At 44.8% G+C, this 937,843-nt stretch overlaps 11 protein-coding genes and 2 long non-coding RNA genes across 35 annotated transcripts; 8 read left to right on the top strand and 5 right to left on the bottom strand.

Moving 5' to 3' along the window:
• Positions 1 to 791: 791 nt before the first annotated feature.
• TBC1D16 (TBC1 domain family member 16) lies at positions 792 to 75,106 on the bottom strand. Of its 7 annotated transcripts, XM_053301480.1 has the most exons (13): positions 74,958 to 75,083; positions 73,349 to 73,521; positions 54,747 to 54,987; positions 51,013 to 51,637; positions 17,788 to 17,985; positions 14,337 to 14,484; positions 12,487 to 12,654; positions 11,367 to 11,515; positions 9,601 to 9,735; positions 7,785 to 7,971; positions 4,254 to 4,469; positions 2,109 to 2,255; positions 792 to 1,629 (listed from the first exon to the last, which is right to left on the bottom strand). In XM_053301480.1, exons 3-13 carry the CDS (start codon positions 54,922 to 54,924, stop codon positions 1,384 to 1,386), a joined length of 2,397 nt encoding a protein of 798 aa, XP_053157455.1. In that variant the 5' UTR covers positions 54,925 to 54,987; positions 73,349 to 73,521; positions 74,958 to 75,083; the 3' UTR covers positions 792 to 1,383. The 7 variants fall into 7 exon arrangements, with proteins under 7 accessions (XP_053157455.1, XP_053157459.1, XP_053157457.1 ...); XM_053301484.1 differs by lacking the exon at positions 73,349 to 73,521 and having other exon boundaries at positions 4,254 to 4,433; positions 12,487 to 12,651; positions 74,958 to 75,106; XM_053301482.1 differs by lacking the exon at positions 73,349 to 73,521 and having other exon boundaries at positions 12,487 to 12,651; positions 74,958 to 75,106.
• A 1,085-nt stretch (positions 75,107 to 76,191) lies between these two features.
• On the bottom strand, positions 76,192 to 78,429 carry RMI2 (RecQ mediated genome instability 2). Its single transcript, XM_053298127.1, has one exon. It carries the CDS (start codon positions 78,317 to 78,319, stop codon positions 77,897 to 77,899), a length of 423 nt encoding a protein of 140 aa, XP_053154102.1. The 5' UTR covers positions 78,320 to 78,429; the 3' UTR covers positions 76,192 to 77,896.
• Positions 78,430 to 79,531: 1,102 nt separating this feature from the next.
• Positions 79,532 to 122,499, top strand: CCDC40 (coiled-coil domain containing 40). Of its 2 annotated transcripts, none has more exons than XM_053301881.1 (20): positions 79,532 to 79,668; positions 81,930 to 81,996; positions 88,012 to 88,503; positions 91,286 to 91,436; positions 92,213 to 92,394; positions 93,650 to 93,733; positions 93,823 to 94,042; positions 98,183 to 98,340; positions 100,129 to 100,251; positions 101,505 to 101,626; positions 107,077 to 107,320; positions 107,438 to 107,620; positions 110,133 to 110,378; positions 112,731 to 112,944; positions 113,886 to 114,055; positions 114,327 to 114,418; positions 115,377 to 115,497; positions 117,028 to 117,216; positions 120,010 to 120,168; positions 122,178 to 122,499. In XM_053301881.1, exons 1-20 carry the CDS (start codon positions 79,652 to 79,654, stop codon positions 122,448 to 122,450), a joined length of 3,507 nt encoding a protein of 1,168 aa, XP_053157856.1. In that variant the 5' UTR covers positions 79,532 to 79,651; the 3' UTR covers positions 122,451 to 122,499. The 2 variants fall into 2 exon arrangements, with proteins under 2 accessions (XP_053157856.1, XP_053157857.1); XM_053301882.1 differs by having other exon boundaries at positions 88,039 to 88,503.
• Positions 122,500 to 129,152: 6,653 nt separating this feature from the next.
• Positions 129,153 to 155,766, top strand: GAA (alpha glucosidase). Its single transcript, XM_053301632.1, has 20 exons — positions 129,153 to 129,304; positions 129,959 to 130,578; positions 131,689 to 131,834; positions 133,062 to 133,227; positions 135,007 to 135,103; positions 136,143 to 136,262; positions 136,519 to 136,637; positions 136,828 to 136,959; positions 140,453 to 140,563; positions 147,414 to 147,527; positions 147,692 to 147,776; positions 148,355 to 148,472; positions 148,795 to 148,928; positions 149,139 to 149,290; positions 151,229 to 151,377; positions 151,768 to 151,909; positions 152,650 to 152,748; positions 152,970 to 153,134; positions 153,465 to 153,617; positions 154,807 to 155,766. The coding sequence occupies exons 2-20, from the start codon at positions 130,027 to 130,029 to the stop codon at positions 154,864 to 154,866; spliced, it is 2,814 nt and encodes a 937-aa protein (XP_053157607.1). The 5' UTR covers positions 129,153 to 129,304; positions 129,959 to 130,026; the 3' UTR covers positions 154,867 to 155,766.
• An 8,818-nt stretch (positions 155,767 to 164,584) lies between these two features.
• Positions 164,585 to 188,441, top strand: CARD14 (caspase recruitment domain family member 14). The gene is made up of 20 exons (XM_053300021.1): positions 164,585 to 164,810; positions 165,659 to 165,796; positions 166,760 to 167,085; positions 168,352 to 168,516; positions 169,068 to 169,187; positions 171,309 to 171,434; positions 172,812 to 172,955; positions 174,628 to 174,759; positions 174,971 to 175,098; positions 176,998 to 177,092; positions 177,725 to 177,770; positions 179,332 to 179,521; positions 180,980 to 181,106; positions 183,083 to 183,320; positions 183,448 to 183,511; positions 184,300 to 184,411; positions 185,865 to 186,038; positions 186,397 to 186,500; positions 187,355 to 187,470; positions 187,955 to 188,441. The coding sequence occupies exons 1-20, from the start codon at positions 164,585 to 164,587 to the stop codon at positions 188,160 to 188,162; spliced, it is 2,979 nt and encodes a 992-aa protein (XP_053155996.1). The 3' UTR covers positions 188,163 to 188,441.
• Positions 188,442 to 197,519: 9,078 nt separating this feature from the next.
• Positions 197,520 to 211,596, bottom strand: SGSH (N-sulfoglucosamine sulfohydrolase). Of its 2 annotated transcripts, XM_053299025.1 has the most exons (9): positions 211,369 to 211,596; positions 208,435 to 208,595; positions 208,195 to 208,300; positions 203,891 to 204,041; positions 202,426 to 202,582; positions 202,087 to 202,168; positions 200,410 to 200,613; positions 198,623 to 199,050; positions 197,520 to 198,468 (listed from the first exon to the last, which is right to left on the bottom strand). In XM_053299025.1, exons 1-9 carry the CDS (start codon positions 211,478 to 211,480, stop codon positions 198,418 to 198,420), a joined length of 1,452 nt encoding a protein of 483 aa, XP_053155000.1. In that variant the 5' UTR covers positions 211,481 to 211,596; the 3' UTR covers positions 197,520 to 198,417. The 2 variants fall into 2 exon arrangements, with proteins under 2 accessions (XP_053155000.1, XP_053154999.1); XM_053299024.1 differs by having other exon boundaries at positions 197,520 to 199,050.
• A 5-nt stretch (positions 211,597 to 211,601) lies between these two features.
• SLC26A11 (solute carrier family 26 member 11) lies at positions 211,602 to 255,604 on the top strand. Of its 2 annotated transcripts, none has more exons than XM_053299020.1 (17): positions 211,602 to 211,882; positions 214,087 to 214,553; positions 217,130 to 217,322; positions 218,067 to 218,152; positions 223,132 to 223,211; positions 227,595 to 227,737; positions 231,307 to 231,482; positions 232,079 to 232,151; positions 237,950 to 238,000; positions 238,349 to 238,409; positions 239,037 to 239,092; positions 239,771 to 239,911; positions 244,904 to 245,031; positions 245,440 to 245,539; positions 246,945 to 247,078; positions 253,200 to 253,272; positions 254,999 to 255,604. In XM_053299020.1, the coding sequence occupies exons 2-17, from the start codon at positions 214,362 to 214,364 to the stop codon at positions 255,088 to 255,090; spliced, it is 1,779 nt and encodes a 592-aa protein (XP_053154995.1). In that variant the 5' UTR covers positions 211,602 to 211,882; positions 214,087 to 214,361; the 3' UTR covers positions 255,091 to 255,604. The 2 variants fall into 2 exon arrangements, with proteins under 2 accessions (XP_053154995.1, XP_053154996.1); XM_053299021.1 differs by lacking the exon at positions 211,602 to 211,882 and adding an exon at positions 211,897 to 212,198.
• Positions 255,605 to 262,837: 7,233 nt separating this feature from the next.
• RNF213 (ring finger protein 213) lies at positions 262,838 to 488,473 on the top strand. Its single transcript, XM_053293465.1, has 66 exons — positions 262,838 to 262,925; positions 266,975 to 267,137; positions 275,219 to 275,373; positions 280,441 to 280,599; positions 287,264 to 287,463; positions 288,204 to 288,493; positions 289,834 to 289,946; positions 290,624 to 290,842; positions 303,679 to 303,868; positions 307,897 to 307,946; positions 310,257 to 310,410; positions 311,670 to 311,819; positions 316,931 to 317,029; positions 318,894 to 319,016; positions 319,480 to 319,660; positions 327,249 to 327,422; positions 328,798 to 328,956; positions 331,948 to 332,519; positions 335,961 to 336,126; positions 337,220 to 337,437; positions 339,461 to 339,601; positions 340,172 to 340,333; positions 343,032 to 344,172; positions 345,732 to 345,925; positions 346,087 to 346,239; positions 351,453 to 355,043; positions 357,212 to 357,348; positions 357,603 to 357,698; positions 358,166 to 358,284; positions 359,949 to 360,083; positions 363,381 to 363,469; positions 373,183 to 373,330; positions 375,992 to 376,127; positions 376,810 to 377,001; positions 380,299 to 380,438; positions 381,047 to 381,201; positions 381,583 to 381,804; positions 382,181 to 382,362; positions 391,035 to 391,155; positions 393,431 to 393,531; positions 394,141 to 394,323; positions 394,480 to 394,637; positions 394,724 to 394,826; positions 395,292 to 395,406; positions 412,597 to 412,807; positions 414,112 to 414,311; positions 414,722 to 414,838; positions 415,123 to 415,233; positions 415,768 to 416,010; positions 432,514 to 432,595; positions 439,596 to 439,630; positions 440,141 to 440,235; positions 451,717 to 451,876; positions 458,552 to 458,726; positions 462,614 to 462,708; positions 467,141 to 467,395; positions 469,490 to 469,622; positions 471,566 to 471,622; positions 480,741 to 480,824; positions 481,651 to 481,831; positions 481,980 to 482,181; positions 482,336 to 482,413; positions 483,911 to 484,108; positions 485,814 to 485,903; positions 486,012 to 486,190; positions 486,746 to 488,473. The coding sequence occupies exons 2-66, from the start codon at positions 267,009 to 267,011 to the stop codon at positions 486,897 to 486,899; spliced, it is 14,550 nt and encodes a 4,849-aa protein (XP_053149440.1). The 5' UTR covers positions 262,838 to 262,925; positions 266,975 to 267,008; the 3' UTR covers positions 486,900 to 488,473.
• A 2,848-nt stretch (positions 488,474 to 491,321) lies between these two features.
• Positions 491,322 to 498,902, bottom strand: LOC128342860 (uncharacterized). Its single transcript, XR_008315210.1, has 2 exons — positions 493,258 to 498,902; positions 491,322 to 492,730 (listed from the first exon to the last, which is right to left on the bottom strand). It is a non-coding gene; the product is annotated as an uncharacterized LOC128342860 (long non-coding RNA).
• On the top strand, positions 498,566 to 762,929 carry LOC128342858 (E3 ubiquitin-protein ligase RNF213-like). 8 transcript variants are annotated; one of them, XM_053290892.1, is made up of 67 exons: positions 498,566 to 498,761; positions 503,160 to 503,298; positions 510,980 to 511,164; positions 529,327 to 530,070; positions 532,526 to 533,094; positions 539,373 to 539,531; positions 552,009 to 552,208; positions 554,889 to 555,178; positions 568,052 to 568,317; positions 568,660 to 568,872; positions 577,856 to 578,048; positions 587,381 to 587,436; positions 588,801 to 588,951; positions 598,538 to 598,693; positions 599,632 to 599,730; positions 600,357 to 600,479; positions 601,156 to 601,339; positions 610,531 to 610,704; positions 614,417 to 614,575; positions 614,897 to 615,495; positions 617,483 to 617,642; positions 619,041 to 619,258; positions 619,739 to 619,879; positions 629,200 to 629,361; positions 630,787 to 631,927; positions 637,115 to 637,308; positions 637,521 to 637,673; positions 646,934 to 650,524; positions 662,511 to 662,647; positions 662,901 to 662,996; positions 663,341 to 663,459; positions 669,184 to 669,318; positions 670,294 to 670,373; positions 677,882 to 678,029; positions 681,477 to 681,612; positions 682,667 to 682,858; positions 683,276 to 683,415; positions 688,389 to 688,543; positions 704,546 to 704,767; positions 712,608 to 712,789; positions 713,492 to 713,612; positions 721,041 to 721,141; positions 728,740 to 728,925; positions 729,103 to 729,284; positions 729,371 to 729,473; positions 729,712 to 729,826; positions 733,913 to 734,114; positions 736,240 to 736,436; positions 737,169 to 737,291; positions 744,003 to 744,113; positions 744,366 to 744,608; positions 745,807 to 745,888; positions 748,913 to 748,947; positions 749,278 to 749,372; positions 749,809 to 749,968; positions 753,051 to 753,225; positions 754,344 to 754,438; positions 754,819 to 755,070; positions 756,536 to 756,668; positions 756,969 to 757,052; positions 757,478 to 757,658; positions 757,805 to 758,006; positions 758,191 to 758,268; positions 758,625 to 758,822; positions 760,200 to 760,289; positions 760,398 to 760,576; positions 760,734 to 762,929. In XM_053290892.1, exons 3-67 carry the CDS (start codon positions 511,015 to 511,017, stop codon positions 760,885 to 760,887), a joined length of 15,864 nt encoding a protein of 5,287 aa, XP_053146867.1. In that variant the 5' UTR covers positions 498,566 to 498,761; positions 503,160 to 503,298; positions 510,980 to 511,014; the 3' UTR covers positions 760,888 to 762,929. The 8 variants fall into 8 exon arrangements, 7 of the variants coding, with proteins under 7 accessions (XP_053146867.1, XP_053146866.1, XP_053146871.1 ...); XM_053290891.1 differs by lacking the exon at positions 498,566 to 498,761 and adding an exon at positions 499,471 to 499,585; XM_053290896.1 differs by lacking the exon at positions 498,566 to 498,761 and adding an exon at positions 499,880 to 500,006.
• Positions 762,930 to 765,541: 2,612 nt separating this feature from the next.
• On the top strand, positions 765,542 to 788,462 carry ENDOV (endonuclease V). Of its 7 annotated transcripts, XR_008315207.1 has the most exons (10): positions 765,551 to 765,647; positions 767,858 to 768,029; positions 770,391 to 770,525; positions 771,395 to 771,434; positions 772,042 to 772,154; positions 772,752 to 772,820; positions 774,445 to 774,573; positions 784,350 to 784,423; positions 786,865 to 787,233; positions 788,328 to 788,462. XR_008315207.1 is itself a non-coding variant. In XM_053290901.1 (9 exons), coding segments are annotated over exons 1-9 (765 nt in total). In that variant the 5' UTR covers positions 765,542 to 765,652; the 3' UTR covers positions 786,896 to 787,520. The 7 variants fall into 7 exon arrangements, 4 of the variants coding, with proteins under 4 accessions (XP_053146876.1, XP_053146874.1, XP_053146875.1 ...); XM_053290901.1 differs by lacking the exon at positions 788,328 to 788,462 and having other exon boundaries at positions 765,542 to 765,654; positions 786,865 to 787,520; XR_008315209.1 differs by lacking the exon at positions 788,328 to 788,462 and having other exon boundaries at positions 772,752 to 772,794; positions 786,865 to 787,520.
• Positions 788,463 to 865,416: 76,954 nt separating this feature from the next.
• NPTX1 (neuronal pentraxin 1) lies at positions 865,417 to 875,138 on the bottom strand. Its single transcript, XM_053298218.1, has 5 exons — positions 874,424 to 875,138; positions 873,832 to 874,039; positions 872,662 to 872,906; positions 871,435 to 871,614; positions 865,417 to 869,631 (listed from the first exon to the last, which is right to left on the bottom strand). Exons 1-5 carry the CDS (start codon positions 874,934 to 874,936, stop codon positions 869,410 to 869,412), a joined length of 1,368 nt encoding a protein of 455 aa, XP_053154193.1. The 5' UTR covers positions 874,937 to 875,138; the 3' UTR covers positions 865,417 to 869,409.
• Positions 875,118 to 889,594, top strand: LOC128345770 (uncharacterized). The gene is made up of 3 exons (XR_008316643.1): positions 875,118 to 875,332; positions 883,665 to 883,727; positions 889,486 to 889,594. It is a non-coding gene; the product is annotated as an uncharacterized LOC128345770 (long non-coding RNA).
• Positions 889,595 to 937,843: the final 48,249 nt, after the last annotated feature.

Genomic DNA, 937,843 nt, shown 5'->3' on the forward strand with positions numbered 1-937,843 from the left:
TTCTCCAACTGGGGATAAAATGTACACTGGCTTAATTATAAGCAAAGAGGCAACTTGGTTTTCTAGAGCCCCCACCCCTGCCATCAGTAGACACCATCTAGATAAAACAGCTAGTGGGAGGACTGGAGACAACTGCCATACCCAGGCAGTCAGTAGCAAAAGAGGCAGCCCAAGTCCTATTTGCTCATGGTGCTCAGAGCTAGACAGAGGCTGCAGGAGAGAAGATGCAGATGAAGAAGAAAGCTCTGCCCTCCCCTTGCCATGGCAAACACATTCAACAAAACCCCCAAAGCTCAGCTTGTAGTTCCCATCTCTCACAACACTCAATTTGGGCAGCTTTATTTTTTAAAAACCACAATACTGTAGTGCATAATGTTAAGGCTGGGAAGCAGGAAGGGTGTGAATATAAAGGTAACAGAAGTGCAGGACAGAGGCTCCACCTAAAAAATACGAGGTGCAGTCTGAGCCCATGCCTCTGCCCAAATGTATCCTAATTGCAATGACTTCCTCAAATATCTACCCAAACAAAAGTGCCACCACCTGTCCCCACTGCTGAGGGGGGCGGGGGCTCTGCCTGTGCTCTCAAACTGGATAGGCTAGATCAAAGAACCAGAATGCTGGAAGGTGTGCCATTCTGCATGAATTATATTCACAGTGAGCTCTTAGAATCTGACTTTCATGATCACAAGATGTTGAATTCTGACCAAGAGGAAACAAATGTCTGCCAATCTGAAAAGGCAGCAGGGGAGAGGGCTTTTTCATGGCAAGTGACTAGACACGGACACGAGACATTTCCCGTGGGAACTCAAAAGTTTGCAATTTTATTATTGTTGTTTTTGGCAGACTATATTCCAGGTGATCAACATGGCTTTATACAGAAGCCAGTGAGCCGTGGTCGTTTTGGTTAAAGCAACATATGCAGGTGCATGGGGGTGTGTCTGGGATGAAGCAGCAACACTAAGCCAGCCCCTTCACCCACTATCAATGTTGCTGGTTGTAGACTTCATCTTCTTAAGCCAATCATTGTTCCCCTATGGCAGGTAGGGGGGACTCCTTTGTTACTCGTGACCCTAATTTGAGAGGCTCAGCCTCGGGCACTCCCTCCAAGTGATCAACTGAAGCAACAGCAGCCATGGCAGATACCAGGAAAGGTGTTTCAACGCACATCAGTCAGGATCCAGTGCTGACCAGGAGAAAGATCATTATATAACCACCCACCCACTACCAACACTCTCCTCTCACCCACTCCCCTCCACCTTTGGAGTCTGAAAACATCCCCATCCTTTCTTCTTCAGACACCTGTCGGGAGCATGTGCCTCTATTGTGTCAAATTCTTTGTGCCCATTTCTTCTGCAGTTGCCACATATCTGCAGTCCAGTATCCTCATTTACGGAAGGCAAAGACTTCTCGTGTTTTCAGCCCCTTCCTAACTTCATTCCCTGGCTTGGGAGAGGGTTCGTCCACCATGCCCCCATACGGGCAGCTTTCTGAGTCGGGGTGATTTCCAGTACACTCCACCGCAGGAATGTAGCCACTGTCCCACATGCCAGTTCCACACAGTTTACACAGGTCATGCAGACTGCAGGGAATCCGGGGCAGCAGGCGGAACTGATACAGCAAACTTCTAGCCTGCAGATGGGAGAGAGCAGGTGTTAATGCACACAGAGGACACAGCAACACACAGCAACACCAACAGCCAATGGTTTGTCCAAGATGTCTATCTTTTTCCATTATGAAGATTCATCACCACCACCCAGTAAGGGGTGGGGGCAGAAACACACCAGAGAGACCTACACCTACTGTCTCAAAGCTGGTAGGACTACAAAAGGAGATTTTCACTCCCTGCAGAACACTGGCATTTTAATTTATCTCCCATGCATATGACTTCATAAGGACTCGAGCTCACCTGGTACTGCAAGGTTAAATTATTTCAACAGCATATGTCTGAGGACTTTTATGATACTAGAACTAATTATCTAACTGGCATATGTCTGAGCACTTTTAATATATTATGACTTAAAACTTAAAAATGTTTTTAAAATCATGCACTATTATTAAAATACTCATTTATATTCTTATTTCTTGTATATATATTTATTTAAATTTACCTTCCTGAGTATAAGCTCTCCATTCATGTGCATGGCCAGGTTGCCAAAGTGCAGCAGCATCTGGTCAGTGGCCAACTGCTGTTCAATGACATCGTCTCCATAGATCACCACAATGGCTACACAGATGAAGAGGTGGAAGTAGTCTGTCTGCAGCAGCAACATAAAAAAGCAACCAACCAAGAGGGGAGATTAGAAATAAGGCATCCTGAAGCATCTTTCATCTTAGAAAGAAGATGCCTGTGAGTGGGCATGCGACTGAGGCAGTTTATTAGAAGTCATGAACATTGTGGCAAGGAGGTGGCAAAAGCATCATTTCTCTCAACCCAGTACTTAGAGAGATAAATATTAAATATTAGAGAGATAAATATTAAATCAATTACTAGTTAGTTGTGTCCTTCCCTCCCACCCACCGAATGGGCCCACAACTTTAACCAGGGGTAGTGGACAGAAAATAAGCCCTGTCCTTGCTCAGTCAGTGGGCACCTTTCCAGCTCCACACAAATGCCAAATCTGGGGGCTCCTGCTGTTACTGGCTACCTGGGCCATAAAAAAATGTCCCCATGGGCTGGACCTGGCCTCCGGGCCTTATGTTGTGCAGGGCTGATCCATCCCCATTGCTGAATACACAAAATTTGCCCCGTGTCTTACATCTAATCTTTCCTAATGTACAACAGTGATTTCTAGTAGCAACTGATGGATCTGTCAGAACAGCAACCTCAGTATTCTTAACAGTACACAACTAACAATAGGCAGCATGCATCATCACTCCCCGCATTGCTACTGAACTTTCCTGAGCTGCCTGGACAGAATCAGTAGGAAATGCTGAGCAATACAGACTACTGGCCTCATGGCAATTCTATGTCACTTGCTGCCCAGCAGTGTGGCCCAAAAAGAATCAAAGTGATATGGGATGGAGGGCTCATTCTGATTTTGGCAGGCTCCTATGCTGCCCCCTGCTGTTGGGCAACCATGCTCTGAGCTCCTCGGAGGAGGACTGGGGTGTAAATGTATGAAATAAATATACAAATGAACAAACAATGCTTCCAAAGCCACAAAAGGGCAACAGCTAAATGAAAACCTTTTGGGAGCCTTAAGTTTCTTCCTTGCAAAGAAACAAACCAGACTGTGGGGGCGAAGTCAGAATTGGTGGATCAGACTGCCTCTCCTGGTGCCCAGTTTTGTGCACAAGACTGATGGTTTCAACCAAGTTTATACATATTTATAAGTTAAGATTATAGCACAAGCCTATGAAGTCTGGAAAGTCTGTAGGATTTTGTCCACACTGCACTCCACACTGCCTTTTCCCACCATGTACTCAATCCCAACTCACTTCCCCAAGACCTCCATGCACACCGGCAGGTGGGGGGGTGTTCTCCCCACCTCCCCAGGCTCTACCAAAATATTTCATTCAGCCCTACACACATCACATGAAGTTTAATTTAGCAAATGCTCAATTTCCAATCATTCTGTTCACAGAATAGAGTTCTTCTGGTTGCTAATCCTGTGGCTTTTATTAGTAGAGGAGTCTATTTCGACCACCGATATCGTGCTGCTACCTCATGCTAATTCGAGGCAAACTCATTTCAGGTACTCACTCCTTCCCCACCCCCTAATCATCCCACTCCTGCCCTGGCAGAGAGAAATGTGAGCAAGCAGCAGTCCGGTGGCAGCGTCCTCTCACAGACAAGACCAGGTCAAACAAACCTGTAGGCTCTCTGCTACTGCTTGGTGGCTGGAGCTAATCTCACAGGAAAGCTTCTGTGTCTCTTTCCAAGCAACATTTAGAGCTTGGAGAGAGTCAGGCCACCAGAGCTGCACTGACAACTTTAAGGCAGGCTGAGGGCCTTCCTGGCTGATGGGTTGTGACAGCAGCAAGAGCAACCCAGGAGCTCAGTAATGAATTGTCAGGGTGAAATTTGCATCAATTTGTGTAATGTCAGAAGCAAACAGTGGGGGAGAAGACCAGCAGATTGCCAAGAATAAAGGAGGAGCCACATGTTCAGCTCCCCAGACTCACAGCAGGGGGAGGGGAGAGAGCCCTGGAGACTGGCAGCTGCAATGGGCACCGTTCCCACTCAGCATCCCCCCAAGGAGCAATGCAAGAGCGTCTGATAAAGGGGAGCATCTCTGCCCCCACGGCCTAACCTGGTAGTGAGCCCAGCAGGCTTCCCATATACGCAGAGCTTCAGCATCTGGGAATTCGCGTTTAAAGCAGAGGAGGATCCAGCGGTGACAGAAAAGCATCTGCAGACCATCCTCCCCAAGGGAGACCAAGTGGTGGTAGAAGCGCACATGCATCAGCCGTAGCAGTTCACGCAGGTACATCTGCCAAGAGAGACTGGTGAGCAGCTGAGTCCCAGCCTATGGAAGAAGAATGTTGTTCCTTCCAGGCTCTGTAAGCTCCCCCTAGAAACCCTTCAGGCCCAGGAAGAGGAGTGTATGTGCCTTAGAGCCGGTTCAGACATTCCAATTTCCAGCCACCAGCACATTCACAAACATGTGGACTGGCCATAGCACAATTATGAAGGGGAGTGGTTTTTCTGTGTAGGCGATGAAGTATTGCGATTGGCTCCCAAGGGCACATCTGCCTCCTCCTTCCACATCTGAGCACACCTTTGCCACTGTGCTACTTCAATTCCTGCCCTTGGCAATTTAAAAAACCACAGAGGCCAATTTTATCACCACATCCTCCATTTTCTACAAAAAACAAAAGCTTGCTCCTATTCACATTTACTCAGATGGAAGTTCAGGAGACTTCTTCACAAGAAGTTTGCAGAGAAAGGCAGCAGAACCACAAGTTTGGGGAAAATAAGCTTGTGCTTGGTTCAGATGTAAGTTTGGGGTTTTGTTTGTTTTAGAGTATGTACACACACAGACAGAATTCCCATCCCAAATGATCTGATTTTTTGCCATTTAAATTCCCACAGTCAAGCCTCAAAACTTTAAATTGCCTGCATGGAAACCACTAGAGCTATTTCTCTGAACTGGGGGCGGGCAGGCTTCATGGCCTTGGAAGGTTCTACTATGAATGCAGGTTTTATCCCAGCCCGCCAAATGAGTGGAATTCAATTTAAAACATCAACTAAACAGCTTGGCTGAAGATGGAGCAGCGTCTTCAGTTGTTTCCTAAAAGCCATCAGGGATGGAGCAGCTCTAATTTCAGAAGGAAGTGCATTCCACAGCCCCAGGGCAACTACAGAGAAGGCTCTCCTTTGAGTTGCCACCGGACAAGCTGGAGGCATCCTCAGATGAAACTCCCCTGATGATCTTAATAGGCATCAAGGGAGTAATAGCATATTACTCCCGTATTGAAGGGGTTACACCGGCTGCCGATATGTTTCCGGGCAAAATACAAGGTGTTGGTCATAACCTATAAAGCCCTAAACAGCTTGGGTCCTGGTTATTTAAGAGAACGTCTTCTTCGTCATGAACCCCACCGCCTGTTGAGATCCTCAGGAGCGGTCTGTCTGCATTTGCCACTGGCTCGTCTGGTGGCTGCTCAGGGATGGGCCTTCTCTGTTGCTGCCCCGAGGCTTTGGAATATGCTCCCTAGTGAAATAAGAGCCTCCCCGTCTCTGACAACTTTTAAAGAGTCTTCAAAGATGCACCTATTCACCCAGGCTTTTAACTGATATTGTTTTGATTGTTTTAATGTTGTTTTTAGAATATTGTTTTAAAATTTTAAATAGTGTTTTAAATTTCTTGCTTTTAATTTTTTGTTTGTTTTTAATTAATGTTTTACTTTTTTAATCTTGTTGTAAACCACCCAGAGACATAAGTTTAGGGCAGTATAAAAATATGTTAAATAAATAAATAATGAAGAAGGCATTCTCTTAAATTCCTTGGGCCCAAGCTGTTAAGGGCTTTATAGGTAATAACCAGCATTTTGTATTTTGCCCAGGAACGTATTGGCAGCCAGTGTAGTTTTTTCAAAACATGAGTTATATGGTTCCTTTGGGGCAACCTGGAGACAGCATTCTGTACCAATTGTAGTTTCCGAACTACACACAAAGGCAGCTCCACATAGAGTGCATTACAGTAGTCAAGCCTGGAGGTGACCAGCATGAGCACCACGGTCTTAAGGTCACACTTTTCAGGAAAGGGTGCAGCTGGCGTATCAGCCAAAGCTGATAAAAATCACTCCTGGCTACTGCTTCCCCCTGAGATAGAGATATAGAGAGAGGTCCAGAAGTACTCCCAAACTGCAAACCTGTTCCTTCTGAGGGAGTGTAAACCCATCTAGAACTGGTAGATCTATTCCATCTCCTGAACTGTAGCTAGCTACAGTAAGCACCTCCATCTTGTTATCTTGTTTGGATTCAGCCTCGGTTGGTTACCCCTCATCCAGCCCACTACTGCCTCCAGGCAGGCATTTAGGGAAGTTATGCCATTACCTGATGAAGCTGACGTGGAGAAGCAGATTTACATGTCATCAGCGTTCTGATTACACCCTGCACCAAATCCCCTGATGATCTCTCCCAATGGTTTCATGCAAATGTTAAAAAAGCATTCGAGACAAGATGGAGCCCTGAGGGACACCATACAAAAGCTCTTGCTTTGCAGAGCAACAATCTCCAAACAACACCCTCTGAAATCTGCCCGAGAGGTATGAGTAAAACAGTGCCTCCTACACTCATCCCCCTCAGACGGTCCAGAAGGATACCATGCCCACAGTGTGGCGATGAGAGTGCCACGGAGCTAGCTGGGATGCAGCCTCGGCAGACCAGGAAGAGGGAGGGGCTCCTCTGCTGAAACTGGAGGTTGCCTGACCCAGGTTGGAAGATGGTCTGCAGGACAAACTCAGGTTTGTCAACCTGCAGTTTGGCATTATGTGCCAAGGTGGCCTATAGGATTGCAGCCAAGTCATTAAAGGGGATCATTTGGATGGGAGAAAATGGCAATGATCGGACATAATTTCAGGAAGTCATTTATTAAGAATCAGCAACCATGTCCAACGAACCAAGACACACTAGAAAGGAATATTTGTGCTTTTGTTTCTTCCCTTTGAATCTGCATGGTAGTCTGCGCAGAAAGTGTGTGCATGCACATGAAGTGCTGCAGAAATTCAATAAATTAGAAATGCACAACAGAATTTAAAAAGCCTTGGTGAAGACAGTGAAGCACAGAGGAGAGACAGTGGGAAGTACAACCAACTGGCAATGTTTTGCCCCCTAATGTGGTCAAACACAGCAAAACAGTGATATGGGTAGAAAAAAGAAACCCACAAGAACTGCTCTGTGTGTGAAAGTGGTTTCTCCTCCACATGCAGTTCAAGTCAGAAAGTCGTGAAAGGAAGCACAAAAGTGCCCTCTGTCTGGAAGTGCCTAGAATATGTTCATCAGATATTACACTCCTCACACTAGTAGATTAATCAGTCTGCTGATATAGCACATGAAGTTGCTCAGAGATACAACATTAGACCTGTATTCCTGCAAACCCTCTGAAAAGACTGCAGCTATAACCCCACAAGGCTTCCTGAAGAAGACTGTATAGTCCAAATATGCAATATCCTAGAGGTAATTCCGTAACTGAAAAACCTCAACTTTTCCAGTCAGATGTATGGAACCACTACCAACAAGGGTGCACATTTCACACTTCAGATTTATTTGAGAAATAAAAGTGGGGGACGGGGGAAGAAAAGCAAAGAGGTGTGTCCCAAAAAACTCAAATCCTCACCAGCTGCTTCTCCATATCCTCATCACGGGGGGAGCTGATGAAGATAGTGTTCTGCATCAGACCCACAAAGCACCAGAAAGTGTCCGATTCATCCAGGACTTCAGCGAGGATGGGGGCAACAAGATCAGACATCCCCTGGGAGTAGCCAATGACTGGGTTGTACACTGCGTAGTTCAGCAAAATTTGCCTAGGAAGGGGACAGCCAGAAGACCAGAGGGTAAGGGTCGGGATACTGATCACTAGCAACAGTCCTGTTCCTCCTCTCTAGGAAATAGTAATGGTCTCCTCTTTTAAAGGAGGACAATCGTAACCGAGGGAATAAGTAGCTTCTAGTACTAGAGCAACCATATGCACTATTCAATACGCCTTTAGAGGGGTAGCACATGGTCAAATAAGAGGCCTTCAGCTCACCTATGAGGATTATCTGAATACAGCAGCAGAGACCAGATCTAAAACAGAGTTAATTAGGGTCAGAATATCTCTGGACTAAGTGCTTAAAAGAATTCTCTCTTTAGCATCATCACAAAGGCCATCTTGTAGCAACCTTTCAGCTAGTTAGCATGACCCTAGAAGCAGCAATAGGTAACAATGAACCCCTAGAATATCTGCATGATATGCACATTTTGTTTCATGGGTGTGTGGGGGGGAATCCTAAGCCCTCATGGCTGTGAGTACTTCTGATAACATATGCCAAAAGATAAAATTGCTTTAAGAGTCAGAATTTATAGGATTTTTTTAAAAAAAATTACACACGATTTTTAGGTTTCAAAACTTTAAAGAGGGCTGATTAAAATGATTCCACAAATCTAGGGTTAACACAACTAGGGCAGCCAAATTAAATGCTTTAATGTGTTAATGATCTGAATGGGAAGCTTCAGAAACTGCTTTAATCAAAGTGCCTTCCAAGTGTTTTGGCCTGATCATACACCCTTACAGAATAAACTCCAACCACAGGCTAACATCCAGACTAAGTTACCCAATAGTACTACTCAGCAGTTACTCTAGAGCAGGCATCCCCAAACTGCGGCCCTCCAGATGTTGCTGAACTACAACTTCCAGCATACCCAGCCACAATTTTTTGTGGCTGGGTATGCTGGAAGTTGTAGTTCAGCAACATCTGGAGGGCCGCAGTTTGGGGATGCCTGCTCTAGAGGGCTACTGCATTTGAACAGGACTTCCTCCAGTTAATTTAGTCAGGGTGTCAGCTAATGTGTCTTTGTAGCCACCATCTGCATGAAAGCTAAACAGCATGTCATCTCAAACATGGCACATTTCCAACATGCCCCTTATGGACAGTAAAATTAGCTCTCTGCTGCTAAATCTCCATGTGACTTAATTTGAAACAATGGCATCTCACCTTCACATCTGGCTCCTGCAGCTATAAAGAACCTCAGTGGTACCCCCCGCCCTGCATTAGCCATTCTCTAAAGAAAATGTGCAGTAGGAACAAGATGCCTGCAACTTCTGGTCTAAGGGTATATGCAGATGTTTGTGCAAGTGAGTAGCTGAGCCCCCAAAACATGGAGCAATGGCTGCTCCATCAGGGAGATGAGTTAACTTAGTCTAAGCCATCTTCTAGAAAAATGGGGAAAGGCAACTAGGAGCAAATCAAACCACCAGGTATTTTGACAGTACAAAATCACTTCAGGCTAAAGGCCTGTGCATCTTTCAGGAAACATGGCTGTGCATCTAGCTGAAAACATGGAACCTTGAAAGACACTAAGGTGGGTGTTCCGGCACCAATGAATCCTGGGTTTTTAGCTGTGGTGTAAAGTTTTAGTGCATATATTCTGTGCTAATGGGGTAAAATAATCACCTCATTGTTTCAACATTGGGATTGTTCTCTCCTCGGAAGAACTGGTTACTGCGGTCGGTCCTCACCACATCTTTGTCAACGGTGAATTGCACATTCCGCCAGAATGCCTTCTGCTCATCTGGTGTCATAGAGAGCCTGAATATCACACCACAACATGAGCAAATATCCAAACCAACATTTGCCAGGGGATCTTTTCAGTCTCATAATCTTGTAGATAACGGGCCAAAATGAGGAGGAATTGGGACCTTTGTGAGAGTTGCGTAGTTGCTTTCCTTCTGCAGCAATCTCACCTCATAGTGAGTCAATTGGGACATCAGGAGGAAAAATAGCAGTCATCTTTATCACAGCCAGACCAAGTCACTACCTCAGGAGAGTTTTGATAAATAACTTGACGACAAGGAGGACATTAAGATGCTGGCACTGTGTATGCAGTGACTCACACAAAATTGGGCATACTAATTGGCTTTAGGGCTTGTACAGCTGATAGCGTTTTGGAGACTTGGGAATCTGTCTTGGTCATTTTAAATTATTAAATTTCATTTTAAGCGTCCCACCATGACCTTCAGTCAAGTCAGCTTTGCAGGTGTAGTGCTTCAAGTTCTGCCTTAGAAAAGCCAAAACAAGATTTCAGGAGCTGAAAACACATTTCTGCAAGAGGACATTTTAGCGGGACTATCAGTGGTGTAGTGCTGCAGGGATGGGCAGGGTCACAGTCCTAGCACATTTGTCCCTCCAGGGTCTCAGCAGGGACACAAGGCCTTTGGCTTTTGACATGGAAATAACACGCTGCTCTTGCTATTCCACCCATTTACCACCATTCTTCCTAGCTTAGAAACACCGGAATCTGCCTTATACCAAGTCAAACCCTTGGCCCATCTAGCTCAGTATTGCCTACACTGACTGGCAGAGGCTCTCCATGGTTTTCGGCAGGAATCTTTCCCAGCCCTTCCTGGAGATGCTGCCAGGGATTGAACCTGCAACAATCAGTATGCAAGTCCTGCGGTAGACTAGGGTCAGGCCTTCCTCAAACAAATGACAGGGAATGCCCACTGAAATGCATTGATTAATTCTAGTACATTCCCTAGAGTCTACATGATCCTCGACTTCTTGTAACAGAACCCCCCCAAATTATTGTAGCTCTCTAAATGTGGGGTGTGGCCATTGGGATGGGCGTGGTCATGTACATGATCTATTGTAGGTGTGCCTAGTGGATAGTGCCCACAACGAGAGGCAGACTCTCCTATCCTTCCCAAGTGACCAGAGGAGGGTGGGTGGATAATGTGAAACATTAGGTACATCTCTACGTGTGATCTTGTACAGTTTTTTTTTGGTTTTTTTTAAACTGAGGTGGCGAGGAGAAAAGGTTTCCAAGATGTGAAACTGACGATGCTGGAAGTAACTTCTGATTTAGACAGTTGCACCATGCCACTGACTTACATGGGATGAGGGGAAGCAACAGCAAGCAGAATTAGCTGGTCCACTATTTCCCCCTCCTCCATTATCTTTACACAATTATCAAGTTACTAATGCTGGACAATGGCTAGTGCCCCAGCAGCACTGAAGGGCAAGTTGTATGTACACAGCATTAGTCACCTTCCCACCATCATTGCTGCCAGCAACCTTCTCAGATGAGAGAAGTTTGAGGGGGGAAGTAGGTTGGATAGTGGAAAAATCTGTGTTTCAAAATCCACCGCTTAAAAGCCATTAAAATATATTTAAAGCCTGAAAATACTGGAGTAGGAAGCAGCACCAGCACTCTTCATTACCTTTTCTGCTGAATCTCAAAATATTCCTCTCTCTTTTGCACTCGTAGTGCCTCCCTCTCCTCTGAAGTGGATTCATAGCTATAGTAGTGCAACAAAAAAGGCCAGACCTCGCCACGGATGCAGACATCGATCCCACCAAAGAAAATAGCCTGCAGGGTTTGGGGGTTGGGGGAAGAATAAGCAATTGCAACAGAGAAAAATGTCACAGTTTCTGAAACTGAACCTCTTTTGCTCTCCCTTGACAAGTGACGCCTTGATTCAGGAGCCCACATTCTGCATGTTTTTTGAGGGAAAGTGGTGCCCCCCCCTTCCCAGAAGAAACACAAATCAAACTCATTTCAATGTCAATAACCCCCCGGGAGGGCCTATACAATTCATGCGTAGTTCTTACGTCACAGCTTAATCCCCAGTCTTGGAAACTTCACACTTGGACCTAGTCTTGCTTGTACACGTACATCCCCCTCCTTTTAATTATTTTAAGCCAGACAGTCTCAATTGCTTTCTTTGGGTTTGCTCATGAGATATTGTACAAGCACCACAAGGAATATCCACTGGTCTTCATGTCTCAAAGAGCAGAGCAAGCAGTGCAGCAGAATCCAGCAAACCAAATCTTTATGAGAAAACGACTACGTTATTTTGCCTTTTAGCTGACCTAGATGTATCCACATTTGCAAATAGTAAGCAAGAAGCAGAGCTTAGTTTTTGGAGGGGCAAGGGGAGATTGTGCCTGCTGGTCCTGACCCCACCTTCACACACTGAAGCAAAGAATCTAGTTTCTAGGCACATTACCACTGTTCAATTAGGGTTCCCAACTCCATGGAAAGTTCCGTATGGGTACTTGCTCACCTGACACTCATCATGGAGTGGGTAGGTCACTGGACACACCCACATCAGGTGCAGGGATGGTGAACGGGAAGCAAGACTGCACCTACATGTTAAGCCTATGACTGAGGGCATGCTGGAGAGCAAGGCTTGTGATGAGCCCTCGGACTTCTGGGCTAGGATAACATGCAAGGGCTCCTGACAAAATCAAAGCAGATGCACCTAATTCCACCTGCAGACATTTCGGCTACTGAAACTACCAGCACAGCAAAGTGTGCCTCAACAGTGTGTCCCTCACCTTCCTCAGCTTGTACTCTTCTTCCACCTGCCCAGCCTCATTCAGGTGATGGAGCCATGCAGCAACATCTAAGCGTTTGTACGCGTTCTCCTCTGGGTGGGTTTCCGAGGAGGGTAGCTTGGGTCGTCGGATGGAGAACTGCATGCAAGTCTTCACATCGGTGAGCTGCTAATGGGGAGACAGAGTAGAGGGTCATTGCAAGAGCTGCACTATCCTTTTCTCCATCTCCATGACTATGAAAGCTTATCCCAATCATCCCCAGGAGAATTAAGACCTCATCTTGGGTCTGTCCTGGGAGAACCACGAAGCCTTGGAAGTTGGGAAGGCTTCTGGCCAAAGTCAGCCATCATAACTGGAATAATTAAAAATCAGAGCAACACAAAACTTCTTCATTAAGTCTGCTTCCTTTCCCATCCTCCCCTATCCAAGATTGGAACTGAACACGGCTTGCAGCAATATCTTGAGTCTGTCCAAGAATGCGGGCAATAAATTACAACTGATTGGCCACATACAAAAGGATTGCTGTTCGGCAAGACAGGAAAGCAGCAGTGCCAGCCTGTCTCTGAGGGTGCTTGCCATTCCAGGGCGAAAACTGCAGCTGACATTTAATTTAAAAATCAAAAGGTTGCTCAACACAGATGCAAGCCCCCATGGTACTGTAATGAGGGGAAAGCAGCAGGGGGAAAGAGGGGGGTTGGTGGAAAGGAAGGGAATTCAGAAATCACTGTTTCCAACAAGCTTCTCTAGTATCTTTAAACATATAATTAATGCCCTGGCAAGGCCTTTGTGCAGACGGAAGCAAGATAGAGCAACAGACCTTGTCAAAACATCATCCGTTGAATGCTGAGAGCTAGCAATGATAGAACAGTCCTATACTTCAGTATAAAAGCATGGAATAGACCAGCTAAGGGAAGGTGGATCCTGGGACTCAAGTTCAAATCCCACTGTAACTGCAGACTCGCTGGCTGGCATGCCACACAGCATAGGCAGTTCTGCACCCTAAAGCACCACCAGCGCTGCTGTACAAGAGCACTTTTGAGCTAATACATCAAACTGCATAATCGCACTTGCATGATGCAACAGCCATCATTTCCCATGGTCATAGCACCGTGCAAGCATGGCTGCACAATCTGACATACTGGCATAAAAGTGCTCTTGTGCAACAGTGCTGCATTGTTTTGGATGTCCACAGCAGCACGGGTGGTGCAGAACTACCAGTGGTACAGTGTGCAACACACTGGCCACTCTGAGCATTCCTCCTCACACCAAACGAAAAAGAAGAAGTATAGAAGCAGAACTTGAGAAAGCTTTTGAACTTCAACTTTCCCATATACAACTAACCAACCCAACCACCTTATAGGGCAGTTGAGAGGATCAAAACATGAAGGCAATTAAACCAGGCCCAAATTTTAGCAGCAGGCGAAATTATAAGTGCCAATAAATATCTTACTGCACTACTCAGTAAGAGCATTTTACCACACACCCTCCATCATCTGAAACTCCTTATTTTGCCAAAATGCGGATAGTAATACTTTCATAACCTTATGTAAGCCTACTCCCTTTTTACACTAGACTTTGGGTTAAATGAATACTCCAAATGCCCCCATTCCCATTCAGCTAAATAAAGGAGTGCTGAATCATCTTCTCCCGTGTGAGAAAGGGAACAAATCAAGGGAAGTGCACCAGAACACCAGTGCTTACAACAGTACTACCAACTATCCAGACCCAGAGGAGAGAAAAACTGCTCAAATTCTCTTCGCTGTGTTTCATCCTCCGTTACGAAGTGACACATCATTTTAGATGCTTACTGGTTGTGAGTTCCCTACTCTGTTCTGGACTTTGCAGCTTACCTGGTCTTTGAGATGGGTCTCTGTGCAGTATTTCCATTGCTGAAACACTTCAGAAAGTTTATCCAGGCCACCATGGTGAAAGTGGAAGATTTTATATTGACTCTCCCTGCTAGCAACTACCAGCTGCCCACTGGTGCATGCCTCATCACTGAAGAAAGGAGGAGAAGAGAGGAGAGAGAAGAAGAGGGAGTATGTCGTTAAGAGCAGAGTTTACTAGCCAGAATGTCCAGGGGTGGAACAACCCCTAACATAGGCAGCACCAGCCAGGTTTGTGAATTCTGTGGGTCTGCTACACAGCTAAGCTCTGAAACATTCAGCATTCATCTGAAGCAATGTTGTAGTTGCAGTAACATTTTTTGAGGCAGTGGATGCTAAGTGTTCAGGAACTCAAGTGATCTCATCAATCTTTTAGGGTCTAAGGGAAGCTGACTGTGCCTTGCCTAGAACCCTGCTTTTCCTTCACCTCTTCTTGGCCCCTCCAGCTGCAGTCTTCCACTATCAACCCTACCTCTCTTCTCTCCTCCCCCATACTGTTTCAGTCCTCACTAACAGATTCCAAGTCCTCTGAAACCTCCGAACAGCAATCAAAATGAATTATGCAAATCACCTGACCTTAATCTGCATAATATATTCCAAGCACATACTCTGCTCCCCCCCCCATGTAGAAGTTGCTTTTCATCCCCCCACCCCCGCAAAGCACACATGGCTCTGATTATGAGCTTTCATGGCCCAAATGGTGCTTGTGAGGTCTCTCACCGAATAAGCGAATACCACACTTCGCTCTGTACACAAAGAGGAGTGGTGTCTACATCTGGTAGCACTTATCAGGTTGTTTATGGCAATCAACCCCAGCCTGGGTACGCTAGGTACTGTACAAACAAAACGAGTATCAGGTGGAATTGTGCTGCCCGCAGTAGATCCCGAGGACATGCATCTGGGCAAAGAAGCTGTGGAGCCAGCTGCCAAGGTCAGTTTGACTCTCAAACAAGCTCCAGGTTTTGTGGCAGAAATAATCACCACGCTAGACAGACCTACAAGAGACACAGCAGGGAGATGTGGTGGATATTGAGGTCTAGCATGGCTTCTTTCAGCCTTAAAACCCCTTGGTCAGCATGGGTAACTCAGAACCTGGAGGCAATTGTGGGTGGACACTGGCTCTTTAAAAAGGCAGGCAGAGATTTCCAGAAGTCTAAAGAAACGTTTCTAGCCCTCATAGTTTGAAAGTGTGATTGCAGAACAGTAGCTAATAATAGTGATAGCTCAAGGACTGAAATTAAGGTAACAAATAAAACTTGTTATGTTCTCAAACTTTCATCACTTCCACAACCACATTTTCCAAATGTGAATTGCTTTGTTCTATGAGTAACAATAGTAGAATAAGATTATAGAATAAAAGTAGAACATCTGCCATGTTTATGAAAGTTATATGCAAATTCTGTTAATTTACCTGTGACTAATAGGATAATTAGCCATAGCCCTGCTGCTCTCCCCAACTCTAAATGAAGAGACTTCATCTTGTCCCCCCGTAGCTTGCAAAGGATCTAAATTTTATGGGACAGAAGTGCATACTTCTTGTTTATGCAGCCCAGACCCTAGCAAAACTTATTTACTCAACAATCACAGACCCTAGAAATCAAAGCAAAGGGAAAGACGATGGGCAAAGCAGCAATTAACTGAATGAATATATAAATGTTGATATGTGAAGGACGAGAGCAGCAAGGCAAGGAGCCCATCCCACCGATCAGGGACACAGGCCCAGTTTAGACACTACAACAAATGCTGGTTTGTTATTTTGAGTTGCAGCAAGCTTCCCACCTCCCCTTCCATATGACAAGGAGGAGGAAATGGGAAGCTTCCATTTGCTGTTTGCAACAAATTGCCATTTCCCATTATGTCCAAATATGGGAAATTGTGTTTTCACAAAATATAGTTTAACAAATGAGGATTTTAAAAAACCCATACAGTTTCTAATCTCTGCCAAGTCATGAACTCTCTGAGCGACCTTGGGATATTCACTATCTACCCTCTCCAATTAATGATCCCATTAATACCACTTTTCTGAGGTTGGGTTTTAATAAGATGTTCATCTATCATATTTGTGACAACACTATGCAATGGGATAGATTTTAGAACTTGAGATCTTCTGGGTGGCATTCTAGAGTTCAAGATTAGTCCTTTTCCAATACAAATAGCTAGCTTTACCTGTTTGTGGAACTAGGCTTGGGGGAAGGAGCCATACAGGCTCCTTGGCTAAACTGCAGCTTCCAGACTAGCAATCTGCAATTAATATTTGCTCAGACAGTTCCCTTGGGTTAAGGGTTATCATTCAATAGCGTTAAGGGGATCAAGGGAAACTTAAAATGCCCCAAGAACCCTCAAACAAGCTGCGAAAACTGCATTTGAGAGATGCAGGCACAATGGCTTGTCAATGCTTAGTTTGCTTTCCCGGGCAAGTAAACTTGGTTCTCAGTTATGAGAATACCACCTTTTGGACTATGCAATTTAAGGCACTGGTCCTCTAAAAGGTATCTCTTGGCAGAGCCAGTTAGGTGCAGCTAACATATTTTGCTGCTTTATTTTATTTCCTATGCTATGCTGCAACTTTAAGTTTAAACAAATATTCCTTCAAGTTAAATGTGCTTTGCCTTGGTATTCAAGAGTTTTTGCAGCCGTCCTCTTCAGAGACAGTCTCTTAATTCAGGCTGTAAAAACAGCTTCAGGCTCACCCATGCTAAGCAGCTCAAGCTGGCAAGGACACGGTTCTCCTGAGGCTTAGACATATTCTCGACCAACTAAGTCTTCCCAGGAACTGCAAGTTGCCTTGGTAGGAAGAGACACTAAGCCTCATCCAGACCACAAGACTGAGAGACTGTGCAGGTTTGTGCTACAGGAGAAGGGCTACAATAGCCTCACAGCCTACACTTTTCAACCCTTTCTTTGAAACTACAAGGCCTAGAAGCTTTCTTGCAGGGGGAGCTGCAATTCTCCGGCTGAAATTGCTTACTACGACTACACATCACCTCAGCAAACATGGATGTTTGCCAAGGCAATGTATAGTAACAGCCTCAGGAAGCTGAGTTTTATACAAGTTTCATATTCCATGCAGGGCACAAACAGCCACATGTCTGGTTAGACAGGATCGACCATACTACCAAGTTGTTATTTTGACGGCTCAGTTAAGTTCCTTCACAACAAGAATGTTAGACTCTTGGTTCACCAATTCAAATTAAGCTCTGAATGCACAGAAGGTTTGCAGGTGATGGATGGTCCAGAATACGCCTGTTAAGGTGCACTACATCATTCACAAAGAACATTCAATAGTATAAGAACCTCCTAGGCAGGCTTATACCTAGAAAAGACTATAGATTGGGAACTCATGCTCATGTTACTGTATATTTTCACTCACCTAAGTAACAGGCAAAAGCAGCCAGCACATCTCCAGTTGTCTTACCTGAAAAAAAGGCGCAGAGACCTCATCTGTCCCAGGTCAACTCTGAAGACCCCACAGATCTGTTCCAAGGCAAACACCTTCTGCTGCTCATCCCACCTGGAGTTCTGTACTTGCCCATTATTCTCCTGGAATTGGGAGTTGGGATCAAGGCTTGCATTGGAGCTGGTCAAGCGAATCCTGTGGCTCTCACATGCCTCTCTACACACCCAAAAAGGAGAAAGGAAGGAGGAGAGAGTCATTTGCAAATTACTAAATGGCAAGACCCAGTGTGATGTCGTAGCTATAAGACTGTGGATTGAAGCAAGGTATCTCAGTAAGGTTCAAGCCCACACATACCTATGAAGCTCATTCTGTGGTCTTGGAGAAGTCACCATCTCAGCTTAAGCTATCTACATAGGATTGCTGCAAGGATGACATGCTCTAATCGAGCTCAGGGAAGAGCAAGCTGACAAGTCCAACAAGTAGTTTTCCTGAAGACCCGATTGAGCTTCTAATATTTCATTCAAGTCAGACACCATCTTCTTCAAGTTGTAAAGTGGTATATGATAAATAATTAATATAATAATAAATTATATATATATATGCAGAAAAACTTGTGACTGAATTCAATGCACAGTTTTCAGATCAACAATCCTAACTCCACAGACAAGCTGCCCATGCCTCATTTCCTGCCAAGGCCAAGTTATTCAGCACTAGAAACACAGCAACATGGAGAAGGGGTAGAATATTAACATGGGACTAATTTCAAATGCACTTATAAAGATGTAAGCAGTTGAAAGGCTATATGGTCTCTGTACTCAAAGATGAAGTGCTGTGCTGGGGAAACAAGTTTAAATTCGATTTCTGCCACAGACTTATTATGGCATGGCCTTGGGTAAGCCCCCATCTCAGATATACTTTCTCCATTTGTAAAATGGGAATAGCAGCAGCTCTCACAGGATTGTTACAAGAAGAAGTTAGCATTTCTGGGGTACAGATTGCATTGTATTTTAGTGTTCAGGAAGATGCCTCCCATCTTACCATTGATTCTTCTAGCCCAGAGCTATCCATCTTGACAGGCAGTAGCTCTCCAAGATGTTTGGAAGCGTTTTCCCCCCAGCCGTACTACCAGGATGATTGATCTAGAGTCCTCCAGTTCTAACTAATGGTTTGCTCTACACACCCTTTAGTATCACATAAGCACTTTCAAAAGCCAACATGAAGCAGTGCTAGTCTCACTCCCTCCCCACCAGCAACAGGCTTGTTTATTAAGCATTTCTTAGCTACATCATCGGCTGTCAACAGCATCAGAAGAAAGTAAACAATTAAAAACCTCTCTCTCATACACTCAAAACGCCAAGCATACAACTTCTCTTCACACAATACCGCCTCAATAACTAACGGTTCACCTCTCACAGATACTATTGGTTCTGTCGCTACAGTTGTGGCAGAGCTACCTGAGCACTTTTGACCATCACAGAGTGTGTCAGTAGAGAAAGAAATGGCTTAGGGATCTAAATATTGCAAATCAAGATTCATCAGAAACATTGACTAGGGGCGCATGTACAATACTAGTTTTCTCTAACAATGAGCCCCTGGTGGCGCAGTGGTAAAACTGCCGCCCTGTAACCAGAAGGTTACAAGTTCAATCCTGACCAGGGGCTCAAGGTTGACTCAGCCTTCCATCCTTCCGAGGTCGGTAAAATGATTACCCAGAATGTTGGGGGCAATATGCTAAATCATTGTAAACCGCTTAGAGAGCTCTGGCTATAGAGCGGTATATAAATGTAAGTGCTATTGCTATTGCTATTGCTATTCTCTCTCTCACTCACTCACACAAACCAGAAATAAATGTTTCCAAAGTCTTTGTGCACACACATGCTGCAGCCAAAACTATTACTCCCCAGCACATTTCAAATTTAAATATATGCAAATTTGAGTACATGCTAGTCCTTCAGAGCAATCACTTTAAGTATTAGAGGAGCTCCTTGCTTATTGGAAAATAATTCTTGTAGATTCACTGTCAACCAACATAATTCAAATATCTTTATTCCAGGAATTTAAATATATGTTAACCAGATAAAGGCATGCCCCATTATCACATTTTTAATAGGAATAGTGGCAGCACAGCCGTTTAACCCAAAAATGCTAGGGAGAAGGAGCCATAACATTTCAGCATGTTAAGCAACTGAGCTCAGGATCTGTTGCCCACCCTGCCCCCGCATCAAGAGAAGCCAGAGCTGTGATTTCAAAAACTAATCTCTCTCCTCCACCACATACACAAGTGCTCCCTCTCTTTCCCCCCAAACAGCAGTGCTCTGGGAAATAAGTGAATCTGAAACTGTGACCTCTGGAATCTTGAAAAGGCCAATCCATTTGAACAGCCTGAATGGGCTCTACTGTGAAATCATGGTTTGCAAAACAAGGCAAGGAGCAGGTATAAAAGCAGCCTCTGAAAAGCCACTTTATGCAGTGTTTTCTAATCCGCTTACTGAACAATGTAGGCACTGAATGCTGAAGAAATCACACACTCAGCATGCCTGTGCAGAACACCCCATCAGTATGCTTTTCTACCCTGACGACAGTGCCCCTGAAACTAGGGCCACACTAGGCCATTGGGCAAGCCTTATTTTTAGCATTCACCAGCGGTTTGGGTCATTGCATTCCAATACACATTCCCTGGATAGTCAGGCTGAGGGCTGCATTGTTAACCAAGCCCCAAGGAGAAGACCAAGTTCAGCCATACTGCTGGAGAGAAGTCTGGGCGTGCCCACAGCCCTCCCACGCCCACAGTGCAAATCCAACATTACTTCCTGACACATCTTATGTTTAAATGGAAATAAATGATTAATCAATTCCAAATTTGCTTTTAGTGATTTTTATTTGCACATCCCTACTGATCATGGAGAAATAATTCTGAGTCTTTTTGCCTCCCTGTTCCACAGACTCTCTGCCCTCTCTAGCTCCCTCTCACTGCAAAACTCCCTGTCCTTCTGCCCTTATCCAAAACAACCCCCTTCCACAATACTGTCCTTACCAATGTTGACTACTGACTGAAGCAAGATTTGAAGGGCTCATGAATATTCTGGGAAACAGCAGCTCAATTAAAAAAAACACACACACCACAGGATGGTGTGTGTGTGTGTGGGGGGGGGGCTAACAAGACTTTCCCCACAAATCAATCTTTCTAAAACTCTCTCCCCACTAATCTTCAAGATTTCTTAAAACAAACTGTAATTTTAGTCAGTTCTGAATAAAATTATTCAGTTCAGAGTATTTTCAGGAATAAGCCACATCCACTAGCAAAATTAAGGGATAGTTACCCAGGTAATGTATTCAGTTTGGGATAACGCCTGGTACATATCTAGATATTAAAAAATGTACAAGATAATGCTACCAATTGAGAACTGCCATCATCTTAACCCCTGAAACAGGCACACTCTCTTGGGTAGCATAAACAAGCCTTCTGCAGTAATGTACTGTGGGCTAGAATAGATACAAGGCTGTTTGTGTGGATTTCTTAACCATAATTAAGTAACTTGTGGGACGCCACAGGATCCCCTCCTCTCCACTCTCACTGTGCTACAGCATTACACCAGCACTGGTTAAGGCTAACCAGGGTTCCCCGTTAACCAAGGTTTGCTGACCAGTGTAAAAACCTAGAAGGGGAACCTAGCTGGCCTTTTTGATGGTTGACTTCTATCAACATAAGGCTTTACAATTAAAAAAAAGGGGGGAATTTGTGCCAGAGAGAAGCAGGCGTATGCACCCCATGTCCTGCTTCCCTAGGAAATCACCATTGTAACATCTGCACTGGTCCAAAATGTTAATATTAGGTTAGCACACCAAAATATTGGCGGGGGGGGAGACTTCAAGAACCAAATTTAAATGGCACATGAAATAGTTATTTGAACTCTAGTTAGCTTGATTTCTCCTTCAAAGTTAATGTGTACCTCTTTTCTCACGCAGCTCAACTTCTACAGAATGTTAAACAAATAGCACTGCTGCTCATCTAGACAGTCTGGATTGTCCTCAAGCCATCTGGGTGAATGAAGCTATTCTGTGCCTGCTTTGTAGAAAGTGTACCTGTGCTGGCATTTCTCCTGGTTGGGTCCACAACCATTTCACCAAGTAGGAACTAATATCCAACAATCAGCAAAGCTGGAAAAACCCTGTACATTTATTGGTTACTATAATTGGCTTGATATTTGAAGTGGCATTGCTAACAGACAAGAGGAAGGCAGGTTCTTCGATACCAAAATGTCCTAAATAATCTAGCAAGATGCAGAATCCTACCTGGTTGCAGATTCCTTGTGTAGCTTTGGTTAATCATCTTGAAAACTTCAGTTCTAACTTGTAGCTACAGGTACAACTGCTGTGATTTCCAGCTACACTGAAGAATTGTGAGCATTTCATACAAGCAAGCAAACAGGGTTGGTTTTTTTAAATGTAGCCATTTAAATAGCAGGTGGTGTGCGCATTTTGTTAGAAGAACTAAAGGCCAGGGTGGGTGGGAAGAAAAGAACAAGAGAGAACAAAGGAGGGGGGAAAGGGGGAGAGTTCCCCTGTCCATCATGACAGAAACACGTCTACAGCAATCTAAACCCACAAGACTAGGCTCTTGGTGCTCCCTGGAGAAAGCTACCTGGTGCTACCTGGGAGAGAGAAATCTGTTAGTGCCCAGAGGAATGGGGGAGATCAACAACTGAGGTGGGAAGCATGGGCACAGTATTTCATTTTATGGGGTTTCGACATGTCTTTCAAGGTAAAGTTCCAACTGTCCAGACTACTCTCTGCCCAGTTTGCCCTTTTCGAAAACAAGCACATGGTTAAATAAACTTTCCAAGTATTATCTCAGGTAGATGGGTGGAAGAAAGCAGCAATTAACCCTGACAAACGTAGTTTGCACTGCTAGACCAATTAAATTGACTTTTGGAGACAGTTTCCAACCATTCCACATTCAGTGTAGCTGGAGAGTCATTCAGACGTTCTCCTTGCTGGCCAGGAAGTTTCTGAAGTTATTTGCTGGCTCTCATGATGCCTTTAAAGGATAAAGCGAATACAATTCCCTAATAGTTCAAGTAATCCTTATATCAGGCCTAGCACTTACATCACCCCATAACAAACTTACCCATTTAACTACATCTAGCCAGAAGAGAGAGGCGGGATACTTACACAATTATAATTTTACTATCTGGGCCAGGTGCAGAGCATCTGCGCCTTGGGCCAGCCCAGCCACCGCTACTACCTGTTTCCCCCTGCCCCGCCAGTGCGCCCGGCTTTCTGGCTGGCCAGCCGGCTTCTGCTCCACCTGCCCACTTCTGCCTCCCCCGCACTTTCTGGCTGGCGGGCCGGCCAGAAAGCCTGTCCGCCACCTCCGCCCGCTCCAGGCAGCGGCTGCCTCCTCCTGGTGGCTGGGCTGGCTTGCTGCCGCCTCCTACTCCTGGTGGCTGGACCTGCCGCTGCCTCCTGCTCTCCATTATTTTCTCCCCCGTCCTGTCCCCGTCACTATCCAGGCAGCTGCTCACAAACTCTTGTGAGAGCTGCCACACATGGGATTAGCGACCGGTACGTTTAAGATAATTAAATTAAACATATAGATTGAACTAGATTTAGTGTAGGGCAGGGCATTTGACCAGTCACAAAAGCATCTGGTCAGTTGTCCCAACAAATATTATCAAATAAGCTGTCAAAATTATCAAAAAATATTATCAAAAAAGTTTCTTCTTTAAAGAAACAAAAGAGCCACAACCAAATTAATTATGAATGACAAAACTAATTTTTAAAAATTGTAATTAATTATTCCAATTTAACACTTAAAGTTCATAGAAATGATGATTCACTGAAAAGTTCTTTGACTTAATTCTGAAACATCAGGGTCAGCTGTTAGATTTTTTTAAAAAAATTAAAAAGTAACACCAAACAAAATGTTATTTTAAAGGCAGATGTGCTAAGTAGGATGTAGTTCTTCTAAGTAGTTCTTCAAGCAGGATCATAGCTTCATGAAATTTTTGTCAGGACTTTAACTGCCATCAAGTCGGTGTCGACTCTTAGCGACCACATAGATAGATTCTCTCCAGGATGATCTGTCTTCAACTTGGCCTTTAAGGTCTCTCAGTGGTGCATTCACTGCCGTCATAATCAAATCCATCCACCTTGCTGCTGGCTGTCCTCTTCTTCTCTTTCCTCCAACTTTCCCCAGCATTATGGACTTCTCAAGGGAGCTGAGTCTTCACATAATGTGTCTGAAGTATGATAGTTTGAGCCTAGTCACTTGTGCCTCGAGTGAAAGTTCTGGATTGATTTGTTCTATGATCCATTTGTTTGTTTTCCTGGCTGCCCATGGTATCCTCAAAAGTCTTCTCCAGCACCAAAGTTCAAACGCGTCAATACGTTTTCTATTTTGCTTCTTCAAAGTCCAGCTTTACCAAAGTCCAGTACTTTACCAAAGTCAAATAGTGGATGGTGACTTGACAATATCTGACCGGTCAATTGTCTGATGTGTCAACCATGGGATGATGCCATATCCACATTCAATCAGATATCATGGTGGGCATTCTAGGATGGCTGTGACCCAGACTTTGGCAATAAAAAGGGTTTTAAAATATAATTTATTGGCATTAATCTGGGGTACAGATCATCATACCACTGTAGCTAGTAACTCATTAAAAAAAGAGTATACAACACTGACACGTTTTGTCTGTGTGCTCTGCTAGAATAAATAGCACATTTTTGTCCACAGATCCCTTGGGGTCAAATTGCCCTTTGCAGAATTCTTACTCAACTCAGAACATAGGAGGTTCCATTTGAAAGCAGAGGAAGAAGGCAAAATGTAGAGAAAACAGGTAACAGGGGACATGGGAAGGGCCTTAAGTAGAGTGGTAAAGCTCATGCTTTACATGCAGAGGGTCCCAGGTATGGCTGGGAAAGATCCATCTGAAACACCGGAGAGCCACTGCCAGTTAGTGTAGACAATATCATGCATGATGGACAGATGGTCTGAATCAGCATAAGGCAGCTGCATATGTCCCACACCAGATTTTAAAGTCAAGGAGGGCCCGAGCCTCAAAATGTTTTAAGGGTCATTTGGAGATAGAGAATAACCTTATGATGACCCCAAGGACCCTCCCAAAGATATTTGAGACTTCAAGGCCTGGTACACACACACACACACACACACACACACACACACACAGCGTGCGCCTGAGGATGCATCTATATTTTTAATTCTCTTAGCCAGCATGCGTGTCCTGGATTTGGTGGCAGAATTCTTGTGACACGTGAGAGTTCCGCCGCCGAAGGGTGAGAGTTGCGGGCAAGAAAAAATGGCAGCAGGCAGTATGGGTGGTGGGAGCGGGAGCTGGCGGCGGCAAGATGGCTGGAGGAAGCGCCGGCGAGAGGGGTGAGTGGGAAACAGGCGACAGTGCGAAGCCCTGGGCTCCTGTTGGAGGCCGAGGTGGAAGGGAAATGGGCGGTTGGACTTCACCGCCCGGGAGGAGGGGAAGGAGGAGAGGAATGAAAGGGGAGAGAGAACAAGAGAGAGGGGAGTAGGAGGGCAAGAGAGTGTGGGGCAGGAAGGGGAGGGGGGCAGGAAGGAGGTGGAAGGGAGAGCAAGAGAGTGTGGGGCAGAGAGAGTGGAGCAGAAGGCAGGGCAAGAGAGAGTGGGGCAGGAGGGAACAGCGGCCCCCAAAAGCACACAGATGCTCTGTGCAGGTAGGCTAGTTATCACAATTCTACAGTTAAAATAAAGACCTCTGTTCCCAGCTCCTAGTGCTAACTGTAGCCAAGTACTTTAGCTCAAGCCAAAAATTAACTTGAGTGTTAATGTTCTCAGTTTTCATTGATGCTAGGAAAACCAAGTCTAGCTGCTCACCTTACAGTTTAAAGCCACAGCTGCACTCCAAATTACATTAGTGTCTGAAGGTAACATGAAATGCAAGAACAGTGTAAAGCGATACCACCAAGAGAACAGTCAAAAATTCTGGTCAGATGCTTCTTATAACTGAAGCCATGCAAGGCAGGGAAGGGTGTGGCACTTTGTCAATGACAGAGTGATAATTTATCTCTTACAATATTATAAGAGATTGCCATGGCTTACAATATCTATATCATCATCATCATCATCATCATCTAGTTATACATTATTGTAAGGCATTGCATTGCCATGCACCATCCAACTAGATTTCTCTGTATGAGGGATAATATACCTAAAAGTGTCCCATCAGTTAAGATACTCTGTTGTTCTCACTAAGTCTATAAATAAGAGAGCCACTCTTATAAATGTTCAACAATACATTGTACAATCGGAATATAAGGATTTCCCCCCGCATTGTTTGAGTTTAAATGTAACTATTAAACACGCTAATTTAAAAACCGAATCTGGTGATGCCCCACTTGCAATAAAACAATTGACAAATCTTCCAATGGAGTCAGGGGTAAATGGGTGTGATATATCATTCCTCTTTGCAACACTAAACTAATTCCAAGAGGTTCTTTCTGTGCTTTCTTGCCTCAAGATCCTTCCATTAGCAGCCATATCAACTAATAATCTCATCAAACCATCTGCATCTTTGTGCCCCTTCTTTCCTTTCCTTTTTTGTTTGTTTAAGCTGATTTGCTGACCAGCCATGTGAGGCAACAAGCCAGAATCTTAAAGCTCTGCCTCCATACCTAGTAGGTCTGTGGAAACACAGATCACACTATTTGTTCATCAATTTAATTCCTGTTTTCAACCAATTCTCTCAAAACACTGTTATTGGGGTTGTGTTCAGTATTTTTACAACAAAAAAGCTCTAGGTTCAACCATCAGATGACAACTCTGGAAGAGAAGCAAACCCCTTTAGATAGTGTTTACTGTTTCAGCCTAAAAAGTTGGGCTGCTTATTTATACAGCATCACCACTGTACATGCCACTTCCCAGAGTAATCAATCTCTCTCTCTCACACACCCCTTATGTGAAGGAACTTGCAATCTAACATATGAACAATGATGGTGGTGGTGGTGGTGGTGGTGAGAGAACATGAGATGGAGAATAGGGACTGAGAAACAAGGATATACCAGTTTGCAATTAGTGCAGTCTTATTCAGAGTAAAAATCAATATAGATGTATCGCTGATTCTCGACCCATGAACAGCGCAAAGGCACAACTGAAACCCCTTTATGCAGCTAACCAGATACCACCCCCCACCCATTATTCTTTTGAAAACAGGACTTCATTATAGTCCAATATACTAGGAAGCCAGCATGGATTCGGACTCCTGAAACACACCCAACACACCTCATCTTTGCTATGCATCCATTTCCCCCTAGCGAGTGGCACTAAACGCTATTTAAGTAGCTAATTAACTTTCTGGGCTAGAAAACCTCCTGTAATTGCATTTCTTTCACCTTTTTAGCCCACTTCCCCAAGGGAGCTGGAGCTGTCCTCTGGCATTTGTTCTGCTCCTTCCCACCATCCAGGCACAAGTTCTACCTTGACAGCAGCCTGCCAGTCATGGCCACAGAGGTCACCGGGGACTAAATTAGGAACACTCCTGCTATGGACAAATTTGCCCGACTATGCACAATGAAACAAGAATGGAAAGCAAAAATGCTTACAAGGAATTTCTGTCTAATGCTAGAAAGCAGATTCATCTCTTTAAGCCAAGATTTCTTCTGGGCTGAGCAGCTAACAGATATTTTTCACGGGGGTGGGTGGGGGGTGGATTAAGAAGATGCGCAAAGCCCAGACTGTTTTTATTTTGTCTGTGCTGGCATCTGCTCCTCATCAAATGTGGGGGGGGGATAAGAAAATAAAAGCCCTTTGATTGGTACTTGCACCAGAGCCAGTTATTTTTTACTCCTAGGTGCTGCATGAGAAGGCTTTGCATCAAACCTTTATTCTTCTGTCTGAGAAGTGAACATTGTAAGAACAACAAACAGGAATTAGCATTTTCAGAACGAGGAAAGGGAGTGGTTTGGCATTTTTATCCAAGATCAAGCATTTCATGATTTTGTCCTGGAAGACATATGGCATCTACAGTTCCACACTTGGACTACAGGGGATACATCCCCCCCCCCTTTTAAAGAAAGCCAGGAGGATTCTAACTCATTTTAGCATCCCCCTCACTGCAAGGGAGCTCCTTGCACGTGCCAGTTCAACATAAAGATACAACATAAAGTTGTGTTAAAGATGCCCAGGTCTTTGTGGAGATCCCATTCATTTCTCCAAGGATGAAAAAAAAATAAAAATGAGGAGAATGAGAGGAAGAAGGTGGCCAATTTAGCTGACAACAGGAAACTTCACACCCACAGCTTTCCTGCATCTGTATGGCCAATATCCACACTATGCAGCATGGAACCTAGGTGTCTAGTACAAGTTATGTTGCCCTAGACTCTTATCCTTCATTTAAAGCAGGCCTGCTCAACTTTGCCCCCCTAGTTGTTTTTGGACTACAACTCCCATAATCCCCAGTTGTTTTTGGACTACAACTCCCATAATCCCCAGGCACAGTGGCCAATAGTCAGGGATTATGGGAGTTGTAGGCCAACATCTGCAGGAGGGCCAGAGTTCAAGCCCCCATAATAAGCCATTCTTAAGCTATTGCCTGCTAATTATTTAAAGACCAGAAAGGATATGAGGGTTCTCCATTTTGTACACCTCTCTGACCCCTCCTCCATTTTGTCACTTTCCCACTACTCATATATACACTTCATTCAGTGACAGGCCTAACAGGAATTCATTGGCTAGATGAATGCAGATTTACTAGCTTCTACACAACATGCAGTATTCCGATATATTAAGCAATATTGGTGCCTACTATTTGCAGACTTCGGAGTGTTCTAGTGTAAAAATATGGCCACACTCACTCCACTAAAAGGTTTGCTAGCAACAATAACAGATGCAAAGAGGATAAACAGCAGCTTAATTTAAAATGGGAAAGCAAAAAGCTATTCGTTTGCAGAGAAATAATCCATGTGGTTTAATCTGCTTTACCTAGTCAAATGCAAGATGTACATTCATACAGAAAGTGTGCTCTCTCCCTCTCTGATTTTCAAAGATATACTTGCTAAACAGGTGAGGCGTGCTTTCGTAAATCCAAGGAAAGGATTTTCCTCAGCATTTTTGTTGTTACAGTTGCTTAGCGGTGACAGGTCTAGTCGTCTGACACTTATGAATAAACACACTCACACACCCCTGTGCAGCTTAACACAGCTAACCATTGAGAGGCAGGCGTGGACATGAACCTGACCTCCCTTTTAAAACAAGGCAAGTATTGCAAAAGCCAAATGATACGTCTTTACATTCTGTACAGAAGAGGTGATTCTTTACGCCTGGGCTTCAGCTTGTTAATAAATCAATTGAAATGTAACACTCTCCTCCTCCTCTCTCTCCCCACCACCCCAAATCCTGGAGATGGAAAATGTGATTTTTTAGCACAGCATGAAGACAAATGTTTACCTTCCAGCTGGTCCAGCCTGGAAAAGGAGAGCTTTCTTAGCTGTGTTTATTTTATTTTTAAAAAAGAATCAATGGGTCATTTTGCTGCCCGCCCTCCCCAGCCATCCACACAAAAATAAGTCACAGCTCATTATGCTAATTACAATCAAGCCTTCAGAAACCCAAGTCACTGAAAACCCCTGAAGATAATCTCCGCTGTTAGATTCTTGGCTCTCCTAGCAATGGGTGGAGAATCCTGGAGGGTCTTTTGCCCTGAAGATGAAAGTACTCTCACCAACTAGCCAAGGATCCCACATTTGCTAAGCCAACATACCACCCAGAGATTGGCCCTGCTGAATGGTACAGCATTCCTCAAGCGGGAGCTGGGAAGGGGAAAAGCGAAGGGGAGAGCTGACCCGAGGAGAGCATGCCATATTGTCATTTCAAGAACTGGAATTAGGTCGTTGAGCCAAGCCGTTTTCCCTGCATGCACAGCAAGTGGAGAGATATTCTTAACAGAATATTAAGTAAGGAATACGGAATAGACAGTACACACAGGTGAGACCAGGTGGTTGGGTTAAATATGGGCAATTGTTGGTTGCCAGTGTGGGATAACACAGAGAGAGAGCTGGACTGGGATGGGGGGATCCCGGGTTCACATTCCCACTCAGCCACAAAGCTCACTGGGTGACCTTGGGACAGTCGCACACACTTTGCCCAACGCACCTCAGAGAGTTGTTGCAAGGACTAAGTGGGATGGGTACGACCACGTAAGCCACCTGGAGCTCCTTGGAGGAAGGGCTGTATAAACATGAAATAAAATGCACTGCACTGTGGACATAGCCCACAAATAAGGGCTAAACTTGTAATAGCGAGGAGCATATGCTACCAAAGCGTGCTGGAGTTTATTCTGGCTTTCAAATAGCCACTCGACCTGCAGTGAGCAAGAATTGCCTCCAGTCAACCAGACAGGCCTGCAAGAGCCCAAATGAATTACAGCAGTACCTGAAGGCAAACAGACCAATAAAAATTGATTCATAACTTGCTGTTAAGTTATCTACAAGGCTAGATTAATAGGATCAAAAGAGTTAGAATAGTGGAAAGGGAGGACATCCACTGAAAATAAGTTTATGGACAGGTTTGGTACTTTGGGCATATAAGAAAAAAGAATAAAGGATGCTAGTGAAAAGCCCAAAATTAAAAGGGGACACCAAGGCAGGGATGATTTCATGCCATTAAGAGAGACCCGACAGACTGTAGGGAAACCAAAACGTACACAAGAGCACGAGGGCATCTAAACTAGACTCTCTCTGGCATGGACACCATTCATTTGAACACGTATTCCTGAGAATCCAAGTGATGCTTCTCCCAAACTGCTGCATTCATGTTTTTCACCACAGTGTTATCCCAGTTTTTAGAACTGCTCATTTGTAACAATTTCTGGAGCCTTCATTGCAATTGCAGCACAATCCTTTCACATATGAACTAAGATATCCTGTCTCATCTAGTTCAGATGTGGCATTCTTGATCTGGCTGGCAGTGTCGCATCATCCCAACAGCACCTTACCCATTTGCCTCTTCCTCACTAGATGCTCTCGTCGGCTATGGAGTTCCTGGAGAACCCCCTTGGCACTTCCACTCAACAATGAAGGGACAGATGGGGGTGCCCCCCCATTCCTTCACAGTGACTGTGACCACACAAATGCATTTTGAATGCGGGGGAACACACACCTTGCCCTGCCCTCAGAGAAGTGCAGCAATGGTGGTGACAGGAGAATGAGTGGACAAGGAGTTTCTGCAGCGATCATGGCAGATATTCCAGTTAAGGAGAGAAAGAGAAGGATTTGTGGTGACTAGGTAATGCACAATTAGCAGTGAATGGAGCTAGTGCTAGTGTCATTCAGCAACAAACTCCTGACAGCGCCCTAGTACTGAACAGGAACCACTCTCTCTTGGTCAGCCCAGATTCAGCCAAAGAGACAGGAAACATAACCACCATACAACCTAGTTTTTCATATGGATGCAGCAACATGATCATTCATAAATTACACCATGCATCGAGAGAGAGAGCAAAGTTGTGACAAGGACAGGCTATTGATTCAAATGGGATGTTGCTGCCCTTATGCCTTTGTGCGCCTCCAGCGCTTACATTTACTACATGGTTACTTAGTGCCCAGAGGCATGTCTCCTTGCTTTCCCCTTGATTCCACCTCTTTTCATATGACCTCCTACTTAACTTATAGTGGTATTTATTTATAGTAAGCTGACTAGTCTTGTCAGTAGACACACTAATAAAGTACCACTTGGTAAGCCAGTTCCTTATATCACCCTGACAAATGGAAAGCAGACTTTTATGATTTCCCTGCTTCCAGATTTTCAATAAGGTTCAAAATGTGGGGTAGAATCCTCTCCATCACTTAGCAGGATAATACAGGCAGCCAGCTTACCCAATAGTTACATGCATATTACTTGGATAAGTGGAAATGGGTATTCACCTATTCTTTACGACACATATAGATGACATAGATCAGAAGAGGAGAATGAACCCATCTAATCCCACCAAAGTCCCATATACAAATGCCTTGAATGTGCTGGAGGATACTCAAATATTGAACTCGATAAGAATATAGGATTAATATTGAAAGAGGACTGTCAGACTGGGGAAAGGTACTGATATTTTGATCTGGTTAAAGCAAGCCTCCCAATAAAGTCAACTATTGAAAAACAACTATTGAAAAACCCTCCATAATGCAAATAATTGCAACAGCACCATCAAGTATTTGCCAGTAATTTAATTCACTTTATATATTAACCATGCTTTGATCAAGCCTGTACCTCTGCCAAGTCCTCCAAACGTATGTTTGGACTTCTCATGATGCCTGCTTGCAAGAGAACCAGGATAGGATGCTAGAGTGCTGCCATACTGGTAGAAACCATCCTGCACAAGATCTCAACTCCCGAGTACTGAGGGAACCAGTAGGGATAGAAGCACCTGGATGGACCTTGTTACCAATTCCCTTCGCTGTACCATATTCATTTTCTACAAGCAGCTATTCGTGGGCATAGGGGAGCGTTCAAACATGCAACACTCCCTCCCTCCCAATTTCCCACTTTTTGCCTGAAATAATATAGTCGAGGAACAGCTTTATCACATGTTCTGCAGTTTATGTATACTGTCCTTTAAGATGCAACATGATCCGCATTCACTCTTCCCACAATTAGCAAGCACTGTTCTTAAAAATAAACATGCATCTGCCTGCAGCTATAAGGGCTAGAAACTTGCTTTGTTTTGATGCATAAATACTAAGAGAGGACAAGGAATCTGATGAAGCTACTAAATTTTGCACAAGGCAAATCGATGGCATGCAAATTTCTAGACCCCTGCAAGGACTCTCCATTAAAATGCACATACATCACTCTTTTAAAGCCTCATGTTTAGACCATCTATTATCCTGGTTTCCATTGCATCCTATGAGAGAGAAGGAAGCCAGTGGATTTTACTTTGTCCTCTATTTGAAGGCAGGCAGGCACACACACATGCACACACACAGTCCAGCTCTCTCAATCATTGTCTCTCAGAGGACAGGAGGTCAGAGGCCATGTCCCTAGAGATGAATACGTAGGCCAATCACAGCGCTGCAAGAAGCACTTGGTTCAGCAGTGTGTTTAATCCACCCCAAGCCGTCTGTCCATGCAACCTTCCTGGAGGAAACAGAAGGGCACAGGTATTGATAAGGGCTGCCTACAATACCAGTAAAGAAAAGAAGGGCCACCAGCAGCAACCTTAGCTACCAAAGTGAATGGCAGGCAACAAATGTCACACACCAATTAGCCAGTAGTCCAAGGGACTTCACACACCTTGCTTACTCTCTCATCACTCGAGTGGCGGCAGCAGCAGCATTGGCTGCATTTGCTTCTGAAGAAAAGCAGAAAGCCTGGAGAGGCTGCAGCCTCCAGTTTCCTTGCTGTTAAGATGCAGATGCCTGGCCTTCCTTCGAATGCTCTTAGCTGTGCTGAGAAAAGCGTGCCATCTACTGGATGTGATGGAGATGGCTTCTTGCTAGTTCTCTCAGGAGCGCAGCACACCGTTTGTTAAAATAGGCTGGGGGAGGGGTGGAAAGAAATGAACCCACTACTCTCCACAAATCAAGAAGCCAGCCGACACGACAGGGAAGAGCACAGAATGTCTGCACAGAACCAGCAAGCACCTCTGTGAAGCCATGTCAGTTTTCACCCCGGCATTTAGAAACATAGCAGACCCAGTTTCCTTTCAGAGATGATTGTTGGATCTATTGCTAACTCTGACTGAAGCTACTGCTGGAATTCCCACCCACCCGCCCAGTCTTTTTCACAATACCAGTCTATTAAAATCTCTAGGATTGTTTTCGGTGGTGGCCTGGGATGCAAACATGCAAACATTTTGCAAACCATTTCCCCCATATTCAGCCAAGAAGCATAGCAGTAAGAAAAAGAGGAGGTGGGTGCCATATGGGCACAGCTAGGCCAAGGACAAAAGAGATGAACGAACAACTTAGAAGTATGTGACCATACAGGATTACAATACAGAAATGTACAGAAAATTGGCTTTATGATTCCTGAACCTTTGATGGCAAACTGCTGTTTACCTTCAAGGCCACCAAAAGCATGTGTAGAAACATTAATGCTCACAACCAAAGGCCACCACAATCCGGCAACATTAAGGTAATTCTATGCAAAGCAATGTCTTATCTTTCCCATTACTGAAATGGGAAAATCTTTTGTATTACAAGGCAATCCATGGTTAACATCGCTTGAAAGGTGAAAACATCTAGTGTGTACCTAATCATACACTCATCTTCTGAACCGCTACCTCTTAAGTGTATCCTTACAGTCTCCAAGACTGTATTATTGCCAATACTTCTTTCATGCACATAAGAATAGCCACTCGCTAGATCTCTCACATCCTAGAGTTATTTTGTCCCATCATTTACACATCTAGGTCCAACCTGTCAAGCTCTAATAGGAAACCATTTCTCCTACTTCAATAGTTGGAGTTAATTAATGTAGCAGCGCCAGGTCAGTATATAGTTAATAAATATAGTTTATTATTGGATAGTAGATAAGCTATTATCTACTATTACTACTGCTGCAAATCACTGCACTTATCTTAACATTTAACTTTATAGAATAATGGTCACCAACTGTACCTCTTGCATTCCACAGCTCTTTAGCCCCAACTTTTACATGTTTTCTCCTGAGTGTGTGGGCTGTGCATACGCACATAGCATGCTGAGGTGGAAATGTTTCCAAAATGAGTTTACTCTGGAAATTTTTCCCATCTAAGTTTTTCCAAAGAAAAATTAAGTAATTCTAAAATTTCAACTTGGCTACTTGAAAAATCTGAGATACAGTAATGGAAAAATATGGTAGAGGTGGGTTTTTAAAAAAAATGTATAAATAGGTCCAACATGCCAAATCAAATCATTTAGGGCATTAAGAAAATGTGTACTTTTTTGGGAGCTTTTTTCTCAAGTGCAATTTGAGAAAAATGCAAATTTTATGCAAAGAGGGAAATCTACATTGGAATTTTTGAGGAAAAACATTGCCAGTTCAATATTTTCCATAAAAACAAACATCTCTGGTATGCATATTTCTATCTGCCACCTGAGGATAAAACTTGTACAGGTGAAACTCGAAAAATTAGAATATTGTGCAAAAGTTCATTAATGCAAATTAAAAGGTGAAACTGATATATGAGATAGACGCATTACATGCAAAGCGAGATAAGTCAAGCCTTAATTTGTTATAATTGTGATTATCATGGTGTACAGTTCATGAGAACCCCAAATCCACAATCCCAGAAAATTAGAATATTGTGAAAAGGTTCAACAGTCTAGGCTCCAGGTGTCCCACTCCAATCAGCTAATCAATCTATAACACCTGCAAAGGGTTCCTGAGCCTTTAAATTGTCTCTCAGTCTGGTTCATTAGGAATCACAATCATGGGAAAGACTGCTGACTTGACAGTTGTGCAGAAAACCATGATTGACACCCTCCATAAGGAGGGAAAGCCTCAAAAGGTAATTGCAAAAGAAGTTGGATGTTCCCAAAGTGCTGTATCAAAGCACATTAATAGAAAGTTATGTGGAAGGGAAAAGTGTGGAAGAAAAAGGTGCACAAGCAGCAGGGATGACTGCAGCCTGGAGAGGATTGTCAGGAAAAGGCCATTCAAAAGTGTTGGGGACTTTCACAAGGAGTGGACTGAGGCTGGAGTTAGTGCATCAAGAGCCACCACACACAGACAGATCCTGGACATGGGCTTCAAATGTCGTATTCCTCTTGTCAAGCCACTCCTGAACAACAAACAACGTCAGAAGCGTCTTACCTGGGCTCAAGAAAAAAAGAACTGGTCTGTTGCTCAGTGGTCCAAAGTCCTCTTTTCTGATGAGAGCAACTTTTGCATCTCATTTGGAAACCAAGGACCCAGAGTCTGGAGGAAGAATGGAGAGGCACACAATGCAAGATGCTTGAAGTCCAGTGTGAAGTTTCCACAGTCTGTGTTGATTTGGGGAGCCATGTCATCTGCTGGTGTTGGTCCACTGTGCTTCACTAAGTCCAGGGTCAACGCAGCCGTCTATCAGGAGATTTTGGAGCACTTCATGCTTCCTTCCGCAGATGAGCTGTATGGGGATGTTGACTTCATTTTCCAGCAGGACTTGGCACCTGCCCACACTGCCAAAAGTACCAAAACCTGGTTCAATGACCATGGAATTACTGTGCTTGATTGGCCAGCAAACTCGCCTGACCTGAACCCCATAGAGAATCTATGGGGCATTGCCAAGAGAAGGATGAGAGACATGAGACCAAACAATGCAGAAGAGCTGAAGGCCGCTATTGAAGCATCCTGGTCTTCCATAACACCTCAGCAGTGCCACAGGCTGATAGCATCCATGCCACGCCGCATTGAGGCAGTAATTGCTGCAAAAGGGGCCCAAACCAAGTACTGAATACATATGCATGCTTATACTTTTCAGAGGTCCGATATTGTTCTATTGACAATCCTTGTTTTATTGGTTTCATGTAATATTCTAATTTTCTGGGATTGTGGATTTGGGGTTCTCATGAGCTGTACGCCATGATCATCACAATTATAACAAATTAAGGCTTGACTTATCTTGCTTTGCATGTAATGCATCTGTCTCATATATCAGTTTCACCTTTTAATTTGCATTACTGAAATTAATGAACTTTTGCACGATATTCTAATTTTTCGAGTTTCACCTGTATCTGGTGCATGAAGCACATCATGAGCTGTGACCCATGAAAGCTTATGCTGAAATAAATTTGTCTTCAGAAGGTGCTATACAATCCTGTTTTTGTTGTTAGAGATGAACACTGCTGTCCTCTTACAATATGTTCATCTTGCATCTGAAAATACTGTGAGCCAAAAACCACCATACAGAAGTTACATGTTGCAGAAGTCGTAGTTTCTAGCCAATGAACAATGACCATAGTAATAAATAATTCACAAGAGATTAAGACTATGAATATTATGATAGGCCACCTTTCTGAGAAGAAAATGCTGCCCAGCCTCCAGGCTGGCTGTGGACCTACTTCTGTGTCACGTGTCTACAACCAATGCAGTGTATGAACCAGCTTCCAGAGACTACATGCAATCAAAGTTGGGCCACCCATTCCTTTTTAGAAGTCCCTGGCCATATTTGTGAGAAAGGTGGCAAATCTGTGGCCCTTCAAAACTTGACTTCAACCTTTTTATGCAAAACAGGATGTTTCAAGTTGAGAATTATCCAGAGAAAACAGGAGAGAGGAGAAATAATCCCTTTCCATTCACAACTACTCTTATTAGCCCAACAATCCTTTGACACTTGGTTGCTCCCCTGCCTTGGAGAATGGGGAAGAACCATATAAAACAAGCCTACCTCCACTAATCCCCCTGCTGAGTAAACATCCACACAATGCTGGGTGGAGCCTCACACTTTTGCCACTTCCTACTGTGATCTCGGCTCCTTGATGTGGTTGCTTAGGGCATCACAACTTCCTGTCTGCGAAGCAACTCTTCTTTCACAGTCCTCTGCCAAAACAGATCAGTAAAAACTTGATCTGATTTTTGTCTATGGCTCACCAACTTTTAGTACTCACGAAGCCAATACAAACACTTAAAAGCAATATTAACCACGAGCAATGGAAAAACAGGCACACAGCCTAACAAATGCCATCTTCATGCTTTACATCATACAGCGTTCCACTTCTTGAAGCCTCAACATACAAGAACAAGGGGAACTCGGCAATAAAACCTGAGATCAACCACCAGTCTGATAAAGGAGAATTCGTTCATGTTATCATATATGACAATCAGTAAACATTATGGCAAAATCATACTCTTCCCCCCGCCCTTTGAAAACACCAGTCTGCACACACAATCCACCTCATTTTCTTCTCCAGTTGAGACAAATGAATTGCATTTGCACTAATGTGTTAAAAAGTGGAAGGAGGTAAGGGGGCAAGAGAACAAAGCTGCCGGTCATAATGTTTGCTGATTATATCATATCCAGTAAGGTATTACCCTTTGTCAGACTGGTGGCTGATTGCGGCCTTCAGTGCCTCTAGTGTGGCACATGCACGAGCGAGTGTGTGTGTGTGTGTGTGTGTGTGTGTGTGTGTGTGTGCTGTGCGCGGAGACAGGCACCACCTTAGCTTAAATATAGCTTAGCCTACATTTATTCCTCATCTTGCAGGTATCCAAGTATGATGCATGCCTCTTGTCTCTGGAGATTTCTATAATCTCAATGAAAGAGGCCAATCTGTTAGCAACTGCACTTTTCCAGCCCATTATTCTATGATTCAATTCAATCTTCATTGCTACAGTAAGTGGTATGACAAGTGAAGACAAAAGACACTCACGAAGTCTATCTGGTGATCAGATTCTGTAACAACTTTTCCCAGGCATCTTAATCCAGTGGTCATTTTTAATTCCTTTAATCTGTTTCACATACCAAAGAAGGGAGCTACAAGCATTTATAACACAGCCACACAGATTAGATTCTGTTTGCCATTTCGGCATGTCAACTGTAATCTTTAAGGTGGTATAGGATTCCTGGTTAATTTTATTACGACAAATAAAGCTACTAGATTATTTAAGTCAAGATGAGGGCTGAACAAAAGCCAGTAAGCACAGAACATGGATACCATATGCCTGTGTGTTATACAGTGAATTTTCACTGAGTGAAACAATACAAGACACCAAGTAGATTGCTGGAGGGTTCAAATCCCATGCCACTGTTAAAACAGCAGAAGCAGAGCCCAAGGACTGGAATTCCCTGCCCCCATGCTATTCGATCCATGCGTCTGGCTCATGATTGCTCTGCCAGTTATTTTGCCTCCTGCTTCTTCTGCAGCGACCTCTCAGGTGAAATGGCACAGCCTCTCAGGTGAACTGCCACAACAAGATGACGCAACACCCCACATCCCATAATGGTTGGTTCTAGCAACCAGTGCCACCCCTCGGTCACGTTTATGCTCCCTGCTCAGTGTAAGTACTGGACAAGAAAGCAATTTAATCAAGCAAGGAACAAGAGAGCAATTTAACCCTAACAGAAAGGGCAAGAAATATGCAAGCATTGCATCAAGCCAAGCCCCAGAGAAGCTCCCTCTTGAGGAATACACATTTTGTGCACACACTAGAGCTTTGGTTTCAGAACTGATGCCACTGGTTCAACTAAAATGGAATACGTTTTCCTATTAAAGCTGTCGCCCAATTAAGGACATCTGAGTCAAACATTTATTTCAATAAATTAAAACAGATTTGTCTAATAAACCAGTATAGCTCTGCAGATGAATACCACATGGGCTTTGAACACCACAGACTCACAGGCTGACATCCAGCCTAAAGGATGTGTGAAGAAAACACTTCCACAACACTCCTGCACAAAGGGGAGAGGCAATTTTCAACCACCCCACTTTCCTCTAGTTGCCTGTGGCTCCTGAAAGTGTCTGTGGGGTAACCCAACCCCTCAAGGACGTTTTCAGGAAGCACAGATAGCTACCGAGAGAAGGGGGTGATTGTTGAAAATCGCCCCTTCCCTTTGTGCACAAGCTAAAGTATTCCCCCTTCTTCGGGGAATCTCTAAGTCTTAGTCTGGAAGCTGGCCTTTGTTTTCAGAAGCTACATGTATCTGTGGAAGCAAGGGCATTCCCTGCTAACTGATGAGGGGCACTCCCCCTCTTCTCGCAAGCTGGAGGAAATGCCTCTTAAGAGGATATCTACTTTTAACAGATATGTAACTAAGCAACTGATTTTTTTTAGTTGACCAATATTTTTGAAAAGGTTCAGGTTCAAAAGGACTTGACAAGTTCTCTTTGGCTCTAGGAGCCAGCCGATGGACACTTGACCAAAGTGTCTTTGTCAAATGTTTTGACATACTCTGTGATGGATATTGTGGAGAGGGAGGGTAAATGGACTTCTCTTTATCCCTTTTAGAAGTAACACATTTAGAACAGCAACAAGGATGTGTGCGACAAATCAAGATTTCATTAAGTAACTACCTCTGAATATCCTAGTCTAGGTGCCGGAGTTACATTTCTGGGGCATCATCAAGCCCTGTAGTACTATTTACATCTCTTTCCCACTCTTTCTACAAGGAAATCAGGGCAGCTAACAAGATCTCCTCTTCATAGTTCTGTGGGGATTCAGACCTGAGTCTTGCTACACTTAGCCCTATACTATAACCAGTGAGCCACACTGTATCAATGCAGCTGATTCAACCAACTCAAGTGTTACACCCCTACTTCTTACAGATAGGTAGGAGCATTCCCCAGAGCCTAAAACAACTTACCAACTCTGCAGCTGCCAACTGTGCTGCTGTTTGGCTTTGTACATTTCTGGGACATCGTGTCTCTTGGCCTGTGAGCAGAGTTCCCTCTACGGCATGCGCATGTGTGCACGCTCACACATTTTTAAAATGTCTGCTCCATTAATTTTAGATCCCGTCCAAGTTTAATCAAGAAGGTCCCATTATGAATGCATGTGTGCACACACTGCCTTGATACTGCCACCCAGAACAAAACTCATTCCACACACAGATGAAAAAAAATGGGAGAGAATACTGCCTGTGAGGCATCAGTATAATTAGCCATTGAAGTTAGCACAGGGCCAAGTTTTGGCTCCCAGAGCCTTGAGCCCAGTTATTGGAGAAAAGTGCATTGCATCTACCCCCAGAGTGCATGCAGATCCCCAAGGAGAGGCCAGAGAGGCCCAGGCATCACCAGGAAGAGAACCAAATTTATCAGACATACACTGTACAAGGAAAGCACCCAGGTTGGGGTATGGTAAAATTCCTGTGTGTGTGCACACAGCAAAATCTTGTTATTTACAGAACCGCTATTCACGGTTTCGCATATTCATGGGTATTAAATTGACACCTGTTTTCAGTACCGACAAATACTAAAGGGTTAAAATCCACATATCCGTGGGTCCTAGAGGAAATTACTGTGGTCACTTCCAGCAGTCATTTTGTCTGCAGGAGCTTATGAGGAGCCATTTTGTGCCATTTATTTTAAAAAAACACCACTCAAAAATCCACCACAACTTTTCTGTGATTTTTCACAGATTTGGGGGGCATTCTTGAGCGCATGGGAGCACAGTACAGTTGACCGTGCTCAGTAGACTGTATTTTCTTGGGTTTTTTGTCATTTAAAAAATTCTGGAACCCCCCCCCCCTTTTCCCCATAGGCATAATGCCTTGTTACTCGCGATTTCGTTACTCATGGTAGTAGGTGAGGAATGGAACGCCCACGAGAAACAAGGTTTGCCTGTACTGGGTTACAGCCAAAATGAATACACACACTACTGAGTGGTAAGCTAGTTGAGTGCTGAGCATTGAGCTGATGAACTGCTTTTTCCTTACTTCCAATTAGTGTCAGTTTCATTGTGTGTTGCATGCAGTGTTAAGGAAAAAACCAAAAGGATCAACCCAAACATGACAGGACAGAGATGGCCTATACATGGCAAAGAGGAGCCTATCCTTACCATGAAGGACACAGATGAGAAGCATAAGAAAGTAAGAAAAGCCTTGCTGGATCAGGCCAATGGCCCATCTAGCCCAGCATCCTGCTTCACACAGTGGCCAACCAGGTGCAACTAGGAAGACCACACGCAGGGAAGAGGGGGCAACTGCCCCAAGGCTACCTCAGGGAGCTTTAACATCCACGCAAACATAGTTTCTTTCTCTTGCAATCTCCTAGTAAGACCCTAACATCAAGAGAGGAAGATAAAGCCCTGGCACATAAATTCAAAACTCCCACGAGCAGAGGGGCTCCATCACACTGGGAAAATGATGGATGAGCCAGGTGCTCCACAATGACATCTAACAGGCCAGGTCAAACAGCTTCTCACCCTCAAAGGTGAGGTGGAAGATGCCATACATGTGGGGCATTCATGTGACCAGTGTTCTCTCTAATATTTGTCATGTGCACGCTGAACTGATTTGTTCTGGACGGCACTATCAAGGCAGTGTGCACTTCCTGATTCACCCTGAGCAGCATCTAAATTTAACTGAGCAGACATAAAAAATGTGTGAGCGCATAGACATGGGCGGGCCTTCAAGGGAACACTGCATGTGACCAACCACCCATGTGGCATATTCAGCTCATATTTCACTTCCCTCATGCAACTGAAGTGAGAAGAAATTTGGAATGTATGAACTTGGACAAAAAGAAATGTTCTAATGAACTACCTCCATTTGTGGCCAACTCATTTTGAGTGACTATTGTCTAACAACAGATCAATATACTAGGTGTAACTCTGACATGTATAAATCCCCCCCCCACACACACACAAAGGAGAAAAGAGGTGTGTTTGGGGAGACTGACCTGTGCTAATGACATTCTTACAGTCATTATTATGAGAGATAACCATAACCACAAATAATCCATATATATACACTGGTTTTTTGCTGCCCTTTCATACTGTACCTATCCAAGAGCAAGTCTTTGAACCTTGCAAAGTAACTTAAAATATGAAATCATGTGCAAGTTACTGAAACAGCATTAACCATATAATCTTTAGCAGGAATAGAAAGAGCCTTCTGTTCAGTAAACAGATACTGTCCAGACTAGAGAGAGACACACACACACACACACCCCATCCCCTTTTTGTATTTTAAATCAATCAATCTCTGTCACACACAGCAATGGCTGGCACACAAAAACAGGATGGACAAACGATTCTTTTCCATGATTCAGTTGACTGAGGCCCTATCCACATGCTCCATCCCTGAACAGACAGCCCTTAAAAACTGGCTTCGGGAGGATCCTATTTGAACAGTATATATGGAGGTGACTGAGTTGTCTGCTGTTGTATGTATGATACTGTTCATGTATGATACTCTTACTGTACTGTTTCTATTGCAGTTTCTTTTGATGTTTCTGAAGTGTTGTGTAGTTTTGTGTGTGGTTTTGTTGTATTGAGTGGCCGTTGGCTGTAATAAAGTACTACTACTGCTGCTGCTGTTGTGGAACTCATGGCCAGGATACACTAACACAAGACACTGGGTTAGCCTCACTTAACTGTTATAAAAGCAGCTCATCTTTCTTTCCCTACCACACTCCACTCCTCCCCCCCTTGCCTTGCTCCTTTGCCATCCTGCCAACAATTGCAGACTTAGACATGTCTACGTTGCTATTTTAAACAAAGGGGTGGGGGGGGGGAGAAAGAGACTGTTAAATCAATAGAAAAAGTACCTGGCTCCTCTAATCTAGAGGGCTACCTTAAGGATAGCAAGTCATAGAGGTGGGAGATCAGATGCAAAATCTGGCAGACAGTGAAACTGTAAAAGCCCTTTCAGGTTGGGATATGGGAAATTACACCCATCTACCCCTCTTCTAGACCACACTGAATTTCAAAGACCACTGTACTATTTTTGTAAATGAAACCCTTGGTGAGCCACTAGAGGGCTCACTCAACCTAACTACAAAACAAAAGGAGCGGGGTGGGGGGTGGGGAGGGGGAGCACAAACTGGATTAAAGATTAGGTAGGCAGCAGTCTCATTCTATAGGGATTCTCAAGTGCTAAGGTATCAGCACACACAAAAAGGCAAGGAAACTAAAAGTAGGAACATACAGTACCCTCATTTCCAGCTCCTGGTGGAACAAGGAAGAAATTACCATATGTGGGGTAGGGGCACAACATATCTGGATGCCAGCAAACACTGGGTTTTTGACTGGTGGTGCAAGTCAAAACATGCACCTGCAACCAGAAGCACGCTGTGGGAAAATAAATTTTACTTCTAGACCAGGAAGGCCTGGGTTCAAATCCTTCACTCAGCCACTACACTCACTGGAGCCAGTCTTGATCTCAGCCTTACCAACCACACGGGGTGGTTGTGAGGAGAGAGAGGTGGAGCTCTTTGCAAGCAAGGCAGAATAAACATGCAATACATTCTTCATACAACCTCCCCCTGCCCCCCACAACGGGCTACTGTGTTTATTCACCAACAGCCAAGCAAATGACACTTCCCAAAGCCTGCACAATGGTCCCTGTTCTGCTCCTAGTTATGCCAATTCATAAACTGTTGGAATAATTTACAGTGCTAATAAGTGGTAGGTGCAGAGGAGAAATCATGAGACAGATTAAGAAGATCAAGTCAGTCACAAACATGAATCACATAGACATTTACATGATAATATACTTACACAGGCATACAGAGCCACATTATATATCCTAGATTTTTAAAATAGCGAGGCATATATGACAATTAATAATAAAGGTAGATTTCCCTATCTTTAGCTTAAGCAGCATGTCCAGGTTAAAGACATATATAACTGAACTCCTCTTCGGTGCTGTTAAGGGAGCAGGCTGGCTACAATGGGTCTCCCCCTCCACAACAGAATTGTTCCAGAACTTCACAGTGCAAATGAGAAGACACAGCTTTTCTATATATGCAACAATGCAGACAAAGCTTACTTTCTATAGGGGGTGATCGGAAATAACAGCTTGAGCGTATTGTGGGGAGCCATGAAGAGTTAAATGCTGAAGCACTGTTTCTCCCTAGAAGATCTAGGAGCGAGATTAACATGATCTTCTATCGCCTCCCTCATTTGTTTCGTGGGTGAGGGCCTGATGGTTTCAAAGAAGAGTGATGCAAAATGGAATAGTGAAGTCTGCCCTCATTTTGTTTGTATTGTTGCTACACTACACCCTGTGTATAGCTATCACCATTCCGATGGGGATGGGGAACCAAATTACCACTTGCTTTACTTTCAGATCTACTGAAGATGTTTTTTAGCACGTGGTCAAGGCCATCTCTTTGCTGTAGGTCTAACTACAACAGTAATAATTTTGCCCAGCTTCAATGTAGTTGTCATGCACAATATCAGGCTCCACCAGAAATTTTAAATATCAGAAATTTTAAAGTAGATATTTCTACACCAACTTGCAGGAGCATAATCCAGTCAATTCGCCTTTATAAGATTTTTTTTTTAAGTTTTACAAACTTAAAAAAAGATAAAATGAATACTATGACAAAAGTGAACCGGGATTTTTTGTTGCTGCCCTGGAACAAGAGGCACTTAGACAATGCTATCAGGTCATCCAGCCCTTAATAAAACAAGTTGTTCTAATAAAGCTGTGCCGTCAAGTCGGTGTCAACTCCTGGTGACCACAGAGCCATGTGGTTTTCTTTGGTAAAATACAGGAGAGGTTTACCATCTCCCGCACAGTATGAGATGATGCCTTTCAGCATCTTCCTACATCACCACTGCCCAATATAGATGTTTCCCATAGTCTGGGAAACATACAGCAGGGATTCGAAGTGGCAACCTCTGGCTTGTTAGTCAAGTCATTTCCCCGCTGCTCCATTAGGTGGCTCAGTATTCTAATACTTCTACAAATATCTATATGCCACTCTTCAACCAGAGTTCTCAAAACAGTTTTCAGCTTAGTAAGTATTAATCTGCTTACTTCCCTTTCACTATCGCTACAACTGTACCTTATTTGGTTCACAAATAAGGCGGTTAGGCGGTCCACAAGATAGAATTCTTGCGCCTCAAACATTCATGTGTCCATCATCTTGGATTGGAGTGGATGACATTATCACTAACTATGCCATTGAGGTGGCCCTACAACTGTATCTGATTTGGTTCATATTGGTCCAGGCATTGTGAAGTTGATGCGGGGGACAGATACACATTTGGAACGCCAGGTGATCTCATAAGCCTACTGGAAAGTAGGCTAAAAAGGTGGAAACTCATCTGTTGTGCACTTCAACCCCTACCCACCAGCATGCAGACACCTCAAAGCGGTGCCTGTTTCAGCCAAGAACTTGTCTAGATTGTTCAGTACAATGCAAAGCTTACACATCTCTCTCTCTGCTTATTTCTGTAGCAAGTTCATTGCTTGTTTTTATTATGCAACATTTTGCTTTACTCATTTTTATTTTATGTAAGCTGCCTTGGAAGAGTGGCCTAGAAATGTGTACTACAGTAACTCGTCCAATCACTCTAACCTGCAAAAACCTCATCTACTCAAAGTCTCTCTCTAAACATCCTGATTCTGTTATACCTTTACTAAGGAATCCATCTCACTGATTTTAGTTGGATCACTTACAGGTAGACCTCACCACACTTGGTCCTGACAACCCCAATTTCATGTATCTGTGGTTGGGCAATAGGGACCAGACCTCTGTATGCGTGGGTGCAAAAAGCATTAATATCAGCATATCTGTGGTTCCTAGGTGACCAGAAAACACCTCTGAGGTAATTTCCAGCCACCATTTTGCTCAAACAAGCCATTTTGTGGTTCTTAGTTTTAAATACACACACACACACACACACACACACACACACACACACACCCTCTGCACTGCACTTGCTCACAGAAAATCAGTTTTGGGGGTATTGGTGGACAACTGGAAAGAATATCACAGGACTTTATTTCACGTATTTATGCTTTTTATTGTGTTTTTTGCCCCCCAGAAACCTCCCCTGCCCGCCATTACAACTGACTTAAGGTCTCATTACCCGCAGCTTTGATACCTGCAGAAATTGGCAGGAACAGAATCCCTGTGGATAACGAGTTCCACCTGTATCTCCAAGTAAACCATGCTTAGGTCTGCAACAAGTTTTTTGAAACCCAAAGAATCATAAATTCAGCTCCCCTAAAAACCACAACCCACAAGTTGTGAATGCTTCAGTTGCTAAGAAACAAGCAAAGAGCAATCAATCTCAGAACAATTCAAAGTAACAGCTTTAAAAAAGCATCTAGATACATGTTTTCCTAAAAGCTATTTTGCAATATAACGGAAATGCCACATGAGGGCACCATTCCCATCAGGAACACCACAAACACAAGAATGGGCAGATGTGTGCCACTGCACTCCATTAGAGAGTTGTGACATAAGTCAAGTATAAATCGCATCACAGGAGTTCATCTACTGTATTACATCTACATTTCAGAGCACAGGGACAGAAAATGGGTGCTAAACCATTACACAGTAGTTCTAGAGAACAGCAGGGAGAAATTGGGTTAGCAGTTCATAAACTTGGCAGCCTGAATCATACAGATAACAGCACCACGGTTAACTAACTATGATAATGCATCCAGGATATTGAGACACAGTTTGCTCTCAACTAGGGATGTGCACGAACTGGTTCGGAGGCCATGTTAGAGGCTTCCGAACCAGTTCGGAACCAGTTCGCATGCGCCCGTGCCTGTCGCTGCCATGCGCGCGCGCCGTGACAGGCACATGCGTACTTGTATATACTGGACTTCCGGGCAACGACGGGGGCAGGGGCGGCAGGGAGGAACGCTGCCGCCCCCAAAACATTGATCTTAAATGCAGCGCCGGAGGGGGAAGAGCGGCGGGAGGGGTAAGTACTACCCCCCCGCCCGTAAAGGTAGACCCCCCTCAGTGCCGGACCGCACTGCAGCGGTTCCGTGCACACCACTACTCTCAACACAGGTGCAAGTGGCCATAGATCCAGACATCGTCATAGAGAAATATTCTAGAACTCAAAACAACTGGCTTTGAAGCAATCTGGACAGCCTGATTATGACACCAGTTAAATTTGTTTTAGACAGAGCTGCATTGAGATTTATATTGAAGCAATAACCTGTTTTGCTGAGCAAAGCCCCTTGTCAGGGCCCCCACCCAGCTATGACTGCCACAAGCTCTCTGGCAGGTCACTTGGCTTTAGCCTCTGGCTGCTGGCAATATGCCAGTGAGAGAAGCTAACCCGGTAGTGTTCCAAGACAGGGCTGAGGCAGCACACAAGCCTGGAAAGAAACATTGGTCCTAGCGTGAAGGGTTTTTTTTTCCTTAGGTGGACGAAGGTCCTCAGCTTAGTATGAATTTATCAGTCATCACATGGCTCGACGTGCACAGCTCCTTACGACTGGAGAATGCACCCAATTTGGATACTCTTCATGCAGAAACAACTGCAACCATGAAGAACACCTGGAAAGAGGAGTTTTTAAAAGGTACCAGTACCGAGCGGAGCGATTCGAAGGAAGCTCTAATGAGTGCATTAAGAACCCTACTGAGGTGCTGAAGTGGGGGGATGTTGATGGCTCCCCTAAGGAACCTCAAAAGGTGAGGATGGAGTAAAGAGATGCAAGTTTTGGGTGGTATAGAAATCTAATATATGGAATAAATATGAAATAAATATGAACCGGTTCAGGCACTTGAGGTCTAGGACCAGAACAGAATCATTGTTTATGTGTTTGGTAATTGGGAGCGGAGGGAAATCACCTGGACTGTTGTGGTCTGGAAGATCCCCTTGCATGTTGCTGCCACTGGGGATGCCAACCAGGTTAGTTGGTTGTGGGTCTCTGATCTCTGAAGGAGGATCCTGTATTTCTAGGAAATGTTCTGTTGGGATGAAAGGAGCTATTATTGAAACAGGGCTTCTGTGAATCTAGGCGCCCTAGGGGGCATAACTTTTTTCTTATCACTAGTCTCGACTACGATGGGCTTTAGAGATTTGCCAAATAGTTTGGTCCCTGTGAAGGGGAGGGCTGCTAGGTTGAGTTTGGATTTAGCATCTGCATTCCAGTGTTTTAGCCAGAGGCTCCTAAGCACTGCCATCCCAAACCCATAGCCCTGGATGTGTGTTGGATAGAATCCTGGCTGGATTCAGCCACGAGTGTGGTGGTCTTTGCTAGTTTATTAATGCCCTGGTGTAACTTCTTGTTTTCTGAAGGAATGTATCGTACTAATTCTTTTGTCCATGGAATGGAGGCACGTGTGAAGATTGAAGTAGTAGTGGATGCTCTAATTATTGTAGCTGGCACCTCATGAGCCTTTCTTAGGAGAGAATCACACTTTTTGTCCTCTGGAGTTTTTTTAAACTGTTCCTCCTCTTCTTTGGGCATGATTGCCCCCAAGACTAACTGTGCCACAGGCGCATCACCTTAGGGACTGAGAACAGGCCCATTATATCAGGGGAGAGGTTAAATAATTTTTTAGGGAATGAGGTGGAAGATCTGGAAGAGACAAAGGACATTCCATTCCACCACCATAGTGTTTTTGAACAGTGGTAGGAATGGTATAATGGCTGACGGGACCAGCTCCAATAGGAAAACTTGTAGGTCTAGGCCAGGAGGTCAAGGAGCGGAGACATTATTGATGACCCTTAGCTTTGCCAGTAAGACCCTCAAGTCAGCTGGTGTGAAAAGGCATGAGGAGCTCTGTAGTTGTGGTGTGGAGCCCTTGGTTCCCAATAGACTTCTTTTGTCCCATGGTGCCCTGGCCCAAGGCTTGAAGCATCCTCTCTCTGTTAGTGGGGGGATGGTCCCCCAACCCTGACTGGAATCTGGAGAGGAGTAGACTCCCAGTTTCTGTCATCCTGAGGGTCTAGCTCTAGGGACTGGAACCGGTTGGAGTAAAGTGGGCTGGAGTGGCATAGAGCAGGGATTATCAATGTTGGGTCCCCAGATGTTATTGGACTTCAACTCCCATAATCCCCAAAGGCCATTGGGGCAGGGGATTATGGGAGTTGAAGTCCAATAACATCTGGAGACCCGACGTTGAGAACCCCTGGCATAGAAAACTAGACTCCTGCATTCAGTTGAAATAAATTCCTTTAACCATTGCGGCATGTCTTCAGGAAAAGGGTTTTTACTGGCTCCCCCACCCTCGACAAGGTCTTATTCATCACAGTGGCGCTCTGTGAAGTTAGTATAGGAGCAGAGGCAGTATGCATGGGCTGTGTTCTCTGGGATTGTGCAGCATCAGGGACTAGCAAGATAGAGCCCTAATCTAATGCAGGAAGAAGCCTGGCATTTGGGGATATGGGGAGTTAAGATGGCATAGCCGCAGCTCCCTCCCTCACTTCCACAGGCACAGCAGAAATCTCTTTAGTTAAAATGGCACCCTTGTACTGCGCACCTTTGCCCGTATTGTCTTGGGGCGATATGGGAGGTAGACGTCTGGGCTGCTTCTACTGGTAGAGCGCTTGTAGCAGGATATGCTCATTGAGGCACACGGTGGAAGAGAGAGGCTGTTTTTTGTTTTGCAGGGTTGGTTTGGTTTTAAAACAGAGCATTCCTTGCTTAAGTGTTTGCTTTTCTTTGCAGCCCTTCTATGTTGCTTAGGGCTCAGCAGGGGTTCAATCAGTTTGGGGAGAGAGGCATCATTTAGCTCCTGAAAGGGCATGTTTTTTTGGGGGGGGGGTTAATGTGCATTTTCCTCTTTGGGGTCTGAGTGGGGACGTTCCAGGAGGAAACCCACTAACATTTCTCCCAACTGAGCCGCCTCCATAGGCTTGAAATGGGCGGGCAAGGGAATGTGAAAAAGCATTACAAAAGCTAACCAAGGGAAACCCAAAAGTAACTGAGCAGTCTTAACAAACAAACCAAATTAGACCATAAAGCAATGGTTTTTAGAACAAAATAAAGCGACTCCCTTCCCACCCTGGCAAGTGAGAAGAAATAAAGTATAAGTGGAGGGGAGGAACAAATTAGCCTGATTTTTTAAGAAGTTGAGTAGGAGTTCTTCAAATCACTGTATTTTGAGTCAGACAGGACAGGAACTGGGTTTCTGGCACCAGCTATTGACCAACAGGAAGCTAGCCTGCATAAATTTTTTTAACCCTATCCTGTCTTGAGCCATGTGATGCCTGATAAACCCATACTAAGCTGATGACCTTCAGCCGAGCTGATGACTGTTCAGCCACTGGCCAACAGGGACTGGAGTTGGAGGAAGGAGGCCCAGAAGGACAGGGTGGTGACAAGGAAGAAGAGGGGGGCCAAATCAGGTACCAGATACAGGGAGACCAGGGGTGTGTGTGTGCACGCGCAAGGGGGGGATTTAAGTCCACTTCACTGGGGATGAGAGGGCTGGCCAGAGTGTGCAAGATCCCTGGCAAAGGAGCAGGCAGAAAGAGGAGGCTCCCTAGGATGCAGAGAAAAAGCCAGAGTGAGGCAACCCCTTTCCCTCCCCCACTTTGCTCTGAGGCCCTTGGGTGCTTGGTCAGCACAGGGTTCCTATGGTAAGCACCATAGATGGATGGATCTTGCGTCTATGCCTCCTTAGGAGTGGATACCTCAGAACAAGCAGGACCCATAGCCTAGAAGACCAGATCTGATTTCTACGAAGCACTGCCAATGAGAAGCATAAGCATTTCAGAGCTGGATGGCTCATGGGATTGAAACTTCTATGCCCAAGGCTCAATAAAGCAGATTTAACAACAAATGCACTAAAACGCAGGAGAAAAAAAAGCCCCCCACAAATAATAATAACAACAACAACAACAACACCACAACCAGAAGATTTCTCTCTCCAATTCTCCTCTCATTTCTTTGGCTCTGCAAACATTACAGGAACATAACTCACCTGTTTTCATTCACCAGGAACACAGAGCCAACGTTTTCTGCAAGTGTTTCACTTATGGGCGAGAGACAGAATGGAGAAGAGAAGGCATCAGAATCGGAGTCAAATGTGCTGTCCCTGCTAACATCATCCGCAGACAACTCCAAGGAGCCCTCATCCTCCCCAGTCTCCAGGTGGCCCTCCAGCCCTTCCTCCACTGACTCCTCCAACCGGTTCTGCTCATCTTGAGAACTGATTGTCGATAAGATTCCTGAGTCACTGTGGGCAGGCTGTGCAAGGCTGTGAATACTGTCTGTTGTCAAGCAACTCTGGGACAGCTTCTCCCCTTCTTTGGAAGGGGAAGTGACATGAGCCACATCCCTAACCAGCTGTGACATGGTCAAGATGTCCTCCTCATCCTTTGGAATCATTGCTCGTTTCTGCTCAGAAGGAGAAGCCTGCATAGTGGTGCCAAAACCCTGAGTGTGACGGTTACGTTTGTGGGGAGCTTTGCGGACTGGGGAGCTCTCTGGTGTGATGTAGCGGAGGGCCTCCTCATCCTGTCTCTGGATACGGGAATTGGGGACCCAGGCCAGGATAAGCGTGGTTCCAAGCAACTCATCCTTCTCCATGTACAGGCACAAATAGCCTGCAAAAGAACACAGTGCTTCAGAGTTAGTCAAACCACAACTTACATGTTCTTTTTAGCTTGAAAGGGTGCCTTGTGTCTAGATTTCCTGCTGGTAGCTGGACCTACTTTCATCACTCACCTGCCTGACAGCAATCTGCAAAGCTCCAGCTTTCACTTTCTCCTACCAACTCCCCAGCTCACAGGTCACCCTCCTCACAGCTTCATTTTTCAATAAAATTTTGGCTAAGTGATCATGTTTCTGGAGAGCACTTCCTGGTGCTCAACCAGTATCCAAAGCAATATAGTTTGAAATCTAGTATTGAACCTCTGGGATGGGAGGCTAAATGCACAGTTCATGTCAAATAATTTTCACATCAAAACCAAAAAAATGCAGCACTGAAAATGCTTCACGAGTCCACACAAAATAGATCCCAGTCCTGATAAAGTGACCATGCAGTGTTCCTGTGTTACAATTCGGAAGCTTACTTATGCGGTCTTCTCCCCCTTTGCTGGTTATCTACAAACCAGCTTTGCCAATAAGGTAAATCTAGACCCCTGCTAACTGATCAAAGAGGCATCTATTAACATGGCAATTCTCTTATATTTAGCATGGGGTGAGCACCAGGCCCTATCCAGTCGCAGCACGGTATCTCTCCAGTGGCTTTTGTTGGTGTCTACCTTATGTTTCTTTTTAGATTGCGAGCCTTTTGGGGAAAGGGAACCATCTTATTTTTCTATGTCAACTGCTTTGAGAATTTTTGTTGAAAAGCACAATACAGATCATCATACTAGCAGTAGATTCACCATAGGCTGAAGATTCATAGCAACTCTGTTAAATCTTCTATGCAAAAGGGAGTGGATTTCTACATTGTATTCTTGGGAATAAAATTGACACTTTGTACTTCACTATGCCATGCTAAGTGGCTCAAGTGGTTAAGATGCATTTCCAGAAGGTTACATGTTTGGAAACTCATTCTTAGGCTGATGGCAATGTAGAGTGCCACTTTGTCTACTGTGCTAAAGATCGCAGTGGTAGTCTGAGCTCTAAAAATTAATTATCTATAGGCATGCCAGCAAGGGAGATGAACACCTTTTGATTCCAACTGTGAGATACAAGCAGCACTGAAGATGTTTGCTTTAAGCAAAGCAAGATGTGAAAAGATTCACCAAAATCCAACATTAGGTTATCTCAATGCAAAAAATCCAAAACAGCATTTGAAACATCTGTACTATTAATCCTGTTTCAAAGTAACTAGTCAACTGAAAAAAACACAAACATTTCACTTGAGCAAGTGTTTCTATGGCCTAAATAAATATAATGGGGGACATTCTGGTGCTGCTGACTTGCGTCTTCCCAGTAAATATGTGATGTAATCATATCCAGCACTTATCTGCCCCTTGCAAGAGGCAGCCAATGAATCTGAGGAGAAGTGGGAAAATCTGATTGCAGGGACAGCACACCAAGCCTCTCTTCCTCTAAATGTTACCAGGGAGAGGTGGATTGGCAGCAGCCAGTAGCCATACCCTCTCAGTCCCATCTAGTTAGACCCTGACATTCTGGGGTTTTCTTGCCCTCCTTTATGGAAGTCAGTCACAATTGCTCATTCAGCCAGCTGTGCTAAGTCTTCTGGCAATCATATGAAAGTGCTGAAAGAACCATCAGCACTAAATAGCCACATTTATGTCTTAGATTTTTCATGAGAGAATACACTGGTGCTAGAGGTGTGCACGGAACCGGCTGGCCCAGGTAGAGTCCGAACCGGACTCAAACCTGACTAGGCCAGTTCAGTCCAGCACCCCCTTGAACCCCCTCGGTCCGGTCAGGAGGGGAGGTTTGCAAACATTTTTTTTAAAAATATTATTATTATTTACTGACGCTCTCGGGGTAGTTATTATTATTATTATTATTATTATTATTATTAATTCTATTCTATACCACCCTTCCAAAAATGGCTCCGGGCGGTTTACACAGAGAAACAACAAATAAATAAGATGGATCCTGGTCCACAGAGGGCTCACAATCTAAAAATAAACATAAGATAGACACCAGCGACAGTCACTGGAGGTACTGTGCTGAGGGTGGATAGGGCCAGTTACTCCCCCCCCCCTCCCGCTCAATAAAGAGAATCACCACGTTAAAAGGTGCCTCTTTGCCAAGTTAGCAGGGGTTTGTTGTTGGAGGCGGCGGGGGTGTGTGTCCGCAGAGGTTCCCCCTCCCCCCACAGGCCTCCCTTGCAGCCCAAACCGGCCCCTTTAGGCCTTCCCCCTCCAGCGCAGCAACCATTTTTGGAGGCCGCTGCGCCTGCACTTGGCCTCTGTGTGACCCAGGCCATGCAGAGGCCAATTGCGCAGGCCCGGTGGCCTCCAAAATGGCCACCATGCCGGAGGGGGAAGGCCTGAACAGGCCAGTTTGGGCTGCAAGGGAGGCCGGCGGGGAGAGGGGGAACCTCTGTGGACCCCCCCCACCTCCAACAACTACCCCAAAGGGGGTAAGTTAAAACATTTTTTTTAAGTCTGCAACCCCCCCCCCCAAACAGTCGGGAAGTGTTCGGTCTGGGGTCGGACCGAAAAGGCGATGGTTCAGTTCAACCCTGAACCGTCGAACTGAACAGGTTAGATGCTGAACACGTTCAACGTCGAACCTGTTTGTACATCCCTAACTGGTGCAGCCTCCATATTAACTGGAGATCTGAAAAATGGAAGTGAAAAGCAAAAGAAAATTGCAAATGGCTGTTGGACACTAGATAACAGGCTAGATATCCCATGACTACAGTAGGTAGCCAGGTTGTAAGCAGGACCTGCTGCAGCACAAACAAAGGTTTTCACTCCCACATCCACACTTTATAAAGAGGTACAAGTTGCTAAAGCCATCATTGCACAGTGGCATCTAAGTCATATGGCATCAAACACTAGTGCATACCTGAACTTGCTAGCAGGACACTTTGGGGAGTGAGGGTTAGCCAACCTCAAAGGCCCCTGCAAAGCAATGAGTTTCCAACTAGAATAAGACAAATTAGAAGATGAAATAACCAAGTGGGAAAGGTAAGCGAGACCTGTTCACCTAGCAAGTCTGCTATTCCCAATGTATCCTGTGGAACTTTTCTGAACATGTTCAAGCTGTCCTCACCTGGGTGATGTTCCACAATGCCCTGCAGCATCTCAGGTGGGTGGACACAGACATTGTTCTTGGAGTAAATAATCTCTCCATCCAAGACAGAAGATGAACCACCACCACCGCCGGCATTTAAGGTCAGGAGGTCAGATGCTTTCGAAGAGGCACGTCGGAGAAGTCTTCCAAGAGACATTGCCAAGGGAGTGTTTCCATTCTCTGCCAACTTCAATCAAGCACCTGATTCAGATTGTAAGGTCTGCCCAGGGAAAAGGAAAGAAAGTGTGTCAGAATGAACACCAACCAGATGCAACAACTAAGGACAAGCTTCCTGCCATCATCCAAAAGCGAATAGCTAGAAATGCTCCAGGAAGTTGCTCCAGACTCATGGGGTTAATAAAATCTGTGAAAAGGCTAACCTTGTGGAAGTAACAATAGAGAAAGAAATTTTTTAAAAAATCTTAATTGCCACAAACATCCCCCCCCCCACTCCTTATTAGGAATGTGCAAAACATTTCAACATTGAAATGTTTTGACTAGAAATGGGCTGTTTCAGCACTTTAAATAAAGGACCTATTTCAAGCTTGGAACAAAAACATCCCCGTTTTGATTCAGAACGTTTTGAGTGCCATTTTTGAGGCCTGCTTTTCCCTTGCAGATTGGTTTTCTGGCACTGGCTTCCAAATGGCTTGCGATCCTATGGAGTTTGGGGGAAAGGTTAAAACAATTGTTTAAAAACGCCTGCCCATTTCTTGTGTGGGTTGGGTAGTAAATAGCACCCATCATACCCTACCACCCAACATACTTTGGTGTCTCTAGGAGCTACCCATGGGGAACAATGGGGTGTTTCAAGTTTCCCCATTGTTCCCTATGGCAGAAACTCAAAATGAAGTTTGTTCTGTCAAAACAACTGGGTCAACTGCTGTTCTGACAAAACATTTCAAACGTTTTGTTTTGAACTCAGAACAGAAATGCAAAATCCATTTCATGCACATCCCTACTCACTTAATTGACTTTTTCATTCATCTGATGAAGTGAGCTCTGGACCACAAAAGCTGATGCAAAGAAAAAAACTCTTCCCCAAAACTAACTACTAAGGGCCTTTATGCAGGAGCCAAGCAACACTAATGTGAAATAAATCCTTTTGCACCAAATATCATTTATTTATTTGTCTATATACTTCTATCTATCTATCTCTCTAAGACGGGCCATGCATGGATGAATGGGGATGCATCGTGGAAATCTCGCGAGAGCCGCAGAACTCTCGCAAGGAACTCTTGCGGAGAGGCGGGGGAGAAGCAAACTGGCCCAGAAGGTTGCAGGGCAGATGGCAAGAGGGCAGCAGCGAGTGAGACAGAGGCATGGGGAGAAGCAAGCGAGAGGTGGAGGGAGACCTGAGGGAAAGCAAACTGGCCCAGAAGGTTGTGGGGCGGGTGGAGAGGGGGCGGCAGTGAGTGGGATGGAGGCAAGGGGAGAAGCAAGCTAGAGGTGGAGGGAGACCCAAGGGAGAGCACACTGGCCCAGAAGGTTGCCGGGTGGATGGCGAGGGGTCGGTGGTGGTGGGCGGCAGAGCCACACTGCACCTGGCGAGGAAGGACAGCGCTGCTGGGCTGGCAGGCGAGAAGGAAAGGTGAGAGAAGGGCAGCAGAGCTGCACCACCGAGAGGAGCCAGGCTGGGCAGGCGGCGGAGCCATGCCACGTCCGGTGGGAAGGAAAGCGCTGCCTGCGGGCGTGGAAGGAAAGGTGAGAGGAGGCGGGTGGTGGCAGGGGAAGGAAAGCACGGCGACCAACTAGCGGTGCAGATGCTATGCGTCGGGTCTGCTAGTTTGATTTTATTTATTCAATATCTACTCCGCCCTTCCAAAAATGGCTCAGGGTGGTTCACACAGAGAAATAACAAATAAGATAAACAAAATGGCTCCCTGTCCCCAAAGGGCTCACAAACTAAGAACATACATAAGATAGACACCAGTAACAGTCACTGGAGGTACTGTGCTGGGGGTGGATAGGGTCAGTTACTCTCCCCCTGCTAAATAAAAGAGAAGCACCACGTTAAAAGGTGCCTCTGCCAAGTTAGCAGGGGTTCATCTGATAAAGATGAAGTTTTAGCTCAAAATAAAAGGCACTGTCAAACTTTTTTTACACCTATTATTTCTTTTGGATCTAAACTGAAAGATTATGGGAAAGTACTTTCAAATACCATAGAATACAGATCTTTAGATATTTAGATGCGAGGTGCAATCTAGGGAATCTGCTGTGCTGCAAATGGCATCAAGTCTTTCACTCCTCTGTAGGTATCTCCTTTGATTCCTTTTGACAAACACAGCCTTTGATTCCTCTTTAAAATGGGCCAGCTCAACACTCCGGTCGTAACCAGCATCACATAGGAGCTCCTGCTCCACCAGAAAAACAAGTGGAATGAGAAGCTACTTCCTCCAAGTACAAAGCTGTTCCTTTTTGTTCAATACTTTGTTCCCAGGGTCAGACTGACCTAGTTTTCACAGTCCCTATAGCAGTCACAACACCTGGAGATACCAGTCAAGGCATTTTCTGCAAGGCCAGCAGCAAACGCATCCTAGTGTGCACCTGGTAAGCAGGAGATACAGTTAGGCAAGGAAAGGAAGAGAAACACAGGGAAGCAAGCTAAATAATTCACACGCATAGCCTAACACAGACAGACATAAGGAAAAAGAAACACTGGTTCTTACCGTGAACAGTTCTTTTTCCCCGTGTCTGGAACTCCTCATTAGCAGGTTGTGAAGTGACCATGCTCGAGACAGGACAGCCAGTTGCAAAGGCGCCAGAGGGTGCCCAACCCAGTTCCGGGACTGTAGCAAAGAGCAGCACTGAAAAAAGGAGTGAGCAGCCTAGAAAGGCAGGAGATATGAAACAAACTGACAGATACAAGGAAGAAAAAACAAGTTATACCAAGGTATGGCAACCAGAAGATATATAAGGTGTAGCTAACTCTAGGATCCACAGGAACTGGCTCCACCCACAACAAGAACACATCCCTTCCTTGTAAAACGGTAAAGAACAAACAAACAGTGAAAGGATTACATCTGGGTGGGCAAAAGGAGCTCCAGACACAGGGAAAAAGAACCCTTTCATGGTAAGAACCAATGTTCCTTTCCCCCACTGTGCTGGAACTCCTCATTAGTGGGACATACCCAGGTGGAAAATAAAAAAGGAGGGAGAATGTACTACACCACTTGCTGGAGAACCCTACAGCCCAAGACCACCTGGTCAACCAAAAAGGATGCTACCTTGTAGTGGCAGAATGAAGGGGGTAATAGTCAACCATGTTGTCACCTTACAAATGTCCTGAAGAAGGGCGTGAGCTTAGAAGGCCGCTGCACTGTGTGTTGAATGAGCCGTGATGCCGGCTGGTAGTGTTAAATTGAGTGTGCGGTAGGATACGGTGATGCAAGTTCTTATCCAGCTGGCGATGGTAGTTTTGGAAACTGTCTGACCCAAGGAGGAAGGTTGAAAGGAAATAAAAAGCAAGTCAGACTTGCATATGCCCTTGGTACATCCAAAGTAAATCATGAGGGCACGCTGGACATCAGGGTTATGCCATAACTTTTCTTTGTAATGCGCTGGCATGGGGCAGAAGGAAGGGAGGACATCATCTTGGGAACGATGGAACAACATGTTCACTTTGGGGATAAAGGTGGGGTCTAGCTTCAGGACCACCACATCCACCTGGAAGATGCACAGTTCTTTGCGTGTGGACAATGTGCTGAATTCCAAAACTCTTCGTGCCGATGTGATGGCTACCAGATACAGAACCTTATAAGAGAGTAGCCTCAGACTGATGGATTTCAATTATTCAAAGAGAGGCTGAGTCAATGTGTTCAGAACTTTATTCAGATTCCATGACAGGAAGCGCTGGATAGGTCGTGGTGTGAGATTGGATGTGCACTGTAAAAACCGTGAGATGCATGGATGTAAGGACACTCTTAGGTCAGTGAGGTTGAGGACCGATGTCAAGGCGGAAGCTTGTCTCATATGATGGGGTCTAGCCGGAAGTCAAAGTCAGACTGCAAGAAGTCCAGAACTTCGGGAACCCCGATCTAGGTGTTTTCTCCATGCCCACCTGGAGAAAGCTGCCCAAGTTGCTTCATAGATGTGTTGTGTTGAAGGGCGGCAAGACAACAGTATGGTATCCTGTACTGACAGAGTAACCCTTGCTTAGGAGTCTTGCACGCTCAATCTCCAGGCACAGAGTTGGAGCTGCTCTGGATGTAACAGAGGCCTTTGTGACAGAAGATCTCTGCGAAGAGGGAGCCGCCATGGGGGATGCACTGAGAAGTGTTGTCTTTTGAATCTCTCATGGTTTTTTAAAGGAGGTAAATGTGTTGTACTGTGTTTGGAGAAAAGAGAACCAGTATGAAATGATTCTCTGCCACAAGACGTGGTGACAGCCAACAACCTGGATGGCTTTAAGAGGGGTTTGGATAACTTCATGGAGAAGAGGTCTATCAATGGCTGCTAGTTGGAGGACTAAAGGCCACCTCCAGCCTCAAAGGCAGGATGTCTCTGAGTACCAGTTGCAAGAGAGTAACAGCAGGAGAGAGGGCATGCCCTCAACTCCTGCCAGCGGCATCTGGCGGGCCACTGTGTGAAATAAGATGCAAGACTAGATAGGCCTTGGGCCTGATCCAGCAGGGCTGTTCTTATGTTCTTATTGATGTGATCTAAGGTATGGTTTGGGCACAGAATCATGCACCCATTTTAACCAGCTTTTGTTCTGCTTTGAGGGATCCTCCCCCTCTATTTTATTTGCATTATAAAGTGCTTTGTGACACATTTAAAGTTACATATCTAGTTTTTACTAGCAATATTGAATTTATGAATTTTGTTTAGATTCCTTCATCTGCTATTTACAGCATTGAACTATGAGTGGGGAGACAGGTGTAATTGAATTTATAACCTGCTGCAGAGGTTTTTGTCTTAAGCCTGCAACTTCCTTGGTTTGACAGAACAAGGATTTTAAAATACACTGAACTTTTTATTTGCATTACAGAGTGCTTTGTGACACATTTAAAATTACTTATCTATTTTAGAGTTTTTACTAGCAATATTGAATTCATGAATTTTGTTTAGATTCTTTTATCTGCTATTTACAGCATTGAACCATGAGTGTAACTGAACTTATAGCTCCTTCCTGGGGAAGCCTGCTGCAGAGGTTCTTGTTTTAAGCCTGCAACATCCTTGTCTTAATAGAACAAAGATTTTAAAATACACTGAAAATTTTTGGCTTTTTTCTAGATTCATGGATTCTTTTTGATCCGTCCATCAGCTTAATATATAAGATTATTAAAAGACTGCATATACCGTTTATCATTTTGTATGGAACTTTTTTATTATTTGGAGAAACTGGGATGGGAAAGATTAGTATAGGGGAAAAATACATAACAAAACATAAACATATATATTACAAGATTCAATAAATTCATAAAGTGAAAGTGCTTTCTTATCTTTAGCTAAACAGGTTTTAAATCTGACTAAGGAGGAATTTGGAGTGGGGAAATTCACATTCTTTCTTATAGAATACAGAAATTAATCATTAATATCTAATAACATTTTTTAACTTGGGGGTTTGGGGAGGGATTCCAAACTGCAGAATATTGAATAGTGAGGGTGTTTGGTGCCTGAATTATTTATATTATTGTATTACTTATTTTCTGTTTTCCACAGCTGGGTTGGCCTCTTTAGACAGCTTTAGACGAGGTATTTCTCTGCCCACTCTGACTCCACCATCAAACATTTTGATCGAGTACCACCCTGATCAACTGATGTGGGCTGTGGCTGTAACATCTATGCAGACTAAGAGATGGTGACCGTGCGGAAGGTGCTGGAACTGGATAAGAGCCAATCTGGCTGCCATGAGTTCCTGTGAGTTGATGCTCCTCTTTAGTTCCTCGGGCAGCCATTGGCCTTGGGTCAGTTGATCCTGGCAGTGGGCCCCCCAGCCTGTCAGGCTGGCATCCGTGGTGACAATCATCCTGTGGTGAACCATCAATGGGATGCCTCTGCTGATTGCTGGCAACAGCCACTAGCGAAATGATTCTTTGACATTCTGAGGAATACGAATCTGGAGATGCACGTCCACCATGATGAGGTCCTGGCAAGGCAGGAGGAGCCATTATAGTGATCAAGAGTGCCACCTGGCCCATGGGGTGCATTCCATACATGCCACCATGGAACCCAAGACTTGTGCTAGAAACATTAGGTTGGCTGATGTAGTCTGCAGGAGGGAGCGTAGGGATGAGACGGTCTTGGCTCTTCATTCTTTGGGAAGGGAGACTAGAGCCTGTGCCATGTCAAGAACTGCTCCAAGGTGCTGGAGGAATTGAGATTGATACCGGTGACTCTTGTCCTGATTGATTATAAAGCTGTGGTCCCGTAGACACTGTAACGTGATAGGAACTGTCACCAGTGCTTGGGAAAGGGATGGAGGCCTGATCAGAAGATCATCTCAAAATAGGTTTGTGCACCCCCTATAGGCGAAGGTGTGCAAACCAGGGTGACCATGACCTTTGTGAAGATCCGAGGGGCCGATGAGAGGCCAAACAGGAGGGCTCTGTACTGGTAGTGAAGAGTGTTGTACGAAAACCTCAAGAATTGCTGGTGGTGAGGGGAGATGGGGAATAGGTAAGTAAGCTTCGGAAAGGTCCATTGACGCTAAGTCCCCTGGATTAATTGTCTCCTTGATGGTACATAGGGACTCCATCCTGAACTACTACTTTGTTACCAACTTCTTGTGCTGCTTGAGATCCAAAACCTGCCCTCCACGAACCATCCTCTTTGGGAAACAGCAATAAAAGAGAACAGGCACCTCGACATAAGTCTGTCGAGGACACAGATTTGATTGCCCGAATTTGAAGAAAATGAGAGATTGCCTGCTGCATCCTCTGATGTTTCTCTGGATTATTTGACTTTGAAGATGAAAGGAAATGCTCTGGTGGAGTGTGAGCAATGGATAGAGTATCTGTTGTGGACTATGTCCAGCACCCAGCAGTCCTGGGTGGTGGACATCCAGGTGGGGGCGAAGACTAGAAGTCTGCCCCCAACCAGAGTAGAGCCATTGTTTCCTGGTGAATTGGGTGTTGGAGTTGAAGGCTCAGGTTCCTTGAGCTCTAGGGTTGCCCTTGTGGCATAGTCTCCACTGGTGATGCCCAGAAGTTCTGAAATTGTTGCTGTGGAAGTCTCTGGATAGATTGGATGAACTGGTTTGAAATTGTCTATGTGGTCGAAAAGAGGCTGAGTAGGGATGAAAAGACCTCTGATTAACCCTCTGAATAGATGGCACAACCTTTTTCTTGTCCTTTGTTTCAACAAGTACTGGTTCCAATGCTGGGCTGAACAGATTAGAGTCTGTAAAGTGGGAAGAGGTGAGGGTCATCTTAGACCTCATGTCCGCTTGCCAAGACTTGACCCATAGAAGACGTCAGGCTGCCGCTCCAGCTACCATGGCCCTGGAGGTCTGTTGCAGACAATCGAGGCTAGTGTCTGCCATCAAAGCAGCTGTTTTTGCCAACTTATGCTACCCTACCATAGCTTAACATTTTCTGGAGGAACCAGGGCTATAAGCTCCTTGGCCCATAAAATGGATGTCTGTGAGAAAATGGAATAGGTGGTGGCTGATTTGATGGCGGTAGCTGAAGCTTCATGAACCTTTCCAAGGAAAAAAATCTAATTTCCTGTCTTCCGGGGCTTTTAACTATTCCTGGCCTTCAGTGTTTAGAACCAAAGCAGAAACCATTTGCGCCACCGGTGGATCAATATGAGGAACTGTGAGTAGGGCGTTAACCTCCTTGTTGAGGGCATAATGTTTCCTAGGGTAACTACCCACTTGCCTGGGGGAGGCAGGCTGTTGCCACTCTGCCATCATGACTTTACGAAAAATGCAAGGAAAAAAGGTACTGTGGCAGAAGATGAGAAAGATGGAAATACATTTTGATCTAGATCAGTAGAACATTGTGCCACATCGTTGATAGCCCGCTTAGCTTTAGATAGCAAGACCTCAAAATCAGCTGTGGGGAAGAGGCGGTTCGTAATCGGAGATGGCTGGGCAATTTCTTTGTCAGATAATTTTCCTTCCTCCTTATCGGAACCCAAGGGTTGGAACGAATCAGGCTAGCCCAACTGGGACTCAGAATCCGATTCATGTCTGAGTGGAACGTCAGGGTTTCTAGGGCGGATCTCTGTGGAGGGAGCAGGAGAGGATAACGCTGGAGTAGGCAAAAGGGTTAGCAGGCTGAGGAAACATAGGGGGTAGTGGGGGTGGAGGTCTAGCAAGTAAGCACGGGTATTGTGGGGCAGCCCCCCAGGGGGAGGTCAATTGCTCAGGGGCAAACCTGCCCCTATTGCCTTTTATGTCTCACTTGCTTAGGGGAGAACCTGCCCCACTCCTGGGGGGGGGGAGAAAGCCCTGTCTTGGGCTGGTGTCTTGAGAAGAGGAAGATAATGGCACCCTAGATAATTTGAGCCTCTGAGGAGGGAAACCCAGGGCCCCTGATGGCATTGGAGATATTGGAAGGGTAGCATCCCATAAGGGGAGGCACTCTGAGAAAATAACTCTGAGCCACCCAGCCACATCAGAGGGAATAGAGAGGCCCGGGCCCATGGGCAGCGCATTACTCACTTGTGTAGTGAGGCCAGGAGTTTCACCTGATGGACCTCTGGGTGGGCTGATCAGGAATCTGGCCAGAGCAGCAGCCTTTCCTCCACAGGCGCTGCTGGAAGTATGAGCTGCAACAGCTCCTTGGGCACTGGGGCCAGTTGAACTGGAGCTGGGATCATTCAGTGGGGTTGGGGGGGGAATGAGCAGACAGGCTGGGTCCCCATTAGCACCCACTGCATTGCGTGGCAAGCACACCAGAGAGCCGCCCACTGGGTGCTGGTTGTTGGTGGTTTTCCGGTGCTTTTCAGGTGGGATTCCTTTGTGCCACAGCTTGGATCTGCAGCAAATTTCTTTAATAAGGAGCCGCTCGTTAAGGTGGACCAAAAGCTGGATTTCCCCCCTCTTGCTCCAATAGCACCTTAAGGTGCTTGGATTTTTAAAGAGTCTTACTCGTTACCGACGTGGCCTCCACTGAAATGGTGGGAACGGGCTGTGGTGGGAGAGGGACCACTGCGCTAGAGCTAAATGGTAAAGCCTCTTGATCGTTTAGAATTTGCAAGGACTGGGACCCCCCAAGGAGGTCTTCCGCATGGGCACACTTCATAAGGTGGCTAGAGCCAGCAGAGAGTACAAGGAGCGATCAAGTCAAACTGAGGGATAAAAAACAAATTGAAAGTTTTGAATTTGGATTACCTAAAACAAAGCCTAATACAGCTCCTTTCCCACCCTGCACAGTCTGGGTTGGGGGGAGCCAATAAAAACAAAGGAAGGAGTAAATTAGGAAGCCTAGCCTGAAAGTAGAAGAGAAGTGCTGGAGAGCTCTTTTTTCCGAGTCCTGACGCTCAAGCAGACAGGACAGGAACTGGGTTGGGCGCCCTCTGGTGCCAAGAAGCAAGCCTTTGTAACTTGCAGTCCTGTCTCGAGCATGGTCACTTCACAACTCGCTAATGAGGAGTTCCAGCATAGGGGAAAAACATTGTACACAGGAGATAATGAGGAAACAAAGAAAGGCAGATGTACCAACAGCAAAGAAGCCCTAAATTAGACAAAATAAAGCAGAGGATTTACAGAAATACACAAATACTTCTGCTCTACCCATTCTCTCAACTATGACCTTTTTCTTCCACTTGTTCCCAGAATGGCTCCCCTCTGACCAACCTCATCAACTAGTAGGTTCTCACAGTTACTAATGTAATGGAAGTGTATGCACAGCTGGAAAGGAAGCAGCAGAACAAACCTTTCAGCCAGTATGCTGATCATATCCCAGCCCTATCAGCCACATCAACTCTTTATATATCAAACCTCAGCAGTTTCTTTTCCTGCTTCCTTACTTGAGCACTGCAGAAGCAGTATAAGGAGTTGCCTAGGCATGACAGCCTGGGGCAATCCTTGAGATGTTGGTTGTATGAAAACATCACTGTAGTGTCCCAGCCATCTACAATGGTATAATCTCCCAACATTTTGATAAGGTGACCCAAGCTGCTTTTGGGCTGCATAAGGTTAGGCTGATTTCACAAGACATTTTAAAGACTTTGCGTGATGTCCACCAACTTCTGATCTGTGCATGGCTCTTACCTCAAACTACACAGACATAACCAGTGTGCACAGGTTTCCAGAAGAGCCTTGGAAGAGGAGCTAGGATGAAGAAAATGTATCCACAGTACAAATGCAAAATGTAAGATTTTCTCTAGAATAAAGAGAAAGAAGCTGGTCTGCTGAAGCACAAACCTAACCAGCTGTTCTCCCAAGGGGCCTGAAGCGGCAGCGGCTGTGACCCCCTTTATGCAACAAAAAGAGGCCACAACATATCATTTGCTAACTGAGCCAAGAAATAAAGCAGCAGCAGATCAAATTATTTTCTCATGATGGGGAAAGGGAATCTGTTTTTTAAATGAAGACAAAGGAGGAAAAAAGAATGCCGCTGGTTTCTACAACAAGATTGAACTCTGGTGGTCCCGTCATTACACACAAAAGGAGTGGGAGTCTCAGAACTGCAGCACTCGCTCACACCTTGAGAAATCCAAACTGGCATGGGCTACCAAGACTACATTTTAGGAGCTGTGGGACTAAAAAAAAGTCTGGTAGAAGTGGAAGAGTTTAGTCACCAAGCCATTTTGCACACTGCCACTTGGCACAATGCTGTTGCCACTGCTTCTTTTGTTATTTTCATGATGCTCCAGGAATATGTAACACTTCTGCCCAGATGGTTCAGGAGTACTGTGTGTTTCCCTAAGACCTAAGCAATGCCCACGCCTTTGGGAGCACCTAACAACTCTGATGAAGACACCTATGTTGAAAATCCTGTGTGTTACTCGAGGAGCATGGAAGCAGCCACCCTGCTCAAGGTAATGTGTAAAGTAGCTCTGCGGTGTAGACCAAGACCAAAATCCTAAGCACACTTATATGGAACCAATGGGGCATACTGCTGAGTAAACATGGCAGGGATGGGGAACTACTTAAGTGCAAGAATAAGGAGGAACCTAACTCCGAGTCAGCCTACCTTGTGACATCCTCAAGACATACAATTAGATTCATGCTGTACTGCTAAAATCCTAGTTTGGAGCCCAGTCCATCCAGTGTGGTAACAGCTGCTGGTGCTGCTTCCATGGTAACCAGAGCTGCCCAAGCCACACCCTTCCCTGCCAACTCATAATGTAATCATGCTCGATAAGATTTTGCCAATTGTCTTTTTAAAAAAAGTTGTCCACGCATTCTTTATTTCCTCCCACACACCAGCTGCTGCCACTGAACACCTGCACTGCAGCCAGCAAGGAACTTCCTTCTGCTATTGGCTGTTCTCATGGCCAAGGCCCAAGACTGCTCCGTCAGCAAAGAACCTGAGACGCAGACGGTTGTCTAATCCCCCTGGAGGGCTCATCAGCACAGAAGCACCTTAGCCAGCACAAACAGTTGGCCTCCTTTTTAAGGCTGTTCCTTTTTGAACAAATGGCTGAACAAGAAGATTCTGTTTGCAAGCCTCCCCGCTCCCCTGCCCACCAATCTTCACTGGCTCCGATACATTTTTGCTTTATTAAAGAAAACTCAGGCAGGGAGGCTTTTAGTCACGGTTTGGCTGCAAGCATGGGTTTTAGATTGAAGACTTGGCACACCTAGCAGGATTCAATAATGCTCCAAAAGGCATGCAAGGCAGCAAACTCCTTACAACAAAATGCTGAAGTTTTAGACAAGCCACCCCCTCCTCCCAGCTAAGCATGGGCAAGATGCAAAAGAGAAACAAGACAAACTTCAGAACAGATGTATGCAGGAACCTGTCTTAGGATCTCCCCCTCCTGCCCAATAAAAATATAGCATATAATCAAGAATCCAAGACAAAAAAGGGGCTATGAAGATAAAGCACTAGGAAAGAGAAAGGCAGATCATATCAAAACTTAATAATTCAAACTGAGTCACTTTGCATTTCTCCTGGTGGAAAGGGGCTAGGCTTCACTATTCTAATACAACCAAGATTGCTAGAGCAGAGCAGAGCTTCCAGGGACCATCATGGAAGTGAAGTGCATAGTCTCAAAGAATTCTGCCAGTGATTTATTATTAATTTATTTAAAATATACCCCGCCCCTCCAGTGCACTACTGCTAGTGATATACTGCACTAGAACCAATTGGCTGAAGTTACAAAGAAGCAGATTCAGGCTAGATGTTGGGAAGAATTTCCTCACAGTAAGAGTTGTTCAACTGTGGAACAGTCTGCCTCATGCAGCAGTCGACTCTCCTCCGCTGGACAGAAACCAAGGCTGGACAGTCATCTGTTCGGAATGCTATAGTAGTTTTCTGCACTGAGCAGGGAGTTGGACTAAAAAGCCTCCAAGGTCCCTTCCAACTATAGCACTTGACAACTCACCGATTGTAAAAGGCAAGCCTGGAGCAGAGAAGCCACATATGAAAATATGGGGATAGCAGGGTTCCGTTGCCAGCACAGGACTGCTCAATCTGTAGACCCAAGTCAGCCAAAGGGCCCAGGCTGAGCAGCCCTGCTCTAGCCCTGGCAACTGTAACTCATGCCCTCGTCACCTCTCAGTTGGACTACTGCAATGTGTTCTACCTGGGGTTGCCTTTGAAGAAGACTCTGAAGCTTCAGCTGGTCTAAAATGCCCTAGCCTGGCTGCTTATGGGCAGCAGAAAATATGATCAAGTTTTACTTTTGCTGAGGTCACTGCATTGGCTGCCAGTTTGCTTCCGGGTCCAATTCAAGGTGCTGGTTATCCTCTATAATAAAGAGCTTGTGTGTGCGCCCGTGTCTCTGTGCCCGTGTCTTCCTTGGCCATTCTGGGCATGCGCAGAGCGCATGCCCAGAACGTCCAAGGAAGATACGGCCGCCGGCACCAGGCGGCCATGTTGGCTGGTTGTTCGCCCGGCTGCGGAAAGGCCAGAGGTGGCCACTGGGAGGGCAGAGGCGGCGGCGGGTCCAGCCCAACCGCAGGGATAGAAGAGGCGGCGGCGGGTCTGGCCCGCCCGCCAAAAAGAACAGGGGCGGCGACTGTCCCTTGGGCGGTCCGGCTGGCTGGAGGCTGCAAAGCCATGTTGGCGGGGGGCGGCTCCAGGGGAGCGGCAGTGGCAGCCGGACGGGTGGGGGGGGGTCTTGTGCGGAGCCGCCGCCTCCTCCTCCTGCTCAGCAGCAGCCGGCCCTCGGGTGGTTCCCAGGACGGCGGCGTCGTCCCCCCGGGAAGAGCCGCCGGCAGCCTGCCAAGCGCCGGCAGGCAGAAGCGGGGACCGGCGGCTCCCGGAGAAGAAGACCTCCGCCCGCCCGCCCCTGGCAGCAGCAGCAGCTCCTCCTCACACCCAGCCCAGGGAGGGAGGCACAGGCAGCAGCTCAGCAGGGCGAGCCGTGGTTGCTGCTGCTGCTCTGGGCGCCTGGCCATCGCCGCCGTCCCCGGGGAAGTGGCCCTGCGCGCGCCTGCCCCGCTCCTCCTCCTCACTCCTCCTCCTCCGGGGGCAGCCCTCAAGGGGCTTCTTCGCGGCGGCGGCCGCTGCCTCCCTCCAGCGGGGCTCTGCTGCTGCAGCCAACAGTAGGCAGCCCCCCCGGTTTCATGAACCCAACTAGCACCCGTTATTTTAACGGGCTTAAAAATACTAGTCACCTATAAAACCCTTCAGGCTTTGGTGCCTGTGTACCTTCAGGACCGCCTCTTCCGTCCAACATCAACCCGCCCGCCCTGTGAGGTTGTCTCAGATGGGCCTTCTCAGAGTTCCGGGCCCACGGGAGTTACGTTGGGCCTGGGCTCATGGGAGGGCCTTCTCTGTTGTAGCCCCCTCCTTATCAAACACTTTGCCTCCTGAGATTTGTAATGCCCCCTCTCTTCTGTCCTGTTTCACCAGGCTTTTCATTTTTAACATGTGTATGTGTGTAAGGGGGGTTCTTTTTCTTTTTTTCTTTTCTCCCCCCCCCCTCTTCTTTTGTCTTTGTTGTTTTAATTTATGTAAACCACCTCGAGTCTAAAGAAGTCAGACGGTCAATAAATTTGCTAAATAAACAAACAAAACAAAACAAAGAGCTTAATCTTAAATTAAGAGATACTTCCACCTTTATTTATTTATTAGTTAAATTTGTTTACCGCCTTTCATTAAAACAATCCCAAGGTGGTTAAAACATTTATAACCGGACACCTCTCCAGAAGGTGGCAACCCAAGGCAGAGCCTCAGATCGAGTTTGCAGTCAGTGAGCAGGCTCATACAAGAAATGGCACTCCTTTCAACATTCTAGTTCCAAGCCATTTAGAGTTTTATAGCTGAAAAATCAACACTTTGAACTAGAAACACACTGGAAGCCAGTGCAGGTGTTTAAGCACTGGCAATATGTGAGCAGTACAGCAGGCCTTAGTTAGCCATGACGAACCAACTAAAACACCCGAAGGCTTCCCAAAAAGGCAGCCTCATATGTAGTGCATTGCAGTAAACTCAGATGATACCTAAGGATGGACAACCATGGCAACTTCTCCTCCTCCCAGAAGTCACTATTCTGCATCTTCACAAAGTTCTTGCACAGCATATACAAGGGAAAGGGAGAAAAATTTAATGCAGCCATGCCAAGGAGGAGACTACATTTTTGCATAGTCTCCCACTGCCCAGAAACTGTTAAGGCAACAGGCATTCCATCTGGGACAGAATCAGAATGGTCCGAGCCCTGCAGGTTTCTTGGGTTGCTTAGTGGTCAGGACAAGAACAAAGTGCTCAATTCCTAGCCATAGCCAAACCAAGCTTCTCTTTGAGAAAATCCAAACACTGATGGTTATTATCTTCTATCCTGACCTGCAAAGAGGAATTTGATGGATGCATTGGAAGAAACCACCCCAGAACTTAAAATATGCATTTATATAGCACTTGAGTGTCCATACCAACATAATCCTTACCCCAGGCCTTGACAATTCTCAGATATCAGCTTGTCATGGCACCTGGAAATGTAAGCACAGTACAACGATAGAGCAATGCAACCAGGAGGAGTGAGCAGGCAAAGAAGAAGCAGGTTGCTCCCTCCTCCTCCTGGTTGTGGCAGTCCCTCTCTTGCCTGGGAGAAGGGAGCAACCCACCTCTATCTTGCTTGCTCACTGCTCCTCCTGGTTGCATCTGCCCATCACTTGCCTGAGCCTGACAGATGCGACCAGCAGAAGGAGTGGGCAAGGAAGGTGCCAACTCCATGCCCCCTCCTCAGAGTGGAGGACTTGCTGCGAGTGAGTGGCAGGTCTGCCCTCCTCAAAAGTGGCAGAGAGCAGTCTGGCTCCTAAATTCTTGGGCTGGCTAAGGGAGCCAAAGAACATTAGTTGAGGCATGCTTACCCCGCAAGGTAGATCAGTATTATTGCTCCCATAGCGTAGATGCAGAGAAGGTGAAAATGTGGCTTGCCTAGAGCAACAAGTGAATTTATGGTAGAGGCACAACTCAAACTGGAGAGCTTCCCAATTCAAAGCTACACTAACTGTAGCCAAGGCTGAACACAGTAGCCCAAATATATCCCCATTAACACTATTCTTATATTACACAATATTGGGGAGGTTGCTGGAAATAGCAGCATAAATAAGTACTATCTGAGAAAAATCCAATGTGGTACAATAGATAGTGCCTGCTCTCGCATCTGGAAAGCTATTGTTTAAAATATTGGCAGGCTGATTTCAACGGAGAAGTTCTCAAAATGGTTTACACAGCAAGATGTCGTCCCACTCTAAACTAGAGTTCACAACAGATGCAACTTATTCATATTGCTACACAAACTGCTTTGAGAGTTTTTGTTCAAAAGTGGTATATAAATATTTATAGTCACAACTTACTGCAGGAGGTTTCAATCCTTTCTTAATGTGTATCCTTTCTGTATGAAGCCTTCAGCTCAGGTACCCCATGAAGTGCACACATACAAAAATTAATTTAAATGTTACCTTGATGAGACAGACTATTACAGTGACTGGCTTACATCTAGACTCAGTTGGTCATAAGTATTACTCCCATTTAAGTTAATAGGACGCTTGTCCCACTAATTTCAGTAACATTACTCATGAGTAACAATCTGAGTCAAGCCAGTGACTGTTATAGTCAAGCGCTCCAATTGGGAGGCAAAAGAGTTGTGTCCCAATAACTCGAGGCAGTGGGAGTGCTCTGAGTACCCTGTACAAGCCTTGAAAGTACCCCCAGGGGTTCATGTACCCCTGGTTGGGGACCACTGACATTGTATAGCCTTGGAGAGCCTCATCTTCAGTTCTTGATCTGTAAAATGGGAACAAGAGTGATTTATCTCAAACCACAACACAGACTGTAAAGCACATTGCCAATGAAAAAAGTGAAAAAGCAACAGCAATACATACAGGACGCACAAAAATTGATAGTGATTTACTCTGAAGCAAGTTTAAAAGACATGAGTCCCTCAAAATTATCTACGGAGTTCCAAGCTCATACAGCAGATATTGAAAAAGGATGCATACCAGACAGACTCTGGACATTCTCATAATGCTCAGTATCCAGATCCAAATAGCTACCCCCTAGAACAACATCCCAGAATGCACATCATGTACCAAAGAAGGACTGCCCCAATGAGGTCTGCATCCCTCCACCCACAGGAGGTGGGCATATGAGTTTCTCTATCACTCATACAGAAAGTGTGCCCTATTCAAGCCCAAGTATTACCAGCCCAAGACAAGCCCAAGTATTACCAGCTGCAGTGAACAAGCATATCACAACACCAAATCTTATATTAAAAAATTACTCAAGGAATTAAGTCCTGACCGGTGTTCCCTCTCAGCTGTGCACATGTGTGTGCACACATATGCTTTTTGAGGACTGCTCAGTTAACTTTAGACTCTGCTCAGGTTGAATCAGGAACTGGAAGGTCCCATTCTGAGTGCACGTACACACACACTGCCTTGACACTTCCACCCAGAACAAAACTAATTCTGTGCACAGATGAAAAGAATTAGAGGGAATACTGGTCCTGACCAAATAGGTTCACTGAAGCTTATTAAACTGTGTCTTAGAAATAATTTATCACCTTTTGTTTTTGCCAAGCAAACTTCCTCTTAAGGTCAGACCTCCGCTCTTCTACAAAGGGGTCAACATACACACACGCCTCTTCCCAACTTAGCAGTCTTTATCTGGTCTGCCCTGCACAACATTATGTACCACTTAACATAACTTTCACATTCCTTAGAACAGCAGTTTTCAAACTGAGTTCTAGGAGACTCCGGGAAAAGTTTATTAGGGGTTTCTAGATCATAGATGCTGAACCAGCATTCTTAGAAAACAGCTTGTCCATTCATCATTATAAATTATCCTTTGCAGGGTATAAGTGCAGTGGAGTTTTGGGTGTACCCTCAAGGACCTATTACCAGGTTCAGTCAGATACCAATACCCCATATGAATTGAGCATGCTCTTCGGTGTAGCATCCTCTGCAACACGCAGGAGTTCAACAGATATATTGATATAGAAAGGCAAGAAGTTCCTTTCACTCACTGCTTCAGAATATTCACAGCTGCAACATTCACCTGTTTTATATTTGCACAGCTACTCAAGGATATAAAGCCAAGCTGCATTTTACTATAAAACACTGTTCCAGTATTGTTTCTACATGGTATACAACTGTTAAAGTGTACCGTCGAGTCGGTGTTGACTCCTGGAGACCACCGAATCCTGTGGTTGTCTCTGGTAAAATACAGGAGGGATTTACCATTGCCTCCTCCCTCGCAGTATGAGATGATGCCTTTCAGCATCTTCCTATATCGCTGCTGCCCGATATAGGTGTTAACCATAGTCTGGGAAACATACCAGCAGGGATTCGAACCAGCAACCTCTGGCTTGCTAGTCAAGCCATTTCCCTGCTGCGCCATTAGGTGGCTATACAACTGGTAGGACCCACTGGTCCTGCAACCTTGTCACACTGGTGATCATCTCTCTTTCCACCACATCCTCAGCTTCAAGAAAGAGGAAGCTTTGTAAAGCATGCTGTTACAGATAAGTAGGGCAGTAAGACTTTTAGTTGATAGTGGGAAAGGTACACAAGGACAGACTAGCTTCCCCCCATATTAAGAAATGCATAAGAGATGGCTTCTGTACTAACTGCAGGGAAGTTACTAAAAAAGAGTGACGTATTTCTAGAGTTGCAGAAAAGGAAGGAAGGCTTAGGCAAAGTGTTGAAAGGAACTTGTGAAGTCAGGATGCACAACTTTGCAGTCAGACCCTCTAAAATTCTGGATGCCTTATCTGTACAAATGAGCTAGATCTGTTCCCAATAAATATTCTTTCCAGAAGATAACTGCCTTTTAAGAGAATGCATACATGGCCAAGGCCACCATTTGCCTGTTAACTTAGATACACATCACTGGAATTAAACTGGCAGTGTATGAACAGTGCACTGAAATGCTTCAGCTATTTTGCTATTTAAAACAGAGATGTTGAGGAGGAGAAAGGAAGAACTACCATGTGCAGGAGACAATTAGCAAAACAAAAATGCTATATATTTGAAATCCCAATAAACGAGAGACTATAATTTGTCTTACTTGCAGCCTGCTCCTTTCCAAAGCCAGGAATCTAATTGTACATTGGTAGAAGTTCAAAGCATTGATCCCATATGGTACGAGATCCTCTAGCGCCCATATGAATTATTCTTTACATTCAGGTGATGGGGATAGGAAAAGACAACCTGTTTTGCTGTTGGCAGCATCCCTATAAACTAAAATTAAAAGGTAAGTGTAAGAAACCATTCATTAACAGCCTGGTCCTATGAAGAATTAAAGCATGGTGTAGCGGTTAGAGTGCTGGACTAGTACCGGGGAGACCCGAGTTCAAATCTCCATTCAGCCATGAGACTTGCTGGGTGACTCTGGGCCAGTCCCTTCTCTCTCAGCCTAACCTACTTCACAGCGTTGTTGTGAAGAGAAACCTAAGTATGTAGTACACCGCTCTGGGCTCCTTGGAGGAAGAGCGGGATATAAAATGTTAATAATAATAATAATAATAATAAAAGCACACAAGTCATTGGTTTAGGCACATCCAACTCTGCACAGGACTATTATTGCACATACTGGCTCAGTTTTGGAACAGCTATGGCATTTCTATCTTGATTCAACAATTACAGCAAGCTTTTAATATAACATGGGCCTCCTCTAACAATACTAGAAGAAAGATCTTAACTTCAAACTAGATATTTTCTCAGAAGATCTTGCCAGTTAAATGGGAATGGAGTGAAGGTTCCCATTTCAGCACTATGTCCCAAGGAAATAAACAGCCTTTTCTGTAATAGAATGGCATGGGCTGCATGTAATTCCCCAATTCCTTCCCCAGCATGCTGCATTACTGATAATGAAAGAATAATGCCATATCTCAAAGAGGCTCAGGGTCCTGGCAAGCTAACTCAAGAAAAAGCCAGTGCAGCCAACAAGTTCAATTTTTGTAAAGCACCCGTTCCTGTGCCAGGCCCATAACACAAATCCATATCTTAACACATGAACAAAAACCAAGACACAAGATCCATATTCTATATATATATTATGTATGCTTAAGGGAAGGCCCCCAGTGGAAAACATGCTCCCATTACAGCAGTTATGATTCAAAAGGTGCTAAACACACCCATCACAATGCATACACCTTATCAAGATAACCAGGGAACACAGCATTTGAATACTCAGCGGCCAACTCCGGATCTCCCAAGATGCCAGGCTTCCTTCTGCCCATAACCAGATTCCCATCCACTGCTACCCCTTGCCTCGTTCAGGTATTGGTGTAATAACTCACCAACTTGCACTCACAACCCCAGATACCTCTAGGGCAGCGCCTCAAACTCTACACAGCCGTTTAGTGGAAGAACCCAACATCATTCCCCACTCATTACACTACCCAAACAGAAACATCTTGGAACATCTTACCACAGGATGGAACCCACAGAAGTCGCAACCCTTATTTCACTGAGGAAATAGAAAGATGCTCCCAAACCCACTCCACTCCACCCTCGCTCCCTCCACTACACCACCACATTCTCAGTGAGAAACACCCCCACCACAGGGCCTGGATGAAGACCCCACCCCAAGACCCAACCAGTTCGACATCGACTACAACCTGTCCTTCTAGCCCGTCTTCTTCAAGAAACGCTGATGTAGCTTGCCACACTACCTCTAGCAAGGACCTCCAGCGCTGCTCAACCTCGCCCTCGCCCACGCCCCCCAACACACAGCAGGGGCAAGTTCACACGCAGAGGCCCCCGCTGCCTTCTCCTAGATCTGCGCCGCGCGAGAAGGATCTGCGGAGAATGTGGGCGTAGCCACTCGTAGCCACACCCGTCTTATCTGCTTAGCCCCGCCCTCACTCCTCCCTTCCCGGATCTGCTGAGGCTTGAGGGTGGAGCAAGCGAGGTTTCCCATCAGCAATTCCACCCACATCACTGAAGGGCGTGGATAGAAACGCGAGCGTGCTTTACGTCTCCGACTCCCAGCGGGTGCTGTGTTCGCATCCTGGAAAGAGTTTTGTTGCAAAGTCAACACACAATCCTCTTCTCTCCAGAGCTCCCCCCGCCCACCTTCAGGCAGCACGAACAGAAGCGCGCGGAGGTGCCAAGACTGCACTAGGGTCAAAGCGACTCCTATGTCTGAAGAATCGGCTTTAGGACTGCAAGAGGCTGCAGAGCTTCCACCCACCCCACCCCGCCATCTTCTATCCAAGTGGTATATCTGCCCTAAGTAGCATTTGTTAAGACAGGTAGCGCACTTTAAGACTAACCAAGATATTGTGACATAAACTTCCGTGGGTCAGAGGCCACTCTAAGTGTGATATTGCAAAATGGCCAACAACACACTTCAGCAACAACAAGTATTTATATATCGCTTTTAAACCAAAGTTTTCAAAGAGGAAATACATAGAGTTATTACATTCTCTATGTTACTACATAGATAAATAATAAATAAGATGCCTCCCTGTCCCCAAAGGGATCAAAATCTAAAAAGAAACATAAGGTAGACATGAGCAACAGTCACTGGAGGTACAGTGCTGGGGGTGGATAGGGCCAGTTATTCTCCCCCTGATAAAGAGAATCTCCACATTAAAAATGTGCCTCTTTGCCCAGTTAGAGGGGTCCTGCTAACCAGGGGTGTAACTACTATTAGGCAAGGGGAGGCAACTGCCTGGGGGCCCCAACGCCTCGAGGGTCCCCCCAGAGGCAAGTCACATGTGAAATGTGTGTGTGTGTATCAGCGATGGGCCCATTTTAAAATTTTGTCTCTGGGCCCACTCCAGCCTTGTTACGCCCCTGCTGCTAACTTCTTACTTTCAGACTTTCCCTTGCTGAATTCTTTTTACTGGGTTCTCCCCACCCCGTCATGTAGCCACCGTTCAAATTACAGCATGATTCAGATTACAGAAAAAGATGACACGGTTTTAAAATGTTCAGTAACATATTACTTACAGATTAGAAGTTGCGTCTGTCATTTATACACAGCTATGACTAGCTCCCATATTATGTTATACAAGTATTAACATGAACACTTGTAAGCAAGCTGCATGTGCTCAAATAAATTCAGTATGGTTGTCCTGCACAGTGTTACATTTGCCCTTCTATGCACTCATAACAGTTTAAAACCAAAAGGAAAATATTGTCAATCAGACTGCTTTAGCTAAAGTGTGCAGTAAAAAACAGTCCTACCTATATCTGCCTTACCCAGAACTTATAAAGGTTCTGCATTTCAACCCTGTGCAGCTAGACTTTGTTCTCTGTCGTTTGGGTAGTGTATTGTGTGTCTAAGAATCAGAAGATTTTTACTTGTTTCATTTTTACTTGTTTCAAATGGCTTAGTATTCAGAGCAACTGTCCAGTTTCAATTTTTTTCAAAACAGCATACAGAGTTTACTGTCTAAAAGTTTCTACAGCTGTGCATGAGAAAGAGCCATATTTGAAAAGTTAGAGTTGTGGTTATAACATTACTATTAATATCGAGCATATCCACAACTGAGTCTGTAACTACATTATCAATACTTTGGTATGAGCATTCGATTCCAAAAGGATTTGTGTGTCCCATCAGACCACATGGACAATACAGAACTTGACCAAGCAACTGACAAAAACCAACTATCCAGCACTTGCTGTGTCACATGTAGTACTATTGGAAATTTTGTGTTATGCTGCTGCTCCAAACAACCTGTCTAGAGTTCAGCATTCATCACTAGTCACTCAGCAATCCATTTGTGATAACTGATACTGCAATTACCACCTCTTGGAAATTAGGATTAGTTACTGGATTATTTGATTTTACAAATGTGATATAGCTATCTTCACACCCCAGAATGACCACAGATTAGCAGGCAGTGCAAGCACAATTACTAGGCACTTTCTTAATCATGCATAAACCACTAGATTCCATGAAACAAGCCCTTAGGAACCTCCTTGTCTATTATGGGAAGAGACAGATTTAGGTACTTAAGAGTTAATAATGCATTCAGGTTTTATTATATCTTTACTCCATTTTGCAGGTGTGTTTCTAAAGCAAGCTTTCAACTAGGCATGCATGCATCTAGTTGTCTAAGAATTATAATTAGTGTTTAATATTTCAACTCATATCGAAATAAAGAAGATAGATATAATATGAAGTATTATCAAAACAGCTTGTCCTGTTAATCCAACCTTTCTTGCAAAATAGCAGCAGCAGCATTTTAAGTCAATGTGTTTCATACATCCGTCATCAGATATCTGAACACCATACTGAAATCTGCAATTCAAAATCAGACATGTACTTTCTAATACAGAGAAGATCTAGGCCGAAAAAAGCACAATGTTCTGGAAAATATATTGTTTTGTTTGTGGATATTCTATCCTGGCAGCATCACTTGATCCTCTGCTGTATGAACTGATATTGCTTTATCCACATGGGGATTGTTTTGGAAATATTCACTGTCTCTTCAAAAATGCAATCATTTCTGCCTCCATTACTCCATCTCAACACTTGCAGAAGTGTACTAAGAAGATACATTTTTCCAGATAAAAATCAGAACTAGTTTTAAAGAACAAAAGCTCTTTAACACTTGAGTTTCTTCGGAAAGCAAACACACCAGCACAGACATATCCATTACAAAAGGACGTTTCTATGCAAATCCTCTACTTCCAGCTCCCACATGCTTCTGTGCAGGGGATTGTCCGAAAGATCCATTATCTTCACAGCTCGAAGGGTGGGTTCCGGACTACAGGAGTGCACCAGACCCATCACCATCACGTATTTCCCGGCGCTGAGGCAGGGTCGCCCCTTAGGGACTCTGTCCACGCCCTTAGCCACGAAAGGGCCACTTTCGTCCTGCAGCCGCACTGTTGAGCCATCCTGCTCTACCCTCAGCACCGTGCCTTGCATCCACACCAGCGGAACCGCCAACGCGGGACGTCCGTATTCCTCCCGGTCTAACAGCCACGGACTGCCAGGAGCCCGACGGCACCGCTTCAGCTGCGAGGCCAGAACCTTCACCGGTGGCGACTGCGGGAGACGACAATCTTCCGACATGGCCTTAGCAGCTTTTCCGCCAATTTTTACCCAGCGCAAAGCATCACGGGCTGGGAAAGTCCTCCGGTAATCGCGAGAATTGTACTACAGTACGAGAGTTGGGGGGTAGAAACGCCTCTTATCTGACTATAGAAATAGAAAAAGACTAGAGCTGCAAAACCATTATTAATACTTCCGGTCTAACACTCAACTGATATTCCGCTGTAATTTACAAAACAAATTATATAGGCATTTTTCAGTATAAAAACGCCAAGATCTTCTAGAGCGACGCCATTCATATGATAGCCAATGACGGTTTTCAAGTTTTACCACAGCACTGTATTTTCTATTGTGGTCTAGGCATACAGGGATATAAAATGTCTAAAAATCGTAGGTGGGCATGGTAGTGCCTTATAAAAATCTCAGTGCCAAAGCAGGACTAGCAAAAAAATATTTTATTTATTTTTACATGTATATCCCGCTCTACCTCTGAGAAACCCAGAGCGGACTGGTGTATATGGTTTTACGTTTTGTCTTCACAACAACCCTGTGAGGTAGGTTAGGCTGAGACATAAATGGCCCGGCCCCAGAGTCACCCAGAGAGTTCAATGGCAAAGCGGAGATTTTATTTATTTGTTTGTTTGTTTGTTTGTTTATTCGATTTCTATAGCGCCCTTCGGATTTGAACTTCGGTTGCTGGGCTATATGTAAGAAAGACCTTAGTTTCCTCCTCCCCGCTTTGTTTTGCTTAACATAATACATGCTCCTTTCTAACTTACGTTCTGTTTTCGTGTGAAAAACGGGTACAAGGGCAACGTGTCTGTGTATGCACTTTTAATTAGCGCACAAGACTTCTGCGTGCAGTTGAGCTCTAGTCTGGATTTGGGCTGAGTCAAAGAGACAACTGGTTGGAGCAAACCATTGTTTCAGCCTGAGTTCCGTCACCCTCGCTCGCCTCTCAAACTGTATCCTGCGGCTAACGGGCTGTATTTGCACTGGAAGGACGACTATTTTCTAAATATGTATAAATTAAAAACATGCGAAATAAAACTTGAGTTAGAACGGGAACTCCTCTCTTTGCTGGTACTCTCTGTGTGTGTGTGTGTGTGTGTGTGTATGTTCGGTCACACTCACAGCTACTACATTACATTCCTGCATCTCTTCGTTAATATATTCGTCGTACATCTCTGCAGTTCTAGGCATGCTTGCCTCTTCACCTGTTCCCACAAATGGTTCAGCCCAGACTGATGTCCCCCCCCTCCGCAATTGGTATAATCCCAGAAGAAGCCTGGGCAGGGCGGGGAAAGAAAGACTTCGGGATGTTGATAGCGTCGCATAGCAACGGACGAGAGGATGGAGCCAAGTACCGGGTGAGCAACGGAGGGGCGGAATTAGGACCGTTTTTTAAGGCATTTGGCTGAGTGGGGTGCAGTTCCCTAGCTCCACTGTGATGGGATCTTGGGGGGAGGGTTCTGGAAAAATTGCTTAGATGGAAATAAATTATCCCTATGGCTTTCATCAATACATGTTATGTATTTCATTGCTAGATAAACTACAGCTGCTATTTTAAAATAAAGGAGATTCTAGACCTCATGGTTGTAAATTATACAATGTAGAGAGAAAATTGGCCAAGGAGATCCCGTTTTTGTGTAATAATCAACATTTCTCAAATGCACTTAGTGTCTAGCGGTCAGGAAATGCTTTGGTAACCACAGATAGATAACCAAGCTCTTCAAACTTAGATGTTTATCTATGAAAATAGATGTTTATATTTTCCACACTGATGGTGGGAAAGGTGAAAACAATAAGCCCTCATCTCAAAGAGCTCATCTGTGGACCTTTCTCTCTAGTGGACTTTTCTCTCCACTGAATGCTAATCATACTGAATCCACAGCACCTTTGATTTCTCTCAGGTTCTCTTCACCATGCAACATCCACGTATGCCTCACCCCACACTATCATATATTTTACTGGGACACCATCAATCCTGTTGCTCTCTACCTTTCTCCTCTTCCTCCATTTTACCAGCCTGCTAGCATTTCCCAACTCTTAGCCCTTCCTTTCTAAGGGACTCATCTCCCCTTACCACTTGGCAATGGCATAGATATTGAATGCCAAGCATTCGTTTCTGCAAACGCTTCCTTCCGTCTCATACTTGCTTTGGTTCAGGAAGAAATAAGGGCCCCATCCCCACAGCTACAAACCCAAAGGCCTCCTTGGTCTTTTCCAACAGGTGTGTATGTGTAGCCTCCTGCTTTTGCTTCCCTGATGCTTTTTAAAAACAATTCCCAGTTCCCTTTCTACAACTTTTTCTTCCACCAGCCTCATACAAATCTCACATCTGTTCCGTTCACGTTTCCTTGTTTTCCTCCAAATGATGGACAGGCATATTATTCTTTGATTGCAAAGTGTATCTTATCCAATGATGAAAGTGGTTAGCACTCTTTGTTGGAACTCTCAAAACTGAGCCTCTTTCAGGGCTACTGCCACTCAGAGATGCATGTTTGGGGTGGTATTGACATATTTTAAATAAATAAAATAAAAATATGTCAGGTGTATGGTATCATATAGGTACACTTGGCAAGGAGACATGATTGACTGTAGCTCCCTGTTGAGTATACAATGGTAAACTCTGGTTTGTCTCTGTGTGTAATATACTGTATTAAATGGCCTAAGCTCAGCAAAAAAGAGGGTTTCCCCCTCCAAGAATTTTGTAGCATTTTATCAATTCTGTACCCTGAACATCTAGTTTCTGCCCATGTTCATTGCTACCTATGCAATAATTTAAATCCCTTGTAGATATTTTATTATTTATTTTTCGCATTTATAAATTGCCTGATTTGTTTATTTCTAGGTGGTGTATATAATTTGAAATACAACAAATATAAGAACAGAATAAAAACAATTTCACAGAATAAAAAGAATTAAACAGTTTGAAATTATTTTTAATTAAAAGCCTGAGAAAACAGGTGTCTTTTAAAAATCAATCAGAAATGGAGAAGCTCTTATTTTGGCCATATATTCCACAGCCCTGGGGCAGCCACAGAGAAGGCCCAGGATTTCCTCACAGCCCCTCTGGCCTCTCAACCAGCTGCATTTTGTACCTTTCCCTCCAGATATCAAATCCTTGCCATCTTTATTGTTCCATTTCAATATTGCAGTCCAGGACTCCCATTCTCCATTCTGTACCCATCACCACCACCCTGCCTGCTCTTCTGGGTCCAAGTGCCACACTTGACACATCCACCCCCTATTTAGCTTGATTCAGGGGGCATGCATTATTCAAAGCATAGCCCTTGCCTCACAACTTGTCATCTACTCCAGTCGATCTTCACGTTTGTGATTGCAATTCTCCAGTACAGTCATTATTAGGTTTGCCACTGGCATCGGAGGTATTGTTCATTCACCTCTTGTCTCTTTGGGGCTCTTGGTGTAAATTTGTAACACTGAAATACCAAATTGGCCCTGCTGGGATGAGAAAGGACAGGCAAAAATCACGGTATATTGATTCTTTCCCCTTACAAAATGCTGGGGAGATGGCATTAAAATGAAACACTCACTAAAATGTGTACTACTTTTTAAACACACACTAGTAATGCTATTAAACTCTTTTCTTTAATTTAAAATAAAGCACTGACTCGGACCATGGGCAGGTTACAGAAGATGAGAATAAAGAGCTGCTTGCAAATGATGAAGAGGTAATGTAAACACAAGGACTTTGTGCACTTGTATTATGTAGGGACTGATAAAGATATAATTTCAAATTGCATGTATTTGATCTGAAACTCACTGGCATAATGCATGGTGATGCTGTTTCTAAAAACATATTTTTATGGGTAGAGGAAAAACTCCTTTTTTGTGCTTTTCCAGAAAAATAAGATCTGTGGATTGAAGGTATGAGTTATTCACTTTGTAGGGGGTAACAGATTCAGTAACATCAGAGGCAAATCTTCACATGCTTGACATTTGCACCCCTGTGTGTAACACACAGCTTCCTAAAGCTTATAGTTAAAGGGGATGGTGGCTAAATTTAATATAGGAAGTCCTATTGAAATTTAGAAGTAATTTAGTCAGGATGTCAGCTCACAAGTTTCACTGCAGATTTCCTTAACATTTTAATTCATAGATATGCTAAACCCTACGGAGGATTTGTGATCCCTCAGTCGGGAAGCAATACAGTAAATGTACAAACCATGGTCTTCACAAAAGCAGTTTCAGAATAACAAAATATCTTCCTGTATATTAGATTCAATAGACAAGTATTTTATGGGCTTCTATAGAAAAGTAGCTTTTGATTCTCTTCTGACACTATTAACATTTTGCTGTCTCTCTTATCACCAACACAGAACTGTCTCCCCACTCAAGGCTCCAGTTTTCTGAGGTTATTTAGATAAAGTGAAATATTTATTTATTTATTTTTATATATCACCCTTCCAAAGGTGGCTCAGGATGGTTTACATTAAAATAAAAAACAAAACAATTAAAATCAAAAACTAGTTAAAACCAAATTAGATTTACAATTAAAACTAGATAACATCAAAACTAAATATCATTAAAAGTCAGGCTAAAAAGATGGGTCTTTATGGCTCTCCTGAAGACCTCCAATGAAGACAGTCCACAACCTAGCTAGGGGCGACAGCAGAGAAGGCCTTATCCTTGGTTGCCACCCAGTGGCAACTGAAGACAGAGCCCTCCTGATGATCTCAGTGAGTGGTGGGGATCTTGTAGAGTAATGTGTTCCTTCAGGTAACCCAGGCCTAAGCCATTCAGGGTTTTAAAGGTAATAACCAGCACTTGTATTTTGCTCCGAAACATATTGGCAGCCAGTGCAACCGTACGAGAACAGGCATAATGTGGTCTCTCCAGGATACCCCAGAGACCAATCTGGCTGCTGCATTTTGAACTAACTGAAGTTTCCGAAAGGTATACGAAGGCATCCCTACATAGAATGCATTGCAGTAGTCCAACCTGGAGGTTACCAACTTGTGCACCACTGTTTTCAGGTCATTCTCCTCAAGAAATGGGTGGAGTTGTTGAATCAGTCACAGCTGATAAAAAGCACTCCTGGCTACTACCTGGGTGAGACCCAGGTGCAAAAGCACTCCCAAACTATGAACTTGTTCTTTCTGGGGGAGTGCAACCTCACCCACAACAGGAAGCTCAATTCCATCTTGCAGATTATGACCCCCAACAATGAGCACCTCCATCTTGCTTGGATTCTGCTTCAGTTTATTAACCCTCATCCAGCCCATTACTGCCTGTAGGCAGGCATTTAAGGGGACAATTCCATTTCCTGATGTTGATGACAAGGATAAATAGATTTGGGTGTCATCAGCATATTGATAACACCCAGCACCAAATCCCCTGATGACTGCACTCAGCGATTTCATGTAGATATTAAAAAGCATTGGTGACAGAATGGATCCCTGAGGGACTCCATATAATAGCTCCCACTTTGAAGAGCAACTGTCACCAAGTGCCACCATATGAAATCTACCCAAGACTTAGGAGTGGAACAACTGTAAAACAGTGCCTCCTATCCACAAAGCCCTTAGGCAATCCAGAAGGATACCCTGGTCAATGGTATTGAAAGTCACTGAGAGATCCAAAAGAACCAGCAGAGTCACACTCCCTCTGTCAATTCCCTGGTGAAGGTCCTCTATCAAACTGACCAAGACCATCTCGACCCCATAGCCCGCTCTAAAGCCAGTTTGAAATGGGTCTAGATCAGGGTTTCTCAACATTTGGGTCCCCAGATGTTATTGGACTTCAACTCCCATAATCCCCAGCCCCAGTGGCCTTTGGCTGGGAATTATGGGAGTTGAAGTCCAGTTACATCTGGGGACCCACACGTTGAGAATCCCTGGTCTAGATAATCAGTTTCCACCAAGACTGCTTGGAGCTGGTCAGCCACCACACTTTCAATGGGACGTTTCAATGGAAGACTGGCTTATAATTATCCATCATCAGGGGATCCAAAGTGGGCTTCTTAAGAAGAATAACTGCCACCTCCTTCAGACAAGATGGCATCCTGCCCTCCCTTATTGAGGTATTAATGATATCAACCAGGCCAGCTCCAACAATCTCCTTGCTAGACGAAATCAGCCATGTTGGGCAAGGATCCAAAGAACAGGTGGTAGTCTGTAACTTTCTGAGCAGCTTGTCCACATCCTCAGGAATCACAAACTGAAACTGATCCAATCTAATCTTGCAAGTGGGATTGCTAGACACCCTGCTAATTGGACTTGCAGAAATGTTGGGGTCCAGATCAGCCCGAATGCGATAGATGTTATCTGCAAACTCACTGAATGTATCACAGTGAGACATTGTTTCTGAAATAGTGTTCTGAAATAGAGACATTGTTTCTGAAATAGTGTCTCAGAGAGGGTTTTAGGCCTGGCTGTGTGACGGAAACACCTTGGTTTTCCTAATGCATGACTTATGCTGGGTGATAGATATGGGTGCGTGATTCTCTTAACTCTTCTGAACCTCTGTGGCTTGATACAATATTTCTGGGTCACCATGCCAGGGTAAAATCTGGAGGAATTGTGTTACAGTAGCTCTGATCTTCCTTGGTCTGTCACACCTAAAAGGTGATGCTGGGGGACTCTGCCTCATGGCCTTCGGCTTTTGGAGTTCCCCAAAGCACTACAGTATTTCCCCCCGCCATCCTGTTTAACATTTACATGAAACTGCATTTACATGAGAGATCATCCAGAGGAATGGGTTATGGTGTCCTCAATATGTAGCTGACTCCCAGCTGTACCTCTCATTCCCATCAACTGCTCAACCTGAACCTGTTTCTGGAGACAGTTTTGGTCTGGATGAAAACAAACAAACTGATATTTAGTCCAGATAAGACAGAGGTTTTGTTGGGTGGAAATTTCATTAGTCTGGATGGAGGTTTGTAGCCAAATATTGACGGGGTTGCATTTTTCCTGAAGAGGTAGGTGCATGGGCTGGGCACACTTTGGACCCAACATTTGGCTGAATTGGAAGAAGGACCTATGTGTCTTACAGGATTTGAATACATGACTCTTTCTTTATAGTAGTACTAGCAGGTGAGGCCCGTTGTTGACCGGGCAAAGTCATTGTGTGTAGATTACACTGCTAGGAAAGTTCTGGAAATTAAACCCCAGGTGGCCCTGAGATAGCGTTTGCAAAAACCACAGTATTGGAGTGCTTTACCTAATCCCGCAAATGGTGAGGGGATAGTGCAACCTCTCCACACATTTGCTGAGAAGAGGGGAGAGTGGCTCTTTAAATGTTAAATCTCCCCATGCATCAGCTGAAAAGGAGGAGATGTGTAAAGTTTGAATAGCCACTCCCCCCACCTCTCAGCTGAAGCATGGAGAGGTTTAAAGAAGTGGAACAAGAGGCAAGAGTGGATGGAGCAGCCTGTACCTCTCACATTGCTTCTTTAAATCACCCCATGCACCAGCTGAGAAGCAGGGAGAGTGTCTATTTAAACAATATACCAATTTAATTAACGGTGGGTAGAAAACCACTAATAACCGAAACTACCCGCTCCCAGTGATAACTACATTGGTGTACAGAGAGGTGGCCCACGAATGGTGAAACCGACTGCTATTTGAGAGCCACCTGAATATCATAAACTTTTTTATTAATGTGCTTGCAAAAGGGAAGTAAAAACAGTTTGAAACTTGTAGGATTTCAACTTCAAACAGTATTCATTTTATGGAATAATGGCCATATAAAGTCAATTTGAATAATAATAAATTTGAATCTGAGAAGGATATTCTCTTGGGTAAGATGTTTTGGAATTATTTATCTGATTTTTGAGTGTTAAAAATCTGTTGAGAACAATAACAGTTAAAATATGATGATTATATTAAGAACTACTTCTTAAAAAAATACAAAAAGAAATGTTTAAACCTTTCCCCAAGCATAATCTGATGTAAAAGGTAGCACATTCAACTAATTTAAGTGGCAGGAAAATTTGTGAAAAATTTGGTATCTGTAGGTAATTGGGAAGTATGATATTCAGAAGGCCTTCTAAAAAATACCAAAAATAGAAGTAAAAAATTAAACATTCATCCCAGTGTAAAAAGTAGTACATTCAGCTCGCTACCTTAGTCAGTCTAGTGGATGACCTACACTGGACGCTTGACAAGGGAAGTGGATCCCTGCTCATTTTGCTGGACCTCTCAGCGGTATTCGATACCATCAACCACAGTATCCTTCTGGATCGCCTCTTGAGTATAGAGATTGGAGATACTGATCTGGAGTGGCTTTGGTCCTTTCTTGGGTGGGGGTCCAGAAGATGGTGCTGTGGGACTATTGCTCGGCTCCTTGGCCATTGGCCTGTGGGTTCCAACCGGGTTAGGTTTTATCCCCCATGCTGTTTTACATGAAACTGCTAAGAGATGTCATTTGTGGAATTGGACTGAGTTGTTAGCAATATGCAGATGACACTCAGCAATATCGATCATCACCTGATCCTAGGGCGGCAGTGGATGTCCTTAGTAGAGGACTGGAGGCAGTGATGGGTGTGATCAGTGATAACTGAGATCATATTATACCCATTTTGAAAGAGCTACATTGGCTGACAATTTGTTTCTGGGTCCAATTCAAGCCTTTAACAGTTTGGGCCCTAGACACCTGAGGGACCTCCTGCTCCCAAGGTTTTCTGCCCACTTGATGAGGTCATCAGAAGGGACTCTGCTCCATGTGCCGACAATGCGGGAGGCTCAGCTCTTGTGCACATGGGACAGGGCTTTCTCAACTCTTGCCCCCAGACTTTGGAATGTTCTCCCAGTGGGCATCCACTCCTCAGCCTCCATCAGTTTTTAGAAAGCAAGTGAAATCTTGGCTTTTTAACACCAAGCTTTTATATAAGTGTTGTTTTTGTTGCTGCTGCTCTCTGTTTTATGGACTTAGTGTGTATGTTTCTTAAACTTTTAGTTAGATTTGTATTTGTATATTCCAATTTAATGTTTTTATTGTGTAACTTTTATAGTCTTATATTGTTTTAAATGTTTTGTAAACTGTCTTGAGATAGTTTTAATGAACGGCGGTATAAAATTTTAATAGCAATAGCAATAGCACTTATATTTATATACCGCTTTATAGCCAGAGCTCTCTAATGATAGATAAATAAATAAATACATTTTCAGTAGCAGGGTTGTGTATGCAAAATCTGATTATCTGTAGGTCATCAGGAAGTATGACTTTATTTCCCACAAACCAAACAAACTATACAGTAGTGGTGCACATGGGACACTTTTCGCATTCCATTCTGAGTCCATTCCAGTCTCAGAATGAACATGAAAAGCTCAGGACGTTCCATCAAAGAAACTAGGGGAGCTGGTCACTCAGCTGTAACAACCCCCATCCTGGTCAGAACTATTTGGGATGTTCCGGTCCAGAACTGGGTTGTTCCATTCCAAGCTTGGAAAAGGACCCCTTTTAAATGGGGGTTCTGTTCCAAGCTCAGAATGCTCGGAACGGCCCATTCCAATCTTGTAACATCCTGAATTGGGACACCCCTACTATAAAGCACGCCCCTACTATAAGGAGAGTGTTGTATAACCTGGGTGCTGCTCCCAATAAAATGCTCTTCCATGTCACTGCCAAATATACCTCCAAAGGTGCCAAGATATCAATAAGGCTGCTGCTAAAGATCTCAACATGTGGACAGGCTCATGGAATAAGGCAGTCTTCAACATTTATAATTACTTTCTCATGTTCAGCCTTCAGGTTTTGATTTATTATTGCAGACAGAAGTTACTAGTGCCAGGGAGGAAGAGGCAGGAGATACCCCTATAGCAGTTGCGGAGGAAGAGGCAGCTGGAGCCCCTATGGCAGCTGTGGAGGAAGAGGTTGGAATTGCTCCTATGGCGGCTGCAGAGGAAGAGGCAGCTGGAGCCCCTATGGCAGCTGTGGAGGAAGAGGTTGGAATTGCTCCTATGGCGGCTGCGGAGGAGGAGGCAGCTGGAGCCCCTATGGCAGCTGTGGAGGAAGAGGTTGGAATTGCTCCTATGGCGGCTGCGGAGGAGGAGGCAGCTGGAGCCCCTATGGCGGCTGCGGAGGAAGAGGTTGGAAGTGCTCCTATGGCATCTGTGGAGGAAGAGATAGAAACAGTTCCTGTAGCAGTCTTGGAAGAAAGACCCACAGCAGAGAGGGATGAGCCTGACACAACATGGCAAGGAATTCTTGAGTATGGAGAGCCCTCTTTTGTGCAGGTAAGTGATTCTAAATGTGGCCCAAAGGAGCTTGTTATTCTCAGGTGCTGTCTGCTGTGTATGCAGATTACCATCATGATGTAGTTATGTTGTAGATTCTATTGAGACTATGAGGGTATTCATACACTCAGCCAAACCCAGGCAAGGGTAGCCCAGCCTGGATTTGGCTGCATGTATGAAGTGCCAGGAGTAAGCTTGCTCCTGGCGCTGCCCCCATATCAAGCCCCAGTTCTTAACCTGGCATTTAGCTGGGGTTCGCTTAATCTCAGCTGGCGATCATCTGGGTGATCACCGCCGGGTTAAATGGCTTCTCCCCGGCCTACCGCCATTTTTAGCAGTGAGTCAGGGAGAAGGAGCAGCTACTCTGAGTGTGGCGGCTGCTCTAATGAAAGCAGCTGCCATGCTCATGCCCTGGGGCACCCTGGGATGCGGGTGGGGGAAGCCCTCCTGCTCCTAGCATTTCTTTTGGCCCTGCCATTGGGGAAGACAGGTGAGCTCCTGCCTTCCCTGCAGCCCACCTGCGCAAAGTCGTGTGCATGACCTCTATATGAATAAGGCAGGAGAAGAAAGAATAAATAGCAACTGGTAATCAAAGATGTGTTGACCAAGTCCTTTGGAGTATTTTACTGTGGCCTTCCCAATCCCAAGGCATCTCTCATAGTGTATTGGCCAGACTGAAAAATATTTGGGAACTGAGTGAGAGAATGGACGGTTGTTCAGCATCAAAAACAACCAACACTGTTCACAGTAGGCACTGGAGAACTGTGAATAATGGATATACTGGCTGGTTCAGATGACCCAAGAAATCATGAATTCTACCCGAAATCTGCCAGTCCTGCATGCTTTCCCCTTCCCTTTCCTGCTCAGCTTCATGTAGAGCTGTGATGCAAGCTTCCCATTTTGTTTAAACCACAACTTTGTATGTCTAGACCCAGGAGCTATGGTTTATCTATGGTTTAAAAAGCAGAGTATGAAGCTGGTTTTAGATTCTAGTTTCGTATACTGCTTTCTAAACTAGAATTAAGCCACAACTTCCAGGCTCAGATGACATAACGCGTAGCTATGGTTTGAATAAACCCGGATTCTTTGGGCATGCAAGATGAGGAAGAAAGGGAGGGGGAAGAGTGTGGGTTTGGTAGGCTTCAGTTTGGGTTCATCATACAACATCATCATACATGTTTTATTGTGTTGTCTGAATTGGCCCATTACACACACACACACACACACACTAACCATTATGAACATATTTACTCCCAAGTCATTGTTATCATAGCCTTTGTAGAATCTCCAATATGAGTAGAGAATGAATATAAAAATGCTGCAGCACATTAACCTGTGACTAACAAATTTATGAGCTGACATAAAAATATAATTAAAAGTGAGTAGTATTTGTTGCTTTTCTAGAAAGAGCAGCTTCCTGCAGATTCAAGTGTCAGCATTTCCTTGTGAACTGCATCACTTTGACTCTGTGCCTTTGTGGCATTTCATTATCAAGAAAATGTCAGGCTTGTGTGGACATCTGTGACAGATCTTTCATCAGCTGAATGTTTCAGTCCACTGCCTGAATGTTCAAAAGAGTATCTGGCAGCCATACCCTTTAAAACAATAGCATGGGCTTTGGAGCCATAAGATTTTAGACCAGGCCTGCTCAATTTAGGCCCCCAGCTGTTTTTGGACTACAACTCCCATAATCCCCATCCACAGTGGCCAGTAGCGAGAGATTATTTATTATTATTATTATTATTATTATTAATTCAATTTCTATACTGCCCTTCCAAAAATGGCTCAAAGCGGTTTACACAGAAATAACAAAAAAATAAGATGGAATCCTGTCCCCAAAGGGCTCACATTCTAAAAATAAACATAAGATAGACACCAGCAACAGTCACTGGAAGTACTGTGCTGGGGGTGGATAGGGCCAGTTACTCTTCCCCCTGCTAAATAAAGAGAATCACCACGGTAAAAGGTGCCTCTTTGCCCAGTTAGCAGGGGTATTATGGGGGTTGTAGGCCAACATCTGCAGGAGGGCCAAAGTTGAGCAGGCCTGTTTTAGACTCTCTGTGTTCACAGCTTGTCAGAGCACTTTAGCACTTGTTTGAAAGCCAGTGGTTAGTATTGCTTGTGGCCAGGCATACGGCAGCCCAAATGCCATCAGTGAGAATGGAGCTACACATGCAGCCTCCAGCACAATGGCCTGTTTATCACAAGGCAGCCTTATGAAAGCTGTATACACACCTCTCTCATTTTTTTTTCTAACCTTAAGTTGCTGTGACACTTTAAGGCTAGAAGAAGACTGTGTTTCCAGAGTGACACTGCTATAGCAATGGCCCGTTCTGATTTCCTTTCTGTCTTCTGGCTTGAAGGCTGAATGGCAGAAAGGAAAGGGCAAGAGCAGTTGCATTAATGCTTTGCTGTGGAAACAAAACCCATTGCTATATCAGTTGCCTTTTCCAGCATTGGTGGTAGAGAGAGCAGTCATTCCTTAAGAAGGCTTATTATTTATAAATGCTTCATGAATAACAGGTTTCAAACCTTTCTGTGCAATCACAAGTGTTATGAATATGTGTGTTTAAATAAAAACTCTCACAGGACTTAAACAAGAGTCTGAACAGAACTGTCTCTGCTGTGGTTTATCTATGGTATAAAAACTCTCTGTAGTTATTCTTTAGACTGCTTTCCAATGTCCTCAATGTTACATTCAGCCATATTTTGCTAGGAGTAATTTAGGCAGCACTTTTTTGGCTGTCCTTTTCTGATAGTAGCCTCTTTTTTTCTGGAAAAGCTTTCCGATGCTTCCTCAGTGAGGATTGAAGTGGGCAGCATTCCTTCCAGATATTACAGTGTGGAGCAGGCAGTGATCTCTCCTCAATCTTCAACAACTAGCAGCCTGGGATCCGAAGAAGCAGTGCAAGGAGAGCATCACCTAGAGATCGGTATTAGCCAATGTCTTGTTGAAAATGTCTTTCTTTGCCATTGATTCACGCTTTGATCCTACTGGAAGTTTTTCACATGGGGCTTTTAAAGCCCTTTAACTCGCATCTCCTCCGGAATGGAGGGAGTGCATTCACATAATGGCCAGATTTACCCTAAAGTCCCTGCGAGTTATTGGGGAGCAGTTCACACACAATTCGGGTTTTTCACTGCACATTAGAGTACAGCCTGGTTTATATCCGGGGTTGAAAAATCCACTATTTGGGTCAGTTTTTTGGGACAACTTCGAGTTCGCAATAAAGCCTCATAGTAAACCTGTGGTAAAACCTGCTGTGTGTAAAAGTCCCTGGTGATGAAAACCTTACTTTTAAACTGTGCTTGATGCCTACACTACCTAGCTCTTATATTTTTCACTGTGTTTTTCTGCCAGATTTTAAATATAATACTGTCTCATTGATCTGAATGTGTCCATGGAAGCCAAGGATAATATGGAATACAAATCAACAGCAGTGATGTTTATACAACAGTACTGTATACTGGGTGGGGGAGTCACATTTAACCCAGCTAACTAGAAGTTTTGTATAACTGAGATAAGATAATAACCACTTAACTACATTTTAAAGTGTAATTTGTATTCCATAGCATATTGCAATTATTATGTGATCTAGTAACCACTTTAGAATTTAAAAACCCCTTGGACAAGTTCCTTCTGAAAGTTAAAGCATTCTTCACTGCCTTGCATTGTCTCTAATGCCACATGTTTCTCCTCTGAGCACAGGTGCAGCTAGATCAGTATTTTTTTCTCCCTATTCTGATGCTGCTCTTCGGCCTCTGGCTCTGCAGTTAAGAGGCCTTGGCCCCACAGAAGAGGAAGAAACCATTCTGCGTTTTACGGAGCAGGAGCTTGGCAGTGGAGAACAAGAGGAGGAAACTCAGCTGATTGTGCTGGACCCAGAACATGTAAGAAATGACCAAAGTTTAAGACTAAAACTTAAGACCTAACTGTGTTCTTGGCAGCTGAATAAAAATGGAAACAGAGCAAGACAAGCAAGGCAAACAGAGCTATAATGCACTATATTTAAAGATGAAGTGCAATTAGTGTAGGTAGGCTATGATATTTTCATGGTCCACAATTGCATTGGGTAGGGGGTAAAAATTATGTATCTTTCCCAGCATATTATTCAAATTGGAGATATTTCAGATTGGACAATAATCTGACACTGGTTGGATTTCATGAGATGGACTATGGGAATAACAGTGCTCTGGACTCCATGGAGGAAGAGCAGGATATACTGTAAATGTAATTTTTTTTTAAAGAAAGCCTTGATAGAGTTGCAGCAAAGCAACCAACAACTTGTAGCAGATTTACTTGCACAGTGATAACTTAGGGTTGTAGGTAACTTCAATATCCTTTTCCGGCTAAATTCTAGCTTGTGGGATCCCTTTGCTTAGCTCTGTCAAGATCATTCAAATCTGATCCTGGTTATTTATAGCAACTCTCATTCCAAGTAAATAATGAAATTACAGGAGTGCCTAGGGTTCAAGTATTGTAGGAAACATCCATCTTTCATCAGTTATTACATTTCCCCATCCTGCAGCATTCCCCCACACTTGCTATTTCAAGACTCTAAGTTCCTTCTTGAATATACTCTGTTCACTAGCCTTCCAACTGTCACACTATGAAGTCTATTTTTTCATGATCTACTTTGCTTTCCCATTTGGATCCACATTTCCAGATCCCCACTTTGACTCCAGTGCTCCTCTCTGACCCTTCTCAGCTGTTTCTCTGCTACCTCCCTTTCAACACTTGTTCCCTCATTCTGCTTGTTGCACCACTTTGACCTGCAACCAAAATTTTCCTAAATTTTCTTACTCATATCACTCCTCTCCATCCATATTACTCTTTTGTAAGAGGCACTTTGTGGTCCAAATGATGCTCTTGAGTTCAGGTCTGTCAGTATTCCCAAGTCCAAAAACTGGAGGGAAGAACTGAATGTTTGACATGGCCCCTTGATTTAACTGTGTGTGAATACGATTTGTTCGGGGTTTTGTTGTTGTTGTATCATGCATGCTAGCAAGATGTACCCACGTTCCACACTGATATCCCCATCTCATTTAAGTTACCAAGATATCCAGATTAAATATTGTAGCAGTTGGTGAAGGACAGATGATGTTTACTTGGGTGTTTTACGTGTGTTCTTGCTTCATTCTGTAGCCGCTGATGAAAAGATTCCAAGCTGCTTTAAAAGCCTACCTCAATAAACAGTTGGGAAAGCTGGCCGAGGAACTTCGGGAGCAGGTACAGTATCTTTGTTTCAAATGCCCCTCTATTCTTTGCTCATCCATATCTGAATGAGCAGGCCCATTTCCTCCCTTTTATGATTGCAGGCAGTGGCTATGAAGAACAGCAAGATACAGAGAGAAGACCTTGGTGTGACTCTGTATGGGGTCCAACAGCAGTTGGCCCGTCTGCAAATGGAACTGGAGAAGAATCACAGTCGGCATTCTCAGATTGCCATGACACGCCGGCAGCTAGAAGAAGAGTTGCAAGACCTCAGAAGCATGTACAAAAAGACTTGCCAGGGCACTTCAGAGGAACGCAAGAAAGGTGACCTGCTCTTTATTGCCAGGCTCTTTTAACGTTGTAAAATTAAACATATCAGATGCTTGCATTGCACATTTTAGCTCTAGCATTATTAGAATGGTATTGACTGAATAGTCTGTTAGGAGAATGGAGAGGGCTATGAATATTTAGAGTTCTCAACTAATCCTGCTATAGCTACTGTCTTAGTATATATTCTTGTTATTTTACTTAGAACTAGTATGGAGATCTAGATGGGAGATGCAGGGGGTCTCCCAATATCTCAGGTGGGATGTCATGGGGGGGGCAAACCCCAGCTGTCCCTCAGGAACATTGATTACTCAAGGTCACCATCTTGCTGGGAACCATAGCAGCGGTTTGTTCCTCCTTATGTCCAGCAGAGGTATCATAAAAACCTGGGTTCTGGCACCCCCAGAGTAGAACTTGCAATAATATTTAACAAATAAGCAGGGGTGGATCTTATCTGTGGGCAAAGTGCTCACTTTAGATTTCTCAGGCAGTCATGTTGTCTCTGCCCCCGTTTTGTGTGCTACTGCCTCCCTCTGTTGTTCCCTGTTGCTCTTGCCTGCAGCCTGCTGCTGCTTTAAGTGTTGTGAGATAAGCAACAATAGCACCAACCTCAAAGAGCAAATGAAAAATCCCAAATCTTTTAAAGTTAATCTTTTAAATAAGGCAGGAGCCAATAAACATGCTTACTTTTTGTGTAAAGTGAATGGTACTAGAACCTCCCTATAAACCAATCAGAGAGGGACTAGGCTGATTAAATTTTCAGGCAGCCAATCAGAGTACCCAGAGGGTGGGGAAGTCTTTTTCTTTTAGCTATTCCAAAGAATCCAGTCACCATTTTGGTTAGAGAGCAGGTACACTGGCTGCAGGGTTGTAACTATAATAAGGCAAGGGGAGACAGTTGTCTGGGGGCCCACTGCCTTGGGGGGGGGCCACAGAGGCAAGTCACATGACTGACTCCCCCAGCTGCGCACCCGCCCGGGCTTCCTTCAGTTGTATTCATCCTCCAAAATTTATGTGAGTGTTAAGACCTGGAGCTACCAGAACAGCATGTCTTTCTCTAGTACCATTAAATGACTTGCATCATCCACAATTTACAAAACCTTTGAAAAAATAATTTAGAATGATGTTCTATTGTGGCACATAGGGGTGTGTGTGTGTGTGTGTGTGTGTGTGTGTGTGTGTATGCTTTTTGTTGCCACTCTTCAGCCTCATTTAAGATTTCTTTACTTCATGAGCTGAGCTTCAGTGAGGGATGGGGGCATTGTAAAATCTTGTGTCTCGGGCCCACTCCAACCTTGCTATGCCCCTGACTGGCTGGCTGTTGGTCTGTCTGATCTTTTGCTGGGTTTTTTGTGTTTGTTTGGAGGAGAGGAATGCAACCTCTGCTTTCTCTCCAGTCTGATCTGTACAGAAAGCATTATGGCCCATTCCCAAAATGAGATGCCATAAAACATTGGAAGGAACAACAAACTGTAAAACTGGACTATTTAAATTAGAAACTGGAATAAGAAGCCAGAAAGTTCTTTTAGGGCACATGCATGGATTTCTGAGTCCAAACTGCTTTTCATATAATTGCAGAAGTGGCTTTCCATGTGGGTGTGGTGTAGAGAAGGAATGGATTCTATTGGAAGAAAAAATAAAAATGGATTTATTTATTTATTTATTTAAAAATCCATTTGCTATGCAGAGAACTAACCAGGTTTTTATCTGGACTGTGGCCAGTATCTGTAACATTAATATGTCCACTGGGGATTATGGTTCATTGGTCAAGGATTAAGGAAGTGATCTCTACTAAAAAAAATTTTGTTGTTTGCTAGGCTAAGTAGTGGGCATCCAAGGCGGGCACAGAATGGCACCCAGCTGTTCAGCAGGCATGGGGTAGAGCTAGGATGTTCTCATGCATCTTTGCTTACCATTGTGTCCTCTAAGTTACAGGAGATGGTTCATAGCTGCAGCAAGCATCATTGAAAAACCTGTGATTTTTCTATTATTTAAGTAATAATTAATAACCGCCCAGAGATGCAAGTTTGGGGTGGTACAGAAATATGTTAAATAAATATGCATTTTTGAAATAGGCAGGCAGAGCTGCCCTTGTTATTTCAGAATGCACTTGTTCTTCACTTTTGTAGCTGGTCTCTGCTTTACTTGTGGCTCATATAGATGTATTTACTTTTCCATGTATAGCCTGTGCTTCCTCCAAGAAGCCCAGAGTGGTGCACATGGTTATAGTTATCCTCCCAACAGCCCAATGAGGAAGGTTATGCTGAGAGAGAACCTCAGTGATTGTCCCAGAGATAAGTGACTGTCCCAGAGTCACCCTGTGGGTTTAATGGCTGAATGGGGATTTGAACTTGGATTTCCCCAGTCTAGTCCAGCACATGTAACCACTGCACCACTTTGGCTCAGAGTTCTTTCTTGTAATGTATTAGTAGTATTCATTTTTTTTTAAATAATCAGGCAGACAGCTGCTCTGGTGACTTCAGAATGCATTTACTCTCCACAGAAGCAGCTTTTTGTAGTTGGTCTGTGCTTCACTTGGGGCTTGTACAGTTCTTTCCTCTGTATGTGTGTGTGTGTGTGCATGTTTGTGCATGTGCGTGTGTGCATGCTTGTGTTTTGATCCTGCCTTTTTAGATACAAATCTATAGATTACTGTAGTCCTGATAAGCACTATAAAACAATGGAGGTTTTCCATATTTCTCTGTATCTCTGCTGATGAGCAATTGAGATTTGTGTGCTTGTGTATGTATTCATGTTTTGATTCCACTCATTAGCTACAAACTTAAATGCAATAAAAATATTTACATTAAAAGTTTTTTTAAACATTAACAATTTTAATCTTAGTTTTCATTATATTAAAAGTGATTGTGTTGCTTTTATTCAACACAAAGTGTTTTTGGAAGATGGGTTATTCTGTGCCTCAGTGACAGCATGTGTTTACCTGTCATTTTATTTATTTATTTATTAACATATTTTTATACCGCCCCAAGCCCATGTCATAACCAGTACCTGGTTATGTTTGGAAGGTTCTGTTGCAGAAGATATGGGAGGGCACACCGCTCAGTTGTAGAGCATATGTTTTGCATGCATAAGGTCCCAAGGGTCAATCTCCAGTAGTTGGATGGGGAAAGAGCTAATTGGAGAGCTGTTGCCAAGCAGTGAGTCAATACTAGGCTAGATGGGCCAGTGACTAGATTCAGTAAAAGGGTGTTTCCAGATGGCAATAAAGTGCAGGATCTGTAAAGTTTTCATGCAAGTCTCAATCATGATCTTACTTGCCATACAGGCTTACACACTCCTTCTAGCATAATCTCACTTTCTGCACACATGCTGGGCAGGGCCATTGTTCAATGTTCACAGCACAACCTGTGGTCAGCTCTTACATTCTAAGAACTCACCCTTTTTCATTACTGCTTCTGGTGATGGGAGAAAAGGGTGGGTTCTTTTCAGAATGCAAGAACTAGCCAGCAGGTGATGCTGTGAAAATTGTTAAGGTCCCTGCACAGTGTGTGTACAGAAGGTAAGATCTCACTAGGAAGGAGTATGGAAGCCTGCAGGAGCACTAGTGCAGTGAGTAAGATCATGCTTGGGACTTTTGTGAAAGCTTTGCAGTTCCTACACTTCATTGTCATCTGGAAACACCTTAAGGTAGCTTCATGTGTTGTTTAGGTGCTGGTAAAAATTCAGATCCTGGTAAAAATTCAGATCCTTAGTTGATGAGACACCAGGGTGTATTCACAGAGACACGTATAAGAGAAATTTGCCTCATGTGGGGTGCTAGCCTTTTCATATTTTGGTAGTCAAATGACACTTTGTTGAAAATACACACCAGTCTTTTGGACAACTCCTTCCCTGAAGTTGGAATCTTTAAAGTGGAATCCTTCCACTTTAAAGAAAGCCATCTGGTTTTCTTTCCTTATTTCTTTTTCATACTGTACAGCTTTAGTTGAGGTTTTGGCACAAGTTATAAAAATGACACATTTTCCTGCTGGTTTTTGTAGTTTCAGCCATGCAATCAGAGATAGAAAATATGTCCTTGCGCCTCTTCTATATTCTTTCTTTTTCATACTGTACAGCTTTAGTTGAAGTTTTGGCACAAGTTATAAAAATGACACATTTTCCTGCTGGTTTTTGTAGTTTCAGCCATGCAATCAGAGATAGAAAATATGTCCTTGCGCCTCTTCTATATGCAGAACATGGACCAAGATGTGCGCGATGACATTGCTGTGATGAAACGAACTGTGAAGAAGGCTGAAGTGGAGAGGATGCGTGCAGAGGTGGAAAAGCAAAAACAGGTAGCCTAGCAATTGTTGACCTTCCTGAGATTGAGTCCTTCCTTCTGTTTATACTCCCTACCCATCTTTCTTCTTACTCATAGTCATAGACTTCACTTCTTGCTCCTTGTGTCCTAACAAAGCTCATCTCCTGCTGGCAACTTCTTTTCCTCCCACTTCCATCTGCCCCTATTCCTGGCACGTTTTGGACTGACTGGTTGCCAAATCACTTGCCCACTAGTCCACTTGCCTCTCTGCAAGTTTTCTTTATGCCCATTTCTACAGAGAGAGCTTTCTGGAACCATCTAAACTTCATCTGACCTGCACTTATATTGCCAGCTGATTCTCCCTTCTTTACTCTGTAATTTGGTTGCTGTGGTAATCTGGGCCAGAGATTCCCAAACCTTTTGAGAAAGGGGATGGATGTGCATGCCTCACCTGTGCATGCCGGCACTGCATACGGATTCTTGGGGGCAGCACCATCGCAGTAGGAAGCTGCATGTGGTGGCGGAGAGCAGATAAGGACCTGCTCTCCACTTTTTAAAGATCCCACTCACCACTCCACTCTTTATGGCACCCAACCAATCCATGAACCTCGGTTTGTGCACATCCCTGATTACAACTCCCATCATCCCCAGCCACAGTGATCAATCATAGGGAATTATGTTAAGTAATCTAACATCTGCAGGAGGGTCAGCCCTGGGTTAGAACCTTGAGTTATACAGTCCTGGGTTAGAGTCTTGAGGTGGCTGAGTGGCCTGAAGTACTTCAGACTGTAGTTGGAGGATATCATTTTTGAATGTTCCCAATGTAAACAGCTCCCTGCAAGCAGAAATCTAGCACATTGGGGAGAAAGGTTCTAGCCCAGGCCTTTCTGCTACCTCAGGACTTTACCATTTAAATTCCCACTCATTCTGCTTCATGTGCAAAGCCACCCTATGTGGTTTGTACATCCCATACTTGCTGCATCAAAACTGGGATTAGTAGATTGTTGTTGTTTTTTAATTATCCACATAGCACTTTTAAAATCATTTTTCTTTATAATCCTTATCTCATTCCTCCTTGGGGCAATTGTGTGAAATAGGTGATGATGATTATTCCCATTTTACAAATGATGAATTAAGGTTGAGCGAACATGACTTCTCAAAGTTGCCAAGAGAATCTGGATCTAACATAGGGCTTCAAAATAGATCTTCCAAATTTTGGTGTATCTGTGTCTTGACCCACACAGGTTTGGGATGGAAACCATATTACTCTAATTACCGACATGGTACAACCATTTATTTGATGCAGCCAGTGGAGATGGCCGATCATAGTTCATCTAGCAAATACAATCTATTTTGGAATGTATAGATTGCTTTCCAGTAGGTTCAAAGTGATGAGTAAACTATAAAAATAATGTTTAAAGAACAGTAAATAAAACAAAAAATGATGAAAATTGCATAAAAGGACCTAGAGTTCTGAATACCGCTTGACTCTCTGCCCAATCTCACCATTCTTCAGCACAAAATGCTAGTTGTGATGACCGACTGATACTGACAACAGTTAGTTGAGCTCTGGACCCACAGTTTTACTGGTAAAGTTTACTGAGAGCAAAGTGCTGTAACAGAAGAAGAAACAGAGACACTCCATGGAAACTCTGATGTTTATCATCCAATAGCACTGCACTGTGCGCTCCATAGTGAACATGGAGAAAATCCAGTTTAACTCAACTGCTGCGACTTCTCACATTATCCAGACCAAGCATGAAAGCTACTGATTGCAAGGAGATGACTGGTATTGTTTTCATTGAGGTGTTTAATTTTACAGGACCTTCATGTGGACCGCTTAACAAGGAGAGCCGATGAGCTGCAGGAACAGATTGCTCTGTATGAAGCCCAGTATATGGCCCAGGCTGAAGACACCAGAATCACACGAAAAGAAGTGGGAGAGGTAAGAAGTGATATTGAGGGTAATATCTTTCCATGAAGGGGCAGACTTTCAGCCACTCACCAAAAAGGATATGTACAGATTGCATTTGTAAACTTTTGTATACTTCAAAAATATGCTTTATTACTTTGAACATTTATTGGGATACCTAGTCTTTTAAATTATATATTTAGAAGCTTTGCTTTGGAGACAGACGCATAGGTTTTTAAAAAAATAAAAAACAACAACTCCCAAGGCAGAGCTAGCAATCTCCATTTTGGGCAATTGTTATGAGGAGCCAATAGAAGGGCCCTCTGTTCAGTGGTATAGCCACCATTGGACAAGGGGCGGGGGACAAATGTCCCTGGGCTGCTGGGGCATGGGGGCTGCTGTGGCATTGCTTCGCCCCACTCCCACATCCAGCCAACAAAGTTCTGGGAGTGTGAGGTGCGATCCCTTGCCCACTCCCAGCTGGCACATTGTTCGCCGATTGGGAGCGAGGGACTGCATGTCTCCCCTTTTCAGTGCTGGCCATGACTCCTGTATCGGCATCAGACACACGCCAGTGCAGGAGGTGTGGCCAGCCTTGGGAAGGGGGGATGCACTGCCCTTTGATCCTTTCTAGCCAGTGCTTCGTTCACTGGCTGGGTGCTTTCTCTCCCTCACTTCTCTGAGAGCAGGCAAGCGGCTGCACTTGTCTCCCAGTGCTGGCTATGCTCTGGGCATGGCTAGTGTGGGCAAGCAGTGGTCTGTCGCTGGACCACCACTAAGCCCTCTACATCCCTGCCTCGGTCTGTTGTGTTTATAGTTTCTCACACTCTGAAACATATTACATGTTGTGATATACGTAAGACAGCCCCGACAGCCATGTTATAGATTGAAACGCAGCATTGGGAGGATGCAGAAATGAGGGAGGTGTGATGCAGAGGTGCTTACCCTTTCCACTCCAGCTGTTAGTGTGTAATGTGTAGTTGGCTTCTCTGTTTCTTGTACATTACAGGTTAGGATTCCATATAGCTTTAAAATTCCCCTGACTTTTCACACAAGTTCCTGCCCTTCAGTACATTTGACCCTCTTGTTGCAGATGTATGTCTAGTTCAGCCTCTTCTGAAATGTAAAGATGAAAAGGAATAACAAGAAGGGGATTAAGAATTAGAATATATAACTTTGGTATTAGATTGTACTGGGAAAAGAGGCAGCAGTGATTGGTAGAAGGAGGATTTTCTTTCCATCGCCCCACAAAGTTGTTTGGATATTTCACCACACTGTCTTTGCAGGCATGTACTGAGATACAAGCTATTCACTTGGAGAAAAAGCAGCTCCTGCATCAATGGACTGTCAGCTTGACTGGAATGAAGCGCCGTGATGAGGCCTATGCTGCCATGCAGGAAGCACTGAGGTAGCTGGACCAAATAAGCAGAGATGATTTGGGTGGGAATTAAGCCTAAAGAAAGAAAGAACACTTCAGGCAAGGTGGTTGTTGCAGTAGAATTAAATAGTGACCATTATCAATTTACAAAAGCACTTAGATCATATCCAGAATTGCAGCTATAGCTGTTGCCTATTTCTTATTCCCCAGTTGGAGAAAATGAGGCAGAGTAGAAAATACATCAGAAAAGCTATTGTATCAGAGGCATTGCTGGGAACAGAATGCCCCAAGAGGAATATTCCTTCTAGCTCCACCCACAAGGCAAATGAGCATATCTGACAAATAAACTGCCTCTGTTTCTCCCTCTAGAATTCATACTGTTGTTCCAGGCCAGTATTATATTCCTTCCAGGGGAACATTATGGGAATAGCACCATTCTTTGTTAAGGTCTTCATTTGCATTTTCTGCTTCTTTCCAAAATGAAAATTATACTGATAGAGAGGTTTAGTTCCACATTTCTCCCCTCACATGTCAGTGGAGTGTTTTCCATAGAGATATGTTCTCCTTTCTTTTTTCGATTTTATTCCTTGTGACTTCCCAAAATAAACAGTTCAACAGTTTTGCTAATGCATATAATTTACTAGAGATTATAAAAGCAAACTACAGTATATAGCAAAGCAAAAACAGGGGGAATGCCCATAATAAAACAGAATAAGAATAAAATATAGCTTCAAAGATTTGAGCTGAACTTTCCCAGGTTTCAGTAATGACACAAAGAAAACCATTAAATTGTAATTTCTGAATGTATTTTGGATTTCAGTGGCTTAAAACAATGTGACCTTATATGAGAAATTGCTATGAGTTCAGATTAATGTCTTACTTAAACATAGATAAGGTTTGGCCAAGAAGTTAGTTTGTAGTCATTTTGGGAGAAGACCAATAGACATCATTACTTGGTGCTGAATGATAACACTGAAAGTTGCCTTTGCATTGTGTACCAAATTATTTTAAAAGGCCAACCTCAGGATATCAAGAGTTCTGACCTTTGGAAAGTCCCTTTGTGAACCTGAAGATTGTACAAATTAATAATGGCTGTTGTAATGGTAGCATTCTTCTTCTGCTAACAGATATGAGTTTGGTAGCACTTGATATGATCAGTTAAACCTTTGTGCTTATTTTCCAGATTTTGGTCTATGTAAACTTACTGAAGTTAGACCTCAATAATAGGTCACAAAATACTGCTGGTCACTAAAGACAGAAACTGGTTGTCTTCTGTATTACTTATAAGATCCCCCAGTTCACTACTTATAATATCCCCCAGTTCACAGAGTCAGAGACAGGATGAGAATACCAATGGATATTAGTCAGTATATAGTATGAGTGTGTGTATGTTGCCAGAGAACCTTTCCTTCCTCTCTGGAAACTGGCTTCTGATAAAAGCAGGGCTGCATGAGGCATGGACTTGGTGCAGGTGGGAAGCTGGCCTCTGTTTGAATCAGACAGCTCTGTCATGCAAATGCTGAACCAGTACCAAAGCTGTCTAGGGAAAGGTGAATGTACACACTCTGCATTCTGTATATCCTTAACGATGCCAGAGTTCCTGATACAGCAAAAGGTCTAAAAGACAAAAGACTATCCTGAAAAGCAGGGAATGCACACCCCAGAATACAATCAAAGTGAAGTATCGAAAACATTGAGGCTATTCTCACGATTGGCCAAAATCAGGCTAAGGGAGCCCAACCCGATTTTGGCCGAGCGTGAGAACCACCAGGCTCGCAGGCAAGCCCAGTTTCTCCAATGCGGGTGACCCGCTTTTGTAGCCCTCCCTTTAAATGGGGTTAGTGGAGTGAGCACTCTGCTAACCTCATTTTTGTTATCGTGTATTGCTGTGGCGCGGCTCCATGCCATGGTAACACACGAGGAAACCCCCGCTGGGAGGCTGAAATAAGCCTCCCAGCCCTGGGGGGTCTCTCCAGGAGGCCCCACGCACTCACATGGGGCATCCTGGAACTTCTGGGGGCCACACAGCCCCCGATCCCCACAGCCCCTGCCAGCTCCGTGACGGAGCCAGCAGTCCTGTGGGTGGCCAATTCAGCTACCCAGGGCTTCCCTTTGATCGTCTGCGGGGAGAGCAGTCTAAGTCCGCTCTCCCCACAGGCCTCCTTTCAGCGAGTCTCACTGATTGTGAGACTCCTCTCATTATGTAGATTAACCATGAGAGCCCTTTTGTTCTGTTCTCCACCTGAATATTAACTACCACACCCACTAATGACCATTGGTACCACAGCCACACCTTCTCCAAGATCCTGTCCTGGAACCTTCTCCATTGTATATCTGTTTTTTCATCTTTGGAACCTTGAAGAAGGCAAAACGCTATAAAAACATTTGCTCTCATACCTTAGTTGACATCTTTTGTTGTGGAAGCTGGGTGGCACATGCTGCCTTCTACTGCCCAGTGGTCCAACCAGCTGAGCAACAGCCTGTGTGATTCTCTAAGCCGAATCACTAGAATAATGGGTTCCTAATTGGAACACTGGACCGTGTGGTCCAGAACCACTGAACTGAAATCATTATCCATGAGCGTTTATTATGTAGGCCTGTTGTTAAGAAAACCCCTCTGGACCTCCCTGAATGCTCCTGGAACTAGGAGCATTTGGGTCACTCTCTCTGTGGGTCTGCTGTAGACCAGTGTTTCTCAACGTTTTTGGAGTCCTGGACCGGTACATCCTTTGTGCACAGTTTCCAGGACCAGCAGTTAGTAAAGGGGTCACCCTCCCCTCGCCTCCACTCCCAGGCACCCCCAAAACAGTTTCAAGCCGGGCGGGGGGCACTGCCACTGGGAGCTCTCCAGGGCTCATTTCTAGGCAGGCAGCCCTCGCTGCTGGGATAACACTCATTTAGCTTCCTTGAAATGGAACGTTATCCCAGCAGTGAAGACTGTGTGCCTACTATTGAGCTCCAGTGATCTCCCAGCAGCGGTGGCCCCCACCGGCTCGAAATTGTTTGTTGGGGGGATTAATTCCTCATGGACCAGCACGGACCTGCATTCAACTCCTCATGGACCAGCACCAGTCCACGGACCAGTGGTTGAGAAACACTGCTGTAGACTAATCTCCATACTAAACTGCTTGAGTGCCCCTGGACCTTGGAGCAAAATCCTTCAGCTACTGAAGCTGGGCAGTACCTGGCATGGGGTTTTCATGGCCTAACACTTACATCTGACCACCCGGGAAACCCAGTGCATCCCTTTGCTAGCTGTGGGCACATGGAGTGCCACAGATCTTGGAATCTGGTGCCAAGCCAGCATCCTACTGCTTCTCCTTGCCTGCTGCTTTAGCAAAAACTTTGTGGCTGGGAGGAGACCCCTGAACCTCCCGCATTGGGAGCTGTCCTTTTTGGCATCATGCACGAAACAGCAGATTGAGGACTGGTATCAAAGCTGCTTTTTATTTGTCCCATCTCTCCCTGCTTCCTTTCACCCACATTCCAACATCTGCCAACTGCCAAGCTTCTAGAGCCACCACTCTGTTTCTGCCAATGTTGCCGGCTACCAGAGAATTATTCTAGCCATTCTACTAAAAGCATTGGAGAATATTCTTCACATCGAAGACATTCAGAGGAAACCAATGCTATACCTAGAAGTTGGGCTTGTTGTATGTAAATGCTATTGTTGAAATAACAAATACAGTACTGCATTAAAAAAAAACCCATTTAACATTTTACCAAAACAAACCGGGAAGACAACCACTTTTACAAAATAAATTTCATCTCTTATTTTCAAAACCTTGCTTCTGAGTTTATTGCTCCTCTGGGGTACTCTAACGTTGTCTTGCCTCTGTCTAGATCAGGGATTCTCAATGTTGGGTCTCCAGATGTTATTGGACTTCAACTCCCATAATCCCCAACCAAAGGCCACTGGGGCTAGGAATTATAGGTGCTGAAGTCCAATAACATCTGGGGACCCAACACTGAGAATCCCTGGTCTAGATTATGGCCCATTTGTTATTCATGCTTGCAAATTTATGTTTTTGAGCAAATTTCCCCGTTGATCCAAAAATATAGGTGCACATGTGTGAGAAAGCATGGTAACATGGTATCATTTGGGAGTGCTGGAAAGTTATTTATTTAATTTATATGCCACCTGACTCCAAAGGCGCTGGGTGGTTCACAAAAATAAACACAAGAAAAACAAAACAAAACAAACCATTACAAACAGCAATTTAAAAATGTAAAACATTCAAAGAGTACTAAAAGCCTGGCTGTAAAAAATGCATCTTAAGGGCTCTTTGGAAGGCTGGCAAAGATGTTAAACCACAAATGTCTATAGGGAGCACATCCACAGCCCAGGAGCGGGAAGGCCCGCTTCTGAGTCACCACCAGACGAGCTGGTGGCATATGTAGACAGACCTCCCTCAACGATCTCAATGTGCAGTGGGGATCATGCAGAAGAAGGTGCTCTCCTAGGTTACCTGATCCTAAGCCGTTTAGGGCTTTAAAGGTAATCACCAGCATTTTGTATTTTACCTGGAAACCTATTTGTAGCCAATGTAATTGCTTTGAAACAGGCATAATATGGCCTCTCCAAGACACCTCGGAGACCAATCTAGCCACTGCATTTTTAACCAATGGAAGTTTCTGAACTACATACAAGGCAGCTCCACGTAGAGCACATTGCAGTAGTCAAACCTAGAGGTTACCAGAGAGTATATCACAGTTTTGATATCACTGTCTTTGAGCAATGGACACAGCTGTCATATCAACCAAAGTTGATTGAAAGTGCTCCTGGCCATAGCCTCAACTTGAAATACCAGAGTGAGGCCTGGGTCCAGAACCATTCCCAAGTTATGTACCTGTACCTTTTGGGGGAGTGCAACCCCATCCAGAACAGGAAGATTTATTGCATTCTTCAAAATATGAACCCTTACCATGAGTACCTCTGTCTCACTTGGATTGTTTCAATTTTTTGCAACATGACAGGTACCTCAGCTGATGTATTAAGATAAATACAATGTGCAACATTTGCTTCTCACAGATGTATGAGATGATGGCCAAATGGCACACTGCCCAAATTCTTTACAGACTTGCAACTTATGCACTTAAATGGCTTCAGCTGATAGCTTGTGAGGACTTTGAGTGTCTGTGACAGCTGTCCACTTGCTTTCCACATGGCGGTCACAGCAGCAATGATAGAACTTGTTATTTGGGAGAGGTCACATCTCCCCAGAAAAATATATCGTAGTTTGAGTCCTGGAAAAATATGAAATCCATACATTATAAGCAGCATGGAAAGGGAAATGTTTATATTGCCTCAACAAAGAAATAGCAGCTGCATATTTATCTTGCAAAGAAACAACTGTCTGGAACAGTCCTTAATTACAGTAAGAAAGGCAGGTGGCCTCCGCTGCTGAATGGGCCAAGGTGGAAGCAGAAGCTCTGAGGTAACTATCTAGCCCTGGATCTTTCTCTTTCTGTTCCTGCAGAGATTCCAGGCACAAGCTCAAGTCTTTAGAGATTGAGATTGAAGTCTACAAGAAGTCCATCAGCAAAGAGGAAGAGAGGAATGAGCTTTTGGCTTCCATCTTGAACCGTGCAGAGAATGATGCTAACACAAGCAGGAAGCTGATAGCTCAGAGCATGACTAAACAGGATGCCATGAAAGTGGAACTTGGCACCTACACTCGGACCCTGCAAGAGACTGAGCAAGCTCTTGGTCGGGCCAATGTGGTGAGATCCTGGTGTCAGGCATCACTATTTGTTGGCCTCGCTAGATCACCTCCACCCCACCTTATTTTGTTCACAATTGTGTGCACTTCCTAACAGCCTCATACCTTTCCTTTCTAGGATCGGGCCGCTCGCATGAATGAGTTGGTTGCCATTAGGAGAGAGATAGAGAAAGGAACTGAAATCAAGCAGGAGATGGAGAATGAGATTGTGGCCAAGCTGCAAGATCAGCTGATGTCTAACAAAGCAGCAAAATACTTTTTACAACTGGCTGCTAAACTTCAAAGCAGAATGATGGATTTGGTATGTATAGCACAGACTCTTATGGGACTGATGGAAACCAGGTTGCTTGGACTGTGGAGGACTCCTCTTCTCCCCTCTGGGGTGGCTGAAGGTATTGTGGCACCTGACATAAGGCACCTAATGGTATCTTTCCCCATGACCCTGGTCGGGGGCAACCCCTTTCAAAGCCAACCCTTGCAGACTTAAAAAGTGGCATGGGGTGACAAGGAGATGGGAAGGTTGCCAGCAGCCTCCTCTTCTCTTCTTGTGCTTCTGTAAAATTTTGCAAGTAGTATAAGGAGAGGCTCTGCCTGCAAAGCTTGCAAGGGGCAGATCAGTCCTGAAGAGCTGTTCCAGTGGAGGTGATGGAGGGCATCTTGCTGCCTTGCTGGTGCCCCAGTAATCCATCCCCTGAGGCAACCGCCTCACCTTGCCTCATGAAAGGACTGCTCTTGCTCGCCTTTTGTATACTTGCAGTGTTGTCAGACTGAAGAACGACTCTGGTTTCCTAGCAGATCTCTCCATGCTAAATCAGGATAAGAAGGATGCTAATAACATTTTTACCATACTGGTGCCACATTAGTTTTCCTTTTTGGGGATCCAAAAGAATCAATCTAAAAACAATAAGCCACCATTGTTAGGGAAAACAGTCTACTTCTAAAGATTCTTTTCTAGTTCACATCAGGGGCAGGCCAGCTCTGATCCTGGATTCCTGACATTTTTGGGTCTTCAGACCATAAAGCGCTGAACAGACTCAGCTCTATAAGGAAATCCTGCCCAACTTCAAACTTTCTTTAAATAAAAAATGAAGAAAAAAATACTCAACATGGAAAATGAGTCAGTAGTAGAAGCTGCAGAGCACCAAATACATGTAGGACTGTGATTAAGATCTTATTTTTTTGTATTGCGCATAAACACAGAAGTGTGTTTACTCAGTGAAAATTATCCTATTTGCATTCACCTCCAAGTAATTACACCTTTATCTGCTGCTGCCGCCTTTTTTGTTGAGTTTTGAAGTAATCTAGATGGTGATGGTGTAGGGAGAAGATGATTAATGCAAAGAAATGACAACTGAGTTACATTTCTGCCTTCTTGTAGAGCAGCTATTATCTTTTTGCACGACCTAGAAATTGAGATGCTTCATTATAGATGTAAAACTCTATAAAAATGGCTGATTCTTAAGAACTGGCTGTACCCAGTAACCAAGGGTCACTAGTGAGGAGGGCAGTGCTGGAACTGAGAAGAGCCCATAGATCATCTGGATTGGCAATCAGTGCCAGCGACCTAATGGCCTGAGGCTGGGATGGAGCCCCATCAATGACTTGGGGTCTCGTGCATTCTGGCCAGAGAGCCCTCTTCAGAAGAAAGGGTGTAAACATTTGCCTCTGCAGTTGTTAGGCAATGAGAAGACTCTGGATTGGCCAGGCCTGGTATAAATACTAGGAACTTGGACTTCTGCCCTTTCCAGTTCAACAATGATATATTCTGTTTGTGACATTTCAGACACCAACTCAAGCCCTCTGATCTTAAGAACCCTGGTTAAAACATACTCTAGGTATAAAACATATTCAGTATAGCTGCCCAATGCATCAATCTGACCACAATAATCAGGAGTTCAAAGCCATGCTGACATTATAGAATATTCATGAGTGAGCAGTAGCCAAGCTTCATAAAATACCAAAGATCAAGAATCCAGAGAGATATTGAATAAACTGGTTAGAAAGGTGGAACTAGGAAACAAAGTTTAAAAACATGGTTCCACCTTTCTAAATAGTTTATTCAATATCTTTCTGGAGTCTTGATCTTTGGTATCTTCTGCCAGTTCACTCTTGGCATCCTAGCTCTGAAATATTAGTTCACAGGCTTGGTAGGATTTCCCTTGAGATCCTATTAAATTATAACAGGAGTTTCTCTTGCTTTCCTAGTATACTAGTTTACATTCTTTAGTTTCTAGAGGCATATTATCTCAACTGTACTTGATTAATATTTGCCCAGACTTTTAATAATGTTTGCCTGAACATTTAATACTGATTAGGTTTTGCTGAATGTTTTAACTGCCATTGTTGTACATATGCTTAACTACTTTCCTTTTAATAATAAGCAAACTAAAGATATGCAAAATGGATTTTATACCGTTTTAGTCTTGTAATTTGCTTTATATTTTTAAGCCACTTTTAGTGCTTTTGTTGTAGAACGGTGATATATATATTTCTTATATAAATAAAATAAATATTGGCTACTATGAGTATTAGGGAACTGAGAATTTATCCCTCATCATACAATAGGAAAAATTGAGAGAGATTTAGAGAGAGAGATTTTGAGTGGCAGAGCTCAAAAGCATAGCTTTTGAGTGGCTTTGAGTTTTGTTTTAAACCACTCAGAGATGTAAGTTTTGGGCAGTATAAAAATGTTAGATAGTTAGTTAGTTAAATAAATAATACAATTACCATAGCGAGGCTTTTCATTTTAGTGTCTGTTTGCATTATCTATAAACAATCATTCCCCAATCTTTCCTTCCTTTTGTGATTCCTAGGACATAGAGCTCACTAAAATTGAGAATGACACCGCCCAAACCATGTTGGATATAACAAACACCACTTGCAAGTTGAATACGCTTCAGAAGACTTTCTCAGAAGTAGACAAGGAAATGGACAACATGAATAACCATATCAGCCACAGTGAGACTGAGATTGCTAAGCGCAACCTCCTGATTGGGCGCAAACAGGGGGTCATCAACCTGTACAACAAGAAATTAGAAATGATGATTTCTCAACTGGGGGTATGTTCCTTACAAATTTCACAGTTTAAAGACTCAGCCTGCTGGTATACAGCCTCACTGGAGTCTGCCATCTCTTTCCTGGCATTAAATACGGTTGGCTGATTTACAGTCCAGGTTTATTGGGCTATTTAATCTTCACCAGCCAGCTCTTCTTGCTGAGCCACAGATCAAAGTAGGAGGGATTTTTACAACAGGTTTAGGAAGTTGGTGGAAGCTCTTGAAGAGGAAATTGTCAGCTTGTCAACTCCAGTGCACATGTGGGCTTATTGTACTTGCATCTCTGAATCGCAGCCAACTTTTCAAATGTAGGGAGGATCTGGAGGAGCTACCACCTAAGCAAGAGAGCCAGTGTGGTATAGTGGCTAGAGTGCTGGACTAGGACCAGGGAGACCCGAGTTCAAATCCCTATTCAGCCATGAAACTAGCTGGGTGACTCTGGGCCAGTCACTTCTCTCTCAGCCTAACCTACTTCACAGGGTTGTTGTGAAAGAGAAACTTAAGTATGTAGTACACCGCTCTGGGCTCCTTGGAGGAAGAGCGGGATATAAATGTAAATATATATATATATATTAATAAATAATAATAATAACAATAATAATAATAAAATAATAATAATAGTGCAGTCTATCCCAAGTATACAAACATGTGGAATGCCACATTATATCAGTCCAGCCTGCTTGTCAGAACATGCAAATGTTCTGTCTTCCCAAACTCTCTCCTTATTTAGATGCAAATGAGAAGGTTGCATCCAAAAACCATTTGCTATTTTGAAGTGGGAAAGGTGAGTTTAGCAGGCATAATAGTTTCAGACTCACTTTATGTATCTAATGAAACAAGTTGTTTTTATAAAAGTTCATGTCACAGTATTCGTTAACTCAGATCCAAAGAGCTACTGAACGTGTGTCCAATGGCTTGTGCTTGCCCAGAAGGATTTTTGTTTTCTTCCCTCCCTTGGAACCCAACCATATCACAGACTGATTTTTGAGAGGTTACTAGGATTCAGAAGCAGTTTGCCATGTTGAATGGGGGGTTGCTCTTTAAGAAACAGAAGTCCTATAACCCGTTGGGTATGTGGAGATTGTTGTGCAGTTCTTTGAATTCTGACCTTTATCGGTTTGCTGCTATCCTGCTGAATATGTATTTCTGCATATTTTGAATTTATGTAGAGCTCAGTAGCCCTAGAATGCAAACAATTAAGAAGGTTAAATGACTGGGGGGTGGGCACCACCCTTGCTTAAATGTGTGAACTTCTTGGTTGACTCATACGCCATCCTTGTTTTGTTATGCATGCATTTTTTTTCATAGTGCAGTATAGAACTGTTGCATGCACATTACTCAATGTGTGTGGGCTAATGAACTGCACTTGACAAATAATGTGGGCAAAATAGTGATAGGAAGTAGATAACTCGACACAAGTTCCTGGCTGTGTTTTTCATGTGATGTTAGCCAGAAGACATTTAGCAAGCTTATCAGAAAATTGCATAAGCACACTTTGAAGCATCTGCCTTTCTTACATGAATAAGTTTGCCTTTCTTGCCAGTTTTCCCAAACTGCTGATAAAGTTTGTTTCCGTATATTGGACTGACCAGATTGTAAGTCTCAGGCTGCAGTCCTATGCACAGTACTTGCCTGGGACTGGGAAGAAGCTCCACTGAACACCATGGGACTTGATCTTTTGACAAACAAAACAGGAAAATGGTTCACGAAAAGGCAGTAAGCACAATCAAACAGCTTCAGTGCATAGTAGTACTTGCAGTCCAGGCAAGTACTATGCATATGGCACATCTGTTCGCAGGGGAACTCTCCACAGTCACCGAGAAAAAGTCCCATGCATGCACCAAGCATCTCAGTTCACAGAAGAACCTGAGAAACCGCTGCACAGGCAAGGCTTTGGATCTAGCTCACTGTCTGCTAAAAGACTGGAAGCTAGAGAAGAGTCAAACACAGTCTTGTTGATGAATCCAGCCACCCTACCTCCACAATTCTGTTGACTTCAGTGCCCCTCCCCATCTCTTGCTCCCAACTAACTATTGTTCCGCACATGCATGCATGCACACTCTGCAGTGGGGATATTTAAGCAAAATGTCATAGTTAGGGCCAATTAGAATAATTCATGCTGCTAGAGTTTGAGGTATGCTTTCAGCACAGAATTCAGAAACTCACCAATGTTATTGAAGCCCCGTGCTTTAGCTGGGTATGTTTCAGAAAAGTATTCTGTAGCACCTAGAGGCATGAGCCACCAGAACAAGTTTGCAGAACTGTTGAATTGAGTCTAAGCAGCCATAAGGGTGCAGACACCTAAACTAGCTCACTGTGCATAAAACAAAACATTTCATATTATTCTGATTCCAGGGACAAGAATTGGGCCCTTTGGAACTTGAGATCAAGAAACTCACTAAACAGATAGATGATATTGAGTCGGAGCTGGTGACATTGCAGAGGTACTGGCTGAAACAACAGAATGTGTTAGTGAAGCTTACTCAGGAGCGAGAGGAGCAGTTAACGTCCTTGGATATGCTAAAGAAAGAGATCACAATCAAGGAGCAAAAGAAAGTGCGCATAGAGAGTAAGTGTGAGAGGTTGTTGATGAGATATTTTCCCAGAACTTTGATTAGGTGATCTTCAGGTATGTTTAAGTCTCTCATATCTGTGGTGGTTCTGTATTCTGTGAATACAGAACTAATGAGAACAAAGGAAGACTAACATCGCTTACTTTCAGTGGCTTGGTGATCTCCTTAAGGAAAGTCACATGTAATCTAGGACTTATTGATTCTGCCTTCAAGTCTCTTTGAGCAACCTGCTTTCACACTGTTGCATAACTACTCTTGTACCAGGTTGTGTGTTTACTGCCCACTGCTAGGCAAATCCACAGAAACTCTCATTTCATAGGAAAGCAACATGTCTTCTGAAGTCAGAAGATTCCTGAATGCAGAATCCTGGATTCCTGTTTACAGAATTGGCATTTCCTTTTTGAAAGACTTTGGCATTCTTGGTTATGGAAATGCATGCGGGCTTCCCCAACCTGCAGCCCTCCAGATGTTGCTGAACTACAATTTCCATCATCCCAGCCACAATAAGTTGTAGCTGGGGGTGATGGGAATTGTAGTTTGGCAACATCTGGAGGGACACAGGTTGGGGAAGCCCGGTTGTCAAACTTTAAAGGACACAATGGCCTTTGAAATTCTACTTAAGAGTTCCATAGAGTTGTTACTTTATAGCTAAACAGTTGTCAAAAGAGAGATGTGCAAATCAATAGGCTTTATTGTTCCTGCTAGCGATCCATTGCTGGCCAAAGTGGTTATAATATAAAAGTTCCTTTGCAGTCACTGCTAGAGTATCAGTCAACACAGCACAGAGGTAGCAACATCAACAGGATGCTGTTAGCACAAGCAGGTTTCTGTGCATTGCGCTTTGTGCCCTCCTCAGCCTTGCTCAAACCAGTGCCCTAGAATTCTGCTTCTCTTTTTTTTTTTACATCATTGTTAATTCTATGCTCTTCCTTTCCAGATGAAATCCAGCAGGAGAAAAATCAACTGAAGGACATTGAGCGCCACATGAAGAACATGGCTAATGATCTGGAGAAGCTACATACCTTAATCAATAAGAACAGTGCAACTTCTGAAGAGTTGCAGCAGGGCAACACCATTATGGAGAATGATTTTGTGCGCTCTCTCAAGGTATCCCTTATTCCCAAGATGTCCCCAGTCCCACAGATGCAGTTCTATATGTTATTGTTCTACCACAACATTGCTCTCTTTTGGTAGAGCTACAAGAAAGAGCAGCTATTGATAACTACCCTAGTATTAAAAAACTATTCCCTGCAGAGAACATCCAGATTCAGTTCATGTGTAGGGACAGTGGCTTCTCTTTCTTGGCTGGGGTTTTTTTTAAATGCACATGGATAAAGGCATAATGAAACTGAATTTGCCTCTCTCTCCCTGGCTGTAGGTGTCGGAGAGAGAATCCATTGAGATGCAGGAGAAGCTGGACCATCTCAGAGAAGAAAAAGAGAGGCTTCTCAACTGCCTAGTGGAGGCAGAGTGAGTTTGGAGCTGCTGCTTAGTAATACAGCATCTGAACTGCTATGTACTGCAGCTATTAGCCTGCACCACAAAAGCAGTGGCAACTGTACATGCTCCATTGGGGATTGCATTTTTCCTCTTTTGGAAGGAGGAAAAATCAACACAGTCAGTCAAAGTGTAGTCAAGAAATAACACAGATCAGATTTTCCCATGTTGCTTGCATCCTTAGTTTTGCTGATGGCAGCCTCCACACCCAGAATAAATGGCAGGCAACTTGTTCATTACTACCATAATTGTGCAGGGCCTTTCCAGTGGATATTTATAAATGCAATAATTATTCATTTGTGCTCAGTGGTTGTGCAGGATTCAGGTAGTCTTCTGCAGCACTTCAGTGTCATTCAAATAACAGTAATGTTGTTGCTGGGCAAAAATGCAGTCCTTCTCAGCAACATCAACACTCTTTCCTCCACCCTTACCCCGCAAGAACAAAGCCAACAAACACCACATGCCTTTTGTGATTGTGAGTATTGTGTGGAGTGTGGTTGCATGTGTGTCACAGATTCTGTTGCTAGTGACATCTCTAGTGATGGGTGCCACACCTCCCCTACTCGCATACCTATAACTTTTATATCGCATACTCCCCTACACCCATACCTATAACTTTATATTTATATAACATTTATATCCCGCTCTTCCTTCAAGGAGCCCAGAGCGGTGTACTACATACTTGAGTTTCTCTTTCACAACAGCCCTGTGATGTAGGTTAGGCTGAGAGAGAAGTGACTGGCCCAGAGTCACCCAGCTAGTATCATGGCTGAATAGGGATTTGAACTCGGGTCTCCCCGGTCCTAGTCCAGCACTCTAACCACTATACCACACTGGCTTCAAATCACCTTGATAATACAAGTAGGTCAAAATGGAGGGAATCTCCTTCCTGTTCTGTATAAAAGCTTTGCCTCCCCTTCTTTCCTTGAAGGTGTCAGATGATGCAATGGGAGAAAAAGATACAACTAGCCAAAGAGATGCGTGCTGCTGTGGATTCAGAAACTGGGCAGGGTGATATCCGAGCCATGAAGTCAGAGATTCACAGGATGCAGGTGAGGCAGGGAATGCTGAGTGGAGAAATCCACTCATCGCCTAGTCTGGTAAAAGCAGCAGAAATATCAGGGAGCTGGTGGAACACCACTCTTAAGACTCTGAATCAGCGAGTTGTTTACCCTAAGCAATCCTTCCTTCCTTCTTTCCTGTTTATATTGGGTTCTGCTGTTGCTCCTTTCCTGTTGCTGTGATGTGTCTGCTACAGCGAAGTCTGTAGGCTGCATATAGTAAATACTACTACGATTATTTCTATACCACTTTTCAACAAAAGTGCTCTTTATAGTACAGTACTTCCAGTGACTGTTGCTGGTGTGTGTCTTATGTTTCTTTTTAGAATGTGAGCCCTTTGGGGACAGGGAGCCATCTTATTTATTATTTCTCTTTGTAAACCGCCTTGAGCCATTTTTAGAAGGGCAGTATAGAAATCGAATTATTATTATTATTATTGAGAAAAATAAATAAATAAGATGCTTCCCTGCCCACAAAGGGCTCACAATCTAAGGAAATATAAGGTATCAGCAACAACCACTGGAAGGATGCTGTGCTAAGGTTGGATGGGGCCAATGGCTCTCCTCCTGCTACGTATAACTACCACTTTAAAAGGTGCCTCTTTGCTCAGTTAGCAGGGGAACTGAGTCCGAACTCTAAGTGTTCTGTTCCAAAATCTGCATTTGGAATAATTGTTTGCTTGGAGCAGGAGCTGAGATTTCTGTAGCCAGGATAATAATATGCACATTAATGTGATTTCAGATGTATTTAATGAAAATCATTCTAGTGCTGATTTTGCCTTGCTTTGCCTTTAGAAACCTGTTCTTAATGGAATGGGAGGCAACAGGTAGCCTGAGACTGAGGAGGCATGAAGAATCACATTTTGGTGATTGGGGGGGGGGGCAGGGCATCTCTGCATCATTCCAGAGTGTGTTGTTTGCTAGGTCTTGGTACATTCTGCACTAGAAATAGAAGCAGAAGAGCCGGTTAGGGTTAGGGTACTGTAGTATCTCAGGTAGCCATCGGCTGTCTCTGCAACCCAGTGAGACAGGCCAACTCTAGCTGCTTTTATCATCTGGAAAGGGCAAGAATGAAGCATACAAGTGGTGGGTGTCAAACTTCCAAGCAGCCTGTCTACGTCTTTAGGCAGAACTAAATACTGAAAGGTACTAGTCTTTACTTCCAGGTTCAGAGGCAGGATGTTTCTGAATACCAGTTGCAACAACAGGAGCGAGGGGATGTGCTTTCATCTACTGCTTGTGGGCTTCTCAGAAGCTAGGAGGCTTCTCCTAGCAATGCACATATCAAGCAGTATAGAAATATGATTGTTGGATGAATAAATAAATAAATATAGGGCACCCAGAAAGGGAGATGGAATCCCTATTAATCAGGGCTACTTCACTTCTTTGTTGACTGAGCTGATTCTGTATCTGGAAATTTGGTGAATGCAACTGGGAAAGGTTTACATCCCCACCATTTGACCCGTTTTATGTGATTTCTAGGTGTCTTCAGCTTGTTTATCTCCCATCTGTTCATTGTAGGTAAGGTACAGCCAGCTAATGAGGCAGCAGGAGAAGATGATGCGAGATACGGAGGCAGCTGTTGCCCGGCGAGAGACCATTGTGGTTCGTGGTGAGGGCCAGAGCAAACAGAATAAGCAGCTGCTCACCAAAAGCGACTTCCACTACAAGAAGCTGGAGCTCATGAAAAAGATCAAAGAGACCCAGAAGGTCAGTAACTATAAAGGGACAACAATAGCACAATAGGACCATATAACTAGACCATATAACTAGAACTTAATACTGACTTTGTTTTATGCCCCATCAGAGAACCGTACAAGCAGAATATCAAATCTGGCTGATTACAGCTATATCTGGCAAGTTTTTGTTCCATATGTTCCTGAAATAGCAGGATGATCAGGTGCACTCTGCACTTTATCCCTCTTCACAACCACTGCCATGGACTCCTGTTTCTCCTGTAGGGCTGCTTGTGCTGCATGGTCGGATGAAGTATGAGAGAATGCTTCTCCTCAGCACCAGTGGAAACTGCCATCCTGCAGATGGCAGCAGAAGTCGTCCAAAGACAGAGGCCTGGGATGCAGCAGCAGCCCGCAGTAGCTGGAGCGATTTGGTCACATACTCCTATCTTGGTTAACATTGAAAGCTTCAATCCTTAAGTTCTCCCTTGGCAGTTATAAGCATGTATTCAAGAACACAGTTGTCTATATGGATATTTAAGTTTATATTAAAAACCCACCTAACAGCATTTGGAAGGAAGCTTCGTATACAAAGTGTTGTATAGTTTATTATTTAACTTTGCAGTACATAATTATATGTATCAGAGATGTATAGGTTATAACAAAGACATTCTAAATTTGAAATGCACCAGCAGCAAACTAAACTCTGCCTGATGTTAGCAACTGAAACAGCAAACAGGTTGAGTTAGTATGCTATTGCCCTGCTCCTAGAATTCAGAAATAATTAATCTTGCCATGTGAAATGTTTGTGATAACACGATGCAGCAGCTCCCTTATAAGTTCATACAGAGGAGACAGAATAGAAAGTAGTGAGAAAGATCATTAGCTTCACCCAGTAGTGGCTGGTGGGCATTGGAGCAGTGGGGGCAAGGAAGAACCTGGTCATCAAGGCAGAAACCTACCCTGTCCCTTTCCTCCACAGCAGCGGGCTTGGCTATTTACCTAAGCCTGTCAGCACTGAGGAAAACAGAAAGAGCAGAAAAGCAGGGCAAAGGTAGAAAAGTTTTGTGGGCTGGGGGAGGGGAGGCAAAAAGCAAAACAACCAGGGCAAAAAGCAGGGAGAAAGCAGAAAGGAAGGGCAAAAGGGAGAAAGCAAGGATTATATCCACCCTCCAAACAAACAAACAACCTAGTAAAAGATCAGACTTCCCATCCCAGCAGCCAGGGAATCCTCTAGAGCAGGGAGCTTCCTCCAGCCCCTCCTCCCCTGCCTGCAACTTCCTCTTTTGGTCTTACTGGCTGGAACAGCAGCTACTCAAGCTGCTCCAGCCAATCTGATTCCTAGGGGGCTCCTCCTGGCACTGCCCCCAGGAAGTGTTGGAAGTTAAAGGACTTTGCGCTGTCTCTTTGTCTCAGACAGTGGAGGACAGACTAGTAAGTCAGAGGGCTAGAGGGTCAAGACATTGGTCATCACTTCTCCACTGCTCTGATGCTATCCCTTTGATATGTAGATTGCTAATTTCAGGGACTAACTTCCTGTCTCTCTCTCTCTTCCCTACCTGCCCTTCTACCTTGCAACATGGCAAGCCTCTCTCCCTGCACCATATGTGCAGAGAAGATGCAGAATCCATCTGCATCCAGCTAGATAGATAGATTAGAGATCCTAACTCCTCACTTTCTTATCTAGAATGGAGTTCCTTAATAAATGCCTTATATATTGATTTGAAACTGTGAATTGGCTCCAAGTTACTTTACTCTCAGCATACACGCATGCCTAACTAAATCCGCTGTGTTGTGCCTCTGTGCATTCTGCTATAATGAGAAAGGGATTCTCTCACCACTGAGAATTTCCAACAGGAAGAAGAGGAAAATGTATTAAAAACATAGTCCCTGAAGCAACGGGGACGTGCATTTTAAGCCATTATTTCTAGTTCTTCCTGGTGCAGTGCCAGGAGGAGCCCCCTAGGAATCAGACTGGCTGGAGCAGTTTGAGTAGCAGCTATCCCAGCCAGTAAGACCAAAACAAGTTACAGGCAGGAGCGGAGGGTCTGGGAGAAGCTCCTGGTCTGAAGGTTTCCCTGGCTGCTGGTAAGTCTGATCCTTTAGCTTGCTTGTTTTTGTTTGGAGGGGGCACTGCTCCTCCTGCCCAGTCACCACTGGCTTCGCCAGCTGACCACAGTGGGCAGGAAGGCATTTACCAGTCTCTGGTAAATTACATTGGGCATGGCTTGAAAGAGACTGGTAAATGCCTCCCTGAGGTTGCCAGCTTCAAGCACACAGAGGACCTTTTGGAAAAAAGATAGTGGATGCCTTTTTTCTGCCCCTCAAAGAATCTTTTTTAAATGTGCTTTAAAATACAATGAATTAGAGTGGTAACACAATGGAAGTGTATTAGATTCATCCTGTCATGGAACCATCAAGAGAATGTCCTGATTACCTGTCAGGGGGTAGTAAAAGCACTTCCATCTTCATTGCTTACATACACTCAGGAAAGGCAGAGCTGAAGTGTAAGGGCCACTTCATATGTGACATTTTTTCTTCTCAATGCCAGGAAAAAACATGTGCACTATTATCACTGAAGTTTTACTGTTTTTCAGGCTCATTGATTAACACAGCAGCTCTCCATTCTGTGCACTCGCAGCAAATAAAACAATAGTGCTGAACTTCAAATGTACTAGTGTACATGCTTTTTTCTGCATGGGGATTTGCTCTATCTAGGAAAATGTGATGTATGAAGCTGCCCTAAGAGAAAATGTGGTTCTCACATGGCCACCGGATTCTAGTTGATACTGAAAGGCAGAGTCTTCCCCCTCCCTCTCTATTTTAGAATGCAGCCGAGTGCAACATCACGATAGCACACCTTGAGAAAACGCAGAAGAATATTAGCAATACTCTTCTGGAGAAGCAGAAGCACAACGCCATCTTGAATGTTGAAATAGATGAGCTTCAACTAGAACTGGATCAGCTGCAAATAAAGAAACAGCAGGTGAGCAAGGCTGGGCTTCTTTTCAGCCCACATTTCATTGTCTTTAGGTGGCTGCTGGTTCATACCATCCATCCTTCTGCTTTTATTCCTGGACTCAGTTAGTAGTAGCTTCATCCACTTATGCCTTTCTGAGAAGAATCTCTGTGACCCAGCAAATGTTTGTACTTTTCATACTGTCTAACCAGTTAATAACAAACAGTTAAGAACCATGACATGACATGATAAGTTTTATTCAACTTAATTTCCAAACAAAACGGCTTCTAGTAGTGCACCAGTGCAGATTAGCTGTGATTAATTCCAAAAGTAAAGTCGATCTCAATGCAGACAATTTGGTATAGTAGTTACATGCAAGCAAGGGAAAAAAGCATGAATTACTTACACTTCTTTCTCTATTTTGACAGAATATTTGAACTGGCTGTCTGATACAGCAGTTTGCATATTTATTTATTTGACATATACATTGCCTGATATAGAATATCTTCAGATGGTTTACTTAAAAATTAAAAACAACCAACAGTCTTGCAGAGCATCCTGAAGACAAAACAGATGTGGTCATCAATGCCATATCCCCCTTCTGTTGTCCTTCCTAACTCTTTTCATTGGACCCCTATATATACATAATCTGATGTGAGCCTCTATGAGTCTGAACCCCTTAATCTGTGGACATGCGGTCTGGCTCCCTAAGCACTTAACTGTAGAGCTGACTCTTCATTCCCTGGTGTCTCCTTAACTCTGCTACCCCATCACATTCATCCTATCTGCACCTTTTTCATTTCTGAGTCCATTATTGTGCAACATGTTTAGCTCACAGTATACAGGGGAATGATTGTGTCCAATTCTCTGACAACTTTTGACTTCCCTATCCCTAACATTCCAATTAGGTGTCCTGTTTGCTTACATGTCCATTTATCTCTGTAGACTGGAGGCAGCAAGCAAGTTTGTGAGACTCAAAATGGAACATTTGCTTCCTTACTGTGCTTCATATATGTCTCGAGTGCCCCTAAACCTCACCGTAATCAGTGCAGGCGCTCATCTGAGACTATCACCCTGAAAGGAACTTTGGATATTGCAGAAACAGCAAAAGATAAGAATGACAAAGCACTTTGCCCACTACAAGTGGAGCAACAGGAAGTTTAGTCATTTCTTGTTGTTGTTTCTGTGCCACTTCCCAGTGTACAATGTGCTTTATCGGTCTTCTCCTCACAACAATCTGTAAGATAGGTTAGGCTATGACTGTGAGCTGGCCAAGGCAATCTTATTTGTTTTTATTTGTTTTATAAATGTGTGCTGCCCTTCACCATAAGTATGCTCAGGGCAGCTAACTATAATAAAATAATAAAACTAAATAAATCAAACAGCAGATAAAACTTGCAGCGATGATAGTCTTGTAAAAATTAAAAATTGACTGAGTGGGGGAAATCCACCCGGCACATAAAAGACAGCCAGGTAGCTACCAGGCAAGTCTCTCCAGGGAGAAAATTTTACAGTCCAGGTGCCACAACTAAGAAGGCTCTCTTCCCAGTTGCCATCTTCCTTCTCTCTTTTGGTGAGGGTGCTCAGAGAGAACTTCCAATGGCAATCTCAGTGGACAAGCAGGATGGTGTAAAAGTAGGCATTGCTTTGGGATATCCAGACCCCCAGAAGCCCTGTGAGCCTTTAAAAGTCAGAACTTGGTGGCCTGAGCAGGGATTTGAAGCAGGACAACTAAGCAGTTACAACTAAGCCCAACATTCTACCCACAAAAGTACCTTGTCCTAGTTCAAGTGCATACATAACAGTGTTTGTTTTTGGAGTTCCTTAGCAGTGTCCATTCTGCGCTCTCTCCCCGCCCCCTTCTGAGATTCTGTTTAGTAAAAATCAGCCCTATGTCTTTGAATTTGACTCTTCCAGTTAGACAGAAGAGTTTTTCTAGCAAGCAGCTCCTTCCGCCTCAAGTTTCAATGGAAATAATTTATCTCTGCTGCCCTGCCCACTGCCTTTAATGTTGTATTCAATGTTGCTCTTTTAAGAATCTTTCAGATATTGTGGCCAACCAGACACGTGTGAAGCACATGCAGGCTGTGAAGGAAGGGAAGTACAGCCCACTGTACCGGACCGAGCTAATTATGCGCATTGAACGGCAGAAGCTGGAGGAACGACTGTATGGCATTAGTGTCATACTCCATCAAATCGAGCAGGAGTTTCCTCAGCACTATAGGACAATACGGAGACTCAGCCAGTTCCTACACAGCAGGCTGGATGAAACGGCAGCACCAGAGGACGGTGCAGGAAGCCAGACCTGAAATATTTACAGTTTAGAAATGTCACAAATAAATACTTTTTTGGGAATGAGTGGAAGATTGTTGCTGTATGTTTGGCCAGTGGGAGAGCAAATCAGGAAAGAGACAGAAGGGATAGGTATGGGCAGTAATGCAGATTGAACAAAAGTGGGTTAGTCTTGAATTCTCATATCTGCTCTTGTCTCTGACTTTTGCTTCTATCCTGAAAGAGCAGCAATGCTTGTATTGCACAAGAGCTCTATTCAAACATTATGTTGTACATGCGTACAGCTGTCTGTACACATGTACATGTTTAATTTGAATGAATACATGCATTAGCTTTAAAAGTGATCCTGGGTCACCCTCTCAAATGCAGGCTACAGATAGGAAGTGTGCTACTGCACATACATTGAACATAATATGCAAATAACTGTATATGCATACGGATCTGCACATGTAAACACTGTACACAGCTTGTATGTGCATTGAACATAGTGTGTGAATTTGGTTAAAGTCAACCATTAATCTAGGGACTTGGCTGCCTTTTAAATTTTAGTGCTTCATTGAAAGGGAATGATGAAATTATTTTCCACAATACTATATTAAGACCTCTTCAGAGACGGTTCATGTATTATGCTTTAGGTTCTAATATCTCAAAGTTTCTCATTCACGAAGAATCCAGGAGGTATCACACTGCTCCATGGAATGTAAAAACTGGATACTCAGTTACTTACCATGATCATCTTTGTCAAATACTATTAGCTGTTCTTATTACAGGAGGCCCTCTTTATTCATGGGGGTTCCATTCCTGCCTACAACCACAAGTATGCAGCAAATAAAGAAATCCTACTGCTATGAGAATCCAGGGGTTAGTTCCTGACCCCCCAAAAACTGGGAGGCAGAAATAAGAGTAAAGCACTGTACAGTAATCCCTCGACCTACGAACTACTCAACGTACGTTTTTTTCGAGTTACGAGCGACAAAAAAGACCGGAAGTAGTTGCCGGTTTAGAATCAGCTTCCTCGACCTACGAATGTTTAGATGCGGCTTCCTCGAATTATGAGTGTTTTGAGACTTCCGTGGTGCGCTCCTCGACTTACGAAAATTTCGACCTCTGAACGTGCGTTCGGAATGGATTATTTACGTAAGTCGAGGGACCACTGTACCTTGCTCTCCAGCAATGCCCCCCAAACCCTCCTATTTTTTGTGGGAAATGGTGGAATTGCTTTTTTTTAAAAAAAGAGCCACAAAATGGCTCTGCACTGCCTCTGTACTGGAAATGCCTCCAAACATGACACCAGAAGTCACTTCCGATGGCTCAGGAACCATGGACAGACAAAAATAGCCAATTTTATTACCCACGGATAAGGAAACCAGGTCTCTAAGACCTGTCCATGAATGCATAAATCCATGGATAACAAGGGCCTCCTATATTCTCTAAACACTTCATACACTAAAAGAATGTTATAAGATCTGGTATGTCATAGTTTCCTTGCAGCTCAGGATATTGAAAGCTCAGGTATGGACTGAGCTTGATGAAAAGATAGCAACTGGGGCAGCTCAGGTTTTGAGGGAGCCCTGGATAACCCTCTGAAGGGCTCCCTACTATGTTAACACAACCCATGCACCCCCCATTTAGAGGGGCTCTGGTGGGTTTACTAGGCAGCAATGGTAAAAGCAATGGGTGGTAGAAGTGTGACCCTCTTCTCGGCATCATTGATGGGTCCTTCCAGTTGGAGCACTGGAAAGCAGAAATAGCAGCACTTCATTTAGCACCTGAAGTGATGCTACATTGGGGCCTTGTGGGGAAATTAAAATGCAGCTGTAGTCATACCAACGTTAAGAGTGCTGGGTGCAAGTTGTGGGGGGAGGAATCAAAGGGGCCCCAGTGACTGTGCAAGTATGCCTTCCCAGGGTATTGGGGCCCTGGTCTTTGCCCAAAATGAGGCATGCTGATGCTGGGCCTGAATGGCAAGTCACTTTGCCAGTCTGTATTGATGGTTAATTATAGTATTAAAAGCACTGTTCCTAATTTTGAAAATGCTGTGCACAGTTTTAATTCTCAGGCACTGATTTTTGTTTTGATTTCCTTAGTTCAGTTAAAAGGTTTTCTGTACTCTGTCCTAGAAATATGTAGTATGTGGAGAAGCTGAATAGCCTATGCATCTCCTTGAATGAAGCTATATTCTTCTACAATCAAATACACTTATATGTACTTATAAACATACTTGTATACTTGTATACACATGTGAACATCTGTACACACACAAGCATCCAGAACACCTTTATATATACTATATTATCAATACACATGCACACATACTTGCATGTGTGATATTTATATACTACAAATAACTGTAGCTTATCTTAAATCATTCCTAGCAAAATGAATGGATCTGCTTGAACCTATACTTTATTATTCCAATAATTGATAAAAATGGAACTCGTTATGGATAACTTTCATTTTCTAGTTGTCCTCTTTCCCTTGTTCTGATATAATTCATCATGCTATATCCCATCCCTTGACTAATATAACATTTTCCCCCTGATTTGGATTTTTCCAGTTGCTACTAATTACCAATCTGGCAGGAGCAAGTAAATGGATAATTAACTCCCAGTCTTCCCTTTAAAATGACTGTATTAATGTTGCAGAACAGGACAATGAGAGGTTTCAAAACAAATTTCCTTGATATTTCCTTGATATTATTAATTACTTGTTCTTATTCTGGGGCAGTTCCAGAAAATATGAACAAGGTTTGCCCTGGTACTCTTATTAAGGGTTTGCCCTTATGTTACAAAAAAGCAGCTCTATTCTTGAAATGGCAAATATGTTTGCGGTGTGGTTAGTATAAGGGTATGGTACATGTAAAGTAAGGCAAAAATGGACAGGCATATGCATGGCTTTCAACACTGGCAGGTGTCCGATTTGTGGGTAGCCCAGAGAGCATTCCTCTATTACTCTGGATGGCTCTACAGCCTGAGATGACAGGATTGTAGTCCCTCTGGTGAACTCTTCACTTGCCTTGATTTGGCAAGACCTACAGCTGGTCTCTCAGCATGAGCAAAGTGTGGGACAAGCTGCCCCAAGGTCAGAATTGCGAAGACCGAATGGAACTCCTGCACTCCTCTTTTGCACAAGAGAAGGCAGTAGCCAGTGAGCAGACTTCATTTCAAAAGGTGAATTAATCAGGGAGGAAGTCCTCTCTTTCACAAGAGAGAACTGTGGAGCACTCTTTAGGAATCACACAGCTAAGCTGTGCATTTCCCAACCTGGTTTGAATTGACAACTTAGCTGGCAAGGAGTTAGGGAAATGAGCGTACCAAAACTGGAGAAGTATAATCTTGTACACCTAGAGGCATCCTTTTCTCAAGACAATCCAGCGCAGCTCTATTCAACACGTACCACGCATCTACATAACTTTAACTTTGTCTTTGTTGGACAAGACCCATTCAGCCAGATTAAGCTTTGAGTAGCAATTAGCTTCTTTGTCTTTCACTGAATCTGCTACCCTCTGGGTAGACAGCACGACTTGCAAACTGCCTCAGAACATGTTTCGAGGTATAACCACCTCTGGCCAAAGCACATGGCCTTGGAATCTGTTTGGATCACTAACCTATGGATTCTCATACAGGTGAGTTGTAACCCTTTGCTCCTTGCTTCTCCTCCCTGTTTTTCAGCCTGTTACCCATGAGAAAAGGCCAACCAATGTGCAACGAATGGACCAACCTAACCAGGAAGGATAGGTAAACTAACCTCTTGTCCTTCTAAGCCTTCTTGCCCCATTTCCCTCCTTCCAGCCTCCCCACTCCCAACTGCTTTGCAAAGCAAGCCTCAAGCCAAGCCAATCTATAATTAGGACTTGAAGCTAATTTCTTCAGCTATACTCTTGCCTAGAATATAAGCTAAGATGTTTTGTCTTGCCTAACTAAACTTTGCCTTTTGTACCCCATTTTACCCTTAAAACCTTTTAACTGCATTTACATATCATCTTTCCAAAACCTCAAACTTGCTCCGATTTGATACTGGAACCAAACTGCTCCCTCTAGAAAAGCTAATTCCCCACTAAGCCAAAAGCAGAGCATCTAGTCAATGCTCTGGGGCAGTTCTGGTAACAAAATGCACTTTGGCCAAGACCTGTGGGTTTGTGGTGAAGTGTGTGTGCGTGCGTGCGTGCGCACACACCTCTGGAGTACACACGCCTAGGAACCCCAGCTGGGCCAGAGTCCACTGGTGTTTAAAGTCACATGTACATCACACATCTGTCACATGGTTGCTGCAGTAAACACAGGGGTACAGACAGCATGGACATTTTCCATATAAAGTATGTGAAGCTGCCCAAAGCAGTACTGAACTCAGAAATCGGTTTTAAATCCCCAAGCTTGACCCTGGAACATATAAAAATCAGAGTGTATTTGAGAACATGCAGAGTGTTTTCTGCTCACTTTGAGTAACTCCTATCCCATCATCTGACAATAGCAGGAAGGACTTTCAGGTCAGGGGGTATATGTTTAAGACAAGTTTGATACCCAGCAGTTTCAGTATTGATAGTGCCCCCCACAAAAGTAGTTTGCCCCCCATCTCCCCCCATATTCTGTTTCAGAAATCTAATATGTGGGACACAGCTCGCTCACTAATAAATTGACTTTGCCACTTCTGTGCATTCCCTCCATTTTTTTTTCTGGCACCGCCACTGAAGGAAACATACTATAAGTGAGCATGTAAAAGGGAACTTGGAAGAAAATACATTTGACTATTCTGATCTTTTTTTCAGCCACCACTTATTAAGTGAGTAAGGAACAGCAAAAAGATGAAGTAACTACTCAGCAGCTATAATGCTTTCACATTATTATTTTAGCTTTACTCTTTGACCTTTCTTTCTGGGTCATTTTGTGAACTTAGTGCAATTGGTAAACAAGTTTAACTTGTGACTGTCAAAAAACATTCTGCAAAAGCACAGTTTTAAAAAAATGTTCATATGGAATGCATTCTCCTTGTCGTCGTCGTCTGCTGCTACTGATTTGATTTATTTATTTCAGGCCAAGGCTTCTCAAAGCAATTTACATACAACTAAATAAAAACAAAACTGTCAGCATTTTGGTTGCAATTGCTGGTGGTTTGCTGCAGCAGGCCCAGAAGATTCCCAATAAAATTGCCACCAGGATGGAAGAATCTAACAGCGAATAACAGCAGGATAACTTCTCCACTGGTCTGCCAAGTGCTCCCGCCCCTGCCGCCTCTGTAATCTCTTCTTCCCCACAGCAGCTCCAGTTCACTGAATTGTCTAAGCAAGCCATTTGGATGGCCCGTTTCAATAACGTGTTTTTATGTGAGAATCGTTCCCAAACATGGATATTCTTTGAATACAATGGTTTGTGTTGGAACTGATCCAGAATGATTCCAAACCAACCAACACAATTATTTGAAATCAGTTCTTGTGCTTGGGTTTTAAATTCTTTTGTCTGTGGCCCAAAGCATCTAACCTGCCTGGCTACCTTATCCCGTAAAATGAAACTGCATTTGCTATTTTTGTTCATCCTTAATATGGGCAACTCAGGCAGATCTGACTAAATACAAGAAGAAACTCACATGCTTTTTCTTATTTATTTATTTTTTAAACCTACTGTTTATAAATCTGGCCATGCTTTTTAACAGACAAAATATGTATGCATTTTGTACCCTGATGGAATTTATTCTTGCCTACATAATGTATTTTTGTTGATTGAAGCTTCTTTTCATTCTAGAGGGCACACCTGCCTTCTGTCCTTTTCTTTAGAAGCAAAGCTAACAAACAGCAAGCATGCAAAAACAGCAAAGGACAACAGCACGGGGAGGACTGGAAAACCTAGCTAACCTTTTCATGTTAACATTTATATACGTACTGAAGAGGAAGCTAGAACAACTACTTTGGGCAGTAGGCGTGGTGGGGGTAGAAGTGTAGTTCAGCCCTTGCCAACAGGAGGGAAAGGCTCAGTTGTCTGCTTTGCATTGTCGAATGCCCGTGGCTCAATACCGGACATTCCACGGTAAGGCGGGAAGCATCTGTGTGAAACCTTGGAAGGCTGTTGTCAGAGCAGCAGAGACGGAGCTAAATGGGCCACGACTCAGTATAACGCAGGTTCCTATGTCATCTTGTGCCTCCTTTACAATCGCTCCAAGATAACATAGTGGTTGTTTCTATCAGCACACACCACCAGCGGGTTACAGACTAAAAAACACCAAAATCCGGGAGTGGCTTGTATAGTAGTATTAGCTGCCCAGTAACAGTGAGATTCTGTGTGTTGGGAATGGGGGAATATATTTTTGCTGAGTTCAAATATGAAACAAGAAGCATATTTTAGTCGGGGAAAGGACGTAGCAGCATATGTTACTGAGCTTGGGGAGAGCAGTCTTTCCCACACTGTTATAAATTGTAGCGCTTAAAGGTAACAAAGAAACAAAATAGCCTTGACACCATACACACTAATCAATCAATCAATCAATCAATCAAATGTATTTCTCAAACACAGGAAAGAATTCCATCGGGTTAATACTATGAGCGCCATAAACATTAATGGGGATGGAAAAGCGAAACTACCCGGCCACTTAGCTTCTCTGTCTCTGGTCTTGCCAGCTTGCCTTCCTTTCATTCACTCGCTCTGCTCTCACGAGCTTGCGGATCAGAACCTGACCGGTGAAAAAGAAGTGAGAAATCACATGACTGAGTTGATCATGTGATTACCCCGGAATCTCTGAACTATGATTCGCTTCGCGTGTGAGAGTCTGGTCCCTGGAGCCGCTGAGTGGAAGAAAGCTGAAGACGAATGTTTAGCTTTTTGCAAAAAGGACATAGCTGGATTCTTCTGTTCCACAAAACGCCGACAAAGTCTTCTCCTAGAAGGTAGGAAATACGTCTCTGTTCCGTTTGTCACCTTCTTGTTCTTGCACGGTTTCTGGGCCTTTAATAGCTACATGGCAGGCAGAAGCTCAAAAGCTGATGTTTCCCTGTCCCTGAATCCTTATGCAGAAGAAAAGTGTTCTTGCTGATTTGTTTGTTTTTGCATGAGATGGATGAGCCTTGCTAGGAAAAAACAGTGGGTATAGACTTAGGATTTGGGGCAGTGCTATGTTCCCCTTCTCTCTACAGAACATAAAAGGAGGATGAGAATATATAACTTCACCACAGGTCGGATGGACTCTTCTAGGCTTAGAGGAGTGCTCCATTTTAATTCTAGTCTGACCCTGAGAATGAGCTTTTTGAATCCTAAAAAGGTGTCTTAGACAATGCAGTGGTTTCCGAGAGCCTTAATGGGGGTGCTAAACTGATGGGAGGCAGCATTAGACGAATGGGAGAATTGATGCAGGAGTGACATGCTGGGTCCTGAACTGAGGGGAGGAAAAACTAGTCAGCGAAGCAGCCTAGGAGTTAGGGTTGTCAGTGTTGACAGTCACAGTAGTGGCCTTGGGTAACATACACGCATGGGAATATTGAGCTCCGCAGATCTAAAGCATTTGTTCAGTACAGTATGTGTCCACCTCTGCGTTTCTCCTGCAGGCAACTTAGTTGACTGGCCCTGCGTCTGTTGAGGAGCGCCCACACCTGTCATCTACTTACTGGCTGCAATGTCGGTAACCGAGAAACCTCAGCGGAAAAGATTTGGTGTGATTCTGCAGGTTTCTGTTATTACATTCGTGATTACTGTGCTCAGTATGTTTGGGTCCTATGAAGTTGCTATGGCTGGCCTGAGCGCTGGAGCCACTTCCGAAGCTGTGAGTGCCAACAGGGGTGAAAACCAGCACAGAGAATCGGCGACGCAACGACTGTCATCTGCAGAGCAGCCAGGATCCTTAAGAGACTCCACCTTGCAGCCTAAGCAGTGTGACATCCCTCCTGACAGCCGCTTTGACTGTGCCCCAGAAAAGCTGCTCTCTCAAGAAGAATGTCTGGCTCGTGGCTGCTGTTATGTCCCTCTTTTGCCCAGAGGCCCTGCTGTTTGGCAGCCATGGTGCTTCTTCCCTCCTGACTACCCTAGTTACAAGATTGAAAATCTGACTGCCACCGAAGCTGGCTATACTGCCCGTTTGACTCGTGATGCCCCCACTTTCATCCCAGATAACATAATGACCTTGCAGCTGGATGTGGCATTTGAGACGGAGGGTAGGCTTCACTTCACGGTGAGTAGGGACTGTGGCTCAAAGGCAGTGGAGCCAAGATACTCTGCAGTTACCATTACATTATAGGCTCCTTTATATGGAGCCTAGTGTAAAACACTTACATAGAAAGCCGCCATATACTGAATCAGGCCATTGGTCTATCTAGCTCAGTACTGTCTTCACAGACTGACAGTGGCTTCTCCAAGGCTGCAGGCAGGAATCTCTCTCAGCCCTATCTTGGAGATGCCTGGGAGGGAACTTGGAACCTTCTGCTCTTCTCCATCCCCCGAGGGGAATATACCACAGTGCTCACACTTCTAGTCTCCCATTCAAATGCAACCAGGGTAGACCCTGCTTAGCTAAGGGGACAAGTCATGCTTGCTACCACAAGACCAGCTCTCCTCTCTTTAGCTCTCCTCTCTCTTTGCTCATAGGCAGTGATATGTTTGCTCAAAGTCTGCAGGCACAGAATGAGATATTGGGCATCAGGTTCAGCTTTCTGAAGAACTTGGTGTTTTTTCCTTTCCTTCTTTATTTTTCGAGCAAGCTTTTAGCCCCTATAGCTGTGAAGATAAGTTTGTATGGGCAATGGCTGCTAAAATCTCATAAACCAAAGGTTGAGTAAACATTCATGTGCTTTGGGGCAGGGCAGGGCTGCAGTATACTGAAGAGCTCCTTGCCACTCACCATAACTAGCAAAATAAAATTATGTGTGTAATTAACACTGCAGAGTAAATTGTGCAAAATAAGAACTTTGCCTAGATGCTGTAAAATTTGTTTTACAATGGCTCGACACAATCCTCCTCATAGGCTGCTGCTCTATAAAGGACATTTAGTATAAGGGCAGGTATGTTCTTTGTTGTTACTTGAAGGTGGGAGAGGAGAATGTACTGCTCCACGAAATATCTGGTTCCGTTGAACCTGGCAATTTTGGTCTTGACTATGACACTGCTCCAAAATCCTTTCTGATCTCCCTTTTCTATGTCTTGCAAGGTAGATGTCTGAATCCAGGGTAGCATGGCAATAATCCTTTGATTATTATCATAAACCTCTTTTTGTGAGTACAAAATGTTTAAATAATTCACTATGATTTCGCTTGACCATGTAATGTTCTTGTTTTTACCTCAACAGCTTAAAGATCCAGCCAACAAGCGCTATGAGGTGCCCTTAGAAACTCCGAAAGTGAACAACTGGGCATCCTCAATGCTCTACTCTGTACAGTTCTCTGCCAATCCCTTTGGCCTCATTATTATTCGGAAATCCAATGGGCGGGTTCTGTAAGTAGCTCCTAACTTTATACAACCAATTGTTCGCCTTCTAGGTACTTGCCTTCCAGAGTAACAACCTTACGAAGGGTGTATAAATATACTGGCTGATATGACCCTCAGCATACATGAGCTTTAACACACATGATGCTGCTGCTACACAAGAGGGCTGCTCCAGTACAGTTTACACTGGCACGATCACAGGTTGCATGCTACTGCATTGGGAATGAAGCAAGTTGTGCATGACCTGTGATTGCACAAGTGTAAGCTATACCAGAGTAGCCCTCTTGTGTAGCCACTTTACTGGTGGTGTGAGAGCCCTGCAGTGGCGCAGTTAGGTCTGTACCTCCCGTGTTACACTGTGGGACATGTTAGCCACTATAAAGAGGAATGAAAATGCCTGGGGATTTTTCACATCCGGTTTTTAGTTTGCATCTCCTCAAGAATGGAGGTGTGTGTGCACATATTGGCCAAATTCATCCCGAAGTTCCTGTGAGCTATTGGGCGGCACTTCACACACGATTCGGGTTTTCATTGCACATTAGAGTGCAGCGCGATTGATATGTGTTGGGGTTTTTGGCATCTTTGAACTCACAGTAAAGCCTTGCAGTAAACTGGTAAAGCCTGCTGTCTGCGAAAGCTCCTGGGGATTAAGCCAGTTGCCCCATCAGAGTGCTCCACTTCTAGGTAATGTATATTGAAGATATAAGGGCCATTTTGCCCATTGCACGACAGCAAACCATAATTTGCACTGAAGTATATGCTTGGCAAGGAGTTAGTTGGAGGTAATGTGAGCTCTTTGATGCACATGTTTCCAAAGAGGAGTTTGTCTGATATACAGTTTACATTTTTGGATGCTCAGTTTAAAAATCTTAAGTGCACATTTTTTAAAAGTATATGAGCATCGTCCAGCAATTAAGGCTCTAGCCTGCAGTTCTGGAGTCCTGGATTTTTCCAATAGACTGTGTTTATAATGCTGGACTAAGGAGCTTATTCCTTCTGATATTCCAAGACAGCACCCACATGAATCACCTGTGTGTATGTGTAAAGGAGGCTTGAGGGCTGTAGAAGACCTGCAAATGTGTAACTGTGGACTTCAGAAACCAGTGTCCCAGATGGTAACTTTTTGAAGTGACTACCACATGACTGCTGGTCACTTGGATTCACACTTTGTGTCCATTGGGTCCCGCGTATTAATTGCAACTTTCTTGTTGGGGTTGTCCACTTTATACCCAACAGGCTCAATACCACAGTGGCTCCCTTATTCTATGCTGACCAGTTCCTGCAGATCTCTACCTCTCTGCCATCACATTTCATCTCTGGACTGGGCGAGCACTTGACTTCACTCATCCTTAACGTTAATTGGACCAAGGTCACTCTCTGGAATCGGGACATGCCACCTGTGGTAAGGCATGGAGAGTGGCAATGTGGCATGTGTTCTAGAAAGGGCTCTCCTAGATGGGCAGCCCTCTTCTAGAAGAACTGGGGCTCTACATGTTGAAGGAGAATGTGATGTGGTTGTCAGCTGCCCATCACCAGATAATAAACTTCAGCTGCTAAAGACTTAGCTGTGGTGAAATCAGCAGAGTGCCCTCAATGCAAAGGGGACAGTTGATGCTTGCTGCCACAAGACCAGCTCTCCTTCCTGTACCCCTCTCCCAGTAAGCTTGAAGACCTGCGTAGAGCTACTGAGGAAGAGAAGAGCATGGGGAATTCTAGGGAGTTTTGTTTCCTTTTCAAATCCTCTAAGTTGTGTTTGGACCCACCTCTTTATTGCTTACTCTCTTAACAGAAATGTTAAGGATACTTGATTATAACTCTAAAGATCGCTGGGTAGCTATTTCCAGACTTCTAGCTATGCTTTGCCTCCCCCACCCTACACTTTTTAAAAAAAAAATGGCTCTGGGTTATGAGCTTAAGTAGGAATAAGGGGAACATTAAGGGAAGAGTGTCTTCTCTTAGACTGATTGTAAAACTCCTGAAAAGCTTGGATTCTTTATTTTAGTGGAATGTTATAAAACTACATCTCTCTACGTGATCTAGCAAAAGCCTCTTATTGCACTGTACCCCAAATTAAACTGTGGTACTCCTCTCCTACCATTCCTGATGCTATTTCACAAGCTTATGAACACATCACACACCTCCCCCCATCCCCGCCTGAGTAGGACAAGAATAGAATACAGATCAAGACTGAATTCTAGAGAAGTCCCTCTCTAGAATGGTAGAATGGGTCCGCCAGATGTTGCTGAACCACAACTCCCAGCATCCTCAGCTACAATTTATTGTGGCTAGGGATGCTGGGAGTTGATTTCAGCAACATGTGACAGAGCCCACGTTAAGAACCACTATTCTAGAGAGGGACTTCCCTAGAGCTCAGTCTTGATCTGTATTGTAGGTTCTTTATTCTTTCCCTTGTCTGCCTTGGAAAGGTGCTTCTAGAGCTTGGTTGTGATCCCTCCATTACAAGGGTAGGTAACCTTGACTCTTGAACTACAGCTCCCATAATCAGCCACAATAAATTTCAACTGGGGGTGATGGGAGTTGTAGAACAGCAGCAGCTGGAAAACCAAGGCTGCTATCCCTGCTCTATGATTTAATGTTTGTCTCACCTAGAGGCTAACCCATGGTGTATAACGCATAGTTGATAACAGCAAGGAAGGGCATAGTGACCAGCTCTCTGCACTGGAAATTTTAAGGCCTATTTGCTCTACAAGCTTTAAGTGGCTTAGTAGTAATTTTCCTCTTCCCAAAGAAGTCTGGGAATTATAGTACTGTGAAGGGGGTTAGATCATTCTTAGCAGCTACCCTAACTATCGTTCCCAGGATTATTTGGCAGACTCTACAGCAGTCAGACTGGTATAAGTTTGGTGTCACTTTGTAATAAGGGCCTCTGTGGCTGGCACCGAGGGCACAGGAGATGGTCATGTCAAAGACTTTGTTAGATTCAACTGCCTGAGGAATTCCTTAGCCTGTCATTGATTGGTGGTGGTACCTGAGTTTTTTCAAGCAATTATTGAAAAAGGATGCCGGGTTGGAAAGATTGCTTGTTGGGCCTGCTCTAGCAATGAGGTTCTGAATTGCTCATCCATGTCCCAAGCATTGATCCATCTTTATACTGTTGACTAAGCCTGGCTTGGTTGTGTAGTGTGGCCTTGACCACTGAGCACTCTTTCTCTGTTTTCAGCACTCTGCCAACCTGTATGGCTCGCACCCATTCTACCTGGTATTGGAAGAGGATGGTTTAGCTCATGGAGTCTTCTTGCTGAACAGCAATGCCATGGGTGGGTACCTTTTTAAAGTGAGTTCTCTGTTTCCCTTTGGTCAAGCCAGCCTGTACATGACAAAGCACCTTAATGTTGCATCAATGTGTATGAGAGCTGCTGCTGCCAGTCAGTGTAGACAATACTGAACTAGATGGACCAGTTCCTATGTTTCTAAGTGCGAGATCAGGGCTGTAAAAGCCAGACCAAGACACACCATCTGCACCCGACTAGATCTAAACATCGTGTTGTCAAAACACAATTCTGTTCTTGGAATATATGGTGCAAGTTTATCTCTGTCTACAAGGTTTATTGTATTTTTTAAAAATAACTTTAATGATGATTGCCTCTAAAAGGCTTGGGAGCACTGGCTGACATCCAGATTAATGCTGTGCTGGTGCAACAGCCTTTTCTGTTGCATGGTGGGTGGGGTGTGTGTGCTGATTTTTGGCCAAAAAAAAAAAAATCCTTCTCTCTTTGCCTCCCAAAAATATGTTCCTGAGATTATGGGACTCTTAGGGACATATTTTTAGTAGGCACATGAACCTGCAGGGGGAAGGGGGAGATTACCAAAATATCTCCCCTCTAATATGATGGGGAAATGCTGTTGTGCCAGTGTAGCATGAGTCTGAATACTGTTATTATGTAATTGCATATTTTAGTAGGCATTAAGGTGATAGTGTTCTAAATGCATTTTATAACGTGTACATAGTATTATTTGGCCTTTACATTTGTGGTAGTTACTTACTTAATAAACATACCCTAAGCCTCCCCTCCCCCCCACACCCCCGGCAAAGACTGAGTAACCTCCTGTGTGTAGCAATAGTGAATACTATGCGTCTCTTCCTAGCAAAGAACGTGGTGTAAAGAGTGAACAGCAGCCGGCGGATACTGTCAGCGTCATTATGGGCAGCAGTGAACATGAAGCAGAGAGGGAGGGTTCCACTGGTGATGAAGAAACATGATAGCTCCAGAACTGGGCTCCAGAGCAGGATACTCATTTGACCTGCTGTGTTCTTGGCCTGCTGACTTTATTACCGTGCCACTGTTTGCCTTCCAGATGTGATACTACAGCCCAGCCCAGCCCTAACATGGAGAACGATTGGAGGCATCTTGGACTTCTATATCTTCATAGGACCAGACCCCAAAAGTGTGGTGCGCCAGTATATGGATGTCATTGGTAGGCATGTGCATTCTCACGAGAAGACAGCTTGTGCTTTGATGAGTGGCCTTCTCCCCAGTGCAGCTTCTGTCAAGAAGACCACTCATGGGATTTGTGAAACTGCAGCTCTGCCCTTAATGCAACAGGCCAGCAGCATCCAGTGTGGTGGCTGGAAGCAGTCCTGGCATCTGAGGCACTTGAGTCAGAGATTTGTGAGCTCCAGTCCTTTATCAGAGGGGCGTTGAGTATTGTTGTTTTCCCTCCTGCCCCTCAGGGTATCCATTCATGCCCCCATACTGGGCCCTGGGATTCCACCTCTGTCGCTGGGGCTACGCTTCCACTGCTGTCACCCGGGAAGTGGTGAAGAACATGACAGCTGCACAGTTCCCCCTGGTAGGTGACTTCCTCAAGTCCTGTGCAGGACAGAAACTTCTCCCTGAACCTGTGGGCTAGCGGGGGTGCTAGCGCAGCTGTTGTGCCTTTGTGGCCGCTGAGCAAGATTGACACTAGCTGTCAGCAAAAGGGCCAAGGAATAAGAGCAGGGCCTGAACTCTCACTAATGCCATGTTTTGGGGCTTTCCAGGATGTGCAGTGGAATGACCTGGATTATGCAGATGCTCAGAGAGATTTTACCTTCAACAAGGATGGCTTCAAGGATATGCCGGCTATGGTGCACGATTTCCATCGCGGTGGCCGGAGGTACGTCATGATTGTGGTGAGTTGGTGAAGCCTGAATGCTTCCTGGCTTATAGAGCCCTCCGAAGGGCAGCCTTACAATGATGAATTCATTGCTGTCCCTCTAGTGTCGCCAGATGCAACAGAGGACCAGGTTCTTCTACTTGAACCTCAGACCACCTGAGATCTCATTTTGTTAAGGGGGTTTCTAACCCTTTCAATGCAGACTTCCAGCTCTGCATCTTGAGCCAAGGAGAGGTTAAGCGCTGACTAATCTTGTGGTGTTTATCCATGAGTTCATGAACGTGGCTGTGTGATCAGGCATTTCTGCATTTGTGGCCGCATTTCTCCTTTGACCATCTGAGAGCAAAACAGATGACACACAGCTGCATTTACTTTTCCCTTTTTCTTTTGACTGAGAAGTTGCCCAGAGGCTCTGATCAAGAACTGGAAGGGAGTGGCTGCTTAACCCTTTCTCATCCTGCCACCTGCTTCCTAAAGCTCACTTCCCCCACTTTGCAGCAGCATGTGAGTGCGTGGCAGGGGGACAATTTCAGGCAGACAAATAAGGGGATGGGGAAGATTTTGAACAAAGAAAAGGCCCTCCCTCTGCTGCTGCATGTAATGTGTGGTGTGGCCCTGACAGAGCACTTCCACTTGGCTCAGGAGGCAGAGCTAGAAATCCACGTTACAAAATGAGAGCTGAGATTCCTAGGAAGCTGCCTTACGCCCATTGGTCCTGTTAGCTCAATATGATCTGTACACTCTGGTAGCAGCTCTCCAGTGTTTCAGGCAGGATCTTTCTCAGCCCTACCTAGAGATGCCAGGGAATGTATCAGGGACCTTCTGCATGCAGGCTGCAGCCCCATCTCCACTGAACGTTGAGTTCTGTCTTGATCTTCAGATTCTGTGCCATCTCAAAAGTATATGGCTAGTTCACACTGTACTTTTCCTTCATGTGGTCACCAGTGTAGATGCACTATCACTGGTAAAAGCTGAGCTGTACCTGGAGAGAACTAGCCATGATGGTGGATGCTGGGGGGAAATGCAGCCGTGATGGCGGAAAGAGCTGACTGTGCAGCCACATACATAATGCCATGCAGGAATTTGACAGTATGAAGTCTGTCTAGCACAGGGAGCGAATAAATACTTAATCTTTTTGTAGCAAAAAAACCATGCAGATGTTCCCAAGTTAAATCTCTGGCATTGCCAGGTAAAAGGATACGGTAGTAGTTCATTTATTTAAATCTAAAACATCTGAACTCACTCTGAACTGACTCTCTGACGAGTAGATATATATAGATGAGCCCATAGATGCCAATACGTTTTTTCTGTACTGCTGTTTTTTGAACCTCCCATGGATTCTTCAGGAGGTAGCTGAATTGTCTTTGGAGGAGAGAGCCAGTATGAAGGGATTGTTGAGATTTAGGGTGTGATTTGAGCACAGAGAAATGCATAACCAATTTATGTTTGGCCTGACAGTTTTTTCCTTATTGTATTGAAATTATAACAATATAACCGGCATTGAAACACATTTAAAACTACATACCAGGACATATTTGAGACACATATCTGAGGTACACTTAAAAATACACATATAGGTGGAGTTCACGCCACAGAGTATCGGGGACGTCTGGCTCTGCGCTCGAATTACTGGTATTATTTCTATTTTGTACGTCATAGTTGGGCTGGTTCCCTCCTCCTTAGATTACCTGACAGTAGGATGATCAACCAGGTCTGGGCTGTTTTTCCCCCCTCCCTTTTTTTCTTTTGGGATAGGTTTCAAGACTCTTTATAGATAGCTACAGATACCCAGTTAAGGACTTTCTTTCAATACTATTGTATTTTTCTTCTGTCTTGGTTTTGATGAATAAGACTCTGTATGTTGTTTGGTTTTGTTGGACTCTCTGAGATGTAACCTTTCTGTTTCCACTTATTATACTAATAAAAGTGTTAAAAAACAAACAAACATCTGAAAGCAACATAGAATAAACAGATAGAAACAATGAAAATATCAGCAGTGGGGTCAAGCCTGCAGCCCCTCTTTTTGTAGGTCTATAGATCTTCTGCTGGGAAATCCCTGACATGTGATAATGTACCTCTTCGGAGATGCCATGTGAGACTTCCATCATTGCTGGTCTGACCTAGAAAATGAAAGTAATGTGAAATGATGAACTTCCTTTCAAGACACCCTGTGCATTTGCCGGGCTCTTCTGTTGTGAGTCATCCAACAATGTGCTTTTTAAAAGAGTTTTGAAATTGGTGTTTCTATAGACCTGGCACATAATCTCATGGACAGCATGTGAACTGTTGGTGGATTCTTGAGACTGGTAGCTTTTGTTTCGGAGGTGGTGGGGAAATGTGAAGCAGGATGAGTTTATACTAGGGGAGGCCCATAATCCATGGACAAGTATGTTCTTTGCACACAGGCAGCCCCAGGTTTAAGCCCTGGCATGCCAAGTTTTGTCTTCTTTAAAACAAACAAACAAACAAAAACCCACCGTCATGGGTAGCAGCACTGGGAAAGGCCTCTGCCTAGGACTCAAGATTGCTATTCCCAGTTCATTCGAAATAGGATTTATTTATCAATCCTATTTCTATACCGCCTGATATGTACATCTCTAGGCGGTGTACAAAATTTAAAATATTTAAAAATCACAGATTAAAATACATGGCATAATAAAAATAGACTAAAATAGTTATTAAAACAAGTTCTTAAAATTATTAAAATTAATTCGAATTAAAAGCCCGCGAAAACAGGAGAGTCTTGAGGTTCTTCCTGAAAACAAACAGAGAAGGAGATGCTCTTATTTCAGCAGGGAGCATATTCCAAAGCCCTGGGGCAGCCACAGAGAAAGCCCAGTACTGGGTCGCCACCAGATGAGCCGGTGGCATCCGCAACTGGACCTCTCCATAAGATCGTAACAGGTGGCAGGCTTCATGACAAAGGAGGCGCTCTCTTAAATAGCCTGGACCCATGCTGTTGAGGGCTTTATAGGTAATAACCAGTACTTTGGATTTCACCTTGTATTCACTCTTTGTGTACAGGAGCTTTATATGTTTACATAGTCAGAGAAACTAGATGTAGATTGCATGGGCTTCCATAGTCCATGTGTCAGGATATTTTGCACACGTCCCTATTTTCTCCTAAAATGTGACACATACTTAAATATTCCACCCAATTTTGCAGCTGGAATGTGTTATGGAAAATAAAGCGTACACTGTTACTCAACTTGCATAACTTTACTCTTGGCTTGGAGTGTGTGTGTGTGTGCGTGTGTGTGTGTGTGTGTGTGTGTTGGGGGTGGTGGTGTTTGCAATGCTTGTATGCCTAAATCTGGGCTCCCTGCATACAGATAAAGTAGCCTCTATGAGCCTTGGGGCTTTGCATCATATGTCACTTGGCATTTCACCTGGTAAGCCTGAACCTGTTCCGAAGCAGGAAGGCTTGAGCCTGCATTGTACGATGTGTGTTATGTTTCCGCGCTCCATTGGATCCTAGTGTGTCTGTCTCTCTTTTTCATTCCTTTTAGGATTCTGGTATCAGCAGTTCCAGCCCTCCTGGCAGTTACAAACCCTATGATGAAGGCCTAAAGCAAGGAGTCTTCATCTTAAATGCCACAGGGCAGCTTCTGGTTGGTAAGGTGAGTATTGAGCTCAAGTCATGAGCTTTGAGCCCAGAGTTTTCAGTGGCTACTAGATGTGATGGCTCTAGACCAGGATTCTCAGCATTGGGTCCCCAGATGTTATTGGGCTTCAGCTCCCATAATTCCCAGCTACAGTGGCCTTTGGCTGGGGATTATGGGAGTTGAAGTCCAATAACATCTGGGGACCCAACGTTGAGAATCCCTGCTCTAGACTATCTCCAGGCTCAGATGCAGGATGTCTCTGAATACCAGTTGCAGGGGAGCAGCAGCAAGAGAGGGGGAGGGCATGCCTTCATCTCCTGCTTATGGCTTTCCCAGAAGCTTCTGCTGACCCAGTGTGAGCAACAGGATGCTGGATTAGATAGGCCTTGGGCCTGATCCCACAAGGCTCGTTTTATGTTATTGGGGAGACAGTGTTTTGGCTTTCAGCTCTTAGGTGTGAGAACCTTAGGGGTAAAATTAAAGCTCATTTTCCATATTCTAGAACTTGAGTTGAATGGAGCAAGGAGAAATAGGGAATGATTCACCTTCCCAGGCAGGCCATACGGGGAAATGCAGCCTGGCCTCCAGAAATTCCACAATGTACCATGCAAGGAGCACGGTGCACTGGGGGATTTCCCCACAGCTGGATGCTCTAGCCGCCTAGCTCTGTGTCTGATCGTGTGTGAGCTTCAGGCAGACAGAACAGACACATGACTGAGGACTAGAATGGAAGGGTGTGCTCGTGCCCTTCTCTGCTGCTATGGGTCCAAGGACGTCTGACTGATGGCTTATCTTGACCCACATGACTCCAAGAGGCAGGACTATGTGATTAGCAAAGGCTTTAAGTTCGAGAGGAGCAGGCCCCTCCCCAGTTCTCTTTGTCCTGCGAAGACTCCAGGCAGCTCCTCAGCGCTGCTACTTTCTCTTTCATCTTTGCTCCTTTGTTATTTTACTCCGCCGCCTTCTCTCCTGGGCCCTACTGGATGGCAAGACGCCCCAGAGTACTACATGTACGCATTCTGAGGGGGTCTTCTTTGGCTGGCCATTTGCCTCCGCCGCCCCCGCAACCCCTCTTAAGAGCTTGAAGTCACGGGCGGGCTGTGTGTGACCCACAGCACTTCCGGAGCCGGAGAATGCCACCGATCAGCTGTTTGGCGGCGTTCCAGCTCACTCAAGCTTTCAGCTGCTGAGCAGGGAAGCGGGCTGGGCAGAGCTCCTGCCTCCGTGTTCCCCTTCTCTCTCCTGCCACTCCCAGATGCTCCAGGGCAGCCCACCTCAACAGCGCAGCCCCTGGAGCCTACCAGGCCCTCCTCAGAACGTGGAACCACTGAAAATGGTGTCCGCACCCCCACGTCCTTCAAGAAGGCCTCGGCAAGGCCGGCAGCGGCAGGGGAGTACATGGCCATGGATCCTGTGCCTCCCAGGGCACACCCACAACAACGGGTGGTCACCAGGAGCACCGCTTCAGCCCAGCAGGAGGTGGTGAGCGCGGCCCATGCCAGGCCTAGTCAATCTTCCGACCCTTTAACTGGGGATCCCTTGGGGTCATCTAGTCCAACCCCTCTCAGTCCTTCTGCCAAAACTGCAACGCAGCTACCATCTGATATGCCTACCTCCTGCGGGTTGTGGATAGAGAACCTTCTCTCCACTGCTTTTTTGAAAAATATGATGCCTTGCAATCAAAAAGGCGTAAGCGCTCTAGGCAGTCCTCCTGGGCCTCCTCCAGTGCTGAATCATCACCTTCTGAAATTCCTGCCCCTAAAAAGGCAAGGAAAAAGAAAAAACATATTAAAAAATCCAGAAAGTCCAGACAGCGAGAACTCACGGCCCACTCCTCTTAGGGCTCTGATCAAGGGTCCCCTCTCCCTGGGCTCATCTCCCTCAGAGATACGGTGAACTTGGCTAGTGAGATTGCTCAGGGCAGGGCTCTAAGACAAGCTCCTGGGGATCCCATCCATCCAGTAGATCCTATAGGCCAGGAGGACCCAGACCATCCTAGATCTGAGGGCGAATGGTCTGACTCTCATGATCCAGACTCACCTGAGGTGCCCCTCAGACTGTTTCAGGTCCCAGATTCTCCCCCCCTCCCCCGATGTCCAAAACTGTACTAGCCCTGGGGCTTGCCCCTCCCTGCTTCTCAGGAGGCCCAGCCAGCTGATAAAAGTGCTTTAGTTTCCCCCGGCTCAAAATAGTCTGCCATGTCTCTCCCACTGCCTAAGCAGTTTGTGGAAGCGGCCAAGGCTGAATGGTCGCTTTCCACCCCCTTTAAAACAGCTACCGCTGTGGCTAACAGATTTTACACCTTCCAGCAAGAGGGTAGCGAAATTTTCAATACGCCTCCTACAGATGCCCCTGTGGTCCAATTGATTTCTGGTTCAGAGATGGTGAGTCCACCCTCAAGGACCTGGCGGACAAGCACATGGAGGGGTCCCTAAAGCACATTCATGATTCCTCAGCCTTATCCATGAGGGCCTCGGCAGCAGCTTCTATGGTAGCTTGGGCTTCCCTTATCTGGCTGGATGATTTGATCCAAGATCCTCCCTCGGACCCAATTAGACTTCACCAGACTCTCTTAAAATTACACGAGGCGCAAGCATTCATGGCGGATGCCACCCTGGATGGGCTGCGTTTTGCCTCTAAGGCAGCTACGGCCTCTGTGGTAGGCAGGTGCCACTTATGGCTAAAATACTGGCAAGTAGATGATGATGATGATGATGATGATGATTTCAATTTCTATACCGCCCTTCCGAAAATGGCTCAGGGCGGTTTACACAGAGATGCCACATCTAAGACCAGTTTGGCCTCTGTTCCATATGATGGCCAAAAATTATTTGGAAATGCGGCTCTTAATGAAGTCCTTATCGAATCTAAGGACAGGAAGAAGGCTATGCCCTCTGCCACTAAAAAACAAGACCGTCCTCAGTGCAGACAGTACTTTCAGCCCTTTCGCTCCTTTCGCTCCTCCTTCACTGGCAGGGACAGGGGGTCAAGAGCTCATTGCCCCAAACACCTAGACAGCAGTTTGGGAACCGGGCCTCCTCCTCATTACAATCCAAGCAGCCTAAACAACAGGCATGACGGGATGGGAGAGGTGCCCCTAGGTGGTCGCCTCTCCTCTCACAGGCACACTTGGGAGGCCACCACATCAGATCTGTGGGTACTCTCCACTGTAAGGGAGGGCTACTCCATAGAACTGTCCAGCCAACCCCCCCGCACAGGTTCCTCCCCACTCCCTCGTTCAAGCACAAACAAAAGCACCAGGGCCTTCAAGAGGCAATTCGTCACCTTTAGGCCATAGGTGCCATAGAACCAATGCCTGTCCATCAGTAAGGCCTGGGCATCTACTCGATCATCTTTATAGTGCCCAAGAAAGACAGATTGTTGTGTGCTGTACTGGACCTAAAGCATGTCAACCATTTCATCCGCAAGCACACCTTCCACATGGAGTCCCTGAGATTCATCGCAGAGGCCCTGCACCACCTAGATCTGCTCATGCCCATAGACCGCAAGGAGGCCTACTTACACGTGCCCATTCACCGGGACAGTCGCCACCTCCTCTGCTTTCTGTATTCAGGAGTGCACTACCAGTACAAAGCTCTTCCCTTTGGCCTCTCATCAGCCCTGTGCATTTTCATGAAGGTCCTGGCCCCCGTGATAGCGCACCTCAGACTTCAGGGCGTGAGGATCTATAGCTATCTGGATGACCTTCTTCTTCAGTCGAAGTCACGCCATTCTGCCCAGCTGGACCTGCAGACCACCATCCAAATGCTCAACGCTCACGGGTTCGTCATAAACGAGACAAAGAGTCAACTGCTACCGGCACACCAGATTCTCCACCTAGGAGTCCTGATAGACACCCAGCTGGACAAACTCTTCCTGCCTCAGGACCGAAGACATACCCTGGAATCGGAGGTATGCCAGGTCCTGAAATCCAACCGCACTCCCATCATGACCTTATCCAGACTCCCAGGCCTGATGGTAGCGAGCCTACAGTCTGTACCCTGGGGACGTTTCCACCTGAGGCCCCTGCAGTGGTTCCTCCTCCCATTTCATGCAGACATTGTTGTCGAGTCCAGCAGACAGGTGAATCTTCCCTAGGAGGTTCGGCACTCCCTACAGTGATGGATCATGCCCCACACCTATCGGTGGGAAAGGAGTTCCTAGATCCCCCCCTAGGATCATCGTGACTACAGATGCCAGCCGAAGGGCATGGGGAGCTCACTGTCAACACCTCTCTTTACAAGGCAAGTGGTCGGCAGAAGAACGCCAACACAGCATAAACTGGCTAGAACTCAGAGCCATTCACCTAGCCCTACAGGAGTTCGAGGCCTCTCTACTTCACTGCCACGTACTGATCTGCACAGACAATACCACGGCGAAGGCCCATGTGAATCGACAAGGGGGCACCAGGTCTCAATTCCTCCAGGCGGAGACAACATTACTATTCCACTGGGTGGAACTCCAAGTAGTATCCTTGATGGCACATCACGTGCAGGGGGATCTGAATACTATAGCGGACTGGCTGAGTCACTCGGACCTCCTTCCAGGGGAATGGTGCCTGCGTCCAGAAATTTTTCACCTCATCATGGAACACTTCAGGCTCCCCCTAGTGGACCTATTTGCAACACCAGCCAACACTCATCTACCGTGCTTCTGCACGAGGTTTCCCTGCCGCCAGGCAGAAGCAGTGGACCCTCTCTCAGCGCCATGGCCACGGGGCCTCCTCTATGCCTTCCTTACCATCCCCCTTTTGGTTGGGTCCTTCGCAGAGTAAAACTCCTTCGAGCCCCGATTGTCCTGGTAGCCCCATACTGGCCACGGAGGCCATGGTTTGCAGAGCTTCTCAACCTCGCCTTGGAACCCGACCTGCTACTACTCGTTACACCAGATCTTCTGCAACAGGGGCTGGTTTCCCATCCGGATCCAGGATGGTTAAAGTTAGCCGCCTGGAAACTGAACGGTGCCTCTTGAAGCGGCATGGATACTCGACATCAGTCCTAAACACTATGCTAGCTTCCAGACGTTTGTCCACCAACCGGATATATCAATCTACGTGGAGAGCCTTCCTACACTGGTCAGACCACCATGGGGTCCTGGGAGGGTCAGCCTCCATCTCTCACCTACTGCAGTCCCTGCAAGACGGCCTGGACAAGGGTCTCTCCACAAACACCCTGAAATGCCAAGCTTCTTCCCTCATGGGTCTGATATCGGGTACATCCAAAGGTGACGGCTGTCGCCATCCACACCTGAGACGTTTTCTGCAAGGTGCTACTCTCCTATCTCCTCCGGTGGTTCATCGTTTCCCACCTGGAATCTGCATACGGTGCTCAAGGCCCTCCAGGGTCCCCCCTTCGAACTATCTCCTTACGCATACTCTCACTCAAGCTCGCATTTCTAGTAGCCATCACCTCTGCATGCAGAGTTTCGGAGCTCAGGGCTCTTTCGGTTCACAAGAACCTCTGCATTTTTCTAAGGACTCTGTGAGGTTAATCCCAGACCCCTTTTTTCTTCCAAAGGTAGCATCTCCTTTTCACATGTCCCAAGACGTAGTGCTACCTTCCTTTTGCCCTCATCCCATTCACCCGGCTGAGAAGGAGTGGCATGAGCTTGATGTCAGCAGATGCTTAAAAGCCTACATAAGGCAGACCAAACAGATTCAGACCTCTGAGTCCCTATTTGTGTCCTTTCTGCTATGATCTATGGGCCAGCCAGTAACACCTGCCACCTTAGCTAGGTGGCTTAAGGCGTGCATTTCTCTGGCATATGAATCCCAAGGCCTTAGGGCACCCACCAAGGTTTTGGCCCATTCTACCAGGTCAGCAGCCACCTCAGCAGCCTTCTCCACCAATGCCCCCGTCCAGGATATCTGCTGAGCAGTGACCTGGCGGGCCCCCTCTACGTTTACCAGACATTATAAACTAGATATGTATGCATCTGCCCAGGTAGCATTTGGGAGGCACGTCATCCAGCAGGTGCTCCCTGCATGGTAGTCGCTGGTACCCTCCCTATTGGGACTGGAGCTTTGGTATGTCCCATCAGTCAAACGTCCTTGGACCCATAGCAGCAGAGAATGGAGCATTGCTTACTCACCGTGAAGGCTCCTTCTTGCTGCGAGGTCCAAGGTGTCTCGACCCTCCCTTGTGCCAGCTCCTACCGTCCAGGTATCAGGTTGTGCTTTATTCTGCCATATGTTTTCTGTAGGCTGGCTGAGTTGGTGTTTTTTCTGTTTAGATGTGTTTTTTGACTCTTTTTTTCCACCTAGTTTACCTGACTTGGTTCCGCATCATCGTACCTGTCACTTCTGGTACTAAAAGAACTGGGGAGGGGCCTGCTCCTCCCAAACTTAAAGCCTTTGCTAATTACATAGTCCTGCCTCTTGGAGTCATGTGGGTCAAGATAACCCATCAGTCAGATGTCCTTGGACCCTGCAGCAAGAAAGAGCCTTCACGGTGAGTAACCAATGCTCCGTTCTACTTCAGTCATAGCCTGGGGAAAAACCTCTGGCTAGGGAATGATTCACCTTCCCAGGAAAACCATATGGGGAAATGCAGCCTGGCTTCCAGGTTTGGGTCTGTACCTGGAGATGCTGGGGATTGAACCTGGGACCATTTTTGTGCTAAGCAAATGCTGTAGCCCTGAGCTATGGCCTCTGCCCCAAAGCTAAAAGCAACTGTCCATCCCTGTCTGTCTGGCATCTAGAAAGCAATGATTCTGCTATCAGCATGAAACTTGCTAGGCTTCTTTAGGTTGGCCTCCCCCTCCCCCAATCTTCCCTGGGCTACAAGTGATGTTTCAAGTATATATGTAGACACAGCAAACTGGGGTTTCATGATGGCTTCTGATAGCTGTGCCCTTTACCTTCCAGGTTTGGCCTGGCCCCACCACCTTCCCTGACTTCACAAACCCAGAGACTCAGCTATGGTGGCATGACATGATCAAAGACTTCCATGACCAAGTTCCGTTTGATGGCATGTGGATTGTGAGTATCTCCTGGTGGGACCTGGAGTTGCTGCCCGGAGCAGCTCCTGTTTGCCTGGAGAGATAAAGCACTGTACACCTGGGTCTCCAAACATCTGTTGACATATTGAAATACTGAGGTAAGAACAAGGTTCATACATATTTTCTCCCCTGCCCCTCCCACAGGACATGAATGAGCCATCAAATTTTGTGGAAGGTTCTTTGGATGACTGCCCCTCCAACAAGCTCGAAAATCCCCCTTATGTTCCAGGTAAGAGAGAGTAGCTAGCAGACAAGCGAGTTTTGCCAGCAAGCATGGGGTGGGCATGGATGACTGTTCCTTTAGCAGTTAAATGTGCAACTCAAATTACTCTGGCTGATACCCTGAGTAATACTGCGTGCATGCAACCCCCCCATCACATATGTAGTGCTAGAAGCTCTGCTTCTGGAGTGCAGATGCTCAAGTGGGGTGGGGAGTTGCCAATCCCCCCTGCCCCCTGGAAGCACTCTTTGAAACTTGGAAGTAGGTCCTGGAGAGCTTCTGGGGAAGAGGAGGGGGATCAGCAAGAATCACACACCCCTCAAGCATCCATGCATCAGAAATGGGGCTGCTAGTGCTAAACACCTGACTCCCCCGCCCCCCGCTACATGCCTACAGCATTGTTCAGGGTCTGAAAGGTCTCCTCACAGAAGGAATTTTCTTCTCTCCTCAAGAGCAACCATTTCTGGGCATTAGTGAGTCCCATAGCCCCGAGACCTAGAATGCTCACCCACAACCATCTTCCACTTGCTTCTTGACCCCTGTGTAGGGACTTCCTTGCTCACACACAGCCCCACTTTTATTTCTAGGTGTGTTAGGGGGATCCTTGAAGAGACGGACGCTCTGTGCCTCCAGCAGGCAAAATCTCTCCTCTCACTACAACTTGCACAATCTCTATGGGCTGACTGAGGCAATCGCATCCCATGAGTAAGTATGGCATGGTGCACTGCAGGCTGGTAGGGACCCAGCCCAAATGCTGAAGTGCCTCATGGATACAAGCTATGAGAAATCATATTTGGAGTCTAATTCTAGGTTTTGCAGTCTCATCTTGGGTGGTAAACTGGAGCCAAGTATACTATGGAAGTCAAGTCCTGACTTGCTAATGTGGAATCTGCAGCTCAGTACTTCATGGGCTGCAGTTGTCCTTCTCAAAGCTTGTGTACTTGGGAGCTTCAAAGACCCAGGTTTCAGACCTACAGATAGCAGTTTCGGACCTCCCCGCTGATTGCCCTCCCTTTTTGGTTCTCAGTGCTTTGGTGAAGGTGCGAGGGAAACGTCCCTTTGTGATCTCGCGTTCCACTTTTGCCAGTCACGGTCGCTATGCTGGTCACTGGACTGGTGATATCATGAGCAGCTGGGAGCATTTATACTACACTATACCAGGTACAAATATCTGGAGGATCAACTCTGGGAACTTATGTCTCCAAGTGAAAGGGAGACTCCATGCCCATGAGGAGGAATTCTTTAGTGGGGGAGAATTCTGGATTACCTCCAGACATCCTTGCCCCTGCAGTTGCAGAATCCACCATGGCCTCTTTATGCCCAGAGCTCCTCATCCTCCAGTTCATTCCATGCATTTTTCCCCACCCCCAGCGGTGCTGCTCTTTAATCTCTATGGGGTGCCATTGGTTGGCGCAGACATCTGTGGCTTTGTGGGTGACACCTCAGAGGAGCTGTGCGTGCGCTGGACTCAACTAGGGGCATTCTATCCTTTTATGCGAAACCACAATGACCATGGAAGCAAGGTGAGCATGGCGACAATAGGTCAACCTTGCAAATTCTTCTGTGAATTATGAATGTGAGGTGAGGTTAGATAGGGCTATGATGAAATGGCTTGGAGAGTTCGGAGAGGAGTGTTACCTGGGAAACAGAAACATAACTCAGAACTAAACTAAACACTGCATTGTTCTCCTTTATATCTTTGTTTCTAAGTTGCAATCTCCAGGAGACCCAGTCAGGACTGTGTTTAACCCGTTCTCCCTATGCTGCAGCTCCCAGCTTCTCTCCTGGAGCAAATAGCATCAGTGGAGCCATGTTCATTGGGATCACTGTAAAGGGGGAAATGGTTACTTTCACCCACACTGGGAAAATAGGCTAAGGAAAACAGTGAATTAATGCAATGTGGTGCTTGACCCTACATGGTCTGGAATGAGGGAGTTTTAGGCATTTTATCTAGATTTTATTGGCTTCTGTAATGTCAGGCATCAATTACTAAGGCAGCAGTCATCAAGGAATTTCTCCTCCCTGCCTGCTATTGATAAGTTTATCCTTTTGGAATAGGCTTCAGTTCACTAAAGGCCTACCTACAAACCCTGCAGCAAAGACCAGCATTCTTCCTGTGCTATTGGTATGGTTGTGAAGCAGCAATGAAACAGCCCTTGAAAACTAGCAGACAAAGGTCCTTAGTATTTGTTTCTTCCTTCCCCACTGCTCTCTAACATTTGTTTCATATTGAATGCAAATTTGAAGTCTTATCCTAACCTCATTAGAAGTGCACCATGACTCAGTTATATCTGTGAGCAGGGGAAATGAGGACTTGACTTGCACTGGTCTGACCTGTGTGGCAGAAGTGAATTCAGTGGCAAAGAACACGATTAGGTGTGGACCTTAGAAATAAGGTTAGGGCCATTTAAAACTTGAAAATCAAGGAAATCAAGGAGAACTTGAAAATCAAGAAATGGGCAGAGTTGCCTTCAGAGGTCAGCATGATAATTTTTGTGCTGCTCTGGGTGGGTAGGGGTATGTGTCAGTGTTCCCTGTAAGAGATTCCCAGATGTTGCTGACTACGACTCCCAGCAATCCCAGCTGAAATGGCTTTAGCTGTGGATTATGGGAGTTGTAGTCAACATCTGGGAATCCCTCTTACAGGGAACGTATGTGTGTGAAGTCTCTATACCTAAAGACATTTTATTTTTATATAAAGAAAAGCTCTGTCAGTTCAGACTAAAGATCCCTCTAACTCAGCATCCTCTTCTCCATAGTTGTGAGCCAGATGTTTTGCATGCGCTCTCTCTCTCGCACACGCGCACACGCATGCACACACGCACACCTACCTCTCTCTCTCTGACAGATGGGTGTCCAGTCTCTGTTTGAAAACCTTTAGTGAAGGAGAGCCTACTGCTGCATGAGACAGACTCTTCCACTGTTGAATAGCTCTTACAGTTTGGAAATTCTTCCTAACATCTAGCCTGAGTCTGCTTCCTTGTCATTTCAACCAACTCTAGTCCTGCCTTCAGGAGCAGCGAAGGGCAAGTCCATTCCTCCTTCTATGTCATGGACCTTCAGGTATTCAGTGACTGGTCCAAGGTTACTCAGTGGGTTCCTCTGTCTTTAGTCTGCAACTTACACCAAACCAATGCACACAGTCCAGTACAGTCTCATTGACCCATAGGTCAATTAACAGGACCTCACAAACGGAGTACATTTATAGTATTTACAGTATCTGTGGATTTTATTTATTTATTGTATGCATTAATTCATCATATCTATAAACCTCTTCACACAAAGTTCTATTGTCCTCAAGTAAACTGACAATAGCAAGGAAAGCAGAAGTTATTATTGTGATGTGGGGGGAAGAGTAGGGAGTGAAATGTTTCTGGCTCTCACCTCGGCAGGCTTGGGGGAGAGCTTTATCTGCTGCAGAAGTCCTGCGACATCTCAACTGATTCCTTTCTGCCTTGCAGCCCCAGGAGCCGTATGCCTTCAGCCAAGAGGCCCAGCAAGCGATGAGGAAAGCCCTCTTCTTGCGCTACTCACTGCTGCCTTACCTGTATACTCTCTTCCACAAGGCCCATTCTGCAGGGGAGACTGTTGCCCGGCCCCTTTACTTGGAGTGAGTGAGCAGACTGCTGTGCTGACCATGATGGGTCTCTTCTGGCATTTGACTCCTGGCTTTGGAGCAAGAGCTGCTCCAGGGCCATGAATGCCCTACAAAATCAAGGACTTGTGTGGTCTGCCATTAGGTGGAGACATAGCCCCATATCCTCTGTGTGGCCTGGCAATCTAACCCAAGGAAGCATAAAGGAGTATTTTATTTATTTAAACTATTTCTTTCTTGCTTATCTATCCAACAATCTACAAGGTGGCTTGCATCAAAATTAAAGCAAACTCCATTAAAACCAGCCTAACAAACCAATTACAGTGGCACACAGAACTACTAACTATACAACATATATCTGACTCTTGATGATAAATAGTGTTGCGGTTAATGCTCTCTATGCAGGTTCCCAGAAGACCCAAATACGTGGAACGTTGACCGGCAGTTCATGTGGGGAGCAGGGCTTCTCATCACTCCTGTGCTAGAGGCAGGGAAGACAAAAGTCAGCGGCTACTTCCCTTCGGGCACGTGGTACAGCCTCATAGCTGTGAGTGTTGCTGCAAGCACTGGCCAAGGCTCTGACTGGGTGTCTGTGATCCTTCGAGCAGAAGTGCAGTGGACCAAGACAGTTGCTAGCTGCCTTCTGCTCCTTCAAATGCAGCTTTCCCAATTGGGTCGACAGTCTGTGCATCTTAAGCACTTCTCTCTATTAGACACTTGAGTTTAAACCAATGCCTGGTGATGCTGTCATGCCCCTGTGCTTGCTTGTGGCCCCCTCTCTTTGAGAAGTGGTTTGTGAGACTCCTCTGCAAGGTGTCTGACAGCTGACTCCCACTTAAGGCATGACCACTTCCATGGGGGCCAGAAATAGTCATCACTATATTTGGATGCCAGTCACTTTTCATATCAATTCTGCTGTTGAGGTTGTGTGAAAACCAGGTAGGGAGGAGAAAAATGACATGAACTAGCCAACATCAAAGCATTTTAAAGTGGCAATGACATGAAGAAAATATTCTAAGTAACCCAGATATTAATCGGGCAGAATAAGATGTCTAAATGAAAAGTGAAAATGTGCTGTCATCTATTTCTAATGTAAAATATTGGCTGTGCTCCTGTAAAGAGGAGCTTGATTGCCTAAAAGCTGAAAGGGCAGAGTGTGTGCACTCATGTTCACAATGTGGGGAACATTTAAAGGGCAATAGGCCTTCTGAGCCTTTGGCCTGTTCTGTGCCTGTCCCTGACACACAGGACTCCAAACTCTTGTTTCTTAATTTGTGACCCCTGCAGGGTTCCACCATACACAGCAAAGGACAGTGGATTCTCTTATCAGCTCCCCTTGACACTATTAATGTCCATGTATGTGCAGGGCACATCCTACCCTTGCAGGTGAGTCATTTTCGTCTGTTTCCCCCCTGTTCCACCAGAATGTGATACATCTTTGAACCCACCCAGTATCCCTGCTGAGAGAATTAGGGCAGAATGCTCAATGCTGCTGCTACAGGATTCTCTTTGCAAGATGGTTGGAGGGCGGTAGGGGAGGCTTATAGTCTCATTAAAGAGAAAACTGGGCTTTGATGCCAAGATGTGTCTCCTACTTTCCCCCACAGGAACCTGCCTTCACAACCACAGAATCCCGTAAAAGGGGGATGGCCCTAGTGGTGGCCTTGACACTGGAAGGAGTGGCCAGAGGTGGCCTGTTCTGGGATGATGGTGAAGGACTTCTGACCTTTGAGAAGGGCGATTATACACAGATCCTCTTTCTGGCGAGAAGTGTGAGTTTCTGCGAGACACTGATTTTATTTCAGAAACTAAACGGCAGTAGCTAAGAAATGTTTCTCAAATGCATAATGCAGACACACTTCCTTTTTGTTGTTGTTGCTTGCTTTGAGCCTTCATGAACTCCAGCTGGGTCTTTTACTGCACTGCCAGTAAAAGTGAAAATCAACTGAAAAGCCAGAGATGGGCTATATCCCATCCTCTCCCCGCCGCCACCCCATATGATATTATACCTGGTTCATGGGTTTTCTGTTGGTGGTTGTTACTTGCGTTTGCACCTGTGTTGTGGCAATCTCTTATCCCTCACCTTCCTTCCCCTGTCGCAGGGCTTGCTGGTCAACGAGATTGTGCAGCTCAGCAGCCAGGTAGATGGTCTGCTGCTGAAAGAAGTGACTGTGCTGGGTGTCCCCAGCCCTCCTCATCATGTCCTGGCAAATGATGTCCCTGTCTCAGATTTCTCGTATCGCATAGACACCAAGGTGAGAGAGAGAGAGAGAGAGTGTGTGTGTGTTTTGAGGGGTGGTGGTCTGGGTGCTTCCTTTGCAAAAGGATTCTCCAGGCAGCCAATCTTCAGGGAGCTTTGGGAAGACTGTGAACTATTTTATCATGTTGCCCAGGGCATATCTAGAATTTGTGTAAGGATTCAGAAGATGAAGATCAGAATTGGTGAAGGACTGGGCTTTCTGTGTCTGCTCAACTTCCTGTCCTCTTCCATGACTCCCACTTCTTGCCCTGCTATTATGATCTCTTCTCTTCCTCTCCCTACTCGAGCTCACTATTCCAAAGTGTATCCACATTGTTTGTTTAACGTATTTATATACTGCCCACTACCGAAGTCTCTAGGCAGTTTACTATAACAAAACAAAAGATTAACACATTTAAAACATGTATAAAATTTAAAACAATCCATAAAATGCAACTAAAAAGCTTGGCTGAGGAGAGATTTTTTAAAAATTTGACATTTAAATAATTCATCAACATCCATCATAATCATCATCTTATGTTATTAGTTCAATGACTATCATAGCAAAACAGAAAGGAGAAGAAAAAATCACCAGATTAATAATCCAACATTAAGGATCTAGTATTAATAGCAAGATTTAGAGTTTAGCTACATCCAAGATGACAACAGTATTACTTAATAAATCCATGTCCAAAATTCTGTAGGATTGGTTTTATACATTGGTATTTCCAGATGTCTTCAAAATAGGATGTTCCCTGAAATATTTAGAACCATTTCCAGGTGCATCATATATCGCTCTGTAACACTTGAAATAAATCTTATTGGTTCTGTTCCAGGTGCGTGATAGAGTCCATGCAATTACGTTTAGGAGTGTGTAGGGCTGCTGGCAGGCACATCAACTAACAGAGCTCATGAGGAGGTGCTGATTGTCTAGATTAATGTGTCTGCATGGGACTTATGCAGTGGTTTGCATCATCAAATTGTGCATATTGCAGCAGCCATGTTTATAGGCCCCATGGAGAGGCAATTATTCAGACAACCTGTGTCTCCAGGAATTCCCCATTAGGTTGTGAGCTTGCTTGGGGCCCCACATGCTCCCAGAAGGGACTGCAGAGCTGATATCGGAACAGGTCTATTATCTCTCATTGTGATTTTAGGATACTGTTTGAGCAATTGTCACTGATTTATCCTTGTCATTTCTTCAGATCCTTAACATCCCACTTTCTCTGCTGATGGGGGAGCAATTTGTCATCACCTGGTCTTGAGTGAAGAAGGGAACACTTGCCAATTTCTTCTGATCTGTAATGAAGAATGAAAAACTAGTAATAAATGCACAGGATGTCCTCGAGCAACACTGAAGTGATCTGGTGACTCATCAGACAAGTGCCCTTTCAGAAAGAGAACCATTTCCTCTGGCTTTGTAGAAAGTTAGTTCAGGGACTTCCTATGTTCTCCATTTAAGCCAGATGTTGGAAGTTTTGCCCTTGATTGAATGCTGATGAGTTTTGCGACACAATTATCTGCTGGGATAGTTGTTACATTCATGTTCTTCTGAACAAAATGTTCATAAATAGGAAAATGGCTGCTGTTTTTGGAGTAGGCCTCCCATAATGGTACTCTCGCATGTAGGAATCTACCTGAAGAAACAGCTTAAGAAGCAGAAAGAAGGCACCTTGACACATGCACTGTTAACTGCCAGGCTCAGTTTCTCATGGAGCAATCACTCTCCCCTTGGCTGTAACTATCTAGGACTGAGCCCTAGAATCAATAAGGAGAGTGGAAAGGAAACCTCTCTCGCTCTCTGCAGGCAGAATCACTCAGTGCTGCTTCACTGGGGCCAAAGGTGTCTGTCTGCTGATACAATGAGCAGAGCTGGGGTTTCTGCATGCATGGAATTTTCAGTGCCAAAATGCCAGAATGGAACTCGGGCCCAGAGCTCTACTGACTGAAAAGCAGGTTACTGTTGAAAGTGAAATTCTTCTCAAGAACAAAAAGTGTTATCCTGCTGGGATAGACAGACCCCCCACGTGCCAAGAAGCAGCTCAGGTGGCAACTCTGGGAAGTCTGGGAGCTTCTTTGCCTTTTGAAGTTTGCAACGTATTCTCACTGCTGATTAAGAAGTTGTGTGGTCTTCTTTTTTTAATAAAGATTTTTCTCAAATGTTACACTTGCCTGGATTTATGCTGGAGTTATTCCATTGTAGCTGTTATGATATTTTGGCAGCAGTGAGGCTTTCTGTGAGGGAGCTGAAATGATAGAAAAGCCACACTGGCACAGCCTGCTCCTCAGACATCTGGGCTATCTCGCTGTCTCTTTGCCATTTCCTCTCTTTCCATTTTTCCTCTATGGAGAGCAAGCTTGTTTCTTCCCATGCAGATACTGACTTCATAGACAGAGCTAATTTATGTCCACTTGGATCATTCCCAACTTGGCCCAACGATTATATTACCAGTTGCCAAATGGTTAGCAAGAGTTAGGATGATAGGAAGCTGCCATATACTGAATCAGACCATTGGTCTATCTGGCACAGTATTGTCTTCATAGACCGGCAGTGGCTTCTCCAAGGTTGCAGGCAGGAATCTCTCTCAGCCCTATCTTGGAGATGCTGCCAGGGAGGGAACTTGGAACCTAGATGCTCTTCCCTAAGGGGGAATATCTTAACAGTGCTCACATAACTTTCAGTTATGATATCCGAGTTGTTAGCACCATATTATTTCAAAATACTATCGACTAATCAATGGAATGCACTCAAGAAGAAAGCAGTAGGAAGCTGGAAGATACAGCAGCTGTAGTTAGAAGCTGTATAATACCATGAGATGCATGAGGCAGCAATTACATTAAAAGACATGATAGCATGGGATATACTTCGGCCATCACTGCTTGCGTGGTATAGCAAAGATCTCTGCATGCTTGAGGCAGGGAGCCAAAGGCTGCTCTCTTGTGCATGCATGCTTGCCGCTCATCTCCATTGCCAACTATTTTGTCATGGGAGCCTTAGCCGCCGCCACCGACTGACTTGGTTGCATGCCCTTTTGGCATCTCCAATTCTATCTCTCCCCATCACACACACTTTAAAAAAAAAAAAAACTATGTCAGTGAACATAAAACCATAGAAAGCCACCTTACCATTGGCCCCTCTAGCTCAGTATTGTCTACACTGACTGGCAGGGGTTCTCCCAGGTTTCAGGCAAGAGTCTCTTCCAACCCTACCTGGAGATGTCAGGGATTGAACTTGGGTCCTTCTGCATGTAAAGCAGATGCTCTCCCGCTGAGCTACAGCCCCATCCCCAGTGGTGCAGGAGGGAGGTGTGGGAGGCATGCCTCAAGTCACACAGATGCAACAGCAACAGGAAAAAGAAGAGGAACGCTTTGCGGTAGCTCTTTGCTGAGTGGTGGTGGTTCAGTGAAGCTCTGCTCAGATGGGGGCAAGCAGGCGAGGCAACACGGCTATCTTGTCAACCTACCCGCAGTGCCCCAATAATCTGCTGCTTGAGGCAGGTGCCTCCTCTAACTCCATCTCTGCATCACTTTCTCTTTCTCCTCGATAATACTTCCCAGAAAGAAAACTAAGCAATTACTTTGTAATTGCACATTACCTCATGCCCTGGAAACTTACTGCAGAGGCCCTCTTCTTATCTGTGCCACTGCTCAAATATGGGATGCCAGCCCAGAACACCTGCTACATCTGGGTCTCTCTGACCTTAAAACTGGCACAGCTGAAAGTGGAAAACAGTTGTTGGTGGACAGGTGGGGGTGAAGACAGAAAGGGAATGAGAAGTATTGCCTAATCTGCTATCTCCTCAAAGCAATTGTGGATTCATAGCGGCCTGGTTCATACCATTGTTGGAATCTAGGTTTAATGTGATTGATTGATTTCTCGTATTTATATACTGCCTGATATGTGTCTCTCTAGGTGGTATATTAGCAACAATTGTGTGAACTCACACCAAGGTGGGAATCTCAAATTCATCACATTCATTCATAGCCACCTTGACATGGGACACACAATCATGTTAACATTGGAGACCCACATTAAACCTAGATTAGTATGACTGTGTGAACCAGGCCAGCAAATATGACTCTGGCCCTTGCGCTAAAGGTAACAATTAGAACCAAGAGAGCTTTGGATTCATAGCGCAGTCTTCTTATGCCATCTACAGTATAACTGAAGGCAAGGCTCGGCCTCGGAACTGGGTTTTAATTCAACGTTTCAATCCTGAAACATGAATAGTACTAGCAGAATTGTCAGAGAACGAACAAAACTCTTTTTGTTTTTTGTCCCACCTAAGTAACCACAGCTAGTGATACATCAGGTACTGAGTAAGAATTCCAGGGCAGAGGGGTATGGTGTACATGAGAGTCTTGAATCCTCTTTCTGAAGAAATTAACTACTGCTGGCCATAATTAATTGTCCCTTCACCCTGGACTGTCTTTAAGTCTGTCTTCTGATGATACAGAAAGGCAGTTTTTCTGTTTGTAATTCAGTGGGCCTGGCTCTTTATTCTGACTTTGGAGCTTCTCCCACTTTGGTATCTCCTGCCCCCAAGCCGCTCCCCTGCTTATGCAATCATGGGTTCCCCCCCCCCCCCCCGTTCTGCTCCAAACTGGGCAGAGCTTCTGACTGGATTTGCAGGTGTGTTGGCAGACACTTCCCTCTCCAATGTCTGTGGAAATTTCTACCAAACAAAACAAAAGTTCCTCCCAGAAGATCTATATCTATTGCAGTCATGGTGTAAGTATGCAAGCAATGTATTGTCTTGTTGATGGTATGCGGCACTGGCAGAGACAATCACATGATAAAGTAGCCCATAGGCAGCTTTGTACCTCCACAAGTTCTATTCTTTCTTAGCCCCTGTTCCAGAAGCTTCACCCAATGGCTGTGATACATGCAGGGATAACAGTTCTGTAAGGATCATAGCTACTGGGTGAAGTTTCTGGGCCAGTGGCCCAGCTGAAAGAGAACAGAACTTGGGGAAGTTTGCTGCCTGACCCTTGGAATGGTGTGGATCAGCATGCTCAGTTATACAAAAGGGCCTTGGCAAAGCCTAGAGCCAGCATAGTGTCTGGCTGAAGCTATTCCTGGAATATTATTCTCCCCAGTATTTTTCACACGACCAAGCCATTAAAATCTCCAGGATTGTCCTCAATAGTCACTTGGGAATTGGTGCTGATTCCTGGAGACCCAAGAGAGTTGGCACCCTTAACAGCATGCTTAACAGCAGCCCCTGACTCCCCCACCCCTCATTCAGGTCAGATATACGTTGATATCTTCTATGTTTGAAGCATCTGGACTTGAGTGCTCAATCTTCAATTATAATTGCACATGAAGTTGTTTCTAGAGAAGGGTAGGGAGATGTTGTAGTGCAGGGGTCTTAACGGCGGCCCTCCTGCAGATGTTGGCCTGCGCTCTAACCATTTCTGGCTACTGGCCCTTATGACTGGGGATGATGGGAGCTGTAGTGCAACAACAGCTGAAGGACAGCGCATGGAGGCCCTGGTTACACAGTATGCTAGTGTTTTTGCAGCAGGGGAAGTGTGGTGTCTTTTTTTAGCCTTCTTTGCGGTAGGCTTATGAGATCACCTGACATTCCGTGTGTGTCCCCCTGCATCCATTTGACAATGCCTGGACCGATTTGAACCAAATTTGATACAGTTGTAGGGACACATAGGGACATCTCAATGGTGGAATTTGTGATGATGTCATCCACCCTAGTTCAAGATGGCAGATGTGTGAGCATTTGAGGCGCAAGTGGGCTATCTTGTAAACCACTTAATGGGTTTGAACCAAATTTGCTACCGTGGTCGTGAGTGACACACAGGGACACCTCAATGGCGTGGTCTGTGATGATGTCATCCACCCCAATTCAAGATGGTGGACATGTGAACATATGAGGTGCGATGGGGCTAACTTGTGAACCGCCCTAACTGAGTTGAACCAAATTTGCTACAGGTGCTTGGACACATAGGGACAGCTCAAGGGACTCAAAGGGACGGCTCGGTTTGTAATGATCTTATCCACCCTGATTCAAGATGGAGGACACATGAGCATTTGAGGTGCAAGTGGGCTAACTTGTGAGCTGCCTAACAAATTTGGACCAAATTTAGTCCAGTTGTAGGGACAGTGAAAGGAAAGTAGGCAAGTTAGTTCTTACTAGAACAACTTGTTTCCTACTACCTCATGTTCTTGTTAGTGTTATTTTTACACTCCCCAAACTCTTCCCTTTGATCCCCTAAATATTAATGTTATAATTACCCATAGTGAAAGAAAGGTACTCCGCTCGTGCTCAGAGGTTATATTTTGGTTTCATTTGGGGTGGAGGAGAACATCCCTCAGCTATTAATAAACATTAGTGAGAGATTTACCTTTCATTTAATTTCTTTATTCTTTTAAAATATGTTTAATATTTTATTAATTATTCATTATTTAAATAGAAGTAGGACTGTATCCTGATTCCTCAGTCCTGTCAGTTGATTCACCAGCTACTAGGGACCAGAAGATAATGCCCCCCGCCAACATATATTTAATTAGATTATACCTATAGCCCTGTTCAGATATTTTATTGCACTTGTGTTTGGGTGTCTGTACGTGTTTTTATATAAATGATTGTATGTGCACTCATTTTAAAAATGAACCTGGCCCCTTAAAAAGGAGGCTACATATAAGAAGGGTACTGCTACACACTTCCCTATCATAATGTGTTCAGCATGTGTGATTAACTATACCTGTATGCAGATCTGTTTGTGTGTACACTGTACGTAGATTGTATGTGCGTTGAACATAATGTGTCAAAAGTGCTTCTGTATAAAACTTAATTGTAAGCTGCTGTTTTTGTCGGAAAAGCAGGGAAACCAAGAAAGCATTTATCTGAAAGTTAGTGTCATTGATTTCAGTGGAAGTAACATGACAAGTAAGCTTTTATATCTTTGCATATAAAAACTTTGTGTAATTATTTGATCTTTAAAACACTCTCCATGGGATAGTTGTTTGACTGTGTCTTACTGTTCCATTGGTAGATGAGAAACCAAAGTAGGGCTGAAACTTCCCAAAGGTAATGCCAACAAGACTGCCTTGAGGGAAGATTTGAACTTGGGCATCCTAGTATTACTCCCTAAACTTCAGCCATGTGACTGCTCCTACTAATTCACTAAAGCTAGCAATGGAAGGAAGTCCAAGGATCAGCTAGCTAATGATGCCTTGTTGTATGGCATTGGCAGCAGAGGCATACGCCTCTGTTGGGAAGGCCATGTGCCTCAGTTGCATGAATTGTCTTTTAGCCTGGCAATGTGCCCAGGAGGAAGAACTACTGTTGCACACACCAAACCTTCCTGGCAGCAGAGCCAGCCCTCCTGAAAAACCTGTTTGCTTGCTGCTCTTCAGAAATCACAGCTTCTCTCGAAGACATGTAGCACCAATATGCACGGAACGTTCATCCCCGTTGATCAGCAAGAACAGGTAATATTAGTGGGGTCTCCTGTCCAGGGAAGTGGACTGGCCCGCCTGAAGAAAGGCGGGGGGAGAGAGGCGGGGATTGCTACCACTTTGGTGAGAGCATGGCTAGGGCTCAGTAACTCGATATCAGCATGCCCAGGGCAAAGAAGCTCAGGAGATGGGGGTGGGGTGAGGGTAGGTTAGAGGTTGGAATTGCTCAGTGGGTTGAAGAACTTCGAAAGGATGCACATTTCCTTTGCTACTTGCTTGAGCATTCCCAATTTGGGCCATTAGAACTAGTAACATGAATTAGTGTTAAATTTCTAGCCTTGTCATTAAAACAACAACAATGAATATTTGGGGAAGAGCTATAGCTCAGTGGCAGAACACCTGCTTTGCATGGAGAAGGCCCCTGGTTCAATCTCTGCGGCATCTCCAGGGAGGGCAAGGAAACCCTTGGCGAGTTGCTGCTAGTCAGAGTAGGTGAGATATCGGACACAATATAAGGTGTGATGATGGTCTGACACAGTATAAGGAAGCTACATATGTGAGAACTGGTTTGTTTCCTTGAGCTGTCAAGTACCATGTACATGTTGGTTAATTAGTTTGTTCATTCATTCATTTAATTAACATGCAGCAGCGATATAGGAAGATGCTGAAAGGCATCCTCTCCTACTGCCTGGGAGGAGGCAATGGTAAACCCCTCCTGTATTCTACCAAAGACCACCACAGGGCTCTGTGGGAGCCAGGAGTCGACAGCAACTTGACGGCACACTTTACCTTCACCTTTTTACCTCCCCAAACCCACGTCTTTGGGCGGTGACATTGCACGTATAGTATGAATGGATGAGTAATGAATGGAGCAGGGAATTGAGTGTCCCACTCTCCCCTCAGACTATTTCCCTCCCCCAGTGCACCCACCATTGCCCTCCGTTAAGGGGAGAAATAGCTTTATAGTCCAGGCTCCCCCTCAGATCACGTTACTCTACCATTTCCAGGAATTAAAGGCAGAGTTTAGACTCACTGGATGCTGGTCTTATGGCACCTTCCTCTCATGGCTCGTACGCTACCATCAAACAGAGGGTACAGGATCCAAAAGTCCGTAGCTGTCTATTCAATAGTTAAGTATTAGGCTGGTGCTGGTTATTGTTCTTCAAACTGTGGGGAGGAGTTGTGGTTTTTTGCTTATTTTATTTTGTGAAGGAAGGCAGATAGAGTATACAATTTCTAGATGTTGTCTCTGTCAGGCAGCACAGATTTCCTGCAGCCTCTTGGCCCAATATGTTTGTTTGCCTCAGCTGGCTACACATATCTGGACACCCAAGGTAAGTGCTTACTGGCAGGATTCCTCATCCAGCTGTACTTTCCTTGCTTAGCCAGCGCATCAAGCTTCCTGCTTGAATTCCACTCTCTGCCACTTCCTTGCAGGTAGGAAGCCAAACTTGATCGGCTGATGCATGGAGGAGGAGAAGGAGGAAGATAATGAAGAATGAACGCTCTTCTTTTGATGGATAGGATCATGTTCTCATCTCTGTCTCCTCTATTAGGAATTTATTACCTTGATCGTAGCCTCTGGAGGAGGAATGGTTATCTTGCCAGTAAAAGGGCTGTCCTTCCATTATTAGCGTTTAACTGGTAGTGTGCTAACCACTGTGAAGAACACAGCACTGACAGGATCCCTGAGTATTTGGCTCACTCCAATCTCTTTTATAACTGTTCTAGCCTTGGCCGTCATGCAGGATGCAATGCAATGTTCAACAAGGCAGGCGTACATGGAGATAACTTCAGAGCTAGAGGTAAGTTGTTCAGGGGCAGCACATCAGTAGTCAACTCTTATTCCAGAACCTGTCAGACGCTTACATTGCAAATGTAAATGAATGGCTAAGATACAGAACAAAATTTTAGAATGAAGAATATTGTTACACACTCCCCTCTTCCTTGAAGGGCAACAAGTCTAGGGCAGCATTTTGGCTTTCATTTCCTTTGGATGAAAGAGCACTGAGAACTTAAGGTGTCCTTAAGCATTATTTACAAATAAAGAAGCAGAGCATAAATGGAGGCAAACAGCCACCCTCTACGAGGCAGCAAATCCCCTAGAGAACATCTGGAAACTCTGTGTGTATGTATCTCTCTCTTCTTCTCTTCCCCTCTCATCAGCTGGAAGAGTGTCATCTTCTGGTGTGTATCTCATTCAAACACATAGAGAGACATCCAGCCTATCCAAAGTTGCCATTGATGAAACATCAACCATCCATTCTGGTTTAACTAGAAATTCTTTGTTAACCCAAGGAAGGAACAACCAGCCTGCAGCTTTAACATCATGTATAAATTAACCTCTTAGGCTCCCTTAGCCCACATGGCTACTTCGAATAAATTATTTCTTGAACCTTACAGGTACCTCATGCATACTGCTTGTGACATACTGTAATTAGGATTTTTCAGTGAAGACTATTTATTGAAGATTATTCTTCAATGAATAATTATTTCAATGAAGATTATTCATTAAAATTTTAAGAATTTAATGCTCAGGTAATTCAAATTCTGTGCCCTATATAAATCAGGCAATATTAAATCATATTTGCACATTTTCAGAGTGCTAAATTCTGCACACAATACCAGATTTGGTACTTTTGCTGTATTTGTATAGAATAGTAGATTTAACCCATGTTTTCTGGGTTATTCGGCTAGCAACAAGGATTAACATGTAGTGTTGATCTGGTTAATGCACAGAGGATCCTGCTTCAGCATAGCAGGCTGGAAGAGGTATTCTCCAAGTATCCTTTTAGTCTTGCAGTTCTAGGCAAATGCCACTCTAGTCTGGAATTTGCCATGCTCTATGTCTGCTTTTGGGAACAGGATCTGTACCTTATGGAGCTGTGAAGCTTGAGAAAATACATTTTGATTTGCTTTTCTCTGTCCTCCAGCAAACTACCAGCCTCTTTTGCAGGGCCAGACTGGGGGCACTGAGAGGGCGGTGGAATGTATGTGTTATCTAAGAGAGCGCCTTCTTTTACATGATCCCTACTGCACCTTAAGATCATCCGAGGAGGTCCGTCTCCAGTTACCACTGGTTCGTCTGGTGGTGACGCAGAGGCGGGCCTTCTCTGTAGCTGCTCCTGGGCTGTGGAATGCACTCCCAGGAGAAATTCGTAATTTGAGATCATTGCCGTCAGGAGAGCCCTTCAAACCTACCTATTTGGCCTGGCCTTCCAGGGTTTTTAAATGATTAACTGTTTTAAATTGTTGCCCTGATTTTCAGGGCTTTTAGCTGTTTTATTGTGTTTTAATAGTTTGATTTTAATTGCTAATTTGTTTTAATTGTTTTTATCAAGCTGTGAACCGCCCTGAGTCATTTTGGAAGGGCAGTATATAAATCTAATAAATAAATAAATAAATAAATAAAGTTGGGAGGGTGCCAGGATTTGAGCAGAATGAGTAATTAAGGGTGGGAGTCAGGGCGCAGGGGCGCCCCGCGGGTGGGACTCACTGGGAATATGCCTTGTTGCCCTGTGGGCCAGCCCGAGTCTACTCTTTTGTCTCTACAGGTTCCCATTATGGCAAAGTCAGGAGGAGATGATGCCAACCTGGGAGATAAAGAGCTCCGTGACATGGATGAAGATCATTTGTGGGAGATGGTGGAGGGCCACCGCTACAGAATTGTGCGTGGTGTCTGCCCAAGCCGGCTGACTCCCTACTTACGCCAGGCCAAGGTGCTTGGCCAACTGGATGAGGAAGAGGTGTTGCATAGTCCACAGTTCAAAAACAGTGCCATGAGAGTAGGTGAGCAGCCTGGGTATGGCAATGTTGGCAAAACACAATAAGGCACAACTACTCCAAGCTCTGGGGCGGATGGCTATTTCTTCATTGCTCCTCTACTTCTGGAAGAAATGGGGAAGGAAGATAGCACAGCCCTATGGGAATTTTTCTGCATTGCCAAAGTTACAGTGATTATCACTTACAGATAGATTAGCCTCCAGGATGGGGCATATTCTGCACTGCTGAATTTGAGACAAGAGTGATCTCTACCTGTTAGAAGGATGGAAGAGTTGCAGCTGCCCTTGATGGCAATTTGATAGTGTTATCTCTGTAGGGAAGGCTAGCCATTGAAATGAAAGTTTTGCACTGCTACTATGTCTCTCATGGCCAAATAAAAAGCTGGACATTAGATGGAAAGAGGTGTTCTGTAGGTGGTGTCAGTCAAAGAAGTGTGGGAAAACTAATTATCTAGAATCTCTTAGTGAATCTTGGTAACTGGGCACTGAAGTTTCACAAAGGGGCCACATCTGCCCAGGCAATTATTCCTACAAAGACCAGTGTTGTAGAAGAGGTTGTGACTGGGTCTGCCAAGGCAGCCCTAGGCCTTTGACTTTTGAAACTTCCTCTTTTGCAAGACCAGGACCTTGCTGGCTGCTCTCATGGTTACAAATTGGGTAGTTTGATAATATAGTGAGGTTTTTGCCCAGCACAGTGTTACACAGGGTAATTAGTCAAACAAATGAGTAGCTGAAAAGGGAGACAGGGTACATCCAGCATGTTTCTTTATCTAGGCAGGCTAGAACCCTCTGCATAGGGTTCACTAGTCACCATCACCTCCATGTCATGCAGCTGCTTTGCTAATTCACTTGCAGGTCACATGCTAGATCTCTTGAAATCTCGTGGGAAAAATGGAGCCCTTGCCTTTCTGGAAAGCCTAAAACTCCACAACCCTGATATTTATGTGCTTATCACTGGCTTGGAGCCTTCCATAGACCACAACAATTTCAGTGGTGAGCTCTTTTGTTCTCTGTCCCTCACCCCACCCTTTCCTTTATAACCTATCCCTAGGGAGACAGTGGGTTGTTGAGAAAATCTTCAGTCCCAGAGTCTCAGCTGTGTGATGAACCCTCAGATGCCTGATAAATACAAAGCTGACCCTTGTAGATGTTGGCTCCTGAGGCAAAAAATCAAAACGGTATATCTTCTACACATAGACCCTCCACTCCTGGTAGTGAAAGTATAATCAGTAACTGTCGATGAAGGGGCAGTCAAAGACATTATGCTGCCTGAGGTGAAGGCCAATTTGTTGCCTCCCCATCTGTGGGTGTGCGAGAGCAACAGTGCATGCAGCCCTTGCACACTTCCTCACACCCATGCCTGGGGCGATGGCCTACTACCTCTACCCTCATAGAAGGGCTGCCTCTGTGCCTTGGACTAGGACTAGTCCAAGGATTCTAGTAGGAGAGGAGAGCTGGTCTTGTGGTAGTAAGCAGGACTTGTCCCCATAGCTAAGCAGGGTCTGCCCTGGTTGAATCTGAATGGGAGACTTGGTGTGTGAGCACTGCAAGCAGGGGCGTAACTAGGGGAGAGGGGGCCCGTGTTCATCCCTCTCTCTGGCAGCCCCCCAGAGTGAGGGAGATAATGAAGAAAACAGGGAGGGATGGAGCTGGAGGGCCCTCAGGAACTGGGGGCCCGTGTTCTTTGAACCCTTTCGTTCAGTTATAGCTACGCCCCTGAGTGCAAGATATTCCCCTCAGGGGATGAAGCCACTCTGGGAAGAGCCGAAGGTTTCAAGTTCCCTCCCTGGCTTCTCCAAGATAGGGCTGAGAGAGATTCCTGCTTGCAACCTTGGAGAAGCCACTGCCAGTCTGTGAAGACAATACTGAGCTAGATAGACCAATGGCCTGACTCAGTATATGGCAGGTTCCTATGTTCTTATGTAGGACAAATAAATTTCTCATTTCTTCCTTTAGACCTGATTGAGAGCTCCCAGCTGACTGAATGTTTGGCCAAGGCAGTGAGCAGCCTTCAAGAGGAGCTGAGTCAGGAGAAGCGACAAAAAGTGTCCCTGCTCCACCATTGCCGCAGACTGAAGGAGAACGCTGCTTGCCTGGAGGCCCAAGCTGAAAGCCTGAGGGGCATTGAGGCCGAATGTAACCGTATGAAGAGGGAGCTCAGTGCCCACTTCCATGAGTCACTCAAGCTTAAAGATGAACTTTATGGCCTCTCCTTGCGCTACAGCAGTGCCCTGGAGGAGAAGGACCTCGCTATCACCCGCTGCCAGAGCCTGCAGGAAGAGGTGTGGTAGGGTGTGGTACTCACCTGAGTTTGAGACATCGTCTTAGCAGTGACGGGCTGCCATCTATGACTATGAATGTGTTGATTACATGTTTTGCTGAAATCCCCCGTCTTTTGCCACTACTCTGAACTTAGTGATTCATGTGGGCTGAGCTGTTTTACTACAACTCTATAATGTTTTGGCAAGTAATCTGTAGCTTTCTGTACCTGAATGTTAGAAAGTATAGGAATTGTTATCCCGCATGGACTGTCTAGCTCGGTATCCTGTCTCCAATGGAAACAGCAGTTTTGACAGATTCATAGGAAATACAGTCCATTCACAGAACAGAAAACTGGAGGGAGATAATCTAATCTTTGAAAGTTCCTGATGCAACTCTTAGTCCTAAACCAGACATAGTGGAACTTACTTGCCAGTAAATGTGCATAGGATTGTAGGAGTAAATGTGCACTTTTAGTAGGTCACTTGCTTAGCTGGAAATAAGGTAACAAGCAAATCCATGAAGATTATGCAGTTTATCATATAATACAATTTAATGTTTATGAATTCCCTTAACAATAGTCTGCTGGAAGATGGCAGGGTTTGTTTATCAGAGGGTGAACTGAAATGCCAGGTTTCTTGCACACTTCCTGTAGAGCATGTACTATTACTACCACCACCACCACCACCACCTTCTATATACTGCTTTTCAACAGATGTTCTCAAAGTGGTTTTCACTTAACAAATAAAAATAACAAAGATGCTTTCCTGTCCCAAAAGTGTTCGGTGTCTTAAAAGAAACACAAGGTAGACACCAGCAACAGCCACTGGAGGGATGCTGTGCTGGGGTTGGAAAGAGACAACTGCTCTCTTTGGGTTACATATGGGAGAATCACCACCGTGCTCAGTTAGTGGGTCTATGCTCAGTTAGCAGGGGTTCAAGTATTATTATTGGAGCTACTTACTGGACTATCATGGCCTATATTATGGCATATATTATGGCCTATATTATTGATTTCTTTAAGATTGCTCATTTGTTCTTTCTTTCTCCTGTGCTATGATTGACCTTATCTATGCTGTATTTGAACTGGTGCTCTTTGAGAATATTCAGAGGTTTGGAGTATAGAAGAACACAAGTTAACACTTATAGACTTGCTGCATGCTTAGAAAACAGAACCCAAGGCCTCCAAGGGTCTTCTTCCCGAGTGAGGACCACAACTTGGTGAAATGTTCTGCTGGGTCTCTACTCCTAATACTGGCGACTTCCTCTTTTCTGTGTTCCAATGGCAGCTCTACCTGATGAAGCAGGAACTGCAAGGAGCTCAAGTGTCATCATACTGTGAGAGATCTCCAAGGTCAACTGGGGACATACAGCCACAGCCAGATGAGTTACTGATGCTGAGGGAAGAGAATGAGCGTCTCAAGTCACTGGTGGAGCTGGAGACCTTCAGTGTGGTAAAAAAAGAACTGCCAACTATATCTAGGAATATATTCTTGAAAAGTGTACTTAACGTTTCAGACCTAAACTAATTTCACAGTCATTTCCTTTTCTCAGGGAATTCTGTGCAGGGGGCTAGGGATCCCTAAAAGGGAATTCCCTGCAGCCTCATCAAAACTACAGTTCCCAGGATGCTTTAGGAAAAGCCATGACCAAGTGTTATAAGAACCAATAGGTCTGCAGCATAAATATGGCCTCAGTATGTTTGCACAAATCCTGCATCTTGCAGACTTCAACTAGAAACATGTAATTATTATTTTTTTTCTTTTGCAAACATGTGGAAGAGGACTGAAGGTAGTTCACACTCCAAATAGAGAATGTTGTTGCATAAGTCTATGGCAATTGCATAATGTATCTCTTTTTTGTCTTTTGGTAGTTTGACTATGGGGACTTGAGAGTCAGATCTTCATAGAGCTAAGCTCCACATGTGGGTTTCATCTCTGTGAATCCCTCTCTGGGCAGGGATGGGAGTGGAGAAGCCGCTCTCATGAGCTCTTGATTTGTCCAGGTGCGGAAGGACATTCTAGAGCAGAACCTTGACGAGGCTCTGGAGGGCAAGCAGGAGCTGCTGAACCGTATCCACTCGTTGAGAGAGCAGGCAGTGTTTGCAGAGAATCAGCGCAAGCAGGTGAGAGACTGTGCTGGGCTAACCATGGGGTGGTTGCAGCGTGCTTTCCAGATGACATGCTGCAACGGGGTAAAATGCTTTGGCTTGGCAGGGTCATATTGAAAACAACCCCCAGAATCTCAAACTTCTACAACAGGAAAATACAGCTATTTTTCTGCAACGGACTTGTAACATTGTAGCACTATAATGCAAAGATAAAATCCGAAATAAGGCATCGGAAATGTAAATGACATCTTGCTGTCAGCGCAGGGACTGCAGTGTCACATCCCAGGAAGTACGGAAGCACATTTAGGAGGTCCGTAGTGACCCTGCTGTAAAGTTGAATCTGGAAAGCACCAGGAGGGGTTAATCTTGTTCCAGCCCATAAGTGACCTCAGGAAGTTCAGCTAGTGTAATTATATCAGGTCCCACTCCCCTCCCTGTCTTCTGCCCTGTGTCCAGAACTGCAATACATAAGAGGAACAGGACCACATTGTTCTGTTTCCTGTATGTGTCTTCTAAACTTGTAGTCACCTGTGCCACACCCTGACCCAGTTAACAACAAATTTAGTGTTATTAGTTTCAGTAAATCCCCTTGCATTATACCCTTGCAGGTATAAGGAAGTGAGAGCAGCATTTTGATAACTTAGCAACACTGCAAGGAGAGAGTTCGGTCTTGTTACGTCATTTAATCTCATATGGTTAATGAGCAGGGTTAATGCTCATTATCAAGGAGCAATTGGAGCACAGCCTGAGCTATGAACCAAAGTAGTATGTCAGCCAACTGGGATGACGAATACTGTTCATTGTGATTTTTGAAAAGGTCTACACCTCTAGAGATGAAGAAGAGGTGATATAGCATTTCAGTGCTTTCAGCATGTCATCATGCTTTTATTGTCCTGACCATCAGGCTTGCAGTGGCCAAGTTTGCCGTGGTGGTGTTAAAAGTTTTAAAAACACACCAGCTACTATAAAATGTTGTTGTCATCAAAGGAATGGGAATGAAAATGGGCAAGAATTTATTTATTTATTTAAAATATTTCCATACCACCCAAAACTTGCATCTCTGGGCGGTTTGGAATTAAAATCATTTAAAACATTAAATGAACTAACAATTAATACCATATAAAACATTAAAAGCATTAAAAACCCAGTATGACAAATATTAAAACCATAAATCTGATTCAAAGCCTGTGTGAATAAATGTGTCTTCAATGCCTTTTTAAAAGTTGCCAGAGATGGGGAGCCTCTTATTTCAACAGGGAATGATCTCCAACCATTACTCCATGGTGGTGGTGGGGGCGGGGGGAAGAGCACAAGCACTTATTCATTTTATTCACCCTAACTGTGATTCTAAACCTGACCCTAATGTTTCCTCTGTGGGGGGGAAAGGACTGTAATTTCACCCTATTCATTTCAGGGGTGGTTTGAAGGAGGGGCACACAGAAAGTGGCAAGTGCAACTATGCTGTCATCACCTCTTGGCCATCTCTAGCAGGGCAGACGTGGCTAAAAACCACAATGCGCATTCATCCCCTGAGATGGTACCCATGGACAACATTTGTGGCCTTGGTTCACGAACTAAAAGTTCCAAACCGCATCTCAGCCATATAATTGCTGGTGACCTTAAGTAAGCCACTAACTCTCAGTTTCTCGGGTGCCAGTCTGGAATTTGGTTTGGTTTGGTTTTGAAAGCTGGCCTACATTTACAGGTGTGGTGTTAAGGGTGATTGACATAGCTTTGTGTATTAAGGAAAAACTTGTGAAATAAGACTGCTGAATTAGATCGTATTAAGAAGTTTGGTTCTATCTTTTCAGGCTTGAAGAATTAAGGCAGTGGTTTATTATAGGGTTAATTAACAGCATGTCTAGGAGGCGTTTGGTGTAGCCATGTGAACTGTCACAGTGCTTTTCTTAGCACAGAGGTTTGTGCTACAATAAATGAATTAGCATTTAAGGTGCTGCAACTTGCAAGACTTAGTGACAGGCATCCTGACTAAATTTAGTAGAAGAAGTCCTGTTGAATTTAGTAGTTATTTGGAGTAACTCCTGAGTAGTAATACTGAGTAATTTAGTCTGGATCTCCTTCAGTATTTATAACAAGATGCTACTGTCTTCCTGCCCTGTATTCCCCCCCACTCAGTGCTGGGAAGAGAAGGAGCACACGCTGATTCAATGCCAGAAGATGAAAGTGGACTGCGAGATCTACAAGGAGAAGATCAGTGCCCTTCAGGCACAACTGGCTGACCTGCAGAAGGAGAGAGATCAGGTACTTAGAGGTGTGACCAAAGCGGGGGTGGGTGCAGGGGGACAGCTTCTCAGCACAGAGAGGTTGCCAAAGCAAAGGAGACAGCCTGCCCAATTAGGAGCAGGGAGTCAAAGGTGAAGTGTGCAGTCCGGACTGTGTTGAATCCTGGCGACCACAGAGCCCTGTGGTTGTCTTTTGGTAGAATACAGGAGGGGATGACCATTGCCTCCTCCCACGCAGTATGAGATGATGCCTTTCAGCAGCTTCCTATATCGCTGCTGCCCGATATAGGTGTTTCCCATACCAGCAGGGATTCAAACCGGCAACCTCTGGCTTGCTAAGTAAAGTCCTTTCCCCACTGCATCATTAGGTGGCTGAGTAGGGAGTAGGACCCTAGAATACTGCAGTTGCAGATGTTTGTAACAGAAATTCTGTATCAGGTAACAGTTGATACGTAATGTCAAGCATTAGGACTCTGCTCCAGTAAAACCTATTTGTTTGGTCTGGCCTTTCAGGGTTTTAAAATTGTTTTTAAATGTTTTTAATTGTTTAATGGTTTTAAATTATTTATTTGGTTTTGTATTGATTGTTTTTAAATGATTGAGTCGCGAGTTTTGTTTTGTACTTCTGCACTGCCCAGAGCCTTTTGGGTGGGTGGTATAGAAATGTAATCAGTCAGTCAGTTGCTAATTGTGAGATTATAGTGGACAATGAAGATTCAATGGTTAATAATATAGCAGCAGTTGTAACAAGACTTGTTTTCTAAATGAAATTTCTCATGTAACTCTGTGACTCAAAAGTATGCATGTTCGGAACATCAGATGATTTCATGCAGTATTACTCAAACGAGATAATTTCCAAGAAGGTGAAACAATTTTTATTGTTGGGCATGCACATGTGATGTGCGCATTCACGCAGGCGCATCTGCATCTGCTACTTCCGGTAAACATAGTGAAGGGGGCAGCAGGGAGGTACGCTGCTGCCCTGGGGGATGTTTAAGGAACCGAGCGCCGGCGGGAGAGAAACAGTGTGGGGTGGGGAGTGCATTCTCCCTCACCCTTAAAGCTGCAACCCCCCCGCCAGCGGAACCAGTTGCCATTCGAACCAGTTTGGTGGCACATAAAGGGCCTCCGAACCGGTTTCATGCAAATCCCTACTGATGGCAGTGCTTGAGCCCCACTGAGTCCTACCCACCCCCCATTTGTGATGATACTAAAGCGGCATAGCCTAGGAGCCAACCATGACTTTCTTCAGATTTCCTGAATATTTCATGATGTTTTGATTTCTTTCTGCATTTTGTACTGTTCCCTGCTGGTGTTTGCTGTTGAGGGTTTGCTTCCTGTCTGTCTTCTCCCCAAGCCCTTGTCTATGGTGTGTTTCTGTCCTTTCTCCCACCAGGCTTATAGTGCAAGGGATACTGCTCAACAGGAAATTTTCCAGATTCTGCTGGAGAAGGATTCACTCCGTCGCAAAGTCTTTGAACTCACTGATGATCTCTGTGAGCTCAGGAAGCAGGCAGGCCTGAGTGGCTCAGCATTGATGGTAAGATCCTTGAGAAAGGATCATATGCATGGCAGGGGAAACCAAGACTGATCTCCCTTAGGATTTGAAACAGAATGGTGCGTCTAATCCTAGTCTCAGGCCCTATGCTTGAAATATTGCCTTATAAGATCTAGGGCAATGGTAAACCCCTCCTGTCTTCTACCAAAGACAACCACAGGGCTCTGCGGTCGCCTGGAATTGACACCAACTCAATAGCACACATTACCTTTTAAGATCCAGAACAGAACATGGCTCCCTGTACCCACATTCTTTCTATTTCTTCCCTACTTGTTTGCACAGGGCAGGGTCTGATATTGCTTCATAATGCTGCCACTCTTGGTTTCTGATTAAAATGGGAGATACAGTTGATTCTTGAACCTGAAAAAGTTTACTTTTAGAGTGTGTAAGAGTAAGAATCATTCTGCTGCATATGAAACTCTGACCCAGATTTGGGTCAACTATGAATGATCTAGCAAACCTGGCTCTCAGCTGTTGCGCTACAAGTCCCATCATCCCCAGCCAGAATGTATTGTGGCTGGGGGTGTTCGGAGTTATAGTTCAACAACAGTTGGAGGACCATGTTTGCCCACACCTAATTAAGCACCATGCAGAGTTGAGGGCTGACATATGTGGCAGAGTAGCTTCCCCAGACTAAAAGGCAGCACAACCTGAAGAACACCACATATTTGTGGGAAACCTGATGCTGAATTATTTGGAGTGAGACTGACCCTCTCACATGAGTCTACCCTGCATTTTTCCATGTGTCAGTGTTCTAGGTGGAAGGAAGCCCAGCCCAGCCCAGTGACTTATGTAGACTTGCAGCAGGCAGTCTCTTCTAATGGCAGGCAATTCTGCTGCATCTTGGTTTTGGGGACGGTACTATGCTTAAGTCACACCCACTGCAGGGACAGGGCAGAACTACTTACTCTTCACAAAGGCTGGCTGGAAGAAGGCACAGTCGTAGCAATGATTCTTGCAGAGAAGTAGTAGGCAGCCTCCATGTAGCTGGATTAGGGGCGTAACTATAATATGGCAAGGAGAGACAGTTGTCTGAGGGCCCACTACCATGGGGGGGCCCCCAGAGGCAAGTCACATGACTGATTCCCCCAGCCCTGCACCCGCCCAGCCTTCCTTCAGTTGTATTCATCCTCCGAAATTGATGTGAGTGTGAAGACCTGGAGCTACCAGAGCAGCATGTCTTTCTCTAGTACTGTTAAATGACTTGCATCGTCCACAATTTACAAAACCTTTTTAGGATGATGTTCTATTGTGGCACATAGGAGATAGATAGACAGATAGATAGATATGCTTGTTGTTACCACTATTCAGCCTCATTTAAGATTTCTTTACTTCATGAGCTGAGCTTTAGTAAGGGGGGGCATTTTAAAATCTTGTCTCTGGGCCCCCTACAACCTTGCTACACCCCTGAGCTGGATACTTTTGTTCACAGGAGCTTTTAATGAATATATTTGTCATGGCATACCAACAGTTTTCTTGTGTCATATTCATGTTTCTCAGCGCATGTTTGTAAATAGCGCATGTTTGTAAAAGTGGTTACCTTTATTGCCTGCACAGCTGTGGAACTGCTCCCTCCATTTTTCCTCTCCTGCACCCCAAGCCTTGCACTCCTTTTGATGTCGGGTTCTGAAAGGACTCTCTGTGTTTTCCTTAGCAGGTCCAGGGGAATGGGCCTACCAGCTCAGAGCCCAGAGAACCTTGTCCAAAGAGGAAGCAGCGTCTAGTGCGCATGCACGCCATCTGCCCCCAGCACGACAGCCAGGACAGCTTCTTGAACATGTCTGAGGTGTATAGCCCTCCCTTCTCCAACCCTTCGCCCTTTCTCTGTGGGCAAGACACTCTCCACATGGCACCTTTTTGGTGCCAGTGAGAGCCCAAGGGTTTGTCCTGCAGAGTTCTGCTTTTTAAACCTTGGGAATAAGGGTATTTATCGCCCTAAAAAAGAAGAACCATGTGGTGGTGGTGTAACGGCCTGACTGACTCCTCCTGTGTTGCAGCTCTGGTCCGATTTAAGCAACAGGTCAAGTCAAGAGCTAGCTGGGAGCGTTCGGTCATGCAGCCCGGTCCCTCCTTGTAAGCATTCCCTACAGAGGAGAGCCATGCAAGATTGCTCTTTTCCCAGGAGGTGAGTAAGGAGGGCTTTCCCAGACTGCATATTGTGGAGTACTGCTTGTCTATCTAGACCCAGGTTTATGCAGTATGTGCGTCTCTGCCTAAAAGTAAAATTCAAATGGTTGCTACACAAATTTTGCAAAGCAGCAGGCAAATTGATATAGGCTGACTGTTTTGCCATTGTTTATCTTCTATATATTTATTTCTCTTAGACGTACCCGTCGCTAATCCCATGTGTGGCAGCTCTCGCAAGAGTTCAGAGAGCTGCCGGATAGCGATGGGGACGATAGTGACAGGGATGGGTAGGCAGCTGATGGGCTGGGAGTTCACGGTGGTGGCAGGCGGGCGGGCAAACGACAGTGCCGGATGGCGGGAGAGCGAGGAGGCAACAGCAGTGGAGGCTGGCAGGGACTGGGAGGAAACTGCAGCAGGGGTGGGCGAGGAAGAGGAAGGAAATGGTGAAGGGGGGGGAGACAGGTCGGTGAGAGAAAGCTGCAATGGATGGGGGCTGGGAAGAAACAGCCATATGGGGAGAACTAGAGACACAGATGCTCTGCGCCCGGCCCAGCTAGTTTTTAAATATTGCTTGTAAATCGCCCCGGAAATGATCATACTGGAAGACACAGTATAGGATAGTTTAAGCAAATCAGATGCTTTAAGAACCCAGATTTTTTCCACAACTTGGATAAAGGGCTGGGAGCAATTAAGACTAATGTGGAGGGTAGCTGATTCTCTTAGCATTGGAAGCCCTCTAAAACCTCATCTAGATTCCCCCCCCCCCACAAGCCTTGATCAGATGCTTTCTGTATATTTTCTTAACAGCCATGAGGCTAGAAAATTATTCCTGTGATTCTGCCTATACCACCAGAGTTCTGTGCAGCATAATAGTATTTAAGGCTATGCACACGAGCACTCAAAACCAGGCTAGGGCAGCCCAGCCTGGGCTTGGCTGCCTGTGTGCAGTGCTGGGATCAAGCCCAACTTTAAACCATGGCCCTTTAGCCAGGGTTAAGGGCACAAGTGCTCCCTTAAGCCTGGCAATGGGGTTGAGCGCACCCTTAACCCCAGCGCTGGGGTCGTGTGCATTTCGGATTGCACGCGCATCCCAAGCATACACAGAGTTGGGCACCTAGAGCACTTGACTCCAGGAGAATCCACCAATACATTGCACTCATCACACGGTGCATTGAGGCATTCCTGGAGGTCGGGAAAACTTGTCCCAGCCTCCAGAGATCAATGCTGCTCCATGAAGCGCAGATCGTGTGGTCGCGCACCAGCATGCTGAAGAGGAGCTTGGCAATTGTCTGGGTGGTGGGGCGCTAGGTCCATCCCTGACTTCCCCCCACCCACTGTTTAGGTTGTGAGAATAGTCTTTTTGTCATGTGGAATTTTAGCTCCACTGGACACATGTGGATCTATTATAGCCTTTATTCCACTTATAAAGAGGGAAGAGTTTTAGTAATTGCTATTAATTCATACAGTACTTTTTCACATTTAAAATATATTTTAAGAGTTTCACGGTTTGAATAATAATACAATCTAAACAATAAAAAACACAGAGTTCACAAAGGGGAAAAAATTCTTTCCAGTGTAAGATGGCTACAATAAGAATTTCAACCTTATAATAAGAACCCTGCTAACTGGGCAAAGAGTCACCTTTTTAATGTGGCAATTCTCTTTATTTAGCAGGGGGAGAGTAGCTGGCCCTGTCCACCCCCAGCACAGTACCTCCAGTGACTGGTGCTGGTGTCTATGGATACAGGAATCCATTTATCTGTAATGTGCATTGGGCATCATACTCTGGATCTTTGAAATGATTGCTTTACTTTGCTGCATGTTAAGGCTTGTCTTGGCTGAATTTACCTCTTCAGTTCACACTCTGTTATTTTTCTCTCATTTCTATTTCATATAGCAGTTCCCATGAGTTTCTGGAAGAGGATTTTGCATTTGGCTCAGAAGAAAAAGTGGAGGACCCTTCTTTTGAATATGAGATGGTGGGGAAAGATGGTAAGATCTCCCCCCACCAAAGGAATGAATATAGAATATTCATAATAGTAGAAGCAACTCTCTTCCCAAGTTTGGTGTCTCTGAGCAAAGAAAATAGGTTCTTTCCTTCCAAAATTGCAGTTCTGTCCAAAGTGCAGGGACAGACTGTGGTGCCTGAGGTGTGGCACCAAATGCTGCCTTGCTCCATGGGTGGAGGTCAGCCCCCTTTCAAAATCAACCCTTGCAGGCTTTAAGGGGGGGCAGGGAGGAGGGAAGGTTGCCAGCAGCCTCCTCTTCTCTCCTCATGCTCTTTCAAGCTTTGCTAGGATCGTGAGCAGAGATGCTCTTGTAAGAATCAGGCTGCTCCAATGGCAGCAATGGGGTTGGGGGATCTTGCTGATCTGCTGACACCTCAGTTATCTGCCACCTGAGACATCCACCTCACGTGGCCTCATGGAAGCTCGCCAAAGGGCTAAAAATCCAAGTGGGCTCTTGGTTTGAGAAAAGCCACCAACCAATGCTATTAACCACAATTAAAAATTTGTTCTTAAAAGTACATTACCAAGATTTGATAATCAGATCTGCACTGGAAGTGAGGAGAAGATGCAGAAATTGTACACAGACTTACTGACTCATATGTTTCCTGGTTACAGATAGCACCTCCCTGTTTGGCCACATGAACCCTTGCATCTCCGAGAGGTAAATACCAAGTACATGATTGCCCCAGGCAATGCTAGCCTGAGGGCTGAAGAGTCAATTGAATAGTTAGTGGCAGGAGCTTGGTGTGGCTTCCCTCAGCAAGGTTTTAGTTGGGATGTGTATGGCAGGACAGAACACAAAGGCAAGGGATGGGTAAGTCAAAAGTCACAAATAAACTGGGGTCCATCTAGAGCAGGGGTGCACAACTCAGAAGTACAGCCCAGTGGGACAGAACCAACAAGGACTTGGTGTGCGGGGGCCAAGGTCAATTTTCAGCCCATTCATTATTACATTAATTATAAAACTATTAATGAAAGTGAGGGGCAGAGGGTTAGGGGGAAAGAGGGGTGGTGTCAGTGGGCTCTGACCCAGGAACAGGGGACATCTGGTCTCAATCGGCCAGCTGCACTGAGCTGCTGCTGCTTGTTAGCAGGACACACTGATTAGGGAGACCTAAAATATGGCTACTGCTCTTGCTGAAGAATATTCCTACATGCGGGCCAGCAAAAATGTCTGCACGGGCCAGCTCCAGCCCCCGGGTCTTACGTCTTGTGGCCTGATCTAGAGCAAAAGACACCAAGTGGTGTCAGTGGAAAGCTGAGCCTGAGGACCAGGGAATCTGTCTGAGTACAAATGGCAGAGAAGAATAAGGAGCAGGATGCTGGCATGGCCAGGACAGCAAGTGAGGTGGACCTAAGAAGGGAAGGAGCAGCAGAGGTGGGAGATAGGTGGAGAGTTTTAGGAGGAAGGTACACTTGAATAGCAAGCTAGGTAATGTTTTGGCAAAGGAGTGTAGACTTCCCTGGAAGTAATTATATTTAAGTGGGGGGTCATCAGGGGTCAGCTGCCCGCTGGTTCCAAAGGTGGTTCCATGAAAAGTTGTAATGCTGCTGAATTAGAGCCCCTTGCTAGGCCAAACCTTGCCTCCGAGGATGCTCAAATGCAAGTCTCTCTGAAGCAAGGTTTAAGGCCCAGTATTCCTGATAATTTGCTGCACTCTGACACACACACACACACACACACCCGGGCACAGCTCTTGTGTAGTAGCTGGTATTGCTGCTCCTCTGCCAGTGCCTGGCCACTTCACCAGACCTTGATGTCTGTACCAGCTGTGCAGCCTGTATGGGCAGGACTGCTTGCTTTATATAAGGAACGTGACTGAGATTCCCACAGCATTTGGTGACAGAGACTGGAACGCAGCCCTGACCTTCCAAACACTGGAACCCATGAACTATCCTTCCACCGATGCTTTTCTTTTTAACACACAGCTTAAGGCAGCATGCCTTAGGCTGCTGGACTGGCCTATTTTAATATCCAGCCAAGAATGCTTGTTTTCTCCATAATGCACATTGGGGTACTAAAGCTTCAAATCAAGGATACCCTGCCTAGATCCAAGTAGTGTTAGGTCTTCAATCGTCCTCCCTCATGGATAGGTGATAGTAGCTCAATGAGGCCTGGGTGGGAGCAGTGGCGATGGAATGAGGAGGTGCACATATAGAAAATTCTGCTGGAAGCAGAAGCCTGACCCTGACTCGGTTCCCACGGCTTCTTCTCTCCCCAGTGTACCAATGCGCCGGCGGCTTGCTCAGCGCTTCCCAAGCCGCATCACTACCATTGCCTTCCAAGCCAATGCTTTGCTGGAACAGATCAACATCATTGGGGGCAACCAGACGGGCATCTTCATTCATCAGGTCACACCTGGCTCTGCGGCTGATGAGATGTCTTTGTCACCAGGCCAACAGATAGTGCTGGTGAGAGCTAGAGCTTTTTCACCCTAACCCTTTCCAGATGACGCCCTAGAACAGCAGCACCATGTTTCGGCTTGGCAGGATTGTGTTGAAAACGACCCCCAGAATCTCAAACTCCTACAAAGGGAAAATACAGCTATTTTTCTGCAGTGGACTTGCAACGTTGTAGCACTAAATCGCAAAGATAAAAATCCGAAGTAACGTATCGGAAATGTGAACGGCACCTTGTTGTTGGCGCAGGGACTGGTTTCACAACACAGGAAGTACGGAAGCACACGTAGCAGATCCATAGTGACCCTGTTGTAATCTGGAAAGCTCCCAGAAGTCCTATTAAAGCAGGGCTGGTGACCAGGAGCAGGGCTGGGAATGACCATTGCTGCCTGAGACCCTGGAGAGCGGCTGCTGTGCCTTTGTAAAGGACCTTTCCCCAGACAATGCTTTCCCCCCCATGGATATAACACTTGCTGGAATTGGACCCTTGACCTATATAGTCCAGGAAATGGTCATTCCCAGCTCTGCCACTAGAGACCCAGGGCGGGGGGGAGGGTTGAACTTTGGACTGTCTGCATGCAAGCATGTGCTCTACCACGGATCTACAGCCCCTTCCCATGAAGTTAGTGCAAGCGAAGCCCTGTCTCCACAGTATGAATGTGTGTATGGGCACTCCCCAAGTCTCTTCAGATATCCCATGGCATGAACATAGGAACATAGGAAGCTGCCATATACTGAGTCAGACCATTGGTCTATCTAGCTCAGTATTGTCTTCACAGACTGGTAGCGCCTTCTCCGAGGTTGCAGGCAGGAATCTCTCTCAGCCCTATCTTGGAGAAGCCAGGGAGGGAACTTGGGAACTTCTGCTCTTCCCAGAGCAGCTCCGTCCCCTAAGGGAAATATCTTGCAGTACTCACATGTCAAGTCTTCCATTCAAATGCAACCAGGGCAGACCTTGCTTAGCTAAAGGGACAAGTCATGCTTGCTACCACAAGACCAACTCTCTTCTTCATGCCATGCATGGCATGAAGCCAATAACTCCCTGGTAAACCTGTTGGGCTACCTTCAGAGTGATACATTTCCACAAGTATTTCCACTGGCACAGGCCTAATAATTTGCTAGAAAGTTGATTGGGGGAAATGGTTCTGGAGCAGTGGCCCATACATTTGGTGATCTTGAGTACAACCTTAGTATAAGACTTATTGTTCACCTCCTGCTCTTACTAAGGCTTCAGTGTCCTCTTCCTCTGCCAAACGACTAGTGCATTAGGTAAAAAGTGCCTAATGTGCTTCGTAAAAAGTGCCTTTTTACATTTGTGTCATTCTGACCTGAGCCTTGATTTGGAAACAATGGGTTGCCTCCAAAGGTTCGTGTCTCTGTCTCTTCCACTGGTTGCTCTGGACACCAAGTGAGCACCGCACCCCCCTGACACACACACACTTTTCTTTTAATCTCTTTAAATCTCTAAAGGTGGATTACGGAGTTATGGAGCCAGGTTTTAAAGCTATCCTGGAGGATGCAACGCTTGAAGAGGCTCTTTGGGTCCTGGCAAGGGTGAATGGCTTTTGCTGCCTCTCTGTGCGGCCCAACATGGAAGGTAAGGGTACCTGCTTGGTTGGAAAGGCCAAGAGTCACTATGAGTCTCACAAGTAGGGGCGTGCACAAAACAGATTTTTATTTCATTTCGAGCTTGAAACAAAATGCAAATACTCGAAACATTTCATCAAAACATTCAAGTTTGTTTTGAGAGTTTCGGCCATTAGGTAACAATTGGAAAATCAAAACACCCCATTGTTCCCCATGGGTAGTTCCTAGGGAAACCAAAGTGGGTTGGGTGGTATGGCATGATGGGTGCTACCTACCATCTAACCCTCAAAAGTAATGGGCAAGCGGGTGATTTATAACCTTTCCCCTGAACCCCCATAGGTTCCTGTGAGGAAAGATTAAAAATTTGTTAGAAATTGCCTGCTTGCCCATTCCTTTTGTGGGTTGGGTGGTAGGTAGCACCCATCATGCCACACCACACAACCCATTTTGGTGTCCCTAGGAGCTACCAATGGGTACAAGTGTTCCCTATGGCCGTGCACACATTTTGCAAATGTTCCTTGAAAAACACTACAAGCCCACAGTAAAAGGGAATCTGTCCCTCTTGACACAGAACACACATTTCAAACACAGTTCAAAAATTGTCAAAAAAGAATCACTGACCTAGAATCCACTGCTACCCACATTGCCTATGCTGCAGTAACATCATTGGCACAAGTTGCTCTCTCACACACAATTATGATTCCTTACGTACATTCCTGGCATTACAGCAGCTGCCATAGCAGCACCCTTACTTAGCAGCAAGCATAGCCGTAAGCTCAACTAGAGCAACTTCAGCCACATTTTGTCTGAGTACATCTTGCAATGCATATTGCAGAGCAGACCACAGCAGTGAGTGAAGCACTCAAGGCCAGACATGGAGCTCTTTACAGCAATCACCAAGAAATCTCTCTCTCTCTCTCTCTCTCTCTCTCTCTCTCTCTCTCTCTCTCACACACACACACACACACACACACACACACACACACACACACACACACACTATCCATTTCTCGCCACAACACTATCTCACAAACAAGCCTAACCACAACTCAAGAAAGGCACCCAAGTTCTTCCTTTTTCAGTCTGAGATCCAGCAAAATTGGATAGTTATAGCAGCAATGGCACAGCATATTATACCCAGTGCTGAGAAGTGAAAGCCACAAAATCAGACCTCCCTCCCTCCTGATGTATCCTCCTCTTGTATAAGGGCTCTCTCTCTCCCTCTCTCTGCCTCTCAGTCCCTTTGAATACATTTTGAAATTTTCTCCAGAAGTGTTCCCCCCTCCCTCCTCCCAGCCAGTGGGGGCACAGTTGCCCATGACAACACTTGATTTATATGAGAACAAGCCAACCAATAAGCAAGGAGATTGCAAGACGATCAGAAGCCAGTGCCAGAAAATGAATCTGGAAGAGGAAAACAGCCCCCCAAAATGGCGCTCAAAACACTCAAAATGATTTGCACTTAAAATGGGGTCATTTCGTTTTGACCTTGAAACAGGCCCTTTATTTTGAAGGTGTTTTGTTTTGAGTTTGAAACACTCAAAACAGCCATTTGGAGCTTGAATCATTTTGAACTCTAATCCTTTTGCACACCCCCAAGTCACAAATATGCTAGGGATCCATGGCATCTCCAGAGAAGGTCCTGCCACGAAGCGAGGTGAGGCCACAGATCTGTGGGGTGGAAAACGGACCTAACTTACAATCTCTCGCAGAAACCCTACTTCAACCAATGGAAGCCTTGCAAGAGCTCTTCACTGAGGATGAGAACTGTTTGGTGAAATGTACCACATTAATTTAGTGTGAATCGGAAGGGTGCCATTTGTATTTTTGTCTCGGATATCACAATGTCTTGGACCAGCCCTGGATGTCTTGCTAAACACGGGAGAGGGCCCCAATCCCGGAAGCAATATCTATTTTGCATGCCAGCCTTCCTCTCCCCCATGCTATGTACAGCTTCTTAGACACAGCATTTCTCTCTTCCACTAGGTTACAAGAAGCTGCTGAGTGACCTGAACTCCAAGCTGGTGACATCTGGCGACTCTTTCTATGTTCGGTCCAACCTGTGCCTAGAGAGGCAGGCCACTGGGGAGCTTCCGGTCAGGTGCCATGACATTTTGCATGTCACTGACACAGTTCATCAGGGCCAGACCCAGTGGAGTGCCTGCCAGGTGAACCCCTACACCATGAAGGACACGGATGCTGGCACCATCCCCAGCTACTGTCAGTGAGTATCAGCACTTGCACAGGCCTCGAGAGTGTCGTAACTGCAACAGTTCCCATCGGAGACAGTTAACCCACATAATGGCCAAGGAAGAGAGCCTCATGTCTCCATCTTCCTTTTCTTGCTCTAGGGCACAGCAGCAACTCATTGTCTTGATCCAGGAGCTGGCCCAGCAAAACACAGTTTCTCGCAAGGTAATGGGGAAGATCTTTTGGCATCACTCTAGCAAGGATTCACAACTGCCCACTGCAGACATCCCTGCATTCAGTGCAAGGAGAGGGTGAGTGGGGGTCATGCCCCCTGTGCCACTGTGCTTGCTGGGCATAGCCCCTGATGTCCTTGCCTTCAGCACTTGTCTGCAGAGGCCAGTGCTGATTGTGGAGAAAATTTCTCACCATGATTGGGAAGCCTGGCATTACTCCTCCTCACCATGAGTTCAGGCTGAATAGGGCTTATGACTGTGGTATATGGTCGGGCACAACTATAAGTCAACCCATGGGCAGCTCTGGAGTTGTCTTGTGTAATCTCTGTCAACAGTTTTCGATCTAGTTTGTCTTGACTTGCCACAAGACACCTTGCTGCTTCTCCTTACCTGCCCTGCTATGTGGTGATCCTTTGTGGCCAAAGAAGCTAAACTTACAGGCATCCATTTTGACTATGACCTGCTGTTGGCAGTATTAAAGCATGAACTTCTGTAAGGGTGAACTTATGCCCACTTATATTCAAAGCTGGAGGATGACCAGAAAAGCAAGACAGAGCCAAGGAGGAAATCATTTTCATCACATGGTTCCTCCAGCCAATAATATCCACAATGTGGCAGGGAATCGGTGTGATAGTTGCTTGAAATGGCAATATGGCCACATGAGATCCCTGGTTTAACTCACATAGTGCATAGAATGTTGGGTTTTCTCTGATACCATAGTCCTGGGCCAGATCTCCACGTTCAAGAGTCTAATGCAACATTTCCCTTTTTGTCTTGTAGAATTCTGGCACACAATCCAAGTTGGTGCGTATTGTGAGCACAGACAACAACAAGATCAATCCACTGTGGTCATCTATGGACTGCAGTCTGTCAGATTCTAGCAAGCCAGATGGTGAGTTCCAGCTAGTAGGGACTATTTATAATACTAGGGAGAAAATTACCCCTGTCCTTAAGTGATGGTTTTAGAATAAAATGGCCTTGGGATGAAACTTTTCCAGAACAGTGGCCCATATACTACTCAATGCAATGTGTACATTGGGAGGATGCAAGCACGCAGTTGAGCAACTGTGCTCTTGTGCAACTACAAAAACCCTGCAAACTGCATTTACACAAGAGTAATCTCATTATTTCCAGTGGGATTACTGTTGGGCTAATGCAGTTTGCACTATTTTATTGAGTGCAGTTTTATTTGCACTATTTTTATGAGTGCAGTAGTGCTACTGCATACTTGCATCCTCCCAATGTGCATACTGTGTTGCATAGTATGTGGAACAATGTCTCTCGTTCACTTTTCCTTAATAGGGTGTGCATGAATCTGTGTCACAGAACTTGAGACATGCCTTCTGCCTGGTGCTGACTTCATTCTTCTTCTCTTGGATCATTTCCTTCTCTTCCCTAGTGCTTATTGCATCTCTGCAACCCCTTGTAAGGAAGTAGAATTAGATTGGTTTAGATCCTGGTTGGAGGATGTCTTCTGCCTTAAGTTCTCTCTAGAATTCAACTCCCCAATATAACATCACTGACCTCCAGTTCACCCCTAAGTTTACCTTTTTAGCTACATCACTCCCTTCCTACTCCTTCCAGCTGGGAACCCCATGTAAGCCATTTGAGATCCATGACTGAAGATATAGTTGTAGTAGACAAACTTCCAGCACCTTAATCCCTATATCCTTTCTAGAGTCTTGCCCCAGTCACATCCTTATCACTTCTGCTGTCTACTTATCTATATTGTCTCATTCCATATTCTATTCAACACTTGAGAGAAGTGAACTCCATATCAGGTGAGCTGCTGTTACCTCAAAACAGAGAGGTTGTTGACTCCTGTCTTCCTCTCATGCTTAACTATTCTCACATTAAATTTGCTCAGATGCAGAATTAATGTGTGGATGTACTCTGAGGTATATAAGCAAAATTATCCTGTAACCTTTTGTGCACCATTGGCTGTAAACTTCCATTCTACTGACTGAGGCTCTAGGCACCTCCATTTTGAATAGCACAGGTACTAATATTTTTAACAAACTTAGAAGCTAAAATTTTCTAGGAGCTGACCAGGGTGGCAGGCGTAGGGTAGGGAATCTGCATCCTGACCTCTATAGCAACCAGTTGCCAGACCCAGCATTTTGGGTGTGAGTGATTACTGGGCACTGGGATATTTGCACCCAAGAGGGATACTGAAGAATCATGAAGCAGATTTTTCCACTTGTAACATCTGATATGAGATAATTTGAGGGGTGCTGTCTACTACATCTCCCTACAGCTATAGGTCAAAAGGTTAAACAGCAAGTGAGATTCTTGTACCTTCCAGCCCTTTCCTCCATGACAGCTTTGCCCTTCCTACCTTCCAGTGTGCCCCAAGATCAGCCTCCACACCAGAAGCTGTGTCACTCTGATGCCCTACACTCTGGTCAGACCCTGCAGGCCTGGCCGATCCCGTCCGGTCCTCTTGGTGCCTGCACTGTTGGGAAGAATCCTGGCTGACAAACTATGCCCAAACAAGAGCTTTGAGAAATGTCCGGCAGGTATGTCTTAGCCAGGCTTGGTTGTATAGGGAGGTGAATATAGTTGGCTGCCTTCTGTGGAAATTAGATAAGCAGTAGGCAAATGAGCAACCATTTGGGACCTGGAATCCACTGGTCTTTACTTAAGGAAGAGGCCATTCAAGGTATCCAGTTGGAATTGGGGGTGGGTTCCTTTTGTAATCTCCAGTTTCTATCAGCATGAGTGTCTGATCTCAAAGCACACTATCCACCATATTGACAGCCTTGGTACATTTGCCCATTTTCTCCTCTATTGCCACAGCTGTAAAATGTAATTTGGAGTCACTCCTAGATCTTTTGAAACTGGGTCATTTAACTGATTTATTTCCTGTGTCTGCAGAGCCCCAGAGTGAAATCCAGAACAGAGTTGCATTCCCTGAAAAAAGGGAGATAAATGGCAGCTGTGGTATTCCCTGTCAAGCTCTGGAGATGCTAATGAATAAGGTAATTAGGATGTGGGGAAAGGCTGTGACACAGGAATACATCCCAAACTATCCGGGTGTCATGGCTCAGACATCTGAGTCAGAGGAGGAGTGCGAGGACCTGGTTGGGAGTACAGGCTCAGAAGCACAGCAGCAGGATTTGGATGTGAGAACAGACTCTGAAGCTGAGGTGGAACAGCAGCAGACAGAGGAATCTGAACAGGTGGCAGAGATGAGGGCTGAGGAGACTGATCAGGAGGAAGCTGGAATTTCTCCTGTGTTAAGAAGACGTCTCAAGAGAAAGGCTCAGTGGGAGACACGCAGGCACAAGATCTCACAGGAGAGGAAATAGAAATGCTGAGTCAGGAAAGCCTGATTGGCTGCCAGTTATCTTGAGCCCTATATTAAGCAGATGCTGTTCCTGGAACAGATTACTGTCAGCAACGTTGCCTATCGCAGACAGTGTCTGTACTTAGGAATTATTGAACCTTTCGTGTTTCAGCCTGTCCTTGTTCTGTTCATTCCTTGTTCCATTATTTTCAGTTATTACTCAGTTATCGTAGAGGGGGGTACCTAGTTTAGTTCAAGGGACTTTATTTTTGTTTGTTATTTTTTTCTTTGTGAGTCATTTTTTGCTTTTGTTTGTGCAGCTAAGCTGCTACTCTTATCTCCATACTTTCTATTTAACTCACAGAAGTAGAGCTGAAGGGATTGTAAATCCTGTCGGGTCAGCCGAGCCAACAGATTTACGACACTGAGGCACTAGGTCTTCTACCCACTTGCACAGCACTTACATGCAAATATCGCTGACTCACTGTAGGGCAGTGCTGGAAAGTGTGCATACCTTTTCAATCTCTCTCCCTGACCACCTCCTAGGATGTTCATGCCTGGCTGGACCTGGGCCTGGAGAATGTGTCAGAACTGCTGGCTATGGACATCTATCCTATCATTATCCTGGTCACTATCAGTGAGAAGAACGGCAAGAAATTCAAGTAGGTGCTTGACACACAGCAGATGTCAAAGGGCAAAGCCTCCTTCTGTCCAACCCTCGTATCATGCTAGGGAGCCCCTTCTCATGATATACTGGATCTAAAGAGCCAGTATACAAGTTGTGTAGGTAGCCATTCACATGTTGAGTGAGATATCTGAGGAGTAAGCTATAGCCACACTATATGACCACACTCCTCACTGAAAGGGAATCTAATGACAGCTGTACCAACTGCCAAAAAGAATAGGGAATGGGATTTCACATAGCTTTCCTGCCCACTAACCCAATCCTCGGATCTCCGCTGCTCTGCCGACTCTAACCGCCATTCTTTAGCTGCTTTACAGTGCAAATTTGGTGCTTTTGCTCCAATAACCACCAGGCCCTCCGTCCTTTTCTGGCCTATATTACATGAAAGAAATTGGGCTATATGAGAGAGAGGGTCAGCTTCCAACTCACTGACTCGCACACATCAATGGCTTTCGTTTTAGGAAAACCTTACAGCGCCTTGGAGCAACGGAGGAGCAGCTTTTGGACAGTGCCCGGAAAGAGGAGGCCCAGCTAGAAACAGTGCCCTGTCTGTATGGCACCATCACCCCCGACAGCTGGAGTGACCTCGATTCTCTTACCAGCTGCGTCCGTCTAGCCGTTGCGGATGAGCAAAAGAAGGTGGTGTGGGTGGAACAAGTACCTCACTGATTGCTTTGGTGACAGGCCTGAGACACATTAAGTCCGTAGGCCACAGACCTACCCAGGACAGATCTGGAAATGCTACTATTTATTTGGGGACTGGGGTATATCCTAAACCTATGACAGATTAATGAGTATATCCTAAAGCTATGACAGATTAATGAGAAACCTGTTTATTCAGTGAACGGTGGAACAGCAGTTGATTTGTTTCTTCTTTTGAACTTAAGGCTCACCTACACCCATCTTCCACTCTGTATACTTTTTGGGTGATGATGTGCTTAATATTCCAGAAGCGATCCGATACATCTAGAATAAAGTGGAACTATTATTTCCTGTGAAATTATGGTTCTGTTAATGCAGCCAAGAATTCCATTAGCCTTTTTTGTAACTACTTCACAATGCTCATTCATGCCCAGCTTTTACAGAGCTGCACAATTCTGGACTACCTGAAAATGTTGGACTACAACTTCCATCTTCCCTGTCTATTGGCCAGTGTAGCTGGGGATTTATGGGAGCTGTAACTGGCAGGCCAAAGTTGTGCAGCCCTAAGCTTGTAGTAGTCTGCAATCCAAAGATCCTTATCACCTGTTCTGTTGCCAAGCCAAGCAATCTCCTATCCTGCTCCTGTGCATTTTGAGTCTCCCCCCCCACACACACACACTTCCTAACTGCAGAAGTTTTCATTTGTCTCTGGTGAGTTTCTTGGTGTTAATTCAAGCCTAGTTTCCGATTCTATCAAGATCATTTGAATTTTAGACCTGCCTTCTGGAGATGATAGCTATCACTCCTGGCTTTGCATGACCTGCACTCTTGATGTGGATGTCTTCCTTCCCTTCATTGAAGTCACTGGCAAAAAATATTCAGTGTTAGGCCCAGGGCAGAACCCTGCGGTACCACAGTTAAAACCTTCCTCCAGTTTGATAAGCAGTTTTCCCACTAGTTGTGACTCTTCTTGACAGTATTATCATATAGCCATCATTTGACCAGTTTGCTACCCAAAATATTATGGGGAACTTCATCAAATGTTTCCATCCACAGTATTCCCACAATCTGATCGAAAAAAGGGATGATTCAAGTCTGGCAGGATTTGTTCTTACCTAATTAATACTGGCTTCTACTATTCACTGCACTGTCTTTGAGATGTTTATAGACTGTTTAATTATCTGTTCTAATATCTTTCCTGGAACTAAAGTCAGACTAGACAGTTTGAAGTTGCCCAAATCCTCCTTTTCACCCCTTTTAGAAAACAGGACATTAGGTCATCTCCAATCTTATAGCATCCTGCCCATGCTCCAGGATTTCTCAAAAACATTAGACGTTGATTCTGAGAGTATATCTGCAAGTTTCTTTTAGTATCCTAGGATGCATGATGCCCCCTTTAAGGATAAATATTGGGCTTGCAAAATGTCCTGTAAATAGAGGGGTATGTGTGTGCACAAGGAAGGGGGTATTTTGAAAATTGGAGCATTGGTCACTCACTGTGAAGGCTCCTTCTTGCTGCTGGGTTCAAGGGCGGCTCACATGTGGGTTATGCGATCCCCTGTGACTCCGGCAGGACTAAGCTAATTAGTTTCACTTTTGAGGCTTGGAGGAACTAACCCACCTAAGTTCTTTCAGGCCAAGATGCTATAGGTACTTCAGACTCTAAAAACCTGGTAGAAACTAGGAATAACAACATGTCAACAAACTATCTGACCAGATTACTGCTGCCATTCCTGTATGGTAATGTGGTCAATAATAAAAAATACTGTAAAATAAGTTGTTCAGAAAAATATGCAGACTATGGTCCCCTGGTTCCTGGACAGTATACGCCGGCATCAAGGGCAGGTCAAGACACCCTTGGACCCAGCAGCAAGAAGGAGCTTTCATGGTGAGTGATCAATGCTCCATCCTCTGCTGCTGGAGTCCAAGGGCGTCTCACATGTGGGGACATACCACAGCCCTAAAACCAACCGTGGTGGTGGTGCGGAGCCGGGCACTTACTGTGCAGGAAGGACCTACTGTAGGACATGCCTCCCAAAAGCCACCCGAGTGGAGGAAAAGGCGTTTGGTGAATGTGGAAGGTGGCTGCTCTGCAGGACCTGAATCGTGATAGAATACTCGAGGGGGATTGTTTGTTTCTAGCCTAGCCTTCTCCTTGCTTGCTAGCTTTCCATACACATGGAGATGTGGGTATGGACACTTTCAAAGCAGCTCTCCCATGTGCATCCTAAGGGGCACTGGTTAGACAGGGGCATTGGTTGAAAGCAGCCGAGGCCACTGCAGATCTCGGTGGAATGGGCAAGAATGTTTGTGGGTGCCCTGAGATTTTGAGATTCGTAGACCAGTGTCATGCATGCCGTCAGCCACTGAGCTATGGTGATGGGTGCAACAGGTTGCCCCATAGATTGTGGCAAAAAAGAAACAGAAAAACTCAGAGAATCTAATGTGTTTAGTTCTCTTAATGCAAAGTTTAAGGCATCTGCGCACATCTAGCTTGTGCCAGGCCTTCTCCACTGGATGGGCCAGCTTTAGAAAAAAGAGGGCAAAATAATATCTTGAGACATATGAAAAGGAGAAGCCACTTTGGGTTGGGAAAAAGGGGGGTCTGGAATCAGTTTCACAGAGTCTTCAGAAAAAATATAAAGGTTTTCATGTATAGAGAGGGCTCTGAGCTCAGACACCCTGTGTGCAGAGGTAATGGCGACGAGGAACGCCAATTTGAAGGAGAGTATGTGTAATAGAATTGAGGACAGAGCTTCGAAGGAAGGACCCTGGAGAGCCTTAAGAATGGTATGTAAGCTCCAGTTGGGAAAACAATGGACCACTGGAGGAAACAGGAGGGTAGCACCCTTCAGGAAACATTTTAGGTGAGGATGGCACTGCATGGATCTCTTTGATGTTCCTGCGATGAGGTCCACTAGGGACATGGCTTGGCGTTTCAAGGTATTTGCGACCTTCCGAGGTCGGTAAAATGAGTACCCAGAATGTTGGGGGCAATATGCTAAATCATTGTAAACCGCTTAGAGAGCTCCGGCTATAGAGCGGTATATAAATGTAAGTGCTATTGCTATTGCTATTTGCGGACAGTCCCTTATCTAGTCTGTCTTGCAAAAACTGCAACAGGTGTTATATGGTGGCGGATCCTCTGGGTACCTTAAGAAGGTTCTCCACGTATACTGGTAGATCTTGTTGGTGGATGGCCGTCTGGATGCTAACATAGTATTGAGAACTGTGGCCGAGTAGCCATGTTGTTCTAGGATGTGCTGTTCAGTTTCCAGGCAGCCAGCTTTAACCAGCCTGGATCTGGATGACATGCTGGACCTTGTCAAAGAAGATCTGGTGTGATGGGAAGCATCAGATGCAGTTGAGTGGCCAGGTTGGTGAGTTCTGCGAACCATGGCGTCCTGGGCCAAAACAGGGTCACTAGGATGAATTGTGACCTCTGAATCTTGACTGTGCAGCACGTGTGCCAGGAGTGAGGTGGGAGGAAATGCATACAGGAGGTCATTTGGCCACTGAGATGAGAGTGCATCTGTCACTTCTGCCTGGTGTCATGGGAACCTTGTGAAGAAGCGAGGAACCTGTGCTTTGGTTGAGGTTGAGATGCCATTCCCCAGGAGCAGGTCTAAGTGGCTCAGCCAGTCTGCTACTGTGTTCAGGTCACCCTGAACATGGTGGGCTGTCAGGGATGCTACGTGGTGGTCTGCCCATTGAACTAGTTGGACTGTTTCCGCTTGCAGAGACCTGGACCTTGTTCTCCCTTGGCGGTTTATGTGTGCTTTCGCTGTGGTGTTGTCTGTGCAGATGAGCACATGGTGGTGGAGAATTATGGATTCTAATTCCCGTAGTGCAATCGGATGGCTTTGAGTTCCAGCCAGTTGATGCTGTGCTGGTGTTCCTGTGTGGACCACCTGCCCTGAGCAGACCAGTGTAGGGAGTGAGCTCCCCAGCCCCTCTTGCTGTGGTGATTATGATCCTGGGAGGATCCAAGAACACTTTGCCCACTGACAAGTGGGGAGGAGTGATCCACCAGCGTAGGGAATGTCGCACTGATGGTGTCAGGATTACCCGCCTGTTGGACTTCACTGCGATGTCCACATGGAAGGGTAGCAGGAACCACTGCTGAGGCCTCAGGTGGAAGTGGGCCCACAGGACAGACTCCAAAGTTGCCACCACCAGGCCTAGAAGCCTAGATAGGGACATCAGGTATGGAAGTTCTGGACTCAGGACCTTGAGGACTTCTGTCTCCAGGGCTTGTCTGCATTCCTGTGTGAGGAATAGCTTGTTGTGCTGAGTATGAGCACTCCCAGATGAAGAATCTGGTGCCTCGGTTGTAACTGGCTCTTTTTCCTGTTGATCAGGAACCCGTGACTGTCGAGGGTCCGAAGGGTGTCCTGTAGGTCTTTTTGGGCTGTCTGACTTGTCGTGGATTTGACGAGTAGATCATCCAAGTACCCATAAATCCTCACGCCCCTGAGCTGCAGGTGCGCTATCACAGGTGCCAAGACCTTTATGAATATGTGCGGAGCTGATGAGAGACCAAACGGGAGTGCTCTGTATTGGTAATGCACCCCTGAGTACAGGAAACGCAGGAGGTGGAGAATGTCCTGGTGGATCGGAACGTGAAGATAAGCCTCCTTGAGGTCGATGGACATGAGAAAGTCCAAGTGGTGGAGTGCCTCTGCGATGGATCTCAGGGACTCAATCCAAAAGGTGCCTTTTTGTACAAAGCGGTTCAGGTGTTGTAAGTCCAACACGGCCCGCAGAGAATCATCCTTCTTTGGTACCATGAATATTATAGAGTAAACCCCTGAGCTTGCTGGTGTAGTGGGATGGGTTTTATCATATCTGAATCCTTTGCACCCTCACACTTTAGAGGATGGCTTTTGTTGAATGGGATACTGCCCAGCTCCAATCGGCTGTTCCCCAGGCATCATTTTAAAAGCTGCTCTGCAACATTTTTGATTTTAAGCACCAGCAGTCTGGTTCCATCTTGGTTCAAGTGCAGCCCATACCTTTTGTACAGGCCTGGCTTGCCCCAAAATGTATCCCAATGCCTAACAAATCTAAACCCCTCCTCCCAGCACCAGTGTCTCATCCATGCCTTGAAATCCCTCAGCTCTGCCTGTCTCACTGTACCTGCGCGTGGAACAGGTAGCATTTCTAAGAATGCTACCTTGGGGGTCCTAGACTTCAATACGCTACCCATCAGCCTAAATTTTGGCTTCCAGGACTTCCCGCCTACATTTCCCCACATCGTTGGTGCTGACGTGCACCATGACAGCTGTCTCCTCCCCAGCACTGCCAAACAGCCTATCTAGATGCTGCGTGATGTCCGCAACCTTCGCACCAGGCAGGCAAGTCACCGTGCGGTCAACACACGGGTCACAAACCCATCTCTCTATATCTCTAATGATTGAATCACCCACTACAAGGAGGTCCCCACCCCCGGAGGAGTATCCCCCGTGCAAGAGGATATGGGCTCATCATCCACAGAAGGGGTCCCTTCTAAAGGAGCATTTCCCTCTTCCTCAGACTGATGTCCTTCTTGCCTGAGACCTTCATTCTCCCTAGCAGCAGAGGAGCTTTCAGCCCTGGAGCGGGATGCCCCTACCATGTCCCTGAAGGTCTTGCCTCTCTGGGCTCAGATCTGCCACCTTGGTCTCAAGGGAACAAATTTGTTCCCTGAGAGCCAGGAGCTCCTTGCACCGAGCACACACCCCCATGACTTCTGCCCATGGAGCAAATAGGCATACATGTGGCACTGTGTGCAATACACTGGGAAGTGCCCCCTCCCCTGCTGACTTTCTGTCTTTATACTGGGCTTTTTTGACTGTTTACAGTATTTAGAGATAGTTTATTAGAAGGATAGGTCTCAGCTGTAATGGTCATCTATTTAACTGTCCAAACAGCCTTTCTCAAGAATATGAGGGGAGGATTTGTACTTACGTTCTCTTCTCCACCGGTCTCCTTGTGATCACAGGGTCTTGTTCCAGGCTCCCCTGCACACTTCCGCTAAACCACTGCAAAACTCCAATGTCCTGTTTGCTATCCCTGTAGGCCATTGTCTGTTGGCTATGCTCTCGGGCTTTCACCTCTTATGTAGAGAGTAGGCTTCCAACTGAGATATAGGAATTATACTTCTATAGTTCCAGATAGTTCTGACCTCTTACACCCCCTATTGAAGCTATACCAGTCCAACAAGAATAAATAAGCCCATATATTTTATGTAGTGCTGGAATGAAGTGAAAATGGAGTTTAGTATTCATATATGCTCAGTAATGTCCAGATGTGGCTTGGCACAGCTTACATCAGGGGACAACTGGTCACTGCAAATTCTTACACGTTTGAGTCTTGTGGCATCTCAGTAGAGCTGATGGGGACACAATGCTCTCAATCATGGTAAGGAGCTGTGAGCTGTGGGCCTGTCTGCTCCACTCCCCTAGCTCTTTTTTTCATCCAGTGTGAATTCCCATTGCCCTTAACCAAAGGCAGTATATAAAATTTTAAATGACATCTGCCTAAATACAAACAGATTTATTGTTTGTACATAGACAAGCATCTGCATCATCTTCAGACTTTGTTAGGAATTCCAGACTGAGAGAGGCAGGAATGTGAATAGAATCCATGGTAATAGAAGAAGGGGTGAATGGAAGCAAAACAGGGAATATGTACTTTAAGTCTAAGAATAGCTGTGAAGGGTCATTCCATTCTCGCAATTGTGCCTGAATGGTTCTTATGGAGTCTGCTGTCACCCGCTCTTCAAACTAATTCACAGGAGTGTAGAGATTGAGTATTCTTGCAATCTGATGTATGGTGAGGGATGTACACAAATAGCATATTGCCTCAGCATCTTCTGAGCTTTTCTTTTTCAGCTGCAGGAGCTGCGCAGCCTGGATCTCCCACCCAGTGGAGACATAGGGTCATCCTCTATAGCAGGGGTGGGGAACCTTGGCTCTCCAGCTGTTTTTGAACTACAACTCCCACCATCCCCAGCTGCAATAATTGTGGCTGGGGATGATGGGAATTGTAGTTCAACAGCAGCTGGAGGGCCAAGGTTCCCCACCCCACTCTATAGGAATGACTGGGATGGGTTCAAGAGGAAATCCTTGAGGGGTCTCTTGAGTTTCGGTGGGTATGGCCCCCGTAACCCTTGGGGTTGGTACTCTGGAGTTAGGGCAGCTATGATCAGAGAGCTCAGATCATTGTACACTGCGTTCCCTCTGTCTAGACCTAGATCTGGCTTTTTTAGACTTTTTCATGTGCTTTCTCTTTTTCTTAGCCTCTTAGTCTTTTTCGCTTATTGGACTTCAATTTATCATATTTCTCAAAGGAACTTGCCAATAAGTCCTCAAACCATGACCCTAGGTAGATGGCATATCCCCAGGCATTTGAGTTAAAGTCTGGGTTGTGGTTAAATTCGGGGTCAGACTAGGGGACCGGGGAGCAGCAGATTCAGTAGACCTATCATGGGCCGAGCTCACCAGTTCAGATGTGCCAGTTGTAGCTGAGCTCCTCATCACCACCGTGCCAGGGGCGGGGGCAATTGCTTCATAAGAGAAGTGCCCGCTGCCATGGTCTCAGGCAGAGGCATAACTATAGGGGGCAGGGGGGGCACGTGCCCCGGGCGCCAGCTTTTTTGGTCACATGGGGGGCGCCGCCATGACAATTTTATTTATTTATTTATTTATTTATTTGTTAATACAAATGTTTCCTGCTCAGTGCAGCAGCACTGCAGCAGTCAAGGGAGCGCGTCGGCACCCCCTCCCCCACAAGCGGTCCCTTGCGTGCCGCCCGCGCCCCCCACATTGCTTTGCTGGTGCCTGGCGGCCAGTCAGTGGCCTGGCTTGGCGGCGGCAGGCGCTTGTGAGGAAAAACCTAAGTATAATGTAGTATGTTGGGGGCGCGGGGGGCGCCATTTCAATGCTTGCCCCGGGCGCCGTTTTCCCTAGTTACGCCTCTGGTCTCAGGTGCTGTCCCCACCTTACTTTGTGTCTTCTTGGGGGCCTTCTGGCTGGAAGACCCCATTACCAGCGGGATTGGGCTCGCCTTCTGCGCGCTCTCGATGGGCATGCAAGAACTCCACCGCTCCTGGCAGTTAGGTCAGCAGGTAGGGCTGGAAGGAAGCAGCAACGGAGTCGATGCTCAGGCTGCTGCCCCGCCCTCCACAATAGCCGCTGGCTCTGTTTGCAGCTCTGGAATGCTGCCAAACAGCTGATTGGTGGTGGAGGCAGCGCATTTAGGAGTGTTGCAGCTGAGAACGGAGGCTGCCTGCCGACAGAGTATGTCCTGTAGGTGGCCTCACGGCAGCTCCAAAAGCCAAGAGACGGCCTGAACTGAAAGCCAGCGTGGTGTAGTGGCTGGAGTGCTGGACTAGGACCGGGGAGACCCGAGTTCAAATCCCCATTCAGCCATGAGACTTGCTGGGTGACTCTGGGCCAGTCACTTCTCTCTCAGCCTAACCTACTTCACAGGGCTGTTGTGAGGAGAAACCTAAGTACGTTGTACACTGCTCTGGGCTCCTTGGAGGAAGAGCGGGATATAAATGTAAAATAATAATAATAATCCACCCACCCCCAGTACTCTAATATGGAGTACCCTGCCAGCCTTTTCCACGCAGTATAAAGAGGAAGGGAGAAGGGCAGAAAAGGGTGGGTGGGGGAAGGCTGAGAAGTGGAGGCTAAATTAGCAGGAAGGAAAGGAAAACTCAGGAGAGTTGGGAAGGAGCTGCCTGGAGCCTTGCAGGACTAAAAGAATTGTGGTGGGTTAGTTCCTCGCAGCCTCAAAAGCAAAACTAATTAACTTAGTCCTGCTTCTGGAGTCACATGGATCGCATAACCCACATGTGAGACGCCCTTGTACTCCAGCAGCAGAGAAGACAACATTCATTTCCTTATTTTAAGAATTTCCCACTTCCTTAGAATTCAAAGAATGCCATTGAATGTGTCAATTTAAAAAATGAGCAATTAACATTAACCAGCAAACTGAGCAGGTTTTGGCAAACCAATGGCCTCAGGACATTAGTCTGTCAAAAACTGAAATTTATTTTCAGAAAGATAAAGGGTACAATCCAGAGTGCATCAGGCATGCTTCTGTTCCATTGAAAATAAAGAAGGGAGGTATTCTGGGTAATTTGCATTGTCCTTGTCTTGCAGTCCCCCAAAATCTGTGACCATGTGGTCTGCGCTTCATTGTACTGGTTATCCCAGATTCCTCTCGTCTGCTTCTCAACAATCATACTTGAAAATCATGTTAATATCCAATAGATGTGAATGCCAGAGATTGTAAATAATGTATTTTGTTTGCTCAACCAGGTTGTCTCTTACTTAGTTCCTTTCCACTTCCTTTGTCTCTTAACAATTACTTTTTATAGATTAAACCAGATTTTACATATCAAAACAGTCTGATTTTATTTCATTTTGCAAAGCAGCATGTCGATAGATGGCTTCAGTTCCTGTTGACATTTTTTACACACTGCCTCCACAAACATGTACTATTCCTGGCATACAAAGCAGGATCTCCAAACCAAACCTTTGACTGAGCTCCTCACTCCCTTATGGAAGAAACAAGAAGCAAGGGAGCAAGAGTTCAGGGAGGAACTTCTGGCTTCTTCAGTTACTGGCCCTGCTTTTAGGGGATGTGGGAAGGATTGGTTCAGTGAGTCAATCGGTTATGAATCAGTATCAGGCCAGTTTACTTCTGTATTTGTTCCACAGAAATCAGCTTTTGGAGCTAGGCTTCTGCCTGCTCTAGAGTTTAAGAACCCATCCAAACATCTGCCTTCTGGACCTGAATCATGATAGAATACTGGAGGGGGATTGTGTGTTTCTAGCCTAGCCTTCTCCTTGTTTGCTGGCTTTCCATACACATGGAGATGTGGGTATGGACACTTTCAAAGCAGCTCTCCCATGTGCCTCCTGAGGCTGTACAGTCCTATGAAAGGACTTAGCCACATGTTACTCTGAATCTTAAGACATAAACTCCTCCTATCCATCACATTCCCAGAAAGGCACAACTTGATACACACGTGGCAGTCTGGAGGGACCAGCCCACCTCTAGTACTGACAGGGCAACACTGGCCACAGAAATTGCTGGCTGCTCCCCATTAGGCACTTTTGAGATTTTTTTGGGGGGAGGAGCTGGCTAAGCTGTGGTGCACATTTTAGTTCTTAGAAACCATCAATAGGCACTTCCTCTTCTGTGGGTAGGAATCCTGCTCTTGTGTTTGGCTGCAGCTCCTCTCCAGATTGCAAAGTCATAGGTTCCCTTAAAGTCTTCCAGCTTAACAAAAGTCCACTTTGATTGCAACAGATAGTTCCCTGGTGTTGCTCTCCTGGAGGAGGAAGCAAAGAAAATCACAGTTCGTTATGGAGCGGCAGGCACCGGGGACTGGGTTTACCCTCCAGCACACCATCAGGCACGCACACCCAGGGGTCATCCGTTTCCCACTGCCATTTCAGCAGCAGGCCCCACAGCTCCTCAAAAACCTGTGTGTAGTGGGGGTCAGAAGCCAAGTTGTGGCTCTCAGTGGGGTCAATGCTGTGATCATAGAGCTCCCAGCGCTCCCGGTAGTAGTAGCTGTGCAGTGTCTTGTTCCAGTGAGTGGGCTGCCCTGCCTGGGTCCGAATCAGCAGGTCCTGGAATGTAGGCGAAATGTAGAAGTCTTGGTCGATGGGGAAGGCGGTCCGGTTCTGCAGGTTGTGAATGAGGCGCAGGGACCCACGCTGCACAGCCCGCATGGGGTAGTGCATGGTCACCTCGTGCAGGCTCTGGCTAGCAAACACAGTTGTCCACGGTGGCTCTGATGACAGGGCGGGCAGCAAGGACTTCCCGGTGAGCTGCACCAGCCGCTTCCCAAAGAGGCTGTAACTGGGATAGGGCACAGAGAACCAGTCCAGGATGGTTGGGGTGACATCTGCAGAAGGAAGGGAAAAGCAACAAGTGTGTGGCTGATGGCAGGGGGCAGGGCAGAAACCCCACCCACAGGCATGGCTTAATGAAGAAGGAGCTATGTTGGATACTGCTGAGTCTCAGAGAAAGCCCATGGTTGCACCACCTCAGAGTCTGTGCTTCTTTGGAAACTGATCTCCGCACAACACTAACAGCAGCTTGGTTCACACAGTAATTCAAATCTAGGTTTAATGGTTACCAACACTGGCATAATTATGAGAATTCAAGCCAAGGTGGGAATCTCAGATTCATCTTGGCCATAAAACCAGTGTGGTGTGGGTTCACACAATCATGCTAATGTCGGTATCCCACATTAAACCTAGATTCAAATGACTGTGTGAACCAGGCCCCAGGAGCCATTTCTGATCCTGATTCTGGGCCGCACACATACTGCAACTCAGCAAAATCCCAATACTAGTTAATGAGAGCAGGGAGGACGCTCCAGACACATTCATTTTATTTATTTATCATATTTGCATATATCATTTGTGGCTGGTACCTATGCTGGCTTCCTCCACTGCTTGCTTCTTGCTCTTACTAATCAGGAGCAAAACACAACCTTTTGAAGCCAGCACACATCATTCCATTCAGCGTGAGAATATGTAAGGAATGGGTGCCTGCCCTTACAAATCCTGATGTAAATACCCCTCTGCTAAGTCTCTGCAGAGGTTCTTAGCCCCTGATGAAGAGTCCTTTACACCAGAACCCTCTGGATTTATCTATAATATATTATAGGTATCATAGATAAATACTATAACATTTATCTATGATGTCTGACTCCCACACAAGTGAGCAATCTTGTACATTTGTTATGCTATCAACTGGCTGCATGGAAAAGGAACACCAAGTTCACTTAAGCCACATCAGGAAAATCAGTTGCAGGAGAGGATCTACAAGTTGCAACCACTCCTCTTCTTTCCCCAAAACGAGCAGGGAACAGTGGCTGACATAATGCGCAGCATGAAGGAGAAGTAACACTGTGCTGTGGGACCTGAAAGGCTATGTTGGGGCTGCGCATGTAGTGTTTCCACAGGTTTCCTCCTTGTCCCAAATGGGGGAACCTGCAGAAGTGCTGCTTGCACAAGCGCCCATTCTGAGCAGCCCTGACAAATCTACAGCAGCCCTGCAGTGAAGCATTACATTCCCATAACACTGTGAATCATGTTGGCCAGTGTATGTCTGCTCTTCCCTCCCACACAAGGGCAGCAGAAGACTCTAGAAATAGAGGAGCCATTCCACAGTTGTCAAGGTGTCCTCACCAGATCCACAACTCATCCCTGCCCTCCCACGTAAATACCCAAGTTCATCTCTGAGCAGGTCTTACCCAGCAGGCTGGTGTAGGCATTGCTGACCTGTCCCCAGCGCGCAGGATGCTCTGGAGAGGAGATGAGGAGGGGTTCAGCTGTGCCTGACCAGTACAGGTTGGTTCTGCCACTGGGGAACGGGATACCATTGTCCGACGTGAACATCACCAGTGTGCTGTTGAGAAATCCAGCACTGTGCAGCTCTTCCAGGATAAGACCAATGCCTGCATAACCCACAGGAAGGAAGTTAGTAAGGCTGCACAGAAGGCCTCTTTGGTGATTCTACATCAACTGATCACCACAACTGGGTGAAAACATCAGCTGGTGAGAAGTGATCAAGTCTTGATATTGCAAATGCAAAGATAATGAAGCTCCATCCATTGTTGTGTGTGCACTCGCTTCCTATCTTCTTTCCATGCCTCTAAGGCACACTGCCATAATATTGCTCAACTGTATCTTAAACCATGATGGCTAGACGCAACAGGTCAAAACTGAGATTCTAAGGATTCTAAGAACCATTTGAGTGCAAATTGTATGTGTGTGTGTGTGAAGGCCACTTGGATCCCTATATCAATGTTTCACTGAACAGAGCTTGGTTTGCATCCATTCCCTCAAAAGCAGATATTTGCCTAGAACTGACTGCCTTCCATCCTAAAGCTTAGCTTGGACAACACCACATCATAAGACAAAAGTGCAAACATTGGCTTCAGCTGGTATGTCAAGAACAACCCTACTGGGGGCGGGGGGGAGAATCTGGCCTGAGTTATCCATTATTTTTATTATTAATTTTGATTATTAAAAATATTTTGTATCACTTTTTAACAAAAAATTCTTAGAGGGTTTTACACAGAAAAAGGAATGACATGATGGTTCCCTGCTCTCCCAGAAGGGCTCACAATCTAAAAGGAAGCCAAGGGAGTCACCAGCAATACAGCCACTGGAAGGGACACTATGCTGGACTGAACAGGTTAGAAAGCTCAAACTAAGCATTGGCTACGTCTAAACTGGACTGCTGCAGTGGTCTCTACATGGGGCTACCTCTAAAGACAGTTTGGAAGCTGCAGTTGGTACGAAATGTGGCCACCAGAATGCAGTGGGAGCAAACTGGCAGGAATAAGTAGCAGTAACTGGGTTCCAGATATACGGGCTTCACATACAATTTTGGGGCTCAGTTTAAAGTGCTGGTGTTGACCTTTAAACCCCTAAACAACTTAGGACCAGGTTATCTAAAGGGCTACCATAGATATGAACCTGTCTAGCCCTAACATTGGTCTCAGAGGCCTTGCTCTCTGTCATTAAGATAAATTTGACTATTGAGCACCAGAGACGGGGCCTTTTCAGCTGGGGCTCAGAGATTACCTGGCTACCTCGTTTACTTTCTTCAAATGGGTGGTTCAGACCTTTCTTTATATGAAGGCTGTTCATACTGCTGGAAACTGTTTATATACCCAACTATTTTACTTGCTACTGCTGCTGTTTTATTTTATGGAATAGTTTTTATTGTTTGGCTTATTATTGTTTGATGATTGGAGTTGTTTTAATAATAACTACTTTGCTGCTCATTAATGAAAAGAGAAAGATAACTGTAGTAAATAAAGAAATAAAATGCACCAGGCCCTCAGTACTAGGATTCCCTTGCACTTCAGGAGGATCGGGGCTTCCTTCCCCACTGGGCAAGTAGGACTGCTCCAATTCACCTTGATCCATGCGCCCAATAGTTGTGTACTGAGCAGCCAGATCTGCACGAGCGGCTGGTGTGTCCTGCACAAAATATGGGACCTGAAGGCAGAAAGGAGAGGCAGCTGTTATGGAAGCAGGAGCTACAACAGCCATGAGACCAGGAGAACACTGGTGAACAAAGCGACTGAGAAACTGCAGCAGCTCTGGGAACATCCCAAATACTGTGGCTGGCAATTTCATTTAGCACAAATGAACTGCTGCATTGCTCCAGCTCCTGCTATAGGGAAGGATGTGGCTCTCTGCAACATGCATATACTCCTGGGGCCTCTGATGGACAAACATACCCTTTGTCTCACCTGCACTTGATCTGGGCTATAGTGCTGGGGATTCCAGTCGGGGATCCAGCCCATTCCACTCTCCCCATTGCCAAATTTCTCACAGAAGTTTCCATACTGGGGTTGGGAGTGGCCACAACGGTGGGGATCATGGAAAGCAACATAGAGGAAAAAAGGCCTAGAAATTGACAAGGGAGGGGTGAATACAGTCAGAGGCCATGCATATGCATTGTCCCCAATCCCCCCACTTCAGCAGTCGTATTCTCAGGTACCGTTCTCCTCTTACTTATTCCAGCTTCTGCTTCCGTATACATGCTCACTCCAAACAAAACTCCAGACAGCCCTGCTTCATAGTAGCAGTGCTGTCCTCCACTGGGTTCTCTCGATATTCCTGAATCCTAAATTTAGCCTTGCTTCCCAGAGTTCTATCTGGCCTTTTAATCTCGCATGGCTAATTCCAACCAGCTTTGCCATACCCCCTTATAGCTTATCCACACTCCGCCTGCTATTCTAACCCGGGTCTCTCCCCAAAAGCTCCACTAATGTACCTTAACAGCAACCTACAGCTACCTGTGGTCCCAATCTTGGGCCCCCTCTCTCCCCTCAGGCCTATCCAGAAGCCAATGGCGATCTCACTTTTGTTGCTCAAAGTTCTGAAGATTCCTCTCAGTTCCAAGTCACTAGCACTGGACAGCCCCTAGAAGAGCCATCAATACCCTCATATTCTGAACTACACAGCTCTGCCTGCTCCCATCCTCAACTCTTCTCCCATGATTCCAAACCAAAGGAATATCTCGTAGCTTTGCTGACATCTCTCTTTTCCTGGCCATTGCACCTCAGCTACTCCAAGTCCTACGCTCTGTGCTTCTACGGCTGCTCTTAAGTGCTGACTCACCATCCCTCTAAACTCAACTATTTTGTTCCCCAGACTTCTGCTATAATCCCTTGGACTTGGACTTGAAGGCAGCTTCACAGTTTTTGCAGGAAATCTGTTTACTATGGCAAACATGTCTGCTGTGAACTGTCATCCACACTGTACAGGTTTGCCATAACAAACCAATTTCCTGCGCAGCAGAAAATTGGACCAGGGTGCCCAATTAGGGCTTCTAAGCACGTGTGCACAGGTGCTAAAGGGAGCAGGTCTGTTATGAAATCCCAACCCCAAATGTTGGGGCCTTACCTTGGAGAGGAAAGCTGGTCTTGTGGTAGCAAGCATGACTTGTCCCCTTAGCAAAGCAGGGTCTGCCCTGGTTGCATATGAATGGGAGACTTGATGTGTGAGCACTGCAAGATATTCCCCTCAGGGGATGGAGCCGCTCTGGGAAGAGCAGAAGGTTCCAAGTTCCCTCCCTGTTATTGCCAAGATAGGGCTGAGAGAGATTCCTGCCTGCAACCTTGGAGAAGCTGCTGCCAGTCTGTGTAGACAATACTGAGCTAGATGGACCAATGGTCTGACTCAGTATATGGCAGCTTCCGATGTTCCTACCTCTCATCCTGGCTGTGGAGGAATTTCCGAACAAGCAGCTTGATGCGGGTGATGTTCCTCCCCACCTGCAGGACAGAGCCATTCTCTTCAGTGTAGGCAAAGTCAAAGGGATATACAGGCTCCGGTCCAACATGCTTCTTTCCAATGATCCCTAAAGCAGATAAATAGTCAAAAGCAAACAGACATAAGAAGTGGGGGGGGGGGAGCTAAACCAAGCACAAAATATCCCCCCAATATTTTGATGCATTCAAGAGCTATCAAACTTTCTGAAGCTGAAAATGGTGGACAAATGTGATTCAAACCAATCTCGCATAAGAACCCTGGCTCAGATTAAGTCTCTGTTTAAATGTAATCCCTTTTACTGAGGGCAGTTTTTCATGCTCACTACATTTTGTGATTGGGGTATAGATGCAGACTGTGCAAACTGTGTATACAGACAGACAGACAGTATTAATCATCCTTCAGTACTGATGATAGAAAGCAGGGGTATAAATATTAATAATGAATAATAATACTGCATATGGTGTTGCAATAGCCACTTTCCCTTTTAAAATACATGGAAATGGTGTCTAGGAAGAGTTCAGTATTTTGCTTCCATGGACTATAAAGGGCAACTGGAAACTTGTACATATGCTCTGACCTCTGTTTAACTGGCAAGGAGACAACATTTAAAGTGGTGGCCCTCATATGTTTAGCAGAGGGAGAGCAATGGTCCCTATTCAGCCCCAGTGCAGCACCTCTCTAGTGGCTGCTGCTGGTGTCTTCCTTGTGTTTCTTTTTAGACTGCAAGTCTAAATAGGGAACCATTATCATCATCATCTTCTTTCCCCTCCCCCATATAAACTGCTCTGATAACTTTTTGTTGGGAAATGGTATAAAAGTAATAATACAAACTAGCTGGGCCGCGCACAGAGCATCTGTGCCTCTAGTTCTCCCCCATCCCCCCGCTTCTTGCTGGTGCTGCCACCAGGCTATCTTTCCTTTTGGTCGGCAGGCAGGCCAGAGAGGGAGGCTGCACCGCCCTCTCCACTGCCCGCTGTGCCATTTCCCATCAGCCGCCGCCATCTTCTCTCCCTGTCTGTGCTCCTGACCCCGGCATTCCTCCCTTTTGGCCAGCCTACGAGCTGGAGAGGGAGTACGTTGCCCTCTCCACCACCTGCCAACTGCCGCTGGTTTCACCTGCCAGCTGGCTGCTGCTGCTAGTTTTGCCTGCAGCTGCCTTCTTCCACCTGGTGTCCGGGCCAACCTTCCTTTGGGCTGGCAGGTGGGCCGGAGAGAAAGGCTGCACCGCCCTCTCCACCACCACAGTTCTCTCCTCCCACCCGCCTGCTGTCCCTGTCGCTATGTGACAGCTTGCTCGCAAACTCTCACGCAAGGTGCCACACATGGGATTAACGATTTGCCAGGGCTAGAAAACGCCATTGTTTTTGTTTGTCCCTGCCTGGAGTCAGTAGGGCAGTGGGAGGCCTCACATTCCTTTCAGTCACATCCTGTGTCTCAGTTTGAAGCCTACTCACGACATAAGAGATGAAGACCCAAGAGCATAGCCAAGAGAGAATAGCCAACAGGGATAGCAAACAGGACATTGGAGTTTTGCAGGAGTTTAGCGGGTAGTGTGCGGGGGAGCCTGGAACAAGCCCCTGTGATCACAAGAAGACCGGTGGAGAAGAGAACATAAGTACAAATCCCTTCCTCATATAATTACTGATCTCCCCCTCATATTCTTGAGGAAGGCTGTTTGGACAGTTAAACAGCTGACCATTACAGCCGAGACCTATCCTTCTAACAAACTATCTCTAAATACTGTAAACTGGGGAAATGTAGTCAGGAGGTCCTGGAAGCCAAATTTAGGCTGATGGGTAGAGTATTGAAGTCCAGGACTCCCAAGATAGCATTCTCAGAAATGTTACCTATTCCACGCGCAGGTACAGTGAGAAAGGCAGAGCTGAGGGGTTTAAATGTGTTGATGAGATGTTGGTGCCGGAAGGAGGGGTTTAGACTTGTTAGGCACTTGGATATACTTTGGGGCAAGCAAGGCCTGTACAAAAGGGACGGGCTGCACTTGAACCAAGACGGAACCAGACTGCTGGTGCTTAAAATAAAAAAGGTTGCAGAGCAGCTTTTAAAATGACACCTGGAGAATAGCCGATGGGAGCTGGGCAGTATCCAGTTTGGCAAATGCCATCCTTTAAAGTGCGAGGGTGCAAAGGATTCAGATAAAACAGAAAGGGACAGAGTAGAACCACATAAAGAGCAGACAGAAGACTGTGCCAGCTGGTCAAAGAGTCAAAAGAAAGATAGCATGCACCAGGTGAGAGATTCAGCGTATATGTGCTTATATGCCAATGCCAGAAGCCAAGATGGGTGAGCTGGAGTGCTTGGTTGCTAACGCAGAAATAGATATAGTGGGCACAACAAAAACATGGTGGAACAGTGAGAATCAGTGAGACACTGTTATCCCTGGATATAAACTCTATAGAAAGGACAGGGAGGGGTGCCTTGGAGGAGGGGTAGCACTGTATGTTAAAGAAGGGATAGAATCTAACAAGCTTGAAAACCTAGGTGGACTGGAGTCCTCCACAGAAAGCCTGTGGGTGACTATACAAGGCCGGAAAGGGAACGTGCTACTGGGGACGTGCCGCCGCCCTCCAGTTCAAATCGCTGACAGTGACTGGGAGTTGCAGCAGGAAATCAGGGAAGCATCAAGGAGAGGCAGGACAGTAATAATGGGTGACTTCAATTACCCACATACAGACTGGGTAAATTCACAGTCAGGTAATGACAAAGAGCTCAAATTTCTAGATACGCTGAATGACTGTGCCCTAGAACAGTTAGTTGGTCTTGGAACTAACCAGAGAAAAGGTGACCTTGGACTTAATCCTGAGTGGCACCCAGGACCTGGTACGTGATGTCAGTGTCATCGACCCTTTAGGGAACAGTGACTATAGTGTAATCAAATTCAGCATGCATGTGGGGAGAGAATCACCAAGGAAGTCTAACACAGACACTTTGAATTTCAGAAGAGGAAACTTCTCCAAAATGAGGAGTATGGTGAAAAGAAAGCTGAAAGGGAAAATCAGGAGAGTCACTTCGCTCCAGAGTGCATGGAGTTTACTCAAAACCACAATACTAGAAACCCAGTTAGACTGTATACCCAAAAGGAGGAAAGATACTACTAAGACCAGGAGGATGCCAGCATGGCTAACTGGTAACGTCAAGGAAGCCATAAAAGGGAAGAAGACTTCTTTCTGAAATTGGAAGGTTTGTCCATATGAAGAGAACAGAAAAGAACACAAACTCTGGCAAAAGAAATGCAAGGTAACAATAAGGGAGGCAAAAAGAGAGAATTTGAGGAACATTTAGCTAAAAGTATCAAGGGGAATAACAAAAACTTCTTTAAATACATCAGATGCAGGAATCCTGCCAGGTTTGGACCATTAGACAGTGAGGGAGTGAAAGCGATTATTAAAGAGGATATGGACGTTGCAGAGAAGCTAAATGAGTCCTTTGCATCCATCTTCATGACAGAGGATACTGAGCATATACCTGTTCCTGCCACAAGATGTGGTGACAGCCAACAACCTAGATGGCTTTAAGAGGGGTTTGGATAACTTCATGGAGGAGAGGTCTATCAATGGCTACTAGTCGGAGGGCTATAGGCCACCTCCAACCTCAAAGGTAAGCCCCTGAGTACCAGTTGCAGGGGAGTAACAGCAGGAGAAAGGGCATGCCCTCAACTCCTGCCTGTAGGCTCCCAGCAGCATCTGGTGGGCCACGGTGTGAAATAGGATGCCGGACTAGATGGGCCTTGGGCCTGATCCAGCAGGGCTGTTCTTATGATGGGTACACCTAAGAGAAATATATAAAAAGATACTAAATTCACAGGTACTCTATTTTGTGGTTGAGTATTTATATGACTCGATGGCACAATTTTACTTTACAAAACATGAGAAGACTCCAAGAATGAATTTGGGGTGGGGTTTTTTAGGGTTAATAATATGCTTATCCTGCTTTTCTGTTATGGTATGAGCAAGCTCTAGAACAGGGATGACTATAGCTCCTGCCCTTCTCATGACTGTCACATCAGTGGCAGAAAAACACTAGAGAGTGCTTCGTCAGGAACAAACTAGATAGACTGCAGGGACCTTCTCCCACTTGTGATCATCTCTTTACAGCCATGAAGCTTAAGCCATGTGAGAATAACCTTCATCAAGACATGTTATTAACAAAGAATTAGAACAGGGTGGCATCTTAAGTTCCAGCTGAATTTGAGGGAAGGAATTCTGCTTCCGTCAGCAGCTTACCTGTCCGGATCCCTGCCTGGCTAAGCAGAAGGGGCAAGCTGCGAACACTGTCAAAGGAGTTGAAATGATGCACATCTTGATGGAGTCCATACATCCCATTCTGGTGCTGTGGATAAAGAGAACACGAGCAGGACAAGAGGGATCAACAGGCAGAAGGGAGGGACCTCCTACAACCGAGTTTCAAGGACTGAGCACTTGTCTTGCACAGTGTATTCTCCTTCCCCACCAGAAGAGTGTTACCTGAGGGAGGCCTGTGAGGATGCTGGCCCGGCTGGGAGAGCAGCTGCTAACTGAGGTGAAAGCATTCCGGAAGATCAGGCTGCGCTGGGCCAAGGCGTCCAAGTGTGGGGTGCAGATGGCTGTGTTGTTGTACACACCACTCTCAAAACCACCATCATCAGCTGCCATGGAGAAGTTCAGAGGTCAAGCTGTGAGATCAGGACCCCCAGTTCAACACCTCTATAGCTTATGGACATTTATGATCCTCTAGTAATTTGGGGAGGGGCTGGGTTCTGTAATAACCCCCACAGGCCTGCTCAATTTAGGGCCCCCCAGCTGTTTTTGGACTACAACTCCCCCAGCCACAGTGGCCAATAGCCCAGGATTATGGGAGTTGTAGGCCAACATCTTGCAGGAGGGCCGAAGTTGAGCAGCCCTGAGCTAGACAAAGACATACCTTTTAGAGTGATGCCTCTCCTATATTTAGCAGGAGAGCCACTGTCCCTATTCAATCCAGCATTCAGCTCAGCATAACCCTTCCAGTGCTGTTGCCGATGTCTGCTTGGTGTTTCTTTTTAAACTGTGAGACCCTCTGGGACAGAAAACCTTTTCTCTTTCCTTTTCTTATGTAAACCTCTTTGTGAAAGTTCTTGTTAAAAGCCATTTATGCATATTCTTAATAACAACAAAGAAGGTCAAGCTAAGTCTGGCTTCTTAGTGAAGATCCTAGGTTCAAACCTCTGCAACTTGCTGAAATGTAATGCAGCATCCCAAACTCCACCCATCTCATCCTACTTAAGTTATATTGCCCTCAGATGCTTTAGGGCAGGGGTTCTCAACCTTGGGTCCCCAGATGTTATTGGACTTCAACTCCCATAATCCCCAGCCCCAATGGCCTTTGGTTGGGGATTATGGGAGTTGAAGTCCAACAACATCTGGGGACCCAAGGTTGAGAACCCCTGCTTTAGGGAATACGACTGCCAGGCAGGTCCAGCTGAAGACAGACTGGAATTTGAGTCTCCTTGGGGTTCTGTAGGCACAGAAGTTCCATTAACTCAGCTGAAGAGGAACTGCCAAACATGCAAGACAGAGGAGGAAATAGCACAAATCTCCAGGCAGGCTGGCTCCAATCATCTATACATCAGTTCCACTCACACATTTCTTCTTCTTTCTACTAGCAACAGCTCTGATCTTAAATCCAGGGTTAAATGCCCACTACCAAGCTGGTCTTGTGGTAGCAAGCATGAATTGTCCCCTTTGCTAAGCAGATTCCACTCTGGTTTGCATTTGAATGGGAGACTACATGTCAGCACTGTAAGATATTCCTGAGGGGAGAGAGCCACTCTGGGAAGCGTACTTGCCTGCTTGCATGCAGTAGGTTCCAAGTTCCCTCCCTAGCATCTCCAGATAGGGCTGAGAGAGACTCCTGCCTGTAACCTTAGAGAAGACACTTCCAATCTGTGTAGAGACAATACTGAGCTAGATGGACCAATGGTCTGTCTCAGTATAAGGTGGCTTCTTATGTTCCTATGCTTCTTATAAGCCTCAAGCTTGTATTGCTTATACCTCTGATGTTTGTTGAGCTAATAACTTGAAACTTGGCATGTGTGATCTACTAGGCAAGGTTTATAAATGTGCCTAATTTCAAACGTGATCTGATGAAATTGTTACAGGTACAGAAAGTTAAGAAGTGCTGAAAATGGACAAATAGCCCCCTTGGTGCAAACTTTATCCGGGTAGCACATATTTCTTTTGAATTTGGTAAAAATCACTGATGTGCCTTGTTCAGGCTTGACTAAGAAGAGTGCCTTTTAGTGGTTTAATGAAGTTTTGATCAGCAGCTTAAAAACCTCACCAAGGGCAAGTTGTAAGCGAGTACAGTTTGTGACATTGCACAACACTGTTATTGATCATGTGGCACGTCTGTCAGGCTCCTAGTCCGTAGACTCCAATTTCTAGGCTTTGTGGAGTTTCAGAGCCAAAATAACTCTGGTTTGAAACCGGCAGGTTTTCTGACTGTCAAATCTGTAGATACCCCAATGTTCACTAGCAATAGCAATAGCAATAGCAATAGCACTTACATTTTTATACCACTTTATAGCCTGAGCTCTCTAAGCGGTTTACAATGATTTAGCATATTGCCCCCAACATTCTGGGTACTCATTTTACCGACCTCGGAAGGATGGAAGGCTGAGTCAACCTTGAGCCCCTGGTCAGGATCGAACTTGTAACCTTCTGGTTACAGGGTGGCAGTTTTACCACTGCGCCACCAGGGGCTCATGGTGGCACAGCCCCTGGGGGCTCACTGCGCCACCAGGGGCTCACTACCTAGAGATCCTCAAAGTCCAGACATAAAGTTGCACCTTTTCCTGACAAAACCTATACCTGTAACATGACAACAGGCAGAAATTCAACAGGCAACGTTTCCTTCACAAATGCTTCTCTATGTACTTGTTGAATGTATCAGTCATACAACCTTACTAGTCTAGATAATGTTGCCAGCAGGGGCGGAGCTATGGGAGAGGGGGCCCGTGTTCACTCATCTCTCCGGTGGCCCCTCGGAGTAAGGGAAATAATGAAGAGGATGGTGGGGGGTGGAGGTGCCCCCCCCCAGGAACTCAGAGGCCGGGTTCTTTGAACCCACACGCTCAAATATAGCTACATCCCTGGTTGCCAGTACGGTCTGAGTGGTGAACCAGATGTCACCCGCCTCCCCAGAGCCAAAAGAGATGTGTGGAAGGAATATTGGCTGTGGCAGCGGGACTTCTTTGGAGTCGATGGAGGTGGACCACCCACCTCCACAGTAGCCCCCCAGTAAAGCCCATTGCTGACCAGGGCGCTATTTCGCGTGATGCCCACCCACTGGGTGGGTCTCAGTACAGGAGTAGTGCGGCGCGGGATGCCCGACCCTTAGAAGACAACAGCGTACTAGGTGCCCCGAAGCTGCTCGCTCACCGACAATGAGTAGCACATTGCGAGATCTGCCCGGGTCCTTCCTAGCAGAACAAGTGAGCCCTAGCAGTAACAGCAGCACCGTCAGCGCCCAGCTCTCCGCAGGCAGCTGCATGTCGAGCCCGCACCGCCAAGGGCCCTTCCTTCCTGGATAATAAAAAAAAAAAAAAAAAGAGGGCGAGGAGCCTTCCAGCACCGAGCGGAGCAGGAAAGGAGCAGTCGCCGCCTGACTCCGCCTCTCGCTGGGGATGGGATCACATGAGGCGCGCCATGGCCTTTGAGCCGCTGCCTGACTCTGACTGTGGATCTGGGATTTGATGCGCCGAGCTCGGGCTGAATCTAGGCTGGGCGGGTCAGAGATACAGTAAGCTGCAGAGTCAAGGCGGCCTGAAAGGGGCCATCTGGTGGCTTTTTTTTTTGGGGAGAAAGAAGATTATGTGGAGGAAACTGTGACCCGGGAGTGCTTTCGTTTGCGTGACCAGAGCATCCAGCACATCGCCTTTCTCGACGCCTACTTGTACGTAGTCCACACACTCCTGCTCCTTCATGGTTTTTGTTTTTAAAAACCGAGCCTAGTGCAGTTTAGTCTCTCCTTGATTAGCCTGGTGCCTCCTCCTGGAATTGTCCCTGGTTCTGGTCTTCTGAGGCTCTGGCTTTAGAGTATTGTCAGGGCTGAATCTGAATAACAACTCGGCCTCGGAACCCCCACCCCCCTTTAGCCCTACAACGGGTCAAGCGTTGTTAATAGACTCTGAGCCTATACAGAGTGCCTTTTCCTTATTGAGGAACCATAGTCAGCACAGCTGAGCTTAGGGAAACTGAGCTTCCTGCAGGTAAGCTTGAGTTATGACACTCGACTCTTATTAGAGACTAATGTCTGAAAGTAGCCAGTGCGTAAAATAAGAGTGAAAAATAAACGTGCTGCAATCGTATTTTTTATTTCTATTTTGGAGAAAATGTTGTTGAGGTTTGAAATTGGGGATCTTGTATGCAACTGTCTTGTCTAGGAACAAAGGATGTTGTTTACTTTAAAAATGCTTATTCAACTTTGCTATCTAAAGAGGTATGCAGTCGCTGCAGGCAGCCCATGCTTGTGAATATTTCCTGAGAAGTAAATTTCACTACTTTTAATAGGGTTAAACTTAACTGGGTTTATTCCCAAGTTGGTGTGCCTAGGGCTACTATATCTGAATCATCAAAACAGTGTACACAATTGCAATAAAATGTTGGTTGAAATAAGGTTGACCTGGCCTTTTGGCTTGACCTGTGGTGACTTTTGTTTATGTAAAGTAGCTGATTCTTTGTCCTTGCTCTTTTGCCAGGACCCACTTGACTGCACAAGCAATTTAAGTAGTTAAGTGGAGAAGTATTTTCAGAGACTGTCAGGACCCTCTGTTGGAACTGAGAGATTAGTGTTTAAATATATAGGTTTTGTTTATGCAAGCATAAACAATATGTTTGTGATCCTTTTGATTTGTTTTGAACCCTTTATTTATGTATACTGCCACCATGAAATTGAATCCTAATTGGGGTTGCTAACACTAATTTGATGTTGTGCCCGAGTGGTAATGTGGGGAGAAGTAAGTAGACACTGTTGAATACTTTAAAAATTCCTAACCAAAGAAAATAATTTTATTCTTGTACAATAGCTTCAGTGATTTCTTCTTCACTACAGGGTAGGGTCAAATGCATAATAGTTTCTGAGACAAAGTTACAGTCTTTGAACAGACAAGACTGTACGCCATCTCTTATATTTCAAACTTTTATTCAGACTCAGGTACTTATATAAGATTGTGTCAGTACATCAACAAAGGCTTTACTTTCAAGTTACCGAGGTGACTGTTTAGAAATAACAAGCTTCTTTAGACTTTCAACACTTTTACTGGGATACAGGTCTTCTGGCTATATACCCTGTGTAATCAACCATAAAGGTAAAGTGTGCCTTCAAGTCGGTGAACCATACACACTCAGTATTTTCATTTCATAATCAAGCTTGCTCTACAGAGGTCATGCCTGGTATGTAAAACCTACCCACCAATCTCCGAATTCCACCCTCAGTCCTGCCCTAGAGACCCTGCCCAGAGATCTTTAGCCCCAACTGTCCCTATCTCTGGCTCCTCCAAGTCCTATCTCAACCTGTCAGTTAACTCCGAATTGTATAGCCACCAAATTGTATAGCCACCGGTTCACTCAATTACAAAGCCCCTCCCTTAGGCATTCTCTCCAGAGGTGGTTCCTGAGTTTAAATTTCTCTTGATTGACGGTGTTTACTTGCCCATCCCCACAGACAAACCAATAAAAATTGCATGTAGTTCAAAGGTTGTGCTCCCAACATCCTTTGTGATGCTGCAAGAGATCTCAGAATATGCTTCTTGAGTTGCCTGAGGCAGTTACTTGGGACAGTAAAAAAAAAAGCCACAGGTCTTCTACCTTGTGCTTAATGTGACAGTGAAGACTTTCTTTTGGGGACTTAGGGGAAGCAAAGTTTTCCTGCTTCTTGGAAAAACACGCCCAAATCCCCTTTGATAGGTCCAGTATTATGGAGCAGCTGTCCCCCCCCGCCCCGCCCCACCCATTGTAATGTTTTCTTCTTTGGGTATTTATTGACCAATACGTAGCACTCTATTGCATCACAGGATGTGTTTTGTATTTCCTTTATTTTTAGTTCCCATTTGACATGAAATCTCTTTCTCTCTCTGCTTTTTTGGTTCACATCTTAAGTATGAAGTCGAAGATGGCGCAGGACTTCTTGCCTTCAGGGAAGTGCTTTGGTACTTTGTTCGGAGAGCTGTTGGAATAACTTCACCACAACCCCCCACCCTTTGTCTGGAACATTGCCTTTCAGATATGTCTGCTGGAATGAGAACCTTGTTGATTGCTCTGGCAACCTCGACCTTGGACTGCCTCCATGATCTACATATACCTGCAAAGGGTTCCAGTTATGGCTGGACTTGGTTAGGCTGAATTAATCTGCTAGAGCCTCTGTACGTTGGGCCATGGCAGAGAGAAGCCAGGAGTGCTGGGGGCAATGTTACAGAGCAGCCCAGAAGAGGCTGCCAGTGCTACGGTGGCTTCCCAAGTATTCTCTGCAGTGCCTGCAGTTTGATCTCATTGCTGGACTGACCGTGGGATTGACGGTTTTGCCACAGGCTCTTGCGTATGCTGAGGTGGCTGGCCTCCCAGTGCAGGTGAGGTGACTGAGCCTGGAGTTTCTGTTGACATACTTCCTTGAAAGCATGGAGTTGGTCCAAGTCGATAAACACACTGCTGTAGTTCTGCTGCTTGAATGCACATGACAATGAGCTTGACTGCCTAGAGTCTGCCATCTGTTGTGCTCTGGAGAAGATCCTCAGATGAGCTGATGACAGCTTATATTTAGCAAGGGGACATGGGCCTTAAGATGGCACAATGTGTGTCTACTTCATCTCCATGTTTAGCATGAAATAGCAAATCTTAGCCTGACTGAGCCTTCTGGTTCTTGTTAGCTGTGATGGGATGAAATAGGAAAAGTGTTTGATGGACTAGGAACCACTGAGGGGAAAGGGGTGTGGGAAAGCCTGTGTAGGAGAGGTACTAGTTTGGGTTTTCCTATTTAAGTGCCAGTCTCTTGTATGCTGTACAGTGCCCCACCAATCCAAGAGCAGGGAGCACTTGCTGGTTCCATGCTACAGATACTAAGAATTGTGTCCTTGCTGTAGTGATGCTTCTCTCATTGGGAATGATGGGGAAATCATTACTGTACCAAGGACACAATTCTTAGTAGCTGTGAAGTCTCTTTGTGCTCACTAGCAGCGTGGGCAGGCTTTGGAGTAGCATGGAACCAGCTCGCATGCTCTTGAATTAGCAGAGAGCTGTGCAGAATGCAAATCTAGAATGTGTGAGGCCAGTGGTAGGGGCCCCTAAGCAGTTATGTTTCAGGTGCTCACCTACCTTGGCTTAGCATTGTCAGGTGGGGAGGGGAAAAGGACCATGCAAGCATAGAGCTTTTCCCAGTTTCTCACATCTATGTGGTTCCCATCTGCCCTACCCAGCTGGAGATGGCATGGGCTGGATAGAAATCTTGATCAAATGAAAAGTAAGTTTTTGATCACAGTCTTAAACCAGCAAAATAAGTCTGATGCATGTATAGGTGCTGCTCCAGTGAAGGCAGAATATGTGGTGCTAACCTTTCACTCTGCTAGGATTACCACCTTGATCCTCCCCGGACAAACAATATGTTCTGCAGACATGATCTTGGTTCTCCCCATGTGTTAAATCTCACAGTGGTGTGGATTTACACTTCCAGCCTCATACAGTAATGAGCAAACTATGTTGATTGTATAGGTAACTTGCACATTTTGAAATCGAGTAAGACAAGCTTTCTCTCTCTTTGAAAAATGAAGTTAAGACTTCTCCATCCTTTCAGCCTTTTGCTCTAAGTCTCATTTTCTCAGACTTCTTTTATCTTTCAGTCTTGCAATTTGAATCTACGTTCAGCTGATAATTGCAAACCGTCTCTTTTACAAATAAGTGCATGAAAAAAATCCTTTGCAAGCATGAAACTTGCTTTTTATAACATGAAGTGTTCCTTGGAGAGGGATGCAGCATTAAATGTACTGATGTGGTAGTTTGAGAACCTATTTCTTCTCTGCTTGAAATACTGTCCCAATGTCAGGGGGCAGCTTTAAAAAAACAAAATAAAACAGTCACTGAATGGACAATATTGGTAGCAATAGATGTCAAACAAATCATCTAAAACTTTAAGGAGGCTTAAAATAACAATAATCCAGTTAGCTCAGGCCGTAGCTTGCAGACAGCAAAACAGTATTTTGCAACATTTAAAGAAATGGCATCATTAATAGCGGACAATAAAATTTGCAAATAGAAAGCATCCGAGTGCCCTGGATATTTTGACAGCAATGGTAATACTGTATTAATGGAGCCCGGGCATATCTAATATGGACAGTACAATAAAACATGAGCAGAAGATTCAACAACCCCAGATCCACACAGGCAAACCCTGGCCCTATAAGGAAACTTCTTGAATTTGCCTTCAAGAACAGCAAGGTAAAATATTAAATCTAACTAATGTCAAGGCTCTTCTTAGCTTGGGAACCGTGATGGAATATAGATAAGCTTCAGTCTGTGGGACAACCCGAAGGAACCACATATAACCAATCTTAAATGAACTGCACTGGCTATAGGTATATTTCCGAGCAAAATACAAAAGTGCTGGTTATTACTTATAAAACCGTCAACTGCTTAGGTCCAGGGTACTTCTTTGTCATTAACCCTGTCACCTATTAAGATCTGGACAGGTCCAGTTGCAGTTGCCACTGGCTTGATTGGTAGCTCTGGACTGGGCCTTCTCTGTGGCTGCCCCAGGACTTTGGAATATGCTATCAAAATAAGAGCATCTCCATCTCTGATAGTTTTTAGGAAGACCCTCAAGACACACCTGTTTTCTCAGGCTTTTAACTGAAATTAATTTTAAACAGTTTGTTTTTATCCTATGAAATTGTTTCAGATTTTTTAATCTGTGAAATTGTTAATTGTTTTTACTCTGTATTGTATATTTGTGTTAAATTGTGTACACTGCCTAGAGATACACATTTCAGGCAGTATATCAATGGCAGGTAAATAAAAATGCTAAGTTCTAGGCATAACTGTATGGTATACCTTAAAGGGTTGCATTTATGTTTATCCTTCATTGGCTTTGTTGTACTCTCATTCATGGTCTACTTGATAAGACGGTTTGTTTTCTCCCTCCTTCCCTCCCCTTCAGTATGGCCTCTATTCCTCCTTTATGGGCTGCTTTGTCTACTGCCTTTTGGGGACCTCAAAGGATGTGACGCTGGGCCCCACAGCTATCATGTCGCTACTGGTCTCTTCTTATGCATTCCATGACCCTGCCTATGCTGTCCTGCTAGCCTTCCTCTCAGGCTGCATCCAGATAGCCATGGGGCTACTACATCTTGGTAAGACGTAGCTATTGCTATATTGGGTCAGATCTATGGTCCATCATGCCCACTGTCCTGTTACTAACCAGAACAACATATTTCAAAGAGATAACTATCCAAGAGTGCCTGGGCACCTATTCCCTGCTGGGCGGAATCATGGGTGGGACAGAGAGCAGCAAGCCATAAACAGAGGTATGTGGGGGGGCGGGGAGTGGCAACCTTAGGAGAAGTATCTATCTATCTTCTATCTATATAATTCTCTAAGGCGTACCCATGGCGAATCCTGTGTGTGGCAGCTCTCGTGAGATTTCTGGGCAGAGCACAGCAGGGGGAGCATCTTTCTGAGCTGGCCTGCCGAGGAGGGAGGGAGGTCGAGGAGGAGGCGCCACTGTGAGTCGGCAGGAGAGTGCATGTTGGCTCCAACCGCCCACCTCCTCGCAAGCAGGACAGTCTAGCAGGGCTGAAGGGATGGGGATGAAATGAAGACTGGGCAGGGAGGCGGATCAATTGTGGGGGTGGGGGAGAGGGAGAACTAGGGGCTCAGGGGCTCTGCGCAGGGTCAGCTAGTTTTTAATATTTTACCTAGGGCTTAGCTACTGAAAATGCCTCCCTCTGTATGCTTCGCAGTGTGCATGCAATGCATGGATGGAAGTGTCAGGAGGTTAACTTGGAAATGGTGATGAATCACAGAGGATATGGTGCTGTTAGTTATGTTGTGTCAGGGCTTCACAAGGCTAAGTGGGGATTCTTCATGCCTTGCAGGTTTTCTCCTGGACTTTATCTCCTACCCTGTCATTAAAGGATTCACTTCAGCTGCTGCAGTCACAATTGGCTTCAACCAAGTCAAGGTATGCTCTTGGTTACCTCATTTGACCCTTATTTAACAAGCTAGGCTAAATGTTCTGGTGTTAAACTGTCCCAGATGCTGAGTTACAGACCTTGCCTTCTCGACCTGTGAGACTACAATGGAAGCCTGACCCATAACATTCCTAGTTTCTGGTGAGATCATTTTTTGAGAATTTTGTGGGGGATAAATGGCTGGAGGACTAATATGCTACAAGTAGTAGTTTGGTTGGAAACACACACACCCCTTATTTTTTACATGCATGCATCTGGGTAATTACATGCAGCTTATAAAAACTGCCCTACATTTTTTTCTGTCTGCTTTCATGCGGAGACTGGTACTGTATTTGCCTGTTTTGAGGAGAAAGTAACATCTTAAATATTTTGCTTTTTAGGCAGTCTGGTCTAAGCTTTCTCACTTATTGTGCAGCAGCTACATAGATGATGAGAGTGGAAGGACACATTGTTATTGTGCTGTGCAAGGGTTGCAAGGCTTCTTCTTTGACATCAGTTACATCAGTAACCCCTGCTAACTTGATAAAGAGGCACCTTTTATCGTGGTGATTCTCTTTATTTAGCAGAGGGAGTGACTGGTCCTATCCACCCCCAGCACAGCACCTCCAGTGACTGTTGCTGGTGTCTATCTTAAGTTTCTTTTTAGATTGTGAGCCTTTTGGGGACAGGGATCCATCTTATTTTATTTATTTATTTCTCTGTGTGAACTGCTCTGAGACATTTTTGGAAATGGGGTATAGAAATTGAATTAATAATAATAATAATTAATTAATATTCCGGACTCACAAATTGAAATTGAAAGGCTGAAAAAGACCAAAATCATCCCAGTGGTAATTGGTGCCCTAGGTGCAGTTCCAAAAGACCTTGAAGAGCACCTCAACACCATAGGGGTCACAGAAATCACCATCAGCCAATTACAAAAAGCAGCTTTACTGGGAACAGCCTATATTCTGCGACGATATCTATAACAATTGACAATAAAATCCAGCCATCCCAGGTCCTTGGGAAGGACTAGATGTCTGGATAAAACAAACCAGTCGATAACACCTGTCTGACTGTGTAAACCAGAAATAAATATTCTGGACTCACAAGAGTTTTGTCTAAGAACAGAGAGATCTCTTGGTTCTGGTGAGCTAGGATCTCATGTTGCTTTCCCTGCTTCTAGTCCCAGTGGAGACTGTGGAGTATTTGCCTATTTAGCCTAATGACAAGTGGCTCTGCTTCATGCAGATCTGCTTGTGAAAGTGAAAGGCATAGAGGTGTTTGAGAAGGCAGTTGGGGCCTTACTAGTTTTGTCATGATCTTCAGTCTTCAAGAGAAGGAGGCTGTATCTTGTTGGTTTTCTCTGAATGCTGAAATGCACCTTGTTATCGTTCTGGATTATTTCCTTCCTAACTCCGAGGTGCTAATGTTGCCTTATAATAATTGGATGTGTAGATGTTTGAGCCAGTCTGCATAGTTTCTGTCAGTGTCTTGCAGTGCTGCTGGGTTTGATGCAGCATTAATGCTTCCTTTGTGGTTCACCACAGTCAGCTATTCAGAAGAGGCTAGACAATAACAATCAGTGGTTTAGCCCACTGTGCCTTCAATGACTGTTTAGTTTCAAAAAGTACTGTTTGTTTGCACACAAGCCTTGAAAGTGGTTCAGACAGGTAGAGCTAGATGATTGTCCCAGGTAATAGACATCTGTCTGGATGCACAAGCAGATATTTTAGCACAGGTAACAAAGAGGATAACTTCCGCTCTTGTAAGTTCGGTCACTAGCCCCCCGCCCCCCGCCAAAAAGCAATATTTAATCACAGAGAAAAACCAATGGGGATGTAAACATGTTTATTTTTTTTTACTTGTATGTTGGATTACTATATAGATATTCATTTGATTCCTTCCCCCCCCCAAAGGAATAAAATGATTTTGATTTTAAAATTAAAATGACACACCTTTGCCTAATTTAAATAATTTAAACAATGGACTGAAGGTAAAAATGGGATTTAAATAGGAATTTGGATTTTTAAAATGTACATGTAAACTTTAAAGCTTATTTCTCCAAAAGAGTAAGAAACATTATGAAAAGTGTGTGAAATGTTTGACCATGTTGGAAACGGAAATGTAATATTTCTAAGAAAAGTGCGGACAAAAAAATCCAAACCCATCACAGCATCCCTCTAGTGGTGGTGGTTGATTTCTGCCTTGTACTTATTTTCAAATTGTGAGCCCTTTTGGGACAGGGAACCATCTTTGTTTGTCCTATGTAAACCACTTTTTGTTGACATTTGTTGTAAAGTGATATGTAAATATTTGTAGTAGTAAAGGTCTACTCAAATCTGTGTGTTTAGGACTGGGATGTAAGGAAGTAGATGGGGAAAACCTGAAAAACGCCTCATCTATAGAGGAGACAAAAAAATTGTTGCCCTATATTTCCACTTAAGCTAAAGTCATGGATCCCCAGATAACTGTGGGGTGTGGGAACAGAATGAGCCTTCAGTTTTAATTGCCCACAAGTTGCCAAGCACCCCTTGTTTCAGATGGCCTTTGGGTTTCTTAAAGCCAGCAATGAGGGTTTTCTAGAAAATGTTGAATTGGAAACATTTCTTTAAAATATTCTGGCAACCTTTTTGATGCCATTAATTGGGAACTGATTTAGCATTTGTGTTTGATTTATATCTACAGTGAGGGAAATAAGTATTTGATCCCCTGCTGATTTTGTCAGTTTGCCCTCTGACACAGAAATGACCAGGCTATAATTGGAATGGTAGGTTTATTGTAGCTGTGAGAGACAGAATAACAACAAACAAACCCTCAAAAGCCCAGTGCCCAAAAGTCAGCGATGGATTTGCATTGTAGTGAGGGAAATAAGTATTCAGTCCCTTCACAAAAGATGTCTTAGTACTTGGTGGCAAAACCCTTGTTGGCAATCACAGAGGTCAGACGTTTCTTGTAGTTGGCCACCAGGTTTGCACACAACCCAGGAGGGATGTTGTCCCACTCCTCTTTGCAGATCCTCTCCAAGTCAGAAAGGTTTCGAGGCTGATGTTTGGCAACCTGAACCTTCAGCTCCCTCCACAGATTTTCTATGGGATTAAGGTCTGGAGACTGGCTGGGCCACTCCAGGACCTTCATGTGCTTCTTCTTGAGCCACTCCTTTGTTGCCTTGGCTGTGTGTTTTGGGTCATTGTCATGCTGGAATAGCCATCCACGACCTATTCTCAATGCCCTGGCTGAGGGAAGGAGGTGCTCACCCAAGATCTGACGGTACATGGTCCCGTCCATCGTCCCTTCAATGCGGTGAAGGTGTCCTGTCCCCTTAGCAGAAAAACACCCCCAAAGGATAATGTGTCCACCTCCATGTTTGACGGTGGGGATGGTGTTCTTGGGCTCATAGGCAGCATTCCTCCTCTTCCACACACGGCAAGTTGAGTTGATGCCAAAGAGCTCGATTTTGGTCTCATCTGACCACAACACTTTCGCCCAGTTCTCCTCTGGATCATTCAGATGTGCATTGGCAAACTGCAGACGGGCCTGTACATGTGCTGCCTTGAGCAGGGGGACCTTGTGGGCACTGCAAGATTTCAGTCCTTCACGGCATAGTGTGTTACCAATTGTTTTCTTGGTGACTATGGTTCCAGCTGCCCTGAGATCATTGACAAGTTCCCCCCATGTAGTTCTGGGCTGCTTTGTCACCGTTCTCATGATCATTGCAACTCCACGAGGTGAGGTCTTGCATGGAGCCCCAGATCGAGGGAGATTGACAGTTATTTTGTGTTTCTTCCATTTGCAAGTTATCGTGCCAACTGTAGTCACCTTCTCACCAAGCTGCTTGGCGATAGTCTTGTAGCCCAGTCCAGCCTTGTGCAGGTCTACAACCTTGTCCCTGACATCCTTCGACAGCTCTTTGGTCTTGGGCATGGTGGTGAGTTTGGAAGCTGAGTGATTGCTTGCTTCTATGGACAGGTGTCTTTTATACAGGTACTGTAACAAGCTGGGATTAGGAGCACTCCCTTACAGAGGGTGTTCCTCATCTCAGCTCGTTACCTGCATATAGTGAAAAGACACCTGGGAGCCTGAAATCTTGCTGGTTGATAGGGGATCAAATACTTATTTCCCTCACTACAATGCAAATCCATCGCTGACTTTTGGGCACTGGGCTTTTGAGGGTTTGTTTGTTGTTATTCTGTCTCTCACAGCTACAATAAACCTACCATTCCAATTATAGCCTGGTCATTTCTGTGTCAGAGGGCAAACGGACAAAATCAGCAGGGGATCAAATACTTATTTCCCTCAGTGTAATAAGCAAAACTTTAAAAAGTATATCAAGTTAACTTTAAATGCTGTTTACAAATCATAAGGGTCCCCCCACACCCCCGTAATCAAAACTATTAGAACTGAAATGTTTTGTTGGGGGTGGGAGGGGGGGAAGCACACTTAAAACCCAGCCCTATGCATGCCTGCTTAGTGGTAAGTCCTACTAAATTCAATGGGGCTCATTCCCAGGCAAGGCTGGCATACAATTGCAGCCTTAATGTGATTTTAAATGTTATATTCAAAACTTTAATTTAGAAGCTGCTTTTGTTAGTACACTACTATATATTTTTAACATGACAACTAAATAGCATACATTTTGCTTACATGCTATAACTTTCAAGGAACAAAATGAAGGCACTGAAAACTAACATACTAATTTTAACATGGCCAAAGTATAGTCGGTGCATGCATGCATGCTTTCTGAAAAAAATAATTACAACTTTGAAACTGCCCAATTTGTGTGGTACTGTATCTATTTATTATGCTGTAAATGTTTTGAAAAATGCAATTTTTAGAAGTGGAACACTTCCTTTGGAAAAATATAACAGCAGAAAATGTTCCATTACAGATTTCCCCCCGCCCCACATCACTACTTAGGGACATAGTGTGCATCCTTTGGCCAATGCAAAATTTTCTTACCTCTGTGTGTGCATTTTCTCTGTTTTCATAGACACTCCTAGGCCTACAGAACATTCCACGGCAATTTTTCCTACAGGTATATTACACGTTCTACAGAATTGGAGAGACAAGGTATGTGGGTGTCTTTGCCCCCACTTTTAATCATCACCTGATCCCCAACAAATACAATGCAGAAAAATTATCTGGGATAGCAAAAGGTATGCTGGGAATAATAAAAGCTCTTGGGTTCAGCCAGGCCCAAGCAGTTCTATTTTCCAGCATCACTGATTCTTTAGTTCCCATGATACTTCTACTTCATTGGATGGGTTGTGAGATGGGAAACTGTGATGAAACGGATAGCTGGACTGCTCATGTGAGAGCAATAAATTCCCAAACATTTCGCTGTCCTTCAGGGCTAGAGAAACTTTCAAATGGTCAGAGCAGTCTGACAGTAGAACAATTTCCTATGAAGATAATGGGCCCTCCCAAAAGCTAAGTCTGGGCAGCTTTTTCTTGGGGGTGCTCTAACTTTGGATTTCCTGCATCAACCAGATGGCTATATTAGATTGCCTACCAGGCACCCTCCAACTACCTGATTTTATCTCTTTTTTTTTCAATTAATCAGGGACACTTGGAATTTGGTTTGCAGGTCTAACAAAAGCTGAACCAATTGTATACACTTGCAGTAGTATGATTAATTATGCGAAAGGTGTACATTCCTTTTTATTTATTTATTTTTACATTTATATCCCGCTCTTCCTCCAAGGAGCCCAGAGCAGTGTACTACATACTTTAGTAGAAATGGATTAAAGTAGACCTAGATGTAACCTAGTAGTTACATCTAAGTAGATATAGACCTAGATGTATTTTTGGATCCTTGAATCACGCAATATTTCCATGGCCCATTAAAAATTTAACTGATTAGGAGGCAAGTTTTACTCTGGACTTTGTTTGAAGGAGACTATAGGTTGGTATAGTGCTAAGCTGGATGCTAAGATGACACCCCCCCATCCCACAGTAGGAAAGAAACAGTGTTGGTGGCTGGTTCCTGGGACTGGGGGAGCACTAGGCAGGGCAGGTGATTGGTGGAGCCACAGGTAGTGAGAGGTGGAGCCAGGACTAGGCAGGTGCCTTAGCAATAACTGGCAAAGTGCAGATTTGTAGCTAACAGGTGGGATAAAAATATAAACACAATTTGGAACATCACCACCTAGAGATTTACATATCAGGCGGTATAAAAATATTATAAATAATTTGTATTACAACACAATTGTAAATCTCTGTTGCTCATCAGCAGAGATACAGCGAAATATGGAAAACCTCATTTGCTTTCTGGTGCTTAACAGGACTATATATCTAACACGGCAGTATCAGAGCACAAGTGCACGCACACACAAACAAACAAACAGGGGAAAAGAACTATACAAGCCACAGGTAAAGCACAGACCAGCTACAAAAGACTGCTTCTGGGGAGAGTAAATGCATTCTGAAGTCACCAGGGCAGCTCACTCTGCCTGATTATTTAAAAAATGAATACTACTACTAATCATTATAATAAACAACAAGAAAGAACTCTGAGCCAGAGTAGTACGGTGGTTAGTGTGCTGGACTAGACTGGGGAAATCCAAGTTCAAATCCCCATTCAGCCATGGAGCTCACTGGGTGACTCTTGGACTGTCACTTATCTCTCAATATAATGTTCCTCATAGGGCTGTTGAGAGGATAACTATAACCATGTCCACCACTCTGGGCTTCTTGGAGGAAGCACAGGCTATATATGGAAAAGTAGATACATCTATATAAGCCACAAGTAAAGCAGAAACCAGCTACAAAAGTGGAGAACAAATGCATTCTGAAGTTACAAGGGCAGCTCTGCCTGCTTATTTCAAAAATGCATATTTAAATAGTAGAAAAACCACAGGTTTTTCAGTGGTGCTTGCTGCAGCTAAACACCAGAGTTTCCAGGCACTCTGTACATGCTCAGGGCACAGCAGCTTGCATTAAGTCTGGCACACTGCCCCATTAGATTGGTTTGAATGGTTAAGGCTTGCTCTGGAGGTGATGGTGCAAGAGACCACAAACACCAGGAGTCTTTAAAAAAAGAAGAAGAAGCAAGCTTTACTGTGCTGTTAAAGGCATATAAAATAGTGAAAAGGCAATACACATATATTCTGTCTTAATATGTCTGGCCAGAGCTCCTGACTAAGATCCTTACAGAGAGGTTTAGAGGGACAGATATTTTTTGTAGGGAGGGCAGAGATGCGAGACGGAAAAAAACAGGGAAGGAGGAGGTGAAAGGAGAGAGCGGAGGAAAGTCTCTTGCTGTTGAGTTCAGTTACCAGGGAGGAGGCAGCCTCATCCCATGGGTCAGGCAACCCATGGGTCAGGCAACTCATCCCATGTGTGCACTGCAACTGGCCGCAAACCCAAAAAACAAGAACCTTTGAGTATGTAGTCTTAGCACCAGGTAAGCAACTTAGCAACTTAGCAATCTAACCTAGGCTATAGCTGACCAAGTGCAAATCCCAATGCCAGTACCCTTCCTAGGTCCCGCACAGCCATGAGATCCCAAGAAAGTCTGGCTGCGCACCTTCTCAGATCCCACACCACTGTGGGTCCCCCAGAAAGTCCAACTGCATGCCTCCTGTCCAAAGTCTCCCTACCTGGGCCTTAAGTAAACCTTTTTCCACCATCTTTTTTTGATGTTCATCATGTTGTCAGCCATGCAAATTATTAATCCATCTCTAACGACACACCTCTTCCAGAGTTGTGCAATTGTGCTAATTAGCATTTTGGGCTGGGGAGTGGGGAGACGGCAAACCTTCTGGCCAGCCTCCATTTTTACCATGTCGCTGACTTTCTTTGTGTGTTAATTGCAATTTGCCTCCACGACTACAGGAGCAAGAGGGGAAGGGTAGAATGAGAGAGGGGGGTGGAATCTGATATTCCTGCCAGCTCGGACTAGATTAAAGGTAAAGTGTGCCGTCAAGTCAATTTCGACTCCTGGCGCCCACAGAGCCCTGTGCATTTCTTTGGTAGAATACAGGAGGGGTTTACCATTGCCTTTCAGCATCTTCCTATATCGCTGCTGCCTGATATAGTAGCAGCAGGTGATTCGAACCAGCAACCTTCTGCTTGCTAGTCAAGCATTTCCCTGCTGTGCTACTTAGGGTGGACTAGACTGCAACACCATAAATCTCTGCTAACATGCCTATAGCCGCAGATGGCTTAGGGAGTATACGCTCTAATGAAGTTAAAAGTTCACATTCTCAGACATGATTCATGAAGTGCGTATACATTCAGGCAAACAATCAGTTTCCTCAGAACCCCCTGTTGTCCTGCCCATTCACCAAAGTTATGTTCACTGCTCCTGTGCAGCCTAGGTACAGGATCACACTGGCCTGTTGGAGCCTAACACAGCTATGAACCATCTCCTGTAACTTAGAGGACACCATGGGAAGCAAAGATGCATGAGGACACCCCCTCTCTACTCCATGCCTGCTGAACAGCTGGGTGCCACCACCTTGGGTGCCCACCACGTAACTTATTTGTCCGTCTAAGCCAGGCATCCTCAAACTGCGGCCCTCCAGATGTTGCTGAACTACAATTCCCATCATCCTAGCCACAATACATTGTAGCTGGGGGTGATGGGAATTGTAGTTCAGCAACATCTGGAGGGCCGCAGTTTGGGGATGCCTGGTCTAAGCAAACAACAAATGTTTTGGGGGTTTTTTTAAATAGGGATCTCTTCCTTAATCCTTGCCCAATGAACCATAACCCCCGGGGGGATTATTAATGTTACAGATACTGGCCACAATCCAGAGAAAAGCCTGGTTAGAATGCTGCATAGAGAATGGATTTTAAAAATTATTTTTCTCCCAGCATAATCCATTCCTTCTCTACACATACCACACCCACATGGAAAGCCAATTCTGCAATTTTTGAAAAGCAGTTTGGGCTCAGAAAACCATACATGTGCTCTAAAAGAACCTCTGGCTTCTTATGTCAGTTTCTAATCTAATTAGTCCAGTCTTACAGTTTACTGTTCCTTCCAGTGTTTTATGGCATATCATTTTGAGAATGAGCTATAATGCTTTGCATACAGATCAGAGAGAAAGCCGAGGTTGCATTCCTGCCCTCCAAACAAACACAAACAAAGAAACCAGCAAAAGATCAGACTTACCAACCGCCAGCCAGCCTACCTGCCCTCTAACCAAAATGGTAATTGAAAGATCTGGGGCTTTTCATTTGTTCTTTGAGTTTGGTGCTACCATCGTCCACCGCCCAACTCTTAGAGCAGCAGCAGGCTGCGGACAAGAGCAAAAGGGAAAAGAGGGAGGCAGTAGGCACACAAAATGGAGGCAGACACAATATGGCTGGCTGAGAAATTTAAGGTAAGTGCTGCTCACTTTGCCCATAAATAAGATCCGCCCCTGGAATGAACGATGCTTGGAAGAAGAAAGTGATTTGGGGGGCCCTTGCAACCCCATTAATAATGTTATAACTTGTGTGCAGGGCTTGGGATGCTATCCTTGGGCTGTCCTGCCTGATACTGCTTGTGGGACTGCAACAAATGAAAAGCCACACACCCCAGAGCTATCGGACAGAAGGGTTATCTGTGAGGATCAGCCGAATTGTTGTCCTGGCAATATCAACAGGTTTGTCTATCATGTCTTGTGTGCTTGCCTTTTCGTTCTTGTCTTTCCCAGCAGTGTGCACTGCTGAATTACCTAGAATGTATTGTTCCTATGGTAGTGAAGCCTCTGACTCTGACTGGCTAAGCTGATGTGATGGCTCAGAATTTTGAGTTGCTCAGGGAACAAAACAGGTTGCAGTTCCTTTGCTGTAAGGAAAGGGAATATTGTACGCTTGGCTGGGATCAGGAAATGGCATTCATTCTCTAAATGCCTGCCTATGGGCAGTAATGAGCTGGATGAGGGATAACAAATTGAAGCTGAATCCAAGCAAGATGGAGATGGTCATTGTAGGGGATCAGAATTTGAGGGATGAGTTAGATCTTCCTATGCTGGATGGGTTTACACTCCCCCAGAGGGAACAGGTACGCAGCTTGGGAGTGCTCTTGGGTCCGGGCCTCGCCCTGGTCTCTCAGGTGGAGGCTATGGCCAGGAACACTTTCTATCAACTTCGGCTGATTCAACAGCTGCATCCATTCCTTGAAGAGAATGACCTCAAAACTGTGGTGCATCAGCTGGTAACCTCCAGGCTTGACTATTGCAATGCACTCTGTGTGGGGCTGCCTTTGTACGTAGTTCAAAAACTTAAGTTAGTTCAAAATGAGGTTGCCAGACTGGTCTCCGGGGTAACCCGGAAAGACCATATTATGCCTGTCTTAAAACAGTTGCACTGGCTGCCAAAATGTTTCCAGGCAAAAACGAAAGTACTGGTTATTACCTTTAAAGCCCTGAATGGCTACCTTAGAGAGCGCCTTCTTCTGTATGATCCCCATTGCATGTTGAGATCATCTGGAGAGGTCTGTCTCCAGTTACAACTGGCACATCTGGTGGTGACTTGGAGCTGGGCTTTCTCAATAGCTGCTGCTGGCCTATGGAATGCACTCTCAGCAGATATCCATAATTTAGGCTCGTTGTTGGCCTTTAAGAGAGCCCTAAAAACTTACTTGTTTGGCCTGGCCTTCCAATGTTTTTAAAATAGTGTTTAAGTATTTTAATTGGTTTTAAATGGCTCTGAATTGTTTTAAAATTGTTTTTATATTCTTAAGCAGTGTATTTTTAAATGGTGTTTGTTTTTTATGTATGTTGTGCACCGCCCAGAGCCTTCGGATGGAGTGGTCTAATAATAAATCAAATTAAAATAGGAATGCTGATGAATGGAAGACATTTGGGAGAGATGTTACAGCTTAAGAAAAAGAGGCTGAAGGAAGATAGTAAAAATAGGCAATGGACTGAGCAGGTAAAGGTAAAGTGTGCCAGCAAGTTGATCTTGACTCTTGGTGCCCACAGAGCCCTGTAGTTTTCTTTGGTAGAATACAGGAGGGGTTTACCATTGCCTCCTCCCATGCAGTATGAGATGATGCCTTTCAGCATCTTCCCATATCACTGTTGCCCGATATAGGTGTTTACCATACCAACGAGGATTCGAACCTGCAACCTTCTGCTTGTTAGTCGAGTATTTCCCTGCTGCGCCACTTAAGGTGGTACAACACATAAAGAAGAGTGGGTAGAGAATAAAGCTTGATGGTGGGAGGCAGAAAGGGAGCTGAGGGAAGACCAGTCTCTGAAGAAACTTTATGGCACTCATGATCAGGAAGTGCTGAACACTATGATGGTGAGGGAGAATGAAGTGCTAGGGAGGCTTTAGCTACAGGGCAGCTGAAGAAAGTGGGGACAGAAAGTGGCTTAACAGCAGGAACCTGAGGAAGCAAATGCCAGCTGGTGACTTGAAGCTGAAGAGAGAAAAAACAGAGAAAGTAGAACTGGGGCAAAACCATACATAAGGCCTAGAGATAGGAGGGACTGTGCACTATTGGTAGAAAGGGAACAGTCAGGCAAGAGAGGGGGCCAAAGAGGAAAAGACTTGCTAGGTCTAGGACATTCTTGACAAGCAATTTCTGCTTCTTGTGGCTTCTACTCTCACTCCTACGTTCTCTAGCAATCTTAAAGAAGGCAAAAAGGGCCAAAATGTGGTGCGTGGTAGGGCTAAATTTCATAGTTGAATTTACTAGCCAATACCTTGGTTTTAAGCTTCTAAGAGGAAACATACACAAGTATCTGTTTACCAGGTATTTCCATAGGATTGCAATGGGCTGTGTAACGTCCCCAGTCGGATGTTAAGCTGGCGTGAGTTAACAATTCTAGAACTCAAGACTCCTGGATCCCTACCTTAAGCCATTAAATTCCCATGTCCTTTTCATGGCTACACATGAACCCAGGAGCCCTGGTACTTCCTCCTTCTAGCTTATTTGAGCCTGTTGCTTTTCTAGAGCATATTCTAGAAGTTCTGGTTTCAGCCTTCAATTCAGCTGGCTACACCCCATTCACTTTCCACAATAGGGTATGCAATCTAATGTTGGGACACAGCAGGCTTCCCTACCCTCTAAGGTTGTGATTCTTAACTCTAGGTTCTTTGTTCCAGGACAGCTAATTTTATTTATTGATTTGATTTCTATACTGCCCTTCCAAAAATAGCTTAGGGCGGTTTACATTAAAACAAAACTAAAATCAATTAATTATTAAAATCAAAAACTGTAAGAATAACAAACCATTATTAAAATAATTAAAACAGTTTTTAAAACCAGGCTAAACCTTTACAGTTTAAAAACCCTGGAAGGCCAGACCAAACAGATAGTTCTTAAGGGCTCTCCTGAAGGCCTATTATTATTATTATTATTATTATTATTATTATTATTTTATTATTACATTTACATCCTGCTCTTCCTCCAAGGAGCCCAGAGCGGTGCACTACATACTTGAGTTTTTCTTTCACAACCACCCTGTGAAGTAGGTTAGGCTGAGAGAGAAGTGACTGGCCCAGAGTCACCCAGCTAGTTTCATGGCTGAATGGGGATTTGAACTCGGGTCTCCCTGGTCCTAGTCCAGCACTCTAACCACTACACCAGATTACGGATTTCTACCAGGAGTGCATTCCACAACCCAGGTGCAGCTACATAGAAGGCCCACCTCTGAGTTGCCACCAGACGTTCTGGTGGTAACTGAAGACGGACCTCCTCAGATGACCTTAACATGTGGTGGTGATCATGAATTTAGCTTCCACCTTGCACTTTGAACCCAAGTACAGACATTTTTGATCAAATAGTCTAGCCTAGTCTGAAACTCCTAGTCTGGGAGTTTCCTTTTTGTCTGGACTAGCCACAGCCTGAAATGAACTTTAATGTTTGGTATAGTTGAACCCTCTCCCTCAGAGCAGGGCTGAGCTCCTGGAGCAGAACAGGATTTTATTTTCAGTTTGTTCAAATAAGAATGGGAGATGGAAGCCATAGCCAAGAAGAACCCACTTGATTGGGAGTCTTCCACAAACATCACTATGTGCCAACTTGGCAGTGATTTATCTAGTGAGGCGTTTCCCCTCCGCTGTGATAGGGCATTAAACCAAATAGTTCACCAGAGTATTGTTGAGGCTTTTCTTGCTTATGGTCTTCACTCTCCAATGTGTCTCCTATCCATGCGCATCATCACAGCAGTTTGATATTGCAGGGCTTTACTATAAGCATCTTCTCCCTTCCTTGCAGCCCGCAATGCTCTCGTGGTCCTGTTTGCTGGCCTGATAGCCTATTCCTTCCAAGTAATGGGCTCTCAGCCATTCACCCTCACGGGGACCACGCCTCAGGGACTCCCTCCCTTCCAGCTACCACCATTCTCAAAGGTCACACCCAATGGGACAGTCCCCTTTGGAAAGATGGTGCAAGTGAGTACTGTACTCTCATTCATTTTCATGGGATTGTATACCACCATCTTTTTTTTTTAAGGGTTAAAAACCAGAGGTGGTTCACAATCAAAATAAGTGTTAGTTAACATTACAGCTTTTACCATAATTAATAATTTCATAATTAAATATTGTGAAACTATTATTATAATTTAAAACAACAAAAACATTTTAATGCATTCCTCTGAATATGGCTTGAAAAGCCTGTCTTGAAAGGTATTTATAAGTATGTTAAAAAGACCCAGCAACTAGGCATGGTTGTATGATTGAGAGAGAGAGAGAGAGAGAGAGAGAGAGAGAGAGAGATTTTAACCACCATAAACTTGGGCTTGGGCTTCATTGTCCTTTGAAACTGTAATTGGCTCAAAGCACACATGAATGAATCCCTGCTGCTTGAATTGGGTGTGATAGACTTCTAAGCATGCAATATTTGTGAATCTGATATTGTATATTGTATTATGCCAGTTTCTAATCTAATTAGATTAGATATTATATATTTTGCTACATTGGAATGGGGCGTTTCATTTGTAGGCCTTTTGTTTCAGTGAAACTCACAGGCTCTTCCTACTCCTTTACAGTCTATGGGATTTGGCTTAGCTGTTGTGCCTTTCATGGGACTGCTGGAGACAGCTGCTATTGCCAAGGCATTTGGTAAGATCTTGATGGACCCCATATTCATCGTAGTTGTATGGGCCTCAAATCCTTCAGCTTCTCTGGAAATTGTGGGGGTGGGGGGCTGTCTCTTCCTGCCGATGCCTGACAACTAATGAGACTTTGAAAGAAATTTACTGTTCCCTGAATTTGAGGTTTGTGGGGAGGAGGGAGAGACATGATGTGATCCCCCTGTGGAGCAAGTGTATACAAGTGGCATGTGGATAACATTTTTTTAGTTTTATTGTTAAATTTATACCCTGCCTTTCATTAAGAAAACCCCAAGGCGGCTATATGGGTGAGACAGTTCACATGGGCCCCACCTGATCAGCACTGTGGGTTTGCACCATGTGGATGTGGCTCCTATGCTCCTGTGTGTATAAAGTGAGACCACCGTTCTCTGCTAATGCAGTCCAAGGGTGTCTCATGTGTGGGTTATGCTCCTCCATGTGACTTTAGAGGCAGGACTGTGTAAATTAGGTTAGGCTTTTTAAGGCTGGGAGGAGCATGGTCCCTCCCGTTCTTTTAGTCTTGTGTGACTCGTAAGGCAGTCTTTTCTAAGCTCTTATCAGCTTGATTTTTCTACTTTTGTTTTCTGCAGCCACTGTTTTTTGCTGCATGGAAAGAGCAGCCAAGGTACTCCACATAAGAGTGCCAAAAGGCAAGCAGCAACAGACCCTTCCAAAGGCCATTAGAGCATCTGGGAACCCACCCCGGAGGTCCTGTTCACCGGCCTACTCTGGAGGTCCTGTTCACCGGCCTGCTCTGAGGCTCAGTGGACCTCCTTAGAACTCTCAGCCCCCGCCAAACAGCTGACAGGCAGCGTTCTGGAGCAAGAGGGAGCGCTAGCCGCCATTCTGGAGGGCGGGGAAGCAACGCAGGCACCAACATATCTGCTGCTTTCCGTCAGCCCCGTGGGCAGCTCGCCATCCATGGCTGCTGCCCTGCTACCTCCGCATGCTCCGAGTAGCCTTGCGGGGTGTGTGGAGGACTGCCAAGCCACCAAAACTTCCACCATGGCCTCCACCAGTGGCCAGAAGAAAACGGGGGTTCAAAAGGCAATGGCGGTGCCCAAAGGAGCGGGCCAGGTGGCGTCCAGAGCTGCATCAACGCGCACTGTTGTGACCAGGAGTACAGCAATTTCTCACCTGGTGAGCCCGACCCAAGTTGGATCTGCTACTTCCCCTGTCCCGGGTCCCTCGGGCTTCCACACTCGCCCAACCTACCCCAGTTGGTGAAACCCTCTCCCAGATGCCAGGGGATATGCCACCTACCTGGGGCACATGGTTTGGGGACTTGTTGGCAAGCTCATTTGAAAAATATGATCAACTAAGGTCTAAAAAGAGGAAGTGCTCCAAGTGGGTTTCCTCCTCCTCTTCCAGTCTTTGACGTGTCACCCCTAAAAAGGCAAAGAAGGCTAAGTCAAAACAGAGGGATATTCATCTGAACTCTGATCCAGGCTCCCCCAACCCCAGAGGCCCACCTCTTAGGGAGACAGAAGTACTCGCCACTGCATCCCCTCAAAGACCTCCAGAAAAACCTCCTGGCAACTTGGTCCCCATTATTCCACTTGATGATGAACCCACCTCACCAGAAAATCCAGAACTCCCTATAGACCCTTTTTGGGGGTGGGGGAATACCAGTAGGAACACCAAGGTTTGCAGGTGGTGATTCAACACCTGTTAGCAATCAGGGCCATAGAGCTTGTTCCACTAGAACAGCAAGGCATGGGTATTCTGTGATCTTTACAGTGCCCAAGAAAGATGGCTCTCTGAGGGTGGTGCTGGATTTAAAACACGTAAACTGCTTCATGTGCAGGAGGAAGTTCCGCATGGAATCCCTGAGGTCAGTTGTGGAAGCACTGCGACACCTAGACCTGCTCTCCTCTATAGCCCTCAAGGAGGTGTTGCTGCACGTACGTTTACACCAAAACAGCTGCCATTTGCTCTGTTTCCTCTATGCAGGAGTTGATTACCAGTACAGAGCTCTCCTATTTGGCCTGTCTTCAGCCCCACACATATTTACAAAGATCCTGTCCCCAGTGATTGTGCATTTCCTCCGCCAAGGCGTGAGGATTTATGCTTGAGTGGATAATCTGCTCATAAGTCTCCGTCAACACAGACGGCCCAATGGGACCTACAGTCTACTCTGCTTGTGCTCAAGAATCATGGCTTCCTGATGAACAGGGAAAAGAGCCAATTGAGCCCAGCACATCAACATCTTCACCTGACGGTCTTCTTAGACACACAAGACAAATTGTTCCTACCAGCGGAACGCAGGTGCACATTGGAGCCTGAGGTGCGCCAAGCTCTAGTAAAGAGGTCATTCCCCCTCCTCTCCCTCTCCAGGCTTCTGGGTCTGATGGTGGTAAGTTTGGAGACAGTTCCATGGGTACTGAGGCCCCTTCAATGGTTCCTGCTGCTTTTCCACCCAGAGATAGTAGTGAAGTCTAGCAGACGGGTGTCCCTGACTCAGCCAGTTCCACAATCACTGTGTTGGTGGGGCACTGTCCCACATCTCTCATAAGAAAAGAATTCCTAGACCTGCCAAGGGTCATTGCGACCATGGACACCAGCAAGAGGGGCAGGGGTGCCCATTGTCTCCAGCAGTCGGCCCAAGGCAGATGGTCAGTGAAGGAGCACCAGCACAGCATCAACTGGCTGGAGCTCAGGGCGATCTGCATGGCTCTTCAAGAGTTCCAGTCCATCGTTCTCTACCGCCACGTCCTCATACGCACAGACAATACCACAGCCAAGGCACACGTAAATTGTCAAGGGGGAACCCGGTCAAGATCTCTGCAGGTGGAGGCGGTCCTGCTGTTTCTGTGGGCAGAACAACATAATAACAGCCCTGTTGGATCAGGCACAAGGCCCATCTAGTCCAGAATCCTGTTTCACACAGTGGCCCACCATATGCCTCTATGGAGCCCACAGGAAAGAGGTACGTGTATGCCCTCTCCCCTGCTGCTGCTCCCCTGCAACTGGTATTGAGAGGCATTGTGCCTCTGAAGCTGGAGATGGCCCACAGGCACCAGACTAGTAGCCATTGATAGACCTGTGCACCATGAATCTGTCTTAGCCCCCTTTTTAAACCCATCCAAGTTGGTGGCCATCACCACATTCCATGGCAAAGAATTCCATAAACTGGCAAAGAATCCCATAAATGTGGAACATGTAGCATCCCTGGCAGCCCATCACATGCAAAGGGACCTGAACATGGTGGCAGACTGGCTCAGTCAGCCGGATATCCTCCCAAGAGAGTGGCACCTGAACCCAGAAATCTTCCGCCTGATAGTAGCTCCACTTCGGTCAACCAGTGGTGCATCTCTTCATGACACCATACAATGCGCAAGTTCCTCACTTCCTCTCCAGGTTCCCCTGCCATTGAGTGGAAGAGGTGGATGCATGGCCGACAGGTCTCCTGTATGCCTTTCTCCCATGCCTCTCCTGGCTCAGGTGCTATGAGTCGAGCTCCTGAAAGCACAGATCATCTTAGTTGCTCTGTTCTGGCCAAGAAGACCATGGTTCACAGAGTTGCCAACATCCATGGAGGTGCATCTGCTGCTCCTAGCTTCACTAGGGCCCAGTGTGTCACCTGGATCCAGGCTGGAAACTGAGCGGTGCATCTTGAAATAACATGTCTACTCGGCCAAAGTGCTTAACACAATGCTCGCTTTCAGACACCCTTCCACTAACAGAATCTATCAGTATACATGGCGGGCCTTCCTGTGATGGTCTTCACGACACGGGGTACCATGGGGATCAGCCACCATGATGCACCTCCTGCCAATTCTTCACTATGGCTTAGACCAAAGACTCTCTGTGAACACTTTAAAATGCCAGGCCACAGCCTTGGTGGGGCTGATCTCAGGAACTTCTAAATTATCCCTACAATGTCACCTCCACTTAAGGTATTTATTGAGAGGCGCCACTTTCCTTTCCCCTCTGGTGGTGCATTACTTTCCTACGTGGCACCTACATACAGTCCTGAAGGTGCTCCAGGGTCCTCCCTTAGTAGCCACCATACTGTTGCACCTTCTCTCTTGCAAACTAGTTTTCCTCATTGCTCTTACCTCAACCTGTAGGGACTCTGAACTCAAGGTCTTGTCGGTACATAAAAACCTGTGTATTTTTTCCACGGACTCACTTATCCCAGAACCTTTTTTCCGTCCTAAGGTAGTGTCTCCCTTCCACATGTCACAGGACGTTATTCTTCTTTTTTGTCCTGAGCCAATTCACCAGGCAGAGAAGGCCTGGCACAAGTTAGATGTTTTATATAAGTTAGTGTGTTATATAAAAACATGCACTAAGTTCATTAGGTCTACTGACTCGCTTTTTGTTTCCTTCTTACCACGCCCCATGGGCCAGGCCGTCACTCACGCCACATTGGCTAGATATCTAAAGGCATGCATAGCTCTAGCTTATGAATCCCAGGACCTTGGGGCAACCACTAAAGTGTTTGCCCACTCTACTAGGGCTGCAGCTACGTCCTCGGCTTTCTCTACAAATGCCCCTGTACAGGATATTTGCAGGGCAGCTATTTGGCGAGCACCATCCACCTTTACTAGACACTACAAATTGGATGCCTTCGCCTCTGCCCAAGCAGCTCTTGGGAGGCAAGTCCTGCAGCAGGTTCTCCCTTCAGAGTAGGCGTGGAGCTTCCTCCCTAGTTGGATTAGGGCTGTGGTATGTCCCCACACGTGAGACACCCTTGAACTGCAGCAACAGAGAATGGAGCATTGGTTTCTCACCATGAAGGCTGCTTCTTGCTGCTGCATCCAAGGGCGTCTCAAACTTCCCTGCAGGGCCAGCACCTACTTTACAGTGATCCACTGAAGGTACCACCTCTTTGTATTTAACCTGCTCCTGCATGTTTTAAAAAAGAGGACTTTCCCCCTCTTTTTCCATAGGTAGTTCCAATTAGCTTGAGCTCATTTGTACTTACTTGCCAGTAGCGTACTTCGTTTCCCCCAGTAGAGATACTCTTTGCCTCTAGACCTAAAAGCACTGGAGGGGTCATGCTCATCCCAGCCTTAAAAAGCCCTACCTAATTTACATAGTCCTGCCACTAGATTCTCACAGGGAGGAGCATAACCCACAAGTGAGATGCCCTTGGATGCAGCAGCAAGAAGAAGCCTTCACGGTGAGTAACCATTGCTCAATTTCTTTCAGAATCATGCCTCCAAGGAAGGTCTGCCTAATCTTATAGTAGCCAAATGTAAAGCATAGCTATTCCCATGTCTGCTGTTTTTGTTTTGGCCCTGTCTAGAAAAGGGAAAATATAGCTTTTTCCAGGTGGCAGAGCTCTCGAATAGAGGGGCGGGTGGGAGAGTTCTTCTCTTTCCTTATATTAGGGGTAGGCAGCTTTGGCTTTCCAGCCAAATACATAGTGGTTGGGAACAATGGGAGTTGTAGCTCAACAACAACTGGAGAGGCATTTAGGCATCAGGCCAGGGAGGGCATGGCATGGCATCAGGCCCTTCTGTGATTAGGCTGGCTCAACTTTAGCCGTCCTGCAGATGTTGGCCTAAAACTCCCATAATCCCTGGCTATTGGCCACTGTGGCTAGGAATGATGGGAGTTGTAGTCCAAAAACACTGGAGTGGGGGCTAAGTTGAGCAGGCCTGCTCTATATGGTTCAGTTCTTGTTAGATTGAGCCAGGATCACTTGCAGCTCCTCCTTCCTTATTATCTCGTATCCTCCTCCTGTTTGCAGTGCCTCATGGGGCTTTTACTCAGGGGGAAACTACAGGCTCTGTTTGTCCTAGTCTAATTTCTAAATTTCTCTCTTGTTTCTAGCTTCTCAAAATAACTACCAAATTGATCTCAACCAGGAGCTTTTAGCTATGGGTAAGGATTTTTCATGGACGAATCTAAATACTGTAGGATTGTCTTTGAGGGATACCCAGACAGACTGGAGATAAGCTTGGGAGGGAAAACACGTGCTTGCACAAGAAAAGGACTTCTGGGATGACTGTGAAAGGCATGTGGAAGGAAGAGTCCTTGCAGATGGGTATACTCTCTGATGATAAAACAAGCAAACAGAAAATGTGCCATTCTCTCCAAGGTTTGGTATTCCCTGATTGTTTTTGAAGTGGTCTTAGTGCTTTCTTGAGATAAACAATTGTTTATCATTGTGTTTATCATTGAGACATTGTGTCTGTCCCTTAATCCCTCTTCTTCTTCCATCATCACCAGGTTTCAGTAACCTCCTAGGATCCTTTGCCTCCTCCTACCCAGTCACAGGTAGCTTTGGCCGGTGAGTTAACGTCATTGTCCCTTAAAACTCTTGGACTGTCGAGCATACATACAGTCAGGGCTGTGGAAAGGTGTACTTTTTCCTACCCTTTCAGTACATGCTTATGAGTGAAGTGTGGATTTGAATCCACTTTAGCATTTACAAGTGTGGAAGTGAGGCTGGCTAACTTGTTTGGACTTCTGCTTTTAGACTTGGTTTATTTTATTGCTATAGGCCACTTCAGGAACAAAATAGGACTGATTTAAGCAGGGTATAGATCTTAAAATGAGGCCCTCTGAAGTACAAGGGGTAGATGATGTTTGAGAACTATTCTGAGGTCTACTGCCAAGCCCTGTCTGTTGGTGGGAGCAGAAATGAGCAGGTTCTCCTCAGAACGAAGCCCTTGTTTTAGAAGAACTGCTTCCTGGGCAGAATGTCAATTTGCATAATCTCCAGTATGTGTCTGAATCCTAGTACAACAACAAATATTTATATACCACTTTTCAACAAGAGAAATACACAGAGAAATAATAAATTAAAAAGATGGTGAACATCACTAAGATCTCCTTAGGCTAACCACTTTCCCCAAACAGTTGTTATTGGGGCTACTTTGTCTTTATGTAATGGCATGATTTGTTTGTGCTGCAGGACAGCCGTGAATGCTCAGACAGGTGTGCGCACTCCTGCAGGAGGACTTGTTACAGGTAGGGCCCAGAAGGGTGCCTTGGTGCCTGCTGAATGGAGGTGGTGTTAAAGGCTCTTACCTGAGCTCGACTACATAACTGACACTCTGTTGTTGTCACTTCTTTGAAGATAAAACTTTACTTTGTTACTGCTTGGTAGACCTTTTGACTTTGGGTTCTGCTCAAACTCAAGAATTTATTTTTTAAGTAAAAATTGTTAAATGGAAATTTGTCAGTGTAAATAAGTCTCTCTCTGAACTGTAAAAGCAATCTCAGTTAACACTGCTATGAAGTTAAGAGAATATTATACCTTTCTTAAAAGCAGTGAAGCTCTTAATGAGAATTCACACAATTTTTTTCCTATGGAAAAATTAGCATTATAATTTTGCAGCATTGCTTTATTGCTGGTAAATGGAATCGGTTTGCTCTATTAATCTGAGATGGTTATTTAGAACCAGCAAAGCAAATGTATTGTTTTGCTAGGAAGCCAGCACAGTAGTTAGGCTGGATGAAACACTGTATTTTAAATTCCAGCTTGGTAGTGATGTGGTTTATATAATGTAGTTCTCCTCCTGTCTGTCTTGGATGATGATGCACTCTGTCCATCCAGCCCAGGTTTTCCCTGCTGTATCACACAGCATATGCCTACTTGGCATTAGGCCTGAAGAGTTTACACACTTTGCCTCATTCTCTCCACAGGGGCCCTGGTGCTGCTGTCTCTGGCCTACCTTACCTCCCTCTTCTACTTTATTCCCAAAGCAGCACTGGCAGCTGTCATTATCTGTGCCGTGGCTCCTATGTTCGATGCCAGGATCTTCCGCACCTTATGGCAGGTTAAAAGTATGAGCGTGAACGTCCTGTTCCTTTTGAAGCTGAAACATTGGGGATCTTGTAATTCTTCTTTGAAGCATATTGAAGCTGTTTTAGAGTAGGTTTTTTTTTGTAAACGCATCCTGAAATTCTGTTTTGAATATTTGGGAATAGCAGGACAGTTTAGTGTGCAGGGTGGGGAGCAGAGTTCCTTCTAAGGCGTGCACATGTTTCACAAGTTTTTAATGTCTGCTCGGTTAATTTTAGATCCCATTCAGGTTGAATAGGAAAAGCCCCACTCCGAATGCACACGTTGCCTTGATACTTCTGCCCAGAACAAAACTCATTCTTATAGCAGACAGATGAGAAAAAATAGAGGGAACACTGGACTGGGGTGGAGGCAGACTGTGAGCTTCTTGCACTGCTGGCGTGGTCTTGACACAGTAGTTCAGGCGGCCTCTACTCTCCTCCTTTCTTCTTCTCTTCTCAAACCCCAGGTCAACAAAGTGCAGCATGTCTGCTACAACATTCCCACAACTCAGGTTGAATTGAGATGAACAGTAAATTTGGATCTCCGCAGAATTCAAATATTAATTCAAAACTTCAGAATTTTGCAAAGCACTTAGAGCTGCTTTTGAGTATGATCACCAGAATTCATGGGTAGATTCTTTAAAGAAATTGTGTGAGTACTTCCATGTGCTGGGGGAATTTACTCATCCATCTAACTTTGCTGGAACTGAATCTGTTAACAGAAACAAATGAGAGTTGAGAATCTCTTGTTTTGTAGATACATCTAGGAAATCCTGTATTCTCCTTTCCATATGTTCATATGGAGGTTGCTCACCCAAACACTTTAAAAAACCAAATCCAGTCAGCCGCACTGAGTTAAAAAAAATAAAAAATACCCTGAATTTTCTTTGGTAATAGGAAGCAACAAATTTAAAGAACTAGTAGGTGAGGCCCATCGTTGACCGGGCAAAGCCATTTTTCATAGATTACACAGCTAGGAAAAGTTCACAAAATGAAATCCAGGAAACCCTCTAATATCTCAGGGGTAACATTTGTGGAAACCATGATATTGGTGTGCATGACCCAACCCCCCAAATGGGGTTAGGTTCTTTAGTTAAACAATCCACTTCTAAAACAAGAGTAGATGGAGCAGCTTGCACAGGGAGAGTGGCTATCTAAACTTTAAACCTCCCCCACGCATTAGCAGAGAAGTGTGAGGAGGTACAAAGTTGAAACAGCCCCTCTTCCTGCACTTCAAAGCTGACACACAGGGAAGTTTAAAGAAGCTGAGCAAGAGGGGAACGTGGATGGAGCAGCCTGTGCCTCCCATGCCACTTATTTAACTCTCCCTGGGTGCTAGCTAAGAAGTGGAGAGATTGGCTATTTGAACTGTACACCAGTGTATTTAGTGGGGTAGAAAACCACGATGAATCGGAACTACCCCCTGCAGTAACTAAATTGGTATACAGAGTAGTGGCCCATGAACGGGTGAAACTGCTATTTGAAGGCCACTTGTTTATGTCAAGGGATGTTTGATTAATGTGCTTGCAAATAGGAAGAACAGTTTGAAATGTTTAGGATTTCAACCCCAAACATTATTCACTTTACTGAATAATTATCATATATGGTAAATTTTTGAATCAAGCGAGATTTGAATGTGAGAAACATCTGCCTCTCTTGGTCATGATTTTGTTTTGTAATTATTGATCTGATTATTAAATCTGAGATCAATAATAGTTAAAATATAATCCAGATTCTTTTCTAAGAGAGAGAGAGAGAGAGAGAGAGAGATTTTCCCAGTGGAAAAAGTAGTTTATTCAGCTAACTTCAGCCACAGGATTTTGTATGCAAAATTTGATGTGTGTAGGTCATTGGGAAGTATGACTTTATTTCATACAAACCAACACAGTTTTCAAAATATATAATACATTAGTAGGTGAGGCCCATCATTGATCAGGTAAAGGGGGATAGTGGAATTTTCCTTCATCAGCTTCCAAAAGGGAGGTTAAAGAACAATTGAAAAATTGTAGGATTTCAACTTGAAACAGTATTATTCTTATTGAATAATGATTATATATAGTAAATCATAGTAAATTTGAATCTGAGAAAGATCTGCTTTTCTTGGGCATGCTGTTTTTGAATTATTGATCTGATTAAGAGTTAAAAATTTAAATAATAACAATTAAAATATGATTATACTCAGAATTCCTACAAAAGAAATTATATAAACTTTTCCCAATTATATTCTAGTATTTTAAAGAAGTAGTACATTCTGCTAATTTAAGTGGCAGGATTGTTGATGCAAAATTTGGTATCTAGGTAATCCGGCAGGATGATATTTAGAATTTCTTCAAAACAAAAAAATACAGTATAAATTATTTAATCTTTCACTGAGCTTATTCTGGTGGTGTTCCGGTGTCAAAATGGTGGTACATATGCTGGTAATGTCTAGGCTGGATGGATTACTGCAATGTGCTCTATGTGAGGCTGCCTTTGTGCGTAGTCTGGAAACTACAGTTGATCCAGAATGTGGCAGCCAGGTTGGTCTCTGGGTCCAGAGCAGAGACCATATTACTCCTGTGTTGAAAGAACTGCACTGGCTGCCAGTACATTTCCAGGCAAAATACAAAGTGCTGGTTATTACCTATAAAGCCCTAAATAATTTAGACCCTGGGTATTTAAGAGAATGTCTTCTTCGCCATTAGCCCCACCGCCTGTTAAGATAATCTAGAGAGGTTCATCTGTGGTTGCCGCCAACTTGTTTGGCTACTTGGGAACAGACCTTCTCTGTTGCTGCCCCTGGACTTTGGAATACGCTCTCTGTTGAAATAAGAGCCTCCCCATCTCTGGCAACTTTTTAAAAGGCACCGAAGACACATTTATTCACCCAGGCTTTTAATTAGATTTTTGGTTTTGATATTTTAATGTTGGGTTTAAAATGATTTTAATGGTTTTATTGATTTAGTTTTGATTAAAAAAAAAAAAAAATTTATGTAAACCACCCTGAGCCATTTTTGGAAGGGCAGTATATGGATCAAATAAATAAAATAAAATAAGAGCCAGCATAGCTTAGTAGTTAGAGTGTTGGACTAGGATCAGGAAGACCTGAGTTAGAATCCTCATTCAACCATGAAACTCACTGGGTGACTCTGGGTCAGTCATGTGTCTCTCAGTTTAACCTACTTCACAGAGCTTTTGTGAGGATAAAAATAACCATGTACACTACTCTTATATCCTGCTCGGAGGGAGTGGGATATAAATGTAAAAGAAAAAAATAATAAAACTAGTGCATTCAGATAACTTCAGTGGCAGGATTGTATATGCAAAATTTTGTATTCGTAGGTCTTTGGGAAGTATTACTTCATTTCACACACTTTTCCCCCCCGCCCCCTACAAAATATATAATAGATGATGATCCCACCTTCTGAACAAATAAAGAAATCTACCAATGTTCCTTTTCTGATGTGCTTGCTCTATGAAAAACACAAGTGATACTGCTTCTGGAAACACTTTTTCACCTGCAGAAAGCTACCTATGGTAGATCTCTCAGTGCTGGAATTTAATGTAGATCTATGTGTTTTGCAACCCATAGCCTAAGGAATGTCTCCCTATTAAGACAGCTAACACTGGCTCTTGAAATTTACCTCTTTTAATGTGCCCAAGACTACTACTTTGTTTTTAAAAGTGCTTCACAAGTTAATGGGGGGAGGGGAGTATCACATTTTGTAGAATGTCAACTTCAACCTGACTGAGTGTGGGAAATTGGTTGTGTTTTTTCCGCCATTTCCCTGTGGCTTATGCTTAATAGTGTGTATGAAGGTGTGAATGTGCACTTCCCTTTCCTGTTGTAACATTCGAAGTCCCCCATTATATAGCTATAATATTATAGTCTGTGAGTACGTGAGGTAGAGCTCAGGAGTGCCTTTGCACAGCTTCTGCTAGTGTGCCAGCTGCGTCCAGTGTTCTCTCCTAATTTTATTCATTTATTTATTTTTCATCATCAGTGAGTGGGAAGTTTTGTTCTGGGCGGCAATATTACAGCAGTGTACGCACATAACTCTCTCTCTCTCTCTCACTCACTTGTTGCGCAAAATTGATCATCTCCCCCCCCCAGGCCCCCACCTTGACATTCTGGCGGTCCCTCTAGGCCACCAGGTGAGCCGCCGCCACTGCCTTCTGTCCTCCCTCCGTCATCCTCTGTCTACAGATCTCAATGGAAGTCTCACAAGATCTGCAGCCGGAACTGGAGGAGGCGGCAGCCTGGCCAGGGAGGGGGAAACGGGGTGCCAGGCAGTTGGGCAGCAGTGGCGGGTGCAGCAGAGACTCTGTGCCTTCCAGGAACTGTTGCACAGGGGCCTGGGGGTTTGTGTGCACACGTGCACCTTAGAGGGAGAAGGCAGATCTGGCCACAGTTACCCATGCTATAGTCACATTACAGCTGGATTACTGTCATGCATTTTACATGGGGATGCCCTTGAAGAATATTCAGAAACGTCAGTTGGTGCTATTCTGTCTTTTTATGGCTGGGTGTGTGTGTGTGGTTTTAACTTATTTTAATGTTTTAATGTGGTTTTTATGGCATTCTCTTGTCTTTCAGTTTTTAACAACTGCCTTGGCATGTCTTATGAAAGTCAGTATAGAAACTGAACAATAAATAGATTATAAGGTAGAATTTCTCCCTTCCATTGCCAACTCATACGGATACAGGGTGGATTCTGGTTTGGTTAATGGTGAAACATGTGAGGTAAAAGGAAAATTGAAGTAATCTTGAGCTGAAACTGTGCCTGGAGAAGCTGAAGAAAATATATGTAATGCGAACATGGCCTTGCACAGTCTTCAGTTCCAGTCACCTCTATGCTTATGAAATTCAAACTTGTAAAATAAATCCTTTGTACGTAAGAAGATGCTGCTTTCAGTTTTGCTGTATGTGTTGCTCTCCCTGGGGTGTGGCAGCAATTGTGCTGTAGGAAGGGAAGTGTCAGTAATCGGGTCCCACACATTCATCTCTTTCAGGGCTGGACCAGGTGCCGCTGTGTGTGACGTTTGTGCTGTGCTTCTGGGAGGTGCAGTATGGCATCATGGCAGGGGTGGTGGCCTCGGGTATTCTCCTGCTCTACCCCATTGCCAGGCCTCACATAAAGGTTTGTTTTGACTTCACTGAGTTAGATCTGAAGGTCTACACTGCTTGACAAAGGCTTAGGGAGGCAATTCTTGTAACTCAAGAAATCTGGATGGCAACCACAAGGAAGAGCTTATACAAAGACTTTCTTCTGTCTCTACCTGCTTGTGTCCCTCCTGCGAATGAAATGGCTAATGGTTGCCTCAGGCCATGCAGAGTGATGAGGGTGGCATTTTTAAACACATCGATGACCCTTGCCCTTACTTGCAAATCAATTTTCAACATGACTGGGATTTCTCATACAGAAAACAGATATTGCACATCCTTTCAGTGTAAGAATTAGCAGCCTTTGGGTGGATTTCTTTTAACTTCAGAGAGAGGGAGAATGGGTGTTGATGGTCAGTAATCGCATTGTGTTCATGTTCCACAGGTCTTGGAGTATGAGACGTTGCTCATACAGCCTGCCAGCGGTTTATATTTCCCAGCTATTGAGTTCCTCCGGGATACTGTGCACAAACGTGCCCTTTCAGGTACAGTGTATAACTGGAAATCCCTGGCGTGGAGTTGACTAAATGGAATTGAACTGGATCTGTAAGGAAAAGTCTCTCTGAACAAAGCTTGTCAGGCACCCATAGTTTGGGCAATAGCATCTGCATGCAACTACCATAGGACCACAAGGGGGAGATGACAAGTGTTGAAGAGGACCAAATGAAACAAATAAATGCTACCAGTGCTTGGTTCTCTATGGATTTCAAGCAGGAAGCAAGCACTCCATGTTGCAGTGTACTCCCTATCAAAGGTCAGTAGGGCACAGGACCTAGGTAAGGGACAGTGTATTCACCATGAGAGGACTTCTGACTGACACCAACTTGATCCAAACTCTCTCAATACAGTACTATAAACAATGTTCCCTCTAAGGTACTGTGCTGGACTAGGACTGGGGAGACGCGAGTTCAAATCCCCCTTCAGCCATGAGACTTGCTGGGTGACTCTGGGCCAGTCACTTCTCTCTCAGCCTAACCTACTTCACAGGGTTGTTGTGAGGAGAAACTTAATTATGTAGTACACCGCTCTGGGCTCCTTGGAGGAAGAGCGGGATATAAAATGTTAATAATAATAATAAGCAGCAGCAGCTCAACACCATAGGGGCCACAGAAATCACCATCAGCCAATTACAAAAAGCAACTTTACTGGGAACAGCCTATATTCTGTGACGATATCTATAATAACACAAGAACAATATTGATAACAAAATTCTGATATCCCAGGTCCTTGGGACGGACTTGATGTCTGGATAAAACAAACCAGTCAATAACACCTGCCTGACTGTATAAACAAGAAATAATAATAATAAGGTGTGTGCGTGTGCACGCTCACAAGTTTTTTGATGTCCGCTCAGTTAATTTGAAATCCTGCCCGGTGCATGCACGCACACCAGGTACTTCCTGGTACTTCTGGTTAAAGAGGAGACCAGATGGCAATGAGATATGCTGCTGCCCCGATGGAGCTTCTAGTAACAGTGCACCGGCAGGGGTGAGAGTGGAGGGAGGAGTAAGTGCACCCTCCCCTACCCTTAAAGTTTTCCCGCCCCACCTTCGAACTTCCCCCGCCTGTTTCCATGCACATCCCTACTGTGTTGCAGGTGTTGCTGAGAAGCTAGTATAGCTTCAGTCCTCTGCTAGGAGAATGATGCAGATCTCAAAAGAGTCCTGTTTCTTTCTCAGCACAATAATGCCCAAATGGTCCCTTGGAACCTACCAGTGAGTTGTGGGTAGGACTGAAAGCTGAGAGAAAGACAATGCAGCCCATGGGACTAAGAAGCTTGCACTTACAGGCTAGGGCTTGAAACTGATCAACAGGCCTCAATCAGCTAGTATTCACTTGTTAGGAACAGCTGCTCTGCCTATATTTGACCTTTTTGTCATCTGTCTTCAGCATTCCAACTGCGCAGTGTCATCCTGGACTGCACCCATGTCAGTGGCATTGATTACACGGTGGTGATGGGACTGTCAGAGCTGCTCCGGGAATTCCGGTCCAGGAGAATCTCTTTGATCTTCGTTGGCTTGCAGGTTGGTAAGAGCCACAACTTGGGAGGAACAAATGTCCCTTGTGGCTGGATAATTCTACGCTAAAAAAAAATAAAAATTGGGCAGACTTGAGTCCTAGCAGCTCTCATTTTGGAAATTGAGCACTATACTACAATGCAAAGGGAGTAAGCCTATGAGATACCCAGAATCTTGTTCTAGAATTCTGCCCATCCATTCAAAATAAATGGAGCTGCCTTTTTCTTTCAGGCCATTGGTCCACCTAGCCCAGTACTATTTGCTCTGTCTTGTAGTTGGTTCCCTAAGATGTCATTCGGAGGCCTTTTCAAGCCCAACTGCCTGAGATGCTTTTAACCAGAGGTGCAAGGGACTGAAGCTTAGACATGCAGAGGATGTGCTCTATCCCTCAGCTATGGCTCCTCTCCATCCATCCCAGATCCTTTGTTTCTTGCTTCAGACCCAGGGGTGCACTTAGGACTGAATCTCGGGGATCTGGTCCAGTTTGCCACCGTGGCAGGGGCCTCTGAATGCTCCCCCTAGGAGCCTCTGACAGCATGTATGCCCACCATAAGAACAGCCCTGCTGGATCAGGCCCAAGGCCTATCTAGTCCAGCATCCTGTTTCGCACAGTGGCCCACCAGATGCCGCCAGAAGCCACAGACAGGAGTTGAGGGCGTGCCCTCTCACCTGCCATTGCTCCCCTGAAACTGGTACTCAGAGGCATCCTGCCTTTGAGGCTGGAGGTGGCCCACAGCCCTCCAACTAGTAGCCATTGATAGACCTCTCCTCCATGAAGTCATCCAAAGCCCTCTTAAAGCCATCCAGGTTGTTGGCTGTCACCACATCCTGTGGCAGAGAGTTCCACAAGTGGATCACACGTTGTGTGAAAAAGTACTTCCGTTTGTTGGTCCTAGACCTCCTGACAATCAATTTCATGGAGTGACCCCTGGTTCTAGTGTTGTGTGAGAGGGAAAAGAATCTCTCTCTCTCCACTTTGTCCACACCATGCATGATTTTATAGATCTCTATCATGTCTCCCCGCAGTCGTATTTTTCTAAACTAAAAAGCCCCAGGTGTTGTAGTCTTGCCTCATAAGAAAGGTGCTCTAGGCCCCTGATCATCTTGGTTGCCCTCTTCTGTACCTTCTCCAGTTCAACAATGTCCTTTTTTAGATGTGGTGACCAGAATTGTACGCAGTACTCCAAGTGTGGTCGCACCATAGTTTTGTATAAGGGCATTATAATGTTAGCCGTTTTATTTTCAGTCCCCTTTCTAATGATCCCTAGCATTGAATTTGCCTTTTTCACAGCTGCCGCACATTGAGTTGACACTTTCAATGAGCTGTCCACCACAACCCCAAGATCCCTCTCCTGGTCCGTCACCGACAGCTCGGATCCCATCAGCATATATTTGGTTGGGGTTTTTCGTCCCAGTATGCATCACTTTACACTTGCTAACATTGAACCACATTTGCCATTTTGTCGCCCACTCCCCCAGTTTGGAGAGATCCTTTTGGAGCTCCTCACAATCCGTTTTGGATTTCACTACCTGGAAGAGTTTGGTATCATCTGCAAATTTGGTCACATCGCTGCTTACCCCTGCTTCTAGATCATTTATGAATAAATTAAAAAGCACCAGTCCCAGTACAGATCCCTGGGAGACCCCACTTTTTACTTCCCTCCATTGTGAAAACTCTCCATTTATACCTACTCTCTGTTTCCTGTCTTTCAACCAGTTAGCAATCCACACATGTACTTGTCCCCTTATCCCATGACTGTTAAGTTTCCTCAGGAGTCTTTGATGAGGAACTTTGTCAAAAGCTTTTTGGAAGTCCAGGTAGACTATGTCAACTGGATCACCTTGATCCACACACTCGTTGACACTCTCAAAGAAGTCCAAAAGGTTGTTGAGGCAAGATTTACCTTTGCGGAAGCCATGCTGGCTCACTCCCAGCAGGGCCTGTTCTTCTAGGTGCTTTACAATTTTATCCTTGAGGATGCTTTCCATCAATTTGCCTGGAACGAACGTTAGGCTAACCGGCCTGTAATTTCCCGGATCGCCCCTGGATCCCTTTTTGAAAATCAGTGTTACATTTGCTACTCTCCAGTCCTCTGGTACAGAGCCCGATTTCAGGGATAAGTTAAATATTTTGGCAAGGAGGTTGGCAATTTCACATTTGAGTTCTTTGAGGACTCTTGGATGGATGCCATCCGGCCCTGGTGATTTGTTAGCTTTCAGTTTTTCTAGACAGTTTAGAACATCATCCCTTGTCACTTCTATCTGACTCACCCTGCATCAACAGGTTGCGGGCTGGCTGCATGTGTAACTGGCCTCGTCATCGACTCTGCAACAATGTGTGTGCTGCCTGGCGGGGCAAGCCCTCCAAATGTTATGTCCCTGTGCTGCCCAACTAATGGCCTCTAAGTGCCGCTGCTGGTGGCCATCTGGACTGCGCAGGCAGGTGGTGGCGCACTGTTACAACTTGGTGGAGGGGATGAGGCTGTGTTGCTGCTAGCAGCTGTGTGCCACCGGAAAGAAAAACCTGCTGTGTGTGGCCCTGCCTCCAGTCCTGGCAGCCATGTGCTTTGCTGCCCGGCGGGGCGGAGGTCCTCCAAATGTCTTCACGCTGGCCATATGCACGTGCCTTGGTGTGGGTGATGATCTAAGTGCTTATCGGGGTGGGGGCCTTCCCAGACCCACCAGACAATCACCTGGATATTTAGAGAAACGAAACAAGTCTTGTTTTGTAGATGAGCAAGATTGATTGGGTTGCATAGCTTGACCATGCCAATGTTATTGAGTGAGCGCAGCATTGGCAGGTCCTGCAGAGCTGGTTGTGTGCCCCTAAAAGCTCTCCTAGCACTTCTCATAAGAAGAAACAGACCCTACTTTTGCTGGGGCGAAAAACTGATTTGCATCATAACTGCCTACCACTTCTACTTTCAGTTCTTCCAAAGGAGTGGTAATAGGGAGATCAACATTTTGTTTTGAATGAAAACCTCTTGGGGTTTTGCTTTTCTACATGAGGTTTTAACTGCTTGTCATGTTCATAAGTCAAAGAAAAGCTTCCACCTCTGCTAAGCAAAGCAGGCATGTATCAAAAGAACAAGCCTGCAAGACACGCCTTCTCCACCCCTGCTCCCAGTTTCTGTAACCATGGTCTCTACTGCGTAACCATGGTCTCTACTGCAGCAACACACGGCTTTTTCTTGTCCTTTTCCCATGCAGATAGAGATGTGTTTGTGTTTTGATTCCTACATTTGCTTCCCACCCCCCAATACCACTCACAAGGCGGTTTGCTGGAAGGCACATCTAGCAGTGCACTTCAGCAGAAACAAGAGAGCAGTATCTCTCCTGAGTCCCGTGATAAGATTGTCTTCCCCGCAAAAAAAAACCCATCCCCTCTCTCTGTGTGACCCACTCCCAGATGGTGATGAATTGGTTAAACAAGATGAAACACTTTAATAGTATTAATATGGGGTTTCTGGAAATGTTTCTGATGCCTTGTATTGATTGGAATATGAAACAGTTCAATATGTTAAATTGTTGGGTGCATGAGGAGATACTTTGGAGTGACAAGACAAGGGAACTGCTTATTGGGTGGGGAGCAAAAGGGAATCGTGTGGCAAGCCAGGAAGGGGGAAAGACAGAAACTGGTACACCTCAGAGAAATAAATAAATAGGAGGGGGGAGGCAAGCGCTTCTCCAGTGAGGGCTGTGGGATTGCACAGAAGTAAATGAATCATGATTCAGTTCAATGGGCTTCCTTTTAATTAAGTGAATGTTTTCTCTCCCTGCCCTTAGTAAGCAAGTGGGATTGCACAGAAGTAAATGATTTAGTTCAATTGGCTTCCTCTTCAGTAAATGTTCGTGCAAAAGGGTTGGAGTCAGAAATCTGCTCAGCTGCACTAGTATGAGTCTCTGGCCAAAGTAGCCAGACTACTCAAGGGGGAATGCACATAAGAACCCAGTTGGAAAAATAAGAATAATAAAACTCATCCCTCCCCTCCCCTTCTGTGTTGACAAGCTCAAGTTACAGGTGAAACTCGGAAAATTAGAATATCGTGCAAAAGTCCATTAATTTCAGTAATGCAAATTAAAAGGTGAAACTGATATATGAGACAGACGCATTACATGCAAAGCGAGATAAGTCAAGCCTTAATTTGTTATAATTGTGATGATCATGGCGTACAGCTCATGAAAAGCCCAAATCCACAATCTCAGAAAATTAGAATATTACATGGAACCAAGAAGACAAGGATTGAAGAAAAGAACAATATCGGACCTCTGAAAAGTATACAGTATACTGTGCTTGATTGGCCAGCAAACTCGCCTGACCTGACCCCATAGAGAATCTATGGGGCATTGCCAAGAGAAGGATGAGAGACATGAGACCAAACAATGCAGAATTGCTGAAGGCCGCTAATGAAGCATCCTGGTCTTCCATAATACCTCATCAGTGCCACAGGCTGATAGCATCCATGACACGCCGCATTGAGGCAGTAATTGCTGCAAAAGGGGCCCAAACCAAGTACTGAATACATATGCATGCTTATACTTTTCAGAGGTCTGATATTGTTCTATTCTTCAATCCTTGTCTTCTTGGCTCCATGTAATATTCTAATTTTCTGAGATTGTGGATTTGGGGTTTTCATGAGCTGTACGCCATGATCATCACAATTATAACAAATTAAGGCTTGACTTATCTCGCTTTGCATGTAATGCGTCTGTCTCATATATCAATTTCACCTTTTAATTTGCATTATTGAAATTAATGGACTTTTGCACGATATTCTAATTTTCCGAGTTTCACCTGTATATTGGAAGCAAGCAAGCGGAGGAGGAGGGAGTTGTGGGGTTTGAGATCTGTGGGTAGTAAAGGAGGAGAAAGCCGAGATTTCTCCCTGCCTGTCTCTCTTCCCGCGGCGAGGGGGCAGAGGAAGAACTGTCCATACTGCAACATGCTGCAACTCCATTGCAAGCCTCCCTACCACAGAAAAATACAGCTGCTTTCCTGCAACACTATTATCACGTTATAGGGCCATAATGCAGCATTAAAATTTGAAATAAGGCATTGGAAATACGGACAGCACTTTGCTGACAGCGCAGCGAGTGTGTTGTCAAAACACTTGCAATATGGAGGGCCACTTATGGGACACGTGGCAGCGTGTAATCTGGAAAATGCCCTGGAATCAGTATCAGTCTCCAAGTGACTCTTGCAAGCAGTCCTGGAGACTTCAATGGTATTGATATTGTGAAAATATTGAGGGGGGAAATACATGCAAAAGGACAGGGTGGAGCGGAGGGAAGGAGCAGAATGCAAAGAGCCAAGCCAGAAGCTTCCCAGATTGTCTGCAAACGTAGTTTCTCCCCTGCTTGGTGCTGCTGTTTCTGCAGTGATTTATTTTCCTCCCCATCTGCGTGATGATCTCCTAACTGTGCAGGTGTGCCTCACAGTTGGGAAGAGATGCCGGGCCAAACAGCAGGCCACGGCATTGCTCTGGTAGCCGCTGCTGCCCAGCAGGGGTGGGGGGAGGTAGTAGGACTGCTGGTCCCCCCCCCCGCAGCCATCCTTTCGGCTGCATGGTGGCTGGAATTAGCATTAAAAACAAAAGACGGAGTTTTGCAGCTGCAGGGGGCCAAGCGCAATGGCCCCACATGGAGGTTCGCGGCGGGGTGGGTGGATGAGTGGTGGTAAGCGCAATGGCCCCGCAGACCATGAAAAAAGGCCTAGTGGGCTGGATGTGACCCGCCAGCCAGGTGTTGTGCGCGCCTATTTCACATCCTTACATCATTGTAAAAAGTAATGCATTCAGCTTATTTACGTGGCAGGGTTGTCCATGCAAAATATGGTATCTCTCTGCAAGTCAGTGGAAAGTATCTTATTCAGAATCTCTATTTGGGGAGCGGGGGTGGGGGGAGATTTTCCAGCTTTTTCTGAGCATGTTCTGGTGTCAAACATAGCACATTGCATCTTATGTGGCGCGAGGGGGGCCTGTTGGGGGTGGGGCTCCAAAAGGCCTTTAGGTCCAGGCTCCAAAATTACCTACGTGCACCACTGTTCAGATTTCCTAGGTCTTTTGCATCTTCCATGCATGTTGTGGAATGTAACTGATCAATTCCCTCTTTACCTTCCTTTCCACAGGCTCATGTTTTTCAGGTCTTGCTGGCTGCTGATCTAGAAGGATTCTGTTATTTCTCTAGATTGGATGATGCAGGTGTGTACGGCTAGAAAGAATCTAACAAAGATAACTACTTTTCAGACAAATATTTTGAGTGTTTAGGACTAGAATTTCTTGTTACAAAATGTTGCTGCCTTGTTGATTCTACAAGGAGAGAGTCACTCTAGAAGAATTAACACAAGTCTTGTCTTGACTTTTTTTTTTTGCTTGCCCCAAGAGAGTTCAATTTCCTATTGTCCTTGCAGCACAAGTAAGAAGTGTGTTATGTATCACAAGCCTTATATTCTTTTCTTTCGAGCATAGTGTTGCCATGTGCGTGCATGTGTGTCCAAGTGCAATGAGGTGATAGGATGTTGGGTTGGAATGCATACAGAAACACCAGCTGCACTATTAACTATATTAATAGTTTACCTTACCTGGATGGAGATAGCTTGGCCACAGTTACCCATGCTCTGGTAACCTCCCACTTAGATTATTGCAGAGCAGTGTATGTGGGGTTGCCTTTGAAAACCGTCTGGAAACTGTATTTGGTCCAAAATAGGGGTTCAAGATTATTAACGGGTTGGGCATTTTGATCATATCATGCTAGTGCTTCAGCTGCACTGGTTCCCAATTGGTTTCTGGGCCCAGTTCAAAGTGTGGTTTTTAATGGCTTGAGGGCAGGTTACCAGAGAGAGTGCCTTGCCCTCATCTGTCCCAACTCAGACGCTGAAGATCTTCTTCAGAGGCCCTGCTCTGAGTTCCCCTGCCAAATGAGGTAAGGTGGGTGGCTACTAAGGAGAGGGCCTTTTGGGTGATGTCACCTCATCTATGGAATAGCCTCCCTCGTAAGACCCGTCTGGCGTCACTTGGTTATTTTAGACATCAGGTGAAGACCTTTCTGTTCACTCAGGCTCCTAAAAATTGATTTAAAAAAGGGTTTTAATTTTCTTTATTTTATAATATAATTTGTCTTGTGGTGTTTTATTAGATGTGTTTTACCATAGTGTTGTGAGCCACCCAGGGAACGGTTTGTTATTGGGTGGCTAACAAAGGGCAGACTATCTAATCATCTAGCTAATTCTCCTAAATGTACCCGTCGTTGATCCCATGTGTGGCAGCTCTTGTGAGAGTTCGCGAGCAAGCCGATGGTTAGCGATGGGGATGGGTGGCCCAGCCGGCTGCTGAGAAGTGGCCGCCGCTAGGTTGGCCACGGAGGAGATGCGGCGGCCAACTGTGGAAGGGAAGTGGCTGCTGCCAGGCTGGCCAGCTATGATGCAGAAGCGGCGGCTGCCAGGAATGGGCGGACAAGGGAAGCTCCAGCCAGGCCGGTGAGGAACACCGCCGCTGGTGGGCGGGGAGGGAAAGGAAAGCGCCACTAGGCTGGCTGAAGAGAGGGAAAGGCAAGCAGAATGGGAACTGGGGCTGAAGGGAGTGGGGGGAAATGAAGATGGGGAGGAGAGATGGAGAACTAGGGGTACAGATGCTCTGCATTGGATCAGTTAGTTGTTGTTGTTACTACTACGACTACTACTACACAGAGGTTCCTGCTCAGCTTTGGAACTCATTGTGTGACCTTGAACAAGTCAGGAAAGAGTGAAGGATTCAGTTGATCTAGACCAATTTGCTTCAGACTGAAATGAGGGTCACTAGATCTACCAACCAATAATGGCCTGTCTTTTTGTACCACTTTGGTACACTTGTCCAGTCATTAATATGTAGGTATTTCTGCTAATTCAGTCTTAACAGTGTGTTTTATTTTTTCCCATTGTCTCTCCTGCAGCAAAGAGTCTTGAAAAAGAATTGCACAGTTCCAGTGAAGCCCTGTTTGAATGTGGTGATAGCTTATTGCCAACATCTGCGATCATTCAGTGAGGGTGCAAAGCCATCCATATCTGTGCTCAAAGAGTAGGAGTTTATTATTCTTGACACTGAAGTGTCTGGCCTTGGAACATACCTCAGAGTATGGACACAGGTTGCAGATGCCCTGCATTTATGTGTGCATGACTTCAAATTGCAACATCACAAGCTGGACCTCTTCAACTTTCAGGCATGAGATGAAGCTACAATAACATACAAGTCATCCAGTGTTTCAGGACTGTGGGGAAACTGAAGTGATATGATTCTGGATTAGCCGTGCTTCCAGTGGGAAGAGTGGTGGTATACCCTTGATGCTTATTTATTTCTAACATTAATTTCACTCCAGTGATATAGTTAAGAGAACACTAATCTAGAAAGGGAAGTATGACAATTGAGTTTATATGAAATAAAGCAGAAAAAAATGAAAAAAGGGCTGAGTGTTGATGGATAGTCTGCACCTCTGGCTAATTGTTTTCATTTGTAAGGCTTTGAGGATTGCAGTGTTCAAGGCTCTTTATTTTACAGTGTGTTTAGTAGTCCACTTTTTTTCATTTCCAACACATTGCAGACACCTACCTCTTTCAAGCCATTATTTGTAAAAGCAGAGCTGGGACGAGGAATAGGCAAGCTAGGCATAGAGGCACAATGAATGACAATTTTAGCTATTAAGTGTTATACTCTATAAACATTTTTAATACCAGAAAATTCCTTGCTATATTTTGTGATGGTTTGGGTCACAGGCATTAAAATGAAGGCCCAAAGCCTTTTAGGGGGCAGTAAGAACATAAGAAGCTGCCTTATACTGAGTCAGACTCTTGGTACATCTAGCTCAGTCTTGTCTATGCTGACCGGTAGCATCTCTCTATGGTTTGGGGGCAAGAGTCTTTCCCAGTTTTACTTACAGGTGCCAGGGATTGAACATGGGACCTCCCTCATACTAAGCAGATGCTCTACCATGGAGCATCCCCAGTTCTGCATGAATATTTGGTGATTTATGGTATGGGGAAGAGAGTGGTTACTGAAATCCTTACAAAAGGCAGATGGACAGAGCTACAGTGCAAAACAACAATCCCACCCTCCTTTCTCTTTTCTGGAGTGTGGGGTGTGTGGGGGGGAGGGGTGTGTTCCTTGCAGGAAGGGATAGTAGGATCCTGAGAGGGAGGGAGGGATAGATAGATAGATGGTACACACAAAAGTAAGATGGAAACCAGAGGCTGCCAGGGAATGCACCCTCCCCACAGGTGTGTTGTCTGAACCTGCCAAATGCCAGTTCCCAACGTGACCCTGACTTTTGCCTGAGATTCTCCGCCCAACTTCAAATGTCGGTGACAGGTTGGGGCAGAGAATCTCAGGCGGAAATTGAGAACTGGTGCGGGAACCAGTTTTGAGACATAAAATTGTATAGTTTATACATTTATTATTAGGGGCATAATTTTCAAGCTTGGCCCAGGGTGCACAAATGCCCTGTCGTAGCTCTGTGTACAAGTGTCGGACCTTCCACATCTGCCGCAGTTCCAAGTGGCTTCTTGCATGTTATTACTTCTGAAATCACAGATGCTTCTGCTGTCAAAGAAACAATTTTTTGGGCTACATTCATTCTCACTATTCCTTTGTTCTGTTGTACATAGAATTTTCAGATTATACCAGTGCTGTGACTCAACTAACCCTCTAGCCCAGCAGTAGGCAACCTTGGCTCTCCAGCTGCTGCCGGACTACAATTCCCATCACATGCAGCTGCAATATATGGTGCTTAAGGATGATGGGAGTTGCAGTTGAGCAACAGCTGAGGAGGCAGGGTTGCCTATCCCTGTACTGCCGTGTCTCCAGTAGCACCTAGTGACAAAAACCTGCAAGATGTGGGGTAATCTCTCATTAAACTATTTACCTTCCTACTGAAATGTAAAGCAAATCGTATGTTCAAAATCTAGGCTGCATATCCCCCCCCCAAATATATCTTTAATAACATTCTTTAGCACAAGGATACAATAAGTGAATCTCACTATTAAGGGTGATCTATCTTTTGGGCCTAGAACCGACTATAACACAGTATACTAGCTAGAGGTGAACAATTGTGCAAGGTTCGGCTGCAATCTTTAGGCCACATGTGTGAATTTCACATATTCAAATTCATTTGATTTACTTTGCAGTAAGCTTCTCAATTTGTTCATTCCCTAGGATTTGTTCTGTATAATTATTCCAGCCAGTCAGTAGTAAAGCTACTTAGATTTTCCACAGGAGGTCAGAATGGCTTGGATTTGCAGATAGTAGTGAGTGAAGTGAGCTCTCTTTCAGTCTCATCTTTGTAGAGTAAGTAATAGAAGAGAGAAATGTTAGTCATTAACTAGGAAGTCTCATCTTAACTGATTTCAACAAATGTCCCCTTCCTGGTTTCTTTTGAATGACAGGTGTGACCTTATTCTGTCCTCATGTCCTTTGTGACAATGGAAAATCAGCAGTTGCAATTGCATAGAAAATGGAACAGGGGTCTTGGTCATGCACATTACTCAGTATGCCAGAAGAACTACATTATCTCTTGTAGTAAAACTGGTAGAGTCTCCTAGTGGAACAACCCTTTTAAAACACTACCATGGTGAGAGGGGGCTTCTGATAGCGATAGCTTCCCATGTAAACTTGAGAATTTCCCACGAAGAGATTGATGTTTACACCACAAAGCTGAGAAACTTTTCTCCCTGCATGACATTTGAATCAGCGGTCAAGTACTTTTTCATGCAGTGCCTAAACTTGTGGAATTTTCTGCTTCAAGATGTGACCGTTAACAACCTGGATGGCTTTAAGAGGGGTTTGGATACATTCATGGAGGACAGGTCTATCAACAGCTATTAGTCTGAGGGCTATAGGCCACCTCCAGCCTCAGAGGCAGGATGCCTTTGAATACCAGCTACAGGGGAATAACAGTAGGAGATAGGGCATGTCCTTAGTTCTTGTCTGTGTGTGTCCCAGTGGAACCTAGTGGGCCACTGTGTGAAACAGGATGCTGGACTAGATGGGCCATGGGCCTGATCCAGCAGGGCTGTTCTTATGTTCTTATCCTTGCAGACTTTCACTTCTGTTTGGTTAGTGCTTATCATAGAGCAAATGTACTCTCCACCCACCCCCGCCCTGCTGTGCAGGGCTGATTCATCAGTCCTATACTCAAATGAGACAGTCAGATCTACTTTCAAAATCCTAACTAAACTTGAACAGGACTGACTGAAGACCCTGGAACACCTTGTACAGGCCTCTTGTTCAAGAGCCATCTCTGGCTCAGTGACTTATCTGTTGGAGATTAGAATCCTCCTTGACTTTGTCCCTTCATCTCCACTGTACTATCCCACCTCTCTTTTCCAGTTCTGATTCAAGAAAGTGGCTGCCATTCAGCTGTTGAAAGCTCTATAACCACAGCTGGTGGTGAAGGCTAGAACTGCCTCCTTGTCATAGGGTTGCCATAATCTGATAAGGAGCTACCTACCATCACCTAAGAGCTACCAGGAACTCAGGAAGAGGGTTTGGAGAGTAATGATGTTTGTAGGACAAACTCTTTTAGAGCCAGAGGTGGTCATGCCCCTTTCAGTATGGTCCAGCTTCTACAGAAAAATTGTATTAGTCGATCAAATTGACTGCATACCTTGGCACTGGGCAGCTTTCAGTTCCAGCCAAAGGAACCCCATCACACATGGGGGAAGGCTCTTTGAGAATGTCTCCCTGCCCTAATTTTTCCACTCTTAAGGATGAGGAGGGGATAATCTTGGTCCTATTCTGATAACAGCAGAAAGTCAGAATTTCAGCTGTTGCGGGGCCACATTCTGATAGGGGCACTGTCCCTTGAAACCAGCCCTTGACTCTAGGTCTGTCCTCCACAAACATGAGAATCAGCCACACACATGTGCTACCATTCCAGTTAGTTGGGAGTAGAAGGAGAAATCCGAACCAGGCTCCCTCCAGCAATCCTGCTGAGATCATCTGACTCCTCTTCTCTACAGCCATTACATATGGCTATAGATAGCAGCAGCCAGGGACTCGAGTTCTGGGTCCTGGCCATTTGCGATCTGGTTTCTCCCCTCCCAAGTATGGTGCTCACCTGCAGCCATTTATTTATTGTTTTGTACACCGCCTTTCATTAAAACAATCCCAAGGTGGTTCACATCAAAAAATTAAAGACTATAAAATTACACAATTAAAATATTAAGCTAAAAAAATATAAAAACAAAAATCTGACTAAAAAGATGTAAAATACAAGCACAATTTTACAATTCAAAAATACAAAGCGGCAGCAGTAGAGTTAATAATATAAAAGCCAGGATTTCACAAGCTTTCTGAAAACTGTGATAGAGACTGAGGAGCTAATAGCCACCGGGAGAGCATTCCAGTGTCTGGGGGCAGCAACAGAGAAGGCCCCGTCCCACATGCAGTGCAGCTCAGCCTCCCTCATTGTTGACACCTGGAGCAGAGCCCCCTCAGACAACCATTCTGCCTGCAGCCAGCCAGTTATCCTCCCTCAGAGGGTTGGTAGAAGTTTTTACGTACTGATTGATTTCTATTAATATTGCAATCTACCTTGGGAACTTGGGTTTAAAAGCAGGATAGAAATGTAAAACCTAAACCACTGTTGAGCTAAATAACATCAGAATCCAAAATTTCACAATATCCAAGAAACAACACTGCTTTCACTTTCTTTTCTCGTCACAGTAAATTACAAAAAAGGAAGTCCAGTGCTTAGTTCTTGAAATGTTAAAACAGGAAGTTACATTGCACAAAAGCTGTCATCTAAAAACCTCCCCCACATCAGAGAAACCTTGAAATCTTGGTTACTTAAAGTAATTCAACAGTGTTGAAGGGAGTGAGCATATCCTGAAATGAGGTTTCACAGGACTGAAATGTTGTGGAATAAGGAGCAACTGAGACATAAAAGAGACAAATCTTATGGGCATGGAGGAACAGGCACTACCTTCTGTTTTATGAGATCATCTTGTGAGACAAAAGCTTTCCCTTCACTAAAAACACAATATCCCTCCTATTCCTGGAGATTTTCCAAACGGCGATTTACTCCTGCGTCACTATGCAAAGGGTGTGGGTGTGGAGAGGAGTTCATACAAGGGAGGGATTTACAAATACTTCAATATGGTAACAGCAAAGTCTTGTTTGTACAGCCAATGGCTTTTTAATGACAATTGGGCCTTAATCTATGTGTGTGCTTTTAAAATTTGCCCTTTGGGAGAGTTTTGTAAATAGCAGTGCAGAATACTCAGGCATTTTTGCAGAACCATATGGAGAGACCCTGCAAATAAAGTGAGAGGTGGAGGTGTGGATACCTGCCTGATTTTGGGGAAGGGGAGTTTCAGCTTCACCTGCCACCCTTTCAGTTCCTAACCTGGCAGAATAGTTTTCTGTGCCCTGAATTTAACTGAAGGTCATTTTTTAAAATTCCACCCCCAGCCCCAACGTCTTCACACACTGCCAGCAGCGTGTTAGAACAATGGACAGACACTTCACAGAGGAAAATCCAAAATCCATATCATTAAAATTATTGGAAAATTTGAAGATAATATGGCAGCTGAAACATAACATGGCAGAAGCCGGCAGCTCGGAAAAAAATTAGAGCGATTTCCCACCCACACAGCTGTGGTTATTGTTCTCGGTGTGTGTGTGTGTGTGTGTGTGTGTGTTCTGACAGGGTGTCCTTGCACACCCATCCTATTGCAAAAGGATGAAAACAAGAGGGCAATCCCTTTTGAATCAGCATGGTGGGCAAGGACATGTCCTTAAACCAGGAAGTTGGGGGGTGGGATTTCAGAGTGCAGTGATGGCTGGACAAAGAGCTCTGACATTTGGTGCACACATAGTGGAATATGGCAGGACTCTGGATATTTAATTTCAAGTAAATCAGTGCAGATAGCGATTTTTAAACATTCCTAAAGATTAAGCCAAAATTGCACCCACATATGAGTATTATGGCACAAAATAACATGAAATCTGAGAATAACTGAATTAAAACAAACACCATTAAAAATCAACAGATTTCTACACGCACGTATGCAGCACTGATGGAGTTGGTGCATGGAAAGCATTGTTCTACAAACTCAGTGACACAGGGAGAGGTCTTACAGCACAGTCTGTTTACAATCATATAATTTGCTTTCATTATTCAAACTGGGCAAATCTCTCTTTTCTTCCACAGTGGAAATTTGATTGATAAATGGAGATACATTGTTGAAATTAAATATATTGCTGAAATGTCCTAAAAGCTCTCTCTGTCAGAAAAACAGTAAAGTTGAATAATAAGATATATGTATAAACCTAAACCAGGGATAGGGGTATTGTGTTGCTTTCACTGAAGGGAAAGCCTCTGTATCACAAGAGGATCTCAATGGTAAAACAGAAGGTATTGTAGTGCCTGTTCCCTCCAGGCCCATAAGCCTTGCCTCCTTTATGTATTATTTGCTCCGTATTCCACACCATTTCAGTCCCATCAAAAGTCGTTTCAGGACACTCTCCCCACCTTGGCGGAATTTATGTAAGGTGGCTGAAGTGTGGGATATCACTTCCTTCCTGTTTCAGTGTTTCAGGAACTAAACACTGGATTTACTTTTCCTGTTTCTTTGCTTTTTTAATATACTGTGATGAGAAATGAAATGAAAAGCAGTGTTGTTTCTCAGAAGCTTTTCAACTCCCGACTGGGTATGATCCAGGAAAGGCTGAGTGGAAGGGGATGAGTGACCTCGTGGGCTGGGACTTCACTTCCTCCCACTTTTGTTGAGTGCCACTGTTGCTCATAATGTCTGAATAGGGTTCATATTATACCAGATTAGATTTGTAATCATTTTTGTTTTATAGAAAACATATTACATAGTTGTTAACTAGCATTTTGAAGAGTAATGGGGAGGAAGTGATAATGTTTCATCCAGAAGCATACTTTGTAAAGCATTTCCAGGTATGCTTTACAAGGTATAAAAGCATACCTTGTAAGAGAGAAAATATTTAATGGGTTAAAAAAAAATTCTATGGATGTTCAGCAGAACAGAACATAAATGTGGACATTCATGACAAAGCCCATCTCAGCCACAAATAACACTTAATGGTTTTATGTAAAGCATTGTTCTCTCAGTCTAACCTCACCCCTTATGCTGGAGGAAAATAGTACTAGCTTTAGAGCGGACATTTCAGGGGGTCTTCAGTAAACTGCCCACCATGGGCCCTCTTTTTCTGCTTAGGTGGGCTTCTGTTGCTCTTCCACCACACAAAGGCTATGGGCAGAGAGGTCGTGAATGGTGATCTCAAGGCCTTCACCATTGTCCAGTCAGTGATGCCAAGCCCTGATGCTTCTGGCCTGGCCTGGTTTCACTTACAAGGTGTTGCGAATTCTTCTGAGATAACTTGTGTGGACACCAAAGAAGAGCACCGTACCATGGCTAAGAAGGTTTTGTTTGGACGCTTGCGCCTGATCCATTCCGGCAAGATAAAGACATTCACACCGAAAGTTAAGGGGCATAACCTTCAGGCCGCTCTGAGCCTTGCCAAATCTTGTTTGTAACTTAAGCAGTGGGGAAGAAAATAATACTGAGGAAAAGACATGCTTATTTCTCGCCGTTATTTTTCCCGCCAGGAAAATACATGTTTTTCTCCCCCGCCGTTAGCATTTGAAGGATAATCTCATTCGCCTTGAGGCAATTTGGAATTCCCCACCTCCGGACATTGTTGCAACTGCCGCGAAAAAGCTATAAATGGAAAGTGGAAGTGTCACGAAGACAATTTCCTTTAAGACCAAGAGGAGTTTCGCTTCAAGCACAACTTGCCGGCTTGGGTGCTTGTCGGGAGTCAGAGAGAGAAGATTTTTATCATTCTGTTCAGCCAGGGTGAGTAGCAAATAACGTTCTGAGTGTGTTTATGCCGCCAACTTGCCTTGTTTTCTTGGAAAAACTTCCAGAGGAAATACCTCCCCACCCAGTCCCTTGTAAGAAAAACCAGCAAGAATCTTGTGACAATTGAAAAACTAACAAATGTATTTTATAGGCTTTTATGAACGGAATGTTACGTGACCCACTTAATCAGATGCAGCGGGATCCGCTGCATCTAACGAAGTGAGCTGTAAGTCTCTAATTCACAAACGCTGATGATGCTAACTAAAATGACAGTGTCTGTCAAAAGCTTCGTTATTTTCTCTTCTAGTTGGAGTTGTTGAAACCTTTTGTGGCAGAGCTGCAGAGGAAGCTGCACAGGAGCGAGCCTCATCTCTTGCCGGCAAGCGGGGGCGGCGGGGTGGGGCCGAAGTTATTGTTTTTAACTCAGTAGCAGCTAATACCCTTGTTGCGGGAAAAGTTCTGGGGTTCTTTTGCCCGTTTGTGAGAATGCGGAGGGAATATGGGGTCGGGGCTGGACAACACCGGCATGGATATGAAATTGAGTGGTGGTGCTGAGCTGCAAGAGTCCTAGGATGGGGAGGGGGGAGGCAGGGGTGTGCAGCTAGCTAGGTCACTTTTAGAACTTGGACCTAATGGCCTCCCCACCCACCCCCCGCCGCCACACACACACACACACACACACACACACACACACACACACTTCACTCCGTCCTGAGTCCTTGGTGATTTCAATCTATTCGTTCCCGTCCTGCCCTCAGGAACAACAGAAAACAAGTTCACTCCTCTTCCGAACACACTCGCTGATGGCTTCCTAAACTTGGCGACTGGAAACCAGGCTTTTTCTAGAGTTGCCGGGGGATGCTGGAACACGCTTCCTAATGAAATTAGAGTTTCCTCTTCCTTGAATGCTTTTGAAAAGGACCTAAAAACATACCTGTTAGCCAGGCTTTTAGTTTATATTTCTAAAGCTTTGAGTTTTTAATCTGTATTTTTAAACTGTTTTCATCGTGTTAATGGTTTTTACACTGTGAACTGCCCAGGGACTCTTTGTATAGGGTGCATGTGGTATAGAAATGTAATAAATAAATAAAAAATTAAAACCACAACACATGCCCCTTGCTTCACAGTTCTCGCGCAGACCTTCTGGATCACAAACCAACTTGGACAAAGTTCATTTGGGTGGGGAATGTTGGTTGATTGTCTGGATGTTAACAGTTCCATTTTCACTAGGTGTGGTACTCTGTAGGTAGAGAGAACTCTTTAGGGCAGATTTACTGCAGCAGGGAAAAAATCAATAAAAACCACAGGGTTGACTGACTTCTTTGAAATGAAAAATAGAAGAGTGTTGCCACCCTGTCCAACATCTGTGCCCAATTTCTGTGACTAATCCAAATCCAATACACCAAGTCCTGCCACCCTACACTATATCTCTGCCCAATTTCAAAGGCCTTTGCCAAGCCATTCTAGGAATATACCAAGCATGCGGGGGATAAACCACACAAGCCCCATAGTCCCCCATCAGGGCTGGATTAAGGGCAACTGATGCCCTAACTACAGCCCAACAATGGTGCCCCCCTTGCCCCCTTCCATTGCTTAACTGACAAGACATTAAGACTCAAGCAAATTATTTACTTATACCTTAATTTTAAAAAGTTTTCTTCTAGATTTTTTAAGGTAAAACAAAACAGTTCCACTGTCTACAATTTCATATAAATAGCCGCAACAGAAAGAATTCCTCCCTTCTACTGGAAGTGAACAGGAACAGAGATATGACTGGAGCATCGGACTGAGGGGGTGTTCAGCACCCACATGCACTGGCTCTCTATTGTTGGAGGATTTCTAGATAAGGTGTTTAATCTGGGATTGTTACATTCTATTCTCTTATTCCACATGTATCATATTGTATTGTAATTTTATTTACAGTCACTAGACCAAACAGATCCACATGTATCTATTTTCCCTTATGCTTAAATAATGTATTTATTTATTTAATTATTTAAATTCAATTCATTAATATGGAAAATATAACTTTACAACACTGGTACAGCAGCACAATGACCACAGGCCTGGAGTGGTGTTAGCACTACTGTTCCATCATGTTTTGCACGCCCAGATACAACAGACCACAACAGAAGAGGGGAGGATCCCTCTACTGTGTTCCCAAAACACATAATGGGCAGGTTCAGATGAACAGCAGCCGCTACACGCGATAGTATCAGGGTCATGGTGACACGCGCCTGCCCCAACTTCACTAAAGGATGTGCTGACATGATCCTAACATATCCTTTAATCACACATAAGGCGATTCATTGGAATCGTTCCTCACCAAGAGCTACAAAACCCTGTTTAAACAGGGTGATGTATCGTGAGCTGCAGGAATGTGTTTTCCTGGAGAGTGAAACTGAATAAGCCTTGCTCTGTTTATGGTTCTATAACTTTTGTATTGGTGAGTAAAGGTGGACAAAGTCCATTTGTGTCTTCGCTGCTTGTTCAATCTGTCTTTTCTCACACCTCCTCTGTGTTCATTTTCCTTTTAGGGTCTATGGAAATAGTGCTTAAAGCAGCACCTGTTTAACCTACTAAACTGTCTTAAATTTTGCTATTGGAGGGCTGGATGGACAACTTATTTATTTATCTATCTATCAAATTTGTACACCACCCCAAACTTTCGTCTCTGGGCAGTTAACAATAGCATAAAACAAGTAGCATTAGCAATAGCATTAACAAGTAGCATAAAATAACATATACAAATACTTAAAATTTAAAAATCAACCACAGATTAAAACCTAAAAATGTTAAAAGCTGAAAAATCTTGGGTGAAGAGGTGGGTTTTCAGATGCTTTAAAAAAATTGTCAGAGATGGAGAGGATCGTATCTCAGTAGGGAGTGCATTCCACAGTCTCGGGACAGCAACCGAGAAGGCCCGTCCTCAGGTGGCCACCTGCTGAGCTGGCGGCAACTGGAGACGGACCTCTCCAGATGACCTCAATGGGCGGTGGAGCTCATAATGAAGAAGACTTTCTCTTAAATACCCAGGACCTAAGCTGTTAAGGGCTTTATAGGTTATAACTAGCACTTTGTATTTTGCCTGGAAACCTATTGGCAGCCAGTGTAGCTTTATCAGCAAAAGAGTGATGTGGTCTCTCCAAGATGACCCAGAGACCAACGTGGCTGCCGCATTCTGAACCAACTGAAGTTTCCGGACTATGTACAAAGGCAGCCCCACATAGAGCGCATTGCAGAAGTCAAGTCTGGAGGTTACCAACATATGTACCACTGTTTTGAGGTCATTCATCTAAATAAACAGATGCAGCTGGTGTATCAGCTGAAGCTGATAGAAAGCCCTTCTGGCCATCGCTTCAACCTGATATACCAGGAAGAGATGTGGATCCAGAAGTACTCCCAGACTGCAAACCTGTTCTTTTTGGGGAAGTGTGACCCCTATCTAGAACAGGGAGATCAAAATCATCTCTGGAGTTCTGACCCCACACAATAAGTACCTCCGTCTTATCTGGATTCAGTCTCAGTTTATTCTCCCTCATCCAGCCCATTACTGCTTCCAGGCAGGCATTTAGGGAGGTTATGCCATCTCCTGATTATGTTGACATGGAGAAGTAGATCTGAGTGTCTATCAGCATACTGATAACACCCCGCACCAAATCCCCTGATGATCTCTCCCAGCGGTTTCATGTAGATGTTGAAGAGCATTGGAGAGAGTATGGAGCCCTGAGGGATGCCATACATAAGCTCAGATTTCGAAGAGCAACAGTCTCCAATCGACACCATCTGGAATCTGTCCGAGAGGTAGGAGCAGAACCACTGTAAAACAGTGCCTCTCACCCCCAACACTCTGACGTTCCAGAAGGATACTATGGTTGATAGTATCGAAAGCCGCTGAGAGATCCAAAAGGACCAATAGAGTCACACTTCTTCTGTCAAAATTACTGACTAATGTGGATTAAATAACAATTTGCTTTCACCAATGAGACCCTGCCCCTGAACCAGCTGCAGATTTTTATTTAGGAATTCTGTTTCTGTTCCAGAGAATAGAGATGCAGAATTGAGTCCAGGCTGGAAATGAAGCCTGGGGGGAAAGTGAAGGAAGAAAGTTCCCCACCCTTGGAACCATCGGTTGATGAGCAGCAGCCTCCTCAACGAACACGGAGAGATGCGTCTGTGTCAGAGGTATCTGACTCATGGAAGAAAGTGAGTGCAGCATACCTGAGGACAGATCACTTACTATGCAAAGGCTTGTATGACCTGCCTCATTGGCTCATGCAAAAAAGTAGCAATGACTGACGCTCCATATTGATGACTGGTACCTTGAGGCTGACAAATGTGTTTTTCTGGATATTCTCACTAACAATGATTGTAGAAACTTATGTTTGGTTTTTTGTTGCATTTGTAAGCAAACAATTACATTTTACTTCCAGAGGCTAAGTTCTCTGAAAGCAAGGCTGAAGCAAGGCAATCGGTCGGGGATTGGGCCAACAGGCAGCAGTCAAACTGATCAAGTAGCTAGGGGGAAAACCCATATCCAAAGGTCAGGAACATGCTGGGGGGTCAAGCCAAGCAGACAGTTCAAAGAAGCAAATGCACCAGAACAAAGAGACCTTGATAACTGGGACAAGGACAGCTTCAGATAGGGAGCCTCTTATCCTTCCTGCTATGGGTGATGGCATAGAACAGGGCTTTCTTAGAGCCGAAAAGGCATGAGAACCTTCTGTGGTGCAGCAGTGTGTTCTAAGGGAGCAATGTGCAAAGTCACAGGCAAGCAGAACGTGACATAAGGTTGTTCCCTATTTCAGGCCACCCCAACATCAAGCATTTCTTTTTGGGGAGGCTTCCCATGTTCTACATTCCCAACTATCTGACCTTGGATTTCTACAAAGTGCTAGGAACATAGGAAGTTGCCTTTTACTGAGTCAGACCGTTGGTCCATCTAGCTCAGGATTGTCTACACAGACTGGCAGCAGCTTCTCCAAGGTTGCAGGCAGGAGTCTCTCTCAGCCCTATCTGGAGATGCCAGGGACGGAACTTGGAGCCTTCTGCATGCAGTTGCTCTTCCCAGAGTGGCCCCATCCCATGTTCCCTCTAAGGCGTGCACACATGCCTGCGCTCACAAGTTTTTTTGATGTCCTCTCAGTTAATTTTAGATCCCGCTCAAGTTAAATCAGGAAGGCCCCATTCTGAATGCATGTGTGTATACACTGCCTTGATATTCTGCCCAGAACAAAACTCACTCTGCACACAGATGAGAAAATTAGAGAGAACACTGGCCCCATCCCCTAAGAGGGATATTGTACAGTGCTCACGAATGTAATCCAAATACAAACCAGGGAGGACCAAAATAGGCCTTGACCAAACTTCCACTCAAACAGTTAATTTCAGTTGCTCTCAAATGGCTGTCTTGAAAATCTGTTTCCTGGTTGCCACAAATACAGCCTGAAGAATTTCAGAGCTGGGGCCTTTCTGTCAGAAAGGAGATATACCTTTTCTGTGAGGACAAGGTGGTGGTGGTAGTAATAATAATAATAATAATAATAATAAATATATTCGGTAGTGATATAGCAATGGAGTTTGGACTAGACAAGTGTGCTGCATTAATAATGAACAGAGGAAAAATAACAAAAACAGAAGTAATAGAACTGCCCAATGGAAGCAAGATCAAGAACCTGGAAGAGAAAGAACATTACAAATACTTGGGCATTCTCCAGGCTGATAACATCACACACACTGAAGTAAAAAGAAAAATTGGAAGTGAATACATCAGGAGAGTTAGAAAAATCCTAAAGTCCAAACTCAATGGTGGGAACACCATAGAAGCCATAAACACCTGGGCTATACCTGTTATCAAATACACTGCAGGAATAATAGACTGGACCTAAGCAGAGCTAGAGACCTAGATCGTAAGACCAGGAAAATCATGACCATCAATCATGCTCTGCACCCCCGCAGTGATGTAGATAGGCTATAGCTCCCTCGCAGCTCAGGTGGAAGAGGAATGTTGCAAGTCCATCAAACAGTAGAGGAGGAGAAAAGAGGTCTTGAAGATTATATCAAGGACAGTGAAGAAGATGCACTTAAAATGGTCAATAATGCGAAACTATTCAACACCAATAAAACAAAGCAGGCCTACAAGAAAGAACAAGTCAAGAACCGAGCAGAAAAATGGAGAAATAAGCCCCTGCATGGTCAATATTTGCACAATATAAGTGGAAAATCAGACATCACCAAGACCTGGCAATGGCCAGGTGACCACCTAATCAGCTGTTGTAAAAAGATCGCACAGACTGACTACAAACAAAGGCATGACAAAGTAGCAGGGATGATACACTGGAACATCTGCAAAAAATACAAGCTACCTGTATCCAAAAATTGGTGGGACCATAAAATTGAAAAAGTTGAAGAAAATGAAGATGTAAAAATATTATGGGACTTCCGACTACAAACAGACAAACATCTGCCACACAATACACCAGATATCACTGTAGTCGAGAAGAAAGAAAAACAAGTCAAAATAATCGACATAGCAATACCAGGGGATAGCAGAATAGAAGAAAAAGAAATAGAAAAAAATCACAAAACACAAAGATCTAAAAATTGAAATTGAAACGTTGTGGCAGAAAAAGACCAAAATAATCCCAGTGGTAATTGGCGCCCTGGGTGCAGTTCCAAAAGACCTTGAAGAGCACCTCAACACCATAGGGGCCACAGAAATCACCATCAGCCAGTTACAAAAAACAGCTTTACTGGGAACAGCCTATATTCTGCGACGATATCTATAACAACAGCAACAACATTAACAATAAAATTCTGGCATCCCAGGTCCTTGGGAAGGACTCGATGTCTGGATAAAACAAACCAGTCAATAACACCTGTCTGACTGTGTAAAATAATAATAATAAGAGGAGCCAGACAGCGAGGGCCTCTCCCATCAACAATATGGTGAGACGTAACTTTAATAAATCTATACTGGATTGGTCGTCGCCCAGGTCAACAAGGACTGCGCCAGGTGCTGGAGTCCCTGGACATCTGGTGGCAAGTGGACTACAGGACTCAGGATCTTCAGTTGAGCAACCAGGGCTGGAGACTGCAGGGTTACTGGAAGAAATGTCACTTAACCGGAAAAAATATACGAAAAATGCCAACAAGGAAATAATGTTCTGTTATTACAAGTCTAGTCCAACTAGAAGAGGTTATTTAAAAAGAATGTACCAAATTTGGAAAGAGAAGCATCCAGATACAGAAATAACAGAACAAAGGCTAGTAGACCAGAGAAGATTCATAATAAGAAATCAAGTATTCACAGGAGTTGAGCTGGAAGAACTGCAAAGAGCAACACAGGCTCAAGATATGGAAGAAGAATTACCACCAACTGAAGAAGTTGCACAGGCGCAGGTGGAGGAGGTGTTGGAAATAGAAGATGCCACTGTTGCTGAACTGTTTCAAAATCAAAACCAAGCAACCTCCCCTTTGCCTTCACCTCAAAAACCCAAATGCCATTTAACAGAAAAGCAACAAGAACTAAAGCAAAAAATAACTGAGCACATGAACCAAACAACCACCAGGGTTCGACTTCCAGCTCTAAAAACAGTTGCCAAAAAACAACTTGCTCAGGCATTAAAAGATGTCAATGCTGCACTTGCAGAAATAACAACCAAGAATTTGCAAGAAACAAACCAACTAATGTGCAGTGCAGCAACAATAACAACACAAGAGCTCAGATATAAGATCAGTGGACCTGTGAAAAAAGAAAGTAATACATCACCTAACTGGAAGATTAGATTAGAAAATAAAATCGCCAGACTTAGATCAGATGCTAGTAAATTGAAAGATATGAAAGACAAGAAGCTGAAGAATGAAAACACCAAACAGTATCTGATCCAAAAATACTGCCTAGATTCAAGGAAAATTAGAGAAGTCCTGGAAATAATAAAGCAGCAAATAAAAGTAGTGTCAAAGAAGATTAGCGGATACGAAGCCAGAATTACACAACACAGGCAGAATCTCCAATTCCAATCGAATCAGAGACGTTTCTACCAAAGCACAGAAGGAGAAACTACAAGGAACCTAGAAACACCAAATAAAGAAGAAACAGTGCAATTCTGGGGGAAATTATGGGACAATCCAATAGATTATAATAAAAAAGCAGGCTGGGTGAAAGAGGTCGAAAAATGTAACCAACAAATGCAAGACCTAATAATAACACCAGAATTAATAAGTGAAAGAGCAAAGAAAATTAAAAATTGGACTGCTCCAGGCGACGATGAACTGCATGTCTTTTGGCTTAAACACCTAACAAGCCTTCATAAACAACTATCAAAATAGTTCAATCACATTTTGCAAGGAGGTGATATTGAACAATGGCTAACAACTGGGAAAACTCATCTCATCATGAAAGACCCAGCAAAAGGTGCAGTTCCAAGTAATTATAGACCGATAACCTGCCTGCCAACCATGTTCAAATTATTAACTGGAATAATAGCAGATGAAGTAATGCAACACTTAAAGGAAATTGACCGAACACCAGAGGCACAAAAGACTAGGTGCTGATTGACAAAATGATTTTAGAAAATTGCAAGAGAAGAAAAACCAATCTAAGTGTTGCATGGATTGACTACAAGAAAGCCTTCCACTCATTGCCTCACACATGGATACTAAAATGTTTAGAAACAACTGGTGTCAGCAAAAACATTCAGATATTTATTTATTTTTTAAAGCAATGAGCATGTGGTGGAGTACACAGTTAACAATCAACGGCGAGACACTTGGGCAGGTTAGCATTAGAAGAGGCATTTTCCAAGGGGACTCACTATCCCCTCTGTTGTTTGTAATCGCCATGACTCCACTTTCACAAATACTAAACAAAACAGGCCTTGGATACCAAACATCTAAAACATCAAATAAAATCAACCATCTGCTGTTCATGGACGATCTGAAGTTGTTGTATGGAAAGTCCCAGTCAGAAATCGAATCACTGCTAAACACTGTCCGTATATTCAGTAGCGATATAGCAATGGAGTTTGGACTAGACAAGTGTGCTGCATTAATAATGAACAGAGGAAAAATAACAAAAACAGAAGTAATAGAACTGCCCAATGGAAGCAAGATCAAGAACCTGGAAGAGAAAGAACATTACATATACTTGGGTATTCTCCAGGCTGATAACACTGCACACACTGAAGTTAAAAGAAAAATTGGAAGTGAATACATCAGGAGAGTTAGAAAAATCCTAAATTCCAAACTAGATCATAAGACCAGGAAAATAATGACTATCAATTATGCACTGCACCCCCACAGTGATGTAGATAGGCTATACCTCCCTCACAACTCAGGTGGAAGAGGAATGCTGCAAGTCCATCAAACAGTAGAGGAGGAGAAAAGAGGCCTTGAAGAATATATAAAGGACAGTGAAGAATATGCACTTCAGATGGTCAATAATAACCAATCAAACCTAGCAGGCCTACAAGAAAGAACAAGTCAAGAACTGAGCAGAAAAAAGGAAAAATAAGCCCCTGCATGGTCAATATTTTCACAATATAAGTGGAAAATCAGACATCACCAAGACCTGGCAATGGCTTAAGAATGGCAACTTGAAGAAAGAAACAGAGGGTTTAATACTGGCGGCACAAGAACAGGCACTAAGAACAAATGCAATAAGAGCAAACGTCGATAAATCAACCACAAACAGCAAGTCCCGCCTTCGTAAAGAAGCAGATGAAACCGTGGACCACCTAATCAGCTGTTGTAAAAAGATCGCACAGACTGACTACAAACAAAGGCATGACAAGGCAGCAGGGATGATACACTGGAACATCTGCAAAAAATACAAGCTACCTGTAGCCAAACATTGGTGGGACCATAAAATTGAAAAAGTGACTTCTGACTACAAACAGACAAACATCTGCCACACAATACACCAGATATAACTGTAGTCAAGAAGAAAGAAAAACAAGTTAAAATAATCGACATAGCAATAACAGGGGATAGCAGAATAGAAGAAAAAGAAATAGAAAAAAATCACAAAACACAAAGATCTACAAATTGAAATTGAAAGGCTGTGGCAGAAAAAGACCAAAATAATCCCAGTGGTAATTGGCGCCCTGGGTGCAGTTCCAAAAGACCTTGAAGAGCACCTCAACACCATAGGGGCCACAGAAATCACCATCAGCCAATTACAAAAAGCAACTTTACTGGGAACAGCCTATATTCTGCGACACCTGTCTGACTGTGTAAATAAATAATAATAATTATTATTATGATGTATTGAACATATTTTTATACAGCCCAAAACTTACATTCTGGGTGGTTTACAAAGATTAAAAATAAAACATTAATTAAAAACAAAAAAACAAAAATTAAAAGCAAGAAATTTAAAACACAATTTAAAATGTTAAAATAATTTTCTAAAAACAACATTAAAACAATCAAAACACTATCACTTAAAAGCCTGGGTAAACAGGTGTATCTTTAAAGACTTTTTAAAAGTTGTCAGAGATGGGGAGGCTCTTATTTCACTAGGGAGCGCATTCCAAAGCCTCGGGGCAGCAACGAAGAAGGTCCCTGAGTGGCTACCAGATGAGCCGGTGGCAAATGCAGACGGACCTCTCCTGATGATCTCAATGGGCGGTGCGGTTCATAACGAAGAAGACGTTCTCTTAAATACCCAGGGCCCAAGCTGTTTAGGGCTTTATAGGTTATGACCAACACCTTGTATTTTGCCCGGAAACATATCGGCAGCCAGTGTAACTCCTTCAATACAGGAGTTATATGGTCTCTCCTAGATGACCCAGAGACCAGCCTGGCTGCCACATTCTGGACCAACTATAGTTTCTGGACTACGTACAAGGGCAGCCCCACATAAAGTGCATTGCAGTAATCCAGTCTGGAGGTTACCAGCAGATGTACCACTGTTTTGAGGTCGTCTATCTCAAGAAACAGACACAGCTGGTGTATCAGCTGAAGCTGATATAAGGCACCTCTGGCCACTGCCTCAACCTGGGGCACCAAGGAGAGACTTGGATCCAGAAGCACCCCTAGACTGTGTACCTGTTCCTTCTGGGGAAGTGTGACCCCATCCAGAACAGGCAGATCAAAATCGTCTCTCGAGTTCCGACCCCGCACAATGAGTACCTCCGTCTTATCTGGATTCAGTCTCAGTTTGTTATCCCTCATCCAGCCCATTATCGCCTCCAGGCAGGCATTTAGGGAGCTTATGCCCTCTCCCGATGATGCTGACATGGAGAAATAGATTTGGGTGTCATCAGCATACTGATAGCACCCTGCACCAAATGTCCTGATGATCTCTCCCAGAGATCATGGCTCAGAACGGATCCCAGAATGGCTCAGAACGGATCCCTAACAGTCACCCCTGTGACATGTTGCTCACTATTTCTCTCTCTCTTCATTCTGATAGTTCAAGTGGTGCCTCAAACAGTGTCATCTTCTATTCCGCCTCCATTACAGCCCCATTGCCACAAACCTGAGCCATCCATGACTCTGAGGACTGATATCTTCCTGGTTTGTGTTGATCTCATGTGCTAGGTCTAGGGATTGCAGGAACCTGTGAAGGGATTGTAGCAACCTGTAACTTGCAAATTAGGGCAGCATATTGGAACCACTGCTGCATGTCCGGCTATAGTTATTTGCTACAGGCAAGTGGAGAGGATTGCTGGTCTTGTGGTAGCAAGCATGACTTGTCCCCTTAGCTGAGCAGGTCCACCCTGGTCGCATATGAAAGGGAGACTAGAAGTGTGAGCACTGGAAGACATTCCCCTCAGGGGATGGAGCTGCTCTGGGAAGAGCAGAAGGTTCCAAGTTCCTGCCCTGGCTTCTCCAAGATAGGGCCGAGAGAGATTCCTGCCTGTAACTGTGGAGAAGCTGCTGCCTGTATGTGAAGACAATACTGAGCTAGATACACCAATGGTCTGACTCGGTATATGGCAGTTGCCTATGTTCCTATGTGTCAAACTGCAAAGTTGCTCAATTTAATATTTTCTGTGCAGATCATTATGCATAGTGTACAGAAATAAGAGAAATTTTTGTGTGAAGGAGTATTCTGGAAACTCTTGATCTCTCTTCTCAGGCTTCGTAATTACATGTGGCAAGCAAACATTTCCTCCCAGCAGCAATACTGGGATGAAAAATGCTCAAGCTCCCCGGCCCCACTTCCACACCCAAGAACTAACATAGGTGTATGTGGCTAGGTAGGCTTATAAAAACAAACAAATAATTGTGGATTAGTAACTTATTCTACCTCTCCCATTGGTGTATGACTATTACAGAAAACAACCATGGATGAAGAAATGACCAAAAGGAAGAGAGATTGTGAAAAAAGAGAAGGAACAACTCTAATAAAAGGATCTGAAAAGGATTCTGCTGTTGCAAATCAGGAGCAGCAGCAACAGACAGACCATGAAGTCAATGTAATTAAGCAAAGGTATAGCATACTTGTATATTTCTAGAAGCAGTTATGAAAATTGGCCAGTAGCAACTTTTTCTCTTTATCTTACAATCAATCTATGCATTACACAGAGTGTGGTAATAGTATTCTGAACTGTTACATTTAAAACTGCAGAGGTGGTGTCATGTGTTAGAATGTTTCTCGGGATGCAAAAGCTCATTGTATGTTGCAAATGAACACATTGGAAGAAAGGAGTAGGATAGACCTCTCTCTGATCAGCTAGCTTGCTATATGTAGGATGTTTCTTTTGTGTTTGCATGGAGGAAGATTAAAAAATATACCTGCCCACCTATAGTCTGAAATGGAACAATCCAGAATTCTACTACCTTATTATTTGTAACATCTGCTTTTGTAAAGGGAGAGAACTGGAGTTCCACTAAATCTGAAATGAGAAAAAATGTAGACCTTTCCAGAATAACAAATGCATAACAATGCAAATCCTAGCATATCTTTTTCTTTTCCACAAAGCCTTCATGGTTAATCTTCAAAATTCAGTTGCATGTTGAGTAATTGTATTTAATTGAGCTTTAACCGGCAATGCATCTGACTTGCCCAAAAGAAGTATGGAAGTTTCAAATATTTGGCCTTTTAAAAAACATCTCTTTCTGTTTCCCCCAGTGGTATTAGGCACTTACTAAAATTGGTGAGGGCACCAGCTGCATTTGGGGCAGGCCTACTATAGCTCCATATAGTTTGAAATGTACTTGCATCACAGAGTAGGCCACAGTTTCTGCTTAAAGAAATGTTGCCAAGCCTCCTTATTCTTCATCTTCCTGACTAGCAATTGTTGAGTGCCAAAATCACCCTGCATTCTGTGTATGCCCTGGAGCTATACTGGAGTCAAGGTAATTAGGCATACTGCCCTCTAGGGGCTCTCAAGTTCCTTTGTGAGGTACAGCAGTTCCTGGAGGAAGGCACAAAAGAAAACACAGAAACAGATTGCATGTTAAAATGCTTACTTAGGCTAAGAAAAATATTACAAAGAAATGAGCTGGCAAGGCTGTGTGTGATGGCTCAATGGCTAACGATTTTGTTTGTTTGTTTGATTTCTATATCGCCCTTCCAAAAATGGCTCAGGGCGGTTTACACAGAGAAATAACAAACAAATAAGATGGAACCCTGTCTCCAAAGGGCTCACAGTCTAAGAAGAAACATAAGATAGACACCAGCAACAGTCACTGGAAGTACTGTATTGGGGGTGGATAGGGCCAGTTACTCTCCCCCTGCTAAATAAAGAGAATCACCACGTTAAAAGGTGTCTATTTGCCAAGTTAGCAGGGGCCATATCTATCTGCTGACAACATCTACCATGGTGAGGAGGAGGGGAGGGCAAGGGAGAAGGAGGAGAGGAAGGAAGCAACGCCAAATGAGGACAGAAGGGGAAAGAGAGGAATGAGACTACGGATTTTGAGGAAAGAGGCGCCCATATTACTGAGTCATGGTAGCAGTATTTGTAGTTGGAGTTCAATGGAAGCGTCAGCCACAGGTTCAGGTGGGTCTCAGAGCACTGGTCCGGAATGCATTGGACAAACAAATTATATATTACCCTAAGTCCTTCATCGGGAGGCAGTCACCAGCAAGGATGATGTCGCTGTATCTTGCCAGCTGGCTGGCAAGCAGGACAGTCAGCAAGTCAGGAGCAAGCCTAAGAGCCCTGCCCCCTGAGCACTCCCTCCTTCTCATGACTGGTCTTCTTATGCCGTAAAAATCTTTGATCTATAGCATATATCCATCATCCATGTCCTGAACATTCCCAAAGTGTTAATGCATCTAACCATAAAGGCATCAATTGCATATCAAATGTTATTACATTCAAGGATGGCATATCCTGAAAGTTTTGTTCTTATCAACAGGAGTGTTCCCTGTCTATTCCCACAAATGTCTCTTTTGTTACTAGGCAAATGTCCTTCACATGCAAAAACATGTCAGCTCAAAGTACAGTCTCTGGTATTTTTCTCATTCCAATTACTGCCTCAGTAATTCAAGAGGGAGGAAGAGGTGTGAAACTAGAGGAAGAGGGAAATCGGAGAGCTAGGTGTGATGCAGTCAGTCTATATACCTTACCAGCTCAAGATACTTGTTTACAGGATAAGCATAATAAAAGGGTATTTTATTTTATTTAACATATTTCTATACTGCCCAAACTCACGTCGCTGGGCAGTTTACAACAGAAAGGTTAAAACATTAGTTAAAACAGAATAAAATACAGAAAAGTTAAAGCATTAATTAAAACAAAATAAATAACAGAAAAGATTGACACATTACAACAATTTAAAATTTTAAAATATTTTAAAAACAATGTTAAAACTATTAAAACACTATTTAATTAAGTCTGGGTGAAAATATGCATCTTTAAAGACTTTTAAAAAGTTGTCAGAGATTTCACCAGATACAAGCAATAAAACTATTGCAGGGTAACTACAAACCAATCCCTTTTAGCGGTTATTTCCCAGAGTTTATACAGAGTTCAAAGTCCCCCAAATCAAGGAAACATCTGCTTCATGAGCAGGTATAGTAGCCACCTTAGGTTTTAGTCTGTCAGTTCCTGATACAGATTCAGGTTGAGCCAGTTAGCACATAACACAACTTCTTCCACCCTCTGTGTGCAATGACAACTTGACATATGAAATAGGGATGGGTTTTGCCAAAATAATAGATAATGAGCTATTTTGGAAGGTGTAACTTTCCCCCACTCTCAGCAGAAACTTATTGACCTTGCTCTGATGATCACAGTTAGTCCAAGGAGTGACCAGCTTAAGACACAAGAGCTGTGTGTGCTCCTTTGATAGTGTGCGAGGGGGAAATCCTGCTTGGAGGACTAAGCAAGCCTGGGAGGTCCAGCTGTGGCTGGGTGCTGCACTGAGCCCTTGTAGATCATCTCTAAGATGGCTGATCGCACATAGTGCCCCAACTTCAATTGCGCCTCTCAGGCAATCATTTCCCAGCCCTCCTAGTGGGATTTCCCCTCACACACAATCACTTTGTAGGAGCATGGGCAGCTCCTGCATCTTAGCTGGCTGCTACTCGGATTAACTTTGCTAAGGCCACTGTGGGATACCATAGCTGTCCCTGTCTTGGTGACCAAAGAAGTTTGCCTGCAGCTTCCCCGCCTACAACACACACACACACCCCGCAGTCTGAACATCCTAAAAGCCCTTGCTGCTCACATGTACCTGTGGTAGATCAGCAAATAAGTTATTTCAAATCCATTTTGATTCACTGGCTGGCTTTAAACATTCCTCTGAAGTTATGAAACTCCAGCCTAATTCTCATTGCCAAAATGTGTATGTTAGTGAGTGAACTATGTATAACCCCTTGGAAAAAAGCAACAGGAGATGTCCTGTCTGACATAGACAGGGAGAACTTCCTCCTGCATGATAAACACACCTACACGTTGTTCTCCCTTTTGAGCCCTCTCAATCAGTTCTCTGTCTTAGTTGGTGGTAGACTAAGATGACAATGTGTACCTCTTTCCTCCAGAAATGTACATGAAGTACTAGCTATAACATATTTGAAGAGTTAGTGTTTGGGTTTGTTTGTAAGTAATTCAGAAATATGAATTTATTTTGCACAGATTCCAAATCTGGCATAAACAACCCTGCCACTTAAATTAGATGAATGCCATGCTTTTTACACCGGAATATGATGGGTGAAGCATTTAAATAATTTTTTTTGTATTTTTAGAAGAGATTCTGAATATAATCATAGTCTAACTGTTCTCAACAGATTGTTAACATTAAATAACCAGATCAATAATTTAAAAATGACATCATGCACAAGAGCTTTCTGAGATTCAAATTTACTATGCATGGTAATTATTCAATAAAATGAATACAGTTTGAAGTTGAAATCCTACAAATTTAAAACTGTTACTCCCTTTTTGCAAGTACATTAATTAAAAATTATATCGCATAAATTTTCTTCAACTCTCCCATTACCAGTAAGTATAATCTACACAAAATGATTCTGCCCAGTCAATGCTAGGCCTCGCCTCCTAATTCTATATAACCATATTAATGATAGTTAGCTCTACCTTCAGCCTCTCAAAGTGTCCAGATTATCTGTTGAGAGGAATGAATTAATGATCTGCACACTACTATTTATTCCCAGCGATCATGCATTTGGGATATCTTAATCCTGAGTCTACTATTCAGCACAATGAATACCATATACATTTTGTAAAAAGAGGAAGGGAACTTTGATATCTGTAAATTTCAACTAGCTCTCTCACTTGCAGTTTCGGAGTTCTTTGCTGACATCTTGCATATTTTATTGCATCAGAGTACTGGGTCACTCCAAATGTAACACAACCTGATCTCTAAATCAAAGTGTGGAGAATGGTTTTGTGATATCTGAATTGAGTCACAAAAATTCTAGTACCAGACTTTAGTATTGGGAGATAATTTTATATTCCCATGGATTCATTTTATTTTGCCACATAAGCAAAAATAAAGCACACAGTGGAAATTCTGGGTCAAAGGCAGGGTGCCATTACTGGAACAAAAGAAGTGTACCTAGGCATAAGGCTACCCTACCTGCACTCCCATTCTCAAACAAAAGGGGAATGCTTCCTTATGTGGATGGAAAATTGGGATCTTTACCTAATTCAGGTGAGAATTGACAGACTGAGCCAGTGGAGAATAGGTGGTTAATCAGAGGAGGCGAGGCAAATAGAGGTTATTGTCTTCTCTGGTCATCTTCTGGAGAAGAATTAGCATAGAATTGTGAAGTATTAAAGGTGAGGGTGGGGAAAGGATTTAGCAAGTGTTCTGCCATGTAACAGATGCATAACTTACACAGCAGAGCTACATGGGCATATGAACAGATCTATGCAGGTCTGGGCAACTGCTGTTTTGGAATGAGACTTGTGGGAATTTTCCAAAATGGAGTTCAATTGACCAAACTTAATGATGGCGCTACTCTTCATCACATATTTCCAGTTGAATCCTAAATGTCTGCTGCCTTTTCCATGCATTTATTAAAACTGTTGTTTGCAACTGCCCAAACAAATTATGCTGATCTTTTTATTCCTTACTGCTGCAGCCAAGTGAATGATGGAGAAGGTGTTACAGTATATTTCCATGCCATACTGTCCAAAGACTTCAAACTGGATCCTATGAAGGATAAAGTGTTCATTAGGGCACAAGGCATTTCTGGTTATTGTGACTGGGAGGACAATGTTTGTGAGTTGGCTTGCACAGCGTAAGTACAGTTTGGTTCATGCATACTCTTGATTCCAAGACCAGAACAGATTTTGCCCGTATTGGCAGCATGACTTTCTTAATCTTGTTTTTCATAAAAGGTTTTTAGGCAAAGCATTTTGTCTGTGCTATATCTCTCCCTCTGCTCCCACCCCCACCCGCATATCTGTCTGGACTAACATTCTGCTGTTCTGTCTAAACTGTGGAGTTCCTAAAATTATGGTAAACTAAAGATGCATATAGACAGACATAAATGTAGTGAGTAGTCTATAGTTGATGTGCTTTGCATCTATGTGTTTCAGACAATCGTAGCATTTTCTCACTCAGATTGAGTTCAGAGGAAATGTGTTCTGGTTTGCAACAGAAGCTTCATTTACACCATGATGATTGGTTGGCTCTTGTATCTGTCATCAAGCCACTTGCTTTGCTTCTAAGAGCAGATTTTTCAAGTGTAATTTTTTTAAAGTGCCAAGCAACTGTTTGAGCAGAAAAGCATGGCAGGAACTTAAATTCTCCTCTGAACCTAATAACCTATTGAAACCTTAAGGCCTAACTACAAATTACAAGCAAATCAAATGCATATTATAAACATGGCCTGTTTTTCCTCTGCAAAGCTGTGTGTATCATTCAGAATAGAGAAGAGGCAGAGGGGTGTGTGTCTGTGTGTCTGTGTTAGCCAGATCCCTTCCTACCTGCTCTTTCCTTGCTCCAAATCACCACTGCTTCTTCCCCCAGTGCTGGGCTCAAACAGCAGGATCCCACCGCACCAGAGCAACTAAAACACATATCTCGGGATAGAGCCATGTAAATGGGAACAGGATTGCCTCTTAAAGGGTGGGGTCATGGGGGCTTGTGGTTGACAATGTCAGATTCATCCTAATGACTCTCAGTTCCTTTCTGTCTCACTTATATAAGTGGCTCTGCATCTGGTTCACATGCAGATGTTCCCAGTTTCAATCCCTGGCATCTCCAGGTAGGGCAGGGAAAGACTCCTGCCTGGAACCTTGGAAAAGCCACTGCCAGTCAGTGTAGAAAATATTGAGCTTGATAGACCAATGGCTTGATTTGGCAACTTCCTATGTTCCTATTACAAAATAAAACCCTGTACTTGGTCACAGTGGTGTGGTGTGGACAAATCTGCCCAGTCAAGTAAAGACTTATTCGGACTGTGAAGACTAGGAGTTCAAAAAAGTTACTTATATCACAAAACTGAGAAAATTCAGTGTAAGGAAGTGCAAAGTTATGAACATGGAGAAATCTCAACTTTACCTATATACTGATGGCGTCTAAACTGGCTATAACCAGCCAGGAAGGAAGTTGTTAAAACATCAGCACAGAACACAGCAAAAGTGAAAGAATTATTGGGAATTATTAGGTTGTCACATATACCACATTTGGAATATTGTGGAACATTCTGATAATGTGATCTAAGAAAAAGAACTGCTAAAGTAACCCCTGCTAACTTGACAAAGCGGCACCTTTGAACTTGGTGATTCTCTTTATTTAGCAGAGGGAGAGTAACTGGTTCTCTCCACCCCCAGCAAAGTACCTCAGTGACTGTTGCTGGTGTCTATCTTGTGTTTCTTTTTAGATTGTGAGCCCTTTGAGGACAGGGATCCATCTTATTTATTTATTATTTCTCTTTGTAAACCAACCTGAGCCATTTTTGGAAGGGCAGTATAGAAATCAAATTATTATTATTATTAATTATTATTATTATTAATAATACCCCCAGTGAGGCACTACCTTGGCGTGATTGTGGGGCTTGTGTGCTCTGAGGAAGGTGAGAGCTATGCCAGAGGTCCAACCATACTGGACAGGTCTCACCAGAGGAGCCAGACAAAGAGTGCCTCTCCCATCAACAATATGGTGAGACGTAACTTTAATAAATCTATACCGGATCAGTCGTCGACCGGGTCAAGAAGGACCGTGCCAGGTACTGGAGTCCCTGGACATCTGGTGGCAAGTGGGCAACAGGACTCAGGATCTTCAGTTGAGCAACCAGGGCTGGAGACTGCAAGGTTACTGGAAGAAACGTTGCTTAACCGGAAAAAATATACAAAAACCGCCAACAAGTAAATAATGATCTGCTATTACAAGTCTAGTCCAACTAGAAGAGGTTATTTAAAAAGAATGTACCAAATTTGGAAAGAGAAGCATCCAGATACAGAAATAACAGAACAAAGGCTAGCAGACCAGAGAAGATTCATAACAAGAAATAAACTATTCACAGGAGTTGAGCTGGAAGAACTGCAAAGAACAACACAGGCTCAAGATATGGAAGAAGAATTACCACCAATTGAAGAAGTTGCTCAGGCGCAGGTGGAGGAGGTGTTGGAAATCGAGGATGCCAATGTTGCTGAACTGTTTCAAAATCAAAACCAAGCAACCTCCCCTTTGCCTTCACCTCAAAAACCCAAATGCCGTTTAACAGAAAAGCAACAAGAACTAAAGCAAAAAATAACTGAGCGCATGAACCAAACAATCACCAGGGTTCGACTTCCAATTCTAAAAACAGTTGCCAAAAAACAACTTGCTCAGGCATTAAAAGATGTCAATGCTGCACTTGCAGAAATAACAACCAAGAATTTGCAAGAAACAAACCAACTAATGTACAGTGCAGCAACAATAACAACACAAGAGCTCGGATATAAGACCAGTGGACCTGTAAAAAAAGACAGCAGTACATCACCTAAATGGAAGATTAGATTAGAAAATAAAATCTCCAGGCTTAGGTCAGATACTAGTAAATTGAAAGATATGAAAGACAAGAAGCTGAAGAACGAAAGAACCAAACAGTATCTGATCCAAAAATACCACCTAGATTCAAGAATTAGAGAAGTCCTAGAAATAATAAAGCAGCAAATAACAGCAGTGTCAAAGAAGATTAGCAGATACGAAGCCAGAATTACACAACACAGGCAGAATCTCCAATTCCAGTCGAATCAGAGATGTTTCTACCAAAGCATAGAAGGAGAAACTGCAAGAAACGTAAAAACACCAAATAAAGAAGAAACAGTGCAATTCTGGGGGAAATTATGGGAAAATCTAATAGATTATAATAAAAAAGCAGGCTGGGTGAAAGAGGTCGAAAAATGTAACCAACAAATGCAAGATCTAATAACAACACCAGAATTAATAAGTGAAAGAGCAAAGAAAATTAAATATTGGACTGTACCAGGCGACGATGAACTGCATGGCTTTTGGCTTAAACACCTAACAAGCCTTCATAAACAACTATCAAAACAGTTCAATCACATTTTGCAAGGCGGTGATATTGAACAATAGCTAACAACTGGGAAAACTCATCTCATCATGAAAGACCCAGCAAAAGGTGCAGTTCCAAGTAATTATAGACCGATAACCTGTCTGCCAACCATGTTCAAATTATTAACTGGAATAATAGCAGATGAAGTGATGCAAAACTTATTAACTAACAAACAGCTTCCAGTTGAACAGAAAGGAAATTGCCCAAACACCAGAGGCACAAAAGACCAGCTGCTGATTGACAAAATGATTTTAGAAAATTGCAAGAGAAGAAAAACAAATCTAAGTGTTGCATGGATTGACTACAAGAAAGCCTTCCACTCATTGCCTCACACATGGATACTAAAATGTTTAGAAACAACTGGTGTCAGCAAAAACATTCAGATATTTATCAAAAAAAGCAATGAGCATGTAGAGTACACTGTTAACAATCAATGGCGAGACACTTGGACAGGTTAGCATTAGAAGAGGCATTTTCCAAGGGGACTCACTATCCCCTCTGTTGTTTGTAATCACCATGACCCCACTTTCACAAATACTAAACAAAACAGGCCTCGGATACCAAACATCTAAAACATCATGTAAAATAAACCATCTGCTGTACATGGATGATCTGAAGTTGTATGGAAAGTCCCAGTCAGAAATCGAATCACTGCTAAACACTATCTGTATATTTAGTAGTGATATAGCAATGGAGTTTGGACTAGACAAGTGTGCTACATTAATAATGAAAAGAGGAAAAATAACAAAAACAGAAGGAATCGAACTACCCAATGGAAGCAAGATCAAGAACCTGGAAGAGAAAGAACGTTACAAATACTTGGGCATTCTCCAGGCTGATAACATCGCACACACTGAAGTTAAAAGAAAAATTGGAAGTGAATACATCAGGAGAGTTAGAAAAATCCTCAAGTCCAAACTCAATGGCGGGAACACCATACAAGCCATAAACACCTGGGCTATACCTGTTATCAGATACACTGCAGGAATAATAGACTGGACCCAGGCAGAGCTAGAGACGCTAGATCGTAAGACCAGGAAAATCATGACCATCAATCATGCTCTGCACCCTCGCAGTGATGTCGATAGGCTATACCTCCCTCGCAGCTCTGGTGGAAGAGGAATGCTGCAAGTCCATCAAACAGTAGAGGAGGAGAAAAGAGGTCTTGAAGAATATATCAAGGACAGTGAAGAAGATGCACTTAAAATGGTCAATAATGCAAAACTATTCAACACCAATGAAAAAAAGCAGGCCTACAAGAAAGAACAAGTCAAGAACCGAGCAGAAAAATGGAGAAATAAGCCCCTGCATGGTCAATATTTGCACAATATAAGTGGAAAATCAGACATCACCAAGACCTGGCAATGGCTTAAGAATGGCAACTTGAAGAAAGAAACAGAGGGTTTAATACTGGCTGCACAAGAACAGGCACTAAGAACAAATGCAATAAGAGCAAAAGTCAAAAAATCAACAACAAACAGCAAGTGCCGCCTTTGTAAAGAAGCAGATGAAACCGTGGACCACCTAATCAGCTGTTGTAAAAAGATCGCACAGACTGACTACAAACAAAGGCATGACAAGGTAGCAAGGATGATACACTGGAACATCTGCAAAAAATACAAGCTACCTGTATCCAAAGATTGGTGGGACCATAAAATGGAAAAAGTGGTATAAAATGAAGATGTAAAAATATTATGGGACTTCCGACAACAAACAGACAAACATCTGCCACACAATACACCAGATATAACTGTAGTCGAGAAGAAAAACAAGTTAAAATAACCAACATAGCAATACCAGGGGATAGCAGAATAGAAGAAAAAGAAATAGAAAAAATCACCAAATACAAAGATCTACAAATCGAAATTGAAAGGCTGTGGCAGAAGAAGACCAAAATAATCCCAGTGGTAATTCGTGCCCTAGGTGCAATTCTAAAAGACCTTGAAGAGCACCTCAACACCATAGGGGTCACAGAAATCACCATCAGCCAATTACAAAAAGCAGCTTTACTGGGAACAGCCTATATTCTGCGACGATATCTATAACAATTGACAATAAAATCCAGCCATCCCAGGTCCTTGGGAAGGACTCGATGTCTGGATAAAACAAACCAGTCAATAACACCTGTCTGACTGTGTAAACAAGAAATAAAAGAGGCTTTGTAGCGTTAAAAAAAAGGCTTATTGTACCCAGATCAATTGACATGAAGTACATGTCATATAGAACATGAAAAAAGGAAACTTTTCTTTCACAATGTGTAAAGTTGGTCATTGACCTTGTCTGCTTTGAAAAGGAACTAGACAAATTCCTGGAGGACAGATCTTTCTGTGATTGATATAAGACTTGCTGAGATAACATGTGTGAAGCACTTCCTTAGGGCTGTGTGTACTTTGTACTAAAACCCCCACAACCCTCTGTGTTCCAATAACCCACATTCTGTTACAAGAAATCTGAAGGTTATCAGATGCCACTGGTCTTTGTTTATTCTGTAACGTTTGCTTCTCTGTCTCATTTGGCTTCTGCTAATCATGGGGAGGGGCAAGACGCTGTACAGGGCGCTGCAGTCTGTCCTTCTGGCTATTGGAAAGATTCATAGCCACCCCTCTGCGTTTTGAGATGTGACTAGGCATTGCCCATACAATGTCTCTTCTCACACTCAAGTTCACACACTGATGCAATGGATGGAGGAGAGTGGAATTCTGCTGCTGTCTCCATGTCCAACCTCTGGTGCTGGATGGAACGTAAGAATGGGCTCCCTACATGTATAACTGTATACATGTAAAGCTCATTCTTCTGTTCCTTCCAAGGTATGGAGGTCAGGATTGGGGCCAGCAAAGAAGGGGAATGGGAGCCAGTGGATATGATCCCATCCACCCCCCTTCATGTGCTCACTCGGTATGTGAAATAGTGCATGAGAAGGGGGCTTGTGTGAAGCATATGTGCAGCCATAAGCGCTAGGAACTTGCTTTATCAGATAGCTAAGAATCCCCAGAAGGTATACTTTGGCCAGTACCCCACCCACCCACCCCGCTTTTTTTTCATTTCTGTAGAATCATGGCATGTTCATAGCCCTGATGATACTCATTTGAGATTGGTAGCATATTCTGGCTTTTCAAAAGTACAGTGGCATGCCTAAAATGTAATTGCCCCTACAGTATTTGAAATATCTTTGATAAACAGTGAGTTCTGTGTATGTTCCTTTAAAAGTTCAAGGATGGCATGCATGCTTGCATATATGAATTCTCTAGTCCATTATGTTTGGGATTGTAGAATGCTAGATCTCTGCTTGCTTTGTTGGGGAGTGGAGGAAGTTTTGTTAGAACAAAGATATATATTTTTGACCATTGTCCCACTCTGTTGCTAAAATATACACAAGTGGTTTTTGTTTTTTAAAAAGGGATCTTAATAAGCATGGTCACCTTATTGAAGGCTATGTGACCATTTCTAAGGACAACGTGAATAAATGGATTCCATATAAATACTATGTTGCATGTGATGGCAAAGAGGGAAAGTATGAATTCATCTATAAACATTGTCCAGAAGGAGTCTATGTGAATCGCTGTTTGTTTATACAAACATCACACCTAAGTGGTGAAGGTAAGAAACTGCCCCCAGTTGTGACTTTTTGATCTTGACAGTTAGTTAAAAAAAATCAAGACTCTGTAAATGAAATGGAGTCCCAACGTGTCTATGTACAGGTCACATTTTCATTTCCCCAAAAATCTTGAGTCTGAATAATCTGAATTCGGCATAGATGAAGATATGAGTTGAGAGAAAGAGCTTGTACATTAAGAGGCCAGCCTTGGAAGGCCTCTTGTTTCTCCAGACCATTGCTGGGCCAATGCTACCATGATACAGAAGGTGAATAGGAATTAGCTGGAATGACTGCTGCAGAATTTTGCTCCCTGATTTGGCAACATGTGCACTCTTTGCATCCTCTGGGTGTGACTTGCTGCCATCCTGGGCTACAGAAGCCTTTATTTGCCAAGGACAGAATCTGCTAATGAATATAGATATAGCTCTCTAATAAAATAAAGATGGAAGGAGTTGATCAACGAGAAACCTCCTACACAGTTTAGGATAAACTCAGCATGTGTGTGGTGTGTGTATTTGCATGCATGGTTGAATTGTACAAAAAGCTTTGAGTCCTGAAACTATATTCGGTAGTCAAAAGTCATGGTTTGAAGATAATAAGAGGAGCACTAATTTTTAGTAGTTGGCTATCAAAAAATGGTTGTATAGATAGCATAATGCTATCCTATGAGCCATAGAGAGTGATAGGGCTATTTGTTGTGTCACACACAGTCTGAATAGGATTTGTTTCTTCTTAATTACAGATTGGCATCAGTATGATGACACAGTGTTCACCAACCCCCCTGAGACCTTCTGGCATACGTTGAAGAATGTTTTGGGGTGGGAAAATTTAGAGGAAAAGGTTGTGGAAGGGAAGAAAATAGCAGCAAAAGTAATGCTGGATAGCCTCTTCAGTGTTCTTAAACACTGGACTCCTGCAAATATTAAGAATTTTCTCCAGCAGTGGCAGCAATTATACTTGGTGACTAGCAAACCAATGGTACATGAGATGAACCCAAAGGAATGGACAAGTTTAAAATTTGGGAAAAAACAGGTATTGTAATTCTGTGATACCAAAATTGGAATAAAGCTTTGTAAATAAACAGCAGTTTTAGTTTTGTTTAACTGGACTATTTTAAGCCACCTGTCTATTTTGTTTAATTGAATTTGGTTGGTTTCATTAAACTGGAACAGATGGTTGAGGGGTTTGGCCATAATCTCACTTCCCTTACAAATCTGACAAATAATATAGAAAACCTGGGGCTGTGTGACTGCTTCTATCACCATTGTTCCCCTTTTGAGTGAACTCCATAGGCAACAGTCCTTCTTTTCTCTGCACAGAGTGGCTTCTCATTAAGGTCTAGTACAAGCCTCCCCTGCCATGCTAGTTCCATGCCAACTACATTGTTGTTGATCCAAGGATGCAGAATCCATCTGCATCCACTTAGATAGATAGATAGAGATCCTAACTCCTCACTTTCCTATCTAGAATGGAGTTCCTTAATAAATGCCTTTTATATTGATTTGAAACTATGAATTGGCTCCAAGTTACTTTACTCTCAGCACACACGCATGCCTAACTAATCTACCGCTGTGTTGTGCCTCTGTGCAGTCTGCTATATTGAGAAAGGGATTGTCTCACCACAGAGAATTTCCAACACTAGTGACTTGGGAGGCCATTCAGATTAGACTATGCCCTTGGAGTGAGGAAGGAGGAAGCCTTGGAGTGAGGAAGGAGGAAAAACCATCCAGTCCAGCTGGGATTTAATGAATAGTCAAGCTCCCCACCTCCAACCTTGATTTACACTTGTGCACAACTCCTGAAATTGGGTACTAGTGCATGCCCAGACAACTAGGAAAATAAAACTTACCATTTTAAGTACTTCTATATGCTTTAACAAATCTGTTGGAAAAGTAGAAATTTACATATTTGTATTGATCAAAAGAATAAATTCCAGCTAAATCTATCACAGGGAGCAAGAGGTTGCTGGTTTGAATTCCTGCTGGTGTGTTTCCCAGACTATGAGAAACATCTATATCGGGCAGCAGCAATACAGGAAGATAACATTGCCATCTCATACTGCGCAGGAGATGTCAATGGTAAATCCCTCTGTATTCTACCAAAAGAAAACCACATGGCTCTGTGGTCTCCAGGAGTCGATACCAACTCAATGACACAACTTTAAATCTATCATCTTAGTGAAATAATTATAGCATTCTCTTTACAAAAGTATCTGTACGGGTATATATGTCCATAAACATCTGTTATCAACACAAACAGTCAAATTTTAAAAAAAAACCTCTTAAATGTGCACTTAGAGTGTGTGTGTGCTTAGAAGAGTGGCTTCTAGATGACGCATGAATATCTTAATAAGACTCTCTCTTTTATTTTAGATGGATGAATTGATGCTGAATTACTTAAAAGAACGACTTAAACAGAGCAGTACACCGACACAGAATAAACTGGGCTTGGCACTGATCATTCTTCTGTTATATGGAGATACTGGGTATATGCCAGAAACAAAAGATGAGTGTGTCAGATTTTGTCACCACCTTTGTTTGGAGGAGTCTGGATTGACTGTAGTTGCTTCTCTCAGAGAAGTGCTTTCAGAGTCTTCATGGTATGTAAGGGATTGGCACTGAATATATGTGTAAAATGACTAGAGGTGCAACTTCTTTCCATACAGAAATTTGACCAGCAGCTTTGAGATGGGTAAAAATTCATTGGGTTCAGGTTTCTTTATGATAGTATCTCTGTCTTAGAGGAGCACCTGTTGAATTTCTCCTTGTCAGAGGCTAATGGTAATGAGCCTCTGGACACCTAAAATATAACAACTTTTAAAGAGGCAACAGGGAAATATATGAAGAATGTGGCTCCTGTGGGTAGATTTTAAAATAGAATTTACAGTGGTCTTTACATTCCCAAGTGTCAACCAGAAAGCAGAACAGCAGAAAAATAGATTAGAGCAAGATAATTTTAACAGGAATATCTTTTTGATTGTATACTATTGGAGGACTGTGCATTTCCACATGATGAACAGGGAAGTGGCATGTGGTTTGTGTGTAGTTTTGGAAGCAAGTACAATGCAACCTGTCTAATAATCCATTGCTAACTCTTAGTTGTATGCACAAGTGTGTTTATAACATACTAGCTTTTTCTGATAAATGATACTTTCTTTTTCAGCATGGGGCAATATCTGACCTGGTTTTGCCATAACTGTATTACAATACAAGCACACGAATGGGTGTGGACAATCCCAGTTCTTCATCTGTTTACTGCTTCTGCTGATTTTGATTGTGCTCAAGTGAATACTTACCTGGAATCTGAAGAGAAGTGGGCAAGGCTAGAAGGCCTTGCATTTGTTGAGTACAGGAATAAACAGGAACGGAAAAATAACAAGAAGTGAGTTCTAATGCAGTAGCCTTGCTGCTGCTACTTTCATAAAGTTTTATGAGGAATGGGTTCAACGGCTTGATTTCTTGATATATGGCCATATCTCCTCAGAATTCTGAACTGGAGATCTTAACATAAAAGTGATGATCCCGTTCTCGGTTGCTGCAAGCCAGGGACATCTCTATGGGTAAACCCTTTCAGGAGCTCCAAGGCAGGACAGAATCTGATTGGATAAAAAAAAAGACACGCCTATCCGAGCCTAAGGGGGTTAACCCCGCCCCAGTTCTTTCTGTGCTCGGCAGCTCCAGGAAGCGTTTTTCCACTCTCCTGCATCCTTCAGCGTTTTTCACTTCTCTTGCTCCCTTTTCTCCCTTTTCTTTCACCAATCCTTCCTCCTTCAGATGTCTTCTAAAAAACAAACACCCCCCTCCCCGTTTTTTTATCTCTCAATCTCCTCTTCCTCGCTCCCCCCTCCTTCCTATCCTCCTACGTTGCATGGGCCAGGAGAATTGTTTTAGTTCCACAGGGACCAGCTCAGAGAGACTTTGGACCGGGGTGATCACAGCCTTTCCACGGCCTGCCTCCCACTTGGCAAGCCCCCAAACCAGCAGCAATGACCGCCAAACAGTCGCCTGTTTGTCCTGCTGCTGTGCTGCTGGCAGCGCTCTTGGCCGCTTCCCAGCTGCCCGAAGTCCCTGCCTCTGCAGCATCGGTGATGGCCACTTTACAGCCTCCCTCGCTGCACGCCATGGGGTGTCTCCCACCCCGGGCCAAGAGACATGATCTTCCATGGCCCACCCCCTCAAGGCCCCAAAGGCAGCAGACGGAAGGAGAAGTCACCTTCTGCAGGCGCCCTCTGGCTCATCTACCTCCGACCTCCCAGAGATTTGCCTGATCAGCCTTCAGGCCCAACACAGTGAGTCATTAAAAATGGCAGTTTCCTCCCCAATGCCATCAGAAAGGTCACCCACCTCAACCAGAGCCACAAGTACCACACGTGTGGGGGCTGGAGACAAGGGTCAGTCTTCCTCCTCATCTTCCTCCCATGGGCAGTTGGGGTCTGGCTCCAAAACCTGCACTACTTCCCTGGGCGTAGTTAATAAAGTGGCTGCTGCTCACCAGAGCCTTGCCATCTCTCTGCTCAAAGTGATTCCACCTCAATGGCGGGCATGGTTTAGAAATGTGATAGTGGATACCATCCAGCAGGTTAGACCTCCCAAAAAGCAAAAAAGGCTAAGAGGAACACAAAGCATAGATCTCCCAACCCTCGTTCCTCCTCCTCTAGCGCCTCCCTAAGCCCTCCTCCCAAGAAAGCGAAGGCTAAACAGAAGCTTATTGAGCTAACCTCCTCAGTTCCTACTGAACGAGAGTTGCACTCCTCAGAAGCCTCTGACCATGACCGGGAACACCCGCTTGATCCACATAACCCTGACCCAGATTCATATGCCATCCCCGATAGAGAAGGGAGCAAATGGTCTGATGGGGATGAGGAAGAACCCTTGCCAGTGTCCCAACGCTTATTTGTAGCAGAGGACATCTCCCCTCTCATGAGCAAAATCATTAAGACAATTTGCCTAAAAACTAAACCTACACAGGAATCAGAGCCTGCAGCTAATGGGGATTTGGTGTTTCCCAGGGCTAAAGCAAGAGACATGTTGTTACCAATGCCTGATTTGTTTTCAGATGTGGTTAAGGATGAATGGCTCCTCCCGGCTTCAAACTGCAGGCCCATGACAATAGCCAACAGGTTTTACTCCTTCCAGCAGGGGACATCAGACATGTCCAAGACCCCCAGTGCTGATGCCCCGATAGTACAACTCATATACAGCTCCCTGGTCCCAAAGGACAGTGAGGCTTCTTTCAAGGACCTAGGTGACAGAAAAGTGGAACTGGCCTTCGAATGCGTCCATGACAATTCAGCATTAGTCACCCACGCAACTTCGGTGGCATCGATGGGGGCCAGGGCCTCTCTAGCCTGGGTGCATGACCTCCTCAGTAACCCTCCATCTGACCCAGTCAAAATGCGCCAGCAGTTGTTGAAGATCCAGAAGGCCTTTATGGCTGATGCCCCCCTGGATACTATTTGATTTTTCCACACGGGTCTCCGCTGCATCGGTCGTAGGCAGATGCCACTTGTGGCTAAAAAATTGGCAAGTGGACGCCAACTCAAAGATCAACTTCACCACCGTTCCATATGATTCCACCAAGCTCTTTGAGGAATCTGCCTTGAAAGATGTCTTGGTAAAATCCAAAGATAAGCACAGAACTATGCCTTCGTTCTCCTCGAAGAAGCCGGACAGGGCTCCTTTTCAGAGACCATTTCAAATTCACCAATCAAACCAATCCTTTTGAGGCTTTTGTCCATTCAGAGGCAAGGACAACAGGGCCCAGAGGGGCTTCTGGAATCAGCAACACCACTCCATCAGAGGCTCCAACACCTTCAAGCCCTCCTCAGCTCATTCAAAATCCAAGCAGCAGCAATGACGCGAGGCCTGCCTGGCATGGGGGGCATTTGTCGGCCTTTCTCCATGCGTGGGAGTCCTCAACATCAGACAATTGGGTACTGAATGTCATCGGTTATGGTTACAAAATAGAATTTCACACTCCTCCCTCCTACAGGTTCCTTCCAACTCCAAGGTCTCAATCCTTCGCCAAGCACTCACAAATGCTCCAAGCCATCCAGCACCTGTTGGACATCCGGGCAATTGAGCCAGTACCCTCTCCGGAGGAGGGAAGAGTAATTTATTCTATTTTGTTCACAGTGCCAAAGAAAGATGGTACCAGAAGGGCCGTGCTGGGTTTGAAATGTTTAAACAGCTCAGGACGCCGAGACCACTTCTGCATGGAAAAATTAAGGTCGGAGGCCTCTCAGAGGCACTGCACCATCACAATCTTTTTGCATCCATCAAACTAAAGGAGGCATATCTCCACGTCCCAATTCACCCGGACAGTCAGAAGTACCTTCGTTTCAAGTAATCAGGCCAACATTTCCAATACGTGGCATTACCGTTTGGCCTCTCCTCCGCCTCCTGCATCTTCACAAAGGTACTAGCTCCACTAGTGGAGCACCTCCGCCTGTAGGGGGTGCGAGTCTTTGCATACTTGGACGACCTGCTCCTTCAGTCTCGCTGCTTGTCGGAAGCTCAACTGGACCCCCAGAACACGATGTTGATTCTGGATCTCCATGGGTTCCTCGTAAACCACAAAAAAAGTCAATTGACACCATCATACCAACTGCGCCACCTAGGAGTAATAATAGACCCAGCGGCGGCCACCCTCACTCTGCCACCGCCTCCACACTCTACAGTCAGAATTCAGACTAGTCCTATCCTCACCAATGTCTTCTCTCAGTACCCTAGCAAGACTTCTGAGCCTGATTGTGGCCACTTTGGTCTCTGTACAATGGGTGCGCTTCCACCTACGTGACCTTCAATGGTTCTTTCTTCCTTGCCAAAAGGCCATTGCCAAGAAGAACAAACTTATGCTCAGTCTTCCAGTACATACCTGTGCCTCTCTCCACTGGTGGCTACCTCCCTACAACCTTCTGCGGGGCAAACCCTTCCTAGATCTTCCCAGGATCATTCTATCGACCGACGCAAGCGACAGGGGTTGGGGGGCTTATTGCCTCAACCTCTCCACCCAGGGTCTCTGGTCCTCCCAAGAAAGAGCACACAGCATCAATTGGCAAGAGCTTTGAGCCATTCAGTTAGCCCTAGTCATCTCTCCGCTCGTCCCACATGTTGGTCAAGACCGACAACACGACAGCCAAGGTGTATCTCAACAAGGGGAGGGGGACTCGATACTGTTCTCTACATCAAGAAGCCGTACTTCTCCTCTTGTGGGCGGAAGAACACCTGGTGTCCATAATCGCCCACCAAGGCATCAAGCGAGTACTGAATGTAGTGATGGACTGGCTCAGCCGCACTGATATTTCCCCAGGGGAGTGGAGCCTGCACCTCAAGGTCTTCAACCAGGTCATGAGACACATGCGAGTGCCGGTGATGGACCTATTCGCAGCTCCATCCAACACAAAGCTACCCAGTTTCATATCGAGGTTCCCTTGTCAAGGCGCAACGGCGGTCAACGCCATGTCAGTCCAGGGGCTGGAGGGCCTGCTATATGCCTCCCCGACTCCTCTCCTGGCAAGAGTCCTGTGCAGAATCCATCTCCTTCAGGCTGAAGTCCTCCTCATAACTCCATTCTGGCCCCGGCGACCCTGGTTTCCGGAACTGTTTCACCTATGAGTCTCTCCTCCATGGGAACTTCCCCCAGACCATGATCTACTCTCCCAGAGTCCCATTCACCATCCCAACCCGGCCTGGTTGCTACTTGCTGCCTGGAGACTGAGTGGCAGCTCCTCAGTCAGCAAAGTTTCTCTGGGGACGTATTAAACATGATGTTGGCATCACTCTGGGTGTCAACTGAAAGAGTCTACCAGTACACTTGGAGGACATTTCTGCGTTGGATGGCTTGCGACTCCATCCCACGGGGTACCGCCACTCTACAACATCTTCTACGTTTCCTGAAGGAAGGGCTAGAGAAGGGCCTCAGACCTAATACCCTGAAAAGACAGGCAGCATCATTAGTCTCGTTAATCTCCGGCAGGTCCTCACAGATCTCTGTCTCATCCGCATCTCCATCACTTCCTGAGAAGGGCCTCTCTTCTCTCTCCTCCAACATTCCATAGGTTCCCCACCTGGGGCCTGCATGTGGTCCTCCATGCTTCTCAGTCACAGCCATTTGAACCCATATGGACCATTCCCATCAGGGTAATTTCATTCAAACTGGCCTTCCTTGTGGCAATCACATCCGCCAGGAGGGTATCTGAACGGAGAGCCTTGTCCATAAATAAGTCACTCTGCATTTTCCTCGAGGACGCCGTGTGACTGATCCCCAACCCCTTCATAAGACCAAAGGTATCGTCCTCCTTTCATCTCTCGCAGGACATTTTCTTACCTTCCTTCTGCCCTCAACTGGCCCATCCTTCCAAAAAGCAGTGGCACAGGTTATATGTACAATGATGCCTTAAGGTCTACATCAAACGTTCAGCCTCCGTCAGGGTCTCGGACACTATGTTTATATCATTTCACCCTCAGTCCATGGGCTCAGCTGTATCCTCCACTACCATAGCAAGATGGATAAAGGCATGCATTGCGCTGGCATACAAAGCTCAGCATCTCAGATCACCCATCTCCATTCTGGCTCACTCGACGAGAGCGGCAGCAACTTTAGCGGCCTTCTCCACAAACGCATCGGTTGACGAGATCTGCAGAGCCACAACTTGGGCATCACCATCTACGTTCACCAGACACTACAGAATTGACGAATATGCCTCAGCCCAGGTCTCGATTTGGGAGGCCGGTACTTCTTCCTCGTCAGTAGGTCAGAGTGCTCCCGCCCAAGTTGGCCAGCTGTGGTATGCCCCATAGAGATGTCCCTGGCTTGCAGCAACTGAGAACAGAGCATTGGTTTCACTTACTGTGAAGGCTTCTTCTGGTTACTGAAGCCAGGGACATCTCGGCCCACCCAGCTAAATTGGCGCTCTGGCCTACTACCTGCGAGGGTTGGGGACTATTAAATGGGGACTAGTATACTGCTTAACTCTTCTCCTCTTTCCTGTCTGTTTTTTTACTTACTACATTTTCTTCCTATGGTGCAAACTATCCTTATGCTTTCTCGGCCTGAAAGAACTGGGGCGGGGTTATCCCCCTCAGGCTGAGGTAGGCGTGTCTTTCTTTTAACCCAATCAAATTCTGTCCTGCTTTGGAGTTCCTGAAAGGGATAACCCATAGAGATGTCCGCGGCTTCAGTAACCAGAAGAAGCCTTCATGGTAAGTGAAACCAATGCTCCGTTTCCATAGAGGGAATACCAAAAAACCTGCTTCTGTCAGGCACACCCTACAAATCAGTGGAGGCAGAAGTCAGGGACCAGTAGCGTAGCCACCATTGGACAAGGTGGGGGGTAGGGGGGAGACCACTGTTCCTGGGCTACCAGGTTTGGGAGGGGAGGGGCTGCCCTTGCATACCTGCACACAGGGCACTCATCCTTCTCTCACACCCAGCCGGCAAATGAAGTACTCACTGGCTGGGAGCATAAGATGTGGCCCCTCTCCTGCTCCTTCCCAGCCAGTGAAGTACTGGCTGGGTGCTTTTTCTCTCTTGCTCAGAGTGAGAGAGGGAAGAGAAAATGAGTGCACTGGCTGAATGGTGAATGGTGCACTGGCTGAGAAGGAATGGGAGAAAGGCTGCATGGCTCCTTCTGGGTGTTGGCCATGCCCCCTGCATCTTTCATGAATGCAGGGGGAGTGGCCAGCACACATAGGGGCAGCCTGTCCCTGGGCAGCCGGCAAGCTCCCTACGCCCCTGTCAGGGACCCACTGCTAAAGGCAGTAGCCAGGACCTTTGCCTGGCTTTTAGCAGGATACAGTATATCCTCAGCTGTCTTAATGGAGAGAGTTGTTTGCAGAGAGTCAAGTTGGGCATGCACGTGCCTGGTCTGGCAAGAATGCAGATTAAATTCCATCATTCAGCCCTGTTTATGAAGTCTGTAAGTCCTTGCCTAAAGTCTTGGGGCTTCAAGGGGAGGCACATGCTCCAGTCATCCCCCTAACTTGCTGTGCTTTTTCAAGGACAGGGATGCTGCAAGCCTAAGCCTTGGTTGAGGCTTCTCCTGGTCTGTGTTAAACGTTTATCTCTCCTGCTTGGCCAGGTGCTGCCTTTGCAGAGACATAGAGCAAAGTGGATTCTCTTTTCCTGCTGCTTTCTTTTCTGCTAACTCTATATCGTGTGTGTGTGTGTGTGTGTGTGTGTGTGTGTGTGTGTGTGTGTATAAAGAGAGAGAGAATTCCAGCAGCAGGTCTTTGCCTGTGTTTGAACAATGCTGTGCGTGGAATTTGCTGCTATTAGACTGGCTAACTGTACTCCTGCCAGTCAGGTAAGGAGCACAGAGGTGGCAGAAGTAGGGTGCCGTCACTGGCACTACATTCCCTTCCTCTTCATACTACGTATTTGATCTGCTCTGACCTTTTTATGTTTATCCTTTAGAGAACTTCAACCTTTTAACATAGAATCCAATATCTTTTTTTAAAAGAAAGAAACATGTATTAGTCTTCTAAATAGAAAACCTTAAAACTGGTTTACGTAACCTAGTTTTTCCCTGGCCCAGTCCCCTGTATAGAAAACAGTCTAAGGCAGGCATTCTCAAAATGGGGGTCAAGATCTCCTAGGAAGTTGCCAGCAATTTGACAGGGGGTCCCAAAGACAGAGTGGGGGGGGGCTTTACTTGATTTCTCCAAGCTGTTTGAGGTAGCAGCAGCAGTAGGGAGATGGAAAGGGAGATGGAAAGGGACAGCCTCCCAGCTCCTCTCCTGCTTGCAAAGCTGAAGGCTAGCACAGCCAGGCTGCTTGTCCTGCCAATGGACTAGGAGATGAGCTCTTGTGAGAGCTAGTCTCCTGACAAGATGTTGTAAAATACAAAATGTCAAAAAAACAAAACAACCCCACATTAAATTTAAAAAAAAAAAAACCTGAAGGAAAAAAAGAACGAGTGTTCCGCCTGTCTGCTGAAGTAGCAGTGTGGGGGGTGCCTACTTTTGATAGATTGTAAAGCAACTTCTTGTCAGGAAATGTGCCAAGAGCTTGTCTCCTAGGAGAGAATTCTTTCCAGGTCCAACGAAAGTAGCAGACAGGGAGCTGGGAGGCTGTTGGGTCCTGTTTTCTCACTGTTCCCTGTCTACTGCTGCGCTGGCCAGTGCTTCTTTGGTCAATAGGAAGAAAAATAATTCCCTCTTGCTTCCTGAGAAGGAACTCTCTTTCTACCCCCCTGTGACAAAAGAAGCACTGCTGCTGAGTCTTTGTGTGCAGAGATGCACCTAGGTGTGATTTTGGAGCCTGGACCTAAAGGCCTTTGGAGCCCCCGCTGCAAGTTAAGCATCATTTTTTAACATGTAGGTTCTTGAGGGCACAAACCACACCACCCAGGACAGATTAAAGATGATTTGGGCCCACCCCCATGGGGTATGAAGACCCTGGACTTTGACCCCAAAATCTAGGAGAGTGAGTGTGAGTGTCGGGGAAAAGCGAATCCATCCTGAACAAGATCTGGATGTGCAGCCATCAGTTTGTGAGAAAAACCAAAAAAAGCGTTCTGTTCTTTGCAGGCGTTTGCATGACTTCAGCCACTGTTCATAAGCTGCAACCCAACTGTAATATTGTGTGTTCTGCTAAAAAATAGATGGTCCCCATCCTGAAATACATAAACATGAATAGCAAAACTGATACATAATGACTTCCATTAACCATCCTTCCAGATATGTAAATAATTTGATGGAGGAGAATGACTAAAATTATCTTGATTTGTGAACTAAATAAAATCTGACCATATCATGAAAAAATCATTAGAATTAGCTTGACTCGCTCAAAGACGAATAATATGGGTCAGTTTTTCAGATATGGCAATATGCGACATAGACTGATACCAAGATGTCAGAGACATGGTTTTATGCTTTCAGTATTGTGCAGTGGATAATCTATCTGCAGTTAACATAAAAACTATAAGATCATTAGACAATAATGCCAAATTAGCTCCCAAAAATACATTTAATAGAGCCAACTCTGGTCTCATATCTAACCTTTGTTGTGTAATTTTACCCATTTCTAAAAATACCTCTGCCCCAAAGCAGAAAATACTGGAACAAGGATTTTCTGTTTCGTAACTGTATATTACTTCTTCAGATAACACCATTTTAGGTCTAAACATTACATACTTTAATTATCACAACTGCCTTGTCCTCCCGCTGTGTTTAGGGTACTACGCCTGTGGAGACATGTTTGTTAGTTCTACGCACTCCCTTCTTTCTTATACTACTCCCAATTTAGCATGCTGAGGACTAATGACCAACAACTGCGTTCTTTACTAGATTAGTTAATTGCTATACCTCCATCCTTCTCTCCTGCAAGTCCAAGATTCCTGTTCAAGATGCTATAACAGTGACTAAATATATTCATCTTGTTCCTAATGTGTTGTCCCCCAAAAACATGAGAGATCCTGATTCATATTAAGACCTTCAATATGAGTCCTGAACAGGTGTATGAAGAACGCCTCTTTCCTTAATAATGTAGTATTCATATCTTCATAATAAAATCTCCTTGGAGTATATCTATAGAGGACAAAGAAATTAAAGTCCTCACATGTATGTCCCATTTCTAAAAAATGGGGGACAATTGGCGATTCGCTGTGTCCTGTTCTAGTTCTAGATTTGTGTTCCAATATTCTTGATCTCATTTTACGCATACTCTTTCCTATGTACAGTTTAGGACATGGGCATCTTATTACATACACCACTCCCTTAGTATCACATGTGGCAAAAAAATCCAAATCCCTATTTTTCTTTGTATGTGGATCCATTATGCTAATTCTACGCTCCGCTTTCACACATATAGAACATCTCCCACAGGGGTAAAAACCTCTAAGTCCAGTGTTCTGATCTTCCTTCTCTAGGGAGTCCACCCTTGACAAAAGTAAGCACATTTGTGCTGGTCCTAGGGACACAGAATGGCCATTATTATTGCAACTGCAGAGGAAATTATTTAGGTTAGAGGCACATGCTGTCCAATTAAAACAATACAGTGAGGAATGTATTATACCAAGAGGTTTACGTCTACAGAAAGCTCCTACCCTCTTTCGAGATGATAAAGACTTTAGTCACAAGTGGATAAGCATTTTAAATAAATGCTCTTTCGATTTGATCCTGTTGATAATAGAAAAAGCCCTCAGTGAATCGGATTTAGTTAGAACAGAAATTGAGAAGGTTAAGAGTAATTTAGAGAAAGATATGGAACAAGAAGCATTCAATAAGGGCCGCCCACATGACTGCCGGCTCCATTACGGATCCGGTGAGGGCTGGGAGGATCAGGGACCGTGCGGCTCCCGGAAGCTCCAACATGCCCTGTGAGAGTGCGCAGGGCATCCTGGAGCGACCCCCGAGCCGGGAGGCTGCTGTTCAGCCTCCCGGTCGGGGGTCTGCTCATGAGTTGCTGTGGAGCCACGCTGCGGCAACTCACAATCGGAAAGCCCAGGTTAGCGGAGCGCTTGCTCCGCTAACTTGGGCTTAAGGCAGGGGCAATTAAGCGGTTGACCCCCTTTGACTGAATCGGGCTTGGCTGCGAGTCTGGTGATTCTCGCGATCAGTGGGAAGTGGGCTAAGCACCCTTAGCCTGCTTTCCACTGATCGTGAGAATAGCTTCATTGTTTTCATAATGTTTCAGGAAGCAGGAAGCGTGAGCATGGGTGTGTGGGTGGGGTAGAAATAAAGGCAGCTGTAAGATTGAAACTTCCAGAGAAGAGTATGTGTGTGAGGAAATTACATTCTTTAAGAACACCATCTCTATCAGGTTGAAATTGTTGAAACAAGATATCTAATGAGTGAGTTTCCACTGTGATGAAGAGATTAAGCACTTCAGGATAAAGAAATTAAGCTGCCCTGAAATGTGTCTGACTACATCACCAACTTGACTTTTGTCCAAGGAATTAAAATAAAGACCACCTCTTTCTTTATCAGTGTCTTGATTCTTAAACAAACCACGTAGGGTGGAAGTGTTTTGAAGAGAAAAACAAATCTAGTGATGTATTTCAAGTTAATATAGTATCTTGCTAAATGACATTTAACACACACACACACACACACACACACACACACACACACACACACACACACCCCTATTCCCGGCACTCTGTCCTTGTGATGGAAACACATATGACACTTGATCCTAAAGGAACTGTTTTCACCCTATATAAAATATAGCTGAAGTCTAGCTTTAACATAATTAATGAACTTCATTTGTTAGCCACCCCATAACAAATTGTTCTCTGGGAGGCTCACAACAGAGGATTAAAACACATAACACATTAAATTATAACAAAAGTAAAAAGTAAATACAAAATACAATACAAAGCACCATAAAAACTCATTTTAAAATTAGTTACAAATCAGATCACATCTGAAAACCCGAATTAAAAACCCCAAATTTAAAAGACCTGTGTGAACAAAAAGGCCTTTAGGTGGCATCTAAAAGAACAAAATGATGAAGCCAGGTGAACCTCACTGGGGAGGCTATTCCATAAATGGGGTGCAACCACCGAAAAGGCCCTCTCCCTGGTAGTCACCCGCCTCACCTCGTTTGGCAGGGGCACCTGGAGGAGGGTCTCTGAAGAAGATCTTAAGGTATGGGTAGGGACATATGGGGCAAAAAGTGTTCTTGGGTAACCTGGTCCCAAGCCATTTAGGGATTTAAAGGTTAAAACCAGCACCAGCACCATGTATCCTATGTTCACCTTGCTATGTAAAAATGAAAGAAAACTTGCATCAATATAAAAATAGAGCAATTATGTAACAGAAATATTAAAGCCAGTAGTTATGAGCTGAAGAAAAATGATCCAAAATATCTAAATTTCTTTACCTGTTATGATATTACTATTAATGGATAATTGTCCCAGTCAGCCAGGGGCCATATATGCAGAAGCAGGCTTCTTGGTTTGTCTTCCTTATTGGAAGAGAAACTGCAGGTACAGATGGATGCTGCAGACATGGTTGCTCTCCCTCATCCAGCTTCTGGAACTGTGGATGTGAAATCCTCGTCAAAAAGCACTAATCAGCAACTTGAGCAGAAAATGCCTGACTTTGAATTATTAATTATGATGAGACCATCATTGGAGACTGGTGATCAACATTCAGTATTTTCTTAAGAAATTGTGTGATGAAACCACCTCTTAATCTGGTACTTTGTTAATCTTATTGTGCTTTATGAAGCATTCATTGTGACCAGCTGCTGCTGGAGCCCATGCTGGAATATCTAATAAGGATACTGAGGACATAAAAGGACCTCCTTCAGAATATTTCCAAATCAATACTTGGGGGTGGGCATGGGAGGGGGAAAAATTCCTGTACAGTTTTGGAAATGAGACTGTTAACTTTGACTGTAACCTTGGCTGCAAGGGAATTTTTCAAAGTCTCTCTAGTAAAGTATAGTTTTATTTGGTAGAATACAGGAGGGGTTTACCATTGCCTCCTCCTGCACAGTATTAGATGATGGCTTTTCAGCATCTACCTGTATCACTGCTGCCCGATACCAGCAGGGATTTGAACCAGCAACCTTCTGCTTGTTAGTCAAGCATTTCCCCGCTGCGCCACTTAAGGTGACAAAGGTCTCTTGAGGAACTCACTATTGTTTATTTTTCTTTCTTTGGTAAATTCTTCTATCTCTTTGTTACCAATAACATATCTACAGAATAAATTACTCCTGTGTAGTCGTACTGAAACTAAGTATTCCTTTAGACTAGTCCCTGAGTAGTACTACTGTATTTACCTAAATACAGGACTAGGTTTTTTCCAAGTCTTCTCTTAGAAATTGGGGGTCATCTTAAATTCAGAGTTCTCTTTCTTCACGGTAAATACAGATAAAACTGTATTTAATCTTTATTTTTCAAGAAGGCTGTCTTAAATTCAGAGTCACCTTCTATTTGGGTAAATATGGTACTCAGTGTTAGTCCAGATGCCAACCTAAACAAATAAATAAAATTATAATATTTATTTTGCCTGTGTTGGCTGATTTATGCAAATACTGCACTATCTGAATTTTCTTTCTATACAGGATTTCAGATGGGTTTGATATTTACTTTTGTTTCTTGGCACTAGTTCTAGAATGAAGTTGGAAGGGGTGGTCCTTGTGTCATTCTTCTTTTTTCCTTCTTGATAAAGTAAAAAGTCTGCATCTGTTCAGTTTCCTGTATACTTCCCTCCCCACCATCACCTCTGTATATTGATATTCTTGTCTATTTATGTTTGCAGGGAGCTACTGCAGCTAATGGGGAAAAAGACGCATTTGATGAAAGACAGAACTCTGTTCAGGTCATGGTTCTCATTGCTGCCTCTGAAGGCCTTGGTAGAATTTATTGCTCTCTTTCCTACTGATCTGCTGGACTACCTTTTAGGAATTTTTCATAGACTGAAGAATGTGGATTTCAATTATGAAAATGAGGTGTGCTATGGGTTTCTTTTTTAGTTTTTTAAAGCGCAGATTATGGTATGTCTTCTAGCTGCAGTGACATGTTACTGGAACATCAATCAAATGAGTCTTCAGCCATTTAAAATAAAGAACCTGGTGTAGGGATGTGCATGAACCAAGGTTTGTGCACAGGTTCGGTGCCGAATTGGTTCAGACCTCACCCAGACAGGTTCAGTGCCAAACCTGTGCACAAACCTTAGTTCGTGTTCACCCCTAACTTGAAAAAACACAAAATTCTCATAGTCCTAACAAGAACTATTGTGCTTGAAAGAACCTGGAGATCTTTGATTTTGAAAAAGTCTCACTGAAGTTGCATTTTTTTTTACCACCAGTTGAACCTTTGTCATTCAGATCTATAGTGTACCATGAGCAGAGCAGGAGGAGGCAAAGTACACTAAGCCTTTTGTGTGTGCTAGAAGGAATCTTAAGCCTCCTGCTTGTTGATGCCAATGGGCACCAATTTTGACTGTATTTATTGCTAAGGGGAAAGGAAAATTAGCTTGAGAAACAAAGGCTTTAACCCCTGCTAACTGGGCAAAGAAGCACCTTTTAAACATGGTGATTCTCTTTATTTAGCAGGGGGAGAGTAACTGGCCCTATCCACTCCCAGCACAGCATTCCTCCAGTGACTGTTGCTGGAGTCTATCATGTTCCTTTTTAGATTGTGAGCCCTTTGGGGGCAAGGATCCATCCATCCATCTTATTTATTTATTATTTCTCTATGTAAACCACTTTGGAAACTGTTGTTGTTGATAACCACTGGGTGAACCTAGTGCTGCAAGAGGACTCCACCACAGCACCACAGGTCAGTAGTGACATAATACCTATGGTCTGGTGTTGGAATAAATCCAGAAATTGATCTTTAAAAAACCAACATCATACTAGGATTGTGCACGAAGTTGCTTCGGCACCAGCGGAGGTAGTCCTTTAAAGGCGGGGGAGGGTGCACTCACCCCTCTGGCCGCATTTCCCCCGCCGCATTTCCCCCACCGGCGCTCCGTTATTTTTAAGCCCCTCAGGGTGGCAGCGTTCCTCCCTGCCACCCCATTGTCGTCATTGTCCGGAAGTGGCCAGAAGTAGCAAGCACACGTGCGCGTGTGCATGGCGGATGGGTGCGCTCGCACATGCAACGGGCGCACGCGCGCTTGCTACTTCTGGCCACTTCTGGCTGATGACAACAATGGGGTGGCAGGGAGGAATGCTGCCATCCTGAGGGGCTTAAAAATAACGGCAGGGAAAATGCGGCCGGAGGGATGAGTGCACCCTCCCCCGCCCTTAAAGGACTACCCCCACTGGTGCCGAAGTGCTGAAATGGCCCACGGAGCAGAAACGTTTCGGAGGCCTTCATAATGGCCTCCGAAACGTTACAGGCACAAGCCTACATCATACTGGCTGATATCTAGACCAAGTTAATCAATAATAGTGCTGTTGCTACTCAGGAATTACTCTAATGGACTAATTTCAGTATGATTTCTCAGGAGTAATTTTGTCTAGAAGTCAGCCATTTCTTGTTAAATGTTCTATATTTCCATTTCCTACCCCTTTAAATTTCCAAGAAGGACCTAATTATTATTAACTTCCTCACTGGGGCAACTTCCCCATGAGCCAAACTGAGGAAATTGCCTCAGGTGGTGCGTTGGGGGAATGGCAGAATGCACTTCTGCAGTCCTTGCCCACTCCTTGCAGACCTCCCATCCTGCCACCTCACCTCTCAAGCTTTTGTCCTCTTTGCAGAGCATGCTGGCACCACTGCTGGCTTTTTGCATGGCAGCATGAAGGCAGGTGGCTACCATGCTATTAAGCTGGCAGCAGCAGCTTTCTCCATGTTTAGCTTCCAGTAGCTCTCCTTTCCTCCAGGCAATCTGCAATTAAAAAAAACCCTTTCTTACAGTCACTAAGCTCAAACAATAACTATGCTCACCTGCTTTAAAATGGATGTCGTCATCTTCTGTAATCCTAAAATATTATTGGCATCAAATACGTAACGAATAAATATAAAAACAACAAATACTTGATCAAACCAAACATTTGCTCAGCAACAAGTACGGAACAAAGATGTCAGCACAGTTGGGGGCTCGGGTATCAGTTCCTCACCAAAGAGCCATACCTTGTGCATCGCCCTTCCACATGAACAAAATGATGCTGCCATTGGCAACAGTTACCTAAATCATTAATTGGGAATTCCAACCCACAATATGTTGTGTCATGTTCCACAGACCACCACAATGAGGTCTTTCACATGACCTCGGCTGGGAGTGGGGGGAAGGCTGGGGGTGGGAGGCAGGAGCTTCCCATCTTCTCCCACAGATGAACGGGGATGGTTAGTGCTCTCGCTATGCCACGTGCCCACACAAGCAGCAGCATGGCAATGGCTGTAGTCAGGAGCAGGAGGATCCCCTGCATCCCAGGGTGCACCATGTTAGGAGCGTAGCAGCTGCTTGCATTCGAGCAGCTATCATACTCAGCACAGCTGCTCCTTCTCTCCCCACCCACCCCCAGCTGAGTACCAGAAATGATGGTGGGCCAGGGGAGAGCCTTTTACCTTGGTGGCGATCACCTGCCAAGGTTAATGCCCTTAACCATTAACCATATTATAATACCCTTCTACAAAACTATGGTGTGGCCACACTTGGAGTACTGCATACAATTCTGGTCACCACATCTTAAAAAGGACATTGTTGAACTGGAAAAGGTACAGAAGAGGGCAACCAAGATGATCAGGGGCCTAGAGCACCTTTCTTATGAGGCAAGGCTACAACACCTGGGGCTATTTAGTTTAGAAAAAAAGATGACTGTGGGGAGACATGATAGAGGTCTGTACAATCATTCATGGTGTGGAGAAAACAGATAGAGAGAAATTCTTCTTCCTCTCACATAACACTACAACCAGGGGTCATCCCATGAAATTGATTGCCAGGAAATTTAGGACCAGCAAACAACTTGTGGAATTCTCTGTCACAAGATGGGGTGACAGCCAACAACCTGGATGGCTTTAAGAGGGGTTTGGATAACTACATGGCGGAGAGGTCTATCAATGGCTACTAGTTGGAGGGCTATAGGCCACCTCCAGCCTCAAAGGCAGGATGCCTCTGAGTACCAGTTGCAGAGGAGTGACAGCAGGTGAGAGGGCACGCCCTCAACTCCTGTCTGTAGGTTCCCAGCAGCATCTGGTGGGCCACTGTGCAAAACAGGATGCTGGACTAGATGGGCCTTGGGCCTGATCCAGCAGGGCTGTTCTTATGTTAAGCAAATCACAGGTTTGTGTAACCTTAGCTAAACACCAGGGTTAAAAGTTGGGGTAGGCAAGGCTGAAATCGGGCTTGATCCCATTGCTGCACATGAGCAGCCTATCCCAGGCTGGGCTGCCCTAGCCTGGGCTAGACTGCTTGTGAGAACAGCCTCACCATCTTGTACTGGGCTGAGATTGAGCTACTTCATCCACTGGCCCTAGGATACACAGTATGGCCATGTTCACAGCACCTTTTCCAGGGAGGAGCAAAGGCTGTAATCCTGTACCCACTTATCTAATTCAATGGGATTGCCTCAGTTCAGGGGGTGGGAGGAGGGGGCAACTGCCTCGCAGACATCCGCTGTGAACAGGACTATCCCATCCCCACCCCGCTGTCTGGGCACCATTATCTAATCTGAACTGCCTCTCTACACGCACTAAAAATACTAGTTTAAATTGGTAATTGTTGCACATGCAGAAAAATGGTTTGGATTAACTGAAAGGCATCATGGCAAAACAGAAGGGGGAAGAACATGCATGTTCATGATGTGCACACATCCGGACTATGTGTGCTAAATCCAGATGCTAGAGCTAACAGAATGGTGGAAAAGAAAAAAGTGAAATAAGCAGCCTAGGCAGCAAGCAAACAAGTCTAGGAAATATAGCTCAAGTATCTTCAGATTTATTACTGCTTGATTCGGGGATTATATTAGACAAAGAGTCAGCTGAGATATTCTGGTTCTCTAACTGAATTTTTGTCACTCTTGCCTAGGTACAAAAACTTTTGGAGAAACTATTGCACATCCTCTCTAATCAACATGGGTAAGCAAAAGACATGTATGGAAGATCAAGTGAACTGAATAAGAGAATCTTTGAGGACGAGTCTTTTAGGACAGATTTGTTTAGAAGAGTTTTGTGTCTGGCTCTTTTTTTATATACCTTATAGCTTTTCTTCCAGTTAATTCTACTTCCCCCTTACTGAGTCTGTAAATCCTAGTGTGCACTGAAGTGAATTCTGTGATGAAAAGGTGGGGCTGACCAGCAGCGTCCTGTCTCTCCCATCCCACTACAACTATATATCAGTTATGTAGTGACAGCAGGTCAAAAAAAGATGTAGAATTGCCATAACTCCTACCCACTGGTCCCTAACAGTAAACGACACTGGGAGATGGGGGTGGGGGGGTGGGTGGGATCAGTGACTGACATACCTAGGGGAGACCTGCAGGTATGGTGAGGTACCCTTTCCCCCAGCTAGACACAAATAATGTGTGTGCTAAGAATGGTTTTTCTTAAAGCCTGAAAGAGATGGGTTGAGATCAGTTATTCAGTCATCCTGGTGCTCTACCTCGCATTAAGCCAATACATGGGTTGGACGACGGTCGAGGACGTACCTTTTTAAAGAAGATCCAGCATTCCGTTCTGGTCAGCCAAGGCAACGGTGATTCAAATTGTTGCCTTCCCCTCTTCTCATCCTAGAATGCACCAAGGCAGAAAGCAACATCATGGTGTTGTGTCATTGTTTCTGCTGCATTATAGGACATGGCATTCCTACCCACTCCTGCCATGCACCAGAAAAAGGATGCAATGCAGTGATGTTGCTTTCTGTCTTGGTACATTCGAGGCTGAGGAGGGAAAGGCAATAATTTGAATTGCTGCTGCCTCAGGTGCCATTGGTCTGGGCAGCCGCTTTATTTGCAGAATGCTGGATCTTCTTTAAATTATGCGTCCCCCCACAATCCTCCGATAGGTTCAGTATAATGCCAATATGATGGACTGAATCTATTACCAAATATCAGGGACATTTTTAAATGGGAAACATTTCAGGTGAAAAAATGCCCCGATATGACTTGCATAATATTGGAACTAATTATTGTTCTGATTCAACACACACAGCCCTGAGGTGTTGAAGTAGATATGAGCCTTCCATATGTTTATGACATTTTCATTCATATGCCAATATACACTTCTTTTGGCTTCTTATGGAGTTAGAGTAGTATGAAGGTAAGGTAAGGTAAGGTAAAGTGTGCTGTCAAGTCAATTTTGACTCCTGGCGCCCACAGAACCCTGTAGTTTTCTTTGGTAGAATATAGGAGGGGTTTACCATTGCCTCCTCCCGTGCAGTATGAGATGATGCCTTTCAGCATCTTCTTACATTGCTGCTGCCCAATATACAGGTGAAACTCGGAAAATTAGAATATCGTGCAAAAGTCCATTAATTTCAGTAATGCAAATTAAAAGGTGAAACTGATATATGAGACAGACGCATTACATGCAAAGCGAGATAAGTCAAGCCTTAATTTGTTCTAATTGTGATGATCATGGCATACAGCTCATGAAAACCCCAAATCCACAATCCCAGAAAATTAGAATATTACATGGAACCAAGAAGACAAGGATTGTAGAATAGAACAATATCGGACCTCTGAAAAGTATAAGCATGCATATGTATTCAGTACTTGGTTTGGGCCCCTTTTGCAGCAATTACTGCCTCAATGCGGCGTGTCATGGATGCTATCAGCCTGTGGCACTGATGAGGTGTTATGGAAGACCAGGATGCTTCATTAGCGGCCTTCAGCTCTTCTGCATTGTTTGGTCTCATGTCTCTCATCCTTCTCTTGGCAATGCCCCATAGATTCTCTATGGGGTCAGGTCAGGTGAGTTTGCTGGCCAATCAAGCACAGTAGGAGGTCCAATATTGTTCTATTCTACAATTCTTGTCTTCTTGGTTCCATGTAATATTCTAATGTTCTGGGATTGTGGATTTGGGGTTTTCATGAGCTGTACGCCATGATCATCACAATTATAATAAATTAAGACTTCACTTATCTCGCTTTGCATGTAATGCGTCTGTCTCATATATCAGTTTCACCTTTTAATTTGCATTACTGAAATTAATGGACTTTTGCACGATATTCTAATTTTCCGAGTTTCACCTGTAGATGTTTCTCATAGTCTGGGAAACATACCAGAGGGGATTCGAACTGGCAACCTTCTGCTTGTTAGTTAAATTATATAAGTTTGCATTAGAAGCCCTTGCTCTGATCCTCAGACTTATTATGCATATACTAATTATACATAATTCAGTATAATTGAATAATCAGTATAAAAAATAATCAATCTTCCACACTTTAGCACACTACAAGAGGACACTTGGAACTCCTGTGTGACTGTCTGCTTGAGACTTCATCAGGTGATATGCAGTCAAGTCAAAATGCGAATGCTTTATAAAATACCTGCCATATCTGCTCAGATTGTTTCAAGGATACTTGGGCTTGCACCTTTGGAGGTGAGTATTCATTTTCATAATGTTAGCACTTGTAAGTCTGGACCCAGAATGCTGGATTAGATTTCCTGGCCCAGCAACACAATTAGGTTAATTTGCACCCCTCATACTAACTGAGAAGTACCTGCAATTTAGATTTCATGCTCCTTAGTCAGAAGGCTGATTTAGCAGCAAACGGGCTGAAAGGCAATTCTGCAGCAGTTGAGGAACCACTCACTCTGTAGCATTCACTGGGAGTCAATTAGTTTGTGCAGAGCTAGACTAAAAATGAACAGGTTATTCCAGTAAGAACTAATCTGCCTACTTTCTTTTCACTATCCCTACAACTTGACTAAATTTGGTCAAAATCAGTTAGGCAATTCACAAGTTAGCAAACTTGCACCGCAAAAGTTTACGTGTCCGCCATCTTGAACTGGGGTGGGTGGATGACATAATAAACTACACTGTTTAGGTATCCATACAACTGTACCTGATTTGGTTCATATTGGTCCAGACATTCCAAAGTTGATTGTGGGGGATGGACATACATACACAAATGGAATGCTGGATGACCTCATAAGCCTACTGGAAAGTAGGCTAAACATGTAAACTACCATTTAATATCATATAATTTGACCCTAAAATACAAGAGCTCAAAAACCTTCTACAGCTAACTCAAGCCAATAAAAAAGGAGCCAGTCAAAAATTCTGTTTTCTTTTGTTTCCTAAAGTACTTGCCCCTCACTTAAGACTAACTGGCCCAGTTCAAAGATGGTTTGGAACCAAGGACCTCCTAAAATGTAATGCTCTATTATTTAAACTCAATGTAAGGCAATCCTAAGGGCACTTCAAACCACTACCACCCTGAGATTAGTCTTCTCATTTATCTTCACATTAAGGCTGGCATTGTGCACATGTAACTTTAAACTGTGGTTACCACTAACAAGAGCAGAGGGCAGGTTGCTAAGGAGAGATGGGGATAGAATGTGTATCCCCAAGCTGGCTCTTGATTTGCAAGCTATGGTTTGCAGAGAGCAGTATTACATAGGCACCAGGTGAATGTCTGACGCAGCAACTGCTTAAACTGCATTGTCTGGAGAAAAGAGGTCTGCACACCTACTACAGGGATATTGTGTTTTCATTTTTCCTAATGAAAAAGAACACCCAACATCTTTTGAAATTTTTGTCAAGGTTTTTAAAATCAAGCTAGATTTTTACTTTGTGCACATTAATTGGAGGTTGCTTTTCTGTTCAGCAGTTTGTAATTCTTTTTGACATAATAGGTTTCAAGAAAAAAGACCATGAAGAATATTTCAATGACAAAAACACTTCAAAGGTTTTGTGAAGACACCAGGACCTGGTTAAGAAGAGTTCTACCAAGCCGCTTGCTGGAAAAGGCTGAAGTTAAACTTACTTTTGGAGAGGAACTTGTGGTCTGTATTCTGGAATTACGCGCTATTTTCCTCCTGCTATTGTTTTTCCTTCCTTTTAATGTCATGTTTCTTTCCCTAATAATAGTTTTTTATTGCTTAATGGGAACCTCTAAATGTGCTAGTTGATATCATCACAAACAAGGTGGTTTGGATGAAGATTTTGGTTTATTCCTGCCAGATGCCATAAGAGTTCAAATTGTATTGCAATTTGCCTTGAACTCCTGAAGAATCTGGGATGAAGTTATTTTGTTTAAAAAACTTATTGGAGACTAAATAGCTAAAGGAAATAGAGGATAGGGGGATTAGTTAGCAGAGCCTACAATAAAATGCTTGTGCTTTGAGGTGGGAGGAAGCTTCCTCAGACTTGTATCAGGTAAACTGTGGGGCTGTGTGGTTCCTTTCTCTGAGACTCAAGAGCATCACTGGCTTCCTCACTGATCCTTAGAGCCTTCAAAATCCCCTGGATTTTCTCTTACTCCATGTCAGTCAGTCATAACTACTGTATTTAGACACAGGCCATAACAATATTAAAATGACAATAAAAATAAACCAAGTTGTCATTAAATCATAATTAAAACACAGTTCTGTATATAACCTGGAAATGGAGATGAATTGATAAAGGGCATGGGATGATATAGGATTGCATCAACTATTCATGGGATACTGAGATACAAAACATGCAAAACACAGATGCACATGCCAGCAGTTGAAATCCAATTAAGCTGATCTGAGCATTAAGTGATCAGGGTGTGGAGCTTCAGTACCCTTTATCACTTTTTCATAGTTTGTATTTCCTGTGTTCTGCTGGCTACACAGTTACAATCTCCGTTCTAGTCCACAGTCTTCATCCTTGTCTTTTGCCATCCTTGCAATTTTTAATATTTCAATCAAAATTTAATTTTGAAAGCTGAATACATTAATACCCATCCTTTATAGAGGAGTCGTATCATCTTGTTATCTCTTCCTTCCTTTTGACCATAGCTCTCTGACTTCTGCATTCACCCATCCCCTTTCTCTGGCACAGAAGCTCCATACAAACCTTTGTGGATAGATTTTGTTCCCATCTGTACCCTTCCTGTGTTGGTTTGGTGTGGAGCTTATCCTTTGTTCTTTGCCAGTTTTCAAGTTCCTGGCCTTCGTCATGCATAGAACCCCCTTTCTGATGCAGCACCACCACCATCACATTTGCTTTTTACATCTCCCATCTTGGCTGAATTCCAGACTGTGCTGCTCTCTCATCTACCAAAGAAAAGCAAGGGCTTTGGGCAAGCGCTTATGATAGTAGTTTCCTGTTAGCTAGGTTGTGGGATCCTGCTATTTGTATGTGGGGGGGCAGGGAGAAAGGGCCTTAGTGACAACCATAGGAAACTGCCTTACACCGAGTCAAACCGGCAATAGCTCTCCAGGGTATCACACAGGAGTTTCTCTCAAACCTACCTGGGAGTTACTCACACATGGCTTTATGCCATGGGGTATCCAAAGAGCGAATCTGCTTTGGAGCAGATTCGAGGCAGTTTAATTCAGGGAATTAGATAGACCACTCACATAGCCATTGGCTCCTCACTGCATTCCCTGCGATCTTTCTCCTGTGTACATTCCCGCTGTTTGCTCTGGGTTTTTTTCTCCCACCAATCACATCCAAGGTGGAGGTGCGAGATGCCTCCCTTCATTATTACTTGTTTTTAGTTTGGCAGCCAGCCGGATTTGCACAAAAATGACAAGTCAAAACAGAACGCTTAATCTCAACCTGCCGAATCTGACCCAAATCTTTGCTGGTTTTTATAATGAACTTGCCTTTGTGAAATTGTTGCTTTCTCTGTGCGATGAGGAAAAATCATCTCAGACACAAAGGGCTCAGGTTACTGTCATGGGCATGCTGGAAGACTCTGAGGAGAAGTTGGAGATAGAGACAGAGCTGACAGCAGAGGAGGGTAGGCAAGGACCAGAGGTTGCAAAGGAGAGTGGGTCTGATGCACAGGGAATCGAAGATGAGTTAGAGCCGGGTGAGGCAGCTCTTGTGGAGGAGGCGGAACTAGTCTCACCTGTAGAGAGGCGCCGATCCAAGAGAAAGCAAGAGCTAAGAAGCCGCATGCATAGAACAACAGGCAAAGCTGCTGACTCAGCAACTCTTAATTAACAGCACCGGGAGCTCAGCCTGTTTAAGACGCCTGTAACATAGCTACCCTGCTGATAGCAACAACTGTTTCCTGCGACTAATCGGCTGAGTTCCTGTATTGCCTTGAATGTGTTTGGACCATGGACTGTGTTGACCTTGCCTGTGGATTTTGCTTTGGACTCCGTTGGATTTATTGGACTGACTCAGACTGGACCTGGTTTGGAGAATTTATTCCTGTTGGATTTTGCTGTTCTGCTTCTGCCTCTGTTGCGCTTCGTCTGGCTAGCCTGACAGATTTAGGACAGTTATATCTAACCTGCAGTCTCCATTGTTAAGGCATCCCCCAACAACATCTGCATATGTAAAGCTGTGTTCCTATAGTGACCAGGTATCAATAAGATGAAGCCGAACTTAAAAGCATAGGAAGACCACATTTTGCATGTGCTTGCATTTAACTCAGGAATTTCTCCCTCCCTTTCTGGACTCCCTCCACAGAATTGCATCAATCTGCCACAACCCCTCCCCACACTTGCAATTACAAATCACTCAAAGAGCACACCAGACCGAGCTGTCAGACTCTCTTTTGCTGACACCTGTGTTATGGAAGCCCACCCAGCAAACAAAAATAAAGTGCGAGTTTGGAAAGAAGCCAAATTATTGACAATAGGCCCTCCACATATCACAGAGAAACTTTGGGGCACAACAGAAGCCTTTGGTTTTCTTTTTTGTTTTTTAAGCTGCTGAAAGAGGATTATTTTAACCCGGACATACAGTAATTTGGGTTAAGCCAGAATGTGCAGCCATAATTTGGGGGAAAACAGAGTCCTGTCTGTACTGGTCCCTGATAGCCCACAGCAACTTCGGGGTAAATGCAGTTAAGTGGACTGACACACTCCATTCCGGAGGAGATTCGAACTTGTGTGGGATGGATCCTGGGACTTTCTGCATGCAAAGCAGGTGCTCTACCACTGAGCTACAGATCCATCCCCAACCAGCGTGTGTGATGAGCTCTTTTCCTAATACAATGAAACCTTCCTGGCCTCTGTATGAAGAGAAACTTGTTTGCTTCTTTTAAAAGCATGGGGCTTGCACATCTCTTGAAGAGCTAGCTAGGGTCAGATTGAATGATGCTCCATCCACCAGCCCAACCACATGTATGCACACCATAGGCACACACGTTCTCCTCCCATAATATGCCAAGGGGAGGGATCATATGAACAGTCCCTCTACACATGCTACAAATGTCATCTTGAACAAGGAGGAGGATCTTGGGGTAGTGGTGGACCGTTCTTTGAAAGAGTTGACTCAATGTGCGGCAGCTGTGAGAAAGGCCAATTCCATGCTAGGGATCATTAGGAAGGGGACTGAAAATAAAACGGCTAATATTAGAATGCCCTTTATACAAAAATATGGTGCTATGGTGTGGCCATACTTGGAGTTCTGGCAACAATGTCTCAGAAAGGACATTATAGAACTGGAAAAGGTGCAGAAGAGGGCAACCAAGATGATCAGGGGCCTAGAGCACCTTCCTTATGAGGCAAGGTTACACCACATGGGGCTTTTTAGTTTAGAAAAAAGATGACTGAGGGGAGAAGTAACAGTAGAGGTCTATAAAATCATGCATGGTGTGGAGAAAGTTCATAGAAATTCTTCTCCCTCTCATATAACACTAGAACCAGGGGCCATCCCGTGAAACTGATTTCCAAGAAATTTAGGACCAACAAAAGGAAGTACTTTTTCACACAATGCACAATCAACTTGTGGAATTCTCTGCCACAAGATGTGGTGACATCCAACAGCCTGGATGGCTTTAAGAGAGGTTTAGATAAATTCATGGAGGATGTGGTCTGAGGGCTATAAACCACCTCCAACCTCAGGAGCAAGATGCCTCTAAATACCAGTTGCAGAGAAGCAACAGGAGAAGAGAGGGCATGCCCTCAGCTCTTGCCTGTGGGCTTCCTAGAGGTATCTGGTGGGCCACTGTGTGAAACAGAATGCTGGACTAGATAGGCCTTGGGCCTGATCCAGAAGGGCTGTTCTTAATTTCTAATAATTGTAGTGTGTGTAGAAGAGTGGCTTGAACAAACCAACCCCTCTATATGATTGATGAATGGCACGCTGAGAGGAGAATGTGCACACTCATGGTCTGCTAATGTCTTAATTGCATTGAGCAGGCCAGTGGGTTCAGAATTGCCCATTAGGAGAGGGAGGCAAGCAATCTATTTACTTAATGTTCTTGATTGTAAGGACTGTGGTGGTGTTAGACACAAAACTGGAGTATCGGAAGAGGAGATATATTGGTATGCCCCTACCCCCCAGCTCCCTTAATGTCTATGAAGTATCTCTACAGATCAGGTGGTAATGAGACAAAAGGAAAGAGAAACCAAGGTGAAAGGAATCAAACTTGTTTGCTCTTATGTGTGGGGTGAGTGGGTGATATATTGGCTCCATACTGTCTCTGATGCTCTTTAACATCTGCAGGAAACTATTGGGAGAGATAATCAGGATATTTGGTGCAGGGTGTTATCAATATGTTTTAAACTGTTAAATTTTAAACTGTTCAATTGTGTTTATTCTGTGAAATTGTTATAATTGTTTTTACTCGGTTTTATATTTGTTGTGTGTTAAATTGTGTACACTGCCTAGAGATATACATATCAGGCAGTATATAAATACGATGAATAAATAAACATATATATGTTGCCTTGCCTTTTGAGGCAGGATTACTTTAGGATGCTTGAGTCCAGTAGTGATAGAAGGGCCTTAGTTTAATTGTGCTTACCTTTCTTCAGTAGGAAGGGGAGTAACTTGACATTCAGCATAGGTTTTTGATAATCATTGGTCTGTTACTTATACCTTGAAGGCATATCTTGTCTCTTTATAGATGATGCATTGAAGGGCTGAAGGTGGGAAAATTTTGGTACATCAGTTGAATAAATGTACTGTTGCCTTCATTTATTTGCTTTTAACTTTAAAATAATAATTTCTTTCTTAGGTATGGGATCACTTTTTAAAAATATGCTTTCCTGATGAGGATTTGATGGAGAAATGGAAGGAAATGTTAAATACAGATATGAAAGGCAGAATCAAACAGGTACAAAGATGCATGGAAATGATATTTAGATTAAACTTTTCATGTGAAGTTGGGAAAACTGTTAAAGTTAGACATATATGCGAACAGTGAATTCTTAGTATAACCAAATCATACATTATAAACTACACTTTGTGCCAAACTACACACAAGGCTTGCATGTGTTTTTTTGTGCTTTTCTTTTAAAACAGCAACTGTGGAACACCCAATCGAAATTGGGACCATGAAGAATAGGGGGTAACCCTTTTTTTTGCTGCAGATTAGACAAAAATATTCCCCAAAACAATTTGCTCCAAGAAGGAAGCTTCCTCTTCCATGGAACAATGGTGGAGATTGAAAGAATTAAGTACCCCTCTCCGCATGCTAGTCTTGAGCCTGACCAGTAGGGTTGTGCACAAAACCTGTTCGGCACTCCCTTTCTAGAGTGCCCTCCCGCCCTCCCAGGGGTGCATGGACCAGTTCCTTTCATATCTCTACTGACCAGGTCTCCTTGTGGCTGCTCTTCTTTTTTAAAAATACACATGCATGCAACGCTGTAAATATGTAGTTTGGCCCTTTGTTATGCTGCTATGTTAACTTCCATTATAAAATGTTTGGAAACCAGCACTGACATTATGAGTGAGCCAGGTCAGGTATGCCTAACCACCTGAGACATGACCAGTCCCATGCAGCAGTGTGAGTTGGCCAAAATGCACTACCACTGCCTTTGCTGCTAAGAATTCACATTTGCAAATGTGTGTGTCCCCAAGAGGCCCCTGCAACATGGTGGGGCTTAGGGATGCATGGTGGGAGGCCAGTGGGGAGGATGGGAGTAGGAAGAGCTACCATGCAAATTGACACTTGTGTGACAGCTTCTCTTCTCCTCACCTTCCCTACCAGCCAATTGACTGTTTTCTAGGCCTATGCAATGATTCTGGGGTCTTTGAGAGAAAGCCCAGTGGTGGTGGCAGGGGAGGAGTTATTACTGTTGAAGGTCTTGGCAGCAGCTTCTCTTTCCATCCTCCAAGAGTGAGGGGAGGAGGAGCTTAGCCATGCATGATCAGCTTGCCATAGATGCAGCAGGGTTTCAAGGACTCAGCTCTGGGCTTTGCTCCAGGGTCCAGAACAACCTGACACCAGCCCTGTAAACATTCCCTGCTAACTAGGCAAAGAGGCACCTTTTCAAAGTGGCGATTCTCTTATATTTAGCAGGGGGAGAGCCACTGGCCCTATTCGGTTCAAGGACAGCGTCCCACCCGTGACTGTGGCTGGTGTATGCCTTGTGCTTCTTTTTAGATTGTGAACCCTTTGGGGGACAGGGGACATTATTCTTAATCTTTTTCTATGTAAGCTGCTTTGAGAACTTTTTCATTAAAAAGCAGAATACAAATAGTAAGAATGTATTGCATTTTGTAACTCTTTTCCTTGTATCCTGTTTTACCATCATTAAATCAAACTAAGGATAAGTCTAGTTTTCCATTACTTTTTTTTTTTTGCTGACAATTAATATTTGGACTTTCAAAAGACTATGCAGGTTTTGTGTATATGGCCTTGGGCAGAAACTGAATATTTGGCTTTGCTTGTAGAAAGGCTTGAATTTATTCTAATATCTTGTGTTGGTGTGTTGAAGATGGGATTGTTTTCTCCCTTGGACCTATTCAATGGAGTTGCCTAGAGAACATACAGTAGACAACCTATACCCTGCACAGTTTACAACCTGAAAGGACAGAGCTACTTTTAAAATAGTTTTGCAATAATTAGAAGTGCTACTTATTCACTTGATATTCTTTTGTTGTAAACTTCTTCCCATTCAATGTTTTCATCTTCTGATAAATCTAAATGTCTGGAGTTGGAAATGCACTTTTGTTTTTCTTCTGTTCCCTAATAGGAAAATGTGACTAGACAGATTAAAGCCTATTGCCGTTACCAACAAACATTTAAAAAACTTGACCCTCTGATTGGCAACATTTTTGAAGTGTGCGCTATAGATGCTATTGATTTAGCAAACCAGGTAGAGTATCTACAATCCTTCAAATACAACTGTCACTTTCCAGCCATTACTGGTCTGTAGAGACTATTCAGAGATGTGCTTATTTCATCTGAAGAAAAGAATACAAGGGATTTGCTCGAACAGCTGTAAAAACAACAACAACAACAAAAACCCCAAAGTGTAAAGGAGAAAAATCATATGGATTGGGAAACTGATACCTTCAAGGGCATTTCCTATCGAAGCCAGTGTTCTGGCCACTTCAAACCAGGTTTTGTTTACAATATGATTCCAAGCTTGGGGTTGGTTAGCTTTGACTGCTTTAGCAGTTTACATGTAATTAAGTGTGCAATACTTTTCACACTTGCTTGGGAGTAAGGTTCATTGAAACTGGTGAACTTGAGTAGGATTGGGCTCCAAATCTGAGAACTTGCAATATGATGAACTCACTGCTATCCAGTACTGCATATGTTTTTATGTTTTCAAGGGTAACCTCCTTGGCCAGATAAGATTCTCTAGCAACCTGAGCAAGCCAGGCAAACTTGTATCTGCTGTTATCAAAAAGTCGTGGCCAACTGACAGGGCAGGGAACCCTGTGGCAGATTTGGAAGGAGTCCTGAATCATCTGCTTGTTTGGCCAGACATGGAACATCTTTTCAGCTTCAGTGGTATTTATATGTAGCATTTTATTAATAGAAGAGTTCTGGGGACTGTGGGGAATCTTGTATAATAACAACGAATAGAGGAAAGTACATTATTTATCATCAAAACTGTGCTAAATAATAGAGAATATTTCATTTTTGCTCAAGCTCCACAAAGCTGGGAAACGAACTTAAGGCTGATGCCTTAACAGATTTGCCATGTGATCAGTAATGTTGTGCAAATACACAAACTCTGCTTGCTTACACCTGGCCCTCCATGTACCCATACTTTGCCTTGGTCTTTCTGAGGCCCAAATCAAGATGTAGAGAATGGAATACCTGGCACCAGTAAAGTTGTCCTGGTTGTCTACTGCCTTACGAAGCATCTGAACTATACTGCAGTGGTTTTCAAAAACTTGCATTGCCAGATGTTGTTGGACTAGAACTCTCATCATCCTTGGTCATTGTGACTGGGGATGATGGGAGTTGTAGCCGAACATTTGGCATCACAAGTGTGAAAACGGCTGCCTTACTAGATTTTGCAGGAAAGCCCCATTATGTTACATTTCCAGATCCAGAATAAGCAACTTGAACTCTCGTGTCATTCAGCAGGGGAACTGCTATGGCTGGGCAATGTAGTCAGTCCCTGGGAGTGCCAGGGCAAGCCTCCCTGGCTGGGGTACCCATGTGATCCCCTTCACCTGCTGGAGCAGGTGTCCTTCTTCTCATCCTCCTCTTCTGGTGCTTTGTGTGCTAGCTGAGGCTTTAAAAACAGAACTGGAAGTGACCAGAGACTACAGAAGACATTGGTGACACTACCATCTATTTTGAATATGTTGCTGTGGAATAAAGTCATACTTATTGATAACCTACAGATACCAAATTGTGCATAAATAATCCTGCCACTCAAATTAGCTGAATGCGCTACTTTTAACACCAGAATATGCTTTGGGGGTTTTTTTATTTGTTAGAAGAAATTCTGAATATAATCATATTTTAATTGCTGTTGTTCTCAGTGTATTTTTAACACTCAGTAACCAGATCTATAATTTCAAAACAACATCATGCCCAAGAAAAGAATATCTTTCTCAGATTCAAAGATTTAAATTTACTATATATGGTCAATGTTCAATAAAATGAATAACATTTGAATTTGAAATCCTACAAATTTCAAACGTTTAACTTCCCTAACCACATGAATAAAAAACTCTATTATGTATATTTAATTTCTTGAACTTTCCTATGAGTGTAATCTACCCAAAATGACTTTGCCCAGTCAACAGTGGATCTCACCTACTAGTCTTCTATAGTCTATGGGAACACCTTCTAGCATCTCCTAGTCTATAGTCTCCAACAGAATAGCCAGTGATAGAGGAGTATCGGATAACCTTTCTCCCTGAGTGTGGAACAAGCAGAGAATGGTGCTGCTATCCAGCCTTTACTAGAGTATACCATGAAATTTCCTTTGTGTTGAGTCAGGATGTTGAAGGTTTTTTTGTCAGGATGTTGAAGGATGTTGAAGGGTTCTAGAAAAGAACCCAGGTTGAACCCATCCTGCAGACTACTGATGTAAACAACAGACAATCATGGGTCAACTCAAAGGAGAATTCCTCTAGCAACACACAGGCTTCATAGGACAATGTGGGACATCTTTGCTGGTGCCAGGCATTCTATTCTATATTGGTTTTTGAGGCTCAAACCAAGAAAAAGTGTGGATGCACATAGGGTAAGCTGTAAGCAAGCAAACAGCGAGCAGTTTGTGACATTGCACAACATCACAGCTGTTCACATGTCAGTACCGCTCATGTGGCACATTTGTTAAGGCATCAGTCTTTGGATCCAACTACTTAGCTTTGCGGAGCTTGAACCAAAATTAGGAAACCTTAACTCTGGTCAGAAACCGGCTAATTAATCGGTTTGTGGAAAGGAAATTTACCATTACAGTGTTGGCAATCCAATACTCATCTCAATGTCACATTTCGTGTTGATTCTAATGAATGCAACGTAATGCAGTGAAGTGCAGTGGCATAGCCAGGCTGAAGATGACCTATGTGCAAATCCTGCCACCCCTTTTGCTCTTCACTACTTCCCTCCCCCCACTGCCCCTTTGCTCCCCATTTCTTCCATCTTTTTGCCCCTTTGCTCCGTGCATCTTCTTTCCCTCACAATCGCCCCTTTGTACCATTCTGCTGCCCATTCTCTCCACCAGTGTTCCCTCTCCTGACTGTCCCTCTTGCTTCTGGCTTCTCCCACACACTGCACAGGGGAGGCAGCCATTTGGGACCCCATGGCACATGTTCTTCGCACATGCATCCTAAATTATGGTGAGGCCCCTAATGAATTGTATCATATTATATATATTTCTAAAACAGTTGGAGCATATTCTGCATTGTAATGGAGTCTTACAACAGCGTAGTAGAACCAGTGTGGTATAGTGGTTAGAGTGTTGAACTAGAACCGGGAAGACCTAAGGTCAAATTCCCTTCTCAGCTGCTGAGTGAGGACATCTCAAGTGAGTTATCCTCCCCGCATGCTCCAGAGGGCAGGACAAACAACCTAGGCAAAGCCTTTAAAAGGTGGAAGAGGATAGCCCCTCCCAGTTCAATTTGTCCTGCTTCGCTCCAGAAAAGGTAGTTTCTTCTAGCCGGCTTCTAGCTCTCACTTTTAGGCCCTTCTTATTTTTTCCATTCCTCCTTTTCCTGCATTCCTTCCTGCCTTATCAGTCTTTGAACCCTTGTCTTTTTCCTCTTTTTTTTTTAAAAGCCCTTCATTTGTTTTCTCTGTTGGTGATCTCCTCTCTTCTGTTCATTCCCTCCTCTTCGGCCCTCTTGGAGCCAAAAAAGACAGGCATTTTTCATGTCCCTATGCTTCTCCATGCCGCACCAGTACACACTGCAGCTTTGGGACTGCCATGATCTACACGGTCTGCACTGGAGCCCAAGTGGAAGCTCATCTGGAGCTTCCAAGATGCCCGTGGATGACTCACCGGCCTTGGTAACACACACCAAAAAATGCTTCTGTCCCCTATCCCTCTGCCCAAGAGCCTGTGGAAGAGCCCAACATCATTCTCCTGGAGAAAGATGTCCTCTCCATCCCTGTGGGCCAGAATACCCCCCCAAAAGAAAGGGCCCCCTGCAGGTCCGAACAGACAGGAACAGCCACAACTGGATGCATTCATTCCCTCAGCCTCTGAGGCACTTCCTCCTCTGGCCAGCAAGAACAACATCCCATTGCTGGAATGGCTTTTAGGGCTTGGAGATGCAGTGGAGTCTCCCACTTCTGCACCTCTGCCTCCAGTGACTCCTGGGAACAACGGAGCCCTGAAAACTAAACTTCCATCTACCCCGGCTTCCCCAAGGATTCCTCATAAACATGGCCAAAAGCAACCTGATCCCCTCCAACAATATCTTGCATCTGGGAGTTTTCATAGGCACCCTGGACAACCATCTCTTTTTCAGGATCAGATAGACACGCTTCAGTCACTCATTCAATAGGTGCTGCTTCTGAGGTCGGTCCCGTTGCTTTGACTGGCTCAACTCCTGGGGCTGATGGTTTCTTTCCTGGAAGTGATCCCCTGCGCATGCTTCCAGCTCTGTCCCCTGTAGTATTGTATTGTATTGTATTGTATTCCTCCAAGGAGCTCAGAGCGGTGTACTACATACTTAAGTTTCTCCTCACAACAACGCTGTGAAGTAGGTTAGGTTGAGAGAGAAATGACTGGCCCAGAGTCACCCAGCAAGTCTCATGGCTGAATGGGGATTTGAATTCGGGTCTCCCCGGTCCTAGTCCAGCACTCTAACCACTACACCACGCTGGCTCTCCCTCACAAATTGGCCATTGCACAAATGAAATGTGTCGGACTAGTGCTTTCTCCATCATTCAGAGGTTCCTTTAGGTGGTAGCTTCAGGATTCCCATCTGAACATGGGCCATCCATTCCTGGACTCACCCCGCACCATCATCGTGATGGATGCCAGCCTTTTGGGTTAGGGAGCCCAATGCAACAACCTCTCAACCCAGGGAAAATGGTCACTTCAGGAAGCCAAACACAGCATAAAATGGCTGGAGCTTTGGGCCATCTGCCAGGTCCTCCTAGCCTTCTAGGATAGGATACTTCACCATCACATCCTCATTCAAACAGACAATACAATGGCCGAGGCCCATGTCAATAACCAAGGGAGGACTCACTCCAAGTCATTATGTGCTGAAACAGTCCTCCTTCTGTCCTGGGCAGAGACACACGTTGCCTCTCTTCTAGCCTATCATGTCAGCGATTTTTTCAACACCCAGGTGGACTGGCTCAGCTGGCAAGATCTCCACCCAGCAGACTGGAAACTCAATCCCAAGATGTTGCTCACTGTTGGGTCAGCCAACATCTTGGCATCTTCGCATCTTGGTCCAAGGCTTAGCTCCTGAGGTTCTTCTCTCACTTCCCCTGCAAATGGGTGGAAGCACTCTGTCGGCAGCCCCAGGCACTCCTGTACGCATTTCCTCCAGTGCCGCTCCTAATCCACTTACTCTGCCACATCCACCTACTCGGTGCAGAAGTGATTCTCGTGGTTCTCTTCTGGCCGAGGTAGCCACGGTTTCCAGAAATTCTTCATCTTGCCATGGAAGAGCCCAGATACAGTATCTGGGAAGGTGCACACACAGAAACACACACAAAAATCTAGTGTGAGAGCCATTTCCCACCTCAGTGCAGTGCTGTGCTTTCCCCAACACTGGAGGCAGGAGGAGCTACAAGAATAACAGAGTCCCATAAAGTCCCAGCACAATCTTGAAAGGTGATCGAAAGTGTCTTCCTTCCCAGCGCTCTGGCCATAGAAATCTGTGGGGAAAGGTGCTGGGAAGACTGACACTTCCCAACACTCTGGGCATAGATTTTCAAGATGGTGCTGGGGCTTCACAGGGAACTGTTAGAAGTTTTTTTAGAGGGCCTCCTCACTGCCCCTGGCACTGCGAAAAGCACAGCAGTGCATGAAGGTGGAAAATGGCTCTTATGCTAAAGTGGCTCTCACTTGAGAAATAGTTAAGATAATTGACCCACCCCGCCGTGGTTCTCCTCCACACTGCTCTAACTACCTAGCTGGCTTTCCCCAACTGCCCATTTCATGTCTCCCCTCTCTTTCTTCCCTGAGAGTTCACATTCCATAAGTAATAGAATAAACATCACACTTGCAATTGAATCCATTTCGTGTCTTCCCCCTGCTATCTCAGAGTACTGGCAAACTTTGATTTCCTTGTCAAACCAGACACACTCTGTATAACTTTGCCAGCAATTGCTAGCCATTGATTTTAATGGGGCAAGAACACCTTAGTAAGTTTTAAATACAGTAGCTGGTCAAAACTTCATCAAACCAACAAAGGATTGTATTACCAGACAAGCCTGAACAGATTACATCAGTCATTTTGATCAAAATTTGAAAAATATACAGTATGATATACCAGGATAAAAGATTTTTGGGGAAAGGTGAAAGTGTCAATATTCAGCACCTTCTAACTTACTGTAGCTGTGGACATTTTTATCTGATGTTGTTGAAATTAGATATGTTTGTAGAACTCTTCAAGTATATCACACTCTCTACATTTCAGTTTATTGACTCAACAGAAGTTCTATTTATAAGCAATTGAATTTTGAGGCTTATAACAGTGCAGCCTTTTCTTTTCATATGCCTTAACTAAAAGGGCATAGGAGTGCCCCTTTAATTTAGAGTGTATGTTATGGAAAGGGAAAATCACTTAAGAGCCACTCATGAGATTTCTGTTGTGTTTATGGAAATCTGGTGGGGAGGGGAAGGGGGATGATGATGATGATGATAACACCAGAAGCACAAAAGACCAGCTGCTGATTGACAAAATGATTTTAGAAAACTGCAAGAGAAGGAAAACAAATCTAAGTGTTGCATGGATTGACTACAAGAAAGCCTTCCACTCATTGCCTCACACATGGATACTAAAATGTTTAGAAACAACTGGTGTCAGCAAAAACATTCAGATATTTATTTTTTAAAAAGCAATGAGCATGTGGAGTACACAGTTAACAATCAATGGTGAGACACTTGGACAGGTTAGCATTAGAAGAGGCATTTTCCAGGGGGACTCACTATCCCCTCTGTTGTTTGTAATCGCCATGACTCCACTTTCACAAATACTAAACAAAACAAGCCTCAGATACCAAACATCTAAAACATCAAGTAAAATAAACCATGTGCTGTACATGGCTATATGGAAAGTCCCAGTCAGAAATCAAATCACTGCTAAACACTGTCCATATATTCAGTAGTGATATAGCAATGCAGTTTGGACTAGACAAGTGTGCTGCATTAATAATGAACAGAGGAAAAATAACAAAAACAGAAGGAATAGAACTGCCCATTGGAAGCAAGATCAAGAACCTGGAAGAGAAAGAACATTACAAATACTTGGGCATTCTCCAGGCTGATAACATTGCACACACTGAAGTGAAAAGAAAAATTGGAAGTGAATACATCAGGAGAGTTAAAAAAAATCCTCAAGTCCAAACTCAATGGTGGGAACACCATACAATCCATAAACACCTGGGCTATACCTGTTATAAGATACACTGCAGGAATAATAGACCGGACCTAGGCAGAGCTAGAGACGCTAGATCGTAAGACCAGGAAAATAATGACCATCAATCATGCTCTGCACCCCTGCAGTGATGTAGATAGGCTCTACCTCCCTCGCAGCTCAGGTGGAAGAGGAATGCTGCAAGTCCATCAAAATTGGCCAAAAGTAGCCAAAAATTGGTGGACCATAAAATTGAAAAAGTTGTCGGAAATGAAGATGCAAAAATATTATGGGACATCCGAATACAAACAGACAAACATCTGCCACACAATACACCAGATATAACTGTAGTCGAGAAGAAAGAAAAACAAGTTAAAATAATCAACATAGCAATACCAGGGGATAGCAGAATAGAAGAAAAAGAAATAGAAAAAATAACAAAACACAAAGATCTACAAATTGAAATTGAAAGGCTGTGGCAGAAAAAGACCAAAATAATCCCAGTGGTCATTGGCGCCCTGGGTGCAGTTCCAAAAGACCTTGAAGAGCACCTCAGCACCATAGGGACCACAGAAATCACCATCAGCCAATTACAAAAAGCAACTTTACTGGGAACAGCCTATATTCTGCAACAATATCTATAATAACAGTAACAACATTGATAATAAAATTCAGCCATCCCAGGTCCTTAGGAAGGACTCGATGTCTGGATAAAGCAAACCAGTCAATAACACCTGTCTGACTGTGTAAACAAGAAATAATAGTATTTTATTAATTTTTATTATTATTTTCTTTGATAGGAGTTGTCTGCATGGGGTTATAATTTGTGTATATGTGTGATATTTGCTCTTTGGAAATAAGTGTTTCAGAGTTGTAGGAGGGAGTCCAGAAAAGTGAAACATGTATCTAAATTTGTAATGTTCTGGACATAGCTCAGGGAGAAGTGTGGAGACTCGAAATTGTTACGTTGCGTGCATTTCCTTCTTGCTCATATGAGGGATGACATTAATTTTAACATTTAAAAGCCTAAGAATAAGGACTATTTAATTGCTTAAAAGTAAATAAATACTTGACTCATTTGGCAGGTGCTGATGGAAACATCATGAACCAACTTACTGATGAAGCCAATGAGCTAATGACCATTGCCAACTCTATACATACAAAGATTTCTGAAGAACTCATGACAGGATGTATCCTAATTAAACATTTGGAAGTAATTAAAAAGCATGAGAAACGATTTCTGTCGATTTGGAAATTAAGTAAGAGGGTTTTTCTGCATATATAAAATGGGTGAAATGTGGGTTGGGTGGGTAAAATGTAATCAAAATAGTGGGTTCATTTTGGCAATTGACCATAATTAGAATGGGGTGATAATGGTTTGTGTTGGAAGTGCGAAAGCATGATTTCAAGCTATTTTCCAATGGCAAGGATGTTATACTGAAGCTGTAGTTCAGTGGTAGATAGAGATGTGCACGGACTGAGATTTGTGCACTGGTTTGCATATGTGGATTAAGGCATAGGCAGTAGGGTCGCCTGCTTGCAGCGGCAAAATTTGAGGAGCAGTAAGTTGCTGCTCCTCAAATTTTGCCTTGCTTCTCGGGCAGGGGCAGCTGCATACAAAGGGGGCATGGCCTCAAGCTCCAGAGAGCCCATGCAAGCTCTCCGGCATTTCATCCATTTGCTGCCTGAAATGAGGGAGAGAGGAGAGCTCACTCGGCTTCAGAGCTGAGCTGTGAGCCTGCCTGGGTGCCCCCCTTTGTGATGCTAATGGGGGGATGGGGAATGGTCAGAGTGGCCACCATGCTGCCACAGCTTCAGCCATGGCAGTCGCCCCCGCCATGGAGGAATATTCTATTTGCAGCACATAGGCACTGTAAAGGGTAAAGAAAAAGGGGTACATTTCTCGCCTCCTTGCCCCCCTCCACCCTTCTTGTAGCCAGCCCTGCCACCAAGACTGTGCTCCATCCTGCCACAGCAGCGGCAATTTTTATAGGCAAATGGGGGGGATTTCCCCTCGCGCTCCGCCTCCCTGCAGCAGCAAAATCCTCTTTGCCTATAGATGTCAAAGAGGTTAATCCGTCCCTGCTGGTTTGGTGTCATAAGAAGGGGGAGCAGTGAGTGGGAAGAGGAGGGCAGCTCCTTATCTGTTTGCTGCTGTGGCATGCAGCTTCCTGCTGTGGTGGCGCTCGTGCCAAGAACCTGTGCATGGTGCCAGCATGTACATGTTGCATGCTCGGACGTCATGTTTTTGCTGGTGCCATGCATGGGTTCTTGGAACAAGTGCTGCAGCTGCAGGAAGCTGCATTTGGCAGTAGAGAACTTCCCTCTGTTTAAAAATATCCGCTTGCCACTCCGTTCCCCTTGGCATTAAACTGGTTCAGTGCTAAACCAGTGCACGAACCTCAGTTCGTGCACATTCCTAGTAGTAGAGCATGTGTTTTGCATGCAGAAGGTTGCAGGTTCAATGCCCGGCATCTCCAGGTAGGTCTGGGAAAGACTCCTGAATGAAACACTGGAGAGTCAGTTGGTGTAGACAATATTGAACTAGATGGGCCAATGGTTTGACTTGGCATAAGGCAGTTTCTTATATTCCTGTGTTATACTGACTGCTGCAATTTGCAATTTTCACTTCAGTGAGTAATGCTCTTTTACCCATGGAGAAACAAAAGCAAATGTTGAAACTAGAAGAGGTGCTCAAACTGAGATTGGAAGAAGCATTATGTGTCAAAACAGAGCAAAAATGGTTGGGATCTCTCTTGGACATGTGCAGGAATGTGCAAGATGTTGTAAAAGGTAACACTTTGTAAATGAACCATTGTAACATTACATTATACACTTTCAGTGGCAAGTTCTTGCAATTATTGTTCATTTGTAGGGGTGTGCATTTTGGAATTTTCTTGTTTTGATTTGTATCCGAATCGAAACATCCCCGTTTTGTTTTGTACCCAAATTTTCCGAATCCGAATCAGCCCTGTTTTGTTTTGTAGCCAAATTTTCCGAATCCAAATCCGAATCGATTTGGATTTTTTAAAAGGGTCCCAGGGCAAAAAGAGTGGGTGGTGGTGGTAGTGTCCAATGGGTGGAAGCTACCAACCAAATTTCAAAGGAATTAGGCAAAGGGCTGATTCTTTTTTGTGAATTTTTTCTAAGTTTACACATCTTTAAGAATTTTCCCATAGGGAATAATGGGGATTCCAGCAAATGTATCGCTTCAAATCAAGGGGAAAGGGATGACCCAGAACAGAGTGTGGTGGGTGGTAGTGCCCAATGGGGGCAAGGAAACTTCCAGAATTATTTCAAAGGAATTGGGCAAAGGGCTGATATTTTGTGATTTGTTGAAGTTTACGTTTCTTTAAGATTTCTCCCATGGAGAATAATGGAGGTTTCAGCAGCCCCATAATTCCACTTGGGGGGCACTGGGGTTGCCCAGAGCGAGGGGTTGTGTAGTGCACATAGGGTGCCAACCACCCCCACACCCACAAGCCTGTGGGGTACTGGGTTTTGTTGTTTCTGAGGTGTTCATTGTAGATTCTCTGGTAGCATATGAGATTTTCAGTGAAAAACAAGAATCCACTCTCATATGCTACCAGAAAATCTACACTCAGAACACCACAGAATCAACAGAACCCAGCACCCCATGGGTTAGCAATCCTTCCCCTGGCCAATGTGGGGTCAGTAAAGAGTGGCAAGAAGCAAAAGAGCCAATGAGGAACAAGGAGGGAATTGTCAGCAGGTCAGCCCATGATTTAGGTCACTGATCAGAAGGCTGGAAGGGTGGGAAATTCAAAGAGATGTCAAACACAAAATGGAGACTGACTCAGAGATCACCACAAAATGGAGGTCCGAAACAACAAGACGTTCTGTAGCCGAAACAGGAACATTTTGTTTTGTATACAAAACTTTTGGATCTGGAAAATGGGTGTTTTGTTTTGTCTACAAAACACCCGAAACAGGCTGTTTTGGGTACAAAACGTTTTGTATCCGAAACGTTTCGCACATCCCTATTCATTTGCCCCTAAATCTTAAAATGGAAGTATAGCAAAACTGGGGATTGAGAAGGCAGTAGAAGCTCTCCAAAATGGAGGAAAACTGTCAGACCAAAAGCTAATTTAATTGAGATATTTTGCTTATCTAAAATATTCAGCTGAGACACAGCCTGCTAGCCTGCCAAAGCAAATGGTATTCAAATCACTCCGCTACAAACCCTACTTTGTGTATTAAGGTTTTTACTAGGGATGTGCAAGAATCAATTTTTTGATTCGATTTCTACCCAAACCGAATCACCCCCCGATTTGTTTTGGGTCCAAATCTCCCCCCACCCCCGAATCACCCCAGATTTGATTTGTATCCAAATTTTCCAAATCTATTTGGGGAGAAGGGGTTCTGGGGCAAAAGAGTGGGGTGGGTGGTAGTGCCCAATAGGTGGAAGCTACCACCCAACTTTCAAAGAAATTGAGCAAAGGGGTGATTTATTTATTTATTTATTGAGGTTTGTGCATCTTTAAGCTTTTTCCCATAAGGATTAAAGGGGATTTCATTAGCCTCAGATTTCACCCCTCCCCAGGGGGGCACTGGGGTGGCCCAGAGCTGGTTGTAGTGGGTGGTAGTGCCCAATGGGTGCAAGGAAGCTACCACCCAGATTTCAAAGAATCCACTATCACTGCTCATCTTTTTTCATTCATAATCCTCTTTCATGCAAAATGATTAATAAACTTAAATACTTGAATAAACTAGAAAGAATCCACTCTCATTTCCTACCAGAGAATCTGCTCTCAGAACACTTCAGACACTGAAAACAACCCAGTGCCCTATGGGCTTGTCATTTGTGGGGTGGTTGGCACCCTATGTGCAATACACCACAACCTGCTCTGGGCCACCCTGGTTCCCTCTCCAAGTGGAGTTATGTGGCTGCTGAAATTCCCCCATTATTCCCTATTTGCACCAACTTCTTCTTCTTCTAAATCCACCCCTTTCACCCATTTCTTTGAAATTTGGGTGGTAGCATTGGGGCACTACCACCCGACCTACTCTTCCGCCCCCGGAACTCCTTTTCTGCCCTGAATCTGCCACAAAGACATGCCAACTTCAAAAAATTGTTTAAAAACACCCAGTTGACATAAGACTTATTCAAATAGGTTGCAAAGATGCTACACAACAATCCTTTCTTACCAAGTAATGGCCCATTAAATAGGTAGCATCACAGAACACATGAACACTGCTTAAGTAATACTTGTGGGTTTGTTTTAAGCAAGGAAAGAAGACAGAAACTTCTCTCATTTCCACAATGCAGACTTTTCTAGTTTAGTTAGCATATTTTTAAACTAGTGGCAGTGGGATTGAGCTAATGGCTGACAGGAAAACTGAATATGGATTCAAAATTGTCCCTGTTGTACTGATGCCTGGTTTGCTATTTAATTTGTTTTTCTACTCTGGAGCATTTAATTACATGGGGAGCAGTGTTTCCTCTAACAGGAATTCCCAGATGTTGTTGATAACAACTCCCATAATCCCCAAGCAAAAGCCATTGCAGCTGGGGATTCTGGGAGTCGTAGTCAACAACATCTGGGAATCCCTGTTAAAGGGAACACTGATGGGGAACATTCTCTGACTATAAAATAAACTAACCTAAGGTGAAGACAATGAAAATGCAAACTTCATTATTAGTCTTTAAGCAAACAATTGGTAAAGTTTGATGCCATCATATGAGTCATATAATACAAATAAAGTTACACAATTTGAAAATGAGTGTCTGTCATAAAATTTGCTTTTATCTTTACTTTTCAGTGGATATTTCTGAAATTGAACAGAAACATAGTGAAAATCTGGACGTTAAAGCATTGGATGAGGTTGTGGAAGTGAGACAACCAGTTTCCCACAATGGTGATAAAATAGAGACTCGTTACTTCCCGAGTCCAGCCCTGAAGAACATGTCTGAAACTGTGCATTTTTTTAGAGACAGCCATGTCTTCCGGTATTGCTGGGAGTGGGCTGCCAAGAAGCTGAGCAAAGATGGTGAAGGCTTGATCGATGAAGTGCTTGACTGTTTGTTTAATCGCTGTTACAATGAATTAATCAGACTCTATAATTGCCTGAAATCTGAAGATATCACATTTGTTGAGGTGGACACTCTTTTCATCGATTTTACTAACCATTATGAGGACCTAAAAAGAGAGATTCGAATTATGTGTGGTCTGCAGCATCCAGATGGTGGAGAATGGGTAGATGAAAGGGTTCAGCAAATCCAGCAGTATCACGAATTGCATTTGGCTGTGACGTCTGCTAAGCTTATTAACACCGTCAGGAAAGATTTGAACCTTGCTGGTGACTTCAAGGTCTTGCTGCTTTTACTGAACTTTGTAAGTATATCTCTTTAAATGACCATTCAAGAGGCTGTCTTGGATGCTTCTGGAAACCAAGAGCTCATTTGTGGCTCTCTAATGAGCTTTTGAAACTCTCTGGCTTCAGTCTCCTCAAATTGCACTGGTGCATTTTTCAGTCATAGCTAAAGGTTACTAAAAGCATAGATGGTGTGGATTTAGGTATAAAGTTGTTCAGCGTTTTAGACCTTTTATATCCATTGACCACCCTTATACTAGGTGTTGCTTCTACCCTGCGAGTCTGAGTATAATTTGGATGGAACTTTTGGAATTTAGTCTGGTACTCTGACTTCATCATAGAAGTTGTCAGCTGTTCAGCTGTAGAATAGAACCATGAAACTGGAGGAAGCCAGGACACCATCTACTCCACTGCAGAACCATCTTAACCACAGAGTGTCAGCTCAGTGTGGCAGAGCAGCACTGTTTAAAAAATAAATGCTTATCGAGCATATAGCTCCATACGATTTGTTTGAGGCAGCACTTGTGGAAGCAAAAAGATGCTAGCCGTCTGAGAGTGTGGACAGTGGCGTAACTATAGGGGGGCAGGGGGGCACGTGCCCCGGGCACGACCCTGCCGGGCCATGTGGGGGGCGCCAAAAAGTGGCTCCCCCCGCCGCCGCCCCTGGATCGCCCGCCGAGTGTGGCGGTGGGCATGTGGGCGGCAATTCAGTGGCGGGTCGCCCGCGGAGTGGTGGCGGCGGCAGGCCGCCACGCCGAGTGCGGCGGTGGCTGGTGTGGTGGATGGCCTGGCGGCGATGGGATGGCCTCCTCCTCAGTGTAGATGTAGTGGGCGCGGCTGAGCGGCGGCACGGAGTGCAGGCGGTGACGCCGAGCCTGCCTTCTGGCCCGGCGTCGCTTCTGTGCAGGTCCCTGCGCAGAAGCGACGCCGGGCCAGAAGGCAGGCTCGGCGTCGCCACCTGCACTCCGCGCCGCCGCTCGGCCGCGCCCGCTACATCTACACTGAGGAGGAGGCCATCCCATCGCCGCCAGGCCAGCCACCACACCAGCCACCGCCGCACTCGGCGCGGCGGGCCAGCCGCCGCCACCACCACTCCGCGGGTGACGCGCCGCTGCCGCCACGGCCCGCCACATCGCCACCGACACGGCCCGCCACATCACCGCCACCACCGGCGATCTGCTGCCCTTGGGGCGCAGCCGCCGGCCCAGGTATGTGGGGGCTGAGGGGCGGCACGGGGGGGCGCCATTTCAGGGCGCTTGCCCTGGGCGCCGTTTCCCCCCGATACGCCACTGAGTGTGGAGAATTCTTACTGTTGGACAAATATGGCAATTCGTCATGTCCAGAACTCCAGCACAATGCACAACACCTTACTGTGGCAATTTCTCATCTTCCAGAGTTAGAATGTGTGGGAGGCAAGATCAGATATAGTTGGAACTCTGATGTTCTATAAGATTAAGCACCAGTCTGCTTTATGAACTTTGGTAATTGTTGAACCAGTCTCCCTCCCACATTTCTTCTCAAGTGACCTGTGATCCGATGCTGCCTCATATCCATATATCAGAGACATGCTGATGTGCAGCTGGTCTGTGAGATAAGCAGTGTGTAATTGGTTCGCTGCATGACAGATGTAGAGCAACCTGTGCACTCGAGATCAGAGGGCAGGTGCAAATGGCTACTTATATGATAGCCAACTGCAAATTTAACTATGCTTATGGTAAGTAAAATTAAAGTGTTCTGTCAAGTCAAATTCAACTCCTGGCACCCACAGAGCCCTGTGGTATTATTTTGGTAGAAGACAGGAGGTGTTTACCATTGCCTCCTCCTGTGCAGTATGAAATGATGCCTTTCAGCATCTTCCTATATCACTGCTGCCCAATATAGTTCCAGCAGGGATTCAAACCGGCAACCTTCTGCTTGTTAGTCAAGCATTTTCCCGCTGCGCCACTTAGGGTGGACATGTTTATGGTAGTGTCCACTTATGTAGTGAGGCAAACTTGACTGCTTCTCCACAACTAACCAGAAGTTATCTCAAGTTTTGTCTTACTATATCACCACATGTACACAGCTGACCAACTCTTCACAGATTTTCCATGTCCCTCTACCTGCAGAGGACCATCGTGATGAATAGTCTTCTGTGACAGGTGTCTGTTTGAGATATCATGAGCAGTATCTCCAACTGTTCCTAGCTGAGCAAATGTGTGACTTCATGATAGCATCAAAACAGTTGCAGGTGTAGATTCATAGATTCCGTTCTTCTGCTGATAGGGGCCAACTTTTGCATTTGGCGAGATAAGGGGTATGCAGGGGATGCACTTGCAGGGGAACTGTGTTTAACCCTGTCCTTACCACCAGTTCTCCTCTGCAGATGCCCCCTTGTCTGAGGTGGCGGCATCATCATCACCATAATTGGTTATTGATGATGGCTCTTTTTTATTATACAATTTTTTTCAACAAAAAATTCACAAAGTGAACATTGCATCAGAAAAAGAGGGTTCCATGTCCTGAAGGGACTCACAATGGGAAAAGAAGCTCAAGGGAAACACCAGCAACAGCCACTAGAGGGATGCTGTGCTGAGATGATGAATAGGTGAATGGGAAAATAGGGACATGTTGGCAGGTATGCAACTGCTCTCCCCTTGTTAAATATGAGAGAACCAGGCCTTCAAAAGGTGCCTTTCCCCTCAGTTAGTAGGAATTTTTCATCCAAATGAGTCAACTTCTGGATTGGGAGTCTAGAAACTAAGAACTGCCTGGGGTGGACATTTCAGGTAGAAATTATCAGGCAGGAGGAAAGATTAAGCTCCCCTTCCTCGCTTACCAATTCTGTCCTGCAAATGCCCTCCTCAGCTCCCTCAATACTATTACAGGGGAATAATGAGGCTGGAAACTCCCCCCCCCTTTTTTTTTTGGCCACATAATGTACTTGTGTGCCAACAGTAGGTTCTGGGAGATTTTCCTTTTGTTAAATATAATATCCAGTTTTCAGAGTAAGTGAATTTTCTTATTTACAATGGTAGAACTTCTTTTTGAGTAAAAGGGTGTTCTCCATACCTCAATAGTGAAGAAAAAGATGTATCAATAAAAACGAGTGTGCAGTATGTCTTAGAGTGAAGCATTTTACATGCAGGTCCATGATGCTTCCCCACTCCCCACCGAATCTACTGAAGTTGTAATTGGAAGTGCAAGACAGGTGCAAGGGAAGAAAATCTGCTCTTTCCCCTTATGCCATTTGTTCATCAAAGATCTTCCCAGGGTACTGTAGTCTTGTTCTCCTGTGGGGCATTAATGCAGCTGAGGAGATATGATTTAAATGATACAAGAGGACTGGGTTACGAAGCCCCCTCCAGCACACTTTACTGGACTTCTGCTAAAAATTGTGGTCTGAGTGGCTACACTATGTTAAAAAAGGGAAAAAAATACAGAATTATACATCTTATTAATTCATGTAATTTGCTTTTCAGGCAGATGAATTTCGAGCCTTCCAGCAAAAAAAGCTCTCTTGCATGAGTCCTGAACTGATGCATGCTCAGAAACTGCTGCAAGACATAACTGAACCACGCTGTAGATGCATCAAGGAGCTTGTGCTTAGGAGGGATTTTGTCAACTGGGTCAAAGAGGCTCTAGAAGGTAAAACTGATGCCCATCTACTGGGTTTGGTTTTTGGCATTGAAGAAGTAACTGGAATTGATATTATACGTTTTGGAAGATGCTGGTATGTGATGTATGGAGCAATTGTCAGATTGCTGTTTTCTCAGTTTTCTCTTAAGCTTATCCGGTTGGAATCTGCAAGAAAGCTGACATAAACGGGCAATATAGTGAAAAATTGCCACCTTCTCTTCAGTGTCTCCATTTTCCCATTCTTATTCTACTTTTGCATTTTCCAATTACAGTCCTTTCCTATTTGTTTTCTCCTTCCTTTCCATTCTTTACATTGGCTGACACCCAGGCTAAATTACTCCTGAGTTTGGCTGTCAGCCTTTGATTATAGGGGTGTGCAAGCCAGCTCAGTTTGAGCCGGGCTCGATGGGTTTGGGGTAGAATCTGGCCTCAGCCAGTCCAAGTTTGAACTGAAACGGGCCCGGTTTGAACTGAGCCAGCTTGGAACTCTACTGGTAAATGGGAATCTGGTGAGGATTTCCTTTTACTAGTGCAGGGGGGCTTCCCTAAAGGTAGATCAGGTGGGAGGGGAGTAAAAAAATACCTTAAAAGTGCTGCCAGCAGGGAATGGGGCTTGGTACAGTGCCTTGAAAGGTTTAGGTTTAGTGGATTTGGCTGATCATTGGCCCAAGTTGCAGTGAGGCTTGGGGAATGATGGTCCAGTTGGGATTCAGTCCTTCTCTCACTGCCCATTCATTGGTGTTGAATCCTATAGATCTGAGATAATGTCTGAACAAGTCTCCACAGGGTTCCTCACTTAAGTCAGTGAGCCCTAGATCTGGCCTGTGTCTTCAGTTACCATTGCAGGCCACCATTGCAGGAAAATCGACACCACTTTGGATTCATTTCCTCAGATGTTCTCTCTCTGGTTATGTCACAGCATAATTTTGCAGACAGGTGAAGAAAGCAAGGGTGAGCAATGCAGCCAAGGAATCACCCACCTTCAAGATGACAAATCCAGGAAGCTCTAGCATAAAGATCAGCATTTGTAGTGCTCCTAGGAAAGGTTCATAGACCAACTTGGAAGTATCTCTCACCTAAACATGGTGTTCATTTTCTTTAGATACAAATGATCTAAAAGTGTTTGTGGACCTGGCTTCTATCTCTGCGGGAGAGAATGACATGGATGTGGATCGTGTCGCCTGTTTCCATGATGCTGTGCTTGGCTATTCCTCCCTGCTCTATGAGCTGAAGCAGGAATCGGGGTTTGAAGAATTCATGAAATGTCTGCAGAAGTTGTGGAAAGCCCTGGAAAGTGACCCCAATCTCCCTACAAAACTGGTAATTTCTTACACCAGCTTGTACTTGCTGTTTGATTGAAACTATGTATTTGTTAAAGATATTAGCTTTGCTTTGTTTCCACTGTGAGTTTAATGTTGGCATAATATAGAGCACAAAAGTATTGACTGAAACTAAACTAAACATGATGTGGGAGGTCCTTGAATAGACCTCTCAGTGAGTTTTGCCTTTCCCAAAAGTAGCTATGTGGCAGTGGGGACCTAAACTGAATTGGGGCTGTAATGTAGTGGAAGGGAAGATTACCCCTTTCCCCATGCCAATTTCCCGATACAAATTTCCTCTCTATGTGGCTGCTATTGGCTATGGAAGAGGCAACATATAGGTTCTTCACTTGGCATTAGTTGTCCTGTCCTGGTCTCAGAGGGTGGCCAGCAAGGTAAGGCAAGCCTGGTCTGCAGGACCTCACAATAGCTCTGAAGGGGCAGTTGATCTGTCAGAGGCCTAGCTTCAGTCGAAGCCTTTTATGTCTGCTGACTACCTCTGTGAGCCTCTTCCTCTTAGAGTGCAGATCCTTAAGGGATCCGCCCCTGTTCCTGGAGCTGAACACCTCTTTGTCACTCTCAGCCACCTCTTGTCTGATGCATTCCCTGCACTGGTGAGCAATCATTGAAAGGCATGTGGCTCTTGATATGTCGGGTGAATCCAGCGCAGTACTCTGGGGTCACCTTAATTGGCGCAGTGGGGAAATGCTTAACTAACAAGCAGAAGGTTGCTGGTTTGAATCTCCACTGGTACTATATCGGGCAGCAGTGATATAGGAAGAGGCTGAAAGGCCATCATCTTATACTATGTGGGAGGAAGGCAATGGTAAACCCCTCCTGTATTCTACCAAGAAAACCACAGGGCTCTGTGGACGCCAGGAGTAGAAATCAACTTGACAGCACACTTTACCTTACCTTTTTACGCTGGGGGTCCAGGTTCCCAGGGCTGTTCATTGTCTCGGTCCTGTACCTCAGCAGCTGGTTTGGGATTAATGGCAGGAATTTGCCCAGGGATCTCTGGTTGTAACTCAAGGTCAGGGCCATGACATTGGGCAACACACACACACACACACACACACACACACACACACACACACACACACACACTACATACAGCTGCTATTAGCAATGGAAGGGGAGGCACAATATGAGCTCCTGCCTAATCTATCCTTTGCAGATAATATCAATTCCAGAGAAGTGCAATTGGCTTTGGAGAATAGGCATAGGGTGGGGGGCAGGATTAAAAGCCTTCGCCTTTGCACCATGTCCTCAGTCACAAATTACTTTTGGGAAATCCCAGCTGCTTTTGGAAAAACCAAAGATCCATTGACTCATCTCTTGTGTCATGACTGTTATGGCCCTGAAGTTAAGAGATGTTGAAGTTGTAGCTACTGCAAATGTTCACTACTAACTATTTAAGCCTAAAGTGTAAAAAACAGTGTGTGCACTTTTCTGCCACTTAAACTGCAACATCTATTGCTGGTTGGTAAAAGCAGTAGAATATTACTTGCACTTCAAAAAATATTATGTGCTCTCTTAAACACAGAGATAAAGTGGGAGAGTTTTTTGTTTTGTTTTTTAATTAAAAAGTATTCTGTGACTGGGTGAGGACTGTGCCCTATGAGCATATACTTGATCACCATCTTCAGATATGTGGTTGCCTTGTCTAGTTTCACTCAGTGCTTGGATATGGGTTGTATTTGTTGGAGCTAGGATCCTCACCTCTTTGTTTTTCCAGTCTTAGTCTCCATTTTGTCTTTCCAGAGATGGCTGGCTGTTTTTGGTCTCTCTCTTCAGTCATGAGCTACATCTGTAATTAAGCTGCAGGCTTTTTCACATTCATTTGTAACCTTTTCTTTAAATGAATGCTTGTAGTTCTTCAATACTAAAGTACTGTCTCAAGACCTCTTGCTTTGCAGCTTCCTCACCAAACTGGTTTTGCTTTGCTATGTGGGGACTGAACTGCCATTCTTCTCCTACAGTATTGGGGGTCCAAGATAATATATTCTGCTTATACCCCACAGCATGATTCTGCTCGATACTTGGAATGGCTAAAAACCATAAAAGAGAGCCATGGCTCTGTGGAATTATCATCTATATCACTGGCAGCTACTATCAATAGCAAAGGAATCTACAAAATTAGGGTACCAGCAGAAGGCCAGAAGGTGAGACCATGGTTGAAGGAACCTATGGCATATTGTCCACTTCCTTGTAGCTTTTATGCTCATCTTTCTCTAGCTATCTATTTGTTAAGGTCACACTTATTCACTTATAATAAAGTGAAGGAGCTAGTAAAGAAAAAGGCATACTTTGGGCAAGAAAACAACAACAAAAAACCCTAAAACCAAACACTCCAATATTCCAAGCCATATTGATAATGGCTTAATTCTTTTAAGAAGGTCTATTGCTAAATTGCTTTCACTTCCAGTTAATTGTAATATCATTCCCAGGGGCAGGGGGAAGTCTAATGTGGACAGTGGCTGAACATTTCCTACAAGGGTGGAGCAAGAATTCTGTCCTCTGTCCTTGAACACCACCGGCATTGCAGGCTTATCTTGCAGTACGGCACATGGGAAGGTGGAGGGGGCCGTGATTTTTGCTTATCTCCCCTCGCTGCAAAAGTTGTGTTTACTGCCAAGAATATGACCCCGAGGGCTGCATAGCCCCCAGGGACATATTTGTGGAAGCAAAACAAAAAATCAAATTCATTTCCAGTCATTATTGTTTGTTGGCAGGTTTCTCTGGACACGGTCCTGTACCTAACTCTCCCAGAGAGCCATGGTGACCAAGAAGAGGAACGGCAGTACTCACTGGAGGAGCTCCAAGAACTAATGAACAAGCTGATGCTCATGTCGGGAAAGGTAGAACAAAGTGCAGAAGTGGATACATTTTCTGAGGTTCGTTCTCAACCATACCCTTCTGTCCATATTGTTAATTCCTAGTGGTCTCAGGTGCATAGTGGGGACTAAAGAGCGATAGGGTCTAGCCTTCAGCCACAATCCCGTTTCTTTACTGTACTGAGAGCCTATAAGGGTGAAAAAGAAATAATAATTATAATTATTAATACTCTTTATTTGTTAGCCACCCCATAACAAATTGTTCTCTGTTCAATAATAAGCAAAGAGCTATTTGAGTTGTGATGGTTATATGATAATTAGGAGATGTGTTTTCTTGAAAATGGAGTTTCTCCTTCAGTAGTCATAGAAAATCTGAGCCAATGGACTGGCACTTTGAGAGGCTCACCTGATCCTACCAGGTTCAAGTATAGCCCTACCTGGATGTAGTGTACTTGGCCTCGGTGGCCTAAGCTCTTCTCACAGCCAAGCTGGTCTGTTGCAATGCGCTGTACATGGGGCTGCATTTGAAGATTGCTTGAAAGCCACAATTGGCACAGAGTGTGGATACCACACAGTCAGCCCATATTACACCTATACTCTGCTAGCTGCACTGGCTGATCATTCATTTCTGGGATCAGACTTAAAGAGCTAGATAACTGTGACCAAGTGAGACCTCAGGGAACACCTGCTTCTGTATGAGCCTGTCCAGGGGCATAGCCAGGTTGGAGGGGGCCCAGAGACCAGATTTTAAAATGGCCCCCCCTCACTGAAGCTCAGCTCATGAAGTAAAGAAACCTTAAATGAGGCTGAATAGTGGTAACAAAAAGCAAAGTAACATTTCTTCATCCTAAATTATTTTTTAAAAGGTTTTGTGAATTGTGGACGATGCAAGTCATTGAATGGTACTCGGGAAAGACCTGCTGTTCTGGTAGCTCCAGGTCTTAACACTCACATCAATTTCGGAGGATGAATACAACTGAAGGAAGCCCGGGCGGGTGCGCGGCTGGGGGAGTCAGTCATGTGACTTGCCTCTGGGGGGCCCCCAAGGCAGTGGGCCCCCAGACAACTGTCTCCCCTTGCCCTATTATAGTTACGCCCCTGAGCCTGTCTGAACCTTTGGATCAGCACTGGAGACCTTGCTCTCTAGCTTGACTTTTGACTGAGATTCATTTGGTGGATATCTGTGGTAGGGTCTTTTTAGTGGCAGCACCTGATTTGTGAAATTAGCTTTCCATGGACGTACAACAGGCTCCCTCCCTCACAAGCTGACTACCTGACTGAATGAAGAGTGCATGTGTCAAGCCCCTGTGGGCACGCAGCGCTAGCCCCACAATACTCCCTGGATCCTATAGCACAAATGCTATTGCAGAACAGGGCTAAGTTTGAAGGGTTTCCTGCATTCCGGAACTGACCTGTAAGATTGGAAACATGTTGCTTAGAGATGATGACTTATTTATTATTTTTCTGATTAGTTCCAGAGCACAAGGAGCACTACAAACTCTTAGCCCTCTTCTGCAACAGTGTCCATGCAAGAGGGCACAGGGAGTAGCGCTGGGGCTAATGTAGTGTGCCCTCAGGGTCTCAAAGAATGCACACTTCATCAGTCAGGATGTCAGCCACTGTTTTAAATGGTGCTTGGATTTGTTTTGTTTCATGAGGCTTTTTATTCTGTATAATGACTGATATTCCAAGCTGTGTTAGAAGTACATAAGAGGAGCTGTATCTCTGGAAGACTTTGCAACAGCACACAGACAAGCATGTTGGTAAGCTGGGAAACATGAAAGTGGGGAAGGGGGATTTTCGCTGTTCTCTCCTTCCTCCAAAAGGACTTTTTTTGGCTTCAGAAATATGCCCTTGAGGGCTCCACAACCCTCAAGGACATATTTCTGAAGCCAAAATGTCCTTTTGGAGGAAGTAAAGAGCACCCCCCAACACACACACACTTTGTGCACATCTGCCTTTTCGGCAACACATTGGACTGTGCTCAGTTGCAGAGTCTTTCATGGATGCAGATCCTCTTGTGTACTTGTAACCCTCACCTGTCTCTCAGTGATATTAGGTGTGTGTGTTTTCATTAATTTTAATAATTTATATCACACTTTTCCTGGCTGATGGGTGACACAAAGTGATTTTGAGAATAAAAAGGAGATGCCAAAATACAAAATAAAATAGCAGATAAAATTATCTTAAATAATTCTTTTTAAAAAGCTGGGAACATGCAAACAAAGCTTCATGGGTTAAAAACAAATACTTGAAGCACCTTTCTGAATAAACAAGTCTTCCAGTGCTGTTTTAAAATGTCAAAAGAGGGAGCCTTTTTTGAGGAATCAGTAACTATTGCTTTAATATGGGGCAGCTTTCAATATTTTACATTGAAAGCTGACTTGTGCCTGTTTTATAGCAAAATAGAATTAAAATAAAATAAATGATTTCATAAAGTTTAAAAGTAAATGCTACAGTGTCAAACATTGGTATTTTTGGACTATAATTTGTTAGACTGCTCAGAATGTTGAACAGATAAAGCTCAGAAAAGGAAAAAATATCCAAGAGGATGTACCTGATAAGGGCTGAACAAAAGGGTTGGGCTCCAGGATAGTTTCTTTGTGATGAGTACAGTTGCTAAACTATAGTACTTACTTTTTATTGATAGGATTGTGATACAGCCTAATGACTGTGACATGCTTTGTGTTAGTTGTTTTTAGTAGCATCTGCTTTAAAAAAATCAATTGCATCGTATCTCCATTTGTTCTGCACACAGGTATTTTCTAGTGTTCAGAGGCTTTCAGAGTCCTTCATAAGCCTTTTTTCTGCTGGAAATTTGCTGTTTCGATCGTGGACAGCTGTTGTACACTGCTCTCCCAAAGAGGAGTACTGTATTAGCATGGACTTCCATTTAAATCATCTCTGGGTTCTTTATGGAAATGGAGAACTGACCGAAGCTCTCCCAGCCATATGCAAGAAGATGGAGAGTTTCCTGGAGAGGTGGGAAGACTTCATGTCTGAAAAGCGATTTCGGTACTTTTACCTGAATTACTACATGACTGAGCAGCTTGTTTACTTGTGCAGAGAGCTTGGCTCAGACTGCCCCAGTGAGGCTGCCTTAATGATGTTATCGTTCATAAAGCACAACTGCAGCAAACAAGATATTCAGCAGGTCTCCAAAGAAGCAATGAATAGAAAACAAAAGAGGTGTATTGATGATCTGGTCGAGCTGGAGGAGAGTGAGTGGGAGCTGACAGTACAGCTGGAGCATATCTGGGAGTCCTACATGGAGAGCATGAGCTCCTTCCTGCCAGGCTGCCTGGACTTTGAAACCCTTGGCATTTACCTGGGCCATCTGGCCGCTTTGGAGAAGAGGAGCACTGTACGAAGACTACCACAAGGCCTTCACACTGGCAGGCCCAACCTCATCCTCTGTCCTCACTCTGAAGTGTTGGCTTCAGCCCTGGCCATCTACATGAACAGTCCAGAGGAGACGCTGCCCTCTTACGATGAGGTCCTGCTGTGTACTCCACAGACCAGCTATGAGCAAGTGGCACTGTTTCTGAGGAGGTGCCTCACTCCAGGCTGCCAGGGGGAGAAGATCTACACCTTGCTGTATGCGGATGAGTTGAGCTACGATGTTGGCTACAGGTCTGAGGAACTGTTCCAGAGGCTTGACTCAATGCATCAGGATGACTATCGCCTGGTGATCCTGTGCAACGGTGAGAGAGAGCACTGCTACATCCCCTCTGTCTTCAGCCAGTTCAAAGTTCATATGATCCCTCAGCAGCCCCTGAAGGAAATTCAGAGCTACCTTGGGCATCATTTCAGAGCCACGCAACTTGCAAGTACATCCGCTGCCATCTTCAAGGACCAAATGTGTGTTGGGATCATTTCTTCCAAAAGAGCTGGAGTGGGTGAGAGAACTTAATTCAAAGACTCTCCTGTCTTGGCTTCTGCATGCTTAGACTAAACTTGCTGGTTGAGAGTTTAATGAAGCATACGTGTGATCTGTTGGTCTCCACCTATTTAGATTGCATCCAGACTGTGATGTGTGTTCAAAACATCTTTCATTTGCCTACTTTTTGTACATGTATTTAAATTCTCCGTTCTGGTTTTTCCTTCAGTGTGTAACAAACTAGAGTACATTATTGCTGTTAGTACACTTTTATAACAAAGCTGAGGAGATTGTAGGAATCTGAATTCTTGTCTTCAGCTGCAAACATGTGACTCTACATTGCAGAGTTGCATTGCTTATTATAATTTGCTAGTTCAGAGATGTACTTATTATAGTGCTTATTAATGATAGGTTTATAGTGCTTTTACTGTCTACATGAGACTAGGAACTCTGTGACTGGCTTATGCTACTATGAAAGTTAGGCCAAAATAATATAGGATTGCTTTGCTGTGAAAGAACCTCCTGATCTGTGTCTGTGCAGTAAAGAGATGCCGCCATAGTATGTGCATTTTCACTGCATTCTTAGAAAATTCCATGTTTTAAAGAATATCAAAGAGGCTTTACTTTAGGCCATGATAAATCTAAAAGTGTAGTGAATCCCCTAAAGCCAGTTACTTGTCCATATAGCATCCAACATAATGTCCCATAGCCCAGAAGAATTCTTAATCAGCAGGCTTATCATAAAATTCCTGAAAAGAAATAAGGTAATTGCTAGGCCTGTGCAGTCAGATATATCTGACTTGGATAGCAGAACAATATCAGCAATGTCCCATATATTGGAAATAATTCCAATACGATATTTAGAAGCCTACATCGCATCAGAATTACTGGAATAGCTCTTGGAATATCAGTTAAAGTATTGGAAAGGTATTGGTCAAATTGGAAATACAAAATGGCATCTGCAGTCTGCTTTGGGCAGTTAGAGCAAGTCCCCCACCCATCAGTTTGAAAAAATGGCTACCACTTTCTGCCATCTGCCTGCCTGTGCATTTATTTATTTTAACTGATTTACTTTAGTTAACCAATTTTTAAAAAAATTGGTGGATTCTTGGATGTGTACACACTTGCCTGCCACAATTCTCTGGTGTTAGTCCAATTTCAGCATGAGTTTAAAAAAACATTAAAAATCAATGGATGGACTGAATTTTCTTAAAATTAATTACACACAGACATTGTTCATCTCAAGGTTTGGACAGATATTGTGGGAGAGCTAGTACCCTTTTAAATGAGGTGCAGATATTTCTACCACAAAACCCAGAAGTGGAACATTGGTGTGGATGGCATAACCAATATGCTAAACCTCCTTTCTGGCTATGTTATGCCAAAGGGTGGCTCTAATATAACAACTGTACTGCTTTCTCATCTGTTCACAAATAGAGGTATCTCTGATTGACACCTGCTGACTTTGTGTCAGTCATTTGGCATATGGGGAGAGTGAATCCAAGCAGAGAGAAATGGAAAAATGTAAACAGCTTTACTCATGAACAGCTAAAATTTCACTTTTGTTACCAATTACAGGGAAATCTCTCTATGTAAAGAGAGTGCATGAGAAAATGGAGGCAAAGCTGTGCGGCAATAAAGTGCCCTTAAAAACCATCCGACTGATAGACCCTCGTGTGGATGAAAGCAAAGTGCTGAAGTCTCTCCTTCCATATTTGGACTGTCAATACCAGAAACACCCCATGATATTTCACTTTGATATCACCTCTTCAGTGAGTATATTGCAGTTCTGACATGGACAGTAGTTTTGTCACACAGTCTTTGCTCCCTCTCAAAAAACCATTTTATTACTAGATATTTTTATAAATAGTATTGGCTGAGTAAATATATCCCTCCTTGTTTGAATGCCTGTTACATTTCTGTATCTTCTTAGGCCCAGAATGGAATTCAAGAATTTCTTTTCAAGCTGTTAGTTTTACAATACCTGGGAGATACTGATGGGAAGATCTGGCTGCGCAAACAGTGTCACTTGTACGTTGTAGAAATTCTTGAAGCATCTTCATTGCCAAGAACACAAATCAGAGCTGTAAGTATGTGTGGCTATATAACTGCTAAATACTTAATACTTGCCAGTGCATATTTTGTAGCATGTAGTCCACCACCCTCAAAAGACTATTGCAAAAAACCCATCTATTTTCATGGTTAAAACCATGAAATTTCCCAGACATTGCTATATGTGAGACTTGCACTTTTCGAAAGGTGAGCCTTGCTTCCTTTCTACCATTCCTAATGATGGGCTGCAAACTTGGAACTCTTTGTTTTGCAACCCCAGGCTCTATGGAATGAGCTAACAGGCTGTGCTCCTGTAAGAGAGCAATTGTAGCATCCCTGGTTGCTTGTCCTGAGTTCTCCCTTCCCTTGCTCTTTCTCCTAAGATGAACTTTGCTCCTCCAGTGGACCTGGAGCCTTTGTCCTAGGGTGGCATGTGATTTCTTATGTGGGCTTTCTCTCAAGGGAGCTACTTGGATGATCTGCTGTACAGTATTGCCCATCCTTCTTTCTTGTATGTTTATTTGTCATAACAGTGGTTATCTTCAGACTTGGTATGGTCACAGTATTAGGGGGGTCAAACTCCTGTATGTAGGAATCTCTCTCTATCGATTGCTGGCCTATTACTGGGAACACCATAGTGGTTTATGCTGTTGAGGACACTATGGTGTATTTGTGCTGACCAGATTGTGTGGTGTGCTTGTGTGTGTGTGTGTGTGTGTGTGTATGTGTAGTGGAGTAGTCATGATGAAGGTGATCCAGTGTTGCTATGCATGGATTAGCTAATTCCATGGATAGCTAATGCAGGGACCTCACGGGCATGCTGCTCCATGATTGGTAGGAACTGGTGGCATTGCCATAGAAGCTGGGTCTGTGTGTGTGTGTGTGTGTGTGTGTGATTACTGACATTGTTATGTTAAATGCTGTTGGAAGTGATATCATTTTGTTGTTGAGAGTTCATAGGATCCCAACTAAGCTACACTGATGTTGCATTGATGTAGCTTGAGCCATATGATTGTTCTGTCCTTCTGTTAAATATACAGTATCTTCATCTTTATTTCTCTTATAATTTTGCTCTCTTGCTCTTTTTTTCTGCTGACATGATTTTCATTCCTCCTCATGGACTTCTGCCTGTCTTCACTGTTGCCTTTTCCCACAACCTGAGAAACTGTTCCATGGTTCAGCCTGCTTTTTCTCACAGGATCTAAAGTTAATTGAACACTTTTGAAAAGGTAGCTTCTGTTTTTCAAACTGACTAATTCATTGTATTTGTCTTCCAGTTTTAAGTTCATCACCCCTTTCATCACAGCTTTTAACTATTTTTGATGTTAATATACAGCCTTTTCAGGATGAGTTCACTCGCTCTCTCTTAAACAGAACAATATTTTCCTACATTCCGGTGGAGTCACCCGGGTTTATGGAAATCCCTGTATTTGTCTGAGGCTGGCTTAGTGCCCTACCAGTAGGCACGAGGCCACTAAGTTGAATTATAAAAGCCAGTTCCCAAAATTATTTATTTATTTATTTATTCGATTTCTATACCACCCATTCAAAAATGGCTCAGGGCATTTTACACAGAGAAATAATTAATAAATAAGATGGATCCCTGCCCCCAAAGGGCTCACAATCTAAAAGGAAACATAATTTAGACACCAGCAACAGTCACTGGAAGTACTGTGCTGGGGGTGGATAGGGCCAGTTACTCTCCCCCTGCTAAATAAAGAGAATCGCCAGTTAAAAGGTGCCTCTTTGCCAAGTTAGCAGGGGTTACCTAGATATTGCACCCTATTCTCTGTTGATTGAGGTAGGCATCCAGTGTGGATTAACTTCTCCTTCTTATGCCAGAGACAGGACTTGGGCTAATCAGTATGCCTTTTTAAAATGATGGATGGAGGTGATCCTATGTACCTTTTCTTTGCTGTCTGCTTGGGGTGGCAACCTTTTGGATTATGTCCTTCACTTTATTTTCAAGGACCATGTATATTATATTATTTTTTCCTTATCTATGTCTCAGATGTGAGTCTTCTTTTTTAAAGGAATTATTTTCTCTCTTATTCTCACTTGGTCTATCTCTACCTATGCCTTTCCTCCATTTTAAAATATCCAAAAGGTCATTTTAGACAGGACAAACAGTCCTTCAGAATGAATGCCTCTCGGCCCTGCAGAACCATTCTTCGAACTCTAGAAGGAGCCAGAACCTCTCACAACATTCTAGCATGACTAAGAAACAACCCAGCATTGCTCTTTCCCCCAGTCATCTGAATACTACTGCCCCTCTGGCTTTAGTGGGAAAGGGCATCCCATTTTCAGGCCTGGGCCCTGGAGACTTGGGCCAGTTCAGGAACAAGGGCAAGACTGGGAAAGGAGGCCTCACCTCACTACTTGCTCCACCTATGAGAGTGGATCCAATAAGGGACAAAAGGGCAAGGGATAGGTAGAAAACATTTATTTACCATCAGTTCATCACTGAGGCTGTTGTTACTGTAGCAGTATTATAGCACACTTGCTCCAGACACATATAAACTTAACTATCACATGTGTGTCTATGCTTTTAACAGAGTTGGGGGAGTATTCACTCAAAAAACCAAACTTGCAAGTGTGTGTAACCAGTGTTCCTTCTAACAGGGATTCCCAGACATTGTTGACTACAACTCCCAGAATCCCCAAGCAAAATCCATTCTAGCTGAGGATTCTGGGAGTTGTAGTCAACAACACCTGGGAATCCCTGTTAGAGGGAACACTGTGTGTAACAAAGGATTGCAGTCTGGACATGGGCAAGCACCAATGTTAGGGTACCCCTGAGGAGCAAAAGACTCTGACCCAAGGCAAATGGTAATATTTGGAAACGTTGACCTATTGAGGGAGTAATGCCAGCTCCCAGGCTAGACAATGAGGAAGAGAGTGAGGGATGAAGATTCTGATGGTCTGTGGGCTTGCACTGGAGTGCAGGCACAGAAGGAGGAGGGGGAGAGGGAGTGAGAGGGAGAATAAAGAATGGAGGAGGGAGAGAGATTTGTTATGTGTCCTTTCTGCTGCTTTGTATGCAGTGCCAAGAGGGAGGAGTCCCACACAAAGGTCCTCTCAGAGTGAAATGAGGAGAGGCAGTTGGGTGCTGGCATGATGGTCAGGGTTCTGTGACTCTGCAGCAGTCCACAGACCAGTGAGGGAAGCAGGTCCCTGGGAGTCAGCACTGGGATCCATAAGCTGCATACCTAGCTTTGAGTTCCTGGCCTTGATTGTATTCTGGGATATATGAATAGATTCAAGACTACTTCAGCCTCACATGCCCCTTGGCATATTAGCATGTCTTTGGTTCACCAGGAACTCAGACTTTCTCAGGATGTACATGACTCAACAGGAAGAGAGCCTCTCATTTTCGAGGTGGTTTTCCCACTGGTCTAGCTTTTGCATACCATTGCCATCTGATCAATTGTGCAGAAAATCTTCTCTGTATCATCAAACATCTAGTTATGCTGGACTGCTTCTTGGGGCAAGCCAGAGTGTGGACAAAAAGGACAGAAGAGGGGGATAGGGGTGAGGAAAGAGGCTGTCAGCTAACAGCAGGCAGCTTCAAGAGCAGGCCTGCACAACATAAGGCCCGGGGGCCGGATTCGGCCCACAGGGACTGTTTGACTGGCCCTCAGGTATCCTGCAGCAACACAGGAGCTGGAAACTGCTTTATAGCACCATTCTGTGCATGTTTTCTCAGAAATATGCTCCATGGTGTGCCCAGTGAGGCTTGGTCCTATATAAGCATGCCTAGGATTGCAGCCTGAAAGCAACGGCAATTTAGGGAGAGGAGAAGATTTCGCATTTGTTTGGGGCTGGCATGCATTCCAGGGGCCCCACTGATGAGCAGGGACAGGACCCATTTTCTGGCCACTATCCTTGTTTAAAACTATGGGTCCATTGACAGGGGGAATAGATCCACAAGTAACTAATAATATTTTTAATTTGAATGTAATGTGCTAAAAATTGACCTTGGCCCCTGCACACCAAGTTGTTGATGGTTCTGGCCCACTAGGGCATTTGAGTTGTACAGCCCTGTTCAAGAGTCAGGCCATCTTCTTCTCTTGGAGAGTTGGTATAGTGACTAAACCTGTGTGAAAGGATTAGTCAAAGGACTGGAACTTAATCCCCTTCCCCTCCCTGGCAAACCTGATGGATCTTATTTAGACACTTTGTTAATGTATTTATTTTTTATTTCATTTATATTACCGCCGATCTAAAAATTACTCAGACCAGTTTACAATTAAAATAAAAAAAAACATTTAAAAATATTAACATAAAACAGAAATAAAATGACATTTTAAATTATTGTTTAAATAACACATATTTATGTTAATAAATATTTTAACAAAAAACTCATTTAAAAACAATTAACATCATTTAATAATATTAAAAGCCAAGCTGAAGATGTGGGTCTTTATGGCTGTCTTGAAGGCCTCCAGGGATGATATGCCTCTTATACCCATGGGGAACAAGTTCCACAACCTAGGGGTGGCTCCTGATAAGGCCCAGTCCCAAGTTGCAAGGGGATGAACTGGTGGCATAAAGACTGATCTCTCCTGGTGATCTTAATGAGCAGTGAGGATATTTCAGGAAAAGCCGCTCTGTCACGTAACACTGGCCCATTCAGGGCTTTAATGGTATTAACCAGCATTTTATATTTTACATGGAAACCTACCAGCTGCCAGTGCAACTGTCTTAAGAACAGGAATGGTATAGTCTCTCTGGTCTGCCCCGGAGATCAATCTGGCTGCTGCATTTTGGACTAACTGAAGTTTCCAGACTATGTACAAAGGCAGCCCTACACAGAGTGCATTGCAAAATATAAAATGCTGGTTATTACCAGGTTAGCAGCTGATGCTTAGGCCTTGCAAAGCAAATATTAGAACAGAATCAAAACAGATAGGTTTTTAATATTTATATCCCCCGCTCTCACAGCACATCTTAAAAACATATAGTTGAATGTACATGGTAGGGGAGACTTGGGAATAATAATTTAGAGGATTTTTATTTGAAAAAAAATATTGGAGAGACAGATGAAATAAAAAGGATGAGCAGAATAGAGTTATAAATTTATGTTGTTTACAGCTCTGCAGTACTGAGTTTCCCCCCCAGTTATGCTAGCAATTCAAAATTGGAAAAATGATAGAAGAAAAAACAGTGTGAGTGACAAAGTATATGATCTTACAATAAGTTCTCTCTCTCTCTCTCTCTCTCTCTCTCTCTCTCTCTCTCTCTTAGGTTTCTTCAGGACTGAAATACAATTTTCTTGATGTGTTCCCCAAAATAACCTGTAGATCTCCCAAGGAAGTACTAGAAATGGACACCCAGAGGAACCCTTCCCAAGATTCCTCAGATCCAGGCATGGATCAGGAAGCATTCCGTAGTGAAGCCTTTCAGAGACCATTCCAGTACTTGAGAAGATCCAATAGAAATGAGAATCTTGACACATTTAAGTACAAAGAAGGCTCTGTTGAAGGGACTCCAGAAGAATGCCTACAGCTATTCCTGATCTATTGTGGAGTGATAGATCCTTCATGGTCAGAATTAAGGAACTTTGCTTGGTTTCTGAACCTTCAGCTGAGAAATTGTGAAACATCTGTGTTCTGTAATGCAGCTTTTGTACAGGACACTTTGCAGGGCTTCAAAAACTTTGTGGTCACCTTTATGATTTTAATGGCAAAGGATTTTGCAACACCGTCACTTAATATTTCTGATGAGAGCCCTGGAAGACAGTCTTTTGACATGGAAGGAGTCACAGAAGAAGATCTTCTTCCATTCCGCATTCGGAAAAAGTGGGAGTCTGAACCCCACCCATATATATTTTTCAATGAGGATTCTGTATCCATGACATTCATTGGGTTTCATCTCCAGCCTGGTCCTAATGGTGGCATTGATGCCATCAATCCCTTGAACGGAAATGTCATCAAGAGTAATGTGATGACCACGCAGCTGTACCAAGGATTGCTCCATCAAAGAGTCCCCTTTAATGTTAATTTTGATGCATTGCCCAGACGTGATAAAATTGAGACACTTCGCATGGTTTTAGGAATCAAGTGTCCAATTGATCCTGATGAAACATACGAACTCACAACAGACAATATCCTAAAGATTCTTGCCATTGAAATGCGATTCAGGTGTGGGATTCCTGTAGTCCTCATGGGAGAAACTGGCTGTGGAAAAACCAGACTTATAAAATTCCTGTGCGAACTGCGTAGGAGCGGTGCCAGTGCTGAGAACATGAAGCTCATCAAAGTCCACGGAGGCACCACTGCAGATACAATCTATGCTAAAGTCAGGGAAGCAGAATACCTTGCTATTGAGAACAAACAGCATTACCAGTTTGACACCATCTTATTTTTTGATGAAGCCAACACTACCGAAGCTGTCAGCAGCATCAAGGAAGTCCTGTGTGACCGCACAGTGGATGGGCAGCCTTTGATCTGCAACTCAGGCTTGCAGATCATAGCTGCATGCAACCCATACCGTAAACACACAGAAAGGATGATTGAACGCTTGGAGTCATCCGGCTTAGGCTATCGAGTCAAAGCAGAGGAGACCACGGACAAGCTTGGCTCCATTCCTCTTAGGCAGCTTGTATACCGTGTCCACGCACTCCCTGGTAGCATGATACCTCTAGTGTGGGATTTTGGGCAATTGAACAACTTTACTGAAAAACTCTATATCCAGCAGATTGTTCACAGACTTACTAGGTCAATACAAATGTCAGATGCTAACCTCAAGACAATAACAGAGGTGCTTTTTGAGTCCCAGACATATATGCGGCAAAGGAATGACGAATGCAGCTTTATCAGTCTCCGAGATGTAGAACGGTGCGTGGAAGTCTTTAAATGGTTTCACAGCCATAATGAACTGCTAATGACACATATGGAGAAGTATCTTGCAGAGAAGGAGACTGCTAAAGGCTACATCAGGAGAGACAGAGTCATCTGGTCCTTGGTGCTTTCAGTTGGTGTTTGCTACCATGCCTCCCTGGAAAGAAAAAAAGAGTACAGAAAAAAGATCAGTCAAATCCTCCCAGTGCCATATGATAACGAAAAGGGAATTCTTGAAGAAATTGGCTTAATTCAGGATCTGTTCTTGAGCGGTGCTCCTTTGAGAGAAAGAATAGCAAGGAACTTGGCACTGAAGGAAAACGTCTTCATGATGGTCATCTGCATTGAGCTCAAAATCCCTTTGTTCCTGATCGGAAAGCCTGGCAGCTCAAAATCTCTGGCCAAAACCATTGTGGCTGATGCCATGCAAGGCCAAGCAGCACATTCTGAGCTTTACAAAGAATTGAAACAGATCCATTTGGTGTCCTTCCAGTGCAGCCCACACTCCACCCCTGAGGGAATCATCAATACTTTCAAGCAGTGCGCTCGTTTCCAAGAAGGGAAGAACCTGAAGGAGTATGTTTCTGTGGTGGTGTTAGATGAAATTGGCTTGGCTGAAGACTCCCCCAAAATGCCTCTGAAGACCCTTCACCCACTCTTGGAAGACGGATGTGTTGATGATAATCCCCTCCCTCATAAGAAAGTTGGCTTCATTGGGATATCAAATTGGGCTCTGGATCCTGCCAAGATGAATCGAGGTATCTTTGTGTCTCGTGGAGACCCAAACAAGAAGGAACTCTTAGAAAGTGCAAAGGGTATTTGCTCCTCAGAACGTGTCATCCTGCAGAAAGTCGAACATTTCTTTCCCATCTTTGCAAATGCATATGATGAGATTTGCAAGAGCCAAGGCAAAGAGTTTTTTGGGTTGCGTGACTATTATAGCCTGATAAAAATGATATTTGCTCTGACAAAAAAGTCTAAAAGAGAGCCCTCTCCCCGTGAGATAGCAGAGGTGGTTCTTCGTAACTTCAGTGGCAAAGAAGGTGTTGAGGCCCTGGACATCTTTATGTCTAAGATCCCAGAGAAAGCAGATGTCGAGAACATCAGCACAACTGATCTGATCCAACAGAATATTTACAGTGACTGTCAGGATGGTGAATGCCGGTACCTGCTTGTGTTAACAGAAAACTATGCCGCGCTTCAAATCCTCCAGCAGACATTTTTCAAAGGCACACAACAGCCAGAAATCATTTTTGGTTCCAGCTTTCCCAGAGACCAGGAATATACCCAGATCTGCAGAAATATCAACCGAGTGAAGAACTGTATGGAGACTGGGCAGATGGTGGTCCTTCTCAACCTTCAGAATCTCTATGAAAGCCTCTATGATGCTCTCAACCAGTATTATGTTCATCTTGCTGGTCAGAAGTATGTTGACTTGGGGCTAGGGACCCATCGAGTGAAATGCAGAGTTCATCCTAAGTTCCGTTTGATTGTCATTGAAGAGAAAGAGGTGGTGTACAAGCAGTTCCCCATTCCGTTGATCAACAGGCTTGAAAAACATTATCTGGATATCAATACTGTGTTAGACAAAAGGCAGAAGGACATTGTGAAAGAATTGGAGGAGTGGGTGAAGAGCTTCACGGCAGTTGATTCAGAAAAGCAGTTTATGGGCCAGCAGGAATATACCCCTTCTGATGTCTTTGTTGGCTACCATTCTGACACCTGTGCCTCAGTTGTCCTGCAGGTAACGGAGAAGTTGAAAAGAGAATGTTCTCCCGAGGAACTGATGCCCAAAGTCCAGGAACAGGCCAAGTTGGTGCTGCTGAACTGCGCAACACCAGATTCTGTAGTCCGTCTTGGAAACTCACGGTTGGGCTCCTTTTGGGCAGACGACTTGGCGAGAGTATACTTTCAGCAACAGCAACACACGTCCCTTACGGACTTCCTACATGCTTTTCTTTGTACAGAGTCCAAGGATCGCACAGTCTTTACTGAGGTGAGTTGTTATAATTTTTTTCCTTTTTTATATACATAAAGATTCTGAATTCTTAGGGGGTGATTCTGGAATTACATTTGCAGGGTTGGGCCTTTCATGAGGTGAAGCAGTTGTGTGTGGTGGCAGATGATTGGTGTACCAGCCAGGTGGCAAAATGCCCTTTGCCACCGCCATCAGGGCAGCTGTTTGGGTGTAATCTGACCTTTGCAAGGAGCAGCTCTTCTCACACTCCTTGCAAAGCTTGCAAGTAACACGAGGGAAGAAGACAAGGTTGCTTTCAACCTTTTCTCCTCCCTGCCTTCTGTGCCACCTACAAAAGTTGCTAGGGTTGGTTTTGAAAGGAGGCTGGACCACACCAAGGATTTGTTACCTTGTCTGAAGCACCACATTATCTTAGGCTGCCCATGTAAACTTGTAATCATATGCGTGCACTTTATAAAATGAATGTTTCAGTGACCCATTTGGACCAGCAGTGATGATTTAGTTAATATTTACCTTGGAGATTGTGATTCTGAATTGCTAAAGTTAAAGATGATAAAGATGATGAAAATGACAAGTTTGAGCCATAAAATCTTTAGTATGGGGGGCAGCCAGCACCAGTGTTCCCTCTAACAGGGATTCCCAGATGCTTTGACTACAACTCCCATGATCTCCAAGCAAAAGCCATTGCAGCTGGGGATTCTGGGAGCTGTAGTCAACAACATCTGGGTATCCCTGTTAGAGAGAACACTGGCCAGCACCAGGCCAGACTTCTTCTACTGACATCCAAATTGGCATTCCTTTAGGTTTTCCACATATGTGGCTACAGAATTAGAAACATTCATTTGCACTGAATGGGGCTCATGTGAAATTCATGGTCAGGGACTGTGCTCCTCAACCAAGTTTTGGGTATGTATGCAGGCAGTTTTAGCATTAGACCACTGGAACACCATTCTAGTTTCTAGGACCAAGACCTCAAGAGTCATACGTGTAAACATTCCCACAAGCCTTGTGCATCTAAAGTGTGGGGGTGAAATGGAACTTAAGCAATAGATTACCATGCCAAATCACTCCTCTCACTTCCAACAATAGTTTGCCATCTGTCATGAGCGGGAGGATGCTCTTTGTGATACACAAAGACCTTTGAGTATAAAAAACTACTTGCCCTTACTCTTATTTTCTTTAAGACCTTCCCAAAAGCCCTGCTTTTGCCTCCTAGTCTACATATTTTAAAGTACTTGTGTCTAACTATAGGCTGGTAAGGATGAAACTTTGTCCACTAGTTCAACTGCACATGACAAAGACATATACACACTGTCAATGAATCCTCCCCCTGGGGTGTATTTCCTTAATTCTATGGGTAATCGTTGTAGTGTGTGTAGAGGGGCAGTTTGGACCCTCAGACATGGTATAGGAAAGGTTCACAGCCTGCTGCTGGTGGGGAACAGCAGAAGTGATCAGACTGGTGTGCAATGTCCCATAGGTCATCATGTTAAATACGTCACTATAGCTCTGCTGTTTTTAATACCAGCTGTGGAGGGGGCTCTGGATTAGGACTGCAACATGCAGCGAGAGGGGCTTAGGGTACCAATTGCAGCTTTCCCAGACAGCAGGCCATGGGTTTACTGTGGGTTCAAAGTTCCCCATTAAAACTGACGCAAAAAGTGGATTTTTAAACTCTGGATATAAATCAGGCTACACTCTTAACACACAATGAAAAACCCAAATTGTGGGTGAAGTGCTCCCCCATAGCTGCTCGCACCTGTTTTGGGGTAAATTTGTCCAATAAGTGAATTCACATCTCCATTTGGAGGAGCTGCAAACTAAAAGTTGGGTGTGAAAAAGCTCCTGGAGAAAATAGCGCCATCTGTACAACTAGTATGTATTAAAAACAAAACCCTAAAGATGAGGCTATGCTGACGCATTAAATGACATATGCAGTTTGACCCTCGGGGTCTGTTAGTTCAGCCTCTATTTCCTCTTTTCCTCTCTTGTCTTCCCTGTGTTGAATTTTAGGTTGTGGCTGTGACCTGTACTTTGTAAAGCAGCTTTCACAAAGATGGCTCTATACAAATAACACATACCAGATAATTTTATAAAGATTTGTGTCTCAAGTCCCCTCGTTGCAGCTGTGATGCCTAGACGGTTTTTCAATGTTTAATAGATTGCTTTCTTCTTTGCCATCTTAGCTCACTACTTTCTCCAGGCTCCTGACAGCAGCAGACACAGAGACTTTGGAGGCAGAAGTAAAGGGCCAAATTGAGGGCCTCAAAGTTCTGTTTTTACAACAGTTTGACACAGAACACTCATTTTTGAAAGAAATTCGGTGAGTGTCTGCCTTTCTTGGTCTCAAAAGCTTGAAGTCTAAATTTTATGCAATAACAGAACTTTAAAATGAAACAAAGGAGTGGAGAGTGAGGATGTGGTTGGGATTGTATTTTGGATGATTTTCTAGATTTAGGGTGCTGGAATTTGGGGTAGGTGGCTTTTGTGGTGTTCTGTGGTCCACTCACCCTACCAGAAAAGCAAAGAACATGTACCTCCTAACCATTTTGTGTCCTTTGTGGGTTTTTCTACCAGGAATTTTCTTGACGCTACATCTGGAAAGAAAATCCTAATTATTCAGACGGATTTTGAAAATGAATCTCTCGGTGCCCAGCTTGTTGCCTCAGCCAAGTATGTTGCATGTGTGATATATTTTCTAGCCTCTTAATTAGAGCAACATTGAACACATAGCTAGTAGTCATGGCTGATAGTTATCACTGACACATTTTGCAGAGCACAGCATGCGCTCTGGGGAAGTGGGGAAGTACAGTGGGCATGCAAACCTCTTCATATGAAGCTAGATAGGCAACCTAGTCCTTTTTGTTGGGAAGGGAGATAAGCAGTGGCTTCCCAGTTGTTGTTGACTACAACTCACATAATCCCCAGTCAAAGGCCATTGCAGCTGGGGATGATGGAAGCTGTTGTCAACAACACCTAGGAATCCCTGTTGCAGTGAACACTGGATATAAGCCTCATGAATGTTGAAATAATGAATGGATTTTGTTGATTAAATGAAAGCTATTCTGGATGAGTAGGCTAGGCAGGGAAGATCTGATGTACAGCTTCATGAAATTGATGGCAACTGTGTTTTCTTGCAGATATTCTGCTGTTAATGAAATCAGTAAAATAGATCCAAGTAAGGCCTCTGTATTTGTGTTCTTCATTACAAAGCTGTCGCGAGCTGAAGGAGGAAGTTCTTATGTGGGATTTCAAGGAGGTAGGACTGCTGTAGAATAAAGCTGGAGTTTACAACCACTATGGATTCAGCTATAAATTCATGCCTGGCAATTAGTGCATCTAGAAATGAATTGAAATTACCTCATGCTGCCTCACCTGAGCCATAAAAGATGATGTATTTCTTTTCTAAGTATTTCATATGGCTATTCGGAGGGATGGCCAAAGACATTAAGCTGCCTGAGGTAAAGGAATAGATGGCCCACACCCTATCTGTAAGAACATGCTCAGTATTCTCAGGCCATGATACTGAGGTGCCACGTGAGCACAATCAGACCATGCTGTCAAGCCAGGCCATCGCAACTGATGCATTCCTAGCTCCATAGGGAGAGAGGAGAGACGTGGCAGTGTTTCTCAACGTTTTTAGAGTCATGGCCCAGTACATTCTTTGTGCACAGATTCTCGGACCAGCAGTTAAGAGGTCGCCCCCCCCCATGCCTCCACCCCTAGGCACCCCGCAACACAATTTCAAGCTGCGGGGGGCACTGCTGCTGCGAGCTCTCTGGAGCTCATTTCCAGGCAGGCAGTCCTCGCTGCTGGGATAACACTCATTTAGCTTCTTCGAAATGAACGTTATCCCAGCAGTGAGGGCTGCCTGCCTAGAAATGAGCTCCGGAGAGTTTCCAGCAATGGAGGCCCCCACCAGCTCGAAATTGTTTTGTGGGGGGATTAATTCCTCATGGACCAGCACTCAACTGCTCATGGAGAAACACTAGTGGGATGAGGAATGGAAAATTAGCAGCATGATCCAGCTGGATGAGGAAGGGCAGTAGCAGGGAGGCCTGTGGGGTGGCACCTATGGTGAGGAGGCTGACACTTGCTGTCCCCTGTGCCTTTCCTCATAGCCCTGCTTGAGGAGACCGCGTCACCCTGGCTATTCAGTTTTGCAGTAAATGCTTTTTCTTTTCCCCCCACTTCATTTTTATTAGTTTTCTGCATACTAATGTGACTTCCAGTTCATCTTTCAACATTGTTATACTAAAACATCCATATTTGCTCTCATGTAAATATTTTCTTCATATTTATATATCTAGTTATTACAGTAAATGCTTTTTCAGTCTCACTTGGAAGATTAAAAAAGTACTAACTTCCTGTGATTCTTTTCCTTTTTTTAAAAAAAAGGTATTATCACAATACCATAGCATAGAGAGACTTGAGCTTTAAATCCAATAAGTGTTCTACGTGGACAGTATTTCTCTGTAGGAAGAAGCACACAAACCTCATGTAGATCTTAGATCTTTTCCATATACTCTTACTTTCAATTAATTAATTCTGAGTGTAATAAAAACTATAAGAAGCAGTTTATATATTAAATAGAAACAAAATACCTCCTCCTTTGCAAAGAATGTTCGAGAAATATAACAGGCAAAATGTATAGAACTGATTCATCTAGTAAAATCCTTAAATTAAGGGAAAGATAGGTTCTTGCATTGTGTCACTATAGAGTGGACACAAGTGTCATTCACAACTGTATTATTTTGTTCTGTGTTCTCCCAAATAATGCTTAAAAGTAGAGCAGGATGACCAGATAGTGTGGTCATCAGGTAGTTAGGTTCTTCTTCATCAGTTTGGTATCATCTTTTTAAAGAACTATATTGTATGAGGATGCAGGTTGCAATCCTGAAATACCCTTTTCTCTATTGCTAGGGCTGTGGGGATCTGTGCACATTGATGATCTGAGAAGATCAAAGGATATGGTCTCTGATATAACTGCCTTCAGAAATCTCACCATCAGCCAACTGTTTTCTGTTGACTTGGGAGAGGCTGCAGAGAATCCTGAATGTAAGGATGTCAAGAAAGTAAAGTTTCATGTTGCACATATATTTGCATACTTTTATTCTACATGTGTATGTCACAGCGGATTTGAATAAACTGTAGTAATTCCTGTAGTTTTTCTGTAGTTGAGGAGGCCATCCTTAACACTGGATTGTGTACTGAGCATGCTCCAACAGGCTGGACTTGACCTTTTGAACTGTAGGCATGGCTAGCTTCCTGCGTGGAAGGTGGCAAATCCCCAGTTCCAGTCCTGTCTTGCTCCAGAACACAGGGCTACTGAGGAGCTCTGGCTCCTTGGCTTTTTTCTGTGGCTAGCTTTTTCTTGCTTTCCTGTCCCCCCACCTTTTAGTAGTGTGCCAGAAGGGGAAGGAAGTCGACTGTTTGCATTCCCCACCCCTAAATTGAATCTAAACAATTTTTTCCTTTCTCAATTTGACTCATTGGCGTTTGTAAGGTTTGTTTGCCATTTGCTTTCTGTTTTCCATGGAAGAAGAGTTTACAGTCACTTATTGGCACTGTGAACAGCTCCCCTGCAGGAGCTTTATAGGAGGGCTCCCTCTCTGAGGGTCCGTGCCCTGATACACAGTCAGTGTTTTCCTTGCACATGCAACTGGGGTTACAGTGAGCTCGCTCCTCCTCTCAGTGCCGGGACGCTCCAGTTTTAACCCCCTGGTTGTCGTTGCTCCATGTTTGGAGAAATTCATTCATTCATTCATTCATTCATTCATTCATTCACGATTTCTATACCACACTTCCAAAAATAGGACAGTTTACACAGAGAAATAATACATAAATAAGATGGATCCCTGTCCCTAAAGGGCTCACAATCTAAAATGAAACGCAAGATAGATACCAGCAACAGTCACTGGAGGTACTGTGTTGGGGGTGGATAGGGCAAGTTGCTTTCCCCCTGCAAAATGAAGAGAATCACCACATTAAAAGGTGCCTCTTTGCCAAATTAGCAAGACAAAAAGGCACACACAAAAGCCGCTAAAAAGACATGTCATGAAGAAGAGGTCATGAAGAAGAGACCAAGAAGGCTGCCCTGAAGGTGGGGGAGTGGTAGGCAGAACTATTGTTGCGAGTACCACAAGAAGGGCGGCACCGATCCTCGCAAGTGTCACAAGCCCTCGGCGACTTGCCAGCTTGGTGAACAGCTCTTAATTCAGGCAGTTTGAGAGGAGCGCTCTCCTTACCATTAGCTGCCCGCATTGGAGGTTATTGAGCTTCCACCTCCCTCCGGCGGCCCCATTATGGTGCTTGTTCCTGTAGCACACAAGGTGGCTTTTGTGGTACTTGCAACCATAGTTCTGCCTACCACTCCCCTGCCTTCAGGGCAGCCTTTTCCTGTTACAGAGCCCTTGCTATGGGCTCAACCAACTGAGCAGCCGCTCCCTCTTGAGCAGGAGCCTGTCTCGCCGCTCCTACCACTGCAAGATCAGCCCGATAGCTTTGTCCTGGAAGCTCCCCAGGTGCCGGTACGGCCGGCCTCTCTGCCGCCTCCTCAGCCACTCACAAACCTTACTCTGGCAGAAGAGAGTTTACAGCCAGCGGTGCCCACAGGCCCAAGTCTGCCTAGAGAAATCGTGAGTAGGCTGCCCTTGCCCAACAAGGATCCCATCAATTTCCTCTCAATGTCACTGAATGGCTGCAAATATTTCATTGCTAGTCAGTCACTACTAGTCACTACTATGAAAACAATGTCTCCTCCTCCATCACTTCCTCCATCCCCACCCCCCGCTGAGATTCCTGCTCCCGCAAATCCACCCCCCCCTTGGTTCCCTGTGCTCTGACCCATCTGGACTGGTCATCCTCCCCTGCTTCCAGCCCTGCAAGGAGGGCCATTTCTGTCTCAGAAAGGGGGCTATTTATTCTTGTCAAAGGGGGACAGGAGGGGGCAAACATGCAGAAAATGCAACCGGTCCTCCTCCTTCAGAGCGCAGTCCACCCAGGGAGCCCAACAAGTCCCCCTCCTTCCCCCCCTCCTCCAGAGCGCAGTCCACCCAGGGAAACCTCGCAGGGATGTTTCCCAACCTTCTAAGACACCCCTCCCTCCTATCCTTACCTCCACTCCAGTCCCTCCTAATGCCAATCAGATTATTACAGCTCTGGCCAATTCCTTGCTGGCCAAACACGTTCCAGCAGTCCCAGCTAATACCATGCCGGTTGTTCCTATCCATCATTCTGAGGACTCTGTCTGATATACCTGTACACACAAGGGGGTGACTTTGAGCAATAATGTTTCCTCTGATAATGAGGAGGAAGAATTTTCAGATGAGGCTGCTCTTTTCACCTTACCGGCCTCCATGAGCTTGTTCCCTCCATGAGCTTGTTCTCTTCTTCAGATTTTGAAGTCCTTCTGGCCAAAGCCAGACATGCAATTAATGATGTGGCACCTGTGGACGCTGCTTTGGAACTGTCTTCCCTGGACCAAAATGTTTTCCCCTCCTCCTCAGGCCTTTTCCAAAATTGTTTAGGGAAGTTATGTTGGCTGAGTTGTTTGCTCCTGCGTCCACCAAACCTTTGAACAGTTTGGCAAAATCCTACTTAAAGGGTGAAACAGATTTTTCTTCTGGCAGTTGTGTGGCAAGAGAACAAGTGGATTGGGTTGGTCTTGCCTATCCCAGTACCTCTTCCAGTAATTGCTGGCCACCTATTTTCCTCACTACATCACCCCATGTACCCCAATTTGCAACAAAGGGGTTTACAAAAAAGTAGCAACAATGTTGCTGGGAAACCACTTAAAGCACTTCAAATGAGAGTCTGTTGCAGCTGGAAAAGCTGCAGTTCCACCATATTTGGACAGAACCTGCTTGCGTATTTGTATATTTAAAATATTTTTGAGAAATTAAAAAAAAGGTTCCCTGTCCCAAAACTGTTCACAATACTTTTTTGAAGGGACAACGGGTGAGAGAGAGAGAGCAGCAATAGCCATTAGAAAAAAATCCTCTGCTAGAATGAATAGGTGCGACAGTCTCTCGTTTGAAGTATAAGAGAACCATCACTTGCAAAATGCCTCTTTGCCCAGTTAGCAGAAGTTCTGCATAAAATCTTCAGATAAGATTTTAAAATTGCTAAAATTTAAAACTGTGAAATTGCTAATCCCAACTAATGCCCTGCCACTTTTGTCTCTGCCATGTGGATGGTGCATTGTGAGATTGTAGCCCTGATAGAGCACTAAGTCTAGTGGAGTAAAAACCTTACAGTGCTGCTTCCAGGACATTGTGTGAGAACGATGCCTCAGCCATGCCAAAGAGCTTGTTTGGAAGCACTCCGTCTCTTAGACATTGTGTATTGTTGCAGCTGTAAAGGTGGAGGGAGTGGAAGAAATGGAAGCAGAAGAGAGGATGGAAGCAGAGAGCTCAGAAGCATCTGAAACAAAAGTGCCTACTGTAAGTTCATATCCAGCATGTTTAACTTTTAATTCTGTGCTTTGATCTTCTGGGAATATGCAGCCCATATGCCCCTGTCCAATGTAACTCTTTTATTTAATAACTTATGTTACATATGTTGGGAACAAACAATAACACAATTCCAAATAGATGATCTTATCTTCTCAGCTGCTGGATGAGGACATCTCATGTGGGTTATCCTCCCTGCAAGCTCCAGAGGGCAGGACAAATCAATCAGGCAGAGCCTTTAAGAGGTTGGAGAGGATAGTTCAGTTTGTCCTGCAAGTGCTCCAGAGAAGGTCATTTGTAGCCAGCTTCTAGCTTCCTCTCCATTCTCTTGCATTCCCTTTTGCCTCTTACATTTTCCTGCTGCCTTCCTTCCAGCTATTCTTTCTCGCCTCAAAACAAAAAAGAATTACCTTTCCCCCTGCTTCGTTTCCCTTCCTCCCTCCTCATGGAGCCTCAGAGGACCAGCATTTTGCATGTGCTGCTGCCCAAGGGGGAAAAGCACCAATCGCAGCATAGTAAGTTCCTTGATGCTGCCATTGTTCATGCTGCAGCTTCGGGCCCTCTGCGACCCTTGCAGTCCATGCCAGAGTCGAGGGAGGGGTAGGGAGTTTCAGAGCCTATTGAAGAGCTGCCAGAGGATTCTGCAATCTCCTTAACCCATACCAACAAGCGGTATTGGCCCACCTCCCCCCGCCTAAGGGAGAATATCCCTGACATAGTTGTGCTAGAAGACTGCCTCCCTGGCCCAGAAGACCTCTCCAGGGCCTGGAAACCCCCCTGTTGCCTCCCTGGGTCCGAACGGACGGGAAGGAGATCCCTCGGATGCATTCATCCCACCTCTAGCTGAACTGAGTCTGCTCCTGCAGGAGGACGCTGGCGTAAACAGCCAGCCGGCAGGGCCCTCAGGCCCCAGGACTCCTGCGGACCTGCCAGCTCCAGTTCTCCCAAGGGATGACAAGGAGCCAGGGACTCCCTCTCCAGACCCCACCCTGACAACAGGGGCTCCGGAAGCAGGGGCAGAGCCACCATTGGGCCAACGGGTACAAAGAACCCGGGCCAATCAGGGGCCGTGAAAGTGGCCCCGACACGCCCCCCACATCTGACGCCAGACGTGGGGGTGGTAGTTTAGCTCCCGAGCGGGGGCTGCATGGCCCCTTCGGGAGCTAAACTAGGGCCGGCACTGCATTTGCAGCACCGGCCAGAGAGGCTCTTCCCTGCAAAGGCAGGGAAGAGTCGCTCCTGGCTGCGCGCTGCAAACCCAGGACCAGCCTAACTAGCTCCTGAAGGGGCCGCATGGCCCCTTCAGGAGCTAAGACTGGTGCTGCCTTCACTACGCAGCCCAGGAGCGGCTCTTCCCTGCAGGGAAGAGCCGCTCCTGGGCCTTTGTCTAACTGCCGAAGGGGCCGCTTGGCCCCTTCAGCAGTTAAGCTTTGACTCCTGAATGGAGCCTCAAGGCTCCGTTCGGGAGCCAGACCACGCCCCCACATCTGACATCAGACACGGGGGCGGGGCTATCGGGGTGCCCGCCGCGGCCGCACATGGGCCACCGGCGGGCTGGCTACGCCCCTGTCTGCAGGCCTTCCTGGATTGGCTCTTTCTCTGCCTCAGAGTCCAGGACCAGCTGGTCCTTCACACCCCCTCCAGCCCAGTCTACCCCAGGGTCCAGATCCATGCCCTGACACCCATCTTCCCTGGGGAAATGCTTGTAGCCTGGCAGGCTTGGTTCATGGAGGCCATGCATGCCTCCTTGGAGCAGCATAAGCCCAAGCAGCCCAGCAAGAAGCAACACAAGCATAGGGATCAGTCTCAATCTTCTGAATCAGATCCCTTCTCCTCTTTCTCCTGACTCTTCCAAGAGTCATCCTAAAATGCCAAGGAAGAGCCATAAGCACAAGAGGGTTCAAATGCACAAAAAAGCCAAAAGATTAAAAAAAAAAAAAAAAACAGCAAAAGGCTAGGCCCCAAAAGGCCCCTGCCTATTCTCCTGAGATTTCTGATTATGATTCCGCTGATCCTCACCCAGACAACCCAATCTTCCCTCTCAGACCTCTCAATCCATCTAGTCAACAGGGCACCCATGAGGGCATCCCAGCGGACCCTGGCAATGGACCAGATGCAAGGGAAGAAGGTTAATGGTCTGATGGTCAGCAAGTGGAACCTTCCACACATGTGCATACCTTCCACACACTTGCCCAATTTGATGAATTTTCTCAGTTGTTGCTAAAGCTCTGCATACGCTTGGCATACAACCAGACACGCTGAAGGAACCCACGGCCCCCTCCCATGAGTCCCTGGTATTCCCTATTTCCTCGTCCAATTATACTCTGTTCCCTTTGCCTGAAACTTTCTCTGAAGTAGTAAAGCAGGAGGGCAGGTGCCCTCCACCCAGAAAAGGACTACTGCTATAGTTACCAAACATTATAACAGTATTCCCTCAGCAGCCTCTTTGTTCCAGACACTTCCAGTCAATGCTCCAGTGGCTGTTCTGACCGCAGGGGCCATCTTACCTAGGGACAGGGAGTCTTCTCTGAAGGACCCCACCAAATAGAAACTGGAGTCTCAGCTCAGAAAGAATCCATCTAGGTCTGCATTGGAGCCTCCACTGCTGCCTCTATCATATCTAGAGCCTCCCTCCTGTGAATAGACAAGCTACTACAGTCTCCACCTCTGGATCCTCCAAGACAGAGTCAGATCCTTCTCAAGATCCAGAAGGCCCAAGCTTTAATCACTGACTCTACTTTTGCTCTGTTTGCTTTGCTGCCCATGCCACGGCAACCAACATCATGGCCAGGCACACCCTGTGACTCAAGCACTGGAGGTGGATCCCACCTCCTGGGCTAATCTGGTGACAGTCACTTTCACCACCACCAAGCTGTTCAGGGACGAAGCCCTACAAGTGATTCTAGTTGAAACCAAGGACAAGGAGGCCTTTCTGTCTTCTTCCCGCAAGGACAACTGGCGTACCACGCACAAGCCATTTCAGCCCTTTCACCCAACTTCAGACCCAGAAGAAGGAATACGAGATAGCCACGCACGACCTGGAATAGACAACACTTCAACATCTGGAGCAACACCTCCAAACAACAGTTCAGGCAACAGCAGAAGCCCCGTCAGGCCTCTTGACTCACTGTCCCCGAGTGTAGGGGGCCGCCTTTCTCTTTTCTTGCACACATTGGAGGCCTCCATCTCAGACAAGTGGGTTCTGGACACCATCCAGAATGAGTGCAAGATAGAGTTAACATCCTGCCCCGGAGACCGCTTCCTACCCACTCCTCAATCAAGATCCCTGCAAAAGCATGGTGCCCTACTGGAAGCAACCCATTAATTAATTAATTAAATAATTAAATCTAAAAATTTCTTGTATACCGTCTCCAAAGACTCTAGGCAGTGAATGATAACAATAACAATAATATTTTTTTAAAGGGGGGGGAAAGTCTGGCAAAAAAAGGTAGGTCTTGAGAAGGGCCTTTAAAAGCCACTAAGAAGGGGGCTGAATGAATCTGGGGTGGAAGGGTCTTCCAAAGAAGAGGGGCAGCCACAAAGAAGGCCCTCCTATGGCCCAAGCACCACACACTACACCAGCATCTACTCAGCATCTCAACGCGCTACACCAGCATCTAGACCTGGGGACGGGTCTTCTTCGCTGCTGCCCCAAGGCTTTGGAATGTGCTCCCTACTGAAATGAGCCTCCCCATCTCTGACAGCTTTTTAAAAGTTTTTAAAGACTCATCTATTCACCCAGGCTTTAAATTAGATATTGTTTTGATAGTTTTAATACTGTTTTAAATTATTATTTTAAAAATTTTAAATTGTTGTAACGTTTTAACTTTGTTGTGGTGGTGGTGTTTTAACTAATGTTTTACTTTTTCTGTTTTTACTTAGTTGTAAATCGCCCACACATGTAAGTTTTGGGTGGTATAAAAATATGTTAAATAAAGAAATAATACTCAGCATCTCCACCATAGAAAGAGTCCCAGTGGGCCAGGAGGGGCGGGGTATGAACTCCATCTTGTTTTCTGTACCCAAAATGATGGCTCCCTCGGGACCATCCTTGACCTAAAATACCTCAACAAGCTTGTTCGGTGAAGAACGTTTCACATGGAAATTCTGCTCCATCTCTGAGACACTTCATCAGGGGGACTTCTTGGTATCTGTAGATCTCACAGAAGCTTACCTCCACGTGCCCATCCACCAAGAGCATCGCCACCTTCTTCACTTCTGCTACAATGGTCTACATTACCAATATTCAATCCTTCCCTTCGGCCTTTCATCAGCACCCTGGATATTTATGAAGATGCTTGCCCTGCTGCTAGTGCACATGCGCCTACAGAAGATCTGGGTTTTTGCTTTGCTGGACGATCTCCTCATCCAGTCACCATCACTGGCCTTAGCCAAGCGGTTAAGATCACTCTCTCAAACTTATCCACTCAAGGTTTCCTCGTGAACAGGTCCAAGAGCAACCTGATTCCTTCCAACCGTATTCTGCACCTGGGAGTCCTCATAGACACCATCAGCGACTGCTTGTTTCTTCCCCAGGATCGAGTAGACAAGCTACATTCGCTTATTCACCAAATCCTGTCCCCCAAGTCAGTTCCTGTACTTACTCTGGCTCAGCTCCTGGGCCTCATGGTCTCCTCCTTGGAAGCGGTCCCTTGGGCATGCCTCCATCTCTGGCCATTACGGTGGTTTTTCCTTCCTCACCAGACATCCATAGCCTGAAGACAGCACACCAGACTACAGCTTACCCCATTAGTCAGCGATTCCTTGCTTTGCTGGCTGCAGGCTTCACACCTAGCAGGCTTCACACCTTCCTGGATCTGCCCCACATCATCATAACAGATACCAGCATTTTGGGTTGGGGACCCCAGTACCTCAACCACTCGGCCCAGGGGAAATGGTCACCGCAAGAAGTCAGAGACAGCATCAACTGTCTGGAACTGTGAGCCATCCACCTAGCGCTTCTGGCATTCTAGGACAGGATTCTCCACCATCACATCCTCATTCACTCCGACAACACTGTGGCCAAATTGCACATCAACTGGCTGGGGGGGGGGGACCCAATCCAAGTCTCAACACAAGGAAGCACTCCTACTCCTCTCTTGGGCACAGAAGCATGTTGCGACCCTCCTAGCTCATCACGTCAATGGCTCCCTGGACACCCAGGCAGACTGGCTGAGCAGGCAAGAGCTCCACCCGGTGGCATGGAGACTCAACCCCCAGGTGTTCCAGTTGATCATATCTCACCTGGGTCAACCATGCGTGGACCTCTTCGTGTCTCAGACAAATGCCCAGCTCCCAAGGTTCTTCTCCTGTTTCCCGTGCACTCAGGCAGAGGCTGTGGACGCCATGTCATTGACCTAGCTGCAGGAGCTCCTGTATACCTTCTCATCAATACTGCTTCTCAGCCACTTTCTATGTCACATAAAACTACTTCAAGCAGAGATAATTCTGGTAGCTACCTGGTTCCCCGCGATACTCTACCTTGCTGTTAACAGGTCTTTACTTTCTACCTGTCCTACCAGACCTCCTCACCCAGGGTCCTGTAGTTAATCACGACCCAGCTTGGTTCAGGCTTGCAACATGGTGACTGAGCACAACATCCTAAAATGTCATGGATATGCTCTCAGGATTATGGACACTATACTTGCATCCAGGAGGGCCTAAGCCAACTGGATATATCAGATCATCTGGAGGGCCTTCCTCCATTGGTGCTGCCGATGCAAGTTTTCCCCAGAGAGCTGTAGTATTAACTTATCCTTTTCTTATAGGATGGTTTAGATAAGGGCCTTAGGGCCAATACCATCAAGCGTCATGGAGCTGTCTTGGTCAACCTGCTAGCACTGACCCAGGTAAAGTTCGTTTAATCTCACCCTCACTTCAAGCGATTTCTTAGAGGAGTGACATTGTCTTCTCCTCCAGTAGTCCACAGATTCCCTTCCTAGGAACTCCACAAGGTTCTCCGAGTTCTACATGTGCCTCCTTTTTGAGCCTAGGAAGTTTATCCCCTTACATATCCTTTCCTCGAAACTCATATTTCTCATCGCCATCACATCTGCAAGAAGGATTTCTGAGCTCAGGGCGGTCTCCTCTAAATCTAGATTCTGCATCTTCTCTCAGGACTCTGTCCTCCTGATCCCTGACCCTCTTTTCTACTGAAGGTTGTCAGTTTTCCACCATTCCCAAGACATGGCCGTGCCATCATTTTGCCCCAGGCTGACCACCGTCAAGGAAAAACAGTGACCCAAACTTGATGTTCGCCGTTGTCTAAAAATGTACCTTTCCAGAACAGCATCCTTCAGGTCTACTGAAGCCTTTTTCATTTCCTTCCTTGCTTCTGCCATGAGCCAGCAAGTGTCATCAGCAACCCTGGCCCGCTGGATCAAGTCCTGCATTACCCTGGTGTATGAGGTCCAACACCTTCCAACACCCTTGAGGATAACTGCTCACTCAACCCATTGAGCAGCCATTTCGGTGGCTTTTTCAACACCCCATTGGACAGGATCTGCAGAGCAGCCACATGGACCTCTCCATCCACATTTATAAGACTTTATGAGCTGGACCTCTTCAACTCATTTCAGGCTGTCTTTAGGATGTCCTACAGCAGGTTTTTCCGCCCGAGTAGCTGGGGACGCTCCTGCCCGGGGTCTCTTAGCTTTGTCATATCCCACGTGAGACGTCCTCGCCCAGCAGCCCAGAAAGGAGCATTGGCCACCTACTGTGAAGGGTTCTTCTGGCTGCTGTTGAGGACATCTCAACCCACCCTTGGGTGTCCACGGCTACTGGTAAGCATTTCTCCTTCCTTTAGTTTGTTTTTACATACTGCATCATTTGCACATTCTTGTGTTTTTCTTTCACTATTACTTAGCTTCTAGAAGCTCAGCTTTAATACACAGAACTGGGAGGGGCGATCCTCTCCCACCTCTTAAACGCTCTGCCTGGTTGATTTTGTCCTGTCCTCTGGAGTGTGTGGGGAGGATAGCCCAGTGAGATATCCTCAACACTAGCAGCCAGAAGAAGCCTTCATGGTGAATGACTAATGCTCCTTTCTCTTAGAATTTGTTTTCTCTGCCCTTATCCACCTGCCAGGGAGTAATTAAACGTTGCTTCTCTCCAAGAGACCAAAGCTGTCACTCTCTCACTCCACTGACCTCCTTCATCAGGAGTGCTGGTATCCCTAAATAAGCTAGTGCAGCCCTCACAACTGCACTAGACCCACCGCTGCCACGACCATTGGAGGCAGTTCCTCTAGTTCCCTGGTGGCCAGTGTGATGGTTTTGTCTGCCCCTTCTCTGCTCCAGTAGGCCCAAGGGGAGAACTCCTTCCTCCTTCTCCTATCCCTGCAGCCATGTGACCATGTGTTGAGCCAGACCCACCCACAGAACCAGATGCCCATCAGTGTGCAGATCCACCTCCATTTGCCCACTGCTTCGCTCCAAGCTGGCGATGTTGTAGTGCGGCAGGCTGGTGTTGATGTTGGGGTAGCTTCTTTCTGCTTGGCCTGTCATGTCACTTTGTCAGCTGGGGCCAAAGCCAGCAGCAGGCTTACTCCCATTTCCAGGATGTGCAAGGTGAGTCCCAGACAGTACTGAACACTAACACAGACAGCAATATTGCCACATATAGCCAGCCTTCCATGGACTATGTAAATGTCAAGTTGACAGAAAATTCATTATGAACACCAGTGATTAAATTATTGACATAGTAATGTCATTCACACAGCCTTGCTGGGGAGGGCAAGTGAGGAGGCAGGCTCCTACGTGTCTCCCCACATACAACTGCCCTACCCTGACAGTTCTGCTGTTTGCCACAGCTCACAAGCCACTCCACAGTGAGCATCAGAGCTGGGAACTGAAGTCCTGCGGCATCCCACAATGCACCGTGCCAGGAGGCCAGTGCATTGGGCAATTCCCACACTGCCGGGTGCTCTTGCTGCGGACTTAGTGAACCCTTGGGGTGCAGGCAGCCTGAGTGTCCACAAGATGGGTAGTGGAGTAGATGGCCACGCTCATGCTCTTCTACCCCAGACCCCACTCTTAGCCTGGGCAAAAAACTCTAGCTACCCAACTGCGGAGCATTTGTTCATATTATAGCTCCAAATAGTTTCTGGAAGGACAGAGAGTAAATAAAAACCTTGGGGGTGTCTTAAGGGCCCCTCTTTCTAGTCTGGTTCCTGACTTCTCTTTAGGGAAGTGTTGTCCCAGACTCCTCTTTTCTCTCAAACAGCCAGAAAAACCTTCTTAATAGGCTGCCGTGAAAAGGACTAGCTCAGCAACAGAAATTAAGTGGCATAACCAGCGAGATTTTTTTTTTTTAAAGAAGCAGCCAAATATGCAGTTCTGTTAATCAAAACAAATGGGTGCTGCTGAAGGTTGGTAAGTAGCAGTGGAAAGCAGCTGGAATTCTTTACTGTTGCTGCAGGGGCGTAACTACTATTAGGCAAGGGAAGGAGGCTGCCTGGGGCCCCTCATGCCTCGAGGGCCCCCCCAGAGGCAAGTCACATGGCTATATATTGTGAAGTGTGTTTGTGTGTATCAGCGAGGGGCCCATTTTAAAATTTTGTCTCTGGGCCCACTCCAGCCTTGTTACGCCCCTGTGTTGCTGGGTAGACATTTCTGCCTAGAAACCCAGAAATGCCTCATGCTGCTATGCACACATATAGGGGAAAATCAGAAATAAAAGGATAAGTGGCTAGGGTGCTTGAAGCCCTGGTATGAGTACAGCCTCACTAGCTAACTGCAGTGTGAAAGGCTGTGTTTTTATTCCTCTAGGGTTCTGTTATCGTCCTCTGCCATCATTAAATGCTCCAGGAAAAAAATATTTTAGCCACTCTGAGTATAGTGGGTGCTTTAAAAGAGAAATGTAACTTAGGACAGCTATTTTTCCAGATCACTTTACTACTTTATTACACTCTTTAAATCAGGGGTGTAGCTAGGGGAGAGGGGGCCTGTGTTCATCCCTCTCTCTCTGGCAGCCCCCCAGAGTGAGGGAGATAATGAAGAATATAGGGAGGGATAGAGTTGGAGGGCCCTCAGGAGCTGGGGGGCCTGTGTTCTTTGAACCCTTTTGCTCAATTATAGCTAAGCCCCTGCTTTAAATACCTAACCTTGCTCTGTCTACTCACTATCATAATTATTTCAGAAGAAACAAACCAAAATTAGAAGTGAATAAAAGATTACTCACTTCTAATTTTTGTTTGTTTCTTCTGAATTATTTTTTTTAAATAGAGGCTGTAATTGTCATTTCACAAATTTAAAAGACAACTTTCCACACCCACAAAAATAAATCTAGGTGGGGCAAAGCAGTGCTCTAGTGGAATGGGGCACCCAGTGGCCTCCACCCTGACTACAGGGCTGTCTCCTGCAGTAACATTCACTTCTAGCTTTGTCCTGTACCACCACTGTTGCCACTTACCAACCTTATGCAGTATCCATTTGGTTTGATTTGAAGAACCTGATTATTGGCTTTCCTTCCGTGTTCTGTCTGGTTGTGGCTGTTCTTCTCTGAGCAGGCAAATGGGCTGACTTCTGATTACAAAAGGTGCAAGGAGGATCTGCAGTCATTACCACCTCCTACTGTTTCCCAGGCAGTAGAAGTGGGCTTGATTACATATATTTCTTTAAGAGGGTAATTGGTGAACTGGTACTATGTCCTTACTATTTGATAATACTAATAGGCTTTCTTCTTTTCCTGTTGTGACCGGAAAGAACCCAATCTTGGATACCACCATCCTTTTGAGGAGCTGTGTACAAAGTGCTGTGGGAATGCTAAGGGACCAAAATGAGGGTACCAGTCGTAGCATGAAGAGAATTGAAATTCTCCTTGATCTTTTGTCTGAGAAAGGTGACTTGGAAGGTATGAATGACTAGAAAATTTGGTTTTGAGACATAGGAGATACTTTCATGAAAACCTCTCCAAAATGTGCTATATAGTCTTTCTGTACAGAGCATGAAGTCATAGGGTTAATGTACTCTTATGCACAGGCAGTGTGGAAAGCCTCAGAGATTTGACTGGATAATTTCTGCTTTTGCAGTTCTAAGATGGGAGGCAGTAATCTTAATTTGCTCTATCTGCTTCTTTGTGGCTGTAGTCTACTAGACACAGGGGGAAACATTTCAAAACAGAATGTATATTCTAGGATGTAAAACACACACACACACCCCTTCAGTTTAAGAAAAGGTTTAATGTGTTTACAAATTTAGCCATGAACCAAAAAAGCATCAACATTGTACATTAAGGAGCCTATCTTGACTTCAGTGCAACAGTATGTAAGTGGTAAATGCTTTCTCGAGTCTCGGGTACAGATTCCCCCTTCATTGCCCCTCAGTCTGCATCCCTACACAGTCTCACACACTGTGTTCACTCGCAACTTAGCCTCCACAACCCATGCATGGGTACCTTTTGGTTTTTCAGCTCCAACAACAATGAAATTCAGGAGATTATGGTGACACTGCTCGCCTAGCTGCTCACTGATCTGCTGTCCCTATATGTTTCCATTTGCATTAGTGAAGATGGCATATACTTGTATTATATATATGGCATAGGAAACAATATGACTTTGTTGAAGATGAATTACTTAATGATATATTAGAATTTGTAAGCTGAGTAAGTCTGGTATTCTGATAATATTTCAACAGTTAGTTTGCTGGTTATAAATCTTGGCTAAGTCTGCATGGAATTGTACTTTGCAAGAGGCCAATTGCCAGAACTTAAAGATGAAAATTTAAAAGTGTGTATATATTTTTGTCAAAGCTCTTACCAGAGCCAGAGGGGGGGCAGAATTCACTGGGGTGAATCCTTTATTGTAAGAGGTTCACAGTAAGCTACCACCATCCACTTTATTTTAATGTGGTACAAACCACTCTCTCCATATAAAGTTCCTGTGGGGGTAAAGTGGCAAAATCCTCCCTAGAAGAGCTGAGCAGTCCTAGGGTTCCAAAGTTGTGTGACTAAGGCAGACCCAAAAGGAAGAGCAGCACACTTCACCAACAAGGTATTATCACATTAAAAGAAATCGGTAGGCAATAAGAACTGCTGTCTTTTCAGGCCCACCCTCCGAGCAGTTGCTCTAAGTGAGGCCTAGTCTTTCCCATCACTACCATCTTACTAAAGATTATTGAGCCCCTGGTGGCGCAGTGGTAAAACTGCCGCCCTGTAACCAGGTTACAAGTTCGATCCTGACCAGGGGCTCAAGGTTGACTCAGCCTTCCATCCTTCCGAGGTCGGTAAAATGAGTACCCAGAATGTTGGGGGCAATATGCGAAATCATTGTAAACCACTTAGAGAGCTTCGGCTATAGAGCAGTATATAAATGTAAGTGCTATTGCTAAGTGCTAAGTGCTATTGTGTACCTCAGCATCAGGGTTGCCCCCAATGGGAAGAGGAGGAGGGCTGAAAGAACAAGGGAAAATATGGCCACATGGAATTTAAGTTGTAGGTGAGCACAATATGTGAGATTATGAAACGTGTTTAATAACATGGTGCTGTAGTTGCACTTGCCATTTTAATGCTTACAAGCCGACCCCGCACAGAGCATCTGTTCTCTCTTTGGGGCCGACTACCTCTCCCCTACCCCCTCCTGGCCCAGTCTCCAGCCAGGCCAAGTGCCAAGCCCAGGCTGCTGGGCTGAGCACAGGTTGCCGGGCTGAGTGCCACGGCCGGGCCGAGTACCGCCGCCGCAGCCAGACCTGTCGCCGCGTCGTCACCCCACGGCCGGGCCCGGCCCTCCGCAACCTCTTCGCCCTGCGGCTGGGCCCACTGCCGCCGCCAGCACCGCGTTGCCGGGCTGGGCCGCCACCGCCTCATATCTGCGGCCGGGCCGGGCCCGCCAGCCGCCGCCTTGCATCCGCGGCCGGGCCCGCCCAGGCCCGCCACCACCTTGCATCTGCCCAGCCAGTTAATTCTCCTGGGTGCGCCTTAGCCAATCAGGTGCCTCCGCAGCCCAGCCAATCAGCTGGGCTGCCGGGACGCACATTCTAAAGGCACACCCAGGAGAATTATATATATAGATTGGTACATGAGTGATTTCCGAAGTACCTTAATTATTTGCTTGAATTGAAGACTTCTGACCCTGGGATGTCATTTGTTTTTCAAAAGAAAATTCATTCAATTGCATGACTCATCTTCAGAGTGGGGCTTGGGGGCAGTGGTGTAGAGAAGGCGTAGGCATTCCATGTCCTCATGCAGCAGTGTGTTTGTGCCCTCTCCTGTTGCATGTACCTTCCCCTGGTGATGGTGGTGGCGACAGCTCCCCCAGCGACAGCAGCAGCTTCCGCCCAGCGATGGCATGCTCCATATGCCACACCGCTGGGGATGGGCAGGAGCATACCACTGCAGATGAGCAGCGTAGGCAGAGAGGAGAACCCCACTGCTGTAGCTCTTTAACTTATATTTTCAAGCATTACAGAAAATCACAGACCCTTGACTGATGTTGATAAGATCTAGCTAAATTAGGTGTGAGACTTTTAGCAAGAGGCCTTAGAATTCATAATTGGCATTTAAATTTTTTCCCCACAGACTCCTTCCTGAAGATAATAAAGAATCGTCTTTTTAGACTTTTGAGGAAGCAAGAGGAGAGTTCTGATGCTATGAAACAGTGGATGCTCCGAGTGGCATCAAATCTTAATTCCCTTCAGGAAGCAGGAACTTTCAGGTACAGACAGCAGTTTAAACTGCTACACATTGGCAGACCTAAAACTAGAGGCCAGTATCAAGAGATCCCCTTGAGAAAACTTAAAGCACTTCCATGCAGAGATGGAAGGAATGTTTATGCCCCATTTCAATTGCAGCCCCAAACTTTGCATCAGATCTTGCTCTGGATAGGTCCTCTGACATTCAAGGGTGTTTTGGAGGGGAACATGAAGGACTGTGATGGGAAGAAGAGGGGCCTGAAAAGTCTATTCTGCATACAGTCTTGCAGCAAGGTAGATGTACCTGCTAAGGTCACTGTTTTCAGTGGATTTAAATGTGTGTAATTGGTGCAAGATGGAAAGCAAAACCCTTTATAGAAACTGTGTTCCTGAGGAAGTAGATCATCAGCCAATAGCTTTCTTACAAAGGATATGTGTTTGTTTCTACTGCTAACATTAATTATTGAATTACTTTATGTTTGTGTTGCATTTTGAGGCATGGGCAGTTTGGCAGATACTATCGCGAAGTGGAAGAGGAATATACATGTCAAAAGGGAATTGGGTTGCTTTTTCTCTCCATGTTGGTCTCTCTCTCGATATATAATCCATCAGAATGCTCCTAAAATAGGTGATGTGTGTGTTTAATTTCTTCTTTTTAATAATGGATGTTGCTTTCTGTTTTCTTTGCTGGTCTTGACACTGTAGGCAAACCCTCTGGAAGCGGGTCCAGAGTGTGGTGACTCCATTTCTGGCCTATATTGTGTCTGTCATAGACAGAGACTGCAATCTCGAGCTACTGGTCAGGCCAACAACCGAAAATTGTGTGAAAGCTCTGTGGTTGTTCATCTTCAGGGATCTGAAGTTTCTCAACATCCCTTATATTCTGAGTCAAAGCAGGTGAGCTGTGTAACTGTTCTACTGGTTGTCTCTAGAGTTTTCAGTCCCATTGACCACCATATGCATCTCGACTGCCTGATGTGGGTGGCATGTTTTTGTCCTTGTTCAATCTTATCTGGGCGTTTAGGTTTCAGAAGGTTGTATGGAAGGACTACTCTTTAGCTCCTTGGCTGTTGGCCTGTAGATTTCTGAGGGGTCCTATCTCATTCCCGTGCTGTTTAAGCTCTTTATGCAACTGCAGGAAGAGAATGTCCAGAGATCTGGTGTCACCAATATGTAGATGATGCCCAGATTGATTCTATCAGATTCTGGGGAGGCAATGGATGTTACACATGTCTAGGGACTGTGATGGGCTGGATGTGGGATAATAGACTTGTTCGAAACCAAACTGAAGTGCATTTGGTCAGTAGAAACACCATTCTTGGAATGGGTACTCAGTCAGCTGGGTGTAGGTGGTATAGTACTCTCTCTGGAAAAACTAGGTTTGTGGTCTAGGAATGCTTCTGGATCCAGCTTTGCTCCTGGAGAGTCAGGTTGCAGCAGTGCTTTTATTTTATTTATCGTATTTTTATACTGCCCCATAGAAAATCTCTGGGCAATTTACAGTTAAAACTGAACAACAATTAAAACTTAAAATCATATAAAACAAATTAAAATAACTATAAATAAAATGTAAAATACTATAAACTAAAATCCTGATAAAATAGGTGCATTTTCAAAAGTTTAATCCTTGGGGATGTTTTAATTTCATTTTGGAGTGTGTTCCAGAGCCCGGGGCAACTGTAGAGATTGCTGGATTTGGGTCACCACTCAACAAGCTAGTGGTAACTGCAACTGGACCTTCCCCAATGATCTTAATAGGCAGTGGGGTTCATGAAGAAGAAATCATGTCAGGAAACATATTTAAAATTAAAATAATGCAATAAATCCACTTTAAAAATACTGCAGCAACACATCTCATTAAAAAGTGAACTATATCTGGAAAAGGGTCACTTATATGTTCCTCCTAGAAGGGAGGGGGCCAAATAAGCCTCTTGGGGGAAAGAGGCTGGGTCCACGTCTAGGTACAGCTTGGGCTGGTGTACCAGCTGTGGCCTTTCCAGGAAAAGGGCACTGACATACCTGTTGCAAGTGAAGGACTTTGCGCTGTCTCATGTCTCAATGACAGAGGGGGACAGACTAGTGAGTCAGAGGGCTAGAGAGCTCAAGATATTGGTCGTCCCTTCTCTACTGCTCTGACACTATCCCTTTGGTATATAGATTGCTACTCTTAGGGACTACTTGCCTGCCTGCCTGCCTGCCACTTCCTCTCCCTCCTTCTCTTCCGTTCCTTCTCTCTTGCAACATGCAAGCTTCTCTCTCCCTGCACCATGTGTGCAGAGATGCATCCATGTGTATCCAGCTAGATAAATAGATTAGAGATCCTATCTCTCCACTTTACTATCTAGAATGGAGTTCTCTAATAAATACTCCTTATATTGATTTGAAACTATGAGCTGGCTCCAAGTTATTTTACTCTCAGCATACACGCATGCCTATCCAAATTCCGCTGTGTTGTGCCTCTGTGCATTCTGCTATAATAAAAAAGGGGTTTCTCTTACCAGAGAGAATTCCCAACAATACCCACTGTGGTTACTTTCAAGTTAGCCTATTGCAAAATGATCTTCTTGGGGCTGCTACTGAAGAATGTTCAGAAACATAAGTTGGTACAGAATGAAGTGATCAGGCTGTTGACTTGGATCTATTATTTGGAACAGGTTGACACTGTCCTGACATTGTTCAGTCTACTACATTGGCTTCCATTTTGTTTCAGGGCACAGTTCAATGTGTTGGTTATTACCTTTACAGTGTATACAGTTTAGGCACAGGGCATCTAAATGACCCAACTGCTCCCATAAGGTCCTGCCTACTTGTTAAGATCATTGCAGGGAGGCTCTGTTCTGTGTCACACCTTGGTTTTAGGTTAGATTGGTGGAGATGCAAGACAAGACCTTCTGTATTATTATTATTATTATTATTATTATTATTATTATTATTATTATTAATAATAATTCATTTTCTATACCGTCCTCCCAAAAATGGCTCAGGGTGGTTTACACAGAGGAATAATAAATAAATAAGATGGCTCCCTGTCCCCAAAGGGCTCACAATCTAAAAAGAAACATAAGACAGACACCAGCAACAGTCACTGGAGGTACTGTGTTGGGGGTGGATAGGGCCAGTTACTCTCCCCCTGCTAAATAAAGAGAATCACCACATTAAAAGGTGCCTCTTTGCCAAGTTAGCAGGGACATTTAAAAGTGTTAGTTTTTTATTCAATGATTCCTGTGGGAGTGTGCTAGGCTCTGGAATTCTCTCCCACAAGAGGCTTATTTGACCCCCTCCTTCTAGGAGGAACATAAAAATGATCCTTTTCCAGGTATAGCTCACATTTTTAATGAGAAGTGTTGCTGCTGTTTTTTAAAGTGGATTTGCTGAATTATTTTATTTTAAATATTTTTATTATACTGATGGCTGTGAGTTGCTTTGGGGGTTTCTATGTGGTCAAACAGAAAGAGAAAGAAAGCAGGTAATTTTAAGTGAAATGATCTGCTCTTGCATGTGAATGGTGACTGTAGTTTTGACTCCTACATGAAGATGTAACATACCTTGAAGGGGTACGAGTGTGGGTGGTGGTGTATGTGTGGTTGGGGTGTGCTGATACAGATGACAGGCAGAGTGCTGCCAAAGGAGATGAAACTGCATGGCCGTGAAGTACAGACAGGAGGCTAGAATGTCAGTGGGTGGGTGTCTATGGCAGCCTGAAAGTGAAGGTATATCATGTATCTAGGCTGATGTCCCATTCAATTGCAATCGTCCAGGAAGATGTCTTGTATGGAAGACAGACAGGATGGGCATGACACGTAGTTTTTCATGAGCAGTAGATCCTGCTCAGGGTGTCTAGGCAGATGACTAACATCTAATCCTAGATCAAATGTCCTGGTTAATGGCGTGGGAGTTAGCCAGGATTCCCTCTGTGCATGGGTTCTCACAATCACTCTCATGTTGGTCAGCCCCATTTCACCATGGTTAAGCTGGTCGTGTGAATACAATCTGAAAGATCTAGTGGGTATTTCTATGCTCTCAAAATATGCATACTATAGTTATTGCATGCATGCTGAAGAAAGATTGAATCTTGTGGATTGTCATTAAACATGGAATCTTTTCCTATGCTTTGCAAGTGCTAAAGTGGTTCATTAACTTTCTGCTTGGTGACAGAACATAAGCTTACTTTTATTTTGAATGTTTCTTGTCTAGCTCCCAAAATGGGACAACTCTGGTGCAGAATTACTTTGAAATATATGAAGATGCTGGCAATAAAATGCCTTTCAGCTGGAGGATAAAGGATTATTTGGAAGATCTTTGGGTTCAAGCGGAGTACATCACTGGAAATGAAGGTAGGGGTAAGTGTGTGTGTGTGTGTGGCCACTCTGGGAAGAGCGTCTGCATGCTCGCAAATTCCCTCCCTGGCATCTCCAGATAGGGCTGAGAGAGATTCCTGCCTGTAAACTTGGAGAAGCTGCTGCCAATCTGTGTAGACTGTATTGAGCTAGATGGCCCAGTGCTCTGACTCGGTAGAAGGCAGCTTCCTATGAGCATACAAGACAGAATGTGTTTTGTCTTGACAAGTTTCCATATGTTAATATGGAAAGAGCCTGAAGCGGCTTTTCTTGAGCCCTGCCAGAAATGTTGCTGCATCTCCCAGAATGTCCTGAGTTGAAGCCCACTTGTCATCTTCTAAGAACCGTTTTTGTAAGACTAAAATGAGTGAGAATTGGTTGCCTGCATCTCTGGTGCTATGTAATGTTTTATATTTAAATATCTCTGGAATGAGTTAGCAGAGAATTGTAGCTAGGCACTGTAAACAGCAAAGCTGCTTCCGGTGTTGTGGGTTAGGGCTATGAAAATGATGAGTCAACATGCTTTATCTGTTAAAGCAGTATCATGGGACTAGATACCTGTACTCCCATATAACCAAGTGTTCCATTGCACTTTTGTCTTCCAGGCCATGCAAAGAAGTTTGTTGAAATCTGTCAGAAGACTCCACTAGGTCAATATATTGCTAACCTCTATGAGGAAGAGAGGAAGAAACTTTTCCAGTGTTATATCAGAGACTTCATCATCCTGGCAATGGGTTTATCATCTCACAGGGAGTTGAAGGTATCTATTGTAATGAGAACTTTCTAGGTGCTTGGAAGAAGGCATGTGTCAGTTATGACTCCGAGAGGCTGTAAGTTCTAGCTCCTCATAGAAATGTATACTTCAACAGGATTTGGCTGGCAGCTAATTATCACTGAGAGATATCTTCTAGACACTAACATTGTAAACAAAAGTGTTTGCTGCCAGAACAGTTTCCCTGAGTATTAAACATGAAATAAACACTTTGTCTACTTAATAACTAAAGATATTGTAGCATAAAGATAGCCAAGAAGTTGATCTAACAAACATTTAGTCATTAGAAACAAAATGAAAACCACCTTAAAATATTATTTTTGTTTAGATGGGCATGTGATGTATTCAAGCCTTGTTTTGAATTTCCAGCTGCTGCAAATGGCCCTCATGACATGCATAGAGGAAATGATGGCAGCCTCTTCCAGTGCAGAAGAAGAAGGCGTTCCGCCCCTCCCCTGGATCCACCTTGGCTACCATCAGTTTAGGAGTCGGCTGCAAAACTTTTCCAGGATTCTTGCTGTGTGCCCTGATGTGGTCGGTGACCTCATTAAATATGCAGAGAAAGGAAGCAATATCTTGCATCGGCAAATGGTAGGAATGATACTGGTTGGACTGTAACATTTAGACCTACTAGAAAAAGCACACCCCTGCAAACATATTCCCTCTGTGTCCTTTGAGTATGGAATTTGGTAAAGACAAGTATAAAGTTAGCATTCAAGGAAGGAAATGAAGATCCTGAAGGCAGGCTGAAGGAATGTGCCCCATTAGCAAACAAAATGGAAAGCAAAATGGGATGTGAAAAAAATGTTTTCAAAACAATTAGCCTCCTATAAAGAGAAATTGCGCTTAAGGGGGGATAAATTAATTACCTTCACCTAGATTTCAATCCTAGCCATTGTATGAAGCAAATGGCTTCCCTTACTATCTGTGTCTGTTTTACAAACCCTGTTAATTCTTGATTGCCTAGGTACTAGATGTGTTTGCTGCACTGGCCTGTACTGAAATGCTGGAAGCAAAATTGTTGAAATGCAGACCTCGGATATGGCTACAGCAGGTGAAGAACCTTCAGATGCCAATTGAACTAGCATGTAAAGCAACCTCCTTGCAAAGTAATGGAAGTCAATGTGATGAACTACTCCAGAATGTCAGGTAGGTTACAGGGGCCAAGTAAGAATTTCTAAGTGTCAAAATGCAATTAATATCTTACTCCCATTTGAGATTTATGGTGTTGGGGATTGAGGTGCCTGACAATTGTGGGTATGTGGTCATGGGAAATGTGGCTGATCCCTGATAGTCCAGCTGCTGTGGGTGGGGCGCTGCAGTGGGCATGCATGGTAACTGCCAAGGCAATTAGGCAGTAGAAGTGTGGATCTGGAAGGGAGGAGATGAATGGCGGGCTGGGGCTGCCATGGAAGGAGACACTCCTTCTAGACGGGCTGCATTCCCTGCTGGGAATAATCTCGCTGGGAGTGCCTGACTTGAAAGGCCCTATTTAAAGATGAGATCAAGGGCTAAGAGTCACTCCTGAGCCTGGTGAGGTTCTAAAGGGACCACACCCCAGGATGTCAGACAAATTGGGCTGTAGGAAATGAAGACTACTGGTAAAAGTAACTGCCCTGCACCCAGAGGCGTATCTACGGAAAATAGCGCCTAGGGCAAACACTGAAATTGCGCCCTCTGTCCAAGCATCTGACACCCATCTTTCAGATAACTTTACCATAATATCAGCTGAAAAATACAAGTCAAGCTCATTAATCTTTTAATATTTCAAAAACTATTTAGCAGTGGACTTAGCCAGACCAAAAAATGCTGGAAAATGACAAATTTCAGTATGCGGGGGCTCATGAAATACCCAAATACTATGTAGAGGTGTACTTGGAAAACTAAACAGAAGTGCCTATCTAATTCTTACTACATTTCTGACCCGGCTACCATGATGTGGCAATTGTCTTGCAAACCTGCTAATCTCTGTGCCCACTAGTACCCTCAGTCCTGGTTACCAGGACATGTTGGCCCTGCATATGATATACAGTGCTTATGTATACAGATGACAGCTGCATATAAATAAATAATGTGGAAGCTACAAATGCCTATGGCAAGGGTTCTTAAATTTGGGTCCCCAGATGTTGTTGGACTAACTTGCATCTCCCCGTGGCCTTAAGCCATTGTGGCTGGGGATGATGGGAGCTGTAGTCCAACAACATCTGGGTACCCATGTTTGGGAATCCCTGACCAATGGGATGGGTAATTACTATAGTATGTGGAGAGAGAAACAGATTTATTGATCCAATTGAAGAGGCTCAGTAGATCAAATATGGCTCTTGACCCACCTGTTGGGTAAGAGAGATATGTTTAATTAAAGAAAAAACTTTCAGTTTTAGCATAGTCAGGGATAATGAAAGAGGCACAGGCATCAGGTCTTGGGTTTAAAACAAGCCATAACTTGATTTAACAAAAATGGAAATATAGCTTGCATGGTGGAAACATGGTTATTTTTATAGTTGAAGCATTAGTTGCTTCAGTTCTGGGTATCAAGTGCTGCTCGCACCCTGAAATGCTAGGCAAAGTTGTACCTGTTGAATGTCTGCCTGTCACACAACTGTTAAAGGTCCTGGGCCCTCTGGCCCTTACAAGGAGTTCAGCAGCACTTCTCCCTTATGAGGAGCAAGGTTGGAAGGTGGTAAAGGCCATAAAGGAGCACTAAGGCCTACCAGTTCTGAGATATAAATGAAGCAAAATGGAAACTGCAAGGTAAGAAGTGAGGCCTGTTTTCCTGTGGTTTAACTCAACTGTAATGGTAACAATTTTAACACTTTTCTCCTTATTTAGGAGCGGGGAGAGATTACACCAGATAGCCCCTTCATAAGCCCTTCACAACTCTTTCCTGGGCGAGGGCAGAGGCTGTTTACTCCCCAGTCCCTTCTCAGCCCACTCACTCCCTTCTCCTTCCCCTTTTTTCCTCACAAACATTCCTACTGAACTGAGCATGTCAGAATTTGATGTTATGATACCATCTTTATTCTTAATTTGTAGAAATTCAAAACCTATTTTCTTAGACAAACCAATGTATGTACATAAGAGGATAAGAACAGCCCTGCTGGATCAGGCCCAAGACCTTTCTAGTCTAGCATCCTGTTTCCCATAGTGGCCCATCAGATACCTCTGAGAAGCCTACAGGCAAGAAACGAAGACATGCCCTCTCTCCTGCTCTTGCTCCCTTGCAACAGGTATTCAGTGGCATCTTTTCTCTGAGGCTGGAGGTGGGCTATAACCCTCAGACCAGTAGCCATTCATAGACCTGTCCTCTATGAATTTGTCTAAACCCCTCTTTAAAGCCATCTAGGCTGATGACAGACAGACCATCTAAAGACAGACTGAAGACAGACCATCTAAAGAAACTTTTCTTGAAGAAACTGAGTCAGTCTGTGCTTCCCTATCTGGATGCTTCAAATGCCATTATAAAGATGGGTGTGGAAAAGATCCAATTCTGATATTGAGATAATAATAATAGTAAGAAGATCACACAGACTGACTACAAACAAAGGCATGATAAGGTAGCAGGGATGATACACTGGAACATCTGCAAAAAATACAAGCTACCTGTAGCCAAGAATTGGTGAGACCATAAAATTGAAAAAGTTGAAGAAAATGAAGATGTAAAAATATTATGGGACTTCTGACTACAGACAGACAAACATCTGCCACACAATACACCAGATATAACTGTAGTCGAGAAGAAAGAAAAACAAGTCAAAATAATCGACATAGCAATACCAGGGGATAGCAGAATAGAAGAAAAAGAAATAGAAAAAATCACCAAATACAAAGATCTACAAATTGAAATTGAAAGGCTGTGGCAGAAGAAGACCAAAATAATCCCAGTGGTCATTGGCGCCCTGGGTGCAGTTCCAAAAGACCCTGAAGAGCACCTCAACACCATAGGGGCCACAGAAATCACCACCAGCCAGTTACAAAAAACAGCTTTACTGGGAACAGCCTATATTCTGCGACGATATCTATAACAACAGCAACAACATTAACAATAAAATTCTGGCATCCCAGGTCCTTGGGAAGGACTCGATGTCTGGATAAAACAAACCAGTCAATAACACCTGTCTGACTGTGTAAACAAGGAATAATAAAGTTGAGCTGGAAGAACTGCAAAGAGCAACACAGGCTCAAGATCTGGAAGAAGAATTACCACCGATTGAAGCAGTTGCTCAGGCGCAGGTGGAGGAGGTGTTGGAAATAGAGGATACCACTGTTGCTGAACTTTTTCACAATCAAAACCAGGCAACCTCTCCTTTGCCTTCACCTCAAAAACCTGAATGCCGTTTAACAGAAAAGCAACAAGAACTAAAGCAAAAAATAACTGAGCACATGAACCAAACAACCACCAGGGTTCGACTTCCAGCTCTAAAAACAGTTGCCAAAAACAACTTGCTCAGGCATTAAAAGATGTCAATGCTGCACTTGCAGAAATAACAACCAAGAATTTGCAAGAAACAAACCAACTAATGTACAGTGCAGCAACAACAACAACACAAGAGCTCGGATATAAGATCAATGGACCTGTAAAAAAAGAAAGTAGTACATCACCTAAATGGAAGATTAGATTAGAAAATAAAATCTCCAGGCTTAGATCAGATGCTAGTAAATTGAAAGATATGAAAGACAAGAAGCTGAAGAATGAAAACACCAAACAGTATCTGATCCAAAAATACCACCTAGATTCAAGGTGAAAATTAGAGAAGTCCTGGAAATAATAAAGCAGCAAATAACAGCAGTGTCAAAGAAGATTAGCAGATATGAAGCCAGAACTACACAACACAGGCAGAATCTCCAATTCCAGTCGAATCAGAGACGTTTCTACCAAAGCATAGAAGGAGAAACTGCAAGAAACATAGATACACCAAATAAAGAAGAAACAGTGCAATTCTGGGGGAAATTATGGGACAATCCAATAGATTCTAATAAAAAAGCAGGCTGGGTGAAAGAGGTCAAAAAATGTAACCAACAAATGCAAGATCAAATAATAACACCAGAATTAATAAGTGAAAGAGCAAAGAAAATTAAAAATTGGACTGCTCCAAGCGACGATGAACTGTATGGCTTTTGGCTTAAACACCTAACAAGCCTTCATAAACAACTATCAAAACAGTTCAATCACATTTTGCATGGAGGTGATATTGAACAATGGCTAACAACTGGGAAAACTCATATCATCATGAAAGACCCAGCAAAAGGTGCAGTTCCAAGTAATTATAGACCGATAACCTGTCTGCCAACCATGTTCAAATTATTAACTGGAATAATAGCAGATGAAGTAATGATGGAGCAGATGAAGTTCCCGGCGGGTAGACCGGGCCTCCGATCGCTGGGTAGACCGGGCCTCCGGCGATCGGAGGCCTGGTCTACTCAGCGATCGGAGGCCCGGTCTACCCAGCCCTTTCCCGGCGGGTAGACCGGGCCTCCGGAGAACGGCGTGCTTTGTGGCGCGCGCGCAAGCCACCATTCTGCAGGAGGCCTTCTGAACGAGAGGAGCTCTGTGCCGGAGCTCCTCTCGTTTCGTATCCAGTGAGCGAGTGGGTGGGTGGGTGGGTGGGCAGCTAGCTGGGAGGGAGGGAGGGCTGGCTGGCTGGCTGGCTTTGGGGGTTATTTCGCCGCGGCGGTGGCGGCGGGGGGGGCGGCTGGTTTCCAGCGCCCCTATACTGTTCAATACGGGCGCTGGCGGGGGCAAGGAGGCGGGAGGGCTAAGCAAGCCCTCCCGCCCTTAAAGGCATACCCCCCACCCGGACCCGAACCAGGCAGGGCCGCACCGGTCCGGCAGTTCCGCCATTCTTTGGAATGGCCGCCGGACCGGTTCGGGCACACTGCTACACTGCAGGAATAATAGACTGGACCCAGGCAGAGCTAGAGACACTAGATCGTAAGACCAGGAAAATCATGACCATCAATCATGCTCTGCACCCCCGCAGTGATGTCGATAGGCTATACCTCCCTCGCAGCTCAGGTGGAAGAGGAATGCTGCAAGTCCATCAAACAGTAGAGGAGGAGAAAAGAGGCCTTGAAGAATATATCAAGGACAGTGAAGAAGATGCAGTTCAAATAGTCAATAATGCGAAACTATTCCACACCAATGAAAGAAAGCAGGCCTACAAGAAATAACAAGTCAAGAACCGAGCAGAAAAATGGAAAAATAAGCCACTGCATTGTCAATATTTGCACAATATAAGTGGAAAATCAGACATCACCAAGACCTGGCAATGGCTTAAGAATGGCAACTTGAAGAAAAAAACAGAGGGTTTAATACTGGCTGCACAAGAACAGGCACTAAGAACAAATGCAATAAGAGCAAAAGTCAAAAAATCAACAACAAACAGCAAGTGCCGCCTTTGTAAAGAAGCAGATGAAACCATGGACCACCTAATCAGCTGTTGTAAAAAGATCACACAGACTGACTACAAACAAAGGCATAACAAAGTAACAGGGATGATACACTGGAACATCTGCAAAAAATACAAGCTACCTATAGCCAAAGATTGGTGGGACCATAAAATTGAAAAAGTTGTAGAAAATGAAGATGTAAAAATATTATGGGACTTCCGACTACAAACAGACAAACATCTGCCACACAATACACCAGATATAACTGTAGTCGAGAAGAAAGAAAAACAAGTCAAAATAATCGACATAGCAATACCAGGGGATAGCAGAATAGAAGAAAAAGAAATAGAAAAAATCACCAAATACAAAGATCTACAAATTGAAATTAAAAGGCTGTGGCAGAAGAAGACCAAAATAATCCCTGTGGTAATTGGTGCCCTGGGTGCAGTTCCAAAAGACCTTGGAGAGCACCTCAACACCACAGGGGCCACAGAAATCACCACCAGCCAATTACAAAAAGCACCTTTACTGGGAACAGCCTATATTCTGCGACGATATCTATAACAACAGCAACAACATTGACAATAAAATTCTGGCATCCCAGGTCCTTGGGAAGGACTCGATGTCTGGATAAAACAAACCAGTCAATAACACCTGTCTGACTGTGTAAAATAATAATAATAATAATAATAATAATAATAATAATAATAATAATAATAATAATAATAATTCGATTTCTATACCACCCTTCCAAAAATGGCTCAGGGTGGTTTACACAGAGAAATAACAAACAAATAAGATGGATCCCTGTCCCCAAAGGGTTCACAATCTAAAAAGAAACACAAGACAGACACCAGCAACAGTCACTGGAGATACTGTGCTGGGGTTGGATAGGGCCAGTTACTCTCCCCTGCTAAATAAAGAGAATCACAACGGTAAAAGGTGCATCTTTGCCCTGTTAGCAGGGGTTTTATGTCAGCTTTGCAACTTATAACTAAGCATATCCCTATGGATTTGATGAAAAACTGACACAGTTGTTGAACAAGTGATTCTGAGTGTAAAAATGCCCCTTCTGGCATGAATAGTGTAAATAGAAAGCATTGAGAAGCCACAGAAGTTTGGAAGGTGGGGGTCAGGTAAAATAAGCTCTGCTGTGACGCTTTTGGTGGGTTCTTTGCGGACAAAATCTCCTGTATTTGGGTCGACTTGGACTCCACTGTTTCTTCAGGGTCTATGAAGGAGGTGTCCAGCGATCCCTCTTGCAGTGTTAGGTTGGATCAGTTTCAGTCTGTGACTCCTGAGGATGTGGACAAGCTGCTTGGGGTGGTGTGGCCTACCACTTGTTCTCTGGACCCTTGCCTGACTTGGCTGCTTCTATATAGCAGGGAGATTGTTGGAGGGAGCCTAGTTAATATCATAAATGCATCGCTGAGGGAGGGTAGGGTGCCTCCATGTTTGAAGGAGGCAATAGTTAGACCTCTTCTTAAGAAGCCTTCCCTGGATCCCTCAGCGATGGATAGTTATAGGCCAATCTCCAATCTCCCTTGGTTGGGCAAGATGATCGAGAGGTGGTGGCTGACCAGCTCCAGGCGGTTTTGGATGAAACTGATTATCTAGACCCATTTCAAACTGGATTTAGAACGGGTTATGTGGTTGAGACAGCCTTGGTTGGCCTGATGGATTACCTTTACCGGGGAATCGACAGAGAGAATGTGACTCTGTTTATTCTCTTGGATCTCTTGGCGGCATTCGATACCATCGACCATGGTATCCTTCTGTGTCGCCCAGAGGAGTTAGGGCTAGGAGGCACTGCTTTGCAGTGGTTCTGCTCCTATCTCTCGGGTAGATTCCAGATGGTGGAGCTTGGTGACAGTTGCTCCTCAAAACGAGAGCTGTTATATGGAGTCCCTCAGGGCTCCATTCTGTCACCAATGCTTTTTAATATCTACATGAAACCGCTAGGTGAGGTCATCAGGAGTTTTGGTGCTGGGTGTTATCAGTATGCTGATGTCACCCAAATCTATTTCTCCTTTTCATCTGCATCATCAGGAAATGGCATTCATTCCCTAAATGCCTGCCTATAGGCAGTAATGGGATGGATGAGGGATAACAAATTGAAGCTGAATCCAAGCAAGATAGAGGTACTCATTGTAGGGGCTCAGAATCTGAGGGGTGAGTTCGATCTTCCTGTGCTGGATGGGGTTACACTCCCCCGGAAAGAGCAGGTATGCAGCTTGGGAGTACTCCTGGACCCAGCCCTCACCCTGGTATCAGGTGGAGGCCATGGCCAGGAGTGCTTTCTATCAGCTTTGGCTGATTCAACAGCTGCGTCCATTCCTTGAAGAGGACGACCTCAAAACAGTGGTGCATCAGCTGGTAATCTCCCGGCTTGACTATTGCAATGCACTCTACGTGGGGCTGCCTTTGTACGCAGTTCATAAACTTCAGTTAGTTCAAAATGCAGCAGCCAGACTGGTCTCTGGGGCAACCTGGAGACACCATATTATGCCTGTTTTGAAACAGTTGCACTGGCTGCCGATATGTTTTTGGGCAAAATACAAAGTGCTGGTTATTACCTTTAAAGCCCTGAATGGCTTAGGTCCGAGTTATTTTAGAGAGTGCCTTCTTCTGCATGATCCCCACCACACATTAAGGTCATCTGAGGAGGTCCATCTCCAGTTACCATCAGTACGTCTGGTGGCAACTCATAGGCTGGCCTTCTCTGTAGCTGCTCCTAGACTGTGGAATGCGCTCCTACAGAAGTCCGTAATTTGAACTCTTTGTTGGTTTTTTAGGAGAGCCCTTAAGACCTACAGTATCTGTTTGGACTGGCCTTCCAGGGTTTTTTAATTGTTATAAAGCGTTTCTAATGTACCTGTTTTTCAGGGTTTTAAACTGTTCTATTGTTTAATTGTTTTATGATATTATATTTTTAATTGTTGATTGCTTTTAACTGTCTTTGTTTTATTTGTAAACCACCCTGAGCCAGTTTTGGAAGGGCAGTATAAAAATTGAATGAATAAATGAATGAATGAATAAATAAATCTATACATGATAGAATGCTGTTTTACCTCTCCACTCATAATACACAAGTGCACTCATGCCTGTTTAATGTGTGGAATGGTTCTGTGCTGGAGAGTTGTGCTCAAACTTTGCTTCCATCTTGCAATGACTTTTATAAAGTGTATAGGATTATTTTCATATATGGCATCCATATCCCGCAGGCAGTGTATTGCTTTTTGATGAGTGCCAGCTGAAATGGTAAACCGTTTGTTCACCTCTGCTGAATACAATGGCGTCTTAACTTTGTAATACAAGAAGTCAAGCTGCTATGGAATTAACTAGGTTGAGGCGCCCATGATATTGGTACTGACAATGCCTACTTGGCTCACTTTTTATAAATAATATATAGCTGGGTTTTTTATTCAACACAGGAACCAATGGAATTGGGTTTTCTCAGTGTCCCTTTTTGTGGAACATGTGCTGCTTGGAGCAGACACCCTGATTCCAGAGGTGCAGAATCTGGTAAAGAAGTACACCTTGAACGTGGGAAAGGTAAGAACCCTATTTTCATGTAGGAAACAGCATCTTAATTTGTTGAGGGACTGTCAATGACATCTCTTTATCAACACAGACCGGTGAAATATTTACAGAGCTCTAAGGTTTTTTCCTAAAGCTTTAATTCTATTTTATGCAATAAAGAAGATCTGAAGAGGAACATAGAGCTCAAAACTTCATTTTAAAATCAAATGAATATGGAGATTCTCAAAATCCCAAATTCAGATCCAGGACTTTCTTAATAGATCAACAGCCAGAGGCATATCTAGGGAAAATAGTGCCTAGGGCAAGCACTGAAATTGCACCCCCTGTCCAAACATCTGACATCATTCTTTCAGATAACCTTTCTATAATATCAGCTGAAAAATACAAGTCAAGCTCATTAATCTTTTAATATTTCAAAAACTATTTAGCAGTGGACATAGTAAGACCAAAAAATGCTGAAAAACTTACAAAATTTCAGTATGCTGGGGCTCATGAAATACCCAAATACTATGTGGAGGTGTACTTGGAAAACTAAACAGAAGTGCCTGTCTAATTCCCTACTATGTATTGTAGCATCACTATTTCATAAGTTTTAAAATTTGACTTTTCCCAGATACTCTGAAAATAATTAAAGGATATGCAGAGTAAACTGTGTCACTGCTTGGTATATATTCTAGCATTTCAGAAAGACAGTTAAAATGAGAGAAAGAGAGCAAGAAACTCCCAGTGGGCCTTAATACTAAGGATTTCACACTAATTCAAAGACAAACTCACCATTAATTGCCATATTATTAAGACATCACATTTAACTCACTTATCACAAGAAGCAAAGTAAGAGCAAATGAATACAATCCTAGCTTATAAGCGTCAGCTCATTATTCACAAGCCCTGATTCTCTGTATATAGTGCCAAACTGAATATGTGTACAGTGACTTATATTTATTTATTTATTTTAACCTGTAGCCCCTTCAGGGGGCTTCCTAAAGGCCATCAGCAGGGGGGAGGGGTTCTGCAAAGGTTTTCCCTCCCCCGTCAGCCTCTTTTCACCACCACAGCCTGTCCTGGGCTGATTTTCAGGCCTTTTGGCTGATTTTCAGGCCTTTCGCCATGGTGGCTATTTTGGAGTTCTCCATGCATGCTCAAATGGCCTCTGCAAGGCCTGGCAAGTCCTAGGGCCTCACAGGGACCATTTGAGCATGTGCGGTGGCCATTTTGTTGTTGGTGGCCATTTAAAAAAAATTAATTTTTAAAAATGGCACACCCCCTCAAGTGGCGCCCAGGGCATGTGCCCTGCCTGCCCCACCCCCTATATACTCCCCTGTCAACAGCTGCTCTTTTCTGAGCAGTTGGAAGAAGATGAATTTATTCATTTGACTGCTCAGTAGAGAACGACTGTTGCCAAAATAAGAGGAACAGCTAGTGCAGTGAGATACTACTAGCTAAAGCAGTTTGGATGCAGTTGCCAACAGTGATGATTGCAACAAGTACTTTCCTTGCTGAGGGCACAGGGCAAGTGCCGCAAGGGGAAGTTTCAGGTGCAGCTGGCCACGGAGGAAGAAAGTTGGCTCCATTCTTCCAAAGATCCCTTGCACTCAGAAGGAGGCTTGATTACATGTATGTCCTCTTAGTGGGGTTCAATCTCCCTGAGCAAAAAAGTGTTCCTGTATGCAATAGGTGGGGATATTTCCTTCCCATGACAACTCATCACATTATGGTATGCTGCTCTGAAGGTTCCCATGGACTTTTGGGGGGGGGGTGTTGCTAGAAGCAGGGAGCTGAAAAGTATCCCTGTCTGAGCTGAATACTGCCTGGAGATCTTTAAATCCCAGCCATTAAGAACACATGAACTGGCTTCTGTTGCTGTCAGCCAACTTCATTAGTTGAAGCTTTAACTGGTAATAGAACTTCTTGGTGGTTTGGCTTGATTTGGGAGGGCTCACTATGGAAAAGCTGGAGAGTCTAATTTTAAAAATAAGTTTAAGGTACTAAATGCTCAAGGTGGCTAAGAGCAATCCAGTGAAAATGAAACTTTTTAATTCTTTATCAAGACCAATTTTAAAAACAGCCAGCACAAAAATCATACCAGTTGAAGCCGTTTATTTGGCTGCCTTGTAAAAGCTAACCTGAATAATGCATTTTATAATTAATGCATTATTGGTGCTTTTGTGATAAATTTGCAGAACCTTATGATTACTAGAACACCTGATAGTTTTGTCTACATTTGAGAATCCTGCCTTTCCCTTTTACTGCAAGCCTGGAGGGTGAAAGCATTATTGTTCTTTTTCAGTGTTTTCAGTGGGATGCTGACATGAAAACCCATGAAACATTCATGGCAGTGATGAAAATGCTGCGTCAGTGCAAGGAGGAGGCCAGTTTCACAATTTGTGGGTAATGCCTTTTTGCCATTTTGGAAGAATGCCTTGAGCTTGTCTTTGCTCGTATATTCTAGAATTGGTGGTTTAATATTCCTTTTGGAGCTGAACAGGCTTGAAAATTGAACAGAGTCCCGGGACTGCAGAAATTAGTAGAAGAATAATCATATAAGACCTATTTTTATTTTCCTAGATTTCTTTGCAATCAAGCAGATGGTCATATTAATACACACAGCCCTGCCCTCCGCCCATGGCTGTTCAGTTTCCCCCCATTCTTTCACTTGAATGATACATGTAAGCAGCACAAGGCTAGATTATTTGGTAGCTTCCCCTTGGACAGAATCTAGGTGGCTGATGTAAACTGCCTAGAGCTATTTGGGCTGGGTGATATACAAACATAATATGTAATAAGCAAGCCCAGAATTCAAGGGCCTATTCCAATGTCTTCTGATGGATGAACACCACCCAATTCTTCTTTCTGGGAGAAATAAAAATGTTATGATTGCATTTACTTTATAGAGGAATACTATGCTAATATACACATCGCCTTCTTTCCTGTGAAATAACCAGGGCAATAGAGATACATAAATAAAACTGGAATTGACTGTAGCTCTTGCATTCATAGGTGTGATTTGAAACCATGTCCAGTTTGCTCAAGAGAGCCTAAGGATCCAGTCAACCTTCCTTGTGTTCATGTGTGTTGTCAGAACTGCATCAAACAATGGCTGGTACCAGGACAGATGTTCTGTCCACACTGCCGAACCAGCCTGCCAGATGACTACACCTTCAGCATATCTAAGGAGCTCAGGTAAAGCCTTATTTCTGCTTCAGCAGATGATAAATCTAATGATGACCTTGAGACTTGGAAAATTCTTAGGACTTGCATTTCTATTGCCCACTTACCATGTGGAGCAAGTTTTGTACTTTATGTGATGAGTAACTTCTCGCCCATTGTTCCCTGCAGCATTGCTATTGGGAAAAATGCCCAGTTCCGCAAATTTTGCAACAGTTTTTTTGTAGAGCTGGTTTCTACAATGTGTTTCAAAGATAATGAACCCCCAGAAAAAACTGTGATTCAGGAACTGCTGAAGCTGCTGTTTGTTCAGAAAGAGCTTTCGGGAGGTATGATTTCTTGTCCCTATCAATTGTTTTACTCTGAATGAATTGACATTATTATTTCTCTAGACTGAGTTGTATTATTTCTCCAGGTGACTACAGTGTGCATACCAAGTCTCTGTCACCTTTTGACGATGTTGTGGATAAAACTCCTGTAATCCGTTCTGTGGTGCTAAAGTTACTCTTGAAATACAGGTAAGGGCTTTCAGATGAAGGATGTGTGAGCTGGGGTACTGCATCTTGCTTCTCCTTCAGAGTTACCCCACTGATGAAAGTTCAAATTTCCATGACGTTCTTGTGGCCCTCAGTGGTTCAGCTATCACTGTTTAGAAATTCTCAGCTGTTTCTCCCCTGCCCATGTTGTACAGCTGCATCAATATTATCAATAGGGGCCCCTGTTCACCCCCAGCACAGTACCTCCAGTGACTGTTGCTGGTGTCTATCTTATGTTTCTTTTAGATTGTGAGCCCGTTGGGGACAGGGATCCATCTTATTTATTTGTTATTTCTCTGTGTAAACTGCCCTGAGCCATTTTTGGAAGGGAATTTATTCAATAGAAATTTATTCGATAGAAATCGAATAAATAAATAAATAAATAAATACTGTTGGCAGAAGCAAATAATCATCCATTAATATGGGGTGGTTTCTCTTTTTCTGTAGTTTCAAGGATGTGAAAGACTATATGCAAGATTATTTGTCTTATGTAGAAGTGAGTCAGAACCTAGAAAAAGAAGATAAAACAGAACTTTACACACTCATTGTCCACTGCCTTGAGGTAAGTCTACATTCCCAATGTCCTTTTTCCCAGGGTGCTTTGTAGAGCCCATTGGGGACTGCATGCTGAGGTCTTGGGGATACAGATTCCTTTTTAATTGTATCTAAGTTCTTCCACCTTTGCTGTGCCCCAAGGCATATGCAGTGTTGCCTGTGCTCTCTTAATTCCTCCTCTCTTTGGAAAGTCTCCTGTTGTGTAGCTCTGCATAGATATGAAGATAAGGGGCTGGTTTGAATGATCCCTCCAACCCTGCTCACAAATTATTCGGGACTTGAATGCACATGTCTTGCTCGCCCTCCCTGTGTGCTCTTTCACTTCTCATAACTTTGTGAGCCAGAAGATTCATCTGAATTTCCCTTTCACAGATTATTTAAAAGCTGTTTAAATTGAACATGAGGGAGTGATTCAGATGATCTGCCCTATGCATGATTATGAGAAGGCGAAAGGTGGTGAGTGGGATGTGAACATTCATGTCCCAAATATCCACTTGGATGGATTGTCCAAAGCGGCCTAGTATCTGTAGAGTCATCAGTGAAAAAGGCCCACCTGGCACTGAGCCTGATGTTTGGTGCCAGGCAAAGGCCTTTTCATTTGCCCAAAACTTTGATGCTTTATGTTTAAACACTGTTGTTAGCTTCACGTTTAATCATTTTTCTGCTGCTGTTGTTTCTGTGCTGTGCCTTGAAATGTTTAATTTTTAAGTTGTAATCATGTTGACTTCTCTGAGATTTTGCCTGATGGAGCAAGACAAAGATTTTTCTTCCCCCCTGAGGGAGAAAATTATGAAATGGATCACCCACAACTGAAAACACACTCTCATGGGTCCCCACCCACCTGCATTTAGGTTGGTGATCTTCATTGCGTGGCCCGTGCAGACCCCGCTGGTGGCCCCTGATTTACTTTGCCCCTCCTTCATCAGGTGCTGAAGGGGCATGTGTACTCTCCCGCGCTTTCTGCCGTGTCTTCTGAGTGGCAGCAGGAGACATGGAAGAAGAAAGGTGCTTGGGCAGCACCTTAAGCATGTGCCTTCCCCCGTGGCAGAAGGTGTGTGTGCCAGCAGCGGCTGGATAGGTGCGTGGCCCTCTCTGCCCAAACAGTGAAGATTACTGATGTAGGTCTATGTTTGTGTAATTGTCGGGTTTTCAGTGCTGGGTCAAGTAAGGTGGAAGTCACATTCATTGCTTACAAAAATAGTAACCTTTACACAGCGATGGTTTTGGAATCCACATTGTGCGGATCTTGTCAGGTCACTGCAAGTACATATCGTACTACCCAGAGAATCTTATGATGTCAAATACTTCATAGGTTTAAAAAATTTTTAAGTTGTTAAGTCCTCATGCAACCTTCAAGAACATATTTGTGGGTTGCAATGAGCACTCGTGTGAGAAGAAGACATGAGCAAAAATTGACTGCCTGTACTGCTGAAGTACCACCTTAAGTGGTGCAGCGGGGAAATGCTTGACTAACAAGCAGAAGGTTGCCATTTTGAATCCCCGCTGGCACTATATCGGGCAGCAGCAATATAGGAAGATTCTGAAAGGCATCATTTCATACTGTGTAGGAGGAAGCAATGGTAACCCCCTCCTGTATTCTACCAAAGAAAACCACAGGGCTCTGTGAGCGCCAGGAGTCAGAATTGACTTGACGGCACACTTTACCTTTACTGCTGAAGTAGGAGCGCAGCTACTGCAGGGGTGCATCCTTTGGTTGTACATGTCAGCTATGCGACCACCCGGTAGGGAAGTCTAGGAGGATAGTTCACAAACAAACTGGGTTGCAGAAGCGAAACATGGCTCGGAAATATTTCACTCTCTGGCTCAGGCTGAAAGCTGCTGACACGAGGGATGACATACATTGCCTTGCAGCAGCTAACTGCAATCTATAGATGTGCTTTATAGTCCAAGCTGATAACTCTCAGCTGGCAGGGATTCAAGGCTTATCAGCCCTCTGCAAGAGGTGCTTACTTCGCCCGATGGTTTCTAGCTGTGCTTGCCGTCTTGTGACGTGCCTCTGCTGTGGAGTCAGTGGGGGTTGCCTGCACAGCTCCTCTTCTGGTTCATCCGTCGCTGTCTCTGCTGCCTCAGACTGCTGTGCCTGCTCTGAAACATCAGCTGGACCTGCCTCAGCTGTCTTTTGGGAACTGACAGCCGGGCTCTGCCCCTCAAGCACCCCTGCATCAGCTGAAGGGCTGTCAGCTTCCCCTTTCTCCACGCTATCTGAGAGAGAAAGCATGACAGTGCAGGCACAGCATTAGTTAGGATGTTGGCCATTGTTTGTCCAGATATTCTTTTTTTATTTTAAATAACCCATTGGAAGCAGAATAAGTAATGTAGACTGGTTTTACTGTACAGTCCAGTGAGTTCGTCTGAGCAAGTGTGGTGAAAGTCTGTAAAATTTTGCTCAAATTAGGCCTCAGGAGAACCAAGGTGTCTTAATCTAATAACAGTGACAGCGTATACCGGTGTGTGTTTGTGTGTGTGTGAAAATGAGTTGCAGGTTAGGGAACCAGGCAGATGACCAGCCTGCCAGCCCAGCCCCCTGGGGTTAACACTGAGGCGGGGCAAGGCAAGAGAGAGTGAGGCAACCAGGGTAGGATGAGAAGAGTGTGAACGGGTTGTACCTGTGGCTTGTCTTCCCCTGCCCCACTTATTTGGACCACCAGTGTCTCATAATGTACTCCACTGCTCTTTATATTTAACCCTTTTATATACCTATATTACTCTATGCTGATGATGCAGTTCTTTTTTTTCAAACACAAGTGGGCCTGAAACTATTATTATGGGCATTCTCTAATTAATGTATATGTGAAGGTTTTTCAGTTAGTTATGATATGCCAAAGAGTTTTTATTTTGGAAAATAAGCAAAAATATCAGTCTCGTGACAGCCATTGACTTCTTAGCTTACACATCTTAGCTTACACATCCTTAGAATTCTGTTTCTTCCTTTTCTGTAGCCTGTATGTTCCAAAGGAACTGTGCTATTAAAAATACTCTTAATAGTACTGTAGCAGGGTGCCTCCCCCCAGATCCACTGGGTGAACCCCTCCCTAGTTACAGGGTGACTGAAGGGCTGACTACCACTAAAGGGTCTGGTCCTCCAGGCTGATAATGTCTGCTGCCATCACCTATTCTTCTTTAGAGTAGGGTCCTTACTCACCCTCCCTTGGGTATCTTGGACTAGGTAGAATAGGAGACACAAGGCACCCACCATCCAACTGGAATCGGTAAATAACTCTCACAGGGCAGGTGCAATTGGTGACCCCTAGGCTCCAAGGCTCTTTAACATGGTGCCAGGGAACTTCCTTCCCCTTTCCCACAAAGCATTCCAAATCAGTCTTCTAAGGAAGAGGGGATTTTTTAAATTCTCTGAAGCACTTGACTGCTGAGAAAGACATAAGGGTTGGTAATAGGAAAAATAAAACAGTTTGTAGAATTCATAGGCACACTAGAAACAAAAGAAAAACAACCTAACACACTGCCCATCTAAGAAATTTTCCTACCACTGCTCTTCTTAGATAGCAATTATTCCTTAAAGTATTTCATAGACTGCAGCTTTCTCTTTAGCTTTCTCAGTCCAGGCTTCCACTAGGGTTGCCAACTGTCCTGGTTGATGTGGGACCCCCCATATTTTCTGGAGGAAATTTGTCCTCTTTGGGACCACATTTCCCCTGCATTTTGAGCGCTGCTGCACCCCCGCCTCCGTCCGACTGCTCCCTCCTCCTTCCCCCAGCCAGTAAAGCCAAGACAGTGACACGGCCAGCAACAGCAGTGCTGCCCTCCCGCCAACAAACTCCCTCAGAGCTGAGCAACTATAGGCCTGTTTCCAACCTCCCATGGCTGGGCAAGGTAATTGAGAGGGTGGTGGCCTCTCAGCTCCAGGCAGTTTTGGAGGAAACTAATTATCTAGACCCATTTCAAACTGGTTTTCTGGCAGGTTATGGGATGGAGACTGCCTTGGTCGGCCTGATGGATGATCTCAAATTGGCAATTGACAGAGGAAGTGTGACTCTGTTGGTCCTTTTGGATCTCTCGGTGGCTTCCGATACTATCGACCATAGTATCCTTCTGGAACGTCTGAGGGTGTTGGGGGTGGGAGGCACTGTTTTACAGTGGTTCCGTTCCTACCTCTCAGATAGATTCCAGATGGTGTCAATTGGAGATTGTTGCTCTTCGAAATCTGAGCTAAAGTGTGGTGTCCCTCAAGGCTCTGTACTTTCTCCAATGCTTTTTAATATCTACATGAAACCGCTGGGAGAGATCATCAGGGGATTTGGAGCTGGGTGTTACCAGTATGCTGATGACACCCAGATCTACTTCTCCATGTCAACCTCTTCAGGAGTTGGCATATCCTCCCTAAATGCCTGCCTGGAAGCAGTAATGGGCTGGATGAGAGAGAATAAACTGAAGCTGAATCCAGATAAGACAGAGGTACTTATTGTGCGGGGTCAGAACTCTAGAGACGATTTTGATCTGCCTGTTCTAGATGGGGTCACACTTCCCCAAAAGGCACAGTTTCGCAGTCTGGGAGTACTTCTGGATTCACACCTCTCCCTGGTTTCTCAGGTTGAGGCGGTGGCCAGGGGTGCTTTCTATCAGCTCCGGCTGATATGCCAGCTGCGCCCATTTCTTGAGATGAACGACTTCAAAACAGTGGTACATCTGCTGGTAACCTCCAGACTTAACTTTTGTAATGCGCTCTACATGGGGCTGCCTTTGTATGTAGTCTGGAAACTTCAGTTGGTTCAGAATGTGGCAGCTATGTTGGTCTCTGGGTCATCTCGGAAAGACCATGTTACCCCTTTACTGATGGAGTTACACTGGCTGCCAGTAGGTTTCCGGACAAAATACAAAGAGCTAGTTATAACTTACAAAGCCCTAAACGGCTTAGGCCCTGGGTATTTAAGAGAACGTCGTCTTCAGTACAAGCCCCACCGCCCATTGAGGTCATCTGAGGAGGTCAGTCTCCAGTTACCTCCAACTCGTTTGGTGGCTACACAGAGATGGGCCTTCTCGGTTGCTACCCCGAGATTATGGAATGCACTCCCTACTGAGATACGATCCTCCCCATCTCTGGCAATTTTCAAAAAACACCTGAAAACCCATCTTTTCGCCCAAGCTTTCTCAGCTTCCTAATATTTTTGGGTTTTAATCTCTGGTTATTTTTAAATTGTTTAATTGTTTTTAAGTTTTTGTATATATTTAACTGGTTTTGTGTTATTGTAAACCACCCAGAATTGAAAGTTTGGGGCGGTATACAAATTTGATAAATAAATAAATAATAAACAGCCACAGCAGGCCAGGGCTCCCTCCTCCTCGTGTGCGCACGGCAGGGCCCGCTGCCCTGGGGAGGCTTCCCCCAGTCAGATTCCTTTTTAAGATAAAAAGACCTTCTGCTCACCCCCTTGATCAGCAAAGATGGAGAAGCCCCCAAGTCAAGGGAATGGCTTATCTCCAGGTGCTCACCACCACCACCACCACCGCTGCTGCCCTCATTGCTCACCTCCCCTTTGAACCCCAAATTCCAGCATTTGTCCAGCTCTGCCCATCAGCAATGGCAGCTATAGAATGCCATCAAAGGGTACTGTATTCCCAGAACTGATTGTTTCCTCCACTTCACAGTGTGGTCTGATACGGCAGGGATTCCCAGAACAGGTGTCTGGAGACAGTTGCTAGTTTGATGCAGGTGAATCAATTCAAACTCAGTCCAGATGGACAAATATAGATGATGGAGGAAACCTTGGAATCATGGAGCCATGGAGGAGGATTGCATGTTCTGGAAGGGATTACATTAGGACCTAAGGCTCAAGTTTGCAAACAGAGAGTGCTGCAGGAATTCAACAGTATTCTTATTAATATAATTCAATAAAATATATGTCACTGATACTCAGGCTCTTGATTACCATTGCCTACACCTCTTGCCCCCCCCCACTCCCAACCTCCCCGCCGCCAGCCAGCCCCCCTCAGACTGGTGTCCCTCATTCTGGCAATGAAATGTTGGCAACCCTACCTCCACCTGAGGACCTGGGGGAAAGAGTGTGACCCCAGCCTTTCCTAGCTGTTCTCTCTCAGCTTCCTACAGACTGAACCACAAAACAGAAACTAGCTCCAAACTTAACTGAGCAATTATTACCTCCTCCCCAAAAGAGAGGGAAAACCCTCTTTCAAATCTGATTGGTTTCAGGCTGGGCCTGGCTCCTGTCGATTTCCTGTTAACTCCTCGCTACCCATTTAATGGCGTGGCAGGGAAATGACTTGATTAGCAAGCCAGAGGTTGCCGGTTCGAATCCCCGCTGGTATGTTTCCCAGACTATGGGAAACACCTATATCGGGCAGCAGCAATATAGGAAGATGCTGAAAGGTATCCTTTCATACTGCACGGGAGATGGCAATAGTAACAGGTATCCTCCTGTACTCTACCAAAGACAACCACAGGGCTCTGTGGTCGCCAAGAGTCAACACCGACTGGATGGTACACTTTACTTATCCACTACAAGAATGGTAGCTATTCAACACCTTTTTTGTTTGTTTTGTTTTACTAAAGGGGGTGTTATCACATACCCTCAGTGTTGCACTTTTTCAATGCTAAGCCAGTCACTCTGTGTTCTTATGATGTCCAAAACTGGATTAGAGGTTTTAACCTAAATGGTAAAGAAGTTCAGTTGAGGTTTTTTAGGGCTCTTTTTAATGGCTGAAATTCATACTAAATTATTTGATGGAGGTTCTGTTGAAATTAGTAATGAGTAACTCCTCAGTATTAGTTTTGAGTAACTTAGACTGGATGTCAACTAAAGTCTCCAATTGTGTGTTAGCTGCAGTCTTGAAATGAAGGGCTGGATTCATTAAAGCTTGGAATTCACATAATTGTTCTAAATTTTTCATCGGGCTATTTATCTTTAGCCCAGACATAAACACATTGGTACATGGATAGAGACACAACCCTAAACTGCATATCTGGGCTTTTCACCATCATTGTTGTTCTTTTTTTAATGGATTGGTGAGGCCAAATCAGTGTATCAAAGATACAGATTTTCAAAATTATTTATCAGCAGCATATAAGACTTGCTTATCTCTGAGCTTCGGTTTGCATCCTAGTTCAGTCAGTGTATATATCTGCAGAATATAAGTATTCCCAGATACAGAGGGACATTCACCCTCATACATTTGAATGTGCTGCCCTCTGCGTTGTGTGGTGGGAGATGTGGAGGGGACACCTTATTTGGATACAGTATCCCTTGTGGTTCAGATGAAATAATATCACTGAGTCATGTGTTGCTCTTTTGTAATTTTTACAAAGATGAATGGAAAAAGTAAATTCACTACTAATTCATCTAAATGCCTACCTACAGGCAGTAATGGGATGGATGAGGGATAATAAATTGAAGCTGAATTGAACAAGATGGTAAGGGGTCATAATTTGAGGGATGTTAGAGAACTTCCTGTTCTGGATGGGGTAATTTATTTTGGTGTTTATCTGTTTTTATGTATGTGAACCGCCTAGAGCCATCTGAGTGGGTCGGTATTAAAAAGTAACCAACCAATAAGTAAAATAATTGCAGGGTTCCCAGATAGATGACCTGATTATATGTCTCTTAGTTTCTCTCTGGTAATAAAGGTTATTACCTTCTAAAGCCCTGAATGGCTTAGGTCCAGGTTACCTGAGGGAGTGTCTTTCTCCATAGGATCCCCAGTGCTCACTGAGATAATCAGGAGGGGTCTGTCTTCGGGTGTCACTGGTTCATCTGGTGGCGACCTGGGATAGGGCCTTCTCTTTTGTCACCCCTAGGTTGTGGAACACACTCTCCATGGATATAAGAGGATTGTCTTCCTTGGAAGCCTTCAGGAGAGCCTTAAAGACCCATCTTGTTAGCCTGACTTTTAATGATATTTAGTTTTAATGTTATCTAGTTTTTAGTTGTAAATTTAATCTGTTTTTATTTGGTTTTTTATTTTAATTGTTACATATTTTTTATTTTAGTGTAAACTGCCCTGAGCCACTTTAGGAAAGGCGGTATAGAAATAAAGTTAAATAAATAAGTTGTCCATAACAGAAAAAATAGCTTTTTTTTAAAATTATCCATGAGGCCTCAAGCTAAAATGATAAAACAGAAAATGGGATCATTCTGGATCAACTGGGGACTACCCAATTTATCTGTGCTATATTTATTGGTGCTGTATGTTCACTTATTTCTGTGAACTCATTCTGCAGTGTAGCATTGTTCTGTTCACTGAGGTTTGTTGGCTGGTTCCTTCTTGACCTCTTGGCTAAGTTCAAATATTGCATCTGTTCTTATCAGTTTAATGGGGAGAATTGTTTCCTCTTGACTGATTTCAGGCAGTGCTGGACTGATCTACCTGATTTTCAAAATGAACTGCTATTTTGAGAACAAACCAAAGAGATGATTTTATTTAGTCTAGAAGGATCTTCTGGTCTTCGATTTACTGCAACCACTATGAATCCTGAGGAACCAGCTAGCAAGAGTCATCTACATGCTGAGGTTTCTTGCTAATGATCAAAGATCAGTTCACCCACTTCCTAGGGCGGAGGTGGTGCTCTGGTGCACTCCTCCCTGGAGAGTTCCTTGAGTAGAGTGATGTACCAGGAGGTTCTGGATTGGTGCGTCAGCCCCCTGGGGGTTGCCCCAGCCCACACCTCCCTGGTGAGTGCCCTGGGTTTTGACTCAGTCATTCCCCTGAGGCTTTCTCTGGGGGTTGCCCCATGGTAGGGTCTTCAGCTCTGGCGGCCCCAAGTTGAAAGGTGACCAGAGTACTTGAGAAGGGGAGGAGAAAATAACCCACCATGCTGACCCACCCACTAACTGACTACTGCAAAGGGGAAGCCAAACTCTATCTTGATGGTCAAAGCTGAAGTCCATCTTGATGGTCATAACCTACCCACAGAAGCAGCATGACCTACATTCTTTACCATAGGTTCATTCAGTACAACATTGTACAAACAGTACAAACAGCTCTTTACTGTTTTAATGGTTTGTTTTAATTGTAAACCGCCCTGAGCCATTTTGGAAGGGTGGTATATAAATATAATTAATTAATTAATTAATTAATTAATTAATACAACTATTTATATACCGCTTTTCAACAAAAGTTTCCAAAGCAGTTTACATAGAGAAATAATAAATAAATAAGATGGCTCCCTGTCCCCAAAGGGCTCACAATCTAAAAAGAAACATAGACAGATACCAGTAACAGTAACTGTAAGTACTGTGCGGGGGGTAGATAGGGCCAGTTACTCTCCCCCTGCTAAATAAAGAGAATCACCACATTAAAAAGGTGCCTCTTTGCCCAGATAGCAGGGGTACCACAGCCTAATTTGCTACATCCAGATCCACCGAGCACAAAATGTACTCTTACTTGCACTGTCTGCAATGCCACATACAACTCACTCAAGTAGGAGAGGCTGCACTACCATATTTGTTACACGAGGCAGGGCTCCTCACCTAACCTCACTGTAAGGTTCCTTTAATGCAGCTCCCTCCCTAGATCAGCTCTGGAGACAACTCCCAAGGACTAGATGGCTGTTCCCTTATGCTTGGCCAAAAGCCCTGCTGCCAAATGGCTCCCCCAAAGACAATGCATCCAACTGGCAACATCAGCACCTACCACAAGCTCCAATCCAGAGGTCACAACCAGCTATCCTGATGCTAACTTTATTCTGTATGTTGTCTGAGAGCTTGGCCAATCCTCTCTCTAAGCAGATGAAATGCAAGCTATCGAAGGATGCTCCAAATGCCGAGAACCAGCCCCATGGTCCTGCACTACCTGAGTCTTCAACCAGTACCCTTGCGCAGCCCATGGCAACCAGGACGTGTGTGCTGGTTGCTGTGGCTGTACAAGGGTGCTGGTTGAACCCATGCAGTTGACCAGCAGCCCTTGTGCCAAGCAGAGGAAGGATGAACCCCCTCTCAGGCTCAAAACACAGCCAGTCAGCAAGTGCAGCTCCTACATGGAACCCACTCCCAGCAAGGGGCTCAGCCTGAAGACCCATTGTGCCTGAAGAACTGTACAAACAGATGGCTCACAGAGGAGATGACAGGATCATGGAACCCAATCTGCCCTAGAAGTTTAGCATCCCCAGCAGCAGAGGGAAGGGCCAACAGTAGCTGGCCCAGAGTTAAGGCCATAAGAGAAGTTCTTTAATGCCCCTCCATGGTCTTCAAAATAAATTTCAATTGCTTTTTTGCTAGTTTGATTATGACAACTGGTGAGATGCCCAGTGTCTGGATGATCTCTTTGACTTTTCTGCCTTGAATTCCATGCCTCCCTTGAAGGAGATTTCACCCCATGCACGGTTGACACCAGGCTGCAAAGGGGCAAGAACACTGTGCCTCCCCCCACCAGAAGACTGGCATCTGCTACACCCTGCTGAAGTGACACAACCCATGATACCTGGGTGCTGGTTGCCATCTTCAGTGACTGTAAGCATTTATGATTCGCATGTGCACGTACACACACACACTCTGCCTGGAAGAAGGCCATAACCATCCTGACCTTAAAGAAGAGTGACCCCTCTGATTCTGACAACTGGCTGTCCATCTCCTGCTTTAGCAAAATCTACAACATGGCTACTCAACTTCAGCCCTTCTGTGGATGTTGGCCTACAACTCCCATCATCACAGTGGCCACTGTGGCTGGGGATGCTCTGAGTTATAGTCCAAAAACAGCTGGAGGGCCACAGTTGAGTCACCTTGTTCTACAAGATGTATGCCAGTTGCATCACCACCCATTTTGCAAGCTGGGCGCTTGTGGGCAACACCAGCAGCTCACAACAAAAGGACTTCATGAGCTGTGAAGTATGCTATGAGCACCATTTCTGTGCTGTAGATCATGCTGGACATCATCTGCCACAGCAGTCCACAATGGCCTGGCTGAGCTTTTCCAACATGTTCACTTCCATCTCACACTGCCACATCTTTGACACCCTTGCCAAGTTCAGCATGCTGGAGGAGTTCCTGAATCCTGGTCTAGAAGCGCTCTGAGAGTTGTGACACTGCTATACAGATGATGGATCTCTGTGTAGCTGTTTGGTAGTCAAGCCTGCTCAACCCCATCATCTTCAACCTGGCCATGGAGCTGCTCCTCCACAACCAATGGACTGGGGGACTTCCACCTCTCTAACAGGAAGCTCTGCATTTTGACCTATGCCAATAACCTCTTGTTGGTTTCAGAAATGCCCAAGGAGTTGCAGGCTATGCTGGATGATGCTGCCATTTGGATGGGCCTCAGGTCAATGCCAGACAATGTGCCTTGCTGCACATCAACAGGAGCCTCTGAGAAAAAGTCACTTTGTCATCCAGGGAGACTCTGTGAGCAGCTTCACCATGGGGGAGACATAGCAATTGTCTTCAAAGTTGGAATGCGCACCAACTTCCAAGTGAAGTAGGCTCCCAAGGCCACCATTCAGGCCATTGTTGCAGATGCTGGCAAAGTAAATGCCTTGATGTTGACTGCTTGGCAGAAGGTTGACACACTAAACACTTGCCTGCTCTCTTCGATCTCTCTCCTTCAACCTTAGGGGACAGGCTTTGCCAAGATATCACTCAACACCACACAGCATATTGCATCATCACAGCCATACTGAAAAAGTGACTCTGCCTCCTGAGCGGGAAACAAATGATACCTTCCATGTACTCCACAAGTGAGGTGGTTCTGCAACACTGAAGATGGCAAACCTCTGCAATGTGCTGTGCAGCTGTCAGCCCTACTCAATGGCCGGAAAGCACTGACACGATGCAGATAGCACCACTTGGTCGAGGTGGCCATTCCAGTCTCCAAGGGCATCCTCTCCATCAACTGAGCTGTGTTCAGGATGGGGAGCTAGCTGAGGCCTGATATCATGGTCAACTACAAATGGCAGAATACATCACCAACCTCTTCTAAGAACCAGAAAGTTGCCATTACAAAGGCCAGAGAGTGCACACACCAGAAATATGCCTCACTGGCAGAGGCACTCAGGAAGCAGAGCTACAAGGTCTTCATCTATGCCTTCCTATTCAGGTCCCTGGGTGGTTGGGACCCTGACAATGAGCTGGTACAGACAGCTTGCAGCATGGGCAAACACTATGCCAACTGATGTGTGACCTGATGATGTTGTACACCATTCAGTGGTCTTGAAACAACTACATCCACCACACTTCAGGACACTGCCAGTACCAGGAGCCAGTTCACTGCCTCACAAGCCCGTCAAAACCGACCCACTCCCCTAAACCCAGACAGGAGGGGAAGCTTAGCCAGCAAAATGGTTCAGAGGAGGAGGTCAACCCTGCTGTGCCTAGGGGGGGTGAGACACTAGCTGCTCCATCCTACCCTGGTAGTAGAGGAGCTTTAGTCTTCAGCCATTCCCTGAAAGCAGAGAGGGCTTGGAGTATACAGATACTACAGACAAGTCCTGTCAATTTCCCCAGGAGGGGGATGCCAGACCAGCTGGAAGCCCCAAGGGTACCATTTCCTGCTCTCAAGACAAGGACTGAGCCCATCTTGCTCTCAATTTTGGACTCTATGTCATTGGACTTTGTCCAGTCCACGAACACCTAGAACTAGAGGAGAACTTACAGATACTCAAGACTTTTGTTTTCTTATATTCCCTTTGCTTTGTGTGTATGTAACCTTACATTTTAGGAATTTGCTCTGTGATATCCCTGCAAGTTAAAACGAGTTGTTCTAGTAAGAACTAATCAGCCTACTTTCCTTTCACTATCTCTGCAACTGGACTAAATTTGGTTCAAATCGAGGTCCACAAGTTAGATCTCTTGTATCTCAAATGTTCATGCATCCTCCATCTTGAATCGGTGTGGATGACATCATTACAAACCACACTATTGAGGGGTCCCTGTGTGTCACTCACTACAACTGTACCTAGAGAACCAGCGTGGTGTAGTGGTTAGAGTGCTGGACTAGGACTGGGGAGTCCCGTGTTCAAATCCCCATTCATCCATGATACTTGCTGGGTGACTCTGGGCCAGTCACTTCTCTCTCATCCTAACCTACTTCACAGGGTTGTTGTGAAAGAAAAACTCAAGTATGTAGTACACCGCTCTGGGCTCCTTGGAGAAAGAGTGGGATATAAATTAAATAAATAAATAAATAAAATTTGGTTCAAATGGGTTAGACAGCCCACAAATTAGCCGGTTTATGCCTCAGACATTCACACAACCAGATAAGCCTACTGGAAAGTAGGCTATGATCTGCACTGCTGCAGTGGTCGACCACAACAGCAATTTCTGTAGACACCAACCATGGAGGAGCCCTCTATGGGCGGTTCTCCAGAGAAGAACCCCCAACATTAATGTCCCAAGACTGCAATCAATAGAAGGATACTGTAACAGACCTGCCAGCCACATGTAAGGAGAAACCCAGGGTCTACCCCACCTTTGAACTTTTTAGACTCTCTCTTTGCCCAGCTTCCAAAATAGAGCACTACCCAAACCTTGGAAGTACTTGAGTACTGCAATATCCACTGGCTGTTGTTGCGACCCATTTATTAGCCTACTTTCCAAGTAGGCTTATGAGATCACCCGGCTTTCTGTGTGTGTGTCTGTGTGATCCCCGCCCCAACCTATCAATTTGGTACAGTTATAGTGAGTGACACACAGGGATACCTCAGTGGTGTAGTTTGTAATGGTGTCATCGACCCTGATCCAAGAGGACAGACGCATGAAAATCTGAGGTGCAAGAGATCTAACTTGTAGACCTTGATTTGAACCAAATTTAGTCCAGTTGTAGAGACAGTAAAAGGAAAGTAGGCTGATTAGTTCTTACTAGAACAATGTGGTTTTTTTTTTTTAATGTAACCATATTTTCTCAGGGAGCTATATCAACTCCTTTTTAATTTTGAAAATGTAACATTAAACATTCTCTAAAGAAAAGTTAATTTGTTGGGTTTATTGAGGTATGTTGACTAGATTAATAAATGTTGACTTTGTAATATGAGATGAAGGTTAATAGTGCTTTACACAGCAGCCCTACAAATATCAGCAAGTAGTGATTTTATGTACTGAGTGTTCACAATTGTCTTTGGTGGTCTGGTTTATCAGTCTCCATGCACCAGTATTCTGTTTTCCTCAGTCCATCTCTCTACTGGGCTTTGACCTGGATTTCTTGTTTAGCAAGTAAATTACTTACCAGGTAAATCATCAGGGAGTCTGAATGCCTAATACTCTCCATTCTCTAAGAATAACTTGAATGCTCTGTGAAACATCCAAAGAATGCCCCTCTTTTTCTTTTGGGTGAGATGGACTGGGAGAAAAGGAAGGGGGAAACAATGTTTAGGGTCTGTGAAAAACAGAACTGATATTAATAAATGAACTGTGTGTGTGACATAATTGTTATTAAAAATGCAAAAGCTGACATCCAGACTAAATTACTCAACAGCACTACTCAGAAATTACTTTAAAGGAGAATTTTATTTCAATAGATTACTCAGAAATTCTTAATTTCAAAAGGTCTATCAGAAGTAATTTAGTCTGGATATCAGCCAAAGTTCTTTCAAGCTGGATATTAGCCTAACATATAGGAACATAGGAAGCTGCCTTACACTGAGTCAGACCATGGGTCTATCTAGCTCAGTATTGTCTATATAGACTGGCAGCGGCTTTTCCAAGGTTACAGGTAGGAATCTCTCTCAGCTCTATCTTGGAGATGCCAGGAAGGGAACTTGGAACCTTCTGCTCTTCCCAGAGTGGCTACATCCCCTAAGGGGAATATCTTACAGTGCTCACACACATCAAGTCTCCCATTCATATGCAACCAGGGTGGACCCTGCTTACTAAGGGGACAAGTTATGTTTGCTACCACACGACCAGCTCTCCTCTGGTCTTGTGGTAGCAAGACATATTACAGTCACCAGAAAAAGACCATTACAGAAAGGTGTCATGGTAAAATTATTCACATTTGGTTCAAAAGCTGATGTTTTTGAATGCTGTAACCACTTGACGGAGATTCCATGTGGAAACTTTAGGATTGCCTATAGTGTATAAGAAGTTGGCCCCTTTTGAAAAATACATAATGTGTGGATGCTAAAACGTAAGCATGGAACAGGCCAACCTGAGGTAATAATAGTAGCTTGTCTACTTGTAGAAAACCAGGACAGAAATACTTGAAACAATGCTTGAAACAGAACTGCCTGCAAAAGCCCTAGTGACTGTGGAACACAGAGCTTAATTGAGACAATGTTTTTGCTCTTGCATCTGTCATTCTGTTTAGGAGGCAGAACTTCCAGATGCTACTGGAAGCTCAGCTGGGAGAAAGAGCTCTCTTAAAGACCTTTCTGGTAGCTGCATAGATGCTGATGGTAGAGCTTTCATGAGAAGCGAGCCTAGTGTCAACTAGTGCGGCATGTATAGCCTGGAACTTTTAACTAGCTCCTTTCAGTTTTCAAGAGGTGAGATGGAGGCAGGCTGGGTCTGGATGTCTTAACTGAGCCCCTGTTAAGTCAGTCTTCCAAAACTGGAAGATGTCACAGCTCTCACACTGCCATCTCTGCAGTAGACTGTGTGATAGATTAGAGCAATGGATCCCAACCAGGATTCCTCCAGGTGTTGCTGAACTACCAGTCCCATCATTCACAGCTACAATTTATTGTGGCTGGGGGTGATGGGAATTGTAGTTCAGCAATATCTGGAGGAACCCTGGCTTGGAACCACTGAATTAGAGTGTCCATTTCCTGAATGAGTTTCAGAAGAGACACAGTACCTCCTGGTGCCACTGCCCTAACGTTTGCTTCTAAGCCCTGTTACATATCTTTTTGTACCTGTGTTTATTTTAAACATGAACCTGGGTACAGGGCCCCTGAATTGCAGGATACAGCTAGGAAGTGTATTGCTGCACTCTTGTTCAAACGTGTGTGAATAGGGCTTGAATGTGTTGTTTTTCAATCCTCGCTAATAAAAGGCTTGGTGTCCGTCCGTGGACGGACACCAAGCATGTGTCCGTGCCTCCCTCGGCTGTTCTGAGCATGCGCAGAGCGCATGCTCAGAACAGTCCGAGGGAGACACGACCGCCAGCACCTGGCGGCCATGTTGAGCGGCCAGAAGCGGCAGCCGCGAAAAAGCCAGGGAAGAGGCGGCGGGGGAGATTGGCTGAGGCGGCGGCAGAGCCGCCACCTCGGCCAGAGGAGACGGAGACCGGGACGGGGGACGGGGAAGCCGGCCGAGGTGGCCGCAGAGCCGCCGAGGACGGGCGGCTTGAACACTATGGAGCCCTAGCCCGGCTCCAAAATTGACCTTGCCCTTGCCCAAATGCTTCCTGCCTCGGCCGCCGCCGCCGCCCGCTCTCCCGCCCTCCCAGCTGCCCAAATTCTCCTTCCCCGCTCCCCCCCAAATGATTAAGGGCCAAAATGGCCCAGGAGAATGCCTCCGCGGCCGCCGCCATGGCCGCCAACCGCCCTCCCAGCTGCCCGAGACCTCCTTACCCGAAGCAGCCCGCATCAGTCTGGCGAACTAAAAGCAGTTTTTGCGCAGAAGAGAGGAGCTCCCGAACAGAGCTCCTCTCTGTGCCAAGCCTCTTCCCGAACTGGTGCTTTGGGCGCAAAGGACGCCTATTGTGTCCTTTGCGTCCATAGCAGCAGTTTGGGCATTGGCTTAGCACAGAGAGGAGCTCTGTTCGAGAGCTCCTCTCTTCTTCGCATAAACTGCTTTTAGTTCGCCCGACTGTCGCGGGCTGCTTCGGGTAAGGAGGTCTCGGGCAGCTGGGAGGGTGGGGGGGGAAAGGCCAGAGGGAGTGGGGCGGGGGGGGGAACTCTCCCCTACTAGCGCCCGTTATTACAACGGGCCTGAAAACATACTAGTCTCTTTATAGTAGCTGGTCAGAAAGGAAAGTGCTCTTTTCAATAGCAAATGTCAAAAGTGAAAACAAATTTTTCCCCCTTGTCTGGCTAAATTCAAGAAGGGTAAGAACAAAGCCTCTGAGAGAAATGCCTATGTCTTAGAAAGCAGCAGGATCCCTGCTACCTCTGGTGCAGGCAGCAAATAAACTGAGAGGGTTCCTTCTGACAGTGAACGTTCTAGAAGCCTCTGGATGTTCTGCATCCTAAAAAGAATGACAGAATTCAGATGTCCCCCAGCGATGCAGACTACAATAAATGCTACTATCTGCCTAATTTAAGTAATGCAACAAAAGTTGGTATAGTATACTGTCTTAAAGCTGAAATTTGAAATGGCTTTCCTTTTTCTTTTTTCAGGATTCTATGTATGAGAAATCAGGAGCCTCCTCTGAGGAAATCAAGACAACCCGTCAAAGAGAGGACGGGCGCTTCCTGGCAAACTATTTCATGCAGGGCAGTCAAAAAAATTCCCAAGAATCCACCATTGAATATCTGCAGGAAGTGGCTAGTATCCGACTATGCATGGACAGGGCAGCAGAACTCCTCTTTGAATTCCATGGAATTTCAGGTAAGTGGGATTATATGCCAGCTGGAAACATGAACCTACCAAAGGACTAGTAATAGGGACTGGTAATAGTAGGAAGAAGGCAGACAGGAGGTAAGCTAAAGACAGTCTTGTTTACCTGTGAAAGAGCACCTGCAGCATGGAGGACTTTCATGCTGTTGTTTCTGATCTTGTTCCCTGTTACCGCTGTATTGGCCTGTTACCTATTGGCCCTCAACTCCTGCCTGTGGCTTCCAGCGGCATCTGGTGGGCCACTGTGCAAAACAGGATGCTGGACTAGATGGGCCTTGGGCCTGATCCAGCAAGGATGTTCTTATGTACCTTAACACCTGCAGCTGATTCCTTCAATTTCTTACAGCTGTTGGGTATTTATTTATTTATTTATTTAGCCAGAAGAGATAGGCTGGCTGGCTGGCAACAATATCTCCCACTGTGATGGTAACCTCCCAGGCTTGTATCCTGCAATGTGCTCTATGTTTGTCTGCCTGTGTAGATAATCTGGAAATCACAGTTGCTCCAAAATGTATCAGCCAAGTTGGTCTTCAGAATATCCCAGAGGAACTATATTATTCCTGTTCTGGAAAAAAAATACACTGGCTGCCAGTATGTTTCCAGACAACATACAGAGTGTTGGATATTACCTATAAAGCCCTTAGTGAGCCCAGGCTATTTAAGAGAGCACCTTCTTTGTCATGATCCCACTGCCTATTAAGATTGTCAGAGGAGGTTAGTCTGCAGTTGCTGTTGGCTTGTCTGGCAATGACTTAGAGGCAAACCTTTCCTATAGTTGCCCCAAGGCTGTAGAACGCACTTCTTGTTGGAAGCTGCAAGAAAATAAATAAAGCATACTGAAATCTATGAAAACACACCAGCAAAAAACTCTTTGTATTTTTGGCTGGAATAAAAGATGCACTATCTCTGATGTCCTTTAGAAGAACACTGAAGGCACACTTGTTCAGCTAAGGCTTCTTGTTAAAATTTTATTTTATTTTAATTTATTGGTTTTTAATTGTGCATGCTTAAATTATGTATGTAATTAACCTTGTTGCCGACCACCTTGAGATAGTATGCAAATATGATAGATGATAGTTAAATTACATGATGGATTATATTGCTTGTGTCAACATCAAAAAGTAAAATGAAGTACTTACATCTTTTGTGGCCATCTTGTGTTCCCACTAGAGAGGTTCCCCTCTTTCAAATGCAAAGTCTTGCAAGACAGTTTTTCTCAGTGCTTCTAAAAATGTTGAATAACTTAGCATAGTTAAGAACTATGCTAAGTTCATAACTATCCTTTCTCTCTGCAGATGGCAGTAAAGAAAAGAAGCTCCCATCCCACCTGCAAAAAGTGAAGCAGCTATGCTGTCAAGCAGGAAATGACTGGTATAGGATTTACCTTGTCCGAACAGTTGCCAATCAATATGGGGTGGACTTCACACAGAGTCTTTCCAAAAAAGATCTGTTTAACTGGATATTACCAGCAGAAATAATTCAGCAGCAAGAGGTAGAACAAATCTGTCTCTTCTTCTAGATGTTGTTGATTTGGGGGAAGCGGTTAGGACCTGGAAGACCCAAAATGGGGCATTTGTTAAAAGACGTAAGTTTGGGCAGGGTATAAATTTAATAAAAAATAAATAAAAGGGAATTGGTTATTTTTAAATGAATTTCCTTTGGTTCATGTTGCTTATGTCATTCTGCAAAATCTTTTGTTTTGTCCGTTGAGCTCAGTGGGAAAAATGGAACCAAGTAATAGCTGGGCAGGCATCAATAGGGTGCTTTCAGTATAGGGTTTTCCTACCTTGTACTGGAAGAACAGAATAAGTGACCTATGGTTTTTATACTGACATGATGCTCTTAGAATCTGCTTCCATATTGTTTCTTTTTAAAAATGGGATTTGTGTTTTTTGATCTCAGGCGTACCAGTCTGGTCAGATTGATCGATTCCTGGTATATGGCAAGAACTACACAGACGTGCGTGATGCTGTTGGAAAAGCAATGCTAGTATCCCAGACAGATGGCACTGAAGTCCTGAAGGTAAAGCCTTGCTTCTGATCAGCAGAGTTCTTTCCATTTGTTTTCTGCTAGGATTTCTCAGAGAGAGTCAAGCTACCCAGTACTGGACTGCCAGAATGATTTATTTAATATTGATTGATGTCGCACTATTTATATGTGAATTTTGAAGAACCTTGTTTAGAGTTGTCCTCTGCATTAATATCTGTGGTTGCTGCTAGCCAAAGATGGAAGTTCTACTATCAATGATTCTTTCTCTTTTTTCCTCTCTCTTTCCCAGTCTTTGTAACTGGTGTCTTTCTTTTCAGGCATCTAATGACTCCAACTCTGCACAGACAGTTCATTTTCTTTTGGCGCTCTACAGAGAGTACACAACTTTGTACAGATGCAAGGACTCATCTCTTCACCCTAAGCAGGAGGTATATGCTTTGTTCTTTTGCCAGAAAGTGTGTTGGTTTATTTTTACCCTTCCACCAAGGATCACAGGGTGACATTCACTACTACCACTACCAGTATACACAGTTATCTCCCCCTGCCCATTTCATCCTCACAAAAACCCTGTGAAATAGGCTAGGCTGAGAAAGTGTGTGACTGGCTCAGGGTCACCCAGATAACTTCATGGTATCATGGGGACCTGAACTTGGTTCTTTCCAGTCTTAGTCCAGCACTCACTCACAGGTTGGCTTGCACATAACCGCTGCTTCCTGAGGGGAGAAGGGGCATTAGGTGGCAGACAATAGAAATGGGACGATGGAGGACTCTGGACAAAGGTTAGTTTTAATGTTTCTTAACAGCTTTCCTTTGAAAATCCACTGAAACACTCAAGTTATAGATATTGTCTCCTTCAAACTGTTCAGTTATCATAGCTGGCCACCCAGTTATAATTGACAGTATGATTGTAGTTGATCACTTTTATTTTACTTTTGATAAAATATTTCTTGTTCTTCTTTCAGCAATGTGATATTCTTAATGAATTCATTCAGAGCACTGGAATTCTTCCATCTGCAGAACTGAAGACATTTGCAGAATATCTTGTGACTAACAGCCTCCCATCACTAACAGTGAGCCCCCAGGACTCCAGTCAAAGGGGTGTAGTAATTGAAATGGCAATTCACACTGCAGCTGTTTTGCTATGTGGCCAGAACCGAATCCTTGAACCTCTAAGAAATCTGGCATTCTCACCCAGCAACATGCAGGTAAGTAAATACACACCGAGGTTTCCTTTCAGTTCCTTAAATTGTTTCTACTTTGCGAATGTCCTTTACTGTTAATACCCTTGCGATTTGGAGTAACTGGTAATGTGCCCTAGAGTAGAGGTGTGCAAATCGATTCGTGTCCGAATTGACTGGATTCGAATCTGGTTGATTCGAACAATTCAGACACAAAACAAATCTCCCTGGTGGCAAGTGTCTGGATTTGAGCTCAAATGGAATCACCCTGATTCGAGATCGAATCGATTTGTAGATTCGAATTTCCATTTTGTGAGTCTGTTTCCTTAAGTCTCCATTTTGTGTCCATTTGCAGGGTTAAACGATTGGCCGTTGATCCCCCTTGCTTCTTGGTTAGCTTGTTGTCATTCAAATCTTGTGTTGGCAGAGGGAACTGTGCCAGCATTGGCTAGCAGGGAGGGACAATGGAGTGGGAGAGGCATTTGTAAGCATGTTCAAATGTACTTAACGGGGGAACAGAGTCCCCTGGTCAACCAGTGCTCTGCCTCGTGAGAGAAGACAGAAGAACTCTGCTGGTGCTGCTGCCTGTGGCTTCTGCTGCTCCTGTGCTGTGAGGACAAAGACTGAAGATCCTTAGACGAGATTGAAGATTATTATTTTTCCCCCTGGCTGAAATCACTGAATGAGCAGTATCCCAGTGCCTGCCTGGTGTGTGCTGGAGAGAAGGGGCCTGTGGCCAGCCCAGGCCATCTCTTTCTCCACTTTAGTGTTTTGTTCTGTTTTTTCATTTTTGGCTGGCTTTAACTTTTTTTTCCGTGGCTGCTCCCCTCCCCTCCCCCTAGCTGTTGCTGAAGAGAGGACAGAAGACTGACTCAGTGCGCTGCGGGAGAAGACTTCTGACTGGCAAATACTCCATTTTGTTTTCTCACAGACACTGCACATCCTACACCACAGCACACTATACACACACACAAACCCCCCACACACTCCACACACACCCCCACACACTCCACACACACACACACACACACACTCCACACACACTCCACACACACACACCCCACATACACACCTTGTAAATCGTTGTTGTGTCTCTCCCCCCCACCTTGCGCGCCCAGGTTGTTTAAGGTTTTATACTGTGGTGCCTTTAAAAAGTTTGATCCTTTTTTAAAAAAAGATTTTTATTTAGGTTTAAAATTTCTTTTTTTAAATTTTTTTGCAAATTCAATTTTTATTGATTTTAACAATAGCAATATTATCATTCATTAAAAATACACACATAGAAGGTGGACTTCCCACTCACATTTCTTCGTGAATCAACAACTATAAAATTTACCCTTGCTATGATAATAATTCAAAACATAAGTTCAAAGCCTTACAAACATAATTAATCTAACCAACCTGCGATTTATACTAAATTTCAAACCCTGCTGTCAAGTCCATAGTAGGAAAGTAATTCTTTAGATACAACAAAAATGGTTTCCAATCTTCTTTAAAACATTCCAAGTTTTGATCTCTTAATAGTGCTGTAAGTTTTGCCATCTCCGCATATTCCAAAATTTTTAACAGCCAGTCTTCTTTTGAAGGCAGTTGACTAGACTTCCATTTCTGTGCATATATAATTCTAGCCGCCGTGGAGGCATACATAAAAAATGTTAAATTGGTTGTAGATATTACACCTTGTGTTATTCCCAGCAGGAAGGATTCAGGCTTCTTAGGAAATGTCGTTTTAAATATTTTCTTTAATTCATTATATATCATGTCCCAATAGGCTTTAGCCTTCCCACAGGTCCACCACATGTGAAAAAATGTGCCTTCAAAATGTCCACACTTCCAACATTTGTTTGAAACATTTTTATACATTAATGCCAATTTTTTTGGTGTCAGATACCATCTATACATCATTTTATAATAATTTTCTTTAATAACATAACATGCAGTAAATTTTAAATCATTTTTCCATAACTTTTCCCAGGCTGCCATTTCTATATTACGCCCCGCATCTTGAGCCCATTTTATCATAGTTGTTTTAACCACTTCATCTCTTGTTTCCTCCAAAAGCAACAGTTTATACATTTTAGAAACTAATTTTTCATCATTTTGACATAATTCCTTCTCAACATTTGAAGTCTGGTCCTCGAATCCGACTTTAAGGTCCTTCTTATACATCTCATTTTACTGATGATACTGAAACCAATCTCTAACCAAATCTTGTATTTCAGTTAAGCTTTTTAACTTACAATCCTTTTCCTGAAAATGTAACAAATCCCTATAGGTACCCCAACACATTTGCATATTTACTTCTTTACGTGATAAGGCTTCTATCGGAGATACCCATAACGGAGTTTTAGGTTCAAACCAATTTTTGTATTTTAACCACACCCTCATTAAACTCCTTCTCACATAGTGGTTCAAAAAATCTTTATGTATTTTACTTTTTTCATACCACAAATACACATGCCAACCAAACCTTCTGTCAAATCCTTCTAAGTCAAGAATTCTAGGATTTCTTAGCGTTATCCATTCTTTTAACCATGTCAAACAAACAGCATCAAAATAAAACCATAAGTCTGGCAAGTTAAGACTACCTCTTTCCTTTGCATCTGTTAGATTCTTAAAATTAATTCTTGGTCTTTTCCCCTGCCAAACAAACTTAGTTATGTCCTTCTGCCATTGCTTAAAACAAGTTAAAGTGCTAATTATGGGAATAGTCTGAAAGAGAAACAACATTTTAGGCAGGACATTCATTTTCACCACTGAAATTCTTCCCATTAAAGACAGATTCATTTTAGACCATCTTTGTAAATCAATTTTCACTGAATTCCATATTTTGACATAATTATTTGTAAACAACAGGGAGTTGTTATTTGATAACCAAACCCCCAAATATTTAACTTTCTTCTCCACTTTCAGCTCACTTATTTCAGAGAATCTGTCTTTGGTTTTCTGATCCATATTTTTAGTTAACACCTTAGTCTTAGTCTTGTTTATATGAAATCCAACCAGCTGACCAAATTGTTGTATTTTATCCAAAAGTCTTTCAATCTTATCCATTGGATTCTCTAAAAACAGCACAACATCATCTGCAAAGGCTCTCAGCTTATAATCCTGTTTCCCAATTTTGGGACCATGTAATTTATCATCTTCTCTGATAGTTCTACAAAGCACTTCTAGAACCAATATAAAAAGCAATGGGGAAAGTGGACATCCTTGTCTAGTCCCTTTTTGTATTACACAATTGTCTGATAATTCCCCATTTACAATAATCTTAGCATATTGCTCCGAATAAATCGTCTTAATTGCCCTAATAAAATTATTGCCAGCAGTCATTACCTCTAGTAATCTCCACAAAAACTGCCACGAAATATTGTCAAAAGCTTTCTCTGCATCCAAAAAAATCATCGCCATCTGTTTATCATTATGTTTTTCATAGTACTCCAGTACATTCAAGACTGTTCTGACCTTATCTCTCAATTGTCTCTTTGGTAAAAATCCAGCTTGATCTTCATGAATAAAATGCCTCAGTATAACCTTCATTCTTCTTGCCAAAATAGCAGCAAAAAGCTTATAATCATTATTTAAAAGTGAAATTGGTCTATAGTTTTTAACTAACGTTAAGTCTTGGTCTGGTTTGGGGATTACTACAATATTTGCGTACTTCCATGAATCCGGCATAGACCCTTTTTGTAAAATATCATTCATAGTCCATTGAAGAGGTTGTAAAATTTGATCTTTAAGTGACTTATAGTATAAAGCTGACAGTCGATCAGGCCCGGGGGCCTTATTGGGCTTGGCTTGATTTATTACTTCTATTACTTCCATAACTGTTATCAGAGCATTCATAGTTTCTATTTGCTCCTTAGTAAGTTTTGGAATATTTTTGGTCCTGAGAAACTGCTCAATTTTTTTGTCTTCAACTATTTTGCCTTTATATAATTCTGAATAATATTTAAAGAATTCCGCTCTTATTTCCTTTCCATCATAAGAGAGCCTGTTTTTTGTAAGTATTTTGGATATATAATTTTTCTTCTTCTCAGATCTAATTTTCCAAGCTAACAACTTGCCTGGTTTGTTTGCGAACTTGAATGTCCTTTGCTTAACGTATTTCAAATTCCGTTCTAGTTCATTTGCTATTAACATAGAAAGTTGTTGTTGCAACATTTTGATAGCTTGTATGACCGTCTTCTTATCTTTAGCCCATAATAATTCCCTTTCCTTTTTGGAGATCTGCATCAATAATGTCTCTTTTTTCAGTCCTCTTTGCTTTTTAAAATATGAATTTTGCTGTATAAAAAAACCTCTCATAACCGCTTTACTTGCATCCCAAACAATTTTATTGTCCATTCCCTGATTCAAATTCAGTTCAAAATAGTCCTTTAATTTCTTTTTAGCTTTCTCCATGACGTCTGGTTTTTTCAAGAGGTATTCATTCAATCTCCAACGAAATGAGGTCATTCTTTTCTTCTTCCATGTAAAGCAAATTGGGTTATGATCTGAAAAAGTCCTAGGTAAAATATCCATCCTTTCCATACATGGTGTAATAGCTTTAGATGTCCAAACCATATCTATCCTTGAATGTGATTGATATCTTTCAGAGAAATAAGTATATTCTTTTGCAGTGGAATTTTTAATTCTCCACAAGTCATAAAGATCCATGTGTTCTACTAAGTCAAAAAATACTTTTGGAAGTTTACCTTGTAAATTCCTATCCGAAATGTCGGATTTTCTATCCAAAGATGTCGAGACAACTCCATTAAAATCTCCCAATATAATCAAATTGACATTCGATAGCTCCGCCATCTTTTGATCCAAATAATTATAAAATTCAACTTTCTTTTCATTTGGGGCATAGATTCCAATTATCACTGCTTTAATTCCAGAAATTAGAATTTCCAATGCTAATATCCTGCCTTCTTCGTCTTTAAAAATCAGTTTAGGTTCAAATTGTTGTTTGACATAAAATACTACCCCTCTTTTTTTTTTTCTTGTCTGAAGAAACAAATTCTTGTCCTAAAGCCTTATTAACCAAAAATTTTCTATCTTGCTTTCTAATGTGGGTCTCTTGTAAACACACAATATCCAAATTTTGTTTTTTAAGAAAATGAAAGACTCTGTTTCTTTTAACTTTAGAATTTAACCCATTAATGTTCCAAGAAAAAAATCTGTAATTTCGTTTGTAATCCATATTGTCAGGTTCTATTTATGTGTTGAGGAAGCAGGGTGCTCAGGAGATAAGTCTTTTTTGTATTTCCGCCAAAATTCTTGCACTTTAAGAAGCTCCGTAAGTCTATTCTTCTTACCCTTGTAGAAGAAAGACACTCCCTCTGGTAATTCCCACCTGAAACGTATTCCATTGGCATTTAATGCCTCAGTCAAAAATTTGTAATCCTTACGTTTCCTTAAAATTCTAGCTGGAATTTCTTTCAAAATTTTTATCTGATGGGCGTCGATTGTGAGGGCTGTAGTAAAGTGAGCCTGAAAAATTCGCTCAGTAATTGATTTAGAGGTAAATTCCACCAGGCAATCTTTAATTAATTTATTTTTTGTGGCAAAATCCGAATTTAGGCGAAAAGCTTTCTCAATCTGTGCCTCCATCTCTCCAGCTGTAATTCCCAAAAGTAATTCAAGTTCTTCCCCAAAGTCATTTCTTAATATTCTGATCAGCTTTCTCTGGGATACCCCTGAACCTTAAGAGTCTCTCTTTTTGTCTTAATTCCAGCAATGCTATTTGATCTAATAGATTTTCTCTGCCATCTTTCAGTGATCCCACATCTTTCTCTAAATTGTCAACCCTTGATTTAAATTCTTTATTGTCTTGTGCTAATCCTTTGACGGTTTCCTCTATATTTGACGCTCTATCATTTATTTGTTGCATGTTCTGCTTGACTTGAGTCATATCCAAAGTAACTTGTTGGAGGGCATTAGCGTTTGACTGAAGAATTTATTTCATTTCTGCCAGTGTCTTATCCAAATTTTCAGCCATCCTGACTTCCTCCACGCCTGGACTTGGAAGAGAAAATTTCCTAAGCTGTGGCTGTATCTGGCTTTGGTGTAGTTTTTTTGACATTATCTTCCTCTTTTTCTTGTCCTCTTTTTTTTTCCCTTCCCCCTCCTTCCCAGAGGCGTAACTAGGGAAAACGGCACCCGGGGCAAGCACTGAAATTGCGCCCCCCCCCCCCGCTGCCCCCCCCAGCATACATCTGACTGACACACATGTTTCAGAAAACTTTTATTTTAAAATTTTTTAAAAATTACAAAAATTATCAAAAATTTCAAAATGCGATAACAAAAAATGCAATAAATAACCAAAAATCCAACAAATAACCAATAACCAAAAATCCAACAAATAACCAATAACCAAAAATCCAACAAATAACCAAAAATCCAACAAATAACCAAAAATCCAATAAATAACCAAAAATCCAATAAATAAACCTAAAATAAATAACCTAAAATCATAACTTGGCCCTCCTTGCTTTCATAGATGCAAATTGGTCTATAATGCCATCAAAGTCAGTTTTGTCTGTTTCCTCTCTCTCTCAACAGCTTAATTCTTGAAAGACCATCTGCTTGGTTTTCACTGCCGCTCTTCATGGCAGAAACCTTCCCTTTCCCTTAAGGCTTCCCTACATAGTCAAAATGAGCAGTAAACTCATGCTACATGTTCAGCTTTAGTGAGTGCAATATTCCTAAGATGTCTTTAGAAAGACAGTGGCACTATATCTTATCCCCAGATAACCAAGCAGATGCTTCAGGGAATAATCCCAGAGTACTGCTGTAAAAGATAGCACAGTTCTTCCTATTAGTAAAACTGTTGTTCGCCTTCCTTTTAGTTTAGAAAATAGCTGTATGAATACTCTAGTGCTGGAAGAAATAGGTTATGTAGTCTTCCCAAACCTATAAGGTAGCAAACTTTACTAGACAAGATCAGAACACTGCAGTGAAATTTGACTAGATTTTCCCCAAGCCTTGCCAGTAGTCCTTAAAAAAACACACACACAACCCTAAATTATCTAATTTGTACAACAGGGAAACATAAAACATGGTTTAACATGTTCTTAAAATGTCACATAATAGCCGGGGGGGATGCAGGTTGTGATGAGAATTGTGTTGTGTGACCCCCTTGCTTCCCCAATGCCTAGGCTATTATATGACATTTTAAAAATATTTTAGAATACAAGTAATATCCAACAGGCACCCATGAAATTTGCACAGCAACATTATACATTATAATCACAAAACCAATGTATTCTTATTTTGGAGAAGCAGCAATTTTTTCATGTGACAAAATAGTGCCATTTGAGTGCTGGGAAAAGGTGATCTCCCCACACAACAGAACTTTAGCATTGAGGGAAGATATGTAGCTTATGTACTATGGATCAGAAACAATTGCACATTTATAACACAAAAACAAATGATCATGTGCAAAGGTCCTTTTGTCTAGTACTGTGAACCTACTCTACTTAATGGATAACATTTACAAAGACATCTGGTACCCAACACTAAACATTTGTACTGATATACCTGCCCCAAAATGATGATGCATGTCCTTACAATGCTACCACACAATCATGCTAGGATACTAATGTTCTGATGTGACTACTGATATACTACTCCCCATTCTCAGCACTTGCATGCAGGCAAAGCAAATTTTAGGATTAGGTACTAAACTCCTTTGAAATCTAGTAAGACTTGAATCCTGATCTTCAAAGCATTGCCTTGGTTCAGACCCCTTTAATATGTATGTAGTTTGCACAGGCAGAACTGTTTTACGGTCTAGCTCTGGATTCCTAAGTCTCCACCTTGCTGCATGTAAGTGAAAAATAGTATGGAGCAATCCTTTCACCTGTGATTGCGTAAAAGGCACAATAAGCAGGTTTATCACTTTTAAAAAGCTGTTTACAAATTCTTCTGGAAGACAAGATTTTTTTTAGGTTCCTATGTTATGTACACCATGTACATCAGCCGCGGGTGAGCAGGGGCCAGGGCAGGGTTCCTCGTCCTCCTTCCACCCGCCCCGGCAGCAGCAGGGGCTTAGTCCTCCTTCCACCCGCCCACAGGCGCCTGCGTGCGCAATTGAGAAGTGACGCCGGGCGGCATGCCTCGGCGTCGCTCCAGACGTAGCCGCCGCCCGCCGCTGCCGGGGAGGGTGGAAGGAGGACGAAGCTGCCACCCACCGCTGCTGGGGCGGGTGGAAGGAGACGAGGAACCCTGCCCTGCCCCTGGCCCCTGTGGCTCAAGCTCACACCCAAACACCCACCCCACCGTAGTGAAGGGCAGCAAGGGGGACGGGGGCGAGGCGAGGGGAGGCCCGCGGCGGCGGCGGCTGAATGTTTAGGGTTTGTTCGACCAGAAGGAGAGGAGGAAGAGAGAGCGGCCGCGCTGCTCTCTGTCTGCAGCCCACAGCGGCAGCGTGGTGGCCCATGATGATGCCGCGGCCCCGCGCCATGCCGCTTTTTTTGACTCTGAGGCCGCCCTCCCCACACCCACGCCACCCACTCTCCAGCTGCCTGCCGCCCCTGCCAGCCTGAGACACCCCCGACGGCCCCAACAAGTACTTCAAGAACCAATAATTAAAGACAAAAGAGAGACGCATTGTAATAAAAGTAATTAAAAAAGTTTTAAAACACACACACCCCTGATCCTCCCTTTAAAACTTTATTGATGGTGTGCAATAAATCTCAGTTTGGGGTGGCTTTTGGGGGGGCAAACTCCTTGGGGGGCTCTTTTCCCTCCCAGGCCCAGCCCGCGCTCCATGCCCAGCCCGCGCTCCATGCCCTTCCTTTCCCTCGCTCGCCTCTCCTGGGAAGTGCACTTACTTTCCTGTGGAGCTCGCAGCTCGTTGCAGCGGGATCCCGGCTCTGCTTCGCTCCAGCCAGCAGGAGGAGGAGGCAGTTCAGCAGCAAGCCAGCCCCGGCGGCGACTCCCGTGTTTTGTTTGCAGCCGAGCTTCGTGTGCAACTTAGCAACACTTGGCCCCCTCCCCTAGAGCCCATCTTCCCGGGTCTGGCAAGTCACGCCTGCACCGTGGGAGGGGAGGGGTGCCACCGCCGACCCGGACTAAAAATTTTTTCAGGAAAGAAAGGGGATTGGCAGGGGCACCTTTTGGCGCCCCCTACCAAGTGGCGCCTGGGGCACGTGCCCCCCCTGCCCCCCCTATCGTTACGCCCCTGCTTCTTCCCCTTTCTCAAGGAAGAGAGAGAGGAGTAAAACACTTTCACAGCAGGGTTTAATGTTCTTGGTCTCAAAAGAGAAAGTAAAAGCCTGTGATTATTCTCCAAATGTAAACAGTTCTGCACCACAACTCATATCTTATCAGTAGCAGTTCAATTTTCTCACAGTAGTGTGGAACGCCTTATGACTATAATTGGCTGAGTTAGTGATAGACAGCTTAAATGACGAATAGCAAATCTCCTCTTCCATAAACTTTTTCAAATAGTAAGAAAAATAATTCCCACTATTAAGATCTTTTTCCAAATACTAAAAACTTTTGAACATCAGTTAGTCTCTTAACTTCCACTAATTAACAGGAAGATTGGATTCCTCTCCTTATTTATAGCCAAAAAGAACTTACAGCCGCGTCTTGTAACTGTCTTCCCAGTAAACGCAGGAGAAATTGCAGCAATTTAACATCAAACACGTTGAAAGGTGAGCGTCTTGAACTTTAGCAATTAATTAGATCGAAGCCGTAGAGATTGGCTGCCAGCCAGCTTTGGTCAAAAAGATTTTCGCAGAAGAAAGACAGCTTGATTTAAATCCTGCCCCCACCACTCTTACCTAAGACATAATTGCGACCTCCGTCGCAACTCTGGCTTAGAGTGCTGGAAAAGGGGGGACCGTGGTTTATCTTGATCTACCCTTTAATCCAGGGTAAAGTGGGGGGGTTTTGAAGCCTCAAAACCCCCCTAAATTCCTTCTCGATCCTCCCGTCAGAGAGGCGTGCAGCTGCGTTGGCAGTCCAACCGGAAGTCCCAAATTTCTTTATTTTGATAGGGTTTCTGTGGGAGGGATCCTCGTTAGGTGTCAGGTGTCAGGAAAGGGAAGGGTTAGCAATTAGTTTCCCTCCCCAACGATTTTTTTTTTTTTTTGCATCTAAAAAACCATACTGCTGCAGCAGCTGTCATGTACTCACCACTGCCCACTGGCAGTGTGCATGTGGCACACACACTCTGCTGGTCAGCCCCCCTCCCTTCGCTTTCTAAATAACCAACTCCCCCCACCCCCACTCACCCCACTTTGGCCTTTCTGTCCTCATCCCCCTAACATTTAAAAATGCTCCTTTACTTCAGACTTAAATTAAAAAACAAACAAACCCAAAAGAAATGGCTGGGAGGGTAGACGGTAGAGGTAGAGTGCCAGGCAGAGAGAGGGGTGATGCTGGTCACAGCAGGGTGCAGCAACAGGGGCTTACTCCCTGAGTCACCCCTCCCCCTGCTTTTGTGTACAGGCTAGACTTTGTGGGTCTGCCTGGTCCCGCACCACGGCCTGTGGCCAGGCAAGAGTTGGGGGGAGGGCCTCCCCTGTCAGGGAAGAAGCTCTTCCTGTGCCAGTTGTAGAGGAAGTGCAGGCAGAGCCGGCTGCCAGTCCGTCCAGATCTGTCTCACCATCCTCCGCAAGGTGCCTGGGGGTGGGAGCCCCCATTCTGTGTCTGTGGAGGTACATGAAGATAAGTTATGCAATCGAGTTCACCTCAATTCCTCCCCACAACTTTCCTATCCTAACACCCCCATACACCAGTTCTCCTGGCAGAGGTGTAAACTCTACTCTCCAAGCAGGCAATAGAACCTATCTTGAACTCAGTCTCCCAGGGTTTCCATTCCACCTACTTTACAGTCCCAAAGCCGGACGGCTCTCTACATCCCGTTTTAGATCTCAGGGATGTGAATCGTTGCGTCATATACAAGTGCTTTCGAATGGTGACTATCCCAACCATCCTAGCCTTGCTTCACAGGGGAGATTGGTTTGCTTCCCTGGATCTCCACAATGCTTATTACCATGTCACAATTTGGCCGCAACACCGCTGCTGTCTCAGATTCCTGGTGGCAGGGCAGACATTCCAGTCCCGTGCACTGCCCTTCGGCTTTGCTTCAGCACCTCAGGTGTTTACCAAGTGCATGGCCCCAGTCGTCACTCACCTTGAACAGCAGGGGATCCAAATCTCTCCTCTCTCGACGACTGGCTTCTGGTGGCCAGCAATGCTGCTACCCTTGAACTCCATCTCAACATCACTATTTCACTTCTCACAGCTTTAGGCCTACAAATCAATTACAAAAAATCCAAACTCAGTCCATCCAGATCCATAGAATTCCTGGGGCTCTTGTTCGATTCCACCCAAGCGCACCTCTTTCTACCGGACAGGAGAATACAATCCATATCGTCCCTCTCTGCTGCCCTGTTATCTCATCCCTGTCAGATGGCTTCAGTCATACAGCAGATGCTCAGCTACATGGCGTCCACCACATACGTCCTCCCACCCGCCTGTCTTTGATCCAGGATGCTCCAACAGTGCTCCTGCAGTCCTTCACTCCTCATACAGACCTGCTGTCCTGCCGCCTTCGAATCCCTCCACGAGTCTTGCACTCCATCCGATGGTGGAACGATCCGGACAGTCTCCCTGTGGCAGGGGCGTAATTATAACAGGGCAAGTGGAGACAGTTGTCTGGGGGCCCACTGCCTTGGGGCCCCCCCAGAGGCAAGTCACATGACTGACTCCCCCAGCTACGCACCCGCCTGGGCTTCCTTCAGTTGTATTCATCCTCCGAAATTGATGTGAGTGTTAAGACCTGGAGCTACCAGAACAGCAAGTCTTTCTCTAGTACCATTGAATGACTTGCATCGTCCACAATTCACAAAACCTTTTAAAAAATAATTTAGGATGATGTTCTATTGTGGCACATAGGATATATATATATCTAACACCTATGTGATAGATATAGATATAGATATATATGCTTTTTGTTACTACTATTCAGCCTCATTTAAGATTTCTTTACTTCATGAGCTGAGCTTCAGTGGCGGGGGGCATTTAAAATCTTGTCTCTGGGCCCACTCCAACCTTGCTACGCCCCTGCCCTGTGGGCTCTCCATTCCATCCTCTATGGCCCCGCTTCTCACTCACCACCGACGCGTCGGAGTCAGGCTGGGGTGCCCACCTCCTAGATCTCCACCTCCGGGGCGTATGGAACTCTTCAGAGGCCACTCACCACATCAGTTTCCTAGAGCTGCTGGCCATCTTCAAGGCTCTGAAGTAGTTCCTCCTAGTGGTGACTCACTCTGCGGTCTTTATTCAGATGGACAATATGACTGCGAAAGCATACCTGAATTGTCAGGGGGGCACTTCCTCCCTCCTCCTCCTGAACTTCTCCAGCAAGATTTGGTTCTGGTGCGTCCACCACGGAATCACTCCGTCAGCCGTTCATATACAGAGCAAACTGAACATTCAGGCAGATGCGCTCAGCAGAGCAGGGACCACGTCTTATGAATGATACATGGACAGAGGCACTCTGGAATCTTTGTTTCAGATGTGGTTCACACCCACAATAGATCTCTTTGCCTCCAAGATCAATGCTCAATGTCACCAATATTGCTCGAGAGCGGGTCTCGGACTCAATTCACAGGGTGAGGCTCTTGCCCTTTCCTGGACAGGCCTGTCAGCCTACATATTCCCTCCCATACCTTTGCTGCTCCAGAAGATTTACTAAAAGGGTACTCCAGAAGATTTAACAGGACACCCCAGAATGCATACTAATCACTCTATGGTGGCCCCGACGCCCTTGGTTCCCCCTCCTGCTCCACATCTCCTACACCTACAAACACCTGCAAGAAACACCCTACCTCCTCACTCAACACAAAGGCTGCATTCTTCACCCAGACTTAGCTGTCCTCCACCTGACCACGTGGTGGATCCAGCCGCCTTTCCGGTAGACCTTTAGCAGGTCCTCTCAGCAGTGCTCAAGCCTGCCACGATAAAATCCTATAGAAGCAAGTGGACACGTTTTACCAGATACCTAGAGTCTAAGCATATACCCCCGATGGAAATTTCTGTCCAGATCATCTGTTCCTACCTTCTGCTCCTCAAGGAGTCTGGACTCAAACTCACCTCCCTGAGGGTGCACTTGGCCACCATAGCCGCCCACTCCTCCCCCTGGTGGAGCACCCTGGTTCCGGGACCCAATCATCAAAACAATTCTGAAGAGTCTCTCACATCTCTACCCCAACCCTCCCACCATGGCCCCCACTTGGGACCTCAGCCTGGTCTTGGCTTGCCTGAAGCGTGCTCTCTTCGAACCCATGGCATCAGCTTCTATGGATCTCATATCTTGTAAAATCACCTTCCTTGTGGCTGTGACTTCTGCCAGGAGGGTGAGTGAACTGAGGGTGGACCCCCCCTTACCTCACCTTCCATAGAGACAAGGTTGTCCTCAGACCGGATTTCACCTTCCTACCTAAGGTGGTCTCCGCTTTTCATCACTCCCAACCCCTCACCCTACTGGTTTTTCCCCCGAACCCTACTGATGATGCCCAACAGCACCTGCACACATTAGATGTGCGTAGAGCTTTGGCCTTCTATGTACATATTACTACCGCGTGGCGAACCTTGCCTTCCCTCTTCATTTCGCATTCTGGACCAAATAGGGGTGCACAAGCATCTGCACAAACTATCTCTCATTGGGTAGTATGGACCATTACTCTAAGTTACCAGCTTGCCAAAAAACCGCTCCTGCCTTCCATCAGGGCACATTCTACGCGGGCTGTGTCAGCCTCCACGGCTCTCGACAATTCTGTTCCTTTGGACATTATATGCCAAGCCGCTACGTGGGCTTCCGAACACTCATTTATGCAGCACTACGCCCTGAACGTACGTGCCCATAGGGATTCTGTCTTTGGACAGGCAGTGCTGCAATCACTCTTCAGCTGACTCCCTTTTCCACTTAAGATTGGCACTGGGTGCAGCTTGTTATGTGTCCAGTCGTGTTGAGCATAGAGACCACGCCGAAGAACGATAGGTTGCTTACCTGTAACTAGGGTTCTTCTAGTGGTCATCTGTGCTCTTACACGCCCATCCATCCTCCCCACTTTAGTCTCTTTCAGGTGGTGGACTCAAAGACTGGAGAAGGAAGCCCGTGCAGCTGCATATAACCTACAGGGATGGGGCTACCGCCAAAAAGATCTAGAGAAGGATCTAGCTTGAAAGAACTCCTATGAGGTTTCTGCACAGGTGCAAAGCCCAATCGTGTAAGAGCACAGATGACCACTAGAAAAACCCTAGTTACAATACTGTCATATGGTAGTATGTGTATATTTTAATTTAAATGCCTTTGCTCAACTTTACCGTTGTATTTTGGGTATCCTTATTCAGCGTTCTGCTCACGATTGGGCATAGGTTCTGTGTAATTTTTCAAAAATTAAGATTACAAATAAAGTCGTGGTCAAGCCTCAATTTTATTCAAACTTAATTTTTATAATGAATTGACAGACACCTCTTGATTCTGTTGTGGATTTTTTTGTTTCAATGTGTGCTGTTGTCATCACTCTTCCACTTGTGAGGGAGGAACATTGTTGTAACTACCAATTCTCTATGCTGTGTATTTTAAACTAAGTAATTCTGCAATGCGTTGTCACTTCTGCTTGAGGTGGGGGACAGGGACAGTAACAACTGTTTTCTCCCCGTGCTGTGGATTTGCTGCAATATGTATTGACATGTTTGCGGGGCGGGTGGGAGAAGATCTGATGCTATTCCTGTGGATTTCATGTTGCAATGCTTGTTATCCTGTGTGGGAATGGGGAACATTAACATTTCTGGATGCAGTGGATTTCATTGTGTAATGTGTGCTGTGCTATTGTCACTCTATGGTTGGGGATAGGGACACAGTGACTGGGTGTGGGGTGTGCACAGCAGCTTGCTACACGCCTTGAGGACACAAAACAGCCCCTTGTCACCTGTGGGTGGCTCCTGGGGTGCTACAGCAGGTTGACTGGTAGGGCCCCATGGGTACAAACTACCACCCAAACCCCAAAGGAATAGTGCAAAGGGGTGGCTTTTTAAAGGAATTTTTGACTTTGAAGTGCTTCTGCTTTTTCTGCCATAGGGAATAGTGGGGATTCAAGTCGTCCCCATTACTCCCTGTAGGTAATGCCAAGGTGGTCCAAAGTGGGTTGTAGGATAGGGCACATTGGCTGCCAACCACCCCCCAACCTGCAAGGCAGTGGGGTATTCAGGTGTTTGTTTGTTTTTAAGGAATTTTTGAAGTGTTTAGACTCTTTGGTGTGTAATGAATCCTCATAGGGACTCATTACTGGATTACTGCAATGCACTCTATGTGGGGCTGCCTTTGTATGTTGTCTGGAAACTACAGCTGGTTCAGAATGCGGCAGCTGGGTTGGTCTCTGGGTCATCTCGGAGAGACCATATTACTCGTGTATTGAAAGAGTTACACTGGCTGCCGACAAGTTTCCAGGCAAAATACAAGGTGCTGGTTATTAGGGTTATTAAAGCCCTAAACAGCTTGGGCCCTGGGTATTTAAGAGAACGTCTTCTTTGTCATGATCTCTACCGCCAATTGAGATCTTCAGCAGGGGTCCAGTTGCAGTTGCCACCGGCTCATCTGATGGCTACTCAAGGACGGGCCTTCTCCACTGCTGCCCCAAAGTTTTGGAATGTGCTTCCTATTGAAATAAGAGCTTCCCCATCTCTGATAATTTTTTTTAAAAGCTTAAAGGCGCATCTGTTCACCCAGGCTTTTAATTAAATACTGTTTTAATAGTTTTAACATTGTTTTAAAACATTGTTTTTAATTTTTTAAAATTGTTATAATGTTTTAATTTTTGTTGCCATTTATTTTGTTCTGTTGTAAACTGCCCAGAGATGTAGGTTTTGGGCGGAATAAAATTATATTAAATAAATAAATTAAAATTAGAAAAAGTCATTACACACCAAAGAGTCTAAAGATTTCAAAAATTCCTTTAAAAAAAACCCTGAGTACCTCACTGCCCTGAGAGTTGGGGAGTAGTTGGCACCCATTGTGCCCTTCCTCCCAAACTACTTTGGATTACCCTGGTGCTACCCACAGGGAATAAAGGGGCCACATTGAACCCCCATTATTCCCTATGGCAGAAAAAATGACTCCAAATTCAAAAATGTCTTTTAAAAAATTGCCTCTTTGCACGCTATCTTTTGGGGTTTGGATAGTTGCCACCCATTGCCACCCTACCTACTCTGGTGCCCCCTGGCTCTTTACATTTCCCCAAAATCAATTCAAATTTGAATCAAATTGAATTTGAATCGAATCTGGGCTGATTCGAGGGGGCTAGATTTAAGGTCAAATTGAATCTTGTGGATTCAATTTGACCTTGAATCACAAAAAATGATCCATGCACATCTCTACCCTAGACGAGAATGTTTGCTTGTATTTCGTTAAATGGAAAAAGGCGTTAATGATACCTGGAGACTAGCAAATTCCGAGTCAATTTGATCAAAATTTGCCATAAGGAAAGGTGCCACTGTAATGAGAATATCTCCTTTTTTCTGCAGCATGCTTTTCTGCCAACGATGCCAGAAGACTTGTTGGGTAAAGCTGCAGAGTGGCTAGCATCAGATGGGCTTAAATGGTATAGTAAGTATTGCGCCCCATCTTTGAAGCTAGAAAGAGTCATTGTTTCAGTGGTGCTTTCCAAAAAGGGTAATGGTAACACACCAGCTGTTGTTGAACTAGAATTCCATAAGACATAAGAACAACCCTGCTAGATCAGGTCCAAAGCCTATCTAGTTCAGCATCCTGTTTCACACAGTGGCCCCCCAGATGCCTCTGGGAAGCCCACAGGCAAGAGCTGAGGGCATGCCCTCTCTCCTGCTGTTGCTCCCCTGCAACTGGTATTTAGAAGCATCTTGCCTCTTAGGCTGGAAGTGGCCTATAGCCATCAGACTAGTACCCATTGATAGACTTGTCGTCCATGAATTTATCTAAGCTTTTCTTAAAGCCATCCAGGCTGGTGGCTGTCATCACAACTTGTGGCAGAGAATTCCATGGGTTAATTATGCTTTGTGTAAAAAATTACTTCCTTTTGTCAGCCCTAAAGTTCATGGGATGACCCCTGGTTCTAGTGTTTTGTGAGGGCAAAATTTTTTATAGACCTCTATCATGTCGCCCCTCGGTCCATTTTCTAAACTAAAAAGCCCCAGGTGTTGTAGCCTTACTTCGTAAGGAAGGTGCTCTAGTCTCTTGATCATCTTGGCTGCATAGTGCTCCAAATGTGGCTGCACTATAAGGGGATTGGCCTTTTTCACAGCTGCCGCACATTATGTCGACACTTTGAAAAACTGTCCACCATGACCCAAGATCTCTCTCCCATTCAGTCATTGACAGTTCAGACCCAATCAGCGTATTTGTGAAGTTTGGGTTTTTTGCCCTAATATGTATCACTTTACACTTGCTTACATTGAACTCCATCTGCCATTTTATCACCCATTCACCCAGTTTGGAGAGATCCTTTTGGAGCTCTTCGCAATCTGTTTTGCGTTTCACTACCCTATAGTTTGGTGTCATCTGCAAATTTGACCACCTCACTGCTTATCCCAACTTCTAGATCATTTATGAATAAATTTAATACAGATCCCCTGGGGGACTCCTTAATTCCCTCCATTTAGAGAACTATCCATTTATACCTACCCTCTGATTCCTGTTCTTCAACCAGTTACCAATCCATACATGAACCTGTCCCCTTATCCAATCACTGCTAAGTTTTCTCATGAGTCTTTGATGAGGAACTTTGTTGAAAGCTTTTTGGAAGTCCAAGTATATTATGTCAACTGGATAATCTTTATCCACACACCTAATGACACCCTCAAAAAAACTCCTCAAAAGTTGGTGAGGCAAGATTTACCTTGGCAGAAGCCATGCTGGGATTCCTTCAGGAGGACCTGTTCCTCTATATGTTTAACAGTTGTATCTTTGGGAATGCTTTCCATCAGTTTGCCCAGCACAGATGTTAAGCTAACTGGCCTGTAATTTCCTGGATCCCCGCTGGATCCCTTTTTGAAAATCGATGTTACATTGGCTGCTTCCCAGTCCTTCGGTACAGAGCCTGATTGTAGGGATAAGTTATATATTTTTGCAAGGGGGGTGGCAATTTCATATTTGAGTTATTAAGGACTCTCAGGTTGATGCAATCTGGCCCTGGCAATTTGTTATTTTTTAATTTTTTTAGACCGTTAAGAACGCCATCTCTCATCACCTCTATCTAACTCAGTTGTTTAGCCTCTGTCTTTGAGAAGCTTGTTTCAGGCACAGATATACGCTCAGTATCCTCTTCCATGAAGACAGATGCAAAGAACTTGTTTAGTTTATCTGCAGTCTCCATATCCTCCTTAATAATCCCTTTCACTCCCTCATCATCTAATAGGAATATGCATGGAACCAGCGACTGCCAGTTCGAAAGGTGGGGGATAACTTTAAAGACTGGAGAGGGTGCTCTTACACACACACACACACACACACACACACACACACACACACACACACACACAGCTGCGTTCCCCCCGCTAGCGCTGTCCTTAAAAATGGTTCAACGGGTACCTCCTTGCTGCCCCCAGTGACTCACGGACCGGAAGTACCCGGAAGTGCCTGGTGCACGAGAAGTTTCCTCTTCTGAAGCTCAAAGTGTCTATGTTAGATTTCCTTGGCGATTCTCTCCTCACATGTATACTGAATGTGATCACACTCTTTGGTCACTGTTCCCTAAAGATGCCGTGACAGTGACATCCTGCACCAGGTCCTGGGTGCCACTCAGGATTAAGTCCAAGGTTGCCTTCTCTCTGGTTGATTCCATTACCAACAGTTCTAGGGAACAGTCATGCTAGACATTTGGCCTCTTTGTAATTACTTGAATGTGAATATGCCCAGTCTATGTGGGGTAATTGAATTAGCCCATCATTGTTACAGCTCTGTCTCTCTTTGCTGTCTCACTGATTTCCTTCTGTAACTTCCAGTCACTGTCAGCATTTTGATCTGGAGGACGATAGCACATTTCTAGTAGAACATTTTTTCTCAGACCTTGTATTGTCACCTACAGAGTTTCTGTGGAGGACTCCAGTCTTCCTAGGATTTTTTAGCTTGTTAGATTATACTCCTTCTTTGACATACAGTGCTACTCCACCTCCAAGGCGCCCCTCCCTGACCTTTGTATAGAGTTTATATCCTGGAATAACAGTGTTGGACTAGTTCTCACTGTTCCACCAGGTTTCTCTTATGCCCATTATATCTATGTTTTCATTAGCAACCAAGCACTCCAGCTTGCCCATCTTGGCTTGGAGGCTTCTGGCACTGGCATATGAGCACCTGTACGCTGAATCTCTTGCCTGGTGTGTGCTATCTTTCTTATGGCCATTTGATCCCTTTGAGCAGCTCTCACATCCTTCTGTCTGCTCTTTTCCTAGTTCTGCTCTGTCCCCCCGGGTGTCATTTTAAAAGCTGCTGTGTGGCTTTTTTGATTTTAAGCACCAGCAGTCTGGTTCCATCTTGGTTCAAGTGGAGCCTGTCCCTTTTGTACAGGCTTGTCTTGTCCCAAAATGTATCCTAGTGCCTAGCAAATCTAAACCCCCTTCTCCTGGCACCACTGTCTCATCCACACATTGAGACCCCTGAACTCCACCTGTCTCACTGGCCCTACGTGTAGAACAGATAGCATTTCTGAGAATGCTACCCTGGGTGTCCTGGACTTCAGTATGCTACCTAGCAGCCCAAATTTTGCTTCCAGGACCTCCTGGCTACATTTTCCAACAATGTCAGTAGGCCAATATGCACCACGACAGCTGACTTCTCCCCAGCACTGCTTAACAGCCTATCTAGGTGCTGTATGATATCTGCAACTTTTGCATCAAGTAGGCAAGTCACTGTGGTGCGGGCTACATGCAGGTCACAGACCCTTCTTTGCTGCTGCAATCCAAGGACGTCTCAGTGTGGGTTATGCTTCTCCACGTGGCTCGAAGGCAGGACTGTGCAAATTAAGTTGAAGCCTTGAAGAGCCAGGGGAGCATGTCCCCACCCAGTTCTTTTAGTCCTGCGTTTGACTCCAGGCAGTTCTCTCTCCGTTTTCCCCTGATTGCTTCCTTGCTTCTCCCTCACCTATTTCCATTTATTCTTCTTGACTGTTAGCTTTGTTTCTTTGTTCAAAAATCTTCTAAAACTCTATCTCAACAAAAAGAAAGAAAAGAAAGAAAGAAAGGGGAGAAGTTAACTTTAGTTTTACTTTCAGTTTTGCTTTCAGGTTTTTTCCTCTCCCCCTCCTCTCCTCACTACTTTTTCTTGTCTTCTTTCTTGCCCTTCACTGCATGGACCAAGATAAACACAAAGTTCACATTAGGGTCCTGAAGGGAAAGCACCAGCAAGGCATTCCAAAGGACATACAGGCAGCTGGTAATCCGCCCAGGTGGCTGTGTTACTGCAACTGCCTAGAGAACATCTGTGCAAACCCCTAGTCTAAGCAGCTATTCTGATTCGGGGGGAGGGGCGGTGCTCTTAGGTGGTTGCCTCTCTGCACTCTGGCATGCCTGGGAGTGCACTGCCTCTGACCGCTGGGTACACACTTTCATTGAGGCGGCTTACTACATAAAAGCAGGATGCAAATCTTCCTCATTGCTTCCTTCCCACTTCAAACTTCTCGCAGATCTTTCTCTTTACCCCTGCTAACTTGGCAAAGAGGCACCTTTTAACGTGGTGATTCTTTTTATTTAGCAGGGGGAAAGTAACTGACCCTCTCCACCCCCAGCACAGTACCTCCAGTGACTGTTGCTAGTGTCTATCTTAAGTTTCTTTTTAGATTGTGACAAGGTGGATTTGATTTAAATCAAATCGATTTAAATTATGATTTAAAACACTAGTCAGTAAGACTAGATTTAAATCATGGTTTTTTACATAAAGACTCATTCTTGCTGGTATAAACTTAATATTTACAACCAGATGAATGTTTCATTTTTGGAATAATAACTTTTCAGATTAGTTACAGTTAGATCACACATTACTGATTTGGTTATACTATTAGAAATACATAGATAATTATGAAATTATTGTGAGGTGAACTATCTCCCAAACGATTTCTCAATTTAGAATGAATTTGTCCAAAGGAAGAGAATATAACCTTTATGAAATATACCTGGGACACATGAAAGAAGAAAATACAGAAATACTCACAGATATTTCTGAAGTTGTGGGGTCAAGTGGCAGGAGACCAGTTTTTCTGTGCTAATTATCCTATTTTTGCTCTGAACGCATCTATGGATTTTGGATATGAAGTGTTCTGTAATGGGAGTATGTAGCAGAGTTAGTTGTTGGAAGACACTCAGATTTGTTCATTGCAGAGAGAACATTATTTATTTATTTATTTATTTATTTAATACATTTCTATACTGCCCAAAATGCAAGTTCTCTGGGCGGTTTACAAAACAATAAAAACAGCTAATAAAACATTAAAACATTTCAACAATTAAAATTAAAAAGCTAAAACTATTAAAACAATTAAAACAGTATCTGATTAAAAGCCTGAGTGAACAAATGTATCTTGACTGCCCTTTTAAAAGTTGTAAGAGATGGGGAGGCTCTTATTTCAGCAGGAAGTGTGTTCCAAAGGCCTCGGGGCAGCAATGGAGAAGGCCCATCCCTGAGTAGCCCCCAGATGAGCCAGTGGTAACTGCAGACGAACCTCTCCAGATGATCTCAATGGGTGGTGTGATTCATAGCGAAGAAGACGTTCTCTTAAATACCCAGGGCCCAAGCTGTTTAGGACTTTAACCAAAACCTTGTACTCTGCCCGGAAACTTACCAGCAGTCAGTGTAGATGTTTTTAGATAGGAGTGATATGGTCTCTCCAAGATGACCCAGAGACCAATCTGGCCACTGCATTCTGGACTAACTGCATTTTCCGGACTACGTACAAGGGCAGCCCCACATAGAGTGCATTGCAGTAGTCAAGTCTGGAGGTGACCAGAAGATGTACTACTGTTCTGAGGTCATTTATCTCAATTAATGGATGCAGCTGGCATATCAGCCGAAGCTGATAAAAGGCACCTCTGGCCACTGCCTCAGCCTGGGACACCAGGGAGAGTTTTGTGTCCAGAAGCACCCCCAGGCTGTGTGCCTGTTCCTTCTGGGGAAGTTGGACCCCATCCAGAACAGGTAGATCAGAATCATCTCCCAAATTCCAACCCCACACAGTAAGTACCTCCATCTTATCTGGATTCAGTCTCAGCTTGTTACCTCTCATCCAGCCCATCACTGCCTCCAGGCAGGCATTTAGGGAGGTTATGCCTTCTCCTGATGATGTTGACATGGAGAAATAGATTTGGATGTCATCAGCATACTGATAACACCCTGCCGCAAATCTCCTGATGATCTCTCCCAGCGGTTTCATGTAGATGTTAAACAATGTCGGAGACAATATGGAGCCCTGAGGGACCCCATACCAATGCATTATGCATTAATGTATGCTATTTTAATGTTTTATTATTGTTTGTGTAAGCTGCCCTGAGGATCTTTAGATTGAAGGGCGGCATGCAAATCTTTAAAATAAAAAACATACCACAGATATATTGATGTTCTAGTAGTTAACCTCTAAAAGAAAATTATTTTAACTAGAGCAGCAGCAGAAAAATATTGGAAAAGGTGGGGGTGCTTGTAACCATGCTGGCATGCTGTTGCACATGCCTGTAATACTCATTTAATACAGAATGATGGAATCAGTTGGGATTTCTGCTCTCTCATTTCTTTGTAAGAGATGAATATTAAAGGCTGAATAACTCTTGAACTTCCACAGAGGTAACTATTGGTGAGCAACTTGGATGATTCCTTTCTCTTTCATATGATGTTCCTGTTTATGAAGACTTGAAAATCAAACGACATATTAGTGTGAATATATGGCTGCCACCAGTCTACATCTCTGCTAGGGATGTGAACAAACCAGCCCAGGCATCCACGGGTGGGGCGGGAATCAGTTGCTTTAAAAAGCAGGTAAGCAGGTTCTTACTTGCTCCTCTGCTGCCCCACCATTTTTCTGGGTGCAGTGCTTACTTTTCAAAAGGCTGCACACAGTTCCTAGCAGCCTGTGTGCAGCGTCAGCACACACATGGCTGCTGTGCATGCGCAGCAGCCATTGCATGCCAACGCCGTGCACAGGCTGCTGGGAACAGCGCTGCTATCACACATGGCCTTTTGAAAAGCAAGTGCCGCACCTGGAAAAGTGGTGGAGCAGCCAAGGATCAGGTAAGGACCTGCTTTTTAAATGAACTGATCCCTGTCTCGCTGGACCAGTTTGAATGCAGGGGCCCAAGCCAGTTGGCCCTTCCCTAAGGAGGAGCCGAACTGGTTCAGGCACATCCCTAATCTCCACCTGGGTAATCTTTATTTAAAGAAGATGCATGGCATGATTTGACATCTTACTCAGTTTGTTCCTCTTTCCCGTTGCTCTTCATGAGCTGCTGCTTTCATATGGATGTGGAAGTGATAAGCATGGTAATATATCATGGCACATTAATGATGGATTTGAGCTTGTGTGTAATTTTAGGAATATTCTTTGTTCCATTTACAGTACTATTATGCTGATCTTTCTCTCTTACTATTAAAACAGCCTGTCCAAAGGGCCACCCCTGCACTGTTGGAGAGGTAAGAAAGATTTTGCTATATAGTTTTTGCCTGTTGTTTTATCTATCCTTTAGTATTTTTTTAAAGCTTTATTAGAGTTTCCCCCCCCATCAAAATACGAAAAACCCTAACCCTAACCCTGCATTGTTCAATTAAATAACCAGTTTTGAACATAAAGAATAGAATCAGCTGGCTTCCTCCAATGAACATTCACTTTAACCAAGAACAAATGTAATTTAGAGCATTGTTCTTCTATATATTTCCAGAAGGGTTCCCACCTGGCATGGTACTATCCTTCAGTATTATAACTTGCATAAAGATGCCTTGAGACCAAACCAAACTGGACCTGTGTTATACCATAGTATCCAAACACAAGTCTTCTGCAAGGGATAGATAGATAATGGGACACTGAGATTGATTTTCAAGGAGGAGACATCTTAGCCTTGTGCCAGGTAGATTTCAGGGTAATCATGTAGGTCTAACTCCTTTATGTCTGGTTGTAATCTTTGCTCTCTTTCCTGTTGTTTTCAGTGTGGTCTTCCCATTGAGCGTGGTCGGTGTCCAGATTGTGATGAAGAAGTAGGAGGCGAAAACCATATTCCATTATCCAACTTTAAAAAAACTGAGTATGTAGTTCTACACCCCACTCCCTCCACCACCGCTGGAAATGCTGAATGGTATAACCTTTTGTTGAATAAGATCTTGGAAGATGGGGCCCATGCAGGTGTTCCAAGTGAATCCATTCTGGGACAGGGCTCTGCCTTGCCATTTGTGATAGGTTTGGAAGTGGAGATAGGTAATTTCCCTGCTGTGATTCTGCAGTGATTGCTTTATTCACCTATTTCAATTTTCCTGGGATGGTCAGTGTGGAGGAAGAGCTCTCTTTCCCACCACTTGCCACCATATGCAGAGGAACCACTCTCAATTCCTCCTAACCTTTTGCTGCTGCCACCAAGCAGACTTCTTGTATAGCTGAGTCCACTGCAACAGCCCTTCAAAAATTACCAAAACCAAAAAACTCCAGTAGTGTGGAAAGGCTTATAGGCGTGGGGTGGAGACCAATCAACAAGCCTCTAATTTTTATATAAGAAGAAAGTTTACTTTTAGAAAAATCGGTTCAATTAAAACATTTTTGGTAGCAAAAAATACAAACTCAAAACAGTTACAGAGCATGTCAGGGAAAATAAAAAGCTGGAAAACAATGCATCTACTACCTGGCTCTGTACTGGTCCCTACACAGAGTCCTCTGTATTTTCTTGCTTCTCAGCTTCAGGCTTCCTGGGCAGTCTCTTGTCCTGGTTACAGCACAGGTCTGGGGCTCAATCTAGCCTGGCTTCTTCTTTGATTTCAGCTCTGATTGCAGCCACAGTACTGAATCGCTCAGCCTGTGCTGATAATTCTTCAGCTCTGGTTCAGAGAGATTCTCCCTTTCTCTCTGCCCACTGACTTTCTCCAGGATTATTCCCCATGACTCTCCAGTGCTGCTGCTCTTGCTGCTCACTGCTGGACTCCTCTGGACTCATTCTCTTGGACTCACTCTGACTTTCTTCTGCAACCTTCAGCTCTGCCTCTCTTCAGCAGACTCTCTCTACTCTCTCAAACTCTCTCTATATATGTACATTCCCCCCCAACAGTTTCTCAGCCCAGCCAATCAGAACAAACAAAATTTCCTTCCATTTTAAAAAATCTCTTTCCCCCAAAAAAACCAAATGTCAAACTAGAGAAAAGCAAGTATGCACTTCTCTGCTGCTGCAGTCCAAGGGTGTCTCTTGAGTGGGTTATGCTTCTCCACGTGGCTCTCTAAAGGCAGGACTATGTAAATTAGATAGAGTCTTTAATAGCTGGAGGAGTATGGCCTGCATGGCTCCAAGTCCTGCATGGCTCCAAGGCAGTTCTTTTTAGCCCCTTATCTCTGTGACTAATCCTTCCTTTCTTTTTTCCTTTCAGGCTTTCTCTCTTGGTTCTCCTCTTTCAATTTGCCTGTGTTGTTTGCTTTTTGTTCCATATCTATTAAAAAAAGGTTTCTTCTCAGAGTTTGTCTTCTCCCTCTCTCTCCTTGCCCTCTATCAAGCGCTGGGCTCCCTTTTTCTGTCTTTACCTTCTTCCCCTTTACTGCATGGACCACGACAATCATGTGATCCATGTAAGGATTCCTAAGGGGACGTTCCGAGTGGTCCTCCCGAAGGCCTTATAGGCAGCCGGCAAGCTGCCCCTGAGGCCGCAGAGCTGAGCCTGCCCAGCAAAAAGAGGGAGCTCCGAGCAGAGTGAGTGCGCCACTCAACAGCTGAGGGGCAGCATTCCAGAGCTTGCGCCTGCTCAATTGGGCGGTTTACAAGGTGGGGGAGCGAACCAGGCTCCAACCTCGTTCCAGCCCACCTCCAGCTCTCCAAGCTGAGTGCCCTTTGAAAATACAGGGCCGCTGCTCTCACCTGCTCCCCGAAGCCTTGCTTGAGCATGCAGCTGCTGAGCCCGACCTCCTGCTGGCTCTGATGGCCTCCACTAGCTGCCTGCAGGGCATGGCACCCGACAAGCGCCAGATCGCTTATCAGCATTCAGCAGTGGCAGCAAGCACAAGATCAGGCCAGGCAGCAACGAAGGTCTCCTCCACCACCTGGGCTGTGGTCACCAGGAGCATGGCAGCAGGAGCTGGAGCAGAAATGGTAAGCTCGGGGATCCTCCATTTCTACTACTCCCCCTCCCCCAGGGCCCTCAGGGGGATCTGTCCTTTCCCAGACCACTCCAGCACTGCAATTTCTTAACCAAATACCTTCTGCTATGCCATTTGCCTGGCGTGCTTGGTTTGAGGATATGTTAGCACATTCTTTTGAGCGTTACAACCAACTACAATAAAAAGAGAAAGCGGCCTAGGTGGGAATCATCCTCTCTCTCAAGCACTTCGTCTTCTGTGTCTGAGGCTCCAGTCCCTAAGAATGCAAAGAAAAAGTGCAAACACACTATAAAGGCAAAAAAGGGGAGATCTAAGTCTAAACAAAGGGATAAGGGTGCCCACTCCTCAGAACTCTCAGACCATGATTCACCAGACCCTAGAGCAGGGGTGGGGAACCTTGGCACTCCAGCTGTTGTTGAACTACAACTCCCATCATCCCCAGCCACAATAATTGTGGCTGGGGGTGATGGGAGTTGTAGTTCAACAACAGCTGGAGTGCCAAGGTTCCCCACCCCTGCCCTAGAGGGTCCACGCCCAGAGCACCTGTAGGGCCCCCTGGTGGGAATCCTCAGTCTCCTCCAGCTGCTCCAGTTCCTGTTATCCCCTTAGATGAAGAGCCCATTCCAAAGGGAAACACACCAGAAAATACTGGGGACCCCTTGGGGTGTGGGTGACCATGATCAACCTGATAAAGAACCAGAGGATGTGGAAGCCCCCAGAGGCTTTCCCAGTCATTAAATAATTTTAATGATTTGTTTTATTTTGTTTTTATTGTGTGTTATGTATTTTAACTTGTGATTTTAATGTCGGAATTTGTACACTGCCTAGAGATTTACATATCAGGCGGTATAAAAATATGATACGGTAGATAGATAAATTAGACTTTGTGCCACTAATATCCAAAACCATACATACATTGGGGCTTGATCCGCCTACTCCTCAGGAAGCCCAGCCTCTTAGTAAAAGCGCAATGGTTTTTCCTGGTCCAAAATCAAACACTATGACACTCTCAGTTCCTAAGCACTTTGTGGAGACTGTTAAGTAGGAATGGAATTTTTCCACATCTAATAGAAAGGTGGTGGCAATAACCAACAAATTATATGCCTTCCAGCAGGAGGGGGGAGAGATTATTAATACTCCTCCCATGGATGCACCAGTGGTGCAAATGATTTCAGGATTGGTCCTCTCCAGGGATTGGGAGTCCACCCTCAAAACCCTTCTGATAAGTGCATGGAAGGGGCCGTGAAAAGATCACATGACTCCACCACTTTTGCAATGAGAGTTTCAACAGCTGCCTCTATGGTAGCCAGAGTGTCTCTCATCTGGCTGGGTGATTTAATCCAGGACTCTGCCTCAGACCCTGTTCACCTGAGGCAAACACTGTTAAAATTACACAAAGCACAGGCCTTTATTTTCTTCTGACTCCACCCTTGACTCTATTAGATTTGTATCAAGTGCAGGAGCTGGGCCACCGAAACTTGTGCTTAAAAATACTGGCAGGTGGATGCTACCTCAAAGAGCAACCAAGTTACCGTGCCTTTTGATGGGGGGAAACTATTTGGGGGTGCAACCTTAAAAGAAATCCTTGTGGAATCTAAAGATAAGGAAAAAGCAATGCCTTCCTCAACGTGGAAGCAAGACTGCCCACAGGGGAAGCGTTTTCCCCAACCTTTTCGCTCCCTTCACTCCTCCTTTGGTAGCAGGGATCAAGGTTTCAGGTCACAGCGGCCTTACTGGAGCAGATCCCGGTCCTCCAGACAAGGGTTTGGAAACAGGGCAGCCTTCGCTACCCAGAACAAGCCAGCCAAACAGCAAGCCTGACTCGGGCGGGGTACCCCTGGGTGGTCGCCTCTCCTCTCATTTCCACGTATGGGAGGGCACCACCTCGGACTGTTGGGTACTCAACGTCATCAAAGCGGGGTACTTCATAGAATTAGTCAAAAGTCCTCCTCCCCACTTCTTACCTACCCCAACTTCCCATCTCCCCTCCAAACACAAAGGTCTCACAGGGGCGATCTAGCACCTCCTGTCGATCGGAGCAATAAAGCTGATGCCAGAGTAACAACGGGGAGCAGGCATCTATTCCATCATCTTCACTGTGCCCAGAAAAGACGGCTCCCTATGAGTGATACTGGACTTAAAATATTTCAACTGCTTCGTAAAAAAGAGAAAGTTCCACATGGAATCCCTCAGGTAAATCGCAGAGGCCCTTCACCTTCTAGACTTCCTAACCTCAATAGACCTAAAGGAGGCTTATCTACTCATCCAAATACACCATGACAGTCATCGCTTACTGCGCTTCCTCTGCACATATATTACCAATAAGGGGCGTTCCCTTTCAGCCTCTCCTCAGCCCCTCGCATATTCACAAAAATCCTAGCACCAGTTATAGCACATCTCTGTCTCCTGGGAGTCAGGATATTTGCTTTCTTGGACGACTTGTTGATAAAATCTCCGTCCTTACAGCCTGTCCAGAAGGACTTCACTGCCACCCTGCAGGTCCTCCAGAACCATGGTTTCCTGGTCAACAGAGAAAAAAGCCAGTTACACCCGTCACACCAACATCTACATCTGGGTGTCATGATTCACACACAAAGAAACAAGCTCTTCTTACCACAAGAGCACAGAGCCACCCTGGAGAAAGAAGTGCAATAGGCCCTAGTGAGGAAATCCCTACAATTGCTCTCTCTCTCCAGGATCCTGGGACTGATGGTAGCAACCATGGAATCAGTTCTGTGGGCAAACTTCCATCTGAGACCCCTTCAGTGGTTCCTGCTATCCTTTCACCAGGAAATTGCCGTGAAATCCAACAGACAGGTGACCCTGACTCTTCCAGTTCTGCAATCCCTGAGTTGGTGGATGACACCTCCACACCTCTCTATGGGAAAAGAGTTCCTGGACCTTCCACGAGTCATCATCACCGTGGACACAAGCAAGCATGGGTGGGGTGCCCACTGTTTCCACAAATTGGCTCAAGGGAAGCAGTCGGCAACCGAGAAATTACACAGCATCAACTGACTGGAGCTCCAAGCGATCCAGATGGCACTTCTGGCATTCCAGCACATAGTCCACAACCAACACATTTTGAGATGTACAGAGAATACCATGACAAAAGCGTATGTGAATTGCCAGGGGGGAACCAAGTCGAGGTCTTGGCAGGCAGAAGTGGTTCTGCTGTTCCTGTGGGCCAAGCAACAAATGGCGTCCATAACAGCCCACCACGTCCAATGCAACCTGAACACGGTGGCAATCTGGCTCAGCAGCAAGGAACTTCTCCCAGGGGAATGGAGACTTAACCCAGAGACCTTCCACTTAATATCGAGACACTTTGGCCAACTGTCCGTGGACCTCCTCACGACTCCAGCCAATGCACAAGTGCAACGCTTTTTCATCAGGTTCCCCTGCCCGCAGGTGGAAAATGTAAACGCATTGTCAGCCCATGGCCGGTGGATCTGTTGTATGCCTTTCCACAGATACTTCTTCTCTCTCAGTTTCTTGGAAGGGGTAAAACTCCTCAGAGCCCAGGTCATCCTGGTAGCGCCATTCTGGCTTTGAAGACCCAAGTTCTCTGAACTCACCAATAGGGATGTGCACGAATTGATTTTTTAGTTTTGGTTTGTACTCAAATTGAAACACCCCCGATTTGTTTTGGGTCCGAATCTGACTTCCCTGAATCAACCCAGATTCGATTTGTACCCAAATTTTCCAAATCCAAATCGATTCAGATTTTTTAAAAAGGGTTTCAGGGCCAAGAGAGTGGGGGTGGTGGTAGTGCCCAGTGGGTGGAAGCTACCATCCAAATTTCAAAGAAATTGGGCAAAGGGGTGATTTTTAAATGATTTTTAAAGTTTACACGTCTTTATGCTTTTTCCCATAGGGAATAATGGGGATTTCAGCACCCTTTTAGCTCCATGTGGGAAGCAACGGGTTGGCCCAGAGCAGGATGTGGTGGGTGGTAGTGCCCAATGGGTACAAGGAAGCTACCACCCACATTTCAAAGGAATTGGGCAAAGGGCTGATTTTAAAATGATTTTTGAAGTTTACACATCTTTAAGCTTTTTGCCATAGGGAATAATGGGGATTCCAGCAACCTTTTAGCTCCATGTGGGAAGCACTGGGGTGTCCCAGAGCAGGGTGTGGTGGGTGGTAGTGCCCAATGGGTGCAAGGAAGCTACCACCAAATTGGGAAAGGGCTCATTTTTAAATGATTTTTGACGTTGGCATGTCTTTGGGGCGGATTTGAGGAAGAAAGGGGGTTTCAGGGGCAGAAGAGTGGGTCAGGCAGTAGTGCCCCAATGGGTGCCTGCTGCCATCCAGATTTCAAACAAATTGGGCAAAGGGGTGATTTTTAAAGAATTTTTGAAGTTTGTGCGTCGTTAAGCTTTCCCCCTGTAGGGAATAATGGGGACTTCAGCAGCCCCATAACTCCGCTTGGGGGGCACCAGGGTGGCCCAGAGCGAGTGGTGGTGTAGTGCACATAGGGTGTCAACTACCCCCATACCCACAAGCCCATAGGGTACTGGGTTTTGTTGTTTCTGAGGTGTTCTGAGTGTAGATTCCCTGGTAGCAAATGAGAGTGGATTCATTTTCAATGGCAAACAATGAATCCACTCTCATTTGTTGGGTGGTGGTGGTGTTGGGCCATAGTGGTACCAGGCCAGGATGTGCCACCCACCTCCGTCATGGGCCTTGTGGTGTCATGCATGGTTGAAACAAATCAAACACTATTCAACATTAAAGGGAAACAAAGGAAATACTCTGTGACAGTGTGATGGATGGTGTGCCACTTCTGCCTTCTGGCCCTCAGGACTGGGCAAGCAGGTGCTCCTGCAAGAGGGAGGGAGCCACAGATGTATGCTGCTGAGAGTGACTACAACTCCCATTGTCCCTAGTCTTGATGGTGGTCAGCCATTGCAACAATGGGGAATGGGAGTTGTAGTCTCTCTCATCAACATCTGGGAGAACTCCTCCCTAATGCAGGGAGCACTCACTTGTCCTAGCCCTGAGTGCCAGCACAGCAGCAGTGCCCCATCTCACCATTCTTGGGCTGGCAGTGCAGCGGTGCCTGTGTGCATGTCTGGATTTGTCAGCAGCAGTAAGGGGCAGAGACTGTGACACATAGTCGAGATGAGCTGCTGTGGCATGGGAGGCGCTGCATAGGGGAGTAATGCGAGTCACTCGCCCTCCACGGCCAGCTTGGGGTAGCCCAGCAGGGGAAGGTTGGCCTTCAAGAAGACCAGCTGCTTGATCAACCCAGCATCCAGACATGAGTGTAGAGGGGTCACCACATCCCCGGCCATGGAGAATAACCTCTCGCTTGAGACACTGGTTGGCGGGCATGAGAGGAACCAGCCAGCAATGGTTGCCAAGTCTGACCAGACATGGCAACACGTTGCCCAAAACTGGCACGGCTCCGTCTCCCAGCTTTCCGTCAGCTCCTGCAGGTAGAGCAGAACAGACTGCTCAGCACGGCTGCAGGAAGCAGCAGGCTCCTCCAGTCCCCCTGGCAAGGCACCAAAGAAACCCTCTGTGAACCACCGGGTGACAGGACACGGAGGTGGCACTGGCTGCTCCGCGGAGGTGGCACTGCCAGAGAAACCACGCTGCTGCACTGGGAAGAAGTGGTGGTGGTGGCGGCAGTGCTGCTGGAGGTGGAATGTGCACTGTTAGGCTGCGCACCAGTTTCCTTTTCCGGGTCACTGTCTGCACCTAGTCTCTTCTCCTCTGCATGCCTGACGTGCTCAACCAGGAGGTCCCTCCACCTGGGCAAGGTGGTCAGTGGTGACCGCTCTGCCCTTCATCCTTGGGTTGCAGATGCATGCCAGGACATGCCATGCAGATGCACCCAAGGGTGTTGTGAGCAGTTCCACTACCCCAGTCCTCAGCTGACCTACCAGAGCGATTGCGTCCCCAGTGGTCAGAGTGACCTGGAGATCACCCATGGTCTTCTTGAGGAGAAGACCAGTGGGCAAAGCGCGGCTCAGCTTAGCTGCCTCAGTACACAAGCTGTTCGTGGCAGCATAGAAATGCTCGACTACTAAAACCAGCTTGAAAATGAGCTTCCAGTCCACAGTGGACAGATTGCACACATCCAAGCCACTATGCCCTGCCAAGCTGTGGATGGCTCCCTCTTGCTCCTGCAGGTGCTGGAGCAAGAGAAAGGTGGAGTTCCACCGGGTAGGAACATCCTGCAACACTGGGTAGGAACATCCGGGTAGGAACACCAGGTAGGTGTTCAGGCAGGCCCAGCTCAATCTGCCTCGGCTTGAGCAGATGCTTTGCCTTTTCGCTGCAGTGGAAGTGGCCAGCAATCTTGCGGCACTGGTCCACAAGAGCAGCCACGGAAGCAGCAGGTTCTGGGGTGGGAACTAAATCTAACCTCTGCTGGTGCTTGGACTTCGCCTCCTTAAGTCCAAGCGCATCCTGCACCACTAGGCTCAAGTATGTGCAATGCAAGTGATGGGCACAAATTGAACCTGCCTGCCACCTTACTAATGTTGGCTGCGTTGTCGGTGACCGTGAAGCCTCAGCAGAGGTTTGGCTCCCCAGCTAGCCAACTCCCCACCTGTCGGTCCATGATCGCTGACAACTTCTCCGACCTGCGTTCTGTGTCCATTACCTCCGCATGCAACACTGCCCAAGAAGGCTTGCCTGCATGAGAGGAGATGGATACAGCTCCAGTGGAGCTGGATGTCCCCTCACCCTCATGGCCTCACCAGTGGACTGTTAGGGACATGAAGGCAGTGTGCAGCCCGCTGCGGCTTGTCCAGAGATCTGCAGTGAAGTGCACACTGGTGCTGGGCCCAGCTACACGCAACCGGGCCAACACAGCCTCCCTGCATGCACGGTATAGGGAGGGCACCACCCTCCTACTGAAGGTGATGCGTGAGGAGATTTTGTACTCTGGGGCAAGCAGCTGGAGCAGATGGTGGAAGCCGACACTCTCCACTACTGTATATTAAAAGGCTGATCGTCCAAAGCCATCATCTTTGCATGGCTGCTGCTGGACTACTGGCCTGGGGTGATGGCTGAAGGCTTTGCTTGTTTAAAGCAAAGTTGGGGGTTCGGGTGGGTGGTAAATGGACCCAGTGAGGAGGCTGGAGTGTGTGCCCACTCAGAGCCTGTAGGCTGCTGGGCAGAGAATATTAATACTAATATATATTATGGGCACAGAGGGCTGGGAGCACAGGCTTCTGTTTTTAAAAAAAGCAAAAAACTGCTTTGGAATGGGGGGAAAGACAGAATTGTGTGTTTTTTCCCCCCAATCATGAGGCTTTGCTACCCTTCTAACCACCTACTAGTACTAGCTAACGGGGAACTCTCCCACAGACAGAACCCCTACTTAAACTTCTTCTAAACGAAATAATACACAACTTTTAATTCAATTGCAACCCCAAACCTCCCTCCAAACAGGGAAAAAACCGCAAGAATACACAATTCCAGAGGGGTGTGTGTGTGTGTGAAATAATAATAATAATAATAATAATAATAATAATAATAATAATTATTATTATTTGCATTTATATCTCGCTCTTCCTCCAAGAAGCCCAGAGCGGTATACTACATACTTGAGTTTCTCTTTCACTACAAGCCTGTGAAGTAGGTTAGGCTGAGAGAGACGTGACTGGCCCAGAGTCACCCAGAGAGTTTCATGGCTAAATTGGGATTTGAACTCGGGTCTCCCCAGTCCTAGTCCAGCACTCTAACCACTTCACCACGCTGGCTTTGGGTACTCACTCAGTCTAAGGCTTCACCCACATTGCGTCCAGTATTCCACTTGTGTGGTCTGGTTTCTGAGAGTCTACTCTTTCTTCTTCAATCTTCATCAGTCTTCAGATGGGGTTGAGTGGGGGTTGGGTGGGGGTGGGGGGCAAAAGCCTGGGAAATCTGGGGGGGAGGGGGTGGCTGGCCGGCCAGGTGGCCAGTGGCCACAGGTGCTCTGGGGCTGGTGGCTGGCACAGGCAGGCAGTGATTCTCTCAGCAGCAGGAAAGGGGTGAAAAAAGAATCAGATAGAATTCTCTTTTCTTCTGTATTCCTGAATCAGCAGCAGGAACAAAGAAGCAATGAATGCAGCAGAGAATCCATTCCAGGCTGGCACAGGCGCTGGCAGCCTGGGTTGCAAGGCAGGCCAACAAGGCAGAACAATAGGCAGCAAGTGAAAGTAAAGCTCTCTCTCTTCTCCCATGAGGCAGAAAGGCAGAATGGTGGCTGCTGCCTCTTTAAATCTCTTTGAAAATTCCTTCTTGAACTCCTCCCACCCTTGCCCCTTCTTCGACCTTCCCCTTGCCAATGTGAGGTCATTTAGCACTTGCAAGAGACAAAAGAGCCAATCTGGAACAAGGAGACAATTGTCAGCAGATCAACTCGTGCTTTTGTTTACCACCTGCACCTTCTCCATATATAGGGATTTGCAAGCACAGAAATCCTATTTACAATAATGCAGAGGTTTTAGGAATATTAATGCAATATATAATTCATTAATATCAAAGAGGTTTGGGAATATTAATACACTTTACAATACAGGGGCTTATTTACAGAAACCCAAGAGGTCTAGGCCTCGTTCCTTCACAGTCTGCATTTCCATTTCCTTTATTACTAGAGCATTTAGGAAAAACAAAGTAATAGTATTATCACTTTCTACACAATATATAATACAAGTAGAACAAAAAATGTTGCATGAGTTCTGAAAACTCATGTGGGCCCTTCCCACAAACTTCCAATGTTATTGGCTATGGCCTTTTTATTTATAGAAGGAGAAGGACCTCCTTTCAGAATCTTCATTTGAGTATTCTGTGGTTGCAATGTGTATGTGTTCTCTGCGTCTTTAGGGGTGGTTTTTGGTTCCAAGAGAGAAATCCTGGGCTTCCTGCCCAATAAAACTAACAATTTTGGTCAGGGATCCAGAAATTTAGGCTGAGTTCACTAGCCAGTCATCATTTGTGTTTAGATCCTTTCTGGCACATGGGCAGAGGCCTTAGGGGAGAAATGGGTGTTCTGTTACTTGTACTGAGATGGTACAGTGGGAACCCTAACTTAACCCTTACAAAAGATTGCAGCTGTTCCCTTACCTTCTCAAAAATGGCAGTATACATGAGACTTCTGGGGAGGAGATTTGTGTGGTGCTGTGTGTCCTGCTCATCCACGGGCTGGGGACACTCACCCCTGCTGGCAAGTGGTTTGGAGATGCCTGATTTGGGGCCATTTTTTGTGGCTCCTCCCAAATGGGAGTTTGTGGAAGTTCTGTCCCTACTCACATCCTCTGTTAGCAATCTGCAATTTATTAATAGATATATAAACATGTCCTGATCATTTTATTTTCTTTCTTTTGTGACCACATATTGACTGTCTGATTGGAGTTACTGGTTGGCAGTAGAAATTTAGAAAATCTATCATGTTTTATAGCTAGTATGCACTTTCACTATGCATTATGTTATGCAGGAGTAAAGAGGACAAGACACAGACTGGTCATGTTCTTGGAGACCCTGAAAAAAGAGAAGCCATGGTAGCATCTGAGAGGGAGATGTCGCCAGCTGATTTAATTTTAATTCGCATACTCACTCATTTGGCATTGCTTCTGGGAGCTACAAATGATCCCCAGGTATGTACAGTATTCTTTAAAAAAAACAAAAAAAACCTGCCAGACCATTCTCTCTGAAATGCACTGCAGTAGGGATGTGCACAGAACCAGTTCGGTTCGAATTGGGATTGGATTCAAACTGATCTGGCCTGGTCCTGCTTCAGGCTCAGCCGAACCGGGTCCAGTCTGATTTGGCCATCGAACCAGGCCGCAGCGGTTTGTGGGGCAGCTCGGGTATACTTGTAAAGTATAGTAAAGGGTAATGGTAAAGGCATGCGGGTGGGGGTTGAGAGACAAGGCAGCCTCCATTGGCCTCTGTACCTTTAGACGAGGCCGTGGTGGAGGCAGTGGAGAAGGATTGGAGGTCAGCAGGGGGCAGTGGCGGGGGGCTCCTCCAACCCCCCTGCTGGCTTCCCAAATGACAGCCCAGGCTGGCTGTCCTTTGGGAGGCAAATTGCAAATCATGTGGTGATGCAAATGGCTTCTGTGTGTGTATAGAGGCCTGAACCGGGTGACAGCTGGCCTGGGCTGTCATTTGGAAGGCCAGTGGGGGACATGGAGGATGCTTCTCCGCCGCTTCTCTGCCACCTTCTCTAAAGGCTGCTTTGTCTCTCAATCCCCACCTCTGCTCCTTTACCATTAAGATCAGGGATGCACCCTTTACTTGTAAAGGGGAAAGCTCAAGGATTCTCCTTTACAAGTATACCTGAGCTGGCCGGCAAACTAGTTCTTAGAACTCAGACCAGCCAGTTCAATATCGAGCCCGCATCGAGTTGAGCTCAGCTCAGATCGAGCCGGCTCACACATGCCTACACTGCAGTAAGAGAATTGAAACAGAGATCAAACCTGCTCCCATTATGTCATTGAGATAATAGGTGTTTGTAGCAATACATTGGAGCAGGCACTTGTTCATTGGTAATTATGACTTGTGAATGTGTTCTATCCACAGTTCTGTGCCCTTGTGTGTGAAGCAGGGCATGGAGAGGCTCTCCGAGAGTTTCCTTCTGTGTTAGGCTACCACTACTGCAGACACACTACCGTTTTCCCCAGGTGTGCTTGAAAGTGGCCAGACAATACAAATCAAGTCGAGCATGTTGTGTACCTCATAGAGGCGCACCTGGAAATTGCTTTTCCCCAGCTCTCTGTGCATGGCTCTGTTCAGTCCAGTCCTGTTTCTTTGGAAGTAGCAGGCCCATAGCCAGTGGATGTCCTGGGGTGTTCTCCCCTCCACTAATTTATCTTTCCACTGGACCGACCTGCTTTTAGTGCTGTTCAGGCTTGCCTGCTATTGAAAGGTTCCCTGCATGCTGCTACAGCTCCCTCTCCACCACCCAACTATCAGCTATTTGGTGGGTTTGGCGGGGCTTCCAGAGGCCTCTCTGCTGGCTGCCTGCAGGCAGCAGAGAAGAAGGCAGAGTGGCCAGCTCTGGCTGCCCACCAGAGCACAGTGTACACCCTCTGCCCTGCCCTGTGCTGAGCCCGTTCCTTCCTCCTCCTCAGAGCCAGCAATGGAAGGTATGGGATTTCCCTTTTTTTTGTTATTCCCCCCACTTCTATATTTATGGAATGGCTTGCTCTAGGGCTTGGATATTGGGCACAGATGTAGGGCAGGGCTGGCTGGCTGGCTATATATATTTAATTTGAAGTGGATTGGACAAATTATTGATTTTTAATATATTTTTTCTAAAATCAAAAAAGTTTATAAGTGGCTTGTTTCATGGCAGAATATTACAAAAACTTCTGGAACTGAAGTCCCTCTTGCCCCATCATTTCACCACCTGTTAATGGAACTGCCCTGGGGTGTTTGTGATGGGGAGACCATTGCTTCACTACTTTATCTAGTTCTCTTCCTGCTTGGCATATTTGGTTGGTTTATGTGTCGTTATCTCATGCGAGAGGATGAGGGGGAGTAAAGGCAGTTCACTCTGAGTTTAGAGTGGCCTTGGTTGAAAGTTAACCTTAGATAGTTAACTTCTGGGGTCTTCTTAGATGGGGCTCCCATATAGGGAGGGGGCGTGCATCTGATCCCCATTCCAGTTTGCTTTGTTTGCAGCCAAATCTAGGAGTGACTAGCCCATTGCCAACTAAGTGACCTGTCCCCATGTGTGCCATAAACAGAGAGCTCATGTTGCTGTGAAGCTCCTAAGCATATCCAAACTGCAATTTCCAAGCTTGGAGATGCAACTGCAAACAGGGAGACTCCAGGGATCCGGGCAGAATAAGTACTACAGGCTGAGTATCCCTTATCCGGACATCTGAAATTCAGAATGCTCCAAAATCCAAAATCCAGAATGCTCCAAAAAGGAAAGCCCCCCCCCCTCCACTCCCTGCTCAGTTTGGCGCCTGCTCTATTGGCATCTGTTTTGGCGCTCTGGATCCCATTGCCCAAGATATCTCATTATGTAAATATTCCAAAATCTGGAAAAATCCAAAATCTGGAACACTTCTGGTCCCAAGTAGTCTGGATAAGGGATACTCAACCTGTACTAGCAACACACCATGTGGAGGAATCTGCCCTTTGCCTTCCTAAAAAAGGGTAAAGCACCCTGCTTTTGGCCCCATCCTTTAGATCGCTTGGAATGACTTTGCAATGGGCTTTCATACTGAGCACAGGTGTAGGGCAGGGTGGGAGAGTTCTGTGTATTTAATATGAAGTAAATTGGTTAATCTTTTTAATCATTTTCCCCTACTGAAGTAAAGCTGCCAGAAAGAGTTCTCTCTATCCATAGAGTACTTCGCACCTAGTGAAAGTGGAGCTAACTGTAAACAGCCAGATAAACAAGCATATATATATATACACACACACATACATACATACATACACACACACACACACACGTTATGCTCAAGTTGGTTTGCAGTCCAGATGGTCTGAGTGAGAACTGTGAAACAAAGGGCATGTGTTGTGCTTTTAACTTCCCCCCCTTACAAAAGCATTATTTGTCCAAGCTGGTTGGACATGTTCAAAAACCTCACTCACACTATTTACACAGTATGTCATCAATCAGTATGATTCGGTAAACATATGAAATGTTAAGGAGGCCCCGCAGATGCTGATTTGCCCCCAGCCCCACACCTCTCTGTTGCTTACTTCAGTTAGTGAATATTAAGACTGAATCTTAAGACTGTTTGCAGACTATGGGGCTCCTACTGTACTGCATGCCCAGTTCTTTCTTTCTTTCTTTCTTTCTTTTTGGCTGGCTGGCTTGCTTTGCTTAGCATGAGCATCCAGCTTGATGAAGTGTTTTGGAGATTTCAGAAGCTTGCTTCTCAGAACTTTGTCTTTCATTTGATCCTTTAAAAGGGTGCTGTATAACCAGACAGTTGCTTTTGGATTTTTTTCTAATGGTTACCGATATGTTTGTGTCACTTCAGAGTCAGTGTTATAATGACTCCAATGTGTATGGAAAACATAGGTTTAGATTTCTGCTCATTGTATTCATTATTACTTATTTACTACATTTTTATACCACCTTTCTGCCTTGTCAAAGGCACCCAGAGCAGTTTACAATATTAAAATAAGCAAATAACAGATTAATAAAACATTGTCTCAGGCTGCTGGTCTTTTCAGGAACTGAGGACAAGAGCTCCCTGGCTGGGGTGCCTCCTCACTTGCCTTCCTCTCAGGGCACACACAGGTCTTTCCGTACTCTGGGGAAGGTGGGGGAGGGGCTGCCCCAACAGTCCTCACAGGCCAATTGTAATTGGAGGTGGTCTTCAAACTTGGGTCCCCAGATATTGTTGCACTACAACTTGTCTCATCCCCAAAGGCTGTTGTGGTTGGAGTCAGGATGATGGAAGTTATAGTCCAGAAACTTTTATTTATATGTATTCAAATATTGGAGAATGACTGTCAGTAAACACTAGTTCACTTCAGTGGGGTTCTTTGCCTATTGCTTTTGGTAAAAGCTGAACGATATATCCATAGGCATGAAAGGAGGTTTGTGTGTGTGTGGGGGGGTGTCTTTTATGTATATTTATTTAAATATTGGAGAATGACTGTCAGAAAACACTGCTTCAGTTCAGTGGGGTTCTAGTAGTGTTCCATTGGGTTGGCTTCCCCCCATTCATTAGTGTAATCTTTGTCCTGACATGCAAAAGAGAGACTGTATATACAGAATGTACAATGGTGTGGCTAATGCTCTGAGTGGGTGGGCAACCTTGCCTCTTCAGCTGTTGCAATATAACCTGGCCCACCCCCACTTTTGTGACCCAACCCCCCCCCCCATGGGTTTTTGGTTGGCTAAGGGCCTGGGAAGTAGCCTGCACACCAGGAGTCTGGGGATAGAATGAGCTGCAAAGTGAACCATGAGGGAGGGCCTCTGCTTGATGTGAACCGCTTGGCAAGAGACAGGAGGGGTACAATGGAGCTTTACTAGGACCATTTTCAGCCCTGCTGTCACTACACGCAGAGTGCAGGATTTCTACTACATTTCAATAATACACTGAGGTGAAAATCACCCATCGTTCAATACTGAGGGAATAGCAAGACAGCTAATGTGCTCCATGGACTTGCTGATGCATCCTAGAAACTGAAACCCCTGAACTCTAGTCACATGTTATGTTCAACATCCGTACCGTCTATGAACAGTGTACACAGGCACAGCAAACACTTCTTACCTGTTTTCTGCATTTCAGGGAATATGTACTCAGGTTGACTTTTAAAATGAACACAGGTACAATCATTCACTCCAAAACGTATATCTGTATACAGACATCTGGATGCAGGTACAACATTATGTCTGAATAAGGCTTTTGTCTTCAGTGTTGTCCGATTATGATGGACATGTTGTAACAATTGCTGAAGTACTGATATCAGGAAAGGAGGGCAAGGGTAATAATGCAGAGTAAAATGTGGCTTGAGCTCTCAGCCTGGAATGCTTTTTATCAACTTCAGACACACAAAGAATAGTAAAACTTGCTTGTGATGGGGAAATTGTTCAATATCAAATGGAAACAAAGACATTATTTGATGTAACTGGGGGGGAAACACACAACATATACTGACATCTTTTTGTAGATCTATTGTAGATGTATAGTAGTAGTAGTAGTATACAACAGAAGTTTTATAACAGATTCATTAATTGTCAAGAAAAGATTATATATCAAAATAAACAATGAATAGGAATAACATAAATCCAAATTAACAGCAATAGAAGACTTCACAAGCACTGGTCATGAAGTTTTATAGTCCATAGGGGATTCAGAATACTATATAATATACATATATATGGTTGGTAAGCTCCATTCAGACATAATGTTGTTGTATCTGCATTCAGATGTCTGTAAACATATAGTATGTGAATTATTGTACATGTGTTCATTTAAAAAGTGAACCCAGGCACAGGTTTCCTGAAATGCAGAAAGAGAGAGCGGTAGGAAGTATACTGCTGCACCTGTGTTCACCATAACATGTGAATAACTGTACCCATGTGCAGATCTGTACCTGTGTAAACTGTACACAGATTTTATGAGTGTGGAACATACTATGAATAGGGCTAAAGCTATTTTTGGATTTAGTAAACAATATTGTTTAAACAATAAAAAAGCTTGCCTATTGAGTCTTCCTCCCCCACCCTCCGAATGTGTAAAGATGGTCCACTTCTGCAAAGATGATAGCAATTTTACATATTTATGTTCTTTAAAATCTGTCTACACCAGATAAAGTGAGGCTATCCCTCAGTAATCCAGAAAGCTTCAGGTGAAAATGCTCATAGTCTCAGCCCTCAAGTAAAACGGCTAAACTGCCAGATTCAGCAATCACTTCCATTTCAAAATTCTGTCACCTCAACTGTTCCTCTCAAATAGAAGTTTATGTATATTTGTATATTGGCTGTTCATAGGGTCTTACCTGTGGTGGACAATCCAGTTTTTAATGAAGCTGTGCCTTCTCCATGGCTCTCCAGTGAGGCCAAGTGAGGCAACAGCCTCAGACTGTGAGAGCACTACAGGGTGGTGAAAATGGGTGCCCCACTGTGGGTGTTGCCTCACCTGCCTGTTGCCGCCGCCTTAACTCTACTGCCGCCACCCCATCTCTGGTCTCTCTTTCTCCCTTGGCACCCCAGCATCTTTCAGTAGCCTGGCCCCCTGGTCACTGGCACCAGTCTTCTTCCTCAGTGCCACCAGCTCAGCTGCTGAGGTGTGCTGCCACTGCTGGCTGCACAGCATGAGGCAGTATGGAGCATGCCTCTGGCAGTGCTGGCTGGCCTCTGCTCTGCTGCACTAACACCAGATCTCTCTCCTCCTCCTCATTCTTTCTCCTGCTGTCTCCTTCTTCCAGCACCAAACTTGTCCAAAGAAAGAGCAGAGAGGTTTTGGTGCTGGAGGAAAGAGGCAGCAGAAAAAAAGCTGGTGTTGGTGCAGCAGCACAGAGGTGAGGCCAGCTAGCCCTGCTGGAGGCATGCAGGTATATTTTACAGTCAACAGCAGCAACGTGCCTCAGCAGCTGAGAAGAGGGGTATCTGGGCTAGTGAGGGCAGCAGGGTGGCTCATTGCCATTCCATTCAAGCAGTAAACTGCAATGAGCTGATGCTGTCCCCAAGGTTTCCAATGATTCATACATTCCTCCCATTAAGAGTAAACAAAGACGGCTTGATGCACTTGTTCATAAACTAGGTCTTTGGACAACTGTCTCTTTGTATGGCATATAATAGAATTGCATATTGGTCACTCTGAATCTTTCATTTGTTGCTCAAGGCTCTACTGCAAATCATAAAGCCACAGATTCAGGATCCAGTGAGCTTTCTTATGCAGCATATACATAAGGACTTGGAGCAACTGATGAAAACACTTGGGAAGAGCGCTGATGAAACCACTAATGTTGTCCATCTCATTCTGTGTAGTCTTCACCAGCACCTTGACCAGCACACAGGTAAAGAGAACAGATTACCGCATGTTATACTTCAAGTAAAGCAGTCCTATAATCTACACAGCATAGACTTCAGCAGGTTTTTGTGGCAGTAGCTGAGAGTGTATTGTTTACTGAACCTCATTAATAATAGTTATAGTTTCCCACGCCCCCCACCCCTTCCATTTTAGGTACTTTTTGTTGGAGATCCAGCTCCAGGTGGCATTGACCTTTTGCACCAGTAACCCTATTTATCATTAGGGGCATTGGGAACAGAGATAGTCAGTTAGGGCCCTTCTCTTTCCTGTTTATCTCTGCCTCTATGATCCCTCTGTTGATAGAATGTACTCAGGAACTTCCCGGGAGTGTCCTCCTCCTCCTTCCCAGAATGCTTCTAGCTCGCTCGCTCTGAGCACCATGTTTCTATAGGTCTCTCTCTGACCACCATGTAGACAGCAGTTGGATATAGGTCTTTCCTATCATCATTTCCTAAATTAAAGTAGATTAGTTTAACCTTAAGTCACTCTCCATACTCATCATTTAAAAGCTGTTGCCCCTGAGACCCTGTTAACTTCTGCTGTAATGGGAGTGAGTTAACTCCTGAAATGCTCTGCTATATAAGTAATCGCCCCCAATACTTTTGACCCCTTTCTTTTCTCCACTCCCCCTGATTATCTCAGCAGGGTGGGAAGGGAGTCATTTGCAATACCAACACACAAGACAAATTGGGTGGTGCTATGGCCTTGAAAAGGGCAACACTGAGCCATCTAGCGGTTGGTTCCCTCTCAGAAGAGCAGTCTGCAGATTTTTCAGCTTCCTCTGAATGTCCTTCCTCAGTGAGTGATGGAGAAATAGTAGACTGACTATAAAAACTCTTTCTACTCATCATGAGGAAGGGCATTTCGCCTGCCCCACCTTGCTACTATCTGGATTCTTTTCTGGGAAGAGAAAGGGGATGTCTTTCTGTCCTATATCATTCCTTGTTTCCTCTTTTCCCATTGGGCAGGTCCTTAGCTGTTTACTGTAATCATACTTCCTCCATTTCTGGAGTTTTCCAATTCCCAGCAATTTCTGTGCAGAGGGGTGTACTTTTTAAAAAATATCAGCTGGTGTACATTATAAAATGGAAGAGACTTCTCATGGGGAAAAGGAAAAAGCTTCTAGAAGTCCTGCCTAGTGGTGTGGATGGGAGGAGTCCTCTCTCCTCAGGGTGCTCTTCCTCAAGCTGAGAAGAAAGAACCTTCAAGTCCAGTGTTGCTTTTTGCAACATATTATTTTTATTTATTATTATTTTACATTTTATATCCCGCTCTTCCTCCAAGGAGCCCAGAGCTGTGAAGTAGGTTATGCTGAGAGAGAAGTGACTGGCCCAGAGTCACCCAGCTAGTATCATGGCTGAATGGGGATTTGAACTCGGGTCTCCCTGGTCCTAGTCCAGCACTCTGACCACTACACCACACTGGCTTCATGACCAAATGACCACAAGCTGCACCTGATGTCATGTAGATGTCCTGCAAAACAGCTTGTAACCATCAGTGGTTAAGCTGAAATATACTCTCTAATAGTACATTCTCATATAATACATTCCAGTATCTATTTACATGTAAGAGAGTTGATCTCCTTGAACTCTGCACTTGATTCCTTGCATTACTTTGGGCAAATCACTTAATGTATTCTTTTGAACATGTGGCTTGACCACACACAGAAAGTTTCTGTGTTTTATTGTATATACATATTCATCATATTTGTATTCATCATTGTTTCATTCTGGAAAGAACATGGGGGTCCAAATACAATTTTGTGAGGTTTTAGAACTAATACACATACAACCCTCTAGATGAGGTAATATGTAGAAGCAAGTTTATTGCTATCTGCATTGATGAATGGAGGAAAGGAACAGGATTTCTTTTTTTACAGGTGGAAGAGCTTGCATAATAGAAACTGAATTATGAATCAAGAAGTTCCTGGTTGAACTCTTCTCTGTCATTAACTGACTAGGTCAGGGTTTCTTAACCTTGGGCCCCCAGATGTTGTTTGACTACAACTCCCATCATCCCCAGACATGGCCTTTGTGGCTGAGAATGATGGGAGTTGTAGTCCAACTATGTCTGGGGGCCCAAGGTTAAGAAACCCCGGACTAGGTGGTCTTAGGCAAGCCATTCTCTCTCTGCCTCAGGCCCCCTGCTGAAATATGGGGGAAATAATTGGCTTTCAAGGACTACAAAGGGATTGCAACAAGGTGATTGAAAAGGTGGTGGCCAGAAATGTGTTGCCAGAACCTGAGGGGTATACTTACTGTCATCTAGACCCATTTCAGACTGGCTTTCAGAGGGAGTGTGAGTCAGAGGGATTGACAGAGGGAGTGTGACTCTGTTGGTCCTTTTGGATCTCTCGGCAGCTTTCGATACTATTGACCATAGTATCCTTCTGGAACGTCTGAAGGGATTAGGGGTGGGAGGCACTGCTTTGCAGTGGTTCCGCTCCTACCTCATAGACAGATTCCAGATGGTGTCTCTTTGAGACAGTTGTTTTTCAAAATCTGAACTTTTGTATGGTGTCCTTCAGGGCTCCATATTGTCTCCGATGTTGTTTAACATCTACATGAAACCTCTGGGAGAGATCATCAGGGGATTTGGGCAGGGTGTTATCAATATGCTGATGACACCCAAATCTATTTCTCCATGTCAACATCATTGGGAGAAGGCATAACCTTCTTAAATGCCTGCCTGGAGGCAGTAATGGGCTGGATGAGGGATAACAAACTGAAGCTGAATCCAGATAAGACGGAGGTACTTATTGTGCGAGGTCAGAACTCGGGAAATGATTTAGATCTGCCAGTTCTGGATGGGGTCATGCTCCCCCGGAAGGAATAGATATGTAGTCTGGAGGTGCTTCTGAATCCGAAACTCTACCTGGTGTCCCAGGTTGAGGCAGTAGCCAGAGGTGCTTTTTTTTGGCTTCAGCTGATATGCCAGCTGCATCCGTTTCTTGAGATGAACGACCTCAAAACTTTGGTACATATGCTGGTAACCTCTAGGCTGGATTACTGCAATGCGTTCTATGTGGGGTTGCCTTTGTACGTAGTCTGGAAACTGCAGTTGGTCCAGAATGCGGCGGTCAGGTTGGTCTCTGGGTCATATAGGAGAGACCATATCACTCCTGTGTTGAAAGAACTACACTGGCTGCCGATATGTTTCCGGGCTAAATACAAAGTGCTGATTATTATCTATAAAGCCCTAAACAGCTTAGGCTTGGGTATTTAAGAGAACATCTTCTTTGCCATGTGCCCCACCGCCTGTTAAGATCATATGGAGAGGTTCATCTGTGGTTGCCACCAATGCGTCTGGTGGCTACTTGGGAATGGGCCTTCTCTGTTACTGCCCCTTTGGAATGCGCTCCCTGTTGAAAGAAGAGCCTCCCCATCTCTGGCAACTTTTAAAAAGGCGCTAAAGAAACATTTATTCACCCAGGCTTTTAATTAGATTTATGGTTTTAAAATTTTAATACTGGGTTTTAAAAGTATTTTAACATTTCATAATGTTTTAAATGATTTTAATTGTTAATTGATTTGATGTTTTAATTGATTCTCATTGTAAACTGCCCAGAGACGCAAGTTTGGGGCAGTATAGAAATATTTTAAATACATAAATAAAATAAGAAAATTTGCATGAAGCACTTTGGAAGTGCTATATAAGTTCTTCAAATAATAATAATAATAATAATAATAATAATAATAATAATAATAATAAATATGCTGGCAATGTCTGTCCGTGCTCTCCATCTCTACAAGGGAAGCCAAAGCGATCTCCAGTTGTTGCTGCTACTGCCGCTTCCTGTGGTGGCCCCTCTCAAAAGAGCATACAAATGAAAGGATGTGCCGCACCTGACGTGCTTCAAATTTTCTTTTGCAGGGCAAATGCACTTTGATAGTCACCTGGCTACAAAAGAGTCCAGAAACACTTGGGAAGAAGTTGTTGCAGGTGCCGTTATTGATCCTGAACTAAAGGTAAAAAAAGAAAACCCATGTAGTTCACAGATCTCATGTATCCCTTTCCTAAGCCAAATAACATGTTTAAAGTATGGTATGCCCCTGGTTACAAAGGTGTACCATTATAATTTACTTTTTACCTAGTTATGATAAAAATAGACACACTACCCCTCCCCCTCTTTGGACCTTTGGACTCTGGTCCAAATACACATTTTTGACCTCATGAAGGAGGTCATATTTGGATCTCATGAAGGAGGTCATATTTGGACCAGAGTCCAAAATGATGAGTTCCCTGTCTCATTAACTCAAAAGTCCATTGCTGACTGTACATTTCTATGTATATCTTCCCATGCCTCTGCACAAAGATGCATTGCACACCTCACGGGCTCCCAGTCAGGAGAGGCTGAGGCTACCCACTGTCAAAGGTGATAGACTGGTTTTGCCTTCCCACCCCCATGACTGCAATCCTGCCCCAAACTATAGTCCTTCCTTCTATATGAGTCAATGGCATCCATTCACTTGTATAGAAGAAAGTAAAGAGGTCACTTGGGGACACAATCAAGTGGGGTTAAACCCTACCCCCTGCCCTTGTTGATTGTTATGCCTCGAGTAAGGGCTGGAATTTGTGTAGGCCAGTCTTCCAGATCATCTTATAGAATTCAATGGGAGCCTCTGAGGACTGAGTGAGTACTTGTCTGCATAGCCTCAGCTGTGTTCAGGTTCTGGGTGTGATTTTTGTGGGGGACAGGAGTCTGGATACTGACTTAGATAGCAATTGGTGTTAAGAGCTGTTTTCCCTAGTCCCCCAGAGGGTATTCCCCAAACTTTCAGGAGGGCAGTTGAAGTGCATGCAGCAGACTCAGCTTAGATCTGTATTGGGGACAGTCAAACCCTAACCTAAGAAGGATACCAGGCCAGTTCATACAGCAGGAGATTATTTGGGGAGCTCTGAACTTTTGTCTTTGAGAATGGGTAAACTGACAGAGAGACTTCTCTGGGAACGATGTGTCTGTGCTGTTCTCATAGAAATGTTGACAGAGAAGCTTTTGAAACTGTGACCAAGATACTGTATTACACTTAAGGCCATTTGGGCCTGAGTTCTGCAATAATCATGCTAATGGTTATTAGCTGGCTGCCGGTACATTTCTGGGCAAAATACAAGGTGCTGGTTATTACCCATAAAACCCTAAACAGCTTAAGCCCTGGGTATTTAAGAGAATGCCTTCTTCACCATGAGCTCCACTGCCTGTTGAGATCATCTAGAGAGAGGTTAGCCTACAGTTGCTGCCAACTCGCTTGGTGGCTACTCGGGACCGGGCCTTTTCCGTTGCTGCCCCTGGACTCTGAAATGTGCTCCCTGTTGAACTAAGAGCCTCCCCATCTCTGGCAACTTTTTTAAAGGTGCTGAAGACACATTTATTCACCCAGGCTTTTAATTAGATTTATGGTTTAAATTTTTAACACTGTTTTTAAATGATTGTAATGTTAATGTTTTTAATGTTTAAATGATTTTAATTGTTCAATTGATTTAGTTTTGATTTTAACTCTTAATTGATTTTAATTGTTTTTATTTGTTGTAAACCGCCATGAGCCATTTTTGGAGGGGCGGTATATAAATCAATCAAATTAAATGTAATCAGAGCTGGCAAGGTTTATGTACAGTAACACTGAGATATTAGAGATGATAGTCAATAAGGATCAATAGGGGTTATTCTGCATCTCTTGATTGTCCTTACTCTTACCTCCAACTCCCCCCCCCCCCGCCCGCATCTCTCATCTTTGGAGCTGCAAAAATTGCTGTATTTTAGTTACTCAGAGAGAAACTCAGAGATAGCAAAAAATTATGATGTCTTGGCTGCAAGAAAAGACAATAGATGCTGTATGAAGTTGTCAGAAGCAATACTTTTTGCAGTGATACGATGGTAAAGTTTTGTGTGAAAGGCTTTTCTGAAGGGAGGGGCAGGAGCAGTTTTTCACTGAAATAGCATAAACGAAATGGCTAAAAGGGGAGACACAGATTTTTGGTAAGGGAGAAAGAGTTGTTTGACTTTGACTTCTGGCTCTTTTGGGTGGGTGATGCAGAGCGTGATCCAAAAGGAGAAAGCGGGGAAGCCGGGCCCTATCCACAGCACGGAATCTCTGTTTGTGAGCTCTGCTGAAGTGCAGAGCTCAGAAGAGGGATTTTTACCTGGTACCCGATTCTGTATTTTTCTGGGCCTATGCTCTCAATAAGCTCCAAGACCTTCCACCACCTAAGGCCAGTCTGCAGCTTCCAGCAAGACCAGCCTCAAGCCTAGACTGAAGCCTAGTAATATGAAAAACCCAGCTCCACTCCCTTTCCTCCAGGGGTCTGGAATACCCTCCAGGGTTCTAGGAAGAAAATTGCTTATCTTGAATTCCTATTCTTGTAGACTCCCAAAGGGCATTCCACTCCGACTCTTCTGTGTCCATACAAGCACACTTAGTTGTGTTTTTCAGACTTTTGCCTGTGCGATACCTGTGGGGGTGGTAACCAGTGTTCTCTGAATGCTTGTACGCAAACATTGCCTTGATACTGCTGCCCAGAACAAAACTCATTCCACACACAGGTGAAAAAAATTAGAAAGAATACTGGTGGTAATGTGCCTTCACCTGTTTCTTCTAGGGAGTGGATCTGTGTTTTAGTTAATGGTGTCATGTAGTTTTTGTTTGTATCAGTTGTGTGGAGTTGAGGAGTACCTTTTGCTATTTTTATTTTATTATGCTATTCCAGTCCAGTCTGGGAGTGCACAGTGGCCTTTCCTCTTGGAGAAGTGAAACTGAAACTGGACCCTGCCTACTATTGTAGGGGGAGGTTCCATATCAAAGGTTTTTGAATGTCCTCTGGGAGTCTTTGAGAATAGGAATTCATAGTATGAAATTTCCTTTTCTAAATGGATTCCCATGGAGACGCATAACCAGGGTAAGACAGACAGGGCAAATGCCCTGGGTACAGCTGAAGGGGGGGTGCAAAGTGCCTGCCATGCCCGCCCCCACCCCCCACAAAAGTTTTTAAAAACACTTTTTAAAAATCGAGTCCAGGCCGGTAGTGTGAGCGTCCCCCTCCCCACTCCTTGGTGCAGGCATGCCGCACCCCATTGGCTCCTGGTGAGCGGAAGAGCTGTGTGTGCAGTTTTTTTGCCCACCACTGCCTGTCTGCCCCCGCTGGGCTGCCTGCATAATCACTCAGTGAGTAAGTAAACTGTTGCAGTCAGAAAACAAAAACCATGGTGGGGTACTTCTTGATGCATGCAATTGTAATCCTGCATTAGATGGGTGGGGGATGCATTAAGGAAATCTGCTTGGTGGGGAAGAGAAGTAAAAAAAACACCCTGCTGTCTGTGCATGCTGGCTATGTAAAATGAAGTTCCTCACTGTGAATGATCACGAGTTTAAACAGGTGCCGCACCTGAGGGAGCCCGGCAGTGGTGGGCCCTGGCAGAAAGGGCAGGCGAAAATGGCAGGGAGCCCGGCGGGGAGCGAAAGTGTTGCCATGGGACAGGGACTCTGCAGTGCCGGCCGGCTTATTGTTAAGCAGCACCGGGAGGGAGTAGTAAGAAAATTAGAACATAGGAACAGATAGCTTTTTCAAAGGGGTCTCGCCTTCGGGCTCTACTCCTTTTATTTATCCTATAATAATAAAGATAATTTAATCGCCAGGGAGCTGATCCTTATTTGCTTAAACTTTGTTTTAAAAAACACAAACGGCGCTGGTGGAGGCAGCAGCATGCTTTAGCTTTGGCTTCAGAAGGTGAAGCTCTTCTTCCTCTTTACGCCTTTTGTTCTCTCCCATTGCTCCCTGAACTCATTGAGCCTATGGGGTGGAGAGGCGAGTCGCTGGCTGGGAAGGAGGAGCTGAGGGCTGTTCAGCAGGCTGCCCTCAAAAGGGAAAGCCGACAGGGTCTGGGACTGGACGCCATGTGGTGAAAGAATGTCTCTTTGATGAAAGAATGTCTCTTTGAATGCTCCTTAATGCCCTACACAAAGACCAGCCCCATATTCTGTTTCACCACAGCCCTTTGGAAATGAATTTTTCAGCTTTTGAAAGTGGAGACGTTCAGGATTCTGCAGGGATCTAATAGATTCTGTTAAACAGGGCATAGTTTCGATCATGCAGATTTCTTATTAATTAATGCCTCGATTTTCAACATGCCTTAAAGAGCCATTGTGGTGTAGTGGTTAGATCAATGGACTAGAACCTGGAAGACCCCAGTTCAAATTCCTATTTAGCCATGATACTTGCTGGGTGACTCTCAACCTAACCTACTTCACAGGGTTGTTGTGAGGAGAAACTTAACTATGTACACCGTTCTGGGCTCCTTGGTGGAAGAGTGGAATATAAATGTAAAAATGAAATAAAATAAAAAAGATTTTTTTAAGCAAAAAAACTTGCATTTCTAATGGTGACTTCTCCCCCCGCCCCCCGCCCAAGCAACGAATGAATGGAAGACTTCTGGATTTGAACCAAAGAATCAGTGAGGATGAGAGAATCTGTTCCAACCCGGTAGTGAAAATTGTATATCAGAACCCTGCAACTTTCCTGTCTAGACTGCCTGTGAACACCATTGTGCACTGTTCCAGAATGTGGAGTTGTAGGAAGAGGATCTCAGTTGAGTACCTGGGGCATGTTGTCCAACAGAAAGGTGGCAAGGATGCCGTGCCCATCCTGTGGAAATTCCTGCAAAAGGTGAGTGTGGTAATATATAAGGCATTTTAGAATTTCTTTATTTATTTCTTCATTCAAATTAAAACAATTTCATGGGATAAAAACAGTTTAAAATATGTCAGCAACTGTGCAGTGTAGGGACCCAAGTGCAAGCTGTTCTTCATAATTAATAAAGGAAATTGTCCAACACAACCTAGCATTTTGTTTCTCTTTTCCTCTGTTTTATGAATGTGATGGTTTTGATCTTAAGAGCAGAAACTCTCTTGTACTTCAGCTTTTGACAAGAAGATCACATCAGTAAGCATCAATCCATGTGGGTGCTCTGAAAGATGAAAAGCACAGCTACAGCATAAGGTAGTTGTGTGTATGTGTCTCTGAGGTGAAGTCATCCTGAGACCAAAAGGTGCTGACTGCTGCCAGAATTGGACTGAGCTAGATTTTGTCATGTATATATCACTGAGGCTAGGGGAAGAAACAGAAGACATTCTGCTGTCAATGGCAGTTAGTTGATCACTTAAACTTACTTCTGCTATACAGGATTGCTGGCTTTGTCAGTGGTATACCCATGGAACATACCTCACATGGCACAAACCCATTTATCTTCAGGTAGCTTGTTTCAAGACAGTACATGGGAGAGAAGGGAAGGACATGATAATGGAGCTGCAACCCATATAAAACTGGAGTATTGTGGCAGCATCTGCCATGCTTACTAGGGAAGAAATTATTGCTCAAAGTGGCTGGAGAATAAAACACCCAAACCTGTTTGCTTAGTTCCCACTGAAGAACATGGAATATAGAATCCTAATTTTATTTCTAACTTGATTGTAACGTTAGACTTTGTAGAATAACTCTTATAGGGAAACACATCTAACAACTTTTAAACAAAAATAGCTTAATGAAAGCATTCAACTTACAATTGAGCAATGTTAGTGTAAATTGAACCTTGTTTCTTTCCAATGATATTGAAAGAAAATCAAGAAGTACACCACATCAACCTTCAGATTTATAAAGAGAGTAGTCTTGTTCACATGACCATGGCATGGTAGGAGACACCTACCAGCCTGGGTAGAAGTGCCAGGCATGTTTCTGATAATTCTGGTGGTGTGCTTGCAAATATTAAGGTAGGAGGTGAGGAGAATGATCATGGGCGATGACTTTTCCTCCTACCTCAGTAAAAAGCTGGGGGTGGAATCTGGGTAGGGCACACTCAACCTGCCAAGCTGCCACCTTGTATATGATCCTTCCCATCTCCCGCCTTAATATTTGCAAGCACACCACCAGAAATCGGGAGCACACCCAGTTCAGCTTCCCAGGCTGGGTGCTTCTCCTGTCCTGTCAGCAATCAGGTAGGCAAGCTAAACCTCATCTTAGTTGCCATCTAAGTCTGCCACCAAGGTCACCATTCCCACCACTCATGAACAGCTGCCAGTAATGAGCTTAACATCAGCATTTGGCCCTTAAAGAAAAGGCTCTAGGAAGCACTTGAAGATGACCAATCCTATGGTTATTTTTGGTATTTATTCACAGCAAAATGAAAAAGGTTAAAGTGGCATGCAATTTATTTAGAAAACAGCAGTTAGAAAAATATGTTGTGGGGCCTTATGTAATGAGATGAGCTTTACATACAAATGAGCACATTTACATAAAGCAAGCCTGTGTTCAGAATAAATTGTGCAATATTTGCATAAATGTGCTTCATGTGTTCTTTTGTTTTGGATTAAAATATTTCTGGAATTCATAATATTTTGTACACATGGAGAAATGGTAGTGGAGGAGTTGGGCAGGGGAATAAACATTATAAGACATAAAGGTCTGAGGAAATTTCAAGGCATAACTGTAAGCAGTAGAGGCTCTGTCCAAGGTTCTTGCTAATTTCCAAGATGTGCCAATATTTCCAGCCTTCCTAGATATGCTTTCTAAAAACAAAAAAAATGAAACTATGGGAAGGCACGTTGTATGTGATGTAGCCCCCGACTTCCTGAAAAGAGTTTTGGGTTTATGTGAATGGCTGCTTACTGGAAGCCATCTACACTGACTCTTCTGTGAGATCCACCAAATCCCTTGCAGTCTCTGTGTCTTCCATCTTACTTTTTAAAAATCTTGCTCCATTTCTAGGAAGCTGAACTGAGGCTGGTGAAGTTTTTACCAGAGATTTTGGCCCTGCAGAAGGACTTGGTGAAAAGGTTCTTGAACATTTCTGAGGTGGAACACCGTACAATTGGAGACTTCCTCAACAGCCTCCCCTCAGGTAAGATACTGCCATGCTGTAGTCATTACACCAAGTGTTGAACAGCAAATGTGAACAAACAGAAAACATGCCACCTCAGACCCAATAATTGGGAGAGTTGGGACTCTGAAGAGAAGTCAGGTGATTGCCTGAGTCAAATTGTTTTTAAAATCAATTTGAAGAAATAGGGCCCTTTCCAATGGTAATTTATTTCAGCTTAACCACTGATGGTTACAAGCTGTTTTGCAGGACATCTACATGACATCAGGTGCAGCTTGTGGTCATTTGGTCATGAAGCCAGTGTGGTGTAGTGGTCAGAGTGCTGGACTAGGACTGGGGAGACCCGAGTTCAAATCCCCATTCAGCCATGAAACTAGCTGGGTGACTCTGGGCCAGTCACTTCTCTCTCAGCCTAACCTACTTCACAGGGTTGTTGTGAGGAGAAACTCAAGTATGTAGTGCACCGCTCTGGGCTCCTTGGAGGAAGAGCGGGATATAAATGTAAAAATAAATAAAATAAATAAATAAATTTGGTGCTACTCCTGCAAAACAACAATTTCTTATCATATTATATGTATGCTTACATTAAAAAAAAACCATGCACAATGGGCAAATATGTAGGCAGACATCACCACTTGGGCTGTGTGTTTTTCTGTGTAGAGGATAATGTACTGGCAAGGTTGGCTCCCAAAGGCATGCTCCCTCTCTTCTGCACCTGAACACATCTTTGCCACTTTGATACTTACCTTATTGTAAACCAAGACCAATCTTATCACTCATACGATCTTGCCCCTCACCCACCCCATATTTTTATTTTTAAAAATAAAAGTGCACTCCCATTCATATTTAGTCAGATGGAAGCCTCACTGCCACTAATAAAGTGGGAGAGAGGGGAGAACTACATGTTTTGGGGAGAAGTATCAATTCAGATAGAGGGTATTTTTTAAAATGTTCCCATCTCAACTGCTGTGATCATGGCATGCATACATACATGCATATCCATTCATTACGGTTGAAGACCAGAAAACAAAACAACAAAAAATACCGGGGGTGGGGTGGGGTCCGCAACAAAAATTACATTCACAGTACATAGTGATCATGGCAATTTAAATCACAAAAGGTATAGCTTCAAAACTTTATATGCCTGCACCAAAACTGATGGAACTATTTCTCTGAAACTGAGGGATGGCATCATGGCCTCATAAGATTCTACCATGAATGCACATTTCATCCCATTCTGTAAATGAATTTTAAAAAAGGTCTGGAGTGTTCATGCACAGAAAACCCCAAATTTATCTGCTTGCAATTTAGGTGGCGTCAAGCTATCACAAGGAACTAACATGCTTGCAACATTTCCCCCACAAAAGGTTAGGAGGCAAAAGCGTCAGCATTAATCATTACCATACCTTTAAAAAAAGCCCCACGCCTGTTTTGCCTGAAATCTGGGTGGTATAATGGCTTTAGAAGGGGCAATCCTATCTACAGTTTTCATCCCATTGTGTCAAGAAATAAAGACATTGTTAGAAGGAATCAAGAAAATGTCTATAATCTAGAGAATTGTTTTAGTGGTAGTCTAGAGAATCATTTTACACTGTTATCAGCTTCTGCTATATCACTTATTCTCCATCCCACTCCCAGTAATTGAAGGAGCACAAGAACAGTCATTTAACATAATTTTAAATACAAAATACAAAAAATGCTGTCTCAATTATACAACAAATGCATGTTTAATTGGAAGCAAGTCCCAGTGTGTTTAGTAGAGCTTACTTCCAGGAAAGTGTGCATAGTTTTGCAGCTAGCCTAAGACATTAATAGAGAACAATCTGACAGGAGGAAAGAAGGACAACTGGGTGTGATTTCAGGAAGGGATTAATTAAAAATCAACAACAATATCCAGAGAACCAAGAGACACTGAAAAGCACATCAAACATGATTTTTTGTTTTTTTGTTTCTTCCATTCCAAGCTCCAAGGGCATCTCGGCAAAAGTGGGGGTTGAAAAGCTGCGGAAGTTTGATGAACAGTAAGTGTGCAACATAATTTTTTTAAGACAGTTGGTGGGACTGTGGGAGGCATGGGGGAGGGACATGGGGAGGTAGAGACAACCAGCTGACAGGTTCCACACCTAGTGCAGATAGAAAATAGTGCCAAGAAACCTGCAAGAGTTGTTTCATATGGAAACTCAGTTTCTCTTCTGCATGATCTGGATCGTGATCCGTTGCACTCATAAGAGTGGGTACTGTGCCTGTGCAGGGCCATTTGGGCAGAATTTACTAGTTCCTTGAAGTGCTTAGCCCCACTCCCTGCATGTGGTGCACTTAGTTGGTTTGTGCAGGCTAGCGTTTATTTCCTCAGTTCCTTTCTGACTGCCATTGTGTTAGCACCTCGGACAGTTAGCTACGCCATTTGGAACATTTTCTGTGGAAAAAAGAGAACAAATACATTGAATTATCCTCTGACTCGGACTGGGCTGTAACATTCTTTATCTAAATGCTGTAAAAAAAAAACCCCACGGAGAAACGGACGGACTTTTCAGTAACGACTTTGGACAGTAGGACAAATAACGACGATTCTGACTCGGAACCAACTCCTGGTGATGCCATTTGAGTATCCCTGAGTTTATTCTTTCTCCCTTATCATAACGGATAAAAAGAAAACTTTTAAACACTGTCTCCACTGTAACGCCAGACTTCCCTCAGAAGATGACTATGAGCTCTGTCTCCTTTGCCTAGGTGAAGACCATAACACTTCTACATGCAAGATTTGCCTGACCTTTCCCCACCAGATGAGGGAAAATAGAGCCTTATGCCTACTGCTTTGACCTTCTTGAGCCAGGGACTTGATGCCGAGGAGGATAGTGCAGTTTTAACCATCCTGAAGATTCCTGGAACTTCGCCTATGAGGGCTCATCTGTCTATGCACTTGACTCCATTGGGTTTCCAGCCTATCCACTTGATGTTGAGCCATATTTTGACCATGCAGACCTCTAGTCTGCACCCCTGGAGGGCGCCGAGAGACTATGTGGCCAACCAAGACTTGGTGTGCTCTGGAGGTTTGGGTGATGCTTCGCAGGTGCATCTGCGGTTCCTAGGTCTCGCGTATGATTACTATGAATATAAGTTCAGGAAAGCCCATCATCAACCTTCTATGATTATGATTCCCATTGCAACTCAGGTTACACCTCCACGTGAAGAGCCCACACCAAGTCCTACTGTGGTTTCAATGGTGACCCAGATTACGCCTTCAAGAGTAGACACCACTACAATTCCTCAGCATATCGTCAAACTCTCCTGTATCTCAACAAAAACTGTGAAGGTCCCCAAAAAACCATCCACTGTAACATCAGTCTACACAGATGGTGGTTTTGGATACGACCATTTCTACTGCACAAACGGTGCCCAAAAAGAGAGGGCCCGCTCCCTTGGGGCCAAGAACTGTCATACTGACAGTTTGTTTAATTTTTTTTATTTATTTATTTATTACATTTCTAGACTGTTCCATCCAAAGGCTCTGGATGGGCACAACAAATTTAAAAAACATAACAAACAATTTAAAAACAAACTGCTTAAAACAATATTAAAACAATTTAAAAACAATATAGAGCCATTTAAAACCAATTAAAATATTAACAATTTTAAAACCTTGGAAGGCTAGGCCAAACAAGTAAGTTTTTAGGGATCTCTTAAAGGCCAACAATGAGCCTAAATTATGGATATATGCCGGGAGTGCATTCCATAGGCCAGGAGCAGCTACAGAGAAGGCCCGGCTCAGAGTTGTCACCAGGCGTGCTGGTGGTAACTGGAGACGGACCTGTCCAGATGACCTCAACTTGCGATGGGGATCATACAGAAGAAGGCGCTTTCTAAGGTAGCCCAGACCCAAGCCATTCAGGGCTTTAAAGGTAATAAACAGCACTTTATATTTTGCCCAGAAACTTATCGGCAGCTAGTTTAACTGCCAATATTGGCAGGCATAATATGGTCTCTCCAGGTTACCCTGGAGACCAGTCTGGCTGCCGTATTTTGAACTAACTGAAGTTTCCGAACTACGTACAAAGGCAGCCCCATGTAGAGAGCATTGCAATAGTTGAGCTTGGAGGTTTCCAGCTGATGCACCACTGTTTTGAGATGATACTTGTCAAGGAATGGATGCAGCTGTCAAATCAGCCAAAGTTGATGGAAAGCACTCCTGGCCATAGCCTCCACCTGAGAGACCAGGGTGAGGCCTGGATCCAAGAGCACTCCCAAACTGCGTACCTGTTCCTTCAGGGGAGTGTAACCCCATCCAGCACAGGAAAATCTAACTCATCCCTCAAATTCCGATCCCACACAATGAGCACCTCTGTATTGCTTGGATTCAACTTCAATTTGTTATCTCTCATCCAGCCCATTGCTGCCCGTAAGCAGGCATTTAGGGAATGAATGCCATTTCCTGATGATGAAGATGAAAAAGAAGTAGATTTGGGTGTCATTAGCATACTGATAACAACCTGCACTAAATCTCCCGATGACATCACCCAGCGGTTTCATGTACATGTTAAAAAGCATGGGTGACAGAATGGAACCCTGAGGGACTCCTTATAATAGCTCCCATTTCAAAGAGCAACCTTCACCAAGCTCGACCATCTGGGATCTGCCTGAGAGATAGAAGCAGTACCACTGCAAAGCAGTGCCTCCTATCCCCAACTCCCCCAGGTGATCCAGAAGGATACCATGGTCGATGGTATCGAACACTGCCGAGAGATCCAAAAGAACCAACAGAGTCATACTCCTCCTGTCGATGCCTTGGTAAAGGTAATCCATCAGGCCGACCAAGGCCATCTCAGTTCCATAGCCTGCTCTAAAACCAGTTTGAAATGGGTCTAGATAATTGGTTTCCTCCAAAACTGCCTGGAGCTAGTTAGCCACCACTCTCTCAATCCCTTGCCCAACCATGGGAGATTGGATGGCCTAGTTAATATCATTAACTCATCGCTGAGGGAGGATAGGATTCCTCCTTGTTTGAAGGAGACAACGATCAGACCACTTCTTAAGAAGCCTTGCCTAGATCCCTGAGGGATCAACAGAATCACTGGCAGCACCAACATTAAAATCCTCCAAGGCTTTCTGAAATCCTACTGGGTCCAGCAGCTGTCTCAGGTGGACCATCTTGATTGGTCTTCCACCCCTGCAGGGCTGGGTTGTGGCTGTGAAACCACACTTTAACCAGGTAGTGGTCCGTCCATGACAATGGGGAAACCATAGAATCCCCCACCCATGGAATAACCCCCTGATTGAGTGTGTGGCCAGCAACATGAGTTGGCCCAGAAACTAGCTGGGATAGGCCCATAGTTGTCATGGACTCTATGGACTCCTGAGCTGCACCAGACACATCAGCCTCACAATAGATATTGAAGTCCCCCAGCACTAAGAGTCTGGGTGACTCCAACACCAGCTCTGAGACCATCTCCATCAGCTCAGTTAGGGAGTCAGTTGGGCTGCGGGGTGTATGGTACACCAACATAATCCCCAATCTATCCCTAGTTCCCAACCTCAGAAATACACACTCAACATAAGTCAGTTGTCTCACAGGGGCCCTGGCAAGGGGGATGGTATTCCTATGGACCCCCTGTCCACTTCCCCTATCCTGCTCCACAACAGAGTAAACTGGTGGGAGAAGCTGGGCCCAAACTGGGCCACTAGCCTAGTAACACAAGCCATGTCAACTCCCTCATCCATGATCAAGTCATGGATAATTTTGGTCTTATTCTGAACTGACCTGGCATTTCAGAGGAGCAAAGCTAGGTTCTGTGTGTAGTTGGAACTGCTCCCTGAGACCAGATTGCTGACAGGGCAGCCGGAAGTGGAAACAGTTATTAAATTACTGGTTTCCCTTCCCCTGTAATGGCCAGCTGCTCTGCCAACGCCAATTCTTCTGTTCCCCACCACCACAGTAATAGCTGCCCCAGAGCTGCTGGACACCCTCCCTGTATCACCATGCCTAACAGAACTCAAACACATGACAACAAAAGGCCTGGCACAACCCCCCAAAAGGAGGACTAACAAACATTAACCAAAACCTCCAACCCCATCTTAATATAACCTTCCTTCAGCCCCCGTCCCACACCAAGGCCTGGCTCCGCCTTGGGCGTGCCTTTTTTCTATTTATGCTCCCAAGGGCTCCAGGAATCTCCCCTCTCATGAGAGATCTCTGGTCCTCAGGGACAGGTGGAACAAATCAAGCACTCGGTAGATGGCACAGGTGGAATAGGAAAGCAATCAGGCTGCAAACAAGCTGATTCTTCAGAAGGTCTGGGGCTGCAAAAACAAACCCCCTTGGCTGAGTCAGGAATTCACAGGAAGGGTGAGATGGCTGTTGTTTGCAGGGAAGGTCAAGGAGCTGACAGAATCTACTCTCCTCTCCAACCTGATTATGGCTCAGATTCTACTACCTCCGGCATTTTCTCAGAACACCCAGAAGAACCACCACTCAAAGTGGTACCGGGTGATAATGTGCCTCCGAATGAAGAGATGTGCTCCTATCATTGCCAAATCAGTGAGATGGTGGCCACTCTGGGCCTGGAGTTGAAGAAGCAAACACAGGATGTGGATGATCCCGTCTACAATTTCTTTAACTCAACAGCTACCACTCAACCTGTGCATCTACCAATGTGCCCTCTGATCTCCAAGGCTGCCAAATCAGCATGGGAGGTCCTAGAAACTTCTGCCCCTACTTCCAAACACTTGGAGAACTTATATAGGATCCAGGAGGACAACATGTTTTTTGTTGTTGAAATACCCGTCCCCAAACTCTGTTGTAGCTGATTGCGCATCTTCTTCCAAGACAGGCAGGAGACACACCACTCCAGGGGACAATGAAGGTTGTAAGCTGGATGTCCTGGGGTGGAAGATATACTCAATCTCCTGTTTAGCATTGAAGATAGTGAACTATATTGCCTGTTTCGCTAAGTACACCCACTCCCTCTGGGATATGCTTTTCCATGAACAAGCTGATTTATCACCAGAAGAGTTTCTTGCCAAGTTTAATGACATGCATGCCTAGGTCACATTTCTCACCAGACAGCAACTGAGTAATGCCAAACATTTGGCAGAGACCGAGTCACATTCTCCAGAAACAGCAATCTCCCTAAGGAGACTTGCATGGCTGTAGTCTACTGCAATTCAACAGGACATGAAAGACAGAGTAGAGAACTTACCATTTGGGAAGGACCTCTTCTGTGAAACCACAGACTCTACCATGGAATCAATCAAGAAATCCAAATTCACGGCAAAAACATTTACCACGCCTTCTCAGTCCTGCTCTTCTAAATATTGCTCATACAATAGTAGGCAATACTCCTACAAACAGTCTGATAAGAAAGACTTCCATAAGCCATATCAATGCTACAATAGGAAGCCTTTTAACCAAAAGACCAGAATATCGCAAGGCCTGTGCCCGAAAACTACCGAGTTGGGCAAGCAACATCTTTGATCACCTCTCCCAAAACTTAGCACCATCAACACCAAACTTGCATTCCTACTTCACCAACCCCCAACATCAAGCTGGCAAGTCATGCCTTCACATGGAGCAATGCCTTCACATGGAGCATACGCTGACGCGATGATGTCCCTGCCATTGTTCAATGGGAGCAAGTACACACCAGCATCCTCACTGTTGATGGAGGAAGCCCTAACTTTCTAGGACAAAGGGTGATCTCACCAGTTCAGTGGACAGAACAATGGTGGGGTTTTTACTCATGCTATTTCCAGCTCCCCAAGTGGGATGGGGGACTATGGCCAATCATGGATCTGCAGTGGCTGATCCATCATGTGGATGTGCGCAAGTTTTGTATGGTGACATTGCAGAATATCCTTTCTCTCCTCATGAGGAGGAATGGTTCGCAATGTTGTATCTCCAAGACGCGTATTTCCACATGGGATCCAATACAACCACCAACAGTACCTCAGGTTCACATTGGGCAACCAGACCTATCAGTACAACGTGCTTCCATTTGGCCTGGCAATGGCGCCCCGTGCGTTTACAAAATGCATGGCCATGATCATAGCGCACCTCCGGTCACTGGGCTGACGGTCTTTCCGTACCTCAACTGGCTTCTGGCAGGACAAAGGAAAGAAGAGTTGGCTTCACAAGTCTCTCAACAGTACTCAAGGACCTGGGCATCCAGGTCAATTGGACAAAATTCAAACTGGAGCCAGTGAATCGCATAGACTATATTGGTGCAGTGCTGGATGCCAGGGCACAACAGGTGTTCCTGCCCGAGGAACACGTCTTATGCATTGAAACCCTGTTGGCCACCTTTGTGGCTCAGCCCAGATAGAAGGCACACGAGGTGCAAAAGTTGCTGGGTCTCATGGCTTCATTCACCTCCTCCACTGTACCCTATGTCAAACTTGGGCTCAGGCATCTTCAGCTGTGGTTCCTGTCAGTTTTCCAACTGAACGTGGACAGTGATCACAGAAATCGCTGACAGTTCCTTAACCAATCTTGCTTTTCCTCCGATGGTAGACGAAGAGAATCAACTTGCTGTCAGGGATACCCTTTCAAGTACCTCAACTGACTGCCTAGGTCACGCGACAGATGCTTCACTACAGAGCTAGGGAGCCCACTGTGGAGATCTTTGAGTGCAGGGGCAATGGTCTCCGCATCAACGCCAACAGCACATAAACCTTTTAGAGCTCCTAGCAGTCTTTCAAGCACTAAAGTCCTTTCAGCCATCCCTGATGGGTAAAGTGGTCCAGATCAGTCTGGACAACATCATGGCAATTACGTACTTAAACCGCCAGGGCGGAACAGTATCCCGCTCCCTTTGCCTGTTAAGCCTGCAAATTTAGAACCTGGGCCATAGCACAACAAATTACGCTTACTGCCATTCACATCAAAGGTGCAGACAACACCTTAGCAGATCAACTCAGCAGGTTACACCTCTACCAACAACATGAATGGGAGGTCAATCTGAAATACCTTTGTGTTCTGTTCAGGTCCTGGGGAACCCCAGAGATCAACCTATTTGCGACATCCATGAACATGAAGTGTTCCCAGTATTGCTCGAGGGCCGGCATCAGCCACAAACTCCAGAGGAGGTATGCCTTCCAGTTCAGCAGGGATCAGAGATTTCTGTACATTGCTCCCACCCACCCTCTTTTGAACAGGGTACTGGCAAAGATAATACAATTTGCAAATTGCATATTGATTGCTGCATGGTGGCCACGACAACCATGGTTTCAGCAAGTGCTCAGATTCTCCCAGGGTCGCCACAGACAACTACCTGAACACAAAGATTTACTAACACAGGAGGGTGGGAGGATCCGCCATCCCAACCTGAGAATGCTAAGGCTCACTGCCTGGAGGACAGGCTGTTGAACAATATCCTTCTGAATGACAAGAAAAAGTTGACTAGCGTTAACTACAGCAGCAAATGGAAGTGTTTCAGGAGACATGAACATGATTTCCTGCCTCAAACTGCATCAATTCGACATATATCTTACAAGCCTGAAGCAGCAAAAGTTGGCTGATGTTTCCATTAAAGTCCATCTGGTGGCCATTTTTCCTGCCATCCCAGATGGGAAGGGAAGACAGTTTTCTTGCATCCGGAGTCCAAGAGATTCATGAAAGGCTTGAACAACCTCTACCCGCCTGTTCGGTGACCCATTGAACAGTGGAGTCTATTTCTTGTTCTCTCTGCTCTAACAGAACCTCCCTTGGAACCCATGGCTACGGCTCAGCCTAAACTTGTGACACTGAAGATGGCCTTTCTACTGGCTATTATGTCAGCTCGCAGGGTGAGTGAACGTAATGCCCTGCGCATTTATGTCCCCTATACGAAGTTCCATCAAGACAGAGTGGTGCTTGTCCTGGACCCAGAATTTAGGCCTAAAGTTGTAACAGACTTGCACATCAACAGTGATATCATATTGCCTACCGTCTTCCAAAATCCTATGATGGCTCTGGAGTGGTCATTGCACTCCTTAGATGTCTGGCATGCACTCCTGTTCTATCTGCAGCTGACCAAGCCCTATAGAAAGACAAAATGTCTCTTTGTGGGTTACAGGGGCAAAGTAAAAGGTTGTGACATTTCAAGACAAAGACTTTCCCACTAGATTGTGAAATTGTTTTTCCTGGCATATAAACACCAAAATGTGGATCACCTGAAGTCCATATGGGCCCAGTCTAAGAGGGCTTATGCTACTTCTGCATCCCATATGGTTGACATTAAGCTCAGAGACATCTGCATAGCAGCAACTTGGTCCTCTGAGCATACTTTTGTTAAGCACTATGCCTTGGACCTTCACTCTGCAGCACAGGCAATTTTGGGAGGGGTGTGCTGAAAAGGGTTTTATACCTTAGCATACTACACCCACCTCCAGACTGACGGCTTGTTAGTCACCCACTCTTATGAGTGCAATGGATCACGATCCAGATAAACAGGTTGCTCAGCTGTAACTATTGATCTGGAAGTGATCCGTTGCAGTCATAAGACCCTCCTGCCGGCCCTGCTGCAGTATGCAAAGTGACATTACGTATGTTTGCAGAGTATAAAGTGCTACTTAATTTGTCAAACGGTGAACTGGATCCTTACAATGATTGAATCCAAATGTTGGTCCTGCAGGAACTGAGGTGATAAACCCTAGATCGCCTAAACCAATGAAGTGCACCACGTGCAAGGGGCAGGGATAAGCACTTCGAGGAGCTAGTCAGTTCTGCCCAAATCATCCCACACAGGCACAGTACCCACTCTTATGACTGCAACAGATCACTTCCAGATCAATAGTTACAGGTGAGCAATCTGTTCTTCTGTTTGGAAGGCCATGGACGTTAGTGCAAAAAAATGCCACCTCTTCATCCTCTTTCAGTATGTGCTGCATATTTGGAGCAAATGCAACAAAAACTTATCTAGACAGAATTGTCAGGCTTGGGAGTGCTGTTGCCTAAATGCCTTGCTTGTGGGACTCCCAGAAGTACCAGGCTGGCCACTGTGGGAAACAAGATGTGGGGCTAGATGAACCCTCTAATCCAGTAAGGTTGCTCTTCTGTTTGAAATCTGTGAACCCAGAATTCGCTGAGTTGGGGGCACTTGTAGAAAACGTTGCAGAAATCCACAATATTGGGCCTTTCACATGCCATTTGTATCTTTCATTCTCCAGAAAGCAAAAGGAGTCCTATGGAAAACAGGGTGACAATATTTCTGTCTGTGTGGAACAAGCTGAGAGGATCATTGGGAACAAACGGTGCGTGGTTACTTCACACCATTACTCAGTTGAGGGGTGTGAGGAGAAACTTTAAAGGCCTCACTTAACAAAATATACTCTGGTGGTAAAGATGTTTAGCCCAAGAGATTATCTGGAGACAGTAGGTTGAGTTCAAAAAACAAAGAAAGATTTATTAAGAAACTAAAGCTTCACATACTTAGAGAGACATTGAGCAACCTTCTGACATTGAACTAGCCTTCAATGACTGAACAATTCTGACACTAACTGACCAAGAGAGACCTGTTAACATAATTCCTCATGCCTCTAGTGGTCAAAAGAAGTCACTGCGCTGCTAAGAATAAATGCTGTAGAATTCTCACTTCTAACATTCTGAACTAGAACAGCAGGACTGGAAGGTCATTTGAAACCACCTAATAGAAGGTTGGCTCTTTTTATTAACAAATGGGTTCCTGCAGTGAAATACTGTGGTCTATCCCCAGCTCTAATCCCCAGCCATAATCCCCTTTCATAAGGAATCAATCAAGCCAATTCCCCTCCTGTTTTCCCTCACTCACTCTTTTCTCCAACACACCCTTTACATTGTTATGCCTTTTGTAGAGGCATCTCCAAATAGCATGTTCAATCGTCATCAAGATGTTTTGGGACTGAAATCTGCAGTCCTCCTTTTAAAACACCCACATTCAGACACCATTAGTTGGTAAAGCGTAACATAATTCATTCTAGCATTCCCAGTGGCAGTCTTCAGACTTGATGTTCAGAAAGTATTGGGGTAGTCTGAAAAGAAAGGAGACTGACCAATGGGGTTGGGCTTGCAGTTCCCAAATGTTTCCTTACCTTATTGTAGGTGAAATTAAACTCCCCCAAGACTATTGTGATGTTGATCTCACCTTGGACAGTGAGTTTGAGATCCTTCTGCCTCGTCGTAGAGGTCTGGGTCTTTGTTCCACGGCTTTAGCCAGTTATCTCATCAGCCTGCACAATGACTTTGTCTACACTGTGGAAAATTATACAAAGGATACCAACAGGTAACACACTCACTCTCACTCTCTCTCCCTCCCCCCCCCCCCCGCATCAGTTGCAATCCCACTTGCAGCTGTCAGGTGATCTTACTGCTGCCAGATCAGCAATGAAGCAGGATTTCTCATTCCTGTTCTCTTCCCTCCATCTCAATAGATACTCTGTCAGCCCTGCAGAAGTGGCAGATCTGCATATGATCTCTTACGAGGTGGAGAGAGACTTGATCCCACTGATTCTGTCAAACTGCCAGTACAGTGTGGAGAAAGGAGGATCGGCCCTTGAGGAATTTGACTTGGAGAAAATCCAGCAGCAGATCACCAGCAGATTCCTGCAGGGGAAGCCTTTAATCACACTGAAAGTAAGTAGCATTGCAGGTTGATGATGATGCTTAGCTTGCCAGGTGCCTGTAACACCCAATGCTCAGTCCAGAGGACATTGCTGCCCAGGTCCACTTATTGATAATTATTAATAATTAATAACAGAGCATATTCTTTGCTTTCTTCCCTCAACAGGGCATACCCACTCTGGTGTACAGGCATGATCGAAATTATGGGCATCTCTTCAGTGATATCAGGAGCAAGCTGATCCAGGTAAGCTTCTGAGATGAGAGAATGCATATAAGAATATTTAGTTAAACTAGACTCTCTTTATTTAACATGGTTTTCCTTCATCTCTTTTATCAACCTCAATAATTCATGAATTCATTAACCATCACATCATTGAGACTTTGGGAAGATAAGCTTGGCTCGTCTCATTTGGTCAATTGATCCAAACCCAATGAAGTCTATTTGTGTGATTCTTGGACAGGTTTGCCTTTGACGTATTGTACTGATTCTTCTTGTCTCATTCTTATGTATTTTTTTTTAGTGATGACGACCTTTACCTTGTTGATTTAATTGAGAGAGAGAAAGAAAGGTTTGATACTTTGCACAATGTCATGTTAAAATTAGGAGTAGCTCCTAATTGCACAGTCCAACAACCTGGTCAGGTGTGTGATTACTTGGAATTAAGTCCCATAGGGTTTAATTGAATTTACTTACAATTAAATATATGCTTAGATTGAAGCCTAAGTGTACTATAGAGTACTTCTTCAAAAATATCATCTGCTAGACAGCAATTATAATGCTTTTGCTTTTTCTTTAAAACAAAACAAAACTGGGAAATGGAGGCTTAGCACAGGCTGCTGTGGCATGGTGGGCTTTTATAGGAAGAAAACAGCAGCCAGATTGAGAGGTCTGAATGATATCATTCCAGTGTTGCGTTAGCTACCTTGATTGCCAATTTACATCCTGGCTCAGTTTAAATTTTGGTTTTAATTTTTAAGGCCCTAAGTAATCTAGGACCAAGATATCTAACAGCCCAGGCTTCCTGGGCAATCCACTCAACTACTGAAGCTGGTTAATGCTGGTCTCCCTGCTTTGTGACGGGGACACATGACTATCTTTTTCATCTGTGGCACTTAAGCTTTTGGAATGTCTTTTTAAAGAAGGCCTATTTACCTATCTTGCTGCTCATCTTTTGGTGAATATTTAAAACTTGGCTTTTTAAAAGAGCATTTACCTTGATTTCATTGTTGTTGCCTGTTCCGATTTCCCCCGTTTTGATCTAGAGAGGAGACCTGGTCTTGTGGTAGCAAGCATGACTTGTCCTTTTAGCTAAGCAGATTGCATATGAATGGGAGACTTGATGTGTGAGCACTGTAAGATATTCCCCTTAAGGGGTGGAGCTGCTCTGGGAAGAGCATCTAGGTTCCAAGTTCCCTCCCTGGCATCTCCAAGATAGGGCTGAGAGAGATTCCTGCCTGCAACCTTGGAGAAGCCACTGCCAGTCTGTATTGACAATACTGAGCTAGATGGACCAATGGTCTGACTCAGTATATGGCAGCTTCCTATGTTCCCATGTGGCTCTTGTTAAAATTGTTGTGTTCTACTTCAAACCATTGTGTTATAATATAAATGTTCTATAAAGGTTTTAATTAATAAATGTTGTCATTCTGGGAGAGTGCCCACATGGCGCACGTGTCATTTTTTCACAGGAAAGGACAACAGTGATAAATGCTGACCAATTTTTATCCCTTTGAATTATAGAGCTCTCTTCCAAATTCCACTATTAGCATGATCAGTGGGGAGCTGCAGTCCTACAGCGACATCTGTGAAGCTCTGGCTGTCACTGAAATAACGCTTGGATTCTTGGCTACGGCTGGAGGAGACTCTAAGTTGACTTTGGCTGAATATGTTGAAAATATCCTGCAAATGGGCAGCCAGACAAGTGCTCACGTGCTGAGGGTGAGTTCATGGAATCGGATTCCCACCTCTCCGTACAGGTTGAAAGAGTAAAATGGATCAGCCTAAAGCTATGATTCTTAGTTTTTAGCTTTTAAAAGAATTTAAATTGAAATTTTAAAAGCTAATTCTGGTTGTGTTTTTAGCTTGGATTTTTAACTTGTTCAATTTAGTTAATTTTATTAGTCTAATTTTATATTGTAACTATTTTATAAATGTTGTGAGCTTCCTTGAGCAGTAATGTACCGGAGGGGCAGGTTATAAATATTTTAAATAAATAATGCGGACGTTCCATGCCCCAGGCCTAGGGAGGTGATTCTCCCTGCTTTCGCATCTTTCTGCTAAATGAGTAGAAGGGTTTCTGGGTGCACATGGTTCAGGTACACTTAACAGTCTCTGCAGAAAAGCTGGATGCATCTAGGGAGATAAAATGACAGGTGCTCTGGAGCTCTTTGCTGTCCTGCTGGGTTTTAGAGTTAGATGAAGAAGGTGGAAAGGGGGTGACTGTCAGGCTGTGAGATGTGGCAAAGAACTTGGGGATATCATTGTTTTGACAGGAAAGAGGGTTTAGTGACCTTGGCCTTTCCTGTGAATATGTTGGGAGGATGGAGAAGAGCAATGCCTAGTTCATAACATATGGGCTTTGCAATGAAGGTGGATGTTCAAATCAATGAGAATTGGAGCAGCCTCAACCCCCAGGAGCAGCTTCATGAACAGTGTGCAGATAGATCTGTGGACAGGTTCTCAAACTGTACTTGCAAGCTGAGTACAGTTCTGATCCTAAGTAGGGAGTTTATACCCTAGAATTTGGTGAATAGCACAAAGGAATTGAATAGGTTCCACCTTACTCCTATTCAGTAAGATTAGTTTTCTAAAGTGCAAATTCCTAATCTGTTGTTGCTGAAGTCGGGTGACTGATTCTATTGTTTTGGGAGATTCAGATGGGCTGAATTGCCTCAGCATGGAAGCTAGTCTAGGGATGATGCTAGTCTTCATGACTGGATTTAATCACTCTCTTCTAGTCCACTGGGCTAATTCAATCAGTAGTAGGAAACTGTGTTCACGCTTGAGTCGGGAATTGCTTTTCTATTATTACATTTATTTTTCCAGGGGAATTTTAGTATATGCATACCAAAATTATTTGCTGTTGTAGTTTACTTCAGGGTCTTCCCAAGTATTTGGTTTTCTCAAAGACCTGTTCAGCCCTATTGTTATCCGTATCCAGCAGAGCAGGGGAGCAATGGGGCTTGTCTTCTCCTACATTCCTTTGTAAAATGTCTTTTCCTCTTTTGGTCTCTGGTTTTGCCAGTGTGACCTAAAGTCCTAGTTCTGCTTGGGAGAGCCACAAGCATATAATTTAGGCTGGAAAGGGGGTTATTCTTAACATAAGATTGTGCGATAAGATTTTTCAAAACAGCAGCGTAGTGTTGACACCATGCAGAATATTAATAAAAACAAAACCTTGAAAATGACATTTACTGTTTAATGTGAATAAACGAAGATGGCAATAAGTTAAGCTAATGTTTTAAAAGCAAATGTTGCAGATGGCTATTCACTTCTAGTCTCTAATATGTACATAAGAAATGGTTATATTTGCATTTCTTCTAAGCAAATATTTAACTCCTCTTCTTAGCTTCAGCAGCAGCATAATTAAATTTACAGTAAATCAGCTTTTTGAAAAGCAGATGTTTCTGTGTCTCTTTTTCAGGCGCTGAGCCGATGTCACCTGAAGCACACCATTGCACTATGGCAGCTGCTCTCTAGCCATAAATCTGAACAGCTGCTGCATCTGAAAAGGGTAGGAGGGCCAAAGTGGGTGGCAATAGCTGGAACTGTAGTGCTCCTGTTTCTCTTTCTTCCCCTAACTATACTACTGTGTGTGTCTTCCTCTGTTTGAACTTTCCAGGATCCCTTTGCAGAAGTCAGCACAGCCTACAAAGGAAAGCTCACTGCAGAAACCACCAAACTCCTCAATGCCTTCCTCATGCAGGCTGGTCTGGAGACCTTCCTCCAAGAGCTGCATGAAATGATCATCCTGAAGCTGAGACACACCAAGCCTGGGGAGGAGTTCAACCCCACATGGAGGTAAGCGGCCCTTGTGAAACCCACTCTTTGTCTTTTGGCCTGCACCAGAGGCGTAGGGAGCTTGGCTGCGGCTGGAAGACAACGTCCTCCAGTGGCTCCCCTGCCCTCTAGGCCTTTCCATTGTGTGTTCACCCTGTGTCTGACATCAGACACAAGGGCAGGACCCATTTGGACCCTCTCCACTCATTGTTTCATTCAAATGCTGGCTGGCTGGGCTTAAACCCCCACGCCCAGCACAGCCAGCGTTTCAGTGAAACACTGGCTGGAGAGGAGAAGGGCGTGCCCCGTGCTCCCACATGGCGAGCGTGTCTGTCACCAGCTGGGTGCAGGAGGGGGCAAGGGGGTGCCCAGGTGGCTCCCCCAGACCTTGGCAGCCGTGGGACAATCAGATCCCCTTGCTCTATGGTCCCTACACCCCTGGCCTGCACTTGAATTTGGCACTCTCATGGTGGGATAAAATTAGACCCATTATGTTTTCCTTGGCATACAAAGAGCCACCCACCCACCCCGTATACTCCATAGGGGCTGATCATATTTGCGGTCTTTGTTTTCCAGCCTGAAATATACACTTATTTCGTACCTTGAAAGGAAAGAGAGTGATGTTCCTGGGGAACTAGAAGATGCATTCCCAGAAGAAATCCAGCTTTCCCAGTGCATTGCAGCCTGGAAAGCAGCTGCTGCTCTTAAACGCGGTCGAAGACGTTGTTAATGCAACACAGTAATTGGCGACATTGTCTGCCCACTTTAAACTACTGCAGAGCCAACAGCAGCACTGGTTGCACTGAGCAAAGTAAATCTGAGAACCACTATATTGAGAATTAACTGTGCTGCTTGAACATAAATTAATTTCTGTCTCAGAAGCTGAAGGATTATTTTTTTTAAAGTTCAATATACTATTTTTACAAAATGCAACTCAGCAATGCAAACCAGTGTCAGAAGGGTTCAAAAAGAGAAAAGACTTTTTTTGTGTGGCCAGACTGTGAGAGACATAGCCCAGAACCCTTGGACATAGATTCCGGGGAGAACCAAGGACAGTCATACTGTGGGTATAGTTTACACACCTGGTTATGTTCTATCTTACTGACAGTTTTCTTTTTCCTTGGAGTTACTGAGCTGGGAGAGAGATGGTGAATTAGTCCCCCACCCCGCCCAAGTTTTCTAGTCCTCCTAAGTGCCACCAAAGCTGCCTTCCTCTCTGGTCAGGGACTTCATTTCTTTGTAACTTTATTTTGCCACAATCCTTCCTGTACCACTGAGATGTCACTTATGCCATATCTTATCTTAAGATGTCTAAATCATCTTATGGAAGGTGGACCCCTCTATATACACACTTGTATACCTTAGTTGCTGATGTCAGTGTATACCTGTGGTGTTTGATACTTATTTACTAGCACTGCAATCATGGATTAGTTTATTAGAGTTTCAGTTCAGCCACATTTCATGGAAGAAGTAAACTGTCTTAAATGAGGCATGCTTCCAAACAATATGCAATATTTCATTTCATTTAGAGCAATTATGCTAGTCTGTCATTTGTAAGTTCAATATAGCAAGTTCAGTTGCTTGAGATTATGTGGATAGTTGAAATGATATAAAGGGGAGATTCTGTGAGTTAATAGGGTTTGTTTCAAGTTAAAAGGAAGAAAATATTAGTTGCACATATGGTACACCATTAACAGTTTGAAGGAACTTGATTTCTGTTTGGAACAATGTAGATATTCACTGGTATTTTTAAGTAAGTTTACAATAATGAATTAGGTACAACATCTCTCTCAGGGTGAAATAAAATGTCTAAGATAGCTTTGTTTGCTTATTTAAAGGTTTAAAGCTTAAGCTACAAACATCCTGGTTACTGGCAGTCCGGGCTATCAATAGTTATCTTAGAGTAACAACAACATATCTACCTAAGACTTTGCCCTTAGCTAATAAGCTTGTGAAACTTTACTCTGCGAAGTAGTAATGTTCTGATTTTAGCAGTTATCTCAAACTTTGATTATATAGATGGTGTGAGCCATCTTGCTCTTCAGATTATATGTTCTGTGACAGTATATGAACAGCACAAAGTGAGCAAGCAGCACTATGCTCCACTTTGGATGTAAGTGTACAGATGATACATTAATTGATGTCATGTCATTAGCACTGGCATTGCAACCTTTTTTGCTAGCAGAGCAGTAAGCTATGGGTCAGACTGCTGATGATGACCACGTGGCTAGTTCATTTACAATTTGCAAAAAGAGCTTTGTAGTTCACTTTTTCTTTTTAATAAAGCAAATATTTGCTACCAAAGGCTTCTCTTCTGTTAACATTGTCTTGTAGTTGTATCGCAATAAGAAAACACCAGATTATTGAATTATGAACATTGGTACCAAGAACATTGGTTAAAAATCTCTGGGCTGTTGCAGAGTGCAGTGTGTTTCAACATAAATTACATTTTAAAAGTTGGATTTGGGGAAGAAGTGTGCTTCTAAAACAAAGAAAACCAAAGATTCAGAACATTGTTTCTTCTACAGCAATGTGTACACATACCATCCTTCATTCTTTCTAGGTGTAGATAAGGCAAGGTATTAATCAGACTAACAGGCAGATTCTTGTTCCAGTCAATAATCAGAGTCTTTCCCCAACTTCTGCAGAACTAAGAAGCTTCACAGCAAAGCATTCTTAATGGGACAGGTGGGTCATATTACTCCCATATTAAGTGATCACCTATTCTTTGTCCAGCAAACTGTGAAGCCAGTCCAACATCCCAATTTGCATAAACAGTACTTTGGGGTGATGGCATACATAGAAAGGGGTACTTTGTTTGTTGCTTTTGAATTTTGGATCTCTGTGAAGATTGAGGATGCCACCTTTCCCCACAAAGTGGCTCTGTGCATTTAACAGTTGCACAGTAATTAAAGAATGCCATTTTTAGGGTGGCCAACCCTTGTAGGAATCTGACCTCTTGTTTTCATTCCTGAGTTTTCACTCATCCTCTCTCTAACAAGGCTGAGTTGGTTCCTCAGACCCAGTTGCATATTCAACACATTATGCAAAAGCAGCTTAAATTAAGGAATGGAAGTTTTCAAAGCCTTATTCTCCAAAATGACTTTTAGGCCTCCCAAGAACATATAGAAATCAAGCAAGCAAGCAAACTGTAGCTCTTCCACCAAGAAATTCATATGTATTGTCTGATGGGGCCATCATATATGAAAATATTTTATGCTGAGACAAAGCTTTGTGTCAAATATAGTGTGCATATTCTATCTGTGACAGATGTATGATCTGGGATGGCCCAAGGGTTATTTGGAAAGCAGAAATTTGCTAATCTGTGTTATTTACTTAATCTACTTCCACGACTCCTACCAGAGCTAGAGGAGAAGGGGGGAGTTCACTGGGGTTGAATCCTTGTGTGTAAGGGATTCATAGTAGGCTGCCACCTACTATGGTTGGGGGGGGGGGCAGGAAGCAAGAAGCAAAATGCTCCCAAAAAGGCCTGAGCAGTCCTAGGCCCCCAAAGGTGTTGGGACTAAGGCAGACCTAAAATGAAGAGCAGCACACTTCAACAACAAGGATTTATCAGACTAAAAGAAAAAGGTATGCAATAAGAACAATTGTCTTTTCATAAAACAGATTGTAAGGGAGTTTTCATCAACCTGGCAACACACATTCCAAGCAAATCAGTAAAGAAAAATAACTTCCCTGACATGTTTAACTGATTTGGTTGTAACTTATTAATTACAGGCTGCAGCCTCCCCATATCTCCAGCAGCTCTCAGCCTACTGCTTTCTCATGGCCCTCCTGGGACAGACTAACTAAGAAGCTTCTGCTAGTGCCTGAGCTAGAAATCCCCGTCCATTGGTCCCTTTGATTTGAACTTCTGAAGTATCAGGGTACCCCTGACCACAACAGGGGAGGTTCGTTCCTGGGCGGATGGAGCCTAATAATCAGCCCAGACGAGAGGACTTAAGATCAAAGTTTTATTTGCCCTTAAGTAGCAAATGTGCTGCCCGGCTCGCTCTCAAAAGCAGGACAGAGGCCTTTTTTTGGTTAATTAAATACCTCATCCCGAGAAAACCGAAAGCTCCAAAACGTGATATAGTGGCTCTAATGTATTTGGAAGGCGAAACCGTGGTTTTCCGGGATAGGGATGGTACAATAAGTAGGATGAATTATTGAGACCCAGAGTATGAAGGTCCTATTCACCGCGATGGTGAAGAGGTATATAACATCGGTTTTAGAGACCCAGAGTCTGAATATGAGGACCCAGTTCCTGACGACATCTCAGAATATGATGTATATGTAGTGTTAGTCCGCCCGATGGGAGGGGGAGATTCTGGCTATATTGAACGGATCTGATGATTCAGATTTTGAAAACAGAGAGGTCCGGGAACTGGTGTATGGGCTATAGAAGTTGAAATCAAAAGCAATCGCTTGACATAAGCTTTGCCATTTTGTTTGGGCCTGCAGTAAGACTTTTGCTTATACTGAAATGATTTTCATCCCTGGTAGTTGTTTTCCCCTTAGTTACCGCAAGTGCTGAAGGAGCAAGATAAGATTGGCCAACTGCTTGCACGCATAATTTATGACCTATTCCGAGACGGAACAGGAACTAACCATGAGTTATGATATATAACTGTGGGTTTTTTTGGTGTTAACTGTTTTCTTAAGGATAATTTAGTGTATAAATGTGTTGCTTTTGTATCAGGCCTCTGTCCTGCTTTGAGCGCGAGCCAAGCAGCACCTTGGCTGCTTAAGGGCAAATAAAACTTTGATCTTAAGTCCTCTTGTCTGGGCTGATTATGGGGCTCCATCCGCCCAGGAACGAACCTCCCCTATTGGGGGGTCAGGGGTACCCCGATACTTCACTTCCACTGGCTTTTCGCCCTTTTAGGAAAGGCCCACCCACCCAGCAGTTGCTTTAAGTTGGGGCAGCCCCCCATTCCCAGGAGTACAGAAAGACCAGTGTGCTCTGAGAGGAAGGCATGAAAGGAGGTGCCCAGGCCAGGGGAGAGCATAACATCAGCCCCATAGAGACCAGCTCTGGCCTGTGAGGATTGTTGGGGCAGCCCTTCCCTACCGCCACCTTCCTAGGAGTACTGAAGGACCAGTGTGCCCTGAGAGGAAGGCAAGAAAGTATGCACCCAGGCCAGGGAGGTCTTGGCCTCAGCTCTTGAAAAGACCAACAGCCTGAGACAATGTTTTATTGATCTGTTATTTGCTTCTTTTAATATTGTAAACCGCTGTGGGTGCCTTTGTCAAGGCAGAAAGGCCGTATAAAAATGTAGTATAGTAAATAAATAAATTTAAGTGAGGCCTGGTCCTCCCTCCACTCCTTGCTTCAGTGGTTCCCAACCATGGTTGCGCCAAATGTTGCTGAACTGCAACTCCCATCACCCACAGCCACAAATCGAAGTTGGGAATGATGGGAGTCATAGTTCATCAACAACTGGAGGAACCCTGTTTGGGAACCACTGCCTTACTCACTACAGCACCTCTGTGTTGATAAGTAACCGGGAACTCTGAAACAACTGCAACCTCATCTACAAGACAAGCTTCCTATCAAGCTGTTTTTGTTAAGGCTTTCACAGTAAATATCTGACTTTTGCAAAATGATTCAACTTCCAAATTACACAAATAACAGGTGGGATATATCTAACATGTCCAGTTTGTATCATCTTTGCAGACAGTGCAGTGGATACATTATCATTGCCCTTCACTTTGAATATTGTTGACTGGTCATGCTAACACTTCTTCGATTACAACACCTCCAAGTTCTGAAAACCTGCGTAAGTTCCTTTGTAATGCGGCTGTTAAAGAAACAGAAGTGCAATTGGCAGTCATTGTAGTGGAGCGGATGACTGCGTTTAGCCTTCCAACCAAGGATTAGCTGGAACAAAAGTATTCATCCCACCCGAAGCGGAAAAGCCCTGGTGTGCTCCTCCTGATTCTGTGTATACATCTCCCTAGGGCACAATGGGGCGGGGGTGGGAAGAATCACTTTAAAGCATCAAGTACAACTCGCCACACTCTCTCGTTCAGCTGAACTGCCGCTCTTCGTCCGACAGCGCTTTCCAGAAGAATCAAAGCTGCTGCTGCTGCTGACACCGGCGGCGGGAGCAACGCAGGAAGGATGTAGGAAAGCGGAACTCGGGTGCCATGCGAGTGGCCGGAAACAGAGAGGCAGCTGATTTGGGGCGCTGTAAAATATAAGTGGCCAAAACTTGGGGAAGGGGAAATAAGGAGAAAAAAGCCACCCTTGTCGTAGCTGAAACTACGGAATCTAAAATAAAATGTTTCTTCCTGCGTCTAAGGCTAAACCTCTAGCCCCATCTCATGTTTGTTGGTGGTTCAGCTTTGGGAGGCAAACAAGTTGACATGCAAGGGAGAAGAATGAGGATGGCCCGACCAAATGCTTGTCTTGATGGCCTGGATTGACTTGCAAATGCTGCTCCTGTTACCTGATTGAGTTTTTATCTAGCTTGAGGGGGGAAATAATCCACACTGTGATCTCTTTCCAGCTCAGCAGCTGCATGAAGATTGGTGCATGGTGGTTATAACAGCTTCCTGTGGGGAAACAAGGGACATGTATTAGGCTTATTTATTAAAATATTTCTATCCTGCTCCTCCAGTGCACTACTGCTCGGGGTGGCTCACAACAATAAGATAGACACAGATACAATAAAAGTAATAAACTTTACTAAAAAAAGTTTGTTATTTCTATTTCTGCTGGCCAATGGCTGTAATAAAATTGATGATGATACTAATTTTTTTTTAAAAAAAAGATTAAAAACCACAATCATTATTAGATTCAAATTAAAACTGAAAATTATAAGCTAAAGAACAGGTATAACAAAATAATAATGGAGCATTAAAAAGTCTCCTTAAAAAGGCATGTTTTAAGATGTTTTTTAAAAACACTGAGGGAGGGAGCTGAGGGGCCACAACCGAAAAGGCCATCTCTAGTCCCCACCAACCAGAGCTCTGTCTTGGGAGTGAACAATTATAGAACTGACACATTACTAAGGGACTTCTGCCAATACAGTAATGATGATGAAGATCCCAGCATGACCAATGGGCATAAAGACACTTACCATTAAGTGTTAACTGTGCTGCTGCAGCACTCCTCTTGAGGTGACTTCATTGCCTCATTCAATTTGGAATATCTCTGTTGTACTCTTAAAATTGCCCTTTCCTTCCTGCAGCTTTACTATCTGTTTTGCAACCATCTTATGTTTTATTAACAATATATGTTAGCTTCCCCCCACCGCCCGAATTAGGACCGTTCCTATGAGAACTATAACATACCCTGCATCCGTTGGACTGGAGAGTTTGCACCTCTTTATTTATAATACTTTTATACAATTTTGATGTTTTAAATATTCCAGTGGAATCTTCCACCCATACTTACTACTGTATGTACCTGAATTCAAGACTAGGTTTTTTCCAAATTAGAAATCTGGAGGTCATCTTAAATTCAGAGTCCTGTTCCTTTTAAATAAATGCAGGCATAACCTGTATTCAACCAATCAATCTTTTTACAGTCTTAGACCAACATAAAGCAATACTTAATACTTAAGGGGGTTGTCTTAAATTCAGTCATCTTTGGTTTGGGTGAATATGGTCGGTTATTGCATCTTCTTTTCATATTTGTGTTTGACTCCACCCACAAGATGCTTTTGGCAAATTAGTTCAGTCAACAGAATGGACAGCCCTGGCTAGAGTAGATCTTTGCCCCTCGCCAGTTACACATTACATGCCTGTGTTTTTCTGGGTGATATGGGATTCTCTGTGGACATCAGAAAAGCAAGAGAAAGATAGGAACTGTAGCATGCGAACAGCACAATAATTAACTAGTTAGTGTGGATACACACTATCCAGAAGTGTACCCCACCTTTCCATAACTGTCCAAGGTGACTACCAAACACACACACACTTACAAAATATGATAAAATAAAAAACATAACCATATTTAAATTATCAGAAACAAATGTAACATCAAATCAGCAAAAAAGGACTTCCTTTCCAAGTTGTTAAAGGAGCAGATCTGATGCTAACTAGAAATGCCAGTCCGGCATTTAACAGGTTTATGTTAGTACACTGATGGAAGGATGGGACTTGCCGTGTTCCTGTTTCCCTTTATTGAGGAAAGAGACTTTTAATGCTCAGGTAGCAAAATGCACAAGCTGTTTAGGACTAGCAGTAAAGGATGGCTACCCACCCCCCGAAAGAGGTTATTGCAACCTAGAACACAGGGTTTGTTATTTGTTTCAGGACATGATTGGAAAACAGTGACCTAAAAGAGGCACCTGCCACTGTTTAGAAAATGTAACTGCCCCAGAGTAACCCCATGGTGGTTCAGGCAACTTCTTCCTGTTACCATTGTGAGACAGCTACCCGTTAAACTAATTCAATTGCTAGAAAACAAGACCACTGTTTCCTGTAAGATAAAATAATCTAGAAAAAATTTACATTTCTGGATCATTATTTGCCATCTACATACCTGTTTAAAACTCCAAGAAGAATGCACTGGAAGAACAGAGGGCCAGTTCCGATACAGCCCCCAGCATACATGAATATTTATTTATTTAGCAGTTTTATACTGCTCAAAACCTGTGTCTCTGGGTGGTTTACAGTTAAAAACATTTAAACATTAAATCAGCTAAACGATTAAAATCATTTAAACATTAAAATCATTTAAAAACCCAACATTAAAATATTAAAACTAGAAATCTAATTAAAAGCCTGGGTGAATAAATATGTCTTCAGTGCCTTTTTAAACATTGCCAGAGATGAGGAGGATCTTATTTCAACACGGAGAACATTCCAAAGTCGAGGGGCAGCAACAGAGAAGGCCCGCTCCCGGGTAGCCACCAAACGAGTTGGTGGCAATCGGAAACTAACCTCTCCAGATGATCTTAACAGGCAATGGGGTTCATGGCGAAGAAGACATTATCTTAAATACCCAGGGCCTAAGTTGTTTAGAGCTTTATAGGTAATAACCAGCACTTTGTATTTTGCCCGGAAATGTGTCAGCAGCCAGTGTAGTTCTTTCAACACAGGAGTAATATGGTCTCTCCTAGATGACCCAGAGACCAACCTGGCCACTGCATTCTGGAACAACTGCAGTTTCCGGACTACATACAAAGGCAGCCCCACATAAGAGTGCATTGCAGTAATCCAGCCTAGAGGTTGCCAGCATATGTACCACCATTTTGAGGTCATCCATCTCAATAAATGGACACAGCTGGCATATCATCCTAGGCTGATAAAAAGCACCTCTGGCCACCGCCTCAACCTAGGACACCAGGGAGAGTTTGGGATCCAGAAGCACCCCAGCTGCATACCTCTTCCTTCTGGGGGAGCATGACACCATCCAGAATTGGCAGATCTAAATCATCTCCTGAGCACAATAAGTACCTCTGTCTTATCTGGATTCAGCCTCAGTTTGTTATCCCTCATCCTGCCCACTACTGCCTCCAGGCAGGCATTTAGGGAGGTTATGCCTTCTAATGATGTTGACATAGAGAAATAGATTTGGGTGTCATCAGCATATTGATAACATCTCGCAGCAAATCTCCTGATGATCTCTCCCAGCAGTTTTATGTAGATGTTAAACAACATTGGAGACAATATGGAGACATTGGACAATATGGAGACATTGGAGACAATACCCCTGAGGGATACCATACAAAAGTTCAGTTTTTGAAGAACAACAGTTTCTAAGAGACACCATCTGGAATCTGTCCGTGAGGTAGGAGCGGAACCACTGCAAAGCAGTGCCTCCCACCCCCAACCCCCTCAGACATTCCAGAAGGATACTATGGTCAATAGTATCGAAGGCTGCTGAGAGATCCAAGAGGACCAACAGAGTAACATTCCCTCTGTCAATTCCCAATTGGAGATCATCCCTCAGGCCGACCAAGGCAGTCTCCACCCCACAGCCCACCCGAAAGCCAGTTTGAAATGGGTCTAGATAACTGATTTCCTCCAAGACCGCCTGGAGCTAGAATATAAAGGCGACATATTGAGACAAGAGTATGCCCATTGGAATGTACTTCTGACACATCTCTTTATTGTGTGGAAGGGGGGGCTGTTTATCCAAATGCCCCCACCTCATACATCTGCTCCAGATACTTGTTTAAACAAGTATTCTGGAGTACATGCGTAGGGACCATTTGGGTTAACGGCACTCCTCGACACGGACCCATATGATAAAGGGGTGCCCTGGGAAGGCATCGGGAGATCTTTCTGACTGCAGTTTGCTGCTTTTGAATGGGCTTTAAGAGGCTCAAACTTAGGTCTAGATCAGGGCTGTACATAGGGACATAGGAAGCTGCCATATACTGAGTCAGACCACTGGTCTATCTAACTCAGTATTGTCTTCACAGACTTGCAGCGGCTTCTCCAAGGTTGCAGGCAGGAGTCTCTCTCAGCCTTATCTTGGAGAAGCCAGGGAGGGAACTTGGAACCTTCTGCTCTTCCCAGAGCGGCTCCATCCCCTGAGGGGAATATCTTACAGTGCTCACACTTCTAGTCTCCCATTCATATTCAACCAGGGCATACCCTGCTTAGCTAAGGGGACAAGTCATGCTTGCTACCACAAGACCAGCTCTTAAATTATAACTCTGTACAGCTCTGGCCCTTCTGCAGATGTTGGCCTAAAACGCCCATGACCTGACCAATGACCACTGTGACTGGGGATGATGCAAGTTGCAGTCCAACAACAACTCAGGGGCTGAAGTTGTCCTCATTTAGATAGTCAGTAGGTGCACACACAGGTTAGACAGATCTTAATCCTTATTGACTCAGAGTTCCAGAATGCACTGGAACTCTGGGGTATGGAAGTTAGCTGCTGGAGAGGCTTTATTGGTCTTTCTCTCTCACTTGCATTCTATAGCATAGCGCCACCCTACTGTATAGTTTGCCAGATTGAACAGGCAATGGTGGCACCAGAAAAGGGGGGGGCACAGAAGGGTCCAAGTACATTTATGGGTGGGTGAGATGTATTCCACATATTAGATTTCTGAAGCAGAATTGGGAAGGTGGGAGGGCAACATACTTGTTGGGGGAACACTTTACCCGCCCCCGCCCCCCCCCCCGCAGCCATCCTTGAGTACAGAGCATGCACATTCTCTCCTCCTCTTTCTAATTTATCTCATGTGCCCAGCTAAACGGAAAGCATTCTGGTTTTTAAAGCTATCGTTTCCTGTAAGGTTGAAACCCCAATAAGCACTCCATACAAACCAGATTATCAAACCATGGTTTCCTCACTGCATGCCACACTCATACATCCTTAGGCTTCCATCCTGTTCTTAAAACTAAACTCCAACCTTCCTTGAGCTCTACATTCATGAACAATGCAATGGGACTTTAGACAAATGTCTGGGAGGCAACAGATTACTCAAATCCAACATGTTAAACCCAACCCCTGCTAACTTGGCAAAGAGGCACCTTTTAACATGGTGATTCTCTTTATTTAGTAGGGGGAGAGTAACTGGCCCTATCCACCCCCAGCACAGTATCTCCAGTGACTGCTGCTGCTGGTGTCTGTCTTATGTTTCTTTTAGATTGTGAGCCCTTTGAGGACAGGGATCCATCTTATTTATTTATTATTTCTCTGTGTAAACATAAGAAATCCAAAAATAGCTGTGGAAAAGGTTGAAATACAACTTAGTCTGATCTAAGTATTACCAAAACTTGACCCTTAACTCATATTCTGAGTATCTTCAGACCAGGGAGGACAGTATCTGTTGTACTGTAAAACAATGCAGTGTCAGTGTCAAAGAGACTAAGTTATACAAGAAGTCCCCAGTTCAAACCTCACCATTGCCAGAGACTTGCTAGGTGCCTTAAGCAAAGCTCCTAAAGTGCATTTGCAGATTGGCCTTTCCTCATTGTTGCTAAATGACCACAGTCAACTCTCACCCAAGGAGCTGACAACCTGTATCTTACTTGCCAGGCTAGCAAAAGTGTGCCGTGGCAGGTAACCCCGTGAGATGTTAATAAGTAGACTTCAGATTCTGTCAGGCTCTGTTTCTATTCGGTTGAATTCTCATAGTCTCGCCAATCCACTATGTTCTGCGCTAGTCTGCCTCCACCCCGGCCTGCCACATTTTGGTCTTGGCCTTCCAGATCCCTTGCACTGTGTGCCTGCGGCCACCAGGTTCTGCACTAGCTATACACCCTACTGGTACCAGGTGAGGAGCATGGCTTGGCATGGCTTCTAGTTCTAGCAGTTGCGAATCTTGCCAGATTTTGTTCGCAAATTAAACACCGGTCCGGGAAAGAAAACAGAACCGCGCCGCCGCCTTTTCACCATTTGCGGGAGAGTCAAGCCCGCGCCCTGAATGCCTCGAGGCCACTTCTGACGTGCTCAAGAGACTTCCGGAACCTGGCTGGCAGAGAGAGCCGGAGGGTGGGTGGAGCCTTTTGCGTGACGTTAGGAAAGCGAAACTATGCGCAGCCTCCAGTGAGAGCGAAGCGAGCTGCTAGAGAAAACGAAACTTTGCCGGTTTATTGTGTCGAGGTGCAGAGATCTCTTGGAAAGCGGTCCTTGTGTCCGGCAGTGTGGTAACGCGTTTACAGCTGGGAAGAAGTGAGTACCTCTTAGAGTTGGAGAAGCTTTTATGTAGCCAACCGATCTTGCTTTAAGGAGGGACTGGGGACCCGTTTAAACCTTTGTAGGCGCGCTGGAGGGAAAGCTGCTCAGCTGCGCCTCGGGTCTTTTAACTGGACGAAGCGCTTGTTCGTGACTTCGTAGGAAGCATTAGCTACGAAGCTTTTGCACAGGCAAGGTTCTGGGTACGGAAGTCCGAATGGAGCCACAGGCACTAGCCTTCCACACACACCCCCCCCCCGGGTTGAGCCAGTTCCCATTGAATCCAGTGGGCCACACTTCCGGGGTGTGTGTGTATAGGACTGGGGCTATGTTGCACGTTTGCGAGAAGAGGGTATGGGGGGTAAGGCAATATTTGCATGGCTATGGAAACGAGTGATTCTGCAGGGGTTCGAGCGTGTTGGCGGAAGAAGAAAGAAGGACTGCTACTTGCAATATTGGGATAGATGGCTAATGTTGGGAATCTAGACTGGTCGGACTCCCCGTGTCCCCCAGCCTCTGTGCTTGGGGAAAACGGCTTTCCCTGGGCGTGGTATTAATCTGTGGTGGCGGGACATACGTACTTTTCCTATTTTTTTCTTGTGGAAGATCTTAACAAGGTGACGAAAGCGCCCCTAGCTCTGCTTTGTTGAGGATTTTTATTTGGGAGATGAACTTTCGTGCGTCGTGTTCTTCGATTACTGTTAGAATCAGGTATCACTTCAAATAGTTATGTAAATTACATGCCCGGGAGAGGCGTACTGGGCCTTTGTTTTTTAAACCGGAAGATTAAACTTTTGTACCATCTTGCCCAAAACAATCTGGTAGGGAGAAATGAATGCTTATTTATCATATTTGAACAGGCGTGGTTTTCATGTTTATGTTGGCAAACTGATGTCTCCTGGGAATGCGCTCAGCGAAAAATGCTGCTCCTAAGACCGAGCGACTCTTGCCTTGCAAAGCAAACCTTTTTAGAATGTAATCTCAATGAATTCTGGGGTTTGTAGTGCGGGGACTGCGTGGTTTTTATAAGCAGGGGGTTCCTGCTTTCTTATTGGTCGCAACGGATGCATCTTCCGGTCATAGGTGGAATGGAGTGGTGTGGCAATCAAGACAAAAGAGTTCCCGTTATTTGCATAGCGGTTCCTGATTGGACTCCTGACCTGGCCAAGCCTGCTACTCCAGTCCAAGGCTTGTGTACTGCGAAAAGGTGGAGGCCAGGACTAAAGTGCCCTCACATTGTTTGTAGGTGCGCCCTTGAGAAGACGGTGGGACGTTTAAGGGCGGACCCTTTGAGGAGAGTGGGAGAAACGTAGTCTGTGTGGGTGTGTCGCGGAGGGAACACAGCGAGCCCCTTGACATTATATGTGGGGAAGACGAACTTCTATTTGTTTGTTGTTAGCTTGAACATGTGACAACAAATTTTACATGTATGTTGACCTTGATGTCATAGTCTAAAATGACAGCTATTGCAGATGAGCATCTCCAAGAATGAGTGTAGACCTTGTAGCTAGGTTTGCCGCCACCTTGTGTTTTGTGACGGTGTTCCTATGCTCTTTAACAGCTGTGTGGTAGTCAGAAGCTTGGCTAATGAAACACTACCCAGCATTGCTCCTTTGAACTGGGAAATGGCCTTAGGTTGAATGTTTGTATGCCTTGTAAAACTATTAAACGCCCTCCCTGAAGTGCTTCCTCATGCTCCCTCTCTCAGTGTTCTTAAAAACAACTAAAACCACATCTTTTTAATGTTTCACCTGTTGTGTATATCTGGTAGGTTCTTTAGTTGTTTAGTTTTTATAATTCTTAGTTTTTAGCTTTAAAATTTTAATTCAGAATTTTAAAAGTAATTTTTATTGTGGTTAGGAACATAGGAAACTGCCATATACTGAGTCAGACCATTGGTCTATCTAGCTCAGTTTTGTCTTCACAGACTGGCAGCGGCTTCTCCAAGGTTGCAGGCAGGAATCTCTCTCAGCCCTATCTTGGAGAAGCCAGGGAGGGAACTTGAAATGCTCTGCTCTTCCCTAGAGCAGCTTCATCCCCTGAGGGGAATATCTTGCAGTGCTCACACATCAAGTCTCCCATTCATATGCAACCAGGGCAGACCCTGCTTAGTTATGGGGAAAAGTCATGCTTGTTACCACAAGACCAGCTCTCCAAGTCATGCAAGTCATGCTTGTTACCACAAGACCAGGTTTTAGCTTGGATTTTTAACTTGTCTGATTTGGTTAATTTTTTTAGTCTGATTTTATATTGTAACAGTTTTATAAATGTTGTGAACTGCCCTGAGCAGTAATGTACTGGAGGGACGGGATATACATATATTTTAAATGAATGAATGAATGAATGAATGTCACAGAAACCTTATTGAAGGCATGGGGAAGCATTGCTTGTGGCACAATATGAGGTCTGCACAGATGAGATCTCAATTGACACAGATGTTTTTAAACATGACTGAGTTGGTCCATGCTTCCATTGGATTTATTTAAAATGTTTTCATTTCCATGGACCCAAAGTAGTGTTTGAAGTACATGATTAAATTGGTCTGAAGCACCCCAGCTTCAAAATGGAACAAAGCAAGCTAATGGTGGGAAATGACAACACAAACAGAATATATACAGACCTCGTGGCATACAGTCCAGAAAACAGAGAGCACCCAAATTTAAGTGGATTCAAAAGCCTTTCTGAAGAACCATGCCTGAAGCAGCATTCTCTATTCTGCCTACTTTCTGCATAAGTGGAATGTAGGCCCAGTTCACTTTCACATGGCAAGGTTCTTTACTATACCATTAGTTGCTCTTTAACACCTGATATTTACCTAAATGCAGTGCAGCTTATTTGTACAACTATGCACATGTAGTTATAGCTTTCTGGTTGGCGGATAGAGGAAAACAGTACCATTTGAAGAGAGCTGCAACATGATCATGGGAATGGTTAAACACAAACTGCTGAGTGACTGGTACATCCAACATTTTATTTATTTATTACACTTCTATCCTGCTCTTCCTCAAAAGAGCCCAAAGTGGTAGTTTATCCTCACAAAGCATCCTGTGAGGCAGGTTAGTCTTGAGAGTTAAGTGATTGGCCCAGAGCCACCCTTGACATTATATGTGGAGAAGACAAACTTTATTAGCTTCTTCCTACTCTTGTTACCTTGAACATTTGGTAACAAATTTAACATGTATGTTCAGTTGAATTTGATGTCATAGTCTAAAATGACAGCTATTGCAGATGAGCATCTCCAAGAAAGAGTGTAGGCCTTGTAGCTAGGGTTGCCATGTTGCTTCCTGAGCCTCTAAACAGCTGCAATAGGAGCAGAGGTTTAAGCAGAAAAACCTTTCTTGCAGATACTATATATAAAGCTGTACTGCAAAGTATTACACACTAGAGAAATGTACCTCTGAATATCGTGTGTGTGTTAAAATGCAGGTAAGAAGAGAGAAACACTACACACTACACCTTGGTGTGTAGGCATATATGTCGCTAGTGATCCTTCAGGATGCCAAAATAATGGCTAACTGAACATTTAGTTGTATTTTCAGACATAGACTTATTTGGCTTGTTTTATTATGGCAATCAAGATGGAAATAGTTAATGTTTGTTCTTGATTGCTGTTAGGAACAACCTTGAGCTAAACACTTAATTCACATCAGAAACCAAACTAATTTTCAGCTGAGATTGGCTCCCAAAATGGCTGACAACAACCAAAGCCATCACAAAAATACAGTTATGGTTCTGAAGTGTTGCTATAAGATTTACAGTTAGTTTTAGCTTACATAATTTGTGTAAAAAAATCTGTACGTTACTTTAATATCTTTTATGCATTAAATAGGTCATTTTGTTTTAGGAACTATTTTTCTGAAAAGGCTTTGGCTTTTTCTTTCTTCTTACTTTGTGGTGGTTCCGATATTGATAACATACTCATTAAATAAAGTGCCTGTGTTCTCATCATATGCTAGTATATGGTATATGATCATCATATAGCCAGCATAGCGTAGTGGTTAGTGTTGGACTAGGGCTGGGAAGAGGAGTTCAAACCCCCTGCAACCATGAAACTTACTGGGTGATTCTAGGCCAGTCACGTATCTCTCAGCCTAACCTTCCTCACAGGGTTGTTGTGAGGATAAAAATAATCATGTACACCACTCTGAGCTCCTCGGGGGAAGAACGGGATATAACTATAAAAATAAATACATAAATAAAAATATTGATAATATACTTATTAAAGTGCCTGTATTATCATCATATACTGATTGTAATATGTAATGTTGAATTTTACAGATATGTTGTTCCTTCAGTTTGTATTTCTCACAGAAAGTGAAACTTAATAAGCAATATGATTGACAACTAACCTTTCTCTCCCCCCCCCCTTGTTTGTGTCCTCCTGAATTCCAACAGGTTATAAAAACCTTCACCCTGGGTCGACGATCACGCAAAAAGGGCATAAAATGCCCAGGATGTGGGGAGACTCAAGATGTGTCTCACAAATTCTGCAGTAACTGCGGGAAGCAGTTGGCGCCTTCTGCCAGCACAGAAAGTAAGGCAATATGTAGGGGCAGCCTTAACTATATATCTTTAAATAGTATATAATTACTTTCTAATGGAAAAATATCTGTGTGCCTGCCCAGGACAAGTTATTGGAGCCTTGATGACTCTCTGGTTTACCATTTTTCATGAAGACATGTCTTCCACCTCTGTATCTTCTGAATGCTGTAAACTCATAGCTGATCAGTTGCTGCCCTTGTCTTATATAATCTTGCCCTGTTTTGTGTTTCCGTAATGCCTGTATTAGGTTGTAGGAGTGGATAAGCATATAACCAAAGTCATAATGTATTTAATGAGTAGAAGTGCTGGAGGTATCTGACAAACTTTATTTGGGTCTAGTAGTCAGCCGAAAAATATAGGAGTCAGAAAATGGACACTTGACAAAATATCAGACTAATTGGCAGATGTTGTGGAGGGAAAAAATAAACGGGCTTTTCTTTATTCCCTATGCAAGTAACATACTTAGACAAATGTCTTATGTATTGGGACAGATGAAGATTTTATTAAATAACTCTACCTCTGAATATCCTAGTCCAGGCTAGGATTTGTCAAGCCTTAAATTAAGGACTTCCCTACTTTGTCCTAGTTATGTTGCCTCTCCCACAGTGTTCTTATTTTCAGGGCAAAATTAAGTGTTAAAACGGCAATGTTTCTCAGAAGCCTCATTGGGTATCCTCAGTTAGCACTTGTCTTTCTTTAGCAGTTCTCTACCTGTCTTGATTTTGCACACTCCCAACCCTCTTCTTTCCCCCTGCTCCCAGTATATGTCCATGTTCTTTGCACTGCTTCACTTCCAAAGTGATTAAGACCACAGCAATTGGGTACCTATGCCAGTAAGGCATGCAAAATGGTTTATGCCCTGCCTGCTACCAATTTGAGAAACAATTAAGGATATAATTGTATTAGTACAAAGAGGTGGTTGTTTGTTCTTGTTTTGTGATCTGGAGAGAACCTTAACAAGGAGAATCATAGCATACCAAAAGAGGCAAGAATGACATATTGGTAGCCTGTTGTGTTAACTAGATAACAGGAACTTGTTTCTTGCTTGCACATTAATTAAAGATATTCTTGTTTGCCATTCTGTCTAGAGAAGATATGATGGTATAGTAATCTGTGGCTTGGAGATACTGAATTTGTGGCAGATGTGGTGTTATAGTGTCTGGAAATATTAGAAGGCTAGCCAGCGTGGTGTAGTGGCTAGAGTGCTGGACTAGGACTGGGGAGACCCAAGTTCAAATCCCCATTCAGCCATGATACTTGCTGGGTGACTCTGGGCCAGTCACTCTCTCTCACCCTAACCTACTTCACAGGGTTGTTGTTGTGAGGAGAAACCTAAGTATGTAGTACACCATTCTGGGCTCCTTGGAGGAAGAGCAGGATATAAAATGTAAAATAAATAAAATATTTCGGGATGTCTCTGAATAACATGTCTGACCCCAAGATGTGCAGTTTACATCATGTTGTATCATTTTCAGAAACTTGCTTACCCAGGAGTACAGCATATGCACTTTATGCAACACATTGTGTTGAATGGTAAATGTGCTCTGCGGTGCAGGCTTGGGAGCTTGCAAATTAATCTTGCTCTGGAGGGCCTGACCGCAAACTCAGTTCTCAATGAATTGACAGGCAGTTTCCCCCGTGTTGGAGCTCATCAGAGAGAGTTGTGCACTGAGCATGTTCGAGACAGGACTGGATCACATGACGTAATTTCCTGCTGGAAGCTGCCTCCCAACCCCAATTCCAGTTCTCTCTTGCTTGAGCTGGCACGTTATTTCAGAGAGCTTTTCAGCTAATAGCGTTTTTTTGCCTCTTATGCTTTCTTTTGGTTCTTTCTCTCCTCCTCTCACTATCTAGGTTGTGTGAGGGTGGGAGGAGAGCTAGTTTCAAGATCAGATCCAAATTTTCTCCCTTCAACCAAGTTTTTTCTTTCTGATTCTGCTAATTGGACTCCAAAAGGTTTTATTTTCTTTTTATTACTTGGAGGTGACTGCTAATGGAGCTGGCTCATGCTGAAGAGCTCCCGAGGGGCTCCCTCTCAGAGGGTTCTCAGCTGCCGCAGGACCTGGGCAGCCTGGTGCCTTTATCCACTGCCCCACTCCAACAGCCGGAATCGACTCTTATCGCACCCGCCTCGTTCACCATTTTGCAACAGGAGGCGTAAACCTCGGAGCTCATTCTCAAAAAAGCTCCTAAGAAAACAAAGCATAGTGTTTCCCCCTGCTAACTGGGCAAAGAGGCACCTTTTACCATGATGATTCTCTTTATTTAGCAGGGGGAGAGTAACTGGCCCTATCCACCCCCAGCACAGTACTTCCAGTGACTGTTGCTGGTGTCTATCTTAAGTTTCATTTTCGAATGTGAGCCCTTTGGGGACAGGTAGCCATCTTATTTATTTATTGTTTCTCTTTGTAAACCGCCCTGAGCTATTTTTGGAAGGGCGGTATAGAAATCGAATTAATAATAATAATAATAGTGGGGATCAGCCTTCAAAGAAAAAGAAATGTAAAAAGTTGCCTACCTCAGGATTGGAGAGCTCTGTGTGTCTCAGTGAGCGGCTGTTGATTCAAACGGTTTGAAAAAATCAAAACTGAAACCGTGTCCTCGCAAGCCAATTCCTACTGGGGCAGATGACCAGCACCCTTTGGGCGATCCCCTGGCATCCCTTCCCTTGCCCAGGATGGCCCCATTGTCTGAGAGGGAACCGGCTGGTCCGCGCATTCCCTCCGCACTGCTGACAGAGCCTCTGCTTCCCGCCGTTACTTTGAACGTTTCACCGCTGAACGCTCCAATATGTGTAAGTACCCTTATCCCTCCTTTTGCTCCACATGTCGTGGATTGGTTGAAGGGTTTCTTTAGGAGCGACTGTCTCGTGGCCAAGCCGCGCCACCTGCGGCTCCGATTGCCGCGCCACCTGCGGCTCCGATTGCCGCGCCACCTGCGGCTCCGATTGCCGCGCCACCTGCGGCTCCGATTGCCGCGCCACCTGCGGCTCCGATTGCCGCGCCACCTGCGGCTCCGATTGCCGCGCCACCTGCGGCTCCGATTGCCGCGCCACCTGCGGCTCCGATTGCCGCGCCACCTGCGGCTCCGATTGCCGCGCCACCTGCGGCTCCGATTGCCGCGCCACCTGCGGCTCCGATTGCCGCGCCACCTGCGGCTCCGATTGCCGCGCCACCTGCGGCTCCGATTGCCGCGCCACCTGCGGCTCCGATTGCCGCGCCACCTGCGGCTCCGATTGCCGCGCCACCTGCGGCTCTGGTTTATGTCCTCCCTAACCTAGTACCAGTACCCCAATGCACTCCTAGAAGGGGCGGAGAGCGTCTGTCCTCCTCTTCCCCAGACTCTGATCCCTGCAGGTACACTATTCCTCTGATTGAACGGAGTCTTTTTGTGCCTCGAGCCATGCCTCTCAGACGTAAAAGAAAATATGGGCATTCCTCCTCCTCTGCAGAGGTAGTCAGGCTAAAATGTCCAAGGGGCTCCCCCTGTCCCTCCTCCTTCCTATCCGCCTGGGGGGCCTCCAGCAGTGCCTATTCTGTCCCCTCGATATCCTCCTACTGTCCCTGCCCCACAGGTTCCCTCTCCCATCCCCCTCCACCCTCTGACCCCCCTCCCCCTCCAGGCAGACCTGCTAGCCTCGCTTCTGACTCTGCAGAGGAAGACAACTCTGGGGCAGGGGAACCAGTAGATCCTCCTGATTCTAACAAAGAACTTGGAGAGCTGTTGGACGAAGAGATTGACCCCCCCCCCAATCCCTAGTTCCTCTAGACTTTTTTCATCGGCAGACTTTGACATTCTCCTCTCTAAAGCAAAGAGGACCATTAATGATGTTGCGCCCTCTGAATCCACAGAACCCTCCACTACTCTGGATCAGAATGTTTTTCCTTCAGGCTCTAATACCACTACTGTGGTACCCTTTCCACCCCTATTCTGCAATGTGATGTGCGCCAAATTGCAATGCTCAGCATCTTCCAAACCTATTGGCAATATTCCTAAAAAGCACTATTCCTTCCCACAGGAGGTAATGTCTCTTTTAGCAACTCCAAAAATAGATCCCCCAGTAGCCCAATTGGTATCTGACTCAATCCTTAATACTGAGGGCCAAGAACAGCTAAGAAGACAGGAAGAATGACTCACTTCTGAAAAAGGTACACAATGCTGTGACCACCACCATTTCCATCTTTGCTCGTGCCTCCATTCTCTGGTCCAAAGAACTTGTAGCCTTGGTTCCTCCTGAGAACACCAATCTCCATCAGGGCATCAACTAGATGGCAAAAGCAGCTGCCCTTATTGCAGACTCCAGCCTAGACTGTATTCAACAGTCTTCAAGAGCTATGGTCGCAAGAGTGGCAGTATGCAGATCCCTTTGGCTCAAAAGTTGGAATGCGGGCACTAAGTCTAAGCTCGCCTTGACCTCAACCCCCTTTCCTGGTTGGTACCTTTTTGGTCCGGCCCTAGATTGTCGAAACTAGAGACAAGAAGAAAGCCATGCCTGCCAACTGCAAGGATTCTCGGGGGTTTTTAACCCTCAAACCAGTCCTTTCGTCCCAATAGACAATTCCACAGCCAGTCATCCATGCAGTACTGTGAACCCTGACCCCAAAACACCAGAGGTTTTGGCAGACCACGGTGGCGTCAGAGATTCAGAGGGATTCCAGGCCATGCAGAGGCCAATTGCACAGGTGCAGCGGCCTCAAAAATGGCTGCCGTGCTGGAGGGCGAAGGGCCAGTGGTGGCATAAAGGGAGGCTGGGGGGAGGGGGAACCTCCGCAGACCCTCCTGCCGCCTCCAACAACTCCCCCAAAGGGGGTAAGTTTTAAAAAAACCAATTTTAAAATCCGCAGACCCCCTGAACAGTCGGGGGGTGTTTGGTCCGGGGTCGGACCGAACAGGGGGTAGTTCGGTTTGACCCTGAACGTTTGAACCGAACAGGTTTGATGTCGTACACATTCTACGTCGAACCTGTTTACACATCCCTACCATCAAGCCCTGGAGGATGTTCACAACACACTTCAATGCCTCAAGGATCATGGGTTCATCGTGAACTTAGAGAAGAGTCACCGTACCCCTTCCCAGTCGCTCATCCACTTGGAAGCCCTTTTCAACATAACTCAGGACTCCATCTCTCTACCACCAGAAAGGAAGGAAAAGATAATCTCCCAGTTGTGCCCTCTGCTCCATCATTGCTTGGTGGATGTCATGGACCATGCCCAGGCCTTGGGGTCCATGATAGCATGTCTGGAATGTACTCCATGGGCCAGGTGGCATTCCCACCCCCTTCAATGGTTGCTCCTTCTTTTTCAAGAGCTGATCATGTCCTTGACCTGTCGCCTGATACCCCTACCTCAGGCAGTCCCTACAGTGGTAGTTATCTCCGATCCTCCTCAGGGGCCTCCCACTCTCTGAGCCTTTCCGCCTCGTAGTGACAACAGATGCCAGCTGCCTCGTATGGGGAGCTCACTGCCTAGGCCATCTAGCACAATTGTGTTGGTCCCCGACAGAAGCCAAAAGGTCCATAAATTGTCTGGAGCTTCGAGCAGTCTGTCTTGTGCTCCTTCATTTTCAACTCTCATTCAGGGAAGCCACGTTCTAGTCAGGACAGACAATGTCACCACCAAAGCTCACATCAATCGACAGGGTGGCACATGATCCAAATCTCTGATGCTAGAATCCGACCTTCTTTTCCTTTGGCTCCACTCCCTTCAGGCGGAATCAACGGATACCTTAACGTCACCATGGCCAAGGACTCTTCTGTACGCCTTCCCCACCACGGCAGTAATCGCCAAGGTCCTCAGGAAGACACTACAAGAACAGGCAGAGGTAATCTTCATTGCTCCCCACTGGCCTCACAGAACTTGGTTTCCCATACTTCTCAATCTGTCAGTCCAACCCCTGTGGCAACTCCCCAGTTGCCCAGATCTGCTCTCCCAAGGTCCTCTTCTCCATCCAGACCCAGGGTGTCTACAGCTCTTTACTTGGAGATTGAATGCGCAAAATTAGCCTCCCAGGGCTATACCAAGCTGGTACAAAACACCAACCTGGCCTCTCGAAGACACTCCACAAACAGGGTCTACCAGGTTACCTGGGCCGCCTTTCTCTGCTGGTCACGTGCCAACCACAAGGATCCATTGTCTGCTGGTGTTCCCGAAGTGCTAGCCTTCCTTCAAGCCGGTCTGGACCTATGTCTCCGACTCAATACTTTGAGACGTCAAGCTTCAGTGCTTGCATCAGTACTAGACATCTCCCTCACTTCTATGGGCGCCTCTTCTCTCCACCCACATATTTCAAGGTTTCTCAGGGGAGCCACCAATGTAGCGCCTCCTCCAGTTCAGTGTTTCCCATCCTGGAACCTTAACAAAGTTTTGAACTCCCTGACCAAGTTCCCATTTGAACCTCTCTCTTCTATTCCTCTGAAGACCTTGTCCTTCAAGGTGCTATTCCTTGTATCCATTACATCCGCCTGTAGGGTGTCCGAGCTAGGCGCTCTCTTCATACATAAAGAGCTGTGTACTTTCCACTCTTATTCTGTTAACCTTAGACTTGATCCTCCCTTCCTCCCTAAGATCAACTCTACCTTTCATAGGTCACAGGAGATTGTTTTCTCTTCCTTTTGCCCTTCACCATCCCACCCCAGGGAAAGACTCTGACACAACTTCGATGTGTGGAGGGCCTTATGCATTTACATTAGACGCACCAAGGACCTTCACAAGTCTGACTCCCTTTTTGTTTCATTTCATCCACCTACCCTAGGCAACAGGGTCCCCAAGACCACCCTCTCGGATTGGATCAAGTCCTGCACCTTCCTCGCCTACGGGAGGTATAACCGTGCATTCCACCAGAAGCGTGGCCACATCTGCGGCCTTCTCTGCACACACTCCACTCCCAGAGATTTGCCGAGCGGCCACATGTTCCTTGATTTCTCTGTTCATCTGACACTACAAGATCTCCTTCTCTACCCCCCCCCCCGGCTGCCTTCGGCTGCACAGTCCTTAAACAAGTAGTCTGATACATCCTTCCCTCCCTGTATACTCTTCTTGGACAAGCCCCTCTCTGATGAGCTCCAACACAGGGGAAAAAGGAACATTGGCTTACCATTAAGGGTTCTTTTTCCCTGTGTTCAGCGCTCATCAGCCCCACCTGGATGTATAGCCTGCATTCACTTTCTACTTGGGAAGGGAACATACAAACAAACATACTTGTTTGTTCTCATTTTTGCTTCTTTGATGGGGGAGACTGCTCTCAGGGTCATGGTATTTAGGTCTTTTTTTCTCTTCTTATTTGTTTTCGGTGTACATGTATATCTGTCACTTGTTTTTACTCAAGATGCTCTGTGTTCTCTCTTTCCTGTCTATCTAAGCTGTTTCCTTAATACAGATCTACATAACTCAGCTCTCTCCATTTGACTTCCTACACTCATTGCTACAGCCCTGGAACTGGGGTTGGGAGGCGGCTTCCAGCAGGAAATTATGTCATGTGATCCAGTCCTGTCTCGAACATGCTCAGTGCACAACCCTCTCTGACGAGCTCCAAACACAGGGAAAAAGAACTCTTCACGTTGAGCCAATGTTCCTTTCTCTTCACCACTGAGACTTCAACTCTGTCCCTAAATTAGCTTGCAGATTTCTGTTTAGTTGACTTTCCTGACTTAGTAAGGAATTCTGTTTCAATTGCAGAGGGTAGAGATGCAGAACCGACTTCCAGGCTAGAAATGGAGCCTGGGGGAGAACTGTGGGTGGAAAGCTCCCCATCCTTGGTAGCCTCTGTTGCTGAGCAGCAGCCTCCTGAACAGACATGGAGAGAAACAGAAGAGAACCTGCCAGAAAGCCTTGAGAGTCAGGCCTCTCTCTCCCAGAAAAAAGTGAGTACATCTCGGCACAGATTGTGCCCTCTGCAGAGGCTTGGGTAGCTTTTCTCATTCCCTAAAGTAAGAGAGTAGTATTGACTGACACTTCTTACAGATGACTGATACGTTGGGGCTGATAAATGTGTTTATCTCTAAAGTCTCACTAACAGTGATTGGAATGACTGACTTATATTGGTTGCATTTATAAATTGTTACATCTGACTTTCAAATGCCAATTTCTCCTAGCACTTGAAAAGCTTAAGCAAGGCTGTCTTTCAACAGGCAGTCAAAATTGTGATCAATGTTGACTGGAATGAGTTAGATGAGGATGATAACCCTCCTTCCAAGAAGAGGAGAGAGGAGAAAGCAGACCTCTGTGAGGGCAGCAGAATATGTTCAAATTCGCAGCAGGTAGCTTTCCCTGTATGTGGTATGACCTAAGTGCTGTGCTATGAAATAACAGATACTTGTGAAGTGCCTGCTCTAATTCATTGTTGGAAGAAAGTTATATGTGATAAAAGTAACTCCTGTATACTGTGAGGTTCTCTGGATGAGGACATTTCATGTGGGTTATCCTTCCCATGTGCTCCAGTAGGCAGGGCTATGTAAATTACAAAAAAAGGTTTAATAGCCTGGGAAGCCTTGTTCTCTCTAATTTTTTTCATCTGTGTGCGGAATGAGTTTTGTTCTGGGCAGCAGTATCAAGGCAGTGTGCGCACACATGTATTCAGAATGGGGCCTTCCTGATTCAACCTGAGTGGGATCTAAAATTAACTGAGCAGACATAAAACAAAAAAGATGTCTGAGCGTGCACACATGCGCACACCTTAGAGGGAAGAGTGTTGGGAAGGAAAATCCCACCCAGCTCTTATAGTCCTGCATCCAGCTCCAGAGGCAGCTCTTTCTCTTTACCCCTGCTTAACTAGGCAAAGAGGCACCTTTTTAACATGGTGATTCTCTTTATTTAGTAGGGGGAGATCAACTGGCCCTATCCGTTCCCAGCACAGCATCCCTCCAGTGGCTATTGCTGGTGTCTATTTTTAGATTGCGAGCCTTTTGGGGACAGAGATCCATCTTATTTATTTATTTATTCTCTATGTAAACTGCTTTGGAAATTTTTATTGAAAAGTGGTCCATAAATATTTGTTGTTTAACAAAGTCTGCACTCACTCACTCACTCACTCCTGTTCCAGTTTTTCTGTTCTTTACTCACATTTACCTTTCTCTTCTGCTGTATCAAAAAAATAAATAATTCCCCCCCCCCCTTTACTATCTCCTTGCTCTTTTTTCTCCTCTTCTTTCCCTCTAATGGAATGGAGGCCAGGAAAGATTGGCCACATTCTGCTCCCCAAAGGGAAGAAGACTTCTGTTTATCCTCTCTTGAGGAAACATCATCAGCAGGCTGTTGCTAGCTGCGCTGCGGCCTTCGGCCCACCGATGACCACTTGTTCCTCGCTGCAGGCCATTGGAGGAGGAGGAGGCGGAGGCGCAGATGTCATGGAAAGCCTTTTCTGCCCTTTGGGGCTCAGCTGGGACCAGACACTGGCAGTTGCCATTATCCACTCCAGCGGATGTCCTAGCGCCTATGGTCCCTCTTTGCCACTGCCACAGCCTGACAACGTTCCAGTGGGAGCACAAAGCTCTGCTCTGGCCACCACGTGACCTCATAAGTGGCTGCGCAGGAGCGACTCACTGCCTCCCACGACACCCCCACCAGCGGCCCCACCTCTTGCAGGCCAGCTGCCAGGGAGACACAGTCCTGCTCCTGATGATCAGCAGAGGCCCCATGGAGATGGCTCTCCTCTACACTGTGGCTGCCGATCCAAAATCGTGGGATAAACCCCATGAAAAGGACCTGGAGCAACCTGATTTGGGGGCAAATGGGAGCCTGGCACAACCTGCACTGCCATAGCTTCCGCGGTGGGATCCAGACACTCGGCAGCCGCCAGACATGGTGATACCTGGGCTTTCTTCCTCACCCCCACCTATTCTCCCTAGCCAGTCTGCTCCTCCTTTTTCCCCTTTACATGCTCTTCCTACTGAAGTGTCAGCAGCATTTCAGGCTTGGTTTAAGGGTATGTTGGATCAGTCACTTTCACAGCACAAACTACCCAAGCCAGCCAAAAAGCGGGACAGGCATTGGGATTCCTCCCCTTTTCTTCCTCATCGTGCTCTCCTAAAAAGAGGAAGGGAAAATAAAAATGGAGGAAAATCCTTACATCACGGAAAACAACAAAGCCTAAAAGCCATAAGAAAAATAAGGACGACAAGGACTCTCCATCTCATTCCTCTGCAATTTTGGGATACAAGTCCCCAGATCTCCACCCCAGGGGGCCTAATGTCAACCTTTGGGACCTGGGACCTGAAATTGATCTAAATGATACAGATACTGTCCCAGATAACCCTGACAATCCCATTCCAGGGACAGAGGATTCAGATGTGGAGGTTGACCATTCTCCCTCCTTTCTAGAGTCAGATGATCAAACCTTTGTACTTCTCTCCAGGACATATTGTCATTTCCCACCAGACAATTTTACACACTTCTTTCACAAGGCCATCCATACTCTGGGGCTCCAACAAGTTAACACACAGCCCTGTCCAGAGAAGTGCTTGTGTTACCTATGCCAAAATAGCATGACCTGCTTTTTCCTTTTCCTGATTGTTTCTCAGACACAAACAAGAATGGAAAACTCCAGCAGCAAATAGGAAGCCCACTGCTCACACAAGTTATTAACAAGTCTTATCCAAGAGATGACAGACTTGTTCCAGGTTCCTCCCACTGATGCCCCCATGGCAGCCTTGCTGTCTTGGGCCATCCTTCCTAGGAATGGGGGACATTTCCCTGAGAGACCCTAATGGAAAATGTATTGAGTTGGCCCTAAAGAAAGGTCATGAAATGTCCTCGCTATCTGTGCAAGCTTCCACTTCAGCGTCTATCATAGCATGGGCATCCCTGCTGTGGGTGGATGAGCTTCTTCAATTCCCTCCCACAGATGTCAACCTCCAGAAGCAAAGCCTTCTCAAGATGCAAAAGGTGCAAGCTTTTATTGCAACTGCAACCTTTGACTCGATTAGTTTCTCATCGCGTTCCATAGCCTCTATGGTAGTGGTGAGGAGGAACTTCGAGCTTAAGTACTGGCAGGTGGGTTCTGCATCATGCACAAATTTAGATGCTGTTTCTTATACTGCAACTAAACTCTTTGGCGATGATGCCCTTAAGGAAATACTAGTAGAAACAAAAGATAAAAGGCGCTACCATCAGCCCCTTTCAAAGTTGAATGACCACCACGAAGGCCTTTCCAGCCTTTTTGCTCCTCTCATTCTAACTTCAGACCTCTGAACAGAAACTCCAGAGCCCAGTGCCCCATCTGCAATAGACAATGCACCACTTCCAACAGACCATAGAACCAGCCCCATCAACCCTTGATGTCTCAACCTAAGCCCTGACAACTATCCTGACTTGGAGCCACACTGTGGAAGGTTGCGTTTCAGACTTATTTTCATGTATGGGAAGGCAAAATTATGGACCAATGGGTCCTCAACATGATCTTACACAGGTACAAAATAGAGCTAACTTGATTGTCTCTCCCCCCACCACCACTTCCTTCCAACTCCCCATTCATGCTCTCCTTCCAAGTATGCCAGTCTATCAAACGCAATTCAACATCACTTATCCATCAATGCAGTGTAGCCAGTACCACATCATCAAAGGGGCAAGGGAGTTTACTTGATTTGTTCACTGTACCAAAAAGAGACGGCGCTCTCCTGGGCAGTACTAGACCTGAAGTTTCTAAACAAATTTGTACAAGAAAGTTCTGGATGGAAACCCTGAGGTCTATCGTGGAGGCCCTTCACCAATCAAACTTGTTGGCCTCGTGGACCCGACGGTTGAATCCGTGAGCTGTTCTTTTCTGCACTTCAATCATGACGGCCTTTACTACCAGTACAAGGTGCTCCAATTCGGCGTCTCCTCAGCACCCAGAATCTTCGCAAAGATTTTGCCCCCTGGTGGCTCATCTTCAGCTGAAAGGCATTCGGGTCTTTGTATATTCATCTCTTGATTCAGTCCTCTTCCATCACAACCACAAGGTCAGATGTCAACAACCCCCTTCAAATGTTCTCAGCAATACCCTTCAAATGTTTTCAGAACATGGTTTCCTGATCAACCAGACCAAGAGCCATCTCCTTCTCTCCAATTAGATTTTTCACCTGGGGGCAATAATAAATGCCTCACGAGACCTCTCTTTCTTCCTCTACTGTATCTAGAATATCCTCTGGTTGATTCACCAGGTGACTGCCTTACCCACAGTCGCAGTTCTTATGCTGGCCAGACTTCTGGGCCTCATGGTGACATCTTTGCTAGTGGTACAGTTGGCCTGCTTTCAACAATTCATGCTGCAGTGGTTCCTTCTGCCATACCAGATCGATATAGTGTGTTGACACCCCACCAGAGTCAAGCTCCATCCACAGGTGGTACGCTCATTTTGCTGGTGGACCCAACCAACCTACCTCTCCTACAGACTGACATTTTGGACCACCCCACGGTGATACTGAAGATGGACACGAGTTTTTCCGGCTGGGTTTGCACTGTCTACAACATTCAGCTCAGGGAAAATGGAACTATACAAGAGCAATTATGCAGTATAAACTGGCTGGGGCTCAGAGCCATTCTCCTCACCCTGCTATTGTTCCAACAGCTTCTACAGGATCAGCATGTCTTAGTCCAAATGGACAACGTCACGACAAAGGCCATGTGAGTCATCAAGGGGGCACCAGATCCAGGTTACTACATCAGGAGGAGGCTTTCTTCTTAACTGGGCAGAATCTCATCTAGCCTCACCAACAGTCCATCATGTCAGCAGAGTTCTCAACACCGAGCAGATTGGCTCAGTTGGAAGGGCGTTTAGTCAGTAGAATGGGGCATCAGCACGCAAGTGTTAGCCCTCACGACTCGAGCCCTGGACATACCATAGGCTGACCTTTTCGCTTCACCAGCTAATGCAAAGCTTCACAGGTTTTTCTCCCACTTCCATGCGAGGATTCAGAAGCGGTGGATGCACTTACGGCCCCATGGCCTCTGGTTCCTCCTTACGGTTTCCCACTCATACCATACCAGTCCTCAGCTGCCTACTATGCAGAATTTCACCTCCTTCTGGCTCAGGTATTGCTGTTAGTACCACACGGGGCTTGAAGACCATGGTTTATGGAAATCATACACCTGGCCATAGAGGACACTTAGTTCTTTCCAGTGACTCGGGACCTTCTTCACCAAGGCCTGGCCCTCCACTACAACCCAGTGTGGTTTAAGCTTGCAGTTTGGCGATTGAATGGAACATCCAAAAAGATCATGGATACACATCCAAGGTCTTAGACACTATCCTAGACTTCTGAAGAAATTCTACAGTTGGCATTTACCAATCCACATGGTAACCAGTCCTCAGTTGGTGCAGATGCAGTGCTCTCTTAGGAGAGGAATGCGGTCTAACGGAACTTTTCAGGTTTCTCCAAGAGGGCCTTGATAAGGGGCTCAAGTTAAATTATGCTCAAGTGTCAAGCAGCCTCATTGGCTAATCTTCTAACCACCTCTTCTGCTAAAGGGCTACACTCATACCCTCATCTGAAATGATTCCTTAAGGGCGCCACCGCCAACCATTCATAGGTTCCCATCCTGGGATCTGCACAAAATTCTATGTGTGTTAAAAGAAACCACCATTTGAGACCAGTAAATGCATTGCACTCTGCCTACTCTCCTTCAAACTTGCCATTCTGGTGGCCATCACGTTGGCCAAATGATTTTCAGAACTATGTGCCTTATCTGCCAATCCTGACTTAGGCATATTTTTGCATGACTCAGTCCGCCTGATACCGGATGCTTCCTTTTTACCTAGAGCGGTCTCGGTCTTTCACTGGTCTCAGGATATAGTTTTCCCCTCATTCTGCCCCAAGGCAGTCCATCCCATGGAGAAAAACTGGCATAAGCTTGATATCTGTAACTTTCTAAAAGTCTGCCTCTTCCCCAAAGCTTTTCTATGCATGAATAACGTATTTGTCTCATTTCTCCCTTTGTCCATGCTTCAAAAAAATCTATTTATTGCCATCGTCAGAAGGATCAAAGCCAGTGCAAACAAAGTATTACATAGGTACATAGGAAACTGCCATATACTGAGTCAGACCATTGGTCTATCTAGCTCAGTATTGTCTACACAGACTGGCAGAGGCTTTTCCAAGGTTGCAGGCAGGAATCTCTCTCAGCCCTATCTTGGAGAAGTCAGGGAGGGAATTTGAAACCTTCTGCTCTTCCCAGAGCGGCTTCATCCCCTGAGGGGAATATCTTGCGGTGCTCACACATCAAACCTCCCATTCAGATGCAACCAGGGCAGACCCTGCTTAGCTATGGGGACAAGTCATGCTTGCTACCACAAGACCAGCTCTCCTGGCCTACAAAGTACAAAACTTGCGTCCTCTTCTTAACATCAAGGCACAGTCTACCAGATCAGCAGCTACATTGGTGGCCTTCTTGATGAACGCTCTACTTCCTGAAAGCTGCACTTGGACATCTTCATCCACGATCACACATCACTATAAACTCGACTTCCATTTCTCTTCACTAGCGGTCTTTGGCAGACAAGTTCTACAACTGGTTCTTCCACCCAGGTAGATGCTGACACTCCAACCCGGGGTTCTCAACTATGGCATGTCCCATGTGAGATGTCCTCATTCAGTAGCAGAGAAAGGAGTATTAGTCACTCACCATGAAGGATTCTTCTTGCTGGATTTGAGGACATCTCGACCCATCCATCCAGGCTTCTGTGTCTACTGGGTGTGTTATTTCCTTAATTTTCTTCTTCACTTTTATCTGTACCTTGGACTTGGCTATTACAAACTGGGAGGAGTTCATCTTCCCAGGGTATTAAAGCTTTTTTCCTAATTTACGTAGCCTTGCCTACTGGAGCACATGGGACACATTTTGGGGCGAGCAAGGCCTGTACAAAAGGGACGGGCTGCACTTGAACCAAGATGGAACCAGACTGCTGGCGCTTAAAATCAAAAAGGTTGCAGAGCAGCTTTTAAAATGACACCTGGGGAACAGCCAACGAGAGCTGGGCAGTATCCAGTTTGGCAAAAGCCATCCTTTAAAGTGCGAGGGTGCAATGAATTCAGATAAAACAGAAGGGGACAGTGCAGAACTGCATAAAGAGCAGACAGGAGCCTGTGCCAGCAGGTCAAAGAGTCAAAAGAATAGCATACTTCAGGGGAGAGATTCAGAGTATAGGTGCTTATATGCCAGTGCCAGAAGCCTCCGAGCCAAGATGGGTGAGCTGGAGTGCTTGGTTGCCAACGCAGAAATAGATATAGTGGGCATAACAGAAACATGGTGGAACAGTGAGAACCAGTGGGACACAGTCATCCCTGGGTATAAACTCTACAGAAAGGACAGGGAAGGGAGCATTTGAGGTGGAGTAGCACTGTATGTTAAAGAAGGGATAGAATCTAACAAGCTTGAAAACCTAGGTGGACTGGAGTCTTCCACAGAAACCCTGTGGGTGACTATACAAGGCCGGAAAGGGGATGTGCTGTCGTCCTCTGGATCAAAACGCCAACAGTGACTGGGAGTTGCAGGAAGAAATCAGAGAGGCGTCAAGGAGAGGCAGGGCTGTAATTATGGGTGACTTCAATTACCTACACATAGACTGAGTAAATTCACAGTCAGGTCAGGACAAAGAGGTTAAATTTCTAGATACACTAAATGACTGTGCCCTAGAACAGTTGGTCATGGAACCGACCAGACAGAAGGTGACCTTGGACCTAATTCTGAGTGACACCCAGGACCTGGTGCGTGACGTCAGTGTCATCGACCCTTTAGGGAACAGTGACCACAGTGCCATCTAATTCAGCATACATGCGGGGAGAGAATCCCCAAGGATGTCTAACACGGACATTTTGAATTTCAGAAGAGGAAACTTCTCCAAAATGAGGAGTACGGTGAAAATAAAGCTGAAAGGGAAATCCAGGAGAGTCACTTTGCTCCAGATTGCATGGAGTTTACTTAAAACCACAATACTAGAAGCCTAGTTAGATTGTATACCCAAAAGGAGGAAAGATACCACTAAGTCCAGGAGGATGCCAGCGTGGCTCACAGGTACCATCAAAGAAGCCATAAAAGGGAAGAAGACTTCCTTCCGAAATTGGAAAGCCTGTCCAAATGAAGAGAACAGAAAGGAACACAAACTCTGGCAAAAGAAATGCAAGGTGACAATAAGGGAGGCAAAAAGAGAGTTTGCGGAACATTTAGCCAAAAGTATCAAGGGGAATAACAAAAACTTATTTAAGTACATCAGAAGCAGGAAACCTGCCAGGGAGGTGGTTGGGCCATTAGACAATGATGGAGTGAAAGGGATAATTAAGGAGGATATGGAGGTTGCAGAGAAGCTAAATGAGTTCTTTGCATCTGTCTTCACGGCAGAGGATACTGAGCATATACCTGTTCCTGAACCAGGCTTTTTAGGGATGGAGGCTAGAGAGCTGAGTCAGATAGTAGTGACAAGAGATGATGTACTAAACTGTCTGGAAAAACTGAAAGCTAACAAATCACCAGGGCCAGATGGCATCCATCCAAGAGTCCTCAAAGAACTCAAATGTGAAATTGCCAACCTCCTTGCCAAAATATTTAACTTATCCCTGAAATCGGGCTCAGTACCAGAGGACTGAAGAGTAGCAAATGTAACAGCGATTTTCAAAAAGGAACCCAGGAGCAGTCTGGGAAATAACAGGCCAGTTAGCCTAACGTCCGTTCCAGGCAAATTGATGGAAAGCATCCTCAAGGATAAAGTTGTAATGCACCTAGAAGAACAGGCCTTGCTGGGAGTGAGCCAGCATGGCTTCCGCAAAGGTAAATCTTGCCTCACCAACCTTTTGGAGTTCTTTGAGAGTGTCAACGAGTATGTGGATCAAGGTGATCCAGTTGACATAGTCTACCTGGACTTCCAAAAAGCTTTTGACAAAGTTCCTCATCAAAGACTCCTGAGGAAACTTAGCAGTCATGGGATAAGGGGACAGGTACATGTGTAGATTGCTACCTGGCTGAAAGACAGGAAACAGACAGTAGGTATAAATGGAGGGTTTTCACAATAGAGGGAAGTAAGAAGTGGTGTCCCCCAGGGATCTGTACTGGGACCGGTGCTTTTTAATTTATTCACAAATGATCTAGAAGCAGGGATAAGTAGCGAGGTGGCCAGATTCGCAGATAATACCAAACTCTTCTAGGTAGTTAAATCCCAAACGGATTGTGAGCAGCTCCAAAAGGATCTCTCCAAACTGGGGGAGTGGGTGACAAAATGGCAAATGCAGTTCAAAGTTAGCAAGTGTAAAGTGATGCACATTGGATGGCTTTAAGAGGGGTTTGGATAACTTCATGGGGGAGAAGTCCATCAATGGCTACTAGTCGGAGGGCTGTGGGCCACCTCCAGTCTCAAAAGGCAGGATGGCTCTGAGAACCAGTTGCAGGGGAGTAATGGCAGGAGAGAGGGCACGCCCTCAACTCTTGCCTGTGTCTTCCAGCAGCATCTGGTGGGCCACTGTGAGAAACAGGATGCTGGACTAGATGGGCCTTGGGCCTGATCCAGCAGGGCTGTTCTTATGTTCTAACCCACATGAAATGTCCTCAAATTTAGCAGTATGAAAAAGCCTTCATGGTGAGTGGCCAGTGCTCCTTTCTGTTGGGTTGCATTGCTAACACACTTTTTGGGCTCTTACAGAATCATATCCTGTAAAATGTTGATTGCCTGAGTATTAGTTGCCGGTATAATTTGATAGTCACAAAGTAGACTTCCTATTTCCTTAGAAATATTCTGGAGATTGGAGCTAACACATGCCTTAGATTAGCCAAACTAGCTGCTTGCCAAAGTCAGAGTGTTAAATAAGGTGCTTAACTGTAGATTGATTGATGTGAACATTTTTGTTCCACCTTTTGGAGCTTATTTGAACCTTCAAGACAGGTTATAACACCAGAAAATTAAATATAGATAAACATAGTAAGCTGCCATATACTGAGTCAGACTATTAGTCCATCTAGCTCGTTATTGTCTACACAGACTGGCAGTGGCTTCTCCAAGGTTGCAGCAGGCAGGAGTTTCTCTCAGTCCTATCTGAAGATGCTAGGGAGAGGAACTTAGGACCTTCTCTTTGTAAGCATGCAGGATTGAATTTTATTTTTTATTTTATGTATTTGCAGAAGATATTCTGAACATACAGTACTGGCAGCATTCAAAAGGCTTTTAAAATGAGTTTCCTGTGATGAAGCCAATGCATAAAAACAGAATTTTTTGGGTGGGGAAGGGGGAAATGCTTCATGTTCACTTTAGCAATTTGTGAAGCCACTTTCAAGAAGTTGGAGTATTTTAGTGCATTACAAGTTTAGGGTTCAGAAGACAGCCACTTTCTGATAAACCTCGTTTAAAATAAAATGAGTAAACTGAACAGTCGCTGCTGACAGGCTCTGGGGACACTGCTGACCACTCAAGCCTCCAAACACACAGCAGGCTCCCCCCCGCCCCGAGTGCGCATGCATTCTCACTGTCACACACTCTTACACACACGCGCGAACACAGAAGCAATTAATATGCCGTGCAGCGTGCTCACAAAAACATTTCTAATCTCCCCGTCTGTCTCTCCCCCTCCTCCCCCCGGCACAGTGGTCACAGTGCTGAGGCGGCTCTGCGCTGCCAGGATCTGCCCCCGCCTCCATCCTCTGTTGTCCTCTGGCTCCATCTCCAGATCTCAACAGAAGTCTTGCGAGAGGGGATGTTGGACTCCCCCAATGAGACTTGCAATGAGATCTGCAACCAGAGCTGGTGGAGGAGGCCCAGCTGGGAGGAGGAGGAGGATGTGACGGTGGCAGCCCGGCCAGGGAAAGGGGGAAGCCTGGACCTTGGTGGACAGTTTGGCAGCTGTGGTGGGAGCAGAAGTGCAGTAAGACTGCGTCTAACAGAGGAAACTGCGCCTCAAGCTAACATTTCTGTGTGCGCGCGCCTTAGGGGGGAACAATACTCGGGTGGGCTAAATTTTGTGTAGTTGATTACTAGATGCCCAGTTCTTATTCATTTTTAACCATGTTGGTTGCTGATTTGAGGATGTGGGCATGACTCACCAACAGAAGCAGATGCTTTAAAGGGCAAGGACCAGTACTGATTTGGATGGGGGCAGACAACTCCAGGATCTAGTACTGAAAAGTGACGATATTTGTGTCCCACTCATCAGCTTATTGCTGAGGTCTTCTAAGCCCCTTTCCCCAGTACAGGTGGACTTCACTATAAGAGATACTGCTATTCACGGTTCTGCATATCCGCAGGTGCCTAATTGAAATCCAATCTCGTTGTCCATGGATACAAAAAAGTTAAAACACATGTTTTTGCAGTTTCTAGGTGGCTGGAAATCATCTCGGAGGTAATTTTCGGCTGCCATTTTGTAAAGATTAGCCATTTTGTGGCTCATCTATTTTTAAAAAACACACAAGAATTTCCCCTTGTGATTTTTCATTCAGCACTTTTTTCACGGAGCATTTCCCCCCCATGTACCCCCCTTTGCCCATTTTCCAGCTTCCAGGAACTAACCTCCCCCCCCCAATTGATTTTAATGCCCTTTTAGCTGCGGTTCTGTTACCTGTGGTTATAACGAAGAATGGAACCCCATGGATAATGGAGTTCACCTGTACGCTTTTGGGACCCTCTTTGGGAACATCAAGGGGATACATTTGGGAGGCTCCCCTAAGAAACTAGGAAGCTGACTGGCACCATTTTATTTGGATAGTTGTATAGAACCATATAGGATGGAAGACTAAAGGCTGAGATTTTTTATGGCAATATTAGGGATGTACATGAAATGCATATTGCGTTGTGTTTCAAGCTCGAAATGAAATGCAAACAGCCAAAATGTTTCGACGGAACAAAGTCAACAAGTTTTAAGTGTTTCGTCCTTAGGGAACAATGGGAAAACTCAAAACATTCTATTGTTCCCCATGGGTAGCCCCTAGGGATACCAAAATGGGTTGAGTGGTAGGGCATGAGGGGTACTACCCAACCCACAAAAGAAATGGGCAAACAGGTGAACTTAAACACATTTTTAACATTTTCCCACCCCCCACCCCATAGGATCCTGCATCTGCAGGAGGGCCAACATTGTACAGTCCTGTTTTAAATAAAAATAAGCAGATAGTATAATATCTGTTACAGCAACTCTCATTGGTGTATGAATTGTAGCTTTTTATGGTAAATATAATGAAAAACTCAGAAAGAAGGTACATACCTTCCTATCTAAGGGCAATCTAGAAGTGATGTTAACCATATAATTGTCGTGTGTGTGTGTACACACGCATAAGAACAGCCCTGCTGGATCGGGCCCAAGACTCGTCTAGTCCAGCATCTTGCTTCACACAGTGGCTCAGCAGATGCCGCTGGAAGCCTACAGGCAGGAGTTGAGGGCATGCCCTCCCTCCTGCTCTTACTCCCATGCAACTGGTTCTCAGAGCCATCCTGCTTTTTGAGACGAGGTGGCCTATATCCTTCCGACAAGTAGCCGTTGATAGATCTCTCATCCATGAAGTTATCCAAACCCCTCTTAAAGCCATCCAGGTTGTTGGCTGTCACCACATCTCGTGGCAGAGAATTCCACAAGAGTTTGGTATCATCTGTAAATCTGGCCACCTTGCTGCTTACCCCTACTTCTAGATCATTTATGAATAAATTAAAAAGCACCGGTCCCGGTACAGATCCCTGGGGGACACCACTTCTTACTTCACTCCATTGTGAAAATTTTCCATTTATACCAACCCTCTGTTTCCTGTCCTTCAGCCAGTTAGCAATCCACACATGTACTTGTCCCTTTATACCAGGACTGCTAAGTTTTCTCAGGAGTCTTTGATGAGGAACTTTGTCAAAAATGAGCCCCTGGAGGCGCAGTGGTAAAACTGCCGCCCTGTAACCAGAAGGTTACAAGTTCGATCCTGACCAGGGACTCAAGGTTGACTCAGCCTTCCATCCTTCCGAGGTCGGTAAAATGAGTACCCAGAATGTTGGGGGGCAATATGCTAAATCATTGTAAACCGCTTAGAGAGCTTCCAGCTATAGAGCGGTATATAAATGTAAGTGCTATTGCTATTGCTATTGCTAAAAGCTTTTTGGAAGTCCGGGTATACTATGTCAACTGGCTCACCTTGATCCACACCCTTGTTGACACTCTCAAGAACTCCAAAAGGTTTGTCAGGCAAGATTTACCATTGCAAAAGCCATGCTGGTTCTCTCCCAGCACAGCTTCACAATTTTATCCTTGAGGATGCTTTCCATCAATTTGTCTGGAACGGATGTTATGCGAACCGGCCTGTAATTTCCTGGATCGTCCCTGGACTCCTTTTTGAAAATCGGTGTAACATTTGCTACTTTCCAGTCTTCCGGTACAGAGCCTGATTGCAGGGATAAGTTACATATTTTAGCAAGGAGGTCAGCAATGTGTGTTAGTGTTTGTGTTAGTTTAAACAGCAGCTTGTAAAGGTAGCCTTTGCTATGGAAGCACTTTTTGTTGTGAACCAAACCTGATTTGCATAGTAGATATGCTCTGGAGCTAGCATATGAAATTAGGCTGGTTTCACAAGTGTCACAAAGTGACCAGTTCTTTATATGGTGACCATGTTTAGTTTGGGCACGAAGGTAGAAAGAAGACTCAAAATACTCTCGATCAGTTCAATGGGCTTTATTGAGTATGAACAGCATCAATCTAACTGAACTGAACAGTCAATCTGACCTGCTAACAATATTTCAATCATGGCTAGTAATAACATCAATCCAGTGTTCCTAACTATCATATATATGTGGATTGGTGAGGTCAGCATTAAATTTTCCTAAAGCCTAACACAATTCATATATAGATGGAAAAGGGTGGGGGGAGGTAAGGAGGGCACAGGAGTTGGAATGGTTGGGTAATCAGGAGTTAGTAGAGGGAGGGGAAGAAGGGGGAAAGAAAGAGAGATCCAAGGCTGTGGAAGCAGCATATTACCAAGGTCCGAGGCTTGAGAGTGATGAGGCTTCAGATGGAGAAAAACACTGGTGCTGGAGAACAGGAGCTTGGGAGCAATGCAAGCTTCAAGCAGGCTGGTGGCAGTGGAAAAGTGAGAGCACCATGGTTGGGGGGCAAGTCTTTACTTCTGCCTGCACAGCACAGACAATCCCTTCTCCCTGGAGAGAGTTCCTGCTTTAACCCCATGGCTTTGAGTAGCAAACTCTAGGATGGTTGTTGAGCAAAGATCTGCTGGTTAGACAAAGCTTGCTAGCTCTCTGTTCATTGAGCTCAATTCTTATAGTTGCTTCTTCCTTTGATCTCCATTGTCTTTTAATTATTGAAATTAGCTCAGGATATTGAGTCAAAACAGGATTTGAGTTCCACCTCCTGTTAGCAGAGTATTGTTCTATTGTCATTTCCAAAGCAAATTTGCTTCTCTTGGTCCTAAGAATGTTAAAAGTCAGAGGAGTTAGTGAAAGAATCAGATCTATCTGTGTGAGACAGCAATTAAATAACTTCTTGTGTACATCTATCTAGTGTGTAATTATAACAAAAGAATGTTTAAAGTAACAGCAAAGGGGTGCATTGTTTGAGGCTAGTAAATCAATACATTTGACTAAGGCAGAAACATCAGCAGAGGTAAGGGATTACCTGAGAGCAAGTTAATTTTAGCATTTGCATATGTGTGAGACAAGTAATCGAGCCTGGCCATTGTGTCTCTTGTGAGTTTCACAAACAATGAGAAACAGTGTTAGATTGCCCCTTCTTTCACAAGGCAATTACCTCTGTTCCAGTCATGAGTTCTGGGTGTCATGTATTGGTCAGTTCATCTGAATTCAGGCATCACTTGATTGCTTAATGAAATGGAATCAGACACAGGCCTGGATTCCATATAATTCTGGGTTGGTAACTTGGGGTTTAATGTTGGGGTCAGGGTGTCCCCAACATTTTGTCCCCAACATTTTGGGGACTCATAGCAGTTTGTGGAAAGGGGAGGAATTTCAGCAGGGAAACAGCATGGAATTGAAGAGTTAAACACCTTCTATTCCCCTGCTGTGGTCTCTCTCTCGCTCTCGCTCTCGCTCTCGCTCTCTCTCTCGCTCTCGCTCTCGCTCTCTCTCTCGCTCTCTCTCTCTCGCTCTCTCTCTCTCGCTCTCTCTCTCTCGCTCTCTCTCTCTCGCTCTCTCTCTCTCGCTCTCTCTCTCTCGCTCTCTCTCTCTCGCTCTCTCTCTCTCACACACACACACACACACACACACACTCACTCACTCACACACACACACTCTCTCTCTCTCTCTCACACACACACACTCACTCACTCACTCCACTCTCTCCAACAGCTGCTTTTCTAGACTAAGTATAAAGTCCAAATTAGACAATGATATATTTAATGTCACATCTAGGTTGGCCAGAGATGTGTAAGCCAAGTGTGTGTCACTTTATTGGTCCTGCAGCAGAAGCCATTCGTATAAACCTAAAAGAGTATTACTATATTTTTACTTTTACATTACAGTATAAGATGCTATACTGTTGGTATACTGGCCTACAAAGGTTAAATAAAATGTTTCCCAAGAAAAATAAATGTTAGAGATGTGATTCAGAGATGGCAGATAGCTTACACATGTGGTAGACATGTCCCGACATAAAGAAGCATATACAAACAATGACTGAATTTGAACTTCATATGGATCCCAAAGAAATATTTTTATTATTTGTTACAATTTCCAAGCAGTATAGAACAATATATAATTTTTTGTCAGCAGCGAGTCTAGTTATTGCTAAAAACGGGAGAAAAAGTTGTCTACTCACTTGCAGATAAAGGGATGACAAAGTATAGAATGTAGCACAACTGACTAAACGTACAGAGTTAGCCTAAGGAATGGTAGAAAAATGGGTGATATTTGAATCGTGGAAAACAAAATATAACATAGACAACCATGTATAACTGCTTCTCTTTGTTACTATATTGTTATTGTGCTCTTATTCATGGCTATTATATATTTGTGTTAACAGTATTTTTGAAAGTACAAAGGATAGTATATTAATAAATTGTAATATATGCTTTACAAGGCATGGTTTTAAAGTATTGTACAAGCACTCCTGTGCCAGTATAAGTTCCAGTCTATTTCTCTTTCAAAATGCTAAGAACTATGTAATACGAAGAGCTTTTTTATAAGACACTGGAAAAATTAGACAACTACAAACATAGTACTGTATATATGAGAGCGAGAGAGCATCTCTCTCTCTTTTGTATTGGATGCGTTTTGACCTTGGACCTTCTACAGGGCACACTGTTGTTTTTATTAGAGGAACACACAGGCCTGGGCCCTTGTTCGCTCATGAATTGTTGCCTGCCTTCCTCTTGAATCTGGAGAGTAGTGGATATGCTCTCCTTGTGATTTGTTCTCGGCTCAATTTGGAGATTTTCTGTGTCAGAGATCTGCGGCACTGTGCTTCACTTTTCTAGAGAACAAATGGCCTATTGCCTGATTGTAAGAAAAGAGTTTAAACATGTAAACACTTAAATTAGGTAGCTTGGAATTGGCTTTCTCCTGGTCCCATCCTATCCCACCTGGACATGAAGGTCCATAGAAGGAAGGATATAAAGAGCATTTTACAGGCAGCATGGAGAAGCACAGAAGGAAAACGTCCTAATTTTAGATAAAAGCTTTATTACAGTGTCAATGGTACTTATCTTTGTCTTTCATAATTTTACTAATTCTGTAGTACTGCTAGAGCTCAATCTGTAACTATTGTTTAGTACTGTATATTTATGGCATTTAAAAGTGTAATTTTCTTAGTTTTCTTTTTAAAAAGAAAAACCTAGTACAGTAATCTGTACATAGTTCATTTTGACATTAGAACTGTAAAACTGTATATGTGATATATTTTATTTAACAAAGGATATATAAACCTTGTATATATTTCAGTCCGCCCATCTATTTTTTTTCAAAAGAACTGGAGAAAAAAATCCATATGCCACCCCCATGGATTCAAAACTTGTAGAAATGTTGTAGATTGTCTCTAAAGTTAGTTTTCTTCCCTTGGAAGTTGCTAGGCATGCTTGAATTTCTGGTAAGTGATGAGGAGTGACTGAGAAGCTGAGGATCACATCTAAACTCCCACCCCATTTGAGGAAACAGCTTCCCAGAGCTCTGTGTGTCAGTGCTGCGTTTTGTGGTTAGGGAACCCGTTGGATTTAACTATGCAAGAGAGAATGATGAAAGAAGTTCCCAATTTTTATTTTTTTTAATTATGTCTCAATTTATAGGCATAGCAAACAAAATAAAAATGGGCAATATGGTGAGGGGCTTTCTTCTGTACAGAATACTATGCTAAGAGAGCATTTTTCTCCGCTTTCAAAATGCTGGTAGACTGATTTCTAAATATAGTCAAGCGGATTTGATGTGTGTAAAATAAACTTCATTATCGTAAGTTGATTTCACAGACCATTTTCCTTTGTTGCTCTTGAGTGTAATTGCTTTTCAGAGTTCTTAATTCTGCCCTATCCTACAGTTTGTGAGTTGACTTGTATTCTCTGGAGCTGTTTGCTCTTCTAGAATTTTTCTGCAGTATAGCTGCTTTCTGTATGTTGCATACTGTGGTCTTGATTGAAAAGCCTTCTTTGTGGTAGGTTGATAGAGGATTAGATAGAATATATATATGGCTTACGGTCCCTTCTAACTAGGAATGTGTTACAATTGAAGACAATACTACATTTTGGTTCTTACTCTTAAGCTCAGTTTATCTAATAAACTCACCTGGTGTCTACTCGGGGACGGGCCTTCTCCATTCTGCCCCAAGGCTTTGGAACACGCTCTCTGCTGAAATAAGAGCCTCCCCATCTCTTACAACTTTTTAAAAGGCTGTCAAGACACGTTTGTTCACCCAGGCTTTTAATTAGATACTGTTTTAATAGTTCAATGGTTTATTAAAACTCTTAAAGATACTGTTATAATAGTTTGATGGTTTTTAAGAGTTTTAATGTTTTAACTTTTAAATTGTTGTAATGTTTCAGCCTTTTTATTTGTTGTTGTAAACCGCCCAGAGACTTGCGTTTTGGGCGATATATAAATATGTTAAATTAAATAAACAAATCAGAGTTGCTTTTTTCTTTCCTCCTTCATGCAGAAAAAGAGGACAAGAAAAAATAAAAAGAACAGGAATACTTCAGACTCTGAGCTTCAAGACTCCTTGACAGCATCCTCAAGTTCAGCACTATCCAGTCTTGCTTATTCTTTGAGCCCAGAAGTAGCAGATGCAGATAATCCAGCAAATGGCAGTCAAAACCAAGATGCACAATCAACCAAGCCAGACATTGAGTCTACTGATGATGGTGAAAATCAGATTAAAAGCAATAGTACCTTAGACGCAGATCATCAGAGATCATCGGAGAACATTAAAGACACAGATCAAATTTTTGGAGACAACCATGGTAGCAGTATCAATATAAATCATCAAGAACAAGACAATAAAGAGGGTGCCAGAGCTGAACATGCTGGTAACATAACCACAGGGGAGAAGATGGAAGAGGATACCTCCAAAACAGAGAGTGAGATTGGTGAACAGACAACTTATAACAAAAAGCAAAGTAAAACAAATTCTGCTGGGAGTGCTCAGCCTCTGGGAAGTATATCAAATACTCAGACCCTGAGTGGAGATGTGGTACCACTTGTTTCCAAGAGAGCTGCAGAGAATATATCTTCAGATAATCACTTAAAGGTTGAATCTTCTGAAAATAAAGAAATACAACGAAGTACAGAAAATCAAACCCAGGGAATTAAGAAGTCTTTGCCTGAATCTGAACTGGGACAGAATTGTAAAACAAGAGTTGAACAGGAGACCAAGCAACAGAGGAGTGCTTCTGTCTCAAAGGTAAATTGCCCAAGGGCCCTAAGAGACATCTTTCAAAGTAGTGGTTCTCTTGTGCTTAGCAAGGGGAGATCAGCTGTCCTTACCTAATTCCAGCTCAGCATTCCTCCAGTGGTTGTTGCTGTTGTGTGTCATGTTTCTTTTTTGATTGTGAGTGCTCAAAGGACATGGAACCTTTTTCTTCTTTTTCTATGTCAACTGCTTTGAAAATCTCTTAGCTGAAAACTAGTATATAAAATCCCCACCCCCACCCCATGATGTGTAGTTTTCTTTCTGCAGCAATCAGAGCTGTTTTCTCCCGTTACTAATATGGCTTCTCACACTGGGGCTTGCAGGCTGCCACTGGGAATTTCAGTCTAAGAATTATTAGGGATGGGAGCCAGTGTTCTCTCTATTTTGATCTATGTGTGGAATGAGTTTTGTCCTGGGTGGTAGTATCAAAGCAGTGTGTGCGCGCATGCATTCAGAGTGGGGCCTTCCTGATTCAACATGAGCGGGGTCTAAAATTAACTGAGCAGACATTAAAAAAAGTGTGAATGCATTACAAAACAGCTTAAAACCTCATTTTAAAACTATTTTAAAATTAGATCAAATCTGAAAACCAGAATTTAAAAGGACTGGGTGAACAAAAAGGTCTTTACCTGGCATCTAAAAGAACTAAGTGATGAAGCCAGGCAAATCTCACTGGGGAGGCTATTCCATAAACGTGATATAACCACCGAAAAGGCCCTCTTCCTGGTATCTAACCACCTCACCTTGTTTGGCAGGGGCACTTGAATGAGGGTCTCCGAAGAAGCTTTTAAAGTTCGGGTAGGGATATATGGGTCAAGGTGCTCTCTCAGGGCCAAGCCATTTAGGGCTTTAAAGGTTAAAACCAGCACCTTGAATTGGATCTGGAAACAGCCTGGGATCCAGTGCAGCTGATGAAGCACTGGCGTGATATGATCAAAACGTCCAGTCCCAGCTAATAATCTTGCAGCCCTATTTTGTACCAGCTGCAGTTTCTGGACCGTTTTCAAAGGCAGCCCATGTACAACGTATTGCAGTAATCTAAGCAAGAGGTTACCTGAGCATGAGTAACTGTAGCCAAAGCTATCTCTGTCCAGGTAAGGTCGCAGTTGGCGTATCGGCCAAAGCTGATAAATGGTGCTCCAAGCCACAGAGGCCACTTGACCCTCTAGTGACAGTGCTGGATCGAGGAGCATCCCCAAACTGCGAACCTGGTCCTTCAGGGGGAATGCAACCCCATTTAAAACAGGCTGAACATCAATCACCTGGGCGGAGGAACCACCAACCAACAGTACTTCCGTCTTCATTGAGTCTCGGCTCAATGATGCAGGATTATATAATCAGGCATAAATAAATAGATTGGATTTAGATTATAATTATATAATCAGGTATAAATAAATAGATTGGATTTAGGCTAGCCTAACTAGTTCTTTAGCTGGTTTTGCAAAGGCAGGTACATGAATGGAAGGAGTTGGAGATGCCACCTTTTAGTGGAGTGGAGACTGTATGTTGCTGTTTCCTCAAACAGCAAATGCATGTCTGGCTGCAGCTGCCTGGTCTGGCACTGTTCTCTTCCCCACCCACTTTTAATAAAGTCTCAGAGATAATTTGCTGGGATTCTTTCTCCTTAAGTATTCCTGTTCTGCTTTGAAATTCCTCCTCCCTATGGATACATGGTTGGGGGGGGGAAGCCTTACACATCCTCAGATGATTATTTCTTCATTACATCACAGCAAATCCTGTTTCCTAGCCAGTTCTCCTTTTCTTTTTTATTTCCCTGTTAATTGCCCATGCCTCCAGCTTAGCTTGAAACACTACTAATGTGATAGGGGAGATAAAATGTGTGCATTCACTCTCCCATCTTTCCTTGATTGAATTTTGCTACCACAAACTCATAGCTGCACATTGGATTTGCTTTGAGCCAGGACAGCAGTCCCCATCATGTTCCTTTCATGTGTGGGGAGCTAGAGAAACCAATAGCCTTCAGACAGGAAGAGAAGAGCAGCAATACAAGCTAGGGCATCATAAGGAGAGGACATAATGAGAATAGCACTTTGGGAAGCAATACTGCTCTGCTTCTTGCTTGGATAATTGTTGTTTACTACAGGAAGTGTCAAACTGCAAGACTGCCCAAATTAATAATTTCCTTTTCTGTTCAACACATTGTGTATGGTATACTGAAAAAGAATTTTGTGTTCTATGAAAGATTGTTCTGGAGCCACTTGGTATCTTATTCCATTCTCCTAAAATAGCCACCTGCCTGATTGCCTATGGCAAACCAGAGTTTTCTTCTAGCAACCATGCAGGGAAACTTCATAAAAGTTGGCCCTTCTTTCTTTCAGGTCACAAATGACTAACATAGACTGTGGTAAGGAGGCCAAGTAACTTTCTATTGCATGTCTTTGTTTGTTTGTTTTTAAATTAAACACATGATATACCTATGTTACAGAAGGCAAAGTTGGAAATGACCAAGGAGGAGAGAGCTTGTGAAAAAGAAGAAACCACAGCTCCAGTAGAAGTATCTGAGAGGAAACTGCAGGCAAATCGGAAAGATGAGAAACAACAAGCTGCAACAGCAACTCCAGTAGAAGCATCACAGAAGGAGGGGAAGGATGCTGCTGTTGGGGATCAGAAGAACCTGCAGGCAAATCGGAAAGATGAGAAGCAACAAGCTGCAACAGCAACTCCAGTAGAAGCATCACAGAAGGAGGGGAAGGGTGCTGCTGTTGGGGATCAGAAGAACCTGCAGGAAAATCGGAAAGATGAGAAGCAACAAGCTGCAACAGCAACTCCAGTAGAAGCATCACAGAAGGAGGGGAAGGGTGCTGCTGTTGGGGATCAGAAGAACCTGCAGGCAAATCGGAAAGATGAGAAGCAACAAGCTGCAACAGCAACTCCAGTAGAAGCATCACAGAAGGAGGGGAAGGGTGCTGCTGTTGGGGATCAGAAGAACCTGCAGGAAAATCAGAAAAATAAGAAGCAACAGACAAACTGTGATGTCAATGTAGTTACACGAAGGTATAAAAAGTAAAGTTATATTTGTGGTAGTAAAAGTTCAAAGTAGTAGTAGTATTAAATGTCCTAAGAACTGGCCAGTAGCAGTGGTAGCATGCTTCTAAAGGGATTCTATCTTTTAGCCTATTCTGAAAGGAAGTAAAAGTTCTACTAAATCTGAAACGATAAACAGTTCTCATGGTTGATCTTGTGCTGTTCATACCACTTTCCAGTCTGGCCAAAAGTTAACCGTACCAATGTGAACATGGAGCTTTTATATGTGAAATATTTTAAATATATATATATAAAAAAAAATATTTCACATATAAAAGCTCCATGTTCACATTGGTACGGTTAACTTTTGGCCAGACTGGAAAGTGGTATGAACAGCACAAGATCAACCATGAGAACTGTTTATCGTTTCAGATTTAGTAGAACTTTCAGTGTGTGTATGTGTGTGTGTGTATATATATATATATATATATATATATATATATATATATATATATACACACACACACACACACACACACACACACACACACACACACACCAGCGATGTGTGTTTGATTGCGGGGAGTGGGGAGCTCTTTAAACAACTTGAACTTCTCTGATGTCATAAGCTGTAGTATAATTGTGAGAGGAGGAGCTGCAGGTGATGGTATAGCCCAAATCTCTCACTGGTGTGATATATTTGCATTGTACAATGCATCAGTTTTCTGTCTAAAGTGGTAGAGTTCAGCCTCCCTCGTGTGTGTGCGCTATCCTGTTGGATACTAATTTTGCTTACTTTTGCATCCAGATTCTGAAAATGTCCAGATCCTCAGTTCAGAGGAAGTATAAATGAATTATCTACAGATAGTGTGTGTTTTAGTCTGAGCAATCTTAGCTTTGAGATCTCTAGATCTCTTCATAGAAATTGTATTTTGTATAAACTTAGTTGTATTTATGGGTGTGCATGAACCGTTTTTTGCGTTTCAATCCAAATTTGGACTGTCTGAGAACTCGTTTGGTCAAATAATAATAATAAGGAGAGCTATGCCAGAGGTCCAACCATACTGGACAGGTCTCACCAGAGGAGCCAGACAAAGAGTGCCTCTCCCATCAACAATATGGTGAGATGTAACTTTAATAAATCTATACCGGATTGGTCGTCTCCCGGGTCAACAAGGACCGCGCCAGGTGCTGAAGTCCCTGGACATCTGGTGGCAAGTGGACTACAGGACTCAGGATCTCTAGTTGAGCAACCAGGACTGGAGACTGCAAGGTTACTGGAAGAAATGTCACTTAACCGGAAAAAATATATGAAAAATGCTAACAAGGAAATAATGATCTGCTATTACAAGTCTAGTCCAACTAGAAGAGGTTTTTTTTTAAAAGAATGCACCAAATCTGGAAAGAGAAGCATCCAGATACAGAAAAAACAGAACAAAGGCTAGCAGACCAGAGAAAATTCATAATAAGATATAAAGTTTTCACAGGAGTTGAGCTGGAAGAACTGCAAAGAGCAACATAGGCTCAAGATATGGAAGAAGAATTACCACCAACTGAAGAAGTTGCTCAGGCGCAGGTGGAGGAGGTGTTGGAAATCGAGGATGCCACTGTTGCTGAACTGTTTCAAAATCAAAACCAGGCAACCTCCCCTTTGCCTTCACCTCAAAAACCCGAATGCCGTTTAACAGAAAAGCAACAAGAACTAAAGCAAAAAATAAGTGAGCACATGAACCAAACAACCACCAGGGTTCGACTTCCCGCTCTAAAAACAGTTGCCAAAAAACAACTCGCTCAGGCATTAAAAGATGTCAGTGCTGCACTTGCAGAAATAACAACCAAGAATTTTCAAGAAACAAACCAACTAATTCACAGTGCAGCAACAATAACAACACAAGAGCTCGGATATAAGATCAGTGGACCTGTCAAAAAAAGAAAGTAGTACATCACCTAAATGGAAGATTAGATTAGAAAATAAAATCTCCAGGCTTAGATCAGATGCTAGTAAATTGAAAGATATTATTATTATTATTAATATTATTTCGATTTCTATACCGCCCTTCAAAAATAACTCAGGGCGGTTTACACAGAGAAATATAAATAAATAAGAAGGCTCCCTGTCCCCAAAGGGCTCACGTTCTAAAACGAAACATAAGATAGACACCAGCAACAGTCACTGGAAGTACTGTGCTGGGGTGGATAGGGCTAGTTACTCTCCCCCTGCTAAATAAAGAGAATCACCACGGTAAAAGGTGCTTCTTTGCCCAGTTAGCAGGGATATGAAAGACAAGAAGCTGAAGAATGAAAACACCAAACAGTACCTGATCCAAAAATATCACTTAGATTCAAGGAAAATTAGAGAAGTCCTGGAAATAATAAAGCAGCAAATAACAGCAGTGTCAAAGAAGATTAGCAGACATGAAGCCAGAATCACACAACACAGGCAGAATCTCCAATTCCAGTCGAATCAGAGACGTTTCTAGCAACGCATAGAAGGATAAACTGCAAGAAACCTAGAAACACCCAATAAAGAAGAAACAGTGCAATTCTGGAGGAAATTATGGGACAATCCAATAGATTATAATAAAAAAGCAGGCTGGATGAAAGAGGTCAAAAAATGTAACCAACAAATGCAAGATCTAATAATAACACCAGAATTAATAAGTGAAAGAGCAAAGAAAATTAAAAATTGGACTGCACCAGGCGACGATGAACTGCATGGCTTTTGGCTTAAACACCTAACAAGCCTTCATAAACAACTATCAAAACAGTTCAATCGCATTTTGCATGGAGGTGATATTGAACAATGGCTAACAACTGGGGAAACTCATCTCATCATGAAAGACCCAGCAAAAGGTGCAGTTCCAAGTAATTATAGACCGATAACCTGTTGCATGGATTGACTACAAGAAAGCCTTTGATTCATTGCCTCACACATAGATACGAAAATGTTTAGAAACAACTGGTGTCGGCAAAAATATTCAGATATTTATTAAAAAAGCAATGAGCATGTGGAGTACACAGTTAACAATCAATGGTGAGACACTTGGACAGGTTAGCATTAGAAGAGGCATTTTCCAAGGGGACTCACTATCCTCTCTGTTGTTTGTAATCGCCATGACTCCACTTTCACAACAACTTAACAAAACAGGCCTCGGATACCAAACATCTAAAACATCAAGTAAAATCAACCATCTGCTGTACATGGACGATCTGAAGTTGTATGGAAAGTCCCAGTCAGAAATTAAATCACTGCTAAACACTGTCTGTATATTCAGTAGCGATATAGCAATGGAGTTTGGACTAGACAAGTGTGCTGCATTAATAATGAACAGAGGAAAAATAAGAAAAACAGAAGGAATAGAACAGCCCAATGGAAGCAAGATCAAGAACCTGGAAGAGAAAGAACATTACAAATACTTGGGCATTCTCAAGGTGGATAACATTGCATACACTGAAGTTAAAAGAAAAATGGGAAGTGAATACATCAGGAGAGTTAGAAAAATCCTCAAGTCCAAACTCAATGGCGGGAACACCATACAAGCCATAAACACCGGGGCTATACCTGTTATCAGATACAATGCAGGAATAATAGACTGGACCCAGGCAGAGCTAGAGACGCTAGATCGTAAGACCAGGAAAATCATGGCCATCAATCATGTTCTGCACCCCCGCAGTGATGTAGATAGGCTATACCTCCCTCGCAGCTCAGGTGGAAGAGGAATGCTGCAAGTCCATCAAACAGTAGAGGAGGAGAAAAGAGGCCTTGAAGAATATATCAAGGACAGTGAAGAAGTTGCACTTCAAATGGTCAATAATGAGAAACTATTCAACACCAATGAAACCAAGCAGGCCTACAAGAAAGAACAAGTCAAGAACCGAGCAGAAAGATGGAAAAATAAGCCCCTGCATGGTCAATATTTTCACAATATAAGTGGAAAATCAGACATCATCAAGACCTGGCAATGGCTTAAGAATGGCAACGAAGAAAGAAAGGGTTTAATACTGGCTGCACAAGAACAAGCACTAAGAACAAATGCAATAAGAGCAAAAGTAGAAAAATCCACAACAAACAGCAAGTGCCACCTTAGTAAAGAAACAGATGAAACAGTGGACCACCTAATCAGCTGTTGTAGAAAGATCGCACAGACTGACTACAAACAAAGGCATGACAAAGTAGCAGGGATGATATACTGGAACATCTGCAAAAAATACAAGCTACCTGTAGCCAAAGATTGGTGGGACCATAAAATTTAAAAGGTTGTAGAAAATGAAGATGCAAAAATATTATGGGACTTCCAACTACAAACAGACAAACATCTGCCACACAATACACCAGATATAGCTGTAGCCGAGAAGAAAGAAAAACAAGGCAAAATAATCGACATAGCAATAACAGGGGATAGCAGAATAGAAGAAAAAGAAATAAGAAAAAAATCACCAAATACAAAGATCTACAAATTGAAATTGATAGATAGGCTGTGGCAGAAAAAGACCAAAATAATCCCAGTGGTAATTGGCGCTCTGGGTGCAGTTCCAAAAAACCATGAAGAGCACCTCAACACCATAGGGGCCACAGAAATCACCATCAACCAATTACAAAAAGCAGCTTTACTGGGAACAGCCTATATTCTGCGACAATATCTATAACAACAGCAACAACATTGACCATAAAATTCAGCCATCCTAGGTCCTTGGGAAGGACTCGATGTCTGGATAAAACAAACCAGTCAATAATACCTGTCTGACTGTGTAAACAAGAAATAATAATTACATTTATATCTGGCTCTTCCTCCAAGGAGCCCAGAGTGGTGTACTACATACTTAAGTTTCTCCTCACAACAACCCTGTGAAGTAGGTTAGGCTGAGAGAGAAGTGACTGTGATTTAATATTTAAATCACAATTTAGCTAGTCAGGAAGATTCTATTTAAACATCATTTTCTAGTAAAAGTGCCTTGTCTGATAACCTTAATACAAATTTATCACTACTTGGATAGATGTAGGTTTCATTTTTTAGAAGGTTACACACTATACGTTGTAAAGCAGATATTTACTCTGAATCTTTATCAGATTAATTTTCACCAAAAAATGAGGAGATGATTTTAGGCATTTTATTTAGCATCAAATAGAAACATGCGTGTGAAGTCCTTAGGAGATAAACTAGCTTCACTTCAATTAATTATGGAGATTTGGAGGATATTTTGTCATGATGTGCTATAAGAACCACCACCATAACCCAAATGGGTTTTAAAATTGTACTAAAATACTTCTTTATTCTTGTTGGTTTTCTTCAACAAGCAAAAGAACTTAACAAAACAAGTGCATGCATTTTTGTATTGTTAACTCATTTAGTTATAAATGTAAAGTTTTGTTAAAAAAAAAAAGATTAAATAGGCAGTGTCAGTCAAGTCAACAAAACTTTGCTTTTTGTTCACAGCCTGATAAGGAAAGATAAGATTTCCTGCTTTTTCAGTTCCCCAATTATTTCCAAATTTGGAATGAATTAGAAATTCCCCCCCACTTTGGATTCTTTACATTTGCAGACGAAGCTACTGCTGCTAAAAACTGTATTGCCACTTCAGTGGTTTCCAAACCCCAATGTTCACGTGACTTCCACCAGCTCACTTGTGTGACTAGTTTTAAAACTTCATCAGCAAACATATTTTTTGGACTGGCCAACCTTAGTTCTAAAATTTACACTCAACATAAGTTTCTTCAGGATGACATGTTATGTTCTACTCACTTTTGGTTTCATTTCATTTTATTCTCCCTTTTCGCTTGCATTTCTATCCAGACTCCTCCACCTTGCTTAGTTCTACTCCATCCCCCCACAAATCCTCAATTTATTGACTTCCTTTCTTTATGTACTTTTAGAGAAGGAAGGACTTGAGTCTGTGTCTGTGTGTACACATATACCAAACCTATGGAATAGGACTGATCAAGTTGGTTATCTCTCATCGCCATATACTGTTGTTAACTATTATGTTTATAGAATATAATTATGATTACTAGTCATGATGATATCTTTAATCTAGGTTCATTTTTTACACATTGTTTAAAGGATTTTTATCTGTCCTGCTTTCTTGCATCTTTGAATCTTTGAAAAGAATTATATCTCTAATCCCCCCCCCAATTCTGTACATTTAATAACATCTTTTTGTAATAGTCTCTTCATTCTCCGGATAATATGTTGAGTGCTTGTATGGGATGATAATGTAATGGGATCATTTTTTATCCCAATGAATGATATTGCCCTTGTGCCATGCATTTATCTGGTAGTTATGCTGACTTTCTTTTTACTCCCCTACAGCCAATGTAATGATGGAGAAGGTGTCACAGTATATTTCCATGCCATACTGTCTAAAGACTTCAATCTGGATCCTGAGAAGCATAAAGTGTTCATAAGGGCAGGACACATTTCTGGATATTGCAACTGGGAAGACAATGTCTGTGAGCTGACTTGCACAAGGCAAGTACAATTCGGTTCATGCATGTTCTAATTCAGAGACCAAAAGGAAGATCTACATGCCAGACGTGGGGGTAGGCAGGTGGGATTTTTTTGGCCAAATATTTTGTCTTTACTGTGAAAAGACAAATATTTTGTACTTTACTTTTCCCTACTGCTTCTGTCTAGACTAGAATTCTATCTTTATTTTATTTTCTGTTAATCTATACTAATAGAGAACTTAGTGATAGAATGCTAAACAGATTGGAAACAAAATGGGGGGAAAATAGCTTACCTAATAATGTGGTTAATTCTACAAGTTGAGGAGTTCTCTAGTATGCATAATTCCCTATGTTTGTAAAGAGAGAGGAAATCAGAAAGCAGCATGACAAGGACAGAGTATGTTCAGTGGTGACTAGAAATCACAGGATGTTCAGGTATCAGTTGATTTTGGGGAGAGGGGAATAACAGAACACTGGGAGCAGGGAACAGAGTTGATTAATTGAAGCTTCAAGCAACAATTCTGGAGGTAAGTATTTAGGGCTGGAGAAATAAAATATTCTATTGCAGGTTCTACTTGTATGTATTAACAGTGGCTGACATTCAGACTAAATTCCTCCTGAGTAATTTAGTCTTGTTGAAATGGTTCTTTGGAGTAATTCCCTGGGTAGTGCTGTTGAGTGATGGTCAGTAATTTGAATGTTGCTTTGGAAGCAAAAGAGCCTCTTCAAAATGGTATTAGTTTTTACATACTTGGGGAACTTCCTACATACTCAGAAGTAAATACATTTGTACATTTAAAATGAAAAACAACCTGTTGAGGGCTGAGCACAGACAGTGGTCCCTAGGAGTCACAAAATGTTGAAGGTGTCACTTGGGGTGGGGGGCAGCAGAATACTGGGGTAAGAGAAAGTGAACTGGCCTGCTTCAGCCTTTAAGTTAGTTAGTTAGTTAGTTATTCGATTTCTATACCGCCATTCCAAAAATGGCTCAGGGCAGTTTACACAGAGAAATGATAAATAAAAATAAGATAGAACCCTGTCCCCAAAGGGCTCACAATCTAAAAGAAACATCACAGACACCAGCAACAGTCACTGGAAGTACTGTGCTGGGGGTGGATAGGGCCAGTTACTCTCCCCCTGCTAAATAAAGAGAATCACCACGTCAAAAGGTGCCTCTTTGCCAAGTTAGCAGGGGTTTAAGAGCGAATAGTACCCTTTACTATTAGTTAGGCATTAGGGTTGGTGAGATGAAACATTTTGTTGCAAGTCCGACTTGTCTGTCTCAATTAGGAAAAATAACTTTACACAAAGATAGTGTCATCTTTTGAAAATTAAAACCAAAACCAAAATAGGGTTGGCCAAAGATGGTTCAGGAGAAATACCTACAAGTAGAAGACAAAATTCAGAGGTTAAAAATAATGATGAAAAAAGCATATTTGAGTTGCTTCTCAGGGTCTAACTACATATGTAATGAAAGTCAGCCCCCCCCCCTTTTTTTTGCAAAAGAATGTGGGGAGTGGGCAGTTCAGAGCAAAGAAATATGTGTATGGGTGTGTTTCTCTGCTTCACATGATACACACAAATGTATGTACACTTGCCCCTCCATCCAATTTCATGATTCCATCATATATGTGTAACCAAAAAACAGAGCCCAGGAGGAGGCTTGATTTCTAATGGCTAGGATTACCAGAAGGATGGAACCAGTTTAGTCCCATCCAAGTGGTGGCCTTGAGAGCATGCCTTTACTTTCCCTTTCAGAAGTCAATAGTGACACCTGTTCCTATGATGGCAAAATTCTGAAGTGGGGACAAAAGTTGCTTGTCATTTCTGATGATGCTGGAATGTCAAGCCACTATAGAGAAGAATATCATGGATGGGAAATAGGATCCCTTCTCCCCATCTGAAAGGAGCTCTAAGATTGTGGTGGTGTTCGCGTGTGTGTGTGTTAAGAGGAAATATGTATTTGAAAGTTCCCTACCCTTGCTGACAAAACCCAATAGCTGGGTTCAGTAGTAGGAAGATAAGCGAGAACATAACCTCTTCTCTCCACCCCCTTCTCCATCCGCAATGGCAAGTAAGTGTGTGTGTGTGTGTGTGTGTGTGTGTTGGAAGCAATCTCTCTTGGTGGAAGGAGGGTATCCAGTGGATTATCCCCTCTTCTTCACTCCAGAAGCAGGGTCTGTGCTAATTAGCCAAGGCTTTAAGAGCCAGAGAAAGAACTCAACCCAGTTTTTCTGCCATGTCTGCTCCAGAGACAGACAGTGCTTGGATCTTGTTGAGGTCTGTCTCTATTGTTGCTTGGTGTTGAGCCTTTTCTTTCTCTTCTTGTGCTTACTTTGAGCCCTTAGTCCTTTTTTCTTTTAAAAAAATCTTTAGTTAAATTTAGTATTTTACCCTTCTGTTTTTACCTTCTACCTATGGCGTCTCTCCAGGCTAAGATGGTAAGAAATCCATTACTAAAGGAGGTTAAAAAGCAAGGTTCCGCCAGGGCCTAGACTGAGTCATCAGAGGTCCCTCCATCTTTGGCCACCAGAGGGAGTTCTGCAAGTGCCACTCATTCTCCTTTGCTGCTGGCTCAACAGGAAATGAGCTCAGAGAGATGAGTTTTTCTGCCACTGGGAACCTCTAATCACAGCGGTTGGAGAAGGCTGAGCTCTCCATTCCTTCCCACATTGATGTTTACCCATAAGAGTCCCCCTTCAAGACAATCTCTGCTTGTCCTCATGGAGAAGAGCTCTCAAAGCGGGGCAGAGCCAAGATGGCGACTGGCTAACAGGTCACCTCACAAGTTCCTGCCCCAACCTAGGCTTCCTCCCCCGCCCCGCCCCCTGGGCATGCCTTCTAGGGGCTTGCCTCCCCCCAGAGGGAGGAAAAGGTCTCGCAAGAGTCCTGCCAGCAAAGTTCTGTCAACGATAGTGGAGGACGCATTGGAAAGAAGCAAATGAAAATCGATGTATTCCTTTCCTTGGCAGAGGTGGCAGCGGGAGATGCGAGCACTGTGAGAACCAAGAATAGATTTACAGCTCTGGCCATGTAATTTCCCTCCCCTTCAGCTAAGGAGGCTACTTAACGCATGCCAGCATCTCAAAAGGTAGCTATAAATGAAACTCCTCTGATTGTCTCATCAGAGGGCCGCACGGGGAAGCTCCCTCGAAACAGGGAAGATTTTGAGCAATTCATCATAAAGAACCAATGGGCTTAAAAATACTGTTGACATCATCAACTCCCGACCACTCCCTCCCCTTGTGTCTGTCTTACTCCCCACATGTAAGGTGCCTTTAGGGCTTTCGGGAATCAACAGTTACCCAAATTCCAGAGAGTTCTAGAAGCATCTCAGGTTGTCCTTGAATTTCCCAGATATGATTGTTGCAACTGGTCTAGCCGCCAGGCAATTATTAACTCATTGTCTTGTGTCTCAAACTCACAGACAGAAATTATTGGATGAGTTTCATACTACTATTTCCCCTCCAGACTGAATGTGAAAATACTCTTTCTTAGCTTTGAAAATGCAGCAATGGTCTCAAAACTGATGTGCTTAACACATATCACCTGCAAATTTACAATATTGTGACAAGGAGAGAGTTTTTTTTAACAAAATCTTTTAAAAAACCCTATCTCTGGCCAAGAGATTCACAGCCCATCTGTCAAAATATTTAACCCCAATCACAATAAATTCTCCAGTTAAGACACCCTTCACACAGCAGTACTGGAAGGACGTTTTGGGAAGGTGCCCTACAATCAAAGGTTATGTCCATGCCAGAATGGTGAAGTGGAGACCACAGAACACCTGATGTTGAGGTGTAGATTTTATACTGAATTAAGGGGAAAGTTTCTTTCCCCACTGTTAATTCATTTCAATTCTAATTGTCCCTCTGGTAGGGACAAGGTTCTTATTTTGGTTGCTATCAAGTCAGAGTATGTTTACAGGAGGGTAGCAAAATTTTTATTCATAGCAAGTAAAATTCGATTTAGAATGATGGAGGCACGAGATGCTGGGTTGTGTATTTTAGATTGACTGTCTTATTGGCTATATGTGCGGTATCGGAAGCCATTAATGTTTTATTCATCTTATGTTAAATGTATTTTTATCTACTTTATGTATTTATTTTTGCTGCTTTTCTTTTTGTATGCTGGCCTTGGGCCGAAATAAACAATAAACTACTACAGTTAAGACAGGCCTCAACTAACTTCCTCCTCAGAGATGGCTAATTTGCAGCCTCACAATCCCATCCAAAATGAACTGCTCTAGCTAAAAAATAAACTTACTGCAGTTATGCAAAACATAAGACCGCAGCCAAGATTAAAAGGGATCTTGTGCCTACCCTCAGACTCCAGAAGTGAACTGGAACAGGATATGGAAATTCAGCTATTACACCCAATCTCAAGACTCCAGCCCCTCAACTCCAAAATCAGGTCATGCTTCAGACATGTGCAGCTGGACCAACCTGATTGAAGTAACTCTCCCCTTCCCCAATGGCTACTGAAAGTGCACCCATTTAACTTTTATTTTGAAACCAAAAGTGAAAGGGACAACCCTGGAACTCTCTCTCAGCCGTTCCCCTGCCTCCCTTGGTTGCCTCCTAGATTCCGGGGCTCCTGCTCTGCAAGATATGCGCTCTTTGCTTCTGGCGCACACCTCAACAGTACTAATTCTCTCCTCACCCCAGACAGATTTTCCACGCCACGATTCTCCTGGATCCTTCCCCCTCATTCGACTCTAGGGTAGATGACTTCTATAATGGAAGAACTGATTTCACACAAGGCCTTTGGCATTCAGTGAGAATGAAGGGCAGAGCCATGCAGCCCCCCAACCCCCACCTACAGCATCTCCTCATCCAGAGGCCCAGTGGCACAGCCCAACCAAGGCCTTGAATCTGTGGAAGTGCCCACTGTCTTGTAGGGTTTGGGAACTGGCATATCTTTGGATAGTGACTCTCATCTCAAGAACATTGGCAAGCTGAGTGCCCAAGGCAGCCTACCCGAGCAAGTGAGCATTCAGATGCTCCCTAGACTGGACCCAAGAAAGCAGGCTTCTGTGAAGGTGTTGGACCTCACCAGTGCCCCCCAGACCAGAAGGGGATTACTAGCAGATGCCCCCCATCTCATCTTGGCAAGAGCCCTAGTCTCCCAGCTTGGCCACCAGAGATTTGCTGATTCCTATACAGAGTTCTCCTGCCCAGAATTCAACTACCACTTTGACCCTGTGACATCCCACAGACCAGCATAAGCTCATGGTCTTGTTGTGGAATGTGGCTTGGTGGTTGCATTTCAGAGACACAGACTCCACCAACTTGCTCTCCCAGTTCTATATAATCTTGGTTCAGGAAACCTGGATAGCGGATGACCTTATGCTTAATGGATACTTTTCGTACATAGTGTGGGCAGTTCCTGAGGCAGGCCATGGGAGACTTCAAGGTGGCCTGGGGATATTAGTCTCCACTACCCTGCGTGCAACAACATCACCCCTCACCCTGCTTAAACAAACTGCTATGGCTTTGAGCAGGGGTCAGCCTTAAGGACTAGATGCTTTTGTAGCTCATGAACTAGGGTTTCGTACATCTCCAGAGGGGCACAAGTGGGATCCTTTTAAGTTAGGTCTAGCCAGTAGCTCTGTGGAGTTTCCTTGGCAAGCAGCAACATTGTTCTATCTATCTATCTATCTATCTATCTATCTATCTATCTATCTATCAGATTTCTATACCGCCCTTCCGATATGGCTCAGGGCGGCTCACAACATGAAAAAAACAATTAAAAACAAATTAACAATTAAAATCAAACTATTAAAACACAATAAAACCAATAAAACAGCTAAAAGCCCTGAAAATCAGGGCAACAATTTAAAACAGTTTAAAACAATTAATCATTTAAAACTCTGGAAGGCCAGGTCAAATAAGTACGTTTTAAGGGCTCTCTTGAATGTCAGCAATGATCTCAGATTATGAATTTCTGCCGGGAGTGCATTCCATAGCCCAGGAGCAGCTACAAAGAAGGCTCGCCTCTGCGTCGCCACCAGACAGACTGGTGGCAACTGGAGACGGACCTCCTCAGATGATCTTAACGTGCGGTGGGGATCATGTAAAAGAACTAGAATCTAACTAGGAGGCCCATTTGACAGGACACCTGCGTGTAAGATTTGGGATGGGAGTGGGGTGGAGAGCAGGCCTCCAAGCTGATCTGTTGGGAAGGAAACTATAATTGTAGGAAGATCGGGAAATGATCACTGTCTAGGTTAGGTATTACCTTAAAATTCTCAGCAAAGGGTAGTAGGTTCCCAAAGATAGCGATGTAATCAATGGTACTTGTTTTGGAGCCAGATAAATAAGTAAATTATCCTGGATGGTCCTCTGCAAAAGAGCCATTTAATATTCAGAGGTTGCATCTGGCAGTTGATTTTGCTAGGCAGAGGCCTGTGTAATTTGATATCTGGTCCTTAGAGAGGTGGGTGATGGGGGGGAGTGCTCGGACTCAATGCAAGGAGGTTGAAGCTGGTGTCGGGAGAATAGAGCGTGATCATCCGGCCCCAGCCTGGCATCAAAGTCGTCCCCCACACTACCAGTGCTTCAGGATTGGCCAGTACAAGGACGTCTGTATAATTTTCGAGTTCCACTCATGCAGAGCTGATTTCGGACTTTTGACGCTGTGGCGGGAGGTACGTATTGATGATCAGCAATGAGCTGGGTCAAATTTTGGGTTACGGCCCATTTGACCCACTAGTATACCTCTCAGGTTCTGGCAACAACTGTGTTGATGCCAGGAAAGTTCTTGTTTCTGCTTACCAGATCCACAAATCTAGTTCAGGAACCAATGTCGCAACGGTCCTCCCAAACCTCCTCAACCTTAAGAGGAAATATAAACACCTATTTGCACACAAGAAAAGAGGCAATGAAGGCCACTTGGTCATGGCTCATCCAGGCAGTCATAGCTATGTTTTGGTGTATCACAACCAACTCCACCAGCAATGGCTTGTCTCAGTTAGGTACCTATCTCCCATCAGAGATCTGGGAAATGCACTTTCAGAAGCTGTATGAAGACCCCACTGCGGACTATGCCTCCCCCACCCCTGGATATAGAGGCCTCACTCAGGTGGCTGCTGGTCTATGCAGCTGAGACTGAGTCGCTCATTTCCCAAACCAGAGCGGGGAAGGCCCCCGAGGAAGATCTTATTTCTCCAAAGCTTTAAAAAAAATATAGAGAGTGGTGGTCTCCAGCCTTGGCCTCGCTCTTTCCTTACATTGACTCTCATGGCCATATTCCCCAGGACTGGGGGTTGGTGATTACCGTCCCCATATGAAAAAGGGAAGAAAGGATGACCCCACCAACTATAGGCCCATCAGCCTGCCCAACACCATCAGCAAGCTCTGTGCTAGACATGGGAAACTTAAGGACTGACTAGACCAAGAAAATCCGCTTGTAGGGAGGGTAGTTCAACAACCAATCAATGTCTGGTGCTTCAGCATCCCATTGAAAAATATTCTTCCAGCAACTCAGCCTCCCTTTACGCTGCCTTGATTGATCTTAAGGCTGCTTTTGATTCCATCTCCCGAGTCAAGGTATGGGAGAAGTTGGAAGCCTCCTCGATCAACCATCGTCTGCTTTATCTGACCTGCATTCTTCATGCAGACATGACCCTCCAGGTAAGATGCAACCCACAAGGGCACCTCACGAACTCTGTCCCGACACTGAAGGGAGTCAACTGCCAGTGCATGCGACTGGCAGTTCCACTGGTTTGAAGGCAGAGGGAGTGCCCCTTTAAGAGTGGGGAAAGGTGCACTTACCCATCCCACCGCTCCCCCACCCCTGCATCTTTTGTTAAGAAAGCTGATCGGGGCAGCAGCATACATCCCTGCTGCCCCATTGGCTGATATGGCCGGAAGTCCCTGAGGCAGCCGGCACAGCAGCGACTTCCGGTCAACGGGGTGGTCGGGAGGTATGCTGCCGCCCCGATATGCTTTTTAAACAAAGGACGCTGGTGGGGGGGAGTGGCGGGCGTGGTAAGTGCACCCTCCCCCACTCTTAAAGTGGCACCACACTGCCTTCGAGCCACCCCGCCGCAGTTCCGTGTACATCCCTTCAAACAAGGATACTTCCTGGCCCCGCTCCTCTTCAACTTTTACATCAATGACATGGTGAGCCCAGACTTTCATCCTCCCAAGCTTGGCAGATAGATGCATTTTTTCCCTGCTCTGTGCCAACAATGCTGCAATCCTCTTTAGGACCTCTATAGGTCTCAGAAGAGCGCTGATGGCGCTAGATCAGTACTGCAAGAACGATCAACTAGAAATAAACTATAAAAAAACTAAAGCTATGGCTTTTGCCAGAAGACTCAAGACCCGTTCCTGGAGTATAAATGGCCACAGGGTCGAACAGGTCACTGGTTTCAAATATCTGGGAGTGGTCCCACATGCCTCTGGCTCAAGAAAGGCTCACTGTGACCATGTCGCCCTCACTGCTCAGAGGAACTCCACCACCATTCTAAAATTCCTATAGACTAGAGGGGGCCATTACGTACCCTCAGAACTCAAATTACTTGAGGCCAAGACGGTGCAACTCCTCAATGGTGCCCATTTGGAGGCCCCCCGCACTCTTGCCCTATTGGAGCTGGTGCAGTCCAAATTTCTAAGAGTAGTCCTCCAAATGCCACCCTATGCTTGGAAACAGGCATGACAAAGGTTGAGGCCAAAGTGTGGCTGTCCATTCTTAATTTCTGGGTCTGGGTTAAACTAACCCTCAACCCTTGGGGCCTGGCCCCTCTGACACTACAGGACAATTTTCAGTCTTCATGGAAAAGGGCAGTGTGGACTAAATTGTTGCTCCTGGGTTCCGCACCCCATTTGCTATGAAATGTGACGAGGCAAACAGTCATCAAACAGAGGATAATGGACATTGAGCACCAGGCTGACCTCGGCAGGGTTCCAACTTTCCTGTCCTTGGAAAGGCACAGATACTCTGCTTCCCCCGCTGTGTGCGTGTCACAGCTAGAAATCCCAAGCCACAGAAGGGCTTATACCTTTGCCTGTTGTTATTCCCTTCCCTCCGCTATACTAGAAGGCAAATATAGAAAGATCCCAATTGCAGAGAGATTTTGTCCCTGTGACACGGGGGAGGTAGAAACCACAGAACATGTACTTGTCTTTTGCCCCTTTTACAGAGACATTCAGGCCAAGTTTATATTTCTGCTACTTCGGAAGTACCCTGGCTGCCCAAACCATGTCTATACTTGGTTGCTTAGGGATGAAGACCCGGCCTTCACAAATAATGCTGCCAAGTTCTGCGTGGCAGCGAGTAGGACCTGTTGGGTCATGACTACCAGGCCATTCTCTTGCATCACCTCTGCATAGTTTTAAACCGCTGACTATATTGTATTTTTTTTTTAGTGTTAAAATCATCTCTGCACGCCCTGGTCCGCCTCCTCTCTCTCTCTGCTGCTACTTTTTGACCACAAAGATATGCTTCCTATTTGATGCCTATCTCATAATGTTGGCTTAACATAAGGTGGTGTTTGGCCCCGAGAGTCTTTCTCCCATTTTAAAGCTGAAAAGCTACTAGAGGGCACACTCGTACACATATGTAGGTGACAGGAAAGATTCCAGTAACTGCCATCCTTCCGCTCTGGAGGTACTTTCATGGCTGTAGGTAGATCTTAATGTACTATTTAAAGTGTGTGTTAAAATGTGTGTTAAAATGTGTGTATTGTCAAATGCCATTTAGATACCACACAAGTATGCCATTTAGATACCGCACAAGTATAGGCTCTTTCTGCTCCAGAAAGAGCCTATTCTTGTGTGATATCTAAATGGCATTTGACAATACACACATTTTAATACACACACACACACACACACACACACACACACACACACACACACTTTAAATAGTACATTAAGATCTACCTACAGCCATGAAAGTACCTCCAGAGCTGAAGGATGGCAGGCTTGCAAATGAGAGCAAAATACATGAAATGAAACCAACACAGTGGCCTGTGAGATAGATGTGTGCTCCAAAGATGCTGTACATATCAGGGAAAACTAAACATAGTTAAATTGGTATAAGACTTTACATTACCTATATATTCTAAAGAAATAAATCAACAAGAGTAGAATTAATTGTTAAAAACCATAAACTTTAATTTCATGTTGGTGTTTCATGGTGGATTAGGCAAAGCATCAAAACCTTGAGTTATTTTTAAGGGAAACCTATGGAAACCCTAACAGACTTGAGTAGTGATAAAAGTTAAATCATTCCAAGAACATTAATTTTTGTAAAAACATACCTCTTATCACTAAGATGTGATAATTTAAAGTCTTGTTGAAGAAAGAACGATCAAATTAAATTGTGATCATAAAACACAAATGGAATTTAAATTTAGCAGGAATCTGTTCTGTCATTCAGTTGATTTATTTAAATTGCATTTTTGATTGGTTTGTTTTGGACTAATAACAAAAGCTGATGTGGCAATAGATCAGAATGTGCATATGCTCACAAGTCTGGGTAAATTACAGTGTTCAAGCTCTTTTGTAAACTTCAAGATTACTTATTTATTTTTAAAAATATCTCCTTTTGTCTGAAGGCACTCAAAACTATGTATAATAAATATGCATACCAATAGCTTTTCTGGGTCAGATTATTAGGTTATGACTTAAATAAGCATCCTGGTTCTTAATCTTCTTCAGTATGTTTTATCCTCACAAGATGATAATAGTGAGTTTGCAGTCATCAGTGTTAATTTAGTGCAACCAAAATATTAAGTAATAAAATCATGCTCTGAAATGTGACACTAGCTTGAAGCCCATCAATTTGATGTTCAGGAGGATACATGCCCACTTTGGCTCCGCCCCTCTACCAGCCACTTTGGCTCTGCCCACCCCCTGCCCTGCCTGGTGCCCACCCAAGCCCAGGAGTCACCAGCCACCACTGGGCTTATGACACACATCCTCCTTCTAGACCACAAGGCGTCAAAGCCCATTCTACAAGATTTGCAGCTACCTTGGCTGTGTTTGCTACTCTTGCCTCAGAAATTTGCAATCCTGCTACATGGGCCACCTCTTCCACATTCAGTAGACGCTAAAAGCTAGACAACTTTATTGCAGCTCAAGTTTCCTTTTGATTGCAGGGTCATTCAACAAATTATTTCTCCTCAGTAGATGCCATTTTCCTACCTGTAGGCTGTTATCTCTGATATATCCCACTGGATGCTCTCCTTCCACTAACAGATCATTAGATACTTACTGTTAAGGCTGCTCCTTATTGGTGGAACGGAGGACATTCAGGTCTACTTGCTCTGTAGTTTAGACATCTTAAGATTTGGAGTTTTAGAAACCTATGCACTGTGAACTTTATTCTCCTGGTCTCATCCTCCTCTGCGGTCCTACAATCTCACCCCTTCCCCTTCTGTATAATCACTATGTCTGTCCTTAATGTCCAGGGAGGCTCAGCGTATGCATCTAGCTGTACATAAACACTGGGTGGGGTTCCCCTCTCCCTAACTCTTAAAACTTTGGCTAATTAGAATAGACCCTGCCTCTGGAGTGAATAGGAGGAGATAACCCACTGATGACCTCTATTTTATCAACAAGAAGCAGCCTTTACATTAAGTGCCAGTACTCAATTCTTCACTCACTTCTGAGGGATAGGAGATTTTGAGTCAAATGAGAGCTGGTCCAGATTTGGAATAACAGGCCTGCTCTTTCCTTGACTCACCTGTGAAAATGATCTTGGTGATCAGTGGGCAGGAGAGTGTTGATGGAAGATGGTGGGAAAAAGTAGTAGAACATAGTGGGTATTAAACACTTACCCGGCTGCCAAAGGAGTCAGTGAGGTTTTTCTCTTTCCTTCAGCTTTTTTAATGCTATTTGTCTGTGGGCAAAGGTGACTTCAGTCCCTAAAGCACTGGGGAGGAACAGCTGTCCCACTGCGCTACCACAGGTGACAGATCCCACCACATGTGGAGGAACAGCCCTCAATTCCTCCTAACCTTCTTACTGCTGCCACCAAGTGGACTTTTGCTATGGCTGGATCCACTACAACAGCCCTTTAAAAAAAACCTTTAGTAAAGTCAAAAGGCTTATAGGTGTGGGGTGGAGACAATCAATAAGCTTCTTTTTTTTTTTTTAAACAAGCAAATTTACTTTTTGAAAAAATTGGTTCAATTAAAGCATTACTTTTGCAGCAAAAAGAAAAAATCAAAACAGTTAACAGAGCAGGTCAGGGAAAACAAAAACTGGAAAAACACATCTACCTCCTGACTCTATATTGGTCCCTGCTCAAAGAGTCCTCTGTGCTTTCTTATCTTCTGGCTTGCTGGGTTATTCTGATTACAGCACAGGTCTGGGGCTCAATCCAGCCTGGTGGTTCTTTTTCGTCTTAGTCATTTCAGCTGAGAACTGCATATGCCATTTCGTTGCCCATTCTCCCAGTTTGGAGAGATCCTTTTGCAGCTCCTCACAATCTCTTTTGGATTTCATAGTGATGCTTGTTTTCTCTTTTTGTTTTAAAAACCCAGGTATCTTGATCAGCATGGTCACCTAATTGAAGGTTGTGTGACCATTTCTAAAGACAACATCGATAAATGGATTCCATATAAATATTTCATTGTACGTGGCAACAAAAAGGGAGAGTATGAATTTATTTACAAACACTGTCCAAAAGGTGTCCACGTAGATCGTTGTTTGCATATACAATCAAAGTACCTAAGTGGTAATGGTAAGGAAACTATTTATCTTTTGCACATATTTTGTTTGTTATCTGAGGAGCCTAGATCAGTGTAGATTGTTATGTTTATCCTCACAACAATCCTCTGAAGTAGGTTAGGTTGAGAGATAAATTGCTGGCCCAGAGTCACCTACTGAGTTTCGTGGCTGAACAGGACTTTGAACTTGGGTCTCTCATGATGATTGTCCCCATCATGTGATTTTTCAATATTGATGATTCATTAGAAACAAAGATTGTGTACTACCTATTATTATTTTAATTCTTGTACTGCCTTTCTGCCTAAGAAAATGGAGTCCCAGATGTCAAACAAGACAGTTTTTCCTATGAGTCCGAATCTAGATAATCAGAACTAATAAGGCATATGATTCATGAGAGACAGTTTGTACTTGTTTGGCCAATCTTGAAGGCTTTCCTCAATGCTCTAGTTCCTTTTAGACCATTAATGAGCATCTCTATCCAACTCCTGGATGATGTCTATTTGTGTGAAGTACCACCACACAGAAGTCTATTAGGAACTAGTGGCCATAGCTGCTATGGATCCTTCCTGTCCACATTTCCTGATCCACATTTGGCTACATGTACTCTCCTTGCATCTTGTCATCCTCTATGGTACAGAAACCTGCAATTTGCTAAGGACAGAACCTTCTAATAACTATGGTTATATAATCAAATACTCATGGAAAAATTGGAGCACAGGGATGCCTTTTGTCGAGATCAAGAGAAATAGTGTGTGTGTTTGCGGGCACACGTGCTTTTGCTGAAAGTATACTCTGAAAGTATATTTGATCCCTAGGGAGAAACTCTGGAACAAGCTACTTTATTCATCAGTGGATCGTCTGCTATTATGCCTGATAACAAAACTGCATGAAAACTCCCGTATAAGAATGCGCTCTAGTGCACAGGGGCACCTCACCAATGAAATTCTAACATTTAGGGGAGTAAGACAAGATGCATTTTGGCTCTGCTCTTGTTTCCCATTTAAACAATTTGGATCATCACCCTCCCAAATTAGTGGATAAGCATCTCACTATTCTTTTGTACGCAGATGATGCCGTCATTCTTTCGCAAACACCAATAGGTTTAAGAAGAGCATTGTGCTCTTTGGCTTACTATTTTAAGGAGCATCACTTGAAATTAATTATAGTAAAACCAAGGATCTAGTGTTTGCGAAAAGATCAAAAATTTACAATTGCATACTAAATGGGTACAAGTTGAAACAAGTAAAACTATTTGAGTACCTTGGTGTAATATTTCAGGCCTCTGGCTGCAGATCTGCACACAGGCAATTCAGTCTTATTACTACTCCAGGGGTGCCCATTTTATCCCTGCGGCTATTAAACTCTTTGAGGCCAAAGTCCTTGCACAGCTCTTGTACGGAGTGCAGCTGGTCTAAATTAGAAGCAGTTCAATCTGATTTCCTGAAGAATATATTTCAGGTCCCCAGCTGCGTTCCTAGGGCGGTTCTACGGTTGGAAGCAGGGTTGCTCAAAATAGAGGTTAGAGATTGGATTATTATTTTTGAATTACGGTTTAAGCTGATTTTCCATCCCATCGGTTTAGCTCCATTGGTGCTAAAGGACATATATCACTCAAAGTGGGGAAAAGGAGTGGAGGAAAGGCTATATTATTACAGTTTTTCTCCCATCGCACTGCTAACCCTGGGTGAACATAAGAACAGCCCTGCTGGATCAGGCCCAAGGCCCATCTAGTCCAGCATCCTGTTTCGCACAGTGGCCCACCAGATGCTGCTGGAAGCCACAGGCAGGAGTTGAGGGCATGCTCTCTCTCTTGCTGTTACTCCCCTGCAACTGGTACTCAGAAGCATCCTGCCTCGATGCTGGAGATGGCCTCTAGGCCTCTTATGCCTATTAAGGGTTATGAAAACGTCAGACTCAGAATAAGGGAAAGAATTTATGATATGGAGCAGCAAATTGATCAGGGCTCCATTCCACTTGGTGTTTTTTTGGGGAATCAAATTCTGAGCTTTACCCCCGCCAACTATTTAAACCAGCTTGCATAGCATAGCATAGCCTTTATTTCAGTCTTTGACCAGCATAACAGCAAAATAGACACCCGAACCAAACCGCCCAGGTCCGGACGATCCGGAGGCCTTTACAATGGCCTCCGGACCGGTCCGGGCCCATCCCTAATTCTAAAGCCTATATGTATGTTGCCTCCACTTACTGGATATGTTGCTGCCATACGTAGTATAGAATACAATATGGTATGAGATTTAACACCGCTCTATATTAATTACATAATTTTGCTGTCTTGCTATCTTTATACTCAGTGTCATTCTGTTATTAGTGTTGACTAGCTTTTATATATAGTTTTATGTTTACAGTTTTAACTTCTAACTTCTACTTATTATACTAAGTAATTTTATAGAGACTTTTTATTATTTTCTAGGAGTAGATTGTTTGAACCCTTTTTGTCTATTTTGCTGTTATGCTGGTCAAAGACTGAAATAAAGGCTAGGCTATGTTATGAAAATATATTTAGCACTACAGTTGCTGAAATTGTGAAGTTGATAAAAGTGGGTACTTGTATGTTTTACTAGTCTGTAGAAAATGTTAGTGTAGACGGTTTGATACAAACATGTGAACTGTAGAAAATGATAGTACTATGTTGTGTCAACGTCTGAAGAGGATTTAAAAAAATTTATTTACAGATTGGCATCAGTATGATGATATAGTGTGCGTCAAAAGTGAGAGCATGTGGCGCAGTTTTAAGAGCCACATTCCTGGGTTTAGAAGCATAGAAGAAGATAATGTCAAAGGGAAGCAAATAGCAGCAAAAGTAATACTGGATAGTCTCTTCAGTGTGCTTAAGCCCTGGAATCCTGCGAATGTCAAGAACTTTGTCCTACAATTGCAGCAGTTTTACATAGTGAATAGAAAACCAATGGTATATGAGACGGAGCCAAAGGAATGGAAAGCTTTACAATTCGGAGAAAACCAGGTATTGTAATTCTGTTTTGTTTTTGATATGTCTAATTTGACTGCTTTAAGCCAATTGTCCACTTTGTTTCATTGAACTCAGTGGGTTTCATTAAAATGGAACAGATAGTTGAGGGTTTGGATCATAATAGCTCTTCCCTTCCAACAGACACAGATAAAATAGAAAACTCAGGACTGCATGAATTTATCCATGACAATTATTCCCATTTGAGTGCACTTATGGGCCAGAATTCTACTGCTTCCTATGTGCACGGAGTGACACCCCATTATTTATTTATTTATTTAGCACATTTTTATACCGCCCTAACCCAAGGTCCCAGGGCGGTTTACAACAAACGCTAGTATAATCCTTCCCCATCATGCTGCCTTCATACTGATTTTTGCTGCTGGTATGCGGAAGCTTGGGAAGTGAGTCAGTGCCAGTAGTGACTCTCCTACATTTTATATGGACTCAATTAATGTGATCGATCACAGTGAGAAAAATAAAATACTGTTGATTCTGCTGCTGTTGAAAAAACTGTTGACAGGTTAGAAATCTCCTACCTATTTGAATTAAGTAAAATGAATCCTTGAATTAAGTAAATTGAATTTACTTAATTTAAGTAAACTTAAAGAACTTTAAGTGCTTAAGTAAAATGAATTACTTGAATTAAGTAAAATGAAATGAATTGGGGGCGAGATTCCTGAACATCTTAATCACTGTACTCCAAATTCAAAAGCTCATAGAAAAGTAAATAATTCGGTTCAATCAATCAAAGTTTACTACGGTCTATGACCAGCACAAAATAATTCAGTTGAATTTACGCTATTAAGAGAAATATAGCAAAGTTGTCCTTTATCTTCCATCTCTCTTTTATCAGTTGGACCACTAGCATACAGATTTAGATCAGATGGTACTTTTGAAATAGTAAAAATAAGAAATCCAATACATGATCAGTTTATTTGGAGATGATGTGATGGTTTTTGTCACAAACCCCAAAGGATGCATAGAGTACAACATATCTAGATAGAGTATAATTAAGATATTATTATCCTATCAACAGGCTTCATGTTTTATAAACCAGTCAAAATCAGACTAAAATCTTCAGTTTAATGGTGGTTTAGGCACACCTGACTTAGTTACAGTATACTACGATGCACACCAATTAAAGCAAATAATCTGATTGATTAATTGAGATATAAATATCTCATGGTCAAGAGTCACAATCTTTGAACGCCAGAAAATGTAAAATGGTAGAATAGAAATGTGAGGCCTTCTGTTTCAAATCCTTGTTAACATTATATATCTGAGATATCACTAGTGGTAGTTGTGGTAGTAGGATAACTGAAGAAGGCATTTGCCACTAGGTATTTCACCTGCTAGTTCCTTTCTAGGGCAGCCATTTTTCACCCCTGGGTTGAAAACAACATATCTACTACTATTGAAAAGAAATAGTTTAGTTTGATTTACAACAAATCAAACTATCAAACATATCAAACCGAACAATAGATATCTCTTTCTCCATGTGTTTTCTCAGTCACATTTCGGTGACTGCCAACATGTACTAGCATATTTGTGAAGTTTTGAATATCCCAATATTTAATTTGGGGTCATCCACTTTCTCAGTTGAATGTTGAATATCTACTGACTTTCAGACATTCACTGTAACACAAATTCTTTTTCAGAAATGGAATCAAAGCAATGCAAGGTCATAAATGAGTTTGCAGACACCTTTTTTTTTGCACAGTCACCTGAATGCAATTGTCAGCATTTGCTGGTGCACATTTAACAAATGGCAGAATACCCATTTTTATGCATTCATAAAACTTGTCTTGGATTGTTAATATTAGCCAAACTAATGGCCAAGGCAAAATATTGCACACCGTAGTAACCACGGAACAGTATCTTAGGTGGATGCAAAATATTGTCCAGTGCTATTTGGAGAAACAGATTAAAAACCTCAGTCCTGTTGGTGTGAGAGACCCTGCCTTACTGATGTCTTATATTCACTGTCCTACCTTGGCCAGTATTTTGTTTTTGTTTTTTCAAATTCAATTTTTATTAATTTTAACAGTAGTAATATTATCATTCATTGCAAATACACACAAAAAGGTGGACTTCCCGCACACATCTCTTCATGAATCATCAACTATAAAATTTACCCTTGCTATAATAATAATTCAAAACATAAATTCAAACCCTTACAAACATAGCTAATCTACCCAACCTGCAGTTTTTTACTAAATTTCAAACCCTGCTGTAAAGTCCATAGTAGGAAAGTAATTCTTTAGATACAACAAGAATGGTTTCCAATCTTCTTTAAAACATTCCAAGTTTTGGTCTTTTATTAGTGCTGTAAGTTTTGCCATCTCCGCATATTCCAAAATTTTTATCAGCCAGTCTTCTTTTGAAGGCAGTTCATTACTCTTCCATTTCTGTGCATATATAATTCTGGCCGCTGTAAAAGCATACATAAAAAATGTTAAATTAGTTGTAGAGATTACACCTTGTGTTATTCCCAGCAGCAAGGATTCTGGCTTCTTAAGAAATGTCATTTTAAATATTTTCTTTAATTCATTATATATCATATCCCAATAGGCTTTAGCCTTCCCACAGGTCCACCACATATGAAAAAAGGTGCCTTCAGAATGTCCACACTTCCAACATTTGTTTGAAACATTTTTATACATTAATGCCAATTTTTTTGGTGTCCGATACCATCTATACATCATTTTATAATAGTTTTCTTTTATAGCATAACATGCAGTGAATTTTAAATCATTTTTCCATAACTTTTCCCAGGCTGCCATTTCTATATTACGCCCCACATCTTGAGCCCACTTTATCATAGTCGTTTTAACCACTTCCTCTCTTGTCTCCTCCAGAAGCAACAGTTTATACATTTTAGAAACTAATTTTTCATCATTTTGACATAATTCCTTCTCAGAATTTGAAGTCTGATCCTCAAATCCAACTTCAAAGTCTTTCTTATATATCTCATTTAACTGATGATACTGAAACCAATATCTAACCAAATCTTGTATTTCAGTTAAACTTTTTAACTTACAATCCTTTTCCTGAAAATGTAACAAATCTCTATAGGTACCCCAACACATTTGCATATTTACTTCTTTACGTGATAAGGCCTCAATCGGAGATATCCATAACGGAGTTTTAGGTTCAAACCAATTTTTGTATTTTAACCACACCCTCATTAAACTCCTTCTCACATAGTGGTTCAAAAAGTCTTTATGTATTTTACTTTTTTCATACCACAGATACGCATGCCATCCAAACCTTCTGTCAAATCCTTCCAAATCAAGAATTCTGGGGTTCCTTAATGTTATCCATTCTTTTAACCATGTCAAACAAACAGCATCAAAATATAACCTTAATTCTGGCAAGGTAAGACCACCTCTTTCCTTTGCATCTGTTAGATTCTTAAAATTAATTCTTGGTCTTTTCCCCTGCCAAACAAACTTAGTTATGTCCTTCTGCCATTGCTTAAAACAAGTTAAAGTGTTAATTATGGGAATAGTCTGAAAGAGAAACAACATTTTAGGCAAGACATTCGTTTTCACCACTGAGATTCTTCCCATTAAAGACAAATTCATTTTAGACCATCTTTGTAGATCAATTTTCACTGAATTCCATATTTTCACATAGTTGTTTATGAACAACAAGGAGTTATTTGATAACCAGACCCCCAGATATTTAACGTTCTTCTCCACTTTAAACTCACTTATTTCAGAGAATCTGTCCTTGGTTTTCTGATCCATATTTTTAGTTAAGAGCTTGGTCTTAGTCTTATTTATATAGAATCCAGCCAGCTGACCAAATTGTTGTATTTTATCCAAGAGTCTTTCAGTCTTGTCCATTGGATTCTCTAAAAACAGCACAACATCATCTGCAAAGGCTCTCATCTTATAATCCTGTTTCCCAATTTTGGGACCATGTAATTTATCATCTTCTCTAATAGTTCTACAAAGCACTTCTAGAACCAATATAAAAAGCAATGGGGAAAGTGGACATCCTTGTCTAATCCCTTTTTGTATTACACAGTTGTCTGATAGTTCCCCATTTATAATAATCTTAGCATATTGCTCAGAATTAATTGTCTTAATTGCCCTAATAAAATTGTTGCCAGCAGTCATTACCTCTAGTAATCTCCACATAAATTGCCACGAAATATTGTCAAAAGCTTTTTCTGCATCCAAAAAAATCATCGCCATCTGTTTATCATTATGTTTTTCATAGTACTCCAATACATTCAAGACTGTTCTGACATTGTCTCTCAGTTGTCTCTTTGGCAAAAATCCAGCTTGATCTTCATGAATAAAATGCCTTAATATAACCTTCATTCTTCTGGCAGCAAAAAGTTTGTTATCATTATTTAAAAGTGAAATTGGTCTGTAGTTTTTAACTGATCTGGTTTTGGGATTACTGCAATATTTGCATACTTCCACGAATCCGGCATAATCCATTTTTGTAGAATATCATTCATAGTCCATTGAAGAGGTTGTAGGATTTGATCTTTAAATGATTTATAGTACAAAGCTGACAGACCATCAGGCCCTGGGGGGCTTAGCTTGATTTATTGCTTCTGTTACTTCCATAATTGTTATTGGAGCATTCATAATTTCTATTTGTTCCTTAGTGAGTTTTGGAATATTTTTGGTCCTGAGAAACTGCTCAATTTTTTTATCTTCAACTATTTTGCCTTTCTATAATTCTGAATAATATTTTTAAAATTCCGCTCTTATTTCCTTTCCATCATAAGAGAACCCATTTTTTGTAAGTATTTTGGATATATAATTTTTTTCCTCTCAGATCTAATTTTCCAAGCTAACAACTTGCCTGGTTTGTTTGCAAACTCAAATGTCCTTTGTTTAACATATTTCAAATTCCGTTCAAGTTCATTTGTTATCAACATAGAAAGTTGTTGTTGCAACATTTTGATAGCTTGAGTGACCGTCTTCTTATCTTTAGCCCATAATAATTCCCTTTCCTTTTTGGAAATCTGCATCAATAATATCTCTTTTTTCAGTCCTCTTTGCTTTTTAAAGTATGAATTTTGCTGCATAAAAAAACCTCTCATAACCGCTTTACTTGCATCCCAGACAATTTTATTTTCCATTCCCTGGTTTAAATTCAATTCAAAATAGTCCTTTAGTTTCTTTTTAGCTTTCTCCACAACGTCTGGTTTTTTCAAGAGGTATTCATTCAATCTCCAACAAAATGAAGTCGTTCCTTTCTTCTTCCATGTAAAACAAATTGGGTTATGATCTGAAAAGGTCCTAGGTATAATATCCATCCTTTCCATACATGGTGTAATAGCTTTAGATGTCCAAACCATATCTATCCTTGAATGTGATTGATATCTTTCAGAGAAATAAGTATATTCTTTTGCATTGGAATTTTTAATTCTCTACAAATCATAAAGATCCATGTGTTCTACTAAGTCAAAGAATACTTTGGGCCTTGGCCAGTATTTTGAAGGTTGAGAGACATTCTCCAAATGTGGTAAAGGTGACTTAGCACTAAGAAACTTGTGATTCAGTTGCCTCTGGCATTTAAAAAGTTGGGGTGCTCTTGGGGTGACTGGTACAAGGCAGTACCATAGAGCATTTCATCTGGAGGAAGGATAAGCGTTTTTTCAGTCTTTTTGGCATTTTCATGGCATAAGGGCTGCATTTTCCACTGTGTGTGTGAGATTGGGAACGGATAATGTTAAATTTTGACTGTAGATGATGAAGAAAGTGGCAGTTTTTAGCCACTTCCCTGTTTGTTTTTGCTGTTCCATCTCCTGCCTTGGCTGATGGAGAGTGTGAACCCTGGGTACGAATACTTGTTTTATGTGTTTGTGCTAACTTGTTCTTAGACCTTTACTATAGGCGGAAAGTGAATAATAAGCATTTGCCTCTGGATCAAGTCAGTGTGAAATGACTGCTTTGTTGGGATGAGATAAGGAATATTGGTGCTATCAAGGCAATTATTTTGTTAGCACTCAAATTCTCAGCTGCTGGGTGAGGACATCTCACATGGGTTATCCTCCCCAGCATGCTCCAGAGGACAGGACAAATCTAATTAACAGAAGCTTTTAAGAGGCCTAGGAGGATAGCACCTCCCAGTTTAGTTTGTCCTGCAGGAGCTCCAGAGCGGTCAACATTACTCTGCTTCTACCTGCACGCTGATCCTTATTGCTCTCTTTCTTGCTACAAGTCTATTTCTATGTATTTTCCTATACTCAAAACTTGTCTTAAAAAAAAAAAGCCTCCCTGCCTTTTCCCGCTTTACCTTCCATTTCTCTTCCCTCACCTGCGGATGGAGCCTCAGAGGTCGGGCATTCTGCATGTTCTCATGCTGAAGGGGAAGAAGTCAGCTGCCTCTTTTCAACCCAGTAAGCCCCATCACTCCGTGATGGTGCATGCCTCCGAGAGCACTCCACCACGGATCACTGGGTCTTCGTATGTGCTGGGGGGCGGAAGGGCCAGAACTCCACCATAGGTCACTCAGGAGCACACCTCACCACCATCCAATATGTTAGGAAGGGCAATCACTCTGCCTTCCCTCTCAGAAGGCCTGAAAGCACTGAAATCATCATCCTTGCTGGGTATGCTCCAACAGGCCCAGGTTTTCCCACCCAGCTTGCGCCGTTTCCAGCAATCAGCCCAGGTCTGCAGAAGGGGTACATCCTGAGCCCCGATCGAGGATGGCGGAGAGAATGCTCCAGTATGGCCTTCGACTCCAACAGGCCCTTTTGAGTTACTGGAGCTCCTTCCTCACGAAGACAGCCAGCCCCGGGAGGCAGAGGGGGTAGAGGCTGACAAGCCACATGCACAGCAGGAGAAGAACCTGATTGAGGTGCTGCCTCCCCCAGCCATTCCAGTGACTCCAGGGCCTGTTGGGCCTCTTACTCCTCATCACCCGACTGAACCCAAGGTACCCCTGGGCCTCCGCAACCCGGCCCCACCAAAATTCAGGGGGAGGTACCTGAATCTTGGCACGTCTGGTTCTCTTCCATTGCTGGAATAGACCCTTGAACAACACAGACCAAAGAAGCCAAGTAAAAAACAAAATGGGCTTCATGAGCGGTTCTCATATTTCTTATACGACTGACTCCTCTTCATCAGAATCTTCTCATAACAGAAGAAAAAAAAGTCACAAATGCAAACATTCCTATAAAAATAAGAATAAAAAGTCCAAAAAAATCTAGCGGCAAACACAAGAGACCAGCCTCTACTCTTTCATCCATTATTTCGGATGGGTACCCATTGAACCCAAAGATATCTCATTTGCATTGGTGGATACTCCAATTGACTTGGACCCAGATATCGAGTCCAAGGAAGAGGGAGAATGGTCTGACAGTCAACAGGTTGAGCCCTCATCTTACTTACCTAGACTTTCCCCATCTGATGATTTATCTAATTTGTGAAAGCCTTGCATACTCTAGGTCTACAAATGGAATGCCTACCGGGCACTTGTGCACCATCTAGTGAATCCCTGGTACTGCCCGCTACCTTTTCTCAAGACCTCTTGTTCTCTCTCCCTGAGACATTTGTGGAAGGAGTGAGACAAGAGTGGCAGGTTCCCTCAGTGCAAAAGAAAATAACTACGCTAGCTAACAAACATCACAGTTCATACAGTAGCAGTCTTATTTCAAACACCACCACCCCCATTGATGCTCCTGTGGTGGTGCTCATGTCAGGGGCAATACCACCTCGAGATGGAGAATCAGTCCTCAAGGATCCCACTGAGAAGAAACTTGAGTTCTAACTGAAGAAAAACACTGACCCCCTCTCCCTCTCCATACGAGTTTCTATAGCAGCATCCATCATCACCAGAGCATTGCTCCTCTGGACAAACTCCTCCAGTTACAGACAGAGACAGATCCTCGTAAAGATTCAAAAGGCCCAAGCTTTTATTGCAGATGCAACACTGGACTCTATTCGTTTTGGGATACAAACCACAGCCAACAAGGTGGTAGCCAGACACACTTTATGGCTGAAGCACTGGCAGGTGGATATAGTCTCACATTCAATCTCTCGGCAGTCACTTTTAGTACAGCCAAACGTTTTGGTGATGAAGCATTACAAGAAGTCCTGGTCCAAACCAAGGACAAGAAGAAAGCGCTTCCTTCATCCTCATACAAGGGAGGGTAAGTACCCCACACGAAGGTTCATCTAGCCATTTCGGTCCTTTTGTACCAATTTTCATCCCAGAGATAGAGATGCAAGATCACAGCATACTACCTGGAGCAGACCCTGCTTCAACACTTAAGACCAACAATCCCAGACAACAACTTGGCCAACAACCCAAACTTCGTCAAACGTTCTGACTTGCCGGGAGTGGGAGACCACCTCTCCCATTACTTTCACTGCTGGGAAGGCTCCATATCAGATAGATGGGTCCTGGACACGGTTCTTCACGGTTGCAAGACAGAGTTAACAGCCCATCCCAATTACCAGTTCATGCCTACTCCTCACTCCAAATCCTTCCAAAAACGCTTAGCCCTTCAACAGGCAATCCATCACCTCCTCAACATCTCAGCAATTGAACATGTTCCAACACATCAGCACAAATGGTGCGTTTACTCTTTCTTGTTTACTGCGCCCCAAAAAGAGAGATCCTTCAGACAGATCTCGAGTACCTCAACAAGTGGGTGAAGTGCAGGAAATTTTGAATGGAAATGCTTCACTCCAGTAGCGGAGTAACTACATCACAGGGATTACCTAGCATCTGTCGACTTCACTGAGGTGTATCTTCACATCCCAATTCATCCAGATTTCCACCACCTTCTTTGCTTTGCTTAGAACGGCCGACATTATCAAATCACAGCACTCCTGTTCGGTCTCTCCTCGGCTCCCAGGATTTGCACCAAAGTTCTGGCCCCTTTGGTGGCTCACCTCAGACTCCAAAAGATCAGACTATTTGCTTTTTTAGATGATCTCCTCATCCAGTCGTTGTCCAGGGAATCAGCTACCCAAGACCTAAACATTACCCTCGAAGTTCTTTCATCCCACAGTTTGCTTGTCGACACCGCCAAAAGCCAACTGACTCTGCCCAAGCAGATTCAACACCTAGGGATGATCATAGACACGGTGCAGGATAAGCTCGTCCTACCAGAGGAACGCAAGAACAATATCCTGGCCCTCAAAAAGGTACTGATTATCACCCTCTCACAGCTCCTGGGTCTAACGGTCTCCACCATTGAGATGGTGCCTTGAGCACGATTCCACCTACACACTATGCAATGGTTTCTTCTACCCCACCAGATGGAGATTGCTCAAAGATGCCACACAAGGGTCAAGCTCCCTTGTTCAGTCAAAAATTCCTTGCTTTGGTGGCTGCATGCTGCACACCTGGTTCGGGGAAGACCGTTTCTGGATCCCCCCAAAATAATAGTCACAAGCGATGTTAGGCTGGGGAGCACACTGCCTATCCCAGTAAGCCCAGGGCATCTAGACCCCCCAGGAGGCACTCCACAGCATAAATTGGCTAGAACTGAGAGCCATCCGCCTCGCTATCAGGACATTTCAGCAGACATACTGGTGTGCACAGATGACACTATGGCAATCGACATGGCAGGACCCGCTCCAAGTCCCTTCATCAGGAGGCAACACTACTAATGGAATGGGCCAAGACGCACTTGTCATATCTCCTGGCTCACCATATCAGTGGCTCACTCAACACACAAGCAGATTGGCTGAGCCACCAGGAGCTTCACCCAGCCGAATGGAGGCATTATCCACAAATCTTCCATCATCTTATCCAGGCTCTGAGTCACCCGACAGTAAATTGCTTTGCATCTCTCCTCAACACTTAGCGCCCTCGCGCCTTCTCCCATTTTTCCATGTGACCAAGTGAAAGCGGTGGGCACCCTGTTGGCACCATGGCCCAAGGAACTAATATACACATTCCTGCCAGTCCTGGTCCTCAGCTGTCTACTATGCCATATATGGTTAGTAGGTGCGCAGGTCATACTATTAGCACCTTATTAGCCACGCTGTCTGTTGTTTGCCAAAATAATTCACCTGGGAGTAGATGGCCCATGATTCTTGCCAACAACAAGCGACCTTCTCAGCCAGGGTCCAGTACTTCATCACGACCCAGCGTGGTTCAAGCTTGCCACCTAGCGACTGAGTGCAACATCCTAAGCCATCTCGGATACGACTAGCGAGTCTTAGATATTATCCTAGCATCCAGGAGGACATCAACTAGTAGAATTTACCTGTCTACTTGGCATATATTTCTCAGGTAAGCAGGGTTCACCCTGGTTGCATATGAATGGGAGATTTGATGTGTGAGCACTGTAAGATATTCCTTTTCGGTGATGGGGGTGGGTGCTGCTCTGGGAAGAGCAGAAGGTTCCAAGATTTCTCCATAGTATCTCCAAGATAAGGCTGAGAGAAATTCCTGCCTGCAACCTTGGCAAAGCTGCTGCTCAGTCAATACTGAGCTAGATGGACCTATGGTCTGACTCAGTATATAGCAGCTTTCTATGTTCCTAGACTGTGGGATGGTGAAACTTATGCTATTTCTCCAGGACAGCCTGGATTAAGAGCTTAAAGGCCAACACCATCAAGCGCCACACAGCCACTTTGGGGACTATGCTGTCTCGTTTCAAGGGGAGAGGTCTAAGCTCCCATCCTCCCTTAAAACGTTTCCTGAGGGGGTCCCCCTGTCGCCTTCTCCTCCCGTGGTCCACAGGTTTCCTTCATGGGACCTGCACAAAGTCCTCAGGGTGATGGACACACCTCCCTTTGAGTCACTGCGTTCGATACCTTTATATAAAGCTGGCCTTCCTGGTGGCTATTACCTCAGCAAGATGAGTTTCTAAACTCAGGTCGCTGTCGGCCAACCCAAGATTTTGTGTTTTTTCTCCAGACTCCAGACTTTATACCATATCCATCAGTGCTCCCAAAGGTGGCTTCTGTCTTTCATAGATCATAGGATGTTGTCCAGCTCTCATTCTGCCGCAAGCTTTTTCATCTCAGGGGAAACGATTGGCACAAGCTAGATGTATGCCATTGTCTAAAAATTTACCTGTCTCTGACTTCCTCATTCCAATCCATGGGGACGTTATTTGTGTCTTTCCTGCCATCGTCTGTCTCAACCCTAGCCAGGTGGATCAAGAATTGTATTTCAGTTGCATATGAGGTTCAACAGCTCCCTAAACCATTGAAGATTTCTGTGCATTCCACTCATTTGGCGGCCACTTCGGTGGCATTCGCCACAAACGCTCCATTGGAAGACAACTGCAGAGCAGTAATGTGGTCATCCCCATCCATGTTTGCAAGGCACTACAAATTGGACCTCATGTATTCCTCCCAGGCTGCCTTTGGCAGGTGCTTGTTTCAACACCTTCTTTCTCCCTAGTAGCAGGGTTACCCCCTCCCAGGGTCTTCAGCTGTGGCATGTCCCCACATGAGATGTCCTCACCCAGCAGTTGAGAAAGGAGTATTGGTCACTTACTGTGAAGGCTTCTTCTTGCTGCTGGAGTTGAGGACATCTCAACCAACCCTGGGTGTCCACGGCTACTGGTCTGTGTATCTTTCCTTTGTGCTTCAATACCTGTTGTTCTGTTCTCTTAATCACTTTTCTTCCTAGAAGACTGACTTGACTAACTAAACTGGGAGGTGCTATTCTCCTGGGCCTCTTAAGGGCTTCTGTTAATTAGATTTGTCCTGCCCTCTGGAGCATGGAGGGGAGGTTAACCCAAATAGATGTCCTCAACTCCAGCAGCAAGAAGAAGCCTTCACGGTAAGTGACCAATGCTCCTTTCTCATGTTGTAGCAGCCCAGAATGGTCTTTTGATTACTGTTGCTGTTTCATAGACATCACATTTTGCTTGACATCCTAATTACTACATTTTGTTACTTGGAAAAATGAGATTTTAATGTGTTCTTTTTATCATTGAGATTTTTATCTATTTTATGAATTTTAAATGATTTATATTGTGTTTATATTATGTTTTAACTTGTACAATGCCTGGAGATTTCTATATCAAGCGGTATAACATACAATAAATAAAAAAGTGATAATAAATGTTCATGGCACGTGCAATCAGTGCTATTAATGCATGGGACATCGTAGACTGAGTATTACAGGCATTTATTGGATTGTGTCTGTAACTTGGATGATTATAGAGAGCAGAGATTCATTTCCCAACCCAGTTCCTCTTTAGGAGCAATTGTGACAGGTCGCAGTTGTTAGGGAAGCAGCAAGCAATGGATGCCGGTAGAGAGAAATGATCAAGAGAACCTTCCATGCAAGTGAAGAAATGGAAAAGAGGAGTGCAAAGAGTTAGGGTTCATTGTTCTGAACTGCAGCAGCTTTCCCTAAAAGCTTCTTCTGGTCAGTCTGTTCTCTGTCTCTCTTGAGCCACAGCTCACAATTAGTCTTCTCCCCCAGCTTTTAAAAAAGAAAACCCTGTCAGCAGTACAACTGTTCTCTTGAAAGGCAATTCTCCCTGCCCCTTGAAGTTTTTAATATGTGTGGAAAGTTGGTCACTTACTGCTCCTGGCTTTCATCTCCAAGACATTGTGCTGGGGTGGAGGGAGATGGCATTTATTTCTTTGGTATGTTGCTGCTGCTGTCACTGACATGGTCTGGGTTCTCCTTTTTAGCCTCTTCTTCTAGCCTTATGACTCTGATTGGGTGCGCCCAGTACCTCTCCTAATGTCCTAAACCCCTCCCTAGACCGTATTAGCCGCCTCCTTATAGCTGGAGATTGCACCATTCTCTCTGGAAATATGGCAATACCTGTGGAGCATGCTTTGATTGATCATCCAGACAAGTACTTCAGATCAGGGAGCACAGTAGCTTGCATAGAAAGCAGATGAGCCTGTGGGACTGGATCTTACTATGAACTTTTCTCTCCTTTTTATGTAGGTGAAAGAGTTGATATTGGATTACTTGAGAAAAGTGGCCCATCCCTTTCTTAACCAGAACAGTCCTCATGATCCATCTTGGAACATGTCAGTGCAGAATAAACTGGGCCTGGCGTTGATCATCCTCTTGTCGGGAGATGTCTGTGATATTCGAAGTTCAAAAGATGATCTGGCACAGATATGCTGCCTTCTTTGTTTGGAGAAGCCACTAGCAGTTGTATCGAATGAAGTCAATTGTATCAAAGAGGCATTTTCAGGAATTCCACGGTTTGTGCCACTTGGACTTTGAAAATTATGAAAGCTGTCATTTTTATTCTCCAGTGACCATTTTGAGATGGGTGTGGAAGATAGTTTTGTTCTCTTTTTGAGTTAACTTCAGGGACAACTGATTCAATTAACAGAAGATCTCCCTTCTATGTATTTTTGTTTCTAATTTGGTACCTTTCCTTCTGACAGAAATAGATTGGCCTTTTCATTTAGATCTATTAAGGATTATGTATTACTACGTGTTGAATATGGAAGTGGCTTGTGTATGAGCCTTGTGTATGAATGTCTGAACAAATGATGTACTCTAGCCTTTTCCAATAGGCCTTTTTCTTTCTTTTGCAGGTTGGTGCAATGTTTGATTCTGTTTTGCAACGAATGTGTTGAAGAGCAGGTTCACCAGTGGCTGTGGACAATCCCAGTCGTTCATGTAATTACTGCTTGTACTGATTTTGAATGCTTTCAAGCAAATACTCAACTTGAATCTGAAGAGAGATGGGCAAGATTGGAAGGCCTTCCATTTGTTGAGTACAGAGAGAAACACAAGTTTAATGAAAAGTGAGCTATAATTCACTTTTTGCTATTTTATTTTCTTTCAGAAATTTTAAGAGCAATGGTCTAAACTGTGTTGCTTTAGATTTCCTATTAATAATGTATTAATATTGTAACATTAATGCAGAGAGAATCATACTAATTGACCACTCTAGAGATACAAGAATCCAGACAATCTGGATAGTGGTTCCATCATCCATAAATAGTGGGTTCTGCGCCTGCGCAGATCAGCTTTGGGTAGAATTCGTTAGCGCCTTGCGACGCCGTCAACTGCCTGTTGCACGTGACTGTAGTAGCCTCTAGTGGTGGTTGGGCGCCTCTGCAATCAGTTTCTTTCTGACCGCCATTGCGATCAGTACTTGGAGATAGTTGCTCCTCGAAGAAAGTTTGTTTTCATTTATTTGGATCTCTGAAACATTGGAAACAGACTTTGACTACTCTTTGGAAATCGGCTGCGAAGGCTGCGGCATTGATTGCTTCTGCGTCCACATCGAAGGCTACGGTGTCGGCTGCTTCGACGTCGGGCACTTCAGCCTCATTTAAGCAACTGGAGGATCGCCATCCAAGCCACAAGAGGAAGCACAAGGAAAGGCCTTCGAAGCAGGAGCCACTGCCTAAGAAGCACAAGCACAAACAGCTAGAGCCTTTGGGTCTCCAGGATTACGTGATTCCTCAGCGGCGAGCGGCTTCTTTATCCCCGGCTCCAACACCACACCAGTCTCCACGGCCTCGACAGGTTCCACATTGAGACCACTCGGCGTCGAGGGAGAATAGACAGGAGGCAGTGGTGCCTTCGACACTGACCGCTCGACATAGACACCACTCGACATCAATGCCGGCATCCTACAGGCTTCACTGCTCTGGAGTCGACGGTTGCAGTTATCCTTGATACAGAGCTTGGCGTCGTGCCCTGTGATAAAGGAAATTCTGGGATCATTCGATCGCCTACATCTAGGGTATCTCCAGTGACCACGCCAGGGCAAAGAGAGCTTTCTCCCGGATGCAGTCTGTCGCACTTGCTTAACTTACAAGAGAGTACGCCTTCTACCTACACCTTTACAGGATTCAAGGAAGGTGACTACAGGTGAAACTCGGAAAATTAGAATATCGTGCAAAAGTCCATTAATTTCAGTAATGCAAATTAAAAGGTGAAACTGATATATGAGATAGACGCATTACATGCAAAGCGAGATAAGTCAAGCCTTAATTTGTTCTAATTGTGATGATCATGGCGTACAGCTCATGAAAACCCCAAATCCACAATCTCAGAAATTTAGAATATTACATGGAACCAAGAAGACAAGGATTGAAGAATAGAACAATATCGGACCTCTGAAAAGTATACAGTGTACTGTGCTTGATTGGCCAGCAAACCCGCCTGACCTGACCCCATAGAGAATCTATGGGGCATTGCCAAGAGAAGGATGAGAGACATGAGACCAAACAATGCAGAATTGCTGAAGGCCGCTAATGAAGCATCCTGGTCTTCCATAATACCTCATCAGTGCCACAGGCTGATAGCATCCATGCCACGCCGCATTGAGGCAGTAATTGCTGCAAAAGGGGCCCAAACCAAGTACTGAATACATATGCATGCTTATACTTTTCAGAGGTCCGATATTGTTCTATTCTTCAATCCTTGTCTTCTTGGTTCCATGTAATATTCTAATTTTATGAGATTGTGGATTTGGGGTTTTCATGAGCTGTACGCCATGATCATCACAATTATAACAAATTAAGGCTTGCCTTATCTCTCTTTGCATGTTATGCATCTGTCTCATATATCAGTTTCACCTTTTAATTTGCATTACTGAAATTAATGGACTTTTGCACGATATTCTAATTTTCCGAGTTTCACCTGTATGATCCTCTGCTTGTTCCCAAGACGCCCTCTCTCTCGGCGAAGGAGACACCTGTCATGGGTCTGCTGCCCAGAGGTGGTTGGGGAGATTCCGTTACTATGTCTCGAGAGGACTACTCCCTTTTCACGAGGTGATTAGAGGAGCGGGGACGTCCCCCCCCGAAAGACAAAGAACGGAGACAACTGTGCAAACTGCCGTGCAATCTACCATGATTCCTGTGCAGCGGGCGGAAACGGCCGTCCAAACCACTGTACCAAGGCCTGCTCAGTGTACAGTTTCACTTCAGACATACTTACCACTCAAGTCGAGTCTCCCATTGCCACTACAGCGATCAGTTTTGTTGCAGACTGATATACCACTCAAGTCGACCCAACCTGTACTCTCCGTTCTCCGCCAGGCAGCAACACAGATGACCCGCACTAAGGAACCAGTTAGAGTGACCTCTACAGCTGTAGGTAACTCATCTGTTTCGTCTAGGGGTGATGATGATGATATTGAGGATGGCTATACCTCGGACTCGACGGAAGGGGATCCGGAGAATCCAGAGGCTCCTTCTCTCCTGGATCCGGATTTGGATGTTGCTGCGATTCCATCAATTTCTCCCAATGAGGAGATGAAAGGTTACCACCAACAGGTGGCAGAAATGGCTCGAGTCCTGGGTCTACACCTGAAAGAAAAAACAACTGACCCTGTGTATAATATGATGCGGTCTGCCTCAGGCCTCCAACCTGTTTACCTACCTATGCTGCCCCATTTTTCAAGAGCTGCTAAGTCGGCATGGGAGGTGTTGCAGACTTCAACACCTACTTCCAAACGTCTAGAGGCTTTGTATCGGGTACAAGAAGAAGAAAATGCTTACCTAATGCACCATCCCGCACCAAATTCATTAGTGGTAGATTGTGCAACAACTACTAAGGGTGGCAAGAGACATACGACACCAGCGGATAAAGAAGGCCGCAAGCTAGATGTGAACTTACTCTACCGCATGCTTGTCAATCAAAATAGCTAATTATGTAGCATGCCAGGCAAGGTATACGCATTCCCTCTGGGAGGTGTTGTATGATCAGCGCATTGCGTTAGAGCCAGAGGAGTTTAGAAAAACCACCTTGAACCTTTTGACAAAGTCTACTGCAGCCACCCGCCAGCAATTGGCGAACTCAAAGCATTTGGCTGAATCAGAGTCATCTATTATTCTAAGAAGGCATGCATGGTTGCATGCGACAGGTCTGCAACAGGATGTGAAGGATCGGATTGAGACACTGCCCTTTGATGGTGCTGGTCTCTTCTCTGACAAGACAGATGACAACATTGAACAGTGGAAGAAATCCCGTATTACGGCTCGGTCTTTCACTAATCCGAAATATACTAGTAGATACAGGCCTTACAATCAGTATCAAGCCCGTCAAGGCTCTTATCGTTGTTTTGACAAGAGGGACTTTAAACGGCCTTACCATCGCTACGGCAGTAACAACAGGCGAACCTTTTACCCAAGGAATAGGGCAAACCAGACTTCTCAAAATAAGAGAACACCACAAGCAAAGCAGCAGCTTTGATCGGCCTCAGAGCCCACCAACACCAAGCGAAGTACCTCATCCATGCAACAACAAGCACTTAAGTACCAGGAACACCATCTCCTTGAACACAGCCAGAGTAACCATCAAACTGGCAAGCCATGCCCAAGCAGTGCACCATATAACATCGGACAAGTGGATCGTGCGCATAGTTTCAATGGGATATGCGCTGGAGTTCAAGGAGTACCCACCATTCCTGGGGGTGAAATACACTCCGGAAACACCAATATTGAAGGAGGAGGTGCAGAAGCTCTTATTGAAGGGGGCGATATCGCTGGTGCGGTGGGCTTTCAGACGAACAAGATTTTATTCCCGTTATTTCCAATCCCCAAACGCGACGGGGGCATAAGACCAATAATGGATCTACGAGGCCTAAATCAGTACATCAAAGTACAGAAATTCAGAATGACAACATTGCAAGCCATCCTACTGCTCCTCCATGGGGAGAATTGGATTGCAACGCTCGACTTAAAGGATGCATACTTCCACATAGGCATTCAGGAGAATCATCGCAAATATCTCCGCTTCACCATGGGGAGCGAGATTTACCAATACAATGTCCTACCATTCGGGTTGGTCACCGCCCCGAGAGTATTCACAAAATGCGTGGCGGTGATAATAGCCTATCTCAGGGTGCAGGGTGTGTCCATATACCCATATTTAGATGATTGGCTTCTGACGGCCAAGACATAGGAACAATTGCTGGAGCATATAGACATGGTGACGAACCTGCTGGAGAACCTGGGGGTGCAGATCAATTGGGAGAAATCTTTTCTCCAGCCAGCGAAGTGCCTGCAGTACATCGGTGCACAGTTGGATATGTCAGCCCAGAAGGCATTCCTCCCGGTGAATCTTTTTTCCCGTCTGCGTGCCCTGATTTACCGTTGTCAAGAGAATCCCATACAGAAGGCAAAGACGGTACAGGTACTATTGGGGCTGATGGCATCCTGCACCACCACAGTCTTGTACGCGAGGTTACAGATGCGTAAGTTACAGCTCTGGTTTCTAAGGGCCTACAAGCCAAGATCCGAACCTCAGTCCAAGCGGGTTACTCTTCCAAGGAAGGTCTTGGATTCGCTGAGTTGGTGGACGAAAGAGTCAAATATGCTCAATGGCGTTCGGTTCCAGGAACGGGAGCCGGCGTTGACAGTAACATCCGATGCCTCCATGCACGGCTGGGGGGCCCACTTGCTGCACCACAGAGTTCAGGGAGTGTGGACTCCAAAGGAGAGACCTCTGCATATCAACTTCCTCGAGCTGCTGGCTGCGTTCAGAGCCCTGGTTGCCTTTCAGAGGAAGCTTGTAGGGAAAACTGTCCAGTTACAGATGGACAATACGACAGCCATTGCTTATGTAAACAAGCAGTGCGGGACAGTGTCTAGATCTCTATGCGATCTCAGTCTGCGGTTATGGAATTGGTGCATCCCTCTTGGGATTTACCCCATTACCATTCACATCAAAGGCAGCATGAACTGTCTGGCAGACTCACTGAGCAGAGACCTGGTGTTGGAGCAGCACGAATGGGAATTGCATCTGGAAGTACTGGCACAGTTGTTCAGGACTAGGGGCAGACCAGGTGTGGACCTATTTGCAACTTTCGAGAACAGCAAGTGCAAACAGCAAGTGCAAACAGTATTGCTCCCGGATGGGAGTCGGACCATGGAGCAAGGGCAATGCCTTTCAGTATCTCTGGAGCCAGGAGCTGTTTTATGCCTATCCACCCACGCCCTTACTGCCCAGGGTGGTGGCCAAATTCCTACACGACCAGACGAAAGCAATAGTGATTGCGCTATGGTGGCCGAGGCAGCCATGGTACACACAGCTACTCAGACTATCGAGAGGGAATTACACGAGGCTCTCTCAGTGGACAAATCTAGTCACTCAAGATCAAGGCAGGGTGGTACACCCCAACCTGTCTGTAATGAATCTCACCGCGTGGAGGATAGGCTTCTGAGGAAGCTCCTCCTAAATACCCGTAAGCAGTCCATGAGACGAAGCTACAGGGCAAAATGGTGTAGGTTTGCTGCACATGCTGCCTCCAGAGGCTATGACCCGAGGGTGGGAAGTCTGAAAGCCGTCCTTCTCTACCTGACCACTCTGATACAGAGCGGCCTGGCAAACGTGTCTATTAAGGTTCATATGGCGGCGATATCGGCGCACCACAATGGGTGGGACGGCAAGACGGTCTTTACCCATCCACGTTGTAAAGACTTTTTGAGAGGCATCAATAACCTATATTCTGCAGTGTGGCAGCCGGCCGAGAAGTGGAGCCTCTCCTTAGTTCTTTCATCTCTGACGGAGGCTCCATTTGAGCCATTAGCTATGGCATCTCTAAAACACTTGACCCTGAAAACTCTGTTTAGTGGCAGTAACCTCTGCCAGGTGAGTAAGTGAACTGCGTGCACTTCATATTGATGAACCCTATACAAAATTCTATCCAGAAAGGGTTGTCATGCTCTTGGATCCTGAATTCCTGCCTAAAGTAGTGACTGAATTTCACCTGAATGCCGATATTGTACTACCTACCTTTTTTAGGGATCCAACGTCTCCCCTCGAGTGTGTGATGCATTCGCTGGACGTCTGACGGGCTCTTCCATTCTATTTGAAGGACACAAGTGCTATACGTAAAACACCTCGGATGTTCATAGACTTACAGGGGAAGTTCAAGGGAAGTTCACCAACCCGCCAGAAGCTTTCCTTTTAGTTGGTGGAATTGATTAAACTAGCGTATGACCAGAAGGTGGTCAGTCCCCCGAACACAATTAAAGCACACTCTACTAGAGCTTATGCCACATCTGCGGCGCATTTGGCTGGCATTCGTTTCGCTGATATCTGCACGGCAGCAACGTGGTTGTTGCATCAGACGTTTGTGAGACATTACTCCGTAGATGTGCGGGCTGCAAAGGCTGCTGACTTTGGATGGGCAGTCTTAAAGAGGGTGTTACAGTGACTGACAGAGTATGCCCACCACCAGTTGGGTAGCTCGCAATTCACCCACTATTTATGGATGATGGAACCACTATCCAGATAAACAGGTTGCTTACCTGTAACAGATGATCTGGTAGTGGTTCCATCATTCATAACAGTCTCCCTGCCATCCCCGCATCTGAATTGAATAGCCACTGTAACAGAATACTCAGGCCGTTGTACCACTTCAGCATCATACTGCCATGTCGGCCATTAAGAAACTGATTGCAGAGACACCCAACCGCCACTAGAGGCTATTACGGTAACGTGCAACAGTTGGTTGACAGCGTCGCAAGGAGCTTACGAATTCTACCCGAAGCTGATCTGCGCAGGCGCAGAACCCACTATTTGTGAATGATGGAACCACTACCAGATCATCTGTTACAGGTAAGCAACCTGTTTTCCCCAAGAGCTTTACAGAGCCCCATTTTCCATCACGTGGAGGCTCCACCTCCTCAGAGGACATGCATTGCACCTGATGGTAATCCTGACAGCATGTGGCCTTTTAACAAATATGTTCTGGCATCTAGGGCTGAGTACCTCTGAGCATGTGCAGACTGACTTGCTTCAAGGATAGAGGAATCATTAAAGAAACACTGGGGGCAAAGTGTTTTAAACGTATGCAAAGTTCCCTCTGTGAAGGGAATAGTTCTTTCCTTGAGACTGGAATCTTGTGTGCTCTGTCTTGCCCTCAGCCTGCTCAGTATAGCAATGACCCATGGACATAGTGCTGCCAGAGAATTGGCCTGGGGTGAGACAGCAGGCACTTGCTGAATGGAGCAGAAGAGGTTGAGGCACTTTTCTGGGTTTTCTAGTTAATATCCATGCATTTGTGAGCCCGACATACAAGTATCAACTTCATCGAGAAAAATTGTTCTAGCTACTCTTGTGGTTCTAGCTACTCTTGTGGTTTATTGAGGGACAAAGCTGCATGAAGCAGCACACAGTGCATGCAGGAAGTCTTTACAGTGGATGCACATGGACTTCAGATGAAACTATCAACCTCACCTGTTGCCTATGTGCAGGGGTAGGCAATGTTTGGCTCTCCAGATGTTGCTGAACTACAACTCGCATCATCCTAGTGGGAATAAATTGTGGCTGGGGTGATGGGAGTTGTAGTTCAGCGATGTTGAGAGAGCCCTATGTTGTGTATCCCTGCCTTAGAACCTGTGTAGTTCCTTGCATATAAATAGCTGAGGCAGCTTGGCTGGGATTTTTAGCTTTGTGTCCAATTTAGGCAGCTGGCCTAGAATTCTGGCTAGGACAGTAAAATTCTGGTTATTTGGTGACTCCAGATCAATTTCACTGTGTTTGCTTAACACTTTCTTCTGAAGTATATGCCGTTTTTCCAGTCCTGCTCAACTGAGGTCCCCCAGCTGTTTTTGAACTACAGCTCTCATAATTCCCAGCCACAGTGGCCAATAGCCAGGGATTATGGGAATTGTAGGCCAACATCTGCAGGAGGGCCAAAGTTGAGCAGCCCTGTCAGATGTCTCCTGTTTTAGCACATTGCCTGTAGGAGTAGCTAGATCTTATAGGTTAATTGGGAAACGATAAGGTAGAAACTGGCTGCTTAGAGTTTCACAATAGATGACTTCTCCTAAATAAGTGATATGTTATCTTGGTGCCTGCAAGGCTGGGGAATTAGGAACCCTCTCATTGTTTTCAAATGAAACCACAAAGCAGCAAAAAAAGAAATTGGCTGCTACTTAGAGAAGGGTTTTCTAAATGTATGGAATATTTGAGCAGTCTGCTGATGGTTACCTAAATCTAATGGTTTTAACCTAAGTTGCACTGTTTGTCCCAACTGTCTTTTCCTGACATTTTAGCTGAAGTTTAAGTGGTATATCTGGACAACTCTCAATGTGTTTTTCTAGGCCAGGAAGGCTTTCTATCAGCATCGACTGATACACCAGCTACGGCCATTTCAGCAGATAAACTATCTTAAAACAGTGGTGCATGTGCTGGTAAGACCCAGACTTGACTACTGCAATGCACTCTACATTGGGCTACCTTTGTATGTAGTCCGGAAACTGCAGTTGGTACAGAATGCAGCAGCCAGGTTGTTCTCCGGGGTCACCAGAGGAAATATTACACCCATTTTAAAAGAACTACACTGGCTGCCAGTAGGTTTCTGGGCGGAATACAAACTGCTGATTATTACCTAGACAGCCTAGAATGCCTTGGACACAAGGTATTGGAGAGAACGCCGCCACCTTCATGAATTCTGCCACCTATAAAGATCATCAGGGGAGCTCTGGTCACAGTTGCCACTGGCTCAGTTGGTGGCCAGCTCGAAACTGGGCCTTTTCTAGGGTTGCCCTGGGACTTTGGAAATTAGAGGCTTTTCTTCTCTGGATGTTTTTAAGAAGGATGTGGAAACATAACTGTTTAGTCAGGCTTTTAGTTTAAAGTTTTAGAGCTTTTATCTGTATTTTAAATTGATTTAATTGTATAATGTTTTAATTCTTGTGTGTTTTAGATTGTGAACCATCCAGGGACTTGGTATGGATTGGCATAAAAATGTGTAAAATAAATAAATGCCATTGTTCTTGGTATAATAAAGCCCTTTTCTGTCTCTGTTTGCAGGGTCTTACAACTAATGAAAACAAAAAAACATTTGGTGGAAGGAAATAGAATGCTGTTCAGGTCATGGTTCTCACTGCTGCCTCTGAAAGCCTTGGGAGAATTTATCACTGACTTTCCTGCTGTTCAGTTGGACTGCCTTCTAGGAAGTTTTCATAGACTGAAGAATGTGGAAATCAATTACCTTAACCGTGAGGTGTGTTTTGATTCCTCCTCTCACTGCCTTCCCCCCACCCCCCACCCCCATCTATGTACATCTGGCCCCGACAAATTTTCTTTGGGTTTAGGAGTCAGACACTTGACAAAGTTAGCAGACTTAAGGACAGACGTTGTGGAGGTGCTTCTCCCTATTGCCTTTACAAGTAACATACTTAGAAGAGAAACAGGTTGCCTTGGACAAATAAATACTTTACTAAATAATTGTGCCTCTGAATATCTAGGATATTCAGGCTCTCTAGGATCTAGGATATTCAGGCACCACAGTTAAATTTTAGATACCAGGGCTCCCTGGCACCTGTAATTTGTTAAGCCCATAAGCATAATTCCAAATGGGCTGGGCACTATTGGAACCAGCTTTGGCTTTGCTCACTTTGATCCCCACTTCCATTATCTCCTGTTATTCCCTCCCTCTTTTCCTGTTTGCCATTGTATGTCAACTGGGAAATGGATAATTTATCAAACTATCATTGGCCTGACGCACATGTACTTACAAGCAAAGGTTCCCCAATAGTAGTATGGGAGGTAATTGGAGCAGGAGAGAGGAAGGGAGTGTGTGAACTTAAGTCTTGTTCACATTGTGCCAAATTGCTATTATGTCTTGAACCAAGTGATGATCTTTTCCAGCACAGATCACAGTGTATCTGTTAGCTGAAATGCCAGACTAATTGGTGAAGAAGCTTTTAATACACTTAAAACAAATAACTGTGTGTTTTATAAAGCAGAATTCTGGTAGCCGTAACCAAAATAATGAAACCGTTGTGTCTGAAAGGACCTGAAGGTCTCTATTTGAGCAAGCTTAACTGAGGTAGCATGTGAACCTGTTTCGTTCACATTTATAGGGTGCCAGAAACAGAACAGGAGGAGGCAAAAGTATACTATGCTAAAAGGCCTAGTAAATTTTGAGTCTTTAGATTCCCAAGAGCCTTAGGAACATAGGAAGCTGCCCTATACTGAGTCAGACCATTGATCTATCTAGCTCAGTTTTGTCTGTACAGACTGGCAGCAGCTTCTCCAAGGTTGCAGGCAGGAGTCTCTCTCAGCCCTATCTTGGCAGTGCCAGGGAGGGAACTTGGAACCTTCTGCATACAAGCCTGCATGTGCTCTTCCCATAGCGTCTCCTTCCTCTAAGGGGAATATCTTATAGTGCTCACACAGGTAGTAGTCTCCCATTCAAATGCAAACCAGGGTGAACCCTGCTTAGCAAAGGGACAATTCATGCTTGCGACCACAAAACCAGCTCTCACAGCCTATACAAATCTTAACTTGATAAAGAGTGGATACATTGGAGAGAGTTAGTGAACACACAACAAGTCAAGCTGCATGTTGAAGAGGGTGGGTCGTGTCGGAGGCGTGTTCCCTAAAGCTACTGTCAGCCTGATTTGGTAGAAGGATTCCTTTGTGCTTGGAAATGAGGTGGTTCATCAGATATTCAGCATGAAGAAAATAAGTTTGAAAATTAAGTTAGATTTGTCTCTGACACTCAGGATCCTTGATTGTGAAATCAGGATTGTTAGTGTTTTAATAGTGTTTCACTGTGTTTATTTGTTGTGAACTGCCCTGAGAACCTTGGGTTAGGGCGGTATAAAAATACACTAAATAAATAAATAAATACAGTTGTGCTGGGTTCAAAGCATCTGAAAAGAAATTGTAGAGGACACCTTATGTAATGTTGTTTGCTCCAGAATTACTGTAGAGACACTATTCCGGAATTTTACAGTGTATTATCAAATTTAACTTAATTTAAGCTTGTTTTTTATATAGTTTGCCTCTTTCCTCTCTATTACCCTGTTTGATGTATTTATTCACAAAGGGGCCCTCATAGCTCCATGTCCCCCAGACTAATCTCTTAAATTGTATTAATTGGTAGTTGTGGGAGGGAGGAAAGAATCTTAGTGTCATTTCCCCACTTTTCTCTGAAAACTCAGTGCTTTACTAAATGAATACAATAACTGAACATAAAAATCCAAACTGCCTTACTTGCACTGTGATTACCAAAGCCAGATAATTATATTCAATTATATTTGGGTACTGCTAAAAATAAATTTAATTATGCAGTCATCTTCAATGAAAACAGAAATGTTTAAGAATACCAAAACCATGCAATTACCTAATAAAATTGAGCACTACTTCTGCAGTCCAGCACTGAATTAAAAAATTGACACTCTTGGCAGTTCAAAGGTCTGTTCTCTGCTGCTGGAGTCCAAGGGTGTCTCACGTGTGGGTTATGCGATCCCCTGTGACTCCAGAGGCAGGACTAAGTTAATTAGTTTTACTTTTGAGGCTGAGAGGAGCTAACCCACCTCAATTCTTTTAGTCCTGCAAAGCTTCAGGCAGCAACTTCCCAACTCTCCTGAGTTTTCCTTTCCTTCCTGCTAACTTGGCCTCCACTTCTAAGCCTCCCCCCACCTTTCTTCCCTTCCTCCTTCCTCTTTATACTGCATGGAAAGGGCTGGCAGGGTACTCCATATTAGCGTACCTGGTGGTAGTGGTGGAGTTCAGGACGTCTCTTGGTTTTTGGAATTGAATAAAGTATAGAAGTTGAATAAATAATAATAATATTAATGGGTTTACTGAAGCGGATGCTCCCCCCACCTCTGGTCCTCAAGGTCATCTATTCTGACCCCAAATTTAACCACAACCCAGACTTTAACTCAAATGTCTGGGGATATACCACCTGTTTGAGGACTTATTGGCAAGTTCCTTTGAGAAACATGATAAATTGAAGTCCAAAAAGCGAAAAAGGCTAAGAAAGTGAGCAAGCACATGAAAAAGTCTAAAAAAGCCAGATCTAGGTCTAGACAGGGAATGCAGTGTACACTCATCTGAGCTCTCTGATCATGGCTCCCCTAACCCCAGAGTACCAACCCCAAGGGGTACAGGGGCCATACCTACTGAAATTCCTCAAGAGACCCCACTAGGACCTCTTCTTGAGCACATCCCAGTCATTCCTATAGAGGATGATGCTACATATCCACCGGGTAGGGGAGATCCTGAACAACTAAGATCTGAGGGCAAATGTTCTGATAGCCAAGAGTCAGAGTCCTCAGAAGCAGCCATCAGAATTTTCCAAGTGGTAGATTTGGCGCCCCTCATGTCCAAAGACCATACATGGCCTAGGTCTTAGTCTGCCTGCCTCTCAAGAGGCTCAACCAACAGGGAAAAGTGCCCTGGTGTTTCCTGGGGCAAAGACCTCTAATATGTCTCTCCTGCTCCCCAGTTTGTGGACGCTATTGAAACAGAATGGCCCCTGTCCACCTCCTCAAAAAGGCCTAGTGCAGTGGCTAATAAGCTTTATACCATCCGATAAGAGGGGAGTTAAATCTTCACTACACCCCCTATGGATGTCCTGATCGTCGAACTTATTTCCAGCTCAATTCTGGCCAAGGATGCGGGGGTCAGCCCTTAAGGACCCCACAAACGCTTGGAAGGGGCCCTCAAATGTACACATGAATCAACAGCTTTTTCAATGAGGGCCTCGGCAGCGGCTTCTATGGTGGCGAGAGCATCTCTAATCTGGCTGGAGGACTTAATCCAGGATCTGCCCTCGGACCCAGCCAGACTGCGCCAAACCCTATTAAAGCTGCACAAGGCACAAACATTTATATCAGACGTTACTCTTGACTGCTTGTGTTTTGCATCTAGAACAGCCACATCTTCAGTGGTACGCTGCTGCAACTTGTGGCTGAATTACTGGCAGATAGATGCTGCATCAAAGACCCACCTAGCCGCAGTTCCTTATGATGGCGAAAAGCTGTTTGGTGAGGCCTTAAAGGACATCTTGGTGTAGTCTAAAGAAAAAACGAAATCCATGCCTGCTGCATCTAAGAAACAACACACACACACACCAGGACTGTTCTCAAGGAGGGCATTCTTTTTAGTCCTTTTGCTCCTTTCGCTCCCCACTTGGAGGCCGAGATGGTAGGGATGTGCGAAACGTTCTGGGTACAGAACGATCTGTACCTGAAACTGCCCATTTTGGTTGATTCATGCCAAAACGAATCACCCTTTTGTCCTCCCGAAATGTTTTGGAGCCGAAACGAATCACCTCCATTTTGGGTCCGAATAATTTGTAGTTTCGGCCCTCCATTTTGTGGCCAATAAAGTGCTTCTTCTTCCTCCTCCATTTTGAGTTCTGACGTCTATTTGAATTTCCTGCCTTTTTGCCTCCCGTTGACTTCAATGCAAAAAGGTCTGATCTAACGTCTACTTGAATTTCGGTTCCCAGAGCCAAAAGAGTGGGGTGGGGGGTTGGTGCCTAATGGGTGGAGACTACCACCCAAATTGCAGAGGGATTGGGCAAAGGGCTGATTTTTGGTGAATTGTTGGAAGTTTACGCGTCTTTTAGGTTTTCCCCCATAAGGTATTAAATGGAGGTATATTGCTTCACATGGGGGGAGGGGTAGCCTAGAGTGGTGTGGGGTTGGTGGTAGTGCCCAAGGGAGGCAAGGAAGCTACCAGAATTTTTTCAAATGATTTGGGCAGAGGGATGATTTTTGGTGATTTGTTGAAGTTTACACGTCTTTAAGGTTTCCCCCCATAAGGTATAATGGAGGTTTCAGCAGCCCCATGGGTTAGTACAGAACCCCATGGGTTAGAAACTCATAGGAGTGGTTGGGACCCTATGTGCACTACACCACCACTCGCTCTAGGCCACCCCAGAACCCCCCCCCAAGTGCAGTTATGGGGCTGCTGAAGCCTCTACCCATTAGGAACTACCACCCCACTCTTCCTCCCGAGATCCCACTTTATGCCCCAGACACTAAAACTTCACAAAAATTCACCAAAAATCAGCCCTTTGCCCAATCCCTCTGCAATTTGCGTCGTAGCCTCCACTCATTAGGCCCCACCACCCCACCCTACTCCTTTATCCCTGGGACCCATTTTCTTGATCCGAATCTATTCGGATTTGGATTAATTTAGATCTGAATAGAATCTAGGGTGATTCGGATGGGTCAGATTCAGACCCAAAAATGAATTGGGGTGTTTAGATTCAGATCCGAATTGAAATACCAAAAATCCGAATTGCACACCCCTACGAGACGGGCTTCCGATCCCAGCGTGAACAATAAGGCAAGCCCTCGGAAATAGGGCCTCATTCGCTACCCAAAACAAGCAGTCCAAACAGGGCTGCTGTTGACAGGGTGGGAGAGGTGCCCCTCGGTGGTCCTCCTCTCACTGGCTTGTCTGGGAGGCCACCACATCAGACCGGTGGGTGCTCTCCACAGTCAAGGGGAACTACTCCATAGAGTTGACCAGCCGACCTCATCACAGATTCTTACCCACCCCGAGATGCCAGCAAAAACATCAAGGTATACAAGAGGTGATTTGCCATCTAGTGGCAATAGGAGCCGTAGAACCCATCCCACTACACCAGCAAGGCTCAGGGGTTTACTCTATAATATTCATGGTACCAAAGAAGGATGGTTCCCTGCGGGCCGTATTGGACTTAAAACACCTGAACCACTTTGTATGAAAACACACCTTTCGGATGGAGTCCCTGAGATCCATCGCAGAGGCACTCCACCACTTGGACTTTCTCATGTCCATCAACCTCAAGGATGCTTATCTTCACGTTCCGATCCACCAGGACAGTCACCACCTCCTGTGTTTTCTGTGCTCAGTGGTGCATTACCAATACAGAACGCTCCTGTTTGGTCTCTCATCGGCTCTGCACATACTCATAAAGGTCTTGGAGCCTGTGATAGCACGCATGAGGATCTATATATATAATTCTCCTGGGTGTGCCAGGGAAAAATGTGTCCTGGCAGCCCAGTTGATTGGCTGGGCTGTGGAGGCGCCTGATTGGCTGGCGCGCCTAGGAGAGAGGACAATTGGCCAGCGGCGTGGGCCAGGGTCGCTGGCGGGCCTGGCCTGGCAGCGACGGGTGGGGCGAGGAGGAGGGCCGGCCGAGGGGCGAGGCGAGGAGGAGGACCGACTGAGGGGCGAGGATGCGGCAGCGGTGGCGGGCCCTGCTACTGGGGCAGGGGGTGGGGGGAGAGGTGGCCGGCCCCAAAGAGGCCGGCCCGACAGGCAGCGGAGGCGGCTCTCTGCGGGCCCGACAGGTGGCGGCACTTGGCCCGCTGGTGGCTGCGGCGGCGGTACTCGGCCCGCTGGCGGCGGCCACACTCGGCACTCGCCCCGGCTAGAGACGGGGCAGGGAGAGGTAGCCGGCCCCAAAGAGCGCACAGATGCTCTGTGCGGGGTCAGTTTGTTTATTGTTGTTTGGACGATCTACTCGTAAAATCCACGACAAGTCAGACAACCCAGAAGGACCTACAGGACACCCTTCGGGCCCTCAACAGTCACGAGTTCCTGATCAACAGGAAAAAGAGCCAGTTACAACTGAGGCACCAGACTCTTCATCTGGGAGTGCTCATAGACACTCAGCACAACAAGCTATTCCTCACACAGGAATGCAGACAAGCCCTGGATACAGAAGTCCACAAGGTCCTGAGTTCAGAACTTCCGTACTTGATGTCCCTATCCAGGCTTCTAGGCCTGATGGTGGCAACTTTGGAGTCTGTCCTGTGGGCCCACTTCCACCTGAGGCCTCAGCAGTGGTTCCTGCTACCCTTCCATGTAGACATCGCAGTGAAGTCCGACAGGCAAGTAACCCTGACACCATTGGTACGACACTCCATACACTGGTGGATCACTCCTCCTCACTTGTCAGTGGGGAAAAGGTTCCTGGATCCTCCCAGGATCATAATCACCACAGCAAGAGGGGCTGGGGAGCTCACTCCCTACACCAGTCTGCTCAGAGCAGGTGGTCGACACAGGAACGTCAGCACAGCATCAACTGGCTGGAACTCAAAGCCATACAATTGGCACTACCGGAATTTGAATTCATGATTCTCCACCGCCATGTGCTCATCCATATGGACATCACCATGGCGAAAGCACACATAAACCGCCAAAGGGGAAGAAGATCCAGGTCCCTTCAAGCAGAAACAGTCCTATTAGTTCAATGGTCGGAACACCACGTGGCATCTCTGACATCCTACCATGTTCAGGGCGACCTGAACACAGTAGCAGACTGGCTAAGCTGCTCAGACCTGCTCTCAGGGGAATGGCGTCTCAACCCAAAAACGTTCCAACATATCACAGAACACTTCGGCCTTCCAGCAGTAGATCTCTTCACAACCCCAGCAAACGCACAAGTTCCTCACAAGGTTCCCATGTCACCAAACAGAAGTGATAGACGCACTCTCATCCCAATGGCCGGAGGACCTCCTGTACGCGTTTCCTCCCACCCCACTTCTGGCACACATGCTGCACAGAGTCCAGATTCAGAGGGCACAACTCATCCTAGTGGCCCTGTTTGGGGCCAGGAGACCGTGGTTCACAGAACTCACCAATCTGGCCACTCAACCGCATCTTATGCTTCCCGTCATGCCAGATCTTCTTCACCAAGGTTCCGTATGTCATCCAGATCCAGGCTGCTTACAGCTAGCTGCTTGGAAACTGAATGGTGCATCCTAAGACAACATGGCTACTCGGCCACAGTCCTCAATACTATGTTAGCATCTAGACCAACAAGATCTACCAGTATATATGGAAAGTCTTTTTAAGGTGGCCAGCATGTCATGGAGTACCTAGAGGGTTTGCCACCATGAAACACGGTTGCAATTTCTGCAAGACGGACTGGATAAGGGACTGTCCGCAAATACCTTGAAACATCAAGCTGCATCAAAGAGATCCATGCAGCGCCATCCTCACCTAAAACGTTTCTTGAAGGGTGCTATCCTCCCGTTTCCTCTAGTGGTCCATCGTTTTCCCAACTGAAACTTACGTAGCATACGTAAGGCTCTCCAGGGTCCTCCCTTCGAAGCCCTGTCCTCAATTCCATTACGCATACTCTCCTTCAAATTGGCATTCCTCATCGCCATTACCTCTGCACACAGGGTGTCTGAGCTCAGAGCCCTCTCTATACGTGAAAACTTTGGTATTTTTTCTGAAGATTCCGTGAAACTGATTCCAGTCCCCTTTTTTCAACCCAAAGTGGCTTCTCCTATTCATATGTCTCAAGATATTATTTTGCCCTCGTTTTGTCTAAAGCTGGTCCATCTGGCGGAGAAGGCCTGGCACAAGCTAGATGTGCACAGGTGCCTTTTTGCATTAAGAGAACTAAACACACTAGGTTCTCTGAGTCTCTTTTTGTTTCTTTGTTTGCCACAATCTATGGGGCAACCTGTCGCGCACCCACCTCCATAGCTCAGTGGCTGAAGGCGTGCATAACACTAGCCTATGAATCCCAAAATCTCATGGCACCCACAAAATTTTTTTGCCCATTCCGCAAGGTCTGCAGCAGTCTCGGCTGCTTTTTTCAACCAACGCCCCTGTTCAGGATATCTGCAAAGCAGCCACCTGGCAGGCACTTTCCACATTCAGCTAACATTATCGATTGGATGCCTTTTTCTCTGCTCAGGCAGCTTTTGGGAGGCACATCCTACAACAGGCCCTTCCTGCACAGTAAGTGCCCAGCTTCTCCCCCTGCCCCCGGTTTTTAGGGCTGTGGTATGTCCCTGCACGTGAGACGCCCTTGTACTCCAGCAGCAGAGAACGAACATTGGTCACTCCCCATGAAGGCTCCATCTTGCTGCTGGGTCCAAGGGCTTCTCAACCCACCCTTGATGCTCGCGTATACTGTCCAGGAAACAGGGGGCCATAGTTTGCATATTTTTCTGAACAACTTATTTTATAGTATTTTTTATTATTGACCACATTACCAGATAGGAATGGCGGCAGTAATCTGGCCCGGTTGTTTGTTTACATGTTGTTGTACCTAGTTTACATGTTGTTGTTCCTAGTTTCTACCAGGTTTTCATAGAGTTTGAAGTACCTATAGCATCTTGGCCTGAAAGAACTGAGGTGGGTTAGCTCCTCCCAGCCTCAAAAGTGAAACTGATTAACTTAGTCCTGCCTCTGGAGTCACATGGGATCACATAACCCACATGAGAGACACCCTAAGACCCAGCAGCAAGAAGGAGCCTTCACGGTGACTGACCAGTGCTCCATTTTCCATCAAGGCCATGCCTAAGGGATCTTGTGCATCATCCTTCAGGATGTACATAATGATGTTGCCACTGATAGCAGTTAAAACAGACTTAAACTAGGGATTTCAGTCAATTATAAGCTTGGCAATGTCCCATAGACAAGCCAATTATTTCTCTTTGTAGGGAAATAGGTGTCTGGGTAGTAAGCAAAGAGCTCTGGCCAACTTGGTATAGGTTGTCTCAATATCATTGATGCTTGGTTTGGTGGTATTAGATAATGTCTGGTTTTCTGACATAAATTGTTTTTTCCTAGGAGGTAGAAAAACTTCTGGACACAGTGTTACATGTCGTCTGTGAAAAACAAAATGAGTAAGTAAAAGGTGTTTGTATGTTCTCCTTATAAAGTGCTCGTCTGGAAGAAGGTCCACTGAGAAAATAACAGAAACTGTAAGGACTCGAGCCTTGGGCTACATTCTAATATTGTAGCTTTTCCCACCCCAGCCTTATCCTTTGTTCCAGCTAGTGGGCAGCTTTACATCCCAGGTCTCAGAGGGGATTTTCAATAACTTTCTATGATAACAGCAGACCTAGAGGTGCTGGGGAAAGGGCATTTCCTCTCACGTGGGGCAGAAGCAGCAGAAATGTAGCTCTTGCTAGATATGAAGTAATGAAAGGCTGGATGGAGGAAGTGATGCTCCTGGGCAGCTATTTTTCTTCCTGCTCTTGCCCAAGGCCAACCAAGAGAATTGGAGGCTTTCCAAGAGTTCTCTGATGTTCTCAGTCTGCCTTTAAGAGCCTCTTGAACTGATCTTTGGCAGCTGCTTTGAGCAGCAGCATCCTTCATAGCTGAAGTCAGTCAGGGTCCTCCCTTTCCAGGCCAGATGGATAGGGCCAAACAGAGGAATAGGGAAACAATTCCTCAAGAACTCTCAGACAGGTTTAATGTACATGTTCCACTTATGTGTGGTGACACTTCACATTTCTTTTGATTATCTTAACAGGAATAGCCAATAATAGGGATAGGGATCCTAGTAAGTGACCTGGACCCACCTTGCTTCTGAGAACACTCTTCCCCCTAGGAGTCTTCTCATCTGCTGTGGTCATCATGGGAGGCGTTGCTGTGAATTGTTTTCAAATAAAGATAAGGTGGTCGAAAGGAAAACTACCTTGCACTGGAGTTCTTTAAAAATTATTGGGCAATTGCTATCTGGCCCTGATAACGACTTAATGTAATTATTATATGGATCTCTTACCCTTTGTTCCTCTTGTGGCTGTTCCTGGTGTCCACCTTGTACTTAGGCTGAGAGCCCTTTGGGGACAAGAAACTATCTTCTCATTATTCTTTTTTTAATGTAAACTAATTTGAGGATTTTTTTTTTTGTTGAAAAGCATAGTTAATAGCAGCAGTAGTAGTTTCTTGCTTCTAATTTTATAGTTTTGCAGGTATATTCCCTGGGGGTAAAATATGGGAGAGGTGACTGATGCATTGAAGTATATCAGTGATTTGCATATGCTGCTGATATTTCCACTCACAAAGCAATATAATTTATTTGACTTCCTACAGAGTTGGAATTGCATGAAGGGGAAAGTATTGCATTTTCTAGCGTCTCATAGGTTAAGGCTACATTAAAAATATCACTAAAATCCTCAAGGATTGTTATGCATATATTTTTATTTACACATAATCTAATTCCCTTATATTATGGTAGTAATTAAAGTCTCCTACAATTTAGCAAATTACAGCTAGATGTTTGGGACTTCTCTGTGAAAATCTGCCTAAGACTTCAGAATATATGCTGTGGAGTACAAATGGTAGAATGTTACAAGATACCAGCTACATCTGCTGCAGTTGTTTCGAGGATTCTTGGATTTGCACCTTTGGAGGTAAACATCTATTTGCATCATGTTTCACATATGTAAGTCTATCTGTTCTTCTGTCTACATTATCCAGAAAAACTTAATTTCTCTCCTTGTGGGAGAGGCACTGTCAGGAAGCTGAGGGGAGCAGAAGGTAATAGACTGAATTTGTTCCTTCCTCCCTATTCCCACTGATGATGAGCCAGTTTAAAAAATATTTCCTTCTAAATAATTTTGCTTTTGAGAGACATTGTCTTTGAGATGTCACCAGTTAATGCAACAATCCCATTCCTCTACCTACTGCTCAAAAGGAGAATATTCTTTACACAATATATAATTAACTTAGGGAACTAACTACCTCAAGATGTAGGGGTGGCCACTAGATAACATTACTTTTTAAAAAGAATTAGACAAGTAGGGATGTGCCTGGACCGCGATTCGAAGTGGGATTCGAACACGGTTTTGGAAAAGGGACCAGGAACCTTAAGAAAAAATGTTCCTGATGGAGTGGCGCATGTCCCAATAACCTCCCTGTGCTGTGCCAGCACGCAGATGGTTACTATGAATGCACGAGTGCATTTGCGTGGTCACCCTGACCACACAGATGGTGCCCATGCCTGAATTGAAAACCTTCCTCTTGATGGGGATGTGTTGTTCAGGGGAAAAACAGATGGGACGCTTGAAAGAGTCCAAAATTCCATTCCACGGTTCGCTCTATAGGATTCTCCCACTCTTCCTCCTTGTTCTCCAGCAGCAGAAAAATGGTACTGGCCCTGACAATACCAAAGAAGCCAACCGTCGTACTTATCCCACCAACTTGCTCCAGAAGGCAGGAAATAAGTCACTGAAAAAGACCGTAACATGCCCACAAGGGGCAGTCCTTTCCAGTCTTGCTTCCTGCTTTTGCTCCAATTGGTCAGACAGCTCTTTGCGCTCTTATCTTTTGGTACCCCTTACGCCTCTGGCTCAGCATTGTATACCCTTTCCTTAATGTTGTCTTTTAAAATTTTCTTTATCTCTAACTTCTTTATCTCTAACTTCTTTATCTCTAACTTCTTTATCTCTAACTTTACCTCTGTGTTACTGTTTAGAAAAAGAAAAAGGATTTATTTTTTGTTTCACTTTCATTGTCCCTGTCCTTGATCTTTATTCTCCCTACTGGATTTCTCCCTTTCTCTGAAAATGGCAGGGGAGCAAAACATTCCGACTGTGCTCGGGTGTAGCATTCTAAGTCTCAACTGTTCCCGCCACTTTCACGGGAGGCCTCCTCAATAGGGGATGCTGTGGGCAGTTCTGCGGGTGCCTCTGTGTCCCAGCTTCTCCTGTCGGTGGTGGCCACCAAGCAGCTGGAGGGGAAGCCCAGTTAGCTGAGAATGGGGTGAAAGGCACCCAGATCATCGACTGGCTGACACAAGAAGTGGAGCTGCTCTTTGTTGAGAGGGAAGAAGCGTGCTCGTCAGCTGTTGGGGAACGAGAGCACGGCAACAAATGGCCAGATGCCATTGCTCTCTTCTTCCCCAGCACCACTGGCCCTCTTTTCATTGGGTCAGCTCCTGTCTCCGGGCCAGCATGCCACCTCCACCTCACCATGTCACAAAGAGGAAAAGGGGCTTACTCAATAATTTTCATTGTCCCAAAGAAGGACGCCTCTCTCAGGGCAGTACTAAACCTGAAATCAGTCAACAAGTTTGTGATAAAGAGACATTTTTGCATGGAGAAGCTAAGATTATTGCAGAAGCTCTGCAGGAGGGTGATTTTTTGGTTTCTGTAGACTTGAAGGAAGTGCACCTGCACATACCGATGCACGCAGCAAGCAGAGGTTGTCTTTGCTTTTGTTACCAGGGGCAGCACTTTCAATAAGGGCCCTGCCCTTTGGACTATCATCAGCCTCAAGGGTGTTTACAAAGGTCCTGGCACCAGTCATAGCATTCCTACCCTTTCAGGGTATGAATATTTATTTTTACTTAGACGATCTGTTGATCAGGGCGCAGTCAGAAAGGGAAGCTCGGGAGGCTTCTCGGCTCACTCTGGAATGTCTGAGGGCCAAGTGATGACAGTTTACCCATCAATGCTCTTGTCCAGGTGGATTGAAACCTATCGGCCAACATAAGAGGGATCAATCCCAGAGGGGAGAAATGGATCCTAAGCCAATAAGTGAGGATTTAAAATCCGTGCTTTTGTTTCCACCCTCTAGAGGCCCATTTCCAACCTCAACGCTGCGTTGGAGATCCATCTAGTGGCCCTGAATACTGCTCTAATAAACTTAAATTGGATGATCTCCAGTGGCCTATAATTAGGGTAGGGGCCCAATTGAGTACCAGTTGCAGGGGAATAACAGCAGGAGAGAGGGCATGCCCTCAACTCCTGCTTTAGACTTCCAGTGGCATCTGGTGGGCCACTGTGTGAAACAGGATGCTGGACTGGATGGGCCTTGGGCCCGATACAGCAGGGCTGTTCTTGTGTTCTTATTTGCACCATACAAAAGTTGGGCCAATGATTTAGCAGCAAATAACTTGTAACGCTGCAGGGATAATCTCTCCACCTCTGGAGACCTCCCAGGCACGGCAATATGCCAAAAGGCTCCCCTTCAGACTGCTGGCATCAGAACTGCTGCCTGGATTGTTTAGTTGGGGGGGGGGCGCCTAGGGTGCAATTTGAACTGTCCATGCCCCCTGTGCCATGCAGGTCTGCTGGATCTGTGAAAATCCCTGTGCCTAAATGGCAAAAGGAACAAGATGGTTGTCAAGACCTTCGGTTAAAAACTTTCTCCTTCCTGGAAGAAGAGAGAAGGCCTTTACACTTATCCCTGGTTTCCACCAGTACATCCTTCAATGCTTCATCCCCAAAGAGCTTTACTCCATTGTAGAGTACAGCAGTCAAATTTGCTTTGGATGTATTATCCTGCCACCAATGTCATTGCCAAATATTGGGTCGAGCAATGACAGATGCAGTCGCCTTAGATAAATACTGTACACTATCTAGTGTGGCATCTGACGTAAAAGCTGCTGCCCTCTGAAGACGCAAAAGCTTTTGCCTAAGTCTGAAGGGGGATTGTTTACTAATTCATCAAGCCACAAGACAGATGCCGATAGATGCGGCTGAGTCTGCTCTGATGTCCATAGCCAAGTATTCATGTGCCTTCTGCACTGCCGCCTCATCTTTCTTATCAGTAGGTTGCTTGAGAGTAGAACCCCCATCCCTAGGGACCACCGCTCTGCTTTGGATGGCCACTATTGGAGCATTGGTGAGAGGGACCTGAAAATTAAAAAACTTAGTAGACATCGTATAGGTCTGCTCAGACACTGATGGTTTCTCTCATTCTTGTTTCATGGTAATGATAAATCCCTCTGGCATATTAGCCCTAGTCATGGACTTGGTTGGAGAAGGAATGATGAATGACCCTTAAGATGGTGCTTCTGTAGCCCCGGTAGGGACATCCTGTAACCCCAAGGCCTCGGTGGCCTGTGTAAGGACAGGTAGCATTTCCTTGGGGAACATGAGTCTGAGTAGACATGCCAGCAGGCTCATAGGGCAATTCCCCTTTGATGGTGATAAGGCCTGAGATGAATCTGGGCTTAAGGCTGGGTTAATGGGTCTCAATGGATGGTGAGGATCAGGAGACCCCTCCCCCGAAGACTCAGATGAATGCCTGGCTTTAGTAGCCTTAGAAATGACCTTAGAAATGCCTCCACCACAGATCACTGTGTGCTTTCGATTGTAAGAGAGGGTTATAGGATAGAACTCTCAAGAACACCCAGAGATAAGGTTTTGTTGATGCCAAGGTCCAAAAACCCCATAAAGCACAGGAGTGTATCTTTTGGACATATGGGCAAAAAAGAATTTCCACTGAACAGAGCTAACAGGACCAGATGCTTTCACATCACCATCTTCCCAGCAAGAGAAAGGAACTTACCATGAAGATTTCTTCTTGCTGGTGTTAGAAGTCACTCATGCCCACCTGGGGTTTTTGGGCCAGGATCTACCACCTGTATGGAACTGGGGGGGAGGGGTATATGCATCTTTCTCCCGTTCTTCTAGCTTCATATCCTGCATTGTTGTACATAGTATTTTCATGTTGTCAGTTGACAATTTCGTTTGTTATTTAAGTCAACTGTCTGATTATGTGTAGACTCGGGCTTTTCAATGGACTAGAAAGGACTGCCCCTTGTGGGCTTGTTAGGGTCTTTTTTCAATGACTTATTTCCTGCCTTCTGGGGCAAGTGGGTCATGATGAGTGACCTCCTTAACACCAGCAAGAAGAAACCTTCACAGTGAGTACCAGTCTTCCTTTCAAAAGCACCAGTTAGCAGTGAAAACCTTATATCCTTCTATTCCACTCCCAAGACAAATCTCGCTGAAAAGGGAAGCCCTACTATGTTAAAATGCAGTGATGCCATCATGCCTAAACTGGACCAATACTACCAAGTCTGGGCAGGCATCACTTCAGATACATGAGTCCTAGCAATTATTCACAACATTTACAGGATAGAATATAAAGATCACCCCCCACCCCCAATTCTGGAATTTGCAGAACACTCCCATCTCCCCACCTTCTAGAGGAAATAAGATTCATCCTTCAAAAAGGGACCATAGTGGAGGTACCACCTATTGGCCAAGATGGTTTCTTCTCCAGGTATTTAAAATTCTAAAGAGAGATGTAAACAAGTCCATTCATTATAGGAGATTTTGGATGGTCACAATCCCATCCATCTTGCATCTCTTGTCAAACATTTGGTTCTTGGTTGTAGATTTGAACGACGCCTGTCCATAGTGCAATACCCTCGTCCATAGTGCAGTACCATCACAAGTTCTTGAGGATCCATGTAGCCAATCACACTTATCAGTTTTATTTCCTTCCCTTTGGGCTGGTCTCTGCCCCGTGTGTCTTTACAAAAAGCATGGTGGTGGTGACTGCACACCTGAGACTACAATGCACATCAGTTTCCCTCTAAATCAGGGATTCTCAACCTTGGGTCCCCAGATGTTGTTGGATTTCAACTCCCATAATCCCCAGCCTCAATGGCCTTTGGTTGGGGATTATGGGAGTTGAAGTCCATCAACATCTGGGGACCCAAGGTTGAGAACCCCTGCTCTAAATCAGCAACTGGCTCTTGGTCGCCCCCTCTCAGCACCACTAGTTCACATACATAAAACTCACTCCGTCTCTTAAATATGCTGGGCCTTCGTATCAACTGACAAGAAATCAAAACTAAACCCGACCCAATCCATATAATTTCTTGGCACTCAGAGTTTCACCAAGAGAGTATTCCTCTCCAGTCACCATATCCACAGCATCCAAGAAGCAGTGCACCAGTTTTCGTAAAGGGAAAGACACAAAGCCGACTTCATCCAATGCCTGATGTGCTTAATGGCATCCACCATGGTGGTAATCCCCCTTGTGATATTCCACATCAGACCCCTACAGGTATGGTTCCTGGACAATTTCAAACCCCACTACAACACCACAGCAAAATGCTGACTATACCCAAGAGTATACAGGATGGTATTTTTTCGTGGGCAAAACACAACAACCTATGGAGGGAGCCCCTTTTTCACCATTCTACCTCACCATAGCCACAGATGCTTCGACAAAAGGTTGGGGAGTGCGCTTCGGAGACCTAATGGTGGCAACAACCTGGACACACAAGGAATCCTGCAGGCACATACATTACCTGGAAGAGGAGGAAGAGGAAGTATTTATATAGTGCTTTGCAACAAATGATTCCAAAGTGGTTTACATAGATGATAGTCATGTGCACGGACAGGTTCGGAGGCCATTCTAAAGGCCTCCAGACCGGTCCGGACACGGGGTGGTTTTGGTTCGGGTGGGGGGTTCCAATAAAAACAGGGGGGGCTTTACTCACCCCTTCCATCATAGTAACCATAATTCTTGTAGTAATCGGGTGGCAGGGTACCGCCGGTTTCAATCTCCGCTGGCGCGGCTCGGGCTCCTCCATTCCTATACATAATGGGGCGGCAGGATCGCTCCCAGTCCCTGCCACCCCCTTCAAGCTAAGCCCCCTCGGCTGGTGGCCGCCCCCTGCAGCTTTCCAAATGTCCCCTGCCGCCCCCTTCTTGCCAAATATTTCCCTATCTCAAGGGGTCGGCAGGAGAACTCTCCTGCCGTCCCCGTTCGCTTTGCCGCTGAGTTGCAAATGGCTTCCTAGAAGCCATTTGCAACCCAGCCGGCAAAGCGAGCGGATGGCAGGGAGTTCTCCCGCCGCCCGCTCTCTAAAGGCGGGAGAACTCCCTGCCGTCCGCTCGCTTTGCTGGCTGGGCGCGAAAGGCTTCCTAGAAGCCATTTGCAACTCAGCGGCAAAGCGAACGGGGACGGCAGGAGAGTTCTCCTGCCGACCCCTTGAGATGGGGAGATATTTGGCAAGAAGGGGGCGGCAGGGGACATTTGGAAAGCTGCAGGGGGCGGCCGCCAGCCGAGGGGGCTTAGCTTGAAGGGGGTGGCAGGGACTGGGAGCGATCCTGCCGCCCCATTACGTATAGGAATGGAGGAGCCCGAGCCGCGCCAGCGGAGATTGAAGCCGGCGGTACCCTGCCTCCCGATTACTACAAGAATTATGGTTACTATGATGGTAGGGGTGAGTAAAGCCCCCCCCCCGTTTTTATTGGAACCCCCCACCCCAGTGCCGGACCGATTCCGTGCACACCCCTAATAGATAATAAATAAATAAAATGGATATTAACCATCTTCCAAGCCCTAAAAGCCTTCCCTCACTGGACAAGGGGATACCTGTTTCTTGTCCTAACTGGCAATACAACAGCATGGTAATACCTGAATCAACAGGGAGGCACGAAATCATGCTATCACTACCGGTGCTACCGCTTTGGTCATGGTGCATATGCTGGGTGATTTGGCCGTTCTCTGTGAACATTGAAGGGAAATGCAACACTCTAGCAGACGCTCTCAGCTGATAACACTGTCTGTCTCACGAATAGTTCCTAGACTGAAAGACTTTACAACCTGTCATTTGAAGGTAAGGGACAACCACATTAGATCTTTCTGCAACTTGGGACAATGTAAACTATCTTCAGTTCTGCAGGAGTGCGGGCAGAGACCCCAGATCCCTAGGTGACGTCTTCCTGAGGAACTGGAGTAATTAGCTGCTCTATGTCTCACCACCAAACCCCGTTGATTCCTAAAGTAATTGGGAAACTGGAACGGGACAGTGTGTAGATCCTCTTTGTCATCCCATGGTGGCCATGACAACCCTGGTTCACTGCCCTCCTACACCTCTCCAGAAACACTTACCTGCATCTTCCCAGATCCCCAAGGCTTCTAACCCAAGACGAGGGCTGGAGACTCCCGACTTGGATTCGCTTCAACTGACAATCTGCAGGATAGAAGGAGAACCGGATTCAGCAAAGGCATAAAGACAATTTTGGAAGCATCTAAGAAACTATCCACAAAAAACTATGTGTTGAAGTGGAAAAGATTAACACCGCCAGCTGGGAAGTATCTCACCAGGAGACACCTATACCTGTAGTGCAAGGCTACCTTTTGTATCTGAAAGAGACTAGTCGAGCACACTCATCTGTTCAAGCTGATTTAGCAGCAGTTGCAGGCAGTCATAAAGTTATGGGTCTGTTCTGCGACCTGTAGTTAAACAGTTTTTGAAAGGATTGTCAAATGTTTTCCCTAGTGTTCCGAAGTTATTGCCTTCGTCGGACTTGAAGCTTGTGCTAACTCAGTTAATGAAACTCCCCTTTGAATGGTTAGCTTGATGCAACCTTAAGCTACTCACCCTCAAAACTGTATTCCTAGTGGCAATTACCTCAACCAGGAATGTAAGTGAACTGAAGATCTTGAGGTGTGACAAGCCCTATCTTATATGCCACAAAAATAGGGTTGTATTGAGACCAAATTTCAGTTTCCTACCCAAGGTAATGTTAATCTTCTATCTGGCTCAGGACATCTGCTAACCAACTAACTACCCAGACACTACATCTGTCATGGATAGAGCTTACCACTCCCTGGATGTCAGGAGACCCCTAGCTTTCTATCTTGAAAGTACCAAGCTCTCCTACAAAATTCATTCCTTGCTAATCAGCTACGCAAACCACACCAAAGGGCTTGTAGTTTCCACTCAGAGGATTGCATTATGGCCAAGGAAGCCATCACCCTCATTTACTAACTGACTAAACAGACTCTACCTAGCCCAATTCGGGTTCACTCAACCAGATCAGTAGCCATCTCTATGCTCTTTTGGAATGGGATCTCTCTGGATGATGTCTGCAAAGCAGCCGCCTGATCACAGTCATCATCTACATTTATACAACACTATGCCCTGAAAGTCCCATCTCGATTACAAGCCTACTTTTAGTTCCAGGGTTTGCCACTCATTTGCCAATAAGGCTGCCCCACCATCCAGGTAAGACCAGCTTTCTACTATCCTGAGTGTGATGCACAGAGACCATGAAGGTCAGGTGTCATACCTGTAACCATAGTTCTTCGAGTAGTCTTCTGTGCATTCACATTTCCCTCCTATCCTCCCCATGGCAGCCTTACTTTAAAATTCCAAACTTGCTTGCAGCAGTCTTTAAGACTGAGGTAGGGATGGAGCTATCCACTAGGGGGATCGTTTTCCCATTCTTTTTTTTTTTAATAAGGTGAAGCTCTGGAAGGTTCCGATTCATGGCTCTGTGCAGGCACACACCCAAGTGTGAATGCTCAGAAGACCACTCAAAGAACTATGGTTACAGGTAAGAAACCTCATGTTCTCTTACTTTTATGGTTATGGTGATTATAGGGTGAGAGCTTGGCTTTCTTTTTGTTTAATGGTTTGACCTGAGAAGTTTAGATTTTCATTCTTGATGGTAGAAAGATGTGTTCAAGGAATGGGGTGAAGGTATAGATAAGCCTGCTTGAGTAATTTTCCTTTAATTTCTCTGGTAGGTGCATCTATACAGATATTTTGATTTCTGATTTACATGGGTACTTAGTGTGTGTTCATTTTTCAGCTAAATGCTCTTGCTGAAAGAGTGGTCTGGTGAAGATATATGCTAGTTTCCTACAAAATGATTGTTTATAATTGTGAATTAGACTCTTGAATACATGCTTGATTTCTGTCTGGAGAAAATCTAGCCTTCCTTCAGACTTTATAGGTTGAGTTACATGTGCACCATGATGTTCACTCTGTTAATCAGAATTTGAAATCATCTTTTGAAGAGAATTCACAGAACATGGTTAGTGCATATGCACATGTCATGTAACTCTAAATTATTAACACCAGCAAAGGAAGAGTGGATATTTAAGGACATGGTGAGAGAGTGTGCATCCCTGCGTTTGGCTCCCAGTTTGCAAAGCATAGCTTCTTAGGAGCCTATGTTACATCTGTACTGGCAAAATAGGGTTTTGTAATGTGCTTGGATTCCACACATGCTTAAGAAATGCATGGAGACCACATCAGCATATCCTTTAATGATATCAGGATGGGAGTGTTCTTAGTGCAGCCCCGATATGATTGTGTGTAGGGGGCTTTGTTCATGTGACTCACTCCTAGTTGGATACCCCCCCACCCGCCTTTTGATGCACTTTTATTAAAGTTAGTGGTAGGTTGATATTCATTTCAGCAATTTGTAATTCTTTTCTGCATAATAGGTTGCAAGAGAGAATACCATGAAGAATACTATGATGACAACAATATTCCAAAAGCTTTGTGAAATAACCAGAGCCTGGTTTAGGAGAGTGCTGCAAAAACCGTTGCTGAACCGTACAGCTTCAGTCGTATCATTTGCTCTTCAAGAGGAACTTGCGGTTTGTATTTTAGAACTACATCTGTTTAGCACACAATCTTAATCCATCATCTCTCTGAGATCTGTTAACATACCAGACAGGGTGGGTTAACTGCTTTTTGATTGTCAGAGAGAGAGGTATCACTCACTCTGTCAAAATATCAGTGGTGATGATTTCACACACAGAGTAGGGGGATTACTTGAGTCCAGCACTGGAACTAAAGCCAGTTGTCTTGAATTACAAGAAAAAATACACCCTCCCCATGGTGACAGAGAAATCTTTGGGTTGCCAAAATGATCAAAAGCAACCCCCTAGCTCTAGTGGTGGTTTTGGAAAAGTGGAGGGGTGGCAGGGAGTTCTGTGGCATTCTCTAGTCACATTAGGGAATTGGGGGGTCACTTATTGGCCATATAGACTAGGAGAAGATGGTCACTTGCAGAGGGGAGTATGCCCTCTAGCCAAAGGCTGTGCCATGACATGGAAAAGCTTGATGTCCATGGCAGTTTCCCTTTCAGAGAAAATAGCTGAGGAGTAACAAGTATCCTAATTTGGATCAGGATGGGGTTGGGTGGGAGGGTTAATTCTCCCCATCCCCTTGCTGCCAACCAGTACCATGGTTCTGATTTGGATTGTAGATCCCTGCAGTTCGTATTTAAACAAACATACTATTTCCCTCACTCAAAATATGATGCATTTAATTTGTGATTTGTACAATTTGTAGTTTGTCCTTGAGAAGAAGACGTTACCTGATTGGTTAGACTGCTCACCATTAATTTCCCAATTTTCTTTTCTTTCTGTTCTGCTTTTTTATACTTTGAAAGTATATCTTGTTGCCTAATTGATTGCTATACATACATATGAGCTGTTAATATGAGGAAAATATTGGCATAGAGATTGAAAAAATAACTATTTCCTCGCTTTCCCGTTCAGTAAATTGTTTTTAATAACTTCTCCCTTAGGCATGGGATCACTTTTTGAAAATAAACTTTCCTATAGAGAATTTCACAGAGAAGTGGAAGGAGACTTTAATTTCCGATTTAGAAGGCAGAATCAAACAGGTACGAAGTTGAATGGAGACAGCATTTCATGTGAAATGCAAGCTACCTTGTTCAGACATAACACTTTATGTGAGTCTGTGACCACTAATATGGGTATGTGAATATATAATTCTGTAAAAAAAAATATTTCTACTATTGTAATTCATGTTTGGAAACCATTTTATTTAGCATTTTTGTGTAACTTTTTTCTTGTGTCCCATTTGCATCAAATTAAGAATTACTCTGATTTTTTCAGTGCTTTTCTGGTTAACAGTTAATTCATAGACCTTTGAAAGTATTGCACATAAGGTTTCAGGCAGAGACAAAATGTGTTGTTTTACTTGTAGAAAATTTGAAACTTTTCTGTATCTTTCATTGGTTGGTGTGTTAGAATGGGATTGGTCTCTTTCTTGGCCCCACTCAGTTAAGTTGCTTAAAAAAAATTGAGACCACCTGCACAATTTACAAGCTGAAAGGGCAGAGCTCCAGCTTTTCTCCCTAAACAAAAATAATTTACTTCAATGTAGAAAAGTATTCCTTAATTTCTCTTTTATGATCCTACATTTCCCCCCTTCTGTTTTTTGTTCTTCTGATAATATCTGGAACTAGTGATAGCATTTTCCTTTTATCTTACTGATCTCTAACAGGAAGATCCAGTTCACCAGATCAAGGTCTACTGCTGTCTGCATGAAAAAATAGAACATCATCACAATTTGATTAGTAAAGTTTTTGAAAACTGTGCCATCGAAGCTGTTAATGTAGCATGCCAGGTAGTGAATCTGTGAATACTTTTCTCATGTTCCAAATATTAGTCTGAGATCTGACAAGGTTGCATATAATTTGCTTAATCATTGTTCTTAAATTAGAGAGGAGGAGTGTATCCGTGTACGGGTTGCTTCTCCTGCCCAATCCACAGACAGGGCTATTTGGAATTAAGCTTTCAGTGCTCGTATATAGGGGAAGAGGTCACCTTGCTTCACTTCCCAACCTGTCTTGCTCCAACTGTCAGACTTGCCATGGTGTTCAGACTTGTCTTCTCTTAGTTAATTATTCTCCACTCCCTTTCCTCTCCTTTATTAGTCAGTTATGGTGGGAAGGGTGACAAAGTTGTTCCTCATTTCTGTGTGTTCCTTGTTTCTGGCCCAGTCACCATAGATCCCTTTTGGTGGGAGGAACACTGAACATTAATGGTGGTGGAAGAGCAAAGCTCGACAAAGGATGTAGCTGTCCTCCTGGTGGAGGAATTGATCTTTCTCTTCCCAGACTTTTTTCCTCTGAAAGTGGGGTTTTCAGACCTCAGAGGTGAGGGATTCTGTGACAGTATTTCCCACAGGCTGTACAATGACTTGCATATTAACTCTTTTAGAACTTAATTTCTTAAATTTGCTACTTTATTTTGTGTAATATGACAAATTTATTGTTATCTAATACTGCACATTGATGTAGACACAAAGAAACCTGCTTGAGCTGATATCCTCTTATGACCTGAAGAAGCTGGGCAAACTTGTATCTGCTGTCATCATGAAATCATGGCCGACTGATGAGACAGGGAAACCTACGGATGACTTAGAAGATGTTCTGAATCATCTGCTTGTTTCGCCAGATATCAAACATCTTTTCACTTTTAATGGTATTTATATGTAGCATTTAATTGTTTGAAGAGTTTTTGGGTGGTGGGCAGGGTGAATTCATTTAAATCAAGGCAATTTAGATCACAAATATAAAAGTTTGATTTAAATAACCTTTGCAGTGATATTGCTTGACATATTATTTTTAAATAATTGTGCAAATCAGATCACTGAAACAGGTTACTTTATGACTCCATAGAGCAATTACAGCATCTACAAGGTGCTTGTGTAATTGTTCAGATAACCTGATTTTTATTAATTTTGGAAAGAGTACATAATACCTGGTACTTCTGTGTGGTCTCTGTGCATCAAACTGATGGGTTCGTGTGCATGCAGAGGCCACACATCAGAATTTTCTACAGTTAGAAAAACATTTTGGTGCTAGTCCCACCGCTTTATGCTCTATTTAGAGTATGTTCCTTGCTCTCACATTAGTCTTTTGCTTTCCACCACTTAGATCACCTCTTTAGGAGCCTTCTCTGTGTCACTGATGCTCACCATGCCTAAATTGAGTTAGAAAGAGATGGTGAGATTCAGTCCTCCTTTCCTTTTACTCATTTTTATTCTGTCTTTATCTATCTATCTACTATTAGTATATTTCATCTGTCCGGTTTTGCAGTTTTCTCTCCTTTCATCCGCCCCCCCTCCCCCGGGCCCAGTACTGGAGAATACGCTCTCCTTCCCCCCTTCTATGGTTTTCTTCCCTTTGGGGGGGATTAAAAAAAAATCTTCAGCCATACTATCTGATGACCTTCAAAACATTTAAAAGTGTATTTTGTGTGATGCGCAACTCGCCCCAACCAACAGACACACCAAGTACTTAGTTTGTCTTGGTGTAGGCCACAGAGTAGATGCCTGTTTCCTTTGCCTTGGGTTCACAAAGGAAGCCAAGTGAAGTGGAACCTTCTAGCTTCAGTCATTGTTGTGGGAGAAAGCATTTTTGAACACCGGCACAAATTGTATGGCTACTTTCTAGCCGCAAGCTGAGGAGCTGCCTGAGAGCACAACTGTTTCCACAGTTAACACCAAAACAGTCTTTGGGTCTTTGCACCATCAAGTACCTCCAAATCGTTGTTCCCACAATGCCTAAGAAATCACCTACTACTCAGTCGGCATGGACCACTTTAAAACAAGCAGCAGTACTTAAGCTTCCATTGGTAATGAGACAACTTGCTTCAGATCCAACAGATTGTGGCATTAAACAGCCCCTAACAGCTTCCTCTAAGGACCAAATTGGGAAATCAACCAGTTGGACCTGGATACTGGGTCACCGCAGGTCTCAGGAAGCCTCCAATACAACCTTTCTCATCCTTCTCTCCCTCAGCCTCTCTAGCATTGACACTAAACCTGTAAAAAGTCAGTCCTAACACTAATTCAAACCTTAGAATTCATTGGAATTGAATCAAACCGACTCAGTGGACCATTGCCTCACTACTGCAATAACAAGTATCATCCATGCCTCACACTTCATGTTCATCTCGCCATTCTCACAGCACATCAGATTCAAAATAGCTTAGGATTCATGGCCTCCACCACTTCCACCCTCCTGCATGCTAGTCTTTGCATCTGCCCAATTCAACAGTGCTTCCTTATGGTTTTCTGTTCCATGTCCACCCCCCTATCTCAGAGGTTTCATCTATGGCAGGGATTCTCAACGTGTTGGTCCCCAGATGTAATTGGACTTCAGCTCCCATAATTCCCAACCAATGGCCACTGGGGCTGGGGATTATGGGAGTTGAAGTCCAATAACATCTGGGGACCCACACGTTGAGAAACCCTGATCTATGGGCACCTTTTGTGCGGTGGTATGTGGTGCAGGATCTGTGCAGCTAGCTGGTAGCAGATCCTGCACCATCTCTGTGAGGGCTGATCCTTCACCACACCTTTCCCAAACACCATCATCACCATGGACATCTCCCTTATGGGTTGGGGAGTTAATTACAAAGATTGTCTCCTCTCAAACACTTGTCACTTAAGTACAGTTTCTGTGTACATTTCCTAGAACTTCTGGCCATCTTTCAAGCCCTCAAGCCTTTCCTCCTTTGTGGGGAAAGCTGTTCATGAAAGACAGTAAGTACCATTGCTGCCACCTATGTAAATTGACAGGGCATCACAGAATTCTGTTGCCTTTTCCATTTTGCCATCTAAATCTGGGAATTGTGCATTTGTTAAAAATAATTTGAGTTCTCTGTTTGATTGGCACACCTCAACTTACTCTGGGTAGCGTAAGCCCTCCCTTTCAGGTAGTTGCGAATGTAGTTTCACTAAAGTGTTGCTAGATGTCGGTAATGCACTTCCACCAGTGAGGCATCAGATTGTATTAGACAGTGGCACTTTTACAAAATTGGAAATTGCTTAAGCAACAGCTTGAGCCTCCGCACCATCTGGCTGCGGTTTCTATTCCCGTGCCGTGCTGCAGCTTGAGCCTCCTCACCCACTGGGCTGCAGCTTCTACTCCTGTGCTGTCACTGGCCTATCATGCTACGGCTGCAGCCTCTGCAACCACACCATCACTAAATCAATAGGGTGCCCATCAACCAGAAAGCCCAGGTGCCCTTCCCCTTTCCACTCTCTCCTAGGAGAGGGCTGCCTCCTTGGGGGTTGCTTAATTGAACTGCTCGCAACCTCTTCTGTCTGGCTATAGCCACAAAGCTGCACCATCACTTGTCTGGCAGCAGTTCAAAGACTGCCCCATTGCCTTTTCTAGCTGCGCCCCCAGCAAGGGAGCACTATTGCTGTCAGGCTCAAAAGCCATGTACCCAATCCTCTACGGATGGCACCACTGTTTGCAGGGCTAACACTCACCCATTTGTGGTTGGGCTGGCATCAGGTAAACATGCCTGATTGGGCTTTAACCAATCTGCCCTCACTGAGTGCTTAGCTGTGGTGGGACTATTCCCTGTGTTGTCTGGCTGCAGTCTTAACACTGCACTGCTGCACGTACTGGGCACTTGAAGAGTCTTGTGGCAGGGAAGGCACTATAATTTACTCCATGGGAGTTCATCTACTCAGTGGGTGTGTGAAAAGAGATACAGACTAGACCAGGAATTTTCTTTTGGTACATTTCCTGAAGAAAAATAGAAGCATACAGAAAATAGGCTAGGCAAGCAAGCAAGCTAAAGTCCCTAACCTATCAGGTTACAATTCTGAAGGAAGAGGGAGAAGGATGGGGTGAGGGGAAAGTTTAGGAGTAAAGTCCAATTCAAAACATAGCAGGAGTCAATCAATTGACCAGATTGATTGAATCATCCTGAGCTTACCAGTGATGATGCAGGTTGTAGAGACGAAGCAAAGAGATGTGCAGAGTAGCTGGAGAACAAAGAGCAGCACTTATGTTGGAGAGTGTGATAAGAGTGGGGTCTAATCTGTGTCTCTGTCATCTTGTCCCTGCTCCAGAATGGTTATAGCTTCAATTCTTCTTTGATACAGGGGAACCTTGTTAATTGCGGGTTCACTATCTGCAATTTTGTATATCCACAGTCAGATAATAGACACCCACCTCGGTATACACCGAGGGGTGGGAAGGGGGGAAAAAAGGGTTAGATCTGTGTATCTGCGAGTCAAGGGTGGCTGGGAATGATCTCAGAGGTCCTATCCAGTCTCTATTTTGACATAAGGAGCTATTGCTCTTTTTTTTTTTAAAGGGTGGGCAAAATTTCCAGCCATTTTTCAACTGTTGGGGGCATTGCTTGACTGCTGGGGACCCATGGAGCATGGTAGACAACCCCCCTCACATTTCTAGGGCCTTCTAGTCCCTTTTTAAAAAATGGGCAAAACACTGTGTGTTTGGGCTGATTTTTGACTCCTGAGTGGCATTCCTGGACTGCTGGGGTCTGTGGAGCACATTATGCCACCACCCCTTGCATTTCTTGGGCCTTTTAGCCTTCTTAAAAAAAATTGGGCAAAAATGGTGATTGTCAGCAGATTTTCAACTCTAGGGGGGCATTTATGGGACTGCTGGCAACCCGTGGAGCACTTTAGGCCACCCCACTCCACATTTCCAGGGACTTTTAGCCCCGTATTTAAAGAGAGAAACATTTTTTATTTTTTTTTAAATGGTGATTTTTCTCTCCTGGAACCTAACACCCGTCATCCCATTGCAACAATAACCCAGTATTCGTGGTTTCCATATCTGTGGTAGTAGTGGAGAATGGAACCCCTACAAATACTGATGTTCTCCTATACTTCCTTGAGTCATCAGCTCTAAGGTCATCAGGGCAGCCCAATTTGATTTGGCCATGTCAGCTCAGATGCCCACATTTTAGGTTCCAGCCCAAATGTTTTCATTTCTTTTCCAGCCTGGCTTCAATATGTCTTGAACCCAAGTCCTTATCTCTTTGAAGATGATGATGTTCCAGAATGTGCTGTCAATTAGAATCCTCTGGCCTTGATGGATCCTGCCATAAAATTGTAAACAGTGTTTTCCATCTTCTGGCCCTTTTGGTCTGTTTTAGCCATTGTCCATTGATGCTCAGTATGGGAGTAGGGGTAAAGAACAAGGCTGAGGGCGGGGAATTGGTGGAGCTAAACCATATACCATCTTTTATGTACAGTTAAAGCATGCCATCGCCTCATGTATCACAAACATAATACAAAAATTGTCAGTTCTCTCTCATCTATAGGCCTTTAGCTAAAAATGTTTCTCTTAACAAGATGTTATTCTCACGGGTTCTAACATCTGCCATCCTGTCTTATCTTGAATATACATGAAATAGACACCACATTCCAGCAGTGAACAATGGCATTCTTACATCCTTTGCAAGCAATTGTACACAGTCCTTAAGCCAGCAATATGCTTCTTCCTTTCCCATGCGGCTTTCTGACAACCAGTCTTGCAGCTCCTGCTCAAGGCTCAATAAAAATACAGAACTGAACAATCAATACGGTATAAGCAATTGAACACAAACCAAAGAGTTAAACCATTGAATACAGTAGCTTATAAGGCATATACCGTATTTTATGGACTATAAGACGCTACGGACTATAAGACGCACCTTAATTTTAATCCAGTTTTTCAGAGTTTTGACATATTTAACTGTTATCAAAACTGTACCGAAAAGTCCTGCTAGCTCCAGGAAAGGACTCTCAGCCTTGCTTCAGTTTGTTCTCCTTTCTTCTTGCTTCAGATAAGTCCTCTTTCAATTGTTCCTACTCCACTCCTTGTTTTTTCTTCAACCTCGCTTTTGACCCTATTCCAAAAAAACCACAACCTCTTTCGTTTTCGAGCTTTCCTTCTCCTCACCAGAATGCACATACTTGGAGTGGACGGGCAGGGGTCATATGAACTTCCAGAGGAGGGAGCGGCCACCACTTCGGCTCTCTTTCTTCTTTGCACTTTCTTCAGCTGAACATGTTTGCAGAAAGGCAGCTGAACATGTTTGCAGAAAGTAAAACAGGAGGGATAGCTGATAACGATGGTGTTGCTGGTGGTGATGTAAAACTTGCACGATCAGGGAGGAGGAGGAGTCCACGGCCCAAGTGGCGGAGGGTGAGCTGGAGCGGCAGTCCCCAGGTGGCACACGGTTAATAGAGGGTCACCCCCAACCGCCTCCTTTAGCATCGGTACAGGCTTTGCCAGGGGATAGCCCCCCCCCAACCTGTTGGGCAGGCTTACGAGTATAAGATGCAGTTACGAGTATAAGATGCACCTGAATTTTGGTGGATATTTTTCGAGGAAAAAAGTGCGTCTTGTAGTTCATAAAATATGGTAGCTATATTAAGCAAGCAAGGGAATACAGCTTATAATGTAACAAGATAGAAGAGTATTTGAGTCCCAGAATAATATGAGAGGAGATCAAGCTGCATCAGGGGGAACTGGGCCATGTTCGTAACATATCCACCAGGACATATTCATCTATGCATTGCGCATACCAGGGAGAGAGAGAATGGCAGACTCTTTTTGCTGGCAACACTTTCCCTCTCATTACTGGCATCAAGTCCCCCAGGTATTAAAGCATCCCCTTCAGTATGTGGGGTACTCCTCAGCTTTGTGAACGCTGCCAGCTGTCATTGTTCCCGGTTCTTCAGCAGAGGCAGCCTCCATCCAGCATTGGGAGATGCACTTCTGCAGATCTGGTTGCCAGTACCACTTTACAGTTTCCTTCCCTTCTCCTTATTGCCAGGACCCTGCACAAGATTCACAAGGACAGAATCAGTTATAGTAATTACACTGTGGTGGCCCAGGCAACCATGGTTCACTGCTCTGAATAACATGGCCCCACACAACACACCGTCATTCAGGGCCTCAGCCTGTCAGCTTGAAATCTGATGGACTGGAACCTCTGAACAAGGAGCTCTGTGGCATCCATCTTAATTCCAGGAAAACGTCCACTCGGCATTCATTTGTCTTCATATGGAAATACTTCAACATTTATTCTCCATTCACAATATTGACTTGGTGAGGGCATCTACCACCTTCGTGCTTGCCTCCTGCACCCCCTTAAAAGGTGGTGTGTCCCATATCCTCCCTTTGTGTTCACCTGGCAGCCATATCTGCCTGTCACCACAATGGTTCACTTTTCCAGGTCCCTATGATCAAGTTTTTTCTAGGGATTAACTTGACCTCATCTGCCATTACCCAATATATATTCTCCTTGGGATCTCCCCATCATCCTATCACAGCCCACCATTAGACCATTCGAGTTATAGCTACCACAAACTTCAGGCTACTTACTTTTAAAATGACCTTTTTGGTAGCCATTACGTCTGCCAATTTTGGAAAGAATATTTAGATGCCGTGACGTGTCTATACCTACAAAGATTAGAATTGTTCGGACAATGGTTTTTCCTATGACACTCTATAGATGAGAAAGCTGGACTTTGAAGAAACAAGATCGAAGAAGCATTGATGCTTTTGAACTTTGATGCTGGAGAAGACTTTTGAGGATACCATGGACAGACAGGAAAACAAACAAATGGATCATAGAACAAATCAATCCAGAATTTTCACTCAAGGCACAAATGAACAGACTCAAACTATCATACTTTGAACACATTATGCGAAGACCCAGCTCCTTTGAGAAGTGCATAATGCTGGGAAGGGTTGAAGGAAAGAGAAGAGGACGACCAGCAGCAAGGTGAATGGACTCGATTACGACAGCAGTGAATGCACCACTGAGAGACCTTGAAGGCCAAGTTGAAGACAGATCATCCTGCAGATAATCTATGTGGTCGCTAAGAGTCGACACTGACTTGATGGCACTTAATCAATCAATCAATCATGTCTGCCCATCAAATTGGTGAGCTCTGGGCTCTCTGTTGTGATCAACCCTACCTCATGTTCCACAAGGACAAGTTCCCCCTGAGACCTGACCCCACCACCCCTGGTTGTTTCAAATTTCACATATTACAAAACACTTGTCTTGCGGTTTTCTTCTCTTCTCTTTCCACAGGAAATAACTTGGCACACTTTAGATGTTTGAAGAGCCCTAGCTTTCTACTTGCATTGAATCTTACAGTTTTGGAAATCGCCTTTCTTGTTCACTTGTTACTCAGACCCTAATAAGGGACAGAGTTTTTCTGCCCGGCACTTGTGTGTATGGATTTCTTCAACCGTCAAGCTGGCTTACGAACGTGCACATAGACCACTGCATGCCCTGGTAAAAGCTCATTCCACCAGAGAAGACCGTCAGTCTTTCTTAGCAACCTATCCTTGGACACCATTTGCAGAGCAGCCACGTGGGATCAACTTTTGACCTTCATTTAACATTGTGCCTTAGATCTCCAAGCACAAAGGAACACCTTGTTTGGTACAACAATCTTATGATCTGTCATAAAGTAACCTGCCCCACTCGCCACGAGGTAAGAGCTCACTATCATCCCTTCAGTGTGATGCACAGAGACCACACAGAAGAAAGACAGGTTGCTTACCTATAAGTTTAGTTCTTCTTGTGATCTTCTGTGCATTCACACAACCCACCCTCCACCCCACTGTAGTCGGTTATTTCTTTCCTATCTATTTACCTCTACTGACAGAAGATCTCACTGAGGTGAGAGGGTGGGACACACTCGGAATAGGGCATAAGGGGGTGGGGCTACTGGCAAGAAATTTTTTTCTAACTCTAGAAGGTTTTGATGTGGGCACTCTGCGCACATGTGAACCCATCAGTGTGAATGCACAGAAGGCCAAAAGAACTACTAAATTTACAGGTAAGCAAACCACCACAAATGGCAATCCTCCTATCCAGCCTGTGTCTCGGCATATATCAGAAAACAGGAACTAAAAATCCAAAAATTTCCAGAAGCAACAGTTGGCATTTACTGGGCAGTACTGAACAGACAAGAGCCATTTTCATGAGATAAAATTGAGATTAATGCCCATGTTTGGTTGGTAAATCAATATGTATGAGATAAGTGTAGTGTGTTTGTGATGAGATTTAATTTTAACTGTTGTTTAATGAGAGATTTAGTATTTTATTTACTTTCTTTTAAAAAACCCGGATTTTAATTCTTGTTAAATCATCAATTTTTATCTACTCTTACAGTGGGGAATGTTTTGCAGTAGTACCTAATGGAGCAAATTGCACTATTTAATATCAAAATAACAGATAATTTTGATTGAATAGTGGATGGGGACAGTAGGAAGGTGGATTTTGATTGGGTAGGAGAGGAGCCATAGCTCAGTAGTATACATGTCTGCTTTGCGTGCAGATGGTCCCACATTCACTTCCTGGTGTCTCCAGGTTGGATGGGAAAGCATCTGTCCAAAACCCTGGTGAGCTGCTGCCAATCACTGTATCATTATCAAGCTGCATAGGCTAAATGGTGTGACACTGTAGAAAGCAGCTTCATATGGAAAGATTAGGTTGCTCAGGACAATTGGGTTTAGCTGCTTGTATGGGATTTGAAATGAAAACTGGTTTACATATTTGTTTTTAATTTTCAGTTATGATGTGTTTGAAGGAGTGTCTTGCTTGCATGCTGTTACAGATATTTTGTGTGGTGATTCCTCTTTTTCCGACATGTCGCAATTGTAGCGGGGAGGATAATGAAATGAAATGTGGCAGACTTGCAAACTCTGGCGCAGGCAGAAGTGGGCAGAGACACAAAGTCATCATTTTGCATGCAGCTGCTTTGAGTTGGCAATAGAGAAGCAGCTTGTTGTAGTAATTTTGGAGCCCCAGAACAAGGACTGCATACTTGCTTGTGTGTGTGTTTTAACTGACTGATTTTTTAAACTTGACTGATTTGACAGGGGCAGATGGGAACATTCTGGACCAACTTACAGATGAAGCCAAAGAGCTAATGACCATTGCCGACTCCATACATACAAGGATTTCTGATGAACTCACGATGGGTTATATCCTAGTTAAACATTTGGAACTAGTTGCAAAGCACAAAAAACAGTTTCTTTCTATTTGGGAACTAAGTAAGTGTCCCACGCATATACAAAGTGGAGGTGGATAAAATTGTTATCAGAACTATGGATGGACTCATTCTAGAGATAAGTCATACTTTGAATACCACCTTAATGGCTTGTACTGGAACATGTGAAGAGATAGCAGCCATGTCTCCCACACAGGAGACACTGACAAATGGGTCTGTTTGTGAGCTGTCCAAAAGAGCTAGGGACCATGTGAGCTATGTCAGAGCAGAACATCAGGTTGCTGTAGCAACTGAGATACACTTGGGTATGCTCACCAGCTCCAGGCAGAAGTGAAATGTTGACATGATTACCTGGTCAATTGAGACGTGGCAGAACATTTGCAAGATGAGGGAGGTTTGCAGAAGTTCAGGGAGCAGTTACTTAAAAGGGAATGGGGTGGCTTGCCTGGGAATGATATTGTTTCCTTCATGGCTCCTCCTAGGAATTAACTGGAGCAGAAAAAGGAAGAGGGAATACAGGAGCTGCCAGCCCTCCTCCTTCTATAATCAGGACTGGGGCAGACAAGAGAGTTCTGAAACTCCAGCATTGTTTAAGGACTTTTCTCAGTTGCTAGAAGGCAGGGACATCTCCATGGGTTATTCCCCTCCAGGAGCTCCAAGGCAGGACAGAATTTGATTGGATAAGAAAGAAAACCACGCCTACCTGAGCTTGAGGGGGATAATCCCGCCTCAGTCCTTCAGCAGCTCCAGGCAGTCTTTCCTCTCTCTCCTTGCACCTTAGCGTTTCTTCCCATTTTTCACCTTTCTTCCAAATTTTTCACCTCCTTTCCTCATCCTCTCCTAATTTAAAAAAAAAACAAAAACTCTTCTCTTCCTCTCTACCTCCACTCCTCCCTTCTCCACCTCTCCTCTATTGTATGGAACAGGCCCTTAAGGGCAGAAGGATTTTGCTTGTTCCCAGGGGACCAAACCAAAGAGCCTTTTTGCCCGGGTGTTCTCGGCCCTTCCCAGGCCTGCTTTCCACCCGCCAAGTCTCATCGGCAGCAACAATGGCTGCCAAACAGCTGATTGCTCCTTCCGCAGCCTTTCCGCCGGCAGCTCTGTCGTTCGCCGCTCAGCCGCCCAATCCTCCAACCCTCATTCCTATGGCAGCACCTTCACCCACCACTCAGCCGACCGAAGCCCCTGCCGGAATAGCACTGGCGTCGGCCGCTCCTCAGCCTCCCTCACCGGGCACTAGCGGGACTGCTGCACATCTCCCGCCCTCGAGCCAAGAGACGCGGTCCACCATGGCCCGCCGACGAGCAGAATTGCAGGAAACAAAAGAGGGAGAGATTCGCTTTTACAGGCGCCCTCTGGCGAATCCTCCTCTACCTTCCCAGAAGATTCAGGCCATGAGTCCCCAAGTCCAACGCCAGGAATGCTCTAGAATGGCGGCATCCTCCCCACCCAAAACCGCAAGTACTTCCTGCACCAGGCTTGCGGGGAAAAGCCAGCATGCTTCCTCCTCCCGTGGGCAGGCAGGGTCTGGGACAAAATCAGCCCCTTCCTCCTCTTCAACTGTAGCAGGCGTTTCAGCTGCTGCCCGCCAGAGCCAAGCCATATCCCTACCAAAAGTGACCCCCACCGAATGGCAGGCCTGGTTTAAAAATGACCCCCACTGAATTTTAAAATGACCCCCACCTGGTTTAATGACCCCTACCTGGTTTAAAAATGACCCCCACCAAAAGTGACCCCCACCAAATGGCAGGCCTGGTTTAAAAATGCTATTGTGGACATTGTTTTGCAAGCGAGACCCCCCAAAAAACCAAAGTCTAAAAAGGCAAAGAAAAGGTCCAGACAGAATTCTCCCAGTCCTGACTCCTCATCTAGCCCTTTGCCTGTCCCTCCACCCAAAAAGGCTAAAGCTAAGCAAAAACACATTGAGCCTGCGGCCACCATTATTATTGATCAGGAGCCACATTCTTTTGAGGACTCTGACCATGACCGGGAGCTCCTGCTGGACCCCCATCCTGATCCTTATTCTGATACTGTCCCAGATAAGGAGGAGGGTGAATGGTCAGAAGGGGAGGAGGGGGACTCGTCGCCAGTCTCCCAACGCTTATTTGTGGCAGAGGACTATTCATCCCTCATGAATGAGATCATAAAAACTATCGGTCTCCAAACCAAGCCTACTCAGGAACCTGGAAAGGGGAGGTGGTGTTCCCTAGGGCAAAGGTGAAGGCTATGTAGTTATCTATGCCTGACTTGTTTTCAGATGTAGTTAAGGAAGAATGGCTCTTTCCGGCTTCAAATCGCAAACCAATGGCGATACCTAACAGGTTTTACTCCTTTCAGCAGGAGGCATCAGACATGCTGAAGAGCCCCATTACCAATACCCCGATAACTCAACTGGTGTCTGGGTCCTTGGTGCCCAAAGATGGCGAAACCTCCCTCAAAGACCTGGGGGATAGGAAGGCAGAATTGGCCTTCAAACATGTCCATGACAACTCGGCAATAGTTACCAACACTATCTCAGCAGCAGCGTCCATGGCAGCCAGGGCCTGTCTACTATGGGTGGATGGATGACCTTATCAGCGACCCCCCGCCCCCGGCTGATCCAGTCAAAATGCTCCAACAACTGCTAAAAATTCAGAAGGCACAAGCCTTTATGACAGACGCCACCCTGGATGCAATCCGCTTTTCAGCTAGAGTGTCTGCCACCTCTGGCTCAAAAATTGGCAAGTGGACACCAACTCTAGAATCGAAAAGCAGTGGCACAAGTTAGACGTTCAACACTGCCTGAAAGTCTACATAAAACACTCTGTTTCCTGCAGAAACTCAGAATCCATGTTTGTGTCTTTCCACCTGCGCTCCATGGGCTCAGCGGTTTCCTCTTCCACCATAGCTAGGTGGATCAAAGCTTGAATCTCTATGGCCTACTAATCTCAGCACCTCAAATTGCCAGCTTCCATCCTGGTTCACTTGACAAGAGCAGCAGCAACATCAGCAACCTTCTCTACGAACGCATCAGTCAACAAGATATGCAGGGCCGCCACATGGGCATCATCTTCTACATTTACAAGACACTACAAAATCAACGAATACGCATCCTCCTGAGCCTCTTTCGGTCGACGGGTGCGACAACACGTTCTTCCTCGACGGTATGTCAGACCGCCCCCGCCCGTGTTGGCCAGCTGTGGTATGTCCCATGGAGATGTCCCTGCCTTCTAGCAACCGAGAAAGGAGCATTGGTTTCACTTACCGTGAAGGCTTCTTCTGGTTGCTGAAGCCAGGGTCATCTCGGCCCACCCAGCTATGGCACTCTGACCTATTTTCGACGAGGGCGGGAAGCCAGGGTGGAATCACAGTCTAAGAGGCCCCTCGATAGTACTTTCCTCGTCCTTCCCTTTTCCCCCTTTTTTCTACCTTGATATCTTGGGTTAGGGTGCATTTTTTCCTTACGTCTTCCGTACCTGAAAGAACTGGGGTGGGATTATCCCCCTCAAGTTCAGGTAGGCATGTCTTTCTTTCTCATCCAATTAAATTCTGTCCTGCCTCGGAGCTCCTGGAGGGGGAATAATCCCTGGCTTCAGCAACCAGAAGAAGCCTTCACGGTAAGTGAAACCAATGCTCCTATTTGGGGGGCTTTTCAGTCCAATCTATCCATCCATCCATCTATACCTAATCTATTTTATATATCTAAAATATTTTTTAAAACAAAGGCTTAGGAAAAGTTTTGTACTGATGATTGTAATTTGCAACTTTGATTTCAGAGGACAAGCATCTTTCACTCATGGAGAAAAGAGATCATAAACTAAAACGAGAAAAAGTGCTCAATTTGAGGTTTCAAGAAATACTGTCTGTCAAAAGGGAGCAAAAATGGTTGGGGTCCCTCTTGGACATGTGCAAAAAGGTTCAAGATCTTGTAAAAGGTAATGTTTTTATAGCACTTTTAAAAAACAAGGATATTAGCTTTTTCTGGGTGTCTTTGCTAGCACCTTAAGTTGGAAGTGGTAGTATAGCAGAACTAGGGAATGAAAAAGCAGCAGAAGCTTCCAACAATGGAAGGTTAAAGGAATAATGGAAAGATAGTGCAAACATAAAATGCATTATTAGTCATTATTAAAAGCATTATTAATCTTTAAGTAGATGATTGATATGAAAGTTTGATGCTCTAATGTGATTCTGCATACTGCAAAATAAAAGGCTAAACTGAAGATTTAGTCCTGAGTTACTTTCTTCTCACTTTTCAGTTGATATTGCTGAAATTGAACAGAAGCACAAGGAAAAATTGGCTTTCAAAGCATTGCATGAGGTTGTGAATATGAGACCCATTTCCCATAGTGATGAAAAAGTTGAGAGCTATTACCACTTGAGTCCAGCCCTGAAAAAGATATCTGAAATTGTGGATCGTTTTAAAGAGAGTCATGTCTTCCAATACTGTTGGGAAAAAGCTGCCACAAACCTGGTGGACAACCGTGAGGATCTGATAAACGAAGAGGACATTGACATTTTGCATTTTGATGAAGTACCTCACTGCTTATTTGAACCTTGTGACATTGAATTCCGCAGGCTCTATAATAGCCTGAAATCTGGAGAGATCACATTTGCTGAGGTGGACACTCTCTTCAAGGACTTTATGAATAATTATGAGGAACTAAAAAAAGAGCTCCTCATTGTGTGTGGTCTGCAGTATCCAGATGGTGGAGAATGGATAGATGAACGGGTTCAGCAGATACAGCAATATCATGAATTACATTTGGCTGTGGATGCTGCTAAGGCTATTGACAAGGTCAGGGAAGGTTTGAACCTCTCTGGTAACTTCAAGGTCCTGCTGCCCTTCCTGAACTTTGTAAGTATAAATGACTATACAAGAGGCTGCTTAGGATGCCTCAGATAACTAAGAGCATGTGTGCCTCTAAAGAACTGTTGAAACTGTATGAGATTGCAGTCTCTTCTAAAACACAATGGTACATTTCTCATTGTTAGCTAAGCATTATTACAAGTACACTTTATGTGGATTAGGTATAAAGTTGTTCAGTGCTGCAGCTATTAGAAGTTTTGCATTCCTTGACCATGGCTTTTTTGTATTAGATGTCACTATGTGAATAGAACTTGACTTGTAGCTGCTTCATCACAGAAGCTGTCAGCTGCTCAACTAAAGAATAATTACTACTAAAGAATAATTACTACTACTACAGCAGTGAATATTTATATAGTGCTTTTCAACAAAGTGCTAAAATCAGTTTACATAGACGGCTATGTTCACAAGACTGGTTCACTGTCCCCAAAGGCTCCCAATCTAAAAAAAAGAAACATAAGATAGAGACCAGCAGCAGCCCCTGGTGTGATGCTGTGCTGGGGATGGATAGGGCCAGTTGCTCTCCCCCTGCTAAATATAAGAGAATCACCACTTTAAAAGGTGCCTGTCTTGCTCAGTTAGCAGGGGTAACTCTAGGATCATGTTGCAGTGGACCAAACAGCAACCTTTTCCAATCCTGTGCTGCAGTGCAGTCATCTAAACCACAATATGTTACAGAGGGCCACTGTAAAAACAGTGTTTATTGAGCAGACAACTCCAGATGACTTGCATACAGAAGTTTATGAGACTTATTAGACTAAATCCAGGTCAAATGCAGGGGTAAGCTAGGAGCCATAATTCAACTTCTTCAGATTTTTTAGTTGTGGGCTGTTTTGCCTCAACCTCATATGTAAGGTGTGTGCCAACAGGCATTTGTGTAATGTCTGCTGTGTAGTGGGTCACTGACATGACAAATGCATAGTAACCTGTGCAGTCATGATATATCTGGGCAGATAGAAATTACTCTGTGTGTGTGTGTTTGTTGTCTCTGGGCGGTTTACAACAAAAGAATAAAAACAACAAATAAAAAGGTTAAAATATTACAATAATTTAAAATTTAAAAGGTTAAAACTATTAAAAATCAAACAAAACAGTATCGAATGAAATTCTGTTTTAATTAACATGGTGACAGCCTTCAAATGTCTAACTGCACATGCAGTATATAACATCTCCTTATGTAGTAAGACATACTTGACCACATCCCCATCAGCAGTCAGAAGTAACAGGGATATAGACTAGTCATATTTTCTTCTGTCTGTAGCATCTAGGCACATCATAACAGCTACCATGTAATAAAACATCTGTGAGTGTCTAGTATAGTGAGCAGTGTCATCGAAGAGTCCTTAAATCAGGGCTGCACAACTTGGACCCTCATGCTGTTGTTGACTACAACTCCCATCATCCCTGACAGTTGGCCCCCGTGGCTAGGAATCATGAGAGTTATAGTGCAAAAGCGGCTGGAGGGCTGAAGTTGTGCAGCCCTGCCTTAAGATCTCTGATTGCCTCCCTGCATTAGGTGTTCATCTTATGACAGCATCAACACAACTGCAAGTGAACAACATATAACGTTAGATTTTCTTTTGCTGTTAGGGAACCTCTGGCAGACTAAAGGTAGATAATCTTAATTACATACAGTGTCAAATAAATTGATTTCCATTTTTAAACTGAGGGAATTTCTGACAGAAAGTCTATTCCCCTTTGAAAAATGGTGTATGCAAAATCAATGTTTAATGAAACTTTTGTTTCAACTACTGAGGACAACTACACCCAACTTGCCCCCTCTCTGATGGCATCTGATCTTACTTTCCATTTGGGGGGAAAAACCCTTCAGTAACTGGATATGTAAACTGTCTACAAACTAGTTGGAGGTTTAAGAATAGGGATGGAAAAGTGGAAAAACTCATAGACATAAAGGTGTAGCTTTCTTGCATCTCAGTTATGTAGTACTCCTTTTTCATTCCTATAACTTGGTTTTCAGATAGATGAATCCTTTCAGCAAGCAAAACTGTCCTGCATGAGTCCTGAATTGGTGCGTGCCAAAAAACTGCTGCAAGGTATTAATGAACCACGCCGGAGATGCCTTGAAGAACTTGTGCTCAGGAAGGACTTTGTCAACTGGGTCAAAGAAGCTTTGGAAGGTAGAACAGATGCTTGAGACCAAGAAATAAAATGACATATGTGTGCAAGAAGTAACTGGGAATGATACTGTGTACATTTGGGATGATCCTGATATATGATCTGCAGAACAAAATCAAGCTGCTATTTTTTCATTTCCTGCTATGCTTACTAAGTTGTACTAATTGGGATCTGCAAGAAACGTTGGTGAGGGGATAGCTCACTGTCCCCATTAGCTTCTCAACTCTTCATCTACCCCCTCCTTCTGCTTTTGTGCTCCTTCGTCTTATGCCTCCTCCATATTTTTTCTCTTGCTTATCTTTCATCTTTCCCTTGCAATCTTGCATTTACCAACACAATGAGATGTGTATGCACATGCATATAATACTACTCAATATTGCTCACTATGTTGCACAGTTGTAGGCAAGCATGCATGTGTACGTGCTCTTGGAAGATTTCACAGGACACACAAATACTTCTACAGTTATTGGCTTACATCCACACTGTTACTCATGGAAGTCTTATTGAAATCTAATAGTTTCCATGGGAGTGCTAATTTTCTTAGGCTTGTCAGGCAGAGGGAAGGGGTCTGTTGAGTTTCAGCATGTAGTCAGCCAATCAGGAGCAGCAGAGGAAGATCTTCACCCTTTTCTCTCCTCTTCTGCAATCGACACATCGCTGAGAAAATGTCTGCTTCCAGTCAGCAATCTTCCTGGGGGTACTAATACCCACTGATGTGAACTGATCTTGTGCTGTAGGTATTTGAGATACAGTCTGAAAAAATAAACAAAATGAAGCTGGATGCTAGTTGTGTGTGGAGCAGGTCTCCCTAAAAGTGGGTTGCAGCATCCCATATATTCAGCATTCACCCTAGGTTGTCTTGCTGAAGCAGCATCATCATTATTATTTCTGCTTTTCAACAAAAAATGTTTGAAAAACAGTTGAGATAGCAAAAGAAATCCATCGATTTCATGTCCCAAAAGATTTGTCAGTCGGAAAAAAACCACAAGGTAAATACCAACAACAGCCACTGGAAGGATGCTGTGCTGGGGTAGAATGGTAAAGAGTTGGATTCTGGATTGTTTCAGTCAATCCAGAAAGACTTTTGGGGACTTGTCAAAATTTGACTGAACCTGGTTCCCTGTTGCTTGCTTGCTGAAAGTGTTGCCATTACAGGTCACCTTTCAACCGGGGGGATGCCACTGTGGATCTATTTCCTCTGCTGTTGTCTCTGTAGTTAAGCCATTCGTTACTTTGCAGATAAGTGAAGAGAGCAAGGGTGACCAATGCGAGCACTGAATCACCTGCTTAAGACTACACACACAGAAGCAGAAAGATCAGCATTGGTAGAGCTCCTAGACAAAGATTTCATGGACAAACGTGGGAGTATCTCACCTGAGTGTGTTGTTTTTTTCCTTTAGATATAAATGAGCTAAAGGTGTTTGTAGACCTGGCTTCTATCTCTGCGGGAGAGAATGACATGGATGTGGATCGTGTCGCCTGTTTTCATGATGCTGTGCTTGGCTATTCATCCCTGTTCTATGAGTTGAAGCAGGAATCGGGATTTGAGGAATTCATGAAACGTTTGGAGAAACTGTGGAAAGCCCTGGAAAGTGACCCCAACCTTGCAAAAAAATTGGTAATTCCCGCACTAATATTTTAGTCATTCTGCTTGTTCCATTTATGTAGCTGTGTATTTGATAAGTATGTTTCGTGCCAGTAAGCATTTACTGCTGAAATACCACAGGGTATAAAGTTTGAGGGAAGCGATGATCAAGGTAGTTTCTCTTATTTGAAGCATTCACCTTATAGCTACTTTCACCTAAAGGCTGCAGAGCAGTGTGTGCTCACACAAACCGCAACTCATCCGTTTTATCATTGGTGAAACATGTGGCATGTTGCTGACCGGTGCATAAAGACCAGGTGAGGTAGAAATTCTTCAAATAATTTAAAAATCTGTGATTGGGTGAGGATGGCCCTCTGTGAGCATTTCATTACTTGCTCCATCTCCATCTTTCAGATATGTGGTTGCCGCCTCTAGTTGCACTGTGTGACATTTGGGGAAAAGTTGGGGCCAGTAGGACTTACCTAGATTATATCTTCTTACTGCACTCCACAGCGTGATTCTGCCAGATACCTGCAATGGCTAAAAACCATAAAAGAGAGCCATGGCTCTGTAGAATTATCATCTATATCATTGGCGACTGCAATCAATAGCAAAGGAATCTACAGAATTGGGGCACCAGCAGAAGGCCAGAAGGTGAGGACATGGTTGAAGAAACCTATGGCATATTGTCTTGAGTTCTTTTGTTTAATGCTGATCTTTCTCTAGCTATGTATTTTTTAAAAGTCACACTAAACCACTTAGCATAAATTCGAAGCAGCTAGCAAAGAATAGTACTTGAGCAAACATCCATGCACGCACGCACACACAACCTAATATTCCAAACTATGCTTTTATTTTATGTATTTTATTTATTTAACATATTTTAAACTGCCTAAAACTTGCATCTCTGAGTGGGTTTACAATTAAAATAATTTTAACATTGAAATCATTTAAAACTACCATGAAAAATTAAAAACATTAATCTAATTAAAAGCCTTGGTGAATAAATGTGTCTTCAGTGCCTTTTTTAAAAGTTGCCAGAGATGAGGAAGCTCTTATTTCAGCAGGGAGCACATTCCAAAGCCCAGGAGCAGCAAGAGGAAGGCATGCTCCTGAGTAGCCACCAGACGGGTTGGCGGCAACAGCAGATAAAACTCCGGATGATCTTAACAGGTGGTGGGGCTCGTGGTGAAGAAGACGTTCCCTTAAATACCCAGGGCCTAAGCTGTTTAGGGCTTTATAGGTAATAACCAGCACCTTTTATTTTGCCCAGAAACGTATCGGCAGCCAGTGTAGTTCTTTTAAGATAGGAGTGATATGGTCTCTCCGAGATGACCCAGAGACGAACCTGGCTGCTACATTCTGGACCAACTGCAGTTTCCAGACGACAAACAAAGGCAGCCCCACATAGAGTGCATTGCAATAGTCCAGCCTAGAGGTTACCAGCATATGTACCAATGTTTTGAGGTCATACATCTCAAGAAACGTATCAGCTGGCATATCAGCTGAAGCTGATAAAAAGCACCTCTGGCCACCACTTCAACCTGGGACACCAGGGTGTGTTTCGAATCCAGAAGCACCCCCAGACTGTGTACTTGTTCCTTCCTGGGGAGCATAACACCATCAAGAACTGGCAGATCAAAATTGTCTCCCGATTTCCGATCCTGCACAATGAATACCTCCGTCTTATCTGGATGCAGCCTCAGTTTGATCTGGTTCGAGATCCGTCGATGCCCATAAGAATGGGTTCTGCGCCTGCGCAGGAACCACACGGTAGCCATGCCTGAGCTCGTCGAAGCGTCTAAGCCACGCCCCACGCTGCTGCGTGCTATTTAAGGCGCGGCTAAGGCGCGTAGTCCCTCAGTTCTTTTCCGACCGCCTTGTGTCTTGGACCTGCGGTCTGTGCCTCTTCGTCGTACATAGTACCTCTTTCGTTCATCCTATCTATCCTCTTGACCACGGACTGGAATTTTGGACTTCGTTAACTCTGACTACGGAACGGCATACGGTGATTCTCTGGCTTTGACTCGGACTGTTTCTTGGTGACTTCTGGTGAGCGGACGCGGAACGGCTTTGACCACTGACTATGGCTGACGGAAAGAAATCGTTTAAATGGTGCGAGGGTTGCAGGGCTAAGTTGCCTTCTAAAGACCTCCACGACCTCTGCCTTTTGTGCCTTGGTGAGGAGCATAACGTCTCCTCCTGTAAAATCTGTCTGTCCTTTTCAAAACAGACACGAAAGAATCGGGCTCTTCGCCTTCGTGCGGCAATTTATGATAATGTTCTGAGCCCTTCTACACCTGGCACACCTCGACCTTCGACGTCTACCGCGCGTGCCACTCCGACACCGAAAACGCCGAAACTCTCATCGACGTCGACTGCGCGTAAACCTTCTGATGCGGTTCCCGCCAAAACTGTGTCGACGTCGAAAAGCCCCTCGACATCAGAGAAAGGCTCGGTGTCGGTACGGTCTTCATCGAAGAATTCCTCTTTCACCTCGAAGTCCTCCCGTCACTCTAAGGAACGTGACAAGGCTTCCAAACATCGACGCGAAGATGTCTCCACTCCGAGTGGTTCTAAACGTCAGAGAACCCGGGAGAGCCCACGGGGCCATACGCCGTCTCCCTCCTCGGCTCAACCATTGATACCGGTTAGTACGCCGAGACCTTTGACATCGACATCGACCGACTCCTCGACGCATACGTTGGTCCCACAAGTATTGCCGACTCCCTCGGCATCGATGGTTATCGATATTGATGCCCCGGCTCTCCAGCTTCCCATTTCGGACACGTCGACATCGATAGTAATCGACGCCGAGCGATCCGCCGAGACTGTCTCTGCACATGCGTCGACCTCATGCGACGTCGAACAAGATTTGGTCCTTCCTCACTCTTCACAGCCTTCGATGCCGACAGCAAGGAGTCTTTCTCCAGCTCCTACGCCTTTGGCATCTTCTGCTTCGCCTTCGACACCACAAGCTTCGATACTTGTTCCCTCAGCATTGCACACTCCAGTCCTCTCGGCTTCAACTCAAGTCACTCCTCGGTATCGAGCGCCGATACCACCGTTCCAGGTGGTCGATGCTGAAGCTGAGGAATCTTTACCAGCTGCAACTCGGTCGCTTTTATCACTTTTGGACTCGACATCGAGCGGCCGCTCGACATTCACTGGTTTCCCGTCAATTGGCTTAGATGCTCAAGAAGTGACAGCTCCTTCGTCACGACCTCCTGCTTCTTCATCCTCCAGCCGTTTACCTCAGACACCTTGGCATTCTTGCGGGTACCGCCACCCTTCATTGGGAGTCTCTTCTCCAACTGGTCCTTATAGAGATGAGACGAACCTGCCCTGGAGACCGGTTACACCTTCTCACCCCTTCACCACCTTTGGGACAGTGTCCACTCAAACACACCATTTCGCAGTGATCCACCGTGCCACACAGACGTCGTTAACCCAGTTTGCGTCTGCGTCCACACAAGCGAATCTACTGCCGCTTCTGACTACTGCTGCTACTCAAACTGCCCGTCATCGCGATGAGGGTGACCAACCGCCACCTGCCTCTCCCTCAGAACATTATGGATCTTCTGATTTCGAATCTGATCCGGAAGACGCTGGTTCTATTGTCGAACCTCCGACTGACGTGGCCCCGGTGACCTACGTTTCACCAAACGATGAAATGAAAGCGTACCACAAGCAAATTCGGGCCATGGCCGATGCGCTGGGCTTGGATGTCCGTTCCCAGCTGGCCACTATTGATGACCCTGTGTATAATTTCATGTTGAAAATACAATCAACTGCTCCAGTAGCCCTACCAATGTTACCTGTAATTACAAGGGCGGCTAAATGTGCTTGGGATGTACTCCATACCTCTACCCCGACCTCAAAAAAACTAGAAAACCTCTACAGAATTCAGGACAAAGATAACGGCTATCTCCTTAAACACCCGGCACCTAATTCATTGGTGATCGATTGCGCAGCGGCATCTAAATCTGGCAAGAGATTCACTGTGCCTCCAGACAGAGAGGGCAGGAAACTTGACTTACTAGGAAGAAAGATATATTCGACTTCCTGCCTTTCCATCAAGGTGGCAAATTATGCAGCATGCACTGCTAAATATTCGCACGGCCTGTGGGAAGATTTAGAAAATGATATAGACTGCCTCTCCTTTGAAGACTTTAAGAAGAAGTTCCGCCAAACCCTGGAGAACTCCGGAGACTTAACGCGCAGACAACTCAGTATTGCCAAACATTTGGCTGAGAGTGAGTCGCGAGCAATGACTGCAGCAATAACATTAAGAAGACATGCTTGGCTGAGATCTACCAGCCTCCAGATGGACATGAGAGAAAAGATAGAAGGCTTGTCCTTCGACGGCACTGGTCTCTTCAGTGAAACAACTGATTCTACGATGGAGCAGCTTAAAAAATCTAAATTCACTGCAAAAACCTTTGCCTCTCATCCTTCTACCTCTACCTCTACGTCCTCCTCTTCATACCGGAACAACTACGGTAGATTCCGATCTTCTTACAAACCTCAAGATAGACGTGACTTTAGGAAGCCCTACTCCTCTTACCAACGCCGCCAGTTCTATCAGAGAAAGAAGACTCCTCAATCCCAGCGACCGAAGACGCAAGATGCCCAAAAGCGTCTTTGAAATTTTGGTTCGCCCATTGACACCTGCCCGCCTCCTCTCTCCGCATATCCCCCCTTTCCCGCCAGCAGGGGCACCTCCATCTGCCTTGACGGATCTCTCCATCCTTCCGTTCCAGCCCTTAATCAGGCTGGCAGGCCATGCCCCTGCGTGGCACCATATAACATCGGACCGGTGGGTCCTAAAAATAGTATCCTCTGGCTATGCGATCGAATTCAGGACTCTTCCACGTTTTACGGGGATGAGACTCACTCCGGCCTCGGAGCCGCTGCTTCAGGAAGTGAGGGAGCTTCTGGAGAAAGGGGCTATCGCCCCGGTGTCATGGGCAGACAGGCAAGCGGGGTTCTATTCAATATACTTTCAGATCCCGAAACGGGATGGGGGTCTCCGCCCCATCATGGACCTCCGACGCCTGAACAAATTTATCCACACCAAAAAGTTCCGTATGATGACGTTGCAACAGATCCTCCCGCTGCTTCAGGGGGAAAAGTGGCTTGCGACGTTGGATCTCAAGGACGCCTATTTTCATATCAATATACGTCCATGTCATCGCAAATACCTGCGATTCACTGTCGGCGACAGAGTGTTTCAATACAATGTATTGCCCTTCGGATTGTCCACCGCCCCAAGGGTCTTTACGAAATGTATGGCTGTGGTGATTGCACATCTAAGGACCAGGGGTGTGTCAATCTATCCGTACCTGGACGATTGGCTCCTGTCTGCAAGGGATGAAAACGAGTTAGTTTCGCACGTCCATTATGTAGTGAACCTGCTCCACAACTTGGGTATCCAAATAAATTGGAAGAAATCGCACCTGACGCCGACACCCGTACTCTCCTATATAGGAGCACTCCTAGACACGGCGCAACAAAGGGCGTTCCTCCCGGCAGACAGATTCACCTGCATCCAGAATCTTATCTTCCAAATTCAAGAACGTCCTCTACAACCGGCCAGGGTGATTCAACGCCTATTGGGTCTGATGGCATCTTGCAATACGGTGATCTTCTTTGCCAGACTCAAAATGAGGAAACTTCAGCTCTGGTTTCTTTCAGTTTTTCACCCTATCAGAGACAATCAATCGAGACGCCTTCTACTTCCATCAGAAGTCCTTCAATCACTCACCTGGTGGACAAACCACAGGAACTTACTCGAAGGAGTGCCCTTCCAGTCTCCTACCCCTTCGGTGTGGATGGCCACAGATGCCTCTCTCCAAGGGTGGGGAGCCCATTGCGGCAGCCACAAGATTCAAGGGAAATGGTCCCTCCAACGGTCCAAGCTGCACATCAATTTCCTCGAGCTTCTGGCTGTCTTCCAGGCCTTGCAGTCCTTCCTGCCAATACTTCGAGGGAAGGTTGTCCAAATCCACCTGGACAACACAACTGCTCAAGCCTATATAAATCGACAAGGAGGAACTGTCTCCCGCAGTCTGTGTGCTCTCAGTGTACAAATGTGGCACTGGTGTATTCTACACCGCATCTATCCCCTGGCTGTACATATCAAGGGTCTGGACAACACTCTGGCAGACGACCTCAGCAGGGTCTTCTTGCAGGACCGCCAGCACGAATGGGAAATCAGGACAGACGTGATAACTCCTTTCTTCAACCAGTGGATGAGGCCCTCTGTGGATCTGTTCGCTTGTTTGGAAAATGCGAAATGCGACCGCTTCTGTTCAAGAGCAGGCCACGACAATCTTTCACTGGGGGATGCCTTTCAGTTGGATTGGTCTCTGGAGACGCCATACATGTTCCCCCCCCTGCCGTTAATACCCAGGGTGGTAGCCCGCCTTCTTTCCAACCCGACCAACTGCATCCTAGTAACTCCTTGGTGGCCAAGACAACCTTGGTTTCCTCAAGTACGCAGACTGGCAAAGAACTGCTACAAGCACCTGCCTTATTATCAAGATCTCCTCACTCAGGACGGAGGTCTCGTTCTGCATCCAGACATTCAAACCCTTCATCTGACTGTATGGAGGATAATCTGTTAACTCATATTCTGCTCAATCAGCGTAAGGAATCTACACGCCAAAACTACAAACACAAATGGAACCGTTTTAGGTCTTATGCACGCACCAAAGGATTTCTCCCTCGGCGAGCTTCAATCCGTGAAGTTCTACGATACCTTACATCTTTGAAGACCAAGGGTCTTGCTAACGTGTCCCTGAAGGTCCACTTGGCTGCCTTATCCGCAATCCATCCTGGACACGATGGAAGTACGTTGTTCTCACATCCACTAAGTAAAGCCTTCCTGAAAGGCCTGTCTCGAGTATATCCTGCAGTCAAGATGCCGGTAGAACCATGGAGCCTATCGTTGGTCCTGTCTTCACTGACTCAGGCTCCGTTTGAACCCATGGCCACGTCCTCCCTCAAACTACTTTCCTGGAAGACAGCCTTCCTGATTGCAGTCACATCAGCAAGACGTGTTAGTGAACTGACCGCTCTTAGAGTTGACTCGCCTTACACAGTTTTTCACCCAGACAAAGTCCGCATGCGCCTCGATCCGGCGTTTCTACCAAAAGTTGTTTCTAACTTCCACTTAAACCTGGATATCATCTTACCTACTTTCTTCAGGAACCCTTCCTCTGCCTTGGAAAAATCATTACATGCTATGGATGTGCGTCGTGCCCTCCTATACTACATGGATCGCACGAAACCCTTTAGACTTTCCACTCGTCTATTCATATCCTATACGGGACCGAACAAAGGTTCTCCTATCTCCAGGCAAAGATTGTCCGGATGGCTGGTGGAACTCATTCTGCTAACTTATCGTCTACAGGATAAATCACCTCCTGAGGCCATTAAAGCCCACTCCATCAGGGCTCAGGCTTCCTCTGCTGCTCACCTTTCCGGGGTCTCATTTGGGGACATCTGCAAAGCTGCTACCTGGTCTTCAGAATCCCCGTTTATAAAACACTACGCCATAGACGTACGCTCTGCTGCGGAGGCTACCTTCGGGAGAAGTGTATTAAAACAGGTGTTACATTAGCCACTACTGCTCCCTCCTCCTATTGGAGCTTGCTAAACACCCATTCTTATGGGCATCGACGGATCTCGAACCAGATAAACAGGTTGCTTACCTGTAACTGATGATCTGGTAGAGATCCGTCGATATCCATAAGACCCTCCCGACCTTCCCCTCTGCAGTAGTGCTACGTCTCTGTGCGTACTGGTGTGTGGCTTCTCCTCTTCGGATCTTCTGTCCTGTGTCATGGATGAACTCACCTGATAGATGATCGTCCTCTGCGGCGGTCGTCCAAGAACTGAGGGACTACGCGCCTTAGCCGCGCCTTAAATAGCACGCAGCAGCGTGGGGCGTGGCTTAGACGCTTCGACGAGCTCAGGCATGGCTACCGTGTGGTTCCTGCGCAGGCGCAGAACCCATTCTTATGGATATCGACGGATCTCTACCAGATCATCAGTTACAGGTAAGCAACCTGTTTTTATCCCTCATCCAGCCCATTACTGCCTCCAGACAAACAGGCATTTAGGGAGGTTATGCCTTCTCCCGATGATGCTGACATGGAGAAATGGATTTGGGTGTCATCACCAAATCTCCTGATGATCTCTCCCAGCGGTTTCATGTAGCTGTTAAACAACATCGGAGACAGTATAGAGCCCTGAGGGACACCATAAGAAAGTTCAGATTTTGAAGAACAGTCTCCAAGAGACATCATCTGGAATCTGCCCGTGAGGTAGGAGTGGAACCACTGCAAAGCAGTGCCTTCCACTCCCAATTCCCTCAGACGTTCCCGAAGGATACTATGGTCAATAGTATTGAAGGCCACTGAGAGCTCCAAAAGACCAACAGAGTCACAATTCCCCTGTCATTTCCCTATTGGAGATCATCCATCAAGCTGACTAAGGTAGTCTCCACCCCATAGCCCACCCGAAAGTCAGTTTGAAAAGGGTCTAGATAATCAGTTTCCTCCAAGACTGCCTGGAGCTGGGAGGCCACCACCTTCTCAATCACCTTGCCCACTCATAGAAAGTTGGAGACAGGCCTGTAGTTGCTTATCTCTGAGGGATCCAAGGCAGGCTTCTTCAGAAGCGGTCTAATAATTGCTTCCTTAAGACAAGGAGGCATCCTGTCCTCCCTCAGAGAAGCATTTATAATCTCTACCAGGCCCTCTACAACAGCCTCCTTCCCAGATAGTATAAGCCATGTCGGGCAAGGATCAAGAGGGAAGGTGGTACACCACACCATTCTGATCAACTTGTTGACATCCTCAGGAATTACAAACTGAAATTGATCCAGGGTCATCACATAAGAGGAGCTGCTGGACACATCAGCACCAGACTCTGTAACAATTGTGGAGTTTGAATCTAAGTTGGCCCGAATATGAGAGATTGTGTCCACAAAAAACTCATTAAAAACTTCACAGTGAGTAATTGGTTCCAAGTACCGATTCAAGGAGGAAGGGGCACACATTAGCCCCTTCACAACCCTAAACAACCCAACTGGACGTGAATTTGTGGACGCGAACCGCTCCTTTGCCGCACGTATCGCCTGAGCATAGATCTTCAAATGTGCTCTATGCAGTGGTCTGTCGGATTCGAGTCCAGTCTTTCTCCAGTTGTGCTCTAGTCATCTACCTCGCTGCTTCAGATCCCATTGTTCTTTCGTATACCAAGGGGCCTGTTTTGAAGCAGGTCAGAGAGGATGCTTAAGAGCGATCGTGTCCACTGCCCTGGTGAGTTGATTATTTCAGTTCTCCACCAGAGTGTTGACAGGGTCACCAGCAGAGCCAACACTAAATCTCTCCAAGGCTTCTCGGAATCCTATTGGATCCAATAACCTTCCTTGCAGAGGTGGGACATGGTCGTGAGTCTAACCTTAACCAGATGGTGGTCCGTCCATGACAATGGGGAAATCACAGGAGTCTCCACCCATGGAACATGATTAACAAAAATCATGTTGTTAATGACATGATTCTTTTATGCAGGTCTGTTCTTAAATTGCTTTCATTTCCAGGTCATAGTGTCTTGTAGTTCCATTCTGAGAAAAAGCTTTCTACTGTGGACACTTACGTTTATTGTTAAGATTTGTAAACAAACGGGTTATTTCCATTATATTTACATTACTGTAAACTTGGTAATTCACTATATTATGACTATTTTCTGTTGCTAGCATTGGCTGCAGAATGTGGCCCTGTGTTTCCAGCAAAGTTGTGACTTCATTTAATTTGGCATAGTCCTATCACAGTGTAGCACAAACCGCTGTTTACTTCTGATATATGCTGTCCCTACTTAGGAGCAGCCAGAAGGCAGAATTTTCATTGCATAAAGAAGCTGAAGAAGAATCAAATTCATCTCCAGTTTTTATTTGCTGGCAGGTTTCCCTGGACACTGTCCTGTCCCTAACTCTCCCAGAGAGTCACGATGACCAAGAAGAAGAACGGCAATACTCACTGGAGGAGCTCCGAGAACTAATGAACAAGCTGATGCTGATGTCGGGAAAGGTAGAACAAAGTGAAGAAGTGGAGAAATTTTCTGAGGTTTGTTTTCAACCATACCCTTCTGTGGTCCTTTGAGGTGTGTGGTGAGGAGGGAAGAAGGATAGGGTCAGCCTTTGACCAGTGTTCCCTCTACAGCATGCACGTGTGCGTGCGCTCACATTTTAAAATGTCTGTTAAGTTAATTTTAGATCCTGCTCAGGTTTAATCAAGAAGGTCCTGCTCTGAATGCACATGTGCACACACTGCCTTGATACTGCTGCCCAGAACAAAATCCATTCCTCACACATATGAAAAAAATAGAGAGAGCATTGCCTTTGACCACACCGCATCTTGTATATTGAGAGCTTATAGGTTAATTAAGAGGAAATAGTGATGTCAAAGATGCACAATAACATTTGAAGATGTTGCAAGTTTGCTTAGTCTTGAACTCTGATGGTAGCTGCTTCTTTGGATGTCTGTTTCCTTAGAGATGGGATGGGACTTATCCTTCTAAATCACAGTGACACTTGACACAAAATGACAGCTAAAACTATTAAAATGCCATAGTCTGAAACACTAATATTCTTGAAGCAGTTCTTGATCTTTACTAGACTGCTAAGAATGTTGAAGTGATAAAAACAAAGTAGAAAACTAGTAGGAGGTTTGTAATTATCACCCATTTGCATTATTTAAATGTACATCATTTACAGGGCAGCTTTCAACAGTAAAATCGAACAATAATAACAAAACAACAACAAAGCAAGGAAAAAACATGATAAAAACAGCAGCAATTAAAACACTTGCCTTCATAGACTAAAAAAGCTTGGAAAATCTTTGGTATTGAAAAGACATTGGAGTAATTAATCACTGAATACACTGATGAATTTTTTTTTAGTTTAACAGGCAATTTATTCAAGTTATTCTGAGTTTACAAATATTTCATTCCAAGTTAAGTCTTCTACATGTCTTCCTCATTAACTAGGCATAGGGACTTCTGAAGTTAATTTCTGACATGTAGAATCTTTAAGATATGATATTAGTACAAAACACTACTGGCTTAAACAACTATATTTATTTCATTGTATTTCATTGGAATGAAGTAGAACAACCTGTCTTAAACAGCAGCAATCAATTTTTCATAACCATTCTCAGATGTTGCTTAGATTCTGGTTAGATGCTGTGAGAGCCAGTTCCTGGTACTGCTTCTGTCTGTTCTGGTGTTGAAACCTTGGCTGCATTGATCCATTGCCTCTTGATCCGTTTTTTGGTTTTATGGAAATGTTGGCCATTATTTCCATGGACCCAGACAGCTAGCTGTATCTTATCTTTCAGAAGATGGAATGTTTTCATAAGATGTCTGAGGTCTATCTCATTCAGGCATTTTGATACACAAGCTGATGGTGCAAAACAGGCATTGCAACAGTTGTCCTGGTAGCTAGAATCACGTTGATCCTATTTCCCATTATGTGTGTGTTCTTCACATAGGTATTTTCCAGTGTCCAGAGACTTGCAAAGTCCTTCATTGACCTTTACTCTGCTGGAAATATGCTATTCCGATCTTCGATTGCTGGTGTACATTGCCCACCCAGGAATGAGTTCTGTATTAGCATGGAGTTCCAGTTAAATCATCTCTGGGTTCTTTATGGAAATGGAGAATTGACCGAAGTCCTCCCAGCCATATGCAAGAAGATGGAAAGTTTCCTGGAGAGGTGGGAGCGCTTCATGTCTGAAAAGCGATCCCGATACTTTTACCTGAATTATTACACAGCTGAGCAGCTTGTTTATTTGTGCAGAGAACTTGGCTCAGAGTGCCCCAGTGAGGCTGCCTTAATGATGCTGTCATTCATAAAGCATAACTGCAGCAAACAAGATATTCAGCAGGTCTCCAAAGAAGCAGTGACTAAAAAACCAAAGAGGAATATTGGTGACCAGTTCAAGCTGATGGAAACTGAGAGGGAGCTGACAGTACAGCTGGAGCATATCTGGGAGTCCTACATGGAGAGCATGAGCTCCTTCCTGCCAGGCTGCCTGGACATTGAAACCCTTGGCATTTACCTGGGCCATCTGGCCGCTTTGGAGAAGAGGAGCACTGTACGAAGACTACCACAAGGCCTTCACACTGGCAGGCCCAACCTCATCCTCTGTCCTCGCTCTGAAGTGTTGGCTTCAGCCCTGGCCATCTACATGAACAGTCCAGAGGAGACGCTGCCCTCATATGATGAGGTCCTGCTGTGTACTCCACAGACCAGCTATGAGCAAGTGGCACTGTTTCTGAGGAGGTGCCTCACTCCAGGCTGCCAGGGGGAGAAAATCTACACCTTGCTGTATGCAGATGAGTTGAGCTACGATGTTGGCTACAGGTCTGAGGAACTGTTCCAGAGGCTTGACTCAATGCATCAGGATGACTATCGCCTGGTGATCCTGTGCAATGGTGAGAGAGAGCACTGCTACGTCCCCTCTGTCTTCAGCCAGTTCAAAGTTCATATGATCCCTCAGCAGCCCCTGAAGGATATTCAGAGCTACCTTGGGCATCATTTCAGAGCTACGCAACTTGCAAGTACATCTGCTGCCGTCTTCAAGGACCAAATGTGTGTTGGGATCGTTTCTTCCAAAAGAGCTGGAGTGGGTGAGAGAACTTAATTCAAAGACTCTCCTGTCTTGGCTTCTGTATGCTTAGACTAAACTTGTTGGTTGAGAGTTTAATGTAGCGTATATGTGATCTGGTGGCCTTCAGCTATTTAGGGCAAATCTGGATGAAATCCTACTTGCCCATGTGACAAGAAAGGCAAGACTCCAGGAGCATATCCATCATGATGTTTTGTGCTGACGTCCTGATGCACTCCCAGCACATCCCTTTATTACATGGGGCTGTGTGTGGAGTGCTGTTCCTCTGAATGGCATTTCTACACGCAGTTCAAACTAACTAGTACTTGGAGTATGTGTAGAGGACAAGTTTGTATGAAATAGCTTCCCATGCATACACGTAATAAAGGGACATGCTAGGAGGGTGTTGGAATGCCCTTAGAGTGTTTGAATAGTTGCTTATTCCCCCTACTTTTTATACTTGTATTTAAGCTCTTCATTCTGATTTCTCCTTCACTGTGTAACAAATAAAGTATGTGTTAAAACATTTTTATAACAGTGGGAATACTTACATTTGGAGACCAGAGTTCAGATTCCTATGCATCTGCATCACCACTGAGAGGTTTCATTCTGTATAAAGATCTGCTTCATAAAGATGTTTGCATTTTTATAATGCTTGTTGTTCCTATATGAGACTGGGAACTAGGTAACTCCCTTTATGTTACTGTGATAGTTGTGCTGGAAGAATATGTGTCCGTTATCAGGTACTGGATTAGGGGAGAGAAGGAAGGTCGTGTTTCATTATAATGCTGTTTCCCTTTTTGACCACTTAACCAAGTGGTTTAAACCACTTTATGTCATTACTTATGTAATTCAAAGCTTTTTATATTCCCTTGGTTAAATCTAGTCAAGTACTAGAATGGTTGTAGGATTGCTTTGCTGCCGAATATCTCCTGGTCTGTGCAGTAATGAGATGGCCCCACTGTAGATACATTTCCACTGTGTCTTTAGGAAATGTGCATGCTATTTTCAAGAAGACGAAGGAAATTTTACCTCAAGCCATCAGAAATCTAAAGAATCAGTTGCCCCCAAAGCAATTATGTCGTCCTTTATAGCTGTAAACATAAAGCTATCTAACCCAGAAGAGCCCTTAATTAGTGGTCAAATAATATCTGAAAAAAGATAAAAGAATTATCCCCACCACCTTTCTAGAACTTACCTGTATTTTGTTCATTTTTATTTCATTTTGAATTGTAGCTCTTCACTCTTGTTCTGTTTATTGGCAGCATATAAATGCAAAGATTGGGAGAGGTGAAATAAGAGATGCAGCCAGGGACAAGTGTACACTGCTTAAAACAGCAGGCTGCAGTCCCGTGTAGGGAGACCTACTTGACACCCCATAATTCAGTCTGCTGTCTGTGGCAAGCCTGAAGGCTTCTGTTTGAATCTGTACACTTGTCTCTCATTGTATCTCTTGTTACTCACAAGATCTAGACTATTGTGGGAGCGTTATTACCTCTTTAATTGAGGTGCAGGTATTTCCACCCCAGAAATGGCACTCTTGTGTAGATGTCGTCATCTGTTACTGCTACATTCCAGGGAAAACAGCTTATTATTATTATTTATTTATTTACACAGTCAGACAGGTGTTGACTGGTTTGTTTTATCCAGACATCGAGTCCTTCCCAAGGACCTGGGATGGCTGAATTTTATCATCAATACTGTTGGTTATTATAGATATCGTCGCAAAATATAGGCTGTTCCCAGTAAAGCTGCTTTTTGTAATTGGCTGATGGTGATTTCTGTGGCCCCTATGGTGTTGAGGTGCTCTTCAAGGTCTTTTGGGACTGCACCCAGGGCGCCAATTACCACGGGGATTATTTTGGTCTTTTTCTGCCACAGCCTTTCAATTTCAATTTGTAGATCTTTGTATTTGGTGATTTTTTTCTATTTCTTTTTCTTCTATTCTGCTATCCCCTGGTATTGCTATGTCGATTACTTTAACTTGTTTTTCTTTCTTCTTGACTACAGTTATATCTGGTGTATTGTGTGGCAGATGTTTGTCTGTTTGTAGTCGGAAGTCCCATAGGATTTTTATATCTTCATTTTCTTCAACTTTTTCAATTTTATGGTCCCACCAATTTTTGGCTACAGGTAGCTTGTATTTTTTTTGCAGATGTTCCATTGTATCATCCCTGCTACCTTGTCATGCCTTTGTTTGTAGTCAGTCTGTGCGATCTTTTTACAGCAGCTGATTAGGTGGTCCACTGTTTCATCTGCTTCTTTACTAAGGCGGCACTTGCTGTTTGTTGTGGATTTTTCAACTTTGGCTCTTATTGCATTTGTTCTTAGTGCCTGTTCTTGTGCAGCCAGTATTAAACCCTCTGTTTCTTTCTTCAAGTTGCCATTCTTAAGCCATTGCCAGGTCTTGGTGATGTTTGATTTTCCAGTTATATTGTGCAAATATTGACCATGCAGTGGCTTATTTTTCCATCTTTCTGCTCGGTTCTTTACTTGTTCTTTCTTGTATGCCTGCTTTGTTTGATTGGTGTTGAGTAGTTTCTCGTTATTGACCATTTGAAGTCCATCTTCTTCACTGTCCTTGATATATTTCTTCAAGGCCTCTTTTCTCCTCCTCTACTGTTTGATGGACCTGCAGCATTCCTCTTCCACCTGAGCTGCGAGGGAGGTATAGCCTATCCACATCACTGCGGGGGTGCAGAGCATGATTGATGTTCCTTATTTTCCTGGTCTTACGATCTAGCGTGTCTAGCTCTGCCTGGGTCCAGTCTATTATTCCTGCAGTGTATCTGATAACAGGTATAGCCCAGGTGTTTATGGCTTGTATGGTGTTCCTGCCATTGAGTTTGGACTTGAGGATTTTTCTAACTCTCCTGATGTATTCACTTCCAATTTTTCTTTTAACTTCAGTGTGTGCAATGTTATCAGCCTGGAGAATGCCCAAGTATTTGTAATGTTCTTTCTCTTCCAGGTTCTTGATGTTGCTTCCATTGGGTAGTTCTATTCCTTCTGTTTTTCTTATTTTTCCTCTGTTCATTATTAATGCAGCACACTTGTCTAGTCCAAACTCGATTGCTATATCACTACTGAATATACGGACAGTATTCAGCAGTGATTCAATTTCTGATTAGGATTTTCCATACAATTTCAGATCGTCCATGTACAGCAGATGGTTTATTTTACTTGATGTTTTAGATGTTTGGTATCCAAGGACTGTTTTGTTTAGTATTTGTGAAAGTGGGGTCATGGCGATTACAAACAACAGAGGGGATAGTGAGTCCCCTTGGAAAATGCCTCTTCTAATGCTAACCTGTCCAAGTGTCTCGCCATTGATTGTTAACTGTGTACTTCACATGCTCATTGCTTTTTAAAATAAATATCTGAATGTTTTTGCTGACACCAGTTGTTTCTAAACATTTTAGTATCCATGTGTGAGGCAATGAATCAAAGGCTTTCTTGTAGTCAATCCATGCAACACTTAGATTTGTTTTTCTTCTCTTGCAATTTTCTAAAATCATTTTGTCAATCAGCAGCTGGTCTTTTGTGCCTCTGGTGTTTGGGCAATTTCCTTTCTGTTCAACTGGAAGCTGTTTGTTAGTTAATAAGTGTTGCATGACTTCACCTGCTATTATTCCAGTTAATAATTTGAACATGGTTGGCAGGCAGGTGGTTATCGGTCTATAATTACTTGGAACTGCACCTTTGGCTGGGTTTTTCATGATGAGATGAGTTTTCCCAGTTGTTAGCCGTTGTTCAATATCACCTCCTTGCAAAACGTGATTGAACTGTTTTGATAGTTGTTTATGAAGGCTTGTTAGGTGTTTAAGCCAAAAGCCATGCAGTTCATCGTCGCCTGGAGCAGTCCAATTTTTAATTTTCTTTGCTCTTTCACTTATTAATTCTGGTGTTATTATTAGATTTTGCATTTGTTGGTTATATTTTTTGACCTCTTTCATCCAGCCTGCTTTTTTATTATAATCTACTAGTGGTTTTGTAGCCCGTTGGTTAACGGGCGCTAGTGGAGCTCTGCGCTCCAGACGTTCGCCGCCATTGCCTCTCCCGCCGGCGCCCGGGGCTCCGGCCGGGCCCGCCACTCACCGCCGCCCGCGGCTCCAGCTGGGCCCGCCACCTACCGCCGCCCGCGGCTCCGGCTGGGCCCGCCACCTACCGCCGCCCGCGGCTCCGGCTGGGCCCGCCACCCACTGTGGCTCCGGCCTGGCCCACCGCTGCCCGGGCCCACCGCCGCATTGTTTTGTCTGCCGCCTCATCCGGCGGCCATCCTGGGTGGCCAGAAGCGGCCGCCCCGAAGAAGCCGGGTAAGCGGCGGCACGGCCAGGCCTCGGCCATGGCTCTGCCACCTCCTCGGCCGCGCCGCCTCCTCTGGCCGAGGCGGCGGCTTTGCCGCCGCCTCGGCCAGTGTCCCCCGCCGCCGCTTACCCGGCTTCTTCGGGGCGGCCGCTTCTGGCCGCCCAAGATGGCCGCCGGGTGCTGGCGGTCCTGCCTCCCTGGCTCCTTCTGGCCATGCGCTTCGCGCATGCCCAGAAGAGGCCAGGGAGGCACGGACACACGCTTGGTGTCCGTCCACGGACGGACACCAAGCCTTTTATTAGATAGGATTGGAACGTCCCATAATTTCCCCCAGAATTGCACTGTTTCTTCTTTATTTGGTGTTTCTATATTTCTTGCAGTTTCTCCTTCTATGCTTTGGTAGAGACGTCTCTGATTCTTCTCTGAATAATAATAATAATAATAATAATAATAATAATAATATAATAATTTTTATTCATCAGAGAAGTAATATTTCATTATTATTATTATTATTATACATTTTGTATCCCACTCTTCCTCCAAGGAGCCCAGAGCAGTGTACTACATACTTACGTTTCTCTTTCACAACAACCCTGTGAAGTAGGTTAGGGTAAGATAAAGTGGCTGGCCCAGAGTCACCCAACGGGTATCATGGCTGAATGGGGATTTGAACTCGGGGCTCCCCGGTCCTAGTCCAGCACTCTAACCACTACACCACACTGGCTCACTTATGCAGACATAGCTATAGTCCACATTTTAGGTACTAAACTGGATGAGTTCCCACCCACCCACAACCTTGTATTTTTGTTGTTAAGCCCATTGGGTAATTTACTAATCAGCCATCTTTGTATTTCTCTATTACTATTAAAAGCTAAAAATGCACTTTTATTATCAATTACAGGGAAATCTCTCTATGTAAAGAGAGTGCATGAGAAAATGGAGGCAAAACTGTGTGGCTGTAGAGTGCCCTTAAAAACTATTCGACTGATAGATCCCCATGTGGATGAAGGCAAAGTGCTGAAGTATCTCATTCCATATTTGGACCCTCGGTACCAGAAACGACCAATAATATTTCACTTTGACATAACCTCTTCAGTGAGTATACTGCCGTTTTGACATAGGAATGGGAGTTGGTCTCACGGACTCTGTCCCTCTCAATTAAAACTTTGTCAGTGAACATTTTTATAATTGGTAGTGGCCAAGAAGAATGAGGACATCTGATTAAAGCCCAGGAATTTTATATGGGGTAGTACAAAATGTGATAAATAAATCACTTGGGTGTCCATTGCATTTCTGTATCCTTCTAGGTCCAGAGTGGAATTCCAGAATTTCTGTTCAAGCTGTTCGTTTTACAATACCTATCAGATATAGATGGGAAGCTCTGGCTCCGGAAACAGTGTCACCTGTATGTTGTAGAAATCCTTGAAGCATCTCTATCGCCAAGAACAAAAACAAGAGCTGTAAGTAATATGGATATATAACTGCTAACTACTTAATACTTGCCAGTGCTCATTTTGTAGTATGTAGCCCACTACCCACCAAAACCTACCTGGAACACTTTAATTCAGGGGCTCTCAAACTTAGGTCCCCAGATGTTCTTAGATCACAGCTCCCATCATTCCTAGCCACAATGACCTACAGCTAGGGAAGGTGAAAGTTGTAGTGCAATGACATCTGGGGACCAAAGTTTGAGAACCCCATCTTCAAAGTATTTTAAACGTTAAAATACTTGCACATATTTTAATATATCTGTATTGAGAAGTTCTTTTGAATTATGTTATACCATATATCTTCACTGTACTGTCTCCTCTTCATGGTCTCTCTACAGTCACACCTGTGGAATCTGTGGCTGTACATAGCATCATTCTCTTTTGGTACAGGAGAGCATCTCATTTTGGTTACCTCCTCACTTGCTTGCTCCAGACACAGGGCAATAGGGAAATATTTAAGAGTCAGGAAGTGGAGAAGCCCACCTCTTAACCAGTGTTCCCTCTAAGGTGTGCGTGTGCTCGTGTGTTTTTTGATGTCTGCTCCGTTAATTTTAAATCTCACTCAGGTGGAATCAGGAAGGCCCCCTTCTGAATGCATGCCCGCACATTCTGAATGCATGTCCTTACTGCCTTGATACTGCGGCCCAGAACAAAATTCATTCTGCACACAGATGAAAAAAAATTAGAGAGAACACTGCTCTTGACTCTAAAAGGCAGGACAGTTTTTCTGTGCTGCCTGCTCCAGACAGCCAGTTTTAGTATAGTTCTTCTCCCCTAGAGGCCCTATCTCTTCTAGAAGCATAAGCACTCTAGGGATGTCTCCCCCTCAGCCTCCTCTTCAGACTTCTGGAGAGAAAGAGAGGAGGAGAGTTTTTTAAAGTTATTCAAAAAAAGAGTCTCAAGAAGAAACTTACTTCTTTCTCCATGTTCTTCAAAATCAGAATGGTAGTCTCCTGACCATCTTCCCTTGATAACTATGGACATACCACCTGACTCCCCTCACCAACCTGATTTGGAGAGATGAGGATGATAGAAAAGATGGTGAATGGTCAGAGGAGAAGGATTCCTCATTGCCCATTACATTGCCTTGACATTTTGTTGGGAACAATTTTGTGCGACTTCTTAATAAAGCTATTACAGTGCTAGAGCTCAGCCTCAAGTGCTTCAGAAGCACAAATGCAGTCGAAAGGCTCTGGTTTTTCCAAAAGTCAAGTCTTCTCATCATGATATTCCATTTCCTGAGTGTTTTCAGGAATTGGTTCAGTCAGAGTGCATGTAACCAGATGCATTTTAGCCATGTCTAATAGACTATACTTTCCAGAGGACATGATTGAGCAGCTAAAGACACCCCCTCATTGATAAACCAGCAGCTGACATCATTTCTGGAGCCATTTTGCTGAAAGATGGAGACAGCACCCTAAGGGATCAATCAGACAAGGCAGAAGCTGCCCTAAAGTGAGTCCCTGAAGCAAGGACCTTGGCCATAAGGGCATGACCTGCTTCACCTATTTTGTCCAGAGTGGCCATGTTTTGCTTGGTAAAGTTATTTCACAATCAGCCACAGAGAGGCTTTGCAAAACTCTCTTAAAGATTCAGACAGCATCCACCTTTGTAGCAATCATGAATTTGGACACACTTAATTTTTCTTCAAGGACCATAGCTTCAGCATTCAGTGCCAAGTGTTAATGAAACTGTCCCAGGGTGATTGGTGAACACCCTTAAATCTGTATTTGGGCTTGCATGGGGAAATTGTGTTAGAGAGGACAGTTCCACGTCATATTTAATTTGTGCAAAGTTGTGGGCCCAGGAAATAACTGGACTGAGGCAAGATTTGAGTCTCAAAATCAAAGGAAATTATTTATTGTAGGGAGGGGTACAGTGGAAAGAAATGTGTGGTTAAAGCAATATTATTCTTAAAGATACATTCAACAGCCATGAGGCATTTTGGCTTAAAGTACTAATTGTATAAATTCCCAGGTGGGCAAGAGAAAGAGACTTTTAGAGAAGGAGGCGGCCGAGTTTAAGAAAAGGAAATAGGGATAGTTGGGCCCAGCAAGGGGCAAACGTTCATATCACCTGATCTGGATGAAGAAACCTTGGGGCTTCTGGAACAACCGAAGGACCTCATTCCTTGGGGACAGCTCAGTCAGAGGCAGGGGAGAGAAGATCGGAGGGATTAGTTGATGGAGGTGAATCCATAAGGGTGCTTCCTCTGTGGAACCAGATTCCTATGTTGGCAAGGAAGACTAGGTAGTTCAGGTTGGGCAAGAAAGCCGATCTGGGGAGTGTCACAAAGAACTGAACACAGCCTGGTGTGGTGACCTGTGAACAGTAAACTGCCCAAGCAGCTACTGACTCCAAGGTAAATTGTATGCAAACAGCACCCTGGCTCATGAAACTGGGGCTTGTTATACCCCAAAACATGTCCTGGGGGAACACCCCAATTGACATTTTTTGTTGAATAGGTGTGTTGGGTGGAACCGGCAAAGATTCCATTGTTGCTGATCACTCTTCCTGAGTGTAACAATGTGGGAATTACCTAGGCACACCAAGGCTGTTTGTCATGAAAATATAGTGCATAGACGTGAGAAGAGGAAATCTGCATGGACAGAGAATCTAATAATCCAATCAGTACTTTTAATGGGTGCATCTCTAGATCCTTATCACTGACTCAATCTCTTTGGGGTGTGGGGGAGAGATTTACTTCTAAGAGCCTTATCTGCGTTCTTCCTGCTGGGTTAATTGGCTCATTAGCTTGCTGCTATTCTTTGTAAAAGGAGGGGAGGATCTGAAGCAGGTTCACTCCGAGTGTAGGGTGGCCTTGGCTGACATTTAACCTGCTTTAATTAACTTCTGGGGTCTACTTAGGGTATCCCACATAGGGAGGGCATGCATCTGCTCCCTTTTCCAATTTGCTTGTTAGTAGCCAAATCTAGAGGTGACTGGCCCACCATCAGTTAAGCGACCTGTCCCCATGTGCCACAAACTGATAGCTAATGCTGCTGTGAGGCTCCTGAGCGCATCAAGAGTGAGATCTCCAAGCCTGGAGACTTAAACACAAACAAGGGGGCTCCTGGGATCTGGAAGAAAAGGACTGCTACTCACAGGAGGCATTTGTGGCTGAAGCATTGGATTGTGAATGTTGCATCTCAAATGAACTTTGTCACAGTACCTTTTCAGATAATGAAATTACTTTAAAGAAATATTGTTTGAGACCCAAGATAAATAGAAGGCATTTCCTTCCTCTCCTGTAGTAATAATAATAATTATTATTATTATTGTTAATAAATAATAAATAAACTTAATTAGCTGCCCCATAAAAATTTGCCTATCTGGTCCTTCAGGGAGAGTGCAATTCCATCTAGAACAGGCAGCAGAACCACCAATCAACAGTACTTGTCTGGATTGAGTCTGTTTGTTCACCCTCATCCAGTCCATTACTGCATCCAGGCTCTCCTAGGAGAAAGGAGGACTGTAGACAACCTAGAAAATTGGCACCCATTTCTTGCTCTTTCCTCCAAAACACCATTCTGAAATGGGGATATGAGAGTTCAATGCACACCGTAGAATGGGCAGAGATTCCAGCCCAGATCATCCAACCAACACATCTGAGCCTTGGCCTCCTGCAGATCCAGACATAGTTACTGACTGTCTGCTCCCATGAGTAGACAGTTGTTTCGGCAACTTGCATGCTTGAGAGAGCTCGTCTTCAGATGCATGGGTCTTCTGCACTGAGCAAGAAGGTTATATAACAGAATAATCTAAAAAAGCCATATTGCAGATTTGTACTTTAAGTGCAAAACACTTAAAGTTGCTTTAAGCCATCTGCCACCTGATGGACATTGAAGCCCATTGGAAAGGTCCTGGTGTAATGGCACCAACTCAGTTTTTTTGGTAGTCTCTTTACCCTCTCCCAAAGGACAGACACCTGAGGGATATACTAAATCTCAGACTTCTCAACAAAATCCTACATCATTAGAAATTCCCACGGAGACTCTCAGATTGACCACCCAAAGCCATGCAATTGCACCAGTGCTAGTGTCTGTATATCTGAAGGAAGCCTACCTACATGTTCCACTATATCACAACAGCTGCCATTTTCTCATATTTACCTATGATGGGTCACACTTTGAATACAAGGCCTTGCTCTTCGGCCTGGTCCAGTCTTCAAGAGTGCTCAAGTATCTAGATGCACTCATTGCTCATCTAAGAAATAAGAAAGATGCATATAGTTAGGAGTAACAAGCTTCTCCTCCGGTCACACACTCACAACCAGATCTTATTCAGCATTCAGATTACAGTCCAGGTGTTTGCAAACACAGACATACCATCAACACTCAAAAGAGCCACCTTGTCAGCTGCTACATTTTGGGAGTAGTATTCAGTATTTAATGGGGCAGAATCTTTCTCCTGCAGGAAATATTTTTTCATCTGTCCAGTCTCATATCCACTATTTAATCATCTCCCACAGCCAGTCTTCAGAGCCAAGCTTATCTCCTTGCCTTATGGTGGGAACTTTGGAGTGAGACCCATAGGTCAGACCTCACTGCAGGCCATGAGGGTGGTCTCTTCCTCCATTGCAACAGGATATATAAAAGAAGTACAGGTCAGTTGTGATTTTGCCAGAATTTTGTCAACCTCATCAGTTGGTCCCATCCAGTCTGTTCCAAGAGAAATGATTTTAGGAACCAACAACTGAGGCAGAGCTTTCTGACACTGGGCAGTACATTTTGCTCCAGAAAGTCTTGATAGTCTTGAGACTTCATTGTTCCCTTCACAGACTCAAGGCACCCCGTGCCAGACGAAGCAAAGCAGCCCCAAAATATAACCAAGCCTCCTCATGTTTCACAGTAGGTATGGTGTTCTTTTCTTTGAAAGCTTCATTTTTCTGTGTGTGGACATCGAGCTGATGTGACTTGCCCAAAAGCTCCAGTTTTGTCTCATCTGTCCAAAGGACATTTTCCCAGAAGCGTTGTGGCTTGTCAATATGCATTTTAGCAAATTCCAGTCTGGCTTTTTTATGTTTTTCTTTCAACAGTGGAATTCTCCTGGGACTTATTTCAACAGTGGAGTCCTCCTTGGTCTTCTTCCATTGAGCCCACTGTCCCTCAAAAAGCGATGGATGGTGCGATCAGACACTGATGGACCTTGACCTTGGAGTTCAGCTTGTATCTCTTAGGAAGTTGTCCTTGTCTTTTTGTCTACCATTCTCACTATCGTTCTGCCCATTTTGGGGTCGATTTTCCTCTTGTGGCCACGTCCAGGGAGGTTGGCTACAGTTCCATGGACCTTGAACTTCTTAATAATATTTTAACTGTTGTCACAGGAGCATCAAACTGCTTGGAGATGGTCTTATAGCCTTTGCCATTAACATGCTTGTCTATAATTTTCTTTCTGATCGCTTCAGACAACTCTCTCCTTTGCTTTCTCTGGTCCATGTTCATTGTGGGACACACGATGATACCAAACAGCAGAGTGACTACTTTTCTCCATTTCAGTAGGCTGAATGACTGATTGCACGATTGGAGACATGTGTGATACTAATTAAAGAAAACAACTAATTTGAAAAATCACTCAAATCCAATTATTTATGATCTTTTCTAGGGGTACCAACAAATGTGTCCAGGCCACTTTAGAATATCTTTGTAGAATAAACAATACTTTATCTCTTTTTACACTTGCTTTGCTTTACTCGATGACATATCAAAGGCATGCAGGTATACATGGGACAATTGCTTTTCATTTAATCGCTTTTCAAGAGGCATAAAACACCTTTTCAGTGCACTGTAAGGGTACCAACAAATTTGTCCACATGTGTATAAGTTGGCTGGAGCTCAGGGACATTGACATACTTCTAGCCTTTTGCTACCTGCTGAAACGTCCTCATCAGAACAGACAAAACAATGGCAAAGGCCCATATCAAGATGCAGGGTGGATTGGGTTCCACTCCTTACATCAGAAAGTGCTACTTCTCCTCCACTCCTTAGTCGCATATGACATAACAAGTGTTTCAACGTGCAAGCATACTGGCTGAGCTGCTCAGGCCTTGACCACACCTAGTGGAGCCTATCCCAGGAGTCCCAGCGCATCCTCAGTCACTTCAGCAGTCCCATAGTCTCTCTCTTCACATCTCCTGTGAATGGGAAGCTCCCTCAGTTCTCTTGCTTTCTGACCAGGGGGGCAGAGTCAATAGATGCACTGACAGCTCGTTGTCCCAGCCATCTGCTCTATGCCTTCCCTCCCAGGTGTGGGATGATCATCTTTGATGGATCGTTCTCAGTTGCACCAGTGTCATTCTATGCACTCCCTGTTGGCTTTGCCGGCCTTGGTTTTTGAAACTAATTCTAGTGAAAACACCTCTGTGGCCTCATCTAGTTACACCAGCTCTCTCCCAAGATCTGTTTTGCCACTAAAATCCAGAATGGCTTCAGTTGACGAAATGGAAGTTGAACACTGCTTTCTAGGCCCCTTCCAGTTATTCTTCAGGTGTCCTGCAGGCCAGCCACTAACAGGACCTATGATGCAACCTGGAGGGTCTTTTTCAGGTTCAGTTCAGTTTTATTTGGGTCTCTGACCAGCAATCCAAAGTAGACAGATAAAAAGCTTAACAATTCATCCTAAAGTATACCAATTAGATTAAGTATTAGAGTCTGTCTGATTCTATTAGCCACCACACAAAATTTGGCTACATTATATGTAAGGTCAGAATCATGGTTGGCAAGAAGAAAGCAAACAAACTCATCTGAATGGCTTAGAAAATTTCTTAATAAAGAAGCTAGAAGAAAAGTATGAGAATTTTGATAAAAAGTACAGCAGTAGACAAAAACATGAGCTATAGACTCCACTACTCCATCTCCACATGGGCATACCTGTTCCTCCAAAGGAATCCACCTAAAGCGATGTCTAGGATCCTTTGTGTGAGGGCTAACTTGGCACATTCATGGCTCCACACTATCAATAGATCAGGAGATAATCCAAGTGAATAGAATTTCTTGGCTATTAGTAATTTCCCTTACAATTGAAAGCCATCCTTCAGTATCAAAGGTGCCCACCCTTAGGAGGGGAAGTAAGTGTTATATTACATACCACTAGCCAGTCCCTGGTTTCCACACTTGGTACACCTGCCTCTAAACGTAAAATCACAATGGGCACACAGCAAGGCACTTGAAATAAGCTTCTCAAAAACTTGATTTGGGTTGTTTCTAAGGATATGAAATTGGGCACCATATAGGAGATTGGCTAACACTTAGCTTCATATAGTTTGATAGTAGCTGGGATATATCCACTTTTAGTTCGGGGGAAAGCCAAGGATGCTGAAACTGTTTTGGGCATTTTGCATTACAAACTCTTTATGCACATTTAAACTACTTTTTGCTTGGAGAACTAAAATATTTGAAATGGTCTACTTGCTTGCTTTTAAGCCCATCAGTACTCCAATTAAACTTCTTAGGGGACTTTGCAAACATCATGATTTTAGTTATGCAAGGAATCTTCCTTGCATAGCATGCAAGAGCCTGCAGTGCTCTTCTTCACCCAACAGGGGACAGATAAAATCACGGCATCATCTGCATAAAGGAGTACAGGTATGTGCTTAGATGCTAATATTGGACAGTGGTGATCTAAATTACTTAGCCTCTCCACCAAGGCATATATATGAAAATTAAACAGAACTGGGGCTAAAATGCAACCCTGCCTTACACCTTTCTGGGTAAGAATCTCTTCTGAAAGCTGTCTATGTGCATTGCATCTAACTCACAAATGGCTGTTCTCATACAATATGTAAAGAAAAAGAAGCAATCTCTGATCAGTCAAGGAGGCTGTAAGTTTTCTCCATGGTTGCGCCCATGAAGCCTTTTTTAGGAGGCAATGGAAGATTTCTCTTCTGCAGGCTTAAAGTAATTCCTCATCTTTCTCCAAGTGGGTCTTGATCAAGGCCTGAGAACTGAGCATTCTGAAGCAACAGGCATCTTCCCCCGATGCCATTTTGTTCAAACTGGGCAAGAAGCCCTTTAGTTGTCTCAACGACTCTCAGAATTGATCATACTAACAATTATATTAGCATACCAGTTCAGTCATTGTCTGTACCAGATTCCATCCAAACTCAGGTGAACTGTAAATGCTCTGCAAGCCTTCAACAGAGATGTTTTTATTCCTAAACTCTGAGGCACAAAAACTCAGCTGTCCCCTTTTCCCAAACATTATGTTTTGGATGTATATCGTGCTAACACTGTTCCAGGTAAGATCACCTGCATGTATGAATTCACAGAGACCATGAAGAATAACGCATTGCTTATCTGTGCTTTTGAGTGGTCATTTGTGTACTTGCCCAACCTTGCCATAGTGATTCATTTCTGTTATTGTCAATCTTAAGGTTCTGTTGTGGTGATTCGTTTGAACAGAGGGATGAGGAATGGGTTACACCCAGTTGGGGATGTTGTTAACATGCAGCCCCACCATTTAAAATTTGCCATTATGACAACACAGCAAAACATTTCAGTTTGATTGCAATTTTACATAATTTATTCTCTAGGAAAGTTAGAATCCTATGTAGAAGACTGTTTCCAACATTTCTCACTCTCTCAATAACAGAATATTGGAAGATGCAGAAACAGTCCACCTTGCCAGCCTTTCATCATAGAACCCATGACCCTCCTCCTCCTCAGGGCCTGGAGATGATGGCAGGTTGAGCTAGCAGGCGAACAGGGGCCAGGTTGGGAAAAGCAGCCCTGGCTGGCCACTTGCTCTATATGTAGCAGTGATGGATGGAAGTATGTGGCCATTGTTTTAAGCAGAGCAAAATACTGGATCAGGCTAGTTTCTCCTCTTGAGGATGGTGTTAAATACTGAGAGGAGTTAGAAACTCGAATTTCCATCCTTTCCTTTGCTGTCACTACTCTACCAATGCCACTTCTAATATGTATGTGTTCTAATATCTGCAATGGAAGGTAAAAGTTAGGACTTTTTTCCTTCAGATTTTTAGTTTGTGACAGAGAACTGGGGAGAACATTTCATATCTCAGATTTGAAAAACATCAAAGAAACTGATGAAATGTAGAGGGTGAACAGAACAGAGCTGTTGTTTTTTAAAGTGGTTATATGCCCTATTGAAAATTGAGTCTTGGCAGTAATTCAAAATGGGAATACTGTGGGGAAAGTGATGTACCTTTTGAGAAAGGAAGAAATAAATGAAGTTTGTGACATCACAAGAATATTATCTTTTCTTTCTTTTAGATTTCTCCAGGACTGAAGTACAACTTCCTTGATATGTTCCCCAAAATAACCTGTAGATCTCCCAAGGAAGTACTAGAAATGGACACCCAGAGGAACCCTTCCCAGGACTTATCAGACCCAGGCATGGATCAGGAAGCATTCTATAATGAAGCCTTTCAGAGACCATTCCAGTACTTGAGAAGATCCAACAGAAATGAGAATCTTGACACATTTAATTATGAAGAAGGCTCTGTTGAAGGGACTCCAGAAGAATGCCTACAGCTATTCCTGATCTATTGTGGAGTGATAGATCCTTCATGGTCAGAATTAAGGAACTTTGCTTGGTTTCTGAACCTTCAGCTGAGAAATTGTGAAACGTCTGTGTTCTGTAATGCAGCTTTTGTACAGGACACTTTGCAGGGCTTCAAAAACTTTGTGGTCACCTTTATGATTTTAATGGCAAAGGATTTTGCAACACCGTCACTTAATATTTCTGATGAGAGCCCTGGAAGACAGTCTTTTGACATGGAAGGAGTCACAGAAGAAGATCTTCTTCCATTCCGCATTCGGAAAAAGTGGGAGTCTGAACCCCACCCATATATATTTTTCAATGAGGATTCTGTATCCATGACATTCATTGGGTTTCATCTCCAGCCTCATCCTAATGGTAGCATTGATGCCATCAATCCCTTGAACGGAAATGTCATCAAGAGTAATGTGATGACCACGCAGCTGTACCAAGGATTGCTCCTTCAGAGAGTCCCCTTTAATGTTAATTTTGATGCATTGCCCAGACATGAGAAAATTGAGAAACTTTGCATGGTTTTAGGAATCCAGTGGCCAATTGATCCTGATGAAACATACGAACTGACAACAGACAATATCCTAAAGATTCTTGCCATTGAAATGCGATTCAGGTGTGGGATTCCTGTAGTCCTCATGGGAGAAACTGGCTGTGGAAAAACCAGACTTATAAAATTCCTGTGCGAACTGCGTAGGAGCGGTGCCAGTGCTGAGAACATGAAGCTCATCAAAGTCCACGGAGGCACCACTGCAGATACAATCTATGCTAAAGTCAGGGAAGCAGAAGGCCTTGCTACTGAGAACAAACAGCATTACCAGTTTGACACCATCTTATTTTTTGATGAAGCCAACACTACCGAAGCTGTCAGCAGCATCAAGGAAGTCCTGTGTGACCGCACAGTGGATGGGCAGCCTTTGATCTGCGACTCAGGCTTGCAGATCATAGCTGCATGCAACCCATACCGTAAACACACAGAAAGGATGATTGAACGCTTGGAGTCATCTGGCTTAGGTTATCGAGTCAAAGCAGAGGAGACCACGGACAAGCTTGGTTCCATTCCTCTTAGGCAGCTTGTATACCGTGTCCACGCACTCCCTGGTAGCATGATACCTCTAGTGTGGGATTTTGGGCAATTGAACAACTTTACTGAAAAACTCTATATCCAGCAGATTGTGCAAAGACTTACTAGGTCAATACGAATGTCTGATGCTAACCTCAAGACAATAACAGAGGTGCTTTTTGAGTCCCAGACATATATGCGGCAAAGGAATGACGAATGCAGCTTTATCAGTCTCCGAGATGTAGAACGGTGCGTGGAAGTCTTTAAATGGTTTTACAGCCATAATGAACTGCTAATGACACATATGGAGAAGTATCTTGCAGAGAAGGAGACTGCTAAAGGCTACATCAGGAGAGACAGAGTCATCTGGTCCTTGGTGCTTTCAGTTGGTGTTTGCTACCATGCCTCCCTGGAAAGTAAAAAAGAGTACCGAAAAACTATCAGTGAAATCCTTCCAGCGCCATATGATAATGAAAAGGGAATCCTTGAAGAAATTGGCTTAATTCAGGATCTGTTTTTGAGTGGTACACCTCTCAGGGAAAGAATAGCAAGGAACTTGGCACTGAAGGAAAACGTCTTCATGATGGTCATCTGCATTGAGCTCAAAATCCCTTTGTTCCTAATCGGAAAGCCTGGCAGCTCAAAATCTCTGGCCAAAACCATTGTGGCCGATGCCATGCAAGGCCAAGCAGCACATTCTGAGCTTTACAAAGAATTGAAACAGATCCATTTGGTGTCCTTCCAGTGCAGCCCACACTCCACCCCTGAGGGAATCATCAGTACTTTCAAGCACTGTGCTCGTTTCCAAGAAGGGAAGAACCTGAAGGAGTACGTCTCCGTGGTGGTGCTAGATGAAATTGGCTTGGCTGAAGACTCCCCCAAAATGCCTCTGAAGACCCTTCACCCGCTCTTGGAAGACGGATGTGTTGATGACATCCCCCTCCCTCATAAGAAAGTTGGCTTCATTGGGATATCAAACTGGGCTCTGGATCCTGCCAAGATGAATCGAGGTATCTTTGTGTCTCGTGGAGACCCAAACAAGAAGGAACTCCTAGAAAGTGCAAAGGGTATCTGTTCTTCAGCACCTTTCATTCTGCAGAAAGTTAAGCATTTCTTTCCCATCTTTGCAAATGCATACGATAAGATTTGCAAAGGTAAAGGTAAGGAGTTCTTTGGGTTGCGTGACTATTACAGCCTGATAAAAATGATATTTACTCTGACAAAAAAGTCTAAAAGAGAGCCCTCTCCCCGTGAGATAGCAGAGGTGGTTCTTCGTAACTTCAGTGGCAAAGAAGGTGTTGAGGCCCTGGACATCTTTATGTCTAAGATCCCAGAGAAAGCAGATGTCGAGAACATCAGCACAACTGATCTGATCCAACAGAATATTTACAGTGACTGTCAGGATGGTGAATGCCGGTACCTGCTCGTGTTAACAGAAAACTATGCCGCGCTTCAAATCCTCCAGCAGACATTTTTCAAAGGCACACAACAGCCAGAAATCATTTTTGGTTCCAGCTTTCCCAGAGACCAGGAATATACCCAGATCTGCAGAAATATCAACCGAGTGAAGATCTGCATGGAGACCGGGAAGATGGTGGTTCTTCTCAACTTGCAGAATCTCTACGAAAGCCTCTATGATGCCCTCAACCAGTATTATGTTCATCTTGCTGATCAGAAGTATGTTGACTTGGGGCTAGGGACCCATCGAGTGAAATGCAGAGTTCATCCTAAATTCCGTTTGATTGTCATTGAAGAGAAAGAGGTGGTGTACAAGCAGTTCCCCATTCCGTTGATCAACAGGCTTGAAAAACATTATCTGGATATCAATACTGTGTTAGACAAAAGGCAGAAGGACATTGTGAAAGAATTGGAGGAGTGGGTGAAGAGCTTCACGGCAGTTGATTCAGAAAAGCAGTTTATGGGCCAGCAGGAATATACCCCTTCTGATGTCTTTGTTGGCTACCATTCTGACACCTGTGCCTCAGTTGTCCTGCAGGTAACGGAGAAGTTGAAAAGAGAATATTCTCCTGAGGAATTGATGCCAAAAGTCCAGGAACAGGCCAAGTTGGTGCTGCTGAACTGCGCAACCCCAGATTCTGTAGTCCGTCTTGGAAACTCACGGTTGGGCTCCTTTTTGGCAGACGACTTGGCGAGAGTATACTTTCAGCAACAGCAACACACGTCCCTTCCGGACTTCCTACATGCTTTTCTTTGTACAGAGCCCAAGGGTCGCACAGTTTTTATTGAGGTGGGTTATAAAATTTCATTTTTTCCAAATATATAACAAGAACTCTTAGAGGATTAAACATGAATCACTTTCTAAAATGAAAGCCGTGTTTCAGTGATCTCTTTGCACAAGAAATGATAGCTGAATCTCTGTTTGCCTTGGAGGTCGTGATTCAGTATTGCTTGAAAGTGTTTCGTTAACATCTCATTTGCCTGGGGACAGAAAGCTTAAAACCTTTAGTATTTGAGAAAGTGAGGTAGCCAGCCCCAGGTCAGTCTTAAAACCTATCTGTTTGACCTGGCCTTTCAGAGTTTTTAAATTGTTGTAAATGGTTTTAACCTTGTAACCTGGTGTTTCAGGGTTTTTAATCTGTTTTGAATGTTTTAACTGTTATTGTTTTATGGTGTATTTCAACCTCTGTTTTTAACTGCTAATTGATTTTAATTGTTTTGTTTTAATGTAAACCGCCCTGAGCCATTTTGGAAGGGCGGTATAGAAATCAATTAATCATAAGTCAATCAAATAAATAAATAAGGGGCTGGAGAACTAGAAAACCTATTTGGGAATAATGGCCAATATCTAAATTAATGGTGCAAATAAGGAACAATAAGTTCCCTATCATGTACAATCCATATAATGAAGAGTATGTTAATAAATTGGTTTAGTATAGTTTTATGAAAGGTACTCTTAACCTGTGATCGAACAAAAGTTAAACCCAAGATGACAATTGGAAATCACATTACTAAAGCGAAGTTTATTGCAATAGAGAAACAGTGAAGTCTATTGTATGAAAAGTAATATGGTCTTTTTCAAACAAATCCACAGTGGTGACCTCCATTTCAATCTTGGTCTCTCTCAAGTGGAGAATAGTCTTAGAAAAGTTCTATAAACCTGACAGCACTGGTCCAAATGCTCTAGAATCCAGTCTTCCAAGAAATATAAACCTCAGTTATTGTCTGGGTTGTAATCATGTTTCATGTGAATATAAATAGTTAATGAGGATGCCTCAGAAAATTTCCCAATATAAGAGTACCTTATTACAAATAACATAAAATGTCAAGCAAAACGCTTATATAAAACACAATGTATGAAACTGTCTCCATTTCATATACTAAAATAACCAACTTATCTAATCGGGTAAAGAACCTTAGTATTCATGCAGTTCTGTTGTCTGCAATTAGCACGGATAGCAAAACCACGAATACTGTGTCATTAAAGTGTATGGGATTGCGGGGATAAATTTCCTGGAGGCTGGAAAATCTTGCAAAAACGCAAAGTAAAGTGCCCTTCTGTGTTCCACAGGCCTCCAGCAGTCCCTCCAGAAGTCTGAATTTTACCATTACTCTGCAGTTTTTTGTAGGAAAAAATGGTGGAGTTTTTAACTGAACAAGCCACAAAAATGGATCCTGCACTCAAATGGCAGCCAGAAATTATCTCTGAGGACATTTCTGTCCACTCCACAACTCTTGGATACATGGATTTAAACCTCCCCTCCCCCTCCCCATATGCCAAGGTTGGGTGTCAGTTCCCTAACAGCAGATACACAGATCCGTGGATGCTGGATCCTTGGGTAGCGAGGTGCTGCTCTACTCAAATTCCATCTTTTACAAACATGTAAGTACTTAATGTAAAAAAAACCCCGACAACAATCCTCAAATTTAATACAAAGCCATCTTTATATCAAATAAGTTGTAAAAATTCAAGCAAAAAGCTTGTATAATACAGTGTGTACAACCACCTCTGTTGCTTCTAGAAAATTTCCTAAGAGAACCAAGTTACTGTGACATTCTAATATGGTAAAAAGGTACTCAAACACTTCATCAAGTAGAGTTTATATACCAGCTGGAAATCAGTAGTAATTCTTTCTACAAAAAACTAAAGCTTTCCTGCCAATAATAAGTGCTGTTCCTGAAAGTACTTACAACAATGTTTATAATTGTGAATATATGCCAGAAACCTGGATAATTTTCACAAGGGGAATAAACAATCTTTCATGAAGTCCATGCAGGACTTTATTAATACAAATTAAATTAATACAAATTATTAATACAAATGAATAATGCAGAATTGATATGCTAAGCTATATACTAGCTGGAAATCAATGACATTTCTCCCCCAATGACAGAACGTATCTCCTTAAATGGGTGGTGATGCCCACTTGCTCCATGAGACAGGATCTCTTGATCTTTAGCCTTCCCATCAGGGGCGTAACTACTATTAGGCAAGGGGAGACGGCTGCCTGGGTGCCCTCACGCCTCAAGGGCCCCCCCAGAGGCAAGTCACATGACTGTATATTGTGAAGTGTGTGTGTGTCAGCGAGGGGCCCATTTTAAAATTTTGTCTCTGGGCCCACTCTAGCCTTGTTATGCCCCTGCTTCCCATGTTGCCTTGGTGCAGCTCCTCCCACTTTTGGTTCTATCTCGCTCCTAAGCAGATCACAACAAAAGAGAGCCAACCTCCTTGAGCGATTTTTTTACTATCTTGGACTTTCTCTGCCTTATTTACATCCTTCTGCTTTTCTGCCTTCCTCCCCAAGTGTCCCTTATGTGTTCATATTTTTAAAAAAAAATAAACCTGGTTTCTCCTGCATTGATTTTCCTCCGTCTCCCCCTCACCGCTCCTGCCTTCTCTCTGAGGTCATGCAGCACAAAGCACTGTCGCCCTCCCTTTCAGAGGATTCAGCCACCATGCAAAGAAGGGGAAGAATTCCTGTGCGCAGGGACCGCACCCATACAGCCCAGAGACACGTGCACCAGGCCCTTTTGAGAGAGCAGCCGGGCTCTTCGAGATGCACCCAATGCTTCTCTGTGGCGTCCAGAGCAGGTTCCTTCTCCAGGAGATCTCAACTCTCTGCCACACAGGCCACCCAGACCTCAACCTCTTCACCACTCCCTGATCATCTTCAGGGTGCTAGTTCACCAAATGGAAGTAGCACAGCCATCACTTGAGTAGCAGCCTTCCGGCCCGGCCCACTCTTTTCTGGGGCTGCGTGAATAGCCCACACAGTCTCTGATGCACGAGGAAGACAGGAACACTCCCCAGAACAACCCACCCCAGCATTGCCTCCCCAGGAGCCTCCAGTAAGTAACCGGCTGCCCTGAGCTCTTCTTCGCCCCCAATCTTGCCGCCTCAGGTCCCAGCTCCACAGGAATTGGACCCCTCGTCACCCCTTCCTCTTTGCATGGAGGGCGGTTGCCTGGCCAACCTTTCCAATTTGGTAAGGGAACTAGTAGCACAGGAGGTCCGCCAACCTGGGATCCTCTCTACCCACCAATTGGCAGTGCCTGCACCTTCTCCTGCAGGCCCAACAGAACTTCTTCAAGGCCACTGCAACTGCCAGATCCAAACCCAGTTCTCCAGCCCCATGATCTGCTACACCAGCCAAGGGAAATGGGCAAAAGTTCTCAATCCTCTGTTCTCTCCAGTCCTGCTTGCGTCCCTATACCAGAGTGCAAGAGGGGTTGCTTTAGGCCCAGGGCGCCAATCAGCTACAATCACAGACATAGGGACAGGTCTTCAGGGAGTAACTACAGGTATTCACCTGACCCCAGGGGACCATCACAGAGGGCAGCGGAATCATTACAGGAGCAGGTCCCCCATCTGACCCAGGAGATCTGGGTCCTGCTCTCATCCCCGAATTCCCTGTCTCAGAGATACAGAGATGGGCCTTAGGCCTAGGAGGGAGCAAATACCCGTCCTTCTTATACCAATCAGGCCAGTGGGGCCTATATTGGTACAGTTCTTGTCAGGAGTGTTGTCACAAGGAATCCCAGTACCCACAAATGTAGAAAGAGGCAGTGCTCTTCCTCTGCCCAGAATTCCCGCTATCAATGCAGTACCACCCAAACAGGAAAACCGCCCCCCCCCCCATTTGCCAGTCTCTTGCCAGGACTCACTCCACCCACTCACAGCCTAATTCAGGGACAGTCCCCTCCCCCGCCAAGGAGGAGGGAGAATGGTCCTCTGATTACAACAGGGTGATAAAAGCCCTCCTCCTAAGCTCTTTACGCACGAGGACTTTGACATTCTTTTGGCTAAGGCGTGCAAGAGCTTACAAACCAATCCTGAGACTATAGGCGCAGACAGTGTACAACCGCCTACATCAGAAATGATCCCCACATCTTCATCGCAAGCCAAGCCAGTATTACCCTTCTCTCCTTTGTTCAAAGAGGTTATACGTGAGGAATGGGTAAACCCCACATCTTCTAAAAGCCTTGGCATGCTTCCTAAGAAATTTTACAGCTTACCGAAGCATATGCAGTCCCAATTGGCTGTCCCTCTGGTTGATACACCCGTCGCTTCTCTGGTCTCCAGTGCAGTCCTGGCCAAGGAGGTGGAAGAACGCCTCAGGCCTCCTGAGAATAGAAAGAGCGATTATTTATTGAGAAAGGCTCATGAAGCCTCAGCCTATGCTATTAAATCACCAGCTGCTACCTCCATTTTTGCCAGGGCTTCTATTGTTTGGGCCAAAGGACTAATAAATCAACTTTCTCCAGGTCAACCTAAGCTCAAGCAAGGCTTATCTAATATTGCCACAGTGGCAGCCTTTATGGCCAATACTAGCCTGGATGGGATGCCATTTTATGCAAGGGCCATTGCAGTGGATGTGGTCGTGTGTATGGCACTCTGGTTTAAGTCCTGGAATGTGGGTCTTAAATCTGAAACCAATCTGGCAGCCTCCACTTTTCATGGGGCCCAACTATTTGGTGCATCCCTAGACTGAGTAGAAACCAGAGACAAGAAACAAGTGACGCCCTCATCTCTGGATGGGGGGTGGGGTATTCAAGTTATTTCAGACATTCCTTTCGATCTAACACATTTTTTTTCATTCTAGTAGAGGCTTGTTCAACCACTCGAGAGACACCAGAGCTGCCTGTGGCTGGGCTACAGCAATGGGGCACCATAGTGCGCCAGCCCATCAGACCAGGCTAACCCAATCATACCTTTGCCAACCAGCAGTTCTCTAGTACCTTCAACAGGAGGCAGACTCAGCAATGACGCTCTTCCGCTTCCGGTGGGGGGCAGACAATCAGAGTTTCTCCCACAATAGCACCTTCACTCAAGACGATTGGGTCCTAGAGATTATTCAAAGGCACAATGCTCGAGATTTTCAATCCACACCGCAGGAACACTTCAGATCCACACTGCCATCAAGGAAGCCAGAGAAACATACACTAATGTTACGGGCCATCCAGCATCTGCTAATGATTGATGTGATAGAATCAGTCCTACGGACAAAACCATGGCAGAGTGTCTACTTGATTTTATTCTTGTTACCAAAGGAGGACACATAAGAAAGCACAAGTTCCGGATAGAAACACTTCACTCCATACTCCAGGCTATCCAGAGGGGAGACATCCTCACTTCAGTGGATCTCTAAAACGCTTACCTGCACATTCCCATTCTACCATCTCACCGCAGATACTTGAGGTTTGCCTGCATGGGCAAACACTACCAATAGTGTGCATTGCCCTTCGGCCTGTCGTCAGCACCCAGGGTGTTTACCAAACTCATATAGCACAGGTGATTCACATGCACCTATGGGACCTGCACATTTATCTATTTTTGAACAACCTCCTGGTCAGATCACATTCCCTCAAGTAAGCCCAGTCAGATATCCAACTAGTCCATCACATTCTCCAAACACATGGATACCTGATCAACTTCAACAAGAGTTCCCTGAACCCATCACAATCTCTGGAAGACCTGGGAATGAACGTTCACTCTGAAGGGCTCCATAACTCTAATGCCATACAGAAAAACCAAGATGCACACCCTAGTTCATCTAGTTCGTTCATGCCCAGTGGTGGACCTCATGATCCTATCACAGCTGCTGCGTGCAGCATGATCTCTTGCCTCAACATTGTCCCTTGGGCCAGATGGCACTCCAGAGCACTCCCTGCTGCCTGACCAGGGCGACATCCTAGCTACCTACCGCAACCATACCAACCATACAGATACAGGTACCACCTGTATACCACGTCGTATACGGATACGACAGTCACTGAGCTGGTGAGCATTATCGGCACTGGACAGGGGCACTCACCTCAAGCTACCACAGAGGAAGTTAATCACAATGGATACCAGCATCACCGGTTGGGGAGCATCATTGCGATCACCAGTTCATGCAGGGCACATGGACTACATCAGAAGCCCAGCACAGTATCAACTGTATGGAGCTGCAAGCCGTCCAACTGGCGCTATTCCACTTTGCGGACGACATAGCAGGTTGCCACGTCTTGATCAGAACAGACAATGTGGCAACCAAGTTACACCTCAGTAGACCGGGCGGCACACGATCCTGTCCACTCATGAAGGAATCCAACCAGCTGTTCTGATACGCTGAACACCTGGTCTCCCTCCAAGCAGAACACCTCCTGAGGACAGGACAACACACAGGACTACTGGTTGAGCAGACACCAGGTGGACCAAGCAGAATGGCATCTTCCTCCGGAGGTCTTTCAGTTCATCAGCTGACACTTCCAAATCTAGATCTCTGTGCATCACCAGCCAACAGTCGGATACCAGCCCTCTTCAGCAGGTACCAATGTCCTCAGGTGGCAGGGACCAATATGCTGTTGACTGAATTACATCTTTCCACCAGTAGCACTGATGCTGCACATTCTACAGAGATTCAGAGGTACCCACTGATCATGATGGTACTATTCTGGCCCAGGAGATCATGGTTTTCAGACCTCAATTGACTTGGCAGCAGCATTTCCTCTCCAACTACCAGATTGTCATGACATCTCAGGGGCCGCTGTTTCACCCTGATCCGTCCTGCCTTCGCTTTCACACCTGGCTACTGAATGGACTATCCTAGCAGCTAGAGGTTACTCCAAACGTACTAAAGACACCATCCTCGCTGCCCGCAGACAGTCCACAATATGCATATATGAAACAACTTGGTCATCTTTTCTGAAATGGGCCAAACCTAAACATATTGACCCACCAAAACAGTGTTCCAACTGCTGGACCTCCTACAGGCAAGCCTTGATAAGGGCCACAGACCAGCCACTCTGAGGAGGCAGGCCTCCGCACTCTCATCTATCTTGTGCCCTCAGGCATGGGAATCCCTGGCAGTCCACTCAGATGTGAAGTGTTTCCTGAAGTGAGCAAGCAGTCTGGCGGCACCGATGAGCCATTGGTTTCCTATGTGCAATCTCAATAAGATTCTCAATGCATTGACTTAGGCCCCCTTTGAGCCCATATGGAAGACATCACTCAAACTCCCGACTTACACGCTACTTTTTCTCGTTGCTATCACTTCAGCCAGAAGGGTGTCTGAGCTGGGAGCACTTTCCATATGCAAACACCTTTGCATTTTTCAAGCAGACTCTATCGTTCTCAAGCCAGACCCATCAGTCTGCCCTAAGGTGAATGCATCCTTCCATCACAACCATGACACCATACTCCCTTCATTTTGCCCTGAACCAGTACATCCTAAAGAGGTACTTTGGCACAAGCTGAACGTCAGACGGGCATTGAAAATCTACCTCGAATGGATAAAGGCACTTCAGCGCACTGACATATTGTTCATGTCATTCCAGCCAGCCTCTCTGGGAACTTAGTCATCCAAGGCTACCTTGGCAAGATGGATTAAATCATGCATCACCATTGGATATGAAGCATTCATTCTGTCTCCACCACTCATTCCACCAGAAGTGCAGCTACCTCAGCAGCTTTTTCAGGAAATAAACCGATTGAAGACATTTGCAAAGCCGCCACATGGACGTTGGCTCCACCAATTGTAAGACACTACAAGTTTTCCATGCATCAATCAGCCCAGGCAGCATCAGGCGCATGGTGCTTCAGCAATTGGTTTCAATTTAACTGTTCTTTCAGCTATTCTCTTTCTTTCATCTCCCCTCCCTGAGTACTGCTTTGGTACATCCCATGTAAAGGGATATGCTCCGTCACTGGGAGAGAAAGGAACATGGGTAGTCTTACTATGAAGGTTCTTTCTTCCCAGTGAACGGAGGGTATCTAGCCCACCCGTGATGGTGGGTTTGATTTGGATATGCTAATCAGGCCTGATTTGATTTTTACCTGTTCTTTCCTGAACTGTTTTCCACCATTATGTGTACTTGATTACTACTAACCATTCTCTTATTCTACCTCATACTTGTTGAACTCCCACCTACTGCATGGTTAATGTTTTGTATATGTATACTCGTTCGCCATGTTGCCTGCTCTTTTAGGTCACCCTCTCTGACTTGCATGCATATTTCATTCTTGAAGCTGGATCCTTTTCTCTAGTCGCTTTGTCGCAAAACAGTCTTGAGAATGGGAGGAGCTGCACCAAGGCAACATGGGAAAGCTAAAGATCATGAGATCCTGTCTCATGGAGCAAGTGGGCACCACAACCAATTTAAAGGGATATCTTCTGTTCACTGGGAAGAAAGAAACTTCACAGTAAGACTACCAGTATTCCTTTCTGTATCTAAAAAGGGTATGCTATAATAGGTGCTGTACCCCAAAAAACTTAAAATGATATAATTATGGATATGTGTAATAAACAGGATATTTTCACAAGAGAGATGACAAATCCAGTTTTTAATTAAGTCCATGTGGGATTAAAGTGTTCAAATAGAAAATCTAAAAGCTTCACATTGAAGTAACCTAATTACTGGATTTATTCCTTTCTTACTGGGTACAAAAACCTTTTCACTGGCAAAAAACCTGAGATCATCCGCGCTGTAGTTATGCTCCAAAAAATGTACCTCAAGATGACCATTGCTAATTTTGCTTTGGTGCTCTCTTTTACAAGTTTTAATGGTCTACTAGTTTGATCCACATAAATAAGTGAGCAGGGACCAATAATAATGTATATAACATGAGATATAAGACAATTTGCAAAGGATCTTAATGTAATCAAATAATCATTCTTGGGATTGACAAATTGTTTAATCTGCTAGGATTAAAGTCCACAAAAGCAATGGCCACACCTAAACGCTTAGTCCCTGGATATTTCAGCGAACGTCTTTTTTGCCATGAGCCCCACCGCCTGTTAAGATCATCTGGAGAGGTTCATCTGCGGTTGCCACCCGCTCATCTGGCGGCTACTCAGAAATAGGCCTTCTCCATTGCAGCCCCCGGACTTTGGAATATGTTCCCTGTTTGAAATAAGAGTATCCCCATTTCTGGCAACTTTGAAAAATGCACTGAAGACACATTTATACACCCAGGCTTTTTGTTAGAAAAAGCATGTATGTCTTGCAGTTGCTTCTGTGCATCTTACAGCAAGATCTTTTATATGTTGAGGGGAGCCCCTATTTCTTAATACCTGGGAATATGACCCCAGTACGCATTATTTATCTTTAGATTAATAGCGCAACAGTATTTTATGTTGTGCAGAGGTAGAGCATTATTTTCAGCGATGCCCTCCTCCTCCCTGTATCCATCCATGTGATCTGAAAATATTTCCCTGAGGGTTCCTTCAGCTGTCAGTGACGTATTTACAGGAAGCACAGAATGCTGCAGAGGGAAACAGATCACCAAAAACACACACCCCCCGCCGCCAAGTGATCATGAAAATGTATTGCGCTGTCACACATAAGCAAAAGTTGTGACTCAATATATGTTATCCTTGGAATGATTTTCTAGTACTTCCTTTGGCAGTGCATGGTCTTAAAGGTCAGGCAATTTCCTTTTCTTTGACAAGAAGCTACTACAATCTGGAGTGCTTAATGCTAGACATAATTCCTCTTGGAGCAAAGAAAAATATGCCTCAGTGCCACTCCTGAGGGTTAGAATTTGGGGCATTATACCTTGCACTTCATCTTGATTTGATACACCCCTTTTGATTCCCCTATTTCAGTTTGATTACATTGACAGGGCTCATGTGAGATTCATTGTCAAATCCTTTGTCAAATCATTGTCATTGTCAAATCCCATTGTCAAATTATTATTCTTCTGCACGATCCCCATCGTCCACTGCGTTTGTCAGGGGAGGCCCGTCTCTGGCTACCTTCAAGTCGGTTGGTGACCACTCAGGGACGGGCCTTCTCAGTTGTTGCTCCAAGACTTTGGAATGCACTTCCCGCTGACATAAGACTCTCCCCATCTCTAGTGGGTTTTAAAAGAGCATTGAGGACTCATCTTTTTAATCAGACCTTTTAACTTTTGTAATTTTAAGTATTGTAAATTGTTTTTGTTTTTAGGCAGCTTTTTGGCATTTTAATTGATTTTAATGTTTTGTGTTTTTGTATTGTTTTATTATTGTGAACTGCCCCGAGACTTTGGTTTGGGGCAGTATAGAAATGTATACAATTAAATTAAATTAAAAAAATAAATAGGGATTATGCTCCACAACCAGGTTTTATGGATGTGTGTAGGCAGTCTTAATATCTGACCACTGGAAGCACTGTTCAGACGCTTTCTAATGCCAGGTTCCAGGGAGTAAATTCAAGCATTCCTATAGGTCTACAGGTACCTAATATGTGGGGGAAAGGTTATAGTTAAACTTTTTTTAAAACAATGGATTCCCTTGCAAGATTGCTCCCTTTAATTACAGAACTAGTGTTGAGGTGAGACTCATGCAAGATAAGGGGTCAAACATGCCAGAAACGATTTATTCTGATCAATGCCTCTTACCTTGAATAAATACCCTGTCAATAGCATAACAGTTTGGGGATATAGTTTAGACAGATTATAGGACTGAGCTCTGATTCTTTTCTAGATAGCTTTTATTGTTTAACAAAATCCAATATAAACATTATGCTACAGAGGTTTGATAAAAACAGACTCTTCATGGAAGAGAAAAACAAATTTACATTGAAAATGGTTTGCATATAAAGAATAGTTTGTCATTCCAAAAAGGTTTGCATTAAATGAAATGGATCTTCTTTGAAATTAAACAATCAATAATCATAATCAATCAAGGCTTGAAAATTTTTTCTCTCCTCAGCCCCAAAAGGCTAGCTCTAGTATGCATAAAAAGTGGCTCTTAAAATATCCTGGTATAGTATTGTGGTATTGCAGAAACATTTCTAGTCTCTGAAAGACTGGCTCTATCTTCTTTCTCTAAAAGTAACTTAAAAAAATCTTTAGACAGCACTGCTATGGGGCTGGCTGTTTGAAACAGTGGTCAGCTCATGATTTATATTTCTTTTCTCTGTGTATGTGCCTCAGACAGTCACTTAATATTAGAAAACTGAGACTCAATAGCCCCTCCTAATTAAAAACTATCATTTAGTTTATATTATTGTCTTCAAGTGGAGACAGAAATATTGTTTTGCTTATTCACATGGTTTCTCCTAGTAAAAAGTCAGACTGATCCATTATCAGTAGCCTTGGTACTTGAAGAGAAAAAGCTGTTGGAGAGTTTACAAACTCAGTGGTGATCTTTTCCAGCTTCCAAACAGAAAATGGCTCCTCTCTTGTCAGCATGTAGGCCAGAAATGCATTTATCCATGACACTAGTTTGCTATGTTTCATGGGGATGTTTTTTGTAGTACAAAGACATTTGGGCATAGAGAACAATTTGCTCCAACAGTTCTATTATTGAAATCCCTCCTCCAGAACCAAGCTTTTCTGTGAAGCCTTTGGTACAACTTTCTAATTCCATACCTTACTGTAATTAAGCTTAACTGTGGGTAATGATGTTAAATATATCAATGTAACTCCACTTAAAAACAAAAACTTAGAGCAGGGTGCCACCTCCACAGCTAGCTTAAAAACAACATGAAACCACCTGAAAGTTGAAGCGATGCTGATGCATATAATGTGTAGTTTGACCCTCAGTGCATATTGCTCTCCTCTTTGTCTTTGCCTCTATTTTCCTCCCGTTTTTCTGTTGTCTTCCCTGTGTTGAATTGTAGATTGTAAGTCAGTTGTGCTAGGGACCTGTACCTTTTAAAGCAGCTTGTACATAGATGGCTCTGTATAAATGATAAATATCTAGATTGGGAAACAAATATTTGTACAGCGAATCCCCCTAATTGCAGCCATGGTACCTAGAAGGTTTTCCACATTAGACTGATTGCTTTCTTCTTTGCCGTCTTAGATCACTACTTTCTCCAGGCTCCTGACAGCTGCAGACATAGAAAGTTTGGAGGCAGAAGTACGGGGCCAAATTGAGAGCCTCAAAGTTCTGTTCTTGCAACAGTTTGACACAGAACACTCATTTTTGAAAAAAATTCGGTGAGTGTGTGCCTTTCTCAGTCTTAAGGGCTTGTAGTCTAAATTGCATGTAACAACAGCAGAACTTTAGAATGAAATGAAGGTGTGGAGAGTAAACATGGTCCAGATGGTAATTCTGGCTATGTTCTAGTTTCAGGCCACTGGGAGTTGGGGAAGGGGCTCACTGGGTGTGTGTACAGTGGTCCACTCACCTGGTCAGAAAAGCAAAAAAACATATCTATTTTGTGCCATTTGTGGGTTTTTTCCCTCCCAGGAATTTTCTTGATGCTACACTTGGAAAGAAAATCCTGATTATTCAGACGGATTTTGAAAATGGATCTCTCAGTGCTCAGCTTGTTGCGTCAGCCAAGTACGTTGCATATGTGCTATATTTTCTAGACTCTTAATTAGAGCACTGTTGAACACATGGCTAGTAGTCATGGGTGATCGTTATCACAGATACATTTTGCAGAGCACAGCATGCATTCTGGGGAAGTGGGAAGTACAGGGGAGTCCAAATTGGTGTCAGTTATGTGACTACAGGAGGCATCGTAATCCTTAGTTTTGGAAGAGGGAGAGAAGTTTCATAAATGCTGAAATAACAAATGGGAGGGTGAGTGAATGCAAGGTATCATTGATGGATTGACTTGGTGCCGTGAGGGTCTGATACATTGCTGCATGATGCTGGTGGCAATTGTTTCCCTTTACTTGCAGATACTCCGCCGTTAATGAAATCAACAAAATAGATCTAAGTGAGGCCATGGTATTGGTGTTCTTCATCACTAAGCTGTCAAGAGTTGAAGGAGGAAGTTCTTACGTGGGTTTTCAAGGAGGTAGGACCACCTGTGTATAAAGCTGGGATTTCTAATTGGTGTGGATCCCTGTTGGAGCTATAAATTAATGTCTGGCATTAATGCATCTGAAATGAATAGGAAATTCCAGATGCTGTCCCACCTGAGCCATCTGCTATAGAAGATGGGACATTGCCTTCCTAATATAAGCATTCTGTACACTATTCGTTGTTGCAATAAATTCTTTTTCAGTCAGCTTTGGTATATAGTGTGGAGGTTTCTTCTTGTTGGTGGAATGGAGGGCATCCAGGCCCACCCGAGATGGGGAGGCTCGGGCCACCTAGGAAGGCCACTTTCCTGTTCTGAGGATACATTTTCTGTACTTCTATAGATTTTAGTCCTCCACTATCCTTGTTATATCCATTGCCACTGTGGAGAGAAGAGCTGGTCTTGTGATATCCAGCATGACTTGTCCCCCTAGCTTAGCAGGGTCTGCCCTGGTTGCATTTGAATGGGAGACTAGAAGTGTGAGCACTGTAAGATACTCCCCTCAGGAGATGGAGAGTGCTTGTGCTCCTTCTGGGAAGAGCAGAAAGTTCCAAGTTTCCTCCCTGGCATCTCCAAAATACGGCTTCCTGCCTGCATACCTGGAGAAGACGCGGCCAGTCTGTAAAGACAATACTGATCAAGATAGACCGATGGTCTTACTTAGTATGTGGCAGCTTCGTGTGTTTCTATATCTCAGCTGCTTTTCTCTCCCAGTGTAGGATGCTATCCCTTTAAATGAGTTGTCATGCCCACTTGCTCCCAGACAGGATCTCGTGATCCTTTCAGGCTCCCAATGTGTCTCTGGGTTAGGACCGCCCAGTTTCGATCCTGTCTTGCTCCTTGAAACAGGTCTCCTCAGAGCTCCAGCACTTTGTAGTGTTTTTTGCTCCTTTTCTCTCTTTTATCCTTCTTCTCTCCTCATTCTTGGCATCAATCTCATTGGCCCACCTTTTCCTTCCTTCTCCTGGGTTTCCTTTAAAAGATCAGCCCCAATGCATGCGGAGGCACTCAGATCCCTCGTGCACTGACTCATCATTCAGAATGGCCCAGCTAACAGCAACACAAGCTGCAGAAATTTCTTGGGAGGAGGACTCCTACTGTCCCTGCAGAACTTCTCCGATCACTTTCCAAGTGATTGTGAACAGGAAACTGGAGTCGGCAGAAATGCCTAACATGGACCAGGTTTTGCCTGCCACCCACAAGCCCCAGCTTCCAGCGGAGGCAGAGATTTTGCCAGCTGCAAGTGAGGACAGGCTGCTGCAGCCCCAACCCCAAAGGAAGGCGACGCTGCAGCCGCTAACCCTGCCAAATAGGGAGAACCTGATTGCACCATCTCCCCAGGACATCATTGTGAATACCCTGGTGGTCCCAGCTTTCCCTCCTCCCCCGACCCTCTCACCACATGGCTTGGACCAGGGCGTGCCCAGCACCATTCCAACCCCAGCCCTCCCCCGCTGCATGGGGACAACTTGCCATCAGACCTCTCCAACTGGATTAGGGAATTGGTCACGGCCAAGGTCCGCAGGGCATGGGCGGTACCCTTAATTCCAGCAACCGCCGGTTCCACCTCCTATTCCTCCAACTACACCGATGGTGTCTGAAACAAATCAGCCTGTACAGCCTGCAATCCCAAGGCCAGAAGTTCACCCGCTCCAGCCGTGGCGCAGAGCTCAAAGGGAGGAGGCAGAGTGCTCCCTGTGCTTGGTTCTCTCAAGCACAACTCACCGCCCAAATTCCCGTCTGCGAACGTGGCTGTTTTCTCCCACATGCGCCAGCTAGGAGAAGAAGTTGCCATCCATCACGGTCATCCAGGAGTGACTGCAGGTACTCTCCTGACCCCTGCAATCACGCTAGGGGCTTGAGGGGGTGCAGCAGGAGCAGGTCCCTATTACTGCACAGAATGCATGCCCATTCGCCTCCCCCATACAGCCCCCCTGCTAGACCTATTCAGGCACCCTTACAACTACAATTGGAGGATACTTCACTACAGCCTCCTCCTATGGTTCCTATCAGACCTATTTCAGTCGCTCAGTGTCTGTCTCTCCTTTGGGAGATATAATAGGGTTCTCTAACCTTCCTAGATAGACCATAGTCCTGGCTATTGGGGTATAGCAGACATCACTGGTGGTTCCTCCAGTTACTCCACATAAACAGCTGGTCAATACAGTTCCTCACGCTCACGAACCAGAACACAGTCTGAGGTCTCTGCCTCAGATTCGCATCATACCACGCCAGACAAAGACAGGAAATGGTTATTGGATCCCAATCAGGGGTCAGCTCGCCCTCCTCCCCAAATTATTTAAGTATGAGGTCTTTGAGACTTTACCGGCTAAGGCTTGTAAAACATTACAAACCAACCCAGAGGCAGTAGGATCTAACCCACTGAACCCTTAGCCTCAGAGGTCTTCCCGACCGCCTCATCACATGCTAATCCTGTTGTCCCTCACCCCCTTTCAGGGACGTTATCAAGGAAGAGTGGGGAAACCTTACCTCATTCAAGAGAAGCAATTATCTGCTATGCAAACCTCATGACGCATCATCTTCTGCACTCAAGGCATCTGCCACAACCTCACTATTCACCAGAGCATCTATCTTGTGGGCCAAAGAACTCCCCAGTTATCTTCTACCTGGTCAGACAAAACTCAAGCAAGGCCTGTCTAAACTAGCCAAGGTGGCTGCCTTCACTCTAGTCCTGACAGCATGCAGTTCTCAGCACGAGCTGTCACTTTGGATGTTTCGGTACGCAGGGGCCTCTGGCTTCTGCTGTGGAATGTTGACGCAAAATCTGAGGAAAACCTAGCATCTGCACCCTTCCAAGGCTCCAAGCTTTTGGGGAGAGCACTTGACTCGGTTCTTGTTGAGACCAAAGACAAAAAGAAGGCTATGCCGGTCTCCAAGAGATAATACTGATCTTTTTTTCATCCCAGCAGAGGCTTCTACAACAGACCACGGGACAATAGAACACTCCAAACCAACTGATGACAATCCTGGGCATCCAGGACTCGCCACCCAACTAGGCAGGACCAGTCCGCTCATCCATTTTCCACTGTGCAATATACCAGGCCCTTCAACAAGTGGCAACAGCAGCCATTACAAAAATAACTCCTCTTCCCCTCCAGTGGAGGGCTGGCTGATGGACTTCTATCATATATGGGAGGCCTTTGTCCAAGACCAATGGGTTCTCGACATAATAAGAGAAGGATATGTTCTAGACTTCCAAGTTACTCCTCCTTCACACCGGTCCATGCCAGTCTCCAGGAACCAGACCAAACATTGCTTAATACTTCAGGCCATTCGCCATCTGATTCAAATTCTGGACATAGAAGACGTGCCATCAACATACTTATGTCTTGGCATTTGTTCTATTTTATTTTTAGTGCCCAAAAAAGACAGTTCCTGGAGGACAGTGTTAGACCTGAAAGCTCTCAATAAGTACATCAGGAAATGCAAATTCTGCATGGAAACACTTCATTCCATACTTCAATCCCTGCAGAGAAGTGATTTCCTCACCTCAGTGGATCTACAGGATGCATACCTATGCATACTACCAGCTCACTGCAAATTTCTTCGCTTTGCATACAACAGGAACCATTATCAGTATCGGGCTCTTCCATACAGCCTTTAATTGGCACCTCGGGTGTTTACCAAACTAATGGTCGTGCTAGTAGTCCACATGCGCCTCCAGGGCCTGCAACTGTATCCCTTTTTGGACAATCTCCTTGTCAGATCGCAATCTCTATCCCATTCTCAGGCAGACATCCAACAGGTGTTCCTCCTCCAACAGCACAGATTCTGGTCAATCTTCCCAAGAGCTGCCTCATCCTGTCTCAGCAAATGAACATTTTGGAATCAACATCCAGATGCAGTCAAACACAATCTCACCCAAGCATCGAAGACCAAAATACGCTCCATCATAGCACAGCTACTGAACAAGCCACCTGCAGACCTCATGCTTCTGGCCCAGCTACTTGGGCCATGATCTCTTTTCTGAATATCGTCCCATGGCACGGTGGCACTCCAGGCCACTGCAATGAACCCTCCTACCTCATCAGGACAACATATTGGCCACCAAACACTACCAAGTTCCCCGCACAGACTCACTACAACACTCTCTACATTGGTGGTCCTCATCAGCCCTGGACAGGTTTACCCCCATTTGTACTTCCAAGAAAATAGTGATCACCACAGATGCCAGCAACACAGGATGGGGGGCGGGCATTGATGGACCCAATTCACACAGGGCACATGGACTCTAGACAAGTTATGCCACAGGCCCCCTTTGAGCCACTGTACCACAGCTATCAGACTCCTAACCTATCAAGTTGTTTTCTTTGTCACTATCACCTCAGCCAGGCGAGTGTCTGAGTTAGGTGCATTATCTATCAGGGAAACACCTCTGTATTTTTCAGCCGGACTCTGTGGTCCTCAAATGACACTCATCATTTCATCCCAATGCTTATTCAGTTTTCCACAGGAATCAAGATATCATACTACCATCCTTCTGCCCTGCACCAGTCCTTCCAAAGGAGGTCCTGTGGCACAAACTGAATGTGCGAAGAGCCCTGAAAATCTACATCAGACAAACCAAAGATATATGCAAGACTGATACCCTCTATGTCATCCCAGCCAGCCAAGGCATCCTAGCTAGATGGATAAAGGCCTGCATAACGTTAGCCTATGAAGCATTACATCTTACTCCTCCACTTAAAATAACTGCGCACCACTAGGAGCGCGACCATCTCAGCGGCATTCTCTCCCAACACCCCTATTGAAGAGATCTGCAAGGCAGCCACCTGGACTTGATCGTCTCCCTTCGTTCGCTATTATAAGCTGTCTATTTGCCAATCTTCTCAAGCTGCTTTGGGGAGAATGGTGCTCCAGCAGGTGATCTCTTCCTAACTTATCCTCAGTCTATACTGTCTAACAATGGTGCCCACCTGGAGACTACCACTTTGGTATGTCGCATTTAAAGGGATACCCTCCTACACTGGGAGAGAAACGAACATTGGTAGACCATGAAGGTCCTTTCTTCCCAATGTTTGGAGGGTATCCGGCCCACCCACGTTGTGGGTGACTTGCTTCTTTTCCTTTCTCCATATTTTGGTTCAATTGGCACTCAGCTATCTTTCCTTTGTATTATGTCCTGTGATATACTAACAAGCTTATCTCCTGAGTTGCTTAATGCATGTTCCCTCTGACCTCTGACATTCATAAAACTTGGCGGTCCTAGCCCAGAGGTACCTTGAGTTCCTGAAAGAATCACGAGATCCTGTCTGGGAGTAAGTGGGCATGATGACCCATTTAAAAGGATATTCTCCGAACACTGGGAAGAAAGGACCTTCATGGTAAGACTACCAATATTCCTTTCTAATGCACCCTCTTGGCTTTTCTTTGGGGACTTGTTCAGCTATAACATGAAAACTAGGCGGGTTCTTCTTCCTCTGACTCTTACAGCTTTCTCTAATTTACATTGCCTCTGCCTCTGGAACAAGTAGAAGGATATAACCTGTGCTAGATGCCTCTTCTGCTGCTGGATGAGGGCATCTCATGCAGTTTTTCTTTCCTACATGCTCAGAGTCAGGACTTGTGCAACTTGGATCAAAGCTTTAAGAGCCTGGGAAGGATCCACCAAGAAGAAGAAACCTCATTTTATGAAAAGATGCTTTCATGGCTATGCAAGTTTCAGTCCTGAAATAGCTGCTTCTTGTCTGTTGCTAGGGATATGGCAGTCCGTGCACATTGATGATCTGAGGAAATCGAAGGATATGGTCTCTGACATAACTACCCTGAGAGACATCACCATCAGCCAGCTATTTTCTGAGGACATGAGGATGGCTGCAGAAAATTTTGAAGGTAAAAATTTCAACAAATAGCTGCAATCATGTGTATACAAGTGAAACTCGGAAAATTAGAATATCATGCAAAAGTCCATTAATTTCAGTAATGCAAATTAAAAGGTGAAACTGATATATGAGACAGACGCATTACATGCAAAGCGAGATAAGTCAAGCCTTAATTTGTTATAATTGTGATGATCATGGCGTACAGCTCATGAAAACCCCAAATCCACAATCCCAGAAAATTAGAATATTACATGGAACCAAGAAGACAAGGATTGAAGAATAGAACAATATTGGACCTCTGAAAAGTATACAGTGTACTGTGCTTGATTGGCCAGCAAACTCGCCTGACCTGACCCCATAGAGAATCTATGGGGCATTGCCAAGAGAAGGATAAGAGACATAAGACCAAACAATGCAGAAGAGCTGAAGGCCGCTAATGAAGCATCCTGGTCTTCCATAACACCTCATCAGTGCCACAGGCTGATAGCATCCATGCCACACTGCATTGAGGCAGTAATTGCTGCAAAAGGGGCCCAAACCAAGTACTGAATACACATGCATGCTTATACTTTTCAGAGGTCCGATATTGTTCTATTCTTCAATCCTTGTCTTCTTGGTTCCATGTATTATTCTAATTTTCTGGGATTGTAGATTTGGGGTTTTCATGAGCTGTACGCCATGATCATCACAATTATAACAAATTAAGGCTTGACTTATCTTGCTTTGCATGTAATGCGTCTGTCTCATATATCAGTTTCACCTTTTAATTTGCATTACTGAAATTAATGGACTTTTGCACGATATTCTAATTTTCCGAGTTTCACCTGTATGTGGTGTCTGTACACACACACACACACACACACACACACACACACTTGTGCATATACTAGCAGATTCTGGTGGTCTGTAGTAATTTCCAGTGCCCATAAGCTTATAAGTTCGCAAAGCACATCTATGATGTATAAGACATTGTGTTTTGTTGCAGCTGCAATGGGAGGAGTGAAAGAAGAGGAAGAGGTCATGGAGGTAGAGAGATCAACAGCACCTGAACCAGAAACATTGGCTGTAAGTTCAGATTGAATGTATCTCTTTTTAATTATACTTTTGGCTATCTGGTGGTAAATATAGTGCATTTGTGTCTTCTTATGCCGAGGACAAATCATTCCATGGGCATGATTGTTCTTGTTACCTGTTACAACTTTTTTTCTACATACTTTCAACTGATATGGGAGTACTGAGGCTGTATATCCCAAATGTTCTCCACAGAAATCTTCCTCACCTTTATAATATACTAAATGACAATTTATGCTAGTTTAGGGATCTTTCACATTTCCTGTTGGTGAAAGAGGGCATCCAGTGGGTTACTTTCTCCGACTAGCTCCAGAAAGCTTAAAGCCTATAATAATTAGCCAAGGTTTTAAGAGTCAGGGGGAGAGGAGAACACCCATTTTTTTTCTGCCTTGCCTGCTCCAGAGACACAGACTGCTTGGGTAATCTCTTACCTTTCTGAGGCCTATTTTTATTCTTCCTCTTGTTTCTTCCCTTAAGCTTTTTTGTTCCTTTCCCTTATGTTTTCTCATTTTCAGCTCTTGAAACTTTTTTTTCTTGAATATTATTACACACACACACACACAATTATTTTTATTCCTTTTCTATTTCCACCTCTTATGGCATCTCACCTGGCTAAGGCCACTAGATATCGTCTTTTAAAGAACGTTAAAAACTCAAGTCAAGTGAACAGCAAAAGCCAGGGCCTTGAATGGATCTGAGGCCTTGCCATCCTTGGCCACTGGAGGGAGTTCTGAGAGTGTTCCCTCATTCTCCCTTATAGCTTGCACAGCAGGGGGCTAGCTCATAGCTCGGAAAGAAGAAAATGTGTTGGAAGAGTTTTAGGCCTCCACTCCTTCCTCCATTGATTTTTACCCCCGAGTGTCTCCTGCTGGGCCTTTCTCTGGTAGCTCCAGCCTCTCAGCAGCAGGGAGCTCTGAAAGCCCATGTGTGTCTTCCGATCCCTCTGTGGTGCCCAGCACTCCTCCGTTGGCCTCCTGCCTTCCAGAGCCACAGGCTAGGAGCAAGCTGCTGGGAAAAGGCTTGAAAAGCCAACAAACGCCTCTGGGGAAAGGCGTGAAAATGCAACAAATGCTCCTGTCATCTGCTCATCCAGTGAGACCAAATCGTCTTGTTACTGGGTGACAGGGACCTTCCAACCCTCTCCCTAGCCCTGCTAAGTGCCCTCAACCCCCACCCCCATCCATCAGAGAAGAAGTTTGTGCAAGGATTCAAAACTCTTAAGGAGTTCCTGGACTTAAATAAAGGTCTGGTGAGGGGCAGGAAGAGTTTTAAGGAAAGGAAGCATTCCAGCCACCATTCTTCAGCATCAGTTTCCCCTGCTCCTAAGCAGAAGGAGAGTTCCAAAACATGAGGGGGAGGGGGGCAGAGGGCTAACAGTAAAAGGTGTCATTAACCTCACTCCGCAGTAAACTTTGATTGGGATTCCTCACCCCAACCCTTCTCTTCCTAGCGAAAAATGCCCCATCTCTTCCATCTGCCTGGCTCCTGAGGCTCCCACTGAACACCCTCCAATACCATATGGTAAGGATTTGAAGGCTGATGAGAATGATGAGTGGTGAGGGGTTTTAAGTTTATCTTCCAGGACTATGGCCTCACAGGTTGTGGCCAGACATCACATTTGGCTTAAACACTGGGCAGTAGATGCCATCTCCTGCACTAATCTATCCTCCGTCCCCTTGCAGGGGACTGATTGGAGCTGATTGGAGATGACATGCTTAAGGATATCCTGGTGGAAACTCTGGATAAGAGACAGGCTCTTCTTTCAGCCCCTAAGAAAGAAGAGCACAGACCTCCTAGGAGATCAGCATCTTTCTCACACCCTTTTTCCAGGACTATAGATTCAAAGATAGACACATAAGGGGCCAGCCTTTCTCCTGGAACAAACAGCACTTCCAGCCCAGATGGACAAACTAGTCAGCAATTTATTCTTCTAAGTGCCGGGAGGCCAACAGAACTCCTGACATTTGACCAGTACAAGTAGAAGGGTGGATTCAAGCCTTCTTTCGGCCTCGTGCTCAGAAATATGGGTCCTTCTCACCATGCCTGTCTTAGAACTCCAAAAAAGTTCAAGGGGCAGGTTTTTTCCTACCCCACGCTCCAAGGACCCCCAAGGTCTCGCTTCTAGCAATCTACCATTTCCTAGAGATTGGAGCCAAAGCAAAGCTCCCTCTAGACCAATGAAAAAAGGGTCTCTACTCCATTACTATTACCGTTCCCAATAAAGATGGAGAGATATTAAACCTCAGAGAGATATTAAACCTAAAACATCTCAACAGGTTTTTCAGACATAGAAGAGTTCTCATGGAAACGCTTGACCTGAGTCCCTTCAACTATTCAACTTGCTGGCATCCTTAGACTTGAAGGAAGCCTACTTACATGTGCCTATTCTACCAGCCAGTCGCCATCTACTCCAATTGGTCTACAACTGAACTCACTAGCAGTGCAATGCCCTTTGGCCTAGCTCAGTCCCCAAGAGTCTTTACCAAGCTGCTAGCAGCAATCATAGCCTTGCTCAGAAAGGGAGGCTTTCATATATTTGCTTTATTGGACAGTCTTGTAAGAGGTCACTCTCAATCACAAGCTTGCCTAGGCATTCACACTACATTACTCTGCTTTCAAGACACCATGGGTTCTGCATCAATCTGAAAAAGAGCCATCTCCTATATAGCGGTTGCTTCACCTCTGGAGTCCTCATCAAAGATCTTCCTGCCTCAAGAGGAGATCCACAAGATTGTCAATCTAATCTTTTCCCATCTCCAGACATGAAATGCCAGACTCCAGGCCCTGGCTCAACTCCTAGGCTTTCTAGTGGCTACCATGGATGCAATGCTCTGGACCAGACCACATCTACGACTGCTGCAGTGAGCTCTTCTTCCATTCCAACTCGCTATTGCAAAAAAGACTACAAAGGTCAGTCCCAATTTCCCTCCTACATCGCTCCCTACTCTGGTGGCCCAAGCTCAACAGCCTTTCCCAAGGGAAGTTGTACATAGAACTTTCCAGGATCCTTCTGACCATGGATGCCAGTCTGTTGGGCTGGGGAGCTTACTGCCTGAACCACACCGCTGGACACCAGAGAAGAAGAGACACCCCATAAACTGTTGGGAACCCAGAACCATTCTCTTGGCTCTGCTCTCGTTTCAGCAAAATCTGAGACACCAACATATCCTGGTAAGGACAGATAATACGACTGCAAAGGCGCACATAAATTGCCAGGGAAAGACCAGATCTCGGTGTCTCCAACAAAAAGTGCTGCTTCTCCTTGATTGGGCAGAATCAAACCTCCTGTCCATAGTTGCCCAACATGTCTGAGGTGTGTTCAACACCAGAGCAGATTGGCTCAGCTGTCAAGACCTTGACAAGGCCAGGTGTAATTTGTCTCAGAAGGTGTTTCATCAGATTATCAGACATTTCGAGACTCCACAGGTGGACTGTTCACATCTCCCCATCAATTCAAAGCTTCCCTGCTTCTTTCCTCACTTCCTGACCGAGGGAGCTGAAGGAACAGATGCACTCATGGCCCATTGGCCCAACCTTCTCCTTTATGCCTTCCTTCTAACACCATTCCTGGGCCATCTACTCAGAAGGAACAGATTGCTTCAAGTATCGGTTATCCGCCTAGCTCCTTCTTGACCTTGGAGGCCTTGGTTCTCAGACCTGATCCAACTTGCCATTTGTTCTCCCTAGCGACTGCCAGCAGAACTGGATCTACTCACATAGGGCCTCTTTCAGTACCCAAACCTGAACTGGCTATAATTAACCACATGAAAGCTGAGCTCCTTTCTCATCTAAGTTACTCTGAGTGTCCTTTCTACTTTTTTAGCATCTTGTAAACCAGCTACAAATCGTATATATGACACTACATGGAAGGTCTTCCTCCACTGGTGTCAAAAAACAAAACATGCCCCCTCTTCAGCGGGAATATAAGAACTTCTCTTTCCTTCAGGCAGGGTTTTTAAAATTGTTAAAGCATGTAGTAGAAAAGGCCTTACAGAAGGAGAACCAGCATGGCTTCTGCAAGGGAAAGTCTTGCCTCACTAACCTTTTGGAATTCTTTGAGAGTGTCAACAGGCATGTGGATAAAGATGATCTGGTTGACATAGTATACTTGGACTTCCAAAAAGCTTTTGATAAAGTTCCCCACCAAAGGTTCTTGAGTAAACTTAGCAATCATGGAATAAGGGGAGAGATTCATGTGTGGATCGGTAACTGTTTGAAGGACAGGAATCAGAGAGTAGGAATAAATGGACAGTTTTCACAATGGAGGTAGGTAGGAAGTGGGCTCCCTCAGGGATCGATACTGGGACCAGTGCTCTTTAACTTGTTCATAAATGATATAGAAGTTGGGGTGACCAGCAAAGTGGCCAAATTTGCAGATGACACTAAACTATTTAGGGTAGTGAAATCCACAACAGATTGTAAGGAATTCCAAAAAGATATCTCCAAACTGAGGGACTGGGCAACAAAATGGCAAATGTGGTTCAATGTAAGCAATTGTAAAGTGATGCACATTGGGGCAAAAAACATAAACTTCACATATTCGCTGATGGGAACTGAGCTGTCAGTGACTGACCAGGAGAGAGATCTCAGGGTCATGTTGGACAGCTCATTGAAAGTGTCATCTCAGTGTGTGGCAGCTGTGAACAAGGCCAGTTCCATGCTAGGGATCATTAGGAAGGGGATTCAAAATAAAAATGCTAATATTATAATGCCCTGATACAAATTTATGGTGTGGCCACAACTGGAGTACTGCACACAGCTTTGGTTATTGTATATTAAGAAGGATATTGTAGAACTGGAAAAGATGCAGAAGAGGGCAACCAAAACGATCATGGCCTGGAGCACCTTCCCTTATGAGGCAAGGCTACAGCATCTGGGGCTCCTTACATTGGAAAAGAGGCGACTAAGAGGAGACATAATCAAGGTGTATAAAATTATTCGTGGAGTGGAGAGGGTGGACAGACCCTCTCTCACAACACTAGAACCAGTGGTCACCCCATGAAACGGGAAATTTAGAACCAACAAGAGGAAGTACTTTTGCACACAGAGCATAATTAATCTGTGGAATTCTTTGCCATGGGATGTGGTGATGGCAACCAGCTTGGATGGCTTTAAAAGGGGCTTAGACAGATTAATGGTGGACAGGTCTATCAATGGCTATTAGTCTGGTGTCTTTGAGCCATCTCCAGCCTCAGAGGCACGATGCCTCTCAATACCAGTTGCAGGGGAGCAACAGCAGGAGAGATGGCATGCACATACCTCTTGCCTGTGGGCTCCCCAGAGGTATCTGGTGGGCCACTGTGTGAAACAGGATGCTGGACTAGATGGGCCTTGTGCCTGATTCAGCAGGGCTATTCTTATGTTCTTGGACCCAAGGTCTTGATCCTAATACTTTAAAATGTCAGGTGTCTTCCCTGTCCTCTATGCTCTCCAAGCTGGACAAGAAACCTCTGGGTTCACATCCTCATCTCTATCATTTTTTGAGAGGTGCTGCTCTGCTCAATCCACCCACCGGGCACCAGTTTCTTACTTGGAACCTACGCAAACTCTTTTACAGTTCTTCATTATTCTCCCTTTGAGCCCATCAAAGATATTCCTCTTAGATGTATGTCATACAAACAAGCATTTCTTGTCTCCATCACTTCAGCTCTGCATGTCGCAAAAATTAATGCACTGTCAGTCTGGGAGGACCTCTGCATCTTCTTTACAGATACAGTCAGACTTCGCCCTGACCCTTCCTTCATCCCAAAGGTGGCTTCCTCCTTTCATGTCTCTCAAGACGTTGTGTTGCCTTCTTTTTGCCCTCAATCCATTCAGTGGTTTGTCTAATTTTTTTCAACTCACTGCAGAATGAGTTTTGTTCTGGGCAGCAGTATCAAGGGAGTGTGTGCGCACCTGCATTCAGAAGGGGGCCTTCCCGATTCAACCTGAGCAAGATATAAAATGAACTGAGCAGACATCCAAAAACTTGTGAGCGGCTGCATGTGTGCACACCTTAGAGGGAACAATGATTCATTCCATTCACCCTAAAGCAGTGGTTCCCAACCTGGGTTCCTCCAGATGTTGTTGAACTACAACTCCCATCACCCTCAGCCACAATAAATTGTAACTGGGAATGATGGGAGTTGTAGTTCAACAACATCTGGAGGAACCCAGATTGGGAACCTCTGCCCTAGAGAGCAGGAGTGACAAAAGTTAGATGTTTGTAGATATCTTCATACCTACATTAAGAGGACTGAGCCTCTCCATAAGTCAGAAACCGTATTTGTGGTTTCCCCCCCCCCCACCATCCTCACAGGATCAAAAGGTTTCCTTAGCTATCATTGCACAATGGATCAAGGCTTGTATCCTCCTAGCATATGACACATAACGTCTACCCCATGGAGTTATGGCTCAATCCACTAGATTGGCAGCTACCTTGGCAGCTTTCATTACCCAAGCCTCTTTCTCAGAAATTTGCACTGCAGCCACATGGCTTCTCCTTCCACATTCACCAGACACTATATGCTTGACAAGTTCGCTTCCACTCAGACCTCCTGTGGTTGTAGGGTTCTCCAGTAAGTTCTTCTACTTCAATAGACGCCTTTCCCACACAGCGAATAAGCTCTAGCATTTCTCACTAGATGCCCTCCTTCAACAACAGAGAATGTAGCATTGGTACTTAGCATGAAGGCTATTTCTTTTTGCTGATATGGAGGGCATCCAGGCCCACCCAGCCTTGTGGCATGGGCACTTACTGAATTGGAATTACTCAGGTTTATTGAGGTGCCCTTTTCTTCTCTTGGGGTCTCCTACCTGGTTGTTCCTACAAACTGCTTTTCTGTTTGACTTCATTACTTGATGTCACTACCTCTATCTCGCATTTTAGCTGTGCAAAAAAAAAACAACTAAAAAAAAACCTGGGTGGCGTTCTCCCCCCCCCCCAGGCTCTAATTAGCATAGGCCCCACCTTCTGGAGCTAGTAGGAAGAGTTAACTCACTGGATGCCCTCCATATGGTAAGTACCAATGGTAAGTACCAATGCTACATTTTGCCCCACTAAAGAGATAATGTGTATAGTCAAGCACCTCTTTGTCTGCATTGGCTTCCAGGTTTCCTTCCTTGAAAGTTATTACAGATAACAAAAACTGGTTGTCTGCCCACTTACTCCACAGCTTCCTTCATTCTCCTAAATCCTTGCTATAGAAGTACAGTCCAGCTCTGTACTTCTAACAAGGAACCACTGTGATTACTACTCACCCACCTTTACTATTTTTTTAGATATTTGTATTCTAATCAGAGATTACACTGTATTTTGGATAGTGGATCTTTGATGCATTGGCTCTTTTCTCTGTTGACCCTGGCTGTGGCTGCTGTTCTCTGAGCAGAAAACTGAGTTGACTCTTTGTATACATTCTAGAAGGGAGATCTCCAGCCATTGTCTCTGCTACTACTTACCCTCAGTCTATGATACTTCAGGCTACTAATACACATTCTTATATATTTCTTCTATGCATGAAAAGACTCAAATTATGGACACCACTGTCCTCCTGAGGAGCTGTGTGCAAAGTGCTGTTGGAATGCTAAGGGACCAAAAGGAGGGTGCCAGCCGTAGCATGAAGAGAATTGAAATTCTCCTTAGTCTCCTGTCTGAGGAAGATCAATTGAAAGGTATAAATGACTAAAAATGCTTCATTTTGTAAAATGGAATATAGTAATGTAAGGAATGACTAAAAATGTTTGGTTTTATAAAATGAAATAGGTTAATGGGAAATATTAAGGTACTAGCTGGGCCAGACGCAGAACATCTGTGCCTCTGGTGGCCCACCCACCCAACACTGCCTTTTCTCCCCTGCCGGGCCGCTTCTCCCCCCCCCGCCCACTTGTCGCCCCCTCCACCAGCTTTTTGGCTGGCGGGCCAACTGGCCCGCTTCTTCTCTCCCATGCCCGGCCACCTGGGCTTTCCATCCAGCTCCTTCTCAGCCACCCCTGCCTTCTCCGCCTGACCACCAGAGCCGTCATCATTTCCCGCTTCTTCCACGCCCTCCCACCCAGGCTTTCCGGCCAGCTGCTTCTCAGCTGCCCACCTTCTCTCCGGCCACCTGCCAGCTGCCTCTCAGATGCCCACCTTCTCTCCGGCCACCTGCCAGCTGCCTCTCAGCTGCCCACCTTCTCTCCGGCCACCCGCCAGCTGCCCCTGCCTTCTCCGCCTGACCGCCAGAGTCGTCGTCATTTCCCATTGGCCGGCTGCCACCCTTAACTCCTGGGCCCGCCGGCTAGCTGCTGCCATTCTTTCCCCCGCCCATTCCCATCACTATCCGGCAGTTCTCTGGACTCTTGCGAGAGCTGCCACACATGAGATTAGCGACGGGTACATTTAAGAGAATTAAATATATAGAAATTAATGGCCTGGGTTCAGAGTATTTAAGAGAGCACCTTCTTTGTCATGAACCTGCCACTTACTGAGATCACATGCGGAGGTTTGGTTATGGCTCCCACCGGTTCATTTGGTGGTGGTGAGGGACTGGGTCTTCTCTGTGCCTGCCCCAGGACTCTGTAATGTGCTCCCTGTCAGTATAAGAACTTCTCCATCTCTGACTGCCTTTAAAAAAGAAATTCTCCCCCCACACACCTTTTTCATTTATTGCAATAAGATTACAATATATAGACTAATCAAGGATTATAATGATAAATACAACTAAAAAGAAAAGGGGGGAAATCCATTAACAAAGCTTAACATAATAGGATACAGCCAATGCAGGGGTGGGGTTTGGAGTGGGAAAGGGGATTAAAAACAACACCTTCAAGGATATTTGACTTATATTTAAAAGCATAAACAATTCATTAAAGTTCGACTAAATAGCTAAGAATATTCTTCTTTACCTTGCCGACGAGAAAAATAAAACCCAGTTCAAATGCTGACGAATAACACACATCAGTAATCCAAAGTTGTAATTCAGGAGTAAATTTGTCCTTCCCGTGTTGTATTATAATCTTTTTGGTGACCTCCCCACAAAGCACGAAGAATCATTCTAAACTGCATATGCTAAGGGATGTACCCCAACAAAACATGAACATCTTTAATGGACAATAACTACAGTGTCATATTAACTACCTTATTGAATTCCAAATTTTGAAGGAATGAGGCACAAACCTCTTCTCCATTGTAAATATGTATAGAATGCTGGTTGGTCTCTGTGTGGGGTCAAAAGTTCATTCTTGTTGCACATTTGGTTGAGCATTTTGACAGTTGGTTGTGGGGTGGGGGGGAAGAGATTTCAAAAAAAAATGGAGAGAATTTGTTGTTCATTCTGGTTGGTTGGGCTGAGGAACTGATGGGAAGAGAATCTGTATATATTGGGAGTGTTTAGAGAGGGGAGAGGTAGTCCTGAGAGAGTCCTGGAAGGAAAAGTCAAGAGACTCTGCTGGAGCAAGTCAGAGCTGGAGGTTGCAGCAGAAGGAAGAGAGCTTGGAAGTCTGCTAAAGTAAATCCATGCAGAGTGAGCAACCAACAACAAGAAGAGAAGTCCTCTAGTTGAAATCACTGGAAGAAAAGGAAGAGCCAGGCTAGATTGAGCTCCAAACCTGTACAGTAATCAAAACAAAGAGTCTGCCCAGCAAGCCCGAAGCTGAGAAGTAAGAAAGTACAAGAGGACTCTGAGTAGGGACCTGTATGGTAGTGATTATGTTTCTCCAGCTTTTTTTATTTTCCCTGACCTTCTCTGTAAGTAACTGTTTTGAGTTTGTTTGTTTGTTTCTGTAGAAGAAATGTTTTAACTGAACAATTTTTTCCTTAAAAGTACACTTTCTTGTTTAAAAATAAAATAAAATTAGAAGCTTGTTGATTTGGCTCCACCCATGCCTATAAGCCTTTCCACACTACTGAGGTTTGTTTTTTGTAATTTTTGTGAAGGGTTGTTGTGGTGGATCCAGCCATACCAAAAGTCCTCTTCATGGCAGCGGTAAAAAGGTTAGGAGGAAGAGAGGGCTGTTCCTCCACACAAACCAAAATGCTGCAATAACCGGACAGGATCAAACCATATGTGTAAATGTACACTCATGCAAATTACACTTCCAACACCTAGCAGTCTATCATCCCTTATTAAACATTCTCTGATGTGTCCAATAGACATGGAATATAAGTTTGTGCTGTATTCGCCACATTTCAAGATCTAAAAAGGGACATTTCATTGCCATCAAGGTGACCTGCCATTGATTCAATAACTTAAAGCACACCTGTTTTTCAGACCTTTCGCTAAAACTATTTTAATGTCTTAGTTAAAACAACTTGTAAAAATTTTAAGATTTAAAATGGTTTCATGTTTGTTTTTTATTTTCAGTTATGTACACCACCTTGAGATGTCGGTGTTAGGTGGTTTATAAACGCAATAAACAAACCCTTTCAGAACGTTATAGCCTTATTCCATAGGGCATTTGGCATGGAGTCACAGAGCAGGGGCAGAGCCACCATTGTGCAAACAGGTTCAAAGAACCTGGACCGCCAATGAAAAAGGCCGCCATAGTTCGCAGGGGGAACGTCGCTTGGAGTCTGGAAGAGCCCCGAGCGAACTCCCCATGCCCAGGTTCCGGAGAGCCCCGTGCATGCTCTCCTCCTACCCCTTCCAAGCAGCATTTGCTGCCTGACAGCCTTAATTTCCTTTTTTTCTCTCTCCAGTGAGGGAGAGAAAGGGAAACACATGCTCTCAGGCAGCAAGTGCTGCCTGAAATGGACGGGGGGGAGAGCGCACTCAGGCTCTCCAGAGCCTACGCCACGCGCCCATGCACATGATGTCATGCACACGGGATGTCACTAGAGGCTGCCGGGCGGGACCGGACTCAGGCCACCATTCAGCTCGCTTTGTGCCTGTCACAGAGTTAGTTCATGTTATATCAAGTGGAATATCTAATATGAAGAATTTTTATTTTGTATAGTTCTAAGACTAAATACAATTTCTTTCTTTCTTTCTTTCTTTTTGCCCTGTCTGCTTCTTTGTGGCAATAGTTTATTCTGTGTGGTAGAACATTTTCCAGAATTGGATGCTACTTTTTGTCTTGCCTCAATACTTGCAGGTTACCCATAGGGAATGCTAATTTAGTAAATTCTCTACTGCTTTTCAGATTCTTTCCTGAAGATAACAAAGAATCGCCTCTTATACCTTTTGAGGAAGCAAGAGGAGAATTCTTACACCATGAATCAGTGGGTGCTTCGGGAGGCATCCAATCTCAATGCTCTCCAGGAAGCCGGAACTTTCAGGTATAGTTGCTGGTTTAAGCTTTGACCAATCTAAACAGATTAAGGATGTGCATGAATAGATTTGGGGCATCCAGTAGGGACACACGAAATTGCTTTGGTGTGGCCCACTGAATTGTTTCAGCAGGGCGGGAAGCGGCACCTTTAAGCATGAGGAAAATAGGTCCTTACCTGCTCCTCCACTGCCCCACCCTGTTTCCTGGTGTGGTGCTGGACTGCTCAAAAGTCCGTGCAGGGCTACACCCAGCAGCTTGCGTGTGGCAGTGGACACACATGGCCAACACGTGCGGACTTCTGAGCAGTGCAGTGCCACATCAGGAAGTGCAGTGGGGTGACAGAGGAGCAGGTAAGGACCTGCTTTATTCATGGTTAAAGGTACTTCTCCCTGCCCCGCTGAAACGTTTCTTGCACATCATTAAAACATATAGGATGGGATCCCAAGAGCCCACTTGTATGCACCTATAGTGTGCACAAGGAGCAACACATGAGTTGCCAATTTTTTCTTCTGGTTGGAGCTCCATAAGCAACCTCCACTGTTTCACCAAAGGGGGGTCCCCTGAGCTTTGGGAACAGCTTTTTCAAGGGGCTTGAAGTGCTGCAATGGCTCTGAAATATGCAGCCATTAGCTACAAACCTGCAGCGAGTTAAATGTGTCCACTGATTGCATTGTATTTAAATATATGTAAGATAAGAACCAAAATTCTTAATAGAAACAGTGTTCCTTAAAAAGTATCTCTGAGCACTAACTGCTGTGTTTCAAAGAAGCTGTGTAAGCATTTTAAGTAAACATTAATTCCAGAAGTAGTATAGGTTTCCTTAGCTTCTGGCTTAATGCACAGTATGACAGGTGCAACAAGAAATTGAAGATTATGTACATAAGACTTGGGTTGAAATGCAGAATTGGACTGCTTTTTTACCCATTACCTTATCTCTGGAGATAAGTAATCTATCAGAATGTTCTTGGAGTAATTAGGTGTGGGGTTGTGTGTGTATGTGTAATTCTTTAATGTTGTGGGTTCTTTTTGTTTCCTTCCTTTGCCTGTCTTGACATTTGTAGGCACACCCTGTGGAAGCGGGTCCAGAGTGTGGTGACTCCATTTCTGGCCCATATGGTGTCTGTCCTAGACAGAGACCACAACCTGGAACTACTGGTCAGGCCATCAACCAAAAGGTGTGTGAAAGATCTGTGGATGTTCATCTTCAATGATCTGAAGCTTCTCAACATTCCTTATGTCGTGGGTCAAAGCAGGTGAGTTGCATAAAGAAAACAGAGGTGACTGCTAATGAATTCTGCTGTTGGATATTGAGGGGTGTCATTCTGACGCTACACGAAGCTGTAATATCATATGCAGATCACTTGTTCACTTGGTACATATATGTCAGTAGTAGGCCATGATCATTTGGCTACCCATATCATCGTAGTAGATATGGCTTATGATCCTAGTGATTACTTCCATGCCCTCAGAAGAGCCATGCTGTAGTTTTTGTACTAATATTGAAGACTAACTGAATCTCATGGATTGTCATTAAACACCAAATCTCTCTCTGGTTCTTTTTGGTTGCTGAAGAGGCCATCTCCTTCCTGAAAAGCCAAACAATAGCTTCCTGCTGGCTAACAAAACACTACTAGTGTGCTAACCTTTATTTTGCATGGATTTTTTCTCAGCCATCAAAATGAGACAATTCTAGTGCAGAATTACTTTGAGGTATCTACAGATTATGGCAATGAAATGCCCTTCAGCTGGAGGATAAAGGATTATTTGGAAGATCTTTCAGTTCAAGCTCACTACACTACTGACAATGAAGGTGAGGATTCAAGGGGGAAATGATTGTAACTGGTGTTCTTGTGTTGGAATGCCCAGGCAAGTTGAGTAGTCATCCAGAGCTGGTCTGTGGGTAGTACTGAGATACTGTCCTTTACTGGTACACACTCTGTACACTTGGCTTACAGCTGCCCTTTTCTCTTTGCTCAAAGAGATGCCTGTCTAGTGCCATTTTATAAATTTTGGACATATGTAAGCTAAACTAAGGGAGGTTCCTTTTAAAAGACTTGGCTGTAGCAAACATTTCATATTACATGTCAAACTTACCACTTATTTCTAAAACAGGTTTTCCTCGAGCAAGTACACATTCAAACCATATTCATCAGATTGTTAGCCCTGAGCCTACAAAATAGTGTTTGTCTTAACATGTTCCAAATGTTAATATGGAAAGCTTGTAATGAGACACAAAGTCCTATTAAAAATATTGGTGGACATCCCAGAGAGTCCTGACTTGAAAAGTCACGCCAGCTACTAAGAACATTGGTTGTGTATTCTGCTCTAGGCCACTAGACCAAGCCGAGGTCTCCACTGAAGCAGAGATGTAGGAACACATGAACTTCAAACGGCTCTGAGGGAAATGGGGTCAGGACGATGGCTAACTCCAAACAGGAATCTGCAGGAGTTGAGTCCAGCAACATAGAAGCGATATTGCTCGGGCAACTTCTTGGAGCAGATTGCCAGTTCTTATGGCTGCTATGTTTTCTAAGGCAGGCTCTGCTTCTTAAAGGGAACTTGCTTAACTTTTTAAAGTGTTGTCTCTGGTGGCACTAGGGGATGGCTACGAGACGCTGGGGAGTGCTGCTAGGATTGACAGAGTCTCAGGGGACTACTCCGAGTCAGAGAATGAAAACAGGGCTGTGCCTTTTGGATCAGGGTGAAGGTGCTGGTTTGCGATCTCTGCTGCTGTAGTCCAAGGGCGTCTCATGTGAGGGTTATGTGATCCTATGTGACTCTAAATGGCAGGACTATACTAATTAAAGTAAAGGGTGCCATTGAGTCAGGGTCCGCCTCTACTCACACTGGCACACTTAGGAGGCCACCACGTCAGACCTGTGGGTACTCTCCACTGTAAACGAGGGTTATTCCATAGAATTGACCAGCCGTCCTCCCCACAGATTCTTACTTACTCCAACTTCCCACTGGCAGCACAAGCATCAAGGCTTGCAGGAGGCGATTCACCATCTTCTGACAGTAGAAGCCGTGGAAACTGTTCCCCTACAATAGCAAGGCACAGGAGTTTACTCCAAAATATTTACTGTGTCAAAAAGGATGGCTCCCTCCGTGCAGTATGGGACTAAAAACACCTGAACCACTTCGTACGCAAGCGCACGTTCCACATGGAATCCTTTCTCTCCGTTGCAGAGGTACTCCACTACTTAGACCTCCATGGACCTCGAAGAGGCCTATTTACACATACCTATCCACCAGGACAGTTGCCACCTTCTTTGCTTTTTTTACTCAGCGGTCCCTTACCAATACAAAGTGCTTCCATTTGGCCTCTTGTCAGCGCCACGCATATTTACAAAGGTCCTGGCTCCTGTCAATGTGCAGAGCTGACGAGAGGCTTTGTGCTGGTAATGGACCCTCCTGTCCGAGGTGTGAGAATTTTTGGGTTCTTGAACAATTTTCTGATCCAGTCTAAGTCACCTGAAACAGCCCAGGTGGTTTACCCTACAGGTCCTCGACAGCCACGGTTTCCTTATCAACAGGGAAGTGGGGGGAAGGGCAACTGGACCCAACGCGTCAGATTCTTCATCTCGGAGTTGTCATATACACTCAGCGTGACATTCAGTGCACGGCAGAAACTATTCCTGCCACAAGAAAGCAGACACACATTGGATTCTGAGGTCCACCAGGTCCTCTGGTTAAAACTTCTTCCCCTGATGTTCCTCTCCAGGCTTCTAGGACTCATGGTGGTGAGTTTGGAGTTGGTCCCATGAGCACACTTCCACCTGAGACTGCTGCTGTGGTTCCTGTTGCCATTCCATTCAGATATCTCAGTGAAGTCCAACAGGCGGGTAGTCCTGATGTCACAGGTTTTCCACTCCCTACGCTGGTGGGTCACTCAACCACATTTGTCTGTGGGCAAGGAATTCCTGGACTGCCCCCCGCCCCCAAGTCATAGTAACAACAGATGCCAGCAAGAGAGGCTGCCTACATCAATCTACTCATGGCAAGTGGTTGGCATGGGAGTGCCAACGCAGCATAAACTGGCTGGAACTCAGGGCCATTCGACTAGCCCTACAAAAGTTCCATCGATTCACCACTGTCACATCCTCATCCGCACAGACAACACCATGGTGAAAGCATACATAAATCGCCAAGGGGAAACCAGGTCCAGATTTCTGCAAGCGGAAACAGTCCTCTTCTTTCAGCGGGCAGAACACCATGTGGCATCCCTGACAGTTCATCACATACAGGGTGACCTGAACACAGTAGTGGACTGGCTGAGTCACTTGAACCTGCTTCCAGGGGAATGGCATTTCAGTTTGAGAGAGTTCCAACAAATCACCGACCACTTAGGCTTCCCGAAAGTGGATCTCTTTGCAACCCCTGTCAGTGCTCAAGTTCCTTGTTTCTTCATGAGATTCCCATGCCACCAAGCAGAAGCAGTGGACATGCTCTCCTGTCCATGGCAGGAAGGCCTCCTTTAATCATTTCCTACAACTACGCTCCTAGCACAGGTGCTTTGCAGAGTCAATATCCTGAAAGCATGATTTATCCTGGTGGCTCCGTTCTGGCCGAGGAGACTTGGGTTCACAGAGCTCACCAACCTGTCCACGGAACCACATCTGGTACTCCCAGTCACACCAGATCTTCTTCAGCAAGGACCGGTGTGGCACCGTGATCCAGGTTGATTAAGGCTAGCTGCCTGGAAACTGAACAGTGCATCCTAAAACAACACTTCTACTTGGCTACAGTGCTCAACACAATGCTCGTATCCAGGGGGCCATCCACTAATAGGATCTACCAATACATGTGGAGATCCTTCCTCAGATGGTCAGCACATCACGGAGTGCTCAAGGGAACAGCCACCATTAAACACCTGCTGCAGTTCCTACAAGATGGGCTGGACCAGATACTACCTGCAAACACTTTGAAACATCAAGCCACCTCTCTGGTGGGCCTTATCTCAGGGACGTCACAAAGATCCATGCAGTGCCATCCTCACCTGAAATGTTTCCTGAAGGGTGCTACTCTACTGTTCCTTCCGGTGGTCCATCGTTTTCCTACCTGGAGACTACATACTGTCCTAAAGGCTCTCCAGGGGCCCCCCTTCGAACCACTGTCCATGATTCCACTCTGAATACTCTCCTTTAAATTGTCATTCCTCATAGCCATTACCTTGGCACGTAGAGTGTCTGAACTCAGGGCCTTATCTGTACATAAAAATCTTCACATTTTCTATGCAGACTCTGTGAAACTCAGTCCAGACTCCTTTTTTTTAACCTAAGGTGTCTTCACCCTTCCATGTCTCTCAGGATGTTATTTTCCCTTCCTTTTGCCCTAAGCCTGTTCACCCAGTGGACAAGGCCTAGCACAAGTTTGATGTCCGTAGAAGTGGACAAAACACATTAGAACTTCAGAGTCCCTCTCTGTTTCATTATTGCCACATTCTATGGGCCAGCCTGTCACATCTGCCACTATAGCCACGTGGTTGAAGGCGTGCATAGTGTTGGCCTATGAATCACAGTATCTCAGGGCACCCACCAAGATGTTTGCCCACTGCACTAGGGCTGCAGCTATGACTGCAGCTTTCTCTATGAATGCTCCTTTCCAGGACATTTGTAGGGCAGCTACCTGGCAGATGCCTTCCACAGTTACTAAAAATTATAGATTGGATGCCTTTGCCTCTGCTCAGCCGGCTTTTGGAAGGCAAGTCCTCAAGCCGGTACTTCCTGCAGAGTAGGCACAGTGTTTCCTCCCTGATTGGACTTAGGGCTGTGGTATGTCCCCACACATGAGACGCCCTTGGACTACAGCAGCAGAGAATGTAGCACTGATTATCGTGAAGGCTCCTTTTTGCTGCTGAGTCCAAGGGCATCTTGAACCGCCCTTTGACACCAGCGCCTACTTTCCGTGGACCTTGGGGTTGTAGACACTCTTTTTTCTGGTTACAGATTCGGCCACGTGACCTATATATCTTTAGTTTTGTTCTGAAGTCTGCAGTATACTACTGGGAAAGCTATCCCGTAGTTTTTTACTTCGCGTCCTTTTCGTCGGGCAGTCAGTTCCTTCTGTTTTTTGGCCTGTGGGGGTGTGTGTTTGGTTTTTTGTACACGTTTGTTTCCTATTTATATAGAAGTTTTCTTCCTTGAGGTACTTCTCACCTCTTGGCCTAAAAGAATTGAGGAGGGTTTGCTCCTCCCAGCCTTAAAAAGCTTATCCTAATTAGCATAGTCCTGCCTTTTAGAGACACATGAGATCACATATAACCCACGCGTGAGATGTCCTTGGACTCAGCAGCAAGAAGGAGCCTTCACGGTTAGTAACCAATGCTCCATTCCCCAGGTACTCCTGGTATGGAAGTTTCCTGGCGGTTCAGGGTTGTCTGGAACGTGGACCCTAGGGCCTTCCCACCCTGTTGCATCCCCTGAACAATTTGCCTGATCTTCCAGTTGGGGTGGGTGGAGTCCCAGATCAGGGGCTATTACATTGGGAAATTAAAATGAAAGAGAATTGTTGCCCACATCCCTGATACCTTGTCAGATTTTATATTTAAATACGTTGGTAGCTAATAACTGTGGGAGAGTTAGAAGAGAATTGCCAGCAGCCACTGTAAACTGTAAGGCAGTCTCCAGTGTTGTGAGTAATGATGCAACAAAAATGTTGGGTTAACATGCTTTATCTGTTAAAGCATTATGATGGGACTCATTTCCTGTATTCCTGAGGGAGATGCTATAGCAATTCAAATTCCCATATAACCAAATGTTCCATTGCATTCTTGTCTTGCAGGCCATGCAAAGAAGTTCATTGACATTTTTCAGAAGACTCCACTGGGTCAATATATTGCTGATCTCTGTGAGGAAGGGAAGAAACAACTTTTCCAGTGTTATGTCAGAGATTTCATCCTCCTTGCAATGGGTGTATCCTCTCATAGGGAGCTAGAGGTGAATATTTTCCTGTTTGAAACAAAGCATGTGTGTAAGTTACACATTATAGCCACAGGGTGGCTGTGGTCTATACGAATACCATCTCCCTTACCAGAATCCCTGTCAGGGATTTGGTCTTTCTTTCTTTCCTATTCTCTCTCTCTCTCTCTCTCTCTCTCTCTCTCTCTCTCTCTCTCTCTCATATCTTTGTACTGCCTGATATGTAAATCTCTAGAAGATTAACAAAATTTAAAATATTTAAAAGTCGCAAAATTAAAATACATGACAATAAACACAGTAGAATAAAATAATTATTAAAACAAGTTTTTAAAATTATTAAAATTCTAATTAAAAGCCTGCAAAAACAGGAGAGTCTTGAGGTTGTTCCTGAAAACAAGCAGAGAAGGAGATGCTCTTATTTCAGCAGGGAACATATTCCAGCGTCCTGGGGCAGCCACAGAGAAAGCCCGGCCCTGGGTTGCCACCAAACAAGCTGGTGGCAACCGTAATTGGACCTCTCCAAAAGAGCGTAAAAGGCGACAGGGTTCATGACAAAGGAGGTGATTTCTCAAATAGCCTGGACCCAAACCATTTAAGGGCTTTATAGGTAATAACCAGCACTTTGTATTTCACCCAGAAACATACTGGCAGCCAGTGCATTCCTTTTAAAACCAGTGTTCTTTGAAGTGGCCTCTGTCTTTTAAACCAATGAGCTATGTGCCTGCGCAGAGACCTTGTCAGAACCTAACAAGCTCAATTCTCCTCCTTTGGGCAGAAACCCCGCCCCCAGCCACTATATGCGGCTGCACTACCCACATCCCCATAGTCTTTGTCATCCGCACTTCAGTAAATGTGGAATCTGCAGCTCGGCAACAAGTAGGACTACTACTGAATCCTTTTTATTGTTTTCTCCCTGCTTCTTTCTCTTTGCTTTATTTCACACAGCAGCGTGTTTTCCTTAACATTTTTATTTTAATGCCCCCCTCCCCCATCTCCGTGACTCAGGTCCCGGCTGGGATGGAGTTTGGTAACCAGCCAGCCTGTGGTGTTTATGCAGGGCACGAAGAGTTTCGAGAAATGTATTCGCTGTGGATCTAAGATTCTTTCTCCAATACTCATACCGAGTGTCTTCTCTGCATGGGGGAATCCCACATTGTTGAGACTTGTATTTACTGCCAGAGGTTTATGAAACGGGCTCGAAAGAATAGGGCTTCTCGCTTGTGCGCTGCCCTGTGGAACTTGGCTGTCCATTTGTCAGAGGCCTTATCATTGAAGCAGTCATTCAGGATGGCTTCTTCAATGCGATCAGAGTGATTGGACTCCACTTCTGCAGAGCTTGAACTCTGGCCTCGGTACTCGTTTCAGCAGCGCCTGTCTTGGGCCCCTCAGCGGTATCGATCCCATCGGTGCCATTAGACGACTTGTCTAAGCGTCCTATGCCTGTGGTACCGGACCCTCCCCCGGTCTCTTCGGTACCGATATTGAAGAAGCAGCCTAAGTTGCCTCCGAGTCTGCCGGCGGGTCAGCACCTTCCGCCTATTACTAAGAAGAAAAATCCCACACCAGTTCCTACTTCAGAGGCACCACTGGCTAAAAAACTGGAGTTGGCTTCAGGACATGGCGCGACAGTCATGGACCAAGTGTCCCATGGTCACTCAGCTGTGCTACTACCCCCTCAGATATCGAGCTCTTTGGTCTCTGTTTGGCCTGGCTAAGATGTCTCCTATCCTGATGCCTGACCGTGCCCATGTATATGGGTTGGAAACTGTCGGTAGCAACCTATGAGTGTGGATACACTACCTCCGATGAGGAACCTTATTCACCAGACAAGCCCGCCAGAAACGCATCATGGCTGCCTCAACGTCGTTCGTTCCCTCCGGCACCTGGAGCATCTCCTTCCTAGGGATCGAAGCACGCATTGGGACTCAGAAGAACGCTCCTCCAAATACATGCCCAGTTGGGACTGGGATCATCATGGGCCTGTTTATGCAGATCGGTACCATATACCTGCATGACGTTCCACCTTTGTACAGGATGAGCCATCTTCCTGTACTCAGATGTTTATAGACATTACCCTGTGGACTATTGTTCAGACTGTTCAGACTATGGGAAACCCAGGACTGTTCGTGATTGGCGCGAGCCCCCTTCATATTCTGAAGCAAGTCCTTGTTCTTGCTCTCCTCAGGGGTGCCTGAGCGGCACGGTTCACCCTCTGAAGTTCCAGTTCAACCTCAGGCTTCAAAACTTACCCAGGTACCACCAGCGGAGCCAGACGGCTCAGTACCAGACAATTTGGGAAGCCAAGCGAATTGCCCTACTGTTCCGCTGGCTTTGGCCCAGGTCTCTTTAGCACCTCCTCAGTCGGACAGTGAGAGTGAACCTGGCTCTCTAGACTCGGATGCTGTTTCCCTGGGGTCTTCCCCTCTGGACATTCAATCAGACTCTAAGCCTGTTTCTCTGTCAGAAGACCTTAAACAGTACTCAAAATATGTGGCCTGCATGGCCTCTGCCCTGGGCGTGAGCCTCGGTATGAAGCAGAAAGGGGAATTGAGCCCCTTGTTTAGCCTTATTGATGTGGAGGCTAAGGTACTGGCCTCTCTGCCCCTTAACACTGCATTGCTGGGGGTCATGCAAGGGCATTGGGAAAAGCCGGTGACACTTTCCCAACCCCACAGATGATTAGAGAACTTCTACAGGGTACAGCTGCAGAATGATACAGCTTTCTTAAAGAACCATCCCACCACGCAACTCCACTGTGGTGGAGGCATCTCTACAGAAGTCCAGAGGACATTTATTTGGCACCTGATGATGAGGGTAGGAAGTTGGTCTCCCTTGGTAGGAGGCTTTACTCGGCTTCAGCTCTCCACTTGCGAGTAAGTAATTATCAGGCCTACAATGCCAGGTACAGCCACTTTTTGTGAAAGAAGGTGGCCCCCTTTTTGGATCTCCTGCCACAGGACAAACATAATCCAGCTAAAGCCTTTCTCTCCGAGGTGGTGCAGGTGGCGAAACAGGAGCTCTACTCAGCTAGACACTTTGTAGAGTGCGCAGCCAAAGTGATGGCCATGTCTGTGGCTCTCAGGAGGCATGCCTGGCTGCATTCGTCCCATCTAACTTATGAGGCCTGTGCTAGAATTGAAGATCTTCCGTTTGAGGGTCCTAGCCTCTTTGCGGAGCAAACGGATGACACGCTACAGAAGGTCCAGAAGCTGAGGAGTATGGCTAAGTCGATGTCCTACTCGTCCTTGGACCCTAAGCCGCAGAGGCTGTCTAGGTGATCTCCTTATCAACAACTGAAAGCCCCTTCACAACAGCAATCTTCATTGGAACGTTCATTTTGCAGCAAAAAGTTCCAGTCTCGATACAAGTCAGGGCTCCAACCTTTCAGAAACAGCGTCCAAACACTTTTCAAAAGAAACAATAACTGTGGTCCCTTTTAGACCCACATGGCTCCATTTGTGGCAAATTGGGGCAAGGTGACCGCAGATCAGTGGGTCCTCATGATCATACAGATGGGCTACGCTCTCGAGGTTTACAGGACACCACCCGTATCCGGGGCCGTGTCTACTCAGTCTACTCTGGAGTTGGACAAGGAGGTCTCCGCTCTCCTCTTGAAAGATGCGATAGAAAGGGTCGCAAACGCGGAAAGCCCCGCTGTACTTTGTCGTTACAAAACTGGACAGTGGTCAGAGTCCTATACTGGACCTCCGTGCCCTGAACAAGCACCTGGTGTACAGAAGTTTCTGGATGTTGTTGTTACCGACTATCCTGACCCTCCTAGAAAAAGACATGCGGATGGACTCCCTGGACTTGAAAGATGCATATTATCATGTCTTGATACGCCCTCAGCATCGATGCTTCCTGCTTTTCCAGATAAGGGGGATCCATTACCAATTCAAGGCCTTGTCGTTTGGTCTCACGATGGCACCGAGGGTTTTTACAAAATACCTGGACCCAGTGGTGGCTTTTCTGCAGGAACAAGGGATGCAAATACTGCCTTTTCTAGACAATTGGCTCATCCTGGTGAGTTCCAGGCAAACTGCACTGGAGGCTCTCAGTTCAGTCATAGATACCCTGCAGAATCTGGACTTCCAAATCAATTTTGAGAAGTCCCAGCTGGAGCCAGTTCACAGGATATAATTTATCAGGCTGATCTTCAATACTAGAGAAGATCTTCCTCCTGGAGGCCCGCATAAGAACGCTTGTAAGACTGGCCTCCGTTTTTCTGGCCAGAGGGCCACAGACCATGCATTCAGTGCAGCACCTCTTGGGACATATGGCTGCCACCACATATGTGCTCCTTTGGATGCATTTCATTCAATGGTGCTTTCTGGACGTGTTCGACCCTCTTCGGGTATCAACAAGGAGGCACGACCTCGAAGAGTCTTCTGTTCCTGTCGCTAGACCTGTGGCATTGGTGTGTGGTGCATGTGGTGTCATCTCATGCGGTCTACATCTGTGGGTCCCTGAATGTCCAGGGGGACACGTTGAGCAGGTTGACAACGGTCTCCCACGAATGGGCCTTGGACAGGTCCAGGGCATATTTGCCTGCTAACTGGGCAAAGAGGCACCTTTTACCGTGGTGATTCTCTTTATTTAGCAGGGGAAGAGTAACTGGCCCTATCCCGCCCCCCACCCCAAGCACAGTATTTCCAGTGGCTGTTGCTGGTGTGTGTCTTATGTTTCTTTTTAGAATGTGAGCCCTTTGGGGACAGGGTTCTATCTTATTTATTATTTCTCTTTGTAAACCTCCCTGAGCCATTTTTGGAAGGGCGGTATAGAAATTGAAATAATAATAATAATAATAATAATAATAATAATAATAATAATAATAATAATAATTGCAGCATGGGCTGCTCTGACTCTAGATGTTTTTGTATCTTGACACAATGCTCAGTGTGTCCTTTATTGTTCCGGGGAGGGGATGGCCCAGGCTCTCGGGGCCATGCTTTCATCCTGTCCTGGACAGGCTTCCTCCTTTACCTGTTTCCTTTGTTTCCCCTCATTCCAAAGGTTTTGTGCAAACTGAGGGAGGACCGCAACAGAGCCATCCTGATAGCCCCCTGGTGGCCCAGGAGGCCTTGGTTTGTGGCTCTGAGGTGGCTGGCAGTGACTTGGGTGTGCCTCCCCACTCTCCATCCAGGAAGGGTACTCCATCAGACATTTGGTCCCTGCACCTTGACGGCCTGGAAGATCCTACCAACTTCCCAGTGAGACTTGGAGACATTCTGCTTGCGCCCAGAAAGCTGTCGATGTGAAAGTTGTATGAACATAAACAGACACATTTCTGTTCCTTTACTTCTCAGAATGGGTTTGATGTGCTTAACCTGTCAGGGATAGCAAATAGGTAAAAATATCTTGTATTTGTACCTATTTGTTATCCCTGAAAGAGTCTGGTCTGAAGCTCTGCTCTCTCAGGGTGCATTTGGTGACCATTGTGGCACATTCGCCAGCCCCCCAGATTTCCTGGTTTAAGGACCCATTAGTTAAGAGTTTCCTGAAAGGATTGTCCCACATTTTCCCAAATGACCCTGTTATGTCACCGCCCTGTGACCTGTTGGTGGTTTTGGTTGGATTGCTATGGCCTCCCTTTGACCTCGACTGACCGCTGTTTCCTAACGTGGAAAGTTGCCTTCCTGCTGGTGATCACCTCCGCCAGGAGGCTGAGTGAATTACGGGCCCTGAGGATTGATCCGCCATACCTACAGTTTCACAAGGACAAGGTGGTATTCCGACCAGATGTTCAATTCCTTCCAAAGGCAGTTTCTATGCTTGCTTGTTTTTCCAGAACCCCTTGTCTGATGTAGAGTGCAGTTTGCATCGTTTGGATGTCAGGAGGGCATTATCCTTCTATGTCCTTCTCTGTTTCTTCTGTATGATGGACCCCATAAAGGTCTACAAATTTCTGCTCAGTCCCTGTCTAGGTGGATTGTTGCCACAATTCAACTTTACTACAAATTAGCACATAAACAGTTGCCTGTGACCATTAAGACTCCTTCGGTTAGGTCCATGGAGGCCTCTGTTGCCTTTGATCATGCGGTCCCTTTGGACACTATCTGTCAAGCAGCCACTTGGGCTTCGCCACATTCATTTATTCGTCATTATACCATTGATGTCAGGGCACGGAATGATGCTAAGTTTGGCAGGACTGTCCTGCAGTCCATTTTCAGTTGATGTACTTGTTTCAGTTTGTTCCCTTTTCCTTGGGTGCTAGCTTGTTATGCGCCCATTGGTGTAAAAGACAGAGACCACATCGAAGAACTACAGGTTGCTTACCTGTAACTTTGGTTCTTCTAGTGGTCATCTGTCCTTTTAAACGCTCTCTCGTCCTTCCTACTGGGTCTACTGAAGGTGGACTCCGTGACTGGGAGGATGTAGTGTGGTGCAGCCACGTATAGCAGCTGGGGGGTGAGGCGCCTGCCCAAAGCAGGAGAATTGAGCTTGTTAGGTTCCAACGAGGTCTCTGCGCAGGCCCCCATAGCCCATTGGTGTAAAAGGACAGATGACCACTAGAAGAACCAAAGTTACAGGTAAACAACCTGTAGTTATGTGGTCCCTTAGTGTTGCCCCAGAGACCAATCTGGCTGCCGCATTCTGTATCAATTGTAGTTTCTGGACTACATACAAAGGCAGCCCTACATAGAGTGCATTACAGTAGTCAAGTCTGGAGGTTACCAGCATATGTACCACTGTTTTAAGATCGTTCACCTCTAGAAATGGACATAGCTGAAGTATCCGCTGAAGCTGATAAAAAGCACTCCTGGCCACCACCTCAACCTGAGAAACCAGGGAGAGCTTTGGGTCCAGGAGCACTTCCAAGCTACGTACCTGATTTTTCAGGGGGAGTGTGACCCTATCCAGAACAGGCAAATCTAAACCATCTCTCGAGTCCCAGCCCCCACAGTCAGTACCTGCGTCTTATTTGGATTCAACTTCAGTTTATCCCTCATCCAGACCATTACTGCCTCCAGGCAGGCATTTAGGTAAAATATGCCATTTCTTGATGAGATCAACATGGAGAAGTAAATCTGGGTGTCATCCGCATATTGATAACACCCAGCACCAAACCTCCTGATGCTCTCTCCCAGCGGTTTCATGTAGATGTTAAAGAACATTGGAGACAGCATGGAACCTTGTGGATTTCCATACTTCAGTTCTCCCTTTGCAGAGCAACAGTCTCCAAGCGACATCATCCGGAATCTACCAGAGAGATAGGAGTGGAACCACTGTAAAGCAGTGCCACCTAATCCCACCTCCATCAGCCAGTCGATAGCCAGTTGGAGATCATCCATCAGGCCAGCCAAGGCAGTCTCAACCGCATAGTCCTCACAAAAGCCAGTTTGAAATGGGTCTAGATAATCTGCATCATCCCAAACTGCCTGGAGCTGAGAGGCCACCACCCACTCAACCACCTTGCCCAACCATGGAAGGTTAGAAACAGTTCTGAGATTAGCTAACTCCGAGGGATCCCATTCAGGTTTCTTCAAAAGTGGCCTAATAATAGCGTCCTTAAGACAAGGAGGCATCCTGCCCTCCCTCAGAGAAGCATTTATAACATTTACCAGACCCTGTCTGATAATATAATAATCAGATGGGATAAGCCAAGTTGGGCAAGGGTCAAGAGAACATGTTGTAGTGCACACTGTCTGAAGCAGTTTATCTACTTCCTCAGGAGTCACATGCTGAAAATGATCCAATCTAATCCCATTAGAGAAGTTGCTGGACACTTCCACAGTAGACTCTGCAGTAATTCTGGAATCCAGCTCGATCCAAATGAGAGAGATTTTATCTAAGTCATTAACGACAGAGCAAGTGACTGATGGTCCCAAGTTTAAATTCAAGGGGGAGGGGGGTACATACTAGCCCGCTCACAACCCTAGACAATTCAGCTGGACATGAGTTTGCAGAAGCAATGCAGACAGAAAATAACTGCTTCTTTGCCACCCGCACTGGCAGAGCATAGATCTTCAAATGTGCTGTGTATTTTACCCGATCAGACTTACACTGAGTCTTCCTCCACTTGTGCTTTAGTCTACCTCACTGCTTCAGCTTCCGTAGTTCATCCAAATACCATGGGGCTGTCTTTAAGGCAAGTCAGAGAGGACGCTTAGGAGCTATTGTGTCTACTGCTCTAGTGAGTTCGTTATTCCGTGTTTGCACCAGAGCATCAACAGAACCACTAGCAGAGCCAATTCTAAACCCTTCCAAGGCTTCTTGGAATCCTATTGGATCCAATAACCTCCTCCGGTGGACCAATCTACTGTTGTTGTTTGTTTGTTTGTTCGATTTCTATATCGCCCTTCCAAAAATGGCTCAGGGTGGTTTACACAGAGAAATAATAAAGAAATAAGATGGATGGTAGGTCAACTCACCTGCAGAGATGGGTTGAGGCTGTAACCAGATGGTGATCCATCGTTAATAGGGAGATGACAGGAGTCCCCACCCATGGAACACCACCCTGATCAGAGCAAAAAACCAAATCAAGCATGTGACCAGCATCATGTGTCAGTCCAGAGACCAATTGGGATAGGCCCACAGTCATTATAGCCGCTATGAACTCTTGAGCCGCTCCCGACAACCCGGTCCCAAAATGAACATTGAAGTCCCCCACCAACAACAACCTTTGCCACTCCAATGCCAACTCAGCAACAAGGTCCATCAACTCAAGTAGGGACTCCACTGGGCAGCAGGATGATTCGTACACCAGCAGAAGTCCCAGTTTATCCCTGGTCCCTAGACTTAGGTACACGCATTCAATATAGAGAGGTCATCAGGAGGTTTGGTGCTGGGTGTTACCAATATTCTGATGACACCCAGATCTTCTTTTCTATGCCAACCTCATCAGGAAATGGCACATCTTCAGTAAATGTCTGCTTGGAGACAGTAATGGGCTGGATGAAAGATAACAAACTGAAGTTGAGTCCAAATAAGACAGAGGTACTGACTGGGGGGGAGGGTCTGGGACCCGAGAGATGGTTTAGATCTGCCTTTTCTGGATGGTGTTACCCTCCCCTGGAAAGATCAGGTACATAGTTAGGGAGTGTTCCTGGACCCAAAGCTCTCCCTGGTTTCTCAGGTTGAGGCGGTGGCCAGGAGCGCTTTTTATCAGCTTCGGCTGCTACGTTGGCTACGTCCATTTCTAGAGGTGAATGATCTTAAAACAGTGGTACATATGCTGGTAACCTCCAGATCTGGTTCGTGATTCGTTGATACCATTAGAGTGGGTTCTGCGCCTGTGCGGAAGCCTCTTGGTATCAAGTTCTACAGCTCCTCTTCAGCGCCTGCGTCCCACCCTACGTGACCACATGGCTATTTAAGGCGGCAGGAAGCGCAGGCACCTCAGTTCCTTTTCAACTGCCGTAGGGATCACTCATGATTTCTGCGGCTCCTTAGTATTGGTTCCTTGTTATTGCTATAGTTCTACTGATTTTGACCTCGGACCGTTTTTCTGACTCTTCTATTCAGATTTGGAATTGTTTGAACTGTTGGATTGACCTCGGACTACTTTCTGGACCTGCTGTTGCGTACTGTTTTCAAACGTTGAAGGAGGGGACGGATTTTAGGCTATTTGACGCGGATTGGTTAAAGGAATGAGTACGATGGACATCCCTAAAGGAAAAAAGACATTTAAGCACTGCACTAAGTGTAAAGCGAAATTGCTCTCTCAGGATGGCCACAGTTTGTGCCTGATATGTTTGGGGGAGGCCCATCTAACCTCGACCTGCAGGATCTGCCTATCTTTCTCTAAGCAGACCAGAAGGAATAGAGAGCTTCGTTTGAGAGCTGCTCTATACGATGACACGTTATCCGCCCCCTCTACATCAGCTAAATCTCTGCCAGGCTTGAGGGCCCTGGGTTTGGCCCAGTCTAAAACCTCTACGCCCACCAGTAAAACCCCTAAGTCCTTGAAAAGGCCGGGTGACAAAATGGTGTCCGCTGAAAAATACGCCAAAAAATTGTTGACCTCCACCTCAACGCTGTCACTGAGCTCGGCTCAGGAGCTAGATGCTCTTTCGACATCGACGTCGCATCTAACATCGAAGAAATTGGCTCTGACACGACCCTTGACGCCGCAAACATCAACTTCTATGTCGATACCGAAAGATACCACTCCGTCGATGCTGCAAGCATCGGCTTCTATGTCGATACTGAAAGTTACTGCTCCGTCGATACCGAGACCAGACGGAGTGTCGACACTGATGACATCGGGCCCATCGGCGTTGATGCCGAGGGAGACTTCGCCTTCGATGCCGAGAGAGCCATCAGCATCGATGGAGTCAGCAGAAAAGGCCCCGTTGGCATCGGTACCTAAAATCCCGTCAGCTCGAGATCTAGGACCTGCAGTGACTCTGATCCGCTCTCCATTGACATCCAGAGACGGTGATCGTCCATCGACATTGAACGCACCCGCTAATATGACCGCAGTGACTCCTTGATTCCGTGTCCCGATGACCTTCTCTCTTGAAGAAGAAGATCTCTCACTAGGGGAACCTGCTCCGCTAGATCCCCTTTTGAAAATGCTTGATTCCACAACAGCTACCCCCTCGACTTTCCATGGGTTTCCACACTCGGATGATAGCGGGGGCACCCCTGTCAGCCCCAGTTCCTGGGCTTCTAATGTCTACGCAACTCACCAATTCTACTCCGTGGCACATGTGCGGATTTAGCCATGCCGTGTCTCCATCAACAGAAACGGCTTTACCAGATGCGGCTTCACCGGGAATCGTGTATGACTACCAGGATGATAGGGTGTGGAGATCCGTAAATACAACAACTGGCCATTCTGGTGACCGAGCACTGCAACGGCCTGAGCCAGAAGCTACTCCACTTCAAATACGCCCACTGGCAACAGGACAAACCCCGACTTTACCCATTAAAGTATTTAAAACAGTTTCTACTCAGACGCCTCACCCGATTGTTATTAATATAGGTTCTCAAACCAGACTGCAACCGTCTACCAACTTGGCAGTACAAACTGAATCTTTGACAATACCGCCTTCCCCTCGCCCGACTTCACCAGGGGTCCCACCTTCTAGTCCGACTCCTTCCGACGGCGATTCACGTGGTAGTCACCATGGCTCCTCCGATTTTGAGTCAGATACTGAAATGGTAGGGGCTGATCCTTCTCCGGATGTGGCTACTCCAGCCCATGTTTCATCAACAGAAGAACTGAAAGCATATCACTCGCATGTGAAGCAGATGGCATCAGCATTGGGTCTGGATCTCTCTTCTCAACTGAAAACCATAGATGATCCAGTCTATAATTTCATGCGGCAATCTCAGTCTTCCCAGCCTGTCACTTTGCCGCTGCTACCCATAATACCTAACGCAGCACAATGTGCTTGGCAAGTTCCTCATACGTCTACTCTGACATCAAAGCGCTTAGAAGGACCCTGTCGCGTACAGGAGCAAGATAATATATATCTATTCAAACATCCTATTCCGAACTCATTAGTAAATGACTGTGCAACCACTTCCAGGTCAGGGAGAAGATATACTACCCCAGGCGATAAAGAAGGGAGAAAACTGGATGTCATGGGCAGAAAGCTATATTCTACATCCTGTCTTTCTGTAAAAGTGGCGAATTATTCGGCCTGCATGGCAAAATACGGATATTACATTTGGGAAGACTTAGAAAAAAATTGGGATGCATTAACCACGGAAGAACTGAAAAAAAAATTCCGCAAGACGTTACAAAAGGCAGCAGACCTCACCTGACAACAACTGAGTACAGCTAAACATCTGGCTGAATCAGAGTCCAGGTCAATTACCACAGCAATAACTCTGAGACGCCACGCATGGCTTCGGTCTGCCTCCCTTCAACAGGACATGAAGGACAAGATAAAGGGGCTGCCTTTCGATGGCAAAGGCCTGTTCTCCGAGGAGACAGACGTGACCATGGAGAAAATGAAAAAATCAAAATTTACAGCCAAAACTTTTACATCCACATCTGCCTCAACATCGTATGGGAATAAACAAAGATCCTTTTATCGCCCGCGTCCTACATATAGGCAGCAGGTCCGCCGCGACTACCGCAAATCGTACCAACCTTACAATAAGCGCGGTAACCAACAAAAAGGCAAATTTTGTTCAAATCAACGAAAACCGACTGAAGAAAACAAGCACCGGCTTTGAGATCCAGGACAGCCCACCGCATCACCTGGTACCGCAACCTTACTCGACTCCCCACAACATCAGGGACAATGAGGGACTGCTTTACAACACTCGGGCGTCCCCAATAGCCACCAGCTACATCAGGTTGGCAAGTCATGCGCAAGCATGGTGCCACATAACATCAGATCGTTGGGTGCTGAAGATCATTGAGTATGGTTACGCAATAGAGTTCAAAACTCACCCTCGCTTTCGGGATGTTCGATTTACAAAGGAGACACCAGCCCTATACCAGGAGGTGCAGGAACTCTTGCGCAAAAGAGCTGTGGTACCAGTGCGATGAGCAGAGAGACGGGAGGGTTTTTACTCCCGCTATTTTCAAATTCCGAAGAAGGATGGCGGGATATGACCAATAATGGACCTCAAACATCTAAACAAGTATGTCCAAGTGAAAAAGTATCGCATGACAACGTTACAGGATATCCTACTGCTTCTGCAACAGGAACGTTGGCTAGTGACGTTAGATTTAAAGGATGCTTATTTTCATATAGAAATCCGTCCATCCTTCAGGAAATATCTTCGATTCACTGTAGGAAGTGCGATTTACCAGCACCAAGTACTACCATTCGGACTATGCACTGCCCCGCGTGTCTTTACAAAGTGCATGGCAGTAATAGTGGCCCACCTAAGAACAAAGGGGCTGAAACTGTATCCTTACTCGACGATTGGTTCCTATCCTCACGGGACAAAAGCGAGTTACTTTCGCAGATACAATACATGCTGACCCTCCTCCAAGACCTTGGAATACAGGTCAACTGGAAAAAGTCCAACCTCACTCCAGTACCCGTCATAACATACATTGGAGCTGTGCTGGACGCCAGCCTGGGGAGAGCTTTTCTTCCGGAGGACTGTTGCATCTCTGATACATGATTTTCAGGTCCACCCTTCACAACCAGCCCGTCAAATACAACGCCTGTTGGGCCTAATGGCCTCTTGCAAGTTGACAGTATGTTACACCTTTCTAAAGATGAGGAAGTTGCAAATGTGGTTCATCTCTTCCTTCAGCCTAATGAGGGACAGCCCACTAAAGCACCTTCTGGTTCCCAGTCCAGTCTTGCACACGCTGTCCTTGTGGACTCAGAAGTCCAATTTGCTCAGAGGAGTACCCTTCCAGTCTCAACCTCCATCGGTTTGGGTAACGACAGATGCTTCCCTCAAGGGTTGGGGCGGCCATTGCAATGCCACAACGACTCAAGGCCTCTGGACACGCGCACAGAGCCAACTACATAAAACTTTCTAGAACTGTTGGCAGTCTTCATTTCAATGAAGGCCTTTCTACCAATGCTACGCGGCAGGGTTGTTCAGTTACAGCTAGACAACACAACAGTGATAGCCTACCTGAACAGACAAGGAGGAACAGTCTCAAGGTCTCTGTGTGCCCTGAGCCTGCAAATTTGGCACTGGTGCATCAGGAACAGTATTACGCCACTGGCCATCCACATCAAGGGCTCGGACAACATAATAGCGGATGGCCTCAGCCGTTCATTCTCGACGGAAGCTCAGCACGAGTGGGAACTGAACGACACTTAACTGAGTCAGATATTCCGCCTTTGGGGACGGCCGGAGACCGACTTATTTGCTATGCGGCACAACACAAAATGCAAACTATTCTGCCCTTGGTCCTTGGGAGACGCCTTCCAGCTGGACTGGTCGGACATTTGGAGCTATATGTTTTCCCCTCTACCACTTGTAGGCAGAGTTGTAGCACTCTTACTGATGGGCCATGTGAAGTGCATCCTGATCACCCCGTGGTGGCCGTGCCAAGCATGGTTTCCGCATTTACTCAGACTGACTTCGAACAACTTTTGGAGACTTCCCAACCAGCTGGACCTCCTGATTCAGGAAAACGGATGCCTGTCACATTCAGCGGTGCAAACCCTACAACTAACAGCCTGGAGAGTCGACTCCTGAAGTGGATCATGCTAAATCAGCGCAAACCGTCTACGAGGCGCAATTATGCGAGTAAATGGAAGAGGTTCGCCATCTATGCATCTCGTCACGCGTTTCGCCCTAAAGAAGCCACAGTCCATGAGCTTCTACTTTATATGACCTCTCTTAAAAAGGCGAAATTATCAAATGTATCTATCAAGGTTCACCTAGCGGCTCTATCGTCTAGACATCCAGGATGGGATGGCAAGACAGTATTCTCCCATCCCTCTTCCAAGAGTTTCTTAAAGGGCCTGGCTATCTTATACTCTCCTGTCCGCAAACTGCTTGAACAGTGGAGTATCTCACTGGTCCTCTCCGCTCTCACTGAGCCCTCATTCGAACGCATGCATTCTACGTCTATGAAACTAACATCATTGAAGACTGCTTTCCTAGTGGCGATCACCACTGCGCGCAGGGTGAGTGAGCTTACAGCTCTCCGAATGGATGTCCCCTATGCTCGTTTTTACCCAGACAAAGTTCTCCTGCGACCTGATATCTCTTTCTTACCTAAGATTGTGTCGGACTTCCACATCAACCAGGATGTTGTATTGTCCACTTTCTTCAAATCTCCAACCACACCGCTGGAAAAGGCTCTGCACTCTTTGGATGTTCGCAGGGCTCTTCTTTACTACCTTTCTAAGACTAAGCATTTCCGGTTATCCAAAAGACTGTTCATCTCCTATAAAGGGAAGAACAAGGGGCAAGTGTTATCAAGACAGAGACTGTCACACTGGCTAGTAGAAACTATCCATCTAGCATACTCTCTACAAAACATACAGCCCCCAAAGGCCAGGAAGGCACATTCCACTAGGGCGTATGGCGTGTCCACTGCCAACCTGGCTGGCATATCCTTTCAGGACATTTGCAAGGCTGCGATGTGGTCATCTGAACAGCCATTCGTAAAACACTACGCCATAGACTTATGGTCTGCTGCTGCTGCGGAGGCAAATTTTGGGAGGGCTGTCCTAAAAAGGGTGTTGCAATAACACTACTGCTTCCTCCTCCTTACGGAGCTAACTAGTCACCCACTTTAATGGTATCAACGGATTACGAACCAGATAAACAGGTTGCTCATCTGTAACTGATGATCTGGTAGTGATCCGTTGATATCCATTAGACCCTCCCTAACCTCCCCTCCGCAGTAGTACCTGCCTTACGTAGTAGAACTTACCTGCTTACCTGACTGCTTCGCGGTCTACAAGGAACTGAGGTGCCTGCGCTTCCTCCCGCCTTAAGTAGCCACGTGGTCACATGGGGCGGGGCCCAGGCGCTGAAGAGGAGCTGTAGAACTCGATACCAAAAGTCCTCGGCGTAGGCGCAGAACCCACTCTAATTGTATTAACGGATCACTACCAGATCATCAGTTACAGGTGAGCAACCTGTTTACTTGACTACTGCAATGTGCTCTATGTGGGGCAGCCTTTGTACGTAATCCAGAAACTACAATTGGTACAGAATGCAGCAGCCAGATTGGTTTCTGGGACAACACAAAGGGACCACATAACACCGGCCTAGAGATGTACATATCAGGCAGTATAAAAATGTGATAAATAAATACAATAAATTACGACACCTGAGGTTTTATGTTCTGGCATTTGATAGAAACTCATACTTGAGCAAGATTTGGCTGTAGTAGATAATTATCACTAAAGCAGATGTATTTTCCAGGGGCTGAAAATATAAACAAAAACATTTGCTACCATAACGGTTTTCTTGAATGTACTCAAGTTTTTAAGATTAATGACTTTGCCTACTTAATAAACTGTAAATATTGTAGCTTGAAGATTTCTGTTGAGTTTTTCTAGTAAGCATTTAGTCATGCGTGGGTGGGGGCAGGATATAAATCCATTTTAAAATATATTTGTTCAGATTATTGCAATCAGGCACGTGATGTATTCAAGCCTTGTTTTGAATTTCCAGTTGCTGCAAATGGCCCTCATGACATGCATAGAGGAAACGATGGCAGCCTCTTCCAGTGCAGAAGAAGAAGATGTTCCGCCCCTCCCCTGGATCCACCTTGGCTACCATCAGTTTAGGAGTCGGTTGCAAAACTTTTCCAGGATTCTTGCTGTGTGCCCTGATGTAGTTGATGACCTCACTAAACATATAGAGAAAGGAAGTAACATCTTGCATCGCCAAATGGTAGGAATGATACTGTTTCGGCTGTAACATTCAGAACTACTAGAAAGAGCACTGATTGTGTACACACACACACACACACATTCTCTCTGTGTCCTTTGAGTATTAAAATACAAATCTCTTTAAAAGGAGGTGCTTTGAAGTATCTGTAGCTGCTGTACTCCCTTTTAGTGTATTTACTGTACTCTAAGGACATACAGAGGCGTTCTCACATTCTTGTGTACCAGAGAATTCACACTACACTTTGACATAGCAGACGTGTAATATCTTGTGTAGATGCACACAGTGAGCGTGCTATAATTCTTCTTGGGTGAGGTTGAAAATTATGTATGAATGATACATAAGTGGGAAAGATTGCAGTACAATTACCATGGAAATTCTTATGAATACATGGTACTAAAAAGAATCAAGGAAGAAATTGCAGATCTTAAATGAGGCTGAAGTCCATTTAGTGTTTAGCTGACTGAAAGGTAAGCAAAGAGGGATGTGAAAATATTTTTGTAACAAGTAGTTTTGTATAAGCAGGAAGGAAACTAGTTCTGATTATTGAGACTAATATAGAAGGATCAGTTAGTTTGTGAAAAGGGGATGGTCTGCATGCAGCTTGAAAGCAGATTCCTATATATTCAATGGGTAGGATTTCAGGATCCAAGTTCCTATTCTGCAATGGAGAAGAGATCTCTGAATGAGTTGCTCCTCCCATCTGCTCTTTGGGACCAATCAACCTCATGTTCTTCCTGTTTACATAGGAGACAGCCACACCTCTAGTTTCATCCTTTCTCACTCCAGGGATGGGTCTCGGATGGTGGTCCATCAGTTTCTGTCTTCCAACAGCCTCTCCTCCATCTCTCTCTTCCTCACCCCTCTTATTTCATGCTGCGGACTAGATAGGTCAGGAAAGGAAACAGATGATTTATTTATTTTTTTGTTCTCTGAAACTCTGTCTTGCTTGCTACCGGCATACCTGGCAGCATGGCCACTACATGAAAGAATGCTGCCCTTCATGGCAAGGGCTCCCTTTCTGATAAACCAACTGCATAACCAACATGTGGCTTCAGGAGCCTCCGCTGTGACCTCGCCCAAGGTTGGAAGTAGCAGATCCAGGATGAAGGGAACCTGGTACTTCAGCCAAAAGCTTTCCATACTGACAAAGCTCCCTACTCCTCACTCCCCAACTGGAACCCTACCTGTTCACCCATGAGAACATAGAGTAGCACAAGTGCAAGCCATCCAAACACAGGCAACTACAAGACACTCAGCTGGGAGGAGGAGTAACTTGGGGACTAGTAGTGCTAAATAGAAAGCAGTAGGCCCTTAATTGTTGGTGAAGGAGATCAGTGAGCCAGCTTCCAAGTGCCCTAGGAAAGCTCTCCCCCACCCCAGAAGCCACAATAGTCAGTAAAATGCTCCCTGACTAAGGATCTGGACTCGGTGTTGGAAGAGCTCCATTTCCTCTCCAAGGTTCTACGATAGTCTGCCTAGACTGTGTTAGCTGGGCCAGATTTTATTCTCACCTTCTACAATGCCTGCTTTCTCCCTGGCAATAATAAATACTAGTCATGTCTGAAAATACTAGTTCCATCAAAGGAGATCATTAGATTGATGGAGGTTACCTTGCTGAGCAAAGGGTTTTCTTTTCAGGATCTGATCCAGATTCTGGTGACATCCGATGCGGAATCTGTTGTGATAGCTGTGGGATGGTGTTAATTGGGAAGCATCTAACACCATCTGCTGTAACTCTGAGTGATCTTGCTGGCTCTGCTGGAGTTCCAAGCTCACCTGACAGAGTGACGTGTCATGGACCTCACTGAAAATGCTATGATGAAAACTTCATGTGAACTGCCAGGGGACACACACAAAACCAGCCTCTTATTCTTTCTCCTTTTACCTCTTCTACTATCTATTATTAGTTGGTTTTAATTGCCTTTTGATTTTGCCAGCAAAGTCATGTTTTAAGTTTTGCGTCCATTGCAGGACCAAACTTCCCTCCATAGATGGGCACAGTCATTGCCTTTTCTGCCTTGGCGAGGCCCACAAGCTAGACCCGTGCTCAAACTGCATTAAATTCGGCAAACAAGACAGGAAGAACCAAGCCTTTTGCCTAAGGTCATAGCTTTGGGAATGAACATTGCAAGCCTGCCAAGAAGCGTCTGCTCCAGACAGAATGCAAGCCCAGGCAGATGCCTCCTTGCCATCCTCAGGCTCACAACCCACCATGCAGGCCCTACCTACAGACACCCCTGCTACTAGCTCCTCAAAACGGCCTCCTGAGCCTGAGCTTTTTCTCCTATTAACCACATTGCATCCTCTTCAGTACCGACGACGGATACCGTGATGCTGGCTTCAACTTTAGCACCTTTGGGTTTGACTGTTTTTGAACCCACAGACCAAAAAGAAAAAGAAACTCGCCGCCCTGCTTGCTGTGGCTGCCAAACCATCCACTAAGCCTCCTAAATGCAAGCTCTCTGTCCTTACTGCTACGTCCGCTGCACCAAAGCCCAAGAAAAAGCCCAAGAAATCTCTCCCCACTGATTCCAGCCCAACAATCTGTTTCTCCGCACTCGACTGGTTGTGTGCAGGACCGAGAGAACCCAACTCTTGAATCCAAACTAGACCAGTTCGGACCTGAGGAGGTGGAGGACCTCTTTGAACCTGAGGAAGAATTCTGTACCTAGGAAAAGCCCTGTCCGCATTCTGAGGTAGACTACCAATATGACCAAGACAGTCATTTTGATCCAGATGCAGGCCACGAATAAGGCCAGCAGTTTGATGAAGAAAGATTACTAGACATGGATGATTGCTGTTTGGAGTTATAGGCACTTTCCCCTAACCACAATGACAAACGTACCTCCCAGTTTCGACCACAAACTTATCACCTGCAAGACCAGGGTCAGTTTCACTACACTGAACAATACTATTCTAACTGGGACAAATGCCCTGCCTACCAGTCATACCATTCCACTAATCCTTATTACAGAGATCCAGGCATTTATGATTACTCTGTAGGACAATATGTCTCAAGAGACTCTCCTCATTGTCCATCTCGCTCCCTGCTGGACCAGTGGGCCATTCTCCCAGAGATAGGTCTCATTCTCCTCAGCGTATTGGATCAGACCTCCTCTTCGCATCACCACGAGTATGCCACCTCCTGCTACAGAATCTAGGCCATCACAGCACCAACAACGAACTAGACCCCAAGCTCCTCCTGCTCCACCACAAGAGGGCACCTTCTCAACCACTCGCTAATCTTGATTCACGAGGACAGCCTCAAGAGAATACTGCTGGCACACAACTTACAAGCACCACACGCGCTGTACTACTTGAGATTCCTCTAGAGTCCCAGCCGACACACAATGCAGAAGACACCACAGACCATGAGAATGAAGGAGAAAATGCCCAATCTATTTCCGATCAAACATCCCTCACTTCATCTCCACCAGATCTATTATCTGATGCAAAGCTGGACTCGTCCTCTGAAGACTATAAACTTTATGCGGACTACATTTCGCGCATGGCAACATCCTTAGGGATACAGCTAATGCAACACAAGAAGTCAGACCCAGACCCCCTGTTTGGTCTCACTGAGGTGGATACTCGCACCCCATCTAGTTTCCTATGAATGCTACCCTGATGGACATGGCAAAAACTTGCTGGGGGATGTACTTGCTGGGTACATCCTCTCTACCTCAGGCCACCAAACACCTCGAGAGCTTTTACAGAGTACACACAGAGGATGAGCAGGTGGGGAGTCTTTCTTCAATGCCACCCCACACCCAATTCAGTGGTTGTAGAGTAATCTCTCTCTAAATACAGGTCCCACCCTGCCTCTACACCTCTGGACAAGGAGGGCAGGAAACTGGACATGTTTGGTATATGCCTATCCTGGCCCTACACCTCAAGGTAGCCAATTACCAAGCTTGTAATGAGCACTACAGCCGCTCCTTGTGGGAATGCCTAGCTCCCTTCCTGGATCATCTTGCTCAAAGGAGTATGCAAAAATGTTCTTCAAGGAGGCAGCTCATCTGGCCAAACAGCAACTCTACTCTGCCAGACACTCAGCAGAGTATGTCTCTAAGACCATGGCCACTTCAGTTGCCATCCACCACCATGCATGGCTCTGTTCCTCGGGCCTAGCCTATGATGCCCATTCACGTATAGCGGAGGCAACACACTCGTTGGACAGAAGACGGACAAGACCCTCCAAAAGGTCCAACATCTTCGAAATACAAGTCCAAGTCCATTCCACGCTCTATGAACTACCAATTGCAATCTTCTAGACAATACAAATCCACTGTGGAACCATAGCCAACCTCAGAGGCCCTTGTCTCAATACCATCAAAACGACCGTTGCTTTCATATGCCTCGCTTCCAGCCCTATGGCAAACACTCCTGTGTTTGACACAACGCCCTGCGCCCCCAAAATCCAGACTGCAGACCTCTTTTCCAAAGAAACAGTGACCCTCCCTTCCAGTGTCTCCTGGGGACCTGCTTACCTACATTCCATCCAGCCTGGGAAACCATCACATCAGATTCATGGTGGAATAAGAATTGGATATGCGCTGGAATTTTTATCTATACCCCCCTTCAATCAACCTGTTGCTACCAGAGCCACTCCTGCCCTACCAATGGAGGTGACTTCGCTACTCGACAGTCAGGCTATAGAACCGGTTCACAACTCGTCATCCCAAGAATTCACCATGTTTCACAGTTCCCAAACATGACGGAGGACTCCATCCCATCCTAGATCTACAGGAACCATCATGTGCAAACATTTCGCATGATTATCATCACCACCATTCTCACCCTGCTACAACAGGGCACCTGGTTTGTCTCCTTGGACCTCAAGGATGTGTACTACCATCCAACATCAACACTATCATTATCTTCACTTCATGATAGGCAATGCCATCTACCAATTCAAATCCCTTCTCTTCAGAGTAGCATCCATGCCAAGAGGCTTCACCAAGTGCATGGCTCCAGTAGTAGCCTACCTGCAGCAGCAGTGCATTCTGGTGTTCTCGTACTTGGACAACTGGCTCTTAGCAGCAGACACACCCCAGTCTGTCCTACATGCCCTTGAGACTACTATAGCCCTTCTCAATGACTTGGACCTCCAGATCAACTAAGAGAAATCAAAACTTCAACCCATCAGGTGCATTGAATTCCTCGGGCTGCTCTTCCACTCAATACATGCAGAATTATACCTCCCAGACAGCAGGATCTACGTGCTTACCACTCTAGCAAACCGGGTGGTACAAGGCCACCGTCACAGATCACGTGTGATCCAACAGCTCCTAGGCTACATGGCTTCCATGAACCATGCGCTCCCACATGCTTGCCTCTGCTCGCTGGTATTACAGAGCTGGTTTCTCCGACATTTCCACCCACGGACAGATCCATAGCCCCTCTGGCTCAACATACTTTCTCCAGTTTGCCAATTCCTCCTGTGGAGTTCGGAACCCTGCAACCTTAGCATAGGCACTCCATTCCATCCTCCCCAGCTTCCTTTACATCCCCACCATGAACACATTAGAGAAGGCTAGACTACATGCTAGACCTTTATCTACACACTCTGGAACAGGGAGACCTCCCACCATATAAACTTACTTGAACTTCTAGGTATCTTCAAAGCACTCAAGACCATTCCAAGTCCATTAAAACTACGCCATTCCATAGTCATAGTCCAGACTGACAACACCACAGCCAAGGTCTACCTCAACAGACAAGGAGGCACAGGATCGACCACCTTCCTCACCTTTGCCCTAGAACTATGGTACTGGTGCACTGCACACTCCATAACACCTGTCACCACACACATACAAGGAAGACCAGTGTTCAAAGGTTGACACCCTCAGCAGGGCAGGAGTGGCCTCTCACAAGTGGCAACTAGACAGCCAAACCTGATGCTCTCTGTTCAGCCGCTGGTTCCACCTGGACGTAGACCTCTTTGCATCTCACCTCATTGCTCATTTCCCACGTTTCTGCACCAGGGTGGGCAAGAGCCACCACTCCCTAGGTGACGCTTTTGCACTTCCATGGACAGGCCTCTCTGAATACTTGTTTTCCCTCATTCCGCTTCTTTCTCAGATCCTACAAAAGATTCGACAGGACCAACCAGAATGCATCCTCATTGCCCTGTGGCAGGCCAGATGGCCATGGTTCCCTTGCCTCCTACACCTGGCAGTGGGCTGGTATAATCACTTTCCGCTGGTTCCTCACCTCCTCATGCAACAGTCAGGCCGCCTCCATCATCCAGACCTTCAGACTACACCTCACTGTGTGGTGGATATGGCCGTATTCCCAGAGGCACTCCAACATGTTTTGTCAGCAGCAAGGAAACCTGCCACAATAAAATCTTATCAACATAAATGGACACATTTTCTCAGCTGTCTACACTCTAAAGGTGTGTCCCCTGCAGATCTCTCTGCTGGGCATGTCTGTACCTATCTTCTCTCTTTGAAGGAATCTGGTTTGAAGTTATCCTCACTCAGGGTTCATCTGGCGACCATTGTGGCACATTCACACACACCCTCTCCATCGTGGTTCAAGGATTCCTCCATCAAATGCTTCCTAAAGGGTCTCTCTTGGCTATATCCCACAGTGAATCCACTTCAGTGGCATTATTCCTGAAGGCACCACTGTTGGACATTTTCAAAGCCGCTACATGGTCTTTACTTTCTTCGTTTGTGTGGTATTATAAACTGAACTGAACACTTGGGCACAAGCTGATATTTCCTTCAGCAGATGGGTATGCCAGAGCATGGTTCATATCTACTGTTATATGAGAGAAAGGCTCTCCGTGCTTCTTTCACCACTTTTAGACATCCCACCTGAGAATATCCTCCTCCGCTTCAAGAGAATCGAATGTTAGGACTTGTCTGATAAGTTGTTCTCTGCGGTGGAATAGAGGGTATCCTACCCACGCAGTGTATACTTTTTGTCCTGTATTTTTTCTATCTGGTGGCTTCTCTCAGGGTAATATCAATTCCCCCAGGATCTCTCCACCCCCGCGCCCCTGGCCGTATTGTTGGCGGATTCCCGGGGATTGTTTTTTTCACTGTTGGTTACTATTATTGTCTTTCTGGCAGTATGTTTCATGTTTTTGTGTATTAGTCATAGTTGTATGGTCGGTTCTTTGCATCTGTAACTGGGGCTCCTCCTGTGAGTGTGGAGGGGAAGAATTTGAAGCTGATTGACCCTGTCACATGAAGCAGGTGGGAAGAGCAACCCATCCAGTGATACTCTCTATTCCACTGTAGAGAAGAACTTACCAGGTAAGTGCCAACATAGTTTCTATAGATTTTTCTGCTTAACAAGATACTATCTAAACTAGATTAGATTAAACTAGAGCCAGCGTGGTGTAGTGGTTAGAGTGCTGGACTAGGACCGGGGAGACCCGAGTTCAAATCCCCATTCAGCCATGATACTAGCTGGATGACTCTGGACCAGTCACTTCTCTCTCAGCCTAGCCTGCTTCACAGCGTTGTTGTGAGGAGAAACTCAAGTATGTAGTACACCACTCTGGGCTCCTTGGAGGAAGAGCGGAATATAAATGTAATAATAATAATAATAGATTATCTACACCTAATTTTCAATCCAAGTCATTGTATGATGTATACCGTATTTTACGGACTATAAGACGCTACGGACTATAAGACGCACCTTAATTTTAATCCAGTTTTTCAGAGTTTTAACATATTAGACTGTTAAAACATATAAGACGCACCTGAATTTTGGCGGATATTTTTCGAGGAAAAAAGTGAGTCTTATAGTCCATAAAATACGGTACCTTTCCTTATTATTCATTTCTATAGTAAAACCCTGTTCATTCCTAATTGCCTAGATACTAGACGTGCTTGCTGCACAGGCCTGCACTGAAATGTTGGAAGCAAAATTGTTGAAATGCAGAACTCAGACCTGGCTACAGCAGGTGAAGAATCTTCAGATGCCAGTTGAACTTGTGTGTACAGCAAATTACTTGCAAAGCAATATAAGTCAATGCAATCAACTACTCCAGGAAGTAAGGTAGGTCACATGGACCATGTAAAAATAACAAACTGTCAAAATGCTACTTGTATCTTATTCTTGTTGAATGGATGGTATATGATAATATTTTTCAGTTACGTTGTTAGGTAGGCCAACCACACTCTTCTGATCTGCTATCACAATTATGACAATCACCTGCCCAGAGAACTGTATTCTCAGCCCTGGGCTGTATGTTTTCTATATGGCATGTATACATATACTTTACAAACATATATAGTGAATATGTAACAAAATACTTTGCAAGTTGCAAGGGCATATGGGATGGGCAATGATGGTAGATTATGAGAGAAGCAGAGGTTTATTGAGAAGTTAGAAAGACCCAGTAGGCCAGATGTGACCCTTGAGTCACCAGTTGAGTTGTGCAGCCCTGACATAGTCTGTTCTGACTTTCTCCAAGGTTAAATGTTACAGGTATATGTTGGTTCATTTGTGCTTAAACGTTTGAAGTTGTTTTTGTGAAGTGCATAAGATCACTTGCATGCATGGCACCTGTGTCCCAAAGGTTGTGAACTGCAGTAGACAGGTGCCAACAGAAGCAGTGGTCCATTTGTTGGACATCTCTGCTATATAACAAGTCAAGCTGCTGTAAAATTCTATTTGTTTCTCATTTCAGTTGTCTAGCTTGCCATCGGACTTTTCTCATTTGTTATAAGATATAACTGAGTTTTATCTCTGGCACAGAAACCAATGGAATCGCATTTTTGCCGTGTCCCTCTTTATGGAACACGTGCTTCTTGGAGCAGAGACCCTGATTCTGGAGGTGCGGGATCTAGTAAAGAAGTACACCATGCAACTGGGAAATGTAAGGACTCTATTCTCATCTTCTCTGTATATAAAATGCTTAGGTGATATGTGGCAAGCCCTGCCCCCCCGCCACAGCTGCGACCAATGAAAATGTGGGCTTGTGCCTGGAGGAGGAGGAGACACAGATAAGAAGCGGCCATGGCGGTTGGGATGGTGGCAGCGGGGATGCAGCCAGTGTGGCATGGTGCTCCAGCGGAGAGTGGGGAGACCAAAGCACTGATGGCGGTGGAGGCGGCGAAAGCTCCTTCCATGGGCCCTCCTGCAGCCCAAATGACAGGTTGGGCTGTTTTCGCCCCATTGTGAGACTCTCTGCATGTGTGCACAGAGAGCCCCCAAATGGCCTGAAAATAGCCCCACCTGTCATTGGTGCAGCAGGCAGGCTCAACAATGGAGCTTTCACCACTTCTGCCACCATCCCAGATGGTGGGGGATGGCTTAAGGTGGGGAGAAGGCAGGGCAGGGGGCCTGATCACTTGGTGGGGGCTAGAGGCAGGGAGAACTAGCGGTCCAGCTAGTTTGGTAGCAAACACTACTTTAATTTGTTGAGGGGCAGTAATCAACAACCTTTCCTTGTTGGCTAATCATGAACACAGATAAGTGAAATATTTACAGAGCTTATTTTAACAGAACTTGCTTTTTCTACTACGACTACTATTTATATACTGCTTATCAACAGAAGTTGAACAAAGTTTTATTATTTACTTAGAAAATAATAAATAAAAATGATGGTTTCCGGTCCCAAAACAACTCACGAACCAGCAACAGCCACTGGTAAGATGCTGTGCTGGGGTGAATTGATCCACTTGATCCCCCACCCCCCGAGCTAAGTAGAAGAGAATTGTCATTTGAAAGGTGCTTCTTTGCTCACTTAACATGAGCTGCCAACAATTAGGATGGCATCCAAATTTACATTCTTACGAATACAAATACAACAAATATTTATATAGTGCTTTCCAACAAAAGTTCCCAAACTGGGTTACGGAGAGAGAGAGAGAAAGAAAGAAAGAAAGAAAGAAAGAAAGAAAGAAAGAAAGAAAGAAAGAAAGAAAGAGGCCCCCTGTCTCCAAAGGACTCACAATCTAAAAGAGAAACACAAGACATACACGAGCAGCTACTGGAGGGATGCCGTGCTGGGGATGGATAGGGCCAGTTGCTCTCCCCCTGCTTAATAAAGAGAATCACCACTTTAAAAAGGTGTCTCTTTGCTCAGTTAGTAGGGGATTCTTCAGTTAACAGGTGATTCTTCTTTTCATTTTTCTTGAATGCATTTTTTAAATTGCCATTTTTTCACTTTGCTTCCATAGAGTTTCTCACATTCCTAGAGAAAACTTGTGAAATGCTGAATCAGGCCCGTGAACTATGGGTCTGAAGCAGAAAGAGGAAATTGTCTGTCCTAAAGTTTAATAGATATCGCTGTATCACCCACTTCAGAGCTCCAGAATTTCTGCTTCAGACATTTAGTACTATTTCCTATTGTTCGTTCTTGGGTTGCAGTCTTGCATATGCTTACTAGCTTATAAATCCAATTAATCAGTGTTGTAGCTATAATTGAGCGGATGGATTCAAAGAACCGGGAGCCCTCAGCTATACCCCTCCCTATTTTCTTCATTATCTCCCTCACTCTGAGGGACTGCTGGGAAGAGTGGTGAACACAGGCCCCCTTTCCCCTAGTTACACCCCTGCAATCAATAATTCTTTATTACAATCTTTGACCAGCATAAGGTAAAACATAACGACAATGGTGTTAAGAACAGTCAAAGCCTATGAAGATTGATTGATTAAGTGCCGTCAAGTCAGTGTTGACTCTTAGCGACCACATAGATAGATTCTCTCGGGGATGATCTGTCTTCAACTTGGCCTTTAAAGTCTCTCAGTGGTGCATTCATTGCTGTCGTAATCAAGTCCATCCACCTTGCTGCTGGTCATCCTTTTCTTCTCTTTCCTTCAACTTTCCCCAGCATTATGGACTTCTCAAGGGAGCTCGATCTTCTCATAATGTGTCCAAAGTATGATAGCTTGAGCCTAGTCATTTGTGCCTCGAGTGAAAATTCTGGATTGATTTGTTCTGTGATCCATTGGTTTGTTTTCTTGGCTATCCATGGTATCTTCAAAAGTCTTCTCCAGCACCAAAGTTCAAAAGCGTCAATGCTTTTTCTATCTTGCTTCTTCAAAGTCCAGCTTTCACATCCATAGAGTGTCATGGGAAAAACCATTGTCTGAACAATTCTAACCTTTGTTGGTGTAGACACGTCACGGCATCTAAATATCCTTTCCAAGGCCTTCATTGCAACCCTACCAAGTGCTAGTCTGCAGAGTATTTCTTGACTGCTGGATCCTTTACTGTTGACAGTCGATCCTTAAAGGCAGAAACTATCCACAACTTCAGTGTCTTCATTGTCAATTCTGAGGCTGGTTGCTATACCCATTGTCATTAGTTTAGTCTTCTTTACATTTAGTTGTAGTCCCATATTTTCCACTGTGCTCCTTGACTTTCATTACTAGAGCTTCCAGATCATCCATATTCTCAGCTATCAGAGTGGTGTCATCAGCGTTTCGCAGGTTATTGATGTTTGTTCCTCCAACTTTAAAACCACGCTCATTTTCTTCCCATCCAGCTTCTCTCACTATATGTTCAGCATACAAATTGAATAAGTAAGGACAAAGTATACAGCCTTGTCTTACTCCTTTGCCAATCTGGAACCAGTCTGTTTAATCATGTTCCATCTGGACTGTGGCTTTCTGTCCTGTGTATAGGTTCCTCATGAGTACAATGAGGTGTTCTGGGACACCCATTCTCCTAAGGATATTCCACAACTTGGCATGGTTGACACAATCAAAGGCATTTCTGTAGTCAATAAAGTACATATTGACTTCTTTCTGGTATTTTATGGCTTTCTCAATTATCTAGCGTGCTTCAGCAATGATATCTCTTGTTCCTTGGCCTTTTCTGAAACCAGCTTGAACATCCGGCATTTCCCATTCCACGTAGGGCTCTAATCTGCATTGGATGATCCTGAGCATTATTTTGCTAGCAAGTGAAATTAAGGATATTGTTCAATGGTTTGCACAATCTGTTAAGTCTCCTTTCTTTGGTATGGGTGTGTAGACTGACTTCTTCCAATCTGTTGGCCAGTGTCGTTCTTCAAATTTGCTGTCATAGTTTGGTTAGAGCCTTGACTGATTCTTCTTCTGTTACTTGCCATATTTCTGTAGCTATGCCATCAATTCCTGTAATCTTCCGACTTGGTAATGACTGGAGTGCTGATCTAACTTCATCTTCCTGTACTAGAGGTTCTTGAAAATAGGAAATATCTTCTAGAGTTTCTTGAATGATGTGTATAGGTACCACTTTGGTTGTTTGAAGAATGTGTTAGCAATGAAGAGATTATTGGCTTGGAAGAAACTAATAAGTAATTCTCCTGCTTCGTTTCCATTTCCTAGGCTGTATAGGCCGACTGCGTTTTCCTCCTTACCATTTCCATCGTTGGCATTCTAGTCTCCAACCACCAGCATTACATCTTGCTTGCATGTTCTGTCAATTTCAGACTGAACTTGAGCATAAAACTCATCAACTTCCTCTTCTTCTGCATCAGTCGTTGGGGCATAGACTTGAAGAGCTGTCATGTTAAAGGGTTGTCCACAAAATCTAATTGATATTAGTCGGTCACTGACCTCATTGTACCCAAGTACTGTCATTGCTATATCCTTCCTAACTATGAAAGCAACATCATTCCTTCTTTGGTTTTCGTGTCCTGTGTAGTAAACAGTATGATTTTCTGACTGAAAGTGTCCCATTCCAGTCCATTTTAATTCACTGATGCCCAAGATGTTAATCTATAGTTGATTCATTTCATCTTTCACTGTGTTGAGCTTTCCCATATTCATGCTTCTTAAGTTCCACGTTCCCATTGTAATTCTGTCTTTGCAGCTTCGGATTTTCTTTTCCCGCACAGCAACATCAGCTGCTAGACTTCCAAAAGGCTTTAGTCTAACCGTGTCATAAATACCATCAATACTCTGAGAGATCCTCAGCTCTTCCTCAGTAGCATGTTGAGTACCATCTGACCTGAGGGCCCATCATCTGGCACTACCTTGACAACCATTCCATTTTGTCTATCCATGTGGTTTTCTTGGTAAAATACAGGAGTGGTTTACCATTGCCTTCTCCCGTGCAGTATGAAATGATGCCTTTGTTGTTGTGACTGAAGTGATCATCCGCCTACAGCACCTTCCTATATTGCTGCTGCCCAATATAGGTGCCCGCTTGCTTTAGCTGGGCAGCTGGGATGACCTTCACACTTTAGGTGACCCTACTGCGAGTATACCTCCCGTTGTACTTCGCTCATCCCTACCAGGAACACCCCCTGCCCCTGCCACAATGAGGCAGCATAGCAGGACTTGTTGTGGGGGCATGAAGATACTAACTGTAAAATTAATGCTAATGTCCTATTGTTGCCAGATTATAAAATGAGCATAGAGCTAAAATCTATGAGAAGTTATAAATTTTTTTAAATAAATGCATAGTGGCTAAATAGTTAAAGCTAACTCTATAAAAACTATAAGATCTGTAAAATCTATTTTAAAAAGTCCATAAGAGGTATAAAAGTTTTTTTAAATTAGGGTTTAAATGTTAATTAAAATACAATAAAATTATGTTAATTAATTTAATTAATCAGAATATGGTAAAATGAGAGCTGTGTATCTGAAGAGCAGGGGCGGCAGTGCAGATATGGGCTTTGTCAGGACTAGTTAATTCTTGCTAGTTGTCAGGTCTTGGCGAATTTGTAAGCTGCTATGCAGAACTTGGCTACATTATGTATTGTAAAAGGGTTGCTGTTGGAGAGTAGTAGGAAACGTAGAACTGGCTTGTATGGCCTGACAAGCTTGTAAGTAGAGGGAGAATGAGGGTGCTGCCGATGTTGCTGTAGAATAGGCAGTGAAGGAGAACGTGCTCGATGGTTTCAGCTTGTCCAGTGTTGCAGGAGCACAATCGTTCCAGGAAGCAGATCTTTTTGTATCACCCCTCTTTTTGTATCAACACAGCCGATGGAAGGATGTTGCAGCAAGCTAAGGTGAAGGCTCTTCTGTGTTTAGGGGCCTCTAGATGTGCTAGGTATATAGCGGGGTGCCACCATGTACCTTAGGGTTTTGGCAATAGGGAGCTTTGGGGCCCTGCTTAGATCATTTTGCACTCTGTGACCATTATGCACTATTTGAGAAGCGCCCTGGCCTGCTCATGGCCTAAGGAGACTAGTTGAGAGTGGGGGGAAGAGCCCAAGTGACGATGTTTTTGCCAGCGTGGTTTGCTGATAGATTGGTATCCATTCTCCAGCATTAGCGGGGCTAGGCCCCTTGGGAGGAAGGATAGTCTTAGCCAGTAGCTGAGTATGGATAGCCATACTCTAGCCTCCATTTTCACCAAGCCTGCCTCCAGTCGTAAGTCAGCATTGGGAACATAGCGAGGTACTTGTAATATTGCTCTTAGGAGAGGTGATGTTGGAGGACAGACCCAGTTGGGCTCTGTAGAGAAGTTGTGCCAGCAACCTGGATTCAAATAGTTTGAGGGCTGCATGTATATAGAGGCCTCCTTTTGACCGGAAGAATTTTAAGATGGTGGCAGTACTCCTCTGGGCGTTTTGGGTGACATAGCTGCCGTGGGCCTTCCTGGTGTTTGAAGCATGAGACTTGCTCAGTTGTGTGCCTGTTTATATGCCAGAAGTGTGGGTTTGGTCTCCTGACAAAGGCCATGATTTGGGTTTTATGAGCGTTTGTTTCCAGGTGGTCCTCTTTGCAGCATCAAAGATACTGTGAGTCTCCAGTGCTCTTCTGAGACCTGTGGGGATCCTGGAGAGATGACAACATCATCATCATTATCATTATTATTATTTCAATTTTTATACCACCCTTCCAGAAAGGCTCAGGCCACATCATCTGCATAAAGCAGGATCGAAATGTGTTTCTCTGTCAGCTTGTGAGGTGGAAATCCAGGTTGTTTAGGTGGCCCACCATGGCATTTATGCCGAAGTAGAATAGGAGCATGGCAAGTATGCAGCCTTGATTAACGCCCTTACAGGTTGGGACGGAACTTGTCAGATAGCCTTGCGGGTTGCATCTGCCTTCTAGGGCCATGCTGTTGTGAAGGGTACGAATGAGAAATAACACACGACAATCAATCAAAGAGGCTTCCAATTTTCCCCACAGTTGGGTTCGCGAGATGAAATGCAGTCTCCCTTGTAGCAGACTCCTTGCGGGCTGGGGGTGGGTTCTCTGTGCCCAGGACTGTAAATCTGTTCTTGGTAGGGGGTATAAAGGTTGTACTTGTGACTCCATTGGTGAGGGAAGGAGTCGATCCTCGTCTGCTTGTCTGCCTTGGCTGTTTGATTATTTGGGCTGTTCCTATTTTTCCTTTTCTTGCTTATGGTTAAGATCTGTGAGGTTTATGCTTGAGAATTTCAGCTCCAATGGGGGGAAATCCAGTACTGAGACAGGAGCTCGTGAATTGTGATGCTAGCTTGTCGCCATCTTGGCCCCACCCCCATCGTATAAATCCTATTGTACTCTGTGAAGCTTGTTTCTCTGTAAGCATGTTGGAGGTTTCACTGACAATCTTAAGATATCTCTGTTGGAAATAAAGTAGATTTGAGTCCATTCTCCCAGGAAGAATACTAAAACTGGTTATCAGAGTCCATTCTCTTATCACAAAAACACAAACGTGTCAAAAGATGGTACATAGGCAATCTGGCTTATCCTGCCCTTTCTGACACCTGCGATACAGGAAGACAACTGGGTATGATAACTAATAGTATTTCTCCTTTTGGTTTGGAAGTTATTTTCTGTGCATATGTGAAGCATTCTGAAATATGGAAATGATTGAGAAGCTTCAGCCATTGTCATTACTCACTTTCAATACAGGAATAAAGCTCTTAACTAAAGTTAAGTAATCTGTATCAATTAACCTGATTGCCTACCCTGAACATCTCATTGGTATTAATTGGTCAAGGATGAATTCCAAGCATATACAGTAAGGTCCATAAGTGATTTACTTGTTAACAAGAAAGGAGGGATTTTTAGAGAAAAGGGTTGATTCTAGTCAGGATTTAAAACAAGTATTTTGGAGCCTAACAAAAGTGGTGGTTGGGCAAGCAGACCTGTGTGCCACACCAGGAAAACAATTGAAATAAAACCTTAAAACTGAAGTATTAAAAACAGTCAACATAAAAAAGCTAGTTGGAGCAGCTTATCTGGCTAGCTTGTGGAAGCTAACCTGAATAAATACACTTTACACTATTGTACTATTTTGCGTACTATTGTGATAACTTTGTAGAGCCTTATGGTTACTATAAAACTTAATAGTTGCATCCACATTTGAAGGTGTTGCCTTTCCCTTGAACCTGGAGGGTGATAACATGGGGTTTTTGTTTTTCAGTGTTTTCAGTGGGGCTCTGACATCAAAACACATAGAACATTCACTGCAGTGATGAAGGTGCTATGTGAGTGCAAGGAGAATGTCAGTTTAGCAGTTTGCAGGTAATGTTTTTCTGTGTTCCATTTTGGCTTCCACTTAACATTCAGATTGTATTTACTTATAGATCCTGGAATTGGTGTTTTCATATTCCATTGAAGTTGAAAAAGTGTAGGTTTGTAAACTGCACAGAGTCCTGTGAATACAGGAAATGAGCAGATGAATCTTTGCATAAGACACATTTTTATTTTCCAGGATTTTTTTTTTAAACCTTGCAGGTAATACAGTCTTTTTTTGGCTCTTCTATTTCTTTCATTCCTTCACCTGAATGTTCAAGCATGGCATATAGACAAAGCAGAGCTGGATGGTTTGATACCTGCCCTTGGACAGAATCTGATCCAGAATCAAGAGCCCATTTCAGTGTTTTCTAGCGGATCAGTACCACCCAGCTATTGTGCCCATGGGAATGTCTTTAAAGAATGTATACTCCACTTTTCCACATTCCATGTGGAAAGTAATTCATAAATAAAAGAACAAATAATAAATCAAACAGCAACAAGAGAGGAAAAACTAAAACATTAGTAGAGTCAAAGCAGCTAGACTAGAATCGGGCTGCTGGCCGGAATTCTAGCCAAAAGGCTGAGAAAATAAAATAGTGTCTACCTAGTATCTAAATAACACTATCAGAGAAATTCCCCACTCTTTTCATTCACCATCTACCTTCTCGGTTGCTGCGATCAAGGCATCTCATTGGGTTATCTCCGTCACGTGCTCCTGGGCAGGACTATGTAAATCAAGGGTGTCAAACTGTGGCCCTCCAGCTGTTTCTGGCCTACAACTCCCATCATCCCCAGTCACTGTGGCCAGTAGCCAGGGATGATGGTAGTTGTAGGCCAACAACAGCTGGAGGGCCGCAGTTTGACACCCCTTATGTAAATTAACTAAATAGAAAGCCTTTTAGAGCCCGACGGGGATGACCCCGCCCAGTTCTTATAGTCCTGTGTTGCTCCTGGCAGGCTTTTTCTCTTCCTTGTAGGTTAGATTGTTATGCTTATTTTTCTCCCGTTTTGCTTCTGATATTCCTGTTCTCTACTTCCATCCTCGTAATTGTTCCCTATTTGTCTTTTTAAAAAAATATTTATATGTGTATTTGTCCGTGTGTGGTTACCTCGCCCCCTCTTTACCCCTGTTGTGTCTCCTGTGTATGGAGCACGCAGGGAGGGTTTTGAATGTTTTAGTACCAGCTGGGTGGGCGAAACCTGAGTTCCCAAAAGGAAAAAGGGCGCCTGGATCACCTCTCCCGCTCTTTAGGAGCCCAGCCCCGGCTAGAATCTTCCACTTCCCTGTTCCTTTCTCGGCGGTCCTTTCTCATTCGACCGTCCAAGCTGGCAGAACGAGAGGCCCCAGCATTTCTCCCGCTGGTGTGCGGTCAGATCTGGGCAGCTACGGAAGGGGAGCATGAGGGCAACCTGCCGCTGAGGAACCTGACTCACAGCACAGCTCTGGCACTCTCTTCAGCAGCAACGCGGTGGCTAGAGGAACAAGCCACGTTCGATATTTTAACTGCCAGATTGAACGCAGGCATTGCCATACCCCTCGCAAAACCGCCTCCCACACAAGTGTAGATCACGGCGATGGTCAGAGATGCGGAAATGGGGGGTAGACAAGATGGCGGCCGCGAGAAAAAGACCGGTGAAAAGCCCACCAAAATTCTGGAAACGGCTGAGCAGGTCGGCAGAGAACAGCCTGTCTTATGTGTGGTGAGCTCTGATCATGGGGAAGGGGGCTCTGGACCAGCTAACTCTATGCAGATTAGTCAATTGGGTTCCCAGACTATTCCCAGAACTGTGCCACCAGACTGGCAGGCTTGGCTGAAAAATGCCATTATTGATACAGTTTTCCAATTAAAGCCCACAAGTAAGGCTAAAAAACCTAAGAAACGTAGGCAGCCCTCCTCCTCAGAAGCTTCTTCTGACTCCAGTTCACCAGCGCCTTCACCTAAAAAATCCAAGTACAAGAAAAAGCACTTAAAAGCAAAAAAAGAAGTCTTATAAAAGATCTGTATTTGTACACTCAGAACTTTCAGGGGAGGAGTCTGGGCATCCTATCTCCAAGGAGGTTAAGCCCAGGGCAACTAAAACAATAGAAAAGCTCATGCTTATATAGATACCACTGGTGATACCAGGTGCACGGGTGGAAGTGGCCAGGATCCAGATCGGGACCCGCACCCTGATAAGGAGGAAGGGGAGTGGTCAGGGGCGGAGGACTTAGAATCTGCTCAGATATCACAGCGTCTCTTCGCCCCAGAGGATTTTAACCCTCTTATGACTAAGGTACTCAATACCATTGGACTGCAGTCTAAACTGGATACTGAGCCTGTTCAGACTCACAAAGGGGACTTAGTGTTTCCTAAGGCTAAGCCACGTAATATGTTGCTTCCTATGCCAGCTTGTTTTACAGAGGCAATTAAAGGAGAGTGGGCTATGCCTGCATTGAACAAAAAGGCTATTCCAGCGACTACGCAATTTTACTCATTCCAACAAGAGACCACTGACCTGCTCAAAACTCCCAGCACTGATGCTCCAGTCGTCTAGCTGGTCACTGGATCCTTGATCCCACGAGATGGTGAAGCATCTTTGAAGGACCAGTCGGAAAAGAAGGCAGATTTTGCTTTTACACACGTGCATGACAACTCATCCCTAGCAACACGGTCCGCCGCGGCGGCATCTATGGCCGCAAGAGCCAGTCTATTGTGGCTTAATGACCTACTCGATGAGACTCCGACTGACTCAGTACGCCTAAGGCAGCAATTGGTAAAACTCCAACAGGCCCAGGTGTTTGTGGCAGATATCACATTGGACTCTATTCTTTTCTACTCGAGAGCATCTGTGGCCACAGTGGTGGGCAGACGTCACCTTTGGCTTAAGGGTTGGCAAGCGGATGTCACTTCAAAAACAAACATGTCAGCTGTGCCTTACGATAGCTCCAAACTTTTTGGTGACTCAGCCCTCAAGGATGTGCTGGTGGAGTCAAAGGATATAAGAAAAGCAATGCCAACAGCCCCTAAGAAAGGGGATAAAGCTACATTCAAAAAGCCCTTCCAGCCTTTTCGTTCCTTTCGTCCTTCATTCAGAAGATGTGACAGAGATTTTAGATCACAAAGGGGAGCCTGGTCTCGCCAGCGTTTCCTTCCCAAGAATTTCAGAAATCAACAATCATTCAACCAGGGCAAACAACAAGGCAAGCAACAGTTCTGATGCAGGAATCACCTCTCAAGCTTTTTCCACATTTGGGAACAGTCGGTAGGCGACAAATGAGTCCTGGAACTGATCATGTCAGGCTACAGAATAGAAATGAACACCCTTCCTTGACCAGGGTTCCTCCCTACCCGCCGCTCTCATTGTTTTTCCAAACATACAGACCTAAATCCAGCCATTCTTCACCTTCTGGAAGTAGGGGCAGAAGAAAAGGTCCCTCCATCTCAGGCGGGGAGGGGCATTTATTCTATTCTGTTCTAGTAGCCCCCTATTGGCCAAGACAACCGTGGTTCGCCGAACTGATATCCCTCAGCATAGACAAGCCGTGGCATCTGCCGGTCACTCCGTACCTGTTACTACAAGGACCGGTGCAACACCCAAACCCAGCTGGTTTCAGCATGGAGACTAAGCAGCGGCTGCTGAACAGGCAGGGTGTGACAGAAAAGGTGGCATACACCATCCTTGCCTCGCGTTGCCCATTGACAAATCAAGTGTACCAATACACCTGGAGGGCGTTTCTACGTTGGTCTTGCCATCACCATATCGCAAAAGGGCAGGCAAACCTTAACCACCTCTTACAATTCTTACAAGAAGGCCTAGATAAAAGGTTGAGACCAAACACTCTGAGGAGACAAGCAGCCTCCCTTGTATCAAATCAGGGGGATCTTCAAAAGCCTCAAAAGGTCATCCATTACTGAAGCGCTTCCTGAGAGGGGCAACTCTCTTATCTCCGCCAGTGGCACACCGGTTTCCTACGTGGAATTTGAACACAGTGCTGAAGGTGCTACAGCATCCCCCATTTGAACCCATTAGGTCAATACCACTGAGACTGTTATCCATTAAACTAGCCTTTCTGGTAGCTGTGACTTCAGCAAGGCGGGTGTCGGAGTTGAGGGCGCTGTCAAGTCACAAATCCTATTGTATAATCTCAGAAGATTCTGGATGCCTAATTCCAGTTCTGTTCAGACGTCCAAAAGTGCTATCTGACTTCCATATGTCGCAAGATGTATATTTGCCATCGTTTTGCCCACATCCAACACATCCTCAAGAGAAGTTGTGGCATAAGCTGGATGTCCGTCACTGCTTAAAGAAATATATCGCATGGTCCGCCAGTTTTCGAAAGACTGATGCACTGTTTGTGTCCTATCTACCGGCTACTATGGGAGAGGCAGTGTCTTCAAGGGCAATTGCAAGATGGATTAGAGCCTGCATTTCTCTTGCATATGAGGTTCAGCACGTTCGTCCACCTCAGAACGTAGTAGCTCATTCTACCAGGTCGACTGCGACTTCAGCGGCCTTCGCAACCAATGCCCCTGTTCAGGAGATCTGAAGGCAGCAGTTTGGAAGAACCTGTCCACATTTATCAAACATTACAAATTGGACCTATATGCCTCCGCTCAGGCAGCCTTTGGGAGGCGGGTTCTCCAGGGAGTGCTTCCCCAGGAGTAGAGCAAGATGTGGGTTCCCTCCTGGAGACGTACTGCTTTGGTATGTCCCAGTGAGATGCCTTGATCACAGCAACCGAGAACGGAGCATTGGTCACTTACCGTGAAGGCTTCTTCTGGATGCTGCAGTCAAGGCATATCGGCCCACCCAGCTAATACATACGTACGTGTGTGTGTGTGTGTGAGAATGACTTATTATGATAGGTATGGGAAAGGTTGTTAGATCCCGAATCCTGTCTTGTTTCTATGTTATGTTACAAGTGGGTTATGCTGCCTTAATGTTGGCTACCTGTTTTCTATCTAGTCTATGTTCAGTATAGTATGTTATATGTGGTTTGGATGTACCTTCTCTTATGCTAACTCGGCCTATAAGAACTGGGCAGGGTCATCCCCGTCAGGCTCTAAAAGGTTTTCTATTTAGTTAATTTACATAGTCATAGGAACATAGGAAGCTGCCATATACGGAGTCAGACCATTGGTCTATCTAGCTCACTATTGTCTTCACAGACTGGCAGCACCTTCTCCAAGGTTGCAGGCAGGAATCTCTCTCAGCCCTATCTTGGGGAAGCCAGGGAGGGAACTTGGAACCTTCTGCTCTTCCCAGAGCGGCTTCATCCTCTGAGGGGAATATCTTGCAGTGCTCACACATCAAGTCTCCCATTCATATGCAACCAGGGCAGACCCTGCTTAGCTATGGGGACAAGTCATGCTTGCTACCACAAGACCAGCTCTCCTCCCAGGAGCACGTGTCGAGGATAACCCAATGCGATGCCTTGACTGCAGCAACCAGAAGAAGCCTTCACGATAAGTGACCAATGCTCCGTTCTCCTCACTACTGAGTTCCATTAGCTCTGTCCACCTAATTTGTCAGTTAACTGCCCCCTGAGTCAGTGAACCTTCCACTCCATTGAGTTACATGGGGGTAGTTTGAGGTGTTTTGATCCTCTTAGCATTTTGTCTTCAGATTTTTGTGGAAGCGATGTATATGTGGGTTATCCTGAGTTTACTGATACCTCTGTCTTGCCCACAGGTGCTTCGGTTATGCGACCATAAGAATCATAACATTTCCAGCTCTTTCAGAAATAGATACAATATAAATAACACTTTGTCAGATCCCCCAGCCTCCTGGGGTTCCTCACCAAGGCTCTTGGTTAGAGAGTAAAGCCTCAGAGTACCTCAGCCAGAAAGGGGAGGTTGAACCAACTTCTCTCCCTTTCTCTGGCCCTCTGAATTCTGAGGCCAAGCAAACCTCAGCTCTTGTGGACAGACAGCCCCTTATCATGGGCTTGCCTGAGTTTAAAAACCCCTTCACAAGCCCTGCGAGATGTGGAATCTCTCCAAGGTCTCAATCCCTGATCTTGTGAGACCTACGTGATTTCTCATGAGAGTCTTGGAGAGTCCTGCATCTTCTGCCCCTCTCCTGACTGGGCTGTCATGGCCTGAGCATACCTGGCCAAGCCACAGACACACCACCCTCAATGAGGGCTGATGGGTGAGCTGGGTAAATGCCCCTGGATTCTCCCCTCTGTCGTCTCCTGACACATTTATTTAGTACAACAAATTTATCTAGTCGTCAATGAAATTATAAATGTAGTAATAAACTAGAGAAGTTGAAAGGACTGGCTAAATGGCAGTACTTTGTTCTTTTCCTCACCTAATCTACAGACTCGATTTCCTCCCTACCCCCCCCCCCCCACTCCTGCTGTGCCACCATAACACAAGCCCAGAATAAAGAGATCTATTTTTTCCCTTCCTTTTGTAACTTTTGGTTACTGGAGAAGCTTAACTGAAGAGTACCCCAGATTCCAGGCAGGTTCCAGTTGATGTAGGAAATCTGCTTGGGCCCGGACTTAACATACAGCTCCCAGAAGGCATCTTGAATGGAGCCAGAAAGCAAAAAAGCCAGACAGAAAGCACAAAAGGAAAGGCAAAAGGCAGAAAGAAGAATGAAGAAAGCAAGGATTGCATTCTCCCCTCACACACACCCCCGAAAAAGCTAGTAGAAGATCAGATTTCCCAGCAGCCAGAGAATTCTCTAGAGCAGGGAGCTTTCTCTAGCCCCTCTTTTCCACCTGCAACTTCCTCTTTTGGTCTTACTGGCTGGAACAGCTGCTATTCAAGCTGCTCCAGCCAGTCTGATTCCTAGGGGGCAGTGTTCCCTCTAAGGCGTGTGCACATGCATGCGCTCACAAGTTTGTTGGTGTCTGCTCTGCTAATTTTCAACCTGCTCAGGTTGAATCAGGAGAGCCCCACTCTGAATGCATGTGCACAAACACTGCCTTGATACTGCCACCCAGAACAAAACTCATTCTGCACACAGATGGAAAAAATTAGAGAGAACACTGCTAAGGGGCTCCTCCTGGCACTGCCCCCAGAAAAAAGGGTAAAATGTATTAAAATAGAATCCCTGAAGCAACCAGGAAGTGCATTTTTAACCCATTATTTTAGTTCTTCCTGGGGGCAGTGCCAGGAGGAGCCCCCCAGGAATCAGATTGGCTGGGGCAGATTGAGTAGCAGCTGTTCCAGCCAGTATGACCAAGAATTTACAGGCATGGAAGAAGGGGCTGGAAGAAGCTCCCTGCTCTGAAGGTTTCCCTTGCTGCTGCTAAGTCTGATCCTTTATTAGCTTGGTTGTTTTTTGTTTTTTGTTTGTTGGCTTGGAAGAGGGGCACTGCCCTTACTGACCAGCCACCCCTGGATAGACACCTGCCTGAATCTGAGAAGAGCCACTGCCAGTCGGTATAGACAATGCTGGGCTAGATGGACCAATGGTCTGCCTCCGTATAAGACAGCTTCCTATGTTCCTGTGTCCCTAAAAGTGGGGAAATACTATGGTTATGCATATATTGTCTGATTTCCAATGAAATAACCAAATTGACTGACTTCCATATAGGTCCTTTATTTAACTATATGTAAAATCCATGTGTTTGTTTTCATTGACTGTAGCTTTTGGATTCACAGGTATGGTTTGAAGCCATGTCCAATTTGCTTGGGGGATCCTAAGGATCCAGTCAACCTTCTTCCTTGTGATCATGTGTATTGTCAGAAGTGCATCAAACAATGGCTGGTACCAGGACAGATGTTCTGTCCACTCTGCCTAACCAACCTGCCTGATGACTACACCCTCGCCATATCTGAAGAACTCAGGTAAAGCCTTATCTCTGCTTCAGCAAATTATAATCCTAATGATGACTTTGAAATTCTGACCTTAATTTCTCAGCATCACTCAGTGGGTCATGCATGCCTATGTACTGCCCCTAGGCCATGTGATGCAAGTTTTGCATTTTACCTGATGAGTAACTTATCACTCATTTTTTCCTACAGTATCGCCATAGAAAACAATGCCCAGTTCCGCCGATTTTGCAACAGTTTTTTTGTCGAGCTGGTTTCTACAATGTGTTTCAAAGATAATGAACCCCCAGAAAAAGCTGTGATTCAGGAGCTGCTGAAGCTGCTGTTTGTTCCGAAAGAGCTGCTGAAGCTGCTGTTTGTTCCGAAAGAGAGAGGTATGCTCTCATGCCTCTGTCAGCTGCCTTACCCTGATTGGAATATCTTTATAATTTCTCTAAACTGTGTTGCATTATACCTTCAGGTGACTACAATATGCATACAAAGTCGCTGTCCCCTTTTGACGATGTGGTGGATAGGACTCCTGTAATCCGTTCTGTGGTGCTAAAGTTGCTTTTGAAATACAGGTAAGGGCTCTCAGATGCAGGATCTGTGAGCTAGGGAAATACATCTTGCTGCTACCTCAGTGATGCAAGTTCCAGTTTCCATGATGTCCTTCTGGCCCTCACAAGTCCAGCTATCACTGTTGAGAAACTCGCAACTAAAATTCAGACACGATCTCATTTTACTTTTAGAGTATTGTTATTATCTGCATAAGCAAATGTTTCACTTTGTTAATAAGTGGGGGCTTCTCTGTTTCCATAGCTTCAATGATGTGAAGGTCTATCTGCAAGAATATTTGTCATGTGTAGAAGCAAGTTGGGTCCTAGACAAAGAAGATAAAATAGAACTTTACACACTGTTTGTCAACTGCCTTGAGGTAAGTGTCTCTTCTTTTTTAAAGGTTCTTTGTTGAGGTTGTCCTTGTCCAATGTGGACTGCATGCTGAGCTCTTGGACATGCACCTTCCTTTATAATTGTATCTGAGACATGTTGTGAAAGGAGTGTGCTCCTTTCTTTAAAAGAAAGTGGTTTAAGTGAATTCTATGTCTGAAAAATCTGCAGTTCTGCCTTTGCTCTTACACTTTCTCTTTTTTCCTTGGGAAAATGGTAGATTGTATTGAAATTCTAGTTTTTCAGAGGTATGGAAGAGATTATATAGAGCAGCCATTTTGCTGCAGATATATATGGGAAGGAAACCTGCTTGTGATCTGGTTAATTCTGTTACTTCATTGAATTTTGTGAAACAAAGAGTAGCAGCTAAAATAAGAAAAAGATGAGTGAACAGGTCTTTTTTCTGCAGTCAAGCTTTCCCCTTAACACATTATATTTTTGTAGTTATCAAGTAAGGGGAAGAAGCGTTTAGGGTTGTGAATTAATTTAGTGGCCATTTCAGATCTGAATCAAAACAGTGTGCTCTGGATAGATTTGCTTCAGTTCAGGCCCAAACTGGGAGCTTCTCTGTATCAGGTTGAATCTAAGCAGAACTGCCTGAAGCACTCCACTTCAATTTGGTTCTAATTTGACTCTTTGGGGATGTGTTATTTCTCCCTCCCTCCCTCCTTTTTTCCCCCTCCTTTTTTTTTTTTTTTTTTTTTTTTTTGCCAGTGTGATATCAAAAGCGGGGAACCCTCAAACTTTAAATTGCTCCTGCACAGAAACCCCTGAAATGTATTTGCCTTCAAGGTGGCAAGTTTTACACTCTCAGAAAAAGCTACTACACCTTAAATTTCCAGCCCATTCTCCCAAGAAATGATAGTTGTAGGCATTTGAGTGATTATCATTATGATCCACAACATTGTCTCTGAATTGACATGACTCTCTGAAATAGGCTGAATCAAAGCACAAAATTGAATTGACTGCCCCACCTCCGAAGTAGCTTCTAAAGAGAATCTTTTCTCTGTACATATGTCTAGTAGCTTTGCTTGTTCTGCAAAGGTGGAAGCCTATTCACAGCCTTGGCATTCACTTTCATAGTGTGTGTATTTTGTTAGATATCCTTGTAATCAGATTCTTATAGAAGCAGATGCTTTGCTGTTTTCATTTTTTTAAACAGCATAAAGTTGCTAGATATAATGACGTCTGTGGAAATCACGGTTGCTATAGGCTGGGTGCTTTATGCCATTGTCTGGCTACCTGGTGCACAGTCCAGGTCCAAGCCCATGCCAGGTCAGCTTTAAACCTAGTCAAAAACCTTTTCCGCTATCATCGCCGGCTCTCTAAGGCAAGCTGGATACTTCTTCAAGCCTGAACCCCCCAAACCAATGTGAAATATAGAACCACTTGAACGAGATTCTCTTGGAGCCTTACAGAAGATTCCAGAACAAAAACTTTACCCAGTGTGTAACTAAGTAGGCACAGGTGGGGCTAGTTAAACTTCAAGTACCATCATATTACATGCCACCTGTGGCGCGGTGGAGAAATGACTTGACTAGCAAGCCAGAGGTTGCCAGTTCAAGTGCCCGCTGGTATGTTTCCCAGACTATGGGAAACACCTGTATCAGGCAGCAGCGATATAGGAAGATGCTGAAAGGCATCTTCTCTGTTGCTGGGACTAAGGTCATCTCCATGGGTTATACCCCTCACAAGCTCCAAGGCAGGACAGTTTTGATTTGCTGTTAAAAAAGAACACGCCTACTCGAGCCTAAGGGGGATAACACTGCCTCAGTTCTTTCTGTCCTCGTAGCTCCAGGCAGCATTTTGATCTATCTCCTCACTAATTTTCCTTATCTCTACTGAAAAGGCCTTATTTTCTCTCAAAACTCTAACCTTTATTACTTCTTATCTACTGTCTGAAATATGTACCGTGTTTTTTTAAAAAAAACCTTCTATGTATCTCCTCTTCCTCTTCCCCTTCCCCTCTTTCCTTTCTTGCTATTTTTCTGGTGCAGGGAGCACGCAGGACGGTTCAGGATTATCCTGGTACCGAAGGGAAAGAGACAGGGAGAAAGCTTCCCAGGGGAGACGAGATCCGTTGGGGCTCCACCGCCCTCTTTATTGGCAACAACGGCCGCCTCAGAGCCACCCGTGCCAACGGCACACTTTACCTTAAGCCACCTAATGGGGCAGCAGGGAAATGACTTGACTAGCAAGCCAGAGGTTGCTGGTTTGAATTTCCGCTGATACGTTTCCCAGACTATGGGAAACTCTTATATCGGGCAGCAGCAATATAGGAAGATGCTGAAAGGCATCATCTCATACTGTGCGGGAGATGGCAATGGTAAACCCCTCCTGTATTCTGCCAAAGACAAACACAGGGCTCTGTGGGCGCCAGGAGTCGACACCGACTCGACGGCACACTTTACCGTTACCGTCTAAGCATCATAAAATGTTTTGTTACAAAAAGGACTGGAAGTCATAGGGAGTAAAGCTTCAGGATAAAAATAGGAAAAGCAGCAAAAACCATTCCTGATATACCATCTGATATTGTTGGTTCCATCTGATCTTTAAAGCTGCAAGAAGGTGGTTCTGAGTTTAGCTTCTGAGAAGCATGGCTGTTGCTCCTTGTCCCTGGCTGGGGACAAAGAACTCCTGGCACAGTACCAGCCCCTCCGGCCCGTAGAGTCCAGTATTCTCTCCAATTTTTTTCATCTGTGTGCGGAATGAGTTTTGTTCTGGGCAGCAGTATGTAGGAAACATAGGAAGCTGCCATATACTGAGTCAGACCATTGGTCTATCTAAATAATAAATATCTAGCTCAGTATTGTCTATGCAGACTGGCAGCAGCTTTTCCAAGGTTGCAGGCAGGAATTTCTCTCAGCCCTATCTTGGAGTAGCCAGGGAGGGAACTTGGAACCTTCTGCTCTTCCCAGAGCGGCTCCATCCCCTGAGGGTGGAGTGCTCATACATCATCAAGTCTTTTACAGTGCTCACACATCATCAAGTCTCCCATTCATATGCAAGGCAGTGTTGTGCATACATGTATTCTGAGAGGGGCCTTCCTGATTCAACCTGAGCAGGATCCAAAATTAACAGAGCAGACATCAAAAAATGTGTGATCGCTCACATGCACACACCTTGGAGGGAACACTGTTAGAGTCCATTCACTTCAAGAAGAGAACTCATAAAGCAGGGTGACCAGTTGTATAGCTGGATCAAATAATTGAAATGCAGTTTAGAAGGACAGAAGCTGACAAAGTCTGTAAGATACCACGGTCATTTTCAAAGGTGCCCCAGTGAACAAGCTGGTTGGGGTATTCAAGGGCAAGTAAATTCCAATCAGAGTTGAGCCAGATAGGACAGGTGTCATCTGTCATTGGTTCAACCAATAAGAAGTTCCTGGACCCAGATGACTGAGAGTACACCCACATGAGCTGTCTTAGCCTCCTTAATAAGTCATTTCCTGGCTAAGGCAAGACACTTCTTTGACTGGCCTCTCTCCTGGCAAAAAATAGGAAATTTGAGTTGTCAGGGCTTTCTAGCAGACTGGGTTAATGTATGTGAGTCTCTTGCAGGAAATGACCTGTGTGATTTCCTGGATATAAAGAAATGGAGTCTATCAGCAAGAAACAAAATTGTTTACTCCAGTAAGAATTTTTAAAGGGGAGCCTTTCATCACAATGAGAATAAGCTGCTCTTAGAAGCTAAGTTCTTGTTTGGAAATGTATGGCATGCTTCTTAGTACACCAAGCCTTATTATATAGGCCTTCTGCTCCCTGATATTGACACAAACAGTCCCCCACTGGCTTTTACTTGAGTATCAGAAATGCCCTCTGAGCTATTATTTTACTTACGCTAATTCAGTGTTTTACAATGTATTTATTCCATTTTTAAAACACACACACCATCAGAAAGTAGAATAAGCTATGAAGACTAGTTTAATTCTCAGGCTAGCAGTTCTTTTGGTACAGGACCACCACCCCAACCATGCAGACTACACACAGGTCCTATGAATTGCTTAATTTAAAAGATTTGAGTATGGTACACAATTCCATACCAGAATTTTGAAAATGTCTTAATTTTTAAGGATTCTATGTCGGGTGTCTCCTCTGAAGAAATCAAGACAGCCCGACTGAGAGAAGATGGGCGCTTCCTGACAGACTACCTCCAATGGAGCAGCCAAGAAATCTCTCGAGAACCCACCATTGAATACTTGCAAGGAGTGGCCTGCATCCGACTGTGCATAGACAGGGTTGCAGAACTTATCTTTGAACTTCATGGAACTTCAGGCAAGTGGGATTATGGTAGCCAACTGTTTAAAAACTAGTGTATGAGAGAGTTCCTGCTCATAGATGAATTACAGGACTGGCTTTATCTAAACAAAAATGAATTTGTGCTTCAGATAAAATGAAGTGCTCGTGTCTTCTGCAGTCTTGCACTGCCACTAGAACGTTTTCCCCCTCTTTCAAAAGCAGGACTTTGCAAAAGGTTTTGTTCTCACTGCTTCAAAAAATGCTGGGTATTGGTAGCTTTGCATACTTTGGAAATAAGGGCTTCTTTTTATTCTTGTTCTCTGTGGATTCACAGTGGTGAGATCTGCACCTGCAGAGAGCATCATTTGGAACATTGTAGAGTTCAACTCAAAAGAATTTTGGCTCAAGACAAAATGAGACACTATGGAGTGAGAGTGTATTTATAGTTGGATGTGACCAACTAGGTCTCCTAGGTCTTTTTTGACCACTGCAGCAGTAGCACTGGGAAGCGTTTGGCTAACATGCTGACTTAAATGTATGCCTGTGTGTTTGGGAGAAGCATCCCCACTGTGGAGAGATTACTAAGCTCTGCAGTGCCTATCGAGAGGGGTAGTATTTTTGCTGATCTCTCCTTCCCACAGAAGTACCCTGTGCTACTTGAAAAATATTTCCAGAGGGTCACACATCGATCATCCAGGCTTCATGCCACCTTGTAGGAGAAAGCAATTCAGGCCTCTGATTCTCTTGCCCAGATTCCAAACACTCTTGCCAAACTACTCTTTTCACCCTATCTGCCATCTCCTGGCCTTTGAACCCTCTGCAGCCACTTCCATAGTATAATGAGAGCTGCAGATTCTGGAATGCCTCAACTCTCTAACTTTGCAACAGCTCCACCAAGTCTGACTTAGGTTCTCGTTGCTCCTTTGTCCATACTTTCATCTCAGAGGCATGCAGAGCCTCTATAAAGGCGGCAAATTACAGGATTGTGAGCATTCATTCCACACCTGAACCTAAGAAGCAGTGCAAATATGACTTTTGACCTTCAGTGGTCTACACATGTGCTATCACTTAATGCAACTTCTCCTCATCCAATCCTCTCTAAATTTCAACAACCTTTTCCATCAATGTTACTCAACCAGTCAACCATATTGACTGGTTCTGGAGAGAAGCACCATTGCTCCTCTCAGCTCAGCCGATTGAGCCAACCTGATTCCATATGTACATCTCCACAGTTTACCAAACGGTAGGATCCAGCCAAAGTCCATACACTATTCCAGTCTGTTCCTCCTAGAGATCTCCAGAGCTGGCTTCCTTCTCAATGTCATTAAGTCCTGTCCAGCTTCTTGGATGGCCTCATGGAATATCACACTTCACATCCTTCCAGATATATCAGCTATATAGATTGGGAATATTCCCATTGCCTTCCCTCCTCCCTGTCTTGTGACTGCTATGTATGCTCTCAATACTGTTTGCCAACTCTGACCTGAACACATGCTAGGAGTCGTTCCCCATCTCACTCACCACCATGCACCACCTGCACAATACTGGAACCACAGTTAGTATGAAACTTGCTTAACTGCCACCATTGTGATTATCATACTTATCACAAATTTCTTCCTTTGTCTGTGGTTTTCTGGCCCCCTTGGGATTTCGAGGCCTCAGCTCTACATCGTTAACCCATGCAGCTGTATTACATACCAGCTTCCACCTTGGTCCCTCCTCCACCCCCAGTCTCTCCATTACACACCCTGGGTCCTCTGTTCTCAGCACAGCGAGTTGCTCTTCCACACCACTATATTCCATTTCCACCTTGCCTTTACTGGTCTTGCCATCATCCATGCTATTAAAGGCACTGCCCTCAGCAGTCTGCCACTGCAAAACCTCCAACTGTGCAGTTGCAAAGCAGAGCTCTTCCCACTGCAGTGATTCGTATCTATTTTTGCCATATTGGTGCATTATTTGAACAAGGAGGAGGCACAGGTCACACCCAATTGGACATGTGTTTTTCTTCCATAGAAGAAGGGTTTCGTGCCAGAAAGTTCTAAACTATGTTCTGTGTGAGTGCAGATCCCATAAGTGACTGTACAGATGACCACTTGAATATCAGTTACAGGTAAGGGATGCAACCTGTCAGCAACCTGTTCTTTCCCTTTCTCTGCAGATGGCAGTAAAGAAAAGGACAAGCAGCTCCACCTACAAAGAGTGATGCAGTTCTGCTGTCAGTCTCGAAACAACTGGTATAAAGTGTACCTTCTCCGAAGGCTTACTAATCAGTATGGATTGGAGTTCACTCAAAGGCTGTCCAGTGAACATCAGTATCATTGGATGTTTCCAGAAGAAATAATTCAACAGCAACAGGTAGTGCAAGTCTGCCTCAAGGCCTTGGCAATTTCTAGATGTTGATTTGTTGGCAGTGGCATGGTGCATGAGAACCAAATTGGGGTGGGATGGGGGTGTTGTTGTTGTTAAGGGTGGGTGGGAATTTGCAGATGTTAAAACTTCCTTCCTTAAGCAAATCCTGGTTTTTTGTCCAGAGAGCTGGGTGAATAGATACCATCTCAGTCATTCCATTTTCAGGGATGCTTTTATATACAGTATGTTATCCTGCTCTCTATCAAGATGTTTGGACTGAATGACTCATGGACCTATGCCAACTTACTGCATAAGCAACTTCGCCCTGAATGCTCTTCCCCTGAAATCCTGATTGGCTGTTTTTCACCAATGTGTTAAGACTTTTCTTTCTCAGAACACTTATGGTGTGCGTTTGGGGTTTTGGTCTATTTAGTCTGCTTCCTTGACAATTTCTCTCTATTTTGTGCTTTTATTATATTTTAGCTGTGTGCGTTAACTGTTATATGGTATTTAATGCTTTTTATTGTGTGCGCTTTATCATTTTAAGCACTTTTGCAAAGAAAACAGTACATATATAGAATAAATAAAATCAAGTTTTAAACTCAGCTGTAGAAACTATTGCTTTTGGATAAATCCCATAACGATGACGTGCTCTTTTTCTTTTTAATTAAAATAAAAAATCTGCTTTTGTATCTATGCTTGTTTAAAATGGGACCTTTTAATGTATTGTGGCCTCAGAGACACCAACCTGGTCAGATCGATCGGTTCCTGGTATGTGGCAAAAACTACAGAGAGGTGCGTGATGCTATGGGAAAAGCAATGATAGAATGCCAGATGAAAGGCGTTGCAGCAACCCTGAAGGTAAGGGCTGCCTTCTGATCAGCACAACTCTTCCTTAATGACCTCAAGAGGGCTTGATTTTTGTAGCCCACAAAGCATTTACAGTAGGACTTTTATCCAGCTGGGCTGGCTAATCACCACCCCGGCCCCGCTTATTATTGATACCTGTTGCCCAGAGGGACAGCCATCAGATGTTTTCTCCCACAGTTTCACATAATAGATGAGTTTCTTCGATGTGGTCTCTGTCCTTTTACACCAGTAGGCTATGTGCCTGCGCAGAGGAACCCAACAAGCTCAATTCTTCTGATTTAGGTGGGAACCCCGCCCCTAGCCGCTATATGTGGCTGCGTCACTCCACATCCCTTCAGTCTTTGTCGTCCGCGCTTCAGTAGACATCGTGGAATCTTCAGCTTGGCAACTTGAATCCGCTTGTTGTCTTTTCTCCTGTTTTCCTCTGTTTTCACGCCTGTTATTTTTTTGTACTTCGTGCAGTAGCGTTTTTTCCTTGGCATCTTTATTTTTACACCCACGCCCCCCATCTTCATTGATTCCAAACCCGGCAAGGACGGGGCTTTGTGGCTGGCTGGCTGAAAGTTTTCTATGCTGGGCACAAAGAACTTTAAGAAATATGTTCGCTGTGGATCTAAGATCCCTTCCCCTGATACTCATATCGAGTGTCTTCTCTGCCTGGGGGAATCCCACATTGTTGAGACCTGTATTCATTGCCAGAGGTTTATGAAGCAGGCTCGAAAGAACAGGGCATCTTGCTTGCGCACTGCCCTGTGGGACTTGGCCCTCCGTTCTTCAAAGACCTTGTTGAAGTAGTCGTTTAAAATGGCTTCTTCGATGCAGTCAGAGCACTCGGACTCTGCTCCTCTGGAGCCAGAACTCCTGACTTCGGTACCGGTATCATCAACGCCTGCCTCAGACCTATCCATGGTTACGACCCCTTCTGTGCCGCTGGAGGACTTGCCTAAGTGCAGTTTGCCTATGGTACCAGACCTCCCTTCAGTACCGCTGAATAAGAAGAAGCCGACACTTAGTTCCACATCTGCAGGCAGGGCAACACCTTCCGCCTATCCCCAAGAAGAAGAAGACCCCGTCAGTCTCTTCTTCGGAGACTCCACTGGTTAAGAATCCAAAATTGGCATTTTCAGGGCATGGCTTAGCAGTTGTTGACCAGACTTCAGAAGGTCGCCCGGCCATGGTACCGGTTCCTCTGATACCAAGTTCTACTGACCATCTCCTTCCTACTAGTTCTCCATTGGCTTTGATGTCTCCCTGCCAGACGCCTGACCGTGACTTTGTGGGACAGGAACTCTCAGTAGTGGCCGACAAACGGGACTATGAACCCTATTCGGCGGACAAACCCGCTGCAAATGTGACGAGGTTGCCTAGACGTCGTTCGTCTCCTATGCGCCACGTGGAACAGCCTCCGCCCCATGGGGATCGGAGGGCTCATTGGAGGAGCGCTCCTCCGAGTACAGATACAGGAGAGATTGGGATTGACATGGACCTTCATACACTGATTGATACCATGTTCCTGCATGAGGTTCCACATGTTTAGAGGACGAACCCTCCTCCTACAGAGATTGGTGATGGGATGCCGTCATTTATAGACAGTATCCCTCGGATTATTGTCCGGATTGTTCTATTGGAAGCCCCAGTACGGATCTCAGTACCGAGGGGGTTCTGCTTATGAAGACGACAGGACCATTCATGATTAGAATAAGGCCCCTTCACATTCAGAAAGGAGGCCTCGCTCTCCTCGACGAGACCTTCATGACTGCACTAGTGGGCGCAGATCGCCTTCTGAGGTTCCAGTTCGGCCTTCAGTGCCACAATCTTCCTCAGTACCGTCTGTGGCGGCAGATGGGTCGGTATTGCAACCATTAGGAAATGGAGCTCCCAGCTGTCCCACTGGACTTGGCCCCAGATCCAGTGCCGCCTCCTGAGACAGAAAGTGAAAGTGAACCTGGCTCTCCGGACTCGGACATAGTCTCCCTGGGGTCGTCCCCTTTGGACAATCATTCAGACTCTAAACCTGTGTCTCTGTCTGAAGATCTGAAGCAATACTCAGCCTATGTGGTCCGCATGGCCCTAGGCTCTCGGTGTGAGCCTTGATACGCAACAGAAAGGGGAATTGGACCCTTTATTTGGTCTCATTGATGTTGAGGCTAAATACCGGCCTCTGTACCACTTCACACTGCCTTATTGGGAGTCATGCGTGGGAATTGGAAGAAGCCAGCAACTCTTTCGCAACCCAACAGGCATTTGGAGAACTTCTATAGGGTGCAGATGCTGGAGGATACGACCTTGAAGAATCATCCTATGCCTAATTCCATTGTGGTAGAGGCATCCCTGCACAAGTCTAAAGGTCGCAGTCTCTCTGCATCAGGTGATAAGGAGGGCAGGAAGTTGGACTCCTTTGGGAGGAGACTCTACTCGTCGTCAGCTCTTCATTTGCGGGTTGCCAACTACCAGGCCTATAACGCCAGGTATGACCATTTTTTGTGGGGAAAGGTGGCCCCCTTCTTGGATCTCCTGCCCCAGGATACACGAGATCTGGCGAAGGTCTTCCTGCGCAAGGCTGTGCAGGTGGCAAAGCAAGAACTTTACTCGGCAAGACACTCTGTGGAGTGCACAGCAAAGGTGATGTCCACATCCGTGGCTCTCAGGAGGCATGCCTAGCTGCGTTCATCTGGGCTGACCTACAAGGCCAGCGCTAGGATTGAGGATCTTCCCTTCAAAGGTTCTAGCCTCTTTGCAAAACAGACTGATGACACCTTACAGAAGGTGCAGAAGCTGAGGAGTACGGCGAAATCTATGACCTACTCTTTCTCTGCCCCTAAGCTGTAGAGGTAATCCAGGTGGTCTCCTTAACAGGCTAAAGCCCCTTCACAGCAACAATCCTTATTGGAGCATTCCTTTCAAGTTAACAAGCTCCAGCCTCTATATAAGTCCGGGTTCCAGCCCAGTAAGGCTGCTTTTCAGAAGCAGCGTCCGAATACCTTTCAGAAAAAGCAATGACTATTGGGCATTTCAGACCCGCCTGGCATCCTTTGTGGTGAATTGGGACAAGGTGACTGTCGATCAGTGGATCCTCAGAGTCATACGCATGGGTTATGCCCTCAAGTTTCACCATACAACACCGTTGTCCGGGGTCATGACTACACTGTCAACCCTAGCGTTCTATCAGGAGGTTTCCGCTCTCATCTTGAAGGATGTGATCAAAAGGGCCACCAATGTGACGAGCCCCGGTTTCTATTCCTGTTATTTTGTTGTTCCAAAACCAGATAGCAATCAGCACCCTATATTGGACTTCAGAGGCCTAAACAAACACCTTGTTTACAAGCGTTTCCTGATGTTGTCGATACCAACTATTTTGGCCCTGTGGAAAAGGACCTGTGGATGGTCTCCTTGGACTTGAGAGACGCGTACTATCATATCACCATACGCCCTCAACATCGCCGTTTCCTGCATTTTCAGATAGGGGGAATCGCTTATCAGTTCAAGGCCTTACCGTTTGGCCTGACGACGGCCCCAAGGGTCTTTACAAAATGTCTGGCCCCTATGGTGGCGTTTCTACAAGAGCAAAGGCTACAAATCCTGCCATATCTAGATGACTGGCTCATTCTAGCAGGTTCAAAGCAGGCTGCTTTGAAATTTCTCAACACAGTCATAAATACTCTGCAGACCCTGGGCTTGCAAATCAACTTCAAGAAGTCCCAGGCCATATGGCTGCCACCACATACGTGCTTCCAAATGCACACCTTTGGATGTGCATCATTCAGAGGTGGTTCCTGGATGTGTTTGACCCCCTTTGGGACTCCGCTCAGTTGAAGCACACACCTCCTCAGCTGGTGTGGGAAGCCATGGCTTCATGTGTCGAGCCTCATCATTCGGACTTCGGCTCTCCCTTCCAGGTCTCTCCTCCCTGCTGGGTGATTACAACCAATGCGTCTGAGCTAGGCTGGGGCACTCATTTGGGTGGTTATTGCCTGAGTGACCATTGGACATTGACAGAGAGGAGTTGTCACATTAATTACTTGGAACTGTTGGCCATATTCCATGCCCTAAGGGGCTTCTTACCCATAATTGTGGGTTTTTCAGTGACAATTCAAACTGACAGTACGACAGCAAACGTCTATACAAATCGGCAGGGAGGCACAACCCCAAGGAGCCTCCTGTTTCTTTCAGTCGACCTGTGCAATTGGTGTGTGGCACATGCGGTTACGCCTCATGCGGTCTACATCCAAGGGAACCTGAATGTCCAGGCTGACTCACTGAGCATACTAAAAACTGTTTCCCACGAGTGGACCTTGGATCGGAGTATACTCCGGGACATATTCGCAATTTGGGGTGCTCCGGTTTGAGATGTCTTTTCATCTCAGGACAATGCTCAGTGTGCCTTCTCTTGTTCCAGGGGAAGGGAGGGCTCTCTGGGTGATGCTTTTGTCCTGTCCTGGAAAGCACCCTTCCTTTACCTGTTTCCGCCGTTCTCTCTCATACCAAAGGTTCCTCGCAAACTGAGTAAGGACCACTCCAGAGCCATCCTGATAGCCCCTTGTGGCCCAGGAGGCCTTGGTTTGCGGCTCTGAAGCAGCTGACAGTGACTTGGGTGCGCCATCCCACGCTTCCTACCTGCTGTCGCAGGAGAAGGTTTGGGTGCTGCATCCGGTCCCTGCACCTGACTGCCTGGAAGCGCCTACCGACATCCCAGTGAGACTCAGGAGACATTTTGCTTGCGTCTAGAAAGCCCTTGACGAGGAAGTCTTATGGACATAAATGGACTCATTTCTGTACATTTCCTACTCAAAATAGGTTTGATGTTCTTAATCCATCTATTCAGAATGTACCTGTCTGTTATCTTTGAGAGAGTCTGGTTTGAAGCTCTCCTCTCTCAGAGTCCATTTGGCGGCCATTGTGGCGCATTCACCCCCCACTCGGGTTTCCTGGTTCAAGGAACCACTGATAAAGAGTTTTCTGAAGGGTTTATTGCATGTTTTACCGGATGACCCTGTTATGTCACAGGCTTGGGATTTGTCTGTGGTTCTGGCTGGTTTGCTGCGACCGCCCTTTGAGCCTTTGGCTTCGAGTGATCCTTGTCTCCTGATGTGGAAGATTGCCTTCTTAGTGGCGATCACCTCTGCTGGGAGGGTGAGTGAACTGCGGGCACTGAGGGTTGATCTGCCGTACCTGCAGTATCACAAAGATAAGGTTGTGCTCCAACCGGACGTTCAGTTCCTTCCGAAGGTAGTTTTTATACCTTTCATCATTCCCTACCACACACCTTGCCTGTATTTTTTTCAAAACCCTTCATCTGATGCAGAGCGCAGGTTGCATCGTTTGGATGTCCGGAGGGCATTGTCCTTCTATGTTCAGAGGTTGGCACAGCAGAGGAAAACTCCTTCTCTGTTCATTCTGTATGATGGGCCTCACAAAGGCTTGCAAGTTTCTGCTCAGTCCCTGTCTAGGTGGATTGTTTCCACTATTGAACTTTGCTACGGCTTGGCACATAAACAATTGCCTGCACCCATTAAGGCATGCTCAGTTTGGGCCATGGCGGCCTCTGTTGCCTTTGATCGTGCGATCCCTTTGGACACTATCTGTCAAGCAGCTACTTGGGCTTCACCCCATTATTTTATTTGTCATTATGCCATTGATGCCAGGGCACGGAATGATGCTAAGTTTGGCAGTACTGTCTTGCAGAGTATTTTCAGTTGATGTACTTCATTTCTTTGAAAAAAATACTTCTTCCAGGGTGCACCCTTGTTTCAGTTTGTTCCCTCCTCCTTGGGTGCTAGCTTCTTATGTGCCCATTGGTGTAAAAGACAGAGACCATGTCGAAGAACTGCAGGTTGCTTACCTGTAACTTTGGTTCTTCTAGTGGTCATCTATCCTTTTAAATGCCCTCCCGTCCTCCCCGCTGGGTCTACTGAAGGTGGACTCCGTGACGGAAGGGAAGAGGAGTGGCGCAGCCGCATATAGCAACTGGGGGCAGGGTTCCCACCTAAATCAGGAGAATTGAGCTTGTTAGGTTCCGACGAGGTCTCTGCGCAGGCACATAGCCCATTAGTGTAAAAGGACAGATGACCACTAGAAGAATACTTACATCTAAGCAACCTGTAGTTCTTAATATTGGATTGCCAGAATAATCTATTTACTTTACAGGATTTATATAGCACTTTTCAAACTTAATTTACAGTGTGTGTGAATGTGTCAAGTGAAGTTGTTCAAATGTTATGCTCAGGATTAGGGGGGAAAGGAGCTACCTACAGAGAGATACTGAGAATGAAAGGGAAAATCTCCATGCAGTATCTGATGGGATTTCTCTGAATAATTAATAACTTCTTCCTTTGTTGCCTGATGTATGGAAGAATGATCTCTAGTTAGCCAAGTTAGGAAACTTTACTTTTTTTTTTAACGACTAAGATGTATGCATTGATCTACTTTTAAAAATCATTTGTGTTCTAGTAACCTTTGTGGATTTTTTTTGCAATGCTGCTCTTCCACTATTAGTGATCTCTTGCTTTCTCTCTTCTCCTCATCCCCTAGTCTATGTAACACAGGGCTGCACAACTTCAGCCCTCCTGCAGATGTTGGACTGCAACTACCATCATCCCTGACTATTGGCTACTGTGGCTAGGGATTATGGGGGTTGTAGTCCAAAAACAGATGGAGGGTTGAAGTTGGCAGCCCTGATGTAACGGGTGTTTCTTTTCCTTTCAGACATATAATGGCAACAAGTCTGCACAGGCTGCTCATTTTCTCTTAGCTGTTTTCAGAGAGCTCACATCTCTGTATGGATTTAGTGACCCTACCATGTACCCTAAGCAGAAGGTAAGTGTTTTGTGGGGGAAGAAGGAGCTTTCCACTGCACAAATAGAAATGAGACCAAGGACTCTGAGCAAAGAGTGGTTGTAGTTTTCTGCAAAAGCTTTCCATTTTAAAATCTACTGAAAGATGCTAGCTATATTCAAATATTCAGTTAACATAGTTGAACATGCTTCATACAAAGAGTGAAGTGAATCCTCTTGAGTCTTCATAACAATCTTATTTTACTTTTGTAAAATATTTTTCTTCTTCTTTCAGCAATGTGATGTTCTTAAAGAATTCATCCAGAAATCCCAAGTTCTTCCCTCTGCAGAACTGAAGGCGTTTGCAGAATCCCTTATGGCTAACAGTCTCCCATCACTGACAGTAAGCCCCCGGGGCTCCAGTCACATGAAAATAGTGGTTGAAATGGCAGTTCACACTGCAGCTATTTTGCTGTGTAGGCAGAACCGAATCCTTGAACCTCTAAGGAATCTGGCATTCTCACCCAACACCATGCAAGTAAGTAAAAAACATTCTGAGCTTTCCTTTCAGTTCCTTAGATAATTTCTACTTCTCTTTACATAATTTCCCTTTCTGTTAAATGTCCTTGCATAGTTGAAGTAATTGGTGATATACACCCTAGTCCAGGGGTTCTCACATCTTTTGATGCCTGTGACCCACTAAAATTATATATAGTTATGTGACACACACCCCCACATGATTAAAGCTACTGATTTGATTAGGTAGAGATAAATAAAGCATGTACACCTTTTCAATGAGAAGGATGAGTTTGCTTGCTCCAGCTTTGTCCAGATTATTTATCTTTATGTTTGATAAAGCCCAGGTTTTTAAAAAACCTATCAGTCTAACCTCAGGCTCCAAGTTTATTTATGACTGGTATTTGCTCTTTATAGCATCAACTGATGAAAACTCTGATTCACACAAGTAGGATGTTGCAAAGGAAATCAATGTTTTCACAGCTTTCTCACAATTCTTTAAACTAATCCAAAATTCTGGAAGACACATAGCTGGGAACTTAGAAAGGTCCCAAAGAGCTGCTCCAGTGCCTCCAAGGCATGGGGAGGAGGCAGGTAGACAGGAGCCAACCATCTCCCAGCTCCTCTGCCATTCACAAAGCCAGGGGCAAGCATGGCTGGAATCAGTTCCCTCTCAGAAGACAAGCCTGTTGGCCAAAGAATTGCCAGAGTTGTACCTGCCCTCAATTTTGTGAACAGCGGAGGAGCCAGGAGGTTGTCACTCCTGTCTACCACCAATTACCCCTGATGGTTCCCACAAAGATGTTGGGTAAGGCCTCTGCCTCCCAGAGGCATAGCAAGGTTGGAGTGGGCCCTGAAAGCCCTGGCCACCACTACCCCACCTTCCTGTTGCCTTCTTCAGAGAGGGGGGCAGTGGAGAGCAAAGAGCAAGCTGCCACTCAGCTGATGAACCCCCTCTCCTCTAGAGGTTCAGGGACATTTGTGTCCCCCACCCCATCTATTATAGCTATGCCCCTGCTGCCTCCCTGCAGCTTCATCCAGACTCTCGACCCCCAGGGCTCCCAACCCACAGTTTGAGAACCCCTGCCTCAGTTTCTGATACTTCTTTCTATTTAGTTACATGAGAAAAAGGTGCCACTGTATAGTGTTGTTGTTGTTGTTGTTGTTGTTGTTGTTGTTGTGATTCCAGTTTTACTGTGAATATCCGTATTTTTCTGCAGCGTGCTTTTCTGCCAACAATGCCAGAAGACTTACTGAGTCAAGCTGCAAACTGGCTAGCACCATCAAAGCTTCACTGGTATAGTAAGTACTGTGCCCGATCTTGGGAATGAGCTGGGAAAGAGCCATTGTTTCAGTGGTGATCTCCAAAAAGAGGGAATGTTGTGGTCCTGTTTGTGTGTCCTCTTAACAATCTGATAATCATGTGACAACAAGTGTAGGAAGTAGTACTGAAAATCTTTATAAAATATCACTTGCACAAATAATACGAGATGTGAAAATAGATATTTCCTGGGTTGTGGGGTCAAGTGGCAGGAGCCTGGTGGCGTTTTATGCAAAGGATCCTTTTTATCTTGGAAAGTTTCTATAGATTTTTGGATATGAAGTTCTGTAATGGAAGTATGTTGAAGAGTTTGCCACTGATAGACTTGTCCTCCATGAATTTGTCCAGGTCCCTTTTTAAAGCCATCCAGGCTGGTGGCTGTCACAACATCTTGTGGCAGATGATCACCAACATTTAGTTTGTTTAGAAATAGCTCGGTTTGTTCAGGTCCTGCTCTCTCGTGAAGTGACTGGATTCTGCCCCAGCCCACTTTGCCATGTCCTCCTGCTGGCAAGGCATTGCCTCATCAGCTGCTCTCTTGCCATTGGTCCAGTTAGAGATGGGGTGTGGACTCCAAGCATCAGCTCATTTGGGAACAAAGAAGCTACTATCAGTCTCCTGCCAACTCCACAGACACTGACCCAGGCATCCTTAACCATCTCCTACTACTCCAAGACTTGCGGGAAGCAACACTAATGCCTATTGATGATGCTGAGAGACATCAGAGACTGGGAAACTAGATGTAATGGAAGGACAGGCTTAACTACGAATCAGTAAACTCTTTATATGGTGGGTGGGGGTAGACAAAAGAAAGAAGGCAGAAGAAAGGCAACCTGACAATAATTGCATACCTGAGTAAAAGGGAGATAGACTGGCAGGACACACACAAAAGGGAAAGCTGCAGGAGTGGAAGGGGAAAGCAAGAAAAGATACCTGTGGATGTAATACTACCGGGGAGAAAGTGGGAGTGAGGGAAGAATTTTAGGGAAGTGCTACCATGGAGTATTAGAGCTACGGGTGGAAAAGAGGCGGCAAAATTTGGAGAGCGGATCTACATGGTGGTCCTTGACTGTGATAAACTTTCCTTCATGAATGCTCATTCTCTATGTTCGTTGGAACCTTTTCTCAGCTCTCATTGGCTGCTAGGCTTTGGGCCTATCCAAAAGGTTGGTGCAGCTTTCCTCTCTATAAGAGCCTCTCAAAAGGCTCCCTTTGTTAAGGGAGAGCAGCAAGGTACCCCTGGGCCAGTCCACAAAAATGGGGGCTGTTCAGCTCTGCTCTTGTTGGAAAATAATAGAATACAAGACATGAGAGAGAGAGAGAATGGGAAAGGGATTTTGGCGAAGCCTTTACTGTCTTCATTGTTGCTGTGACAATGGGCTGCTGTTGAATTTTGACTCTGGTGAGGAGTGGGGTGAGAATAGCTGGAGGGCAGAGACGGTTTGACAGAAGTGGGGTTGGATTCCCTTTGTGGGGGGAAAGAATTGAGAGTTGGGGTAAGTTTTTAAAATGGGCATTGCTCCAAACACAAATCAGCAGAATTCTTTACTGATAAGGTTTCTGTGCTGTTTTGCTTTAGGGTAAAAATCAAGGTATGACCCATCTGCATTTGTTTCCATGCGGTTGTTGGGCAGAGGTCTTTAGTTTAAAAGACCACTTTTTATCTAAAGACCACTGTCCTTGCTAAAAGCCCCTGAATATAACAGAAAAGAGGAATTATTTCAGCAACTTTGTTTCTAGACAAAGAATGGAGAAATGACCTTATCTGTTGCTTGGCAGACCAAGGGCGATTTTGAGCTGGCATCGGTGAGACGCTTGCAGCCTAATGTGGCTATGCTTCATGGCTGCTCTGAGCTAGTGTGTCTTTTAGTAGCAGAGACACTATGATCTGTCTGCCCTCGGTTAGAGGGAGGAGTCAAAGAAACAAACTATGGTTATGCATTTGGTCATATTGTAGAACTAAGACTAAACTTAAGCTAGGTTCACAGGCCAACTTTGAACCTAGAGTTTGGACCTTGTTACATTGGCATAAATAAACTGCAGTTCATATGAGGATGTGGGTTCAGGTGATAGAAGTAACCCAGGTTATTTGAAATGAACAGGTTCTGCATGACATCTAAACCTGGCTGATGGGGAAAGCTTGTAACCATGCTGGCATGTTGTAGGGAACAACAGTGTTAAAGCTTAAATTACACTTGATCTTCCACAAAGATCACTGTTTAGGCATGTGCCCGAAATGTTCGGATTTATAATGGCCTCCGAAACATTTCAGCGGGGGGGGGGGTTCAGTGTTTCGGCGGCGGGGGAGGGTGTACTCACCCCTCCCGGCGCATTTCCCCCGCTGGCGCTCTGTTATCTTTAAGCCCCTCAGGGCAGCAGCGTTCCTCCCTGCCGCCCCTTCCCCCCGGTGACCAGAAGTAGCAAGCGCGCATGCGCCTGTCGTGCATGCACACAGCAGACGGGCATGCGCACGCAACGGGCACATGCATGCTCGCTGCTTCCAGCCGACGGGGGTAACAGGGCGGCAGGGAGGAACGCTGCCGCTCCGAGGGGCTTAAAGATAACAGAGCCCTGGTGGGGAAATGTGGCGGGAGGGTTGAGTACACCCTCCCCCGCCCTTGAAGTACTACCCCTGCCGGCACCAGAGATATTCGTGCACATCCCTATTACTGTTGATAAATGACTGTTTTGATTCCTTCTTTCCCATATGATATTCTTGTTTATGGAGAACTGAAAACCAAACTGCATATGAGTTTAAACATATAGCTGCTGCTAACATTTTATCTCCACCCTGGGAATCTTTAGTTAAAGAAGATGCATGCCCTTACATGACATGACACCTGCTCTTCACTGGTGGGTGGTTTCATGTGGATGTGGAAATGCTGAGCTTGGGTCACTTGAGTAATGGATCCAAGCTTGTGGACAATTTTTGAAACACTTTCATGCATAGTGCAATTGTGCTGATCTGTCTTCCTTTTTCCCCCCCCACCCTTAAATTACAACAGCCTGTCCAAATGGCCACCCTTGCACTGTTGGAGAGGTAAGGAAAAAGCTGGCTATACAACATTTTTGTCGACCTCTTAGTTATGCCTTAACATTGTATCTTGCATAAAGATACCTTGAGGCCAAACCAGATTGAAACTTGTGTTATACCACTCTTATCCAAAACTTGTGTTATACCACTCTTATCCAAATACTAGCCTTCACCAAGAGATGGATAGAGTTGGCTTTGCTTTATATAATTGCTTAATGATTTGCAAGATGGAAATGCCTTAGCCCTGTGCAGGTTGGACTTCATGCTAAGGAAGACCAAGTAAGTCTACCTCCACAGTCTGGTTGTGATCTTTGCTCTTTGTCCTTTTCCTTTCAGTGTGGTCGTCCATTGCAGCTAAGTCGGTGTGTTGATTGTGGTGCTGCAGTAGGAGGCGAAAACTACAGGGCAGTGCCAAACTTCGTTAAAACTCAGTATGTTTTTACTTTTTGAAATGCTGAATGGAATAATCTTTTATTTATGGAGATCTCAAAAGCATGGAAGGTGGGGCCCATGCAAATACTCTACGTGAATCCATTCTGAGGCTAAGCTCCACCTTATCATTTGTGACATCTTGCTGGGATTCTGCAGTGATTATCCTAATTCACCTGTTTCCATTTTTCTGGGATGGTCTGCATTTTTCATTCCCCTTTTTGCTGTGGCCTTTGAGGAAAACAAAATAACAAATATTATCAATTTCCGCACAATATATAAACAATATGACCTCAACATTTTTTCCATTGGTAACTGTAGATTGACTATCATATGAGGTGGGAGCTACTGGCAATAGAAACTTTAAAAAACAAAACAAAAAAACCTCTTATACTTTGTAGCTATTTCTGCTGATTGACTGTGCATTGTTCTGTGCAGGCCTACAGTGGACAGGACACAAACTGGCCATGTGCTTGGAGACCCTGGAAAAAGGGAAGCTGTGATAGCATCTGAGAGGGCAATGTCTCCAGCTGTCTTAATACTGATCCGCTTGCTCACTCATTTGGCATTGCTTCTGGGAGCCACAAAGGACCCCCAGGTATGTCTTCTGTATTTATTCTAAAGAAAACTACTACTACATAATTCTGTCTGGAATTTATTCCAGCATGGCCATTGATTAAAACTGATTGGAATTAAGCTACTTGAAAAGTCAAGTCTCCTTCCAATCAGCGCTCAGTGGGGAGTGAAGAAAGGGAAATGAGTGTTCTTCAGTGGGGCTCACAGGATCTGAACTCAGACTGCAAGTCCATTTCCATGAGTTAAAAAAAATAGAGGCTGAATCATAAATTGTACTTGAAAAGGTTTAGAAACAAAGTTAGACCCAAACAATCAACCTTTTGAACAACCAACCGCTGGCTCATGTCATTGTCTGAGAAAGACAGACACAGAATGCACCAGGACAGGAAATATGAGGAATTATAACTTTAGATGCGAAGACAGAGAAGTGTGCCACCCTATGATCTCTCAAGAAATACAAGTCTTAGAGTTCCTTGGTTCCTGCTATAACATTTCCTGTGTACAGTCTTGAGGAGCCAATAGGATATAGTAGCTGAGTGGCTGCAGGAACAAGGGACAAGCACCATAATAGTCGGGGACATTGAAAGTTGAAAGCTTGTGCTGCTGATTAGGACTGATGTGCCCCAGAATATATGTGAGTAAGTGAGTTAGGCCTCTGCTCTCCAGAGTGCACAGAAGAAATGACATTAGATCCCAGAGGCTGGGATATAAAGGGCATTTGTCGCTCGTGTGTGTGTGTGTGTATGCATGCCATACTATAAATGGCATATATACACACATAAGGGTCATACACATACACACCTACATATATAAGTACATACATGGCATATACAGCAAAACCTCAATTTTTCCAGACTTAAGTGGGGGGCAGGTCAGTCCAGAATAGGCAATTGTCGATATAATCAAAGCAAAAGGTACATGGTTACCAAAATGGCTAAAATGAGTTAAGATGAGTTTTCACAACACAAAACATGCAGCTTTGGGGACACAGAAGGTGATGGACCAAAACAAAAGTTTGTGCATTACTACACAAGACATTCTTTGGGACGTGGAAAGTGATTTTTCTGCACAAGGTTGCACAGCTTACGCTGGTATAGCAATTGAGAGTGGAATGAGGAACCAGAATGGCCAGATTTCTGGTTTGACAAATGCTGTATGGAAAACTCAGAATACCAGAATCTGGAAAATTGAGTGAGATGGGTGTGTGTAAATGGCATATATGTATTGGCTATATATACAAATTAGGCACCTGGAGCTTTTAAAAAGGGAACTCAAAGAAGCCAAGGGACAGCAATCAGTCCTCCAATTCTTTGCAATGGGAGGAAAGGAAGCAGTGGGCTAGTGAGTTTAACTAGACAGAGAGCACTGTTCCCTTTAAGGTGTGCATATGTGCACAAAATATTATCCCCCCCCCCCCCCGCGGCCTCAGCTTTTGCTGGCAGGTGCGTGGTCTTGCCGTGCTGCTGTTCCCATCACTGCCACCCAACTGCCAGCCAAGCTTCTGGTTTCCCCCTCTCCTCCTCCTCCCACCAGCCAGGTCTCCTTTTCCAGCTCCGGCTGCAGATCTCATCCAAAGTCCCCTCTCGCGGGACTTCTGTCAAGGTCTGTGGGTGAAGGAGAAGGTGGCAGAGGCAGCTCCCGGCAGGCCAGAGCCACATCCGCGGACACAACAGGCAAGATTCTGCCAATGTAAGTGGCAGAATGTCTGGGGGAGGTTAAAAACGTTTGTGAGAACACATAAGATTACTACAGGCAATTTATCTGTTGATACAATATAGAAAAGGATCCAGGTAGGCAGATATTCAAGGTGACTTTGATCTCAAGATTAAAACCAGGGAGTTGAACCAAACCTGAAAATTGGTTCAAGGAAGTTCTCACAGTAAATTGGAACAGAAGTTCAGTTGCCTTTAGCATGAACCCCTAAACACAAATGCCATAATAATCAGGCATTCAACTTTGAACAGCACACACTGTTCTGGTGCATTTTGTTTGTAACATCATCAGAACTCAGTTTAATTAGTTCTAAGTTCCCCTCCCTGGCATCTTCAGATAGGACCAGGAGAGACCCCTGCCTGCTGGAACCTTGGGAAGCTGCTGCCAGTCTGTGTACTGAGCTAGATGGACCAAAGGTCTGACTTAGTATATTGCAGCTTCCTCCTATGTTTATCCATCTTTAAATTTCTGATGTTATTGCCTGCCTTGAAGGTTCAAATCAGCTCCAAAAGATTGACAAAAATGTACAAATCAATCAATCTACAGTTAAGGGCCTTTGGCAAGCAGTTAGCTTGGCTCATCTAAGGCATGTGTTGGCTCCAGTCTCCAGGATATTTGGAAGGAAATGGGAAGTCTACTGTGTGACTATCAAATTATAGGGACAATTAACACTCAGGCAATCAACATTTTACAGGATAAGAGTAAGAAAGCAAGGATGTATTCAAATTTAAACACATAAAACTTAGACAAGTTTTATTTATTTATTTATTTTAATAGGCCATTTTTAACCACCAATGGCACGTACAATTGCTTTTTAAAAAGAAGACAGATAAACAGAATTGCCAAGTCCTTCCATCCATATTTATGGCCTGTGTGTGTGTTGCATCTATAGTGGAACATAGTAATGCACATATGTGCACACTGCCTCGATACTGCCGCCCAGAACAAAACTCATTCCACTCACTGATGAAAAAAATTGGAGGGGAAACTGTGCTTGGGTACTGCTCTCTGTACCATGTACAGATCATAATAAGTGCTTGCACTGCAAGTCGCATCATATTTTGTATTTATGACCTAATTTATTTCACTAATATATGTTTTATGCATGGAGTAGAATGCAGAGAGGTTCCCATAGAAGTGACTTCTGCTTTAAGCTGCCGCTGTATCAGATACAGCGCTGTTTTTCCAGGCATGTGGATAGTGGCCAGGCAATCCCAAGTCAAGTAGAGACCATTGTGCATAAATGTATCCAGTTTCTGGAGAGTGTTCTGAATACCAGCTGTCCGAAATAGAATGAGCTGCAAGGTCCTCCTAGGTGAGATGTGGGGAGAACTTCTGCTTGATGCGGATTACATATTGGTCATTCTGAATCTTGCATTCTGTTGTTCCAGTCCCTGCTGCAAATCATAAAGACACAGATCCCGGATCCAGTAAGCTTTCTCATGCAACACATTCATAAAGACTTGGAGCAGCTGATGAATACTCTTGGGAAGAGCATTGATGAAACCACTAATGTTGTCCATCTCATCCTGTGTAGTCTTCTCAAGGACCAGCACGCCAACCAGTGTAAGGAGAGTATCTTGCCAAATATTGTTGCTTGCATAAGAGCCCTTCTGGTTATTGTTTATATAATACTTTTCAACAGAAAAGCTCTGAGTGGTTTACATGGGTGGCAGGGAGAAGGATAACTGGGGAAACTGTAGTTCGCTGACCCTAAGGGTTTGTAATCTAAAATGAAACAACATAGACACCAGCAACAGCCACTGGAGGACCACTGTCCCTGGGTTAGCAACCTGCTTCCCACTGTGGCCAGTTGCCTTTGGGAAGTCCAGAAACAAGGCTTGAAAGCAATAAGCCTCTCACACTGTTGTTTCCCGGCCATTGGTATCTTGTCTCTGAACCTGGAAGTTGATTTCAACATCATGACCAATAGCCTGCGGTTAGACCCTCTACAGAAATATGTCAAATCACCTTTTCAAGCCATCTAAACTGGTGGTCATTACCACATTCTGTGGTAATGAATTTCATAAATCATGCTTCATATGAAGAAGTACTTTTCTAAACATCTGTTCTCAATCTAACCAATCAGTTTCATTGGATAACCTCAAGTTCTGGTATGTCTTATAATATGGAACACTGATACTTACCATGAAGGTTGGAGGAGATACCATATTATGCCTGTTTTAAGCAATTGCATTGGTGGCCAATAGGTTTCTGGGCAAAATTCAAAGTGCTTGTATAAGACCCTATAAGACCCTAAATGGCTTAGGACCGGGTTACCTGGGAGAGCGTCGTCTTCTGCATGAGCCCCGCCGCACATTAAGATAATCAAGAGAGGTCTGTCTCCATATACTGCCAGCTTGTCTGGCGGTGACTCGGGAGCTGACCTTCTCTGTAGTTGTTCCTGGGCTGAGAATGCATTCCCTATAGACATTCATGCTTTAACGTCTTGACCAGCCTTCAAAAGAGGCCTTAGGACACTTTTTTTTTTAGCTAGGCCTTTAGTAATCTCGGAATGTGTTAAATTTTTTAATTGCTGTAATGTTTGATTTTTTTAAATTGCCATTTTAATAGTTGGTTTTATTTTGTTCTTGCTATGTTTGTTCTTGTGAACCGTCTGGAGCCTTTGGAATCAGGCGGTAAATAAATAAATAAATAAAATAAAATAAAATGCTCTTTTGCAGGGCCAGTGCGCTTTGATGGCCAGCTTTCCACGAAACAGAACAGAAACCATTGGGAAGAAATTGTTGCAAACACCATTATTGTTCCTGAATTAAAGGTTTTTAAAAGTGCTTCCTAGATATTACATTGAGTAGCCCATGAATCGCATGTATCCCATTCCTAATCCAAGTTATAGATATAAGGTGGTGAGTGTGAGAGTGAGCACGTGTGTGTGAATCCTTTGTTATGGAAGACAGTATCTTTCAGAAATCCCACCCCTTGATGCGGCACAAGAAGCCTTTCCACCGTAGGCATTAGGAAATAAGCATTTCACATTTTGAAAGCTGAGATGCTCAGGATCCTGCAGAGACGGAAGATTCCTAATGGAGCAACATTAGTGCTCCATTTCACAACCAGTCAGAAAATGAGTGTGGGGCTTAAATTTTTTTCAAGAAATTTCATGCTTCGTTTGGTGACTTGCTTCCTTCTCCTTTCCAGCTTCTGGATAAAACACTCCTGGAGTTGAACCAAAGAATCAGTGAGGATGAGAGAATCTGTTCCAACCCAGTTGTGAAAATTATATATGGAGACCCCGTAACCTTCCTGTCTGAACTGCCTCTGAACAGCACTGTGCACTGTTCCAGAATGTGGAGTTGTAGGAAGAAGATCTCAGTGGAGTACTTGGGGCATGTTGTCCAGCAGAAGGGTGGCAAGGACGCCGTGCCCATCCTGTGGAAATTTCTGCAGAAGGTGAGGGTGCTCATTTCTTAGCCAGTATAACCTGTCTTAGGTTATATTAGTCAGCAACTGTGTAGTGCAGGGACCCAAGTGTAAGCTGCTCTTCATATTTAATAAAGGGAATCATTCAGCACACAGCCTTGCATCTTCTTTTCTCTTTTCCTCTGTTTTATGAATGTGATGACTTTGATCTTAAGAGCAGCTTGTCAGAAGCTGAAGTACATCACCAAGCATCAATCCATGTGGGTGCTTTGAAAGATTAAAACCACAGCTGCAGCATAAGGTAGTTTTGTGTTGGTGTCTGTAAGGTGAAGCTATCCAGAGACCAAAATCTACTCTGCCTCTCAAAGGTGCTGACTGCTGTCAGATTAAACTATCTTTTATTCATGCTTGTGTAGAAGAGAGCAGAAGAAACTGGGGGGAAAGAAATAATTATTGTGTTAATGGGAGCTGATCACTTACAGCTGTTGTGCTGGATTGTTGAAGACCTAAGGCATACAAATTGAAAATGTGTGACAAAAGAATCACTAAAGTATAAGCATGAACAACCTCTTAGAAGCATAGAATACACTTGGCATTTTAAAACCATGCACAAGAGTGTTATAATGGATAATAAAAACCCACCCACTATTCCCTAGCCCTCTATCTGCTAAATAAACCCAAGCCTTTCACTTTCTCCCCTAAGTAGTAATATTTACCTTCTAGGCAGCTTAAGGAATTTTCAGGCTTTTCCAAAAGGATTCAGAAAAATTTATTATTTAGTAAAATAGTAACCTAAGCAAGGAACTAGCTACTTAGAATATAGATGATTATAGAGAAATAATTGCTTATGGAGAGGGAACATATATGTTTAGAAGAGGAGAAAATGCACACGAGATTAGTAATGATCATTGTAAAGGGGAAAAGGCAAGAAAGAGAAAATAGTTTCTAAGTGGGAAAGCAAGATACAAATTAAAGGAGAAAAGTGCAAGAAGGGATAAAGTAAAATAGAAATGGAGACATCTGCAGCTTTCCTACTGATTTTCCATTGTGCAAGGCACAACTGTGACCTGCAGAAGCCCTGTCCAAGACTTCTGCTGGTTTCTAAGCCCTGTTGGTATACCAAATTTTCCTAAATATACTTTCTAAAGAAAAAAATGAAATTGAGGCCTATGAGAAGCCATGATATAGACCTGGACTTGCTGAATACAAACAGCTCATGTGAACTGCTGCTTACTGGCAGCCATTAGTACTGACTCTTTAGTGAGACCCACCAACTCTTTTGTGGTCCCTCATAAGAACATCAGAACAGCCTGGCTGGATCAGGCCCAAGGCCCATCTAGTCCAGCATCCTGTTTCACACAGTGGCCCACCAGATGCCACTGGAAGCCTACAGGCAGGAGTTGCGGGCATGCCCTCTCTCCTGCTGTTACTCCCCTGCAACTGGTAATAACTCGGCTTCTCCTGTCTGACTTGTCCTTTCTCGCACCATTTCTAGGAAGCTGAATTGAGGCTAGTGAAGTTTTTACCAGAGATTCTGACGCTTCAGAAAGAGTTGGTGAAGAGGTTCCAGAACATTTCTGAGGTGGACCACCGTACAGTTGGAGACTTCCTCAACAGCCTTCCCTCAGGTAAAACTCTGCCACCAATGTTAACTATGCTAGCCAAATCAAGCCTCTTAACCAGGTTCAAGGTACAAGCAAGGTAGGGTTGTTACTTTCAGGCCTTAGGTTTGGGCTCCCCAGAGCCATTTAGCTGCCCTCTGTGGGAAATGGGATGCTGGACCAGATGGACTCTTCCTCTGATCCAGCAGAACTGTGTTCTAACTCTGTGAACCCAGGATTCACTGAATTGGGGGCACTTGTAGAAAGAGTTGCAGAAGTCCACAATATTAGGTCTTTCATGTGCTATTTGTATCTTGCATTCCCCAGAAAGCATAAAGAGTCTTATGGAAAACAGGGTGAAAATATTTATGTCTGTGTGGAACAAACTGAGAAGATCCTTGGAAACAAATGGTGAGTGGTCAATTCACACCATTACTCAAAGCGGAAAGCCATCCAATAGAAGGCCTACTTATTCTCATCAGGCCAGAATTCCCCATTTTCCCCCTCAAATGTTGGAGGAAACACTCCCTTTAGCACTTTAGCTTTATTTTCTGCTGAGATAGGTGGTTGTTGTTTCTTCTTCTAGTGTTCTCTCCTACTGCAACTTTTAGTCCCACTAAACACAGACAGGTGGAGCATAACGTAGCCCATTCCTTCAATCCAGTAGGCCCAGCTCTTGCTTTCCATTTCCACCCTTCAGAAAGTATTGGAGTAGTCTGGCCATGATGGCAACAAGTTACAATGATAAAACAGCGACACAACACCAGCCCAGAAGGGAAGGGGAGCACCCACCAATGGGAATTGACTTGCAGCTCACACATTTTCTTACATTACAGGTGAAATTAAACTTCCCCAAGGCTATTGTGATGATGAACTCACCCTGAAGAGTGAGTTTGAGATCCTTCTGCCTCGTCGGCGAGGTCTGGGTCTCTGTTCCACTGCCTTAGCCAGTTACCTCATCAGCCTGCACAATGACTTTGTCTACACCATTGAAAAATATACAAAGGAGACCAACAGGTACATTCCCTTCCCACCCCCCACCGATCTTCCTATATCTGCTAGAATCCCAGTTTCATTCTGCAGCTGCCTGGTGATCTTACTGCTACCAGATCAGCAGTGAAGCAGGATTTCTCATTCCTGTTCTCTTCCCTCCATCTTGATAGATACTCTGTCAGCCCTGCAGAAGTGGCAGATCTGCATATGATTTCTTATGAGGTGGAGAGGGACTTGATCCCACTGATTCTATCAAACTGCCAGTACAGTGTGGAGAAAGGAGGGGAGGCCCTTGAGGAATTTGACCTGGAGAAAATCCAGCAGCAGATCACCAGCAGATTCCTGCAGGGGAAGCCTTTAATCACACTGAAAGTAAGTAGCATTGCCGGTTGATGATGATGCTTAGCTTGCCAGGTGCCTGTAACATCCAACGCTCAGTCCAGAGGACATTGCTGCCCAGGTCCACTTTTAGTAGTAGTAGTAGTAGTAGTAGTAGTAGTAGTAGTAGTAGTAGTAATGTTTAAAAAGCATATTATTTGCTCTCTTCTCTTAACAGGGCATACCCACTCTAGTGTACAGGCATGATCGGAATTATGAGCATCTCTTCAATGACATCAAGAGCAAGTTGAACCAGGTAAGTGCCTGAGATGAGGAAAGAATTCATACAAAAAAATGGCCGGATACTTTCCGGGTGTTTAAAATTTGGATTAACTCCTCACTGCACACTCATAACCTGGTCATGTGACTAAATTACTTGGAAGTCTTGCTGAATTTGCAGGTAAGTATGTGCATAGATTGAAGCCTAAGTGATGCTGGTTCCCTAAGAGTTTCTAGGCCTGGCAAGCTATAGAGACTAAACATGATACTAGAGCAGTCTGCCCCTTAACATCTGTGTCATATTCTGAAGAAGTGCCTGCATGACATGTGCCATGTTTGCTGCCCTTTTCTCTAAAGAAAAGCTGTGTGTGTTTTTATTCCCTTTAATTACAGAGCTCCCTTCCTAATTCTACAATTAGCATGATTAGTGGGGAGTTGCAGTCCTATAGCGACATCTGTGAAGCTCTGACTGTCACTGAAATAACCCTCGGATTCCTGGCTATGGCTGGAGGAGACTCAGAGATGACTTTGGCTGAATATGTTGAAAATATCCTGCAGATGGGCAGCCAGACAAGTGCTCACATGTTGAAGGTGGGTGCGGGGATGGGGTGGGGGGTCAGGACCCCACCTTTTTCTACACAATGCGAGAATCAAACAGACACCAAACAAAAGCTGTGAATGTTCCACAGGCCATGATTTCCTTTCTCCCAAGTTCTCCAGATCTCTCTCTCTCTCTGCTCTGTGAGTAGGATGGATTCTAGGTGCATGTTCCTCAGTAGTTCTTGGCAGTCCCCTTGCACTCTCAAGTGTACACCAGTGTTTAGTGTTCTCTGTTTTTGTTTACTTCCTGGACACATCTGGTGAGACATACTGAATTATCTGCTCTGGAGCTTTTTGTTGTCTTGCTAGGATGCAAAAAGGAAATAGGTTTTAGAATTTAGATGAAGGAGATGGAGAGGAGGCATCTGATATGACAGAAGACTTGGGAATATCGTTCTTCCTCTGAAGGGGAAAATGGTTTAGTGACTTTACCCTTTCATGTACATGTGAGAAAATATATTGGGAAGGTGGAGAGCAATGCCTGGTCTGCAGCTTACACATTAGCTGTGTATTTGGCCTCTATTACTCTCAAGGAAGACATGGCTGAGGCTCGGGGGTGGGGGAACGTTTTATTTAAGGAATATTTGTGTTGGATGATTGATCACTTTCCTCCAGGGGGCAACTTGTACTTGGGATTCTGGTTTTTGTTTTAAACTATGAGTCACAGAGGTTACTGCAACACGTCTTTCTATATATGAAATTTTGGTGTAGGCCAGCACTGGACTGGTCCAAGACTTTCTGCTGCCCCAGGAGAGACTGTGCTCCGCAATATAAGAAATGCAGCTCAGGACCCTTTGAAGTGTTGGAGAGTTAAGTTTACAGTACAGGGGAACCTCGTTATTTGTGGGGGTTCCTTTCGGGGGCACACGGATAGTGAAACTGCAGATGTTGAGTAATGAAGTCAGTGGGTTTGCAGGGGTGGAATATCATGGTAAAAATAAAGTGGGGGAGAGCGAAAATTGATGTGCTCCACAGGTCTGTAGGTGTCCAGCCATATGAGGGGGCAACTTTTTTCCTTTTAAAAGAAATGAGCGACAAATGGCAGCCAGAAATGACCTCTACAGTCATTTCTGGCCCTCTAGGATCTGCGGATATGTGGGTTTTAACCTTTTCATATCCGCGGATGTAGAGGCTGAGTGCAGTGTTCCCTCTAACAGGGATTCCTAGATGTTGTTGACTACAGCTCCCATAACCCCCAAGCAAAAGCCATTGCAGCTGGGGATTCTGGGAGTTGTAGTCAACATCTGGGAATCCCTGTTAGAGGAAACACTGGCTGGGTGTCTCTTTTTGATACCCGGAGCCACGAAGAACAGGGTTTTCCTGTAAATCAGCTTTATAAAATCAGATGTTTCTGTGTCTTTCTTTCAGGCACTGAGCCGATGTCACCTGAAGCACACCATTGCACTATGGCAGCTCCTCTCTAGCCATAAATCTGAACAGTTGCTGCATCTGAAAAGGGTAGGAGGGCCAAAGTGGGTGGCAATAGCTGGAACTGTAGTGCTCCTGTTTCTCTTTCTTACCCTAACTATACTACTGTGTGTGTCTTCCTCTGTTTGAACTTTCCAGGATCCCTTTGCAGAAGTCAGTACAATCTATAAAGAAGAGCTCACTGCAGAAACCACCAAACTCCTCAATGCCTTCCTCATGCAGGCTGGTCTGGAGACCTTCCTCCAAGAGCTGCATGAAATGATCATCCTGAAGCTGAGACACACCAAGCCTGGGGAGGAGTTCAACCCCACATGGAGGTAAGCAGTGCCTGTGAAGCCCACCCCAGGCTCTTTGCACCTAAATTTAGCACTCTCGTGGTGTGTTTTCTTGGGCATACAAAGTCTCTCTCCCTACCCACCCCACCGCCCTGTATACGCCAAAGATGTTGATCATTTTTTGCTCTTTATTTTCCAGCCTGAAAGAAACACTTATTCCGTACCTTGACAGGAAAGGGAGTGATGTTCCTGGGGAACTAGAAGATGCATTCCCAGAAAAGGTTCCGCTTTCCCAGTGTATTGCTGTTTGGAAAGCAGCTGCTGCCCTTAAACATGACCGAAGACTTGGTTAATACTGCACAAAGAATTTGCAGACACTCTCGCACTCCCTCAAAACTGCTGAAGAGAAAAACACCGAATTTAGCAGTGACTCTTGCTTGCACTTGAACAAAGTTAATTCTAGGGCCAAAAAGCTTTTGCAGGTCAAGGAGATGCTAAATCCAAATCTTTCTACACTATAAAGAGTAAACTGTGATTTACAACCATAAAGGACCTTGTGCCTTAGAGATTGAAGGATCCCACCTCCCCAAGAGATACTGTTTTTAGAAACTGCAGCTGAGAAATGCAAATCACATTCCAAGGAAGGAAGGGGTCAAAAAGAGAAGGCTTCCAAGGTCAGATTGAAAGGCTTAGCCAGAGCTTTTCTGTTGCAGGTCCTGGAAGAACCACAATCAGACTGTGGGTATAGTTTACAAATCTGAGGTTATTTGCTCCGTTGTTGACAGGTGTCTCTTTTCCCATGGAGTTGTTGAACTGAGAGAGACGGAGAATTTGTCCCCCTTCCCTCATGTTCCCTAGTCTTCCTAAGTGCTACCAAAGCTGCCTTCCTCTCTTATCAGGGATTTCATTTCTTTGTAACTTTATTTTGCCATGATACTTCCTGTAGCACTGAGATGTCTCTTTCTCTTCGGATCAGGGCACCAAAACTAGGCATTTCAAACCTTGGTCTTGGAAGATTTCCAGGTGTCTGCCTTCAAAATATAATTCCACGTAGGACATATTCCTAGTAATGTTAGCTTGAATGTCTAGTCCAATTATTTTTAAGAGCTGGCACATCAAAGTTGCCTTTTGCTTGTCCCTTTTGAGATGGAGGGCATATGAAATAGGCACATTTTCTGCTGAGATTCATAAGGGTCTTTATGCCATCAGATTCATAAGGGTCTTTATGCCATCTTATGAGAAGCTGGGCCCATTCTAGTTGTCTTAATTGATGTGTATTCATCATGTTTGATGTTATGGTTGACTCACTAGTGCTGTAAGTATATCAGAATTATTTGGGCTAAAAACGGCTTTTATAACTAGAGTCCCAGTTCAGGAGCATTTTTCTAATCACAATTAAGAAGGAATAAGTAAAATGACCTTAAATCTGGTGAATGAGAAGACGACTCTTGGCATGCTTGCAAAAATAATACGCAGTATTTTATTTAATTTAGAGCCATTATTAAAGCCATTCATTTCAACTGAATACAGCAACTTCAGTTGCTAGCAATTATGTGTAAAATTGTAACAATACAAGAAGGAGTGTGAAAGTATTGTTTCAAATGGGGGAAGGAAAAGAGTATCAGTTGCACCTCTGTGAATGGGTACACCATTAACAATTTGAAGGAAGTTGATTTTTTTTGTTGGGAACAATGTAAATATTCTTTGGCATTTTGAACGTTTACCACAATAAATCAGGTGCGACTTGTCTCTCAGGGTGAAGTAGAATCTCCAAATAACAGCTATTGCTATTAAGGACTCTTTCCAGCCATGTTTTGCTGCTGCTCTAGATCTTTATGTGCTTTATAAGTAACAAGTCTAACAGACAATCTTACATACCAGATGTACTTACCCCTCCTTCAGTTAACTAAGTTTCTTACAAAGGGCTAAAATATTAGTTTTTCTGTTTAAAGGCCAAAGGCTCAAGCCACAATAATTCTAGGTGCTGGCCATCAACACAACTTTTCTAAGTCTACCTTGAGATCTGCTATAAATACCAAATATCGTTCATAAATCTTAAATAGTCACTGCAGCTCAGTTTATTTCAGCAGTTACCTTACATTCTCATGTTTAGAATGACAAACCTAGTGTTGTGTTATCTATCATCTTCTTCCTAAGGACATGAATGCAAAGGACAGGACTGAGTGAGCGAATAGCACTCATGTTTACAGCAGATAAGTATGTGTTGGTGATTATTTGGCTGTGATATGATGTCACTGTTGCTGCTTGCTGTGCTGGCAGAGCAGAAGGCTTGGATTGGTCTAACAATATGCTGACTGATGAGATTATGGCCAGTTTTACACGTGTAACAAATGTTGTAATTGCTTTCCCCTCTTAATAAAAATATTTGCTATGAGATGCTTGTAATAGTGTTAATCTTCATTGGGAAATTCTGGTGTGTTGAACTCTAGCCAGGAAGGTCGGTTTTTAACAAACCTCAGGCAGTACTAATATGGAATTTTAGAATTCTAGGCATTATACCTCTCTCTGTCTTTGAGGAACGTGTAATGTTGGGATGAACTACATACAACCCCACTAAAACATACAACTCCTATGTACAGCAGTAAGTACTTGTGCCATCCTTTCTGGATCCTTTCAAGTGATGTTTTGCTCACAGTACATCTCAGCAAACAGCAGAAACATCTTGCAGTTATCCAAGGCCTTTTCTCAACTGTGTAAGAAGCTTCAGTACAAAGCAAATTAGCCAGTGTGGTGTAGGGGCCAGATGGTGTAGTGGTTAGAGTGCTGGACTAGGACCTGGGAGACCTGAGTTCAAATCTCCATTCAGCCATGATACTTGCTGGGTGACTCTGGGCCAGTCACTTCTCTCTCAGCCTAACCTATTTCACACTGCTCCGGGGTCCTTGGAGGAAGAATGAAATATAAATATATAAATACACAGAACAAGAGGTTATTTTACCCACTATATCAATGTTCTTCATTGTAAGGTCCAGGGGCCAGTGGCAGCCCCTGCTACCTAATTGTTTATTGGGCCTTTATGAAGCTTCAGCCCAAGCTGAATGCTTTGCACAGCCCCCACCACCATGTGGAGATTACCATTCTCACTGTATACGGCTGTGCTTTGCTTAGTGCCAGTTTCCTTTAAGGAAAACCGCCCTCTTGAGCCTCTGCACCATTTTGAAAGTTGACCACAGAGTAATGGGAAGTGTAGCCCTTCCCAGTGTTTTCCTCCTCAGGCTCTTGAGAGGACTCCATCTCTCTTAAAGGGCCCTCCCAGCACTGAGAAAAACACAGTACTGTGCAGAGATCAGCAGAGTGGGAAATTGCTCTCACATTGAAAGCTGTGTTTTGTTTTTGGTTTTTTGCTAAAGTGGCCCCTGATTGAAAAAGTGACTCACTGCACTACTGGTCAGTTGATTGATCACCTGCTGAGTGAACTACTGTGAATGGAGTACATGAGTTATGCATTTGCTTTTTTTGAAGCTGCATATGATGGGGGTGGGGAGAGTATACCTAATGATTTGGAGTTGGGGGGGGGAGTTTAGTGGTAGATCACCTGCTTTACATGCAGAAGGTCCCAGGTTCAATCCCTAACTCGGTAAAAGGTAGCTCATACGTGCTCTGCTTACTGCCTTCCCATGGAATTTCAGTGCCAAAGCTCTGTCATTGCCATCTTTTTCCATACAGACATTGAACAGCAGCTTCTAGCATGGCCATATGACTTTTGTAGGAGGTGGTCCTCAGTTCAGAGGCCATGAATTAGTCTTCTGAGGGCAGAAGGAGACTCGTAATGTAAAAAAAAAAAACCTTGGTGTCAAGCAATAAACGGTTTGTTAATAAACTCCCCCTTTTCTCCCTCCTGGTTTAAAGGCAAGAAAAGGTTCTTGTTCTTTCTTGGGATTGAGTGAAGCAGTTGCCTTTTTCATTTTGGCCAATGAAAGCAAAGTTGCCAGTCTAACAGTTGCTTTTCTTGCTTGGTGGTTCAGAATCCTCTCCTCTGCAAAACCTTTCAGTAGCTCTTCTAGTATAGTTCACCTATACTAACTTTTTTCCATACTATATTACGCACTGTTGCTTCATTTCTTGGTGAGCTACCCTAGCAGACAACTGCACTATACTGTATCCCAAAAGGTTGCATATTCCCAAGTGATTAAGTGCCATTGACTTGTAGCCAACCACATAAGATAGATTCTCTCCAGGATGATCTGTCTTCAACTTGGCCTTTAAGGTCTCTCAGTGGTGCATTCATTGCTGTCCTAACCTGAGTCTATCCTAAGTAACTTCACATAAATGACTTGCTGGATAAGAAGCCCAAATGGGAGTAGAGAGAACGCCAATCTTTATTTCCTATGCAGGACTCTTATGCTGTGAGATTGGGTATGAACGAATCTGTGCTGTGGCTTACTAGCTAAATTTACATTTCCTAAGGAAAATACACCCACTGACGGATTTAGAGAGAAAGGGAGCTTTATATTTAACTGGAACCTGAAGTTTCAGGACTATGTTCTTCTATGAATAAAACTTCTATTACAAATATATGGGCAGATTTTAAGATGAAATGTTCTATTTGTGTTTTTTTAAAAACGAAATGTAAGCCCAAATGAGAGGTGGTCGGAAGGGCTGTGCTAAATTAAGTTTGTATTCGCTTGTGAAGTCATTGTGTGCGTTCAGCGGTCGTCCCGTTAACTTTACATCCACTGCGTTTCCACGTCCGGTTTAAAAAAAAAAAAATTAATCGTCTGAATTAGCAGTTTTAAAACACACACACCTTGACTAGAAGAGTCGCGGCTGCCAAGCCTTGTAAGACCTAGTAGGAACCAACACATACGTAGCCCACCCCGCAGCTGAAGCGAGAGAGCCCTGCTGCGCGCTGGATCCCGTAAATGCCCCTCCCTTCCGTACAACGAATCGGGAAGAAGCGCCCACAACAACATCGAACCTAGTCAGCCACGTGCCCAAGCCGCCCGGTTGAGCGGAACTGCCGGGCTCCGCCTGTGCTGCACAGCGGGACGACACCCGGAGGCGGGTGCAACGCCGGAAGTAAGAAACTAGCTGCAATGGCGGGCGGAACGAAGACTCCGCTGGAGGAGGAGAAGTTGCGCTGCTGGGAGCGGTAAAATGCAAGCGCGGGAGGGTGGTGTAGGCGTCGTCAAGTATGAGAGAGTGCCACTACAGTGGTCCGAAATTCTCCTCAAAGCGGAGGCTACGGGGAAAGAAAAAGGGGCGCTCTCAGGGGCGCTTCCTGCCGCTGGAGTCTCTGGGATTTGTATTTCCATTGACGCGGCATCAGCTGCTCTTCTTCGCTTGTGCGTGCGCCACCTGCTGTTCGTGCTGCTGGAGCACAAAAGGCTGCCTGCCGAGGCTCGTGTCATTTGTTGCTGAGCTCCGTAGAAATCCGCAGGACTCGCTTCCGAGTGAACCTGCATAGGTTCAGGATAAGGTGCAAAGTGTTGCCACATCACCTTTCGCATTCGCTTATCAACGTGATCTCTAATGCTTACCACTTTCTAATATGGTATCCCATATGAAATCATGCAGATTAACTTGCGCTCTCATCTCTTGTATGTCTTACCTTTGCATCAATTTTTTTTTAAATGCCCATACTCTTACAGTGCAGCTTGAACAGTGATGTTGTTGCAATTTCAGAAGTGCAAGCGCTCTCCATGACAGCCCCCATAGTCACACCCACCCGACAGCCACACCCCATGACCATGCTCATCACAATGACCACACCCCTCGCTCACTTAGATAGAAGCAAGAATGGTGGGGGCAGGGGGAGTTGCTGTTACAAAAAGTCAAGGATCATGTAGATTCTTGGAAATGTGCTAGAATGAATGACAGGGAATGCCCACTGAAATGCACTGGTTTTTGAACGGCCATTGGCTATTTGGAAATTCAGTGTATTTCAACAGCCATTTGGAACGAACCAGTGCATTTCAGTGGGCATTCCCTGTCATTCATTTAGGATGTCCTGAAACTAGTCCACCATAGGACTTGCATACTGACGGTCCCAGCTTAAATCCCTGGCAGCATCTCCAGGAAGGGGTGGGAAAGACTCCTGCCTGAAACCATGGAAAGCTGTTGCCAGCCAATGTGGACAATACTGAGCTAGTTGGTCCAAGGGACTGACTCGGTATAAGGCAGCTTCTTATGTTCCTACGACAGGAAGAAAGGTAATAAATGGTTGGAATAGCAAGAGCAACACATTATTTCCATGTAGAAAGCCAAAGGCTTAGCATCCCTGCTAAGACCCTGAAGGAAAAAAAGTACCAGAACTGTGTCCTACCCATCCCTGCAGCACTACACCACTGAGCTTGTACAGTTCCGTTAGAGTTTCTCGGGGGACAAGATCCAGTCGAGTTTATGTATAGAAAGAACAAATGCTCACAGTGTGACGCTAAACATATTTGCTCAGAAATAAGCCCCATTAAGTCCTAATATGTATGTACTGAATTTCAGTGCACATAAGTATGTATGAATGCACTTTAATCCTGCTTTTCAACTGACCAGGCTCCCAGCATCTTTGCCGATCAATAAGCAATCCAGTCCTAGTGGTCTTACCAAAACGTTTTCAGTATTGCTGTACATATTAACAAAATGCATGCAGGCTATGAAATTCAATTTACCTGCGAAAGGAATGCAGATTGTAAGTCACATGGTAGAGTAATCTGAACTTAGCATAGCCCCCTCTCCAAGGTTTGACAGGAAAGAATGAACAGGACTTTGCTGTGCCAATAAAGAAATGAAATGTTGAGAAGTGAACCCAGAGGAGGGAGGGCTTTTGGAAAGGTGGATTTATGTTTAAAAGCAAAGTGGCTTCTCTACAGATGTATTGCTGTATATTGTAATATGCTTTAATTAAAAAATGAAATGAGAAGAAGCAAACCACACACACCTTTTACAACGTACTTAACTCATTTGGGGATTTTTCTCTTATATCAGTTGGGAGTCACACAGCTGTTGGTACAAAGTGAGTCAATAGGTGTGGGGTTTTTTTTAAGGGAGTTGAAAGCTGTATGATATACAACTTTCAACTCCCATAAAAAAACGAACACATAATTGACTTTGGTACACACGCGCATTCCTTTTGTGTCACTGTAATCGCAGGATAAATGGTGTTTGCAGATTTTAAAAACATGACAAAAAACTGCAATATCTGTTTACCAGAAGCAAGAATGGAATTAATATATGCACAGTGGGCAATGATGCCTCTATCATTATCACCTCTAACAATCTGAAGAGGTGAAAGAACTGTTGCCCGTCCCCAGCTTATTGTGGTGCTGGAAATGAACCGATTCTACTGAGTTCTATTGCATTCCTTAGGGATCAAACTCAGCTGAAGGCAGATGTGATTGAGCAAGACACAGAAGAGTGGCAGAGCAACCCCTCATTTGCTGGACTGGAGAGAGTTGGAGGGGTGGACCTGTCTTACATCAAAGGAGATGATACAAGTGCCTGTGCTTCACTGGTGGTGCTCAGCTACCCAGATCTTGAGGTATAACAATCTCTAAACTGGAGCATTTGCTCCAGGACAGTGTTGAGGGCATAACAAGTTATCTTTGTTTACTGATGGGCTGCATGGAAGACTTGTGTACAAAGAATAATTTTAAAATGCCATGTTTTTAGTTGCTTCCTAGCTAATTGTAAATTAGTAATCCTGGTGGTCTCCAGATGCCAAGATGTTTGTTTACATAGAAGGCCTGAGATTGTGGGAGTGATTCAGAAATAGGTTGGCAAGATGATGATGATTTTTAGAATTCACACTGAATTTTATGTATGTTGTGCTAGGGTTAGTTCTTCTTAAAATCCTCCCATCCCTTGAAACTGCTGATCATCAAATCAGTATTTCCCAACTTCAAAAGCATAAGCAGCATTTCCAACTGACTGCAAGTCTCTTTCACATTTTCATCTGTCTACCAGTTTATAAGTAGTCCAAGATATGGAGTTATATAACTTTGTTTCTCATGTTGTCATGAGACCTATATTCAGTAGACTTTTGGATTAGCCGCTGTTTTATCTGTGAGAGTTTTTATCCTGAGATTTTAAAATTTCCTCAGAAATGAAGTATTCATGCCCTTGGGAGGAATGCTGTCAGAAGCTACGAACATATAATGTTCATTTAAAATATAATGTTCTCCACTGAATTAAAATATAATGTTCTCTACTGTTTCTAAAGCTAATAGTCCTTAGCACTCCCAAATAGGGTTTGCCACTACTTACCAAACAGAATTCTTAATGGTGTTTAAATGAGCTAACATTTTGCTAAGTTTGAAGATGTGTCATTTTTATGAAAAGATTTCTCTTCCAATCCTATCTTTTTTCCTGACCTTCTGCAAGTGAATGAGACTTTGGTTTGGCCCTTCCTTCCTTCCTTCCTTCCTTCCTTCCTTCCTTCCTTCCTTGCAATCAACGCTGAAACATTTTTGATGCTGAAGAATGTGCTCTGTTTAGTACCACCTGATTGGAAGAAAACAAAAATGTGGTCCATTACATGCTGGTTTGGGGAATCAAAATGAGTGTGACCTTGGTTATTTGCTGCCAGAAACATATACAATTTTTTGGTGCTGATGGAACAAGGTGAGCTGGTAGGATTTAGGCTTTTAAAAAAAATTAATCCTTGAGACTTGGTGGATGAGGAAGATCTTCCTCATTGATCTTCCTTTTAGCAGACAAAAGAGAAGTAGTCTCAATGAGAGGGCCAGCCAGACCTCACCAAGCAGGGATTGCATAATCTGGGTGCCACAACTGAGAAGACCCTGTCATATGTCCCTGCCATTTGGACTCTGAAGGTGAAGGGATGACAATCAGGGCCTCCAAAGATGACCAAAGTGGACAGGCAGACTTGTATGGGAAAAGATGGTCCTTGAAATAACTTGGTCCCACATGGTTTAAGGCTTTCAAGGTGCTGACAAGGATCTTGAAATATGCCTGGAAACCAATGGAAAGCCAATGCAGATAAACAAAATGGGAGTAGCTCCCAGATGTGGCCCCGACAAGATCTCCACCTACTGTATTCTAAATGTTGACATTTCTGAACACTTTTCCAAGGGCAACCAGCCCTACATAATGTGCTTTGCAGTCGCCTTATCAGGATGTGACAAAGGGGTGTGTAACACTAGCCAGTTCTGCACTCTCCAGATAACAGCAGAATCCGGGCACAAGCCAAATCTATGAACAAGTGCATAGTGCAAGATAGCCACAGCCACTACCTGGCTATCCAGAAGCAAAGCCAGATCCAGCAGCATTACCAAACTGCATCCAGAACAGGCTATACACACAGCCCCAGATCAGCTCTCTTAATCACCAGTAAACCTCTGCCTTGTCAGGATTAGGTTCATTTTGTTAGCCTACATCCAGTCCACCACTGAAACCAGACATCAGTTTAAGACCCCCACTACTTCCCTGGGACTGGATGGAAAGGAGAGAGTGAGTTATCAGCACACTTCCAATGCTTTCATGTAAATGTATTGAAAAATATGAGGGACAAAATGGAGCCCTGGGGGCCCAACAGGCCAAAGATGAAGGGGTAGAAGAGACATTCCTGAGTACCACCTTCTGGGACCTGCTCTCTAGATAAAATTGAAGTCACCATAAAATGATGCCTCTCCATTCCCGTCTTGGCTGGGTGACCCAGATGAGTACTCTGGTACTGAAAGATGCTGAGGAGCCCAATGGAATCAACAGGGACACTCTTTTCCTCTCCAGTTCGCAACATACATTGTGCACCACCAGGGTCACCAAGGCAGTCTCAGTCCCAAAGCTGGGTCAGAATCCAGACTGATAAGGAACAAGATGGTCACTGAGGTACTCATCCTGCAAGGGAAATGACTCCTCCTGCATTCTCCATTCATCTCAGGTGCTCTATGAAGATAGCTGCATGGTGGCTGTGAGCGCCCCCTACGTGGCAGGCTTCTTGGCCTTTCGAGAAGTCCCCTTTCTGGTGCAGGCGGTGCAGCGGCTAGAGGAACGAGAACCTGGTCTCAGGCCTCAGGTGTGATATTTTCCATTTAAATAAGATCTTGCTGGATCAGCCCAAACATCCAGGATTCTGATCCCCACCCCCGGTGGCCAAACAAATGCCTCTTGAGAAACCCCTAGGGAGGGTCTGAAGACAGTGCCCCCCCCCCGTTGTTTGTTCCCAGCAACTGCTGTTCATTGGCATCCTCCATTTAGCTGACCTGGCTAATAGCCAGTGGCAGGCTTGTTCTTCCCTTTCCATACTGGGCTGTTGCCATTCAAGACATCTGCCTGCCTCTCCCAAATACTCTCTGTCCACAGGCAGCACCTGCCTCAAGCTGCCAGCCTTGCAAAGCACCTGTATAATAATAAGGGGCAGCATGAGATGGTAAGAACTGTTTTGCTATGGCTCTGATACTTGCTTTGTGGGCCAGTGGGCCTTTTCATAGGCCCAAAGCATGCATAGACAGGCAAAGAGTTGCTCCGTCCCTAGAGGGGAAAATTACAAATGTTCTCGCAGGTGGCATATTTAGAGGCACCCGGGGTGCTGTGGTGACTCCCTGGTGAAGGATATTGGAACTGGGGAGAGAGCTGTGTCTGACAAACTGCAACTCTGGCATCTCTCCAGTCTCATAGATTTGATGATCTTCAAGACTAGAAGGAAAGTCCAACTGCTCTCCTTCTAGTCATAGGCCGAAGGATTATTTCCATGGTGGGCATTCTTGTGTGTGATTAAGCCTTTTTTTTTTTTTTTTTTTTTGGTAATGGCAAAAATAGGCTTTTTAAAATCTCCCTGTGGATGTGGATGTGGGTGCACCCACATGTGCAAATATCGATAATCAAAAAGTCTCCCACTTAGGTCTCTTCTAACACTTACATGGTGCCCCTTTGTGGCTTTCCTAGGTGCTTCTTGTGGATGGAAATGGCATTCTCCATCACAGAGGTAAGGCTCCCAAAGAATAATTGTGATTCAAAGGCAATTCAGTATTCTTTCCATCTTTGGTTTATAATCCTGCCTGGTTGCTCTGCAGTTGCTGGCTTGGGGAGTCACCTGATTTGCTGTGTGTGCAGTTCAGGGCACTGTCTCTTCTTGCATGCTTCACCTCAGGAACATAGGAAGCTGCAATATACCGAGTCAGACCATTGGTCTATCTAGCTCAGTATTGTCTACACAGACTGGCAGCGGCTTCCCCAAAGTTGCAGACAGGAGTCCCTCTCAGCCCTATCTGGGGATGTCAGGGAGGGAACTTGGGAACTTCTGCATGCAAGCAGGCAGGTGCTCTTCCCAGAGTGGCCCCATCCCCTAAAGGGAACGTCTTACAGTGCTCACACATGTAGTCTCCCATTCTAATGCAAAACAGGGCAGATCCTGCTCAGCAAAGAGGACAACTCATACTTGCTACCACAAGACCAGCTCTCCTCCCATTTTGACACTGGACTCTGCTGTCCTCATAAAAAAGGGTAGGGCTTTCCCTCCATAGCAAGTCAGAAAGCTCACCTCACGGGCTGCCAGCCTTCAGCCTCATCTCTTTCCGCTTGCCCTCTGACAGGGTTTGGCATTGCCTGCCACCTTGGTGTACTCACAGGTCTGCCTTGTATTGGTGTGGCCAAAAATCTCCTGCAGGTTGACGGTCTGGCCAACGATGAGCTGCACAAGGAACAAGTAAGTCCATGACAGGATTTCTATTGTTTGCACTTTCTGAGTCCTGCTGCCTATTGCACTCTCAGCAGGAAGTTGAAGAAGCTGTCGGGGAAGGTGCCAGCTATTGCAGTTGCAATCTGCTTTCTTAGGAGGGTCTCTTTAAAATGGCCATAGTGATGGCAATGCTGTGCACAGAGTGGGAGGCCTGCAGGCTGCTTCACACATTATGCAGTGACCGACATGTGTTGTCCACCGTAAGGCAGGGAGCCATGACCAACCCTGACTTTCTGAGATTTGTACCCATGTGCTCTATGCACATGCTGTGTTCTTCTTATCAGTGTAAGTTCTTTTGCATGTACATGTTAAAAATGCAATGTGTGGCTTGGCCCTTAATGAGAAGCTCCTCCTTCCGGCATGGAAGAGATACCTGTTAGAGATCACTCTTTCCCGCCACTTTCATCAGGGATTGCCATACAATCCCTGATGAGCAGCCGGACAGCTAGCCAAGGAAGTGCCTCCCAGCAGAGGCCGTCGTAGGAAGTTCCATTAAGCGGATCCAAGCAGCTGCGTCCATCCTGACTCAGCCGAGTTATGACAAATGTCTTCCTTGCCTCCCAGATCCGAGACCTGCAGTCAGGAGGAGACACCTTCCCATTACCAGGTACCTCGGGGAGAATCTTAGGTATGGTAAGTGCCAGAGACCCCCTGTTGGGACATGGGAAGAGTGGGGAGCAATGAGCCAACACTGCCAAACAAATGTAAAGGAAAACGTAGGAAAACACAGAAGCTGATTTCTGCCGAATCCGACCACTGGCCCTGGGCTTAGCTTCATCTACGCTGCCTGACTGTGGCTCTTCAGGGTATAAGACTTTCCCAAAACTCCCTGGAGATGCCAGCCAGGGAATGCACTTGAGACCTCCTGCATTCAAAGCAGGTGATCTTCCACTGAGCGGCTTCCCCCTATTGGACTGCTGGAGAGTAGGAGTTACTGATTGGCCCTAGGTTGTGCTCAGTCCCGTGTTCCCTCTAACAGGGATTCCCGGATGTTGTTCACTACAACTCCCAGCATCCCCAGCTGCAGTGGCCTTTGGCTGGGGATTATGAGACTTGTTGTCAACAACATCTGGGAATCCCTGTTAGAGGGAACACTGGCTTAGTCCCCCACTGGGCAACAACAAGCCCCAAAGTGGGCCTCTCTTTTCAGCACAAGCCTTCTCACCTGATGGGCCATAGGGTTGTGCAGTGGCACTGGGTATTGTAAAGGCATGCGCTGGCCCCTTTGAACGCAAAGGAAGGAAGCCGCCTTGCTGTGCCACTTTGACCAGAACAGAGCCTGGCAGCTTTCAAGGCCACACAGTGGCGGAACCATCAGCTTTCCTCCAGTTGTTCCAGCTAGGGTTGCCCACTGTCCCTCATTACGCAGGATGTCCCTCATTTCAGGGAAGAAATGTTGGTCCCTATGGGGACAGCACTTGTCCCTCATTTGTCCCCCATTTATTCAATAGCATATAATTCAATTACATATACATCAATGAGACTCAGGCTCTTGATTACCACTGCATACATCTCCCAATCCCCCCAGCCAGCCCCCCCCCGCCAAACTTGTGTCCCTCATTCTGGCAACGAAATGTTGGCAACCCTCATTCCAGCTCAAGGGCTTAGTATTGCTAGTGGACCAAAAACACACCTGCATTTGGTGCCCACTGTGATCCCAGCAATCACGGAGTTCAAACTATTTGGCAATGTCCCTCTAGAGAAGTACCCACCCTAGCAACCCCAGGCACAGTCAAGCATCCTTGCAACTCTTCAGCAGTTGCCTTGCACACCCATTTAAATCCATTCGCATCCCTCTCCACCACCAACCCCAGTCGCCCAGTCTCTGCTGCTTTCAGTCATGCTGTTCCCCACATTCCCTTCTAAGCTTTGTACACTGCCTTTGGCTCTTGAAGGGAGGGGATACAGAAGTGTGAGTGAATGAACAGATGAATAAGCATGCCCTCCAGTTCCCTACCTTTCTCTCCACCCCTGATCACCTCCACCCTATGTTCACTTCACTTAGCCAGCTTGAATGTCTTCCTTTTCCTGGAGCCATTGTTTTGGAATCCAGAAGGGGGCGGGGAGAGCCTATCATCCCATGGCCAAATGAGATAAATAACATCTAGGATATGGCCCTGAATAATGGTGCAGCAGACACCATCCATCTGATGTTCATCTCCCCCACCCAGCCTCTCCTGTTCCTCTGTCACTTGGGCTATTTGGAGTTGACACTGTAATCCTGTCCCTTCCACTCTCTTGGCTTCTTCTCCTCCAGGCCTTGCGCAGCTATGCCAAGAGCACCAAACCTGTGTACATCTCCGTGGGTCACAAGATGAGTCTTCAGTCCGCTGTGCGCCTGGTGCATTCCTGCTGCAGGTACCGGGTTCCTGAGCCCATTCGGCAGGTGAGAGCAGGATCTGCAGTTAGAATGGCATGGCTGGCAGCTTCAGCCTGCGGGGTTGGGCTGGGGACTAGGGCATCCAAGAATACCTTGCTGGATACATCTGGGATTTACGATGTCCGGCCCAGGGTTTCCAATAGCAGCCAGCTATATTATTATTATTACATTTCTATCCTGCTCTTCCTCCAAGGAGCCCAGAGCGGTGTACTACATACTTGAGTTTCTCTTTCACAACAACCCTGTGAAGTAGGTTAGGCTGAGAGAGAAGTAACTGGCCCAGAGTCACCCAGCTAGTTTCATGGCTGAATGGGGATTTGAACTCAGGTCTCCCGGTCCTAGTCCAGCACTCTAACCACTACACCACGCTGGCTCTCTATAGGACTCTAGAAGATCACACAAGCAGGGCATGAAGGTGATGCCCTCCCTGGTAGCTTGTCCACTGCATCTAGTGTTCTGAACTTATAGTACCTCGAACACTGAGCCATTTAGCTACCATGGCTAATATGTATTGGTCTAGTCCAAGAGTCTCAAACTGTGGCCTCCTGCAGATGTTGGCCTACAACTCCCATCATCCCTGGCGTTTGGCCATTGTGCCTGGGGATGATGAGAGTGGTAGTCCAACAACAGCTGGACTACAACTCCCCACAGTTTGAGACCCCTGATCTAATATTTTGTAAAAGCCCTCTGAAGGAGTGGACATGCCCAAAGCTATACTACTGAGGTTGTGAGTTTCTATACTACTGAGGATGATGTGTTGAGGTACCTTGTTTTGTCTGTTCTGAGTCTGCCGGCCTGGATATGGTCTGCAAAGCATTCCCAGTCACTCTTGTGGTCTAGAAGAAACAGCATAGCTTGAGTAGAGAGCGCGAGAGCCCAGGATACAAAGGCCTAACATTGTGCAATTCCATTTCTGTTGTTCTGTAGTATAGACATGGGGATGGCCATTCCTTTTTAAAAGGATTGGACAAATTCAGATTAGCCATGATAGCTAAATGGAGCCTCCACGTACAGAGGTAATATATCTCCAGAATACTTGATGCAAGGCACAAGCAACAAGGGAGTGGTCAGCTCTGCTTTGCAATAGATTGGCTGAAAGGTAGTGCTTAGCCCAAGGTCAAGCTGGGACCGGTGCTTTTTAATTTATTCATAAATGATCTAGAAGCAGGGGTAAGCAGCAAGGTGGCCAGATTTGCAGATGATAGTGAAATCCAAAACGGATTGTGAGGAGCTCCAAAAGGATCTCTTCAAACTGAGTGAGTGGGTAACAAAGTGGCAAATGCAGTTCAATGTTGGCAAGTGTAAAGTGATGCACTTTGGGACGAAAAACCCCAACTTCAAGTATATGCTGATGGGATCCAAGCTGTCGGTGACAGACCAGGAGAGGGATCTTGGGGTTGTGGTGGACAGCTCGTTGAAAGTGTTGACTCAATGTGCGGCAGCTGTGAAAAAGGCCAATTCCATGCTAGGGATCATTAGGAAGGGGATTGGAAATAAAACTGCTAATATTATAATGCCCTTATACAAAACTATGGTGCGGCCACACTTGGAGTACTGCGTACAATTCTGGTCACCACATCTTAAAAAGGGCATTGTAGAACTGGAAAGGTTGCAGAAAAAGGCAACCAAGATGATCAGGGGCCTAGAGCACCTTCCTTATGAGGCAAGGCTACAACACCTGGGGCTATTTAGTTTAGAAAAAAGATGACTGTGGGGAGACATGATAGAGGTCTATAAAATCATGCATGGTGTGGAGAAAGTGGATAGAGAGAAATTCTTCTCCCTCTCACCTAACACTAGAACCAGGGGTCATCCCATGAAATTGCTTGCCGGGAAATTTAGGACCAGCAAACTGAAGTATTTTTTCACACAACACATAATCAACTTGTGGAATTCTCTGCCACAAGATGTGGTGACAGCCAACTACCTGGATGGCTTTAAGAGGGGCTTGGATAACTTTATGGAGGAGAGGTCTGTCAACAGCTACTAGTCGGAGGGCTATAGGCCACCTCCAGCCTCAAAGGCGGGGTGCCTCTGAGTACCAGTTGCAGGGGAATAACAGCAGGAGAAGGATCATGCCCTCAACTCCTGCCTGTGGCTTCCAGCGGCATCTGGTGGGCCACTGTGTGAAACAGGATGCTAGACTAGATGGGCCTTGGGCCTGATCCAGAAGGGCTGTTCTGATGGGTGGGGATTTGAACCCAGGCCTCCCTGGTCCCGGTCCATCACACCAGCTGCTTTACCACCCTGGTTCTCCCACCTGCTTTCCAAGCATCTCATGTGTATCATTTAGCAGACTGGCTGGGTCACTTAACTTTTCTTGTGCTAGAAATTGCTTTTCGATTGCTTCCATCCAGGTTCTATGATTGCATTAGCAACATAAATCATGTTCCAGTTAAGGAACATGAAGCTCACACGCCCCAGGAGACTCCCTTGGGGATCTCTGGCAGCGGATATTTTTCAGCGGCTGTAAGCTTCCCAGCCAGTCACTTCTCCCCCTCACAACTGAGCCATGCAGCTCAGCCCAGCTCTAGTCTCCCCATCCATCACGCTGCTGCAGCAGCAATGGGGCCAGTCACTTCTACTGAGCAATTCTGTAGAGCCCTCTCCATCAATGGATCATGTCCCCCAATCAGGTATTGCAAGTCAGCCGTCAAGCTCCATCCCTAGAGTGTCTCGTGCTCTGAGTGCATCATGTGCATGATGTTACTACACATGACACAACGTGGAGCCTGCCCTGAATAACCATGGTATGCCTGTCAGCAGCCCCCAGGTGGTGGAAGTGTGGCTCAGTGAGTGCATTAAATCAGCAGCCCCTCCCTGATTAAGCCTCCTCCTTTCTTGACTCCTTCCAGACTTCAGTGCAGATAAATTCCTTTCCAGCTGCAGCTCCAATGAGAGGTTCTGTGCTGGCTGGTTGACTCTTTGATGGCATCACTCACAGCGCAGTCGATCCCTCCACCAACTGCAGTGCTGGTCTCCGGAGTATTTTCAGAACTCTGCAAGAGGCTGCAGAGGCTGCCAATCCAGAGTGCAGCCAGTAGGTGGCAGCACTAGACCACTCTTCTTCACCTTGAGGCCGGGTTTGAGCAGTGGATTTTCTAGCGCAAAGTGTGTGGGCATCAGGCTTGCCAAGAGGCAGCCTTGGAGGGTGCAATGGTGCCTTTAATAACAGCATGTCAAGGAGAAGTTCAGCATGACCAGTCTTTCCCTCTGCTGCAGTCGTGTGACGGGCAATGTTGTATTGAGCGCCCAAAATCTCCTGGCTGTTTAGCTACCAAAGCTGTAGGAATTTAGCTGCTTGGAGTCGAGGGTGGGCCTTTTTACCACAATCAGCATTATTCTGCCTGCCAGCATCGCCCTGATAGGTAGACTGATGGTGATCCTAAGGGGAAGAATCTGCTTGGACACCCCTGTAGGTTCCCAGAGCCTTAAGGCAGAGGTTCAGACCACAACTCCCATCATTCTCTGGCATGGAGATGATGGGAGTTGTAATTCAACCATATCTGGGGACCCAAGGTTGCCTTGGGGAATAGCATTTCAGACTTTTCATCCCCTTTGGCTCCTTATCTCTGGGCCTTCAGGTCTTCACCATGCCAAGACTGGGCATACTGGAAGTGTAAATGCTTTGCCCTGACTGTTTATTATAGGGCAAGAGTGGAGTGGTCAGCAGCAAACCCAGAAATGAAAGCTTAGAAGCGACCTTTCACTGGCCAATGGGATCAAAGCCCATACGTAGGGAAGCGTGAGCTTTAATGATTGATGGGCTTATTTACCAACAAGGTGTTCACCCCAACTCCTGCTGGTGCCTCCCTCCCCCTCTCCTGTGAAGCAGATCTAAGGAACTAAATGCTGCAAGGACAGCTTTTGCTGGTGAGGGGGCAGGGCAGAGCTCTCCCTTGATTTGGGCTTGGTTCCCACGTGCCTGTTCAGCACTCAGGGACTGCAGCATCGGCGAACAAGCCAGAACAGATCAAACATCCGAGAGAGAAGGGGGACGAGAGAGGACGTTTGTATGGCACTACCTCAAACACAATATTTTAAATAGAAACCGTTCACATTTCCAGCTGTGAGTTCCCAGGCATTCAGTACACAAGTGGTGTGTGTGTGTGTGTGTGTGTACATGCCAGTCCTTAGTGAAGCTCCCTCTGGCACAAGCTGAGGGCCTCCTGCTCTGTTGTTTCTGTGTGCTTGCTGCAATGCCCTCTTGATGATATCCTTGTTGTCTTGGTAGGCTGTTTCTCTCATCACTGTCATTTCTACCTAGGTCGGGCATTCCTGACGTTGGGTGCCCAGAGGTTGTGGGATTACAACTCCCATAATCCCCTTTGGTCATTGTGGCTGGGGGATAATGGGAGTTGTAGTCCAACAGCCTCTGGATTCCCAAGGTTTTTATTTATTTATATTTATTTTTGCATTTTTATACCACCTTTTGTTAAAAGATAGCCCCAAGGCGGTTTACAAAAGTTAAAAACATACAATAAAAACACAATAAAAACATCATGCTAAAGGTATAAAAACATATAAAAACAGGCATAAAACAATACAACAGATAAAAACACTCAGAAGCAGCAGTAAAAACGATTATGTAAAAGCCTGGGTAAAAAGCCAAGTCTTTACAAGCTTTCTAAAAGCCGTGATGGAGTCCGAGGAACGAATGGCCACTGGGAGAGCATTCCAGAGTCTAGGAGCAGCAACAGAGAAGGCCCTGTCCTGAGTGCACGACAACCGAGCCTCCCTCATTGTCGGCACCCGAAGCAGAGCTCCCTCAGATGTCCTCGTCAAGCGGGCAGCAACCCTTGGGAGCAGGCGGTCCCTCAAATACCCCGGGCCCAAACCGTTTAGGGCTTTAAAGGTCAAAACCAGCACCTTGAATTGGACCCGGAAACGAACCGGCAGCCAGTGCAGCTCTTTCAAAATGGGGGTGATATGTTCCCAACGGGCAGCTCCGGATAAAACCCTCGCTGCCGCGTTTTGCACTAGCTGCAGTTTCCGGATATTCTTCAAGGGCAGCCCCACGTAGAGCGCGTTACAGTAATCCAGCTGCGACGTGACTAAGGCGTGGGTAACCGTGGCCAGATCTGCCTTCTCGAGAAAGGGACGCAGCTGGCGCACCAGCCGAAGCCATGCAAAGGCACCCCTGGCCACCGCCTCCACCTGAGCTTCCAAAAGCAGAGCCGGGTCCAGTAGTACCCCCAAGCTGCGTACCCCCAAGCTGGGTCAAGGTTGGGAGCCCTTGACCCAGAAGACTGAAGTACTCTGATTATGAATCTTATTCTGGTTCTGAAGCTTGTTCTGAATCTTTTGGCCTGAGGTTCCAACCCGTCCTCCTCAGAAGTGGCATTAAAATGGCTCTTGTGGCAGAGGAGCCTCCAAGCACCCCTCCCCAACCAAGCCTACTCCCCACCACCACACACACACCACCATGATCTGCCTGAAGTGCCCAAACCACTTCCCAAAATACCCCCAGCATAACCTCCAGCCCCAAATGCCACTGCTAGTCTACTCCCAAAATAGACGTGATCTAGGAGATTATTAAGGAAACATGATCCATCTTATTGATTAGCCTCTTGGTTTAATAAGCCGGGTTAAGCTGCCTCTTAGCACAGTGCTAGGAGTGAAGATGGGCAAGACCTTTTGCAGGCTTCATGATGCTTCAGATCAGCTTGTTCCAGGGGGGTTCTCACCACCTCTCTGCCCCCATGAATGTAGATACAGATAATGTATTTCTTGATAAACTGGCAATGAAATGCCACAGGTTTTGCAGATATGTATTGAAATTATCTGATCATGAAACTGATTGAGCAGCTAGGGACTGAAATTCCCTTTTTAAGAATTGCATCACAAAGTGTCCTGTTTTGTCGAACAAGCAGTTATTTGTCACTTGCGGTTAAGAAATTGATCATTTTTAGGTGAGAGGAACATTCTTTCAAAGAAACAACCCCACCCAAAGCCATATTTCATTTTCACTCCAAATGGATGGATGCTACTAATATCCTTGGGGGCTTTCAGCTTCCACTGTAGTGTATAACACAGTTTACTTGCTTGAGCCACCTGGATTTCACTGAACATGTTCTTAGCCCTGCATGGTTTGCTGGAATGTAGCCAAACTGGTGGCTTCTGCTTGCTGCTAAAGAGACTCATGGTCTGCATGGTGAAAACTAAGTGTGATAGAGAGATGCAGGATATAGATTTTTAAAGTTTGTCATGGTTGATTGATTGATTGTTCAGTTTTTATACTGCCTTTCATAAGGCATCCCTAGGCGGTTTACAAAAGTTAAAATACAACACAGTTCCATAAAAATCATTTAAAAGCTTAAAATCACTTAAACAGTAAGAAGCATAAAACACCAACAAACAGAAGCAGGGGAGCTGAGAGGCCTGGCCACCCCTAAGGGGTAAAAGCTTGAACAAATACAAAGGTCCTTAGTTTCTTAAAAGCAGCCACAGATGTCAAAGAGTGGGAAAGCCTCCCTACATTTAACAAAAATCAACAACTTAAGGGAAAAAATAGGCATGCAAAATTAAAAAGTGGTGGTGGGGGAGAAATTGTATTATTGTTGGCCCAACTTTGGCTATTGTAGGAGTAGGCAAGCTTTCAGGTTACAAAGAGTTCTTCATCTGCTTAGTGAAAAGTTCTATTACTTGGAAACCTGCATCACAACAATAGAAAATAGCTCCCTAGCCATTCTTCTGTAATAGGCTAAAAGTTGTCTGAGTCTTGCCCAATTACATTCATTGTTTCATCCACCCCAGCTTGCAATACCATGGAATGTTCACAGACAGTTTAATAGCCAGGAGAGCAAAACATCGGCATATAGGAAGCTGCCTTCTACTGAGTCAGGCTACTGATCCATCTGGCTCAGTATTCTCTACTCTGACTGGCAGTGGCTCAATGAGATATCCTAACTCGACCTGAAGCTGCCAGGGATCGAACCTGGAACCTTCTGCATGCAAAGCAGGTGCTCTATTACCACTGAACTACCGCCCCATCCCCAAGTTCTGATCTGATTTTGGATAGTTCCCCAGAGTTTGGAAAAAAGAGCCAGGAAGCTCAGAAGTAGGAAGGCTGAGGACAGACGGCAGCAGAGGCTGACTTCTGGATTAGCCCTGCTCTGGAGCACCAGGGCTGACATCCACGCTAGCACGTGCTGTGGCATGAGGTGAGGTGGGGGAAGGGATGGTTTTCGAGAGGAGAGCTGGTCTTGTGGCAGCAAGCATGATTTGTGCCCTTAGCTAAGCAGGGTCCACCCTGGTTGCATATGAATGGGGGACTACACGTGTGAGCACTGTCAGATATTCCCCTCAGGGGATGGAGCCACTTTGGGAAGAGCATCTAGGCTCCAAGTTCCCTCCCTGGCAGCATCTCCAAGAGATGCTATTGGCAGAAAGCAAGTGGACTTGGAAGGAAGCTCAGGAGCCTGGAAGGTTGCAGGCCAGGGAGCCAAAGGAGCAGAGAGTTTCCAGATCCCAAGACCGCTTTGGCACTTTCAAGTGTTGCATAAACAGGAACTTCCTGCCAGCTGTGTCTTTTCTCATTGCAGGGCTGTGGTCATAGAAAAAGTTGCACTTTGCAAAATTCTCCCTCTTGTACACATACAGGCATTCTTTCTTAGGATAATCCTGACAACCTTAGCTGGGCAGTGAGGCCCCGAGAGGCTTGATTGAATTTACCAGGCAATTCTTTGGCTGCAGTTGCCACTTTCTGTTGTGTGCATGTGATCACTAGAGCTCTCTGCCTATCTGTGAACTTGGCTCTCAAAGCCATTAGCTGAGTTATGGCAATGTTACAAAATATTAACCCACAATTCAACTGGAGAGGGAGAGGGGGGAATTCCTTAATTTTCAGCATGCCTTAATGCAGGGCTTGGAATGGTGGGAGTTACAGTTCAACAACATCTGGAGGACCCAAGTTTGAGAACCCCAACCCTAATGGAAGTGGAAGGCCACTTTTGCCTGGGGCTTTGCAAACAGGGCTTGAAGCAAAGTTATTAAGAGGCTTGGGACATGGAAGCTGCAGATCAGGGGCCTGGAGCAGCTTCCTTATGAGGCAAGGCTACAGCATCCGGGGCTCTTTAGTTTGGAGAGGTTTGGCGACTATGGGGTGACATGGTATATAAAATCATGCATAGAGAGAGTGGACAGAGAGAAATTTTTCTCCCTCTCTCATCACACTAGAACCAGGGGTCACCCCATGAAACTTATGGCCAGGAGATGTAGGACCAAGAAAAGGAAGTACTTTTTCACACAACGGATAATTAATCTATGGAATTCTCTGCCATGGGATGTGGTGATGGCCACAAGCTTAGACAGCTTTAAAAGGGGCTTAGACAAATTTATGGAGGACAGGTCTATCGATGGCTACTAGTCTGAGGGCTATAGGCCACCTCCAGCCCTAGAAGCAAGATGCTTCTAAATACCAGTTGCAGGGGAGCAACAGCCAGAGAGAGGGCATGCCCTCACCTGTGGGGTTCTCAGAGGCATCTGGTGAGCCACTGTGTGAAACAGGATGCTGGACTAGATAGGCCTTCGTTCTGCTCCAGCAGGACTCTCCTTATGTTCATATGGGGCAGATGGAGGCTGCAGAAAGCTAGGAGGCCTAGGCATATCTTGTCACCTAATCCTCTACTGGCTGGCTACATGGCATGAATCAAGCCCTCCTACTCAGGAATCACAGGGAGAGGCTGAGTTTCATCATACAGACTACACCCTTAACCCCTAGCATAGACCACCCAAGTACGTCAGAGCCAAGAGGTTTGTGCTTGGGTCTCAGGCAGCTAGGTAAGACAGGGATTTCTTCAGTATCCAGATAGAACCTGTCATAGAATTCAATTCAGTGCCCCACAAATTCCACACTTGCCCCTCCAGGCCCCCAAGTCCACCACCAAACTTTGGTTCATTCCTGGCCCCCAAATCCACCACTAAACTTTGGTTCATTTCAGGAATCCTGCTGGGAAGCCTACTGAAGGACATGTCTAAAGAAAGTGTGACTCCCATGCAAAACGTTCCATCCCACTAACTCTCAACAATGTTGGTCAGCTCAGCAGTGTTAGTGGCATATGGTTGCCCATCACTTTGCCCTGAAGTCTATGAGTTAGCACTCTTGCATTTGTTATTACTGATTCAGGAAGCAAGTTGGGCTTGGAGAGGCCAGACAAAATCTCATTCTTCTCCTATCAGTTGCTCACATTTCTTTTGGGAAGTCTCTCTTGCCTTTAAAAAATCATGGGTGTTGAAGATTGGTTCTCCCAGTTTGGTTCTATGAGAACACAAGTTCCCAACATTGGGTCCCAAGATGTTGCTGGACTACAGTTCCCATCATCTCCACCGCAGTGGCTAAAGTGGCTGAGGATGGCGGGGATTGTCATCCAGCAACATCTGGGGATTGAAGATGGGGAGCCCCTATGCTAGACCAGCCTCTGAGTTAAGAAGCAAATATGTGGCTCATTATGTGAGATGTAGTGGATGGCAAAATATAATTTGCTGGTTCAACATCTGACCCAGCTTGGAGCAGAGTCTGGAATTAATAGAGCTGATAGCAGCTCGTAGGAAGGAGACATCCATTTTCTGGTCAGTCCCAAAAAGGGACAATGAGATGTCATTCTCAGTCTTCCTGGGCTGGTTGGTGTCAATGCGGGTGGGGCTGGGATTTGGGGTGTGGGTTTTTCTCTGAGATATGTCAGAGCACAATGGCTTTCTACCAGGCTCCCCCAAAATAGCTATAGGCAGCAGCCTGCCTCCACCAATTGTCCACCTGATTCTGTTACTTGTCATGATTCCAGGCAGACATAAGATCCAGAGAATACATCCAGAAGTACCTGGAGTCCTTTTCTGCCGCACTGCCTCAGCCGGAGAGGTAAGTGGGTGTGTGGGTGGCTGAATGGCCAGGCGTCCCCTTTAGGCAATCTGCTTTTTTAATACTCTTCGGTAATGGCATTAAGGGGATAGCTAGGGTAACAAGTCAAGGTGAAATGACAAGAAGTCCCGCATGGTCCCCTGGGAGCAGCTATTTCTAGCAGAGCACTGTGTGGGTCTGCCGTGCCGTGTGCGCTCTGCAGACCACGTGGGTTCTCTGGGTGTGCCTTGGCTCACATTTGCCTTGGGAAGGTCATGGGATTTGCTCTTCCTTGCGCAAATGTGCCAGAAGCCATTTTGCCAACGCAGAAACACTGGAGCTGAGTTCAGCCCTTGAGGACTAAGGAATTTCTCAGAGACCAGAAAGGCTCTGGTGTTGGTTCTAGTGTGCCATCAATGCAGTGGTCAATCCAGAGTCACTCCAGGGACACCAGATTCTGTTCCTAGAAACCAAAACAAGACTTAGTTGTCTTATTTGAGCTCCTGTTCTGACCTGCAGTCCCAATCTGCATGTCTAAAACCTGGTCTCCGTCAATTAACTCAATTAACTGCTGCTTTGAGTCCTGATTTGCAACCCCAGGGTGATGTATGCCCTGGAATAAGATAGAGCAGTTCTTGGTTTTAATTTGTTCCCTTCTCCTTCCCCAAACTTTAAAGTGCAAAGGCAACATTTCCAGCTCCAATATAAGTGTCCCATAACCCTGCGGCCACCTCAGTCTGTAGCGAATCCCTAGCGATTCTCAGCCCTAGCGATTCGAGACAAACAATAACACCCTGCTGGAGACACCACATCTCCTTGGTCATTTTGACCACACAGATTTCAGCCTGAGCCCCTTGGAGCAGGGACCATAATCTTGACACAGGGAAACTGGCATTTGTGAGAGCTCAGCCTGTGCCAGCCAACACAAAACATATTAAAAAGGATAATGCAAGAGAAGATGGGCAGACAGAATTTCCCTGCACGGCTGATAAATTGCCCTCCTACTAATATATGGGGGGGGGGGGTTGATGTGTGGAAGATACTGGCTTCGTTCAAGGGTTGGATTTCATGAGCATCTAGTCCATTCCAGTTTCCTTCAGCTCAGGGAAGAGCCTAGACACACAGCATGGTTATTCAGGGGCGTAGCTATAATTCAGCGAAATGGTTCAAAGAACCCGGCCCCGCAACTCGCGAAGGCCCGCAAGCTCCACCACCCCCCATTTTCTTCATTATCTCCCTCACTCTGGAGGGCCACCGGAGAGAGGGATGAACACGGGTCCCCTCTCCCCTAGCTACACCCCTGTGGTTATCCCTGGCCAAAGCTCCTCTGCCCTACTGCCCCAGGGCTCTTCTCTTCTCCCTCCCACAACCCTCAGGCCCTCCTTTGCATACCAAAGACCATAGGTTTGGGTACCTGCCTGGGATTCCAAAGCTACATTTCCTTGCAACCTAATGAGATCTTGATAGGAAACTCTTACATTTTGCCCTGGCCTCTTCTGCCAAATTCTTATGAAATGCCGTTCACAATCGTCAGATTTTATCAGAGTTTTCAGGAAAAACATACCAGGTGGGATTGGTTTGGTTTGGTTTTTTAACTGCCTCAAGGACTCTCAAATGCTTTTTGCTCTGTGACCCCTTAACTGTAGTCCAAGGGAGGGCAAGCCAGCTTGCACACTGCACCAGAGGTGCAACCCCTTTTAATGCTCTGCTTTTCATCCCAGGGGTGTGTTACTGTCTGCTCTGAAAGTGATGAAAAGTTTTCAGCAAGGCTCATGGTGCCGTGGCAGAGCTGGACGGCTGCCAGTTCATCCTACCTGTCCTCATGCCTGGTGTACTTCCCCAGGGACCAGGCAGCTGAATGCTCTTGTAGTGGAAATCCTGTTCCAAAGACTAGATTCCTGTGCCTTCTCTAGGGAACACCTCAATCATTCTAATTTCAGGGACGGAGTGTGCTGTTTCAGTACTTCAATTTCACGCATTCCTAGTGTGTGTAGGAGGAGCGCCCCCACCCCCACCCCCCGCCCTGCACCATCCAGTAGAACAAACATCCACACACTGAAGGAGAATGTGCGCGCAGACTAGCATTTGCTGGGCAAAATGCAAGGCAGGCTTCCCCCTTTAAGAGGAAAGAGTAGCTAGGACGCTTTCAGCCTAACCCTGTGCATGCTAACTGATTGGCTAAGTCCCGTTGAGCTGAGTGGCGCTTTCTAATAAGAGTGCTGTAGACTGCAACCTCTCTTTCCCTAGGCAGTGCAGCATCCACCTACGGGCAAAGAAACCTGCCACAGAGATAGTTCCTTGCCAATAAATAATCTCCCAATAACATCTTTGTTGCGATACTGAAAAGGTTACTCAAATTGCCTAATTAATTGGTTAACAGCAAGGCTGTTGATTAGCTCTTTCTTAAAAGGCTGGCAAGCCCTGAACATTTCCTTGCTCTTTTCTTTTCTCCACCTCCCCAGGATGAGTGGTGACACAGACTCTGAACATTGATATAGCACCAGGGGAGGGATATCCTTCCAGCTCTCTTAGTCTGGACAAGCCACAGCCCAGCCTCCTTCCTACAGCCGATGCACCTACCCAGGCTAGCAGACAGCTACCAAATGCCTTTGTGCAACAAGGGGACAGGAAGGTGCTTCAGTGGCCCCCAGGACTACAGCACTGCTCTCCTGGGCACGACAGCTATGCAACCTCCATTCCTTGCAATACCATCCAAGGGCTACTTCACACCTCTTCGCTGCCGGACATTTCTTTTTGGCTCCAGGTGTGGCTTCCCTGGGAGTTGAGGGCAGTCCTAGCTCCTTGGCAGTGTCACTGCAGAACATATACAGGTATATCTGCATGTCCGTGCGTTTCTTCATGTGCGCATTAAACATGTTGTCTTAACCATGCAGTGTGTGAAGAAGCCCCAAGTCCTCTTGAGATGAAATGGAAGTTGGGTAGAAAGTAGGGGGTGAGGAGGGGGTGTCCTTGGCCCGGAAGCTCCTGACTCTCTGCTGAGATGGCCCAAATCCAAGAACAGGACTGTCACTTTTCTTTGCGCAGTCTCAGTAATGTTTTAGGTCTTTGCTTTATAAATGAAATGCTGCAAATAAACCTTCACTGGTAACCCTATAAATGATGGTGTGTGCCCATGTGTGCAATTTGCTGGTAGCAAGCCAGCAGCCTGGCATCTGTGCTCTGTTCTGCAGTAAGAAACCAGCCCTTAAGGCTAATGGGGAAATAAGGCAAGAAATTGGGATCTCAAGTGAACAGTTCTATTAGGAGCTGCAAGTTAGTCAAGCAGCATGGCCCTGTAAGCCTGGTCTTGCTCCACTGAGCTGCCTGCCTGCCTGCCTGCCTTTTGCTTGAGCTTTTTTAGTAATATCCTGTCCCTAGTCCCTTAGGCTCCCGGCTTGCCTCCCCTCCACTCCATCAGTGTGCAGTGTGATCGTTGCTGTCACTTTCACACCTCCCTGGAGAACAGCTGCCGAATCCCCAACTCCTGATGGTCCCAGCAGATGGATAGAGAGAGGACTTTGTGTATCGGGTGGGTGTGGAGCTTGAGGAAGCCAACAATCTGCTGCCTTGTTTTGTAGGAGGCTCCGAGGCTGGGGCTGAAATTCAGGCTGATGAAGAACTTTAAATCTTGCCTGGGGCCTTGGTGATGCCGCCTGCAACCCACTGCCTCGGTAGCATTTCACCTCCACCCGTTGGTGTTGCAAGGGCAGTGTGGTCTTTTGGCAGCCAGGACTCACTCATGTTAGGAACTGTCATGTTGCACCAATTACAGGCATAACTGGCATGGTATTAAGAGACGTGTGTCCATGAAGCCTGGGGAACACACCGCATCTGTCACCAGGAAAAGTTAACAGGACTCGCAAACAACCCTTGGTACTCCTTTGCCTGTAGTGTGTTAATACAGCTCAGTCTCTGTCTATTTCAGCCCCAAGAACTACTCCAGATCACTCCTGACAATTCCACTTATTCTTGACCTACAACTGTTTCCATGGGATCTCCTTCATCAGATTTGCTAATAAATACCCTTCAATCCCGTCCCACAGTCCACCTGTTCTCCAAGGCCTGAGCTCCTTCCTTCCATGCTGAATGAAGCTGGCGTCTCTTGAGTTTTTTGACCTGAAGCCTCCACCTCATCCCTGTGACCGTGCCCAATCCTTAGCTCTGTTTCCTCAAAGCCCATCCCACATCCCATCTGTTCTCACAGGCTTTGATGCTCACCCTCCTTCCCAATGTGACCTGCCATTTTAGCCCCACAACCTCCTTTACCATCCCCATCCATCTCCTGAAATCCTATCTGCAGCTGCCTCATCCTCCAGCACCTGGGATTTTCACCCAATCTGCATGATGCTAAGTCTGAGTTTCCTGCCCCAATGCATACTGTACCCCATTCTTCCAGCCCCTGGGTTCCCTGTGCAAGATTGCAAACGTCCACCCAGCAGCATGGAGGCACAGTGCTATCAAGGAGCCAGCAGGAGCAAAGAAGTCCTTGCTGCTGCTGGCACTTCCACTCACAGCAGCAGCAGCAGCAGCAGCAGCAGCTGTCACAATCTCGGCTCCCAGGTGTGAGGGGTGGGGAGCTCAGCTGTGACTTGAAGCCAAGGTGGCAGCAAAGGAGTCGGAGGTTAAACAGTTGCTGCCACCCAATCAATTTGTTCTGGGGAAGGCTCTGCAACGTGTAATTAGCGAACTCTGCCTGCAAAGGCAAATCCAGTCTGGCTGAGTGTGCCGGTGCCATCTGTGCACAGTTGTTGAGGTGCCAGTGCCTCAGCCCCCAAGCCATCAGCCAGATGGGGCCATCCATCACTCCAGTACTCCACCTGTTCCCTGCACTGGTGCTCGTTGCTTTGGAACGGGAAGGTTTCTTATCATGGTGCAGCAGGATCACTTGGAAGAAAGCCCACAAACTGCCAAAAGGGGGCAAAGTAGGATAGGATCCACTTTATCCTCTGCTTTCCTGGAGAAAGATATCAAAATGAGCAAAGGGTTGAAGAACAGCGAAAGGCAGAGAGCAAACTGGTGAAGAGGCAATCCATGGCCTTGGGAAGCAAGGGGCAAGGACACCACACCAGCCACCCTCCTCCCTGGCTTCTGTTCCTTTGGATGCAAGGAGCCTTCTAAGACCAGAGAAAATCCTGTGGGGTTGTCATTAGAATGTTATTGTTAGACTAGGACTAGGGAGAGCTGGGTTCAAATCTTCACTCACTTATGATGCTCCTGGGTCAAGGTTGTTGTGAGGATGAAATGGGAGTGGGGCACGTATGCTTGTCCTGAGTTCCTGGGAGAAAACTGTACTCGGTAGTAATAATACTCAATTCTCGTCAGCTACATGTTTTGCTTTTTTAACCTTGTATAGAGTCATTGTGAAATGAGACAAGTACCTTCATCTTCTTCTTTTCACTCCTGCCCACTGCAAACAGCAGTAGCAGCAGGAACCTTCATCTTTCAAAGCTTATTTCCAGCTGTAGGATTCTCCCTTTGGCCTTTTGTGGGGGGGGGGAGGGGAGTAATTTTCCTTCTTTCCTTTGATGATTTAGCTCATGTCAGATCAAACACCCTCATTTTGTTTTTGTTGGTTTTCATTTTCCTCTCCTCCTCGGCATGCCTGTAGTCCAGTTGGCCATCCTGGAGAGGTGTCAGAGGTACAGGGGCAAAGTTTGTTATGGATGGCCAAAAAAATTATCTGATTGGTCTGGAGAGAGGCCTAAAGGCTGAGGTTTACCCACTTTGCCAAAACTTCCCACCATGGACTTCTGTCCCTAAATTGTCCCTAAAGTGTTCCATTTATCTTATGCTAGCACTTCTTCACATATGAGGGCACCACAACTGAGAAGGCCCTCTCCACAATCACTATTCATTTGAATCCAGAAGACAATATGCCTCTGAATACCAGATGCAGGGAAGCAATAGCAGGTGGAGCAGGTATGCCTTCATTTCCTGCTTGTGTGATTTCCAGAGGCACCTAGTGTGTACTGTAGGAAACAGGATGCTGGGCTAGGCAGGCCTTTGCTCTGATCCAGCAGGGCTCTGTCTGTTTATTACACAGATGATGAAGGATGACACTCTGAAAATCAGAGAGTTTGGGCAGCCTCACACTGCCCAAGTGTGAGGCAAAGGCAAGTCCTTTAGATACCTGGGTCCCAAGCCATTTAAGGCTTTAAAAGTAAAACGGTACCAGTACTTTGAATCATGCTTGGAAACAGGCCAACAGGCAAAACTAACAAGATATGTTCCCTACAACCAGTTCCAGTTAGCAGCTGTATTTTACACTAATGGAAGTTTCCACAAAGTCCTCAAAGAGAGCCCCACATATAACATATTGTGGTCGTCGAATCTGGAGGTTACCACAGTTTGTGTGCTTACCTATCACCAGGCTATCTTGTTAGAGGTTGTTGATTTTTACCCACAATAGGTAAAACAGCAGAGCACTAAGGAATGAGCACACACTCCAGTTACAGAGTAGGTAGCAGAGGATGGTTCGGATATTGCAGATATTTAAAGAAAAGACATGGAGATCCTTGTATGACTAAACACTAAATATTTATTGGTTAAATACACTTAGATAGGAAAGACCTATCTCTAATCTAAAGGACTACATAGTGGATAGGTAAGGAGAGAGAGAGATGTTTCCATCTGCTCTCTAGGAGGAAAGGAAGGATTGTGACTCAGCCCAGGAAGTGCAGCAGAGTCAGTTCAGGGGTCATAGAGTAGGGACAGATAGGAGACCCTGACTCACTGTCTCTACTCCCAATGCCCCTAGTGGTCATTAGGACAGTTGGTGCAAAAGGTCGATGCACTGGAAGTTCATCTCCAACATTGTCCAGGAGATGTAGCTGGTAAAATTGTACTGGGAGCAGCGGTGCAGTTTGCCTCCAGGATCTCAAAGCAGCTGGCGGGGGGGGGGGGGGGATTTTGTCTTTCTTGATGCTTGGCCTGCCTTTACAGCAGCTCCCCCCTTCCTTTTTCCCTCTGTCTGCTGCTTGGCTGAACAAGCAATAATCTCCTCCCACCACCCCTATAATCGTTAGCCCTTCCACCGCCCTAAATGGAAATAATATGCTGCTTTTGCTATTCCAGCTGTTTGTTACAGGACTGAATATCGGACTGATGGTGAATAACCACATGAAGTTCAAGCTCTGTAGGATTAGGACACTATCCTTGACTGCTTGTTACAGAACCCCCAAATTACTGCATCTGCCCAAGTGTGGTGTATAGCGATGGGGGTGTGGCTATGGGGGTTGTAATGGAGAGTGCCTGCACTTCAGAATTTGTGACTACAACACCAATGATTGAGGGGAAATATGTGACTGTTGTTGCTGTCCTACAGTCACTCATCTGGAAGCAGTTTATGCCCATCTCATGATAATCAGTCAATGGACTGGATGTCATGGGAGCATAAATCTTTATGGGTGTGTGAGAATGTTATCTTTCATGCATTCACTCTCAGACTCACAAACACCTCTGGCTCAAACCAGGGATAATTTTGTTTCAACTTTAATTTGGCCAGGGCAGTATATCAAAACAATGCACGTAGGGAGGGTGTAGAATTACAAGGAATAGAAGAGATGGCAATCTGTCTGGCAATATACCTGGTTCTCACCATGCCCATGTTCCTCCTTTTCACAGCATTTTTAACCATTAGTACAAAATTATACCACTGGCCTCTTCCCTTCATCAGTTGCAAAGCACTTTTCAGAGATGAGTCAGCAATATCCTCTTACAGGTGGGAGAAATGAGGTATGAAAAGAAAATAAATTACCCAAGATTCCGGGAACAGATCAGTATCCAGCATGCTCTCTGTTGGGCCACACTGTCAAGGCTCTTCAATGTGGCCCAATATACACAATAGAGGTATATCTGTGAGTGAGGATATTCCTAAGTGAGGACAGGCCTATGTGTCTGTATGGCTACCTAGATCCAAATGCTTGAAAGAATCCAGTACGTTTTGCAAAGCTGCCTTTATAAATGTAGCAGAATCCAGGGAGTCTCTTAATTTCTTTTTCCAAAACGAAAAGGTCTAGGGTGCAGAGAAAGACTTTGAAAAGTGTGGGCAACTTCTTTGAAGCTTAGGAGGGGAGTCTGAATAGATTTACAATAGTCAAGGGATGAGATGTCTGTGCTATTCTCTCCTTTTATCCCTGTTGTCTTGTATACACTTAAACACATGCTTATTAAGTCCTCACTTTCCTTACTCGCTCCCTCTCCTACTTCCTAATTAAATTTAGTATAACAATTTCCAAATTCTGGTCGAAAACATTTTCCCACAGTGAAGCAAGGTGAAGCAGCTCCATTAAAACAAAGTTAAGCTTTAAAAAACCAGTTTTTCAGTTCAATTCTCTGCTCCTGACCCTGTGAGTGTGAGCACCATGGAGGATTAGCTGGGTCTTTATCTAATTGGTTTAAGAAGCAAGGAACAGGAAAATCGCTTTGGAGATACATGAAACCCCAGCCTTAACAGGGAGAGAGATGGGCAGGCAGTTAGCTCCTTTCCCCTCCTGAAGACCCTTTAAGCCTCTACCTGCTGGATTCCTTCCCTAACCTAGTTTCCTTTGATTGTGTCTGTTGCTTGTTAGCAGCAACCCTGTCTCCCTAGCAGTGGCTAAAAGGTTTTGTGCACCTTGGAACACCTTTTTGGCAGGTTCTCATTCATTGCATTAAAGGTGTGACAAAGGAGAGATCTTCTTTGCAAGGCAATAAATTGTATGCAGCATGAGCCTACTAGTTCATTTACGGTCTATAGAGCGAGTTAGGATAAGTACTATTTGGCAACATTAGTAAGAACAAAGTGAGACTGGTTGAGAAAAAAGCAGCTTTTTGAAGTTTAACATTATTAAAACAAGGAATTTGTACCGTTTACTGCAATAATGAAGAATGTGAAATATGGTGCTTGATATTTGGGTGTTTATTTTCACCCAGTGCCATGTCGTATAACATTTTAAAGACAGAGCTGCCACCAGGTCACAACCCAGAAAGTCTTGCTGTCGCTTAGACAGCCACACAGGAAGGTATGGCTAACCACTTTGACTACCAACACCAAAGATCTTGCTTGGTTAGATTTTATTTTATTTTATTTTATTTTATTTTATTTTATTTTATTTTTCTTTTCTTTTCTTTTCTTTTCTTTCTTTCTTTCATGAAATTTGTTCTTAACTAGAGCATTAATTCCCTTCTTAGATTTTACTTAAACTGAAGGGTTTGCTATTACCTCCTTTGCCTTCCTGCCCAGCCCAAGGGCTACTGGCTGGAGATGTAAGGATTATGAAGATATTGATGACCATCCTATCCACTGTAGTACAGAGCACGGCAGCATCTGTCTGGAATTGGGCACAGGAGGGAGGCAACTGCGACGCTGCTATTTGGAATTGTCATATCTCCTACTCAGCAGCCTGTTTTTGCAATGAACAGAGGCATATCTAGGGAAAATAGCACCTAGGGCAAGCACTGAAATTGCGCCCCTGTCCAAACATCTGACACCCATCTTTTGGATAACTTTACCATAATATCAGCTCAAAAATACAAGTTCAGACACTTTCGGGAGAAACAGGTTGTAAGCAACACACACATGCATACACACACATATACAACCACGCATGTGGCACATATGTGCCAGTCGCCTTCCCAAGGAAACGCAGCACATCCATGTGCTGGGCATGCCTCCATAGAGCTAAGCAGTGAAAGCTCTCTTTAGCAAATGCTCTGCCACCTCAGCACACCTCACTACAGGTTGCTGCCTCCAAGAAAGTCAGGGGTGGGTTTTTTTCTGTCCAAACAGCTTTTGCCTTAAAGGGAGATGACTGCAATGGGGAATCCTAGAGGCCCCAAACAATCTGAAATTATCCAGCACCTTACAATAGGCTTGGATCCAGCAGCCTGATCAGGAAGAAGGTGGAAGTTGCAACTAGCCACAGAACAGCAAAACAGTGTGATAATCAAATCAGAAAAATGGTGTGTGTGTGTGTGTGAGAGAGAGAGAGAGAGAGAGAATTTATAACAATAATCTACCCTGCACTACCATCACCAATTTTCTGTCTCTGCCACACTGCAAAGGTTTGGTAAAAGGTTGCCCCTGCCCCATCCCCTCAAGTTCCTGGGTCTAAAGGTAAAAACAAAACAAAAAACCAAATTCTACTGCACACATATTCCATTTCCTATCTGTCGCTGTGACAGATACTAAGGTAGCAAGAGCGTATGGCCTCTGATAGTGTGTATTGGATGGAGGACACCAGCCACCTTCATAGCATTTCAACCCTTTCAACCACAAACCTTATAAACAGATTGCTTGACAAATATGCAGATAAAAATAGAGCTCTGTATAGAGAATTAAACAGCATGCGAGTGAATATTTCCATTTTATTCCTTGCCTCTCCCCCGCCACACCCTTCAGTTTTGCCAGCTTACAAGGTATTAAACCAACATTGTCTTTTTAAGGGATGTTTTGTCCACTTACTTTTGTGCCATTTATATCTGGTTTTTTTAATGCTCGCGTCCCTTGCCAACAACTTTGCATTTTTCTGACTCCCTAGATCAGGGAAAAATCTAGACTTGGGTCTCGCAGAGGCCATTTGAGCATATGTGGTGGCCATTTTTGTTTTCAGCAGCCTTTTTTAAATTAAAAAATGGCCACCACACATGCTCAAATAGTCCCTGTGATGGCCTAAGCCGTGCCAGGCCTCACAGAGATCTTTGAGTATGTGCGGCGACCTCCCAAATGGCAGCCGCACTGATCTTTGTAGGCTTGAACAGGCCTGAAAATCAGCCTGGGACAGGCTGCCGCGGGGAGGGGGAACCTTTGCAGACACACACACGCAAACGCACACAAATCCGCGGCCTTTAGGAAGCCCCCCCCCCCGAAAGGGGCTACTGGTAAATTCTTTTTTACATTAAAAAAATTCCACAAATTGGGGAGGGGGTGGGGGCAGTATGGCACTGGTGCCCCTCCCCCAGTGGCACCTAGGGCACGTGCCCTGGCTGCCTCACCCTAGTTTTGCCTGTGCCTAGAGGGCCCTGTGATGTTCCCCAAGGGAAAATAGATCCACTTTTATCTTTACAAAATGGCTTGGCCTAGAGTCCTGAAATTAGGCACAGATGTAGGGGAGGTTATCAGGACTCTGTGTATTGATTTTGAAGCAGATTGGGCACTCCATTGACTTTTAATGATTCTTTTGAATTTAAAAGATTTCAGAAAAAGTCCTATAAATGACTTGTCTCAGGCCAGAAAATTACAGAAACCTCTGGAACTGAAGCCACCCCTCCTGTCCCCGATAGCACTTTCTATCAACTTTGGTTGATTCAACTGCAACGTCCGTTCCTTGAAGATAATGATCTCAGGACTGTGATACACTCTCTGGTAACCTCTAGGCTTGACTATTGCAATGTGCTCTATGTGGGGGTGCCATTGTATGTAGTTTGGAAACTTCAGTTGGTTCAAAATACAGTGGCTAGATTGGTCTCCGGGGGTCTCTCAGAGAGACCATATTATGCCTGTTTAAAAGGAACTACATTATCTGCCTCAGGGACATTAGTACACCCCCTCACACACACAATTCTATTTTAGCTGCACCCCAGGGAAGGGTTTCTACATTGCACACATACTCACACTCTCCCTCCGTCCTTCTCTTTGAGGAAATACTTTCATTTGTATAGACGATAATGTCAATGAAACAAACTATGTGCAGGAGCAGCTCCTGCCCTGTGGGTATAAGAATAGGCATATCTACCTGTATCCCTATATCCTTCCCCTCATGCTCTCTGGCATTGGTCCTTGGTCCTTTCTTTGGGATAGGAAAGAGATGTGACTCAACTGGTCTCCAGTGTGTACACTCAGCAGAGGCGTAACTAGGGAAAACGGCGCCCGGGGCAAGCACTGAAATTGCGCCCCTGGGATGGGTGGCTCCAGATTGTCCAAGGAGATGCACTTGCCTTTGGGGAAGTGAAGATTTGCAACTGAATAAATACAGACATGGAGAACCAGTGAGCAGGAAGTTCCAGGAGACACAAGGGCAGCTCCTGGCGATAACCTCAACATGAGAAACCAGAGTGAGGCCTGGGTCCAGAATCACTCCCAAACTATGTATCTGTTCCTTCAGAGGGAGTGCAGCTTCATCCAGAACAGGAAGATCCATCACATCCCTCAAAGTATAACCCCTTACCATGAGTACCTCTGTCTTGCTTGGATTCAGCTTCGATTTATTGTCCCTCATCCAGTCCATTACTGCCTGTAGGCAGGCATTTAGTGGGGCTATGCCATTTCCTGATTGTCATGTCACAGAGAAAAAGATTTGGGTGTCATCAGCATATTGATAACACCCTGCTCCAACTTTTCTGATTATCTCACCCAGCAGTTTCTTGTAGATGTTAAAAAGCATCAGAGATAGGATGGAGCCTGAGGGACATTATACAATAGCTCAGAGAGAAACTATCTCTGAGTGCCACCAATTGGAATCTACCAGAGAGATAGGAACTGAACCACTGCAAAGCAGTGCCACCTATTCCCAAATCCCCCAAACGATCTGAAGGATAGCATGGTCAATAGTATTGAAAGCCACAGAATGGTCCAAAAGAACCACCAGAATCACACTGCCTCTGTCCATTCCTTGGTAGAGATTTTCCATCAGGCGGACCCCATAGCCTGCTCTAAAACCAGTTTGGAATGGATCTAGATAATCAGGATCATCCCAAACTGCCTAGTGTTGATTAGCAACCACCCACTCAATTACCTTGCCAAGCCAAGGAAGGTTGGCAACTGGCCTATAGTTATCCATCATTGAGGGCTCTAGGGCAGGATTCTTAAGCAAAGGTCTCACAGCTGCCTCCTTCAAACATGGAGGCACCCTGCCCTCCCTCAGTGAGTCATTTATGATATCAGCTAGGCCATCTTTAATGACCTCCCTGCTATATAAGTCACATTGGGCATGGATCTGAAGGACAAGTGGTAGGACGAACACCTCCAAGGAGTTTGTCTACATCCTGAGGAGTCACAAATTGAAACTAATCCATTCTAATTGAACCAGAGGAGATACTGGACACCTCTGCAGTTGACCCTGCCATAACCGTGGAGTCCAAGTTGGCTCAAATGTGAGAGATTTTATCTGAAAAAAGTTGTTAAAAGCATCACAGTGGGATGATGAAAAGGCCAGATCTGTGTTCAGAGAAGAGGGAACCTGAGTCAATCCCTTTACAACTCTGAACTGTACTGGATGCAAACTTGCAGGCACAATATGTGCATAATAAAATCACTTCTTCACTGCACATATTGCCACAGAATAAGCCTTCAAATTGCCTTTTTGCAGGGTCTTATCAGATTCAAGTCGAGTCTTCCTCCACTTACATTCTAGTCTTCTCCCTTGCCACTTCAGCTCCCATAGATGTTCAGTATACCATGGAGCTAGTTTCAAAGCAGAGTGGAGAAGGAACTTGGGGCAATAGTGTCTAATGCCCTAGTAAGCTCCCAGTTCCAGGTTCCCACCTGGGCATCAATAGAATCACCTGCAGAACCAACCCTAAAACCCTCCAAAGCCTCTTGGAATCCTATAGGATCCAACAGCCTCCTTGGGCAGACTATCCTACTAGGTCCTGCACCCCTGAAGAGGTGGGTTGTGGCCATGAATCCAACCTTACCCAGATGGTGGTCTGTCCATGACAATGGAGATGCTTTAGGAGTCTCCACCCATGGAACAACACCCTGATCTGAGCAAAAGAGTCTAATCAAGGGCGTTACCAGCAGTGTTTGTTGGCCCCATGACCAGTTGGGATAGAGCCATAGTTGTCATGGTCTCCCGAGCTGCACCAGACAAGTCAGCCACAAAATAAACACTGAAGTCACCCACCAAAAAAAGCCTGGGTGACTCCAACACAAGCTCTATGACCAGCTCTGTCAGCTCAGTTAGGGACTCCATTGGGCAACAGGGTGCTCAGTACATCAATAGAATCCCCAAACTATCCCAAGTTCCCAGTCCAAAATACACATACTCAATATGGTCCAATTGTCTCACAGGGATCTTGGTAAGGGAGACGTTACTCTATTCCCCCTCCCCTGCTGGCATCTAGGGCCTTGCAGGGGCCATTTGAGCATGTGTGGTGGCCATTTTTAAAAATAATTTTTTAAAAAAAGATGGCAGCTGAAAACAAAATGGCCACTCCGCATGCTCAAATGTCCTCTGTGAGGCCTGGCATGACTTGGGGCCTCACAGAGGCCATTTGAGCATATGTGGTGGCCATTTTGTTTTCGGTGGCCATTTTTAAATTTTTTTAATGTTTAAATATGGCGCCCCCCCTTCGAGTGGTGCCCAGGGCATATGCCCCGCCTGCCCTACCCTAGATATGCCCCTGGCGATAAATCAAATCCACCTGGCTGGCCCCCATCCAGCCTCCCATGCATGTGGTGTAAATTTGATCAAGCTGCCTTAGTGCTCTGCTCTCTTCACCAGCCTATTCATGAGATGTTCATATGGCCTCCCTAAAGCACAGCTGTGTAGAGTGCCTGCTCCTTCAGCTGAAAAACTGGTGATTAAAGAAGTGAGGGACATTACCACCAGAATCTGAGGGCAGGAGTAGCCACCCGGGTAGCACAATGTTCTTAATTATACGGCCAGCTGTACCCAGAAGTCTTTTCAAGCATGGTTTCCTGAGCTCTGCACCAAATCCTATTGCATCAAGGGCTAGGCACATTTCAGGCACTAGGTCTGTAAGTGCAATCTTATTCTGGTTATTTATATCACCATTGTTGTGCATGACACTTAACACAATGTAAGAGGACAAGTCCCTGCCCTGATGAACTTACAATCTAAAATGTGTCATGGGAAGACTACAGAGAAAGGAGAGCAAAATGGAACTGCATAACAGGCAAAAGCTCAACAGATGCAGTTTTTTTTTCTGATTCTGCTTCTCTATGCCAAGATGAGCTTCACCTGCTAACTTTCTGCCTGTCATGTAGCGAGAGGTCTGCCAGATGTAAAGGTCCAGTTAGTTTGTGAGTTCTTTACTTGCAGGCAGCTTTTAAACATTGGGAAAGCGTTCAGAAGTGGTACACACACCAGCCAGCTCAGGATTCTATCATCTCCCTTATCTGTTATGTGTAGGCCAGATCTAAGGTGGTGGCCATCTAAGGCTGCCAACTTTTTAACTGAGTATTGTAGCTGTGCCCTTACCAGGAGATAATGTTGATCTAAATGCTGCAAAAACTTCCACTTGGTTATTTCTACAGTTCAAGCTGCTTGTTAAAGGCACAAGAACAGGCCAAGCCAGCTTTTCCCCTTTCTCAGCTGGCAACCCTAACTGAATTGCTGTCAACGTGTGAAGTACTCCCTTTTACTTCTGCTGAATCTACTGCCAGAAAATGTCATTGGATGACCCGGAGTTCTAGCATAAACAGAGAAAAATATTTTTTATCCTTTCCTTTCCCCCACCTTTGGTTATCCCTGTTCTAAACAACACCCCTAATCTTTCAAGCACTTCTTCAGAAGGAAAATGTTTGCACCACCCCAACAATTTCAACCAGTAAAGACTTAAATTATCAGTTCAGGAACCCCACACTTTGATAAACTCCTCCAATCACCACTCACTAGGAACGCAAAGTTTTTAGAGTAAAGGTAAATCTAGAATTAAGCTTGTATTAGACACATTTAGGGAATTGACTTTGACCTTCAACACTGAACAGATTTGGTTTGCTTGATAGTAATGAATCATCATCATATGATGATGAAGCAATAGAACTAAATAACAGAGGGTTGCAGCTTAGCTTCTGGACTGATTCATGGTGCCAAAGATTTGACTCCAAGCAACAGGGGTCTGATGCCACAGCTCAGTCAGTTATAACCATGTTGCTCCCTGTCATAGCCATGCTATGTGAGTAAAGCAATGGCATTTGGGGAGAGCGGAGGTGTGACGTTTGGGCAATCAAAGAATAAATTGCTTTCGGAGGGAGAAATCTCTCCTGCATTGCATGGGTGAGCGTGACATTGCCTGCTGTTTCTAAATGACTTGCTCAGTTCCAACCCCAAATATTGATAAAGTTTCAGATGGTGTTTTGGGGGAATCCATGGGAAATAACATTAAAATGGTGTCCCCTTTTCTTCTTTTTTTTAACAGTACCCATGTTCTGTAGCACCACAGCACATAATGGTGTCCTTAACTTCAGAGTGTCAGGTCTATTGCTCTTCAGTGAACAGGCATAACTGCTCCAGCTTTCCCATTATTATTTTGCGATCACAGTTCTGGAGGCAGAGGCTAGAGAGCCATGATGATGCCTGGACAGAGCAGAGAACTAATTCAGAAGCTTCCTTTGCTGCCCACATTTTATGGACAAGGAGACCCATTGGCCCAAAGGTTAGCACTTCCCTCTTTCTTAAGCTGCAACGCAAAAGAGCCCCAGACTCTCACACATTAATTAGCTTCCTGTGCACAGTGGTGGATTAACACATAGGCAAAGTAGGCACTTGCTTAGGGCGGAAAATTTTGAGGAGCGGCAAATTTGCCTATGCGTTAATCCACCACTTGCATTTGGGGAACAGGGAAAAGTTAGATCTACTTTGAAAACTTTGAAAACCACCACTGTGCAGAGGCAGCAAGAGCTCCTAGTGGGCCTGCCTGCTTCCCATATCATGACAGGTCACTGGGCCATCTTTGCACGTGCGTCTGGTGGGATGGTGGTAGAGACAGCAGCAAGAGCTCCTCCCATGGGCCCACATGCCTCCCAAATGACAGGTCAGGCTGTTTCTGGCCCATTTTTGGCCTCTGCACACATGCACTCAAGGCCCCAAATGGGTTGAAAATGTTTTAAAAGTTTAATTCTACCCCCCCGCCCCAAGCTCTTTACTTGTAAAGGGGAACCCTTGCTGGGGTGGCAAATCTCTGGTCTCCTATGGGCGGCAAAAAGCTTAATCCACCCCTGCCTGTGCAGCTGGTCGTGTGGCAGTGATGGCAGAGGGCAGTCAGGCTTTTGATTCCTCTGGTCTCAAAATGAGCTGGTTTTGTTTCTTTATGGCTGCTCCTTCCTATCGTGAACTCTCTTCTAGAGATCCATTCCCAAAGGTGTGCCTGTCAGGCGACAATCAGGGCAGGTGAAAATGTTCCTGGCCAAAATGTCTCACCACATCAATCATTAACCGGTCTTGAACCTGGGGTGGCTCTGTCCATCATTTGTGCTAAAGGTTTAATGCAATTAGCAGGATTCTTGGAGGCTATTCTCACACGCAGGCAAAACCAGGCAAAGGAAGCCCAGCCCAGTTTTGCTGGTGCATGAGAACCACTGGGAGCCAAGTGGCTCCAAGGGCCGCAGAGCAGCAAACCCACACCGGAGCCTGCCTTCAAAATGAGGTTAAGGGAGCAAACTATCCCTTAAGCTCGTTTTCCCAATAGTCTGCTTGTGGGGCTCCTGGCCAGCGTCGGGGGATCCCATAATGCACTGAGCAGTCGTTATGGGCATTCCGTGGGCCAAGGCGATGTGTATCGGGCAGCCCCCCGACCCTGCACGCTGCCCAAGGAGGCAGCTGCACATCTGTGCGCATGAAGTGATCTCCACACCCAGACCAGGAGGAAAGGCAGTCTGCGGAGAGGTGAACTTTTCAAGGCTTCCTCCCCGCTTGCCCTCAAGCCCTTTCTCACTGACCCTGAGAAAGGGCTCTGTATCTTATATCACTTTTTTGTTAACCAGCAATTGGAAGAAGACAGATGACAAAAACATAGCTGGTTAGCCACACAAGAGAGCACCTAAGTGCATTGTGACGGAGGGATGCCTGCATTTCCTGCTTTGGAGTGCTTGGGTTGGGGAAGACACTGGGTAAGCGGTGTCAAGAAGGGAGGCTGGGGCAGAGAGAGAAATATGCCACAGCACCCAGGCAGGTTACAACTTGTCAGGTGCTGAGGGGCCCTCAGGTTCGACCCTGGGGGGCGGGGCACAGAGGAGCTCTTTTTCGGCCCCTGCTCCTTGACGAGAGCAAAAACTTTCTCAGATATAACAGACATCATTAATTCTAGCTTGGGCCAACCAACCAAATCTGTAGCAGCCCAAGATATTTTCTGGCCCTTGAAGTGAGGCACCAAAGCACACACACATTTGTTCCCTGGTCCCATACCTGGCTGCTGTGTAGTTGTATGACGGGTGGCAGTGGCTGAACAGCACACGGCTGCTGTTCCTGCTGCACCATCTCTGCCCTTCACTACTGGGCTAGTGGCAAGAGGAGCTGCTGTTGCTGCTGCTGCTGCCTTAGAGGAAGGAAGGGGAATGGGAGAGGACGCAGGGAGAGGAAGAAGGGTTTCTTCTCATAGAGAGGGACTGGCTAGAGAGGTGCCCCAGGCTGTAGCCAAAGTGAGCAAGCAGGGTCTGTTGCTCTCCCAAATGTGTTGCTTAAGGGGACTCACTTCCCCCTAGCCGTATGATAGATCCAGCCCTGTAGCCCATGAACAAATAATGCAGGCTCCTCAGTTGGAGGCTGAATGTTTCGTCTCAGTAGAGTTAGCAGTTAGCAGTTAACAGTTAGCAGTTCTTCCCAGCTTTGTACTAACTACAAATTCATTCATTCATTCATTCATTCATTCAATTTCTATACCGCCCTTCCAAATATGGCTCAAGGCCATTTCAAATCATCCATCTATACATTTATTTCTTCTAGGCATACCCGTCGCTAATCCCATGCGTGGCAGCTCTCGCAAGACTTCGCAAGCAGCTGCCGGACTAGTAACAGGTGCGGAGAGAGAAAATGGTGGCCACCGGTGGGCCAGTGGAGAGGGAAGGTGCCTGCCACTGGGCTGGTCAGGAGGGAGAGCACCCGCTGCTGGGTGGGGAGGGAAAGTGCCCGCCCCTGGCTGGCCAGCAGCAAAAGTGAGCACCAGCTACCGGGCTGGCCGGAGGGGAAAGAGGCCAGAAGGAGGAGAAGGCCAGAGGTGGCGGCGGGCCAGCCTGGCCCTGGCCTAGCTGCCGGAGGAGGCAGTGGCGGGCCGACCTAGCCTGGCTGCCCTCCTGCCGGGAGGAGGGGGTAGGAGGAGGTAGTGGGCCGGCTTTCCGGCCGACCCTTAAGCCATAAAGCGTGGGGTGTTGGGGAGGAAGTGGGACGGCTAGCCGGCCCGTCAGAAAGCATGGGGGGGGAGTGGCCGGCCATAAAGCTGGGCATGCCAGTGGTGGGGGGAGCAGCGGTGGCGTCTGGGCCAGCCAGAGGCGCAGATGCTCTGGGCCCAGCCCAGCTAGTATACTTTATTAAGTGTGTGCAGAGGTGTATCTAGGGAAAATAGTGCCTAGGGCAAGCACTGAAATTGCGCCCCCTGTCCTGACACCTATCTGATTCTCTGTACATAGTGCCAAACTGAATATGTGTACAGTGACTTATATTATATTAATTTTTTTAAAAAAATTAATTTAAAAAAAAATTACCTGTAGCCCCTTCGGGGGGCTTCCTAAAGGCTGTGGGGGGGGGGGGGTCCTGCAAAGGTTTCCCCTCCCCTCTCTGGCCTCTAGGGCCTCGCAGGGATCATTTCAGCATGTGCAGTGGCCATTTTTTTTAAAAAAAATTAATGGCCACTGAAAACAAAATGGTAACTGCGCATGCTCAAATGGCCTCTGTGAGGCCTGACATGGCCTAGGGCCTTACAGAGGCCATTTGAGCATGCGCGGTGGCCATTTTGTTTTCAGTAGCCATTTTAATTTTTTTTTTTTAATTTAGAAAAATGGTGCCCCCCTTCAAGTGGCGCCTGGGGCACGTGCCCTGCCTGCCCTACCCCTAGATACACCCGTGTGTGTGTGTGTGTGTGTGTGTGTGTGTGTGTTTCATGTATCCCCTCCTGTTCTTGATCTCTAGGAATCCGGTCTTCTTTGAGCACTTGCGCTTTGTGTTTTGTAAATGTCCCTAACTTACCCACCCACCTTAGAACAGACCGCTCAGAATTTGACCCAGTCCTGGACCGATTCTGCCACTGAGTCTTTTTTAACCTGACTCTTTTGGCTTTGACTGGTTCATTCGGCCCTGAGCACTGGTGTGGCGGCAGCCCATTTCTGCTTAGGAGGAGGATAGGGACTGTCTGAGTGAAGGGAGCCCAGGGACATTCTAATTTCTACCACATATGTTTCTGTGGAAGGTTCCATGTAGCAAGTTCTCCCCCCTCTTCCAGGAGTTGCCTAAGATATTGTGGTGATGAGGTGAGGCAACAAATGCCCCATAACCAGTGTGTGGGGGGGCTTTTTAGAACTGATGTTTGCAAGCTTTTGAAGTGGCATGAGAGGTGGGAAGGAGGAGAGGTTGCCAGCAACCTCCTCTTCTCTCTCATGATTCCTGCAAGCTTTGCAAGATGTGTGAGGAGAAGCAAGCGTCCGATTGATCCGGAAGAGCTGTTCCAATGGCAGCAGTGGGCGGGAGGGGCAACTGGTCACCCCAATGGTGCATCAATAATCTGCTGCCCAATGCAAACGCCTCATGAAAGGGCCACCCCTGCCTCCTAAGAGAAAAATAATGCCACCAAGTTCTGAAAACATGCACTTGCCCCAAAGCAATTTATTCTGTAAAAAGATACCATCTCATGTGACCAGAGGTGCTCTTACCCCTGGATTTCGTGGCCAAAGTCCAGGGCCTCCACACCCCCTGGGGGCCCCCAAATCCTCTTTAGTCTGTCCTGGGTGTTGTGGTTTGTGTCCTCAAGAACCTACATGTTAAAAAATGGTGCTTAACTTGCAGCGGGGCGGCCTCCAAGGCCTTTAGGTCCAGGCTCCAAAATTACCTAGTTGCACCTCTGCATGTGACTATACAAAGAGGAGGGCAGGGCTGTTGAACCACTAATCATTGTGGAACAGAACGAATTTCAGTACAGCTTTTCTTACCCCTGCATGACAAGCTTCAGTATGCTCTCTTTTCTACACAGCCATTAACTGTTCAGGGGCTCTGTCCTTCTTCTACTAGTAGAGCTGGCCTCATCGTGAAGTGAACTGAGGCTGTCACCTCAGGCAGCAGATTTTAGAAGGGGCCAAGGCAGCCACCACTGCCACCCCAACCCCCTGCCCCAGCCTGGAGAGATGTAGTGGGCTGGACTATTTAGGCCCCACCCCCTTGCATGACTGATGCGCCCAACCAGCAGGCTAAAAGAGTTGCTGCTGCTGCTGCTGCTCCCCTTCCCACACTGGATTTGAAAAGGAAGAGTGGGGTGGAGTGAACTGGAGAGTGATAAGAAGACTGGAGAGTGATAGGAAGACACTCTAGCCCATCATTCATCTTCTGCTCCATCCCCTTCCTCCTTTTCCAATCCAGTGCAGAAAAAGGAGGAGGAAGGCTGTCCCTTTGTGCCTGATGGCTGACTGCACCATCTAGTGCAGTCTACCGGGGAAGGGGGCAACCTCTGGCTCCCCTATTCAAGCTCCAGAAGATCTTTAGCCATCCCTGAATCTAGTCACTCCAACATCACCACAGCTAACCTGTCTATCTTGCATCCCTATAGTATTCTGTAGATTGGCCTTCTGCCACAGCACAATGAAATCTATTTATTCCCCATTCCGTTTCTGAGTTCATTATAGACAGACTCCTCACACGGCAGGCTTTTAATTGTTCCCTGTAAGAACAATCAGATTCAACTACAGTGAGTGAATGAGAATTTCCATCAATGTTCCACATGGTTCTTTCTCATTCTTCCTTTACTTTGTCAGCTGCTTTCCTGGCAGAGACTTTTGTACGTTTAACATATTCATGACGGAGAAATCCAACAGGTGCATTTCCCCCCACTATAGAAGCTGCAGGGAAGGTGCACTTGGATCTCTCCCTCTCATACAATTGTTAGAAAGCATAGATAAGATTTTTACGATCCTAAAATTCCACTAGATGCACGATTCTTATGATATGTTACTCAGCTCTTTCCTAGAAAAGGAAATTACTACTACTGGCAAGAGTCCAGCTTCTGGAACTGCCTTGAGGGAATGTGCTCTACTCTTGGTTAACCATACATTCCGTCGTTGATGTCATGTGATGCTTTCTCTGACATGATCTAGCTGCCACACATTGCCGGTCTGTTTTCAGCACAGCTCTAGCAGTGGGCAAGACCTGACCAGACCAATTCCCGGGATAGCCTTCATAAAATCCCTTCCCCAGAGCCTTTGTGTTTTCTACCATTGATGATCTTGGCTGTGTTTGATGCTTGCCTGTAAAAATGTAATGAGGTAGAAGGGACTGCTATGAGCAGCTGGGGACTGCTGCCATTTCCTCATTGTTCTAACCTCTCTCTCTCTCTCTCTTTATCACCAGAGCCCCTGGAAGTAGAGCATGTGCCGTCCATCATTCTCTTAGCTGAGAGCAGCCAAGTTCTCTGTGGGGCTGGCGCGCTCTCTCTCTCTCTCTCGCTCTCTGTCTGCAGGCAAAGAGCAGGGCCAGCCCCAGTGCTTTATTTTAAGGGCATATTAATTAAAGGCAAATGTGATGCATGTCTGTGACATCCAAATTAATAGTAAATGAGGTAATTATGAGAGGTGCCATTAGCATGATGGAAGAGTCTGCACCAGCCCAGCCCAGCGGAAATTAGAAAAGACTGTGAGATTGACTTCGAACAAACCCCATATGGTGCAGAGGCTTGGAACAAATTGTACATCTTCATCTGAGATTGGGGGGCGGTGGAGGAAGGTGTGACTGTGGAAGGCAGGATTGGTTTTTTCATTGAAATATTCTGCTTCATCCTGAAAGCTTTGGTTGGGCAACATTAGATTTACAAGCAGATTAAATGTCCAATTAAAGACACAGAAAGCCAAACAATTCTAAGCTGACTCTTTCTCCCTCCAAATTGGCTCATATGAAACATTTTTAAAATGCTTCTGAAAGATGCTCAGACTCTGGCAAATCCCAAGGGGTAGCAGCACCCTAGTTGCAGGGCACTAACGGGGCGTGGCCTGTCATGAGGTGAGGTGGGACGTCTGAAGTGAGACCTCAGGCAGCAGATAATTGTGCGGGGTGTGTGTGTGTGTATGCAGGACACCAACATCCCGCCCCCACTGCCACCATTGAATCAGCTCTTTGGGACCACTCTGAGCTTTGCTCAGGAGGGCAGAGAGAAGCTGTTCCTTTCTCCTCCCCTCCCCTTGCAAAGTGGGCAAGAAGCACAAGAAGGGGCTTCTGGCAACCTTAATCTGTGCTCCTCACTGTCTGTGCCACTTTCAAGCTAGTAGGTGCCAGTTCACAGTTTTGGAAGCGGGTGTGTGGCTCCCACTAGGGGCATGGGGAAAGGGAGCCCATGGCATGGCAGCCTGTGGCACCACCACACTTCAGGCCGCCCTAGAATGCTTTTCTACTAGAGGTCACAATAGCTGTTCTGGTTTGCTTGACATAGTTTGTTAAAAGGACACCCATAAGCAGGATGATGATTGATGGGAGGGAGGGGAAGAGGAGGGAATCTGTGGGGCATATTGGCTAGGCCTTCTGGGGCTTCATGTATTGAAACCAGCAGCTTGGAGATGCAAGATATTGCAGCATCCTGACACTGCACTCGCATTGATCGGGTTGATAACTGGCCCACAGTACTGGCTTTATTTCCAGATGTCCCTTCCCTTTGCAATCACTTATTGCAGCAGCCTGCCACTATGTGCAGTTTGAGGGGAGGCTGCTGAGTATTAGAAATGTGTGTGTGGGGGGGGAGTGTTTGCTGTGCTTTAGTATCCCATCCCTCAACCTTTTTGCTGCTGCTGCTGCTGCTGCTGCTTTGATGCCACACATTTTTTTAAAAAACAGAGGTTTGTGTGGGGTGGGAGTAACAGTACTTTTTGTGGAAATTGCCCACCTCCTTCCCATGGGCCAACACCACACCCCCTCCATTGAGGCCAGTAGCTGGGTTAGGAACATAGGAAGCTGCCATACACTGAGTCAGACCATTGGTCTATCTAGCTCAGTTTTGTCTTCACAGACTGGCAGTGGCTTCTCCAAGGTTGCAGGCAGGAATCTCTCTCAGCCCTATCTTGGAGAAGCCAGGGAGGGAAATTGGAACCTTCTGCTCTTCCCAGAGTGGCTCCATCCCCTGAGGGGAATATCTTGCAGTGCTCACACATCAAGTCTCCCATTCAGATGCAACCAGGGCAGACCCTGCTTAGCTAAGGGGACAGATCATGCTTGCTACCACAAGACCAGCTCTGCTCTCCAGGAGAGGAGAGTTGCTGCCAAGCACGAGGGTTACCCACTGTTGAACCAGCAGATGGGCTGTTGCTGGGCACAAGGGTCACCCACTGCTCCCCACACTGATCTCAGCAGCCGTGTTCCTGCTGGGTGTGGAGGCCAAGGGCCCCGTTCACTGGAAAAGCCACCCGCAGCACAACCATCTTCCCTCCCCATTGTGCTGCATGAATGGAAAGAGAAGGCACAGAAAGTGGAAGAGAAAATGGGGAGAAGATGCTCAGCTCCTCCTCTCCCCCTTTTCCTTACAAGTGCGTGGAGGGAAGAGGGAGGAGTCTTGGGGACAGTGATGGGGAACATTCCAGCCTGTTGTCAGCACCTCTTGCTTTGCCCAAACAAGGTTGGTGGTGGGAGGTGCAGCAGGGGACGGGCAGGCAAGAGATTCAAGGCACCCCAGGCAAACGTTGGGGGCACATGCCCTTTGTGACCAGTGCTAGCAACACTGATGTGGCAATCCCACTCATTTCAGACGTGGGATCAATCCACATAAAAACACATTGCTGGTGGCAAAGGAGAGAAAAACCCCAACCCAAATCATCAGTCTTATCTCCGACTGAAGAGAAGGCCCAAATGGGGAGTTACCAAGAGATTCGCCCTTGTCTGCTGCTGATTTGGGTGTCAGGGCAGCCACAGCACCTCTCAGTGGCTCCCCCAGCCCCCTTCCTCCACCTGCTGTGCAAGAGACACACAGTCCTGCTTGCTGCAGTAGGAGAAGGAAGGTGGCAGATGGAAGAAAGGGGGAGGGAGGAGGGAGAGGGAGGAGGGGCACAAGGAGCCCACAGCAGCTTTGTTGGTCCCCAGTTCAACAACGTATCACAGCTGAAAAGGGAATCTCGGGGTTACAACCTGGCAACCTTAGTGCCAGAAAATCCAAAGCTGGTAAATCTACTATGACTGCTCAGTCAGCTCTGAATATCCATGCGAGGAAAGAGTAGAATGCATGCCAGGGGTCAGTCAAGCAAGTGCTGCATATTTATCAAGGGGCAAATGCTTTCAGGTGGCAAGCAAGAAAAGCACCCCCTTCTGCAAATCGATATGTGGCTTATTTAATACTGTCTTGATGAACAGGCAGCAGCTGCTCTACTGGCCCTAGGCAATCACTCCACATTGTCCAGGAGAGCTGCAAATAACAGCCTTGGCTCACCTTTCAGGGATTTTGAATGCATGCTGAAATACAGTAGATATTGAGGCCCTTCACACAATCAGTGTGAAGAGCCGTAAGGGGGTTTGCAGGGAGAGTGGGCTTAGCTTAGCCCGCAGACGATCAAAAGGCAGTCCTGGGCAGCCGGATTGGCCGGAATGGCTCTGTCATGGAGCCGGCAGGGGCTGTGGGGATCGGGGGCCACGCGGCCCCTGGAAGTTCCAGGATGCCCCAAGCGAGCATGCAGGGCACCCTGGAGAGACCCCCCGGGCCAGGGAGGCTGATTGCAACCTCCCAGTCAGGGATCTACTCATGTGTCATCGCACGCTGCGGCAACACACGAGCAAAAAGAGGAGGTTAATGGAGCGCTCGCTCCGTTAACCTCATCTAAGCGGGGAGGTACTTAGCGAGGTTTGCTGCCGGGAGCCCGCTTTTGGGCAATCATGAGAATAGCCTCAGTGTGTAGACTGGGAGCAGGGAAAATGGGAAATAATTGGGTAAACAAAGAAGTGTTGCCTGATAGGGCAAGGGTTTTTAGGTTTCACTCCTCAATCTCTAAGAAATGGCAGCTTGCTGGCACAGATATTTGAGCATTTATAGGCTTGTGTGAGCATCAGATGCCACCTCTTTTATTTCTGCATAGACATTCTGGGAAACTTTTATTCTGCTCAGGTTTTGTGGTTGGGGGGGGGGAAGAGAAGAGATTCGGGGTACTGTCCTTCAGTTGTTCCTGGGATGAAGTGGCAAGCTGCTCCCGTTCCATGATCTTCCAGCAAGGGTGGCTATCACCAAGTCTATAAAGTTGCTATCAAGTTGCTATCACCAAGTCTATAAAGTTGTGTTGTCTAGAGTCAGTGTTGACTCCTGCTGGTGACCACAGAGCCCTGTGGTTTTTCTTTGGTAGAATACAGGAAGGGTTTACCATTGTCATCTCTCGCGCAGTATGAGATGATACTTTTCAGCATCTTCCTATATCGGCTGCTGCACGAAATAGGTGTTTCCCATAGTCTGGGAAACATACCAGCAGGGATTTGAACCAGCAACCTCTTGCTCCCTAAGCAAGTTACTTCCCCGCTGCACCATTAGGTGGCTTCATGAAGTCTATAGGTGACTCTTTTTTCCAGATCTTGAGGCCAGGAAGTTCTCCCTCAGCCTAGATCTGCTTTCTAATTGGCTCTCTGAAATGTCTTTCGTAGAGAACCTGGCAGAAACCAGTTTTTCTGGGTTTCTTATTCCCAGAAAGATTAGAGAGCAAACGTTGATGGAATACTTTAAAATAGTGCATCTTAACTTTGGCCCCCCAGATGTTTTTAGACTACAACTCCCATCATCCTCAGCCACAAAGGCCATATCTGGGGATGATGGGAGTTGTAGTCCAACAACATCTGGGGGCCCAAAGTTAAGGATCCCTGCTTTGAAACCATTTCTTATATGCCATTTAATGTTTCTCTTACTTTTCCATAGGCAACAGCATGGGTCTTCCTCACAGAACTGGTATACAGGACCTCCTTTCCTAGCAGCCTAACAAACAATTCAGCGGTCAGACCTGAAAATTCAACCCATGTAGTGCAGCAGGACTCCTCACCTTTGGCTCTCCAGCTCTTTTTGGAATACAGCCCCCATCATTCCCAGCCACAGTTCATAATTCACCACATGGAATTACTTAAAGTGTTTCTCATACAGTAGCCATAATATGTAAACAGGCTATAAAATGCAACAACAACAACAATACATCAGGAGAGTTAGAAAAATCCTCAAGTCCAAACTCAACGGCGGGAACACCATACAAGCCATAAACACCTGGGCTATACCTGTTATCAGATACACTGCAAGAATAATAGACTGGACCCAGGCAGAGCTAGAGACGCTAGATCGTAAGACCAGGAAAATCATGACCATCAATCATGCTCTGCACCCCCGCAGTGATGTAGATAGGCTCTACCTCCCTCGTAGCTCAGGTGGAAGAGGAATGCTGCAGGTCCATCAAACAGTAGAGGAGGAGAAAAGAGGCCTTGAAGAATATATCAAGGACAGTGAAGAAGATGCACTTCAAATGGTCAATAACGAGAAACTACTCAACACCAATGAAACAGAGCAGGCCTACAAGAAATAACAAGTCAAGAACCGAGCAGAAAAATGGAAAAATAAGCCCCTGCATGGTCAATATTTGCACAATATAAGTGGAAAATCAGACATCACCAAGACCTGGCAGCGGCTTAAGAATGGCAACTTGAAGAAAGAAACAGAGGGTTTAATACAGGCTGCACAAGAACAAGCACTAAGAACAAATGCAATAAGAGCAAAAGTGGAAATATCCACAACAAACAGCAAGTGCCGCCTTTGTAAAGAAGCAGATGAAACAGTGGACCACCTAATCAGCTGTTGTAAAAAGATCGCACAGACTGACTACAAACAAAGGCATGACAAGGTAGCAGGGCTGATACACTGGAACATCTGCAAAAAATACAAGCTACCTGTATCCAAAGATTGGTGGGACCATAAAATTGAAAAAGTTGTAGAAAACAAAGATGCAAACATATAGCAATAGCACTTACATTTATATACCGCTCTATAGCCGGAGCTCTCTAAGCGGTTTACAATGATTTTAGCATATTGCCCCCAACATTCTGGGTACTCATTTTACTGACCTCGGAAAGATGGAAGGCTGAGTCAACCTTGAGCCCCTGGTCAGGATCGAACTTGTAACCTTCTGGTTACAGGGCGGCAGTTTTACCACTGCACCACCAGGGGCTCATATTATGGGACTTCCGACTACAAACAGACAAACATCTGCCACACAATACACCAGATATAACTGTAGTCGAGAAGAAAGAAAAACAAGTTAAAATAATTGACATAGCAATACCAGGGGATAGCAGAATAGAAGACAAAGAAATAGAAAAAATCACCAAATACAAAGATCTACAAATTGAAATTGAAAGGCTGTGGCAGAAAAAGACCAAAATAATCCCAGTGGTAATTGGTGCCCTAGGTGCAATTCCAAAACAACTTGAAGAGCACCTCAACACCACAGGGGCCACAGAAATCACCATCAGCCAATTAAAAAAAGCAACTTTACTGGGAACAGCCTATATTCTGCGACGATATCTATAACAACAGCAACAACATTGTCAATAAAATCCAGCCATCCCAGGTCCTTGGAAAGGACTTGATGTCTGGATAAAACAAACCAGTCAATAATACCTGTCTGACTGTGTAAACAACAACAACAACAATAAACAAACAAACTTTATTTGTTAGTCACCCCATAACTAATTGTTCTCAGGGCAGCTCACAACACCGCATTATAACATCAAGTAAAAACACATAAAACACATGAAAATTATAGCGCGCACACACACACACTACAGTAAAAAACAATTGAAAAATGTATTAAAAATCAAATTTAAAAACCAAAATTTAAAAGGCCTAAATGAACAGAAAGGTCTTTATCTGGCATCTAAAAGAACAAAGTGATGATGCCTGGAGAACCTCACTGGGGAGACTGCTCCATAAATGGGGTGCAACCACTGAAAAGGCCCTCTTGCTAGTAGCCACCCGTTTGGCAGGAGCACCCGGAGCAGAGCCTCTGAAGAAGATCTTAAGGTTTGAGCTGGGTCAAGGCGCTCTCTCTCAGGTAACCTGATCCCAAGCCATCTAGGGCCTTAAAGGTTAAAACCAGCACTCTGAATTGGGCTCGGAAACGGACTGGCGCTGACGAAGCAATGGCGTGATATGATCAAAATGTCCAGTCCCAGTTAATAATCTTAATAATAATATGTAGCCCTATTTTGTACCAGCTGCAGGTTCTGGACCATTTTCAAAGGCAGCCCCACTTACAATGCATTGCACTAATCTAAGTGAGAGGTTACCAGAGCATGAGTAACTGTGGCCAAGCGATCTCTGTCCAGGTATGGTCATACTTGGCATATCAGCCGAAGCTGATAAAAAGCTTTCTGAGCCACAGAGGGCACTTGAGCCTCTAGCTACGGTGCTGGATCAATGAGCACCCCCAGACTGTGATTCTGGTCCTTCAGGGGGAGTGCAACCCCATCTGGAACGGGCTGGACATCATTCACCTGGGCAGAGGAACCACAAACCAACATTACTTCTGCCTTCTCTGGGTTGAGTCTCAACTTGTTCACCCTCATCCAGTCCATTACTGCATCCAGGCACTGATTCAGGACAGTCACCACCTCACCTACATCTGATGAAAGGAAGAGATACAACTGAGTATCATCTGCGTACTGATGACACCTTAGCCCAAATCTCCAGATGACCTCTCCCAGCGGTTTCATGTAGATATTAAACAGCATAGGGGAAAGAATGGATCCCTGCAGAACCCCAAAGCATAGCTGCTGAGGGGTTGAGCAGTAATCCCCCAGCACCACTTTTTTGGAAACGGGCCGTGCGATAGGAGCAGAACCACCTCCAAGCAGTGCCTCCCACATCCCACTTGGCCAGCCTATCCAAAAGGATACTATGGTCAATGGTACCAAAAGCGACTGAGAGATCCAAGAGAATTAACAGGGTTTCACTCCCCCGTCTCTCTCTCTCTCTCTCTCTCTCTCTCTCTCTCTCTCTCTCTCTCTCTGCACAGATCATTCCACAGAGCGACCAAAGCAGTTTCTGTTTCAAAGCCAGGCCTGAAGCCTGATTAAAATGGATCTAGAATAATCCATTTATTCGGAGAGGAGAGCTGGTCTTGTGGTAGCAAGCATGACTTGTCCCCTTAGCTAAGCAGGGTCTGCCCTGGTTGCATCTGAAAGGGAGAATAGAAGTGTGAGCACTGCAAGATATTCCCCTCAGGGGATGGAGGCGCTCTGGGAAGAGCAGAAACTTCCAAGTTCCCTCTCTGGCCTCTCCAAGATAGGGCTGAGAGAGATTCCTGCCTGCAACCTTGGAGAAGGCACTGCCAGTCTGTGAAGACAATACTGAGCTAGATAGACCAATGGTCTGACTCAGTATATGGCAGCTTCCTATGTTCCTATATTCCTATTTCCTCCAAGCGTGTCTGGAGCTGGTCAGCCATTACATGCTCAAGCACCTTGCCCAGGAAGAGAATATTGGCCACAGGCCTATAGTTGTTTACATCCTCTGGGTCCAGACTAGGTTTCTATAGGGGTGGTTGAATAATAGCTTCCTTCAATGGAGCTAGGACCACTCCCTCGCTCAATTAGGTATTTAGAACCTGCTGGACCCAGATAAAAATTCCCTCCCTACTAGATTTAATAAGCCATGATGGGCAAGGGTCAAGCACGCATGTGGTTGGCCAAACTCGACTGAACATCTGATCATTCAGTTTTATAGAAGCATGGACCAGTACATGATGGGCAAGATCTCTCCATTCTTGGGTCTGACCAAACAAAAAGATGGAAGTTGTAGTCCAGCATCTGCGGACCCAAGGTCGGGACCCCTGCTCTTCTTTACTATAATTTTAGCACCAGGCAAAGAGCTTTTTTTAATCCCCCCCAGGCCTTTTCAGCACAACTGTTGTTAATCTCTTATGAAACTGAGAATGCTTTTCATGCTGCTCTTCTATCTACTGTGATTGTATTTTATTGTTCTATTTTAATTGTGATGTATTGTTGGTTTGAGTGGTTCTGCAAAGCATCCTGCAAGGGAAAATGTGTGTGTGTGTGTGGTTTTTTTTGTTTTTTGTTTTGAAGGGCAGTGTATAAATGCATAAAACATAATCTAATTCTAAGTAAGGATGCTCTGGATCTAATTAAATGTTACGGGGGATGCCTGCCTGCCTGCCACCACTGACCCATCCCATCCCCCCCACCGTGCCCCCCTAGCAATATTTAGCAAGGGAAACATGCGATTTGATATTTTTGTGTTCAGCATTTCCCTGCTCTGCTCCAGTTCACTGGCTGGCACTTGCAGTGGCAGGGAAACATGGGGCTTTTCCAGGCAATGGTTTATTTCATAGCTTTAAAGTGGTCATGAAAAGAGAGAGGAAAATAAGCTCTAGTCAGCAGTCAGCATTGCAAAGAACACCTGAGGAAGAGGCCTCCCTTCTGACTAGAGTGCCCAAAACATTGCAAAGAGCAAGGGCAGGTTTCTTCAGACCCCCAACGCAGGCATCTGGAGCCTGCAGGAGAGTCCGTTGGTAAGTTAACTATAGAATAAACCATCGTCTGGGGAAATCCCATAATGTCATGTCGACTTTGCTTTTACCAGAAGTCCCTGGGGAGACATAGAGGGGGAATGCAGGTTGGCAGTAGTTGTATCTTGCCCATAATTGGTGATTAGGCCCAAAGACATGGATAATGATGGTAAGTAAAGTTGGTGACTGGCAGTGTTTGGCTTACCTCTTTTTAAGCTGAACAGCACAAGCTGGCTGGAAGGAATCTCTCTAACCAGATCAGCGGGCATATGAATCTGCCTTATAGAGAGTCAGACCCTCGGCCCGTCTAGCTCAGCACTGTCTACACTGACCGGCAGTGGCTCTTCAGAGTTTCGGAAAGGGGCCTTTCCCCTCCCTACCTGGAGATGCCAGGGATTGAAGCTGGGGTCTCCTGCAAGCAAAGCAGGTGCTCTGCCACGGAGCTACAGTCCCTGCCTCATGTTGGGATTCCAAGACTGTGTCGTGTACCTGGCAGTAAACGGCTCCTGCGCCACTAAACTGAGTGCCCTGCTAGTGAGGTGAGGTGAAGCGGTTGCCTAGAGTGGTAGAAGTGGCAGACTGGCTGCCACCTTCGGTTGCCTCACCATGCCCCAGTGGTGCACCTTGCTGATTTTGGCCCCTGAAATGCTGCTGCTGAGGCCTCTCCCCACCCCCACCCCCACCACAAGCCCCAGCCGCCGTGTGCTGGGTTGGGGGGTGAGCTGAGCAGGCCTCCCTGTGGAAGATGGGGGGCAGTGGGCAGAGTGGACGCTGGGCCTGTCTGTCTGGCCCAGTGGCCCTCAGAAACAGTGAGGCTTGCCTGCACACAGAGATCATCACAAGCCCGTGATGTCATGGGCTTGCGATGATCTATTCTAACTGTGCAGGCCCACCTCACAGTTTTTGAGGGCCGTTGGGCTGGACAAGCAGGCCCAGCCACGCCACCCACCACCCCTGCCACCACAGCGCGGGGGGGAGGCCTGCTCGGCTCATGCCCCCCACACACACACGGCAGCTAAAATTACAGAAAAGCCACAGTTCAGCGCAGTAGCAGAGCAAGTGCGGGGTAGTGGCAGGAGGCCCCCCCCAGACCTTGGAGGCCACGGACTGGAGCCCCAAGGTCTGTGGGTAAGGACACCTCTGCTCTGCCCAGACCTGCTGCTGCTACCCCATAAAACACCTTTTTGCAGCTGGCCAGCTGTTGCCCTCCCACCCACATCCTCCTTTCCTGTTCAAAAGGCCAAAGGTGGAAAGTGCTATGTTGGTAGCAGGAGAATTGGAGAAATGGAGGGAACGCATAGGCTGAACAACACAACTGCTCTTTATTGATACACTTAGGATCTGCAGAAAGTCCACCCAACAGCTACAGCAGCTGCAGAAGGACAAAAGGCACAACTAAATAACACAGGGGCCCCTGGCATACATAACAGAAAGGTTAGATCAGCAGGAAGTGATCAAGCACACTTCCTGCTGTGTGCGGTTCCAACTTCCCGACCTTCTGCTTTTTGAACAACCAGAGAGCAGGACGTGACAAGGAGGGAGAAGGAGTTGCCACTGCTGTGGGGGAAGGGGACTCATTTTCCCTACAAGGCTTTGCAAGGATCACAATAAACGTTTCCAGTCCAGCCCTTGCAAGGGCTCCGCACAAGAACTGAGGGCTGCTGGCAATCTTCTCTTCTTATGTGGAGCCCTTCTGCAGCTTTGCAATGGTTAGACCAGAAGATTTAGACCCAACCCTTGCAAAAGATAGCGTCTTTTGCCTCTTCTCCTCAGCCCCCTGCCCCTTTAAAAATATTTTGGCGGAGAGGGGGGATGAGAGGGCAGTATTTTTCACCTCCTCTCAAGCACCCAAATACTTTCCAGACGTACTCACGTGATAGCATGGGATTGCAACTATATGTTTGTGCATTTCACAAATTAAGTGTTTGAAACACCGCAGAGAGACAATAGGCTGGGAACACAGTGTGAATGTTAGCTAGAAAGGAATTATCTATACATGTGTAGCATCTTCTTTGCACTAAGGGTGGACTCAGCATTACCCAAAGGGAGAAGGAAAATGCCTGATTCCTTTGATAGGCAGTTCCTTTGAAGAAATCCTTATCTGACCTACAATAAAAGTAAGGGCTCTTTTAATGAATCCCCGAAGAGAGAGAATGAAGGTAAAGAAGCACCTAGTTTTATAACAAGCCTAGCTTTGGGTCACTGTTACTAACCCCAGGCAATAAATGTATCTCTACCCAATAGAAACGCCTGTCATAATTCTCAGGTGGATTCATGGCTCCAGATTTTTTTTTTTTTTAATGACATTTGTGCCTTATCTCAACCTTTGCTGCCACAGCTGGGATCTTGTGATAAAAGTGAAATTGGGTTAGGCTCTGTCTCTCTCAAGCTGTTGCCATGTCTGGTCCACATCTCTAAATGGTTCCTTATCTGCTCAGAGCCAGAATGGTACTTCAGGTGCATCCGGACAGATATGGAAGTTGACATACTGGTCTCCAGGAACCGTGAAGTTGGTTGGCATGATAGATGGATCCCTTAATTGTTCATGTCATCCATCCACCCCCAGTGTTTGCGCATGGAAAGCTAGAATAGTGTGGAATATGGTGATGTACCCATAGGAGCCATTCACACGCCCTACCAGGTGGGCAGGCAGAAGGGGGAATGTCTTCCCAAACGTTGCTTCCCCCCCACCACACACACACCCCTGGCAATCGATTGTTGCTTGGTGGGAGCACACTCCATGCTCCCATACGATCAGCCCTGCTCCATAAAGCGTGGATTGCTCTGAGGCCAGGACTTGTTGTACCAGCCTCCAAGAATCCCACAGTGCACCGTGTGCCGAATACAGAACACTAGGGGGGTTTCCCCCAGGGGACGGGCACTCTAGGCACCTATCTCTGTGTCAGCATGAGCTGCAAGCAGCTCACATCGACACATGATCCTGGAGCTGAGGTTAATGGCAGGTTTGCATCCTTAAGCTCAGCTATGAACCAGGCTGTGGTGCTGGGTCTAGCACCGCAGCACCGCCGCAGTTCCCAGCAGTCCTCACAGGCAGCTTGGGAGCTTAAGCCTGGGCTTGGCTGCTCTTGAGAACTGCCTCATAATCTTGAGCATCTCCCACTCTCCGATAGAAATGCTTCATCTTAGCCTCTGCTGACTGTACTAGTACCCTACATTGTGGGGGGTGGGTAGAGATTGCCCCGTTTCAGATGCTGTGCATTTCCCTCATTATCCTGCCCCTCGCCACTTCCCCTCCACTCCTTTTCCTGTGTTCCCCCCACCCTAACCTGAGCACCTGCCTTTCCCTCCCACCTCAATTCTGTCCAGGCTTCCAAAAAAATCCTCCAATGATCTGCAGAATTCCGATGACAAGAAGAATGGACTGTGATGTGTGAATAGGTGAGCAGCAGCTCATCAATAGGTCAAGGTCTCTTTGACAGCTGGGGTTCAGGAGGGCAGCCAATGGGCTGCATAGCGCAGCACAGTCTATTTAGACTGGCAACAGCTCTCAAGGTTCTTGTGCAGTCTATAAGATCCGCTTAAGAGGAGACCGTGAACTGGCCCTGAGGCATGTGCTCTGACACTATGCTATGACCCCTCGTCCCCAGGAGGAAAGTCTATCAAGCCCAGGAGAGCCAGCATGTCTGTCTTGTCTTTTCTTTTCTTTTCTTTTCTTTTCTTTTCTTTTCTTTTCTTTTCTTCTTCTTATTGATTCGATTTCTATACCACCCTTCCAAAAATAGCTCAGGGTGGTTTACACAGAGAAATAATAAATAAGTAAGATGGCTCCCTGTCCCCAAAGGGCTCACAAACTAAAAAGAAACATCAGACAGACACCAGCAACAGTCACTGGAGGTACTGTGCTGGGAGTCGATAGGGCCACTTACTCTTTTCCTAAATAAAAGAGAATCGCCACGTTAAAAGGTGCCTCTTTGCCAAGTTAGCAGGGGTTAGCAGGGGTCTTTAGCAAATTCAGCAGGTGTGATTTTCTCAGTCCTGGGAAATGCTTTACCTGTTTGGTTTCTGCCTGTCATGCAAGCTCTTAAGGGCAATATATCAGGATAAAAGGTGGCAAACTAGGTAAGAGAGGGGAGAAAGGTACCTGTCAATAACTGCACTGTTTCTAGAAACAACTTGAACAGAGGAAAAGCTCATGTTTTGCAGTCTAGGTAGTCCCTTTCAGCTCCTTTTCCAGAAAGTGTTTCCACCAACTAATGAAATATCAAAGCAATTCTTAAGGGAACGAGGGGAATTGGAAAGTCTTTGAGAAAACGCCTAGCTTTGTAATTCCCCCCAAACAGCAGTTCCGAGCGATGTGATTAAAGCTCTCTGATTAACACACAAACCTTGTTTCTGGCGAGTAAGAAGTGGGTGCTTGGGGGAAATCCACCTGGCAACTTAGAAGAAAGCAGCCATGACAAATGGCTCATATATCAATTAGCTTGCTAGGTAAATGTCACCTGATATCTAGTTGTTTGCAGAAGTCTGTGATCCAATTAGCCTGACACTGTCAGGGCTGGCAGCTGGAAGCTCCCCTGCCCAGCCATTTCCTGCGTGGAGCATGTCAGCAGGGCAGCAGCTAGTGAGGGGCCTCAGGAGCACTGCTTTGAATGTAGGTCAAGCCTCTTGTGTTGGCATCTATATCCGCCAAAGTTTTTGAAGCACATGAGTGCGGCATCCTACAGGTCCTCTGTCCGCAGGCATCCTCTGAAGACCTTTCATGATAGGGTTATCCTATGGAAAAAGAGTACAGGTCCCCTGAACCTTTCACAGATGCACAGAAGAGGGAATTTCAGCCAGTGCAGCTTGTCATGCAGGGGAAAGAAAAGCAGAACCTACTGAAATCCTCTCTTCTGGGCATCAGAGGAGACCTGTCCTCTTTTCCATATGGTAACCCTATAAGGACCGGGTCTTCAGCACCTCCGCTCAGAAAGTCCCATACCTAGATAGGTTTGTGCAGACACTAGATTATGATGATGATGATGATTTTTACTTTTTATATCCCACTCTTCCTTCAAGGAGCACAGAGCAGTGTACTACATACTTAGGTTTATCCTCACAACAACCCTGTGAAGTAGGCTAGCCTGAGAGAGAAGTGACTGGCCCAGAGACACCCAGTGATGATGCCTAGTGCCAAGGAGTGCCATCATCACAACGCATAATCAACTTGTGGAATTCTCTGCCACAAGATGTGATGACAGCCAACAACCTGGATGGCTTCAAGAGGGATTTGGATAACTTCATGGAGGAGAGGTCTATCAATGGCTACTAGTTGGAGGGCTATAGGCCACCTCCAGCCTCAGAGGCAGAATGCCTCTGAATAACAGTTGCAGGGGAGCAACAGCAGGAGAGAGGGCATGCCCTCACCTCTTGCCTGTGGGCTTCCATGAGGCATCTTATGAGCCATTGTGGGAAACAGGATGCTCAAGTAGATGGGCCGTGCTCGAGTAGCAGGGCTGTTCTTACATTCTTATGAGACACCAGCTGAAAGTTTTCAGTGCCCAATCAGCTTCCTGTGAAGCATGCATTTTTCAGTTACAGGATCACAAATACCATTGTCATGTTGATACATGTGCTGAGTTTCGAGTGATGCAATTGCATGGCTGTCCTGCAACTCATCATTCCTCCTTAAGCAGGTGCATCCTGAAATAGGGGAGTTATTGCACAAAAATGCTGTTAGTCCAGTTATAAGTGCAGGCACAGCCCCATAGCCCTATGATCAGTGTTGGTGCTGAGGCAATTCTTTCCCAGGCCCAAATTGCCTTTAGTCATGCATTAAAATGATGGGGAAAATCCACCTTTTAAATATCCTGATTGTAAGTATATAATACAGTTGATACTGAGAGTTAAGGGGTGTCTAATCCTTGCAAGGGGACATGCTCATGATCACATTACATGGATTAGATGCTTCTGAACTCCCATTACCAGCTGTGTTGTACTTACAATTAGGATTTTTAAAGGGTGGATTTGCTCCAACATTTTAATGCATGTTTATGAGTCTTCCAGTCCTCATTAATGGCTGTAATGTGGGATGTTGTGGGAGGGGTGTATCTGAATTTTACCAAGTGGGATATAAAGTATGAGCCTATGTGTGAGTTGAAAGTGAAGGGTGGCTGAGTGGGAACCTAGCCTGAAACTTCTCCAAATTCCCACAATCACATAGGGAGCAGATGTTAAGCCCATTCACACATTAAGTTCAACACTCTTGCAGTGAGTGTACAGTGTAAACTCAGGTACAGATCTGTACACAGGTACACTCATTTACAAGTTATGCTGAACGCAGGTACAGAAGTACACTTCCTATCTATGCCATGCATTTGAAGGGCCTGCATTCAGGTTAACTTTTAAAATGCACACAGGTACAGTCATTCACACAAACATGTAATGACTGAATCCGGCTAGTGTCACTGTACCAGTGTTTCCGTACTTTTAAAGTAGCAAGTACCCTCTAACTTCTGAAAAATGTAAGTACCACCTCAATTTTCCAATGGATTTTATATGTACAGTAATGTGTGCCATATTTTGGAAGAACAGCTGTGTATATAGGGCCATAGTATGACAGGTATGTCCAATCCAGTGTGGGTTGAGTTGCCACTTTTTGCACCCATAGTGCATAACTCAAGTATGTATCTGAGCTAGAGAGGTAATACTGGTCAAAGCTAGGAGAGGGCTGAAACCACTGTCACACCAAACTATTGCTGGGAAATATAAAGTGCTGCACACTGCATAGCATACCTTTTTTTATTTTTTTGTACATTGTTACAAGAGGCAAGAAAGAGAGATGGGGAAAAGTGGGCGAGCAAAAGAGCAGGACTAATTTTAGGCAGTAACCAGCAGCAGTGCAAGTGAGGACACTCTTCTTTCCATCTTCTTCACTGGGTTTCTTTCCCCGCTCCCTTGGCCTATACCTCCAGCCTGTGTCTTGTGTACTCCACCCCCCCTCCACCCAGTCTCCATATCACACTTTGAGTAATGATAGATTATACCACTGAAAATGTTGCCACAATAACCTCACTCCTTGAAACAGAGGTTTGCCTTTGTTGATGCACAGCTTTTCCTAGGAATGAAAAGAGGAGAGTTCTTAATTTCCCAGGGGGTCTACAACCTCCTCAGTACTCTGTGTGAGTTGACCAGGGCTTGAAATGAAAGTCTTTTCTCTACAAGGTGGCAGATGAGTCTGAAGTTGGCTCCTAATTCTCATAAGAAACTGGGAACTAGGAACCAGCTTCAACTTTGTGAGCTGCCTGCAGCAAGAGAGCAATTCGGTTTTAGTCCAAACTGCAAGATCTTCTCTTTTTTCTGCACTACCAGGAGGCTGAGCCCATCTTTGGATGGAAGTAGGGTCACACTAAAAGAGAGGGCATTTTGTGTAGTGGGTAGGCAAACTTATAAATCCAGTCGCAATTAATTGCAACTGGAGATGATGGGAGGTGTCGTTCGACAACAGCTGGGAGCCAGGGTTGCCTTCCCTTGGGTTAGAGCAGGGTTTCTTAACCTTGGGCCCCCAGATATTGTTGGACTGCAACTCCCAGAATCCCCAGCCACAAAGGCCATGTCTGGGGATTCTGGGAGTTGTAGTCCAACAACATCTGGGGGCCCAAGGTTAAGAAACCCTGGGTTAGAGTCAGGGTGGATTTGATTTAAATCAAACTGATTTAAATCACGATTTAAATCACTAGCAGGGTGGATAAAAATCAATGATTAAATCGGATTTTTTTGATTTTTTTTAAAAAAATCATTGATTTTTATCCACCCTGCTAGTGATTTAAATCGTGATTTAAATCGTGATTTAAATCAGTTTGATTTAAATCAAATCCACCCTGGTTAGAGTATCAAACTAGGAGTAGGGAGAGACCTGAGTCCCACTTGCCCATGAAGGTTCCTGGGGAACCTTCTGTCAATCACATACTAACCTACTTTACAGGGTTGTTGAGATGAAAAATGTGGGGGAAGAACCATGTACGTCACCCTAAACTCCTCCGACGATTAGTGGAATAAAAATATATTAATGGCAATATTAAATCATGCCACATAATGGCTGTTTCCATCCAGAAATGCAAGGTGTCCCTAGAAAAAGAAGCTGTGCATTGGGTGTTGTTATTTTTAGTATGTCCTGGGAAGAATTATACTGTATGTACTAAAATAAACTGCCCTCCCATAATAAAGGGACTGTTAAGAAACAAAGGCTCTTCCTTCTTACAGTAGGCCGTGGACGGACAGGGAAGGCTCTACAGAGAACAGAGCCCTTCCTTCCTTGTCAGGTGTCGCCCCTTTATGCTGGATGAGCAGAGACTGGTGGTGATGGTCTATGTGTGCAGGTGTCGCCACACTGATCTGTCTTCATGACTACTAAATCTAGAACATCTGTCCATTGCTACCATCCACCACATTTTCATAAGAAATCATTACGGTTTCCCCTGACCAGCTAAAATCCCAACCTTGTTCCCTGCTATTTGCAGCACTAGCTGTGTCCTAGAAAAAATGCTGCCATTTTGCCATCAAACTAAGTCGGATGCCCTCATTTGAGTGGCAGTGATTATGACCCAAATGTGCTTAATACCTTCTGTGGGTTTCTGGCCCTCAACCCTAACAATGAGCTGCTTAGACTTATTCCAAGAGTGGTCATGTTTCCCTGGAGGCTGAATTCCCCAAGCATCTTCAGCCTTGCTTTTTTTACACCCTCCACCACCTTTTCTGTCTTCCTCTCCGAAGTGGCGTTGGGTTGCTCTCTACATTTCAGACTTCAGATTGCAAGGCAGGGTTGCACAACTTTAGCCCTCCTACAGATGTTGGACTACAACTACCATCATCCATGACTATTGGCCACTGTGGCTAGAGATGATGGGAGTTGTAGTCCTACAGCAGCTGGAGGGCCAAAGTTGTGCAGCTCTGCTACAGAGTGTCTGCTCTGCTCAGAGCATCGTCATTGATTTAGAAGGACTATGGCAGCAAAGGGAATTAGAAGAAGTATCCAGCTGCAGCCATTCTGCCTGGCTATGGCAAAAGGAGCGGCCGAAGAGCCAGGTCCCTCCATCTGCATGGCGGAGACCAACTGTTGTCTGTCATCAGAGGTGTTTTAATTTATTTATTGCTTTCTTTAAATTGACATTGTAACCTGCTTTGGGAACTTTGGTTGAAAAGTGGGTTAAAAATCTAAATAAAGAAGTGAGCTGAGCAGCGGGTGCGGGGAAGGAAAGCGGGTAAGGGGATAGCAATGAGGGAACTGTGTGCTAGGACTGAGAAGTATCCACAGACGTATGGAGAGTTCCCATGGGAAGGACAGCAATGGATCATGAGTCAGGATTATGGAGGGCCAATAGAGATGGGGGGGTTCTCAAAACATTCACCTCTTGCTCCTGCCCATGAGGAATTCATTGACGAACTGTCATAAAACAAACACCCCAGGGGTGCAGCTAGGTAATTTTCTACCCTAGACCAAATGAGCTTAGGAGGTGCTCCTGTACAATAAACATCCTCTCTCCGTATATATACATTTCACCACAAACCCACAGATCTGGCCCAAGTGCACTTGCCCCCTCCAAACAACAACAACAACAACCCTACACAAGCCCCAATGGATTCACACAGATTCTTGACCGTTCACAAACTAACTGGGACACACAACATGTGTCTCTTGCTCCACAGTTCAAACACAAAACTAACTTGGAAATATAGTGCATTCATAAGGGGGGCGGGAGGGTGGAATTAAAACCACAACACAAGCCCCTTGCTTCACAGTTCTCATTCAGGCCCCAAACCAGCCTTTCCCTCAGTGACAGAGTTTCTTATGTAGACCTCAGAAAGTATGAAATGTGCCCCACCTCGCTGAAACCAATGGATGATCCAGCAACCAACCCATTCATGTCAAATCCAGAAAATGAAGCCTGTCAGCATCCTGGGATCCAAACCCAAAAGCTATTTACAGCACATAGACTTCCCTGACCCTTGACATTCAGACTTCTAGGTCAGCTCTTGCAGCATCAGGCCTACAGAGCAGAAGGTCTTTTCTAGTCTCTACTAGAGCAGTGTTTCTCAACCACCGGTCCCCAGACTGGTGCCAGTCCACAAAGCACTGGGTAACGGTCCATGAGGCATCACTAATAAAAATCACCGCCCTCCAATAAAACAACTTTGGGCCAGCAGGGTCTCTCCAGAGTTCATTCCCAGGCAGCCCTTACTGCTGGATAACGCTCATTTCATTTCCTCAAAATAAACATTATCCAACAGCAAGGGCTGCCTGGAAATGAGCTCCGGAGAGATGCCCGAAATTGGTTTTGGGGGGGTGCCTGGGGGTGGGGGTGGGTGGGGGTGAGTGGGGCGACCTCCTTACTAACTGCTGGTCCAGGAAACGGCGCATGAATAATGTACTGGTCCATGACTCCAAAAACGTTGAGAAGCCCTGCTCTAGAGTGCCTCTGTCTTGTCCTTCACAGCCCAGTGAGCCAGAGATTTGTGTCTCTGAGCTACTGCTCCAGTCTGACTCCCCTGCATGCATGCAGGATTGCTTTCTTTCCAAAAGTGATGGGAGGTTTCTAAGGGAAGGAAATGTTCCGTATCCTCCACAATGTTATCTTTCCCTTGCCTTCTCAATCAACGATTCCCCATTCATCACTGCTTCAAACCCGCCTGCTTTGGCTCCTTCTCAGGCCAGCATTCGCGTGGCATCTTTTTTCTTGCGGACTCTGAGCTCCCTGTCAGCCCATCCATGCTGAGAAAACAAGCAACAGATGACAAGAGCCATAGTGAGCTCTAAAATTAGGTCAACAATTGCCTGCAGCAGATGCTCACATTTATCAGCCTGTTTTCATGCAGGGCTGCAGTGGCTCCCTTATGCAGCTCCCTTCCAGTCCCAGGGCAGTCCCAGGCAAGGCTCTCTGGACTCCAGGCTGGGCTACCTACTCACCAGCAGAAGTCACTGGAGATGAACATGCAGAAACCTGACCAGCCCCACTAGCAGCTCTGGGGGTGTGCAGAGGTGCCATTAGGCATGGACCTGGGGGCCCAGGTCTGCGTGCCCATTCTCCTAGAGGCAGAGGCGTATCTAGGGAAAATAGTGCCTAGGGCAAGCACTGAAATTGCGCCCCTGTCCATACATCTGACACCCATCTTTTGGATAACTTTACCATAATATCAGCTCAAAAACACAAGTTCAGACACTTTCAGGAGAAACAGGTTGTAAGCAACACACACATGCACACACACACATATACATATACAACCACGCATGTGGCACATATGTGCCAGTCGCCTTCCCAAGGAAACGCAGCGCATCCATGTGCTGGGCATGCCTCCATAGAGCTAAGCAGTGAAAGCTCTCTTTAGCAAATGCTCTGCCACCTCAGCACACCTCACTACAAGTTGCTGCCTCCAAGAAAGTCAGGGGTGGGGTTTTTTCTGTCCAAACAGCTTTTGCCTTAAAGGGAGATGACTGCAATGGGAAATCCTAGAGGCCCCAAACAATCTGAAATGATCCAGCAGCTTACAATAGGCTTGGATCCAGCAGCCTGATCAGAAAGAAGGTAGAAGTTGCAACTAGCCACAGAACAGCAAAACAGTGTGATATTCGAATCAGAAAAATGGTGTGTGTGTGTGTGTGTGTGTGTGTGTGTGTGTGTGTGTGTGTGTGTGAGAGAGAGAGAGAGAGAGAGAGAGAATTTATAACAATAATCTACCCTGCACTACCATCACCAATTTTCTGTCTCTGCCACACTGCAAAGGTTTGGTAAAAGGTTTCCCCTGCCCCATCCCCTCAAGTTCCTGGGTCTAAAGGTAAAAACAAAACAAAAAACCAAATTCTACTGCACACATATTCCATTTCCTATCTGTCGCTGTGACAGATACTAAGGTAGCAAGAGCGTATGGCCTCTGATAGTGTGTATTGGATGGAGGACACCAGCCGCCTTTATAGCATTACAACCCTTTCAAAAACGAGTTCTGCCATAAATGAACCAAGTAGGCACACAAATATGGTGCCTTGGATAAGTTACACCTCCCTTGTTCAATACAGAGGCAGGCAACAGGCAGACTGTAAACTTTATGTCTAGTTTATCAAATGCACTAGTCAATCAGAATCACAGCATGACTATTCAATGTGTCTTTTAAAAACAATTGTGCTCAAAGTAAAAAGGGAATTGCATTGATTTTTAAAAAAAAGACATTCTAAAATAAAACTTTTTAGAAGGCAAGGAAACTTGAGCAAATCTACTTGGGATGCACAGGCAATAAAAACCCGAGTACTACTCAGCTAAATTGAAAGGAATAATTTGCAGCTTGTTAACCACTTATTTCAAAAGACAAGCCATTTCTCAGTATGGTAAGACTTCACAACACAGGGATGGCAATACATTGCAAATGCAACATTTCTGGGTATGAATTCTTACAACAGTTTGTTGTTGTTGTTTTTTTAAAGCACCACACAAGTTAAAAGCAGACACTTTCCAAGTTTGAAATCCCACAAACCTTATAAACAGATCGCTTGACAAATATGCAGATAAAAATAGAGCTCTGTATAGAGAATTAAACAGCATGCGAGTGAATATTTCCATTTTATTCCTTGCCTCTCCCCTGCCACACCCTTCAGTTTTGCCAGCTTACAAGGTATTAAACCAACATTGTCTTTTTAATGGATGTTTTGTCCACTTACTTTTGTGCCATTTATATCTGGTTTTTTTAATGCTCGCGTCACTTGCCAACAACTTTGCATTTTTCTGACTCCCTAGATCAGGGGAAAATCTAGACTGTGGTCTCACAGAGGCCATTTGAGCATGTGTGGTGGCCATTTTTGTTTTCAGCAACCTGTTTTAAATTTAAAAATGGCTGCCGCACATGCTCAAATAGTCCCTGTGATGTCCTAAGTCTTGCCAGGCCTCGCAGAGGCCTTTGAGCATGTGCGGTGACCTCCCAAATGGCAGCCGCACTGATCTTTGTAGGCTTGAACAGACCTGAAAATCAGCCTGGGACAGGCTGCCGCGGGGAGGGGGAACCTTTGCAGACACACACACACACCTGCGGCCTTTAGGAAGCCCCCCAAAAGGACTACAGGTAAAAATCCACAAATCGGGGAGGGGGTGGGGAGAGCATGGCACTGGTGCCCCCCCAGTGGCCCTTAGGGCACGTGCCCTGGTTGCCTCACCCTAGTTTCACCTATGCCGAGAGGGCCCCATGATGTTCCCCAAGGGAAAATAGATCCCCTTTTATCTTTACAAAATGGCTTGGCCTAGAGTCCTGAAATTAGGCACAGATGTAGGGGAGGTTATCAGGACTCTGTGTATTGAGTTTGAAGCAGATTAGGCAATCCATTGATTTTTAATGATTCTTTTTAATTTAAAAGACTTCAAAAACAGTCCTATAAAAGACTTGTCTCAGGGCAGAAAATTACAGAAACCTCTGGAACTGAAGCCACCCCTCCTGTTTCCGATAGCACTTTCTATCAGCTTTGGTTGATTCAACTGCTACGTCCGTTCCTTGAAGATAATGATCTCAGGACTGTGATGCACTCCCTGGTAACCTCTAGGCTTGCCGACAGCAATGTGCTCTACGGGGGGGTGGGGTGCCATTGTATGTAGTTTGGAAACTTCAGATGGTTCAAAATACAGTGGCTAGATTGGTCTCCGGGGGTGTCTCAGAGAGACCATATTATGCCTGTTTAAAGCAACTGCATTAGCTGCCAATAGGTTTGGGGGCAAAATACAAAGATGCCATGCGAATGCTGGCCTGAGAAAGAGCCAAGGCAGGCTGACATTCCTTCCCTTAGAAATCTCCCATCACTATTGGAAGGAAAGCAATCCTGCATGCATGCAGGGGAGTCAGACTGGAGCAGTAGCTCAGAGACACAATCTCAGGTTCACTGGGCTGTGAAGGACAAGACAGAGGCACTCTAGAGACTAGAAAAGACCCTCTGCTCTGTAGGCCTGATGCTGCAAGAGTTGACCTAGAAGTCTGAATGTCAAGGGTCAGGGAAGTCTGGTTTGGGGTTTGGGGCCCAAGTCTGGTTTGAGGGAAAGGCTGGTTTGGGGCCACAAATGGCGGTCTGAAGTAGACTTAGTTGTCAAAACACTTCATAATGGGTAGCCTGTGATGCATTATCAGAGCTGCCAGCTTTATATTTGAGGAGGCAGTTGCATCTATTTCCCAGTAAACTTTGTACAAGCAACAGGGCACCTTCCCTTCTTGTCCACAAACAGAAAGGGAAGCAGGGGTGTAGCAAGGCTGGAATGGCCCTGGGACAAAAAGTGGAGATGGGCCCCTCCTTCTTTGGAGAGGTGGGAGAGGCTGGTGGACCCCCTCTACCTCAGAGACATTAGTACACCCCCCCACCCCACCCCCACACACAATTCTATTATAGCTGCACCCCGGGGAAGGGTTTCTACATTGCACATAAATTCACACTCTCCCTCTTCGAGGAGATACTTTCATTTGTATAGACGAGAATGTCAATGAAACAAACTATGTGCAGGAGCAGCTCCTGCCCTGTGGGTATAAGAATAGGCATATCTACCTGTATCCCTATATCCTTCCCCTCATGCTCTCTGGCATTGGTCCTTGGTCCTTTCTTTGGGATAGGAAAGAGATGTGACTCAACTGGCCTCCACTGTGTACACTCAGTGGAATGGGTGACTCCAGATTGTCCAAGGAGATGCACTTGCCTTTGGGGAAGTGAAGATTTGCAACTGAATAAATACAGACATGGGGAACCAGTGAGCAGGAAGTTCCAGGAGACGCAAGGGCAGCTCCTGGCCATAGCCTCAACATGAGAAACCAGAGTGAGGCCTGGGTCCAGAAGCACTCCCAAACTATGTATCTGTTCCTTCAGAGGGAGTGCAACCTCATCCAGAACAGGAAGATCCAGCACATCCCTCAAAGTATAACTCCTTACCATGAGTACCTCTGTCTTGCTTGGATTCAGCTTCAATTTATTGTCCCTCATCCAGTCCATTACTGCCTGTAGGCAGACATTTAGTGGGGCTATGCCATTTCCTGATTGTCATGTCACAGAGAAATAGATTTGGGTGTCATCAGCATATTGATAACACCCTGCTCCAACTTTTCTGATTATCTCACCCAGCAGTTTCTTGTGGATGTTAAAAAGCATCAGAGATAGGATGGAGCCTGAGGGACATTATACAATAGCTCAGAGAGAAACTATCTCCAAGTGCCACCATTTGGAATCTACCAGAGAGATAGGAACTGAACCACTGCAAAACAATGCCACCTATTCCCAAATCCCCCAAACGATCTGGAAGGATAGCATGGTCAATAGTATTGAAAGCCACCAAAGGGTCCAAAAGAACCAACAAAGTCACAATGCCTCTGTCCATTCCTTGGTAGAGATTTTCCATCAGGCGGACCCCATAGCCTGCTCTAAAACCAGTTTGGAATGGATCTAGATAATCAGGATCATCCCAAACTGCCTAGTGTTGATTAGCAACCACCCACTCAATTACCTTGCCAAGCCAAGGAAGGTTGGCAACTGGCCTATAATTATCCATCATTGAGGGCTCTAGGGCAGGATTCTTAAGCAAAGGTCTCACAACTGCCTCCTTCAAACATGGAGGCACCCTGCCCTCCCTCAGTGAGGCATTTATGATATCAACTAGGCCATCTTTAACGATCTCCCTGCTATATAAGTCACATTGGGCATGGATCTGAAGGACAAGAGGTAGGACGAACACCTCCAAGGAGTTTGTCTACATCCTGAGGAGTCACAAGTTGAAACTAATCCATTCTAATTGAACCAGAGGAGATACTGGACACCTCTGCAGTTGACCCTGCCATAACCGTGGAGTCCAAGTTGGCTCAAATGTGAGAGATTTTATCTGCAAAAAAGTTGTTAAAAGCATCACAGTGGGATAATGAAAAAGCCAGATCTGTGTTCAGAGAAGAGGGAACCTGAGTCAGTCCCTTTACAACTCTGAACTGTACTGGATGCAAACTTGCAGAAACAATATGTGCATAATAAAATCACTTCTTCATTGCACATATTGCCACAGAATAAGCCTTCAAATTGCCTTTTTGCAGGGTCTTATCAGATTCAAGTCGAGTCTTCCTCCACTTACATTCTAGTCTTCTCCCTTGCCGCTTCAGCTCCCATAGCTGTTCGGTATACCATGGAGCTAGTTTCGAAGCAGAGTGGAGAAGGAACTTGGGGCAATAGTGTCTAATGCCCTGGTAAGCTCCCAGTTCCAGGTTTCCACCTGGGCAACAACAGAATCACCTGCAGAACCAACCCTAAAACCCTCCAAAGCCTCTTGGAATCCTATAGGATCCAACAGCCTCCTTGGGCAGACTATCCTACTAGGTCCTGCACCCCTGAAGAGGTGGGTTGTGGCCATGAATCCAACTTTACCCAGATGGTGGTCTGTCCATGACAATGGAGATGCTTTAGGAGTCTCCACCCATGGAACAACACCCTGATCTGAGCAAAAGAGTCTAATCAGGGGCGTTACCAGCAGTGTTTGTTGGCCCCGTGACCAGTTGGGATAGAGCCATAGTTGTCATGGTCTCCCGAGCTGCACCAGACAAGTCAGCCACAAAATAAACACTGAAGTCACCCACCAAAAAAAGCCTGGGTGACTCCAACACAAGCTCTATGACCAGCTCTGTCAGCTCAGTTAGGGACTCCATTGGGCAACAGGGTGCTCAGTACATCAATAGAATCCCCAAACTATCCCAAGTTCCCAGTCCAAAATACACATACTCAATATGGTCCAATTGTCTCACAGAGATCTTGGTAAGGGAGACGTTACTCTATCACAGCCACTCCACCCCACCACCCCCTTCCCCTACCCTGCTCCACCACTGACTATCTAGTAGGGAGAGTTGAGCCCATACTGGGCCATTAGCCAGTTAAAGAGAGACTGGCACTATAGGGAAGGAGTCCAATAAAATATATAAATAGGCCTCAGTTCTCAGTCCCACCCACCCCAAAGGTGGTGGTGGTGGTGGTGGTGGTGGTGGTGGTGGTGGCGGCGGCTGCTGCTGCTGCCACCGCCACCCCTTCCTGGCAAGCTACTCCAGAAGCTGTGCCCCCATTGCTGCCCTCCATTTTTAAGGGCTAAGAGTTGGAAAAGGCCCACCCACAGGAGCCTGCCATCCACCAATGGGACAGAGCTGGCCCAGCTGCCCAGTATCTAAGCAAATTAAAGAAGGCAGAGCAGCCAAGGAGGAGTGGGAGAGGGAGCCTCAAGCAAAGCAAAGCCTGCAGCCAAACCTCCCCACCCAGAAGGGAAAGGGGGAGAGATGAAACCAACATGCACATCCCAATGTCTCCTTCCCCTTCAAAGTACCTCCTGGCTGTTGTGCGGACAGGGATATCCTAGAGATGGAAACAAAAGTTGCTGAGGGCATTAGAGTTGTTGGGGTAGGAATGGAAGTGACAGAGGAGCCGAACAGGCTTGGGAAGGGTGAGGTGCTCTCTAAACCCCTGGATGAAATCTAGTTTGAGGGTGTCATTTCAAAAATGCAACTTAGGATGCAACTTTGGAGGAGAGCTGGTCTTGTGGTAGCAAGCATGACTTGTCCCCATAGCTAAGCAGGGTCTGCCCTGGTTGCATTTAAATGGGAGACTTGATGCGTGAGCACTGCAAGATATTCCCCTCGGGGATGGAGCCACTCTGGGAAGAGCAGAAGGTTTCAAGTTCCCTCCCTGGCTTCTCCAAGATAGGGCTGAGAGAGATTCCTGCCTGCAACCTTGGAGAAGCCGCTGCCAGTCTGTGAAGACAATGCTGAACTGGATAGACCAATGGTCTGACTCAGTATATGGCAGTTTCCTATGTTCCTAGGATGCAAGAGGCCTTGTTGGCATCTACAGAAATCACAGGTGCACTATAAAGTGTCATCAGCCAGATGGGTAGAATTGTAGGGGAAATGGCATAACTGCATCAAGCAGTCATTAAGGATGCAGTGGTTGGTTATTACATTAAACAGAATGATTGCATGCAAACAAAATATAGTTAACAGAACTATGAGAGGCAAGAACCAAGTAAAGTTTGCACACTTCTGGATCAATAGCAGCCCCCACCCCCCGACTTGTTGGATTCCCGACTGGGAGCCAGATAGGTTTTTTCCAAAAAGCCTTTTTTAAAGTTGTGGATGGCTTCTAGATGGCCAGAAAGCAAAGAGATACTTTGTCACTGCATTGCTACTCTGAGAGGTGTTCATCTGCAATGAAGCGGTTTAAATTCAAGTTTATTTGTCTCAGCCACAAGTCATAGAAGGTGTGTGAGCCAAAAGGGAATAGAGATGATGTCACAGGATTGAAGCCTCTGCTACCGCATTCCGGCTTCATTTGTAGCTGCCGGACTGGAAGAGGCCCCGCTTCCAGTCTGGCAGCATCATAAATTGAAGAATGTGGGATCTGAGGTATTGAAGAAAAGAGGAGCTTTACACAAGAGTCACAAAAGGAAATCTAAGGGGAGACTATGCATTGAGCTGGCGGGTGGAATTGCAGCACTGTCAAATGTTGTGCATTGATGATGAATTGTAAAAATCAATAAATTGGACTGTAAGCTTTAATTAGTTCCATTAGCAGATTAATCAACTAAAATTTTAGCTAATTAATCAGTGGGGACCAATAGTCAATGATGGCAAATTTTAATCCTTGAGGCTATTTTGCTTCTGGCATGTTACTTTTACAGGGAATAAACAAGAAAACACTAGAAATGGCTTTCACTTAGAGTTCATGTAGTAACTTCAGTTTATTAAATTCTAAGTTAATTTGCACTACCTTCAAGATCACAAAAATACATCTATATTGAGGTTTGGAGGATACAAACATTCATTTAAATGCAATTCATTAACTGAATAAAAGGCAAAAGATTAATAAAAAGTCCAATTCGATAACTGCTCTAACAACAACAACAAACTGCTGCTGTTTTTAATTACCTGTAAAGATGGTCTGTATGAAGTGAGTTTTTCTCAGTGACATGGAGGTGGGAGTGATGAGCTGACCATGAGCTTTCTCAGACAACAGGCTTTACCATGGGTTTACTGCCAGGCTTTTATACAAGTTCAACGCTGCAAAAAGAAAACCAATGCAAAAAGCGGATTTTTTTTTACCCCGGATGTAAATTGGGCTACATTCTAATGCGCAATGAAAAACCCGAATTGTGTGTGAAGTGCTCCTCAATAGCTCTCAGAGACTTCAGGATAAATCTGGCCAAAATGTGAACACCCCCTGCCCTCCATTCCGGAGGAGATATGGGCTAAAAGCTGGGTGTGGAAAACTTCCAGTGTGGCAGCTCCAGTTGTGTCAATTGTGAAGTTAGTGTTGCTTCACTTTGCAGCTGGGCTTTCCAGCTGCCCAGCCCACTCCTAATTCAGAGTTAAAACCACAGTCTTAAGCAGATGCAACTGGGCAGTTAAGTAATGAATTCAGTGGGACTTACCTGTGTGTAACATGTGAAAGATCACACTGAGTATCTTCTGGTAGCTAATGATCAAAAGGCAGAGGCTGATGTGACTTAGGCAAGCGGGTACTGAAATCTCAATCAAAACAGGGAATTTCAACTGACAAAATAGGATTTAATTAGAAGAACATTAAGACATGAAAATAAAAACAGAGACACATACTAGTTAATTAAAATGCTGCCCTTAAGTAAGATACAGACTCAGGGTGAAAAAAGCTAGTAATTACCAAGGAGAGATTTCCAGGCCATTCTCAGTAAAAACAGATAATTCTGGGAGAATAAACATTCATTCTCAGGCAGCATGGATCCACACACCAGTACATGGACAAAACAAAGGAAGAAGAAAAGAGACCTAGGTCTTAAATAAACAAGGTCTCAAAGATAGATAGATAGAGAGATAGATAGATAGGTAGGTAGGTAGGTAGGTAGATACTCCAAATAAAAGAGAGAGAGAGAGAGAACAAGAAAACCTGTCTTGGACATGTGAGAGAAAAAGGACATGCAGGGAAATAGGAAGATGGAAAGGACAGTCCACAGAAGATGGCTATCTCCATCATGCCAAGCTCATAATACCTGGATGTTTTTTTGTAAGAGCAGATTCCTGGGCCAGTTGGAGCTTTATTCTGATCCCGCAAGGCAGCACACACTCTTAAGGCTTTTGAGACTACTGTGAATTCTGCCCTATGTGGCTGCCCATCCCTGATGCATAATAACTAGTAATGTTTACCACACTTGCAAATGGGAAGGGACATTGGCTCCATCAGCCACCTGTATCTCTGACACCAGCATCACTTTGAAAGTAAACTGAGACAGACCTTGTTAGTGCTCATGGTATTTCTGCTCTGGAGCTGTCGTTCCCCTTCCCTTCAGCTGCCAGCCTGTAAAGCAGACCCACCCACATTACACATTAATTCCATGCAGGAGGGAAGGCTGAAAATTGTGCTGTGCTGGTAATAGTACCACACAGACAAGGTTTCTGTTAAATGGAGAAAAATTCAAGGGAACCTGCTGCAGCTGCCCTGTCCAGTCGGCTTCCAGTCAGGCACGTAATCCAAAACGGATTGTGAGCAGCTCCAAAAGGATCTCTCCAAACTGGGGGAGTGGGCGACAAAATGGCAAATGCAGTTCAATGTTGGCAAGTGTAAAGTGATGCACATTGGGACGAAAAACCCCAATTTCAAGTATATGCTGATGGGATCTGAGCTGTCAGTGACGGACCAGGAGAGGGATCTTGGGGTTGTGGTTGACAGCTCATTGAAAGTGTCTATTCAATGTGAGGCAGCTGTGAAAAAGGCAAATTCCATGCTAGGGATCATTAGGAAGGGGATTGAAAATAAAACGGCTAACATTATAATGCCCTTATACAAAACTATGGTGCGACCACACTTGGAGTACTGCGTACAGTTCTGGACACCACATCTTAAAAAGGACATTGTTGAACTGGAGAAGGTACAGAAAAGGGCAACCAAGATGATCAGGGGCCTAGAGCACCTTTCTTACGAGGCAAGACTACAACACCTGGGGCTTTTTAGTTTAGAAAAAAGACGACTGCGGGGAGACATGATAGAGGTCTATAAAATCATGCATGGCGTGGAGAAAGTGGAGAAAGAGAGATTCTTTTCCCTCTCACACAACACTAGAACCAGGGGTCACTCCATGAAATTGATTGCCAGGAGGTCTAGGACCAACAAACGGAAGTACTTTTTCACACAGTGCATGATCCACTTGTGGAACTCTCTGCCACAGGATGTGGTGATGGCCAACAACCTGGATGGCTTTAAGAGGGGTTTGGATGACTTCATGGAGGAGAGGTCTATCAATGGCTACTAGTCAGAGGGCTGTGGGCCACCTCCAGCCTCAAGGGTGTGCCTCTGAGTACCAGTTGCAGGGGAGTAATGGCAGGAGAGAGGGCATGCCCTCAACTCCTGCCTGTGGCTTCCAGCGGCATCTGGTGGGCCACTGTGCGAAACAGGATGCTGGACTAGATGGGCCTTGAGCCTGATCCAGCAGGGCTGTTCTTATGTTCTTATGTCACGGAGCAACTGGTCTGACAATTTAGCTTTGAAACTGGCTACTTGGGGAAGGAGTGCAGCAACCATTTGCACAATGGGAAGCAGCAGGCACTCCATTCTCCATCAAAGAGTTAGCCTTGTGTTGGAAATGGCTGACTAACCAGGAAGATTTTCACGCGGGGCTTCTGAAGCCCTTTAATTTGCGTCTCCTCCGGAATGGCAGGGGTGCATTCACATATCGGCTAGATTTATCCCAAAGTCCCTGCGAGTTATCGGGGAGCAGTTCACACACAATTCGGGTTTTTCATTGTGCATTAGAGTGTAACCCAATTTATATCCGGGGTTAAAAAATCCACTATTTGTGTCAGTTTTTTGGGACAACTTTGGGTTTGCAGTAAAGCCTCTTCATGAACTTGTGGTAAAAGCTGCTGTGCATAAAAGCCCCTGGTGACTGAACTGTTTGTTAAGAACTGAGGGAAGTGTGTTTTAAAGGATTGTGATAAGGCGAGAGGTGTTGCTGTGAAAAAAGGAATTCCCAGATCTTAGTGTTCACTTATTTTCTGGCCGCTTACTGTAAAGCAGGGCTGCACAGCTGCAGCTCCCCTGCAGATATTGGACTACAACTCCCACCATTGCTGACTAGGCAGCTGTGGCTGGAAGTTATGGGAACTGTGTTCCAGCAACACCCGGAGGTCTGAAGCAGTGTAGCTGTTAGCGAACCTTAAAAGGTTTGACAACTCAGGGTAAGCGGTTTACAATGATTTAGCATATTACCCCCAACATTCTGGGTACTCATTTTACCGACCTCGGAAGGATGGAAGGCTGAGTCAACCTTGAGCCCCTGGTCAGGATCGAACTTGTAACCTTCTGGTTACAGGGCGGCAGTTTTACCACTGCGCCACCAGGGGCTCTCTTCAAATGCATGGTACAGATAGGATGTGTACTTCTGTACCTGCATTCAACATCACATGTGAATGACAGTACCTGTGTACAGATCTGTATCTGTGTGCACTGTACACTTGTTGTATGAGTGTTGAACATAATGTGTGAATGGGCCTTTTATTACCCTTTGTCCTTTGGGTTTAGGCCTTACTCCTAGAATAAACTGTGTATACCTGCAACCTGAAGGAGCCCCATTACTTTATGAGCTTTAGACCCTACCCTTGATGTTGCTGTTAAGGGTATGCACGAACCACGGTTCGGGCACTGGTTTGGTGCCGAACCGGTTTGGACCTCATTCAGCACCACGGGGAGGGGAGCAGAGAGTGGGAGCTTTAAGAAAGAGAAGAGCAGGTCCTTACCAGCTCTCTGCTGCCCCATGCAGCTTCCTGCTGAGGTGGTGTTTGTCCCAAGTACCCCCATGTGGTGCCAGCATGCACATGGTGCCCAGAAGCTGCATGAGGCAGCAGAGAGCAGGTAAGCAGGGGCGTAGCTAGCCCACCGGCAGCCCATGTGCAGCCGCGGCGGGCGCCCCGATAGCCCCGCCACCTGCGTATGATGTCAGACGCAGGGGATAGCCACGCCCCGCATCTGACGTCAGATGCGGGGTGTGTGGTCTGGCTCCCGAAGAGAGCCTTGAGGCTCCGTTCGGGAGAAGCAGCTTAACTGCTGAAGGGGCTGCGCGGCCCCTTCGGCAGTTAGACAAAGGCTGGTGCTGCATTCGCAGCGCAGCCCAGGAGCGGCTCTTCCCTGCAGGGAAGAGCCGCTTCTGGGCTGCGTTGCGAATATAGCACCAGTCTTAGCTCCTGAAGGGGCCGCACGGCTCCTTCAGGAGCTAGTTAGGCTGGTGCTACGTTCGCAGCATGCAGCCAGGAGCGACTCTTCCCTGCCTTTGCAGGGAAGGGCCACTCCTGGCTGGTGCTGCGAACGCAGCGCCAGCCTTTGTTTAGCTCTCGAAGGGGCTGCGTGGCCCCCGCTCGGGATCTAAACTACCGCCCCTGCGTCTGACGTCAGACGTGGGAGGCGTGTCAGGGCCGCGAATGGTGGCTCCTGATTGGGCACAGCTTGGGTTCTTTGAACCCGTTCGCCCAATTATGGCTACACCCCTGCAGGTAAGGACCTGCTCTCTTCTTTCTTAAAGCTCCCACTCCCTGCTCCCTCTTCCCCTCCCCACAGCGTTGAACCAGTGCACAAACTGTGGTTTGTGCACACTTCTAGTTGCTGTTGGCATTCCATTTTGCTTCCACCTAGCCTTGCTGCTTTGTTATGGGTGAGAACCTGCTGTAAAAAGGCAGCTCCTTGATTATTCTCTTTCTTCATTCTGTTGGCTTTTGTCTTCCCTGAGTCTCAGAGTTTCTTTTTTTAGGCAATGGGTAATGGTACTTATCCCCAAGGGGAGAAGCCTCCTCTATTTTATATTGTCAAAGAGGTGCTGCATATGTTAAAGGCTGATCCAGCACTGCAGCCCATTCTTAGGCTCAGCTAGCAGGACAGAATTCTGTGCCCAGTGGAGAGAAGAAGCAGGACCACCATCCCTATGGGATTACTGCTGCTTCCCATACTCTGCTGCTGCTGCTTTGCCATGGGCTGTTCCATCTTCCACCTGTGATTTTCCCCAGCTTCATCTCCCCAAGCTGCATCTCTTTACACATACTCTTGGTGAGCATCGTCAGCCTTGACCCTCTGTAATCTGTGGAGCATTTGTTTCCTGCTTTGCTGCATCAAATAGCAGAGCTGCAAAGCGGGCTTGCGAGAAGAGCTTGGGGCATAACAATCGCCTTTAACAAATCCACCTTTTCCGCTTGTTATGTTGTGCTTGTGGCCAGCATTCAGGTCTCTGGCTTGCAGATTGCACAATTACGAGGAGTTCCTTGACTTTTTGTCTGGTTCTGATGTGTTTGGGAAATAGGGAAGCCAACTGCTCTGCAAGAATTGAAGTGATATGCTATGCCATCCATGGGACCCTACTCAGAGGTGTAGCAAGGTTTGAATGGGCCCTGGGACAAAATGTGAAGGTGGGCCCCTGCCCACTCAGCATATTCTTCAGAGAGGCAGGAGGGGGAGAATGGAAAGCAGGTTTTCACTCAGCCAGCAGGCCCCACTCCATCAGGGACCCAGGAACATTTGCATCATCTCCCCCACCATTCAATTATGCAGAGTCAGGTTAGCTTCTTCCCAGGTCTCAGTAATCTCCTCCTTAGGATCCTGCTTGAAAGCCATCTTCCATAAATCCCTCTCCCTATTTGCACATACAGTTAATTTGCAAACAGTTACATCCTGAGGAATAAATAAATTGTACCAATACTCTTGAAATTGCAGAGATGTCTGGTCATACCATTGTTGTTTTGGCTGGATGTGGGGTCACAGGAGATTAGGTCAGTGGGTGATCAAAATGAGTAGGTCCAGAGTTGGGGTGGAGAGGGCCTGGACACTAGCTAGTCATCTAAACGACACCCTGACTGAAGCTGTGCCCATCAGGAAAAGAAAAAAGAATATGTACAGTGGAAGCATCCCTGCTTCTGAAGCATGCGCACTGGGGCATGTGCACAATGAGGGGATTTTCACCAATCTCCCTTTCTCCTGGAAGCATAGCACAAAAATATGCCCCTGAGGGTTGTGCAGCCCTTGGGGACATATTTTCGTACTGCACAAAGGACTTCCAGGGGAACGGGAGATTGGTGAAAATCCTCACCCCAGTGCTAATCAGAAGCAGCGATGCTACTGCTGCACATATGCTTTTTTTGGCTGCTCTCCCACAGCTTTAGTCAGGATGTCAGCAGTTAGCTACAAAAGTGGCTCATAAGTCAGAACTACTGCAAAATATGGGTAGCCCTTTGCCATATGGGTTTCTAAATGGAAGGAATTAATGTTGAATATACCACTAGACTAGAACCAGGTCACAGAGATACATGCGACCACAATCAAATCAGCAAATATATTTTTAGATTTGTATAATTCTGTTCTCAAAAGAGAACAAAACACTTCAAATCTGCAATATGAGACAAGATTGCTTTATTTCCAAGGTTATCATATATATAGTTTCTGACCCAGCTCTTTTCCTTAGCCTGTCTGCGTAATAACACACAACCTGAACTTGCCAGTTGCTGAACAATGTTGTGAGGCACCAACCTGTCTTCTCTAATGAGCAGATTTAAATTAAGCTCAGCCACATGTACGCTTAACACACTACCTGGCAGATAGTCAGAAGAAGGGTGAGTACTTCTTTAGCAGGAAAGGTGAACACTTGAAGGCAGAGATGAAGCTATACATTTTCTCCATTCAGTGCACAGTAAACTCTATTTGCTGTAAGGGTTGGAAGACTGAAGGAGAACTGTTGGGATTTATGTGTATATACATTGTCTTTGTTCTTGCCACCAGGGGCAGAGACACCATTGCGCAAATGGGTTCAAAGAACCTGGGCCGCCGTGCTCCAGGCTTGTGGCTTGTGGCCCAGCCATGCCCCCTGCATCTGACGTCAGACACAGGGGGGGTGGGTGGCACGCTCACAAACGGAGCCATGCGCCCAATTTCCAAGCAGATTCCACCCAGCGCCACATTTGCAGTGAGGCCAAGAGTGGCTCTCCCTGCTTTAAAAGACAGGGAGCCACTCCCGGCCTCACTGCAAACGTGGCGCTGGGTGGAATCTGCTTGGAAATGGGGTACACAGCTCCATTTGCAAGCGTGCCACACACCCCTGCCTCTGACATCAGATGCAAGGGGCATGGCGGAGGGGAGGGCGGTGGCGAGCTGAACTGGGGCCAGCAGTGGCTTCCCTACGCTCCTGCTTGCCAGTCACTGACGTACGTGTATAGACTTGGGGTCGAGTTCAGAAAGTGAAACATTATATTGTAAGAGAATTACAAGAGAAAAATATTACTGATATAAAATATTGTGTTTCAGAAGAAATGATTGCAGATATACTGACAAAACCTTTAACCAGAGAACAGTTTCAAAACAGGATGACTGTCTGCGCTGCTCCTGACAGCACGAAGGAAGCAGAGGTCAGGCTTCGTTTTCCTGGCCTCCGCTTATCGCACAAGGCACCGTGCGATGAGTGCAGTGTCTCCCCGGCTCCAAGGAGGCCCACGAGCACAGTAGCTGGGTTAAGGGAATGCTTGTTCCCTTAACCTCAGTTAAGAGCCAGACTTAGGAGCGGAGTTAGGCTGGCTGGGAGCGCTGGGATCCACATGAATCCTCGTGCTCCACACAAGCATCCTGGCCCAGGCGAGGCTGCTCATGTGAACAGCCTCACTAGCTAGCTACTCTTTCTCTCTAGGCCTCAGTTTCCTGTTAGATGGAAATTGCAAGCTGCACTCTGCCTCATTCCTGAAATATTGTGGGGTACTAATAGGCCACTGTTTTGCAATATCACCACCACCCAAAGCACCCTACAATTAGCTGTCCTTGTTTGATTGTAAAGAAGAGAGAGAGCAAGTTTCAAGGCAGCTGGGAAGGCAATACCTCTGACCCGGAAGGTCTTCCTCCTAATCCCAGGTATGGAAGCCTGATTAGGGATGTTGCGCTGAGGGAGTGATAAGAGAAAGTACTGTGCATGATAGTCATATATACATGCTATCATATGTTGCACAACAGAGTTCGGGCTTTAAAAATGGATGCTGATCTAAACCCTGGTGAGCCGTGTCTCGAAATATTCCTCTGCTCTGACTTGCCTCTTCCTGCACATGGCTGAGTCTTCCCCGAGACCTCAATATTTTTGACTGAATACACTGGCTGTTAGGAGGCTCATTAAAATTCATCATGTAGGTTGTTAAATGGAAGATGTTGGAATTGATTCACCTCCTAACAAATCCCCAATGCCCTCCCCACTGGAATCTACAGATCTGAATAGGGGCTCCATAATCTCCCTAGTGATCCCTATTCTCCTGCTATTGCAGATCTACTTTGCCTGCCTCATAAATAGTAATAAGAAACCTGTTCTCTGGGTCTGCTACCTGCCACTTTGAGTCTAAGTGGTGGTGTTTTTTGGTTTTGCTTTTGCTTTTTCTGTCCTCCCTCAGTATCTCTGAGAACTTGGCTCACTTTTATCTTGTTGCTACTGTAGCGGCTTTGAACAAAACTTCAAATGTGTGTCAAAAATGTGAAGATGAGAAGCAGCCATATAAATTCAGGTGTATAAAAATGGAAAATGTGTCCCTGGGAAGAGCTGGTGGCCATTTTGCAGCAAGAACATGGTCCAACCATTTTGCAGCAAGAACATGGTCCAACCATTTTGCAGCAAGAACATGGTCCCACCAGAGCCAAAGAGGCTCTAAGGGCCTCTTTGGCCATAAACCGCAGCATATATATATGAAAAAGAGTATGCCATGTATTTATTAATTAACTAATTAACTAATGATGACCCTACTGCTCACTAACTCACCAACATTTTTTTTAAATATTTAAAATATATAATTATATTTTTAAAATAACAGAGAAATATACAGAAAAGAATTAACATTGAGTCACCAAGCATGTTTATCACTAAATATATATTTGGGGGGTTAATGTGGACTAATAATCTAAAGAACTAATTGTATTTATGTTAACTGCTGCTAGAATGTCTATAACTAGATACTGGAGAAGTCAAGATATGACTCTAGATAACTGGTATAAGAATTTATGGTCTGTTGCAGTTTCAGAGAAGTTAACGCATACAGTCTGGTTTTGTTTAAATCAGGTAATATACTAATTGGGAAATGTATGGTTGCTTTCCCCCCATTTTGATTATATAAATTAATATATTAATTTTCTTTTGTATATATTATTGATTATCTAGACCCATTTTAGACTGGCTTTCAGGCAGGCTGTGGGGTGGAGACTGCCTTGGTTGGCTTAATGGATGATCTCCAAATGGAAATTGACAGAGGAAGTGTGATTCTGTTGGTCCTTTTGGACCTCTCAGTGGCTTTCGATACTATCAACCACAGTATCCATCTGGAGTATCTGAGGGAGTTGGGGTGGGAGGCACTGCTTTGCAGTGGTTCCACTCCTACCGCTTGAGCAGATTCCAGATGGTGTCCCTCAAGGACTGCCATTCTTCAAAATCTGAACTTCGGTATGGTGACCCTCAGGGCTCTGTATTATCTACAATGTTGTTTAACATCTAATGAAACTACTGGGAGAGATCATCAGGAGATTTGGTGCAGGGTGTAACCAATATACTGATGACACCCAAATCTTTTTCTCCATGTCAACATCACTAGGAGAAGTCATAATCTCCCTTAATGCCTGCCTGGAGGCGGTGATGGGCTGGATGAGGGATAACAAACTGAGATTGAATCCAGATAAGATGGAGGTACTTATTGTGCGGGGTCAGAACTCAGGAGATGAGTTTGATCTGCCTGTTCTGGATGGGGTCACACTTCCCCAGAAGGAACAGGTACGCAGTCTGGGGATGCTTCTGGACACAAACCTCTCCCTGGTGTCCCAGGTTGAGGCAATGGCCAGATGTGCCTTCTATCAGCTTTGGTTGATACACCAGCTGCGTCCATTTCTTGAGATAAATGACCTCAAAATAGTAGTACATCTGCTGGTCACCTCCAGACTTGACTACTGCAATGTGCTCTGTGTGGGGCTGCCTTTGAACATAGTCCAGAAACTGCAGTTGGTCCAGAATGCGGCAGCCAGGTTGGTCTCTGGGTCATCTCAGAAAGACCATATCACTTTTATCTTAAAAGATCTACACTGGCTTCTGATGAGTTTCCGGGCAAAATACAAGTTCTTGGTTATAATCTATAAAGCCCTAAACAGCTTAGGCCCTGGGTATTTAAGAGAACATCTTCTTTGCTATGAACTGCACCGCCCATTGAGATCATCAGGAGAGGTTTCTCTTCAGTTGCCACCGGCTCATCTGGTGGCTACTCAGGGACAGGCCTTCTCCGTTGCTGCCCCAAGGTTTGGAACATGCTCCCTGATGAAATAAGATCCTCCCTATCTCGTACAACTTTTAAAACGGCAGTCAAGACACATTTGTTCACCCAGGCTTTTAATTAGATATGGAGGTGAGTCTCATAATCATGGAGACTCACCGGGAAGGGGTTTGCAGGGAGAGCGGGTGCTCTCCCCACAGACAAGCAGGGAAGCAGCCCTGGGCGGCCAGATCGATCGCCCACATGACTGCCGGCTCTGTCATGGAGCCAGCAGGGTCTGCGGGGATCGGGGGCCGTGTGGCCCCCGGAAGTTCCAGGATGCCCTGCGCAAGTGCACGGGGCATCCTCGAGAGACCCCCAGGGCCAGGAGGCTTGTTTCAGTCTCATGGCGGAGGTCTCCTCATGTGTTGCCACAGTGCGGAGCCGCATTGCGACAATACACGATCAAATAGACGGGGTTAGCGGAGCACTCGCTCCACTAACCTCGTCTAAGGGGAGGGGGAATCGGGAGGGCTTGCTGCCGGGAGCCGCGCAGCTCCCGTGGCAGTGCACCATCCTCCAAAAGTAGGCTAGGCTCCCTTAGCCCGCTTTTGGTGGACAGTGAGAATCTCCTCACTGTTTTAATAGTTTGATGGTTTTAAATAGTTTTAATGTTGTTTTATATTTTAAATTTCTGTACTGTTTTAACCTTTTTACTTGTTTTTATTGTTTCGTTGCAAACCACCCAGAGATGGTTTTGTTTTGGGCAATATACAAATATTAAATAAATAAATAAATAGATAGATAGATAGATAAATAAATAAATAAATAAATAAATAAATAAATAAATAAATAAATAAATGGACTGTTGATTGTTCAAGTGGGGATATTATGTATCTGAACAGATTTGTTGTTGTTATCTTGTATATCAAGGAATAATTTAAGGGGGGAAATTTAACCCAAGCATATTTATCACTTGATTTCTCATTAGCTGATGAAGCTAAATGTGTGACAGGGCCAGCCCTGAATCAGCCTACATGACTAAGGAGGGGAATGCACTGAGAGTACCCCTGTCCTGACATCTTTTCTGGATGTCTGAATATCCTCTTTTATCATGTGGGCCAGCAGTTATGCTCTCCACACATGGTCCGAACACTAGTTTAAACTAATATTTGGATCATGAGTAGATTGGAAATGTCAACAACTCCCCCCCCCACCCCCAATGCGATAAAGGAATGGACATCAAGACATCTGGGAAAGATGTCGAGACAGATGTACTCTTGGCACACACACCCCTCCTTCTTAATTACCTGGGCCATTCTTGGTGGGGGGGAGGTATCTGCCAAACTGACCCTCAGTCTCAAATGAAAAGCATGATTTTTGAAATGAAATGATAGTACTGCCTATGCTACTTGATCTGTGAGGGCTCCTTTGTTTTAGCATATTGTGTTACTACGTTTTATTGAGGGTTGCTTGTTTTAAATATCTCGTTAGCTAGCTACATAGAAAAGCAGCTACATTTCAATCTGGTTGATGGAAAGACAGGAAATAGAAATTGTGGTTAGTATGCCAGCCATGAATAGCACAGAGAAAAAAGGTGCGGGAAAGATTGAGCGATGGGAAACAGAATTAGAACTCAACTGGTTAGAAATTATTTGCATGTTCTAGAAAGAAATTAAGAGGGAGAAGTGAGCACTGCAATACACACACACAGAGGCCAGTTTATGTTCCCCCACACCAGCCCAACAAATGCCAACCTTCAATATTCTTTGGTGCCACAGAACATGCTCAATACTCATTGGGCTCTTTGGGGGTTATTTATCTTTCCTTTTGTTTTACAAAAGTAAGTACTTCTGCATACATAAGGTGTTCCCATAATATGTAGTATAGTGAGCTAGCATACCAGGGTGAAAGTTTTAGCATATAATTCTCACTGATGTGCTATTTTCTTTCTTTTTTAACTTTCTGGAAAGTTTATTTTGGGTTGTTTTGTTTTGTTTTTCACATTGTGGGACATTCCACTATTGTACTTGCTCCATCTGAAGTGGTACAAATCTGGAATCCTGCCACTTCAGTCTACCACCTTCTCTGTTGTATGAATAGGCCAGGATTAGAGGACTCCAGTGAAAATCCCAACCTATCCTATTATTTCAAGTATTACTTCAGGGTGCACAACTAGCTGGCTTTGTTTAGGTGCAACCATGCAAGATGAAGAATCTCTCATAGATATGTTATTAAATGTTGTCAAAGGCACAAATAAAATATCCTTAAGTCTGGCTTATGCATGCATGTGCATCTCTAGATTTCTCATTAACTGAATGTGTGAACTAATTCCACTAAAAAAAACCCCAACCCATTACTATGTTTGCAGTAATGTGAATATTCTGTCCATGGTGTATGATCTATAATGGCTTCTTCAGACATATGGCAGCCAGTCAATGAGAACATGTATGTATGAGCCAATGAGGTCGTTCACACAACTGGGCAAGCGGGGCGGTGGCCAGGCAGCAGGGAAGGCTGGGTACACTCACCTTCCCCCCACCCCCACCAGATGAGCAATTGTTTGTTTTGGGAGCATGGACCACCCTCCCAGACAAGTAGTGCTGCGTGACACAGCGCACAGCTCCAGAGGCTGGGACAATGTATGCCGATCTCTGAGAATCCCACAATGCACCACGTGACACATGCAATGCATTGGGGGAGTCCTCCAAGTGATGGGCACTCTAGGCACCCATCTCAGTGTGTGGCCAGGCTGGAAACAGACCGTGTTCCCACACGAGCAGGTAACCCAGGTTAGGGGAATACTCGGTCCCTTGAGCTCGGCTACCACCTGAGCTAAACAGCGCTGCCCCACCGGAACTAGGCCTGATCCTGGTGGTTCTCATGCACAGCCAGCCTAACCCAGGCTGGATTTCCCTAGACTGTGTGAGGGAACAGCCTCAATGTCTAGTGAACACATAAAATAAGAATAAAAGAGATTTTATGCCACTGTGAGTTTGGTCTGTCCGCACGATGACACTGGGAGACTCAGGAGAACAGCCTAGCCACCGAAATACTTGGCAGTAGCTTTTCTGAAATGGTGACTTCACTGTAATGTTATGTCATGTCATGACAGAAGTGGAAGTTATCAGAAAATTCATCACTGATGCATGTCAGAGAAGGCGAATTTATCCTTTTGCTTAGATTAGAATTAGATTATTATTTTGATCCCTTCCAATTCCATAGTCTTACAATAGACCCAGCATCTCTACATTTAACATACAGGAAATCTGTGATTGCCAGTCCTTAAATAAAAGTTGGTGTGGCTGATTGGAGGAAACTTTATCTCTAGAACATAATGAATTCTCCTCCAAGCATAGCCCTGCTCCTCAACCCACCTTCCTGCTCTCCCTTTGCTGAGCTCCCTCACAGTCCCTGGCTCAGTAATTAATCTCTGGCCAGAGCCCTTGGTAAAGTGTCGAGGCCCTCTGATGAGGTCAATCATGTCACTGGCAATGAGATATGGCAGCAAAGCACAGCATTTTGCAGACCGTGTAGCTTCTCATTAATTTTTGAGCAAGAAGAACTGGCAAGAGATACACTAGATGGTGCTTACAGCTGAAACATGATTGGTTACCTAACCTAGGAAAATAGGCTAGAGCTTAACAAGCTGGTACTTTCTGTCCACTGAAACTTCCAGAGCTAAGGGGAAAGCGCAGAAGTGTTTTTTGGAGCTGTAAAAGATGGTGGGTTCCCAGAGAGGATCTGAGGGTGACCAGGAACTTTATGTTTTCACTCATGCTCTCATTTACCCTTGGCAAAGCAACAGCAATGGCTCTGTACAGCAAACTGTGCAGCAAGCATCAGCATCTGCTCAGCTATGCCAGTAAGCTGACTCTCTGGGTGGGAAAGTTAATATTATTCATGCAGGTGCTGGAATCCACCTGTGCCCAGACCCTGAATGCAGATGAGACCTCTGGAGGAGGAGGAGGAGGAGGAGCTGCTGCTGCTGCTGCTGCTTGTGGTAATCCCCAATATAAGCTGGAGCTTCAAGGAGCAAAGGACTGCCAGAAATTGCCTGAGGAAGCTGTAATATTGAAGAAACCCTCGTTAGATCCCTCAGAGTTAGCTAATTATAGACCTGTTTCCAGTCTTCCATGGTTGAGCAAGGTGGTGGCCTCTCAGTTCCAGGCAGTTTTGGATGATGCAGATTATCTAGACCCATTTCAAACTGGCTTCCGTGTGAGCTATGGGGTTGAGATTGCCATAGTCAGCCTGATGGATGATCTCCAATTGGCTATCAACAGAGGGAGTGTGACTGTGCTGATCCTTTTGGATCTCTCTTCAGCTTTCAATGCTATCAAACATGGTATCCTTCTGGACTGCCTGAGGGAGGTGGGATTGGGTGGCACTGTTATACAGTGGTTCCATTCCTACCTCTCTGATAGATTCCAGATGGTGTAGCCTGAAGACTGTTGCTCTGCTAAGCGAGAATTAAAGTAACTTACGTGCAATCACAGCTTCCCAATATGTACACATGCTGTGAAACATATGTGTGTGTGGATCACTACATGGAAGAAATGACATCTAAGTTTCATGCTATTTCCTCCAGATGAGTCTTCCCTTATAGCAAATGTGTAATGTATGAAGCAGCTGTCAGACACTGCCCCAATTTGTTTTCTCAGTAACAATCAGGAGCTGACAGACTACACAACCAGTGGTATAGAGCTGAGCTCTTCTGGGAAACCCTTTGGTAGCTTTCAGGGTACAATGAGCAGAACTGGGATCATTGTAGTGCAGATACAGCAGCACAGAGAAGAACGACTTTTAAGTCAGGCACAGAAGGGAATGTGGTGCCCCAGAGCATTGCTCTGGGCATAAAGCCCTTTGTGTCCATGTTTCCATGAGTGGCAATAAGTTTGCTGACCTTTGGGAAATGATGACAAAGAGGCTAAGAAAACAGTGAATTGTGGATCTGTCAAAATACAACTAGTGGAGCCTGATGGTCGAAGGTTTGAGAAATATTTCAATTAGGGCATGGACATTGGTGCACCTTAATTATGTCTGCTCAATAAACAGAGGCTGGATTTCAAGCGGTTGGAGCCATGGGAATGTCAAGGGCAGGTCTGTTATATATGATGCCATATGTCCTCAGAAGTCCTTGAGGAAGAAGGTTTATTTGTGATTGCTGGAGTTGTAATTTCCCTGCTGCAACAGTCTAGTATTCGTTTTCAACCTATTCCAGATCCTTAGTTGCACAGAGGAGCTTGCCAGGGGCATTACAAGATCCAGGACCCAAGTCCACAACCACCTTCTGATAATTAAACTGAATCATATCCTCCCAAATAATTACATGTTTTTAACATCTTTAATATTGTAATACAGCACATATGAAGGTGGAAGCATCAGTGAGCTACTTCCACCTTCCCATGCTCTGTGCAGGTGTCTCCACTGCAGCACTTCCTTTCTGGAAGAGGCCATGGAGGAGGCAGGTGGCTGATGAGATTCAGGGCTCTGAGAAATTCATTGAGGGCTAGTGCCCCATGGTCCATCCCCTAAGGACACCCCTGGAACTTGCCTCTCCATGCTTTTTTCTTTTTTGGTGTCTCCAGGCTTCACTAGTGTAACATGCGCTACACAGGGCTGACTTTGAATACAACTCAGAAACTCCAGTTAGTGCAAAATGCTATTGCACATCTGTTTGGTGATGTTGGAGACATGAGCATGTGGCAATATTGTAACAATTGCACTGACTGCCAGGATGCTTCCAGATTCAAGTCAATGAGTTGATGTTAATTTTTAAGGTCCTTCACAGCTCCCCTGATACAGAGAGAGATGGTCTCCCTCTGTATCAGTCTCCATACCAACTCCAGTCAGATCCTGCCTCCTGTGCCTACTTTGCATGAGACAAGAGCTGTCACTGCTAGAAACTGGGCCTTTACATCAGTTGCCCCAAAGCTGTGAAGTGGCCTCCCCCTGACAGAGGTGCATTTTCCCTCTCTTTCTTGGCTTTTAGGAGAGGTTCCAAGGCACTTATTTTCTGAGTGGCCTTTGCAACTAATTTATTTCCTGCTGGATCACTATTCTACCATCTAGGTTTGTTTTTATATTGAATTTTAATTTGTTTTTTAATTGTCATAATTAACTACCTTGAACCCTGGAAAGATGGCATTGAAATGTTTTAAATAAATAAAATTAAGAACCATGTTATATATGGCGGGGCTACAGGACAGGGTAAGAAGTCTGTTTTTAATATGGGCATTAGCAATGTCCAGTTAACTTCTCCTAAGTAACTGGAGAAATTCCAACAAAACTTTCCCAGTAGAATAATGCCATTTTAAAAACTAGCTTGAAATATGTCATGGCAGTACGCAATGTCAGAATTCTTCCAACTGCCAAAAGAATCCACTTGAAATATCTCAAGTTGCTTAACTAATGTCATTCAGTTTATGAGTGGTTGGTAACTTGTCATTAGTTGGATGAAGGTTCTGACATAAAATGTGGCACACACACACATACACACAAAGATAAAATGTGCTGATGCTGGGCTTACACCACAATTTTTACTTGATAAAAACGGCTCCATAAGAAACTGATATTTCATTACCAAAACCCAATTCAGTTTCTAATACGTCAAGGGATAGAAAACCAATATCCTGTCCAATTCTAGTTAATTTTCCTTGGTCTAACAATAGAATCCAATCTGTAGGGGGGGGAATGTTAATTTTCCCATATGGACTGCCAAGGAGAGGAGTCAGATCAGACTAAATCCCCAGGTCTTAAAAGCCTGCCGGTTCCTTGACCCTTCCCCCCAAGTCTTGGGTCCTGTCCTCACTCCACCGGAGCCTTCCATCTGCTCCACCATCCCCCGACTTAACAGGCTTTAGCTCTGGAGAGTAAAACATTCTGTCTTCCCACCCTCTGCTCACTTGCCACTTTCTTAATAGATCTATGAGTCTAGCAAGAAGAGTGTCTTCTGATTTCCTTCTTGCTTGATGCTGGGGGAGTGGTCAGATCCCTACCATTAGAGCCCACCACCTGCCTTACTAAAGAGACCTTCTGCTGATCTACTTCTTGTCTGCTGATGAGGTGTGTTGGCCTTTATTTACCCTGATTCTGGGTCTCTAAGCCTTCCTGCATAATGACCATATGCTTACATGGTTGAAGTGAGCCCCACTCATGCCCTAACTGTATATGATAGATGCCAGCTGGTGCTATTGTGTAAAGCACAATAATAATCTCACTCCAAGAGACAGGGAATAGGAGTATTGTCTGAGCTAGAAGGCGAGTCATGCTGCTTTTGTAGATAAAGGGGATGCGGGGGTGGGGAGGAGGAAAACAAAGGAAACAAAAGGGAATTCAAGGAACATGAAAAGAACCCCCTTCAAAACATGTTTCTACTTTCTCATCTCTCCTGTCTCTCACCCCAGAGTAAGTATCCCTTCCATTATTCAAATGATTCTTCTTTCTTTGTGCCCCACCCCGGCTTCTTCCAGAGAGGAAAACCTGTCCCATGACTCAGTCATTTCTCCCCTTCCTCCTCAGGAAGAAGCAACTTTGGCTTCTCCACAACTGAGGAAAAGGATGAGGAATGGTTCATGATAACTTCCCTCCCACAATTCAGTCTCCTAATGCCTGAAAGAAAGGATTCCTGATCAGACCTGTAGTAAAGGGTGAATGGCTACAGGCTGCAAAAGAGGCTGGAGTGGAATCTCTTCTGCCTGCAAAACTAAAGAACAACATTGGCTTCAGTTCCTATATTAGCCCCCATGACACCTTCCCAGTTCCAATCATATCCCTTGGCATTGTTGCTGCTCCATATAAGAGATATACACATAGGGTTATTTCCCATTTTGAAACCTTCTGGAAGATATTTTGGAGTCTCTGATTCCTTTAGCCCTAGCCTTATTCTTGCCCTTTGTCTAACTACGGTGGGTTTGTCTGGTTGGTTGTATTCTCCACCCATCTGGTATTGCTTGTTTTCTTTGCTTTCATCAGTGTGCATGGCATTGCACAATAGAAGGAAATAAAGAAAGGAGAATGCCTGGCCAATGAGTTTACATTCTAACACATGACAGTGGGGAAAATACAGATGGCGGGGGGCGGGGCAGGGATGGGAGAGGAAAAACAAGCTGGGAATAAATGTGAGCAAACACAGTTAAACATACTTATGGTTGTAAGGACTGCCACTACCACCATCACACCTAATAAATATTATGGATGTGAGGACTGCCACTCCTAAGAAATATTTGTTGTCTTGCTAAAATTCATTCTCTCCTTTTTGCTTTCCTTGAAATTCCTTGTGTACTTTTTTGAGCAGGAACTTTCAAATCCATCTTGAAATGTCACTTGAGGCAAAATACAGCAAGAAATCTAGTCCCACCTGGTCTGGTCAAATTTTGACACTGCTTGGGGAGTTTCTGCGGCAACTCTGGACTCCCAGTGCTGGTGAACATCAACTGACACCCACAGACTAGCAACCTGTATTAATGCTTTTGCGTAGGTTGCAGGTAGCAAGTGATGTGTGGATCTCCCTGGAGGAATGTTGCCATTCTTATCAAAACTGCTTTTGCTTGCTTCAAAACTTGGATGTGCTGCCTGAGCAGGAACCTACCAAGTCATCTCATAAGTTCACATTAGGCAAGATTTTGTGGCCATTCTAGGACTTAATTGGAGTTGAAGATGAAGGCCTGTGGTGGGAATAAGCACATTTTGCATAAGTGAGGTATTTGTCTGTTTTCCTTGCCTAAAATAAACATGAAATAAGGAGCTTGAAGTGCTGGGGGGTGGAATTAGCTAATGTTAGGAGGAATGGTCTCATTGGTGGTGGTACACTTGAACAAATTGCCCATGTGTATGGTGGGAATCATCCCTGGAAGTCTTCAGCGCAGGTTAGACAAGCATATGACTGATTAGTTCAGGTGGATTCAGCCAGTGTCTATGGCAGAAGAGACGACTGTCTGGATGACACCATTTCCAGCTGTATGTCCATCACTAGAGATTTATTTATTTATTTAACATATTTTTATACCGCTCAAAACTTACGTCTCTGGGCGGTTTACAACAATGAGATGAGAGTCCATAGTCCTTTGACATGAATCGCTTTAACTAGGGTCACAAATGTGGGCCAGGGATTGAACCTGATGATCCACAAAATGCCTTCTACCTCTCTGATTCTACAGTTCCTTTCTAGTATGAGGTGCATAGAAGAGTTGAGCATGTTTGTGGATTCTCAGAGCTACGGTAATACACTGGAAAAAGAAATGTGAATGAATGTGTGTGAGAGAGAGAGTGGGTAGAGGGAACCAGGGAGGGAGAAAGAGAAGGAGGACCTTTGACCAAAAGTAAGAATAGCTGACAGGAGTCCTGGACAAAGGATTAAATGGAATACAGCAGTCCAAAAACAGCAGTCCAATTTCATGAACTGGCTGGCTAGAACTGTGACTCCTTGCAATTTTGACTTTGAGGCATCTTTATACGCATTGATGCTTATAAATACTGGGACCACTGCTCTTTAACTTGTTCATAAAAGATCTAGAAGCTGGGGTAAGCAGTGAAGTGGTCAAATCACTACCCTAAACTATTTAGGGTAGTGAAGTCCAAAACAGATTGTGAGGAGCTCCAAAAATATATCTTCAAACTGGGTGAGTGGGCAACCAAATGACAAATGCAGTGCAAAGTAAGCAAGTGTAAAGTTATGCATATTGGGGCAAAGAAACCCCAACTTCACTGATGGAATCTGAGCTGCCAGTGACTGACCAGGGCGCTTTCCAGACTAGCTGCTGGAACAGCAGCAAAATGCCTCCATTTGGGCAAATCGCATTCAGAATGTAAACAGCAGGGGGAGCAGTCTCGCAACAACTAACAACCTGGAAAAAACCCAGCAACTTTTCCATGCCAGATATACAACGTCCTTGATCTATGTCGCAGCAATTAAATTTGCAACAAGGCATTGAAAATGTGGGCAGCACCCTGCTGTCCATGTAGGGACTGCAGTGTCACGATGCAGGAAGTGTGGAAGCATACTTCTGAGATACGTCCTGACCCCGTTGTTGTAGGGTCTAGTCTGGAAAGTGCCCAGGAGACAAAGATCTGGGGGTCATGGTGGACAGCCCATTGAAAGTGTCGGCTCGGTGCGCAGCAGCTGTGAAAAAGGCAAATTCCATGCTAGGGATCTTTAGGACGGCATTTGAAAATAAGAATGCTAATATTATAATGCCCTTATACAAATCTATGGTACAGCCACATCTGGAGTACTGCGTACAGTTCTGATCACTGAATCTTAAGAAGAATATTGTAGAACTGGAAAAGGTACAGAAGAGGGAAATGATCAGAGGCCTGGAGCACCCTTATGAGGCTAGGTTACAGCATCTGGGGCTCTTTAGTTTGGAAAAGAGGCGACTAAGGGGTGACATGATTGAGGTGTATAAAATTATGCATGAACCACTAGAACCAGGTCATCCCACCAGGTAATCTAGGGAGTCATCCCATGAAGCTGAAGGTTGGGAAATGTAGGATCGACAGGAGGAAGTACTTTATCACACAGTGCATAATTAATCTAAGGAATTCTTTGCCACAGGATGTGGTGATGGCCACCAGCTTGAATGCCTTTAAAAGGGGCTTAGACAAATTCATGGTGGACAGGTCTATCAAAAGCTTCTAGTCTGGTGGCTATCAGCCACCTCCAGCCTCAGAGGCAAGATGCCTCTAAATGCCAGTTGCACGGGAGCAACAGCAAGAAAGAGGACATACCCTCACCTCTTGCCTGTGGGCTTCTCAGAGGCATCTGGTGGGCCACTGTGTGAAACAGGATGCTGGACTAGATGGGCCTTGGGCCCGATGCTGCAGGACTGTTCTTATGTTCTTATGATGGCTTGTCATAACCCAATAAATAATTTTATGGGGGGAGGGTTGTATAACCTTTTTGAACATGTTAGTAACTCAGTTGCATTTAGAGTACATTAAAAAAAAAGCACCCCAAAGTAAACTAAGTACTTGCTTACACCATCCCGCTATCACGTCTGAGGTTGTGCAGATAGCACATTCCATCTGGCTTATAAAATGTCAGTCATCAGATGTGACGTGGGTGTGACACAGGACGATCAGCAAGTGTTCTGTTTACATAGTCATAAAACCTACATAGGCAGCTGATGACTCAGGAACAGAGGCCACGCTGTTCACATTACCTAGAAGTATCTGCCACTGGACAAAAGCCTAAGGGCCCCTGAGTGGTTGCATCTGCCGCCTCCCAGAAAGAACATTTTGTCAAGGAGAAAATCAGTCTAGCTCCCACCATCCGCCAGAGAAGCAGCTGCAGGAAGCTTCACCCCTCCCTGCCAGAAAACAACATTCATCTTTGCTCCAACTGCCAGTTGTCCAGGGACTGCAAACCTGAAGGGAAGCATATTCAGGTCTTTGCTGTTGGCTGCAGGACTAACAACAGCTGGGTCATGTGCATACCTGTGTATCTTAAATTACTATTTTTATTATTACAATCAGTTGTAAGCTGCCTTGAGGATCTTTTGATTAAAATGTGGGGTATAAATCTGATTGATTGATTGATTAGGATCTATAGAAGAATCTGCTGAGAATTTAGAAGCTTGCTTGCTACTTGATGTGTAGTGCAATCCAATGCATGTTTATTCAGAAGTAAGTCTATTGTGCTCAGTGGGGCTTAATCCCAGGTAAGGAGTGTACATAGAATTGCATCCCACATTTATTGTATAAGACCATAGAAGTCCCAGTTTTTAACTGATCTTCTTGGTGTCATGATCTGTTCAATCTTCCCCCTGTCAATTGAGGTATTTCATTTCCGTGATATAATGCTCATTTTTCCTCTGTGGTCACAAGCAGGGCTGGATAGGTTACAACAATATGGCCGTTGGGAAGGAGCATCTGGAGTCTGAGATGAAAAGGGGCACTGTGAAGCTTAGATCAGGAAGAGATGGAATAAAGGAACTTCATAGGGGAATATATAAAGACACACTTTTACCCACACAACAACCCCGTGAAGCAGATTAGGCTGAGAGCTAGTGATGAGCCCAAGTTCAGTCAGTAAGTACAACACACAAACCACCACACTACACTGCCTCTCGCCTCAAAGCTAGCATGTTTGGTGTGCATACAAATGGCCTATTGGTTTACATTTGAAGTGTAAGCATATATGAAAACAAAATGAGAGAGGCCCGGCTGTCGTGCACTCGGGACAGGGCCTTCTCTGTTGCTGCTCCTAGACTCTGGAATGCTCTCCCAGTGGCCATTCGTTCCTCGGACTCCATCACGGCTTTTAGAAAGCTTGTAAAGACTTGCCTTTTTACCCAGGCTTTTATATAATCGTTTTTACTGCTGCTTCTGTGTGTTTTTACCTGTTGTATTGTTTTTATGCCTGTTTTTATATGTTTTTATGTTTTTTAGCTTGATGTTTTTATTGCCTTTTTATTGTATGTTTTAACTTTTGTAAACCGCCTTGGGGTTGTCTTTTAACGAAAGGCGGTATATAAATGTAAAAATAAATAAAATAAAATAAAATAAATAAATGTGTGTATGTTTGCACCCACACACACGTATATCACTTCCTTTTCTTCTCTGCACCTGGGGGCCCAGCCAGTCTGCATGTTATCTGTATCCCAGCTGCCTCTTTGATTGCACTATGTCTAACAGTGGTGTGATTCTTACCCATCATATGGAGAGTTCCTTGCTAGTGCCAGATATCCTTCAGAGGAGGTGGGGTGATACAGAGTTTAATCAGGAATGTAATGTATACATTTGATAGCATGGAGCCACATGGTAATTATGAAAATGTTGCATCTTCCATTGAAGATGGTTTTATTTGAACACACTTTGTATGGTTCTGGTTGACCTTTGAAAGCTCTTTCTGCTTTTCTGGTTGGTGTTTTCATGCTGTTGCTTTGTGTGTAGTCATTCAATTGTTTGTTTTTAATTCATGAATTTATTATTTTTAGTGGATTGTAAAATGCTTTTTGTAAGTAAGTAAGTAAGTAGCCACCTTAAATGGTGCAGCAGGGAAATGCTTGACTAACAAGCAGAAGATTTCTGGTTCAAATCCCTGCTGGTATGTTTCCCAGACTATGGGAAACACCTATATCAGGCAGCAGCCATACAGGAAGATACTGAAAGGCATCACCTCATACTATGTGGGAAAAGGCAATGATTTACCCCTCCTGTATTCTACCAAAGAAAACCACAGGGCTCTGTGGGCACCAGGAGTCAAAATCAACTTGATGGCACACTTTACTTTTAAGTAAATAAGTATCAGGATGTCTCAAGCATATACAGGTGAAACTCGGAAAATTAGAATATCGTGCAAAAGTCCATTAATTTCAGTAATGCAAATTAAAAGGTGAAACTGATATATGAGACAGACACATTACATGCAAAGCGAGATAAGTCAAGCCTTAATTTGTTATAATTGTGATGATCATGGCGTACAGCTCATGAAAACCCCAAATCCACAATCCCAGAAAATTAGAATATTACCTGGAACCAAGAAGACAAGGATTGTAGAATAGAACAATATCGGACCTCTGAAAAGTATAAGCATGCATATGTATTCAGTACTTGATTTGGGCCCCTTTTGCAGCAATTACTGCCTCAATGTGGCGTGGCATGGATGCTATCAGCCTGTGGCACTGCTGAGGTGTTATGGAAGACCAGGATGCTTCATTAGCGGCCTTCAGCTCTTCTGCATTGTTTGGTCTCATGTCTCTCATCCTTCTCTTGGCAATGCCCCATAGATTCTCTATGGGGTCAGGTCAGGCGAGTTTGCTGGCCAATCAAGCACAGTACACTGTATACTATCCATAAGCCTTAAAGCGTGCTCCGATTTCCCATCAAGCTAGTTAATGAGGCTATTCCCACGATCACTGGAAAGCAGGCTAAGGCTAAGGCAGCTAGCCCGCCTAATTTCCCCTCCCCTTAAATGAAGTTAATGGCACGAGTGCGCAGCAACACACAAGTAAACCTCCAACCTGGGCTTGGGGGTCTCTCCAGGATGCCCCACGCACTCCATGATGGAGCCGGCAGTCATGTGGGTAGCTGATCCGGCCCGCCCAGGGCTGCCTTTTGATCGTCTGTAGGGAGAGCGGGCTAAGCCTGCTCTCCCCACAGACCCAGAAGAAGCTCTTCTCACCAATCATGAGAAAAGCTTCAGTGTGGTAAAAGGGCTTCTTCACTATTCTAATGCATACCTGTGGGCAGATTGCTATCTATGAGCAGGGCCAGGGTGTGACCCTGAGTAAGACCAGAGGAGAGCTGGCCTTGTGGTAGCAAGCATGAATGGTCCCCTTAGCTAAGCAGAGTCTACCCTGGTTGCATATGAATGGGAGACTAGAAGTGTGAGCAGTGCAAGATATTCCCCTCAGGGGATCTAGTCGCTCTGGAAAGAGCAGACGGTTCTAAGTTCCCTCCCTGAAATCTCCAAGGTAGGGCTGAGAGAGACTCCTGCCTGAAACCTTGGAGAAGGCGCTGCCAGTCTGTGAAGACAATACTGAGCTAGATAGACCAATGGTCTGACTCAGTATATGGCAGCTACCTATGTTCCTATGTAATGCTACTCTTATGGGAGATGGGGCTCTAGTACAGCATATACTTTTAATGCAGATGAATCTGGGTTTGATCCATGTCATCTTCAGGCTGGGCTTGGAAAGACCCCTGTTTGTAACCCTGGAGAACCGCTACCAGTATGTAAAAGCGATAGTGAGCTAGATGAACTAGTAATCTGACTTAGTAAAAGGCAGCTTCCTCTGTATCTATTATTGCTTTCATACAAGTACCCTGATGAAAGTGATTTATGGGTTATACAGATGGTCAACAACTCCTTTCCCCCTCCCTTCCCCGTGTGATGTCCTGAACTTTAGTTTTGTTCTATGTGCTGCTGTCCCTTCTGCTACAACATGAGGCCACGCGTGCGCACACATGTACCAGGCTCTTTTTTAAACTTCTAATCGTGACACACTGCACCAACCACGATTCCATGGGAGGAGGAAGACTTATTTTTGAATCATAGTAACATTTGCCAGTCTCTGGCAGAGGGTGCCTTTTTAAAGCGCAGCCAGTATAGTAAGAGCCTCAGGCTGATATGATCCTATTATTCCTTGGGAGTGAGGTGAGCATGGCTGGCATTCCTTCCCAGCAGATGGAACATGGGCGTGCAATCAAAGCAACATTTCTTTGTTTTCCATGGTAAATCATCTGATTGGAAGCCAGAAAGTGTTGTATGGAAAGAGCAAACAGTCATGATGTGGGAAGAACAAGTGTGGGGAGGAGAGGAGGAAGGGGGCTCTGATCAAAGTACAGAGGGAGCTGTGCATTTTGCTGCATAAAATAGCACTTCAGTTGCAAATGTGGGCACTGTTTCTGGAAACAGAAAGGTTGTCCTTGGCACAGTATTATGTTTTCTTAAAAGGAATAAAATTGGAGCATTACTACTGAGGCCTTGGTTGTCCATTAGGTGGAATAGGAATATAAATGTATACATAGATTTAAATGTTAAATAGATAAACAGAAATACTGAGGCTGCAATGCTGTATCTACCCTTTTATAACTGGTTCTCTCATAAATACAAAGTAATAATAAGGTAGATTTAACTAGGATGTTATTCAGAACTCCAGTTTCTCCTTTTCCTGTCCCTCCCTTTTTTTTTTCAGACTCCACCCTCCACACTTTCTACAGGATGTCCATTAGAACAAACTTCTAATTAACAAAACATAAAAGATAGCTAGATAGAATACAGCATACTCCTTACCTGGAAGTAAGCCTAATTGAAACAGCTGGCTTTATTTCTAAGTAAATATGCATAGTATTAGGCCTTGTGTTCCCTGAAAAGATCATATTTAGGGAACAGGATGTGAATATTTGATATCTCCATACATTGTAATATTTTTGTTTGTTACCTTTATACATATCAATATTCAGAAGGGACAGGAAATTTGTTACTTATTTATGTTTACATTGTGGAGAATTGAGTTATTTTGATTGCCTCCTCACGAGTTACTTCCTGCTTTTGTCTATTTTAAGACCATGATATATCATGAACCAGGATAACATAACAGCATGCTTTGATCTTTGAGATAAAAAAGGGAATAGTTCAAATAATGGGACATACATACCCATGCCACAATGGCCAAAGGCCTCTAGTGCTGGGCAGATTTCATAAGAGACTGTCTCCCCCTTCCCCTTGTTGAATTCTCAGCTTCATCCATGGCCCTTGGGTAAGTGACCTTTGGAGGCTAATTGCACATTCTCAGTCACTGAATGAAGCCCTGAAGGGAAGTAAGTAGTATACACAGCTTCCCTTCTTAACCTCCTTCCTCACCAAGGGGAATGAGCTGATAAGACTGGTCACTGCCCTAAACCATCCTTTCCACATCTTCTTTAGGAGTTTCTTTTGCAGGGTCGTAGCTAGGGGAAAGGGGGCCCATGTTTGCCCCTCTCCCCAGCGGCCCCTTGGAGTGAGCGAGATAATGAAGAAAATATGGAGAGGTGGAAACTGGAGGGTCCTCAGGAGCTGGGGGGGGGGTTAGGTTCTTTGAACCCATCCGTTCAATTATAGCTATGCCCCTGCTCTTTTGTTATTTTGCATCTGCTGCTGAAATTCTGACTGCTCATGTTTCAAGTGTTTTCTGCCTCTCAGAATAATCCGGAGGCTAGAAATATGCACTGCTTTCCTGGATACTCTGGAGCAAGATCAAATTAATAATAACTTGAGCCCTCCTCACTTCCCCCACTCCACCCTATTCTTTTTTCTCTTTATTTTGCAAACAACTCTTTAAAAAGAAATAGGGTAAACTCAGAGATCAAACTCTCCTGGAGAGAATAGGCTTTTATGGTGGGGTCATATGCACTTAATGGGGAAGAGCAAGGTTCTAAGATGTTGTTTCCCTGACAACCAAAGACAGAAAGACTAGAGACAAAAGTGAGAGATGGGAGGTGACTGTTTAGATGTCATTAGCTAGGTTTGCCAAAGTGGAAACAGAGTCTCTGGGGCTCCCAGGGATATACAGTATTACACAGGGGGTTTATCTGTGCAACCTGACCTGATCTTCCTAAATCAAAACTTGAGGTTGCACCCACTTCTTCATTATGTCCTCACTCCTAGTCTGTGCACCATATTTTTACTGCTGACACATCTGCTCTTTGCTGCATTAACCAAAATGGCCTAGTTCACAGTCATTTGACTTGAAAGTAGGGTTGTGCATTTTGGTTTTTTTTTCTGTTTTGTTTTTGGCCCAAATCCAAAACACCCCCGTTTTGTTCTTTGTTCGAAATTAGCCAATCCGAAACACCCCAAATTTGTTCTTTGTTCGAAATTGCAAAATCTGAATCCGAAACATTTTGGATTTTGAAAAATGGCCCCAGGGAAAAACTAGTGGGTGGGGGTGGTAGTGCCCAATAGGTGGAAACTACCACCCAAATTTCAGAGGAATTGGGCAAAGGGCTGATTTTTGGTGAAGTTTTGAAGTATAGGATTTTTCCCATAGGGAAGAATGGAGGTTTCAGCAAAAGTATAGCTTTATGCTGGAGGGAAAGGGGTGCGCCAGAGCAGAGTAGGGTGGGTGGTAGTGCCCAGTGGGGGCAAGGAAGCTGCCAGAATTATTTCAAAGGAATTGGGCAGAGGGCTGATTTTTAAAGATGTAATGGAGTTTGCGCATCTGTAAAGTTCTTCCCCATAGGGAATGATGGACCTCCATAATTCCTGCCCCATAACTGCACTTGGGGGGCACCAGGGTGGCCCAGAGCGAGTGGTGGTGTAGAGCACATAAGGTGCCAACCACCCCCATGGGTTGCAAGCCCATGAGGTACTGGGTTATGTTGTTTCTGAGATGTTTGAGTGTAGATTCAGATTCTCTGGTAGCATATGAGAGTGGATTCATGGTTTGTCATTGAAAATCTTATATGCTGCCAGAGAATCTATACTCAGAACACCTCAGAAACAACAGAACCCAGCAACCCATGGGTTAGCAACCCATGGGGGAGGTTGGCACCCTGTGTGCACTACACCACCACTCACTCCTGGCCACCCCAGTGCCCCCAGGTGGATTTATGGGTCTTCTAAAACCTCCATTATTCCCAGGGGGGGAACCTTAAAGAAGCGTAAACTTCAACAATTCCTAAGGAATCAGTCCTTTGCCCTATTCCTTTGGAATAGGGCAAGTGGCAGGCACCCCTTGGGGCAGTGCCACCCAACCCACTGTTTTGCCCCTCAGGCCCCCTTTCTGCCCCAAATTTGCCCCAAAGACATGTCAACTTCAGAAATTCTTTAAAAATCAGCCCTTTTCCCAATTCCTTTGGAATCTGGATGGCAGCAGGAACCCATTGGGGCACTACTACCTGAACCACTCTTCTGCCCCCAAAGCCCCCTTTCTGTCCCCAATCCACCCCAAATAACATCAACATCACACATCAACAACAGCAGAGCTTTGGAAAAAATCAGGCAGATTTCCAAAGGTCATGCACATCCACATCCCCCCCGCCCAAAATGCAATTGATCTACACACAACAGTGTGAAACAACAACAATGAAATGCACACTGCCCCACTGGCCAATGAGGGTAAAATTTACCCTTAAATTTGCTTAAAAGGAATAAGGAGGCAATTGCCAGCAGATCAGCCCATGCTTTCGCTGGCCAGTCTGTGGGCTGGAAGGGCTGGAAATTCAAACAGATGTCAAAACTCAAAATGGACACTGAAGGAGAAAAACATTTTGCGATTGCAAAATGGAGTTCCAAAACAGCCGAAACAACAAAACATTTTGTATCCGAAACAGGGACATTTTGTTTTGGCTACAAAACTTTCTGTTTTGAGCATTGGCTGTTTTGTTTTGGCTACAAAACAGCCTGTTTTGTGCACAAAACATTTTGTATCCAAAACGAAATGCACATCCCTACTTGAAAGTGTTTTAGTGACATTAGCATGATTGTGCGAACCCATGCCAAAGCATCTGACTATAAAAATACATTGACATGGATCCACATAATCATGCTAATAACCCACATTAATGTTGGTAACCCACATTAAAGCTACTTTAACACAATTCTGTGAACCAGGCCAATATGTTTTCCCTCCAGCTCCAAGCACTAGGTCTCTTGAAATATCAGTTGCTTCTTCCAGAGAACAGGCAGTTGATGGAGCTGCTCTCAATGCAGAAATGGTCCTGCTGGATCAGACCAGAGGCCCCTCTTGTTAAGCATCCTGTTTCCCCACAGTGGCCAGCCTGATGTCTCTGGGAAGCCCATAAGCAGGAGATGAAAGCAGACCCCCTCCCCTGCCATTGCCTCCCTGCAACTGGTATTCAGATGCATTCGGCCTCTGGACCTGGAAGTAGCATCTAGCCATTAAGGCTAGTAGTCATTGTCAAACTTGTCTTCCAGAAATTATCAAATCTCCTTTTAAAGCTATCTAACCTAGTGACCATCAACTCCATGCCCTCAACTCCTGCCTTTGGCTTCCAGCGGCATCTGGTGGGCCACTGTGCAAAACAGGATGCTGGACTAGATGGGCCTTGGGCCTGACCCAGCAGGGCTGTTCTTATGTTCTTATGACCATCACCACATCTTGAGCCCCTGGTGGCGCAGTGGTAAAACTGCCGCCCTGTAACCAGAAGGTTACAAGTTCGATCCTGACCAGGGGCTCAAGGTTGACTCAGCCTTCCATCCTTCCGAGGTCGGTAAAATGAGTACCCAGAATGTTGGGGGCAATATGCTAAATCATTGTAAAACCGCTTAGAGAGCTTCGGCTATAGAGCGGTATAGAAATGTAAGTGCTATTGCTATTGCTATTGTGGCAGCAAATTCACACTATACCCTGTGTGAAGAAGGGCCTCCTTTTATCTGTCCTGAATAATCCGCAAACAAGTCAAGGAACACAGGAGTCAGGATCTAACCAGGCAAAGGCTGTTTAAGAGCTCAGTGCCAAGAGATCAACCACATAGTTTAGAATCATGTAATGAGTTAAAACCCATGCAGACAGAAACTGAGAAGATGCACTCCTCCTGGCTTATGTTAGGAGTGAGCCAGAGATAACATAGGCAGGAGGCCAATTGGATTGATGTAACTGCAAAACTGAGACCAAGAAAAATAGGTTCTCTCAAATTGGTACCAGAGGAAGAACCAGGAACAGCAAGAGGCTGGGCAAACCTAATTGCTAAGATAGAGAGGTTGGCAGGAAAAGGGAGGTTGTGAGCAAGGAGTAGCCAATTGGCACTCAGCTGCTGGTCAGCTGATCCACTTGGCCAGAGAGCATTCACTGTTGTTTTCAGAGCCATGGCAGAAGGCCACAATCTGTGCTGCAATCCTGGGGGATCTGGATGTGAGGTTTCTGCTGCCTGTCAGCTCAGCAGCATAAGACATGCCTGCTTGTTCCCATGCAGAGTTCACTCAGGAAGTTCCTGGCTGACTAAAGAACTGTATCCCAGTGCTGGGAAGTAAATATTTGAAAACCAACAGAGCCTCTTGTCTTTCATCACTCTTTATTGTGTAAAAATAAATTCGACAATTCATGTAGTTCCAGCAATAAAATGGGAGGGAGGGAAGCATGAAGAGAGCCAGTAGAAACAGTGCATTTTCAGAACTGCTGATGTGGACTGTGGATGTAAGATATAACAACTCATTCAAAACCCAGTAAAGACTGATAGAAGAAATAGGAAAAATATACAGCTTTGGTTAACAGAATGATAACTCCAGAAACATTTATCCTCTTTCACACTGTACAGTATATACAATTGTTATCACTATCACCCTTTTTAATTTTGGCAAATCACATGCAATTTGGACTGGATTTCTTTTTCTTAACATGTTTCCCCCCTTCATCAAATTGTACTTACATTCATTATTAGTTGCAAGAAAGTTTCCAATAAGGATCGTTAACAGATTGATCTTACAAGGTACAATTTTATTTTCAAATAACACTGCTTAAAATATGCTGCCCTGAGCAGAGATTTAAAAGATAGATATCTAGGTTGGGTTTGTGTCAATTACAGATAGATTTCCCCCTCCCAGCACTCTAGCATTGTGTCTATAGGTGGTCACATGACCCACAGATCTCTGACTAGCAGCAGCCTTCCCATAGTGCAGCATCATCCTTGAACTGCCTATTACATGCCTATCCATGTTGCATATTCATTTGCCATAGCTTTAGAATTGGTCAAAATGGCTCATTAAGCCTCATGAGCTTGTCCTTAATCCCTCCCTTTCCTCCCCCAGTCTGGAAAAACTTCTTTACTGGGAAGGTAGAGGGGAATATTGTTTAAAGGGGTGATGGCTTCAGTCTATTAGTACAAACCAGGAGTTCTTTTTTTTAAAAAAAGAAACCATATAAAATATTATCTATTTCAAAATAAGCTTTGTCATTCTTTTTTCCTTCATTTGCAGCTTAAAAGTATTTTTTTCAGGAATATCAGTTCATTTCCTATATATTCTCTTCTAATAAAAAATACTTTTCTTGGTAGTAAACTCCTTTTACAACAAGATTTTTTTTTTTTAGTTTACAAAAGCAGAAATGCTTACATTTCAAACAGTAACTAAACTTTCAAGGGACAGTAAAAGGTATTTCAATGGCTATGACACTTAAGCGGAGATTCTAAACACTGTTTGCAAGTAAGCTCGATAAAAGTGAATAGAACTTACTTTTTAGTTACACATGTTTAGGATCCAGTGCCAAAAGATGATTCATTGACTTCCTAAACTGATGTAGCCTTCTAGTATTCAATGGAACTACATCGGTGTAAATGGCCAGTGAATCATTTCTTTAGGAGGAGGCCTTTGGGAACTGTCAGACCATATTTAGGCAAACACGCTGCTTGTGCAGTGGTCTTTTTGTTTTCATCAAAGGACATTACCTGAGAGAGGCATGTATTATTACGCACAAGAGGGAAATCAATCATATTATGCAGAAGGCTTGGTTTGGGTGAGTCAGTTCTTTACTCCACATTCTCTAGAACAACCTGGTGATGGAAGTACAACTCCCAGTAAGCCTGGAGTAGAAAGGACCATCCACAGTGGTACTGAAGGGACAGCTCCAAGCACATCCAGTTTGGTAAGTGTCAGTAGGACTGATCCGACAGCACAGTGTACGTTGCAAGGCAGAGGTGGTTAAAGGACGGCTTCCACTGCTGCCTTTGGGGACAGCTCAATTGCTGAACTGAGAGTTCTGGGTGCCCAGGGCTTAAAGATGGGGCTGAAGGGAATGTTCCCACTGATTTAATAATCACCAAGGTTTTACATGGGATTTTTAAATATATGATTTTAAAAGGTGTAGTGCTGTTTATCACAGGGAAGAACGCTGCATCCCTAGTCACCTTTTTTCAGCCACACCTGTCCTCTATGAATGTGCTCAGATGACTGTTTTTTATAGCATGAACTATCGCTCAGTAAACCCCCACAGCTCTGCAGTAGCCCATGCAAGCAGGCAAGCATTAGACCAGGTAAAACACGATTGAGGCACCTACTGAAACATGCAAGAAACAACAGTGCACCCCTTGCCTCCTCTGTAAGCCTGCAGGAAATCTAAGGGTGCCACAAACTGGGACAGAACCAACACACTTCACTGAAACAACACAGCACTAGGCAACCAGTTGCCACTAAAGGTGGGGAAAGAGGCACTCTCCCAACCGAACCACAGTCCCCATGAGAAAGGCCAACAGCTATACCTTCTCAGATAGTTGATACCTTTCAAGTTACAAACAAGTCTGACTATATTAGAAAAAGAAATGCACTTTTCTCCTTCAGAGAGGTTTGTGCAGGGCTCCACACATTCATACAGTTCATTAGGCATCCCTTGTGTTGCTTTAAAAATATAGTGCAGGCTCTTTGCTGATTGTTGAGCAAACAGATGTGTGGAGAGGCCACATCCTTGTTTTAATCCCCTAGGGCTTTGGAGCAAAACCAGGGTTTGCCCTTTATTCTGCTTCCTTTCCCATTTGCTTTTTTCCTATATATATAAACCCACCTCTCTCAAACAGTTCCTTTATTCCCTTCAAAAAGGAAGGACTCTTAACCTTTATGAAAGCAAAGTATACCTCAAATCCCACTGGGTCCAATGAGCATAGGGCAGGCAAGGCTCATCGCACTATACATCCTGCCACCTGCAATGAACCCAATTTGTATTTAAAAGGCAAAAATCTCAGCTCAGCAGTGTGGCCATGGAAATCAGACTGCAACAGCATGCTTTGCAGCTGACAGCCCCCCCGCCCCCCCGCCCCCCGCAGCCCTTCAGGTTTATGGCTCTTAGTGAGAGAGAAAAAGGAGCATTGATGAGGGACTGTCTCATAAGGAAATATGGGATGGGGAGGAAGATTCCCTTCTCCCAGCCAAATGTTCTGTGGGAGGTCCAAGATGCTTTACCTTTGGAGGAGAAGGCAATTTAAGAGCTTACTGCAGAACTGAGAAGGGAGAGAGAATGGAATGAATCAGGGAATTCTCTACTATCTTCAGGTCACAGAGTTTTGAGAGAAGCCATAACTAATGCCTGTGCAAGGAAGTGACTCTGGACTAGGCAGAGGTTCTGTGATGGCTAACAGAGGCAGCTCCTTTAGGCTATACAGCAAAATGAAGGCAGAGTAGGGAAGGGAGCTGTTCTGCAGCTCCATTCAAACAGATGAGACAAATACTCCTACAAATATCCCAGGATCTGGACAAACCGTCTAGAATACTTGGCCTGGCAATGCTCCTGAGTCTCACATGTGTGTGCCCTGAAGGGCAAAGATGGCTCTGTTGTGCTCTGTCCATAGCCAGGAATGTACACAGTTGGGGGGAGGCTATGGGGGCCCTGGAAAAGCTAAGAAAACAGTTCTACCCCCACCCCAAATCTTCCTTAACCCACAGTCAAGCCACCATCATGTGTCATTCAAAAGCATTTGAACCTGCTATCACTCAAATATTATTATTTTTTGTAATACAAAATAGAAAATAAAAATCTGCCCACAGGTGAATGGCTGCTTAAAAGACATCGAGTAGAGTAGGAATATAGAGATATCCTTTAAAAAGTATATGCAAATGAAGACAAATGTGCTGAAAGAGTCGCACCAGCCCAAAGGCACTCAGGCTTCGAAACGAAGTTGGCAAGCCAGAAAAATCAGACCGTTCATGATGAGACTTCATAAAGCAAAATGAAAAGATAATCAAGTCTCAATCCAGAGGGGAGTGGGACAAAAGAAAGGAGGGAGGCGGGGGGGGGGACAATGAACCCTCTCCCCTACTTGTCAGATTGCAAAGTTCCAAGTTGCCTTAAAGTTGTCTAAGAAACTTGGTCCAAGTCTCCTAGACAAAAAACATGATTGATGCTTTAGAACAACAAACAGAATTTTAAAAGGAAAGGAAGAAGGGGGGAAAAGAGACAGAAGAAAGAAGGGAAACAGATTTGTCCATAATTCATTCCTGGGTGGGGCGAATGTCTGTTAACCAAGGGTTAAATGGATTTGGAATGGGAGGGAGGGAAGAGCAGCACTTTTAGTTGATCTGACGACAAGCTTCAAATGTCCATTTGGTGGCTCCACCATAAATATCAATGTTGGTCTCAGACCAGGCTATGACACTACCTGACAGGGCTTTGGTGCTGCAAGTGGCCAGGTTGTAAATCTCTCCTGGGGTGAGTTTTCGGTCCCAGATGTTGAAATGAGCCAATTCCCCCACGAATGCCTGGGTGGCATCAAATCCACCGCCAAGGGTATCCTTTAAAAAGAGAAATGGAAGGCACACATTTTGAAAATGTCATTCTCCTTTACTCTGATACAATGTGACGATTATTCTGGTCTAAAAGAGCTTCTCCCAGGAGGAGGCAACCCAGCACTGGAAATCCAACAGCCTGACAGAGTAAGCACTTGAAACAAGCCAGAAAGCTTTTACGGTAGCCTGGAAAGGTCAGCAGGAATAGACCACACCAGAAGAGTTCAATAAGGGGGAGGAAGGATGCAGTCCTTGAAATGCATTTTCCATGGAATCAACTTTCAAAAATAGAACCTTTAGTCCCTGGCACTAGCCTAGTGGAGTGGGAAAAGGGACGTGTATGCACATATATAAAGTCCTTGTGTTATTGTGGGAGCGAAACAGTCAGGGAATATAATGAAATGGGCCATGATGAGGTTGGGTCCTGCATCTTGAGGCTTGGCTGTGTGGAAATGTAATGAACTGAAAGACTATGTGAAATAATTTGATACCACAACTTTCACTTTCTGGCTGCAGCTGTGTGTCTGAGTGAACACACTGTGTAAGTGGCTGATGCAGTTGATCTAGGTCAGTTATGCTATATGTAGTGGTCAGGGTGGGGGGGAATAACTGCCTGCTTTTTTGAGAAGTGGAAGGAGGAATTTTGAATGCCCTGTAGTGTGTGAAAGATTCGTCTCTCTGTGGAGCTAGCTTTAGAGATGCAGCAATCAGGACAGCAGCAGCCTGCTTCTTTTTGTTTCCCCTCCTATGGGTAATCACAACCCACAATACAATGAAGATGCTGTGTGTGTGTGCGCGCACACACACGCGCACACACATACACACACACTGAGCTGGTTCAGTAGCATTGTTGTTTTCCACCCTGAGAAAATTGATAAACTGGGACTTGAAACCATGATTCACGCTGGAATTGCTATGTCTGGAACAAATGTTCCATTTGTCAAATAAGCAGGCCAGTCGCCATTTTGAAGTGTGTGTGTGTGTGTGTGTGTGTGTGTGCGCACGCACACACACGCGTATGTGTGCATGCGTGTGTGCATGTGCTTTAATATTTATGACAGAAGGGCGTAGATAGGTTCCTATCTCCTACTCGCTTGAGAACCTTCTCCGCATTCTGCTAGACTTTATCCTCCCCCCACCTGCATCCCCAACTTCCTTCTGCTCTTATACTAGGTAGAGATACTATTAAATTCTATGAAACAAATTTGCAGTGCTACCCATGGTGGAACTGTTCTGCATTGATTAGGGCAATCTGGGAGCCTCCCAGTGTGGCTGAACTACAACTCCCATCATCCCCAGCTACCCTAAATTGTAGTGTGGGTAATGGGAGTTGTAGTTCAGCAACATCTGGAGGCTCCCAGATTGGGAACCACTGGATTAGGGTAATTGTTTAGAGTCCTATGGATCTTGACATGATTCCATGGGCTGCCACATTGCAATAAGCCTTATACAGCACATGTACCAGGCACCCTGTGCCAATGTGGTATGAAGACATCATCACACCTCATCAGCACAGGAGGCATCTACACATACATGACAAGACCTGTTGAGACAATAGAACATCCAAAATTACCAGAACCCACTAGGTTAAATCTGGATAATACACTTTGGAAGCTTGGCAGAATTCAGAGGGGGAAATCCAGGTCCACTGAACTTAAACCAAAGTAGAATCTACAGGTTTGATCTATGTGTAATACACTGGTATAGAATGACTTCTATACCAGTCATTACATTCAATTACTGCAAATTTTGTGTAGGATATAGACAAACCCCTGCAGCCACCCTCTCCACCTATGCCTTCAACCTTACCTGTTCCTGTCCTAGGACAAGGACCCCTTGTGGTTTGATAGGATGATAAGGGGCCAAGTTTTCTCCATTGCCTCGTTGTGTGCCATCCTGATAAGCCTCCCAGACACCATCCCGGGTTGTCCATGTGATGCAGATGTGGTGCCATTTTCCATCATTAATGACAAATGGGAGCTTTGCTACCTGAGAGTGGAAAAAATTACTGCAGGTAATACCTTCTGTGTATAATAGTGAACAGGAGACCTGGCTGCTAGTCCAGGTTAGTCTAGCTTATGTTTTAATTACAGAAAAAAGCTCACCCGATTCTCAAAGCTGCCACTAAGCTCTCCAATCTCTTTGTTATTCCTGGAGATTGGGAGTGGGGGTGGCAAAGATCTGGAATCTACACCAAGTAAAGATAATGGCAATCTTTCTTTTATCTTCAAGGACACAGAATCAGCCTTGAGGACTTAAACATCCTAAGTACAATGACCAGGATGTTGAAATGACCAGGATGTCATATCTATGATATTTTGAATTTTAAGAAGCCTATGACATGTTTGATGGTTTTTTTACAATCTGAAAAGATATTCCTTGTCTTCTGAAAACCTTGAGGATGGTTGCCTCTATTGCTAAATATCACAATACATTTGGAGTGGTATGTACATTTGACAACCTAAGCAAATGGATGGCTTGTGAATATATGTGGGGTTAGTAATCTGCACTCTGCAAACTCTACAAAATTACCTGTACATAAAGGCCTGATTCCTGCTGCACTTGTGCTTGATTTGGGGCCACAAGAATATACACCCAGAATGACTGGGTGGATATAACTGTAAACTTGTACAATGAGCTGTACAATGGCCTCTTTCTAAGTGAATAAATGTTGGGGAAAGAAGAGGAAATCAGGTCTTCTGAAATATGCAGCTACTTCCCTGGAGGGCAAGCTAAATATAAGCTCCACTAACTAATTTGTTTTTAAATATGCCTGAATTTTCGTTATATATCTATATCTTCCCCCAAAGAAAAGGGTTGAAGCATTTTCACTCATTTTCTATTATTTCACTTTTAAAAAACAGAGTTCCTGTATTCTAATACACTTCTGATTGCAGTATCAACCAATGCCATCACCAAGGGTTTGCAGTTGTGCTCACCTTGTGTGAAGGATACTACAAGATATTTGGGGAAGAAGGTTTAAGACTATCATTGTTTAGCTAAAGTATGTTCAATGCTGATGTCTCTGTTCCTTACCTTGTCGTTGATAAGAATCTCCATCGGATTGTTGCCCCACTCAATAAGCACCAGTTCATTGGCTTGTCCAGGTACTGCATAGGAGAAGGGTGTACCTACACCTGGTGAGGCGTTGGATTTTATCCACATGCAAATGGTAAAGGCATACATCTCTGGCAGGCTTTTCTTCACCTTGGCATACATGTAGTTAGTTCTCAAGGGGAAAGTCAGCTGAAACTTGTCTGTTGGCCTGTTGTCCTTCTGACCTGGGAGAAAATGAAGAGAGGATAAGGTGGGTACTAAGGGTGGTCTATTAGGGGTGATACAATTACAGGATATGTAGGTGTAATTACAAGACACCTTGAGTCCTTTTTCTGCACCAAGGCTAGGAGCCTGGGCCAAATGTGTTCCCATAGATTCTCCCCCCGCCCTCTCTCTTTCTTTCTTTCTATTATATAATGAGCCTTAAGATGGCACTGTTTAAATCCCTTCAGCACATTTCTGCACTCTAATCCTAGTCACATGGATGGCGCTTGGGGAATAGGGTCTTTTTCTCTCTTCTTTCACCTCCAACCTTTTAATTTTTTATCATAAAGCTAAAAAAATATTATGAACACTAATCAGCCCAGAAGGAAAGCGGAGAACAAAGGGTTTGACTGGGCATAACTACCCATCTTGTGAAAGTTTAAGTTACACAAATTGCTTGAAAGAGGAATGAAATGCTATAGATTGTCCTAGGTCACTTAGAGGGTAGACCCAATACATTTAAGTTACACGAGGCTAGTCAATGGAAGGTGCATTTGTTGTATGTAAGGATGAGCTGAGTTTTAGTCTTACTAATGGAGAATATATATTTAATTCCTCTTTGAAAAATATTATTTTGGAACAATTACATATTATTTATTGCCATTTCCCACAGCACATAAACATACCCTCCCTTCTAAACATACACTCACTTCTGCCTGCTGGATTTAGAGAGGGATCAAGCAGCAGAGTTAAATTTGTTCACAGTTGAAATGGAAAACATTAATTCTTAAACTGAAGAATTACTGACAACAGAAGAGGAGACTGCTGTGTAAAGTGGAGTGTGTGCATGTGGGGAGGGACACAGTAGAGCTATAGATAACTTCTGCCCTCCAAATGTGACATTATTCAAAATAAACACCGACAGTGTCAGTCTAAGCTTTTTACCTTTCTCTAGGTCACTGATCCTTTGGTGAAGGGAAGTTAAAGTGCTTTCTATTTTCCCTCTTTCTTCAGACTCATTCTTGGGATTGTACTTTCCTTCTTCCAAGCTGTTAATTCGGGACAACACTTGCTTCTCCAAGTCATCAATGTTATTCTGAAGTATATCCTTCAGGGAATTGGTCTGGCTCGAAGAATTCATCCTACTGAATTGCTGTGCAGGGTGGGGAGGGGAGAAGCAAAGATAGTAAGTGGATTGTTGCAAACCAAATTAACACCACAGCATTATTTACCAGAGGCTCGTTCGGACGCCGGCTACACTGACCGCTAAACTCATTTAGAGCTTACCAAGCAAAAGAGCATCACTTCATTAAAGGGAAGCACCCAATATGCCATAGAAGCACACCGGGTGCAGGGGGGTGGGGTGGATGGCAGAGACTACTTCAGATGTCACTGCGGGCATTTTACCTCTAGAACGGGGCAAAGGTTGCAGCATTAAAGCGACACGAAGAATTGCACGAAATGGGTGACCCAAAGCCACGTCTGGTGTGTTTCTTTGGCTAGTTCTAAGCAATAACAGAAAAGGAGAAAGTTGTACCTCCAGGGTTTCTAGCCTTGTTTTAAGTGACTGCAAAGTTTGTCCAAGTTGGCTCAAGGTCTCGGCAGCTGGAGTCCGGGAGAGATCTCCCATGGTGTTTTTGGAAGAGCCGGTCTGCTTTCTGTTGGAGCCCCCACCCGTTTTGGATTCGTTGGGGACTGTCTCCAGCAAGCTCTGGCTCTCACATCTGCCCAGCTTAGTGGTCAGTTCCCTAATGGTTTCCTTTTGGTTCATGATGGTCTCCTTTTGCTGAAGCACCGTTTCCCGGAGCTGTAACACGGTGGTCTTCAGGTCCTCTGTGCTGCCGCCGCTCTGCATGGAAGAAGTGCACATGTCCATATCCACCGGCACCGAGGTGCAGATAAACCGAGTCTGCCCGAAATTCTGGGCGCATCCTCTCAGGAATAAAAAAGAAGCCAACACGAGGCTGCACCGAACTCCTGCAAACATGGCTGGGGCAAAGTTTCCAACAGACGCGGAGCCCCGAAACCCTGGGCTTACTTTCAGCACCATGGAACTGTCCACCGAACTGCTGAGCCGACTGCGGTACGCGGGCTCCTTTTATAAGGAGCGGGCGGGGCTACCACGCCATTGACGTCATAATGGGGTGGAATCCCTGTTTAATTGCCTTGTGACCATCATGTCTCCTGTTTAAGATGGCCTAAGTAAAAGTAGAGGGTCCCGGAGGTATTGACCAAGTCTGATAATGGCGCGCTACTGCCTGCTTTTCCTTGCTATGAATGAATGGAGCGGTGGGAGCAGGGAGAACTCGCGGTGGGTAGGGGCGCCCAGCGCGCCAGAACCCAGCGGTGTGACAGATACGTAGTGCATGCGCGTGTGCAGCAGTGTGTGAGTTATCCTCGGCATGACAGTGTGTGTGTACCTTGAGCGTGTTGAAGTGCAGCAGGGGTGCGTAATAATGTGGTGGGCAATAGAATATTCTCTCTGTGTTAGATTATTTCGAGTGTGGCTGCGTTGGGGAGAACGTAGGGCTGTACGGTTCGAGGAACCCTGTGTTTGTTTGTGGTGCCAGTGGTGTTAAAACCAGATCCGTGTACGTACGTGCGTAGCTCCACGTGCTTTGTGTGTTATTCCTCGGTCTGGTGTTTGACACAATGCCTTTGTCCCCTTTCCCCTATTGTAACGAAGCTCAAGCAGTGTAATTGAAACATTTGCATGTTCCGCCGCCCGTTTAATCCTACCTCTTTTCCCCTCCCCTTCCTCTGGTGACCTCGTGTGGATTTTTAGATGGTACGTTCCTACAGACCGGGACCTGTCCTATACTTGTAAAGCGCCATGTACATGGATGGCACTGTATTAAATACATACATACATTAAGCAAACATAATAGTCCCTGCAGATGTGCTTGCATTTATGACGGAGCCCTTGGTGCATAAGATAAGCATGTGTCAGAAGAAGCCCTGCTACAGTCAAGATGGTGTTGGGTGATCGTTTAGGGCAGGTGGCTCCCCGCTGGGGTCCTCAGGTGTTGTTGGAACACAACTCTTCTCGCCCCCATCCTCAGTGGAATAGCTTAGGAGGACTTTAAGGTACAATCTAGCCCTGGGATTTCAGGGGCGTAGCTCGGGGAGAGGGGGCCGTGTTCATCCCTCTCCACAGCGGCCCTTCGGAGTGAGGGAGATAATGAAGAAAATAGGGAGGGGTGGAGCTTGGGGGGCCTTCGCGAGTTGCGGGCCGGTTCTTTGAACCCACCTGCTCAATTATAGCTACACCCCTGGATTGTATAGTGTATATAACTGATGCACAAGACCCTTGAGTGCGTTTCGGGTGACTACGGTGTAAGTCACTCTCTGTATATGGTAGGTGTGATGGTGTCCTTTCTCGTTTGGGAACGGAAGGCCATGGTGGAAGGTCAGGCTGGGCCAATGGCGGGAAGTAGAAGATAAGGAGGATCCAGAACGAGGGAAGTGGGTGATTATACACGCATATTCTATATAATATAATCCACATTGTAGAATCCCAGGATCCAGGGCGGGAATTCACCCTGAAAATCCTCTTATTCTCTCTTTCGCTCTCTGTCCCTGAATTCTTTTCTGCAGCCCTGCCCTGGCTTGCTAACCTACAATTTATCTCTCCTTCTATACCGATCAGGTAGTAATTAGTTCCTACAAAGAGAGGTGTTAGTGCCCGACGCTGTATCTTCCCCGTTCTAAAATCTCTTCCTTCCCTTATCCATCCCAAAGCGTGTAGAGGCTCACTGTGAATACTCAGTGCCTATGGAACTTTGTCCATGCCCAGATGCCCAGAACTGAGCCCCGATCAAGCGAAGCCCGGCTGCTCCCAGTCCCACCCTCCTCCTCTCCACTCTTTCGTGCCGGGTTGTTGTCGCTGTTGCTCCATTTCCCCTTCTTCCGATTGTAGCAACAACTGATGCCTAGCAGCGGATTTGTTTCGTTTAAAAAGGTACCAGAGAGGCAGCGCCTGCCTTCTCTCGGCCTCTGTTTCCAGGGACGTTCGCCCGGCTTTCCAACCCGAGGCCAGGCGCCTCAGTTTAACACCACCGACTCTGGATCTCTAGATTGCTGGCCAGGCAGGGGTTAGACGTCAACCACAGGAAAGAAAAGGACCCCCCGGATCCTCCTCACAGACCCCTCCGCCACCCCCACCCCCCTTTCCCAGGCGGGGGAGACTCGTTTCCAGTAAAGGCGAGCTTTCCCGCATGAAACATCCGCCCAAGGGATGCGCCTTTGGAGCACTCAGCGAGTCAGCGGAAGAAACTCATTTCCTCCTGCTTCTCGTGGCACCGGCTCTTGAATGAACAGAGTCTGCTTGCTTGGCAGGGTACCTGACACCTTCCCGCACAGCACCGAGCCTCCTCTAGGGCTTTCTGAGCCGAGAAGGGAGCGATCGAAGAACCGAGCCAAGTCTCCCTTACTTCCTCCTCCTCCTCCTCCTCCTCCTCCTTTCTTGTGCTTGACTGGCTGCCTGCCTCCTCTGGGGATGGCGGGGCAGGGGCTGGGGCAGGCATGAGAAGGGGGAGTGTGTGTGCGTGCGTGCCCGCGCGCAGCCCGGTGGGTGTAAAAGTTATTCCCCAGATGTCATTCCCTTCATTGATCACGCACTCTCATCATGCTTGGAGTCCGCTGATGCAGAGCTGCCTGGGCTTCCATTTTAGGTTTCAGCTGTGTACGTTGCGTGTGCTTGTGTGTGTGTGTGTGTGTGTGTGCGCGCGCGGAGGAGAGAGGAGATTACAGCAAGCTTCAAAGTCCTGCTCTTGGACAGACATAATCACAACAACCAATTGCATCTAGCACAGTTTACGGGTATGGGTTGTTGTGCTTCCTTACACGTGGTGTTGAACAAGGGAGAAGGCTGCCTCCATGTCTTCCCTAATATCTTAACCCCCTCCCCAATTTGAGAAGGGAGCGCGGTGATGGATAATATGAGCAGCCAGATTTCCTCACGAGTGTCATCAAACAGCTGGTTACGGGGGCATCTTGGCATCTTTGGCTTCGATCCTACCTCATCCACAGGCCCACACACACACACACAGAGAGAGAGAGAGAGAGAGAGAGACTTCAAGGTTGGTAGTTATGGGCTGCTGAGCTTTATGCTAAGAATGGCGGCCTTGATATGGGACGAGAAAGCCGCTGAGGAACAAAAGCGAATCTCTTGTTCAGGGAAGGGAGAAAGAAGGAAACATGTATAGGATCAGTAACTCTCCCCCGCCCCCGCCCCCGGCCCTCTTTCTGCTCCACTACATGTCTGTCCCCTTCTTGTCGCTAAGGTGGTCTCTGGCGGTCGAGTCACCCTTTGGGAAGGGACGCAGGTTCTTCTGGGAAGCCTGGAGGCGTCTCTGCAGAGAGCGATCGAGGCAGGGCAGGGCAGTGCTCTGCGAGAAAGGCTCCTTTAGGAGCAGCAAGACAAATCAAAAAGGCCCCTGGAGGCTCAGTCCGGAGTACTGAACTGTGAGGCTTTGGGCAGAGCGGGGTGCAGCAGCAGCCAGAGGCAGTACTAGGTAGCTACCCACTTTGGAATTCTGGAACTCACCGAGCGCAAACGCCAAACCGAACCAACAACAGAATTGCGTTCTTTCCCATCCGGGCCACCTTAAAGGAGAGAGCAGCAGCCTGCCTGCTAGTCCCTCGGGCGAAAGGGTCTCCCGCTTGCTCAGCTCCCCCTCCTGAAGAGTTCTACAAACTCCTCGCCCCGCCCCGCGAGGCCTAAACAAACCGGCTCCCTCCGCCCCGTGTTTCTCCGCACTGCTTTTGGACAGAACTGAGCCGAGGCTGTCCGGGCTGAAGTAGAAGCGGCGGCGGGGAGGGACGGGCAGTAACGGTACCGGGGTCGCTCGCCGGGGCTGCAGACTGACTGATCTGGCCTCAGGAGAGAGACTTTCCCAATGAGATTCTTCGCCCCTGGACCCACATTGTTCTCCAGTCTTGAGACTCCTAGCGGGTGTGTTTTTAAAGCAAGCTTCTATAAGGCCATTCTAGTAATCGAAAGGCGGCCGCTTGCTCATGGATCCCCCAGCCTGCCTTTGAAAAGTGGGGAAGTGGGAGAGGGCCCTGCTAAACAGCCATTAGTATGAATGGAGATATTTGCGTTCGGTTTTGAAGGCCAGTGATGAACTGGCACGCGGGATCCTCGGATTAGTATTACCCCACTGAGCACTCTGGCTTTGCAAGACCCCTTCTCTAAAGGCAGAGGTTTTTCTCCTTCTCACACCCGTTTGCTTTTAGTGCTTTAAATCCGGATGAAGCAAGAAATCTACAAATCCCAAGGTTTTGACATTTCCTTGCTGAGAATTTTGCTTGGTGATTTCTTAAGGGATTAGCAAAGGAGAACAGCTTCTGGAGGTAACAGGGAGAAACAGCAGTTCCGGAGCACAATCTGACTGCTTCGAAGCCAGAGGCAAGGAGTCGGTGGAGGTGCTTCTGACATCCTTCAAGGGAAAAGAGGGAGAAGAGGCAGAATGGTGCCAGCCTCAGGCACTAACTAGAAACAGCTGCACTGAGCAGCCACCCCAGAGGGACTGGGACGTTGCCTCCCTGCCAGGGGGAAGATACCAGTAACAGCCAGGGCTTTCAGAGGGAGAGGCAAAGCCAGGAAGCAGAAAACTAAACCCAACCTCCCATCAAATGCACATGTTCTGGGCAATGAGCCAACAGCCCCTGGTGCTTTGCTGGAGCTCTGCCTAGGATTCATTGGCTGCAGGTCACAATGCTTTGCAAGAATCATAGGGAAGAATGAAGGAGGCGCTGATGGCTGTGCTTTCCCTTGGACTGATGCATTCAGAGGTCCATTGAGTCAAGCACTATTAGGAATCTCTACAGATTCATTGGAACAGAAGGCCTACTCACATGTTCTTTGATTATGAGTTAACATCCTCTTACTTCATTTCAATTTCTTGTTGAAAGCAGGGGCGTAGCTAGGGGAGAGGGGGCCCGTGTTCATCCTTATTTCTGGTGGCCCCCCAGGCTGAGGGAGATAATAAAAAAATAGGGAGGGATGTAGCTGGAGGGCCCTCTGGAGCTGGGGGCCCTTGTTCTTTGAACCCTTTCGTTCAATTATAGCTACGCCCCTGGTTGAAAGAATGACATATTCAGGGGTTCAGAATCAAGAATCCTCTGGCAAAATCAGGAGTTTTTAGATCATTCTCTGGCTAAAATGATCACATAAACAAGAGCATTACTTCTCTCTTCTAACCAGTGGCACTCTTACCCCGGACTTCGGGGCCAAAGTCCAGGCCCTCCACACCCCCTGGGGGCCCCTAAATCCTCTTTAGACTGTCCCGGGCGGTGTGGTCGCTGCTGGCCTGCACTGTGCAGGGCGGCCAAATGTGATAATCACCTGTGCCAGGTGCTTTAGAGACAGAGGGGGGAGTGGGGAAAGAAATATGTGGGATGGGAATATGTTAAGTTGCGTGTTGAAATGTTTCTGCTACTGCATATTTGCATAAATGTACCCCATGTGTTAAAAATACCGTGTTTGTCATGGAGTGTGTGTGTGTGTGTGTGTGTGTGTGTGTATAGGGGGATAATGCTTAACTTGCAGTGGGGGGAGCCTCCAGCAGTGGGGGGCCTTAGGTCCCGGCTCCAAAATTGCCTAAGTGCACCTCTGCTTCTAACCAGAGGAGGATGGACTTTATAGTACACAGTTTCTTGAAAGCACAATGAATGACCCAACACAGAGAAAATTCAAACATCACTGTCTATTAAATGCTTTAATAGGATAAACCAGAATGACTAAAATTGTGAGCAATGAACTTTTGAGTTCTCCAGAACCTTCCATCAGACTGGATGTTAAGCAAAGCAAAAGTGGGGGTGGGGAGAGAAAAGCTAGATATGGTATAAGAACCTCAAAATCTGCAACTTAGAGCATTCTTAACGCAGAAATTATGCAGACATAATTTTATTAGTCTGTTTTGGATGTCCCTCCCCAATTGCCAAATGTAGCTACCTGTTATTGTTTGTGTGCTTCCAAGATAGTGAGAGTGTTAGACCAAAACACCCAGAAATGGCATGTCCTAGTACAAGCGTTATTGTCTCAGAAAATAACCTCAATGGTATTCAGACAATTGTTCTTCTGTCCTGACAAGATGCTACATGTGATCACGTTCACTGGTGTGCCCCCAGGAGTTCCCATGCCCTCCCCCACCACCACACTCCAGAAGGTGTGTGTTATCCTGGCATACATGGTTACAGTTTATGTGCAATTTATTTCCCTTCCCTATCTTTTGGGAGCAAATTGCACACATATTAGTTTCCAGTGTCTATTGAATATGGTGCCTTCCTCCACACAATCCTAAGGCTCACCACATATTGTTCTCCTATGGCAAATGGCTCAAGTGGCCTTGACATCAGTGGCATAGGGAAGGCATAAGCGAAATGTGTTCACACGAGCAGTGGCTTCTCCTCCCAGGTGGCAGCTTCCCCCAGCAGTGGCTACTCCCCCTCCCCATGTGCACCATGTCGCATGCCGCTGCCGATGCACAGCACACAGGGCTAAAAGGAGACCCCACAGCGCTGCAGAAGCCTTCAGTGCTCCCACCACTTCCTTCAGGGTGTGCGGACACTCTTTCTCCCGCTTTCAGCCTCCCCATACCACACACGTGTAGCAGCCGCAGGAGTGGCTAGCCAGCAGGGTGGGGGAAGCGATCAAGGCGGCCCCAGAGGCAGGAGCCCATTGGTTCTTGGAACCTGTGTGTTCAATTATAGATCCGCACCTACCTGAGATACAGCTTCTGAATTCTTCATTGTGTCATCGTCCAGCTCCCAGTCCTAGGGTAAGGCAGCATATGCCTTAGGACAGGCCTGCTCAGCTTTGGCCCCTCAGCTGTTTTCGGACTACAACTCCCATAATCGCCAGCCACAGTGGCCATTAGCCAGGGATTATGGGAGTTGTAGACCAGCATCTGCAGGAGGGCCAAAGTTGAGCAGCTCTGACTTAGAAGTAGGTTGTGCTGCTCTAGCGTAATCACTCTAGTTTTGTATCTCTTGTACTTAAGATATTTTTATCTGGCTTTTTGACCCATACAAAGCAGCATGCAAAAGGACTAGAACATAACAGTGAGCCAGTTTTTATTCTTGCCACCTAATGGCTCCTAATGTGTGATGAGAAGTGAGTGCACACATTTCCCCTTACCAGTGCCCCATCACCATCCCATACGGTCATGGGTGGGGAGAGGGCGCCCTTGTGAGTTCCTGGCATAGTTGAGATTCCACCCAAGGAAGTCCTCATTAGGCTCAGTCTCTTTGCTGCTATATTACACTAGCTTTCAGGTATTAGGGTCTCCCTTCATGCATGAGATGAAGTGAGCTCTGCTCCATGAAAGCTCATGTCATTTCTGCTCCATGAAAGCTCATGAAACCACAATAGGTTTGTTGGTCTTTACGGTGTCACAACATACTGTGTTGCTTTTGCTGCAAAAGACTAACACACATTTACTCCTCTGGAACCTTGTCTTTGAAATACAAGAACTTTAAACTTCCAGGAGTTTGTCTTTCAAAAGAGCAGTGATTTGCATGAGACAAACCAGGAGAGATCAAAATACATGTTTGACACAATTTGATGGGATTCCCCTGGCAAATGCTGGTCAATTTGAATACAAGAATATCTTTATAGTACAGTTAACACAGGTACAAATATTAACACTATCAGCGTCCTAAATCCTCCTCTGTCACATTTTCTATGAACTGTTCACAGAAGGATGAATAAATGGATTAGATTAGATTTATGTGCAATACTCTTTTATTGGGGCTAGATACAATCCAGTGTATCTGTGGATTCACTGTGCAAGCCCAAAATATAATATCAATCAGTCACAAAATCCAACATCTTTAGCTGCTCAGCTCTACACTGAAGAAAATGTCTAGTTTTCATTAGTTCTAGTCCTCATGGTTTCTGTTGAAGGTGTTTCACCTGTCCCTCCACAGTGACTAATCCTTAGTTCCTTTACTTCTCTCCTTGTTTTTTGCTTTACCAGTTTTTGCCAAAATATGCCAGTTCTTATTACATGAAATACTGCAAGCAAATTAAATTATGTGTCATATATTCATAATGCATATATTCAGTTACCAATTGTTGGAGTAGAACTAGAGTTTTCTTGAGTTGGATGTTGTAGGGTTGCAGCACTCATACAACATGCCTGATAACTTGAACTCGTTTATGCCAATCCAGTAAGGGTAATCTATATGGAAAAGCAGGCTTCCCTGAGTGCAGCTGCTGCTGATACGGATATTCATCTGGGCTTCAATGAACTGGCTGGAAGTATCTAGCTGGAAGTATCTTTTGATGCAAATATGGAAACACATCTGAATGAGTTGCAAGTAGTTGCCCACAGCTGGAGCTGGATCAGGGCCATTTTGTCTCAGTGTAAGTGATGGACAGTATAAACATTGACATAAACCATTGCCACCTATGGCCAATGTTCTTTTCCTAATGCTTGTCCATATTAAAAATGTTGCATATTATGAAATTGAGCTCAGTATAATAGATTGAAAGAGTCATATTCTGAATTTGAACTATGCTTTACTAATGGATACATTTCTTCCCTGAAATGGAAAGCTGAATGAATTGCATCATAGTTTTCCCAGAGTGGTTGCTTTGTGCACAGAAGCACATCAGTTCTTTTGAGGCTTTAGTTTAGTCCATGTGCATGAAAATTATCCCTTGAACTTTTAACAATTCTCCCCACATTAAAAACAAAATGTCTATGTTTCTGGCTGACTTGCTTTTCCTTTGTTTTGTTCTTTTCTTTTCTTTCTTGTTTTTGCAGGTAGGATGAGCCTTGTGCAATTCATCTAAGCTGATGCCATCAAAACATCACTCCCTTGTGAAGGTCAGCCAAGAGAAGTGGTGTAGAATGCAAGGAGTAAGGGTGGGGGGAGAGTTAAGGTTGGCATGAGAAGAGAATTTGGAGGGGTTTGTTCATTAGGAGGACAGTTTGTTCAATCCATAGGAAAAGACTGCAGGCAGGCGTAATGTTGGCGTGAAAATTATGTAGGGGGTGCTGAATGAAGCTGAGAGCTGTTGATGGGAAGCAGCTGGCTCAGAAGCTGCGATCAGGAGCCTGGAAGACCCAACTCAAGTTCTCCTGAGCCAGAAACTCAGAAAGTGGCCTTAGTCAAGTCATTCTTGCCTGCCCTCCCTACCCCTGCAATATGAAAATAATAATACTAGCCCACCTTACAGAGGTGCTGCTACAAGGACTGCTGACCTAATGGGTTCATAACCACTGTATTGGTCCATTTGAACAAAATCCCCAAGCCACAATACTAGTGATACCTTTATCAGGATCAACCAAAATGACACAAAATCTTAAGCAAGTTTTTTTAGTTCCCAGAACCCTTATTTGGGCTTTTAAAAGTAAAAATTGGGGAAAATTTTGGCATGGTGTAGGAGCTCTAGTTTTTAACAATCTTAAGATGGAGTACAGAAGGAGTTATGCAGTCTGAAACTGATTAGCCTCACTATGTGTTAGACACTGATCTTGGGCTTCATCTAGAGTTTCTAGAATGCAGGAGAGACAATACAACAACAAAAAATATTTATATACCACTTTTCAACAATTTTTTCCAAAGCAGTATACAGAGAGAGAGAGAGAGAGAGAGAGAGAGAGAGAGAGAAATAAGATAGATGGATGGATGGATGGATGGACAATAATGACTGTGTGTGTGTGTGTGTGTGTGTGTGTGTGTGTGTGTGTGTGTAATGGGATACTTATATAATTATATAAATTATATATATAATTCATATATTTTATTTATATAATGGTGTCACTCTGTGAATGGGAGAATTTTCATTTGTACAAGGGAAAGGATAAATTTTCACCAATCCCCCCTCCTCTCTGCACCCCCTGCCTGCAGTCCCTGAGCATCTGCTCCTGAGAACTGGGGGATCTTCTGGAACAAGATGACATACAGAACAAGAGGGATGCAGCAGGAAGTGGGGAGAGATCATAAAAAATCGTACCCCCTGTTGGATATTCACAGAACATTACCTTAGGATTACCTCTGAATGTGTGTCAGAGATCTGGGAAACAAGCCTCATAAGGAAACATTGAAGGAACTGGGCATGTTTAGCCTGGAGAAAAGAAGACTGAGAGGGGAACAACATCACATTTTTCAAACGGAAGAAGAGGGCAAAGACTTGCCCTCTGCTGCTCCAGAGGGCAGAACTAGATCTAATGGGCTTGAGTGAAAGGACAGTTGTTTTTAGCTGAACCTAGGAGAAGCTTCTTAACAGTAAAAGCAGTTTGACCATGGGACCCATTACTAGGGAGGGAGGGGTGGTGGATTCTCCCTCACTGGAGGTCTTCAGGCCATGGTTGAGCAGCCATATGTTGGAGATGGCCTGACTCTGGACTTCCTGTATCAAATAGGGATTGGCCCACATAGATGGCTCTCATAGCCCTCACCAACTCTATGAGCTCAAGCAATTTGAACACTTAGGTAGTGCTATATAAATGCATTTAACAACAACAACAACAACAACAACAACAACATTGCTCGATTGATTGATTGCTGTCCCTGAACACAACTGCTCCCTGCACAACCATGCCACTCTCTTACTAGGGTTATTAGCCCCTTTTGGTGATGTTTCTGTGCCCTAACAGCATCACAAGTAACAATTTGAAGAGTGCAAGTTTTCACAGACATGGCAATGGAGTAAGGTGGACAATGTAGCTTGCTGAATCTCTTCTTGTCATGCAGCTGTTAAAGGCAAAGAAACCCTGCCAGGAAAATATAGGGGTCAACCCCAACCATTACCAAAGGAGCCCACACAAGTCCAAAGCTCTCCAGCAACCACAACATGGCCACACCACAATGGGATCAGATGTTGGCATCTCCAGCCATTATAAGGGAGAAGGGTGTGGGTAGCAGCAAGCCGTGGGCAAGAGGCAGAGGCTTGGAGGACCAGTGGGAGGACTTCCTGGTTATTGCATAGTCTCTAGGCCATCTGTTAAGGATGCTCCCAGGTGGAGCCTCCAAATGGTGTCGTGTAGTGATTTAGAGTTCAAACTGCCGGCCAGCAGCAGCATGTCCCCAGCTCAAATCTTGCTTCTGCCATGAACTCACCAGGTAGCCTTGTCAAGCCATTTGCTCTCAGTCTCAGCTGCAATATGGGGATCCTGATGCTTCCCTTACAGGCTTGTTGTAAGGATTATAACAAGACAATACATGTGGAACACTTTGCACACTAAAAATAACAAAAGAAGCTATAAAAATGCCAGTATTATTACTTTCTCTCTAGCTCCAGTTTCTGATGCCTTCTGAACATGGCTGTCCTTACCCATTCTGCCCTTTAGATTATCAATGAAATTCACCGCACAGACACTCCATTCTCGGTGCCATTCTTGATGGATGCTGAATAGGCATGTCCGATTCTTACTTCTACCCCAAGCCCCACACAGACACAATACAGTACTGCAAATGAAAGCAATTGTACGAAGAAATCCATTGGAGTGGAAAATAAGGCATCTTGGGTACCCTCCCCTGGGCAATGGGCAGGAACCAGAGGCTATAGCAAGGAATGTTCCAAGAGAAGTCACCAGATTGACCCACACAGGGCTAATACGAAGGCCATCAGGGCTCACTCCCCATGCATTTGGTTTTATTACTTTAAAGCTACTTCAAATGGGATGAATGTCCATGTAGGAACTAGCATTCAGACTGACTGTAAATTACACGTATATCTATATTGCATTTGCTATGTGGTATACATGCTGGCAAATTGTGATTGGCTCCAGGTTCCCAGTGTATGTGCACTGTGTATCTACCTAGTGAAATGCATGCATGTGAAATAGTCCGACATGACAGCCTAGTGACTTGCACACCACTTCATATCTGGAAGATGTTTCTTTGTAGAAAATGTGCCAAATTCAAAGCAGCCCTAACACATTCTGTAGGAACTGGCTCTTCTTCAAAGAGTTACAACACGGATTGTGCTGTCCCAAGTTCCTGTCAAGTTTATATCAATTCCCAGGGTCTTTCACAGTTATGCTGCAGACCAGCTAGGGGTTAAAGCAATTCAGACTCTGCACTGACTGAGAGATGGGATGGATTTGTGTGCTCTTTTTACCTTTGCGAAAACTGTTGGATGGCTCAGAGACATTTTATCTTTGCCTTTTTATTGTATCTTGTAAACCATTGTGCTCTGCTTTATTACTTGTTGTCCTTACTCTTTTTAATGATTTTCTTTATCCAGCATGGTCTCAGATGCCATTATGCCAGTAACCCCCAAACTACCTAACTGTACTAAGATGGGTAGCCTAGCAATTCAGAGAACTCCCAGTAGAAGTTGCATTGGGGTTTAGGGCTGCAACTTAATCTTCCAAATTAAAGATGAACATTTCTGCAATGCTCACATTCATGCAGACAGCATGATCCACAACAACCCATTTGACAGAATGATATTGGATTTAAGCTGGTTAAGTCCACTCTCAAGTAAGTGGGACAGAACTGGTTTGAATCTTGAGCTCTCCAGCTTCATTGTTTTGGATGTTCATTGAGAGCTTGGTCTGCTTCAGCAGTGGGGCACTTTATAATCAGAAGAGCTCCTTTAGAAAGCTGTCTGTGCCTTTAAGATGGAAAGCTCCTTTGCTCTAGAAGGCAGGCAAAGATTTTGGTCTGAAGTTTGCTGCATTTTGCTGCAGTCCCCTTTTTGCAGATCTCCATACATGATGCTTTCTTTTTCTTGCTGTCCCCATCTCCAAAGTCAATATCTTTCTTGGTGCCTGACATTTGCAGCCAAATAATAAAGCAGGGGTTCTTTATACCAGCCAGATCTCAGCAATGCTACAGAGACAAGGATCCTTTCATTGCAAATAATTAATTTTGTTACATATTGCATAAGATCCTAAGAAGCTTTCTGGGGCAATTTGCTTGCTGGATGCACAGCTCCTATCAATATTACATTGCATTTGGGTACCAGAGTTATGAAGTTTCATTAAAATTTTAATTTGCGGCTTAAAACGGCATCAAACCCTAAAAAAAAACAAAAAACCAACACCTAGCAAAGTAATCATAGAGGGTACAGCATGGAGTGGGGTGGAGCTGAGTGATGAGGGGAAGGCACCATGCTTCGGTGGGGGGAGGGGGAAGAAGAATGGAACTGCATGGGAAGGAGGGAGAAGACAAGGGAGCCTCCTGCTCTCCTTACACCACTCACAAGCATCACCTTCCCTGATATAAAGAAATGTTTATTTCAGGCGGTATAGAAATATGATAGACAGAAAGATAGAATTCCTATTGTTGTCACATCACTCTCTCTCACCTCTTCACATGACCCTCATTTGACAAACCCTGACTTTCACCCTCTTTCCCATCCCTGTCTTTTCCATTGAATGTAGACGATAAGTTCTGTAGACAGGGACCATGTTAATCCAATTTGCATCACCCCCCACAGACATTTTAGTGCCAATATGTATGAATGGGAGCAGCAGCACCTGTCAGAACAAGGGCAGACCTTTTTTGCAATCTAGGAATGTGACAGGAGCCACTTGGTCTAGTCTACTGAAGGCTAGATTCGGGGGCGGGGGCGTATCTAGGGTAGGGCAGGCAGGGCACGTGCTCCGGGCGCCACTTGAAGGGGGCGCCATTTTTAAAAATTATATATATTTTAAATGGCCACTGTAAACAAAATGGCCACCGCACATGCCCAAATAGTCACTGCGAGGCCCTAGAGGCCAGCGAGGGAGGGGAAAACTTTGCAGATCCCCCCCACATGGCCTTTAGGAAGCCCCTCGAAGGGGATACAGGTAAAAAAAATAAATTTTGTATAATATAATTCACTGTACACATATTCAGTTTGGCACTATGTACAGAGAATCAGGGCTTGTGGATACTGAGCTGAAGCTTATGAGCTAGGATTGTATTTATTTGCTCTTACTTTGCTTCTTGTGATAAGTGAGTTAAATGTGATGTCTTAATAATATGGCTATTAATGGTGAGTTTGTCTTTGAATCAGTGTGAAATCCTTAGTATTAAGGCCCACTGGGAGCTTCTTGCTCTCTTTCTCTCATTTTAGCTGTCTTTCTGAAATACTAGAATATATTCCAAGCAGTGACAGTTCACTCTGCATATTTTCAGAGCATCTGGGAAAAGTCAAATTCTCCATTTATTTTAAAACTTATGTAATAGTGATGCTACAATGCAGAGTAGAGAATTAGACAGGCACTTCTGTTCAGTTTTCCAAGTACACCTCCACATAGTATTTGGGTATTTCATGAGCCTCAGCATACTGAAATTTGTATTTTTCCAGCATTTTTTGGTCTGGCTACGTCCACTGCTAAATAGTTTTTGAAATATTAAAAGATGAATGAGCTTGACTTGTATTTTTGAGCTGATATTATGGTAAAGTTATCTGAAAGATGGGTGTCAGATGCTTGGACGGGGGCGCAATTTCAGTGCTTGCCCTAGGCGCTATTTTCCCTAGATATGCCTCTGGGTGGGGGGCACGGCTGCCAGTTAGTTCATAAGGCTCTGTCTGTGCATCCTGCCCCTGACTCACACTTGGTGTAGGATAATGGCTGGCAAGACTTTAACTTGAGCAAAGGTCTACCTTCAGCTTAGCCCTGGAATCTTTTTTCTTACCAGGCGTCCAGCCCTGGGATTTGTGAAAAAGAGGCTACCTCTGAGCATACACAGAGGATTTTTCCTCATCATTGAGGATCCACAGCCAGCCCTGACACATATGGAACTAGAGGTAAGGGCTTCCAGGTCAGATAGTGTGGCTTTCAGGTTGGTTTGGAACCCTTTCATGTTAGAAGCTGAGCTCCGTAGAGGACCAGTCTGTTACATACCATGGGATTTAGGGTTATCTTATCTATATCATACCACTTAGTGATGTCAATGTCATTGACCCTTTAAGGAAGAGTGACCATAGTGCAATCAAATCCAGCATACATACGGGGAGAGAATCACCAAGGAAGTCTAACACAGACATTTTGAATTTCAGAAGAGAAAACTTCTCCAAAATGAGGAGTATGGAGAAAAGAAAGCTGAAAGGGAAAATCAGGAAAGTCACTTCACTCCAGAGTGCATGGAGTTTACTCAAAACCACAATATTAGAAGCCCAGTTAGATTGTATACCCAAAAGGAGGAAAAGTACCACTAAGTCCAGGAGGATGCCAGCATGGCTAACGGGTACCGTCAAGGAAGCCATAAAAGGGAAGAAGACTTCCTTCTGAAATTGGAAGGCCTGTTCAAATGAAGAGAATAGAAAGGAAGTTAGGAACACAGACTGTGGCAAAAGAAATGCAAGGTGACAATAAGGGAGGCGAAAAGGGAGTTTGAGGAACATTTAGCTAAAAACATCAAGGGGAATAAAAAAACCCTTCTTTAAATACATCAGATGCAAGAAACCTGCAAGGGAGGCAGTTGGACCATTAGACAATGAGGGAGTGAAAGGGATTATTAAGGAGGATATGGAGGTTGCAGAGAAGCTAAATGAGTTCTTTGTGTCCGTCTTTACGGCAGAGGATACTGAGCATATATCTGTTCCTGAACAAGGCTTTTCGGGGATGGAGGCTAAAGAACTGAGTCAGATAGCAGTGACAAGAGATGATCTATTCTAAACAGTCCAGAAAAACTGAAAACTAGCAAATCGCCAGGGCTGGATGGCATCCATCCAAGAGTCCTCAAAGAACTCAAATGTGAAATTGCCAACCTCCTTGCAAAAATATATAACTTATCCCTTCAATCAGGCTCTGTACCAGAGGACTGGAAAGTAGCAAATGTAACACTGATTTTCAAAAAGGGATCCAGGGGCGATCCGGGAAATTACAGGCCAGTTAGCTTAACGTCCATTCCAGACAAATTGATGGAAAGCATTCTCAAGGATAAAATTAAAAAGCACATAGAACAACAGGCCCTGCTGGGAGAGAACCAGCATGGCTTCTGCAAAGGTAAATCTTGCCTCACCAACCTTTTGGAGTTCTTTGAGAGTGTCAACAAGTGTGTGGATCAAGGTGATCCAGTTGACATAGTATACCTGGACTTCCAAAAAGCTTTCGACAAAGTTCCTCATCAAAGACTCCTGAGAAAACTTAGCAGTCATGGGATAAGGGGACAAGTACATGTGTGGATTGCCAACTGGTTGAAGGACAGGAAACAGAGGGTAGGGATAAATTGAGTTTTCACAATAGAGGGAAGTAAGAAGTGGGGTCCCTCAGGGATCAGTACTGGGACCGGTGCTTTTTAATTTCTTCATAAATAATCTAGAAGTAAGGGTAAGCAGCGAGGTGGCCACATTTGCAGATGATACCAAACTCTTCCGGGTAGTGAAATCCAAAACAGATTGTGAGGAGCTCCAAAAGGATCTCTGCAAATTGGGTGAGTGGGCAACAAAGTGGCAAATGAGGTTCAGTGTTGGCAGGTATAAAGTGATGCACATTGGGACGAAAAACCTCATCTTCAAGTATACGCTGATGGGATCTGAGCTGTCAGTGACTGACAGGAGAGGGATCTTGGGGTCGTGGTGGACTGCTCGTTGAAAGTGTCGACTCAATGTATTGCAGCTGTGAAAAACGCCAATTCCATGCTAGGGATCATTAGGAAGGGGATTGGAAATAAAACTGCTAATATTATAATGCCCTTATATAAAACTATGGTGTGGCCACACCTGGAGGACTGCGTACAATTCTGGTCACCACATCTAAAAAGGGACACTGTAGAACTGGGAGAAGTGAAGAAGAGGGTAACCAAGATGATCAGGGGCCTGGAGCACCTTTCTTATGAGGCAAGGCTACAATACCTGGGGCTATTTAGTTTAGAAAAAAGACAACGACTGAGGGGACACATGATAGAGGTCTATAAAATCATGCCTGGTGTGGAGAAAGTAGTAGAGAGAAATTCTTTTCCCTCTCACACAACACTAGAACCAGGGGTTATCCCATGAAATTAATTGCCAGGAAATTTAGGACCAGCAAATTGAAGTACTTTTTCACACAATGCATAATCAACTTGTGGAATTATCTGTCACAAGATGTGGTGACAGCCAATAACCTGGATGGCTTTAAGAGGGGTTTGGATAACTTTATGGAGGAGAGGTCTATCAACAACTGCTAGTCAGAAGGCTATAGGCCACCTCCAGCCTCAAAGGATGCCTCTGAGTACCAGTTGCAGGGGAGTAAGAGCAGGAAAGAGGGCATGCCCTCAACTTCTGCCTTTGGCTTCCAGCAGCATCTGGTCAGCCACTGTGTGAAACAGGATGCTGGACTAGATGGGCCTTGGGCCTGATCCAGCAGGGCTATTCTTATTGCTTGACAAAATAAGCGTGTCTTCTCCATGCTGCCTGTAGCACTGTCCTCCACATGGTTCTAATGCATCACATGGAGAGTTTCCATAACAGGGTCACTAGGAATATATGGTTCTGTCATGAAATAATTCCCCACCATGTATCAGGAATTACAGGGATGCATGGAGAAGAAAGACAAGAGGCAGAGTGTGGCTAGAGGAAAGGCACCAAAAACTGCCTTGCCCCACCACCCAATCAGAAGCAGCTGTTGCAAGTTCAGAAAGTGATGTAGGAGGGAGGAGAGAGGAGGGGAGGTTGCCTCTTCTTCCTGTGCTTCTTACAAGCTTTGCATATAGTGTAAGGAGAAGCACTCCTTGTAAAGCTTCCAAGGATCATGTTGGTCCCCAAGAGCTGCTCCAGTGGTGGCAGTGGTGGCCGGGAATCATGCTGCCCTGCTGGTGTGCCAATCATATGCTGCTAGAGACAGCTGCCTCGCCTCACTTCTGTTCAGGCAAGTCGCATCTGAAACGTAAACAGCAGGGGGAGCAGTCTCATGGAAACTAACAACCCAAAAAACCAGCAACTTCCTTACGCCGGATATACGATGTCCTAGTTCGATATCGCAGCGATTAAATTTGCAACAAGGCATTGGAAATGTGAACGGCACCCTGCTGTCTGCGTAGGGACTGTGGTGTCACAACGCAGGAAGTGTGGAAGCACATTTCTGAGATCTGACATGACCCCATTGCAGGGTCTAATCTGGAAAGCGCCTTCATGGAGGACCTGCCTCTGATTTCAGTCATCAGCATCAAAAGGATACAGGTAGTGGTGCAGAGCCTTTAGTCTCTTCTTGCATTGCAACACAACTGCCCGTGGTGGATATGGCAGTAGTATTGTGGCCAAGGACACATGTTATAAGCTAGAAGTTCGGTGGTTCAGTTCTCAAGTCCTCTATGTGGCTGAAACAGGAGACTGTCTTTCATTCTCAGCCCTAAGAATTACACTGCTTTAAAGATTACTAAGCTAAAATATGCAGTGTGTTTGAACACTTTAGTATTTACATGATGCAACTTTCCCTAAAGGTGCCATCTTCAGCACATTTATGTGGACGTAAATCCCATTCTCACTCAGTGGGACTTACTTCCACATAAACAAGAATAGAACTGACCTGTAAGTATTTGTATTACTATTCTAAAGCAACAAAATTAAATCCCCCTGGTTTTTGTACATTTACATTTGGCAGTCATTTCCTTTACACACAAAACACAGGCTGAAGTTCAGTCTTGGGCTCTGCAGAGCTCTTTATCCTTTTCATGCACCCAGCTTTCCTCCAAACTCAGCTGTTGCAGTGTGGAAATAAACATTTCCAATGAAAAATTCAACAGAAAATAAAGGTTTTTTTCCATTTCTTTTCACTTCCCCCAAAGCATCAACACTTTGGTTTTTACAGACATTCCAAGTGAGAAAACAGGCTGGATGCCAGTTATGCTGCTAGTAAAGATGTGGAGAATGCAGAGATATCAATATGTGGCACCTTAGAAAGAACAAGTTACTGGAACATCATCATCACAATCATCATCATCACACATTTCTAGCTCAACCTCCCTTCAAGAAGCTCAAGGCAGCTTACATGGGGTAATCTCATGTTATCATCACAACAATCCTGTGAGGTAGGTCAAGAGGAGAGGCAACGGATCTGAACCTGGATCTCCTACCCCTGCCCCTATTGCTCCAACTGCTGAGTAGCCAACCTGTCCCATAGGGTGCCAATAGGAACTTGCAGCATCTATAGACAGGAGCAGGACAGCCCAGGGCCTATTCTGTATTATTAATGCCTGCCTCACCAGGACTGTGCTGCTGCTGCTGCCTGTTCCCCAGCTCAATAGCCTAGATCACAAAACTTCCCCAAGATGTAGTTGGGCTGCATGATAAGCCAAGCCAGTGTAACAGCAGATACTGGGACTGGGGACCCCGGCTCAAGTCTCCTCATTCAAAAAGATTGAGACTAGGGCTTGGTTTGCCGTCTTTCATGTTGGTTGATGATTTCCACTCAACATGGAAACAAACTTGGAAGCAAACACTTCCGTAGTAGGGATTTTCATAAGGATATATGATACCCTTGGGCTATGGCCAGGGCTAGAGTGTCCCTCAGACTGCGTATCCTGGAGGCTGAGCAGCATCCAGGATACTTGATTCCCAACAACTAAATATTAAGAAAAACAATGCAAAAATCTAAACCAGCAGCTGACCTTAACACTCTCACAGTACTGAAGCACTGAAAGGTGTTCTCCATGGAAGCTGTTTACATGGGGCTTTTGAAGCCCTTTAACTCACATCTCCTCTGGAATGGGGGGTGGGCGCGCAGGGGCGTAGCTATAATTGAACAAAAGGGTTCAAAGAACACAGGCCCCCAGCTCCTGAGGGCTCTTCAACTCCATCCCTCCCTATTTACTTCATTGTCTCCCTCACTCTGGGGCGCCGCCCGAGAGAGGGATGAACACGGGCCCCCTCTCCCCTAGCTATGCCCCTGTGGGCGTGTTAACATATCGGCTAGATTTACCCCGAAGTTCCTGTGTGTTATCGGGGAGCAGTTCACTGGTTTTTCATTGTGCATGAGAGTGTAAACCAATTTATATCCATGGTAAAAAAAAAACACCCACTATTTGTGTTGATTTTGGGGGACAACTTCGAGTTCACAGTAAAGCTTCCCCATAAACTAGCGGTAAAACCTGCTGTGCATAAAAGTGGCAGGTATGTTTTAATGCTCTCCCATTTGCGATATTAGAGAGCAGATTTCATAAAATCCCATCTTCAGAGCAAAAATGCCCCTGTGGCTCTGGAGAGGTTTTAGACGTTGAAGAGGTTGAGATGTATTGTTTATTTTATTGTGACCTTTGCAATACTTTTATTGTCCCTTTTTTATTGAAATTCCCAGGCCATTCAGTTGAATTATATGTTTTCCTTCTTCTTTTTGATCAGAATGCAGATTTTACTTACAGCGCTGCTAAATTTTGTGCCACAGCAAGTAGACCTGGTCATGCATTAATGCAAACCTTGCTCAGTACTGACTGTTAATGTTAGCAGCCAAGACATTTAGACAGTAATTATAGTAATTTTAATTTTTACTGATTATTTGGGCCTCTTTGGCTTAGTCTGTGTATTCTGTGTTAAGTATATATATATTTTTTCTTTTCTGCTGATCTAAGACTGAAATAAAATTGAATTTGAAGTCTCCCCATAGCCATGAAGTTAATAACAGCAACACCAACAACAACTGTATTTATCTGGCTGCCCCATAGCAAAGTTCTCTGGTCAGCTCACAAAACAGCCTTGTTAATTAAATGACCTTGGGCCAGTTTCCATCTTTCAGCCTAACCTACCCCACAGAATTGTTGTGAGGATAAACTGGGCAAGAGAGACTCATGTATGCTACCCTGAGCTCCTTGGAAGACGTGCAGGATGGAAAAGTAATAATCATGTGTACTGAAGGGATGATCAGAGAGACATTGGACTTATTAGCACATCTGCCCAAAGGATGGCCGCCACAGTCTTTTCTCACTGGTGTGGCTGTAATTGCATTCTGGTACTCCTCAGTCTTGGGGGAAAGGGAAAGAACAAGAGGCTCCAGTTCAAGAATGGAGCTAGCTCTTTGACAGCATTAAAAGCACACCATCATCCATTGCTGCTGGCATTATAGATTCTGAAAGTCCTTTGACAATTGTAATGTTCAAAACTCTTCCAGAGCTGTCTGTTTACAGTTGTTTGTCACTCTGTTATCCATGAACAATAGCTTTTCATAGTCACACATTGACAGGTTTGACATTGGGAAAAGAGCTGGGAACACCATAGTAACAGGAGAGCAAAGTCATCTTTATTTTCAACATGGGTAATAGAACAGCCATTTCCAATCCAGTTAGTGGAACTCTCATTTTCAACTCAGGCAATACTCCACCATTTTCAACTTCCTTCAAATTAAATCGATCTACCTAATGTGCTCCTTTTTCAGTAAATTCTTCAACTAAATTAGGTTCTCTTGGAGTCCCTGTTGCTCTGTTTTATAGATATGAGAGCTAAAGTGGCATGCTTTTCCTCCAGCTTCAGACTCCAACTGCAAAAGCATTAAACTGGCCCTTTTCCCGGCTTCCCCTTCTATGCTCTGCTGAGGCAGCTGCACACAAACCTGGACCTGAGGAGAGAATTAATCCTCTTGCACTTTCTCTGGCACCCAACTTCACCCTTGCACTGACACAGCAGCAGTTATCAGTGCTGTCATCAGAGAGTTCCCTCCTAGTCCCTACGATTCATAGTTGTGATACACACAAGGCAGGGACACCAGGAATCCTTTCAGGCAGGTCACCAAAGTCATGACAATCAGCTCTGCAGGTACTCCATCAGCAGAGTGGTCCTTTCATGAGACTAGGTGAGGCGGTCACCTCAGGCCATGAATTACTGGAGTGCCAGCAGGGCAACTAAAAGATGCCCCCTGCCACCGCCATCAGAGCAGCTCTTGGGGACTGATCTGACCCTTGAACGCTTTACAAGGAGCACCTCTCTTTACATTCCTTGCAAGACCTGGAAGAAGCACAAAGAGAGGAGAAGCAAGCTTCCCTCTTCCTCGCACCCTGCTCCACTTTCAGAGTTGGCAAAACTGGGTTTTGAAAGGGTCTGGTTCCTACCAGGGTCATGGGGCAAGGCAGAATTTGGTGCCCCACCTCGGGTGCCACAATCCCTTAGACTGCCTCTATGGGCATTCGCAGGACTTTTCCCAGGGAGGGACAAAGCCTGCAGTCCTATACCCACTTACCTGGGAGTGAGCTTCATTGGCTCAAATGGGACTGGCTCAATCAGGGGGGTCAAGTGCCCCTGCTTGCCCCTCCTTCAGATGACCATGGCCATTCCTATACCATCAGGAATTCCTGTAGTACAGGGCATCCTTCTCCAAACAGTCTTCCTCTAATGAGGTCAGAGTTGCATGCAGTGGGTTTACTCCACTTTATCATCACAACAACCCTGTCAGGCAAATTAGGCTGAGAGTCAATGACTGGCCCAAGTGAGCTCCACAGCAGAGCAGAGATTTGAACCCAAGTCTTCCAAGTCCGACACTCTACTAAGTAGACTATGCTGCACTGGCTTTATTGGAATTTCTAGTGGTGGTGGATTTCTTAGCACTGGATGCTGCTGAAGCTACAGTGCCCAAACCTTTCTTACGTGTCAGCAGCTGAAGTGGAGTGAGTTGGCAAACCTGAAGCAGCTTTAGAAGAAAAGTAGATGTGTGTGAACAAATCTCCCTGAGTTACATTTTGTCCCTACACTAAGAATTATCATTTATGTAGACCATAACATCCAAGGCATTTTTGATGCTTTCCCCAGACATAATTGCTACAGCTATAGGACTGACTTTCAGTAGCCACAGAAAACTTGTAATGTGCCTCTCACTTATACATCCGGGGTCTAATAATTGATTGGGAAGGGGTCTGGCTGGCACAGTAAGCTGTCAGACTTTGGTTATTCACTTCCACTTTAATCCTTATCCTGTGATGGGGTTGATGGCTTGAGTGATAATACATGGCCTGCTCTCCATGACATCTTGGGTGCATGTGCCCTCCTTCTCTTTCTTTGTGACATGCCAAGTCATTAATTGGATCATTTGTTAAAATTTGGTCATTTGTTAGATGATCATTTATTAAAATGTCTCAGTGGTCAGGGGCCTATCCTTTGTGCAGAGCTGTGGACTAAGTAACTCTCCCAACTCTCCCCTGCCCATTCTGTCTTCTTTGACCTCTCATTCTCTTGGATGTCTTCAGATGGTAGGGCTGCTGTGCAATCATTTCCACTGAACAGATCTCAGAGAGACTTGATTTGAGGCTGGAGGCTACCTTGTCTGGCCGGCATTTCCTTCTTGAACACTGAATGTGCTTTCCTTATAAGCGAGTTTTCTGCTGGGTGGACAATGTGCCAGTCCTCTCTCCTCCCATCATAAAATAGTGTATTTGATACTGCTACAACCAATTGGGCACTTGGCCTGAGTGCCTCTGACAGACCCAGACACAGCTAACAGAGTTCACTTGATTCCCATTTCCTATGGATGTAGGGCTGTTTGCTGCTGAGTCAGAGTGGATACTGCAGTGCTCGATAGCACCTACCAAATGTTGAAGGAAACGTTCCGGCTCTGGGAAAGGAGAAAATCTGTTCAGAGATTTTGTATGATGGCACTAGCAGCAGTACCATCTATTTTTAAACATGCACATGGGTGGAGCTGAAGGGGGGGGATTATAACTATAACAAGTGTGAGCAAGCACAGAAAGCTAGTGATATAACAAATGAGCTAAGCTTGATTTATATAACATATTTTTATTCTATCTATCTATCTATCTATCTATCTATCTATCTATCTATCTATCTATCATATTTATATACTGCCTGATGTGTGCATCTCTAGGCGGTTTACTCAATTTAAAAAACAACAAATATAAAACAGAGTAAAAACAATTCAAACAATGCCATGGAATCAAAAGTTAAAACAATATCATAGGATAAAAACAAACAGTTTAAAATTATTCCAGTGGGTAGCAAGAGAGTTCATGGAATATCAAGCTTGGATAGGAATCCAGGTGGCCCATTGCTTCAGTTTGCTGCCAGGAGGCAGGATTAATGGCTACCTTTTCAGGCTGCTTCCCATCCTAAGCATATTACGAAGGAAGTCAATCCCACAAAAATTTGGAATTTGCTTCTACATACTTGCTGTCATCCTACACTCTTGGTACTCACTTAGATCCCATTGAAATTGATGGAATGTATGCATCCCTAGCAGGGTGCAGGATTGCAGTGAGGCACTCTGATCCAACACACACAGAGCTCCCCTGTCCCTAAGGTGATTCCCTATTCATTTCAACACAGGCAGCCACTCCAGATGAGGAGAAAACCAACACATTTCTGCTTACAGTGCCAGTTAATAGTCAGGTACAGGACTATTTTTCATTGTGGAGGTGCAGTTGTCTCCCTTTTTACACACATTTTTCTCTGTGTGGTGGGGAGTGTCATGCAAAACAAACAAACAAACAAAAACACCACTTGCATGCAGGGGGTGGGGTGGGTAAGAGTGAGGAATTTTGAATCAGTTCTCTTTCCCCTGGAAACCCTCTGTGTCACCTGCAAGTATGTCCCCAAGGATTATGCAGCCTTCAGGGACATATTTTCAGGTGGCATAGTCACAGGGGACTTCCAAAATAGCAATAGCAATAGCAATAGCACTTACATTTATATACCACTCTATAGCTGGAAGCTCTCTAAGTAGTTTACAATGATTTAGCATATTGCCCCCCAACATTCTGGGTACTCATTTTACCGACCTCGGAAGGATGGAAGGCTGAGTCAACCTTGAGCCCATGGTCAGGATCGAACTTGTAACCTTCTGGTTACAGGGCGGCAGTTTTACCACTGTGCCACCAGGGGCTCAGTGGTAAAGAGGGGGAGGTTGTCAAAATCACACCCACCTACCCCTCGCAAATGCCAGTTCTGCATTATTCTGGAACTCATCCACAGTACCAGTGCATTTCATGGAGCACTGATGCTTCATTAGTTAGGGATGTCAGCCACGCTCTCTGAAATGTGTAACAGCACACATTACATTGTAGAGAAAACAAAGATGTAACAGCCAGTACAGTAATGGAACCAGGGAATTAATTTGAAGGAAACCAAATGACAAATCATGCCAGTTTCTGATCAGGAGGATGCTCTTTTGCATTTTAGAGTCCAATGGCAGAGAGAATTCTGGTATTTCTTATTACCCCTCCCTCAAACTCCTCCCTCAGCTAGTGCTGGAGTTATCAACCTGACCAATCTACTGTGGCATACCGCCAGTGTCCTGAAGTAATGTGAGGAAGAGGCAAGGTTGGCTGGTCCACTGGAATGCCATGGTACAGTAAGCTGGATTTGACAAAACTGATTGAGCTCTTCAAAGAGTAGAAGCCAGCACTGGATTAACAGTGAGTTCTTCAGTCATCTACTGAGCTTATTACTTAGCTCCATTCAACATAAGAGAATAAGAATGGCCATGCATTATGTTCCCAATAAGGTCCAGCCAGCTTCTGGGAAGCTTACAAGCAGGATGTGAAAGCCACAGCACGCCCCATTATTTGTCCCCTATACCTAATATTCCATTTTGGCATCATAGCTAATAGATGCTGATAGACTAACCTGCTCTGAATTAGTCTAGTCCCTTTTAAAAACCACAAAGCAAGCAGCAATCTCCACATCCAGCAGCAGTGAATTTTATACATCAGTTATGCATGGTGTAAAGAAGTACTTCCTTATCTGTCCTGAACCTATTGCCAAATAATATTTAGTTTTTGCAGGCGTCAGGGGTGGGGGAGGTGAAAGCATTTTTGCTTCTCCCTTCTGAGGGAAGCTGCAAATGTCCCTGTTCCTCTGGCTTGGTACATTTTACTGACAGATAAGTGGAAAGGTGCTGTATTCACAAGAAGAGGTGAGCAGGTTTCTTTCTGCTGCCTTTACTTTCCATTAAAATGCCACTGCTCACTGTATGCATGCCTTATGTGCCTGTTAATGGGGATTCAGCATGGATGTAAGCAACACTGTGCAACCTTGCACTTTCGCTGCCTCTACAGGAGCAGGGCACCTCACTGGGTCTGGTAAGGAAAGAAAACCCGCTTCCTGTGAGAATGCTGCCCACCAGTTCTGCCATGTAAGCCGTGCCGGGGCACTCCACTTCCTCCTCTCACATTGTGCTCCATTTCTAGCCCCAGAAGGCTCTGCTTCACATTTTCTACAAGGAGGCATGTGCTGAAGTCTGTGGGCTGTGGACACATAAATAATAGAACTGAAATCATCCTTAGTTAAAAATAGATATTCTTCTTAATAAATATTTTACTTACTGTCTTTAGGAAATAGAGCTCCCTTGACTGAAACCTTGGTGTTTGGCCCAAAGAGCTTAAAATGACTCCTGGTCCTGAGTTTGCAAAGTGGGCCTGCTTGAAAGGTTCTCTTTCTTTGCTTTCTTAATGTATATTCTTAAATGACCCCTGCAAATATTCTGTGCTGCTGAGTATGATGGTGAAGATCTTTGACTAAAGCGCAGCCTCATTTGTGAGTAATTTGGATAACCTTTGTTTTTAACAGATGCAAGTTTGTAATGAAATTCATCCTGAACGTATATGAATCCCTTTATTTTCCTTAGTATTGCTGTTTAAACAAGAGCAGGCAATACAGATTATTTTGGTGATTCCTACACAGCTAGCTGAGGCAAAGACAACAGAAGATGTTTCAACTATTTGTTGGGAGACTGGTAGTTGAACTTATTGAGAAGAATATGGCATAAGAGGCTACAATAGTGAGGGTAGCTATTAGGACAGATAACCCATCTGGTTTACTTACCAAAAAGGCCTAACAACATCAATTATTTTCAGTCAACCCATCTTTAGTCCAACCTATAGATCATAACACAACATATTTTCAGTGGAACAATGTATCATTGCTTCACATCAACTGCATCTTGTTGATCAGGTTTGCTCTAAAACTGCAAACCAAATGTGAATGGTTGCCAATACCTTCTGCACTTAGTACTACATTCTCGGGTTGCTTGGAAATGGGCCATGCTGCTAGGTGCATCTAGAAATGTTTGCTTGAGAGAAAGTGCCATGAAAATTATGCTGCATATTTGCCTTTGGGTCTTTGTTAATCTGCATTGAGCCAAATAAATATAGGGCACAATCCAGCCAAAGTTTAAGCTCTGATTTCAGTGGTTAACAAATTGTTCTAGTAAGAAATAATCTGCCTAATTTCCTTTCACTATCCCTACAACTGGACTAAATTTGGTCCAGATTGGTTCACAAGTTAGTCTAGCTCTCCTCACTCGGGTGAGGAGAGCTGGTCTTGTGGTAGCAAGCATGACTTGTCCCTTTAGCTAAGCAAGGTCTGCCCTGGTTGCATATGAATGGGAGACTTGACATGTGAGCACTGCAAGATATTCCCCTTAGGGGATGGAGCCGCTTTGGGAAGAGCAGAAGGTTCCAAGTTCCCTCCCTGGCATCTCCAAGATAGGGCTGAGGGAGATTCCTACCTGCAACCTTGGAGAAGCTGCTGCCAGTCTGTGTAGACAATATTGAGCTAGATAGACCAATGGTCTGAATCAGTATATGGCAGCTTAATATGTCCTATGTCCCTATGTTACTTGCACCTCAAACGTTCATGTGTCCACCATCTTGAATTAAGGTGGACAGAGGCGATCTTTCCCCGGACCTTGGGGCACTGATCCATGGCCTCCTATCTCAGGGGGTGGCTCCAAATGTCCTGAGGGGCCTACCCGAAGCCTGCTGCCACCCCACCTCACACCTGCCCCACCACTGCCCCACGCCTGCCTCGCCAATCTTTGTGTTTTTATTTATACTTAAAGTTCTTTTGTTCTTTGCTGGGGGGTGAGCACAGCAGCTGGGGATCCTGGCATCGCAGGGGCCAGCCTCAGAAGGCAGCCTGCAGATACCTGAGAGAGTCAAGGAGGAGCTGCAAGATGGAGCCAGGCAGGGGCGTGCCAAGGTTGGAGTGGGCCCGGAGATGAGTTTTAAAAATGGGCCCCTCGGTATATTTATATACAGTTTTTCAACAGTGTCAACAGCCACTGCAGAGATGCTGTTCTGGGGATAGATAGGGCCAGTTGCTCTCTCCCTAATAAGTAAAGAGAATCACAACATATTTCTTTACCCACTCCCCCTTCTGTCTCTGAAACCATAAAGGACCAGTGAAAGGGGGATCTAGGGGTCAGGAGAGTGTCTGGGAGTGGGGGGGTAAAAGTGGCATGAGATCTCTGCTCAGATTTCCCCCTTTTTCTTAAATTAAAGGTGGGTCATTTAAACAGGCAACAACAGCCCCTTTTGAATGGCAGCCTGAAGCTCAGAGGTGTGTGTATGGGGGTGCTGTTTAAAACGTGTGGGGTCCTTATGCTTAGTTTTTAAATTTGAACCAAGTTTATTACGCCCAGCCCAGTAATATGAGTAAAGAATACATACTTCCAAATTTAGAAATGGATAAAAAATTATATCTGACCCAGAGATTGTCAAACTGAGTCCCTAATTATTGTTGGACCTACAACTCCTATCATCCATAGCAACAATGGCCTTCAGGCTGATGGGAGGTGGGAGTTGTAATCCAACAACATCTGTGGACCTCAATTTGACAATTTACTGGATTAAAGGTAAAGGTAAAGTGTTCTGTCAAGTCAATTTCAACTCCTGGCCCCCACAGAGCCCTGTGGTTTTCTTTGGTAGAATACAAGAGGGGTTTACCATTGCCTCCTCCCAGCGCAGTATGAGATGATGCCTTTCAGCATCTTCCTCAATCACTGCTGCCTGATATAGTAGCAGCGGGGATTCAAACCAGCAGCCTTCTGCTTCTTAGTCAAGCATTTCCCCACTGCACCACTTAAGGTAGCTCAATTTACTGGATAAAGTAGATCTAATTTATTGCAGAAGCTTTAAGCCATGAAGTGAGCGTTTAGATAGTTCCTCCTCTTGTTAGAGCTCCTTTGTTTAGTATGGTGGAAACTCCTCCATCAGTGCACGTGCACAGCCCACCCCACACATGCTCATTTAACCCTGTGTTTTCTTGCTTGCAGTCGCCGTTTCTACTTCCAGGTACATCTGGTAAACGGCAGCACGGGGATATGCTGCCGCTCCGACAGGCTCTTAAGGATTTGTGTGCCAGTGGGGGGAAAGCAGCAGAGGGGGCGCAAGTGCACCCACCTCACCCTTAAAGCCATCCCCCCGCCATCGAACCTTCATGGCTGTGGGAGTTCGAACCAGTTGGTGCACATCGCTAGCCCGCCCACCCACCTGGCCGCCACCTGCTGTGTGCCACCTTCATGTCTCCTCCTGCTGTCAGTTCTTCCCAGAGCTCACCCCCCACCCACCCCTACCCCTGTCAAAGAACTTAAGAACTTTAAAGTATAAAGAAAATAGCAAAGATCAGCATCGTGGGGGGTGTGTGTGTGGCAGGCTTCTGGGGAGGCTTCCCAGGACATTTGAAAATGCAGGTTTTCTTTTCTTTAAAAAATTGGGGGGCCCTTACGGCAGGGGGCCCTCTCCAAAGCCTTTCAGTTCTGGGCTACAAAATTACCTAGGTGCACCATTAGGGGTGGATGACATCATCACAAACTATGCATTTGAGGTGTCCCTATGTGTCCCCTCAACTGCACCAGATTTGGTCCAAATCGTTTCCCACTTCCCCTTCAAGCATTCATGTGTCTGCCATCTTGAATCAGGGTGGATGGCATCATTACAAACTATGCCTTTTAGCCATTGTGTCCCTACACCTGTAGCAAATTTGATCCAGATAGGTTAGATGGTTCACAAGTTAGCCTAATTGTGCCTCAAATGTTCATGTGTCCGCCATCTTGAATTGGGGTGGATGACATCATCACAAACCATGCTGTTGAGGTGTCCCTGTGTGTCACTCACTGCAACTGCATGTCACTCAGTGTGTGTCACTGCACTGTACCAAATCTGGTTCAAATCAGTTAGTGATACACAAGTTAACCCTCTTGTACCTCAAACGTTCACATGTCTGCCATCTTGGATTGGGGTGGATGATATCACTATAAGCTACATCATTGAGTTGTCCCTGTGTGTCACTCTCTACAACTGTACCTAATTTGTTTCAAATTGGTTAGATGGTACACAAGTTAGCCCACGTGCCTCAAATGTGCACACATCTGCCATCTTGAATCAGGGTGGATGACATCATCACAATGTGTCCCTACAACGGTACCAGATTTGGTTCAAATAGTTTCCCACTTGCACATCAAGCGTTCACGTGTCCACCATCTTGAATCAGGGTGGATGACATCATTACTAACTATGCAGTTAGTGTAGGGTCACAGCTATGTGTCCCTACACCTGTAGCAAATTTGGTCCATATAGGTTAGGCAGTTCACAAGTTAGCCCAATGGCACCTCGAATGTTCATGTGTCCGCCATCTTGAATTGGGGTGGATGAGATTATCACATACCATGCCGTTCAAGTGTCCCTGTGTGTCATTCACTGCAACTGTGTGTCACTCAGTGTGTATCACTGCACTATACCAAATTTGGTTCAAATAATTTAGTGGTACAAAAGTTAGCCCTCTTGTGCCTCAAACGTTCACAAGCCTTCTTGGATTGGGGTGGATGACATCATCACAAAACTACACCATTGAGGTGTCCCTATGCGTTCCTACAGCTGTAGCAAATGTGGTTTGAATTGGTTAGAAAGTCCACAAGTTAGCCCACTTGCGCCTCAAATGTTCACATGTCTGCCATCTTGAATTGGGGTGGATGACATCATCACAAACTATGCCATTGAGCCATCCCTATGCATCCCTACATCTATAGCAACGTTGGTTCAAATTGGTTAGATGGTTCACAAGTTAGCCCACTTGCACCTCAAACAGTTATACATCCACCATCTTGAATTGGGGTGGATGACATAATCACAAACTATGCCATTGAGGTGTCCCTATGTGTCCCTACAACTGTACCTGATTTGACTCATATTGGTCCAGGCATTGTGAAGTTGATGGGGGATGCACGCACACACAGACACACGGACACACACACGGAATGCTGGGTGATCTCATAAGCCTACTGGAATGTAGCCTAAAAGTAAGTACATGCTTAAATCCCACTGATTTCTATAGAAAAGTTAAGTGTATAACTTTGGCTAGATTATGTCTGCTGTCTTTAAGGCACCAGTGGATTATTTGCCTTTTTGCAGTGTCAGATAGCATGGTTATTCTTCTGGATTCTATCTGGAATCTTCTGGAGTATGGGATTTTTATCCTACTTTCCAGCAGGCTTATGAGATCACATGGCATTCTGTGTCTGTGTGTCAGTGTGTCCCCCTCCGCCATCAACTTCGCAATGCCTGAATCAATATGAACCAAATTTGGGACACATAGGAAGACCTCAAAGGCGTAGTTTGTACTGATGTAATCCACCCTGATTCAAGATGGCAGACACAAGAAAAATTGAGGTGCAAGTGGGAAACGATTTGGACCAAATCTGGTACAGTTGTAGGGACACATAGGGACACCTCAAACACATAGTTTGTGATTATATCATCCACCTGAATTCAAGATGGCTGACACATGAACATTTGAGGCACAAATGGGATAACTTGTGAACTGCCTAGCTGCTTTGGACCAAATTTAGTCTAGCTGTAGGGATAGTGAAAGGGAAGTAGGCAGATTAGTTCTTACAAGAACAACTTGTTTATCTATGCGATTATGCATTTTACATATCATATCCAATCTAATCAGTTACTGAAACTGGGCCAAGATGAAAGACATGGAGACTTAACATAGATTTGTAATGCTTCTGTATGGATGCAGAAGCAAGCATAGGAAAATGAATTAATACTTAATTAGTTGCATAAATAAATAAATAAGATTAAAAATTAATTGATTAAATTAATTAATTATAATTAATTAATTAATTAATTAAGAATAATTAATAATTAATTAGTTGCAGGGGAGTAATGGCAGGAGAGAGGGCACACCCTCAACTCCTGCCTGTGGCTTCCAGCAGCATCTGGTGGGCCACTGTGAGAAACAGGATGCTGGACTAGATGGGCCTTGGGCCTGATCCAGCAGGGCTGTTCTTATGTACTCATGGCTGAGTTGACAATAAAACAGAAGAATCTGCTTGCACACCCAAAACTGCTTTTTGTTTCTTTTAAATATTTGTTGATGTCAGATTTTATAATTAGGCAATGGTTATCACTCTAAATAATGTGCCTAAAAGCAAAATAAATGCTTAACCTGTTTTTAGTCTATATGTCCATTTCTCTCCATAGCTGGTTATCCATATTAGGATATATAAACATAAACATAAAGAGAAGCCGTTGCCAGACTGTGAAGACAATACTGAGCTAGATAGACCAATGGTCTGACTCAGTATATGGCAGTTTCCTATGTTTCCTGACTCCTCTTTAAACATCCTCTGCCTTCTTCTTGGATTCACTTCTATGTTTCACTTCATGATATTGTTCACAAACCAGGCTTAATGACATCAACACAGTTTCCATGGTGTTGAATGGTGATGCCCCAAACAAGTGAAAAAGCAAAAGCTCTTTCCGTTCCAGGACTTCTTTTCAAGGAACTTACCATAATTGACACTTCAGAGTGAAGAGACATGTTTTTCCTATTATCCAACTAATCTTTAGTTTCCTTGGCGATGGAGACTGGACTGATTAGTTTTTGATAAGTGAAGCTATAAGCAATAGGTAACAGGAGCTTATCAGAGCTGGATGGTCAGTAGGACCCTGAGCAAGTTAGCATGAGTTTGGATGATCATATAAGCCTATGGCCCTTGCTAGGCTAAGAGGGTCAAGAGGGACATTTGTAGTCAGCATTAAAACCACAAGAATGGGGAAGATTACTAGGCATAGATTACTAGACAAATGCCAGAAAAAGGAAACTGACCATGCTTGAGGAAGTGCATTATGGTCAGCAGATCGGGTCAGTTTCAGGAGAAGGGGAAGCAAGCCCCTGAATGCCATGAAGATATGAACACAAAAGCTGAGTCCTATCATAGTACATGTATGTACTTATAACCTCAGCTAACTGGGCAAAGAGGCATCTTTTTAACATGGTGATTTTCTTTATTTAGCAGGGGGAGAGTAACTGGCCCTATCCCCCACCCAGCACAGTACTTCCAGTGGCTGTTGCTGATCTCTATCTTATGTTTATTTTTAGATTGAGCCCTTTGGGGACAGGGATCCATCTTGTTTGTTTGTTTGTTTATTATTTCTCTATGTAAACTTCTTTGGAAACTTTTGTTGAAAAGTGGTATATAGATTGTTGTTGTTGTTGTTGTATTTAGTCCAGTACTAACTAGATGACTCATAGTAACCCTTAAGGGGTATCTCAAGCAGAAGCATTCCTGCCTTGCTATCTAACATCCTGTAACTAAAGTTGCTGGGGACTGTATCTCGGACCTTAAGCATAAGGTAGGGATTCTCCACAGGAGGGTCCATCACTTCCGGAGCTTGAGTAAAGATTTGCCCCTTTGCAAATTATTTTGCAGTCAAACCAGGGATGGACAACTTTCTTGCCTTCTGGAAGAGGGTCATATCCCATGGGACTATTAGTTTTCATATGGGAGCTCTTATTCTATAGAATCCATGTGCTTTTATCTGGTGTTATTATTATACATGAATGAGGTGGGGGCCAGGCGATTTCTATGCAGGATTTCCTCTAATAGGTTAGAAAGCTCTGGTAGCAGCACTGTACATGGGCCATGTCACCTGTGTAACCCTTTATGAGGCTTATCCAGTTTGGAATACATTCCCACCCAGAAATCCAGGAATCTAGGTAATATTAGCTGGGTGCTTCCAGAGGTGCGGCTAGGTAATTTTGGTGCCTGGACCTTTGGAGGCCCCCCTTCACTGGAGCCCCCCCTACATGGTAAGCATAATCCCCTTCCACACATACACACAATGTGACAAACACAGTATATTTAACACATGGGTTCTTGAGGGCACAAACAGCAACTTAACTCACAAGAATGTAAGAATATAACACAGGTTTATTGATGCGAATGTGCATGAGCAGAAACATTTCAACAGGCAATTTAACATATTCCCATCTCACATTTTCTCCCCCCCCCCGTCTCTAAAGCACCCAGCACAGGTCATAATCACACTCGTCTGCCCGACACAGTGTGAGCCAGCATTGACCACACCACCCAAGAGAGACTAAAGAGGATTGGGGGGCCCCCAGGGGCTTTGGAGTCCCTAGACTTTGGCCCTGAAGTCCAGGGGTAAGAACTCCACTGGGTGCTTCTAATACGTCAAGTCAAGTACTAGGTATACTCAATGCAAAGTAAGGGGGGAATGAAATGGGGAGAAGTTTTTCAAAAAAACACAAATAGATCACATGTACACAGTGAAGACATTAAGGCGGGTCTCACGATCAGTGAGACCTGCTTTTGCCAGGTTTGCAAGGAGAGTGGGCTAAGCCTGTTGTCCCTGCAGATGTTATTGTTATTGTTTATTTACGATCTTAGATCAAACATGTCCCTGCAGATGATCGGGCAGACCTGCCTGGGCGGCTGGATCAGCCGCCCACACAACTGCCAGCTCCATGATGGAGCCAGCAGGAGCTGGGAAGTTTGGGGGTCGTGTGGCCCCCGGAAGCTCCAGCATGCCCTGCGTGAGCGCGCAGGGCATACTGGAGAGTCCCCTGAGCTGGGAGGCTGCTTTTCAGCCTCCCGCCGGGGGTCTATTCATGAGTAGCCGTGCTGTGGCTACTCACAATCCCAAAAACCAGATTTGCGGAACACTTGCTCCGCAAACCCAGTTTAAGGGGCGGGCTACTTCAGCAGGTTATCCGCTCAGGAACCACCGGGCTCGCAGCTGAGCCCGGTGGTTCACAGAGTTGTAGGAAATCGGGCTAGCGGAGGCTAGCCCGATTTTCTACAGTCGTGTGAATAGCCTCTTAGCCTTTGATAAATGTATATTAACAGTTAGCTAAACCTAGTCCCATACGTCTCCCATAGCCCAAAAGGATTCTTTGGGGGAATGAGTACATACTGCCCATTTTTATGTGAATAGTTAGTAATCTCTTACCCATTAGGCTCATACAGGACAATCTGAGAGAAGTCTACTTTGCTTGTTGAACCTAGCAAATTGAAGTATTGGGCAACCACCTTCATATTGGTTTCATTGCTGGGTCAGTCAGACAGAGCACGCCAAGTCAATTAATACCAGAAATATATGTGTTCCTTTAGCAAGAGTTAGTTGTTGTAAGTTAACCTTCAGCTTCCTAACAACACGTTAAGAAGGAGGACAACAGCTTAGCAGCTCTTAAATTCCTTAACTTATTTTAACTCTTTGGAGTAAAAAGTGAGTAACAAGGCCAATCAGCTTACAGATCACACTCTTTTGCCATTTTGTCATTTTTCTTTGTCATTCAAATAATCTTTATCAGTTTAATGCCATTGTGACACTCGCCCCAGGTTTTCCATTGCAGGCACTTTGCATCTCTCTTTAAAGATTCCATTGCAGGTCTGCCAAAAGAACAAATGGTCTTACTCAAAAGGAATCCTAGTTTCTTAAAGTAGTTGAAATAGGGTCAGAACTATTGAGATGAGCCAAGTAGAAGGCAGTGGGGCTAACTGATATGCATCAAAAATAATCTTTAATGCCACAAAATGGGAGTAAACCCTGTTATTTAAAAATGTACAGCCATGTAAACATGGATAATATTGGACTGTATGTTTGGCAAACTAAGCAAACTGAATTATTTTAATTTTATCTTCAAACTGCAAAATTAAGAATTTGACTAGGAGGCATCTCTGCGACTTGACTCCACAGCTTTTGTCCTTCTAGAAAGGTGATTTGCTGGCCTTAGTAACTGGAACTGTGAAAATTCTCTTATTTTATTTCCATCTTTCAAAGAAACCTTGGTATTTGCTGGGTTTGGTTCATTCACATATCCCATTTGCTGAAGTAAATGTTATGCCCTTTTCATCACACATTAAAAAGTAAAGTGCATTCACAGCTATGACCTTGCCATCGTAGCTGGGATCAGGTACTGCCATAACAATGCAGCTGCTTTGCCAGTGAACAGTTTACATGCTGAGAAGCTGTCCTTTGCTTGTACTAGCTATAGCAGCCTCAAGTTAATTGAGGCAATACGGCTCCCCTATCTTAGACATGCCCTGATTTACAACTCTACTGCAATAGCAGCTACTACCATTTCAGTTTGTCCGTCAGTCAAGTTTATTAAACAGTCGCAGACCCAAGCTGCTACCATTTATAGCTTGCCTGTTGGCTGGCAACCTGGGCTTCCATAGTCAGCATTCTGGCTTGTTGCCCATTTTGGCCAAGTCACTTCATAGGTTAAATCTGTCTTGTATTTTTGAAGGAGTTTAAGTGTGGGAGTCTCCTCCGTGTCGGGCAAATGTGTGCTTTCCCCACAGCTGTCATCCTGATCAATACACATATCCATCAGCCATACTCCCATTGCCATATTCCTTGACTTCTCCATCAAGAGACTGGAAAATAAATAATGTTTCATTTCAATGAGAATGTTTGCCAAGAGAAGGCTTCAATAAACTCACTAGCTCCATAACATGTGTATATATATATACATTTGAGACCAGATAGCTGTCTCTTTGCTTTTGATATTTCAGGAGTAAGAGTGGCAGAAGTCAGGGGACAGGATACAATGGTACCTTCACCTAATTTGAACCATGGATAATCTAACTGGCTTTGGTCATGAATCCCCAGTACACAGGGTATTCACATTATACATAGTTCTGCTGTATTGCTCCAACCTTTGAAATCAGCTGTGTGCTCAGTCATCTATTAACTTATTTTTATTTTATTTATTTAACATATTTTTATACCGCCCAAAACTTATGTCTCTGGGCGGTTTACAACAAAGCAAAAAAGATGACAACAGAAAAGGTTAAAACATTGGTTAAAACAAAATAAATGACAACAGAAAAAGTTAAAACATAACAATTTAAAATTTTAAAACAATGTTAAAACTATTAAAACAATATTTATTTAAAAGCCTGGGTGAACAGATGCGTCTTTAAAGACGCATTTAAAAGTTGTCAGAGATGGGGAGGTTCTTGTTTCAGCAGAGTGCACATTCCAAAGCTTCAGGGCAGCAACGGAGAAGGCCCGTCCCCGAATAGCCACCAGACAACTAGTAGGAATTTGAACATATAAATTAGAAAGGAGTTAGTAGGGGTGCATATTTTCATTTCAGAATGGATTCAGATATTCCAGTCCATCTAAAGTTAGTTGTGATAAATTTGTTCCTTGGTTTCAGTGGAATTTAGACACAATTAACTTTAGCTAGTTTGGACTATAGTACATAGGAACATAGGCAGCTGCCATATACTGAGCCAGACCATTGGTCTATCTAGCTCAGTATTGTCTACACAGACTGGCAGTGGCTTCTCCAAGGTTGCAGGCAGGAATCTCTCTCAGCCCTATCTTGAAGCTGATGCCAGCAAGGGAACTTGTAACTTTCTGCTCTTTCCAGAGCGGCTCCATCCCCTGAGGGGAATATCTTACAATTAGCTCACGCTTCTAGTTTCCCATTCATATGCAACCAGGGCAGACCCTGCTTAGCTAAGGGGACGAGTCATGCTTGCTACCACAAGACCAGCTCTCCTCTCCAGTGCATAAGACTGCTTTCTTTTGGGGGAATAAATAGTTAAAATATAGTCTAAACTAACTTTTCTTTGAAAATGCTTGCACCATACACCTGGCTCTAAAGTCAGTGGCAAGGTCTTTGCTATTTTTGGTTCCTGCATGCTGTGGACACATGGGACCTGACCCTCCTCCTGCAAAAGTCTGCTGTAGCTTGTGCCTTGATTTGTACTCACACACTGTGCAGCTTCACCAGCTTTATTGTGCATTTTATGATGTGGCGTATAGGCCCTCAAACACTTATGCCACAATAGATGTATTTGGTCCTTAAGATGCAATAAGACTCTTTGCTCTTCTTGATGCAACAGACTATCACAGCTGTCCTCTGGAAGTTGTTACCAGTTAAATAGAGCAGTCAACTGATAACCACCAGAGGTGCACCTAGGTCATTTGGGAGCCTAGACCTAAAGGCCTTTGGAACCCCCACCCCCGCAAGTTAAAGACCATCCCCCTATACACACACACACCTGCAGTATTTTTTAACACATGGGTTCTTGAGGGCACAAGCAGCAACTGAACTCACAAGAATGTAAGAATATCAAACAGGTATATTGATGCGGATACCCAGCAGCAGAAACATTCCAACATACAACTTAACATATTCCCATCCCACATATTTTCCCACTCCACCCTCTGTCTCTAAAGCACACCGCGCAGTTCACAATCACACTTGGCTGCCTGGCACAGTGCAGGCTGGCGGCAAGGCACAGCACAGTGACCACACCGCCCAGGACAGACTGAAGAGGATTGGGGGGGGCCCTAGTGAGTGTGGAGGCCCTGGACTTCAGCCCCTAAAGTCTAGGGGTAAGAGCACCTCTGATAGCCACTAATATGCAGCAGCTGGATTCCCATTACTATTGGCTGAAGTTTTTACTGTGAGAAGTGCCCCTATTTCAGGTTTGTTCACTTGTCTCATAAAGATGTTCACATATGTTTCAGTTCAGGGGAATCTGACTTGGCCCATGGAAGTCCCAAATACCCTTATTTATGTATTCCTTCCTCCTTTTGACCTCACAACAATACTATGAGGTAAGTTAAGGTGAAAGATAGCAACTGGTCCAAGATGACTTAGTGAGCTTCATAGCTGGGTGGAGATTTGAACCTAGGTCTCCCTAGCCCTAGTCCACCACTCTTACTACTACAGTACAAGACCCCTCCCAGCTCTATGAATCTGTGAGTATCAGAGCTCTCAGGGGTGTTGCAAGGTTGAAGTGGGCCCTGAGACAGGAAGTGAGGGCTCTGGGCTCCCTCCTGCCTTCTTCTCTCCCCCACCATTGGGTCTTTGCTGCAGAATAATTTTATGGACAAGGTAAAAACAAACAAACCAGACTTAGCATGTTTCTCTTGATCCTATGCATACAATATAACTCTCCACACTCTGATCATGAACCAGCAGCTTGCCGCTGAGTCAAGGCAGTGGGAGGGAGAGCAAAGAGCAGACTGTTTCCTAGCCAGTGGGGGGACCGTCCCCCATGGACGCAGATACATTTGTCCCCCCGCCACACCTTGTTCAGTTATAGCTACATCCCTGCTTATAACTGCACACAGGTATCCAGGCATGACATAAGGGTATTAGGTTTGCCTTTTGAACAGGACAAGAAGCAGAGAAGATTAGTCCTGGCACTTTCCTCCCATACATGTGAGCAGGTGAGTGAATGACACCAAACAATTCCTGTTCTTGATGCTGAGAGCCTGCACCCTATGTATCCTCACTGGTTTTGCACAAAGTTGTAGTTCTCAGGAGCCACAGTTGCCCTCTTTCAGTGACCAGGGCAGGCAGAGCAGAAGAAACTCATCCCTTCTTTTTCCCTTCCTCCCATACAGCACTAATTTAGTTCTGCAGCTTGAACAATACTGCAGCAATGCACTTTACTGAAATACTACTGCAGGAGTAAACTACCTCTTTCCTTTGACAAGAAGTGTGTTTGCACTTCCAAATAAGGAAAAGCATTAGTCTGCATTGTATGTTGCATTCCCAATACTAGAGCATTCCATCCAATGTCAGTTGATATTGTATGCTGTATTTGTACCTAGTACTAAGGCATTCTATCCAATTGGCTGGTACAACTACCATCTGTCTTTTTTCTGTACCAGATTTCATCTCTCATCATTGCTAGTTTTCACTGAACCTTGAAGTCCACAATCCACTGAGTGCTATTGCTGATAAACATCCATTGAGCTTCTGTAGAATCGATATTTGGTACATTGTGCCTGAAATTCTAAATGGTTTGGTATTTTAGATTGATATTTTGTGTGAGTGACAATTAAAAATGAGACAGATGTATAGTGTCAAAATATCAGCACATTCTTTCTAGGCTGTACGGAAATGTGGGTTTTGAAGATGAGCCTTCAAAAATTATTTGTAGGGCTGAACAATCTGACATTTTGGAGAGGAAAGGAAGTTGCCGGCACACTTCTCTTGTTCCCTTGTGCACAAGGAGCTACTTGCTTGCCTAATGTGAAACAATTCATCTGTCAAGTGTTGGAAGGTATGCACCCATTACAAGAATGAATAAAAATGGTGTCTCTGCCAAGTTGGTCCCATAATAGCCAATCTTCTTGTATGCCTGGGCTGTTAGACTGGCTGGATAAATGAGCAAATTATATATAGAAGTGTAGTGTGAAAAAGATTGCCTTGGTCTTTTCCATTCATTCCATGTTGTTTCTTTTTGGACAGCAATGTTTTTTGGCCAATTTTCAAACTGATTTCTATCTTTCCCCCTATTCTTATTCTTTTACGAGAGGCAAACACTACACTAGGGTCCTGAAACTCTGAGGAGCTGCCATGGTAACAAACTGATGGGCTGTGAGGCCTAAGTGTTGGACAATAATTATGGGTTTGCTACTTCTCCCTCTAAAGGGTGTGTGGGTTAAAATCCCTATTACCTTTAGTCCTTTAACTTGCTCTAGAATATCAGCTGATAATGTGAATGAACTTACAGGAGCACTGAATTCTTATATAGAGTTCTTTTTGGTTCTAACAGATTAGCTCACTCATAAACTACACTGTCCATGATGCACTTCCCTAAGCCATTACTTTGCAATGTAAATCTTTCCTTAGGTTGCAAACCAGGATCCATCTACACTTTTTTCTTTGTATAGTACCTAGGTCATTTACAGATGTTTTAGAAAGAACAATATCATATAATATGCAGGTGTGCAATCCCCTACACACTAACAGAACAGTTTCAAAGTTATTCTCTATTTTCTTATTCTGCATGGTTCTTGCATAAATAAGGATACAGTGTAAAAGGACAGAGAAAACAAGTTGGTTGGATTTGTTATATTTCTACCCCACCTTTCAGCCAAAACAGATTCCAAAAGGCAAACCACAAAAAGGCACAATCTATTGTCAGGATCCTCCCACCCCCACCCAGACTTGAACCCTGCTGAGACCTCCCCAGAGGAGGAAGGGGAGCAAAACCCCAGCTGGATCACCCTGCACTGAAGAGGGGCCTCCAGGAGTTGTAGCTTGATTCTTCTATTTAAGCCCTTCTGGAAGAGCTTGGAAACATGAGGCATCAGTGTCTCTCCAAGGACCCTCTGATCTGCTCCCAGAACCCCATCATCAACACAGGAGCAGAGGTGCTGCCAAGCCAGTGCTGAATTCTATATTGGTGACAAAGTACTCACCTGGCAGCCCGGGACCTCTCTCTCTGTGGGCCTGCTCAGGAGGGAGGCCAGCTTAAGTAACTGTGCCAGGAAGGAACAGGGCTCCAATTCCCTATATAAGCCCAGAATTTGCAACCTAATCTTTGCTTGTGTAACAGCTCCACTTGGTGAGTTCCTCCTAAAACCACCTCTCAATTTCTCATTCCAGCTCCGGGCCCAAGCTTCTCACCTGGTCCACTCTGCTCTCTGTTCCTAATTCTGCTGCCTCTCCAGCTTGTCCCTCCAGCCTCAGCCCTCGGGATATAGGAAGCTATATTTTACTGAGCCAGACCCTTGGTCCATCGCGCTCAGTATTGTCTACACAGACTGGCAGCAGCTTCTCCAAGGTTGCAGGCAGGAGTCTCTCCCAGTGCAGAAGCTTGCAGCAACATGTGTATGCAGAATAAGATCACGCTTGAAACTTGCACAAAAGGTTTGAACATCCTGCAGTTGATTGCCATCTGGAAATACACTTGGTCCCTGGTAGCTGTTTTCCTAATTGATGCTCTTTGTTCTCGAGGGAAGGGGCAGAAAGAGCAGCAGATAGACTCAGGGGCTGGTTAATGGTAAAGGTGCCAGCCAGACTTCAGAAACTGCCCCTCTGTTAACGTTTAGTCTTCCAGTCCTGGGTCGCCGATGATATAGTCCAAGTTCTTCCGGGTTCTTTTCTCCAGAGGGAGCAGGTGGAAGAAACTGTAAATGAGTTCAGGATAATAAAGATGGTAAAAGAGGAAACAGAAGCATCTTATTGCAACGAGGTGCCCCATAGACCATAATCCTGAAGAGAGAGGTGTCAGCACACAATTTCTGCACTGAAGTCATGTTTTCTTCCCAGTCTGGGGTGTATGTGTGGAGATTGTATTTTCAGTGATAAGAGGAAGCACTTTGCACATGCTTTAAGAAATTATGTTCCAGGACTGAACCCTGACATGGAAAATTGGTTATTTAGCTGTGCCTTAGCTGAAATGGGTTATTCCAGAAATCATTGCAGAATGATTGATGAGTGCCTTATGTGAGACAGCAGAACTTCAATATGTCACTCAGATTTGAAATTCTAATTTGGCTGCCTCTGTCTCTAGCTGGTAGAGGCCACAGGGTACTTACAATTTTGCACGCACACACACACATCTCTGCTTCACTTCTGCTTAAAGCCCTGTTCAATTGGTTTAATCCGATGGTTTAAAACAAGCCATTGTAAAGGTATCTCTTACTTAGGAAAATAATGGTTGATACACAATCCCATAAGATTCTTTAACTGTGAAAATAAATAAATAAAAATAATTAAGAAGATTACTTTACCGGTGGCATGCTTAGAGAGAGGTGGGGAGCTAGGTTATCCTGCCAGGTTTTTCCTTGGATTCATTCATTTCCTCAAATTGTTTTCAAGATTGCAATTGAACATTGTTTTCTCCAAGTTTCATGCACACGTAGAGCTAGAACAGCAAGAGGCTGAAGCATACGTTGACAGAACTGTTTTGCTGCCTGTGGCAAGGTATAGCTGAGAAGATGTGCACTCCAAGGCAAGAATAGGAAACAAGACTGCAAATGAGGATTAAGTTGCATTGGCAGTACAGTGTGCCTCTCAACTGAAACAGGACTACAGGTCAAGTTTGTGGAATATTGGCCAAACTGCATAGGGAGCACATATCTTTGCTAGAAAGGAGTACTGCAGGTCAGAATTTTGATACATTAGTAGAGATGTGCAAAGTAAGGCTGTTGACAATCTGTCTGGCACTTATCCATGCTCTTAGCTCTCGCAGCCTTGGTTTGGAAGGCCAGCAATTTATTTATCTCATGTTTTTCAAAACAGCACTGCATCTTAGTTTTACATGTAGTTCTCAAATCCTTTTATTTCAATTTGCCCTTGGCTTTCTTGTTGCTGTTCAGGGTTGCTGAAAGAATCTAAGCTAGTACATTTCATCCTGAGGACAGAGTGAGCAAGCCATGTTTACCTTTAGGCCTTTGAAAAAAACAACCAGATCTCGTATGTGCACAGGTAATTACTCCTAGGAATAGACTCTAAGTAAGATTTATGTTTCGACAGATGTAGTGTGTAAACAAATTCGGGTTTTAGAGGATAAGATGTAACTAGCACAAGTTTACACCATATGTTGCATGTGGATTATATGGCATAGCAACTCTAGAGATTTTCTTCTTCTTATGAAGATACCAGGCACCAATTCAGCAAGTCAACACCACTCGCTAAGTCAACCCCAGGGCTAACTTGAACTTCTCTCTCTTGCTGTGAAATCAGGAAATGTGCATCCTAGAAGTCCAGAACTCACTCTCTTCTTTCCTTTCAAAAAGAAGATGGAGCAAATCAGAGCACATTTATTTATTTAATTATTAATATCCCTCTTTTCAGACCACAGATTTCCCAAGGCAGCTTACAACTCCAAACAGAAAATGCCTATCAAAATGTAACAATACAAACATCCATTAAAAATTCTAACAGCAGCAGCAGCAGCAGCAGCAGCAGCACAGTAGAGTAAATCAAATACAACATCAGCAAGCACAGGCAATAAAAAACCCATTTAAAAGCTTTATGGCAGAGGAACATATGAATATCTATATCTATACATATCTGAATGTATGTATAAAAGTATGTTTATATATTCTTTTCTTGTATTTTAGGCAATATCTGTGTCTTACTGCATATACGGTTTTAATGAAAGGCGGTACAGAAATTTAACAATAAATAAATAAATAAATATACATCAGGGGATAAGTGGCATTCTGGGGTTCTGTTAGGTATACATAGGAATATTCAGTGACTGGCACAAATTCTATGCCAGTAGGAACTACCAAAAGGATGGACATCATCCAGCCAAAGTTAAGCACTTTTAAATTCCACTGGTTTCAAAGAATAAGTATGGACATACTTAATTATCTTCAGTTGTAATCAATTGGACAGCACTTTGACCTGCTTATACGGCATGTATTTTCTCTGCTGATTTCTTAAGCTGAGCCACTTCAAAACAGTCTCCAGATGTAGGTTTAGTTAATTAGCAGAGAGAACTATACACTTCAGTTGTATAGCTACCCCTCCATAAAAACAAAAAGCTTCCACACAGGAAACTAAATATTAGGGCAAAATGTCCTGTGTAAATAAATGATATATATAGGGTGGGTTTCACACAATTTTTATGTAGCTAGGGAAAAGAAGAAACAGCAGTGAGGGGCTACGCTTACATCTGCAGCCAACTCTGATTCTGTGCTTCCAGTGCGAGGAGGCCTCCTTTATGGGAAGCTAAACCCTGTACTGCACTAGCCACAGTGGCAGCTAGGGCAGTGTGCAGGTGAGACAGGCAGTGTATGTGGGAACTGCTGGGAGGGGTAGTCCCAGGAGGAAAATGCTGGGAGGGACTACCCCTCCCAGCACTCCCTGTGTACATCTCCTGCAAGGTCCCATGCATTGCTGGACAAGTAAGGAACAAGGCCATTTTCCTCCTTCATTTTATTGTTTTGTAGTTGTACACCTTTGATGAATGAGTGGACTTGTAAGTACAGTACTAGGGATGTGCATGGAACCGTCAGGGGCCGGTTTGATGGTGGGGAGGGGTGACTTTAAGGGTGAGGGTGGGTGCACTCCCCCGCTCGCCACCGCGGCATTTCCCTCACCAGGACACGAGTCCTTAAGAGCCCGTCGGGGCGGCAGCATACCTCCCTGCCGCCCTGTGCTGCCATTTACAGGATGTACCCAAAAGTAGGAACGGCAGCTGCACGCATCACTAGCTCGCACATGCACTTCACACACATCGCACACACGCACCTGATGTGCACGTGTATGAGCGGCGCACGCAGTTGCCATTCCTACTTCCGGGTACATCCAGTAAACAGCAGCATGGGGCAGAAGGGAGGTATGCTGCCGCCCCAACAGGCTCTTAAGGACTCTCGCGCCAGTGGGGGAAACGCAGTGTGTGTGTGTGGGGGGGAGGGCAAGTGCACCCCCACCCTTAAAACTACCCCCCCCACCACCGTTGAACCTTCGAGCTGGCTGGGGTTCAAACAGGTTCGGAGGCCCATAAAAGAGCCTCCGAACAGATTTGTGCACATCCTTAGTAGGCACTAAAAAATGCTGGGTTCAGCCTCCTGGTCTTACCCTTTGACCTGTTCTGGGATCTGCTCTCTGACCCAGAGGATTCAGGCCTTACCTAAGTACCAGAATGTTTTTTCAAGGAAAACAACAACAACAACAAGAAGAAGCAGCCCTACTTAGAACATGTTCCAGAAACATCTACAGTGCACACAGGGCCTTTGGCAGACAGGTAAATGTGGAAAGAGGTCCTTGATGGTAGAAAGCTTGCAAATGATTGAGCTGTATGACTGTGCATGTGGGTTGCAGAAGCTCCAGATGCACCATGCCATAGGCCATTTTCCTATGCAGCATCTCTCCTTGGGCAAATTACACCTGATCCAGAACAACAACATCTAATATTTATTCAACAAAGGTTTGCAAAGCAATTTACATAGATAAATAATACATAAATAAGATGGCTCCCTGTCCCCAAAGGGCTCACAATCTAAAAAGAAACATAAAATAAACACCAGCAACAGTTACTGGAGGTACTGTGCTAAGGGTGGATAGGGCCAGTTACTCTCCTGCAGCTAAATAAAGAGAATTACCACTTTGAAAAGGTGCCTCTTTGCCCAGTTAGCAGGAGAGATGTGCTTGTGGAAACCTGTTTTCACCTTACATTGACCGGATTAAGATAATAGGCTGAGGCTCTTCAGCAAGTCTAGAATCCTCAACATTGCAAAAGAGACACAATGGATTGATTACACAACACATGGATTGGAGATTTTAGTCTAATTTTTTTTCCAAACTTCTGCTAATCCAACAGTCAAGGACCAACATGTTACACAATGATCATTCCACAAAGTAAAGGACTGAGTTATGTAAGTAAATAATTAAAAAAGAAATTTAAACAGCAGATACTAGAGTGTCAGCTTCCAGCCAAAACAAAGATGGTAAAGGACTTGCACTTTGCCAAACAGAATGAGAAAACATTAAGGAAAGGTGAAGCTTTGAAGAAAAGATATGGCAAACACAGAGGAGTGAAACCAATTAAAAATTATTTGAAGACTGCTTAGCAAATTCCATCTGTTCTCTTGAATTTTCACCCTTTCTCACCCCTCTTTCCTGTTCTTGCTATCTTGACTTTCTCTTCTTCAAGCAAAACAGTAATCTGAAGGAAATATCCTTCATTGTAATTTGTGATGTATAATGAAATATGGCCCATATATTGTTTATTTACTTATTCTGAGGAAATCTCCATGCACTTGCTCAAATTTACAACTCCTATTTCATATCCCTCTTCTTTGCACTTCCATGGATTAATGTAATTCTTTATAAATAGCAACATGTTTGCCTTGTTAATTCACACAATAATGCACTGTTCTCAAGCATTGAGCAGGCCAGGTGAGTTACATGGACAGCGAAAAAAATAATGGTATAGACTTGTGTTGAATAATAAAAGACATGTCTGTTACGACAATCATAAACACCAGCCAACATCCTGACTAATGTGTAATGAGCAAAGTTGCACAAGCTCAAATAGTAGCACTAAACCCATGAATTTGTGCAATGACACAGCTGCGCAAATGTTCTGTTTAGAACAAATTAGAATCGCTGCAGTTGTTCACTGTTGTGCAAGCATGCTTGCAGTACTACAGCGCTAGTCTGTAATGCAATCCAGGCTTAGTACATGTAGTACCCAAGTAGCTAGCACAACCATTTTTGCACTTAGTGCGATATCTTTCTGTAAGTGCTTCATTAGTCAGGATGTCAGCCACAAGTATTAGCCAATAGCCAGGATGTCAGCCAGTAGTACTAATGAGTACTAATCAGGAGTTATTCTAATGAACTACTTTCAATAGGACTTCAACTGAGTAATTTAATAAGGATGTCAGCCACTGTAACCACAGGCTTAAACTCTAAGAACAACCTACTTGGTCTGCTGACTGTTGAAGATGCAACTCCTGATAGCACCAACTCTTAGCACCAGCAACCCTATTGACTAGGGCATTAGGGGCAGAGACAGTCAGTAAAGGCATTCCCTCTCTGACCATGCTTTCTCTTTGCTGTTTCCCCTATGTTAGATTGATAGAGGCTATTCTCACATGCATGCAAAACATGGGCTAAGGAAGCCCAGCCCAGTTTGCATGTGTATGTACCGCTGAGATCAGGCCGATCCTGGTGGCACCATGGAGGCAAACCTGCCTATGAAGCCTCCCTTTAAAACAAGATTAAAGGAACAAGCGCTCACTCCCAAGCAACCACAGCTAGCAGACTCGTGGAGAGGAGGAACGATCCCCATAATGCACTGCACACTTTGGCAGTGCATTATTGGAACTCCTGGCAAAGGGCAACACATCCTAGACCCTTGGACCTGCTGTTAGCAGCCGCTGCTCATCTGGGCGGGTGATCCACCTGCCCAGGGAAGGCAGAATGATCATCGGCAGGGACATAAGCTCTTTACGGTTTCCTTCCTGCAAACCCTGTAGCTCTTTCTCACTGCTTGTGAAAAAGGGCTCACTGTCTCAGATTTAATTCTCTTACTTGGTGAGAGAGACTTCCTCCTTCTCTCTTCCCCACTTCCTGTATGTAGCTAGCAGCAAGGCATGAAGGCTTTATCTATCTCCCTGATCAATTTCCTAAATAAAATACCTTATTTAGAACTCCATGTCTCCAGGCAATATTAATTAGCAATGCTCTCCTTACCTATGTACTTCCACTGCAGCTGGGGTCAATAAAGAAATCTCCCCTCCAAGCTCTCTAACCAGGCCCAGAAAACCCAGAGAAACCACCCAAGGACAAACAAAGCCCAGGGAAAGCAGACAAAGAGGTACAGTAAGTAAGTGGAAGCCTGCTTGATTGGAAAGGAATTCCAGATAAAATGGTAGGGAGCTTTTTCACCATGGAGACAGAAGCACAAGGACAGCCAACAATCCTGAGACTGAATGGATTTAATTATGAAACATGGTCATTTAGGATGGAGTCTTTTCTCTTGGCTCAGGGACTGGAAAGCTTTCTGGAGGAGGACAGACCTATAGCAACTAGAGAGCAAACAGTGTGGGATGCTAAGAATAGAAAAGTCTACAAACTCATTGGCTTGCATGTGAATGACCCAATCATTGTGCAGTTGAGAAAGACCAGGATAGCTGAGGAAGCTTGGGAGACTTTAAAACACCTTTATACTAGAAAGACAATTCATACTAGCATTGATTTGATTGTCAGACTGTGTAATATTAAACTCAGAGAAGGACAGAATTTAACTGAGCATGTTAATAAGATCCTAGACAATGAGGTTGTTCTCACACACAGCCTAACCCAGGGAAGCCCAGCCTGGATTAGGTTGTGCATGAGAAGTGCCAGGATTGGGCCCAATCCCTGAGGGTCAGTGCTGCCTAGCCAGGCTTTTAGCCAAGGTTAAGGGAAGCTCCCTTAACCTGGGCTTTCTGCTTGTGAGCGAGCTTGGGTTGCTTCCAGCTTGGCTGCACACAGAGATGAGCACCTAGAGTGCTAATCTAATGGGGGGGGGAACCCCATGCATTGTGCATGTCACATGGTGCATTGTGGGATCCCTGAAGGCTGGGATGCATTGTCCAGGCCTCCAGAACTCTGCATTGCACCATGCAGCACTGCTTGTCCACAGTCCACGCTCCAAGAAACAAGCCATCGCTCATCTGGGGGGAAGGTTAGTTTAACCAGCCTTCCCCTTGCCCAGTCGTGTGAATGACCTCTTTGTAAGGGGATGTGCACAAGAAAATGTAACACTCCCAGATGAAGCAATTGTTGGATTTATTTTGAATAGCCTGACTGAGAGATTTCAAGTGATACATTTTATTTTGGAATCAAAAGAGGAGATTGATTTGAAATTTTGAATTCTTGAATTCAGGATTTTGATATGAGATCAGATGCAGCCTCTAGTGAAGCTTCTGACCAAAAGAGTCAGGTTACAGCATTTCAGATCAAAAAAAGAGCAAGATGTGTTGGCTGTGTAGGAAGCCAGGCCATTTGCAAGTTAATTGTCCTCAGAACAAAGACCCTGGCCACAGCAGAGCTGCAGAAATAAATTCCAAGAGAGATGACTCATCACCCAGAATCTCTCCAAACCAGAAAAACAGGACTAACAGGGATTCAAATAAACAAACAGAAAACGAGCTTGGAGCAATTTTTTGAAATGTTTGAATCTGTTGAACGTGATGTTGAAAGTGTTTGCAAAAGTGATTATGAGAATCTAGTTGCTGGTAGTGGTGCAACTGCAAATCTGATTAAAGACAAGGAACTGTTTAGTGAGCTGGACTTGAATTTTTTTTTTAAAAACCCAATAAGCCTGGCAGATGGCAGAAATATAATTGTGGCAGGAAAGAAAAATCAGATGCAAGCTGCCAAGGGAAGGTGCATAACCTTGAGAATTGAGGAGGCTCTTTATGTCCCTGCACTTGAAAGCAGTGTAATTTCAATCAAATATGCCACACACAAAGGCTAAGAAATAAATTCAAGAATGATTACTGCTACATCAGAGACAAACAGACATTGTTAATGAGAGATTATTTAAGAGAAAGTGGCTTGTTTGAGGTTGACTGCAATAACAAGAAAGCCAATGTTGCAAAGGGATGTTTGCATAAACAATGTGAAAAAATGTGGCACAGAATATATTGCACATAGAGAACTTAAAATAATTTCTTAGTTTCAGAAGGGGGATTTAGCAAGAGTCTTGAGAGTTCAGCCCTGCAAAAGTTATTACTCACAAGGTATGCACTCTTTTAAAAGCAAAGGAATCAGTAAAAGCTTTCATCAGAAAAAGTGACAGCACCTCCTAGAGCTGATTCATATGATGTCTGTGGACCGATGCAAGTTGAATCATCAGGAGTAAACTGATATTTCTTGACTCTCATTGTTGACTACTACTTATATGCTAAAAGAGAAGAGTCAAGTTCTGAGCAAATTTAAGGAGTATGTTGCAACAGTGAGCAAACCTCAAGGACTAAGAACGCATAATGGGGGCGAGTTTACAGCAAAGGAAATGGACAATTATCTAAAAGAACAAGGCACTGAACATGAACAAACAGTATCTTACCTTACCTTACACTCCAAAATAGAATGGTGTAGCAGAAAGAATCATCCTTCCCTATTAGAGATGATTGCAGGATGTAGGATTGGCAAGCAAATTTGGGGGAGAAGTAATCATGACTACCAATTACCTACAGAATGGACTGCCAGCCAAAGCAATGGATTAGACACCTTTTGAATTACAGCATGGGAACAAACTCAGCTTAGGACATATAAGAGTGTTTGGATCAAAAGCATATACTTATGTTCCTAAAGAGAAAATAAATAAACTGAACTGCAGATGTGAAGAAGGACTACTGTCTGGATGTACACTAGGAGGAAAAGGATACAGAATCCTTTATGCGGCCACTGGTACAATGAGAATACGCAATGTAGTATACTTTGATAAAAGACAAAGGCCAACCACAAGTGAAGTGTCAGAAATTGGACCAGAGATCCAGATGGAAAATGAACCAAGAGAAGAAGATATTCCCATAAGCCTGGAGATAACCAGTGAACCAGAACCAGAAGGGGAAGCAGAAGTTGAGCCAGAAGTTAGACGCTCACAAAGTCCCAACAAAGAGGTTCCACTCAGGAGACTCTCCTACATGGCCAGAAAGGAAGATACCCAGGAACCCTGCACATGGGAAGACATTTAAAGATTACCAACAAGCGAAGCTAAAGATGGGAGGAAAGCTACAGAAGAAGAGATAGAATCTTTACACAGAAATAGAACTTGGATACTTGTGGAACTACCCACTGGAAGAAAGTCAATAGGATGCAAATGGGTCTTCAAGACCAAATACAATGCAGAAGGAGACATCAAGTGCTACAAAGCCAGATTAGTAGCCAATGGATACTCTAAAAAAATGTGGTGAAGACTAATTTATTTATTTATTTATTTATTTATTTATTTTTACATTTTTATACCGCCTTTCGTTAAAAGAAAACCCCAAGGCGGTTTACAAAAGTTAAAACATACAATACAAAGGCAATAAAAACATCAAACTAAAAACAAGCATAAAAACAAGACAACAGATAAAACTATGATGAGACATTTACACCTGTCATTAAGCATATTTCAATAAGTACCCTTCTCAGTATAGCAGCAGCAAGTAAGATGCAAGTTGATCACCTGCACAAGAAATAGAGGAAGACATCTACATGGAGCAGCCACCAGGATTTGAAGAACCTGAAAAAGAGAGGCTTGTATGCAAACTCCAAAAAAGCATCCTTGGCATGAAACAAGCTGCTAGAACATGGAATGAGAAGCTGAACCAGATGTTACTCAAGGAGGGGTTCATGCAAAGAAAAGCTGACCCCTGCCTATATTCAAGATACAAACATGACAGATGGACATACATTTTGACTTATGCTGATGACTTGATCATTTGCTATGAAAAGGAACAAGAAAGTCATGAGACTGTGGAGCACCTGAACAAAGAAGTAGAAGTGAGAGAAATAGGAAGCATTTTATATTATCCTGGTATTCAAATAGAAAGAGAAGAGAGTGGACGTTACCTTCTCAACCAGAAACCAAAGATAAAGGATCTCCTAAAATGACTGAGACAGAAGCTAATGAGGTCAGTACACCAACGGATAGGGTTGTGCCCAAACTGTGGTTCAAAGTGTGGTTCAAGAACTTTTAGGGAAATTAGGAAGGGAACTAAGAAGAGCAAGTAGTTACTTGATATCCGCCACCCCTTCCAGCTTCCTGCTGGGGCAGCACACACCCCCTAAAGCCCCGTGCACCATCAGCACACACATGGTGCCTGTGCATGAGCAGCTGCCATGTGTGTGCTGACAGCGCATGGGGCTTTTGTGGGCACACGCTACCCCAGCAGGAAGCTGGAAGGGGCAGCAGAGAGCAGCTAAGCACCTGCTCTCCTTTTTCTTAAAGTTCCCATTCTAATTTCCCTAAAAGTGCTCGAACTGCACTTCAAACCGTGGTTTGGGCACATCAATAGATGTGCCCAGTGGATCAATGGGTACAACTTCTTGAAGCAAGATCAAGACAGTGCACCATTTCCAGGCAACAGTCTATACAGACGAGCAATTGGGAGACTTCTGTAGACAGCAACAGTCATAAGGCCATATATAGCTGTAGCGGTGGGAATTCTGAGCAGAAGAGTAAGTTCACCAACCCAAAATGGCTGGACTACAGTCAACAGTCAGGGAAGATACCTGAAGGGCACAGCACACTTCAAACTAATACCAGCAAGCAGCAACCCCAGACTAGTGGGATACATGGATGCAGGTTGGCTGAAGTTAGAACTTACTGCAAGTCCACAAGCGGACACTTCTTCTTTTTCTTCTTTTTTAATGGAGGCAGAGCCATCAGCTGGACTAGCCAGAAGCATTCCCTCTTTGTTCATGCTTCCTCTACTCTGGTTCCCCTTTGTTAGACTGATAGTCTTAGGTTTAATTCTCTCACCTGGGGAGATAGACTACCTCCTTCTCCCTTCCCCACTTTCTGTATGTAGCTAGCATCAAGGCATGTAGGTTTATTTATCTCCCTGATGGATTTCCTAATAACTACTTTATTTAGAAGCATGTCTCTGGACAATATTAATTAACACTCCTTACCTGTGCACTTCTGCTGAAGCTGGGGTAGAGAAAGAAATCTTCCCTCTAAGTTCTCTAACACTGACATATGTGGCTTTTCTTCCAAATAAATTTCCTTAGGATTGAGGTACTTCATCATAGGTTTCAGTGGCAGTATATCATGGTATTGACTGATATTGCCAAATAGTGCAGAATAGATGTTTTTAGACAAGGTGTACGTTTGTTTATGTAAAAGAGGATTTATTGAAGCAGACCCAATTAATAATCTTGCCCCATCTGCTTTCTCCTAAAAAAACTCCAGAACTCAGTTTTGTATTGCTTTTATTGGAATGTATTGATATTGTACTGTGTTTGTTTTTATATAAGCCACTTTTGACATTTATATAAATGAAAAGGTGGGAGATATATATATATATATATATATATATATATATATATATATATATATATATATAAAAAATAGGGAAGAGAAAAAGTAACAGTGTTTTTCTCTGTACCTTGTCATTCATTTCACTTGTATAGCTATCTAAAATTAGGGCTATATCAAGTGCAACAGTAACAATTGCCTTAGTGCAGTGTCCATCAATTCACACCATCCTGAGGAACGTGGTAGGCTGTTGTTCTTTGTCCAGGAGGTCATCTGGGGATAAAGGTGTGCCCTTAGCAAAGCAATTGTATGAATACCCCATCAGAAGCACAAATTGCTCTTCAGTATTCCATGGCATAATCTACTTCAAGTTTGTTTGTAATGATGTGCTGAATAGGGATGTGTTCTCATTGCTTTGCCCACACATATGAGCTTGAGGCCTTTTAGTCCATACAAAAAGAATAAGATTAGGAAGAAATATGATAAAGAGTGGCTAAAGAGATTTTCTCTATTTCCCCCAATAATACTAAAAGTCAGGCCCATCCAGTAAAACCAAATGGCAGTAAGTACAGAAGACAACATAAAGTTATTTACGTATGGAATTAAGTGGTGGCACCAGAAAAACAAACGAGGGAGGACACAGAAGTGGCAAAGTGTATTTATGGGTAGATAAATTGTGTCTCACAGATTAGACTTCTGAAACATAAATGGGGGATTGGTGGGGGGGGCACTTTCCTGCCCTTGCTCTTAACTGGAGCTGCCCTTGAATATGTGGTGATGGTTCACAAACTTAGATGACATTAAATAAGATCAAAGAAAATTAATGGAGGACATAGCTGTAAGTCATGACAGTTAGCCCCTCATGTACAGAAGCTGTATGCTTCTGAGTAACAGATGCTGGGAATAAACAATAGGTCTGGGCCCTGCTAACTGGGCAAAGAGGCACCTTTTAACGTGGTGATTCTCTTTATTTAGCAGGGGGAGAGTAACTGGCCCTGTCCACCCCCAGCACAGTACCTCCAGTACCTGTTGCTGGTGTCTGTCTTATGTTTCTTTTAGATTGTGAGCCCTTTGGGGACAGAGATCCATCTTATTTATTTATTATTTCTCTGTGTAAACTGCCCTGAGCCATTTGTGGAAGGGTGGTATAGAAATAGAATAAATAATAATAATAATGAGCTTCTAGGGCCATCCATCCATCCATTTATTTATTTATTTATTATTAACATTTTTATACCGCCCTTCCAAAAGGCTCAGGGCTGTTTACATTAAAACACCATTAAAATCAATTAACAATTAAAACAGAGATTATAAAACAGCATAAGACAATAATTACAATTAAAACACCATAAAACAACAATTAATTAGCCAGAACAATATAAAAACAAGTTTTAAAAAGCTGAGAAAGCTTGCTTGAAGAGATGTTTTCAGGAGGTTTTTTTTTTAAATTGCCGGAGATGGGGAGGCTCGTATCTTAGTAGGGAGCACATTCCACAGTGTTGGGGCAGCAACTGAGAAGGCCCGTCTCTGCGTAGCCACCAAACAAGTTGGTGGCAGCTGGAGACGGACCTCCTCAAGCGACCTTAATGGGCGGTGGGGCACATAGCGAAGAAGATGTTCTCTTAAATACCCAGGGTCTAAGCCGTTTAGGGCTTTGTAAGTTATAACTAGCACTTTGTATTTTGCCTGGAAACCTATTGGCAGCCAGTGTAGCTCCATCAATAAAGGAGTAATGTGGTCTCTCCGAGATGACCCAGAGACCAACCTGGCTGCCGCATTCTGAACCAACTGAAGTTTCCGGACTATGTACAAAGGCAGCCCCACGTAGAGCGCATTACAGAAGTCAAGTCTGGAGGTTACCAACAAATGTACCACTGTTTTGAGGTCATTGATCTCAAGAAATGGGGGTAGCTGGCGTATCAGCTGAAGCTGATAGAAAGTACCCTTGGCCACTGCCACTGCCTCAACCTGAGAAACCAGGGAGAGGTGCTGATCCAGAAGTACTCCCAGACTGCGAACCTGTTCCTTATGGGGAAGTGTGACCCCATCTAGAACAGGTAGATCAAAATAGTCTCTAGAGTTCTGACCCCACACAATAAGTACTTCCATCTTATCTGGATTCAGCTTCAGTTTATTTTCTCTCATCCAGCCCATTACTGCTTCCAGGCAGGCATTTAGGGAGGATATGCCAACTCCTAAAGAAGTTGACATGGAGAAGTAGATCTGGGTGTCATCAGTTTACTGGTAACACCTAGCTCCAGATCCTCTGATGATCTCTCCTAGCGGTTTCATGTAGATGTTAAAAAGCATTGGAGAAAGTATGGAGCCTTGAAGGACACCATACTTAAGCTCAGATTTCGAAGAGCAACAATCTCCAATCAACACCATCTGAAATCTGTCCGAGAGGTAGGAGTGGAACCACTGTAAAACAGTGTCTCCCACCCCCAAAACTTTCAGACGTTCCAGAAGGATACTATGGTCGATAGTATTGAAAGCCGCCAAGAAATCCAAAAGGACTAACAGAGTCACACTTCCTCTGTCAATTCCCAATTGGAGATTATCCATCAGGCTGACCAAGGCAGTCTCCACCCCATAGCCTGCCCGAAAACTAGTTTGAAATGGGTCTAGATAATCAGTTTCCTCCAAGACTGCCTGGAGCTGAGAGGCCACCACCCTCTCAATTACCTTGCCCTGCCATGGTAGGTTGGAAACAGGCCTATAATTGCTCAACTCTGAGGGATCTAATGCAGGCTTCTTTAGAAGAGGTGTAATAATTGCCTCCTTAAGACAAGGAGGCATCCTGCCATCCCTCAGAGAAGCATTTATGATTTCCACCAGGCCACCTACAAGAGCCTTCCTGCTAGACAGAACAAGCCATGTTGGACAAGGATCAAGAGAGCAAGTGGTAGGCCTCATCGCCCCAAGCAGCTTGTCCACATCCTCAGGAGTCACAAACTGAAACCAATCCAGTCGAATAACATAAGGGGATAAGAGAACATAGTTGGCCATTCTTTGAAACTGAATGCTGGACCAGGTGGACTTTGGTCTGCTCCACATCCAAATCCTATACAGGATTGTCTGCATAGACATCCTGTCACATTTCAATACGAAGGAGAAGAAAATAGAATATGGGGTCATTGGGGAGAGTGATTCAGAGGCCTGCTCTTGGGTATATTAATAATTAAAGGGCAAAAAATATATTAAGAGTATTTATTGTGCTTACTTTATCTTTAGAGTTCTATAGCAGTATTATTAATCCTAGTCAAATTGTCACAGTTTACTTTATATAAAGAGATGTATGCCCTTGGCATATGTACCGAGGACATATGCCCTTTTAATTCTTTATAATAGTCACAGTAGAACCAGTGAATTCACAGAAACTTGTGATAAATCTTTATATGTGGTATGCAACACAGTGGGGAGCTACCATCACTAAACGGTCTACTGTAGAAGAATTGTTTCTTTTCTTTTGGCAAGCCCTTAACAATTTGTCTTATTTTCTTGGCTGAACTGTCCTAATTTGCTTTGTACTGCCATTACATTTTGTTGCCTTATTGTACCTCGTCCAGTTCTATTATAGCATTTATAATATGATGTTACAGAATTGTGGACAAACTGTGCCTGTTATTGGTTTAAGCCTTTAGTTATTGAAGAAGAGCTGGAGAAGGGGTAATGAAAGATTCAAAGCTGATAACATCTCCCATGTTTGGTTCTAAGTGAAAACATTTGTTTTACAGTAGCAATAAGAAGGAAAGGACAGGAAACCATAATTTCTCATTAATTTCAACACCTCCTCCTCTGCTGTAGGTATAGCTGAAGTCTCTCATTGTTTGTTGCTGAAAGTTACATATTTGAACTAGTTAATTAAACTGCTAGCTCAGCCCAAAAAAACAGGGGGTAGCGGGGAGAGGCAACTTCTACTCCAATTCTAGCAGTGCCATCTATCAATACATAGCCATTTTGGATCGTGTGGAGGGAATATCAACAATTTTTGGAGATTATTCAGATATATTATTGGATGTTTAAGTAATCTGAGAATATATTAGGATAATCTTGAGTTTAGGGTGTATGTAGAAGATATTTGCATAATTCTATAGACTATTATTTCTTTGGTTTGGTGTTGGGTTTTTTTAACCTTTACAAATACATTTCCCCCTTTTCCATTGTTTGCCATATATTTGAGTTATATTTTAGCTCATCTTCCATAGTAGGTGATAGTTCAGCACTGTGTTCATTTAAGTAAATTATGATAAATAATTTGAATAATACTTAATTTTGTTATTGAAAAAATGGCAACACAATTTCCCCTCCCCTCCCTACAAAATGACAATATGTTAGCAGTGCATTATGCTTTGCAAAATTAGCCAGTAATTTATCCAGAACTTTTCTTATTTTAAGTGACATATTTTATTCCCCATGAACATTTCCGAAGAATATTAATTTTGTCTTAATACTTTTTTTGCTAGCTGTCGGAGATATTTTGGCTATAGTTGAATAGTAATTTGAGTTTAAACTATTTCATTCTGAAGCCATGTCTTGGGCACATTAAGGCTTCAGATTCTATTTTGCCCATAGCCCCAAACCAATCTCTTTCCCTCTGACTTGAACTTAAGACCTCTGACAAATAAAGTCATCCTATGTCTACACAAGTAAAGATAGAATATTTCAAAGTGTCATCCTTTAAAGCAAAGTTGACACTTCAGTTGCATGTAAAAGGTGAGTACTATGATATTTAGGACAGTACAGAAGTCACAACATCCTTCATAATATACACATTTATAAAATATACCTATTTAAAGGATCTCCTATTATTACATATAAACATTCCTAACCTACCCAGAAACAGATTAATTGTATTAACCTGTCCCAGATATGTTATATTCTGGATTAAGGGCTTGGAAAGTTAGCAGTTTTATCTATACAGAGAATAAAAGAGGTCCTAGTCCAGCACACTAATCACTGCACTCACTGGTACTCACTAAGTATTTCCTAAGCGTTTGGGGGGTTACATCCCCCCCCTTTTATTTAAAGGAAGATTACAGAAGTACATATAATATAATCAAGGATAGCAATTATATGTGTATAACTAAAGAAGAAGATAGGGAAAAGAATAAAATATAATTTAAAAATCCCTTAAGCATGACTTTAACATGAAATACCATCTGCCAAGGGAAAGGAGGCAGGTGCAGATACACCTTCCTCTAAGGATATATTTTTCCAATTGAATCATTTTGGCAAATTCAATTCATTTTGGCAAATTCGACCAAATTGCTGAAAATTCTTCTTCTTTACTTTTCCACTGGGTGGGTGGGAACAGTTCAAATGCTGACAAGGTACACATATCAATTTTCCAAAGTTGCAGTTCAGGAGTAAATTTGTCCTTGATTGATTAAGTGCCGTCAAGTTGGTGTCGACTCTTAATGACCACAAAGATTATCTCTAGGATGATCGGTCTTCAACTTGGCCTTTAAGATCTCTTAGTGGTGCATTCATTGCTGTCGTAATTGAGTCCATCCACTTTGCTGCTGGTTGTCCTCTTCTTCTCTTTTCTTCTACTTTCCCCAGCATTATGGACTTCTCAAGGGAGCTGGGTTTTTGCATAATGTGTCCAAAGTATGATAGTTTGAGCCTGGTCATTTGTGCCTCAAGCGAAAACTCTGGATTGATTTGTTCTATGCTCCATTTGTTTGTTTTCCTGGCTGTCCATGGTATCCTCAGAAGTCTTCTCCAGCACCAAAGTTCAAAAGCATCAATACTTTTTCTATCTTGCTTCTTCAAAGTCCAGCTTTCACATCCATAGAGTGTCATGGGAAAGACCATTGTCTGTACGATTCTAATCTTTGTAGAATAGACATGTCACAGCATCTAAATATCCTTCCCTTCATTACAACCCTACCAAGTGCTAGTCTGTGGCATATTTGTCCTTACAGTACTGTATTAGAATCCTTTTGGCAACCCTCCAAGAAAGAAGAATCCACAATTCCTGATGTAATACTAGATTCCTAGATTCCTAATACAGAGCCCCTGGTGGCGCAGTGGTAAAACTGCCGCCCTGTAACCAGAAGGTTACAAGTTTGATCCTGACCAGGGGCTCAAGGTTGACTCAGCCTTCCATCCTTCCGAGGTCGGTAAAATGAGTACCCAGAATGTTGGAGGCAATATGCTAAAATCATTGTAAACTGCTTAGAGAGCTTTGGCTATAAAGTGGTATATAAATGTAAGTGCTATTGCTATTGCTATTCCATATGCTGGGGATGTACCCCAAGAAGATATGAACATCCTTGACAAGCAATGATTGCCGCAAAATAATGTTAACGATCTTATGGATTTCAAGCCAAAATGGAACAATAACCGGACAGGACCAAACCATATGTATAAGTGTACCCTCATACAAATTACATCTCCAGCATCTAGAGTCTGCAAGTAACCCTTATTAAACATTCTCTGAGATGTTCGATAAGCATGAAATAAAAGTTTTATTTTATAAATAAATCCTCATTTTGAGGCATGTTTCACTGCCTTCAAAGCTACCCAGCATTGGTTTAGAAAAGGGTATTCTAGTTCATTATTCCAAAGATCTCTGATATACTCAGTGTCGATCTTATCAGTGTCTTTAAGCTTCTGATAAAGCAAGTTTACAGGTTTAGGTGCATATGGCAGATATTCTGGGTCTAACTATAATGGATGTGGAGTTTCAGAAGCTGCCATAGTTATTATTTCAGCTGAATAAAGTGTCAGCTAGCATTAGAGATAAATCAAACTCAGCTTTCAAGGTTTCAAAAGATTTGAAAACAGCTTCAGAATAAATCAAAGATCTAATGTAATGAAGTTATGGGAGGCCCAGTTGCCCCCCCCCCAAAGCTTTACAAGCACTCTTTAAACAGAGATTCTCCCACAGCATGCGCTTTTCATGCAAGAAAGGATCAAAACTGTGTCTACAACCCAAAATGCTCATATATGCCTTCGCGGCTTTAAACACAAATAATAACGTAAATCCAGGGGCGTAACTACAATTAGGCAGGGGGAGGCCGTTGTCTTGGGGCCCCCCGCCTTGGGGGACCCCTCAGAGGCTCTCCCCCACCCAGCGCCTACCCGATCTTCCTTCCTTCATTTAAATTTTTTTTCCTCATCCTCCTGTTGGCAGCCTAACACCAGCGCCGCCACCACACGCTGGAACTTTCCGCGGCTGAAGAGCGTCTCTCTGAGCTGACGGCGGCGGCAGCAGCAATCAGCCGCGCAAGGGGTCCTTGAAGTCCTTCCTTGCTTCTCTTGCCTTGGTTAGCAAATGTGGGCGGGTGCAGGACGACGAACCGGAGTGGGGTGTGGGACGGAACCAGCCTCCACTTGGGACAGCAGCGGAAGTGGTTTCTCTTCTCCTAGGGGTAGCAAGAAACCCGAAAGAGGCCTGGCCGGCATAGTGGGTCTTATTCTAAATTGTCTTCGGCGAGGTGGAAGGCCCTGCGGCGGGAGATCTTCCCTCCCACCTAACCTTCACCCAGGCAATGCCTATTACCAAAAGAAATCACTCTCAAGTTTGATTGCCCCCCTGGGAGCCGCTCCCCCTCCCCTTCCCGCTTGCCCCGAAAGGGGAGTCTGGCAGCTCCTGCAAGATGCCTGGGGCGGGGGGTTGTTTGCTGAAGGAAAGGGCTACCTCCTGGGCGCTGCCACCGCAGCTTGCATTGCAGGCACCAGGTTTTGCTTGGTGCCGTCGTGGCTGCACCCGAGCTGGCTGCCTAGTCCGCAGCAGCCACGCCAACTCCCCAGTGCTCCCCTGGTGTCTTTCCCTGTTTGTTTAATTCAGGAAAGGGTTTGGAGCAACAAGGGGTACGGCGGGGGCAGCAGGCGAGATCCTTGGGCAGCTCCTCGGAGCAGGAAGCGGAGAGTCCGCCGGGCCCCTGCACCGCCGTGCAGGCCACCACCAAGCAGCTTCAGGGGCGAGCGCTCCCTTCATCCCACTGGCCAAGGCAGAATCCTGCTTGCTTCTCTGAGCATGGAGATCCCCCACTGACTGCACCTCCATCGCGTGGCGCGCAACTCTCTCTGCCCCTGCAGTCAAATGCTGTTGGTTTTTTGGGTAGAAAATGCAGTTGGTGTGTGGAAAAGAGCCATGGCCCAGCCCCTGCTTCAGAAAACGCTATCTCAGCTGCGAGGCAAGGAGCGCCCCAAGGAGCTTTTCAAATGGCTTCTCCATAGGAATCCTGCAAAGTGCCTATCAAGACCATGTCAGGAGTTACTCTGGTATTTTCTTATCTCTGTAGTTAGTGGAGTAAAATCCCGGTGTGAATGATAATGACGACAATTTAGTTAGAATCCTCTCTGTGTATGTAATATTACAATATAGAATACTATAACTGTATAATTAGAATTATCTGGTGTGCATTTTATGCGGCTTTTTTTTCTTTTCCTGGAAATCCAAGTCAACCACTGACAAAAAGTGATGGTATGGGGAGAGGCAATAATATACTTCGATTGCAGTATTTTAAAGTTAAATTTTACCATTCTTATTTTTGTGCAAAAGGGTTCTTCTGATTATTGGATATTCCGGAGTACATCCCTGCATAACAACACAACACTAGATTACTTTGCAGGGTACTAATGGTATGTTTCCCAGAGTATGGGAAACACCTCTATCGGGCAGCTGTGATATAGGAAGATGCTGAAAGGCATCATCTCATACTGCACGGGAGGAAGCAATAGTAAACCTCTCCTGTATTCTACCAAAGAAAACCACAGGGCTTTCGTGTTATCTCTACCTTGCAACTAGTTGGGATAGTTAGCAGAGACATCGGGCCAGAGGAAGGAGAGGTAAGCGGTGACGGCGGGGGGGCATTTAAGAATCTTGTCTCAGGGCCCACTCCAACCTAGTTACGCCCCTGCGTAAATCCACGAAGAAAAGATGAACCCAGCACCTTATTTCAGTGGGGTCAAGTAATAACTTTTAAGCTGTGTCTAAGGTGTAGCCATAACCTGAGACTCACTGTTCCACCATAAAACAGAATAAATGTCAAATGATAAGCTTGAAAATGTGGAAAGTTAAACCCGCCTTCTTCAATGAGTAGTTGGAGTTTATGAAGTGAAAATCTAGGCAGGTGTCCTTTTTATAAGACGACATTAACTAATCCATACACTCACTTAAAATATGATGAAGGTACAAGAATTGAAAGACCTCTTAGAATATATGGGCCCTGGCATTAGATAGTCAATGGAATCATAGACCACCAATCTAAGTCATTTTTCATTTGAATCAAAAATTTGGAAAGCTTCTTGGAGATTACCATGCCTGAATACAAAAGCAAATCTGGACACCATCTAAAACCCCAAACATTACAATCATCAGAAAAATCTGTAGAACCTAAAGGCATCAAATCCAATTTACCCCAATTTATGGAGTAACTTGATAAATTCCCAAACTTTTCAACTAAAGAAATACGATTAGGAATTGAGACCTCTGGTTTATCAATAAGCATAAGATATCATCTGCATATAAAATAAAATTGCGCTCAATCCCGCCTAGTGTAATACCCCTTATATTAGCAGAATTTCTAATAGCATATGGTTCTAATACCATACTGAAAAAAGGGGAGATAGAAGACATCCATGCTGTGTGTATTTCGGGGGCTACATGAGGCCTGGCTATAATAGCTTTCCTTTTGGCTCCGTTTATGCTTGCAACACGGTCCCTGCTTTCACGGAGTGTTGACTACTGGAAGCCTTTTGCTTGTATGTGCACGTATGATTGGGAGGAAGAGGTGGAGGACTGATTACGAGGGAATTATAAATAATGAACAAATAAGCTGGCTGTGAGGATGGGGACAGGGGGTGGCAAATGGGGTAAGTGCAGCTAGGAATGACTGGGG

Source organism: Hemicordylus capensis, chromosome 2 (genome assembly GCF_027244095.1).
Source record: "Hemicordylus capensis ecotype Gifberg chromosome 2, rHemCap1.1.pri, whole genome shotgun sequence".
In the NCBI taxonomy this organism is placed as follows: Eukaryota; Metazoa; Chordata; class Lepidosauria; order Squamata; family Cordylidae; genus Hemicordylus; species Hemicordylus capensis.

What these genes read in the sequence shown, in the direction of transcription:
- TBC1D16 (XM_053301479.1), bottom strand. Translation starts at nt 54,924, where the DNA reads ATGTCTCTTGGAAGACTTCTCCGACGTGCCTCTTCGAAAGCATCTGAC. An exon ending in AAGAGTACAAGCTGAGGAAG is followed by an intron (nt 11,516 to 12,486) that starts GTGAGGGACACA and finishes CAAACCCTGCAG; the next exon opens with GCTATTTTCTTTGGTGGGAT. An exon ending in CCCAATGTTGAAACAATGAG is followed by an intron (nt 7,972 to 9,600) that starts GTGATTATTTTA and finishes TCCCCTTCCTAG; the next exon opens with GCAAATTTTGCTGAACTACG.
- RMI2 (XM_053298127.1), bottom strand. Translation starts at nt 78,319, where the DNA reads ATGTCGGAAGATTGTCGTCTCCCGCAGTCGCCACCGGTGAAGGTTCTG.
- CCDC40 (XM_053301881.1), top strand. An exon ending in TGCTTGCAAATGATGAAGAG is followed by an intron (nt 81,997 to 88,011) that starts GTAATGTAAACA and finishes TCTCATGTTCAG; the next exon opens with CCTTCAGGTTTTGATTTATT. An exon ending in ATTTTGTGCGCTCTCTCAAG is followed by an intron (nt 114,056 to 114,326) that starts GTATCCCTTATT and finishes CCCTGGCTGTAG; the next exon opens with GTGTCGGAGAGAGAATCCAT.
- GAA (XM_053301632.1), top strand. Translation starts at nt 130,027, where the DNA reads ATGTCGGTAACCGAGAAACCTCAGCGGAAAAGATTTGGTGTGATTCTG. An exon ending in GAGGCAATCGCATCCCATGA is followed by an intron (nt 148,473 to 148,794) that starts GTAAGTATGGCA and finishes TTTGGTTCTCAG; the next exon opens with TGCTTTGGTGAAGGTGCGAG. An exon ending in TCCTCTTTCTGGCGAGAAGT is followed by an intron (nt 153,135 to 153,464) that starts GTGAGTTTCTGC and finishes CCCCTGTCGCAG; the next exon opens with GGCTTGCTGGTCAACGAGAT.
- CARD14 (XM_053300021.1), top strand. Translation starts at nt 164,585, where the DNA reads ATGGCAAAGTCAGGAGGAGATGATGCCAACCTGGGAGATAAAGAGCTC. An exon ending in TGAGATGGTGGGGAAAGATG is followed by an intron (nt 177,093 to 177,724) that starts GTAAGATCTCCC and finishes TCCTGGTTACAG; the next exon opens with ATAGCACCTCCCTGTTTGGC. An exon ending in AGATTCTAGCAAGCCAGATG is followed by an intron (nt 184,412 to 185,864) that starts GTGAGTTCCAGC and finishes CCTACCTTCCAG; the next exon opens with TGTGCCCCAAGATCAGCCTC.
- SGSH (XM_053299024.1), bottom strand. Translation starts at nt 211,480, where the DNA reads ATGCAGCTGCCTGCGGAGAGCTGGGCGCTGACGGTGCTGCTGTTACTG. An exon ending in TCCTCACAGGCCTCCCTCAG is followed by an intron (nt 208,301 to 208,434) that starts GTAACACTCTTC and finishes CTTTATCCACAG; the next exon opens with CACCAGAATGGGATGTATGG. An exon ending in TATTGGGCGCATGGATCAAG is followed by an intron (nt 200,614 to 202,086) that starts GTGAATTGGAGC and finishes TGGGTTATGCAG; the next exon opens with GCATTGGTCTTATCCTGGAA.
- SLC26A11 (XM_053299020.1), top strand. Translation starts at nt 214,362, where the DNA reads ATGGCAGAGAGAAGCCAGGAGTGCTGGGGGCAATGTTACAGAGCAGCC. An exon ending in GTCACAGGTAGCTTTGGCCG is followed by an intron (nt 238,410 to 239,036) that starts GTGAGTTAACGT and finishes TTTGTGCTGCAG; the next exon opens with GACAGCCGTGAATGCTCAGA. An exon ending in CACCTTATGGCAGGTTAAAA is followed by an intron (nt 239,912 to 244,903) that starts GTATGAGCGTGA and finishes CATCTCTTTCAG; the next exon opens with GGCTGGACCAGGTGCCGCTG.
- RNF213 (XM_053293465.1), top strand. Translation starts at nt 267,009, where the DNA reads ATGAAGCCTGGGGGGAAAGTGAAGGAAGAAAGTTCCCCACCCTTGGAA. An exon ending in TTGGGCTTGCACCTTTGGAG is followed by an intron (nt 310,411 to 311,669) that starts GTGAGTATTCAT and finishes TTGACATAATAG; the next exon opens with GTTTCAAGAAAAAAGACCAT. An exon ending in CATCTCACAGGGAGTTGAAG is followed by an intron (nt 381,202 to 381,582) that starts GTATCTATTGTA and finishes TTGAATTTCCAG; the next exon opens with CTGCTGCAAATGGCCCTCAT.
- LOC128342858 (XM_053290891.1), top strand. Translation starts at nt 499,505, where the DNA reads ATGCCCGGGAGAGGCGTACTGGGCCTTTGTTTTTTAAACCGGAAGATT. An exon ending in CAGCTTGTTGCGTCAGCCAA is followed by an intron (nt 662,997 to 663,340) that starts GTACGTTGCATA and finishes CTTTACTTGCAG; the next exon opens with ATACTCCGCCGTTAATGAAA. An exon ending in CCATGTACCCTAAGCAGAAG is followed by an intron (nt 744,114 to 744,365) that starts GTAAGTGTTTTG and finishes TTCTTCTTTCAG; the next exon opens with CAATGTGATGTTCTTAAAGA.
- ENDOV (XM_053290899.1), top strand. Translation starts at nt 765,592, where the DNA reads ATGGCGGGCGGAACGAAGACTCCGCTGGAGGAGGAGAAGTTGCGCTGC. An exon ending in AAGTTGCGCTGCTGGGAGCG is followed by an intron (nt 765,648 to 767,857) that starts GTAAAATGCAAG and finishes TGCATTCCTTAG; the next exon opens with GGATCAAACTCAGCTGAAGG. An exon ending in GCACTGCCTCAGCCGGAGAG is followed by an intron (nt 784,424 to 786,864) that starts GTAAGTGGGTGT and finishes CCACCTCCCCAG; the next exon opens with GATGAGTGGTGACACAGACT.
- NPTX1 (XM_053298218.1), bottom strand. Translation starts at nt 874,936, where the DNA reads ATGGTGCTGAAAGTAAGCCCAGGGTTTCGGGGCTCCGCGTCTGTTGGA. An exon ending in CAAGGCTAGAAACCCTGGAG is followed by an intron (nt 874,040 to 874,423) that starts GTACAACTTTCT and finishes CACCCTGCACAG; the next exon opens with CAATTCAGTAGGATGAATTC. An exon ending in AGATTCTTATCAACGACAAG is followed by an intron (nt 871,615 to 872,661) that starts GTAAGGAACAGA and finishes TTCCACTCTCAG; the next exon opens with GTAGCAAAGCTCCCATTTGT.